This window comes from Hippopotamus amphibius, chromosome 13, assembly GCF_030028045.1.
Source record: "Hippopotamus amphibius kiboko isolate mHipAmp2 chromosome 13, mHipAmp2.hap2, whole genome shotgun sequence".
Classification (NCBI taxonomy): Eukaryota; Metazoa; Chordata; class Mammalia; order Artiodactyla; family Hippopotamidae; genus Hippopotamus; species Hippopotamus amphibius.
This window is the reverse complement of record NC_080198.1, coordinates 26733533-27886965: the sequence shown is the minus strand read 5'-3', so window position 1 is coordinate 27886965 and position 1153433 is coordinate 26733533. Positions and strand designations below refer to the sequence as shown.

The following is a 1153433-nucleotide window of genomic DNA, read 5'->3' as shown; positions in this document are numbered from 1 at the left end:
GATTTCAAGGCTGTCATGGGTTAGATTCCCCTGAAGGCAGAAACTGAGACAAGGTTGTACATGCAGGAGCTTATTTGGGAGGTGATTCCAGAAAGCAAGGATGAGGGAATACAGAGTAAAATAGGGAAGGAGTAAAAACCAATATAAGGGTACATTATGAAGTCTGCCGCTGACAGCAAAGGGCCTGATTTGGCCAGGACCTCCTAAGAAATGTGCAGTAGGCATCCAGAATCATGCACCTGAAAAATGGAAGACTGGAGCATTATTCCAAGTTCAAAAGCCCAATGGTTGAGGGTAGCCCCTGAAGGCATTTACTCTCCTGCACTTTCAGGCTTTTCTTTGGCCCAGGCCAAGCAGGCTCCCAGCATGAGAGATGGCAGAAAAGGAGCCCAGTGGGTGCTACAGGTAGGAAGCTGACACACAAAACTGGTCACCACCGTGGCTGTTGAAATCAGACAACGGCCACCAGGAGAATCTGCCACAAAGATAGTATCAGAGAGAACCAGGTAGAAAAGACTACGCCTTCAGCCTAGGTTGAGTGAGAAGGGAAAAGATGCTAGGAAAACATGGCTTGAGAAATTTTTCTAAAATCTAAGCTTTCTTCCAATGCTTTTGGCCTCTCTATAAAGAGGTGAGCTTAGGGATTTATTTAGTTGCTCAAAATTAAGATCATGAAAAAGGCTTTGTACTCTTCTAGGACAAGGGCCATGATATTAATCATTGATACTTATTCACACTTATTATATGCCCACACTTTGCAGCACCATCAAATGAATTATCCCTGTAACCACATATAGTAAGAACTATTATTGTTCCATTTTACAAAGAAGGAAACTGAGGCTACGAGAGGTTTTTCAAGCTTTTAAGGTCTATAAGGTAACAATCTATTTCATTTTAAGTATGCGTGTCAATAACTCACACTTGAATAGTTGTCTTTGAACACACAAACACACACACAGTAAAATCAGACCTGAGAATTTCCAGAGAACACAGTTTACTTAGCCTCCTTGTTCATTTCATCATTACACAGATAATGAAGCATTTCTAGACTCTTTATTGAATGAACATCTTTAATTATTTTTTATTTACACCAATTGGTCAGTGTCTTTTCTGCAATATATACAAGCCTAAGAATGAAGAAAATGAAGATTTTTTGGATATGGAGACTAAAGGAAAACCCAACAACAAAATATGACCCAAACCACAGAGCTAAATTAAGTCAACAAAAAGCATCATAAAAGGGAAAACAAAGGATGTAAAAAAAGAAAAAAGACTTTAAACTCATTACAGATCTAAATATAAATTTGATTGCAAAATTATCTGCATCTTTAATTTGGAGGCTCATGATTATGCTGGAGGTAGGAGGGAAATTTAATTTAAGGAGCCATTTTGGCCAATCACCCTTGCTTTCTGTAACACAGGAGCAGGGAGGGAAAGAGAATGACAGAGACCTCATCCACAGGAGGCCAGAGAAAGGAAAAGCAGATGTGATCACATCACCAACACACTCGAGTCTGGCTTGGGGAGGCTGGCTAGGCAACGCCACCCTCCCTGGAATGGAGCTGGTTTGTAATTAGTGTAGGCTGTGGACGCTTGTATCATTAAAAAGATGACAACTGGACCCTTGCCACAATCAAGATAATGTTTCATAATCAGATTAACTCAGCTCAAGAACTTGATTTGGAGCCTGTTTATGGTTAACCATCAAATGGCTTTCAGAGGACTTAGAGCGTAAGATATGAGAAAGATACTAGCTAAGTAGCATGTGAACAGTAAGCGCACATGAAGCTGCGGCCATTTGTTAGCTACAGGGCCTTTATGATGGGGGGCGGGAGCAGGGGTACAATAAGGTCAGATGAAAGGGATTAGAAATCAATCTTCAAAGAAATAAATACATTTTTCATAAATAATAGTACACCCACGTGTTTTTAAATGTGTATGGCTAAATACTTCAGCAGAAGTATACCAGATCCTGCATCGCACAAAAGCAGGAATCCTCAGCTCATACGTCTTTGCCACCAGAACCTAATACATTGCCTGGAGCACTGTGGGTATCTGGAAAAACTTATCATGCTGTTATAATAATAGGGAGAGGAGGACACAGAAACATAGGAAATCTTTTTGATCTACTGGGAAGTGAAAATGATACGTAGATGGAGTGCAACCATGTACAAAAACAGGCATGTTTGCGGACAACTAGATGATGTGCAAAAATGAAAACAGCAATGTTAGGTGCTGGGACTCTGCATGTGTTTTTTTGTGGGAGTTTTTTTCCCCTAAAGCCGTTTTTAATATCATCAGAATGTCATCTTTTCCTTTTCAAAATTTACAGGTTTTCATGTTGGAGGGAGGGAAGGAACTGGTAGTGAATGAACTGCTAGCTTACAGGATAAAGTTCAATCTCTGTAGCTTAGCACTGGAGACCCTGCAGGATCTGGTCCAGCCAAGAATTGCAGGCGCACATCCGATCCCTCTTCCTTCCTTCTTCTCCAACACACTTAACTGCTTGTCCTTTACAAAATGTATCATAGGTTTCACTTTTTTTTTTTTTTTTTTGGCATATACCATTTACACTACCTGAAACACCCTTCCTCCCAACCATTCTTCATATAACTAAATCCTACTCACTCATTGAAAACAGCTCAAATATCCCCTCTCTGAGAAGCCATCCCTGATTCTCACACCCTACCCTCTGCCACATTTCTGAGTTTCTAAAGTGGTTCAGGTTTACCTCTCTCAGAAAGCTCGTCACCCTATGCTCCAATTACTGGTTTACTTGCCTTTTTCCTCCACTAGCCGGGACCCTACCTAGAGATAATATAAAGATGCCTGGGGTACAAAAGCAAATGAACAATCTACGGTCTTTTTTAACAAATTGTGATAGTGTGGTCACTTAGTCAACGCTCTTTAGGTTGCAAGTAATAGACATCCATTGAAAAAGAAACTACTTTGAGCACAAAAAGGGGAATTTACTTATATGGACCCAGAGATACTTCTCAAAGCCCAGTGGTAGAAACTGCTGTCACTAAGGTCTGGATCCTAGAGCCAGAAAACCTATAGAATCAAGTCAATCAGTCTTATTCTCCCCCTCCCACCTTCCCTCCTTGCGACCCCAGAGTCATTTAACCTACATCGCTCAGTAGCCCTACTGTGTTCCTCCCTTTCTCTCAGAAACAGTTTTATTTATTTATTTTTTCAATAACTTTTTGTTTTATTGAAGTATAGTTAATTTACAATGCTGCATTAGCTTCAGGTGTACAGCAAAGTGATTCAGTTTTGTATATATAAATGTGTGTGTGTGTATTCGTTTTCAGATCTGTTTCCATTATAAATATTACAAGATACTGAATGTAATTCCCTGTGCTATATAGTAGGTCCTTGTTGTTTACCTGTTTTATACATAGCAGTGTGTATATGTTAATCCCAAACTCCTAATTTCTCTCCCTCTGTTCCCTGCTATCCTCCTTGGTAACCATAGGTTTGTTTTCTATGTCTGTGAATCTATTTCTGTTTTGTAAATAAGTTCATTTACATCATTTTTTCAGATTTCACATATAAGTGACTTCATATGATATTTGTCTTTCTCTGCCTGACTATACTTAATACAATAATCTCTAGATCCATTCATGTTGCTGCAAATGTCATAATTTCATTCTTTTTTAAGGCTGAGTAATTCCACTGTATGTATGTACCATATCTTCTTTAGCTATTCATCTTCAGAAAGACAGTTTCACAGTGGCTAAAAGCATGAGCTCATGCTACCTGGGTTCATGCCTGGCTCCACCACTACCCAACTATATGACCTTGGGTAAATTATTTACCCTCTCTATGACTCAGTTGCCTCTTCTATAAAATGGAAATGAGAAGAGGACCTACCTCAAAGGACCGTTATGAGGATTACTGAATTAACCAAAGATATGGCTTCCCACAGCTCCCAAGTGCACCCATCTACCCCCATCTACCTACAAATATGTTTTAGTCCCAAATCCAGCTTCTGGGAAAGACAATCTGACTGACCCAGCTTGAGTCAGCTGTGCATTCTTGACCCACTCAGGCATAGCCATGGGAGCCAACATACACAGTACAAACATGACATCCAGGGCTACCCTTAAAGGTAAGAGTTAGGGCAGTTCTCAAAGAAGGGGGCCATGGGCTAAGCTGACACCACAAACAAATGCCTACTACAGCCAGCAACAATCCTCTCATCAGCCCATACAGCCATGCTTGTGGGTCTGCCTTGGGTTACAGCTGGGCCCTTTCACCTCACAATCCTTCGCAAGGCTCATATGTAAAACACACAGCTGCCTATCTGCCGGCAATGGCACCTAAGGGAGCTCCACATACCAGCACTTAATAAAGGCTTAATGGTGATGATGGTGGCACTGACAAGAATGACGGTAGCACAACAGGCCACACCATGGGCTGCTATTGCTTCCCTGCAGTTTGCTGCTGGGCCCCGTAGCTTGAAGTTGAAGTCGGCACATTCTTCTAACTCAGCTAATGTGCCTGGGCTCTGGGGCCAACCCTCATCAGCTCCCATCCAGCTGCTAGTTAGACAGATTTATACCCCACTAAATCCACTGTCACACAAGCACGTCCTCTTCACTGCCAGGGTTTAAAGAACATAATCACAGCATCCAATAACCAGAAGAGAAAGGACCTCCAAAGAAAATTAAACATTTGGCTCCAAAGTATTATATTGCTCCTCTAGAATTTCCAAGCAAATGAGGTCAGCTGGGGAGTAGCACCTTTAAAATAAAAAGAAAGCCTTGGGTGCTAACATAGCCCATAAATAAAGCCCCATTTACAACTCTCCATCAAACTCATTTTTATCCTAGTATAATCTCCTCAACAAAAACCGAGACTTATAGACCAGTACATCTTCAAAGTCCATCCACAATACATTATCTCATGCAGTTCTGAAAATAGCCCTGGTGAGTGGGTACTGCTATCATCACTCCATAGAAGAGGAAAGTGAGGCTCAGAACTGGTAAGACAGTTGCTTAAGGTCTTGTGAGCTGAAAGCAGCAGAGCCCTAATTAAACCAAAATCGGCTAGCACCTTGCCCATGGTGCTTTCTCTACCCTTCCACTGCCTGCTGCTACTTCTTTTCCCTAATTTCAAACAAAGAATCTTCATTTCTGAACTATCTGTATGGACACATTTGAGCATCAGTGTTCTATGGCAGTGCCGAGTAAGGGAAGCCCTGCCCACCCAACCAGAACAGCTAATCAAGTTCATATATTCATATATTTAGCTTCCATGTAAGACTTCATTTGAAGAAATGAAGCAGTGTACCTTACTTCTTTCACCATCGCCACCTCACCACCTCTATCATCATCACATTTATTTAACACTTCCTGCATACCAGACACTGTGCTAAGTGCTTTACAAGCATTCTCTCAGGTAACCCTCACAGTGATGAGGTACTTTTGTTACCCAACCCCATTTTACAAATCAAGAAACTGAGGCCCAGTATATACAAAACAGACACAGACTTACAAACAAAGACCACAAACTTGTGGTTACTGAAGGGGAAAGAGAATGAGGGGAGGGACAAATTAGAAGAATGGGATTAACAGACACACACTTTCATACATAAAATAGGTAAGCAACAAGGATTTACTGTACAGCATGGGGATTATACCCATTACCTTATAATAACCTATAACGGAATATAATCTGAAAAAATACAGAATCACTATGCTATATACCTGAAACTAACACAATATCGTAAATCAACTATACTTCAATTAAAAAATAAATAAAGAAAAGAAAAAGAAATTGAGGCCCAACGCCATTAGCCTTGCCCAATGTCACATAGCAAATAGCCTGGTAGATATTCAAAGCAAGAACTATCTGATTCCAGACTCTAAATCACCATCACTAGTGTTTAAAGAAAGCAATTCCAGAACCAGTATCAAGATCTCATCGCAGCTCTCCTTCATAAAAATATTCTGCCTGTGAATTTTTAGGTCTCAGTGACTATACTAGTAACTACTGCAAATTCTTTCTAGAAGCAAGCAGGAAAGTAAATAAATAGCCAGGATTTCTTTTAGGAATTTGAATAGCAGGGAGGGTAGGCATATAATAAACACTTCAATAAATTTTGCTGCAGCATGAAGAGCAATCTCATTTTCAAATGGTGAATCCTGGCTCCTGTGTATGTGGCATTATAAGCATCCAAGTAGGGCTTATGGTGCACACCACTTTAGGAATGCTGGTACTTTACGTGGATTTGAATAACAAGAGCAGCCTAAAATCAGTCACCATCACTGAGCACAGTCATTGGAAGGCCTGGAATTTGCTTTTAGAAAATTCATCTGAAAAAAGACTCAGAAACAGCAATGTTCATTCAGAGATGGAAGACAACCTGAATGTTTAACTCATCACATTTTTGAGGTTAAAAACCTCTACAAGCTGTCTGTACAGGAAAGGGCATAAAAAAGAATAAAAGACAATGAGAGGTGGTAGAAGGTAGTGGTCAAGAGCACTCTGGGGACAGCCAGCCCAGGTGCGGGGGAGGGGGTGGTCCTGATTATGCCATTTACCAGCTGCGGGGCTTTGGGCATGTTGCCTGCACAATCTAAATGGTTTGGTTATAGGGAGGGGGCATCACCACCAGGGCTAAAAGCCACTGGAAATAAATAAGCTTAATGAAAAGTGACTCTACTCCTTATATATTATTATAGCCCATGACAGCTGTTTTGGTGTGCAAATGATCACAACCAGGGCCAAAATACAAGTCCCACTGACATCTGAGAGTATTCCTGATTCACAGTGTAAACACTAGAACCATCCAGTTCAGTGCTATTATTACTTAGGGGGAAATGAGGGAGAGGGAGCGAAGAGAATGAGCATCAACAGTATACCAGGCAGAGAACTGGAACAGCAGACACTGTTCAGGGTCACTGAATTTATATAATACAAATTTAGCTGACAAATCGGACACAAGTGTGAGAAAAAGTATAGAATAAGTAAGGAGACACTTTTCCCCCTACCCTTAACAACTGAGAATATCTAAAAGTTTGCAACAGCAGGTGAGGCTATCTATCTATTTATATACACATAAATATATATATATAAATATAATATATATATATAAAACATCATCCTCTCTGCTACTAAGGATGCAAAAGAGGAAATACAAAGAACAGCTTTGATCATAATCAAAGGGAGGGGGGCAAGCTCTTTGAGGGCAGGAACCATCTGCGTCCTAGTAACCGATGTATCCCAAGCACCTAGCAAAGAGGTTGGCAGGTAGAAAGCATGCAATCAAAGTGCTGAACGAATGCAAGAATGCACAGGTGCACCCAGGATGTGACTATGATCAAAGCCCAAAGCCCTTCGTACATTTCACTGGTCTCCTTCCTTATTCGTCTGGAAGAATGTCCTACCTTGCTGGTCATCACCACCATTTACAACAATGAAAACACAAGATCATAACAAAATAATATTTTAAACATACATAGCATATCAGGTCATTAAAAATAGACTAGGCAGTATTTTACATTGAGACACTAGGGAGCATCATTACTTTGAAATGTCACTTTCTGCTTTAATTAGTAAGCTCTAATGATAAGTATATGTCATTCTTATCTAATGAAAGTCTTGAATGCATATGAAATCTGGGTCACAGCCCTCTCTGGGAAGTACACAGATGTACAAAGAGCAAACAGAATGCATGTGTTGATGTCAACTAGCTTACTTATCTTCATTAATATAATTGCCGAAGTTTTAACTTTTAAAATTTGAGAATAAATTTGTTCAACACACTGAGCACTCTCAACATAGCAATCTGATCTCCTTTTACTTTTCTCAAGACAGCCTAAGCTATTGTAGGGACACGTGAAGTTTCCAGTGATTGCTTTCAAGCCAACTCTGAGGTATCACTCAGAATAGGACCACAAGCTCAGAGGCATATTTTTAATAAAGACAACAAAAGGTCTGCTTGCTCACAGGGAAATTTATAAGGCTGTCTTTGCTTCCTTCCACCTATTGTGGGGCTTTATCCAAGTAGAATGTACTCACTCTTCGGAGCTTCAAAGACTCTGATAATGGACTTCTCCTTTTCAAAAAGAAGTCTTAGTTGTCTGGCTCCTTTCATTCATCAGTCAGAATATAAAAGGACAAGAGTGATACAGACAAATACCTCTGAGCTGCTTGTTGTGGCAATATCAGATAAAGAAATTCCGCAGCCCAGAGAAGTATTTGATACGTTCATCTGAATATCAATACCAAGCACTCTCTCCCAGTCACTTCACCAAAGCAGTGAGAATATATCTCAAAAACAGAACACAGAAGCCATCACTTGTATGTGGCTTCAAGTTCCTTTTTACAGTTTCTGGGAAAAAAAAAAAAGAGAGAGAGAAAGAAAGAAAAAATCAAGAACTGATGTTCTCTGTTTTGTGTTCCCCAGATTCAGTCAAAAATGGAGGTCATTTATAGCTTCATCAGTTGACTGACCCAGAGCAGAAGCCAGATGATTGTAAAGGCAATGTCAGTTCTCAAAAGCAGTCAAGCAAGTTACCAAGCTTTTAACCAGCTCCCAGCCATATAGCTTATCTGGCTACCTAGGCTTCATTCGTGGCAAATCTGCAGCACCATGAACACTGTAGTTCAACCTGTCCCCACAGTGGGCTCTCATTTACCAATCAGGTTTCATGCAGATCAGCTCATTCACAGACCCCCCAGTGACCAATCTGCCTCTGGAGCCAGGCTCTCTCAGCAGCTTCACAATTGCAAAGCAATTTCTCAGAGGGAGTCAAAGCTTCACTTGCTTTTCACGGAAATGGCGCATAAAGATATTATCTTAAAGTGCTTTCTCTTTAAAAAAAAAAAAAAAGCAACTTTTTTTTGAACTGAGAATTACATGCTGTGCTGAAATAGAATGGTGGTGGGTTCTGATTATATCTTTTTCCCCATTTTGGTTCACTCTTAAGTGTAGAAAATACCAGATTGCTCTCTCCATTTACTCCCTTTTTCTCCCTGATACTAAAAGTTTAGTCTGCTGAATCAAAAGCAGCTTTAATATTAAACCTACATCTTTTATCCCCACCCCACCCCCAGATATCTAACAACAATGCGATTATGCATCATTTCATGCTATAGAGGTGCACCTGGGTACTGCATGCAAAATGAGTCAAAGCAATGGTGTGTTCAAACGTGACTCTAATCACCGACATGGGAAAAAGATACCCAGGTTCCAACCCTGCTGTAATCACCTTTCCTCCTCTTTGAAATGGGTGGGCTAAGACTCTCCAGCTTATCTCTGAAATCCTGATGTTGTGCGTCAATACCTCATGATGCAGCAATATGAAAGTCACACAAACATTGAAAATGATCATAAGAAAAATAATATTTATGATACATTTGCATTTCTTTTAAATGAAAAATTATTTGACAAATTTTCTGTAAACTAACTTTTTTTTCACTAGGACTTTCTTAAAACATGCTATATCACAGGACATGGAAGCAACCGAAATGCCCATCAACAAATGAATGGATAAAGAAGATGTGGCATATATATACAATGGAATATTACTCAGCTATGAAAAGGGATGAGATGGTGCTATATGTAATGAGGTGGATAGACCTAGAGTCTGTCATACAGAGTGAAGTAAGTCAGAAAGAGAAAGACAAATATTGTATGCTAACTCACATATACAGAATCTAAAAATGGTACTGATGAACTCAGTGACAAGAACAAGGACGCAGATGCAGAGAATGGACTGGAGAACTCGAGGTTTGGGTGCGGCGGGGGGTGAAGGGGAAGCTGAGACGAAGCAAGAGAGTAGCACAGACATACATATAGTACCAACTGTTAAATAGATAGCCAGTGGGAAGTTGTTGTATAACAAAGGGAGTTCAACTCGAGGAGGGAAGATGCCTTAGAGGACTGGGACGGGGAGGGTGGGGGGGACTCGAGGGGGGGGGAGTTGAGGGAAGGAGGGAATATGGGGATATGTGTATAAAAACAGATGATTGAACTTGGTGTACCCCCCAAAAAAATGCTATATCAAAAGGGGTGATCCAAATACATCCATAATAACACATATTTTAAATAATAAAATTAGGCAGTTCGCCTTTAAAGGCCATACTTTAGGGTGAAAAAATAGATCTCTGAGGCAGAACAACAACAACAAAAGGCAAAGATTAACTCCCTAAAGGCATTAAAAAAAGTTTTTTTTTCCACTACCTTACTGAAGATCAGTAACGTATACCTTACAGTGTATTTTAGAATTTCATTTCTTCACCAAACCCAGGGAATTTTTTAACTTTGCTAAATTTCATATTTGCTTCTCAATTGCACTGACTATGCCCTTCACTTCCCACAAGATGACAAACTTAATGATAGGCTAACGGATCATGAAGATACAGGTTTGAGGGAAAAGATCCCAACTGGCTTTTCAATTATGATAAATCATGATTTCAACAATTCATTTTATATAAAAGAAATACTTTACAGATAGAAATCACCAACCAATTAACAAGGAAGAAAAAGATAAAAATATGTTAATGGACAGAATCCTTGGAAAGAATTATTAAGCAGAAGAAATCAGTCATGAGTCGAATTAGGTACAGATTTCTAACCTTTATGCATAATGTATGCATGTTTATACGTATAATGTATTGGTATAGTACATGTGGCATATGATATATACACAGGGCATGCTTATTATATATGTGCCATGAGTATTGATTGTTTTTGAGAGAGAGACTCTTACACAATCAGGAAACCACTGGTTTGGCATATCTAAACAGTTATAGTACTGTACAAGAAAGATTTTGACCAGTCTTGGTCCTGTCATTATTTAGCCTTCAGATGCGGCAAGAAAACTATTACTAAAAAGAATGTCCTGCAGATCCATTTTTGGAGTTTTTTTGAATGAGAAACTGCATTCTTTTCTCTAAGTAATACAGTATCATTAGTCTAGGCAATTATTGTCATACTAACATAATAAATGAATTTTCTATTCTATTGCCAATATGGTTTCAAAAAACAGCTTTCACATACCATAAAATTCATCCATTTAAATTATACAATTCGTTAGTTTCTAGTATATTTACAGAGCTGTCCAACCATCACCACAATCAATTTTATAACATTTCATCATCCCCAAAAGAAACCCTGGACCATCTAGCAGCCACTCACCATTTCCCCTAACCCATCCAGCCACTAGCAACCACTAACCTACTTTCTGTCAATGTCCTATTCTGGACATTTCACATAAATGAAACCATACAGTACATGGCCTTCTATGACTGGCTTCTTTCACTTAACATAATGCTTACAAGGTTCATTAATGATGTAGCATGTATCAGTACTTCATTTCTTTCTAAAGTTGAATAATATTCTATTAATACAACATTTGTCTATCAATTCATTGTAGATGGACATCTGGGTTGCTTCTACTTTTGGGCTGTTATGAGTAATGCTGCTATGAACATTCAAGTACAAGGTTTTGTGTAGTTACATATTTTCAATTCTCTTGGGTATATACCTAGGCATAGAATTGCTGGGTTATATGATAATTAGATGTTTAACATTTTGGGGAATTGGCAAGCAGCTTTTCAAAGTGGCTGAATCATTTTACAGTCCTACCAGCAATAAATGAAGGTTCCAATTTCTCCATATCTTCACCAACACTTGTCATTGTCATTTTTATTTTAGCCATTCTAGTGCACATAGAGTGGTCTCTCATTGTGGTTTTGATCTGATTTCCCTCATAATGAATGATGTTGAGGATTTTTCCTAGTGCTTATTAACCATTTGTACAAATTCCTTAGAAAAATGCCTACAAATCCTTTGCCCATTCTTCACTTGAATTATAGCATCGGGCAAAAAGTTCATTCTGTAAGATGTTACAGAAAAAACCCGAATGAACTTTTCAGCCAACCCAATATATGTCCCTTTATTGTTAAGCTGTAAGAGTTCTTTACATATCCACACAAAGCCCCTATCAGATATATAATTTTTCACATCTGTGGTCATCTTTTCACTTTCTTGATGGTGTCATTTAGCACACACAAGTTTTTAATTTTGATGAAGTCAAATTACCTATTTTGTATTTTATCATCTGTGCTTTTGGTGTTGTAACTAAGGAACCTAACCCAAGGTCACAAAGATGAACTCCTCTTTTATCCTAGGAGGTTTAGAGTGTTAGCTCTTACATTGAGGTCTATGGTCCATTTTGAGCTAACTGTTGTGTATGGTGTGAGGTAGAGGCTTAAATTTATTCTTCTGTGTGTGGATATCCAGCTGTCCCAGTAACATTTGTTGAAAAGACTAATGTGTCCCCCATTGAATTGGCTTTGCACTCTTGTCAAAAAGCAATTGACCATAAATATGAGGGTTTATTTCTGGACTCTCAAATCTATTCTACTGATCTCTACTTATGTTAGTATCATACAGTCTTGATTATCATAGCTTTGTAGTAAGCTTTGAAATCAGGTAGTATGAGTCCTCCAACTTTGTTGTTCTTTTTCACCATTGTTTTAGCTATTCTGGGTCCCTTGCAGTTCCATGTGAATTTTAGGATCATCTTGTCCATTTCTGGGGGAAAAAAAACAGCTGGAATTTTGCATTTAACATGTAGACCATTTGGGGCAGTATTGGAATCCTAACAGTGTAAAGTTTTCTGATCTATAAACATGGGATTCTTTTTATTTATTTATCCTTTAATATTTGCTATTATAAATGGGAGTGTTTTCTTAATCTCATTTTCAGATTGTTCATTGCTAGTGTTCAGAAATAAAATTGATTTTTGTATGTTGATCTTGTATCTTATCACATTGCTAAACTCGTTTATTAGTTCTAACAGTTTTTTAGTGGATTTGCCAATGCACTTTTAACTTAAAACTTTTACATTATTTTGACCCACATCATACTTCTAAACATCAGTGTATGCTACTATTACACAACAATAATCCTCAATATTTAGCAATTAAATCTTGTCTGCTTCCAGCTCTCATGCAGCCCTTTCTTTTTTTTTTTTTTTTTTTTTTGGCACACGGGCTTAGTTGCTCCGTGGCATGTGGGATCTTCCTGGAGCAGGGATCGAACCTGTGTCCCCGGCATTGGCAGGCAGATTCTTAACCACTGCGCCACCTAGGAAGCCCCAGCCCTTTCAATTAACCCCTCAGGCTGATGCGCAGTCTCCACAGGAAAGTTGAAAAAAACGACATAAACAAGAAAAATCACTTCTTCCTTAATTCTTTCTGTTTCTAGTGGTTAGTAAAACCATTCAGAGTAGTAAAATTAAACATATGCTAAGCTACTGAAACTCTTCTGCCTAGCATTACCTTGCTAAAATGAAGTCAAGCAAAACGTAACCAAAAGTGGATTTTGACATTTCATATTTTGTTGAATACTGGTAGGGTGCTGGCAATCACTGTCTCTTACATACAAATTAACAGCCTACCATCTGTCAAGTGTTGGGATAATCACAGGGTTTAGTGCACAATATGGTTATTAGAATATGACCTGACAAAAAGGAAAAGAACACAACCTAATTTGGACTATAAAATCTATGATCTCACTTGCAAATGACAGTTTGACAAGCTATTATTCTGCATTTTGGCTTCTACAGTAAAAGCAGTTTTATGCATATGTAATTCTATTAGCTATACAGGCAACAGCCTGTGGAAGATTGCTTTAAACTATAAAATCTGCTTGGTCATACAATATTTTTTAACTAATTCTTAGACAAATATTTGCACCATGAATAAATGAGAATGTAATGATCTGAGCCTTCACATTTCCAAGTGAAGCACCAATTATTAGACAAAAATGTCTTTGTGATATTGCTGCCAGCAATTCCACAGGATTCTTCAGGGTATATGCAAAGAAAGGGCTGTAGGAAGTTATTAAAACTATTCACGTGGACATACATCAAAGTCAAAAAGTTGACAGTTTTGAAAAGTGTAATATATGAAACACTTTGGCATGGAATTTACTTCATTCCCCAACAGTGACATCTGCTAATGAGCATCATTAATATTGCCTACTTTTATTTATCCTAATGCCTCGTGGGTGCTATCTTTATGTATATTTCTCTGTAGCACCTTTTGTTTTCATCCAGGGGAAGAAAACCCATACTGACAGCTGCCGCTAATAAAGATGATTCCAATAAAATTCTTCTCTTCTGGTTACAGAGAGAACATAGACTACCAAATTCTTTTCATTGTTGTTTTCTGCGCTTGAAACAGGGCTGAAATGCCTGGTGTTCCTGAAGGTTATTTAAGGGTACACCCATTGTGTCTAAAACACATGCTTAAGAGAGAAATGCATTAATTAAGTCTCAAGGCAAAACGTTCTGCAGAGGTGACAAAACAGATTTTTTAATATTAGCAATTATACTACCTAGGGAGCTTAAGTGAAATAATAACTATATAATACATTAAGCAACTCACACTGTAAATTATGTTGCTTTGTTTTAGACTACACATCTTTCCCATTATGTTCACACTTGTTTCCTTTCACAGTAGGAAAAAATGATGTATTTTTCTGTCATGTGTGCTCAATATAGAGTGAGTCAGAGTGCCAAGGCTCTTCCGCAAAGGATCTTGGGATTCAATTTTAATACACTGCAATATGAATTTTAAGAACAGTGTGTGATGAATTGACAGGCTGCAAAATACCCCCAAATTTTGCAATACTAAAACTTTCATGACTATTCCCTGAAGACAAGAAAAAAAACCTAATCAAGATCTGTAGAAGACCTTTAAGTGTATTAAAAACAAGTACTATTTACATCCATGAGTTTAGTATGATTTGTCTACAGCTGCAACCCTGCTTTACAAGTACAACATGAAAGCACGGAATAGAAAAAAAAGGAAAAATATAGGGAGAATCATGAAACTTATCATTCATTTACATAAAGGTGAGTTTTTTTCTTCCCTTTGGGGAAAAATGTATAAACAAATTCCAAGTTCTTCTAGTTGTATTCACCTTTATAACTTGGCTATTATTTTCATGATTTTTTTGTTTTTAATGCGAAGGCTATCTGTCATGGATGAAACTTCATAAATGAATAAAAAAATTTCTTCTGGAAACCCTTTTCCCTCAGGAAGAATTACTCCCAGATTCAGAAGTCCAGTTAAATACAAACATTAAATATGTGAAAAGGAGACAGAGAAAGGCAGGTAAAGAGGGACAGAGGGGAGAAAAGAAAAAAAGAAAAAAAAAATCCACGCCTGAACAAAAGACTGGAAGGAAATTAACCAAATCATTTTTGTGGTGAGGCTACAGATGATTTCGCTTCTTTCAATTTTTATTCATTTTCTAAACAATCACATATCACTATTCAATGAAAAAAGAAACATTATAAGTATTTTTTCTCCTCTATGCTTTATTTAGATGAATAATTTACATACAGTATAATATATAAATCTTAAGTGTATAGCACCATGGCATCTTCATGATTCTCCACCCAAACAAGACAGAAATTTATTTCCAGAAGATTCTCTTGCGACCCTTTCCAGGTAATAGCCCCCCCAATCCTCCATTTTTCTGACTTCTATTACCACTGATTCATATTACTCGTTCTTGAATTTATATAAATGGAATAATACAGCATGTATTCTTTTGTTTGTGGCTTCTTTTGTCAACATATGTTTTTGAGAAGCATCCATATGGTTGTATGTATCAGTGTTCCTTTTTCTTGGCTGGGTAGTGTGCCATTGTACAACTATAGCACAACCTGTTAACGCATTTACCCACTGATGGTCATTTGGGTTTTCTCATGTTTTTGGCTATTATGAATAGAGCTGCTATGAGTATTCATGTGCATTTTTTGTGGGCAAATGCACTAATTTCTCTTGGATTAAATCTTACAAGGTGAATATATGACATAATTTTTAATTTTAAAGTAAGGTCTAGTATTTCCTTTTATGACCATTGTATTTAAAGCTAAAAAAAATTTAAAAATCTGATCTTAATGGTTTCAAATCAAACGAAAGGTGATACACAAAATTCAAAGCATAAATTTGTAAAGTTTTAAGCTTCCAGATGCAGACTTCAAACAAAGCTAAAGGAATTATAAACCTCGTTGGGACCCCAGAAAACTGCTTCTGCTGCTTCTCTTAGATCTTCACTGCTTCCACTTAGAAAAATTTCCAAAGGCGTGAAGTTTGCCATAGGAACACTATTCAATCCATTAGTTTCAATGACTAAAACTTCCCTTTAGCTGAAAGTATAGTAGGAAAAGAAAAATAATTGATAAAGTTAAAAATAAACCAATCAAGTAATTAAAAGGTAATATTTCAGGGCTGAAAGGTCATCATCAGTCAGAGAAAAAAATTTAAGGACGTCAGAAACCACTGAAATGAGACCAGTGGGTGGCAGAATCATAGATGGCATTTCCATGGCATCTGCATGATACCAGGGAAAAGAAGAAAGGTTTTCTTTGGGGACAACAAGTACAACCTTGTGATCACATTGCTAAGGGTCATGTGTAGAGTGCCTATAAATAATTTATCATCCAACCGAAACACTTTTGAGACTGAAAGAGGGCACTAAAAATAAATATTCACTTGTTGACTTTCAAATTGGTTTTATTATACTGGCAGACATTTAAAAAATAGCCCTATTTGAAAATGGTTTCCAAAAAAATTTCTTATTGAAATATGAAATTAATATTATTAAAATATGTGTGTGTGTGTACATACATACATGTGTATTACAGATGAGGAAAAATTAATCTTTACACTCTTTGGGTATCTGTCTGGGCCTAAGAATTAAGCTGACATATTAATAGAATAAAATACAAATTTCAATAAAATATAAACTTTAGTGGCTTTTTACATGTACATGGGAGCCTTCACAAAAGAAGGAAGACCCGAAGAAGTGGCCAGAGCAGGAAGCTTTTATACCTTTGACAAAGAAACAATAAATTTGTGAAGAACTGACAAGACAAAGGAGTTTGGGTTATGGGTAGTAAATGATGAAGAGGTAACTAGGAATATATAGGTTAGTTTAACAAGGTTTGTTTATACAGCCTTCATGACCTTAAATCCCCTGTAATTAATGATAAAGATGTCTTCTATCCTAGTACAGGGAGGGTGCCTTTCAATGGGAGATGTATCTCCTGCTTTCAGGAGAACAAAGCGGGGTCAGGGTGTCCTTCTTGCACCGGGTGTTCCTAAGTATCTTTAATTCAAAACAATCCAGATGCCAAAGTGGCATGTTTTGGAGTGACATATTCTGAACCCCTTCTACCTATATATCCAGGACAAATGCTCATGTGGACAAGATGCACACAACTGATATAAACTGGGACTATCCTAAGCAAACTCAGACCCTAGACCTAGCAAACCAGGTACTCTAGTCAAGTGTCACCTCCCTCTCCAATGGACTTAACAAGGTGCTGCCTCTGTCCTTTTGTTCATTCAGTAAATAATTTCTGAAAGTCTTTGATATGTTGGGTATTGTCCAGACGTGGGGGGTACAATGGTAAGTGAGTCCAACCATTCCCAAACCCATGAAACCTGAAATCTGTCAGAGAAGGGAGCCAAGGAACAAGATGCTACAAGTGTGCTAGGTGTGAAGGAAAATGAAGAGCCCTCTGAAAGACTTTTACATGCTATTTCTCAAGGGGTTGACGCTGTCCCCTGAGGTGACTTTTTGGATGGGTTGTCTTGTCGATGGAGAATGTAACTAGTATTTTCTGAAGGGCTTCAGGATGCTAGATGTTCTGCAATGTGTAGGATAGGCCCAAACAGTGCAAAATGGTCCTGTGTCCCTCATGACGTTCAAATGTCCCACCAGACATTCATATAGATGAAAAAAGAAAAAGATTATGATTATCACTTTTATATATCAACCCAACGTATATTTTGCAAATTTAATTTTCACTGAATTTTTCAAGAGTGAAACTAGCACATAAACCGAAGAAAGACTGTACTTCATTTTATTCAACAAATTGTTCACTCTTTCAGAAAATCACATCACTGACAGCAATAGGGTTTATGATACTCAGTCTACCAATATAAAACACAACTGCATTAGTCTGCATTCCTATCTGTCAAATGTAAATATGTAAAGAGCGAAATAAGTTTAGCAGCAAATATTATTAAATTGGCCATGACACATGACACTAAGGGATATCGCCAAATTGCATTCATGGAGAATTCCTTAAAATATTTCATTTCACTGCTATAATATATGCTTTTTAAAAATTCTGCAGCATGATAAAAAATGTATATTGTAAAAATTACTGATTAAAATTATTTACTTACTTTGGATTTTCCCCTTGTTTCTCAATCTTACACTGAATCTGTCCCTAGAGGTCTCCCACACAACCTCTTTATGACTTTTTATATTGCTCTTTCTTTTTCCAATCCATTCCCTTTTCCCTGTTGCCTACTGAGAGCTTTTTAAGAACTAGAGACCAAATGTATGCCTAAACCTGAGGGAGGATTTCAAGATTTCAAGATATTTTCCTTGTGATTCTTCAATACCATCAGTCCCTTATCATAACATAGGGAATTATTTTGCAACGATCCCCATAAATAAGTCCAACTCATTTCCAGAAATGGCATACTTGCTTATGTTTTCTACCTCCAAACTATATAATTTATTTTAACATGTTAGCCCTATTTCAACTAAGATTGCTTCTCTCCTTTTCTCATCATATATGTTATTATTTATCCTAAGACTAGTTTTTACTCTAGTGTCCCCCATACCTCTCCTCTTTCAATTCTGTACTCCTTCCACAGAATGGTTTCTGATGTTCTCTTAAATCCAGTTTATTAAGACCAAGTAGATATTAGCACTGGACGAAGTCATTGCATCTGCAAGTACAGGTGTTTCTGGCATTAACACTGAAATATTTAGTTTATTGTACGTCACTTCCTTTTTCTTTTTCCTTCACATTACTAGTTAAACCATTAAACCATTTTTTGAAGTATGTGAGAGGTAGGTAATGTTACCTATGAATTTCATCTTATTCATAAAATATTTTTATGAGGACATAAAATATTTCTTATAAAAAGAAAGACATCTGTCTGATGGGATTAAACAGTTGAGTTGAATTTGGGGCAGTGGTTGTTTTAGCTGAAATTTAGAGCATGGGTAAGAGCTAAATGAAGAAGGAGGGATTAGGGAAGATAGGAAGAGAGGCCAAACCCTCTAAAAAGAACCTCCTTTTGAAAAAAAAACACTGAGAAAATGAAGAGCAGAGAACTTGACTTGGAGAAATAGTCACTAAAAGGTGGTGAGTAAACCACTGAAGGCACCGAGATGGTTTCTGTTGATGAAAAAGCTCACTTTTAAATTTTAATAGGTTCAAGTGTAAAAAGGTTAACTGTCTAATTTTAATAAGTTCAAGTGTTTTGAAATACATTTTAGAAAAAACTGAAACTCAGTACGAAAGATGGTGGAATAGGAGGACGTGTGCTCACTCCCTGCAAGAGCACCAGAATTACAACTAACTGCTGAACAATCATCGACAGAAAGACACTGCAACTCACCAAAAAAGACACCCCACATCCGGAGACAAAGGAGAAGCCGCAATGAGACGGAAGCACACAAGAGCCTCCTAGATAGCTTCCTCCACAAGAGGGCAGACAGCAGAATCAAGCAGTATCAGCAGTAGTTCCTTCTGTGGAACTGAAAACCATAGCCACAGAAAGATACAGAAAATGAAAAAGCACAGGACTTTGTACCAGATGAAGGGACAAGCTAAAACCCCAGAAAAGCAACTAAATGAAGAGGAGGTAGGCACCCTTCCAGAAAAAGAATTCAGAATAATGATAGTGAAGATGATCCAGGACTTTGAAAAAAGACTGGATGCAAAGACTGAAAAGTTTACCAAAGACCTAGAAGAATTAAAGAGCAAACAAACAGAGATATGCAACACAATAACAGAAATGAAAAATATACTAGAAGGAACCAACAGCAGGTTAACTGAGGCAGAAGAGCGAGTAAGTGACCTGGAAGACAGAATGCTGATACTCACTGATATGGAAAAGAATAAAGAAAAAAGAATGAAAAGAACTGAAGAGAGCCTAAGAGACCTCTGGGACAACGTTAAATGCACCAACATTTGCATTATAGGGGTCCCAGAAGGAGAAGAGAGAGAGAAAGGACCCGAGAAGATATTGGAAGAGATTATAGTTGAAAACTTCCCTAACATGGGAGAGGAAAGAGCTACCCAAGTCCAGGAAGTGCAGAGAGTCCCAGGCAGGATAAACCCAAGGAGAAACACACCAAGACATATAGTAGTCAAATGGACAAAAATTAAAGACAGAGAAAAGTTATTAAAAGCAACAAGGGAAAAACGACAAATAACATACAAGGGAATTCCCATAAGGTTAACAGCTGATTTCTCAGCAGAAACTCTGCAAGCCAGAAGGGAGTGGCATGATATACTTCAAGTAATGAAAGAGAAGAATCTACAACCAAGAATACTCTACCCAGCAAGGATCTCATTCAGATTCGATGGAGAAATCAAAAGCTTTACACACAAGCAACAGCTAAGAGAATTCAGCACCACCAAACCAGCCCTACAACAAATGCTAAAGGTACTTCTCTAAGCAGGAAACAGAAGAGAAGAAAAGGACCTACAAAAAGAAACACAAAACAATTAAGAAAATGGTAATAGGAACATACATACCAATAATTATCTTGAATGTAAATGGACTAAATGCCCCAACCAAAAGACACAGACTAGCTGAATGGATACAAAAACAAGACCCATATACATGCTGTCTACAAGAGACCCATTTCAGACCTAGGGACACATACGGACGGAAAGTGAGGGGATGGAAAAAGATATTCCATGCAAATGGAAATCAAAAGAAAGCTGGAGTAGCAATACTCATATCAGATAAAATAGACTTTAAAATAAAAAATGTTACAAGAGACAAGAAAGGACACTACATAAAGATCGAGGGATCGATCCAAGAAGAGGAGATAACAATTATAAATATATATGCACCCAGTATAGGAGCACCTCAATATGTAAGGCAAATGCTAACAACTATGAAAGAGGAAATCGACAGTTACACAATAATAGTGGCGGACTTTAACCAATGGACAGATCACCCACACAGAAAATTAATAAGGAAACACAAGCTTTAAATGATACAATAAATCAGCTGGATTTAATAGATATCTACAGGACATTACATCCAAAAACAACAGATTACATGTTCTTCTCAAGTGCACAAGGAACATTCTCCAGGATAGATCACATTTTGGGTCATAAATCAAGCCTTGGTAAATTCAAGAAAACTGAAATCATATCAAGCATCTTTTCCGACCACAACGCTATGAGATTAGAAATCAATTACAGGAAAAAAAGTGTAAAAAACATAAACACACGAAGGCTAAACAATATGCTACTAAATAACCAAGACATCACTGAAGAAATCAAAGAGGAAATCAAAAAATACCTAGAGACAAATGACAATGAAAATACAATGATCCAAAACCTATAGGATGCAGCAAAGGCAGTTCTAAGAGGGAAGTTTATAGCAATACAATCCTACCTCAAGAAACAAGAAAAATCCCAAATAAACAATCTAACTTTACACATAAAGAAACTAGAGAAAGAAGAGCAAACAAAACCCAAAGTTAGTAGACGCAGAGAAATCATAAAGATCAGAGCAGAAATAAATGACATAGAAACAAAGAAAACAATAGCAAAAATCAATAAAACTAAAAGCTGGTTCTTTGAGAAGATAAATAAAATTGATAAACCTCTAGCAAGACTTATCAAGAAAAAGAGGGAGAGGACTCAAATCAATAAAATTAGAAAGGAAACAGGAGAAGTTACAACCGACACCACAGAAATAAAAAGCACCATAAGAGACTACTACAAGCAACTGTATGCCAATAAAATGGACAACCTGGATGAAATGGACAGATTCTTAGAAAGGTATAACATTCCAAGACTGAATCAGGAAGACATAGAAAATATGAACAGACCAATCACAAGTAATGAAATTGAAACTGTGATTAAAAATCTCCCAACAAACAAAAGTCCAGGACCAGATGGATTCACAAGTGAATTTTACCAAACATTTAGAGAAGAGCTAACACCCATCCTTCTCAAACTCTTCCAAAACATTGCAGAGGAAGGAACACTCCCAAACTCATTTTATGAGGCCACCATCACCCTGATACCAAAACCAGACAAAGATACTACAAAAAAAGAAAACTACAGACCAATATCACTGATGAATTTAGATGCAAAAATCCTCAACAAAATACTAGCCAACAGAATCCAACAACACATTAAAAGGATCATACACCATGATCAAGTGGGGTTTATCCCTGGAATGCAGGGATTCCTCAATATATGCAAATCAATCAATGTGATACACCATATTAACAAACTGAAGGATAAAAACCACATGATCATCTCAATAGATGCAGAAAAAGCTTTTGACAAAATTCAACACCCATTTATGATAAAAACTCTCCAGAAGGTGGGCATACAGGGAACCTACCTCAACATAATAAAGGCCATATACAACTCACAGCAAACATCATGCTCAATGGTGAAAAACTGAAAGCATTCCCTCTACAAGATCAGGAACAAGACAAGGATGTCCACTCTCGCCACTACTATTCAAGATAGTTTTGGAAGTCCTTGCCACAGCAATCAGAGAAGAAAAAGAAATAAAAGGAATCCAAATTGGAAAAGAAGTAGTAAAATTGTCACTGTTCGCAGATGACATGATATTATACATAGAAAATCCTAAAGATGCCACCAGAAAACTACTCGAGCTAATCAATGAATTTGGTAAAGTTGCAGGATACAAAATTAACACACAGAAATCTCTTGCATTTCTATACACTAACAATGAAAGATCAGAAAGAGAAATTAAGGAAACAATCCCATTCACCATTGTGACAAAAAGAATAAAATACCTAGGAATAAACCTAACCAAGGAGGTAAAAGATCTGTACTCAGAAAACTATAAGACACTAACGAAAGAAATCAAAGACGATACAAACAGATGGAGGGACATACCATGTTCTTGGATTGGAAGAATCAACATTGTGAAAATGACTATGCTACCCAAAGCAATTTACAGATTCAGTGCAATCCCCATCAAATTACCAATGGCATTTTTCATAGAACTAGAACAAGAAATTTTACGATTTGTATGGAAACGCAAAAGACCTGAATAGCCAAAGCAATCTTGAGAAGGAAAGATGGAGTTGATGGAATCAGGCTTCCTGACTTCAGGCTATACTACAAGGCTACAGTGATCAAGACAGTATGGTACTGGCACAAAAACAGAAATATGGATCAATGGAACAGAATAGAAAGCCCAGAGATAAACTATGGTCAACTAATCTATGACAAAGGAGGCAAGGATATACAATGGAGAAAAGGCAGCTCTTCAATAAGTGGTGCTGGGAAAACTGGACAGCTACATGTAAAAGAATGAGATTAGAACACTCCCTAACACCATACACAAAAATAAACTCCAAATGGATTAACGGCCTAAATGTAAGGCCAGACACGATAAAACTGCTAGAGGAAAACATAGGAAGAACACTCTTTGACGTAAATAACAGCAAGATCTTTTCTGATGCACCCCCTAGAGTAAAGGAAATAAAAACAAAAATAAATAATTGGGACCTAATGAAACTTCAAAGCTTCTGCACAGCAAAAGAAACTATAAGCAAGATGAAAAGACAACCCTCAGAATGGGAGAAAATATTTGCAAATGAATCAACAGACAAAGGACTAATCTCCAAAATATATAAACAGTTCATCCAGCTCAATATCAAAAAAACAAGCAGCCCAATCAAAAAATAGGCAGAAGACCTAAATGGGCATTTCTCCAAAGAAGACATACGGATGGCCAAGAGGTACATGAAAAGCTGCTCCACATCACTAATTATTAGAGAAATGCAAATCAAAATGACAATGAGGTATCACCTCACACCAGTCAGAATGGGCATCATCAGAAAATCTACAAACAATAAATGCTGGAGAGGGTGTGGAGAAAAGAGAACGCTCTTGCACTGTTGGTGGGAATGTAAATTGATACAGCCACTATGGAGAACAGTATGGAGGTTCCTTGCAAAACTAAAAATAGAGTTGCCACATGACCCATCAATCCCACTGCTGGGCATATACCCAGAGAACACCATAATTCAGAAAGACACATGCACTCCAATGCTCATTGCAGCACTATTTACAATAGCCAGGACATGGAAGCAACCTAAATGTCCATCAACAGATGAATGGATAAAAAAGATGTGGTACATATATACACTGGAATGTTACTCAGCCATAAAAAGGAATGAAATTGGGACATTTCTAGAGACATGGATGGACTTGGAGACTGTCATACAGACTGAAGTGAGTCAGAATGAGAAAAACAAATACCGTATATTAACACATATATGCAGACTATAGAAAAATGGTACACATCAACTGGTTTGCAAGGCGGAAATAGAGACACAGATGTAGAGAACAAACATATGGACACCAAGTGGGGAAAGCGGGGAGGGTTGGGAGGGAATGAATTGGGAGATTGGGATACCAAATTGTACACTCTAAATATATGCAGTTTATTGTATGTTAACTGTATCTCAATAAAAGTTCTAAAAAAAAAAAATCAAAAAAAAATGAAACAGTACGGCATATCATATTTAAGCATTCTAACAAAGCTTTATTTAAACATTTTCTTTGAAGATGAAGTATTTTAGGATGATAAAGAAAATGGTCCACTTGACAGAAGAAATTAAATGGAAGGATAACTTCTAATAAAATTTAAAAATTAAAAAAAAAAAAAGAAAAATACTAGTTTCCAGTTAGGTTAATAAAACAAAGTTTCATTTCAAAATAAAATTTAAGTTTCAGAAAAAGTAAGAAAAGTTTTTTTCCTTTAATAAGTATTAGTACAGGAAGGACAAAAATACGGTAAATACAAGGGTGAGTCAAAAATTATTCACACTCCATTTATATTAAAACTTCTGTTGGCCACACTATCTTATCAGCATTTTCCATTCAAGGCTGCTGTCTCCCCAGTCACTACTGTGCAGGTGTGAACATGTTACATCAGTAAATTTGTAAGTGCAGCGCAAACAAAACTGGATGTCCCACTTGTGATTCGTGCGAAAGAAGAGCAGCATGCAATGATTTGTTTTTTGTGGTCTGAGGGTGTACACAACCACACACTTCTGCCCACACTGTCAACACTGCACAACCTTTGTTGTGAGGTGTTAAAGCATCCTCCCTATAGTCCTGATCTTGCTCCATCAGACTTTCACCTGTTTGGTCCCCTGAAAGCAGCCCTACGAGGATGAAGATTCACTACTTATGAAGAAGTGAAGATAGTGGTGCACTAGTGGCTCGCAGCTCAGCCTAAGACATTTTTAAATGAAGGAATACAAAACCTTGTTGACAGATGGACAAAGTGTATTGAAAATGCAAGTCAAAGCCACAATGAGGTATCACCTCACACTGGTCAGAATGGCCATCATCAAAACATCTAGAAACAATAAATGCTGGAGAGGGTGTGGAGAAAAGGGAACACCCCTGCACTGTTGGTGGGAATGTAAGGTGGTACAGCCACTATGGAAAACAGTTTGGAGGGTCCTTAAAAACCTAAAAATAGAACTACCATATGATCCAGTAATCCCACTACCGGGCATATGCCCAGAGAAAATCATAATCCCAAAAGAAACATGTACCATAATGTTTATTGCAGCACTATTTACAATAGCCAGGACATGGAAGCAACCTAAATGCCCATCAACAGATGAATGGATAGAGAAGATGTGGCATATATATACAATGGAATATTACTCAGCTATAAAAAGGAATGAAATGGAGCTATATGTAATGAGGTGGATAGACCTAGAGTCTGTCATACAGAGTGAAGTAAACCAGAAAGAGAAAAACAAATAGTGTATGCTAACTCATATATACGGAATCTAAAAAAAAAAAAAAAAAAAAAGGTACTGATGAACCCAGTGACAAGACAAGAATAAGGATCAGATGCAGAGAATGGACTGGAGGACAAGGCATTGGGGGGGCGGGGGGTGAAGGGGATGCTGAGACGAAGTGAGAGAGTAGCATAGACATATATATACTACCAACTGTAAAATAGATAGCCAGTGGGAAGTTGCTGTATAACAAAGGGAGATCAACTCGATGATGGGTGATGCCTTAGAGAGCCGGGACGGGGAGGGTGGGGGGAGTCACAGGAGGCAGGGGATATGGGGATATGTGTATAAATACAGCTGATTCACTTTGGTGTACCTCATAAGCTGGTACAAGAGTGTAAAGCAATTATATTCCAACAAAGAGCTTTAAAAAAAAAAGAAAGAAAAGCAAGGAGATTATGTCAAAAAATGATGTATTTGTCTTTTCTAAAAGTTAATTAAAATAAATTCTATAGCCAGAGTGAGGAAAATTTTTGACTCACCCTTGTATATAGCTTCCGAATGACTGAATTTGGGGATGCTCTGGGCAGAGAGGTCAAGGGAAGGGAGAGTATTTGAGACAAGATAGACAAAGGAAGCAAAGTCCTGGGCCGAAGTAATGTTTCAGGTCTTTATCTTAGAAGCAATGGAGGCCACTATAGGACTTCAACAGAGGAATGACAAGATGATCTTCGTGCTTTTACAAGATCAGTATCACACCAATGTGGGAAATAGATTAAAAGCAGATTAGACGGCTGTTGGTAGCCCACTTAGGCAGCTGTTGAATTGCCTATATAAGAGACAGTGGTGGCCCAAACCAGGTGATAGCAGCAGAGATGAAGAGGAATTTGAGAGATAACACAAATCCTGGAATCTAAAATACCATAAATTGAAAGACCACTGACTTAATGACAGCTTTTCACACAACATGAAGATGTGATACTAAATGAGCATATCAATCAGAAGATATCATTATATCAGAAACAGTAAAATACGGGAAATCTATGCTTCTTAGAATGAAGGAAATACAATTTTTAGAGGTTAGAAAATTGGGTGTGGACTTATCAGATGACCGATGACAGTGAACCAACCCGGTGGGAAAAGTTGAAATTGTCAGGTTTCTTTGTCCTCAGAATTTCAAACATCTAGCAATTTGGCTTTTATTTGCTTTTTGTCTTTAATTGGCATGACAGATAACTTTGGTGATATAGATCGAGTCTAAAACAGAGAAGGTCACTGGAGAAAATAAGGACAAAAATCCCTTCCCAAGTAAAGATATACTTGAGTAAGGAATGCTGACCTGCTGGTCTGCTGGCTTTCCAATACCAGAGGCCTAAAACCTGTAAGTTGAAGTTTGCTTCCAGGAAACAATGTTCACAGCACTCTGAAAGTCAAGGCCTGGTTGTCGCTATTAGTAAGATGATGATTTATAGCCAATGCCCATGAGCTAGGCCTCGAGGTTTGTTTACAATTTACAGTAAGAAGAGCTCAGCCTTAAATTATTGTTAGCAACCCTTGAAGTTTAAAAAAAAAAAGGATAAGAATTACGTAAATACATACATATCATCTTTTTAGTTTATTGCTTAGGGTCCAAGGGAGGCAAAAACACATTTTGCAACTATATACATCTCCTCTGTTCAAAGTTTAACTTCTCAAGATGAATATATTCTTTGACTCTGCTCCCATCATTAGGAAATTTCAATTACTCTGCCCATCATCTTAAAAATCCCAAATTGGCTGGATTTAAAAAATTAAATACAGTGTATTTTCGTGGCGGCAGGTGGGGGGATGGGGATCGCCAGGCTCACAGGTGACAGATCCACCTGGCCAGACAGGCACGTCTGATTATTCATGAAAGTCATTATTCACTGGGCCCAAGGAGGTTTGGGCCCAAATGATATCATTTGACCCAAACCAAATGATAGGACCATTTACACTAAATGAACCGAACATATTACTGGAGTAACAGCTGACATTAAGAAGTACATTAGAGCTGCCAGGGACAGTATCAGGGAGAATCCCTAGATGATAGAGGACATGATAAGGTAGAAGGAAGAAACTTCAGAGTCAGAAGGGAGGGGGAAAACCCCTCATTCAACAATTTTAAAAATACATGAAGAGGAAATCGTATGTAAAGTAAAGCTTTGAAAAGCAGAGAAATTTTGTTATTTTTTCCTCTGCCTGCAGTAGCCTTCTGGTGTTAGTGCGGCAATGCATTTACCTCCCTGTAATATTCTCAACACTAACAAGATCAGAGGAAATGATTTATTCCACCCCCTCTCCTGCTACTTCTGAACGGCAGCGGGTGTCCTCGGGGACATGGGATTTCTGAATTGCTTTCGGCCATCTGATATTGGAGCTCTGCAGCCTTCCCTAGAATGAGCCAGAAAAATCAAAATAATTACATTAATGCTGGGAATCAAAGTTTATTGACTCTCCCTTGAGGTGGAAAACCAAAAAGCTGGTTACAAAAGTTGCCAGCTTATTTAATGATACCACTACCTCCTCCCCCGTCTTGTCAAAACAGCTTTTGAGAGCATTTTCAAATAAAGCCACCTCTGATGTGCTCCAATTCAATAACTTACCTATTTCCTTTCAAATAAAAGCTAGCGCCCATCATCTCGCCTTCCACATCCAGATCTCCTCAAAGAGAGGACCCAACAGGCCCTCTTCTCCTGCCAAGCCACTGCCAAAGGCAATTCTCCAGGGCAATCTCCCTGTCATCATTTCCGCTCCCCTCAGGAAGGTTCTACCTTATTGAATATTCTTCTAAGTCAATGAGAGAATCACACGCCTCCCCAAAGTAGCAATCTACATCTATTACAGCATTCTCGGCTGCTAGTGAAACTTGCAGCAACTGGTTTCCCTCACTTGCCAACAAATTTTTGCAACACACAAGTGAGGGGGAGCTCTTAATTACACCCATTTCATAGATGAGCCCCACAGACCCAAAGATTAGGTGTCCCATTGATATTTACACACTTCACAGGATATAGCTAAGGCCCTCACAAATAATAGGCTTGAAATAAAATTCAGTTTTTGAACTGACTGGATTAAACTGAAATAGGTACTCAATTTTTTTAATTAGACTGAACAAAACTGAATTGAATTAAGCAAAATCTAGGCCCCTTTAAGCCTAGCCAACAAGTACCGTTCTTTTTTTAAATCTCCATGGTTGGGTTTTGGGTTTTCGTTTTTTTACTGTTCATTATGGAAATTCTCAAACAGAAGGAAATATAAGTATAATGAACCTCCAAGCACCCATCAATCCATGCCCAACAAGGGTCAAGATTTTCCCATATTTGTTTAATTTATCCCCTTTTTATTTCTTTGTTGAAATGTTTTAAAGCAAGGCAAAGACATCATGTCATTTCACCCCTAATTTCTTCAGTCATTATGCTGCTCAGAAGGAAGTTAACGCCGTAGTCCTGAGGTCACCATCCTTAGAAAGGCCTGTTCTAGAAGTTGACTCTTAACTGGCATCTAAGAACCTGCATTTCAGGAAGGTCACACCATTCCCAGAACTGATCAGAGTGGCTCATTTTGCCTAAACTGTTTGTACAAATAATATGCTTTTACAATATACTCCTTTCCTTTTGGAAGTCTAGAGTTTTGGCACATATTAGCCAGAGGGTGTCTACATGACCAGCCCCCAGTAAAAACCTATGATGCTAAAGCTTCCTGTCAGAGAACGTTTCACACGTGTTGTCACAATCAACACCATCCTTGAGTGACTCTACTGGGATACAACACTCCAAACCTAGTGACTGTTTCCTCTAGACTTCCCCCCATATGCCTTTTCCCTTTGCTGATTTTGCTTTTCTTCCTACTGCTATAATAAATCATAGCCATGAATACAACTACATGCTGAGTCCTGTGAGTATTCCTAGCAAATCAATGAACCTGGGGGTGGTCTTGGGAGCCCTGACCCATTTGCCTACCATTCAACTTAAAGTTTATTTCTTCACAGAAACATCACTGACCATGGAAAGATGCCAAACTAGGGGAGACCCTTGTTGCCCACTCTCATTGCACCCTGAACTTCTCCTTCACAGCATTTATCAAAACTGTTCCTAAATACTGTAGAAATTATTTACTTACAGTCTATCTCCCAACTCAAGTATCTAAGCCCCCTAAAAGCGAGAACCGTATCTGTTTGGTTCACCAGGTATCCCTAGTAATAAGTTATTTAAGGTGTGAATTTTAAAAAGATCCAAGAAAATACCAAACTGTTCCTCCAAGTACAGTTTAAGAGTCATGGTTTTTGATTAAGAGGTACATTTTCTATGATGTCCCCTGCATTTTATTCATTCATTCACCAAATACCACATACTTACTGTGTAAGCCTTACTATATCCTAATGCAGATTAATATCTACTTCATTACCATAATTTTATAATTAGCAAGATCATCCCAATGCTTCAACTTCTAGAAGAGGCACAAATCTGCATGGGGCTTCCCTCTTGGGACTGGTGACTAATACATCTATTTGCAACAGAGTGTAGGACACTCTTTTTTCACCTTAGGATCCTATGGAATTTCTAATTCAAATGGAGACTCTTGGGATAATTCTTATATGTCCACTAAAATTTGAGAACCACTGACCTGGGTTACTCTCAAAAGTAGAACAGGTATAAATAAGAAAACACACAGACATGACTCTTCCGCTGAATTTTTTAAAAGATGAATGTACCACAGGCTAAAATGTGAAAGAAATTATGCTAAGCACATTCCCCTATTGAAACACCATATGACAAGAGATAGAATAAATATATATTCCTTAAAAGAAAAGAAGTGAGCTACTCATATGCTGTAAGGAAGACATTTATACATACACAGACTGTCTTGTACGTTTAATTTGTGTGCAGAAATGGGTCAAGTAGACTTTTTTTTCATGGTAGATGAAAATAAAATGTGATGGGACATGTCTGGATGAAAACTGGCAAGACTTTTTTTTAAACTGTAAGTTTGAGTGTTCACATACCCTATCTCATCCAGCAAATTCACTCCTAGGTATATATTATTATCCATGAGAAACTTTAACACATATGTCAATGTCCATCACTGAAAGGCCACCAGGAATACACTGGTAGTCAAAGTTAAGTGTTACAACTTACTATAGCAAAGAAGAAAGCACCCCAGAGGAACCCTGGGAGCATCTCCATGATGGGAAGTTACCAGGACCTTCTATGAGTTGGGGGATCAAGGCAGCCTGCAGTTGGCCTACAAGCAGTGCTCACTCAGAGAAAGGCAGTGATATTTAGAAGAGAGGGACATTTAGTCATTTTGTTTAATCAGTTACAGGATCACAGAATTGCTTTGTTATGTCTTTTTACAAATTAATTATTTATTTATTGGCTGTGTTGCGTCTTCATTGCTGTGCACAGACTTTCTCTAGTTGCGGCAAGTGGGGGCTACTCTTCCTTGTGGTGCACGGGCTTCTCATTGCTGTGGTTTCTCTTATTGCAGAGCATGGGCTCTAGGCACAAGGGCTTCAGTAGTTTTGGCACATGGGCTCAACAGTTGTAGCTTGCAGGCACTAGAGCAGAGGCTCAGTAGTTGTAGCGCATGGGCTTAGTTGCATGTGGGATCTTCCTGGATCAGGGATCAAACCTGTGTCCCCTGCACTGGCAGGCGGATTCTTAACCACTGCGCCACCAGGGAAGTCTCTGCTTTGTTTTGTCTTGTTGTGAGAACCATTTATGTTCCAGTTGCCAGCAGGGCCATGTTTACTTTCCTATATATATATATATATATATATACCAGGAAATGTATGTAAGAACTTTCATAGTGGTACCTTTCATAACAGAAAAATGGAGAAAGGAAAAGGGAAAGAAGCAAATCAAATGGCCATTGATGGTAGTATACATAAAACTTAAAATTAAAAAAAACAAAACAAAACAGAGAATGATGGACCCGGGTTAGTAGTTACTTCTTAGGAAAAGGAAGAGATGGGATGAAAGAGGCACACATTTGGATGTCAATTATTGGTAATATTTTGTTCTTAGGTTTATGACTGCATTATAGTATGAAATCAATCAATCCATCAGAATAAAGTTAATGCATGAACCAAGGATGACAGTGCAAAATGAACCAAGGACCATAATTAATCTATCTCTGTGACCAGAGATCCAAATAGTTTTTTTTTTTTTTTTTTTGGTTTATAAATATTTATTAAAATTGGAGATTGGAGAATTCCCTGCTTGTCCAGTGCTTAGGGCTCTGCACTTCCACTGCAGGGGGCATGGGTTCCATCCCTGGCGGAGGAAGAGAAGATCCCAGGTGAGGTGCAGCACAGCCAATAAAATAGCCTTTAAACAAACAAAGCCTTGTTTGCTCTTCTACCCCATGAGCATCCTTCCAGCTGCCTGTCAACTGTTCAGATGCATGGTTGCTGTCATAAATGCCACTGAAATCTTCAGGATAAAGAACAATCTTCAGGATAACAAAACGTGTGCCTTTTTGCAGAACTCCTGTTCCCTGCATTGTAGCCAGTAACTCTTCACACCTTTATATAAAAGGTCTCCAAAATTTGTACCCTAAGCAAGCAAGCGAGCAATCCATGGATTAAAACGTGTACCCGGGATCTCAAAAATTTGGCCCGGACAGCTCAAGGACTCAAGTCCACCCCTTCAACTTCCAGTTAATTCTGCTTAGTGCCTGTTTGCCCATGCATACAGCATTAAGCTTGCCCTTGAGGACCCCAGCAGCGGTTCTCATCCCTCTGGTACACAACTGTCCACCAGAAGCTATCAAAAGCCACATTACATTCATGCCTGGCACCGTTCCGAGAAACGACTCGTACCTGCTAAAGACCCAAGTAGTTTTAAAACCAAAAAAAAAAATCACAGTAATCTTCCTTACCTACCTTTCCTCCTCAGGCACACATTCTCCACTTAGCATTTGCAGCCATGACACACTAGGTGCCAGTTGTGTTTATACAGCAGCTACAATAAACATGACTTTTTATTAAATGCAAATGTCACCACAAAGCAGAATCAACTATTGACTTTGTGCAACCTCTCATCAACAGAACCATCAATATGTCGAGCAAGGCACAGGATTTATTACCTATGCACATCTTTCAGAAAGCTTCCTGAAACACAACTCGTTTCCATAATTGGTAACCAAATAAAACCACAGGCAGCCAGAACACAAGTCTTTTCAGGAAACTGTAAATTAAAGAGCGATGTCTAATTAAGTGCATAGTGCTACACTCACAGGGGCATTCCATCTCTTGCTCTTTGATGAAGGCAATCCTTGCTACCTTCTCCATATTACAAATATGGTATCACCTCTGACATAAAGGGCAGGACACTTCACGTGGTCCTAATATGCTCACTCCTTTTACCTTTTCCATATCATTCACTGCTTTAGAAATGTCTTTATCTTCAATGACATTTGATTTTGAGGACATTTTTATAAAATAGCAACACCAGGTCCAAGTTCACTACAGCAATAGTGTATATAAGAACCAAAGGAATGAATGCGTTTTAGCAAATAACACACAGTCAAATGATCCCTATTTTTAAAAAGCTCTATTTAGTATGTCAGCGGTGAGGTTGGAGGGTGGGGAAATCACATTGCCAGACACCATGAAACGACACAAAATTAAACTCCAGCAGTTCCATTCGGTGACCTAGCAATTGTGACGGCTAGATGGCTAAAAGAAATAGACTAGGAAAAGTCTCATGATATTGGACACCAATCCAACATTGCTGCTAATTTTTTTAAATCCAAGTATGATTGTCCAACACTATTATCCCTCAAGAGGAAAAACAAAAGTACAGGTTCTTTTGACAAATATCTGATTTCTCTCTGGCTTTGGTCCAGCCCACAGCTGCAATTTATTTTTTAAAAACTCAAAAAATTATTGTGTCTCTTGCGATCTGAGGTGATGCTATTTGAGATAAATAGGGCTAACACCTTCTATTTGGTCTACATGAAGTTTTTGATCCACTGAGAAGGACACTAAGGAAGTTAGTATGCCTCATTGATGAAAACAGGTAGAATATGTTAGGCTTGTATTGGATGAGATTTATACATACAGGGCAAATTACAAAAAGGCTCCCCTCCCTCCAGAGAAAAAGTCCCACCCCAAGGTATACAACTTGACCAGTGGTGCACAAGCTGCATTTCAACCCCATCCACACCCCCAGTGGGGTGCACAGAATATTCAACCGTGAGGGTGGTCTAGATACATATACCGTGTTTATTCATTATTCACTTGGTGTTTTCACTTCTCTTTTCTCCTTAATATACTCCCATCAGGTGAAGGGTTCCTGAGACAGAAGGAACATCCAAAGAGATCCATGAATGGATTTTAAGGGATTCATCGACCCCCTGGAATTGGGTGCAAAATGATACACCTGTGTGCACATGCCAGCTTCTGTGAGGAGAGGTTCCCCAGAACTTTGATGCCAGGTTAAAACTACTATGTCTTCAGTTTGTGACATCAGGGAGTGAAGGAAGGAATAAGATCAAGAATTCACAACATTCTCCATAACTACTGCATATTTTCTTCCTAAACCACATTCAACAGTTTATTCCAAAAATCACCAGGCTTTTCATTCCCATAAAGCAATGTTCAGACTTAAAATGTGCTAATGATTCCCTGGAGAACTTGAGAAAACTACATTCCTGGTCCCCACCCCACCCCAGTCCTGAAATTCAGATTTCATCAGTTCTGGATAGAGCCCCCCAGTCTGCATTTTTTCAAGTGCCTCAGGTGATTCTGAGGCAGATGGTTGGAGAACAAAGCTTGAGAACTGTGTCATGATCCACCATCAGGCGAGAATCACACACATGGATTCATCTACTCAATGGAAAAAAGAATGATATCTGTTCCTTTGTACAGATAGGACTTGTGAGCCACAAGGAAATTAGGAAGCCCATTTTTTTTTCAGTGATCACTGTTACTTTACAGTTCCTGTAGCATGTTAAGATGGCTATTATTAATGACTCATTACCTTTTCCTATAGAGTAAAACATAGTAATGTACAATGGAAGAGACGAGTATATTCTAAAACAAAACAGGAAAGAAAAGTAATACTAGTCATGTCCATTCATTATTTGTGTAGATTGACTACCATGGGGATCAGTGAAACACTTTTTTCAAAGTTACATAGTGGCTTTAAATTGAGTTAACTCAATGTGTGCTGCCATGAAACAAGTGGCTATAGAGATGTAAAGGATGGGACACTTTTCTACATTTCTCTTTTGCCTTTTATTTTCCCTATGGTCTTTAAAGCTTTTTCTCTTTGGAATGGATGAAGTTATAAAGTTTGCCTTACATAAAAGCTTTGCCTGAAAGATTGGTAATTGTGCACTTCACTACTGAATTGTCCAGTCTATTCAGTCTAAAAAAGGCTCTTCTCTTTCGTTCAGCCAGGATTATCTCCTTTGCAGAGTATAACAGAAATATCTGGATATAAAATTGAGAAATTGTTCATAAATATTATCGAAGGATTTTTGAGCTATTTATTATTAGAGGCCTGATTTAGCAAACAGTAAAATGCCTTTTTCTGGGTTGGGGATTTTTTTTTACTTTTTCTTTTAACTAAATCACCTACAGTTAAAAAAAAAAAGATATACATTTCACAGCCTTTTCATCCATGATTACAGGCAGAAGGAAACAAACTGCCATTTTTATGAGACAGTTTTAATATCTTTTACTACATTTGGAGAACAAAAAAATATACATACATCAGCAGCACTGTGTCCTGCAGGTAACTTACTTATCTTGCCATTTCTTTATTTAAAGTCTTTGTGCTGAACCAGCCAATGAAATGCATTATTCCACTGGTAGGAGTTTTCTAGCAGAAAGAAAACTAGAAACAGCATGTATTATTGAGAAGTCAGACACATTAACACTAATTCAAAAAAAAAAAAAAAAGACTCTCTAGTTAGAGGTTAATAACACAACTCAATCAAAACCAGTGACATTTTTTTATCAAACATTTGTGAAATTGCAGTTTTGAACTCTGACCTGCTACAAATTAAATTAAAAGGTGCTGTTCTAATTCTGTCTCCTTGTACAATGCAGCACTGGTATAGAAAACAGGAAGCCTACACTGAACACACCAGTTTACAATGGAAAAAGAAGGGTGATGCTTTCCTTCTCAATAACGAAGTTTTTAACACATGGCTGCTGAGTGGAGTTGCCAATTAAAGAGCTGTAGTAGCTGTCAATGTTGGTTTAACATTTCAACAAAGCAAATCATCAATTTAAACTCACCAGCACCAGCCATCCTGTTAATTGACTAAATGATTATCCCTCTCCTAGTTAAGAGTCCACCTGACACACTTGAAGAAGTTCTTCCTCTTTGTTGCGAACTATCTGGAGGCTGTGCCAGACCTCAACTTGGCAAAACTACTTTGGTTTTCAGGTTCACTGGAAAGGTATCTCCCCCTTTGTTCTCAGAGGGGCTCCTGAATGAAAGCCAAGTTCTATTCTCACTTTCTGATTGCCTTCTCTCAGAGTTTTTTTCTTGTTTTCTGCCATGAGAAAGAAGAAACTGGTCATAGGATATTCGTTAGACTTGTGTTTAAATCTTGCAAATTTTGTCCCATCTAATGGAGGTTCAGGCGACCCCACCCTCACCCCTAGAAACCACTTTTGCCTCCATCTGTAACATTCACTTCAAGTATCCCTGATCTATAAATGTGTTCTTCAGCTTCTTTGGGGACTGGTTATAACATCTGTCTAGTTTTCCCACTCTGAATCAAATATAATCTTTAATAAATATTCATTTTATATCAGTATGAGAGTTAGGATCTCACTTTTCTTTTTTCTTTTTAGAATTATCCTTTAATCCACTTATTGATCTTGGACTAGAGATATCCAATTTAGAATCTTAAGTCGTATGACCATGCCATGCTCCTTCTTCTCTCAGCCTCTGCACATGCCATTCCTCTGCCTGGAATGTTCCTCCCACATCCCCACTCCAGCCTCTGTACCTACTTAATTCCTAATCTTCTTTCAGATTTTGACTCACTCTTTATGCCCATAAACAAGCTTTCCCTGACCATCCCTCCTCTCCAGACAGGTTCAGACCTTCCTGTTACATGCTCTCATTGCATCATATACCTCTTCTTGGTAGCACATAACACCATCAACCTTTATCTATCTGATTCTTTTTTCCTCACTAGAATAAATGTTTCCTGATGGCAGGGACCATATCTGGTTTTGGACACCATTGTACCCCCCATACCAGCCAGATGCCTGGCACACATAGAGCTCAAATATATGCAGAAAATGTACACAGAAAATTTCTGCATGCATCAATGAAGCAATAGATTCAGGGATCAGTGAATGGAGTGGGCTATGAAGACTCCTGTTACAAATCATAATAGATCTACACCAAAGTCAACCAAGGAGAAGGAAAAGGAGAGCTATACTGAGATGTAAATGCCAATGATTTGGAAGACCATGGAGATAACCTATTAAAATCATCCAAAGGTACTCCTTCAGACTTTAGAAGGGACCTAGATCAAATTAGAACCTTTCTGATATTCCTTTCCCCTCCTCCAAAGAGTTCTAAAATCCAAGAAAACCTGGGAATTCCTGGGTATTTTGAACCAGAACAAAGGTAAAGAATGAAAAGGGACCAGCTCGAGTCCTTTGTGGAACAGGAGCAGCAGGGTATACAGGAATGGTTCTCAAAGTGTGGGCCCTACACTATCAGTATCACTTGGAAATTCTCAGGCCTCACCTCAGACCAACTAAATCAGGAATTCTAGAGGAGGAGCCAACCATCTGGGTATTAACAAGCCCTACAGGTGAATATGATGCCTGTCAAAGTTAGAAAACCACTGGCACAGAATAAATATAAGTCCCAGAGTCACCCGGTCTCTTCCCTGTATAGCTATGAGACCCTGGGCAAGTGACTTAAAGTCTCTAAGCCTAAGTTTACTCAGCAGAATAATGATAACGAAACGGATCTCACAGGATTGTCATGAGAATTTTTTAAAGTAATTTTTATACATTGCCTAGCAAAGCAACTGACAAAATATGAATACTAATTAAACAATAGCTGCTACTGTATATTCTCATTGATTTCATCATCATCAGGTCCAGATTCTTAAGGCCTAGAAATCCAGGGTAGGAAAAAATCATGTAGTCCTTTGGTCTGGTACAATCAACAGAACTTGCACTGGGATCTTAGAGATGGGGCAGGAGGGATTCAAAACCGGGTACCATATCTGCATTCCAGTAGATACCACCATTTTTTGATGAGTGATTTATGATAAAATATACAACTTAGATGGGTAGAGTGCTTTAAAGGTTACACAGCCACCACAATGCAACACTATCTGATCTTCACAAAAAAGCCTGAGAGCTGTTATTTCATTCAGACAAGTTAGTGGACTAGCCCAGGGTCACACTGCTGGTCCTTCCAAGTTATCTGCATATCTAGAACTTGAAACCAGGTATTTTGATTCCAAATTCAGCGCTTTTTCCCTCTACTCCTCACTGCCTATGCTTCTGTCTTTGCTTTTATCACTTTCCCAGGGAAACAGACACATACCAGACACACTAGAATAAAATAAGCCTGACATTCTTTAGAGAGCTTCTTGGACCCTGGCATATGGTTATTCCAATTGTCTTTACTTATAAACCTCACATTTAAAGGAGCAGTCCATATTTTTAAACTCCTTAGTAGCAATAATTGGTCTCCTCTGCTGTATGTTTTATTTTTAATACAGACACATTTCATGCTGAACTCAAATCTGACACCAGCCTTTTAAAAGCTGAATTTTTCAAATATGCACTTGTATTTCAGAAAGCTGTGGAGCATCTTCTCTGCTCCTAAAATATGGTCACTTTCACAAATGCTACTATTCATTCTGGCAATGATTATTCATAAGGCACTCCTCCTTGCTTGGCATTGTGTAAGGAGGCACTGGGCACACAGAGATGAATTTTCAAGGCAGATGTGCTGCTTACCATCCTGAGAGAGTGGAGGAATCAGACAATAATCCAACAAGTAAAGGATAAGCGCCCCAGAATGTGGTAAGTGCCCAGTGTGAAGGAGCAGCAGCCAAAAGATAGAGAAGTGATCACCTATGTCTCTAGGAGGGCTGAAGAAGCCCAGGAAAGCACCTCCAGACAGGGTGGTCAGAAAAAGCCTCTCATCAAAAAAAAAAAACCACACTAAAGCATATCTTGACACAGAAAGCCTAATATGGAAATCCAATACATGGAAATATGAGCTGAGAGAATGGATGAGTTAGGAGTGGCTTACCTGCTTTAACTTGAGGATTAAATCCAGGGGTTTTCTTGAGCAGACTCTCCTAATAAGAATGTAATTTCTATTCATACTCTTATTAAATATGCTTTACATTTATTTAATATAAATATAGAAGTTGGATATTTACAAAAATTCAATTCATAATTAAATGAAACAGCTACTGCCCAAAACCTGCATGTATAGAAACTAAAAGAAATAAAGTACCATAAGGTAGAAAGGAACAGAGGGGAGAAATAAAACAGTTACTCAGTGCTTTTTAAGTGTGGAGCTTCATGTTTTAACCTAATTTATTTAGTCCATAAAACAATTCTGAGTTTAGGTACCAGCACATTTTACAAAGGAAGAAAGCTAACTTCAGTGAGGTAAGCTTATTTGCCCAAGATCTCGCAACAAATAAATGACAGAACATAAAAGCTGATAAAACATAACATAAACATAAAAACCTGACATATATCCAGCAACTGCATTCTGCCCATTCTGCAAAGCCAGGGTCAGCAAACTAGGGCTCGAGGGCCAAATCTGGGCAGTGGCCTCTTGGTACAGCCACAAACTAAGAATGATGTCTCCATTTTTAAATAAGTGAAAAAAATTCAAAAGAAGAATAATATATCATGACATGTGAAAGTTGTGTAAAATTCAAATCAAGTGCCCATAAATTAAATTTCATTGGAACACAGTCACAGTACTTATTGTCTTGACTTTTTTCACTCTATGAGGTGGGGCTGAGCAGTTGAAAGAATCTGTAGGGTCCCAAATCCTAAAATATTAACTACCTGGCCCTTGAAAAAGTTTGCAAACCCATGAAGTAGAAAGAATCCACAGACATAAAAGTAACAAACACACTTAGAAATGTTACTTCAAGTATGAGTATAAAAACATATGCAAAGAATGACTGTAAAATGCCTCTAAAAGAATTTAACCTAATGGTAGTTGTCTGAGACACAATACACATTCCCAGTTTCACCTGGGGATTTCATTTTTCCGGCCCTATCTCCTAGTGAGGCACAGTGGTAAGTCAATCTCATCACAGGGATTTATCACCTCTCAACTTGAACAGCTGCCTTCCAACTCACATTCTCAGCAAGGAAGAAACACAATGTGTCCACTCCATATTCACTGGCTCAACTTGGTTCTTAAACAATAGGGGTTTAGTTCCAGGCATGGTTTCAACAGTTTTTGTTGATTTCCAACTATATTGTCTTCTATAAATATTTTCTGGTTCAAGTGCATACACTCAGTTATGAAAATGAATTCTTGTAAACAGCCCAATCTGGGTAGATAGTCAATTCACACCATGAAGTCCAGTTTTTTACAGCACTTTTCCTTTTCAGTCTTCAGGCTACAAGGTTAAAGGCTAGAGGCCACATGCTATAAAATGTCTCCAGTTTTACAAATGTTTTGTGGCAATACCTAATATTGATCTCTATGCCTTCTTTGTCATTTACTTGTGTATGGTCATCCCCAAATACTGCGTCATTTTGGACTTTTCAAAGTAAGAACCAAGTCAATACTTAGGGCATACACCTTAATTCAAAGATGGCCTTCACCTTGTAGGCAAAAAAAATGTTGCACTTCAATAGAGAACTATACATCATCTATAGCATACCCTTATCAGCTGCCTGATTCTAGCCCTGTTCACAATCTCTGAGCTATTTTGCATCACTTTGTAAGTTGTAGGTAACTGATAGATATATAAATGTTGTTCTGACCATTAACATTTTAATTTACTTCCACCCCACTCTGGAAAAAACAAATCTGTCTTGATTTGCACTTCATCTCAACACTGGTTTATTCTATATACGTTTGTGCTATTACAACTTTTCCTTCAAGCCAGTTATAACATCTGCCCAGTTCGCTCATATCATATAAGTAAAACAAAGTCTTTAGCACATGCTCATTTTTATACCTATATGAGAATCATGAGTTTACCTTTCCCTGAAAGTTATTTTTTAACAACCTAAAAGGTTGGTATGAATTCAGATTTATTTCAAATGCTGTTTTTAAAAACTTTAAATTTTGAGTGATATTCACCTTGAATGCGAATTTAGTTTCAACACTAAATTAGTTAAAACCATACAGAAAAAGTGAAATGTGATGAGAAATGTCTTTTTTTTTTTTGCCCCTTTCTAATGCTTTTGAATTGATGCAAAATGAAAACTATGCAGAGGGGCAAGAAACAGGTGTTAAAGAAAAATTATTCTGACACTTCTTAAAACAACAAGGGAGACTTTATTCAGGACTATTGCAATATGGAGAGAAATTAGGCTCAACTCCAAATACGGTGAAGACAGCTGGGGATTTATAACCAAGGAGCAGAATGAGGGGGTCAGTGTGCAGAAAATCAGTAAGAGAAAAACATCAAGAGTGGGGAGATTCCTGCTAAATTGGCTTAACAGGATTCTTGCTTAAGACAGGCCAAAGACCTAGATATCAAGAGTGGGAGATGAGAAGCATCATCAGGTATCACTTAGCAGGATGCTTGCTAAAACTGGACCAGGCAGGCCAAAGACAGGATGAGGGCCATGATCAAGAAGGCAGCTCAGAGGAGCCTAACTAAACTCTAGTCAAGGAGACAGTCTTTGTCACAGGCAAATTTATAAGAGGACAAAAAAACAATTCTTGAATTCAGGGAATTTACAGTCTAATGAAAGAGATAAGTAAATCACCCAACTTGGCCAAACCACCTTGGTTTTAATTTGAAATTAAATTTCATTCCCAGAAGGATCCACATGTAAATAACCTCTTCAAAGAAAAATACAAAATGTTAAAAGTTGTTTCAATCTCTATAATCTCAGTTTAAAGACTAAAATATTAATTTGACAGTATGCCAACTGAAGTGCATTTCAGCTATTTAGCTGAAGGAAGGTTTTGATAAAATATTCTGAAACAAAAACAAAGCATATACTATTTACTCTACTTTTCATATAGGCAAAAGATACCATTGTTGGCCACCAAATTCACCAGCACAGCTCAAAGAACAATGTAGCTATTTGTGAAATGCAAACAACAGTATATCTATGAAATAAAACTCACTACTCACTTTATTTATACAGAATGGCAACAAAGTTCTACAAGTCTTGTTTCCCAAAGTGTGGTCTGCCCCCCTGCAATCTGGGAGCCTGTTAGGAATGCAGAATCCCAGGCCTCAACTGCTGACTCAGAATCTGCACTGTAACAAGATCCCCAGATAAGTCTTATGCACATTAAAGTTTGAGAAACACCTATCTAGAACTGTGGGAAAACAGAATTACCCCTAAAACTGCTATTGTTAGCACATTCCCTCAATTATCCCTTTTTTATACAAGTGGTTTCTTCTGAGACAAAGGGAGTGTGAGAAAAAGACTTTATTGTGACCCAAGTGGCCTGCATTTTTAGCATGGGGGTGGAAAAGTTTCATGTTGATTATTTGGTCTTGTGAGTAAAATCCAAGTCATGAGGGAAAGGGAGAGGGTGCAAAATCAGGAAGACTATGGACCCACAGAATTTTATCGATGGAAGATTGAAAATAATCTAAATTATGCATACAGGGTATGTACTCAATATGGTAATGGTTAAGTAAGTTATGACACAACTACACAAGAGAATATAATGAAGGCATTAAAAAGAACAAAATTGTTCTTCATGTACCAATACACAATGATCTAAGATATGCAATATGCTAAAGTAATCTTAGCTTCAAAAATCCAAAGGGAAATAATGTAAGGGCAGCACAGTATATACAGTGAGTTATCATTCATGTAAGGGAAAAATACCTAAGTGTGCACATACATAGAACATTTCTGGAAAAACATAAGAAGAGCACAATGTTTGCCTCCTGGAGAGCTCAAGCATGAGGGACAGAAGTGGAGGGAGACTGACTTTCCATTGTGCAATTATTTGACTATATTATCCAATTTAAAATTTTTTTAAATCTGAACATTGACGAATTCCTTAAAGAAGATACAGTCCAATTCCCAAGGGAACAGAGGAATCCCTTCTTAATTTTCCTGGATAGATGGTCATCTGACTGTGTCCAAATACTTTCGGTGACAGTTTCTAGGCAGAGAAGTCAAGTGTCCTGAATTCATTCTGACACTGAGCTAAAGTCCTAGAATGCTGCCTTACCACCCCACCTCCCGAGCCCTAACCCCTCTCCACCCTGTGCTGACACTAGTTCTTTCTCTGCAATACAGAGTAAGCTTCCTGTGCTAGCCCTTACAGTATCTGCAGGAAGTTATTATAGTTTTCCTTAGTCAGAGGTCACAAACAAAAGCTGGCAAGGCAGGCAGGCAATGTAAATGAGTAGAGCAGGCCTAGGCAAGATAAAACAGGCAGTGCACGCCTTCACATGGCGACAAGGAGACCATGGGAGGGAGCACCACGGCCAGGGGGCTGAGAGAGGCAGCAACTATTCTTCCCCAAGGAAAACAATGCCATGGAGGAAAGAGGGCCCGATGTTGCCATATCTTCCCAGCATTTTAGAAACCAATACATTTATTTTAAATACCTCGACTTTTAAATATTGACAACTAAACTAATTTTTTTAGAACACTGCAGACCAAACAAAATATATATGCAGCTTGTGGCCTAGAGGCCACCAGTTTACAATGCATCCTGTCATCTCTCCGCCAGGTACCATGAGAACATCTCTTTTTGTTATATTCTGGTTGGATCTGCCAGAAAGAAAAACTAACAAACAAACAAATCTCTTTTCAAAAGAATCAGTTATATTTTGATTTGGTCTGACAAGTTACTTAAACAGCTAGATAATTTATTTGCCAGTAATTGTGCTTGCCTAAGGACTAAAACAACCACAGGTTGTGTGTGTGTGTGTGTGTGCGCGTGTGTATATTGTTGTTGTTCTTGTTCTAAAGACCTTCAGTATTTATTACTGTCTTTGGTAGCAGGAACTGCGAGGTATCTCCCATGGAATGCATTTCACAGTTGAATATATGTGTACATAGCCCATTATACTGCTGGGGTTTATTTGCAAAACATGGTTTTCATTTTCCAACAAGCTTTAGGTGGGAGAAAGTTTCATAGAGAAAAATACAAATTTCCTACCACTCTACCCTGTGAAAACCTAAAGAGACTATTAGGCTATAAAAAAGGAAATTGAGGGATAAATTTAACACTTAAAAGTGGCTCTTTTAGCAGGAGGTTTGGGCACCCAGCCAGGTTAAGAAGAAGTAGCTTTATACACACATCATAACAGCAGCCTAATCTCCAATCTTCACTATTCCTTGCTTAAGCCCAGGAACCACTGAGTCATCACAGCCAGTGTGTCCCTTCTAACTTGTCATCTGCTTGTTGTCACAATGCTCTCGACTCCAACTATAAAACTGTTTTATTTAAACAAACAGCAATGGAAAAAGGACCCTTGCGGTTGAATCCTGACCTGCACCACTTGAGCACCTATGTGGGGAACCCCATGCTACTTGCATAAAGTTGATGGAGGTGGGGGTGGGTCCCACTGCTAAAGGCTAGATGTAGATGAGTGGCTAAAGAAAACTGCAGCTGCTAGAGAAGGTACACCTTCCCCCAACGATTCATGGACTCAGTATTGCATCTCTTTATGCTTTCTACTCTGCTTTAAGTAACATAAAAACAGATTTGGAAACTCCAGATCTCAAGGTACATAGGAAATATACTTACATTGATTATGGCCTAACTCTAAAGTAAATACAACAACTAACAACTCCTACAGAGTCTCAAAATCAAGAACCACCATGATAAAACAATTAAATTGCAATTCTGAGGAAGAAGACATTTAATTATAGATATAATTTATGTAAGTAAATACAATCATTTTAAATTTCTAAACAAATAGATATATCTTTAAATATAAAGTATCAGGAAAGATTTTGAAACCCGTACAAATCCATGTACGTTGGTAAATGTGATCTATACAGAGTTTGCTCTGGGGGAGAAAACCTCAAGATTCTATCTATATAGCCCAATGTTGATTAACTTCCAAATGAAAATACCTCATTTGCATGTACTCTCTGTAGCAAGTAGAATTTTCACATGATATAGCCATGCCAAACTCTGGTTTCAGTTATTAAGACACTGGTATATCTTTCAATCTTTTCTACTTACTAATTTCAGGAGGTAATTTGCACACATTTCTTAGGCCATTCTAGTATTTTAAACATCTTGTAAATGTAGCTATATAAATTAAGTGAGCAATTAGGATGTCACCACGCAATTTTATGCACCTGCTTACAAAGGGATGCTTGAGAGGGTCACATTATCCAACGTGGCCTTTGTACCAGTCTTTGTAAAGCATTAGAGGTGGGAGTCAGGCAGCTGAGTCCCAGTCCTGATGGAAAGCACTGTATGATCTTGCAAAAACCACAAAAGCGCATCTTCCTATGTCTGCATCTCCTCATTTGTTAAATGAAGACTAGCAGACCTGGATCTTAATGGGCTGCTGTGAAAAAACCCACAAGAAAGAATGAGAAAACAATAAAGAACATGACAAAGGTAAGATTGCCTACTGTTATTGTGGGAGGAAGGTGAAAGAAAAACAAAGCACTAATGAGTAGTCTAATACAGAAAGCACATTTTAAAAAAGCAAACAAAATAATTAAAAGTAGTTCAAGCAACTTAAACATATATTCTCTCTTGGAAAAAAGTGTCGCATGGGTAAAATACATTCCTAAGCCAGCACAAACTCTCCCAAAGCTTCCCTCTGTCCATCTCTGCCACTCTCATCATCCTCCATCCAGATAGCAGCTTGACCCTTCCCATCAAAGTCATCAAACAGCTCTAGCAAAATCTTCCATTAAACTACGAACACATAATAGGTACTATCAACTCAGCTTGATCTTACAACACAGGTAACTAATTAATCTACATTCCCAAACTAATGTGTTTTTGACATCCCTTAAATTGCAAAGACAAAGCAGTAGCCAAGGTCTCTTTTCATCTTTGTATAAGCCAATTAGAGTTGACAAATACCAGTATCTCAGAGTGTTCAACAAAGTGACTGGCAGGCAATAAATGTTTAGATAAGTGACAGATGTATAGAATGAAAAGGTTGACCTAAGTTTTAGATTTCCTTAAATCTTGGGGCATCCATGGCCAAGGACTCAAACTCCTTCCTACCTGAATAGCTATCTCCAGAGTTTGAGCCATTGAGGTCCGTGGTGATAAAAACAAGAAGTGTGGCTGGACTCGTCAAATAACAGATCAGCAACTCATGCCCCACTGATGGTAGGTCAGTGCTGCAATCATCTTACTCCAAAGATAGCATAAAGATTTACACCAATGTCAAGGCTAGACATCACTCTGCTGCTAGGGAGCGTACTGTGTGAGTCATACAAAGAAATCAACGCCTCAGGAAATACAGCTTTCTGGAAAACATCAATACCTCTTCTTTTCATTAAAACATTTTTTAATGGGTCTTTCACTGAAACAAATTATTCTTAGAGGCCATGTATCCTGAAATGATTCTACTTTTAGAGAAACACCTTGAAAGCTTTATATTTTATGAAGCTTTTTTTGTCCAGTTCACTTAAGTCTGTAGTATCTACAGACTTGAAACTTGATTTCACAGCTTATTCCAACCAGAAGTCTTCATTAGCTTTCAAGATCTCATCCAACCAGTTATATTCTCACTAACTCAGCAACATATTCCAGTAGTCAGAGAAAGACTGACGTGATGCTGATGAAACTTAATCTTCAGGCCTCCTGCTGCACACACCCCAGGGGTGCTGGGAGTCACTGGGAGTCAGTGGTCTAGGTGGCAGGAGATACCAAGAAGCATATCTATATAAGCTTTTCTGGTAAAGGGATCATGACAGAAAGGGAACCAAATATCTCACTGAATCACTGAAACAAATACCTTTGCATCTAATTTTGTATTCATGATTTGTTATTCTTTTTCTTAAAGAAGACTCTACAAATCATACAAGCACCTGACCTGAATCTGCCCTAATCCAAAGGAAGGCGTGTAAAAGTACTTCTCTATTTTGTGCTCTCTGTTGTGCAAGTATTCAATCTATAAAGAAAATCTTGGTCTTTAAAAATAAAAAATAAAGGCGGGGGATAGAGAAAAGTGATTTTTAAATGTACATCTTTAAGACTGCTAATTTCATTATGCATTTTCCAATACCAAAATATAAAATAAAATGAAAATTGCAGAACTTTTGGCCCTTTGTCATTCCTCCCCAACAACCTAAAACATTCAGACTGATGGGACATCTGAGTTCTGAGAAGGACTACGTATTATTACTGCTTCCCACAATATCAGGCCTAACTGGATTTTTTTATGTTAGACTAGTGAACATAAAAAGCAAACATTTCTCACATGACTGATACGTTTGCCTTTAACAAAAAACAGCCCTGGCCCCAAATTATTAGGAAACAGATCAGCAGCCCCACTGGACTCTGAAGCAATGTAATTAGGTAGTCCAACACTACATTTTGTCAAAAAACTCTGACAACCTAATAACCAGACTGTCATCAGACAGACATTGAAAAATGATACTGTGTTTGTTCTAGCATTAAAATACTACAGCTTCCTGGGGCTTTTTGTCCTGCAAAAAAATTTTTTTAATCTGTGAGGGATGCATCCTATTGGTCTGGATGATGTTTAAATGGGCCTGTTCTGCTTGAGGGATGGAGTAAGGAGTTTTGTTTTTATTTAAAGTTTAAGAAAGAATTGTACAGAGGATCACCTGCTTGATTTGAATCATTAAAATCCTATGTGTTACAAGGAAAAGTGTAAAAGGGAATGCTTATAACAGTACTAACTGGTATTTAATAAGCATTTAGGTGTTGCCAGACACCATGTTCAGTTCTCTGTGTTACTGGACTCCTTCCAACAACCATCAGTGAGAGGTGCTGTTGTTATTCTCATTTGCAGAGGCTTATCAAGGCTAAGGAACCCACATCCCCCATGTTCTCAGCCACTGCAATGTACTGCTGAGAAGAGAGGGTTTAACTTGGCTTTGATAAGAGTTAGGAGGGATGGTGGGGGTGAGGGATGGTGGCAGTGAGAGATGTTCTTTTCAAGAAAATTATTGTATATTTGACCTCCCAAAAGAAAGTTATCCAGTGTGTAGTCTGACATGTAAGCCAATCCTATGTGTAATATGACACTGGAAGAGAAAATGTTACAGATTCTCCACAAAGATAAGCAGTTAAATACAAAAAGATAGAAATATGAAGATATAGCCTTAGGTTTCAAAATACTATAGCTTCTATTTAATTAGTCAATTATGAGAAGTTATCCAATAACCTGTACAAGAATAAACCTTAGGGAGTACATTTCTAAGATGACCTTTGGAACCTTAATATTCAAAAGTCTTACAGTTTTATCTATTAGGATACAAATGAGTTATTCCATGTAAATCAATGTCAAATTTTACCAAGCAAACTGTGTGACTGACCTAGTCAGTAAAAATTAAATGACACCAATTTTTTTCCAGTATGTATGAAAATACTCTGGACAACTTAAATGCCCAGTCCACCAACCCAGCATTACAATTCTGTGGCACTTTAAATTTTCCAAAGTATTTTCATTTCCATCCTATGGTTTCGTTTGACACCCATGAGCATTTCTTAAGCGTGAAAAGAAAAAAAAAGAAAGAAAACTATTCCAAATTTATAAACATAATGTTACGCAAAACATGCCATACACAAAAAAGTCCATACTGTATGATTCCATTTCTATAAAATTCAAAGCCATGGCAAAACCAATTTGTGATGTCAGAGTCAAGATAGTGGTGGCCCGGTTGGGAGCAGGGTACTAACTGGAAGATGGCATGTGAAGGTCATGTTCTGTGTCTTATTCTGAATGCTAGTTCCTTGAATGTGATCACTTTGTGAAAATTCATGAAAATATACACTTTGGATTTACAAGTGTACATATCTTGTATGATGTACTTTTGTAAAAAGTTGACATGAAACAATAATTCTCTTCCTTCAGCAGCTTGTCAGGTAGACCAAAAGAACATATACACAGCAGGCAAGAGGGTGGGCAGTCTGAAAACACAAAGAAGTTTGACTTTGCAAACTACTGAGCTGCTGCCAGTGTCCCCAGAATCTCTTAGCATTCCCTTCCCTCCAAGCATCAAACAAGTCCTACAGCAATCCACTGTATTAATTCCTGTAATGAAAGTGCAAGGAGGCCTGTAGTCAATTACAACTATGCCCTACAAAATCCAGAAAATGTTTGCCAGGACTTAGGCCTCTGACAGCTCAGTGGGCAATTTAGAGCAAGGAAGTGAACTTCAACAGTAACAGCTCATTAACAATTGCATTTAAATGTAAACACTTGATACATTTTTAGAAACACCAGGGCTGATTAGGTTCACTGTACTTTACTGGAAGTCAGAAGACAATATGTTAAACAGATTTTTCATTTTTTCTCTCTCAACAGTCAATTCATTAAATAGTAGGTTAAAACTAGATTTGTTTTCTTTTTCCATAAATATGACATGTGAAGACAATGGGAGTCCTACTTCCATTTCTCTTAGTAAATCAGATTCCAATTTTTAGGGAACACAGTTTTGAACTCTGTTTTGCATGTCTTCCAAGACTAAATACCAAGGTTATGCTTACCTAGCTGTCTAGATAAAACTGATTCTACTCCAAGAAGTAGCAGTTGATTTGGTCACAAAAAGTATCAAGCAATCTATTAATTGATTAAATTGCCCTGTTTTTACTTAAAGCTAGAGCAAAAGAACTATGGAACAGAGACCTTATCAATGATGTTAACAGCTGTATGTCCAGCAGTGTTACAGAAAGAGCATTGGAATTGATTACTGAATGATTCACTTCACCCAGCTTGATGCCAAATGAGGGATAGTTAATCAAAGTTACTGTTTTAGGCCTGAGTTTCTTTAAGTTATCAATGTATTATTTTTACAAGATATATGCATTTCAAGTAAGTTTATTTCCACAATTTTTTCAGTAGTTTGCATTATTTTCCCTTGTTCATACCAAATATAAGAAAAGTGAACAATATTAAGTTAAAGTGATATTCTTAGCTGTACAAAACACCCTTTGGTGACACAGCAGCCTAAATTAGCTGAAAGAAATTAATTGTTCTTTGCCAAAAGAAAGGAGAATTTGGCCCCCAAATTAGACAAAACTCTAAATAATGACCAAGAATAGCAATAATAATAACTCTATTTCCCTTTCCTTTTTTTTTTTTTTTTGTCTCTTGCTTATTAACTCTCTATCTTTAACAAATAAATAAACAAATACATACTGTGGAAGTGCCAATGTTTGTCTCTACAAAAAAATAGAAAATTACTTTGGGTAGTAATAACCTCTCCTCTACATTAAAAAAAGATGTTAAAACAGACCTTCAGGAATGAGCAATCTTTCTGACACTTCCAGGAAGCACCCAACCAATTAAATACATTGTGTGACTGGAAAAAATCATCCAGAATCACAGGGCAGAAAGAAGCCCAAATGTTACCTGACCAGTCATGTGCACATTATCAGCAAGTTCCATTTAATTCCACCGTCTTTTTCATTTTTTTAATTGAAGTATAGTTGATTTACAATGTTCTATTAGTTTCAGGTGTACAGCAAAATGATTCAGATATTATATACATTCTTTTTCAGAATCTTTTCCGTTATAGGTTATTAGAAGATACTGACTATTGTTCCCTGTGCTTTACAGTAGGTCCTTGTTGTTTATCTATTATACATACAGTAGTGTGGATCTGCTAATCCCAAACCTGTAATTTATCCCTCCCCCTGCCTTTCCCCTTTGGTAACCATAAATTTGTTTTCTACGTCTGAGTCTATGTCTGTTTTGTAAATAAGTTCATTTGTATCATTTTTTTAGATTCCACATATAAGTGATATCATATAGTATTTGTCTTTCTCTGACTTACTTCAGTTATTAATATGGTAATCTCTAGGTCCATCCATGTTGTTGCAAATGGCATTATTTCATTCTTTTTAATTGTTGAGTAATATTCCTTTATATGTATCACATCTTCTTCATCCATTTATCCGTCAATGGACATCTGGGTTGCTTCCATGTCTTGGCTGTTGTAAATCGTGCTGCTTGTGAACACGGAGGTGCATGTATCTTTTTGAATTAGAGTTTGGTCTTTTCTGGATATATACCCAGGAGTGGAATTGCTGGATCATATGGCAACTCTATTTTTAGTTTTCTAAGGAACTTCCACACTGTTCTCCATAGCAGTTGCAGCAATTTACTTTCCCACCAACAGCATAGAAGGGTTCCCATTTCTCCACACCCTCTCTTGCATTTACTGTTTGTAAACTTTTGATGATAATTCCATCATCTCAGGCTGCTCTTATTCCCAAGTTCCCTCTCTCAGCTCTGCCTGAAGACAGACCCACTCAAACATCAAAAAATCCTACCAAGTAGTCTAATGCTAGCAAGCCCCTGAATCTTGCCACATCAGGTCCACTACAAATTACAGTCACTTGTTCTCTCTCCTCACCTAATTGTTATTTCAAAGAAAATCTCTGTTTGGACAATTTTTCCTGTCTTTCAGAAAATCAGTTCAGGAATAGACTCAGGTGCTACTTTGGGTATAAATATTCTACTTATTCTATTATATTTCTGTTCTATAATTTTACGGTTAGATGGTTGCTACTATTCATTCTGCTGCTTCAGATACCATGTCTATTCTACATACTCAAACCAGCTTAGTCCGGGCTCACATGAGTATTTAATGAAGAAGAACCCTGTGGCTACAAGCCTCACAGTTAACACCAAATTGAATGCTACAGAGGAGGAATCACCTTCTCTAAAATGTAACCATTAACTAAAAGAGAAAAGCCTGGAGTGACACGAGTCATCTGTAACTCAGGTGAATTACAATCCTATAGCATGAAGCAGATGACCACCTATGAAGTAAGACTTCAGGAGTGCTCTCTCCACCCTGGTCAATGAAACTCTTTTTCCTATGAGACAAAACTCGGTATTCCACAGTTAAAGTCTGAAATGCAAATACACCCAGGTAAATTATTCTAAAACTTCAGTCATTCACATACTCCTTTCATGATTCTTAAACTATCTGTGAACCAATATTCTACCGTTAATACAATAGTTTTCTTTTAATCAACACAATTTTGCCAAGCTAAATTAATTTTCGGAAAGGCAGTTATATGTCACCACTGTAAATATCCAGTATCACTTGCATATAGCCGATATCACTTGCCATAAATAGAAGGAAACCTAAAAAAATTAATGTGACTAACCAAAAATGTGTCCACCCATGTACTATGTAAAAATCATCTCATGTACCACAAGAAATGTTGTAATAAATTGGTTTAAATTCAAACTAAAGAGTAAATGAGTGATATCAGTGTTCTCAACACCCCGCTCTTTTGTCCTGTGACTAAAGGAGGAGGGACCACCAAAAAGAGGCAGGACAGGCACTGAGAACCTGAAGGAACATGCGTGAAGGCTGGGTGCCTGGGGAAGGGTGAGGTGTATGTCACAAGCTATGAGAAGCAAAGGGACAAAGAAGCAGGCTGTTGTCCACCCCATAATCATTTCTGGGGTTGTCCCTGCATGTATCATAAAGGAAGTCCGCTATACTGTTTGATATGAAGGTCCTTCCTCCACTTCTATGCACCATCTCTTTCAGACTTACACATCTGAGCTCACAAATTACCCATCACAAAGAAATCACTTGCTGTTAACAGGTCTCTTCATTGTGGCTGACAGTGCAGAACAAATGCCAGTCCCTATGCTGAAACCAAATTTCTGCAATACTAACAGGGGTTCCCAATAGGAGAGGACACATTACCTAAAGGTCACCCCAATAACTCCTGGAGCAAGCTCCTGAATTCTGCTGCTTCTTGCCACATTCACCACAAAGGGTTATATATTCTAGCTCTCCCTGGATATCCTCCTCTCCAATCAAATTCTCAATCCTCTGGTCATTTTCCCATTGCTTTTAACACCTAGCTCTCATTAAAACAGGTGCCCAACTTATAGAAAAATGAAGGGCATGAACCTGAATCAACCATAAATGAATGAATGAACAAATGTGTGACGACAGGTCAACTTTGCAGAAAGGAACACCTGCATGCCTAAGGCATGTCACCAAATTATCTCAACCCTGTCCAGAGTTACCAAGGAAAAGAGCACAAATCCCATCAGCATCCCTTTTCAGAGAAAGGACAAGTTCTCCTTCCCTTGCCCTAAATGGGCAAAGATCTGCTGTACTCTCTCTTTTAAAGTGCCTCCTTTTTACAAGCTGTACAATCTTGGTCAAGTTACTTAACTTCTCTGTTCCCTTATCTATTAAATTCTGAAGAATAATATCCGCCCCATGAATTACAGTAAAGATTAAATGAGAGAATTCAAGAAAAGTGACTACCACATTGCCTGGAGTATATCATAAGCTTAACTATGCTGGCTACATTTTCGGACCAGATCACAATACCATGATAAATATCAATGGCATAATGGTTCCATGTTGTTACAATGTAATAATACCCACATGCTTTCATTCACTGTCCTGGTATCTCCCCTGTTTGCCAGTATCAGAGTTTTTAACGTTCACGGGGAGAATGGAGCGGGGTAGCGGACCTATCAGCATGAAGGGGCACAGGATTACGTGTCAAAAGTCATTCAGAATGCATTTTAGAAAATGTATCCTGGGTTGATGATGACCATAGTTCATTCCCATTTTGAAGCCCCTAGCATTTTTCAACTCTTCCTCGCTCTGAATCTCCTACTCTTCTAATACTCACAGAGTTTCCCTCATTTCAAATCTGAGGCATGAGTACCTGCAGCCTCAGGAGGGGAAGGTTAGGATCCAATGCCTGTAATATTTTTCAGACAGAAAAACTCTCCCAATGCCTCTATCCAGGAGATGGTAAACTACTCTGACATTTCAGCTGTTGCCCCACCAAGCAGATTCACACACCTCTCAGCTAACACCCTCATTGGGTAGGCATCGAATCATGTTTACAGTTATTCATTATGACTGGCTATACACAGATAGTGCCTTTGGTGTCAAACCGAATGGCCCTGTAGACCCCTAGTCCAAGACAGCTGGGAGATACAGACACACATGAAATAAGACATGGGCGGGAGAATCACATTCACTTTCTGGAGATGGAGAGAGACTAAAGCCAACCTGCTAGAGCCCTCCAGAGCTCCAGGGCGGGGAGACCCACAGCTAGCAGAGTGGGATCAAAAATGTGAGGTGCTTCGGGGTCAGAAAGCTTGCCAGAACAGCTTCTGTGGGTGTCTGCAAATAAGTATGCCAGCTAGGACAAACATGAACTGTTTTGCAGGGCAATCATCTTGAACCAGAAGGAGCAGTATGCATTCTAAGTGCCAGGGCACATTCTTGAACCTCTGAGCTCATACACACCTATAGTGACTCCATGCACTTCTCTGTGGAAGAATCTCTCCAAGAACACAAAGGAGAGAAGTGCCCTTCACCGTCCGTGATCATCTGAATTGAGAGTCATGGGGGGAGGGGGCGGTACTGGGAGGGAGGTGGCAAATAATGACCTGAAGAGATAACCTGCAGTCCTCAGAATTCACTATAGAGAACTTTCTGTGTTTAAACAAGGGAAACTTGCATTTCCTCAAAAGGCATTTAGACACAGTCACATAACTGGGAGTGAATCTAAGAACTCTAGAAAGAGCAGGACATTTCCCCACTGACACAGTGGTACCGAAAAATCAACCTTTGGCTCTAAGGGAAATGAAAAAACACAACTGGTGATTTCTAGCATGGCATCCAATCTTCATTTTTGTGATCCCTCAATTCTCAGTTCAAGTATAAACAGACCTTTTTTTCCCTGAAGTAAGAAAAGGATTAAGTAGACAGGACGCTTTCCGAGTTCTGTGTAGCATATGTTCATAAGCTATCCTTTTGTAGCATTTAAGGATTCATTCTGGAGTAGGGTTAAGCTGGAGCAAAGTAATTTGGCATGCTTGCATTTGCTTTATCAGGAGAAGCAAATGCAGTCTGCTGGGGCCATCCTGACCTGAGTGGCAAAGAAGCTTCCTGGAACCCTGAGGGGGATGCTGATTATTTTCCTTACAGGGATGCTCAAGCTGAGCCACCTTCCTTGCAAAACAGTAAATGAGCTTCATGAAAATTATCCTCAAGAAAGTGGTGGCCCAGGGGACAGGAGTGACCATTATCACACAAACTTAATTTCTGACCAACTTCAACAATCACCCTGCAGTATCCGCCCTGCTACACAACCAGGGTCAGCATTCCAATCCATCCCAGCCTAAAGGCCACATTCAGCAACAGATGTGCTTTCCAAATTTGTACATCCACTTCTGTATGCTATATCCACATGAGGGAAGACAGCGCAGTCCTTAATGATGATGTGTTAGAAGACTTTTTAATGTTCACAATACAACATTAAGTGGAAAAAGCAGTATGCACAATTTTTCTAAAGACATACTTACATGGAGAACTGACTAGAAAGAAATACCTCCAAATGCCACAGGTGGTCATCTCCAGGCAGAAGGGTTATGAGTAATTTCTATTTTCTTCTCTTTTGCTAATCCATTTCCCAAATATTCTAAAATGTAAATGTATTACCTTTGAAATACAAATAAAGTGATTATAAAGTGATTTAAATATATTCCAATAAAGAGCTTAAAAAAAAGTAATTTAAAGATATATTGGGTCAGTGGGAGTAACGTCACCAAGATGGCTACATAGGCTGTTCCTGACTTTGCCCCCCTTTACAAGAAGAGCAACTACCGACTATTCAAGACACCACTGAGACAATCCTAGACAACGAGGGTGAAGCTAACCCCTGTGTACCACAGAGACCAACAGAGACCGCATTAGAAGGTAAGGGGGATGAATTGGGAGATTGGGATTGCCATGCATACATTACAAATAAGAAAAAAAATATCAAATTGTACACTTTAAATATATGCAGTTGTGGGGGGAGTCGAGGGAGGGAGGGAATACGGGGATATGTGTATAAAAACAGATGATTGAACTTGGTGTACCCCCCAAAAAAAATAATAAATAAATTTTAAAAAAATAAAAAAAATTTTAAAATAAATAAATAAATATATGCAGTTGATTGTATAACAATTGTATCTCAATAAAAGTTCTTGGGGGAAAAAAAAAGAAGAAGGTAAGGGAAGTGGCCCACATTGCCCCTCCCCAGGCCAGCATAGCACCACATGGAGAGGTCCCCTCTGAGTCTCCAGTTCCTCCAGTGGGCAGGAGAACGCAGTGGATACAACCAGCACCCCTAGTATTGTGTGTCACTTTACAGAAGCCCCTACTTTAATCTTACACCACGGAGACTGCAGGGGAATCTTCAGGGCTCAACCACTGGGAAACTGACTGCGATGGAGATGGGGGAGGGGCTTATAACAACCAGCACAGGGATCTTGGCAGACTAAGTTCATACCTGCAGTGCCCAAGTAGTAATCCCAGATGCTCTGCCCATGTGCAGAACCAAGCAGAGGACACACTCTGACCAGGGAACCCCATAGAGTGCAGATCTGCCTGACCCTCAAAGGAGGAATTTTGCCAGCCCTAAAGTCCAGTTTGCCCACACCCAGACAAGGAGCTGAATCACAGCCCCACTCGCTGGGAGAGCATCTTCTGGTCCCATTTGACCAGAAGGGCTGGAGAAAACTCCTGGAAGCTGAGCGGCCCAGCTGCGCTCAAGCCAAGAGGCAGGCAAGCAGAGCTGACTGTCCCCAGAGTAAAGCTAGTACCAGGTATGCAGCATCACATGCTATGCACAAGCAGGAGAATTAACACACAGCCATGGCTGAAGGTAGCTCACTGCCCCTCCACGTCAAAGAGCTGGTTTGAAAAACTGAGAGGAGCCTGAAGTGATCCCCTCCCCGTCCAAACCAGGCAAGGGATCTTGCCCACTGTAGAGCAAGTTATTCTGTAACATCTGACCAGAAGGGCAGGAGATAACTCTTGGAAGATATGTGCCTCAGCAGCACTTGAGTCAAGAGGTAGGTAAAGCCAATAGTTTGCAGAGCAAAGCCAGTGACCCTGTTCAGTCAGGCAACTTGGGGTGCAGGTTGGCTTCGGTTAAGATAACAAAGATCTCTAGCAGCTTTAGAGCTGCTTCTCCCACTGCACTCAGGCAGGAAATCGAATTCATAGCCCCACTCATTGCTGAATATAGCCTTCAGCCTGTTCAACCAGGTAATCTACCCAGAACACGTGAGAAGATGCATAGCCCATTCAGTAGCCCTATGCATACTGGTGCCTACACAGAGAGCACAGCCCATGGCACTCCCCATCTGCAGAGCAAAACTTGTGGCTTCTCCAGGGATACAGTTCACACTGAAGACTGATTCAGGTTCCCAAACAGTGAGCTGTACAGGCCCAGGGTTCTGTCCTGCTACCCTGCCAGGGCAAGGAAGCTAATTCACAGCCCCATTTACTACTGAATATCAGTCCCAACCAATTAATAAGCCTGACCAGTAAATCCAGACAACAGTGGAGACAATCCAATAGCCTCACTTGGGTAAGGAACCAAGCCAGCAGTCCTACCCAACTGTTCCCAGCCGGTTATTCTCAGCCCATCCCCATCCCTATTCTAAGAGCTCAAACAGTTGCCTTGTCCAAAAATAGACCATAATAGCAGGTCCCACCTGCCCAAGGACATCACTAGCAGACACACCCAGAAATCCAAACTGACCTGACTGGTGAAAAACTCTCTGTGCCAAAGTAAAACTGTAAAGTCCAGAAGAGGAGCCCTATTACTCAAATCAGCAGACACCAATGTAAAGAATTAAGGATCACGAAAAAGCAAGTAAATATGAGTTGGAAAGGAAACTAATAAAGCTCCAATAACTGATTCTAGAGAAATGGAGATATACAAACTGTCAAAGAATTCAGAATAATTCTCTTAAGGATATTTAGTGAACTACAAGAAAACACAGACAACTAAATGAAATTACAAAAGCAATGCATGAACAAAACAAAAAATTCAACCATTAAAAATAAATAAATAAATAAATAAATAAACCTGAAATCCTAAAGTTGGAAAATATAAATAACTGAACTGAAGAAATCAATAGAGTTTCAAAAGTAGACTTGACCATGCAGAAGAATCAGTGACCTGGAAGACAGGACATTGGAAATTACCCAGTCAGAGGTGAAAAAGCAAAAAGAATAAAAAACAATGAAGGAAGCCTACAGAAATTATGGGACACAATGAAAAAAAATAATATTCACAGTATTCCAGAAAGAGAAGAGAAAGAGAAAGGGACGCAAAGAATATTTAACTCAATAATGGCTGAAAACTTCCTAAACCCGAGGAGAGAAACAGACATCCAGATCCATGAGGCCCAAAGGATTTCAAATAAGTTGAACCCAAATAGGGCTACACCAAGACACATTACAATCAAATTATGAAAAGTCAAAGACAAAGGAAAAAATTTAAGAATGGCAAGATAAAAGAGAGAAGTTACATACAAAGGAGCTCCCAAAAGACTACGGGCAGATTTATCAACAGAAATTTTTAGGCCAGGAAAAAAATGGGATCACAAAATCAAAATATTGAAAGAAAATAACTGTCAACCAAGAATTCTATACCCAGTAATGCTGTCCTTCAGAAACAAGGGAGAGATAAAGAATTTTCCTAACAAGCAAAAGCTGAGGGAATTCATTACCACAGTACCTGCCTTACAAGAAATATTAAAGGGAGTTCCTTCAGTGGAAGTAAAAGAACACTAATTAACATCATAAAAACAAGAAAGGTAGTATGAATCTCACTGGTAATGACAAATATACAGTCATAGTTAGATTCTGCAATATGGTAATAGTGCATAATTCACTTAAAACCCTAATTTAAAAGTTTTTTTTTAAGCAGTAAAAATAACCACAAGCACAATCATCTGTTATTAGTTATACAATATATAAAATGTGGAGTTTATGAATTCTACTAAAGTTAAGTTATCAGTTTAAAATAGGGTGTTATAAGTTTAAGATATTTTATGTAAGCATCATAGTAGCTACAAGGGAAAATCCTGTAGTAATTACACAAAGGAACACAACAAAGAAGTTAAAACACACTGATACCAAAAGACATCAAATGATAAAAAGACATCAGGATAAGAAACAAGGAAAAATGAATCTACAAAACAACTGAAAAACAATGAACAAAATGGCAATAGTAAGTCCTTACCTATCAATAATTACTTTAAACACAAATGAATTAAACCAGCCAATTAAAAGACAGAATGGCTGAATGGATAAAAAACAAGATCCAACAATATGCTGCCTTCAAAAGACTCACTTTAGCCTTAAAATCATACATAGACTAAGAGTGAAAAAACATTTCAAGCAAACGGTAACCCTAAAAAAAAGCAGAAACAGTTATGCAGCCGTCTCTCAGTATCCACAGGGAATTGATTCCAAGGACCCCCAAGGATACCAAAATCCATAGACACTCAAGTCCCTTATATAAAATGGCATAGTATTTGCATATTACCTACACACATCATCTCATATTCTTTAAATCATCTATAGGTTACTTAAAATACCTAATACAATGAAAATGCTTTGTAAACAACTGTAAACACAATGTGAATGCTACGGAAATAGTTGCTGCCACACAGCAAATTTCTTCCTGATTTCAAGCTATACTATACAGCTGTAGTCATCAAAACAGTTTGGTATTGGCATAAAAACAGACAAATAGACCAATGGAGCAGAACTGAGAGCCCAGAAATAAGCCCAAGTGTGTATGGAAAGCTAATATTTGACAAGGGAGCCAAGAAAACTCAATGGAAAAAAGAAAGTCTCTTCAACAAATGGCATCAGGATAATTGGATATTCACATGTAAAAGAATGAAACTGGACCCATATCTCATACCACCAACAAAAATTAACTCAAAATGGATTAAAGACTTAAATGTAAAACCTGAAACCATGAAACTGCTAGAAGAAAACATAGGAACAAAGCTCCTTGACATGGGTTGTATAAATGATTTTTTTAGATATGAAACCTAAAGCATAAGCAATAAATTAAAAAATAAACAAGTGGGAATATATGAAACAAAAAACCTTTTGCACAGCAAAAGAAACCATCAACAAAGTGAAAAGATAACCTATCGAATGGGAAAAAATATTTGCAAAGCATATATCTGATAAGGTTTAATATCCAAAATATATAAAGAACTCACATAATTCAGTAGCAAAAAGTCAAATAACCCAATTTAAAAATGGGCAAAGGACCTGAACAGACATTTCCCCAAGGAAGATATACAAAAGGTCAACAGTACATGAAAAGATGCTCAACATTACCATCATTAGGGAAATGCAAATTGAAACCATGAGACATCACCTCACGCCTGTTAGAATGGCCATTATCAAAGAGAAGAGCGATAACAAATGCTGACATGGATGTAGGAAAAAAGGGTACACTTACGTACTATTGGTAGTATTATAAATTGGTATAGCCATTACAGATAACAGTATGGAAGAGCCAGAAAGAAAGAAAAAGAAAGAAAGAAAGAAAGAAAGAAAGAAAGAAAGAAAGGAAGGAAGGAAGGAAGGAAGGAAGGAAGGAAGGAAGGAAGGAAGGAAGGAAGGGAGAAAGAAAGGAAGAAAGAAAGGAAGGAAGGAAGAAAAAGCTACCATATGATGCAGGAATTCCAATTCTGGGAATATATCCAAAGGAAACAAAAACACTAACGTGAAAAGCTATCTGCACCCCCATTTTTATAGCAGCATTATTTACAATACCCAAGAAATGGTAACAACCTAAGTGCCCATCCATGTATGTGTGTGTGTGTGTGCGTGCGTGTGTATATAATGAAATATTATTCAGCCATAAAAACGAGGAAATTCTACCATTTGTGACACCATGGATGGACCTTGAGGCATTATGCTAATGAAATAAGTCAGAGAGAGAAAGACAAATGCTGCATGATTTCACTTATATGTGGGATCTTAAAAAACAAAATAAAACTCATAGAGAGGGCTTCCTAGGTGGCACAGTGGTTAAGAATCCGCTTGCCAATGCAGGGGACACGGGTTCAATCCCTGCTCCAGGAAGATCCCACATGCCGCAGAGCAACTAAGCCCATGTGCCACAACTACTGAGCCTGAGCTTTAGAGCCCGTGAGCCACAACTATCGAGCCCATGTGCTGCAACTACCGAAGCCCACGCACCTAGAGCCCATGCTCTGCAACAAGAGAAGCCATGGCAATGAGGAGCCTGTGCACCACAACGAAGAGTAGCCCCCGCTCACCGCAACTAAAGAAAGCCCGTGCACAGCAACAAAGACCCGACACAGCCAATTAAAAAAAAAAAAAAAAAAAAAAGTCTTATTCAAAAAAATAAAAAAAGTCATAGAAAAAGAGATTAGACTTGTGATTGTCAGATATGGGGCGGGGGGGGGGGAGGGCTTACAGGAAGGTGGCCAAAATGTTCAAACTTGCAATTATAAATTAGTACTAGAGATGTAATGTACAACACGATAACTACAGCTAACACTACTATACAATATATAGGAAAATTAAGAGAGTAAATCTTAAAAGTTCTCATCATAAAGAGAATTTTTTCCTTTTTTCCTTTTTTCTTTTTATGTATCTATATGAGAAGATGAGTGTTAGTGGCACCTACTGTGTTAATCATTTCAAGATATATATAAATCAAACCATCATGTTGTATGCCTTAAACTTATCAGTGATGTCAATTATTTCTCAATAGGGGAAAAAATATAGACTGGCATTTCAAAAAGTGTTTTTCATCCACAAAACAAAGAAGCATTCCCATTAAAATAATATAATTGACCTGCACCTTTGAGAAAGAACTACCATATATCTCAGGTTCAACTTTGTTGTTATCGCCACTGCTAAGTACTTAAGTGTGTACTGTATACAGTAGCCTGCTGTAGGCATCAGTTATTACCTGAGTTATTTAGTCGACTACTAAGTTATTTACATCACCAAGACTCTACCAGTGTTATTAAAGTTGGAAAACCTAAAAAGCAGCATTAAGGGAACTTTCCTGGTGGTCCAGTGGCTAAGACTCCACGCTCCCAACGCAGAGGTCCCAGGTTCGATCCCTGGTCAGGGAACTAGATTCCACATGCTGCAACTAAGAGTTAGCTTGCATGCTGCAGCTGAAAAAAATCCCTCATGCTGCAACTAAAAGATCCCTCATGCCTCAACTGACAATCCGCATGCCACAACTGAAGATCCTGCATTCCAACTAAGACCTGGCGTGGCCAAATAAATAAATAAATATTTTTTAGAAAATAATAATTAAAAAATTAAAAGCACCATTTAACAGAGGTGTTAATCCATTCATCTGCCCTATATTCCACCTTCTCAGAAAATCTGTCCCAATCCTGCTGAATAGGATAAAGTAAAATTAAGCAGGCAGCCAGCCAAGTGGACCTTGTGCCTGGGACATAGTGGACTCCAACAAAGGTGGGCACCTGACCTACAGCAAGCAATTCCCATACTTTCCCCCAGGAAAGAGGAATTGGAATGTGGTAATTACTGTTAGTACCTATCAACCTCCTGAATGAGGCAGAGGGAGCTGCAGGGGCAGACAGGGTAGATGGGGCTATGCAGACCAGAGCAGCCAGTATGCAGAGAGAAGCAGAGGAGAGAGGCTATGCAGCTTTAGGATAGAAACACTGAAAGACAGTGTGGAGCAGACACATTTATCCATTTACGTGTTCTGCTCCTGTTAGCTCTTGAGGATCAACCACCTCCTGGTCCAGTGCTTCAGAAAGCTCTCAGTCCAGACTGCCCTTCAATCAGTAAGCTGTCCTGTGGTCTTATAGCAAGTGCCCCATCTTTTGTTGTTTTTGTTGCTGTTTGTTTTGTTTCTTGAAAACAAATGATTCCTAAGACATAGTTATAAGGATCAAAACTATAAACCCTCTTTCCCCACTCTGCATGGCTGATCGCCCCCCACCCTTGTCATTCCTTCAGATCTCAGCTAAAATGTCATTAATTCAAAGAAGCCCTCCCAGACCACTCCACAGGAAGAGGTTTGCTCTGCTTTGCCTCCTGCTGTTTCCTGTACAGAACTTAACATAACTTTTAATAATGCATGCATTGTTTGTTTAATAGCTATGCTCTATCTCCCTCCCTAGAGTGTAAAGTCTCAGCAGGGCCCATGTTCCTTGCACCTCATACAGCACGTTCCTGGCACACCACAGGAAGTCAGTGGCATTGAATGCACAGGTTAGTCTCATGTATGAGTACATATTCATTCATTTGATATGCAAATAATCACTGAGCACTTAAAATTTGCAAGACTTGGTCCTTTCACAGCAAGGCCTTAAAGAAGGACATTAGGTATATATGCAAAGACAAGAAATATCCACACAGCAGAAATAGCTGAGGGTCTATCAAACAGCCATCCCCTCTCTGCCTTACAGATAAAACCCCAGTTTTATTGGGCTGTCTTACCTCCACAAAGTCAAGCGCCTACGGAAGGTGAGATTATCCCAGCTCAGGGGTAAATCCCGATTAGTTTAAACCAGAGAATGGGTTATAGCTGCTCAGATATGCACCCCTTTAGCCCCCAAGGGCAGCCAGGCAGGAACAGGGCCAGGTCAGCCAGATCCCCACCCACACCTTCAACACACACACACACACACACACACACCCCTAACCACTTCCAGCTGTTAGCAGCCTCTTCTGTTTAATTAATGTTTTGACAGAATGTTATCATTTTCTATGTATACCATGACAAGGACAAACTTAAATTGGAAAGCACCAATTTAAGCCAATCAAGGTAATCCCATCCCATGTGCCAGTGTCTGACTTAGGAAAGAGTATGTAGCTGCAATCAGCCAAATGCAACCCCAGGAGAAGCCTGCTGGAGAGGTTACAGGAAAGGCCCCTTGCACTTAAAAAGGGACACACAAGAAAAGACAGTCTCTTATACCAATGGATGCTATTGTATGTGTGGGTGGGCTCCCCAAAATGAAGCGGCCAACTTAGAACCATGAGGGCAGCCAGTCTGAGGAGCAATTAACACACTGAAGAAGGCAGAGAAAAAAGAGCAAGAAATGAAGACTCTAATGACATTGTTGAGTCAGTGAATTAACAAAACCTGGAACTGTCTCCCTCAGGATGTTTAGTTTCTTGAGATAATTCATTTCTTTATTCTGATGGGTTTTATTTTGTGCTCAAATGTAAGCTAGTAGAGAAATTCACAAAATAATTGACAATGCTTAGCAATCTGTCAACAGCCTAGTGCTCAAAATCCTCTCCCTGCTGCAGAGTGACAACCATCAAAGGCACCCTGGTGGGTCCCCAGTTGCTTGGCACCAGGGAAAAATGGATTGAGGTTGGATTCCAGACATTCAGAGCCAGGGTTCTGTAATGCCTTTCCATCAATCATGACATCCATGGGGCTCAGCAGGTAGACATGGAGAGGGTAGGAAGGTTCTTTTTTTTAATTCCCTTATTGTTTAAACCATTTTGAGTAGACATTTTGATTATCTGCAGCCAAAATCATCTTCACTGATAAATCTATCTTCACATAATTAGCAGTAAATTAATGTGACCTCCTTTGAGCAAAAGACTCGGGAGAAAATGGTATAGAGATTCATAATTCTGCCCACATTCCTCCAAATCTTCAGATGATAGGTCTGAAGTGAATTTTCCCCAAAAAGGAAGACAACTGAGATGCCAGGAAAAGTATTAACCATGTGATCACCTGACACACTCTCTCCATCATGATAGTCATAAAGCCCTCCACGAATGCTGATGCATCGCCTTGTCTCAGTGGTGAATTTGGAGCAGCATAATTCAAAGATATCAATTTGTATTTTTTGTTATCCCTCCTGTGAATATTTTTCCCTTTCTTGTCTCAAGAACTTTGACAGAATTTGCATTCCCTTTATCTTAGGGGCATGTCCAAAAGCAGAAAGCACTGGAAGCAATCTCTAACCCTCAAAATTCGACCCCCACTAAAGACTTTTCTTTCAAAAGCCTAAACTCATGGTGCTAGACACCAGCAGAAAGGACAGGGATTAAAGACAAATTTCGATTGTTCAGTTTCATTTAAACTGTTCTGTTCCCGTTTATCTTATTTACATAAAATCGAGCTCTCCCAATACTGGGGAGAGGCTAGAGGTTCTCCAGTTCTTTAAAGTAGTGGAGGTTGGCACCCTGTTCCCTAGCAGAAACTCTAGGGAAGTGATAGGACTTTTGATAAGAGTTGTGAGAGAATGCTGGGAAAATAAATACTGAGGCCCTGAAGCCACAGTGAAAGATCCTGTGTCTATGTCATGTGCATAGACACAGCAGGGCCACCTAATACTGCTTGGACAAGGAGCTTCCCAGGTTGACTGGCATGGACTAAGAATCAGAAGGTCTTTTCCTGAATGTTCTGTGCTAGGGCAGACCTGCAGCACTTCTGCATCAATGACACTAAGTGAGCAGAAACCCTAAACATCACTGAGATAGCACTTCCCAAATTTAGAGGGAAAAAAAATGTAACCAAGTACGCATACATGCATGATTAAAATTCATGAATGCAACATTCAAAACATTTTTTTCAAAATTAAACCCTTAATTCAGAATGCAAACTAGATGTGTATTTTTAATTGGCTTGACATGTCATGAATTCCCGAAGGATACCACACTATCAGGCCAAGTTCCCACTAGTTATTCACTGTATTACAAGTCCTGCTACCTTAAAAAAGGAAAATTAGCTGTAAGATAGACAGTTCCATAGCTGGTGAATACCACTGAACATTTTCAAAACATTCAAATAAAAGGCAATAACAGAATGCCTTTAATTTTCTCTAAATAATGCCACACCCACTCACGAGACATGACTATATTTCCTTCAATGTGCTGGGAATTAATGAAAATTGAATATAAAGAAAAGAAGTGCCCTATATACAAAGCACTTTATATAGTTGAGATTCCCAAATAATACAAAAGCATTTTCAAGTCACACAGGGGATATGAAGTGAAAATGTTCCTGGAGAAAATCTTCTCTAATAATACTTACCTACTTCAGAGGGTGCTGGGAAGCTCTATTAACACTTTTAGATCTTCAAATAAAAGGACTATAGAAATGCAAAGTATTATTATTATAGTTCTGAAATAATTTCACACCTAGGGATGAGAAAACCCCAGGCCAAATTTTACTGCTTCTCTCCTGCTTGATAAACAAGAAATGCCAAAAGCATCGGGGGAAGAGGGAAGATGAAAATCAAACAGAACAAAGACATCAGAATTTCTCCTTTACTTGAGCTTTGTATCTCCCCTAGATGTCACTTTTGGGGACTCTCAGAAAAAAAAAAAGTGAATTCCTTTAAGGTCAGGGTTAAGTACAGGGACAATGTTCTCATTGCCTTTAGACCAGATAAAGTAACAACCAGCTGAGTTGAAAAAAATTACCTTGTCCTCTTCTATGGGGCACAGTTCTTCCCAAAGCACTTGCCAAACTTAAAAATGACCAGGTAAATCGTTACCTGAATCATCCGCCAGTGCAATCTCACCTAAGAGGTCAAAAAGCAGCTGCTTTAATGGATACCAGAATTTCCACTCAGCTACTGAGAGCGCTGTACAAGACTGTCGTTTGTTGCTGCTGATGGAGGTGGTGGTGATGGTGATGGTGGAAGGGATGATGTGATGATCGTGATGGAGATATGGTGATTATGGTAATGACAGGATATAGAAATGAAGTTCTCACAACCTGCTGATCAATGGATCACCTATGGAGCTTTTAAAAATACAGATTCTTGGTCCCCTCCCCAGAACTACTGATGCTGAAGCTCTGAAGATAGAACTTAAGTTTGGTTTTACTTGTTTTAGGGTTTTCTTTCCGGGTTTGTGTTTTTTTGTTTCATTTTTTTAAAATGTAGCCATTAGGATAACAACTGAAGAGACAGTGTTTGTAAATAAGGTCATGAGTAGGAATGCAGGCGCTGTAGGCAGACTAGCTGGAGTCTAATTCCAAACCTAACACTTATTAGCTGTGTGACTCTAGGCAAAATCCTTAGCCTTAAGCCTGAATTTTGACATCTATAAAATGGAAATGCTATTACTACCTACCTCATGAGGTAGAGCCTAGGAAAGTAAGCAATTTTTTTAAAGCATACATTAATTCCAAGGAAGACAAAAGGTTATATGTTAAAGAAAACATTACCTACAGTAATAACATAATAGTGTAAACATTATATATGGATTTAAACAAAAAATTGTAATATAATTATTTTAGGAGGCTGTGGGAACCAAAAGTGGTAGGAGTGAGAGTCTCAAAGAGCTACTGCTAAACTCTGATGTATCAGGAAAAAGACATATAAACACATTACTTAGAAACAGAGAGATAAACACCAGAAGTCCCAGAGTTGAAAGTTGCAATTTGGGGGAGGGTGTCAGAAGAGAGGGAGAAAGGTTGAAGAAGCGGTTGGTGTACAGTTTTTCAATATTTGCTTTCTAGTGCTGTTTTTTTCAAACAATGTAGGTATGTTGCTTTGATAAAAATAAAAATGAATTTTAAAAGATAGATCATAATGTGTATAAGCATAACATTGGATGTCTTTATAAACTAGGATTAACATAAGGTTTTTCAATTTACCCAAACCTGCCTTTTTAAAAACTGATTGATATAATCCCTCAAACTGTACCACCAAAATGTCCAGTTCATAGTAAATAACACTTACTATGTCCCTGGTGCACTGTAAGTCCTAGAAAGACATTTGTTGAATTGAGAATGACAGAAAGAAATATAAAGATGGACGTTCCCTTGTGCTATCAAGGTCACATCAGGGTAGAGGCAGCACCATCACCTGGGGTAACTGAGGTGAATTTAATGCAGGGCGTGGGCAAGGTTAAGGGAAACCAAGACGAGACAACAGTACCCTGGAGTTAGCAGAAATAAACTGTTACCACCCCAGACTTAAAGGGGCAAAGGGAAGGAGCAGTTACCAAATACTGGAAAGAGCTGCAGCTGCAGAAGAGAGGCCCCCAACAGGAACCCTGGTGGCCTTCCTTAGAGGAACACAGCCACTGCCAACCCACAGCGCTGCAGGGGAAGGTAGGTATTCCAACCCTGCATTCTCAGATTTTCGCCCAGTGCCTTCCTTTGGCTACCCTAATGGAAAGCCGGAGAGCAAGGGAGCCCAGGGAATGCTGGCAATAGAAGTTAACCTCCTGGGACACAGAGCCTTTCAGCAGAATGAGAGCTGGAGGCACAAATTGAGAATTCCAGCACAAGCACTATGCAGAGTTTTGCTTCTATTTTTGTTTTCTTATTTACCTTCCTTTCCTATTCAGCCTCATAAAATAAGCCTTCGATTTTTCAATGTTTAATATATAGATAGTATAATAACAACAATAATACACTGATATTACACAGCACTTTATAATTTCCTAAGCACTTTCAAATATATTATCTTTATGTCATCTTCAAAACAGCCCTATGCAGTAGATAGGGCAAGGGTTATCCTATTTTACAGGTGAGGAAACTGAGACCTTAAGAAAAGTTGGGTTTCTTGCCCAGAGGCATAAAGCTAGCAAGCGGCAGAGCCCAAACTAGAAGGCATGTTTGTTTCCTAACGCTTCAGCTAAGGTTCTTTCCACCATACAATGCTGTCGTGATATTTATTCACAGTAGGAGTGCCAAATTGATGTCCCTGTGAAAAAATCATTAACCAGCTTTGTTCCAGGCACTGCACAGACCAGAGAAGTAGTCAACAAACAAGACACAAGGGGAAATAGAGCAAACTTGCCCATTCCATTCTCGGGAAACCACAAGCAATGCCAGAGACCTTAGTAATTGAGTTTTCAATCACATTTTACACACCACAGAAAAGAAGGTGTTCAGTAGGGCAAGAAAAGTGTTCAAAAGAGGAATAAAAATTCAGGTGAAAGTATAAAAATATTTAAAGAGTTTTGTTTTGGGATGCTGGGGTAAGAAGAAAATCACAGTCCCTTCACAATTCCCGTGCCACAAGAGACCCGGGCCCCAGAAATTGAAAGGATGACCTCTTTGCTTCTCTTCTCATTTCCAACTCTACCCCCACATACACACACATCCTTTGAGAGCTTTGAGAAGCAGCCAAAAGTGACTTCTTTTTACCAAACACAAGAGTAGTGGAGAGTCCAACAAAATAGCCCATTTTTGAAATAATAACTGAGAACTCTTCACCTTATGTAATCTACTGCAAAGCATTCAGCTACTTATACATGATGCAGGAAAGTAGTAAATGGTATTTTAACTGTAAACCTCCAAACAGACTCCACTTATTCCAAATTTAGCTCCCTAACGTGTAAACTACTCTATCAGTTAGGGTTCTGTGATTGCAAGCAACAGAAACCAATTGACTAATTTAAGGGAGGATTATGGGAAGGAAATTGGAGGCTCAGCAAATCCATGAAAGACTGGAAAATAAGGGTTGGACACCATCAGTGACCAAGACAGATGTGGGAGCTAGTAAGTGGGAACTGCTACAGTGGTCTCATGGCAGGTACTGTCAGGGCAGAATGCCCACTGGGAGAAAGGAGAATCCTTTAGCTCAAGATTCAAATTCCAAAGAAGCAGCACCCATTAACCAAGCTTGTGGTCATGCACCTATCCTTAGGCTGAGTGCAGGGCTCTGAGTAGGGTCCCCGGGTACAGTTCCACTAGCATAATTACTTCAAAAGATAATAACGTGCAGTTAAAAAGGGAAAACGACAGGAAAAAAGGAGGGGGAAGTTCCCTTAAATTTACCAAGGCTTTCTTCAAAAATTCCTCAATCTAACTAGCTATCAATAGATCACTCACTTCTTAAGACTATATTAATTAGTAGTTGCCCACACAGAGCCAAAGATTGTGTTTACCCTGATGTCAACAAAACTTCAACCTGACAACTTTTTACTTACAGAGGCCTCACTTCTCATATTACCTGAAAGTTATCTTTTCATTTGATTCTTAAAGCTGAAGCAAAATTCGCACTTCTTTAGTAACAACGTGCTCATTTTCAAAACATTATCCTGACACTTCCAAAAAGAACAGACTCCTCAAAATATTTAATGAATAAATTCCTAAGGATGCTAATGCCGATGAGGAGGAGGAGGACAGTAATATTAACAAGAGCAGCAGTAGCTAATATCTACTGAGTATGTTTCATGGACCAGGACCTGTTCTAAGTCCCCAACACATAATAATTCATTTAATCTCCACAATCTTAGGAGCAAAATAGTATTACTAACTCCATTTCACAAAGTAGGAAACTGAGACACAGAGCGGATGAATAACTTGTCCACGGTCCAATAGCTCATAAAAGTCAAACCAGAACTAAATCCATGTCTGACTCCAGAATACCAGAATAACAAAGGGTTTTCACTGAGAGCAGAGGAAATAGACTGTACCGGTGAAAATACTTTCCAAGATGAGCGCACCATAACTGTACCTAAAGATCGCAAGGTTCTGAAGACTGCTACATCATCACTAACTCCAAAAATTTATGAAAATTTATTTCTAAAAGCTATCAAGTACTGCTTTATTCCAAGATGTGGCTCAATGGTCCAGAGATTTGTAAGTTATATGGCTGAAAATAAGAATTATCTACTTTTTAAGATATTTTCTTCTTCACTAGTGGCCAACCATTACAGAAAAATTCCAAGCCAACCAGCTTTCATGCACCAGAGTTTAGTCATCCCAAAGCAAATGGTATTTTTATAGCTCATGTTTTGATTATTCAAAAGGGGTTTTCTCCAATTTCCCGGTAAACTTCTTTTTCACTCTCAAAATAAACATTAAAAATTCAGCTTCAGAAGTAGATCTGTCATAAAGTTAGGAATAACTTAAAATATAAAGTAAATCAAAATGGCTTTTCCAACTTTAACTAAAGTGGTCACGGTCATGAGTGCTGTAATAAAAATGACAGGAAAAAAACCTAAAATTGTCAAAAACATAATTGATGATGAAAACAAATGTAAAATTATGGCATATTTCACCCTGGCCACTAAAGACTCTGGATGAAACTGCAGCCCTATAACTCCCCAGAATGAATTCTTTAAATTAAAATACTTCATGCAGAACAGAAATTAAACAATGAATCAAAGAACAATGCTGTACAGAGGTATGCTTATAAATATACCTAGGAAAGAGGAAACAATTACATTTTTCCACCTAAAAAGCAACTCCATTGTAATGTTTCACAGGAGGCTGAGTAGGTGCTTTCCCCATTGCTTCAAACTTGGAAGTTCATTTCCTGTAACTCACTTAGCGGCCACAGTGACTGCGCAGAATGAAATTAGCTACACCAAACTGGCTGGCTTTCTCCTTTCTACAAAACTAGCTCCTCCACACAATGGCACAACTGACTTTCATGATAAATTTCATCCAACCCAACTGAAATGCCACTTTGCATTTTATCTTAAATGCTTTATGTGGCCAGCTGGTTTTATTTAACTATTGACCAGAAGTGGTACGAGTGCATTCTTTTTCCATCTAGCATTAATCTTAGTGAACTTAGCTCCTTTGGAACGTCTTCACTACTAAGAAGAAAGCAAAAGTCAGCAAGCATACAATTGCATTTGGCTACCCTCAGCACATCATTTTATTTCCTCCCGCTCTCTGCTAACTATTGCTCAGCACTTTTGCCTATGAGGGAGGACAAGCAGGTGGTTAAGGAAGCTGTCCTGTCAGCTATATCTTTAATCCAAGTGTTTAAATCTTGAATAAAAGAAAAATCAATGTTGTAAAGGCAACGTTTGTCAAGGCCATGTAATAAATACACTTACCTTTACAGACTGTTCTCAATGGATTTCCCTTCTTTGCTGAGCTTCAAAGCTACAAAGAGATAAAAACGAAAGCACTGAGTTATCTGCAAGTAAAACAGCAAACGTTTTCTCTCCATGTCTCTAAGTAGAATTTCCATATGCCATGGTTCGTGATGCTAGCCAAATAAACCATTGGTAAAACTTGTGCCTCATACCTCCTGCACAACACGTCAATGAAAGACACAGTCATAAACTGAAAACAGCACACATGACTACCTAGAATTGACTCACACAAACCTGGCCAGATCTATAGTCAAATCTTTGGGGTTTGAACTCTTTAACAAAACAGGAACAGCTTATAAAGTGCAGAGATGAAAATCAAATTAAACATTATGCAGCACACTTGATCTGAGCAAGCATTTTATTTTCTTATATCTTTCAGCGCCATCTTTCTTGCACACTCTATTTCCATTTCCCTGGGAGTTTTACCTGGAGGAGTCTATTCCATTTATAGGAAGTACATAGCCCTCCCAATCCAGACCTCACCACTTGCCCCTATGAGTATATGTGTGTAAGCTTACACATATAATCCCCTTTTCTCTAGGTAGAGTGTAGCCTTCTCTCAGTAGAGAGAAACTCACAAAACAGAGAAAGCCACATTTGGCATTCCAAATCGAATCTAGGCATGTTACATTAAGCTCCCTGCAACCAAAACATGCAAAGTGTTGACCACACACAAGTCAACATGATAGGAGATGTGGTAAACTACAGTTGCTAAGCAATAGTAATAACTTAAGGTTTCAAGGGGCTGATTCTATAGTAGTCCAACATTACTCATATGTTCACTCTATGGTCAAAAATAAATGGAATATGCCTATTTCTCTCATTCGTGGCTAGGTCCTAACATCTCTTAAGGTGTAGTAGTTGGGAATGGTTAACTACTTCATGGTTTTCCCATGTTACTTTTTTTTTTCCTTCAGTGTCCTAAGTAACTGCTTTAGCCCCTACTGGGCTATTTCCCTTCACATCCCCGTATCCCACTATAGAACCCATTACCGCTGATGCATGACCACCAAAGAACAAGGCCAGACTTGTGGGCTGTGATGTAAATCTTGGACTATTAACGTAGGAGATAAGGCCCCTCCATGGGACAACATCAAAATTTCTCCTTCCCCTGTGTCATGTGGATTGCAACAGAGTTGGGGGAAACATAATTTGGGGAAGACTAGATAAAATAGTATACTACTGCATTTTGTAAAATCTGAGAGATTTACGGTGTGACAACATAGAGACTGAGCTGTATCCCTTCCTACTTCAAACACATAGAAATACTAAACAAAATATAGCTCAAAAGAAAGGGAGAAGACCAAAATGAAAAAATAATTCATGTTAATTTTCTACAATGAAAGACATGAATCTTCTTAAAAAAGCATACCAAGACCTCAACAAGATAAATAAAAACAAATCTACAGGTAGATACAACAGACAGAAACCACAGAACACCAGAGATAGAAAGAAAGTTTTAAATTCAACCAGACAGAAAAAAATAGGCTCCTTGCAAAATAACTTGTCATAAGCAAAATTAAAAGCAAGACAGCATGTCCTAAGTTCCAAGTGAAAAAAAGTTGAAGGAAAATTCTATAGCCATGCTAAACCAATTATCATTCAAGAATAAGAGAAATAAGGATATTTTTCAGAAAAAAAAAGATTGTTTCCTGCTCACAGTCATTTACTTTTGCTGAAAAGAACACTAAAAGATATACTTGAATATGAAGGAATCGATCCCAGAAGAAAGGAAAGAGGAACAAAAGGCAATGGTTAACAAATGGTGTCATACTTAATAACTTGCAAGTATGACAGTAAATCTCGTAAATTCAATACTAAATAATGCATACTGCATATATTGGGTATTGGATAATAATTACTAAGCCCTGCTTGTAAAAAACCTACAATAACAATAATGGCCAATTTTTAGGGTTTGCAAATAAGATGAAATGAGTGGTTGCCCACAATCATATGGAATAAAGGAGCGGGGAATGAATTGTTTAGGAGGAAGAGATACCGATTAAGTTGTTAAAGATATGCTTTAAAGCTACTGGTGAACTTAAGGATAATTAGCATTGCTTTCTCTACGTACATAACCAAAGACATCTTTTCATATATGCTGAAAGGGATATGCACAAGAATGTTTAGCACATCAATGACAGAATGGCAATAAATACTGAAAACCAGACATCTATCAACAGTACAATGAATAAACACATTTTTATAGATTCTTAGAACGAAATATTATACAGCTTTGAGAAAGCAATGAACCAGTTACACACATCAACATGTATGCCTCTCAAACATATGATGTAAAACAAAAGAAGCAAATCACAGAAGACAGTATATATTATTCCACACATAAGATGTTCAAAAAGGCAACAATAAATACTATCTTGTTTTGAAATACAGCATGTAAATGGCAAAAATTATGAAGAAAAGCAAGGGAATGAATGATTTATACAGAATTCAGGCTATATTTATCTTCAGAGCGAGGGAGGAGATTGCAATGGAGAAATGCTCTAAGAGGGTTCTGGAATATGGTAATGCTCTGTTGCTTGGCTTGGGAGAGGTATCTGGATGTTAAGTTTATTATTTTCTTTCAACTGTAGATACACAGTTTCAAAAATTATTTTGTATATACATATTCTATTTCACAGTTTTAAAACACATAAGCATAATCACCAAAAGAATAGAAATATCCAAACCAGTGAAGGGAACAATCTAGAGAATAGAAAACTCAACCAATTCTCTCTCTGTAGAACGCAGGAATGGGATGGAGAAAGAAGCAAAGGAAAGCACAGTGAACAGACAATACAAAAGAAAATCTTTAAAATAAATTCAAATATGTCAGTAATCAGAGTAAGTGGATCAAATGCATCTGTTAAAATTTTTTCAAAGCAGACTGTTTTTTTTTAAGCTCTTTATTGGAATGTAATTGCTTTACACTCTTGTACCAGCTTTTCAGGTACACCAAAGTCAATCAGCTGTATTTATACATATATCCCCGTATCCCCTCTCTCCCACGACTCCCTCTCACCCTCTCTGTCCCGGCCCTCTAAGGCATCACCCATCATCGAGTTGATCTCCCTTTGTTATACAGCAACTTCCCACTAGCTATCTGTTTTATAGTTGGTAGTGTAAATATGTCTATGCTACTCTTTCACTTCACCCAGCTTCCCCTTCGCCCCCCCACCCCCCCCCAACCCCATGTCCTCCAGTCCATTCTCTGCAACTGTATCCTTTTTCTTGCCCTGTCACTGGGTTCATCAGTACGATTTTTTTTTTTTAGATTCCGTATATATGAGTTAGCATACGGTATTTGTTTTTCTCTTTCTGGCTTACTTCACTCTGTATGACAGACTCTAGGTCTATCCACCTCATTACATATAGCTCTATTTCATTCCTTTTTATGGCTGAGTAATATTCCATTGTATATATGTGCCACATCTTCTTTATCCATTCATCTGTTGATGGGCATTTAGGTTGCTTCCATGTCCTGGCTATTGTAAATAGTGCTGCAATGAACATTATGGTACATGTTTCTTCTTGGATTATGGTTTTCTCTGGGTATATGTCCAGCAGTGGGATTGCTGGGTCATATGGTAGTTCTATTTATAGTTTTTTAAGGAACCTCCAAACTGTCAAAACAGAGTTTTTTAAACATTGCTATGTGATGTTTATAAGAAACACCTCTAAAACAGAAAGAGATTTTGAAGGGACAAGTACAGAAAACTATATACCAAGCAAATAGGAACGAAAAGAAAGCTGGTGGAAATCAGTTAATATGAGGCAAAATACAAGTTAGTAATAAAATAGGCAGGACTTCCCTGGAGGCATGGTAGTTAAGAATCCATCTGCCAATGCAGGGGACATGGGTTCGATTCCTTGTCCAGGAATCCTTGTCCACATGCCACGGAGCAACTAAGCCCTTGAGCCACAGCTACTGAGCCTGCACTCTAAACCCTGCGAGCCACAACTACTGAGCCCGCATGCTGCAACCACTGAAGCCTGTGTGGCTAAAGCCTGTGCTCAGCAACAAGAGAAGCCACCACAATGAGAAGCCCATATACTGCAACAGAGTAGTCCCCACTCACCACAACTATAGAAAGTCTGCTCACAGCAACGAAAACCCAACACAGCCAAATAAATAAATAAAAATAAATAAATAAACAAATAAATAAATAAAATAAATAAAATAAAATAAAATGGAGCAGCCACTTTGAAAGAGTTTAGAAGTTTAAAAAATAAATAAAAATAAAATAGGCATTTGCATTGGCTACATATTGCTACCTAGCAATCTACCTAAGAATTAAGGACTTCATAATAATTATTTATTACCTCTTATGGTTTCTATGGTATAAGAATTCTGCAGGGCATAGTGAGCTGATGGTTTTGTATGCTACAGTGCCTGGGGCCTCAGCTGGAAGACTTGAAAGTTGGGGCCTGGAATCATCTGAAGATTCATGCCCTCAAATGTCTGCCAGTTGCTGACGGTTGGCCGAGATTGTAGCTGGGGCTATCAGCTCAAATACCTGCATGTGGCCTCTACGTGGGGACTGAGCCTCGTCACAACATGGTGGCTGGGTAGAAGCTGTTACCTTCAGGGCAGTGTCCATAGACTCCAGTTGCTGAGGCCTCCATGGTCTGTGACCCATGGAGACTGCCGCTGCCATTAGGTCACAGAGGTGGGGACGGGAGAGAGGTTTGCTGCTGCTTCAAGGCCTAGGCCTGGCCAGTGGATGGCCGTGGTGAGGGCTCTGGGGCTGTAAGGACACAGTCCTCAGCCTGTCCCCAGCTCACCCGTCAGCCCTGAGGCGGGGTTCTGGAGGGCCCGGGGGACAAGGCCGCCACCGCCTCTCACCACACTCTCTGCCCTGAGGACAACTGCCACGCTGACGGAGTGGGACCTCTAGCTGCTGCGCTGAGGGTCTCGCACTAATGGTCTCCTGCTAACAGTCCCGCACTAACGGCTTCACACCCGCCCTGCCCCCTTTATAATGTGAATGTCATTGAGGAACTGAACGAGAACTGGTTTGTGGACTGAGACGGAATTCAGCTTGGAGTCGGTTAAGAAGTAAGTGGAAATCATTAAAATGAAGACAGTAAATAAGGACCATATTAGACATGTTTGGGTGTGAAGGAGAGGAAAGAGTAGCAACTAGAGGACAAAGGGCTGAAAGAGGGTTTCTTCGCACAGTTTGTAAACAGAAAAAACCTGAGCATGTGTCAAGGTGATGAGAAGATCCAGTTGAGACTAAAAGGCTGAAAGCAGAAAAGTGAGAAAGGGTAGCCAGTACTGAAGGTTCATTCCCAGAAGGGTAAAGGGACAGGTGGTGGGACTGGTCTTAAAACCGAGCTTTATTCTCACCTTAATCATATAAAGCCTTGTGACAATCCATGCTATTATCTCAAATTATTACTTTCGGGGACTTCCCTGATGGCACAGTGCATTAGACTCCACGCTCCCAATGCAGGGGGTCCGGGTTTGATCCCTGGTCAGGGAACTAGGTCCCACATGCCACAACTAAGAGTTTGCATGCTGCAACTAAGGAGTCTGCATGCTGCAACTGAGACCCAGCGCAACCAAATAAATAAATAAATAAAAAGAAGAGGTGATGGTGGTTTAAAAAAAAAAACTATTACTTTCTCCTGTGTTTATGTTTTATGACCTTAATGAATGTCTAAACTCTTTAAAACCTATGGCTTTTATTGTTCAAACCAACCTCACCCTGCCCAGGTATTTTGAGCCCCAGATTCTATACTAGCATTAAATAGTCATTCTGTCAATACTTGCTGAATAAACAAATGCAGCTGACCCTTGAACAATGATGTTTGAACTGTACTGGTCCACTTATACAAGGATTTTTTTTTCAATAAATATGTACTACACTATCCGTGGTTATTGAATCCACAGAAACTCGGATATGGACACACATACAAAAGGCTGATGATAAGTTATACACAAATATTCGACTGCTTGGTGCCCCTGACCCCCTCCATGTTCAAGAGTCAAGTGCACAAGAGGATCCCACAGTCTTTGTGTATATCTCTGGTACCAAACATTTGTCCATATATGTATGCTAGATATCTGAAGCAGGAGCAGGTCAGGATCAGAAAACTCTCGCTCTAGTGCCCAAAGTACTCATCTCTGGACAAAAGTCAAGAATAGCCACTCAAACTAGTCCTCTCTTTCCCGTGTTTGCCTTGACCCCAAAAATCCAAGGACCTAAACTTCTACCAGCCATGAAAACATTTTCACCTGTGGCTACAATGCATTTTACCTTTTCCCATTTCCCTCACATCTAACTTATCCTCATTTTGTTCTAGAGCAGGTGGACTCTGTAACCTTCATATGACCTCCTGCAATACATAGATTAGATTTAAATGAATCCAAGGAGGTTTAGGCTTCAGCTGCTCCCAAAAGACATAATCATGGAGGCAGAGCAGTACAGGCCAATAACACGCTGATTTATCTTGGTAGTTTTCCAGAGAGTAGCTGCCCAGAAAATCTCTATCAACCCCAAGCCCCTCACTCCATTATCCAACCTCCAGGTAAAAACTGGTCTGAATTTAAACAAACATCTTTCTTAAATATAAAAACCTCCTAATGTGGTGGGAACTCTGGGAGCTTTAGGACCCAGGGGCTGTGGCTCCACCCGGAGAGAAATGAAGCTGGGTCCAGTTGTTATCTATATGTGCCTGCTTACTCCGCAACTCCTCTTGCATGTTTCCTGCGTACCTCTATTACTATGTAGCCCTTGTAACTCTAAAGGGGCCCAGAGGCCATGAAAAGAAGAATATCCAACTGGATCACATTCTACCTTCCTTGTTACCTTATTTGGAAGACAAAGAAAGCCTAATGTATAGAAAGTTAACAAAAAGTACGAAAGAAATTGCCCCACTTTGTTCAGGGCTCAGCCTTTGGATACTAATCTGCTGAGCCAGTGCCTGCACAAACAAACGCTGCTTCCTGCATATAGCCTCAGTGTCTTGCTTCACTCTATAAAATCCTGCAACACTTTGATTGTGATTTATCTTCCCCCAATTAAAACCCATCTCTAGGAACCACCCAACTGCACCTTCCTTAAGGCAACACTGCCTGAAACTGAGAGATTTGCCTCCACTGCTGCATTGTGCAGCCCTCACCTGACTTGACTGCCACATTAAGCGATTGGTTATTGACCTTTAAGTCTTTAACAATTACATACGTACCTAAGAAAGAAGTCTGTTCACTCAGGAATGAAGACAAGACACAAGAATGAAGACAATGAATACATTCAGCCCTCATTTCTGTTCTCATGCTACCAGTTCAGTGAGCTGTTACTGCAGAGAAATGATTGCAACATTCTTTCAAATGATAGCCAACTTTCAACTAAGAGAAGATTCTTAAACCTTTTTCCACATGTCAGGGAGAACCAAGCAGTTGGAAAACTTAGCGTTGGTTAAACTACCTGATGATAAATGAATATTTTAAACATATGGTATTATTTGAGAATCTGCATACTGATTTAAACCCTCACAAGAAACAGCAGAAAAGATTCCCCAAACCTGACACTTCTCAGATATATTCCCAGAAGTTTTATTTCAATTTCTATGTATTTCTTATAGAGTATTTTCAGAATTTGTGAAACTATTATATTCAAAAGGGGGAGATCAGAATATTCCTTAGTTTTGTTTTTCACATGGATAACTGATCAGTACTGTCAAAACGTAAGTGAAATTCTTTCCACGAGACCCTAAGTGTGACAAAGATACACCTTTGTCGCATCTTTTTTTTTTTCCAGTGTCTCATTTTTATTTTAAACAAAAGCATTGAATGTCTATAAAATAACCTTACGTATGCAGGTGATTCAGACCACACCTTTCTTGTTCCTTGTTGAATCTACATCCTCTAGGACAGTGTCTAGTACAAAACATACACTTAAGGAAATTTGCTTAAAGGAATATTATGTTTGTGTTACTATTAAAACTGAAAACTGATTGAAAAGTCTTTAGTTGAGATTAGTTTTTTATTTTCATTCTTTTTTTCTCATTTTCTTAATTTGTACTCTAGGCTTTTTTAAGATGAAAAGATATCTCTTTACAGAAGTCTACACTTCTGTGGCCTGAGACACACACACACACACACAAATATAACACAACTCATCCTCACCACACCTGTTCAATGCTGTAATATTTGCCAGGCATTGGAAAAATAAATTTGCCAAGTAGCATAAGCCTTGGAAAATCATTAGGTGACATCTGAGGAGCAGAATACCAATCAACCAATAATTAGCATCTTATTCAAAGAGTTAGAAACAAATCAAATTCCATGAAATCTTGGGGAGCATGACCCCAGCCAGGTTGGCGCCCTGGCTGTGCAGGGAGTCGGTGGCTTTGTCTGACCACAAGACAGGGCTGGAAGTACCGTGGCTAGTCTAATCCTAGGAGGAGACACTCTGACAATGTGACATTTGCACAGGGATGCCCTAACGTTGCCCTAGTATGTTTTCTTAGAATGAGATGACATTTCAAGTCAAATAGCTCTGCTCCCAATAGCACAAACCCTCCCCAAACTCTAATAACCTGAATTTGAGAAAAAGAGGTTCATCTCAGAGAGAAACTGAGGTTGTACGGACACAACATTAAAATAATCAATTTTTAAGTAAGGTTAAACCAGATATTCAGTGTTTAGCCTCATTCGTTAACATGCCGCCATTTCATAGACCTCAGATCACCTTAGTCTAAAAAACAGTTCTCATTTGAGCAAAACCCTATTCCTGGAGTATCCATACTGGATTCTCTTCAATGAACATGAAATCTAGTTACAAAATTGTGCTACCAAGAGGTGTGGCGAGTGAGTGTCAGTGCACTGTGTCCTCACCAAATCCCTGCTGCTTGGAACTGCTGTCCACATGCGAGTCCATCCAAGGATGTAGGGCTACTGCTGTTACTGCTGCCTCCAGTCTATCTAAGGTCACCTTTCTTACACAGCTGATTCCTTCTAAAGAAAGAAACAGAGAGGTTGGAGAACACCAATTCCCCATTTAGTTTCTCCAGTTGTCTGTGTGACTCAGGGGACTCAGAGTCCAGAATGAAGGGCCCCACCTCCAAACACACTGCCAGCTCTCGGGGTAAATGCTCTGCCTATACCATGTGGCCTGCATGTGCCTGGTCTGAATCTGCCTCCACCCTAAGCCAAGGGTGTCTGTTCTGCCAGCCCCGAACTCCACTCCACTGCAGCATCAGGCAGCAGCCTGTGCTCCTCTGGCTCCTGGCCCAATGCGTGAGTGGCCCAGCTACATCACTGCCGAGAGGGAGTCTGGTTGTGCCCTCCTCTGAACTCTCCATCTGGAAAATTCTCTGGCCTCCTTCCCTCTCATTTTTAATCTGACAGACACTGCTGGACAGGGAAACTCAGAGCAGACCAAAGTTCATCTTCCCTTCCCCACTTCTCAGCTGGCATAATCACAGGGGCAGAATGAGGTTGGCAGGGACCAGGATGCCAGGAATCAAATGAGGGTCCCTGACCACTGAACCACATTAGTCCTGCCTTCGAAAGTCTTAATTAGTCCTCTTCCGCCTGGCACACCCACTTGCCTTTGGAACCCAGAGAGGTGGCTGGATAAGATGCCATGCTCACAGCAAGTATTCAACAAAATATTGGTTGAGAATGGCGGTCACAAACGCCTGCTGGCTCACGGCTTTGCAACTACAGTCAGTTTTGAGGTCTGGGCCCCAGTGGCAAGATTTCCGCTCCTCTTTCTAATGCAGACAGTTCTAGCAGCGATATTCTGAGTGATATTCAGCCACCAGCTCAATTTGGAAGCAAAATGATCTTAACAAACAGTGGCAGACTTGACAGACAGGCTGTTGAGCCTGGGGACCAAAACAAAGGACAAAAAGAAAAAGAAAGGAAGGACTGATAGTAAATGGAAGAGAGGAAAATGAACACTGCAGAGAATTGAACAGGATTACAGGTTGAGATACCTCAGTCCTGCAAGTCTGAAATGAGCTGGGAACATAACAACAGACTCAGAGGTGGAAACGATGAGGCGGGGGGAGTCACAGAAAGGGGACAGAGAGGCATCTTTCGGGAATTCTGATGCTAGGACAGATTCAGGGCTAGCAGGGGAATGGGTGCAACAGTAAGTAATATTTGATAGGTTTCAGAAGACAATGAGTCTTAATTCTGTCTTGTTTTGCCCCTCTTGAACTATAGTGACCCACCAAAATTTGCTATTTTTCTAAGAGGACATTGACAGATACAATGGAAACTCTGAATACGTTTTCTCCCTCTGCATTCACTATCTCTGGCCCTTATTCACAGGCCTATTGCAGTCTAAATTGGATTTTGGATCACTGGTACTGAGGCGCTGCAATTAATTAACAATAGAAACATAATATTTATATCCTGGCCTAACAACATCTGACATTTAAACTATTCTGCCAGTCGGGCAAATTCCATTCGACAAATTTTCATTTTAATGAACATGACAGGCCACAGTTTACATGATAGGCCAAGAAGCAGGACAGAGTTGATCTCCTGGCATGTGCTTTCAAGGCCTGGCCATGCTGCAGGAGAAACAAGCTGGGGAAAGTGTCAGAATAATAGGAAGACCAGATCCCCAGGTCCACTCAGATAGATCAAGGACATACATGTCCCCCAACAAAGATCCTAGTATGAAACCGTCCTTGTTTCCTGCGCAAGCTCAGAGTGGAACACTTACTGCCCCTCATGCTCCACTGGATAATTTTTCTGTCTTTGGGCTGCTGACATTTTCTTTGGGGTACTAAAATCCCTTAGTCCTTCCTAATTAAAAAGTGATAAACGTTTTGCAAGGCATCCAATAATGTGCAAAGTACACAAGAGTTGGAACTGATGCAGCTTTTTCAGTTGGCACAAGACTGGCCTTCCGTATTTTGCCAGATGGTGTATCTCAGTAAGTCCCCAATCCCTGACTCAAGTGAGGGGCATAGTCAATACAACATTGAAGCAGAGACTTCTTAAATGCTATCTTATTTTGCATAATACTAACACCAAAGGCCTAACATTTTTTTCTTGCTGAAACTTTCAGTTAAAGAAGTTTTCGTTTCTCTATGACTCATTATTCAAGCAGACAGAAGATGGTACACATGAGGAGAAAAATTCCATCCCCATAAGAACTGTGTAAATTTGCTGAAAACCAATATCAAATACCAGCTCTCCCAGCCTGAACTCCTAGCCCTCCTGTATGGATTACTGGTCTAAAGGATGCTGGGTGACATAGTGTGGATTTCTCCAAACCCATGTACACTACCCCAAAAAATGTGGGTATAAAGGACAGAGATGAAGATGGAAAATGTAGAAAGAGCAAGGCAGTTAGAGAGAAGCTTAAAAGATGTGAGAAACAAAGTAAGTGAAATACCACCAACAAATTGTCAATAGGAGCCCTTCTTATTGGAAAGGCTATTTCACATATTTCACATATTTAAAACATTCTTTATCTCAGCTTTTACATCAATTTAAAAGAACTAAAATATAGTTCCATTTTAAAAGTAAAGACTTCTTTGGAATATGGATTTGGTTCCAATCGCAGAATTGGAATTGCCACCTTCACGGTGATTTGTTTTCAAGCAACGGCTCTGAATAGATCCAAAATGACAACTATGCTCCATATCACTTGTAGATATGGTCATGATACTAGAACATTCAGTCCTGAGAGGATAACAGCATTTCCATTATTATAACCAAATGTGCAATCAAATTTTCAGTCAAGTCGACAATATGTATGTAGAGTATGGACACACAAACAGAAGTTATAATAACAATCAGGTTTAGGAGTTCTTTACATGCATTCCCTCATGTATAACAAATACTATGAGACAGGTACTATTATAAACTCAATTACACACTGAGGAGAGGGAGATTAGAGTTAACGGATTTCCCTAAGAGGTGAAGTCCAAGGTCACCGGCAGGTAAGTGGTAGAGGAGAGGTGCAAATCCAAGCCTGCTTCCCTCCAGAGCCTGTGCTCTGCACAACCCAGTCGTATATGATGGCATCCGCAAGAGAGACAGCATGAAGGAATTGATTTCTTTTGGCAATAGTCAAAATATCTTTTAAATATCAGGTATAAAACATTTTCAGCCCACCAGATGCTTATTTAATTTTGAAAAATCAATTTTTATGAAGCTTCTCTGAGAAGTAGTTTCATGTTTGTTAATGCCTAGTTATATTCTTGAAAAAATATTCAATAGAAACCCAATAGCAAAAAAGATAAATTTCTTAAAGTCAGAAACAAAAACAAGACCCTAACTGGATTTAAATGATAACATTTGACAGAACACAAATGAATAGAATTTGTAACTTTAACATGCCTTTGCAGGACGCATGTACTAAAACGGTCATATCAAATTCAGAACACAAAAGATTTAACATGCTTATTGTTGTAAACAAAGGCATTTGGTTAAATGAAAGTTCCATCAAAGCTTAATAACCAAATTCAAGTGAACACAAAGTAAAGGGTTATATACTTTCTGCGGTTTCAGTAATAGCTAATCTAATAATGGTAAGTGGAGGGTTACTGTTGATTCCTTTGCCTCTGTTTCATAAATTAGATAAAGCAACCTGGCAGTTACAGTACTTTAGAGTTTTATTCGACTAAGTGATTTTAAAGCTATCTCAAAATATAACAAAGTCATGACTTGAATGACTGCTGAACTGTACCTTGCTTTCCGTCACCACATTAGTACTTCCGACCAGTGTTAGGCAAAAAACCTTCCTGTGAACTAAAACTATTCTATAAAGCTCAATTTATGTGTACAGGACCAACAACTTAGAAGGCAAAGTGTCACTGATACAGTATTATCTGATATTCTGTTGCACCAGGGCCAAGCTTGTAAAATATAAACTGGAAGAGCAGTCAAGTGTTATTATTTCTTCTGATCCAAAACTTAGGAACAGTAGAATTCCTCTGGATAATGATTTTTCAGAGCACATTTCCAATTTTCTACTTCACTATACTGATCTGGAACACTAAAACAGTCTCCTTCCCTGGCTGAAGAACACGCAAAGCCCGCGTCCCGCGTCCAGTGGGATACGCCTCCAAAGGCACCGTGGTGGTGGCATCTCATCAGGCAGCTGAGGGATGGTAACATGAACCGAGGCATTTTCCTCACTGAAGGAATGTTGATCTCGGGCCTTTTGATAACAGGAGACACTTTCCGAGCCTTTGCACTGGGAGGCTTGATACCTGCAGTTCTGAGAGCCGATGAGTTGCCCTTCACAAAAGCAGTCTATTTTCCTGCATTTTCCCCCTGTGCCCTGATATGGTTACTTTCAATTACCCTGATAGCCCAGGAAGAAAAATATCCCTCTCGCCATATTTCATTCACATAATAAGAATCTGCAAGCTGTTCTGTATGACAGATGAGGACTGTGAGCTCAAGCAACTTGTTCCGCCTGTCAGCCTCCAAGAACCCACAGCAATGAGATACAATCGTGATGGCATTACTAGAGAAGAAGTGGGTCAAATACATGGTCACTTTAAAACAGAATGTCAACTGTTCTTTCTACTTCAGTAATTTCATGCAGTGGTACCCACCCCACCCCCCAAAAAAAGAAAGAAAAGAAAAGAGGAGCTCATTGCTATTAGCTTAGTGTACACACACACACACACACACACACACACACAGAAATATAAAGATTGTTAAAATTAGCCCTTAAATGACTTTTGCAGCCTCTGACCAGTCAACAAAAATTAACTAAGCATCTACTATGGGCCAAACACTGATCAAGGGAGAGTGTTGAAAACAGACACAGCCCTGCCTCATAGAGTTTACAGTCTGGAGTAAAAGACAGATATTAGCAAGGTAATTGAAACTGATGTAACGAAAACTGCTTAAGAGAACTACTACTCTTATCCATCAGATTAAGTTTCCTTGTAGAAGAGACATTTAAGTTATAGCCTCAGGTAAAAATAGTAGCCAGATAAGGAGTGAGGGGGAGGAGTTCCAAGCAGAGGGCTTTCTCTGCATATGGTCTCCTTTCAAAGAAACCAGGCTTCAGGATGCAGAAGGTATAATGGAGTAAATGAAGCCATGGAGTCCACCCCTGGGAGTTATTATCTTTCCCATGTTTTAATCCCTTGTTCAAAAAATTAATTGATTAAAAGAAAAAGATTTAAAGCATTAATATGCCTCTAGTATGCCTCGGTCCTATCTCACCACATAAAGGCAAAAGTTACTCATAATGACAACTTGCTGATCTAAATATTAAGGTGGATTTTATTTTTTTAAAAACCTAATTTGTCTTGACTGTACTGGTTAAAACCGATGGGTTATTTTTAAAAACATGTTTTGACAGCAGTGAAACTTGCAGCACATACAATACCAAGAGCATAAATTTGTTCAGGGTACAAGTACATGAAAATTAACATAAGCAATTGGTAAATGTGATTTAAAAAAAAAAAAAAAACTCTACCAACTTCAGGCCACAACAGGTAGAAATTAAGAAGAAAAAGGTTCTCTTCTCTAATATTTGGTCATGAAAATCCTTATTCATTTTTGCAAAAAATTGTTTTGGATCATCATTCAGGTTTCTTAAAACATATAACTTTTTTCCATGGATTCAAAAAAATGGAATAGAGGGAAGAAACAGTTTATTTATGAGTATGCTTGCCCTTTCTACTAAACCCCTGAATGTGATGTTTGGACCATTTTGTTTCCAAATTCAAAATCCATCCCCAGATTCCAAAATCAATAAAATTTGCATTAGCATAACTGAGGTTGTATTTGGCCCTAAAACTCAATGACTAAGTAGGGCTACTAGTATGGCAGAGTTTTCTTTTTTTTTTCTTTAGGTATTAATTACCAGAAATGACCTTAGCAGCTACTCTAAAATAAATACAACCTAGAGCTACTTTGAAAAATATAGTGTACACTCTATGACATAAATTAAAGCAGGATCCTTTTTGACCCACCACCTAGAATAATGGAAATAAAATCAAGAATAAACAAATAGGACCTCATGAAACTTAAAAGCTTTTGCACAGCAAAAGAAATCATAAACAAGACTAGAAGACAACCCTCAGAATGGGAGAAAATATTTGCCAACGAAGCAACGGAAAAGGATTAATCTCCAAAATATACAAGCAGCTCATGCAGCTTAATACCAAAAAAGCAAATAACCCAATCCACAAATGGGCGGAAGACCTAAATAGACATTTCTCCAAAGAAGACATACAGATGGCCAACAAACACATGAAAAGATGCTCAACATCACTAATCATCAGAGAAATGCAAGTCAAAGCCACAACGAGGTATCACCTCATACCAGTCAGAATGGCCATCATCAAAAAAACTAAAAACAATAAATGCTGGAGAGGGTGTGGAGAAAAGGGAACTCTCCTGCACTGTTGGTGGGAATGTAAGCTGGTACAGCCACTATAGAAAACAATTTGGAGTTTCCTTAAAAAACTAAAAATAGGACTACCATATGACCCAGCAATCCCACTACTGGGCATATACCCAGAGAAAACCATAATCCCAAAAGAAACATGTACCATAATGTTCATTGCAGCACTATTTACAATAGCCAGGTCATGGAAGTGACCTAAATGTCCATCAACAGATGAATGGATAAAGAAGATGTGGCACATATATACAATGGAATATTACTCAGCCATAAAAAAAGAATGAAATGGAGTTATTTGTAATGAGGTGGATAGACCTAGAGTCGGTCATACAGAGCAAAGTAAGTCAGAAAGAGAAAAACAAATACCATATGCTAACTCATATATATGGAATCTAAAAAAAGAAAAAAAAATGGTACTGATGAACCCTGTGACAGGGCAAGAATAAAGATGCAGATGTAGAGAACGGATCTGAGGACACAGAGTTGGCGGCGGGGGGGGGGGGGGGCAATGGAGAAGCTGGGATGAAGTGAGAGAGTAGCTCTGACATATATACACCACCAAATGTAAAATAGATAGCTCGTGGGATGTTCCTGCATAACATAAGGAGACAAGCTCGATGATGGGTGATGACTTAGAGGGCCAGGATAGGGAGGGTGGGAGGGAGGCACAGGAGGGTGGGAATATGTGTATAAATAGAGCTGATTTATTTTGGTGTACCTTAAAAATTGGCATAGCATTGTAAAGCAATTATATTCCAATAAAGAGCTTAAATAAAAAAAATAAATTAAAAAAAACAGTGTACAAACCATGAGCATTAATAGTCCCATTCTACCCCATCACTTAAATCTTATCAAGAGTTCAGTCTGGAAGGCATATTAAGAAGAAGACTGGCCAAATTAGAAAGCACCTACAGGGCAGCAACCAGAATGGTGGGGGTTCTGAACTTCACGTAAGGAACAATTGAAGTACCTGGGGAATATTCAGCCTGGAGGAAAGCAATAAGAGACGTGAAAACTGCCTTCATAAATTCTATGGAAATTCAGTGATTAAAGCCATTTCATTTTATTGTGCACCTCCTCTGTGCAAGGCACTGTGCAAGGCAATGAAGATACAACACTGAGCAAATAAGCCTTAGTCCTTTATTACCACGTGGAAGAGAAAATAGACTTTCTCTGTGGCACTTCACAGGATATAGTCTAGCAGGACAGGGCACAGATTCTGGAATTGGAGAGCTAGACTCAATGCCTGTAGTGGGCTGAATGGTGGCCCCCAAAAGATATGTCTGCATCAAATCCCTGGAGCCTGCAAGTGTTACCCTACTCAGAAAAAGGGTCTTTGCAGATGGAATTAAGAATCTTGATATGAGGTCACCCTGGATTATCTGGGCAGACCCTAAGAACAATGACTAGCATCCTTATAAGAGAAAGGCAGATAGAGACTCGAGACAGAAGAGGAGAAGATACAGAGCAGGCCAAGTGAAGTAAAGTATTATGGAGCCACAAGGCAAAGGATGCTTGGAGCCATCAGAAGCTGGAAGGGGCAAGGAAGGACTCTTCCCCAGAGCCTCTTGAGGGAGCATACAATACACCTGGCACTCTGCGACAATGAATTCCTTAAAAAGTAACATAAGGCATAATTTCCTAAGGGAGCCACCATTCCTTGGATGAGAATGGAGGGGTTACTCTTTACCCAAACTAAAACATGAAAATATCTCACAATCGCAGCTAGGGGAAAAAGCACAAGCCAGTGGGTCCTCAAAGAGGATAAACCTACCTGTGCAATTCTCTCCCTTCTTGGATTCAGAATATTTCAGACACTGCCAACTACACCCTGGGAGGCTAAGTCAAAACGTGCAGCAAGCCAGGCAGTAGGTCTAGGAAATTAAGATATAGCTGCCTACTCCTATTTGCAGTGTAGCTGCAGGGCCAGAATAACATGGTTCACCTGGGCCTGATTTCACTGAAAAGACACAGGTTTCAAATAAAGCTAGACAGGAGAATAGATAAATAAAACTACAGAATATTCACATAATGGAACATTACACAGCAGTCAAACCAAATAAAGCAAGATACAGAACAGTGTATACTGTGTGCTATTTTTTGTGTAAGAAAGGAAGGGAAATAATCTATATACATATTTGCCTGTGTGCATTAAAAATGCTGAAAAGATGCAAATAAACCTAGTAAAAGTGGCTACCCTAAGCGAAATCGGGGCAGAGATGAGAATATGGGGACAGGAGCAGAATTAAAACTTCACTTTATGCCTTTTGCATTGTTTTGATTTTTGAATCAGACAAATATACTACCAACTCCAAAAAATGTCTATTAAAAATAAAAAACTAAAACAAGATTATAACAACTCACATTGCTGGTGGTAAGTAAAATGGTACATTTGAAGAGGGCAATTTGATGATATAAATCAAAGACCGTAAAACTGGCATTTTCTTGGGACTAGCGATTCCACTTCTGAAAGGAATTTATCTAAGGAAATAAGATTTGTGTACACACACACATACACAAACACACACAGATATTCAATGCATTATTATTTGTCATAGTTAATTTTTTTTAAATCGACATGTAAAGTAACAGAGATTCAGTCAAATAATTCAGTCAAATTATACTATAAAACATATAATGTAAAGACTACTCAGAGATACAAAAAAATAATATTCATAGTGTATTTTTTAAATTATTAAATTTCCAGTAAAATCTTTAAACCATCTACCAGGTGCTAGGCAGTGAGATGGATGCTGATTTAAAGAGTCAGTTATGGGGCAGTACATAAATTTAAAATCCCACTTTTTTGTGCATTTATAACTAAACTAGAAGGATAAACACCAAAATGAGAGCAGTGATTACCTCTGGGTGGTAGGATTATGGGTGAAATATATTTTCTATAATGAACTTATATTACTTCTACAATAAGAGGAAAAAAGCACCACTTTTTAAAATCAAGCTAACAACTCCCAGGATCAAAAATATGTCTCATTCATCTGTGTTCTCACACCCCTCCCTGACTCCCTGCACACAAGCGTGATGCCTGCTTCAGCCACAGCCATCCTGTGACCATGAAGAAAAGGCCAAGAACACTGTAGACACACTCTCCTTCACATCTCTCAGCTGCTGAACTAAAGCCACACCCACCACATGTCTAAATTACTTATTATGTGGGAAAAACAATCCCCTCTTTTTTAAAGCCACCATCAGTCAAGTTTTCTGTTACTTGCAGCTGAAAGCATTCTGAGCTGACAGAGTTAAAGATGAAACCATAAAATACATGTTAAGGCTGGTACCAGCAACCCAACATGTTTATTTTGATCCATGAGTAGAACCTAAAACTGACGTTAACTGCCCCACCAGCTTCCTGCTCCACAGTCTCTTCTCTGAAGCTCCTGGGAAACAGAGCCCAGGAGAAGCTGTTAATGGGGATTCCAGGTGCGCAGGGGAGCACTGTCTGCAGAGAGGAAAAACTAGATAGTTATTCCTACAGCTTACCACATAACCCAGCATTTCCACTTCTGAGAATGTATTCTAAGAAAAGAACTGTGGATTTAGTTACACATATGTGCAGATAGTCTTCACAGTAGCGGTGAGGGAAACCTAATGGTATACAATTAGGACGGGTTGCATGTTCTGATAGTAAGGGTGCTTTGCAATCATTAATGACATGGGAAAATGCGCACCACAATACACTGATGAGTAAAAAACAGGTAACAAAACTATATATGTGTGGTCCCAATTCAGAGAGCTAACAGAACCAACAAATATACACATGCAATAAAAAAAGATGGAAAGGGCGTACATTGACATATTGATAGTGCTATCATGAGTGAATGAAATGCCAATGTTACTTTACTTTCTGAGCATTTTTGTCTTTTATTTTCTAAAATGGATTGGTTTTCTTATGCAGTTGGTACCTACACGGGGTTGTCGGGGCAGGGGCCGAAGGGGAAGCTGTGACGAAGTGAGAGAGTAGCAGAGACATATATACACTACCAACTGTAAACTAGATAGCTAGTGGGAAGTTGCTGTATAACAAAGGGAGATCAACTTGATGATGGGTGATGCCTTAGAGGGCTGGGACGGGGAGGGTGGGGGGCAGTCGCGGGAGGGAGGGGATATGGGGATATATGTATAAATACAGCTGATTGACTTTGGTGTACCTCAAAAGCTGGTACAGGAGTATAAAGCAATTATATTCCAATAAAGAGCTTTAAAAATAAAAAATACATACATACATACATACATAAAGGGAATGAGAACTAAAAAAAATAAAAAAGCTTTTTATTTTTTTTCCAAATAGCACCTTCTCATAGAATAATCTGGGCCCTCTAACCAAGACGTTGGCCTCATCAACAGCAACTCTGTCTAGTATCTGCCTGCGGATTCAATGGAGTTAACAAGAAACAATTTATTTTTGTGTTTTAAAAATAGACTGATGCCAACAGCTGCAAGTTAAGCTAGAGGAAAACATAAAGAAATTTTGTTTCCCAGTGAATTTGCATTATATAAATGCACTATGTTTTAATTCCATAAATATAGTTTTGATGCTGCCAATTTGAGAAAAATATTGATGTTTCCTTAAATAAGTCTATTCCATATTGAAATTCACCCCCTTACATGAAATGGAATGATCTTGGAAAAAATAGGAATGAAAGCAAGCCCATTTACATCCTTGTCTTGATCCATCAGACTTCATTAATACAGAAGGAGTAGCCAAAAACCATGTTTGACTTCTTGACCAGCTGAGGACATCAGCTAGTAGAGCTTAAACTCTCTCCCACCACCACTTGCCAACTGGGTGTCCTTAAATACATACTTAACCTCTCTGTGTTTCAGTTTTCTCATCTGTAAATAGGGATGATAAGAGTACCTACCCCCTAGAGTTGCTGTGAGGATGAAATGAGAGAATCCCCAAAAGGGTCTTAGTTTAGAGCCTGATAAAAAGTAAGGTCTCTTCTAACTAGGTCTCTTCTAACTAATGTATCTCTTCCATATGTGGAGATACATCACAGACCTGGAACGTTAGATTCTTTTTTTTTTCTTTTTTACTTTTAGCAAAGTAAATTTTATTTATTATACAGTAAAATATATAATAGTTTAAATCAAACGGCAACACATAGGAAAAAAAAATCTCTTGCCTCATTTCTTCCTACTTTCCAGTTGTCATCCCCAGAAGTATCTGTTCCACTATTTTAGTTGTCTTCTATTTTTTCATTTCTCCACTGTAGATATATCACATTTTCCCCAGTTTTATTGGAAAATAATTGACATACACCACTGTATAAATTTAAGGTGATGGTTTGATTTACATATATTGTGAAATGATGACCATAAATAGGTTTAGTTAACATCCATCACCTCATAAAGATACAATAAAAGGAAAAGAAAAACAAATTTCTCCTTGTGATAAGAACCCTTAGTATCTACTCTCTTAACAACTTTCCCATATATCATACAGCTGTGCTAACTGTAATCATCATGGTGTACATTATAACCCTAACACTTATCATATAATTGAAGTCTGTACCTTTTGATAACCACAAATCTGATTGATCTTTCCTATGAGTTTGGTGTAGGTTTGTGGGGGAGGGGGGGAGTTGCTTTTTTTTTTTTTTACATTCCACATATAAGTGAGATCATACCGTATGTATCTTTCTCTGACTTATTTCACTTAGTACAATGCCTTCGAGGTCCATCGATGTTTTCACAAATGGTAGAATTTCCTCATTTTTTTATGCCTGAAATACTGCACTGTATGTATAAATACCAAAATTTCTTTATCCACTCATTCATCAATGGACACTTAGGTCGTTTCCATGTCTTAGCGATTATAAATAATGCTGCTATGAACATGAGGATGCAGATATCTTTTCCAGTTAGTGTTTTTGTTTCCTATGTAGATATACGGAACATTTGATGCTAAAGAGACTCCAGCTTCCAGGTTTAAGAACTCATGCTGGATACAGATACTTGACTGTCAAGTATAGATTTGACATTATTTATTTACTGTTCCCTATGATAAATGAGATGCTTAGGGAAAATGTTAGGTCTTTTAGACAACTGGGAAACCTGCTTCAGCATGGGTGTTAGAGATGGTAACTATTCCATTCACCTTGTCTTATCTAGTTCTTTACTTTATTTAAGGTATTGTGACTAATTTTTTAAAAGTGATAGCTACAATCATTGCTAGTATGCGTTTGGTGCTTACCCTATACCAGGAAGAATCCCATGTACTTTCATGTATCATCTCATTTAATCCTCACAATTAACCAATGAGGTAGATTCTCTTATTATCTCCATTTTTTAGAAAAGGAAACAATCACAAAGAGATAAAAAAGTGCTGAATCAAGATATAAACATAATATATAACAGAAACAAACTAATAACGTAATAATAATAACAAAACAGCATCATTAAATCCCTGTGATGTGTCAAACACCACTGGATGCTTTCCAAACAACATCTCTTGTGTTACAATAACCTTATACTATTCCCACCGTGGATGAGAAAACTGAGTACTTAAGCAAATTAGCTAAGGCATGATATAGGTCTGTCTGGCCCTGAAGCCTGCCTTGCCAGGCAAATGCCCTTGTGCAGAGAGGGTAGGGGAAAGGCTTATTAGATCCCTGAAGCTCTCCACCTGGTCATAGCATGTTGGAGAACACAGGATTTCAGAATTATCAGATCCAAGTCCCTCACTTGACAAATGTGGAAAGGGAAGCTCAGAGAGAGGACAGGACTTGCATAAGGCAGTGAAAGAGCCAGAACTAAAACCCAGGTCTCCTGACTCCCATCATGACTGTGTTTTTGTGGAAACATGGTGAGGCCCTCTCATGTTGAGTCAGCCATCTCAGACACTGCTAGCAGGAAGGGAGAGCCTGACAGCTGCAGGGTGATGGCACCAGCCTGTCCTCTCTTCCTCTGCTCCCTCCTGACCCTGGGGGGATGCTGTACATGCTTCCTGGCATAGTCAGAACTCGGAAGAGTAGAGAAACTTGGGGAAAGAAGCCACAGCAAAGGCAGGAAGCACCCAGTGTCCTTTCATAATCTACCCAGAGCCGATTTCCAATATGACTCTCCTAAAATAGATGGAGATCAATGGAGGAGGAGGGTGGCTCAGGCACATGTGGGTCTCTTCTACAGACACAAAATACAACATAGCCCAGGTCTTTGAATCAGCAACTCCCTGAATCTCTTCTGACTAAATGCACATCTTTCCTAGTTTGTGTACTGGATAAAAATAATTAAACTGTCTTATACAGAAATCTTAAAAATAGAGTTTTGGAGGTGTTGAATTAAAATTCATTCAGTATTATGTAATCCTTGAAACACAACAGTTGTTTGCTTTGATTTGTAAGCTTTCATTTGATGACAAATATTAATATTTATCACTTTTCTGATGTTGGACTAATGAGAATCTTAAGTGTTTACAAGAAGACAAATATTCCAGTATGGTAGATGTGTTTGTTTTCTGACTTATATTTCTTTGTATTTAACATCAACCAGCATTTATTTTTTTGTGCTGAATCCTGGCTGTTCACAAACATTTTCAGTAAACTTCATATGGCCAGAACTGCTAGCCTCTACATTTATGTCATGGCCAAATATGAGATTTCCCCAAAGAACACAATACTATGAGAAAGATCTAGCTATGATCTTCAAAGTGAAAACTGGCATGTATGTATAACTACTTGCCAGCAAGTAGACAGAGCAACATTCCAGGTGTAATGACACTGACCGCAGGTAATATTTATTGAGTGCTGATTATGCATCAGGCACTGTGCCAGGCATGCTTTACATCAACAGTCTCACTAAATCTTCACAACAACTCTAAGAGTTAAGTAGTATCATCATCTTTGTTTTACAGAAAAATAAGACACAGAGAGGTTGAGTACTTTGCTCACGATTACACAGCTAATGAGAAGCAAACCAGCAGTCAGTGCTCAGAGCACTAAACAGTCAGTGCTTAGGCTCCTCTCCATACTCCCTCCCTATGAGCCCCTTCTTGACTCCCCAGCATTCAAAAATTCCTGTTATTTGTACAACATTAATGATCCACTGCATGGAGAAGCAGCTTCAGGATGACCTAGACTTTCTGATCTTGATGTAATGAGGAGACAAAATTCATTCTGTCCCTATCACAGGCCTGGGGATAGGACCAACGAGGCCCCTGCCCTCGGGGAGCAAACTTTCTCGAGAGGGAAAACAGACAATATTAACGCAATAAACAAGGCATTACCTCCAATAAGGAGATGAAATGGATTGCTGTACATGTTCAGAGAAATGTTAAGAGGGGTTGAGATCTGAGACTTATGTAGATTTCACTTACCTACACTCCCCATGCAACCAGGACTCCGCTAACCAGAGGAGTAATAGAGGATGGCCCAGGAAGTAGTGTGGTAAAGTCCAAAGTGCAACACTGAGTTCTAAGTTAGGGACCTGACGTGGACCACTTACCCCACCCATGGTACACGTGCTCAGGAGACAGCAAAATAGCCACTATTCCTGCCTTCATAGAGCTTACAGTTGAGAGGGAAGAAAGGCATTGATCAAAAATTAGACATGAAATAAAAGCTTTAAAAAAAGTGTGAGGACATTTCTCCAGAGAAGACACATACAGATGGCCAACAGGCACATGAAAAGATGCTCAACATTGCTAATTATTAGAGAAATACAAAATCAAAAGTATAATGAGGTATCACCTCACATCAGTCAGAACGGACATCATCAAAAAGTCTACCAACAATAAATGCTGGAGAGGGTGTGGAGGAAAGGGAACCCTCCTACACTGTTGGTGGGAATGTAAATATGTGTGGCCACTGTGGAGAACAGTATGGAGGGTCCTTAAAAAGCTAAACATAGAGTCATCATATGATCCAGCAATCCCACTCCTGGGCATAAATCCAGACAAAAATACAATTCAAAAAGATACATGTACCCCTTTGTTCATAGCAGCACTATTCACAATAGCCAAAACAGGGAAACAGCCTAAATGTCCAACAACAAATGAAAAGATAAAGAAGACATGGTACATACAAACAATGGAATACTACTCAGCCATAAAAAAGAATGAAATAATGCCACTTGCGGCAACATGGATGGAACTAGAGATTATCACACTAAGTGAAGTAAATCAGAAAGAGAAAGACAAATACATACGATACCACTTACATGTGGAATCTAAAATATGACACAAATGAACCTATCTACAAAACAGAAACAGAGTCATATAAAACAGACCTATGGTTGCCAAAGTGGAGCGGGTGGGAGAGGAGTGGAGTGGGAGTTTGGGGTTAGCAGATGCAAACTATTATGTATAGAATGGATAAACAACAAGGTCCTACTGTATAGCACAGGGAACTATATTCAATATTCTATGATAAACCATAATGGAAAAGAATATTTTTTAAAAGAATATATATGTAATATATTCAGTAATATATATATATAACTGAATCACTGCGGTACAGCAGAAATTAACACAACATTGTAAATCAACTATGTTTCAACAAAAAAAAAAAAAAAAGAAGGAAAGAAAAGAATGGCAGCATGGTAGAAGCCATAAAGAATTAGAACCTTGCTATTCCAAGTGTGACACGTTTCACATCTGTATCACCTGGGAGCTGGCTAGAAGGGCAGAACCTCTGGCCAAACCACCCTTGCATATAATTCCAGGAAGGCCCTAGGTGTTGGACCCAGCTGTTTCATCTGCACTAGGAAGCCAAACACAGCTAATTCTTCTGGGCCAGGGAGACCTTGGTCTGTTGCCTTGTGGAAGTTCAAGAGACTAGAGGAAGTGGTAGCTTACAGGAAGCTTTCTGTTCTGCATAGAGGGGCCAAGAGTAGGCCTCAGCTGCAGCTTTATCTGTGGCCACTGGCTGCTGAAGCTTCCTGGCCTTGCTTTTACCCCCTCAGCTGGCAGAACCCAGCAACTGGGATTTCAAACTGCAGCGGCCACCTGTTGTTTTTGTATCCCCAGTATCACTTCCCATTTACAGAGTTATCAGTACCTCCCATTAATCAGGCCTCTCTGTGTGTAGATCCATGCGAGCTGTGTCTAGCACAACTTTAGAGGGCACTTATTCACATACAGATTTGTGAAACAAAAAACAAACAAACAAACAAACAAAAATCTTCCCTTCCCCTCCACCCAACCACCTTCCCATCTTCTTGTTGTTATACCTCTTCCACACCCTCTGCACTTGTTTCTACCTCTCTCTCTCTCCCTCTCTCTCTCTCGCACGCTTTTCCCAGCTCTCCTGCAGATCACTTCACTAGGCTCATTCCTGGGAGAGGTCGGACAGAGACTGCCAGTGCTTCAGGGTTGAGAGAAACAGCCTTATTCCAGCAGGTTCTAGCCACTTCCTCTGCCTGTCCTCAGGGCTCCAAGCGCTTACACAGACTCCAGCTTCTCAGCGTCACTCAAGCATCTCCTGGCACAACCAAGCACATACTGTCCTGCAGTTAATGTGGAGACAGCAGTGAGTTTTGTTTTTTTATTTTCTCAAAACTGAAGACATACAAAGGAGACTTCAAGTCTTGCAAAAAATAAAAATTTTGTTTGTATCACATTCTACAAACTTCAGTGATTAAATGACTGCAGACCATACTCTCCTCCAGCCTGTGCTCAACTAAAATATGCATGCATTAAACCTCATGAGGAACCACTGATACTTCCACATTATCTATGATGGGTTTTAGCTCCAATAGCTGTAAGCCTGAGAGACTGCAAAATACACCAAATTTTAATGGAAACCTGATTGTTAATAAAAAGAGGTGAATTCATAATAAGGAACACTAATAAACACATAAAAAGATTCAGAAAGAGTCTTTAAGTTCCAGAATATTGTCAATGAGTGCCTCTCGTGAACCTCTTAACAGTTTCTCAATTTTTTCTATGCCTACTTATTTATTGTTACAAGAAAACCTTGGCATACATGCAAATTTCCCCCAAATACATAATTTTTAAACTGTATTAAACTCTCCAGCAAAAATGCTTTCCCCACTCTTTCTTTTTTTCTATTAAGTCAACACAGTAGAAAAATAAAACTACTACATTGTGAAATGACCTCCTAGTGAGAAGCTTAGGAAATGATGAAAAAGGCAATTAAGTTATAGGGTAATACAAATTCAGGCCAAGAATGCTCCTGGAAACTGGATATAAAGCTCTAAATATAAATATCCAGGGCTGTGGCCAAGGTGGCAGTGTAGGAAGGCCCTGAGCTCACCTCCCCCTTTGGGCACATAAAATTACAACTACTTACAGAGCAACTACCTATGTGAACAACCTGCAGACTAGCAGAAAAGATTTTCCACAACTTAAAGATAGTAAAGAAGCAGTGACAACAAGATGGGCAGGAGGGGTGGCGATGTGGTTCAGTCCAGACCCACATTCCCAGGTGGGCAAACCACAAATGGGAGGATAATCACAATTATTGAGGTTCCCTTCAAGGAGCAACCTAGAGATTATCATATTAAGTGAAGTAAGTCAGTAAGTAAGTGAAGTAAGTCATATTATATCATTTATATGTAGAATCTAAAAAAATGATAGAAATATACTTATTTACAGGACAGATACAGACTCACAGACTTAGAGAACAAACTTATGGTTACCGAGGGGGAAAGGTGGGGGGAAGGGATAAATTAGGAGTTTGGGATTAACAGATACACACTACTGTACATAAACAACAAGGTCCTACTGTATAGCACAGGGAACTATATTCAATATCTTGTAATAACCTGTAATGGAAAAGAATCTGAATATATACATATGAATATATATGTAACTCAATCACTTTGTTGTACACTTGCAGCTAACACAACATCCTAAATCAACTATTCACGATGTTGATTTTTTTCTTTTGGCCGCCCCACTCAGCCTGCAGGATCTTACTTCCCTGACCAGGGACTGAACCCAGGCCACAGCAGTGAAAGCACAGAGTCCTAACCACTGGACTGCCAGTGAATTCCCAACTATACTTCAATTTTTAAAACGATACTAGGGAGCTAATCTCCCTGCTACAGCAATAATTATCCCCAAGCTTAGCACCATTATTTCAAGCCCCAACACAATGTCCTACACATAATATGCACTCAATAAACACTTACCAGTGATTGAAGTAATTTTAAAGAAAGAATTTTCCAGACAAGCAAAAGCTAAAAGAGTTCACCACCACTAAACCAGCTTCTCTAAGTGGAAAAGAAAAGGCTACAACTAGAAATATGAAAATAATGAAAAGAAAATCTGATTGGTGAAGTTACACATCCAGCTTATAAAGCTAGTATGAAGATTAAAAGACCTCAAATCATCTATTTCCACAGTAAGTAGTTAAGGGATACACAAAACAAGAAAGATGCAAAATATGATGTCAAAACACTAAATGAAAAATCTGACATAAACTATCTAACCTAAAGGAATTACAAAAAAAAAAAAAACACGCAAAACCCAAAGTTAGTAGAAGAAAAAAAAGAAAAGAAATAATAAAGATCAGAGCAAAAAATAAATGAAATAGAGCCTAACTATAACAATAGAAAAGAGGAGAAAAAGATGGCGGCGAAGTAGAGAGACGTGGAGTGCATCCCTCTCCACAGATGCATTGGGAATGCACGGAAGGACACAGTCATTCCCACAGAGAACCAGCTGAACACCAGCAGACGGCCTCGGACACCGGAAAGGGCTGCGGAGAACCTGACATAGCCGGTAGGGAGGCATCTACGAGGGCTCAAAGAGGGTGAAGCGGCGGAGCTGTGGCAGACGGGAGGGAGTGAGAAACATACGGAGGGTCCGCAGCGCAGCTCAGCGTTCCCGGACCGAGACATCGATCCGCGGCTGAACGGAGGGTCCAGGAGCGGGAGCGTGGGAACCGGAGAGCTGGTTCAGGGGGAGAAACATTGTTGCCGGTAGGGTGACGGACCGAGAGGACAGGAGGGAGGAGGTCCGCGGAGAGGAGTGCTGATCCCTGAAAGCTGCCCGGCCATGATGGCGGCTGGAGGCTGCAGGCTCCCGGGCGGGGGGGAGGAGCCGCACGCATAGCCTCTCTCTCTCTTTCTGCGCCTCTGCAACAGGCAGCGGAGAGACGCCCTGCGGGGCCACATAAGGCGCTCAGGGATAACAAGCACCCTCAGGCGCTCGGGCGGGGCTAGATTAAAACTCCTTGCAACGCCAGCAGCAGGGAGGCTGCCGAGAGAAAAAAAAAAAAAAAACCAGCATCAAAAAGAAAAAACCCCGAGAGAGGCCCAACTCTAAGACTTTCTGTGTACGCCTGAGCCACCAGCGCCCTCTGCAACAGGCACCTCCAAGCCTGACTGAAGCAACAGTGCGCCACACTGCTCACTCCCTCCCAGGAGAAGGAGCCACTATTGCACCCTCTCCCTCCCCACACACCGAGGCTTACAAACGAACAATAAAGGAACCTCTGCTGGTCACAGAATAACGCAAAAAAAAAAACCCAAGGCAAGGAAAAGGACACTTACAGCTGAGACGCTAAGGAAACAGAAATAGTAGTATCAAGACCTATTGAACTGGTCCATTCGGGGATCAGTTCTGGATTTTTTTTTTTTTTCTTTCTCTTTTTTTTTTTTTTTTTTGATTTATTAAATACGATCTTAGCCCTAAGGGATCTACAAGTTTTACAACATAATTTTATAAGGATATTTTTTACTCTTTTTTTTTTTTTTTTTTTTTGCCTTTTAAAATACTTCTATATCTAGCTAAGTTTTTGGTAGTACGGACAAAATATCTTTCATACTTTCCTTTCATCCCTTTCTTTTATACACTTCTATTCCTTTCTTTTTCTTTGCATATTTCCAACCACATTACGCTCTTCTGTTCCCCTTTCTTCCAGCCATTTTAAGTGTATTTTATCTTAACATATTTATAAGCAACACTATCGGTCTGCTCAGATTCCTTGCTCTATTCTCCAGATGATGCACTGCCTTGGTATTAATATTAGGCTTTTGTCTTTATCTTAGTTCTTAGTACAGTTGTCTAATTACATTCTGAGAATCTCCATTCTCTCTGGTGGTACTCCAGCTCATTTCTATATTTGATCCTAGCTTACAAAATCTCCCTGGATTGATGTTTGTATGTGTAGGGTGTTATTTGTTGTTTGTTTGCTTTTGCTTCTGTCTCTGATTTGTTCTGTTTCAGTTGTCAATTTCTGCTGGGTTTCTCTCTGAATATCTGATAGCACACTGGGGTTCTGTCAGGTCTTTCTAGAGCCTTATGTCCTAACGGATTCAATAATTGTGTGTCTTATACATGTATGTGTTTCCTAGACTGAATATTCGTCTAATCCAATACTTGGACATTAGTCTGAGGCTTGGACAGTCTTCTATAAACACCTCTATCACCAGGACAAGCAACCCCAAAAGCTTGGACAACCATGAGGAAACAAAGAAACACCATGCAGGCAAAGGAGCAGGAAAAAAACCCACAAGACCAAATAAATGAGGAGGAAATAGGAAAAATGCCTGAAAAAGAATTTAGAGTAATGATAGTCAAAATGATACAAAATCTCGATAACAAATTAGAGAAAGTACAAGAAACAGTTCATAAGAACTCAGAAAAACAAACAGCAATGGATAACAAAATAACTGAAATTAAAAATACTCTAGATGCTCTAACCAGCAGAATGATTGAGGCAGAAGAACGAATAAGTGAGTTGGAAGATAGAATGGAAGAAATAAACGCCACAGAGCAGGAAAAAGATAAAAAAATAAAAAGACTAGAAGACAGCCTCAGAGACCTCAGTGATAACCTTAAACGTACCAACATTCGAATTATAGGCATCCCAGAAGAAGAAGAAAACAAGAAAGGGTCTGAGAAAATATTTGAAGAGGTTCTAGTGGAAAACTTCCCCAACATGGGAAAGGAAATAATGAACCAAGTCCAAGAAGCACAGAGAGTCCCATACAGAATAAACCCAAGGAGAAATACACCAAGACACATATTAATCAAACTAACGACAATTCAACACAAAGAAAAAATATTAAAAGCAGCAAGAGAAAAGCAACAAACAACATATAAGGGAAAACCCATCAGGATAACAGCTGACCTTTCTACAGAAACTCTGCAGGCCAGAAGGGAATGGCAGGATATACTGAAAGTCCTGAAAGAGAGAAACCTACAGCCAAGAATACTTTACCCAGCAAGAATCTCATTCAGATTTGAGGGAGAAATCAAAAGCTTTCCAGACAAGCAAAAGTTAAGAGAATTCAGCACCACCAAACCAGCCTTACAACAAGTGCTAAAGGAACTTCTCTAAGTAGGAAACACAAGAAAAGGAAAACACCTACAAATACAAACCCAAAACAATTAAGAAAATGGTAATTGGAACACACATGTCAATAATCACTTTAAATGTAAATGGATTAAATGCTCCAACCAAAAGACACAGACTGGCTGAATGGATACAAAAACAAGACCCTTCTATATGCTGCCTACAAGAAACCCACTTCAGACCAAGGGATACATATAGACTGAAAGTGAAGGGATGGAAAAAGATATTCCATGCAAATGGAAGTCAAAAGAAAGCTGGAGTAGCAATACTCATATCAGACAAATTAGACTTGAAAGTAAAGACTATTAAAAGAGACAAGGAAGGGCACTACATAATGATCAAGGGATCCATCCAAGAAGAACATATCACAATGGTAAATATCTATGCCCCCAATATAGGAGCACCTCAATACATAAGGCAAATGCTAACAGCTATAAAAGGGGACATCGACAGGAACACAATTATAGTGGGAGACTTGAACACCCCACTTACATCAATGGACAGATCATCCAAACAGAAAATAAATAAAGACACACAAGCTTTAAATGACACATTAGACCATCTCGACTTCATTGATATTTATAGGACATTCTATCCAAAAACGACAGACTACACTTTCTTCTCAAGTGCACACGGAACATTTTCCAGGATAGATCACATCTTGGGTCACAAATCAAACCTCAGCAAATTCAAGAAAATTGAAATCATATCAAGCATCTTCTCAGACCACAACGCCATGAGACTAGATATCAATTACAGGAAAAAAACTGCAAAAAATACAAACACATGGAGGCTAAACAATTCACTATTAAACAACCAAGGAATCACTACAGAAATCAAAGAGGAAATCAAAAAGTATCTAGAAACAAATGACAACGAAAACACAACAACCCAAAACCTATGGGACGCAGCAAAAGCAGTTCTAAGAGGGAAGTTTATAGCAATACAGTCCTACCTTAAGAAACAAGAAAATGATCGAATAAACAACCTAACCTTACACCTCAAACAACTAGAGAAAGAAGAACAAAGAAACCCCAAAGTGAGCAGAAGGAAAGAAATCGTAAAGATCAGAGCAGAAATAAATGAAAAAGAAAGGAAAGAAACCATAAGAAAAATAAATAAAACTAAAAGCTGGTTCTTTGAGAAGATTAACAAAATTGATAAACCATTAGCCAGACTCATCAAGAAAAAAAGGGAGAAGATGCAAATCAACAGAATTAGAAATGAAAAAGGAGAAGTAACAACGGACACCTCAGAAATACAAAACATCATGAGAGACTACTACAAGCAACTATATGCCAATCAATTGGATAACCTGGAAGAAATGGATACATTCTTAGAAAAATACAATCTTCCAAGACTGAACCAGGAAGAAATAGAAACCATGAACAGACCAATCACAAGTACAGAAATTGAGGCAGTGATTAAAAATCTCCCAACACACAAAAGCCCAGGACCAGATGGATTCACAGGCGAATTCTATCAAACATTTCGAGAAGAGTTAACACCTATCCTTCTCAAACTCTTCCAAAATATTGCAGAAGGCGGAGCACTCCCAAACTCATTCTATGAGGCTACCATCACCCTGATACCAAAACCAGGCAAAGATGTCACAAAAAAAGAAAACTACAGACCAATATCACTGATGAATATAGATGCAAAAATCCTCAACAAAATACTAGCTAACAGACTGCAACAGCACATTAAAAAAATCATACACCACGATCAAGTGGGGTTTATCCCTGGGATGCAAGGATTCTTCAATACACGCAAATCAATCAACGTGATACATCATATCAACAAATTGAAGGATAAAAACCATATGATCATTTCAATAGATGCAGAAAAAGCTTTTGACAAAGTTCAACATCCATTTATGATAAAAGCTCTCCAGAAAATGGGCATAGAAGGAAATTACCTCAACATCATAAAAGCCATATATGACAAACCAAAAGCCAACATTGTTCTCAATGGGGAAAAACTGGAAGAATTCCCTCTAAGAACAGGAACAAGACAAGGGTGTCCACTCTCACCACTGTTATTCAACATAGTTTTGGAAGTGTTAGCCACAGCAATCAGAGAAGAAAAAGAAATAAAAGGAATCCAAATTGGAAAAGAAGAAGTAAAATTATCACTCTTTGCAGATGACATGATACTATATATAGAAAACCCTAAAGACTCTACCAGAAAACTGCTAGCACTCACTGATGAGTTTAGTAAAGTAGCAGGATACAAAATTAATGCACAGAAATCTCTTGCATTCCTATACACTAACAACGGAAGAGCAGAAAGAGAAATTAAGGAAACTCTCCCATTCACCATTGCAACCAAAAGAATAAAATACCTAGGAATAAACCTGCCTAAGGAGGCAAAAGATCTGTATGCAGAAAACTTTAAGACATTGATGAAAGAAATCAAAGATGACATAAACAGATGGAGGGATATACCATGTTCCTGGATTGGAAGAATCAACATCGTGAAAATGACTGTACTACCCAAAGCAATTTACAGATTTAATGCAATCCCGATCAGATTACCAATGGCATTTTTCACAGAACTAGAGCAAGAAATCTTACGATTTGTATGGAAACGCAAAAGACCCCGAATAGCCAAAGCAATCTTGAGAAGGAAAAATGGAGTTGGTGGAATCAGGCTTCCTGACTTCAAACTATACTACAAGGCCATAGTGATCAAGACAGTATGGTACTGGCACAAAAATAGAAAGGAAGATCAATGGAACAGAATAGAGAACTCAGAAGTAAGCCCAAACACATATGGGCACCTTATCTTTGACAAAGGAGGCACGAGTATACAATGGAAAAAAGACAGCCTCTTCAATAAGTGGTGCTGGGAAAATTGGACAGCAACATGTAAAAGAATGAAATTAGAACACTTCCTAACACCATACACAAAAATAAACTCCAAATGGATTAAAGACCTACATATAAGGCCAAACACTATCAAACTCCTAGAGGAAAACATAGGCAGAACACTCTTTGACATACATCAAAGCAACATCCTTTTTGACCCACCTCCTAGAATCATGGAAATAAAATCAAGAATAAACGAATGGGACCTCATGAAACTTAAAAGCTTTTGCACAGCAAAAGAAACCATAAACAAGACTAAAAGGCAACCCTCAGAATGGGAAAAAATAATTGCCTATGAAACAACGGACAAAGGATTAACCTCCAAAATATACAAGCAGCTCATGCAGCTTCATACCAAAAAAGCAAATAACCCAATCCACAAATGGGCAGAAGACCTAAATAGACATTTCTCCAAAGAAGACATACAGATGGCCAACAAACACATGAAAAGATGCTCAACATCACTCATCATCAGAGAAATGCAAGTCAAAGCCACAATGAGGTATCACCTCACACCAATCAGAATGGCCATCATCACAAAGTCTGGAAACAACAAATGTTGGAGAGGGTGTGGAGAAAAGGGAACTCTCCTGCACTGTTGGTGGGACTGTAAGTTGGTACAGCCACTATGGAAAACAATTTGGAGGTTCCTTAAAAAACTACAAATAGAACTACCATATGATCCAGTAATCCCACTCCTGGGCATATACCCAAAGAAAACCATAATCCCAAAAGAAACTTGTACCATAATGTTTATTGCAGCACTCTTTACAATAGCCAGGACATGGAAGCAACCTAAATGCCCATCAACAAATGAATGGATACAGAAGATGTGGCATATATATACAATGGAATATTACTCAGCTATAAAAAGGGATGAGATGGAGCTATATGTAATGAGGTGGATAGAACTACAATCTGTCATACAGAGTGAAGTAAGTCAGAAAGAGAAAGACAAATATTGTATGCTAACTCACATATATGGAATCTAAAAATGGTACTGATGAACTCAGTGACAAGAACAGGGAAGCAGATACAGGGAATGGACTGGAGAACTCGAGGTATGGGAGGGGGCGGGGGGTGAAGGGGAAACTGAGAAGAAGCGGGAGAGTAGTACAGACATATATATACTACCAACTGTAAAATAGTCAGTGGGAAGTTGTTGTATAACAAAGGGAGTCCAACTGGAGGATGGAAGATGCCTTAGAGGACTGGGGCAGGGAGGGTGGGGGGGAATCGAGGGGGGGGCGTCAAGGAAGGGAGGGAATATGGGGATATGTGTATAAAAACAGTTGATTGAACCTGGTGTACCCCCCAAAAAAATAAAATAAAATAATAATAAAAAAAAAAAAAAAAACAATAGAAAAGATCAATGAAACTGAGAGCTGATTCTTTGAAAAGATAAACAAAATTGATAAACCTTTAGCCAGACTCGTCAAGACAAAAAGAGAGAGGGCTCAACTAAAATCAGTTACAGCCAACACCACAGAAATACAAAGGATAAGAGATTGCTATGAGCAATTATACACTAATAAAATGGGTAACTAGAAGAAATGGATAAATTCCTAGAAAAATATAATCTCCCAAGACCAAACCAGGGAAAAATAGAAAATATGAAAACAGCAAATAATTGAATCAGTAATTTAAAAAAAAAACCACTACCAACAAACAAAATTTCAAGACCAGATAGCTTTAAAGTTGAATTCTACCAAACATTTAAAGAAGAGTTAACACCTAACCTTCTCAAACTATTCCAAGATTGAAGAGGATGGAATACTTCTGAACTTGTTCTATAAGGCCAGCATCACCCTGATACCAAAATCAGACAAAGAAATCATGAAAGAAAGAAAAAGAAAGAAAGAAAGGAAGGAAGGAAGGAAGGAAGGAAGAAAGAAAGGAAGGAAGGAAGAAAGAAAGAAAAAGAGAAGGAAGAAAACTACAGTCCAATACCACTGACGAACACAGATGCAAAAATTCTCAACAAAATATTAAAAAATTGAATTGAATAATATGACAAAAGGATCATACGCTATGATCAAGAGGGGTTTTTCCCAGCGATGCAAGGGTAGTTTAACATTCACAATTCAATCGGTGTGATACACCATATTAATAAATTGAAGAATAAAAGTCATATGATTATCACAAGCTTGTGAAAAACTTTTTGACAAAATTCAACATCCATTTACGGCCAAAACTCTCAACAAAATGAGAATAGAGGGAACATACCTCAAAATAATAAAGGCCATATATGACAAGCCTACAGCCAACATCATACTCAATGGTGAAAAGCTGAAAGCATTTCCTCTAAAATCAGGAACATGACAAAGATACCCACTCTCACCAGTTTCATTCAAGAAATTATTGGAAGTCCTACCCACAACAATAAGACAATATGAATAAATAAATAAATAAATAGGTACATACATACATACATACATACATAAAAGGAATCTAATTTGGAAAGCAATAAATAAAACTGCAGATTTCATTATATATATATTTATGTATATAAAATATACATAATAGCTAATTATATATATGTGTATATGTATATATACATTTTGGTAGGCTCTTTAGGAATATATTCCTAAATACAATATATATATTCTAACTTTCAGCAAGGCCTGAGAATCTCTAGTTGGAGAGCAATACAAACAGATTAAAATTAGGTAAAAAAGGAGGCACTATAATTGGGCTAAATAAATTTATAAGACAAGGCAAGGTGCCTCAAATTCCTGTCAATCAGACATAAGACGGTACTTTAAGGATCCCAGACTTTTTCCTTCAAATTTAGAGAGACTCAATTGCTGGGAAAAACATATCTATTTGCCCATAATGCTCAAATTTTTACAAAGGATTGAAGAAGTTCAGCACTTCACATGTGAGACAGAAGCAAAAACAGTAAAATTAAAGATAATATATTCCACCTAGTATTCAAAACATGATAAACAAGGAAATGTGGAGCAGGGTGCATAATATTGTGATTTTTACTAATAACCATAAGAGTAAAATCAAACCTACCATTTATTGAGTGCCAACTATTGTATTAGGCACAATAACCCTTTCCAGGGGTGACCTCACTGAAAATTTAAAACATGATTAAAGCAATAGAAATTATTACCCCCATTTCACAAATAAGGAAGTTGAGGCTCAAAGAGTTTAGGTCACTTTCCTCAGAGTCACATCGCAAATAAGTGATAAAACTAAGATTAGAATCCTGGTCTTCTGCTCTCTAGAGTCCATTCTCTTAATCACCATCTTCTCTCATCTAGAACACTGAAGAGTCTCCTAAAATACTTGCTACTCAAAGTATAGTCCATGTACCAGCAGCATTAGCCTGATAGAAACATTGAATCTCTGGCCAATTCCAGATCTGCTGAATCAGACTCCACATTATAAGATCAGCAGGAGATTCAGATGCACATTAAAGTTAAGGAAACGCACGCCTACCTCGTTTTCCCACATCCAACTATTACCTCTCACAAATTCATCATCCATACTGAATCCAAACTCTTTAAAAAATCCAATAATTTTATTTCTCCACTTAAGACTTTTAAATGGTTTCACATATACCCTTGGAATACAATCCAAAATTCTTTTACAATACAGGTAAGTGGATTCTGCATAACATCACCCATGCCTGCCTCTGCAGCCTCATCTGTCCCACCTCCCCCATTCAATGATTTGTACACCCCAAGCACAAAGACTTTTCTGCTCATCAAATCCCAACACACTCTATCTTCCTTCCTTTTTTCCTTCAAGCTCTTCCCTGCTTAGAATATACCACCACCCACCACCATGACCACCTCCACGTCAGCCACATTCAACGCTGTATCTCCAACGCATAACACTGCGGTGCCTGGCACAGAGCTAGGAACAGGATAAATGTGCTCAATAAATACATGCTTAAGACAACTCAACTGCGGGCCTCAACTGTTTGCTTCATTCATCTGCTCTTTGCCCTTGCTATGATCTTCATTTTGTTTCTCCTTCCCTGTCCCCTGTATCACCCCTTTTCTGTAACTCACCTCTCTATCAGTAACCTCGTGGCTATTGAAGTTGTCAGCTTTAGAAAGAAGCACTGCCATGTCCACGTGGCCATTGCCCTGGATTATTCACCAGCTGGATGACAACTGCTTCACTTTAACCCTGAGGCTCCTGGGATAGGCCCAGTCCTTTCTAGAAGCGGACAGAAAGCCCCACTGACAGAAGTCAGCCGCTTTTCAACCCAAGATTCAATATATAGATGAAACCAGAGATCAGGGACCTCTCAGCAGGCAATGCAGAGCCAAAAGCTTCACTATCTCTCTGCTTACACAAGAGAGTTTCACTGAGCTGACAAGATAGATTATCAAGAGTTTTGGTTAACTTCTTAGTTTATATGTGATGGCCAAGCTTGCTACTCTAAGAAAACAAATGACAGATCCTTTTATAAAACTGATATCTGCCTCTAGTTTAAATCTTGAATAAATATATTTTCATATGCAAGTTTACATTAATAACGAAAAAAATGAGATCTATTCATCTATTGAATGCAAGCTATTGAGCACCTGACAACATGCTCAAAGCTTTAAACACACTATGTTATTTAATCTTTATCATCACTTTATGAGGTAGAATGCTTATTATCCCTGCTTTATAGAAGAGGAAGCCTAGGGCTTAGTAACATGCCTAAGAGGTAGGGCTGGGATTTGAATCATAGGCCTTCACACTACCACTCTCTACTGCTTCTCTGTGTTTTGCTATTTGGCTCACTTTCTCATCTTAGAAGTCACAGACCTGGACATTCCCAAGGAATCAGTGCCTCACACGATGACCTCAAAGGATGAGATTTTTTTTCTGCAATGTAGACATTGAAAGTAACCTGCTACAGCTTATATTTCAAAGCTACATTTCCACATTAAAAGAGAAAACTGAGATTCAGGGGGGAAATGTGGGACAAGAGCTCAAAGGTGCTTATGAATGCAATTCCACAAATATTTTTGCAGTGTCTACTAGCAGTCAGGAAATGTGCTGGAAGCTGACTGATTAGACTGTCATTTAGAAGAGTGCTGGTGGGACAGGGATGATGAGGAGAACATCTCCCATAGTGACTGTCTCAGAAATGTTTAGCCCGTAACTTATAAACCTGTTACTTTATTATCTAATTATGCAGAAATCATCTTTCACACACAGAAGTGAGAGTTATCTGATTTGTTATCTATGAATACATAATTGAAAGGGCTAATGTGTCTTCTAAAATGAAAGTTTTATGTAATTCAAACAACTCATATGTTCATTTATGATACCCTATATGAGAGGGTTAGATTTTAACGTATGTGAACACAAACACATCAGATTTTGTTATCGTGTCTGATAGGACAAAAGAAAAAAGAGTATTAGCCAAAACAAGACTAATTCCCAAAATACAAATGGAACATACTGAAGCTGCATGTGCATGAAAAGAAAGGGACACAGAAACATTTCCTAAAGCATTCCACCAAACATTTGCAGGAATAAGGCAAAGACAAGGATACTAAGGAAAAGAAAGCATAAGCCTAAAAGGTCACATACAGGACTATGAGGCCTCCAGAACTCTGTCTCCATGCAGAAACAGAACACTTCTGGCACAAGGGCATAAGATGAAGACGTGAATCATGTTGTACCTCACTCCCCTAATTCTTAAAATGAAGAAATTAGATTAAATGATTTATAAGGTCCTTCTAGCCCTAACCCATTGGCTACTTTTCATCCATGAGGCCCTGTACCTAAAGAGAGATGAGCATATAAAGATGCTCAAAAAAAATTTGTTGAATTAATGAAATATTACAATCTTACCAATAAGAAAAGAGACTTTACAACAACTGGTCCTGGTCTGTGGCCTAGAGAGAACAAATTAGGAGAGAAACCATTATCTAAACAGCTTCACATCTGGTGTTACTGTTGGTTGACTGCTGGTAGAATGAAAATAACCCCAGACTTGGAAACAAGATGTTTGGGTCTAGTCTCATCTCTGACATAAACCAACTGTGTGACCTTGGGCAAACTGCTTTACCACCTGGGCAGGTTTCCTCATCTCTAAAATAAAGGTATTATAAAACTATATATAGCTAGCATTTGTGGAATGTTTTACTATATGCCAGGAACTGTTCCAAGATCTTCGCCTTAGACTTAAATGAGCTCAAAGGTTTTTGCAGAGCTACCATTTAGTGTCTAACAGCAGAGGCAACATGGAATAATGGAAAGATTCCAAATTCCATACTCTGAAAGGCTGGGCTCCCTCTATGTGTGTAAGGTATAATCGTTTCCTAAGCAGAGACTGTCAAGCAGACTGGGTCACAATCTCGGTGCTTCTATTCACTAGCTGAGTTAACTTAGACACGTTGCTTAATTTTCCCAGCCTTAATTTTCTGATATGGAAAATGCATATGAGAATGGCTATCTCTCATACAGCTCTTTACAAGACTGAACTATAATAACTGAATGTAATATCTATTTGTAAATTATTACTAGGTGTGTGACCACAGAAAATCATCTTCTCAAGTTCTTTCTTCATCTACAAATGGGAGATATAGTATTATTAAAAGAGATTGTGTGAACATTTCAAGAGTGTTAGCAGTCACTGTTTAAAAGCATGCATAATCCCTATCTAATATACTTAGAAAAGCATATGTAATAATCCCCTACGTAGTACTTGGAAGAGCGTAAACAAGCAACGACAACAACAAAAACACATTTTTACTAAACATCTCACTAGACCCGGCTCGCAACGGGTGGACGCAGGGCTAGCGGTCAACGCAGGGACACATGGAAGTCGTAGTTCCAAGTCAACGGGCTGCTACACAGAACTGGGGGAAGTGAGACTCCATCTCCCAGGAGGCACCTGACCATGACAAGCGGCACGCTGGAAGATGGAGTACCAACCCTCCGCGAAACAAGAGGCCGCACTACAATTCCCAGAAGCCTCCGCCGCCCGGACGTCGGTGGTAAGATGGTGCCAGAAAGTGGAGGGTTCAGGTACACCACCTTAATAGGTGCGAGTCGGAGCGGTTCTCTGTAGTCCCGGACCCAGCAGGTGTCAGAGCCTTTCTAAAACGACAACTGGCCGTATTTTGTGCTGATCCCAAGCACATTTCTGAGAAATCCCCAATAATAAAGCAGCAAGTTTGCAAGTGGCAAACTTTCTCAAGCAAGAACTTATTTAGATCGCAGCTCCTGGCAGCTCCTCGGGCCGGCTTGGGCAGGGCGCGTTAAGCTCTTTTTTCCCAGACAAGCACTGTGAGTGGCTGGTCATACAGCAGAGGCAGAATTTGATCCTAGAAAGGAGGCTGCAAATCCAGCTCCAGCTCCACTAACCGGCCTTTTGCCCCCGCGTGAACATAGCTTAAAAACCTTCGCATGTTTTCATACAAAAACTACAATAAACCATAAAATAGATGTAAAGGAGTCCAACAGCGTACTGACTTTTCTCACCATAATGAATTATTTTGTATGTCTTTTAAATACCAAATGTAAAATTCTCTACCCAAATATTGCCTTCCCTGGGTCCTGCTTGGCTCCTCTCCTGGACACGTGTTCAAACCCTCCGACCTCCCCCTTGGGGAACCCAGAGCGGGATGTTTAACACAGATCTGTTGGGGCAGAGTCCTGCTACTTGACAAGGAAACTGAAAACCATCCCAAAGCGGCCAGTGCCAGCTACACACCAGGGCTGGGAGCCGGGGAGCCCCTGGAGCCGCTGGCGTGGCCCTGTGCCTCAGTTTACCCACTTATAAAATGCAGCGGATGAGGGGCGGGTTAGGGTTGGGGCCGGTGCTCAGGAACAGGGCGTGGGAAGGTTCGGTAAGGTGGGCGGGTTTTCCTGACAGACCCCCCCCCCCACTACATCCCAACTAGCTGCGTGGACCCAGTCAGTCACCGCCCCACTGGGCCGCCGGAGTAATGACCAGACGCGCGTGGAAACCCGAACCTGCGCCACAGAAACACTGTTCGCCTTGGGCTTAGCCCCCCGCCCCTACCTTCCGAGATCTTGGCAGCTGGGAAGAGAAAGGCAGAGGGAGGGAGCGCGGGGCAGGAGCAGCGCCTGGGCGTGTGCCCACGGGGGTGGCTGCCTGAGGGACCCGAGAGCATAGGGCAAAAACTCCCGGACTGGACGGAGCGGAGCAGGGACTACAACTCCCAGACGGTCCCGCGCCAGGGAAGGGACCCAAGATGGCTACTCGTCTGGGACTGGCGCGCGGGCCAATAAGCGCAGAGCACGCTCTTACATCGGACCAATCAGAAGCCACAGTGACAAAATCCCCGTTTAGGGGCGGGAAACATTGTCGCTCTCTGGAGAGAAGCTAAGGTGAGAATGCCCTCAGAAAGGGATTTCGTCATAATTCACAGAGTCTTAGTTTTTTACCAAATATAAAAAGGGACATGATTGTTTAGGCTGTGCTGCACTTTTGCTTCCTTCTTTCCTCCCAAACGCGCTCAACTTCCCCACCCCTCGCTATTCCTGTCTGGATTTCCTTTCACTTCGTCTCCTCACCCTGGATCTTTCTTGATTCCTAAAGTGTTCCTTTCTTTTGTTTCTCTCAGAACGCGGGCTCGCAGGCCTTACTTGCACTCCGCCTTTCCTGCCAGCCTAACTAAAATTATACCACAGATTCCCCTGTCCATTCCTTACTTCTTTTTTGTGTGTTATTTTTCTCCTTAGCTATTGTCATTAACTAAGCATTGTATATAATTTATCTTTTTTATCATCTTGCCCCTTAGGATGAAAGATCTGTTGTAGATATGGAGCTTTTTCCTGGTCAATGCAGTGTTTCTAGCACCTAGAAGTAGAAATAGCTATAATATATATAGTATAATATTTCATATTACAAATTTATAATTTAAATTTATATATTACATATAATCCGTATATTTATATACTATAAAATTTCTATTATGATATTTTAATATATATACACACACATACTATATGTGTTACATATAGTGTGCATATATATATATATATATATATATATAGTAGGCACTCAAAAATATATTTTGAGTAATTAAATGAATTATTCTGTATTCTCCCTTTCTTTGGTGCAGGTCAGTTAAATTAATCTCTGACCACCATGGGGCCCTTGTGCTTGCTCCCTTTTTAAATTCAAAATCATTCAGTATATTCTGTGCCCAATGCCATGTAGGTGCTGGAGGAATTGAATCATTCTCAGTTCGTAACTTCAAGAGGCTCCTGGTCTAGGAGGATGAGAAACAAATGTAATTTTGCAATAAATGCAATTGAAAATTGCAGAACAGCTAAATAATTTTCACAAAAGTGTGCAGCTCATAAACAGGGACTGGACTCCCGGCCTTCAGACTCTTGATACTCCACCATGCTGCTTCTTATACCTACCTCTCTTTCTCAAGATTGCCTCCTTCCCTTTCCTTTCCTCTCAATCCTAGAGCCAAGGAAAATGGGATATTTGCCAGTCATCTTTCACATTTCAAAAGGAGAAACAGCGCAATTGCACTTAGACAAACACTTAGATATGTCCCTACTTTCCCTGACACCATTTCCTTTTTTTTTCTCCCTCTCACTTTTTTCTTTGGCCTGCTTCATTACATGCAGGTGATTACACCAAGTCTTAGATCTCACATCCTTTCTGATGTTTGAACCGCACAGAGAGTGGCGAGGTGTCCTACAAAATGTCCTGGTGTGAAATACTGATGTCTTAGGAAGCCTGACTCAGAGAATGTCACAATGGATAACGGTCAGTGTACAGATCATCACACAGACACTGTGGCCACATAAAATAATAGAGAATTGTGAATAACTAGGTGAAATTGAAAACAATTACAGTTAAAACAGCAGCAATGTGATCTACGTGTGTACAGACTAATTTCGTGCATAGGGATTAAAACCCCAGTTCAGGCTTCCTACCCTAATCTTCTGTTAATTTGGGGTTGTTTCCTCTATTACAGCAGTTCTCTTTAGCTTTTATGAGCACAGACTCAGCTCAGCAGTCCCAGCTTTTCTCAGGCTGATTGGCATGAGAGATTTCAACACAAATGTCAGCAGCCAAACGAAACATGGAAGAAATCACTGAACCATATGAAAATGGAAAGCTCAACAAAGATTCTTCTCCTAAGAAAGTATCAGCCTATAATCATTACATCTTCTACTTAGCAATCAAAAGATAAATGTCATGAACATACTTAGGATCTAAACAGTGGCATCTAATGATTATCAAACCATTGTCAGGCAACCTAGTATGAACATATACATATTCAGCTGTGGTGATGCTGTCTGCTAGATGTGACCTTCAGCAATACATACATTCACAAAGAGTTTTAAGATATGGCACTTGCCTTGGACCCAGGACATCCAAGTGCCAAGATAATCAGTGGGGAGATAACAGTCTGATCTGCAGCTTCATTACTAATCATCTGCAGATGGCATCTTAGTTTCTTAGTTCTCGCACAAGTGTTGAGACAAGTATTCAAGTGCAAGTAGTTTATTTAGGAGGTAATTGCAGGAAACACCAGTGGGACAATAGGAAAGTGAAATGGGGAAGGGAGGACAGACAAAGAAGTTACACCATCAAGCATGTTACTGCTCGGGGTGACCAGAGCTTAATCTTCCTGGGGAACTCTAGGAAATAATGTGGAACCCATGCCTTAGACTGAGCTATCCCATCAAAGGGACAAAAGAACTGAGTTGCTTAAACACCATCTCCCGTTAGTCAATGATTGGGGGCTGTTTTCAGGGGCTGTTAAGTTCCTGACTCTTCCGTCATACTGTATGAAAGGGCAGAGTTGCTCAGTGGCCTGAGGAAGCCAGAGAGACAGGTGCTGCCATGCACTGCTGGGGCACCAGTAGTTTCTGCTACAGGTGGCTTTGGTTCACCACAAGCTTTTATCACTGAGACTAGCAGAATAAGAATAATTCAAAATTAAATAAACACATACAAAAAGAACCAACCAAATGAACAAAAAAACCAGACAGCCTACCACCTTGTATACCTCATCATGTGAACAATTAAAATAGACAGTACTTTCCAAATCCTAAGACAAACCAAACAAAAACTACAATAACAGAAACCTCTTTTACACCTGAAACTCTTTGGGGACTTAAGGAGAAGCTTCAGAGGGACTGGGGTTTAGTAGAGAGGGGAGGAAGGAGATCAAGAAAAGGGGGAAAAGGAAATTAAAGAAATATTGCTGGAGAAAATGTGTTGTTCCTTTCACGGTATTGAAGAAACATAAGTAAAGATTTTTGAGAAATTAGCATTAAGTGCATAGACTATGTCTTTAGGCCTAAATAAGTTTTTTCCCAGTTTTATTGAGATATAATTGATATATATCACTGTGTAAGTTGAAGGATTACAGCATAATGATTTGACTTATATATATTGTGAAATGATTACCAGGATACGTTCAGCTACCATTCATCTTCTTATATAGAAAAAATAGAAAGGAAAGAAAGGAGAAAAAGAAAAAAAAATCCTTGTGTTGAGAACTCTTTAAGATTTACTTTCTTAACAACTTTGCTATATATCATACAGCAGTGTTAGCTGTAGTCATGTTCTGCATTACATATCTAGTACTAATTTATCTTGTAACTGAAAGTTTGTACCCTTTGACCACCTTCCTCCAGTTCCCCCTCCCAACCCCCTACCTCTGGTGACTACAAATTTTGATCTTTTTCTGTGAATTTGGAGTGGGGTTTTGGTGGGGGGGTTGTTTTTTGTTTTAAGATTCCAAGTGTAAGTGAGATCATACAGTTTTGGTTGTTTTGTTGTTATTGTTTTTGTTTTGTTTCATTTTTTAATTCATTTGGCTGCACTGAGTCTTAGTTGTGGCATGTGAGATCTAGCTCCCTGACCAGAGATCAAACCCGGGCCCCCTGCATTGGCAGCGCGGAGTCTTAGCCACTGGACCACCAGAGAAGTCCCAGAGATCATAGAGTTTTGTCTTTCTCTGCATGACATTTTACTTAGCCTACTGTCCTTAAGATCCAGCCATGTTGTCACAAATGGCAGGAGTTCCTTGTTTTTTTATGACTGATAATATTCCAGTACACACACACGTACACACACACACATACTTATATATGTATAACAGCTTCTTTATCCATTCCTCCACTGATGGACACTTAGGTTGTTTCCATGTCTTACCTATTGTAAATAATGCTGCTATGGACATGGGAATGCATATATCTTTTTGAGTTAGTGTTTTCATTTCCTTTGGATATATTCCCAGAAGTGGAATTGCTGGATCATATGGTAGTTCAATTTTTAATTTTTTGAGGATCCTCCATACTGTTTTCCATATGGCTGTACCAGTTTACAGCCCCACCAACAGTGCACAAGGATTCTCTCATCACATCCTCGCCAGCATTTGTTATCTCTTGTCTTTTTGTTGATGGCCATTCTAACAGGTGTAAGGTTGTGGTTGTGATTTGCATTTCCCTAATGACTAATGATGTTGAGCATCTATTCATGTACCTGTTGCCCTTTCGTGTACCTTCTTTGGAGAAATTTGGAGACAGTTTTGTGAAAGACTTCTGTGGGTTGTGGTATAATAGCACTTCTTCATAGCAAGTAGCTTTACTTGAAATTACAGTCCCTATTTATTTGTCTTGCTATTTATCATCTGTCACCTCCAAATAGAATGTAAGCCTCTGAAGGCAAGAACTTTCTTTTTGTCTTATTCAGTAGTAGGCACTCAATAAATATGTGGTAAAAGAATGACTGTGTTATGGTCACAAAAGCAAACAGGGTAAATAGTTGAAGAGCCGGACATTTGTACCACTCATTGCATTCAGATAAGCCGTAAAGTAAAGAGACAAGAGTAACCCCACAATAACCTTTCATTATCACAAAGCTTAGGACCGTTCTGATGTATAAAAAGCCTGGTCGTCACATAGTCTTCTGCTTTATTCAAACACTTCCAACAGCTCACAGGCCCTACAAAGAAATCTTTACCATGGAAACAGAATTTCAAAATTGGAAAGGCCTAGAGGTCAAAGAGTTGCACCCTCTACATAATTCATCTCAGCCATGTATTACAGGTTATAATCCAGACTTTTGGACAAGAATCTTGGGGGGTAATTTAATTGGAAGAAAATCGTATCTAATATGAAAATACCATACTAGAATAAAGAAAAAGGATGTGTTGCTTTTGTAATACAGATTATAAAAAAGTTGGGAGACTCAGCTATACCCAAATCTTCCTGCCTCCTTCACAAATTTCTTACCCCATGCTCATTCAGCTTTTTGGCTTCTATTGGAGAATTCTGATTGTTAGTAAGAGCCATCTCATGATGGGCTGAAAATTCTCTTAAGTTTTTCCCTTATCACTTTTTTAATTCTCTCATCTTATTTTTCCTTTTGTTGTTCTGTGTTAAATATATTCCTTGGACAGATTTGTTCATCAGATATTTAGAGACCAGTCTATTCCCTATAGTTAGTGAACATATGCATGCTGTCTCCTTTTAACTATGCCTCATAAATAATCACACTTAATCCTTCTTACTGCCATCTTTTGCAATCATCTTCCAGTTACCTAGAACATAAGGTGCATAAAACTAAGCTCAGTGTCCAAGCTGTGATCTCACTAGGGTGGCTCAGAGATAAGCTATGATTTTTCATCACTCTCCTTCAAGACATTATGCCTCTAAACATTGCCCTGGTTTCACTGCAGCTTTAAAGGCATTTCTTCATTCTAAAGGATAAAACACAGAAAAAACATTTCCAAAAAATTAAAAAGTATATTTCCTTAGTAGAGAATTTACTTCAGAATGGTATGCAAGTTCAATTCAGCTTAGTTTTTCATGGATTGAGGGTTACTCTGGGCCAGTCACTGTGCTAGGGACAGGAATCACCAATGAATCAGACACAGTCCCTGGTATTGTACTGTCATGGAAGCCATAAACACATGAACAGGTGAGCAAATCAATGTGATGCCATAGACATCAGTATCAGAATTAGTCAATCCTGCTACCCTCAGTGGAGGAGAAAGTGGGTTCTAGGCAGAGGCAGAAGCAGCACATGGCAAGTACCAGAGCTCAGGCAGAGTAGATTCACCAGTCCCCAACCTAGAGTGGAGGTAGGGCAGTGGTGAAAGACGCTGGAGTGTCCCAAGGGTCAGCCTATGAGGGTTTGGTAGGCATCCTTCTTAATTTACCATAAGAGCATCTAAGAGCCTTGTAACTATCAAATGAATAGCTTAACTTGGAGGCAAAAGAAAAATGCATTCAACAAATACTTATTGAGCACCTTCTGTATGTTAGGCATTGTTCAATGTGCTAGGGATGCAGCAGTAATAAGTCATAAAAATTCCTACCCTCGTGGAACTTCTAGTAGAAAAAATAGACTAGAAACTAATACACAAATTTGTATTAGTTTCCGTATACCATAGGTGTTGATTTTTTAAAATGCTATAAAAAATAAGCAGAGTAGGACTAAATAATGATGGATGGTCTTCTCTTGGATAGGGTGATCAGGAAATCCTCTTTGAAGAGGAGTCACTTGAACAAAGATCTCAATGAAGTGAAAAGGCCAACCATGAGGAAGTCTATGGAAGAACGTTCCAGACAAAGGAAACAGTAAGTGCAAAGGCCTTAAATAGGAACAAGCTTGGCATGGTGGAAGAAGAGCAGGGAGGCCCATGTGGCTGGAGAAAAATGAATGAGAGTCATGGGAGATGAGATCAAAGGTTAGAAGAGGCCAGACCATGTAGGCCATGGTAAGGTCTTAAGGGAAAATGTTAAACTATTCCATAAATGTATTTGCCAGACAATATATATGGTATGATCTATTTGTGTACAGAAAAGGATTGTGTGTTGCACACATAATTATCAAGGTCCATAATCCCTCATCCAAAATTTTGGGAACAGGTCAATTTTGGAAATTAACCATTTTTTGGTGTTTAGAAAGGTAATATATGCTTATACCGTCTAGTGTTTAACATTCCTGGAGCAGTCTTGGGACAGCACCCTGTCATCAAACATTAATATTTCTGCAACAAAACATATACAGAATAAACAAACACTGAAAATACCCCCATATCAGGTCAGCCTTTTGGCTTTCATGTAAGTGCAAAGGCCTTTTTGGCTTTCAGAATTGCAGATAAGAGATTGTGGATTTGTACTTGTACTTGTGTAGAAAACTTTTGGGAGGATCCCAAATGATTGTGAACAATGGTTGGAGCAATGAGATGGGACTGGTGGCATAAGTGTCTTTTATTCTACTTTATATTGTTTTTGACTTCTGAACTTTTTTTTTTAACCTTATATTAGTTATATCATTGAAGTAACATTTAGTTTAAATTAAAAAATAAAATGTGACGCTAATGTTTTTATTCATGTAGTCTTTGGGTAGTCAACAATATGGATGGCATTAAGGAACAATATTTTAAACAAAAAAATAAGAAAATATTTTGAGTATGCATTACAAAATTGCTCTTAAATTTGAGTGTTTTAGTCATGACATTCAACTTTTATTGTATCCTCTGTATGCTTTTCAGATGATCACCTTTTAAATATGTTTGTGGACTGGAGAGAGTCATAGTATCCAGATGATTTTGTAGTGAGTAGGAAAATTCTAAAATTCCATATGAAATGTATTTTTAAAACTTATGGTAAATCGCATTTCCTCATGTTTCAAGAAGTTTGTTCTGTTTTCTTATAGAACATGGTCCATTCTCAAGACTTGTGGTTGTTTCTGTTATGTTTTTAAGCAAATCTTTGGGGGTTTTGTCTGTTTTGATAACAGGATGTCATGCTTGTGATAAATACTTGCCTGAAAGAGATTTATAATGTACAAGCCCCTAAAATATTTAGACATTTTAAAATTGCAATTTGCAACCTCCTGATTTCCTACCACTCTCCCCCAACAAAAATTCAGAGACATGTATTTAACAGACGCCGTGTTTCATGGTGAATGTTATTGGCTGTGTGGCTGAAAACTGTAATTAGCCATGCCTCACTGATTCATACATGAGGTTTATTATCCCACCGGAATGTTAATGAACATGAATACAAAATACTCTGGGAGATTTTCTTTTTATCTTCGTAAAGTACGTATGGTAAGGGGAAAAATCATTTTAAATGATTAAAGAAAAAAATACTTGGTGTGTATAGCTAGATCCTTGATTTTTTTTTTGAATAGTAAATAAGACTGTAATTTATTGGATCCTCTTTTTTATGAAGCACACAGTGACTTTACATACGTTAATTAATAAAGCTTCAGGACCACTACCGTGTAAATGTTGACAAAACCCAGGAGTCCTGACTTTTCTGACCTTTGCTCTAGTTGCCAAATGAGACACTAGCTGACTAAGATGCTTCTACATCTTTGAAAACAGAATGTCCATGAAACCGACATTCAGAGTTCAGGTGTCATTTATGAGTAGCGTTCTCTTATGAACCTAGTGGAAAATAAAAGTAATTTAGAGAAAATGATATTTCAGCACTGCCTTAATCTAGGAAGGATTTTCTTCTTGAGAAAATTAAACCAAACACAAACTGGAAGTATGACTTAACTGGGCCTGCTTCTGCATTTAGGGTCACCAAAGCATACTGTAAATGGAAATCAGATTGCTTTAGAATCCAAGAACAAACTCTACTTTTGACCTTTAGAAAGCTCATGATGTATATGCCCACAAAATAAACAAAATAATTTCAAAGTAAATTCGTTGAGTGCACCTGACCTTTGAAACAGAGCAGATGATGTTAATCAGATTTGTACAACTTTAATCTAGCTCAGCCTCCATCTCTCCATGTAGTTTTTAAATATCATATAGAAGAGTCTCACAAAAGGGAATCTTTCAAATCAGAATAGATTTAGAAATGGAACAGGACGTATGACCTTGCTTCAAACAATGAAATATAACTCAGACGTGTAAGCAAGTGAGCATTACAATCATAAACCAATATACTGTGCTCTTGAGGAAAAGTGACTTTTTAAAAATATTAACCTAAGCACATTGTAGGCAGCTTCTCAATGTTACAATAAAATATGGCTTGAGTCTTGATAATGTATAAAGTACCTTTTGGAAACTTTGAGTTGAAAATGGCCTGCATATTATAAAAAGGTGTTCCATCTGATTACTGTATCTGTTTTTGGTCAGCCATAGGACTTCGGCATTTTGGACTTCAAATGTTTGAGCCATGGCCTTTCTAGAATAGCCTGTTAAGTAACTTGGAAGATGTATGCCTGTCTTCCCAGGATTGCCTCCTTTGGGTAACCAACCGTGACCTTGTAACACAGTAATCCTTCTCCATCCAAGTGGCTCTGATGGGGCTAACCACATTTACTCCTGCCCAAAGGGGCAGGTGAAGAGGGTGTTCAGAGAAAACAAGGTTGAACAAAGCACTCCAAGCTACTTGGCCACATGATTGGTTCAGAGATGTGCTCATGGCCCAAGCTGAGTCAGTTCCTTCAGATATTTTGTCAGAGAGACCACAAAAATGGTCCCTCCTTTTCTGTGATCACAAGCTATAATGGTAGCTGTGTGGGGCTGCTGGTTATCTTGCCCGCTTAGGAATTAAGTCAAACAGGGGCAAGCGAAGCTTAGAGGTGAAGAGAGATGAAAAGCACCCAGGTAGTATTGCATTTCAGGTTCCAGTTTTACCTGAAGCCACCCCTTAGATTTGCCAGTTGAATGAGACTTGTCTTATTTAAGTTGGTTTGAATTAGGTTTTTGTTACTTGCAGCCAAAGAAGTCATAACTAATCCATAAAGTTCAGCTTATAGATAAACTCTTAAACTACCCAGAAAAGGAAAGTGAAATCAAAGAGATAATCAGATTGTTTTAGAAGCACAGTCTAGTCATCTGAGGAACTGAAGATGTTTAGCCTAAAAAAGAGAAGACTCAAAAATAAATAAAGTAAAAAATTTTAAATAAAAAATGAATAAATAAAAATAAAAAAGAGAAGACTTAAGATATTCTTGCTGGGCTCAACCATGTAGAAGTCTATTTTGTGAAAAGGGAGTTGGATTCACTCTGTAGAGTTAAAACTCAGACCCACAAGTGCTTGTCACTCACAAAAATTTTTTATTCAACAGGAGGGATAGCTTTTCTAACAATGAAAGCTACCATAGCAAACGTAATGTGACCATCTCTCAGCAACACCACTTCTTTTGCTAAATGAGAGGTTGGACAAAGTGACATCTAAAATCCTATCCAACTCTGTGATTCCTTGATGCAATCAAAGTTTGGTCATGATGATTATATTTGTAATTTATCATGAATCACCTCAACCTTTCAGCAAATCACAAATCAATACAAGTCTATCGTATAAAAGGAGGCATAGAGGAAGGAAAGTGTCAGAAAAGATTTCCTAGAGGGAATGATACTTGCACAGTTTTAAATACAAATGGAACTTGGTTTATATCACACATACCATGTTGAAAAACTTTGATTCTTTTAGAAACTATTTGTCCCTGTAATAGTTTATTTTAAAATATGCAAAAACATGACAATATATTAAAGAGTACTATAAATAAATAATGTCCCATGTCTTGAGTATATTTGTAGGCATATAGCTAATAAGGATTAGCACAGTGTTTTTACCAGTATTTTGAGTACTGAAAATTGATTTTGTATCATCAGAAGCATCTTTGATATGCAATGCTTAACAATACATAACTAAGTGACAGCACCATGCTAAAATGTAAATATTATAGATACAAGTTCAGGGTGCCTTCAAGCAGTGTTTGAGAAGACAGAATCAGGCAAATGGGGACTGAAAGATATCCTTTGGCACAATGAAGGGCAGTGTAAACACCACTGCAGCCACGGAGATTCAACAAAAATGTTATGAAAGCTACTTAGAAGAAATTATTGCCAGAAGTTACATCGTGATGTAAGGGGTTTTACAGAGAGTAGACGTGTTATTGCCCTGTGAAGGGCTGGAACAGATCTCCATGGAGACAATGATAAGAAGGTCCAGTATAGTGCTGATCACAGTAGTACTCCCATTTTCAGAAATGGAACACCCCATTCATCGCCTGCCTTCTCTCTAAGTAGGCTTTGTGAATGCTGCAAACCCAGAGGGGAAAGGCATTCAAGACATAAGGAATGGAATAGCACGTGGAAAAGAAAAGAAATGTGAAACAGGCATTTTAATGAACTGTAAGTGATTTAATTTTACTCAAGAGGAGGATATGGGAGAGAGGGTAGAAATGAAACTGGAAAGGTAAGCAAAAGTCATGTTATGAAAGGATGGGTAAAATTCCCTGGACCAAGGGCTTGACCTGCTAAGGGATGCGGAACCAATGATTGGCTTTAGTATGCAAGTGATATGATCAAGTTTGAATTTTAAAGAAAAATCTTTCTAGCAGCACTGCGGAGGCTTAATTGGAATGGGATATGGCTCCAGGAAGATCAGTGAGGAGGTCACTGTTTAACAATTAGACAATTTTTTTGACTTGTAAAATTATTAAATAACAATAATAATAATTAATAATACTCGCCCCAATAGCATAATAAATGGGTAAATTTACCTAAAGCTATTTGAAATATGCAAATCAAGTAAGAACATTTTTTTTGTATTAGAAAAAAGGTCATACCCTCTGATCCAATCATGATATTTCTAGGAATTGACATTAAGGGATGAGAGGTACAGACAAAAGTATATGTTCAGTGATATTTCTTCCCAGAGCCTTATTTCTGAAAATTAGGAATTATTTTAATGTTCAATAAAAAAGTAATGGTTAGATAAATGAAATATGTCACTGTCACTTAAAATGTTTCTAAAAATGTTCAGTGACATGGATAATTGCCCAAGGAATAATATTGAGTGAAAGTTCAGAGAACAAGTTAAATATATAGTATAAGCTCTTCAGAAAATTATATACATTTAAAAACTGGGAAACATGTAAAAATGTAATTGTTACTTATCCATTATTGATGATATTTATTTTCATCTTTCCATCATTTTGTATGTTGATTTACTATCATGAACACTTGCAAACAAGTGTTAGGTTGAACCATTTGAAATTGTCTTCTGTGGACTGAATTGTGCCAGCCCCCATTCATATGTTGAAGTCCTAGCCTCCAATGTGATGATATTGGAAACCAGGTCTTTGAGAGATAATTAGGTTTAGGTGAGGTCATGGTGGGGCCCACATGATGGGATTGGTGCCCTTATAAGAAGAGGAAGAGACACCACAATACTATCTCTCTCTCTTTTTCTCTCTGCGTGCTCCCAGAGAAGAGGGCATGTGAGCACAGTGAGATTGTGGCCATCTCCAAGTCAAGGAGAGCTCCTCACCAGAACCCAACCATTCTAGCACCTTAATCATGGACTTCTAGCCTTCAGAACTGTGAGAAAATGAATCACTGTTGTTTAAGCCACTTAGTCTATGGTATTTTCATTATGGCAGCTCAAGTTGATGAATACACTGCTGAAGTTGACACCAAAAAATGGCAATTCCATATGACTCAACCTATTTAAAAGAGAAATCAAATAAGAGATAGTCATTGAAAATGCCCTTGAAATGGATGCTAAGGGTCAGAACTAAAGCAATAACAAAAAGAATGAAAGATGCAAAGGATATCAAGATAGTGGAGTCTGTAACTTGGTGATTGATAGGCTTGATAGAGTAGTATTAGTGAATAAGAGAGAACATCTAGAAAATGAATCTAAAGGTTTTACACAAGAAACTGGGTAACAGCAATGGTACTGTTCAAGACAAGGAATATTCAGAAAAACCTGATTGGTCTTGGGACACTCGCCCTTGCAATTGATCCATTATCCTTTAAGTAAGCTCAGGCAGTCTGTGGCGATGTCCGTGTAAAGAAGAACTGAGGCCTCCAGGCCATAGTCCCAGCTGACTCCCAGCCAGTAGCTGACACCAACTTGGCCAGCCGTGAGAATAAGCCATTTTCAAAGTGCATCCTCCGTCGTCGTGTCGGTTCCCCCTCCCCCACCCCCACCCTATCCACATGGCAGATTCACGAGCAAAATAAATGATTGTCGTTGTTTTGGAAAAAAAAAACCTGATTGGGAGCCAGCCTCTAAAATGGCCCCGAATAATCCCTACCTGCTGGTATTTACACCCTTGAGTACTTCCCTTCCTCATGTACAGTTTGGCCATTATTCTACCTCATGTACAATACTGCAGAAGTGAGCACATCACTTCCAAGATGAGCACTTAGTGCTGGAGAAGCCAGCTGCCATGTTGCGAAGGTACTCAGACAGCCTATAAAGAGGTCCACATGTTGAGGAACTGAGGTATTCAGCCAACAGCCAACAAGGAACTGAGGCAGTGAACACATGAGAGAGATTGGAAGCAGATCCTCTAGCCCCAGTCAAGCCTTCAATTGCCTGCAGCCCTAGCTGACAATTTGACTGTAACCTCGTGGGAAACTCTAAGCCAAACCACCCAACTAAGCTCTGCCTAGATTCTTGACCCACAAAAACTGTGAGATAATAAATGTTTGTTGTTTTAAGCTGTTTTTTTTTTAAGCTGATAAGTTTTGAGGTAACTTGTTACTAGAAACATATAACTAATATGACTGGGTTTGATTAATTTGCTGAGCTAAAGAGCTGAATATTCCTGAAGGACAGGAGTCATATCTTAATATTTAAGGCCTCTTGTTGCATGGTCTGTGTTCAACAAATATGTTGCAACCTGAAAAGTTAGAAAGAAAACTAGAGAAGCTGGCAAAGTAATTTGGACACATCCTGGTAGGGACCCAATAAAGGGTCATGAGATATAACCATTCAGGATAAAGATTTCTTTGAAACAAAATGTTGTAGTGACTTTATTTCTTGATACTGCTTTAAGGACTTGATACTGCTTGTAAGTGTACGTACTTTAATAATCTTTCATGCTCTAGAAGTCCATAAATCCAAAATGACTCCAAAGTGTAGTGCTCTAAGCATGTAACAACTAATTGATCCCATTAATACTTGGACACGTCAGAAATAAGGAGAAATAGAACGCAATGGACTGAATGTTTGTGTCCCTCCAAAATTCATATGTTGAAATCCTAACTCTCAATGTAATGTTATCAGGAAGTGGGGCCTTTGGGAGGTAATTAGGACATGAGGATAGAACCCTCGTGGATGGGGTTAGTACACTTATAGAAGGGACTCCAGAGACCTCTCTAGCCCTCTCTTTCCATCATATGAGGTTACAAGGAGAAATTGGCAGCCTGCAAACCTTACAGAGCCCAATCATTCTGACACCCTGATCTCAGACTGAAAGCCGCCAGAACTGTGTGAAATAAATTTCTGTTATTTATAAGCCACCCAGTTTATGACACTTTGTTACGGCAGCCTGAACTTAGACACAGAAGATGTAATGAAGAGAATCAGTCCATTTAAACCTGGGTATATCTCCAAAGAAGACATAGAGATGGCCAACAAACACATGAAAAGATGTTCAACATAAGTAATCATCAGAGAAATGCAAGTCAAAGCCACAATGAGGTATCACCTCACACCGATCAGAATGACCATCATTACAAAATCTGGAAACAACAAATGTTGGAGAGGATGTGGAGAAAAGGGAACTCTCCTGCACTGTTGGTGGGACTGTAAGGTGGTACAGCCACTATGGAAAACAGTTTGGAGGGTCCTTAAAAAACTACAAATAGAACTACCATATGATCCAGTAATCCCACTCCTGGGCATATACCCAGAGAAAACCATAATCCCAAAAGAAACATGTACTGTAATGTTTATTGCAGCACTACTTACAATAGCCAGGACATGGAAGCAACCTAAATGCCCATCAACAAATGAATGGATAAAGAAGATGTGGCATATATATACAATGGAATATTACTCAGCTATAAAAAGGAATGAGATGGAGCTATATGTAATGAGGTGGATAGACCTAGAGTCTGTCATACAGAGTGAAGTAAGTCAGAAAGAAAAGACAAATATTGTATGCTAACTCACATATACGGAATCTAAAAATGGTACTGATGAACTCAGTGACAAGACAAGAACAAGGACGCAGATGCAGAGAATGGACTGGAGAACTCGAGGTTTGGGGGGGCGGGGGGTGAAGGGGAAGCTGAGACAAAGTGAGAGAGTAGCATAGACATATATATACTACCAACTGTAAAATAGATAGCCAGTGGGAAGCTGCTGTATAACAAAGGGAGTTCAACTCGAGGATGGATGATGCCTTAGAGGACTGGGACGGGGAGGGTGGGGGGGAGTCGAGGGAGGGAGGGAATATGGGGATATGTGTATAAATACAGATGACTGAATTTGGTGTACCTCAAAAATAAATAAATAAATAAATAATAAATAAACCTGGGTATACAGACCATGATTTCTGGTCTCTAGTTTGGTACTAAAATAATCCCACAAGGATTCCATAGACACACACACACACACACACACACACACACACACATCCCAGAGTTTACAAAACTAACTCATATCCTTTTCATCTCAAAGCTCAATGAAAGATAGAAGAAATTTGTGAATTTCTGGAATACACTGTATGCCTGATAAGAATGAAATCAGCAAAATCTGGGGTGCTCTTCAGAAATCACTTTATTAAAAATTAAAAAATGAAAATCTTGCATTCTAGTCAAATGTATGCAAAGGTTCACAAGAAACATTTCTTCTGTCTCTGGGTAAAACCACAAAAGCTGAAAAAGAAGAGGCAGGAAGGCCAACGAGTTAATCCACTGGCCATCTATAGGAGGGACTGGATCTTGCAACTTTTTCATTTACTAGAGTCTAGTTCCGTTTGACATCTCCTCAACCACCCAACTCTTACAGCTCTTGCTTCAAAGACTATCTAATTAGGTACAGCAAATAAAAATTTTCCTTCCATAGTATGACTGCTTTTTCTTTATTTTATATCATTTCATAATTCACTTTGATATTCCTTGTACTACTTCCATATAATTTGCAACTTTCAAATATTGGAAGATAGTTAGCATTACCATGTACATTTTATTTAACTAAATCATAGTCCGGCAGCTTTTACCTCTTTTAAAAAGAAATAGCAAGAATATCTTTGACCTTTTATCTTAACTGTAATTAAGATATCATCTCCAATGTTTTCCTCTAGCAAATCAATAAATAAAATATGGATTGATACAACAAAATCATTCATACTGAAAAGCAAATAACGAAGTATTTTTCATCCTTCTGTTGCAGTCAAACAGAAGGAGTCCTGGCTGTGTGACCTTTAGAAAAACATTTAACCTTTCTATGCCTTTGCTTCCTAATCTGTAATAGGATATTAGTTCCTATCCTTAAGATTTGTTTTTTTTTAAACTCTCCCCAGTTATTAGCCTTTCTTTCTTCCTTTCTTTTTCTTTCTTTCTTTCTTTCTTTCTTTCTTTCTTTCTTTCTTTCTTTCTTTCGTTCTTTCTTTCGGCTGCATTGAGTCTTAGTTGTGACATGCAGGATATTTTGCTGCAGCATGTGGGATCCTTCATTGCGGCACACAGGCTCTTCACTGCAGCGCATGGGCTTCTCTCTAGTTGTTGCATGTGGGTTTTCTCTTTCTAGTTGTGGCACACAGGCTCCAAGGCGCATGGGCTCTGTAGTTTTGGCGCATGGGCTCTGTGGTTGTGGTGCATGGGCTTAGTTGCGCCGTGGTGTGTGGGATCTTAGTTCCCTGACCAGGGATTGAACCCGTGTCCCCTGCATTGCAGGATGGATTCTTTACCACTGGACCACCAGGAAAGTCCCCCTTAGGATAGTTGTGAGGATTAATTGAGCTTATGTGACTGTCTCCCTACAACACAGGTAGTAGTATTTGTAGTATCTCTCAGGTATGAAGAAGAATTATTTGTACTTCCTTTTTCAAAAAGTTCATATTATTTTATTAGTGCCTCATCACCTAAAACAAGCATTATAAAAGAGTTTTGTCTGTTAAATTCTTTTTAGATTTTGAGTTATAAGCAGCTACTGAGTTGCAGCATCCCAAGATGCACTGGGCAACACCATGATAGGAGGTGTGCAGGAATATACATGTATGTACGCATGTGTGGCTATGTGTGTGTGTGTGTGTGTGTGTATGTACATTCACACATTTGCATATATGCAAAACACCACCAACAGAATGTGGTAAAGAAAGATGGAGATATTTATACTGAGGCAGATAGCTTGTATATTTATATATTTTGTTCTGGTTTGAAGAAGACATGGTGATTCCTGTATAGCGCCATAGCTGAGGGAAGAAATGGTTCATCTTAGTATCTATGAGCTGCCCTTTCTGCTGCCAAAGCAGCTATTGCAGACAATTTATTCCTTTGCCTCTTCTCTTTACAGGCCTTTTTCCCACTTTCCTGAAAGAAAGCTTGAGCTAAATTTATGTGAGGCAGAAGAGTGAACTAAAAGAGCTCAGGCTCTGAAGGCCCTTTGATTTGCCTTCAAATCCAAACCCTGCTACTTCTAGCTATGAAACTATGGCTGAATTACTTACTTTATCTGAGCTCAGTTTACCCTTTTGCAGAATGGGAATAAAGGGACAACCCACCTCCATACAGTTGTATTGAGGATTAAATGAAACAACATATGTACAGCACAGTGCCTAGCACACAGTAAGCCCTTAACAAAATGGTGGTGATGGCGGTTATTGCATGAGATGGGATATACGCTCCAGCTGTTGCAGTGAATAACAAAGACCCAAATACAACAAAGGCTTAAATAAACAGGGCAGAATTATATTTCTCTTCACGCAGAACTGATACAGAAACTTTGTGGCACCAGAGACCTGGGCTTCTTTTATCTTGTCGTTTTGCACATTGAAGTGGTAGCTTCCAAGAGGGCTGCTGCAGTTTCTTCCATCTTATCCACACCTCACAAAGGGAAGGTGAAAAGAGTTTGGGTAGTTTTTCGCTCATTTATTTTTCTAGCTATATATTTTCATGTAATAAACCAAAACAAAAAGTGACATAAAACAACTGTTAATCATCTTTCATGGTTTCTGTGTCACAAGAATTCATGAAGGGCACAGCCAGGGTGGCTTGTCTCTGTTCCACAATGTCAGGAGCCTCCTCTGGGAAGAATCAAATGTTGGGGGTGACTCAATGGCTGAGGGCTGTGGCCATCTCTAGGGCTTCCTAACTCACATGTCTGACAGTTGATGTTGGCTACCAGCTGGGACCTCAGCTGAGTTTATTAGCCAGAACACCTCCGTGTGTCTTCTCCGTGTGTCTGATTGCGCCTCCTAACTGTATTGTGGCTGCTTTCCAAGAGAGAGCAATTCAAAGAGAACCAGGTGGAAGCTTCACCTTTTTATGACCTAGCTCAGAAGTCAAATAGCATCACTTCCACTGCAGTCACAAACCTGCCCAAATTCCAGAGGGGGATCATAAACCCAACCTCTCAAAGGGAGGAGTGTCAGATCACAATGTAAAAAGATCATATGGGATGGAAGATTGTAATGGTCATTTTTGGAAAATACAATCTGAGACAACCAGCATGTGAACGACGTAGCAACTTTATGGTAGTTATTATTTGTTCATTCATACTTTCAACTGATATTTTGGAGTGCCTGCAATATGCAAGGCACCATTCTAGGTTCTAGGGATACAGTGGTGAACAAAATCGAGTCCCTGCCCTTGTGGTAATTATATTCTAGTGGGAGAGACAGATAATAAATAAAAATATATAATACACCATTGGGTAGTGATGAGTCCTATGAATAAATTAAAACAGTAAAGGTATAGAAAATGACAACATGTAAATGTTACATAAATAGTAAGCTTTAAAAAAAAGGACTTTCTGAGGAGGTGACGTGAACAGAGACCTAAGTGGTCAGATGGACCAGCCAAGCAAGAGCTAGGAAAAGAGCATTCTAGGCAGAGGGAACTAACTGACCAAGTAAAGATCTGAGGTGGAATAAACTTGGCTCTTCAGAGTATAGTAATAAACACACATGACTGAAGTATAAAGATTCTGTAGATGGGAGTCAGAGCCTACCAACAAGAACTTCTTTAAAAAAGCTCATTCTGGCCACTATGTGAGACAGTAACAGTGAAAGTAGAAGTTATTCTAAGTAGTCCAAGCAAAAGGTGGGAGGTTAACCCTGGAGATGATAAGTAGTAGCAGATTTGGAATCTGTTTGGAAGGTAGGGGCAATAGGACTTGCTGATGGGTTGGATGTGGGGTGTGAAAGAAAGAGGGACATAGAGGATGACTATTAGGTTTGAGGCTCTGGTTAGCAATGGAAGTCTCCCCAGCATTTCAAAGCTAGAGGCAGTGTCATACAGTGGTTCATATGCCTTGATAGAGGCTCAAGGTCAAAGCATAAAGACTGACACCCCAGCAGTGACCTTGAGTTCCCCCCATTCCCACCAACCAAGGTCAGAACCGGCCCCACACACTGAAGTTTAGCTAGCAGGGGAGGAATTAAGCCTCTCAGATGAGGAGAGAAGGAAGCAGAGGGGTGGGCCAGGAGTGGAGAAGACTATTTTTGCAATAGCAGTGGCACAAAGGAATCAGGCACTCCCAGAGCAAAGCACAATGGAGCCCCGCAGAAATCAGGCCTGGTAATTCTCTCAGAATCATGGCCTTTGCTTCATTTATGCCAGGCACCCAGTGGGCACTCCGTAAACACCATTGACCACAAAAATGATGTTGTTGACTGGGCTGCACTGCCACTCATTTGACCAATTATTCATGATCGTTCAGCTGATTTCCCACTCTGGTAATAGTCTTCAATTTTACTGCAAACACAATTAGGGCACGCCAACACAAGTGCTTTACCACCACAAAAATAGATCTTACCTCCCACTGGATGCCTTTATGCACTAAATTTGTGGCTAACAGACCCACTATCAAAGTCCCAGGCAGTGTTCTCCTGCGTGCAGATCAAGACAGTTGTAGGAAAAGTCAATAGACTAAGGTCAGACCTACCAGTGTAGGATGATGGAGTCTACATTTTCTTTCTTAACAGTCTTAGTCCACTTACTTCTTTCCCATCATTTTATTATAACCTCCATGTGTATATATACATATTTTTTTTTCTTTTTTTCATTTCAAATACCAAATCTCAATTGATCCAGAATGGCAGTCTTCTTACTGTTTTTGTGCTCTCTCTCTCTTTCTTTTTCTCTTCTGTTTCACACTCAGGTCAGACTGAGAAAAAAAGTTTCAAATTACATCCTTCTTCAGAGTCATACAATTGAACCTTTTTTTCTTCGAAATATCTATTTTTCCCTTTCCAGATTTCCCCCTAGTGTTTATTTCTTCAGTATGCTTATGGAATGTTGTTTCTTGATGTCAAAAAATTTTGCAGCTTAGATCCTACACATATCATTACCCTTCTCGACCAATTATAACTGATGGAAAACAGAATAAGACAAGTGCAAAACCGAAAGCCTGGCTTCCCTTTGTACTGCAGTACACCCACTCATCTCTACTCCAGCCCCCTTAATTCATACATAACCAGGGAAAGCAATCTCCTAATAATAATTTCAGAATACATTTCAAACAAGAAAAGAACTGTGAATTCTCTAAATCATAATATCTAGGGCCAAATGGAAAAAAATTGGGGATAATCCAAAAACTCTCAATTAGCACAGCTAATCAATATTTGATTTATATTTCTTTGAGACATTTAAACTATAGACTTTTTCCCCTACTTTAAAGATCTCTCAACATAACTTTGCAAAACCACCCTGCATGTGACAGATAATCTCAAGTGTTTCTCCTGAATGGATGGTCTAAGTCTTTTTTCCTAGGGCTTCACTTGTCCTTATTTAACTGTTTTTGGTTTTATTTTTAGGTCGGTAATGAAGGAACACCTGTCTCATCAAAATTGATTTATTAAATATTTGTGAGTGAATAAATAACTTATCTCTAATCTTAGAGACTGCAGTCATAGTGGTTTTAACAAACTGAGACTCTAATCATTACCCTCTTCTTACTTTCCTGCTACCTAAGAAGTAAGTCTTATCAGCTCTACTCAACTCTCATTGCCCTTTAAACTCGTAAGTTTCAATTTATGTATTAGTCACATGTCAAAATAAGAGTAAACTAAGAAAGAAAACACAGAATCAGAGTACACTTTCCACAGACTGTTGTAGGTTTTAAATATGTCCACAATGGGCTGGACTTGTGACTCGCTTCTGACGAAGAAAATATGCAGAAGTGTCTGTGTGTGACTTTCAAGATCAGGTCATAAAAGTCATTTCAGCTTCTGCCTTGCTCACTCTGGGCTTACTTCCTTGAGAAGAACCCAACTGCCATGTCGTAAAGACACTCAGGCAGCCTTTAGGAAAATTCCAAATGATGAGGAACTGAGGCTTCTTGCCAACAACTGTGTGAAACATCTTGGAAGTGAATCTTCCAGCCCCAGTCAAGCTTTCAAATGACTGTAGCCCTGGCCAGTGTCTTCACTGCACCATCATGAGAGACCATGAGCCAGAGCCACCCAGTAAAGCTGCTCCCTAATCTCTAACCCACATAAACTGCGAGATGATAAACATTTATTGTTTTAAGATGGTAGGCTTTTGCATAATTGTTATGCAGCAATAGATAACTAATATGCTGATTATTTCACTGATGGCATTACCCTCTTCCTGATTTTATCTTGCATTGGTAACTGTTATCTTACACTTACATTTCTGTAAGCCCCTCTAGTCATGACAGTTGATTGTGGCATAGAATACCTGTGCAACATTTAATTGGTTCAAAAATGTATGCAAATCTATGTATTTTTAAAATTAGAAAAATATTTTTTAAGTGTTGTCTCTCTGATAGGAAATACTTATAATAATAGTAACTATCATTTATTGGCTATCAATATGTGTGAGGCAATTATATTCATATATAATATATAATTATACATACAAACTAAATTATATTTTTATGTAATATATTATTATATTTATTATATTATAAAATTATTTCATTTCACACCCTTCACAGTGTTTGCAACTGACATCTTTATCTCCATTTTGTAGAGGAGAAAATTAAGTCTCAGAGAAGTTGAGTAACTCATTAATAAAGGGCAAAGTTGGGGCTCAAAGCCATATCCTGGAAGACTAAATTTTATGCTCTTTTTGTATGACCACAAAAGATTTATATTTTAAAATTTCCAACTGATGAAAGAATAACCCAATACATATATGTGGACGTTGAATTCAAACACTTACCTTATCAGACAAGGTAACTCACAATCTTCCGATAACACAGTAATCAAGAGCCTAAATTATGATATTATTGTCTTCACCCAGTTTAGTTATTTTTGCCTCCTTGTTAATGTGTTCGAACATATCAAACGGATGTGGAAACTGTTCCTCTTAGCTGCCCTTGGAATTTTCCTCTTGCAGGAAGGAAAATTCTTTTACATTTTAATGAGCTTACTGGTACCGTTGTTTACCAATTTCATTCTCTATTACTCTCACATAGGCTATAAAAATCTTAGCAAGTTCTTGGAAAAAATTAATTCAAACATCTATATCATTAAAGGTAAAATGATGTTTCTTTAGAAATATATCTCAATTTCTGAAATAAGCTATGTGGAAAGGCACTCAATATTAGCTTCAATAGATGTTTTTTTCACCATCAAAATGATTCTTTAGTTAATTTAGGTCAAAATAACAGTAAAAGTTGAGATGATTGTTAGAATATTTTTTTCTCAGACTGCTCAATTTTTTCATATCAAAACTAACAATTAGCAATGGTTTCCTATATTCACAGATGAATGATTTTCTATAATTTCCAAAAGAATTGACCCAAAATGAATTATTTCTAGAGAGCTATATTATTGTGTTTGTTTCTCTAACTTCACATTTTCTTAATTCAGTCAAGAACTAAAGAGATTTTTTAATTTCTCAAAAATGGATCTCATTGTCTTACATTTTTATTGGTACGATTCTTCATAGTAGCAGATTTTTTTCCTTTCATATTTTCAATTTGACACTCCAGATTGTTCAATTTGTTGAAAGACAGAAGGCTTAAGAAACACATTAATCTGTTTTTCTAAAACTGTGGAGCTCCTATAGTCTCCTTAGAAAATATGCATAATAAAAAGTACATCAGTATTTCTGGGAAATAAAAAATTTTCCAAATTTAGCTATTAGGCAATTTCTTCTACATTTTTTCAGTTAAAAAAAAATTAATAACTGGAAAATTAAACCAGGAAAACGCAATTATTGCATAGTAAATCCCTCTACCATTTTACTTGCATCTCGTCTTTGAAGGACCCACACCATCTTCCATCTTTCTATGGAATTATTTATACAAATGCCTATTTTCTTCCCCAGTATATTATAATCAGTGTATAAGCAGGGCTTTCTTTCAGAAGTTTGGATCTTCTTTAGGTGCTAACTGATATGTAAAATTGAATCTCTCTCAAATTAAAAAGATCCTTCATGAGACTTTTAGTCCTGTAGGATTTCAGACACAATGTTAACAAAAAAAAGCAATGGAATTGGTCTTCATATGAAACTTTTGAAATTTGTTACTTACTCATCCATTCTTCAAAAGTCTCTATGGTAGATTAAATTATTGCTTCCAATTCTTCTCTGTCCTGTAATAGAATTAACCACATAATTGTACATTTCTCTCCTGTTATGAGTGAAGCATACTCCTCTGCCTTGTTGATATCACATTTGGGTCATTGGCATACTTGCTTTGGCCCGTGAAATATTAGTGGGTACAATAAATGTGCTTACACAGGTTGGCTTGGCTCTTATATTCTTTTATTTATTTATTTGGCTGCACCGGGTCTTTAGTTGCAGCATGCAGAATCTTAGTTGCAGCATGTGGGATCTAGTTCCCTGACCAGGGATCAAACCAAGGCCCCCTGCAGTAGGAGCATGGAGTCCTAATGGACTGCCAGGGAAGTCCCTCTTACATTCTTGTTATCCATCACGTGAGGAATATTCTACAGATAGCTTCTGTTTCAAATGAGGATGAAAGAAATGTGGAATAAATCTGGATCCAATATGTGGATTGGAACCAAAGTCAGCTGTTGCTGACCAAGCATAGTAGAACCTTAGCCAAATGTCAATCCAAGAACAAAACAAAATTAAATGCTTGCTATTGCAAAGCACTGAGATTTGGGATAGTTTGTTACACAGTGTTATGGCAGCAATAACTGTCTGTTACCGTGTCTTCCCATTAGTTCTCCTGTCTTTGTTGAAAGCCCTCAGTAAGTATTGTTTGCTGTTATTCTGCCTAGCCCTACATATGAGTATAAGCTATAAATTGAGAGATACCAGACCCCAAATGTGCAAAAGTATGTTGCCTGCAGCTCTCCACTCATACTCACAATACAGTGTAGTGCATGGCACAGTTGATTTCAGAGACAAATGAATTTTATTACAGGAAAAATGAGTTATAGTACAGAAAAAAAATCTAAGTCCAACCTCAACTACTGAGAAGTAACTTTCTTAAACTCATAGGCAAACACATTTTGTAAAGGAAATAGGAGAGTTAGAAGGTGGGCATTGATATGACTCCATTTAATTATCAATTCTGCTTCAATAATCTGTCTACAAAAAAGCAAAGATTAATTTCTATCCCAGCTATGCCCCAAAATTTATCTCTGTAGTTCTCAGCATTATTTTAGAGGCAAAAATGTAAACAACATAAATGTACAACAATAGGGAATTAAATAAATTTTGATACAGATATATAATGGGATAGTATAAATCCTGTTGTAGAAAAATGTTGCATAATATGGAAGCATACCCACTATATATTGCTTAAGTGAAAAAAAATATAAAATGTTATTTGCAGTTTGATTCCATATTTTTAAAAAACATATACTTAAAATATGAAAAAATACTCAAGTTCATGCATTTATGAGTAATACAAATTAAAACTACATCAAGAACACTTTTCATTTATTAGATTTCCAAAGATCCAGAGTTCAGTAACACATTATTTAAGAGGTTAAGGGAGAAGACAGGCTCATCCATTGCTCATGAGAGCTATAAATTGCTTCAGTTTTTATAGAGGATAAGTTGACAATATCTACAAAAATTACAAATGTACATAACCTTTGATTTAGCTATCCAAATTCTAGAAATTTGTCCCAAGATACACTTTATGTGCAAAGTGACATATACAACATATTATGGATTGAATTGTGTCCGCCTCAAAATTCATATATTAAAGTCCTAAATCCCAGTATCTCAGAATGTGACTGTATTTGGAGATAGGGTTCTTATAAGGTAATCAAGCCAAAATGAGATCATTAAGGTGGATGCTAATCCATTATAACTGGTATTATATTTATATATACTTATATATTGAATGGTATACATCATTTTTAACAGAGGATATTTTGTATTAATATGGAAATATCTCTAAGATAAGATTGTAAAATGAAAAAACAAGGCACAGGACAATTTGAATATGAAGCTACTATTTGGCTGGGAGGAAAAAGGAAAAAATATGCATAAAGTTATTTAAATCTACTTAAAATATCTCTGCAAGAAGAGAGAACAGAGAACATTGGGGGCCTCCATGGAAAGGAACTAGACAACTGAGATTCTGAAGGAGGAAGATTTTTAATTTTCTAACATTTTTACCTCTTGAATTTTGAACCATAAAACAGATTCAAATATAATCCATGTGTATGTGTGCATGTATATACATATATTAGAGAAATTAATTGAAAAAATAAGCATATAATCTTAAGGCAGTGAGATAAGGAGGTTTTTTAAATGCTTGTCTTCTCTCTTAAAATATTACCCTTGAAATTAGAAAAATCACTACATTTTAAAAATATTATGTAATTTAAAAATAGAACATACAGACAATAAGAAGAGGACTGTTTTGTTTTACTTTGCTTTTTAATCAGCGTGGTAGCAGGAAGTACATTAATAGAAGAAAAACCTGCCAGCCATATTTTGGCCTGAGAAACAGAAAAGCAATATTTAATAACTTTCATGGTTATCTTGAATTCCACTTGTACTAAGTCAAGGAGAATCATTTTCTTTCAACAGATACAAATGCAACAACATAGCTTAATTCCTTTGCTCAAAATATATAAATCATCATTCAGTAGGATGCCATTAAAATAAAGCTTACATGTGCCTACTCTGAAATTTAGTCTACTTAGAGCTAGTAATAGTCCACTACTATAATTGAGAAGAAATAGATGCCTTACCATCATATGTAAAATAGCATTAACAAACTGTATCATATCTGGAAGATTGTCTCTCAGAGGAGAGAAATAAAATTGAGGGCAGGTAGTTGAACCCTTATCAGTTCATTAATGAACTAGCAAACTCTTCTGTATAACAGATAACACCACAGGGCCAACGGAGCTAAAGCCAGCAATGATACTATTGTATGTGAAGCAAAACAGCTCCCACAGGCATACTCTAAGATAAACCAAGAAAAAGAAAGCTCTGAATAATGTGAATTTTAATATTGACTTTGAAAAGATTTCATTTTTCTATAGGATTATCTAGGTCAGCAATAGACCTTTACAGGTTTGCTAGTATTAAAGGTCTATAGAAGGAAATTGCTTATGAAAAAGGGGGGTGGGGTGCTGCACAATTTGTATTCTCTTGATTTTACAAAGCAGACAACATGTTATTCATGGCCTCATATTTATCTTTAATATGCAGCCATTCAAGAACGAGGTAGTCCAAATGGGTTTTTCATTTGCTGGGTTAAAAATAAAGTCTTATCAAACTCAGTAGAGAATTTACAGACCGCTAGGTAAGATTGGTTTTGCATTACAGGTAGATTTAACATTCCAATTTCTTAAGTCACATTCAAATGTTTCTCAATTCTTCTTCTTTTCCCCCTACAGCAATTGGGATAAAATTCTTTGCTCTGCTTCAAAAGAGAAATAATACATTGGAATTTAATACTGGGTCTCCATGAGTAAAATAGAGCCAAATATCATGTTTCCATAAGTCCCAGTATTATAAAGAATGTTGAAGTATCTGGACAGTGGATACTCCCTGACAGTGGATACTTCCTTGGGCAACAAGAGGAAGATATTTCCAACTGCTCACCAAAGACCTTTTGTCATGGTTTTGAAACATGTGTACAATTTTTTGACACTCTTCCCTTAAGAAATGAGGGTCTGTGTCCCCTCCCTGTGAATCTGCACTGGATCTCAGTGATATTGTACCCACAAGAATGCTGTGGAAGTGATGCTGCGTAATTCTGAGGCTAGGTCAGGAAAGGCCATGCAGCTTCTGCTTTGTTCTCTTAGGATGCACAGTCTGGGGAAAGCCAAGTGCCATGTAAGAAATCTGACGACTTCTGAAACCACTATGCAGATGCCATGTGTAGGCAGTCATGTAGACAGACTTGCTCAGCTTCTAGGCAGCAGTCAACATCAACTGCAGCTGAGTGAGTGAGCCATCTTGGACGTCCTGCCCACATATCTTTGTCCCAGCTAACACCTGACTGTAATCACATGAGAGACCCCAAATAATAGCTGCCCAACTAAGCCTTTCCCTATTTCCTGACCCACTCCATAATGAGCAAAATAAAATGATTACTTTAAGCTACTCAGTTTTGGGGAAATGTATCATAAGGCACTAATAATCAGAGCACTACTTTATACAAACTGTGAAAAAATAGATAATGGTTCAGCCTTTTAATGTCTATAAAATCTAGAATCAGCAGTCAACCTTCATACTCTAAGAAGCGCTTGTGTCTTTCCCACCCGCTCTGATACTCCTGAGTTCTCAATATTCCTTTGGTACTCAAGTCTAGAGTTTAGACTTGGCTAGAAAAGATTGGGCTGAGATGCCAATAACTTCAGGAACAACTGTTGGTCTCATTTACCAACCAATAAAACTGATTATTCATGAAAGCTGAACAAATGCTACTTTAGCAAGAAAGCAGCACAGAGGAAGCCATCGTTCAGGATATGCTCAAGGGTCTGAGAATATTGACTAGCTAGAAATACCTCACTTGTGCACAGACATTATTCTCACATCTTTTCTTACCCCTAAACATTTTCTATTTTCTATCTATATTATTCAAGGTCAGAATAAAGTTTGGGGATTTTTTTTACTGGCCCCAAAGCACAACGATTTCTAACGCTAATAGCACTGGGCACATCTAGAGATGGCAGAGTTTATGATAAAACTTAGGTAATGGTCCATGGTTCATCCATATAACTGATTGTTGCAGGACATTTAAAGCCCCAAAACCTAAATTCATCCTGCATAAAACTGGGGTGGTTAGATAGATTCAGTGAGCTTCACTTCTCACTTGATTTGCCAATGAAGCTAAGAACTTCCAGAGATGGGTGAGCATTTTTAAATGATAAATGACAAAGCACCTAGACCACATCCATTTAGATAACCTCCACATGGCGTTAGGATGAACTCGGGCAAAACAGACTGACTGAATTTTACAGTTCTGGGTCCAGTTCACTCATGACACTTGTCTCATCATAATGATAAATTTTCAAGCAGATAAGCAGAGGAGCCATACCTGTGTCTCGGCTACAGAGCAATTTTAAGAATCTTTCCTGAGTTGTAATATTCTATGTGAATAATACACTGCTTCAAAGATGTTCTGTTGCAAAGAAAATTCAGACTTCTTCCTTCCAGACAGTTTAATGATTTTCAATCATCTAACCTCTTCTTAGATCACTTTCTTTATATGTAATGTGAAATTATAGTTACTGGTTAAAGAGATTATTCAAAATTATTCAAAAAAAGAGGTTAATTGAAATTATAAATCAGTTTTGGTAGTTGGAAACTTTCAAATAAAGAGCCCTATATGGTATCTATTACATGTTTATTACCATTAATAAAATAAGTCATTTATTGAGTGCCTATTGTATGCCCTTGATAGTTGACAAAAGATGGACATCTACTGTGTTTTCCTGACCTGCATTCACCTCCCCTTATTCTGGCAGCAGAACCCTTATTTTCATTGGGGAAAATTACCCTTTCTTCATTCATAGAGCACACATTTTTCACGAGGTAGACCGCCCCCAACCCCCTCCATTTCCAAGTGTAGACATATATATGATCTGGGTCTTGCCAATCAGAATATTTGAAGGGAGTAAGGGTATCACAAGTGGTGAGTGATAAATAAACAGTTCCTTCCAAGGCTAGACACAGATGAGCACAGGATGAATTCAATAGAGTGTGGGATTCAGGGAAATATGTGGGGAAAGGTGAGGGATAGCAGCCTTGGGTGCTTGGTTTGGAATGTTTTCTGGGCGCCATCTGAGGGCTTTAGACAGGGACGATATGAGATCATATTTGTGTTTTTATAAAGTAACTCAGTTTGCATTGTGGAGAATAAGTTTGAGGGGCCCAAGATAGAATCAAAGAGACAGTTGGGAAGATGGCTGTGGAAATCTCAGCATGTGCTCATTATGTACTGAACCAAGGTTGTGATAATGGGGAAGGAGAGAAAAAACTGTTAAGGAGGTAAGAGCCAGTTGCTGATTGACTGAGGAGAGGAGTGAAGAGAGGAAGAAGGAGACAGTCTGCTTATTTGCAAACCCTGTATTATGTTGCTAACACCTTGAGGTAGGACCCATGTGTGGTTATTTTCAGTATTTCTCACTTAGGGAGGCCTTGTTTGAATCTAGTATAATGGGATGGTTAAGAGCCCAGATTCCAAAACCAAACAGCCTGTGTTTGAGTCCCAGCTCTGCTAATTACTATCTGTGTGACTTACGTTCTTTACCAGGCCCACAGTGCCTTGGCTTCCTCATCTGCAAAATGGAGGAGGTACCTGTACCTACCTCATAGAGGTGTTGTGGGTATTGAATGAGCTAGTCCATGTATAATACTTAAGATAGTTCTGGAACATAGCAAATACTATACAAGTGTTAGCAACTATTATTAATATAGTATACTTTCAATACATATTATAATAATCAATTGACATTCCCCCAAAAACATAAATTCCAGGGGAAAATAAAAAAATGTCTTTTGACATAGTATTTGTCTTGGTTATCTGCTCCTTGGTGCTGAAATTAAGAAAAGTTACAAGCTACTTTCTGCATACACGCACAGACACACACGTATATAAAATATTTTAACAAGAGAAAAATGACAGAATGAAAAAACAACTGCTAACAGGCCAGAGTCAAATTGGGAAAAGCAGGGAGCCAGAAGGCAAAAGCTGAAGCACATGCTATTTAATATCTTTATTAATGATCTAAAGCAGAAAGTAAATTGTACATTATTCTTATTTGCAGAAAATCATAAACAGTGAAAAATAGATCAACAGTACAGAATAATCTAGAGACCTTGGAGAGGCACACAAGTTTAAGTGTGATGAGTTCAATTTACAAGAACATAAAACAATACACTTTGGGGAAAATATTATGAAGCACAGACATAAACTGAGAATTCTTCTAAAGAGCAAAAAGGCTTAAGAGGATTTGGGGTGATAGTTGATAACAAATTCACAAGAGCTTACAATGTGCTGCTAGTAGCAAAAAAAAAAAAAGCAGGGGAGGTAAATGTTCTAGAAGAGTAGCAATATGAAATTACTGGAACTGAGAGAACAGAATAATACCATGCAATAATCTAAGTTATTCTGAGTCACCCCATGATTTTCCAATTTCTGGTTTAGAAAAATACCTAGCAATATATCCCTCACTATGAAAATGTATATCTTCATCTCTATATCCCTGAAATAGCAGGGAAACATAAGAAATAAGCCTGAGCAAATGGAAATAAACAGGACGCTTCGTAGTGGAAATAGGGCTCCCAAATTAAAAATGTCCTTTAGTTTAAGGAATTTGGGTGAACAATAATACAGCACTGTTAGAAGCTAGTTAGCCTTCTACAACGGTGATCATGATTACAGACATCAGGTTTGCCATCATTATCTGTAAAGGAAAAATACATTGCATTCGTTCACTTATGCAGTCAGCAGAATTTATAGAGAAATAATATAAATAATAATGAAGCCAGGTGTTGTGTAATGCCTAGAGATCAAAATGAATGAGATATAATTCTCCTGCAAGAAACAGGCCCTTAAGCTGCTCATTGTATTCCCATGTGGTAAACCCACTGATGGACATACAGACAGGAATAGAGGTTAAAACCCGCATGGTGGGAAAACAGCAGCGCAAAGCTAAAGTGGGAGATGCTCTAAGCAGTTCATGAGGCTGGAGCAGCAGCCTAGGCTGAGAGATCTGAGAAGTGACACTGAAGAATCACCAGGTCCTTAAGGAGTCACTAAAGAGTGTTAAGCTAGGAAGGATATGAGTCAATTTGGGGTTTTATGGGGATCACTCTGCAGCCAGTATGGAGGCTGAATTTGAGAGAAACAAGTCTGGAGATGAATGACATCTAAGAGCCCACATATCGGGTGTTACAAGCAACATCTAGTGTTTTCACTTGGGCTTCATCCTCCATGAGTGGACACCTTCCTTTAGCAAGAGCAGCTGGAGTTCCCTTGGGGAAGACCCCTCCCCACTGGCTTCAGGTTTGGTGACAAGATGTGGGCAGAAGACTCAAGCAAGGCTAATCATATTCATCCTTTCTCTCTCCCTGGAAGAGAGAGCCAAAGGACAAATGAACTGAAAACAAATGGAGCCTCTTTACCCCTTACAGCAATGGCCTCGCGGAACTGTTTCCTGCCCCTACTTCCCCTGCACTCCCTTATTGCCCTTCTTTACCCCTGATGGCCCCTCCTGACACCTCAGCTTTTCCCCTACGTTCTGAGACCCCATTCTTTCATTTTTTGGTCTCAGTTAGCCAAATTCCCATTCTGTAACTAATAAGGTCTGAGAAATAGCTAAAATAAGCAGGGCATAGTTTCTTTGTTTCAAACTATTTTTTATTAAGAACTATGGCTAGGAATATAGCTGTGTGTGTGTGTATATATACATACATACATATATATGTGTTTCTAAAAGAGTCTATACCAAATTGCAAATATTAAAAAGTCCTAAAACTGGCGAAAAAAAAATAGCAAGCGTTTATAATTATTTCAAATGTATCATTCCAAAGACAATTATTTGTGAAATTCCTGTTTTTAAGGCATAAAGTAATTTAACTTTCAAAGATATGGGTTTTCCCAACTAGCATCCGAAGATGTTTAAAACTCTACTCCAAATCCCTTAAAAACATATTGAAGAGACACGTAAAATCAAGTCATGACATTAGGAGAACTATTGAACAGTGGGCTCCCCAAGCATTTTCCCTTAGGGAAAATAGGTAGAGTACTTAAAATGATTTTTTTCCATTAGGTATAGCAGTGAATCAATTTGAAATTACTGAGTACCCAACATTGTAGCACAGAGGAATAATGTTCTGGAAGTCTTACTTAAATTACCGACATCAGATATTTGAAAGTGAATGACTGTGAAATCTGCCTACAGGTAAGACATCATGTATGCAATTATTCTTTCAATTTCAACTAGAGAGACATGCTTTTAAAAGCTTAAAATGAAAGTTTTTTTTTTTAAATTACATTGCCCATTGTATGTATAATTGTACAATCATGGACACAGGGTCCTTCTCTTTCTCTAATAATTGCATATTGTAAAGTGAGGGTCACCCCCACCCAGGAGTTAAGTACCAGCAAGATACATAACATCCGACTACACTCCTGTTCAAAAATCATTAAGGATTCTCAGTTTCTCACAGAACTAGTCCACACTCTTTATATGTAGCTTTCAGGGATGTCTGTCATTTCCCAGGATCTTTCAAATTATAAGCTGAGGCATTGACCAAAATGTGCTCAATCCTGCTCTACTCTCTTGCCCTTGGACCCCTTTCTTGTGTATTCTTCCCCCACATCCACCCTTTCCATCTATCTATGTATACAAAGCCAGCCAGTGCTTAAAGATCACCTCAGAGCTTATCTCCCCTACAAACATCATTGCAGCCATCCAAACCACCCTGATTTATTTCTTTTTCAAACTCCTCCTACCAGTCACTGGCATTGGTCAAACATCGTTTTGTGTCACTACTTTTCTTGTATATTCACCTATCATTTCCATGACTAGGGCATTTATTCATTCATCAAATATTGTCTGAATTCCTACTATGTGCAGACGTGGTCCTTCATAAAGAGAATCCAACAGTTAGAAAATCAGATATAGATACATATAGTCTAGTTGGGGAGGAGCTTTTATTAAGCAGATAATCAAACAGTTGAGAAATTATTGTGTCCATTAAGATAGCTACAGCTTCAAGTAACAAAATCTTCACCTCACACTTGCAAAAACGCTATGGACATTTGCCACCTCTCATGGGACATTTGGCAACAAAGTGACTCGACTTGCTTGTAGGTGTCTCAGTAATGCCCACCTCTTTATGTGGTCTCCATCTCCAAGCTGGCAGCAGGATGACGGAAGCTGTTGGAGGCAGCTCATTCTGGTCAGCAGAGGTAGAAAATGGACTGTTTCCTTCTGATTTCTCTCCTTAACAGCAAGAAACACTGTCCCCACAGCCACCTGGCACACATCCCTTTCTGTTTCATTGCCCCAAACTTGGTTATGCACCCAACCCTTAGCCAGTCACTGGCAAGGAGATTTACTGTGAGATGGAAATAAGGTCATCCTCCCCCAAGTCATATAGGAAAGGGCAGATACCTGAACAAAATTCAAGTTTTGTTACTAAGAAAAACAATGGAAATGAATGATGATTAGTTAGGCAACTAGCTGTGCCTGATGCAACTATCTACTGACTATGACTAGGTGTCATGACAGGAGGAAACGTGATGTCATGAGAGTAGCAAAGGAACAGGACATAGACTGCAGTACTATGGAGTGAAGTGGTCAGATTTGTGAGATATACAGGAGGTAAAATTGACAGGCCTTGATGAATTGGACAAAGTAGTAAGAAGGATAGCAGCTTCAGCAATGACCTCCAGTTTTCTAGCTTGCATCTGCTTTGGGTAAGTCAGATAGATGTTGGGGCCATCTCCTAAGCTAGAAAACATTGAAAGGAGATTAAGTTTGGAAAATAATTAACTTGTAATCCCAGTTTAGTGCATGTGGTTTTTTTTATCCTTTGAGACATCCGAGAAAGAATGTCTATGAAGCAGTTGGGTGTATGGGTTTGGAGTTAGGGGAGTGATCTGGGCTGAAAATGTAAATTTGTGAAACATCTGTTTGGTAGAGGTCATTGAAGCCATGGGCATGAATAAGAGTTTCCAAGCAGAGAAAGTGAAGAGAGAAAAGGAGATGACTCAGGACTGAATCGTGAGGAGCTTCAACATGTAATGGCCAGAAATAAAAACAGCTGAAAGGGAGATAAAGAAGGAACAGGCAGAAGGTAATAGCACATGCCCTGCACATTGCAAGCATATCATATCATACTTCATATTCCTTGATTAACTAGAGTTACTCTTTCCATTTAAACTCTATTAATTAATGATTATCACAATTAGCACCTTTAAAAATACTGTTATTCTCAAGTTATTTCTGATATACAATTTAGCACTTCATTTTACCCATATATATTGCAGCTATATAAAATTGCACATCTAATACGTGCTTCTGTTTCTTTCCCTTGTCAGACAGTAAACTCTCCGTTGGCAATGACCAGCTCTTATATTTTATGTCCTTTGTTCTCAAGATCACAGCACAATATTCTTCCCACAGAAGTCATTTGGCAGATAATTAAATTAATTCTGACACCTCCCATACATTTATAATGTCCTTAATTCTAAGCTATGGAAAAGGCTTACTGTTCTTGTTTTGAGTTTAGCACCAGGCCTACCTGATGGTACAGTGTAAAGAACTAAGATGAAGAACCAACCAGTCTATTTCTAATCCACACCCATCACATTCCCAAGGTCAAAATTATCAAAAGGCATTTTTTACTAACTTTGTCTTTTACTACTAAATGTCTTTGCCATTTAATCCGCAGCTTCTCATTATTTTTCTAATCGAATGGTTAATAATTTACAAAGTACAAAAATGAAGATTGTGACTTCTAAGAAACATGACCCCTCCCTTTTTTAACTAGATAAGAATTGCTAATAACATTAGACTGCTGTCAGTCAAAGCTGCACCATTCTAATTTTATGCTCCTAAAATGCATTAGAACTCATTTCTTCTCTGTCCCTTTAATAGCCAATGCTTCAAATTAATTTTAGAAACTCAATGTATAATGACTCTAGGCCATCCCACGTCTGAGGAATTGGGTCTTAAACACCACTTGTGGTCATTCAATGGACATCTGTCCACTTTGGCATCTCCAGTAGAGACATAACAAAAGCAATTGTCTCAGGAACCTTAGAATCATTTTAAGGGGCAGAAAAATTCCTATTCAAATGGGCAGCATAAAAATATCACAGTCTGAAAATCAAGAGAGAAATGTTTTCACACCAATCATCAGGAAAACAAAGACATGGTAAGGTCAGCAATGAAGAAGAGACTTGGTGACCACCACTAGTAAGTCTTGCCATAAAAATAGCCAGACCAGAAACTCCAGAAGAGTTCTTGCCAAGTCTGTTGGAATTTCATAACAACATCTCTGACAGTTTTCAGTAGCAAAAAAACCTGCCCCATGCTTTTATCATTTGTAAGGACCCAAACACAGAAGAGCTGGGTGTCTTATAGGTGCTTTGTACCAAACTGTACAATTTACCTGCTTTGTATCCTAAAGCTCTGTGCCCAATAGGCCATCAGTTAGACTGTCAATCAATCTGCAAACCCATATTGAGAGCCTTCTGCAAGTCCGTGTGGAGAGGAGGCAAGGCTGCAGAAGCAAGCTTTCCAATCTGGCACCTTTCATTACATTCCAAAGTCACTTGTCTTTGTCTCTGTATTAAAAGAAATGATTTCATGTCCAGTCCCTCCTTGAAAAAGTGACAGAACTCAACCATGCAATATTCATTAGCTCTTTTGGCAACCCCATTTAGCTAATGGAAAATCAGGTACATTTATGTGCAATTATTAGATATTGAAAAATTAGAAAATGTCCAACTTCTCTTTTTATAGCACACACATATTCCCAGGTTTTACTCTATGGTTGTGAAATAAAAACATGCAGCTGAGACATATCAATAAACCTTTGTAGAACTGTCAGGTTTTCAGTTTGCTGCATCTACGTGTTTTGTGACAAGCCCTCAGCTAGAACTGCTTTGTCAGTTTAACTCTGCTGTACTTTTTTGAGCAAAGCTATGCACCTACTAACCCCAAATTTACCCAAAGTAGGAGAACGTGTAGGGGGCGTGGCCTGAAGTGGGGGAGGTCTGCAGTGGTGGTTGATAGTGCTCAGCCTGGAGTCACCTGGGGTCACCCAAGTGACTTAGAGCAATCTGCTTCATGTGTCTGAGCCTCAGCCTCTTCATCCATAAAATGGAAATAATATTAGTGCCAAAGCCAGGAGCAGTAGCCTAAGGAGCAAAAGTTAAGAGCATGCCAAAAACTCAGTAGTCAAGATAAATCCCATTTTAATGCAATATTTTAAGAAATCAAATTGGAAACCTACAGCCACCTATTTTTATAAATAAAATTTTATTGGAACCAGGGCCAGCATTAGGGTGAAGCGAGTGAGTTGGGGTCATGCAAGTCCAGGGTCAGTTCTGTCTTTATTTAAAATGTAGATATTTTGTTTAGCATGATTTTTACATATGAATTTTGAGTTTTTAAAATACTGCCTTGGGGCTTCCTAGGTGGTGCAGTGGTTAAGAATCCGCCTGCCAATGCAGAGGTCATGGGTTCGATCCCAGCTCCAGGAAGATCCCACATGCCGCGGAGCAACTAAGCCCGTGTGCCAAAAAAAAAATAAAATAAAGTACTGCCTTACAGAACACTCTATGACATACATCAAAGCAAGATCCTTTTTGACCCACCTCCTAGAATCATGGAAATAAAATCAAGAATAAACACATGGGACCTCATGAAACTTAAAAGCTTTTGCACAGCAAAAGAAACCATAAACAAGACTAGAAGGCAACCCTCAGAATGGGAAAAAATAGTTGCCTATGAAACAACAGACAAAGGATTAACCTCCAAAATATACAAGCAGCTCATGCAGCTTAATACCAAAAAAGCAAATAACCCAATCCACAAATGGGCGGAAGACCTAAATAGACACTTCTCCAAAGAAGACATACAAATGGCCAACACACACATAAAAAGATGCTCAACATCACTAATCATCAGAGAAATGCAAGTCAAAGCCACAATGAGGTATCACCTCACACCGATCAGAATGGCCATCATCACAAAATCTGGAAACAACAAATGCTGGAGAGGGTGTGGAGAAAAGGGAACTCTCCTGCACTGTTGGTGGGACTGTAAGTTGGTACAGCCACTATGGAAAACAATTTGGAGGTTCCTTAAAAAACTACAAATAGAACTACCATATGATCCAGTCATCCCACTCCTGGGCATATACCCAAAGAAAACCATAATCCCAAAAGAAACATGTACCATAATGTTTATTGCAGCACTATTTACAATAGCTAGGACATGGAAGCAACCTAAATGCCCATCAACAAACGAATGGATAAAGAAGATGTGGCATATATATACAATGGAATATTACTCAGCTATAAAAAGGAATGAGATGGAGCTATATGTAATGAGGTGGATAGACCTAGAGTCTGCCATACAGAGTGAAGTAAGTCAGAAAGAGAAAGACAAATATTGTATGCTAACTCACATATACGGAATCTAAAAATGGTACTGATGAACTCAGTGACAAGAACAAGGATGCAGGTGCAGAGAATGGACTGGAGAACTCGAGGTTTGGGAGGGGGTGGGGGGTGAAGGGGAAGCTGAGACGAAGTGAGAGAGTAGCACAGACATATATACTACCAACTGTGAAGTAGATAGCCAGTGGGAAATTGTCGTATAACAAAGGGAGTTCAACTCGAGGAGGGAAGATGCCTTAGAGGACTGGGACGGGGAGGGTGGGGGGGACTCGAGGGAGGGTGGGGGGGAGTCGAGGGAGGGAGGGAATACGGGGATATGTATATAAAAACAGTTGATTGAACTTGGTGTACCCCCCAAAAAATAATAAATAAATAAAATTAAAAAAAAAAAAAGAATAAATGAGATTAACAAACTTTAAAAAAAAAAAAAGTACTGCCTTAAAATACAATTTATCTCAGTTACTGAGATTTTCGGCACTCACTCATTTGACCCTAAGACCCAGCTCTCACTGGTACCCACCTCATGGTGTTTTGCGGAAGGTGAAATGAGGCAGTGCCTCTAGATAGTGGCCGTTGGCTGCTCTGTGACTCCTCACTCTATTCCCCCTCACTCCCAACCAGCACAGGGTCTATACATGCTGACCACTTCCCACCTCAGAGAGGCCCAGCCTCTCTCCTCTGCCTGGGACTTTTCTCCCGCACCAGGGGAACTTACACAGCCTTCAAGTAAGACGTTCAGAAATGCCAGGAATTTAATACCTCCAAGGGGAACCCTAAACCAATGAGGACAGTTAGTTGGTGAATAAATAGGTCATTCACTGTATGGAGCTTTCTTCCCAAAGGCTGTTGACAAGCAGAGACACAGCAGGACTAGGGTGAGGCAAGTGAGGCACTGTCTCAGTAACAAAATTTAAGGGGATGCCAAAAATCTCAGTGTCAGGATAGAGGTTTTCTTTTTTTTTAATTGAGGTATAATTAACATATGTTAGTTTCAGGTGTACAACATAATGATTTCATATTTCTCTACATTGCAAAATGATCAGCACTATAAGTCTAGTTAACATCCCTCATCATACATAGTTATAAAAATTTTTTTCTTGTGATGAGAACTTTTAAGAGCTACTCTCCTAACAACTGTATGCAATTTAGTATTATTAGCTATAGTCACCATGCAGTACATTATGTCCCATGTCTTATTTATTTTATAGCTGGAAGTTTGTACCTTTTGACCCCCCTTCACTTATTTCTCCCACCTCTCACTGCCCACCTCTGGCAACCAACAATCTGTTCTCTGTGTCTATGAGCTTGATTTTTTTGTTGGATTGTTTTTGTTTAGATTCTACATAAAAGTGACATCATATGGTAATTTTCTTTCTCTGTCTGACATATTTCATTTAGCATAATGCCTTTCAGGTTCATTCATTGATGCAAATGGCAAGATTTCATTCTTTTTTATGGTTGAATAATATTGCATTGTATGTATGTTCCACAACTTCTTTATCCATTCATCCACTGATGGACTCTTAGGTTGCTTCCATGTCTTGGGTATTTGTGAATAATTCTGCAATGAACAAGGAGGTGTGTGTATCTTTACAAGTTAGTGTTTTTGTTTTCTTTGGACAAATACACAGAAGTGGAATTGTTGGATCATATGGTAGTTCTATTTTTAAGTTTTTGAGGAACCTCCACATTGTTTTCCATAGTGGCTGTGCCAATTTACAATCCTGCCAAGAGTACACGAGGGTTCCCTTTTCTCCACATCCTCACCAACACTTGTTATTTCTTTTCTTTTTGAGAATAGACATTCCAATGGATGTGAAGAGACATCTCATTGTGGTTTTGATATGGATTTCCTGATAATTAGTAATGTTGAGCATCTTTTCATGTACTTGTTCATCATCTGTATGTCTTCTTTGACTAGAGTTTTAATGCAATATTTTAAAATATAATGAACCATAATGTTTAAGGACAGAAACTAAGATTGATTTGAGGAAGGTACAAGTATTACGCTCCACATCCTATCATCTCAATCCTGAAAGCAGAGCTAGAAATTTAGAGTTTCAGAATTAACAGAAGAAAGCAGTGAGGAGAAAAAACAAGGAAAATTCTCCTGTCTAATATGATATGAACACTAAGTTCCAGCTTGCCAGGGATTTTCTTAATTTTCCATTCCCAACATCACAACATCACATTTCCCTAACAACAGACTACTCATTACATATGAAAATTATGACTGCAGTGTTTTTGCAAAGCAGACAATGAGGTATAACCAAACACATTTGGCCCCCAAAACATTTTTTTTCCTTTAGCCAAAAATCATTTTTACTTCCTTGATAAGATAGGAAAATAAATTCAAAGATGTGAAGCAAAATAAAAGGTCTCCCTGTGTGTGTGTGTGTGTGTGTGTGTGTGTGTTTTAAGCTCTTTATTGGAATATAATTGCTTTACACTGTTGTGCCAGTTTTTGTGAATCAGCTGTATTTATATATATATCCCCATATCCCCTCCCTCCCACGACTCCTTCCCATCCTCCCTATTCCTGTGTGTTTTAATTAATTAGTTTCTCCAGTTCAACCTAATTTTTAAAGAGAAGCCAAGTAGAGCACGTATGGTATGCCTAGTTCAGTGTATATTGGAAGAGCGAACTCTTTTCTTGTTTATACTCAACGCCTTACGACTTAGAAAACCTAAACATAAGATTTTTCTCTCCGTAATCCTTCACAGCGGCACAAGATTTTAATATCTCTCTTGTCTTCGCCAGTTTTACCTCACGCTGACATGGAGCCAAGTGCTTGGGAAAATCAGTGCTTTTGCTGCCAAGGGGGATTGGAGAGGCTCGCTGGAACAGAGATGCATGGGAAATGTAGTTTGTTTTGTATTTAGCTCTAAGGCTTCCATAAAAAGCATACTATCTTAAAATAAGTAATCCTAGAGGGCTTGGAACATAAAACATATATCTTTGCACTGTCAGAAGTGCGGCATCTTCGGTTGCTTCTTGATCTTAGTGCAATTTCCTAGGAGAACCTATATTCATTCGAGTAGCACCTCGCTGAGCTCTTTTTATTCAACCTGGGACATAATCTTCCTCGCTTCTCCACTTGCTTTTCACCACTGCTGCCTCCGTGATTATAACACACGCCAGCCAGCATTTCTTTCAACTCTACACACAGCCACCAGTCAAGCAGATATTAGCTTCATCCTATTTGCATCTAAAATCTGAAGACACATTCCCGGGAGAACCCATGTAGAAAATACTGATGAAAGTCGATAATAAGTAAGAGTAGTCGTGATGGCCCACTAAATTCAGCAATACTCTGGTAACCTTCCTGAAAATAAGTGCAGGCTGTAAGGCAGTGTTTTTTACTCCAAGTAAATCTCAAAGTATTTTATTCAAACGCCATGCACAGTTCAACAAGATTTTAAAAGATGAGCAAGATTTGTTTTTTTTCTTCAGCAAATATCATATCCCATTAAGCTACATTAACTTAATATAAAATGAATCCTATTTTAATATGTTAGACATCAAAAATACATACTTTTTTTAAGGAACTAGGAAATGTGTTAGCCATAGTGCTAACCACACTGTGTGAAACTCAAGTAAGTGGGTGTTAAATTGTTAAAATGCATGAAAGTTCAACACGCTTACCTAATGTTGCCTCTGAAGAAAATATTAAACAATTACACACCTTGAAATGCAAGCCATTCCAGTGTAGTCTGAGTCATTTGTGGAGAAAACCAGTTGGAAAATTAATCTTAAAAAGCAAGTGATAAATTAGTGCTATTAGAATAAAATCTGAAATGGAAGAAATTGGCCAGATTTTTTTGAAGATTGAATAAACATGGTCATATTGGAAAAACTTGTGTTTCTTGCTTAGCTTTGTGCTTTCAAAATTAGAATTTCCTTTAAACATTCTCAAATTGTCTTGTGAGTATTTTTCAAAATATATTAAGGGTGGATTAATCAGATTGCTTCAGGAATGCCATATTCTGGTTAACTTAATCAACCAGAAAATCTTTTTGCTCCAGCCCTTGTTGTTGAAATTCTTACTGAAATGCCTTTTTAAGGAAAGTATACTAAGCTTCATCTTCCTTTGAGAATCTGTCATCTTGGATGATTGAGCATCACACACATCTCTGAAAGTGAAACAAAGATAAGGTTGCACAGGTGCAGATATCAGGCCCTATTTGGGGCGGGGGGGGGGGGTGGTACAACCCACACTCATGCCCCATCTTCTCCTCGCCTTATTGAGATATAAAAAAGTCCACCTGACCTATTTGCAATCAGATTTTTTAAAGGTGGGGGTGGAGGTGGTAATGTATTAGTCCGGGTTATCTAGAGAAACAGAACCAATAGGGAACCAACAGATTTAGTCTAAGAAATTGGCTCCCATGATTTTGGAAGCTAGCAAGTCCAAAATCTACAAGGTAGACTGGAAACCCAGCAAAGAGTTGATGTTGCAGCTTTTCTTCTTTTTTTTTAGAGTTTTTGTTTTGTTTTTTTTCTTGGCCACTCCATACAGCTTGTGGGATCTTAACCCCCTAACCAGGGATTGAACCCGGGCCCTTGGCAGTGACAGGGCAGAGTCCTAACCACTGGACTGCCAGGGAATTCCCCTGATGTTGTAGCTTGAGTTTGAAGACAGTCTGGAGGCAGAATTCCCTCAGGAGAAGTCAGTCTTTTTTCACTTAAGACCTTCAACCAATTGGGTAATCTGCTTTACTCAATGTCTACTGATTTAAATGTTAATCTCATCTAAAAATACCTGCACAGTAACGTCTAGATTAGGGCTTGACCAAATACAGTCGACCCTTGAACAACACAGATTTGGACTGCACGTGTCCACTTATATGCAGGATTTTTTCAGTAAATATGCACAGTCCTACACGATTGGCTGAATCTGTGAATGTGGGACCACAGATACCGAGGACCACCTGTGGGACTTGAGCATCCGTAGAATTTGGCATATGCAGAGGCTCCTGGAACCAATCCCCCAAGGATACTGAGGGACAGTTATGTCTGGGTACTGTGGCCTAGCCAAATTGACACATAAAATTAACCATCATAGGTGAAGTGAAGCATTCTTGAAGAAGTCACGAAATATTCAACATAATGATGAAAAATACATGGAAGAGAGCTAGAGGGGAAGCTCATCTGCTTTACCTTAATATGTCAAGGCAAGAGAAAGCAGGGGCAGAAAGGTCGATTCTATGCACATTACCCAAGGGTCTTTGCTTTTGTTTTTTTTTTTCTTTTCATCAGCTGGTTTAAATATCTCTTTATAAGCCTCAAAGCATCAGGTCCATGGTAAGTGTTCTACTGTTGTATAGCTTTCCTCTGGAATCTTTGTGAACTGTCTGGGAGGTGGTAGAAAGATATCCTAATGGATAATAATAGTTAATAATAATTGAGTACTAGACACTTTTTATGCATCACCTTACTTCATCTTCCTAATAACCCTCTGAAGTAGATAGTAATATGTTGTCATTTCACAGATGAGGAAATTAAGAACCAGAGAGGTAAAGTGACCAGCCTACACTCACCTAGCAAGGAAGGGGCAGAATAGTGACACAGAATCCCAAAGGCCATGTTCTTATACACTGTATTAAATTGCATCTCTGTTTTCCTTCATTAATTCTCAAGTAGGTATCAGTTGTGCGCTACAAATAGACTGTGTGCTCTTTGGGCTACAAATAAATAGGAAACGACAAGCTGAGGATTGTTGCTGGTCTGTTCCCTACCTCTTTCTCTTCTGCTTTCCCACTTAAGAAACCCAGCCAAACCATCTACTGCATGCCGATGGTGTTGTCGCTTCCTCGTATATTTCCTTGAACGGTTGCTGAAAAGTAAAATGAAATCATCATTCAGGCACAGAAAGGCAATTTAGGTATAAACAGCCCAAATAGGCAATGTTGGTCAAGGGAGCTAAATGTAACGTGTATAACATGGAATACTGTACATCGGAAGGTAAAAAAAAAGCCAGTCATCCAAAGTCTAACTCATACACAAATGCAAATCATTCTACTCCTTAAGTATTCATGGAAGAGTGAATCAAGGAAATACTACATTTATGCTCTCAAGAAGCTCTGACTCTTTTTGGAGAAACAAACTCTCCTGGATGAAACAGTAAAGGCAAAAAAAAAATCATTCAAACATAGTTCAGTATCAATAATAACTGTTTCAGGGCCCTCTGGGTGAGAAACAAAATGTTGGTAAATAGTCGGCCTCAGTCTTCTAGTTTCTCCAAGAAAACTCTAAGTAAAGCTGGACTCCTGCCAAGAGGTGATGACAGTCAGTCAGTGCCACCTTTCAAAAGTGGCATACCTCTCAGCCAGGAAACTTCTGCTGAACAAAGCCCTGAGAACAACCTGTCGTGACTTTCTAAATGGCTGTCTTCACAAGCTTTGCCTTCACAAGTGGCACCCAAGGAAATAAAAGCAACCATGAATGTCATCAACGTGGAATAACAATACGGCCAAGTTGGCAGTGGTGGTTGGCTCTGGTCTCCAGCACCTGTGGGATTTGGACATAGACCAGGGTATCCTGCCGCTGTGCTTCTAGATGGTCCATGACGGCAGGATCTGTGTCTGGCTCACTCCTGTGCCCCAGTGCCCGATGCACTGCCTGGCATGCAGTGGGCTCTCAATAAATCAAGCAAATGAATAAGGCTGCCTAATCCGATGAAAAATTACAGGATAATTTTGGGATGGTGTTCATTTCTGCAGGTTCTTCCTATATTTTTATGATCGTCATTTCAAACAGAGAGCCAGACTTTGGGCTTTCTTGTCTCAGGGGGGGTCTGAAGGCAGCAGCAATTCCTGTCTTAGATGGAAACCCAAAGTCACTGAAATGATTATTATGGGTTTTCTGGAGCTGGTGGAGGAGTACCTTTAAAGATCATAAGAGGGGAGAAGGATGCATTTCTCAGAGAAGATGGGAAAGAGGGCAAATGTTGGGGATCTTTTGATTAGCTGGGACGTAAAGCCCAACCATGGCAGCACTCTGCGGGCATCAAGATCTCAGAGAGTACTAGTTTGGGGTGCTTAAGCAGGATGGAAGCCAAGCACCCAGGTTCCACCTCTGCCCCAGCTCCGGTGTCTAAGCCCGAGAAGGTCCTGCAGTGTGATAGAATGGTACCCCATGCTTTCTTTGGGACCATGTGAGACCCATGTAAGACCTTTGCACGGCATCCTTGGTAGAGGGTGGTGGGAGGGAACATGGGGAAGAAATGTGTTCCAGTAATGACCAAGGTTGAAATTGGACCCGCTCTGGCAAGATGAGAAAACTTAAGCAAAGATTTGAGAAAATTATGAAATGCGATCATTCTTCCAATTGTGGGATTGTAGGTGGCCAGTCATGCCTACTATAGCAATTTGGTTTACAAATTGCAAACAAGTGTAAAGTTCTCAATTGGTGAAGCCAGGCGAGTCGGTAAATATCACTTAGCAGGAAGTACACCCACACAGAGCTGTGCTAGGGCATGAGGATGCCAGCATCAACTCTGCTGTGGGACAGGACTGACAGAGTGTCCTGACTTCGGTCACACAGGGTTCCACTTTGGAGCTTCAGGGCAGGATACTCCACAGGAGGCCACATCTGGCAGTTTCTTCAGCCCCTTCTTGCCTGACTACTCAAATTACAGGTCGGCTCCCCAGGATTTAGACGCTCATTTCAGTGCTGGGATTTATGGTACAGCATTACAGCCATCCCACTGCCATCCCACGGCGAATAATTGGCAGCTAACTAGCGCTCATAATAGCAACACAACCAACAATAACAATGATGAAAATAACAAAAACGATAATAGTGATAACATTGCTGAGTTGTTACTCTCTGCCTGGGGATGTACTCACCTCTTTACATGGATCAGTCAGGGGAAAAATAAAACACAAAAAACGTCTATGTTATCATTTTACAGATGAAAGGATTAGTTTCATCTCCACTGTAAAGATAAGGAAATGGAGACTTTGAATGGCTTTAAACTCACCCAAGGTCCCAAGCAAGTAGATGGTAAAGGCAGGATTGTGATCCAAGCAATCTGACTCCAGAGCTCCTGGTTTTCACAGTCACAGAAAATTGCAATTGTTTACAAATAAATAAACACTAAGTGTTCAAAAATGATCCCAGGTTCAGTGTAATGTACTTTGCAAAGCACAAAGATCGAGAGAGGCCAAACCTTGCCATGTCCCCTGATGCCCCAGTTGCCCATGAAATGCTGGAGAGAAGGCAACCACGACCCACTTTATCTCCCTGCCTCCAGATAAACTCCCTTTGAGTGAAAGGAACTAAACTCTATTCTCCATCCAGGCACACACCACGCCAACCAAGGGGGCGCCCTTCCTTCTACGACCCAGGCCACTCTCCTTTAGTGATTCCCAAGAGGGGCTAGGCTTTGGGCTTGGGGCAGCTCCCCTGGGAAAAGATATCACATCTGCAGGAAAGAGGTAGTTTGAAGTACAAAATATAATATTTTATATTAAAAAACAAAAATTGTAATGTGTCTTTATAAAAATATAATTTTTTGGAAATGTATAAATTACATATTGTTTTATAATATACCATATGTGAAAGATAATGAAATTATCTTGGGTGGTGGGAAGGTATGCAAGATGAGTGATTTTCAAATATGAGACTAAGCTTTGATAACAAGAACCAAAACCTCTATGAAGGGAGTCCTTATCTTAGTTTAAGTTGTGGAAGTGTTAAAGTGTTCCATGACTAGTAGGCATGGAGAGAGAAATGAAAAAGTGGAGTAGGGAAGGGAAGGAGAGGGATAGGGCTCCCGTATAAGCAAAGTCTTCTTATTACTTAAGGCGATGGCTCACCCCTCAGGGGAACTCTGAAGGTCGTGTAGGTCAGTGATTCTCAAAGTATGGTCCCCAGACCAGCAGCATCAGCATCTCCTGGGAATTTGTTACAAGTGCAAGTTCTCAGGTCCCCACCCCAGACCTGCTAAATGAGAAACTCTGGGGTGGGCCCAGCATGTTGGATATAACCAAGCCTTCCTGGGATTATGATGCACACTAAAGTGTAGGTGTAGGACACCTGAGAGTTGTCCTGATTGGGCAAGGGAGCCAAGAGTATTTAGACCCCACAGCTGTCAATGATTGGTTCTGGGCTGGGTGGTTGGGGTGGAGGGAATGTGTAGTGGGAGAGAAAACCTACCGGTAGCTGGTATTTATGATGATGGCAAGAGACCCAAGGGGACTTGGCAGGGGGGGTCCCTTCTTTTCCAAAGATGTCTGTGAAGCCTGTGTGACTTGTCCAAGGCCACACAGCTGATCAGTGCCAAAGTCAAGACTCATATCTAGTTCCATCTGACACCGGAACCAGTCTTTTAACCAAAATACCACACAGCTTTGACAGGACATGAATAAAAAGATTGATGTGTACATATTGCTAAACCAGCTCAGGGGCCCCTTCCCTTCTCTCCCCTACCCCTCCTCCCTACCCCCAGCTCTTTTCCTCAAGTAAACATTCTCTCTGAATGAACCAGTCACTTAGGTTAAAATATCAATGAAATAAGTTAGTGTACCAACCTGCCTATCAACAATAAAGCTACATCCCTTATTTAGATCATGCCATGGTGTGTAACCTAACAAATCAGTGAAGGCATAAGAGCTTTTCTCTTAGAATTTCCCATGAATAACACATTCTAAATAGAATATCAAAAATGGAAAGGCTTGCCTTCTAGTCCTCTCTGTAGTGGTACCTATTTATACACTGATGAAAGGAAGCATATAAAATGAAGATTATATAAATTTGTTTTGCAAGTAATCCAATATAACTGCTTGGAAAGAATCCTGATCTACGGGAGGTTTTCTAAATAATAGCCTTTCTTTTACTAATGTAGCAACAACCAGGAGAAACTGGGAGAAGAGTTACTTCATAAATGTGGATTAGTCAACACAACTGATTGACAAACTGCCATGGAACATGTAGTGTACCATTTCTCAGTTTGAGTTTCATAGATACCCCAAGAGTTCGTAGACTTTATATTGCATTCATGTGTTGCACAAGTATTTTATATTTTCACCTAAATTATTTTTAATTAATTAATTTATTTATTGGCTGCTTTGGGTCTTCGTTGCTGCACACGGGCTTTCTCTAGTTGTGGTGAGTGGGGTCTACTTTTCATTGTGGTGCGCGGGCTTCTCATTGCTGTGGCTTCTCGTTGTGGAGCCTGGGCTCTAGGCACCTGGACTTCAGTAGTTGCGGTACATGGGCTCAATAGTTGTGGCTCATGAGCTCTAGAGTGCAGCCTCAGTAGTTGTGGCGCATAGGCTTAGTTGCTCTGGGGCATGTGGGATCTTCCCAGCCCAGGGCTCGAACCCATGTCCCCTGCTTTGGCAGGTGGATTCTTAACCACTGCGCCACCAAGGAAGCCTGTATATTTTCACCTAAATTATAATCTAAATTGCTGTGATATTTCCTAGTTGCAAGACAGTTTAATAGAATTAGACTCTAGTTTATCACTGGTGTTTCTGTAGGTAGGGTCCCTAGATGTACTGCACCTAGTGGTCCACCACTGTGTTCTAAACAGAGTCCATACAAGACTCAAGCATGGGAGCCGCTGTAGTTGCTTAGACAATTGCTACTCAGTGTACAGTCCCTGTATCCTCAGCAGCAGCATCTCTAGGGAGGTGATTGGATATGTAGAACTCAGGCTCCATATCAAATCTACTGAATCAGAACCTGCACTGGATTCCAACTCCAACACTTAGCAAATGTGCTGTTTAACCTTTCTCAGACTCAGGTTCCCCACCTGTAAATGAAATGATAATATAAAATCCTGCTTCATAGGTTTGCTGTGGCGATTAAATGAAAGAATGCACATAAATGTGTCACTCATACAGTGTAACCCAGTGCTCTCAATAAATATTAGCTATTATGTTTTCCTCAAAACAATAAGAATAGAAAAATCTTGTTGTAAAGGTGACTTTCTATTTTAGCCAATAAAATGATGCATCTTCAAAAATGCTCATGGCTGACATTGCCCTCAGTGTTCGGAGAAGGCACACTCAGATTTCCTACTAATTTGTTAATGGATGATGGACCCAATATTGATTTGCTTAATGGCAATGTGCAACCTGATAGTTTATCAAATTCTTTGTGCAGTGAAAGTAGATTTCCAGAAACAGCATTTAAGCTCCGCTTCATAGAAAAATGCTTTTGTTTCATGGAGAAGTGAGGAGAGTAAATTGGAAACTCTCCTACTAGCCAAATTGCATTCAAAAGAGAACTCAGTCCATACAATTCATATTTACATGTTTTCTTCAAAACCCCTCAAATATTGACTCATATTTTAAAACATGACGTCGAGCCCAATTCAACGTGACTGAAATTAAGCCACACAGACAGCCTCATCATGTCGTTATGGCAACTTCTCACACAACTGTCCTTGTAGTCGTTGAACAATTGCTAATTTCCTTGCTTTGCAAGGAATCCTGAGTTGCTTTCTCAGAAGGCTCATCCTGGTAACAAAGGAAATTGTGTATGATGTGATAGAAATGGTCACAATAGTAACTTCTGTAAGAATAATATGTCATTATTAGTCACACTTCCCATTTCAATTTGTTTTCTTCCTCAGAATGCCATTTGTGGTGGCCTTGGCTTCCAACAGGTTGGCTGACTTCAGAAGTAAAGTGCCTGGTTGGAACTTTGCTTCTTTTGCTAAAACCCAGGCAGGTACAAAATACCAAAATTGTCTGTAACTGAAAAAGGATTTTAGACCCATCTGTGATTAGAAACTGAGCATCTCAAAGGTTGAGATGGAAGCTCTCTCTTCTCTGTGTCCTTCACTCTAACCACCATGTTTACTGGATGAACAACGGAGAATCATTGAAATTCTAAGGTGTATTTTAGCATTATTTCCGTCTTTTCCAGAGTGCATAAGAATAATTTTAATATTTTGCTTTTTCAGGGTTCCAGGGGAATAATTCATGAAGCAAATTAGGAATGCTGAAGGTAAAATTGAAGATGTTTAACCTTTTTTCATCAAACACTAAAAAGTTTAAGGATTTGTTCTAGATTAAAGGAAACCAAAGGGACATGATAACTAATACAATGTGGGATCCTCAGTTAAATCCTGGATTGGGGGGAGAAAAAGGTGATGGGGGGTAGTTATAAAGGACATGATTGGGACAACTGGAGAAATCTGAATATGCGCAGAATATTAGATGATCTTATTAAGGTTAAATGCCCCAAATATATAGTCATGACCTATTGTTGGTTATGTAGGAGAATTGCCTTGTTCTTAGGAGATGACTGTTGAAGGATTTGTTACAGTGTCTGCAGCCAATTCTTAAATGGTTCAGAAAAGTTATGTATATATAAGTATATACATCACACACACACACACGCACACACATTTTACACATAGAGAGAAAAATAAAGAAAGCAAATGTGGCCAGGTGTTAACAACCGATGAATCTAGGTGAATAGCGTAAAGCTGATTGTTGTACTACTGGCAAATTTTCTCTTAGAAACAAAAAGTGAGGGTGGGGAGCACTCTATGGTGAAAAGATTCGAAGCTGTAGGGAGAGAAATGGAAAAAAATAAAGATGTGGTGATTGGGTAATAGGAGAATATCATGATCTGATGGTGTATGAACTCATACAAAAAAATTGGGGAGACCAAAAGCATCCACATGAGTCCCCATGGAGACTATATTTGACCCTAAATACTTCATATTTATGAATAGATTTTATTACACATAAGAAAATACCTTTCAAATAACAGGACTAAAGTGAAATAATCCAAGGTATTTATGGAAGTGCCAGAAATAGTCATTAAAACAAGTCAAGAGAGAGGACTAGATATCTTGGACCTATCTTCTTAGATGACGAGTCCACAGACAGAGGACTGGCAGAGCTGGGAACCTCAGCTTTCAACCACTCATGTAAGAACTGACATCAATTTCATAACCTCTTGCAAAAATGCCTAATCCCATGCAATCACTGAACTCATGAGCTCATAAGCTTTCTAAACAGCAGAAAAGGTCCAGTAAACCAATACTGTTTCTCAGATTCATCTTAATAATGGATGTAAATCTGACAAATGCTCCTTTTACTCATGTCTGTTCTTGTAAATTGTTTTCAGATTTTTAAAAATTGATCCGTCTATTTTTTCTTTCAGTTACATTCTTCAAAAATCATTAATATACAGTATAATAGACTGGTAAAGGGTGTGATCTCTGAAGTCAGACTACCAGAGGTTGAAATTTACTAGCAATCAGATCTTTTAACCTGCATCTTCATGTCCTTATCTATAAAATGGGAAAAAGAAATATTTGGAATTTCACAGACTTCCTGTGCTAATTTAAAGTGATGCTTTGGGGGACTTCGCTGGTGGTGCAGTGATTAAGAATCATCCTGCCTAGAGACACAGATGTAGAGAACAAACATATGGACACCAAGTGGGGAAAGTGGGGGGCGGGGGTTTGGGGGTGATGAATTGGGAGATTGGGATTGCCATATATGCATTACTAATAAGAAAAAAAATATCAAATTGTACACTTTAAATGTATGCAGTTTATAGTATGTCAATTGTATCTCAATAAAAGTTCTTAAAGAGAAAAAAAAAAAAAGAATCTGCCTGCCAACACAGGGGACACAGTTTCGAGCCCTGGTCCCGGAAGATCCCACATGCTATGGAGCAAATAAGCCCATGTACCACAACTACTGAGCCTGTGCTCTAGAGCCCATGAGCCACAACTACTGAGCCCATGTGCCACAACTACTGAAGCCCGTGCTCATAGAGCCCATGTTCCACAACAAGGGAAGCCACTGCAATGAGAAGCCTGCGCACCACAACAAAGAGTAGCCCCCACTTGTGGCAACTAGAGGAAGCCCGCATGCAGCAATGAAGACTCAACACAGCCAAATAAATAAACAATTAATTAATTAATAAATAAAGTGATGCTTTGGGATAAAGTCAGGCATATTCTAGACGTCAATGAATATCAGCTAATATTATTTATAACTCATTTCAGTGTATCTGCATTCACTTATTTTCTAAAAGAAGAGAGAGGAATATAGAAAAACTGCACATAGCAGAATACCTTGCCTATAGTAGAAGAGACTAATAAGAATACTAACTCATAATCATCTACCTGGATGCCATATAGAGTGGGAGAAAATGTATAGGCTCTGGAGTTTTAGAAACCTGAGTTTAAATCTCTGATTTCTTCTCTTTAGCTATGTGCTCTTCAGCGTGGCCAAAAGAAAAAAAAATCCCCAAAAGCTTTCTGGTTCATATCCTCATCTGGAAAATGAGAATATCACCTTCTCTATGTTGAAATGACAAGTTGTAGGTACAATGCCTGTCACACCTCAGGCACTAAGGAAATAGTAGCTCTGATCCTTCTCATTCTACCAGCCTACTGAGCAGAAAAGTTTGTCCAATAACAAATAAACCAAATTTTAACAATAATAATATTTCAGATAGCTTCAGATATAGTCCATAGCAACTGCAAGTATTTATTACAGCTTTTAGTAACTGGCTTTGTAAACACATTAATTGTTTTGTTTTGCTTGTGCCAGTTTTTAAGTGCACTAATCATAAGAGTACAGCTTGATCAACTTTTACATCATACATACATACACATCCATGTACCCAACACCCAGATCAAGATACAGAACATGTCCAGGATCTTCAGGACCTTTCCAATCATTACTCATCCCCAGGGGTAACCACTACTCTGACTTCTACCTCCGCTACTCAGTTTTGCCTGTTCTTGAAATACAGAAATACAGTGGTACAGTGTTTATACTTTTTTGGTTTTCTGGGGGGGGGGGGGGGTTGTGTGTGTGATAAACAGTATGTACTCTTTCGAAAACATTTTAAAATTTCCAGTGTGTTTCTGAGGAGGTATGTTCCTGAGCTCTTCCCCTTTGTATTATTACTTTTTACTTGTAATTGGAAACCTCTTGTCTTGGTTTCATATTCACTTGCTGTTTGTTTCAGATCAATTTTCTGGACATGCTCTGAAATTAATGGACTGCATCCAACCATCTTTCAGGAACTAAATGATTACTACTTGTGGTGTTCTACTGAAAGGAAAAACATGGGTGTGGGCATTCAAGTACATCCTCTAGAAAAAGAACACACAAGAGGCTGGTGGGTGCTATTATATAACCAACAAGCATATTCTGATATACAAGATTTAAAGGATAAATGTTTCCTTTTGAGGGGAAAAAAGCAAAAATCCAATTGTGTAGAGTTTTGGGAAAAGAATACACAGTATGAGGAAAATATAAGTCCAGGAGATGTCTGAAAGGACAGAATTAGAGAAGCAAAAGAAGTAAGAAATTATGGCAAAGCCTTCTAAAAATACAATAGGATGTTATGCCCACGAAAAAAAGGCTACTTTTTGCTAAACCAGGGTTGAGAACGTATTATGAAAGATGCAAAGAACAGTGAATATGGAACTACAATTTTGTCTCTGCCTTGAACAGAAAGAATGAAGGAAGTAGGAGCTCAGTAATATAAATATTAATGAGTCTCTGGGAATATCAAGAAACAAAATTATAAGAGGCAGGTAAAAGAATACTTAAACAATTTAAATATTTATAAATCAGCAGAGCTGGATGAAATTCATTTGAACATATTCACCAAACCGGCTAAGGCAGGACATACGTCCAATACTAGTGTCTGTCGTGGAGACTTATGTACCAGGGAAATTTAAGCAGGCTGATTTAGTGTTGGAGATAAAGCAGCCAAAAGCAGATCCGGGAAAAGGTGGGCTAGTTAGCGTATCCAAACTACCAGTCAAAACCTTAAATGAAATCATAAATCAGTCCATGAGCACCTTGAGGAAAATAACATAGTAAGTAATAGCCAAAGAGGTTCATAAAAAATAGAGCCTGTCAAAGCAACTTAATCCATTTTTGGATATGCTAAGAAATTTGGGGAGGGTAATGGATGTACTAGACATTGTTTAGGGAGGCCCTGCAGATACCACCAGATGATTCATTTTGGACCCATCTTGTTGATGCAATGGCTGTTGTTCTCACACTTTCCAGCAGTGAAAGGCAATTTTACTTGCACACAGAATATGTGGGGATAGGACTGTCTATTTATTCCCCATGACACCCCAGCATGGAATTTAGTTATCAGGTAAATGCAATCTGCACCCATAAGTACAAGGTAAATGTTACTTAAATGAGAATGAGAGGTACAGATAATACTGGAATAAACTGGACTGAAATCTCTTGGGAAAACAGTGTGTGTGTGTGTGTGTGTGTGTGTGTGTGTGTGTGACTGCAATTATCAGCATAACTCAGGCAAAACCAAATGTTTTTGTTTGAATTCTCATTTAATTATGAAAAATATAAACAAGTGGAAAAAAGGCCCTGTTAAAAAAGTGCACATCTGATCGTATCAGCAGGTCCTGCTGAACCAAACAATGACTTCCCATTGCTCTTAGACCAGAATGCTTAGCCTGCCTAGCAGGCCTGCCTAGTCTGGCCTGTGCTTACCTCCCAGCCTCACTCACATACCAGTCCTCCTCCCTCTCCCCTTCTCCTCCCCCTCCTCCTCCTCATTCTGGGCAAGCCATTTCCCCCAGCCTTCTTTCAGTTCTTCCAAGGCATCCTGTTATTCTTGCCACTGGGCCTTTGCACATGCTTTCCTCCCTTTCACTTACTTATTCATTCTTCAGCTTTCGACTCAAATCCCACTTTGTGGAGGGGAAACATTTTTAACCTCCCAGACCATCTAATTCCCATAGTATTTTGCTCTAAAAAAATTACATATCCTTCCCAGAAGTGTTTATTTTGGAATGTTAATTTAATACTCATTTTAAGTAAGTAATATAGTCTTCCCTACTAGACTGTAAGCCCCACAAAAGGAGGGAGTGAGTAGGAGTTTTTTCAGGATTACATCCCCAAGACCTAGCACAGTATCGAGCACAATATTTGTAATCAGGTAAAAAGTAATTAGGAATATATACACAGATGAGTTCCCTTTATAAAGGGTTAACTGGAAAGAACATCTTAGAATATTCTCCAGTCTTCTTTTCTGGCAGAATAATGGGAAAAAGTCTTTAATGAGGGTCTTGTTGACAGAGGTGTAAAAACACAAAGCCGCTAAAACCCGAATTGTTGAATTCTACATTTGCACATTATATTTACCTCTGATGTGTTCCGAAATTTCATTTCATGGTGATAATGAATCTGTGGTAAATTAGCATTCTATCGCTCTTCACATAAGAGTGTTAGTGAAGGTTTTCCAAGCCACATATCATGCAGGAAAGGAAATACTTTTCAGGTAACTAACTTTGGAGCACGCCCTTACTGCTTCAACAGTGTTTATCTTTACACCTTGGAGGGATGGAAACCTAGAGTTAGAGAGAGCCATCAAGTTAGAGACAATATTTTATTCTAAGATCAATCACTGATGGGGAATCTTCTCCTTTTAAAATAACACTTGGATGTTGAGGGGTTTTTTTAATATGAATTGGTAAGTTCATAAGTAACCAAACTGCTGTACATGAGGTTTTGATATAGTCAAGGTCACATAGAAATTAGTAACCCAGTGGGAGCTAGAATTCAGCTTTCTGGTTGCAGTCTGTTGTTCTTTCACCCGTTCCTTCCTTCATTCAGCAAATGAGACCTGAAGGGCTCCCGTCAGTCTGGCACTGTGCTAGGCACTGTGGAAACAAAGATGAAGGAAGTGTCCTTGTCCTTGTGGAATTCATTACTCCATGGGAGGAACCAGGCAAGAAGGAATGATTTCAGTACACCTGTGATGAATGCTGTTCGTAGCAGCCGTGGTTGGTTGGTGCCCCGGGGCTGAATGCCCTCTGCCCTTCTCTGACTTCAGCCGCAGCTGTGGTGGACAGCTCCATGCCTGCTGATGGCTTCCGGTGCAGGAGCTCACTTAGAAGGGAGGGGGGTGACCGCCCCGAAGAGCAGCCCTCAAACAGAGGGCAATGCAAGTTGATGGATAAATGTCCCATCTTCCCATCCTTCAGAAGGACAATTCTGAGGGGCATTCTATGCAGTGCCACGCCTAAGAGAGTCCCCTGGAGATTGAGCCTCAGGTGTCCACAGCAGTACTCAACTCAGTAATGTCCCTTTATACGGGCTTTTTCTCCTTCCCAGGCTCACTGTCTCCACTTCCTCACTACTGCTTTCTAAGATCACCTCCCAGATAAACTCCCTGCCCCCAAGGCTTTCCTTCAGGCTCTGCTTTTAGGGGAGCTGATACCACCACACAGTAACAGTGAATGAATACATGAACGAGTGAGTGGATACAGGGGAGACCCTAGGGCAAAGGTTGCAAACTGGAGCATCTTTTGTTGGCTCTCCATGAGGTCACTGTCTATAGTGCAGTGGTTTGTGTGTGTGTGCATGTGTTTAAACCTACTTGAAGATCATGTTAAATGTTGGGTGTGGAGATGTGAGACTGGAGCATCCAGGTCAGAGCTGAATTGCTTTCCTAAAAAAATAGATAACCTATGTGTGGGCAGAAGGAAAAGATCCAGGAGCAGAGAAGGCTGGGCTGGCACACCTGTGGCCTAGATAGGAAAAGAATGGAGAGGGGGAAACAGTGAGCAGAGGAGAAGGTGGACAAGATCTGGGTATTGAGGATGGCTTTTGGTAGAAGGAGAGTTGTGGTGTGATAGAAAATCCCCTGACTTTTTCCCAGGCATAGACTGGGCGCTGTGTGCCTCCCAGGCTGCTGGGACCCTGCACACAGGACCATGGTTTCAGAGTCATTTCTGTGACTCCAATCTGAGCTTGTGGGGACTGCTGTTGCTCACAAAATTTCCTACCAAACAAAGGACACTGAATGAGAAATCAAATGACAAAAGTGGAATAAAATGTCTGGCTAGGGCCAGCATTTCTTGGGCTTTTCTATGAAGACTAGTGCTTATTTACAAGTCATGCCTTACAGGGCTGGAATAAAGATTCAGCATGAGGGAAATATTCCCGATCAACAGAAACTGGATCCGGTCACTCCACTGTGATGCTTCCCGTCGTATTGAGATGATGTCTGTGTTGGAGCCCCAGCACCCAGCATAGTGTCTGGCACATAGTGTTACTCAATACATGTTTATGCAAGACCGTCAGGAAGAAAAGGAGGAAGGGAGAGAATTAGTAGCTAAACAATCAGTGCATCATCAATCAAATGATGTAAACTCAGGATCAATGCACAGAACTCCAGAAATTAAATCTTATGAGGATGAGGACAAATAGCATAATTCAGCATCTGCTCAGATCCTTTGCTTGGAGATGGATAGGAGGACTGAGGAGTAGGTGGCGGAAACACTATGTTCCCATGGAGAAAGTAGAAGTTATTTTTTTCCTTAAGGAAACATCAGTGGGTAAGATGATGCTCTCTTATGGGTAACGAGATATGGGCTTCTTTCCAGAGAGTGACAGAGATCCTTCCAGCAAATCTTGTGGTCTTTGATGTGAGCACTGCTGAGAAAATACCTTCCGCTGAGCAAGTATGGGAGAGAAATTTGAAGAAGGTGTTTCATGTTCTCCTCTGTTGTGTCTTTGATGTACACAAAGGATTTTGTCCTAGAAGATGAAGACTTTATCCATTTTCTTCTTCCTAAGGAGAGCTTTGTTCCACGTTTCCCTGTTGGGCATGACCCTGGTGAATAGGTGACAGATACTACAGCGTTTTCTCATTATCCAAGTAACCATTACCCAAGTCCCCATAGGCAGCAGTTTGCGTAGAAAAGTAAAAGTCATTATAATATTTACTAATTATCATTAAAATATATTTGCTAATGAACTTGCCATTTATGATAACACCCCTGACTAAAATATGCCCTGCCAATTACAAATACCCATGTTACACTTTAAATTCAAATCAAATTAGCTGTGAAGATAAACTAAAAATCTTTTAAAGTATACAGAGTTTCATAAAGTCAATCAAAGTGATCTGGGAGAAGTTCTCCAAGTACTGGCAAAGCCTTTCACAAATGACAAATTGGCCTAGTTAAACTACGAACCATCTTGGGTGGAGCAGGGGGAAACCGTAAGGGGGATGACATAATAGCACTTCAAAACAAAAACAACCTGAACAGCAAAAGAAGATACCCATGGGGAAATTGACAAGCCCAAATGTTTCTCCCAAATGACCTCTATTATGAACTTATTGCAAAACCTGAACATGAAGTGAGAGATGTCATTATCATACTGTCATAAAATTTGTGTTGAAAATTATGCCTTCCAAATTTCTGATTCATTCTTCACCTTAAACATTAGTTGACAATTGTGATTATAAACTTTCAAATTATTTTTAAGCTCTTTATTGGAGTATAATTGCTTTACACTGTTGTGCCAGTTTCTGCTGTACAACAAATTATTTATAATATTAAAATAGGGATTTTAAAATGAATTTTAGTTTAATTTTTCAAGTTAGAGTTTCAATCAAGTCTTTTGCCCTCACTATTTACTTGAAAAATTGGTCCCTGTATTAAATGGCTTTACTTTTTGTGGCCTATTCCAGGTATCAATTATCCTTGCAGAAAAAAAAGACCTCCTTTACTTCTGAATCTCTCTGCTTCTTCCTCCTCCACTGTTACTGCCTTAACTGAGTCCACCATCGTTTCTCACTTGGATTATTACAACCACCTCCTATCGCTCCTGCCTCCTGGCTTGCCCTTCTCCAGTTCTTCCTCCCAGTTGCAGCCAAATGGAGGATTCTAAAATACAAACATGGTGATGTCATTCACCTACTTGCAATCCTTTTATGGGGCCCATCTACCCCCTGTGTGCACACGTCTTAATATATCTTGCAGAGCCTTCATCCATCTCTCTCCAACACCCTCAGCCCTTGTTCCTGTATTGCTGTGCTCTTCATTCCAGCTTCTCATCATCCCTAATGCACCATCGTCCCACAGATCTGGCTGTTGCACAAGCCTAATGCCTATTCAGCTTTCAGTTGTCAACTTAGAGATTGCTTCCTCCAGGAAGCCTTCCCAGATCACCTGGGTTTGATGTCCCTCCCTTACGGTCATCCCACAGCATCCTGCATTAACTGACTGTAATGAAGCCCTTATGAAACAATATTATCATTATCTGTTAGGGACGAGAGCACTAGCACTGACCGAGAATCTCTAGCACTTTGCTTGGCACCTGGCCCAGAGCAGGTACCTAAGTATACACTTAATTAAAGGAATGAATGAGTGAATAAGTGTAGCACCAAGCAAACCAAACGAAAATTAATACTGTCATGAAAGGAGCAAAGCCTTGCAATTAAATTGAGACATCTCCAAGTCTGGTAGGTAAAGAACATGAAATTTAAGACATCAAAACTGTTCCCAGAGGTTTTTCTGGGGAGTGTGATTGGGGGAGTATAAAAACGGAATTTCATTTTTTACTGTATATACCTAACAATTGTTTGATATTGCTATAAGAATGCACTACCATTATAACAAAAATTTTAAAAAATAATAAATGCCCATAATCAAATGTTTACTGTTTGTTTTTAAGTAGCCTCTAATCCTCTTCTTAATTTCTTTGCTTTTTCCTTTTAATTTTAATTTTATTGGAGTATAGTTGATTTACTATGTTGTGTAAGTTTCAGGTGTACAGCCAAGTGATTCGGTTATACATATACATATATTCATTATTTTTAGATTTTTTTTCTCAGATAGGTTATCACAGAATATTGAGTAGAGTTCCCTGTGCTATACAGTAGGTGCTTGTTGGTTATCTATCTTATATATAGTAGTGTGTGTGTGTGTGTTCATCCCAAGCTCCTGATTTATCCCTTCCCCTCGCCCCACGTTTCCCCTTTGGTAACCAAGTCTGTTTTTGATCTCTGTAAGTCTGTTTCTGTTTTGTAAATAAGTTCATTTGTATCTTTTTTTTTCTTTTTTTTATTTGTATCTTTTTTAAAATTAGATTCCACATATGAGTGATATCATATATTTGTCTTTCTTTTTCTGACTTACTTTGCTTAGTATGAGAATCTCTAGGTCTATCCATGTTGCTGCAAGTGGGATTATTTCATCCTTTTTTATGGCTGAGTAATATTCCATTGTATATATATACCACATCTTCTTTATCCATTCCTCTGCTGATGGACATTTAGGTTGCTTCCATGTCTTGGGTATTGTAAACAATGCTGCAATGAACATTGGGGTGCATGTATTTTTTGGGATTATGATTTTCTTTGGATATATGCCCAGAGTGGGATTGCTGGGTCTTATGGTAGCTCTATTTTTAGTTTTTTAAGGAACCTCCATATTTTTCTCCATAGTGGTTGTATCAATTTACATTCCCACCAACAGTGTAGGAGATTTCCCTTTTCTCCACACCCCCTCCAGCACTTATTGTTTGTAGACTTTTTGATGATGGCCTCCTCTTCTTAATTTGAATGTTTCCATTTGTTAAATTTTTTCTAAAAAAAATAGAAAAACTTTAAAATGAAAGCTATCTTAAACAAATAATGTTCTGGACATTTTTAGCTTACCTGTTATGTGATATTTATACAGGATCTCCAGGATTTTTGCTTGTCATAGAATGTTCTTAGAATGTTCTTAATAATCATGTGTCTTGAGATTTTATGTTGTTTTTTCAGAAGAGTGTGAATGATTTAAGGGGGAAGAACATACATTTGGAGGGAAGGAACTTTTTGTTTTCACTGCATTATTGTTCTATACTATTATTCATTATTATTATTATTCTCTACTATTTAAAAAAACTTTACAAGAAGCTCCTATTACCTTTATAATAAAATAAAAACTAATTAAAAATTTAAAAGTGAATATTGGCAAGCATTTTGTGAGGCTTTTAAAAAATACATTAATACTCCTGGCAACTCTGCAAGGTAGATATTATCATCATTTTAAAGATGAAGAAATTGAGACTACAAAAAGTTCTGTGACTTGTTCAAGGTCACAATGGTAATAAGAGGCAGACTGAGGACTCAAACCCAAACCTAATTTTAAGGCGAAGGTATAATTCTTTAAAAATGTAACACGCTGTCTTTTCTTGCTTTATTAAACAAGCAAATAGTAGTTTGCTTGGGGGATAAGTCTGTTACTTTAGGGATGGAGAGAGATTTATTTTCATAGTTGAGGGCAGTAGTAAAGCTTAGGGATTCAAAATAAATGCTTTCTTGGACTAAGGTACGCAAACAGGAATCATATTAGCTGCCTAACTGAAAACAAATTTCCTCCTAATATTTTTATTAGGAATGTTATAATCTTAAACATTATCATATTTCCTAAATATTCTTTCTCAGCTATAGCAACAATAAAGCTTTAGACATAAAGCCTTGAATATACGAAGCAATCAATATTGGTTCTAAATTTGTTAAAGTAAAAATGTGTGTGTATTTACATAAATATATGTGTATATGTGTTCATATGAGTGTGCATTTGTATAGTATAGAGAAATATTGTACCTGAATGATGAAATTACAAATAAGTTTTCATTTCTCTGGAATTTCCTATACTTGTTCAATTGTCCAAAATGGATATTTATTAATTTTGTAGTAAGACAAAGAGTGGGAACTGTTCCACAAGATAATGAGATTTATTATAAAGTCGTAGTAACCATGTGTACAGATTCAGAAATAGACAGATTGACCAGTGAAGCAGAATACAGAGTGTAGAAATACATATAGAAATTTGATATGTGAGAGGTAATATGGCTGCAGTGTGGGATGGGTGGAGGAGGGGAGATCATTCAATAAATTTAGCTGAAAAAAAAAACAGTTACCCATAATAGAAAAATAAGATTTTGGATCCCTAACTCAAATCATACTCAAAAGTCAATTACAGATAGAGGAAGGACTTAAATGCCAGAAGGACACAGAAGAGATTGAGAGAAATTCTTAAACAAGATACAAAGAGTGCTAATCATGAAAGAAAAGACTGATAAGCCCAATTCCATTAAAACTAAGAACTTATGTTAAGAACACCCTAAAGAAAATGAAACGTCAAGTCATAAGCAGGGAGAAAATAGCTGCAAGGATACAAACACTGTATTAGTCAGGGTTCTCCAACAGAAAGGAGGTATGTATATATGAGGAGAGTTATTATAGGAATTGGCTCACACAATTATGGCAGCTCAGAAGTCCCACAATCTGCCCTTTGCAAGCTGGAGACTCAGGAAAGCTGGTGATGTAATTCAGTCTGTTCCTGAAGGCCCGAGTACCAGGAACCTAGATGTCTGAGAACAGGAAATGATGGATGTCCCAACACAAACAGAGAGCACATTTGCCCTTCCTTTACCTTTTTGTTCTAATTAGTCCCTCAAAGGATTATGTGATGTCCACCCACCCAATGAGGGTGATCCTCTTTACTCAGTCTATGAATTCAAATGCTGATCTCTTCCAAAAACACCCCCACAGACACATCCAGAAATATTTTATCAGCTATCTGTGAATCCTTTGGCCCAGTCAAGCTGACACATAAAATTAACTATCATAATCACCAACAGATTAGGATTTAAAAAATTATGAAGTACCTCTACAAATCAATAAAAGAAAGCAAACAATTCAATGAAAAGCAAAAGATATGAACAGACATTTCACAGAAAAGGAGACATTTATGGCCAACTAATACAAAAAGAGGCTATCAACCTTATTAATAACCAGAAAATACAGTTCAAGTTCAAAAGAACATTTTATAACTTATGGCTTAAGAAAAATAAGAATACCAAGTGCAGGGGAGGATGTGGCTCAACAGGAAAGCTTACACATTCTGGTGGGGGTATAAATTATTACAATCACTTTGGAAAATAATTTCATATTATTTGGTAAAGTTGAACATTCCTATATCTCCAACCCAGCAGTTCTACTCCTGGGTGTGTACTCCCGAGAGAAAATCCTGTTCATGTGCCCATGAAGACATGTTCAAGTAGGTCCACGGAAGAACTCTTCATCACAGCAAAAAAATGGAAGTGACTGAATTGCCCATTGACAACAGAAGAGATAAAAGTAAGTATCTAACATAGCGTCTGGCAGATAGTAAACACTCAATAAATTAACATTAGCCCTGAGTGTCGGTTTCATCATGCTAAATACAGCAATAATAATACCTATTTTACCGTAATGTGTGAAGAATTAAATAAGAAACAGATGTAAGCCCTTGGGACATAGTCAGCATTTGATAAATGTTACTGCATCCTTATGGATCTGGGTGAAGTCTGGGCAGGAGCTATCAGGTTGGTAATGGAAGGGTGTGTATATACAATGTTGCCAATCAAGGCCTACCCTTAGCAGGCTTCCAAGGCTGGCTGTTTTTGTTTTGAGTCAACATTTTTATGCCTACTCTATGACGGGAAAGCACCTTCTGAGGTGGTACTCCTATTGTTCCCATTTTACATATTTGGAAACTGAGCCTTGAGAGCTGAGATGACTTGCCCCAGGGCACCCAGCTCATAAGGAGTAGATCTGGACTTGAGCTCAGTTTATCTGATCCTTAAAACTAGCACCCTCTTCTGCTTTCCAAATGCTACCAGAGCTCAACATCACCTCTAACAGAAAGTCAACAAAATCTCAACTGGCAGGGATTCCAGAACCCTCCTTCCAGTCCCTATCCCTACCTAAGGGGTGTGTGTGTGTGTGTGTGTGTGTGTGTGTGTGTGTGTGTGTTGGGGAAGGGAGGAGACCCAGCCTTGACAACCAATGGGAGACCTTGGGGCAAATGTCAGTTTGGAAGAGCAAAGGCCACAAGTGGTTAATGGCATTATTCCCCGAAGGGCACCAGAAAGTCAAGTGAGCCATTCTTGACCTTTCAGAAGCTGTTATGAGGAAAACATGAACAATTCTGCGGGCTTAATGAAGGAACGCTGTGAAAAGTGTAATGGGCTATTTGTGCACATCTCAAAAGCATCATATAATTTGCCACAATTGGCAGTCTATTCTCCACCAAGGCTAAGCAGGGTGTTGCTACTTAGGCCCAGAATGCCTTGGCAAAGCCAGAACCCCACCTCCATCCCGTCTCTAAAACCCAGGGTGTCTATGATTTCATTTCCAAGGCTTGAACAGCAACTGCTGAAATGGAATGTGGCCTATTCATTTTCCCCGAGTGCTAAAATATGTTTTATGCTTCAAAATATAAGCCCTGTTTTGGTTTAGGTTGTTTTTTTTTTTTCCCTGCTACACATACAGAGTTTTTGGTTTTTTTTTTTAATTACATTTTCAGGCAATTAGTTCATTACATTGACTCAGCTCTTCATGACTTGGGTGGGGGACTGGTGGAAGAGTGAGGTGGTAGAGTATTTCATTATTTTTAAAAATGGTTATTGGCCATGTTCGGTTCCCATATTTCATTCCCAATTTCATAGGGGCATTTAGTATGCAGAGTCTCTGCATAAGATCAGCAGCTGCTACATTAGCACAATGGCTCTTTGGAGTCATAACAGCCTACCGCTGAAATGATCTGTGGATTACATAAGTTTATAAGGTCCAATACACTTACAAAGATTTTTTTTTTTTTTACCCTTTTCCATTATTTATTCCTCATTAGGCTTCTCCCTCCCTTTTTTCCTGCTCTTTAATACAAATGCAAAAATAACACCCAAAGCAGGAAGAAATACGCCCAAGTATGTTTAACTAAAGCTGAGAAGCCTGAGGAAATGATTCTATAAAAGCAATGATTTTCAGTTAACCCTGACCCTCAGCCTACATTGTGTTCCTACAGAGTTTCTGTTCACAGTTCATATCGCTTCCCAGACAGAAGAAAAGTGACTTTGGAGGCCAAGGTTTCTAGCTCTTTGTAGTCTGTGCCACAGTCGGGGGAGAGTATGTTGTGTGACTTCCATACAGCGGTCCTCTGTTGGCTATGGATGATTTGAGTCTATCTCAAGTTCTCGACTTCTAAAGCTGAGTTGTAAAAGTAGGAAGCAAAACTGGTAACTGTGTATTTGGATAATGTGGGCGTTTTTAATCAACTTGAAAGATAGAAAACTTGGTCTTAAGCTGGCAGAGATCAGTAGGCAGAGAGCAAACTGAAATATCTTCAATGGCCTGAGCTAGGCCAGGATTAGAGCCCAGGTTTGCAGAAGCCATAAACAAAGGCAGCAGCGAAGTGAATTTAATGATAACAGAAACATGCCCTGGACAACTGTCACTGCTCATATTTGATTTAGATAATTCTTTACCAGCAGTACAGCCTTGCCCTTCACTTCTGACACCAGAGAATAGATTGTTTTCTTAGAAATAGAATATTCAAGTGGAAGGTATTTTTAGACATCTGTAGAAATGCATCCACTAGGAACAGAGGATTGACCATAAGCATTTATCATCTCTCCCTGCCAAGACCCAATAAATGATAGTGAAAGAATGAACCCAATAACCAAGACAAGCACAGAAAGGAGGCCATCAATGAATAAGGCACCTCGACAAATTTCTGATGGATGGGTAGAGGGTAGGAGCCTATAGGTGGCTGAAGGGGAGGGAGTAAGGAAGTTGCTGCAGAGTATGCAGGAGAAGGGAGACAAATGACTTAGGGGAGCCCTGAAGAAACCACAGTCAAGATGGGCAGAGTCAGCAGAGGCTGGGAATGAGAAAGAGGTTAATTGATATTATTTTTGAAAGGACTATTTCTATCAGCTCCCTCTCTTACCTTCCCCTTCCCAATCCTGCTGCAAACAGAGCAGCGCTCAGTTGGAGCATCTGTGGCTCCCACACTCCCCTGCAAGTCCTCCTGACCCCAAGCAAGTAAAGCTAGGTCTCGCCCTCCTGCTGCCACCTTCCAACTCCAGTTTTTCACTCCCAGGACGTAAAACCAGAGAATCTTATCTAAAGAAACTGAGTAACTGCCGGGAGAGGACGGAATGCTAGGGTGGATGCAGGCTCTCCCACAGTACAAAATTACCTTTGGGCATTTGGAAACCTTGCTTAGAATCCACTCCCACCCTGCTGAATTCATTCCCTCCCCGAAGTGACATTAGCTAAGGAGTAATCCTTGCCCTCATCCTCAGAGCTCCCAGGCAGCCTGCTCATTTGAAGGCTGACAGTGCAGAGACCGACCCAGGCCACAGCCAGTAGTCATTGTTGAGGTTGTCATCAGTGTTGCTGCCTTCATCAGTATCATCACCATCGTCAAACATTTATTGAGCACTATCTGACATCACCTTTTACATCTCTCAAAGGCATCTCAAACTCTTGCCCCAAACTGAACTGATCTTATTCTCTCCCAACTTCTACCCTAAACTCCTCCGCTCTCTTGGAGAATGGACCTACCAACCACTGTAATTAACATTTATAGAGCACTTACTCTATGACAGGCACTGTTCTAAGCACAGGACATATAACAATACATTTTTTTTTAAGTTTGTATATATTTATTGGCTGCGTTGGGTCTTCATTGCTACACATGGGCTTTCTCTAGTTGCAGTGAGCCGGGGCTGCTCTTCATGCTTCTCAGTGAGGTGGCTTCTCTTGTTGTGGAGCACGGGCTCTGGGCACATGGGCCTCAGTAGTTGTGGCACGTGGGCTCAATAGTTGTGGCTCGTGGGCTTGAGAGCACAGGCTCAGTAGTTGTGGCGCACAGGGTTAGTTGCTCTGTGACATGTGGGATCTTCCCGGACCAGGGATCGAACTCGTGTCCCCTGCACTGGCAGGCGGATTCTTAACCACTGTGCTACCAGGGAAGCTCTAACAACACATTTAAACCTTACAACAACTCTAGATAAGAAGCGAAGCCAGGCTGAAATGAGCAAGGACCCTTGTAAGCATCTCAGATCAACTGGCTAAAGAAATCTCTGAAGAAAGACTTGAATCTCCTAGACTCTGGTTATTAGCTGTGATATTTTTCTCTGTTTCCAAATAAATTTCATACCAAATTTTGCATTAGTTTGTGTGTGTGTCTAGTTTTATGATCTGTTTATGTATACATTTTAGGTCTCCAAATCTTGGGTTTGGTCATGGGCTACCTACATAAAACAAGAATCAGATTTATGTGAGAGTTCTCGTGGGCAGCACTGATACTGGACAAGTGTTAATAGAGCCAACACTTACAGGCTCTACTTACAACGGGCAGACACTGCCTGCAGTGCTTTGTGTATACTAGCTCATTTAACCTGTCTCCTCCACCTTACAGATGAGGAAATGGAGGCACAGTATATTTCAATGATGTGCCCAAGGTTCCAGGCTTGATGGCTCAGCTGTTAGCCATTCCAGTATGGTCTCTTCAGTAGTTGTAAAACCTATGCCGTTAGGGAAACATTGTTAAAATTTTAGGTGTGCAGTGGAACTGTGGTAGTGTTTTTTAAAATGTGTGCTCCCCTAAATAAATTAAACATAGAATTATCATATGATTCCACTTCTGGGTAAATACCCAAAACGACTGAAAGCAGGGTCTCGAATATATACTGGCTCACCCATGTTCACAGCAGCATTACTCACAATGGCTGAAGGGTGGAAACAATCCAAGTATTAATTGTTGCATAAATGGAAAAATAAAATGTGATATGTACACACAGAGGAATATTATTCAGCCTTAAAAAGGAGGGAAATTCTGACATACACTACAACCGGGATGAACCTTGAAAACGTTACACTGCTAAGAAAGTCACAAAAGAACCAACATTGCATGACTCCACTTACATGAGGCACTAGCATAGTCAAATTCATATAAACAGCCTGGGGCCGAGGGTTGGAGGGACAGGAGTCACCGTTTAATGGGACGGAGTTTGATCTTGGGAAGATGAAGTTCTGGAGATGGATGGTGGGAATTTACACAACACTGTGAATGTACTTAATGCTACTGAATAATATACTTGAAAATGGTAAAAACGGTACATTTTATGTTTATCTGTATTTTACCAATAAAAAACCTAATGAACAGCAAACCAACAAAAACCCACCAAAAATAACTATAATATTTGAAATGTGTGCTCATCTGTTAAATATGAAGTATTACTAGATGAAATAATATAGATTGCTTTAGAATAATGTGGTGAGGGGTGGGGTTGAGGGATGTAAGGGAAATGCAGGGTGGGGTGGGTACGGGGAGGTGAAACAAGATTGTCCAAATACAGATCACTGTTCACGCTAGGTGCATGATATGTGTATTCTACTTCGTGTTTGCTTGAAGTTTTCCATGAAAGAAAGTTTTATTTCATTTCATTTCACCGTGCCTCGCAGCTTGCGGGACCTGTTTCCCGACCAGGGATTGAACCCGTGCCCTTGGCAGTGAAAGCACGGAGTCCTAACCTCTGGGCAACCAGGGAATTCCCCTGAAAAAAAGTTTCAAACAGCTCATCCTGTAGATAACGGGACAGTAGCTGCCATTTTATTTGTTAACCCTTCAGATAGAGACAGGGCCATGGAGTCCCTTTCAGCCCACTCCACGATGCTCCTGAGAACATACCCAACTGCCCACCAATAAGGATTTCACCCTCAGAGTCCTTTAGAGAACGCTCAGAGCATTTACTATCAGCAGCTGACCACCCAGGGTGACCTCAAGGGTTGGGAGAAGTAAAAAGTAGCTCTTTCCGGTGGACTACAACCTACAGAAAACTGTGCTTCATCCTCTAATACAAAAAGAAAAATGGCAGAGAAGGTCCACATCAAGAATCTTACCTATAAGGTACATCTGTTTCATGTTGTGGGATTTATCAACTCTTCAACAAAAGAAACATATTTTAAATTATAAAATTAAGGAATCCAGGTCATCGTGAATATATTTTTTCTGAGCTTACACACACACACACACACCCTACCTTGGTCAAGCAACCATAATGAGTTTCAACTGGTCACCATAAGCAAATAGTGAGCACTCTACTCACAGCTTAATTTATTCATGTTTTAACAAGTATTTGCTGAGTACCTACTGTAATTAAGGCATAGTACTAGGTGGTAGGTGATGTGCAGACCCACTCAGACCCTCAGAGTTGATATGAAGATTATTTTGAACTAAAAATATTTGAGATTCAACAGATCCAGAAAGAAGCGTTTTTGGAGCTTCCCTTATCTGATTAAAGGCAGAAACTCCTGGAAATGCCCCTCTTTGGGGCAGCTTCACTCTGAGGAAGGAAACAGAGTAAAATTGCCACAAATCTTCTCTTGGGACAGTTTTTACTAACTAGAAAGAAGTGGGAGGAGAGTATTTGCACCTGCATAAACAAACATTATCACAATTTTTCTATCTTCCATTTTGTTCTCCTAAAAGCTCATTTGTCTTTCCTAAAGAAACTCATTTGTTTTTCCCATAAAAGCCTTTTGTCTCCCCTCCCTTTCGCATTATTAAGTGGATATATAAGCCCCAATTTTTGGGTCTTTGTTGAGCCACATTTTTTCTGTTAACTCCCACATGTATAAGTGAATAAAAATCTGTCTTTTCTAATGCTAATCGTCATCAGTTTAATTCACAGGCCCTCAATCACAGAATTTAAGAGGGTAGAGGGAAAATTTTTCCTTCATGACAGTGACAAAGACAGAAAAATTCTTGTTCTCATGGAAACTGCATTCTACCAGGGAATATACATGGAAAGAACAAATGCACAAATAATTATTTACAGCTTGTCATTACTGCTTAATCAAACAATGGGTCAGCAAGAGTTGGTATTCACCTGGATAGCCTCAGTACAAGGAAACAATTTGTTAATACTGGAGTCTGCTCTGATATGTTGGTACCTATACCTAGGGATAGTTAAAATATATAGAATCGCACTACGTTGTCTAGAAAAGCCTCTCCAAGGAGATGACACTTAGGCTGAGTCCAAAAGCATGAAGAAAAATCAGCATTAGGAGCATTGGGGAAGAACATTCCGAGCAGAGGGAGGAGCGCACACAAGTGACCCCTAAGAGCTTAAAGTGTTCAAGTGTGAGTAGAGCAGAAGGAGGAAGGCAGGGAGGGCCACGTCACACAAGACATGGCAGTACTTCTGTTCGTACAGGAATTCATAATTTGCGAGGGTTACCACCAGAATCATCATTCTCCATGTTGGGGGTGGGGGGAGAAACTAGTGCTTACAAACAAGTAAAAAGAGATTTCAGGTTAAACTGAGAGTGAAACTGAGAGGGGACATCCAAAATCAGATCAAATTAAGCATTAAACAGTCAATTCAACAGCAAAGACCTGATGGTAGCTACAGGAATCAATTAGAAAGTAGAAGCTATCTGACCCTACAGAAATTAGGGAGGGTTGGGGGGAGGGTAGGGAAGAGTCCTAATAATTTTTTTGGCCACTTCATCCCAAGGTCTTAGTTTCATCCTATAGTAGGCCTGAATCCTGAGGAGGGGCCAGGTAAACCTGAATCCACAGGCAGAAATACAAAGATCGAGTGCATTTCTCAAGCCGTGTGTCCCATCTCACCCACCACTGAATTCTGGTTTTCTTTTATAGGAGGAATATAGAAAGGCAGAGTCACACATTAATTTCTGGACTCAAGAGAAACAACATTTAAAAGGTCTTTTTAGTAAGTAAAGCTTCATTAAGTAAATAATGTCCTTATTTCCTCTGGAGACAGGCCCTAGAACCCAGGACCTCCTAGGAGGAAGGCAGGGCTGCTTTATGTCATATTTATATGCAGCATCAGAGGAAACAGGGTCCAAAATAACACAACTCCGTTATTCCTAGAATTCTGTTTGTAGTCATTCACTGAAGACTTGGGTTTATTTTTTCTAAAGGAGAATGAATTTTATGTCAACCTTGAGGAAATGCAGTATTTAAAGTTAACCTTATTACAGGGGGAATTCCTGGAAAGACAATAAAATCCAACATTTGGAGGATTCAAGCTGGAGGTCACTCTAATTAAGAAAGTAAAGAGTAAATGGAATGCAAACAATCCTATTTCACACTAAACAATTCAACCTGGGGAATCATTTTAACATAATGACTCAAGGGTAGATTACATTCTCCCAGGCACAGGCACAGCCCCCATTGACTACCAGCAGAGACACCAATGCATACCTAGAAACAGTTTGGGGCCTAGAGGCTGGTGAAATAAATTGTGTGAATCAATTTAAAATGCAGCCAGATGTTTTTTACTCCAAAAATGAAAGGACATGGGATGGGGGGAGGGGGGTGGAATCCACAGATAGCCCACGTGGCAGAAGACTGAGGCAAAGGCAGTTTTAAAGTCAGCCATAAATTGGCTAACTTGACTGCTTTTCCTATCTTGCTATCTTTTTATTCCGTTTAAGGAAGAATGCATACCAATAAATTATTTCATTTGATAAGCATTTTGGAAGGCCTCATTTTAAAGCACTCTGAGGAAAACAGAGATGGGTTGACCTGAATGCTGATCTCAAGAAGTTCAAAACTTGGCTAATAGGAGAAATGATTTGTGTGTGTACAAAATTAAACAAGGGAGACATTCAGAAAATAATCACAGATGTGTGAATAAAGTTGCCCACAGGGATTTCATGGAAGCATTACTGTAGTGAAAAACTGTATTCAGTAGGGAGTAGTTAAGAATGATACTTTTGTAAAAGTACCTAGTAATAATGATGGAATAGTTTACAACCATTAAAAAGGATGCTGGAAAAATAATTTAAAAATATTAACAAGGCTTACATTCTGGTGGTATCATTATGAGTAGCTGTTTATTTTTTTTTACTTTTTAAAAAATCATCTATATTTTCCACAATGAACATTATTTTTGATAACTAAAAAAAATTAAAATGAGAATTTAACAATATATTAACAATGGTAATCTGATGGTACCATCATGGGTGCTTGTGTACTTTCATTTTACTTTTTAAAAAAAATCTATATTTTCCACAAAAAAATATTATTTTTGATAACTAAAAAAAGAAAAAAAATTAAAACGAGAGTTTAAAAGGAGGACAGAAATACAACACAGAAATTTACAACAGGGAGACAACGTCAGTTTGTTCCAGCCCCAAGAAGGGTCCTCCTAGCAGGTGTTTGCTTGAGCCAATAGGACGAGACCAAGTTCAGTTCAGAAGCAAAGGAAAGTTTTATCCTTTGATCAAAGAATGAAGAGTTGCGAGCTCGGGCTCCAGAGTACACGCTCAGCTCTCCTAAAGGCCTTGGGTAGGGCTGCTTTATAGGGTTCTTGTTCACAGGGAGGATGCTGACTCGTCACAGGTGGGGCGCAGCGCAGGCGCAGCTGTGCTGCTCGGGGCTCCAGATCACAGTGCCGGGCGCAGCGTCTCTGCACACGGTCCGCTGCCGCCATCTTGAATTGAGCGTCCTGAGTAGCTTCTGCACGCGGCCCGGAGCTGAGGTGGCAGCACAGCCGTTTCGCAACAGCTGTGGTCTGAAGTGCTGCATGCGAGGCCTCTGCACGCGGCCCGCTATGAACAAGTGAAACTAGACCAAGCACAAAGGAAAAGAAAGAAAAAAAGGTCAGATTTTATCTTATTACCCAGATTCTATTTTTATTCTTCGGGAATTGTTAATGGGCTTTGCCGGTGACGAAAACCTCCTCTGTTTTTCGTCCTGCTCCTCATTCTTGAGTGGGGCTGAGGGGTGACGGTCCGTCTTCTGTAACTGTTTCCTGCTGATCTGGGGGTCGTCATGACCCCGGGGAGAGGGACGAAACTTCTCCCAGCCGCCTCCGGATGTGTCTGATGCTCACCAGGTCTCAGCCCTGACTGTTCGTGTCCCTGAGTGACCACCATTCGTGTACCGTCTTGGAGACAAGGACACCAGACGATTTCAGATACATGGCTCAGATATTAGCAAGAGAATAATGGTCACATGTCAAGTTTTTCCTAAACATGCTCATATCTAGGTCTTTAGCTTGTAGACAGAGTGCCCTGATGTTACGCTCACTGCTGGGGCCTCAGTCTCCCTGGTCACATTTAGGTTGTTCCATGGAAGAGAAGCTTCAGGTCAGAAAGAGCTTTGCAGGAGCAGTCAGTCAAGGGGGTCCATTGCCCCAGGTTGTCTCTCTGGAGTTTGGGGCTTGGGGGCCTCGCCTCTTCAGTCAAGTGCAGTGTTCCCACAGAGTGCTCCCCTGTGGCTTCAGGGCAGAATGGGTGGTAGGATCGCCAAGTGGGCCCCATTCCATCCAGGAATGAGCCCGTCTTGCGGACTGACAGTTTGCCAGGTTTTTATTTATTTATTTAAAAAAAAATTTTTTTTTCGCCAGGTTTTTAGGTTCACCCAGTCTCCCAGCCAGATTGGGGTACAGGGCCAGATTGGTGGGTGCCAGGAGCACCAAGTTACCATATTCTGTGAGAGCTTTCATGGTTTCTGCTACATGGAGGGCATACTTGAGTTGTTCCATTTCAAGGGGGTTGTTCCCTTTCTTGGGCTTGGGGAATGGGCCTACCATACATTAATTCAGAATGTCATCCACATACTGATCTTTTAGGTCTTTTACTAAAGTTTCCCCAAAGATGATGGAGGGATTTTTGAACTGTTGAGACCGGCCTGTCCAGCAGTATTGTTGTTTTGTGTGTTTGAGTCCTACCACTCAAAAGCAAAAATTTCGTGTCACTCTGGGACTAATGGAATACGGTATAAGGCGTCTTTTAAATCGAATACAGAATACCAGGTCCTTGTGGCCAGCAGAGTGGCCAGCAGGGTGTGGGGTTAAGGACTATTGGATGTATACCCTCAGTGACTTAAATGACTGCCCCGAGGTCCTGTACCATCCAGTATTCCCCACTGGGTGTTTGTTTTTAATTAATTAATTAATTGGCTGTGTTGGGTCTTTGTTGCTGCACACAGGCTTTCTCTAGTTGTGGAGGGGGGTTCTACTCTTCATTGTGATGCAGGGGCTCCTCATTGCAGTGGCTTCTCTTGTTGTGGAGCAGAGGCTCTAGGTGCATGAACTTCAGTAGTTGCGGCACATGGGCTTAACATTTGTGGCTCATGGGCTCTAGAGCACAGGCTCAACAGTTGTGGCACACGGGCTTAGCTGCTCTGTGGCATGTGGGATCTTCCTGTAGCAGGGCTCGAACCTGTGTCCCCTGCCTGCATTAGCAGGCGGATTCTTAACCACTGCGCCACCTAGGAAGTCCCACTGGGTGTTTTTCTTGTTTTGTTTTCAGGAAGAATAGGGGTATTACGGGCTGACTGGCATGGTCTAATAAGGTCCTGGTCAATTAGGCCCTGTCTAACAGGGACAGTGCCCAATGAAGCCTCCCGACAGAGAGGGTGCTGTTTTCTACTGGGTCATGTATATACTTTTCCAGTTTTACAGATCAGAAGTGGTAAATGGGATGTATACCTAGATGAGTCCTCCTCCACTGGGGACCTGCCTCACTTTGCGTAGTTGCTAAAGTGGGTTACGGGGAAAGGAGCTTGTATGGAGGGAGTCCCTGGGGCCTGGGGCCCAAGCTGGGACATATGAGAGAAGCGGGTAGGGAGGGAGCACTAGGAGGAGGATTAGAGAAGAGATCAAGAAGGCCCGCAGGGGCAGGCTCAAGGACTGGTATTACCCCAGTGGGGGAGACCCCACATCCCTTTTGAAGGCTTTTGTTCTGATACAAGGCCAGAAGAAAATGGACACAGGGAATTTCATCCCATTTCGCTTGTCTTTGGCATTGCAGGTCCAATTGAAAAATGGTATTATAATTTAGAGACCCAGTGATGGGCCAACTTTCCCCATCTCCCAGCCAATATTAGGGGCCAGACTGTAATACACAGGAAGATAAAATGTTTGGGGGTTGGGGTAACACCGGAAAACTAGAGTTCTGCAGGATACACCCCAAGGGGCTATCCTTTGGTACTGCAGATGTTTAGTTCCCCATACCTTAGATGTTCTGTTTTGGATTTGTTTCCAACTACTGGGGTGGGGGCTGGGGCGGGCGGGGTTGGAGTGATTTGCTGGCAGGCAAATGCCACCAGATTTGACCCAAATAAGATTTCTGGTTCAGGAAATTTGGAACCAGCACCAAACTGTTAATGGATTCCTCAAAAGACCAAAACAGGAGGCGTCCAAATGTCGTGAACTCTGATATAACTGGGGGTCTCCCTTTAACGTGTAACAGCCTGTGCCTGAGATGGTTAGTCCCTCCTTAGTCACGGTGTCCCACAGGAGGTGGGCCAGAGCAGCTTAGCCACGTTAGTTCCTGACCAACTTTGTCCATTAGTGGGTGGCACAGCTGTAAGAGGTGGGGATCTTCTCTTTCCTCCTTTCAGCTGAAAAGGAGGAGTTCCTGGACTTGCCTCTAGTGAGAGCTAAAAGCACAAGGAATTCCCATGCGGCACTCACCAGATTGCTGGGGCAGCTGGTATTTTGTGCTGATACTGGAAGGAGAGCCTGTGGAACCTCGGTCGATAAAGAATCACCCAAAATTCACCTTACGACCCAGATGGGGAGGAGAGGTTGGGCAGTGGGTGTTTCTTGCTCTTGCCAGCTGCTCACAGGGCTTCTGATAATGGGGTTCCTGGTCTTGCAAGCAGCTAACAGGGCTCCCCAGCTACTTCAGAGAAACTAGCCTGACCGGAAGAGGTCAAGTTACAGGTTGCAGACATACCTTGGGAACGTTTTGCACTCAGGCATCCCCAGTGCCTTTTCCTGAACTCAGAGCCAGCATCCTCGTTCTGTTTTGTCAGGTGGTCCTTATTACCTGGGATTTTCCCAGTTTTGTCTCCTGGCTCACAGGTCTGGCCACTTTCCTTTACCAAACCGAAAGTGACTACGGAGAATGCTACTGTTGACCCCTGGAAGTCTGTGAGGAGGGGCCACTACTGCCTTGCATAGGGGTCAAGAGGGCAGTACCACTGGCGAGACAGGGGCAAGGTTCCCTCACGTCCACAGGTCCACGTTGTTCCCAGGCAACTGGTATCACAGGAAGGCCGGCCAGAGGCAGCGGGGAGATATGCATGAGTTTCAATCTCCAATCCCCAATGATGCCACAGTATGATCCTCTCAAGAGGGTGCAGTCCAGATGACGCTGAGGGCCACGCTGTACGAGCACCACACCTGGATATTGGGTTGCTGGGCAAAGTGGTTCTGAATTTGGCTAAAGGCTGCTGCCATTCCACCCTGTCAGAGCGTACTCAAAGACCAGAGGCAGTCACTCCCAGGCGAACTTCCTAAAGCCTCCACCATCCTCCCACTGGAGCCAGGGTGAGAGCTTGGCAGACAGGTGCAGGTGAAAAAGCCATCTCGTTGCCAAAATTTGTTGCTAACCCTTTCGAGTCAGGTCCCAACAAGGGCCTTCCTGCCTGGTGCCATTTGAGCCAACAGAATGAGTCCAAGTTCCATTCAGAAGCAAAGTACAGCTTTATTCTTTGATCAAAGGATGGAGAAAGCACACTTGAGCTCGAGAGTACATGCTTTTCCCAAAAGGCTGTTGGTGGGGCTGCTTTACAGGGTTCTCATCAGGGGGGCGAGCGGGCAGAGTTCTTGCAGGTTGGGCACAACTGTGCTGCTGTTCCTGGCTGCAGACCCAAGTGCCGGGTGCAGCATCTCTGCACGTGGCCTGCCTCACCATCTTGAATGAAAGTGCCGTGCACAGCACTTCTGCACACAGCATGCCAAGTTTAAGTGTCGGGCGCAGCCTTTTCGCTCTAGCAGCTCTGGTCTGAAGTGCTAGGTGCAAGGCCTCTTCACTTGGCACCCTATGAGCTAGTGAAACTAGACTAAGCACAAAGGAAAAGAAAGAAAAAAGGTTAGACTTTATCTTATTACCCAGATTCTATTTTTATTTCCTGAGAATTGTTAAGGGGCCTTGCCAGTGACAAGTTGAGATGGAACTGGAGTCGGGGTGGAACTGAAGGACATGGTGTTAGAGTTGGTCAATGGAGGAGAAAAAGAACTGAAAGTAAAATATCCAACGTTGATTTCTCTTACCAAATTTCCAACCATTCCCTTTTTGCAGCCTTACTACAGCAGTACCTATGCAGTGCCACTATGCTGCACAAGGTTTAGCGGCACCATCTATGCTGCAGGCCATGTAAATACCCCTGGAGTTGTACAACCTATAGCCCTAGGGACAAATAAGTTCCATTTAGAACTTATGGTCCTTACTCTTACAAACATGCTAACAAAAAGCAAAAGAAAGCCAGCCAGCTAGCCAGAGAATTCCCAATCACTTTATTGGTCTAGATCAGGAGAGCTAGGATTCCACCAAGATGCCTCATGGGCATCTGATAGAGATGGGCATACCAGGTAGGATTCTGGACTAGCCTCTTCCAGCCCCACTTCCATGGCCAGCTATACCGTTTGCAGGGTTCAGTGCAAAATGAAATGTGAGACTCCCACCCTTCTCCAAAAAGCAGGGGGAAAGTGCAAGTCACCTGAAGAGACCCAGAATATACCACTGGGGCATAAATATAATTTTGAGCTGAAGACATTTGAGAATCAATAGATGCAGGAAGAGGTTTTGTTTGTGCTCCCCTTTTCTGCCTAAAACAGAGGCTTCCAAAAGAACTCAACTGCCATAAATCCTCCTCCAAGGAAGGTGTCCTGTTCCAGGAGCAAAGTACGACTCCTGTCGACTTAAAGAAAAATGCACAACATAAGAGTTGTGAGTTTAAGTTTTATTCAGGGGTCTTACTGACAACCATCGCCTGGGAAAGAGACTCCCAGCAGCTCTGAGGGGTAGGGGAGAAACCAGCTTACACATGATCCGTGACTAGTGAAAACATGCAGTCAAGCATACATCTCTGTAAAGGATTAGTGCTAGTCCCAAACAACAGACATCTCAAGTTAATAATTTTAGTGCTTTTCTATGTATGGGAAGATGCACAAATCTGGGTTCATTAAAATTCTTCCTGCAATATATATCTAAATACATAAGGGGCCGGTTTTCCAAAGCACACAGTGCCTCATCCTGTTCTTCATCCTAAATTCCTCTCAGGGTGCACTGTTGGTTAGCAAGAGCAGTACCTGATGACTTAATCCTTGTAGAACAGGGTGGTGAGCAATGTTCTTTGTTCTTCTTTGTTTACACTCCTGCCACCACACAGGAAAAGCTGGCATTGGGGTGAGAAGCTGCACAGACAGGCTTTATGGAAACAAACCTTACCTTCTATTAGTTTCCCCCATATGTATTTCTCTGTCTTTATCTACCATTTACTGTCCCTTGAAATCCTAACCCTTGTAAAGATGGTATATACACCCCAAATTCTAGCCATTTCCTCGTAACAGTTTTCTGTGCACTGTTGTGTATGTATGTGAATAAAAATCTGTCTTTTCTCTTGCTAGGTTAACCTGTCTTTTGTCAGTTTAATCTGCAGGCCTCTGAGCACTGAAGCTAATAGGGTAGAGGAAAAGTTTTCTTCCTAACAATATTAAAATATAAAACTCTTTTCTTTCTTCTGTGGTTTCTCTTTTGATTTGTCATAGTGTTCTTTAGTTGCTTTTTAGTGTTACTTTATGTAAAGAAAAATTTTAAATTTAAATTATTAGTATGAATTGTACCATTTACCTTTATATTGTACAATGTAGTTTTAAGTGCAAATAAGAGCATTTGTGCAAAAATCACTGAAATTATACAATTTATATTTTGTAGCTCATCCATGCATATGTATTTTATTCTTATAAGAACAATGGAATAGCTGCACAAAACTACCTCAACTGTTTTATATTTTACTTCTTAATGTGCACACACTCTACCGATACTCTCTACCATGACTTATGGATGACTAAGGAAGGACTGCTAAGAAAAGCAACTATGGATTGCCTAATCTTTCCCTTTACATTTTTTCTATCATTTTCAGTGTTCGCTGATACAGAGAAGTAACAAGAGTAAGAAAGCATATGTTAGGGTTTCTTGGGCACTTGGGTCTCTTAGAATGCCACTGCCTTCTTTCTGTGTCAGAAGCAAGTTCCAGTTGGAATGAAAAAATGTGGCCTTAGCCTCTCCTTAATCATTGATGTAATCCACTTACCTTGTAATGGCTTTGAGTCTCACGGACTCCCACGCATCCTGGGTCCATTAGAATTCTGTGTTCACGGGGCATCATCTGACACTATATGCAAATGAATGGCAAGAAACTGAGGACTGTATATTCCACCTATCTCCTCTGTTCATGTGTGCACTCCGTTGTCTCCTTGGATTCACTTACAAAACATAAGTTCAAAGGTAAAATTATTAAGAATTTCAGGATGATGACACCAAATATTTAAACCACGGGGCCCTTCTGAACGTGGCACCCTGTATAACTGCACAACGACACGAGGCTAGTAGTTACCATGTTAGATAGTAAAAGCCTAAAATAAACAAGGAATTCCTTCAATTCAATCATAATAACTCCTAATGTCAATTCCCATAGGAAAATGGGCAAAGGATATGAATAGGCAATTTACAGTAGAGGAAATACTAATAAGATACAAAGAGATGCTCAAAATTATTACTAAATTCAAAAAATCAAATTAAATCTATGAGCCCAGAAAAATCACAAAGTTGGATAGTGCTAAAGCTTGGTGGGGATGTAGGTATAAGGTATCTTCATTTGCTGGGGGCAGGGGGGAGGGTGGACAGGTGCATACATTATGAAGAGTGATTTAGTCAAGTTAGATGACAGCAATTAATTATACTCTTAGCTATTTACCCTAAAGAAATTTTTTCTTTTTATTATTTATTTGGCTGTGCTAGGCAAGCTCTTTAGTTGCAGCTCATCAACTTCTTAGTTGTGGCATGTGGACTCCTAGTTGTGGCACACATGTGGGATCTCATTCCCTGACCAGGGATGGAACCCAGGCCTCCTGCATTGGGGGCACGGAGTGTTAGCCACTGCGCCACCAGGGCAGTCCCTACCCTAAAGAAATTCTTACACAGCATAGACATTTACTTTTGTGTTGACTGTCTGTCTTCCCAATGGACTATCAGCTCCACTGAGAGCAGGGACTTTATTTTGGTCATCTCTATAAGTCCAGTGTTGGGGTCAGGGCTGACACATAGTAGATACTCAATAAATGTCTGTAAAATGAATGAATGAATGCTGCAGTCATTATAGAGACCCAGTGAAACATGTGTTTTACAGATGAAGAAAATAAAACTCAGAGCAGCCATCATCCCTCCTACATCATTTGTCCAGCTGGAGGCAGAGATGGCATTAGAACAAAGGCCAACAGCACGGGCTGACTCCCAGGCACCATCAATTCATTATTTCAGCATTTTTTATTGAGTATCTCATAGGGGAAGGCAGCCTACAAGTAACTGGAAAGAGCAATTGCACAACCACGTTTTCAGGGTTTAAATTAGAGCCTATCACACTCTTACCAAGGACCTGTCAACATGGGCCGCGTTCGCATCATAACAGGGAAGGCAAACCGTGAACCTGGGTCATCATTGAGAAGTACTACATTGAGAAGACTTCCACGCCAACAAGCACGTGTGTGAGGAGATCGCCATTATTCCCAGAAAGAAGCTCCGCAGCTAGATCGCAGGCTATGTTACACATCTGATGAAGCGGATTCAGAGAGACCCAGTGAGAGGTATCTCAATCAAGCTGCAGGAGGAGGAGAGAGAGAGTAGAGAGAATTACGTGCCTGAGGTCGCAACCCTGGATCAGGAAATCACTGAAGTAGACCCAGACACTAAGAAAATGCTGAAGCTCTTGGACTTTGGCAGTCTGTCCAACCTGCAGGTCACTCAGCCTACAGTTGGGATGAATTTCAAAACACCACGTGGAGCCGTCTGAATCTTTCTGCTGTGCTGTAATATTTTTAATAAACCTCAGACAACAACAACAACAAAAAATTAGAACCTATCTTAATACAGAAAGAATCTACTAGGTAAGGCTTCCCTCTAATGCTTCCCTGGGTTGTTGGGTCATGCCTTTTCCAAGAGATGCTACTTTTTAAAAAAAGAAGAAAAAGGGGAAAAGGAAAGGGAAGGAAAGGAGGCTATCTGATGATTAAAGGTTTTTGTTTTACTGCACACATTTAGCCATTCAGGAACAAAATAGGCAGTCTAGGAGAGAACCAATTCACAGCTTTATTTTATAGCTTTAATGTTAAAAAGGGTTAACATTTACCCACCAGCTTGCTTGCTTTTTGGATTTTGCCTTTCCCTTTCTCTCCGTAGCTTTGATATGTTATCTTGTGAAAATAATTTGAGTACTTGCTTCAGTTTTCTCAGTTCTTTTTGGCCATCCATCCCTTGGTAGGTCTCACCTTATTTGGGTCTAAGTACTCACTCTACACCTTCTCTCCCCCCGCTATGTCGTGAATCAAGTGTTAACTAACTTTGTAGCAAAACAAATCCATCTGGAAATTGGCATTTCTACCATGTGTTCCTAAAACTGCTGTTCATCATTCCTGGCATGTGCGTGTGTGTAAAAAAACTCAGAATACATTTAAAGCAGGAAGCACTGGAAAGACTGGGCATACTTTTAGAAACCGGAATGCATGCCATAAGGGGCGGGCATACTCAGAGCTCTAAAGGTTGAATAACTATTGTTGGTATCAGGCATGCTAAATATTTGACCATTTTGACTAAATGCTATTAGTCTGAACATGTTCCACCTTCTCCATTTGCCAAAAGATTATTTTCCAATTGCAAAAAGGATTACAGTTATACCAAGTCAAAACACAGAGCCTTTTTTCTTCATTAGTTGACTTATTTACACCCAGCCCTGCTTATGGCGAGAGGATCTGGGGTAGCTCAAACACGCTTTGACGGACTGGGTTATCTGGGGAAGCACTCCTTTCCTATGCTGCTTCCTACTTCCAAATGGATAACAGTAGTAAAATTAATAGCACAGTAATGTTTTGGAATCACTAATATCCTCTGACTACCTTCCATGTGCCAGACTCTTTGCCAAGTACTTTGCATATATTTTCTCATTTAATCCTCACAACAAACCAAGAGTAGACACTACTTTTGACCCCATTTCATTGGTAAGTAAAATGAGGTTTAGAGAAATGGAGTAAACAACAGCATTTAATTAACAAGGGGCCAAGATGCAACGAATGCAAGCCTGTTCCAGAAAGTTTCCTTTTTACCAGCCCTATTCAGTACATTTCTGGTGGGAGATGTCTTGGCTGGAAGAAAGTTCCTAAGCATTCACTTGAGTCCAAGAGACTCTTAATGACAGACTGGAGGAGACAGATGACTACGGCTAGAGGTACAGAGACAAAATGTGTGATCATCTCAGGTTGCTGATATCCAGTGGGGGAATATAATGAGTTCCCATATACTGTTGTGCCCAAGGCATCTTCCTGGGCTTTAGGGTAGTGAGCACATCTATTATACTGACTAGTCTATCCCCAGTCCCTAAAACATTCGTGTCTGATGAGTACTTGTTAAATGAATGAATATACCATTGGGTTCACCAACTCAGAAAAGAAACCTTCTTAGGAGGTGAAAGTGTCTAGAGACACTACCTTCAGGAATTAAAGAATGAAGCAGGAAGACAAGTGAATTTCTCTTAGTAGGTAACCTCTAAGAATGTTTTTTATTTCACAGTTTCTGTGGGTCAGAAGCATCCAGCTAATGCCTGTATTCCTGACCCACAGAAACTGTGAAATAATAAACATTTTTTTTTATGTTGATAGGTTTTAGGTAATTTGTTATACAGCAATAAATAACCCATACATTTCCTGATAACTTCCAATGACACAAGGACTATAGAGGAGTTGCAGCTATGAAAATGGTATAGGACTACTTACAACCGCCCTGTTTGTTACTTCCCGGCTGATTTCCCCATAGTAATTATCTGTAAACATCCTCACAATAGAAACGAACAACGTGCTTATTTTCAGGGACAACAAAAGGGTGAGGGGGCCTGAGCACCCTTGGTCCCATTCCACAGCCAGTCCTAGGACCCTCAAGAAGATGAACATGTCGTCATAGCTTTGAAAAGGGAAGACAGCAAGGCATGGGGAGTGTGTCCAGGAATAACAATTAACTCTACGGAAAATTCAGCCTGGTTTCCCAACACTCTTTAACACTGAAGTTGGGTGATGGGTCGGATAGGATTAGATTCAGCTATATAAAACAGGAACCTCTTAAATAACACTCAAAGGAAAATGAGTTTGCTTCTCTGTTACGCAGGAGAATTCTCACATAGGAAGAGGTCATTTGAAGGCTGGTCTAGCAGTTCAGTGATGCCATGCAGGTCCAGCCTCCTCCCATTCATCCTCAAGGAGATGCCTAGACGGTAGCCCTACCTCCCAGCGCAACAGGACTATTTGATTTCTGCATGTATGTCCTCATTCCAGCAACAGGATGGAGGAAAGGGCAAGGAAGAGTACACGCATCCTTTTAAACAGACCTCCTAGAGTCCCACAGGACTCTTCTGTTTATTTTTTAATGACCAGAACTTATTCACATAGGCATGCCTAACTGCAAAGGAGGTAGTGAAGTGTGCCTAACTAAACATAAAGGTTCTGTTACTGAAAGGAAGGGGAGGCAAGCATTAACCTTTGCTACAGGTAACAAGTGAGCACCAGCTGGTTTCTTATTCTCAGATTTCCAGCCTCTGACTCAGCTCACATTTTCGGTTTTCTCTCTCTCCTTTAATTCCATTAAACAGGACTAGACACCACCCTTTTTGCCTCTGCTGGTGCTGCTGCTAGAGTCCCAGCCCCCACCATCCATAGTCATCCAGCTTCAATACCACTTCTCCTGTGATTCTTTTCTCAATCCTCTCCTTCCTCTGAAAACTCACAGCACTGATTTGTACCTTTAACCACTCACTAGAGGAAATAAATATTGCCATTACTTTCCAACTACCAGATATTGTGTTAGGAATGCAAATATGAATTAGATAAGGACCCAGCCATGGAAAACTGTATAACAGTCAATTAATAAATGTTAAATAACAAATGACTAATCTGCTTTGCAGCCTCATATTAAGCTTTGATTACAGATGGTCTTCATAATCATACACATTACAAAGGATAAAATGTGGCCTGTGTACATCTAACTCAATAGGATTTCTTTACTACCTCCTATGCATTTGGTACTGTGTTTCACATATGAGCCTTCCATCCTACACTCACATGTTTATTTAGTATCTACTACGTGCCTAACATTGTGCAAGGCACTGGACATAAAAAGCAATGCCTGATCCCTTTCCTTAGAAACTTGGGGAAGAGACATAGATTATTACAACGTGGTACAATAAAGAACTAGGTTGGAGACACCTACAGAGTGATAACAATACGAAGCCTAGCCGAGAAGGGTTAGAAATCTCCCACGAGAAAGTGACACTTAAATCTAAAAGATAAGCAGAAGTTGGCCAAGCCCAGAAGCAAAGGGATAGCACTGCAGGGTTGAGGGAGCATCATCTCAAAGGCCCAGTGGTGAACAACAGAACACGGTGCATTTATGGTACAGGGGCACAGCCAGAATTTAGGATTCCAAGTTGGGAACAGTAGGGCATGGTGTTGGAGGTGTATTAGGTAGACGGCTGTATCAAAATCAGTAAGGAACTGTATTTGACTGTGACTAGCATCCACCCAGAAAGTGTGTTAAAAAATAAAAGATTCTATTTCTCTACTTAATTTTTCATTTTTTCTAGCTTTATTGAGGTATAATTGACAAACAGAAATAACTTATATTTAAGGTGTACAATGTGATGTTTTCATATATGCATATATTGTGAAATGTTTACTACAGTCAAGCTAAATAACATTCATCACCTCACACAGCACCTTGGTTTTTTGTTTTTTTCTTTTTGGTGAGAACAATTAAGACCTACACTCTTAGCAAATTTCAAATATACGATACAGTATTGTTAACTAGAGTTACCCTGTTGTACATAAGATTCCCAGAACTTTAAGCATGGAACAATTCTCCCTCAGAGCTTCCAGAAGGAATCAACCTTGCTGACACCTTGACTTTTGGACTTCTGGATTCCTGAAATGTGAGAGAATAAAGTTGTATTGGCTCAGCCACCAAGTTTGTGGTAATTCATTATGGTAGCTCTAGAAAACTAATGTAAGGTTTAAAGAAACATTAAGGAGACCAAATTAACAAGTATCAGTGGGCGTGAGAAAAGATTCCCTGCTTTCTGGTTTGGCCAAGTGGGCAAATGGTGGTGCTTTCCTGGGGGTGAGGAACACAGAGGAAGGACAGAACCTGGAGCAAAAAAAAAAAAAGGTTCAGCTGTAGATAGGTTGCTTTGGAGGTGCCTAAGGGACATGGAGGTGACAGGTCTGGGATGGAGATCAGATGTAGCAGCACTTGAAGCCATTAGAGTGGATCTTGCTTGCAAGTTGCCTCACATTTTGCCAGAGGGATGAGACTTTCACATGTGAGGTGATTCAGGAACACCTGAGAGTATACACTAACCTGCCAAAATGCGGAGCACAACTATTTCAGGAGGCTTGAATTAGGGAAAATTAACGTAAAGTGGAAAAAATGGCCCATGATTCTATACTAATGAGCAGGGTTGTTTCATTTTTATTATTAATTGGCACAAACCTGCATTAGCCTCTGACCAAACAGGCTGTACTGACTCAGAGAGTGGTTTTCATCACACGTGTGGATGCTCACAGAACATTAGGACTGGAGAGGACACAACCTGTTCAACCTCATCCCTTTATAGATGGAAAAGCAGAGACTTTGAAGGAGAAGGACTTGCCCAAAGTCAGTAAGAGGACCAAATGAGATCCCAGCACCGGCCTGGCCTCCACCCTGAAACTCACATAAGAAAATGAAACATGAAGAACCTTGTCTGAAGGAAAATGATGTGTGGTTCAATCTATAAGAGTCGGATGACGAGGAAAACGACCAGATGAAAATACTGTCAGTCTCCAGAGCCAGAGAGACCTGGCTTCAAACCCAAATGTGATCAGAGCATATCTGTAATGACGCTTTTGGTTTTTAAAAATTACAACAATAAGAAAATTACTGGTTGGCACAGTTGAAAAAGTCCAGTGGCAGGGAAGACTTTTTGAATATGGCTTAAGCGGGGCTCCAATTTTCTTTCTGCTGCTTTCTGGGCTCTCCTCTGCTTTTTGTAGCTTCGCTCTCAGACTAGTTTCCCACAGCAGCCTTACGTGAGTGCCTCTCACAGCCGGAGCACACAGTATCTGCAGGGTGGTACACTAAGGGCAGAGAGCAGGGGGTGGTCCACCAGGTGCAGACAACAGGAAACGCGTTAGTAGACAATTTAAAAACAGCAATAAAACCAACAAAATGGGATCTATTGTTACAGTGCAGTGGCATTTTGAAACAGGGTCAGTGATGCAATGTCCCTCCCACCGAGGCCAACGGCAACCACACCCAATGCTTGGCACCCCAGTGCATCTGTGCTCCAGAATGTCCAACAGAAGTCAAGAGAGCCACCACACTGGCTTATGCCACCTGCCTACCTAAACCAGCTGTGGCCAGTGAAAGTGAAATGTGCTGACTGGCTTCGCTTAAGTTCTAGGCTGATTCCAGAGGTGGGACTGAAACCTGGAGTGGGTGAGATGCGGAAAGGTGAACGGATACTGATGAAGCAAACACCAGATGTTCACCACACCTTGTGACATTAGGCACGGTCACAAGTCTCAGATGAGTGCTAGACACTATCTCAGGAGCTCCACATATATGTAATTTTCAACCACAGGAGGCAGCAATTCTGATTATCTCCATGTATAAATCAGAATTCTAACAGAAAGCAAACAGCACACTCAAGTTAAAGCACTTTAAGGAGGGCTTCTTTGAGAAGAGACTATTTACAAAGGTGAGGTTGGGTGCAGGAAACTAGGAGGGAGGGAGAATGTGGGGACCTAAGAATAGGAGCAGCAGAGCTGTCACCACTCCTAGGCCTACAGGGACAAGGGGAGGGAGGAGTTACCAGAAGCTGAAAAAGAGAGTGAGTTGTAAAGAGATGGTCTCAGAAACTTGATAGAAGCCATGGCATTTGGCTAAGAACAGAGTTAACCCAAGGCAACTGCACAGCAAGAGAACCTGGGAAATAAATACCCCCCCCCCCAATCCTTCTTCTTTCCAGCTGTGGCGGGGGCGCTGTGTCAGCCAACCTAAACAGGAAGCACAGGGTGCCACCACCTGCTGCTGCCATCCTTACAGATGGTCTCTCCGAGCAGAAGTCAGGGTACAAAGGGTGGAGAGCAGATTTGGAGGGACAGAGAGAAAACATCTAATCCATTCCATTTTACAGATGAGGAAACAAAACTGGAAAGGATAGGTTACTTGTCTGGTCCAGAGCATATGTTCATTTTTCCTTTTTTCTTTTTTCCAGCTTTACTGAGGTATACCTGCCAAAGCAGAGCAGATACTTTTAATCCCTATACTATGTAATCTCTCAGAGCAAGTGAAAATCCAGGCAGAGTGCTGTATACATAATACATGCTTCACAGATGTTATTTTTCCACTTCATTTTAGGCTCCACTGGCAAAGAGAAACCACTGATAAAATCAGAGTGTCCAGATCTTCCCCACACAGGGTGCTCCCCCCAGCAAATGAACTAAGGCTCCCCCCCAGGGAGTCAGCCTGCATCTCACACTCTACACAGTTCCAAAGCACCAGGGAGACCACAATATAAATGTAAAAGACATGCTGCTTTTCCTCTCTGCATTTCTAAACTAACTTGAATCGCTGGCTGTACCACAAAAATAAATCAAAATGTGAGAGTCTGTGAGCAGTTCCCATTCAAGGTGCAATTGATTTGTTACACAATGCACACGGTAACCAGAGGCACACAGACTAAGTAAACAGGGTGTCTGACAATATGCGCAGACTCTGGCAAGCAGTGCCTGCACATCCCCTCTCTAAGAAATCAAAGCGTTTGACTGGTTTTCTCTTAATCCAATTCATGCTCTCGCCTCACTCTTGTCAGAAAGTGGGTGGCAGGTATTATTTATCATTCCAGTGTCACTGGTGGGCTCAGAGAGTGACATGATTTACCTATTGTCAAATAAGTTTCCAAAACAGCCTAACTCCGTTTGACACATTCTTTTCAGCAAGCCAAACATGCTGTTGGTCCATACCTTGAATGTGTCAAAATAATTTGCAAGCAACACCCACATCCCCGTCCCATTTGATACAGTTAGGTTAGTCACTTGGAAGAGCTGCTGGGAAGGTTATTCAGAAAGGAGGAATGCTGGAAAATTAGAACTTCAGGGGCTGTGCATCACATGGATGAGGCTGATAATTAAGATACGATGTTTACAGGAGATGACTGCAGGCAGAGCACCTTGGCTAAGTGCGTGTGTGATCCCACTTAATACTCACAAGCACCCAAAGAAGGGTTACCACTGTCTCTACCATTTACAGGAGAGGAACTTGAATCTAGGCCTGGAAACAGGATCAGCTTCTTGGATGTGCAGCTTTAAAAGGGACCAGCAATTGGTTCAATGCTCTACTGTCGCCATCTTGAAATTCCTAATAACTTCTGAACAAAGGGACCTGCATTTTTATTTTGTACCAGGCCCTGCAAATAATGTAACAGTCCCTGCCTGGAGGCATCTATCCTACAAATACCTACATAGTATGTCTCAGGCACTGTATTAAGAAGGGGGGGGTGACAAGATATTCAAGTCCCTGCTCTCATGGAACTGCCATTCCACAGAGGGAGAAAGACGACAATTAAGGGAACAGCAAGATAACTACAGATGATGATGACTGCTATGAAGGAGGTAGATAGGGTGGTGAGATAAAGTAAATGGGGATAGGTGGTCGCTACTTTATACAGGGTGGTCACCTCTGAACAGGTAACACTTAATGAGATCTGAGGCTGAAGAGGAGCCAGCCTGGCAGGACCCAGAGAGAAGCTCAGGCCAAGGGAGTCCAGATAAGGACAAAGGACCAAAGGAGGCAGGAGTGGGACATGTGAAGGTCCAGGAAGAACCCTCAGGTACTTCACCTGTGTGATGGGAGCTGAAGCACAGACAGTGAGAGGAGAGGTGCAAGGTGAAGTTAAGGATAAGGCAGAAACCAGATAACATGGGGCCTCTTAGGACAAGGTTAGGAGCTCGGATTTGACGCTCCTGCACTGAGAGGCCAAGGAAGCATATTAAGCGAGGGCGTGAGAGAAGCTCATGCATATTTTAAGATCACTCAGGCTCTTGTGTAGAGAACAGATTAGAGGAGGGCAAGAAACATGGGAGTAAATCACAACTATAACCACCACCACACATCACTGCTTCCAACAGAACCAGTTAGAATGGGAGGATTCCATGAAGGGCTCCAGAGAATCTTCACGTAACTGATTCACATTTCATGTGCATGTGTGTATGTGTGAGTACACATGTACACTTATAAGGCATCTGGAGAATCCACGTATAACTGATTCACATTTCATATGTGAGTATGAATATTAATTTTTAAATAAAATGTAAAAAAACCAATGTGCACACACAAATATATTCTAAATTTACATCCAAATTATTAATTTGTGAAGCTGGATTAATTAATGTTTATATATAAACGTGAGATTTAAAATTTCTTTGCTCTCTCTGCTTATTTGAAGAGTCTCCTAAGATTACATGACGAGAAGATTAACAACACCATTACTCTTTAAAACACTGTTAGTTGCTTCCTAATACTGTGCAACCAGAACAAAATAAATAGGATGCTGGGACCAATAGAAAATTGTAGCTGTTATCCAAAGTCCACAATTTCACATCTGGTGATCCCCAGTGTGTCAATGACTATGTTTAAAGAAAGTAAAATGCTTTATATTTATAAAGGCATACTTGTGTTTTGTAAAGAGTGATTTATCTTTTTAATGTTGATTCAGCAAACAACAATAATAACGAATACTGACACACAAGGCAGGTCCTTGTCCTAAAGCTGCACACAGTCACTTATATAACCTGAAAACAGCACAAAGATTCTATTATTACCCTCCTTTTCACAGGTGAAGCAACTGAACTATAGAGAACTTAACTCCTCAAGTTAATAACTGAATAACAAGGTCACACAGCTTATAAGTAGTAGTTTCAGGATAAACACCCAGGGAGTCCAGCTGTAAAGTCTATGCTCTAATCTACAGGTTGGAAGATATGGCTGGTAAACTACAGCCCATGGGCCAAATCTGGTCCTTTACCTGTTTCTGTAAAGAAAGTTTTATTGGAACAGCCATGCTTGTCGGTTTCCATGTTGTCCAAGCCTGCTTTTGTTACAACAGCTGAGTTGGGTAGTCATGGCAGACATCATATGGCCTGAAAACCCTACAATATTTACTACCTGGTCCTTTACAGGAAAAGTTTGCTGAATGCTGCTCTAAATTATACTGCATCTACTACTTGCCAGCCACTATCCTAGGCACTAGGGATGGAGCACAAATGAAACTACTGAGACTCCTGCTCTCATGGTGCTTATAATTAAATAATGGATTTTGCAAGACTTTGTGTGTGTGTGCGCGTGTGTGCACTCACAGGGGAGCAATATTCTGCTGCTAAAAATTTTGACTGTCCAAATACAGATGATCCCTTATATCTTACTCCTTTGTCTTAAAAAAATCTAGTAGTAGCAGAGCCTTGGGTGTTTTAAAATTGCTTTGGAAGGGAAAGCAATTGATATAATTCTAGGGCCTTCTGTCACAAGGCGAGTTACAAAGAGCATGGCTCTGACCCAGCAGGGTAATTTTCTCATGTATAAAACACACCTGCCTATTAGAACTGTACAGCTGCCTTGTTCTTGACAAGTACGCCAATAAAATGATAATTAATAGAAACAAAGACTGCTAAAATTGATAAATGTTTGTAATAACCAAATCTGAGCTTGCAACTGAAAAGGAAACCTGGCTAGTACTGCAGGAATTAAAATATTTCTGAATCAAAACTCTACCTGCAATATTTATTTTTCTCACACCCTTAGTAGTCTCTATTAAGAATCTATGATTATCAACATTACCATGGCAACCTGTTTGCAAGGGAATGCAAAAAAATGTACCTCAGGCTTCTTGCTCCTCTTTGACTAAACGGGTGAACTACAAACTTTTGATGTAATGCGCATACTATGCCAAAGGACTCGCTTCTTTTGGGCAGATTATCACATAATTAAATGCACTGAGTTCCTAATATGAACTGAATCCCGGTAAGATTTCACATTTGTAATCAAAACATGGTGAAAATCCATCAATAGAGAACAGTTTGCTGATCATATTATAATTATTGATTGAGTGATAGATGACATTAACAATCCAAACACAGATTTTCTTCTCTTTTTAAAAATTCATTCTTAATTCTCACATGTGGCCTTACTGCATGAATTCTGAAGCCACTAATTCAGGATCTGTGATTCAAATTCAATCAGAATGTATTGAGTTTCTACCAGGTGCCTTCACATGCATATTTCATTTAATTCTCTCAGCTATGCAACCACTCTAGGAAGTAGACATTATCACACCTACTTTGTAGATGTGTAAACAGAAGCTCAGAGAGATTAAGCAACTTGCCCAGGGTCACCCAGAGAGAAAAGGGTAGAGCCAAGAGTCAAACACTAGTCTGTTTATGATTTTTCCAGGCCCTTGTCTACCATTCCTCAGCAATATTTTCTTCATAAACTGTTGATTATATATAGGATGAGGAAAAGGGCAAGCATTGAAATAAATGAGACAGTTATTTTCAAGTAGCTCAAGCTCTTTAAAATCTAACACCTCTATTCAAATCCCTACATGTTTTATGATTACAAACAGTTCTCTTACTCACTAGTCTACAGATTTTTTCTAGAAAATACTTAGCTTATAGTTGAAGTTACTGGGTAATGTTGAAAGAAACTGTGCTGGATATTCTCGATTCATCCCTTAGGGCACACCCTCCATCATTTTACACCCTATTCTGTGCTATGGGAGGCCTTTCTTGCCCCCTGGCTTACTTTTGGGTTCAGTCAATGGGCAGCACCACAGGAGATCAGAGGGCAGAAAGAGAGCGAAGTTGGGGTATTTATTCCCATAAGTTGGCCGTGGCTGCATTCCTCTAGTAAATGCCAAGCATCTTCCAGGCCACTCTGCAGTTCTCACCAGATTTCAGCAGACACTCTCTCTTCCTGTGCCTTCAGGCCTAAAGGGTGGCAGTACTTTCTACAACTGCTAAACCTGGGGTGCTTCACCATCCCTGTCAGTTTCCTTTAACCCTGCCCTGACCTTTATCAACAATCCCTTCACTGAGTGCTTTTCAATGTAGGCACTTGAAGTGAGAGCTTAGATTACTGATTTGAGACCTTTCCTCTTTTCTAATATAAGCATTCATGCTATAAATTTTCCTCCCAGCACTGCTTTTGCTGTGCCACATAAATCTGATATGAAGTATTTTATTCAGTTCAGTGTTGTTTTATTTCCCTTGGGACATCCTTTAAAATTTTTTTGTTGTTGTTGTGGACCATTTTTAAAGTCTTTATTGAATTTGTTACAATATTGCTTGTTTTGTTTTGGTTTTTTGGCCCAGAGGCATGTAAGATCTTAGCTCCCCAACCAGGGGTCAAACCCATACTCCCTGTGTTGGAAGGCGAAGTCCCAACCACTGGACCAGAGAAGTCCCGAGACATCCTTTTTGACCCACAAATTATTTAAAAGTATGTTGTTCCAGGGGGCTTCCTAGGTGGCGCAGTGGTTAAGAATCTGCCTGCCACTGCAAAGGACATGGGTTCGATCCCTGCTCCAGGAAGATCCCACATGCCATGGAGCAACTAAGCCCGTGTGCCAAAAAAAAAAAAAGTATGTTGTTCCATTTAAAATTGTTGGGAGATTTTTCTGTTATCTTTCTGATACTGGTTTTCTATTCTACTTGTGGTCAAACATACCCTGTATGGTTTCAGTTCTTTTAAATTTGTTGAGGTTTGTTTCGTGGCCCAATACATAGTTTACATTGGTGTATCTACTATGAGCACTCAAAGAGAATATGTATTCTGGTCTTGTTGGGTGGAGTGCTCTATAAATGTCCGTTGCATTATTGGTCGATGGTGTTGATGAGTTCTTCTGCATCCTTGCTGATTTTCTGTTAGTTGCTCTATCAATTTTCAATTATAATCATGGATTTGTCCATTTCATGTTTTAGCTCTATCATCTTTGTTTCACATATTTTGAAGCTCTTGTTTTGGCCCCTCAGTTATCACATGGTGAGGATGGGGTTCAGCCCTCTAGTCCATTTTTGCAGGTGGGAATAAGGGTGGGGCAACATTTTTTTTCTGTACGCAGCTGTTTTCTAAATGGTTTTGTCTTGCTAGGCTGCCCTTTTCCAGTCCTTTGGTTAAAGAAAGCAGGCTTTTGTTGGGACTCATTTTACTTGCACCCATTGGTCATTTTGGGTTGCCCGTTTCTTTAGTAGCCAGTCTGGGATGTAGGAGACAAAACAAACAAACAAACAAACAAAACCCAGGGGACTCACTGCCATGTTATTATTTGGGTCCAGAGGTCTCTAGCCAAACTGCCTTCTCTCTACCTTTCACAGTCTTCTTACATACGCTTTGTATTTGTAACATACCATTATACTAATTATATAAATATATGTAATTTCTATTTATAATACATGTAATTTGTATTTATATAAATGTTATATTATTTCTAGGGTTTTTAGTTATACTCAGCAGAAGGAATAGGACAAAGTATGTCTATTCCATCTTCCCTGAAGCAGAAACCTTCAGGTCAGGTAGTTTGAAAAAGAAAATTTAAAACAGGGAGTTACAAAAGGTTGGATAAACTGAAAAGCTAAACAGGGAGCAGTGAGACCACCCAAGGATTTGCATTAGCAGAAAGTGGTTTCTACCCTAGGACTAGTGGTACACAGAGAATAGGTGGTATTACCAGAGCCTAAAAGCTGGAGTTGCCCAATGGGAGACTGGACCAAAGAGGGAGAGACTATCCCACAGAGAACCTGAACCAGGAAGGAGCTGAAGCCAGTCATGGACTCCCATGGCCCACCTCAGGTAGAGAGACAAGGAAAAAAAAATACATTGGCTTCTCCCCTCATTTCTTCCTCAGTCCCCTTCCAGTGCCTCCCAATGGCCAAAACAGCTGGACACTGAGTAGAGAAGGGAGAGGCGGGGAGCAGGTATGAAGGAAAATAGACAGATGACTGGCACACAGGTGATTAGCTTTAGTACTCCTTGGATTTGGAGTCAAGAATCCTTAAGAGAAGTAAGGGAAAATGGCAAGAACACAGTAAATGTCAGAAGCCACAGGAAAGTATCGTTATTGGTAGCCCAGTGTGTGCCTGGACTAGGGGGAAAGACCAGCCTAACATACCCTAACACACTCAGATAATTTCCTTAAAATACATCCACTTTCCTCTGGCTATAACCCCCTAGCTTGAAAGATAATAACCCCAAATATTTATTCTTGTGACTGTGCTATCTCTACACGCTGGTGTTCTGATAATTGGGGAAAAATAATCCCAAAGGTATTGGTTGGGCCCATCTCAGTAATTCTTTATTGGGCTAGATTTCTTGTTATGTATTTTCTTTTCATTCATTAGTAAAAGTAATTGCCTGCATGGTAAATAGTTTCCATGCACCTAGGTGATCTGAGTAGAAGTTTACTGTGTTCCCCTTTCATATGGATACACGAACTTAAAAAGAGCATTAGAAAATGTTCTGTTCAGACAGGGAAAAGTCAACAAATAGATGTTCCATGTCTCAAGTCCTATGAGTGGATCAAAACACAGAGAAGACCAACAGACTTTAGACGGACAACTACCACTGCATCAGTGGTGTTAATTTGGTGGCAATCCATGTGAAATGCCTTGGAGAGAGTCTGGGAGAAAGTTTAATTCAGCAGAATCTGTGAAGTTAGCAATGAAGAATGATGAATGGAAGAACTTTAAGCCAAGTATTGTAAAGAATGCTTTCAAAGAACTCAGTTTAATGAACAACTATTTTATTCATCTAAATTCTTATCCTTTTACTATATTTTGGAAATATATTTCTAAACCTGGCAGACTAAACCAACATTTCTATAAAAATACTTTATAACTCAGATTTGTTATTATACTTCTCTCAGTGGTGTGGGGGGATTAGTTCTATACTATATAAAGGAATTGATGTGCAGAACAAAGAAGCTATGTCAGTTCTCACAAATGAGTAACTGCCTTGACTGACTGTTTTTTCCTAATTAGAACAGCAAACTACAGCTGACTATACTAGCATTAGAAGCCCAGTACAATAAATTATCCTTCAATTGTCATTCAAAACAAAGTTCAAGAAAGAACTAAATATCAGGCAGGGGAAAAAAACACACAGTATGCATGGTTAAATAATAATGTACAAGGATAGCCAGCATGGTACTTGAATGAGATGGGGGTGACAAAAGTCAATTAAAATCTTGAGACGGTTTTTGAGATTTGGAATATTAATTAGTGAAAGCAACAGCAGAATACTGGCATAACCAGGCACACATTTGAAATCTTGTTTGCGGTTCAAGAAGCCATTTTTTAAAGAGCACTTGAGAGACTGAAAAGATGCATCTAGAAAAGAAAGCAATTAAAATAATTCAGGGCTGGAAGACATTAGGTCAACTTGGTGCGCGTAATACAAAAGGATATGGTGGTCAGCAGGGCCCTCCAGGAAGACTACCAGGACAGCTACTTCCGTGGGACTCTGCAGTGTTTTTATTTTCTTCTGGCAAAGGCCACTTTAAAAACACAAATGTGAGAAAGTCCTTTACAAGTGTGTAGTGTTGCAAACCATTGTGAATTGCCTCTTTCAAGCGTAAGTGAAAGAAAGGCCATTTCTGCTCTGGTTAAGCAAATCATATTTGTCTACAATAGGATTAGAGATGCCACACAGACTGGGTAGCTTGGCTCTGTTTCTGTGACAGGATGTCTACCCTGCAAAAATAAAAACACCATCTTTCCAGAGCCTTCTTGTGTACCAAGCGCTGCAGTCAGCTTCTAAATGCTTTAGTCCTTCCAGAATGTAAGCTACAGGAAGGCAGAGAAACTGGCTTGTTTTGAACATTATTGCATCCCTTATGCCTGGCACATAGTAGGAACTCAATATATATTTTATCAATGAATGGCATTTTTCAATAGCTGAGTTTTTATATGTGTGTCACTTCTGTCATCAGAAAAAATTAAATTGTGGTTTACTACCTCTTGGTAGTCATGCCCTTATGTAAGCCCCCCTCCTTGAGGGTGGGCTGGATCTATTGGCTCACTTCTAATAAGTAAGAATACAATGAGAGTAATGGAATGCCACATCTGAGATCAGGTTACAAAATGACCCTAATTTCTGTCTTGTCCCCTATACTGTTCTTTGGCTTGCTGATTCTGATGGAAACCAGCCTCCATGTTGTGAGCCACCCTACGAAAGGGTCCATGTGATAAGAAACTGAGGAGGCTCCTGGCCAACAGCCAGTGAGGAAGTGAGGCCATCAGTCTAATGGCCATGAGGAACTGATCCTGCCACTCACAACATGAGCGAGCTTGGAAGTAGATTCTCCAGGCTCAGTTGAGTCTAGAGATGAAATGCAGTGCTGGCCGTGTAATCATGTGAGACCCTGAGCCAGAGTTACCTACCCAATCCATGCCTGGATTCCTGACACAGAGAAACTATGAGATAAAAAGTATTTGTTGTTTTGAGCTGATAAGATTGCATAATTTATTACATAGCCATAGACAGCTAATACATAAATCTACAGAAAAATGTGTTTTGTTTTAAAAAACAAAAAAAAGTTGTCACGTTTTGGATTGTTATTTTCCTAAGGCATTGTCATTTTCTACTTTCTGCTCTTCATGGAATGTACTCCTGTCTCCCAAAAATTGACCCTGCTTTGGCAATGTGGTAACAACTGTTCCTTCCATGACCAAAAGATGGGGGTAGTATTACAACTGAACATCTATTTTCCCATTTTAATATGGTACCCTACCATATTTACAAAGGGAGCTTTAAACAGTTCCTAGAAAATTATAATTAAATCAAAGTTTAAAGACTACTTTAAAATCCATTAAGTTTATTCATTAAAACATTGTACACATCACAGTGATACTAAGTGTTAAAACTCATCATCAGCCTCCTTCCTATTGAAGTTAAAACGGGTTCTCTCTATCCAGTTCCATCTATGGTATAATGACATCGTCTGTTTTCTTTCGAATAGCCACACAACAACTGTACAAATGAGTCCTAAGGATTCACACCAATTCACCATTCCATTCTAAATACAGTTAACACCCTGTTGTCTAGCCCCCAAATTCCAATGATACCTAAACGTTATAGCTTACTTTGCATTACCAACATATAAGCCCTTAAATTCTATAAGATACACCTAATACTACAATGGAACCAAAATAGTTTAACCTTTGAAACTGGAAGGCTCTTATGATTTACCATTATGAATAGCAGGTATTATTCTCTTTCATTTATGTGGGCCTCTTATAATGTAGCTTTATCACAGGCCTTTTACTTATCTCCTCAGACTGTAGGTATTCTGTTTTATCCCTGAGGAGCACCTGACATATAGTAGAAACTCAGAAATAAATGCCTAATGATTTAATACATGAACTCCACCCTCATTTCTTCATTCAAAGATACTTCAGCATGGTCCTAGCCTTCAAGAATTGATGGGAAAGGGGAGGAAATACACAAATGATAATGATGTAAAACAGTAATAAGAATTGCTTTGAGAAGTATTCAAAATGATACTGAGGTAAAAACACACAAATACCTGGACCCCAGCTCCAGGTAAATTTCTAATTTTGAATGTGAGGGGTGTTACAAGCAAACTTTTTCTATAAAAAGCCAGATAGTAAGTGTTTGGGGCTTTGCTGGCCGTATATCTCTGTTGCAGCTGCTCAGCTCTGCTATTCTAATGTGAAAGTAGCCATAGACAACAGATAAATGAACGGACATGGCCGTATTCCAATAAAACATTACATGTGGACACTGAACTTCGAATTTCAAAAAATTTTCACGTCATGAAATACTGTTCTTTAAAAATTTTTTTTCAATCATTAAAAAAATATAATAACCATTCTTTGTTCTTGGACTGTACAAAAACAGTTGGCCATATTCGGCCTGCAGGCCATAGTGGCCAACCCTTGGCATAGATGAAGGAGCACAGACTCTGGAATCTTTGTGACCTAGGTTAGTATTTCAGCTCTGCTTCTTTCTAGCTGGTGACTTGGGCAAGCTACTTCCCCATGTGAACCTGTCTCTTCACCTGAGAGATGAGAGACTTCAGTAATATCTACTTCATGCGTAAGGTGGCAAGAAACTCAAAGAACAACAACAACAAAAACTAAAAGGCCTGTCTGCTAAAACAACAACTGTGCTACTACTTGAACTATCATAGTAAACATGTTTTCTTTTAACATGCCAATCAGAGAACTAATTTGGACATGGGATTTAATGAAATTCAGTTGGCTGCATCACTAATATACTCCTCTCTCTGCATCATATTCTATTACACAGTAGTCACTTCTTTTTGGCATTTGTTATTGTAATGTGATGAGACCTCACCATAGCGTGTCATGGAGTGCACCAGGCAGCATCTTTTATTTTTATATGACTAGGTTTTAATGGGATTTTACAATTTAGCTCTAGGATGCCTAGCTTGCCAAATCATTCAGCAAATGCTAAGGAAATTGTCTTAACTAGCATACTGCAAGTAAATGGTTCAATTTAATACATCATAAAAATAATAGAGGAAAATAAAATGGATAGGAAAAAAATCATTTTGGAGAAAAGCCTAGTTTCCTCCTGAATTAAGATGTTAAAAAACAAAGTTTATCTTTTATTTCTTCCGTTTAAAGAGGGAGAGGCATTATAGCTACTGTGATCATGAGTCCCTGCGACCCCATCCCTGCTCCAAAAGACACATTTAGTTTAATCACATTTACTTTACACCATGCCTGACACATGGTCAGTCATCCAGCCTTATTTCAACAATCTTTCCCTGATAAACAGGAGTCTTAAAGGGATGCCGTAACTCATGAAAATGAATATCTAAATAACAGAATATAATGCATTAGACTAGAGGCAAGTGTGTAGTGGTGACAGTGGTGAGGCAGTAGAGTTACAGATAGAAAATAATCCCACCTCTGGTATTTGTGGGACCCATGAAAAGAGTACAAATGGAGACCACATAGCATATTGAAATATTTAGAAATTATAAATCAATCAGCATCTCACCCAAAGCCCTGCAGCCCAATATCTAGGACTAGCCCTCCAGCCTGGATGTGAAAAGCCTGCTGGGCTATATGATAACACAGATATAGCTGGGCAGGACAGGATGGAAGCTAGACCACAGCTCCTGTCCAGGACTTCTGGGTGGTAACTGAACTAAAAAAATCATTAGAACTCATGATCAAGTTCAGCACAGTTGCAGGATATAAGATCAATATATAAAAATCAATGATATTTCTAGACACTACCAATGAACAATCCAAAGCCAAAATTAAGAAAATTCCACTCACAGTAGCATCAAAAAGAATAAAATGCTTAGGCGTACACTTAACAAAAGAAGTGTAAAGTGTATACTCTGAAAAACAGAAAACATTTTTTAAAGAAACTAAAGATGGCCTAAATAAGTGGAAAGAAATTTCATGTTCAAGTATTAGAAGGTTAAATATTGTTAACGATACTTTCTAAATTGACCAACAGATTCAATGCAATCCATATCAAAATCTCAGCTGGCATTTTTTGCAGATATTGAGAGGCTGATCCTACAATTCACATGAAATGCAAGGAAACCAGAATAGCCAAAACAACTTTGAAAAAAGAAGAGCAACTTGGAACACTCACAGTTTCCAATTTCAAAACTAACTACAAAGCTACAGTAATCAAGACAGTGGTAGATGGACAGATATATGGACCAACGAAATAGATTTAAAAATCCAGAAATATGGGGATTTCCCTGGTGGTCCAGTGGTTAAGACTCTGCACTCCCAATGCAGGGGGCCCGGGTTCGATCCCTGGCCAGGGAACAAGATCCCTCATGCCGCAACTAAGAGCCAGCATGCTGCAACTAAAAGATCCCACATGCCCCAACAAAGATCCCACATGCTGCAACTAAAAAAGATCCTGCATGCCACAACTAAAGACCCTACATGTCACAATTAAAAGATCCCATGTGCTGCAACTAAGACCCAGCACAGTCAAATAAATAAATAAATACTTATTTTAAAAAATTCAGAAATACAACCTAAGTTGGTTTATGGTCAGTTGATTTTCCACAAGAGTGCCAAGACAATTCAATGGGGGAAATATTGGTCTTCTCAACAAACGGTTTTGGGATATCTGCAAGCAAAATAATGAGGTTTAATCCCTACCATATAGAAAATTTGACTCAAGATGAATCATAAAACTAAATTTAAGAGGTATAATACAAAACTTTTAGAAGAAAATACAGAAGTAAATCTTCATTACTGTTAAGCAAAGCCGTCTTAGATACAACATCAAAAGCACAAACAGCAAAAAAAAAAATTGATAAATTAGACTTCATCAAAATTAAGACCATTTGTGCTTCAAAGGACACCATCAAGAAAAAGAAAACCCACAGAATGGGAAAAAAATATTTGCAAATCATATATCTGATGAGACGTATCCAGAATATATAAAGAATACTTACAACTCAATCATAAAAAACTAAATAACCCAATTTAGAAACTGGCAAAGATTTGAGGAGACATTTCTCCCAAGAAGGTATACAAATGGTCAGTAAGACTTGAAAAAATATCCAATATCATTAACCATTAGGGAAATATAAATCAAAGCCACAATGAGATACCACTTCGTACCCACTAGAATGGCTATAACCAAAACGACAGAAAATCGTAAGTGCTGGTAAAAATGTGGTGTGAATATAAAATAGTGTAGCCACTATGGAAAACATTTTAGGACTTCCTCAAAAAGCTAAACAGAGAATTATCTTGTAATGCAGCAATTCTACTCCAAGGTAGCCAAGAGAAGTAAAAATACATGAGCACATAAAAACTTGTACACGAATGTTCATAGCAACATTATTCTTAATAGTCAAAATGTGGAAACAACCCAAATGTCCATCAACTGATGAATGGACAATGGAATACGTGACAATAAAAAAGAGTGAAACACTAATTTGTGCTATGACACAGATAAGCCTTGAAAACATTATGTTAAGTGAAAGCAGTCACAAAATACCATATATTGTATGATTCCATTTCAATGAAATGCCTAAAATAGGCAAAGCTCTAGGGACAGATATTAGATTAGAGGCTGTCTATGGCTGAGGTGGTTGAGAGGAAATGGGGAGTGACTGCTAATGGATACAGGTTTCGTTTTGGTGTGATAAAAATGTTCTAAAATTGATTGTGGTGATGGTTGCGTAACTGTGAATACACTAAAAACCAACGAATTGTACACTTTAAACGGGTGAATTGTACGGTATGAGAATATATCTCAAAAAGCTGTTTTTAAAAAGCCCAAAATTATACCACCCAGTTATCTCAGGAACCCAGTCTGTCTAAACATCTGCTTATTTACTGATTCATTTAATCATCAAATATTTATGATGCACCCACCATATACAAAGTACCAGACTGGGACTTCTTGTGGGCAGTAAACTGTGGTCTTGTTCACCCCTGTCCCTAGTGCCTTGAGCTGTGCCTGGCACAGAGGCTGTGGTTTTTCTCTCCCCATCCCTCACTCCCATGCCTGCAAGCTTTGAGTGTTGCATCCTCAGGCTCAAAAGTCATTTTTCCTTAGTTGCCATACATTCAATTGTTTACTCAACTTTCTTACAAGAGTGAAAATAAGACCAATCTTTGCCCTTTATATTTATCATATGTGAGGTCATTTAAAATTTGGTTCTTCTCTTGCTTGTGTCTAAGAGCAGAACCAGAAGAAACTTTCAGGAGGCACACTACAGCACATGAGCAAGGCAGTCAGGAAGCTACTGGACACTCAATAAACTTCTCTATGGTACTCACAGAATGTAAAGGACTTGTCAATGTCCTCCTCCTATTTGAAGGCTGAACATCACCAAGTAGATTAGTTCCCTTGACCCCCACACTACTTACCCAGGCACAATGAGTGAAGATTTCAATGTTCTTTAGCTTAAATCCAAAGACAACGTACGTGATCTAGGGTAGGAACTGGAAAACAGATACCACACATTTTAGGCTTGAGGGACATACATCTAGATAGTCTATGGCTGCTCTCAACTACAACACAAATTAGACAAATGGGTATGGCTGTGTTTCAATAAAATTTTATTTATAAAATCAGGCAAGGAGCCTACCAGCCTAGTTTGCCAATTTTTGGTCTTAGGGAGCCCTACATCATCTTAAAATCAAGCCTTCTAATGTGATAAGGCGCACAGGTTGAGAAGTAATCTGTAAACTTCCTTGGTATTTTTCTCCTGTCCTTCCTAGAGTAGAGCCACGGCTCTGTATGCTGGAGAACTCAGCTTCCCTTGTCTCAGAGGAGAGTTGAAGCCTGTTTTTAAAAATCTGCTAGTCACAGAGCAGTACAATGATAACTATAATAATAGCTGACATTTACTAAGTGCCAGGCACAGTGCAAAAGTAATCCTTAAGACAATTAAATTATCTCATCTTAAAACCACAACCCTATGCTGTGGGATTTATTATCATGCCCACTAGCTAGGAAATTGAGGCTTAAGAAGCTCCAAGGCCTAACAATTCTGAAAAGAGTAACCATTTCAGCCTGGGCAGAGCCTGCGATTTTAAGTACTGCACATATTGGAATGCTAGAACCTCATTGTGGCTCAGATATAGGTTTTCAAAAATTGAAGAGAAGGAAAGTAGCCTGACCCCTTAGAAAGCTGGATCCCCCTAAAACCTGGGAAATAGAAGGGCTCGTTAAAGATGAAGGTGCCCCATATCCACATAAAACCCACAAGTGGGCAAAAGCTTTGATGGGGTGAGTATGCAGAACCGAGAACCAAGAGTAATGGTGTTGAAAGATGGTGTGAAGTCCCAGTAGCCAAGTCGGGTACAGCAAGGTGGGAAGAGGGGTGTCTTCAGAGCTACCCTCCTTGAAATGAACCCAGGTTAGGGAGAAACAGAACGGTCACCACTAACTTTTTTTCTGAACACTTAAGTCCCTGGGACCATTTTCAAGACCTGGGAGGAGGGCCCACAAGAACACAGATTAGACATCATGCCAACTAGATTGCTGAGGTCTCAGTTAGATGCAGTTTAATTTGGCAAACTAAAGAAATATCTTCCTTACAACCAAAAAAAAATCACAGAACAAATTCATACTACAAAGTTGGAGGGGCACAGAGAGGGATGATAAAGAGATGCTATCTGGTGATGGAAAAAAAGATAGAAGGTTTAAGTGTCTCATTTGAAGGAGTAGAGTTGATCACTGGAGGAATTAGCTTTGAGGAACAAGGTGGGCAGGTGATGTAAATAATGTTTCAATCTTCATGAATCATAGCAGGAAGTTATTCAACACTGTCCTAAGAACCCAAACCAAACCTGCTTTCTGTTTCTGTGCTAAACAATACCAGGACCAAACTATAAATAACTTAGTTGTTTGCTCCAAGGAATACCTGCTCCTGGAAGATAAGACTGAACTAACTACACAGCTTACTTATCAAGTCTAACAGTTTGCTCTTCAACATTTGTTTCAAATTTTCATCTTATGCCCATGGATCCAATATTAGTATCCCACAAACACCCAATTCCAATCAATTTCCACCCTGCAAGTCTTGCCTTAAAATCATCCAAAGCTCTATAAAATAGCTTTCTCTGACCTACCCTTTTTAAGACACTGGTAAGAGTCTGCGAAGGTGTTCTTTCTACCACAGTAAATCTAATAAACTTAGCTTTGCTTGATCAACAGGTTTTTCTGGTGATCTTTTTGAGGAGTCTGCAGTCAACAATCCAAAGTGGATAAATTAAAAAGTAGTCGGAAATGAATGTTGTTTAGAGATACTGAAGTAATCACCTAAAAACAGAAATGGTTCTAAGAGTCTCCCTCTGGTGATGGGGAGAAATAGAGCAGGGGACAATTGTATTTCATGTTAAGTCTTTCTGTACAAATAGCTTTTTAAACATGTGTGTATATTACTCTGATAAAAATATATAAAACATTTTTAATTGTAAAGCAACTATACTCCAAAAAAAAAAAAATGTAGCCCTTGTACTAAAAAAAAAAGTTAAATATTAGTAACAGTAACACAAGTGGCTATCAGGCCATTTCCCCAACTTTTGTATACAACAGGAGAGCTGGCATTCCTCTTTCGGAATTTAGCTCTGAAAACATAATAGTGAGCTAACAAAGAAACATTACAGGTTATGTCCATCCCCATTACACAAACATAAAAATCACAGCATGACAGGCATGCTTTACAGGCACAGAGATGAGGCCAAGAAAATGGAAAAAAAGTACTGCCAGAGTCCATAATACCCTTCCATCTGCTGCTATAGGACTTCCTAGGTATTGATGATGTCTTATGAATTGACATACACAAGTTTAGGACTGGGTCCCCCTTTGCCTGCCTGTTCCCAATAAGAAAATATCACAAAGGAAAAAGTCATTTTCTTGTAGGAGAGACCTTTTCTGAGCGCCAATTATTTTTTAATCTTAAACCTTACAGAGGAAATTACCTTCTTAGATTGGAAACTGCAATTTCTGCCTAGCTCCAGCTTGAGTTTACACATGTAGTACGTACTCTGCTATGAGGTGGTATCGAGAATGCTGATAGGAGAACTTAGAGGGGGGTTATGGAACTAATTTAAGGGGTCTCAGAAGACCAAATGCAAATACACTTCAGTTCAAAAAGTAAATATGTGCAAAACTTCTTTGAAAGCACATTTCTAAATACACATACATACATGTACACCCACAAATGTCATGTGCAAAGAGCCACTTTCCACATTCAAAGACCATAAAACAAGTTGAATCTGGATCTCAGGATGTCCTTTTCCCCAGACCTTGGAACAAAAAGGACCTATCCACCAAGTCAAGCCCCCTACATGTCAGAATCCAATCCCAGAATGGCTAAGAGACACATTTGTGGCAATGACATGGCTTTTTTTTTTTTTAAACTTCAACTCCTGGTTGGGGTGGGGGCTAGCAGAAATACCAGTAAGTGTTCATTTATAATCATTCATTCAGCAGTATCTACTAAACATCTCCACATGCCAGGCACAGTTCTAGGCACTTGGGATGGGGATGAACACCACCAAAGTCCCTGCTACAGTAAGTCCCAATCTAGTACTTCACACATAGTGGGCAAATTATAAATATCTGATGATTGAATGAATCAATAAATAAGTTTTAAAAATTAAGTCAAAAGATAATAAAATCACACTTTTCTAATTCTTTTAAAATTTCTTTTAAAAGCTGGCAAAATATTCACTGATGGGAAGTGTATATAATATTACCTTGGAGAGAAAAGACAATACAAACTCCATATACAGTTTATTTTAGTAACAGTAAAAATATACATATGTGTGTGTGTATATATGTATGTGTGTATATATGTGTGTGTATATATCCACAGGAAGGAAAATCTAATGCAACAATCCAAAATGTTAACTGTAATTTTCTTTAGGAAATTTTGTTTTTATATTTTTACTTTTCCATCTTTTAATTTTTCTATGCTAAATATACATTCTTTGTATAAGAAGGGAAAACTATTTTAAAAAGAGAAAAATATTCCTATGGTAATTCTCCACTTAGCACTGGAACTAAGACCTTCAGGAAACAGTAGATTGACAACTCTTATCAACTTTGTCCTCAACACCAGAGGACAACTTCATTTTTTTCTCAAATTTTACCTCTGGTGAGGAAGTTCCTAACTCACAGAAAAGAAACCAGCAACTCTGCCTCTAAGAAGAAACCAGAGAAGAAAGCTGCACAGCACAGAACCCAGGAAACAATGAGGAACTTGTTTAAAGCAGCATACACCTGGCACAGGAGAGTTCTTACAATCACACAGGGCTGGAAACATTGTCAAATGATCTCTGGTTATTTTTATTTCATCAGTTTCCTAACTCATAAAACTTGTAATACTACATTTCATATTCGATTTCTATAAAAAGAAACTTTCTTTAAAACATAAATGGTAGGTATCATGGAATGAACAGACACTGACAATTGTAAGGATAGCTCATGTTTCTGCAGGCCTGCTATGTTCCAGGCACCATGCCATCTATTGTACACATTGTTGCACGCATTATTTCATCTAAACCTCGGTCCCATGAAAGAGGTACTGTTATCTATCACACCTGGAGACAAGGGAACAGAGACAATAAGGAACTCACCCCAAATCACAATGCTGCATGGAAGAGGAGCCTTCAAACCTAAGTCTGACTGCATCTCACACTCCTAATGATTAAGAGTCTTAGTTATTCACAATTATTTTTCTCTTCTCATACCACCCAAAATTTTTCAGAACATGATATTACATATTCTACTCCAAAAACTGAGGGGAAAAAATACAAGGTTTAAGCATTTAGCAACCTCTATTTACCCTTTTACCCATCTCTTCTTCATTCAAGAAAGTAAGGCTTTGAAGAAGGAAACATGCTAGAATAATTTAAGTCTGAAAGAGTTAGCAGTTATATGATATGTGGTCATTTCCACATCATTTTTGTCTTGTATTTTATACTGAAAAAAAAAAATACATGCTATACCAGTGTTTGGTATTTCGACCAGTCTCAAGGTGTCTGATACAGAAAATTGCGTAGGCAGAATAAAATTCCTTCTGATGAATTTACTGCTTCCACTTAACATTTAGAATGTAATGGAAAGAATCAATAGGCATATACTCTTCTTGGGAGTCATAAACATTCATTTAAACAAATTCAATGTTCCTTTTGTGTATATTCAACACATAAACAGCTTGAAATTGGCTAGAAAAGGAACTATACTCTTAAAAATCTCAGATGAAATAGTAGTGAGCGGAAGAGGGATTGTATGACAACAATAGCATGCATACACTCCAGGAGCATTATTCCCTTCTATTATTTGATATTTGTACAAATGTGGTAGGCTGGGTTTGGATAAAATGTTAGAGCAAAGAGCAGTGGTTCTCAACCTCAGGGCACTAAAGAAAAATTGAGACTCATTACTTCCCATTTCAGAGAATCTACCTGCTCTGGGCTCCTGGGAATCTATGATTGACAAGTGTCCCCTGGGTTGGGGATGCACGTGGCACATGCCCACACTTTCAGAAATAATGCTATGAATAACAGTGAATAAGAGCATGGACTCAAGAGGTGACCATACCACTCTGAATCATGGCCTTCCACTTAGGCACAGGGTGTCCTTAGTCAAGCAGCTTAATCTCTCTAAACCTCAGTTTCTTCATCTGTGAAATGTGAGGATAGCAAGACTATCTTTTACAGTTGTAGTGAGAATTTTTTTTAAAGATTATATAATATCCTTATATCTATCTATGCATCTATCTGGAAAGAAAGAGACAGATACACATAATGGAGAGAGAGAGAGAGAAGAAAATTCCCATACTGCCCAACACAAAGTAAATGCTCAAGAACTGTAGCTTGCTGATATTAAATTGTTTTAAAAGAGGAAGCCCCGAAGCTCTAAAACCCCTTGTTGTCATGCTCTCTTTATTTCTCAATCTCCTCTCAGGGATACTGACTCACCTTCACATTTTCTCTTAGTTAAATCTTCCATGAGTATTAACTTGCTTTGATCGTGAGGGTCCAAAATTTTGTAAAAGCATTATTAGGCATTCAAACAGTTCTTTCCACATTTCAAAGTATTAGAACATCAGGACAATCTATCACCCAATTTGGCCTTAGTTGATACAATAACTGTAACTGGTCTCCCTGGATCTGATCATGCAGTGAATAAAATAAATTCCAAAGCACAGAAGACCGATTAACTAGTCATCAAAGTATTGTGCAGATGTTTTCTACTAAGAGCACTCTACATTGTTTGATTTGTAAAGGATACACACATGCACACAAGAATTGACACTCAACTGCTTCTTTCCATTATCTCTGAATAACAGTTGCATTTTCCATTTCTAAATCTTACAGAATTTTTGCCTAAAACATTATTATAGTTTGTATTTTAAAGCAGGGTGAAAACATGTTACAATATTGAAATTTAGGTTTCCAGAGGAATTTGTGTTCTTGACCTTTTTTTGATCTATTCATGTAGTTAAATGCAAAAATCATAAGGGCACCACTCAATGGATTCTGACAAAGTTAACACATTCCTGTAACCACCAGTGAGAATGAGACTTAGAAAACCACCAGCACCTCAGAAGGCTCCCTCTTACTTCTCTCAGTCACAACCTCCCCGACAGGTAACCACTATTCTGACCTCCATCACCAGTGGTCAGTTTCATCTGCTTTTGAAGTTCAAGTAAATGAAACCAGGAAGTGTGGATTTCTTCTACCACATTGTCTGTGAAATTCACCCATGTTTTTGTTTGTAACAGTAGTTCATATTTTTATCATCAATATATAATATTCCATTGTATGGCTGTGTCACAAATTATCTATGGACATTTCTGTTTGGGGCTACTCTCAATAAAGTGACTCTGAACACTCCTGTCCTTGTTTTTAGCACACGTGTACTTAGAGCAGAACTGCTGGGTGGTAGGTTGGCATATGTTGTTTTAGTTAACAATGCCAAAAAAAAAGTTTAAAATGATGATCTCATCAATTTATACTCCAAGTGACAGGGTATAAGACTTCACTCAGCATCCTCACCAATTTTGATATTGTCTGTCCTTTCCATTTTAGTCATGTTGGAGGATGTGTAGTGGTAATGCACTGAGGTTTTAATTTGCATTTTTCTCATGACATTAAATCCATCATCTTTTCTTGTCTGTATTGGACATTTTGATATCATCTTTTTTTTGAAGTTCAAGTTTTTGCTCATGTTTGTACTGAGTTGATACCTCTTTTCTATTTTAAATAAATTTGGGGGCAGGAAGGTAGCTTCAGATTTCCAGGGAAGTTGAAATGAGAAAGATGGAAAGTGATATGGTATGCAAACACTAACTAAAAGAAAGGTGTTTATCTATACCAGTGGTAGACAAAGTTTGGTCCAAGAACTAATACTAAAGATAAAAACAATCATTTCATAATGATTAAGGGACAATTCAACTGTTAGATATAACAATGTTAAATCTGTGTGCAACTGATGTTACAGACTCAAATACATAAAAATGAAAACAGATATAAATAAAAGGAGAAATAGATAAATCCATAATTCTCAAAGAATTTAGTAGAGATACAAAATATTTGAGCAATACAATTAACAAACCTACCTGTGTACGCGTGTGTGTTGTATACCACTGCACCAAACAAATGCAAAATATACACATTCTTTTTCAGGTGTACATGGAATATTTATTAAAATAAACCATCCTCCAGGTTGTAAAGTAAGTGTTGACAAATGTCAAATTATTCCTTCCAAAACCCATAATCTCTGTCCAATCATAAGGAAACCATCAGACAAGTTGAAATTCATGGACATTCTACAAAATACCTAATAGATACTTCTAAGAACTGTCAAGGTTATAAAAAAACAAACAAATAGACAAAAAAGACTGAGAAATTCATATGGACCAGCAGAGACTAATGAGACATGATGACTAAATGCAATGTGGTAGCCTAGTTTGGATGATGGAAGGGAAAAATGACAGTATACTCCTTATGTTTGAGGCATGTCTCTCGTAAGCAGTATATTGTTGGGTTATTTTTTAAATCCAGTCTGACAAATCTTTGCTTTTCATTGAAATGTTTCACTCATTTACACTTTATATAATTACTAATACATCTGAGTTTAAATCTACCACCTTACAATTTGTTTTCCATTTGTCCCATCTCTTTTGTGTTCCTTTTTTCTGCTTTCTTGCATACTTTCTGATTACTCAAGTAATTTTTATCATTTTATTTTCTTTTTTTAATTAAATTGTTAGTTATACATTGTCTTTTGTTTATTTAGTATTTACCCTAGATATTGGAACATACATCCAGGACTTATTAATCTACCTTAAATTAATAATTACACCACTTCCCAGACACTGCAAGAATCTTACAACACTTCAGTAACAATTACTCCTCTCCTGCCTTTTGTGCTGTTGTTGTCATGTATTTTTTTTTTTTTTTTTTTGGCACACGGGCTTAGTTGCTCTGTGGCATGTGGGATCTTCCTGGAGCAGGGATCGAACCTGTGTCCCCTGCATCAGCAGGCGGATTCTTAACCACTGCGCCACCTAGGAAGCCCTGTATTTTAATTCTGCACACAGTTTAAACTCACTAGACCTTATTATTGTTTTACAGCCAACATTTATTTAGACTTTTAAAGATATATTTTGTTTATTTATTTATTTTTCTTGGCCACACTGTGTGCCCTGTGGGATCTTAGTTCCCCAACCAGGGAATGAAACCAGGCCCTTGGCAATGAAAGCACAGAGTCCTAACCACTAAACCGCCAGGGAATTCCCTAAAGATATATTTATTTATTTAGATACATTTATTTAGATGTATTTATCTTTTATGTTGCTCTTCATTCTTTCCTGCATTTCCATCTAAGATCATTAACTTTCTGCTGAAAAACACCTCGTAGTGATTATTTTAGTGGGGGTTTTCTAGTAACAATTTCTCTCCATTTCTATCTGAATGAAAATGTCTTCATTTTACCTTCATTTTTGAAGGACATTTTCACTGGGCATAGAATTCTTCTCTGGCAGTTATTTTCTTTCAATTGTGTATATATACATCATTTGTTATCTACTAGCTTTCATCATTTCTTTTGAAAGGTCAACTGTCAGTTTATTGTTGCTCTTTTAAAGGGAATTTGTCTTAGATTTTCTCTTTATATGTGTCATCACTATTTTGCTGTGATATTTTGTATTTATTCTGTTTGGGGTTTATAGGGCTTTGTGAATCTGCAGTTTGTTATCTTTCTTTAGTTTTGAAAGTTTTTGGTCAGTTTATCTTCAAATATTTCTTCTGCTCCATTTCCCCTCTTTTATTTTCCATTTATTTTTGTTCTCTGCACTTCAAACTTAATATTTTCTACTAATTTATTTTCAGCTCACTAATTCTCTATTGTGTTGTGTCTAATCTGCAGGTAAACTCATCTTTTCGCTTCTTAATTATTTCATCTCTAGAACTTCCATTTGGTTGTACTTCCATAGATGCTAATAGAGACTGGTGACCGTCTCTATCCTTTATCTACTTTCTTGAACACATTAATAATATTTATTTTGAAATTATATTTTTATTAACCCCAATATCTGTATTACACATAAGCCTATTTCTATCATCAATTTTGTTTTTCTCTTAGCTTTTGTCATTTGGCCTTGTTTTTTGGCATATCTGGTAATTTTGGATTGAAGGCTGACATTAAGCATGAATGACCATAGAGACTGTGGATGATGTTATATTTCTCCAAAGAATATTTCATTTTCTTCTGCCTCACAGGCAGGAAACCCTAATCCAGTTAGAGGCTGAAAAAACTGGAGGCAGTGTTTAAGAGTTTGTGAGGGCTAATCTATTACTAATTTATCCCTATCATCAGCTGTAATACTTCAGAGGTCTATTTTAAAAGCCTGAGGAATCTACTGGGATTTCTTCTCCTTGGCAGGTTCTAAATTGTAATTTTTATCTCTCCTTAGCACTGTGAGATAGCGAAAAGCTCTGATTAGCTTTTTAGCCCCTTAACCACTACTTTTGTGGGGTTTCTCAGCCTCTTACTCCACTCACGCCCAGCTTAGGAATTAGCTAATACCTTGAAGGGAAACTGTACAGAGAATTCTGGATCACTTCTCTGAAATCCCCATTTCTTCAGATGTTAGCTCCTTAAGTCTTGGCTACTTAAAATAGCCCTGAAGTTAAATTTTGGGTTCCCCACTTTAGTAATTTTGCTGCAAGCTCTAAGTCTCTGCTTTCCCTTCAGTCTCTACGCCTTGTAAGGCAAATAAGCAAAAGTTCTAAAGGCGAAAGCATCAGTAAATGTAGGACTCACTTTATGCTTTTCCCTTCTCTTTGAGATGCTGGCCCTTCAAGTTTTGGGCACCTTGGTTATTGTCTGATGGCTTCAAACAGCTGTTATTTTGAATTTTACTGAGATTTTATAATTGTTCTCAGTGGAGAGGTTACTCTAATACTAGAGAATTTGGTTTTAATTTACCTTACTACTTGCTCAACCACTAACGGAGCTGAAATAAACCTCTGAGTAGGGTGACACCATATTTCAGTTTGCCTGAGATGGTTCTGATTTACGGCTTTTATTCTGGAACAATTATTACTAGTGCCCCCTTTCACTTTCAAAAGTGTCCAGTATGTGCAATAAATTATACAATTATAATCACCCTCCATCTCTAAGAGTGATTGTTATTATTCTTCCTGCCTCCATTAAGATAACTATTAATTACTCATAAAAGAATGCTATATGACTAAATAATTAAAAAGAACACACATTTCATATATATTGTTTGTATATGTCTTATAATTAATATTTCTTCTATTTACTTGCATATCTGACACATCATTCTGAAGCAAAATAAATAAAAGGATTTTTAAAGATCAAGGCGATTTCCACAGATTGGATAATTCCAATGTCTAAAAACTCATAACATCATGCATGTAAACATAAATATACATATACTTACAATATGCTCATTTGCAAAAGTCAACTGCTTTTATATATGTATAATTTTCATAGTCTCTTAGGACTAGAAGAAACCTTAAGATGACTGAACTCAGCCATATATTCCTTTTACAGAAAAAGACATCGAGGTCCCAAAAGTTAGTTTAGGATGACCTAAATGATTTGCCAACATCATAGGTAGATCTTGACCTCTCCTGGCTCCTAGTCCAGTTCAATTCTCTCTCTACGTACTACCTAACCCAGTGTTTTTGTATTAGCATAATCTTCCTGTTTCTACAACAAATACCTCCTGTTCCTATATCCTAGTATACAAGGATAAAAGGATTTGGGAATCCTTCCATATTGGGATATAAAGGGCAAGATTTGGACTTTTCATACTAGGATATAAAGGGCAAAAGCTCCTCCTGTGAATTTCATAAAGTTACCATTCACATTTTATTCACTAAATGTTTGCCTGAATGCCTATTGGGTAGTCCCCAAGGATTTGGAGTTGCAGATGGTTCATTAGGATTCTTTGTTTATTTCAAATAGAACAATTTACAAAGTACATGATTTATTAGGTAGCTGCAGCAGACACATCTGGTGCCCTGAGTCATATCCACTTACACTTACGTCTGATTTTAGCCAGACTGGAATAGATAATTCAATGCAAGCTTAGATTTGTTTCACCTGATAGCATCTCACCTATAGCTCACACTGAGTATCTTTGCTTTCTGCCCCATGGCTGTCTTGGATGCTAGCAGGAGTTTTGTATGTGCATGGAAAGAACAGAGGCAATCTTGACCAATGAACAGGAGTTAGTAAATAAACACTCCTGCCTGCAAACCCCTGTGTGGACAATTCTGAGAGGCATTCTTCTTAGGAGGCTTAGGTTATTCTTAGGATGTTTCAGTAGAATTAAGCCCTGCTGCCCAAACATCATCCTTAATGTTTCTCCTTTTCAATCCCATTCTTCCTGCTCTTTCATTCCTGCCCTCCAAGTTCATCTCTCAAATAAACACACACACACACACACACACACACACACACACACACACACACACGTCTTTGTGTCAGCGTATGCTTTTGGAAGAACCCAAACCACATAATGCTCAAATTCTAAATTCTTCCACGTATAAAATGTCCCTATTTCAAAGCCCTCTCAACTTCAGTTTCACATTTGAAGACTACTCCTTAGCTCCTATTTCTATGGCATGTCTTCCTAGACAGTAAAGGATAACTATAATGAATGTGTTCTATTATAGTGCCATCTAGTGGCAAGGATGAATGAAAGCTCATGGCATCTAAGTGACCATGTTGTAAATATTAAACTTAAACACTGGTAATTTCACATTACACAAGAAAGAAAGATGTATTCAAGGGTGGGCAATCTTACCACAATTCCACTGAAGGTCAAAAAGATAAATGCTTGTGACAGGATATTAAAAGGTTGGGATAATTTTATGATATGTAGGTAACACAAGTTAAGACAATGATAAAGCTAATCAAATCTCATGCATGAAAAGGCAAAAGCTAATCACCAATAAGGTCAGGTACAGCTTTACCTCTGTGTTTTGATTTAGCTGAGCATAAAGCCATATTAAACATACAAAGTTGGTTCACACAGTACAGAAATCTGCCTCAACAGCCAGTGCTTAAGAGATCTCAGGATAGAAATGAGCAGTAACACAAAATAACAATTATAATAATAACAATAACAACAACAGCGACCATTTAAGGAGTACTTACTATGTTCTAGGCCCTATCCTAAACATTTTATCCATGTGGGCTCATTTAGTTTTTACAGTAGCCTTATAACATAGGTACTTCTGATATCCTCATTTTTTAGATAAAGAAAAGCAGGCTCAGCAAAATTGGTGAAGTTCTCAAGGTCACACACCCACATCCAGTAAAGAGCAGAAGAGGTTCAAACCCAAGTATGCCTGGCTACAAAATCTGTTTTCTTACCCAGTTCACATTTCATGCTACATCAGAAATCATGACTAATTTTATGTCAAGTACATTGCTAGTGATCATTGTCAATAACAACCCCCCATTTTACAGATAGAGTGCTGAAACAGTCATAGTTAAATATCTCACCTTAGGTCATCTAGAAATCAGTGGCCTACCTGAATTAAGATTCTTGGGTCACTGGACTCTAGTCAAAACATTTTCTTTCTCTTGACTGACTTCTGCCAGCAATTAATTTATATCCCTAAGCAAAAGATCTGATTGCCTTGTCTTAGATTGTGTAACTAAAAATGCTATTATTGGATAAGATATTCTAGAGAACTATGAAAAAAAATCTATCCTAGAGAATTTAACTCTGTGCCATCATCTGACAGTGAGTTTCACAGTTCAACCAAGTTTTGGGTAAATCAGAACTCAGTGGTCAGCATTTTTGGTCCTAGAGGTTCATCCTAACACAAGAATCAGTGATGAGATGGATTTACCATCAAAGGTCATTTGGAGCTTGATCATGATAAAAACAGAATCTCCTTAGTTACAGGCCTGTCTCTCTTAAGAAAGAAGAAAAATGCTTTTGGATTCTGTTGAACAATCATTAGTACAACCTTAGGTAGGATATTTAACCTTTCAGGGCCTTAGTTTTTCACCTTTGAGTAAGAAAAATGGAAGCAACTTCACAGAGTGGTGGCAAGAATTCATCTACTTACATAAGCAAGGATAACATATGATACATAGTAGAAACTTAAATTATTTTTCTTTTCTTTTATATCCTTTGTTTCATAAAGATTTTTAAGTTGCTTATGAAAATAGTCTCAAAAAATGTTATCTCTCTTCTTGTTTCTTCTGGTCTGAAGAAGAAAAGTTCTTATAGCAACTGGAATACCGTAAAGACTTAAGAAATGAATACTTCTGAAATACCTGGGCTTGCCAGTGGAGGACAAGTTAGCAATATCTAACAACTTACCAATGCAAATACTGTTTGATCTATCAATTCTCCTGTGGGAATCTATCCTACAGATAAATGATTTATGAACAAGGCTATTCACTCCAGTATTAATTTGAACAGCAAAGTATTTTTAAAAAGCTAAATGTCCATCAATAGAAAACTGCTTACATAAATTATGGTACATGGTACATCAATACAAGGGTACAATATGCAATTGGAAAGAAATTACAGGATATATTTTTAAGTGAGAAAGCAAGGTATAGAACATTATGCATAATATACTACTATTGTATAAAAAGAGAGAAAATAAATATATATATGCTTGTATGTGTACAAAGAAATTCTAAAAGAGACACCCTGAGAATTGTGGTTTCTAGTAAGCAGGGTGGGAGAAAACTGGATCCATGTGTGGAAAAAAGGTTTTCACTGTATTTCAGCTTTTTTTAACCCACGGCAAAAATTTAAGAAGTTAATTGAATTTTTAAAATATTTTACTTGGGCTGTACCCACTCCAAAAGCTAAGATCTTAAAGTTTGCCTTCTTAACTCACACAGCTTATAACAGACAAATGGATAAACTGAGCCATTAACTACCAGATTTTTCCATAGTTTTCTAAAATGTGAATTTAGCAAGATTATACAATATAAGGTCAATATGCAAAAATTAATTGTATTTCTCTATATTAGTGATGATCAGAAAATTAAAATTTTAAATACCATTTGTAGGGACTTCCCTGGTAACACAGTGGTTAAGAATCTGCCTGTCAATGCAGGGGACATGGGTTCAATCCATGGTCCAGGAAGATCCCACATGCCGCGAAGCAACTAAGCCCATATGCCACAACTACTGAACCCCACATGGTTAGAGTCTGTGCTCAGCAACAAGAGAAGCCACCGCAATGAGAAGCTTGTGCACCACAACGAAGAGTAGCCCCCACTTGCCACAACTAGAGAAAGCCCATACAGCAACGATGACCCAATGCAGCCAAAAAATAATAAAGTTCTAAAAAAATAAATAAAATAACATTTGTAATAGCATAACAAACATAAACACTTAGAAATGAGTTTAAGGGGGGAAAGTACAACCTGTACACTGAAAACAACACAACATTACTGAGATAAAGAAGGCATAAATAAATGAAGAGGCATACCATCTTCATGGATTAGAAGATTCAATATTACTAAAATGTCAGTTCTCTTTAAATGGATCTAGATTTAACAATCCTGATCAAAATCTCATCAGGATTTTTCTCATAGAAATTGACAAAGTAATTCTAACATTTATTTGCAATTTCAAAGGGTTTAGAATACATCTTTTAAAAACATCTTTAAAAATATTAAATTGACATGCAGTTTATTGTATGTCAATTATATCTCAACAAAAGTTCTTTAAAAAATAATCTGTAAGCCTCAAAAGGTGAACTAAAGCAAGACATCTGAATAAAATTTCTCTAAATAATAAAAATAATAAAAAAAATCAAATTGAAAGACTATCTGATTTCAAGACTTATTATAAACCTACAGTAATTAAGACAAAAATAGCAAGATAATTCAATGGGGAAAAAAGAGTTGTTTCAACCAAGTGTGCTGGATCAAATGTATATTGTATGGAAAAAAAAAGAAACTCAACATCTACCTCACACTACATACAAAAACTTACTTGAATTTACTTGAAATGAAAGAAACCTAAACATAAAACTAAATTCTGATACTTCTAGAAAAAAATGTAGAATACCTTCACAAATACATCACCTTTGAGATAGGCAAAGATTCATTAGATAAGACAACAGAAAAGCATTAATCATAAGGAAAAAATTAGTCAACTAGGATATAACAAAATTTAAAACACAGCTCCTCAAAAGACCCTGGAGAGAAAGTGAAAAGGTAAAACTCTGACTGGGTGAAAATACCTGATAAAGATCCTGAATCAAGAATAAAGTATCACTGAACTGTGATAAAATGATTAAAATGGTAAATTTTCTGTTATGTGTATTTTAACACAATAAAAAAGGCAAAAAAAGAGAATATATAAAGAGCTCTTAAATCTCAATAATAAAAAGGTAAACAAAATGGGCAAAAGGATTGAACAGACATTTCACAATAGACGATATACCAATGGGCAACAAGTACATTAAAAGATGTTCTACTTTAGTAATCAATAAGGAAATGTACATTAAAACTACAAAAAGATACCATTGTACTCCTCACAGAATGGCTAAAATTAAAAAGACTGACAATACGAAAAGTTGACAAAAACATGGAGCAACTGGTACTTTCATACTTGTTGCTGGAAATGCAAAATTGTACAATTCCATTAGAAAAGTTTAAACGTTTCCTTAAAATTTAAACATATATCTAACCCAAGCTTTCTCAGCCTCAACACTATTAAGATTTTGGGTCAGATGGTTCTTTGCTGTGGGGGCTGTCCTGTGCATTGCAGAATGTTTAGCAGTATTCCCGGTCTCTACTCACCTGATGCTAGTGGCACCTCCCCAGTCATGACAAAAATGTCCCCAAACACTGCCAAATGTCCTCTAGAGTGCAAAACTGACCCCGGTTAAGAATCACTTATCAATTCTATGGCCCAGCCATTGAACAACTAGTGATTTACTGAAAAGAAATGAAAACATATGTCCAAAAAGAGACTTGTGCATAAGAGTTCATATCATGTTTTTTCTTAATAGCTACAAACAAGAACAAAAAAAATAGAAACAGTCCAAATGCCCCTTAACAGATAAATGGATAAGCAAATTGTAATACATCCATTCATACAATGGACTAATTCATGAACAATGTTGCTATGAACATTGGTGTACAAATATTTATTTGAAACTATACTCAATTCTTTGGGGTATATACCTGGAAGTGGAATTGCCGGATTATACAGTAATTCTTTAACTTTTTGAGAAATCCTCAATAATTTTCAAGATTATAAAGGGATCTGAGATTTTTTAAAAGTTGAGAACTGCTGTCCTAGAGCATTCTAGGTTTACCTGCATAACTTCTGCTTGTTATTCAAGATTAAGGCAGACAGCATCTATTAAGAAAAATGTGGAGTCCAACCCCAAGTTATGTTATGAGGCCCTCCTGTGTGTAGCTTATGCTTGCCTCCATCCTGGCTCTTGCTAAGCTGTATTTTAATCACCTGCTGGCATTTCACCTCTCTAAACTATACTCTTAAAAGCTGAGATTCAGGTCTTTTCTATTTGTGTATACACCCAATGTCTGGAACATGATAGTGCACAAGAAATATCTGTAACATATTTTTTGAAGGAAATTAAAGATGATTATTTGAAATGCTCTACAGGAGGATTAATAAAGATTTCACTCATATGTCACCTCTAATTGCCTAGTAATGGCTGCCTGGAAGTCTGTGTTGAAAAGGATCCCGGGGTCATCTACAGGCTTAGCAGGAAGGAATGCAGAGACTAATTAGCAATGTAAGTGAGATGTGGGTAAATTCATACCTACAGTAGATGCTAAGTCACCTTTCAGTTCTAACATTCCATGCAGGAAATGCAATTATTTTTGGCTTCAAATCTCATCCTTATTAATTTAGTCTAAAAATCTGATACCTCTTTTATTAGTAAATTAAATGCGACTATGTTGCAAAATCCACTGGATAAAAAAACACAAATATTCCCTCTTCAGTTTGCATCCCTACCCTTGGATCCTGCCAAGATCAAAAGTTCCTTATAGAATCCTTCATGGATTTTTACAAATACATCAACACAATTTTATGATAATATGAGGTTGTTAGATTTGAAATGACTCACACTGCTTTCATCTGGGGACTCATTCCTTACCCAAGTAGCATTCAGAGAAAAACATATACAGCCAACATTTTCATTTTATTTCTAGTTTCATGTCTTTGGTTTTATTTATAAAAAGCTACCCGTTGTTAGAAAATGAAAACCATTCTAATGTATTATTACATTATTTCTCCAATCTCTCTTTTTACAAATGGACAGCTATTTGAGTTAAAGAAATGGCTAAGCTAAAAAAAAACTAATTATGCCTTAGAAGAAAGATTAAGAATATACATTTAAATGGGGAGTCTGAAATCATCATGACCTCCATTTCAGGAAAAAAAAAAAAAAAAAACAGGGGCGGGGGGGAGTGACATCTATAAATTAAGACGTGGGTATGTTATTATACACATAGGTGACATAACATGTTGATATATCACAGTACTAATTTAACAACATTGATCCAAAGATGTTACTCCCAGAGAGATCCTTTCATTTGTGCTGTTTAGATTTGTTCAAAGATTACTAGGCCTCAAAGAATGAGCTATGTACTTATCTTAAGCTCACCCTGGATGGTGAAGAAACACTAAATGAGGAATTGAGAATTTCACGAAAATCTAAGTGATGCTACCTTCATAAAGGAACAGAAAATTTTTTTCTGATTTCTTGAGGACAGAGAAGGAAGAGCAGGAATGCTTTTTCCATTTGCATATGTGTGGAGAAGAGCTTATAGACAATGAGTGTGATAAAAAACAATTTTGCAGCCAAGGCACAAAAAAATACTACCTTGAATTTTACAGCATTTTTTGCTTTTTAAAAACATGCTCACATCCATTATTTCACTTTATCCTCCCAAGAAACCTGTGAGTTAGGTAAGTCAGGTTTCATTATCTCCAAGATTTTTCTAACACTCTTGCCACTACTATTTTATGACAGAGTTCATGGATCCAGAGAGAAGTATTCCTTGCATTATGGCCATATCAAGTGACTCACAGGAATCAGAGAAATGAACTAACGAGTATGCATTACGAGGAACAGGACACTCTTTCTTAACTTGGGGGCTGGCTTTCCCTTATAAATATTCTACCAGCAAAATTAGCAATAAACACATTCGTTCTGCTGTATTGCAGTGGGGATTTCCGGACAAACCACTTTTGACTTCCCAGCACAGCATGGGGGGATAACTATAAAAGGTGTCCCCATGACTATGTGCAACAAAAGCACTGGCTCATAATTTCTTCTCCCCTTTCTCTTTTTCTTATTTAACCCTCTTTTTGGCCTTTAAAAGATCAAAAATTAAGAGGAGGTGATAAGAACATTTTATGCAAGACAATGCAGTGAATAAAAATTGCCCTTGTGTAGACAGAGCCCATGTTTCTATTTAAAACTAATATATGTATTGTTTATTCCATGCCTTATTAGAAACATAAATGAATAGCACTTATTGAATGCTAATAATATACCAGGCAGAGTAAAGAAATTTGCTTATAAAAACACTACCTCAGTCTCAAAGTGTGCTCTTCTACTATGGTGAAAAGAAGCATTTCTTTAGGAGTTGGGGTGGAAAGAGCTTTTGGTCACAGTCAGTATAGCCTGTTCTCTTGTTTCTGGCTAACAGTCTTCTGACAGTCTGACAACAGGTGCCTGTTAAACATTTCACACACCATCCCTGACATCAATGTTTACTATTTTATTCTCTTTACTTTTGTGTATGCTTGAAATTACACACGCACGCACGCACACACGTTTGTGTGCGAGTATATATGTGTGTATATATATGTTATTATATGTGTTTACAAACATGTATAGCATGTGTATTGTACATATTTTAAAAAGAAAAACAGGTATCTCCGAAGCATTTCATCACTGCTGTGAAGTGGAGGGGACCACTGCATCCAGAGGCCCTGGCTCCAGGCCCACGCACTCATCCCCCGCAGCCCTTCTCACCAAGCTCACAGCGTAGACTGACATGGCTAAGAGTCTGCCTCTGTACTGGGTCTTAGAACCAAATTCAGTTTTTCCACTGATGGCTTATACTTTTTGGAGGCAATGAGAATGTTATGCAGTAGTATTATATAGTAACACACAAATTTAAATTTGACCATATTCCAGGAAATCTTTACTGACTATTGTTTTATCTGTAGTTGAAAAAACCTGGCAGAAAGGTTTTCTTGCTCTTTCATTATCCCATCAGCTGTTTGGTTGGACAATGCTGTTTGGACACAATGCAGCTAGAACTTTGTTCTTGGTAGCAGCAATTCACTCTTAAACACTGAGAGGGGAACGCTATCTTCTCTCCCTTCCTCACCCCTGCTGCACTTCAGAATCTAGTGATTACAGCCCGGCTTCTGAAGTCAACTGAGCCTGGGATTTGTGTTCTAGCACCTCTCCTTTCTAACTGACTTTAGAAAATAATTTACATGAGCCTAGTCTCCTGATTTGTAAAATGAGGATACTGAAAAGTCCTGTCTCATAGGGGGCTGTGCGAATAAAATGAGGTCATGCTTAGGACACAGTGCCCAGAATGTAGTAAGTGTTCAATGTAAGGAAGGTATATTTACATTGCTAAAAACATGGTTCTTGATCCTGACGGCAAGCAACCTTATGAGAGGTGCAGTATGCCACTCTAAAAGTCTTACTTTCCGACACCTTTTCAGACAGAGCCCAAGATGGGTACATATCTATAGTGTTAACTTCTGAAGTCACGCGAAAATACAACACTGCTTTTTTATACATTTTATAATTCTTTCCTATCTCAATTCTATCATTATACCTCACATTTACCTATGTATCATTCTACACAATTGTCCTGTTCATTATTTTGTCCTGTCTCAGAGAATGGGCACCTGAAGAATGGGAATCTTTTACTTAATATTAGCTTCTGCTACTCTAGCTCCACAAAAGTTTTCTTACACTGCTTGCCTAAGATTTCCACAGTGCCTGCAGCCAAAATTTTTTTCAGTCCTGATTTTCCTGGATCTATTTCTCCATTGTACCTAACTGACTACTTAGGGTTTCTTGAAACCTTCAACAAGCTACTTTTGGCTAATTCTCCTCCTACCTACTTCCTTTTTTCTTCTTCTCCTTCTACCTTTTTTCTTCTCCTCCTTCTCTGTCCAACCATCAAATATTAGTATTCCCACTGGGAAGCAGCTTAAAAGAAAGAGATAGTTCTGTATGTGCTGATGTAGATAAATTTCTAAAATATCTAATGAAATGAAAAAGAAAACCAAGGTGTTTTCACTTATCATTTGCTTTCCATTTTTATTTTTACATAATCCAACCATAGATATGTGTATTAGTTTCCTAGGGCTGTTACAGCAAACAACCACAAACTGGATGGCTTAATGCTACAGAAATTTATTTTCTCATAATTCTGTAGGCTAGGAGTCTGAGATCAAGGTGTCAGCAGCGTTGGTTCCTTTGGGGGGTTCTGAGGGAGAATCTCCTCCTTGCCTTCTTCCTAGCCTCCAGCCCTTGCTGGCAATCCTTGGCATTCTTTGGCTTGTAGACTCATCACCCCAATCTCTTCCTCTGTTGTCACAAGGCATTCTGCCTGTGCGTCTCTGTATTCACGTCATTCCCCTCTGTGTGTGTCTGTGTCCAAATTTTTCTTATCTCACAAAGACACCTGTGCTTGGATTAGGACCTGCCCTCTCTGACCCAGTATGACTTCATTTTAACTTGATTACACCTGCAAAGAACCTATTTCTAACTAAAGTCACATTCACAGATCCTGGGGGGTTAGGATTTCAACATATTTTTCTGAAGGACACAATTCAACCCATAACAGTGTGCTTTACTTTTAATTGTTTTTAAATGTTAACAAAGGTAATCCGAGCAGTGGGTTTCTATGACTCATTTCTTTTCTTCTCTGTGTCTTGTGTATTTTTCTTAATCTAACAAATATTACATATATACACACAAATATAGTTATAGATACCCATATATGCACACACATATATACTGACATAATAATTACTACCCTGTAATTTTCTATCTTTGGGTCACCTGGGTCTCCATCCTTGGGTCAACTGTTCCTTTCTTTCCACTCACTCTTCAGTTTCATCTGTTCTCATGAATTTACTTCTGGCCTGTGTGCTGAAGACTCCCAAATCAATGTTTCTAGCCCTCACCTTTTAAGGGCTTCAAAAATCTATCATTTAATATGTCCACAACAAAATCATCACTGGCTTTTTCTATTCTAACCTCATCCTGCCCAAACCAGACACCACTGAGTCCTCCCTGAGGGTTCCTTCTCCCTCAGCCCTCACATCCAATCAAGCATCATCCTGCTGATTCTGCCTCATTGATATCTCTCAATCCAAGTGCTCCTCTCCATCCTACTGCCATTACTTAAGTCCATGCACTCATCCTCTCTTACCTGGACCACTGCAATAGCTTACTAATGGGTTCCCCTGCATCCAATCTTAACCCCTTAAATCCATCATTTTCTAGCTACACTTTCAGGGTAGCTAGAGTTAGTTATATAAAATGCAAATTAGACTATATTGCTTTTCTGCTTAAAGCCTGTGTCCTCTGGTCCCTCTAGTTCCTCAGTCTGTACATAAGACTCTCCTTCACTGCCCTACTTATCCCTTAAGCCTTGTCTCTTGCCTCTCCTGGCTTTCAACACTCACTACTAACATCACATGGTTTGCTGATCCTGCCTTATACTTCTCTTCCACTGCTGTGCTAGTCCCTCTGCCAAGAATGTTCTTTCTTCCTCTTCAGGATGAGTTCCAGGTGTATCACGTCTTCAGTGAAGTCTCTCTGAATCCCACATGAGGCCCATGTATGACCAGAGTAACTTGTGACGTTGATCTTTTAATCTTTCCCATATGTATTAAATACCAAATTGTGTCTGTCTCTCTGACTGTAACCAGAATGGTGAATGCCAAGTATTTTAACCATGTATCTATAGTGCCTAGCCCAGTGCCTGAAATGAAGGAGGTGCTAAAGAAACGCTGGACAAAGGAAGACATTTTACTATTCGAGAATTTTCACCAACTGTTAATTAACAAAGGAATAAATTACCATTTATTTTTACATTAATAACATCTCAAACACTTATTTTATATAGAAGAGGGTCTCTCAACCTTGGCACTGTTGACATTTGGGCTGCATAATTCTTTGTTGTAGGAACTGTCCTATGCATCATAGGATGTTTAGCAGATCACTGGCCTCTACGCACTAGACACCCATAGCTTCCAAATTCCTAGTTGTGACAACCAAAAAAATGTCTCCAAACATTGCCAAATATCCCCTGGTGGGGAAGGAGGGACAAAAATCACCCCCTCCACTGCTAAGAGGAATTGGTATAGATTGACATTCAAAATAGATCTTGAATTGTATAACACCTGTGAAGGCAGGATTTCCCATAACATTTCATTTGATCCCTAGGGACATCAATTATCCTTTGTAAGAGGAAATCTGCCATAGTTTATCATGCGTTTTTAAAGGCATTTAAATCAACTGTATGTAAAACTTTTAAGAGTTTTTCTAACATAATTACCTTGTAAAAAGATGAGATCGTGTCATTTATTGTCCTATAAAAATGTAGGGTTGTTTTTTTTAAAAAACATATATATGTGCTAGTTCTCATTTGGAAAGGAAAGAGGTCTATAATTTAATTTGAAAGATGCTCTCCTTTGGCTGTGAGAGAAGGAAGGGAGAGGGAGAGGAAGAGAATTGTTTTAATTCAAAATTCAGGGGGCTTTTTATGTTAACTCCCCATTTCCTTTGCTCTCTGCATGATTCTAACCCACTGTTATTGACTGGTGTGGTCAACATTAAACAAAGAACAGTGAACTCTATTATACAGCCTAGTCAGGCAAAGGTCAATCCAATATTCTGGTTGACAGAGTTTCCAATATTCATAGTATTCTACTATTCATAAACACACTGAACATGAAAACTATACTAAAATATTTTAGAAATTCTTTGAGGCAAGGGGAGCACCTCCTATGGGCCAGGAACTATAGATTTTTTTTAATGAGCCACATAGATATGATCTCTATTCTCCGAAAGCGTATGGTCTAGTAGGTGGATATAAAAGTTAATGAAACAGTCACACTGATGGGGGTATAATTAGAAATTGAATAAATGCTATGAAGGAAAATAATTGAGGAACATGACCTGAACTTGAGGAAGTGCCACGAGTTAAGATCTGAAGAAGAAATCTAAGGATTTAACTAAAAGCAACAGAAGACGAGCAGCTGCAGGTGGAGGGGACGGTGTGAGTAGATGCCCTTGGCTGCAGGGAGCTTCTTAGAACTCAATGAAGAGAAGAGAGGAGCCTGATGGAGCTAGGGAGCTAGGCCAGGGCAGCCTGGCAGGGCCTACTGGGCCATGTTGAGGGCAGATACATAGAAAGGCCATCAACTGATGTAGGTGTAACAAGTCATTCTGGCTGTGGCATGGAGAATGTACTGGTAAAGCAGGACAGAGAAGATGCACAGAGACTAGAACCAGCATCTTACCAAATCAAAATCATCACTTATTCTTAAAAGCTCAGGCAAAAGCTTTCCAGTTCTACAAGCATGGATGAGCCTTGAAAACATGATGCTAAGTGAAAGGTGCCAGTCACAAAAGGCCACATATTGTATGACTCTGTCTACATGAAATGTCCAGAATAGGCAGATCCACACAGACAGAAAGTAGATCAGTGGTTGTCAGGGGCTGGGGTGAGAAGAGACTAGGGGTGAATGCTAGTGGGTACTGAGTTTCTTTATGGGGAGATAAAAAATGTTTCATTTTTAAAAATATTTATTATTTGTATTTGTTTGGCTGTGCCATGTCTTAGTTGTGGCATGTGGGATCTTCAGTTGCGGCATGCAAACTCTTAGTTGTGGCATGTGGGATCTAGTTCCCTGATCAGGGATGAAACCCAGGCCCCCTGCAGTGTCTTTGGCACTGGACCACCAGGGAAATCCTCCATAAAAATCCCACTTTTATGTTTTAGAATTAGATAGTAATAATGGTTGCACAACTTTGCTAATATACTGAAAAACAATGAATTAAACACTTCATAAGGGTGAATTTTACAGCATGAGATTTATATCTCAATAGAGCTGTTACCAAAAAGAAAAGCTCCTCTTATTATGTCATGGGAGAAAACAAGTTCTAAATCTCGAAGCAAAAACAAGATAAAGAGCTGACTTTTAAAATTCTTAAAGTCATGTTCTTTATAATGCTCCTTACGTTCTAAAATTCAATTAGCCTAAATTAAAGAATTATATTGAAATAGAGGCATTTAAACAAGAACAGCTGATCAATGATTTAGAGAGAGCCCCGTAACTCCCAAATCGTAGTTTTTATTTAAAAAACTTCTAAAAGCACCAGCCACAGGGAAATAGATCAATTGGAATTCTACTATTTTGTCAATTCAGTCAAATACTGGATTTTAACTTTCAGCACGATTTTCATTTTCTACCCAGACAGCCACTTAGCAGATATGTGATATCAATCCTGATTTCCAGCCTCATCTTTCTGTGTGAATTTAATGGGGGAAGTAATTGTGTAAGAATGTGTTTTAAAACACAAATCTCAACTATCCTATTACTACATTTACAGCTGATTACCATGTGAATTGCCTTTATGCTATGCTAGAATATCGCTAACACTATCTTTCAAGGAGTACAGTATAAAGTACAGGATATATGGAACAGCCTCTAATAATGATGACACCAGCTAATACGTAGTTTTAAATTCAGATTTACATTAAAATTATTATCTAGAAAAAAGTAACTAACGTGGGGTCATTTGCTACATCAGGACTCTTTTTGGTATAAGTGAAAATCCAACTCAAAACAACACAAGTGAAAATATATAACATATTGAATTTCTTAACTGCAGAGCTCAGTGGTGATTCTACCATTAGGTACAGCTGGATTCAGGGCTCTCAGGCTGGCTTTCTGACACACTGGTTTCATTTTCAGACTCAAGGTTGTCCCTCCTGATGGCAAGATGGGAGCAGGAGCTCCTCCTGTCTCTCTCCCACATTCTTAGCAAAAGACTCACTGTGGCTGCCAGGTTCTAACAGAACCATGTGCTCAGTCTTGGACCAACCACCACAGCCTGCAGGATGGACCATGTTGACTGACTCAGTGAGTGGGTCACACACACACCCCTGTAGGACAGAATCCCATTCCAAACATACAGACTGATAGTAGAGAAAGAATGAATCCCTTTAAAAAAAAAAAAAAAGGCAGGTATTGCTGCTTAGGAAAAGGGACACTAGAGGCTGGAAGGAAAAATAACAAATGTTCCCTTAAGCTTCCAGTTAAAAGATGGCCCAAGAGATAGGGCAGTGGGAAGGCAAACTAACAATGAGTTGGGAAGTACAGTGGACCCTTCTGAGGCTATCTTCCCAATGGTTTGCCTTCTATGAGAATTTCTCCGTTTGCCTCATGGGTTGAGCCAGATGCCTTCTACCTGCTTCTCTAGAGCCACTCTGCACCCTTCAAACCCTGCTTTCTATCCCAGAAGCCTGAACTGAATGCACAGGAGTAATAGTTCCTGGACCATTTCTCTGACTTTCGGTTGGAGTTGGTGAGTGGGGAACACCCACAAGAGATCTAAGAGAAGAAGGAAGGGGTCCTTTCAGTCCAGTTACATCCCTCAACCAACCATCATAGCTCCTTTTTCCCCGCCAGCTTTATGGAGATACAATTGAAATGTGACACTGCATAAGTTTAAGGTGGACATGATGATCTGACACACACATCTATGTTTCAAAATAACTACCACAATAAGGTTAGTTAACATATCTTTCACCTCACATAATTACCTCTGTTGTACAGCAGAGGTAATTATGTGAGATGAGAACATTTCAGATCTACTTTCAAGTATACAATATGGTATTGTTAACACTGCCACCATGCTGTACATTTGATTCCCTCTTATGACTGCCCTCTGTACTCAAACTTTTCTTTCTAGCTCTGGTAACTGCTCCCCAGCTTGTCCTTTCAGGCCTAGACATGGTCAGGACTCCTGGAGTACTACATTGTTCTTTATGGGTTTTCCTAAGCCCTGCCCATAGCTTTCAAAATTGTCCCATAATTAAACCCTCTTTAAATTATTGCATCTGAGTGTACCATCTATTTCCTGCTGGGACCCTGACAGATATGTAATAAACATGGAAGCCATATTCTTTAATGCATGACCTCAGTTTACATATTATTCTGAATCCTCACATTTTTTCAGTGAAATAGGTATTCTTAACCCTATTTGATATATAAGGGAATGGAGGGTCAGAGAGGTTAAGTAACTTGACCAAGAACTCACAGCTAGTAAGAGACCCAGCAGATGCTAGTCTAATTTCTCATTCTGTATGTCGAAGATACATCATCTCTGGCCTGGACCACAACTTCCACTCTTGCCTTCTTATACTCTTTCTCCTCACAGTAGCCAAACACCACCTATTAGATCTGCCAAAGTTGTTATAAGTCAATGAAATAACAAGCAATAACACTTAGTAAAGCACCTTACAGATTTAACACATTAGCTCACTGAAAAAAAAAAAAAAAAAATATATATATATATATGAAAGAGAGGTCCTCTGGTTACTTTCAGAATTAGATTCCTTGAAGATGGAGGATCCAGAGGAGACTGTGTTCCTCTGGACTCAGCTCACCCATCATCTTCTCTTGGAAGGCTTTCTGATACCTCAGGATGGGTGAGGTGCCCACTCTGTGCTCCCAAGTATTTATCCTACCACAGCACTTATCGCATGTTGTGTAATGATTACTTACTTTCTTTCCTTTATCCCACATTCCACTCCATTATAATTGTCTATTTGTTTCTCTGTCTCTTTCTAGAAGACAAATTTCCAGAAAGCAAGAGTCATATCTATTATTTCTGTATTTCTAATGTCTGACACACGCCTTTAGACAGATGCTAAATAGGTATCTGTTAAATAAGTGACAATATAGTTCTGAACAAAACCCATGCTGAGAGTTCCTCAAGATGGGCTGTCAGGGACAATATTGAAGAGATTCCCTCAAGAGGAAGAACAAACTGTGACTGCTGAGGTTACAGCCAAACTCTAAACTTACGTGATTCTGGATAATAAGAGCTCCATAGATTACAGGAAATGTGTTGCTTTCAAAGGGTATCAGTTAATAATCTTAAAACTACCTTATGTCATTTCTCCTAATGTTGATCGAATAACAAAGATATTGTAAATAATAAAACATAGTTTTTCACTGTTAGGAAAAAGATTATAATGGAAAAACTGACGGATTTTTAATAAGGTCTTTAATGTACTGTAGTTAATAGTATCACACCAGTGTTAGTTTCCTGGTTCTGATCACTGCATTACGGTTACATAAGATATTAACATTAGGAGAAGCTGGGTGAGGGATAATGAAACTTTTTGTACTATTCATAAAACTTTTCTCTAAGTCTAAAATAAGTTCAAAATGCAACTGTCTTATGGTACATTCTTTTAAAGCCACACTCCTAGAATCTAACATAGGTGATAAAATTTCACCAAGAAATACACGGGGGTGTAACACCTTAATAGCTTTCTGTGTTACTCAGAATGACAGAATTTCACAGTTTAGATGTAATCTTGGCAGTCCCAGTCCATCGTTCTACTCTTGAGGGAATCACCTTAGTACTGTCCCAGACAGCCTAAAGCCTTTGCTGAGACGTCTCCAAGGACACCAGTGTACCTCTGTCCTAAAAATGACTTGCTGGAAGAAGAGTCTGAATTGTTAGAGATGTCTTCCTCCTTCCACCCACCAAGCTGAAATTGGCCTCTTGTTAATTCTCTGGACCCCAAATGGTGACCCTTCAGATAGCTGAGGAGAGTCAGCATTATCCCACTCGTGATTTTTCTTCTTCAAGCAAAACACCCTCAATCCCTTTCCAGTTGACATAATGATGTTTTAACAGGGGACGCTGATGCTTTCATGCAGCCATTTCTAAACTTTTTTGTCAGCCTAAGAACTCCTCATCAAAGAAATTCTCATGTAGAAGTCATATTTAAAATAGATGAAAGTAAAACTCCTCTCCTGGAGGTGGTGGGTGACGAGACCAAGGACTATCTGATCCCCTCACCCTTTCCCTTCCCTAGTGGTCCTTGAAGCACAACTCTTAGAACCTTTAAAACTTTCAGAATATATAACAAACTCATCCTTAAACTAAAGGTATGAAAGGACATGGGAACCTCAGATCCCAAGGCAGGTTTGTGGGGGAGATGTTTTGAGTACATACTTTCTATTGTCCCCAAATTATATGACGTGCACAATCCCTGACTTAGACATCTATCGGGCCACAAGCAGTAATGATCCTGACAACAAGAACAACATAAGACTTTATATGTGTTCATTCAAGAACCACACGATATAGATATCAGGCTTATCTCATTTTATAAATGAGGAAACAGAGGCATGGAGTAGGTAAACCAACTTATTCAAGGTCAACAGAAGTGGCAGAACTGGATTTTTCACCCAGATCTCTCTGACTCTGAACTATTCCCTTAACCACTGTACTCTCCTGCCTCTCTGGAACAGAAATACAGAAGGACTATGAAACTCCAGCTTGTTCATCTGGCATCCTCGCCTGTACACTAGTCACTTTACAACCTGGAAATCATCTTGGGGTGGATTCAATAGGGAATCCACTGTAAACAGTCTACCCCTGACACCAAGTCTCTATAATATAACCCGTGTCTCTTCCTTCAGATATACTTAAGTCCTCATTTAAACAGCATCACCTGGGAATCTGAGATCCAAAGGATTAAGCGTTCTTTGAATGATAGGTCCATACATAAGGAAGGGTCATCTACAGATCTCTTAGGCTAATGCCCAGCAGAGAATTGGTTTGCAAGGAACCCGAGCACCACTTGTGGTTCTGACCTATGGCTGTTTTATGCTTTCACATAAGGCAGATGCTTGGTGAGCCTGTCAGCAGCCTCTCCTCCCCAGGTGAGGGCAGGGATGGTGTTCATTTGTTGTAGATACCCGTCTGACACCCATCCTCCCTGTGTGTTTCCTTTTGGTGGAAACACTCTACCTTAACACTTCAGTATCTGGGGTTTGGGTTGGCAGACCTCACTTCCCCAGCTCCACCCCAGGGCAGACACCTGACTGAACCCGGATAATTAGCATATTCCCAGTTCTATGTGATCCAAGCTAGACCAATAAGACTCAATATCAAGATATTTGTTGGAACCATTGGAGAAGACATCTCTCTTTTCCCTAGGGCTTCTGAGTTAAGAGGTTGTAAATCTAGCAGCCATCTTGTTACCAGGAGACTACCAGCTGGATGTTGAAGCCAAAGAGAAGAAAGTAAAGAGATGAAAGAAACAGATTCCAGAAATCTTCACTTCACACAACATATCTAGCTGTGCCTAGGGATGAACTAATTATACTTATGTGAGCTAATAAATTCCCTTTGTAGTATAACTCATTCAAGTTGGAAGTATGGCCTTTGAATTTTCTATAAGCCTCTCCTGCTCATCCTCTATAAAATTATAACCTTCACCATACCCTGGCACTCCCTAATCTGCTTTCCTCACTTATCTTTTTTTCCGAAGCACTTATCTAATAATACACTATAAGCTTCACTTATTTGTCTCATTTATTTTCTGTCTCCCCAACTAAACTCCATAAAGGCAGAGCTTTGACCTACTTGTTCATAGCTATACCTTGAATAGAATGACTGCAGAACATAGTAGGTGCTCAATACATATTTGTGGAATGAGTGAATGAGAGAACTTGCAACTCAGATAGTTCTAAATGGTTTATATGGAAACGCTTCTTAAGCATTACAGAGAGAGTCAGGATGGAAGCTTTCCCTGTCATCTAACATGAGACAATTTCTCTTCCAATTTCAAATACCTATTTAATAAACATGTACTGGACACTTACCTATCGTCATCATTGCGCTAAACACAAAGGTAAATAAAAACACACTCCCTGCCCTCAAGCAGCTTTCAGTCTGATGCTATCATCTTGTACAATAGCAAGTAAACAGGGGTGGGAGAAGCACCAGCTTTCAAGTGTGAATATGCAGATAGAGGAAGCCACGGTGCTCACTGGCTCTCACCTCCTCTCTCTCTCTCCATGTTTATAGGTTGATCTCCAAACTCAAAGTGAAGACTCACAAATGTCGGAGTCTGGAAACACTAAACAAGCTACAAAGGCAAAGATACAGCTTAATTAAAGAGCGAGGAAGAGAAAAACTAAACCAAACAAATAAAAAAAAAAACCCAATTCAATAAAAACTAACCTCAAGTTTACCTGTCAGTCACAAAGCTGACTTGACACCTGGCATCCACTCCCTTTAGGCTGGAGGGAAGTTATTTCTACTAATTTGAGAAGATTGTAGGGATACAGTGAGGGAGACAGGAATCTCGGCAAGAACAGTAGATCTGTCTGCCGGTTCCCATGGGGACTGAACTTCGCCCCTTCAGATCTAAGACAGCTTAGCCATCTGGTTATCTCGTGGTCTCCTCAATGTCCCCTGGAGCTCTGCTGTTGCCTCACTTGGTTTGTTTGCTTGCTCTCACTCTCTCCCTCTCTCTCCCCATCCCCTCTTTTTTTTCCTCCTTTCCTTCCCTTCTTCTTCCTACCCTCCTTCCTCCCTCCCACTCTCCTTTTCTTCCTTCTTTAGCTTCACGGAGTTATAATTGACATGTTTAAAATTCAGTTTGCTAAGTTTTTACATACATACACACCTGTGAACTTCTCACAATTAAAACAGTGAACATATCTGTCATCCCCCAAACTTCCTAAATCTCTTCTTAATCCTCTTTGCCTCTCCCCACTTCCTCTCCCTGTCTCCAGGCAATTGCTTACATGCTGTCACTATAGTTTAGGTTGTAGTTTCTAGAGGGTTTTTGTTGTTGTTGTTCTGTTTCTTTCTGTTTCTTTTGTTGTTGTTGTTGTTGCACCAGGTATCAGTTGCAGCAGATGGGCTCCTTAGTTGTGGCTCACCTGCTCCTTAGTTATGGCCAGTGGGCTCCTTAGCTGCAGCTCACGGGCTCCTTAGTTGTGACATTTGAACTCTTAGTTGCAGCATGCATGTGCGATATAGTTCTCTGACCAGGGATCAAACCTGGGCCCCCTGCATTGGGAGCTTGGTGTCCTAACCACTGAGCCACCAGGGAAGTCCCTAGAGTTTTTTATAAAAGGAATCATGCAGTATGTACTCATTTGCCTGGTCTCTTTTACTCAGCATACTTATTTTGTGATTCATCCATGATATTGTGTGTATCAATATTCCATTCCTTTTTCCCCTGTGGCCTAACAGTATTTCACTACAGGGATATACCACAATTTGTTTATCCATTTACCTGTTGATGGCTATTTGGATTGTTTTCAGTTTTTAACTGTTAAGCATAAAGCTTCTATGAATATTTGTGTATGAACTCTGTATAGACATAGGCTTTCTTTGTGATTGGGTAAACACCTAGGAGTGGAAAGGCTGGGTCTCATAGGAAATGCATATTTAAATTTTTAAGAAACTGCCAAATTGTTTTCCAAAGTGGTTGCACCATTTTACATTCCCACTAGCAATGCATGGGAGTTCCAGTTGTTCCCCATCCCCACCAACACTTGGCATGTCAATCTTTTTAACTTTAGCCATTCTAATCAGTGTGATGCTATTTAATCGGGTTTTTTTTTTTTAAAGATTTATTTATTTATTTATTTTTGGCTGCATTGGGTATTCTTTGCTTCGCAAAGGCTTTCTCTAGTTGTGGTGAGCACAGGCTACTCTTCGTTGCAGTGCGCTAGTTTCTCATTGCGATGGCTTCTCTTATTGTGGAGCATGGGCTCTAGGCACGTGGACTCAGTAGTTGTGGTTCGCAGGCTCTAGAGTGCAGGCTCAGTAGTTGTGGCCCATGGGCCTAAGTTGCTCTGTGGCATGTGTGATCCTCCCAGCCCAGGGACCGAACTGATGTTCCCTGCACTGGCAGGCAGATTCCTAACCACTGCGCCACCAGGGAAGCCTGATGCTATTTACTTGTGGTTTTAATTTGCATCCTCTAGTGAATAATAACGTTCAGTATCTTTTCATGTGTTTATCTGCCATCTATACATCTTCTTTGGTGAAGTACCTGTTCAAATCTTTTTTTTTTTTTAATTTATTGGCTGTGTTGGGTCTTTGTTGCTGCACACGGGCTTTCTCTAGTTGCGGAGAGAGGAAGCTACTCTTCGCTTTGGTGCTTGGGCTCCTCATTGCCGTGGCTTCTCTTGTTGTGGAGCACAGGCTCTAGGCACACAGGCTTCAGTAATTGTGGCACATGGACTCAAAAGTTGTGGCTCACAAGCTCTAAAGTGCAGGCTCAGTAGTTGTAGCACACAGGCTTAGTTGTACCGTGGCACGTGGGATCTTCCTGGGATAGAACCCGTGTCCCCTGCATTGGCAGGCAGATCCTTAACCACTGCGCCACCTAGGAAGTCCCCTGCTCAAATCTTTTGCCCACTTTTTTATTAGGTTGTTTTTCTTATTGTGCTTTGAGAATTCTTTCTGTATTCTTGATACAAATTCTTTCCCATGTATTTGATTTGCAAATATTCTCTCCTACTCCATGGTTTACTTTCTCATTCTTTTAACTGTGTTTTTAAAATAGGAGAAAATGTTAATTTTGGTAAAGTCCAATTTATTAATTTTATTATGGTTCGTGCTTTTGATGTTGTATCTAAAACACGTGCCTAACTCAAGGTCACAAGGATTTCCTCCTGTTTTCTCATAGAAGGTTTATAGTTTTTGGTTTTACATTTAGCTCTATGGATCATTTTGAATCAATTTTTGTATATAGCGTGAGGTATGGATTGAGGTTTATTTTGTTGCATATGGATATACAGTTGTTCCAGAATAATTTGTTGGAAAAACTATTCTTTCCCCATTGAACTGCCTTTTGAAGGGCCTTTGTCAAAAAGTCTATTGATTAAATATGTTTGGGTCAATTTCTGGACTCTGTATTATTATAGCTTTACAGTAAGTCTTAAAGTCAGGTAATATAAGTTGTCCAAATCTATTTTTTTCAAAGTTTTATTTTTTTTTGCTTTTTGTTTGTCTTTGTTCTGCTCTTAAAACAGGCTGTTGGAATTTCAAATGGGATATCATAGACTCTGTAGTTTGATGTGGGGAGAATCAGCACTTTATCCATGGAATGGATTTGTCTCTCCACTTTCTAAATCATCTTTAGTTTCTCTCAGCAATGTTTTGTACCTTTCAGTCTACAGGTACGGATCATCTTTTGTCAAATTTACCCCTAAGTATTTCATTTTTCCGATGCAGTTGTAAGTACCGTTGGTTTTGTAATTTTAATTTCCAGTTGTTTGTTGCTAATGGAGTTTCTTTTTGTTTCATTTGTTTCATTTCTATTTAGAGCAGATCTTATAAGGCCAAGCCATTTCTTAAGGCACTGGTCTGAGTTGTTGTCTTAGGTGTGGAATGAGCCCAGTCTAATCAGCTGTAGCTAAGAGTACAGATTCAAATGGTACAGAGCAGGCACAGATCCTTGCCCATTTCGGGGATTAGCCTCTCAGCAGGGTTGGCCCTTGATGAACCCATTCCGAACACTGTGTGAAACTATGACAAACAAATCAGTAAAATGATGAGAAGTAGTTCTCTGCTTTTAAATTTTGCACAGGAAACTTCTATGGCTGTGGGGGAGGGCCAGCAAAAAAAGAATCTTGCACTAGAAGTCAAATATTTATTTCTGCTGGCATCTCTAAACACAACCATATGGTCCCAGAGGCCAGAGTGTTACAAATTCCACCTACTACAGGAAGATCTAAACTCCTAGGAGACCATATGTCTAATGATGTATCCCAGCCCTTTAATTTACACTTTGGTCTGTCATAAACTCTACTTTAACTGGTCTGCTAAGCACAGAAGGCAGCACAGTTCAATGCTTAGGGTAAAGAGCAGGTATCTCTGGTGAACTCCTATCATTGAGAGGACTTAGAACTTTGTGACTAAACCACTGCCCACCAAAAAAGGACATCTGGAGCCCAAAGCAGTTTTAAAGGAAGGCATTTTTAAGCCCAGTTTTCTCAGTGAATTATGTTTTTCATCACTACTCCTTAAGCCTTGGTTAGGTTTTTTTATTCTCTTTCATTTATTCATTCCCTCATTTTTTCATTCAGCAGTTGTCCATGTAAAACTACTGTCGGTCTCAATGCTAGGGTGGTAGTAGGGGTCGGAGGTAGCACCAAGATTCATAATACAGGATTTCTGTTCATAGGTAGGGGAAACACACACATCAATAAAATATGAATAAAGATATAAAGTGGAATATTTGGCACGTGATTTGTAAAATATAAGGCAGAATCCCAATGTCTGTTATTTTATAGTTCAGAAGAGGAGACACACTATAGACAGTTGAGGAAGGCCTCATAGAGGATGGAGGGGGACATGATCTGGTTTTACAGATGCAGAAGCATTCCTTCACTACATGAGAAGACACGAAAGGAGTCTCTGTTTTGCCTATCTATTTCTCCAGAGCTTAGTGTATTATGTTGGAGGGACACTGGAGAAGAAGATGTGGTAGAGGGATGTGATCACATTTTCCAAAGATGGCCACACCTCTCATCAAGAGATGGAATCTAATTCCCTCCTCTTGAGTGTGAGCTGGCTTTTGTGACTGTTTCAACCAATAGCAAATGGCAGACACAACAGGACTTGGAAGATTCAGTCATAAAATTTCAATTCTCCCCTTTCCACCAGAACACTTCTGCTAGAGCCCTGAGCTACCACGTGAGCACTCCCACTGCCCTGAGGGTGCCATGCTGTGAGGAGGCCCAGTCTACCAGATTCAGAGACTACAGAGAGAAGCCCTAAGACTGCATGAAGAGAGAGAAAAGTCTGGTTGGCCCCCAGCTGCTCCAGTCCCAGCCACCTCTGACCGCAACTGCATGAGACACTCTGAGCCATAACTGCCCAGCTGGGCCCTTCCCAAATTACTGACCCGAAAAAACCATGACAAATAAAGTAGTAGCTATTGTTGTTTTAAGTCACTAAGTTTCAGGGTGACTGGTTATACACAGTAATAGACAACAAGAACAAGGAGATAAGAAGTGACTTGGCTGCTTTCTTTTTTCCCCTTTCATGTCATATCTGAGTTTGGTGCAACCAGCCAGGCAGGGCTGAATGGGACCTGGAGATGAGTCTGGTTCCACAATGCAAAAGAACTAATCAGAATAAACCCAAGCGTAGGAGTAGAATCTAGATAATCGGTCCAGGAGATGGTAGGGGAACAGGCCCTACAAAGCCTGGGGGACAAGACAGAATCACCGTTGAGGCAGGGTTGCTAAACTGAGAACCACGGCAGGGACTCACACACAGGAGGCAAAGGCAGAGAATTCACCACTCAAACCCATGACAAGATTACATAAAAATAATAAGTGAAGCCTGAAGAAGTGTGACTTGACAAAGTGTGACTTGACACTGAGTTGTGAAGCTTTGGTTATAGTGGTTATATCCCCAACTAGGGATACAGAATGATCTCAGAGCCTGGAGGGACGTGGAACCTGTGATCCCACCTGTGTGGATTAGATGGAGACAGATCAGGGGCAGGGTGCCAGTCAGGTTATTTTGTTCCCAGCCAGCCCTGATTAACTGCCTATTCCACTCCACCTACCCTCCAGCAAAAGAAAAAGAAAGAAAAAAAAAAAAAAAAAGAGGAAAGAAAAGGCCAGTAAATTAGTCTAAGAAAAAAAAGAAAGTCATATGAGAAAGGGGAAGAGATTATGGATGGTATTCTGGAATACCAAAAAATCAAATTAGACACCTATCTTAATTTGGCAACATGCATCAAAACATGCCTCAAAACATTTTTAAAAGACAGAGCAGCATGCAAACACGTAAGTAACTGAAGAATGATCAATTTGACTGCATGTTTACAATAGCTACATCCACACCCAAAAGGGGAACATCCAGAAATCTAATTGTCCAACAGGTTAGCTAAACTGTAGAACACTGTGGAGCCTGTTTCTTAAAATTATGTTATATAACATGAAAAAAATATTACCAACATATTGTTTAGTTTTAAAATTTTCCTGAATAGCACATTCTGGGCCTCTGTTCCTCTAAACATGCCTGTAACCATTCCTTATACCAGCAGGTCCTCAAGAAATGTTGGTTCACTAAATGAATTCTGAAGTTAATTTTCAGTGAGGGCCTACTATGTACTAGGCATGGATTTTATGTTCCTTCCTTTTATGTAAATTTCTTTCACCTCCACATAATCCTAGGAGGTAGATACTATTACCATCCCTGTTTTGAATGGGTGAAACATGGGCAGAGGGTTAAGAAATTTGCCCAGTAACTGGTAGCACTGGGGCAGGTAGAGACAGACAGTCTGGGTTCATGACACAGTATTGTCTCTTGAGCTAGACGACTCCTAAAACAAGTGACCCCCCCCCCAAAAAAAATCAAAAAACTAAAATTTAGTTTTGTCCTTACCAAGACTTTACTTCCAAATCATCAAGAAAAATAACACTTACTGGGTGTCAGGATTATTGGTAACAAATCTTTCAGAACTAAGGGCAGAGTGAATGGTAGCAAACATACCAGAATTAACAAAAAAAGGGGGAGGAATCATAGTATATTCACTATTTACATTTTTTCATTTTCTTCACTGGCCAGAGGAACTAGAGGAAGCAGAAGCGGGGTGGAGGGAAGAAAGCAAGTTTCTTATTAGGTAATTTGGAATCATTAATACAGGAAAGAAAGATGTCAGTAAAAATATTTTAAATGCATTATCCTAGGGTCTTCTACTTCCAGATCCATTTTCTCTCCCTACTTATCTGGATGCATTTGTTTCAGCACTGATTACACAGGCATAGTCTGTCATAAATTAACTTAGGTCTGTTCAAGAAATTTTAAAAATCTTACCACCAAGAATAAAGACAAAATGAGAATAGAGAAATAGCTGATCACCCCCTCCTCAAGAGGCTGTCTCATGCTGTTTCTCAGTTGCTTCCAGCCTCAGGTTAAGACCCCCGACTCAGAAACAAGATTAGTGCTACATCCACATTTGCCCCTTGAAATGGGAATGGCGCCAGCAAGTCGTTATTTCCCTCCCACACCTCCCCATTTCCCTGTCAGCATTGGGAATTCGGACTGATCTGAAGTGTGGGTGGTGGAAGAGTGGGAGGTGTTAACCAAAATTCCCCCTCCCTCAGCTTCTGCATCGCACTCGTGCATGTACTATGCCACTCCGCCGCTTTCCATGCCGTCCAAAGGGAGAGCATATGGAGCCTTGCGATGTGTTTTAATTCATTTCTCCCTTTATTCTCACACTCAGAAGGAAATGGGTAAGGTTAGATAAAATTGCTACTTAATAGGGGGTTACTGAGTGTGTAATTGCTCCCAGAGTGTTTTTAGCGTGATAGTCCGCTGGCATGAGCCAAGCTTGCTATAAAGAATCTCGCTAAACTGCCCAAAGACTGCAATTCCATTCATTTGTAGTTATTTGAGTAACACACCAAAGATTAACGAGCATCTTTTACTAAAAGCCTTTTCCTCCCACCTCATTTCAAACAGGTCAGCACATTCAGAAGTTCAAGGTTTCAATCCCTGAGTTGCGAGTGAACAGGTTCTGAAGTTAGTGCTGGAGTGACTTGGGAACCTTCTTTCCAGCCGCAGAATTTACTAGCAAGTAGATGTGATCTTTGACAGGGTTGCAGGCAGAATCATGGCACTGTATAATTTTTTCAGAGCTTAAGAGATCCTAAGGATCATGATTGTGTTCACGTGCCCTATTTCACAAAGTAGGTCACCCAGCTGGGAGTGGAAGTTAGTTCTGCTGAGTGCTAACTTACTGCTCTTCCCATTTTCTCCCGGGACAGAAAGCATGGCAGTACCGGAATAATGTCGTGGTGGCCCGAGGGATGGGTACAGTCTAACTTAAGCAGAAGGGTAGGCTTCTGCTTACGCTGACACAGTACTCACTTGATATTAGTGCTTCTCTTGATGAAAACTGTGCCAATTTTCCATAGTCTCAGAATTGGTGTTAGCACCCACCCCCTAACCCCCTCCACATACCTGGTAGCTTTCAAGGGTTTCCTTCAAGGCTCTGTCCTGTGGGTCCCAGGCGGGGACTGTCCAGGCCGCCCCATTTTCCCACGGCTGCTCTTGGACGTGGTGTAGGGTTGCCCTAGAACCCCTCATCTTTGTTTTCCTCTCCAACGTGGCTAAACCACTGAACCCAATCCTACGTATCCACTGCGAGGGCGCCGCCTGGGAGATGGGCGCGCACAGGCTTCTGGTAGTTTCCTCACTTCCGGTCATGGGACTTTCCTCGCGAGAGAACGCAGCCGGTAACGTTGTTCCCGTGCTTTCCCCGCCTGTTTCCAAAGAGCTCAGCGGGGGAGTGAGACAAAAGCAGGGGGTTCTCTTGGTGTGCCTGCGTGTGTAGATTGGGGAGTCCGTGATAAGTCTCAGCTTTTGTGGACTCTCCGGTCAATTTCTAGGGAGAGAGACAGGATTAGGGGCGAGGGCCGCCCCCCCCCCATCTCTCCAATAACCCTAAAAGCTTAGAGGGGCTTTTGTTTGTTTTCCCCCCCTTTTTGGGGTTTTTCTCCACGGCAACCGTTCTGGGGATGTTATTAGCTTCAGTTAAGCTGTTCTGTTTGTTCCGTTGCTGTAGGTTAATTACTTTTGCTTACGTTTACCACAATTTATTACTCAGGTGTTGGGGAAGGGATTGGATGCGGGTCAGCTCTCAAGCGCCCGACCTCATTGTGGCACCATTCACAAGGGAAGTAACACCATCAAGTGCCCGATAAGGCACAATAACACCATCTCTTTTCTTGTATCCATTTTGTGAACTATCCAAACACATTTTTGATCCTTCTGTGTTCCTCAGTGTTAACTCTAGGCTACCACCCTTGGGATAGCTCACAAGAGCGGGGCCCTCCTGTTCACGTCATCTCTTCAGTGCCATGGACAGTGTCTAGAGTAGGTAGGCAGTCAACAACTGTTTGTAAAATGAGTAATAGTGAAGTGTTCAGAGAATATGATAATTATTTTTTAATCATTACAAAGTGAACTATGAAATTTGAGAGGAGGAGGTGGTCTAGTGATTTGGTTTACATATTTCCCTGTTTACATTTACCAATATGCATAATTAAACACTGTGTGTCCATAGTGGGAAAGAAAAAAAAAGTGATAAATCATGGTCAGTTGGAAAGGACTGATTACGAGCACCTCAGGGTGAGAGTGCTCACAAAGTGATCATGAGTTAGCATCATAGCTGTTCCCCTCAAACTTTTCTGCCGGTAAGCAGCAGAAACCTCCTCAAAGTAGCTTAAGTGAAAATGGGGGGTGGAGGTTCATTGTAATGCTACAGCAATCTCACAGAATCCAAGAAGAGGAAACGAAGTTTAGTTGAAGTGTACGCAGATCAGGACACAAAGAACTCACCCACCAAGACTTCTCTACAGGGCGTTTCTCCTTTCCGCATCGCAGAGTCAGCTCCCTCCCCCTGCTCTCGCCGTGCCTCCTCTGCCTAGCCATTTTAGGCACAGTCCAGCAGCAATATCCACAGACCCCAGATGGTTTGCCTACTGTAGCACTCATCTTCTATGATAACCTCTCTGAGAGGGTATCTGAGCAGCCCAAATCATCTGACTTTTAGTGATGCCTTGGAACTCATAGATAGGTGGCCAGTCAATGGAGTAGCCACCTTTGGGGCAGATATTCATCTCTTGTCCAACCTGCAGTGGCTGAGGGCAAGGAAGGAGGAGGGTGTATTACCTAGATAGCTTTATGAGTAGATCAGACAATGAAACATATCTAATAGTTTTGTACTTCCAGTAGTCTGTGAATTCCTTGGTTTTTGAGGTTTTGTTTTATTCTTCTTTGTACACTTGGCTGGTACATAGTACATATACAGCAATTATCTGGTGGATGATTGAATGATGCATGGATGAGACTGAATGCCCATTAAACTCTATGAGATACCATGTCACACACAAGAATATCTGTAATCAAAAAGACACACAATAACAAGTATTGCCAAGGATGTGGAGAAACTGGAATCCTCCTATACATTGTTGGTGAGAAGATAAAATGATGCAGCCTCTTTGGAAAACAGCTTGGAATGTTCTTCAAATATTAAATATATTTTACCATATGACACAGCATAGTCATTCTTAGGTATCTAACCAAGAGAACTGAAAACATCTGCCCACATAATGGCTTGCATGCAAATGTTCATAATAGCTAAGTAGAAACAACTAGTGAGTGGGTAAACAAAATGTTGCATATTCATACAATAGAATACTATAAAATGAACTACATATTAAATGTTACAGTGTAGGTGAACCCAAAAAATATTATGCTGAGTACAAAAAGCCAAATACAGAAAAATCACATATTCTATGATTCTACTTATGTGAAGTATTCAGAAAAGGCAAATCTGTAGAAACAGAGTAGATTAATGGCTGCCTGCAGGTGGGGATGGAAACAAGAAGTGACTGCAAATGGGAATTTCTTTGGAGAGTGATAAACACGCTCAAACGTTAGACTGTTGTTACCATCACACAACTGTAGCTTTGCTAAAAGTCATGGGGTCATACACTTAAAACCAGTGAATATTATGGTTTATAAATTATATCTCAATAAACCTTTTTTTTTTCATCTATGAGACAGAAAAATATGGCCATGTGGGTTCTCTTACAGAACCGAAGCCTGTTGCCTGATCCTTAATATTATTTTCCCTCTGTTTTCTGAACAGACTTGCAACCAGTCCACTGTTGGTTTCACATCCTCCTCACAATATAGCTTGTGCAGAAATGATCCTAGTGGAGTCAGAGTAGACAAACCATTCATTTGGGGCTATAAAGAGTAACGGCATTGTATTGGGATAACATCACCAGCTAAAGCTAAGATGGTATTGACTGTGGTAGCTTCTTCTTCATCTTCATGGCCCAGATGACCAGTAAAATCATTCCCTGCAATATAGACAATTTACTTATCTGGGGAGGTATTACACACTCACTGTTATTATACAGACCATTTCCTTGCTCCAGAAAATAGAACCAGCTGGTCATTTCAAGCATGCATAGAAACTATAATGTAATTGCCCAATACAGAATGCCACATCAGGGTATGGAGAACGTATGTTACATTCTTCACCAATATATGTTGTGATGTTTCTATAAGCTCTTTAACATAAATAATCTTTCCATGTGGAGGGGTTAAGGCTGGAGATGACATAAAGATATAGGAATAGTCAAAGTATTTCTAAGCCACCAGTATCCTCCTCTATTGAGTAGATAATGATTTAAAAAATAATATCATAGCTATATATTTTATAGATAATTTTATAATTCAATTTTTAAATTACTCTTGGTCAGTTGACCATAACTCCAACTTTGGCATTCACACAGTGCTTGAATACATGATTTGAAAGTAAGGAATCACTCAGCTCATCTACCCTTTCTACCCTTTACCATAGAGGCTTGTGCCCTAAAAAAATTTTTTTTTAAGTTTTTGCCCAGTTTCATGGATGAATCATAAATTATGCCAGGTATGATTTAAAGAATATTGACTTTTCTTTTCTTTCTTTTTTGGCTGTGCCAGATGGCCTGCAGGATCTTAGCTCCCTGACCAGGGATTGAACCTGGGCCATGACAATAAAAGTGCCAAGTCCTAACCACTGGACTGCTAGGGAATTCCCTAAAATTGATTTTTTAAAATACACGTGGAGACTTTCCTGATGGCACAGTGGTTAAGAATCCGCCTGCCAGTGCAGGGACACGGGTTCGAGGCCTGGTCTGGGAAGATCCCATATGCCGAGGAGCAACTAAGCCTGTGTGCCACAACTGCTGAGCCTGTGTGCCACAACTACTGAAGTCCTCATGCCTAGAGCCTGTGCTCTGCAACAAGAGAAGCCACTGCAATGAGAAAGTTGCACACGGCAACGAAGAGTAGCCCCCGCTTGCTGCAACTAAAGAAAGCCTGTGCGCAGCAATGAAGACCCAACACAGCCAGTAAATAAATAAATAAATAAATAAATAAATAAACTTACATTAAAAAAAACACCGTGAATTCCCTAAACAAGCTGATCGGTTGGTTTAAAAAAAACTTTAATGATTATATAAATATGCATTAAAATGTTTGTAAATGGTTGTATGTTCTTTACACGACTGCTCCAGATGGTCTGATATGGGTACCTCTAAGATTTTTCTCTGATGATCAAACTGAGCCACTAAATGCTTGATTAATCCCTATGGTGAACTCCTTGCCCCATAAAGGACAGTCAGAGATAGAAAGGATAGTGATGGGAATTGCTAGTCAAGGAGATTTTTTTTAAAGCATTAGAGCAGAGCCTAGAGCCAAGTAGAATAGAAAATAATTAGCACCAAAAGAGAGTGAAAACCCAAAAGTACTGGTCTTAGAAATGCACAGCAAAAAACGTCAAAAAGCAAAAAAAAAAAGAAAAAACAAGAGTTAAGGATTCTTAAATGCAAAGACAAATAATAAAATATTTCCTAATTAACCAGAGCACCTTGTAGATATTGATTATAACTTAGGAAAATAATGAACTTGTGCATCATAAATCAAGCAGAACATATTCCTTAAGGCATGATGGATGGAAAACAATGGGCTGAACTTATTAAAACTTCATTGCAAAAACAAAACTGTTTCGATGGTAAACTTATTATACTTCCTGTTTATCATATGATCTTCCTAAATGAAATAGATCTTGAAACACATTTTTCAAAAGCTGAAATACTGATCTTCCTACATTAATAGAATATAGAAAAAGAAGAAAGTATCAATCAGACCAAAACATTGCATGACTCAATGTCTTAGGGATATAATAGGATTAGAAATAAGTTTGAAATTGAGGTGTCTGTCTTTAGGGTTTTATATGCAAGGTATTTAATATTATCTTGGAGTATTTAAAGATACCTGAGTTTAAGTGGAAGAGTTGGAAATAATCACATTTTTGGAAAACTGAAGCAGCTTTTAAATAGTATGGGAATGGAGGAATAAGTATTCAAGAATGTGTATACCATAAAATGGCACTAATTTGGATTAATGAGTATAAGGCTGGTCTAAATTAGTAAAATATGAACAGGAAAATATTTGAAAAGGAAACAAATGTTGTTTTTCTAGTGCATGCCCTTGACATGAAAAAATGGTTAACAGAGTACTGGGCATGCCTAATTCAGGCTCTGTAGACAAAAACTAATTTAAAAAGTGGCTAGGTGTTCTCTTACTGTCTTTTTTACTCATTTCAACTTCATTTACTTTTTAACTATGTTTCTTCTACCTTTTCCAGTTTTCTACTCAATTCTCCTTGGTGGAGAAGATGGATGCAAAAGAGAAGGTGTGAGTAGTTCTTTATTCTCTCTGCATCTGTTAACATTACATCATCTTTTCCATGAAATCTTCTTGTTTCTTTCTAGTTCATCCTCTTTCTTTTATGCAACCAATGGACCTGTTTGGTTTTCCTTTGTATTATTTATGAAATTTAGCTTATTCTGACTTATTATTCTTATAAAGTTTATGCTATTAATTTATAAACATTCTTAGTTACGTTTCCCTCCTCCCATTATTTATATATGTCCTTTTAAAATCTGGCATCTGAAAACTGTATGTAGTCATACTGTTTCACTCACTCATCACCTTCATTAATTCAATCCACTGAAATTATTTAATTGGGAAATGAGACTTGTTTGTAAATGTGCATTAATCGCTTATTTTCACCTGTATTAATCAACGAGTATTTACTGAGTTCCTTACTCCACAAAATGCTGGGCTGGACACCAATGAAACACAAGAGGCCTTCATAAATCTGGCTTTCTTAGGGGTTCAATTAATTCATTGAGCAGCACACCCACTTAGAGGGTCAAATATTTATAAAATGGTCCGAGACCCCCCTCCCCAACATTATAAAATAAGATATTTCATAAGTAGTCATAATCTTGGGCATTCGTTGTTGGCCTGTACTGTCATTCAGTGGAACTTTCAGGAAGTGTCAGGAGCAAACAGTCCTTGAGATATTTTCAGTCACTCTCGTCCTCTTCTTCAACTGCTGCTTGTATCCCTCTAGTGACAACCCTGCTCCCTTCTAATTTACTGCTTATCCTCTCCATTGTAATGGAAAACTGCATAGGTTCCCATTTTATTTTCATTTTAATCATTTTCATTACTTTAATCAAATCATGACTTTACTATTTCATTTTAATTTCTTTTATTTTAATCATTTTCAAAGTAATAACTATAATAATAACAGACATGCCTATATGCCATCCTCTGTGTTAACATGCTCTGGTAGACATCTGACTTTTGTCTACTGGCATCCATTTCCTTTTCTCTTGAAAATAACATCTAGATTTTACTTTGCTTATGGTCCACTAGGTTTAGGTGAATGGACTTGTAATACAGGTTGGACTTCTCAAAATATTCCATCTCCCCGATTATGGTCATTGGTCAGGGGTGAGCCAGATTGATGCAAGAGAATTGGTTCCTGTTTTGATGCAAATTTTGGGAAGGAGATGGTCTCTTTCTGCTATGATGACTAGCTATAAGGATAATAATGAAAACTTGGAGGGGTGTTCCTAGTTGTCCAGTGATTAAGAATCCACCTTCCAGTGCAGGAGATGTGGGTTCAACCCTTGGTCGGGGAACTAAGATCCTTGATCCTACATGCTGGGGGGCAACTAAGCCCAAGCGCTGCAACTACTGAGCCTGTATGCCACAACTACTGAGCCTGTGCACCACAACTAGAGAGGTCTGTGCACCACAATGAAGAGCCCATGAGCCACAACTAAGACCCAATGTAGCCAAAAAATAAAATAAATAAATAAAAATAAATATTTTAAAAAATCACCATCATCTTTAAAAAAAGAGAGAGAGAAAGAAAACTTGGAAAGGTCTCTTGAAAATGAAGCCAACATAGAAGAAAGCAAAAGCTAGATATGGAAAAAGAGGCTGAATCCTGACAACATTAAGTCCCCTGGATTCAGCTATACCTGAAATCCATTCCTAGAGTTTTCAGTTATGTGAGTCACTATAACCTCTTTTGTGCTTATGATATTTTGGGTTCTGTTTCTGACCCTTGCATCTAGAAATATCTGCTTAATAGACATTCTCTATTTCATTTTTTCCTCTCATTGTCAAGGGAAGATACTGTAATTCTCTACATTTTACATATCAGAAATCTGAGGTTCACAGAGACTAAGAATGTTGTACAGTGACCCAACCATTAAGTGATAGAGTCAGGACTCAAATCCACATCCATCTAACACCAGTGTCCATGCTCTTAACCCGAGCAGTCATCTGCCTTCATGCTTCATTTCTCTGTCTCTCCAGCATTTAACACAGCTTTTCACACATGCTCAATGTTTTGTCAATGTTTTATGAACTAGTTGGCACTAGAGGAGAGAGGGACAGTCTTTCCTGCCTAATGGACAAAGGCATATAATAAAATAGCACGGAAGAAGATAAACTGGGGAGAGGGAGATTTAAAGGGATGGGGGAGTAATAAGACAAATTTGACTAGAGTAAAGAGTTTTGGAGAATTCTTAGAAATGGGACCAGTTAAGTCCTTAAAAAACAGTTGATTCTCAAAAGTGGGTTAAACATTTACCCAAACTATCTTATTTATCTGAGTCATTTACTTTATAACCCTGTACTTCATAGCTAGTACAAAGGTAAACTTCAGAACGGTTAAATTTGCCCAAATTCCTAATAAGTAAAGGCAAATCAACATATTCTTCTCCATATTTAAGACAAGCTTTTTCCAATTTGTTACTGTATCATGGCATCATTTTTTTTTTTTGAACTCGCACTAGTTAATGATCCTGAAAGGACCTAATTTTTGCTCATGTTCCAAGGGCTGTGAGGCTTATCTGAGGATAGATCTCTCACAGAGTTGAAAGGGAACTCTGCCCTCAGATATGCTCTGTGGAATTGTGTAGCAAGATAAGAAACAGCCTCTTAAATGGACATGTAGACACGTCTGTCCTAATTAAATAATACCTCGTGTAGCCTCTAGCTTAATCATATCACAAAGTGTACCCCAAATATCACTTGCCCCAACATATGCACAGACATAGGAGGACCAGCCCTGCAGTGGGAGGGAAGAATATGCAGTGTGAAATGGCTGCTAAATTATATCCATGATGTGGATCTCTGCCAAGGATGGCTGACAAGTTTCACCTGTCTGGTTCACTCATGCTTTGCAGGTCTGAGTCCATTAGGCAGATGATGGGGGAGTGAAGCTAAAGCAAACCGAGGATATTAAGAGGGCGTGAAGCTAAAGCAAACTGAGGATATACATCCATGAAAATGGATGATTGCACAGACATTCCAACCCAAGTGACAGCCTGGAAGGCAAAGAACTCATTGAGAAACTCCATAAATTGTCCTTCTTATTTAGCATATGTAAAATATGCAAAATCCTACTGGTAGTTTCAACTCACTGAAGACTTGCTGTAGTCCAAGCACTTTGCTAAGCATTGTGCCTTCCTTATCGCAAACTCATAACCACCTAGGGGGTTGTTGCTGTTCTTATGTGGATTCCAGAGCTAGGGAGGGTGAGGCTCAGTGAAGTAAGTAACCTGCCCAGGGTCACACAATTCATAAATGATGAGGCTGGGGTTCAATCTTTTGGCTGGGGTATGAGGGTATGTATCCATCATAATATACAGTCCCTATGAGATTGCACAGAACATTAAAGATGTTCTCTGGAATGCAATTGTATCAATTGCATTCCTTTTAATTTTTTATTGTGGTAAAATATACATAACACAAAATATACCATTATTACCATCTTTAAGTGTTCAGTGGCATTAAGTACATTCACATTGTTGTACAACCATCACTACTGTCCATCTCCAGAACTTTTTCATCCTCCCAAACTGAAGCTCTGCACCCATTCAGGAATAACTCCTCACTCCTCCTCCCTCTAGCCCTGATATCCACAATTATATTATCTGTCTCTATAAATTTGATTATCCTATGTACGTCATATGGAGACATCCAATATTTGTCTTTTTGTGTCTGGCTTATTTATTTAACATAACGTCTTCAAGGGTCATTCATTTTGTAACATGTATCTGAATTTCATTCCTTTTTAAGACAGAATAATATTTGATTGTATGTATATATTGGTACTACCTTTTGTTTATCTCTTTATCCATCAATGGACATTAACATTGTTTCTACCTTTTGGCTATTTTGAATAATGCTGCTATAAGCATCAATGTGCAAATATTTGTCTGAATCCCTGATTTCAGTTCTTTTGGTTATATGCCCAAAAGTTAAATTGCTGGGTCATATGCTAATTCAGTGTTTACTTTTTTGAAGAACCACCATAATGTTTGCTACCATGGCTGCAACATTTCACATTCCCACCAGCAATGTACAAGAGTTCCAATTTCTCCACATCCTCATCAACACTTGTTATTTTCTGTTTTTAGGGGGTTTGTTTTTGTATTTTTCTTTTATAGTAAGCATTCTAATGAGTGTGAAGTGGTTTTGATTTGCATTCCCCTAATGGTTAGAGATGTTGAACACCTTTTCATGTGCTTATTCACCATCTATGTATATTCTTTGGAGAAATGTCTATTTAAGTCTTTTGTCCATTTTTGTTTTGTTTTGTTTTTGGTTTTTGTTTTTTATAAAAAAAAAAAAACAGGGTTTTTTGTTTCTTCATTTTGTATTTATTTATTTATTTTTGGCTGCATTGGGTCTTTGTTGCTGTGCACGGGCTTTCTCTAGTTGTGGTAAGTGGGGGCACTCTTCATCGCGATGTGCAGGCTTCTCACTGATGTGGCTTTTCTTTTTGCAGAGTACAGGCTCTAGGTGCACAGGCTTCAGTAATTGTGGCATGTGGGCTCAATAGCTGTGGCTTGCAGCCTCTAGAGTGCAGGCTCAGTAGTTGTGGCGCACAGGCTTAGTTGCTCCGAGGTATGTGGAATCTTCCCAGACCAGGGCTTGAATCTGTGTCCTCTGCATCGGCAGGCAGATTTTTAACCACTGTGCCACCAGGGAAGTCCTTTTGTCCATTTTTGAATTGGGTTGTTTGTTTTGTTCTTGTTGTTTTTGAGTTATAGGAGCTCTTTATATATTCTGGATATTTATCTTTTATCAAATATATGATTTGCAAATATTTTCTCTTGTTCTGTGGTGTCGACAAAAATTCAATTAACAATCAAGTTAAGAAGAAAAACAGAGAATTTTATTTGAGCCAAATGGAGGATTATAACCCAGCAGACAAACTCCCATAACCTCTGAGAACCGTTCCACTGAGTTAGAGATGCAGTTTTATCCGTTTTGAGACAAAGACACATGTATTATACTGACAAGTAAACATTATACATACAGTTCATTAGAGCTGTTTTGGTCAGGTATGCACATACAGAGTAAGCCTTTAGGTCAATGTGACCTCCTGTACAGGATGAGAGAGAAATGTTAATCTTAAAAATTATAGTGCTGGCATCAGAAGAAAGAGACCATTATTTTCAATGGTTGATTATATCCTCCTGCCTTGAGGAGGTCTAGTTAATATACAATGCAGATGCACATTGCATATTAGGAAAGACTCATCACAAATGAGGGCATATCATGTGTGTTTCCATTCTGACTTAGTTTGATTGTACTGCCATAGAGAGAGTTATGATTTTTCCCCATCAGTAGGCTGTCTTTTACTCTGTTGATGGTGTCTTCTGATGCACAAAAGTTTTTAAGTTCAATTGCATTTTAATGAAAAGATGTTTATCACCTGGATACACAGCATTGTGGTCAGGAAGCGGCTAAGATGGGTAACAGAGATCCTCTGAATTAGGGAGTGAATCACATGAGACAAGATAATAATTAAATCCATGCAGAGACATAAAAATTAGGTGCTGGGGACAAAGGATGGAAGAAGTAATGGCTCACGTAAACAATAGGGACCTGGAAAGCCTTCTCATATAGGAATTATTGCTCAAGAGGTAAGGCTGGAGAAGGTAGAGCCCCTTGATGACTGCCTGTCGGTACTCTAGGGAGGAAGAACAGAACGCAGCCAGAGAGATGGAGAAAGAGAAGCTAGAGGGAGATTCTGTTGATTGCTGTAAGATATCAGCATGTATCATGGGCAAAAAGTCTTCACTTAGTGTCAAAAGACTGGCATTCAAATCCTAACTCTGCCAGATATCAAAGACCTGGAACAAAGTCACCTAACATTTCAGGACCTGTCCTTTCTATATTCATGTTTGCTGTAAGGATCGGGTGAGACAGCGTAGTTGTCATCAACTGCAATGCGCTGCCCTTATAGAATTATGGAAGCCAAGAAAAGAGATATCAAGCCGGCAGGTATGCTCAGCTATTTAAAATTTTGCACAGTATGTAAGAACTTAAGACAGAGATGTGGCAACCTCGAGGTCTCTGATGTCCAAGCAAGCCTTTTTAGTGGCAGAGGAGGCCCTTCCTGGGAGCCCCCCTCCTTCCGTCTCTCTCAACTCCTTGAGTACGTGTCCTTTGCCTGCTGGTTTCCTTAGAAGACATGCTAGACCTTCCTTTGGGTTTCTTATTCCAGCAGTCAGATTTCTCAGACATTTGGTCCATTGTGTCTTTCTGTCTTAAATAACGACAGTACCTAGTGTTTGTTGAGTTCCCACTAGGGACCAGGGCACTAGCTTCCTAGGCTGCCCCACCAGGCACCACAAGCTGGAGGGCTTAAAACAATAGGGATTTTTGTGTCAGTTCTGGAGACTGGATGTCAGGCAGGAATCAAGTTGTCAGTAGGTTGCTTCTTTCTGCAGCTTCAAGATCTGTCCCTCACCACTTCCACCTTCGGCCCATCAGCTCCTGGTGTTCCTTGGCTTGTAGACATCTCACTCAAATCTCTGTGTCTGTGCTCACGTGGCCTTCTCCCTGCGTGCATGTCTGTGTCCAAATTCCCCCTTTTATAAGGACACCAGTTCTATTGGATTTAAGGCCAAATTGCCATTGGTTGAAGAGTATCTGAGAAAGGAAGCAGTCAGTGTGAAAAACTGGAGCATGATTTCAAGCTATTTGGCTGTGATAATTTGAAAGGGAAAGAAGGTCATGGGAAAGTTGTATGGTTCTAATAAGGATAACAATTTATTTACTCTCCACCACTGCCACGGACAGAGACACACAGAGACACTAACACCTAATAATGCCTTCTTGTCTAGAACATGAGTCATCAAACTATTATCTGAACGCCAAATCCAGCCCTCCGCCTGTTTTTGTATAGCCTGTGAGCTAAGCATGGCTTTTACATTTTTATATGGTTGTGGAAAAATCAAGGGAAGAATATTTTTTGACACATGAAAATTATATGAAACTCATATAGAGTGTCCATAAATAAAGTTTTATTGGGAAACAGCCACACTCACTCATTGACATCTTGTCTGTGGCTTCTTTCGTACTTCAATAGCAGAGCTGAGCTGAGTAGTTGTGACAGAGACCATCACACACGCAAAGCGGAAAATATTTCCTCCCTGACTATTTACAGAAAAAGTTCACTGATACCTACTCTAGACTAAGGCCAGTGCCAGCCCTGAACTGTTATGTGAACCCCCCAAATTTAAGCTAATGGGAGTTAGAGCTCTATCACTTACAACAAAGTGTTTCCCTCAAAACATCCTCTTGATTTTAAAGGTTAGAAACATGAAGGTCGGGGGGACTAAGTGACTGGCTTGGTCATATAGTTGGTGACAGAATTGAACCTGTATTCTCTCAGCCCACTGCCATATAGGCTGGCTTCATGGGTGTACAACCTGCATAGTTGCCCAGGGCCCTCCCTCTCCTTACTTAGACAGCTCTGCACTTGGATTAATGTTCTGTTATCATAATCTTGAGGTTCTTAATCCATCTCGATTGAGGAGTCCTGCATTTCATTTTGTACTGGGCCTCGCAGATCATGTCATGATGCCACCCACACAGCCTTCCCAGCCCTACAAACCTTACTGTTTCCTATTCCCATTCTACATCCACATTACAATTTTCAGCCAGCTGAGCACATTAATATTAGAGACAGTGATAACGTAACAGCCTCCATGTTTTAATGCCGACATAATTTATATATAGTTGGAAACACATTTTCCCACCTTTATGACAATATTACGTTTCTCCAGGGTTCAAGTAAAATAGCTATACTTTTATTTTTCATGTGATTTAATCACCTTCATCATTGTCACTGTTTTATATTTATTTTTACATTTCAGTTGTACTCAGGGAGTTGTATGGCCCAAGGAATGGATTCAGAACTTCTGCAAGCTCGTAAATTGTAAATAGAATTTCAAAAATGGTGCCTGTTATTGAAGCATCTGCCTATGGTGATAATTAAAAGGAAAACATTTATAAAGTGCTTAGATATCTCCATAGCAGAGCAATGTATGGGTCAAGAAATCCATAGCACAGGGCAAACTACAAGATTTAGCCGCCTAGTCAAACCTAAATCTCTGTCAAAAATAATTGGGCACTCTCACACACACACACACACACACACACACACACACACACACACACAAATCCTAAGAAATGCAAGAGAAAGAAAAAGTTAAATTACTTGGTACAATACTGTTCTCCATTTTTTTTGAACATAAACTTATTAAGGCTATGTTGGATTTTTATGTCTCTCTCTCTTCTTTCTTTCTTTCCTACTCACTTTTGTTACTTTTACCATTTCTGTATATTACCAAAGTAATGTAGGATATTTTTTTAAGTAAAGGTAAGGAAAAATAAGAACATAAAACAACACGTTGTTTTACTACCCAAAATAGACATGGCTAACATTAATTTTTGTCATTTGGAATATGCCTTTTCTAATCAGCTTTCTACGCACACATAAGACTTTAGAAAATGAAAACTCACTGGATACAGTGTTAGGAATTTGCTTGTGGGCATTTCCCCTTGTCTTCATTATTCTTCTTCACTGCCATTTTAATAACTACATTGTATATCATTGTGATGGTTAATTTTATGTGTTAGCTTGTCTGGGCTGAGGGGATGCCCAGAGAGCTGGCAAAACATTATTTCTGGGTCTCTCTGTGAGAGTGCTTCTGGAAGAGATTAGCATTGAATCAATAGACTGAATAAAGAAGATCTGGGCTCACCAATACGGGCAGGCACCATCCAATCTGTTGAGGGCCCTAATATTAGAACAAAAAGGTGGAGGAAGGGCAAATTCTCTCTGTCTCTCTCTCTCTCTTCTTAAGCTGAGTCATCCAACTTCTCTTGCCCTCAGACATCAGAGCTCCTGGATCTAGGGCCTTTGGTCTTGGATTGGGAGTTACACCATCAACTCCCCTAGTTTTAAGACTTTCTGCTTCAGACTAAATCATTCCACCAGCTTTCCTGATTATGCATCTTGAGATAACATATCATGGGACTTCTCAGCCTCCACAATCCTGTGAGCCAAATCTGATAATAAACTTCCTCTTGTATGTCTATATATATCCTATTGGTTCTGTTTCTCTGGAGAATCGTGACTAATACAGTCACTTATTTAACAAATTCCCTATTGTTGGACATTTGGGTTGTTTTCAATTTTCAGCCATTTGAAACAATACTGCAATGAACATCCTTATAGCGATATCAATAACTACATCTATGTTTCTTTCTTTTTTTCATTTCATACTAAAGGCTAAAAGAAATGATCCTTGATCTCTATAATCAAACTTTTATTTCCATAACATGATTGACAAGGGGGCTTGGATGGAAGTGTATATATAACATTAAACAGTTGCATAACACAGTGCTTACATATATAGTATTTGTTCAACACATGATGGCTATTAAGAGCTCCAAGAGAGCATAGACTTCTTTACATCAAATTGAAAGAGCAGTTTTCCTTCACTGCTATATAAACTTTGACATAGCCTTTTTTAAGCGATTTAAATGTTTGTGTTATACCATTCCTCAGAAAATGGGTTCCATTAATTTCATATAATTTAGTACTTACACAAAAAAAAGATTTCCTTTTGTCCCACCTGTATTTCAGTGTCCCCCTCCTCCTGATATGTCAGGATTAGATGAATCTATTCTTAACTCAAAGTACATGTAAAACTTACAAACTTACAGGGACATGTTGTATGCAAAACAGAGTTCACTATTGGGTTTTTTGGTTGTTGTTTTTTTCACTACTTTTTTTTTTTTTAAATAGATTGTGATACTTTTAGAAAGAAAGATCCAATCACATCAATAGAAATTAATAAATGAGACTGAAGGTTTTCACTTTTTATGTCAAATATATCTAAAATATTTTATTATAACTGATAGGCCATTTTATATTTTAATTGGATTAAATGCTATTAGTAAGAGGGCAAAATTTCTTCCCTACTTAGTTCAGTATCCTGCAAGTAACTTTCAAATAACCAAGCTTTCAACATGGCAAATCTTCAATTAGATGTCAGCAGAGAATTTCTACACATCGCAGGTTTTTGATGAGTGTCTAAAATAATCATCACTTTAGGAACATTAAGGATTATCTTGGAGAGTATTACAGCTTAGTGCTCAGATCAGGGCGTGGTATATAGGTAACACTTAAAATTTTATGAATAAATGAATGAGTCAATGTCACCAGGTATTGCCTTTGACCATTTATTCCTTCTCTTTATTGATAATCACCATTGTTTCATAACTTCTCTTGGTTCCCTCATCTGTAAAATGGGAATAGCAATGATGCTCTGTGTAGTCGTTGTGAGGATTCAGTAATCTAGCTCATGTAAAGTACCTTGCATCAAGCTTGGTACATGACAAGCCCTCAACAAATATTAGCTGTATGATATTAACAGTAGCACAGCATCATCATCATCACCATCATTCCAGAATGCAAATACCTTCTGTCCTGCTCTCTTTTTACTTTTATTTTTAATTATTTACTTATTTGGCTGTGCTGGGTCTTAGATGCAGCCTGTGGGGTCTTCACTGCAGCATGCGGGATCTCGTTCCCTGACTAGGGATCGAATCCGGGCCCCTTGCACTGGGAGAGCGGAATCTGAACCGCTGGACCACCAGGGAAGTCCCTGCTCTCTTTTTAAACAGGCATGAGCCTTATTTTCTCTTTGAGCGGAAGGTTATTCTATGAAAGTGGAGTTTCCAATACATTCCCCACCTGAGGGCATGATGTGGAAGAGAGTCAGAATGTGAGAGTTGAAGGAGAAAGGGAGCCCATTATCTTGGGAAAAGCAGCAAGTTCCAGAAAACCTCGGCCTAGTGTATGAGAAAAACAGACTTAGTAATTATAACTGTTATGAAACTTTGTGTTTTATAAAGCTACAGGCTAGAAGTGTACAATAAAACAACTCTGAAATATCAAAAGACCACTTCGGCTGGCCTGCTGATGGATTATAGACATGACTTTTATACTGAGAGGGATTGTCTGGCATTGAATCAGAGAAACTATATAGTTTGAGCAGCAGGATATCAGTAGCTAGTTTGGGCTTGAAAAAAAAGTCAAAAGTGGCAAATCAGTACAGCATAAGCAAAACCTGAGAGATTTGTTATATTCAGTGTAAAAGAAGAGGGAGTTCTAAAAACAACCAACTCTGGAAGAAAATGTTGGAGATTCTTCTTTAAACCATTTCTTTCAGCACACTGAAACTTTTCAAGGACTTAATTGATTTTTAGGGAGACATTTAACATTGCAATCTGTAGGGGAATGTTGGTCAAGTTAATTTAAGAGCAAATTTATCATAAAAGCTCATTTTTCTAATTATTGAGGAGAAAGTAAAAAAGATTGTAGGTTGGAGAGAGACATGGGAGAGCCCAGGGGAAAAAAAAATTTCTCTAGTTTCCTAACACAAAATGAGAAAGGAAGTGCAGAATTGTCCTTTATTGAAAACCACACCTGTAAAGGTTAATGAGAGCATGCCATTGCTATGTCTGTGAAACACTGATGATTGATAAGCAGCTAGTCATAAATGTTACCAGTTCAAAATGGAAACAAAACCATGCACAAGTTTTAGCCCATAACTGGGCTGCTTCCAGAATTCGGCAGCTTGCTGCTTCCTCTCCTCAAGACAGACTACAGATCCACCTGCCATTCAAGTTCTACATTCACCTTTGCAGCAACCATGGCCATTTCTCATCCACTGGAATGCAACATACACCAAATGTGCAGGGCGGCGAGATGGAGTCATGTCTTGGGATGCTCAGGAGCCAGGTGTTCTGCGAAGGCAGATAAATTACGAAAGAGAAGAGGTTATCAGTGCTAAAACTGAACACAAACAATCCATCATTTCTCCCTGGAAATTTTCAGAATTATTTTGGTAATGAGTTACTTCATTCCAACAAAGAGGAGACTTCTGGGCATTGTAAATGATGTTGCTATATCTGCGGAAAGTCATCTTCAAGAAAGATTTTTATAATATTAACACATTTGAAATATTTATGGTTGGAGTCTGGCCCACCTAGGGGGTTAAAAATAGAAGGCTTTTTACATTACAATCTACAATGTCTTGCAACCAAACCTAACTGCAGATTCATCCATTGGCTTCCCAGTCTTTCTAGGAAGAATGTCTGAATGACTCCTTGATTGCAGCTAATTAGCTCAGCTTCAGCCAGTGTATATATCTGTGTGTAGACACACAGACACACAGACACACAAACACACACACACATTTCCAGCCCAGAGTCTTCTATCAGAAAATAAGAATTCTCTTTCTAAACTCTGACTAATCTTGCTGTCATCCACCTTACCTCTTTGGATCAATCCTCCACAGTGCCATCAGAGATACCTTTCTAAAACATAAATCTGATATTGTCAGGACTCTGTTTTCAAAATCTTTAGTGGCAAACCACTTTCCTACTGGATTAAGTCCAAAATCCTTATAATAACCATTTAGAAAACCTATATGCTGGGCATTTTGTAAACATTTCATTTAATAGCATAACAATTAAAATATTTTATAAATTATTAAAGATTTTTTTTTAATTTCTCTTAAATGATGTGTCCTGTGGCTTTTCATCTGTTTAGTAAATGGCTTCAGTTTTTCATGAATAAGGCAGTAGAGCATTGCTTTTCAACCAGGGATAATTTGTCCCCCAGAGGACATGTGGTAATGTTTAAAGACATTTTTGATCATCACAACTAAGAAGGGATGACTGGTATCTAGTGAGTGGAGACCAGGGATGCTGCTCGACAAGTTACAATGCACAGGACAGCCCCCAACAAAGAATTGCCCAGTCCAAATGCGAGTAGTGCTGAGGTTGAGAAACCCTGTGCTAAAACAATAAAATATATTGCCCAGCTATGACCATAAAATTTGGGTTTGGAGTCTCGTGCTACAAAGGTGGACCTCAGAGGCTGATGGGTAGGTCCCTCTGGGAATTTACTTTTGCTTCATGCTGGGTTACAATGAACACTAAGGAAGAAGTTGGAACCATACTGCACCAATATATATGGCACAGCTGGTGGGCCAGAATCTCCAGGTAAGTTGGGCAGAAAAAGAGGTCAGAGGAGTTAGGAAAAAAATTAGAATGGCAAAGGAGCATCTCACATGTGGGAGACTGCTCATTCAGCACAGATAGTAGCATTCATTGCTATAGGTTCTTATGAAGAACTTGAGGGACCTAAGAAGCCGTCCCTCTGAGAGCATGCAGTGACAAATTCTGCTCTAGCTAGTGGTCTGTTTTTACATTCTTTGCCATTTAAGATTCTTACATCCTCCAACTTCATCTGTTGGTGTTTCCTTTAATCACCATCTCTTTAGGACGTGACGCACCAGGGAAACAATGATTTTGGAAGCTAGACGGAGTTGAGAAAGAAAAAGCAATTCTAAAATCTCTTTCTAACATATCAAAAGTAAAGGTTTAAGATCTGAATGTACATTTTTACCACAAGCTAGAGGAACCTGGAAATCACAATATGACATAAGGAAGTTTCCCAGCTGCCCAGACAGGCAGTGAGAGCATTTTCATGGTAAGGGAATCTGGGGGTAATGTGGTGAAAGAAGAAAGGAAGCCAGCAGTCAGGCACAAGGGTAACTTCCCTTCAGGGTCAAGAGCTTGGATGGATTGGGTGAAAGGCAGTACAAATGCCAAATAGCATTAGGCGGGAGCTGAAAGTTTCAGGGATTCAGTACCTACTTCCCTCTTGTCATTCTGGAAAGAAATCATTTTCAGCGTTCTTCTGAAAAATGTGCAACAGTGGAGGAAAAGGAAGCATGGCATGTTTTTGGCAGAGACAGCATGGGAGGAATCCAGATGTTTCCACATGTACCTGATGAGGAGTACAAAAAGATAACTATTCAAGGTTGAGAGTCAGCAGTTCAATGAGAGTTGACTCTCTAGAAGAGGCCGGGAGTGGACAACCAGTGCGTGGACTCAGGTGCAGGATGTAGCTGAGATTCGGGTGATCTGCAGCAGGAAGGCCCACATCAGCATGGGAAGGGAGGAAAACACACCAAACAAAACTAACCAAGAAAATAAGACCAAAGTGGTACCATCTCTCAAATTCAATGATAATTACCAAGTGGGACCAAGGATATCTTCATGAACCCAAAAAAGTCCTGGAAGGACCAGCCTTGTGGATGTGCAGCCCAGGCACCAGTCCATGACAATACACGCAGGCACCAGCTTAGGAGGAACAGGAAGAAAGGCAACCCTCTGAGAGAATCAGAACTGACTATCTATCCAAATGTCTAAGCAAGGCTGAGGGAATGGGCACTCAAGACTTTTAGGTAAGTCATGGAAAATAAAGAAGTGATTTTTTTGGCATGTCTAAATTATAGTCATTAAAATGTTGATACTCATTTCAGTAGGAAACTCCTACTTACAGGGTATAATTATGAGGAAATTGAAACAGAAAAAATAACCTAACTTGGGACTTCCCTGGTGGTCCAGAATCAGCCTTGCAATGCAGGGGACGCTGGTTTGATCCCTGATCAGGGATCAAACTGAGATCCCACCTGCCTCAGGGCAACTAAGCCCACGTGCCACAACTAGAGAGAAAACCCGCGTATCACAGCTAGAGAGAAGCCCTCTCGCTGCAATGAAGAATCCACACGCTGCCATGAAAGATCCCACATGGCGCAAGGAAGATCCCGCGTGCCTGCAACTAAGATGCAACGCACCTAAAAATAAAATAAAATAAAATAAAATAAAATAAAATAAAATAAAATAATAAAATAACCTAACTTGCCCAAGTTCACAGAACAGTATGTGGAGGAGCTCCGGCTCCAAACACCAGGATCTTTCCACTGTGCCTCCCATTATCACGCCATTTCAGCAGACCCTTGGCAGTCTGGCCTCAGTTACCACTACAAACTTCATATTCCTTTTGTTTCAGTCACAGGATATTTTCCCAAGCATGCCATGCATTTTCCTGCTTCATGCTTTTGAACATCTTTTCCCTGCTGCTTCAATGTACTTCCGAGCCGTCCTTTTTTCTTCCCCCTGTTGATTTTCTCTTCCACCCAATTTGACACCTTTGGTTTTAGACTTGAACCCTCTTTGTTGGTAGCAAAAGGTGGGAAGTATTGAGAAACAAGCTGACAAAGCTTAGTTACCCAACCTAATACCCAGAGAGGACTGCTGTCTCACCCAGCTCGATTTCCTCTGCGCAGAGGCTGCCATGTTAGCAGACAAGACAGCAGGGTTTACCGCCACCTCCTTGATTTTCGCTAGCTACCACCTTATCAGCAGAGTCACACCAGATCCGCAATACCTGGTAAGTTCTCAAGCTCAAAGCCTTGGATCAACCATCCTGTTTAAAGCCCCACCGTTCCCTGGACATTTCATCCTTCTTCCTCTGGAGCACACACCTCCCCAATTTCTCCCCAACTTTCCTCCACAATGTAGCCAGCCCACCCACAATTCCTGTTTATCCATTTGCACATGGCCTTTCTCCTTATAGTGTCATTAATATGAAATGAAAACCCCTCTAGCCAGGACAATCAGAAATGTCTCAGTCAAATCCTCTGCTTCACTTGTTTTATCTCTAGCTGGCTCATCTCACTCTTGTGGTCACAAGAATCTAAATACCCTGCAGCCCTTTCTCTTACTGTCCCTCACTGAGGTCTTCGTACAACTACTCTGATCAATTCATGTTCTCCTAAAGCCAGTTACGTTAGTACAACACTTTACAATAGAACTTGCTCTGGTGATGGAAAATTTTGTATCTACACTGTCCAATATGGTACCCACTAGCCACATATGGTCACTGAGCTTTCGAAATGTGGCTACTGTTAGCAAGAAACTGATTTTTTACATTTTAATTAAGTGTAAATGTAAATAGCCATCTGTGGCTGATGACTACCAGACTGGACAAACACAGGATTGGAAGATTCTATTCTGACCAATGTAACATACGAAATATTTCCCAGCATATATTTGAAGCATTCATGATATATTTATATACCCACTAACCAAATGTATCTTACATACTTAATACTTTACCTAAAATATTTTCCTTCCTCAAGTACAGTAGATTTTCCTTTTCTTCAATGATAACTATCAGCTATTATAACCAGGTCAAAAATTACCCCCTCAGCAAAGCTTCCCTTACTTCTGTGGAAGTAGTCACCACAACTTTTCTAAGACTCACACATCACTTTATACATATATTTATCATAGAACCCATCACAGTGTATTAGTTCATTGTTTACATTTGGATCCCTACCTCCTGTCAGAATGTGTTCTCTCTGAAAGAGGGAAGAGACTCTTTTATTCCTCTTGGATTCACCAATACCTTGAGCAAGAGTGGACATAGTAAACATAAAACTGTTGGACGAGTAAACAAATGAAAAATAACTAAAGGGAAGATTTGTAGAAAGGTTACAACTATTTTTTTTTAATGAACATGGGAAGAATAAAATCTAGCCAGGGCAGAGATAATTAAAGTATCATCTGTTTTATGTCTTTTTTTCTTCCACATTTCTTTTTATGGGAGTCACTGTGATCTATTTGAGAGATGATGTAGAATTCTAATTGCTAATGAGGGCTCTGTAGAGGCCAGCATTAAAGAGTATTTGAGTTGTCAGTTAGCAAATGCTGGTAATGGACGGGAGACAGCACGCCTGGTGGAACCGTTCTCACCACAGTTGTCATCTGCTACACATACCAACCCAAGATGTTTCTCTGCAGGCTTTGGAGTCACAATTAACGTACTGGAGTGTTGCCATCACTTCAGCCCCCTCCAATCCCTTTTGCAACACCGCTTCAGTAGTCTTCTAAACACAGGTGGTGTTCGGTCACGTCTATGATTAAAATCCATTGCTGACCACTCCTTGACATGACTTGAAAGACCCTGTGTGATCTGACACCCAACCCAGCTCTGCAGCCACACTAGCCTTTCCTCAACGTGTCTTCACCAAGTTCTTTCTGGCCTCAGAGCATGTGCGCTTTCAGTTCATGGAAATCTCTTCACTCTTTTTTGCCTAGCTAGTGCCAACTTATCCATTAGCTCTCAGCTCAGATGTCACATTTCCTGATGTCTGGACAAGGCCTTTTGTAAATAACACTTACCTCTCCATAATAACAACACTCATCACTGATGGTTTTACATATATTTGTGGGTATTTGATACAAGTCAGTCTCCACCCCCAAATGCTTAATTCCACGGAGACCTGAGGGATCTTTTGTTGTGGCACGCGGGCTTCTCTCTAGTTGTGGCGCTTGGGTTTTTCTCTTCTCTAGTTGTGGCTTGCAGGCTCCAGGGCATGTGGGCCCTGAAATTTGCAGCACACAGGCTCTCTAGTTGGGGCGCGCGAGCTCACTAGTTGTGGTGCTCAAGTTTACTTGTGCCGAGGCACATGGGATCTTAGTTCCCCGACCAGGGATCAGACCCACATCCCCTGCATTGCAAGGCAGATTCTTTACCGCTGGACCACCCGGGAAGTACCATGAGTGTGTTTACTTTTGTTGACCACGTGACTCTGGCTCCTAGCACTCTCCGCAGCACAAAACAGACACTCAATAAATATTTGTTTGATGAACGCATGCACAAGCTCAACAACTAAATATTATTAAAGATCACAACCCAAGTACCTAAATATCACAAAGGTTAGGTCCCTCAGAAAGAATAAACATATCAACCATGGCCAGACGTGCTTATAGTAAAAACAGTAACAACTTGAACAAAGGATAAGGTGCCAAGATCCCTTAACAGACTCTATCTTATTCTAGGAAGTGACTCACCGAGAGGTCACTAAATCAGCACAGCACATCACCATCTGCAGTGACCAGCCAGATGCTCCCAGGGATAATTAGAAGCATTGATGTCAAAACAGCCAAAAATTATCATTGTGGAATTTACTTCAGGAGTCAAGGTTATGGACCTTTTAGCTTAAACCTTTCCTGACCATTAAAACAAAAAAGGAGAAATGGCAAATCCCACTTTTCACATTTTGCCTCTGGTTTTCGATATACCATGTACTTTATAAACATACAATAAAACACATTGATTACATACTGATAGTCACTCATTCATCAACTATTTAGTGACTCACAAATATTGCCCAGCCGTGGAGACTCGCAAAGACACTATATCTGGCCTCATGGTGCTTATACTCTAAGTGGTTGATAACAGCTGACCTTTATCAAGTGAATACTCTCATTCCAAGCACTGTGCTACATGCATTACCACGTTTTAATGTTCCCCCAAATCGTATAAGATAGTAATATAATGGGCATTTCTTGTTTGAGGACTGCCCAGAATCCACAATTCTTAACAGCCACTGTTTCCCTTGAGAAATTATTCTTCCCAGAGACACTGTCTAGTTGGAACTGTTAGACAAAGGCACCACCCTCCCCAGCCAGATGTCAAGATGTAATGCAGGCTTCTAAACCAAGCAAGTACTCCCTCTAGGGTATCTGAATGTTGGACAGAGAGAGAATGAGACTGAAAGAGGCTGCACTCAGACCAGACTCCTCTGACAGGAAGATCATTTGGGCTTCCTTCTTTCTAATGTCCTATGTGTGCTGCCTTTAAATCCATGCGTTCCTAATATCCTCCTAATAAAATATTTTTGCTTAAGTTAGAGTCACTTTCTGTTGCTTACAGCTCAAGAATATTAATTGTCATCAAAAGATGACAAAATTGGTTGAGAAATGTATCCAAGTCATGCAGCTAGAAATTGGTAGGGTTAGGACAGAATTAGGACTATAACTCTGCAGTCTGATTCTAGAACTCTTCTCCCTACTGAAAAAGAAGATGCTGGGACTTCCCTGGTGGTGCAGTGGTTAAGAATCTGCCTGCCAATGCAGGGGACATGGGTTCAATCCCTGGTCCAAGAAGATCTCACATGCCCCAAAGCAACCAAGCCCGTGCGCCACAACTACGGAAGCCCGCACACCTAGAGCCTGTGCTCTGCAACAAGAGAAGCCACCACAATGAAAAGCCCCTACATGGCAATGAAGCATAGCCCCCACTCACCACAACTAGAGAAAAGCCTGCGTGCAGCAATGAAGACCCAAAGCAGCCAAAAAAAAAAAAAGAAGGAAGAAGAAGAAGATGCTGTGTCCGTGGGTGCTGTGGCTCATAAGGTAAATTCCAGCAGGTTCTATGCTCTTCCATCTTGATCAAGGCTTTATGGATGTACCACCATCAGCCCATAATGGGGTCCCTGCCTCACACCCTTTGTTTGAGTGTTTGAAGGGACTGGTAGAGCAGAAACATGGAGGTTGCCCCTATGCAATGGATTGGCAGATGTTTGTGAATAGAATCAGCCAGAATCTCCAGGGCATTGACTGCTGTCACTTCAAGCTGGACATGGTGGCAGATGGGCTGGCCACTGGCAGTTGGTGGTTTCCTCTGCATGGCACCCAAAATGACCTTAGGACAGAGACAACTTCCTGTCTGAGTGGAGCCTTTTCCCCTCTTCCTTAGCCAGAGGCTTATCAAGTTCTGGGGAGCAGAGAAACTCACCTGAAAACATGCTTCTAAAATCTTTGAGCCAGAAACCTCTTTCTCTGAGTATTACTGCAGCTTCCAAAGTGGGTGATTCAAGCCTGTGGGAAGAAAAAGCCCCTTGGAGAACAAGTGAGAAGACACAGAGGGAGGAACACCACCAAGCTGGGGTCATAATTCTGCCCCACGACTTTGCCACCAAGGGACACAGTGATGAAGGATCTTGTAAACTCACAAGAGGATGAAATGAATTTAAATACATTGCCGGAGTCCAGTGAAGAGTCCAGGAGCATTGCTTTGGCTGTGTTGGCTGTGCGTTTCTCACACATACAATAACAAGTTTCTGGCTTCCCTGGCACATATGCTTGAGCAATGTGTTGCTGTGTCTCTGACAGTTGGTGACATTTCCTTTGCAGTCAGTCAGCGAGATTCGTACAGAGGCTGTGTGTCCAATGAAGAAATCAACATCCTGAGTCCCCATATTTGCTATTAGTCATCATTTATGCCTTCATCCAAAAAGCATTCATTGAACACCTACTGTGTGCTCAGCCTAGGGGACGCAATGATGAATCTGCAGCAGTTCCTGCTCCCTCAAGGAGATGACACATGTATTAAATAATTATATTATGCAGTGATATTATTAATTAGAAAAATTGCAACTAACATTTATTTGGGAAACTAATTGTGCCAAGAACTACTCTGAAATAATTTGCATGCAATATTTCCTTTAACCCTCACAGTAGTTTTGTTATTACACCATGTTATAGATGAGAAGCACGGAGAAGTTTATAATCTCCCCAAGATCACACTAGTACAATAAGAATGGGGACAAAGTACTTCTGGATTCCAGGGGAGAGATATTAGTCGCACAGAAGAGTACCAGGAAGATTTCATAGTGGAGACAGTGTGTGAGCTGGTCCCCAAACTCTATAATCTCTTAAGCTGGTGTTAAGGAAACGTGATCATATTTCTATTGTGAGTCTCACCCTCGAGAATCATTGCTAACCTACATCCTTCATCTGAGAATTTCTTTTAAATCTGCATGTACTGATAACAGACTTAGCATGAAGACTTTAGACTTATATCGATCTCTTTTCAAAGCTTGAAAAAGTTCATTCTATTGGTCTGCTGTGTTTGAAATCTGAGAATTCAGTAAATTGATTAAAAAATTAACATAGAGTTAGAAGATCAATTGAAGAAACTGATACCGTGATGGATTAATCTATTGACTAAAAGGCCATTCAACAATGAGAATTTTTCCGCCAGGTAAGACCTTAGACATAAACGAATCTATCACTTTCAATTTAAAAATGAAAGAATGAAGACACAGAGAAGTAAAAAAGAATTATCCAAGGGCACACACGGACCTTGCATAAGAGCCAGGACTGGCACCCTTGTCTTCTGATATCTAATCCAATGTTCTTTTTCATTAAAAACAATAACCTTATTGAGGTGTAATTGAAATACACTAAATCATATATTTAACCTGCACAATTTGATTCATTTTGACATATGTATTTACCTCTGAAACCAACACCACAGCAATGATACGTATTTTCATTACCCTCAAAATTTTCCTTTTGCCTCTTTATCCATCCCAATACCTCCATTCCCAGGCAAGCACTGATCAGCTCTCTATCACCACAAGTTTGCATTTTTGACAATTTTATATGAATGGAATCATACAGTATGTACTCATTTTGGCTGGCTTCTTTCACTCACATAGTTACTTTGAAATCCATCCACATTGTGTGTCCATAGCTCACTCCTTTTCATTGCTGAATAGTATTACATTGTATAGATATAACACAATTGTTTAGCTGTTCATCTGTTAACGGACACTTGGGTTATTTCTGGTTTTGAGCTGTTATAAATAAATCCATGGTAAACATTCCTGTAAGTGTTTGTATGGACATATGCTTTCATTTCTCTTGACCAGATACCTGGGAGTACACCAGCTGAACCATAATGTAGTTGTATGTTTATCTTTTTAAGAAGCTGCCAAACTGCTTTCCAAAGTTGTACCACTTTACATCCCCACCAACACTGTATGTGAGTTCTAGGTACTCCACGTCCTCTCCAACATATAGTATCAATTTTCTCTTCAGTATTGTATTTATTGGCTAGTAACGATTCCTGTCACAACTGACTAGTAAATTCTTTAATGCTGCACAGGTAGAGGATACCTTTCAAGTGTCTGAGTTCTAATGTAATAGTCTCACCTCCTCACCCTTTTCTTTTCTCTCCTGGTCGGTTTTGGTGGGATATAGTCTTTGCTCAAACTGAGTAAAATGAGTAGATTTTTAGAAAAGATGGCAATGTGGAAACCAGAAAGCTCTGACTTTCAGAGGTGTTCCCCGCTGGTGAATATGAAGAAACGAAAAGCTCCCTCACACAGCACACAGGAATAGCATGCCATTACCACCAGACTGGAGCTGGGAGAAGCTCATGGACCTGATGCCAGGACCCTGAAGGGTCCAGTGAAGGGAAAGAAGAAGCAGGGAGACCAATGAGACATTCTGATGGGATCTTTACAGACCACAAGGTGACCTTCTCTTTTCTGATGAGATCTTTACAGACCACAAGGTGACCTTCTCTTTTCTTCACTAAACTCTTTGAGAGTGGATATCTTCTCTTGGTCATCCCTGTAAGAAATCCATAAATACCTGGTATTAGTTATTGACTCGTAATAACTACTATTAAATTAGCAGAGCCCTCATGTCAGGAACTATGCTAAGAATTTCACATTCGTTATCTCATTTTCATTCTCAGAACAACCATGTGAGGTTGGTTTTCCAAGTCTCATTTAACACATGAGGAAAGTGAAACAGAGATATTAAGTAACTTGTCCACGATCACCAAACTAGTAATTGAATAGAATTTGAACCCAGTTCTGACTGATTTCAGAACCCAAGCTCCTAACCATTTAACTGCCTTTTCAATGACTGAATATGGATGTTGTGAACATAAGTGAATAGTAAATGAGTACGACCTCCCCTTCCAAGCCTAACCCTCAATGAGTCTATTCTATAATGTCATGGATTGATTGCACGCATTGCATGCCAAATATTCAAGGAATGTCTGCAATCCTTAAATGTTTGCCAAGAATAGGTCCTTCATGCTCTCTAGTAACTTCTGGAGGGAAGGGGAAACCCATATTTGGAAGTTTGGTTACTAGCTGCATCAGTCTTTTCTGCCTACTCATTCAAGTTCATATTTCAGAAATTGCTACAGTTTTTTCAGATGTGTATACCCCTCCCCACAATGTTCAGTGGTTTTCCATTTTCCATCTACATAAGTCTCACCTGGGGAGCTTATTAAAAACAAAAAAGCCAGGGCTTTTGGACTTCCTAGGTGGCGCAGTGGTAAAGAATCCGCCTGCCCATGCAGGGGACATGGGTTCGAGCCCTGCTCTGGGAAGATTCCACATGCCACGGAGCAACTAAGCCCATGCGCCACAACTATTGAGCCTATGCTCTGGAGCCCGTGAGCCACAACTATTGAGCCCATGTGCCACAACTATTGAAGCCCACGCACCTAGGGCCCATGCTCCACAAGAGAAGCCACTACAATGAGGGGCCCACGCACCACAATGAAGAGTAGCCCCTGCTCACAGCAACTAGAGAAAGCCCGTGTGCAGCAACAAAGACCCAACGCAGCCAATTAAAAAAAAAAAAAAAAAAGCCAGGGCTTCACATTCTGAGATTCTCATTCAATAAGATGGGTTTTAAACTGAGCATCAGTATTTTCAACAAGCTTCCTGGGTAGGGAGGTGTCACTTTGTAGTTGCCCACTATCCATTTCCTGAGCTGAAATCAGTCCAATTTTATTTGAGAGAATTGCTTCTCCTCTGCTGGGCTTGGTCCTGGTGGGAAGCCAAATCCAGACACTCATTTCCATAGAAGCCAAACCCCTTTTCCCATCAGTTGTTTTTGCCAAAGAATTTTTAGGTAAACTGAGGTTAGCCAATCATGTGGCCTCTCCCAAGACTTTGAATTTTCAGTGAAGAATAACATGGAAATGATGCAGCTCAACAACGAACAATGTCTTGTTCCAGTCATCAGGCAATCGTGTGCTTGTTGCTTCTTGGCCCAAGAGTTTCCTTGGTACCTATTGTCCCTCATCCTACTTGCCCAAATATCTTTTCAACAAATACCTTTCTGTTCAAGTTAGCTAGTCAGTTTCTGATGCTTGCAACCAAAGCAATACTCCATGATACCTCTGGCAAGAGATCCAAAGACCAGCCTTTGAGAAACACAGCCCTTAATTTTCAATACCTTACTACTTGGCCACTTTGGGAAAGGGCATGTTACTAGTACTAGCTATCTCTGGCCATCAGTCTCACATGTGTAAACTTGGCAAATCTCTTCAAAAACAAAAGGAGACCCAGCGTTGACAATTTTTTTAACAAATTTATTTATTTAATTTATTTTATTAGCTGCGTTGGGTCTTTGTGCTGCACGCGGGCTTTCTCTAGTTGCGGTGAGTGGGGGACTGCTCTTCGTTGTGGTGCATGGGCTTCTCGTTGCGATGGCTTCTCTTATTGCGGAGCACGGTCTCTAGGCACACAGGCTTCAGTAGTTGTGGCACTCAGGCTCAGTAGCTGTGACTCGCGGGCTCTAGAGCACAGGCTCAGTAGTTGTGGCGCACGGGCTTAGTAGTTCTGAGGCATGTGGGATCTTCCTGGAGCAGATTTTGAACCTGTGTCCCCAGCATTGGCAGGCGGATTCTTAACCACTGTGCCACCAGGGAAGCCCCACAATATTTTAATCTTTTTCTTTTATAGTCTATGTATATGGTAAGGATCTTTTTCCCCCCTGTTCACTATTAAGTAAGAGCTCCAAAATGCTGTTCTTAGGCTGGCAAACTCACAATTACTCTCACTAGCTTTTCTTTGTTTGTGCACCTCATGAGCTTCTATTATCCTAAAAGTAGAGGAACAGTTGTTAGAATCAAGTGGACATCTGACAAGCCACTAATTAGCTGCCTGGTAGTGTGTTGATGTAGGCCATGACCTCAAGGAACTGATTGCAATGTGAAGATCCATAGGAAAACATGGGAAACCAAAAGAGTAACATCATTAGCAACTCCTGATGAAACGATGACATTCCAATGATAACAATAGATGCTAATTGTTCCCTTAAAGGAAGTTTCTATGGTAATGAGCACTTGGTCACAGATTTCTGGCTAAAGAGTTAGTCGTTGTAGAACAAACTGTAGCAGAAAAAAATAAGGACTGTGACCCTTTTTTCCCCAGCTAAGGCAATCTTATGTACTTTGGTGTTATACACTGTTGTTAACAAGCTAGTCCTGGATGCGATAGTTATCTTGATCTTCAGAATGATGAACTTCTGGTGCGTTGTGGACCTCTAAGGTTTTTGACTGGCTGACATCCTTATTATTCCCCTTCTCTGAGGCATCCCAGTATGCCTCCATTTCCCCATCATAGTCTGTGTACGTTCAGTGGGGGTAACACCACCTCCTTAGCTCCAGGGATGGGAACAGAACCCAGGCCTGGCTAGTTAGGGCATTCCCTGGCCAGAGCGGTGGATCCGAGATAAATATATGGCATGAGCCAGACCAGTGACACTCAGAACCAGGCTTGTGCTAGAGCCATTGGGAGGACAGTGCTTTCAGCTGTGTTTGTTAAGCTAGTTATATCCAGGCCATTTTTTTCCATCATTAAGGGAGAACTGATTTAAGAATCAAATCAACTTGGAGGAAAGCAGAGCCACAAGACTGAGGAAGACAGATTCCTGATATCAGTGTGGGAACCACTGAATCCAGCTATGACTGAGGTAGCACTACCCACTGGGGTTTTCAACTATACCAGCCACTAAAGCCCTTTGTGGTTTTGCTTGTTGTTTTTGAATTGGGTTTCTGTTGCTTGCAACCACAAAAATCTTGAGTAATACACACGGAAAGCAATAGATTGCCCCCTATAAAGATTATTTGATGAGGTTGTTCATCTATTCATCTGCAACTTTCTGAACTACTCTTTCTGGTCTAGGAGGAAAAGTGATACAGGCATAAGGGAAGGACAGGAAGCTCTTATAATTGAATCCTCCTGCTACACTTTCCCACACATTTCCTAAGCTATGCGGCAAAGTCTTGTTTCCTTGCCTTCCTGCTGCACAATATTTTCAAATTCAGAACATATGCTAAAACTTTCCAAATGAACTTGACTTCTGCTGCTTCTCTCTCTTCAGGAAAGCATTTCATTTTGTGGGAATGACTAGCTTCCCTGTCACCTGATGCTTTTCTTCCAGTTGTGAGTTTTTTAAGAAGCAAGAACACCTTCCTAGGAGGCCAAGGTCATTAGCCCCGTATGGCCGTCCAGTACTTCAGGCACGGTCTCCATCAGCATGAATCACAGAGAGAAGACTCAGAGAAGACAGGTCAGGGTCACCTCCTCACACTCATCCCGTGTGCACACCCCTCTTGTTAATGCATTCACACCCTAGAGAGTCACACTAGTTCATTGACATTTAATGGCCTTTCTGATGTGACGAGAGGAACTAGTGAGTACCCCAACATGCCTCACCCGTGTGAGATTATGAAGTCAGTTTGCAGCTTATCACCATCCTCAACTTCTCACAAGTAGTTTATTGCCAGACCCTATGATCTCTGTCCTCAAGAAGCTTAAAAGTGAATCTCAGAATGCTTAAAAGAAAACACAGGGGTCTTCCAGACCCCTGGACCACAGCTTGGTTAACCCAAATATCCTCTGCTTTCGATGGATAACAAAAATCAAACCTAAAACCTTACAGAGAATGAATGACTACAGACAAAGAAAAAGATTGAGGAATGTGAAAAAAAACAATAGTAAAATCTAGCAAAAACTGGACGGCAAATACAAAGACAAAGACAAATTGGAAATCGCGCTGGAGTTTCTTGCTTAGGAAGCTAGACATAAAGTAGAAAATAGCCATGAGTTAGAACTCACAAATGTAAAAGTATTGCTTTTACTTCTTTTACAAAAAGAATGCTGTTTCGTTGTAGAAATAGAAATTTCCTGTAATCACACTGCCCAAAGACAGACACAATTAAAAGTTTAGTACGTTTCTCTTGTAACCAGACATGCCCACTGGTTTATAACATTGGGATTATGTTAGTATTACTTATTACAACCTGTTTGTTTAAACATATTATTTTATGATCATTATTCCATATCATTGCAAATTCTAAACACAATTTTTAAGATTTATTTTTTCAGTTAATTATGAAACATTTCAGATATTTGAAGGAGTATGGGGAACAATACGATGAACACCCTGTACACACCAGCCAGCGTAAGAAATTAATCGTCACAAACACAGTTGAAGCTTTCTGTATATACCTCTAGAGTCACATTCCTATCTTCTCTCCACTTGTCCATTAAGTATGGGGTTTTTTCCTGCCTGCATAATGTTCCCTCATAAAAATGTATCATTATATATAATCAATGTATCATAATTAACCAAGTCTTTATTTTTAGTTATTTAGACTGTTGCCATTTTCCTTCTTTGTACATAACACTGCAATGAACATCGTTAACACCTGTGGTTATTTCCTTAGGACAAATTCCTAGAAGTAAAATTGTTTTTGCCCAATGCATTTGATTCCATATTATTAAGTTACCATCCAAAAAATGGTCGAACCAAGTATGCCCCCTTTCACCCCAGCATTGTATGAAAGAGTTTATAAAATAGGTGCACGTGGAACATTGGGGAAGCATCATAAGGTCTGTTTCTGGGTATAGTTTCTATGCTGGGCACTGGGGACACAGAAGCCAGTGAAGCCCTACCCACCTAGCAGGGAACAGCATTGAAACAGGAGATAGAAGATGTGGGTGCTGGAGAGGCAGCCTAGCAAAGTGATTAGAGCACTGCTGTGGGAGCCAGACTTCCCGCTTGAGCAAGTTATTCAACTTCTCAGTTTACTTATCTATGAAATAGAGATAATCAAACTTGCCCAGCATAAGCCGTAAATCTAAGTCTGAAAAGACATGACGCACAGTACCATTCAATTGGAATGCAGTGCTACTAACTCACCTCCATGCACAGCATCTTAGGAAAAAGCAAAGGATTGAAAGGGAGGGCAGAGTAGCAAGTCAGAAAATAGAAATAAAAATGGAAGATGAGCAAGGAGGAGAGCAACAAGGTTTGTGCTCATAGCACAAAAATACAATTACTCTCCTAAGTAAGAGGGCCCAGGAAATGCCCCATGCCAGTTCTCCTGGGTCCCTGCCTGTGGTCGCCCCCAAAACAGATTAACTAAATGCTTCATGACTGTGATCCACTCTGCCTGCCTGAGGCTACCTCTGAGCCATGCAGAGGCAAGTTGCTACAAGGGCCTCAGCTCCTGTGCAGAGGGGTCTATATTCTGTTGCCAAGGAGAAAGGGAAATGTGCTCTCTCATTGCACATCCAATATAATCTCGGTGTGTTGATAAACCCTGCATACTATCGTGTAGAAAAAAAGCACACTGCAGACAATATGCTGCATGTGATCCCATTTATATACATATAAAGCTATAATTCATTCATTCATACAGTAATTCATCAAAAAAGTCTTTATCAAGGGCTTATTATGTGCCAGGCCCTGTGCTACCTGCAGGGGGGTGTAATGAGAATATGGTCACTGTTGTAGGGGAGTTTCCATTCCACTGGCAGAAACTGACATCAATATCTTATACACTTGCATACTGGTTGATTTTTTTTTTTAAGTAACAATTAGATATTATTGGACTAATACGAAAAAACTAACTTTTTTTGCTTTTGGAATAGGAATGATCTGCAGACAGAGACAGAAATAAATGAAAACACAAAACAAAACAAATAAAAAATAAACCAGGTCAAAGAATGCCAAGAAAAAAAATCTACGATAGAAAGGAAAGCACAGGCACTTTAGGAAGGACAGAGGATTAAAATGAATCTGCTGTTTTTAAGAATCCTATTTAGTGATCTATTCTAGAACAGGCATCAGTAAACTTTTTTTGTAAAGGGCTTGATAGTAAGTATTTTAAGCTTTTCAGTCTACAGAGGCCCTGCTGAAACTGCTGTACTCAACTCTGCATGGTAGGGTTGAAAGCAACCAGCGACAATACATTGATTTGTTGTGTTCCAAAAAAACTTTGTTTACGAACACAGTGATTTGAATTTCATATGACTTCCATGTGTTCTGAGATATTTTTCTTCTTTGACTTTTTAACCATTTAAACCTATAAAAATTTTCCTTAATTCATGAGGCAGATTTGGTCCATGGTCCATAGATTGTCAACCGCTTATTTAAACAGCTACATAGTAGTCCATTCCACGGGTACTCCAAAATACTCTGAACAGATCCCCAACTGGTGACATTTAGATAATTTCCAGTTTTTCCCTATTACACACAGGGCTGTGATGAACATCCTTGCACATGTACCTTTTGCATCCTTGAGTGTGTAAATAACTATCTTCTATCTGTCTCTGAATCCATGCCTGTGTCCCCAGCAGGAGCCCATTTGAAAAAATTATATGGGAGGGGTTCTTGAGACAGTCCTGCTGAGCTCCAAATGCAAAGGATCGTAATGGCTCTTTTATTCACTAACCTAATAATTCCATTTTTAAAGGGCTGTCAAATTGTCCAACATGACTTATTTCCTATGAATCCTGCTGCTTATTTTCAGAAATCCATCGTCCTCAGTGTTTGCAGAATTGTCAAGATGGCCTTCACAGTTTTCTCCAGGAGACTGTCAGAAACTTAGCCTCCATTTGCCAGCCCATCCTACTCCCAGCATCTCACCAGGCTCCTCACCCTGTCTTTGTTTTAAACATTCAGTCAGTTTGATATAAGATTTCCTTCCCACTTGCACTGTAACTCAAATACTTGGATGGGTGTTTGGTGCACTTGTAGATTTTTTTCCCCCAAGGATCCTCAACTTCTATTTATATATACATGGCTATCTCCATCCTGTCTACACAATTTTCTATTTTTTCCCTTTGTTTGCATCACTTAATGTTTTTTTCAAAAAGGTGTATTTTTACATTATTTTTGCAAAAGGAAGACCAGCTTGTTGTAAGAAAAACAAATGCAAGCTCATTAAACTTAGTAAAATAGACTGTAAAATTTTCCCCTTCTCCATCCCACCAGTAAATCCCAACCCCACAGGCCAGCCATTGTTCTCAGACAGACTGGGGCTCTAGCTGCAGAACTGCTTATCTTTATGAACTTGGACAAGTCACTTAATTTCTCTGAGCCTTAGGGTCTTCGTCTGTAAAATGGGAGTGATAATTCCTATTACCACAGATGTGAATCATGTTTATGAAGCACTTAACACATAGTACAGTGCCTGACCATAGTAAATGCTTAAGAAACAGGAGCTATTTTAGTATTATTAGCAGTAGCAGTCTTACATTATCGTTCCTCTGCAAATATAGTCATAATTTTTTAACGTAATGTCTAATTTTTAACACAAATGGTATCATTCTATGTGCATAAGCTTCAAAAAATTGGTCACTTAGTTTACCTGGGACATCTATCTATCTTCTGAATAACATTATAGAATACCAATGCATTGATAGTCTATTATATGCTTAATCATTCCACTATTGATGGTTATTTAGACTTTCAAATTAGGTTTTCAGTGATGGAAGGAACATGCTTGAACACACAGGTTTGAGTTTTTACAGGAGTGTTTTTTTTAGGGTAGAGTCTCAAAAATGGAATTGTTGTGTCCATTTTTAATTTTAACAGTTATGACCCAAGGCAGTCATCTGTTCAGCTCCCAGAATATTTCCAGCTTTCTGCCTTCCAAGGCCTCATGGGGCTGCACCTCCTGGTCCCTTAGCCAGTAGAGAGGTTATGTGACTTGATCAGTAAGCTGTGAGTACAAGGGACATATGTCATCACCACTTTATTGCCAGTTTGAAGCCTTGCAGAGCCTTCTTTATCTTCTGCCACAGTGACCAGCAATATTCCAGATAGTGGCTGCTCCACCAGTCTGAGTCCTGTAGTGAGGACAATGTGGGACAGAGCCTCGGCTGACCCACGGTGAACACACAGAATGAATGAGAAGTAAACATTTGTTGTTTTAAGCCACCATGATTTGGACTGTTCGTTACTGTTACTGACTGATACACTACCAAATTTCTCTCTGCAAAAGGTTTTTACCAATTTACACTCCTACAAAGTCAGTGAAAGAGCCTTATTACTATACCCCTTTTGCAATTTTTCTTAGTCTTACACATTTTTTGTTTTGAGTGGTTGCCTTAGAGGTGAACAAAAAAAGGCATGTAATTCCTCAGCCATTTACAAAAGCTTTGTTAATTTCACCCCTCCTTATTTATTAGCAAATCTCATTTTTTCAAAAATACCCCCCCATGCTAATATGCAACTAAAAGTCCTTCTCATGCTCTTTAGTTGCTTTTCCCCCCACATTACCTAATTTTTTTTTTGTCGGCCTCATCTTATGTTCACTAACCTTAACAAGTGCATTATAATCCCATCCATATTTCTCCCCACATCTTGATTTTAACAAGAGATTTTCCCCCATAGAGAAATGAGCAGTCACGCTATTTTTTATGTGACTGTCTTGAATTGTCCTTTAGAAAAAAATCACACTAACAACTCCGTATCTCTTACCTTTATTTTTCCTAAGGGAGAATAAATGTAGGTGTGTATCCAAATCCTAGCCCCTCTTTAAGGACCAGCTCAAATGCCAGCTACTTCATTAAGCCACTCCTCAATCACCCTCAACTCAAGGCAATGACTGCCTCCTCTAAATACCCATGATTTTTCTATATCTTTTTCACAATACTCACTTTGTTGAGTTGCTTTGTGAACTGACCCTTCCTGTGTCCCTTTTGCAGCACATCATTCACTTATATGCAACATATTTTTAAGAACTTTTATTGAGATACTGTTAACATATATGCAACATATTTTGCTATCACTGCATTACACAGTTGTATCATTGGGTAGCAGCTCTCACTGGGAGAGAGGGAAGGCAGGTGATCGGAACATAAGCGTGAAAGCAAGATCTTCCCAAGAGGTATTTGGAAAAAGCCTAAAAACCTTAAAATATGAATGCTCTCTCAAACTGCAAGGGTGTTTTTGTGTTTGTCTCATAGAAATTATTCTTCTGATAAAATCCAGGAAGAGAGGAAACAGAGGATGTATTTTATGATAACCATTGGTGTCTAAACAAACCCTCTACCGGGATGTGTCTATCTGGGGCTTGGGAGGATGTAGTATGACAGTGTAAATCTAGGCCAGTTTGGTTAAGTACAAACTACTAGGTTTCTTTAATAGAATCCAAGTTCCAAGAAGGCACATAGTAGTTGTTCAGTCAGTAATTTTTTAATAGTTAGAGGTAGGTAAGCATAAACTACCGCCCCCAAACCTTGCCATAATAAAAGTAAGTCGAGTACTAAATTCTGTCCCACAAACAAACATTTATTAGATAAATATTTATCAGCAAACTGGCACAAATCAGTCAAATAATCTCTATGCTTGATGACATTCCCTGCTCTCTCTTCTTCAATGTGTTCCGACCATTCTTTGCATGACAAATTCTCTTGAGATAAACACAACATTCTTGAGGAAGGATTCAGTTAGCTTCCTAGAATCCTCAGTCAACCAGAATCATCTAACTTAGAAGATGGAGATAGGACCATGTTAGAATCAAGCCACAGGCATCACTTTGAAAGTTGGAGGATAAAAGCCTCGCTGGAGTTGTATGACTTCTTCATGTAATATTGAAGTCTCTAAAATATTTTAGCCAATTTACAAATCTTGAGCACCAGTCATTTTGCTAGTGAAAACCCACTTCTAACGTTTAGTATACTAATTAATGAGACCTCTGGTATTGGTCAAGGATAAATACAGTTGAAGCAGTTGTGATTAAATTCATCTGGAGTGTGGTCTTATGAATAAATGCAAACTGGCCATTTCTGGAACATATTCCCAATCAGAGAGACTGACTGCCCCTAGGGTGTAGCTTCAAACTAATCAACCACATGCTTAGATCATACTATCTCAGCTGGCATAATGTAAAATCAATTACAGGCACCAAAACACAAGGGGTCACTCATGTTAGACACTAAAGCACAGAAATTAGGGTGTTTAACCCAGCTTTTGAAACCAGGAGGAGATGAACAATAGGCTCAGTAGGCTCCTCTCTGTGTATCTCTGGTCGTATTAGCTTTTGTGACTGTGAAATAAAAGAGAATTTGATACACCAGAAAGACATTTCTCTTGAGAAATTGCCTATATATGTTGGGAACAGCTGAGAGTGAGGCCCAGCTCTCCAAATTCGTCAGAGACTTTACCCCATATGCCTCTTCCCATCACCCATCTCAGTACAAACTTTGGAAGATTTCTAACACGCAACTCTAAAATTGGGGATAAAAAGCAGTAGATGCTTTTTTCTTTAAGAAGGATATAAAGTAGATTCTTTATTTTCTTTAAGGAGGAGATAAAGGAGACAGGACCTTCTCTTGGCCCTTCACTAAACTGCTCCTTCTTACCCCATCTGCATCTCAGTACAGATGTGCAGTTGATGCAGATGTAGAGGTGAAAGAGATGGCTCTGGACAATTCTTACTCTCCTCCCTCCTCCTGCCCTTCATCACTCCTCTCACTGAAGGATACACTCTTTGTGGCCATGGTATTTTGTGCAATATCTTACTGTATCCCTATAATTCCTCCATCAAGCCAAAGGTCAACATTTTAAGGTACAAATGATTGCTCATGGCCTCTTATTATTCCTTCAGTATTTACATAATGCCTTTTAAGTGTTTTTAAAATGTGTGTAGGTCAGTGTTAATGGATAAAAGTGTTGAGTGGTAAGGCTCTGCGAATGTGTCTAGATTTTTTACAATAATTCTTATGGAAATAATTTCCCATTATAAGTCTTTGCACTGTAAATTGCATTTTTCCTAAGATATAGCCTTGACATGTGATACAGGCTCCCTGTGTCCTCAGGTAAGTCTTCTCTCTGCATTAGAGCACAACAAGGGCAGTATCTACACCTCTTTTTAGCTTTGTATGTCCAGCTTCTAGCTCAGTGCGGTGGAACACAATAGGCCTCCAATATGGATTTCTTGAGTAGGTGGATGGGTACTTTGGTGATCACGAGCAATTGGGGGGTATTGGCACTTAGTCTGACTGTGATTCTGGATGCATATAGACTTACCTTTGTTCTGAAATTATTTTAACAGTTCAACATGTTGAACTGTATCCTAAATACACATAGAAATTTAGAAGTGTGGTTTATTTTCTTTTTCCTCAGTACTAATTCTACATTTTTATAGAAGGATGGCATCATGCCAACCCTACATTATTTTTTGCATAAAATTAAGTCAGTTGCCATTTTTTAAAAGACTCCAAATTGTGAGGAGAACCGGTAGCTAAGCAATTTTATAACTAGAGGAAACCTTGGAGATCTTATTTAATAATAGTGGTTTACATCTCTTGTGTACTTACCATGTAGAAGGCTTTGTGCTAAGTACCTTACAAGCATGGGCTCATTTAATCCTTTTTCTTTTTCCCTAAGACTCCAAAACAGCACTGTTACTGGTAGTATCCTTATTGAAAATGTTCACCATAAACTTTTTGCATTAATTTTGATTTTTAAAATATGGTATTAAAATATTATTTATCTTGACTGCTGAGTTTTGGGCATCCCCTTATGTTTTGCATCCTATTCCTGGCAACAGCCTTAGAAGGTGAGGACTATAATTTCTCCCTTTAGAGACGAGGGCACTGGAAGTCAGAGTAGTTGCACTCGTCCAAGTCTTACAGGTGCCAGTAATGGTGGAACCAAGATTGGAATCCAGATGACCTGATGTATCAGCTCTCAGCTTAGTTACAGAATTTCACAGATGGGGAAACTGAGAAGCAGAGGGGCACGAGGAGGCTTAGAGTCATTCAACAGCTCTGTTACAGACCCAAACTAGAGCCCAGAATTCCTCACCCATCGCTGAAACATAGCACTGTGAGTCATGTGTTGTAGATGCGTCATACTTATTCTCTAGGCTGCACCAGGCTGCAGACTTCATTCTCTCAATAACTTAAGCACCTCCTAGTTGCTGCACATATGTATATGGTATAATGATGACTGACTTCCTTGGCAAAGAAGTTAGGAAAAGGAAGTCTTAGAAGGCATTCACTCATTCCTTCACTCTACTAGGCTCTGGGATACACAGCGGAATAAGATTCCAAGAGGTTCACTGACAAAGGACACAAATATGCAACTAAAAATTTGCTTAAAGTATGATAAGCTCAACCATGGAAGGATTCAAAAGCTATAGAGCCTCTGTTCCAGAATCTGAATGCTGAATAGCTTTAGTTTAGTAAGGACCTTCAGAATTTAAAACCCTGCGCTATGTGCTGGCAGAAGAAGATTCAGAGAAATATAAAGTAAGTTTCCTGCCTTTAGGGAATTTATATTTGACTTGAAGAAAAAGATCATATGCACACAATATGTCCTGTATGTACCTGACCTCTAATTAGGTAACTGACACTTTTAAGGATTCTCATAGGTTATAGCACTTTCCTGTCATGCAGTCATTCATTCTCTCCTTCATTCATTAAGAATGAATTGCGTACCGACATGTGCCAGGCATTTTTGTAGGTGCTGGGGATGCAAGCATGCATAAGATGGGCAGGGGCTCTGTTCTCAAGAAGCTTTATAAACAAAGAAACTAACTTTGTATAACAATGAATACCTAAAACAGGGCAAAGAGACAGCATGGTCAAGGAAAGATTCTCCAAGGCATTGACAATGGAGCTGACACCCAAATAATGAGAAAGATTCATCAAGTGACGATGTGAAGCAAGAGCAGAGGAAGCAGCAGATGCAAAGACTCTCAGTGAGAAGGACCATCACGAACTTCCCTGGTGGCGCAGTAGTTAAGAATCCGCCTGCCAATGCAGGGCACACGGGTTTGATCCTTGGTCTGGGAAGATCCCACATGCTGTGGAGCAACCAAACCCATGTGCCACAACTAGTGAGCCCACGTGCCTGGAGCCCGTGCTCCGCAACAAAGTCACTGCAATGAGAAGGCCATGCACAACGAGAGAGTAGCCCCGACTCGCTGCAGCTAGAGAAAGCCCACATGCAGCAACAAAGACCCAAGGCAGCCAATTAATTAATTAATTAATTTAAAAAAAAAGAATGACCATCGCTGTGCTGGCAAGAGCAGGGAGGATGGCTGAAGATAAAGTAAAAGATACACAAGGACAGATCACATGATGACTCATAGGCCACCATAAAGAGTTAAGACTAATCAAATTGATCCTTCTTATAACTATTTAACGCCTGCCCTCCAAACCAAAAAATAAGATCCACGAGGACAGGGCTTTGTTCCTTTTGTTCTCCATGACATTGTCAACACCCAGAATAACAAATGGTACAGAACTGGGGCTCAATGCTTATTTTTGGAATGATGAAGAATAAGCAGAAATAAGTCATTTAGGAATTGTGTCATTCTAATCAGAATTTTGGGCACATATTTTCCCTTTTAAAAGTTTCTTTTGCCTTATTTATTTTTAGCATTTTTCTTCCCCTTAAACGCCAACTTTAATCATCCGTGTCTCCAGGATCAAAAACGATACAGGATAGATGGTTGTAGGGTAAGGCGTCTCTCTGAAAAGTTTAAGCCTTAGAATTTGACTTAAGTAAAAAAAATGTATGGTCTGCTCCAATATGTGGTTTTAAGAATCTAGTAAATACTCAGTCCTGGAGTTAATATAATCTAGTGTAATAAAGCCCCAATTCTGGGGAGTCAGGCAGATCTATACACATACCCTTGCTCCGCCACTTGCACCTGTACTTAACCCCCCTAAGCCACAAGTTCTTCACCTGAAAAAATGGAAGATTAACAGTATCCAGCTTACCAAGCTGGTGCGCTGATTCAATCCAGTAACGTATACCTTGGTAAACATGCAGATGGGCCACCCACAGTCCCCTTCAAGGAGGAAGTTACTGTCCAGCTGCAGAGAGCACAGGCAGCAGATGCTCCAGCTGTCAATCCTCCAAGTTGGCCTCAGCTGTAGAGAGCCCCTCACTCAAGGTCATGTGTTTTCTCCGCCAGCCTGTACCTTGTGACTGAGTAAGGCATAGGTATAAAGGCTGGACTATTTGAGCCTAATGCAGGATACCAGGATGGCCAATACTCATCTCAGATTTCCCCACCAGGTTGGCCTAAAATTGCGGGGGAGACTTCTTCCTCTGCCCAGTCCTGCTTCCTCCTCTTTCCTTTCACAGTGCCAATCCCTAATAAACATCTCGCACCCAAAACTCCATCTTAGCATCTGCTTCTAGAGCACCCAACTGGTGACATATGCCAAGTGCTTGGCCCATTTGCTAGCACATAGATCATAAACATTCAAAAACATTATTACTATTATTATTAGCACTAATGAAGCGAGACTGCTTGCTTGTTCTCAAACGATCTTCTGTAATGGTATTGAGATTAAAAATTTTCAGTGATGTTGCCAGGGCTTTTGAACCTAATTCATTCTCACACTCTCTCTTGCTCTCTGTCTCTGTCTCTCATTTTCTCAGAATGCATGTGGATTCATTTATTTATTCTAAACCATGACTGACGACTATGGGCCACCCTCTGAGCTAAATGCCAGGAATGAGAATGACACAACCAGTCTTGCAAAGCATTTTAATTGGCCTCAACTAGACACAAAGGTGAGTGTGGGACTTCCTGCCCTCAGTCAGTGATCTTGTAAATGTATAGCTGTTTATCCCTGAAACAGGGACCCCAATAAGGAAAAGGAAGGAGGTAAAGTACAGGGGCTCTGCAGAATGTGGTAACAGTAAATTGTTCTCCTCTGTTGGCACAAAGAGAAATGTTATAGTCAGCCAAGATAGGTGCATCTTTTACTACTTCTCTTGGTCTTCTCTCAAGTTGATGCATAGGGGAAGCACATAATTCCCCAAGCAGATGGAAATTCTGGTTCCAACTTATGGCCAAAATTGGTGATGAGTAATACGGAAATAGTCAGGAATATACAAACACAGTGGGAAGAAAGAAGCACTTCAAAGGCAGCCAATTATTTCATTCAATCATTTCCTAAGCATGCTGGATGCAAAGGCCAGCTATGATACTGGGTGTAAGAGACACAGAAATAAGCAAGGCAGCTCCTAGCCTCAAGAAACTCTTCAGTAGAGACTAAGACTTATACACACCAACTCTATAGAGAGTAGAGCATTTCTAACGGGTGTTTGTGTAAGAGCACCACATATGCATGAATATAGGGTAAGTTTTTATTTTCGTAAACATTTATCCACCAGAAAGAAGAGATTTGCCACATATTTGAGTCCTTACCAAGTCTCTCATTATAGGACATGCGCTCAAATATTTTCATTTGAAGAATGAATTATTGAACCAGAACCAGCTTCAACCATGCTGGTTTGGGATGATTATGGAGGTCACTGGATATAGTTTTTTAAAATAAATAAAAAGAGAAATTTAAGACAGATTTAGAAAGTTTTCCTAAATGTATAACCACACAAGTCCAAGAGTTTATTATTTATAAACAAGTCTTTGAGAGACCATTTTAGAAAGCAATTCAGGACTTTGATTTCAGCAGGGCAGACACCAGATAAACAACACTGCTGAATGAAACAAGTAAAAAAACTGGATTAAAAATATAAAAACATCTGTTTAAGTGCTTTGCTGGGCTAGAATGGAATGGAAAGACAGATTCTCCAGAGGCCAAGAACAGAATAGCAGGGTTCCTGGGAGACATTCTTCTAGGACTAGAGACCTTGAATTTTGCCATTGATAGCAGCTCAGAGTGAGCTCCTGAGCGGACAGGGTTGGGGGTGCAGAGGGGTGCTGATTTGGTGTTCCCACATAACGTAGGGACCCAAACAGGGCTGTACCTTTGGTGCAAGGAGCAAGGAGAAATAAATCTTATGTACTGAAAGGAACCAGAAGAAAACGGCTCTGGGTGAACAGGGAAAAAGCTCCCCTGAGGATTTGTAACTACAAGCCAGCCTTCACCTGGGTTTGCAGTCTGAGTTCTACCTGTGTGATCTAACAACATTTCCAGAATAAAATTTAATATAAAGTAGGACAGGATAATTTAAAAGCTGTGTCTTTTCATCCATAGAACTACAATAATTTTTTTAAAACATTCATTTTTTATTACATAGGTACAGTTAACTATCATATTTTTAAAAAACAGAAAATACAAAAAAGAAAAAACATAATTTTCAACAAAATCTGTGCATTCATCTGAATGAATAAGAAATCATTGAGTGTTTTAAGGACAGCAGCCAAAGACAGCTATGGCAGCAAAATGTTTAAAAGTAGTTTAACGTAAAAAACAACCTGTTTTAACTATCTCCTTAAGTCTCTTTTTTACTTTTTTTTTTTTTTTTTTTGGTCCTTTCATGTGAGAAAAATGAGATAAAGCTTTTGGGGATATTTTGGATCAAAGTGATACGATACTTCTTGTTAATTTGCTCAATCAATGAGAGTCAATAGTTTTCATTAATTATATCAATATTTAAGCTCACCAGGAATAGTAACAGACTTCTCTGAACATTGAAAGTACTGGGAAGATCTCAAAAGCCTTTACAAGACAAATGGGGAAGAGGAAAAGAAGTTAGATCCCTGCAAGTATTCAGATTATCAGGGAAATTTGGTATAAAGGGAGTAATTACCTTGATATATCAATGTTTTCCTCTGATAATCAACATCTTTCAGATGTTCACATTTGCTTTATTTGTTAAAAGGGAACGAAGCCATAAAGTACATTATTTAAATAGACAGGCTTCAAATTTCATCCAAATTGATTTTTTGCCTCTGTTACATGATTTGCCCACCCTTCAGCATTCCTTTTTACGCATATTCCTAATATATATAATTTCAAGTAACTCAGGCATCACCATAAATTTATCTGTTGATGGACAATGTGATGCGTCTAATGCTCACCAAAGCCTAAATAATTAGTATCTCTATAATGGGAACAGGGCTTGGTAGTCAGGATGGAACTGTTTTAAATCCACAATGAAGGTGTCTCAGCATATGCCCTTCAAACTATGAAAATAGGTCTGCATAGCATTTCATTAAGCATAAAGATACTTCTTTAATGAATTAAGACTAACTCAGGGATTTCCCTGGTGGTCCAGTGGTTAAGTCTCCGTGCTTCCACTGCAGGGGGCACAGGTCAGGGAACTAAGATCCCACATGCTACGCAGCCAAAAAAAAAAACACCAACTAATCTAATCTTTCTGATGATGTCTTCAATAGGAAAAGCTAGAGCCCACACTCTTAATTTATTTCTAAGGCAGTCTAAAATAGGTTGGTGGATGACTATTCTCTAACTAAAGCAAGACCTTTAGCCACACTCACCAAAGTTGGCAAAAAGATATATTGCACTGCAATCTAAGGAAGAACATAAAATGAGTGTGCCTTGAAATAAAAAGAGGCATTTTGGAGGGAACATTGGTTGGTTGCTTCCTCCACATACCTTCTAGCCTTCTCCATTTTTAATAAAACCTCAAACTTCTCAGTCATGAGGTTTGGCTGGAACTGAGCTCTCCCAAGAATCTAAGGACAGGCCCTGACTGGCTTATGTCAACCAGTGTTTCCTTCTCCCAGCCAGAGTGAATGGCTTTTTGGAGAAGTTCTGAGAAAGAAATGCCCTCTTTTCTGTGGAAGCTACCAAAAGAATTCTTTCTCATCTCTGTGGCCCCTATTCCTGCTGCCAGTCTTTTGTGGACATAAAAGATTCCAGTCTTTAAATGAAACTGTAGATAGAAAAGACGGTATGGAGAAACAAAAAGAAACTAGGTCCCTAGTGATATAATTGAGCTACTAGATCAATCTATACCTGAAGTATGCTCCACCACTGAACTTTTCAGTTACATAAACTGATAAATTCCCTCTATTATTTAACCTAATCGAAGTTGGACTTTCTGTTATTTGCAACCAAATAATTACAAATAACAGATACTTGTAACCTAGTTAATTGTTAATGGAGGCTGAAACCAGATTAGAAGACAGACATCCTTAAAAAACCACAGATTTGAATAAAATTATCCAGATTCACAGCTTAGACAGTGTAGGGCATTTTACTTGACAAGCAAATGTAGCCTAGTTTTTAGTAAAGCTGACTCTAGTATGCTGAGAAGATTTCAACACTAGCATGTTGAAAAGTCTACTATTGCTGATAGAGTGGCAGATTTTGTTAAAACATTTCAGTTCACTATGAAAAAAGAGCTGAGGCTAAAACCTCAGTCCATTCCTATGCATGGGCTGTGAAGAAAAAAAAGAACAAGTGTATAATTTCCTCCATCATCTCCATGGCAATTTGCAGTCTCCTTCAGGAAATGTTTAATTCGAGAACACTATTTTATTTTGTTTTGTTTTGTTTTGTTTTTTTAAGGAGAAAGATAAGAATTCACAGAGATACTCTTTGAACAACCAAGATAAAACAAAGACTGGGTGTGTTGTGTTTTGTTTTTTTTTTGTTTTTCATTTGTTTTTTGTTTTTGTCTGCTTCATTTTTCCCTTCTCCTGTTGAACACAACCAAGAAGTAGCATTTAAAGATTTCTTTGATATATTATATACCAGTTTGTCTGACCAGTGTCCATGACCTGACCCCTTTCCTCTATCCACATGGTTACAACATCGGGTTCCTGGCAGCCATGATTAGCCCTGCCCACTTCATTCAGTTTATTAGACCAGGAATGCATGCCTTTTCCAAGTCAAGTGCTCTTCTCTAGAAATTTCGCTTTGGAACTAAGAGAATGTCAAGTTAATTTGTTCCCTGTGACTAGATCAGGAACACATGAAATCAGTAGGGCTGAGTGGTCATTCTTAACCATATGGACTGGAAAGTTAAGAAATCAAGTCTGCAGTGACGTCTTATAAGAAGAAGAATTCAAAGAACTAACAGTTGCTGAGTGCTTAGTAAGTAGCAGACATTGTGGTAAGTCCTTTAGGTGCATCACTGCTTGCTGCTGAGAACCACCTTTGAGGAAGCTACTATTATTATGCCCATTTTACAGATGAACACACTGAGTTAAGTAAATTTTTCAAGATCAGAGGGCTTGTGTCAGAGCAAAGATTCAAACTCAATCCATCTTCAGAGAATTTGCTCTAAACCACCAAGTCCCATCTTTTGTGCCATTTTGTGCCTAAGTTGCAGATGCATCTCTCTCTTCGAATCCTATAAAAATCATTCAGTATTTCTGTCATAAACTTTCCCATTTTCCTTAGTTTAACTTGGTTTCTGTTTCTTGCAATCAAAAAATGTCTTAAGGAACACATTAGTGACAATCAAGCATCAAACATTTACAGTTCCCAAGAACTCAATAAGCAGTGAGTAAACAGATAAATGAACAAATTAAAGTCTTATTACCACAAATCCCCCTCTGCACTGGGCTACTGGGCATCATAGTTCATCACAACTTTAGACTCAGATTCTGTGAGCAATGCGTCTTATTTGTGCCCTGCACAGAGCAGATGCTCCATCCCTCGGCATTTTGGTAGTAGGTGGATAACTTCCTGGAAATGGATCAAGATCTTCATGTTCTTAAGAGGTAGCACAGACAATATCCTCCTCTGCAGTCTTGGCATTTTGAAGGACAGATGCAGGACTAGTCAGTAGTTAGAATCCAGGAGGGAAAAAAATTTTTTTTAGATTAAATTTTTGAAAAAATAAAACCATATTACTTATGGCAAGATTAACTCAAGGCTGAGAACTGAGCTTTGGAGTCAAGCAAATCTGATTCTGAACTCCCACTATCTCTACCCCTAGCAGTGCTGTAACATTTTAGACAATTTTCCTAATGTTTGTCTCTCTAAGTTTTATGAATTTTTAAAATATTACCCTGGGCATTTAAAAAGTACCCCAAAAAAGAACAAAAAAAGAAATAACAATGAACCATACTTACCTCAGAATTGTCATTACATCTTGACTTATTTGCCTCCGTTTTCCATGTTTGCTTGTTAGACTAGTTGGTTGATTTAAGAAAAATCACACAATGATGTTCATAAAAGTGATATGTGTTCGATATAAAGAACCCAAACAATGCAGAAAAATAAGAGGAAAGTTTATTTTAATCACATCAAATTTCACCATCCAGAAATTACTTATTTACATCAGGTGAATATTACTATGGAAATTTTTCTATCTATGTACAGAGGGAAGGTTGGCCTCATGGATAAATAAATTGAGAAATAAATTAGATAATGGGTGGAAATACTTTACTAAAACCAGATACTTTCAATGGCCTTTAAATAAAATATTGTTTTATTTTATTTGACTTTGATAGAAAAAATAAACTGAAGGGACCTTAGAGGCATTATTCCTATAATTTTTAACTTCTGATTTTCTTAGCTTAAGAGCCCCAAATTCCAGCTGATGTTTATGCAAATACCTCCACACTCCCTCACATTTAGTGTCCTAAGTTTCAGAAGAAAGAAGACCTTTGGACTGTCCCATGGTTTTTTGTTTTTTTTGTTTTTTTTAATTGTGGCAAGCTACACATCCATTAAACTCACCATTCTAACCATTTTAAAGTATACAATTCAGTGGTATTTAATACATTCACAATGTTATACAACCACCACCTCCATCTAGCTACAAAATATTTTTATCACCTCAAAAAAATATCTGATAACCATTAAGCATCCACTCCCCCACCCTCCTCCCTCCAGGAGGAAGGATAGACCCTTCCGAAAACATTTCCTCAAAATAGTCATGGACACAGGAAAGTACGTACAGAAGGCCCATTTTACAATCTTACTGGTTCATAGGTAATAATTCAATCCAACAAATATTAGATCTTACTAAGTGGTCATTGTGAGCCAGGCACTGACTCTGCATTTCACATGGTTCTCCTTGAATCCTCACCACAACCCTATGATTCAACAGGCACTATTATCATCTCTTTCAGGTGAGAAAACTGAGAGTCAGGATGGCCTGCAGCTTCTCAGCAAGTGGCAGAGGTAGCATGTAAATACACCATCAGTCTGACTGCCAAGTCCATACTCCTAACTCATACACTATCCTTTTGCTCCAGCCCATGACCAAACTTCCAAAAAGAGCAAATTTTGAAGCCTATGAGTATTCAAGTAGAACCCAAAAGTGAGTTAAGGAGAAGAGGCCTCAGAGAAACTAGTTTGAGTATATTGATAAGGAAGAAGTGAAATGAAATGTCATTAACACTAATATACCCAAACCAGGAGCTTCACCAGAAGTTAGGTGGTGCAGGTCACATTGCATTACCTCCAAATATATAACAAAGGACAATAACAGCTTTTGGTACCATGTCTCACCAACATATTTCAACATTAATAAAACCTCATGTGACTGTGCGGTCTTTTAATCATTTAAGCAACATTCATGGACCACTACTATGTGCCAGGCACTGTGCTGAGCAGGTGGTACTCTGAGTCTATCAAAAGAGGATTTATCCCACATATCTAACTATTCGACGTGCTGTATGTTTCAGGAAGACCATTGCATGTGCCATAGCCACAACTTTCTTCCTCTTGACGGGTCTGGTAATAAGAGGCTAGGAATGAAATTAAAGAGGAAGTTGAGTTTGTATTTAAAACTCTTATCAGTATCTCCATCAATATTATTATAATTTGGTGAATCCTTATCACTTTTCTAATGTGAAAATTAAATGTCAGCTAAGCCTAAGAATTTCACATTAAAAAAAAATCAGGTCAAGATGGAACAATTCAGGGACTTCCCTGGTGGTCCAGTGGTTAAGACTCTGAGCTCCCAATGCAGGGAACCTGAGTTCAATCCCTGGTCAGGGAACTAGATCCCACATGCATGACACAACTAAGAGTTCACATGCCGCAACTAAGAAGTCTGCATGCTGCAACTAAAATATCCCACATGCCACAATTAAAGATGCTGTATGCTGCAACTAAGACCCAGCACAGCCTAAATAAATAAATAAATAAATAAATAAATAAATATTAAAAAAAAAAAGAAGATGGGACAATTCAAGCATGTTATCAGATTGAGACCACACATACTGAAAGTTCTTACACCCTTGCTGTGGGAGGCAGAATAATGGCCCCCAAAGATGTCCACGTCCTAGTCTCTGGAACCTGTAAATATGCTATTTTACATGGCAGAAGAGACTTTACAGATGTGATTAAATATCTTGAAATGGAGAGATTGTCCTGAATTATTCAGGTGGGTTCACAAAGTAATCACAAGTGTCCTTATTAAGAAGGAGGCAGGAAGGTCAAAGATGATGAAAGAAACAGAAGTCGAAGTGATGCAGGGTCATGAGTCTAGAATGCACACAGCCTCTCAAAGCTGGAAAAGGCAAGAAAACGGATTCTCCCCTCAAGTCTCCAGAAGGAATGAGACCCTGCCAACACCTTGACTTTACGTCACTGAGACTGATTGTGGAGCTCCAGAACTGTAAGATAATGTTTATTAAGCCACGAAATTTGTAGTAATTTGTTATAGCAACAATAGGAAACTTGCATCCATACCTTTCTGAATCCTATGATGTACATGTTAAATTACCTCTGAGTATAAGATATGACATCATTTAAAAAGAGAAAAAGTTGTCTTTTCATACCAGTCTTTTTAAAATCATGAGAAAATGAAACACGGTCCCTTTTGTGACGGCAAAGGGAAGAGGGAGGCAGAAAGATACACAGTGCTATCTCACCTTTCAGAGAGGTTAGGGCATCATCTATAAAAATGGGGATGATGTGAATGTATTTTTTAAAATTTATTTATTATCTTTTTTGCCTGCATTTGGTCTCTGTTGCTGCACACGGACTTTCTCTAGTTGTGGCGAGCGGAGGCTACTCTTCATTGTGGTGCACAGGCTTCTCATTGCGATGGCTTCTCATGGCAGAGCACAGGACCTAGGCGTTTGGGCTTCAGTAGTTGTGGCATGCGGGCTCAATAGCTGTGGCTCTCGGGCTCTAGAGCACAGGCTCAGTAGTTGTGGTGCACAGGCTTATTTGCTCCACAGCATGTGGGATCTTCCTGGACCAGGGATTGAATCCATGTCCCTTGCATTGGAACCACGGAAGTCCCAATAATGTCAATTCAAAAGACTGTTGTGAGTGTAAACCATATAAAATCTACACAAACCCCTACCATGTGATCCAGTTTCAACACAGAATCGTATTCAAAGAAACAGCGACCAGATAAAAATCACAATTCAGAGCAATGCAAATCCTGATCCAAACTTTCAATAAAATTATAAAGGGGAAAATTCACTGTTAATAAATAAAAAATTCTCAGAAAATCCTTTGGAGGATTCTCTCATTCTCTGTCTGTAGCAGTGACTCCAAAAAAATTTTCTTTTTCTCTTTCAACCCCCCAAAAATGTCCTCAATGCCCACTCCACCACCTCTCTAGTCTAGCTCCCTTCTCCCCTCCAAGTCTCAACCCTTAAACGTGTATATCTGTAATTCTCAAGTGGGGGCCAAGGGTGCTGCTAGACAGTCTACAGTGCATAGGTCAGCCTCCAAAACAAAGAACTACTTGGCACAAAATAGCAATGTGCCAGGAATGTAGATGAGTCTCTCCATCTCTTGATTTTCTTTTCATTTGGGAACACCTGGATCCTACACTACAGAGGTAGCTCCTTAACCAATACAGCAGCCTTCCTCTTTAGAAATGGGGGGGGGGATACCTGCCATCTCTTATAATTCAATATATTTCCCTTTATCCCTGTCCTATAAGAATGAATGCAATAACATATATTAAGTTCCCAGCATGGTTGCTCAAACCATGGACGCTAATGGGTGCTCAAAAAATATTAGTTCCCAACCCTTTCTCCAGAAGGGAATGAAGAATTCAATTTATTCTTAAAATGGTGTCCCCAAGATAATAGCATCTCCCTACTGTGCCCTCCCACCCCAAAGCCACCTCAAATTTTTGAATATTTAAATTATAGAAACTATTCATCTGCTAGAAGGGAGTAATATATTCCCCAGGAGAATTACATTTTAGAAATAAGAACTTGAGAAAAACAGCAGAGAAAAGGATTATTGAAATCCAGTGTTTGGCTGCTGAATACTAAAGGCTTTGATTAATATGTTTCAATATTTAAAATAAACAAAATTTTATCAAATCACATTCACAATGCATAAGAAGGGAAGTGACTTTTACCTGTTTTCAAAAATATCTCATTTTTATTGTGATGACCATGAAGCTCTTTGGATTTGTCTGAATATATAGAATTTCATTTTTTCTGTATAGATGACTTTTTTACATTGTGGCAATATATACATATCATAAGCTTTACCATTTTAGCCGTTTTTCAGTGTACTATTCAGTGGCATTAAGTACAGTCACATCATTGTGCAACCATCAACATTATCTATCCCCAGAACGTGTTTTTATCTTGTAAAACTAAAACTCTGTACCTATTAAACAATAAATCCCCACTTCCGCTCACCCAATCCCTGGCAATCACCATCCCATTTTCTGTCTCTATGAATTTGATTACTCTAGGTACCTCCTATAAATTGAATCATACAGCATTTGTCCTTTTATGACGGGTTTAATTTCATTAATGTTCTCGTGTTTCATCTAGGGTGTAGCAAGTGACAGAATTTCCTTCCATTCAGACTGAATAATAGTCTATTATGTGTACACACTACATTTTGTTTATCCATTCATTCATCAGTGTACACTTGAGTTGCTTCCACCTTTTGGCTACTGTGAATAATACTGCTTGGAACATGGATGTAGCATATGTGTTTTCTAAATGCACAAGTCACAGTGATTATGTTTATATTTGTACATGTTTAACGTAAAATTCAAGTTTTACTTTTACTGGCCTGTCAAATACTGCAACAGGTTAAGCTTTCTGAAACAAAATTAAATAAAACAACAATAACAAAAGATGACATAATTACAGTAAAGTCAAGAATATCTATACAGTATTTTAAGAGTGAAAAGCATGATGCTCTTTAGTCAGTCTGGCCACATGCAACTCTGGGTGAGTAACTTCACCTTCCAATAATAGTTTATATTCTTTATTGAGTAGTTACTAAACACCAGATATTGAGGTAGGCACATTACTTGTATCAACACTTGAAATGATCAAAGCAATGCTATGAGAGATACACCGTTATTATCCGCATTGCACTTGACCTAGCTGTGGAGTCCATGTGCTGGAGCCACACTGCCTAGGTCCAAATCTTGGCTCCTCTACCTAACAGCTATGGAACCCTGGTCAAGTTAATTAACTGTGCACTAATTTCCTCGGATGTCAGAAATTATAATATCTACTTTAGAACGCTGTTATAAGGACTGAGATAATGTATATGAGCTCTTATCTCAGAGCCTTGCATGTAGTTAGTACTCAATGAATATTACATGCTAATATTTGCGTTTACTTTTCACTTAGTACAATCCAGATACTTTTCTTCCCTATCCTTAATGGTCATAGCTGAAGAGCGAGTACAGTATTTGCAACCTAATGTTAATATTAGTTTAACCCAAACATAATTAAGAAACGTGATTCTCAAGGTTGATATTTATCAAGCACCTCATCAAAGCTGTATTGACTTCCCCGGCAGTCCAGTGGTTAAGAATTTGCACTTCCACTGCACAGGACATGGGTTCGATCCCTGGTCAGGGAACTGAAATCCTGCATGCCGCATGGAACAGCAAGAAAAGAAAGAAAAGAAAAGAAAAAATAAGAGAAAGCTATATCAACCGCATTTTTTGGAAAGCCCTTTACCTTTGGGTCCAACCTAACAAGACCCCACTTACTTCAAAGCAGGAGCATGCCCTAACTCCCTCAATCCTGTTCAACAGAAAGGAAATGTATGACTAGTATATCTGTGCAAGGTAAAACCTTTTCATATGGGTTGGATTCTGCTGAGTTAATAAGCTATTCTTTGAAAAAGAATTTCTACTCCCTCCAATAAGAAATCCCTAGATAGTCTCTGTATAGAGGTGACTCTTGGTCAAGCTTATCAATTGCTTCCTATCTCTTCACCATTATGAATGAAAGAGCAGGCATATTGAAGTTTTGTTGACCAGAAGAGCATGCACCAAGCCCATGACAGATGGGTTTGACACCTTCTGACTTCCTGACTTTTAGGCCTTTCCTTGTACCATTTCATCTACCGGTCATATCCTTCCTTCCTGTGGAAAAATTATGCATCCTTCAAGGTCCAGTTCAACTACCATGCTTCTCCATGACATCTTCTAAAGTCTAGCGATCTATAGTGTTCTTTCTCTATCCAGCTCCAATAGCATTAATTCATGCATCTCTATTGAGGCTTTTTTTTTTTTTTTTTTGGCCCCACCACACAGCTTGTGGGAACTTAGTTCCCCGACCAGAGATTGAACACAGGCCCTCAGCAGTGAAAGCATGGAGTCCTAACCACTGGACCACCAGGGAATTCCCGCATCTCTATTGATTTTATCATATACTTCCTTGCTTAATTTGCATATGTATGTCTAGAAACCTTGCCTTTTTCATCTCTGGAATCCTCACAGTGCTTAACTTGCCATGTTACAGAAGCTCCACAAACACTGACTGTTTGGATACTACCTATAGACTATCTGCAGGTCGGTGCTTTCTGTGACATTGAATCTGATAATTTCATGCATTTGCCTCATTTGTGTCCCCCACAATCACCCTAGGAGTACAGTGTTGGATTGATCTGTGTGAACAGATTATTTGTTTTGCATTACTTTCACACTGTTTAAATCTTCTTGGTCAGAAAATGTGAGAATTAGAAACCCATAAAATCAAATAGGAGTATCTTTGTTTATCATAGATGGAAAAATCTTCTCATACTTGATTTGGTGTTGTTCTTAATGACCTAATGGATGGAAAAAGAGGCATTGACTGGATGACTCCAATAATATACTGTGAAGTTTCCTGAAGATAAACCATCAAAAAACAGATGATTTCAAAAGTCATTATGAATAATCTCAGTGGACACTGAACTGGGCCAAACCTCATTGCAAATAAACAACTTTGGGTAGGAAGAATGGTTGGAAATACTTAAACATGGACCAATACCAACTTGCAACTTCTGTGAAGAGAAAGTGGATGGCCTTTTGGATTTATCAAAGCTATTTATAAAAGTCCACAAAGCTGTGGATTAAGAATAAAGTAATAGAGAATTGGCAAGATGTAAAATCCATTGGCTGTTGTTGCCCAGAACTAAAGAGCTCACCTTAAGTGTTGAAAGGGGTCCCTCTATTTTACCGTGAAGAACTGAGTGATACACAATGTTAAAGGAAGAGATGTCACATACAATCAAAGATCTAAATCAACAGATTCGATATAAACAAAAATGTCAATCAGCAAGCAATATTTGTCATGAATAATTAAATCTAGAATTGGCTGAAGCCAGACTCCAAGTAATTCCTTTATGTAAAACCAAACTCACTGAATAACCTCCAGAGAACTTCCCCATGTGTTAATGGAAACCAAAGTCCAAGGATTCTGGACCTGGCTCCTGGAAAGAAAAAAAGCTGGCTACATTTCCAATGTTATCACCAGAGTCTTGCCCACATGCTCACTGGTTTAAACGCCCAGTATTTCTTGTTTTCTCAAATTAAAATCATATAAGTATGAAATGTTCATTATATTATAACCAGCTCAGCATATTTTATTAAAAACATTTGTACTTGAATGAAGGCAAGAGATGATTAGGACAGAGATGACTGAGACATGGTCCCTGTCCTCAAGGAGCACATATTTATATTAACAATAATCACAGTAAAAAGAACAATAATAGAGATAGCATAGAAGATCTTTTATCCAGTGAAGAGTGAGAACTCCAACCTTGTTCTTTGTTTATTTTTTTGGCAGTTACAGGTCATTTGTACCTACAATTAATTTAAAAAACTGTTTTGTCAATGTCTATTAAAAAGATGACAAATTTAGATTGGGATTGTGCTGAATTTATAGATTGACTTGGTGTGAATTGATATCTTAACAATATTTAATATTACAACCCATGAACATGGTATATGTATATCCATTTATTTGGGTCTTTAAAATACCAGCAATACTTTCATTGTAAAGTCTTGGATAGCAGTAGTAGATTTTTAAGAAATTTATGTTTCGGGGCACTACTGTATATGGAATTTAAACTTTATTTTTTTATTTGCAGCTAGCATATAAATGCATTTCATGTATAAATATATTTTATATATTATAAATACATATTATGATTTTTTTCTTGTAGTTTGTTGATATGGTAGACTATATTGATTGATTTTCAAATGTTGAATCAGCCTTCGAAAACTGGAATAAATCCACTAGTAATGCTGTGTGATTTTTTTATATGTTAGTAGATTTGGTGTGTTAATATTTTGTTAAGGATTTTTACATCCAAGTTCATAAGAGATATTGGTTTGTAGTTTTCTTTTTTTGTACTATCTTTATCTGATTTTGGTATCACACTAATACTGGCCTCATAAAATGAGCTGAGAAGTGTTTCCTCTTCTATTTTCTGTTATAAAATTGGGGTGAATTATTTTTCGAATGTTTCATAGAATTCACCAGTGAAACCATCTGGGCCTGAAGATCTCTTTTTCAGGAGCTTTTATATTATGAATTCAATTTCTTTAATATTTATAGGGCTATTCAGATTGTTCCGCATTGGTTGAGTTTTGGTAGATTGTGGTTTTTGAGGAATTTGTCCATTTCTACTAAGTTGTTTAATTATGAGGATAAAGTCATCCATAGTATTATCTTTTTAATGACTGCAGGAGCTGTAGTGATATCCTGTTTTTCATTCCTGAAATCAGGGATTTCTTTCTTACATATTTTTTGGTCATTCTTATCAAAGGTTTATCCATTGTATTGATTTTTAAAAGAATCAGCTTTTTCTTTTTTCATTGATTTTCTTTATTGTTTTTCTATTTTCAATTTCATTGGTCTCCCATTCTTTCTTTGTTATTTCCTTCTGCTTGCTTTGAATTTATTTTGTTCTTCTTTTTCTAATTTCTTGAAGTAGGAATATAGTTTATTGATTTCAGGCATTTACTCATTTTAATTTAAGCTTTAGTGCTATAAATTTTCCTCTCAGCACTGCTTTAGCTGTGTTCCATAAATTTTGCTCTTTTCTTTTCTTTTCATTTTCATTGAGTTCAAGATTTTTTTTTCTTTTGAGACTTCCTTTTCAGGTTATGATTATTTAGAAGTGTGTTGTTTAATTTCCACATATTTAGAGATTTTCCTATTGTCTTTCAGTTATTGATTTTTTTAGGAATGTTTATTGAGATATAATTGACATATGATAAAATGCATATATTTAAAGTGTACAATTTGATATTTTTTTCTTATTAATAATATATATATGGCAATCCCAATCTCCCAGTTCATCCCACCCCAATCCGCCCCACCCTGCTTTCCCCATTTGGTATCCATATGTTTGTTCTCTACATCTGGGTCTCTATTTCTGCCTTGCAAACTGGTTGATTTGTACCATTTTTCTAGATTCTGCATATATACGTTAATACATGATACTTGTTTTTCTCTTTCTGACTTACTTCACTCTGTATGGCAGTCTCTAGGCCAATCCATGTCTCTACAAATGTCCCAATTTCATTCCTTTTTATGGCTGAGTAATATTCCATTGTATATATGTACCACATCTTCTTTATCCATTCATCTGTTGATGGACATTTAGGTTGCTTCCATGACCTAGCTATTGTAAATAGTGCTGCAATGAACATTGGGGTGCATGTGTCTTTTCCAATTATGGTTTTCTCTGGGTATATGCCCAATAGTGGGATTGCTGGGTCCTATGGTAATTCTATTTTTAGTTTTGCAAGGAACCTCCATACTGTTCTTCATAGTGGCTGTATCAATTTACATTGCCACCAAAAGTGCAAAAGTGTTCCCTTTTCTCCACACCCTCCCGAGCATTTATTGTTTGTAGAATTTCTGATGATGCCCATTCTAACTGGTGTTAGGTGATACCTCATTGCAGTTTTGATTTGAATTTTTCTAAGAATTAGTGATGTTCAGCAGTTTTTCATGTGCCTCTTGGCCATCCGTATGCCTTCTTTGGAGAAACGCCTATTTAGGTCTTCTGAGCATTTTTTGATTGGATTGTTTGGGGTTTTTTGTGTTATTGATTTTTGTTTGATCCAATTATGTTTAGAGAAAATACTATGTATGATTTCAATTCTTTTAAATTTGTTGAGGTTTGTTTTAAGGCCCAGGATACAGCCTATCTTAGTGAATGTTCCATGAACTCTTCTGCTGTCTTGGGGTGAAGTGTTCTATGTATGTCAGTAAGATCCTGTTGGTTGATTGTGTTCTTGAAGCAAAATATGTCGCACCTGCTGAGAGGGGATAAAATCATGAATTTGTCTATTTCTCCTTTCATCTCTATCAGTTTTTATTCTGTGTATTTTGAGGCTTGTTGTTTGGTGCATATACATTTAGGATCATTATGTCTTCCTGGTGGATATGCTCTGTTGTCGCTATTTAAAGTCCCTTTTTGTCTATAGTAACTTTGTTTGTGATATCTACCTTTTCAGATATTCATAGAGACACTCCCGATATTATTGATTATTTAGATGGTAAAACTTTCTCCATCCTTTTACTTTTAGCCTACCTATGTCATTAGTTTAAAGTGATTTTTGTATAATTGGGTCATATTTTTTTATACACTGTATGAATCTACCTTTATTGATGTATTAAGACCATTTACATTTAAGGTAATTATTATGTTGTCACATAAATCTGCCATTTTTTATTTGTTTTCTATTTGTTTCCTCTAGATCTCATTTTTCTTTTTCTCTTGTTTTGACTTCCTGTGCATTACTTGAAGGATTTTTAGGATTCTATCCTGACTTATTTATAATGTTTTTGAATTCATATATTTGTATAGTTTTCATAATGTTTACTCTGGGTATTTCAATATACTTGTGTGATTTATATACTGGTATCAACATTTTGCTTCTTTGAGTGTAGAAATCTCAATTCCATTTAGATCCCTCTACTTTCCCCACTTTTGAATAATATTGCTTTGGACATCAAATGGTGTTAGAATTTTTGTTTTAATTATCAAAGATTATTTATTAAAGTCATTAGAAAAAGGATAGTCTATCATATTTATCCATGTTTCTACTCTGTCCATTCTTCCATCTTCCTCCATGATACTCCAAGATTACTTCTTTTATCATTTTCTTCCTTTTGGAAGAAATTCCTTTAGCCAGTCTTTAAGGGTAGATCTGCAAGTCACAAATTGTTTTAGTTTTCCTTTGTCAGAGAATATTGTTATTTCTCTTTTATTTATGAACAATAGCTTCACCAGATCTAGAATTCATTGTTGACAGTTGTTTTCTTTCAGTACCTCAGAAATAATGTGATCCTTCCCTCTGGTCTCCATGGTTTCAGATGAGAAATCTACTGTCATTTGAATTGGTGTTTGCCTATGCATAATGCATTGTTTTTCTCTGGCTACTTTCAAGATTCTTTTCTATATCTTTAGTTTGCCAAGTTTAACTATATGTGTCATGCCATGGATTGCTTTGGGTCTATTATAATCAGGATTTGCTCAGCTTCTCACATCTGTAGGTTTGTGTCTTTTACCAAATTTGGGAAGTTTGTTCAACCATTGCCTTTTGAAATACTCTTTAAGCCCCCAATTCCCTTTCTCCTCTCCTTCTGGGACTCTGATAATACAAATGCTGGATCTTTCATTATTTCCTACAGATCCCTGAAGTGATTTTTATTTATTTTGTTCTATTTTCTCTCTGTTGTTCAGATTGATTGAATTCTGTTGTTCTGTCCTCAAGTTCACTAATTTAATTCTCTCATCTGCACTCTACCATTGAGCACACCCAGCACATTAAAAAAATTTCTGTTATTGTATTTTCAGTTCTATAATTTCCATTTTGTTTTTTTACAATTTTTATTTCTTCATTGGGATTTTCCTTTTTTTTTCATTTTCATTTGTTTCATAAGAATTTGTAATTAATTGTCAAAACCCTTTCTGTTTAATGATGGATACTTTAAAACCTGACTTATCTCAGTGTTGGTGTCAGTTGATTTAAATTTCTCATTCAAATTCTGATATTCTTGGTTCTCTGTATTTTAGGTAATTTTTCATTTGTATTCTGCACATTTTGTCTATTTTATGAGGAGATTATGGGTTCTGTGTAAATGTTTCATTTTAGCAGTCAGTCACCTTGTTTAGGTTTAGCACGTGGGTCTTGACCTACCATTGTGGGCAGTGGTTTCAATGGCAGTTTAATTTTCAGAGACTTTGTGATGTTATTTTGGTCCACTTGGTTTATCTGATACCTCTGGTGCTATCTGAGGGGGCATAAGAGGTATCATGGCCAGGCCACCAAATGTTTCTTGGTGAGGGAGGGATGTGGTAGGATGTCCCTGATGGTGGACCCCAGCCTCCTTGGTGTCTTTGGGTGAAGGAGGAGATTTTTGAGCCATTGAGAAAAAGAAGCTTCCTGAACCAGGCCACCTGATGTAACTGAGGCTCTCCAGCAAGCCTCCACCTGCCTGCCTTAGTTTCTCTTGGCAGAAATGGAAAGCCTCAGACCTGGCAAGGAAAAAGAGACATCAATTGAGTTTAGAATGTTAAGTTAATTTTGCATTCCTAGAATAAGATCTATTTGGTCATGATATCTGATCTTTTTTATATTGTTCCATTCAAATTGCTTATTTTTTTATAAGAATTTTTGCATCAATGTTCCTGAGGGATATAGATCTGTAACTTTTTTTTTTTTTTTTTTTGGTATTGTCTTTCTCAGCTTTGGGTGTTAAGGCTATGCTGGCCTCACAAAATGAGCGAGGATGTAGTCTTTCCTCTCTTACCTGATAGAGGTGGTGTAATGGTGGTTTTATATTTTCCCTGAGTGTTTGATGCCATTCACCAATGAAACCATCTGGGCTTATAGGGTGTTTTATTTGTGGAAAAGTCTTTGATAATGTATTTAATTTCTCTAAAAGATGCAGGACTATTGAGATTTTCTGTTTCAACTTGTATCAGTTTAGGTAAACTCTATTTTTCAAGAAATTTGTCAGTTTCATCTAGTGTATTGAATTTGTTGGCATAAAGTTGTTTATAATACATTACACTTTTAGTGCCTGCAGCATCTGTAACAAAAACATCTATTTAATTCCTGATGTTGGTAATCTGTGTTTTGTTTTTCCCTTGATCATTCTAGCTAGGGGGCCATCAATTTTGTTGATCATTTCAAAGAATAAGCTTCTTTTCTCTTTTCTTTTCTTTTTTTTTGCCGGGGGGGGGTGCCACATGACATGGCATGTGGGATCTTAGTTCCCTGACCAGGGATCAAACCCATGCCCCCTGCAGTGGAAGCTCAGAGTCTTAACCACTGGACCACCAGGGAATTCCCAAAGAGTCAACTTTTTGATTAGTTAATTCTCCTCACTCTTTATTGGTTTTTATTTTATTGATCTGCTCTTATCTTTATTATTTTCCCTTCTTCTAGTCTAGCTTCTTGTAAATATATAACTTTTGGTCACTGATATAAGCATTTAAAGTTTTTATCTTTTCTTCTAAATGTTGTTTTGGCATCATCCTACTAATACCTGTTATATGTTCTTTATCATATAGTTCAAAATATTTTCTAATTTCCTGTGACTTCTTCTTTGACTCATGAATTATTTAGAAGTATGTTGTTTAATTTCTGAATATTTAAGATTTTCCCAGATATTAAATTGTTATTAATTTTTAATTTAATTACTCTGCAGTCAGAAAACATATTTTGTATGATTTTAATTTCTGATAAATTTATTGAGACTTGTTTTATAGCCTATCTTATGGTCTATTTTTAAGAATGTATCATAAGACCATGAAAAGAATGTGTATTCTGCAGTTCCTAGTATAGTATCCTATAAATATTAATCACATTAAGGTGGTTGGTAGTGTTGTTCAAATATTCCATGTCTTTACTCATTTTTTTTGGCCTAGTTTTTCTTTCAATTCTTGTGATGGAGCATTAAAATTTAGCACTATACTTGTGGAATTGTCTTTCTCCCTTTAATTCTGTCCATTTTCCCTCATGTATTTTGAAGCTTAGAAGTAAGAAACAGCAGGATGTAGTCAGGAAACGTATATTCAAAGTTGGGTAAGGCTGCACATGGAGTAATGTTGGAGCTATTAATTTTCATCTTTATTAAATAATGATTGCATGGGTAGCAATAACAGCATTATCATGCTGTTCCCAGCTCAGGCTGTAAGACTTTATTACAATAAAAATAGTTTTATCAGGAGAATCTGAAGGCACTTCCAGAGCAAAATAACATTAGATGGAGTTTAAATGAGATTCTTTATAGAAAATTATCTTAAAATGTATAAACACAAGTAGGAGTTATCATAATCATCATCATTATAAAATCATAGAGTCCTATCCAATCCCATGCTAAAAAAGATCATATTCTACCAAGACTTTAGTACTCTTAAAGTTTATTAGAGCCATTTTTAAAACTCTTTAGAGAGTCATTACAGTGTTAGTCAAGGGGAGCTCTTTTCTATGAAAAAAAGGAGGAGTGGGAGATAAAAATATTCTGAGAATTGCAAAAGGTACATTACATGGAATATAATATCATGATAATAAATTAAATAAATTTATACATAAGCATATGGAAAGTTGAGTAGGATATATTGTTAAATGGAAAAAAAGTTGTAGAACAATACGTAATGTGGTTTTTAAAAAACTCACAAGTCTGTAGATGCATATGTATATTTGAAGAGGTCTAGATCAAGAATTAAATTATTAACTGTGGGCAACTCTGTCGAGGGGATTTTCAGGATGGGGAACTGGCTGGGGGGTAGGGGATGACATGAGAGAGGGGCACTTTTCCTTTTAACTTTCTATAGTTTTATATTATTTGTATTCTCTCTTACAATCAACATGCATTGTTAAACAATAATTTTTTAAGTTTGAGCAAATAACAGTTGATCAAAAAAGTGGAAAATATGCAAAAATAAGTTAAATTTTCTAATATTGGGACAGAGCAGAACCTTGAATAAAGACAGAGGAATTCCTCAGTGAATTTACCTATAAATTGCAAGGCTAGATAAGATTACTGAAGTATTTTTTTTCATAAGTGCATGAAAATAATCTGCTCTGAGATTAATAATTATACATATACTGTATAATTATACATATACTGTTTGTTTTTTTGGATTTTTAATCAAACTTAAAAAAAAAAAAAGTAAATACAAAGCTACCTCCTGAGGACTGCAGCACAATAGTGGCCTTCTCCTGTACTGTCCTTTATTAGATTAATTTAATTAAATTGACTCTTAGGGGATCACAAATTCTACAGAAGCCTGGTGGAAGAAGACACAGGGCTACCTCGCCATAGCAACTTTGAATCAGGACTTAGTTGGATAGGGTGGTCAATGAGAGGTACAGGATTTGCTTGCAGACCATAGCATCTTTAAGCAAATTCATTTTGTCTTAACAAGATACACTAGCCTGCTCAAGTGTGGTCATTTAGAATGTAAAGAGATCATATAACAAAAAGTGCAATTATCACTGTGTCAAAAAGCAGACACTTTTAGTTGCCAACCTAACAGCCATTTTCCTACCCTTCTTTCCTGCCAGTGGAGCCTTCCACATGTTCCAAGGGCAGCTGAAAATCCAGATACTTAATTTCTGAGCCTCCTTGAAGTTAAGGTATGGCTGGTTAAGGTATGGGTATGTGACTTAGGCCTGACCAATAGGACTTGAACAGTATGTTTTCTGGGATAAAGAGGAGTGAATGAAAGAAATCTTTCTTTCTCTCTGTTTCTGCTTTTGAACACTGTTGCTTTTTGCTGATGCAGCAGCCTTGTCATACCTTTGAAGGAACACATGTTGCTGACACACTGGGGATGGCAGATGGGAAAGATGGAAAAAATCTGGGCCCATCAATCACCTGAGAACCCCACCCTGAAATCACCTACCTCTATGCTTCTACTCTGCTTTGGGACATAGAGTGGTCTATGGTCAGATCAGGCGTTGAGCAGAAATTGTAGGCAGATAGGAGGGGTCAGGTATTATCTGCATCTTTGATACAGCTTAGAAAATGGCCACAGGTATTAGGTATGTGAACAGGGAAAGCTTGTGAGTTACCCACTGCAGTCTAGGAAGATACTGGAGACATGGCAGCTGGAAATGGCAATTAAATCCCCCTGAGAGGCCTGCTGCCCATCCCCAAGGCAGAGCTGCATTTACAAGCGGGGATTGCACCAGCCAGGCCAATCAGCAGTGAGATAAAACCTGGTTGTTTAGGGACTTCCCTGGTAGCACAGTGGTTAAAAATCTGCCTGCCAATGCAGGGCACATGGGTTTGATCTCTGGTCTGGGAAGATCCCACATGCCATGGAGCAACTAAGATCCCATATGCTGCCACAACTACTGAGCCTGCTTCTCTAGAGCCCGTGAGCCACAATTATTGAGCCCACATGCCACAACTACCAGAGCCCATGCACCTAGAGCCCTTGCTCTGCAACAAAAGAAGCCACCACAATGAGAAGCCCATGCACCGCAACAAAGAGTAGTCCCTGCTCTCCACAGCTAAAGTCTACGCACAGCAATGAAGACCCAACACAGTCAAATTAATTAATTAATCTTTAACAACAACAACAACAACAACAAACCCCCCCAAAAAACAAAGCAAAACAAAAAACCTGGTTGTTGAAAGCAGATGCCAGATGCATCCAATCCACTTCCTGTACAAGTCATTCCTTGTGCGGAATTTCTCACTGTTGGCTACAAGGCCACACATCCTTCATGGTTTCACCAAGAACCCTTCTTCAGATACTTCTTCGTCTACAGTCCTGAATACTTCTGTACCTCACTGTTACTCCAGCTGAGGGCTCTAACTCCTGGCCAATAATAATAATATAATAATGAATAGCTAATATTTATGGAGCACTCATTCCATGCCAGATGATATTTTAAGTGCTTTAATGTACTAGCTCACAATAATTTGATAAAAAGGATACTGTAGATGTAAGGAAACAAAGGTGCTAAGTAACTGCTCGGCTCATATCTAATAGGTAGCAGAGCTGAGCTACAATCCCTAGCAGTTTGGCTCCAACGCCTGTATGTCCAACCCCTACACAAAACTGCATCTTAGAAATAAGCCTCCTTCAGAGTCTAAGGAAGAGGTGGAAAAGAGGAATTAATCTGAAGAACAGATGTGTAGAAGTGACAGTGTAGGAAGAGAGAGAGGCTCCAAGTATAAGAAGTAACACTGGAAAAAATGACTAACAATGTGAGAGACTTTCCTTGTGTCACCAAATCATTCTAAGCCCAATTCCCCCATATTTCCACTTTTTTCTGCAAAAGCAGAGAAGGCACCACTGTAGTCAAAATATCTCCCTCACTAGCTTGCTGAGGTTATCAACCTCTTCTCCCAAAGGTCCTACTTTACCCTATGCATTCCTTCATTACTCTTTGTTTAATAATGTATTTACCATTTGATAGACTTCAGGTGTAGGTTGCTGTTTTACTTGTCATTGTTTTGGAAACGATGGACTATGTTACCCTTTTGGTGACATATGACAAGGATTCAGTTTCAGTTTTATTAAACACAAAGGAGCTGCAGCGGTGGGAAGATATTCAAGAAAAATATCCCCTTTTCCTAATGTTCACCTAAAGACACTTACAGTCAACATAAAACAAGTCGCCCAACATTACCTGTCTCCAGGGACACCCTCTCATAGCCACTTTTCCCAGGGAGAAAGCTGAAGCCCCAAGGAGACTAGATAAGAAGTGGTTTCACTAGAACTTCCCTTAAGACAGTGATTCTCAACCCTAAGTACAGTGAGGATCACCTGAGGAGCTTAAAAAAAAAATGTGCCTATGCCATGCCCTGAGTCAACTACATCAGAATCTCTGGAGGAGGGACCAAATAAACAGAGAGTCTAGAGATAGGTAAGGATGGAATCGAATGGAGAGTCCAAAAATAAACCTATACATCTATAATCAATTGATTTTTGACAAAGGTGTGAAGACCATTTGATGAAGAAGGGACAGTCTCTTCAAAAACTGGTCTGGTACAACTGATTATCCACAGGCAAAAGAATTAAGTTGGACCCTTAACTCATACCATATACAAAAATGAACTCAAAATGGATCAAAGACCTAAAGAGCTAAAAGTATAAAACCTAGAAGAAAACTTAGGAGTAAATTTTCACAACTTTGGATTTGACTATGGTTTCTTAGATATGACACCAAAAACACAAGCAACAAAAATAACCAAAAATAAATAAATTGGACCTCGTCAAGAGAGTGAAAAGACAACCTACGAAATAGGAGAAAATATTTGCAGATCATATATGTGATTGGGGTTTATTTAATATCCAGAATATATAAAGAATACCTACAAACTCAACAACAAAAAGACAAACAACCCCATTTTAAAAATGGGCAAAGGACTTCAACAGGTGTCTCCAAAGAAGGCATACAAATGGCCAACAAGCACATAAAAAGATGCTCAATGTCATCAGTCATTAGGGAAATGCAAATTAAAACCATGAGATCACAGATGCTAGGTTGGCCACAACCTCAAGAAAACGAAAATAAGTGTTGACAGGAATATAGAGAAATTGGAACACCTGCATGCTGCCATTGGGAATGTAAAATGGTGTAGCCACTATGGAAACCACTTTGGTGCTTCCTCAAAAACTTAAACATAATTGCTATATGATCCAGCATTTCCAGTCCTAGGTATATAGCTAAAGGAATTAAAAATGGGTATTCAAAAAAAATGCTTATATGAGAACGATCATAGTATCATTGTTCACAATAGCCGAAAGTTGGAAACAACCCATGTGTCCATCAACAGATGAACGGATAAACAAAATGTGAGCTATCCATGCAGTGGAATCTTACGTGGCCATAAAAAGAAATGAAGTACTGATACATGCTACGACATGGATGAATCTCAAAAATACACTAAATGAAAAGAGCCAGACACAAAAGGCAACATATTGTACATTCCATTTACACGAAACATCCAGAATAAGCAACTCCATAGAGACAGAGAGCAGATCAGTGGTTGACAGGTGCTGGAAATACGGTGGAATGGGGAGTAACTGTTCTGGGGTACAGAGTTTCCTTTTGGGGTACTGAAAATGTTTTAGAACTAGATGGAGGTGATGGTGCACAACATTCTGAGTGTACTAGATACGACTAAATTGCACACTTTAAAATAGTTAATGGTTAACTTTATGTTGTGTGAATTTTACCTCCATTTTTTTTTTGCGCAGAATTGGTTAATGTCCAACAAGATCATGAATGGTACCCTTTATGGTCTTCTCTTCTGCCAGATAGAATTTAATTTCATCTGGCTAAACCCTATTAGACAAAACTCCACAAAATCTCTGCCTCCTATGAGTTATGAAATGTCCCTAACGATGTAAAGTCAGCCTAACACTGCACTAAAGAACATCCGACAATATCTTTCCGATTTCTAAATTTTAGGTAATTTTTCTGGCCTCATATAAAGTCCACATTATCAGTTCATACTTCACCCTTGCTGAGAGTTACTTTCACTTTTTGAGAGGGATTTTTTTTTTTTTTCCTGTCAGCTGGCCTCATTCAGGGCCTCCCCAATCCATTCGAAATGTTGAATGTACTTAAACTGGAAAGTATTAGGATCCAGGTGGTTTTCCTCCCTAAGGATTTCTTAACCCCTATGCAAATTTGCCCACTTCTTCCCAGCAATTAGCAAGCCATCTATAAGGGGGTCTATCTACGTATCTGTAGGGTATATTTATCTGTGACACCAAAGGGTAAAGAGAGTAGTTATCTTTCCCTCTGTTTACAGATCTGGATTTTCACTCTTTTGCAAGTAAAGCAAACAGAAAACTAACAAATACTTTTGCCAAAAGATTAGAGGCAGAGACAGTGAAACAGAGAACTTTCCTGTAGCACTTCAATTTCTACTAAATGGGTTTTTTTTTTTAATTTTTAAAAATATTTATTTTTAAGGACTTTTATTGAGATATAATTGACATACAATAAACTGCATGTATTTAAAGTATACAATTTGATTTTTTTTCTTATTAGTAATGTATATATGGCAGTCCCAATCTCCCAATTCATCACACTCGAATCCCCCCATCCCAGTTTCCCCCCTTGGTGTCCATACATTTGTTCTCTACATCTGGGTCTCTATTTCTGCCTTGCAAACTGGTTGATCTGTACCATTTTCCTAAATTCTGCATATATGCATTAATATATGATATTTGTTTTTCTCTTTCTAACTTACTTCACTCTGTATGACAGACTCTAGGTCCATCCATGTCTCTACAAATGTCCCAATTTCATTCCTTTTTATGGCTGAGTAATATTCCATTGTATATATGTACCACATCTTCTTTATCCATTCATCTGTTGATGGACATTTAGGTTGCTTCCCTGACCTAGCTATTGTAAATGGTGCTGCAGTGAACATTGGGGTGCATGTGTCTTTTCCAATTATGGTTTTCTCTGGGTATATGCCCAATAGTGGGATTGCTGGGTCCTATGGTAATTCTATTTTTAGTTTTGCAAGGAACCTCCATACTGTTCTTCATAGTGGCTGTATCAATTTACATTCCCACCAACAGTGCAAGAGAGTTCCCTTTTCGCCACACCCTCTCCAGCATTTATTGTTTGCAGAATTTCTGATGATGCCCATTGTAACTGGTGTGAAGTGATACCTCACTGTCATTTTGATTTGAACTTTTCTAATAATTAGTAATGTTGAGCAGCTTTTCATGTGCCTCTCAGCCATTGTATGTCTTATTTGAAGAAATGCCTATTTAGGTCTTCTGCCCATTTTTTGATTGGGTTGTTTGGTTGGTCTTTTTTTGTTTTTTGGGGGGTTTTTTTGATATTGAGCTGCATGAATTGTTTATATATTTTGGAGGTTAATCCTTTGTCTGCTGATTCATTTGCAAATATTTTCTCCCATTCTGAGGGTTCTCTTTTCATCTTATTTATAGTTTCCTTTGCTGTGCAAAAGCTTTTGAGCTTCATTAGGTCCCACTTATTTATTTTTGTTTTCATTTCCATTACTCTAGGAGGTGGGTCCAAAAAGATCTTGCTGTGGTTTATGTCAAAGGGTGTTCTTCCTATGTTTTCCTCTAGGAATTTTATAGTGTCTGGCCTTACATTTAGGTCTTTAATCCATTTTGAGTTTATTTTTCTGTATGGTGTTAGGGAGTGTTCTAATGTCATCAGAAAAAATATTTATTTATTTATTTAGCTGCATCAGGTCTTAGTTGTGGAATGCGGGATCTTTCCTTGCAGTGTGCAGGCTCTTCATTGTGGTGTGCAGGCTTCTCTTTAGTTGTGGCTCTTGGGCTTGGTTGCCCCGCGGCATGTGGGATCTTTGCTCCCTGACCAGGGATCGAACCCACATCCCTTGCATTGGAAGGTGGATTCTTAATCACTGGACCATCAGAGAAGTCCTTACTAAATGTTTTAGAGGGTGACAGAATCCTTTGAAAATGTAAAGAAAACTGAGTTTTTTCTGTAGGAAAACATCCATGGATACATAAACACAAAACTTTGCAGACAGTTTCTAAATTTCAGAAGGTTTTATACTTCCAGAAAGGTATCCAGGTAAAGAATTCCTACTCTGGGTACCCCAAGCCATCAGAAGTGGCTAAAGTAATCATTTTAAAATGTTCTGTGTGATCTGTCTAACCCATCTGTAGACAAAACCTTCATTCTGTAGCTTTCATCTTTTTGCAAAGATCCACATAATATATAAAATTGCTCTCTTTATTTGTAGGTTCCTGAAATGAGGAAATAAAATTGTGAATAGGGGGGAAAAAAGCATCAAAGAGGAAAATTTCATAGGCTTGCTTTTTGGAGCTTTTCCCTTATGTTAACTAATAGTCAACTACTATTAAAAGACGTTTATTTTGGAAAAACTTATTTATTTGGCTCCACCACATTTATTTGCTCAGTGCCACTCTTATGTACATAGATTACTGGTTAATGAAGTCTGGAACAGCTTTATTCGGCATGCGTTTTAGTTTTAGGCTGAAAACTCAATGAGCTCCCTAGATCAACTTCTAACTGAAATTAATCTTCACTTTTTTCTCAGGTTGAGTACTTTTTATGGGGCTTTTTGCCCTTCCCACTTACAAACATTATTTTCATCTGCTAATTTACTTTTTAAGTACAGTACTTATTTCTACCATACTATACAACTCAATTGAATTGTTCTTGACTTAGTAAACCTTGGACTATTTAAGAAAAAAATGTCAGAATGGTATATTTTCTTTTTGGGTCTAAAGTTAAAAATAAGATTTACTTTGCATGCACCATAACAGGTGATAAATCTCCCAGCTTCAGTTAAGAACATAACAGCATCAAATGTCATAGAAATTTTTTCTTTATGCCACTTATTTCATTATGAAATTTAAAGTAGAAGTTAAGGTCTTTTTAAAAATGTCATAGAGTTGATGAGCAATGCTTCTGGAAAGATGAGGAAAGCTATAGAACCAGAGCTAGTAATCAGCCGCCACGCACCAGTACTCAGTGTGGGGTTTTACATCAAGCATCCCTTCTCTTTGGGCCAGTGTCCATTCTAATGGATCAGGCATCCGCAGTTTCAACACTGAAAGTCCAATGTCCTGGAAAACCTTTTAGCTCTGGGGAAGCTGGGTCAGCTGTCATTCTAATGAACCCTTTCAGCAACATCTAACATTATTAACTTAAAGGCAACTCAAGTTCACATTTTGTAAACAATTGACCCTCTTCAGGTTTGTAATACACCCTTGAGATTTTTTTTTAACACTCAAAACACATTTAAGATTAGAATGGAAATTACATGAGTATCATGTCAGAGAAGCCTGGTAGCAGAAAGACTAATTTGCATTGGCATTTGTAATGGAGAGAATTTACATATTACTTGTGAAATTAAAAATAAAGATTTTTTTTCAAGAGACAGATTTGGAAATATGCCTAAAAGTTGTTAATCTGAGAAGAGTGTAAAATAGAATTTCTTCTGTAGCTATTTGTTATTGTTTTTAACTTTGAATTGTATTGAGTGGAATAGGTGTTAATTTACATAGTACAAAAGTTCAAAAGAACAGACAGTATATGTACAATGAAGCATCTTCCTCCCACCCTTGTTTCCCAGGCATTCAACTGCTTAAACAATTGTTATTAATTTCTAATAATTGTCCAGAGATATTTTGTGCAAATATAAACAAAGAAATAGAATTTTTAGAGAGTAAAATCATTACTCTCTAAAGTACTGCAGAGACGCTGAGTTTCAAGTTGAAGGACAGGAGTTAGCCAAGCCAAAAAAAGCAAGGAAGAGCAAAAGGAACAGCATGGATAAAGGCACAGAGTACGGAATAGCATTCAGGGAACTGCAAGCAGTTCCGGTCAGAGCTAAGGGAACAAAAACAGTGAGGGCAGTGAGAGATGAATCTGGAGAGGCAGGCAAAACGAGCACAATTTTTTCAGTAGGGAAGCATAGTTTTTGTTTTAAATGAATATGAGCCAGAGAAAAGCAGATTAAGTCTCCATGGGGGTCGGGGTGAAGGGAACAATCAAAGGTCTGGATAGGCAGCTCTTCAAGTCCAGTTTGAACCAACCTCTGGATGATATTTCAGATAGTTTGGAGGGGAAAAGATACCTACATTCACGACCAAGCTGAGTTTCTTCCAACGTCCATCTCTGTGAAGTGAACCACAACAGAAGCTTTGGCAAAGGTAGACATTAGAGGAAATTATTTCAGCAAGGGCCGCTGCTTCCACACAGACTGCCTTGACAAATGCTGTGTGTCTTTAGAGTGTTGGAAAGTGGTGCTTTAAACAGTTCTCATCAGCCCTGCCTCCTACAACCTTAGCTCAACAGATGTCATAGCTGTGATCTTTTAGAAGGCGTTCTCTGTGACTGGTAAACTCTCTATTAAAGAAGCTTAGGGAACACTGTCCTCACTTGTGCATTCCCGTTGCATGTCAATAGACTTCTGGCAACTGTAAACATGTTCCCAGTTACCGAGCCAATAAATAGGGACCCCTGTTCTAGAGAGAATGACTTGCAACATTGCATAGTAATTTCTAAGAAAGAAAAGAAAGAGTTGCCACAATGCAACACAGAAGTTCCCTAACCTGGCCCTTGAGAATTCAAAAGAAAAAGAAGAAAAAAAGATTCAGGGCACTAACTGACTTAACAGGTCAGAATGGAGGGTAAGTAATAAAAGAGCCTCTTTTTAAAAGAGCACCTCAGGGGTTATAATGATCAATCAGATTTGGGAGACTCCATCTGCTCATCCAAAATGGGACAGTCCTCACTCTTCTGTAATCACAGACCCATTCCAAATGAGCCTGATTGCACTGAGAGTGTTGAAAGGTTTCTAACCACTTAGGTCAGGAGACTCTAACTTCTTGGCAATTTGTTAGTCTCCAAAGCAGAGGAAATGGCCAGTGGAGAAGAAAGTCCTTATAGAAACCCATTGGTGCTGGGTCATTTAACTGTATTGGTGTACCTTCATACAGTAGAAGTGTTCCAGGAAAAAGAGTGAATAAATCAAATTTTTATAAATGGAATTTTTTTCAAGACCTAAAAATTTAAAGGGATCTTGTGGGCCATTTTTCAAATCAGTATTTTATTTTAAATGTAATACATGCTCACGATTTTTTTTTAAACCCACTCATAGCAGAGAGGAAAATAATATGAAAAGTAAAATCACTCCTTCTCCTTCTTACTCCTCCCACATAATCAATTTCAACCCTTTCTTGTTTTCCAGCCACTTTTGCTCTGTATTTCAGTATGATTTTTAAAATTGCCCCTTTTTCCACTTATCAATGTGATGAACTCCACTCCATGTTAGGACATAGAGAGCCCCCTCACTCTTGCAGCTGCTGAATGGATGTACCATATATCTACAATCTACATAATTAGTGCTCTACTTATGGAAATTTAGATGATTCTCTCCCTCTCTCTCTCTCTCTCTCTCACACACACACACACACACACTCACTAATGCTCCAATAAATATCCTTGCCCATATATGCAAGTATGAGGGTGGGTCAAAAATTATCCACACTCCAGCTGCAGAATTTATTTTAATTAACTTTTAGAAAAGACAAATACATCATTTTTCAATATAATCTCCTTGCTTTTCAATATACTTTGTCCATCTGTCAACAAGTTTTCATATTCCCTCATTTAAAAATGTTTTAGGCTGAGCTGTGAGCCACAAATGCACCACTGTCTTCACTTCTTCATCAGAAGTGAATCTTCATCCTTGTAAGGATGCTTTCAGGGGACCAAACAGGGGAAAGTCCAATGGAGCAAGATCAGGGCTATAGGCAGGATGCTCTAACCCCTCAACACAAAGTTTTTGCAGAGTATCGACAGCGTGGGCAGAAGTGTGCAGACGTGCACACCCCCAGACCACAAAAAACGAATCACTGCACACTGCTCTCCTGTGCAAATCATAAGTGGGGCATCCATTTTTGCTCGCACCGCAGTTAGAAGTGAACTGATATAACACGTTCATATCTGCACAGCAGTGACTGGGGAGACAGTAGCCTTGAACGGAAAGCGCTGATAAGACATTGTGGCCAACAGAAGTTTTAATATAGCCAGAGTGTGGATAATTTTTCACTCACCCTTGTATATCTCTAGGATAATTTCCAAGTGAAATTGCTGGGTGAAAGAGCATGTACATTTCACATTTAGTAAATGTTCTCAAAATGTATTCCTCAAAAGAATACACCCATTTCCACTCCCATCAGCAGTGTGTGTGTGGGTCCCTCTTCCTCACTCCCACTTCCTCAGGTCCTCTCCACGTTATCAAACTGCTTCATCTAGGTCAATTTCATTGGTGAAAAATAGCATCTCATTCATACTTTAACTAGTATTTTTATAAGGGAGGCTGAGTATATCTTCCTGTTCTTCCTGACCCCTTAGATTTTTCCCCCCAACCTGTTGAGGATTCTGTTGCAAAGCAGAGATCATTTTTCAAAGTGGTCCTTTGGCTGCCATGATTTATCCCTTTTTAAATTTCAGTCGTCACAAATCAGCCTGAACAAGTCATTTCCAAGGGATAACCACACACAGGTCACCCTTATTCTGAAAAAGCCATTATTTGATCCTGTTAGCACCCCATTTCTCTCCTTTGCTTTGCTGCCAAGAGGCTGGTTCTTATCCTCTCCATCAGTACCGTCTTCAGTCCCCAAGGTCTGGCATCTGTCCCCGCCACTCTAATGAATGTGCTCTCTGGAAGGTCACCAAGGGCCTCCTTACTGCTAAACCCACAAGCTCTGCTCTGTAATCATTCTTCTTGATATGTGGGGCCACGTGCGTGCCCCCCTCTGCTCCTTAACCTCTCTGAGCTTCAAATTCCTCAGGAGATACTAATAATACCCATTCTGTCTTGGGTTCGTTGGGAGGTTTAAATGAAAACATAAGAATGTGCTTCATAAACCATAAAATACTACATAAATACAAATTATTATTATTGTTTGCCTAGGCCCCTGCAGTTCCCTGCACAGGCTTAAAGCCTAAGAGGAGATACTTCCTTCTTATCAATGTACTGAGGCACTGACTCCCTTCGGTCCCTCTCTCTTTCTCTCTCTCTCCCTCTGAGAGACTGACTTTTATTAAGCACCTACTATGTGCCAGGCAGCGTGCAAGGTGCTGGGGAAACCACTAACCACATTTGGGAAATCTTCATTAAGTGTTGACAGGTTGCTAGTATGATGCTTAGAAGCCCATAGGGATATCAATGCTTAATCCTTATATTAATTCTCAGAGTCAAGTATTATTTTTACCTCTGTTTTAAAGATAGGAATCTGAGGGACTTCCCTGGTGGTCCAGTGGGTAAGACTCTGTGCTCCCAGTGCAGGTGGCCCTGGTTCGATCCCTGGTCAGGGAACTAGATCCTGCATGCATGTCGCAACTAAGGAGACTGCATGCTGCAGCGAAGGTCCCAAGAGCCTCAATGAAGACCTGGCACAGCCAACATAAATAAATAAATATTAAAAAAAAAAAAAAAAGTTAGGAATCTGAGACCCAGAGAGGTTAAGTAATTTATCCAAAGCGACACAGCTAGTAAGTAGGGAAGTGAGGATTTGAACACAGATCTCTGTGGCTGCTCCTTATAATGCTCATTACCCTGCATCCTGTCTTATGTGGCTATTGGGTGGGTGAGATCATGTGGGTGCTTAATGAGATGATGTAGATGGGAATGAGATAAGTGGGTGCTTAATAAAGTAGGCTCTTACTAACAAGAGTGTCAATGTGGTTAATTCAGGGAAGAGCAGATTCCAGACAGGACTGGCAGAACCAGTGTCCAGGCCTCGGGGGAGGGGCACTTTGAGGGGCACTCCAGGTGAGCACAACAGCAGCACTGCCTGGTGATCAGCTTGGGCCACAGCCGATTGCCTATTTCCTTCTCTGCCGCAGGATAACAGCTCTGTCTCATTCACTCACCTGCTGGCCTCTCACTGGAGGGAACAACAAGGGATCAGATGTCACACTACAGTCCTGAGTCCCAAGAAAGACTTCTGAATCAGGTGCCTGCAGGCAGAGACAAGCAGTCTGCTTTCCTGGGGGAGAAACTTAAGCACTTTGGTGTGTGGATAGTGTTCTCTTGAAGCAGGCACTCAAAAATCAGGGACTCTGGGCCATTCTGCAGATTTGTCTGATAGGTCAAAGGGAGACAAAATTCACTGGCCAGCCATCATGCCAAAACAATGAAAAAATTGCCTACACGTCATTGCTGTATGGCTCTATCAGAGGACACACAGGCCCTGTGGTACAACAATCCAAGTGCTATTATGACCGTGATGGCTGCTGCCGTTTCTCACCCAGCCTAAAACAGCGTGAATTGTAGAACATGCCACTTTTTAATGTGCCTCCAAGAAAAAGCGATACCACTTAAATTGTGGTGTGCCACTGATTGTAAGACACAGCCACATTTCTGAAAAGGTTAAAAATGTGAAAAACAATGTGCACCTAAGAATTGATAGAATCGGTAATAGTAAGAACAGCTAAAATATTAATGCTTTCCCCTGGCCGGGCAGTGTTCCAGGTGCTTTGCATACCTTAGATTATTGAACCTTCAGAAGCTTGTGAGGTAGGCCCTATGTTCTCTCTTTCACAGGTGAGGACGCCCTGTAAAGCTTGGAAACTCCCACCTCACAAACACAAGATGACAGGAGTGCCACCGGAACCCAGGTCTGTCCACGCCCAAGCGCTCTTTTCGTCACCACCCTCCGTCCATTTAGAAAAGGTCAGCATGTCCTTCGCAATGCCCAGCAGGCAACGTGGAGTCTCTGAGACCAAGCTGGAGAATGAGTGGCGGTGGGAACGGTGCCCAGAGCCGCCACCTGCCAAATGAAGCAGACGACACGTGTGGTTCCCTGAAGAGTTTCGCCAAGGTCATCTAACGTGGAAGAACGTGAGAAAAGTTCAAGACAAGTTCTGGAATGTAGTTTACCAACAGGCCATTATTAACCTCAAGCAGTGAGCTGACACAGGGAGGGTGCCAGCAAGCACAGTGGGTGGAAGCAACGCGGCCTATCCTGACTTCACTTAACGCAGCTGAACGCTGGAAGGCTGGAGCAGCCACGGACAAGGCTGGCTGGCCAGAGCAGAAACTGGAGGAAGCGCGCTCCTTTTGAACACAGCCCCGGAGAAAGCGCAAATGCATGCTGGAGAAACACTTGCTGTAGCCGTGCTTGCTTCTATTTTCAGGGCCTGCTCTTAGCCTCTTCACACCCCTGCCTGGAGCCACCTCTTCCTCATCGTCACAGGTGGGGAAATGGACAAAAAAGGAGGTCAACCAAGTAGGCATCACAGGGACAAAAACGTCAGCCCCCTGCTACTCAATCCCATCCTAGCCAGTTTGTCACAGGAGGGAAAAAAACAGCTGAATGTTTTTACAAGGGAAATCAGTTTTGCGTTTAATAAGGGACAGCAGTGCCCTCAGGCAACAGTCCCAACAGACCTGGTCTTAGGGATCCCCTGGGGAATCTCATTTAAGTTTCTGGTGTCTGCACCCTCTCCTTCCATGCAGACTAAATCAAATTAGCTAAGAATAGATCTAAAATTTGTATTTTTTTAAAAAAAGCCCCCTAGGTGATTATTCTGAGATGGATAGTTTGGAAAACCTTGCCCAGAGGGCAGTTCTTGTTTTAATGGTTGGAGAGCCATTGGAGGAGGGGTTACCTGGGGTGGGCAAATTTCTGGAATGTATATTAGTCCTTGAGACAAATGGAAAATGGAAAGCTTTTTGGTTCTTAACTGTTATTTTCTCTTAAAAAAAAAAATTCTTCCACCCAAGTGCCTGCACATGGGTGAGGATGAGTTGTACCCTCAGTGGCTACAGCATAAGAAGGAAATTCAAAACTGCGGATCAGGGACTGTTTTACTGGCTATTGTTAATCTTCATGAAAACAGTAGTTGGTATGTTCCCATTTCAGAGAACTCCAGATAGGTGAGTTACTTGGTGAAGAGTCAAGTATGAGTGAGGCAAATGGGAGCTGAAGAGATAGGAAGGAGTCTAAGCTTGAAATTGTCATTTAAGTAAATCCAGTTTCCATTTGGAAACCTTATCTCAGGCCTTTTAAAAATCACTGGGCTTTGAGTTAAAAGGAATAAACCCTACTCCTTTTCCAACTTTTTGGAAATTAGTTTCCAACTTTTTCTGCCATTTTAACTCAACTGAAAAAAGTTATCAAAGCCAAATATAATCAAATATTCTAAATATTCTACAGGTGTCACCTGATGAGTTTTTTTTTTTTAATTGGCCCACTGTCTTATCATCCCTATTAATAAGGATGGAGAAGATACTCATTGCAGTTCAGCTATACCTGTTTCTGGTTCTAATTGCAAACTTATAAGAAAGAACTTTAACTTCTACACAAATCCAAATAAGACTACTTTGTCCTTTTGAGTGTTGTTAAAATGATTCCTTAGTTCTGCTGATCAACATTTAGTGTACAGGAGATCTTTTTTGATCCACGCCCTAGAGTAATGGAAATAAAAACAAAAATAAATAAGTGGGACCTAATGAAACTTAAAAGCTTCTGCACAGCAAAGGAAACTATAAGCAAGACGAAAAGAGAACCCTCACAATGGGAGAAAATATTTGCAAACAAATCAGCAGACAAAGGATTAATCTCCAAAATATATAAACAGTTCATCCAGCTCAATATCAAAAAAACAAACAACCCAATCAAAAAATGTGCAGAAGACCTAAATAAGCATTTCTCCAAAGAAGACATACAGATGGCCAAGAGGCACATGAAAGCTACTCAACATCAGTAATTATTAGAGAAATGCAAATCAAAGCTACAATGAGGTATCACCTCACACCAGTGAGAAAGGGCATCATCAGAAAATCTACAAACAGTAAATGCTGGAGAGGGTGTGGAGAGAGGATAACGCTCTTGCACTACTGGTGGGAATGTACATTGATACAGCCACTATGAAGAACAGTATGGAGGTTCCTTGCAAAAGTAAAAATAGCGCTATCATATGACCCATCAATCCCACTGCTGGGCATATGCCCAGAGAACACCATCATTCAAAAAGACACATGCAATTAAAAAAAAAAAAGACACATGCATTCCAATGTTCATTGCAGCACTATTTACAATAGCCAGGACAGGGAAGCAACCTAAATGTCCATCAACAGATGAATGGATAAAGACTATGTGGTACATATATACAATGGAATATTACTCAGCTGTAAAAAGCAATGAAACTGGGACATTTGCAGAGACATGGATGGACGTAGAGACTGTCATACAGAGTGAAGTGAGTCAAAGAGAAAAACAAATATCGTATATTAACACATATATGCGGACTATAGAAAAATGGTACAAATCAACCAGTTTGCAAGGCAGAAATAGAGACCCAGATGTAGAGAACAAACACATAGACACCAAGTGGGGAAAGCAGGGAGGGTTGGGGGGGAATGAATTGGGAGATTGGGATACCAAATTGTACACTCTAAATATATGCAGTTTATTGTCTGTTAAAAAAATAAAATAAAATAAAATAAAATAAAAGTTAAATTAAAAATGTCCTTAAAGAAAAATTTAGTGTACAGGGACTTACCTGGTGGTCAGTAGGTACGATTCCACGCTCCCAATGCAGGGGGCTGGGGTTCTATCCCTGGTCAGGGAGCTAGATCCCACGTGCATGCCACAGCTAACAGTCTGCATGCCGCAACTAAGAAAGTCTGCATGTTGCAACTAAAGATCCCCCATGCCATAGCGAAGATCCTGCATGCAGCAATTAAGAGCCAGCCCAGCCAAAATAAATAAATAAATATCTTTAAAAATTAATAAACTTAAAAAAAAAACAAAAGTTAAAAAAATTAGTGTGCAGAAGAACCTTTGTACAGCTTGTTTAAAATACACATTCCTGGCAGATGCAGAGAATGGACTGGAGGACACGGGGTTGGGGGTGCGGGGGTAAAGGGGAAGCTGGGACGAAGTGAGAGAGTAGCATAGACATATATACACTACCAACTGTAAAATAGATGGCTAGTTGCTGTATAACAAAGGGAGATCAACTCGATGGGTGATGCCTTAGAAGGCCGGGACAGGGAAGGTGAGGGGGAGTCACGGGAGGGAGGGGATATGGGGATATGTATATAAATAGAGCTGATTCACTTTGGTGTACCTCATAAGCTGGTACAAGAGTGTAAAGCAATAATATTCCAATAAAGAGCTTAAATAAAATGAAATAAAATAAAATAAAATACACATTCCTGGACCCCAGCCCCTGAGATTTTAATTCAATAGGTTAGGTCTCAAGTGAGGTTCAGATATGTAGTCATAAACTTCCCACTTGAATCTCATAATGGGGACCCATTTATGAGATTCTGAGTTAATAAAACATACTTGTAACTGCTTTGCACTCTTACTGTGTCTTTTTTTTTAATTTATTTATTTATTTTATTTATTTATTGGCTACATTGGGTCTTCGTTGCTGCACACAGGCTTTCTCTAGTTGCTGCGAGCAGAGGCTACTCTTCATTGTGGTGCGCAGGCTCCTCATCATAGTTGCTTCTCTTGTTGTGGAGCAAGGGCCCTAGGCGCGTGGGCTTCAATAGTTGTGGCACATGGGCTCAGTAGTTGTGGCTCACGGGCTCTAGAGCACAGGCTCAATAGCTGTGGTGCACAGGCTTAGTTGCTCCGTGGCATGTGGAATCTCTCCAGGGCAGGGCTCGAACCCGTGTCCTCTGCATGGGCAGGCGGATTCTTTACCACTGCGCCGCCTAGGAAGTCCTTACTGTGTCTTTCGCTCCAAGGAAGCCTGTTTTTATATTTGATTCACAACTGTCAGAGGTGGCTAAAAGAGCTCCGGCTTTCAAGAAAAACAGGTAAATTACCAGCAGAGTGATTTATAAAGTGAAGTAACTCCCTCATTTAGGCAAATCGGCTCCCTCTTGTGGAATGTGTTCTATGGCAGGTTCAGGCTTCGTAAAGGAACCACAAGTCCTGGTGCCCAGATGATCCACACGACTCAGCCAATACTGTTCTTATGGTTGTCAGAGCTGGAATTCTGGGAAAGCCATTTGGTTTCCAGTGTCCTGCTTCACTGCATTTGTTGCATCTGATCTGATGCTTGGAGGTCCTGTTTCATTGATGGCATGAATAGAAATTAATTGAATTAGCCAGTCTCCAATTTTCATTTGCACAAACCCACTGAGAATTTAATTCTGCAGTGTCTGCTTTCCTCAAAGCCCTCTCTTTTTAGAGGCAAAATCCCTAGATAAACAAACGACCAACAAAAAGGTTTTTCCCTTGGCTATTTCCAAAGATAGATAAGCTAAATGAATTTTGTATAATAGGTTCCATCATCATTTCTGAAACCAGTATTTTTTTTTCAAAATCTCTTAATTCTATGATAATCTCTTGTAATGTGTGTTTGCAGTATTATTTAAGATTATTCAATTCTGCAATGGAAAGTAAGAGAAGTAAATAGGGAGAAGAGATGAAACTAAACATAGAAGCAAGTAGCTTATGAGCTACGTTAGACATAGATAAACAAAGTGGAGGAATACACATGCTAAACATACACGGGAAGGGAGGGGAAAATGCGAGGCACCAAATATTCCTGCTATATGCATTAAGGACAAGATTTTTTTAAGGGGATGTCATATAGGAAATTACATTGATGCAATTGCCTCCAGGTACATGAATCATGCAATATTCAACCTGTGAGGTCTTAAATTGGCTCCTATTAATGACACTCATCGTGGTTCCAGGGTTTCTGCCCAAGAATAGTTGCTCAACTGACTTTCTGGCAAAGTACAGATGTTGGCCAGGGGTACGTGCAGGTGTCTCAGAGACAGCAAGTGTGCGTCTCGTCCTCAGTACCTTTCATTTTGGGGTATTTTGCTCAAACCCCACTTCTGGTCCTCATAAACACAGCATTGCCAGGAAGACTGATGTGGCAGAGACAGAGCGAGAAGGAGAGCAAGAGTAAGATAGAAAGAACATGCAAACATCCTTTGATCATATGAGCCTTTCATCATATGAGCCTTTCATATGAGCCTTTCACCTCACGGGTACCCTATATTAAGTATGTGAGTCTATCCCATCTTGTTCCCCTTGCTTTGCAATGTGTTCTAAATTGCTTCAATAAGCCACGAAATTTGAACATCTTATTTGGTATATGCATCTTTCCGTTAAGTAACCTCTTGGGTTAGCTTGTCTGGAAGTTTATTTGGAGGCTATCATTGCATGCAGGTAATGTCCCACAAAACAACTCTTTATTTTTATATTGTCTATAACTTGTTTACAAATATGTCAGTAGAGACATTAAGAGACATAAAGATATATGTGTTATCTATGTGCACCGCCCAAGGTGTGGGAATTAACATTCAAAGTGCCCTTATCAAGAATCCACACTCAGTCGGCATGTGGAGGATCTTAATCAGTAATTAACACACCAGAGAAGTCCCTTCAGCCAGAGCTTCAGATATCCTTAACTGGATCCACACCAGAAGTTTTATTAATTAGCACAAGAGATGTTAAAAATAAGTTTTTGTGTGTGAAATGATGTGAAGTTGGCAGGAAATTTTATACAGGCACTTCATTCTGGTGTGGATGGAGTATAATTATCTGGTGAGCCCAGAAGCCTACCACCCCTTGAGTGACACCTGAAGTTTATAACTCAGTTCAGTTCTGTGTCACCCGGACTGACTTACTGGAGGATTCTTTCATCCGATTCAACTAGAAGGTGACTAGATCCTGCCATTGCAACATGGTCACATTTCTCTTGGAGTAAATCTTTCATGTGAAATGCTATCAATGATCCTGAAATGACAAAGAACAGGGACTTTACTGAGTTCACAAGACTGGATGTATGATTGCTTTGTGTCTGCTTGTTTGCATGGCAGAATTAGATCTGCCATTCTTTTCTTGTTCAGTCATATTGTCAGGAAGAAGAACAAGAGCCCTCACCTACCCTAATTATTAGAGGTTATCAATATCCATCAAAAAGAACACACGAATTGTGAACAATTCAACTGACTTATGGACTTATGGACTTCCCTGGTGGTCCAGTGGTTAAGACTCTATGTTTCCACTGCAGGGGGTGTGGGATCAACCCCTGGTCAGTGAACAAAGATATCGCATGCTGCAAGGTGCAGAAAAAAAAAATGGACTTAGGTTAATTTGAGGCATGTATTAGTTATCTAGTGCTGTGTAACAAATTATCCCAAAACTTAGTGTCCTAAGAAAATGAGCATTCATTATCTTCCAGTTTCCATGGGTCAGAAATTCAGGAGTGGCTTAGCTAGGTGGTCCTGGTCAGGGTCTCTTATGAGGTTTCTTTCAAGATGTCATTCAGAACTGCAGTAACCTGAACACTTGGCTGAGACTGGCAGGCCCACTTTCAAGGTGGCTCACCCATGTGCCTGTCAGGATGGTGCTAGCTGGTGACAGGAGACCTCTCTATAGGAGTCCTTGAGTGTCCTCAGGATATTGAGGATGACTTTCTCCCAGAGTGAGTGACACAAAAGACAACAAGGTGAAAGTGACAATATCCTTTATGATACAGACTCTGGAATCACACATACTGTCACCGCCACATTCTGTTCATTACAAGTGAGTGATTAAGTCTGTCCCACACTCAAGGGGAGGGAAATTAGTCTCCACCTTTTACAGGGAGAAGTGCCAAATAAATTGTAGACATATTTGAAAGCCTCCACAACACACATACTTGATCTTCATCTTTGCAAGTCTAATGGTGTTTGTTCTATCCTCTCCATGTTCATACAATAAATATTTATCAAGCACTGACTGTGTGCCAGGTTTTGCTATGAATATTGGAATACATCTCTGAACAAAGCAGATGAGGTGGGGGGTGGAGCAAGAGGGAGGAGACCACAAACCCAAGTTCAACTGAAGGGAGGTGCCAGGTGTGAGGATACAGAACAGTAGGGACAGGTGAAGTGGAGAATACTTGACCTATCAATGGTAGGCATTCTACCAAGTTGCAGTGGAGGGGGGTGGGGGGGTGGGGGTGGGGAAGGGCTCAGTATATCCAGATTTTCTGGTTTTTCAAGACATGGTGAAAAATATGGACACCTGTGAGATTCTCAGAATTTTAATGTTCATAAATAGTTCAAATGTTAAGAAAACACTCTGAGGGAAAAAACTCAATGCGCCTAGTTCAACCAGTGTTTGCCATTATACAATGTCTAAACTTTTACTAAAAACCAAAGCCCTGATGATTTCAGGATGACATAAGCAAAAGTAAGGACATGATAAGCAAAGTCTAAATGACATAGTAATACTTTAGCTAAGGGCTGAAAGATGAGACCTTTATATACAAATCTCAAATAAACAAAAGTATTCACAGAAAATTCCTCTATCATCTTAGTGTTACAGATGGCTTACGTACTAACAGATACCTGTATTTTTAAATGATGTTAGCAATTTTTTTTAAGGCTTGCCACAAAAATCTCTGAGAAATAGAGTAGAAAAAAATGGTATCATGGAGGAAATCGAAATTTTTTTGCATTTAAATAACGTGAATTTACAATCAAGTGTGCAATATTCTGGATAACTTTTTGCTCTTTCCTCTTACTGAAAATAAAGCAATTATGGTATTTTTTAAAAAAACAAATGGAAATAGGGACTTCCCTGGCAGTCCAGTGGTTAAGACTCTGTGCTTCCAATGCAGGGGGCATGGGTTCAATCCCTGGTTGGGGAACTAAGATCCTACATGCCACACAGCATGGCCAAAAAAAACAAACAAACAAAAACCACCACCACCACAACAAAATACATCATCTATATGTCAGCTAGAAGCAAGGACCATATCCTAATATCATATATTTCTCTGGTTCTAGCCCTGTGCATAATATGTAGTATGTTTCAATGAATATTGGATGAATAAATGAAAATCATCCTTTAAAAAAATAGGTGGAAATAGAAATAGGTAAAGATATAGAGATATAGATATGCCCTAAACTCAGATTGTTGCTTTTGGTAATTAAAAAATGAGAACTACTACAATTCCCTGGTGGTCTAGTGGTTAGGACTTGCCACTTTCACTGCTGGGCCCTGAGTTCAATCCCTAAGATCCCACAAGCCCCATGGTGCAGCCAAAAAATAAATAAATAAATAGAAATAAGAGCTATTAATAGTCTTAAATGATCAATCTCCTTGTCATTCATTCCATCCCCAAATTATTTATTCTGTTCTAAGATGCAGTTTACAATTAAGAAATAGAATTAATGATGTAGCATGTCTTGCTTTAACAATGTGAACTTTGAAGTCAGTAAGATTTAATCTACCAGGCTTTCAAATTTAAATAAGAAATCATTATGACTGACACTCTGTAAATGAAGCAGAGTGGGTGTGGCTATTTGGTTTAAGAAGGTGAATGACTTCTGCGGATATAATCACAGGGTTAATATCAGGAGAGTATTGGTTAGAATTTGAGTTTTTAGCTTCAGATTCTTGGTTCAAATTTTTAGCCTTTGACTTTAGGCAGGTTGTTAGAGCTCTCTAAGTTTTTTATTTTTTAGTCTGTAAAATAGAGACAATAAGATACATTACTCAGGACTTCCCTGGTGGTGCAGTGGTTAAGAACAGGCCTGCCAATGCAGGCGACACGGGTTTAACCCTTGGTCCGGGAGGATCCCACATGCCGCAGAGCAGCTAAACCCATGTACCACAACTACTGAGCCCAAGCTCTAGAGCCTGCCTGTGAGCCACAACTATTGAGTCCATGTGCTGCAACTACTGAAGCCTGTGCACCTAGAACCTGTGCTCCGCAACAAGAGAAGCCACCACAATGAGAAGCCCATGCACTACAACGAAGAGTAGCCCCCACTCTCCACAACTAGAGAGAGCCTAAGTGTGGTGATGCAGCCAAAAGAAAAAAGAATAGATACACAACTCTGCACACTGGAGAGATAATAAGGTCAGAGAGGTAAAGTCCTGCACATATTATCTGTGTTCAAGAAATGCCAGCTTTGGCCACCACTGGGCCGCTTGCCTTCCATATGGCTTCCCCCTGCAAAGGAAATCAACCCGCCTGTGTAGATCATCCTTACCCTCAAAACCACAGGGTCCCTTGTAGGGCTCAATTTGGGCCAACAGCTGCTTTCTTCAAAGGTAGTTTAACCTCACCAGGTGGGTATTTGTTAAGTCCTTGAAAAATTGCCTTACTGGTGTTTGGACAGGTTCAAATCATGGAATTCTGTCTGTGACCTCCTCTCTCAGAAAGGGCAAATCACTTAAACTCTCAGCTTGTTTGCCTGGAGAAAAGAATAAAAAGTCACTTTCCCAACTGTGATATTAATTAGTAGAAGTGTTTTGGAAATGCAGAATATGGTTAATTTTTAAAGGGTAAAACATAAATGTTAAGTGCAATGAAATTTTGTCATACCATGGAGGGAATGTAACTGTTTTAACACTTTTTTTTTTTTTTTTTGCAGGAAAATATGGATGGTGGCGATAATGCTTCACTTTCAGAGGTCTGGGTTCGTTTTGAGAAGAGGCCTGGAAAATGAGGTAAGTTTTTAAAAATTGGAGGGAAAGAAGAAAAGCATTAGGAATTTTATATGGCTCCTTTCTCCATGAGATCCTGTTAGTAAAAGTGAATTTGTTTCCAGTTTGCGAAGATTCCAAGTACAGAATACCTCTAGCTTTTAATATGGGCATAATAGCACTCAGATTTCCTCTTTGTCACAACGTGGCTCTCTGCTGAGTGTTAAACTGATCATTTCACTTGTGGGACTGAGGGTCCCTGAGTCACCAAGTCGATGTAATGGATTTTACGAGCTGGTTTAGGTCAGTGAGGTGTTCTAGGATAACGACTTGCTTAAAGAACTATTTAACTTTTCAAAATGGAGGTATTATCCATTTGACCAATAAAGTGCACACAGAAATCCCGAATGAAGGAATCATTGTCATGGCCCATGTAAAATTAGTGTCGCTTAAAAGCAAGGAAACTGGTCTGTTTTTATTTTTTAAGCATGCTGATTTTTATTTATTTATTATTCCAGCCTTTAAAAATCCCCTCTGAAGTAGAACAGTAATATTGTCCCCACTGACTGGAGGAAATCGGGGCAGTTGGGCTTGGTGACTTTTCCTGAGTTTGTGATTGGAAGCTAATGAAAGAGCCAAAATTAGAATCGCTAAATTCCTGCATACTCTCCCCTTGCTCCACTGAACCCCCACGGTTCCAGGCAAAAGCACTTCACTTTACTGTTTCCTGTTTGGTCTTGGAGGAGTTCAGCCCCTCCCTATTCTTTTTTCTTTTGTCTGACCTTCCACAGACAGGAACATATATCAAAATCCTCTCTCCAAATGATCTGGCTGGCACTAGCCACTTTCAGATTTACCCTAAGAACAGGCTGGTAACACCCCAGCATTTAGTGAATTTGTTTGAGAAGGACAGTGTGCCTCCAGAAAGGGGCTGACCATGATGAGAATGCCAGGGTCTTATAAGACAAGAATGGAATTAGCTCAGAAAACAAAATCTACAGAAGGCCTGGACGAGGAAGTATTAAGGAAAAAGAAAAATGGTAACTGGCGTTCTCTAGTAATTGAGAACAGAGCTGGAAATCAAAAGACAAATTGCAGGCAAGAGGTTAAAAGAGTAGGAAATTTTCTGTTTCCTGGCTCTGCAAAGGAGGGTAGATAACTTGATGATGATGCCTATATACTTTGAGAATTTGAATGCAATGATTCCTGGGGCAGGCGGATGGACTAAATGAGTCCATTGGGTTTCGTTGAGCCACAGGGTTTCAGACAGTACAAAAAGTTACAGGATGAAAATCTGAGAGGCAGGCAGAGACACAAGGATCTTGGTCAAATGCAGAGTCTGATTCAGAACCCCTGAATGGGGCTTAAGCTTACATTTCTAACAAGCTTCCAGATGACACTATTGCTGCTGGTCCGTGGACCACATTTTGATTAGCAAAGCCGCAGAGCTACATTGTTAAGTGGAAATATAATGTGAACCACATATGTAATTTATAGTATTCTAATAGCCATCTTACAAAAATAAAACAGAAATTAATTTTAATAGATTTTATTTAACCTAACTTATCTACAATTTTTACCATGTACTCAATATAAAATTATTGATGAGATGTTTTATTTTATTTTTGACCTGTACTAAGTCTTTGAACTCTTGGTGTATATTTTACACTGACAGAACATCTCAATTTGGACCAACCAAATGTGGCTGGTGGCTTCTGTTTTGGGCAGTGCAGGTCTAACCAACCCCAACAAAAACTTAGCTATCAGTCCAGGGAATTCCCTGGTGGTCCAGTGATTAGGACTTCACGCTTTCACTGCCATGGGCCCAGGTTCAATACCTGGTTGGGGAACTAAGATCCTGCAAGCCTCGCGGCCAAAAGAAACAAACAAAACACAAAACTTAGCCAGTCCAAAAGCTCAGTACTGAAACCCATTTAAGTGGGAACCAAGAATTCCCAGGGGCTTAATGAATTCCCTGCTATGGAGAAGTCCTTAAAATATAATTACTCAACAGGACCCCCTGAGGATAGGGTTAAAATGCAGATTCCTGGGCTTTGCCCCCAAATATTTTTAAAAAATCTTTTTATTATTAAAAAACGTGAGCATCTGTAACCTGAAATAGAGAAAGAGTATCAGATGTCTTGTGCCTTTTTAATGCTATTGAGGTGTTTGTGAGAGAAACTACGTTGTCACTTCTCCTCAGCTTGGCTGGTTCTTCCCCATGGTGCTGTTTCACTTGTTCTTCTATTTCCTGTATTTCCTGCAAACAGGCTTTTATTGCTGAAGAACTGAGGAATCGCAGGTCTCAGAGATTCTAATCAGGGCAGAGGTTCTCAGCCCTGGCTCCACATGGGAAACACTTCAGAGCTTTAAAATTTTCAGCTGCCAGGGTCCCTCCACGAGAGCTTCTGATTTAATTGGTATGGGGTATGGTCTGCACATCAGGATTTTAAAAAGCTTCTGGGTGGTTCTGGTAGAGCAAGGGTAGACAACCACTAGATGAGAAGAAGTGGTTTGAAAAAAGGCAAGGGTTCCATAAAGGTCTGAAAACAGGCCTTCACCTCCTTATCACTCTGCCTTCAACAGCCTTGCAAAGTTAGCTTCAGAGACTGGATGATGCTAAGAATGAGAGTCACCTGGGGAGCTGAAAAAACTACCAACGTCCAGACTCCACCTCCAGAGCATCTGACATAATTTTTCTAGAGTGGGCTCTGCTATCTTTGGTTTTAAAGTATCCCTTGCTTTAATGATGATTTAATGTATAGCAAGGATTTAATTTAAATATCTCCCAGGATTTAATGGTGATTCTCATATATAGCAAGGACTGAGATCTGAGACAGTGCTCCAATTTTAACAAGCATATCAATCATCTGAGAATTGTGTTAAAATACAGATTCTGATTTTGCAAGTCTGGATGGATGCCCAGATTTTTCACTCCTATTGAACCCCCAGGTCACATTGATGCTTCTGGGATCCGTTTGAGTAGCAAGTGTGTAGAGGAAAATGTGTACTAGGGAGCCAGAAAGAACTGGCTTTCAATTCTGCTTTTGCAACTTACTAGCTGGTCTGGCTTTCAGTGAGTCACTTCACCTCTCTGAGCCTTTTTCCTCATCTACAATATAGGGATAATTATACTTACCTTTACCCATCCCATGCCAGGTGTTCAGGAAATGGGACCCTGTTACTGGCTGATGTCAGTAGCACAGGAACCTAGTTGGATGTTGAGTCTTTCCAAGCTCTTTTCCCATTGATACTAGATCATTTCTGGGGAGGTTTGTTTTGCCTTTCAGCCGATCCTTTGTTTAAAACGGAAAGATCAGGGCATTTAAATAAGTATTCTGAGGCGTGCATTCGTATTCCTCTGCTTGGTGCCAGACTTTCTGCTTGGCAAAGCAGAATTTCAGGTTATCCGTGACCTATCTCTTCCCTTCTAGTCCTCATTACCTCTGATCGGTTTCCCTCCCACTCTGCTTTCCCCAGCACTCAGGATTAACTGTCTTTATGTCATAGTAAATCACAGCCAGCACCACGTGTTTCTGTGACTGTTGAAATAAAAACACTCTTTTCTCACCATCTGCCTGGGTTGCCCCCATGTCTGAATCTCAGCAGGTTCTTCATGCCTTGACTTTCAGAGCTCAGAACAGACACTAAAAGGAATGCATCTATCCTGAGTTTGAGAGAGAAACTCTCCTGTTAACATCGCCTATAAACTACAGGTTCAGATCCTCTATTTTTAGCCATTTGGAATACTTCGGAAGCCCATAAACCACATGACTGTGGAAACTAAACCAAAACCACCTCTTTCTCACATTTACAAAAAGCTTATATTTATTCTGTTTTCCGAAGTTGACAGACGAAAAAAAAAGTTTGCTGTGGCTTTCTGACTTTACAAATATGCCTTCCAGGTGCTTTCAACATTGTTCTGAGTGTTAACAGGTCACAGTGGAAACTGATTAACACCATTAATAGTTTTCCAGTTCAACAGCCCTCTCCTGTCTGAATGACTTTTAGTATTTGTCTGTTTCTTTCCATGTGTTCCCCATTCAGGCACCTGACTTCCTCTCAATTTCAAGTTCCTATTATGTCTTTTGAGGGATCAAATAAATTAAAAGATTTTTTTTTTGTTTCCCAGTAGAGATGTCCTTATGCTAAGTAAAGTGACTGAAAAATGTTTTCTATTCAAAGTAGAGAGGGAGAAAAGATACTCTCCTTATCAGTATTTTCAAAGCAAACTATTCACCGATTCAATAAGCAATTATTGGGTGTTTGCTCTGTTAAGAACATCATGCTGAGTGCTGGGGAGGGCACCCACAGAGATGAAAATAATGAAAATATTAAGTCTCCGTCCCAAATGACCTGAAAATATAGAAAGGGAGAGAAATCTATATATATGAGCACCTATAATATGAGCACAAAGTGAAAGATGGTTCTCAAAACCTTCCCAGGTCCTCTGAGATTTTCCTTGTACACTCTGTTTACAATACAAATATTAACCACTGTGTTATTTTTGTTTTTGTTTTGTTTTGTTTTTTTAAAAAGAACCCTCCTACACTGTTGGTTGGAATGCAAGTTGGTGCAGCTACTATGGAAAACAGTATGGAGGCTCCTCAGAAAATTAAAAATAGAACTACCATGTGATCCAGCAATCCAACTCTTGGGTATATACCCAGACAAAACTATAATTTAATAGACATCTCTCCAAAGAAGACATACAGATGGCCAAAAGGGATATGAAAAGATGTTCAGCATCATTAATTATTAGAGAAATGCAAATCAAAAGTACAATGAAGTATCATTTCACACAGGTCAGAATGGCCATCTCAAAAAATCTACAAACAATAAATGCTGGAGAGGGTGTGGAGTAAAGGGAACCCTCTTGCATTGTTTGTGGGAATGTAAATTGATACAGCCACTGTGGAGAACCATATGGAGGTTCCTTAAAAAGCTACTAATAGAACTACCGTAAGACATAGCAATCCCACTACTGGGCATATACCCTGAGAAAACCATAATTCAAAATGACACATGTACCCCAATGTTCACTGCAGCACTATTTACAATAGCCAGGATATGGAAACAACCTAAACGTCCAACAATAGATGAATAGATAAAGAAGACGTGGTATATATAGACAATGGAATATTACTCAGCCATAAAATGGAATGAAATTGGGTCATGTGTAGAGATGTGGATGGACCTAGACTCTGTCATACAGAGTAAAGTAAGTCAGAAAGAGAAAAACAGACATCATATATTAATGCATATACATGGAATCTAGAAAAATGGTACAGATGAACCTATCTCCAGGGCAGGAATAGAGGCGCAAATGTAGTGAACGGACATGTGGACACAGGAAGGGAATGGGAGGATGGGACGAATTGGGAGATTAGGACTGACATATATACACTATCATGTGTAAAATAGATAGCTTGTGGGAACCTGCACAGGAAGCTCAGCTCGGTGCTCTGTGATGACCTAGATGGGTGGGAGGCAGGTCCAAGAGGGAGGGGATATACGTCTACATATAGCTGATTCACTTCACTGTACAGCAGAAACTCACACAACATTATAAAGCAATTATACTCCAATTAAAAAAAAAGATACATGCACACCTATGTTCCTAGCAGCACTAGCCACAATAGCCAAGACACGGAGATAACCTAAATGTCCATCGACAGGTGAATGGTTAACCATTGTTATAAGTAGTTGCCTACGCTATGTCTCCTTGGGAGGGCTGTGAGGACTCTGAGGTCACAAATCTCATTTCACTACCTCTCTGGGCTAAGCTGATTCTAAGCCGCTGGATGAATGAATGAAAGGGAGGGGGAGGAGGAGAGAGCTAACATGGCAGTGAGCAGGCCTTAAGGGTAAGAAGCTGTTTGTGCTCAAGACATTCAGAGCTTCTCTGAAGAGAGAGGTGAAATTAAAAAAAAAAAAAATGTATGTATGTATTTATTTTTATGGGCTGCATTGGGTCTTCATTGCTGCACATGGGCTTTCTCTAGTTGTGGTGAACGGGGGCTACTCTTTGAAGTCCCGAGAGGTGAAATTTAAGCTAGGTCTTCAAACCTGGGAAGAATAATATTGGCTAAAAATGAGGCAGAAGACATTCAGGCTTAAGAAATTATATGAGGACAGCAATGGAGGCAAGAAAGGCAGGGCCCATGTGAAGAATAATTCTTATGTTTGCTGCTCCTGTTAAGCCCAAGATAGAGGCACTGAGAAATGTCAAGAAGGGGAATTAAGAAGTAGAAATCGTCAGTAGTGGAAATGCCAGCGACTGAGCTGGTAAAAGGCCTGGTGGCCATCCTCTTTCTTTCATTAACCCAACATATTTAATTGTATGGATTGAGGCCTAATTATATACATGTTGTAATCCACGTTCTGGGGATCCAGTGGTGACCGATTCAGATATGTGAGTTTCCTGTCTGTATAGGACTCACACTCCCGTGGAGTAAGTAAACCAACAAAACCATTCACATACATCATGTGCTAATTTACCGTGAAAGGGATCGTGTGCAGTGATATAAAGTGACCAGCTGGATCGGGTGGTCAGGGAGTGATACTTTACAACCTGGACCCCACATCTGTTACAAATTACGATTTTAGGTGGATAAAGTATTTCCTCTAATAACTTGAAAATAAACAAGTTGTTTTTGGTTGCTTTCCCCAGCTCTCTGCTATTCCAATAACAGAGCAAAAAAATGATTTTGGTACGATTTTCTTCTGAGAACTTGAAGAGAAAATGTCCAAACATTTGGCTCCTTCATTCTGTGGATCAACAAAATTCCTGTAGTGAAGAGGGACCTAGAAAATGCAAACTTGTTTAGCCTTTTTTAATCCGATTCTCCAGGCTTCTGTCATATATCTTTATGGCTCTTTTGCCCACCCAAATTGCTAATGTGGGAAGAAAGACACCTTCATTACTGAGAACTCAGACATGATGGATGATGATGTAATGACTGATTTGCCATTGTTGGAAAACCGAGCTGTACATGTTAAAACCTCAGTGGAGAGAAGCAAGATTGAACGGGAATGAGGCTCTTCAGGTGGTTCAGAGAAACATGAAATAATGTGCTTTTAGAGGCTTTTGATGTATACACAAATGTATAGTTTTATAAACATGCTCATAAATTGCTGTTATCAGTCATTCTATCCCTCATGCATGCTACTAATACTATTGAGCACCTACGATGTAGAAAAAAATACGCATGGTGTTGAAAGCTAAAAAGAAAAATAAGACAGAGTCCTTGGTTTCAAAGAGTATATAGCTTTATGGGTAAGGTATCACATAGACAGCAGCGTATAATATAACCCAGAATTGAAGGAACGCCAGGTGGAAGACAGAGACATCTACAGTTTCTGCCTGTCTAGCATATACACTTTATTCTAGTAATAGCAGGTTGATTTCCTTCCTTCCTTCCTTCCTTCCTCTCTCTCTCTCCCCTTTCTCTTTTTCTCTTTCTTCCTTTCTCTCTTTCTTTCTCTTTCTCTTTCTTTCTTTCTTTCTTTCTTTCTTTCTTTCTTTCTTTCTTTCTTTTTCTTTCTTTCTTTTTCTTTCTTTCTTTTTCTTTCTTTCTTTCTTTCTCTTTCTTTCTCTTTCTTTCCTTCCTTCCTTCCTTCCTTCCTTCCTTCCTTCCTTCCTTCCTTTCCTTTTGTTCTTGTGGCTGTGTTGGGTCTTCGTTGCTGCTTTTGGGCTTTCTCTAGCTGTGGTAAGTGGGGCCTACTCTTCCTTGCAGTGCGAGGGCTTCTCTCACTGCAGTGGCTTCTCTTGTTGCAGAGCATGGGCTCTAGGTGTGTGGGCTCAGTAGTTGTGGTGTATGGGCTTAGTTGCTCCGCGGCACATGGGATCTCCTTGGACCAGGGATTAAACCTGTGTCCCCTGCATTGGCAGGCAGATTCTTAACCACTGCACCACCAGAGAAGTCCTGATTTTACTTCAGGGAGCAACATCCCCCACATTCTCTGTCCATGTGGATTGGATCAGTTTAGCTCTCACTTACCCTCATGGCTCTAGCAGTGGACACGTAACCCAGGCCCAGCCAATCAGCATATGCCATTCCTCTGGCCAAGGGATGGCATGCACCATATTTCCAGGAAGGCACTGGACTCAAGTTGGTCCAGTGATAGTCACTCCCATCAAAGGGAAGCCCAAGCATAGAATAAATCCAGCCTAGAATAAGAGACACAAAAGTTGGAGAGAGGCTAATTCTTTCTGCATTGTTTCAGCCCTTGGATTCAGTCATTCCTAATGTCAGTATTCCCTGAACCACTAAAGTACCATTTTGAAAAAATTGTTTTTTTAATTTACATACAGTAAAATTGGCTTAATTTCTGGTGCACAGTTCTATGATTTTTAACACAGGCATATATTCATGTAAATATCACAATTAGGATACAAACAATTTCATCACTCCAAAAAACTCCCTCCTTCATGCTGCCCCTTGAAAGGGAAACCCTCTCTACACCCCTCACCCCTGGCAACTACTGATTTGTTCTTTACTCTTATAGTCTTAATCATTCCAGAATGTTACATAACAATACAAATACAACTTTTTGAGGCTGGCTTCTTACACCCAGGATAATGCTTTTGAAATTCATCCAAGTTGTAGCATGTGTTAATAGTTCATATCTTTATATTACTGAGTAGTATTCCATTTCTTAGATATTACAAGATTTGTTTATCCATTCTCCCATTGAAGGGCATTTGCATTGTTCCCAGGTTTTGGTGATTAAGAATACAGCTGCTGCAAACATTACAAATAGGGCTTTGTGCATACATGTTTCATGTCACTTGGGTAAATACCTACAGTGGAACTGCTAGGTCATATGGTAAGTATATGTTCAACTTTATAATGTTTTCCATAGTAGATGTACCATTTTATATCCCAACCAGCAATGAATAGTTTCATATGCCATGCATCCTACCCAGCACTTGCTATTATCAGCCTTTTTTTTAAATTAATTTTTATTGGAGTATAGTTGCTTTACAATGTTGTGTTAGCTTCTACTGTACAGCAAAATGAGTCAGCCATATATATACATATATCCCCTCCCTTTCAGATTTCCCTCCCATTAAGGACACCACAGTGCATTAAATAGAGTTCTCTGTGCTCTACAGTATGTTCCTCTCAGTTGTCTATTTTATATATAGTATCAATAGTGTACACGTGTCAATCTCAACCTTCCAGTTCCTCCCGTCCCACCCCTTTCCCCGTCCCACCCCTTTCCCCCTTGGTATTCATACATTTGTTCTCTATGTTATGTCTGTGTTTCTATTTCTGCTTTGCAAATAAGGTCATCTATACCATTTTTCTAGATTCCACATATATGCATTAATATACGATGCTTGTTTTTCTCTTTCTGACTTACTTCACTCTGTATGACACTCTCTAGGTCCATCCATGTCTCTACAAATGACCCAGTTTCATTCCTTTTTTTGGCTGAGAGATATTCCATTGTGTGTGTGTATATATATATATATGCAACATCTTCTTTATCTATTCCTCTGTGGATGGACATTTAGGTTGCTTCCATGTCCTGGCTATTGTAAATAGTGCTGCTATGAACATTTGGGTTCATGTGTCTTTTTGAGTTATGGTTTTCTCTGGGTATATGCCCAGTAGTGGGATTGCTGGGTCATATGGTAATCCTATTTTTAGTTTTTTAAAGAATCTCCATATGTTCTCCATAGTGGCTGTATGAAGTTACATCCCCAACAGCAGTGTAAGAGGGTTCCCTTTTCTCCACACCCTCTCTAGCATTTATTGTTTGTAGACTTTTTGATGATGGCCATTCTAACCAGTGTGAGGTGATACCTCATTGTAGTTTTGATTTGCATTTCTCTAATAATTAGTGATGTTGAGCATCTTTTCATGTGTTTGTTGGCCGTCTGTATGTCTTCTTTGGAGAAATGCCTATTTAGGTCTTCTGCTCATTTGTTGATTGGGTTGTTTGTTTGTTTTTTGATATTGAGCTGCATAAGCTGCTTGTATGTTTTGGGGATTAATCCTTCATCAGTTGCTTCTTTTGCAAATATTTTCTCCCATTCTGAGGGTTGTCTTTTCATCTTGTTCATGGTTTCCTTTGTTGTGCAAAAGCTTTTAAATTTAATTAGGTCCCATTTGTTTATTTTTGTTTTTATTTTCATTACTCTAGGATGTGGGTCAAAAAAAATCTTGCTGCAATTTATGTCAAAGAGTGTCCTGCCTATGTTTTCCTATAAGAGTTTTAGAGTGTCTGGCCTTACATTTAGGTCTTTAATCCACTTTGAGTTTATTTTGTGTATGGTGTTAGGGAGCATATTAATTTCATTCTTTTCATGTAGCTGTTCAGTTTTCCCAGCACCACTTATTGAAGAGGTTGTCTTTGTTCCATTGTATATTCTGGCCTCCTTTGTCATAGATTAGGTGACTATAGGTGCATGGGTTTATTTCTGGGCTTTCTATCCTGTTCCACTGATCTATATTTCTGTTTTTGTGCCAGTACCATACTGTCTTGATTACTATAACTTTTTAGTATAGTCTGAAGTCAGGGAGCATAATTCTTCCAGCTCCGTTTTTCTTTCTCAAGATTGCTTTAGCTATTCGAGGTCTTTTGTGTTTCCATACAAATTGTAAAATTGAAAAATATGGAATGCTTCACAAATTGGCATGTCATCTTTGTGCAGAGGCCATGCTGATCTTTTCTGTATCATTCCAATTTTAGTAAATGTGCTGCTGAAGTGAGCACTGTCAGTCTTTTTTTTTTTAAGCCATTTTAATAGGTGTGTAGTGATGTCTTATTGTGACTTAATTTGCATTTCCATAATGGATTGTTATGTTGAACAAACTTTTCATGTGTTTGTCATCTCTATATCCTCTTTGGTGAAATATCTGTTCATATATTTTGCTCATTTTTGCATGTTTCCTTACTGTTGAGTTTTGAGAGTTTTTTGAAAATTCTAGATACAAGTCTTTTATTGAATATGTGATTTGTAAATATTTTCTCAGAATCTTTAGCTTGACTTTTCATTCTTTCAAGAGTATCTTTTGTAGAGCAAATATTTTTTATTTTGATGAAGTCTTAATTACCAATTTTTTTCCTTTAATGGATTGTGTTTTGGAGCCTTACTGAAGAATTCTTTGTCTAACTCAAGATCAAAAAGATTTTATTATATGACTTCTAAATTTTTAATTGTTTATGTATAGATTTATAACCCATTTTGAGTCAGTTTTTGTGTAAGGTGTGAGGTGCAGGCTGAGGAGTTTTTTTTTTTTTTTTGCACATGGCTGTCCAATTGTTTCATTCCATTTGTTGAAAAAACTATCCTTACTATTATATTAAATTGCCTTTGCAATTCTGTAAAAATCAATTGGCCATATTTGTGTAGGTCTATTTCTGAGTTCTCTATTCTATTTACTGTTCTATGTGTCTATACCTCCACCAATATATTGACTTGATTAATGTACCCTTATGGTACATCTTACAATTGGGCAATGTATGAGGCTTGCAACTTTATTCTTCTTTTTTCATAATTAGTCAGCTATTCTATTTTCCTTTCTTTTCCATAAATTTAGAATCAGCTTGTCTGTATTTACAAAAAGTCCTGCTTGGATTTTGATTAGAAATGCATTAAATTTATAGATTTATTGAAAATTTACATCTTAATTATAGTTTTCCAATCTGTGAACATGGTGTATCTCTCATTTATTTAGCTCTACTTTGATGTCTTCCATCAGCATTTTGTCGTTTTCAGTATACTAATCCTCTACATGTTTTGTTAGGTTCATACCAAGGCATTTCATTTTTTAGGTGTATTGTAAATAAGTTCTTTAAATTTTACTTTTCAATTATTCACTGCTTATATGTAGACATATAAGTTATTTTTGTAGATTGAATTTGCCTCCTAGAACCTTTATAAATTTATAAATACAGAAACTTTTTTTGTATCAATATATTCCTTGGGATCTCTATATAGACAGTCATGTCATCATCAAATAGGGACAGTTTTATTTCTTGCTTTCTAATATGTATGCCTTCTTTGCTTGCCTTATTGCACTGGTTAAAACTTCCAGAATAATGTTGAATAAGAGTGACGAGCATGGATGTCTTTGCCTTGTTGTCTGTCTTGGCGGCAAAGAGTGTAGTTTCTTACAATGCACTGATATAAAATATGAGTTTAGGTGTTGTTTTTTTTGTAGATGCCCCTTTTCAGATTAAGGAACTTCCCTTTTTTCCTAGTTTTCTGGGAGTTTTTTTCATGAATGAATGTTGAATTTCATCAAATCCTTTTTCTGCTTTAATTTATATGGTCATATAGTCTTCTTTACTCTCTTAATACGGTAGAGTATATTGACTGATTTTTTAAATATTGAGCCAGCCTTGCATTCCTGGGATAAACCATACTTGAAAATGGTGTATTATTCTTGTTATATATTGCTGGAATCAACTTGCCAATATTTTATTGAGGATTTTAAAGTCCCATTTTTTGTTTAAGCCAGTTTGAGTTGGATTTCTATAACTTACAACTGTAAGAATCCTGACTGGTATGTATAGGTTCAAACAAGTACTGTGACAATTCATAAGAAATTATAATAATTTCTGAATGCTATGAACAGGGAAGTTTACACAAGAGAGGTCTCTCCTATTTTACAAGTAGTAAAGATAGAAATTATATAATACAATTAAATTTCATAAGTTCCTATAGTTGCTTTAGTAAATTGTTCCTAAAATTGAAATAGCTTTATTTTTGAGATTGCACGTGTAGTATATACAAGTTGTAAGAAATTTAAATGTCAAAATGTAAAAAATAGAATATATAAATTACCTGCAATATTATTAGAGATAGTTATATTATCACATAACCACACTAATAAAATTTTATATGTACTATCTATAACAGTATTTATCAAACGTTGCTGCAAATTAGAATCACCCAGGAAGCTTTGAAAATATTAATGTCTGTGTTTTGCCTGTAAAGATCATATTTAAACAATATAGGTTGTGGCCTGTGATTTAAGATTTTCTTTTTTTCTTTCTTTTTGACTGCATTGGGTCTTCATCACTGTGTGCGGACTTTCTTTATGGTGATTGGGGCTACTCTTTGTTGCAGTGTGCTGGCTTCTCATTGTGGTGGCTTCTCTTGTTGCGGAGCACGGGTGCTAGGCATGTGGGCTTCAGTAGTTGCAGCATGCAGTTTCAGTAGTTGTGGCTCTCGGGCTCTAGAGTGCAGGCTCAGTAGTTGTGGCACACAGGCTTAGTTGCTCCACAGCATGTGGGATCTTCCTGGTCCAGGGATGAAACCTGTATCCCCTGCATTGGCAGGTGGATTCTTAACTGCTGTGCCACCACGGAAGTCTCCTGATTTAAGATTTTTAAAAGTTCTTTTAGTGAGTATATCTTTTTTTTTTTTTGGCTGTACTGTATGACTTGCGGGATCTTAGTTCCCCGGCCAGGGACTGAACCCTGGCCCAAGGGCAGTGGAAGTGCAGAGTCCTAAGCACTGGACAGCCAGGGAATTCCCTCAGTGATGCTAATATGCGGTCAAGTTTGACAATCACTGCTCTAGAACTTAGTTCTTACATTTACCCAGTAATATATACATTTGCTGTTATTTTCTAAAAATTGAATCAAGTATTCTTTAATGTTCAGCAACTTTTAAAAAATTAAAGATTATTTTCAGATAATTGTATATTGACATACGGTTGTAATAAATAACAAAATTCCTCAATATATAAAACATAGTGTTACAATATGACCCAGCAATTCCACTCATTAGTATATACCCAAGAAAATTGAAAATATATATCCACACAAAAATCTGTGTACAAACACTCATGAAAGCATTATTCTTAATAGCAAAAAAAGTGGAAATGATCTAAATATTCATCAACTGATGAACGGATAAACAAAATATGGTATATCCAGACAGTGAAACTGTATTCAGCCATAAAAAGAAACAAAGTACAGATACATGCTACAAGGCAGATGAACTTTTAAAACATTGTACTAAGTGAAAGAAGCCACACACAAAAGGTCACATAGTGTATGGTTCCATTTATATGAAATACCCAGAACAGACAAATCTGCAGGACAGAAAGCAGATTGCAGCTTGCAAGAAGCTAGAGCAGCTAGAGTGGTAGGGGATAGGGAGTAAGTGTTTAATAGGTACAGGATTTCTTTTGGGGGGGTGATACAATCTTTTGGAATTAGACAGAAGGGATGGTTGAACAACTTTCTGAATATAGCAAACACCAACGAAAGTGACTTGCACATTTTAGAATTTAAAAATTTATGACATGTGAATTATATCTCAATAAGGCTGTTGTTTAAAAAAAGAAAAGGAAAGAAATAATTCAGAGAGATTCCAGGTACCCTTTTACCCAGTTTCTCCCAATGGTAACATCTAGTAAAACTATAGTACAATATTACAACCAGGATATTGACAGTGATATAGTGAAGACACAGAAAAATTCTGTTTGACATCTGTATATTCTCTTAGGTGAAATGTCTCAATTTCTTTTGCTCATTTCCTAATTGGTTTATTTGTTTTTACTCTTGAGTTTTGAGAAGTCTTTAAATATTTTAGATACTAGGCCTTTGTTGGATGTATGTGTGCAAATGTTTTCTCCCACTCTGTACCGTATCTTTTCAACCTCTTGTGAGAGTTCATAGAACAAAAGTTTCGAATTTTTAATGAGGCCAAATTTAATCAATTTTCTTTTTTTGGATTTTACTGTTGGTGTTGTTTCTAAGATCCCTTTGCTTAGCCCTAAACTCTGAAGATTTTCTCATTTTTTTCTCCAAAATTTTATACTTTTATATTTTACACTTAAGTCTATGATCCATTTTAGTTAATTTTGATGTAAATTGTAATGTTTAAGCATAGGTTTGTTCATATGCATATAAAATTTTTTATTGAGAAATAGTTGATTTACAATGTTGTGTTAATTTCTGCTGTACACCAAAGTGATTCAGTTATACATATACATTCTTTTTTATACTCTTTTCCATTATGGTTTATCACAGGATATTGAATAGAGTTCCATGTGCTATACAGTAGGACCTTGTTGTTTATCCATTCTATATACACTAGTTTGCATCTGCTAACCCCAAACTCCCACTCCATCCCTCCCCGCACCTTCCCCTTGGCAACTACAAGTCTGTTCTCTATGTCTGTGAATCTGTTTCTGTTTCATAGATAAATTCATTTGTGTCATACTTTAGATATGTTATACTTTATATATATATATATAATTTTAAGAATTAACCTGTGGATTCCCAACTACTACAGCACACTTTGTTGAAAAGACTCTTTCCTCCATTGTATTACTTTTGCACATTTGTCAACTATGTCCTGGACCAGTCCAACAGAGCTTTCTGCAATGCTGGAAATGTTCTACGTCTGCATTCTACAACACAGCCTGTTCTGTATATTGAAGTATTGAAGTCCCCTACTATTATTGTATTGCTGTATGTTTCTCCCTTGAGATCTGTTAGTATTTGCTCAATATATTTAGGTGTGCTGATATTGGCTATGTATATATTTATGATTATTATATCTTCTTAACAAATTGACCCCTTTATAATTATATAATAATCTTCTTTGTGTCTAATTACTATTTTGGTCTTAAAGTCTATATCGTCTGATATAAGAATAGCTATCTCTGCTTTCTTTTGATTTACACTCGCGTAGAATATATTTTTTCTTCCCTTTACTTTGAGCCTATGTGTTTCTTTAAAGCTGAAGTGAGTCTCTTATAGGTAGCATATAGTCAGGTCTTTTTTGTATCCATTCAGCCACTCTCATCTTTAGGTTGAAGAATACAATTCATTTACATTTAGAGCAATTATTGATAAGTAGGGACTTAGGAGTACCATATTATTGTTTTCTGACTGTTTTGTAGTCCCCTCACTCCTTTCTACCTCTGTTGCTGCCTTGCTCTGTGATTTGATGATTTTTTTGGTATTAGTATGCTTTGACTCTCTTCTCTTTATCTTTTGTGAATTTACTGTAGGTTTTTACTTTGTATAGTTACTGTGAAGCTAACATACATCTCCTAGCTATAATAGTCTATTTCACACTGTTAACTACTTAACTTCAAATGCATACAAAGACTCTACCCTTTTGTTCCCTTTCCCTTTATGTTTTTGATGTCAAAATTTACCTCTTTTTGTATTCTGTATTCATTAACAAATTATTGTAGCTATGGTTATTTTTAATACTCTTTTCCTTTAACCTTTATACTAGAGTTAAGTGGTTAACACTTCAGATTACAGTATGATGGTATTCTGAATTTGACTATATACTTCCCTTTATCACAACATTGTATATTTTCATGTTTTCATGTAACTAATTATCATCTTTTCATTTCAGCTTGAAAAATTCCTTGCAGCATTTCTTTTAAGGCAGGTCTAGTGGTGATGAATTCCATCAGCTTTTTTGTCTGAGAAAATCTCTCTCTCCTTCAGTGAAGGACAGATTTGCCCAGTGAAGTACTCTTGGTTGGCAATTTTTCTTCTTTCAGTACTTAGGATATGTCAATTCACTCTCTCCTGGTCTATAGGATTTATGCTGAGAAATCTGCTGATCACTTTATGGGGGATCCCTTTAAATTACAAGCTTTTTTCTCTTACTGCTTTAAAGATTCTCTCTTTGATTTTTGACAATTTTATTATAATTTCTCTTGGATAAGATCTCTCCAAGTCGATTTTGTTTACTGACCTGCTAACTTCGTGAACTTGGATATCCAAATCTCTGCCCATATTTGGAAAATGCTCAGTCATTATTTCTTTAAGTAAGTTTTCTTTGTCTTTTCCCCTCTCTTTTACTTCTGGAAAATTCAATAATTTGCAATTTGCTTCTTTTGCTAGTAGCCCATAGATCATGTAGGCTCTCTTCAGTCTTTTTCATTCTTTTTCCTTTGTTTCCCTATGACTGGATAATGTCAAAGCTCCTGTCTTCTACCTCAGATCCTTTCTTCTGTTTGATCTATTCTGCTGTCGATCTCCTCTGTCACATTTTGAAACTTTATTCCTTGTAATCTGCAGCTCCAGAACTTCTGCTTTATTCTTTTCTTGTTTATGATTCATAGCACTTTCTTAAACTTCTCACTTTGTTTGCTGTTGTTTTCCTGGTTTCATTGAATTATCTTTCTGTGTTTTCTTATAGCTCATTGAATTTCATTAAAACAGCTATTTTGAATTCTTTACCTGGTACATTTCTGATCTCCATGTCTGTGGTTTTGGTTACTGGAATATTATTGTGATCCTTTGAAGATTTCATGTTTCCTGATTTTTTTCAAGTTCCTTGATGGTTTGTGTTGCTGCCTTTGCATTTCTAGAGGAGTCACCTTCTCCAGTCTTTACTAAGAATTCCTTTACTGGAATTTACACATTCCATTGTGTCCAAACTCATATTTTTTTGCTCCAGTGCTATGCTGGAACTTCTCCTCTGGAAACCTGAACTTCCACAAAGGCTCCATCATTCATCAGTGATTTTCTAAGTGTTTTCCAGGAGCTCCCAAATTGTGACTGAGAGGGGCTACAGCCTGTTTACAGGCCACTTCAGGGTTCGCAGTCAGGACTGAGGTCTAACTGTCTCTTATCTGATGCATGGGTGGGCAAGACTCCTTCCAGGTCCCTTGGTGTATGGTGCTAGATCTCACAACCCTTTTGTGGATGAATGCCAAATTTTTGTTGTTTGGGGGGACAAAAATGAGGGACATCTTATTTTGCCACTACAAATATTTCTGTTTTTAAAAATAAGTTCCTCTTAGAAAAGTGTAAGTGTGTTAGAAATTTAAAGAAGAAAATAAAAATCTGGTAATTTTACCACCCTAAGATAAACATTTAAAATATTTTAGTGTATTTCCTCCCAATCACTATATATATATTATATACATATATGAATTTTCTTCTGTCTTCATAAACATCATTTAAATGGCTGTGTAATAACCTCCTGTAGGTGTTTCAACATATTGTTTATAATTTGGATTATAAATATTTTTGCAAGGAATACCTTTATAAATATTTTTGAGGCATTTCTGATTATCTCTGACTATCTCAGTTTATCTCTGATTATCTCTGATTTAAGAGTATAATGAGTACAAAAAATTTAATTTGGGGGGAGGTGATATGAACGTTTTTGAAGTTTTTGATACACACTGACCAACTGTCTTTTAGAACATCTGCAACAATCTGTATTCTATTGGCAGCATATGAGTACCCATTTCACTGCATGTTTACCAGAATTAAGTATTACAAAGGAATACTTTACACGTAAATTTCCTTCTTTTTTTTTTGTTTTTGTTTTTTTTGTTTGCTTTTTTAGGAGGTTAGGTTGCAGAGACATTATATAGGTGAAAAATCAGCCGTTTCAGAAAAATTTGGGAGACATCTTCACTAACAGAAAAGTCTTAAAAACCTAAATCCACTGCTTTCACACATTTCACATTTATTTTCTGGAATTGTAGCTGTATGAAAAATATTTTAGGATTTAACATACTCAATTTCAAAGCATCATTGTGAATAGTAGCATAATATTCTACTAAATGGCTATATAATTATTTAATTCATCTTCCATAGTTGAACATTTAGTTTTTTTCTACGCTTTAGCTGGAAATACTGTGATGAGACTTCTTGTTCATGAATTGTTATCACCATCTCTGATTACTCTGGACCTATAATGTTTGTGAGTCATGTTATTATGATTTTGGCTCTGACTTCTTGAGCATTTAGGTCTGGTAACTAGGTTTCAAGACTTATTTCTGAGCCTAGGTTACTCCAGTAACTGAACTCCTGCTTTATTCCCCAGTTCCTTGGTAGCCTCATATCACATTACCTAACCTCTCAATGCTTTACTTTTCACTTCTTATCATCTCCATTATTCCTTTAAAATAGGGATAATAACTGTTCCAACCTCAAAAGACTGTTGTTAAGAATTAATTGAGTTATTACTACCTTTTTTCCTTCCTATCCTTCTCCTATTCTTTGTTCTTCTAATATGGTGAAAATCAAGAGTGAGCCCTGCCTCCATCACCAGGTCGGTCAAGTCCACACTTTGGTCCAGGCAGAGTTGTGGGACCCGAGCAAGGACTATCAAAATATATTTGGGGGACTCAATATGGACACTGGGGAAGATCCTTTTTTGAGAACAGGAGTCACCAGAGCCAGACAAGGAAGTCAAAGTAAAGGAAAGCAGAAGCATAAGAGCTTAAGTGGGAATATGGAGCCATCACTGGAGCCCCTGGACCCAGAAGGACCCAAAGTCTTGAACTTCAAGTAGTGACATGAATCAATAACTTCCTTTTTCTGCTCCAGGTGGTTTGTTTCAGGCTTCTTACTCATTAAAAAAGAGCTTTATCAGTCGTGTTTGCTATTAGTATTGAATCCTACTTCTGAAATAGTATATTAAACTAGCACCACTACTTGTTTATTCTGTTTAGGCTGCTGGATATAGGGCTTTATGTAATGACAGATATCATTATTATTAGAGGACTCTGAGGTTTTTCTTTGTCACTTCTTTGAGAATAAACACGTTATGCTAAGTCTAAATTTCTTTTATCACAAAATAAAACATTGCCCCCAAATATAAAGCCAGAATGACTAGAATAGGTTTTCTGTGGTTACTGTTCTGTAAACATTCATTTGTGAGATAGAAAACACAGTCACAAGTGTGGTTTGTCTACACGTGAAAACCATTTAGGGGCTCTGTCTAGGTTTCCAGGAGCTGCTGTAACAAAGCACCACAAACTGGGTGGCTTAAAAAACAGAAATTTATTGCCTTGAAATTCTGGAGGCTAGGAGTCCAAAATCAAAGTGTCAGGAGGGCAATGCTCCCTCTGAAATATGGAGGGGAAATCTTCCTTACCTCTTCCCACTGTCTGGTGTTTGCCAACAGTCCTTGGTGTTCCTCAGCTTGTAGGTGCATCACTCCCATCACATGGCCATCGTCTTCCCATGTGTTTGCACATCATTTTCCTTCTGTGCTTGTCTGTATCTGTGTCCTAAATTTCCCCTTTTTATAAGGACATCAATCATATTGGATTGGGCCCCATCCTAATGAACTCATTGTTACTTAATCACCTCTGTAAAGATCCAGTTTCCACATAAGTTCACATTCTGAGGTACTGTTAGGACTTCAACATATTTTCTTTGGGGGACACAATTCAACCTGTGCCGGCACCATTTAGATTAACAGTAGATGAAGTAGATTGTTTGCAAAGGCCACAGTTCATGCCCCTTTGCAATGCAATTTTACTGTTCCTCCCCTCAAGAACTTGGGGCTATTTCCACCTCCCTCTGCATCTGGGGGACTTGCTTTGACCAATAGAATGCAGTGGACGTGATGTTATGCCACTGCTAAGTCTATATCTCAAGATGCCTTGCAGCTTCCACTCTCTGTCCTACTGGCCAGAGACTCTTTGTGATTAAGTCTGAGAGAGGCTGTTGGAGATGTCATTGGCTGAGATCTGAGGGGCTTCAGCAGACAGCCAGCACCAATTGCCAGGCATGTGACTCAGGCCCTCTTGCACTGTGCAGACCAGTTGAGCCTCTGGAAGCTGGTGCCATAGCTGCATGTGTGTCCTCAGACAAAACTAGCAGAGCTGCCTAGGTGAGCTCAGCCCAAATTGCTGGCCAACAGAACCAAGAACAAACAGAAAGCCTGTTGTTTCAAGCTACTAAATTGTGGAGTGATGTTTTACACGAGAAAGAAATGACTGCTACTGTAGACAGGGTGTCAGAAGTTCCAGTCTTCTGTTGTTTACTATCTCAATCACCTCCGCTAAATCACTTAATTCTAAGAGCTCCTGCTTCTTTCTTCGCAAAAATGTAAAATGTGGATATTTCACTTATCTTTTGCCATAAGTTCCAGTTTTAGGTTTTTAGTTCCAATTTAATAAAAACCCAACTCAAAGAGGTCAAAGAAATAAAAGGAATTTATCAGCTTAAGTGACTGAAAATTCCAGGGTCTGGTCTGGCTTCAAGTAAGACGTAATCCAAGGACACAAGTGATGATATCTGAGGTTTGTTGGCCCCTACCACCCCCCACTCTGCTTTCCTCTGTGTGTCAGCTTCACCCCAAGCAGGCTCTTCTCAAGGGGGGCTCTCCTTGCTTCTCAATGCTGAAGTTTATCCAGTGCAGCAAACCCAGGAGGAAGTTTGACTTTCATTGGAGCAGGTGGAAACATGTGGCCATCTCTAAGTCAGTCAGGCCAGGGTGTTGAGAGGGTCCAAACAGTCAGGCTGGGACAGGTGAGGTGAGCCAGTCAGGTGGAAAATAAGAGGGTAGTGATGGAGGAAGAAGGGGTTAGTCTTCCCAAGACCACCTGGGGAGATTAGCACAAAGGAAATTGAAATGCATTTACTAGAAGAAAAGAAATGGAAGCTAAGCAGGTAGAAAATAACAGATGTTCACTCCTTATTACTTAAGCTTGTTAAGAAGATAACAGTAATAGTTTATGTTTATTAAACGCTTATTAGGCACCTGGCACTGCTCTAAGTACTTTATTCTTTTTAACTCTTTCTAATCTTCTCAATTTAAGAGTAGGTATAGTTCTAATTCCCTCTTTACAGGTGAGGAAACTGAGACACTCAGGTGATGACAAGTGAAAGGGTTAAATTGCCCCTAGTCAAGCGGATATAAGTGTCAGAACCCAAACAGACTGGCTTGGGAGCTATAGCCTTTAACTACCAGTCTATACTCAAAATAGATCACCAGCACTATGGTAGGCAGAATTCTAAGATGATCCCCAAGATTCCTACCCCTGGTATATAATCCCTTCTTCTGAGAGTGGGTGAGAACTGTGAATGTAATAGGATAGTCACTCCTTAATTATGTTACATCATATGGCAAAAGTGATGGTATTATCATTCCCACGACTCCTTGTTAGCTGACTGGAGGGAGATTCTCCTGTTGGTTTTAAAGAGGTAAGCTACTATGCTGTGAGTTGGCCATGTGGCTGGCACCTGAAGGTGGCCTCTAGCCAAGACTTACCTCTAGCCAACAGCCAGCAAGAAAATAGGGACCTCCAGCCTACAACTACAAAGAACTGAATTCTTAAAACAAAGCAAAACAACTGAATTCTGTCAACAATCTGAATGAGTTTTGAAGAGGGCCCTGAGCTCCAGCTGAGAACCCCTGGCCAATATCTTGATTTCAGCCTAGGGAGACCTGGAGCAGAGGACCCAGGGATGCTGTGCCCCAACTTCAAACCTACAGAGTGTGGGGATAATTTATCACCCAAACCAGCACCTTCGCTTTGTGGCCTTCTTATCTTTCCCTGGGGCTCTTCACACCCTTTGTGGCACTCATGGGACCCTTCACACCAACTGTCCTGGAGTGCTCCCTGCACCACGCAGCCCCCACATCACCTGGAGGTTGTAATCAGCAGGTGAGGGCATTGTCAGGTCCACTGCCTGTGATTTTGTGCTGCTAACGCTTGATAGAGTGTCTGGTGTGCACGAGCTGTTCTGTAATTGGTAGTAGAATAATAAACAGGCATCCCATGTGATATGCCTGTAACATTCTGTTTTATTATGGGAACTGGGTTGTGAGAGGGTGCTTCTAAGAACAGTTTCTGGTATATTTCAGCCTAGGGCCCTGGGATAATCACCAGCCCAGACCTAATTTAATGTTAATTTTTATTGTGTGGGCTCCTATGTTATAAGGGCAGTGTTAATTCACTCTTCAAACCCATGTGAGGTTTCCCTCACTCCTAAGCCATTTCTCCCCATCCCACATTTCAGTGTCTTCTCAAACCGTCATTTCTTTGCATTTTCACATCTGTGGAGGCAAACAGACCTGAGAATCTCGGCTCTGCTACTCAACGAGCTGGGAATCCATTATTTTACTCCTCTGAGCATGTTTCCTTGTCTATAAATGGGCAAAATAATTCTTACCATTGGCAGAACTGTTGTAAGGATTCTGAGTGTATCCTGTACTTTGGAAGGTAAGCTCCACACAGGTCACAGACTTGCCCTTTTTGTTCATGGCTGTGTTCCCAGTTGCCCCCTCCCTCCCTAAGTGCTCAATAAATTTATGGAATGAGCAGTTTAGAGAAAGAATTTAGCACTATACCTGGTAGGTAGTAAGCATTCCACAAATGGCAGTTTTTATTATATTATTTTGCAAAGGAGGAAACTCATCTGGGGATGTGTATCCAGGTGTTTTGTCCTGACTCAAATTCCACATATTTCCCCATTTTATCACTCAGTTTTTAATGAGATAAACAGATACTCAGGGGTCATATGAACCTCTCTCAAAGCTCCTACTGACCAATGGACATCCCTTAAATACAACACTCCCAAGAAAACCGACCCTCTCCCAGAATTTATGGGGGAGTCAGGATTCCAACAAAACCAGGAAGGACCAAATTCCAAAGCAAACAAACGACTCATTCCTCACCCTGGGGGAGGGTGTTCACCCCCGTTTTGCTAAAGATAGAGCAGGGGCCCTCCCCGGGAACTTCCTGGCTTTTATTAGTTCGTAATCTCAAATGTAACTTTTCAAAGGTTTTTCTTTTGGAAGTGTGGGTGTGAAAGTGCGTCCCTAATCACATCTTGCGGGAGGATCTCGAACATCTGTACCTTATTTGAAAAACTAGCATCCGGTTGGGATGTGTGGGTGGGTGGGGGACCCTGCGTGGTGGGATGAAACAGCAGGGGCACGTTAAAAACAAGTCAAGATGGCTTTTAAACAGAGGCAGAAAAATTAGGCAACATTTACAAATGGCTAATTACCTTGGCTCAGTTACATGTTTAATCAAAAGCCCGCCTCCCCCAGTCTTAGCACCGGCGTAAAAGGGGAAAAATAGGGCGCTTAGAAGCCTAAACGATAAAGATCTTTCTCACCAAGCGCCAAGGGACAAAACTCACTACAGATAAGCCCAGTCCTCCCATTTCCCCCGGACGCCTCTCCACGGTTGCTGAAGTGGTTGCCGCTCCCCGGGTAGCGGCCCGGAAATCGGTCCTGCCCCGCGGCGCAGCTTTCACCCAGCTAGGAGTAAGAGGCGCGCTTCCTGCGTCCTCCCCACCACCAAGCTGGGGTGCGGGAGCCTGCCCTCCTCCCGTGCAGCGGCGAGTTGGGAAAACTCCGCCACCGATCCATCCATCGCGGCGCGGGGAAAGGGTGTATGCGACTTGAAAGGGCCGGATTTTGCAAGCCTAGGATCGATATTCCTCCCCTCCTCCACCTCTCCCTAGCCGGGAACACGGCCAATGGAAGCCCGAAAAGAAAAAAAAAAAAGAAATTAAATCCCCACGCGGAGCCCGAGTGCAAAGGCCGCTCGGCTTTGTTTCCAGGAGGGGGAACTCGCGGGGCTGGGGGGCGCGAGCAGGGGGCGAGCGGGGCGCGCCCCGCCGCGGCGCTGCCAGGGCGAAGACACCCACCATGAAACCTCATCGCCCTATAAAAAAGGCAGCCGGCCGCCCCCTTCCTCTCCTCAAACCCGAGCTAGGGCCCCCCCACCCCGGTCTCGGATCCGCGAGCAACGCAGACGGGGGCAGGGGAGACCTCGCCAAGCCCGCCCAAAGCGCGGCGTCTTTAAGAGCTCGCAGGACGGGAATCTGGCAGAGGGTCGCCGGCCCCCGAAGGCAGTCGCCCTCCTCCCTCTCTCCGAAAGCCGGCCAGGAGCGGCTCCCAGCCTAGACACTGCCCCAGCCGACTCTGCGGCACCTGGGCTTGCGCGCGGGGAGGACCGGGGCTGTAGGACGCGGGCTAGGCGGTAGCCAAGCGCGGCTGCTTTAAGAGCACGGGGCGCGCGCGCCCGCCGCCGGCCTCCCGCCCGCGCGCCGCCGCCGCGCGCCCCGGCTCGCGCGCCCCCGCCCCCGCCGCCGCGTGCCCCCTGCTCGCGCGCTCGCTCGCTCGCCGGCTTTAAAGTCTGTGCCAGGATCCATGCTCACATGTTACTTCCTGTATGGAGGCATGGCTAGTTTCCAGCCCCGCGCTCGCCGATCCTCCCCAGCTCGCGTCAGAGCCACAACTTTCAGGAGCATGGACTGAAGGCGCCCTCGCTCCAGCGCCCCTCTGAGATCCTTTGTGTTTTCCTCGGTTTCCTCTGGCTGTGTCCATCTTGGGGGGGCTCTTGGCTCCCCCCCGCTTCTACCCTCCCCTTCCCCGCTCGCAAACATGCCTCCTTCCTTCCCCGGGCCCTGGAAGGAGCTGCCTGCCTGAAGCCCGGAGACGCCGCGCCGCGCTGCGCTCAGCCCCGCCGCCGCCCGCCGGCTCTCGGGCTGCGCTGCCGACTCAAGTTGGGGATCCTCGGCTGCTCGCCGTCGCCGCCTGCGGTCCCTGGCCGCCCCGGGCCCCAGGCATCGCCGCCGCCGCCGCCCGCCGACTCCTCGCCCTGCCCTCTCGGCTCGCTCCTCTTTGAACGGAAAGCAGCTCTTCTCCGCCGAGGCTCGTCCCCAGCGTGGCTCCGCGGTCTCGGTCACTTTCTGAGATTTTCCGGGGGGCGCTCGGCGGCTTCCCGGATTCCAGGGAGGGGGGCTCGGGCCGCCGAGCGCGGGGGCCCCGTAAAGCGGGCGAGCAGGGGAAGAGCCCGGGCTTAGCGGAGGCTCACACCGAGGCAAGAACTTATTCAACAAGTTTACCTCCCGCCCCCCCGCCTTCCTCTTTTCGATGTGCGTTTTCGGACATGCGGAGGTTACTGGAACCGTGTTGGTGGATTTTGTTCCTGAAAATCACCAGTTCTGTGCTCCATTATGTCGTGTGCTTCCCCGGTGAGTGCCGGCCGCCGAGGGGACGCGGCCCTGGCCAGCGCGCGCGGGGGATGCGGAGTTGCCGCCGGGGCGTGGAGCTCGGGCGCCGGTCCCGGGGACCCCCGAGAGGGTGAAGGGGAGTCGAGCGCCCGGGGAGGAGAGAGGGATCCGCTTCGCTGGTTCTGACGGCGTAATATAGGGAGGCTGGTGGTTGGGGAGGGTGGAAGCAGGGGCTGGCCGGGGAGGGGGGCAGGGACCACGGGGGTCTGTCTCTCGCTCGGGTTTAGGGGGCCTGGGGGAGCCGGAGTCGGGAGAAAAGACGATTCGTTATGCTGATCCGCCGCTGTTCGGGAGAGCTGGAGTTCTGGGGCTGTTGGGGAGATTGGGGCCATGGGGAGGATGCCTCTGTGGGTTTGGGGGGCCCAGGGTGCGTCCCTCGTTCAGGCGAGGATTGAAGGAGCTCAGGAGGGGGGAGTTGATTTGCTACTCCCCGGCTCTTTGGAGAGGGGTGTCCGGGGAATGGGAGCTGGCGGCTGGCCGTGGAGGATTGGGGATGTTGGGAGCAGCCTGCGTTCTGGTCGCGGGGGTCAGGGACGACCCCGGCTCGGCGCTGCGCTTCGGTGCCGGCGCGAGGAGCCTTCCAGGGCGCGGGGGCCTGGGCGGGTTGGGGGAGGGCAGGGAGCAGGCGATTTAGGAAGATGCGTGGCTACCCCAGCCCGGGCCCGCGGCCCCCGTATCCCGCAACTCTGCTCGGGTGGGGGCGCGGGGCTGGGGGGCGGGTCGGCGGCTGGGTTGCTGGTTGGCGCCGGGGCGGATTTTTTCCTGTCTCGCGCCCTGCCTACCTTCATCTTTGCCCTTTTGCAGGCTGTTCGCGGCTGGCAGACCCAGACCTGCACCTCTTCGGTCGGGTTAAGAGGAGAACAGTATTGGTTATTGATGAAGTTAGTAAATCATCGCACGTAGAGATGTGCGGCTCGGCGACCCTCTGCTTACAGCTCTCCACCGGCCGACCCCCCCCTCCCTTTTCCACTAGGGGAGGGCAGAGCCCAGCTGTCTCCCTCTCTCCTCTTGCAGCCCCCGTTTCCCCCCAGGCTGCAGCCTCGAGCTCCCCTGAATCTGTCCGCTCACTTCCCCCAGGTGGAGGCCACGTCTTCTGCTCTAGTCGGGGAAGGGGTGGGAAGAAGGGGGCGATTCATTTTTCATTCTTTGCTCTCTTACGGACAGGGAACTTCTCGTTTTTCTGCCTTCTCATCTACTACCTCCTGGATACCCGGAGGTGGGGGTCATCCAGAAAAAAAAAGGACCCCCCCCACCGATGTTTCTGCTCCCCCTGATCACAGCCGCCTGTCCCCGGGTGGCCCGAGCGCACGATCTTGGTGCAGCGGCTTCCCCAGTTCCCGTCGTGCGCCTTGGAGGGGCGGTCACGGGCGCTCTTGCTGCCCTCGGGGACTGGCGAGTGTTCCCTCTGCAGGCACGGGGGTGGCCTCAAGGGGCAGAGAGGCAACACACCACACCGCCTTGTATTTGGCCCCCCGATTTTCCCTCTGCACATCCGCCCTGTCCCCGGAACCGCACGTAACTCCTGCCACAACCGAGAAGCCCAGCTAGGATGCCTGGCGAGGACATGCGTCCACACTCACCCGGAGGACTGGGGTTTGCTGACCAGGGTCCTGCCTCCACCCGGGCCTGGGGGTGTTGTGGACATTTACCCTTAAAAATGCCCCCGCCCAAGTATTTGTGTTAAGCATAGCTCCTTCCAGACTTTTTCTTTGCGGGGGGCTTGCGGGCTGAGTGGGCTCAGGTGCACACTGGGGTTGAGCTTCGTAAGGGTCACGCTTTAATGGGGGCACGTGGGAGGCAGCAGGAGAGCAGCCTTGCGAAAAACGAGGAATTTCTAATGCTACTTCTAGCTTTCTCCTTACACTCGGGTGTGCAGTCAGTGGGCCAGACGGGATTTTTTTTTTTTTCGTGATATCTGAGGAAGCCTTGAAATCCAGAATGGGACCGCCGGTGATGCCGCCTGCGTCGGGCTGGGACAGTTTTCGTCTTCCACATTTTCTTTGCGTCCCCACTTTGCGAGGTAAATAAATTGCCCATTCTGTGATCTGGGAGCTGAAGGGTGTCGGAACGGGAAGGGGCAGTGGTGCGAGGCGTGGGGAAGGAGGGTTGTGGTTTGGAAAAGTGCTGCCGGAGAGGGTGCAGCAGCGGCTTTTGCAACCAAAGTTAAAATGTCAGAGCCCGAGACGCCGGCTTTCCATTTTCCGAAAGTGCTGCGACGCTGCTGGACCTCAGGGGGCGCCCCCGAGCCACTCGTCAGGTTCCCGCCACCTCCACGGGTCGAGCTTGGCCATTTCGGTGTCGTGGGGCCGCGGTGGGATGAGGCTGGGGGCACTCGGCTGAGGCCGGAGGCTGGGCTGCCGCAGATGCGCTTGCGAGCGGAGAGGCGGCCTCAGCTCCGCCCTGCTGCTCCCGGGTGGCTCTAAACGGGTGGGGATCCGAGTTCGCTTTGGGACCCCCCTTCCTGCCACCCCTAACCTGGGAAGCCTTTATCTGCTTGACACGAGGGAGAAAGATGCTCCTGGTGCTGGATTAGGGTTCTTCTTGTGACATCTTAACCAAAATCCTTTGTTGGTTATTTTGTTTGTTTCCTCTCAGAATCGGGCTAACTTTTCTGATGAATTTCTCAGCTCTTGTTCAAGATACAGGGTAACTTTAATTTGAGAGGGTTTTTGGAAACATTGCCCTGGGGTGAGTCTTTCCCCACAGGATGGGAAACGGTGGCTTTTAGTCTTTCAGCAACAGTATGGCAGGTGTGGGACTGGCGACGCCATTAGTGTTTCAAGTGATGTTACCACTTTCCAGAGCAGAAGTGTTATCAACATGATACAGCGCATAGGGCGTTGTTTCCTGACGTCTTAAAAAAATACTCTACTATAGAGAAGTTTATGAAGATGGAGAAATATAATGGGCCCCTGTGAACCCCCTACTCTGCTATAACAGTTACCACTCAGTTCTTCCTCTTCCGTTATCCACCCCCCATCCTCCCCAACACCTTATTTTTTAAGGCAAATCTTACACATAGTTCATTTAAGCATTTGGTATGTATCTAATTATTGAGAACTCAAGTGTCTCCAACAGCATATAAGTTGTTACTGGAAAGGGTTAACATTTTACGTATTTTACATTCTTAAGCTATTCAGCAGAAACAAAATTTTTTTAAAAAATTGATTTCTTCTCTTTCTGCTCTCAGAGTTGAAACCCTTCTCTTTGATTCTGATATGTTTTGTATGGTAATTACATTACGTCCAGTAGGCTGACATTGGAAACATTTCAGATGGATAAGCTCTGCTGTGTACCTTGAATGTGTCAGAATCGGCGAATCCATGATTGATGTTCTTCGAATCTCCCTCTGGGCTGTCTCTTGGTGTATTTGCATGTACATACTTTAGTCCTGGTGGACATCCGTTATGGCCTTATTAGAAAAATGCAGAAGTAATGTTTGTAAGTCAGCGATCTTTACTTTTCAGGAATGGGTTGAGATACCACCCACCCCCACCGGCTTCCCCAAAGTGTGTTATTTGAAAATGGAGGCTATTTGTCGAGTCTTGAAACTTAGTCCCTCTGACGCAGTCACGGAATAAAAGTTTTGATGTTTGCTTTTAAACTGTTCGTATTACAGAGTTGATGAAGTTAGAATATTAGCACAAATAGGCATGACAGGACCTTTTCGAAGTAGGGAAGTTGCTGTTGCCAGAGGCAGAATGGTTATTGGAAAGCTTGGCTGAAATGAGAAAAAGAACCAACCAATTGTGAAGCTCTGGGTCTCTCCCCTTAATTATGGACCCCTTTTCATGGAGTAAAAGATAATATTGTTTGCATGAGGCAGTTACAGGGAATGCTGATGATTTAACACAGCAAAATAAAACAAAAACCCTTTCTGATTCATCTTTCTATTGTGAAAAACTCCCAAGTATAGTATAATCAGTTACATATCAGTGCACTAATTGAAATGAACTTTATTGCCTTTTCATGAAAGAGCATTTAAAATGCCCCATAGCAATTGCTATTAGGGATCCGCTCCTACTTCCTTACCCCTCCCTCATTTTCCTGGAAACTTCTTGACCAAAAGGACAGTCTGGACACATTAGCCATACCTAGGTGAGGAAAACAAGTGTTGCTAGTGCTTTGCTGCTTCACCTCTTTCCTTTTATGGTGAAAATTTGTGTCTCTTTTTTATTTTTTTATTAAAAGAAAATCGGAATATACATTCAGCATTCTACTTACAGCATGCAGGACAAAGCAATGTCATTTCTAAGCAGGATGAAGTTGTAATATGGGTGTGTATTCTGAGTTGCAAGATTGAGAAAAATTGTGATTAATGCTTTAATCCTAGGTCATATCTTTCCTGTCGTCACACTTCATAAATTAGAGTTTATGGGAGAAATTCAGAGCATCTGAAGTCATTTCAAAAGTGCTTGGACACTGTCCGTCCCCCCCTCCCCCCATAAGCTCTTGATGTGCTTTGGTTTAAGTTAACCGTTATCAGGTGATGGGTGGTAATGACTGAAACTGCATTTTTGGCTGTCTGTGTAGAGAATGAAAGGTCTGTGTATCTAACAGTATAAGGAAGCCAAGGAAATGTGCTTTGCCTCTACTTTTAGTTCATCTGAGCTTGATCTAGGGAGAGCTGGTGCTTACTGAGGGAGGGGCTCAGGAAAGTGAGAATGTTCTTCTGAGAAGAGCCTGCCCCCAACAGGCAGTGAGAGCTGCTTGTGGAATTCCACCGCACTTGCTGAATTTGAACCAGAATGAGGTGGTCTGGGTACACATTAAGCCCTCAGTGAGTATTCCCAAATGATTAAATGATCCCATACCTTTGTTTGCCTGTCTGAGAAATGGAAGTGACCAACCACCTTGCTTGTAAAATACCCAATCCCAGAACTATGGCAGTGTTCTGTGCGCTCAGAAGATCAACTGCACATCTGTAAAAAACAGTTATGTTACTGACTTTGCTTTGACTTTTTTTGTTTGTTTTGGTATTTTTTATTTGTTTACATGGAGTTATAGCAACAACAAAAAAAACCACTCCAAAAATGATATATGTTTTAAAATCCCATATTTATCTCCCCCTGCTTTTTTTCCCACAGTTTCCTTTTGTCTTGAATTTTCAAAACCAAGGAATTGTTAATGTGTCTTAAAAAAAAGTTGGGAAGTAATGTAGGTGAGTTTCATTTTTAGAAATGTCTGTAATTAGAATATGTAACAGATAAATTTGTGGTTTTCTGAAGGACTGTGAGGATTGTGAGGTTTATCAGTGAGGACTGTGCAGGCTCGCTTGACGAAGCTAGAGGGCTCCATGTGCAATGGGCTCCTCCTATAGGGACACCTATAATTGGAGGGGCCACTTTCGCCTGGTATCACCGGTAGCAAAATGTTTGGAGCTTTGACAGAAAAAAATATATAATCTATGTGAGCTGGCTTGCTAGGCCTATGCAGGCTCAAAATTTTTGTGACTACAGCACTTGATATGACTATTTTTAAAAAGTATTGTAAAAAGTGCTTTTAGGGCTGGGTGGGGGAATGCCAGTCAGCTGACTGGTTCCAGATATGCCTGGTTTCTCTTTTCAGAGCCCCCTTCACTGAATTGGGTGGTGTTCCTGCTGCACTTGGGGTGGAAGATGGGAGGCAGCTTCCACATTGAGGTAGAAATCACTGTACTGTTTTATCTGCATATGATAAGGAGCAGTCTTTTAGGAGCCTAGAACTTGTCAATACTTCTAGTGTCCTTTCTAAACTAGGTAGCTATGGGAAGTTGTTTAAAATATATCAGGGTGTCATCTCGAGCCAGTCGGCCTCTGCCATTACTAGCTGTGCTGCTTTAGACAAGTTACTTAATCTCTCCCTGCCTCACTTTTTTGCCCTCTCTTTCTCTGCGAAGTGGCATAGTGACAGGACCCTGACTCCTAAGGTCTCTGTGAGGCTTGAATGAGAATGCATGCTAAAGGACTTAGCACTGTGCATGGTAAATAGTAAGTGCTCAATAAATCAACCATTTTTATTTCTTGTGTATTAAAGAGATTTGGGTAGGTGTATAGAGAAGGAGAAAAATTGAACTGAAAAAAACAACTATATGTAAAAACAACCATTTTCAAAAAATTTATATACACTTGCTTGATGGTTTTTGTGCCTGGATTTGTCTTGAGGGCGAGTGAGGCTGGCATGAGGACATTCCATGTATAATTAGTAAAATGGTTATGTTTTGAGGTTTAAGGAAATGAGAAAGCCTCCGTGAAATCTGAGAGCCCTCCTTGCTTACATCACAAAGGAGGTCTCCTCTCTTGCTGCTTAAAAGGTGAAACATGTTTTCTGCAGGCTTAAAATGTACCATGTGAATCTCCAAGATCCCTGTGTGGTGTTATCCTTTGTAGAAAGAGTTGCTTGGTCCTGCTCTCTGGAATACCCATCACCCTTCTAAGGCCTGCTGTGCTGTGTGGTAACCAAAGAGAATGGGTCTGCTTGTGACTGTCATTTCTGGGTTTTAACTGTGTGCCATTAATAGGAAGCAAACAGTCTTTGGGTGTTGCTTTTATTTTGTATTTGTGCGACACGTGAACACACTTATGCCCTTGTCTCCATATTTCATGGATTCAGGCCTGCAGGGTATACAAGAGAGAACCACACACTGTGTGTGCAAAAGCTCCTGCCCTCTGATTTGCAAAAAATTTGTTCTTTTGCAAACTGAAATCAGCATGATGGTTTTCTGACCAAACAACAAAATACAACTTTAAACTACTCTACTTAGCTATTTTGGGGCTGCAGCAAAGTGACACAGTTGGCTGCTGAAATCTAGCAACTAAAAAAGAAGCAATGAAAGCATAGTTCATGGAACATGTAACACTTCCATGTAAGAAAATAGGACAACTGGTCTTATTTTTGGGTCGGTGATACTATTTTCCTAACGAGGAGTGGGAAGCAGGTTGTCAATTGATACCGCAGAGGTATACGTTTGAGGAATTCATACACGTTATTAGATGAATCCAAGAGGTATTTGATTTCTGACACCATTGAAGCCACATGAATTCCACAGGGCAGTTAAATCAGATAAACATCAATTTGGAATAATTTGGGTAGGGGACACAGCCATTAGCCATTTACCAAATATAAAAGCATAGTCCAGATTAGTGAGAAAATGTCATTGTCTTTTCAAGAGGCAAGTTAGTCATGAATTGTCAAAAGGATTTATTTACAAAGCAATGGTTATTTATAAAAAATGAGTTCTGTCCATTTTTTTTAAACATCACTTTTCCTGAAGTGTTTCGATACTGTGAGTGGAGGTTAAGAGCTGGTCGTGGCTTTGGCTATGTCACTGGGTAGCTGGCGTGTCACTATATCCCTGGGAAAAGTCCTCAACATCCTGTGGAAGGGGGGTTGGGTGGTAGTGGGGGTCTGGGAGACCTCAGAGATCCAGGTTGAAATTCCTGTTGTAGCAGTGTTATGTTGAGCAAATGGGACTCGATTTTTAAATCTCTAAAATGGGAACAATGGTAATAACAGCCCACACTTACCAAGCACTTACCATGATCTCAAGCTGCTGTGTCTGAGCTTTTTACATACCTTCAATCCTTTCTGGAAGAAACCATGAATATCCTCACTTTAGGGTGAGGAAACTAAAGCCAAAAGGAGGTTGTCACTGTTCAAGGTCACCTTTGTACTTGGTGGGGGTAGCTAAAATGTGTCTTTCTAGTTGTCTCTCAGAAATATTTAGAATCAGAATCGTTGCTGTTCATTTGGAAGATGTTTTTTCTAATTGCACAGGAAAACAGATTAAAAGATAGACCCAGCCTTTCGTATTTCACGCTACTACTTTCCCCATATAAGCAAGTACCACAAACACCGGGTGAAATAAAGGTGTCTTCCTGTATTTGCTACAATTAAATAAGGAAGTAATGCAATTAGTATAGGATTTTATTTGGTTACATCGAAGAGATGACCTTTCCACAAATTACTTTAGCTTCTGAATAAGCTGATAATAACTGTGGATACAGTGAGTTTGTTGGTGGTGAGTTTTTCTGACTCCTCTTCAAAAGGATCTAAATTGATTTAGTTCATAATTTGAGAACTTTTGTTTGGGGCATTGAATATGGTTATGTTATAATAATGGGGTATTATTATCATCCCATATATCATTTAAGTGTGGGCTACAGGCTCTGAAGTATGACTTCAGGAAAATGTCTAAGCAAGTACTTGGCACAAGATGGTTTGGGTTCTGGATTTTTCCTCTGGAGTTTAGAACTAGCCATGGAAGCCTGCCAAGCCAGCTGTGGTATCTGGGCAAGACTGTAAGTTTCTTCCGCGTTGTTTTCCTCACCCTTAACTAAATGGCTTCTAAAATTCTTCTAGAATTTCAGGGATTGTTGACTCCATGCTGGGTGGTTTGGGAAGTTGTGGCCTTTCTGCAACATACAAGTCAGATGCCCAGTCCATATTACAATGTGATTTGTGAGGGGTCTTTGTTAGCTTTACTCTGAAAGTTTGCTCTTTAAGGTGCTGAGAACCCTTTGATTATTTTGAAAACCCGGCTGCAGAATATCTTGTGGGAGTTAGCAAACAAGCTATTGAGTGGATCTTGGTTAATGAAATGCCTGTAAGCTATTTTTTGTTTTTAAACAGGAAACCTAATTTATCCTGGAGTCCAGGTTAAAAAAAAAAATGGAAGTTTACTCATGCCAGTGAAGTTATGCTTGACTTTCAAAATGATTGAATGCGGTTTAGGATTGGAATGGTGGTGGTAGGATTCTGTATCTAAAAAGAAACCCCCAAGCTAGTTCCAGAGCTTACTCTGGAAAAGAGAAATGGAGAAAGGATAGTCATTAGGGTTAGCTGGAGCTCTGCAGGTGGCACCTGGCCAGCAGGTTTGGCTATACTGTGTTACAGAAAAAGTTGAATTAAAAATTGGGCCTTTCTCATTCATGTCCCCAACAAGTGTATCCTGAATACCTGCAGCATGCCAGCCAGCGGGGAGACAGCAGTGACCAAAACAGATGGAGACTCCTGCCCTCATGGGGGCTTCTCATAAAAGTCTGGGTAAATTGGAAGTCTGAGAAATTGGAAGGTATAGCAACGTCAGGTGTGTGTCTTGCTTGGTGACAGTGGTAAACTGGAATTAAATAGTGGCAGCTCCTTGAGATGGGGCACTCACCTGGCCCGCAGTGGTTATTTACAATTCTCAGCTGATCCCTGGAGGTGTTTGCCACCTGCAGAGGTGATTTCTAGATTTCTACCCGAGGGACTTTTTTTTTTTTTTTTTTCCGCTGTTGCTTGTTTGGGGTTTTGTATTGCCTGGATTGATTGTGTGTCCATATGTGTACGTGTGCGCATGTGCTAGCCGACCAAGTGCATCATTGGCTGATGAAGGGGCATTGTTCTTACCGGTCTGAAGTTCACATCTCTTCGTTGTGTCGTTTTTTGGCTCTGCGCATGGTCTGCTGCTTGGATAACTTCGTAATAATGTGGCACGTTCACTGCTGATTTAAATTGCTGTTGCCTTGTTCAATTTTAAAAAGTTGTGTTTTTTAAAAAAGTTTCTCATTTAAGGACTAGTGGCCTTGGTCACTTTCTTGATACCAGACTACCCAAGGGCATGATGTGGGGAATAACAGAGGGAAGGCCAGTGACCAATATAGGAGAATCTGAGTAAATTCATACAGGAGATGTCACCTTAGTGGGTCCCTTGCCAAAGAGCTTAATTTTTTTTATGTAATCTTCCTGGTCTAATAATTCTTTTGCATGTGACACTCATGTATGGATTTCTAATCTATGATGAATGTGTCACATATCTTAATTTCTCCAACAAGCACATAGGAAAACCTGAACTTTGGATGGAGTAGAGTGTCCAGCTTTTGGTATGGGGATTTGGAAGACTTGAGGAGGTGATTCCTTCACCCTAATTCCAGCACATGTTCTCTAAGTAGTCATTGTAATAGATGGTACATTTATAGGAATTGCTCTCATGTGACTCAGAGCCTAATTAAACTCTGCTCTTTGAGGGCAAGGCCTCAGTCCTTCCACCTGCTGAATCCCCAGTATCTAGGTAGTTGTAGTCATATTTGAGCACTGATAGGATAGGTAGCTAATGCTCTCTGGAACAATTACAGGACATTTTACAAGAATGGTATCATTATATGTGCTTTCCAGAAATGTCACATTGCATCCTCTTAAGAGACATGGTGTCTGAGGTCAACATCATTCTTAAGAGAGTTCAGAGTGTGTATATATATATTGTCATGATGTTTGAAGTCCATTTTGAAAAATGGAGAAGCTAAATTTGTACTTTTTATTACTGGTCACCAGGGTATCTCTTGCTGAAAATGATATATTCTAATTAGGGGTCAAATGTCTCATGGGGCAGCAGGGTTAGGTTTTGATGGTCACAAACCTTTTTTTTTTTCCCCTCTCTTATGGAATAACTTAGGCTAAAGTCCGTGAATCTGGTGTTCATTTGCATCAGAAATGACCTTGGGTGTAGTGTTGATCCAAGAGAAGTAGGTGGTCTCATTTCTGCTTTGGCCGTCCTGGTGACAGTGACTCGAGGTACATAGAGGGCAGCAGAGCTTGCCTGAGCTGACTGTAGCATGTGAAGATGAATGTTGATCTGTTGGCTGGTAATGGCTTTGGGCAGGATGGTCTAGGAGAAGGGCTTACCTGGACTGACCATTTGGGCTTGCTTGACAGGTATCAGTTGGCCATCTTGTCTAATGCCCTTGATTAAACAGGTGTTAGCTGTGCATCGCGTCATTCCAAATGTGCTTGGGCATAAGTTAATTTTTCTAGAACACATTGTTGATGCCTGCCCTCTTTTATTCATCTCCCAACCAGTTGTTTTCTCTTCTAAAATTAGTCATTTTCTTTGCTAACTTGTGTGCAAAGGCCATGTGTAGAGGGTGCGGAAGATCTCTTGACAGTTTTAGGCTTCAGCCCCTCATTTTCTCAATTGGTCAGTTTGTGCAGAAGTTGCTGAAATTATTTTCTGTGACAGAAGGTGGGTCACTCTGGCATTAGAGTTCTTCCTGGACCTTTTTTAGGATGTGCTTTTTAAAAGAAAAATGTCTCAGTTACTGCAGTTTATTAACTGATGTGAGGGAGCTGCTGGTTCCTGAGGTTTCTGCCTTCACTCGAGATGCTGAGTGGAGGGAAAATTGATTTCTGGAGAAGCTTGGGGAACTGTAAGCACTCTGACCAGATAAACAAAGCAGTTTGTGGAAATAACTCTCAGATGCCTAAGGACCTTTAACAGGGTTTTGAGGAATTGAGACTTGAGATGGGTGGATTCGGATGAAAGAGGCGAGTGGCAAATGCATATTTTTGGAATTGCACAGATCTGTCAGTCAGGTTAACTGGCTCAAGTTAGTGAATCTTAGCTTTGTCCTGCACTTACTTGGGTCTGTACCTACTTAATTGGTTTTCTCATCTGTAGAATGGGGATAATGAGAGTTTCAACCTCCCAGCGTCTTTGTGAAGATGGAATGAGAGCCTGTGTGCAAAGCACCAAGAAAGCTTTAGGCACATAGGGCGGTGTAAATGGTACCTGTTTTTAATAGACGTTGCTTAAGAGTTATGGAAGAAGTGCTTGCTTAGCTATGCCCTCACTTAACACCACACAACCTTAAGAAAAGGTGGGAGGGCTGGAACTCTGGGAGAGCAGAGATCCCACAGTTAATGAAGTAGCAGCATCAGAATTTGAACTTGGCTTTCTGGATGATACCATGTTTCTTCTCTGCTAGCAGAGTGGGTGGTGGATGAATTAAGGCATGCAGGGGCACTCAGGAACATTTTCTGTTGACAGAAATATATCAAAGAGGCTATTAGGTTTTCATGTGGCCTAAATGCTCCCTGCTCAAAGGAACAGGCTTAGTTACCCCTGGCATTCTCATTATTGAAATTATCTATGTGGATAGGATGTATATGCCTTGCTGTATCTCTCTGTTAATGTGGGGCCCTTCAGATGGAAACATTCAGTGACAGTGTGTAGCACGTGTGCTTGTCTTCTTATCCCTGTGTTATTTTGCAGTTTTTCTACACAGGGATTGCAAATTGACATGTGAGGCCATTCATCTTTACCCATAGCCATGGCAGACATTGCTAATTGATTACAGAACTCTTTCCTGCTAAGGCCTGAACTGGGTGTTGGAATTCTTTGTAAGAGTTGGCCTGGGAGAGGACCCCTGTGCCCTCCCTCTCCCTTATGCTGTACTGAGGCATATTAGCCAACCAGTGAAAATCGTATAAGGAGAGGCATATCTAAGGGGCTTTTCTATCCTTGCAAATAGGTTTGCTGCTATACAGGCAATTTTTAAGCCATACAGCTATTTTGAAATTGACCTGAAGTAGCAGGTATCAATAGCAAGTACCTTGTGCAAAGGTTTCCTGATCCATGAAATTGATTTGGGTTTATATTTGACTCACATTCATTTATTCAGGGGAAAAAAGTCCAGTCTCTTGATGGTGGTTACATCATATTCTAATGGGTAAGCTTTACTAATGGAGGTTTAGGGTTCTAAAATTAGTTGCTTATTTTTCCTGTCTTCAAAGCCCAGAGGTTTGGCATCAGATGATGGCTCTTGCAGGACTGTTTATATTCCAAAGTGACACCTTTCTGAATTCTTAGCTATTTAAGTAAGTGTTAAGTGTGGGCTTGGTGACAGCAGTTTTTAAAACTGTGACTGACTAAATGCATCCTTTCCCCCTGTTGTTGATAGCTGGTGAAGTATCTTGTGTTTCCTCTGAATACATTCATTGTTACCTTTAGGGTAGCTTGTTTCTCAAAATGTGAGTGGTCCTCTGATCAGTATTGTTTTTGATAAGGAATTTCGAGAGTAGGGATAAAAAGCAAAAGGAATTATTTTGTGAAGCTGACATCACAAATTTGTGGTGTTGATAGTATACCAAGTACTTGGATGACATCAAGTGAGCCCGTATTTGTTTCCTGGGTGTGGATTTTTCCCCCCAAAAGTTCCTTCTAATGTTGAGCCTTAGCGGATGTACTGTGAAATGTCTGTAGAGCTGTGCTGTCCAGCATGGGGGCCCCCAGCCACAGGTTGCCATTGAGCACTTGACCTGTGATTTGTCCGAATTGAGATGTGTTTTAAGTGTGAAATACACACTGAATTTCAAAGACGTATGGAAAAAGTATGTAAAATATCTCATTAAAAGTTTATATTGTCTATTGAAATTATAATATTTTAGATATATAGGGTTAAGTGGACTGTATTAAGATTAATATCATTTGTTTCTTTACTGTTTCTTGTGACTGTCATAAAATTTAAAATTATATATGTGGCTCCCATTCATGGCTTGCATTGTATTTTTATTGGATGGCGCTGGTCTAGGCTGCTCTGTCAGCTCTTACCTGACCTTTCACAAGAGCATTTCACAACTGTAGACCCCTATGTGACAGAGGTCACATCTTCCATCCCTGCCCCTTGAAAACACAGGACCAGGAAAGACCCTTGTCATTGATGGAGAAAGTTGCCTTCTCTGAGGCACTAGGAAGCACTGGAATCTGGGTGGTATCGGGATAGAGGGTGTGGCTTTGTTTACCCTTCTGTGAAATGGGGTGATAGTCCCTGCTTCATGAGTTTGTTGGAGTAAAAGAGGGACGTCATGGAAGGCATTTGGCACAGGCCTGGCAAATAGGAAGCACTTGAAAATAATAGCCCTTATTGTTTTAGCTCCTGAGTGGGTATTTAGCAGAATTCCTGGCTTCAGTTTCTCCCTATTCTGAATCCAGTTGGTGACGCCTTGTGGGACCTGTGGAGGGTTGCAGAAAACAGGCCTGCATGCTTTTCAGATGCCAGCTTCTGCTGCCTAGGAAATCCAGGACTGCATAGAATACCTTGAGCATTCTGATTCGTTCTTGTTCAGCAATTCGAAAAGCAGAGGGGACCTTAGAGACCTTTGGAGATTACCAGTGACCTACAGAAGCTTCCTGACAAGAGTGCTCATAGCGCCCATTCCCTCCTGCCTGGTGGAAGAGGCCATAGAATCTTCCCCGCACAGCCTCCCAGGCCCTTGCATTTACTTTCCTAGGTATTTGATTTTACTGTGGCCCAAGTTCCCATTTCTAGCCAGTCCCATGCCAGGTCCAAGCACTGAACTCCGTGTTATTGCCAGGGAGTTGTCGAGGCTTTAACACAGCCGTGGATTAGTTGAGACGCATTGGGTGGTCGTCTCTGCATTAGTGTAGTGTAGAGACGTCCAGAACCTCTCCAGAGGTTGTTTGATTTCTTCCTACAACAGAACGTTAAAATGAAATGCTCTTCCAAGTAGAGTAGATATCCTGTATTTGCCAACCTGCTGCTTAATTTGGATGTGGAAAATAGGGAGAATGCGAGAGACAGAACACACTTCTGTCAGAAAGCTCAGGTCCGCCTACGAGGGTTTCTAGCCAGGGTCCTGTGTATCAGTGCACGTCTGCAGGCCAAGAACTTGGGCGAGGATGGCCGCTGCTGGGCAGGGAAGCAGCGAGTTGGCTGGGAACATCCATCCCTGTGTAATTGTTTTTCAGGTTCTGGATGGGGCTGCTTCCTTCCCAGGAAACGATTGGCAGGGTGGACACATACCCTTTGTTTGGTGCAGCTGATGAGAATCTGGGTTTCAGTTGTAAGTTCTTTTATGCGGGATAAACAAGGATGTTGAAGTCTTCAAGTTAGGGTGTTTGAAGGAGTGTCAGTGGGTCCTCTGGCCCCACCCTGAGCCTGCCTTGGAAACCCAGGGGAGGGGTGATAAGAGCAGCTGTGTGTGCCCATATGGGAAGGGGAAGAAAAAGAGCTCCCCGAGGACTTTCTCATTCTCGTTGGCAGAGCCAGATTTCAGAGTGACTCAAAGGAAGAGAGTCCCCCAGACCTTTCTGTGCACACACAGTTTCAGTGGTTCACTTGCTGAGTTACCAAGGCAAATCCTGTTTTAGGGATGGTGTGGCCGCCTGTGTCTGCTGCTACCCAAAGCTGCCCCCCTCCCTGTCCTTTCACTGGGTCTGGGCGTCTTACTTCTGGGTAGTGTTTCCTGCTACAAGCCCTGATTTCTAGCACGAACACCTACGTGCCCAGCCAGTCTTACAGGGAAGAGGGGGAGTATTTGGAAATTCTCCTGTTACTCCTTCTGCAGTTGTGTTTATGGTGTGGCGTGGCCGTTTATTGAGCACCTATTATGAGCGTTGTGGACCTCTTGCTAGGGGCTGAACACACCTTATCTGAGATTCATCCTTGTGCTTCCCAGGTGAGCATGTGGAAGTTATGCCTAATTAAGAAACTTACCCAGCATCAGATACCTTTGAAAGTGGTGGAACCAGCCTTCTGACTCCAAAGCCATCCATTTTTTTCCTAACAACATGGTACTTCTCATTCATACATAGATGACCAGCTCCGGCACATCTTGTGAATTGCACTTACTGGATTGGACTCTGGGGACTTTAAGGCTGATAGCTGGGTTCTGAAAAGGGGAAAGGCCAGGTGGTGAGGACTGAAGGCCAAGTTGGACAGATGTCTTCGTTTTTTCATACTTGGCTACTGTGTGGATCAAGTCTTTGTATCAAGTCTTCTGACACAAGGTGGATGAAATGCTAGAGGGCATTTTAAACTCAATAAACGCTATGTGTGTTAATAAAAGTAAGGAAAAAAAGCCTTGCTGGGTAAGTGTATTTTATTCCTGTGGCCAAGAATAAAGGAACTTAAAGATTATTATTTTCTTTTGGCTGCAGAAACCTTTCAGGAGCTCTTGGTAAGTTACCTTGGGTAACAGGATATAATTATACCTTTCGTCTGCAGAGGGCATGTTTGCAAGGTAGTGTGTGATTTGTACTAGTTTCTGGAGGTTTCTGAGTAGTTACAGAAAAACGTTGTCTTTGATGGAGGGAAAATATTTGTGCTTTATTCATCTGCTGTCTTAGCTCCAGTGCCAGGCCAACACACGGGCTTGCACTCTGATTTCTCCAGGGCTTCAGCTTGGTCCTCTCAGGTGTTTTTGTCCATGATATTTTGGGCACCGTGTATAGCCAAGGAAGCCATTGTGTACTTGGGGATGAATTCTTTTCCTTCTTGGTAGTGGGTCCTTTGAAAGGCTGAATAGGTGGGTACGATGAATAATAAACCCGCCTCACTGAGTTCTCTGCCAGTTCTGTCCTAAAGGAGCTGCTGTAAATCTAGAGCCATCAGTTCCCGGAGAGAAAGTTGCCAAGGTTTGTTTTCCTTCTTTCTTTCTTGCCACACCTGTTAATTAGTTCCAGACACTAATCAGACAGCAAGCGTGAAAGCTCAGGGGTGAGAAGGAAGGTCAAATCAGCGTTGTCTCCATACAACCAAAGCCCTTGTTTTCATAGAAAGGGCTTGCAGCCTTCTTTTTCCTCTGCACTCTGATGCTGTTTGAGTCATTTCTAAGTGCAGGCTGCGCACTGCTGTGGGGCTTTTTGTCCGCTGTGATTTGAGATTTGTGCTTACCAATTTGGGAGCATGTGGCCGCAAGAATGTAAGAGGGAGAGAGCAGTGGCAAAGAATGCAGAGAGTAAATGAGAGCACGCAGAACTGCTTCTTTATCTTGGCGGTTGCTGTATCCTTATCTTTTTGGCTGGGAATGCTGCGTATATAATATATGCATGTATGTTACAGTGTATCAATGATAAAAATTACAAGGGTAGCAATAGGATTAGGCAAAGTGATAAGTTTTTCTCAGTGCATTGTTTTTCATCATCCTAGAATGATTCTGAGATGGATACTCTTTCTGTTGGAGGGCAGAGGGACAAAAAGAAATTGATGCGTTTGGCCAAGACAGCAAATGCAGCTAGGAAGTAGCATAATTCGAACTCAGAGAGCCTTTGCCTGTGTTTGACAAGAATGGCATCACTGTTGAATTTAACCATGTTCTCCTGTGTCTGCTGAGATGCTGGGAACTGAGGGATGGCCAGGCTCACCCTTGGGTGAAACCACTGACTTCTGAACTTCACTGTTTCTGGTCCATAGATACAAAAATGAAGGCCCGAGCTGTCCAGTGGGACTTTATTTTTTTTTTTTAACTTCAAAAGTGTGTATCCTCTTGCACGTTATTGCAGTGGGTTCAAGTCAAATGTTAATGGAAACGTCACATGTATAGCCCTTTGCTTGGTGTTACAGAGGTTGTAAAAATGTGTGCAAATTGGGGAAATAAAATGAGGGCCCTGAGAACCATATAATAAAATGCTGAAATACTGATTCAGTCCCTTAGTGTTCAGGAGCAATAGAATGATGAGAAAGATACCTTCCTGGCAGTAGGTGTTCTATAAACCTTTGAAAGCCTGGCTGATGTTTTATACATCAACAGGGAGCCTAGTGCACAGAGGCAGTAATGAGCTGGTGCAGGTGGTGGACCAGTGGCCAGAGTCATGCAGTTCTGGGACTTGAACTGTGTCTGCACTGTATCTTAGCTGCTTCCTTACGGCACACAGCTGTTAGGGACTTTCAGCTTGCAGGTGGACACTGCGGAGATGTGAGAGGCTCCCAATGTTGGATACGTTACCTGGCCTTTGAATGCCAGGCTGAGGCATTTGTTTTTGTTGTCTGGAGACCATTAGATAGCACAGGGAAAGGCTGACTGACTTTCTCATGGTGGTCTCGTATACGGAGACTGTTGTGTCTTCTTGCTTTGTCCTGGACTACCTTTGGGTCCCCTTTCCTCATCTATAAGATGGAATAACGATTGCTATCTCATACAGTGGATGTAAAAATTAAATGAGGATATAAGTAAGGCTCTGGTCCCTAGCAAGCACATGGCTGTCATTATTATTATTATTCTGCTCTTGTTTTTGCCTGTCCGGCATCCCTTCACCTCTTTTTTTTTTGGTCTGTTCTGGGTATTGATCCTTCCTCCATGGTCTTGATGGGAACTTCTAATCAGGGGGCTCTGTCTACCCCTATTTGAGGTCCAGAACCCAGGCTAGGCCAGTCATACCTTCTCTCCCTGGAATTGGAGGCTTGAGGAGAGCGACATGAAGACATCTCAGTTCCTCTGCCTGACTCCCCTGAGCTGCTTTGATCCTTCCCTTTCAGAAGCCGGATTGTTTGGTGGTTGATTGGGTTCTTTGAGAGGTCCAAGATCCTTTCAATACGTTCTTTTTCTGCTTATGTTAACCAAGGGTTGGTTTGGGTCATTTTCCATCAAAAGGCACCAGCATTAGCTGGAAGTACATCAAAGGGAAGGTAACTAGGTGTATTGAGAAGGACAGGAACTGTCTCCTCTGCCTGCCAAAAATAGTCCTTTCATAATGGTTTCATTCCTCCGTTTGATTTTTCGAGTTCATTTATTTTGAGCTTTTTATCTCCAGGAATTCGAGGACTTTTATTTTGGTGCTAAGGACAGCCTCTCTTGAGGAGACATGCTGATAACACTTCGCCTTAACTGCTTCTCTTGATTTTATTTGTAAATGAGAATCCTAAGGATCTGTAAGGAAACGAGTAAAACTTAATTGAACAACATTTAGAGCTGGAATTAAAAAAAATAATAATAAAAAGAGTCCATAATGGTAAGAGGCCCTGGAGGATGAGATGAATGCAAAACAGTGCGTCTGAGTGTCTGTTTTGCCCGCACCTAATCCTGTCTATCACACTTTAACTACAGCTGAGAGCGGAGGTCAGCAGAGTATCTGATGGCCTCCAGAGTTTGTCTTTTTTATCATATCTTGTCCCCGCTGATGGTTTCCTTTGCTGGCATTATTGGGCAGCAAGTGTTCCAACCTAAATTAAAATCAATAAGAAGCAATTTCATTTGTTTTTAACTGCGGAGACAAGCGCTTCCAGCGGAGTACTGTACTTCCAAGTAACGTTCAGTTTTGTTTTGGTTTGGTTTTTTCCCCTCTTTCTGGCTGGAGCCCAAGATGCATTAATTTTTCAGTGTATAACTTTGCTGGTGTTGCCCTGCTTTGATTTAAGGCCTTGTTTCCATCATCATCTCTTTAAAACTGGGATTGTTGGCATCTGAATTACTTCTGTGTTTTATAGAGTCTTGGCAATCAAAGCGCAGTTGGGTTTGTCCAGCTATCGCGTGCGAGCTTGTTAGAAATGCAGGACTTCAGCCCTGCCCCAGACTAATGGAACCAAAATTTGCCTTTCAGCAAGACCTTCAGGTGATTTGGAGCATCTTGGAGTTTGAAGACTGCTCTCTATTTGAATGAGAAGGTTATTTTAATCTCCTTTTTTTTTTCATAATTTTTAAAAATTGAAATGTAATAAACGTTCATTGTGGAAAATCAGGGAATTCATAAAGGTACATAGAGGAAAAATAAAATCATCTGTAATCTCAGTGCTCATTTATTTACCATGTTGGTCTACAGCTTTTTGGTGGGTTGTTAGAACATTAAAATATGTGTTAGAGTCATTTTGTGAAAGATATTAACACATCTTTTATTCGGCATAAAGCTTAATTCTTAGGAGATAAAAGATGAAGATCCAAGTTGTCCTTTAGTCAAGGACAGGAGATTCTCGGAGAAGACCTTCTCTCCTCCCAAACCTGCATCATTTATTAGGGACCTACTATGTGCCAGGCGCTACTTCCTGCCTGTGGGACCCTTATGTTGGTAATCACAGAATAAGATGAAAATGAAGACACTGACTGGGATTTTGAATCCTAATATGCATTTTCTGGACAGTTGAGACAAAGGAAATTATTAATAAGGCTTGCTTTTTGTTTAATTCTCCTTTTTATTTCTTGCCTCTCTTTGCTGGTATGGATTTTGAATTAATTGCTACTTTAATTGCTTTCATTAGGCAATAGATTCCTCTGATTGAGTAGACCTTTCCATCCGAAAATATCTAGGATTTGAAACTTAAGGTCAGGAAGGACAACTTCTCCAGTGGGGCGGGGCGGGGGAGAAAGGTGGTTGTCTTGGCAGCGGAAGCTTGCTAATTATGCTACCAGTTGTAGTATCTATTTGTGATGGAGGCTCTGGGGACCCAATTAGCAGGTCATTTTCATGTGAGGGTTTTGGGATTGGACTCTGGTGTGTGAGGATGGTATGGCAACCAGTGAGCACCTTCTCAGCACAGGGGAATTGGGGGTGGTTTTAGATCGTGCCGCCTGGGATTGCCCCAGGTAACTTGATAGGAAAGGAAAGCTCTGCTGTTCTTCTGTTCCTTTGAACCAACTCTTAAGTTGTCTTGTCTGCAGGGCGGACAGTACTAAAAAGTTGCTACTCTTGAGAGAGGCTGGCTTCCTGGGAAGGAACTGGCCATATGATGAGGGTCGTGAGAATCAGCAGACTGGAATTACAGGAACGGGTCAGGCAGAGAGGCAGTCCTTTGGGTCTGGGTTTCCCATTTGTCTTTGGGGGGGGGGGGGGCGGGGGGGCAGGAGTCTCCCTTTCCTGGAAGGAATCTACTTGGATTCTTTCACTAGTGTTGTTATGGAAACGGCAGGACATCAAGAAACAGACTGGGTGACCACCTTCTGTCCCTGTTTATTCCGTATCGTTTGTGGACCCAGGTATAGGTGCCCAGGGCAGAGAGGTTGCCTGTGACGGCGTCACTGTTAGGGCTTGGGGCTATCATGACTTCTTCTTAGTCCTATGGTGACATGAGACACCGTCTTGATTTTAGCGTATTTGCAGTTATTAATGGCAAACACCTTCCATTATTTTGTAAGATAGAAACAACAGAAAGAAAATAGGCATGCTCTCTCTATAAGGTCTTTAAACGGAGAACTTGTTGCAGTCGTTTATTCTTGGCTGTCAGATTTTTAAATTTTGAAGTAATCTCATGTTTCCTGAAAAGTTGCAAGAATAGTACAAGGAATTTCTGTATCCCCTTCTGCCCAAATTACGCAGATCTTAAGTTTATCACATTTACTTTCTCTTTCTCTCTCCTCTGTCTCTTTTGTCAGACATGCATGCACGCACACACTATTTTCTTCTGGACAGTTTGAGAGGAGTTTGCAGCCATGTTGCTTTTTACCCTTAAATACCTCAAAGTTTATTTCCTCAAAACAAGGACATTGGCTTATAAAAGCATAACATGATCCTCCACAGCAGAAAATTAACATACAGTTCTATAATCTATAGACCTTATTCAAATTTAGTCAATTAGCCCACCTACTAATGTCCTTTATAGGAAAACAAAAAATTTAAGCTTTTAAAAAAATTTTAAACTTTTTCCTGGTCTAGGGTCCAGATATATGATCACACATTACATGGGGGGGTTGTCCTACCTTGTAGTCTTAAATTTGGGACTTTGTCTTTCATGAGCTTGTCCTTTGAAGAGTATAGGCCACTTACTTTGTAAAATCTCTTTCATGTTGGGTTTGCGTGATGTTTTCTCAGGATTAGATTCGGTTATCATTTTTTTTTTATAAATTATTTATTATTTATTTATTTATTGGCTGTGTTCAGTCTTCATTGCTGCACACGGGCTTTCGCTAGTTGCAGCAAGCAGGGCCTACTCTTCGTTGTGGTGCGTGGGCTTCTCTGCCACGGCTTCTCTTGTTGTGGAGCACAGGCTCTAGTTGCGTGGGCTTCAGTAGTTACAGCACATGGGCTCAATAGTTGTGGCTCATGGGCTCTAAAGTGCGGGCTCAATAGCTGTGGCGCACAGGCTTAGTTGCTCCACAGCATGTGGGATCTTCCTGGATCAGGACTCGAACCCGTGTCCCCTGCATTGGCAGGTGGATTCTTAACCACTGCGCCACCAGGGAAGTCCCATGTTTTTGCATAAACTTTATACCTAATCAAAATGATTTTAAATTATTTTCTTAGTAGTAATTGTAAGAAATACCCATCTTTGAGGAAAGGGGGTGGATCTGCCCATCTTGTGAATTTGACACACAGTATCTTTGAAAATGACCTTCTCTTTGTTAACATACCCCAATAAAGCTGGGGGTGGAGGAAGGAAAAAAAAATCACCCTCTCACCTCCCTGAAGAATGATTGGTTCTCTGCAGTCCCACAATGGATGCTAAGCAGGCAGAATCAGCATGGGGTCCATATCTCACTAGTCAGAGTGTCATCCTCTGGTCACCAGCACCAGCCATTGCCTGGGAACTTGGTAGAAATGCAGTATCTTAGCATCTCAGCCTCCACTCTGCATCGGTACTTAGCAAGACTCCCCACGTGATTCCTGTGCACATGGAAAGTTTTGAGAAGTCAGGGCCACCTGGTCCTCATCTGTACATCCCCTCTCTGCAGCGTTTCCCCACCATACCACAGGTATCTCTGTCCCCCATAAAGACAGACACCTTTGGAACCCTAAAGCAGTGTGTGTCAGGAAAGGCCCCACAGGAGTGAATTGCTTTTAGGGAGCCCTCTACTTTCTTTCAGACCAGGAATCAGCATTTCCTTCCTCAACTAGGAAAAAATAATTAATTACCAAAAAAGGGGAAAAGATGGTCCAAATTTCCCTCACTGTCAAAACAGCTGTAGTGACACAGGTGGTAATTACTGCTTCAGGCTTAAAGTCTTCTCCTTAAAAGTAAGCTGTGTGCATATACAGTTCTTTTCTTGGCCAAACGAAATGGGGAAAATTGGGGATAGGTGAATGAGGTCTTTATAATAACCACTTGCATTTACCCTTCAGTTCTTGTTCTTGCTCTCTTCATTTCCTTTCAGATGGAAGCGTTTTTTATGAGGAGAGGGATTGGAAAAGGGTCAGGGAAACCAAAACACAGAAAGAAAAATTCTGCTGAGATCGGTAGCTGTTCTCAATTTTTTAAAGTGCTTAAAAAGTAATATTTTGTTGCTACTAAATCTGATTAATAGCTAGCTGGTACTCATCAGGACCTCATTTCTTTCCACCTTGAAGGCAGTTGGAAAGGTACACAGATGTGTGAAATTATCATAGCAAACGAATTCTTTTTTCCTTAATCACTTAGAGCTTTATCAGCAATGTCGCAGCAGATGGACAGCTGTGTTTAAAAAATAGAATGCATCTCAGGGTGTTCACTGTGGCATGTAATAAGTGTGTATTGATTGATAAAATCAGTTGTTTTTTTTTAAAATATGCGTTTGAAACCAGAGTCTAAACTGTATACCAGGCAGGCCTGGTTCTTGACTGAGTTTCCGGCCTGTTCCTGAATATTTGGATGGAATCAACAAGTCTTTGGAAGCCTGTTCTCTGCCCAGCACCGACTAATCAGAATGCTGTGGACCAAAATGGATTTAAACACAAAGAGAGGGTGAAAATGTTCATCCGGGAGGAGGTGGGGCACCGGGGGATTACAGCGCGGAGCCCTGCTTCTCTGCTGGTGCAGGGTGCAGCTGTGGGCTGTTCGTGACAAAGCCATTTCTTCCATTCTGAGCAGACCAAGTATGAATGGACTTGGAGGCTGATGTGCCGATAGGCTCAAGTAAAGTAGCTCAGGCCTTAATTGTAGCGATCAGACATGGGGAGTCCAAGTAGAAGAGAGGCAGTGATTGCAAATGCTGCTGCTTTCCAGGGCCAGAGCTGCTTCCTGAGCCCCCCCTCTTCACACACCCTCTCCCTCGTCCAAATCAATTATTTCTGTTGAAGCGCACCCAGGACTGGATGATGTTTTGTATTTGTCAGGTAGAGTGTTACTCAGTTTGGCAAATATTTATTAAGTGTCTACTTTGTGCCAGGTCCTTGGCGCAGCAGTTTAAGCCTCACATCCGCCGTTTGGTGGGTCGTGAGTGTGCAGCCAGCATCCATCAGTCCGTAATTTATACTATGGTAATCATCTGGCAGCCCTGTTTTCAAGCCTGACTCTTATCAATAAAGCATGACAGAGAAATCTGCACAGTGTGTTTGGGGAAATAGCTTACAGGAAGAAACATGATGTTACAACAAAATTGGCCTGATCGAAGCATAGCTGAGGTCTGACATGGACCGGGAGTTGTTGCAATTAATGCTTTTTTTTCTTTTTTAAACCATTTTTAATCTGTTGTGGGAAAATGAAGGAGCTTTTCGTAATCTGGATGAAAAGTGAGAAAGCCTGTCTGTTTGTTTACAGATGTTTGTCATTTAGTCCAAACACACAGATGACAGTGTGCATTTTTTGGTTTCCATCTGGATGTGCTCCGTGTGCCTGTGTACAGAGCACAGTGATAATCTCCCACTTCCCTGGACAGAACGGAGCGAGATGTGGGGTGTTTGCTTTGTAGCCTGAATGCAGAAGCTTTGCCATCTGTGTTTGCGGATGCACGGTTTCCACCTTAGGTGGCTGGTGAGATCAGCACAGTCATATACATTTTAGGAATTTTCATGCATTGTCTTTGTATCTTTTGCAGACAGGGAGAACAGTCTGATTATGATTATATAGTGTTAGGGCTCAAAGAAATTAACTGGGTAAAACCATGGAAACTCTTCCTGTCTTCTCTTACAGCTGGGAATGTGCCCTCAAAGTTTGGGTGTTCTCCAAGTAGTGTCAGCAGTGTTGCAGGTCCAGGAAAAGGGACTGGATGCCAGAACCTGGGTAAAGGGGTATTTCTTATGGTGACTTGAGGGAAGATGTAGAAGAGAATTTCATTTATAACTTGGTAGTTTTTCCCTAGGCCTTGACACTTCTGCTAGATGAAATAATATCATATTCACAAGCTAGTAGGCAGAGCACCATTTACATACACACAGTGGCTGTCTAGCTCGAGGTAGAACTGTATCTAAGATTTCTATACAGGATGAGATTTGCATTTAAGTTTTTTTAAAAAATGTTTATTTATTTGGCTGCATCGTGGGTCTTAGCTGTGACATGCTGGATCTTCATTGAGGGATCTTTTTTTTTTTTTTTAGTTGCGGCATGCACGATCTTTTAGTTGCATCATATGGGATCTTTAGTTGTGGCATTCAGGCTCTTAGTTGCAGCATGTGGAATCTAGTTCCCTGACCAGGGTTGAACCCGGGCCCCCTGCATTGGGAGTGTGGAGTCTTAACCACTGGACCAGTAGGGAGGTCCCTGGGTTTAGTCTTTATCAGTTTTATAGGTTTGGGTAACTGGTTTATATAATGGGCAAGAAGTCTAGTGAATGTTCATATCAGGGTAAAAGATAAGAAAATTTACTTAGTACCATTGTATTCTTTAGCAAAACTTGAAAATTAAAAATATTTTTCAAAAGGAAAGCTTTTTTTTTTTTTCTTTTAATTTATACACATTCATGGCAAAACCTATTTAGGCACGTGGACAAGTGGTTTTGAAAACAAGTTTGAACACTCTAAGTTTGACTTTGGTTTCAGCAGGTGTGGAAAATGTATGCTTTTAGGAACAGTTTTCAGTAACATTGGCCAAAAAATATCAAGGCAGAAAGTCTTCAAAAGTTGCTTAGTTTGAAATGCTTAGGTTAAGGCATATATTCATCTGGTCCCCTCCTCATTCTTGAACCCCCGTAAAATTAGTCTCAACTTTGTTTTCTCTCTGTATGTGAAGACACTGGATATCCACATTTAGCTTAAAAATAAGTGGAATGTGGGACTTCCCTGGTGGTGAAGCGGTGAAGACTCTGCACACCCAACGCAGGAGACCTGGGTTCGATCCCTGGTTAGGGAACTATATCCCACATGCATGCTGCAACTAAGAGTTCATGTGCCACAACTAAGGAGCCTGTGTGCCACAACTAAGGAGTGGCAGGCCACAACTAAGGAGCCCTCCTGCTGCAACTCAGATCTGGCACAGCCAAATAAATAAATGAATAAATAAATAAATAAAACATATCCATCACCTCACATAGTTATAGAGTGGGTGGGGTGGGTGTGTGTGGTGAAAACTTAAAAAAAAAATAGAATCTTACTTTATATTACTTAATGAGTGTGAAACAACATACACATTCATTTCTACAAATAACAGGATTATTTTTGAAACACACACACACACACACACACACACACACACACACACACACACACACACACACACACACAGAGCCCCCAAAACAAAAGACGAAATTTCACCAATAGTTTTCAAACTTTTTTTAAAAGCAGAATCTTTTCTTCAAATCTCATTGTTCTTGTTGAAGCATAGAATGTGAAACACGTAAAATGCCTTATTTATTTGACAAATGATTAGAGGGCTGCTCATGAGACCCTTGGCATCTTAGGCTTTACAACAGGTACTTGTTTTTGATGTAGGCCAGCCCCTCTCTCCTTCCTGGTGAGGATACTGAGGTCTGGGAGGGGAGGTCCGGGTCACAGTGAGTGAGTGGTAGAGGTGGGTTTTAAACCCACGTCTTTCAGTTGCTGCTTCCTGACTCTTTCCTCTTTGACAGCTAGAAAGAGTGATGAACAAAAAAGATAATGGGACACATTATTTCAGAGTCTCAGCTGTTTTTCAGAATTGAATAATTTTCTCAAGGGCTTTATGCCATTTAACCCAACTTTTAGTAACTATGTAAGTGATTGATATAAATGGTATAGAACATTTAATGCCAATTTTCACTTTCCCCGGTCTGTTAGTGGTAGCATACTGCCAACTGCCTACCTTGTCTAAGGCAGCCAAGTTCGTTTATTAAAGGGTCTGATTTAATCTTTATCATGTTCAGTTGGTGTTAGGTCATTGTCTTAAACTTAATAAATTTGGTTGGTTTTTAATTTTTAAAAGTTTAAAAAATTTTTGGCTGCGTTCGGTCTTCGTTGCTGCATGCAGGCTTTCTCTAGTTGTGGCAAGTGAGGACTATTCTTCATTGTGGTGTGCGGGCTTCTCATTGCGGTGGCTTCTCCTGTTGCAGAGCACAGGCTCTAGGTGTGTGGGCTTCAGTAGTTGAAGCATGTGGACTCAGTAGTTATGGCTCATGGGTTTAGTTGCTCCACAAGCATGTGGGATCGTCCCGGATCAGGGACCAAACCCGTGTCCCCTGCATTGGCAGGTGGATTCTTAACCACTGTATCACCAGGGAAGTCCTCAATAAATTTGTTTTAACATCCTCTGTTGTTTGCTTATAGCATGTTTATTTTAATCAATTAAAATGGATAAATTTGCAAGGGCATTGAAGATCCTGTCTGATAGATTTTCTGAGTCATTTAATCGTTTTATTTTTGTTGCACGATGGTATTTATGTCAAAATGCATACATAGACAGAGGGTTGTGTTAGTTGTAATTAGAGTCATTTTACTAATATGAAATTTATCTCCTTAAAACTTTTGGAACCATTATCCTGGAGTATAAAACAAAACAAAACATTATTCCAGCATGAAAAATCCACTTAAAGGGCACAGTTGTTGCCACAGTTTGTTTTTCTTTACCAGCTAAGATAGGGCCTTGGAACCAAGGGGCGTTGACCATGGGAAGTACCACTGGCATGCAATGAATAGAAATTTTGCACATGCTTGTTTTGAAACTTGGCTACTTCTGTTCAGGGATGACTGGTCTCAGTGGTAACAAGCTGAAAATGAAATAATGCCTTTTTGCCAACACCATCTTGATTCTTCTCATATGGACTGCTTGAGCCAATGTAACACATAATGTAGAGCAAAACAAGGAATCGATAAAGCCATTAAGCAGCTCACTGTCTGGCCAGGAATGTTGATGAATGGGTTCGTATTTCCCCTTGGGTGTTTTTATTCACCTCGGGAAGAAAAGGAGTGGGCCAACAAAGTAGAGAAATTGAGAACGGCATTTCTTGCTTGAGTGAGTCAGTGCAGCTCGCATCTCTGTCTTGTTCCCTTGGAGACTCCTTTCCTTATCTGTGAACCAGGACGTGGGGTTGGTCATCGTGTGCTGCCCCCTTCCTGTTTCTTACTTTGTTTTATTAATGGATGATAGAATGGAGATTTATCCGATATACTCATTAACTCAAGAATGAGTTATATTTGTAACTCCACTTAGAGACCAGTGCCCAAGAGCTTGGGTGCAATGTCCTGTCGTGGGGCCACAGGAGAAAATGTGAACTTGGCAGTTGCATTAGTTTCCTAGGGTTGCAGTAACAGGGTACCACAGTGTGGGTGGCTTACACAATAGAAATGTATTGTCTCCTAGGCCAGAAGTCCAAGATCAGAGTGTCCACGGGATTGGTTCCTTCTGAGGGCTGTGAGGAGAATCTGTTCCCTGCCCCTCTCCTAGCTTTTGGTGGTTTGCTGGCAATCTTTGGTGTTCCTTGGCTTGTAGAGACATCACCTTGCCCTCTGCCTTCATGTTCACAAGGTGTTCCCCCATGTGCGCATTTCCCCTTTTAATAAGGACACTGGTTGTATTGGATTAGGGTCCATCCTAATGACTTCATCTTTAACTAATTATTTCTGTGATGACCGTGTTTCTAACTGAGGTCACATTCTGAGGTACTGGGAGTTCGGTACTGGGGTTGGGGTGTATGAATTTGGGGAACACAATTCAACCCATAGCAGATGGATAAGATGGCTGGTTTTGTGTCTCTAAAATCTCAAGTCAGAGTGGTTACATCAAGCAACATACAGCTTCAAAGTGAGCAAGCATATACTGTGTTTTACAGTTTTTTTCTAGGTGCTTTCACAGATCCTGTGTTCCTTACCATAGCCAACAGATGTGTTCGTGTTTATGAAGCTTGTAGAGACTTTATCATGGAATAGAATGGAGTAAACCCTGTAGATGAGCAGGAACGCTTTAGAATCTTTTACTCAGCTTTTTCTTTTGGGTATCGAAAAGCGTAACAATTCTAATCCATAGTTGCCTGCGTGAAGACTTTGATTCGCTTTAATCATGCTTGCTGGGGGACAGATGTTGGCATTACGCAATAGAGATGCTATATCATAACGTAAAACGTGCTCTGTAGTTTTTGGGTGATTCAAGGGATTTGTCAAGGGTAATTCTGACTCTAGCTAAAACCTTATATGCTGACTGTGGAATGTAACCTCACTACCCCAGCTGGTAATCTCCTCTAATTAAATGAAAGTTTACGTCATGATGCCGCCCCCACCCTCCGCGCCAGAGTCTTCAGGTTGAGTATTTTCAAGTTTACTGTGTCAGCAGTGGAACCTATTTTGCAAATAATACCTTACTTGATGAGCACTTTTCAGATTTACTTCCTTAGCAACTTTCAAATATGCAATACAGTATTATTAACTATAGTTATCATGTTGTGCATTACAGCTCCAGGACTGATTTATTTTATAACTGAAAGTTTGTACCTTTTGACCACCTTTGCCCATTTTGCCCTGCCTCTGGCAGCCCCCAGTCCGTACCTATGAGCTTGTTTTTTATTTTTTTATTTTTTATTTTTTAAATTTATTTATTTATTCGTTGTATTGGGTCTTCGTTGCTGCACACGGGCTTTCTCTAGTTGCTGTGAGCGGGGTCTACTCTTCATGGTGGTGCACAGGCTCTTCATTGTAGTGGCTTCTCTTGTGGAGCACGGGCTCCAGGCATGTGGGCTTCAATGGTTGCGGCACACGGGCTCAATAGTTGTGGCTCACGGGCTTAGTTGCTCCGTGGCATGTGGAATCTTCCCAGAGCAGGGCTCGAACCTGTGTCCACTGCATTGGCAGGCGGATTCTTAACCACTGCACCACCTAGGAAGTCCTGAGCTTGTTTTTTAGATTCCATATATAAGCATGTCAATTATACCTAAGCAAAAAAAAAAAAAAGCATATAGAAAAAAAATCAAATACATAAAAGTTCTCGCACACGGGGGAGAAAAACCAAAACAATCTTACTTGAAATCTCAGATATATAAAATAGATTTTAAAAAGGATCTTCGCTGGGGAACTTCCCTGGCGGTCCAGTGGTTAAGACTCTGCACTTCCATTGCAGGGAACATAGATAGGTTCAATCCGGATCGGGGAACTAAGATCCCCCATGCTGCACAGCACGGCCAAAAAGAAAAAAAAAAAAGATCTTCTCCGATTGAATCAGGGAACATAGGCTTCAACCTCTCTCTGCACTTTCCTTAGTTGGGCTCCCTCAACCAGGGCGTAGTTGGAGGAGAAAACATTGGTAAACCATAGTATATAAGCATGTTTGGCATGTGATGAGTTTTATCACCTATAGGGAAATTAGAACAAGTAAGGATATTATATCTTTGGGCAATCTCAGGTTGTTTGTGGGCTCACATCACTGTTCATGGTGTATTGTGTTGTTAATTTTTTCAGCAAAAATTGAGAGCAATTTGTTTAAGATGTTGGAGATTCAAAGATCAGTGAGATAGTCTCTTCCAGAAGAGTTTTAAGTCTCTGTCCGTGCATCCACCCATCCCTCATATTTCTCGAGTACCTCCTATGTGCTGTACTCCATTCTAGGGATTTGAAAAAGTGGCAAAACTAACAAACAATACCTGGCTTTGTGGGGCTTGTGTGTTAATGGGGGAAACAAACTAACATGTTAGAAGATGACCAGTATCAGGAGAAAGGAAGCAAGGTTGAGGGAAATTGGGATTTGTTGGAGGTGGGGACTTGGGTTGGTGCCACCTGTTTTAAATAGACCTTGTTGGAAAAAGTTGACATCCGGTAAAGGTGTGAAGGAGGTAAAATTAAGCATGGGGTGTCTGCGGACAGAGGGGACGCTTTCTCCCCCGTGTAGTCTCATTTGGACCCCACAGTAGCCCTGGAAGAGCAGTTCCTGTCGTGGTTAACATTAAGCTGAGGGCAGAGCTGTTCAGGATTAAGGGCCTGAGCGGAAGGGGTGGGATCCCAGCCACAGGCACGAGGTGCAGCTGGCTCACCGGACAGATGTCTCTTCTGTGGCTGTGTTCACGGGAACGTTCTTCGGCCTCTGTTTCAGGTCCCCCTCGCCTTTCGCAGCCTGTGAGTGCCGAGGCTGTATCCATCTTTCTCACTCATCAGAGTGCCTAGCTCGTAGCTGCCGCTTTTTTACGTGTGTTGGTTAGAGAAGGATAAAATAGGCCCGGCCCCCTTGTAATTAAGAGGGTCAAGCCCTCAAGCTGGTGGTGATGGATAACACGTTTCAGAGGAGAGGAAGACCAGCTTCCTCATGGTGGTACCAGTCAAGCATCCAGCCTTGAGGTGGAATCCTGGAGCGTGCTGGGCTGGGGCTCCAGGGGGCTGCCTCACTTTCACGGGCTTCTGATTTTCTCTGTGGGTCATACTAAATAGTCTATTGTTCATCAAGGAGAAAGGAAATTGATTTCAAATTACTCCTGTATTGGTTAAAACACAAACTGCCACGAATGCTTTATGGGATCAGGGAGAAGATGGGCCCTGGGTTTTAGCTGCACTAAAACCTGCTTAATTAACCGAACACTGTCTATTACCATCTGATGGCGGGTGTGACCCCTCTTCTGCAGCAGGGCTTGGGTTTGAACACCGTACTCCTAGGGCCAGGTGTAGCTGAGACCTGTGAGGGTGGGGCATTTATGCTTTGTTTGCCTCCCTTCTGCTCTGCACATCCTTGCCTGGGGTCTGGGAGCCGCTTGTGCAGCCTCGTGAGAACTGGTGGTTAAGTTCTCAGGAATTTTGTGAGGTGGTTATTAAACAGTCTTTTTTTTGGGGGGGGGGAGGCGTGGGTGACACGCCACATAGCATGTAGGATCTTAGTTCCCCAACCAGGGATCGAACCCGTGCCCCGTGCAGTGGAAGCGTGAAGTCTTAACCATGGACTGCCAGGGAATTCCCTAAACACAATCTTTTAAAGCACAATATTATGTAAATTTAGAATTAAATTATATTTAAGAAGTACCCCCTAATTCATCATGGCCTGATTATTTGAATATCAATGCATTTTATTCTTTATGCTCTTGAGCATGTGTTTTATCTGTAGGGTGGAAATGCTGAATAATGTCCATTTCTTTCCTGCTTCACATTTCGTGGTGTCACATTGATTGAAATTAGCTGTGGTAGGAATATTTACACCATGGTCATCAGCAAGTGCTACAAACCAACTGCCTCCCAGAGCTGGATGGTGTAAACATTTATAAATACACTACTGACTGGGGCCATCCTCCTTATCAGTTTGCTAGGGCTGCCGTAACAGTACCAGAAGCTAGGTGGTTTAAAACAACCGAATTTTATTGCTTCATAGTTCTGGAGGCTAGAAGTCCAAGATCAAGGTGTCGCTTGGTTGGTTTCTTTTTGGAGACTCTGAGTCTGTTTCTTGTCTCTTCCTAGTTTCTGGTCCTTGCCGCCGGTCCTTGGCATTCCTTGGCTTGTAGGTGCGTCATTCCAATCCCTGCCTTCATCTTCACAGGGTGTTCTCCCTGTGCGTGTGTCTTCACATGGCTGTCTACCTTCTGTGTTTCTTACTGTTTACTATAAGGACACCAGTCATATTGGATTAAGGACCCAACCTATCCCAGTGTGGTGTCATCTTATGTAATTACATCTGCAATGGCCCTATTTCCAAATAAGATCACATCCTGAAGTGCTGGAGGTTAGGACTTCAACATATCTTTTTGTGGGGACACAGTTCAATCCCTAAAGTCCTCCAGTGGCCGTATTTGCCTACTGGGACAACTTGCTTTTGCTAGCTCAAATAATAAAAATAAACATAACAGCACGTATGTGTAATAACTTCAGTGGCTAACCAGGTGCTAGTTGTTTTTTTTTTTTACTCTTGTGTTCTCATTTAACCTCATCAACCACCCTGTGATGTAAGTGCCATTATTCTTATGTAGCAGATGTGAAATGGGGGTCCAGGCAAATTGGAGTAATTGTCCTAGTTAGCATATGAAGTATTTGAACCCAGTACCACTGCCTTCTGTCATCTTGTCATGAGCTTCATCTCCCCTAGAACTTCATTAGCTGTACCAAATCCACATGGAGGGTTACCTGTGGCAGAGCAGGAGAGAGGGAAGAGCTCATTTTTATAAAATGTCTTGCAGAATCAGGCACCAAGCCTGGTGCCCTGTTTATACACATATTCCCTAATTTAATCCTCTTGACAGATTTTTGAATTTTTTGTCTGTGTAGATGAGCAAATGGCACGGGGCAGGATCACAGCGCTGATAAAGGGGACAGCTGAGATAGGAGCCTGGTCTCCTTGAACCAAAGACCCTTCTTGTTGGCCCTACCACACTCTGTCCTTCAGCAAATCCTACTTCTGATAAATGGGCACATCCCATTCCTGATGTTTCTTGTTGGTTGAGGTGTTAGTTGTGCCTGTATTTCTTTTCCCATCCAGTTAGTAAGTACTGAGAGAGGCCTGACAGTGTGCCAAGGACCGTGCCAAGGGATGGGTTGTGAGTTGTAAATGGATATTAACAGCTCACGTTTCAGAACTAGGAGGCCTTAAAGCCCTCTGCCACCATGCTTCCTTAAAAGGTCACCAGGTCCCACCTTTGTCTCTGCCATTTTCCTAGTTGGTGACAACCCTTCGCCTGTTGGTGTTCTGTTTCCTGTTGTTGTGTAACAAATCAGCACACACTCAGCAGCTTAACATGTTTATTATCTCACAGTTTCCGTGGGTCATGAGTCTGGGAATTAGTTGGGTCCTCTGCTCAGGCTGAAATCAAGGAGTGGGCCGCCAGGGCTGTGATCTCATACTGAGACTCAGGGTCTTCTTCCACGTTCACTGTGGTTGACAGAATTTAGTTCTTTGTGGTTGTAGGACTGAGGCCTCCGCTTCTAAAGGCTGCGTGCCTTTGCCTGTGTGTGGCCATCTTCGCAACATGGGCGTTTGCTTCCTCAAGGCCAGCAGAAGAGTAACTCTGCTGCTTCTCGTCTCCTTAAAAACACTTACCTCATTAGGTCAGCCTCACCCCTATTCATTAAATTAATGTCACTTGATTAGGGATATTAATAACACTTACAAAATCCCTTCACCTTGGCCAGCTTTAAGAAAACCATAGGTTTTGCCCCTACTCAAGGGACAGGGGGACAGGGGGATTATACAGGATGTAACCCAAGGGGTGACAGTCATGGAGGCCCACTTGGAATTCTTTTACCATATCTGGGATTTTCCTCAGACTCTTCCATCCTTTTGGGTTTGGATCCACGTTATTCTTACTTATTCTCTCCCTTAGCTTAGCCAGGTATGTCCACATGGTTCATGAACAGTTCATGGTCTGAGTTCACCATGGTTTGAGTGCCTAAACTGTGGCTGGTTTTGTACCTATCTTCTGCTTTACCAGTCCTTGGACTTAGCATAAAGCTATTTCTTCAGAATGTTTGCATAGAACCCTAGTTCTCTGGCCTCAGTCTCTGATGCCTCTGTTTCCTATTACTTAAATAGTCTTAATTAAAAAAAATTAAGGTAACTGAATTGAGGTTTCAGTTGGAAGGGAGAGAAATCAACACAAAGTAGCTCAAGTAGATAGAAGAACTTATTGGTGCCATAAATCAGGGATATTCTGGGTTCAGGCATGGCTGGATCCAGGTCTTCCACCCATTATCAAGGTTGTCTTTTCTTTCTTAAACTACCCTTTTTTGGCAGCTCTTGTGATTTGATAGCCACCTTCAATCCCCTAACACCTGCAGACTTTAATCTACATAGCTCTGTATTTCTAAAGAGAAAAAAATCTTCCTGAGTCTAGACATCATGCCTTACTCTTAATTATTAAGACTTGGGCCACGTTTGGCTGGGCCGGTAACTGGACAGGCTCACATAATGTCCCCACCACTGTGACTGAGGCAGACATGAACTCCCCCCTCCTTAGCTTCTTGGAATGGCTTTCTCTTAGGAAAGAGGGGTCTTTGCCAAGAGAAGAGAAGAAGGGACATCGCACAGGTGAAAATAACAGACACCTGCTTTGGACTCTGGAGTGATAGACGCATCCTAAGTGGATCACCCTGATATAATTTCAGGGGTCTACAATTGGTGTTCCTTACCCCTCCTTCCTCAGCACCATTGCTAGTAAAACACAAGTGGTGTGGACAGCCGCCTGTGAAATACAAGCTTTGAGTGAGCGGCAGTCCCTGGTAGGTTTTTATTTTAGTGTAAATCCTCCGTCGTCTTGACATGGGCTGCCTTTGAAGACTTATGAATATTGTCCTGAGAAAATGCCACATGAATTCAGAAATCGGATCAAACAGTGTTCTTTGGGATTCATTAAAACTGAAGTGCCTGGGGCCAGTTCCTAGCCACATGCGTCAAACGTTGCACCAGATCTGGGGCTGCACGGAGCTGAGGCATTGCTGACGCTCTCATTTTATACAGTTTTTCTTTGCCACAGAGAGCAGGTCTACAAACTCTTTAAATCTTACATGACTTTTTTTCTGGGGGTCTGAGAATGTAGCTAGACATTTTTGATTATGAACCTCTGTCTCTTGTTTCTCCTTAGAATTCAATTCCCTGTGAATGAGCCCAGAGGTGGACCATCTCCTTGTTCGGTTTTATCAATGCGAGGGCCCAGTTTCTCCAGTGGTTTCTTAGGGGGCCAATACTGAGGTTGCAAACTCAAATAAATGCCGGCTGAGCTCAGAAAGCTGATGTAAAGGAGTAAGGTAGGAGGGGGTGGCCACACTTTAGAGAACGGGACACAGTTTGCCTTTTTCCAGGGCCAGTGCCTTTCGGCTGGGGCTGATTGCTGTCCTTTTGGAAGGTCAACCAGTGCTAGACTGTTCCAGTGTTTCAAGGGAAACTAGAGATCTTAAATTCACCTCATTACTCCCAATTTTGAATTTGGCTAATGACTTCACTTTTTAGTACACCGTGAAGGCTGAAGTTAATTGTCTTTTGGCTAGACTTGTCATCTGGGTGGCCAATTTTGATCTCTGGTCTGCGTTTTGCCCAGGTCAGGAGGCCTGTTGTGGATGCTGTTTGATTCCTTTACAGCATCTGTCTTCTTCCTAATAGAAGGGGGTACATCAGTTTTATACAGATGTCCCCCCTTCTCTGTGAAGCCATGTAGCTAAGCCCTAGTTCCATAGTTGGGTTTATTTGATTTACATCCCTTACTAGTGACTGGTTCAGGACTGGCCATGTGATCTGAGTCCGTCCAGTGCTGTGGTCTCTACTTGCTGTGGGTGCTGTCAGGATGCGCCACCCGCAAGTGCTGCAGCTGTCCTGAGGCCGGCCTGAGGATGAAGTCACACTTGGGGAGGGCTGGCCTGGAAAGAAGGGAAGAAGGTAGATTCTTGTTGATATGATATCTTTGAGCTACTGACTCAGCCAGCCCAGAAGCCTACCCTTCCATTGGAGTTTATTTTATGTGAGGTAATAAATTCAGCATAAGTCAGCCTGAGCGGCTGACCAGGGAGAGGACCCCAGTCCATTTCTAGACCCAGTGAACTGCTGGTGGTGAAGAAGGGCTTCCCTGTTGCTGGGCTGGGCTGTCACTAATGTAGGGTTAGGTGATAGAACCATGTCTTATGTCTTTATTTACTCTGATCCCTTGCTATTGGCCGCTTGACTTTGTCCAGTGCTATCCAAGATAATATTCCATCCTTCTGTTGAGATGGGTTCCGTGAGGATCGGGAGCATGGTCCATTACATCCGCCAAGGGGGAAGGGGCTGAGAGTGAGGAGTGGGGAGCATACCACGTTTGCCCTCAGTGGTTTGTGGTCAGGTTCAGCCTGAACATGTTATCAAGGCCTTGGGTCTCTGTAGAGGGTTAGGTGGATTAATAATAAGAAAACTATGACGTTTTCCATTTATGAAAATTATTCTTCAGGTTTATACGCCTTTGTTTTAGAAAGAGCCTCACCCTTCAAGGAAAGGCTGAGTTGTGGGTTTATTTATTTATTTATTTAATTTTTAATTTTTATTGGAGTTCAGTTGATTGTTACAATGTTGGTAGCTTCAGGTGCACAGCAAAGTGAATCCGTTATACATATACAGATAGCCACTCTTTTTTAGCTTCTTTTCCCATATAGCCAAGGCTTCATCGTTTTTATTTATTTATTTTTTGCGTAGTATTAAGCCATAGGCCTTTAATACCATCATGTCTTTTTTTTTGACATACAATAAACTGCATATCTTTAAAGTGCACAATTTGATTTTTTTTTCTTATTAGTGATGTATATATGGCAGTCCCAATCTCCCAATGCATCCCTCGCCCCCGCTTTCCCCACTTGGTGTGAGTTGTGTTTAACATAATCCAAAAAGTTTCAGGCTCTTGGAAGAGCACAAACCAGAAAGGGGGCCCTGCCTGACCTTTACTGTGAAGGTAAATCATTTGGAAGCCTCCCCATCAACTCTGAACAGTCCAGATGTTTCTTACTCTTTTTTCAGATAAGAAATAACAGTGCATTTTTAAGAAAATATTTTCTTGTTTCTATCAGCGTATGCAGGTTATTCTTTCCAGTGTATTTCCAATTAGTTAAAAATTAAAGACGGCCCTTCTGCTATAAATAATACAGATAAGCCTGGTTATGCAGAATGGATTTTCATATTTAGTTGTTTTGATTTGACCTAGTATGGAGAGGCAGTGAGGTGTGTGTTAAAGTGTCCACTCCCATCCATGCAGCCTGGGTTTGAACCCCAGCTCTGCCACCTGCTGGCTGTGGGACCTTGGCAAATTGCTTAACTTCTTTTTGCCTCAGTTTCCTCATCCCTAAAATAAAAGTAATTATAGGGCTGACCTTGGAGGGTTGTGCGGATTAAAAGTTTAATACATGAGTCCATTTAAAGTGCTTGGAACAGTGCCTGGGACACAGTCAGTGCTCTGTGTATTTGGTACTAGGCAGTGTCACAATAATAGTAATAAAATCTACAAGGTTGCTGCTACTGGCTGTCTCCACTGGCTTTGTTAAGACATTTTGGAAGACCTGAATCATTCGGTAGATGTAGTGTCACTATCTCTTAGATTACGCGTGATTTATTGCTGGATATAAAAGATTGCCCTGGGAGGCCAGCATGGGGGAAGGAGTCTCCATAGGGCAAGGATGCTGGGCTGTAGCCAGCAGTCTTCATAGCAGATGGATAAAGAGATTATATAGTGTGTTTGCCTAGATGGATTTGGCTGTACTCAGGGCGATAGTAAGTACAGGAACGGATTGTTACTTAAGAGCTCAACACTAAAGCATGCAGCATTTAATAAGACAAACATTTGTCTGTTAAATGGCCGTTCCTTTCAAAGGTAGGTAGTTCTCTCATTTCATTCACTTAAATGTTATTTATTCTCTTACCGTCTCATTCTTTTTCTCCTAATGGCAAAAGTAGCGTAGTTTTTGAATAGGAATTCTAGTCACCTTGTGATAGTTAAAAGTATGGGATTCAGAGCCGACAAATTCTGGGCTCCAGCCCTGAAGTCACATGTACTGCCGTGACCTGGTGAGGACATTAGACAATCTCTCCTGGGCTCCGTCTCCTCATCTGTGAAACGGGGACAACCATTCCTCAGAACGTTGCCATGCCTATCAAATGGAATTCTGTGTGTAAAGAGTCCAGCACAGTGCCTTCCTTATCATTTTTTTATTATCATCTTTTCCCCACTTTATTTCAAATCACTGTCTTGGCTACCAAGTCAGCAAACTTAAAAGCTTTTCTGGGAACTTTACATTGTGCTGTTTCTGCTGAGTTTTCTGAGAAGGGAGCCTATTTAGATTTTCTTAGATTTTTCCAGCGGGCCTTTAGTTTGTTTGGAGCTGTTTTCCTGAAATTTGTGGGTGAATTAAGGCAGGCATCGGCAAACATTTTCTGTCAAGAGCCTGGTAGAGATTTTTGGCTTTCTGGGCTGTATGTTGCAGCTGTACCTACTCCTTGCCTTGTAGCTTGGAAGTAGCCAGGGGAGATACTTTGGTGATCAGGCTTGGTGGTGTTTCACTGAGACTTTATTTACAGACGCTGAAATTTGAGTTTTATCTACTTTTCCTGTGTCACAAGATATTATTCTTCTTTTGATTTTTTTCCCCTAACCATTAAAAATATAAAAACCATTCTTAGCTTGAAGACCGTACAAAAAGAGGCAGTGGATCCGTGTCTGTCAACCCTTGCATTAAGGTTTTGATAAATCATATTATAGCCCATGCAGTGATGAGGGCTCTAGAGCTTGTCCAGCTAGTGTCTTGGAATCACAAGCATCTTTCAGTAATATTCGAGGTGGTTCCGCAGTTTGATCAGGTTAAGGCACTATTTTCTCGGATGGCCTTGGTGCAAAGTGAGGTGCCCACATGCTTCTGGTTTAGGGTGCACGTGGCCTGTTTCCAGTTAGAAAAGTTAATGCTGTGAGCCCGTGTTGTTGCTGGGCATGAATTGCCTGATTGCCTCTCTGAAAAGCTGTTAACTTCTCCACTGCTTTTGAAAGGAACTTCAGCTTTATGCATTCTCCAGCCTGTTTTGTTCCTTGGGTTTTTTTTTCCCCCTCCTGTCTTCTCCGCATTAAAGGTGCATTAGTGTATTCTCAGTGCAACACTTTAGAGTTCTTGGAATGGGCAGAGACCAGTTGTATCCCATAATAGCAAGATAATCAATGGAAAGAGATAGATTGCCAGGTTGTAAATCATGTGAGAGAATTTGATGATATCAGCTTGGCGGGGAATGGGATCCTATTACTTGTTCTGAATTCTCTGGTTCCTGGAATTAATTTTGTTTTGTACTTGTAATCGTTTGATGGAACAGCCTTTGCTGTGAACGAGAGGATGACAAAGAACAGGTCAGCTGGTCCCGCACGCTCTCTCCTCTCCTCTCTGTCCGTGCTCACCCTGGTATAATTTCCGATCTGCGATGTGAAATGCTATTTCTATAGCCCTAGTCAGCACTGCAGAGTGGAATACACTTGTGCTGTCAGAGTTGAAAGAGCATTTATTCCTCCATATTTAAAACTGAAGAAAATCACACTCTTTAGACTAGGACCCTCAAAAACCTAGCAGCATTCTAGCAAATGCAATTACCAGCAATAGAAAGCAAAGGACTTTTTTTTTCCTTTTCATTTTTAAGAGAAATAAACTGTGCCTTTTACTTTCTGACTTAATGCAGACAGATGAAAATATGCTAAAGACATTTTTTTTTTTTAAAAGGCATAGGCCAGAGACATTTTGGAATCTTTTCATCTAGCAAATCCAGCCTCCCCTTTTAAAGCAGAGCATCAGGATTGCTTCAATATTTAGGTATTAATATTCCCTTGTGGCTCAATCAGCTCTCTGAAAATGAATTTCTCGGCACTGCTGTCACAATTAAGAAAGACATGCTGAGGTGAAAGGGAATTTGTGTGTTTCTTAGATTGGAAGGATGTGTTGAGTCAAATGAACATTCTTTCAAGGTTAAATTATCTATTTAAAACCCTCCCAATTACAGTGCCAGGTACAAATCTTTGAAGAGATTCAGGGAGAACAGATGACTCAATTGTGTGGGAGAGAGATTCTCTTCTTATGGAAGAAAGCTTTGAAATCAGAATGTACTGGACATTGTTCATTATCAAAGGAAAATGGTTACACAAGTTGAACATAGTGTAGTCTCAGTAAGATATGAGCCATTATTGGGTCAATGAAGGCCTCATAATAGAAGAGGATAAGGGTGGGTTCTTCACTGTTTGTGCTTCTCTCTCTCTCTTTCTCTTTCTAAGAATCGTGAGATGACCATCAGCAGAAAACCACCAGCAGTATCTTGTGACGTCTCTGTATACAGTCTGACCCAAGGAATTTGGGTGGTGTCTACAGTTTTGCTTAAAAGGTGGCCTCATAACCTGGCTTTCTAGAACAATCACCCGAGTCCAGCTGGCTTTACCTCAGAAATAAATCTTGACTCTCTCTGGCCAGAGCTGTCCATTGCCTATGATAGTGACTTAGTCTAGGCCACCGTCCTGCCTAGGAGTCGGCCTTCTAAGTGGTCACTCTGCTTCAGGAACATCTTCCCATGACACGTGATAAATCCAGATGCTTACTCATGGACCTGCCTCCCCTTCTTAGGTCTTCTCCTACTGTTCTCCACTTGTTCACGCAATCACTGGCTCCAGTCTTCGTGGCTATGGTGGTCCCGAAGTCCTGGCTCCATCTTGTCTCAGCATCCCAACAGTTAGTTGCCGGGAGTTGCCTTGATGGTGTAATAGTTGAGTATAGACCCTGGAGCCAGACGAGTAGGTTCAGATCCTGGTTGCGCTGCTAACTCACCTGGGTGAGTGATTGAAACCTTTCTGTGTCTCAGTTTCCTCATCTTTAAGTTTGGTGTAATAACTTCATAATACTTATAATTCTACATAAGGTGGTTGTGAGGAATGAATGAGTTAAAGTATGGAAAGCACTTAGACTGTTACTTTGCACTCAGTAAGATTGTATAAGGGTTAGATGATGGTACTGCTTTGTTGTACAATCAGCATCATAATTTTCATCTCTACTCCTTGGATTTTTGTGTTTGCTCCTTTTCTTGTATATCTCAGTGCAAATGTCCTTTCCAAATGGCCTTCCCTATTCACCTTCTGAATAGAGAATTCACAGTGTAGAGGTTCCTTAAAAAATTAAAATAGAGCTACCATATGATCTAGCAATCCCCCTCCTGGGCATATATCTGGAAGAGACAAAAACTCTAATTTGAAAAGACACATGCACTCCAGTGTTCATAGCCACACTATTTACAATGGCTAAGATGTGGAAACAACCTAAATGCCCATCAACAGATGAACGGATAAAGAAGACATGGTATATATACAGTGGAATATGACTCAGCTATTAAAAAGGATGAAATAGTGCCATTTGCAGCAACATGGATGCTCCTAGAGAATATCGTACTGAATGAAATAAGACAGAGACAGATACTGTATAATATCTCTTACATGTGGAATCTAAAAAATAATACAAGTGAATTTGTTTACAAAACAGAAATAGACTCAGAGACATAGAAAACAAACTTAAGGTTATCAAAGGGGAAAGGGAGTGGGGAGGGATAAATTAGGAGTATGGGATTAACAGATACACGCCATAAATACACAAAAGAGGTAAACAATGAGGATATACTGTGTAGCATTGGGAACTATATTCAGTGTGTTGTAATAACCTCTAATGGAAAATTAACCTGAAAAAATATATAATTGGATCACTTTGTTGCATATCTGAAACGAAAACACTATTGTAAATCAACTATATTTAAATTAAAAAAAAACAGAAGAAATTACAACAAATAAACCCTCCCCCACCCCCTCCAGACCAGTTTGAATTCATTGCCAACCTGGTGCCCTGTCATCTCTGGACACTTGTATGTTTTTCCTAGAAACAAGGATATTCTCGTATAATACCACACTACATCCATCAAAATTGAGACGTTAACTTTGATACTACACTATCCTTTAATCCTCAGACCGCAATGAAATCTGCCCAGAATCTGCCAATTAAAAAAGGAGCCACAGCCATAAAAAGGATTGAAATTGAGTTATTTGTAGTGAGGTGGATGGACCTAGAGTCTGTCATACAAAGCGAAGTAAGCCAGAAAGAGAGAAACAAATACCTTACACAAACTCATATATATGGAATCTAAAAAAAATGGTACTGATGAACCCAGTGACAGGGCAAGAATAAAGATGCAGATGTAGAGAACGGACTTGAGGACACGGGGTGGGGGGTGAAGGGGAAGCTGGGATGAAGTGTGAGAGTAGCACTGACATATATACACTACCAAATGTAAAATAAGTAGCTATTGGGAAGTTGCCGTATAGCAAAGGGAGATCAACTCGATGATGGGTGATGACTTAGAGGGGCGGGATAGGGAGGGTGGCAGGGAGGGTGGCAGGGAGTTGCGGGAGGGAGGGGATATGGGGATATATGTATAAATACAGCTGATTCACTGTGGTGTACAGCAGAAACTGGCACAACAGTGTTTAAAGCAATTTATTCCAATAAAGAGCTTAAAAAAAAAAAGGAGCCATTTGAGATCATGCGCTCGTTGTTAGTGTCCTTTGTTTCAGGAACAATTCCTCAGGCTTTCCTGGACGTTTATGACCGTGACAATTTTAAAGTTAACAAACCAATTATTTCATAGAGTCTCCATCAATTTGGGTTTGTCTGAGGACTCTTCATGGTTAGATTCGGGTCACCTATCAGGGCAGACATACCACTGAAATGATGCTCTGTTCCTTTCATGGCATCTTACCAGGCGGCACATGATTTCCATGTGTCCCTTTGCTGGTGATGTTGACTTTGATCACTTGATAAAGGCAGTGTCTGCCAAGCTTCTCCCCTGTGAAGTGACTCGTTTTCCCCGCTTGCAGTAGATATTTTGTGGATAAGTGCTTGAAGACCATTCTCCCTAAGGTTTCCAACTGTTCATTTATGACATTGATTGGCGCTCGTGGACTTCGGTTTTACTTAGTGGCTTACAATCTGTTCCTGCCATTGTTTCGGTGCTCACATCCCCCCCCACATTTAGGGCGTGGGAGTTCACTCAGTCAGTTCCTGTGTCCTCTCCACATGTGTTGCTGTCATTATTTCAGTGCTTCCTTATTTTCTGGAACAGGAAGGTCTAGGTTCATTTTGTACTCTTCTGGCCCCAGCCCTGGATTTGGCCAAGGAGTTGAGGAGCCATGGAACTGATTCCTTTCAGAGGAGGATGAGATTCAGAAACCAAGATCTGGGCGTTGGGTGTGTTCATTGCTTCTGAGATGTTACAGCTCCCAGACTCTTAGTGGACACAACGAGGGATTGTATACATCTAGGTATGTATACACACACACACACACACACACACACACTTACATCTGCATTTATGACTGTGCTTTTATGTATTAAAAATCACGGGTTCACTACCTCCAGTTCCATCTTGACACCACATGGCTCAATTTAGCTTTCTCCTTTCTGTATTTGTAACTCCCTTCTCTTAACAGGGAGAAACCTCGTTCCCACTGTCTTGAATGTAGTTACTTATTCAATCCGTTCCACCCTGCGCTGGGCCACTCTTCCATATAGACCACCTGTTTAACCCTGAGATACCAGTACTCCATGCCAAGTCCTTCTCACCACTCCTTAGCCTCCCGCCCCCTACACCCAGAAGCCTTCTTCACTTGGGTGCCCCTGTGGACAGATTGTGCTTTCATGGGAAGAAAATGGTAGCTCTGTCTCCTGGCAGAGAGCAGCCCTATGCCAAGATACTCAGCTTGGTAAGCGGGCTTGTGGGCTGGATTTCATTTCTCTAGATTGACCTTTGTGCTCTGCCTCGAGTACCCAACTCTACGTGGCTCTTGATGACTCTGCCCCTGGCTACACCGGATCGGTTGTTGGTAGGCTCCTAACCCGCCTTGGAACGGAGGCACTGTGCTGTTCTTGCAGGTATGCTGCTGTGATGAACCAATGGGATTTGAATCTTGGAAGAAGTTGGAGGTTTGAGAAAAGATAGGAAGGCAAGAGAGTCTGGTTGGACAGTCGGACACAGTTGATGGACAGAGAGGGCATGGAGATGGAGGACTTTTGGAGACTTTGTAGAGAAACTGAGTACCTGATCCTAGTTTGTGTGTGAGGCTAGCTGCATCCCTGTCCTTGGTATTTCAGTGGCATCCCCATATTCTTACGCTGAATTCACTCTTGAAGTTAAGCTACCTCAGCCTAAGCAAGTCATAAGGCCAACCCCAAGTCAAGGGACAGAGAAGTACTCTGTGGAACTGCAGAACTGACTGGCAAAGGACCTGGATACAGGGGTCAGTTATATAGTCTACAATGGAGAGGCCAATTTGTCTGCCAAAGGCTAACCTGTTAATATGTGGCAGAGCTAGGAATCAAATGAGGTCTGTCTAATTAGGGCGTCGGCATTTCATCACTCTTCTGTTGCTTCTGGATAAAATAGTCAGGGGCTTGACCTGCATTTGGGTTTTTTAGGGTGTGCAGGCAATTTAAAAGGGGATTCCTGGACTTCCCTGGAGGCACAGTGGTTAAGAATGCACCTGCCAATGCAGGGGACTCGGGTTCAATCCCTAGTCTGGGAAGACCCCACATGCTGCAGAGCAACTAAGCCCATGCGCCACAAGTACGGAGCCTGCATGCCACAACTACTGAAGCCTGTGCCTGTAGAGCTTGTGCTTCTCAACAAGAGAAGCCACCACAATGAGAAGCCTGTGTGCTGAAGTGTAGCCCCTGCTCGCTGCAACTAGAGAAAGCCCGTGTGCAGCAACAAAGACCCATTGCAGTCATAAGTAGATTAATTAATCAATTTAAAAAAATAAAAGGGGGTTCCTCTCCTTGCTTTCTCCTGCCCTCTTGTATATAGGAAGTTTACTTTCAAGAAGATAGCGTTAATTAGATACAGAACTTGTTCCAAGAACCAGATGGCCTTCATTTCTTTTGTTCTGATTAGCTGTGTAAAGCTAATTGTCCAGCTGAGAGAGGCTTGATTTTACAGGCTTACATGGGAGGCCCGCGTATCGTTCACAGCTTTCCACCCCCCTCTTGCCTTCCTTGCTAGAGGCTCTGCTCCAGCAGGGGAACCTGCATCTAACGTTTACGGATTTTGGAAGAAGTTGGATTCTTAGAAGGAGTCACCACTTACTGGATGGGTAGGAGAGCACTTCTCTGTAATCCTGCAGGGTAAAGGTAGCCAGTGTTCTTCTGAGGCCCTCCGTTCTACGTCTTCTCTTGTTTGTCTTCTCTTAAGTGGCGTTGACCGACAGCAGGAGTTTGTATGGTGGTTTTCAGATAATGTCTGCATTAATGTTCTGTAGGCAGAGGGCTGATTGTGCTGGAGACCATATTAAGGAATTGTAATATAAAAATTACACTGAATTATAAACATGCAGGGGCACATTATTATAACTAATTATTAAGCTTACAAAGAGGCCAAGTGGTACTTAGTAAATCTTATTATTTAGCGTGGTGGAAAAACCATTTTGCATCCGTGAAAATATTACACTGAAACGTCGTGCCTTTTATGCAGAGTAAAAATAATAGTGGCTGGAATACAGGATCAACCATGTGCTATCTGAAAGATGGCAGGCTTAAAAAACTATTTGTATTTCTGGCAAATTGTCTTAACATAACCCACATGCCTTTCTAATTTAAAATAGGAAAGTTAAAGTTTATACTGAAGGTACATCCATTAAGAAGCTGGTAAAATAGTTAATTCTCCCAAGCCTAGACTCCAGTGTTGAGGGGGGTGTTGTGTGTGTGTGTGTGTGTGTGTGTGTGTGTGTGTGTGTGTGTGTGTGTGTCCTGCTCACATATGAATTGTGAATGCACATTGCATTCCCTTGTAAGGAAGTGCCATTTTTAATTAAGATGAAAACATGGTGGGGTATTCTAAATGAGGCTTGATTATAATTGCAGATGGCAATTGAGCTTTTGGAAGAAGCTGGTTTCTTTAACTGTGAAATAGAAATTGTCTTTTTTTTTTAGTATTGGTTTGTAGAAGTAAAAATTGTCTTTTTTTTTTTAGTACTGGTTTGTAGAAGTTCAGTGGTGGTTGTTTAGGGAAACAAACAAACAAACACTTTAACCTCTTTATTTCCATGAAACTAAATCTCACAACGTATCCATCTTCTTTTAAGGGGGTTTGACTCTTAAGAAATTTTTCTGAAGGCCTTCTTGACAGTTGATTAAATGAAAACTTGTGGTCCGTAAAGCAGAGCTTCCTGGAGGCTTTCTGTTGTTGAACATAGAAAACCTGTGACAGATATTTTCCAAGTGTTCTTGGATAGTTATTTATTTAGCCAGTGCAGTAGAAAAGTGGCAGATTTTTTCTTTTTAATGTAAAGAATGTCTTTCACTATTAGTAGATTTTTAATGATCAAAATTAGTTCCTTAGCTTAGTCTTCTTCTGTTTGGTAGGCAAACTTGACATTGTTCAGTGTCCCAGAAAGGTTTATGGTTGTGATAGACATTGCCTGGATGTGGAGTGGATTTACCCAGCTTATACGACCACATACATAAAATTCCTGCCTGTTGATGGGTATGTAGACCCACTAGACCAGTGGTTTGTAACCAAGGGTTCACAGTTTTGTACCCCCCACCCCCACAAGGGGACATTTGGCAATGCCTGGAAACACTTTCAGTTGTCAGGACTGGGAGGTGGTGCTGCTGTCCTTCAGTTGGGAGAGGCCAGGGACGCTGCAGTGTACAGGCCAGCCTCCCACAGGAAAGGATTACCTGGGGCAGAATGTCAGTAGCGAGGCTGTTGAGAAGCCCAGCGCTAAGCAGTGGACTCATTGTGTCTCCCTTTGTTTCCCACTGTCAGAATGGGCTCGCCGTGGATCTACTCCATCTTATCTTCCCGTTACAGTACTGGCGGGTCATACGTTAAATTAAACACGCGTGTTAAGAAGTAGTGTTTCCTGAAAGAATTCAACAAGGACGTCAACGGGAGCGATGAACCAGCTGTGTGTTAGGTCGGTGGTGTCTCGGACAGAGCCAGAGTTTGTCACAGGCCTTGGGGCTTTGGGGGCGATGGGTTGCTTTGTGCCCCCTGGAAGTCTCCCTTTGTCAGCCTAGAGGTTGCTCTTAAATGGTAGTTCTTGTAGGTGATGGATTCGTCAAAAGTTGGTGATGAAAACATCTTCATAAACAACATCACACAATTATGTTCCTCCTTCACAATGAATTCTGTCTAATGAAGATAGGCTGTGGACAACCACCACTGCTTAATTTTGTTGCATTTTGTGTACACAGCTCAGAAAATTAAGACACCAGGGAACTAGTCTTGAGCAGAATAATAAAAGGACTTTCTTGAATGGCGGCACTTTTGATGTTTTTTTTTTTTTTTCTTCCCCCTGACATACGTGACTGGAGGAATAAGACAGGAAGATGTCAGGGGACTTACAGACAGCTGATAACAACAGGCTTCATTTACATTTTGTAGCTTGTATAGCCCCGCTCCTTCAAGCCCATGTGTAGGGAATTGAAATTGCAGTTTGCCTATTATGTGTTGGCAGTAATCTTTCCAAAAAAATTTTATGTTTCAAAATCAGGCAGCCAACAGCAGTAGCCAGTGATATATGGGGCTACTGATGTGAATTGAATTTGCAGAGGGAAAATGGGATTTGGTTGCAGTATGAACTCGTAATGAGGTGGCCCCACAGATTTGTAATGGTCAGCCATTGTTTGTGCCTAGAATCAGCGAGGAATCAAATACCTTTCAAAGGGAGACTGAAATAAAGCTTGAGTTTTCTTTTTTTTTCCTGGCTAATGGAGTGGTTCCAAAGTGATGTCATTTAGTTTGGCTCTTGAGGGTACTGGAAGTTAACAAATTATCCTCTTAATAAATGTGTGGATCAGTGGTCTTCATTGATCTCATTCATTGTCTTCTAAGAAAAAAAAAATTGGACTCGTGCCCTCAATATATGTATATTTATTTTATTGATTATGTATATGTGTTCTTATACTAAAATATTATGTAAATTATAAAATGTAAAAAAATGTAAAACATGAAGTAAAAACATGTGTGGGTAAAGGGTAAATGTTTTGTATCCTCAAGGAATCATTTTATGTACCCCTGAGGTGCTTAGTGCTGGACATGACAGTAGCATTGCCTTCGGTGACATTGCCAGGTACCAGAGAAGACCGGCCTGCCTTCCCTTCCATATTGCAGGCATCTCGTTAAAATAAGTGACTTAGTCTTGAACCTTTACTACAGTTGTGTGGTGTGAGCTGCAGGTGGGATGGGATTAATACTAAACATTCAGTTCTCCTCCCCCGGTGTGATGTGTAGAATAGAAATAGAGTAAGTCAGCTAACGCTGGCCTCATGTTTTCTCTGAATGCTGTGCCTTGAAAGTTTACTGCCTAATTTATCTCAGTAATTTTCCTTCTTTCTTTTCTCCCCTGCCCCTCTCCCTTCTTTCTTTCCTAACTGCCCCCCACCCCCACCCTTTTTGTTGTTGTTGTTGTTGTTGTTGTTGTTGTTGTACCAGGGGAAACTGCCGCACAGTAATTCCAAACATATTTCTTTTCTGAGGGTCAATTAGACTTTGTAGGTTAAGAGTTAGGGGTTTGAAGTTAGAATAATTACAGTCTACAGATGAGTGAATTCAAGAATTAATAGATTTATCCCTTAGTCGAAACTATGCTGCTTAGGTGATTTTGGTGGGCAAGCTGGTCAATTCCTTTGATTCTCCTTATGTGTGAAGTGGGGCTCACTGCTAACCCCTGTAATTTTCTGTAGAAATAAGTAGGGTGCGTGTGAAATAGCCAGCACAGAGCGTTAGGTAATTGTCCATGTAACAGTGGTGAAAGGTGTATTTATTATCAGCAGTCCTTGTCCTTGTAATTCTTCTTTTTTGTTTTTGTAAGAAGTGCATTTATTTAGAGAGAGACACATTCTGTAGACAGAATGTGGTCCGTCTCAAAAGGTGAGAGTGGCGGGCTTCCTAGGTGGCGCAGTGGTTAAGAATTCGCCTGCCAGTGCAGAGGGCACGGGTTCGATCCCTGCTCCAGGAAGATCCCACATGCTGTGGAGCAACTAAGCCCATGCGCAAAAAAATTAAAAAAAAAAAAAAACAAAAAAACTTGGTGTACCCCCCCCAAAAAAAAAAAAAGGTGAGAGTGGCCATGGGAGAAACACACTCCACACTCTCAGAAGACGAGAGCCTTCTTGGAGGTCTTGAAAGTATTTTTAAATGTCTTCACTTACTCTGGCCAACACTGATTTCCCCAACCTTAGAGCTCTTAGATACGAAAATGACTAGTGGTACAGTACTGCTGGGCACAGATATCCCATCATTCAGTTGGGTGTTCTTTCCCTTTCCTTCCCCCCCAGGTAAATTCAGTTTCTGGAGGGTGGAAACCAAGTCTTAACTTTCTCTTGTGGTGGGTTGCCTTTTCTTGCCTCCCTCCCTAACACCAGGCTGAGTGAATAATCCAGGAACTCATTCTTAGTTGTCAGGTAAAATGGCATGTGTGGAATCAGAGGACTTGCTTTGGAATTAGAGAAGGTGAATGAGGTACAGGGAGCTAGAAGGAGGATTTCAGAAAGGAGATTTTGCTAATTGTAATTAGTGCTGAACAGAAGTTGGTACACTTCTGTAGTTTTCCGTTGTCAGTCACTGTGGATGATAATTTTTTTGCTATTATTTTTAAGTGACAGATTGCAGTACATATTTTAAGACCTGCCACCCACTTTGATTTGAAAGATTATGTTGTCGGAATTTTAGACAGTGCAGGTAAAGACCTAATTTTACTAAATAACAGGGACTTATGAATCTTATAAATTACTTTCCTCTTGCCACAGAAAGTGTTTTCCTCTGATTTATTATGCAAATTATGGTAAATCCTAGAACTGAGCAAAGTAGAATTTTCATGTCTTTTAGAATCTGTTTTCTGGTTTTGCTCATTCTGTAACAGCCTTAACAGGCAAAAAGTATAAATTGTGTGGATTACTGAGCAAAGATAAAGGACAGTATATTTTGGTTATTTCCAGTTAGCAGGCAGCCTCTTCATGAATCAGATTAAGTGCCTCAGTCACTTCCTTTTTTACAAGTTGTCTTTAGGAAGGCACATTTGCACCTTAAGTACAATAAAAGGAAATTAGTATTTTGCTACTTTTACTAAAAGTGATAATATTCTTATTTTCCTGTTATAGAATTTCAGGCATCACCCCCTGAAGCTGAAGGAGACTAATTTTCCACCGTGTGTCTTATTATCAGGAAAATATCCACATGCATGTCGAGCTGATAAAACGGGGTTTTCTTGATTGCTAGTAATGGGATGGATTCTGAAAGACTTAGTGAAAATTTGGCTGTGGAAGGATACTGCAGGCTTATTCTCAGGATGAAGGAAAAATGAGATAACCAAATTGGAAAGGGCAGGAACCAGGACAGTGGGATCTAATGACCAGTGGGGTATTGGAATGAGCTGGCCCCTCCCATGTCTTGTCTTTAGGGATAATGGGCTTTGCTCAAGAACAAGATCCATTTCTGGGAGAGGTTCTGGTTGGCTTGGCTGGGGAGGACAGCACACCTGCATGGGTAATACAGAGGAAAATTGGGGGATTACAACCTGGAGAAGTGAGGGGAGAGAACCATGAGGCTAAACTACAGCCAGAGATGGTTTTCTCTTAAGGTTATCCGTTTCATGGCTTCAGTCATAGAGTGGATTGCCAAATGTTGGTGCAGGAAGGGCTCCAAATCCCTCATGGAAATGAGTGGGTCACTTGTTCAGGGGGTGCTACCACTGTGGGTGATGCTCAGGGTAGTTTTGTTACCTTTACATCTAGCGTTAGGCTAGAGAATTTGGTTCCTGAGTGATGTTATCTGACACTGGGAAAGAAAATCTCTTCAGTTAGCAGAGATAGAGTATTGACAAGGAAGTGGAGTGGAAGCCTGTAAATATAGGGCTTCTATAATTGGAAAGGAGCAATTAAAGAAGATGTGAAGAAAACTTCCCGTTGCTGTTTTGTAGAAGCCACGTAAAAGTCTACCTGTGAAAAGCTTTACCTGTTCAAGGACTGTAACTAACACGACTAAACAAACATCCAAGGGATTAGTAGCAGGTAGGGTATGTCTGCTCCTCCATTTTACTGCTAAGAACTGAATACAGCCTCTAGTAGATATTCAGAAAATGTTGCTGTCTGGAGGCACATCAGAGGCACTGTTGGCCTGACTGCTTTCTTGGATATTCAGGGGTTCTCACTTTACCCAGAAACCCAAAAGGAGAGGCAGCTGAGCTCAGGAGCCACTCCTTGGGGCTCAAACTCTCTCCAACTGTTTTTCAATTAGGACCACCTTTCATAAGGTTTTGGGTTTGCGGAGGGTGCAGTATATAGCATTGTGGTTCCAAGATTTGGGGTTAAGATTAGGTTTGGGTGTGAATCCTGACTCTCCCACTTAAGGGCTGTGATTGGGCAAGTTTCTAACCTCTTTGGGCCTCTGATAGATTTGCTTAATCAAGATTTATTCCTCCTTCCTTCTAACTGAATCCTTGTATTATTGCAGATTGCAATGAACTTAACAAAAACCCTTGCATTTCTTACTTGCCCATGCGAATAGGGATGGTTGATGAGTTACAAGCAGAAGTTGTCGTTGGGAAAGTTGTTCTGAAGGCATTCATTCAGTTGGGAAGTATGCTCTTTTTGATATTTCATGTTTTGCATTTTTGATGTGAAATACAGATGTGATAGCTTGGAGCTGCAGCAGCAGTTTTGAGACCATGAGGGAAAAGCCAGGGGAATTGTAGAGATTGAGGCATCTTTTACCTGCATCCACCTACCTCCAGACTTCTTGTTATATGGAGTAAATCAGTGCTTATGTCTTTAAAAGTCTCTGTAGGGACTTCCTGGTAGTGCAGTGGTTAAGAATCTGCCTACCAGTGCAGGAAACGCAGGTTCAAGCCCTGGTCCAGGAAGATCCCACATGACGTGGAGCAGCTTAGCTCGTGTGCCACAACTACTGAGCCCGCTTGTCTAGAGCCCGTGCTCTGCAATGAGAGAAGCCACTGCAATAAGAAGCCTGCACACTGCAACGAAGAGTAGACCCTGCTCACTGCAACTAGAGAAAGCCTGCATGCAGCAATGAAGACCCAACTCAGCCATAAATAAATAAGTAAGTAAGTAAGTAAAGAGTCTCTGTAATGGCTCTCTGATAGCATCAGAATATAGTTTCTGCCTCCTACAGTGTTGGTGGCAGTGTAAATTGTTGCAGCCACTATGGAAAACTGTGGAATTTCCTCAAAAAACTAAAAATAGAGTTGCCATATGATCCTACAGTCACCCTCCTGGGCATATATCCGTAGAAAACAATAATTCAAAAAGATATATGCAACCCATTGTTCATTGCAGCACTATTTACAATAGCTAAGACATGAAAACAACCTAAATGTCCATTGACAGATGAATGGATAAAGATATGTACGTATATACGATGGAATGCTATTCAGCCATAAAAAAAGAATAAATTAATGTCATTTACAGCAACATGGGTGGACCTGGAGATTATCATACTAAGTCAGAAAGAGAAAGACAAATACCATATGGTATCACTTACATGTGGAATCTGAAATATGGCACAAATGAACTTATCTTTGAAACAGAAAGAGACTCACAGACATAGAGAACAGATTTGTGGTTGTCAAGGGGGGTTGGGGGGGGGAGAATGGATTGGGACTTTGGAATTAGAAGGTGAGAACTATTACATATAGAATGGATAAACAAAATGGTCCTCCTGTATAGCACAGAAATATATTCAATATCCTATGATAAACCACAATGGAGAAGAATATAAAAAAGAATGTGTATGTATGTATAACGGAATCACTTTGCTCTACACTAGAAATTAACACAACATTGTAAATCAACTATACTTCAATAAAAGAAATTAAAAAGAAAAGAATATAGGTTCCGGATATCAAACCTCAGATTCCCTGTCTGCAAAATGAGCATAGTGGAATCTGTGCTGTGGGGTCACTCCGAGGATTTAATGATAGCATGGGCAAAGTATTGGTGGGCAGCTGCTCCTTTCGTTTTGATATCGTTGCTAGCAATGTTACGTGAAACATACGTATTCCATATAGGTACACGTGTGTGTTCCCTAAGATTGCTGAAACAAAGTACCGCAGGCTGGGTGGCTCAAACAGCAGAAGTTTACTGTCCCTCAGTTCTGGAGGCCAGAAGTGCTAGATCAAGGTGTCATCAGGGTTGGTTCCTTCTGAGGGCTGTGAGGGAAGATCTCTTCTAGGTCTCTCTCCTTGACTAGGAGATCGGTTGTCTTCTCTTTGTGTCTTCACAGCCTTCCCTCTGGGCATGTCTGTGTCCACATATCCCCTTTTTATAAAGACACTTCATATTGGTTTAGGGCACCCTGATGCCCTCATTGTAACTTGATTCCCTTTGTAAACACGCTATCTCCAAATAAGGTCACTTTCTGAGTTACTGAGGATATATCCAATATATCTTTTTTGGGGGGGGGGGCACAATTCAACCCATAATGGTACATACGTAACATGTTATCAGTGAAGTTTTAGTCTCTCACCCTTTTTCTTTTTTCTATTTTTATTGTAATTTGTATTTTTTGTAATAGGAAAAATATTTATATTGATGTATAGTTGATTTATAATATATTAGTGTCAAGTGTACAACATAGTGATTTGATATTTTTAAGGATTACACTTCAATTACCTCACCCTTTTTCTGATAACAAAAGCTCTTTACCAAAAAAGTCAAATATTCTTTATGAAAAATTGCTCCCCCTGCCCCCAAGCAAGTGTCCTTTTTTGCAAAGGACTTAATTTAGTTATTTCTAGATTCTGGCATCAACAAGGGCTTGTGAATTTTAGTTTTAAGTCAGTGAGTTGTCAGTTCCCATGACTCTTGGATTTGGATATTCTCTTGGGTGGGTTTCAGACCCATTACTGAGAAATACAAGAGCCTGTTCTATGTTAGCCCACAGTCTTTAGAATTCTTTAGAATAAAGTACTGATGCGGCCACAGTGAAGCATGTGGGCTGTTTGGCGCTCATGGTGAATTCACGTGACAGAGATGTCCCAGAGTGTCACCCTACTGTGCGGCCAAGCCTCGCTGCCCCAGACTGCAGCATTTATAACAATACCCCTCAACATCTAAGCCCCCAAGGTGAGTTCTATAATGGAGGACTTTGTTTAAATCCTATTCTGAGTATAATCATTTAAAAATGCTGAAGTTTCCTCCATTGGAGAATTTCTTCAATTCGGTTTAAATCTGGAAAGAATGTTAATCCATTGTTCTCACAGCTGCTTTCTTTTTCTTTGCAAATATTTCAAGCATTGAGACCATTACCTCTGGAGTGAAGCATAGTGCTTTATGCATTAAATAAATAACTCTCCTGTCCTGACAGGTTTTTTTTTTTTTTTGAAGATCACTTTTAGGTGACATTATGTGTTTGGAGGGGCTTGTCTTCAAATGAAAGGCATAATTGAAATACTACTGAATAGGAATCGAGAGTGGGATTCAAGTATAAGGTTAAATTGATGACATCCCTTATTACTTTATAGATGAATTACTTTTATGGTGGCCTATTTCCCAATAAAGCTTTTTTTTAAAACCTAAAAATGCATTTTTCTGCACTCTAATCGTCCATCCTGACAGCAGCAAAAAAGAAAGGCTGTTTTTTCCCCTCCTTCCTTACCACTGATAGTAGAAATTGCTTGAAAATCTATTATTTGCCTCCTGGTTTGCCGTTGAAAAGGAATTTTGTAACCTGAGTTCCATTTTTTATTTAACATAAAGGTTTGTATTTTCCATATTGGCAGGTCATGGAATGGGTAGGTGACTTGAATACAGTCTTTTCCATTGAGTGTTACTGTTGGGAATCTGTGTGTGTCCAGGAGTTGGGAAGGTTTACATGTGAGCAGGAAGAAGATGACATTGGGGTTAGTTCTCTGCATCCACCCAGTTGTTAACCTTCTCAGAGTAAGAAGCTCAGCCAGAGGAGGGAGATCACCCCCCTAACTGATGTGCCGTGTCCTGCAGCCTGCAGCCGGATGCCACTGTTCCATCAGTGTCAGGAGCAAAGGCTTCAGGGCGGCGGGGGGAGGAGGTTGGATCGACAAATGATTAAAGTGTCACTCAGTGTAATTTACATGGTCCATCTCACCGCCTCTGATGTATTCTTGGGAAAAAGGAATAGTAAGTGGAATCAGATCAAGCCTCGGCATCAGGTGCTGGGGATAGCGCATAATGTAAAAGGACACACCTGGCATGCCGTCAGCAAAACCCAGAATGAGGGAAGTTTTACGCTTTAAATGACCCCCTTTGTTCAATATGTTGAACAGTTTAAAGAGGCAGAGGAGAACCTTTGGATTAAGAGAGCTTAAAGAGACACAGCAACCAAATGCAGCATGTGGACTTTGGATCCTGATTTGATCAAATCAGTGTTAAACTTCTTCTTTCTTTCTTTTTTGTTTTTTTGAGATGGGGAAACTTGGATTAGATATTATCTGACTTATGGCATTATTGTTGCTTTTTTAGTTACAGAAAAGATAGTAGTGTTGGAATTATATTTTAAAAGAGTCTTTATATTTTAGTGATAGATACTGAACCAGTTATGGGGGAAATTATGGTATCTGGAATTTGCTTCAAGTTAATCCAGTAGGAGCAGGGAGTGGGTTGGAGTAAAAAGAAATAAGATTTTCCATATACGTTAATTGTTGAAGGTAAGAGATAGGTATGTGGGGAGTCATCTTTTTTTTGAATGTTTGAAATTTTCATAACAAAATTGAATTGTGAGAATGACCTACCTGTGTTCTATTCTTCATCATCCTGCTGACTTTACAAGACCTACTTCTTTTTAAGGATTCTTGGGGTAATAAATATTTTAATATATAACCTTTTATCTCAGAGTAATCCAAACGTAAATATGGTCACTAACTGCAGCAACCTAGCCTCCAAGAATTGACAGGTTTTATTTAATGACCCATTTTCCTTCATTTGAACCCAGCCCTGTGGAATAAGGGGAGTGTTTTATTCATCAGACTCGTCACTTTTTAAAATTTTCGAATGCCTCGGTAGGAATTAGCAGGTGTTTAATTATCAAAGGGAGGATTCTTTATTTGCTGAATGCAGTAGAAGGTCATTAAAAGAAGTTTAAAATATGAAAGAATCAAATGGGAGAACTTGTAGGGAAATGAATAACTCTGTTCTCTTGCGTCCTGGGTTTTATTAAGGTCAAATGAGGTGCGGTTTAATATTTTGCAGCTTCATTGTAAACTGAGCCAAAAGGAAAATTTTTCTGCCCCATGGTCCAACATTCCTGTGTGACGAGAACAACAGCTACAATGGAACATTGCCGAGGTTTTTTTTTTTTTGGGTCATACCTTAGACCTTAAGTTAGGATAGTTGAGACAAGCCAGGATTAGGTACAGATTTATCCCTTGTCTCAGGGTTGAGCCATTACTTACAGTTTTGCATTTTTTTTTCATGCTACAAGTTTTTTGTTGTTGTTCTTGTTTCTCTTTTTTTTTTCTGGAAGTGCCCACTGTGTAATCAGCTCTGGACTAGGCACTGAGGAACAAGGCAAACCCATCTTGTATTTTTTTGCTCTTTTGTCTACCGTTAGCGTAAACCGTCTCCTGCTCCCTCTCATCTCCCCCTATGCCCATCCCCCAGTCTCTGGTCTTTGTTACCGTCCTCTTTTTCTGGCATCATTGCCCTGTCATCTTGTAGTGATGTAATCCCTAAGGCAATGGTCAGTTATCTGCATCTGGGAAAAAGGGGTGACTAAGTTGAAGCAGTTCAGAGCTGGGGTGAGGGTGGGGTGGAGAGCCACCATTTATCCGCTCTGACTCCGTGCCAGTTACTGTGCAAAGAACTATTTCATCCGTTCCATCCCCAAATCCTGCGGGGTAAGAATAACTCCCATTTTACAAGGAAGGAGAGGAAGCTTAGGGACATGGAGTGACTTGAAGTGTCCTTGGGGCTCCTGACCATCTTTGTGGGTCAGCATGCCCTCATCTGCGCAAAATCGTGCTTTTAACCAACACGCCATATACGTTTTCCAGGGTGCAGGTAATGAAGGCAGTTTTTTTTTTTTTTTTTTCATTCTTACCAAGAACTTTATTGATCAATGTATTCACCCTTTTGTTCCACTACCTTCTGCCATTTTTCAGGCAACTTCATAATTCCATCTTCCTAAAACATTTTTTAAGCAAAGAACTGTTCCAGGTGCCTTTTACAGTTTTCCAGATGAAGGCAGTTTGTCAGTGGCACCTCGGCCGTCTGTTTTCTCCATGGTGTTGCTTCTTATTGATTCTGTATGGAATGTTGAGGGGCAGGGAGGAGGGACACCTGGGAGACAGGCATCTATGCCTTCACTTTGGACACCTGCACGAGTTTCAAGATGCTCTAAGTTAGATGTATAGTCAAATATTTTCTGGATAGAACAGGGGCAGAGGAAGGACAGGCAGACACTGGTAGCTTGGTGACTGTGAAGTGGCATGGCTTGCTCCTTGTCTGCACTACTGTTTGTCTTAACCACAGAGTTGGAAAGGTCTCTGTGATATGTAATATGGAGAGATCTTTGTGAACATAGCTGCTTACGAGCCCAGGGCATCAAGAGGAAAGCAATATTTTCTTAAGGCTTGCAACTGGTAATACTTTTGTTGTCTCCGGTAAGGAGAAGATAAAAAGGGTAAAGATTTGCTGGAGATTGTTTTGAAGGCCGGGAGAGTTTGTGAAGTATAGTAAATGAATTCCAGTTGATCTAGAGGCTCTCCTAGCTAACTGGTGTTGTGAGGGTGCCCGTCTTCAGCTTTGGGTTCCTTTTGCCTCCAAGACCTCTTCTATCAGGCTGGCGAGGAGCATCGTGCCAGGAATGAAGCCCGGTATTGGAGCAGAACATTTGAAAACAGTTAGACGGAGAACAGCAATTTCAAGTAATGGACAGTAAATCATCGAATTGGAGAAGTTACTCAGGCTGGGGTACTGTGCCTGAAGATTGCCAAGCATAGGCTGATGACGGAGATGGGCACTTAAGTGGTGTTTCTTGGCCGCAGAGCAGTAGCAGTTGGTCAGCTGGGTGTGTGCTTTAAATGGATGATGTTATTAGTAGGAAATAAAATGATGGGGAGAGAACCAGAGGCTTGCTTCTTGGACCTTGCTCCGGATCTTTTTGATGAAGTTGTTGGCTGGAACAGATTTTGAGATAAGTATTCATTTAGGTAAAGAGGTTGCCATGCTCTTCATTCTGAAAGAGTTTACTTGAGCTAACCCACTTAAAATGAACAGATTCCACTGCTCTGGCAGTCCACCTTTCTATATGAATTAAGAAGCCACAGAGAAATGAAACGTTTAAATTTTCCTCAGTGTTTTAGGTACTAAACTATAATATCTCTAGTTTAATCTTTAGCATTCTAAGCTTTCCTATTAATAGTGACCTTTTTTCCAAGTCAGAGATGTTTTTGTCTTATCGTCCACCCCCACTCAGAAAAAGAAGTTACTGTATTTTTTTGGAGAGTTCTTTGGGGGATCTTTTTAAAGATTGGTTCAGTGGAAGAAATTTTCCAGTTCAGTTGACATTCTTTGCAGTGCGTTTGTGGTTTGGCATGGTTCAAAATATATATCATGTCAAGTTCCTTCAACAACAAGGGTAGAAAGAAATATTAGTGTACTTTCCCCAAAGTGCTCTAGTGATTGTCAACTACTTAGAAATGTATCTTTAATGAGAGAGGAGGACACCTGCCATTTGTAACAACATGGATGGACCTTGAGTACATTATGCTGAGTGAGATAAGTCAAGCAGAAAGGCAAGGAGTGTCTGATATCACTTGTATATGGAGTCTAAAAAAGCCCAAATTAAAAGAAAAAAGAAAAAAATCTGTCTAAAGGGAGTTCCCTGGTGGTCTAGTGGTTGGGATTTGGTGCTTTTTCACTGCTGTGGCCCAGGTTCAATCCCTGTTGGGGAATTAATATCCTGCAAGGCATGTGGCGTGGCCAAGAAAAAAAAAAAAATCTACAGAAGCCCACGTTCTTTATCTCAGTTAGTCATCCCCCAAAGCAATAAATAGTCCTGTGGTGTGGGTACCATTATCTCCATTTACACGTAAGAAACCTAATCATAATCACAGAAATGAAGCAGCTTGTCTGTGAACACAAAAGTATTAATTATACCCAGGTGCTAAGAACCAAGGACACAAAAATTAGCATTTGGGCCAGTTCTTTCCCTGACTGAAATCTACAACCACTGTATTATCCTGCTATCCAATAGATTCTGGCTTCCTTGCTTTGCTAGATATTCCCCAGTGTTTCCTTTAGACTGGATAGGGACTTAACCATGAAGTTAGTTCTGAGCACCAGATTAAGGATTTAATAGAAGATTTAAAACATCAGCCACCACAGGATCTTTGCCTGATTACAGTCTAGATTTTAATCTTCTGATTCTAGTTTTCTCTGTCTAGGATGCCTGTTCCGCTTGTTCTTTTTGGAAAATTCATAAAGTTTTAATTGAAACATAGTCTCCTCTCTGGAGCCTTTTCTCATCTCCTGAAATAAACAGGTTCTTTTTCCCCAGGTAAGACCCTTGTTTCTTATACACAACTTCAATGAAACATAAATGTCCTCACAGTTATTTTCCTATGGAGGGTGAGAGACCATTTTTAATCTGCCTAGCACAGTGGTTCTCAAAGTTCAACACACAGCAGAATTATCGGGGACTTCTTTTTTTTTTTCCTGGCCACGCCACATGGCATGTGAAATCTTAGTTCCCCAACCAGGGATCGAACCCGTGTTCCCTGTAGTGGAAGCTCGGAGTCTTAGCCACCGGACTGCCAGGGAATCCCCCTTATCCTGGACTCTTTAAAACACAGATTACTGACCCTTCCCCTGAGAGATTCTGACTCAGTAGGTCTTGGGGTTGGGCCTGAGAATTTGCGTTTCTCACATCACTGTGCTGTCCCTGCTCCTGGGCTGGACCGCAATTTGAGAACCACTCATCTATCAGCTGACATGTAACATGTGAGATGAACACCTGACTGTAGACTGATATTTATTCCTCAGAACAAGTTGTTAATATGTTTTCAGTGTGGAAAGTGATGAACTAGTAATGATGAGGTGTGAAACTGGTTCCCGTGCAGGTAGAAGGGACCCCCAGAAAACACTGTGAATGTCCACTCTGGGTTTCATCTTCCTTTCCAATCTTCCTACCCCTATTTCCAACTGAGAGTAGAAAGTGGAAAGTCAGCCTCCTAGCTCTGAAAGAAAAGAGGAATCAGATTTCTGTGTCTTCTGCTTTGTGAGTGTAGTTACTTTGATGCATTTATCAAAAATACAAAAACTAATTTCAGTTTGCATTATTCTATTGGGATGGATATCACACCATAGAAATTAGACTTGGATTTTAAACATTGTATGGAAACCATTGGATTTAAAATAATTGAGCCTACATGAAATCAAGTTAATTAGTTGGTGTTCTTCAGTAAAATAACTCCACATTTTATATTATTAAAAAAATAAGTAAAAAAGCCAAGTTCATAAAAAACAGAAAAAAATGCTGGTTACCAGGGGCTGGGGATAGAACAGATGTTTAAGGATAGAAACCTAAAACAAGTAATAAATAAGCTCTAGAGATCTAATGAACAGCATAGTGACTGTAGACAATGTTTTGTTACAATCAACAAACTTGCTAAGATACTACAATTTAAGTATTCCAACCACCAAAGAAAAGGTAATTATGTAATATGGTAGAGGTGCTAATTAGTGCTACAGTGGCATTCATATTACAATATATGTGTGACAAGTTAACATGTTCTACACCTTAAATTCACACAATGTTATATATCAAATATATTGCAGTAAAAACAGAAAATGTATCATTAAGATTAACTAAAATTCAGGGACTTCCCTGGTGGTGCAGTGGTTAAGAATCCACCTGCCAGTGCCAATGCAGGGGACACAGGTTCGATCCCTGGTCTGGGAAGATCCCACATGCCACGGAGCGACTGCTGAGCCTTCGCTCTAGAGCCCAGGAGCCACAACTACTGAACCTGTGTGCCACAACTACTGAAGCCCACACGCCTAGAGCGCATGCTTCACAAGAGAGGCCACCACAATGAGAAGTCTGTGCCCTGCAACGAAGAATAGCCCCAGCTTTCCACAACTAGAGAAAGCCCACACACAACAAGGAAGACCCAATGCAGCTAAATAAATAAATAAATAAAAATGAACTAAAATTCAAATCTTAAGACTGTTTGGGGGCAGGACCTGTTATTGTCTTTGAGGAATCAAAGCTAATGGAGTGGTTATAGTTTTACTAACTTGAAATTGTACAGTTATTTAAATAAATGGCTGGCAATTTTTGATCCTCTCAGGTTGGTTAACTGAGTATATTATTTTCTGAAAATTACATTTGTTATCTACAAATACATGTTGCCAGAGTTTTTAAGCCCTTTGTTTTTGTAAATAGTTTGAATACTGTAGGAGTCTTTATTCTACTCACATGTTAAGGAGATCCTTGCTCAGTAGAGAAAAGAGATGCTGCAAACACATGGAAAGCTTCCCCTTGGTTTTTCAGTGATGTTGGCGCTGGTGGTATAGATATGAACAAGACATGTATCCTTCTTTAAGGAATTCATAATCTGGTGACAAAGAAGGACAGGGAAGTAATTACTTGCAATAAAATGATGTAGAGGCTCTGATTATGTTCTAGAGTGGGGACAGTGGAAGTCAGTAATAGGGAGTTATCAATACTGCTGAAGCAAGATTTGAGTCAACAGTCTAAAGTCTAGGAGAAGTGATAAGATACGTAGATAATGCTTATAATGTTGGACAGAAAGAGGTGGACAGATAAAGTGCTTTGTGTTTCTAGAGAAAGAAATTACTTCTCTTTTAGATTAGGGAAGCCTCAGTGAGGCTGATGATAATTTTGCTCTACATTAAGCAGCAAATTTCAGTTTGCAGAGAACTTTCAAAGTATATCATCTGCTAGTTCCACAGAAAATCTGCAAGGCAGTTGAGATGTATTAGATACTGGCTCAGAGAGGTAGGGTGACATACTGAGGGTCACATTGCAGGTGATTACACAAGCGTGTATTTGAATTCAGCATTTCTGACCCTTTATTCTACGAAGAACCAGAGTGCTCACATCATTACTTCTCATGTCCTTGGCTCCCCTCTTTGCTCTTGGCTTCCGATGGTAAAGCTTTCGCTCTGGATCATGGCCTGCAAGGCTCCGCGTGATCTGGCTCCTGTCTTCCTCCAGGGCTAACCTTGGACAAGCCGTCCTGCTTGCCTGTGTTCTGGCTGTTTCAGGAACATCCCAGGCTTGTTTTCACCCCAGAATTCTTATACATGCTTTTTCCAGTTGCATCAAAAGCCACCCCCCACTCCGCTTCTTGATTTGGTTCATTGTTAGAATATCAGGGGTGCTGTTAGAAGGCCTCAGGGAGCCTTCTTTGACCTCTGCATCTAACACTCACCCCACCTTCCCATCAGCCTCCATCTCTGTTCTCTGTGCTATTTTTATGACACTTAGCACTGTCGGAAGTTATAATTTTCTGTTCATCTCTTAATGTCTTGTACTCCCAACTGGAATGTGAATTTTATGAAGGGGGTGTGGCAGGGATTTTTGTTGTTGTTGTTCACTGCTGTTTCCCTAGTGCCTGGGATATAGGAAGTACTCGATAAATATTTATTGAATGAACAAATAAATCTTTAATTGCTTAAGGTATGATTGAGGTAGTTTTCAAAGAGACAGAAATGAGTATCATTGAAGTGACTTTATAAATTTTGTGCTTATGGATTGGAAATCTGGAATTGCATTGGGGTAAGGCTGATGTGAAACAGAAACTTTTATTTTCATTTTTGGATTGTTTGTTGTTAATGTATAGAAATATGATTGATTTTTGTATATTCAACTTATATTCTTCAACCTTGTTGAACAATTTGCTTTGACAGGTTTCTTTTATGGATTCCTTAGAATATTCCATATGCAGGATCATGACACCTGCAAATAGAGATGGTTTTACTTCTTCCTTTCAAATCGGGAAGCCTTTTGTTTCCTTTTCTTGCCTAATTGCCCTGGCTAGAACCTCCAGCATAGAAGTGAATAGAAGTGGTGTGAGAGCTGACACTCTTATCTTCTTGATCTTAGTGGAAAAGCATACAGTCTTTTGAGTAAGATGTTTGCTGTGGGTTTTTCATAGATGTCCTATATCAGGTTGGATAAGTTACCTTTTTTTCCTCTTTTGCTGAGTGTTTTAATTACGGAAGGGTGTTAGATTTTGTCCTGTGATTTTTCTGCAGAGAATTAACTTTATTTTTTTTATTTTTATTTTTTTAAATTTATTTATTGGCTGCATTGGGTCTTTGTTGCTGTGCACAGGCTTTCTCTAGTTGCAGTGCGCAGGGGCTACTCTTCATTGTGGTGCATGGGCTCCTCATTGTGGTGGCTTCTTTTGTTGTGGAGCACAGGTTCTAGGAGCGTGGGCTTCAGTAGTTGCAGCACCACGGGCTCAATAGTTGTGGCGCACAGGCTTAGTTGCTCCGAGGCATGTGGGAATCTTCCGAGAGCAGGGATTGAACCCACGTCCCCTGCATTGGCAGGTGGATTCTTAACCACTGCGGCACCTAGGAAGTCCCCAGAAAATTAAACGTTAGACTAGAGTTCTTTTTTTAATTTTTTTTTTTAAACCAGCCTGTCCTGTTTTATTTTTAAATTTTTGGCCATGCTGCACGTGTGGCATACAAAATCTTAGTTCCCCAACTAGGGATCTAACCTGTGCCCCCTGCAGTGGAAACACAGAGTCCTAACCACGGGACCACTAGGGACATCCCAAGAATTCTTCTTTTTAAAAGCACAGATTGCAAGATAAAACTTTCCTTCTTGACCCCCACTCAGCAGAGGTTTGGGAGTTTCCACCTTTCCTCCCCTGAGCTCCTTGAGTACCTGGAGCAGCGTTTGTTGTGGGCTGTACTGTCCCAGAAGGATACCTGTGCTTGCCCTCTGGGAACAACTTTAGTAATGGGATGTTTTCCCATAAGTCAGAGAAACACACTGCTAGAATGTGATGCCGTGTCTGATGTGTACGCCCTGCCGTGTTTGTTCTGCGGGTGTGATACTGTCAGCGCACTGTTGAATGAGCGGATTCTGAGCTGTTGATATAGTTCAGACCTTGGCAGTTCTCTAATCTCCTTGAAGCTTTAGTGTTTGATTGCATTCGTTTGCCCTGCAAATAGTCAATGGTGTAAGTGATCTCAGAGTGAGAATACACCTAAAGCCTGTGTTTATAAGAGACAAGGTTCGAAGGAGAGTGGAGACTTTGTAAAATACACGTATGGACTTCCTGAGCAAGTAGTAAAGACTTACCTTCTACTCGATGGGGCTTGTCAAACAGCCATATTACAGGCATGATTGGGTTGCATGAGACTTCTATTCTTGATGTTAAAATAACACCAGGAAAGTGAGCTGGAAAAACAAGCTGTCAAGCTTGAGAAGGAAGGGAAAAGGAGGCTATCCCTAAAATTGTAATGTGATAATTTAGTAAGATTGGTAGTTTGAGGCACATTAGTGCTTTTGTTGGGAGCAATCTACTGTCCCATATTATACTGTGTCTTCATTGCAATATTAAAATAGCACTAATACTTGTAAGAACTTCTGGATATTTATTGGAAAACAGCATATATGCTGGGATCTCTGTTGAGGAGAGGGTCCTGTCCCTTTTAATCAGGGAATGCTGTTGGATGGTATTTTATAATAGTTTGAGTTAGAAGTTGTTATAATATAGTTCATGTAGTGTTACTAAAAATGTTGAGAGGCTATGGTAATGGCTCATAGGGTTGAAATCCAGTGAGATGCTATGAGAAAGGCCTCATCATTGTGTTGTTTAATTCTTACCAATTAGCTGATAAAGTATTGATTTACATTATTATTATTGAGTCCATTTTACAAAGCAAAAAACTGAGTCTTGGGCTGATTGTTTGCTTGAGGCCGTACAGTTAAATGGTAGAGTATGGATTTGATTCCAGGAAGCTTACCGCCACACTTTGTACTCTTTTTTTTTTTAAAAAAATTTTTTTGAAATAAAGCTGATTTGCAATGTTGTGTTAGTTTCAGGTGTACAGCAAAGTGATTCATATATGTGTGTGTATGTGTGTGTGTATATTCTTTTTTTTTACATTCTCTTCCATTATAGGTTATTACAAGGTATTGAGTATAGTTCCCTGTGCTATACAGTAGGTCCTTATTGGTTATCTATTTTATATATAGTAGTGTGTGTGTGTGTATATATATATATTTTAGAATTTTAATTGGAGTATACTTGATTTACAGTGTTGTGTTAATAGTGTGTATATTTTAATTCCAAATCCCTAATTTATCCCTCCTCCCACCTTCCCCTTCGGTAACCATAAGTTTGTTTTCTATGTGACTCTGTTTCTGTTTTGTAAATAAGTTCATTTGTATCACTGTTTTAGATTCCTCATGTAAGTGATATCATATGATATTTGTCTTTCTCTGTCCAGCTTACTCCACTTAGTATGATCATCTCTAGGTCCATATGTGTTGCTGCAAGTGGCATTATTTCACTCTTTTTATGGCTAATAGTCCATTGTGTGTGTGTGTGTGTGTGTGTGTGTGTGTGTGTATGTATGTACACACACCACATCTTCTTTATCCATTCATCCATATACAAAAATAAACTTTAAAAGGATTAAAGACCTAAATGTAAAACTGGATACTATAAAACTCCTATATGTTTTGTGCATTCCTAATTCAGTGTCTAAATTCTTCCATCACTTAGATGTCACCCGTGATAAATATTAGAATTTTAGTACCTTAGAGATAGTTTCTTCAAGCTTTGAGCCCACAATTGAAATAAATCCCTTTCGTTGTATTCTTGACCAAAAAGTCAAGTAGCCTCTGCTTAAATTCTTTCAGCACTGAAGAACTCACTATTTCATGTTGGTGATCTTTTTCGCTGTTGTGTAAGTTCTTTCTTATTTTGAGCCGATCTGAAGATCGAGTTAGTTTTCCTAACAATTATAATATGTTGCTGTCTATATTTAAATATATAGGCAACTAAATGCTCCATACTTTTTTTTTGGGGGGGGTGGTGAGTGTAACAGCTTTATTGAGATGGAATTTATATGATTTATTTGCCATATAATTTCCCATCTAAAGGGTTTTTCTTATATTTACAGAGTTGTACAACCATCACAACATTCAATTTTAGAACATTTTCATCACCCTCAAAAGAAACTGTGTACTCTTTAGCAGTCATCCCACTCCCATTTCCCCTTCACCGCTCCTAGCCCTAGGCAACTACTCATCTACTTTCTGTTTTTATAAGTTTGCCTATTCCAGACACTTCCTAAAAATGCGATAATACATGTGGCCTTTTGTGGCTGGCTTTTTTCACTTAGCAGAATACTTTTCAAGGTTCATCCTTCCTGTTGCATGTATCAGAACTTCATTCATTTTATGTAGAAATAATAGTCCACTTGTGACTATACCATGTTATGTTTATCCATTCATCATTCCATGGGCGTTTGAGTAGTTTCCACTCTTTGGCTCTTATGAATAATGCTGGTGTTAACATTTGTTCCAAACGCTTTTTTGACTGAACAGTCTGGAGTCTTTCTGCTTCTGCACCGTATTTACTTATTGATCAACCTGAATATAATATTTTATATGGTTAAAATCTTATATGGTTGGTTTTTAGTCTCGTTCTACCTTGCTGGATGCTTGAGATTTTGGTTCTTTGATCGATTGTGTGATCTGTTCATTCTAACCTCGTATACTGTGCCAGTTGGTTAAATTTCCAGTCTCTGCCTTCATCCAAATCATAGATGAAAACACTGTTTCGTATGGGGTGGCTTCTCAGCCATGTGATTGGTTACTACGGAGGAGGCAGGGCCAGTGATCTGTGTGCAGATAGGGAACTGACACACTTTTATGTTAACATGAAGTATTTCGGGTTGTAAAAACATCTTTTTATGTTTGCCAGCACCAAGATATTCTGGTATGACAGGGTTATTTACCTGTGCCAGTTTCTCATCTCTAGTTGTTTCATGTTCTGGCTCAGATGAGCATCTAAACTCTGGCTCTTGCACCACATTATCAGAATGACCTTGGGCAGGTTACTTGACGCTTCACTTGGTTAATTTTCTCATCTGGAAAGAGAGGCTAGTAGGAACACTTACTTTATATGGTTATTGAGAGGACCAAAGGGAAGGGATCTTTACCAAATGCTCAAGGGCCATATTTCAAAGAAGAAGATGCAGGAGTAGAGAATGGACTTGAGGACACGGGCAGTGGGCGGAGGGGGTGGTGGTGAAGGGGGGAGCTGGGATGAAGTGAGAGAGTAGCATTGACATATATACATACTACCAAGTGTAAAATAGTGGGAGGCTGCTGCATAACACAGGAAAATCAGCTTGATGATGGATGATGACTTAGAAGGGTGGGATGGAGGGAGGGTGGGAAGGAGTCGCAGGAGGGAGGGGAGATGGAGATATATGTATAAATACAGCAGAAACTGGCACAACAGTGTAAAGCAGTTATACTCCAATAAAGAGCTAAAAAAAAACCCCACAAACAAACCACAAAAAAACCCCAAAAGAAGATGGAAGCCAGAGAATTTTCTGTGACCGTTCCACTACTAGCACTGGAACTATGCAGATCAAGCAGAAGATTTCCTGTTCCTTTGGAGCCTTGTTGCCTTAGGGCTTCTGTTTCTGAAGGAAGTAAAGCTGTTTGTGATCGTGGAGCACACACCTGCGGAACTTCTGATTTCCTAGGGGTTGCCCTCCTTCCTCAGCAGTGCCTGTTTATCCTTGTTGGCCTTGTGCCACAAACAAAGATGTTGATCACACCTGAAACTCTGCTGGTCACTGTGTACAGAAAGATCCTGCATGAGAACTCAGTCCAGCTTTGAGGATCTTATCTACTTGTGATGGTGATAAACCAGGATAGCCATCTTATCGTTCAGACCTGTGAATTATTATTTATTCAGACTGGAATCATCTCGTTAAGAGAACTGTGTATAATCTCTGCATTATAATTGGATTTCAGTTATCACTTGGAGCTGTGACTCAGTCTTGTGGAATTTTAAAGACATAATTTATAGAAAACAATCCTGGTTGCCTTTTAAAAGGGGGTTTCTTGTCCTTAGATTTGTCATACCTTCAGCCATTATTTTCAGAGTTGTGGTCCTAAATTACCATTTGCAGATATTCACACAGCCCAGTTCTTTGAAGGCTTAGGAAAACCAAAAAGGCTGAGGGAAGAGAGGCATCTTGTTACCAAATTCTCTTCAGGTGCTGTCATGGAAATGATTCAGATTTTCTTTTTTTTGTATTCAAGATTAAGGGTATTTAAATTAATATTGTATGTAGTTGTTTTCTTTCTGTGACGTTTAGCTAAATGTCAGAATTGTACATAGAATAGTATTTCTCAAATTTGCACACAGACCACTTATCAAAGGAGGAAATATCTTGCAAGAACGCTGTGAATTTATCCAGGCCCCACAAACATAAAATACTATTGCATAAATGTGTCTTTTGACTGAATCAGGGTTCTTGCTTGGTTTGGTATTTATAAATGGGAATGTTTTGTTTTTTGATTATCATAGAAATAAAAATCCTTGAACTTGTTTTGGAAATACCCTAGTGGTCTCCCCACCCCGTTTTGAGAAACCCTGCCCCAGAGATGAGCCCATGAGCTAGGAAGTAAGTGCTCTGATTGTCTCCAGAAGGTTGCAGGATGTACATCCACGAAGCTCTGGCTCAGGCTGTAAGACATGTTCTTTTCTTCTGTGATTTTGTAAGCTAGAGGTTTCCCGTTTGCAGGTAGTTAAAAAATAATTACATGTGTATATGTGTGTGTGTAATATAAATACGTATTTATCAACCTCAAACATCAGGCAGTCTTATCCACAAGTGACATCCTCGTTTTCCTTAAATACCTGATCGTTGTGCTATACCATCCTTAACATTTTTTCCCTTGCCCTTTGAGCTGCACTGTTGCTTCGTAGCTCTTTACCTGCTACCTGCCTGGTTCAGCTTGTGGCTCCTGGGCTAATTAGGAGGGAGGAGATGATGACTCAGCTCTGCTACTTAACCTGTGAGTGAGGTAACTCTTTTAGTTTCTTAGGGCACACAGCAAAACTTCAGATTACAGAGATCTATTCTCTTGCAGTTCTGGAAATGTAAAGTCCGCAGTCAAGGTGGTGGCAAGGTCATGCTCTCCCTGAAAACTCTAAAGGACAGTCTGTTCTTGGCCTCTTCCAGCTTCTGGTGGCTGTCACATCCCTTGACTTGTGGCTCCATCTCTGTCTCCGTGGTCCTCCTGCCTCCTCCTCTCCTGCCTGTCAAATCTCCCTTGGCCTCAGTCTTATAAGATTACTTGTCATGGCGTTTAGGGCCCACCTGGATAATCTAGGGTAAGTGCCTCGTCTCAAAATCCTTAACTTAATCACATCATTTGCCATGTAAAGCGTTATTTCCTCTTTGACCATATAAGGTGACATTCCCAGGTTCTGGGCATTGCTATGTGGACTTATCTTAGGGGTGGGGTAGTACTATTCAGCCCACTTCTGTAAACCTGAAGCACTAGATTGCTTCTAGCTGACAAAAGCAAATGCATATATAAGATAAATAAGCTACAAGGATATATTGTACAACACAGGGAATATAGCCATATCTTATAATAACTACAAATGGAGTATAACTTTTAAAAATTGTGAATCACTGTGCTGTACACCTGTAGCTTACATCATACTATACACCAACTATATCTCAATTTTTAAAAAAGTAGAAAAAAAAAGTATCAGTGTCCATTGCTGGATGCTCAGTAGAAGAATACTGCTCCCTCTTGAGAGCTGCCTTTTCCTTCCAGGGACCATGGTGTTGCATTGGTCTCCTGTTGCATCATTCTCTGTTTCTCGTTCAATAAAAACTTAGCAGGTACTAGGCTCAGGGTAGGCATGGGGGGATACCCTTCACAGCATTAGAGATGCTACGTCTGTCTTTAATTGGGTCTGCATTCCACTGGGGATGCGCCGTGTGCTAACCTTCTAGACATTTCCTTCCGTCTTTCCACTCAGAGAGTGGTGCCCACCGTCCACAACTGACAGCCTCGTTTCCTGGTTGAGCGCTCTGTGTGAACATGAAAATTCATAGCAGCCTTAAGGGAGGAAATAAAGCTGATGCGGTTGGTGGGCAAGGGACAGCCATCACTGTCTTGTCTCTCCCCAGAATGAAAGCTGCCCTCTGGAGAAATCAGAGCTGGACGTGGGGTGTATAACCTGGCTGTTCCCCACACGAACATGGGCCTTCTCTCCATTGTGTGATAGACGCGTGTTCATCATCTTCATTATTCTCTTCCTCCTACTGAACACAACTTGTTGAGCATATACGGGGTGTCAGACCCTGTGCTTTTTGCATGGTATCGTATTTTAATCCGTATACAGCCCCCCAAAGGGGCTGCTGCTGTCATCCCATTTAATTGATGATGCAGACAAGGCTCAGAGGAAAGAAGTCACCTGTTTACAGTGCCTGTGGCTAGCACGTGTCTGAGTTGTCTGGTCCAGAGTCTGAGTTTCATCATTAAACAGTCCTGCCCCTGTGTTCCTCTTGGTTTTCGAATTTTAAGGAAATGAATTCTAATGCAAAAACAAGGCCTCAGACTTTGGAATTTCTTTCCTCTTCCTTCAGTGCTCTCAGTGGGAAGGTGTTTGCAGATCAGAGAAGTTGATGGTTGCATGGTGCCCCTCACTGTTTGTGAAGAAGGTGGCTTGGAGATTGGGGGAGGTCAGGGGAGAGCTCTGCCAGCTTCGCTGGAGGAGGTCCAGGCAGTTTGTTCTCTGATTCTGTGAAAATAGAGGCATGTTTACAAAGAAGAATCTGCAGCTTCCCTCTTTGGCCCTCTCCTTGGAGTATCCCGTTAGCTCTGAAGTACTCCTGGTTCTATTGAAATGAATCAAATTCCTGTCTCCCTTTTTCCTTTCCCTGCCTTCTCTCCCTCCCTCAAATATATATAGAACACCTGCCATAAAGCATTATTCTTGGCATGGAGATACAGCCATGAACCAGAGACAGGGGAAAACCTTGCCCCTCCGAGCGCTGATGTGAATTGGGACAAAATGAAAATCTCAGGAGAGCAGGAAGTCACAGCACATGGTTATCCTGTGGACAACAATAACATTGTGAGTGGTTTGTTAGCTAATAATTGTGTGTATTATCTGGGGGAGAGAGATTTTGCAAATGTTTGTTCCTTCTTGGTTTCTTCTGTGCCACCCTTTTTTTAAATTAATTTTTAAAGGAAAATCACTGAGTTTGTTCTGACTCTCATTTAGGTAAATGTTTTCAATTCATTTAAGGTTTACCAGCTTTTAGGTTTTGGTCCACTACAGATGGGCTGATGGTTCTGTTTAAAAGATGGGCCGTCAGTATTTATATAGAAACTTAATCCAGGTTTAGGAGTGTCCACAGATGCCTCATGAAATCTGACAGAGATTAAGAAAAAAACTAATTTCTTTGTTTGGTTTGGGAGGGGTGGGGCCCAAATGTAGAAGCATAGTCATGGGCTATTATCATTTCAGTGCTTATGCCTTTTAGAAAATTTAAAAGCAGGAAGTAAACCATTCCTGCTGCAAAGATCTGAGATTTAGGATGGATGGGTCTAATTTTGTTTTGCATTTATATTTAATGGCCCGGGTCCCTTTCCTGTGGGCTGGTGTACATTTAGCTAATGAATGCTTTTGGAGGAGACCTTGTGGGCAGTAAGGAGGTCATGGCCAGCCTCCCCATCTGGAAGCCCCAGAGAGGGATCCTGTGTGCTGGCGGCTGGGGAGCTAAGGTAGGGTTTACCTGCAGAATTGTTTCCATGCTCCCTACTTGCCTGGATTGTTAGTTTATAAAAATCAAAGGACCAAGGCAGAAGCCCACGTGCCCACCCTGAGTTATTAAATTGGCTCTTCCAGCCATTTTTCACAGCCGCAGAGCCTGACCCTGTGCTGGGGTGTGCGCCGGCGGTCTCCGCCTCGGGTCCGCCAGCCTTCCGATTTGTAAAGCCCTCGTTAAATTGATTTCAGGCTGTTGATTCCATTTTTCTCATGTACAGTTTGTCACGTCTCTCTGCTCTGCTGCCCTCGTGCGAGGACTTTTCTTGGCCAGCCTAGGGGGATCTTCTCTCTGGTTCAAGATGCTTGTTTCCAGTTTGGGGCGTGGCCCAGGGTCCTGTGAGGGTTCTGGCAAAGCCACTGAGGGGAGGTCTGGTTCCAAGAGCTGGAACCAGTTGGGTCTGTGCACAGAGGTGGCCCGCCATCCCTAGACCAGGTCTGCACCGTGCGGCCGGGCACAGCAGAGTAAGAGGGAGGCCCGGATTCCGTGTGGACTCCACACGTGCGCTCTAGAGTGCCTAACCCAGCCGGACCCGCTGGGGCTTTCTTGGGGCAGCCCCTTCCCCCATACCCTCTGTTTTAGCTCCTCTCTGAAGTTCCTAGGTACTAGTATCTGGCGTACATTTCTTGAGTTGTTTTACAGATGTTAAAATGCAAGAAATTAACTACCAGTACTTGATGACCTTGAGCCCCCAGACCTACTGGCGCCTAAGGATTGATACTGTTCACTCCTACAGCACCGCCCTGTTACGTCACCATCAACCAATCAGAGGATTGTGCACAAGCTGATCACAACCCTGGGACCCTCCTCCCTCACCTTGAGTTTGAAAATGCCTTTTTGAAAACCATCGGAGAGTTGGGGCTTTTTGAGTGTTAGCTGTTCCGGATTCCTTGTCTTGTGCCTCACCGTACATGTGCCGCTTTCCTTCACCACAACCAGGTGTCCGTATGTTGGCTTCACTGTCTGCGGGTGAGCAGACCCAGGTTTGGTTCGGTAACAAGTGACTGAAAATCAGGTTCATTCATCCTGACCTTTTGGGGAACGCCTTAAACTCCAGATTTCACTTGACAATAATGAGGCTTTTGGTTGTAGCTTCTGGTCATTCTCTATATAGTGGAAGCTTAGATGTGTAAATATGTATTTTAAAAATTAAGAATAGCTCTTAATACTGAGTAACCAAGTAGTAGATGAGGGGCAGTTTTTCCTCCTTGAAATAATTGTAGCTAAAAGTGAAGATGGAGTGACAGAAATAGAGGATGACCATTTTGCAGTCCACTCCATGAGGTGACGGATCTAGGCAAGAGGCATCCACATGTAATATCACAGAGACAACTGAACATGAGCCCTTAATGGTAGAACACATGACCTCTTCAGAAGTAGTCTTGCAGTACCCTGCTCCCCCAGCCATAAATAAAACCAAAAACTCCTGAATCTGTTCAAGTGTCCAAGTACCAATTTACAGGAATTATAGAAGACTGAAAAATGTGGCAAACGACACCATAGGAATACAATAGGCAAATTCCAGACTGGCCCAAGGTCTGGACTTTTCCATGAAAGAAATTGCAGGGGAAAATAGATGACGAGGAAGACCTATAAAGATTTTAAAAGACATAGCAGGGGATGTATGTATAAATACAGCTGATTCACTTTGTTGTACAGCAAAAACTGGCACAACAGTGTAAGGCAGTTATATTCCAATAAAGAGCTTAAAAGACAGCAATCACTCTGGATAGACCTTACATGGATCCTAATTCAAATGAATTAACTAGTAAAACCTAGGCATTAGAAATGGGACAGTATTCGGGAGCTATCTTTAAATTCGTAAGGGATGATAATAGTTCTGGTGTGTGCTTTTTTAAAGAGCCCTATCTTTTAAATACTTCTGGATGAAATTATATGTCAGATTCGTTGCAAATAATATGCAGGAGGGAATGTGGGTGGGTATCGTGGAACAGGACTGGTTATGGGTTCATGATCTATGAGGCTGGGCAGTGAGTTTGTGGGGCTTCTATTTATCTAGTGTTTGTTGGAAATTTTCTATAACTGGAAATAAAAAAGGGGGATGTGATAAGGTCTCTAAAAAAGCTTTACCTAATATGAAAGCCATATGTGTTCATTGTAATAAGTGCAGATAAAATAATCTGTCTTTGAGTTAGTTGCTTTGAATACCTTGGTTTATTTGTATTTATATACGTGCCTTAGATTTTTTTTCTTGTTTTATTTATTTCTGCCTGCATTGGGTCTTCATTGCTGCACACAGGCTTTTTCTAGTTGCAGCGAGTGGGGCTACTCTTTGTTGTGGTGCGTGGGGCTTCTCATTGCGGTGGCTTCTCTTGTTGCAGAGCGTGGGCTCTAGGGAGCACAGGCTTCAGTAGTTTCGGTGCATGGGCTCGGTAGTTGTGGCGCACAGGCTTAGTTGCTCTGACAGCATATGGGATCTTACTGGACCAGGGATTGAAGCCGTGTCCCCTGCATTGGCAGGCGGATTCTTAACCACTGTGCCACCAGGGAAGTCCCTAGATTTTTTTTTTTTTGATGAACATGAATACCATTGTCCTCTGTTGTAACTTGCCCTTTTCAGTGAATTGTTTATTTTCCATATTGTCCTTGGCCATTAAATATTCTTCTAAGATTTTTAGAATTGACTGTGGAGAAATGTTTGATTTAATGCTTGTATGACGATTTTATTTAACGATTTGTTAAATTGTTAAATGAACAGTGCTTACGATTTTTGATATTGTAATGAGTGCTGTAATTAAAATCCTTCTAACTAAATCTAAACACATATCCTTCTTTCCTTAAATAAATTCCTTAAAAGTGCTAAGGCACTAGCTATCCGCAGTGTTTCTGATAGCTTTTGCCTTCATGCTTTGCATGTGAAGTGTTCCTAACTTTCTTTTGGATAAATTTCTTTTTTCTTCCAGAATAGTAAGCTTCTTGAAGCCAGACCCCATATTTTCAATATCCTTCTGTGTGTGTGTGTTTCTTTTTTTTTTATAAATCCTTGTATATTATAAATTTGTCTAGGTGTCCACGAATGTTCACACAACTCCTTGTTTTCCCCTGGGTCTTCAAAGGAAACAGTATTCTTACCAGAGCCTGGCAAGGAAGGTGCCATCTCTGTTACTTATGAGTGGCCACGTAGCACCTATAAAAGAAAATGAATATTCAACATATTCATCTAGCTGAAAACAATGAGCCCGGCCTACGCTCTGACATGTATTAATGTGAAGGTAAAGTTTCCTTTGTAAGCGTGGAGCACTGAAAATGAAACTTGCAAGATGACTCTGCAGCGCTTGTATTTCATGCAAGTTTGGATAACGACTTAATACTGCCCTCACCAGTGTTTCATGTTGCTTTGGGTTGAGGGGCTTAGATGCAGCCAGCTGCTAAGGTTGTTTAGAGACTTCGTGGAAGCATATATTTTGCGATCGGAGGACAGGTTCTGCCCCTCCCATATCTCTGTCCTGTTTTCTCCTTTCCTCACTCTGGCCTGGGTGTGAGCCTGGGTCATCCTTGAAAGGACATGAAATTGGTTTGTGTTTCCAACGTCTGTTTCTCATCTTAGCGCAAGGGAACTTTAGTAACTATACAGTGAGATGTTTGGTTTGGAGGTGGAGGTTGTTGAGAGAGGTCTTTTTGTACCCGTAAATAACAGAAATAGGAGTCCCATTTTAAAGATGAGAGGCCATGTGCTCCAGAGATGAAGGAGTCCATTTACAGTCACGGTATTGATGATGAAAGCAAGACTCCCACCCAGGCCTTCTATGAAGGCAGCCCAGCGAATGGGAGTGCTCAGGACCCTCCTTAGTCTTATCAACCCACTGATGTGGAGTTCTGCACAAAGCCTCAGAGGAAAGTGATCAGCTCTAGCTTAGTGGTTCAAAAAGCAAAGGCTGTCGTGTGGCCAGAAGTGAGTTTGAAAACTACGGGGGCCACACGTAGTTTTGTGATATTTGGCAAATTACGTGAACTCGAGCTTCAGTTTCCCCATTTGTAAAACATGGTGGCTAAGAATTGGGACCACCTCACAGGGTGTTTGTGAGGACTAAATGAAGTAATAAATGAAGTGCTGCATGTGTTCAAAGTGATTAGCGTGGTGCCTGGCGTGTAATATTGGCTTTATCAATAATAATTATCGATATGGTGGTTTGCTGAGAAGCAGTTAAGGCATCTAATCTAGCACAGTGACTGCAGTCAGCAAATGCATGTTACATGATCAGTTTGATTGTATATTATAATAGTTGTGTTTTGTTGAGCTCGTTCAGATTAACTAGGATACCCCTTTTGCCTGAGTTGACCATTTACACCCTGTAGAAAAGAAAAGATTAGGCTCCCACCCCTCCCCCCACCCCTTCGGGCTCTGTGAAATCAAATCTGTTATGTTGACAGCACCTACCCTAACAGAGATAATCACAATCCCATGCAAATTATGCTATGCACCTACAGAGATTCAGCAGATGTGTGAATATTTAGTTATTAATAACTCATTGGGTGCTAATTGTGTGCCCTGGGGTGCTTGGAGCTGATAAAGAGGTGTCATCGACTGTGTCAGGCCTCTGTGCATCTCTGGAAAATCATCTTTGGCAGATGTGCCAAAGTTATCTTTTGGGCCTTAGGTTTCAAATATAGTCTCCCACAAGTTTTGGTTTTATTTTTTGTGCACTGTGGAGCCTTCCTACGAAACAGACGTGACTTCCCATGAGTAGACATTCCATGCACCCTTTCGAAAGAGGAGGGACACCAATACGTGACCATAGTTTTTCATCTCTGAGGAGGGAGAAGAACTCAGTGAACTAAGAGTCATCCCAAGGAAGAACTAAAAGCTGCTGAAGGGAATTCAGGGACGATTCTAAAGCCGAGTGGGTGTTGGTGTATTTTGGGAGATGACTGTTTTTGAAGGGCCTTGACCTTAGTTAGATCTTGCAACAGTTAGCTTCAGCACTGAAGATATGCATCTCATAGCTGCCCCTGCACCAACTCCACTCCATTAGTGGTTCTAGCTCCATCCCAGTTGGTAATACCATGGTTTTCATTAACTGGAAGTAATCTTTCAGTTAGAGATCCTGGATGCTTGTAGGTATGCTGGGCACATGATCCATGCTATCTAAGACTTACGGAACCACATAAAATGAAGGGAGATGTGGATGAGATAATCGTTGAAAATACTACCCTCTCCCCCTTTTATCTCTCTTTATTGCAAGCTTTAGATTGCTGGAACTTTTTGCCTCCTGCTTTAAACAGCCAAGATACTCGTTTGTCTTAAAGTCAATCCAACGAGAGAAGAAGGTGTTGCTTTAAGGTTGACAGAACCCATTTGCTGCTAGGAAGTTGTTAGAACATTAGGGCTGCCTGGTTTGCTTTGTCTTTTAAAATTAGCTTCATAAACACACACAGTTGAAGAGGCTCCTGAGCTTGGGTATTGCCTTTCCTCTCTACCAAACTAAGAGCATTTAAAAAAATCGAAGCATTTCCAGACCAAGGATAAAAATATAGTATAAAAGATATAAGGGGGCTTCCTAGGTGGCACAGTGGTTAAGAATCTGCCTGCCAGTCCAGGGCACACGGGTTTGATCCCTGCTCCAGGAAGATCCCACATACCACGGAGCAACTAAGCCCGTGTGCCGCAACTATTGAGCCCACGTGCTGCAACTACTGAAGCCCACATGCCTAGAGCCCGTGCTCCACAGGAGAAGCCACAGCAATGAGGAGCCCGTGCACCACAACGAAGAGTAGGTCCCACTCACTGCAACTAAAGCCCGCACACAGCAAAAAAGACCCAACACTGCCAATAAAATAAATAAATAAGTAAATAAATAAATTTACATTAAAAAAAAGATATAAGGAAAGACTGAAGATGAAAGTAAACAAATAGAAGCCCAGGCTTAGCAAATATTGACAATAATTAACACCTCTTTTTGGTCAGGTTGGCAGAAGACACAGTGTTTGGGTTGAACCGCAGAAAATAATAACTACCCAGTTGGGTTGTGGTTGATGGCTTTGTCCACATTCCACATTGCCCTTCTCTGCTGTGTTTTTGGCTGCCTGCTGTCTGAGACGCCTTTTTGGGTTTGGGCCTTGCTGGCTCTATGAGTCCTGGTGCAGGCAGAGTGTGTGTGATGTTCAAGTTTCCAGCCTCCCTTGCAGCTAGTGTGGGGCGTGTGACCTGGACTCCACCAGTGATATACAGCTGCCCGAGACTTTGGACCTGTTAGTTTTGTAAAGACAAAGGGGCGGAGGAAAAGCCATTTTGTCAGTGACTACAACAGTGGTGGTGGTGGAGGGGCCTCATTGACTTTACTTGTCTGTTTCCTGAGCTTGGTTATTGAGCTCAGGCGTTGGCAAATCTTTTTCTGTAAAAGGCCTAATTGTAAATATTTTAGGCTCTGTGGGACATACATTCTTTGTTGGAACTGTTCAGTTCAGCTGTTGCAGTGTGAAAGCGGCCATAGACCATGTGTGAATTTGGCTGTAGCTTGCCAGTCCCTAATCTGGCCTGCCCCATGATCCTCGGAGCTAAGCTACCTAATGCTTTCCATAAATGCTTTTTCCTTAGATTGGGTAGAGCAGGTTTATTTTGCTTACCTCTAGGATATACATTTTTACTTCCAGATTCCTTAGTCCTAATTTACCATGCGTAGGGGCTGTAAAATCCTACCTGCTTTCTGTAGACACAAATAGGGGCTGTCCTGTCTCCAAAGAGATGGCAGCTCTTTGAGAGTAAAATATGGTTCACTCCTGATTCTCTGCAGTAGATAATTTAATTCTTAATTGAATGTATTCTTTTTGTCTAAAACTCTTCTGGAGTTATACATCCAGAAATACTTCCATTCAAAGCTCTTTTTTCCCTGTGGGGTCCCTTACCCAATCTCCCCCAATGGTACATTCTGTATAACTGTTATATATCAAAACCAAGAAATTGACATTGTCACATTCACACACTTTATTCATATTTCATCAGTTTTACATGTTCTCAGTTGTGTCTGTGGGGGGTGTGTGTGTGTAATTCTCTGCCTTTTTATCATCTATGTAGATTCATGTAACTACCACCACAATCAAGGTACAAGACTGTTCCATCACCGCAAAGACCCCTTGTGTTTATAGCCACATGGAGTCCATCCGGACGCCTGGCTATCACTAATCCATTGTCATTTCAAGCATGTTGGATGAATACAGTCATACAGTATGTCACCTTCTGGGGTTGGCTTTCTTCACTCAGCGTAATTCCCTTGACCCATCCAAGTTTGTTGGTCCTTTGTTTTTTCTGAGTGGTATTCCATGGTACAGGTGAAGCTCAGTTTGTTTAGTCATTCATCTGTTGAAGGACATCTGGGTTTTTCCAGAATTGGGCTATTGCAAAGAAAGCTGCTACAAACATAAGTGTACAGGCTTTTGAGTGAACCTTAGTTTTTGTTTCTCTGAGATAAATGCCCAAGAGTGCAGTTGCTGGGTCAGGTGGTAAATGCATGTTTAGTTTTATACAAAAGTGGCAAACTCTTTTCCTTGACTAAGTGCATGACAACTTGAATTGGTAGTTTTTGAACCATTCTCCCCGTCTTTCATTTTACTCTCTTTCAAACCATTGTCTGAATTAATTTTCCCAGATCGTTAACTGTAGTTCTTCTACACAACAGATATTATACTAAGCACCATACCTATACTATCTAATTTAATCCTCATAATAGCTCCCCCGAGAAGGTTGATACTGTTACTTCTCTAGAGAGGGAAACTGAGTCAGCGTGTATAATTAACTTATTCAAGTTCATCCGGGTCATTAAGAGGCAGATCCAGCAGCTCATACTCTGTCTTGGAGCCAGTGCTGTTAACCACCTCGCTGGACTGCCTTTCTAAAGCACACTGGGTGGTTGATACATTTGGTGCCTTGCGACGTTCCTTTATAAAGTATCCCGATTCCCATCATGCTCTTTTGGGGGCTCAATGCAGCCTGCCCACCTACTGCCACTCCCTTGCACCCATCCTGAAATCTCTGCTGCTTCAGGTTTTATTTGCCTTCTTGCTTTTGACATAACTGAAGCCCAAGATGTTCCACAATTTCCAAAGTCGAGGCTTAACATTTGGCTGAATCAGTCCTGCTGCGTGGTCACCTGAGAAGGTTCTCACAGTGGAAGTAGTGAAGGAAACTGTTGGAGGGTGTAGTGAGCCACACTGGGGATGAAGACTTTAAGAGATTAAAATAATCCCAACACACTCATGGAGCTGCAGGTTTACTTCCTATGCGATCCTGTTCTGTGCCCAAGCCCTCATAACTGAGTCTTAGCTAACAGGACCTAACTGCTGAGGATTCCCTGGCTTCCCCAAGGAAGGCATTTCCTTGAAAGCCTTAATGTGTTTCAGGCACAGTCCTAGGCTCCAAGGATCCAGTTATAAGACACCTAGCCTGCCCCTATCAGGGTGTACACATTCACCCCAAGAAGGAGCAGTGAAAACTGGACAGCAGCACACAGTATCCGGGGAAAGAAAAGGAAATCCTCCCAACTTCTTTTGGGATAAGAGACTGTTTTTCTGAAATGCACATCTTGAAATACCTAAATTCCTCTGTCCTGAGATAAAAAGCATTTCCTTCTGTGCCAACAGCTAAATGCGGGTTTTTGGATTGGGGTGAGCCCAGGCTAATGGACCAGGGGAATGCCTGCACTTCCCCGGCTTTCTGTTGCTCAGCACACACTCCTGATACACCCATTAGGCTGCCATCTGGAATACACTGCTTCCAAAGAGAGGGGGTAGAAAAAGTTCTATTAGGTTCTATTACACTGTCCTGGAAGAAGAATGGCATATTGCTTGAATGTTTCTCCAGAGAATATTTTCACGTGCTCCTTGTGTGTTTCAAACTCTAAATAGGAAAAGTCATGTTGGCAATGGGAGGTGAGGGGTTGAGTAGTGCACCTCTGCTTTCAGTTCTGATCTTTGCTGAAGCACTTAATTTATGTGAGCAAACAAAGAATGTCTTTTCCTTGAAGTGCCTCGGCATGCCCATAAGCTAAGAAATGCACGCAGGTTTCATATACTGTAGTGATGTGGACTCACCAGTCAGATGTGAGTTTAACTACCAAGGTTAAAAAAACCTAGTGGCAACTTTGGGTTCCATCAGAATAACAGCTAGGCTTTATTGTGCTAAGTGTAGCACCAGGTTATTTAGTTCTGTCTTGACTCTTCTCAGAAGTAGGTTGCCCTGTTTTATAGGTGAGCAAATTGACTTAAGAACATTTCTAATTTTTCTGCTCAGGATGCTGCGGCTGGTGACAAGGCTTGTAATTGGTGGAGCCCGTGGTTTGGAGTTTGGTCGTTGCTTTATGTCCAGAGTCCTGTTATTTCAACCAGCAGCCGAGGTTCTGGCTCATCAAAAGCAGATTATAAAGAAAGAACACCCTTTACGAATGATAGCCCGAAAGTCTTAATAAACACGGCACTGGGTTTTACTACTAAACTTAATAAGGGCATCTCTGGTTTCTCTTGATGTCTCCTCATTCTCAAGTCTCCTCTCTTTTCTTCCCCAAAGGAAAAATAATACCTATAAGCACCAAAAGTTACAATGCTGGGCAGTTTTGCTTTTCCCTGTAGAAATGCAGTGATGCACAGTGAGAGTGTGAAGGGCAGAGCTGCACGCCGCTGTTGAGAAATGATCTTCCACTGCACCCGAGTCACAAAACCGAATCAAGGCGGCCAAGGGTGGAGGCTGCACATACCATGGTGGAGGCTGCATATACCATAATCCTAAAAATGTGGAATGCCAGCGAAGGATTACGGAATTGGCTGCTGCCACGTCCCCGGGAACATCAGTGGGAATGTGTAACACAAGATTTTTGTCGAACGAGACTCATGTTCGAAAAGCATGGTGGAGAGTTCTGCGCAAAACTGCCGAGAAGCGGCCAAAAAGAGAGCTCCTGAATGATTGAGCCCTGGCCAGGAGAAGGGAAATTTGGCACATAACTTCACAGGTTGCAGTAGTTCTCCAAGTGTTGGATGCATCTGCAGTTTTCATGAGGAAGACCGTGGGACCTCGGGGTGATGACTGCTAGGAAGAGGTTTAGTGTTTGAGCCCATGTGTTTCTAACCAGCAGTGTTCTTTTCTGTGGAATAAATGTTTCCAAGCACTAGTGTGAACATATAATCAAATTAAATAAACATCTCATCATCAAACGCGCAGTCAAGTTTTATTTTAAAATTTATTAATGCGATCATTTTCAGCTGCTTTGTGTTCTTTTAACTCTTGAATTGCAAATGAGCTTCTTTGTCAGATGCGCCACTTTGGAAGAGGCTTTCACCACTGTTTGGCTTTATGGCTTCCTTTTCTTGTTTATGTTGTAAGCTAATTTTAACTACCAATAAAAGTTTTAGGAATCCTATTTACATCTGTACAATGATTCAGCAACTTGGACCTATATTTTTTGCTGCGGAGTTGTCTAGTAAAAAGTTTATATGGTTCTGCTAACTCTAATGGCTGAGATAAATGATACATTTATCTGTGTCTGTTTATATTTCTTTCCTTGTTGCCTGTACTTTTAGAACCCTATTCATCAACCTCAATTACACAGGTGTATGTGGACAATCTCTCTCTTTCTTTTTTTTAAAGGAAAAACATAATTTCTGTTTGCTTCCAGATGGATGTGTTGGCTAAAAGATAAAAATCCCAAAATACTTAGCAGACCATCTGGTGTCTTGGTAGGGTTTTGTTGATTAAGTTCTTGTGTACTGATTTCTAGTCTCAGCAGAGGTAATCTTACCATCTTTGGATTTCTACTTTAAAAAAAGTTGTTTCTATTTTGTCCTATTGTTAATTTTTTTTTAGAAGGTTCACAAAAAGTATTGGCAGTAGATGATACCAGTCTTACTTATATGCTGGTGGATTTCCCAATTGACTGGTGGTAGAGTGTCCTGAACAGGCCTGATGAGGTTGGAGGATTAGGCTTAGTTCATGGGGCATAACTTTCTCGAGGAGGTGGCAACTGGTCTGAATGGGAATTGACTTTCCTTGCATTCATTGGCATTGAGCGTGAAGCTAAGCAATTTCCTTTGCACCAGCCTGTTGGAAGTTTTTGGGTGTGTACATCGTAGTTAGCAGGTCACCTCTTAATGCTGTGGCTCTTGTGTATCTTGGTCAGTGTTAAAAGCTTCATAAACATTATCCCCTGAAAGTCATATAAGAATTAAACAGCAGTATCATTCTCATTTTGCAGATGCAGAGTGTGTTAGCCATTGGCAGAACTGATCTTCAAGTCTCTATGCCTGGCTCTGCAGTTGGGATTTTCTCTCCGGTGCAGCTCTATGTTCCCTGATGGATGGGACCCTTGCTAAGCCCCCGCTCTGTGCCAGGGACAGTGCTAGGGTTAAGGGTCCTCAAAGGAACAAATGTTCCCCGTGTCTGTCTTTTTGGAAACTTGCTACGCGGGTAAGAAAGCATTTTAAATAGTTACTAATAATTTTTCTTGTCTTGTTTATATTTAGGGTTGGCCTTTGCACTCCCACCCTGATACTCTAAAGCAGGGTTCCTTAACCTCAGTTCCACTGGGGCCCAGTAATTCTGTGCTGTGGGCGGCTTTCCTGTGCGTCGTGGGGTGTTTAACAGCATCTCTGGCCTCGAGAGTGACACTAACACTCCCCTCTTCCCTCAGTTGGGACAACCAGAAGTACCTTCGGGCACTGCCAGTTGTCCCCTGGGGACAAATTCCCTCCAGTTGAGAACCACTCTTCTAAAGTAACTGCCAGTTGTTTGTCACTGGGTAAAGGGTCAGAAGCCTGTTTTGGCAGCTGCAGAATCTCCCTGTCAAAGGAGGGGAGATTTACAGCAAAACCGCCGGATGTCACAGGGGTAGAAATTATGTCAGCCAACAAATTTCTGTTCATTGTAGAACATTTTATAAATACATGTAGGATAGAAGAAAGGCAATATTTAAAAAATACTTATAAGCAAAAGAAAAAAAAAGGAACAATGTTTAATAAATCATCTCACAATCTAGAAATAACTGTGACTTGGCATGTTGCTCTACATTCTGCTAACGTTCTACCTGTACATATTACATCTAAGAAAGACGTGGTATACGTACAGGGGGAGAAAGAATATACTGTCCTTGGTGGGTTTTTGTGTTTGTTTGTTTTTATAAATTTATTTATTTTATTTTGTTTTATTTATTGGCTGCATTGGGTCTTTGTTGCTGGACACGGGCTTTCTCTAGTTGAGGCAAGCGAGTGGGGGCTCCTCTTCATTGTGGTGCGTGGGCTCCTCATTGCGGTGGCTTCTCTTGTTGTGGAGCACGGGCTCTAGGCACGCGGGTTTCAGTAGTGGCGGCACATGGGCTCAGTAGTTGTGGCGCACGGGCTTAAGTTGCTTCTCGGCATGTGGGATCTTCCTGGAGCAGGAATTGAACCCACGTCCCCAGCATTGGCAGGCCGACTCTTTAACCACTGCGCCGCCTAGGAAGTCCCTGTCCATGATGTTTTGCTGTCTACTTTTTCACTTTATGTTGTGAACACTTCCCATTTCTTTAAGTTTCCTTCTCCAACATGGTTCATAATGGACAGTTCACTGTCTCGGCTATTCCTTGTCATTTTTAACAGCTGCAGTAGTAATCCCCAGTTAATGGAACAATGTCTGTCTGTTATTGGACATTTAATTTGTGTTTAGGGTTTTTTTTCCCCCTGTTCCAAATAATGCTTTGATTTATTTTACAAGTATTTATTTATAACATCCTAGGTACCAGGCATTCCGGTTTTAGGTACCTGGGAAAGAACAAGTGAACAAAAACAAGCCCTGCCCTCAGGGTTCTTACAGTCTAGCTAATATTTGTCGCTCAGCATTGGGTGTATCTTCCTTTGTTTTGTTGGGGTTCACTGTGCCCCATGTTTCCTCCTGTGCGTTGTCTCCCACTCCAACTTTCTTGGCTCTTCTGGACGATTTCTTTGCAGTATAAGGGCTCAGCCTTCATGAAAGGGAAGCTGTAGAATCTGCTTCTTTGTGAGATGAGAATTAGTCTTGGCTCAGACTGCTCCTGGTTTTTTCGTGAAACCAGCATGAGCCAGAATCTGTTGGAAACAGCATGTGTGTGCTCGGTTGACTGGGGGAACTGTCAAGGAACATGTAAGGCTAATGAAGGAATTTAGTCTGTTACACCGAGAGTTGACTGAATGGTGTCTTTCTTGACCTGTTTTTCATGGCTGGCCTCATGGGAAACCTAGCGCAGCAAGGGAGAGGCATAAAGGGGATATGAGATTGTGTGCCTTTCCTGAGTCTTTGACCTTGGCGAATTACTTAATCTCTTTGGGCTCAGTTTACTCCTGTGCCTCTTAGAGTTGTTGCTAGAAGTGGCACAGATGTGTGAGTGGTATGTGGCGTGTGTTCTGGGAAGTGGTGTTCACTCGAGAGCATGGAGCCTGCCCTTGTTCCTACCCCACCTTTAAGCAGCCTTTTGCATTACTCTGTGAGAAACTGCTGTTATACCTGCTCTAGGCCAGATACTTGACTTGCATTCTCATAGCAGATCGATGTAGGTGGAATTCTGTCCTTTTTTGCCTTGCATACTTTGGGGCTCGGTTGTTGGTGAATATACACTTGTAATATCTTTCTGGTCCGTTGACCATTCTATCCACGTGACCCAGGGCTTGTGTGGTTTAAATTTCCAGCCTATGACAAACAAGGGTTCATCCGTGCTTTCTTATCAGCTTGTGAAGATCTGAGGCAGAAGGGACCCTGGTTGCCTAATACTTCCTGCAGGTGGGCTGGTTGAGTCTCTGAGTCCCACGCCTGGTTGGTCCAGAGATGTCCATGGCACAGCACTGCCTCAAAGACGGGACATGGCCATTCTCTCTCCTTCCCTTATTTCTCCGTATTTCGTCACCGATGATTGTCTTCCCAGCATTCTACCACATTTGCAAGTTACATTTTTCATACATTTGTTGACCTGTTCATGATCTTCCTTTACCCTATGGGTTAAGGCAAGGTTGACAATATCAGTTTTATTCATTCCTATATTATGAGTTCCTAGAACAGCGCCTGGTATGTAGTAGGTGCTTAAAAATATGTTTAAGTGAATATTATCATTGGCATATCTCAGTCAAGAAGGAATGTCGGTTCTACTCAGTTGTTTTTCTTGAAAGTGCATTCAAGTGTGTATGTGCTAATGCATGGGTGCACAGTTCCGCTATTTCACTCTTAAGGGTGGATATCATTTATTTCGTCAAAGAGTTTCCTTCAGCATCCCTCACCTGATGCAAATGGTGAGGTGACACAGAAGTGGCCTTCATCTCAGGGATTAACAAATGGAGAATTGAAGTGCTTATATAATCTCCAATTTATAAATGAAGAATTAAGAGCTGATGGTTCCACAAAATAGGAAACTAGCGAGAGTGCATTTTAAGGAATGAATCCTCTGGTGGATGGGTTTCCAGAGTAAAGAGAAGATACCAGTGCCAATTACTTGGTACTAATGCCAGCCATTACCCTTTGGCAACATTATTTTAAAAATTCTCTTGCAGAAATTCCTTCTTGGTTCAGCCTCCTAACAGTTCATCCACTTGGTTTTGTTTGATGAGTCTGTTAGAATTCAGAATCGGTAGGCTTTTGGGACATTAGTTTTACATTTTAGATGGGTTCACTGAATGGTGTCCATTATGCTTGTGTATTAAAGGTATTTTCCTTAGTTTCTTGATCTAAAAAATTCAAGTTGAATTTTTTCTTATTTTCTTTGCTGTTGGAAACACTGTTTTTATTTATTCCCCAGATATTATTTACAGCCTGCTTTATGCCAGGCGCCCAGGATAGAAGAGTGAACCAAATAGATCCTGCCCTCATGCAGCTTACATTCTACTGTACAAGCTTGCATTCAATAGTACAAACTTTCAGCTAAGTCATTGTCTGCATCTTTGATTTGTTTTCATGGAATTCATTATGTCCTCGTGTCCCTTGGATATGCTCTCTCCCATCCCTCCAGCTTTCTTAGCTTAAAATGAAACCATTTGGTTAAAAGGAATGACTACAGGAGACTTTCAAACGGTTATTCACAGTCAAGCATTCGGATGTTCTCTTCTTAAAAAATGTGGTTCACGTAGTTGCTCTGAGTGCTCTGCAGCCCTCCTTGTCCCTTAAGCTGACCCATAGCAGGTGTCAGTGGGGAAGATGCCTGTGCTTTGCTTTTTGGAAAGTGGGCTGCTGAGCAGCTGGGGTCTACTTGTCTTGGCCTAGCTGCCGTTGGTGATGCGAGTGTGCACTTCCACAGTGGTTGCTGTGCTCTCCTGGGCACACACACTGGGGATCCACCCCATGGACATCTCTATGGATGTTTCGGAAATATAGGAATTCCAGGCCCTGGCATGGGATGGAAAGAGGACCTCTCAGAGGCTGTAAAAGCTGCCAGAATAGGAATGTTCTAGCCTGGACCAAGTAGGTACCAATGCCTATGTATTCAGGGCTGGTCTTGTTGCAGCTGGACCTTGTGAGTCCAGATGTCCCTGACAAGAAGGAGTCTGAGGAGAGTGACTGTGCGAAGTCTCAGGAACAAGTACAGGGTTATAGGAGGCAATGTGCCATCACGATCAGGAACTTGGACTGGCCCTGCAGTCAGGTAGCTATGGGTTCAACTTCCAGTCCTGCCATTAACTACTTTGTGTGACCTTGGCAAAGTCAGATGACAATTTGAGCTCATGTCTGTTTCTCTATCCCTAAATAGGGGTCTAAATGTCTAATGTAGCCACCCTGGTTGTACTTTCAAATTTTATCTCTGACTTATCGCTGAGATAGGTGTTTGTTTTGTTGTTTATTACTCCAGCTAGGATACGAATTCTTTGACAGTCAAGGATTAGATTCTTTTTTTTTTTTTTTCACTGCTCTATCCCAGCGACCAGCAAATAATAGATTAAATATTTGTAGAATAAAAGAATGTTTGCTAGAGGCTGGTGGTTGTTATCTTGTGCTCCCTGGCCCATATATCTTTGCTGCTTCTAGGAAAAGATCATATTTAAGTCAGAACTCAGTCTATGCCTGTGTTTTAGACATCATGGATTCTGCCCACCATGTCCTTGGCATTTAACTTCTAAGTCTGTTTTCAGACCAAGAATGTAACACTCCTTCCCATGGCTTGCTTCGGAGGACGTCTTCGGGAATAGCTGCTGTCAACCTTCTCTGCGCGAGCTCTGCTGTCTCTTTTCCTGCCACTGCCCTGTTCGTTCCTTGTTCCCCTTTCTCTAACAGTGCCCAAGGCTTGGCAGGGGCGCCCTGGGGCTCCTGCAGCCTCAAAGACCTGATGATCCCTGCTTATGAGGGTCCTGAGCTGTGGCCTGATGAACATCAAAGACAGAATGCTGGTGTGGTTTCTTTAGCTTCACAGCTGTCAGTTTGATTAGATGTTCTCAGGGCTTCATATAGGCATCGAAAATGTATGTTTTCTTTCATCAACAAAGGCTATGATTGTGCAAGTCCAAACAGTGCCTCTCAGTTGAGTATTTTCTAGTTCAATTTTCAATAGCTCTTGACCGACTGCATTCTGCTTTGTTGGAGAAGATGGTTTGATGGTGCCGTGTACATTTCTTAAAATGAAAAGGCCTTTGCAGACAGTTTCTCTGTCCCAGGCAGTGGGACATGGCAGGGAGGAGAGTCAGAAAATAAGGGGCTAGATCCTGATTCTGAGCCATCACGACCCAAAAAAAGCTCTGGCAGATATACGTTTAAAAAAACTTTGTTTCAGATTCCTCCTCTGTAGGAAGAGTGGATTAGATTCCAGTAGTATGGTTAGTAGATTTCATTTTGAGTGTGACTGGTGATTAACAGGTACAGAGTGCTTAGAACACTGTGTTGAGAAGGATTCTGAAGTCATATCTCTTCACTTACCCAGTGGGAAAGTGTCATGGTTGACTTACTTTTGGTAACTATTTTACCTGAATCCAGTAATACTGGTTTTTCATTCCTGGATGTAATGTAAAGTTTCTTTATATAAAAAAAAAGTTCATTAAATTGAAGAAACTGAGTTGATTTTTGAAATGAGTAGGTTAGAGTTATAAGGGGGCTTGTCGATATGGCAGAAACCATGAACATGGTATGAGAGAGAATGAAATTTGGGAAACATTAAGTAGATGAATGTTAACCGTCCTGAAAGGATCGTTTTGGAGTTTTTAGAACGGATGGAAGCTGTGATTTTTTTTTTTTTTTATTTGTATAGAGAATAAATTTTATTGATATAACAAAACCCAGCATTACTTTTTTCATTAGTGGTTTAAGTTTCAGAACTATTGTTGAGATTATAATTACAGACGGAAGCTTGTGATTTCTAAAGGCAGTGCAGAGGTCTTGCCTTGTGTTCAGTTTCTTTTTTGAGCGGGGATTAGACCTGAACTCAAAGTCTTCCTAAGCACTGCTTAAGAGCGAGACCTCATGTGTAGAGTATGAGTAGCAGTATAGAAGACTAGTCAAAAGTGTGGGCTCTGAAGCTGGATTGCCTAATGCTTACATAACTGGTGAGTGATTAAGTTATTTCACTGCCCTGCGACTCAGTTCTCTCTTCATGAATATAGAGGTAATAGGCACGCCTACCTTACGGTGTTGATGTGAGGATTACAGGGGTCAGTGCGGTGGAAACCTCTAGAATGGCGTCTGGTTCGATGCAACCCAGGATCCACATGTTGACAGTAATGATGAGTATTGGACATAGGAAACTTTAAACAACTCATTAAGCAGGTTTGAACATTTCCCAAGAGGTGGCTGGCCTTGCTGATTGCTGAGACTCCTCTGAAGTCTGATGTGTTGGTTTCTGTGTTGTTTTTTTGTTTTGTTTTGTGAAAGTTTGCCTTCTTTTGTTGTTTAAAAGGGAATGGACAAGTAACAAATCTTGACTTTGGTGAATATGTTATTTCTCCCCTAGTTTCTGTATGCTCTTTCTTGTGCCTTGTATATGTCTTATTTATCTGGTTGCCCGAGGCAGTTTAGAATATGTAAGTGTGTATGCAGCCGAATATTTCTTAGAATTATGGCATCTTTGGTGAATAACTCTTTCTAGGCTGAAACATTTTATCATGCTATAAATATCAGAAACACTAGAAATTAAAAAGATAGTTTATTTCATTTTTGTTTATAAATCCTACCCCCTTTATTTTTTGCAGTGAATAAAGGACTTTATTTGCAAATCACTTAGCTTTTGTTCTCCTTTCTATAGCGTAAAAGGTAGGTATCCATTTGTACATAGAAATTAATTCTTATATAAAGAATTCAGTCTTAGACACATTAAAAACCCAGCATCTATGAGATAGTTCTGAAACATGATTGTGGAAAAGAGGATAATGGTTTAAGAACAATGGTCTGTCAAAAAAACCAGTCTCTTAGTGTCTTTTCACTGATAATTTAAATTTTAATAAGTATAGGCCTAATGCCTCATCACATATGATCTTCTTTCCTTATACTTAAACACACTTTGGTGTAGCTAACTTTTAATTACATCTGCTTAGCAGACCAACCAATAGAAACCAACTCTGAACTTCTAGGTCTAGAATTGCGGTTAATAGACCTGAGTTCTCTTGAAGCTCCAGTTTCTTCTTCTCATCTTAGACAGGGTTATGAGGTTACGGTCATCTTAAAATATGTCCCCAGATTCTTCGCTATTCCTTTTTTCAGGAGCTGAAGTTTTAATTCTCATCCAACTGATTGTGGACTGGACTCAGTGACTCGATTCTAATGAAAAACATAAGGTAGAGGTGATAGTACCTTTCGAGACTAGGTCTCTGAAGAGACTTGCTCTCCTGGGTCACTCTGGGGGAAGAAGCCACTACCATGTTGTGGGATGACTCAAGCAGCCCTTGGAGAGGCTCGTGTGGTGAGGAACTGAGGCCTTCTGCTGAGAGCCATGGGAGTTTGCAAGTGCACCCTCCGTTCCAAGTCAGATACTGAAACTACAGCTCTGCTGACACCTTGACTGCAACCTCACAAGAGACCCTGAGCCAGAACCACCCCACTAAACTGCTCTGGAATCCCTGACCCACAGAAACAATGAGATGTTGTTTGTTGTTAGGAGGACATAATTATCGCCTTCTGCCCTGGGATAATTTGTTACACAGTAATAGATAGCTAACACAAGTTAATGGTGGGACCACATAGATAGGAACAGTCCATAAGCAGATCCCTTTCCTTGGCATACTCTTTGAATGGGGACCAACAATGGTGGGGACCCTGGGATCAGAGTCCAGAACAGGGATTGTTTTGGGGTCAGATTTGGTACCTGGCATGCCCAAGAAAGATCTCTTCCAAACGCGATTTTTAAAGATCTGTCACCTAAGAGTTGGTGGTGAGTTGACACATCTGGCTGTCAGTCTGCAGGCGACCAAGGGAGGGGAGAGCAGGTGCTCTAGATGCAGAATACAGAATGTGGTTTCTGGTTTATCTCCAAGTCTCCAGTAGCTTCTGAAGTGACTCATTTATATAGTTTTCAATACCATTGGAAAGACCAAAGATATTGGCATTCCACTCAGGCTTGGGTATGAAATCTGGCTTTGTCACTTAAAAGACTGCCACCTCTTGTATCTGTATCATTTACTTTTTAAAAAATTTTAAATTTATTTATTTATTTATTGGCTGAGTTGGGTCTTTGTTGCTGCACGCAGGCTTTCTCTAGTTGCGACAAGTGGGGACTACTCTTCATTGCTGTGCGTGGGCTTTTCATTGCAGTGGCTTCTCTTTTGCAGAGCACGGGCTCTAGTCGCATGGGCTTCAGTAGTTGTGGCACATGGGCTCAGTAGTTGTGGCTCACAGGCTCTAGAGCACAGGCTCAGTAGTTGTGGTGCACGGGCTTAGTTGCTCCGCAGCATGTGGGATCTTCCCAGTCCAGGGATCGAACCCGTGTCCCCTGCATTGGCAGGTGGATTCTTAACCACTGTGCCACCAGGGAAGCCCCAGTATCATTTACTTCTGAATGCCTGGTATCATGGAACATGGAATGGACATCATTGTATGATTCTGAGCAGATGGCAATGTACTTGGGCCTCCATTGCCTGCTCTGTGTAATGGGGATAAATATCCCTATCCTACAGGGTGACTGTAGGGTCTGGAGATAGCATGTTTAAAGCAGGTCCTAGAATGAACGGCCAACAGGAAGTGGACATGTATTTCTCAAAGTCCTCAGAATTAACTCTGGCTGTGCTGGTCTGAGAATGAATGTGAGGTTTTGGTCATGTTGCATGTTCTGCTCTGACAGAACTGGGTATTTCAGTTCCTTGATTTGTGAGTGATGAATTCGGAAAGTGAGCGCTTGGATTTGGCTTCATGTCTGGATCATATTAAGTGGATTACCACCAAGTTTCCACTCTGCGTGTTCCTTGTAGTCAAGCTGATGTTACACCCCGTTCTCAATTCCAAGAAGATAATGTCACAGCTGAGTCATAGTTATCCAGCAAGAAGCCACATTTCTGGGACTCACTTATGGGATGGCCAGGAGCAGAGCTCTCAATACGGATGGACCATCTCCTGTTCTTGTAATCTTCAGTCCAAGAGCCTGTCCAGATAACTTCTTTCTTTCACTAAGATTGTTTCCATAAAGTGACCTAGTAGAACTATAGATATTCAGTAAAGCGAGTTCTACTTTTCTGCTGTGAATTTTACTTATGAATGATAGTTTTGGAGTTAAAAAAGGCAGTATGGGAAGATAGTAGGAATTTTCTGTCTAAAGGGTTATATGAAGTTTAACCAATTGGACATACCCTATTTTTGTGTTAGGTTTGTTTGTCTGTTTTGGTACTTCTGGCAAATAGTCCTCTGATAATTCTTAGTGCTGCTATCGGTATCACTCCTGTTTGAATGGGGACTCTCATGGTGGGGTTTGTATTTAATGTCAGATGCTGTTCTGTGTTGTTTTGTATTGCTGGGCTCTGTGGTTAGGGGTGAAATCTGAGGAAAGGAAATCTTGTGCAGTGGGTGGGGGTAATTTTGCTTTGCGAGCTCCTTTCTTTGTACTATTTAGAACTGGAGGCGTAGAAGAGGTAAGAAATGGGGATCCAAGAATGCCACGTCAGGTCTTCTGCAATACTTGCCTGTCTGTGTGTTTTCACTGTCCTCTTCCTGGAAATGTGATTTTAAATCCACTGTGGAAAGCCAGAGAAATAGGTTTGTTTTGGTCAGTGGTTCTTTTATAAAGATGTGTGTACATTTTATGGAGGCTCAGAGAATTAACTTTGCAGGTTGGGGGCAAATTGTGCCTTTAAAAGTATAAAGCAAAGATATTGAGTTAAAATTCGCAGACTCACATTCTTAAAGATGTTTTCTAAAAATCAAATGTACAGATGAAGCTCTTTTACTGGGAATTTTATATGTGAATTTGAGAAGTCCCCAGAATGACATAAAATAAGATCATATTGGAAAGGAATAGAAGTCTGGCTCTTAAAGCCTTACCCCCCCTCCCCAAACAAAGAGGCTAATTACACTGAGAACCAGAGACAGGTGGCTGTGTATCGTGCTTGGTAAATAAAGAATGATGTTAACCTCTCCAGAATGCTGGTGGCTATTGAGTTTGGGCAGAAAATTCTATAAAGGAGAAAGAACTGCAGAGTGTAATAAACTCCCAGGTGCTCTATAAAACCCCTGTTCCTCTTATGCTGCTGGTCAAGATCAAGGGCACCACTGCTGAGCTGTAGAAGGCTCCTTCTGGATACGAAGGTGATGAGATGTCTCCCCTCTCGCTATCCATCTGAATGACTTCTGGACCTGACGGAGATGGGGACTTTCTTTTGATAGCAGCTCAGAGACTTTGGCTATCTTATTTCCCTGAAGATAAACCCACCAGTGTTCATTTGCCAAGTAATTTCCACTTCCGCGAAGGGTGTGTGGGAAACCTGACAAGCTTGTATTCAGTTCTCTGCTGTGAGTGACTTTGAGGCTGCGGTGTCTGGAGCAGGCAGGCTACCCTCTCTGTGCCATCTTTTCTCGCATCTGCCCGTGGACCAAAGGAAAACCAACTTTGCAGAGTTGTTGTAAAGGTGAAATGAAATGATAAAATACATTGTAGTTGGTAGGTAGTATTACTGTTACTGGTTTTCTCTGAGATAAAACAGGGTTTCTCAACCTTAGCACCATTGCTCTCTCGGGCTGGATAATTCTTTGGTGCGAGGGACTGTTGTGCGCGTCGTAGGATGTTTAGCAACATAGCTGACCTCTTTCTCCTAGATGCCCGCTGGAACCCCCTTCCCCCTACTTGTGCTACCAGAGATGTTTCCAAATATGTTTGTTCCTGAAGTACTTTGGAAAGCCTGATGTCAGATTTTTCCCTTTGATCAAAAATGGAATGAATGAGCGACTTCCATTTACTATTACCTCCTATATTTAGTGAAGACATTTTATAATGGTAATATGTACTCATTCATTGAATTGATGATTGAAAAGGTGATTTTAAAACTTAAGCCAAGCCATCTGCTACTTCCTCTTCCTTGCGTTAAACCAGCATCAATTGCTTTAGGATGGACGTTGAAAATAATAGCAGAAATGCTCTCCTGAGACCCCAAATCATAATGCAGCAACTCAGATTCTAAGAGAATCACAAAAAGCTTACAAATAAGTTCAAAAATTAAATGTGTCCCGAGCAAGCTAAATGGATTGCGTAAGTTGTGTTTGATTTGACATTTTAACCTCTGTAAATCTCTTTCAAAATTGGTTTCTAAGGTGTTGACGTAGGGATGGAGAGAAAATTTCCAGCTTTTCCTAGAAAGTCTGGCATCTTCAACATAGGCATAGTAGAAATAAAAATATATGTCTTTGGTACTGGTTCTGGGATAATGATATTAGTCACCTTAAAAATAATGCTTATAGTGAACTTTATGGTACTTAATACATGCCAGCTGCTATTTCTGTACTAATTCACTTGCTTCTCAGAATAAACCTATGAAGTAGTTTCTGTAGTGTTGGCCTCTCTTTCTGCATTTTATAGACAAGGAGACCAAAGCAAAGTTAAATAACTTGCCCAGAATTACCTCGCTATTAAGTAGCAGCCTGTGTCTTTAACTTCATATCTGGGGACTCTAAGACTTGACCCTCAAGACTGGGGTTTGGCAAATCACAGCCAGTGGGCAAACATCTGGCCCACTGCTTATTTTTGTTAATAAAGTTTCATTGGAACACAGCCATGCTGTTCGTTGACTTGCTGTCTGTGGCTGTTATCTTGCTACAATGGAGGCGTTGAGTGGTTATGACAGAGGCCGTGTGGCCGGCCAACACCATCTGGCTTCTTTACAGAAAAAGTCTGCCCAGTCCTGCGCAAGACCAAGACCATTCTCATCCACAGATGTGATCCAGAAAGGCAGGAAAATAAAAAGAATCCTAATTCTATTACCTTTCAAATAGGACTTAGTTAACGTTCATCTCATACATTCAAGGTCCAAGTATTTGGTGTCATTCTTAGCATTACGGTGGACATTATAGTGTTCATAGGATACATCTCTTCCTTAGGGTGTTCCCAGAAGTTCTTTCTGGGAGAGGGGAAAGGAATAAAGTTAAAGGCATGAAAGATGGGAGAGAGCTTGGCAAGACAGAGAGACGCTCGTCAGTGAGTGTGCAGTTAAGGCCCTGCAGAAATGGAGATGAGTGTGGAGAGAATGAGTCTATAAAACAGGCTTTAACTCCTTGCAGAATTTGAAAATCGCCCTCTTCAAGTTTCCATTCTTCTTCCTGCTTTTCTGCAACAGCTTCGGAATAGAAACTGACTGCCTGGTTTTCTGTTTTTTGGGGTTTTTTTGTAGAAAGCAAATGGCAGCCCGTGGGGTGGATCCGTACAACACAGTGGCTCAGGGTTGGGGGAGGGGAAGACAAGAAATGAATTTCTTTTGTCAAATCAGAAATTATGCACATTTTACAGACAGTATTAGAGGAAATGTGTAAAGCTTTAATTGGTTTTATGGTTTTATAGCTTTCTTTAAAAGGTTACTTTGTGGGCCTTACCCTCCAGTGAATATTGTAGACCCTTCCTGAAGTTTAATGAGATCTTGGAGTAAAAGCACAACAAATGTGACTCTCCAATATTTTCGAGAGATGATATTATTTTGGGCTGAAAGCATGTTACGGGAGGCTTCATTTACTGGGAGGATTCACTCCGCCACACATGCTCTTCTTTATCTGAAAGTACTGTGAGCTGCAGCATAATGCTTTCTGCTCACACCTAATTCAGAGTACTTATTTAGTATATATTAAATCAGCGGTGGCCTAGTTTTTTTAGGCTCCTTTATTATGCTGAGCTTTACTTAACATAGAAATGCTTTATAATTGTAATTCTTTCCCCTGGTAAAACTAACACTGTGTGTTGTATTCTTATTATTGACACCTCCTTCCAGGTGCTCGTGAGTGAAGGATGCTAGCTGGTTTCTAGGATTGGTTATTTAATATTTTGATTTCGGGTTGCAAGTGGATGGATCACAACAGATCTTGTGTAGATCAAAACAGAAAGTAAGTGCAGAAATGTTTGTCTCAGGCAAAAGATGTTTCAGTGCCTCATTTCCTCTGCGGTGGATGGCATGGTTTTTGGAGCTTAGAACTTGAGATGTTGCTCCCAGAGACCCAGAATCGAGTCCGAAGGGCCAGTTCCAAACAGTGTGCGAACTTGGATGCTGGTCTCTGTACTGAGAGGCTGAAAGGAACACTGAGCATCCTCATAGTAACAGCAGCACAGTGACACCTGCCGCCTGCCCGTGGCTGTCTGTGTCTGCAGGGGCATCCACTCCTGTCCTTCTCATCCCTCCTCACTGCCCGTCACAGCCTTACTGCCACAGTTCATTACAGTTCTATGTCTGTTTCAGATAGTCTGTTTACCAGTTTACTAGGGGACCCCAGGGCCTACAGGATAGTGTTGAATGAATGAGTGTTTTGCCTGTTTCTTCTTCGAATCGAGGAATTTCCTGCTTGTAATCACATCACACAGGTTTATCTCAACATTCTGTAGAACACGTTACTTTTTGAGGTATGTGCCCTCCATCGCTGCAGAAACCTGTTGTGCTCTGGACAGACTGGCACAGATTGAGAAGAGACGTGGCACATCCTGGGATCGCAGGTGACTGGTTGGCAGTGAGGAGGTGGCAGGTGGGGCTGGGAGGTCCCATGGCCCAGAAAGTGTTTCGTCTGTGAGTGAGTGCAGGGGTGGGGGGCTGCTCCTGCTGGGGAAGGGGCAAGTTGATAGGGTGCTTAAAGCCTCAGTTCCAGAGTCCAGCTGCCCTGGACTTCTGTTCAAAACCTAGCGCACTGGCTGTTTGAACTTGGACAACTTTATTCAACCCCTTTCAGCATTAGTTTCTGTTTTAGTCTCTTTGGGCTGCTAAAACAAAAATATCATAAATCACGTGGCTTGTAAACAAGTTTATTTCTCACAGTTCCAGAGGCTAGGAAGTCTAAATTCAGGGTGCCAGCAGATTTGATGTCTGGTGAGGGCTGCTTTCTGGTTCATAGATGGTGCTTTCTTGTGTTCTCACGTGATGGGAGGGGTAAGCTGCCGAGACCAGCTCGGCGACTCGAGGTGAGTGACGGGTGCCGCAAGCTTGAAGAAAACACAGACACAGACTGTAGAGAAAGATGGGACCCGGGGGCTCAAGACCTCTAGGATCAAGAGCCTTGCTGATTCATCCCACGTGGCTTTTATTGAGTTCTTGGCTAACACTCCCAGGTTAATCCCATAAACAATCAAAGGCCTCACATGACTGGGGCAATGATCTTTGTTTGCCTCCTGGGTCCGAGTTGAGCAGGTGTGGATCTGAGCTGGGCGTGGAGAGCAAAACAGCCCTGGGGGCAGGCCTATGCCCCCATAGTCTCCACACCCCGCACCCTCAGCTCCTCCACTGCTCAAGCAGGACATTCTGAATCCCATCGCTCGGCCCACATACTTTAACATTTTCAAGGTTTCAGAAAGACTCCTGAATGTCTTCCCACAGTAAGCTAGCTCTCTGGGGTCTCTCTCTCTTTTTTAAAAAAATAAATTTCTTTCTTTATTGGCTGTGTTAGGTCTTCGTTGCTGCACGTGGGCTTTCTCTATTTGTGGAGAGCGGGGGCTTTTCTTTCTTGTGGTGCACGAGCTTCTCATTGCGGTGGCTTCTCTTATTGCAGAGCCACGGACTCGAGGCTCACGGGCTTCAGTAGTTGTTGCGCACGGGCTTAGTTGCTCCGCGGCATGTGGGATCTTCCCAGAGCAGTGCTTGTATGTCCCCTGCGTTGGCAGGTAGACTCTTAACCACTGCGCCACCACAGAAGTCCCGCTAGGGTCTCATTAAAGGGCACTAATTTTAATTATGAGGGCTCTGCCCTCCTGACCAAATCACCAACCAGTGGTCCTAATACCATCACTTTGGGGGTTAGGATTTCAACAAAAGAATTTTGGGGGGCAGAAACATTTAGAAAATAGCAGTCTCTTTGTCCCTCTGATGGGGATAAATACCTGCCTCATACATACATCCTGGGAAAGTGTTTAAAAACTCAGCACTGGGGCTGGAATGCAGTAAACGCTCTCTAAGTGTTCTAAATGTTAGCTTTAAGAAAAATATTTTTTTCTTTTGGCCGCTCTACACGGCATGCGGGATCTTGGTTCCCCGATCAGGGATGGAATCCATACCCCCTGCCGTGGAAGCTCGAAGTCCTAACCAGTGGACCTCCAGGGAAGTCCCTAAATGTTAGCTTTTTAAAGTTGAATTTGAAGGGGTTGAATTGCATTGGGATTCATTCTGTAGGTTCGTGGCTAACATTCAGATACTTGTGAAGACCCACGAGGGGGTTGACTGATCCTGAAATCAGGTTCTTTTTGAAATTCTTTCAGGGCAGCGAGGTGTCATCTAAGGATGGCAGAGAATTAACTCGTTCCCAGGGGTTCTCAAAATGTCACCGTGGCTTTCAGACATACCTAAGTTATCCTTAAGAGCAACTTGCTTGGGAGGAGCGCATCTTGTAATATTTGTTTAAATTATGTTACTGAGCGTTGCGAACATGTTATCTGTGTTCAGAACGGCATCATCTGCCCCCATATTGATCAGCATCAAATCTTTTACTTGCTTATCTCTGCTTGCCATATGGCCGCACTCCAAAGCTAGACCTTGAGGAGACCCACTGACTCAGTAATGTCTCTGACACGAAATATAAACCTTCCAGAAGGGGACTGGCTGTGGAAGGCAGAATGTTTAAAATCTCTTTCAGCCCCACTGCATGTTCCTGAGTCCCGGTCAGAGGCATTAGCCTTAGTGCAGATTCTCATAACGTAAGAATTTGTGACGGTCGGGTTTGTGCTGTCATTGAAAAATTATTGCTTTGTTTTTGGAGAAATAAGTAGAACAGCAGAGAAAATCCCCCTCCTTGACATTTTTTGTCGCCGTTGTGGTTGTTGAAATCTCAGCCCTCTCTCTGTAGGCTCGCCCTAACTTGGGGGAGATGTGATGGAAAAACATTGTAAAAGTCGAAGAATCAGGCCAGGTAAGGCAGTGCTTCAGTTGACTTCGGTTGAGAACATGATGGTGTCCAGGCCGAAATGGGATCCTGGAAGGATGGATAAAAAAAAAAAAAAAAAGTCTTAGGTATGGGAAACCATTTTCCCCAGTGGCTTGATTATTGTGTTTGAGGTAGTAGGATTTCCCTTGACATGGGGTGAATACTTTGCAGAGAAAACTGTTTCTTAGAGCATCTTACAGTTTGGAGTCTAAATGTTATAAGTTGTATCTGTATGTCAAACAAAAGCTGTCCCTGTATCTAAAGCCAGTTCTTTGTACTTTCTCAGAAGAACTGAAATTTCTGTGGCTTCACGGCTTGGTCAAGATTCTTTCTAAAACTCCGGCTTAGAGTGTTTTGGTAAATAACCAAGAACCTGAATGGTCCTATAGGGTGAAATACCAGATTGAGACTTAAAGTTGAGCTCTCATTGTGCTATTTCAGCCTGCAAAGTAAGGGTAATCCATGATGGATGTTCCTGTAATTCAGTGTTATTATTCAGTGCAGACTTGGCATTAGCTCTCAGACTGAGTAGAAGATGTAAGCTTATGTGACCATCGTTCTCAGTGTGGAACTCTGAATAACGCCTGATTGGATGGGAGATGTTGACTTGAGTAGAAGGAGCTGGATACTGATTCACGTCCCCCACCTCCCGCCAGTGTTGGTTTTTACTATTACCTCATGTAGCTAAAGCCAGAATGGAACCCCGTAAATACATACTCTGTTTTTTTCTTTTTTAAAATTAATTTTTATTGGCATATAGTTGCTTTACAATGTTGTGTTAGTTTCTGCTATACAGCAGAGTGAATCAGTTATACATATATGTATATACACTCTTTTTCTTTAGATTCTTTTTCCATATAGGCCATTACAGAGTATTGAGTAGAGTTCCCTGTTCTATACAGTACGTCCTTATTAGTTATCTATTTTATATATAGTGGCGTGTGTGTGTCAGTCCCAATCTCCCAATTTATCCCCCCACCCCCCACTCCCATTTCCCCCTTGGTAACCATAAATTTGTTTTCTACATCTGTGATTCTTTCTTTTCTTCCTTCCTTCCTTCCTTCCTTGCTTTCTTTTTCTTTCTCTCTCTCTCTCTTTCTTTCTTTCTTTCTTTCTTTCTTTCTTTCTTTCTTTCTTTCTTTCTTCTTTCTCTCTCTCTTTCTTTCTCTTTCAGTGTTTTTGGTTTTTAAAAAATATTTATTTATATTATAATTTTGTGGTGCATTTGAGTCTCTTGCTGTGCGTGGGCTTTTCTCTAGTTGTGGCGAGTGGGGGCTTCTCAGTGTGGTGGTTTCTCTTGTTGCAGAGTATGGGCTCTAGGCGCATGAGCTTCAGAGTTGTGGTGTGTGGGCTCAGTAGTTGTGGCTCACGGGCTTATTTGCTCTGCGGCATGTGGGCTCTTCCCAGCCCAGGGATCAAACCCATGTCCCCTGCATTGGTAGGTGGATTCTAAAGCACTGTGCCACCAGGGAAGTCCCTGTGACTCTTACTTCTGTTGTGTAAATGACACTATCTTTATGGGGTGAGGGCAGAAGGAGAAAATTCCTCATTCCTTCAAAAAGTTAGATTGATGTGCTGCTGGTGTCTGCCTATTTAGCAAAATTAGTGGGTACCTGTTTGTTGAATTGGTTGAAAATGAATTTAAAATAATTTTATCTTGACCTTTCCTTTTTGCAGTTTTTCTGTCACCTTATGAGGTAGCTGGAGAAGTCCTGGAATGTCTTTCAAACTCTGAATGGGAATGGCTGCTTAGAAGTTTCCAGCTAGTGTCACTAGGTGATAATTCCTCTCTGTGTGCATGTCATGGTTACAGTCTGCTTTTCTGCCTCTAAAAGAACAATTATGTTCAAGAAATTTCCTAGTGCGTTTAAAATCAGCTGGGTGAAAGTCATTTTCAATCCCCAAATCCAACACATTAGTTCTTTTATGCATTTAATTAAGCAGAAGTTAAAATACATTAGAACAGAAGACATTCAGTGCTGATTGTTGAATCAACAAAGCCAGAAACAGCCTAGCATTACCGCACCACAGATGTGTGTCACTCAGCACTGTTGCCCTGTACATTTGCATCAACTCTTAACATTTTTTGAATAATGATTTCTTTTCTAGTAAAAACTGGCATGTGATGTGTATCGTGAGCAAGGTTCTTTATACAAACTTTATTTCTGCATTTGCATGCCTGTGTGTGTACCTGTGTGTCTATGTATAATATTTTTTACTTATAATACCTTTACATTGCTGGATCCTTTTGGGGTGCAGAAGGGGAAGACTAACACAGAATGGGTAAAGTGTAGGAAGATAGAGTAAATAGAAAAATAAGATTTAGCAGTCAGTTGGATTCTTAGTAGAAATGACTGCTGAGATTGTTTCATTTTTAGTATTCAAATATTCTTAAGGACAAGATGAGTTGGAGTTTAGTTTGACTTTCTAATATAAGTACTGTATGGTTGGTTCATTGTAGAAATAAAATAGTTGATTAAAAACACACCAGCCGGGAGCATAGCTCTGTATTCTCCTCACCCACAGCTATCACTGTTACCATCTGGGTGTATAGACTTTTTCCTAATGTGTATATACTTTTTTCTTTTTTTTTTTTAAAAACAGGATTATGTTTTATAAGCGGTCTTATATTACCTTTTCCCCCCATTTAATAGAATTTCATGGTTGATATGGTGTCTGGTATTGGCTTCCAGATAATCAAGGGGCATTGTGAGGCTATGTCTAGTGTTTCAGCTGAAACAAGTTTTAGCCTTAAGTTTTGGAAAATTTTCTGCAGCTGGGTAATAGGTACGTAAAGATTCATTACACTCTGTTGCACACATTTTGAATTTTCCTTAATAAAGTAATTTATGTATGTGTGTTTGTCAGTTAGTCATACACATCTTCCCAAGTCTGTAAATTAACAGTGCTGTCATTCATTTGTAGGAACCACATGTCATACTGTTGTAGCATGGACCACAATTTGTAGCATAGTTATAATTTAACCATTACCAAATTGTTAGATCACAGTTTTTAGGGTCATTCTTGCAGATGGATGCAAACTTGTTTGTTCATTCTCTTAAGAATTTGTTGGTTAAATTTTTATGTTTTTTCATTGCTCAGCCAGGAATCTTAAATTATAACTGTAGAGATGAAAACCAGAAATCTTTACTTAGAAATGTCTGTGAAATCAGTACATTCTCTGACTGCTTTGTTGTAAATCAGTTAAATCTTTCTCTCTCTCACATATGCACACATACACACACACACACACACACACACACACACACACACACACACGCACGTGCGCACATGCATGCACGTATACGTGCCCACCAAATGATTTTTATTGCCTTAGGTCTCATTAGCCTTGGTATATTTTAATGCATGATGCAGTTGTACTTGATTCTCCTGGAGACATCTGTTGGGTACCACGGAGGTTGGATAGTTTATGCGTGGTGTTTCATCTTTGTGTTTTGTTCATCACAAGCTACTAATTCCCACTTCTCAGCGGTGCAGCCAGAAAGAATAGAGACTGAGAAACTGTGTACGTGGACCAGCCATTTCGTATCTGCTTGCACAGTTAGTGGTTGAGAATTCTGAGTGAGGAGTACCACGTGTTCCATGAGCCTCAAAGTTAATTGAGGTAAGAAGAATATATGTTATGTTAATCACTACCTCTTACATGAGCTTAAATATGGAACAGGTTCTGTGTTATACCCGGTACCTGCTTTGTCCAGTTGAATCATTGTAGTGGTCTTCAGAGGCAGTTTCTATTGTTCTTCCCATTTTGCAAATGAGGAGGTGAAGCCTAGAGTGATAAAGCAACTGGCTTAGTGAAGGCCACCTTGCTAAATGTACATTTTTGAACACTGTAGTCAACCCATTTAGTAGTTCGGATCAAAATCCCAGTGGATCAGTGGTGAATTTTTTATCAATGTGTATTGACTTATTAATTATAATGTATGCAAATAGGGAGCCCTAGATGTAGCCCTGGGATTAAAATCTACCCATTAATTACGTCCCTAAAAGTTTCTTTCCTCAGTTGCTAAATCTTACCAGTGTTCCATTTGCAGCTCCTCTTAATTTGATTTGGGATAAACCAGATTTCTAATGTGCAGGGTCCCAGAGTCATAGAGTGGCTTGCTTGTGTGATATATTTTTTAAGTTAGCAATTTATGAAAATTGGCAGCCCCCTTTAATGTGGAAGACCTGAGCAGTTATAAAGAGCGCTTATGATTACTGGGCTGTGTGATGGGACGGGAAGGGAAGCGACTGGGAGAATTTTGAAAGGTAGCTTCTGTTCAGCAGTTGCTCAGGAATTAAAATTTATGGAGGCTGTTTGGAAAATTCAGTACCCAGAGGTACAGACACCTCGTTTGGAAACACAACAGGCGATGTGTAGGGCCTGAGCAGAGCCTTGTGTCAAGCAGATGGGGTGCTTTATCATCATCAGACATAGAGTGCAGGCCAACCGGTCAGTCCGGGCCGTGGCTGGGAGGAGCTTCGTCCACTCAGGCAGCTTCCAGTCATTGTCTCGTGAGCATGCCAGAGGCATAGGTGCTGTTGACCTCCCCTCCAAGCCAAAGGAACGTGGATAATGAATGTAAAATGACTGTCTTTTTGAAAGATGCTTGGAAATCAGCAACTGGGGAAACTATTCAGAACAGCTGGCAGGGTAGCCTGGTAGAGTTTTTAAAAATGGCGGAAGGGATGCACATTCATGTTGGATCCAGGGAAGAAATCAGCAACGTATGTTGTAAAGCATCTGCTCGGTGGTCTAGTCTTTACAAATAAAGTTTTCTGAGTCTACAAAATGGAAGTCAAGAACAGGGAGGGGCCTGGTGGGTAAGAATTGTCAGACACAACTTGATGGGATTTCCCTGCATCCCCCTCTTATTTGAAAAGAAGTGACACCCGTCGTAGCTTTTCCATCTGTCTTTGTGTCTTTGAGCTCTCCAGCTCTGAACATTGTCTGACAAGAGGGCAACCTATTTATAAGAAGTTCATTGGCTGGGAGCCTGACGTGCATTTCCCATCCTGGCTTCCAGGTTTCTCATCTTGGCATCCCATATATTCAGAAAAGAATTACCTGAGCTGTTTTGCAATCCTGTTAGAACCATGCCCCATTTGGATAACTGTTAAAAATAACCCCTGGTTCTTCCACTTTCTATTGGCTGGTTGACTAAGACTTTATTTTTAAAACATTTTAAATTTTTTCTTTGGCTGCGTTGGGTCATGGTTGTTGCGTGGGGGCTACTCTTCATTGTGGTGCTCGGACTTCTCATTGTGGTGGCTTCTCTTGTTGTGGATCACGGGCTCTAGGCTTTCGGGCTTCAGTAGTTGCAGCACGCCAGCTCAGTAGGTGTGGCTCACAGGCTCTAGAGTGCAGGCTTAGTAATTGTGGCACATGGGCATAGTTGCTCCATGGCATGTGGGATCTTCCCGGGCCAGGAATCGGACATGTGTCCCCTGTGTTTGGCAGGTGGATTCTTAACCACTGCACCACCAGGGAAGTTCCTGAAACTTTATTTTTGTTCTTCGAAAGTAAATGCCTGTTATATTACCTAGTATACTCTTTGATATTGTATCCCCACCCCTGAATTTTGGGATGCCTCTGAATGCCCAATCTCCATTGCAGATCTCCGTATTAGATTTTTTTTTCATTTTCTTATAAACTTTTCTAAAATGGTGACTTTTTTCTCTTAAATGCAGAGAGTCATCCCTAAATTAAGTTTAAATGGCTAGGAGAAGGAGAGAATGAATATTCACGAGGACACCAGCTGGATGTGGTTGGAGAGTTTGATGGAAACATTGCAAGATTGTGCCTTAGTCAAATTGGATAGTTCGGAAAGCTTGCTGCCTCAGGGATGGATGTGTATACAGAGTCCCACACGGTATATTAATTGATTTTGCTTACATGACTCCAAAGCTCGAGCGTTTCAAACTGTTTTCAAACTAATGGCCGCCACATTTGGCAAGGAATCCAACTGTGCGTCCAGTTCATTACAAAAGGAGATCTTGACAACTCGTCTGGAGGACAGAAACATGCTATGTTTTTTGAGTAGTTGCTCAGTTTCAGAGGAGCTTGTATTTTTTCCTTAAAAGTTTTTGCACATTTCGCACCCCTGCCACCAGCCAGGCCACAGTGACTCTGGCTGGCACTCGAAGAACCTTAAGAGTATGGCCTCAAAGTTTCCTGGTTAGATTCCGGCTAATAAAACCTCCGGCAACCAGAGGTTCATGAGGTTTAATGGGATTCGATGGAAAGTTTAGGATGATCCCCAGGAGAAGTAAAATCTGTGACACTTTGCCCCTTTCATCTTGTCCCACTTTTCCTTGACTGCCCCGCTACTGGAACATTTTCTCTCTCAATTTCAATTGTCCCCTTAAGCAATGTACTAATTAGACATGACAATTTCCCAGCCTCTGAATCCCAAAGCAAAACTGATGAACACAGCAAACCAAAGCATTTGGGCTAGAAAAGAACAAAGACATACCTGCTGCAGACATTTGAAGCCGAAGTCAACACTGGGTAACCTGAGTAGGGTGACCATATGTCCCGTTAATGCCAGCTTGTCCTTGTGTGATTATTCACAGGGCCTCCCCTTCACTCTCAAAAGCATCCCATTTTAGACAGTTAATTATGTGGTCATCGTAGGAAAGAGTGGCAGTGAGTGAAATAGGGTGCTGGGAGGTGGCAGGATGTGGTATATAGGTGGGTCCTCATCTTGATGGGGAGGGGTGGCTGTCACTCCTGTCCACCAGCAATGCCCTGGGTGGAGGTGTACCTGGTATTGCTCCAGTTGAGTCTCATGGGAAACCAGAAATCTGGATTTTAAGGCAAATATCCTAATTTTAAAATGTCAGCAGTTATTTAGTTTTATAATAAAGTGGAAGGGCAGGCAAAAATGTGTAATGACCCATTGGCTGCTTTTGAAGAAAGTCCTCCATTCTTTCCTTCAAAAAACCACACACACACACACATACACACACAGCCCCTAGTATGGGATTCATTGTTGAGCAGACTTTTCCTGTGGCTATTTCTGATCATCAGGTTCTGGTACAGGGTGCTGGGTGGGGAGGGCTAGACATGCAGAATGCAGTAGAATAACTTTGGCACCTTGCTGGTGTTCAGTGTCTATACTGTAACTTGCTGGGTGATGGACATCTGTACAGGGCACATATCAAGTGCATCATGGGATGTGTTTAAAGGGGAATAAGAGTGAAATAGAAATCATTATTTTCAAATGTGGTCATGGCTTGTAGGTCATGAATTTTAGTTTCTTTCCACAACCAGTTTTAGGTGAACAGCTTTGGGTTTGAGTCAGGTTGAGTTAATCGTGTATCTTTATGTTCTCCTAAAAAAATGTAATAATGTCCCAGCTTCCCTGGAGCCATTTCTGTCTCTGTGAAATAGGCAATTTAAGGTCCTTCCCATCCTAAAAGCTTTTAGCTTGTGAAAAGCTTCTTTTCTTGCTTTTAAAATCTTTATTCTGTATTTAGAATAAATGGCATTCCTGGATCTGTTAAATAGGCAGTTAATAATGCCACAGAAGCTGCCCATTGCACAACCAACCATAAAACTTGCTCCGAGGGCAGGACATGTATTGGAATATTCCGGAATGATCAAATGCTGAAACATTACAATCAGCTGTGACCCTGCAATCTGCATTCTTAATTGCAGTCTTCATTTACAGTGGAGTATTGATCTGCTGTTAGTTTGTCCTGAAGGTTGACTGGATCTCGGTAATCTATTTGTGTCAGAGTGCCTGCTAGGACCAGCTTTAATTCATCCCTTTAGAGGAAACCTTGTCATAGGGAGAAGTCTAGGTTTGTTTCACCTTGATGTATTTTCCAATATATGCTTCATTGTCAGGGGATGTTTTTTCACTCCTCTCTTTTAAAATGTGGGTTATAGGGACTCCCGCCCTGTGGAGTCTTTTTTTTTTTTTTAATGCAGCTTAAATGAGCTAATTCATGTAAAATGCTTGATATCAGAACATAGTAAGCACCAAATAAATGGTAGCTGTTTTGATTTTTTTACCACAGGTTTAAATGTTTTTTAAATCTTGAGTTTTGGGTTAATGGTCTTGTTGACCATTGAGGAGAGTTGAAAAAGATGTTGGTTTCATTTTTTTTGATTATTGGAAGATGAGCTAGTAATGAAAACAAAAGACATCAAAGAAATTTGTGGGATAATTGAAACTGAAATATGGACTGTGAATTAAATCATGGCAATGTTAAATTTCCTGAAATTGATAATTGTGCTATAGTTATGTAAGAGAACGTCCTCATTCTTAAGAAATTCCCTGAAGTGTCTTGGGGGTCGAAGGAGTATGATACCTGCTGCCCATTCTCAAGTGGTTGAGGAAAAAAATGTGTACATGGAGAATAATAAAGCAGGTGCAGCTAAATGGTGACAGTGATGGTATGGGTGAAGGATATATAGGAGTTCTTTGTGTACTATTCAACAGAAAATTATTTATTTATTCATTTATTTAAAAATTTTTGGCTGCATTGGGTCTCTCCTTGCTGTGCACGGGCTTTCTCTAGTTGTGGTGAGTGGGGGCTGCTCAGTTGCAGTGTGCGAGCTTCTCGGTGCGTTGGCTTCTCTTATTGAGTAGCACAGGCTCTAGGGTGCATGGGTTCAGTAGTTGTGGCACACAGATTTAGTTGCTCTGAGGCATGTGGGATCGTCCCAGTCCAGGGATCTAACCTGTGTCCCCTCCATTGGCAGGCAGATTCTTAACCACTGTGCCACCAGGATAGTCCTATTCAACATAAAAATAAGTGGTAGGGTGAGAAAACGTACAGCTGGTACTTATTCACCAGGCGAAACTACTGGCTCAGTTACTTCTCTTAGAGCCTTCCATCAAAAAGTAGATTTCTCCCAATTAGGGAGTTTTCCGTCTTACTCTCCTTTCCCACCCTCCAGTTCTTCATTCCCGGGTACGGTGATTTGAATAGAGAACTTCTTTACCCAGTGGTTCCTGTTCCCGCTGTTTCGTTTCCAACTCCAAATCATAATCCTTTGTTCCTGACATTGTAATCATCGCCACAAGTGGCTAATTGTGATGTCACAAACAGGATTATGACTCAAATGAGGAATAAACAGCAGGGGCGGATTAATTCCTAAGCAACGAAGAAGATTCTGTTTGGTGCAAATGCCCCAGGGTAATAAAATTTAAGACCAGAAAAAGGCAAGAGGAAGACAAAGCTGAACACATGTGATCTATTAGCCAAATTGTCTTTAAGTGGAAAGCTCCCGCCCCCTTACTTAATTTTCCATGTGGTGTGAATAGCTCCTCTATGGCAGATAAATGGATTTGTTTTTAGGTCTAACAAAGCTCAAGGTGTCTTGCTGACTAATTACAGGGATGTCACACCTGGGCTGAAAAGTGAGTCATTATGGGGCCATCTAGGTGTTTTTATTTTCTGTAAAGTTGAGTTGCAAAAGTCAGGCTGTAAAGATAAGTACAATGGCTGCAGACAGCTGGGCTGGTAATTGACAGCAGCCCCAACCTGGAACCCCGGGTGGGGGCTTCTGGCCACAGCAGAATGAAAATGGCATCCGTTGCTCAGGCTCAGGACAGTTTTCTGAATGGGTTACATGTAAATGAAGCAGTGGTAACAGCTGTTGCTATGGATTGGCCTAGAATTAGTCGTCAATTCTCCATGGAACTGTAATTTTCAATTCCAAGTCAAGGATATATTTTTTTTTCCCTTTTAGGAAATGTGTGGTTCCCATGCTCTTTGGTTAACCAACATCCAAATTCTCCTGCAAATGACAGTTAACAGTTCCTTTATCCCTGGGGTTCTTTGGCTGTCTCAGGAGTACTTTTGAATTTGTGGTCTTTTAAAAAAAAACCATGGTTTCAGTAGCCAAACTAAACTGGAAATCCCTCTGAATTGTTTTCCTCTTCATAGGACATAGTGTTCCCTTCTCCCGTCTGTTAGATTCAGTTACGCTCTTGGAGCCCTCGCTCTGCTGAGGACTCAGCCCTCACTTGAAGTTTGGAAGCCGTCTTGAAAAACATCAGGGAGAGACTTGAGGCTCCAGTTTGGCATCAAGTGAGCAAATAAACCCACATTTTAAAAACATGGTAAATTTAGTTATAAGGGAGACTTCCTATTTGAGTCTAGGCATTTAATAATAGCCTTGCTGTGCAAAGTAGAAATTATGTGATTATCATCTTGGGGCTGTGATTAGAATGTGTTGTTATATTGGTGACATTTAGAAACGTGTAACTTCATCCGTGGTTTAGATGACGCTGCTCCGTGGTATAATGTGGTCCTGCGCTCCACGCTGGTGTGACATTCCCCGGAGACAGAACAGCCACGAGAAAGCCAGGCCTCCACTTGCCACTGTTTTCTCCTGTTCCCTGAAGTGACCTGAGATGTTTTCTGGATTTTTAAGAGTAGCTCAGACAGAAGTGTCACCTTCTATGTTGTGAGGCCATCCTCACCTCTCCCGTTTCACACATGGGTGTGTGGTTGGGGGAGGGGGGGTTGTTTTTCCTGCTGTCTCCCCGTTAGCACACGGTGGTCAGCTCTTCTCCACGATCGGTTGTCAGCCTGCAGGTCTGTGCCTGCGTGTGTCCTCTGGGGCGTGGCTGCCTGTTCTTTCAAGGCGAGCGTACATTTAGTTTTTTCTTGGAGGATCTTGTTTGGAACATTTAAGGTCCTTCAAAAATGCAGCCATTCAGTGTGGGTTTTCTCTGAGCCAGTAGTTACCACACTCCAGTGATATTGGGAGAAACACAAGGGAACACGTCCCAGTCCAGAGGGGCTCTCTCAGCCTGTGACAGGAGCTCCCAGACCTGGTTCTTGTTGTGGGAAGTCTCACAGCAAATGCTGTGGGAACCAGGAGAGTCATAAAAGTGGTGGCCTGTGATCTTGGGGTGTTTACAGCTTCATGTGGGAGCCCAAACTGGACCATGTGAAATCGCTTAGAACAGTTTCAAAACCAAGAGTCAACAAATGTGGATTAATATAGATTGCCTGTGAGATTGCAGGAACTGGAGGATTTCAGTTTTATAGTTTTTTGGGAGAAGTGTTCCTGGAGTAGTTGAGCTTGCAGTTTTAAAGAACCTATAGAGCGGCTTCCCTGGTGGCACAGAGGTTAAGAATCTGCCTGGTAATGCAGGGGACATGGGTTCGAGCCCTGATCTAGGAAGATCCCACAAGCTGTGCAGCAACTAAGCCCGTGCGCCGCAGCTACCGAGCCTGTGTGCCACAACTACTGAAGCCTGTGCTCCCAGAACCTGTGCTCTGCAATAAGAGAAGCCACCGCAATGAGAAAATCGCACATCCCAATGAAGAGTAGCCCCCTCCGACACAACTAGGGAAAGCCCACGCGCAGCAATGAAAACCCAATGCAGCCAATAAATAAATAAATAAATTTATTATTATTATTTTTTAAAAAGAACCTATAGAGGACAGTGAAGATGGCCATGACTTATGTCACCAGGGGCACCTGGGTGTGAGTCCCTTCCCTGCCATTTACTAAGCCTGGGACAAATTATTTAACCCAAGTCTGGTTTCTGGGAGATAATTTTCTCTCTCTCTCTCCTCTCTTTCATTCTCTCCGTCTGTCTCCCTCCCTCTCATCCTCTCTCATGAACAGATGAGTGCCTACCTACCCCATAAGATGATTTTGATGATTACATGGGACAGTGCTGGTGATGAGGTGGGCAAAGTGCCCGCACTTATTAATTAGGAATTAGGAATTATCTTTGGAAGCAGAAAGTATGCAAGATCAGGAAGCTGGCATGTATGAACAGGAGTACTGATGCAGAAGGCTTAGACTAAGACCCCTATGGTGGAGGCCCGTTTCCATCTTATTTTCCATCTTGTTTCCTTCCTTTATCATCAACTGTAACAATAAAAATTGTGTATACATTCTCTTTCCCACCAGGGCGTGAGCCATGCCTGTCTCACTGGTTGCCAGCACACGAATGGGCACAGAGAGGGCATTTCCTAGCAGCCTGGCCTGTGACGGTGTAAGGTCCCTTATTGACAGGATCTCTCTTTTGGGCTTGGAAGGATGACTTCCTTCTTGTTGGACTGTGAGTGGGAATGCAGCCATTGAGAACATTCGCTCAGCATTCCTGGGGGCCATGCTTTGTGGTTGTCTCATTTATCCTTCCTGCATTCCAGCACGGGGAGGGACCAGCTTATAGCTGTTTGTTGAAGGATGCATGCATGCGTGTTCAGTTTATGAATGAGGAATCTGAGCTTTAGAGAACTTAGATATTCAGTCTCTGGGGTGTCACTCAACCTAGGAGTGGCAGATATGGGACTTCAGCTCTTTCTGCCCTCGAAGCCCATAATTGCGATTGCTCTGCTACCTTGCAGCAGTTGCGGTTGCGAGCCAGCGGAAGGAATGGAAGGAGGTTTTGGTCCACACCAGCTCCCTGAACCTCTCATTGTTCTCTGTGCCTGGGTTAATAGCCTTTTCGAAATGGCCTGTGCCGGATATAGTTGGTGAGGCTGTGGGTACTTGGGTAACCTTCGATGTCACTAGTGGGGGTTTGAAATTGGTACAGCTTCTATGAAAGCACTAGGGTGTGTCCATCACAGTTATACATGCACGTGACCTTTGATCTAGCAGCTCTGCCTCTCCCTGCAGGGGAACTTCCACAAGTGCAATGACTTTTGTGAGGGTTACTCATCGCAGCAGTCTTTGGATTTGGAAAGGATTAGAAACAACCTGACAGCCCATTAATAGGGGCTGTTTTAATAAATTCAGGTACGCTAAGTAATGGCATGCGTGCAGCTGTTGCAATCAGTGAAGCAACTCTATATGAACTGATACGTGTTTATCCAAATATCTATATCTGTATTTCCCTGGATATCTTGTTAATTAGGAGGAAAAAAGCAAGGCGCACAACAATATCTAGATTAGACTACTTTTTTCTGGGACACTAGCATCTTGGTAATAGCTGTTGCTTTGGGAGGTATCTGGAGGATGTGAGAACAGGTAGTTTCCACTGTCCACTTTTGGTACCTTTGACTTTGACTTTTAAAATACATCCATGTATTATCCATTCAGATAATTCAATGAAGAAATCTGCCAAAACCAACTAACCGAAAATGAACTAGGTATTGACTGTTAGGACCAAGAAGAAGCGATCATATGAAGTTGACCAGTTAGGCAACACCTACGTGGACATGAAAGATCTTTTTATTTCCTGTTGAGAGAAAAACAGCAGGGAGATTTTCACCAAATTTGGAGGAAATATTGGGAATAGTTGCAGTTGAAAATCTTTATCTGGCTTAATTTCCTTTGGGGGGCCTTCAGTGGCACCTCAAATTGGAAAGTAGTCATTTGCCAGGGTACCCACAGATCCAGGTTTGCAGTGGAGGGCGCATATACTGTCTGTTAGCTCTGTTCAAGTGACGGCTAACATTTATTCATGTAACAATGGTTAATGATTCTTCTGGGCAGGGCGTGGGTGTCTACCGTCGGATGTGTCTATCAAGACCATAAGCTGACTCTGGGGCTGGACATTAGGGGACTTGGCCTGACCTTACTAAATGTGGCTTTGGGACCCTTCTGTTTTTATTTGTTTGTTTGTTTTTAATTTTTAAAAATTTAAAGTATAGTTGATTTATAATGTGTTAATTACTGCTGTGCTATACAGTAGGACCTTGTTGGTCATCCATTCTGTATATAAAGCTTACATCTGCTAACCCCCACCTCTCACTGCATCCCTCCCCAAACCCCCTCTGCCTTGGCAACCACCAGTCTGTTCTCTTTGTGGGACCCTTTTGCAAGTTACTGGTTGATGTTACTTTTTTTCTCCCAAAGTGAAGACAATGAAAAGAAAGTGAAATCGTTAACTTTCCTATTTATACAAAAATATGAAAAAGAATGAGAAGTTAGGAAAGTGTGAATTATTTCTTAAGTAGGACTTTATGGCTTCACTGGTCATAGAAATCTTTTTATTAACACATTAGACAAATTCTTTAGAGGCCAATTTGCATTCACTTAGAGAAACATTTGCGGGGGCGGTGTATTCTATGCAGCAGTACTTGCCCCTTTTTTGGGAAATCAATTTGTTAAATAGCTCTCAAACTATGACAGCTTTATGGTAGGATTATGACTTTTTTTGTTTCCGTGTCTGCTCAAGGGCTAACAGAATAAGACAGTTTAATCACATGCCATTATGTTGATAGGGGTGTGGGAAGCTCAGACGAGCTTCCAGAAGTGAAATTGGGTACCCGGCTTCTGCAAGCTGCTTCTTAGCAGAAGTCATTCAAGTACAGCTCCTTGATAATTACATGGTTTGCAGATGTCCCCCCTGAGTCCCTTCTTCTAAGGTCGTCTGACCTTCCTGAGCTGTGGCTGACATCAGCTTCTCTACCTGGGGCCCATCAAGGTGGTTGTCAGGTGTTGCAGGTGGGGATGTTGTCAGCAGAGAGGCCTCCCCCAGAGTAATCCAGGTTTTCAGCCAGATTTGTGTTATTTACAGAGGATTAGGCAAAGACCAGGATTTAGACTTGTGTTGCCCTGGAAAATTGTTTTCTGACCTCAGGCCAAAAAAGGGCTGTATCCTGACCAACCTAGGAAGCAGGTCCCCAAGTGGCAGCATAGACTCTGTATCCAGGAGTTTGTCATCCCAGCTGGGGATCATTGAGGAATCAGCATTAGATAAAGCATGAGCTCATCAGAGGCCCCCTTTCCTTGGCCACCTCCATCTTTGCAGAGACTCAGAGGCCACCAGCTGTGGAAGCGGTCTTAAGCTTTGCCGGTGCTTAGCTGCACTGTGGGGAAGACTCTTAGAGTTTCCCTGGGTCCTGGAGCTCTTTGGTGGATTGGAGCCTTCTAATTTGGCTTCTCACTGAGAGGGATGTGGGCAACTGAGTAAAAGAAAGGAGCCAGTGTCCCGTCCTCCCTCCCTGGTGTTTTCCATACCAAAGGACTTAACACTTATGTTTGCAAAATTCAATTGTGAGTGCCCTTGTCTGCTGCTACTTTAAATTCTGTGTCCTTTTCCTGTTTCTGGGTCATTGCCTAGTAAATGGTAAACATTGCCATATCCCAGCTTTCTTTTTCTAGGTTATTTTGTGTGAGGCTTGTCAATAGCAGAATCAGAGGGTGGCTTGACCTTGACTTTTGCCTGCCGAGTTTGTGGACCATCCTACCTCGCTTCTCAGTGTATCAGGGGAAATATCCTAACACGTCCTGTGTAACCTTTCACTTTACAGAGAGGGCAAAGGTTGAGGAGGTTTGGCGATGGACCTGCCACTGGTTAAGGAGCCCATGCTGGAGAATCAGACCTTCCTCAGCCCAGGCGTCCTGACTCCTGTTTGAGGACTCCTTTTATCGTAATAACCCATCACTCTGGGTTTTATGTTCTAGACTGAAAATTATATTTGCCATTAGCCTGGGGAAAACATTTTGCAATTCATATTTGGAGCTGCTGTAACAAAGATCCCTAATGCCAGCCAGAAGTGATTTGATGATTGGAAGTATCTGTTTTGGGGAAATGATTCATATAACTGTCCTCTATCATCATCTCTAATAAACAGTTGAAACTGTATATATACATTCACACACCTGTACACACACCACACACACACACACACATCACGATAGTTTGTTTACTGGATCTTAGATAAACTCTGGAAGGATTTTCAATAAACTATATGCATATTTATGATGGTCTGACTTAAAAGATAGACTCTGTGGTATATATAAAATTCACTTTGGTGGGGGCTTTGGGGAAACATCTGAAATAAATAGGTAATCAGCCTCTTCTAGGGCAGCTGGAATTGAATGAGACTCGGCGAGAGGCTGATGTGACTGCCCAGCTGGGAAGACTGGATCTCTGTGTTAGGATGCTGACACTCTAGCATCCTTGGAAATTTAGGTGCCAAAGCTGAAGTGTCAAGGGCGCAAATGTGAATTACAGGCATTGATTTGCATTGGATCTACCTCTCTCTGGGGCATTTCCGTGTGAGTAGGTGAACGTAGCATCAGAAATTCTAGTCTATTTCTTGATGGTGAATAATTTTTTCAGAAAAGGGAGCGCAAACTAGTATGATAATCACCGTGATGACCAAATAGAAGTCTGTCTTATTGCAGAGTGTGCTTATCCTGTCATTGAAAGTATTTGATCAGAGAAATTAAGGATTTAACCAGCTTCTGCTTATTTTATCCTGGAAGGGTTTTGGGAATCTCAGTTCGTGTTCTGAAAACTCTCCACTACTCAGTGGAGGTAGTAGAGTTAGTGTTTGTCTCAAATGCTTTGGAATGGAAGCACATTAACGGAAGGATCATCAGCCAGGCAAGGGGTGTACCTTCTAACAATTCCCAGTACAATTGTGATTGTTCTGCCTGCATGTTTCCCCTCTTTCCCTGGGCACTGTCCAAGGCCTCCCCTGGGTTACGTGATGGGGGAGAGCTTTGCCAGGCTTTGTTCTGGCATCAGCCCCAATCAGGCAGTGGATTTCACCTGTTGTGACAACTTCAGCAGCTCTTATTGTTTGTACCTGGCTTTGAGTGCACGTGTGGTGCTTTGGGTGGTTGCTGTCAATTTTTGTAAGTACAAGGCCTCCTTGGTTCCTCAAGGCCGCTAAACCCAAGAAGGAAGAGAATGTGAGATGGCAGAGACCCACAAAGCCGCAGAGTCCTTTCTGAGTGTTTGTTTCAGGGTAACTCATGAACCTGTTCTCTCTCGGGGACAAGAGGCAATTGCTTAATTGTCCCTTGCTTGATGGGGACGTGTGTAACATACAACAGCTGTTGCAGGACCTTGTTTTCCATCTCTTGGACATCTGATACATGCAAAGTGGAGGAAATGTGCAAAAGAGTGGAAGGCGGGTTGAACAAACACAGACAAAACCAGAGAAAGCCTGGGAGCCTAAACCACTCAGTGTGTTTTTACTCTGCGGGTCCACGAAGGGATGAATTTATCCTTCCTCCTCATCACCACACATTAAGGCCAGCCTTGTGCCATTTATAGTTTACACATCCTAAGAGAAAATCATTCACTCAAATGATTTCTGGTAGTTGACTCCTGTTTTCTTTGAAATGCCCTTCTAAGTATTTGACCAGAAACAAAGCTCTTTGAATAACAACAACCCTCTGTTGGCTTTTCAGCTTGTGTCAGGTTTTTGCTAGAAAGTGCCTCTTTTTTTTTTTAAGGAAATTAACTCAGTGCCTAGTAGTTTTAGATTTCAGTACCATCTTCCTCAAAAGCCACGTGAGTTTTTTTTTACCTCTCTTAGATGAAACTGCTTAGAGGCTGATTGATTTTTGTAGAGAATTGCTGTGTTTTTACATAGATAAAATAAAATCACTTTATTTTTCAATAGAGGAATGGTTAAATAAAATATGGGACACTGAAAATGTGGACTGTTATGCACTTTCAAATGACATTAGTCTGTGTATACTGACATGGAAAAATGTTTAATATATTGTTGGGTGACAAAAGCAAGTTGTGGAACAATATGGAGTGTAATCCTATTTGTGTATTTTAAAGGAGTGTAAGGACCAGCCTATATGTGTGTTACCGAGCCCAAGCTCGCTCTGCTCGCCGCAAGACAGGCCAGTAAATTGGAGACAAGGTGTTGAGGCAAGGAATACGACTTTATTCTGAAAGCCAGCAGACCAAGAAGATGGGAGACTGCAGTCTCAAAATAAACATCTTATTGGGGTTTGGATGCCAGTTTCTTTCATAGCACAGATGGGAAGGAGATGAGGAAGTAAAGTATAAAAAGGCCATAAATTTTGCAAATATCACCTGGAGTGGCCAGCCTCAAGGAGGGCATGTGTTAAATTTCTTCTTTCTTGTAGCCATCTGCAGGTGGGACAGGGTCCGGATGTTTCCCTGAACAAAGGCACTTTGGTTTAACATTCAGGTAGAGGGGCAGGGTTCCCTGAGGCAGGCCATTTTGTATAGACAGTATCCTTTTAGTGAACAAAAGCAACGGGAAGCAAAGGTTAAAGTAAAAGAAACAATATGTAGTCTGATTTGACTCTTCCCTGTTACGTATGTATGTGTATTTCTGTTTATGTATTTGTAATCACTTAGAAAAATGGCTTAAAAAGCCATAAACTGAACTGTGTTGCTTCAGGGGCATGGAGGAGCATTGGGTAGAAGGGAACGAAGGGTGACCAGCATGCTTCGTTTGGACCTATGCGTTGTCCTAATTTTGTGCAGTGAGGATATATTTATACATTAAGGAGATATAAATTCTGGAAAGTATCTCAACAAGACTAATACAGTCAGTACTTTGCCTTAGGTCATCGTTTGTGTTCCCACCAAGAGCAGATATAGCATCAAGTATTCAGGGTAATTTTAATACCTTGAAGGGTAGATGGGGCTTTCCTAAGATCTGGGAGATATAGTGGAGTCATATTAAGTAATGAGGAGTAATGTTTGAACCCTGACTCGTAAAGAATTTACTTATGGGGGACAGAAAAGGGATGTTACTTCATATGCAGCTTGAGATAAATACATTATGGGTTATGGAGACTACATAAGGTGAGTAGGATGAAGAATGAGCATTCCATGCTGTATTTACTTTTTTTTTCTTCCTTTTTTGTACATCCTAATGCTAAACTGTGAATAATATATGATAAATAAGAAATTTTCTTCTGCTCACATCTAGCATCTTCTCTTTAAGGCTTCAGCTGCCCTTCGGTGTATGTGGTGCCAATTAATGGTTTGATGAAGAGTTCTGTGCTGTACATGTCGCAAATAACATTTTAAAATATTGAAAACATAGAAAACTGTCCATTTGTAAGACACATGGAGTTGAGATTCAGGTGGCGGTGAAGAGCATGCCCTGTGGATGTAGACAAATCACCGTTCAAGTCTCCCTTGTACAACTTGGTAGTAATACATCCTCGTATTAAGCTTCAGCTGCAGGTTTTCAGCTATGAAATGTGATTTAAAAAATCACTTAACTCCATAAGTTGATGTGAGTATTAAGTGAAGTAGTCTACAACAGTGCCCTAACTGCAGTTTGTGGCAATGTTGTTTGATAGCTGTTAGCTGCTATTACTACATATTATACTGTGGAAATGATCAGAAGTGAAAAATTCCTGGCAAAAGTTGCCTCCTTCTGTGTGCGCACATGTAAAACGTTTTAATATGTTGTACATTTTATTCAGTATCTTCACAGCCCTTTTATTAACAATTGTTTTTATAGCAATAGGATATGATGTGAGACTAAGAATTTTTATTAATTGGTTGCTATTCCTTGGAATAAAAATGAAAAAAAGATGAACAGTGAAAGAATATTAAAAATGCAATTTGCTCATTCGTTACATTAGACAATTCAGTTTTATGGAGAGGTAGGCATCCCATTAATGTCCAGCTATTTAGCAAGATGTAGAAATGATTAATATATGAGAAATTCTGAAGTTAATACCTGTCCAGAACTTGTTAGAATAAATGATTTTTATGTTTCCATTAGGTTTTGTGATGGGAAATAATATATTTTATGTAAGGGAATATTCAAATACTCCTACTTATTACCCCTGAGGTGTCCTTAAACTTGGCAGTGTATTCCTTTTTTGCTAATGTATTCCGAACTCTTATGGTGACATGCCCAGGTAATGTGTTGTGAGTGAATATACATTCATATCCGTATTGTCTGTTAGCCAGGATCCAGTAGATGGAGCAGACATTTTCTTCCCATTAGGTGGCTGGATTTAGTGCTAATGAATACCAAAAAAAGGTCGAGACCTTGCCCTAGAAAGGTGTGCTAAAATACCCCAAGAAGAGAGACAGTGGTGTAATCTGCTACAGAACAAAGGTCTGTGTTGGGGTTGGGAAGGGAGAGGGGGAAGACACCGTGAAATCGAACTCTATTTGGGCTCCTGTGTGGAGAGGAGCTAACAGAGTCAAGATGTTAAAAAGTATGTGGAGTTTGAATTGAGTAGGAAATGACCCAGTTGGGCTTGAAGGTCAACCAGTGGCATTTTAAGAGAGAGGGAACAGCATTTGGGGTGGAAGGAACAGCATGTGTTTAGGCATGTGAACGTAAAAGTGCCAGTTAAGTTGGGCCTGGCTGAGAATGTAACAGAGATGAAACTGGGTTATTTGGCAAGAGGCCAATTCATGTGGGGCCTTGGGAATCTTAAAGGCTAGCACCTAGGGAGAGGCTGGTAAAAGGATACAGACTTTCAGCTCTAAGATGAATAAAGTGTGAGGACTTGTGTAAAAACGTGGTGACTATAGTTGATAACACTGTTGTATACTTGAAATTTTCTAAGAGAGTGGAACTTTCATGTTTTCTCTTTTTCTGTCTCTCTCTCATACACACAAATAAATACATGACTTGATGGATGTATTAATTAACTGGTTGGGGGAATCATTTCATAAGGTATATGTGCATAAAATCACCATGATGTACACTTTAAATATCTCGTAATTTTATATGTCGGTTATACCTCAGTAAAGCTGAAATAAAAGAAGAACTGCTGGTAAATATAATTTTCCGTGTTCCTTACTCTAGCCTCTACTGATTTGGTAGCTGGCGTTTCCCAGTCTCTTCCTCTCCAAACTAGATATTTAAAAGGAATGAGAGAGTTTTCTTCCTTTCCACTTGAGTTGAATCCTACCATACTGTTTAACCATATTATTATACCTTTTAATCCAGTCCAATCACATAAATATTGCTTTCAGTAATTAATATGAACACTTCTTAGAATGCGTTAAAAGCTGGAGAGAAAAAAATGAAGCAGAAAGAAGGTAGGGTGTTTATACTTTATCTTGAGCCAACCTCAATTCAGTGATCCATTACACACACACACACACACACACACACACACACACACACACACACCCCCTACCCCCCCACCTACATGTATCTACCCACATCTTTCTGATGACTGGTTACACCCATTCATTCCAACTCTATTTTCTCTGATTTCACTTTTTCTTATCTTTTCTGATCCAGAATTGACCAGATGGGTTAAGAAGCCCTAGATTTGAAAGGTACCAAGGATTTTGCTCCAATGCAGTACATGCGGTAAATAATCCACATGTTTTGGTTAACAAAAAGGGCCAAAGCTGCTTACCATGTTATTTTTTTTTATTGCCTTGGTCTTTAATATTTAGGGGGAAAAATTACAGCTAGTAAGGGCCAATATAGGTATAGGTTTTTAAAAAGTCCCTTACATATTAAAGCTATAGTGAGATAACATTATATATCTTATGTTGAATGGCAAAGATCAACATGCTTGATAACATTAAATTAGTAGGAGTATGGATTAAAAGTACAGTTGACCCTTAAACACTGCAGGGGATGGGGTACTGACCCCCATCTGGTGGAACATCCGCGTATAACTTTAAAGTTGGCCCTATGTATACACAGTTCTCTATCCACCCCTCCTCATTTGTGGATTCAACCAACCATAGATCATGTAACACTGTAGTATTTACTATTGAAAAAAATTCCCATAGAATTGGACCCATGCAGTTTGAACCTGTGTTTAAGGGTCAACTGTATTCTACCATCTACCTACTACTGGCCTACAACGTGCCAACAGAAATACATATTTGGTTCAGAAATCTTTGAAAGGCAATCTGTAAGCTTCCACAGAAAGTGAAAATACACATACCTTTCGACGCCATGTTCTCGCTTACAGGAGTTTATCCTGTGGAGAAACTTGTACATCTGTACCAAGGTTTATGTGATTGTTAGTAAACACAGCAATTATTGGGATGGCATGAAACTTGAAACAACCCGAATGGACATAATTGGAATTATTCCTTGTGACGTATTTGTATAATAGAGTGCTATGCGTAGCTGTTTCAAAGAGAGAGGTAACAACGTATGTATTGATTTAGAACGATTTCTCATCTGTTGTAGGTATTGAGTGAAAAAAGGCTGTGTGTAGGATTGGTATGATACTCTGTTTATTTCCCAGGGAGGGTTAGGAGAGAGAAACTTTCTGGTTCCCTCTGTCTCTGTGTCTGTCTCTCTCTGTCTTACACAGAGTCTTTGAAAGGATGTGAAAGAAATATTGAGGAGTGGGGAGGGTCCCCTACTTTTCACTGTCTACTCTTTGGAAGTATTTGGATTTTTTGTGCAGAGTACTTCGGTTTTTCACAATTTGAAACTAAAAAGCCCTGCAATTGGTATGAGGCTCCCTGATGTCTTAAAAGCATTGCACTGGGTGGGCAGTTATATCCAAAGGCTCTGCTGTTTCATTTAGTTTCTGGGTCTCAATTTTCTTCCTTTGAGAAGGAGTGCCTCTGACCAAAGGATCTCTCTGTTCCTTTGTCATCTCTGAAAGCCAGTGCTTTGTGGGGCCCCGTGTACCCCCTGCATTTGAAGCATTCATCAGATTTTACAGTTTGGTTTGATTTGATTTTTTGGTCTCATTTTTGTTTTTTGACTTTGAATCAGTCAGGAAATTTTTTAAAAGTCAGACATTTCTATTAAAGATGTCATGAATTCTACAGCCAGGATGGTTATGGCTTGTTCTGGGTTACAAAGGCAGACCTCAGAAAGTACTTTCCTGTTTGTTTGTTTTAATTGTATTGTTTTTACTACGTCCACAATAACTGTAATTAGAGGTGCTGTTGATTATATGATATGCAGAGTCTATCAGTTTTGAGATTAATAAAACTCTGTTATAGTAAATATACACTAATTTTAAATACATACATTCCTGGTTTAAAAATGGTAGAGAAAATGAGTGAATGAGTATTATTTTGGCAAGAGAGTGGGAGACGGATTTAAGGGAATGTTTTGAGAGCATTCTGTTGCCCCGGCAACGTGGGGTTGAGTTAATTGGAATATAAACACAGATTCTTTAAACTAAGACTTTGGGTCTTGGGAGAGCAAGCCTCATCACATGGCTCTACTCATGGTGTAGAACCCCCCCCCCCCCCCCCCCCCCCCCGCCACGATACTTCTGGGGTCATGCTGGGTATCTGTTGTTGTTACTATTGTAAAGGGCCACAAATTGACATCTTAAGTGCATAGCCATTTAAAAAACTCTAACCACATGCTCATTTCTTTTTTCTCTTTCTTCTTCTTCTTCTTCTTTTCCTTTTTATAGCAGTAGAAAGAAGTATTTATTAACCTGCTAAGTGATACCTACCAAATATGTACTACCAACATCATATTCAAGGCCAGGGTTAAAGCTTTTCCTCTGAGATCAGGAAGGGTAAGAGGATTCCTGTTATCATTACTGCTGTGATCTTCTCCTCCTCCTCATTCTAACTTCATTGGGGTGTAATTGATGTACAAAAAAGCACACGATCATTTCTAATGTGAACCCATCCTTGGTTTTATGAGGCTCTCTCGCTGATGGGTTATGTCGACCAAGAAACGCAGAAGGCTGAAAATAAGAAGAGTTTTATTGGGGTGTCTGAGGAATTGCAGAGACACAGGTTTGGGTAAAATCAAAAGAGTGTTCTGGGGAAGGGAAAGAGTCATAAAGACTTTTGTCATAAAGCAAAGAGTTATAAAGGCATTGCCACAGTGTTGTTAAAATTGTCTGGCAAGAATTATGATTGACCTTGATGCAAGAAAGGAAATATTTTTCCTTAAGGGACACGCTGTCAGGAGTTATTTTAGGGCAAGGGTGTGAAAAGTAGATGGGCTGTCAGGAGTTATTTTAGGGTAAGGGTCCAGTAATTACTTTGAGTTTCTAGAACATTGGGCAGATGTTCTGGATGCCTGCGTTAAGACAGTACGTGGTCAAAGTTGTTTCCATCCAGGCTAAGACATGCGTAAATCAGGCGTCCTCAGTGGCCTCCTGGTTCTGTTATAGGAGCCCTCTTTTGCAATACTGATTTCATTCCCAGTTGCATGAAGACTCTTCCTTGTATGTGTACACTAGCTAGGAAGCCTGACTGGCATCCTGTACTCTCTTCAATGGAAAAATACCTTCTTCTGGCTTTTGCCAGTGTAGGGCAGCGTGCAAGAAGGTTTTTTATCTTTTTTTTTCCCAGAGAGTGTTTTGAAAAGTTAGCATGTTTATTTTTCATGCTTCAGTTGGGTCATGGTTGATCTTGGACTCACACCTGGTTTTGAATACTGCCTGCTCCACTGATACAGCCTTGTGATCTGAAAGTCCCTTCAACTTTGAGCTTTAAATGTTTCATCTGTTCAGTGGGGATGTGACAGGGCTGCCTTCGTGGAGTTACTGGGAGGACTGATTTGACCCGTGTGAAGTGGTCATGATACAGGGCTTGGCACATGGGAAATGGCCAGTTAAGATTGATCAGCTACCATCATCATCTTCTTTTTCGGTAAAGGGCCAGATGGTGAATATTTTAGGCTTTGTGGGCCATCGTGTCTTGGTCACAACTACTTGACTCTGCCCTTGCAGCGGGGAAGCAGCCATAGATGATACGTAAATAAATGGGTGTGACTACGTCCTAGTAAAATTTTATTCATAAGAACATTTATGAAACAGTTATGAAAATGGGCTGGATTTGGCTCAAATACAATATATATCTGTGTGCGATCTGTGTGCCAGTAAAACCTCACTTACAGAAACAGGCAGATTAGGTTTGGCCCATGGGATGTAGTAGTAATTCTCAAGCCTTTTAAACTCAGGTGTCCTTTACATTCTTAAAAATTAAGGAGGACCCCAAGAGCTTTTGTTTATGTGGGCTGTATCTGTTGATATTTACTGTATTAAAATTTTAAGCCGAGCTATTTAAAAACTATTAAGTCAAGAAAATAACACCAATAAAACCATTGCATGTTAACATAATATTTTATGAAAAGCAACTATTTTCCAAAGCAAGAAATGTTGGTGGGAAGAGCGGTATTGCTTTACATTTTTGCAAATCTCTTTAATGTCTGGCTCAATAGAAAACAGCTGGATTTCCATAACAGCTTTTGCAGTCAGTCTGTTGTGAGGTTCCAAGCCTTACAGTTTCTGGGAAGCTCTCAGTCTATCTCCTGAAAGTATCTTGGGGACCCCAGGGGACCATTTTGAGACCCCCTTTGTTCCTCAAAGGACACTTTGAGAATCCTCATTCTGTTGACATCATTAAGAGGAATTCAGTTAGTTTTTACTTTAGAAATGCCAGCTGCTTTTTGCTATTCTTTCCAAGTTTCTTTGTTATCTTATTCTGAGCTAGAAGTGAAGATAGCAGTGTTTTTCCCTTCCTCCTGCCACAGAAAGCATATTTAGTCTTGTGGTAGGAGTTGATGAAAACGGGTTTGCTTTATTTTCTCAAATGATTGTCACCTTAGCTTAAACTGTCTGCTGCTTCATCACAATAGAATTCTACTACTGTAGAGAAACAAAAGCCAGGAGATAGTCTGCATTCATTGGCGTAAAGAGGAACAAAAGACGGGAGCTTCAGGACAGGAAAATGCCTCCCATGACAAAGAAGCCTCAAAGAATGATTTGCATAAAACCTAAACACCCGAAAAGCACCAGGAAAATAAGGTTCAATACAACAGGAGACTCGACCCTAGAATGGCTGCTTTTGAAATTACTTTTCAGGATTTTCACAAACAAGTTTTTCTACTTCAGTGTTGAGGGCCCTTGAACTCTAGGGCAAAGATACCTGGAACTCTGGATTCTTTGGGGAGGAGACTGTTTCTCATGGTCCTCTTGGATTTGATCCTTTTTTAGTGAACAGGTGGCTTGGAAAACCTTGAGAGTTTTCATACCTGTTATTTCTCTCTGCACCACCTACTACTCAAGGATTTCCATGTGCTGGTAAGACTTGTCAAGAACAAATTGGCACTCGCCATCTACCTCTACAAGGATTAAATCACGTGCTGCTGCAGCTGCTAATTTTCAGCCCTCTCCCCGCCCCGCCCCCCCCCCCCCCAAAAAGGAGTTCAGGGTGGAGAGCAGAAATGTGGCCCTCTGTGCTCTGGGAAAAACTGGCAGAACAGGTCTTCAGATTGTTAGATGTTTTCATGAGCCGAATGTATGAGCCCACTGCTTTTATCTCCTCGTATCTAGAAAAGCACTGAAATCCTTCATGGTGATGATTACTCCTCATGAATAGCAGAAACCTTCTGCAAAAAAATATGTGCTTGTTTGTATGTATTCCCCCTTCACCAAAATCACATATATACTGACCTTCCCCCCTGCCTCTTTGGAGCAGTTTCTCAGAACTGTCTGAAATGCTGTCTCCCGGGCTGCAGCCCTCATTTTGCCCCAAATAAAACTTGACTCACAGTTCTCAACGTTGTGTGCATTTTTTTTTTTAGGTCGATAAACTTGACTTTTGAACTAAGAAATAAGTTGACCCATGCATTGCTAAAACCATTCTGTGAGATCTTAAAATAATCCTGTATATGTGAGATTTTCCTTATAAAGGCAAAATTACTTTATCCAGAGTGTGCTTGATTCATAGATATCTGTGAGCCTATGTAGATTGGGAATAAAACTGCAAGTAAGCTGAGAATGTTCAACAGCGAAGCTTCTTGTGGCTCTGACTAGATAGAAATGATTATTAAAAGTAATTCAGCACAGGGCTGAAAACTTGTACCTAATTACCTTTTCTTTATATTTAGCTTAACTGTAAGGGGAATTTATAACTCAATTGGGCTCAATGAATTCCCTGGTTGCCTACTTTTATTACCCATTATAACATATTTCTGTGTAATTTACCGTGATAAGCAGTGATACTTGGGTGAGAATATGACTATGTATTTGGGAGATGGTGAACTTGACTGGCTTTGGAGGTTGAACTCTAGGGCTATTTCCAAAAAAGGGGGGGGGGTATTGGGCAACAAAACCTGTATTCCACAGTGTTCTCATTTTGGGTTTTCTCTTCTGAATGTGGAAGGTTAAATATCCTCATTTTCTCAAACACGTGTTTAGTTGTGTCACTTTCATTCTGTGTCATCTCCCCTTCCTCATTTCTTAAATCTGTTCCTTGTATTCCTCTTTCCCTCTGTGAATCTTTTTTTTAAAATTAATTAATTAATTAAATTTATTGGCTGTGTTGGGTCTTTTTTGCTATGCGCGGGCTTTTCTGTTTTTAGTTGCAGTGAGTGGGGGCTACTCTTCGTTGTGGTGCGTGGGCTCCTCATTGCCATGCTTCTCTTGTTGTGGAGTGCAGGCTCTAGGCACGTGGGCTTCAGTAGTTGCAGCACATGAGCTCAATAGTTGTGGCTCACGGGCTCTAAAGCACAGGCTCAATAATTGTAGTGCACGGGCTTAGTTGCTCCGCGGCATGTGGGATCCTCCTGGAGCAGGGATTGAACCTGTGTCCCCTGCATTGGCAGGCAGATTCTTAACCACTGTGCCACCTAGGAAGCCCCGCCTGTGGGCATCTTAAACTGCATGCTTTTATACTCCCCAGGAAATATATGTGAAACATTCTAACAGCTCTGGTAGAAACACAGGCGCATCCTAAAGCTGCAGCTGTAAGCTTTGCCTCCATTCAGGTCAAAAGGGCCTGCCAAAGAAGGATCCCCAGCAACTAGCAACGGAGTGAAAACAGTCTAGGAGGGCAGGGCGCCTGGTTTTCTGGAAACATGTAGTGGGAGATTTAGGTTGCTAGTCCCTCTGCCCCCATCCCCGCTTGCTTGCCCCTTGGTCTGTTTACTGCCGGTTGCATGTTTCTCCCTGTGTGTTCAAGGCTCCCTCCACCATCACACCATATGGGCTTTTTCCTCTGGTGATTAATCAGGCTGCGTGCTGGGCAATCTGATTCTTCGGGGACTGCCTTTCCTCGTGGTCTTGTCAGAACATGCAGAATAGCAGCGTGAGACTTCTCACATTTGCACCCACTGCTAACAAGGTATCTGACAACTCAGTAGCACCTTGGATGCAGGACAGGGAATGCAGTTGGAAGAGCGCTGTTTCATTTTCAGATCTCTGGTAGGGTCTGAGTTGGAGGTGGCCTAGGTCACATTTTCTTATTTATGTTGCATCTCTAGTTGCATGTAATTATCATAATAATATATGTATTCTATTTTTATGGGGCTTTTGTGAGCCAAAAGGTGGGGGTTAAAGAAAAACTAAAGCCCACATTCAGTGGCTAATTTTCACCTCTACAGTATATTAATGATGAGAAATAAGTGCCGAAACGTCTTTAAGAATTGTTATCATCATTGTAAATGATAGCATTCTGTGTGTTCCGAGGCATCCTGCTAAGATTTCACCTGTCCTTACCCTGTTCACAATTTTACCACCACTTGAGGAGAGCAGGGGTTCTAAAATGTTATCCCCATTTTAGAGATGGGGAATTTGAGGCCCACCCAGCAAGTTAAGTATCTCGCCTTTAATAGCTCAGATAATAAGTGACAGAGTTAGATTCCTTTTTACTTTTCTTTAAACAAAAGTTATTTTGGTAATGGAGTTAGAACAAACTAATATGCAAATTAATTTATACATAAATATATGACATTAATTAATATTAATCATATTTAATATTAAATATTGTGAACACTGTATTATATAATGTAATATAGAAAATAAATATTAAATATTAATTATAATGTTTAATGCATGTGCACACATTTTAAGTGTGTGGCTGGATATTTATATAGGTGAGTTACCATTTTCACCTAAGTGATCACCGTCCAGATAAGATACAGACCATTTCCAGCTTCCCAGACACACCAGTGTGGGAAGTCCTTCCCACCTGCAGCAAAGTAACCACTAATGTGATTCCACTCACCACAGATACATTTGCCTGTTCTAGAACTGCAGACAAATGGAACCACACAGTATGTCCTCTTTGGTGTCTGACTTCTTTTGCTTAATATAATGTCTGAGATGCATTCATGTTGTGTGGGGTACTTTGTTCTTTAGTAGTTTTCATTGAATATATGCATACACCACAGTTGACCTTCTTTCCTTTTGGTAGATCTTTGGGTTCTTTGCAGTTTGGGACTTTTAGGAATCAATCGTAAAGAACATTCTTGTATATGCCCGTTGGTGCACATTTGTAGGCACTTCCCTTGGGTTCCTACCTTAAGGAATCATAAGGTGGGTGCAGAGCTTGGATTTGATCCTTGGTCCTTTATCCTCAGACTCTTGGCACTGTAACCACTGCCTTTTGCTGCTGCGCATAGTTTAAAAATGCCCTCAGCTGATGCAATTCTGGTTGTTTTGGTGAACGCTCAGTGGGCTGGTCCTTCGAGATTGAGAAGACAGAAGTCTGTTTCCTTTTCTCCCCTGTGCTACTACCACAATCCCAGAACACTCTGACAACAGACGTGGGAATTTTTCCCCACTAAGCAATTTCTCCCATTTTCTGCAGACACTAACTGCGTGTCCTAGGATTTAACCCAGCCTGCCTGGAGATAACATCAGATCCCGCAGGTTCAGGGCTTCGTCCCACAAGAGGGGTCCCCCTGCCCCCGCCAGGCACACACACATCAGAAGACAGTTGCCTAGTGGGTCCGTCCCCAGGTTACCCAGAACTTCTGTCCGACTTGGCTACAAAATGGAGGTACACACAGCCCCTTCCTCAGAGTTCATCATTTGCTAGAGTGGCTCACAGAATTTGGGAAGAGCGTTTACTTACTAGATTAGTGGCTTATTACAAAGGATGAATAAAGATATAAATGAACAGCCAGATCAAGAGACATAGGGTGAGGTCTGGAAGGATCCCAAGCTGTGGAGCTTTGGGGTGTGTTACCCTCCTTGCACTTGGATGCTTCGTGGTTCACGAACCTGAAAGCTCTCTGAACCTCCTCCTTTTGGGATTTTATTTTTGAGGCTTACTAAAAGTCACCGCATTAACATAAACTCAGGTGTGGTTGAAAGGGCCTTGTTATGAATAACAATAACACTCCTTTCATCTTTACAGCTTAGGAAATTCCAAGGGTTTTAGAGCTTAGTGTCAGGAACTGGGACAAAGACCAAACCTCTGTTTCTTATTGTAGGTCACAACAGCACAGGTGTTTCTTAGCAACGTGTGTTTGCCCCACTTATACACGTGCCAGACCATGAAACGATCCATCATTTTCAGTTTGTTTTCAGACTGGTGCCTTTTTGTAAAATAAATAAGGCACACTAGAGGAAGGCATTTTATCAGTATTGCTTGCTTGAAAGGTGGTGAAGACGTTTCAGTTGTAATAATGTCAGATTCCACAAGATTGGGGTTGAGAGTAACTATGTTTAACTAGGCTGACACTTTTTCTATTATGACTTTAATATTAAGCCTTGGTACTGAAGGTTGAGTGAGTCTTTCTAAGACCTTCCACAGGCTGGGAGAGTTGGCATCACCTTTCCCATGCTCCCCTTTTGCCAGCTGGTCGTGTGGCTTTGGGAGAGCCGTTTTCTCAGCCCTTAATTTGCTCCTTTTTAAAATCGGACGGGTAGGGTTCTTAATCTTGCCTTGGTGTTTCAGATCCCTTTGGTAATCGGAAGGGTGACTCTCTCCTTTGAAAAACAAATGCAGAGTTCTGTCAAATTTCATACGCGCTTGTTCGTGGGTATTTGCTCAAGATTGCTTGATTAGAAAGGATATTTCCAATTCTAATAGTAGATGGAAGTTCACCTCTCTGCATTTTGAAGGAGAAATCTTGTTTTCGCATCAGGTTTATTGTCTGGATGCCGAGATATACTATCGTAACCAAAATGAAAATGATACTTCCTAGTCACCCAGTATCCAAAGCGAGCCGCACGCACGGTTGGCACGGTTGGTACTACGTTAAGTAACATCTTTGAGGACTGCCACTCTGAGGCAGCCTTGTGCTGGGAGGATGCAGAAGTGAATAAGCCAGACTCCAGCCCTGCCCTCCTAGGATTTCCAGTGAGGGGACAGGACCTGACTTGGTGAATGACTGCTGGAGAGGAGAAGCAAAATTGGTTGTCTGGGAGGCCAGGTAATGCAGTGGTGAAGAGTGCAGGTTCTGGAGGTAGACACAGGTAGACCACACTGGCATCTTGGATCTTCGTGGGCCAGTTATTTAACCCTCTCTGTGCCTCAGTTTGTTCATCGTAGAAAACAGTTTAGTAACTGTACACACCCTTGAGGATTGTTGGGGCTTTAAATGAGTTGATGCTGGGGGATCTAGGCTTGGTATTTTCTTGTTTGACACTTTGGACCATATCCTTGTTTTGCGCCCCTGTCCTGTGCGTACTAGAATGTTTAGCAGCGTCTTTGGCCTCTACCCACTAGATTCTTCCACTTGTAGCAACCCAGAATGTCTCTAGGCACTGCTAGATGCCTTTGTGGAGTGAGTGCCTCCCCTCCTTTGAGAACCACTGGTCTTCTGTTAAATTCAATTTTCTAAATGCTATGGAAAAACTCTTAGTGACGGTCCTTTTAAAGAAAAACTCCTTTGAATAAGCCGTAATTGCTTACCTGGTGCCCTCTTGATGGAAACAAAAACAAAAAGCTAACAAAGACCAGGTCACGAAAGTCTGTACCCTGCTTACTGAATTATTGATGCGCTCTATGAGAGGAGCCACATTTGTTCAGGTGGGATTAACACCCACCTGTCTCTTGGAGAACAGTAGCTATTGCCTGATGCCTGCCCCTGGCTGCTGTGATGTGACGGTTTTTGCAACCTGCTCCGGCCTCCTGCTAGCAGGCTCTGTCCCTGTGGTCCTGGATCACAGCAGACCTCTTAAATCACGATAAAGCCAGGCAGCTCTGCCGAGAGTGCTAACCTGTTGGGGGTGTGGGCATAGGTGCCAGGCAGCGGGTGAGCTTAGCTGACAGATACAGGAAGGACTTTGGGTGGCTGAGACACAAGCCCTGGATGTTATTTTCTCACCTGTTAACCACCATGCACCCCAGAGGTATCGAAGTGTCTGGGACACCTGGGGCTTGGAGTTGGTGAGGATGCCTGTGATAGGCGTGAAGAATAGGTGGAAATAACACTACTGAGAAAGCACTTGGAAACTCAGGAGTGAAGTAGCAGTATCTGATGGGTTTTGGTTGTTGGGGGAGGGAGTCGGAGGTTGGGAAGTGCATAGGTAGATTGATTCTTTCTTTAGTCTCTCTTTGTTCAAGGATGCTATTTGGTTTCTGGCTTTGGATTTTGTGGACCAGTTTAAGATAAAATTGGAGGGCTAGTTTTTGTTAGTTCATGAAGAATGTTTAAAGGGAAAAAGAATGTTACTATTTACTGTCACTGTTGTTGCATAAAGGAAAAGATGTCATCAGATAAGTAGGAGGAACATGGACATAGAACAAAGAGGAGTTGTTTATGTTGAATAGATTTAGGGTTATGGAAGGTTGCCAGTGGTCCTAATTTTATCTTCTTCTACCAGGGGCAGGTAAAGATGCTATCATAGGCTGCTCCATTTCTTTTACTGCCTAGAGGAGGAACTTGACGTCATTACTGTTGAATGACAGCTGGGTTAATGAATGGTGGTGTTCCGCATTTGCCAGTCTTGGTGACGACTGGTGGTTGAGCAGAGGCTGTGTGGTGCCCCATGTATTTGAGGAGCCCTGGTTGGGGCATTCGTCTCTCATCCTGCCTGCACTCCTCTCTCTGCCCTTGTCTTTTGCCCTTTCTGGAAGTGCCCGGCAAGATTGTAGCAATACACAAGCATATCTTTGCATCCCAAGATGTTGCACCTCTCACTCTGCCTTTCACTTCCCATTGTTTGTATGTGCCCCGAGGGACAGGTAAGTTGTCAAGGAGCGAGTCCCTTGGTGTCTTCCCCACTCCTGTCTGGCGAGGGATGGCCAGAAAGTGCAGACTGTGATCCTCTCTAATGCAGACAGGATTCAGTACTTACAGCCTGTTGACATTCTGGAATGATTTGGGCACTAAGGCTTAAGGAGAGCTTTTAGAATTGGGGTTATCTGTCATTAAAAAAATACGTAAAGAAAACAAAACAACAAACAAGACCAAAATACCTGGAAGAATGCCCAGGATGCAGCTGGGAGCTGTCCCGTCGAATAAGTGCCCAATGTGAACTACCTCTGCAATCCAAATCTAGGCCCTGACCTGTTTCTTTTACCAGTAATTGAACAATATATAGTGGTACAGTATCTGTATAGCTATCAGCAACAGAAGACCCTAATTTCTTGCTTTGGAGAATGAATGTAGAAACGACATTGACTCAATTTCTTTCCTTGATTTTTTATCTTACTCTGCCAGGGCATTAACCTTAAAATTTTTTTTTTAGTTAAAAAAGCAGTCTCTTTATATTGCAGTTTAAGGAAATCTAATAATACAGAAACACACTTGGCCAACCTTTCCTAATTCCAGACCCCTCTGGAAAACAAATGTGAGTTTTGTGCATACACTGTGCTTTTACATTTATAGAATAATCTCAGTTTCATATTACATACATCACATATGTATATTGTTAGACAACCTACTTTTTTCCCCACTTTACTCCATCTTAGAGATCTGCAGGTCATTCTGTAAATAACGTGCCCATCCTTGTTAACGGCTGCGTCGTATTTCACCGTGTAAATATTCCATGATTTATAGAGCACATAGCTGTTCAGAGTTGTACGCTACAAATAACGCTGCATTGAAAAAATAAGACTCAGTACATGCATCTTCATGCATGTGTATTTTTATCTATGATTAAATACACAGAAGATGAGCTGGTAGTAGAGGGTATTTTAAATTTTTTAATGTATATTTTGTCTCCCCCCAAATTGCTCTGTCACTTTGTGTTACTCCCATCAGCCATGAATGAAAAGACCATCCTCCTTTCTGCATATTCTAGCCAATTGGTGATCTAAGTAAGTTAAACAATAATTGAGTCAGTGCGATGGAGTTTCTTGAATACTGTCGGTCTTCTGTGTGAATGAGGGGAGCTCTGTGTTTAAAGTCATCACTCGAGAAGTGACCTGTCTCCGGGAGCAGCTTCAGAAGCCAAGGGATACTTTCACATATCAGTGGGTAGATCGTGAGTTCACCAAAACCTTGGCTCTTTGGATCTTTCCTAATGAGCTGGCTCTTAATTAAATTGAGCAGTATGTGACAATTTAATTGATGACAGAAACCAGTCTGGGTTTCTTAACGATGTTTTGGAAACGTATTATTGGATTGGCTAAAAAGTTCACTTGGGTATTTCCTACCATCATACAGAAAAAGCCGGAACAAACTTTTTGGCCAGCCCAATGTTTTTCATGTGGCTACTTTTAAACTGCTTTGGAGGGCCTTGCCCTAAGAATAAAAATCATACTTTGTGATAATTTTAGAAAGTGTCACAAGGTCTGGCAAGTTTGGATTCCAAATCTGTCGGAGGAAGTATAAACACTAGGGATGAGACCATAGTAAAAACAAAGCAGCCGGCAGCAGGTAGGCTATTCCCGCACTCGGTCAGTGGAGCGCTGGGGCTTTTTTGTCCATTCAGTGTTTCATTCCTTCTCACAGCCTGATGGAGTCAGAGCTATTGTGATCTCCATTTTGCAGGTGAGACCACTGAGGTAGACAGGAAGCAGCCTGCATGCTGGGGATGTAGCTTAGTAAGCGGTAAGGCAGAAAAATGGACGTGATGAAAGTCTGCCTAATTCCAGTCTCTTGACCAGGGATCAACAAATGTGACTCACCATCTGCTTTTGCACAGCCTACCAACTACGAAAGGGTTTTATATTTTTTAAATGGTTGCATTTTAAGGGGTTACGTAAACGTCTACATAACCTTGATTTTGCCTCTTGGCCCATAGAGCCTAAGGTGTTTAATATTTAGCCGTTTATGTGAAAAATTTTGCAATCTCTGCTCTGAACTATTAGTCCTTAACTCCTTAAGTCTGAAAAGCAATCTCTTCACTGAGGTGGGAAAGTTGGCTAGGCCAGTGGTTCTTAAACATTAACTTGGGTCAGAATCACGTAGTGAGCTTGTTCCAACACAGATTGCTGGGCGTGTCCCCCAGGTCTGCATCCGGACTGGAGAGGTGGCCTCTCTAACAGTTTCCCGGCGGGTCTGATGCTGCTGGTCTTGAGACCACAGTAGGAGAAGCGCCGAGCGAGGGGGCTGGAGTGGAATTAGGAATGTTGGCCTGGAACTGCAGGAGGGTCTCACCCCAGTTATTGGCAGTAGCAGACCCTCCAAGTTTCAGCCATAGGTTTATAGACTGACAAAATATGCATTTGGCAAAGAAGGCTTCTGTGTTGACAAGGAAGAAATTTAAAATAGGTTGGGGAGTTCCCTGGTGGCCATGTGGTTAGGATTCTGGGCTTTCACTTCTGTGGCCTGGGTTCAGTCTCTGGTTGGGGAACTGAGATCCTTCAGCCCCGTGATGCAACAACTCCCCCCCCCATGGCAACAGCTGTATGAAAATGGGGATAGCTAGAACTTCAGAACTTCAGCATTTTCATTTAATCATAAGTGTAGTTGAAGATACAGTTAAACCTTTCTTATTTAAATGATAGTGATTGGTATCAGTTATTGATAGTATACTATTTGCCAGGCTCTGTGCTAAACTCTTATAAATAATCCTGTGAGGTTAGATGATAGAATCTCCATTTTAAAAGCAAATGGAGGGACTTCCCTGGTGGTCCAGCGGGTAGGACTTAGCGCTCCCAATGCAGGGGGCCCGGGTCCGATCCCTGGTTGGGGAACTAGATCCCCGCGTGCATGCCGCATCGAAGACCCGGCTAAGCCAAAATAAAAAAATAAATAAATAAATAAAAATTTGAAAAAGTAAATGGTTACAAGATATAAGAAGGAACTTCCTGTCACAGTCGTGTGACAAGTGGCCCTAGATCATTTAGGCGCTTGTTCACGATACAGCTTCCTCCCCTGCCTTCCCCTTCCACCACGGCTAAGCCCACAGGTGAATCCTGTCTGTCTCTTTCAACGTAGAAAAATGTTATTCTGGGGGAGAAAAAAGACCCATTAGGCAAAATGTTGTGAATGTTATTATTGTCTTAGAAAAAGCTTTTGCTGCTAGATGAACTGTCGTCATTATTTTAAAAAATTTGAAATGTGAAAAATTTTAACTTAGAGAAGATACGCCATCCACTCACGTTTAACAGATGCTGATATTTTGTCACCGTTTGTATGGTCAGGCCACTCACGATGGCTGTTCTCTTGCTCTCTGTGCAAGTGAACAGTGCCCAGCCAGTGCCTGCTTTAGCTACCGGCAGGTGACTGACCTTCCCAGTGCTCGCCCCAGGCCCCAGCTGGTGACTGTTCATGTCAAAAGGACCTGAGTGGCCCCTCTACTGGTTTCCCTGGTAACTCATGAGCCCACCTGACCTCAATGTCAATGCCCTTATAACTGGGGATCGCAGCTCCCACCCCGGGAGTGAAGGCTGCCGCCACGTTCTGCCCGCTGTGCACCGCACACGGTGGGCTGTCGCTGCAGGACCTTGCTTCCGATGTGTAAGTCCCCCGGCCACTTAACTGCTGCTCTTTCTTGCTGACTCGCGTCTCTTTCTTTGGTCTTCAACCTGGGCAAGCACAAGCCTTGTAGGCCCTGGGGGGTGCAGCGCAACACAGTTGTTGAAGAGGTTTTTTTTTAAGGAGTAACGCTAGAGAACTGCTACGTCCCAAAGCATCTATTCCCCTTCCTTTTACCTTGTTTTGTGTATGCATACTTACATAGGGAGCAAAACTACAGAAACATGCAAGGGAAGTCATACGTAACAGCTTCGGCATATGACATCATAGTAGGTTGTGTGTCGACAATTTACTGAGTGAATACTCTCTGGGAAATCAGGTGAATCATGTTTTCTGATGTTCTGGGGGTTTCGAGGGCATTGTATTTATAACCTGTTACCAACTTCAGGAATTTCTATGGCACTCCAAATCCGCCCTTTCATCATCTATTTTATCGTTTTGTTTTGATTTTCTGGTGTCTTGCAAATTCCTAGAATGTGTGTCTTTGGCTTTTGGATCTTTAAGTTCTTATCAGAGTTTCGACATGTCCTTTGAAGCAACACATATTTTTAAGTCTGTAAGTACCAGGCATTTTGCTAGGCGAGGGGGGATACAGGGAAGAATGAGACAGATAAGTAACCCTTCCCCATCAAGCTTTTACTTGGGTGATCACAGTTCTCAACCCCCTCCTCCAATTCAGTGTAGTGTGACTTTTCTGAAAGTTAGTGATGCTTGTAGTTAAATAGATGTCCAGCATTTACACGCTGGCCTTGGCATTCAGCAGTGCTTACCATCATTTCCGTGTGTGCCAGGCAGTGTCCCAGTTTTTGGTTCGTAGAAAGTGGTCACCTTATCTATTATGTGGCAGTGAGGCATCCATACTCTTATTAAATGACTTGCAAAAGTTATGTGCCCATTTCCCTTGGTTATTAGACATTGTGCTAATTGCACAGGTGATTTAAATGTTAAAAAGGCATTAAAGCATTTGTTGTAATAATTAACAAAGGATTGGTCGGTTACAAGTGAATGATAATGCCATATTTTTTAAATACAGCGTTATATATCTGTGCAAAGTGGTGTATGTTATGAAACATTAATATTCAAATGAGAGGTTTGAACTGAATGATCTCTGAAAATCTTTCTAGTAAGTTCTTTCTGGTTTTTGAAAGTATGAGCTGTACATCTATTAATACATTTTGTGAGACATCAATGGTGTCACACCTCTGGAAACCTCAAGGAGAGACCACAGCCTACCTTTTGTCATATACCAGTGTATTAATTGAACCTTGGATGGTGGACTAGAGATTGCTGATTTTCTTTTCTCCTTTCTCAGCAATAGAAACTCTGTTTTTCTAAGTGAACACAAAGCTGCATGGAGCAAAGACCAGACTTCCACCTTGGTAGTTAGGCGTGATTTAAATTTTAGTTTATTGAGTGTTAGTGGAAATAGCATGCGGTTTCCAGGAAGTTCCCTTAAAGGGAGAGGCAAGTCCTTAATCTCTTCTTCTTTCCTCTTGACTGGAATGTGAACATGATGGCTGGATCTTGAGAAGTTTCTTAGGATCTTGAGGTTGGTATTACAAGCACAATATGGCAAAGTCACAAGATAGAAGCAGTGTAGGCTGCACTGTGTATATAGTTCTGCGGTATTTCTTGCAGAAAGGCCTCTGGTTGAGAGGTTGATTAAGGGACTGAAATTTAATCTGGGCTCTGCTTCTCAAGAGAAGGATTGGGACTTTTACTTTCCACAAAAGGATCTTGTGCTTACAAAGCCATGTACCTACAGGGCTGCTTTCACCTGGAGGGGTACCTTTTTCTAATTTATCAAAGGTGCCACGTGAGCCCTCTTACTATGAAAGGCCTTACCATCCCCAGACCTCCCTGAACTTAATTAATGGTAGAGAAAAGTAACTCTGTATCTTGTTTTAGTCACTGTTGTTTTGGCATTTTCATTACTGGTACCTGAACCTAAACCTGAAAAATAGATCACTGTCTTTTCCTTTGTAAGGGTTACTTTGGTTTTTTTGGTCTATTTTCAACAGAAGCCAGGTCTGGGCAACCTCAGTTGATAGGAGTGTTTTGGAAGGCAATCAGGAGCTCACAGAATAGAGAGGCAACTCAAGTGTCCATCGGCTGTGGGCGGGGAGCGAAGAATTTCCAGGAGGTTAGGAAGTGCGTGCTGGAAGACAGCACACTTGGAGCTGGGAGTCTGGTCAGGGGTGCAGCTTCTGCTGCCTGGGACAGTGATGTCCAGCCTCGTCTTTTCTCTGTAAGAAGCTCGTTGGTACTCAGAGGTGGCATGAGGGCAGGGTCGAGGTGGATCATGTGTCCTGACCCTTTGCCCTCTAGCTCCTGTACTGGGCACATGCTCGTCTGGGTCAACTATTTATCTGCCTACAGCGGAGGGAACATAGTTTCCCAAAAAAGAATTGAAGCTGCTGGTGGGATGGGGAATGGATGGTGAGCATCAGAAAGAAATAAAGAGGAAAGAAATAAAAGAAGACAGTGACAACACATGACGGCACACCACCATGTGCTCTCAAAAGCAACGTAGTGCATACTGATTTCTCACCCACACTCTTCTTTTCTTTTCTGTATTTAATTTCCCACCCTCAAGAAGTGAGTGCTAATTCTGTATTTATTAGTTCACAGATCCATCAGCTGATTCTGTGTGAGTGCCTGCTGTGCACAGGATCCTGTGCTAGATATCAGGGGGACATAATGACGTAATAGATGGAGAGGGTCCTGCCTGGGGTGATGTAGTCCTGGATGCGCTAATATGTGTTTCTATGTAACGGCATCCAGAATCACATGGATAGAGGCACACTATTATATATGGGATGGATAGCCAAACAAGGGCCTATATTCAATATCCTGTGACAAACCATCATGGAAAAGAATATGAAAAAGAATATACATATATATATCTGGGTCACTTTGCTGTACAGTGTACAGAAATTAACACAACGTTGTAAATCAACTACACTTCAATAAAGTTTTTAAAAAAAGGCAGAATCACATGGAAGCTGAGGAAATGGCTTTGCAGTCTTCACTGCACTGCCACCTGCCACTCCCCTTCCCTTTTAAACTCTTTAGGGAATGGTTTGTTTGCTGTTTTCCCAGAATTGGGGCTTAAGTCTCAACTCTTAAGAGTCTAACGTCATCTTGAACCCTGCAGAGGTATGTTTCTGCCTTTAAGTGCTATCTTGTGGTAATTTTATGTTTTTCTTTATGAATAATTTACGTGTATAGTCCTAATATCTTTGGAAGCCAGTGATTTTGGGTGTTTATCAAGGAGACGTGTCAACCTGAAGAGAGAAATCAATTTCTTATTACAAAGCAAAGCAAAACATATGAGATCATCTATCCTATGGGAAAGCAGTCTATTTTATAAGCATTTGGGATTATTATTGTCAGGAACTCAAGTTATTATCCCTTCTTATAAAGAAGTTGTGTATTTATTAATCTCCTTATTTGTGTCCTCACCATCTACTCTCCATCTAGGGTTATGAAATATCTTACATTCACAGCATTTTAGGGCGGAAAGACCAACTTGTGCTTAAACCATTTTGTAAAAATGTTTGCCTAATCTTTTTATAAAAATTCCCAGGGACGTTGACTCCCTCACCTATTTTGCTGACTGATTTCTTTGTTGTAAGCTCTTCTAGCTCTTGTTGCAAGGGATGTGTTGATACTCTTGTCCAGCTTTCATAAATGTTTCTTGGAATCACATTGTAAGACATTTTTGTGCCTCTTAAGTTGAACAGTCCATTCTAGCTATTTTTCTGTGCCTCCTGTGCTTCGTCTCTGAATGCCCAAAGGAAAGTAGAATAGTAATAAGAATAGTTATGGTTACAGTTTATTAAGTGCTTCCTAAATTCAGTTTGTAATCCTGACTACAACCCAGTGAGATATAGTCTGTTATTGTACCCATTTTACAGATGAGGAAACTAGGGCCCAATGGCAAGAAGACCCAGAACTTGAGAAATCTTTTTCCCATAAGCAGTAAATTGATAGCTACTTTACTTTTATGCTTGAAGGAGAAACAGTAGGTGTTGCTGTAAGGAATAATTTGTGTTTTTTTTTTATAGGTATATATTAAGCTCTTGTTTGAACCAAACACAATTTATAAAAAGTAAGACTCAGAGAACCATAATAGATTTAGAAACTCCAACTTCATTCTCTTACTCTTGACCTGTTACATTCAGGGAAGACTTTGTTAGATTAATGACATTACTTATTTTATTAAAAGATTCCTTTTGTATCCTTAACGATGCTTCACTTTAGCCCTTTGTAATGGGGTGTAGAAGTGAATTGCAAAATGCCGAGCAGAATTGTACTGCATGCTGGGGAAGGCAGGGATCCACATGCCATATCTACTTTAATACATTTTTGGCTTTAGTGAGTTAAAACGGTGTGATGTTTTAATACTGTCCTTTAGCTCTAAAATCCCATACTGTTTATTTTTGAGATTGAAGGGAAAGCAGGGAAGATGGAATATTTGCCAGTGCTTCTGTTGCCTTGAAACAAATCAGGGAAATTTGGTGTGTCCTGAACAGCAGCTTGGGGACCAAATTCGTGCTTCTGTGACTTAGTAACTTTTCTTTGGCAGCTAGAAACCAGGTGCTTTGGAAGGCAGAGGGCACTGACGTGGCCCAGAGACTTCCAGGACAGCTTGATGAGCTCGCCTAGGAGAGCTAGATTTCATAGCAAGGTTTTGATGATCTTTTTGTCCTGGTGCTCTGTCCCCTCTCCTACTTGTCCATTTGTAACAGAAGCATGAAATTCAGTAGTATCGACTTTGAGCAGTCATTGAATTGTGATGTGCACAGTGAATTTGAAGTTTGGGTCTTAAGTTGAAAGGGGATAAATAATCAACATTGAATTCTTACCTTTTAGAGCTTTATTGGTTTTATAAATCGTCCCCAGCGATCCCTCTTGAATGGTACAGATACCAGCCGTCACCTGGCTTTGCTGAAAGCCCTAGAAATCCCTAAGCCTCATTTTAGGCAAGGATTTTCTCTGCCACTCTTACAAAAGCTTTCACAAACAGCAAGGTTTCCGTACATGAAATGTTACATTGCTTTGCCTGCCATTGAACCGTAAAATCTTACCATGAGAGAGAAAAAGGGCAATTGAGTATGAATTGTACACATTTTGGGAAAAGAATTTCTTTGTTAACTAGTGTTGTATATGAAGATGTAATTGAGGAAAGTCTCTTGAATTAAAAGAGTCCAGATATTCTCAAGCATTCATCAAGGGGCCTTGACCTTGGAGTTGTGGGGGTGACTGAGTGTGGAGGCCTTTTCTTCAAAAGCTTCTGGGGAGTGGTGTGTCCTCAGAGCTTGTGTCCTTCTTTGTGCTTCATGTTTGCAGCAGGCTCTTCTGGGTCTGCGTGCTCCAGCCCTCCTCCACGGTGCACCTTGAGGTTGGGGCTTTGGTGGCAGGGTCGGTAGCAGCAAAGAAAGGGAGCCAGGAGGAGGGAGAATAAATCTGGTGGCCCGTCTTTCCCCATTTCGATACCTTAAGCTCTTTTGCTTCTTCTTATGCTGTTTTCCTGTTCATGGCAGTTACGTGCTCATCACCTCAGATCTGAAGTCTTGTCTCTGAATTGACTCTATATGTGTGTGAGGCTTGGGGAAGGTGGAGCTAACAGTTGAGTTTCTCTGATCATCACTTTAATGGGTCTTTATTAAATAAAAGGAAAGGGTCATGCGTCGGGAGGCGTGGCAGGTTCTTTCCTTTCTTGCTTTCCTTCTGCCTTGTATTCCTTCAACAACTCCAAAAGGTCTGTAGTTTCCGCATGACTGTGGTGTTTCTCAGCTGGGGGAGGGGGGTGATTTTGCTCCTGGGGCCACGTTTGGCAGTGTCTGGAGGGGACGTTCTGGGAGGTCACACCTGGGGGAGGGGCTTGTGAATGGCATCCAGGGGTTCCAGGCCAGTGGTGCTGTTCAACATCCCACAGGCACAGAGCAGCCCCTACCGGGTGGGGGGGGGGGGGGGGGATGGGATGGGGGAGGGAAGGAGTGGGAATTCGGGACTAGCAGAGGTACACTGTTACATATAGGATGGATGAACAACAAGGTCCTGTAGAGCACACAGAACTGTATTCAGTATCCTGGGACAAACCATAATGGAAAAGAATATGAAAAAGTTACATATATACACACACACACACAGAAACACATATATATGTAGATGTATGTGTGTATATATATATATATCCGTAAATATATATAAAGAGCTGAGTCACTGCTGTACAGAAGAAATTAATATTGTAAATCAACTGTACTTCAATAACATTAAAAAAAAAAAAAAAAAAAGAAGAGCTCATACTGAAGTATTATCCTGCCCCAAATGTCAGAAGTGCGGAAATCAAGAAACCCTGCTCCACTGAAACATTTCTCTGGCCACCATATGAGCCTGTCTTGCCTGGCACTTGTGCTTCACTTGCTGGTTTTATCTGTCTGAAGTGTATCAGACTGGTTTCCTAAACCAGTTCATCACTTTTTAATGTGTATTGAAAATCCTTTTCCTAGACAAGGCCAAATTAATCACTGCCCAAAAGGATCGCAAGTTCCAAATTAGCATAATCAGAATTAGAGATCTTATTCCTTGGGAGTCATGCCAGATTCAGAGAAAGGTGCTTCAACAATCCACAGTGGACTTCAACTGCATTATATAGGCTGGTGAGTAAGAGTAGGGATTTTGATGGTGTGATAATTTTGATGGATGATAATGGTGGTCCAGCTAGAAGTTGTTATCACTTGTGTTCATCACTTACTGTGTGCCAATCCGTGGGCTTTGTTATTTTTCTGGTCTCCCTTGCACCAAGCTTTTTGTCCTGTTGGCCTCACCTTGGCTCTTACTTCCTCCAGGAAGCCTTCTTTCCTGCCTCAAGTTCAGAATCAGGTGCTCCTCCCATGCACCTATTCTTTTGGTAACATAACTCTTGACTGCTTGGATCACGATGTGGCCTGTTGTTGACTTTGAGGGCCAGCCCCTCCTACCTTATTCACTTCTGCCAGACACATAGTAGGGCCTTTGTGAATACTTGTGGAATGACTAAATCGAGGAAAACTGAAAGCTGGCACTTTGCTTAGTTACAAAAAGAATTATAGTAGAAAAAAAGTAGAAACTGAAGAGTGGGAAAACAAGTGGTTTGGTGTTGATTCTCTGACTCTCAGTTATCAAACAAGTGGATAAATAGCTGGGTTGAATGAAATGATTCTAAACGGGTAGCCTCTGTGTTTCTCGTAAGCACTCTCTTGTGTACAGTGCTGTCATGATGAAAGTTGATCTGCATTATTAAAAACAAAAGGGTCTCTGTGTCTCTGGAATCATAGAAAGCAGAGTACTGTTAAAAGATTAACTCAGATCTGTCAGTCCTCTGAGTGACATCCCTCTTCTCAGGCGAGAGTTCGTACCATGAGCTTCAAGCACCTATGACATCCAGTCCCCAGCCCCTCTTTGACCCCCTCTCCTTTTCCACCCCTTGCTCACTCTGCTCCAGCCACACTGGCCTTGCTCGCTGATCATCACATGTCCCAGGCCCCCTGCTGCCTCAGTGTTTTGTAATTGCTTTTCCTTTTGCCTGGAGTGATCTTTCCCAGAGAGCTGCGTGGCTTGTTTGGGACTGCCTGTGGGTCTTTGCTCAGATGTCCCATGTTTGGAAGGCCTTCTCTGGCCACTCCATCTCAAATTACAGGCCACTCCTGACTTGTCCTGGCTCCTCTCTCTCATGTGCTTTTTTTTTCCCCTGCTGAGTGCCTTTTGGCATTCTGTTGATTTTATTTTAACTTGTTTACTAACTCTCCTCTCTCCCCTCCACATCCAACCTCCTGAGAATGTAAGCACCATGAAGGCAGAGGGATTGTTCATTTTTATTGAATGGCAACATGCATATGGAAAAGCGTACGCATTGTAGTGAAGAACTCGGTGAGTGATCACAGCCTGAACACACCCATATAACCAGCCCCCAGGTCAAGAAACGACATCAGGGACTTCCCTGCTGGCCCAGTGGGGAAGACTGCGCTTCCAATGCAGGGGCCCGCGTTCCATCCCTGGTCAGGGAACTAGATCCCACATACATGCCACAACTAAGAGTCCTCATGCCACAACTAAGAAGCCCACATGGTACAACTAAGACCTGGCACAGCCATTAAAAAAAAAAAGTATTTAAAGAAAATAGAAAAAGGGAAAGAAACAACATCAGTAGCACCACAGAAGGCCCCTTCATCTCCCCATCTAGCCACTTCTTTCCATTTTAAGGAGCACTACCATCCTGAATTCCTGGTAGGGACTTTTCACTGCTGTGTCCACAGCACATGAAAGGCACGAAGTAAACACTAGTTGAGTTTATTGAAACAATGCTGGGAGAGAAACTTGTACATTTAGTGGCTAAATTGCTATAGCTGATCTCTAGTTGTAGATTAATCCCAGTCATTGGAAAATGCAGTTAGAGGCTTTTGAAGTATCCAGTTGCCAGACACTGGCTGCTATAACTTAGCCTATTAGATTTGTCACTTGTTTCTGCTGTGTTGGCCTTGATTATTTAAGCATTTTACCTGTGATCTCTGTAAGTTCACTCTTCTTGGTCGTAATTTTAATTTATTATCTATTCTGTTTGCTGGGCACTTAATCAGACATCTCTCTGGTGACTGTCTTACAGGATTATTTAACTTCTTCTTGCCTTTCAACTACATTGTAAATTCAGCCAGGCATAATAAATTTGCACCAAAATTTGCCCTCTGGTCTTGATTCGTTCCTAGCTGGAATTTATTGTACATTTTTGTTCCTGCTCACTGGCCACTATCTGGGACTTGTGGAGTGTGGGTTACTGTTCCAGTTGGATGCCTGTATTAGAATTGCAACCTGAATTGTTTTAGTGCTTTACGTAATAGAGTGTCATCAGACATTGCACTGCTAACCGTTAGAGATTTGATGGTTAATTTAAGGATGCAGTGGCTTCTGAGATGTTTGGGTTAGAGCTGCCTCCAAATGTGTAAGTGTCTGCAGACTCAAAGATGTGCCATTTGCTACAGAGTCACTTTGTAATTGATGAGTGAAGTTATTGGGCCTTCATCCTGGAAGATGGCAGAGAAGTATCCAGAGTTACTTAAACAAAGTAACATACCGGTTGACTGTGGGGCTTGACTATCCACAGGATGGAATATTATGCAGTCATTAAAGATCAGAAAGAGAAGCAATGTATTTTAGGACCAATTTTGCATTCTCTTTTTCATTTCTAATACCATGTCCTATTTATTTTCCTAAGTCATGAGATGCTTGGAGGACTCAATTGTCTTAATACCCACAGAGACCACCCCGTGGTTAGGGCTGCCATATAAGCAAGACCCATGCATCACTTAGAATGCTCTCAGCTGCAAGTCAGGAGAGACCCAAATCTGAACAAAGAGAAAATAAATGTTATCGTTCATACTAGAGATCCAGAGGTGGTAAATTTTCTGGTAATTAGTGGCCAGCCAAGTTCATTGTGAATCCAGGTTGTTTCCAACCTGCTGTGTCATCTGTGTATCAGATTTCTCCTCAGAGATATCCTTTTCGAGGTGGCAAAATGGAGCTGTACAAAATGTGGCATCCACAACCAGCAGAAATTGATAGGCCAGTTTGGACTATGTACCCAGTGTTGTGAATTAAAGCAGCCTCATTGAAGCTCACAGCTGAATGGTGGAGGAGGGGACTCAGGCAAGTAAAGGTGGGTTCTGAACTGGAGGAGGAAGCAGGGCAGGTAAGGGGGGGACAGAGGTAGAATAGGCATCCAGCCCACTTGCTGGGATTAGAATTGGGCATTCAGAGCTCTGTTTATGCAGAAGTCTATCCTGCTACTTTCATATTCTAAGCAACTGTGTGAAATATGAAAGTCAACAGCAAATTTATAGTCCTGTTTTCCCTTAATTTCTTTATTACAACTTCAAAGTGAAACTGTTAGTGTGATAGTGTCGGGAACTAACAATAGTGAATTTTTTTTAACGTTGTCTGTTTATTTTTGTTAAAATTTAAAATTTAGATTGCCTTAAAAAAAAGATTTTGTATACTGTCTGGCACACAGATGCTTAATAGGTAAACTAACTGTATAAAGGTGCCAGCCAACAGACAGTAACATTGTTTCAATTTAAATGATTTGAGGGATAGAAATGGAATTTCAAGGTTTGGGAGAGGATTCTGTGGGAATGGGCAGATGTGGATAATTAATTCAAAAGAGTTGGTTTTGTAACCTGTTCCTGGATTAGAACTATTCAGAATTCAATCTAGGCCAAATATTTAGATCTTTGCATGTTTCCTTCCTCCTTTCTTTTTAGGAAATGTCTCTTTTGTAGAAATTACATAATCCACCCCTTACTTGGTACATCTTTCAAAGGCCTGGTAATGTGTGTTAATGCACTCTTATTTTATTTCCCAGTATTTTATCATATGACCAACAGGAAATTTAAAGTAATGGTGGCTTTTCTACATTTTTCCTATCACAACATCATTAATTTTCATGGTCATATTATCTGTGGGGATATATTTTCAAGAAATTGCTAAATGTCACCTGCTCTTTCCCCTCCCCCACCCCTCGATATTACTATTGTAAGTAGGATATGTGTGTGCATTTTGCAGCATAGTAAGAAAAATGAAAACTGTCCTGGTCTCATTGTCTGTGAATGTGTATCTGTGTGTGTGAAAAGGAAATGCAGAAATGGGCATGATTGACTAGGGGAACCAGGGGTTTCTTTCTTTCTTTTTTTTTTTTTTTTAATTTTCATTGGAGTGCAGTTGATTTATAATGTTATGTTAGTTTCAGGTGTACAGCAAAGTGAAGCATATATATATATCAGTATATCTATATATCTATATATGTATCTCTACTTTTTTTTTTAGACTCTTTCCCATATAGGTCATTACACAGTATTGAGTGCAGTTCCCTGTGCTATACAGGAGGTCCTTATTAGTCATCTATTTTAAATATATATAGTAGTGTGTATATATCAATTCCAGTCTTCCAGTTTGTTCCCCCCTCCTCCTATCCCCTGGTAACCATAAGTTTGTTTTCTACATCTGTGACTCTATTTCTGTGTTGTAAATAAGTTCAGTTGTACTTTTTTTGAGATTCCACGTATAAGTGATATCATATGATATTTGTCTTTCTCTGTCTGACTTACTTCACTTAGTATGACAATCTCTAGGTCCATGCATGTTGCTGTAATGGCATTGTTTTGTTCTTTTTTATGGCTGAGTCATTGTCTTTAAACATATGGTATGATTTTTTTTTTAATTTTTTTAAGATTTTGTTTTCTTTTAAATTTAAATTTTCATTTCATTTCATTTATTTTGGCTATGTTGGGTCTTTGTTGTTGTGCGTGGGCTTTCTCTAGTTGCAGCAAGTGGGGGCTACTCTTCATTGTGGCACTTGGGCTTCTCATTGTGGTGGTTTCTTGTTGTGGAGCATGGGCTCTAGGTGCACAGGCTTCAGTAGTTGTGGCACGTGGGCTCAGTAGTTGTGGCTTGAGGGCTTAGTTGCTCTGCGGCATGTGGGATCTTTCCGGACCAGGGCTCGAACCCACATCCCCTGCATTGGCAGGCGGATTCTTAACCACTGCACCACCAGTAAAGCCCTGATATGATTTCTTTATTTCCATGTAAAGTTACCAAAATGGGATAGTTAAAAAGCAAAAATTATGATCATTGTGAGACCATCTGTCAAAGGTGTACTTAATATAACTTCTAATTTTGGAAAAAACAAAACGTGAATTTATAGACAAGTGCAAAAATAGTCCAGAGAGTTTCCATGTACTCCGCACCAGGTTTCTTCCATTGGTTCAACCTTACATAATGATAGTTACAGTATTAAAAACAGGAATTTGACATTGGTACAATGTGTGTGTATAGTTCTCTGCCATTTTATCACGTGTAGATAGGTTTGACTGCCACTGGAATAAGGTTACAGAATGATTCCTTCGTTCTACAAAGATTTCCTTCATTCTACCTCTTTACAGTCACACACTCCTCTTCCCACCATCCCCAATCCTTGCCATCCATTAATCTGTTTTATATCTGTATACATGGAATCATACAGAATGGAACCTTTTGAAATTGGCTTTTTCCACTTGGCATAATGTCCCAGATCTCCATCCAAGCAATTGGTGGGTGCACCAGTAGTTCACTCCACCTTGGTGGTTTTTTGTTCGTTTGTTTGTTTTGGCTGCCTTGGGTCTCCATTGCTGTGCATGGGCCTTCTCTAGTTGTGGCAAGTGGGGACTACTTTTGCGGTGGCTTCTCTTGTTGTGGAGCATGGGCTCTAGGCATGTGCACTTCAGTAGTTGCAGCATGCAGGCTCAGCGGTTGTGGTGCATGGGCTCAGTAGTTGTGGCTCGTGGGCTCTAGAGCGCAAGTTCAGTAGTTGTGGTGCATGGACTTAGTTGCTGCACGGCATGTGCGATCTTCCTGGACCAGGGATCGAACCTGTGTCCCTTGCATTGGCAGGTGGATTCTTAACCACTGTGCCACCAGGGAAGTCCCATTCCACCTTGTTTTTGAGCAGTATTTCTTAGTGTGGATGTACCACAGCTTGTGTAAACATTCACCTTTTAAAGGAAGTTTTGTTATTTTTCCAATTCCTGGTTGCTTCAGAATGAAGTCAGTTATTTATAGTTTTGTACAGGTGTTTGGACATTAGTTTTCACTTTTCTGGGATAAATACATGAGTACAATTGCTGGGTCATATGGTAAATTTCTTTTTTTTTTTTTAAAGAAACTGCCAAACTGTTTTCCAGAATACCTGTACCATTCCATATTCCCACTTGCTTCGAGTGAGAGATCCAGCTTTCCTGCATCCCCACCCGTCTTTGGAGTTGTCACTGTTTTCCATTTTAGCTCTTCTGATAGGTGTGCAGCGATATCGCATCGCGGTTGTAATTTACATTTCCCTGTGGCTAATGGTGTTGAATATCCTTTCATGCGCACATTTGCTATCCTCTCTGGTAAAATATCTCTTCGTGTCCCTTATTCACTTTTTAATTGGATTGTTGTTTTTTTACTGTTGAGTTTTGAGCGTTCCCTATACACGCCAGATAGTAGTCCCATGTCAGATATGTGGTTTGCAAATATGTTTGCTCGGTCTGTAGCCTGTCCCCTCATCCTCTCCACAAGCCCCTTTGTAGAGCAAAAGCTCTTAATATTTTTGAAATTTAACGTACTCATTTCTCCTCCTCTGACTCATGCTTTTGGTGTCACATCCAACAGCTCTCACCAAGCCCCATATCCGGAAGAGTTTCTCTTACTCTACCCCCTAAAAAGTTTTATAGTTTTATGTTTAATGTTGAAATGTATGATGCATTTTGAGTCAACATTTGTGTAAAATACGGAGTTTCGGTCAAGATGATTCTTCTCCTTCTCCCTCCGCTTTCTCTCTGCCTTCCCTCCCCCCACTCCCCTCCTCCTTCTCCTTCCTTGGCCTGTTGACATTGAATTTCTCTAAGCACTAATTTTTTTTAAGATTTTTTTTTTTGATGTGGATCATTTTTAAAGTCTTTATTGAACTTGTCACAATATTGGTTCTGTTTTATGTCTTTGGTTTTTTTGGCCTCGAGGCATGTGGGATCCTAGCTCCCCCACCAGGGATCAGATCTGCACCCCTTGCATTGGAAGGTGAAGTCTTAACCACTGGACATCCAGGGAAGTCCCTAGCACTGTTCTTTGAAAAGACTGTGCTTCCTACATTGAATGACTGCTGCACCTTTGTCAAAAATCAGTGACTGTACGGTGCAGGTCTCTCTGTGGGTTCTCTTTTCTGTTCCATTGAGCTGTGTGTCTGCTGATGCCACGGTCTTGATTACTGTGGCTGTATAACAAATCTGAAACTTGGGTAGACTGACTCCTCACACTCTGCTCCTCCCTTCTCATGATACTCTCTTTTGAAGACTTGATTCTCTGTCCTCCCTCCCCCTCTTGTTGTTGCCTGGGTTGATGTGATCATTGCAAATGACCTCAGTGTCCCCCAAGAAGTCCTGGCTTTAAGGTAGCACATTTTATTCTGAGGGTCACTTCCAATGGGTTAGTGATGTCTGCTTACGATCTGTTTTATTTTATTCTCTTTCTGGAATCCAGTTTTGTTGGAGAGGACAAGGCCTCTCTCAGCAGGAGAGTGCTGTGAAATGTGAGTGCTACCTGCCTTGGGTTCAGGATAAGCACATGGTAGCAGCATGGCTGGGTTTGCCTTCCTGGTATCGAATAAGGCACCCTTGAGTTTTAGCTGGAGAAGAGCCAGAAGTTTATGACTGTGGCTGAGATGGGTGGTGGAGCACAGGCCTTCCCCACACATTTAATCTAACCTCTCTAGTTTAAATATTTGCAGTGAACCATCATACTCTATGACCTTGTAACATAAATCTGAGAGGAGCTACAGTTCTTATCTTCAGACTTCAGCCAAGTTTCATTACTGTGGCTTATGTGTGGTGGCTTTGTCTTTTGGGCGTCTGGTTATCCGGCTGTCTGCTATTTACCATCTCTTTCAAGTGAAAGGCTCTCTTGATTTATGACTTGGTTGTTTTTTTTTTTTCCCCCACCATGAATAGAGATGTGCATGAAATGGTTGAAAACCATTAATTGTTAGAGTATACCAAGGAAAAGTATATCAAGAAAAGGTGGATGAATAATTTTAAGGGAATGTTTTATCTAGTCTCATTTGTGTTGAGGATTTTTATATTGGAACTATACTACCATTAGATGAGAAACACCCACATATTGCTAGATATAATTGTAAATAGATACTTTCCGACCTGAACTATATGAGATGTCTGTAAGACCATTTTGTGATCCATTAAGGACTAGTGGTTGAATTTTGTCTCCTTTAAATTACCTATTTTGATGCCTCAGATTTCGGCATTAGGGTTATTATTGTATATTTGCATGGCCAGAAATCTCCTCTATTAGATTGTCTGTTTTCCCTGAGTTTCTAATGTGTTAAGGTGTTCCCACTGATTAAGATTGAGTAGAATTTATTTAGAATTTAATTTTTATTTTCTGTGGCATGTCTCTGATCACAGCAGTTTGGAAATGGAAGAGAGGAGAGGGACAGGCCTGGAGTCCTAGCTACTTGGAGAGAGGTTTAAGGCATTGCAGTATTGATTCATAATGTTCAAGAAGTTAAAACCAGGACTCTTACTCAAACAGAATTAATACATATCAAATTCAAGTAATTAATGAGGCAAACAATAATCTGGCAAAACTGGTTGGAAGGGCATTTGGAGGCAGTGAGTATTTTTAGCTAATAAGGATTGTTGGTATATGATTGCTAGGTTTGATCCAACACTGATTAATATCCTACAGAGTGATAAAACCATAGCCTATTTTTATTTTTTGAAACTAGCTCTAATTCTACAGGTTAATCTGTAACTTCACCAAGCCTGGCCTTTAATCATAGTGAATAGCAAGTCAAACAATGATGCATTCCCCTAGGAATTAAATAATTTGGGGATGATTTTGTTAAATACAGCCCCAATGTGACATTGAAAGGACATGCTGCGTTACCTTGTTTCCGTGCTTGGTATAATTTTTTCTCATCAGCAGTTTGTGAACCTCCATGGAGACCGACAGTACCTGAGTTTTATTTACTTTACAGCTTCGCTTGTGGCTAGTGTGAGTGGCTAGTCTACCTGCTTGCAAGGTGAAGCCCTTTGCAAGCTTGCAGTTGAACTCTGTGATATTTTCATTGCTTTTCCCCTTCCTTGTTGACATTTGGTACTTTCAGTCTCATCCCCATCCTCACTTCTTTCTTTTCCTCTCTTAGAGGGCATTTATGTCTCTTATATGGACTTAGCCTGATGACAAAGAAAAATGGGTGAGTGGAAAAGACTGAACTATAGAGTCCTGAGCAGTTTACTTACTGTCCTGTCCTGGGCTTGGATATAACTTTGCCGTTTCCTATCTGTGTTACCTTGAGCAAATCAGTTAACCTCTAAACCGCTATTTTGGTCATCTAAAATGGGTTGAACAATGGTGCTTACTTTGTAGGGATCTTGTGAGGATTAAAAGATTAAATGAAAGGATTAAAATGGTGCTTAGCACAAGAATATGTTTTCAATTAAGATTATCTCTAAGAACTGTGTATATACATACATACATATATTTTTGGGGGGGGGTATCTTATTATTTTGTATACTGGATGTTCCCTGAAGGATTTGCAATATCACTTGCTTAAAAAGAACCAGGGAGGCACACAGTAAGTAACTGAAGGGTCTTAAAAAATTAAGTGTAGGAGCAGGACCAACTGGCAGCAAATACCTGGCATCCAGCTGGGGAAAGATGAGTGATTGGTGGGGACAGTGGGGAAGTTTACAGTGAATGAAGGTGTCTCGAAACTGCATCTCAAGCCAGTTGTCATATGGTTCATTATGGCTTGCTATAAACATTTTTGAAGAGAAGACGGAAGCCTGGATGGTCACATGTCCTTTCCCTTTTGTAAATGTTGGCAACTGATTGACATAACGTGCTGTGTTATGGGTTGCAGGTAGTGGGCCATCAGCTTGCCATGTTTGCTCTTGGTTGATTTAGATTATTCAGTGAGAAAGGTAAAGTTGTTCACAGTAAACCATATCAGAATTTAAGGTGACCACAGCAGTCATTTGCCAAATCCCCTGCTTTTACAGACGAGACAGTGGGTTTGGGCAGAGTCACCTGGCGCATTAGTGATGGTACTTTTAATTTTTATGGAAATGAACTTGTACACATTCTTCCACTTTGGGAGTTATAAGGTTTGGCAGACTCAGTTTTGACAGATTCGCCATATGTTAAAAAACAACCCTCTTGATTATTGGAACAGGGGAGGGAAGTATATGAAAATTTTAACAGTGATTATGGTTATTTTTATTTTCTTGTTTATGCTTTTTAATGTACTCTTGTCTATTTAATGTACTCTGTTGATTAATGTACTTTCCTTAATGTGCTTGTATGACAAATATTTATTGCTTTTATAATCAGAAAAAGCAATAAATGCCATTAGAAAAAGAATTTACCATGGAAATGCCTAGATGTGTGATAATATGATTATTGATCAGTTTCATGGCCCCAGGATTGTTGCTGGCAAAGTAACGGTTCATTATTTCCTTTGCTCCAGGAAAATGATGGTGTATCTTATTGTGCTATTTAGGTATGCTTGGATGGATCTTCCTTAGGTCTGCAGTGATTTCGTGGATGGAATGGGTTTGCCACTCCCGTGGGGCGTTTAAGTGGCTGGTCCCACTCCTGGACAGCTTGCCTGCAAGGGAGACCGTCTGTTTTGGCAGAGCCAGGAGCTTGCCCTGCTGGGCTGCAGCCCACCAACTGTTGCAGCCATGGTGCCTCAGCTGTTGTGCTTTTACACTAACTGTTATTAGCCATGCAGACCTTTACGGTTCAAACCAGGCCACATCTGTTGTGAGTCCCATGACCTTCAAAACCCAGAGTGGAAAGAAATGCAGAACACACTTTTTATCTCTGGGCTTTCTGCAGACACGTCAGGTTACAGGGCTTAATTAAAAATATTTTTCTAAACTTATTTTGTAAAAGATTTTCATTTTCATTGTCCTCCCTAAGCACTGTATTTACGTTGTTGATGATTTGAGCAAATTAGTGTTGCTTAGAGTGTGGTCTGTTGATCACCTGCATCTGATCCCAGAAGGAATTCGTTAAAAAGAATTTATTCTGGAGGCTCAATGTAGACCAAGAGAATTGTGCTTTTAGAGATGTATTCCTGCAACCAACATTTTAAACCAGAGATTTGTACTTTTAGGACTGTGTGCCCCAAGGATCTCCTGTTCTACCAAGAGGTAGGCATGAAGGTAGAAAGACGACACTGAAAGGGGTGGTTATGTGGGCAGCTGGGCAGCCCCAGGAATGCTGAGACTTCTTAGAAAGTTTGCTTTTGGATGTAAAATTTTGGGAAAGGTCGTAAAGGCATGTTACCTGGAAAATGTTGATGGTCATTGCAGGAAGAGGAACTATATTTCCAGGTTGAACATAGTGATTCATTGGTTATGTTTTGCAGAAGTAGTAGAGTCTAAATGGAAATTGTTCTCTTATATGCTCTATGTCTCCTCAACTTGGTTCCTTCTGAAAAACAGAAAGGCTCAAATGCTATTATGTTTTTCCTGTATTCTTCAGTGTCAAGCCATCAGACCTCTGGACACATTCATGAGTCCTACGTTTCCATAGCTAGAGCAGTACAGAGACCCGGGACCAGACGCCTCTATAAAAATACCCCCCCACCCACCTCGCTGCCTTGTTGGGTTAGCCGTCTATTGAACAGAAGAGGGAAAAAGGAAGAAATTGAGTTCTTTTAATTTGTTGGGATAGAGTAGGTAGAGAGAAGAAAGAGGAAGGGTTTCACTAAAGTATTCTTGATCACATTTTGTCCTTAGGGTAGGAGCATTAGTAGGAAGTAAGCAACACGTTTCCTTTTAGATGGAGATTTATTTTATTTTATCCAGTATATCCGAAATATCATTTTGACATGTAACCAACATAAAAAATATTAATGAGATGTTTTATAATCACTTTTTCTTAGCATTTGAAATCTTTGTGTGTATTTTACAGCGCGTCTGGCTTCAGAGTCACCCCTCGTGACTACCGAATTTGACAGTATAGTTCGAAGGGTTTCTTCTAATCCCCAATTCTCAGTTAAAATGTGAACATATGTCTGTGTGGAACATCACTTTTCCTGTTTTAGAGAGAGTGAATTGTTTTCTCAGCAGTTAGTTGGTGTTAGTGTAATGCCTTCCTGTGTAGGCTGTAGTGTTAGAGTTCTCTTTGCAAGCTCTTGTGATAATTTTCAGGAATTATCACTTTTATTATATAGTATTTTTAGTTGTAACTTGAGAGTTTTATAGGGGATTCTTTCAGTGTGAAATCTCTTAAGGACAATAAAAAATGCACTGTGTTTCTTATGGGACACTGAATGGGGGTCTCTAAGTACCTAGAGCGGTCCTTGGAAGAGAATATGTAAAATGAGAATTGTCCAGGAGTGTCCTGCTTCAAAGAAGGTCACTTTGTATCAATCCAAACATGTTCTGTGTTAATATTTGTGTTTGGGTCTTTATATATTTTTTTCAAAAAAAAACTAACTATGTACCATCTATTTCCATGTTACAGGCCCTCGAACTTTGTAGGGAAGTCTCAGTGGAACTTCCTTTTCCCTACGCTGTCTCTTTGGAGTGTTTGGGTGTGAATTCCTTTCTCTGTCCTGTACAATGTAATGTGACTTTGACAAGGTACTTAACTGTTTTGTGCCTTGGGAATTGGAAAGCTGGGAGGATTTACCCTTCAAAGTTCTGGTAAGGATTAAATGAGATCATCCAGCTGAAGAACACGGTGCCTCCCAATACATAGTAAGTGCTAAAGAAATATTAGCTATCTCAGCATCTTTATTATCTTTGTTAATTTTAGAGACTTAAAGCAGTGCAGGAGGAATTTTAGGAATGATTTTTTTTTTTTTTGGACATTGAAATAGAGGTTTAAAAAAAATCCTTACTTCTTTCTGAAACATATTAAGTCTTTTTTTGTTTGTTTTTCTTTTTTCCTTTCCCTGCGGCAATATCTTTAGCCCCATTTCCCCATTCCATTTACTGCTTTGTCCTGGGTTTGAGCAACCTTCTTTTCTGGTTGAAATTATTTTGATAAGACCTCTCTGGTCGTAGCATCTCTATTTAAAGGCCCTCCTTCCCTACAGAGTGAAGGGGAAAGTCCTAAATGCATTTCACAGAGTGCTTTTTCTTCTTCTGAAACACTGGTTTCTGAATAAACCCTTAGAGATTATGTATGATTTCTGCAGCACCTAACATCTGTAGCCTTTTTGGTTCCATTGTGGGAAATAGCAAAGAATGCTTTGCCTGAACATGGCCTGGCACAGAATCAAAACCTGGTTTCCACCAGTTTCTAATCCCAGCCATGCTTCTCACCTTTTCACTTAATAGTCACTCACTGATGATGCAGAAGTGATCTTTAAGAGCAAATGTGTTTAATAAACCTTTGTAAGTGGTATTGAAAGGAGTGTTTATTTTTCAAAATGCAGTCAGGATTTCTGTAACCTACAGGCCTATAGTTTTGATACGTGGGTTGTACCAATTTGTTTCAGACTGTTTTATTGCATATACTACATCTTTTCTGATTTGCTGTCTAAAAATCAAAGGAACAATTTGTTCCACTCAATTGTGCCTGATAGGGAAGGCTCCAAAGATACAAAGTTGCCTTTCAGCATCATTATATTTATAAAAAAATAATAAAGGAAACTGTCTTTCAATTCCCCCTCCTAACCCCAGTTTGACTGTATTGCAGAGTCATAAAAGGATTTAAATCTGGAGTTGAAGTCTCCTTGCAATTGACTTTATTCAGCTTCTTGTATACAAATAGATAGTGAGAGGAAAAAAAAGAAATATTGAACTGAATTTTCAGTTTGGGGCTTGAGAAGTCATAAAACTGCTTTTCCATTTGGTTCTTACAGTATAATTGGTCAGAGTCAGAGACGGTTTTAGAAAAGGCGCAACCAAAAAAGAAAACTGAAACAAACTGCTTATTTAGTAGCTGCCATTTGTTCATCAGAAAAAGGGTTTGGGTTAAATAGTTTTTTCCAAAAAAAAAGAAAAAGAATCTTTTTCATATAATTAGTGGAAGAAACTGCTTATAGGGCTAGTTAAAGCAGATTTAGAGACAGTGCTTTAGCCATCTTGATGTGGTCTGGTGAAAATTTTTATGTGGTTAGAGTTTTTAATTAAATCATTTTATTTAAGATTGTAAAAGCCCTTTTAATTTTTTTTCCTTGAGACTTCCATTGTGTTATTTCAAGTTAACTCCTCTTGAAGCAAAGCAGAATGCACAATATTCCTTTTGATGATTTCTTTCTGCAAATGAGAACAAAGCAGACCTCATTCTTGCTGGAAAGGAAGCGAAACTAACACCTAATAAAAATGGAGATAACAGAAAGGAACTGGTAGCCCTAGGATATTCTGAGTAGCAGCATTAAAGTGGTTGCCTGGGCAATACTACCCAATTCCTTGCCTTTTGTTTTTCTTTTAAATTCCAGGGACAGATCTTCATTAATTGAATCAAGCCTATGGGAGGCATGTTTCTTAGTATTTTAGGAAGTAGAAATTGGTCCTTTATATGGACTTTGAATAATAGAGAGAGAGGTATCAATATTTTGGTAATTTATCTCCCTGTCAATCACCAAGTATATTTGTCCTTGAGTACTTTTTCGTGTTTATAGACAATCCTGAACAATTGCTAAAGACACAATATTTGTCCTCGTGCAGAGATGAACTCCTGTAGTTTAATTTATTAATTATCCTTTACTTGGGTTCCTTACTGTTCTATTGCTCACACCTACTTGTAGAAGAGACAGACCTTTTGTTGTTGTTGTGATGGTGGTTGTGGTGGTGGTGCTTGGCTTTTGATTTTAGGGTAAATAAAAACGTTACCTATTCATTAAATTGAGGTAAAATTGATATATAACATTGTGAGTTTCAGGTGTACGCCATTATAATTCTGTATTTGTATACATTTCAAAGAGATCCCTACCACAAGCCTAGTTACCATCCATCACCAGACAGCTGACTCCCCATACCCCTATGTCCTTCCGCTCTGGTAACCACCAGTCTGTTCTTTGAATCTATGATGTTTTTTTGTTGGTTTGTTTGAAATTGTTTGTTCATTTGTTATGCTTTTTTGATTTTTATACATGTGTGAAATCATATGGTGTTTTTTCTTTCTGACTTCTCAGCATAATATTTCAAATTAGTGTTTTCTTCTTTGGATAAATACCCAGAACTGCAATCACTGGCTCCTACGGTAGTTCTGTTTTTAATTTTTAGAGGAATCTCTATACTGATTTCCATCGCGGCTGCAGTTTACATTTCCACTAACAATATATGAGGGTTCCCTTTTCTCCACATCCTCTCCATCACTTCTACTTTGTTTTCTTTTGGATGACAGCTCTTCTGATGGATGTGAGGTGATCTGTTGTGGTTTTGATTTGCATTTTCCTGATAATTAGTGGTGTCGAACATCTTTCATCTTTTCCTGTGTGTCTTGGCCAGCTGCATGTCATCTTTGAAAAAATGGCTACTCAACCCTCTGCCCATTTTTTAAATTGGGTTGTTTGTTTTGTTCTTGTTGAGTTATATGAGTTCTTTATTTAGTTTGGATATTAATCCCTATTGGGTATATCATTTGCAAATATCTTCTCCCATTCAGCAGGTTGCCTCTTTGCTTCATGGAGGCTTTCCTTCACTGTGCAGAAGCTGTTTGGTGTGATGTAGTCCTATGTTTAAATTTTTGCTTCTGTTTCCCTAGCCTTTGGTGTCATAGCCAAAAAAAATCTCTGACACCAATGTCAAGGAGCTTACTGCCTACATTTTCTTATAGGGATTTTATGGTTTCAGGTCTTACATTCAAGTCTTTAATTCATTTTGAGTTAATTTTTTGTGTATGGTGTAAGATGGTGGTCTGGTTTAATTCTTTTGCATGTGGCTGTCCAGTTTTCCCAGCACCATTTTTTGAAGAGACTGTTCTTTCCCCATTGTATATTCTTGGCTCTTTTGTGATAAATGAATGTCCATATATGGTTGGGTTTTTCTTCTGGGCTCTGTGTTCTGTTCCATTGATCTATGTGTCTGCTTTTATGTCAATATGGGAGGGCGTCTTTTTTTTTCTCTCTCTTTTTTTAAGAAGCATTTAGGGAGGCAGAGAGAAGCCAGTTGGGCTTAAAGCTGTCCTCATGTCCATGTTTAAACAATGATAATTTTTTTTTTTAACGTATCACCCACCTAAGCTTCCTTCAACATCTATAGTAGGGTGGTCTGTACCTCTACAAGCATCATACAGGCAGGTAATTATCTTTCTTCAAAGATACTGAGAATATAGTTATGCACTGTTTAGCTCTAAAAGAAAATATAGTGATGATGAGTATTCTTGCCTTCTTTCTTTTCCTCATTGTGTTTTTAAATAGTTGTTTCTGGTTTGCCTCTGATTATCTCTTTTTAAATGGATGTGTATAAGCAATTAATTGCTTGATGAAACCAGTGCAAATCCTAATTCAGATGCAAAAAGGCAAAGGGGAAGTTGTAGCAAATAATAGCGAAATAAAACTATGAGCCAAGTAGGCATTTGGTCAGGTGAATGGAAATATTAGGCTGGTATTTGCTCAAAATTTTCCCTCCAGGAGTTCCGTGTCCCCCCCCCCCCCACACACACACACAGGTACAAGCACACGTGTTACGAATGATGCGTCTTGACTCACCCTGGGGGCCCAGATGATGAGCCACTGTTTCCTGCTCTTGCCCACCTCCCTCCAGGCTCCCTGCCAGGGCATGCTCACCTTTTCAAAGCATACGTTGTTGACCGCGTTACACTAAAACCCATTATATATCAAGAAAGCTGTTAAAAAGGAAAGCACATATCAGACATCCTGATTGCCCTCTTGGGGTCCTCCATGGCCTTCCCGAGCTCATTCGGAGCTCATCTTGCAGGACGTTGCTCTTGTTCCTCCTCAGTCTCCTTCTTCTCCACTTACCAGCTCACAGGCTTCAGCCAGGCTGGCCTCCTTATGCCACCCTCTTTCCTTAACATCCTCACACACACTGTTCCCCTGTCTTGACCTCTTGTCCTCCCATGTTGCACATCAGTGCCTTCAACTGAAATGGTATCTCCTTCCCTGACTAACCGCTCTGCCTTCCTTCCCGACTTCTCTTTTCCCCTACTGTATCATGCTTGTTTCATTTAATTTGCATATTTGTTTCACCATGTACACAAATTATAATTTATGTATGGACTGATTGACCTGCTAGTGCAAAGAAAGCTCCAAGGTTGCAGGAGTAATGTGGGGTATGGTATGCACTGTTGAATGCCTTGGGGTAGTAGTAGTCTGTCTTGGAAAGACCAGGAATACTTACCTAAATCTTAGCAAATTCCCTAGAAAATGTCCTTTTGGTCAAGGATGAGTTAGGAGCCACTTAGATGGTTGGCATGGAGGTAGAATAGGTACTTCATTGCCCAGCAGCACAGAACTCTGGGGCACAGACAGCTAGAGGCCACAGAGTGACTGGCTGGCCAGGATCTATGTGGTGTCTCTTAACGTGACCCGGGAGGTCACAGGTTCCTTGGCTTAGCTAGCCAGTCAGGTCTGTCCACACTGGGACCGGTGTATTGAGCAAAGGGGTGTCATGGTTGGAATGCCCTCTGTATGTCATTCCTAAGCCCGGGGCTTAGGGCTTGTACCTACAGTGTGTTTTCTGCCATCTACTGTGGTTGGGTATTATCTTGGTATTTTTGTTACTATGAAGCTTGCTCTCCCCAAGTTCTGGAAGTGTGCATCAAGGCGCATTTTGCTAGGGTTGGTAGATATGCTATAGTTTTGAAATGGGCACCCAACAACATTTAAGTAGAGTGTTTTCCTTTGCTGATTTGTTCTATAAAAAAATGCCCATTTTGTTGAATATTTTTAAGTATTTCACAGGGACTATATATGTATGTATAACTCAGCTATATAAAAGGCCCATGTTTTGAACTTTATTCTTTATTTCTCAGGGATAAAAATTTATCAGGCATTCACAGTTATAAATTTTAAAGGAAAAAAACAATGAAGAATATTTAAGAATCAATGTATCACTTTATTTTTTTCCCTCATGCAAGTTATAACTTAGTATTTATTTCCGCTTTAATATAAGCGACTTTCTTTTTATAGACAAATAACCAATGTTTGTATAATTAAAATTATAATTGGATATTCTGCACATGTTAGGAAAATCACGCTCCATTTTTCTTAGTATCATCAGAACTAGATTTTATTTCAGACAGTTGGTAGTAGGGTGGGAAGAATGGCTTACACTTCTTTCTTCTGAAATTGTTAGGCTTTTAGTTTTCACAGCCCCATGGAGAAATTGTTTTTCACGTGTGATGCTTATTTACTTTTGAGCAGGTGAAGTAACTATTAACTCACAGATATTTTTATGATTCCTAAAATTCAGTTTTGTGAAGAATAGTTGTAGTATAGTGTCAGTTGTACAGACTTGAGAGGAATATCTGGTTCAAGGCTATGTGTTCTTAGGCAAGTTACATGCCTTTTCTGAATAATTGTACCTAAGCCACAAGATTATTGGAAGACATATGAGCCACTGTATTGGTGGTACTTTTAATAGTGCCTTCTTTATAGGCAAAGATTGAGTTAGTAAATAAACTGTTATTGGGCCAGGCCATGGGTGGCAAACCCAAATGGCCATAGGAACTAGATAAGAAATATAAATTATCAATGGAACTTCATATGGGTGGGGTCATGATTTTTTGTTCTGTTGATCATGAAGGATTCAAAGAGATGGCACAGTTGTAAAATTGGAAGTACAGATTTGTGGCAGGTGACATTACTACAACACTATCTATGCCTGATCCTCATTCCCCCAGAAATCTTCTAGAACCAAGAGACTTGATTCTTTGAGAGCCAAACAGTATTAAAATGGATTGGAAGGGTTGGTTGACTTATTTCTATCTGATGTTTGATAATCAGGAGTCCAATTCTTTTTTAGGAGGTACCTCTGAAGAAGAGTGAACTGTGACATTTCAGATTTTCATCACAAATGTATAATGAGCCTGCATATAAATCAGTTGTTCAAGTGTACCTTCTCTCGGACCTGTTGGGAAGCATGTTTTTTTTTTCTGAAGTTTTTAAACTATGATATAGTTGATAGCAGATGAATCACTCTAATTTTTGGTCCTTTTCAGGCCTGTCTGATTAAAAAAAAAAAAAAAGCCAGTGTTAATCAGTGTTATTTTAGAGTAAAATAACGAAGAGAAGTTCATTGTTTTGCTTCTCTACCTGACTTAAGTCATTTTTACAAGCCTGTGAAAATGTATTCTTTGTCCCCTTAAGATACTATATTGTTGTGTGATTCCTTTTATCCCTTGAACTGCCTGGAAGTTTTAGTAATCTATTTTACTTAAAAGTCATGCCTCCCTATTAGGTCTCTTTATCGCTTTAGATGATGAAAAATACTTTTTTTGTAGTTGGGACAATAGGTGCATTTGAATGTGATGAAATAGGTAATCTACTGTAATATAATCTATTGTATTTGAGGTTAGCTGAGTATCACAAACAACTAGAGCGACCATTTGTAATGCAATAGTTACAAAGGAATGCACTTCTTGATTTTACTTTTTGGGACACTCACTAAGTACATTTTACTACAATTAATTGAAATACAGGCACAAAGGAGATGAGAGGCTGATGGAATATTTAATTACTTTAACTATAATTTGATACTTTTGCCCATTGTAGTCACAAAAAAGATAAAGATTTATTCATTTTAGACTATTGTGTGGGATTTAATGTTCTTAAATGCTCTTTAAAATTTAGAGAAAATTATACTTGATAGAGATTTCACCATCCTTGAGGAATCTTTAATTTGTTTGTTGTATGAGCAGTTATAATAGATATAAACAGCCTGCTTAACTGCTTGTCTGCCATTCTGGAAATACGCATTCTGAATTTGAAAATCTGAGTGCCTGTTACTTATTTTTAGTGGGCTTATTTTTGGCAGTAACTCTGGCAGAGAACTAGGACTCTTTATGTGAGAGCCACCCATCCATCATCCTAAGTAATTTTCATTCTGGCACTGGGGAAGCAGAATTTCTTTGTTCTGATGTTTTCAATTTTGGATGGAAGCTGACCAATTCTCCCAGGCTTCTGAGTCCTTTGGAATGACCTAGAATCAAACATACAGTTAAGTGGAAATACCTTCAAGCATCACTACACTGTTTTGCTCTGGGTACAAGATATGCGACTGCGTTGTAGATGGAATTTGGGGCTGTTCTCATCATAAACAGACTCTGGTTTCAGCTTTACATAACTTCTGTTACATAACCACGTTCCCCTATAGGAGATCATAACAATGGTGCGATCAAGTGGCCATTGTTGGTTCACTGTGGTCAGATGAAACAGTAATGGTAAGGATCTCTGGGGTTGCTTTGAAATGCTTGGTGGCCACTGTTTTACTTTCTTTGGGGTCACCTCTGACTTCCTTTCATTTTCAGATACGCAGATTCATGTGTAAATGGACCACTTTTGTCAAAAACAGTAAGATATTAGTTGTACTCTGTAATTTCAGTTCACACATTTGCAATTTTGGAGGAAAAATATTCTTTAAAAATAAACAGTTGCATAATGATAATCTCATTTGGATTCAGCCACCCTTCAGTAAAACCTACGAAAAGACATCTGTGTCAAGAATGTCATTTAATGTAGTGTTTAGAGGAGCTGGTCTCTTTGTACGAAAAATATTCAGCCTGTATGATAACACAGAAGAGTTAACACAGCTTGAAAGTCTCTTTTTCCCCTGCCTCAAGTCAAAATTTCTGTGAAACACTGAGAGTAAGAATTACACCAGATCCTCCTGAAGACACAGTTAAGGCAGATGGGATACACATCTGCTTTTATATTCCCAGAATAAAAATGTTTATTGTTATAAACTCTGTCCAGTGGCTCTGGGAAATTAAAGCATGCACATAAGAAACAGTTTTGTTGATCTATTCTGTGGTAGGTAGCTCTTAGGATATTTTTTGGGGAAAGGATTGGGCCTTTGGGTCTGGAAACATTTTTATCATCTTCGCTTCAGGCTGGAAATGAGGTAGTCTCGGTAGAAGTTCTGAGAGGTGATAGAGTTTATGAAGACTCCCTGATGAAAAGACCTGTCACTCAGTCAGCTTTCTGCATAGCAGCCAACTTAAGATTCCTCCTGCTGAGTGTGACGTGGGAATCATTGGCTAGTTAATGCTATGGGTTTTGAAATCCCTACTCTTATCCTTTCGACATTGAGAGAGACATTCTCCTGGATGATGGTTGTAGCTGGGTTTTCCCTGTGTAAAATCGTATTATTATTATACTATGCAGACCCTTGAAGGCTACCCCGATTTGATATTCCTCATGTCCAGGTTTGTTAGCTGTGTGTGTGTGTGGGTGTGTGGGTTGGTTTCACTTGCATTAGACACAGCCTCTTTGAAGAGGAGTGTATAGCAATGTACAGTATTGGGCATCCTTTTTGTCTTCTACACTTGTTACATCCCTGTGAATGCAGTTCCTAGAAGCATTGTAAACCACTGACAGCCTCCCTGAGCTTTCTGCGGCAGCGGACTTCAGTTCCATAAACCATAGTGGGCATGGTGCTGTGGAACCTGGGAGAATGTGGAAGACATGTTTGTATAATACCAACTCCTCCCTCTTGGTAGTCACATGATAACCAGAGGCAGATTTACACTTCCTGTCTCTTCTGAGGAGTGAAACTACATATTTTCATAAGCATGCACCATTTTTAATTGTGTAATTAAGTTGCTGACATAAGCAAGTAAGCAATTTCACATTAAGGTAAGGATCCGTAAAGGCATGCATTTGCATAATTTAATTTTCTGCACAGAAGATATTGAAAATCAATAGCATGATTCATAGCCTCACCATATCATTGCCATGCTGCCGTTGGTTGGCTGTTGGAGTGTAGAAGAGTACAAAGAGTATTAAAATTGATTGAATTTGGTATGCTGAGTCTGTATCTTGGGAACCATAGATTGTTTCTTTTTGCAAATCTCTGCTCCTTGCCAATGAGACATTATGTTGTTTAATATACTCCATATACAGTTTTTGAATGCTGTTCAAATAATAATTTTTAAAACCTGCTTTTAGGAAACACTTTGTCATGTGATCAAAATACATTTGAAGAAGGGACGTGAAACTTTGTGTTTGATTATGCAGGTGCCAGTGATAGATGATTATGGTCTTATTTGGGGAAAGAAATCACACACTACTGACATAGATGGAATAAAATGGAAAACCAAATATAGTTATCTTTAATGAGTAGTTGATGTGTTAAAAAAAGAAATCTGGTGCTGGCGTGATAAAGTCCTCTGCTACCTGATTCCCTTCTGAGTTGCTTCCTAAAGAATTGCTTAGTAGATACTCAGGCTGCTTCCTTCCAGCTTCATGGTTTAGATGTTTGCTATTTCTGATAGGTGAGCAGTGATTAAAAAGTGAGTAGGGGAGAAGATAGTGCATTCATTTGCTCATATAAGCACACACCAGTGTGTATGCTCGCATGTGTGCGCACACTCACACTTGTACTCTAGCCTCCAACACGGGCCCCATCAGCCTTTCTGGTGTTTGTGTATCTATTCACTCACTCATTACTGAACACTTGTATGTCAGGCTCCGTCATGGGAGGTAGGCTGAGAGCTCCTTGTCTGAGGGAGCTTAGAGCCCCTCATAGGCCGTGCAGCATGCCCTTCAGGTGCAGGGTTTCCTGCCCATTCTTGCCTTGCTGGGTACAACCCACACTGTTCCTCAGTACTTTGAGGAGTATGATGAGGACGGGGGCGGGGGGGGTGGTTAACCCACCTTCCTGGGGATGGCCCCGCCCCCTCTGTCACTTCTAGTCTGTTGGTCTTGATACAGCAAAGCCACACCTCTCACATTGGGTCCAAGTGAACCCCCTTTAGACAGGCAGTTCCACTGCTCAGTGCAGATGCCTTGCACCGCAGTGTGATGTATTTGGATGGCTGGTAAAGTATCTGCACTTTGGGGTATAGATTCCATTACTTTGCTGTGTGAGGGGAGGACCTTCTGATGTTACCCCCCCCTTGTTTCTTGAGATGGGTATATCTTTGTGGACTTGCTTTTTCATTAATAGTTCAGTGAGTTTGGAGAGGTGATAGGTGTGGGACCCTAAAACCTATGGTCTGTATCCGGTCCAGTTAAAGACTGTTGGGATTATGGTCTACTTCTAAGTACTTGGATGTTTTCATGCTCACCTGGTGAAGATCTGGACTCCGTAGCTTTGCATTCCCAGCACGATGGGTAATGCAGCTGCTGGCAGGCTTTGTCCTCCTTTGATGCACACTGATATTCTCAAAGGTTCTGAAAAATAAAAGGTACTTCCTTTTCAGGATAAAAAAAGGGGGACTGATGGTGGAGACTGTGATTCTAGTGTGATCTTCTGTAAAGGGTATAAATTAATATCCTCATTCTGTCTTTACTTTCACACCTGGTTCATTTGTTTGTGAGCAGAATCTGGTTGGAACTCTGGTTCAGTTCAGATTTGCATGTCTAAATGTTCAGGTCAGCACCGCTCTGGTGTGATTTCTGCAGCAGGCTGCTCATTTCTGTGGCCAGGTCTTTACTGGAATAAGTTGATAGTGTCACAGATAACAGGGCCTCAGGTCTAGCTCAGCAGGGAAGTTTGTGGTTCTTATCTCTGGCTACAAAATAGAATCACCTGGAGAACTTTTTAAAAAAATGTGCTGACATCTTGGTCCCACCCCAGACCAATTAAAGCAGAATCTCTGGAGGTAGGGTCCAGAGCACAGGGGTTTTGTTTGTTTTTGTTTTTGTCTTTAAAGCAACCAGTATTGTGAGTCAGAGCTCTAGTCCAACAATGGCCTTCTCTGCTTGGAAAAATTGATGATCAGGTGTTGAAGTGACTTGTTTGAAGGTCACCAAGGTGTCAGTGGAGGAAAAGTGAGGTTTGGTAAGTAATTGGTTCAGGTAACTATAAAGCCTTCCAGGGGGTCGGTTTCAAATTGGCCTTGTCCGGAGCTTCAATTTTGTCAACAGAATTGATCCGTAGATTTTGCTTTGTCTGGCTTGCTAACATTTTTCAGTGCCTCTGCTGATCCCCTGCGTGACCCTCAACCATCCCCTCGAGGCCTCCAGCTCATGTATAACACCTTCAGCAAGAGAGAGAAGAATCTCTGATTGGCCAGTGTCCCCATTCCCAAACATGTATATCACTGGGGCTGAATATACCAACCTCATAAGATTGGTGTAAGGATGACAGCAGCTAGTATGAGCAGAGCATCTTATTCAGCTCTGGGTATGTAGTGCTTTTTATTTTATTTATTTATTATTTTTTAAAGGTAAGCGGTTTTTTATTTTTTTATTTTATTTTTGGCTGCGTTGGGTCTTCGTTGCTGGGGGCTTTCTCTAGTTGTGGCATTTGGGGGCTACTCTTTGCTGTGGTGCGTGGCCTTCTCAGTGTGGTGGCTTCTCTTGTTGCAGAGCACGGGCTCTAGGCATGTGGGCTTCAGTAGTTGTGGTTCACGGGCTTAGTTGCTTTGAGGCATGTGGGATCTTCCTGGACCAGGGATTGAACCCGTGTCCCCTGCATTGGCAGGTGGATTCTTAACCACTGTGCCAGCAGAGAAGTCCCTGTAATGCTTTTTTATTTTTATTTTTTAATTTTAATTTTTTTAATGTATTTATTATTTTTTGGGGGGTACACCAAGTTCAATCATCTGTTTTTATACACATATCCCCATATTCCCTCCCTTCCTTGACTCCCCCCCGCCTCGAGTCCCCCCCACCCTCCCCGCCCCAGTCCTCTAAGGCATCTTCCATCCTCGCCTGTAATGCTTTTTAAATGGCTGATAACATAGTGGAAATTTGTTGCAGAGTCTCTGTTTTGGTAGTCATCATACCCCAGTCCACCTGTTAGGTCATGAGTCATGGATTGGACAGTATGTCCTGTTGCTCCCATGCCTGCCAGTTCCGGGGAGGGGGGCAGGGGGCGGGGCTTGTTTGGCTTAAGCCAGTGAATCCCTGTAAAGTTACATGCCCCTGGCTCCGCGGTAGTATGTGTGGGAATGAGGACATGGGTTTAGTCATTGTCTTGGTACAAAGAGGAAGGATTATTTGGGAGTAATTCTTTAGAGTGAATTAGCTCTAAGAAGCATAGTAAGTAGGTACATAAAACGTTTCCCAGATGCATAGAACATAAGCTGAAAATTTGAAAAGTTTTTAATGGGTGTGTGAATATGTGGTTGAGCCTCAGTTTCCTTGTCTGTAAAATGGAGCTAAAAATACCAACCTCATAGGATCATTATGAACACAACACAAGTTACTATGAACAGACAAGAATGCCCACCAATTATTTCTTTAGTATGCTTTAGTGGAGGAATAAACAGATTAGGAGACTTGGGTGGGAAATTTTAGTTTTGACCCCTGGAAGCTTAGAGTGGTCAACTTCCTGAGGCTCTGCATGCCTCACCTGAAGAGTATAGGATGAATTGGATCATACGTACCTACACCTTCATCATATTCATACTTTAAAAATGGTTAGTAACTTAGGGTTTGACTTTATCATTCAGGACCAAAGAGCAGGCATAAATGATGCTGGGTTTACTTTTGTAACGTGTGTTTGGATTTTACAAGATTCCTATTTCCTTCTGAAGGGCTCATTTCTATGCAGCAGCTTTTTGTTCAAGCATTATTTCTTTTAAAGCCAGTCTTTGCAGTTGACGTGCAAGCGTACAGTAGTTTACAAGTTTACTGATTTTTCTTCGTGACTGTCACATTGTCAACAAAGCTAATGCCATCATGGTGAGATGATTACTATTATAACTACTCTGACTAATTTGGAATAAGGTATTGTGCTTTCCTGGTGCCATCTTAGTCTTAAACTGAATATACAGTTCCTCTGACCATTTGCCTTGCTTTTCAAAGGCACAGTTGATTTTGTTTGGGTACATTTAAATATTAACACAGACAGCTGGGATGTATTGTTTGAAGTGCAGTTCCAATTCATTTTGGATTCTGGGCACCTGTGATACTTGTCGTCTTACACATCAGTGCATTCAGGTGTGGGCTCACCACAAAAGAAATTTGCATCCCTGAAGTGGTTGGGAGGGGAGGGCTTTGAACATTGTAGCAGGCAGATGGAAGCTCTTGAAAATGGGGTAAGGGATTGGATTCTTTTTGAGTTTTCAAAGAAATATGTCACTAAAGAGTGTTTCTTAGCATTGCTGGCCTTGGGGGGTTTCAAGTTTCATATCTTCAGATAAAACAGGTGACTGTCTGGGGTCCAAAGTATATGGAGGATTGGTTCTCACTGTGGGGTGTCTCCCAGGTCTCAGACTGTGCTGTGTTTGGATGGCAGAGGCCCGAGCTTTGTGGCAGGCATGCTTATGTTTGGTTCCGTGATCTGCTGTGTACTTAGCTGTGTGACCTGGGACCGGTTACTCAGGGTCTCTGAGCCTTCATTCCTCCATCTGTAAAAGGGGCGGAATGACCCCTTGCTCGATGGAGATCAAATAAAGCTAGAGGCCTTTGCACCTAGGACACAGACTTACGCATATAATTGGAACCAAAACTACAGGTTCCAGGCCTATAGTTGTGTGACCTTGGGCAAATTAACATTACTGGACTATTCTAAGTTTCAGTTTCCTTATCTGAATGGGCCCATTTTTGAGACATTGTATCTACTGCCTGGTGGTGTGTTGCAAATTATATAAGATGATGTATGTAAAGTGTTGAGGGCACCTCCAGTGCATGGCACAGAAAAAAAGGCTCATTGTAAGCTAGGTTCTCCTGTATTTGTTTTTCTGTAAAGTCAGGAGGTTCTATTCATTTGTCCCCAAGGTCTGTGCTTCTAGGCGTTCACTGGGCTGTGTGCATTTGACCCCCCCCCCCCCCCCCCCCCCGTGTCCTGTGGGGTGATGATTTTGACTCACCACAGCTCTCCTGTATTGCAGCGTTGACGGAAGGCTACGTGGGGGGCCTGCATGAGAACAGACAGGGCAGCTCGGCGCAGGTCCGCAGGCGCAAGGCTTCGGGCGACCCGTACTGGGCCTATTCGGGTAAGTTGACTTGTTCCACCACGATCACGCAGGCCAGCTCATATCCCATTAAATTCACTCGAAAGCAGCGCTTTTAATCACTTTCACGCCTGATTTCTGTTTGTTCAAACCTTTTGTAGTTCACTAAAAGTTGAAATATTCAAGCCTGTTTTTCCTCAAGGTGATAAGTACTTTATCTCTCCCACCTGTTTTCTCAACCTGCTTTTTTTCAGCCTCAATTTGTGTTTATTTCTGAACTTTACTTGTTAATGAGTTATTGTACCAAACTTGTAATTTTCCGAAAGACGTGGCCTCCTCTTATGTCTTCTCAGTGGCTGTGATTTCGGAGAGCAGAAAATATAAGCCTAGTCTTGAGCTGCTAAATATCTGCTACATATTGCAATGTGTCACATATCCACATATGCTTTGATTTAAGAAATGCAACTTTATTTTCAACTCATATCTTGTTAGTTGAATGTATTTCAGCCCTCTGTGGTATTTCTGTAGTTCTCTTCATTTTTATTTTCACCTTTTGCCTTTGAGCCAGTGAAGAGAGAGAGCATTGTTATAACTATGTTGAATACTATATTGGTAATAATTTTCTTACATTTTAAGGGGCAAGAAGAAAACCCCAAAGAGATCTACGAGTATGTACAGGTCTTTCTGGCTTATGCGTCTAACAACTATCAAAAATAAGTTGGGTGGATTGTTATTTCTAAAAGAGATTTTGGTGCACAAAGATATATATGGAAAATGTATTGTAGCTAATTAAGGAGGAATGCTTGAGGAAGTCAGACCACTTTGGAAATCACGCTAGCACTGAATAATTGAAGTTTTTGTATGAAGGTGCTTGCAGGTTCAAAGTATTAGTCTTAATAATAAATCTATGTATTGATGCAATGTTGTTCATACAGAACTAAAAGGTATTATTTTCATAATGATACTCTGGTTTTAAACCCTGAATTTCCACCTGCAAATCCTGTTAAATTTATTATGTCAGTGTAAAATTTATAGGCCTGATCTTTAATTACACCTTATCTATTGGCTTTTTGCATCCTTTTGTCTATTGATAAATCTCCTGCCCCTGCAGGGAGAATAGCCTATCTGTTTTGTTTTGCAAAGAACAGATAGTGATTCTGAAGTCTTCCATCACATCCCATTCCTTGTGATGAGAATTATCTAATTAGAGCTTTGTTGTCACCATTTCTGATAAATGAAGGAAATTGGGAGATGAAGGCCGAAATTACATATATATAGCTTCTTGCCAAGAAACCCAAAGAAAATTTATCATTTTGTACTCTGTGGCTCTGATATCAGGAAGAGGCATGAAGTGGGCTGCTATGTACAGTTCATCAATTTCGAATAATAATGCTGTCGGGACATTGGAAGTTAGATCCCATCAGTATCTACAATTGCGAACGGCAGGGAAGGAATGAAGGGCCTAAAACTTTTCCCTTTTCTTAGTTAAGAATGGATATAATTAGTGCAGTCTTTGGGATGGAACATCTGTAGATATTCTTAACTCTGGTGGACTTAATGGGTCTCCATCTTGTATTTCTGGAATGCATTGTGTCTGGATTGGGAACTGCTGTCAGTAGAGGGGCTCATAGTTCACCTTCAGCGGGTTGGCACGCTCTTCTATACAGATCCCAGTAGTAAATATCTTGGGCTTTGCAGAGCGTGTGGTCTCTGTTGCAGCTACTCAGCTCTGCCATTAGAGTGCAAAAGCAGCCCTAGATAGATGGACAGACTGGCTGTGTTCTGATAAAAATTTATTTGTGAACAATGGAAGTTGAATTTCTTATAATTTTCATGTGTCAGGAAATCTTATATTTTAGAGTTTTGTTCCCCTCAACCATTTAAAAATAGAGAAACCATTCTTATTTGCAGATTGTACTAAAATTGGTGGCCGGTTGGATAGGGTCCACAGGCCGTGGTTTGCCAACCACTGTTTGTTTTTTGTTATTGTTGTTGTTGTCTTTTCTGGAATCATGATAAGACAGTCGTCTGAAGAATCCCCCAGAAGGATATAGACTGGCTTGGAAGAACTAGTGAAGTAACTCGCTAGGCATAATGGAAGAAATAAAAGTAAAAGGAGAAGAAAAGAATGAGAGAGGATTCAATTGATGGTTTATAGTCCTGATGTTTTAAACATCTTCCTGAAAATTCCATGGTATTAGTGGTTATTTTCAGTGAAGTGGTGAAATACTGGTTCTCATGTCAAGAACACTTGGGGTCCTTTAGAGACACATCTTTGCATTTGGCAAAGAGATAAAGAAAGGGCAGGAAGGAGTAAGAGTTGTTGCCTGTTATCTTTGGTACTTCAGACAAGGGCCTTAAAACCACAGTACACTAGATGTTGGACGATGAGCTGCAGGTATTACCTCTAGATATAAACGTTGCTTGGAAAGTTGGACTGCTAAAAGAAGGGTCATTACTGGTAGAGGAAAATGATGTTAGATGTAGCGGAAGTGAATCAGGTCACTTCTGAAAGGTTGGTTTAATGGTCCGGATTTTGATCTCATGACTCTAATTCACAAGTTTGTCTTGGTTCCTCCTAAGATAAAGGTATTGGTGGTTTGGGGGTATGAAGTGTGAGAGTGTGAATTTTGAAGTCACATAGATAGACTGTGGTTCCACTCTAAGGTTTATCTCTTAATATCTTTATGATGCCGGAGGGGCAGTTAACTGCGTGGCGCCTCAGTCTCCCCATCTTTGAAACAGGAATAATCAATAGCACTTTCCTCATAGAGCTGTTAATGGGAATGAAATGAGATGATGTGTGTGAAAAATTTAACAAATTCCTGGTATAATGTACCTAATATGACTTCTTGCTGTTTTTGACATGGTTAGTATTTTTGCCAGTGTTGATATTGTTGTTATTGGAATTCTCAGTTGGGTGAGATTGAGAGTGCATGATCCCTAGGTAGTACTGTAAGCTAAGCTTGCTAAATTCTATCAGCCAGAATTCACAAGAATTGCCCATTTGAGTTTTGGGAATGAGGGTTAAGCAAACTGTCCTCAAGTTCAGGGCTTGGCCAACTACACAACACTGCCTGTTTTTGTGAGTAAAGATTTATTGGAACACAACCATGTCCATTCCTTTCGCTACTGTTGATGGCTGCTTTCAGTTGCAACTGCAGAACTGAGTAGTGGCCACATAGACCTTTGACCAAGAAGCCCAGAATATTATTATCTGGCCCTTCACAGAATAGGTTTGCAATTCCTGATCACACTGCTACAGCCTGGGTTTTTGAGCAGATGTTAGCCTGACTCATAAACAAAACTGTTCAGAGATTTGGAACATGTCTCTGTTTTTTCTGGCCTTGCATTTCCTTTGAGCTGAAATATCCCCAGCAAATGTTCTAGTTAGCATTCACAGTGATTCTGGGCGTCCTGCTTTTGGAACGTATTGGGAGGAACAAAGATGCGGGAGTGATGTGCTTTGGGAGGTGGGACAGGGATTGGAGTGAGTGTTGGTGGTCATCGGGCCCCTTGGTTCTGGTGTCCTAATCATTAGGTTGCCTTTGGGTACCGGGTGGGGTTTGGCGAATGATCCTGATCTGGTTATTCTGGTGGCATCCCACTCGGTCACTTGAGGAGAGCTTCGTGAGTATTTGAGCTGTGAGAACTTGTCTTACCGATATTGCCATGATAGCATTTCAGTGATATTAGTGTAACTTATCACTTTAAGACTAGCTGAACTATTTCAGTTTCACTGTATCACCTTGGATAATGTCTACATCCTATTTATATTTGAAATGCTAAATAATTTTACTTCCCTAGGCTTATCAAATGATGCCATTGTGAGCTCCTACAGCTTTAGTTAGGACAGAGGACTGTTTATTGAGGAGCCCAGCGACAGCCTGGAGTCCTGTTGTGCTCATTTGAGGATAGGTTATCTCTCTGGTTCTTAGTTTTTTCTACTCTAGGAAGGAGTGGCATCATATGTGAATTCAGTGTGAAAATGTCACACATAAGAGAGATGAAGCGGAGCATAAATGTAAGATTATTATTAACTGTTAACAGCAATGTGATTTCAAGATTGCTTTATGTCCTTGGATTTATTTTCCTCATACCAAGAATAGGGAAAAGGGGGGAAAGACCTCTTGATGTATTTCACACAGAATTACACTGAAAAAAAAAAAAAAATAAAAGCAGTAGTTTAAGTAAGAGTATCTCATTGGAAATATTAAAATACTTTCTTTTCTGTTAGTTTTCTTGACTAAGATACAGATATTTTTTCTGTGTTACTTGAGGTGATGACAGCTCATGAATTTTGGATTCCACCCAGAACTTCTGTAATTATTACACAAAAAGTAACACATGCTAGGTAGGTCATTGTTGCAGGAAAGGGAAATGAGAAACAAATTTGGAGCAAGTTCAAGTGGAAATTTGAGGCATTTTTATAAAGCTCTCTGTTTTCTCTCCTCCCCCTCAAAGACTTGGGCTAAAAACAGGTGGTGGTTTCTCCTCCCATCCCTTTTTAACTTACCCTGTTTGGTTTCCTGCATTTTTGATAATCTATATCTCATGTTCTTTTTATGTAGACAGATTCTGTGAATCAATACAAAGGGGATATTTCTCACTGTTAGAGGACTCCAACATTGAGACATGCCGTGACCAAAATTCCTTGCAAGAAGTGTCTGGTGTTGCACTGGGTGAAGGTCAAGCAGAATTGTTCTAAGAGGCATTCCTTTTGCGGCCAGGAAATTGTGGGAGGAGATCTCCAGTGTCCTTTCTAATTGTCCCGGGGTTTGATGACTTGCTCAGCTGTAAAATGGAGATAAAGGGGTATACCTTGCAGGATGGCTTTGAGGATTAGCGGTCATATGTGTAATCACCTGGTGTGGCTCTTAATTGTATGCCATCGCACTACACTGTTCATGGGAACACCTTGTTTTATAACATGAGAGTTTGTGTGTGTGTGTGTGTGTGTGTGTGTGTGTGTGTGTGTGTGTGTGTGTGTGTGATTTCCCCAGCTAAACAGAGAGTTTTTGAGGGCAAAGATTATAGCTTATAATTCCATGTTTTTCCTGCTGTGTGCCAGACTATCTCATTTTGTAGACATTTGGTAGATATTTTTTCAAGTGGGTGAATGGATGGATGGGTACATAAATTCATGCCAGAGTCTGTGCTTGGAAACTCACTAAGGGGATCCTGTCGTGAAAGCTAGATAAATTAGTGGGTGATTTACAAAAGGTTTCACCGTTGGATCATTTTAAGTAACTAGCTCCCCTGGTGAACTTGATATAATTAAATTCCTAAAATAACATTTCCATTCCTATTTTTAATAATGTCTATACAAGGTAAAGCAAAATACACATGCCTGCCGAAGTCTGCTTTTGTCATTAGAAGAATGGAAGGCACTGTAGAACCTTAAAGTTTAATGTTAATATTGTCATATTATTTGCCCCTCTACTAATGCCTCCTACGAAGTCTTTTAAGGGAATCGTTTCCCCAGAGACATTTCCTTTGTTATAGAGACCTTCTGATCTGATGGGACCATGCTGCTAAGATTCATTCTCTGAAGTCCTGGCTCAAAGGTGTCAATCACTACCTGACCCCATGCTCTTAACTCAACAGTTTTTCCTTTATTTTTTTACAATTAATTTCTATCTTCTCTAAAATTCCCTATGAATCGATTTACATCTTTAAGTAGAAGTTATTTATTTCTTTGTTCAACACATTGTTTACTGTGTGCCAGATGCTGTGGTATAATGGGAGGGGCCAGAGAACCTCCTTAGAATTGCTGCTGCCAGGTACCATTAAAGATGGGCAGGTGTTTGCCAGGACACGCAGTAGCCGGAAGGCATGCAATGGCCTGGATGTGACTGGGAAGCTGGAAGCAGCTCAGTAGGTCCAGAGCGTGTGGTAGAATGGAGCAGGTTAAGGGAATAATGCAGAGTATTGGAGGTGGACCAGCAAGGGTCTTACAGAATTCTACTTGTGACTTAGAACATCTTTCTGAGGGTGACAGGGAGTCATTTAAGGATGTCGTGCTAGAAATGGACTAATTTGGTTTTATGTTTGAGTCAGACCACAAGTTGTAGGGTTAAGGATCGGTCAGTAGGGGAAGAGGGCAGGGTGAGAAACTCTGAGAAACGATGAGGTTGTATGATCAGGATTTGAGAGATGAAAGAGCCCATGGGAATTCATTATCATTAGTATATGGAAGAGAAAGCAAAATGAATTATCTGGGATGATCCTCAGGATGATTGAAGATGGCACTGCATTTAATTTAAAATGAGTAAATGAGGAATGGTGGGTTGGTTATAAAGATAAAAAATGTGGACTTGAACCAATTAAGACAGGGTATAGTGTTTTGTTCATATTTCTTACACCCTTTAAACTTTATGCTCCTTGAGCAGAACCTTTGTCTGTAATTAATCTTTGTATCTTCCTGTTCCTACCTAAATGTTTCAGAATAGGAGGGCTTTCAAGGTAGGGAATACATTGTAGGACAAGCTGTTGCTTCCTATAGGTATTCTTTTTTTCTTTTACACTTGATCTGTGATTACAAGGATAGATTGGGTGAGAAAAAACACATATGGTCACACACTAATCAGGACTTTATGTATAAAAGAAAAGAATGTGGTTCCATATGCTTAAGGTACCTTGAACATTTTTCAATGCAAAGTTTGGCTTTTTTCTCCTCCACTGTTTGAATGAAATTATTCAAGCATCTTAGAGATGTATTCTTTTTCTTTTTAACTTTGTTCTAATCCTTGCTACTTGAGTTCTAAAGTTTCTTAGCATCTTCTCTCCGGAGATGGTTTCACAAGTGTTTGTAAAGCTAGTGGACGCTGTTGTGTGTTACAAGAGGGCATCAGTAAATTCCTTAGGGTCCTTGTGACCCTTGGAAAAAGCATATTAAGATGAAAAATTGTTCAGTGCTGGGTTGGTTCAGGTGCTGTGTAACAGTGTTAACAATTTAAATTGTGGCTATGATGAGAAGTTTGAAACATGGGTAAACTGAAGGCTGAGAGTTTCAATTTTAAATTGGCTCTGAAGGTAGCAGGCTGATGGAGCCCTTTTTGAGGGCTCTTGGGCAGTATCTGTGAAAATGTTAAACACTGATAGTCCTTGATCCAGCACTTGTGCTTCTAGGAATTTGTCTTTTAGAGACACTTGTAGGTATCCCCAGTGTGGCGTTGTGAGTGTAACAGCTAACCATCAGTGGGGATTGGGTAATTTTAGTACATCCTTATCATGAAATGTTCAGTGAACATCTGCCAAGATGAAATAGGCTGAGCTACAAGATACATAAAAATAATTTGGGTAATAAGTTCCCATCAATAAATGTAACTGAGAAATTTAAAGACTATACACAAAAGTTAATTGTGATTATCATTGAGAAATGAGGGACGCTGCTTCTTTTTACATTTATATTTCTATAATATTGTAATATCTTACAGAGTCATATCTAGAATATTTTAATTTCTTATACCAGCACATTCATAATATTTCCTAAAATAATCCTTTTATTTTATAATAGATGGCTGAATTGTATCAAATTTAGGCAGTTTTCTTTGTAACAATTACAGGAGGAGAGAAAGAAGAAGAAAAAAAAAAATGAAAGCCAGAAGGAAAGCAAAAGCTTTTTTGTCTCTTTAATTGGCTACATCTGCATTTTTTAGGTGAAACATTTTCACTGGCATTTCAAATTTTATAAAATGCTGATATGAACCATGCAGAAATTAATGAACTGATATTGACTCAGTTTGAAAATGAACATCACGATTTATTGAGCAAAGCAGTAAATATTGACCCAGGCAGAGGTAAGGTCAATATTTGCTTTGATATAACATAAATCTTACTATTCAGTAATCTATAAATTTCATGGGTCTACAGAAGGCATACAGAGAGTTATCTATAAGTATATATTTTTCATATCATGTCTTTTTTTCCTGGTCATAAATTTGAAAGGCTGATAGTCTCTCCTTTAAAACTAGTTTCTTTGGGGCAGAGATGGGGTGAGTGTGGGTTAGTGGGGGGACAGGATTAATTTAAATGTTCAAAGGAAAAATATATGTAGCCTTACACATGCCTCATAATTGGAGAGCAGTGATTTGCTGTGTTCTGTGTGATTTACTTAAAGGCTACTCGTCTTCCTTTGTAACCTAACGAAATGTACTCATTTATTATATCTGATTTGGTTCATAAAACCCACTGTCTGACAGTATAAAACAGAGGAACATTCTGTCATTCCCTTTGGATATTATTAAGCTCTGTAATGTGGAATTTTTTTTGGCAAATAAAATATCATTCATATATATCATGCTGAGTAACGTTTTATTGGCTTTTCCCTTGTTGCAATTATGAAGTTGAACTACACTCTTATTCCTTATCTTGTCTCTGCTCTTGGTGGGAAGAGCCTGGTAGCAATACAAAAGTAAGGGAGAGCGTACTGGATTTCACTGGCTTTTGAACTTTTAGTATTACCATGATGTGGCTGGAATAAGTGTCTAATGTGTGCCTAAAGACAGGATGTTCTGTGTGCTTAAATGTAGTCAGGAACTTAGTTCACAGGATCAAGTGTAATCGTGTACCTTAGCAAAAGTCTTAAGTCATATATGGTCCTGTAGTGGTCAGTCCACCATGCTTCTTCCTCTAGTCTGATAACCGTGTAAAGTGGTGATGTTGGCCTTCAAAGGTTTGTTAAGTGACATTAACCTCACCGCCATCTCTCAGCAGGCAATTTCCCATGACCCTGTTTGGATCAGTAGCTTTAAGGATAGAGCATCTTCTTGGTTGTCTTTCTTGCTGTTAAAATTTTTAACCTGTCCTCTGTTTTGTTTATATTGAACCCCATTTTCTATCAGGTAATAAAGACCTTGTTTAGGTTGAAAAACAAAATCAGTGGTAGGTGTATAACATAGAACCTTGCCTTCTTGGCAAATGCTTTCTGGTAACTTTAGGAATCCTTGCTTTTCATTAATAATACTGTAGTGTATAATAAATAATGTCTTCCCTAAGTGTAGTATTCTGTGAAAAATGGCTCTACGGTGGTATAAGAACTTGACTTTAGCATAATAAAGTCATTTCTTCTTGAGTTCTTTATCAAGGAGAAACTCACAATTTGGTGCTTATAGGTCTTGAACATTTGTCTGTCACATGCCAATATCACTTTTTAGAAGAGACAGGTCTTGCCCAGAGCCTGGGCTGGGAGAGTATTTTAGAATTTGATCCTGTAGCTTTCATAATTTCTTGGTACCCCTCATATGTGACAGGCCATGCTAGTTTCCTGTTTTGGTCTGTTAAGTTTCCTATTAATTACATATTTAACATTTTATAAAAAAATGAGCCAGTTTGAGAAAAATATTTTAACTCAGCAGTTGTACAGCTGGTGTTCTGATATGGCAAAATAAGTCTTCTTTAGAAGATACTATCACCATCTTGGAAGGATTGAAAAGCCTCTTATGTATTTACTTTTATAACTTCTGTTTTATTTATTTATTTTTTATTATTTATTTATTTATTGGCTATGTTGGGTCTTGATTGCTCCGTGCGGGCTTTCTTTAGTTGTGGCAAGTGGCGGCTACTCTTCATTGTGGTGCGCAGGCTTCTCAGTGCCGTGGCATCTCTTGTTGTGGAGCATGGGCTCTCAGTGAGCAGGCTTCCGTAGTTGCAGCACGTGGGCTCACTAGCTGTGGGCTCTAGGGCACAGGCTCAGTAGTTGTGGTACATGGGCTTAGTTGCTTTGCAGCATATGGGATCTTCCCGGGCCAGGGATCGAACCCGTGTCCCCTGCATTGGCAGGTGAATTCTTAACCACTGCGCCACCTGGGAAGTCCCTGAAAATCCTCTTACATGCTGTGCAGTCAACCTGTATCTCTGACGTGAAAAAAATCATGAAGGGTATAGCGTTTCTTGAGTTGGCTTAAAAATTATGGGAAAATTTAGTGTCCTAATTTTAAAAAGTATAGCTCATTGGATGTCCTGGTTCTGGTACAGCCACGTAGATTATTAAAATTCGTAAATACACCCCAGCCCAATCCCCCTGAATTTTGTCTTCATTGCCACCTCAACCCTCGGGGTTGAACACCCATCATCCACCATCCATTGTCAGTGTTTACTGCCTCTGACTTATTAAATGTTTTACCTACCAGCCCTGCTTATCACGATGGAGGGAATTTCAGAGAGTGAGAGGGTGGACTGTGGGGTGTTTTAAGGGGTGCATTATGCTTGTGGCCCACTTACTGGATTTAGTTGACCTTGAGATCTTCTCTTGAGTTTGGGGAACCACTTGATCCAGATTTCCTGTTTATGTTAATCCACATTCTCCCAGTTTGATGGCCCTTCCCTGGGAGGAAAACAAGCTCCTTCTTGAAGCTGCATGAAAATTTGCTGCTCCCAGAGGGATCATTTAGTTGCTCTGCCCCAATTATTGTTGGCCTCTTTCCCTCCTGGAACCAGTTTATCTCTGTCCCACCCTTCCCTCTAGTTCCAAGTGTTAGGACAGCATTCTTCCTTTTTAGCAGGGCGTTCATGCCATTAGTACGTTTGGTATTGAGTGGTTGCTGAGAAACTTTAGCAGGAAAATGAAATGGGAGCCTCTAGTAACTAGGCTGTGCCACGAGTATCTGCAAAGATGAGAGAGAAGCCATTTGTGGTGTGTTTCTGCTTCTGGGGCTCGCTGTGATAATGGGAGGTATTTTCTCCTCTCTGTTGTGAAGTGTATAGTCCACACTCTGCTCTTGGGAAGTGATTTTGACACTTTGTGAATGTCCTGTGGCTTTTACATTCTTACACTACCTCCTAATGAGCTATCTTTATAACACCCTTTTTGTGTAAAGATTGCCCTTTCTCTCACCATCCACTAGGGTGTGAAAAGGAAGTTTCAACACTTGTGGCCAGTTGGACCCGGTACCTGCTGTGCCAGCAAGAACAAGTGAAGATTAGCTTCTTTGTCCTGAGTATTCCTGGCTGGCAGTATTACCAGGATTATTCTCCCAAATTCACACCAAGTTCATTTCCAGGGGCATGTTTGACTATAGGGGTTTGTTTTCGTATCAGTTATCATGTTTTAGCCTTTGGAAGAGACCTCCAGACTATCCTGTCTTAATAATAAGGGAAATTTATATCTTACATAGCCATCTAGAGGGAGGAGGGCACTGCCAGGTAGTATCTTTGTACTTTGCCATCTTTAAAGTATACTCTATGTTGTTTATACTTTACCATCCTTAGTTGGTAGGCTTTGTTCTTAGAATCACTTTCCTCATGGCTTTAATATGACTTCAGCAGTTCCAAAGGTCAAATGCTGAGGTATAAAGTCCAGAGAAAGAAGAGAAAGTATCCTTTTCTTGTGTCTCTATTTAAGAGCAAGTAAAATGTACCTCAGAGCACCCCATCCTTGGCCTATCAACCCTTCTGCCTCATTGGTCAGAACTGAATCATGTGTTCAGGCTTTATCCAGTCACTGGCAAGAGAAATGGGATTAGCATCATTGGCTTAGACCAATCAGGATGTATGCAGATGTAGCAGGGGGCATGGCTGTTGGCTAAGTAGCCTTTGGTAGCTGCTACCCTTGTGGTCTTTTCCAGGTCTTAAAGGCTAAGCAACCTCATGGCACTTAATAAGAGAAGTTACAAGAAAGACATTTCTTTCCTTTTGAAATGAGTTTTTGATTACAGAAGCATAACATGGTTGTAAATAAAATAATAAAGCTCCATGAATTTGGGTTCCTTTACAGTATTCAGGGTTGTACTGTCCAGTTAAACCTGTCACCACTGGGTTATATGTGGCTATTTACATTTAAATTAACTAGAGTCAAATAAAAATCACAGTAGTCAAGTTTCAAATTTTCGATAGCCACAAAAGGCTAATGGCTACCCTTTTTTATACAGCATAAGATATAGAACTTTTCCATCCTTGCAGAAAACACTATTGGACATTGCTATTCAGAGGATTTAGACAATGTAGAGAAGCCAGTCGATAGCATTTACTGGGCGCTGACTCTGTCTCAGGCACTGGGCTAATTGCTTTGTTCAAACCAGCCCTCTGAGATATGCACTTTTTACAGAAAGGAAGGTCTTTGTGGGGAAGTGGCTTCCTGGGGAGCAAGTTAGAGGTCTCTCCTGAGCAATGACACCTGTCTGTCTGCCCCGCCTTGCTAGTCACTGGAGCTGAGTTTGGAAGTGAGACAACCTGATACTTGCATCCATTCTCTTTAAGTGGAAAGCATTAGGTGCAGATGTTGATTTAAGATTTTCCTGAAAAACTTGCATGTGCTCCAAGTGTACAAGCTTCTCAAATCCGGAAATGCCCCAGGCAGGCCTTACTTTCCTTTGCCGGTCTCGGGGAGTTACAGCTCCTAAGCATTATTTTTGCCAAGGTTCTGTATCTTTGCCTAAATAAATCAGGGACTGACAGTGAGTGACACGTCTGTGTGTGTGTGTGTGTGTGTGTGTGTTCTTCTCACCAGACTTCAATTCATTGAGTCATTCACTGAAAAAGTATTTATTAAACAGTGGCCACACAGCACGCTTAGTTCTAGGTACTAGGGCCACAAGAGAGAACAAAATAAACAGAATTCTATTTTTACCTGGTGGAGACTGACAGTGATTGCATACACAAAATAATATGTAACCTCACCAAATAATGCTATAAAAAAGTAAAGTAAGGTAAGGCCAGCAAGAGTTGTGAAGGAGGGAGAGGTGCTATTTCAGGTGGGAAAGCCAGAGAAGGCCTCTGCGATGAGGTGGTATTTGAGGAGAGACCTTGCATAAAATGAGGGACTGAGCTGAGTGGGTATGTGGGGCAGATGTTGCAGGCAGAGGGCAAGTGAGGAGACGATGCAGCTTAAATGATGTACTTAAAATCAGTCTGTTAACTTCAGTTGGGACTTATTCTAGAACTTTGAGTAGCCGAGGATGCTGTTCAGTATCTTACCATGCACAGCACAGCCCCCGCAAGAAAGGATGATCTGGCCCCAAATGTCCGTAGCGACACTGACCCCGTGCTGGAGGCTTTCCAGAGTCCCTTGCTCTTGCGCAGTCTGTCGGCATGATGCCACGAGAGTTCCACCCTTCTAATCACTTACGGATCCATTTCCTGAACGGAGAGAGTGTTCTATGGTGAGGTTGTGGCAGGCTGTGTCGTGCAGTTTGGCTAAGGTATTACAGGATCCAGTGAGTGGCATGGTGTTCAACCCTCTCTGGAGACTGGAGAGGAGAAATGGAAAGCTTGGCAAGTTGACCCTTCCGGGAGCCTTTGCATGAAATCATAAAGGAATGCATCACAGCTCTGGTCCCGGTGAAAAGCCCGCCTTTCGTATCATGTAAAGGCAATGAATGATAGGCTGCAGTAAGGAGGTGGTGAGATTGCTTTTATTATTATTGTTTTATTTTTGAGGTCCCTGGTGACTACTCCATGTGTCAGTCCTTTGATCTAAGAGGCTGTTATGAAGTAATATCTGTCTTCGTAATGCTAACCACGAAGGGACCCTCCAGAATAGCTGATCAAGCCGCTGCAGCACCGTGAGAAAATGTACAATTACCCGGTGTGAACCTTGACAAGTCACTTCAGAGCTGGGCAGGGCAGAGCACACTTTCTTAAGTGATCACTTTTAACAAATTGAGAGGAAAGGAAAATAGAGTTTTGAATGGTGAATGACGGGTCATCGTGATCCAGCTTTTTGTCAAGTGTCAGCGGCTTAATATTTGATATTCGTTATGTAGATATTGTAATAATGGCCACAGATTCCTCCCAGAATGGTTTCCTTATCTTCTGTGTAGGGCCTAAACAAAAAGTATACTGAGGTGGTGGTGATGGGGAGGGATGTCATGGTACCCTTAACTTTCTGCAGAGCAAATGGTTATTATCTACTTGCTGTGTCCCAAGCACTTTTGTTCATGTTTAGATATGAAGACAGATTTGTGTGGTCACTGCCCCCAGGGAGCTCAAAGTCTCTTTTCCTCTTTCTGTTTTGAAAGTGAAATCTGTTATCAGTGATAGTGACTTAGAAGGTTGAATATACCAAGGTCGAATATATTTATCCTGATACTCCTCTGGTAGGTCTGCTGGGAGTTTGAAAAAGGTGTAAGATCATTCATATGCCAGGTTGACCCAGAAATATTCTTTCTCTAAGCTGAAATGATAACATCTTACCCAAGTATTGACATATCTATTTACATTGTGTTCAGACGTGGCATTATTCCAGCTCTTTCCACCTCTTTCCACCTCTACAATTTGCAGTTCAAATCCAGATGCCTATTTATGGTGAAGGTCACGTGAGAAGCACTTTTTCCCCAAAGAAACGTTGGAATTATCATAGAATGTTTTTCCTACCCTGGATTCTTTCTCATATCCAAGACTAGTTCCAAAGGACTTTCTTTGTCATTAGTGTTGACAGGAGACTTTGGTTTTGGAATATTCTTTTTCTTTTAAGTTTTTTCTCTTAGTCTAACGTCTCTGATTGATACCATATTTTCCACGTCTCCATCTATGTATAAAAGGGGTAGATTTAGGATTTCAAATCTCTCTGATGGAAATTCAGACTAAACTTAGAGAAAGAAGGTATGTTCCATCACAAATGTATTATTTAACACCATTATCAATATGTTTTCCCAATTAAAAAATACTTGTTACAAAACAGTTGTTCATTATTAAAATATGTTACTTAAAATAGCAGGATGGCCACACTCCATTTTTTAAATAAGTATTTTTTTGTAATAAAAAAAGGAACATCATGTTCTTTTACTCTCTTTTCTTATGACTTATTCAAATACATCATGATTTCACTGTAGTAAATAATTTTTCCTAATTTCATCATGCAGACAACCCCCAAAAGCATAGATTCCCAGTTAAGTAATTTGTCTAAAGTTTGCTCCAACTGAGTGCTGCCCTTTGCAGAACATGTTTTACTGGATCTTAAGAGCATTTAAAGTATTTTTTTCCACAGGAATTGCTTGGCGTTTAGATGTTTTAAGTGATTTTAATAAGGTACAGCTGTAATGTAAAAATGGTGCAAAATACACACTTTCAGGGTTCAAAGACACTTCAGTAGGTTGTAGAATGCTTAAAATACAAGTTCAGAATGAATATTTGCTATTTGATTTTTGAGCTTGTTACAGAATAGAATAGATTTATGCAGTGGGAGGACAGGAAATATAGTAATTAGAAATGTATTAATTGATTTCAGATTTTTGCCTGTAAAATCCTGGTCATAAATATAGTTATTAGAATCCATGTTTATGGTCTTGAATTTGATTGAGAGAGAGAGTTATTCATCAAAAAAGCCACCGGTCCTACCATTTATCACGACGAATGGTGAATTTATATCTCTGCAGCTCACAGGTGTGATGTATATCTCTTTTTGGTAGGGACATTTACTACGGGAATTAATTTTAGGCGTTGGGAGACTTTTATGGCTGTTTTAACTGTTAGTTACCTAAAGATTTAAATAATTTTACTGATTTCTTGGCGTTAGCCTCTTGCAGTAGAATTTCTGTGAACAGAAAGTGTATCATCAGTATGGAATTGTTTGAGTATCTCTGTGTTTACCTCTGAGCTGAGTCTCATTGTAAGAAGTCTTTGGCAGGTAGCTAAGTGAAGGTGATTGTTCAGAGAGTTTTCCCACTGTGTGCCTAGAATACTAGTTCAGTAGGTGTTAGTAGGCTCTTTATGGCAGGAAAGTCCTGGGGTGAAGGAAGATTCAGAATTGCTGAGGTAGATATAGTACTGCAGGTGTTTTTACTGCAGGACTTATCAGAGCCTTTAGTATTCTACTCTCACTAATGAACTGGACACTTCATCTTTGTTGTACACTCATACACTCCATTAGGAAGGGAGGGGAAGATAAAAGAGGCAAAGGAGCATGGCAGGGTGGGGAGAGTGTGGGTAGGAGATTGGTTCTTGTGAGTGGAATCAGTATCTGTCATGATTATTTCCTAAAAGCTTTAAGGAGGACTGTGTTGGTATTCTGGATATGGTTATAGGGAAATTTCAGTCGGAATGATGAGTTTCACATGACACACACATCTACTGTGAAGTAAAATGCAGAGATAAGCTTGGTTAAAAGGAAAAGCTGTGCCAGTGGACGTCAGAAATAGTTTCCTCTTTCTTCCTTACTTCGTGGCAATGAAGCATTTGTGTATGAAAGAATTCCTTAGCGGAAGAAATGCCATATAGTTTAATGTGATGAAAATATGGGTTTGAGTCACCATAAATGAAAATATTTACTAGAATTGACCACATTTAAATTTAAGGGCTTGTGTTTTGTATGTTAGCTTCCTTAAGAGGGTAATGATGTATGTGGGAGTGTAGGATGGTTTTAATACAGGTCAAATTTGGGAATAATAGAATTGTCATCAGCAAGTGGTTAGATGACAGGACCGCGCCCCCCCCCCCCCCCCCACGCTGCCAAGAACTACATTTCTTGATATTAAAGATTTTAGTCAAGCCAGACAGCAGGGTATTGGGCCTCCACAGTGAGGCTACCAAGAAAGATTAAGTTTGGATATGAAGTTTTAAGAGTTTAGAGGGAAAGAAGTGGGATTGGAGAGTGAGGAGAGAGAAAGAAAAATGGTACCTTGCTGACTGTAAAGAGTAGCAGGTCCTCTGACCAGGACAGTCAAACATATTTCCTTACATCGCCGCATGGCCCCTGGGAGGAGGCAGGGCAGAATCGCTTTGGGTTGAGAATCACTGCTACAGAGCCTTTAAAACATATTAATTATAGGGCATAACAGTAGAGCATACTGTGGAGTTCTGAGATGGTTTGACCTGACCAGCTTATTTTGAGGTAAGGGTAAAAAGTTCCCTATTGCAAGTGGGCGATTGTAAGTGTTTCTTACTATTGTTTTGTAGCAAATGTGGCCTGGAATTTATTTCCCTTTGATTTGTGCCCTGTCAGCACTGGAAAGCACGGGTGAAGTTGGTTGTAGCTCAGATTGGAGGTGAAGAACAGTAATTGGTTGCTTGATTCATGGTGTACGTGCTCACCCCTGATGTGTGCAGTTTACTGTTCAGGGATGAGTGGTTAGTTAGGTGCGTTGTTGGACATTCTCTGCCTTCACTGGGTTATAGCCATAATGCTTCACCTCACGCTTGGCTTATGTGAAGATTTAAAGATGTTGCCTGAGTTAAATCAAAACAGTAGACAAGGTCATAATGTTAATTATCTGAATATGTGAGCCTGCAGCATATACATACATATGTATATTTTTTTATGCCTGGTTGTGGGACTAATTCTTTGAATGATTTTCTTAATTTTGCATACACCTTTTCCCCCTGCATGTCATCTTGTTCCATTCAGATCATCTCTAATTTCTGTGGAAATGGCTTCATAAAGAATTTAAAACGGGCTATGATTTGAGATCTTCTTTTAAAAAATGGAAATTGCATTTATCCAGGTTAGAATTTTATCTAGAATTATAGCTTAATAAGTGTTAATATTATTTTCAACTTCATATTTTAGTGCAATTAAAAGTCAGCTTTTTAATTTCTGGAGTAGAAAGAAAACTTTTTTAACTTTTCTTTTGCCTGCCAGGGAATCTTTTTTTCTTCGCATGGACAGCAGTGCCCTCTGTCACACCTCCTTTTACCTTCTACCTTTGGATCCTGGGCTTTTAAGTTCTGTTTGGCAGAGTTTTCTCCCTTCCCTATTTGCTTTCCCCCCAGACCTAGAGGTTATCCCCCTCTCTGGCTCTTGTTTCTCTCCGGAGACAGCTGCATCTCACCATTTTCCATGGCCTGCTTTGTTTCTCCTTCTATTTGTGTTTCGTATTTGAGGAGGTTGACGAGAGGTTGGACCGGGGGTGTGGATCAAGTTCGATGAAAAGAAAGTGGACTCTTATTCTTATCTCTTTTACACTGTACAATGCCTTTTTAAAAAGCATCTTATTTTAGAAAGAGAAAAGAGAAAGTAAGATGCATTCTGATGAAACTTTGACACTTGACCATAATGAAGCTTTTAGTTTCCGTAATGTTGAGTGGAGGCTGGAAAATCTGCCAAACCTCTTATTCTATGTTCAGCTCAAGTTTGCTCTGGCACTGAAGAGGGGAGGAAAAAACGGGTTGCAGAAACTGGAGGATTTTTTTTTAACTTTTTGTCTTTTCTTTTAAAGCTTTCTATGTAAGTTGAATGGCATATTAATTTCATATTCTGGTAGTTCTTTGAGTTTTGTTTAAACTGTACAAGCTGATCTTTACATGTGACTTCTATGTGTTAATGCACAAAGATCAGTAAGATGCTAGGGGTTAGTTCTTGAATCCTTTGGTTTCCCACATAACTTATTTTGTTTTGCATTTTAGTTACCATGGGGATGAGCTATAAATCTAATAGCAAACAAAATTATTGTGCCTATAACAAACATATTTGCTACCTTGCCTTAATGTGTCCTTATTCCAGTGAACGGTCTTTGGAACAATGTTAAAATGATATTGTATCCCTCTTTCACATGTTTCTCCATTTTTCTTTCCTGAACCACAGTAGGGTTGGAGTAGCTTGAGCGGAGAGAAAAACTGCAATAACTGTTTTAACTTTTGTTCACATGCGCGCGCACACACACCACACACATAGGTAGTTTTCTTATTTAACCATTTGAGTTTTGGTAACATTCTTTTAACATTGTAGAGTAGATATTTATCTCGGCTGATACATAAAGATCCATGTTTTTAAAAAATACTTCATGTTACTCCATAGTGTAGATATAGATGGACCATGAGTTATCCAAATAGTTCCTTATTGATGGACCGTCACAGTGTATCCCGCCCTCTGACACCACCAAAGTGCTCCAGTATTTATCCTTACGTGCTGGTGATTTTAATTTTGTAAAACAGATGGTCAAAAATGGGGCTGCTAGATCAAGGAATATGGAATTACTTTTTCCTGTGTCCTTAGGTCCTTGGCTTTTCACATTTGATTCTTAATTCACAAAGAGTGGGGGAAATGAATGGAACAACTCCTTAATACAGAGACTGAAAATAAGTGAATTGATCAACCGTGAAAGAATTGCTTTATTCCAGGCAAGCATCAGATGCTAGTTTGCAAAACACGCAGGTGCTTGTTTTAACAAGTATGTGTCTTGAGGGCTGGTGTAGGGTAGAGTGTGGTAGGTGTGTTTCTGCAGGGGGTGGGGAGGGGTGTTGAATCTATCCTCTAAAATCTTTGGAAGGGTTTGCGGACAAATGTAGTCAGGTGGAAATTACTCAGGACAAAAGTGACAAAAACGGTACAATAACAATTACTTACGAATTAGAGACTTAGGAGTTGGAATTCTACCAGATATAATATTAGAGAAATGGAAGTGATCCAGTGGTTTGCTTGCTTTATTGTATATTGGTCATAGGTTTGAAACTATTTTTTTGCTTGAGCTGAAGTAAAGGGGGGAGGAAGAGGAAAAATTAATACCTAGCTATTGACCAGTGATAGCAAGGTAATAAAGAATTCCAGTTCGATAGAAATGGTGGAAAGTCCCATGGATGCTGTGGCTTTGGAACTTTGATACATGTGGCCAAAATGAGAGACTTTTGGATTAAAGGTGTTTATTGGAAAAGTAATAATTTATTGAGTATGACCTTTGTATAAAGGTGTTTTACGTGAATGATGTCTCTTAATTTCTCCTGTCAACCCTGAGGGGAGGGTATCGTTATTACTGTGACTTACAGGTGTGAAAATCAAGGAATACGGGGTTAAGTAACTTGGCTTTTGCTCACTGCTCTATCCTGAGATACTAGAAAAGGGCTTAGCACATAGCACGTATTTAATAAAAATTTGGTTTATGAATTTAAAAAAATTCAAAGCTTCTACCTGTTTCTTGTTCATCCATGCCAGGCTTTAAGAGTATCTAAGAGATTGCAATGCTTCCCTAAAGTGGACCACGCAGAACACAGCAAAACATGACATTGAAAAAGATTTTTTCAAAACCTAGTTCATTTCCCAGTGCAGAGTCTAAGTGACTTTGGTGATCAAGAGATCTCCATAGCGTGAGACATTCATGCTAGTCTGGCCACTGCGAAAGTGGGTCCAGGACCAGAAGGCATAGGTATTCAACTAATGCTTCAACTAATGATTTTTGCAGAGGATGGTTCGGATATATATAAATATCCCATTCGGAGTTTGTTCCTGGCGTTGGTGCTGGGACTATTGTGTAAGAGTCCTCACCGCAACAGCATTTGAGGCATCCAGATTCCGGCAGCCTCAGTCCGATGCAAACCTCAAGTCTGTTCCAGTTTGTTTGCTAATGATTAGGCTGGATGTGTCTTGACCACTCTCTTGGGAGATTTCAAAGTTAAAATTGTTGTTTTATAATCAGCATCAATATAATCGAGACAAGGAATGTTATATGGATTTGTGCAGGCAGCACGCGGAGGGTGAAGTGTGCTCGCCTGCTCGGGTCTGCCTCCCGCTCCCTGTCCACAGGGGACTGTTGAGCAGCTCCTCAGGTTATTTTGAAATCATAACCCTATAAAGGTTATTAGTTAAAAAGAGATTGAAATGAATACCTAAGTGACCCAGGGATTGCACTGTATCTGATCTGGTCCCCAAGTGAAGAATTTATTCTTTCACAACACCTAGTTATGGAAGAATACCTGTCCATCTAGTGCCGAGTTTGGCTCCTTTCCTGTGCCTTGTATAGTTCTCAGTTCCCAGCAGGTGTACTCTCCCCTCATCCCTGATTAATAGTTTTGATCAGCTTGCCATTATGTGTGATGCTTTATCCCTTCAAGAAAATTCTTTCAGCATCTTAACTTGCAATTCTACGGAAGGCGTGTGAAATGACTAGGACATGGCTGCCTCATTTCCTGAATAAGGATGTATCTTTTTAAAAGTACTAAAATAGAGTTGCAAGGGAAATGTTTGAGAAGTCTTCCTTTTGATAATTTAGTTGATATAAAAAGATACGCTGAGTCTTATCAAATGCTCAACCGTCTTAAAAATAACTTCACGTATATAGCTCATTTCTATGTAAAACAAACACTACAGATCTTGGCTGACAGTTGAAGGTTCTGATAGCAGTGGATTAGGTTAGTCTGGAAATGCTACGTCTCCAAATTTTTTTCTGTGTTGTAGGGAGTGATTCGGAGGCCAAGGGATACTATTTGCTATGGGAACAGTACTGCTGTCCCATCCAAAAGTGCTTTTGCCAGTTTTTTTTTTTTTTTTTTTTTTTCCCTTTGGATGAACGAGAGTCATGAAGTTGACTTGCTTAAACAGTTAGGTGATTTTTTTAAACCCCAAGTTCCCATTATGATTGGAATTTTAAACTTAGTTTTGTTGAGAAGATTGATATTGACACAGGTGCTTTTCCCTTTTGCCAAATGAATAGAAATTCTAGGTAGCACCTGTTGGTTATGGAAAGAACCAGTTTGTGTCTGTTCATTTTTGCTTGATCAGACTAGTTCTTCAGCCTCAGAAAACTCAGAAGCTACCATCGAGAGGAAGCCAGGAAGGTGCCTTCTGCCCTTGAGCCTTACTAAGGGCGGCTCCACATTTTCTACACAGGAAATTCGGTGCCTTTAACTGGATGCTCCAGTTTCTTGATGTTCTCTGGTTGCAATGATCTGAAGCCTTATATTTTGCCATGCTCTCTCTTATACTTCAGACTTCAGCACCAAGAACGTTTGTCATTCCTGAACAGTCTCAGATTTTCCCTGCAGCTGAATCTTATAATTACACAGATTTTGAATTTGGGATGGCTTTCTTGTTGTCTCTTAAAAACCTTCCTATCTTCAAGACGTTTTTCAAAAACCACTTCTTTGCCTAAATGTTGGCAGATTTCTTAATTTGCTCCATCCTCCAGTTTGAATTAGTTATTGCATGCCTCTGTAACTTATTTATCATTTTTTGCACTGAATTTTTAGCTAATTATTGACTGGGGTGCTTTGCTTTGCTTCAAGTTTCCTTCCTCTTTGAGTCTTTACAGGGCCTAACTTGGTGTACCATACATAGAGAAGTTCCTAAATAAATATTTGAAGGACTTTATTGAATTACATGTCTCTGTGGAACACAGAAATAACATTTCTTCTAGTCAATAAATAATAAGGTATTTACTTGGTAGCTTTATTTTGTAAAAATCCGTATCAGTGCTGTATAGCAGAGTTCTTTACGATAATGGAAATGTTCTCTTCTGCGCTAACGCAGTAGCCATTAACCAGATGTGGCCATTGAGCACTTGAAATCTGGCTAGTGTGGCTGAGGAATGGAACTTTAAATTTCATTTAATTTTAATTAACTTTAAATAGGCACTCTCTTGGCTAGTGGCTACTGTCTTGTACAGCACAGGCAGAGAAATAAGTTGTTTTAATTTGGACCTTTTCCTCTTTCACTTTAGCCATCTTTATTAAGCACCTATTAGGTGATAATACATTTTCTAGGCCCTGGAGATACCAAGAATGTCTGTTAATTCCAGGACTCAGGAAGCTCTCGCACTACCGCAGAGAGACCGACAAGATCCCAGCACTCATTAGTACTGGAGAGTAAGTGTGAAACCGTCAGGGTGGACAGAGAATTGGGGGCACGTAGAAGAGAGTGGTGTAAAGCCAAGGATCGTTTGCAGCCAGAATCATGGGACTGGGGGTAATGCTGTAGAGGGTGAAGGAGGGCATTGCAGGGGAGGGTCACTTGAGGTGAGCCTGTTTTATGGGACATGGCAGGAGGGTATGAACAGTCTGTTTCTAGAAACTTGAAACACGGTGGTGGGTAATCAAGCGACCTGGTAACGTATCTGAAGAAGTCTCCGGTAAACGGTGGCAGTCTGAAGTCCTGTTGCTTCATTCATTTCTTTGACTCTAAGTCCTGACTCTTAAATTTCTAGAGTTTCAGGTACCAAGTGTGTTTAGCTTATACAGCTGACCCTTGGACAACTGGGCTTTTGAGTATAATTTATATTAGTCCTCTGTATCACTGGTTCCTTTGCATGCAAGGATTCAGCTAACCACAGGACCACGTAGTTCTTTAGTATTTCCTGTTGAAAAATATCTTCTTATAAGTGGCCTGGAACCGTTCAAACCCAGATTCAAGTCTGTTGTTCAAAGGTCAACTGTAATTGAATCTTCACTGTCTAACACTGTACCTGTCATGTGGAAGTAGCACAGGAAGCATTCATTGATTCATTGATTCATTTGTTCATCTGTATAGCAAATACTTGATGGTCTGCTCTATTCCAGATACTGTGGCTACACTGGAGAAGGTGACCCTTTTGGTCCCAGATTCCATGAGACCCATCTTGGTGGGACATTTGGGCAAGAAGGTAGTGAATACCATTACATAAAACTTGATCTGCTGTAGCCACGAAGGAAATGAATGGGCCTGTGGTAGACAACAGCAGTTGGCATCTATTTTGCATAGATGGTGCGTGAAAATCTCCTGGTCGTGTGATGCTTTAGGGAGAAAGAATTCCAGGCTGAAAGAACATCACGTGGTGGGAGAAAGCACATGGCTTGCTCTTGCATCTTACGGAAGACCATGAAACCCCTATTAAAGTGAGAGAGATGGGAGTCCTGTGAGAGGAGGTCCCAGAGGGAGGGAGGGAGGGAGGGAGGGACGCAGGCAGGAGCCAGATTCTACAGAATCTTCTAGGATGTTTTCAAGAGAATAAAATCCTAAGTATCCTGAGAAATCAATGAAGATGAGCATTATTTACACTTATTTCAAGAATATTTACATATACACACTGGCTCTAAAGGACAGAAGTGTGCAGAATCTTAGTCCATCTTAGAAGTTACTGAGCACTCATGGTCATTCGTGCTGCTATTTTGAGATACCCTCCTTTTGGCCATAGATTAACATCCATTAAGAAACTGCACCGAGTTCTACATTCTCGTGGGAGTGCTTGAAGCCAAGCAAACTGGGGGAACATCTGATGAATCCTCGGAGAGACAAAAGTGGAGGACATAATGCTGCACAAGTAGGTTTCAGCTCCAGGTCTAATTTTAAGAGTGGGCCCCCTGCGAGAGGCAGTAATTGGCCAGAAGAGTGTGATTGCTCCTAATTGCCTTCGTAATTACACATGCCGGTGTTGGGGGTGAAGGCCTGGCGCTTGGCACTGTGTATCAGAGATGACTTGTCCCTAGGGAGACGGGACTAGAATATCTCCTAGGGATGAGCCTTTTTTATTTATTTCCGTTTTTTTGTAGCCCTCTAGGCAGTGGGGATGCAGACAGGAGGAGCTGAGAGATGTAGATTATATAAAGAGCCTTTTGCAGGTAGGGAGACATGAGCCAGCTCAGAGAGTAGCCATCCCACCAAACCTTCTAGCTTTTGGAAGATTGATTTGTGAACTTTTCTGTTTAAGCCCTGCTCATTATCAGTAGGATATGCCATGACGTTGAGGTCACATGGATGCTGTTAGTACTTTGCCCATATTTCCTTTTCTCCAGACATCCCCCCCCCCCCGCTCCATGCTGGCCTGCAGTTTACCTGCTGGCACCTGCAAGTCTTTGCTTGAGGGCTCTCTAGGGCCACAGGAGCCTGCATGTGGCAGTCGGAAAGGGTTCGGGAAATTCGTGCCCCTGAGCCAGCAGCTTTCAGCCATTGATTGATCAGAGTTGAATAATACTTCCCTGTCTCCTCCTCCTCCCCTGTTGTTTCCTGGGTCACCTCCCAAATGAAGTACTAGTCCTTGACTCTTGGCCTCAGGATCTCTTTCTGGGGAACCCCAGACTAAGACATATTAAGAAGAGGTGATAGAACAGCTTCACAGCTACAAAGCTTCATTACCAGACAAGGAAGTCACATATGAAACCAAAGTTATGTTTCTCTGAAAAAGACAAAGTCAGAGTTATTATAGAGAGTATAATCAAGTGATGAGAACTTGCTTGAAATTAGTCATTTAATCAGCAGCTCTAGGTAATGAGAAGCAGACTTTTCTTTGTTTTGAAGGAAGGACCTTTTTGTAAAATGAAGCTGGAACATATCAGAATATTGAGTGTGGGAGAGGAAGACATTTGGGCCCTCAGTGAAAATTTTGGGAATGCTTGATGAAGCTGTCGTGGATTTCCTGCTTGAGACTAAATCAGAGGCAAACTCTGATTTCGGCTTCATTTGGTCTGCAAAAATTTGTGTGTGTGTGTGAGTCTTTAAATTAGTTTCCAACTTTTATTTTGTTGTTTTTTTAAGTTATTAATAATTTTTTAAAAATTTTTATTTTTTTCACTGTGTGGCATGAGGAATCTTAGTTCCCCGACCAGGGGTTGAACCTGTGCCCCCTGTAGTGGAAGCTCTGAGTCATAACCACTGGACCACCAGGGAATTCTCAGTTTCTAACTTTTAAAATTTGAGGATTTTAATTTAAAAGGCAGCTATTAATATCTTCCTTAAATGAAAATCACAGTGTACACATTGTAAATGGAACTGTGCAAGTGAGGCATTCTGGCCACACTGAGCCCGCATGTGTGACTTCCAGTCGGACCCTGGTGTTCAGCAGTTTCTCTGCCATTTGCATTATCTGCCTGGCCTCGGGAGACAGTTGAATTTGCATCCATGATCTAAGAATTTGTTTTCAGTTCATTAACTATTTGAAAAACTTAATTCTTAAGGCACTCCTGCCAATTAGCTTTAAATAGGAAGATAAAAGATCTATGAAATTAAAATGTGTCTGTGTCCATCCTCTTTATTTTAGAGGGTGATCTACTTGATGGTGTGATATTATAAGTTAATGGGATTTTGGTTAACAAAAACATAGATTAGCTCAGAGCTCTCCCAGAACATGCCTCCAGAGGGAGTGGGGAGGAATTTTTGTAATTATGTAGCTCTTACAGTATCTGACTCAGGTCTCTTTAGTTATGTTAGTTAATTTCAGCTGACATCCGCATCTCTGCCAAAAAGTTGAGGGAACCTGTGGATATTAAAAGGGCTTGAGTAGGAAAGGCTCAGTGATGACCTCTGTAGGGAGGAAGGATGCTGTCGTTGTATCTATTGGGAAATTCATCATTGATTTCCTTCCACCTACATTTAAAAAGTTCATAAACGTTTAGGTGTAGAGGTGCCAGTGAAATGGAATTTGTAAAGTGGTTCCTATAAAATCGGTTTACTTGTGTGTGCATTTCAGTTACACCATTGAAGGATGACTGGGTTTATGAGCATTTAGAGTGTTTTTTTTTTTTTTCTAGGAATAAATGATAGGAAAAAAAAACACCTCTGTAACTTTAGTGTGAGGACTGTTCTTTGAGTGATCATTGTTTCAAATCTGTTCTAGTGTTTGGAGACTAATGAGGAATACTCTGTTGTGTGGAACCATGTATTTGGGACACAAGTCATCTCTTCTCATGTTCTGATCCCTTCACTGAAGAAAATTTTGTCTGACAATGGTAGACTTTTTATCAGCATGATAACAGTATTCGGTTCTAAATATAGATTAACAGTTGATTTTCAACTGAATTATGAGTGTCGATTACTTAAACTGAACTTATTAAATAACTAATTATTCTTCCCATTTTTCTTAATAAATGTGATTTAAATCAGAGCTTCTGCTCATCATGAGATGACCAGTGGTAGCACTGAATGGATATAATTCCAGTTGTAAGCAGAGATGCTCCTAGGTAATGATTTTGTCTAGGCACTCTGTAATATAGGGAAGCGCCAGTTCCAATATGACTTCAAGACTTTTACAGCCGGTTCCAATATGACTTTAAGACTTTAAGGAGCAAGGTACTTCATGCGTCCATCTTCGACTTTCATTAAAACTTGTTTTAAATGAAACAAATGTACCTGTCTTATTGACCATCTCCTCAATGTCAGATGTTGTTTATTTTCCACGCTATCACTGGACTAATGCGACAAACCCATCAGTGCTAATTCGATAATAGATGATGACAGTGCTTTATACATCAGTTGAGTCATGTGTTAAATCAGTCAGTAAATTGAGTGTGAACCATCAGCCGGGCTGGTGAACCCTGGCTTCACACTTAGGTGACATGAAAGACAGACGTGAAACAGACAATTTCACCAGACATTGATTTTAAGAAGGAGTTTGGTGTGTCGTTAAACAAGAGTGTTGGGTGAGCCAGAAACTGTGAAGTTTTAAGGAATAGAGAGTTGGTGGTGGTAATTGAGGCAGAGTGGTCTAGAGGGACAAGGGTCAAAGAGAATATTGAAGTGGAAGGTGTAACCTGGTTGACCTGGGTCATCACAGAGCTCTTGCTTGCCAATGTGATATTTCAGCTGAAGGTCATATCCAGAATCTGCTATTTCTTCCAAGGTAACGATTGCATGAGTGTGGTTGTTTATATAATTTTGTAATTCACTTTTTAATGTTATCCACTTTGTGCTAAGCACTGTCCTGGATCCTAAAGCATTGTAACGGGTGTTCGCTGTAATTAGGGTGGGAGACACACAGATGACAATTTACGTAATACTGTCATATGGTAAGTGCAATAATAAGGACGTGTACATGGGGTTTGGGACCGAGCTGTAATTTTTCCTAAGGTGTGGTGTGGTGGATAGAGAGGATTTTCTCTGGGAGAAGGTGATTCTTTTGCTGAATCATAAGGAATAACTGGAGGTCACCTGGCTGAGGAAGGTTGGATGGTGTGTGTTGCAGGTAGAGAATGGGATTGTTTAGGGTGGGATAGGAGCTGGTGGAGGCATATTTGGTGCAGTGGACAAAGTGTGAGCAAGGTGTGGAGACCAGAGCTGGCCGAGTTCATGCTGGGGAGACACAGGCAGGTCCCATGCCCTGGCATGAATTTGAGGGCAGGCAATGGAGGTAGGTGTGCTTGGATTTCCCATCAGGGGTCTCATTGTTGAGAGAGCCTTTGTGCCATGTTTTGAAATTTGAAATGGAGAGCCATGAACTGCATCTGTGCAGGGGACTGACGGAGTTAATCTGAGGTGCTCGCAGGACGTCCTGTTGGAATAGTCCAGCAAGCCATTGGCTATTTGAGCTGGAGGATTGGGTGAAGATGTGGGATGAGCTGAAATCATTGAAGGGTAATGTATAGAGCAACACCCCCTTGAAAATACTGATTTTTAAGGAGCTGTTAAGGGAAGAGAAGGCTAGAGATGGTGAAACATGCATAGTGAAGTTAGAGTGTTGGGTGAGCCACAAACTGTTTCAGAAATGTTGAAGAGCCTTAAATGGTGCCACACGGGAGCCTTACTCACAGGAGTCTGCCTCCTTTTCTGAGCAGCTGACCTGAACAGCGAAGCTACATGCTGGTTGGGGTAGTGGTGGTATTTGATTGGGCAAGAAGTAGCTATCCTTTAACTAATGGTTCTCTAAATGTGTACCATAATAGGTAAATGTTTTTGATTCTGCAAAAGCATATTTTTAACCTCAGAAGTATGAGTGAGTGTGTGTGTGTGTGTGTGTGTGTGTGTGTGTGTAAGTAAAAGGCATCGTAGAGTTTATTCCTGGAAAGGCACTGCAGGTGGGGAAATTGAGGCAGACTTACAAGCTGACATCTGTGTTTTACTCTCAGCCTCTGTGGGGCACAAGCTAGGTCTAAGTTCATCTTCATAGTTAATCATTTTTCAGTTTTTTGTGCATGGTACTGGGAAATTAGAAGCTTGATAATTTCATCCAGTGATCATCTGTTTCTTTGCCCCCCCCCCCCCCATTTTTACATGTGGAAGCAAATATCATTAACAACCACGATGACCCATTTGCTCTCATTATGAGATACAATTCTTTTCAAGAATTTAGTATGCATATCCTTGACCTCTTTTGGAATTAAAAATTATCTTGAAAATTTACCTCTCCATCTGTAATTTCTGTGGTGTGCTCAAGAACAGCTTAATAGCCTGAAAACGGATGAATTTAAAATTAGAGAGTTGAAGGTCATAACCCAGCAGTGATAACTCAGCTAATGAAATATTCATTTCCAACTACGAAGTGGCACCGTATATCAATATGTTGTCACTGTCTGTCATTGTTACGTAGAGCGCAGGTATATTTATGCATTTATAAATAGCAGAGGGAAAAAAAGAGGCTAATTACATGCAGCAATGTGATGGAAATTTTCATGGCTGTGCTTCTAACAGGCAACTGCAAACCATTTTTCCAAGCCACGTTTGTGAATTAAGTATCGGTTCTGCACGTTAACCTCTGCTGTATTTGGTTTTCAGAATGATGTAATTAGAGGGAGGACAATTCAGGAGATATACGTGCTTTTTTAGGTCATGTCCACACCGGGGGTTTGTTTATACAAATGTAAAGCGACGTGCAGAATTTAATTTAGCACTTACCTAGGAAAACTGAACGAAAAGCCTTTTGGATTGAATAATCTAGAAAATTGTAGAAGAGACATATATTTATATAATTAGCTCTACCAATCAGGAGTGAATTTACTTTAGCAAAAATCAGTGTAATTATCCAGATAATTCAAGCTAATGAAAGTCTTTCCCAAATCCTTAGATCTTCATTAGCTGCATATTTCTGGCAAAAGCCGATTTTGGGGTGTTAAATTAGTTTATAATTTGTGTTGGTCTTGCTTTATTTTGTTGTAGACCTGGCTACGCTTGATAGTGCTGTCTTGAAAAACAGATGTCCCTCAGGGAGAAGATACAGTGGGAAATATAAAACATAATCCTGCAGATCAAAAGCCTGCTCGCCCTCATACTGAGAAATCTTTTTAGAATACAGCATCTTTTTATCTAGGTATGCATAGACAGCAATGGAGAATTCATTAGAAATCGTATGAACGGGTGAACACGTATGTAGGGTTATGATAACAACATCCTGGTGAACAGCCTGCCTTACACACACATGCACACACACACGTGAGCATGCACTGGAAGCAGGCCCACCCCATCCCACCCCTTCTCTTACTTGGATGTCTGTACTTCCCCTGGCCTGTAAGGAGTCACTCCTTCCCCCCATTCTGGCTACCCATTACTCCTTTCCTGTAGCCCCTCTGTAAACTGAAAGTGACAGCCACTAATTAGATTTATAAATAAATGCCACCTTAAATGAACGTCATATATAGGTCCCCCAAATCATTTGTGCCTCTGGCCTTTTCTTCCCATGTGCTATGGAATTTAAGAAAAACATATTTTCCCCCGTTATCTGAGGGAGGTGGAGTAGGTGGTGTCAGATGTTCTCACATCTTGGTTGCTCAGAAATTAAAAGAGGAAGATTCGCCTCGGGCAGTTGGAACTTTATTTTAGCTTCTGGAAATTTCATTTTGTTCTTTTTCTTCTTCCTTGATTGTTCCTCGCTTTTAATATGAGGAGAGAACAGAGATTGTAGCTTGGACTCATCTCATGACCGGGAAGGCACGTGATACAACCAAACTTAGTTTTGTACAATGTTTGGCTGTGGGTTGACTTGATAGCTGAGCCTTATGAGGGATGTTGTTATCAGTTAGTCACTAGTAATGGTCCTTTATCTTTGGAGAGCTTTAAGAAAAATTATAAAATGATCACGTTGGTTGTAGTCATTGTTGTAGGAATTCAAGGGTGGTTGGAGAGTCAAGGTAGGGAAGATCTGGAAAAGAGGAAAGAAGTCCACCCCAAAGATATATCCGTGGGAGAGCCAAGAATAGGCAGGAGTATGATTTTTGGAGGTAAGGCCTCCTTCTGCTTTTGCGGTCCTTCTGTGTTTATATTTATATCCAGTGATTTTCATTTAAACATCAGGAATGACATATGCCTATCAAATTTGGGGGTTAATATATTTTAAAGTAATTATTCTCTGTGTTGATTATGTGGTTTTAGAATATGCTAAATCCAAGGAAAATTAGCATGCTGTCTCTGAAATGTCCCAGTGGGAATAGAAGCTGTATACCGTGTACCTGTGCTTAAATGACAGGGAAAGAAAGATGTGCTAACTTCTTTCTAAGTTACCACCATGGTCTCCCATGTCTCACTGCCAGCTTCCTGAAGCAAAGTACAGTTTCCGCTTTTAACATATATTCCTAAAGGGAAAATAGTAGGTAATCTGATGCGCTTCTTCAAGAATGCTTTGTAATATAGGCTAAAGGAATCCTTAACTTTTTCCAAGAGCTGGGAAAGATTGTGTGGAAAGAAAAAGTTTTTTGACCTAAGAAACAAATTGCTTGTTGAGTTGAACTTTAAATCCATCCCTTTCCTGCCCCTTCACCTCTAATAAGGTGGTTGTTAAACAGGGAGTCACAGTGATGAATAGTTGGTAGTGGCTTTTTGATGTTCATTTATATTTCTTCCTTTTTAATTGAAGTATAGTTGACTTACAATATCGTATTAGTTTCAGGTGTACAATATAGTGATTCAGTAGTTTTATGGATTATAGTCCATTTAATATCATAAAATATCGGCTGTATCCCCTGTGCTGTACAGTATGTTCTTGTTGCTTGTTTATTTTATACGTAGTAGTTTGTACATCTTAATTCCCTAACTTTGTCTTGCCCCACCCTCCTCCTCCTCTCTCCTGCATGGTAACCGCTAAGCTGTTCTCTATTTATATTTATATTTTACATTTTTTTTTGTATTTATTATTTATATTTCCTCTTGATGACTAAAGCTAAGGAAGATGACTTTGGAAAGAATTCAGCAACAAGAAAAACTCTCTACAAGGAATATCGAATTCATGCTGCTAACTTCCTTTTCTGCCTTTTTTTCTGAGCAGACCTAAGGCAACTCTGATAGGATCCCATTGTCTCAGTTTGAAACTTCCCTGTGTTTGGTTTCAGTCGGTGGGTTATCTCACAGGCGTTTGAAACGGTAAAGATTCCGAGTGGTATCATTACTGTTTCTCTTTGCAGCGATCTGTGAAGTAAGAGGTCCCAGTGAACCCAGGACACTGCAGACAGTAACCCAGTCACTGTGATCGGCTTCATTAGACCCTTCTGGGGAGCTCATAAAGGCTTGATCGCTGACCCCATGGACTGTAATGTCTCCCCTTGCCTCTTCTGGACCTTAATGTTCATTCCCTATTAGAAGCCTTTAATTTTGGTGTGATGGACATAATTATATCACAGTGGTTCCTGTGGAGTTGTTAAAGTCAATTTGTTCTTAGAAACTTCTTAAAAGGCCGATTTATTGACTTGATGGGCTGTAAAGCTATTTCCATTTATGACAAGAATTACCTTTTTAGGCAGGCGTTCGTGCCCAGGACGGCTGTACCGATACCCCTCGTTACCCAACGCAGTCCTGTTACAGTCTTGAAATTAGGCCATTTATTCCCCAAGGACACTGTCTCCACGGTCGAAGTTGTCTCTTGAAGATGGTGCCTGATGTGGGGGAGAGTACCAACAGGAGGATCTGCCTGAGAACAAGACAGGATCTGTGGCCACAGCCAAAGCATCCAAAGAGAGTAGCTCCCAGTTTCAGACGCCCCTGCTGGTTACGTCCTCTGTCCTCAGAATTGGCTTGTTGGCCGACTTCTTTCCCTTTCCCAGTTTAATAGTGATTTATGCTCATGGTTCAGACCGTTCGTTTCAGCATCAGAGCGTTCTGCACAAGGCAGTCTAAGTATCAAGGCAGAGGTTCACATTTCATGCCTGGAACTACTATATTCATAATCAACATTTGAAGCTGCAGAAATCACAGGACATAGGATCAGAGGGCACTAATTGTATTGAGATAGTTGTCAAAGTATTATAATTAGTGATTCACCGATACATGAACTTTTTTTTTGTTTAACATATTACATAATGATCTCTTAGCAGATCTAACAAGTATGGTAATATTGAAGTTGTCATGAATGCACATGACATTTTGAGATACCTGCAGCGACTGTCATGTGAGTGATTTCTGATGACAATAAATTCTAAAGTACTGCTAATAAGACTGCGGTTTTGCTCAGGTTCATAAATTGCAGGAAATGCTGAATGCTAAATTCAGTAACCAGTGTGAGGTTGTTGAGAATAAAAAGAAATTTCTCTTTCATTTTGAGTTCTTACTGTAGGTTGTTCTAGACCAAGGGTCACAAACTTTTTCTGTAAAGAGCTACATAATAAATACTTTTGACTTTGTAGGGAAGGTAGTCCCAGATGCAGCCACTCAACTCTGCCATGTGAAAGCAGCCGCAGACAATACCTAAACCAATGATCAGGGCTATGTTCCAGTAAAACGTTATATAGATAAACAGACAGCGACCTGGACTAGGACCATGGGTCATTGTTTGCTCCCTGCTTTTCTGGAGGCAGTATCTCCTTGCCAGGACTCACTCATCACCTTCGGTGACAAATGCTCACGTTGGGACTTAATCGCTGATACCGTCCTTGGTTATTATGCACACTTTTTTCTCTTTCATGTTTGGGTGCTGCATCCGTCTTACATTACGTTTGTATTAAATTCAGTTTAATGGGCATCTGTCTTGAGCCCTGCTATCTCTGGTTTCTTACAATACAGAAAGATGGTTAAGACATATTCTCTGCCTTACAGAACCTCATACTAGTTGTGGAGACCAACACATAAACATAAATGAGTAGCTTTAAATTAGTTTTGTAATTGCTACAATAGTTATGCATAAAGTGTTAACTGGGTCCATGAGGAGGAGAAAAATTATATACCATATTTCTTCTTCAGGTGACTTCTCAGTGCTTTGCACTCAGTCCTTTATATAGATGAGTTTTCTTCTTTTCATGACCTGATGTATCTGAAAATCACTGTCTATGTCTAAATAAACATTTTATTTAAAAAGGGCAGAGAGTTTAGAAATCGTGTTTAGATTATGGTCGTGGAAGTTTATTCACAGCTGTGACAACATATTACATACTTTGTTTCAAAAGAATAGGTATTTATTTTAGACTCGTCTTTTAAATGAGGTGAGGTATAGATGACACTTCAAACATAGTCTTCTAATCTGGGGGGAGTGAATTTTGTGCAAGGAGTGCGTTTGCACAGCTGGCATATGCTGCCCTGGGTGAGATCCTGTTCATCAAGTTTATTAGGACTTCACTTCGAACAGCGTTTTCCTGTTACCATCAGGGTCCCTGTGGCCTCTGGGTTTTCATCTGCTGCGTTTACTCCAGTGGATGGTGTCCACCTGGGTGTGAAGAGTTCACAGGCTGTCCCTGAGCTCAGTAGGATGGACGTGTGTGATCGCTTGGCTGGGTCCCTCATGGGCCGTGGAGGACGGAGGGTGGCTGCCCTCTCCCCATCTCACACCTGCGCTGTGGGAAGCCTGAGGACTGATGGTTTCCCTGTTGACTGAGAAAGTCTTCATCCACTGAGGTTTGGGGATGTGCTGCGGGGTGGTAGGCTACTGGAGTTTGCATGGTCAGGGCACTCAGTGTGGCTGTTCTCTTGCTCTCCCTCCATCCCCTGCCCAACCAGTGCCCGCTTCACCTCTATCTTCGGCACATGACTGACCTTCCCAGGTACTTGCCCCAGGCCCCAGCTGGTGATTGTTCATGTCAAAAGGGCGTGAGCTGCCTGCTCCTCTGCTGGTTTCCTTGGTAACTCATGAGCCCATCTGACGTCAGTTCCCCCTATAACTGGCAGTCTCCTCCCCTAGCCCCCCAATCCCGGGAGTGAAGACTGCAGCCACGTCCTGTCCGCTGTCTGCCGCACACTGTGGGCTGTCGCTCCAGGACCTTGCTTCAAACTTGTAAGCTCCCCCATCCATTAAACCATTGATGTCTCTGCTGCTGGTTCTGGGTTCTTTCTTTGGCCGTAAAGCTGGCCAGGTGCAGGGCTTGTAGGCCTGCTGGCTGCAGCCTAACAGGTTGCTGGTTTCTTCCCTGCAGTCTTTTTGTCCTAAGCCCTGGGTACATGTGAGAGCTATCTTGTCTTCATAGCTATCCTAAGACCCTGTTTATCGTGAACTTGCAGTTGAATGAAAAGTGTTTTTGTCCAGTGGTTTGGATTAAAATCAAACTTGATGGCAAAACTCAGACCAGGTGCTATTTTACTGAAAACATCAATATTGAGTTTATTTCAGCTTTGAGAGTTAGAATAAGAAGTTTTGTGGAGAACAGAATTTCTGCTGATGTTACTGACCTTCATGGTAAAATATGGATCAAGTATTCTTTTGTTAGGTTATGAATATATAATTTCCGTACATGTACACATGACAAAGTACATCTGGAGCAGAAGCTTTATAGCTACTTACTTTGCCATTGATTTCACAGTTAGCTTCACCAAGACAACTGCTCAGCCTCTGAATCCCTTCCATCTTTAAAATTGTTTGCCTTCTCTGATGTTTTTGCTAATTTTTTCCTGAAATTCAGTTATTCATGTTGTGATTTAATTATTTTATCCAGTTAAGTGTGTCCAAATAAGTCATTCACCTCTGTCATAAGTAGGTACAATGATTGATTTGTTAAGTCTTTGTATATCAGTGAAATAAAGTGTATGTAAAATTCTTGATTGTAATGAATTATAAATCAACACCTTTTTTCCTCTTATTGTGTTAAGATGAGACATGGGTCATGAGTATAAAACAACAACAGTCCAATCAGTTGTTGCTGTGTTGCTAAATTATCCACGAAGTAGGGGAAAGAAGTATGATGTGATTTTTATTATTTGATTTTACTTCTCTGCATGTATTTATGTATAATTAATCCTGAGCTCTTAGATCTCAAGCTTTAAGGATGAGGAGCCAGTAACCAACATTTTTCAGTGGGCGGAATGAACAAAGTCAGCATTTACCTAGGATGCTTAGAATGTCTTGTTTCTTAGGTTTTTTATTCAGGTTTGCTCCCACAGAGGCTGGGAAATGATTTCCTATTGTAAAGATGAGTTCCTTGAGACATGTTGTTCTAGCCTTTGATTCAACATCATCAAGTAACTTGAGGAACTGAAATGATCCTATTACGTAGATAATCTGCTAGAGACAGAGATTGGGCAGGCATTTGTAACAGTTGCAGGTTCTCAAGACGGCTTTATTTATGATAAATGTATTTGTAATCCTTATTCAGTGATTATTCTACAAACTGCAGGTCGCTGTGCTAGTTGGGACATTGTTTAAGGCGCTCTCTTGCATTCAGAGGTATTATTTATTCACGAATTTATTTTAATCTCATCCCACTTTTTGGATTTAGTTAATGATTTGCAGAGCTTTAAAAGAAGAGGACAGCAGAAATGTACATATTTAATGCATCTTCATGAATCATGAGGATTATGAGTTGTAGAGGCTGAAATGCCTTGGTTGTTAGAGCTCATCTTTCTGCCTGGGTTGCTGTGACCTCAGAGTACAGAGGTTTTTGGGGGGCCAGGGTGAGAGGATCTGTAGCCTTACAGCTGATGCAGTGTCACAAAGGGGGCTCTGGCAAGCACAAGGATGCTGAGCCCCCAACCCCTTCCTCAGCACAGAAGACTTGAATGGCTTTGCTTCAGCCTTAGTGGCCTCCTTCGGGCACATGCTATGTTGCTCTCAGCTCTTGGCCCTTCTCACCAATGTATTCAGGAATTTGGGTTCAAATCTCAGGTGTGCTTTTCACATTTTCTTTCTTTTTTCCACGGAACATTTTTTTTTCCTTCTTCTCTTCTCCCAGCCTGCAGCGTACCATTCATTCATTAAACAGAAAATTAAAAGAGAGGCTTTGAGGGTGGCACAAGAATTATAAACTAGTGGAGGAAAGGTCGCTGAGGTGGTGTGGTCGTGCGTACTGAAGGCATCTCGAGGTTTGTCTCTCTTGGTCCAGCCCATCCCTTCCGTAGGTCCCCTCACCATCCCCACTCTACATAGTCCTAGCATCACAGTGATCAGAACAGGCTTGGGCCACTTACCTACCCCAGTGGTGGCTTTAAGACTGGTCATATGCCTCAAGCAAGATCAATGAGTGTCTTCTTTTAGTTTGCCAGATGGACCCCTTACAAACAGAGTTTCTCTTCTTTTGCATGTGTTCCTTATCCAAAGGAGAATGTTCTGCAGTTCTGACTTTGTGAGGACAGCTTCTGAGACTGAAAAGTAGAAGGAGAATCAGAGCCTTGATGGTATATCTGCAGCCTCTGGAACCAGCTATACTTGAAACCTCATGCCTTAAACTTTCCAGTTATTTGAGTCAGTTAATTTCTTTTTTCTCCTCTTTATCCACTTAGATTTATGTCCCTTTCAATCAAAAGCTACCCAAGTATTACACTAGGGAGAGGGGCACACAAAGTCACTGATTTGAAAAAACAGGAGGCTACTATTCCCAGCACAGGGCCCTAACCTGCAGAGGGACAGGAGTCCAGGCACAGCTCTCTGGACGCTGTCTGCTTGTCTTTTCTGTGGCGGCCACCATGACCATCACCCCACCCTCCTTTGCCAGTTTCCTTGTAGCTGAAAGGATCAAAATTACAAGTTTGGCTAAGTTGTAAAAAAAAAAAAAAAAAAGAAACTGAATCATCTGCTCTGTGTTTCTCCCAGCCATACAGAAATAAACATCATTTCGGTTATTCATTTGTAGCAAAACTGATGTTTTTCCATGGCATGTTGATGAGATATCTTGTTGGAGTAAACTGATGGCCACCGAGGAGGGGACATCCCCCAAAGTGGTTCATGCAGCAGTTTCAGTGTAGCTGCTTAGCCCTGGAGGCTCAGTTTTGTGTTCCGTGTGCTCAAGTGCCTCGTGGCACAGAAGATGGTGTTGGATAAATGCTTTCATCTAAATCCTATTTATTTCTCAGCTTTCCGCTGTTTCTACCCCTACTCCCATTTGACTATTTTTAAAATCAATAGAATTTATGATGATTAGTTTTTATGAACTTGTCTTTTTTTTTTTTTTTAAGGACGTGTTAGACTTACTATTATTTTTACAATTCTCCTTGTCTTTATTTTTCTATTGCCATCTGTTCATTTAAATTTTCTCAGATTGTTTATGGTTCCAGTTTTCCCGCCATACATTTTCTGGCATGTGCCGCTCCTTTTCTGACACAATAGGTCAGGCTTTCAAAAATCTGGCCCCTACGTAACTTGACTTGTTCTGTAGTCAACATACCGCCTGTGCCTTCTAAAGTCTTTCATCTCATAGGTCTTTGAGCAGATGTTAACTGTTTAAATATTTTGTTGTTTGAGTGTAAAGAAAATTGAAATGTAAGACGTCAGCGATAGCATGCTTTGCTTATACCCGAGCAGATTGCTGCCTGCAAATTAAATATGCAAACGTCTTTAAAACATGGAGAGTTCCCCTTATGCATTTTAACCATAATCTACAGGTTGTATACTCTGAGAAATGAGTTACATTCATCAGGTTATAATGATTTTTGTTGTGCCTAGAGCATATCTAAAACTGAGGTATTAATTCTTTGAATTGGTTTACAGCAGTGGGACCTTTCCTGGTGGTGGACCCAGGCTTCACTGTGGGCATGAGAAAGGAATTCTGGGTGTGTTTTATACTCTATAATTTCTGGTTCATGTATTAGTGACGGTATTGGGTCATAATATGAATGGCTAAAATAAATAGGTAGTAAGTTACTGACGTTGTAACATCTACTGGAAATGTGACATCACTCTTGGTAGTAGTGAGGCAGGAGATGGATGGGCCCCCAGGGCAAATGGTCGGAGTTCCTTCCCTGTGGACGGATACTCTGAGACAGGAATAACAGGACCATTGGGAGAGGAGGCTGGGCCCTGCCCGAATAGAAGATAAGAGACCACATATTCCTCATTTTCAAAGTCAGGAGACCTCCCCCGACTACACATGTGCAGAAAGGCTCCTTGGAGGTCAAAAGGAGAGTGATGCCAAGTGGCCAAACCTACCCATAGGCCTTTTCGGTGGAATCCACCTTGGCTGAGCAATGCGGGTGCACATATGGGAAAATCCTGAGTGACCCCAAATACGGACTTTAAACCAGGCAAATCAGAATGATTGGTCAAAGGAAACATGGAAAAAATGCCCCACATAAGTGACTTAAACTGCCACAACGGCACGACTCTCTCTGAGTCCACCTGTATGCCTATCCACACATACATCTTTTTCCTAATAAAGACTGTACTTGTTTGACTACTTTCTGTCTTTGTGGGCGTTCTTTTCTGCAGAGCCGTAGGGCCAGGGCCTTGTCACTGACCACTGATCTAGTGACTAGGATTCCGCTCTCTCACTGCTGTGACCTGACCTCAATCACTGGCTGGGAACTGAAACCCTGCTTGCAGCCACTGCAGACCGAGGCCACCCGAGATCACGCGTAATGGCTTGAGTAGTATCAGTGACCAGCATTCATGCTATGCTTAATTCATGCCTGACACTGTACCCGGGGTCTCATTTAATCCTCCAGCTGACCGCATGTGTTGATGGCTATGATAACTTCATCTTGGAGTTGAGGGAGCTGAGGCTGAGAATGGTTAACTAGCTTTTCTAGGTCATACAGCTAATAAGTAGGGGAGCTGGGGTTTCAGCCTTGGTGGTCTGAGTTCATTGCCCCTGAATTGCACTTCTTTGTGGTGCAGACTTTAAGAGCACAGGCTATGAAGGCGAGGAAGACTTGGAGGCATTAAATCTTAGTATTTTCATCTGCAGAAAGTAGTTGGGAACAGTATCTACCTTCAAAGGGTTGAGAGGTTAAATGACAAAGTACAGATGCCTGGTTGGCAAGTGCTCAGTAAATGCCAACCATTATCACTGTAATTAAGGCTATCGATTCGCATTGTACGGTAGAAGTTTATGTATACGGTACCTCCACACCCCCCACAATGAAGAGGCCTCTGAGTACTGAAAGTTCATTATGGCTTTGAGTATAATCATATCTTTGAGTAGATAATGCATCACTACCTCTGTCGTATATGATGTATTAAATAATTGAACAGCAGTAGATTCCTCCTTAACTTTATTCGGATTTCGTCCTTGGCCTGTTCCCCACCAGCCAAAATGAGGAGAAATTTGTAGCTCGGTCCCTCAGGTTGAAAGTGGGCATTAATATTAGCAAATTCCCTTTAATAATCATCACATTAAACTTGATGACCAGAGGGGACATCCTCATAGCTTATAACTGAAAATAATGTCTCTGGGAGACAAGGGAGCGTTTCCCAAATGTTAACCATTGAGCAAGATTAAAGAGACTGGAGACCTAGGAGGCCGATGGTCAGTATTATTAATCTGATGGTCCACACGCAGGTAACTGGCTTTGGGTTTCCTGAGCATCTGTGGCCCTTTAATTTTTGCTGCCAAAATAGAAAAGAAGATTATAGAAACCTGTCCTGGAGCAAAGATTATTGATACTTTTTCCTCTTACATGACTCAAAACAAAAGAGGTCTGTGATAAATAATGGCTGTGATTCTTGGGGTTACTGAGGAGGCATCATTTTAATCCAGCAGCGGGAAGAGCTGATAGCTGCCGGTACAAGAGCCTGAATGGGCAGAACTTGCTTCCTTAGGACAGATGAAGCTGCGTAGCTGCTTAGAAAGGACCAACGCCTGCGTGGCCCCTGGGTGGGAGGTGACTGTTTGGCAGGAGTCAGAGGGTAGTGTGGGAGTTGCATCTTCGTTTCTTGATCATGCCTGGGGGCTCTTGTGTGTGTTCTTCTTTTTGTGGCGGACTCTCCTCTCTCCAGGTCTCAGGTTAAATGTGGATTCTTACGTGTAGCCCCTCCAGAGCACTCTTAGCTTCGTGTGTCCCCTCATTGGTGTCGGTGCTGTCCCCTGGTTTATTGTTTTTGTCTCTCTCACTAGACACGGAGGTGAGGACCTTGTTTCTCCGCTGTCTGCTCAGGGTCCGTGCAGGGCCTGCGGGTCCCTCCTGGGCACTCAGCGCTGTCGAGGACAAGCATCAGTAATCGGTTTACTCCATACGTTTTTAAGGATCATTGTGTTCTTCCCGGTGAAGGGTTCATTTTTGGACGCAGCTTTATATGTGTGGAAGATACCGAGGTGAAGAACCATAGGAAAAGGTAGAAAGCATGTCCCTGTTCTGTCAGGTTATGAAAGGCCCAGGGTCGTCTTTGTGTGACTCCCAGGGGCTGAGATGTCCATTCAGCGTTTTAAGCCTGGTTTCCATTTTGTCCCTGAAATGCAGAGATAACGCTTACTGTGTTGCAGTCTTCCCTTGAGGACTCAGTGATGTAGCAGATTTCATTGATGTTGCGATGTTTTTTTCTTTCTTCTGCACCTTTTAATATCTCTGAAATCAGGATGTAATTTCCATTTAGCAGCGTGTGAAAACTGTTGTCTGGGCTCCCCCCCCCGCCCCCAAACATTTGAACATCACTGAAATTGGAATTGAGTCTTCCTACAATCAACGGTGTCTTCAACTTCATGAAATAAGGTAATTACGGGAGGCGTTTCGATGTTTGTTTCCTTATCTTTGTCCTCAGTAGCAAAGGAGAAGAGAATGTTGGTACAGATACCACGATGAGAGAGAAAAGCACCTTCCTGAGGAAGGAGAAGCACAGGCCTGGGAACGGCGAGGCTGGGTCTGTTCTGGGGTCAGCGTGAACCCGTCGTCTTCTCCGCACCGTCCGCCCTCCTTTGTCGATCAGGGTTCTGGGTTTTGGGACTGGCAAAGAGGTTCCCTCGGTAGTGCCATTGATCGCCAGTGGTTCACGGGAGCTCTGTGTTCAGAGTTGTGACGCTAAGCCCCGGGGTCGGTAGGCAGATGTCAGTGCTGACTGCTGTGAGCCTGATACGGAGAAGGGCTCTTGAGAAGGGCCTCTATTTCCCCTCCTCGGTGCCCTGATCGTCAGCTCTGATTGTTAATGTCACAAGGAAGGAAAGAAGATGAGTGGGGGGCGGGGGAGAGGAGAAGGGAGGGAATGAAGGAAGATAGATGGAAGGAAGGAGGGAGAGGAGAGAGAAAAAGAAAAGAGAAACAGGATCTATGGAATTTTTCCAGCATAAAGTAAAAGAAGCTAGGAATTTTGAGGCTGCTGAATCCAAGCCTATGGTAATTCGGTTGGGATGCTCCTGTCACACACATTTTTCCTTCCTTCTTAAAATATTTATCTGCATTTTAACGCAGATAATTGCATTCATAATTTCTTATGGAAATAAACTTTTTCCACAGAGACTCACCCTGCACAGCATAGTACGGGGTTTCTTAAGGGTCTCCTGGCTGTGATGTGGGAAAGGAACATTTCTGATGGTTGTGGAAAGTAATGGACACAGCTGGAGATGGAAATTCTAGCATTCTAGACCCCCTTCTCTCCCATATCAGTTCCCACCAAAATACTGTATGTGACAGTAAATGACAACTGGTTAATTTTTTTGCTAGTCCAGAAAGTTTCCTTAGGCGTTGCAGACAGTGTCAGGCGTAAAATTACTTTATCAGCATAGTGCTGGTTGAAGTCATTTGAAACTTAACTGCCCTTCCTCTGTGTATAAAACCTGGCCCAAATGGGAATAAAGAATCTTCAGTCACTTTGCGTTCTAAAAAACCTGCTCTTGGGTCTTCCCTGGCGGTCCAGGGGTTAAGACTCCATGCTCCCAATACAGGGCGCACGGGTTTGATCCCTGGTCAGGTGCCCCCACCCTGCTAAAAAAAAATATATATATATATGTATATAAATGCTAAGCCTGTTTTTGACTACCCTCCTAAGGCCTCAAGGTGTTGTTGTTGCTTTAAAATTTTAAAATCTTTTTAGTTTTACCTTTGTATTGGAAGGGGACCTTAAGGAAGGGTGTTTTCATTTGTAAATGCTTTCAGTTTATCGTTAGCTCAAAAATAGCCAGTCTGCTAACTCAGGAATGGGATCCAAGGACTTGACTAGTGAATTAAATAACCTGCTCTTATGAGTGAGCAGCACCTAGAGAATAAAGCCGTCAGGGGAGCACCCTGGAAGCATGATGGGTCTTCGGGTACCTGTTGACAAGCGGCGCTGGGTACTCTGGGTAGTCAGGCCCGCCTCTGTTCCTGAGCGCAGTTCCCATCAGTGCTGGAGCTGGAAACTTGCAGGGTTTCTTCATCTTTTACAGCTTCCCTCCAATTATTAAGAACATAAACATTTTATTTTAAAATAGTCTTAGGTTTATGGAAACATTGAGAAGGTCATACAGAGGGTTCTCGTATACCCCATATCCAGTTTTTGCTGTTAGTGACCTCTTTATATTAGTTTGGTACATTTGTTGTAACTAATGAGCCAGACTTGATCCACTGTTATTAAACTCCCTGCATGCTCTGATTTCCTTACTTGGTACCTAACATCCCTTCCTTTCTCTAGGGTCCCATCCAGGACACTGCAGTACATTTAGTTGTCGTGTCTCCTGAGCTTCCTCTGGGCTGTGACAGTGTCTCAGGCTTTCCTTGTTTCTGATGATCTTGACAGGTTTGAGGAATACTTGTCAAGTACTTCATAGAAGGTCCTTAAATTTGCCCTTGTCTGGTGCTTTTTCTCGTGATTGGATTGGGGTTGCAGGTTTTTGGGTGGGAGATCACGGAAGTAAAGTACCATTTTCATTGCATCGTATCAAGGGTACATGCTGTCAACACGAGTTACGACTGCTGCTGTTGACCTTGGTCCCCTGTCAGCGTTTGGTAGGTTTCTTCACTGTAAGTTTATTCCCCACCCCCACCTCCCTACACACACTCTACTCTTTGCAGAGAATTCAGGCATTTCTCTAAGGAGCAGGGACTTACGCTCTGCCCTCTTCAGAGCACCCCCCTATCCTGAATAGTAGGTGTTTTGGTTAATAAGGAATTAATTTCTTAATTTGAGAGGTAGAATACTTCTGTATTTGAGTGGTGGTATCCTATCACAGTTAGGAGTGAAGACGATGCAGCCAGACCACCGGGGTGTGAAGTCCACCTCTGCTGCTTCCTGGCTGTGTAATAGGGGGCTCCTAACGAGAGTACAGTGAACATAACAATCTATGGTTCAATGCTTAGCCCAGGACCCGGCAAATTCTTAACATGTATCGCTTAGTGAATATTGTGATTATGTAAACAAGCTAGTTTCTGTGTGTGTGGTCTTAAATAGATTAGATGTGTTTTTTTCATAGAGCCAGTTTATAGAAGGTGGTAGGGTTTCCACCTACGTTGAAGACAGGTAACAGGTTGCTGCAGCCACAGTTTCAAAAATAAGAACACTCAAACAGGAGACAATGGTGTAGAAATATCCTGAGCTGCGGTAGAGGGTAGTTTCTGTGAGACGGGGAGTAGGTGTGGCGACTTCCATAGATTCTCAGGGATGCATCTCTGTGTCCTTGCCGCTTTAGAGGTTGCTCCTTCTTGATGATGTTGCCTCCTGAGAGTTCCCTGTGAGGCTGTCCCCGCTTGTCCTCCCATCTCTCAGGGTTGGTGTGCAAGCTAAAGGAAGAAAGTAAAGTTTCCCTGAGGTGATAGGAGTGGAGAGAGGTCTGGGATCTATGGTGTGGACGTAACTCTGTGCAGCTCCGTTATGGAAGGAGAAAGATTGGAAGGAAGCTGAAGTGTGTTTCGATGTGTTCTGTTTGCCGTGTTCCTGGTGGGAAGTCCTTAACCCAGCACTGCCCGTTTCAGCGTCCCTCTGGGAAGTGACTTCCTGGTGAGGTAAAAAGTGTGTGACCAACTGCTCCTGCAGACAGATGCACTGGCCTCTCAGGGAAGTGCTTGTGAGGTGGAAAATGGCTCCTGACCGCCTCATTTAGCTTCGAAAGCACCTGTGTTTTCATGATACTCCCCAGTGGTCTATACCTGGAGGGTATGTGGATGCGTGTGGGTGTGGGTACACACCCATGAACCCTGCAGGTACAGACCACTGCGGAAGAGGCAGAGGACTGGGCATCGGTCATAGGAATCACCCAAGTCGGGTTCAACGGTAAAGGAAAAAAATAAACTCCGTGTTGTCGTCCGTTTTGGTTGGTTCCAGCCACCCAAGACTGTGGTGGGGGACACGGTTAATTTCTGTCTCTGGGCTCCGCCACCCACCATGTGCACATCATCCTGTTGCCAGCTGTCCATCATGACAGCGATGTCACTGCCCACAGCAGCTGGTTATCTTAGGCTAACTGAAGTCCACCTGCACCCCAGAAGGCTGGTGTAACCTTTAAAGTTATTTTTTAAACTATGGAAATGATCAGTAGCACACAGAAGTAGAGAGAGTAGTGTCCTTAGCCTGCATGTACTCATTACACAGCTCTGGTGGAAAAATGTTTAATTATTAGATCATGATTTGGATGGGAAAGATGTGACCCAACCCAGACGAAATCCAGGATTGTCACCCAAAAGTGTGGAAATAGATCTTGGGAAACTGGCCAGCGAGAAGATGAAGCCCGCCACAGTGTTCATTCCACAGACATTGGGGGAGGCCAGACCTGTTAGATGTGTCAGGCAGGGTTGGTTTAATAGTAATACCATGTGCTACAGAGGAAGTGGCCCCAGCTCTCTCTTCCTTGTCTACATCTGAAGAAATTTTGGAAAAAGTTGACCACATTTTCATGGTAGGCCTAGCTTCATTTACCAGTAGGAATCAGTGTACTTCCTGGTGTAAGCCTGTCATCCAGATTTAAGTATTAATTATACCTCCTTTCATTCTCAGTTGATTTGGTTTGGATGATAAATTGTATGAGTCAACTAACTTAGCCCCTGATAGAAACTCCCATCATCTGATTCTATGACTGTCCAGCTCTTTGGAATACTGCTTCCAAGGACAGCAGTTCTATGGCAGGAACGCTAAATGCACACAGTCATGGCATGACGGAGGCCTGTTAGACTTGGCAAGTGGTGGGGGGACCGTGGGACCTGGAACAGCCAGGTCCAGTCTAACGGTATCAGGTTCAGATCAGCAGAAGACCCATATTGGATACAAAAACATATCTGCAGGCTGAACCCATATCACGGGCCCCTGGTGTATTCATCTTTCTCTTTATAGGGAACTGTTAATGATCTAGACCCCAAGAAGAAGGCAAACTGGGCCTCACAGGCCAAATTCACCTGCCTGTTTTGTAAATAAAATGTTATTGGAACACAGCCACACCCATTTGTTGCTATATTGTCCATGCTGCTTGGGTGACAGAGACACAGCCTAAGATACTTACCATCAGGCCCTTACAGAAAGTTTGCTGACTCCCATCCTAGGACAGTGCTGTCCATTAGAAATATCATGTGAGTCACATATGTGATTTAAATTTTTCTAGCAGCTGCATTAGAAAAGTAAAAAAAAAAAAAAAAAGAAAGAAACAGGTGAAATGAAATGTAGTAGTATATTCTGTTCAACCTAGTATCTGCAAAATATTATCATTTCAACATGTAATTGATTCAAAAACGATCAGTGAGATATTTTACATTCTTTTTTTCCTGCTAAGTCTCGGAAATCCAGTGTATATCATGTACTGTAATGATATCTCAGTTCCGACTAAGCCACATTTCAAGTGCCTAATTGGCCACAGGCAGCTAGTAGCCACCGTATTGGACAGTGTGGTTCTAGAAGGTATGCCTGAAGCCTTTCTCTGAGCCTACTGCAACTCGCAGTACCTTTTCAGCTTACGTTCATATTTTATTTATTTATTTATTATCTCCTGAAAGTGTTTTTCTCATTGCTTCCTGAATGTTGCTTTTTGACAAGAACACAGTGTTGGAATGTGAATGTCCGGTGGTTGCCTAGGCTGTCTCACTGGGTGACATGCCACCCAGGACTACTAGCTTCCTGGTGCTTGCAAATCATTTCTTCCTCAAGAGGTTTAAAAATAACTATTTGTCCTGATCTTCTGCGTCTGTTAGAATAATCACCAAGCATTGGGGAAGTTAAAAGTAGCAACACCAGGGTCTTTTGTACTTCCTCTAGGACATAGCTGTCAGGTATGAAAAATCTGCCATGGCTGGATCCATTTGTTGTGTTAATCACTGCCTTTCCCTTGGAGTTGATTTACGGTTCAGTGCGAAATTCTGGGAAATGCATCGTGCAAACAGGACCACGTTCATTCATGGAGAAAGATTGGAATGCAGGTTTGAAGAAAAAGGACAGTGTCCAAGGCCCCTGGGAAAAAGCATTTGGTCCCTTGACTTCCCATGAGTTTTCCGTACGTACCTTCGACCTGCTGTCTTGTGTACTGGTCTTCTAGCATCTTGCACAGAAGAGAAGGGGAGTAGTGTTAATTATTCCCAGGCAACTCACTATAAAAATATTTTTGGATTAATCTCAGGTTGCCATTGTCATTTGAAGTTTGATACATAAAGACTTACTCCCCAGATGACCTTTCTTGTTAGAAGGATGCTAACTTTGTGGGGCAATCTAGGATTAATGGTTAGAACTACATTAAGCATCCCCTTCACTGTGTTGTGAGCTCTGTCACCTGAATAACCCAGTTTCTTGGGCAAGGAGGGTATCATCTCAGGTCTTAGCCAGACTTGGTTTGCTTCTGTATCTCCCAAAGGGTACTGCAACCTTATTCATCGCAGTGGTACCATGTGACAGACTGTATTGAGCAAGCTCTTCTGCCAAGGGGTTAAAATAAATCTGTCTCGTCAGTGCCTTTTTGTTTAAGGGTAGTTGAAAGTGCTGATGGTTAGCTTTACTTCCTTGTGTGCTCATTCTTCGTTTTTATTGCAGGAGTTTTTTTTTTTTTCTGTCTCTCAAAAGAACTTCATTGATACATCAAAAAGATGAAAAGATGTTGTGAGTGTACTTTGACTTTTCTGTTTCTTTGCAGCTTCCCTTTCCCCAGCTTTTCAAATTAGATCTCTTAGCATCAGGCATTTGCCAAAGCAGCAGTTTTGAAGTCTAGGGTTTCCCCCTTTCCTGGTGTATAAAGGGTACCTACCTCTCCTCCCTGCTTTGCTGACATTGTCATTTTCCCCTTTGGGTTTTAGTTTTATGTTAGCACATTGTGAAGGGTTTGACAGATCCTTTGGGATAAAGATAAGTCTGTTCGTGATTTTGGCATCCGGCTTCATTGGTGATGGAGGCACAGGCACTGGAAATCCACAGAGATTGAGTGGACCTTAGTCATTTTAAGTGGGACTGTTTCTTTTGCTCTAAAGCCTTGGTTCTCAGCTTAGGGGGCAATTTTCTCTCCAGGGTGACATTTGGCAATGTCTATAGACGTTTCTGGTTGTTACAACAGGACTGGAACTACCAACATCTTAATGGATAGAGGCCGGGGATGCTGTACATCCACAATGTATAGAACAGCCTCCCACAACAAAGAAGTGTCTGATTCAGTTTGTCCGTGGTGGTCAGGTTGAGAAACCCTGCTGTATGCGATGCTTTCTAGGATTGGGCTATGGCCTGTGTGTTTCTTTCTCCTCTGTTTTTCTTTTTCTTAAAGAATATGCCAGCAAGTGAAAATCCACCGTCTATATTCATAATAAATTGCCTCTTAAAGGATATCCTAGGTCTACTCTTCTTGCACGAAGGAGAGAAAAAAAATATCAAAGTGGCCCCATGGTACAAGTTACCCATTGATGATATTTTCCCCTGAGCACCGTTTTCTGGGTTAGGATAATTAACAGAGCCCAGAAGGTCACGAAGTCTCAGTTAAAGGGCGTCACAGACTCAGTCCCCAAGTGGGCTAACCCGCTGGGAGGTATGACGGTACAGACGGCAGTTAAACCTCATGGTGTATTTACTTTGTGATGGGAAGAAAATAAAGCAGCTCTCTTCAGTCATTCTTACCAGAGGAAAACTCATATTTTTCATTTTAATGCGTGCTTTCTTGTGAAGGGTAGGTGTTGGATGGTGGAAAGAGGAGAAATGAATTTACAAATGTTACACTTTGCAAAGTACAACATGACCTTTTGTTTTTACCTTGTGGACTGTGTTTTCCATTAAGCTGTCGATCATATTCTCTCTGCCATTTCAGAAGAAAACATAGACTATTTTGCAGATTTTGGTACATGGTGAGAAAATTCGGTGGGATGATTGCCTTTGGACCTGCTTTCTTTTGAATGGACCAGTATCAAATGTATATTAATAAATACAATGTTGTGTGCCCGGGTCTCTAGTAGAGCTTGCATACCATTTTTAGCCAAAGGTCATGAGACAGGGACAACTTAAATGATACTTCAGCAGCACCATTTTGGTCTTTCAGGATGGTGGGAGGGAGGGAGAGAGAGAGAATCCAATTATAGCAAGCACACTTGATTGAATAATCTTAGAGTGGACTTTGTGGGAAATAATGGTGTTGGCAAGAAACAAAGATGGGTTTCTAAAGTTAGTGAACGTGTCCATCTGTCAGCACAAGTGCATGTGGGCAATATCTCCCCAGAATAATTCAAAGGCTATTTGCAATGGATGGGTAAAAGACTTTGTTTCACCATCCTCCTCTTCCAAGTTCTAAATACATATGCCCTGTGTGCTCTGTGACTCATTTTAGATGCAACGAGTGGAAAATTGAATTTAATAATTAAGTCCCTTTGATTTCTGGGTCGTGGAAATTCTTGTGATTTTTGTGCTTCTGGATTTACTGTGCATCTTAATGAGTATCATTTTCTTCTTAAATGATCTTAAAAATATGATCGAGTAGTTAGTGGCTGTGCTGGTTACGTTCATGGCCTAACGAAGGAAAAGAGGGTAACAAAATAGTTTCCCCAAGCCCTGGCTGAATTACAGAGTAGTAATTATTCTTTAAATACGAAAATAGAGTTTTACCTATTAGAAGTCTCATAAAACCAGCGCCCACCATCTATCTGATTTTGCTGTTGATGTAATTTTAGGAAATCAAATGAACTGAGGTGGAAATTAGGTTTCATCCTCAGTGGCTTGTGTACCCCTCTAAGTTCTATTAGATTTAATAGGAGTTTTGCAGGTGGAAACACAGCAGGACCACAGCTTTTATCACTTTAGAGAGCAGGCCCTTCATAAAGAGAGAATACGGAATCATCCCTTTTATCTTGCATTTAAAAATTCTTCTTTTTCTGCACCCAAGTTATTTATAACATGCTTGGAGAGGACAATTCAGGATATTGTATTTTGAAAAAGAAAACGAGAAGCCATTGAAATTCCTATTAATATGAATTGCATGAGCTGTACATCACTTTCTAATTTCTGAGACTACTTGCAAATCATAGGGAGAAGGGCATTCTACCATTGATCAGGGGAAAAATGGGAAATTTAATAGTTTGTCAAAGATTAATAAGAAAGCATTACTGCTTGGAGAGACCCTGACTTGGTGAGCAAGTTTGTTTTGAAGTTCATCAAGCTTATAAGCAGATGGAGAGTTTAATTAAAGTTACTTGTCATTGCTTAAGTTTGCTTCTCCTCAGTCCCTGGGACAGAAGTGTATATTATGTCAGTGACATTGTCAAAACTTAGATTTGACCTCCAGAGCTGTGTGTTTTTTCTTTCACTCTCTTTCCATTCTTCTTTTCATCATTTAGGACCTGGTGAATATCTATTAATTGTGGTCATTTCTTTGTCACAGATTTTGGTCAGTATAAGACCTAGGAGTTAATTTTATTATTTTATGTTTTATTTTTAGCTGATACCGATTCTGATTGAAATAGTCTAAAGACTGCCAGGAAATAACGTGTGTGTGTGTGTGTGTGTGTGTGTGTGTGCGCGTGTGTGTGAACACACACACATAAGTACTATATTGATAACAGAACCAAATGTATGTGTACATATATATGTATATGTATATATTTGAATGATATTGGGGTGATATTTACTCTTTCAAACTCTGAACTGCATACTGAGACTGTTTATACCATTCTTATAAGCAAAGCCCTGTCTTTCCCTCTTGTTTCCTGCAGGAGGCTCAGAGAATGACTTTCTCTGGGAGGCTGCAGCTTTGATCTTGTGTCAAGCCAGGAGCACTCTGACATATGGTTCAACAAAGGCGCACAGGCTCAGGCATCCAGCACTTGTGGTGCTTCTGTTAACGCCTGTTTATCAGATTATTGAAAGGCAAGCTGCTTTCCTCAGAATGTGCTTCCTGCTCCCGGAGCTTATGTAATCCTACCCGGGCACCGTCCTGATATCCTAATACAATCAACTCTCAACAGGCACTACCGAAACTCATAGAATGGATGCTTTAGGATCAGGGCATTTGTGTGGATGTAACCAAATATGTAGGAGACTTAATAATCCCTGTCTGGAGCTTTTCAAAACTATAGTTGCTGGAGACTAAAGCCAAAAATGATGAGAGAATCTACTGATTTTGTTTCTTTTTCCTGCACAGTTATTTTTAAGCTGGTAAGTTACAGAAGTGTTAGCAGTTGAGGTGTGGAATGGACTAGAATCCAGAAGTTCTCAAGTCTTATAGCTGATCAGAACCCCCTGGAGATGTTTGTGAGTGGCACCTACACTGCTGTTTCATAACCGTGAAATCTATTTTTTAAGCACCCCAGAAAATTCTTATGCAAGTGGTCCCTTGGTCCGGTTTGGGAACCCCTAAAATAGGTTATCAGCCATATCATAACATTCCCAGGCAGGAATCGATTTCTTTGAATGCAAGTCGTTTAAATTCCATAATGTGATATTGGATCTTAAAACAGATTTAATTATGTAAGGCAGACCATCTTTTCTCATGAAACACACAAAGATTTCAGTCTTTGGAATGCGTCGTACATTGGGCATAGATTTGTTGGCCTAGATAATATTGAATTAAACTCTTTCCTTTCCTGCCCTCCCCCATAGAAATTGGCCAGGGTACCCCAGTGAAGGTTATTCTCAAAACCAAGCCTGTTGTTCAAATCTGGCAGTGAAAAAGGCTTTTAAACTTGGGTCCACTCCTAATGGAGCCTTTTGATCCAAGTGCTTTAAAGTTAGATCTTTTGTATCTTAGTTAATGAAAACAGAGGTATAATATATTATTGAATTAAAAAAAGTTATTTCTTACGGGACCTCTTGGATTTGAATCTGTTTTTATTTTTATTCTATTAGGTGTGTGACCTTAGGCAAGGAACTCAATCTTGCCACACCTTGTTTGCCACCTTGTAAAATGAGGGTAATAGAATTCATAAAGATACCAAAGGAATAAATAAGAGAATGTGTAAAGTGTTATTAGCTCACCATCTTCCGCGTAGGAAAGACTCAATAAGTGATGTCTCTTATCGTTATCCTGGAGGGCGGGAAAATTACAAAATGAATGAGCGGCTGATCCTACCTTAGTCAAGAGCTTGCAGCCTCAAGTTTGGTGTAAGGTATAATTAAATTACCATAGTACAAGTAGGACTGAAGGCTATAAGGGGAGAAGAGAAAACTGATCGCACTTTTTATCAGAGGAGAATGCAGTTGCTTGTGGTTTTTGCAGCATCTTGATAGGAAGTGACTTTCACCTTCATGAAGTGACTTTTTGAGCTGAGCCCAGAGGGAGTGGCCTACAAAAGTGGGATAGTGAGAACAACACACTGGCCGAGGACATGATGTGGTGTGTTAGTGTCTGGTACACAGAAGGTACCCAGGAAACAGTGGTTGAAAAGCATGGGGCTTTATGGAGAGAAATTTGTGTTGAGTTCTGATCCTACTATGATCTGTGTAATGGGTGTGATAACACTGACCATCTAGTGTTGTATGCAGTAAGTGAATACTGTATATAGCTTGTTTAGCAGGCTGTTTGGTGCATTGTGAGCTCTCAGTACCAGTTGGTAGTCATATAATTATTCCCTATTGATATGAAGGGAGATAGGAAGACATCGGCTGGCGAGATAAATGTGCAGCAGGTAATGAGGGCATTTTAATACTGAGCCATGGAGTTTAGGTTTTGTTCACTTGACAGCTGGGAAGCAGGGAAGTGTTTTGATCAGGTGCACAGACATCTATGCTCTGTCCTCTCATGATTTCAATACAATGCCTGGGGGAACAGCAGAAAAAGAACAGTTTCTCTCCATGGCCTCTTTCTGTCGGAAGAGGCAGACCTTCTCCAGAAGCTGCATGGAACATTTCACCTTGGGTCCCTTTACTTGAGGTTGACTCCCCTGCCCGCCTCGTAGCTGCAAGAGAGGCTCCTGGAATGTGGCCAGGCAGCCAGCCATATCCGCCCCTAATAGCTAATGGCTTGTTGGAGCCCAAAGTGTGCTTAGCAGGAGGTTCGAGAAGAAAATACCATTGATAGGAGAGAGGAAGGGTGGAGGTCTGTGTGGAGTGAGATCAGGGTCAAAGTAGGCTATCCAGGAAGAAGTGGTCCACAGGCAGGAGAAACTTCAGATTTGAGCACACGGCTGCCAGTATTAATCTGGGAATCATTCACTTGGATGGTTACAAAGAAATACCAGGATTCCTAAATAAGGAAAGATGAGGGAGGGATGGACAGAAATCAAGTAATAAGCTAAAAGGGATGCTTTATTTAACATTTGTAAAAAACCACTCCCTTCAGTATTCTCCATTAGTCCCCATCTCCTTGAAGACATATGACCACAGTAAGAACAGCGATGTGCTTGTTGTACAATCCCTGCTGGAAGACAAGTTCCTGGGTCTGGCTGCCCACCCCCAGACTCACCTCTTCTGGACAGATTTCTCCTCTTGGTACCATCTGCATAGCAATTCATTTGTTACCAGTGTGGCCCCTTGACTCACAAGTGACAGACCCACTTAAACTAATGAGTAGGCATTTATTAAGACGTATTATAGGAAATTCAAGGAAAGTTGAGAAATCTAGTCCTCAAGAAGGACTATAAAGAGGGAGTTGAAATTGCTTTTGTGGGCCTTTACTTTATGGTTCTATCATCACGGCAACAGCAGAGAGCATGGGTATCTGAATGGTCACCTGGCAGCCAGTGAATGGGTCTCTCCTGCATCCCACGTCCTCTTAGCCTATTTCCACCTCCCTGTGATGGGCAAAGAGAGGCTGTCAGCAGGAGGGCACTATCGGGTGAACTGGGCAGATCTGATTGTAGTGTGTGGGTAAATCTGACTGATGTGCAGAACTCAACACTCTCCCTCTGTAATTGCCCTGCAGCCCTTTGGCCCAGTGACTCTGCTGTGCCTCCAGGTGGGTGGACACTGTGCTGTCCCCTTGACTTTGAGCTGGGCTCTGTGATTCTCTGTGGCCGGTGGAATGTCCTTGGAAGCACATGGGTAGAGGGCGACAGCGTCCTTGCGTGATGCTGCTTGGCCTCTCTGCCCTGCCCCCTGCCTTGAGTTGGCCATGGCGCAGGTCCCCAGGTTGCTGCTGGTCCCAGAATGAGAGATGTGGGGCGCGTCCTGGCCCCGACCTGCAGCTTTATGCATCGCAGTGTTCCTGATGTCACCCAGTGCGCCTGAACCCCAGTGAGCCAGAAGGAAGCCTTACTGTTGTCCACTGCCAGAAGTCTTTTCCTTTTGAGGGGGGTCACACAATATTATCATAGCCGAAATCTGACCTATACAACAGCCGACTTGACTAATAAAGTATCTGCTCTTCATCCAGAAAACTGAGGAGCCAGAGTGGTCAGTGATGTGGGAAAATGAATCCATGTCTTCTAGGTTCACATAACCCACCCTCTGTTGGACCAAAGTCAGATTCCAGTGAAGCCCCCAATTAAATCATGCCCGTGGTCAGCATTGCAAAATGATCTGCTTTTTCACAAAACACAACTTTAGCTTTCATATTCTGATTAACAAAGGCTGTCTATGTTGTTAGACTTAATTTAAAGGTATAATCGGCTGTGTCAGTCAGATAAGGAAAAAATAGTACCGTGGACCTTTTCCAAATTCCCACAGGCTTAAAATATAAAAACTCCCTCCAGGGTGCTGACAGTACACCTTGCCTCTTATTACGGCTTGGGTTTTGTTTTGTTCCTCTGCCAGAACCAGAATATCATTAGGTTACAAATCAGATCTAACGGGTTAGATTATTGTTCATCTTGAGCTCTGCGCTTTCTCTCTATTAGCTGTGGCATAACAGAAGTAATTTAATTTATTATTAGGCCCGTCTTCAAAAGAAGCTTTTATTTCAAAATGTGCTCGAGGATGTAGTGGGGAGTCTTTCCTCAGTGTCTCAGGAAGTAAAATTTCTAGGATAAAACAGGTTTTGAGATGCTTGTGGTTTTGTAGGATGAGGAGATGCTTGTACCCTGATACAGCACATCCATGCTGAAAAGGATGGATTTCCTTGCAACTTCTTTTTAGTAACTTTAGTTATTTGTTTGTTTGTTTAATTATTATTTTTTAGTGTGTCATAACCATAATACTAGATTTACTCTTTTCGAAGTAATTAAGCAATGGTACTGCCATTCACTTATTGCTTCTCTTTGTCAATCCATCTGTCAGCCATGCAACAAATATTTATTCTCCTCCTTCATTTTGGGGCAAGGTCAATTTTCCTTTTGTACGTAATAATCTTTCATACTAGGTTGAGGATTATTCAAAATGGATATGTATATTTCACAATGCAAAGACAACTCACCAGTATAAACTCAGGTTTGTTATTAGATTTCCTAAGTTTCCATATAATGCCTTGATGAGCTGCTTTCTACAATAGAGGATGATGATTGTTCTAAATATACATATTTGTGTACATATTTGCTCACTAACTTAAACTCCGATTCATTATTAAATTTCCTAGCTTTCCAGGGAGCTCCTCAATTAGCTGCTTTCCACAGTAGAGATTCTTAAGAGGCAACAGCATCACCTAAATGGCTCTGAATTTTTAAAGAAGTTCTGTGACCTCAGGGCTCCTCTGATACCCACCCTCTGTAGTCCTGTGCAAGCAGGTCCAGCTTTGAGTTAAATCGGGTGATGCAGATGAAGTGTGAAAGTGTTTGAGGTCATTGACGCTGATAAAAATGCTGTGAACGATTGTTTTGGTGGTTTGATGAATATTTAATGTGCACCTCCTGGTTCAGATGCTGGTCATTTAAATGTGCATACCTGTCTTAGGGTCTTAAACGCCCCATGCCTTATGGAGACATTTACATTTTAAATCCTATGATCGGTATTGTTACACTCAGTGAATAATTGCTTAGATTACCTTAAACAACTTTCCATCCATTATTGTTTAGCTAAGACCAGGGTCTTGAGATATTAGGATACGTTACTGAGGTGGGACTAATAAAATCTCTAGCGTGAGTTATTGCATGGGACTCAACTTAATGGCAAGGGATGGGGGCCAGGGCTTTAGAGAAAGTGAGGAACGTTAGAACTATAATCTCTGTGTGCGTGTATGTGTGTGTGTGTGCTTCTACTGATTTGTTTTTTTTTTGGCCATCATAGTTTTGAAGAGTTCTGGATGCTTTTAATGTAATAGTAGTAGTTGAAGTGTTAATAGTCATTTATAGAACTCATACTGTATTCCTGGCCCAGTGCTGCACTCTTTACATAGAACATCTTGTTTGCTTGACCCCAACAATCTTATGATGGAGGGGCTGTTAATATTCTCACATGACAAAAGAAGTGTTTCCTGATGTCCCAAACATTTATGTAGTGTTTTAATATGTGCCAAGCTTTCTTCTAAGTGCCTTTCAACTATTACATTAATCCTTACAGAAATCTTATGAGATGTTATTTTTACAGACAAAGAAATTGAAGTGGAGAAAACTTAAGGCACCTGTCCAAAGCCACAATCAATAAGTGGTGGAGGAGGATTTGCACGTGGGCCTTCTGGCTGCGGAGTGGGCTCCTTGACTGTGTCCGCTGGCAACTAGCCCAGCTGGTAGTAGCCCTGGGATGTGCTCTTGGACCATCTTGCATCGGTGCTTGTGTTCAGTAGCCATTACATTATTCCAGCTCTTGTATAAAAGAACAGATTCAGGGACAGGCTTTGCTTGTTTTTAACAGAAAGCAAATCTGGATTGCAGCAAAAGGACTATGTCTGGTGGTAACTTACTTCGTTGAGATTTGACCTGCTGTGGTTCAGCCTCTCTTTAGTAGCCCCATATGTTTTCTGCTTGTTTTGTTTGTTTGCTTATCATTTAAGATTTGCTCTTAATGTTTTCTCAGACCTTAGGGAACTGTGAGTTATATGGAAGGCTGCTTAAAATTCTGTGTGGTTAGGATTAGCTACGTAGGTTGTGTCATCTTTATAAGCAAAAGGAGGAAGATGTACATATGTAAAAACTTGTGTACCCTTAGGGTATCTCTCTTCTTTTCTGCCTCTGTCCTCCCTCCCTCCCTCCCTCCTCCTTTCCCTCCCTTTCCTCCCTTCCCTCCACCACCTTTTATTTATCTAGGAAGACTGGGAGGGGCTCTGGAAAATAAAGTTCATTGCATGACTGCTTTGTGCCAAGTATATTGCCAAGTGCTTTGCATGCCAGATCTCATTACCCCAGGCAGCAGCTCTGTCAGGGAGCTACAGGGTTCATTCCCGTTTTATAAAGGTGCTGAGACTTAGGCCAATAGTAGAGCCAAGATTCAGACTCACATGTGCCTAGCTCCAAATGCACTGCGTTTTCCCCTCTCGCAAGGCTGCTTCAGACTCAGGTTCTGTGACCTGCCTGCTAGTTTGGTTGTTAACGGCTTCTGCTTTCTCAGATTTAGTTTTGTTTGTTATTAAAAGAAATCCCATTATTTCTTTTTACTGGCTGTAATCCTGTTTCCAGTGCAGCCTGAAGATGGACTACATTACAGTGGGGATAACCATTTCCCAGTGTCATCTCTGATTTGAGCTGATAGGAGAATACAAGCTCGTATATTGTTAAGATTGTGGGGATTCAGATGACGTGGCCTCATTGTTTTACTGAGCAAAAGTAGCTTATCCATTCTGTATTGCCAGTGCTTGTTGAGAACCACATTGCTCTGTGGTCTTGGTCATTACCAAACAAGATGAAAGATGCAGTGGCTGTTATTAGGTTAAGGGAGGCAGATTCGTCCATCCAGCACATACTTATGAAGCTCCTGTTACATGCTGGGCAGTGTTACAGGCACTGCAGATACAGCCGTCAGCAAAGCAGATCGGGTCCTAATTTGCCCTCAAAACATGGCTAGTGCTTAGAAATTCTAGGATGTACACCTGGTTATTTTCATTTTTATTTCGTTGTAGGCTATTTTATTTCCTAATCTCACTGGTTACTGGCCATCCTTAACCCCTGAAAATACTACTGCAAATGAACATCTTTCAGTAGCAGACCTGATGGCTTCAGTGTGCTGGGTGTTCCTTGCCTACTGTCAAATAACTCTTTTAAGTTTGCTGCGAGATCTGTTAAGATGATTTTCAGATTATCTAGTCACGTTTTTACATTTATCAGGTGAGGAAATTGAGGCCCAGGGAGGTGGAGTTCTAACAGCAAGGTAACTTAGTTGGGAGTAGAAATTGACTTGTTACTTTGTGTCTCGGTGTTCCTGAACACAATTCATAATGGGAGAAAAATGGTGGACTGTAACTGTATCCTGTAACAGTATCCCAGGAAAGGCACAAGACAATTATAGCTCTACTGGTGCTTAAGGTGTGGGGGCCCAGGTACTCCTTGGACGTCTTCTCCCCAGAAAAAAATACCTGTGGCCACCTATACTCATATATTATTTGAAAATGGATTGAAGAGGGATACAGCTGGCTGTTTTTGCAGTGGCTTTGGCGAGAGATGATTGAAAGTTTGGTTGAAAATGATAATGGGGTAAAGGGTAGAAAGCAGATTAGAAGGCTGATGTCTCAACCTATAAATCTGTATGTAAATGCAGCTTTTGGGGGGAGATAATTTATTGATAACATTGTTTTATGCCATGAAGCTTGTTAGTAGGTACATAAGCGTTTCATTAATTGATTCTTTGTGTGTTTGTTTTTTGTGATACATTCACAAAGAGCCAGTGATAATCTAAGAAGAACTATTGTTATATCTTTTATATCTTTTAGATTTTAATCCCTAAAATCATTTCATGACAAACAAAAAATGGTGGTGAAAAAATTTCATAGAAAACATTAGGAAGTGGGACTCTTTTTTTTTCCTTAATTTTATTGAATTATAGTTGATTTACAATGTTGTGTTAATTTCTTCTGTATAGCACAGTGACTCAGTTATATATACATATGTGTGTGTGTGTGTATATATTCTTTCTCATATTCTTTTCCATTATGTGGTTTGTCACCAAATATTGAATATGGTTCCTATGTTCTACAGTATGACCTTGTTATTTATCCATCCTATATATCGTGGTTTGCCTCTGCTAATCTTAAATTCCCATTCCTTCCCTTCCCTAGCCACCTCCCCTCCTTGGCAACCACAAGTCTGTTCTCTACGTCTGTGAGTCTGTTTTTGTTTCGTAGATATGTTGATTTGTGTCATATTTTAGGTTCCATGTATAAGTGATATCATATGGTATCTGTCTTTCAATTTCTGACTTATATCACCTAATATAATCTCCGGGTCCATCCATGTTGCTGCAAATGGCATTATTTCATTCTTTTTTGTGGCTGAGTAATGTTCCAGTGTGTGTGTGTGTGTTTATATGACGTCGTCTTTATCCATTTATCAGTTGATGGACATTTAGGTTGTTTCTGTGTCTTGGCTATTATAAATAGCGCTGCTATGAATGTAGGGGTGCATGTATCTTTTTGAATTATTGTTCTGTCTGGGCGTATGCCCAGGAGTGGGATTGCTGGATCATATAGCAACTCTATTTTTAGTTTTTTTGAGGAACCTCCTTACTGTCACCTCATTACATGTTACCTTGGTATAATGGCTGCACCAGTTTACATTCCCAGCAACAGTGTAAGAGGGTTCGCTTTTCTTCACATCCTTTCCAGCATTTATTGTTTGTAGACTTCTTAGTCATGGCTGTTTTCACATGTGTGAGGTGGTACCTCATTGTAGTTTTGACTTGCATTTCTCTCGTAATTAGTGATGTGCCAGTTGGCCATCTGTATGTCTTTGGAGAAATGCCTATTTAGGTCTTCTGCCCATTTATTGTTGGGTTGTTTGTTTTGTTGTTGTTGAGTTGTATGAGCTGTTTTTATATTTTGCAAATTAACCCCTTGTCACTCGCATCACTTGCAGTTATTTTCTCCCATTCGGTAGGTTTACTTTTCATTTTGTTTATGGTTTCCTTCGCTTTGCAAAGCTTGTATGGTTAGGTTCCATTTGTTAGGAGGTGGGAGTCTTTGATTTTGGGGGGAGTTGAAATATTTTAATATACTTACTGATATCTATAAAATATTAAAAGTTTGATTGTTTGGCTTTAGAATCATTATAAATTGAGTTTGCAGTGAATTCTGGGAGGTGACACCAGTGGTGACAGTTTTTAAATCTCAAATTTCTCCTTGAAAAAAATAGGAGAAAATAGAAGCAGCTAGGAGAGCTAAACTACAAACACACAAACAATATTTGCAATAAAACTAGGATTCAAGGTATCCCCGTTAGTCTCAGGATATGTGTGGATGGGAGAAACCAGTGACAGTTCTGAGACCTTTGTGGAACTGGCCTTAGAGGGAACCGAGAAGAGTTATGAACCCCTGCCCCCTCAAATCAGCTATAGATCCCAAAGGAAAGTGTCATGAGCCCATATGGGTTGTGTATTCACAACTTGAGTGGTTCTGCAGGATATCTAGTTCCCGAGTGAGGCCAGGGAGCCTGCAGCAACGTCTGGGCTCTGCTATTTTACAGATGAACATACGGAACGTCCCTTCCAAGGTAAGACTCAGCATCCAGAAGGACATGCTGGGAGTGGAACCCAGATTGAGCAAGATGGGGCAGTGAGGGTCGAGGAAAGAGAAGGTTTAGGTAAATATGTGGGCACTGAAAAGACACATCTGCAAAAGCAGAAGGTCACAGTTTCTGACCTACTTTGTGACAGCACATCAAGACCTTGAATGACAAAATCCCAACTACACCCCCTCCCCATGTTTGGGAGTACTTATTTCACATAAAAAATGGGCCGTAGGATAATAACTCCATGCAAAGTTATTTTAATTAAAAAGAAAATAAGGAATGGTACCCACAAGAGTTGAAAACCATATACCTGATATTTTAAAATGGGACAAAATATTAAGAACATGATGGAGGTGTGAAAGGGCTTTATATATGCATGTAAGGGAAATTGAGAAATGAAGGTTTGAAAAGAGAGATGGCAGAATTCAGCAAAAATGTACAAATAAAACAATTTTAGAAATCGAGGAAGCTAGAAAAAATGCAAGAGCAGGTAAACACAATTGTTAAAACTCTGAAAAAGTAGAGGAGGAGGAGGAGATGGAACATTTTAACAATCAAAGAAAAATATAGTAATGAGAAAGACTTGAAGAAGAGTTGTGTGGAAACCAGGTAAAGGAGAACCAAACATGTATAACAGAAGTCCTGTAACATGAGATTAAAATTAAACAGAAGAAGAAACAGTATAAAAAAAAACCATAAGAAAACTTTATTGAACTAAGAGTCCTTGAAGCTATATATTAGAAGGGCCATTTTGTTCGTCATGAAATCATCTCAAATCATCATTGAGACATAATATAGTAAAAGTATAGTCTTTGATGAAAGGAAAACATACCTTTGAGCATCCAGGCAAAAAGACTTCATCACTATAAGGAAGAAAATTAGATTCTCATGAGACTTTTTTTTGACAGCAGCGCTTTATGCCAAATAAACAATGGAGTATCATATTTAAGGCAATCATGGAAAGCAATGTGAGCCATGAAGTTTATCACCAGCCAACTGATCTTTAAGTATAAACCAGCCGACAAATCATTGTGAACGTGCCAGAAATCAGGGAATATTGCTCTCACGAGACCTTCCCGAACTGTTCAGTAAGGTATAAACTTCAGACAACCTTAAAGCTGGAAGAAACATTGGTGACGGAAGTATAGGCAGGTAACTAAATGGTTGATGAAGGAGCTTTCTCTTTATAGAAGTATTTCAGCTAATAAACCACAGTTTTGTCTTCGAGGTCATTAGAATTGTAGTTTCCAGTGGATTCAGAGAGGGTTGCACCTGTGCTGATGTGGTTTTGCCACCCTGAATAAATTCTCAGATACAGGCAATGATTATCGAGGGCCTGCAGCATTATAAATAGGGAAATACTTAAACATGATGTGCTTCTTGATAGATAAATACAACACTGCCAGAGAAATAGTCTTGCCAAAAGGTGTGGAACTTTAGTCTGATCAATCCTCTGTCGTTTACAGAAAATTAATGGTGGTAACATTTTACATGACACCATGGGGATGTAATGAGCAAAACTGGCAAAACCCAGACCACGGGAAACCCTACAATACAAAAGACTAAGTTTTTTGTTTTTTTTTTTAAGATTTATTTTATTATTTATTTTTTAATTTTTGACTGTGTTGGGTGTTCGTTGTTGCACACGGGCTTTCTCTAGTTGTGGCGAGCGGGGGCTACTCTTCATTCTGGTGCATGGGTTTCTCATTGCAGTGGCTTCTCTTATTGTGGAGCATGGGCTCTAGGCGTGTGGGCTTCAGTAGCTGTGGTGCATGGGCTCAGTAGTTGTGGCTCGAGGGCTGTAGAGCGCAGGCTCAGTAGTTGTGGCACGCAGGCTAAGTTGCTCCACAACATGTGGGATCTTCCTGGACCAGGGATCGGACGCGTGTCCCATGCATTGGGTGATGGATTCTTAACCACTGCACCACCAGGGAAGCCCCAGACGACTAAGTTTTAAGACAAAGTGGGTAAAGGAGATGAAACGGGAATCTAAAGATTAAAAGAGATTTAGGAGGGCATGAGTTTATCAATGGACCTTTTTTGGATCCTGGCTCAAGACAACAAATTATAAAATAGAAAAAAAAAAATGTATCCTAATTGGGAAAAAGTGAATATTAGACTATTTTTTGGAATTGTTCATTCATATTTTTAAGTATTTTTTGATCTTTTGGTTTTTGTTAGCAATAATGAAAATGAATAACAAGGAAAAAAAGGTTTGGGTGGCCAATTAGGGATTATGGGATGCAGAATAACTCGCTTGGGATTTTAGTAGACATATTAGAGTAAACAGAACTGGTGGGATGTATGTAAATCAAAGTAAAACCAAACAAGTGAAAGTAAAAATAATTGTTATATGGAATTGGCCCACGTGATTACGGAGGCTAAAAAGTCCCATGAGACCCAGGAGAGCCGGTGGGATATGTTTCATCTGAGTCCAGTGGCTTCAAGACAGAAGTCCCAGCTCAACAATCAGGAAGAGCTTGATTTTTTTCATTCCTCTGCCTTTTTGTTGTGTTCAGGCCCTGGATAGATTGGGTGATACTCATCCACATCGGGGAGGGTATCTGCTTTCCTCAGTCTGTGGATTTAAATGCTACTCTCATCTAGAAACACCCTCATGGGACACACACTCCCAAAAATGTTTCACCAGATAATCTGGGTTATCAGGTTGATATAAAACTAAATAACCATCACAATAGAAAGCATTTTTATTTCTCATTCTGTTGTTGCTTTGGTCCTCTTGGCTGTAGGGGATCAAGCAGTAATTCATTGGTGTTGAATCGCTATGTCATCAGAATGGAAAAGGCAGGTTTTGCTCTTCAGTAAATTGAGGCTCCTGGTCACTGGGGTTCACTCAGGTAACAGCTGCAGTGTTCATCTTCAGGGGCCCTTTTTTTGCACTTACTCTGTTAGGGTAGTGGAAAGTCACATGTGAGTGAGGTTTCCTAGGGTTCCTGCACCTCTGGGAGAACTTGATTACTTGTTACCTCTTGCACCTTTATAAGACATGTTTTTTTTTTAAATTCACTTTGGACATTTCATGGGCTTATTCCTTTTTGTACACCAAGCATTTCAAATATTTGTTTCCTTAGAATTTTTTAAATTCATTTTTTTATGTTTTTTGAGTTGAAGTATAGTTGATCTACAATGTATTAGTTTCAAGTGTGTAACTTAGTGATTCAGTATTTTTATACATTATGCTCCATTTAATGTTGTTATAAAATATCAGCTGTATTCCCTGTGTTGTACAGTGTGTTCTCGTAGCTTATATATTTTATGTGTAATAGCTTGTACCTCTTAACCCCCTACCCTGTTTTGTCCTGCCCCACTTCCTTCTCTCCTCTGTTTGTTCTCTATATCTGTGAGTCTACTTCTTTTTTGTTACATTCATTCACTAATTTTTTAGATTCCATAAATAAGTGATAACATATATTTGTCTTTCTGTCTTTCTTAGTCAGAATTTTTAAATGCCCTTTTTTATGGACTTTGTATACATTTTACAGTATCCATCTCAATGCAGATTTCCTATAGCTACTGAGAGCTGCTTCTTAGCCTTAAGAGTCTTAAGTTCAGTAACATTAACAATAACAGCAGCAAAATCATACTTGTTTTGGTTTGTTCTCCATCTCATGCTCTTCTCAGGTTGACAGAAAACCTGAGAAGCTTTACATTTTTGACATTATTTAAAACTCTGCAGTAGGTCGTATTTCTTTCATTTGGAATGCCAGAAAGCTGTAGGTTAAATTATAAGTGACTTGTGATGAGTTAAAAGCTAAAGGGAGAGATTTAGGGTGAATCAAAGGGTACTAGAAAGTGGCATAAGAAGAGGGAGAGACAGAAACGTTGAGATATAGGCAGTAGGGAGCAGTGAGTTGCGAGGCAAGTGTGTGAATAAGAAAGAACGTAAGTGATGACAGTTCTAATTATCACAGTGATAGAGAACACTGTCCCAGGAAGGATGCTCAGAACTGGATTGCATGGCACCTTTATCAGGTACCATTATTTTCTCCATTTTATAGACAAGTGAGCAGAAACACTAGGATTTACGTAACTTGCACTGGGGAGGCTTAGCCAGTTGGTTTGGGACCATGACCCAGTAATTTAACTTCCTCTTACACATCTTAGTAATGTGTCTCACTCCTTCTTCTCCCAGGGATTAGCTACCCCAGACAGGTTAAGTAGCTTCCCGAAGTACTTATGTTTTAATCAGTAGCAGAGCCAAGAAAAGCATCTGTTTTCTGACTGGGAAGCATGATTTTGACTTTGCTCCCTGAGTTTGTTTTTGGAACAGCTCCTCTAAGGCCCCATTCTTGTCTTTTTCAGTACTGTTTCTTTGACTTCCTTGCCTGTTTTTTACTGTTCACCTCTTCACTTTCCATCCACATTCCCAAGTATGAAGTAAGTAATGGTTGGGTTTCACATGGTAATTGCCAAAGATAAAAGCCAATCTGAAAATAATCTGGCCTGGTGGGAAAGTTGACTTGACGTTTAGAAAATTTCTTTCTTGTCCCTGATATGAGACTTAACTTTTCCGTTAATGAGGAACAACCCGTTGATGTTGTCCCTTAACTTTACTTGTAATAAGTCACCAATGGAAGCAGTCACAGCCAGCTCTGGTAATGAATGTTCACAGCACCTTCTGTAGAAAAGGAAAGAAAAAACCATCCTTTCTGTTCTCACAGGGATCCTTCCTGTCTGGAAAAACCAAAGAGACAAGAAAAATAAATCAGGCAGTTGAAGGAAAGGAGCTACATCCTTGAGAAAGTTATATTTGTAAAAATGCTAGTAGCCTAGAGATTTTCTTTCTAATTTAAGCAATGAGGAATTTTCCAATGTGGAATTATTTTTCATATGGTCAGTAATAGCGTCTTTTTGGTGCTAAGTAGGTGCTGATCATTGGTGCAGCAGTCTTTACTTTTCCAGCTGTACACTGGAGGAGAATTTCCTCTGTAACTGTGTCCTCAGACCTTCCGCCCAAAAAGGAGGCACGGGAAAAGCAGTGTTGGTTTCAGACATCTCCTTTACATCAGCGGTCCCCACCCTTTTTGGCACCGGGGACCATGTTCGTGGAAGACAATTTTCCCAAGGAATCGAGGTTGGGGTGGGGCGAGGGGAATGGTTTCAGGATGGTTCAAGTACATTGCATTTATTGTGCACTTTATTTCTATTATTACATCAGCTCCACCTCAGATCATTAGGCATTAGATCCCCGGGGGTTGGGGACCCCTGCTTTACATGGCTGAGGGTGTTTCTCTTGAGGGGAAAGAGAAGAACAAGGGAGTATCCATGGCTGTAGAGGGTCAGTGTTTCTGTGATATTCCTTGTGCTACATTTCCTAGTCAGGAGTGCTTGAAGCATTTGATTACCCCGGGTTGGATATTTTCCGCCCTCTACCCCATCCCATTTTGTGCACTTTGCTTCTGAAAGTTTGGTTACATTAGGAGATGGATGGCGTTGGAGTTAATGACTAATTGTACAAGGGTTGTTAATTAAGTCACATTACTCAGTGCAAAGGCATAAGGAGAGCTTAACGTGCTATGCAGTTTTGCTGTGAAAAATACATGCAATTAAAGTGGAGTAAGTTTGAACTTAGCAAAAGTGATGGAAAACTGAAAGTTATTGTGGTTATTTATATTATTTTTAATTTGTAGACTAGATATAAAGATACAACAAGACAAAATAAAATAACCTCCCCCCCCAAAAAAAAAACCCCCAAACCTGCTCGTTATGAAGAGAAAATTTCCATGGATTCACAATGCAAGCAGAAATAAAGTAGGACGACGAGAAGCATTTTCAATTCTTGGATTTGTCTGTCCAGCCAATTTACTGCTGATATGTATCAGTGGGTTTAAAAGATATTTTTCGTTTAATTTTATATTTTTAATTTAAGCTTTATTGGACTATAACTGACAAATAAATTGCAAGATACCAAGTGTATATGATGGTGATTTGATAGAGGTATATAAATTTTTTAATAATCCTAAAAATTAGCATTGGTGAGATTTGGGTCAGAGGACCATGAATAGTTTTACAAGTCAGACTAAAGTATCCCTGGTGAGTAATTTAAAAATATTTCTGGACTTTTTTTTGGTAGAAAAGACGTGTCATGTTTATAAATGAAGGTTTTCATTCTGTCTGGGAAGCCAGGTTGAATTTTCATTCGTTTGCTTCCTTGGCTGGCGAGATTGTACTTTATAAGACAGGAAGCAACTTTCACCCACAAACCCCACAGAGCCTTCTACTGCCAGGCTGCTCAGATAGGATAGTTAAGTCAAAGCAAACCAAAATTTACACCGAAGATGGCTCCCCCATGCAGTAGGGAACACCAGCTGTCAGTTCATTCCACCGTGAGAATTTCCAGTGTCAATGAGATGCTCAAGTAAAATTGTGATTTCTCCACAATTAGTTTTGTAGGAGATAAAGTAAAACCCCTGAACTCCATGCTTCTCACGCTCATAAGCCCACTTTGCTCATAACGTCCCACTGGCTTTTTACATTTCATGAGCCACTTAAGACAGAGCCCAGGACAGTGGAGGAAATACGCTCTTGGACACTTGATTGATTCATCAGGTACGGCCCAGAAGTCTGTCCTGAGAGGTAGACACAGTGACAGGATAGCAAATGAATGGAGACCTTCCAGAGTAGCGATGAGGGGTGGTTGTCCTCTAACCCTGGCTCCCGTGTCTGCTCTGAGGGTGATATGTGAGAAGAGTCAGAACCCTGAAGGTGCACCAGGAAGCTTACCACCAACATTTCCACGGTCTGGATAGACTCTTGGGTATTTACACATCCACGTATCTCAGCACTTTTAGAAATCACCAAATAAGAGAAACCTAATGGGGTTACTGCTTTCCCATATTGGATTTTATAGCCCACGAAGTTCAATGCTTAAAGTAGAAGGCTGGGCCTGTGGAACACAGAATAAACAGGACAACTACAGAAAAATGAAAATAGGTTCTTGTGGTCATCTAAGAGATGAGTTTTCTTCTGGTCATGATCCACAGAATAGTAAAGACTAGAACATACAGGGAAACATGGACATTTAAGTATTCCATACGTGATTGTTTGGTGATTTTACAATATGTATTAGAGTAAAAATTTTTTCTTACATCGGAGACAATATTGTGTAGGAGCTAAATTCCACAAGAAATTGGAGTAAGACCAAGATTTGATCTCAGTTCTTTTATTGCTAATTCTATGATCTTGTTAATAAAATGAAGGTAAAAGTTACAGTTTTGTAAGATTCATAGAAATAATCCATGCAAATTGCTTAGTGTGCATGGCACAGAGAGAGCGCTTACAATTTCTTGGCCACCGTTATTATTAACAAGTATCTGGACAGTTTTGAGAAGATACCAAAAGAGGTTTCTGAATTAAAAAAAATTTTTTTTTATTTATTGACGAATGTAGTCTTTGGATGTCGTGGCCTGGAGAAACTACCTCATTTGTTTCTCTCCTGGAGATTGAGTTTGTGTCTGCTGAAAACATGCATCCCTTTCCTGTCAAAGGGACCCCTCTCCCCCATGGATGGTTGCATGTGGTGAATATCAATGCACATACACGCAAATCAAGGAGGCACCAGGCGCTTAACCTGCAGTGATGCTAAGTGGATCTGACGTGATCACGACATGGAGGTTATTGGTGATTAATGCAGGTCACTGGGGATCACCGGGAAATGCATGTGTCCTCTCACCTGACCCTCCCACCGCTGCAGAAGTTTTTGACCTTAGTCTTGGGGTCACCCAGTCTATTTCTCCACATCTTCCAGAACTTAAAAATCTGATGTCTTTGCTGTTTTCCCCCTTCCCACTTTTGGTGGCTGCTAATTCATTAAAAAATTTAAGAATGGCTGGCTGGTTAATGTTTATGTTAGTGCCAGCCTGAAATTAAGTATGATTTTTTTTTATGGTGATAAAAATACTTCTTATCCTATCACTTGTTTATTCCCCCACCCTGTATAACCATCTCTATAAGCAGAGATGAGTGATTCCACTTCCCATCTGTTCAATACCCTAGGTCTAAAGTCCCTGAGACACAATGCCTAAATATGAAATTTTCTGAAAATGGGAATTTAAAAAAGTTGGTCATGTGGTTGCAAAACCTAACCTGTCCTGAAATTATTTGGTGACTGAAGTAGTAATTACTTTGTGTCAAGAAATAGCTTTAGCTCTACACTGCTGGTCAGATGGTAGCGTTACACTTATCTGCGGTCTTCTAAGGTGGGTATGGCCCTGAGACTTGGCACAGGTAAGTGGAATATGGGTGGGTGTGAGCAGTGCTACCTGAGGTGGAAGGTTTCAGAGTCAGTGCACGCTTTGCGGTGTGCCCCTTTCCTGTCCTCCGAAATTGGGGACATGCAAAGACGGAGCCTCCCTCAGCCTCAGTACCTGAATGAGGAAGATGTTGAACCTTGTCTCCTAGCGGGGGCATTTGCAGCGTGAGCAAGAAAACACCTTATTGTTTGAAGTTTCTGTTTTTGTAGAAGTTTGTTACTGCAGCATAACCTAGTTCACCCTTAGAAATATCGGGTCAAAATAAGACTTCCAGTTTTAGGCTATAATATTGTTTAATACACATTGGAAGAGGCGTTTCAATTCCTGGTTCCCACTGGGATCCTTCTGTACTTTATTCCTTAGTGGGCTCCGTCTTCTCCCTCCGCCCACCACCTTAACAGCCCACATCACATAGCAGGAGAGAGGGAGGCAGACGGAATCTGGGTGCCAGACTTGCGGGTCCAGGGGCAGACATCTTCTAGGTCTCATCTAACCACTGAAACGTTTTCCTATGGCTTCTTGACCCCCTGGGACATTCCTGATCTGTCCTTCAGTTCATGGAAATGTTCCTGGCCGTAGGGATAGTTTCTTGACATGCATGTGTGCATATGTATATATGTATGCATGTATGTGTGTGAGTGTATGTATATAGATACACATTTGTATAAAATTATATTTTCATGTATCTATCTAGAAGGATCCACTTATCTGTCTCCTTCCCAGTATTAGATTATACAATTATCAAAACAATATAAATATCAAATAGATAAAATACAAAGATTTTCTATTCTAAAATATGCTTTGTCACTGGTAGTCCTGTCTTTGTAGAGCTAGTTTAGAGATCCAAGGAGATACTATCTACTTTGTAGAATTATTTCAAGAACAGAATACAGGCTGTGCTCGTTATATAGTACCTTAAAATGTCTTTATTAAAAGATTAGTGTATTATCTCATATGTACTATTTGAAGAGAGATATTTAGTCTTACCTTATTTGAAAGTATTAGGTACTGTTCTTACCATTAAAATAAATTTTTCCTTCAGTCATTTCCTTAAATCAACTCATGATCCTTGGATCAACTCAATCATGCATAATTGGCTTATGTTCCATGTACAATAATTAGTTTTGTTTTGCTGTTAATACTGAGTCATCGCTACATTTTTTTTTGTGATGAGTATGTGATTTTACTCTTCCACATGCCCTTTCTCCTCCGTGTATTAAGGCATATTACATGGATTTTATATTCCAAGCATTCCTTTGAAATAAAATGTGTCATTCATATTTTAAAGGTTTAAAAGCCTAGGATTTCAAAGTGGTGAGTCGCTTTCCCATATGTAATAATCAAACCTGGGTGACACTGTAGGGAAGATACTTAATAACTGTCTATACATCTGTCCATCCTTTCCTGTGGGAACGTGTTGTGTAACTATGATGTATCAGGTATAATTGGTAGCATTTGGGAATGTACAAACAAAGAAGTCATAAGTCCTTGCTATCCCACGGAGAGAATTCAACTAGACCGAAACAAGGCAGACGGGGTCTGTCCAGACCTTTTCATTCACACAGCGCCTGGCCCCTCATTCACACCGAATAATGCGGTGAGTGAATTTGTGGACCTGTAGCAGACAATTGCCATTCCCCTGCCATAGGTGCTTTTCTAGCCTCTCAAGGAGCTGCTGTGTGAACCTAGAGGGGGGAATGACTACATGCACGTGGTTGCGGTGGGATCTGTTGGAAAGGCTTCCAGTAGGATGGTATTGGACTTGAGCCAGTGGGAATTGGCTTGGTGAAGACTTCCGGGGGAGAGAGTGACAAGTCTTGCCTGCAGTGACAGCAGCTTGTGTGAAAGCACAGTGGCAAGGATTACGTGAAAAGAGGTGAGCTGTGACTTTCATTTCCCTGAGGGACGTTTTCTTTATGGGCCAACATCTTCTATATTTCTCCTTCTTCATGGGTCGTGGGTATAATATAGTTACCTACATGACTGACCCTCAACTCAGAAAAGGTCGAAGCTCAGAATGGACCATTTCTCCAGTATTTTCAGGATACTGTTTTGTTAGTGTCTGCTTGCATTGATACAGATATACATCCTTAGCACATGGAGTGTGTGTGCGTGAGTGTGTGTGTGTACTTGATTGAGGAGGAACAGATTTGGTGTACAACATGAGGAAAGAAGGTAATTGGTGTTTGTTCAGACACATGCATCCCAACAGAGGAGAAGTACATGTGTCTGTGGTATCCCACATGAAACATGAAGCGCTAAATAATATAGAGAGCCTCTCTGAGCCCTCCATGAAAAGTATGTTAACGTCAAGGAAGTGTTTCAGGAATTCCCAGAGAGCATTGTAGTTCAGTAATGACCATTATTTATCACAAACGTGCACTCTGTTTGTTCACATTGGGTAAGGAATGACCTTTCTGTCTCCATGGCCAGGGCCAAACAGGCCTGGGTCACCGCTGGTGCGGGCTGGCGGCCATTCATCACGCCCCACTTAGCCTATCGCTGCCTTGAAGGACGCCACCAGGGAAATACTCCTTTTCTCTCTCCCTCCCTCTCTCTCCCTCTCTTCCTCTCCCTCCCTCCTTCCTGTCTCTGCCTCTGCCTCTGTCTCTGTCTCTCTCCCCCAGCCTCCAGATTTGACTGTAGGGTTTGAATCAAGTCAGTTGACAGCGTTGTTGGGAAGAGTGCCTTGATCCACAGGAAAAGTCTATTTCCATCATGGGTGCCCCTTGCAGGGTTTGTTGTTGTTCTGTTTTGTTTGGCGTAGCTGCCTTTAAAATTTTTTTCCATTGAAAATTTTTATCAACCTTCAAGTGAGAGGCCTGCAGTCCAGAAAAACTACTTAGTGATTTTAATTAGCTGGTTTGTCAAGGTCCTGAATTTGGAGAAAAAGATGGCCCTGATTGTGATCTGCATGGCTCTGTTGATTGTGTGTACAACTAAGGAAGACCATTCCCTTCGTTTTAGTTTGGTGATGCCATGGCGTTCATGTAATCTCCCGATGGTGTGTATCTTTCAGAGAAGAAGACAAAACCTTGCATGGGATGACCGTAACACTGCAGTGTGAAGACAGTGTCTTTCTTATACAACGGTAGTTGTCCCTAAAAGTTAATTTATATCCAAGCCTGGTCAAATTTATTCACTTAAAAATGTATTTAAAAGCCGGCTCTGAGAAATGCTGTGAAGTCATCTGGCATAACCCTGGGAATACTGCCAGTTCTGAAAACCTGTGTAGCAAATCAGAACTGCTATATTTTTGGAAACTTCACTGTGTGAATTTTGAGACTGCTAGTCTTTGGAATTATATGCTGTGAGTGAGCTGTCTTTACTCTCGTAGTGAAAGATGCTATCATCTTTTAGGTTGATAATGTTTAATTTAGTTGGGTGATTATATTTCAACTGTAAAACAGAAAAGAAAACATATATGTTAAATATATATGTGTGTGTGTGTACATTTTTTAAAAATGGAAAGCAGACTTTAGAGTCTTCTCTAGTATTGCTGATCTTGACAGATTTGTTGACAATGTGCTCTCCGTCTTTGACTACATCGTTTGAAGCTGGTGAGAGTTCTCCTTATCAGAGGCTAAGAGAACATCATGATTTGTGGAGCCAAAGTGAAGTTTGTGCTTTGTTTTTGCGTAGTGGCTTCCTTTCTTTTTTAAGACCTCAGAGTATTTAAGTAAAAAAAAAAGAAAGAAAATTTGAGTTCAACCTTTGAAGCCCTACCTTGCTAAGTTGTATTCTCATTTTTGAAGCCTAACGGGAAAGGGATGGACATTTAGCTGCAAAGTGTGTTTTTTTTTAATGGTCTGTATACTTAAAGCTGACATAACACCATATATGTATCTATCATATTTTTATGGAGGGATAAAATTCAGGTATAGCTCAGAATACTCCAAGCTGATGTTACAAACTTTTTCACTGAAATATATAAATAATGCACGTAAAACATTTGTTTCACAAACTTGAGAGAGCACAATACCTATTTATGATAAAGAGAAAGAATAAGCTGATAAAAAAAATCCAGCAGTTAAGTGAACAGCTTTAAATCATATAACTTGCATAAAATCATTGAGGGAATTTTTACCTATTATAAGCATATTACAAACAGAATGGACCTTTTGTTGCCCTTTTTTTGAGGGGAGGGGCTGCACAGCTTGTGGGATCTTAGTTCCCGGACAAGGGATCAAACCCAGGCCCCAGCAGTGAAAGTACCGAGTTCTCACCACTGGACTGCCAGGGAATTCGCTCAGTGTGTGTGTTGCATGTTTTCTTTCAGCTGACATCTGCTTTTTACTCCCCAAGTCACTTCCCTTGCTTGACTCTCAAGCCAGGTGAAAGTGAAGTCAGACTTAAGTGACCATTCATTCTTCTTTCATGGGTTGCATGCATCTGTTATCTTTTTACTTTGTTAATCCAGTTGCTCGATTTATAAATGTTTCCCACTCAAGAATTTCAGGAATGGATGAGTTGGGATAATGCCAGTGACCACTGAAATGCAGACGAAGCACTACCAAATTTGGGGTGTTTTTTGACCTCTCTTGAGGGAGATGATGTTTTTGAGACTTTTTTCCCCATTGACAAAAGGAGGATAGATTTTTAATAGGGATTGTTGATTCTAACAGTGTGTATATGTACATATAGTTATATACATAGACACACGTACATATATAGTGATATGGATGTTTATGGTGGTAGAATTTTTTAATTGTTGAGGATGAGAAGGCTAAAAAATATTTATTGAAGAAGAAAAGAGGCTCAACTCACATTTTAATTGTTTATAACTGTTCTAGGTGGAATTTTTTTTTAATGTAATATTTTAAAAGATATTTCCAGGTGAAGAATTTCATTCATAGGTTGATTTATACATTGGTATCTTACAAAATATCCCAGAAAGAGTCAATCAAGAAATTAAATCTGCCAAAATAAGTGTAATCATGTTGTTCAGCCTAACAAGAAGGAGGAGGTGCTTTGCATGCATGATTCCATGCAAATGAATGCACATTCCCAGCTCGCTCTAACGGGCATATTTTCACTACAGCTGTGCTTGTAGTTTTGGCATGGTGATGGAAGCTCCACTTTGAAAATTACCGGATTTGGAAGTAGGGTTTGGAATATTGAATTTGCTGCCGAAAATAATGCCTATCTTGTTTTTTTTTAATGTTCTTATATACCAGGCATTGCTGAAAACACTATGCCTGTCCTAACTCATATACATCTCCTAACAACCTTGAGGCAGGTGCTCTCACAATCTCCTTTTTGGTGAGTCTTGAGGCTTAGAGAGGTTAAGCAATTGATCTAGGTTCACATAGCTGGTAAGAGACTGGTTTGAATTTGAACCCAGGCATCTGGCTTTAGAACTAGCCCTGTGATATGCTGCCTTCAGGATATCAGACCCTTGTCTCACATTATCTCACCTGTTTTTCCCAGTATTCCTATATAGGTTAGGTGTTATCTTCATTTTACAGCCAAGAAAAGGGGTAATTCCACTGGGACTAGAGAACTGGTCTTTTATCTTCTCTATTTTGCTTTTTCTTTTTATAGGGTAGAGGGAGTAGAGTTGAACTCAAGTATAGGTGGAATCCACACAAGACCCTAAATATTCTATAGGGCATATACTTTAATACTCACAGTTTTTGCAGGGCAATTGCAACTATCAAAATTAGGTACACATAATTTTGCTATAGCATGTCTACTTAAAAGCTTGTAGGAGAAACCGTAAGAGTGTTCTTACCAGTTTTTACTGGTTTAATCTAGCTTATTTCAGAAATTTATATTTTATGCTCGGGGTAGTGTTAGTGGCTATTGTACACCTAATGCAGAGACCCTGCAAGGTTGTTCTGAACCCCTGTACCCATTCTCAGGTGTGTTCTTTATCCCCGCTCCTTCTCTTGCATTCCTCTGTACCTCTTGCTTTTAGTGCTGAAGTGTTTTCCATGCAAGCTCATTTATAAAAAGAGAGCTCTGCCTAAATGTTAGGTATTGTTATCCACAAGGTTATGGGTTTTCTTAATTTCTTATCTCGCTACTGGTTCAATTAGTATTTGAACTAATTGCAGTAATTAAATATGATTAATGAAGTGAAGGTCAGTTTTAGAACTTCAGAAAATAAGTAAACATTATAGGTAGCTTATCCTTACATTCTTTTTTAGCTTACTTGTCAAAAAAGACATTTGTTTTGAAAGGAAATTATTTATTACAGTATCTTCTTTTGACATGTTGCCTCTCTGAAGTCCTTCCTTCACAAAAAAAATCTCTTTCTGTTACAGTTGTTGGGATGAACTTTGATAGAAATTGGTCATAGTATCACTTGGAATATTTTTATTGTCAGATTTGTTCATAAAGATTTCTTTTTGGCTTTAAGATTATTTCTCTCTCAGAAATATTCTCCCTGGTTAGGGGACCAATTTACAGTACAGAACTTTCTTTACTTTTGAGCTTAATTTATTTAGAAAGGTGATTCTGATGTGCAATGCTGAGTTTGATTTCTCACTCTGAGAGTTTAAAAAAGTGGACATACTGGGAATCCAAGGCTCAGGGCTTGGGCAGTTTTATTTCAGCCAGATTGTAATTCCAAACCAGTGAAGGCTTAATTTGTAGGCTTATGTCTTCATATTTTTGGCTTTGTTTTCATAGTGACATACCCTTTGCCTGCACTTTCCATCTTTAAGCTCAATACAGAAATACAGAAGTCCAGCATCTTAAATATCAGGTCCACTGAAAGATTATTTGCCTTTCTGTTCAGAATTATCCTGAGAAGTTTGGGAGTTTCTGGGTCCCTCTTGCATTGGGTGAGAGGCTGTCTTACATTTGGTGGCCATGTTACCCCAAGGTGTTCTTGGAAGAAAAGAGCTGAGATTATTGCATCAGCTTCTGGTCAGCCCTTCCTGTGTCTAATGTTCTATGGTGGAGTCAGTTTTCTCATTCAGGCAAATCATGTCATTGCCCCCATCCAAGTCCTTGAAGGTCAGGCCTTGATGGCAGCTTGAAGTCTACATCAGTGGTTCTCAGACTGGCTTTCGTCAGGATAACTTTGAGCATTTGTTAAAAGTACAGATACCCAGGCCCCACGGCAAGCTCTTTGGATGTTTTCAGGCATTGTTCTTAGACCTGTGACTGGGAACCACTGGTGCATCCTTACCTGCCCAGTCTCTTCTCTCCTTTCCAAACCCTTATTCTTTGTCTATGACTGTTATTTTATCTGTCTCATCCACTAGCGACTGACTTCTCTGGTCTAGGCACTCCTCACTTTCCACCTTGTTTTTGCCCATGTAGCACACCTGGAAATAAATGGCTGACGGGAATGCAGTTTGAGAGTGTAATATTCCTGGGTCTAGGGTTGGTGTAAAGGGTGGTAGACTCAATTCCAAAACAAGCCACTAGGTTTTCATCTCTCCTGCCTGCCAACTTCATTTAATATAGCAGCTGCTACTTACTACACTTCTACTGGTCTTCTAGACACCTTTTTAGTTTTCAATTACGAGGTGCTTCAGTTTTGAGGAATCAACAAAAATAGGTGAGGAAACTGAAGCCAGGTGCATGTCTGCTCGGATTGCCATACCCAAATAGCACAGACTGGGTGGCTTAAACAACAGGTTTTTTTTTTTTTTCCCCCACGGTTTGGGAGGCTGGAGGTCTAAGATCAAGGTGTGGTTTCTCCAGAGGTCTTTCTCCTTGGCTAGCTGACTGCCGTCTACTCGCTGTGTCCTCATATGTTCTTTCCTTTATGTGTCTGCCTCTCCTTATAGGGATACCAGTCGTGTTGGATTGGGGCTCCATCCTTATGACTTCATCCTTAATTACCTCTTTAAAGCCCCTGTCTCCAAATACCATCATATTGTGGGTTAGGGCTTCCATAACACCAGAGGTGGTTAAATGACTGGCCTGAATTTCCAGATATTGTGAATGGGAGGGAACTGGAGCAAGAAGTCAGAAATCTACCAGAAATCCTTTGATAAATGTGTCAGAATCATTGTCTTCAACTTAGTAAGTGAAGAGCATTAACGTGGGAAGGTTGCGCTGTTGGGTAGCCTGCCTTAGATCCATTGAAGAGTTGTTGTTTATATTGAATGATTAATTCTAGAGGCTGGATCAGACTGTATATAAGGCCACCCAAACTACACAGGTATATATACTTTTTTTTTTCCTCTGAAATATCCCTTTTAGATTTAATTACAAAAGAACATTCCCAGATTAAACCTCCTAGGAAGTTTTAGCATGCCCTTGAATTTTCCATGTTCTTGACTCCATTGGTTCAACAGCTTCTGTAAACCTGGCCTAAAGTGAATGAATAGAGTGCCTCCAATGTGGTATTCTGGCCTGCATGGTGTTTAAAACCAGGCTTTTCCTTTGAAACTCTACATAGGAGTTTATGCAAATCCCTAAGTAAAGATGATCCCTTAAGTAAGTGATGTACTTAAATTTGTTGATATGGACTGAATCTTTTGAAGCAAATACCAAGTTAGAAAAACTTTTAAAAAATAGCTAAGTTTTATTTCAATAGCATCATAATATTTTATATCACATGACTGGTCAAAAAAGTAGAAATTGCGTATTCTTACCATTCTCCCTAAGCTTTTTCTTCTTCATTTGCTTTCTCCTACTAAAACTGTCATTTGGAATTAGTCCTTGTCTTGTGTTTCTGTAAATAAAATTGATAGCATGTTATTAGTGTCTTTGTTTCCAGAATTCTGAGAGATTGCATTTAAAAAGGAGCTATATAAAATCTAAGCTTTTCATGCTTAATGGGCTGGTCTTTAAAAAGTGAACAATAGTGTGAAGTTAGCACATATTAATTAAAATGTCTGGAATACTAGCGCTTTATGAATTCAATAAGGATTGAGAGAAGTATGCAGGTTTCTGATTTATATGTTGCTATCAGAGAATTTTTAATGTTGTAAGCAAATCTAAAACCAGCAAGGTCTATCTCTTGTGTAAGGTAATAAATAACTCCCATTTACGGGTTTTAAAAAGCCAAGTTGTGGTACAAAACATCGTTGTGAAAAGAAATAAGAATTTTTTGTTTGTTTCACGGGAAACTATCCTTTTTATTAGTAGCAGGAAATGCTTACTTGATGTGTTAATTGTATTAAATAGCTCTTGAGTCAGTTACACCTGAAAAATATTTACTGTTCTATACATCTGAGTTTGGCCTCTGCAGATTGAAAGTCAGCCTGTTATTTCAGATGCCCAGAAAGTGGTGGACACAAGAGAATGTTCTGTGATATTGTTCAGTTTCTTTAGAAACATGTCCAGCTGCTCCTGGAAGCCTCAGATCAGCATGGAAGATAAATGCAGAAATTAACTCAAGTAAAACGGTAAATATTCTCCAGCTGCCTGAAGAGTTGAATTTCTAGGATGGACCAGCTTCAAGAACTTTGTCCTGAAATGTAAACCGAGCTTGACAGAGTTGGAGTTTGCCTAATACAACTTTATAGAAGCAACATGACTTTTCTTGTTTGAAAAAAATGCTTCAAAAACATTTTTGATGACATTTAAGATCATAGAGGCAACACATGCTCAATATAGAGAAGTGGGAAAGAATGAAATGTAGAGAAAAAAAAATCCGTGAATTATAGTAAGGAAAAAGAATTGCTCTTGCCAGTTCATGGATTTTTTTTTTCCAGTACTTTTCTCTCACTGGGTACTCTCTTAGCTTTTACCCTGGTATTCTTTCGTTTTCTTCATTATAAAATCACTCTCCTTATATATTTGCTTTGTTTTGTAGTCCTAATGCGTCATAGAGTTTTGTATATTGTATATGGTGCTTTGTCTTTTTCCTCCAGAGAAAAAAGCTGCTATTAAAATGACTGTATTTCAGAATTCATGGAGTCTTAGAATTTAGGGAACAGAGCACACGTATATTTATGTACACACTTACAATTTATATGCATGTATATATTTAGATGTGTGCCTGCATTTCCCCTTTGATATGTATATATGCATTTCCTAGTAGTATTAAGGTCTCAACAATACTTATAACAGCAAAGTCATATTACTTTGTATGATTGTGCTTTAATTGATAAGATTTTGCTTTAGTCATTTAGGTTGCCTTTATAAAATGTTCGACTTTTTAAATATAATTAACTTTCTTAAAAACGTTCTTTGTAAAGTCCCTAAATAGCCATGACCTGTTTTATCTGTATTCTAACGGTTACTAAATTTTTACAGTTTAAAATGTTGAGGGTTGTAAACCTATGTTATCTAAAAAGTGAATGTCTCACATGTTGAATTATGATCTGGGCAAATGTATCATCTTATTTTAAGGCAACAAAAAATTAGGCTTTCATCTCTTAAATTAAGTGATTTAATAAGCAGTTAATAACTGCAGTGAGGATGATTTGGTTTTTATTATGAATGATGTCAGAATGTGAATTGTGTAGTATTTTTTGCTTTGGTCATGGTGATTTGAGTATGGGATAAATATTCTTTTATTAGTGAATGGGACATAGAATGTTTTCAGTTTTTGGAGTTTACATTGGAGGAAGGAGGGATGGTGCTGAGATGGACAGTATGTAAGTAAACAAGTATACAAGATGTGGATAATTTCAGGTAGATCTTTCTGTTTTTTCATGATACCTTTTATCCATCCATTGAGTATTTTACCAAGTACCACAAATAGAAAAAAATTAAAAAGCAGCAGCTAATGCATTGTGACTGTTATAGAAGTTAAAAAGTCTTAAAGAGGTGTTTTATGTATATTTATGATAGTCCTATTATAGTAAAGAGGGAAAAAACTTTCTATTTGGTTTTCCAAGTCAGATGCTTGTTGAATGAACATGAGTTAAAGTGAGGACTTCCAGTGCATGCTCTGGGTGAAGAAATTAAGAAGAGCCAGTTGCTTCCTTTGCAGTTATTTTAGTTTTGTGAGGTTTCTTTCTTCTAAAAGAAAGAGAAAAAAAATCTCTGTCCTGTAGGCATAAAGCCATTACTTGGACTAATGGGGCATTGAACTAACCAGAGGTACAAGGTGGACCCCTTTTAAACCTTTTTATTGATTCCTTTTGACTGTCAGGTGAAAGGAGATGTAATTACACTTAGCCCTCTTCCCCACCATCCTCCTGCCCCCAAGAAGTGTTTTCGTGCCTGGGAAATGGCACCAGAAAAGAACAGTAATGTGTTTCCATCCACTAGCAAGTTCCTAAGTGAAATTAACTAAAAGTAAGAGATGCTGTGGAGTGGTGAATTTTCTTGGGTACAGATAACTGCATAAACAAGGGACCATAAATGGATGCACACACAGGGAAGGGAGCTTATTCTGGGTGGAACATGTCACTTTTTCTCACTGCTTCACTGTGATATTGACTTAGGAGCCGTGAGCTACTTGCAAAACTACTCTAAGGTCCTGGAGACAGAGGAAGCCAGAGCCCAAGGGAAATTCGCGAGGCAAGGTTGGGGTCAATCAAGTATTTTTTGTGGAATCAAGGAAGGAGTGTGGGCTGCCAACAGAGTTAAAGCCAAAGGCTGTTTATCTGAAGGTGGGGTGGGAAGCCAGAGTCCCGATGAAGGCTAGGACCAACAGTGGGGACTGGAGGAGGGGGCACAGCCTTCTGGGATGCTCAGAACTATCCTTTCTACATGCCAGGCTGCTGGTTTAGAAGCCTGGTCTAAATGCACAGTGTCGGGGGGACAGAGGCATGAGATGGAAGACAGGTTAGACTGGGAACCCACATGTTGGAATTTCTTAACATTAAAACTAGAAATAAATGTATAGATTCTAGGCAAACCCAATGAAAGTACTATTATGCCTTTTTATAGAAATTGGCAATTGACTCTAAAAGTCATTGGAAATTCATAGAACCTAGAACAGCCAAAACAAATTTGAAATTGAAGAGGAGTGAGAGGACTCAAACTACTTGATTTCAAGACTTTCTGTATAGGTACAGAAATTAAAGCAGTGAGGTCCACAAAAAACTTGGCTGAGGGTGTCCGTAATTGGCAAAAACTGGAAACCATTCAGATGTCCATCAACTGGTGAGTATAAACTTACTGGTATATCCATACAGGGAAATTGAGCTCAGCAGTGGAAAGGGACATACTACAGATACACGCAGCAGCATGGGTGAATCTCAGAAACATTATGTTGAGTGAAAGAAGCCAGACATAAAACATGATGTACTTCATGATTCCCTTTTTACAAAACTCTAGAGAAGATACAACTATTATGGAAATCATTTGGGTAGTTCTGCAGGCACCAGGGAGAAAATTGACCACAAGGGGCATGAGAGAGCATGTTGGGTTGTGGAAATGTTCCATAACTTGATTGTGGTGCTGGTTATATAATTGCAATTTTTTATTAATCAAATTTACACTTAAAATGAGTGAATTTTACTTTATATAAATTGTACCTTAATTAAGTTGATATAAAATGAAAATGAAAGGTAGTTAGACTTCCTGCTTTCCTCTTTAAATTTATGCCTGAAAGGAGGGTTTGGAAAGATGTTCCTTTGAGTAGCTGTAAAATATGAATTTCCCAAGCTATCCATGACATGAACATAAACTGCAATGTTATTGTACTTTGCCTGAGTTTTGCAGCATTTCAGTTGCCTGGAACTGATAACTTGGGGAACTTTATTTTTTTTTAAGAAACATTCAATTTTCAGGAGATTTTCTGCTTGAGTACCTCTGGTATCAGATGTTAGCATCAACTAATAATGTATTTCACTTTAGCTCTTTATAGAAGGATTTCAGCTAAAATTTTAGAGTTGTAAAGGAAAAATCTTTTCTAGTCAATGGAATCCTGCCGATAAAATAAATATTTTTGGTTTGGTAATAAAAAAGAGGAAAATTGCCTCAGGGATAGATCTCGTAGATTTGGGGAGGACTGAAGAATTTGGGAACTGCCAAAGTTATTAAAATATCTTACATATAAGCCCAATCAACAGTTTGGCTTTTTCCCCAAACATTTCAATTAATTTTCCCTGCTGTGAGTTGTCTCAAAATACTTCCTGAAGGTAAACACTATCTTGTATTCCTTTATATTTCTTTCAGTTTCCATTTGTACACAGGGGCTGTTTCTAGGCCCTGCATAGATATTTTGTTGATCTGTTAATATATCGCTTTGTCAGTACCAAATGTAGACTATACTTTTTCTTATAATGTGAATCCTTGATATTTATTTTTCTTCTTTCAGATTCTTGTGATTTTTGTTCCAGATGAACTGTAGACTTAAATTAGCCATTTCCAAATATTGGTGGTAATGAAGGAATTGGAGTCTTATGAAAGTTTAAATTGACATATGCTGCAAAACTGGGTTTTCTTTGCAGAACGATTGAACATGAAACTGAGATAAAAGAGGTTTTTGTTCTCTAAAATAGGGAAGTATTATGAATCATGCTGGAGTGACAGAGTTTAAGATTTCCTTAAATTTCATTTCGTTAAGGATAATTTGGATTTCCACTTGCGTTGCAAAGGCTTGGGCATATATTAATAATGCTGGTGGCTCTAACAGGTTCTCAAATCTCATTCGTTCTACAGAATAAGATTTGTTTTTAACTCATGTAAAGTTAGTCTTGCAAGTCCTGGTTGGCATTAACGGACCCAGGCTCCTTCCATCTTGTAGCTCTGCTTCCCTGTCTCGCTTAGGAGCATGTCATGCATAATGCCTAGAAGTAGTGCATATCACATCTGCCATGTGCCGTTGACCTACGTACTTTCTTTTGTCTCCTCCTGCACTATAATGAGGGTGTTTGTGAAATTCACTATATTTGGGTCAGCAGGAAGAAAAGGAAACCAGGTTTGCTGTGGATGTCTCTGCAGCATATAAATAAGTGCCCTGCACACATTAAATATAAATTGGGTTGTTTTAATGACGACCCTCAGAATATTGCCTCTCTGGCCCTGGAATAAAAGTGACACATGTAGTGAAGGTAGATTTGGACCATCCTCCGTTGAGGACATTTCTGGTACTGATTAGTCCAGATTGAAGACGTGAGCTGAGGGGATGCTGCTCACCAGGCTGGCAGGAGACTATATGAGTGTGTTTGTGTGTATTTTATGCATGTATGTGTTGCAGTGAACCCACCACCTTTGAAGCATGTGGCATTCCCTTTAGAAACAGTAAGCAGCCGAATGATGGACGCACATAGAATTGATGGATGTTTGGAGGCGCAGGTTGCTAATCTCGACTTTTCTGGATTAAATGTGGTATAGGATGGGATAGCATGCGCCAAGACAGGCTTATTTTATCTCTCGTCCTGTTCAACACTGCATTGTTTCCTGTAACACATTTATCAAATAAAAGTAGAAGTCACAATCCCATACAAAACTTTAGTTAAACCTTCCATTTTTTGTTCACCTAGGGAGTTCCATTCACAACTGTCATGGAAATGCAGGGCGATCCAGATTCTCATGTTTTATGTTTCCATGTGTGAACAATGAGGATTGTTACGTGGTATTTTGCCTGAAGTTCTTAACTCTTAGAGCTCTGTTACAAAAGTCTATATGTCATATTTGTTTTGCAACTTATTGGCTAAGCGATGTGTTAGGTTTGCCAGATTCAATATAGGTCATACTTAGAAGGAAAAAAAATGTCACTTATCAAAAGTTCAGATTTAACTGGTCATATATATTTTATTTGCTAAAACTGGCCACCTTAGTTTCTGAAACTTGTGTCATCATATAACTTAAAAGGAAGGTTAAATGCCTTGATAGTTTGGGGATAACTACATTAAGTATTGCAATACTGAAAGGTTTTAAATCTGTATAAACTAGGGTAAGGCTATATCTGACTTGTTTCTTTGTCCCTAATCTTATTATAATGCCTGTCACATAGTAGGTGCTCAGTATCCATTTCTTACATGATTGTGATTAAACAGAAAATTGATTCATTTTGTCATTCTCTTTCTTTTAGGTTTGTCACGCTTTCCCTAGCAGCCTGTCTTAGACATCTTGTGGGTGGAGATTGCTTCATACTATTCTTTTGTGTTTTCAGTGTGTTAGTGAGTTAAAAGGCACCTTTGTAGATAACTTGTAGGGACTCTGTGAATGGTTTCCAATCAAGGGTTTTTAGTGGATGCATAACACTGAGAGAGGCGATTATTTGGGAGAACAGCTTGTGGTTACCATGTTGAAGTTTAACAGAAAGAATTTTAGACTACAGATGTGGACAAAAAAACCTAACAGTAAGGACGATTAAACTGTGGGGTGGCCTCTTGAGCAAACTGCGGAGACTGTTGCTTTAGTCAGTCGGAGGCATATGCCTCCACTGGGAAGTTGCCTATTGATCTTATTATCCGGGGACTTGAAATAACGTTTCAATTTTCCCCTTGAAAAGCCATGACGTCCTGTTTTTTAAAAAATCACATGCTTCATCCTTAAACTCTCATGCAAAAACCATTACTTGAGCTAAACCTTTCTTGCAAGAAATATCTTCAAGGAACACACTTGGCATAAGGGTGTATATTGTAGAAGGTTAGAAAAGAAAGTGTTCTGGTTCTCTGTGTTCAACGGCAGGGGCTCTTTGCAAGGCAAACCCCTTTGGAAGCTATGCGAAACTGCATATCATATAATGTAGTCTTTTTCATTATTTTTATTGGTATATAAGCATATGCATTAGCAAGTTATACGAAATAGTATGGCAGAGTGGTTCAGGGAGAGGGTTTTGGAATCCTGGCAGATGTTGGTTGAGGACCAGTCATTTGCTCTGTAACCTGAAGCAAATTGCTTAACCTTTGAAAGCCTCAGTTTGCTCATCTATTAAGTAGGGATAATAGTAGAAGTTAATGTCACAATTGAAGGATGTCTATATACAGCACTCACTTCAGTGTCTTACATCTGATAAATGCTGTAAAATTTTGAATTGCTGTATTTTATTATTTATACGTGTACTGTTTAAGAGATAATTATTGTTACATTGTTGAGACCCGATGCTGCGAAAGTAAGTTAATTAATCCTTATAATAGCAATTAATATCTGAGTGATGAATTGTCTTCCCATAAGAAGCAGCTAGGAATGTAATCATCTGTGTGACTGTTGCATGTCCCAGGACAGTTTCAGAAGTTAAAATGTAATGGAAGCAGCTGCTGGATCAGCTCAAGGCATAGGCTTTGGAGTAAGAAAACTACGTGCTGAGTCAAGTCCTGATTTATAGGCTCTTTGACCTTGAACAAAGTATAAGTACTTACCCTCTCTGAACTTAGACTTCCTCCTTAGTCTTAGTGGTAATGGTACCTCCTGTGCATAGAGCTTCACACAGTGCCTGGACTATAGTAAGCCCGTGATGAATGAGTACAGTGAAAGAGAGGGAATATTTTGGGGCTCTGATGTCTAATACAGTAACAGCTTGCTACATGTGGCCTTTTAAATGTTAAACTAATTAGAATGAAATAAGATTAAAAATAAGATCCTCAGAAAACCATAATTCGAAAAGATACATGCACCCCAGTGTTCACAGCAACGCTCTTTACAATAGCCAAGACATGGAAGCAACTTAAATGTCCATCAACAGAGGAATGGATAAAGAAGATGTGGTACATATATACAATGGAATATTACTCAGCCATAAAAAAAGAATGAAATAATGCTATTTGCAGCAACATGGATGGAGCTAGAGATTCTCATACTGAGTGAAGTAAGTCAGACAAGAGAAAGACAAATACCATATGGTATTGCTTATACGTGGAATCTAAAGATAGGGTACAAACGAACTTATCTATAAAATGGAAGTAAGACTCAGGCATAGAAGATAAATTTATGGTTACCAAGCGGTAAGTGGGGGGAGGGATAAACTGGGAGATCAGGATTGACATAAACACACCACTGTATATAAAAGAGATTACTAACAAGGACCTACTGTATAGCATAGGAACTGTACTCAGTATTCTGTAATGACCTATGTGGGGAAAGAATCTAAAAGGGGGGAAAAGAGTTGATGTATATAACTGTTCACTCTGCTTTACAGCAGAAACTAACACAAGATTGTAAATCAATTATACTCCAATAATTAAAAAAAAAGATACTCAGTCTTTTGTTTTGAATTGCATTCTCTCCTAATTTGTATGTTGGGGTCCTAACCCCAACACCTCAGAATGTACTGTTATTTGGAAGTACTCATTGCAGGTATAATTAGTTAAGATGAGATTATAGTGGAATAGGATGAACCCCTAATCCAGTATGACTAACTTCCTTATAAAAAAGTGGGAAATTTGGATGCAGATACACACACAAGGAGAATGCCATGTAAACTGGAAGGCAGAGGTTAGGGTGATGTTTCTACAAGCCAAGGAACGCCAAAGATTGCCTACAAACCACCAGAAACTAGGAGAGAGGCATGAGACAGATTCTTCTCCAGCCCTCAGAAGGAATCAACTGAAGGAATCAGCTGTGCTCACACCTTGATTTTTGGACTTGTAGCTTCCAAAATTGTAAGACAATACATTTCACTTTTTAAAGCCACCTACTTTGTAATACTTTGTTACTCAGCCCTAGCAAAGCGCAAGCCAATACATTCCTAGAATACACTCCTCTCACTAGCCGTGTTTCAAAGGACTAAGTAGCCACGTGTGGCTAGTGGCATTGCTGTCATTACAGAAACTTCTGTTGGATAGTACTTTACAGGGGATTCCAGGCTGCTGATAGCTTAAGCTAAAAAAAAAAGTACAAAAAGTTGAATGAGTTATATGAAGTATGTTCTTGATCCTGAAATCCAGGGCAAAACACATAAGTGATTTAAGTTTAAAAAAAAAAAAAAAAAAAAAAAAAGCTTCGCTTGAAACTATGCTGGTCAGACTGCCAAGTATCCAGGGGGACTTCCTGTTCTGGAGGAGTTGGAGAAAGCGGCCAAGATAGCCTTGTCTTCTGTGCAGGATGAATTTCTGATTCTGCTTCCCTGGTTAAACTCTTACATAATTACATTCTATATATAGAGCGTCCCTTTGTATCCAGCTCTGCTTTTCCCCCTTGTTTTCTTCTTCAGACTGTACAAAAAGTGTTTGCAAGACTCTTTGCATCCCCCACCCCCATCCCATGAGCTGTAAATAGACGAGGCAGATGAGGGTTTGCTGCTCTAGTTTTATAACTGCTTCTCCATATGGAAGGGTCACAGAGCCCTTCCTAGTTCCCAGACGTGGCTGAAGACATGCTATGGAATTCTCACGCACCCTTTGCTTTGGCTGGAGAGTGCATACCTGAGAGACCTGTCTGGGGCACAGGGATGGCAGGAAAAAGCCTCCCTGGGGTAGAGGTGAAAACCTCCCTGGGGGAGCTGCCCCTTCTTCGGGAGGGGATTTGAATTTGCTGGCAGTGGTTGTGACCTCTGATGGAGCGAGGTCACCATCCTTTCTGCAGTCTGTGCCCTTGTTTCAAGAGGTTATACCTTGGATGCTAGGAAGGCTCTGAAGGTCCTTGGTCAAGAAGAAACAGTTGGTGTACCTGATCTTCCAGCGCCAAAATGCCTCTGTTTGCAAACTTGGCTTTCAGTGAATCAGAATTAAAGGGAAGATGCTGAGGGATGGTTGCATTTTTTACCTTTTCAAGTTAAGGATGTTCTTTTGAAAGTAGGGATACACTTTAGTGTATCTTTAATAAACCTTTTATAGTGACTAATATCTTGAAAAATTATTTCATCTTATTAGAATTGTTAGTTCAGACTGCTTTTGCTCATTACTTGTTTCGTTAAGCTGAAGTCATTGCTATAGTGGATATGGATCATAAAGTACTACCCTTTCCTAAATAGCTCGGTATACTGCTTCTTGAGTTGTTTAGTACTCAATCTAATACTCTATGTAAAAATGTGTATGTGTTTGTGTGCATTCTATAAAACCATCACTGTCCCCTACTGTGCACCAGGCATTCTGCTCAGCTCAAGGCATTCATTTTAATCCTTAACAATAAATCTTCTAAAGTGGCAGGTGTCACACCCATCTTGTAACAGCGATGAGGAAGCTGAGGTTTCGGGAAGTCTCAGAACAGATCCACTGGCTTCCCATCAGCATGAGTTTATCTGACATCACAGCACAGCCCCCCTCCCAGAGAGCTTGTGAAAGAACAATTTCATTAAACAGTCTTAAAACCAAAATTGTGTTCGTTCTTGCAGTCTTTGGAGTATATGAGGCCTTTTGCAGTCGGGACAAGCCCATTTCCTTTCTCAGTGGGAAACACTCCAAATATTCCTCTTGAAACAAAACGCCAAGGATTATTTTTGCAGACTTCTGTAGAGTGGTTTTTGGACAACACCCTGGAACAGGAAACCACAGTTTCTCCTAAATTTGTACAGGATGGAAATAGATAACATTCTTTAGAAAACCACTGCCGCAATTAGTCCTTTCAAATCAGCATAATGGTGGATGGTTTGATTTACACATTTCTTACCTGAATAAAGTATTGGAACCTGGTGCATGAATACTTGTACAAGGCTTTATTTTATAAACTGGAAATGCAGCGAAAAGATAGGGGTAGTTGAGGAAAACAAGCACTTTTTGATTCAAACTATTTGAAAGCTTTCCCTGGAAATTGGATTTGAAATAGAACAGGATACTGTAGCATAACTGATGAGAATGCAATTTACTGTGACTACGTAAAGCGCAGGGACTGCTTATTGTTATTGAAGAGAATGGATGAACTTGCTGAAATAGACCATGCTGTATGAGGGAAGTTTACACAGTAAGTAAAAAGGGACTGTACTTAGACATTGAATTTTAGGGGTTTTTTAAGGTATAATAGCCAAAACGCTCCATGAATCATATGCTAGGTATACCCATGGCAGCTCCGAAAGGATGGGAATGCTTAACTAGCTAACCCCAGTCTTTGTGCCTAGAGTCATCTTTCCATAATGGTTGAAACTCCTTTTCTGTTTTGGGTCTGTTTCTGCAAAGTTCTGATAGCTGAATTGTCTTAAGCTGAATTAAGCTTTTTCAGGCTACTGTATTTTTATGATTAATTTTTAATGTTTGTAAGCATCCCATGATTATGTACTGCTGGTAAAAAATGGAAATGGTTTGTACAAACCTCATTTCTCAATTCATTCCCTAATCCCAGGCTTTTTTTTTTCTGTCCTCTCAAAAGCTATCAATGGTTTTGTGACTACTACTGTTTTGCTTTTAATGTGTTATATGAGTGGTTTCATATTCCTTTGGGAAATATTTAATATCCTTGTTCTTTTACTATGTATGTCTGTGTATGTGTGTATCTGTGTATAAATATTACGCTTTTAAAAAAGGACTGATTGCTCTATTTGTGCCTTGCATATGTTGTCCACATCAGTTCATATATATTTGCTTCATGTTTTAAACTGCTCCATAGATGTTTTCTTCCTGTGGCTTTGTTTCGTGGTTGTTTGTTTGCTTCTCCATTACTTGATGTTTAGATTGTTTCTATTTTATTGACATTAAGAAAGATACTTAACTGAACATCTGTCTACCCTGCCCCCGTACACATGTGCTGTTTTTTATGGAAGGCACATTTAAAATTAGACACTGCAAAAATGAGAGCACTATCTTTAAGCAAAATTTGGGGGCTCTTTTGGCAAAGCAAAACATGCCTTAGTATGAAGTATGCATTTAAAGGTAGATCTCACTTTTGCTTCCCTGTGATATGTCGGATAGAGGAAGCTCCCATGGGTGCCTGCTGCTAGGTTTCTTAGAGCTGACAGCATCTGCGAACTCGGGGCCAGGTTAGGTAGGCTTCTTGGAATGCTAGCAGTACCTGTCCCTCTCTCTGCCTGCTCACTGATAGCAGAGTGCCCTGGTTGATGCCCACCTGTTCTATGTCGCCACCACTGAGTCCACAAACAATATAAAATTAACTCCTGCTGCATCGGTCACCTTGCAAACAACAGAAGTCTATCCTGGCTAACCTTGAGGAAAGATGGACTTTGTTGCAGAAAGATAGGGGAGCCGGTGAACATTCTGGGAAAGCTGAAAAAGCCAGCTCAAAAAAAGGATGAGATTCTGGGATGAATCTGCTCCATAATGGTTGAAACTCATTTTATATTTTGGATCTGTTTCTGCAGAACTCCGATAGCTAAATTGACTTAAGCAGAATTGAACTTTTTCAGGCTACTTTTAGACACAGTCTAAAAGTCTCTTGGTTGCATGATAGACCTAGTGTAGGGAAGGTGCATATCTTGCTTAAAGGGTCCATCAAGAGAAGACCTAGGACACAAAAGGAAATCCAGCTGCTTTGAGCAGAAGATGGAACGTAATTGCTGGGTGACCAGAAAACACACGATATCTGCTGCCACTGAATACATTGACAAGTATCTTTTTTAGGTTATTTTATCAGTACCTGCCATTTTCAAATTTTGGTTTTCACATCTAATGCATGTTTACTTGCATGGTGGGGGACCTAGTTATTTGAATTAAACATTTTCAAAGAATTAGAATAAGGGGAAGTATGTGTAAAACATTTGAATTTTTAAATGACTGAGAATTGGCATTAAGAGGTTTGAGATTATTAGACTCTTTTTGATGGGTTTATGGTTCCTTATTTCAAATGATAGAAGCAAAAGTTCTGATTGGGGTTCTGGTATGATTAGCACATTTAATTTGTTCTTTTTGCCTTTGATGGCATAATTTTGAAAATAAAAATATTAGAAGGTATGGTTAAGGAATAATCATTTTAAATTATAGCCACATAATTTTCTACTGCTGTATGATTGGGGTTATCTAGATCAGCTGACCTTCAGAAATTGTGATGTAATTAATAAATGTTAGTGGTCTGAAGCTGCTAAATTTGGACGTAATTTCTTATGCAATAAATAATAAATACAGTACTGATACAATTGAGGCTGTGTTTTTGGTTGATGGGAACATGTTTGTAATGATTTGGGGACTCGATTTTAGAGAGTTTAACAAAGCCATCAGTGTTAACAGCCTTCTTTCTGAGATGTTTAAAGACAATACTGGATATTATTTTTCTCTCTCTGCCGTCTCCGTTTCCTAAAAATAACCTTTGAAAAGGAGGCATTTTACATGTTGTTCACTGTGCTTTTCCAAGAGGTTCGACTTTCTCTTATTCTGGTCAGTGCTGTAGTTGTCATGAGGGTTATGTTGACCTTTCTCGAGAGTCTGTCATGGTGCATTATCTTTCAAGCATGCGCTACAGCGGTTATAAGATGGGCCCAGAACCTGGGATAACACTTTAAAAACTGACTCACACAGTGTGTGTGTGTGTGTGTGTGTGTGTGTGTGTGTGTGTGTGTTTCTTAACTTGCTCTACTAGGAAGACTGTACGAGTGTACTGTATTTTATATCTGTCTGTCTGTCTGTCTATCTATCTATCATTAGCAATGTGCAGGCTTATCAAGAGCTGTTCTAGTGGATAGACGCTGGCAAGAGATAAACAGCTCTTTTCCTGTAATATGAGCATTCCCAGTGGGCAGTACTTACCTGAGGTTTAAACCAGGAGTCAGGTCAGACTGTTACTTTTTGGAGAAGCACATATCCTAACAATCTATGATGTGGGATGTGTAGAGGAGGAGAATGCTGACAGAGCAGTGGAGAGGGATGTGTTATATTTCTGGTTTCTAAAAAAAGCTGTAGGTATATTTGCCGTAGGTATATCTTACACTTTTGAATTTAAGATTCAAAATTCCATTTGTAAAATATTTTTATTTTACATTTACATTACATTTGTTTCCATTTTTGTTCCCCCCTTTGCTGACTGAGTCAAATATTTGCATTAATTTTTCTAGTGAAGCTGGAGAGCTGCTAGTTTATAGAGGTATGATTCTTTTTTAGAGATCTTAGCTTTTTCTTATTCTCATTGCATTGGAGGGAGGGCATAGTTACAGTATTATTCTCATGTTTGATAACAAGCATTTCCTTGCCTGACTTGTGTCTAGACCCATGTTTAGGGCCCCTCAAAAGGCTGTTAAGCTCTGTGGTTCTGCCTTAAGACATGAGCACCTAGCGGGTGACAGTAGTAGGATATAAAGCTTTTTCACCACTGGACAACTGTACTCTTTTCACAATTCTTCTCTGCCCCCACCCCCTTCTTTTTTTCCTGTAGGACTTTTTCCCCAGTGGTTCTCTGAGAACCTAGGTTTTATGATCATCTCGTTACAACTTACATGTTCGGTCTTTTGAAATTAATCTCTTGTGTGTTTTCACGGTGTACATGGAGATGCTCTTGTATCCTAAAAACAACAGGATTCTTGGCCAGGCCTGGTGGTTTCCAGAGTATATCCTAGAATTCTCTGGCTCCTTGAAGTCTTACAGAATTTTGCTTTGTATATTCTGGTTTTCTATTTAAAACTTCAAAATCAGTTTGAAATAGCTTTCAAAAGTTCATGTTAAAGTAGACTCTATAGTTCTATAATGTTTTACTCAGAGATCTACAATAGTATGACAGGGTAGACCTTTTTAAAGTAAAGCATGTACATAATTATAATAATTTCTTACTTTAATTTCTCGTGTTCTTAGTTTCAGAAGTGCTTCAGGCCTCACAATAGGGAGCTTGCTGAGGTTGAAAGCCTCAGGCTATTTGAACAGTGTCTGGCGGGGGCAGGGTCCTGGAGGACTTGGGGAAGATTTGACAGGCATTAAACCAAGGAGCCCTAGTGGGGGCACCTGCTGGCTCTTGGGGTGTTGTGGAGCCTGGGGTTGGGTTTCCCTTGAGTTAGGGGGAAGCAAGTGTCTAGATATCCCTTTGGGCCCATCTCAGTCTCTGCCTCTTCCTACTCCTAGAAGAGCTTTCAGAGTTCCTTTCCTTTCCTTCCTTCCCTCTCTCGTTGTTGCTTCAGTATCTACTGGTGGAGGTGTTAGTGATCGCAGTCTCTCTACTTACATAGAACATTAAGGTCAATAATTTCTAAATTGTAAAATACATATAACATAAAATTTACTATTTTCACCACTTAAAATGGTGCAATTCAGGGGCACTTAGTTCACTTCACAATGTGATGCAGCCAGCACCATTATCTAGTTCCAGAACCTTTTCATCACCCCGGGCAGGGAGGTGGTTCCTGGCAACCTCTAATATACTTTCCAAGACCAGAAATTGTTGAAGGTATTAGAAATGAGGCCCACAGTCTAATCAACAATTTTCTTTTTTCCCTCTATCAGTCCTGTTTTACCACCCCAACCTCAGTGCTCAGCGCTTTGGGGATGTATCCCTCACATTTTTTTCTTATGGCCTGCACATGTATGTGTTCACATGTCTTTGATTCATTTTCTTATTGCTTATAAATATAGGATTCTAGTATACACATTCCCCTGCAACTAGCTATTTTAAAAAATATTTTATGACTATCATACCAGTCTGGTGCACATAGCTTTTAACTCATTCACTGTTCAGCTCTGTAATATTGTGTAGTGTGGGTAGTCCATGAGTTACGCCATCATTCTGCTATTGGTGGCAGATTTGAAGATTTGAAGATTCAGCCGTTAATCTAGAGAAAGTCTTGTGATAAGTCTACCTGGGCAGGTAGAATTAGCCTTTTTTGTATTTTTGGACACCGAACCTCAGAGAGAGGTTAAATCATTTATCTTAAGTCACAGATACATTACTGCTCTCTGATGTGGTTACTCAAAGTGAGGTCTTTTAAGAAGGTAATTGCTGTGTGTTTTCTCCACTATTACATGCTGTTCCTTTATTTTTTAATCAATTAATTAATTAATTAGCTGTGTTGGGTCTTTTTTGCTGTGTGTGGGCTTCTCATTGCAGTGGCTTCTCTTGTTGTGGAGCACGGGCTCTAGGCGCTTGGGCTTCAGTAGTTGTGGCTCTCGGGCTCTGGAGCACAGGCTCAGTAGTTGTGGTGCGCAGGCTTAGTTGCTCCGTGACATGTGGAATCGTCTTGGCCCAGGGCTCGAACCCATGTCCCCTGCATTGGCAGGCAGATTCTTAACCACTGGGCCACCAGGGAAGCCCTTATCCACTTTTAATTAGCGTTTTGCTGTTGAAAGTTGGGTTTGTGAAATTTTTTTTTACCCCCCCTGCAATCAAATATGGCTTTCTTTTGCCTTTGGAAGAAATGAGACTGGTTTTAGTTACATCCGGCCATCACAACCTGAGCACTGTAGATACTGGGACTGGATAATTCTTCCTTGTGGGGGTGTTTTGTGTACTGTAGGGTGCTTAGCAGCATCCCTGGCCTCTAGCCCCTGGAAGCCAGTATCCCCGCACCTCAATCTTGACGTCTGTGAATTTCTCCAGACATTGCCAGATACCTCAGTGGCAAAAATCAGCCCTGTAAGATATCCACTGGGTTAAACTGATGCATGCTTTAAATGGGTTGCAATACATTTTTTAAAAGGTTATTTTCTCTGTAGCCCATTTGTATTTCAGGTGTTGGAAGTGACAGCAAAGCATGAAGGAAAATAAACACTCATTATCTTGAAAAAGACAGTGGGACGCTTAGCTTCCCTGTAGTACTGAATAGGAAAACCTCAACTATAGAAGCTCATGTTGTAACAATAGGTGGCACACTCCTACCAGAAGCTACTTCTGAACATGGATGGAGAAGAGGTTTATGAGTAAATGCATTTCAACCCATTTTTATTATCAATATTACCAACTCCTTTTATCTTATTTCTTTCAAAAGGATATTCTGCTTTAACAGTGCTTCTGCAGCCAATTTTATGCTTAAAAATGAGTGCACAAATTTGCCACTTAGTGGGAAAAAAAGCCTATAATAATATTGTGTTTATAATAAAAAGATTGTATCATCATGGGAATAAACCAAATTAACTTTGATGTGTCAATTATTTTCTCAATACAGTGCAAAAAAAGACATTTTTTGCCTTCCCTAGGATATTAGTTGTTCCATGTGTAATTTTTGGAACAGGTAAGTGAATTTTCAGTCACTATTAGTACTTTAGTTAAGAAGCTCACTATTGCATGTGGTTTCTGTTGAAAACACGTCATGAGATGCCGTTTGCGGGGAGCTGAGATTGAGGCAGCTCAATGCCTCTACTATACTAGTAAAATATCCTAAACTTTTAATTATGATGCCTTCGTGTGTAATTGGATCAGACTATAAGTTGAATTATAAAGATAATAACCATGGTGCCTATATCTTGCATGATAAACTAGTTCATTACAAACTTCTTTTAATGAATTGTCCACTAATAAATTTAGGAACAAGGACTGTCCTTTACTTTTCTTGTTTTAGTAAACATCACTTCCAGTGTTTTGTATATGCAGGTCATGATGAAAAATAAGAAGGTAAAGACAAAAAATTTACTGAATGAGTATTGAGATGTTTATGGTTATGTCTCTATGACTTGCGTAGAAGTTTTTTTTTTTTTTTTTAACTTGAAGTGGAATAAAGGTTAATCTAGTGGAGAGTCTCAAAAAGAGCGATAGCCTTCTTTTTCAAAGTAATTCTATTTTAAATACATTTTAACATTAACCACGTAGCTTGTGGAATCTTAGTCCCCGGGCCGGGAATTGAACCTGGGTCCCCGGCAAAGTGCTGAGTCCTGGCCCTTGGACTGCCAGGGAATTCCCATCATTAATGTTTTAAAATATTTAGAGATGCAGGGCTTCCTAGGTGGTGCAGTGGTTGAGAATCTGCCTGCCAATGCAGAGGACAAGGGTTCAATCCCTGCTCCAGGAAGATCCCACATGCCGCGGAGCAACTAAGCCCGTGTGCCACAACTATTGAGCCTGCGCTTTAGAGCCCTTGAGCCACAACTATTGAGCCCATGTGCTACAACTACTGAAGCCCACGTGCCTAGAGCCCGTGCTCCACAACAAGAGAAGCCACGGCAATGAGGAGCCCGTGCACCACAATGAAGAGTAGCCCCCACTCACCGCAACTAAAGAAAGCCCGCGCACAGCAAAAAAAGATCCAACACAGCCAATAATATAAAAAATAAATAATAAATAAATAAATAAATAAATTGTATTTAAAAAAAAATATTTAGAGATGCTTGGATTCTTCATCCTCAGAATACTTTCGATCATTTATTATGTACCTAGTATGTGCCAGGCATTAAGACCTTAGGAGCATTTTCTCACTGTAATCCGTATAGTACTTTTATAGGAATGAGGAAGTTGAGTCCCAAGGAAGATTATTAAGTAGTTCACGTCACACTGTTACTGAATCACAGAGCTGAGATTCAAGCCAGGTCTGATATTAAATTATCCTTTATCTGAAATCATGGAATGCAACAGCAAGGAAAAATCAGAGTCAATATGAAATAAAGTCTTACTTCTTCCCATACCTCTGTCCTCCTTTTTTCTCCTCCTTTTAGGTATGCAAAACTTGGTTCAAGCAAAATCATATGGGAGCCCTGTATGCAACTGATGAGAGCTTCTTACTTGAGGCTCTGGTAGGGAGTCCATAGTTATGGCTGCTAGGATTTTGGTTTGTCACCTACTAAACTGGTAAAGAATCTTGATTTTTTTTTCTTTGAAATAAGAAAGAAAATTTAAGAATAGAAAGGCTGGTGAATGTCTTGTGTCCTCAGTTTTGATCAGTAGAACACATTATTTGTTAAATTATCATTTCCTTTTAAAATTTAATAAATTCTGAAAAAACACAAAGGGATTCCAGTTTGTACTTCAATCCATAAAATCGTGCATGATTGCATTGTCATGTTACTAAAGACATTGAGGCAACATTTTACCTATAATTAAGTGAAGATTTCTGCCTCGAGGTAGGTTGTGAAATTGAAATAGTTGATATGAGTGCTGGACTGAGAAGGAAATCCTTTTCTTAAATTTTAATATGTCTCCCAGTCATTATATTTCATCTCATTGACAATTGCTCTTGTTTTTCTCTGCTGTCATAGACTCTTAGATGATTCCTTCCTTTTCATTAGGGGGATAAAATGGCTTTTTCCCCTAGGGCATAGAGGTATAGCCTATTAGATTTTTTTTTAATTAAAATTTTTGAGGTAACTGATGCTTCACGTGTAGTTGTATACTTTTGCTAGTTGCTTCCATTGGTGACATTCTGCAGAATTAATGTATAATATCACAACCAGGACATTGACAGATACAGCCCACCTGTCACACTCCGACTTCTGTTTTTTTGTACTTATTTGTGTGTGTATGCACACTGGCAGATGTGTGCATATTAAGTTCTATCTCATTTTATCACCTGCATAGGTTCATATATCCACCAGTGTAGCCAACAGTCCCAACCCCACAAGGATCCCCTGTGTTGCCTTTTTATACCTACACCCACCTTCCTCCTAGTCTCCATTCCGTGTTTCAGGCAACCTCTAATATATTCTGTGTTTCTAAAATTTTGTTCTTTCAAAATATTATATGAATGGAATCATACAGTAACTCATGTTTTCGGATTGGCTTTTTCTACTCAGCCCGATTTTCTAGTGAATCGTCCAAATTGTTGAATATATTGATCAGTTAAGTGTTTTTTTTTTTTTTTATTGCCAATTTCAGAAAATATGGGCTGTTATTTTAAGATGGTCTTTTAGGAAGCCAGCTTTTCCTTACGATAGTTTCAGTGACATAAAGTGTCAAAGGCAGGTTGTTTGCTATAATTGTCGTTTTCCAGAGTTTTCACTGAGTAGCTTTTCTTTAGTCCAAAAAATTGACACAGACATCGCTCCTCAAAGTGTTTGTCAAACTGGGGGCCTGAAATCAAAACCCCACAAAGATATCAATCAAAGATACCAGTGTAGGAGAGGCAGTCCTTGAGGGCAGAAGATGGTGGCTGCCTTTGACTTTGTTGCCATAGTGCTGTTCGTGGAGTCCTGTCCTTTGTCTTCAAAGCTTTGGAGAAATGCTCCACATAAAAGAAGATGATGCAGGGGCTACCAAAGAGGCTTGTCTTTGTTGTTGTTTATGTGAAAAGTATTGTTTTCTGCTATTGGCAAAGTAATTTTCAGCTCTCAGTGAGCCTGGATCAGTGGCAGTGATTTTCACAAGCCCTGTAGGAAGGCGTAGAGTGGTGTTAATTAGAGATGGGAGAGGAGAAGATGTGCTGGCATACTCGATCAGCTTGGGGCTCCTTCTGGAGGCTGGGTCACTCCCTGGCGGTCTTGGCTACAGTAGGGCAGTTAGTGCATGCTGATGCCGGTGGGTTTTATTATGTTGTCTAGGTTTCTGCCATGTACCCTGATGGTAGCGGTGCACTGCTGGCTGGGACATGCATTTTATGAATTGTGAAATTAGACTGAAAGACTCTTCTAGGGGCAGAATTAAGATAGGAAGCAAACCGAGGCTGAAGGGGGTTCTCATATTTTGAAGCTGTATACTCATATAATAAATGTATTGAAAACGTTTGTGTATTGTCACCTAGAATAATGGTCTCCCTTGAACTTTGGCTAAGGAATTGTAATTAAATTAGAGGGTTATTGGTAGTAATGTGAGTGTTTACCAGACTTTTATTTATTTACTTACTTATTAATTTAGGCTGCACCGCTGTGTGGCTTGCAGAATCTTAGTTCCTCAACCAGGTATTGAACCCGGGCCCACGGCAGTGAAAGCGCCAAGTCCTAACCACTGGACCTCCCTGCTGGACTTTTTTTTTTTTTACTTTCTTTTAAACCAGTTTATCTTTTCTTCCCCCTCTTGTTTTCTTAGTTTCTATCTGCCATCAGCCCAATTAGTATTTCTGCAAAGACTCAAGGTGGCTTATCGGAAAGTTTTAAGTTCCCTCCTAATATGTGATCCTTGGTGTGACATTTAACCTGTTGGAGTCTTAATTGCCTCAAGGGTAAAATAAAAGATTAGATTTCACTAGATGACCTACAGGCTCCTCTTCAGTTTCAGCAGTGTTTAAAATTTGTGGGTATAAAGTAGAAGACCTGTTGCCTTTTTCTGAATTGAGGTTGATGAGACAGTGTGGTCACCTGGCATTTCTTGTGGAGACTCAGGAAGTGCCCCTGAGGTATCTTGTTGGGTTGCTGGTGCTCAGGTTCAGACACGTGGTGGGCATGTCTGACGATAAGTTGACAATCACCTAGTACTATGGAATCACCTTTCTTCACCCCTCTCCTGCCTGACCTGTATACCTGCCTTGGTGATGTCAATGAGAGCTTTTAGGTGGTGGGCATTTAGGTGTTCACTATAAAATTCTTCCAATTTTGTTGTATGTTTGAACATTTTCAAAATAATATGTAGGGGAAAAAATCTAGTGGGAATTTTATTGCTTAAACTCCAGGACCAAATCAGAGTATGTATTTAGTTGCAGGTCATAATAGCGTAGACTTATTTCTTGGCTATTGCAAGCTCACTCTTCTGGAGTGACAGGTGTCTGCAGGGTAAGAATTTGTAATCAGTGAAGGATGCCTCCACATTCCCTTTACCTTCTCTGCCTATCTGCTGTGTAAGGCAGTTTATCCCAGCTTTCTGTTGTGGGGCTCCAGAGCCCCATGTTACCTTGAGCAACGTGAGCCTGGGTTCCCAAGACTGGGCTGTGCTCCTGCTTGCTCTTTGCAAGCCCTAGATGAGTTTTTGTTTTGTTTTGTTTTGTTTTTTTCCAGGTCATCATTAAATTCTGAACATGTCATTTAAACTGGTTAAAGAAAGGTTAGCTCTGCATGTGTAGTGAGTGTGCAATTCAACTTATTTTCTACTTTCACTAGAAGAGTTCAGCAGTAAGAATATTACCTGGAATGAACCTCAGAGGTGCCTTATGTATTTAGCAGAATTCATTCATCAATACCAACTTTGAACACGCCCAAGGTTAGGTTTATGCTGGTTAAGGAAAACAGCAGTAGAGCCAGGTAGCTCTGGGTCCCAATCCTAGACTGTACTCTCTCCTAAGTTCTGGAACTTTAAATAAGTCACTTAACTTCTGTGCATTTCCTGTTCTTCTCTGTTGTCAATTGAGGACAGTAAAATGACTTACTACATGCGATTTCCATGAGAACAAAACCAAGCAATCCCTCCCTGTGCACCTGTCATCGATACCGATCAGTGAATGTTAGCTGGGGTGGTAGAATTTTTCCTGCCACATAACTGCGACCTATTCTTTCATCTTACTCCTTTGTTTATTCACCCAGGATTTCATTCAGTAGCCCAGAAGACAGAAGTATTCTAATATCTCACAGCACTGTAGAGACTTTGTCCTGTGATACTGATCTCTAAAGACACCCATCTTTGTCTGATAGGTCGGTCAGTGAATCCAGCTCCCCGTAACCCCTGATTGCTGAGTGTGGATAGTCCCAGTCTTCTAATGCTGCTTAATTGTAAGCAAAGCAGGTTAAACTGAGCATCTCGGGGATTCTGGGAGAATTAAGGCAAATCCCAGGGGGATTAGAAAACCAGAGTCATTTGCTTGTCACTTGATCTTTCACTAATAAACTGTCAAGTTCAGCTTTGCGTGGTGAACTGAATTTGTTTCAGCTCTTAATTTTTCACCTTGTAGCTGTAATTTTCTAGGCTGCTGTTGCCGTCTTTAAATCTGGTTCATCCGCCATCTGGAGTGTTCAATAACCCAGGCATTTTCAGGTTTTCTCTTCAACATCTGTGCTTTGGAAATTGAGAGGAAATGACAGATTCGAAATACACTCAGAAGGAGGCAGAGTGGACCATGGGATCCAACTCCTTGTAACCTGTAGTGTCCGTTTCTCATTTTTTCCAGATTCCTCCCCAATGTTCCTCTCCACGCTATTTCAGTGGTTCTGCAGAAGGTCTCTTGTGAGATTTCAGTGTCTGAGAAGGGCCACGTCATCATGCCACTGTCACACAGGCATGTTCAGTCATTCCCTCATTCACCCCCTCTGAGACCATTGCCCTGCAACTCTGTTCCCTCCAACGCGGCCGGCTCAAGCGTGTGCCTGTGTCCGGGTGTCCAGAGACCGGGGGTCGTTTCTGCTGATCAGTGGGGATACTGGTGCTTTTAGTCCAGAGGTAAACGGGGGAGTTTCTTCATGTATGTGGCCAGGGCATTTGTGGGGTAAAAACATTGCAACTTAGAATGCTGTCATTCAGTGTCTGTTCTCAACTTTGTCGTGCCAACCACAGCAACAACAGTGACAGTAACACTAATAATAATAGCAGCTGCCAATGTTCACGGGAGGAAAGTACTGTTACTTTTCCCATTTCCTAGCCGAGCAAACTGAGGGCTAGAGGTCTCAGTCCAAAGCACCGGTGTAGTAAGTGGTGAAGCCAAGGTTCAAACTCAGGCAGTCTGTACTCAGTGCTGAATGACTGTGCGTCATTCCTTGGCTGTTATTTGTGGTGGAGTAAGGGGGGCAGGGCCTCTGTCCTGATACAGATGGCCTCGTATCTGATCCTAATAAAATCATCCTGTTTTGGACTAGGGCACCCCCATGCTGACAGGACAGGTGGCAACAAGCTGCTTCCACTCCGAGCAGGGCAGAGCCCGTTTGGCTTCTCACGGATGAAGTTTTCCTGCTTTGCTGCCTGTGCACCTGGTGCCACTGGGGCCAGGTCGCTGAGCTGAGCCCGCTGCCCCAAGGATAAAGTGTATTTCCTCTGATGGCCGTGTAGCCAGGGCAGCTACAGAAGGCCTGGGGTGTTGTCCTGGGATTCTTTTCTCTGCTTTATCTGTACTTTTCTAGGAAACGCCGAGAGTCAGCAATTATTCAAGAGGCACTGATGTCTTGTCATCCCGTAGGCTGTTACCGTAACAAGTGTGCAGAGTTAAGTCAGTGCTGATCCAGGCTTCCTTTGCCAGTCAGAGGGACTCTGGTTTGTTTACAGGTATAATCTTCAATCTTATATGGACCAACAGAAGGATAATTGTGAAGCCTCTGATGATGTAGGTTTTTTGTTTGTTTTTTATCTCTTTATTGGAATATAATTGCCTTACACTGTTGTGCCAGTTTTTGTGGTACAACAAAGTGAATCAGCTGTATTTATACATATATCCCCATATCCCTCCCTCCCGTGACTTGATGGTGCAGTTTTAGAAGGGAACCGGGAAACTCCTGTGTGCCGGCTTCCAAGTGCGCGTGGGGGATTCACGCAGTCCCACTCCCGCTGCCTCAAGGAATGGGCTGACTTTGCTCTGTCCACTCTTTAGGGACAGTGCCTCCAATTACTGTCACTGGATATCATTTTGATATTCAACACTGCCTCTTAAATACCTATACTTGCCTTTTCCAGCTCTTTTTTTTATAAATTTTATTTGCTTATTTTTGGGTGCGTTGGGTCTTCTTTGCTGCGTGGGCTTCCTCTGGTTGCACCGAAGGGGGCTACTCTTCATTACGATGTGCGGACTTCTCATTGTGGTGGCTTCTCTTGGTGTGGAACCCAGGCTCTAAGTACGTGGGCTTCAGCAGTCGTGGCTCACAGGCTCTAGAGCACAGGCTCAGTAGTTGTGGCACATGGGCTTAGTGGCTCCGAGGCATTGTGGGATCTTCCTGGCCCAGGGATCAAACTCATATCCCCTGCATTGGCAGGTGGATTCTTAACCACTGCGCCACCAGGGAAGTCCCCTTTTTCCTGTTCTTGATTCATGTGAAGATACACTCTTCATTTTGCGCGTGGTAACACACACTTCTGTTTGCACTTGACCATGACTGCTTTCCTTAACTGTAATGTCATAGAGGAGCAGAAGGTGGCATTGGTGAGGGAGGCTCTGCCCACCTTTTCCAGATAGGTATGGGTTTGAGGCTGGGGCTGAGGACCAGAAGGAAAAAGGGGAGCACATCCCCATTTTAGAACACCTGGCTGGGTGTTAGGAGAGAGGAGTGACCATAGCTCCTGTCTGTAAAAATTAACACCTACACAGAGTTTTCCCCTCTTTGGAATTGGTTGCGCTTTTATCCTAGTGGAAACGTGTATTGTGGGAAGAGATACCATGGCAGTGCTGCGGCCGGGATCACAGAAGGGCTTGACAGGAGAGTCAAGCCTTGTTGGCTGGGTAGAACTACTTCCAGGCAGGAGTAGTTCCTCATCAGATTGCCCAGGATTGGGAAGGGAGCTGTACCAGATGGCCTCCTGGCCCCAGAAGTTCCTTCTGGAGCTGCTCAGGGTTTTCTTGTCGCTGTGATTCAACAGCAGCAGGCATTGATGGCGCCCCCGCCGGGTGCCTGGCGTGGCCTCTCCCCGCTGCCTCCCGCAGCCTGCAGCCCTCCTCCACCGCCAGAGAGTGGCGGCATATGGAGATGTACCAGCAGCCCCCGTTGAGCTGACTTGGTTGCCTGAAGTGAGAACGGTTAAGTGGGTAATTGATGGAAACACAAAGCCAAGGGAAGCGGGTTCCTGCCGGGTAGCTGGTTTGTTGTAAGGGGCTGTGCATATGTAGCCGGGGTTGAAGTGGGTCACCGTTCCAAACGTGAGTCTTTCCCCTTCTCTCCTTTCCCTCCTTTTTGTTTTATAATAATAATAACTTTGACAATTCATTGCTTTTTATGAACCATACACTAAGCTCTTTCCATCCATCATTCATTTGATCTTTTCATGACTTATCTTCATATTGAAAATAGGAGATCGAGGTCATTTTGGGCAGTGACAGAAGGGGGGCCTCGGGCAGGTCCTGTTCCCTAACAATCCAAGCCATTACCCTACACCTCTTCTCCATCTGTCCCTGCAGCTCGCTCTCCCTCCCTTCTGCATGGATTCCTTGAGCACCCATCCTGTATCAAGTTGGTGATGGAGTTCCCAGGACAGGGGACATAGCCCTTCCCTTAAGGAACTCAAAACTGAGTTACTGTAGGACAAACACATGCTTCTGACCCTTTGAAGTTGAGGGAAAGCCCACGACTGTGTGGGTCCCATTGGTGAGTTCCTGCCTGTGCCTGGGGTCCGGAGGTGGGTTATAAAGTTTGACTGCAATGGTCTTTCTTCCACTGGGAGTCTGAGCCCTTCGGGCCTTGCTGGGGTGCACACCTTTCTCCTGGCAGCCTAGAGCTGAGATGCTAGAGTGGTTCCCTTCTTCTGTGGCTGTCCCGTGGATGTGGTTTAACAAGTAGGATTGGCTAGGTACACCCCTGTGCCTAAGGTCTCCTGTTTTAGTTAAGCCTCCTCCCTCTGCCTCCCAAATTCTCCCTTAACAAAGGAGAAGAGAGGGGACATGTCTTGAGACCCAGATTTGTGCCAGACTCAAAATGTTAGTTGTCTTAATGTATGTTGACACATATATATGGAATCTAGAAGAATGGTATTGATGAACCTAGCGGCAGGGCAGGAATAGAGATGCAGATGTAGTGAATGGACTTTAGGACACCGGGTGGGGGGAGGGGAAGCTGGGATGGAGAGAGTAGCATTGACATATACATACTACCAGTTGTAAAATAGATAGCTAGTGGGAAGCTGCTGCATAGCGCGTGGAGATCAGCTTGGTGTTTTGTGATGAACTAGAGCCGGTGGGATTAGGGAATTTGGGAGGGAGACTCAAGAGGGAGCGGATATATGTATACGTAAAGCTGATTCACTTTGTTGTACAGCAGAAAGTAACACAATACTGTAAACCAATTATACTCCAATAAGATAAAAAAACAAATCTAAGAAAATAAATAACAAGAAAATACAAAACATGTAACATCTGATTAAGTTCTAAAGAGATGGTTTTACTATCGCAGAATTCTTTTTTTTTTGTGTGTGTAATAAACTTCTTTATTTAAAAAAAATGTTAGTTGTTTCATATCATCCTCATAAGAACTCTGTGCAGGGGATCCTATTCTGTCTTATCCAGTGGTGGAAGAGCCCCGGGATCAGAGAGTGTCAGGTTATCTTTTATGCCACTTCTTTGCCCACAGCCCTCTTGCAATCCCTTTCCTCTTTCAGAATTGAGTCCACAGTCCCTAAGTTCTAGAAGAAAGGCCTTCTGGAGCCTTGCCCCGGTGGTCTTACTGACTTCATTCCCTCCCAGTCGGCCCCAGCAGCCTGGCCTCCCTGCTGTCCCTTGATGGGCTGTGTTCTTCCCTCTGGAGCTTTGGATTCTTAGTAACCCCTCTTCCTTCCCTCTCCCTTTTCTTCTTCCTCTCCCCCCCACTGCCTCAGGGCTCCATCCTCTTCCGTTTCAATTTTTCCCGTGTGAGTTTGATTTTGAAGGTTTTGATGGGCAAAGTGAACAGATTTGGCGTATAGAATTACCCTGAGGCTAACTTGTAACAGAAAATTGTAAAGGGATGAATTTTATTTTGTTTGAGTAAGCACAAGTAAGGCAAACGATTCAGGGTCAAGGTCAAATACTGTTTCTTACAGTTTTTGAAGTTTCTAGGGCCAGGATCTCTAGATCTCATATTATTTTGAATTCCTTTGGGCATTCGTCTTTGTACCTGAAACAGCTTCATGTTTAATTCAACAGACGTATTTATAACAAAGTCTGATTTGATGACTTCCTCAGAATTTTTTTTTTAGATTTTAGCAGGATTATAGGATCTCTGGCTTTGAGATTGGGCCTAGGAACTTTTTTGGTAAAACAAGTGTATTCTTTTCTGTGGCCTCCCTGCTTTGCACACCTTGAGGAGGATAGAATTTCACTTGCTAGTCACTGTGGCCTTTCCTGCTGCTTCTATTTTTGCTCTGATGTACCTGTTACTGTCTGTTCACCATAGCGTTGCTGTCATTTGCGCCTCAAATGGTGATGCTGTCTCTGAGGGACTGAGTTCAGAGGATGCGTAGAATCAGAGGTTTCCCACTTTTTTGAAGCATCTCCGTGTGAAATATTTCAGAATTCATTTTGTATTTTGACTCAGGGGTGTCCTTCTACAAACCCCTGGGTGTGGTCCTCTTTTGCGAGAAGCACAGAACAGAAAGAACATCTTGCGGTCAGCCTGTGGGCAGATCTTTGTGAAAAATACAATTACATGTCTGTATTTGGGCTGCAGGACAAAAAAAAAAATGTTCAAACCCAGCAAGAATATTTGCCTCTCATTCGGGTGACTGCATGCTTTTCAGATTCTGCCAATAGAGTCTTTAATGTGTTTGCCTCTGAGTGACCCAAAGTCGTCGGCGGTGTGCTCGCTGCCCCTTCACTGACACGTCCTTGACTAGGTCCCTTCAGTGCTTCTTGTGACCCTACTGTCCCCATTCTCCCTGGTGCCACTGTCACCCCCACCTTCCTCTTCCTCCGTCCCCCTCCTACTTGTCATCACCAGGGAGGGCCTGGGCTTTCATCAGGCACAGGCCTTCTGCTAAAACACCTTTCTCAATAAGTGCTGCGTGAGATAGGCTCCCGGAGGCTCAGCGCAGGGATGTGTGGACCTTCCCTGGAAAGGGCTGAATAGTAACTGATTTAGGCTTTGTGGCCCCTGGTTTTGGTTGCAGCTACTCAACTCTGCTCTGTAACACAAACGTAGCCATGAGATATTAATTAAATGAATGAGTGTCGCTCTGTTGCTGTAAAATTTTATTTACAAAAGCATGCTGGACTGTGTTTGGCTTGTGGACTGTAGTTTCCTTGGGAAGTTGAGATCACTTGTCTAAGAATACGGAGCTAGTATGTGCTGGGGTACAATGTGAACCCCTGCTCTTCAATTCTAAACTGTCTACGTTGAACCTCTGTGAACTTTGCAAGAGACCTATTGGACTTATGTGAGCCTTACTCTTTTCTCCTAGGAAAATGCAGTTAATAGTATTTTTTTTTTTTTAGGGTTATTGTAAGAATCAAATAACATGGGATAGGAAAATCTCTGTTAGTTGAATAAATAGTGATATTACATAGAAACGAAAATAGGTTTCTCTTACATGGATAACTATTAAATAAAACGTTCAGTCTGCCTTTTCTATTGACTTCTAATTATGGAAATGTTAGTAGATAAATATCACTTAGGTTATTGAATAAAAAACACAGATGTGTGTAGTTATTAGCCTTTGTATATACATCAAGGAATATGTTGATCAAAGCGATGTTTTAAACTATTTATACAGAGATCTTTCTTGCTTTTCAGAGGATGTCCCTTCACTGAGCACATGCTGTCACCCTGTCCCTTGTCCCAGGGAGCAGTCAGGTGATGCAGTAAAAATAGGCCACTTACTCGTGCTTCTGCAAATTCGTATGGTTTCTTTTTTATGAAAGGGTAACGTGTGTATAAAGTGAACTCACTTTCGCTGTTCAGCTTAATGATACATGTGCCGATATGCAGGTAACAACCACCCAGGTGGATGTAGAGAAAGTTCCTGGCCCCTCATAAGGATTCCCTTGTACACTCTCCTTATCTATAAACTCCCCTCTCCCAGAGGGAACCAAGCTTCTAATATCTGTGACCACGGATGAGTTTTATGTGTTCTTGATCTTCCTGTAGATGGAATTGTAAGATATGTACTTTCTGTGCCTGGATTTTTCTCTCAGCATATCTGTGAGATTTGTCTCTAGTGTTACTTAGACTTATGTAGTTTCTTCTCTGTTTTTGTTGTGCCCTGTTTTATTGCATGTTTGTACCTTAATTTATTTATCTGTGCTTCTTGTTGGTGGGCATTTGGGTTGTTTCTGGATTGAGGCTACAATAAATGAGTCTGCTGTGAACTTAAGTGTGTTCATTTGGTGAGCATATATATTTTTATTTCTCTTTGATATATAAATCAGTATTATTTCTATTAGAGGAGATTGGAGTGTTTGTATTTGAGGGGCATTTAAGAGCCATTGTGAAAGAGTTAGTTTTATTCCAGGTGTGTGCATATTAGGGCTTTAAAGATGAGAACATGTAAATATGTAATTCTGAAAATATTTCAAGTATCTTTTTAAATAAGGGAGTAAACAATGATGAGGTATATTGTCTTAGTTAATTAAAATACAATGTTCTGATTTAAAATCATCCAAGCAAGAATACATGTGAAGTACAAAATGCTCAGCATTGTCATTTACACCATTTTAGGGAAAAAGTGTATAAATATGCTATTGTATAGATATCATTGTTTTCTTTTTGTTGGAAATATATATATTTATAGTTTGAATACACAATACACTTCGCTGATGCTAAGTGTTCCATTGTAAAGTGGGAAAAATGATTCTTACCTTCCAGTTTTGAGCGTCAGATGATTATATAAAAATCTGTGACACAAGATATTTTTTGACCCACCTCTTAGAGTAATGGAAGTGAGAAGAAAAATAAACAAGTGGGACCTAATGAAACTTAAAAGTTTTTGCACAGCAAAGGAAACTATAAAACAAGATGAGAAGACAACCCTCAGAATGGGAGAAAATATTTGCAAACGAATCAACAAAGAATTAATCTCCAAAATATATAAACAGTTCATACAGCTCAATATCAGAAAAACAAACAACCTAATTAAAAAATGGGCGGAAGACCTAAAAAGGCATTTCTCCAAAGAAGACATGCGGATGGCCAAGAGGCACATGAAAAACTGCTCAACATCACTAATTATTAGAGAAATGCAAATCAAAACTACAATGAGGTATCACCTCACACCAGCTAGAAGGGGCATCATCAGAAAACCTACAAACAATATATGCTGGAGGGGGTGTGCAGAAAAGGGAACCCTCTTACGCTGTTGGTGGGAATGTAAATTGATACAGCTACTATGGCGAACAGTATGGAGATTCCTTAAAAAACTGAAAATGGAATTACCATATGACCCAACAGTCCCACTCCTGGGTATATACCCAGAGAACACCATAATTCAAAAAGACTCATGTACCCCAGGGTTCACTGCAGCACTATTTAGAATAGCCAGGTCATGGAAGCAACCTAAATGTGCATCAACAGATGAATGGATAAAGAAGATGTGGTACATATATACAGTGAAATATTTTTAGCCATAAAAAAGTGAAATTGGGACATTTGTGGAGACATGGATGGAGCTAGAGACTGTCATATGGAGTGAAGTAAGTCAGAGAAAAACAAATATCATATATTAATGCATATATGTGGAATCTAGAAAAATGGTACAGATGAACCTGTTGGCAAGGCAGAAACAGAGACCCAGATGTAGAGAACAACATATGGACACCAAGCAGGGAACGCAGGGGGCGGAGTTGGGGTGGGATGAACTGGGAGATTGGGATTGCCATGTATACATTACTAGTAAGAGAAAAAAATCAAATTGTACACTTTATGCAGTTTATTGTATGTCAATTACATCTCAAAAGTCCTTAAAGAAATAAAATCTATGACAGTGCTGTTATAAATTGTAAAGATCTTTTGAAATGTTGGTTAAAATAGAGGCAGTCATAAAAAGAATAATAGCTGGGTTGTGTGAGGCTTCCACTTGTGAAATAAATTAGGTCATTTACCAAAAGTTCACTTAATGAATATGACTGAGAAATTTTGTTTAAAAATTGCTGTTTAGACATCAGCAGTGGAATAGAGGTAGAGATTCAAATCACAAGTTTTAGGAAAAGCAGGGGAATTTTTTTTCAGATTGTCTGTCTGTGCTGCAGTTTCCTTGTTTCCAGAACAGAGAGGCACTAAGGAGAGTATCTTGAAGGTCCCTTCCAGCACTCCAGTTTATTCCCCCTCCCTTTTATTGTCAAGAAAGCATAAAAATGCTGACTCTCCACTGGATGTTTGACTCTAGTAGAGAAAATACCATCTTGTGAACCCAGTTGGATCATGGGGTGGATGGTTTGATAGAATCTGTAGTAACTTCATGAAAAGAAGAAAATTTGTGTTTAAAAATATTTGTTATGTGTCTTCCGCCAGGACTGAGCTGTCCTGTTCAGACCTGTTGGGTTTCAGGTTAGTTACCTTAAAAGCGACAAGTTTGCAGAGGGGAAAAGGAAAGAGACCTTTTTCTCTCTAGTCTTAAGTTTTAGAATTCATCTTGCGTCCCACTAACCAATCGATTCCGGGGTAGGAGCTGTGGTTGTCAGGGCAGCGGGTTCTGGAAATCACTGCGGCCTTTTGGAATCGCAGCTCCCAAGCAACACCACCGGCTTGCAGTCTCTTTTGAAGGAGATAAATGACTCTCTCTTTCTCACTTTCTCTTTCTGTCTCTCAGCAAGGCTGTTTAACTTTAAAGGACATAGGCATTAAGGATCCAGGGATCTGTATTTTAAACCTGAGTGTCTTTGCGCAGGATTTCGGAAGCCAAGCTCAGAGCTCTCGACAGCTGAAACTACCCCTTCGCTCTCTTCAACCAACATGCAGGCAGCTGATTCGAGGATCACAGAGCTTTCCCCCATATACTCCATTTACTGTTGAAACCTCAGTAAGAGAAACATCTCAAAACGTCTTGCTGTCAAGTGGATTGGGCCAAATAAATATATTTCCTGTGGAAATACCATGCACTTGTATTAAGGGCAGTCTCTCGTGCAGCGGGTGTTTGAAACACAGTAAGATTGATTCTAGAGTTAGAATGAATTGCTTTTGTAGTGTTTAGCTCTGTGGCTTGCTAGCTTTATGATCTTGGGCAAGTTACTTATTCCCTCTGAGTCCTGATTTCCCCATCTGTACACTGGGCTCATACTTAGTTCTGAGGCTGGTTGCATGTTGCCGGCAGTTCTTGCCTTGCTTGGCCCTTTGTAAGTGCTCACTCAGCATTTGCTACAATAATCTGTGAGGTGTATCATATAGATACACACATACATGTATATAAATATGTTTTTTTAATGAAAAGAGTCATAATAATCTCTTCTGGGTGAGCTGGGCTAGGGTGTGTGTCAGACTTCCGCATGCCTAGTTTGTGTGTTCCCAGAAGAATCCAGAAGTTGTGGCAGAACTAGAATACCCAGCCTGGCAAAACAACTACATTTGAAAAGGAAGAACCTTTCCTTGAAATTATATATTTCTCGTTTTGAGATCCATCTTTAGAAAATCTGAGGAGTTGGTTTGGGATCAGACCCATCCAACACTGGGATGACAACGAGTTAAAAAATGAAAGAATTGAATGGCCAGATGTGACTTTTTTTCTTCCCCCTTCAGAAGAGTCATTGGGTCGGAGCAAATGGGGTCAGCCATTTGGGGACACTCTTCACTAAAGTTGAAGATTTCTCTGCTTCATGAGCAGATGATTCGATTTCTAGCTTAGAGAAACTCTTGAGACATGTAGTCTGGGTGACGTGGAATGTTCATCATGGCACAACGTGTGATGCGGAAAACCGGCTACAACCTGAACAACTTTCAGCAGGCAGTCGGTAAAGTTTTATGGTGTATTCATACCTTGGGGGACCAGGCAGCTGCTAAAATGAATAAACAAGGCCCATAGATCAACATGGAGAAACTTTTAGCTTATCCTATAGCATTTCATATCTCTAATGTTAACACAGATCTAAAGCAGATACCCCAAAACATTAAATCCCGTTAAATGAATGGTGGTAGCTGTGTGGCCATCAGTTATATTTTTTCTGGGCATTAGAAACATTTCTTAATTTTAGATAGCTGGTAGAAAAAAAAGTGCTGTAGGATGGGTTATGGGTTGCACGTGGCTTTTGTTTTTATGTTATAAAATATTTCCTTCAGGAAAATAAATTGGTAATGTAGGGTACAATGTGTGAACGTGGGAGGTATCTTCCACCCCATTTTTCTACTTCCCAGGAAGACATTTTTACCCATTAGCTCTCTAATGTGACTGCAAACGAGTGACAGGCGCAAGGCAGTGTAGGTGAGCAGCTGAGTGACGAGGACGCTGAGTCAGCTCTTCTGGGCTCATGTGGGTTCCCACCCCTGATGACTGCGGAGTCAGAGACAAGAGCCTCACACCCTGTGCCCTGTTGCCTCTCTGTCACACAGTGTCCAGTAGAGGCGTGGGTCACTATATGGGCTTATTTCTGTTGATTCAGCTCCTGGACAGTGCTTGACACAGAATAAATGTTAGCTCTTTTTATTATTACAGTTTGCTGTGGGAAAAGGCACTCTGAAATCCCTTGCAGACCCCAGCCACAGAGGCTCTGAGTCAGACTGTCCCAGCCGCAAGAATGCAGAGCCCAGTGCCCTGAGCCTGCACCCTTTCCTCCATCCTCCACTCATCCGAGTGGCTCAGGCTCTCCCTGGCCAGCATCGTAAACAAGCGCTGCCCCCAAGTTTTCTCTCTGTTCCAGGCCTTGAGATGAGAGCTTGGCCGAGCAGCCTGTGCTGGAGTCTCTCCACCCACTTTGGGAAGCTCACCTCCACAAGTTTGATGGGTTTGATGTGTTTCTCTCCCAGATTTTATCTAGCTTATGAAAATAGGTTTTCAAGGGTTGTTGGTGGGTTGCGTATTTAAAGGCATCAGGTTAATTTCAAATTTGTAGGCATTTCTGGGATGGGGGTACCTTTTGGGTCAGAGAGATACATGTCTTCCTTTTCACTTAAACACCCACAATACTTTTTTCTATTCTTCCTTCTCCTTTTACACACACATGCACACACACGCCCACACGCACGCACAATCATACACACTCACTGACTTTAAATTTGTAGGACTGGTCTGGGACAGTGGTGAGTTCTCAACCAGGGCCACCGCGGACACATTGGGCAATGTCTGAAGATAATATCGATTGTTGTTATGGCTTGAGGTGAAGAATGCTACTGGTATCTAATGGGTGGACACTAGGGTTGCTGCTCAACACCCTAAAATGCACAGGTACCACGAAGAGTTATCCGGCCCTAATCGTTAGTAGTGCTGAGGTTGGGAAACCCTGTCCTTGGCAAATGAGAGAGTTGTAGTCCCATAACTGAAGTTCCAAGGACAAATCACATCAGTGTTGTTTCAGCAGGGACTAAATCTGGCATCAAAGTCTTAACCCTTATGTAGAATCCAAAGACAAAGCAGGGCAGGAGAGGAGCAAACCTATTAAGTGTTGACTATCCTAGGATGCTAACAGGTGTGCCGGCTAAGTAGGAATAGAGAATTGCTACCTTTAGAAATTCTCCTTCCTCTTTTCACTCTGCCACACGCTCTTATCTAAACAAGGGAGATTCAAAGTGGATAAAGATCTCATGAAATCTCTTGCTCTGGCTTTTGATCCCTCTTCTCATTTTCTTCCTGTCTTTTCAGTGTGTAGAAATCATATGTCAAAGCACAGACTTGCTTAGAATATTGAGTGTTCTCAGAGGCTGGAGCCATCTTTCTCTGCATCCTGTTTCAGCAACTGACACTTGAAGGAGTAGTTCCTATTGATACCATTCAGGGAACCATTTCAGAAGGCCCTGGGCTGCCTGGGGATGGTGTCAGAAGTACTTGAATGCCATCTGCGAGGCAAAAGGCTTTGTGAGAGAGAGAGGATCCTCTTTTGAAAGAATCATAATGTTTCTAATGTTAATTACGCAGGCTACTTGATTAATCAGTAAACTTCCATCTTTATAAACAAGGGAGACTGGCAAGTGTTTCAAAATGGTTATCTAGTGGCTTGAAAGAGATGTTTGCTTTGTGTTTATATTTCGGGACTTGGATAGTTAGTGATTCAGACATCTATCAGATGGAAGGCTGTCTGCTTGGAGATGTGCCTCAGTGATATACACACACACATTCTGTAGACTGGCTTCAAACCTTTGCGGAGATCTTTCTATTCTTACTTTTAAAAGTGCCATCGTTCTTTTCTAGAGATGTAACTGGAGAAAAAAGCTTCCGGAGATGGTTGAATTTTTTTTCACTCCCACCATGTGCCTAGAATCAGGGTGAAGTAGGCCAGACTCTGCATTGATAAGAACCCAGAGTGTGAGGGATACAGCTGGCAGCGGAGAAACCTTATAATTGAATTCCATTTCCTACTTCTCAAAACCTTAATCATGATGGACTAATAGCAGTTTCTCTGTCCAAAAAAAAAAAAGCATTACAAAAACTGCTTATAAATTTGCGCATTCAATAGCCCAACGTCAATGAAAGGTTCTTTTACTATTAAAAACAGTAATTAGAAAGGACACATCATCTAAAAGGCCAAAAGGCATTATCTCATTCCAATCCTGGGATGCCAGCAGACACCCCAAGTTGAAGGACATTCTATATTAACTGAACAGGGCTCTTCTATCAAGGTCATCAAAGACCAGAAAAGACTAAGAAACTGCTATAGACAGGAGGAGACTGAGGAGACATAACTAAATGCAATATGGGATTCTGGAATTAGAAAAGCACAGTAAGGAAAACCTGAAACAATTCAAATACGGTCTGTCTTTCAGTTCATAGTGTCTTGCCAATGTTAGTTTCCTGGTTTTGATAATTGGACTGTGGTTATACACGATGACATTTGGAGAAGCTGGGTGAGGAAAATTATAATATTTTCACAACTTTTCTGTAATTCTAAAATTTGTTCAGTATAAGTTTGTTGTTTTCGAAAGCAATAATTCGTATCCATAGCAAAGGAAGTTCAACGGTTTTTGTTTGCTCATCCAGATAGCTAATTTAAATAGCATTTCATATGTATATAGTTCAGTAGTATGTAGTTCAACAAATGTGTTAGTTTCATGAATTACAAAACCATGAAACTGTCAGTTCCAGATATTAAATGGCAAATAACTTATTTTTTTTTACAGAGGGGATACATTAGTAAACTTTTTGAGGTTAGCACTTGGCTTTTTTTTTTTCTTCCTTCAGAACTTTATTGGAGTATAATTGCTTTACACTGTTGTGTCAGTTTCCGCTGTACAACAAAGTGAATCAATTGCATTTATACATATATCCCCATATCCCCTCCCAGTATTTGGCTTTTAAAAAAGTTATTAGAGGAGTAACAGGCTTACTGTGAAAAATTAAATAATGAAAAGTAGAAACGAGTGTTCTCCTACTCAATTCCTTTTTCCATTCCCCCCATATGTTATTACGGTTCCACCTTCCACTGTAAAAGTTAAGTGCAAGTTCAGAATTTGGAGTTCACAGATGTCTGTCTAGGTAATGTGTGGTAAACAGAATGGGATCACACTGTCAAAGCCCTTCTGTAACTTGCCTTCCTCTTCCCCCACCTAATAGTAATTCATGGCTTTCTTCAGTACCCATATTTCTACCTTGTCATTTATTTGCTGTAAAACATTACATTTTTTGAATCTGTCATAAAGCGTTTATGGAAGTTTCAACTGTCTCCCACTTACATTCATAAATGTCTCCTCCTCTCTGTGTATTCCTGTTTTTTTTAATACTAAGAAATGTAGCTTTTAATTTAGACCTATTTTTTATATCAGAAAGGAAGTATGGAGTCTTTGCTTTCTACAGTCTTTGCATTCCTTTTTAATTCTTTTTGTATCTAAAGTGTAACTTTCTAGACATCAAATGTCTGGGTCCAAATATAAGAAGGTTTTACATTTAATCTGCAAAGAAGAAAAGTCATATTTAAATTGTGTGATTTGGGGCTTTTATTTAATTTTTAGACCAGTGTGGACCTACCAGTGGCAACGAAGCATGACTTAGTGTTTGTATGTTTATTCCCTGAGTGTCGAGAACATGAATGTTCTTACAGCAGTGGAGAGGTGTTTGAGAATGCTGGCCTGGCCCTCAGAAGTCGATTTTATGTTTTTAAATTTTGGTACCATTGCTTAGGTCTCCAGTAGGGGGTTAATATGTAAGCTGCAGAGAAACTGCACAGGTGCCTAGTTTTGGTTGTTTTGTAGTTTATCATTAGACCAGAAATGGGGAGGAAACAGCTGACCAAACAACTTGCAGAAATTTATCATATTTGAGTGGTTAATAAAAATACACTAAATAAGAATAATGTTCAGTAGTTGTGTGTAGGCCTTGGTAGCATAAGCATTAATTGTTTAATTGCATGTCAGAAACACGCTCACGGGATGCTAACATGTTTACATATGGAAATTTCTGATGCAATGGAATGGAAACAATGAAAATAATGGCAGTAAGAAGGAGAAAACATAAAATGAATGCTAGTTGGTGAAAGAAAATATCTTTTTGGTTCCAAAATATTTAAACTCTGAGCAAGCTGTGTGTTTTGTGAAATTTATTGGGTTAGCAGTGACACCTTTCAAAATTAGGAAGACCTTATTTTGAATATAGAATGTTGGCATAATTACTGGAAGTAAAGTAAATGTCCCTATCATTCTTTGGGTTTAATCTTAACATAATTAGCTCCTTGCACAGTAGAGTATTTAATTTGAAATGCTGCCAAGGCTTATTATGTGAGAGAAGTACTTCCTGAGATCTCTGTTGTTAAATTTGGGACTTTCTATATAAGATAATTTTCACCCAGAGTGTCAAAGTATGAGAATTGTTACTTGTATGCTGGCATTTATCACCAAAACTCACTGAAACACTTAACATTTCCAGTTTTATTGATGGAGGCTTTTATGAATATTGGGGAATTTGCTGCATCTCAAGGAAAGAAATTAATTTGGGGAGACTTGACAAGGCTGAGTGATAGATCCCTTTGACCCTGGAGAGCCTTCCTCACTCAGTGACTTGGGTAGTAAATATGAGCCAGTAGGATTTCATTCTTTTATCTGTTTTCAGTTCTCTTTAATGGCTGATTGCCAAGTCAGGCTAGGAAATCTAAAATGTGAACACTGGTTTTCTTTGATTTGCGTTTCTGTTTTCATTGTGACTTGACATTTCCCTGGACTTGTAAAACACAATAGAATTCTCCGACAATTTTGAAGTTGGGATGCAGGATATTTTAACATGCTTTGTCAGTTTGTAGATGTATCAAGTGACATGGTTTAACCAGTAATGCCCGTTATTCTATAAGATCACTACCTTGTGCATATCAGAATTTCTTGGTCTCTTCAACTGTTGCCATATATAACAGAAAGAAAGTCTAATCAAGGGTATAAAAAACTGCAAAGTGGCCAACATAGGTTCACCATGAATAAAGCCTGTGGCATTTACCTCATTTCCTTTTTTTGTTTTTAAATTTATTTACTTATTTATTGTCTGTGTTGTGTCTTTCTTGCTACACAGGCTTCCTCTAGTTGTGGCAGGCTGGGGCTACTCTTCATTGCGGTGCGCAGGCTTCTCATTGTGGTGGCTTCTCTTGTTGCGGAGCATGGGCTCTAGGCTCTTGGGCTTTGGTAATTGTGACGTGTGGGCTCAGTAGTTGTGGCTCCCGGGCTCTAGAGCGCAAGCTCAGTAGTTGTGGCGCATGGGCTTAGTTGCTTCGTGGCATGTGGGATCTTCCCAGACCAGGGACCTAGCTGTGTTGGCAGGTGGATTCTTAACCACTGTGCCACCAGGGAAGCCCCTCATTTCCTCTTTTGATAAGAAATAAAACAAAGTTCTAAAAATTCCTTACAAAAATGATTGGGAAGTGTGAGCTCTAGGGCAGTAAAACTATTTACATGGTGATCAAACAATTTGAACGTTGCTTAATAGGCAGTGAAAACCTTGAGGGACAGCTTTCTTTGCAGGCTTCTAGGCTGTTTATCCTTGTGTCCTCAGGACCAGTTCAGATTGAAATAACTGTGCAGGCGGGCTCCTTAGTTGTGGCTCCAGGGCTCTTTAATTGCGGCATACATGTGAGATCTAGTCACCTGACCAGGGATGGAACCTGGGCCCCCTGCATTGTGAGCACAGTGTCTTAGCCACTGTGCCACCAGGGAAATCCCTTTAATACAGTGTTGAATAGCAATGGTGAGATTGGACATCCTTGGCTTCTTTAGGTGTTTTAAGGTGCATTTTCTTCTTCTTGGACTGTTTATATAATCTTACATGATATTTTTATAATTTTTTACATTATAATGAAACAAACTCAAATTATTAATTTATGGTTGAGGATGTGGAAGACTGAACTGGAGGTTGTTTCCACTGCAGCACACTGCGTTTTTCTTGACTTGGGTGGTTAAACGTTCATGTGAAAATTGACGTGGTGATGATTCTGGTTGATAGTCTCTTTCCTATGCATCTTCATTTTATTATAGTATAAAAGAGAGCTTCACACTCTTTGGCTTTATTGATGAAATGGTCACATCAGGCAGACTAATCAGGATGTAAAAATTTATTTAGTCACCAAATATTTATTGAGTGCTTACCAAATACTAGACATGATTGATGTCCTGGAGAAACAACAGTTCACGTGAAACTTACAGGCTAGTTGCTAGAGGCCGACAAACTAACAAATTGATGAATATAGAAGTTTGTTTTATCTGTTTATCCTCCTCCTCACCACCTTGTCTAGAATTCCTATTTTTAGATGCATTCAGGAAAGGACAATATGGCATGATGAGAAGGTCTAAAATCATGTAATGTGAGGAAAAGCTAAAAGAATCAGGGAGTGATTGCCTGATGTTTACCCAAGAATCTTGAGATATGGGTGAGGAAAGAAGGAAGTTACATGATAGTGGTTGCAAATGTTTGTCCTCTGGACACAGTGACGTATTGATTGGCATTCAGACTGGTGACCACTAGGTGGAAATGAGAGTGAGAGAGATTTTAGTCTCTTTAAACGGGGGGATTTCTACTGGGTCAATGTCTCTTTGATTGCAAGAGGCTAGGCTGGATAGCCAGTGACCTCTTCAGACAGAGCATGCTATCTTTTTTTTTCCCCACAGTCCCCATCACTCCCTGTTGTCTCCTTTTGGGCTGTCTCACTGATTTGTTACCTTCTTGGCATCCTTGTCGTATTGTTTTACTGGTGGATTTTTCTAGCTATTTGAGTGGTCCATGACCAGAATAGGGACAAAGTTAGTGGTAGTAAGAGTCATAGCTTCTTTCTTTAAAAGAAAGTTCTAGTTACCTTTTTTCTTTGGATTAGAGAGTTGACTAGATTTATTATTTTAGGTACAGAGCACTTCACTCAAATACTGTAACTGCCATGCCCCCTCCCCCCCGCCCCCCATACAGACGTGAAGAGAATTTTAGTCCAGATCTGTATCCTTTTGGCTTTCTTTTCATTTGCTTAGGTAGCTCCCAAGGCCTCGTAAGGACCATGAATGTAGTTGGAAAGTCACTGGCTCTGATAATCCTTGGAGATCTGTGTTGCTCCACAGGAGCGTTTCGCAGCATCAGCACCACTGACATTTGGGGCCAGATAATTCTCTGAGTGGGGTGGGGGCTGTGCTCCTATTGCAGGATGTTTAGCAGCTAAACATTGCTGCCCTCAGCCCATTAGATGCCCGTATGTCTTCCCTCCCTAAGTCAGGATAATGCAGATGTTTCCAGACACTGTAGATGTCCTCAGGTTGAGGGCGGGGCAGGTGGGGAGGAGATGCCAAAACTGGCTCTGCTGGAGAACCATTGGGTCTCCATTAGTTCAGTAACGTCTTTTCAGTCCTAAGTGCACCGCTGAGGATACTTACCAGTTTTTAGTGATGAAGCATCCACTTTAGCGACTAATGGGTTTGACCCTCCCATGTTGTATTTGTAAGATGGATGTTAGTCATATCTTTCTCATAGGACTCAGGCAAGTAAATAGAAAACACATAGTGTAGCACATGGAGTATAAACACTATAATAGAGTATTTAGATTGTTAGTGTGTTTATTTGTGAAGTTCTTTTGTGTGTAAGCGATTTCTAAACATTCTTGTAACTCTTTGAAAGAAATGTTTATTTCAGAGTTTTAATCACTGCTCATGGTACCCACTCCTATGAAGTATATTCTTATAATCTCCTACCCCCACCCCAGTCACCACGCATATAACAACAGACACATATAACAGAACTGCTGATTTCCCCCTTGAAGTCTCCTGCTGAGAGTAAGAGCTTTGTGAGATGGGAAATTCCACATTTGATTAACCCCCAGGTACATGGCATTGGTACTGACAGTGTCAGTCTTTCTCAATAAAGTACAAGGCAAATCTTTCATTTCCTAAGAACATAAGCCGGAAACAGTTTTCTGAATGGAAAATTTGTTTGGCATTTGGAAACATAATTAAAGAGCATCTGGGTAGCTCATAGATTGTGGGTCAGTCAACTGCATATATTGTTTCTACAGTGCCAGTGACTGGCTCAAAAGCTCTTTCTCCTGAACTTGATGGCTCGCTCAGGTAGATTTGCTTTCTGAAAGACTAGGTTTGTTAAAATCACTTTATACCCTTTGGGAGGCCAAAATGTCCTGGCAGCTGTCCTGTCTTGATATGACATACTTTGAAATTACTTTAATGCACTTACTGTGGAGTTACTCCTAATTGCATTAGATAGATGAGTCATAGATCTTGGAGATACGGGTTTGACTTGATCCCATCTTGGTGACACAATTAGTATGAAGTATAAGGGCTTTCTTAGCTGTGTGCCATTTTTCTCATCTGTATTTTTCCAGAAAAGTTTAGAAGCTCCATGCATTCCCATGAATGTCAGAATTCATAAATTGTCCAATCATGTGAATACCTTACAACTCCCACTGGGAGGTGCCTTCATTTTTAGAGTGCTCCTCTCTGGATTCAGGGTCCTCTGGGTTTCCCTCGGTTGGAATCCCTGTTGCAGTATTGTAATTGCCTGTGTACTTGTTTGTCTTTCCCACTGTTGTCAGGAACAGTTGTTTTTGTCTATTTCTGTATCACGCATGTCCCTGAAGAAAGTTGACGCACAGGAGAGGCCCAGGCTCCTGATTCTTCCTCTAAAATCTCTTTTGGTGCTCGGCCTCTGTTTTTCATTTCCTCTGCTGCCATCTCAGGCCTCTGCCCTCGTGGCTGGGCAGTTCCAGGAGATGCTTGATGGTCACCCTAAGGCCAGGCTTCCTCTTAGCAGACAGAGCTCACTTGATAAGCTTCAGCATTCTGAACTTCTCATGAAGGCAGAGGAGGTCCCCAGCAGTTGAATTCCTCGGCAGTTAATTTGGACAGGGGTTTTCAGGCTGGACCATCAGGTAGGTTGGATCCTTCTTGAGGATTAAAAAAAATGTTTTTTAAATTACTGCTTTAAATGTAATATATCATTTGGGGGGGAAAGTAACATAAAACTTGTATACTGAACTATATTTCCTGTCTTCTAACCAAGCCACCCCTCAACTTCTCTCTGTTCTCATTAATGTATCAGATCCTTCGCCACTTGTGTACTGGTGGGGGTTCTTACTATTCTGCCTCATTTAGTAATTCAAAAGTCACCTTGTTCCGGAAAAGGAATTAAGGTAGCTTACAGGGAAATGTAAGTGTCAATAAAAATTCCACACAGACAAAAACCAGTATCTTTGAGGGTGAGGATATAAAACACAGCTAGAAACAAGGTTCATATAGAAATAATATGTTGTAAAGTTTGAAATCCCTGTTATAGGTTAGAGGACTTAGCTAGCTGTATTCTTAGTTACGTTCTTACTGTCTTCACTTAAAAGCTTTTGATGATTCAAATGGCAGAAGACAATGACAACACATGACATCTTCTGGACGTTTACAGCCCTGTCACTCCTCTCGCCTTCATTTGATTGTTTTGGGAGTTTCACAGTTTTTCTCCTGCCTTTGCTCTCTCATCCCACCCCCCCCATCCCCCCATTTTTTTTTTCTCATCCCTCTTTTGAAACTGACCTATATGGTTGCTAAATTGACATATATGTTATATATATGTTATTGCAATCAAATGCTATAGGAGACAATATTTATTTAGTAATTGAGTTAAAATTGGTGTCCTTCACTTGGTGCAAAGGCACATGATGTGTCAGCTGCATGTAATCAGCATTAAGGCTATGAGATGTTGAATCTGCCCTCAGGGAGCCTAGAGTTGCTTCTAAGGGGACAGACTGCAAGAGGTAAGAAATGAATTCATTAAATGGTTAGAAGTTGTGGTGAGTCCTGTGGAGTAAGACAGTTCTGAGACAGTTGGTCTGCCTTGGATAGAGGTTGCAGAAGGTCTTTTTAGGATTGCATTTAAGCTGAACCATAACAAGTGAGAAAATGAGGGCTGTTTTGGAAATGAAGTGGGGGTGTTGTCTTTGACAGAGCAGTTTGTATAAAGGCCTCAGCTGGGGCTGGCAATAGCTTGCTAAGTTTGAAAACGCGAAGAATGTCCATATAATTGGAATTATAATTTAAATGTTTTTGAATAAGTTGGCATTCTCATGCACTTTTTGGGTTTGAAGGTCCTCATCTCTTTTTGAAAAAGCAAGTGTTTATACAAGGCGACATGGTGCTTCAAGGTTTCCCCATGCCATTTCTACTAAGCTCTAAGGCAGCGATCTTCAAATTTGATTCCTGACAGATTTAAACTGCCCCTAGCAAAAGAAAACCCCAGAGGAAAAACGTGGTTAAAGCTGGGGAAAGTGGGATGCTCCAGTTTAATCGGAAGACCCACTCTTCTGCCCAGAGCTGCTTATAGATCTGTCCTGAATTTGTAGTCGGTAAATAATCTTGACATGTGGTGTTTGCTTTCATTGTCGACTGGAGCAAAATGCCATGTATTTCACTCTGCCAATTCAAAAACCATGCTCTTTTATGAAAATACAAGCAGATGAGGTGTAGAGATGGGGTTTTTGCTGTCTTTTCAACCAATTTGTAAATTTCATAGAGCACATAACATGGTAAACTGTGACAGTTTTGCTTAAAACCAGACACTGGGCAAAAATTTATTCGGAGTTTTGCCTGTAAATCTTCATACTGCTGTACTGTTTCTGAAAACACCTGTGTGGGTTTCTTTTTAATACTGTAGAATATTTGGAACATACACCAACATTTAAAGAAGCAAAAATGATTACCCATTCTCCTGCTACCAAGAGCTAGCCATCACTGGTGTGTTTTTTCCTAGTTTCTTTTCTGTACATGCATATTCACAATAATTTATGCAGGAACTCATGCCTATGCAGTCTTACTATCCTACTTTCTTGTTATCCTCTCACCCACCTTCCCCCAGTGAGTCTCCACCAATTGAGATAAAGACCAGGTGTCAGATCAAAACTGTCCATTTAATCAAAGGCAGTGCTGACTGGACAGCACCATTTGGATCTACAACCATAGTGAAGCATTTCTGTGTGTGTGTATGGACTCTAAGCTGTTTTATTTTTAAAGAACTTTTATTGAGCTATAATTGACATACAATAAACTGCATGTATTTAAAGTATACAATTTGATATTTTTTTTCTTATTAGTAATGTATATGTGGCAATCCCAGTCTCTCAGTTCATCCCATCCCAACCCCCCGGCCCCCCCCCCCATTGGTGTCCATAAGTTTGTTCTCTTCATCTGTGTCTGTATTTCTGCCTTGCAAACTGGTTGGTTTGTACCATTTTTCTATATTCTGCATATGTGTTAATATACGATATTTGTTTTTCTCTTTCTGACTTACTTTGTATGACAGTCTCTAGGTCCATCTGTGTCTCTACAAATGTCCCAATTTCATTCCTTTTTACAGCTGAGTAATATTCCACTGTATATATGTACCACATCTTCTTTATCCATTCATCTGTTGATGGACATTTAGGTTGCTTCCATGTCCTGGCTATTGTAAATAGTGCTGCAGTGAACATTGGGGTGCATGTGTCTTTTTGAATGATGGTGTTCTCTGGGTATATGCCCAGGAGTGGGATTGCTTGGCATAGTGGAGCATCTTTATACCTTTTCCTCACATCCAAATCTTAGGACCCATCCGTGAAGAGATGGGGCACACAAGGTAGATCTAGAGCAAGGTATCTAGACAACACTACAGGAACATGTCACATGTCACACACCGCTTAGAGAAAGAAAGAGAACTTATAATGGACAAGCTATCCTCAGAGTTAGAGACCCTATAAGATAATTGACTCTACTTTCTTGTCAGTGTACAAGTTACGTCTCCTTTCTTAGGAGGAGCTGTGAGTGAGGGGATTGAGGTGGAGAAATTATTATTCTCCTCTTATGGGGGAAAGAGTATAAAACCATTTCCTCCCATGGCCATTTGAGGACACACATAAAAGTAAGCATTTCCTGACTTTGCTGGTGGTCCAGTGGTTAAGACTCCACACTTCCAATGCAGGGGGCTTGGACTCAATCCCTGGTCGGGGAGCTTCCACATGCCATGCGGTGTGGGCAGAAAAAAAAAAAGAAAAAAACGTAAGCATTTCCCCTTTCAATTTTCCAATTTTAATGCCATATTTAATGATGATCTCATAGTTCATTTGCTTATCTGTATTTTGATATGCCTTTTATGGTATTTTTGTTTGTATTATTGAATGTTTTGGTTTGAGATCAAAAGGTGGGTACCCTGTAATAAGTACGTAGGAGAGTGTTCAAAGACATTGATATCTGATATAGGTTGTTCTACAGCCTGCCTGCTAGAGCTCACCTGTAGATGTTTGGATCTGCAGGAATCCAAGAGGGAAAGGTAGATGACTTGAATCACATAAACAAAAAGCTGATGGGTTATCTGACACAGGACGTGTTGCTGCAGAAATACTTCCTGGTTAGTCATGAACTACCACCATTTAGAGCTATATTAACCAGCCCTTCCGTTTTCTGTGTCTTTTCAGGTTTGTGTTTTATAGATAATCTTTTTCCAGATAGAAGGGTTTTATTTTCTGCTTAATTGAGTGTAAACAATTGATTACATGTTTGCTTCACAGCCTGAGTGTTGTGGCATTTTTCTGCTGTTGGAGAATTGATCAGTAGGAGGACTGGACTTCTCCTTTTTTTGAAGTGAAATTTTGATTAGAGATGAAGTCCAGCAGGGCTCAGCATTCATGGATGATCAGGCAAACCAATGAAGCATCTTGTGTGCTCTGCTAATAAGAGGAAGAAACTCTCCGGTTCCAATATTCTGATTGTCTTCCACTTAAACATTATCTGCAAATACTATTTTTACAGTATAAATAAGCATAGCATTTTATTTTTCAGTGCCATCATTAAATCCTCATTTCGCCCTGGTAAAACAAATTCAGCCCTTTCTGAGGAAAGAAAAGGAAACTTGAAAACAGATCTGCAGGATGAGACACTGCTGTGATTTCTAAACCCCTGGCAGTCATTTCTTTGCCCTAACCAAGAGTCATTAAACCAATTTTAACAAGACCTCTAGACACAGTGAAAAACACATGCTAAGAATAAAGAGTCCAGCAAAACTTTTGAAGATTTTCTCACTTTAGAGATTTCCCAGTGCACTATTTACAAATGTGCCCCCAGTTTTGAAGTGTATTCAGATTTCTTAAGGCTAGGAAAGAATAAAAACGTATACTCACCAGAAGGAACATTTACTTACCAATTAATGCAATTCTTGGGATTTTGGATGTGAGCTACTGTTTAACCTTTTGTTTGCTTTGGGATGGTTTTGAGCAATAATCACATTATATGGTTGGACTACTGCTGTTTTGCAAAATCTAAGCCACGTGTTACCAAGCTTTAATTATGGATGATGGCTTTCAGTAAGTTAAAAAAGAGGGAAAAGAAAAGAAAAAAAGAGCTAACAGTTAAATCATCCATATTTATTTAGGGCAAAAAAGAGGACCTTTGCATATATTCTTCACTCTGAAACAAAAATTAATACACCACTTATCTAGATATTGCTGAGGTCACATTCCTGGAAATGCAAAGATATTAAAGGAACGTTACTCAAGATGTAATTTTTCGTAGGAACAGCGCTTTAGATTGAATCAATGAGTTCTGGAGAATACCAAAACGGATTAAGGTAATATCAAATCAGGGAGATAGATTAAAAAAAACAGAAGCAAACAGAGTCAGAGATATAGAAGGTACTCTGATACATGTTTTGTAACTGAGTAAATTATTCATGTCTTTCTCTACATCCTTAAGAGTTTTGGTGGGTATGTTTGTATTTTTTTTTAAAATCATTTCAAACTTCAAAAAAGTTGAAAGAATACTAGAAAACCATCTGTGTACCTTTGATCCAGATTCACCAGTTTTTTAAAATCATTTTTTTCTTTGTGTGACCCTGTGTGTGTATTTATTTTATAAAGTTTCAAACATTAGTCCCCACTACTTACGAATATTTTACTATCTATATCCTAGGAGTAAGGATGTTTTCTTACATAACAGCAGTAAATTATTTAAATCAGAAAATTTGATGTTAGCATGATACTATTAGCTGAATCCATAGTCCGTATCCAGATTGTACCCTTTGTCCCTATCGCAGCCCTTTTGGCCGTTTTCTCTTCAATACAGAATCACACGTTGCATTTATTTATTTTTTTGTCATGTCCTTTTAGTCTCCTTTAATCTGGAACAGATGAAGCTGACATCTTGAAGAGTATAGACTAGTTATTTTGCAGAATATCACTCAGATTTCTCTGATGCTTCCTTTGATTAGATTTAGGTCACGCACCTTTGGCAGTAATAATCATAGGCGATGCTGTGTTTTTCTCAGTGCATCTTATCAAGGTGCAAAGGAATGTTGATTTTTAAAATTTAGGATGAAATCTTGTGTCCACCAGATCTCTCAACTGTAAAGCTACTCCTCTCCTGAGTTATTTGTCAAATGGTACTCTGCAGCTGTGCAAATAGTCTATTTTTCATTAAGCTTTTACACACTAGTTTTAACATCCTTTGATAATTGCTGATATGACTGTGGTTGCTGCCAGTTGGTGGTGGTTTCTGACTCTGTGATTCCTTTACATTTATTCCTCTAATTAGCTGGCATTCTGCTAGAAGGAAGTCACTCCCCCCTGCCATTATTTATTTATTTACTCACTGACATTTATCATCAGGACTTAAGCATTCTTGCTTTGTTTAGCGGGTTATAACCTATTACTATCATTATTTTGGTGTTCAGGTTGATTGTCCCAGATTTGGCTAGTGAGATCCCTTTAGGCTGATTCCTGTGTCACTTGTGCATGTCCATATTGTGTCTAACTTGATTCGGAAAGTTAAATTTTCACAGAATAGAGGAACATTTATATATTCCACAATGTGAGAAACCTAACCTTTCTACTATCATCTGGTTCTCTCTATTGGTATCTTCACATCGCTCGCACAAAAGGCTGTTTTTATTTCTGGTTTGTATGTTTCAAGTCGTTAGCTGGTTTAGACATTATCGTCTACTTAGAATTAATTAATATTGTCTTCAAGTGGAATCTTCCAGTAAGTGGATGATTCTTAGGGGGATGGCTACATGCTCTGCCCTAGAAGTCTGTCATGCCCTGCTAAACTATTTCCATAATGAATTGCAGATGTGACTGTGTGTGTATTTCCTTCTCATTATTTTTTAATATGTCGCTTATTTCCCTCGTCACTTCTGCAGCAGGCCCATATTCATAATCTAGATTTAATTAAAAGCAGAGATTTATCATACAGAGGCATACCTGCACACAAGTTAAAGAACTGATGTCTGAGACACGGAGGATGGAGAGGATTCTGTGTGAGACACATGGTATCATTTTAGCAAGTGTGCTGCTAAGGTGCCTGCAAAGCATGAGATTTTGCACATAACTCTTCTCATACTTTTTTGAAGAAAGATATTTTCAGTTTTTCCCACTTAAGCTTTTCTGCAGGGTATATGGGGACAGCTGTTGCATTCTTTTTAGTAGCAGAGCGTGATTCATTTTGCCGTCTGAAGGTCAGACTTGAAACTCCGTTATTATCCTTGAGGTAGTTATTGGATGGAAAATAATCCATAGCTTGACATTTAAGGTTAACTGGGTCACCAGATTTAACTACAGGAACAATTTAGCAAAGGATGTAGTCATTTCTATTCTTTGATTATGCTTGTGTCCCTTGTCTGTGAATACCTATCTTAGCCTGTTGGATTAACCAAACCCAGAATTCTTCTACACAAGGCGATGGGTGATGGCGGTATTTGTGGGTTTTTTTGTTTTGTGTTGGTTCTTTGTTTGTTGGCCTTTTTCATTGTTTCGTTTTGTCCATTTTCAAGTTCTAACTCAGTAGCTCTGTAGTCTTTGAGCTAAGACATCTGGAAGCTTTAACAACAATAAAATTACAGGCATTCCTTGAAATAGCTATGTTACTTTGTTTCTTCCCATTTTGTTGCAAACGTGCAGAGGGTTGAAATCAAGTCTCCTTCACCAACTCTTGAATTTGAGAAAGGGTATTTGGTATAAAAGTGGACTTTTTACATCTGATCCCAACTCAAGCCGTATTTCAGCCATTGAGTTTCCGACAGAAGACATAGCTCACATCACCGTGAGAGAGAACCAGGGTGTTTTGCAAATTGTGTTTAAACTGTCAGTACTTTACATCAGTGTTAAAAGATACTCTGTTCTATAATTAGTCATGTTCTTTCACAGACTTTGATAAGTTTAAGTTCACTGCATTGGTCATTGAAAATTCAATATTTTTATGGGTAGGAGCTGTTGACTTCAGGTTTCTGTTTTAAAAAATGTACAAGTTAATCTCCCTGTGACTTTCCTCATTCTTCATTCCACTCTGCATTTGATCTCATCTGGCTCAGATCTACGCCCTGAGCAATCTTTTTCTTATCCTCTGAATGACAGGAATCTACATGGGGGTGTTCTAGGTGCAAACCATTTACTTTTCATTTTATAATAGAAAACACAAGTCTGCAGACTTCATTCTTTCAATCTTAGCCATTTTTTGGTGAGTCAACCTGGCAACACCCTACTGATGGTGAACAGATACATGATTTAGAGAATGAAGGTCTAAGTCAAAAAATATTCTTATGTAGATGCTTTCTTTCTGGAAAGAACATGGGGTGACTGAGAGCAGTAGAGGTTGGTTTTAAAGCAGAAAAGGCATAATCATCTAGATTCTTAAGGAGATGGTTCTGCAACAGGCCAATGTGAGTTGTAAACCTGTGATTTATATATCGGGTACTTACTGAAACTTTTTTGACTCTTATTCACAAACATTCAGCTTTTCACTTTAATGAAGACTGTCGATAAAGACGTTCACCCACATAAGTGTCGATCCTTCTGGAAGCTAGCACTTTTCAAAGAACAGTTGTGTGAATTCCCTACGTTGTTAACACAAACTAATCATCCTTTTTTTTTTAGCATAAATGAATTTAGCTGAGTTTTCAAATAATTTCATAGCAGGCACTGTACAAATAATAATAGCTTAGTTTTACTGAATGTGGATAACATGCTAGGCATTGTGCTATTTTTAAGAAAAAAAGTTATTTAATCTTTTCAATAGCTTTGTGAGGTGTTAATATCATTATTTCCATTTTACAGATGAGAAAGTATGTCTCAGAGAGATTAAGGAACATTGTCCAATCCGTCCAACTAGTTAGAGTAGAAGAAATTAGATGTCCAGCCCACACTGTGTGATTGTCGTGCTGAGGTAGTTGGACCCTTCTCGTTGGTTATCAGTATTTACGTGCAGTTCATGGGATAAAAAAGTAGGCACGCTCCATTCAGGTTTTAATAAGGTGGCCGTAAGGGTTTAGGCTAGCAAGTAAACTAAGGAGAAGGTGTAGTACAGAATAAGAATCAAACTTGATGTGTGCAAGGCGTCCATCCTCGTTTTCTAACGTAGTGAGGGAGCAGATGTCGTTGCATTTAGACTGTTACCTTGGTAGGCGTCACGTGGTTCTCGGCACCTGCTGATGAAGTGCAGGTGAGTTGCTGGGAGAGCCACGTGCCGGGGGAGGACGTTCTAATCGAAGTGCTCCGAGTGCGGAAAATTTAAGAACTTATCAAGGTTTTAGGAGGTAGCATATTTTGGGAAAGTGAGTGTGTCTACAAGCTGCTGAAAGACGCTGTGGTAGACGCTTTGAAGAATCGAGAACTACAAAAGCCAAGGTTGTAAAATTCAAATTCCTTTGCTAATAAGGCTAATTATAGTACTATTACTTGAGTACCAGCTACTGTTCAACTGCATATGTATGAAGGTGAGTCAAAAATGATCCGCACTTGATATCTCGTTCACCGTGGTTCTTTTTGAGCATTAGTCTGATTTAGTTGGAGCAGGAGCTGGGGAAGCTGCAAAGTGATTGACGTGGGTTAGTTCTTGATCCTACTTTTAGAGGAAGTGCCTGCAGAGCTGAAGCTCACATCTTTTCCTGCAAGCCATCTCTGCTTCCCGAGTGTAGTACCTTTGTGGGTATGTAAATGCTTTTCTCCAGGTCCTTTTAATCTTCCTTAGACCTGCTGGCCTCTCTTGGCTCTGGTTAAGTTTACCGTTCGGCTAATGATTTGCTCCAAGTTTCCCAGCTTGTAAAAATCACACGCCTTGCATATACATGTGTAGGATTTTGACCTTATGAACTATGTAGCAATTATCAGCATGTCTTAAGACAGAAGTCATCACCTTTTGACTTTGAAAATATCACCAGGAGGACATTTTATTTCAGGAAGTCAAGTTTTGTGTTCCTAAATATCTGTTTATTGGGCTTCTTGATAGCAGTTTAAGGCAAAATTTTATTTTGAATAGGGGCTGAGACAGTTGATAAAAAGGGGTTTAGTGATGTGAGGTGACTCACCTCCTGCTGCAGGAAGGCAAGAGTTGGTTCTCTGAGTGAGTTCTGCTAGTATTCAGTATTCAATATATTCTATCAAAGTCTCAATAGAAAAGTCATTGTATTGGAAAGTGATCCTTCACCTTAAAAGGGAGCACTTTGCTTTTCAAAACACGCTTTGGGTTTGGTTTTGATAAATTTTAAGGTGATATTATTCACGTTTCTCAATCCATATCTTTTTTAAAAATTTAAGCCTTTTTTTTTAATTTAAATTTTTATTGAGATTAAAGATTCACATGCAGTTGTGCAGAATAATACGGAGATATCTCTTACACACTTTGCCTGGTTCTCCCAAAGCTAACATGTTACAAAAGAGTAGTGTATCACAGGATAGTCACATTCATATAATGCGCTGATCTTATTCATACTTCTGGAAGTTAAATCTCGTGTGTGTGTGTGTGTGTGTGTGTGTGTGTGTGTAAATTCTATACAATTTTTATCATCTGTTTAGGTTCATGTATCCACCACCATAATCAAGATACTGAATATCTTTACACCATAAAGATCTCTCTTGTTTCCCTTTTATAAACCACACCAGCCTTCCTCTTACCTCCATCCCCAACCACTGGAAACCCCTAATCTGTCCTCAATTTCTAAAAATTTTATCACTTCAAAAGTTATATAATTGGAATCATACAGTGTGTAAGCTAGGGATTAGATTTTTTTCACTCAGAGTAATTTGGAGGGATTTATACAAGTTATTGTGTGTATCAATAGTTTCTCTCTTTTTACTACTGAGTAGTATTCCCAGGTATGGGTGTGTTACAGTTTAACCTTTTACCTGGTAAAGGACATCTAGGCTGATTCTAGTTTTTGACTATTACAAATAGAGCTGTTGTGAACATCCACGTACATGTTTTTGTGTGAAGTTTTCATTTCTCTGGGATAAGTGTTCCAAGTGTGCAGTAGCTGGGTTGTATGGTAGTCACATGTGTCGTTTCATAAGAAACTGGCAAATGGTTTTCTAGAGTGGTTTGTACCATTTTACATTCTTGCAGCATCGCACGAGTGATCCAGTTTCTCTGCATCCTTTCAAGTCTTGTATTGTCACTGTGTTGTATCTTACTCATTCTGATGGGTGTGTAGTGATCAGTGTGGTTTTAGTTTGCAGTTCCTTAATGGCTGATGCTGTGGGTCATCTTTTCCTGTTCCATCTGGATAGCATCTTCAGTGCAATATCTTTTCATGTCTTCTGCCCATTTTCTTTTCTAATTGGACTTTTTTTCATTTTACTTGTAATTTTGAGAGTTCTTTAATTATCCTGCATACTAGTCCTTTGTTGGATTTGTGGCTTGCAAATGTTTTCCCCAGTCTGTAACTTGGCTTTTTTATCCCCTTCATATGGGTTTTCATAGAGCAAAAAGTTTTTAAGTTTGAGTAGCTCCAGTATATCAGCTTTTTCCTTTCTGGAGCATGCTTTTGATTTCAAGTCCAAGAACTCTTTGTTTAGCCCTAGATTCCTCAGATTTTCTTGTATTTTCTTAAAAGTTTTCGAGTTTTACATTTAGGACCATGATCCGTTTTGAACTAATTTTTGTATAAGGTGTGGAGTTTAGGTCAGTTTGTGTTCTTGGTTTTTTTTTTGTTTTTGCCTGTATAGATGTCTAGTTACAACAGATGGTGCATCTGTTGAAAAGGCTATATGTCCTTCATTAATCCTAAGTCTTCATTAAAAGGAGTTGAATATATATATATATGTGTGTGTGTGGGTTTATTCCTAGGTCCGCTCTTCTGTTCCATTGATTTATGCATCTGTCTTTCCCCAGGGCCACACAGTCTTGATTACTGTGACTACATAGTAAGTCTTAATATTAGGCGGAGTGATTCTTCCCTTTTTATTCTTCTTTGTACAGATTGGTTTAGCTCTTCTAAGGGCTTGTGCCTTTCCATATAAATTTTACAATAAGCTTGTTTATGTCTACAAAAACTTTGCTGGGATTTTTATAGGAATTTCATTAGCACTATAGATCAGTGTGTGGAGAATTGACATTTTTACTGTGTTGTGTCATACAGTCTGTGACCATAGTGTGTCTCCATTTGGTTCGTTTTTCTTTGATTTCTTTCAGTACCATTGGAATTTTCAGCATACAGACCCCGTGCATATTTTGTTCGGAGTGTACCTAAGTATTTCATTTACTTTGGGATAATTGTAAATGGTATCATATTTATTTCTGTTTGTTGAGTGTTGGTATATAGAATTGTGATGTAGTTTTCTGTGCTGATTTTTTGTTTTGTGACCTTGCTGAATTCATTTATCTGTGCTGGGATGTTTTCTTTTGTAAAGTCATGGGGCTTTTCTATGTGGACAATCATGTCATCTGCAAATGGAGATAATTTTATTTCTTCAGTTTCTTTCTCTATGCCGTTCCTTCTTTTTCATGCCTTAATTTAGTAGCTAGAACTTTCAGTGCTATGAAGACATCCTTGCCTTGGTCCCAATTTAGAGGAAATGCATTCAGTTCTTTATCTTTAAATATAAAGTTAGCTGTACCTTATTTTTTGGTAGATGCTGTTTATCACATGGGGGTAATTCCTCTGTGTTGCTGAGTTCCTGAGAGTTTTTATCATAAATGCCTATTAGATTTTATCAAATGCCTTTTCTATGGCAGTGGATATGATCAGATGAATTTTTGTTTGTTTAGGTTGTTGGTATAGAGGATTGCATGGCCTACATCTTTTTTTTTTTTTTTTTTTTTCTTATTGTTCAATGTCACCTTTTATGTTCTTGACATTGGTTTTGGAGAAGGAAAGGAGTCCTGGAGCCTACATCTTTGTAAACGTTGCACAGAGGTGCACTTGCTTCATTTTGCCCTTGTACCTCTTCTAGTTCTGTCTCCATCTTGTTCTGACTTTGTCTTGTTATATGTCTACAAGTTATGCCTCAGATAGTCCAGGCCAGAAAAGCTGGATTTCAGTTAATACAATCATCTGAGTTCAGATTTAAACCTACCCATTCCAATTTGGCAGTGAAAATAGGTGTGACAGGTTGCACTGCATTGCCTCTCCCAGGCATTACCCCTCCTCACTATGTGATTTTTTTTCAATGGATTCTCTTTTCTCATTGGCTAAAGCATATGGGGAAAGAGTGTCTTTTTTTTTTTTTTTTTGAATGGTTCCCTTGCTGCTGAAGTAATTAAATACAGGGGGATAAAGACCCAAAAGAGAAATTTGAAAAACAACCACCACAAAGAAAAAGAGAAAATGATTGTGTTGATCCTGGGGTTAGGTTTGAATCCGGGTTCTGGGAATTAGTATTAGTGTGTCCTGGGGCAACTTGGTCAGGCTCTTATACATTTTTAAGAACTGGGAGATGGGGACATCTGTTGTCGGGTGGATTAAATGAAGTAATGCTGGTCATCTGCTGTGCCTGGTGCCTAAGAAGCTTGTATGCCGTCTGTAGATGGTGGTTAGTTTTGTCATGGTGTGCTTGCTGCACGTGTAATGGGTGAATAACCCTATCAGGGAGGAAGAATGAAGAGTAGAAGATGGTTGCAGAATGAATGCCGAAAGGGAATAGCTCTTATTATCAGGTCAAATGAACCTAAGGGAAACTTTTTCAGGACAAGGGCCACAAATTCCTGAAACAGTTTAAGAGTGAACATGGTGAAAACCTGTAACTAGAACATGATTTCTGATAACTTGTTAAAAGCTGCTTTTTGAGAGAGAGAGTGCCAGTTTCCACTTTGGAGAGGTCTCAGCTTGATTATAACTATGCTGGCTGTTCTAAACTGCCTGTAGGACAGAGGGGTAAACCTTCTGGAAAATCCGTCAGTAGTGGGCCCCAAACTAGATTGCCTTGCAGACTCATCTGGGGAATACCTGTTACATGAATTGATTTTCAGGACACGTTTCCTGGATTCTTAAGTGAGTAGGTTTGGAGGAGGGCCCAGGAAGCTGTATATACTACTTGAGACAAAGATCCCAAGAAATTATGAAATAAAATTAAAAGCAGGAGAATGAGAAGCACTGGGATGATGTCATCATTTGAGGTGCTGTAGTGGCATTTTAAGTTCTGCTGCCAATTTTGTGTGCAATCCCAGGAAAGTCACACAGCCTTTTTGTACCTTTCTTGACTCAGCCTTTCGCAGGAGGAGGCACAAGGGATAAAAACTCTGACCTACTTTACATGGTTGTTGTAAAGAATTACTTCAAAAAAAAAATAACTGGAAAGCACTTTGCTGATAGAAATTGCTCTATAAATGCCTTTTAAAAGAAACGTAATTTTCTAACACAGTTTTAAACAGAAATAGTCTTGTTGAGCGCATCAGCTCAAATTACAAGCGTTGGGTGACATGGTATCAGGATGACCAGAGCCCAAAGTTTGGAGGCAATAAGGAAACAACACAAGATTGTAACGTCTTCTTTCATCTGTGTTGTTGCTAAAAAAAAAATAATGCTGATGCTAACCTCTAAAATCCACATTTTCCCTTTTTTTTTTTTTGTATTTTTAATAGGCTACTCCCACCAATTTGAGAATTTAATTGGAAAAACAAATGACTTCTACCATTGCTGCTGTGATGCTTCTCCTCCCTCCCCCAGTCTCTCAATTAAAGGCTTGCTCCTCTTGTCGCAGACACGTTTGTGGATCTGCTAGAAGTCTGTAAATTGATGCACACCTGCAGTGTTGGCGGAGACACTCTTCATCCCCTCCCCTGATGCAAGGTGTGTTCTCCTGTCTTTCATCCATCCCTGCGGGAGAGCCTGAAACTGCTCCCCTGCAAATATGCTGCAGTGCAGTTCCCAAACCACCCTTTCTTCAATCCTAAGGCAAAAGGAGGCCCACTAATGCAGAGGGACATAAGTTACGTTTGGTAGTTACAGATTATAAACTCGTTTTTCACCTCAAAAATTGGTAGCAAGGTTGTTGAGGGTATACCAGATGTCAGGCAGGTTAGAGGGGAGTGTCTGTGGGAGTTCAGAACACATTGTTTTAGATATCTGTTTCTTTATTCATGTCCTGTAGTTTAAAAAAATTGTAGGTGGCAGTATGGAATAATTGCTCTGGAGTTGGACTGGCCAATCCCAAGCGATGTTACTTCACCAAGCCCTCTTTACCTCATCTTTAATCTGGGGAGGCTAACAGTAATTATCTTGCAGAAGTGCTGTGAAGATCAATGGAAATAGCATAGAAAATTCTTAGCTGGGGGCTTGGCACGTGTTAAGTGCTCTACCTAGGTGGGCGGTCTTATCTGCTGATAAACGGAGTGGTGCCTTGTAGAAGTAGAAAGCAAAACAGGTGGATGAATGTGGATCTCAGGGGTTGGAGGGGGTCTGTATTTAAATATTGTTAAACCCAGAAACCAATAAATGTATCTATATGTATTGTTTACATGTGTGCAGTATTTTCTCTTCAGTGATATTTTGCTACCATGTGGTTTTTGGTGCAGATGAAACCACACAGAGTGATGATGGTATGTGGTTTATTAACAGTGTGTTTTTTTATTGGAGAGTTAAGCATGAAGATTGGATTGGGATGTAAAGCGCTGCCTCCAGTTTTGACTCTTGTTGTGCAAAATGTCAATGGATGTCTCTGCTGACGGCTGATGATAGGAAAGTGTTATCAATGGGTGATACATGTTGAGATCACGTAGAATTGGAAATAAGATAAGAAAAACTTAGAATGTAGTGCTTGAGCTCCCTTGGGAGTTATTAATCAGAATGTAGTAAATCTGCATGGTAGATGCACAATGTATATGCTCCCCAGTTTCAATTGGAGATCCGTCAACCCACAGGAAAGTGGTCTCCTGTTGCACTGTCCATTGAGACCAGAATAAGTGTTAATAGCATCCCAGAATCTTCAATCCAGGAAGCTTAGAGACTTTTCACACTTCCTTTGAAATGAGCCAGTTTGCCAACTGCTCTCCCAGGGCGACCACCCGCTTCTAGGGTCTGAACCATCTTATTTTAGACAAATTCAGCATCCACTTTGCATAGAATGCCTTCTCTTTCTTTTATTTTTTAGCATTGATATCATTACCAGATATTTGCATCATTAAAAGGGCAAAAGGAATCTACTTAATAAAAATGACATTTGAAAATACTTCCTCATAGTTACGATTGCCTAGTGTTATGCCCCATTTTTTTTCCTCACTGGAGATTTTTATAAGAACAACGTGGATGAGAAGATGCTGTATTCTCCTACCCGCTCGGTTTGGAGACACTGAAAAAGGTTAAGTTCATGCTTGTTGGTTGGCTATCACCCAGTATAGATTGTCCCCGTCTTTCCCACTGTGGGATGTACCACATGCAGACCGGTTAGCTGGCTCTTAAGGCCTGATGAGAGCCTCTCTGTTCTGTCTTTTGGGGTGATCGGGGCTGAGAAGGATGGCATGGCTGTTAGGGTGGCCTCAGAGTCTTTCTACCTACTTGGAGGGAAGGATTAGATGGGAGAATATACACAGAGCCACTTTCCCTAGTGTGATTGTTAATACTGCAGAGCTGAGAAACACCGGGCATAGAAACATGTGCTTGGAGACGGCATCTAGGCCCAAGGGAGCGAACTTAAATTAATGGAATCTTAGTTTCCATCACCTGTACCTGGAGATTTATTAATACTTTTATTTCATCAAATTGCTCATTAACTGTACATTTATTTCCTCATTGTTTGTAAAACTTAACCCCTCTGTACCACTAAGAAAGAAATCTCACTACTAATTTAACTATGACATGTTGCTAAGGATACCATCAATTATAGGATCTGTCCTGATTTCAGTGAGATAAAGATGTGAGTTGTAAAATGTGCAAGTAATCACATCATAAATTGGTCAGGACCATAACAATCAATACCTGTAACATATGAGTGGTGTCTTAACACATAGTGAGCACTCAGTAATCTTCTCTTCCTCCTCTGTCCCAGTGGTGTTTTCTTCCTCATCAGTTGGTAAATCTTTTTTGAGCGTATAGTACGTGTCTGGTGTGTTCTTTGTATTTGGCACGTCGGTAAACAAAGTAGACATAAATCCTACTTCTGGTGGAGCTTGCGCTCTCCCCTGTGGACAAAATAAAGCACCTACCACCTCAGTAACCAGCAGGATTGGCCCTGGCTCAGCTCTCCTTTCCCACCAGAAAGATCTGCTTTTCTTGGCCTCGTCATTAAGGTTGAATGTGTGTCAGTAGCGTATCTACATATAGTATCTGCCAAATTCCTTACAGTCTCATTACCTTCCAGTGTTTTCTATGTACCTTGCCTTCTGGCTTAGATCCCTCAAACAAACCGTGCCCTGCCCCCAGCTCCCTACTTCTCCCCGTGCTCTCTGTTCCTTCCATTCTGCGCTCAGCCATGGGCATGCAGCTTCCCCAGCAGTCCCAGAAGCTACCTCTTTCCCAAAGCCTTTCCTAGTCCTTCTACCCGAATACAACTTATCTCCTTAGACCTTTTCCCCTGTACTCCTTTGCCTTCACTTCTGCCATGGTACCCTCTGAATGCCATGGTACCCTCTGAATGCAATACTATGGCCCCGTGAATATAGACTCCTTAAGGAAGCTCAGTGAACAATAATTGTAGGCCAAAGGTACATGTTTTTATTAATGCATATCAACCAGTCACACCAAACTACACAAATGAATGTTCTCTGGTTTAAGCAAATGAAATCCAAGGCCTTCCAGTTGGGTCATATGGCAGCCCTGCACTTACTCAATTATTTTTATGTTTTATTAACAGGAAGCATGTCATTAAAAGCTGAAGGCTCTCCCCACCCCTTTCCGTTTTATATGTATCTGTTCTGTCGTCTCACATTTCTGGACTGACTTAAACTTGTCAACCGGAAAGATGGATGTCATTCAGGCATTGGCAACAAGCGATGCTTCTGTAAATAGTCTTTTTCACATCTGGGTGTTCAGTTTCTTCTGCTGGGGCTGAGGGAATCTGATGAGCATTGGATATTTTTTTCCCCCATACTCGGGACAGATCCAGCCTGGGCTGCTCCGTGCCTCTGCTCTGGCATAACCTCATCCTGTGCTTCCTTGTCCTCAACACCCAAGTGCAGCTGTGGGGCCCTTCATCCGCCTTGGATTTGCCAGTACTCACCACTTGAAGCTGGGCCCCATTATGATTCTCAATCTCTATCCAGAACGAGCTGAGTTTTTGTTTTGTTTTGTTTTGTTTTTTTTCAGGACTCAAGAGACTGAGACAGTCTCATGAAAAGGAAAAATTTTGTGCCAAGAGAAAGAAGTGCAAACACCCTCTGTTTTCTGTCTCTAAAGCCAGGCCCGTGGTTTCCGCTGCTGTGTTTTTTTAATGTCATTTGACTAACCATCTCCCTGCAGGCCCCAGCAGACGTGGGCAGTGCTGATCCAGCCTCCCAGGATCTTTTGAGACTCACTGTGATACAGTATTTTGCTGTTTGCAGCATGACTATAGATTGCCTCTTTTAGAGGATTTAAAACCTTCCTGTCAGATGCCCACAGGCCTCCGGCTCATATCTACCTAGTTTTGTGGTCAGCTGTCTAACTCTTACATAATCCCCAAGCGTACAGCTGGGGTTTTCACTGCATTTAAATTGTTACTCAGAATTTAATGTAGTCTTTTAAAAAAGCCATCCCCTAGGTGGTTTACAAAGGTGTAAATCCAGTCTGTGAAAGCCAGGAAAGGCATATGTATGAGTATAGTTGGCATTTAAATATATATATTGGCATTTCACATATATATATATTTCCAGTTGACAGAATTCAACCTCGTAATTTTATACTTGGTTTTCAACCCAGGAAAGCGAATTGTTAAATATTACCAAAGTATAAAGTGATCTTTGATTAAATCAGAAAGACTTTCTTTTTGATGCTCAAGAGCAAAGTTGTAAATGGGTGGAAAATTGTACATTTGGTTCCTGCTGTCTGCCTTTTCCCTCACTTTGATGAGGGAAGGGCTTTTATCAGCACAAGGAAGACCTCAAAGAAGCTCCCCCCCTTTTTTTTTTAAAGGAAAAGTCTCCTCCCTGCTCAATAGGTAGCCGTAGGATACATAATTAAAAATCAGATGTAATCATTGGAAAATGATTTTGGGGATCACATTGCAATGACCCATGTAATGTATGTTACACTCCTTTATATGTTATTGCATGAGAGCTAAGCTGGGCACGTATACTTCAGTGGCGAAAACTGAGGTTAGAGAGATATAGGGGGCTTGCCTGGGGTCATACAGCCAGTACGTGGTGAACCCAGGACTCCAAGATTCATTTCCGCTCCTTGAAATGGTCTTGCCATGCACTTTGTAGGAGTCACATTAGAATCTGCTATCTAAGGCCACGTCTAGTGGCTGGATAATTCTTTTAGGATCGCCTCCCCTTCCGTCTTCTGATACTGTTTATTTAGTCCTCAGGATTCTTTGTCTGCCTTCCAAACTTCATTTCCTGGATTGAACTTTCATCTTCTCAGGGTGTAGGTGGTTCTTTAAGTAACAGTTGCTTGCCATAGTTTACTAGTTGGTCCATTTCTTTGTTCTATGCTTAACACAAATCCCCAGGACTCAAGTGTCTTAAGTGAATCTTGGAGAATCTTCTTAAAGTTTTGGCTTATATCTGAATGAAAGATTTACACTTTCAAGGGGGAGCTTCTGAAATCAAACCTACAGGGTTCAGATATTTGCCCAATTTTGGCTAGTTTTCAATCTTGCTGTCATGGGATAAAAGAGGTACTATGAGAGAACTTTCAGTGGAGTCAATAAAAATTAAAGGAAGAGCCAAAGGTTCTTTACTCTTTTCTGTGTCCTTTTGACTTTCCAAATACTTGTCGGGAAGAAGTGAAGCATAATTAATATTTGAATATTCATTTCAAATATTCATTGTGTTTCCAGGAAGCAGGTCCTTTGTGTTTTGGAGAAAATACGCTGTTCAGAAAGAATCATGTGAATATTAATTTTTTTCATTAATGTGTTTAATTTTAGAGAGCCAAGAATATGCTTAACTTTATTTTTTTAAGGTTTTCATTTAGCTTCAGAGTTGCATGTGTCATCATTAAAGTTGGAAAGGATTCTTCTTTGAGATAGTAAAGTTGTAGAGCATGTAAGTCATATTTGAAGAAAACATTTTAATACCTGAGATTTTAGAATTATGGGATTGTATTCATATTACAGACGTTCAACATATTTGGGTTAGGTTTTTAAAGCTCTGACTACTGTTGCTTCTGGCTAAAACATTAAGAAAAGTGTTCAACTTTCTTTTTGGGAAAGAGCTCTATTTTTCTCCCTTAATAGGAAACAGAATTAATTGATCCAGTACATGGAGTGATTGCACGTTTGAGTTGAACGAGTTAAAACACAGGACGTTTGAAATTATAAAGCATTTCCTTGAGCAGTTGTTATTTGGGGTAGCATTTTCTGTTATAGTGTGCTCCCTCCTTCCGTTTCCCTCTATTCTTCTTTCACATTAATGGTCTTAAATAATAAATACTTGTTATAGAATATGCCTGGTTTGTATTGTTGCTAAGAAAAGCTTAAGAATGACTCTCAAATCAAAAACTCATTTTAAAACCCAGCAACTGGAAAGCCTGAATTCTAGATCTACAAGCACTTCACTTCATCCTTCTCTGTGTTCATGGAAGACATCACTAATCGATCCGACAGTCTTCCTGGCAGAAGCCCGTATGTGCCCTCCTGATTTTTCTCAGTGCTGCTCTGCACACTGTTTCCATCAGTCATGCTGAGATAAAATCTGCGCATCATCTTTGAATGTGTGTCTCTTTATTGAAGGTCTTTTTATTAGGCAAAACTCTACTGAAGGGAAGTGCAGAAAAATTCTTTATTCTAGGAATTTATATTTCTGGTTTGGAAGGTTACTCCAACACCAGGTAGGACCATAAGCAAAGTGTAGATCAAAGCTCCTGTGATTGGGACACAGATGCTCACTCTCAACCCAGGAAAATCCTGAGTCACTCTGATGTTATCTGAAATCAGACTGTTGATGGAACTTTTTCTCAATGGCAGTGAAAGTTAAAGAACTTGTTTCCTTTGTAAGTTTTGAGCAGGGACAGGTTTGAATCCATATTTAAGATCAATATCCTAGAAATGGAAATCTAGTTATGATATATATGTTGTGGGGTCAGTGGCTGCATTTGACCCCAATTCTGCACATAAACTTTGGAGGGCATGGTTACAATTGTGAGTAATTTAGGATCAGCAGTTCAATCCTGTACAATTTAGTGACTCAGCACAGTAATAAACCTGGAACCTTCTGCTTCTGTGTTCCTTCTCTGCAGGAATTAAGGGCAGAAAGGAAGAAAGCAAACATGAATTAATTTGATTTTATGTGCTTAAGCAGACATAATGAGAGTCTGTTGGTGTGGCAGAAGTTACCACCAATCTACATAAAAATGAATAATACTGACATTAAAAGAAAGAGCATTAATTATGTTGCTGTGATTGCAGACTTAAATCATTTCAGGGGCTCATGCTTATTTACACACAGGGGCCTCAAGTCCCTGAATGCTGGACATTATGTGGAAGCTTATGTGGCAGAGGCCCTGAAACATTGCCCTGATAACCCACGTGACATGTCCTGGTGTTCCTTTCCTTGACTTGCCTTTGCACTAAATAATGCCATCTTTTCTCAGAGAGTCTAAAAAGGCTTTTGTGTTTGCAAAGAGTAGAAATGAGATGGGTTTTCCCACCCCTTTTGTTAACCAGGTACCTTTAATAGCAAGGCTATTCTTGGCTTCACTCCTTGGCCAATTTTGTGATAATTTTTTGAGCATGTTGGCACTCACATGCTCTGTGAAAATTCAGAGATCAGTTACCAAGGCTTTCAGATTTCCTGTTATAAGAGGTCAAGCAAATGATACAAGTTACATAAGTGTTTCTTGGACCATAAAGGAACTGTTCTCTTGGGCTAAATGTACCCTTTCCAGCAAGCTAATATGAATCTCTGTCAACTCAGGTTTTTACATTTTTAAGACCTGCAGTTTAAATGTGAAAGGTAGCATAGCCATTAAAAAACAGCTAGAATTGTTAGAAAAATATAATTGCGAATATTGCTGCCACGATATTTTATCACTGAGAAAGATCAAAAGTTTGTTTCAAAATAATTTAGACATTTAACTTTTAACATTTAACTTTTAAGATTTGGAAGGCATCATCTATTTTGTGGTGTGTTATCAGCCTTGGTTTGTGAAAAGGCCCTGCATCTTAGTTTTATCTTCATTATTTTTCTCCTTCACTCCGATTTTCTCCCCCCCCCCACCCCCCACCAAGATCCTCACTAGTAATGTTTTTAATTCATCTGTGTTTAGAACTGAGTCTATTATTGTGCAGTTTTAATCAATATCATCTTTGAAAATCTGTCTCCGTTGTTTGATGTACATCTTGTGTGTTCATTGCTTTTGATTACTGGGCAGTATTTCCTGCATCCATCCATCCCATTCTACTTGCCCGTTTCCACGGGAAGGACGCGTTGGTTGTCTATATAGCCTGTGTTTTCATACGCAGTGCTGCCATGCGCGTCTTTATACCTGTCGCCTTATGGATCTTTTAAATATAAAGGTGTGTATGTATAGAGGTATATGTTTGTTTTTGTGTGTGTGTATACGTTTGTGCATTTGTGTATCCATCCATCCAAAAATGGGTTTCTTGAATTTTACAAATTTGGTGAATTTGGTTATGAATGAATTTCACCAAAATCTGCTTGATCACTTCCTAGTATGACTGTATCACCCTGTTATCCTATCATCTTTTGTACAAGGGTTTCGATGAGTTTACCAGTAATTTGCCTTGCCTGATTTTCTCACCCTTGCCAACCCAGTGGGTATAAAATGGTAACTCGTTCTTTTAATGTTGCCTTTCTTTTGTCGCTAATGAGGTTGAATGTCGTTTTATATCTTTAAGCGTTAGATTTTCTCAAGTGGAAATTGCCTGTTCAAATCTATTTTTGTTTTAACGTTTGTGTTTCCCTTCCTTGTCTTGCAGTAGCTACTGTGTTTTCTTGATTGTGTTGAAGAGGTTGAGCGTGAAGTCCTTCCTGCAGGCCTTGGGGCCGACTTTGTGACTGCGAGATGCCCCCTGAGATTAATCCTAGCCTTTCTTTTTGCCTCTAACAACCTCACGTCTTGCTCCTTCTGTGCAGCTCTTCCCCTACCTGCTTTTCCGCCATGAGCTCCTGCCTCCCTGCAATGCAGCCGGGCAAAGGTGAACAAACCCTGCCGGGTCACTGCTGTGTGGGAAAGCTCCAGTGGCTCCCCTTGGATTTTAGGAGGAAGGTCTCAGTCTTGGCTGGGTCCCAGCATCCCTCCATGATTTAATCCTTGAGTCTCGTCATCGCCCGTGCCCTGTATTCCAGCCACAGGAGGCCACTTCCTTATGCTTCCAGGGCCTTCTCTGGCCCCACATACTGTGCCCTCTGCTCTTACTGCTGTCCCCCTCCACCTAGAGGATGTCCCCTCTCTGGTTTCTCACAGCATCTCCAGGAAAGCCCTCCCGGGTCCGCATGCTAGGTTAGGTCTCTGTATGTTCCTCCACGGCAACCTCTATCTCCTTCTTTGAAACTCTTTCTATACCTACAATATTTAATAGATTTTCTGCTTAAAGACAGAAGGGTGGTGGCAGGGGGATGTGGGAGTTCCATGAGGTCAGTACCTATGTCTTTATTTCTCTCTGTTGTTTCCCAGGCATGTAGCTTAGCACCTGAGACACAGAAGCACAATTAATCTTTGTTGATATAGGAATAAAAATGTATGCACGTTAAATGCGCATTCCCTGACTTTGTCTTTGTGTCTCATTTTCATTAAACATTTGGATAGATATATCCATTCGAACCTGCTTTTGATTCTGCTTTTTCCACTTATGATATAAATGTATTTAATTGCATTTTCCTTGTTGATCAAATACATTTACTTAAATACATTTCTCTCTGTTAACACTGTCTACAGGTTTATTTCTAATGGGGTTGTGTATGCATATTACTAGCTTAAATATCATTATATACCGTGCTGCTGTGTCACGGTTTGTATAATTGTCCCCTATTTTGAAGCATTAGGTTGTTTTCAGTTTCATTACTTTATAATGAAATATAATATTTTTTGGTATAAATTAATTTCTTTTTTCCCCGAGTTATTTCTTTGGAATTACTGCTTTTGAACAGCTCTTATTAAAGGCTGCTAGATCATTAAGAAAGATTGAAGTTGGTTTCATTCCTAGGCAGTGTGTACCTGTTTATCTGGAGCTCCACCAAAATTGAGTTTTATAATTTCATTGTATTTTAATAGCTCTGAAGTGTAACTCTAAATTTGTTTCAGTTTGCATTTCTTTCTCTGCTGGTAAGTCTATGTGTTTTTCACCGGGATGATTTATGCCCTCTCTTTCCTTTATTTACATTGTCAGTGTGCATCCTTTGATGTCCTCCTAATATAATCAAATCTCCTCTTTCTCTGAGTGGCATAAGGTACAGGTAGTCAGGGCCTCATCCTGATTACTATGTTTTGGAGTATTTTTGGAACCTCACAGGATTTACTTCTAAGAATATTCTTTGATGCTCTTAGAAAATATGCAACAGTATAGAGTCAGCTTTAGAATGCTTCTTCTTTATAAATAATTCCCATTTAAATGTAGTCACGGCCCCTTAGCACTGCTAAAACCAAACCCAAACAGTAACACTTCTGTTCATTTGGGTGAGAAATATTCCCCTGAAAAGACAGGAATTCATATAACAGAGGGTGCGTTTTCCTGGTTCCCTTTTAAATTTAAAAGTTATTTATGGATTTGCATTCTGTAGTATCTCAGCATCATTTAGAATTAGGCTTTGCTTACTGAACTCAAACTGCAAAGCTTCACTTAAGCGTGACTCAATTACCCTTTAATGTTTAAAAAAAAAAAGGAAAAAGAAAAAATCCATCGGAATTTGTCATTATAATTGATTCTTGTGCACAGAAGACTGGCAATCTTTTCCAAAACTTTCATGGTTGTTTTTTTGATCTTTTGCCTTTTTGTTTGATATACTTGAATAATCTGCATAGTTTTGATATTTAATTCCGCTTATTCTTGTCAGTTGGGAGCTAGGTTTGGGAGGTTGGCATTTCTTTATTCTCTATGCAGTTAGGGGTTTCTTCTAAAGCATTTAAATTATGCAGGGCCTAGAATTATGCCAAGAGTGGTTTGCTAAGGGTATTTTGAGTTACTGGGAGGAAACGGACTGCATGGATTTGAAGCAAGTCGTAGCTTGATGGTTAGGTTTGAGGTTATTTTTTCCACCATTTAAAAAGATTTCTTTTTCTTCTAATTTCTTTTCTCTTTATTGATTTTTCTCGGGCTGAAAATAACACGGACTTTTGCACGTGAAGGAGGGTCTGTAGTGTACAGCTGGGCAGGATGTTCACCGTGCAAGAGCACTGCTCAAGGGCAGATGGTGGCTGCATTCCAGAGCAAGGGGCACCTTTTCCTAACTCATACGGATACACTGTATGAGGGGGTAGCCATTCTATGGATATGTGACTTTAGTAGTTGGTAAGAGTTTTCTAGGTTTTGTATTTCTAGGGGGATTTCTTTTCCTTTGTCTTCTAAAAATCTTATGTTTGTGATCCTCAAGAAAGGACACCCAGTGGTCTGGGCCTTTTTTGTTGGTTTTTCTATTTATAGCATATTCCTCAATAAGTCAGCACCTTGGCTGGATCCTTGTTGTCCTGTTCATTTAAGCTCTAGGGAGTGTCCTCTATTATGTTACTAACCTCTGAGGGAACACTCCCAGCTTTTAGTTTTTTCTGATGCTTTCTTGTCACCAGTGGTAATGTCTAGTTTTTCAAAGCCATGTAAACTGTGAGGCATGGTCTTGAGAGAAGAGTTCGGCTCTCAGAGATTAGCTCAAGACTGCTAGAGTTTTCTTTTGTGTCTGTGCAATAACAAAAAGAAAACTTCCCCCTTTTTTTTCAGCCTAATTGACTGTATTTTACACAGAGACTCTGGTTTATTCCCTATCTGAATAGAAATGGAGATCATGGAGCTGCCTTGCATCTCACTTCCCATGCTCAGTGGAACAGGACTTCAGGCAGATGGTCCTCTCATTGACGTTATGATCAGAAATCAGATGAAGATCAAGATAAAGGTTCCACGGATACCTGACTTTTAAAATCCTTTGGCCCAGTTTTCCTGTGTTGGAGGGAGTTCATTTTACTTGACACATCATTTCTTTGTGATTTCGTGTTGGTGACAGATATAAAAGTTCATTGATGTTCGTGGAGATGAGTCTTTTACTCTGAGTTCAAATCAGTGCCCTCTGGGGATTTTAGATTTCCGCTCCCTGCTCATTTTATAGAAATGTGCTGGGGACTCTCAGCCCTGTTTGGCAGTTCCTTGCCATCTGCTTGCCATCATTGTCGAGGTCTCTTTTCATGCTGTAAAGACAGCAGTGTAGGAGGGGGTGTCTACCCATCCCCTTGTTTTCCTGTTCTGAGTTTAAGCATCTGAAGGTATTCTTTGCAAGTCAGAACCATTTTTGTCTTTATGAATAAAGATGTTGTTCTGAAATGACATTAGTTTATCCTTTTTGCGGTGAACTGCCTGCCTGGTTTTATTAGCTCAGTCTTCTTCCTAGCTTATTTCCAAGGAAGTAAAAGATGGACCCTCAAGAGAAGGTGTGTTACCTCGGTATTCGAGTAAGTTATAGAAAGAACTGGAAGAATATACATACACTTAATAAACCATTACCTCTGCTCTGAAGAGGAGGAGGGAATGGGTGGGGAAGAAGATACGGGCTTTATAAGGGATGCATCTTCATTTCACCAAACATGACTATACTGACTCCTTTAAAATGAGAATCTGTTACTTACAAAATAATTTTTATGTGGACAAAATTTAAAAGTTCATTTTAAGATAAATAGCTCTATCAGTAATCCTTCATTCCCTGCCCTTCCAGCGTGTTCTGAAGCAAGGCAGTCTTTCTCAACCCCTTGGCCTGTTCTGTGTTTCCTGAATATCTCAGAACATCTCTCACTTTTCTCTCATTGGCTGGAGTGTGGCAGTGGTCAGGGAGTCAAACTGAAATCCTGATTAATGTGGAAGTATTTGTGTTTCTTTACCGTTTTTAGCAAGAGACGGCTTCAGCTTGCGGGAAGGCGTTGTTGTTCTGTAAATAGAGCTGCGGAATATATCTTATTTGTCATCAGCTTATTATTCCCTGGCCTGTTGCTAGAGATCAGTGCAGTAAAGTTTGTGAATCCTTCTTTAGAAGCTATAGTTTGGGCCTTTGCTGAGTGAGGCTTTGTAGGAATTCCACCCCCACCCACCCCCCAAGAAGTTCAGGAGTGTTTATGTCTGGTTATTTTTCAGGTCGCCTATGTAAGTAGAAATTAAATTTTCCACAGCAGCACTACATCTTAGGGGATATTATTAGAGTTTACCAGGTATCATATTATCACTTGATTTAACATCAGATACCTAAATCTGAATAATATATGAAATCCCAAATAGTGACCCTGAATTTAAGAGCTTAGATTGCTTTTGCAACTCCTAAGAGAACAGCACAACATTCAATAAAGTTGAATGAATGTGTCTGAGTCTGTATGGAGGGCGAATCCTCAAGTAAACTATTCAACTGTTACTTCTTATGAATAGAATATATGTAGAGAGCCCGAGTAAGTCAGATAGGAATATGATGACCCTTTCATTCCTCAGCCCAAATGGAGTCTGTTGCATTTGTTTTAATTTACCCTTTTGTCTGGAAGCTGAAGAAACATTCGTCTCCTGAGCCCTTAAAAGTTGGCTCTGTATTTTTTTGTTGTTGGCATTTGTGAATTGAGTTTTTCACAGTGACCTAGGCTTCCTTTTGGCTCTGTATAGAGAGCCATAGTATTTAATGAAAATACAGTTTGAGTCAGAAATAGGGCTGTGTTGAACAGTATTTTAGTAAGTAGATTATCATAGTTATAAATTGATTTTGAAAATCCTAATTGTGGTGCCAAATGGCACCCAACAGACCATTGATTTTGACCGCCCCCTCCTGTGTTTTTGGTTTGTTGTTGTTGTTGTTGTTTTTAAACAACTGAATTCAAGAGGAAAAGCTGTGATAGAACTGTGCCGAGAAGAAAATCTCCTTTTCAAATCAGGCACCTCTCATGTGCACTAGCATAGGGAACAGTGATAGTTTAGGTTCTGGATGGAGCTCTGTACATGTTATTTAGTTACTTCTCTTTACCTCTGTCTTGGGAGAAAACTTCTAAGTATACATTGCTGTTATTATATGTTTTGAACATTGTTAATCATTGTATACTTTTAATCACTAACTTGTATTGGGCTGCATACATTTTCAAAATCCCTGTAGGTACTTAATTCTTCATACTAGTCCTGGGCAGTATAGACACTGTTATCATTGCCCATTTGGAAGACGAAGAACCTGAGGTGTAGGACTATTAAGTCACTTCCCTTGGAGTGTGGTAGATCCATTTCCATTCCAGATATCAAGCTTTTCAAAAAATACTTATTTATTCATTTATTTATTTGACTGAACCAGGTCTTAATTACAGCATGCAGAATCTTCGTTGTGGCGTGCATGTGGGATCTAGTTCCCTGACCAGGGATCAAACTCGGCCCCCAGCATTGGGAGGGCAGAGTCTTACCCACTGGACCACCAGGGAAGTCCCCAGATCTCAAGCTTTTAGTCACTAATTATGAAACTCTAGCCAGTACCTGTATACGTTTAAACATTCTGAAATTTAAAAACTTAAATCAAAAAATTGCCAGCTTCTGAAAATGTGCAAATAACAGAAACCAGAGCGATGGTGAAGGATGTCTGATCCTGTGGATTAACCTTCCTTGGGTTCTGAGCGGTTCGTTCTCCTTTTAAGCCTTTGACCTGTCTTTGCCCCAGGGATGTGTGGAGCCTGGAATGCTGCGGAATCAGCCGCACTGGCTGATGGCAGATGTGTTTTGGGTCAAGGTGGCAGCCAGTACTTTCTGGGTCCCCTGCAGCTGTGGAGACAATATGAATCTGTGTGGTGGAGGTCTGCCAAGTTAGACACGTGAGGCTTCTCATTATGCTTCAGGAACTCACGCTTTCCACAAACCTCCTGCCCTGCAGCGGCTCACATCAGTGCCTTGCTATGTCAGGCTGAATAATTCGCAGCATTTAGCACTTAAATTGGCTCATTGCAGACAATCCAATTAGAATAAAGTCTATTATCGTTTTGGTACCTTGGAATGAAATGGAGTGTTTAAGCGATGAACATGCCACATTGCCTGGCAGTTGCTCTGCGCCTAACCATCTTCTTCGTCTTGCAGGTTCCCTGCGTCTTGCTAAAATGATGCCCTGCCTTGGCGTGAGCCATGTACGAAATTCGGTGACACACCTTTCTTACGCAAACCTTTTCTCGATGTGTCAGTATCTGGAGGATCCTGAGAGCTACACAAACATCTCTTCAAATATCTGTTACGTGTGCCTTGCTAACAAGGGATGTTTAATTAAGATTGCTTTTCAGATTGAAGTCCAGAACCCAAACAGGCATTGATCAAGGAGGCAACCACCCCCTGCAACAAAGACATCAGGCAGCTGTAGCAGTCAATAAAATAGAAGCAGGAAAAGGTAGAGTAGGAAGCAGTTTATAGAACTCTTGTGTTTCCCCTCCCATAGCTTGGCCAGTGATGAATGAGAAGTGGGGAAGAAATGGGTAGAGGCAGCGTGGTAGAGAGATGACTCAAGAAAGGTGCTCCACAGAAAGTCCTTGCATTGAGTCCAGGAGAGAATGATGGTTTCTAGGTGTGGTGGTAGGTTTGTGGGCAGGAGTTTTGATGTCAACATGAAAGGAGTTCGTTCTTGGGAGACTAACTCGGAAAGAAACAAGCAGTTGTTCCCAAGTGATGTCATAGGGACGCAAATAGATTTGGACTCATCAAGTTGTCAATGAGAAAAAAATTAAATACTGACTGGAGATATATTTTTTATGTATGTATTTATTTTTAATTACCCTAAGATGCATCATGGCACTCCGAAAACACCTGGATATGACGTTCAGCACCATCATTTTCTAGTTGTTTGGCACCCTGCTAGAGGAACAGCAATTGATCTTTCCCAGCTTCACGTAATAATGAGTATAATGTCCCCCTGTACAAACACTAGTGAGGATAGGAAATACTATGTAAATGCCACCAGCCTTTAGTAAAATCCGTAAGCGTTGTCTGTTTGTTTCAGCTGTGAGCTCGGAAATCACATGGACAAGGAAGGTGCCTGGAATAGCCTCCTCTACCCCTTTAAGATTTTGAAAAGGCTGTCTTTGAATTAGTCACCATGAATGGATTGGAGGGCAGGGGCGGGAAATGCCCTGCCAGCCACTGAATATGGGGGTGATTTAAACCATCTCTCTCTACCTCTCCTTCCTTTTTGTCTAACGTACATTTTATATCACTGGCCAACTGATCCTCATTGATTTCTTTTACGCTGTGAGTCAAAAAAGGCTACCTCATTTCCTGGGGAAAGCCTAGTTCTCTAAATATCCTTTTATCCTTCTGTAAATGCTGTTAATGGCTTCTTGAGAAGAATTCCATGACTGTGAGAATGGGACTGGGAAATTTCTGCAGTCTGCTCCCACAGTGTAATAGGTGAGTTGGTTTTTAACTTGGTCCCCAGTGGTGGAAATGCTTCCGAAAGGTCAGGGCACTGGTGCTTGTAATTCTTGTGCTTCCCTGCTTTTGAAGTCAGAGACCTGAACCAGACAGGTGCTGTCCTTGGTAATCGCGGCTTTGGAGCTGTAAAGGGAGTGATTTTGCAGGGAGTCTGGTTGACAGATAATCACTTCTCTTGCTTCATTCCAGGGGCTGTGTGAAGGGTGGGAAGTGCAGATGCAGTTGGTCGTGTGTGGTCAGATGGGAAGGTGTTTTGGGACTTTTCAAAGTAAGGGGTGTGCAATAGCAGGACACCTAGAGAATGATCCAATGGTTACTTTCAGTTTATGCTGCAACAAATAGAAAGCAAATAAAGAGCCAGATCACACCCAGATTCATTTGTCGATGGATCTACTTATCCCCTAATTTACTGTCAAATGAAGTAAACAAGGAGGCCGTGAGACCGAGATGGCTCTAATGCCCTAGTGGCCTGTGTAATAAGCCAAAATCTCAGCCTGTACACGCCTCGGGGTTACGAAATGGACACCCAACAACAACCAATCACAAACAGCCAGCTAGGCTTCAAGCTACATCCAATCAAAATTCCCTTATTTTGCCTCCACTTTTTCTCTATGAAAGTCTCTCCCCAGCTCCTGCCGTTGGATGTTCCTGTTTGGTGCTGCCCCGTTCAAGTCAAGTTTCGATCAAATAAACTCTTAAAATTTTTTTACATGCTTCCATTTATCTTTAGACACTACCCACTCATCTAGTATAAGAAAGCAGCGTGTTTGGATAAAAAGTCATTACCCATGTTTCTATTTACCCGTCTCTGTTTAGCTGTGTGCTGAGGCTGGGGGTGAGGGTTGACAGAGCCTGCTTTAAGAGCAGTCACAGATAGTTGCTGTTTGCTGGTCCTTAGTTACCCTTGAGAAGAAGGAAGAATCATCGTATGGTGGTACTGGGATCTCGTGCACCAGTTAGGCAGTTCTCTTGATTCTCACCCATGACTAGAATAACTGGAGGTACCCTAAGTGTGAAACTCAGCTCTGTCCCAGCTGTGGAGGTAGTCTCAGAAGGTGTGATGAATTCTGTTGCGGAAGCGAGAGATGTAGCTTGGTAAGGGGAAGTGATCCTTGCTAAGGAGATAATGTATGCCTGGACTTGACCCCACACCTCAGTTTTAGAACAAACTTCTCCTCGCTTGTCAGATGTGTTTTCCAGAGTATTTCCAACTCTGTGCCTCCGGGAGTCCACGTCCAGAAATGTTCTATAGCATTTGCAAGCTCCTCCTGCATGTGTGAATGCCATGGTTTGTACATTGATGAGGTGCTGCTGAGTATTTGAAAAATTTTTTTTTAAGATTTTATTCTCTTTAGAGCTGCTTTAGGCTTACAGCAAAATTAAGAGGGAGGTATAGAAATTTCTCAAATATCCCCTGTCCCCACAGGTGCATAGCCTCTCCCATTATCAACATCCCCCACCAGAGGGTACGTTTGTCATAATTGATGAACCTGCGTTGACACATCACAGTCACCCGAAGTTCACAGTTTACATCAGGGTTCACTTTTGGTGTTGGACGTTCTGTGGATTAGGACAAATTTATAATGACAGATCCACCGTTACCGTGTCTTACAGACTAGTTTCCCTGCCCTAAAATCCTCTCTACTCTGTCTCATCCTCCCTCCCTGCTAAACCCTGGCAACCACTGATCTTTTTACTGTCTCCGTAGTTTTGCCTCTTCCAGTATGTCATATACTTGGACTCATACAACACGTAGCCTTTTTAGATTGGTTTCTTTCACTTAACAATATGCATTTAAGGTTCCTCCATGTCTTTTCATGGCTTGATAGTTTATTTCTTCCTAGTGCTAAATATTATTTCATTGTCTGGATGTGTTGCAGTGTATTTGTATATTCACCTACTGAAGGACATCTTGGTTGCTTCCAAGGTTTGGCAATTATAAAGAAACTGGCTGTAAACATCCGTGTGCAGATTTTTGTGTGGACATTGGTTGTTGCCTCCTTTGGATAAATAGCAGTGAGGATGATTGTTGCATTGTGTCATAAGAGTGTGTTTGGTTTCATACAAACTGCCAAACTGTTTTCCACAGGAGCTGTACCATTTTGCAGTCCCACCAGCAGTGAATGAGGGTTTTTGTTGCTCCACGTCCTTGAGCATTTGGTGTTCTCGGGGTAGAGATTTTGAGGGTTTTAATGGATGTGTTTGTTGAGTTTTGATTCTCCATTTTAGGATAGACGTTTTAAAGCAGAGACACAGAGAGGCTGGTAAAGGGGACCAGTGTTCAGCTGTAAGATGCATAAGGTCTGAGGATCTAATGTCAAACGTGGTGACTGCGATAACACTGCAGAAAAAGTAGATGGTCATGTCCACATTTTCATATTTTGAGTGTGCATTTTTAAAACACTGGTGTGCTAGTCGTTAAACAGTTGGTAATACTGAAAAATGTTGATGCGCATAATACAGGTGAATGTTGAGTTGGTGGCATCTTAGATTTGGTGAAGTACGATGTTTTCCTTTGGTCTCTCCTGTCCAAGTGTAAGCTGCCCCCACAGAAGCTTTCTCTTCTTTCATTGGGCACCATAGATCTTGGCCTGCAGTAGGAAACTGTAGCTTGCAGCAAGCTTGGGGGCGTGGGGGGAGGGTGGTTCTGATAAAATTCATAAGGGTTGATTCCTGTTTTCTCTCTCTTATCTGTTCATCCCCCTTCCTTCCTTCCCTCCCTCCCTCCCTCCCTGGTAAAGATAAACCTTGATGAAAATAAAATAAAATCTGATGAAAATAAAACGATGAAGGAATGGGAAGGTACATGGGTGTTCTAGAGATCAGTAGAAGCAGATGTGGAAAGGAAAGTGGCACATTGGCATGTAATACCCCTTGCTGAGGGGTGTTAGTGGATCCTCTACTTATAGGTCAGAAAATTGGTTTCCTTCCAGTAAGTCTTCATATAAAGCAACAGAGTCTGTGAATATCGAGCTTAAGTTAAACCATACCCAGCATTTGTATGGGTCCCTGGAGATTCTCCAGCCTCTGTATGTATAACATGATATTAACATGAAACCTTCAGTGTTTTTAATTGTATCAAGCATGAATCTGGACTTAGTATAAAGGAAGCTCTTTCTAAAATGTAAATTTCACCTAATGAGTCAACATCCTTCAGTTGATTGAACTACCACAGGCACATGCTTCCGGGGGCATGTGACCGGCCACTGGGATCCTCTCCCCCAGCCACAGTGACTGTAATCACCTTCATGGACTTGATTCCTTGGAAGAAGTCAATTTACAAAGTATTCTTGAAAACATTCTCCTCCTGGGTCACTTTCCTGTATGTTCGCCTGGAAGATTGGCTCAGGCATTCAGCAAACATTTCAAGAGTGTCGGTGCTGAAACGCTGGGCAGACAGGCTTCCTGCTTTCAGAGGGTAGTGGTCTGGAGGGGGAGATGGAGAAGACAGCTGGCAACAGGAGAGGTATTAGAGGGGGGACGCGTGGGGCACTCCTGTTGTGAGTGAGTGTGTGTGTGTGTGTGTGTGTGTGTGTGTGTGTGTGTGTGTGTGTGTATTGTTGTGGGACCGAAGGGAACCCTCCTTGGGAGCAGGCTCAGTAGCCTGCACTTACTGTTTCCTGTCTGGAGCACGCTTCCCTCTCCACCCACCACGCCCAGGCTGTATAACTTACTCTTTCCAGTTCTGGTCTCTGTTCAAACTTGAGCTGCCCAGAGAGGCTTACCCGTAAGTCCCTCTAAGACAGCACTTCTGTCCTGCTCTGTGCCCTTCTCCCCACTTCCTCTAATTGTCTTCAGAAAAATTACCCCACCAGCCATTATTAACATGCTCTGCCCTTAGAGTTTAACCCGTTAGTCCCTGTTCTTCTGGTGCCTAGAGCTTAGTGAGGTCTGACACAATTTATTCAATTAATGCTGACACTTCAGCTCAGTCCTTTTCATAAGTTTGCGCCCTTTAACACTTTGTGTCTCTTTCCCCGAAACATCACGAAACTAAGCTGTGTTTTGCAGGTGCATAAGTTGTGGCTCTGAGCTATGTGATGAAAAGTAAAGGCTTTAGAGTAATGCTAGCAGTGGGCTTAAAGATACATGATGTTTGCCATTCCTGCATATTTCTTCATTTACTGAGTGAAGTCACCAGGCTTTTCCCAAAAAGAGAGGACTGATACTGAAAATGTTTCTTATTCATGTTTCTTTAGGAGGAATATTCAGACATAGCCTGCCGTAGATTGTTAATGATCAACTATATATTACTTGTAATAACTTTTCAGGCACTGATATGTAATATGGGGTGGGGGAGGTTCCTTTTTTGGTAAATTATCGAAAACAAAGGGATTTGGTGTCAGCAGTGTCCGGGGGGGAGGCAGTAGAATTTTAAAAAGATAAAGGTTGGTAGGTAATATATTTGAATGATTTTCTACATTTTTGCTTTAAAAATGAAATAACGGACTTCTTAGGTGGTGCAGTGGTAAGGAATCTGCCTGCCAATGCAGGGGACACGGGTTTGAGCCCTGCCCTGGGAAGATTCCACATGCTACGGAGCAACTAAGCCTGAGTGCCACAACTATTGAGCCTGTGCTCTAGAGCCCATGAGCCACAACTATTGAGCCCATGTGCCACGACTATTGAAGCCCACGCGCCTAGGGCCCGTGCTCCGAAACAAAAGAAGCCACTACAGTGAGAAGCCTGCGCACCACAATGAAGAGCGGCCCCTGCTCGCAGCAACTGGAGAAAGCCCGTGTGCAGCAACGAAGACCCAACACAGCCAATAAATAAATAAAATAAATTTATTAAAAAAAATAAAATAAAAATAAAAATGAAATACCAATATCTCGTTGCCATCTATTAAGTGTTCACCTCACAATTGTATAAGAGTAGTGTTAGTAGTATGTCTGTTTTATGGATTGGAAAACTGAGGCCAAATGATTTACCCTGATACCTGAGGAGGAACTCCAGCCAGGTTCCAACTCCACAGCACATGGTTTCTTGTTGTGTTGGTTTTTTTTTTTTTAATCATTGTGCTGTTATGCTACGAAATATAGTAGAGGGAATGCATCAGCTGCTCATTTTATCAAGGAAACTATTCAACTTTGAAAATAACTATTTTGCTGCAAGATAATGTTATAATAATGTTTAGAGATCTCTCAGATATCCTGTAGTGGCTCTTTTGCTATAGGAAGTCGGGGCTTTTATCATCCTGGGATCTCCTGCTGCTTTTTCCTTTTCTTCCTTTATTCAAAATTTATGTTTCCTCTTGGGCTCACAAGAGGCTGCCCACTATTGTGTGTTCTCTCCGCTGTGGACCCAAGTTGGCTGGAAAACCAGCTTTGCATCCCGTGTTTGCCAAGGGTCTGGCGGTCATGCAGATTCTGACCTGGACTTCCAGGCCCCGGTGTCTGCTGCTTCTGGATATGGTGAGTCCAGATTTGGAAACTCCATTCTGTCCTGCCTGTAAGCGGTCTTGGAGGAAGGAAGTGGTATTTGTGGAGGATGAAAAGCAGGTTATTGTTATTAATAGGAGGTTATATTAAGAACTGTCGTTTTTAGCATGTTCTAAACACCTTATGTAGAGGAGCCAGAGAAAGGAATGGAAACTTGGAAATATTTTGATTAAAACGTGTGAGTTTAATTACAAAGTGCACAACTAATTGAGCATCTCCTGTGTGCCTGGTGCTGTGTTCAGAACTGGCCGATATTAGTTAACAAGATAGCTAAGGCGTTTACTGTCCAACAGGGAAGACAGCTATTGAAGAAGTAATTACTCCAGCTGGAAATGCTACGAAGGTGAAATGGAGGCTGGGATGAAGCATATAGGGAGGTGATTTAATGATCTAGGTCAGGGGTCAGCAAAGTTCTGCTGAAAAGGGCTAGATAGTAAATATTTGAGGCTTTGAGAGCCATGAGGCCTGTGCTGCAACTTCTCATCTCTGTCACCGTAGCATAAAAGTAACCATAAACAGTAGACAAATGGACGTGGTTCTGCTCCAGTAAAACTTGATTCACAAAAACAGATGGTCGCCTGGCTTTGGCCTGTGGCCCATAGCTTGCTGACCCCTGATCTTGGCCCTTTTGTTGCTTTCACTCTGTTGTCCTCTTGTGTGCCCTTTCACCCCCATCCTTGTCACCTTGTGGCTTCCAGATGGCCCCCTCGGCCTCCTGTAGCCCAGACTCACGTGGCAGAGGCTGTAGCAGGAGCTGAGGTAGGAGGGAAAACAACTTTTTCATCATTAGAAGTCCAGCTGACTTCCCCTTAAAAATCATTGGCCCACCTTGGATTGTGTGCCCACCTCACACCGGGGTCTAGCAGAGAGGACTCCAGTTCCCAGAGCTGGCTTGGCTCAAGCCTGACTCAGCCCTTGGGTTGATGAGATTGCTGTCCTTTGATAAGAAAGGAGAGTGCTGCTGGCGAGGGAGCCCACAGTGTTTCCATAGGAACTGTGCTCCTGGCTACGCACAGCTTCATCCTTGGACCAGGAGTGTCAGCATCACCTGGAAGCTTGTTGGAACTGCAGAACCTCACACTCCACCCAGAATCAGAATAGAACCTGCTTTTAAACAAAGAGTCTCAGGTGATTTGCAGACACTTTCAAGTTTGAGAAGTAGAGGTCTCCAGGGTCCTGGAAGGCCATTTTGAGGATGGTTAAACCGAGATTTTGAGAAAGCGTGGAAATGAGTGGTGGGTAGCCTCACCCTGGGTCCCATTTAGGCAATGTCATTGTAATTCCAGCTTGTAACGTTATTTCACATTTAAAATCTTAGTGTATTTTATGGTGTTTAGTGTCCAAAGTGGGCCACAATTATTTAGAGGATCCATTTCATTCCTGTTTTTCCCTACCAGTGTTCATGGTGTTATGAGACTGAAAATAAAAACAAAGTCTGAGAAAATAAAGCAAAATTTGTAAACATTGTTTTTACTTTTTTTTTTTAACCCACATTACAGTGCGCATAGGTGACAAGGCGTATCTTGTTTCTATTTTGAAAGTAATTTGCCATCATTCATGACGGGCCACTGCGTGAGTGCATGTGACCGTCAAGCGCCTGGATTCTATATTTGACTACAGGAAGCTCCACGGTTAAGCAACCAAATTCCATTTCAGGATTCTGTTTCTATTTTTTGTTCTGTTCATTTGATCTTTTCCATTGGTAGGCACATTAGCTTCCAAAGCATGAAGAAGTTTTTTTTTTCCCCAGCTGTATTCTGCTCAAAGTGCTGAGGGCTTGCCCAGGAAATAAACGCCTGGCTAACTGGACATACAGGTGGTCTCCTGGTACATCTTTAGGATCCAGACAACAGGTCTGCGTCTGCTGTCATCTTTGTAAGACTTGCCCCACATTCCAAGGCAGTACTCGCAACTGACCCTTGGAATATCATTAGCTCGTGTGCTTTTGTGAGCTCAGTATGGGGAGAGGCCTATTGAAGACTGTCCTTGCCAGCTGGGCAGGTCTCCCACTTGGCTGTTGGGAGAATGGTTATATCCTGTACTGTTGAAACAGGATGAACTTGGCCACGAATGTCGGCCAGAAGCCCTCTATCCCATTTATGCGGCGGTGCTGGCTGGGCTCTGAGAAGTGCATGATTTCATTTGGGAACTCGCTGTGGTTTGCTGCTAACCATCTGAGTCTGCAAAATGATGCCTTTTAAGCATGACCGGGACAAAATCACCCTGGGGCTGTATTTGGTGTGGTTTGTCTGTTAGGCCTAAAAGCTCGCTGTAGGATTTTCTTGCTTTATAAAATTGAGGCCTCCTTTAAAGTTGTGTCGTTTCTATGGTTTATAAATTGGATTATCTTCCTCTTGTAAGGGCGGTAGTTTACATTTAATAGAAACGGGAGATAAGATTCCGCGTAAAGATTTCATAATTGTTTGGTAAGGTTGGACGTTTTCCCCTCTCAAAGTGAGGTATACTTGTACTCAAGGAGGATGGGGCATTGGGTGGGGGGGCGGGGGGACAGGGGTCTTTAGGAAGCCATCTGTAACTTGGGTGTTTTTTCTCTGTCGGCCACCCAGCTGATTCTGAAGGAGAGTTTTCCATGCCCTTGTGGAGGAAGAGAAATTAGCCAGGTGACGGGTTCCGGGCCATTCTTCTTCTGCTATGAGGAGTTTGAGGAGAGGGGTTAAGTGACACACAGTTCATTTGTCGGTGGAGGACAAAGCAGGGGTGCATGGCCCTTTGTGCTGCTCACGTGGCCTCTAACAGCTCTCTTTCCCCCATCTTTTGCCCTGCGAGCGTGCCCCAGGAACCTTGGAAGTAGGCTAACACAGTGCGCCTGGTCTCCCCTCCTGAATAAGGCAGCCCCAGCATGAGAGCTCAGGAAACACAGAGGTGGTAATTGGCATGTCTGTGTTAACCACACAGGATGTGATGATTTTCCATCTCAAGTGAATGTAGGCTGAAACCAATCGCATTTTCCAAATCAAACTTCTTATTTTGCTCCCCATCCTTTTTTTTTTTTAATCCCTGACTTTCTATTGGGAAGATTAAATTATATGAATTTACGGAAAGCAAAATCATAGCGATTGTCAGACTGCGTGAGGAGGAGATTTATTTATCTTTGAGGAATGGAACCAGTATTTCCTAGACCAAGTTGCTGAAGTTTACGAGCTTTTAAATGATAGGATGTTGTTTGGCAGCCTCCATAAAGCGAAAGCTTTTATACCCCTGCTGATAAGACTGTTAGAAGACCGAGACACTGGTGGTTTAATTTTTTTTCATTTTAGTTTTTCCTTTTATTTAAAAAGTTTTAGCTGTGTTTTCAAAATTACAAAGTTGTTAGAGATAAGGGGATTGAAAATAAAATGTCTTATCTCTTTTCAGACTTGATATGTTTTTATAAAGGTATCAATTATATTGTGACAGTCTTTAAATGTAATAAAATGTCATTTTACTATAAAACAGTGTGATTGGAGTAGTACAGTGCTCTCAGTTAAAGGTGATTTTTGCTTCTTCCTTGCCCCACTGGGGACAGTTGGCAGTGGAGACATCTGTGGGTATCAGAAAAGGGAGGGAAGGTTGTTGATGCTGGTATCTAGAGGGTAGAGGCCAGGGATGCTGCTGAAGGATCTACAGTGCACGGGACAGGACCCCCCCCCCCCCCCCAACACACACACACACACACACACACACTTGTCAGTGAGTTAACATGGTGAAAAAAAATCAGTAATGCTGCTATTGAGAAACCTTGGAGTGTCATAACCAAAACCACATGTTCTGCCTCTGAGCTTTCGTTCTTTAACGTGACATTTAAGACATGACCAAAAACATGTCCCAAGCGCCATTTATCACAGGAAAAAAGCATTGTTTTTTGAAATAACAAGTAGAGGCTTCTGAGCCAAATTGTTTCCTAGAACTTGTTCTCTCTTTGGGAATGAAGACTGAGGTGCTCTTTTACATTATACATTTCTAGTTTATTTGGAAGCCTTATGTTTAAGTTTTAAAAACAACATTGCTTTACAAGTTGGACTTTAGAAGATTTCTTTCGCCGTATTCTCTTCCAATTCCGTGGTTTTCCAGTGATCCCATACTTAGTCCTAAGGTTCCTTTCCTAGACTGGAACTCAACATTTCATTGTAAAATGAACAGCCCATTCTGGTTCCCATATGCTTCTCGTTGTGAGTGTCCTTTGAGAAGAGCCCATTAATTGAGCCAGATTGTCCTCTGGATGTGGGTTTTTCCGTGTGGATCCCTGCCTGAAAGGTGATGGATTAAATTGTTCAGCTCATTTCAATTGTGACCTGAGAGGCACAGAAATGCATTTGAAAAATGAAGCACAGGTTGTTGATCAGACTCCGTGTGAGCGTCATGTTTCAGACTTAGCGCCAGCATCACGGCTGCTCTGGACCTTTGGCTACAGTGTCTGAGTGGAAAGAGCTGTGGGTGGGTTTTTTGCACAGTGACATCCTTTTGACCTTGAACAAGCATGGAAGTCTTCATATATACAATCTGAGCTTCCTGATTTTTATTTTCTTTCGGTGCGTATCATATGAAAACAGATGCACGTATACCAATTTCTACTCAATAAAAGGCATTGAATTATCAGTAATGATATATCAGGTTTTAATTAAAGTTATTAGGAATGCCCTTTCTCGCTCTGGGTTCTTAGATATTGACACATTTGGGGATAGAATAACAGAGTGTGGTATTTTTTTTTTTACGCCTACAAATTGCTTTTAATTCTCCATGATTCGGTTGACAATTGCCAGTGTAAGTATTTATAGAGAAAGATAAAGACAGAGGAGCTACCTACACTGTATCTATAAATACAGCCGACCATACAAAATGTGATGCTGACAGCCATCTTGGCTGTATCAGATGTGTGTGGTTTTAGGAAAAATTGAATATAGGAGATTTGTATTTATATACACTAGTTTTTGTATTTTTTGTGGCTTTTTACTTGCAAGGGTGACTTTGAAAGAACTTTTGACCCAGGGTACCAGAGAATTAGTTGCAACGAATTTCATCTGGAAGATGTTGGTGATTTTCTGAAGATCATAGTTGTGGCTCTGTCTCTCTCTCTCTGTCTTTGTCTGTCTCCCTCTCCCTCTGTCTTCTCAGGAATGCGATGAGCAGTTAACAGTGCAAGGATGATCTCTTCAGTTCACTCTGGGGTGTAGGACTGGGTGTTACATGTTACCTCTTAGTTTTGACCTGCTGGTAACAACTGTTTTCCTGGTCGCATGGTTAGAGACAAATTCTAAGCAGCAGTGGAGGAAGAATACTGAAGGGTATTTGAAAAACAAAAGATCTCAAGACTCTGAATGGACAGTAGCCTCTGGTTCTTTTTTGTGGAGGCTGGGCATCATCTTTGGGTGTTTCAGAATTAAATTAATGGTTAAAAGGTAACACGGGGAATAGTGCTGCTGAACCACTGCAGAGGAGGCCTGTAAGAGAAGGCAGTGCCATCTTCACGCATGGCTGGGAGAGGGCCCAGAGGTCCCCGGGTACCCAAAGAATCTTGCCATCTGGCTCCTGCTGGGCCCCCTGACTCGGTCTCCCATTGCCCTGTGTCTTCCTCTTTGGGCTTCAGCTGCCTGCCTCCCCGTTGCTTCGCGTCGCAGGCTTCTCATCTGCTCTCCGTGCCTGGAAGGCTCTGCTCCTGGCTCTTGCCGTGTTGAGTTTCTTCTCACCCTCAGCATCACTCCTTAAAGCTTCCTTCCTTGTTGGAGCTGCCTCCAAGTTATCTTGTTGGCTTGTTAGTTGCTTTGGAATTATTTTTTACAGTTCTGCCTCAGGAATGTAAATTCTTTGAAGGAGAGAGCTTGTCTCTACCCACCCCATGGAGTAAGTACTCAGTAACTCTTTGTTGGATGGACGGATGGTTACATTTTCACCCTAAATTATTTAGATCGTAATGATTTTAATCTTTAAAGGAGTAGACATCCATTTTTCTGGATTCCCCCTTGACAGTATTTGATAAATAGAATATCATTCAGTGCAGACACATTGCTGTTTCATTCCATTTTATACCGGGAGGTGATGGCATGTCCACAAGTCACTAGATTCCTTCCTTACTAAGCTCTGTCCACTGTGTCCTCCGTGCTACCTCCGTAGTTTAGCTCAGCCCACTAGTTCTTTTGGAAAGGCTGCGTGTGTGCCTGGCCCCAGCTGGGTTATTGCTTAAAGCACAGGTCCTCCCTCTTCTTGCAGCTGCCTTCCTAGCCGCCTCCGCCTGGGCTGCATCCTCGTTTCCCTCGGCCCAGGGGGGACGGTATTTAAGTTTGTGATCCACCTTGATTACATTTTTGAGGAGCGCCAAACCAGCAGTGGAGTCAATGCTGTGTACTTTGTGGTAGCTTAAGAATATCCCCGCCCCCCCACCCCCAAACAAAGACAGTGCCGGGAGATCCTTCAAGAGTGGTGGTCCTGTTAACTCTTTTTCAGTGTTTAGCCCTGAAAGGGTAGGTTGTTGGCTGAATACCATAACCAGCTCATGGTGTTTCTGTTCTTAGCCCCAAAGGGAGACCTTTGGGCCTGACATTTTTTAAGCCTTGAATCATGGCTCTTCTATGTTGCCTTCCTTTCTTATCAACTGGCAACATTTATTTTATCTTAAATGTGGCAATTAGTCTTCATTTGTGTTTTCAGCTTTTTGCTCTTTTTGTGTGTGTGTTTGCTATTTGAAACACATTTTCTGTGAAAAGTATTTCCTCTGTCAAAATCTGTTTCCTTTTTTTAAAGGAATAAGATCAGATTTACTCTCCAGGTCAATTAAATAGCTACTGCTAAGTGCATATAAGATGAGGTCTACAGATGTGAGGCTGGCTTCCTCCTTTCTTAAGCTGATAGTTTGGTAAGGCTTTGCTGGCCTCGGAGCTGCATCTTTGGATTGGATATTGCATAAATTCTTGTTACACAGCACTGCATAGAATTATCCCAGTGTGGGCATCGGTGTTGAACACAGCCGACCATAAAATTCCATTTCGTTTCTGTTGCATAAACATAGGATCACAAATAGTGTGATTATTTCTGGCAGCCTCAGACATCTTAGCTAGGAGGAAGATGTAGGAAAATATGAATACTTAAATGTATTATGAGCTTCCCAGCATGAACTGACCAAGTGCCTTTGGCACTAGCCTTTAAAAGGGTCAGATATAAAAACATCTAATCCCATCATTTGCTGAGTTCTGACCCTGTGCAAGGCACTGTTTTCATGGCTCATTTGCCATATCACAGCTAGTCTTCAACATAGTACTGTGTTAGATTCTCATTTTATAACTGAGGGAATGGTGGCCCAGCAAGGTCATGAGATTTGTGAAAATTGTACAGGAAGAGAAAGAGGGAGGATCTGAGTCCATATCCTTACCCCCCACCAACGCAGCAGTCTTGGTCACATGGTCAGAAGCAGTTGACTTGTTTCACCATTTCTTTGATCTTTTTTTGGCTTCCCCTGGCAAATTTCCAAATTGCCATGTCCTCTTCCTTGTTTTGGTATCTCTTGAGAGGCAGACAGTCCCTCTGAGCCAGGAGGAAGGCTAATCTTGACCAAGATCAGAGCTAGAAGAAACCCCCCACTTGCTGCTTTACTTTAAGCTAAAGAAGCTAGTGTACAGAATGGTTATGCTGACCGTCTGGAGAGGGGACTGCAAATTAGGAAGCCCATAAGGCTAAGGATTTCTGGTTGGACAGGCAAAACTGAGCAGAGCCTCTGCTGTAATTCTGAGATTGGGGTCTCAAAAGCAAATACATGTCTGTAGGAGGGCAGTCAGGGATGAAAAATAGGTCAAACAGGGGAGTTATAAGACAGGGGAAGCGATGGGGCCTCAGCCTACATGGTAGGGTGTATGCTCTTTCCAAGTTAGAAAAGTAACAACGACAAAATCTTAAAAATGCTCTGGCCAATCAGAATGTTGCTAAGATCCGAGTTTGTGCTTTCTGCTGATAGAATGTCCACCTGCAAAGGCAGAGACCTTGTCTTTTTTAATCTTTTTTGCTCCCAATTAGTAATTGTACCTGGTAGCCTAGAGACACTCATTAAATATACTGTGAATAAATTGTAAGCTTTAGTTTCCTCATCTGTAAAATGGCCATAATAATAGTTGACAGCTCAAGATTGCTGAGGGGATAAAATGTATCAAGTACACTTGGCGTATAAGGTCTGGTGAGTATAATTGATAACTGAAATGTTGGCTGTTAATAGTTTCCACTCCTTGATTAATTGCTTCCTACCATATCACTCCTTGCTTTACTTGGTAGCAATAAACTTTTGGAGGAGGTCATCTGAGACCATCAAAGTATGATTCATATTGACAGTGGTGACTGCCACCTATCTTCTGCTGCTCTTTTAGTCCCATTGTTTCTCTCCACTTTTGAGAGAGTTTTTCAGACTCTGTATCTCACCAGTAGTAATAAAATAATCTAACAGATTTCCCTCTTGTCTCCTTAGTGATACCAGTCTTTTCTTTCTTTGGCATTTAGTTCAAACATGTAATCAGTAGATCAGCTAGTTTGAAAGTAGTCTCCACTGTAGAAAATCACCCCATTAGATATCTGTGCCATTAAGCCCAGGGAAAGCAAATTTCCTCTCTGCAAATGAACCACATGTGGGTCAGCCTGGGGCCCTGTCTTTCACTCCTGCACCTGTGTTTTTGTGCCTGAATATTTTATGGACTCAAAGATGCAGTTATAATTACCTCACTTGTGAGAACATTCAGCTTGTTCTACTGGGTGTTTTGAGTCTCAGTTATAGGGGAAAGTGTATCCAAGTTACGTCCTAATTAGAGTAAGAAAAGCAAAGGTGTCAATCTTAAACAGCTCTCATCACATCAAGTTCTATATGTGTGTGTATATGTGTATTAGAATCAGTGACATTACATATTGTGATGAATATTCTGAATGCCCCTTGAGAAGGATGCTTACGTTGACAAATGGATTATGCTCTTGCATTTGCTCAGAAACTTGGATTTTCTAATACTGATCTGCCATTCACAAAATCACTGTCTTCTCTGGGCATGTGTATTTGGATTCCTGTTCATCTGTTATAACAGTAGCCCTGGTAACGGACTGAAACAGTATATTGGATGTCATTCTTATGGAGGAGTCTACACCCAAGCAATTGAGTGTGGACATGGTGAAAGTGTCAGAGACCCAGGCTGCTTCTGTCACGTCACTCTTTCATCCATAGCATGTCTGATGATCTCAGGCGGATGCCCCAGCACCTGCCATCATGCCTGCCCTCCAGCCAGCTGAAAGGTGTGTAGGGGAAATAGAAGGTCTGTCCCGTTTCCTTTACGAGCAGCTGCTCTGAGCTGTACTGTTGATGAGAATTTACCCGCGTGTGCACACCCAGTTGCATGAGAAGCTGGGAAATGTAGTCATGAGCTTGGGTGGCCGTTTGCCTAGATAAAACTTAGGGGATCTGTTACTCATTTCTTTCCGTTGAGTTGACATCGTCTGTGCCACCATGAGGAGGCCATTTGTCGTATTGAGTGCCATGCTTGCTGGCACGTCATCCATGCGTGTATTGCTTGAATGAGTGAATAACATGGACCCCAGAGCCCGTCTCATCTTTGGAACTTCCTGAGTGTGGAAATGCACACAAATCTCTTCCATCTCCTTTTCATCACTCTGCTTTCTCTTCCAGGGTTTTTTAGAATGACTCTATTCCCCATCCCACGTATGTGTCTTTACTTGGTTTGAAGACAACTGCCAAGTGAAGCTTCCCTTACTGCCCCCCCGCCCCCGCCCCACTCCCAGGCCCAGCACCCACATTTCTTTTAACTGTTGTACATTTTCATAAGCATTTCATGAGGTCCTTCCCCCATCCTTGTCTCTCACCTCCGAGCACATTCCAGTTTTGCTCATTTCTCATTTAAAAGTGTGATCTACAGAATGGAGCACAGCTTCTCAGTTTTGCAAGTAACAGATGGACAGAAAGCAGTCTGCTTCATGTGCTTTTGATGGACACCCTGTCTTCTCCAAATGCTTGACTGCCGCTTCTTTCCGTGTGGCTCAGGGTGGCAAAGATATGCATGTGCATACAAACCTGCCCACACACGCAGCCCCGCCAGAAATACACATGACATACACTTCGCAGCACGTGGAAGGAATGAACTTCCCTAATCCTTCTCTAGAAGCTGGAAGAAGTACCATTTAAGCAGTGCAGAAAATCCAGGCATAAGGAGTTGCTGGGTTGATGGTGCATTTTATGTCACTCTTAGTGTAATAGCCCCGGTGTAGGGTTTTTGCTGCTGATTTCATTTCGTTTTTCCTCACCTCAATCTTCGATGGTCTCACCTTTTCGGTTTTTAATGTTAGAATTACTACATATTTGCAAGATGTCTCAGTTCTAAGGAGGTGCTGTTCATATTAAGTATGTAAGTCTTAAAAGTATATTACTATCTGCCACCCCCACCTAACCCTTGGTATGACCTGGACATTGTTGTAAGCATTTCATTTACAATATTTAATAACTTCCGAACGCAGAAGGTAGCATTTCCATCCTCTTCAAGAAACCTGAGGCTAAGCAAGGCAAATAACCTGCCCAATTTTTCTTTTCAGAGATGAGATTCAGTAGCAGGAGGTCTGATGCCAGACCTCATGCTTTTGAGCGATCACTGAGCTCCACTGTATTCGCTTGCAGCTTTACAGCTCCGCTTTTACCAGGGCAACCCATGACTGGCATCATAATTCAGCGTGCATTAAATAAATGATAAATGAAAGCCAGAAAATAGTCTCAGCAACCCTCCCTCCTCCCGGGCAAGCATGCATGAGCACGTACACACATGTACCCACCAGTCCAAACAGAACTGAGCCCGACCTACTGGAGATCCAAAGGAGGACCAGACTGGGGAGCTGTGTGTTGTGAGGGCCTGATTTCCGTGGCAGCTGCATTGCTCAGATGGCCTCTCTTTGCTTTTTCCTTAACGTGTTTTTGCAAAATAAGGGTAGTTGCATTTGAGTTCTAACACTGTGATGGCTCTGGGTTCTCTCTCAGAACCCTAAATTCTGGATGTAGAAATCATGTGTTATTCATAGCTTGCCGGGATCAACTCGGTGACTCGAGGTGAGTGACGGGTGCCACACGCTTGAAGAACACACAGACACAGACTGAAGAGAAAGATGGGACGGGGGACTCAAGACCTCTAGGATCAAGAGCCTCTCTGATTGATCCCACGTTGCTTTTATTGAGTTCTCGGCATAGCCTAAGGGTCTAACACAACCAGGTTAATCCCATAAACAATCAAAGGCCTCACATGACTGGGGGCAATGATCTTTGTTTGCCTCCTGGGTCCTGATTTGAGCTGGGCGTGGAGAGCAAAGCAACCCTGGGGGCAGGAGACCTCTCTCAAAAGGATTAAGGGTCTGTGCCCCACCCGTGTTGGCCCCTCTGCGACTGTGCCTGTCTTAGGTTGTTCCTCCCTTGAGGAATCTTACCCGTCTCTGGCTAACCAGTCATCCTCCAGGGCCAAACATGGTGATATAAGGAAGGCTCTATGCACCACCCCTGTTGGCCCCTCTGCGGCTGTGCCTGTCTTAGGTTGTTCCTCCTCTGAGGAATCTTACCTGTCTTTGGCTAACCAGCCATCCCTCAGGACCAAACAGGGTGATATTAGTCTCCACGCCCCGCACCCTCAGTTCCTCCACTGCTCAAGCAGGACATTCTGAATCCCATCGCTCGGCCCACATACTTCAACATTTTCAATGTTTCAAAAAGGTTCCAGAATGTCTTCCCACAATAGCTGACATGTGAAGAGAATTACCAGAAGTGATAATGCGGAGGGAATACCTTCTGTGGTTTTACTTTATAAAAAACAACTGCCAAAACAGCCCTTTAAGAAAACTACAAAGGGATAGTGTATTTGGTTTAGAAGCAAAACTTGATCCTAGAAGTTTAGAAAAGTGAGGTATGCTTAAGAAATTCTTCCTTTTAAGCCTCAGAAGTATCTTGTGAATCAAGTGTGCAGGCAGACTGAGCCTTTCTTTAAAAAAAAATAAAAAATCACTCAGCATGTTCTGAACTAAAATAGGAACCTTCTCTAAACACAGTGCATTGTTGCCCCCTGTCACTTCGATGAGATATAGAATCAAAAGAAAGCACTCAGTATTTCAGCTGCAAATGTCTTTCCCTGAAAGATCCAAAACTTAGAGGATATCTAGTCTGTGAAAGGGACTGCATTTCTGAAAGTCAGCAAGTGGAGGGGTTGAATTGGGCACCAGATTTGATTTCCCTGCCAGTCTCTTCAGGAAGAATTCCCATCCATTTCACTTTGACCCTGGTCTCACCATTGTTGCACACTGTCTTTCTGAATCCGGAGGGCACCCCAGCAAGGCTTGCTGCGGTCCTCCATCATGGACATTGTGAGCTGCAGTCCTCGTCAACTAAACCCAGACTCTGGGCCGGACCATCCTTAGATACTGGTTGTCAGATCCGGAGTTTTAGAAGCCATTTGAAATACCCTACTTTTCACTGAGGGTTTAAAACTGACCATAGTCCCATTCAAAACAAATACTTAAAAATGTCACCCCGACTTGCCTTTGATGAAGGCAGCTGAGAAAAATCTCCCTTTATGAGTCCTCTGTTCACTTCTTTTGGAAACTTGGGAAAATTTTCACAGCTTCTTGCTTATTTTAGAGGCAAGAAACATGCAGTCAAAGTGATGACATTTTTAGATGTATAACAGGTGACGGCAAACGGAGAACACTGTGCGCGTAGAACTGCGGGTGCCACTTCCAAGTCCCAGCTCTGGGATATTAACATCGTTTGAGTAAAGTCTTAAAATTATCTATTAAGCACAATTTTTTAGCCTTTCTGACAGATTACTGGTGCTGCCAAGAAGCTTTTAAGCTGTAAATGAAAAGGAAAAACAATCCTGCCTTTTTTGATCTTGGGTTTTATTTATTTTTTTCTTTTGTGAATTATCTTAGAATAGACTTTTGCCGTGAGTGCTTTTATTGGAATTTAAAACTATAATACTACCTTTTCCTTCTGTGTGGACTTAAGATTTCCCACTGTTCTAAGACTGCGTTTGAAGTTATTTATCTTATCTTAGTAAAGGTTTTAAAAATATTCTTTCTTTTAATCTAAACTTCTTTTCTCTATAGGTAGCCAAATATGAATGGGTGATTTTAACAAAGACTATATGTATATATTCCTCCCCCTCCTCGCTGCAGGTGTATTTTCTCTCTTTCTAAACTGTCTTTTTGTTGTTGTTTTAAGTTAAAAGTTTTTTCCAGAGAATTCCCTGGTAGTCCAGTGCTTAGGGACGGTAGGCTCTCACTGTCAAGGGTTCAATTACAAGCTGCTTGGTGCGGCCAAAAAAAAAAAAAATTTTTTTTTTCCAGATTGGGTTGGATAACCACAAGTTCTGGGTATATAAACTTCTTTGGCCATAAATTTTGAAAATGGGATTTAAGAAAGTATTTACGTAGTCTTATGCTGCAAATTAGAGACTTTCTGATCTGGAAAAGGACTTTGGGTATGCCTCATCTGTTTCCCTCAAGTTTTATGTAAGTTGAAATTGATTATGAATCAAGTTCTATTTTAGGTATTCTTGAGGAATGTCTAAATGCCAGTAGAGAAGGGAAATTGATTCAGCATTCGGCACTCTGTGATGAGTATCCTCGTGTTTGAAATGTGTAAGTGCTTCACTTATATTGGTTATAATTTCCTAATAACCTTTCAGAAGTGCTGGCTAATGAAAGCCATTGCCAATTCTTCATTTAGAGTGTGATCAGTTGAAATATTGGCTGTTGCTCTTTATTTGATATAAAACTGAGTTTAAAATGGAAAATGATAATTTTTATTATCACGATCTACTTTTTCTAGAAGAAATGAACAGGTAGATCTTCTGGAATGAGAAGAGGTATTAGCAGTGGTTAACAGTTTCATCATTCAGTATCTAGGTGTTATTGGTGTCCTGATTTTTGCATTGGGAATGAAAAGTTTTATAAGTTTTATAAGTGGCTTGTAAGTTTTATAAGTGGCTATTAATTCCCGTTGTGTTTCTGTGAATGGAAAGTAAATTCTGACATCGATAATATTTACTTGAAATGGCCCGCTGAAGTTCAGTGCAAATGTCATTTAAATTATTATATGTGGAAATTACTAGTGGGAAACCAGAAATTGGTACAGCTGCACTGTCCACACTCAGCATTTTGACAGTTGTTTGAATACTGTGCAGATTAGACCAAACTGCGTGTCACAGCAGCAGTGTGTTTTGGAGCATTTTTCCCCATGAATTAAGGACATTTTAAAAAATAAAACATTGTTTTCTGATGCAAAGCACTTTATAGTTACTCACACTAGGAGTGCAAGGCTCAGTGGAAGAAGCTGACATCAGGAGGCTCCAAAGAGACCTCACACAGGCTCCTTCCCTCCAATACGTTTTAAAAGAGGATGCTTACATAGCACAATTGAGTAAATATGTGCAGAGCTCATAAAAAGTCAAAAGTGATTGAACATAAAGAAAAAGCCAATGCTTAATGAAAGTGCAGTGTGAAGATATACTGCTTAATCTATCCTCAGAGCAAAATGCCAGGCAAATGCAGAGAAATTGCCTTAGACTGTATAAGATTTTTTGGGATGTTGGCCTGTAAAAGAAGTAAGGCACCTATTTTGGAGAAAGTAATCCATACTCTATTTCTGAAATCATGGTCTTCTGGTTTTTATTAATAGTGCATGAGATGGTTTGAGAGGTTTGTTTAACTTTTTTCTCCTGCTTTAAAACAAGGATCCAAATAATACTGACTTTTACTTTTTAAGAAATAATAATTGCCTATTTTGGAATGCTGAATAGCAAACTCTAGCTTGCCATTTCATGGAGAGGTGGAGTTTCTGCTCCATTTGCTGCCCCCTGACCATAATGCATTTAGTGCATGTCCATCCAAGATAGATGCGGAGATAGAACGGAGGAGAATGCTGGAGACCTTTTGAGTTGAATGAAGGCACTCTGGACTGGGTACAAGTCTTGTCTTTATCACCAGTTTGTTTTTGATGTGGTTGTGTTACTTTATTCCTCTGTACCCCCTTTAGCTTTAGAAGAACATGAGTCATTTTATAGGAAAATGCTGAGGAAATAGTCATTCAGGGGATAGGTTGTTATGGCACCAGTTGCAAAGGTTGCACCTGAATGAATGGAATTTGGTGACACTGAAATTCAGAACCTCTAATTGCAAAGCTTTGAGCGTACTTTGAAAGCAGTTCTGAGATTTTATTTCATCTTCACCAATTGCTGGTTCCTGCCCTAATTGTTTCTGTATCTCATTTGGCATTTGCTCATATGTGTCTTGTGACTACTTCCAGTTTTATTATATTAGTAGGATTATACATCTTTCTCAGGAAGAGACCAAATCTTATGCTGTTCTTTTTGCTGAGTCCTATGGATTCAGTAGATGCTAATCACTGAAAATGGTGGTCAGACAGACATGGTTCAGTGGAAGCAGTTGTGCACAGATGACATCCTTATCCCAACACCAGCCATTGGTTCTTCTTGAGCAAATTGATTGACAGCACCATCCATTCTTCATGTATTACATGGGGCAAAAAGTCCTATCTCACAAATTTGTTGTGTGGATCAGAGATGACAACCAGTTTTGACTCTTGTAGGAGGCATTCTCCGGTGATCCCCTAACATGCTTCATCATATAAAAGGCCTAGCCCAGTTCCTGAAACATGTGACTCTCATTATTAAGATTTTTTACAAGGGGTTTTCTTATGGTGTCAAATGATCAGTCAAGAAACTAGTGATTTGCGGGTGCCGTAAAACATGACTTTTTGTAGAGCTGACCACTTAAATTTAGCCAATAACAACCCCTCCCCCCCCCCCCCTTTTTTTTTGCCATTTAGAAGACTTCAGATTGTCTATGTTTGCTGTACATGGTTTTTAGTTTGCCTCATACTCTTTTGGTTTACATTTTGGGGTGGTTTTGTTTTGTTTGCTTTGGTTTTTTTGGCCGTGCTGCGTGGCTCGAGGGATATTACTTCCCCAACCAGGGATCAAACCCACACCCTAGGCAATGAAAGCGCAGAGTCCTCACAACTAGACTGCCAGGGAATTCTCTGTACTTTGTTTTCAAATAAATGTTTGATGTGCTATCCAACATGAAAAGACATAGATTTGATCTTACTTGCTGAAATAATCAGAACACTTCGCATTATGACAAAAGTTATCCAGAGCCGAGTTGGCACTGTTCCCTTTGCCTGGATTGTGTGCTTTCGCTTTAGCCATGGTCCCCACCCATCCCTGCTGCCTCCTGACTCAGAGGCCAAAAGTTAATGGCTATTTGTCACCACATGTTCGCTGCTGTTTTCCAAGTAGCAGAACTAAGAAGTGAAGTACCTGCTTTCTTTTAGGCCAGTTTCACCCAGCATTTCCCATGACCCTCTTTACTGCTCTTAAGTGTACGCCATGGTCACCTTGGTCATTTTGAGTTTGCAGGTGATCAGGCTCAATAAATATTGTCACTTTTGTGCTAAGAACAGTGCCCGGTATATTCACTTGTCTCAGTTAATTCACCCAACCAGTCTTCAATATAGGTCATGATTATTATTTCCGTTTTTTTAAGAGACGAAGAGATGAGGCTCAGAGAGGATTGGGAATGAGCCTCAGTTTACACAGCTCTGAATCAGAAGAGTTTGGCATTACACCTAGACCAGGGCAGCTCTTGGTTATTTTTATCTCTGCTACACCGTACAAACTCTCCCAGATCTTGAAACAAAGAAATGGTGAGTTTTCATGTCAATGTTGAAAGAAATCCAGAAAGCATTACTTCCTCATTAAATCTTAAGAAAACAAACAAACAAAACTGTCCCAGGGTATGGAAAATGTGACTTTTTCTGTAAGACTTAGAGCAAGCTTTCTTCCCAGACGTTAGTTATGTTGGGAAGTGAAGAGTGAAAACTGCTTGAGTTGACGTTTCAGAGCTGTAGAGTATGTGTACCAGTAGGAGGAAGAGAGTCTTCATCACTGCAGTGAGGAGGCTGGTGTACACAGATTTCCGTCATGTGGCTGACAGCAGATCTACTTGCCAGATGCAGAATGTGCTCTTTATTTTGCAACTAGAATAGTCCAGCTATGCCAGTGGATCATTTCAAAGTTCAAGTGATTTGTGTACAGGTCATTGTGTTTTCATTTCAAGTCCCCCCCCGCCCCCGATGTTAAGGCACCAGATGCAGAAAAATCGCCATGTAAAAACCAGACACCTTAAACACAATTATTTTTAGTATAAAGAGAGTTGAATTTGGGAATGGAGTTATGGGGGTTTTGGCCCAATAACCATATCCTTGTTTGGGATTTGGGTATATCATTTTATTGTTCTGAGCCTGCTTTCTGAAAATGCTGATATATAAATGCTAATAAAAAATATATGTGTCCTTCCCTTGTAGGGTTACAAGGCAATATTGAAGAACACAGAGCAATTAACTAATTCTTTTTTTTTTAAGTTCTTTATTGGAATATAATTGCTTTACACTCGTATACCAGTTTTTGAGGTACGCCAAAGTGAATCAGCTGTATTTATACATATATCCCCAAATCCCCTCCCTCCCGCGACTCCCTCCCACCCTCCCTGTCCTGGCCCTCTAAAGCATCACCAGTCATTGAGTTAATCTCCCTTTGTTATATAGCAAATTCCCACTAGCTATCTATTTTACTTTTGGGAGTGTATCTATGTCTATGCTACTCTCTCACTTTGTCCCAGCTTCCCCTTCACCCCCCACCCCAGCCCCATGTCCTTAAGTCCATTCTCTACATCTGCATCTCCACTTTTGCCCTGTCCCTGGGTCCATCAGTACCATTTCATCAGATTCCATATATATGAGTTAGCATATAGTATTTGTTTTTCTCTTTCTGGTTTACTTCTTTCTGTATGACAGTCTCTAGGTCTATCCACCTCATTACATATAGTTCCATTTCATTCCTTTTATTCCTTCTTTATCCATTCATCTGTTGATGGGCATTTAGGTTTCTTCCATGTCCTGGCTATTGTAAGTAGTGCTGCAATGAACATTACGGTACATGTTTCTTTTGGGATTATGGTTTTCTCTGGGTATATGCCCAGTAGTGGGATTACTGGATCATACGGTAGTTCTATTTGTAGTTTTTTAAGGAACCTCCAAACTGTTTTCCATAGTGGCTGTACCAACTTACATTCCCACCAACAGTGCAGGAGAGTTCCCTTCTCTCCACACCCTCTCCAACATTTATTGTTTCTAGATTTTCTGATGATGGCCATTCTGACCGGAGTGAGGTGATACCTCATTGTGGCTTTGACTTGCATTTCTCTAATGGTTAGTGATGTTGAGCATGTGTTGGCCATCTGTATGTCTTCTTTGGAGAAGTGTCTATTTAGGTCTTCCGTCCATTTGTGGATTGGGTCATTTGCTTTTTTGGTATTAAGCTGCATAAGCTGCTTGTATATTTTGAAGATTAATCCTTTGTCCATTGCTTCGTTGGTAATTATTTTCTCTCTTTCTGAGGGTTGTCTTCTTGTCTTGTTTATGGTTTCTTTCGCTGTGCCAAAGCTTTTAAGTTTCATGAGGTCCCATTTGTTTTTTCTTGATTTTATTTCCATGATTCTAGGAGGTGGGTCAAAAAGGATCTTGTTTTAATGGATGTCATAGAGTGTTCTGCCTGTGTTTTCCTCTAGGAGTTTTATAGTGTCTGGCCTTACCTTTAGGTCTTTAATCCATTTGGAGTTTATTTTTGTGTATGGTGTTAGGAAGTGTTCTCATTTCATTCTTTTACATGTAGCTGTCCAATTTTCCCAGCACCACTTATTAAAGAAGCTGTCTTTTTTCCATTGTATTTTCTTACCTCCTTTCTCAAAGATGAGGTGCCCATATGTGCATGGGTTTACCTCTGAGTTCTCTATTCTGTTCCATTGATCTTCCTTTCTATTTTTGTGCCATTACCATACTGTCTTGATCACTGTGGCCTTGTAGTATAGTTTGAAGTCAGGAAGCCTAATTCCACCACCTCCATCTTTCCTTCTCAAGATTGCGTTGGCTATTCGGGGTCTTTTGCGTTTCCATACAAATCGTAAGATTTCTTGTTCCAGTTCTGTGAAAAATGCCATTGGTAATTTGATAGGGATTGCATTGAATCTGTAAATTGCTTTGGGTAAGGCAGTCATTTTCACAATGTTGATTCTTCCAATCCAAGAACATGGTATGTCCCTCCATCTGTTTGTATCATCTTTGATTTCTTTCATCAGTGTCTTATAGTTTTCTGCATACAGGTCTTTTGCCTCCTTAGGCAGGTTTATTCCTAGGTATTTTATTCTTTTTATTGCAATGGTAAATGGGAAAGTTTCCTTGATTTCTCTTTATGATCTTCTGTTGTTAGTGTATAGGAATGCAAGAGATTTCTGTGCATTAATTTTATATCCTGCTACTTTACTAAACTCATCGATTAGTGCTAGCAGTTTTCTGGTAGAATCTTTAGGGTTTTCTATGTATAACATGTCATCTGCAAAGAGTGACAATGTTACTTCTTTTCCAATTTGGATTCCTTTTATTTCATTTTCTTCTCTGACTGCTGTGGATAAAACTTCCAAAACTATGTTGAATAATAATGGTGAGAGTGCACACCCTTGTCTTGTTCCTGTTCTTAGAGGGAATGCTTTCAGTTTTTCCCCATTTAGAACGATATTGGCTCTTGGTTTCTCATATATGGCTTTTATTATGTTGAGGTAATTTCCTTCTGTGCCCATTTTCTGGAGAGTTTTTATCATAAATGGAAGTTGAATTTTGTCAAAAGCTTTTTCTGCATCTATTGAGATTATCATATGGTTTTGATCCTTCAATTTGTTGATATGATGTATCACGTTGATTGATTTGCGTGTATTGAAGAATCCTTGCATTCCAGGGATAAACCCCACTTGATCATGGTGGATGATCTTTTTCATGTGCTGTTGGATTCTGTTAGCTAGTATTTTGTTGAGGATTTTTGTGTCTATATTCACCAGTGATATTGGTCTGTAATTTTCTTTTTTTGGGACATCTTTGCCTGGTTTTGGTATCAGGGTGATGGTGGCCTCGTAGAATGAGTTTGGGAGTGTTCCTCCTTCTGCTATGTTTTGGATGAGTTTGAGAAGGATAGGTGTTAGCTCTTCTCTAAATGTTTGATAGAATTCGCCTGTGAAGCCTTCTGGCCCTGGGCTTTGTTTGTTGGGAGATTTTTAATCACAGCCTCAATTCCTCTATTTGTGATTGGTCTGTTCATATGTTCTATTTCTTCCTGGTTCAGTCTTGGAGGATTGTACTTTTCTAAGAATGTATCCATTTCTTCCAGGTTATCCAATTTATTGGCATCTAGTTGCTTGTAGTAATCTCTCACGATCTTTTGTATTTCTGTGGTGTCCGTTGTTACTTCTCCTTTTTCATTTCTAATTCTGTTGATTTGCATCTTCTCCCTTTTTTTCCAGATAAGTTTGGCTAATGGTTTATCACTTTTGTTAATCTTCTCAAAGAAGCAGCTTTTAGTTGTATTAATCTTCGCTGTCTATGGTTTCCTTCCTTTCTTTTTCATTTATTTCTGCTCTGATCTTTATGATTTCTTTCCTTCTGGTCACTTTGGGGTTTCTTTGGTCTTCTTTCTCTAATTGTTTTAGGTGTAAGGTTAGGTTGTTTATTTGATATTTTTCTTGTTTCTTGAGGTAGGACTCTATTGCTATAAACTTCCCTCTTAGAACTGCTTTTGCTGTGTCCCATAGGTTTTGGGTTGTTGTGTTTTCATTATCATTTGTTTCTAGGTATTTTCTGATTTCCTCTTTGATTTCTTTAGTGATTTCTTGGTTGTTTAATAGCATATTATTTGGTCTCCATGTGTTTGTATTTTTTACAGTTTTTTTCCTGTAATGGATATCTAGTCTCATGGTATTGTGGTCAGAGAATATGCTTGATATGATTTCACTTTTTTTGAATTTACCGAGGCTTCATTTGTGACCCAAGATGTGATCTACCCTGGAGAATGTTCCGTGTGCACTTGAGAAGAAAGTGTATGCTGTCGTTTTTGGATGGAATGTCCTATAAATATCAATTAACTCGAGATGGTCCAATGTGTCATTTAAAGCTTGTTTGTCCTTATTTATTTTCTGTTTGGATGATCTGTCCGTTGATGTGAGTGGGGTATTAAAGTCTCCTATTATTGTGTTACTGTTGATTTCCCCTTTTCTGGCTGTTAGCATTTGCCTTATGTATTGAGGTGCTCCTATGTTGGGTGCATAGATATTTACAACTTTTATATGTTCTTCTTGGATGGATCCCTTGATCATTATGTACTGTCCTTCCTTTTCTCTTGTAATAGTCTTTACTTTAAAGTCTAATGTGTCTGATATGAGTATTGCTACTCCAGCTTTCTTTTGACTTCCGTTTGCATGGAATATCTTTTTCCATCTCTTTACTTTCAGTCTATATGTATCCCTTGGTCTGAAGTGGGTTTCTTGTGGGCAGCATATAGAAGGGTCTTGTTTTTGCATCCATTCAGCCAGTCTGTGTCTTTTGGTTGGAGCATTTAATCCACTCACATTTAAGGAGATTATTGACATGTGTGTTCCTATTACCATTTTCTTACTTGTTTTGGGTTTGTTTTTGTAGGTGTTTTCCTTCTCTTGTGTTTCCTGCTTAGAAAAGTTCCTTCAGCAGTTGTTACAAGGCTGGTTTGGTGGTGCTGAATTCTCTTAACTTTTGCATGTCTGTAAAGCTTTTGATTTCTCTGTCGAATCTGAATGAGATTCTTGCTGTTTGGAGTATTCTTGGCTGTAGGTTTTTCTCCTTCAGAACTTTCAGTATATCCTGCCACTCCCTTCCGGCCTGCAGAGTTTCTGCAGAAAGATCCGCTGTTATCCTTATGGGTTTTCCCTTATATGTTATTCGTTGCTTTTCTCTTGCTGCTTTTAATATTTTTTGTGTGTTTAATTTACGTTAATTTGATTAATATGTGCCTCGGTGTGTTTCTCCTTGGGTTTATTCTGTATGGGACTCTCTGTGCTTCTTGGACTTGATGAATTATTTCCTTTCCCATGTTGGGGAAGTTTTCCACTATAACCTCTTCAAATATTTTCTCAGACCCTTTCTTGTTTTCTTCTTCTTCTGGGATGCCTATGATTCGAATGCTGGTGCACTTACTGTTGTCACCAAGGTCTCTGAGACTGTCTTCCATTCTTTTTATTCTTTTTTCTCTTTCCTGCTCTGTGGCAGTTATTTCCCCCATTCTTCATTCTTCTACCTCAGTTATTCTGTTGTTTATACCATCTAGAATATTTTTAATTTAGTTTATTTTGTTATCTATTACTGTTTGTTTGCTCTTTAGTTCTTCTGAGTCCTTATTAACTGTTTCTTGTATTTTCTCTATTTTATTATTGAGATTTTGGATCATCTTTACTATCATTACTCTGAATTCTTTTTCAGGCAGTGTTCCTATTTCCTCCTCATTTATTTGGTCTTGTGTATTTTTACCTTGTTCCTTCATCTGTGACATATTTTTTTGTCGTCTCATTTTACCCACCACTTTGGATGGGCAGGATTGTGTGTGTTCCTGTCCCACTGGGTGTTTGGCCTGAGGTTTCAAGCACTGGAGTTTGTAGGCTGTTGAATATAGCTGTGTCTTGGTGTTGAGGTGAGAACCTCTCGGAGACCTCACTCTGATGAATATTCCCTTGGAACTGGGTTTCCCTGTTAGTCCAGTGTTTTGCACTCAGAGCTCCCACCTCAGGAGCTCAGGCCTGACCCTGGGCTTGTGAATCAAGATCCCACAGGCCGTGTGGAGCAGGAAAACGAATTAAAAAAAAAAAAGAGAACAGCAAAGCAATAGCAGGATAAAAAATACAATAATAGGAAACTAACAGATGTGTTAGAAAAAATTTAAAAAAAAAGATGGAGCAACAACTGGCAGGTAAAACAACTGCAATAGCCTAAGTAAGGAGGTGTGAAGAAACAAAAAAAGAAAAAGAAAAAAACAAAAAAAGCCAGAAAAGGTCTTGGCTGTGGGGGCGGGGCTTAGACAGGGGCAGGGGTGTTGGGGGGGGGGGAGGTTAGGCAATGGGCAGGTCTTATGCTTAGAAAAGGCCCTGGGGGTAGTCGGGAATGGGGCTTAGACCCAATGAGGCAGAGGGGCCCAGGAATGCCTCTGGTCCTGTAATTAATTCTTAATAAGAGATACTTTCATCATGTCATTGATTTGCCAGCATCATCCTCATGCCCTAAGATATTTCATTCTCTTGATGGGATACTTGGAAATTTTTCATACCAGTCACTTAGTGTGGGTCCTTTTAAACAAAGCATGAATGAAATGAGCAGAATTATGCTCTCAGAGGACTGGGTGGCCGATGTGTAGCTCATGGGGTAGAGAGTATCACCAGGCCCAAATGTGGAGAATAGAGAAAACGAAGAGGCAAGGATTTTGGTGGGAATGTCAAATCTGCGGCTTTCACATTATACTTCCATTTGTTCACACCTAATATATATTGACCAGTTGCTATATGCCCGGAATACAGCAGCAAACAGAATACCATATTTCATCAGTAATTGCAGGGTTTCACCTTAGCAATACTGACATTTTGCAGCTTCTGTCCTTTGATTCTTAGGATGTTTAACAGCATCCTGGGCCTCTGACCTCTAGATGACAGTAGTATCACCTCCCAGTTGTGACAATCAAATCTCTCCAGACATTGTGTCATTGTCCCCTGGGAAGTAGAAGCACCCCTTGCTTGACAGTTACTGGGTTTCATGATTCAGTTTTCATGTATTAGTGATCCTGTAATTGGGATGCATCTTTCACCTGTAATCAGGATTGGCCAGAGGTTATTCCTCCTGGTGTGTCGGTGGAATTGGATGGTACATGGACACAATGCTTCAGCCATCATCATTTTTTCCTGTAACCCAGTTCTCAGAGCTCACAATTGCCTGGCTGCAGTGGAAGTCTAGAGACTAGATTAGGTGAATTTAGGTCCCTCTCAGCTTGAAGAACTCTGACTTTTCCACAGACTGACTCTCCCTCTCCTAAAGGGTCAGATACATGATAATCAATTGTCTGTGATTTCCAGCCCTTTGAATTCATCAGGGAATGGCTGGGATAGTTGTCAGGTTCTGTGTTGCTGCAGTATAATCTTGAAAAAATTGTTTTTCAATTTATATTCTTCTCCTGGGAAATGTACTATTACTGGTAATAGATTGGATATGGTTTAAGTTTGTTTTTTGTTTTTGTTTTTGTTTACTTGCATGATCTAGCATTATCTTTATGATTTTAGCTACTGAATGAAAACCTCTTGGGAACCAGACAAGATGGCCAACTGGCTTCCCCCACCCCAACTTCTACCCCCACCCCTTACTGAAATCCCGATGGTGTTAAAGATATTTTGTGAAGTGCTCCCTGAGTTCTATCCAACAGACTGAAGTGGGTCTGCTGAGAAAGAAAGTATTGTATTTGTTTTTTCAAGATTTTTGATTTTTAATGTGGGCCATTTTTTAAATCTTTATTGATTTTGTTATAGTATTGCTTCTGTTTTTTTTATGTTTTGGTTTTTTTGGCCCCAGGGCATGTGGGATCTTCGCTACCCAACCAGGGATTGAACCCACACCCCCTGCATTGGAAGGCGGAGTCCGACAGGGAAGTCCCTAGAAAGTAATTATATTTAAGCCACAGCATATGTCATAAAGACCTCCATAGAATGGGTATGTTTCTCTTCTTTTCTATACCCGGCTGTTCTGTGAAAGAAATATCACTGCTGTGGATATTGAAGGGGCAGAGCCGACCTTGTGACCTTTAAACAGAGTGTCAGTGCATGTTTCAAGGTGTACAGTCTTGGTCGGCAGATTGTAAGCAGAGTACCAGAATCGTCCCAGTAGGAACTCTTGTATACTTTACCCAACGTCTGGTGAAACACCTGATCCAGCTGACACAAAAAATACTTGGAAGGAAAACTTCGAATGGGGGCACATCTGGGAGATTGTGGAAAACTGACCCGAACCACAAAGGGTTCATCTGAAGATTTCTCTGGGGAACCGTGACCACATGCTGTAAACGTACATTTATTTTCTATTTATTCTCAAGTAATGTTGCTAAATTAATAAAGTTGACAAGGGTTATTGTTTATGGAGGCCGTAATGTACACCCAGGCACTGTCCTGAGAACTCTGAATATAGAAGTAAAACGAACAGTGCCTATGAAGGTAGGCCCAGCAGCAGACACACGATCACTATTCCTGTCTCATAGGTGAGGGAAGTGAAGCACAGGAACGTGAAGTGGCTTGCCCAAGCTCTCCGCTTATGAAGCATCACCATAGAAATGGCTTTTCCTCAGTCTAGGCATGTTTTTTGATTGCTTGATTGATTGATTCATGATATTTTTATTATTACCTCTCTCCTTGTATCCAACTATAAATTGTTACTTAGGACATTGGACTTGTGATTCAGTTAGTGAATATTCAGACCTCACAAAATTAAAAACTCATTTTGCTGGAAGGTTTTAAAGACACAGCCAGGAGTTCCTGTTTTTGTGTCTTCCTCGCGCAATCCCAAAGTCAGCTCCATGCTCAGCAGCAGTAAATGAAATCACACCAGATAATAAGTTCGAAGTTGTCTGTCTGTCAGGTGCACCATCAAGGCTATGCTCTGAGAGCCACTTCACAGCCGGCAGGAGCTAGGAGACAAAATACAGTTTTTAATGTGATAAATAAAACTGTTAATTCCGGCTCTGCCTGAGAGGTTTGGAACAGGGAACAGAAAAGGATTTAATGTAGGGAGCAGAGAAAGATTTAATTTAGAAATGATTTTTTACAGACTTTGGTTATGATTAAAAAGAACAGAGGGAGAGTGTCAGGCCCAGAATCCCACACTTTTCTGGGGGACTGTTTTATGGGGAGTCTACGTGTACCTTCAGCAGTCTCTCCACTGCCTGGATTACTGTGTACATTTTGATCCAGGGGAGATGCTTTTCTGCAGGGAGGGCAAGTACAGGTATATTCTATTGCCATACATTTAGCTCTGCATTGATGCTGTAATTGGGAAGCCAAAAATACCTGTGCTCGGTAATTAGTATCACTTACTGCATCCGTGTGCTATTTTGGCACTGCTCTCTTCTGTTGCAGAAATTTGAAGACATCTGTTTACTTTCAACTCTGGAAGACCTTTTCAGGCACACTAAATACGTAGGACACGAGCTTTCTTACGTTGAGTTCCTTTCGGCACCTCATCTCTTCTAGAACATTTTTGCCAAATTATTGAAAATTAGTGAAAACATTTGAACAAATTTAGACATGGTATGATGAGAAATGACAGCTTCTAATAAAGGAAAGAGTGTTCTGCAAAAATCCCTTCTTGGGGGAGATGTGCTCTGGTTAAGTCAGGAAGGGTTTCAGAGGTTTCCAGCAGAGATTTATTTCTTTGTAGAAAAGGCCCAGGTTTCTTTTAAAAATCACCAAAGTAGCTGACCAGGATAATGGTGCTTTTATTAGTGATGATAATTAGTCCAGCTTAATTATGTCAGCATTTGGGCTTTTGATCCCCTGCTAATTTGTGGGCCTGTAGAAGGAGATAAACTTTTGCAGGCTAAAGGTCAGTTCTGTGGTTGGCCTGTGTAATGAGCAGCTCTTCAAAGTGTGCAGAATGATTGTTTAAAAATTCACAACAGTTTGCAAAACTGCCTTACAGTGCAGAGTGGACAGTTCTCGATTTGTGTGTGAGGAATTACACATTAAAAAATACATGATACAGGGATGGAGTAATTTTAACAGGAGGGATCTGACCAATGCCTGCGCAATAGAGAATGCGAGATTGAGATAAAGTACAAAGAGGTTCTTCGTGAAGGAATGTGAGTGGTATTTAGGAAATCTTCAGATTGGGGATGGCTCAGATGGAGGTGAAGAGGTACGTGTATCCTTTAGGACTTGTTCAAGAGCGTGTAACATAAAAACCAGAACAAACTGGACTGGAGCAAAAATTGGAATATATTGACTGAAGTAACTGAAAACAGTTCAGTGCTCATTCTGAATTTCAGCTTGAATGGGTCTATCTGCCTCTGCCTGGGTTGGCTTCCTTTCTAGATGGGTCCTTTCCTTGTGGTGACCCCCACATCCTTAGTCTTAAATCATCCTTATGGCTTGCAATACCAATGTAACAAGAACTTCTTTCCCCAGTGTTTCCTGTGGTGGTCTTCTGCTTGGACCAGTCACTCTCTGCATCCAGATGAATAAATTTGTCTCCTTGCTGGTTTTGTATTTCTGCCTGCCTCCTTTTCCAGAGGATGTCAGACTTTGGTTGCCTTTTTGAGAAAGACTAAGTATGGATCGGAGAGATAGTTCCCCAAAAGGAAATCTGAGTGTGTCATCAGAAGAAGAGGAATTGATGCAGGCTAGGCAAGAACACCACCTGTTTTGTTGGGAATCAAGAAAGAAACTGTGGTCTGATCACTCATTCACTCATCCTTTCAACAAACGATTATTGGGCACACACTGTGGCCGGGTATCCTAGGTGCCAGGAGTCCAGTGGTGCAGAAAACTCCCCTGAATCCTTTTCTTCGTAGAGTTTATTACATTTTCATGCTGTTGTTGGAGGATTCAAGTATGGAGTATGTTCTCCAAATATGGAGTGATGGTTGCTATAGATACAATAAAGGGCAGAGGGAATGACTGGTTCTCGAGCGTGAAAGTAATCAAGGAAATAGGAGATGGGGGTGTATCAGAGGAAAGGAAAGAAAGGCCGGAGAGAGGTTTGAATACTTCTAAAGAGGAGGCTGACATTGGATACCTGGAGTATTTCGTAAAGCACAGAGGGATTTAACATAAGTGTGTAAAGAGCCTCTTTGTTAATTGGGGGTGAGAGTTAATGTATTTACCTTTGAGGATGCAGTCATGATACTGTGTTATTTTAGATGCTTCGCCTGCCCTGGAAGAAGCACCAAGTTGATGATCTAACAGCTTGTTACCATCGTTAATGTCTATCGTTATCTTTGTCACAGTGGGAATATAGCTGTCAGGGAAAGTGAAAGGCATTTCTTCTTTGCTTTCAGTAACGGAGCTCAACTTGCTGACACTCCAAAGAAGACGCCAAGGTACTTTACGAAATATATAAGCAAAATCATGCTATGAGACCTTAACATGTGGTGGTCTTTAAATGGGAATGCCTAAAGGGTCTCACCAACCACCTGATTTTTTCCCCTGAAAAGGTCTTTGTTATTTACAGTCTGACCAGGTGATTTAAATAACAACAACCAAAAATAAGGCCTTTTGAAACTGAGAAAAGAATGGGATTTAAATGAGCAGATGAAAGAATAAAAACAATAGTTTTTCTTGTTGATGGTAAGAGAATGGTAGCTGTTTATTTTTCGAGGGATACAAATAGGAAGGGTCTGATACAGGCTGATAAGGATGGTAGCATCAGAAATCAAGTCTGTGGAGGAGAATCAGGAGTGGGCATCATTGGGGGGAAACCATATTTCAGGTCAGGCTTTGTATAACGTTTGCCATGTGCCGCTTGCTTCCCAAGGGCCTAGTATACCTTACGTTTTGCACAGCTTACCCTGCCTGGGAACCAGTATTGTCCTAATTATGCACGTGAGGAATTCGTGACAAAGAGGTTATGGAGCCGTTTCCATAGGTGACAAATGGCAGTTCAGACACAGATGGCCAGGACATTTCCTCTTCCCAAGCCTTTGGTTTTTAGCCACTGCCCTGAATATCTGAAATCATCTAGTAATCTTTGCAAAGGTGATCAGGTCCCTGCCTCTAGGGATTTCCTGAAAGGCTTGGCGTGGCCAATAAGATAAAGTCTTAAATTACTTTGCCTGGGTTACAGAGTTCTTTTGGAACCTGCTCCTTTATGTGGTCCCCACCTTTGCGTGGAATTCTTCTGTCCTTCCTGACCTCCGTTTTGCTCTCTCCCTCTTCTATCTCCAAATGCTGCCATCTCGTTTCCTTCATGTGCTGCAGTTTTGCTTACACCTCGGTTATGAAAATGATGCCTCTGATTGTATTTTTCTCTGCGCTTGACTGTGGGAGCTTTGGGGAGTTCCAGTCTTGCAGAAGTTGTATCTTGCTATTTTTTTTTTCCCCACATAGTAGGTATTCAGTGCGGTGAATCCTGAAAGAAAAATATAAATGGTAGGTTTGAGAGGGTTAGTAATCTTTGGTATTTCCTTTCAGATAGAAGCCCCAAGAAGAACTTAGGGGCAGCAATCATGCCTTAAATGGTTTTCATTAATATTTAAAAAAAAATCATTAACTACAGGTAATTTTTGTATGGTTCTGTTAGGAACCAGTTGCATTTGCTTCCTTACGCCCCAGGTAGTTGGATGAAAGTCTTCATTCACCTGGGAAATCTTGATTTGTACCTGAACTGGCTGATTCAACGCTCGTAATTATTTCACCATATTTATGCTTGCCAGAAGAAATGTGAGATTGGGTATTTTTAGATCCTTAGGTTTAAATTATTAATATTAGGAGTCAAAACTGGGAAGAGAGCTCAGGTGCTACATGACATGCAATATTCATAAACATTTTCATATTGAAAAATAGAGTGTCCTGGGATAAACCATGGAGGCTTTGCAATAATTCTTTGTGCTGTGGTATGGACAGGCACTTCTGGTATAGATGAACCCAGGAGCCTCCAAGCCCTTTCATTTTTCCCTTCCAGCGACACTCTCTTTGCAAAACTTGCAGAAACTTAGACCTGGATAAAAAAAAATCATTTTCTTAAATAGTGCGAGAGGTTGTGGATTGTCCCAGTAATCGTTGTCAGATACATTAATGCACATCTGTGCAGTATTTTAGGAACGCTTCCATCTTTTCCAGCTTGCTCTGATCTTATCTTTTCTATTAGAAAAGAGTCTTCTTTCCTCCCAACTGAACTCTTTCTTCTAGTTACTTGAATTAGAAGTGACAATCACTTCTAATCTAGTCTGACCAGTGTTTTTCTATGAGGCCTTTTCTTTCACTATTTAGGAAGGGTGATGTCCTTTCTTACTGGACCAGGGGAGCTCCTCAAACTGAAGCTGTTTGTGTTGTTGGTTTCATAATAATCCTAGCTTTTCAAGATTGCCTTAGCATTCCTTTCTTTAACCTCTGTAGACTGTATCTTTGTGCTATTTTGGAAACAGTTTCTGTCACTGAGTGTTGTGGATTTCACATCAAGGCTGCGTATTTTCTTTAGGCAGCCTTTTCAGAGACATTCTTTATCTTTGTATGGTGGTTGGAATTCTTCACATGTGTAGATCTGGATCATTTAGCAGCAGGATGTATTCTTGTCTACCCTCTTTGGTCTTCCTGGGGGCAGGGGACCCTGAAGATTCCTGGGTATCTCCCTTACCCATTTCAGTGCCTAGCTCTGAGGCAGTCTGCAGAAACTGTTCTCAGGGGAAGGTGCAAGGAATGCTTCTTGGCAACAGTATGCTAGCTGCTTGCTTTTTAGAAAGTGATGAAAGCGAGTGCTCTGTTGCTGATGGAGTTAGTTGTTGATGTGTTCTGTGAAGTCCTCACTGACTGGTATTAACAAATAGTTCAAACTCACATCAAAAATGGTAGAATCAGAATCCCACCATTCTTCAGACCTCTGAAGTGGGGACAGGTCATGCTCTTCAGCCTTCGGAAGAATCGTAACCCTGGGACCTGAGGAAGCCACTTCTGACCTCGTAGGACCACCTTGGCACTTGGCCTATCAGCCAGGATTTTAAATTTTTTTGTGGGCAATTTTGCTTTGAGCAGTGAAGGAGGATTCTTTGCAGTTTTGTGATCTGGGAATGAAAAGCCATCATTTTAACCACATCAAGCCTCTGAATGATAAAAGGGTCAAATCATTGTCGTTCATTAAATTCATTTAACTGTTGGAATTCCTCTAAGGATCCTTCTGGGGGCCCCTTCCTTCCTCACTCTGTACACTTGTCTCCCCAGGCAACCTTATAATGGCTTCAATTTCCATCTATTCCAAGAACATTCCCAAATGGGTATTTCCGGCTGAGATCTCCCTTTTGATCTTAAGGCCTGTATTGCCTACTTTCTCCTTCACTTGGTGGGAAGGGGGCTTCCTCAGGGCACCTTAAAACCAGGCTCAGTATTTGCCCCTCCTTCTGCTTCTTTACCACCATCCCGTCCCCCTTCCATTCCTTCCTGTCCCCATGGATGGCAGAGCTAGGAGTCCCTCTGCATTAACCTCAACCCTGGGCGCTCCCCCTCCATCTACATTAACCATTTTCTCTCTGAACGTCTCTTAAATCCTTTTTTTCCTCCACATACTGTCTGCTGCCTCTATAACCGTCACTTGCCTGGATGACTATATATCTCTCCAGGTTTTCTTTCTTGTGACCCCACTTTTTTTTGGCATAGAAATCTGGAGCATCTTTTAAAAATGGAAATAGGACTGTGTGTGACTCCTGTGTCGACAGCCTTTCAGTGATTTCCCATCAGTCTGGCCATCAGTTCCAGGATCCAGCAGTGGCTTTTCTCTGTGATCTCACCCTGCCTGCCTCCCTTGCCCCACATCCAGTCCACAGTTTTCCCGAGAGCCCTTCATCTCCAGCTGAGTCAACTAGAACATCTTTCACTCCTTCCAGCCTTGCCTCCCCACTTTCACCTAGTTAGATTCTAATGGAACACGAGGGCTCTGCTTAAGCCACTTCTCTTAAGTCAGAGCCTTGTCCCAACACCTTGCACCACCTATGTTCTCCTACTGAAGGTTAAGGATTGTTTAAGCAGGGCAGAAATAGAAGGAAAAGAGGTACTGGCATAGGCATTCAGGCAAAAGGAATGCATAGAAAAGGAACTGAGGGTAAGGCTTCTTCGTGTTGACTTTTTTCTTTGGTATGCAAAAACCTGGGCTTAATCTGAAAAGGCTACATACTGTAGGATTCCAACTATATAACTTTCTGGAAAAGGCAAAACTATAGATAGAGTAAAAAGAAAGATCAGTGGTTGCCAGAGGTTGGAGGGTGGGGAAGGGATGAATAGATGGAGCACAGAGGATTTTTAGGGCAGTGAAACTACTCTGTGTGCTACTGTAGAGATGGATACATGTTATTATGCATTTGTTCAAACCCACAGACTGTACAGCACCAAGAGTGAGCCCTAATGTAAACTATGGACTGTGAGGGATTGTGATGTGTCAGTAGTGTAGGTTCGTCAGTTGTAACAAATGCACCCCTCTGGTGGGTGATGTTGATAGTGGGAGAGGCGATGCATGTGTGGGGACGGGACAAATGGGAAATCTCTGTACCTTCCTCACAGTTAGCTGTGAGTCTAAAACTTCTCTTAAAAAACCCCTCCAGACCCCAGGCAGAATCCGTAGTGTCAGTGCCTCTGTAGGAATGTGAGTGCCTCTGAATACCAAGCATCACTTCTAAGGGTTTACTAAGGGCACCCTAGTAAATTGATGTTGGGTATTGCAATGGCAATTAAGCAGTGTAATAAAAATGATTGTTGTGGTTATTTTGTGGGGGAGGGGAGAGTCTTCCTACAGGCTGGGCGCCTTCCCTGCTGCTCTTCTAATGAACATAAATTCTAGCCCTGAGGCTCACTGCTGTACTTTCTCCTCCAGTGTAGAAGGACTGTGGAGATGCACCTTACACTCTCTTAACAAATTCACCTACGCTGAGTGAGAGTGAGGGGAAAGGAAACAAAGACCATCCGTGTAAATAGTAACTCTGGTTCCACCAGCCCCTTCATCCTAAAGCACATATACTCCAGAGGAAGTGATGCACGGATCTGCTTCTCTCTCACATATTGCAACCTGTTCATATGGTGACTTTCCTCGTGTGATTCTGAATTTTGAAATGTGTCTGTTTCCTGTGCGAGGCCAAGTTGTAAGCCAACTACTGTATTTAGCGCTCCCTAGACAAAGAGTGATGGGTTGGAACTCTGGAGAGAGGGTGGGCTCATTTCCCTTCCAGTTTGTCTCCCTAAAGGGTGACACCCTCCCCATTGGAGGGGAGTTTTGATGCTCTTCAGCTTGGTTTCCTATTTTGTGCTACTTAAGCACCTAGATCCTCTCCATGCCCAGCTTTCCATCGCCCCTCCCCCAACAGTTGTACTGATCCATTGCCTGGATGTGAATGTATGCTTAAATCCCTACTAAACTTCTCCTGCTTGAGGCTCATTTTGTATAACCCAGAGTGATGATGTCCTGGGAAACCTATCAGTGGTAAATTTGCACACGTTTATTTACAGATGAATGTAGTGTTGACAGAGTCCAGGCAGGCAAGGGTGTTGCTTCATAGGATCTCTGACTCTCAGGACTGGGAAAAGCTCTAAATACCATCTGCTTCCATCACCCGGATGGTCTATGTAAGATAAAACGATAAATAAAAGCGGGGTTGGCTTGTAGAGCTTTTCTATTTAATGAAGTAAGCAGTTGGGACCTGCAGAGATTCATGGGGGGATGTTTCTTACAGCCCTGAAAAATGGCACATTTTGGGCAGACGAGATTGGAGAGTGGAGCCGGGTTGAACAGAGACAAGGGGGAGAATTTAAGATGATGATTTTTCAGAGATGGCACTTGTAAGATACTTTCATTTATCCCTTATGAAATCCCAAATTACATCCGTTATTCTTTCTTGAGCTAAGATGTAGCAGAGGTCCACTGGAAATATTTTGTGGTGAAATTATGAGAGTACTGCATCATAAAGTAGAAGGATCAGGAGATGTACAGGAGAGGACATCTCAGTGAGATGTGGAGTGGAGGGCTTAACAAATCAGATGGGAAAGGAGATGCTGAAGAGAAATCAATTCTGATGAAAGGGATGCATATGTCAGAGTTTGATTGAACAACACCAACATATCCTGGGAAATGGCCCTAATAATAGTCTGGTTGAATCAACTTGTGATACATTGCTATAATCATAGAGTATTATTTCAGTTTAATGACCATACATAATGACATCTTCCAGCAATTAATCTAACATTAACCCCCATGCTAGGTCTTAGATGTAAGCTGTGGTTTAGGCTGAAAACCTGATGGATAAGAATTACTGACTGCTCTGTATCTGTGTATATATGTCATATCCTTGAACTTTAGTATTATCTTTTTTCTATTTTAGTCTTTTTCAGACCTTCATCACTGAGACCAATTCTTTATTATTTGTGACTCAGTAGGATGGTAGATGTTTTTAACTGAAAATGTTAATGGCCATTTTTTATGAGAAGTAAATGTTGTATAAATTGAATTTTAATGCTTTTATTGTCCCTGAGGAAGAGGAAAACCATTAGCTAATGATGATGGTAGTGTTCAAATTGTTTTTAATTTTAAAATAATATTTATAACCTGCAACACTATGCTGTCTCATTTTAGATTTAGGAAAAATGTATGAACATCTATATAAATGTATGTGAATTAGGCACCAGGAAGAAGACGGCTTAAAAGTACAACTATAGCTTAAATCTATTTATATGTATGTTTGGAATTTGAACAGTATAGGTATCTGGCTAGAAACCTGCCTGCTCAATTATAACAAAATGTCAGATTCCCCTACAGTTACCCATTATTAAAAATATTCTTGTCTTAAGTTTACTTTGGCAGGGGAGTGTGTTTAGTGGTTATCATACTGTGTTACTCTGGAGAATCCAAGATATACATTATGTATCAGTTCCACTGAAATAGGAGCATTTGTAAGCACACACATATCTGTAGGTATATACAAATGTGCTTGAGAAAGTTCTCCTTTAACAATAGATGATTTTAATATTGTCTGAAATAATATAAAAACATTTTGCTTCATGTCACTGTGGAGTGTCCCAGAATTCTTGTTTTTTTCTTCACTCCTAGAATAGGTAACACCGTATAATGTTATGCTCGTTAGAGAACAGAATTTCAATTTCAGAGACAGAGTTGCCAAGTTCATTATTTCTTGGGAAAGGAATAGATACGAACCTCTTAGTTTAACCTGAAAATGAAAGAGTGTATGAATTTAATGAAATGTGTGTATCGAAAAATGGAATTTTCTGCCGTAGAGTTATCTTCTGTGTCTTTATTTCTCACAAACGTGATTGCTGTCCTCCGAACAGTGCCATGAGGAATTATTTTTAATTTTTGTTCCATGAATTATTTACATTGCTTATATAACCATGACACCAAGTCCTCATGTGAGTGTATACGTACATTATGTGGTCACTGGGTACTCATACATTTGTTCTACAGGAAAGAAATCCAGCTATATGCAAAAGCAACTCGGAACATTTTTGCTGCAACTTTTGGTTAGACTTAACATCTTTGTCCCTCAATGTCACTATTTATTGAAACTATATTTAACGAGGGTCTAGTGGATCATAGTCTGGTTAATTTCGAGATATCTGTAAAAGACTGATGACTTACCAGTTTCTGTTCTAAACGTCGGTTCAGTATTCAACTCAATGGATGTTCCAGGCACTCAATCTAGAGACTGAATGTGGGAATTTGAAATAACCTAAGGACGATGTCGTGGGGCAAAAAGGATTGTTATTGGTCTGTGAAAACGAAATACTAGGACTTCCATATGCACATGTTGAGATTTTTGTTTGTCAGCAGTGGAAGAGTGTGAAAGAGCCACCTTTATCTTCAGAGCCGTGTCAGGATGCAGTGACATTTCTGATGAGACTAGTTATATGACACCCAGGCGGGGTTTTTAGTTATTGGCTATTTTAGCTATCTTTCTTTGTCCTGGAATAGTACCTCAGTGCATCTCTTACTCCTTCCAAACATTCATGAATGAAATTGTTTTCTGTCATACCCATCCCTATGATTTGCTTCTTTTACTCTGTTGACTTGTTTAAGGCATATAGGAAATTGGGTTGAAAACTTGTTAGTATTCCACATTAATACTAACTTGAAGTCTCTCCCTCGCATTACTAAATCACCACAAATAAAAACTAGTACCATGATGCATGTTGTTTGGTCTATAAATATCCCCTGAAACAGAGAGCAGATAAAGCCGTGTGTGTTTAACTGGGAAGACTTGAAAATTAATGCTAAATTAAAATATTGTCACACAGATTAGTAGAGGCATCCTCGCAAACAGTCAGTCTCCGATGCCTTTCTCTTTACTGTGAACACTGAATAATAATTATTTTATGAAGGTAGTGCATTGTAAATATTTATAAACAGAAATGTAAAACAGTGAGACCACAGTGAATACATTATTTTGAAATATTTTAAAATCCAGTTTTTAAATGCTTTTTAGTAAAAATTATTCACGGTGATCAATATTTCTTTCTCAGTTGCCATCTGCTCTGCTTCTTTGGCTGTGCAGTTCTAGGTGAATGATGCAGTGTGCTGTATAATGCACTCCACAAATTTATGGACTTGGATGCAGCATTTTTACGGAGAGCATGCAAACATGGAATCACTGAACATAAGTCTCCTGGGGCAGGTAATTGCCAATTCTTTCCCATCCCAGGAACAATTAGGTAATCATTAGCCTTACCACACGATGCCTGTCTCCTCTCTTAGTGCAGGTAGCAGTCAGTGGCTCCTCTATCAGAAGATGGAAGAAATTCACTCTGCGTTTTCCTAGAGCGCAAGCAGTCAGAAGAGTTGCATCCTGCCCATTGCAGGCAATTTTGTTTTTGTTTTGTTTTGTTTTGTTTCTGCTGCATCTGTTTGTTAAGGGGCCCCATTTTCATGCAATTCCATTTTAACTGGTTTTCAGCAACCAGTTTTGCACTACTGAATCACCCCCACCTGAGAGCCTCAGATAGGGTCTTTGGGCTGGAACAATGGCGCTTAGGTGGTTTGGCCACCTCTTTCTTAATCTGAAAGCAGATGTCTGGAGCCAGTTAATAATCTGTGACTCTTGTACTTTCCTTTCGTTATCTGGCTTAGAGGATTTGTCTTAATAAGGTTTATGTGTTTTGTTGGTTTGTTGGATACACTTTCCATTCCCCCAAGCAAACCACTGTAGACTTCATTATTATTATTTTATTCCTGCATGCCATTGGGCTGGTTACTAACATTTAAGGAATTTTCTTGAATCTGGTATAAGAATAGCCACCTAGTAATGTGACCTGTATTTGAGGACAGATGAGGGTCAAGGGTTCTTTATGCTACCTCTCCTATGAAGCCATCCTTGATTCTCTTAGCTTAAATTAATAGCCCTCCTTTGGGTGCTTCCATAGTTGCGGGTTTTTCCTTGGTTGCTTTCTTTCATGAGCCTGCCCTGAGTAAGTTTATGATTGTCTCCCTACTTCATGGTACAGTCTTCAGAGACAGACACTGACTCTGACTCATCTTTGCGTCGCTCTGCAGAACACAGAATATGCGCTTGATGATCACTTGTTAAATTGGAGATAGTCAAATTTCCTGGACTGAGTGCGCTCAGAATCCTCATCATACCCGTCAAGGATCATTGGGTGGCAAGAATGAAAATCCACATCCGCTTTCTCTGGGCAAAGGCAGGAATCTATTAGGATACAAGTGTGTCCCTCACACACAAGGCTGGGAGGTAGATGCAGCCAGGACTCAGGATGGGAAAGGGACCGTTCAGGGGGAAGACCTGGGTACCCCACTGTCTGACTCACGGTCTGTCTGTCTGCCTCTTGAACGGACGGTGCTCCTCTGCCATGATCTCAGCCTCCGTCAGCTGGTGGCTGTCTGTAGATTTTTTTACTTCCTAGACCGCTGGAGCCTGGAACGACCTTGCTTTTCTTTCCAGTTGTAGGGAAACACACAGATCGTTCATCTCGTATCTGCTTGGGCCGATGCCTGCCCTGGCGCCCCCAGCTTTCTGTGCTGCTCTTCCGTTTGTCTTCTGCATTGCAGCTCTGTCCACACTCTTCCCTGTGCCCAGAATACCACCCCCCCATCGTTATTTGTCCCTCGGGGCTCAGCTTACATGTCACCTCCTCAGGAGGCCCTGTACTGCATGGAGTCCCCCCTGGAGTTTTACTTCACGTTCAGTCCTTTCAGGTTCTTTCTCATAAGGTTCAGTTACATATGGAGGTGCTTGGTTACTTGTTCAGTGCCTTTCTCCCCTGCGGGAAAGCAAGCTCTTGAAGGCTTAGGCCATCTCTGCTTTGTTCACCTTGGATCCCAGTGTTTGGCCTACGCTGGGAGTCCCATAAACATCGCTTTAACATGCAGTTGTCTGGCTGGCACACGTCTCCCGGAGGTGCGACGCGGCCTCTTCTAGAACAGCTGAAACTGAACCCCTGCGTTAGGCCGTCTGTATCAGGGTGATGAATTCCGCATTTGTGTAGTCAGCTGCCCTGCCATGAACATGGCACTCTATAATGTGTGTAATATAATCATTTAGCTTTTGGGGTTGTTTTTCTGCATCATTTGATAAAGTCATAAACTTAAGTTATGAAGTCAACTCTAGAGACTTAAGTCTAAGTAAAACAGATCAATGGGATCTGTCTCAGGAACCAGAAATTTAATATACTTCGCTTGACAGCCAACTAGAGTCATTGTTTTTGCTTCCCACATGCAGGACTAATCGTCTAGATATGACAAGAGTGGCTTTATTTGTGATGAGCAAGGTAAGCAGTTTTGCCTCCCTCGCTTCTGGATTAGAGGATGCGATGGTTTTGGCCTATTGCTTTTGCTAGTGAGAAATAACGGCTTTGTAGTGGGACTTGGGAGGTATCACACATCCCTATGTCCTGACGAGTGTCTCCCATACTCAGGTACCCCAGCTTCTAAACTCTTACAGTTAAGGGCAGCTAGTGGTGTGGCTTGCACATTGCAGGCTGGTTTCAAATCCCAACCTCTTCACTGATCAGCTTTATTATCTTGGATAAAGTAGTTAATCCATTGGCCTCTATTTTTTCATTTACAAGACAGGGATAATAATAATACTGTCTGTGCAGGGATCTAGTTATAGATTCAGTCAGATGATAGGTGCTGTCAACACAAAGCCAGACAGTTAAATGTTGTGTAAACTTTGGTGTCACCACCACCGTCATCATCTTCATCTCTCTGGGAAATCCTTAAAAGGAGGCACAGATGTTACCTGGAAGGGGCCAGGAAGTAGGTAAATATTTATAGCTATGCATGCATTTTTTACTTATTGCTTTGAATTTAGCTTTCCTTACTGTTTCCGAATGATATCTTTAAAGGTTGACTGTGGGGACTGCCCCGGGCGCCATTGTCCCTCAGCAGTGGGGACTGCTTATGGCTGAGGTACACATGGACATCTTGATATCCATCTTAAATGTGCTTGCCTAAGCAAAGCAGAAATAAACCATTTCACGTCACTTTATTACCCACGTCAGATTGGGTTTGTTTTCTCAGGGGGAAATGTGCCTGAATGCTTTGTTTCGTCCCCTAAATAATAACTTTTAGGCACATATTTCTCAAGGGTTAGACACTCTTGGTTGAAGTTTTGTTCTGTTTGATCTGCACACAATTTTAAAGATAAAAAAATTGAAGTGGGAAAGGACAGTCCTGCTTGAAAGATATTAAGGTTTTTCTGGGTCTCTGTTTCTCAGTTTCAACAATGGGCTGGAGCTGAATGGAAGTTCCTCCCTTTAGACAAGTTGTTCTCCAAGTGTGGTCCCTGGACCAGCAGCATAAGTATCACCTGGGAACTTGTAAAAAACACACATTTCCAAGGCTTCTAAACTTGAAATTCTGAGACTTTTATCAAGCTGTTCTGGTGATGCCACATAGCTAGACTTTGAGAAGCACTATTTGGGGCAGAGCTTGTGGCTTGAAATTCTCCACAGTCCCCACCCTTCCCTGTTACACACCCAGCTCCACTCCCTGCGTTAAATGATCTCCCGTGAACCTAGAAGCATTTTTGTCTGGGGACTGGTTTGGATTTTAGAGTTTGGTTGCCTGTGTGTTGATTTATGTGCTTCAAACAGATCTGACACCTTAAGCTTTTAAGTGCCCTGAGCGTCTCTAAGCCTGATTACAAAATGCATGGTGAGAGGGATGTGTCTCTACAAGTATGTTTAACGTTGTGGAAGACCGTTGACAGCTGTGTTGACTCTTAAGACAAGATTGGGATAATAGAATGTCTAAAAGGGGTATATTAATTTTATCCCTTCAGATAGAAGGGAATCAACTCTTCCCAAGTACGTTAGAGAACTGCAATTTGAATCAGGTACACGTGGTTCGGAAACCTCAGCTTTGCTTCTCAAACTGCATAGCTTAAATGAATGTCGTTAATTTTCTCTGAGCACAGCTTTCCTCATCTGTGAAATGGGGATGGTGAGAGTCGAGTGGTGCGCATATAGGGAACTTCTTAACTTCAAGGTTCATTTCTCATATTCGCAATCAAGCCTTTCTGAAGAACAGACACAGACTTTTGTTAAGTATAGTCAAAATTGGTGAACCTATTTCTTGATTAATCAGTAAGCCACATATTTAATAAATCCTATATGTCTCATTTTTAGTTAGCATTTTTTCTAATGTATCGGGCACTGTTCTAGAAGCTAGGATAACACAGAGAACTAACTTGTCAGACGAGACCCATGCATTTACAGTGCTCATCTTGCAACTGGGAGATGGAGGGGAGAGACCGTAAACAAGCATATGAATACATGAATGTTGTGATCTTACTTATGCTCGAAAAATAGCATTGTCTACAGCGCTTCAGCAACGGTAGCTCATGGAGCGCACCCAGGAACGTGTAACTAGCGGGGAAACAAGCATGTGCCTTCTGCTTCAGAAGGAGTAGACCATAAGAGTTAACGTGTGATCTTCTCAGGAATATAAACCTAAGTCGATGGGACAGAGAGGACAGTTTTATTCTGTCATCACTAGAGTGGTTTGGAGACTTGCCCAAAGATATTGGCAGAATGGCTTTATAACATAAACCGTGACATAGAGAGGATGAAATTAATCCGTAATCGTCACTGGGGTATAAAGTGGGAAAGGTGGGAAATATCAAGAATATCAAGGGGAAGATCCTTTTTTTTGTACATTTGGGGAATTTCTTGATGGCCCCCCCCTCCCCGGGTGTCCACTCTTGTGCAACAGTGTCACGTGTATGTATTTATTTATTGGGGGGGGGGTATGAGTTCATGACCCACCCCCACTGCATCTGCCATAGCAAAGTGTTAGCTGGAGCTCAGAACCCCAGGTCCCCCCGTGTTGAATTCCAAAGGGCTAAACTGCCCTTCACCGCAAGGGAAAGTGATACGACCTGCTCCGCGTTTCTCCAGGCGCCTGTGACGCCAGTCATTCTCCACTGATGTGAGTCTCCTCTTGTCTTTATTGCCTCAGCCTCTTTTTTCCCCTCTTTATCGTGGTTCCTTTGTCCGTGCTTGTTGTGTCACGGCTTTACACGCATGGCTCAGCCTGAGCTTAAGGCTTTGTTCTCTCTGCTTTTTAAAAACCTTTTTGATGAGTCGCTGGATAGTTCCAACCCACACTATTGTCATTTCATCGCCTCTCATTTCATTGACCTAGAATTTTAGAAGCAAATGCAGTCTAGATGAGTGTCTCACGGAATTATTCAGCCTTTTGTATTAAAAAAAAAAATCCAACTCAAGTGAACTAATTGTGTCGTTAGTAAAGAATCTGGACTAAGCACAGTGTTAATTTAACACTTAAGACGGGCCCGTATTCATGAGTAGAGAATGTATGAGTTGTTTGTAAGTGGGCTCCTTCTAAAGTACCTGCAGAAACAGTTTTAGGTTTGCTCAGTCATCTTGGGGGCCCACTGTGTGCTCGGTATTGGGTAAGAATAATGCTCAGGGTACTAACAGTTAATACTTTGTAGATAGTATGCTCATGGTTTGCAAGGCATCATTTAAAACACTTCATTATAGTGCTGTGGGTTAGGTACTATTACACGCATTTACAAACAAGAAAACTGAAGAGCAGAGAATTTAAGTCACCTGCCCACGGTCATTTACCTACCAAGTGGCAAAGGTGAGATTTGGTGGTCTGGCTCTAGAATTCATGATCCTTATCCTTAGGCTATGTGTAGCTCCTTTCCTTATTGAACTTGTTATCTAGTTGGACCTGATCCATACAGTTTTATTTTCAGGATTCAAAGCAAACCTTTCTTCCATAGCAAAAAGCAAGTCTTTATTCCAGCTCTGTCTGCATCGCTGCAGGATCCAAGTTAATGGAGTTCAAACGAATGAGATTCAACCATAGTTACCATGCCTCCTCACCTGACACGTGACTTGCGTGACAACGAGGTCTTCCATATTGACTGACACTTACATGTGATATTTGGTTATTGAGTTTAACTTGGGAAGCGGCTTGCATGCTTAACTACCTGCTGGTGAATTTTCTGATGCCATGGGATGTGTCAGAGCCAGTGGAGCATTGCAAGGTAATTACCTGTGTGCACAGCGGGCAGTGCTGCAAACGGGCAGCCCCCAGTGATAGGAGGATGAGACATTGCTTGAGACACCCGAGGTTGGGCTGTTAATGAGCCATCTTGATGACTAGGGAATGGGGCATGTCAAGAAGGCCGGGTATGGCCTTGTTCTGATGGAGTGTTGAGCCTGTGAACCAAACCATCGTTTTGAGTAGGTGTGCTGATGTGAGGTTGACTTCTGGTGGCACTGGTAGAGTTATATGACAGGGATTCAGTATTTATAATGCCACATCAATTCCGCATGAAAAAACATGCGTTCTGAGGAGTAGAGTCCCTGACTTCGTTCCCATTCATTTATTAGTTTGTTTCTCACTTTCTTCACTCAAGAAAAATGTATTGGGTGCCAGTGGTGTGCCAGCTATTTTTGCTGTCTTCTCTGGAAATAATGGAGAGCAAAATGGAGAGGTGGCTCTAGAATTTCTGTATGAGATTTAGCCACGATAGCCCGGGTGGGAGTTGACGCCAGCAGGGCTTGTCTCACAGTGATATTGGCGTAGCAGGCATTTTGCTTTTACTCATTAGCTTGTAAGTATATTTAGGCGACCGTGGGGGAGGTCCACAGGCAAGGGTCTTGACTACCTATTTGTGAGGGCTGCCACGACACTTAGAGTGGGGCTGGTGGGAGGTGGTTGTCACAAATAACGTGGGCTTAAATTCTTTCAAGAGGATGCGTGAAACTAAGACCGGTGGTCCCAAAGGAAAGCAGGGTGGTTTTCACCAGCTTATGACAAAGTCAACGGACCTAGAGTAGGGGACCAAGGAAGAATTCCTCGAAGAAGTGTCTCTTCTGCTGTGATTTTCGCATGTGACCCAGAGCCCAGGCCTGACCTGGGCCACTAGGACACTAGACGCAAGGCCTGCCACAGGTGTCCACCGCTGACCCGTATCCACATTTCTGGTGGGGAAAAGCGCCTTGTCAGTGGGGACTTCCGATTGTCTGTGATTTGATTTCTCACATTGAACTGCAAAGCCTTTTTAACAAACTAGGCAGAATGGAGTGTTAAAAACCTCCGTTAGAAAAAATTTTATTATTACTCATTTTATCAGTAAGACCTTCAATTCATCTCCGCCTTTTCAACTCCCTAATCTTCGCTCTACTTGTCAGAAGTGGTGAGAAATATTAACCCACCGTAGGACTGGTCTCAAGCCTCATTTCAAATGTTAGTAATGTGTCAAAGCCCTAAGCTGCATTTTAGATGTTTAAATTCATTCCCTTACTGGGAAGGGAAGGTATATAGTTTAAAAATGAAAAAGGACTAATGATATTTTAATTGACAATTACAGACTTCTGATCAGAAATGAGTGACATTCTCCTGGATTTAGTGCATGTGACTGCAGCCTAACAGTGACCGTGAATTTAGCCAGTTTAAACAAATGCTTTCCATATTGGTTAAGAGAGTCAATGTATTTATCTCCAACTAATGTTGTAGGAAAATATTCTTTGAAGTGGAGTTCTTGGGTCAAAGTCAATAGATGTATTGAAAGATGCTTATATAAACAAAAGATTGTCTGTGTTTATGAACACGTGTGTATTTGTATACATAAAAATGGCTTTTAGATTTTTCTGTGGTGAGCATGTCAAAGGGATTTCAAATAACAATGAAAATGCTATATGACTAACATTCGATATAATATCATGATCTTCTGTGGGGAATGTATGTGTTAATGTATCAAGCACGCCTTATTGGAAGTTGAATTTGAATGAGAAGAAATTCTGCCACAATGACACCTTATTCTCCCATGAAATAATTGTTTCTGGCATAAAGCTAAATGGCTGATGCCATTTTGATCCTAAGCAGGTACCCCATTTAGCTAATGATTAAAATGGCCTGAACCCTTAAATGTAATAAATGTTATTTTATCAAACCTTTGTCGTTGTGGTTGTTCACATAATCGTGGTGGGTATTTAACTTCATATTCTGTTTTTTCTCCTTTTGATAATCATTTCCCTTGTTGAATGGTCTTCCCAGCTATGTTTCAGAGCTATGTTATATTCCACCAAGTGGATACAGCCTCTCATTGTTGGGACAGTAAGTTAGTTCTTCCTCTTTGGCATTAAGAATCAGGATATGAAGCCTGTCTGGGTGCATAAGCCTTTTCCTTTACTAAATAGGCTCTTAGATTCCCACATATAGACCCACTAGGCTTAAATGTGAAAACTGTCAAAGCATGGAGTACATAAGAATTCTCTCCAAAATGTTTGTGGTATGTTTTGGTGCCTTTGGCATTGTCTAAGGGTATGTCTACCCTTATGCTCTAATCAGTGATAGTTTTATTGTGTGAGAAGATCTGTTTGATAAAGATTCTGAACCTGGTAAAATCAAGGTGCTGCCATGTTTGAGTTGCCTTTGGGCTGTTCATTTAAGCCCTCTCAACTTTGCTTTCCTTACCTGTTGAATGGCTGGTGAGGGAGGACATGGTGAAGGATGATGATGTGATGCTACTTCCTGGGATCGATGGTGCTATTTCATCGATTATAAGTTTTAAGAAGCAAAGGTATGGTCACAAAATTAACCCACCTTAAATAACATTTGTAGGGTAATTAGTCTCATAACCTACCCTCATTTAAACCCTGCAGTTCTTCTGAGACAGGGCATCTGTTCTGCACACATTTTATTGAAAAGTAGATGTCATGTATGATTAAAACTAAGAGTACAAACGAGTCTTAGATTAACCAGAATTTGTATTCCCACTCCATGTGACTTCTCCGTGTATCATTTTCACCATCTCTATAATGGGAACGTGATAACTATATTTGATGAGAAGTGAAATGAAAGATTAAAGGCCAGTTGCCTGGTTCAGTGAATGGTTCATTCGTGGTCAGTAGTGGCAGCCACAGAGTATAACTACTATGGCAGTAGTTACGGGCACAAGAATGTGTTAGCCATTGGGGCAGAGAACCTCGTCCCTGCACAAAGTTCCAGTGTACCCTGATGCAGAGCTCAGTAAAAAATGAGCCCTGAGAAAGAAAGACCTTGAATGGATATTTGCATCAGTGAATGCGTAATAGAGGCAGTAAATGATTATCAGTGTGTTGCGAGTGAATTAATTGTTCTTCTTGGGGATTTTAATTAAACACATGAAATAAAAAATAACAGTTGGGCACACAGGAGTCCAGTACTGAATTGTGTAATTCAAGTTATCTTTCTCAGAGAAAGGATTGAAGAAGATGGGGGAGGCTTCATTTAGAGGAGCAGGACGTGGGCAAATTGGTTAGTGATCAGGGAACACAGTGAGGAGGTGAAATGAGTCTGGGCTTTGGAAACTACAGCATTTAGAATGAGTTTTCCGTAAATACACTGCAGACTCAGTGTCCTTCATTTCCTCCATCTTGCGTGTGCTTTGTGGACCCTGGTGAGCACATCTGGCCGTTCAGAACTAAAGCGTGCGGCATCTTCTGCCTGCACATGGCCAACCTGGGGAGCAAAGCACCTGGCCCCGCGTGCCTCATGGCTGTGATGGGGGAGGAGAGATACAGGGATAATGTTTTTCTCCTTGGAAATGAGGAGATGGATTGCCCATGTGCCTTCTCTGTTACATACATAGGATAGATTTATTTACATGGGCTTGCAAATTAATGTGAAACCAGCGAGGTTGTTTTTGAAATAATATTTCAAAGTAAGCATGGGGTAATTTTGAGGCTGATCTATCTCCAGCCATAGGTGGATTCCTATCATTTCTTTTTCGCGTGGATAGTTGTTCGTTTGACTTTAGTCGTAAATTTCTTAAGCAAGTTAATGAAATGCTGAAATGCCACCTTTTTTATTGAACTGTGTGAGCTGTATCTCCCAATTGCTTGTGTTTATATCGTCAATTCAAGGTAGTTTGATTCACTAGCACAGGGTATCTGGGTGACTTTTGAGATGGTGTTGAGAAACTCCATCTCCCCTGAAGAAAAGGAAAGAATGATTTTAACTCCTTTGTAACCTCCTGACTTCTGTCTGTGTTTTAGAGTTAGGGAGAAGACCATACTTAAGGAGTTTTCCTTTTTCCCTTGTTTTAAAAAATTACCGATAAAGAAATTCAACAAGCAGAGGGGAATATCTCTGTGTAAAGAGGCCTGAAAAAAACACAGTTGCCTTATCTTCATATTCGGTGTTAATGTTTGCTACTTTTTGGAAGCTAATTTAATAGCTTCATCTGCTGCGAATAATAAGTAATACTTGAAAAAGCAGACACCCAATGTGTTTTGCCTGGAAATTTTTGTTGTTAATGTGTCACAAATTTACGTAAATAAATGCAAGGGAAAAAGCACCTTTGGAATTAGAGGGAAGTTGTTTGACATAACTAATAAAGGTGGATTAGTAGTGGTGTCTTTTTAAAAAATTATTTATTTATTCATTCACTTATTACTTTATTTGGTTGCACCGGGTCTTAGTTGCAGCACAACTAAGGCAGGTGGGCTCCTTAGTTGTGACTCGCTGGCTCCTTAGTTGCAGCACGTGGGGCTCCTTAGTTTTGGCATATGAACTCTCAGTTGTGGCATGCATGTGGGATCTAGTTCCCTGGCCAGGGATCGAACCCAGGCCCCCTGCATTGGAAGCACAATGTCTTAACCACTGTGCCACCAGGGAAGTCCCAGTAGTGGTGTCTTAATTGTGATTTTTTTAAGGTGGCTGTTCAGAATCTATCTTGAACTCTCCCTGAAAATTCTGGTATCTGAACCTGCATCTGAAAGTCATATTTAATTCTTGGCTTTGAACTTGGTAGGACTGCAGTGGCAGGTTAGGAGGAGAACATTCAGTAGAGGAATTTGTGTCAAGTTAGCTCAAGTATGGGCAGTTATACCTGCCACTTATGCTAAATCTCCTGAAGTATGCTGAAACCCTGAGGTTAACAGTGCTGTAATGATTAACTTTTTATTTTCTGTTCTGTCATTAGTTCATTAAACTGCCAAGGTGGCTTGAATATTAGGGTGTGGTAGTTTCAAGGGGTACTTGGTTTCCAAAAGCGAAGGTTGCTAATTGTAGGCTCTCGATCATAGAAGGACAGAGCTGACTGTATCCAAGTAAAGGACAGTTGAGGAACACGATCCCATTGGGACTATATCCAGCCATTGAGTGGAGAAAATCTTTTTTCCCATCTGGTAGAGGTGATATTAGGAAATCAGTGTTTCTATGTTGATTCCCTGTGTATGCTATCCATGTTTCTGGTTAGAGACCAGGCTTCAAATTCTACTTATCTTATTTCCATTGATTTCAGTGTGCTGGGTACTGGGTATGAACAAAAAAAAAAATTTGCATTTTGAAACGAAAGGAAGTTTTAGGTCCTTTTCTTCTCTTATGTTTCCCGTTTAGAGAAGTTCCTTTAGCATTTGTTATAGGGCTGGTTTGGTGGTGCTGAGTTCTCCTAGCTGTTGCTTGTCTGTAAAGCTTTTGATTTCTCTTGTCGGCTTTGAATGAGATCTTTGCTCGGTAGAGTATTCTTGGTTGTAGATTCTTCCCTTTCATCACTTTAAATATATCATGCCAGTCCCTTTTGGCTTGCAGAGTTTCTGCTGAGAAATCAGCTGTTCACCTTATGGGAGTTCCCTTGTATGTTGTTTGTCGTTTTTCCCTTGTTGCTTTTAATAACTTTTCTCTGTCTTTAATTTTTGTCAATTTGACTACTATATGTCTTGGCGTGTTTCTCCTTGGGTTTATCCTGCCTGGGACTCTCTGTGCTTCCTGCACTTGGGTAGCTATTTCCTTTCCCATGTTAGGGAAGTTTTCAACTATAATCTCTTCCAATATTTTCTTGGTCCTTTCTCTCTCTCTCCTCCTTCTGGGACCCCTGTAATGTGAATGTTGGTGCGTTTAACATTGTCCCAGAGGCCTCTTAGGCTGTCTTCAGTTCTTTTCATTCTTTTTTCTTTCTTCTTTTCCGCATCAGTGATTATCACCAATCTGTCTTCCAGGTCACTTATTCGCCCTTCTGCCTCAGTTATTCTGCTGTTGGTTCCTTCCAGTGTATTTTTCATTTCCGTTATTGTGTTGCATATCTCTGTTTGTTTGTTCTTTAATTCTTCTAGGTCTTTGGTAAACTTTTCTTGCAACTTTTTGATCGTTGCATCCAGTCTTTTTTCAAAGTCCTGGATCATCTTCGCCATCATTATTAATTCTTTTTCTGGAAGGGTGCCTATCTCCTCTTCATTTAGCTGTTTTTCTGGGGTTTTATCTTGTTCCTTCATCTGGTACAAAGTCTTCTGCCTTTTCATTTTCTCTTTATGTGACTGTGGTTTTCAGTTCCACAAAATGAAATATTGCTGATACTGCTTGATTCTGCTGTCTGCCCTCTTGTGGAGGAAGCTGTCTAGGAGATTCGTGGGTGCTTCTTGATGGGAGGGACTGATGATGGGTAGGGCTGGGTGGGCAGAGCTCAGTAGACTTTAATCTGATTTGGTGGGCGGAGCTCAGTAAAACTTTAATCTGCTTGTCTGCCAATGGGTAGGGCTGTGTTCCCACCTTGTTGGTTGTTTGGCCTGAGGCTACCCAGCACTGGAGCCCACAGGCTCTTTGGTGGGGCTGATGGCGGACTCTGGGAGGGCTCACGCCAATGAGCACTTTCCAGAACTCCTGCCACCATTGTCCCTGTCTCCTCAGTGAGCCACAGAGGAAGTTTTAGATTGATGAGTACCAGTAGTCCATGAGCAGGTTACTTCACAAACCATGTTTCTAGAAGTTTGACTGCATTGTATAACACAGGAGGAGATGGGTAACGTAGGTAGATTTCCAGCTAAAAATTCCTCTCCAGATCATGTGATGTAATGGAAGTGGTCTGAAACTGGATTGTGGTTTTAGTTGTACAACTCTGTAAGTTTACTTAAAAAAAAAATTGTATACTTGAAATGGTTGAATTTAAGTATATGTATTATACCTCAATAAAGTTATTAAAAACTCTATTTTAAACTAAGACTACATTGTTTATATTTGTTAAAATATTTATTAATCTGCGTATATATAGCAACCCACATAACAGATGTATCCCTGTCCTTATAGGGTTCACATTTCAGTGGCAACGGTGAGTAGACAACAGACAATAAATAAATATGTTAAAATATTGGAAGGTGAGTGCTATGGAGGAAAAAGTAAATTGAGGAAGAAAGCACATTGGGATAAGGGTGCAATTTGAGTGGCAGGGCATTGAAAAACTGACACTTGAGTAACAACCTCAGGGAGGTGAGGGGTTACTTGTTACTCTAGATAGAACAACAGGAAAATGCTTGACGTGATGAGGGACAGCCAGGTGGCTCATGTGACTTACGTAGTGGGATCAACGCCGAGAGAAGTGGGAGCTGCGATCAGGGAGGTAGTTGGGGGCAGGGAGCAGATGTGTTGGGGCTTGTAGACTATTTTCTAGGTCTTTGGCGTTTCCTCTGAATGTTGAAGGATACTGTTGAAGGGCTTTAGGCAAGTGAGTGACATGATCTGACTTATGTATTAATAAGATCACTGGCCGCTGTGTTGGTATTAGATGGGAGGAGGGGAAGGTGGATCAGCGAGTCAGGTTAGGAGACAGATACAGCAGTCCCTAGGAGAGCTGATGGTGACTTAGGCCAGAGTGGTAGCAGGTGGAAATGGGGAAGAAGTAGTCAGATTCTGGATCTGTTGTGATGGTACGGGCTAGAATTTGCTGCTGAATCTGGGGAATAAGATAAAGAAGGAATGGGATGTAACACCAAGGTTTTTGCCTTGAGCCCTGAAGGATGCCCATAAGATGTACCAAGTTCAGGACAGAAGAAAGATCTGGAACTTAGGTCCGCACATGGAATATCTGAGATGGATTGAAGACAAGGGTTTTGTGATCAGATGTCTCCAAGGGCCTGCAGCTTCTGCCTAAGCATCTCATGAAGGGCTGGAATCAATACCTCTTTCAGAACAGCAGGCTTCCAAGCTTGCAGGGAAATGTTAGGCTGGGATTACCTGTAATTCCTTTATCCACCCCCAGTCTCAGAATAAGCACATATGCCCATTGGGCTTCAGGACCTTTTGAAATAATGAGAGCTTCAGCCAAGAGCAATGCAGGTATTAAGCTTTACCTCACTATCGGCTTTGGTAGAGTATGAATAGCCAGTGGAGTAGGTTGATTTCAGTTGCTATCCTGCAATTCCTCTCTGGGATCTCACCCAAAGAGTGGCAACAGTGCTAGTTAGACCTATTGCAAAGCAAGTTCAGAATGGAATATTAAGTATGGTACTTCTCAGGATACTTAGAACCACAGTGATGTAAACATTTGGTCGTGTGACCCAGTAAACATGGTTAAGAGCCTGCTGCTTATAGAAATGTGTTTTTTCAAAGTTTTTTTTTTTTTCCTTATTTTTCTGATTTAGGTCTTCTTGGAGGGAGTTGGGGAGAAAATTTAATGCTAATAAGTGAAAACAACCTCTTTTACCTAGGCACTCGAAAGGTGTAAATTCCCTTTTAAAAAGTGGTCCCACAGTTGAGTACAAAGCCTACAAAAAGAATGAAAGCTGATTACAGCACATTTCCTCCTCTTTGTCCAGCCTCTTATGAAAATGATTATTTTATATGGAGGCTTTGTCTGCATTAGCAGTTTCATCTGCAAGGAAGGAACTTCTAATTTGCTAATTAGAGGGCTTATTTTTCACAACCAGGATCCTACTGTTTTGGAAATCACTAAACATTGTTTCTGGAATGTAAGCTCTTGAACTGAAAAATTCTAGCTAAGTCCATCAATATGGTGGCCAGGACTTGACTTAAGCTTGCATCCTTCAGGTTTGAGTTCTAGAATCCAGAAGGAAAAATATATGTTCTGTCTCCTGCTTAGTCACAAGCTATAATCCTAACTTCAGTTTTTTATTAATCCTATTTCTTACGCATGTTGCCAAATATGATTCTTCCTTTTTTGGTCTTAAAAAATGGTTTCCTCTCTTTTTTTTCCATTAAGCATTCCATCCACATAGAAGTCCCCGATACAACTGTCAAATTGTGCTCTGTCTTCTTAATAATGTACCTCGAATGTAGTCAGGAATATTTTTTTTCTCATGGTTTTAATGGTACTTAATTGCCTCACTGAAGAATTACAGGACCAACACTACGCAGCCACACCTAAGCGAAAGTTTTTTCATTTCATGTACGTATTTACTGCAGTTATCTGCTCTGATGCCTTTTAAGGTGAGTGGATACTGTTTTTAATGTGAGTTCTTTAAAGTGAGTTGATGATGTTTTAAAAATCTTTTATTACTTTAAATAGGGCAGACCCTTTTTAATATACAGAGGTATGTGATTTTTATTTAGATATTCATGTAATTTTTCCATCAGTTTCTCCTCCCATTGTAACCTCACAATGTTCATGGCATTAGTCTTCTCAAGTTCAGTATGGTAGTTCTGGGACTTTCTGCGTTGCTGTGAGTGGCTGTCTTTAGGCAGCAACTGCAGTTGCTTCCTCACTTCATTTTCCCAATCAGCCTCCTTAGTTTTGGCCCCACCTACTAACACATGGTCTTATTAAAAATGTTACTGCTTTGATAATAACATTCTCTTTGCTAATTATGAAGAGCCAAGTCAAAGCTACCAGATGGCGATTCTCCCTGGCCTGTGGCCTTGGTCGAGAGACTCAGTCCTTTGTGGGGCAGATTTTTGGACCTAGACACATGATCTAAGTTGCAGCTGACCTCCAGGTTTGGCTAACAGCAGAACTCCTCAGAAGGATCCACCCATTCAAGAATCACTATAGCAGAAAATTTAAAGAGGGGACTCTGGAGCTGAGTTTGAATCCTGTTTCTACTACCTGCTTCACGGATTGATCTAAATAGCAAATAAATTAACCTTTCTAGGTGTAGTATCTTCATCCATAAAATGGGGATAGTATTGTCTGGAGCTAGTAAGGTAATCCAGGGATGTTGATCCCTTGTCAGTGGCCCGTACATGTTAGTGTATAAAGACTGTATGTGAAGCCGGGGTTGAAAGCTGCTTACTAGGGGAGTTGGTCTTGAGCAGATTACCCTCTGACCTACCTCATAATGTATAATGAGGATAATAGGGATAATAGTGTAGTTTATTGTTTACAGTTGATTTCAAAATTAGTTGAGATGATTTTTGTGAAGCACAGTGTCTTTAGTAACAGTATCAGCTCTTAGTACTGTTGGTGGCTATTTTGATTGTTCTCAAAATAGTTTCCTTGATCCCACTCTTGAAGGAGCTCAGGAATATGGGTTTTATTTTTAGTGACGTTTTCTAGTCATCAAGTCCGGCACTGGTCTTCGGTTCATCATTTAGGAACCACTGTTTCCATCATTCACGGCCATTGGTGGGCTGCCACGTCCTGCCACTTAAATCCTGAAATGAAAATGTAAATGAAATCCTTCGTGTTTTCCTATACGATGTGATTTTTCACGGTGACCACTTTATTTGTAAATAGATCTCATCTGTAACCCTTATAATTGCATTTGTTTCTTCCCCATCGATCATCAGTTTAGTCCCTAAAAATAGTGATTCTTAAAGTTTATGAAGATTTTCATCAGACATCTTATTCTGATCACAGATTTCAAACAGAATGAAAAACAAGAAGGCTGGCTGTTGTGTTGTTTTGCTGATTTGCTGTATTCCCCCTGTGTGCCCTATTTATATCATGCAACCCTTAGTTATCCAATGCCTGCTCTTCCTGGTGTGGGTAACGAGGGTGAGGAAATGAAAGTACGTCCTGCCCTCAAAGCACTATGTTCTGATAGTCTGCGGGTGAGTTCCTTGTTGGCCCCCTTTTTAAAGCTCTGCAGTGTGTCGAAAACATTGCAGATTTTCAAGCACAACCAACACAGGTGTCTGGATTTCAGAGAGAAGCCTTGACAGGCTATCTCTTGATATTCTTAAGAGTTAAGATGGAGGAATGAGGAGTCATGGTAGATTGAAAAACTCTTCCCAGGGAATTCTGGATAATGTACCGCTGTCGTGATGGAGAGTTCTATCTTTGGCCCTGGCCTTTTGAGCATTTTTCTTATCCACTTGACAAAGGAGATGGATTTATTAAATTTGCGAATGGCATATTGCCGGGAGGCCTAGGTCTGAAATTAGATGACAAAATCAGGATCTCCCCAGCTCCTGAGAGGCAGGAATGATGGGTGAAAATTAAATAGGATGTAGTAGAGAAGCAACAGGCAGTGCAGCCAAAGGGAAAAGTTGTACAGACTTTGGTTCAAATCACAGTCTCAGAGCTTGCCCTCCAAGTGAGCACGTCTCAGTTTTCCACTTGTAATAATGGCTATAGTAGTAGCTTATAGGGTTTTCTTATGTGTTTATGACATAAAGTCACAGTGAGGAACGTGATGACTTTTCAGTAGTACTGGCTCTTTTTATAGTTGTCTCATTTAAAAGTTAAAATGGAATTTCTGCTTTAATGTGGATCTGACCTAACAGTCACATGAAAAAGACCAGAGGATCTGTTTTGCCTACAGAATTCCTTAATGCTTTTCTTCTCAACCTTATTTTCTGTTATTGCCCCATCCTTAAAGAGCGTTTTTAGTATTTTTCCCCTTGACCACCCCCTCATCTGTGAAATGTTAATATCATAGATAGACTGTCCTATCTGATTGTGTACTCTATGTATGTCTGCGCTTTAAAGATGAAAATAGTAATGTATTTCACCCCAAAGAACAAACTTTCACCCTCCTGGGGCATTGACCCCCTGTGAGAGTGATACCATCTTAAGAAAGACCTCAGGACTTCCAGAGTCCCTCAAGAACAATCCTAGGTCAAGATCTCAGAAGTATATGTCCCCAAAAAAATATTGTTAATTACAGAAGCACTACATGTATTCTCAAAATAAGTAGCTTTCTAGATCATACTAGCGTCTTTTTTCTTCATGTTTAAGTAATTTATTTGATGTTAAGTAATTACTTTGATTTATTTAAACGTTTGCTACTTGTGGGTTCCTTTCAACCCTGCACACACGTTAACATACTAGCATCTTTTGACTCCCATCCCAGAGGTCACCACCATTTACAGTTTAGCAAGCTTTTTTGTAATCTTACTTTTCATCACTGGTTTTGATTTCATTTAATTTTTTTTCTTTACATGATATGACATAATTCTCTAGTATTTGCTCTGCAGCTAGCTTTTCCCCACTGAATGGTATCCGATAGTCCTTCCTCCATTTTAAGTTTCTATGGATCTTTTAAATTTAACTTTTAACTAGGTAATATAGTAATATAGTTCAGACTTCAAAAGGCATAAGGGAGTAAGTGAAAAATCTCCAGTTGTTATTTCCTCTACATCTAATAGTGTTATGCTTTCTTAAATATGCTTTCGGAGGTATTTTATGTATGTACAGTAAATATAAGTGTATGTGTGTATATATATGATCATTTATTTTCTCAATTTTTTAAACACAAATGGTAGCGTAGTATAATGTATGTTAGGTTTTTCACTAAAAAATATAACTTGGAAGTTTTACCATTTTAGCTTTTAGAGGTTTCTTTTTCTTTCTTTCCTTTTCTTCCCCTCTAAGTTCCACACTATTCAGTGCATTGATTTGTCATAGTTTAGTTAACTAGCCCTCTGGTGATGGATATTTATCTTGTTTCTAATTTTGGATACAACTACTGATGCTGCCATGACTTGTGTGAATGCAAGTTATCTCTGTAGAATAAACATAAACACCAGGCTCAAAGGAGTGCACATTTGTAATTTTAATAGTTATTACCAAATTTTCTTCCATAAAGACTGTCTCAGTCTCTCAGTAGCATGATTGAAGGTGCTTATTTGAATACATCTTTGTTAACTGTGTAATCAGACGTCTTGGTGTTTACAAATTTAGTAGGTGAAAGAATGCATCTGTATAGTTTTAATCTGTGTTTCTCATTATTAGTGTGACACAGCAACTTTTCCTGTGTCAAGGGGCCATTTCTCTTTTTTTCTGAACTGTTGGTATATATCTGTTAACCATTTTTTCATAGGGTTTTGGGTTTATCGATTTCTAGAATCTCTTGGTATACTAAAGAATTTTCCTTTTTGTGTTATGAATTGAAAATGTTTTTGCAGATCACTTGTCTTTTGATGTTTCTAATCGTGTCTTCTGCAATCAGAAAATGAAATATTTCTTTAATGTATTTGACTTTATCAGTCTTTCTAATGTTTGAGTTTTTTTTTTTAATTTTTTTCGATCTTTATTGGAATATAATAGCTTTACACTATTATGTCAGTTTCCGCTGTACAGCAGAGCAAATCAGCTGTATTTATACATATATCCCCAAATCCCCTCCCTCTTGAGCCTCCCTCCCGAGCCTCCCTTCCACCCTCCCTATCCCACCCCTCTAGGTCATCAGCAGTCATCGAGTAGATCTCCCTGTGTTAGGCAGTTGCTTCCCACTAGCTTTCTGTGTTACATGTGGTAGTATATAAATGTCAATACTACTCTTTCACTTTGTTCCAGCTTCTCCTTCCCCACCTCTCCATGTCCTCAAGTCTCTTCTCTATCTCAGCGTCTTTATTCTTCCTCTGCCACTGAGTTCATCAGCACCATTTTTTTAGATTCCATATATATGAGTTAGCAGGCGGTATTTGTTTTTCTCTTTCTGACTTACTTCGCTCTGTATGATGGACTCCAGGTCCATCCACCTCACTACAAATAACTCAATTTCATTCCTTTTTATTGCTGAGTAATATTCCATTGTATATATGTGCCAACCCCATCCAAAAATGGGCAGAAGACCTAAACAGACATTTCTCCAAAGAAGACATACAGATGAAAACATGCTCAACATCACTAACCATTAGAGAAATGCAAATGAAAACCACAATGAGGTATCACCTCGTAGCAGTCAGATTGGCCATCATCAAAACATCTAGAAACAGTAAATGCTGGAGAGCCTGTGGAGAAAAGGGAACCCTCCTGCACTTTTGGTGGGAATGTAAGTTGGTACAGCCACTATGGAAAACAGTATGGAGGCTCCTTAAGAAACTAAAAGTAGAACTACCATATGATCCAGCAATCCCACTACTGGGCATATACCCAGAGAAAACCATAATTCAAAAAGATACATGTACCACAATGTGCATTGCAGCACTGCTTACAATAGCCAGGACATGGAAGCAACCTAAATGCCCACTGACGGATGGATAAAGGTGATGTTGGGGTTTTACATGATATGTATGCATAGAAATGCTTTCCCTACTTCAGATTTCCCCACAAATGCTTCTTGTGCTTTTACTTATTTAAGTATTTAAATTTTGGAACTGTTGGGAATGTATCTGAGAGTAGGATTATCTACTTTTGAACCCTTACGATATGGAAGTAGTTAGCAAGTCTGTACTGTTGGATATTTACATTATTGCCAGTTTTTTCATATTGTAAACAAAAGGCTAGATGGTAAATATTTTAGGTTTTGTTTTTTGGTTTTTTCTTTCCTCTTTTACAACTATTTAACTGTGGAATTGCAGCATGGAAACAGTCACGGATAATACATACTTGAATGGGTGTGGCTGTGTTCCAGTAAAAGTTCATTGACAAAAACACATGGTGGGCTACATGTTACCCCCATGCCATAGTTGCACACTCTTGTTTCATAGCGTGGGTTAGTCCCACGGATCTGGAATTGACTCAGTGGTCTGTCACTTGCTATGTGAGGGCAAGTTTCCTAGCTTCTGAGCCTCAATTTCTTGATCTGAGAAATGGAGAAACTAGTGTATTCATGACACGAGTTGTTGAAGGGATCAAAGAAGATAAAGTATAGAAAGTTTTCATCGCAATGCCTGACACATAGTGAATATCCTCCAAATGGATGACGCCTTGTTGATGCCACTTTATGACTGTTCAGTGTCACGCAGTCATTTACAGTAGGGCTGGGACCAGAGTGTCAGAACAACTCGGTAGTGAAGAGAAATTATAGTTAAGTGTAATATTTGTGATTGCAGGTTTTTCCTTTTCCCTCAGACTCCAGTATACTTTGCACTGGACTGTTGCTGATAATATAAAGTTTTTATATTTTGCTTATCATAGGTTTTTGTGTTTACTTTAAACCTTAACATTTAAACCTTTAAACCTTATCAAATTTATTTTGATAAGTGACTTTTCAGTGAGTGCCTCACCTTAATCCTAGCCCTTTCGGACAGATGCTTATTTAATGAGTACCGTGTCTGCACTGTGTGAACCAAATAGGCAAGTAGCTGACATCATGGAGTTTAGCTTCTCATGGACCATAGACTAGAGAGAGAAATGAACAAGGTCAAGGAAACAGAACACAGGTGAGGGGACTATGTTAAATAGCTAGGTTAGCTGAGATTCCTCCAATTTGATGAAACGAAGGGAGTTAGTGTCGCTTCTACCAATTTTTCCAGTTTTCTTTGTAGGTCCCTTTTATTGGAAGTGACCCACACTGTATATTTATTGAAATAGAGAAAAGTCAGAGTTAAAGTGAACTATTCACAGTGTGTCCGAAAGACACAGACTCCATCATGCTGTTGTGGCTTTACCTCGTAAATGGGGCACTTTACGTCTAGACATTTCCCCGGGTAGCGTTTAATAGTTAATAGATTTTGGAGCATACATTCCTCCTTTTACAGTTGTCGCAGGAAGGGTGTTCATCATCCTGTCTGTACCCTCTGAAGTGCTTCCCAGTCCCGCACACCCTCTCCACTCCAGGCCCCTCAGCTGTTGAGTGAGCGCCTTGTAAAATGGTTTTTAATTTCTTGCTCTTTTCCTCTCAGCCCTCGTGTCAGGGGGTTCATCTGTGCACTCTTAGTCCTTGCAAACGCCAAACTCCTGAATTCTGTCTGGGAATTTTTCCCTTTTTCTGCTCTGGATGGGGATTTCTCATGAGCTGAAGCAGCTTCTGTCCCACAGCACATTGTGGGGCGTGGTGCCGACAATAGAAATGGTATGAAAAAGGCCTTCCACTCAAAGGCAGGAAGTGTCAGCATTGTCTGAACCAGACTGAACTAGGCCCTCGCTGTCTGTTTTGCTTCCTTCTCTGAGATGCAACTCTGACCTTTGGGAAGAATACATGGTCACCTTGGCAAGTCTTCTGTATGTAGTGACTTGTAGCTTGTCTCTGAGGCAGAAGACTGCAGCGAGAGGCACATGTTCCTGTTAAGAGTTAAGAGTTTCAGGGGTTCCTGTCCCGTGACCTCTGTGTTACCAAGAGTGTGAATTTACAGCCAGGGACTTCAGGGCCTGTTCCCTCTCCTTTTGTCTTAAATGAGATTTTTAAACCCTTGCCCAGGTTTATCCTCTCCTCTAGGGCAAGAGGGAAGGAAGGGGAATCAGGAGATGCTAGCCTTACGTATTCCATCCAGCGTGCGTTCCTGATTTTTATCTTTATACTTTGACGTTTTTGTCTTAGTGATGAATGTAGAAAGCGTTGAATGACTTAACGTCATTGTTGGTATTTTCAAACACATTCTGATGATCTGTATGTTTTAGTCACAAATAGCAAAAAGCCTACTCAAGCTGTTTTGAATACAAAGACACTTAAAATTGAGAAGTCTAGAGATAAAATTTGAATTTCAGCATTTGTTTGGTCAGGTCCTACACCCCCCTCTGGTCCCCAACACACACACACGTGCACACACGTGCACACACGTGCACACACACACACCCTTTTTTCCTTGTCAGCTTTGGCCTCCAAGGCAGTCCATTCCCTGCCTCTTTTTCATCCCCATTCAAGGAGGGGAGGGGAGGTTCTTCCCTCAGGCTCTGAACAAAAGTCTGGAGTCTGGTTTTGAACAGTATCAAGCTAAACCATTCCCTCTGATGCGGGAAATCCCCTGTGCTCATTGGCTTAGTCCTGGGTTAACACTTTCCTGAGTCAATCTTTTGTCAAAGAGGATGGAATTAAACTAATGGCCAAATAACCAATCAGGTGCTATTTTTGGAGCCAGGAGCAGGGTCACACTATCCAGAATTTAGGGTTTGATTGTGGTTCCCAGAAGAAAGTATAGATAATCGGCTTTTTAAAAATATTTGAATTTTTTTGGTTTATTTTTTGGCTGCATTGGGTCTTTATTGCTGCGCACAGGCTTTCTCTAGTAGCGGGAGGGGGGCTACTCTTCGTTGCGGTGCGCGGGCTTCTTATTGCAGTAGCTTCTCTTGTTGTGGAGCACGGGCTCTAGGTGCGCAGGCTTCAGTATTTGTGGCCCGTGGGCTCTAGAGCACAGCCTCAATAGTTGTGGGGCACGGGCTCAGTAGTTGTGGCACACGGGCTTAGCTGCTCCGCGGCATGTGGGAGATTGAACCAGTGTCCCCTGCATTGGCAGGCGGATTCTTAACCACTGTGCTACCTGGGAAGTGTCCTGATAATCATGTTTATTGAGCACTATTAGTTTGTGCCAAGTGCTGGTGGACATTCTCTGTATGTAATTATTTAATCCTCATGCATCCTTGTGGTTACTTTCAGCAGTGTATCCAGTGAAGGTGAATGTTAACTAGAATATCAACAAAATTTAATATGCCTGATTCTTCCAGGTGTTACAGGAAGTATTCTTGTAGTATTTAGAACTCTTTGGAGTGTTAAACATGATCTGATATAATCTTCTAGTTTGTGTGTAAGGAAATTGACTCATTATAAGACTTGACCACTGCCTCATTCAGCTCCTTTTTACAGTTGAAACTGAAATGAAAAGAGCAAATTCGTGATGTGGTTGTCACCACAGCCCCTCTGCCACGCTTGACAGACATCGGTAGTTGGTCTTGTCTTGATTGATAAGTAATCCTACAGTCATCTGGAGCTGATGTGTGAGTTAAAGCTTATTTGCCATCCTTGAACTAGAACTCAAGTGGCTTGTCTCCTTACCAAGTGCTCTTTCCACTGTGCCGTGTGAACTTTTTAGTCCCTGGATGATTGTTTATATTGTTTTATGGGGACAGTCAGAATTTTGAAAGAGCAGATCTTTGTCACGTGATGAGTGTTGATTGCTTGAAGATATACTTGACTTGAAGTTTGACGACTTCAGGTCCAGAACCAACTTACCTACAGTTTATAAACTCTTGAGATGTTTGGCATTGGACAGTAAAAATTGTGACTTTTTTGTTAATAGCGCAGATGCCTTTTTTTTAACGAATTCTATGCTGTACTTACAAGAAACAAAAATAAAGTTGGCCCAACTTTAAACAATATTAGTTAGATTTTGAGTGAATAAACCATCTCAATCAGTGGTAGAAATTTTCAGTGCATGTTTGAATGTGGGTGAATTCAGCTTGAAAGATAACAGTTTTTTAACCTGAGGTACATCTAAACATGCAGAGTTACAGACTTTGAAAGACCTTTAGAATCTTCTATCAATTACATTTATGCTCATGGTACATGCTTTTCTACTATCATCTCACACACCCATGCAGACATCACTAATCAGTCAATCAATCAATCAGTCAGTCAGTCAACCCTTATGAGCCTCTACTCAGCCTGGAGGCCTGTGGCTTAGAACTCCCAGGGAGTCATGATTGGCATCTCTTTGTAATACCCTCACTTTTCAGAACAGCAAAATAGGCTTCAGAGAGACCTTCAGCATAAGGATTAGAATCTGGGGCCCATCATTTAGAAATTCATGCTGTTTCACATTTTACCTGAAATGAATTTTAAACATCTAGTCCTAAAATAGAGATTCTAGGAAGCTAAACAAATAACCCTTGGTATAAAAAAATGAATAAAGTAGTTCCCATTTCTGGTGTTATTATCTGATATTATTTCTTGTGTTATGGTTAGATATTGATAATTACCTTAAAATACATCATTCATATGAAATGGAAGGATGAAGTGTTTACACCTAAAATTTAAAAACACAAAATTTGTGAAACAGTTTTATTATCTGTAAATTTATGTTTTCTTAGCTGACTTAAAAATTAGAAAATTCCTATTAATAGCACTGAACAACTTCATACTTATACGTAAAGAAAATGAAAACAGTGGAGATCAGCAATTTGATTGCTTTTTAAAAAGCACTTTTTCCATTTTTCACATATGCAATAAATGCACAAGAGGTAATTAGCTACCAGGAGTAGAAAATGCAAACGTATCATAAGTTAAGTCCCATAATGCCTTTTAATTAAAAAAATGCAATCGTTTAAAGATGTGTTTCAGATTTGGGATAAAAAGCATTCATTATAATGTTAGATTAAAAAATGAATTCACATATTTTCAGATTGTTGCTGTTGGTTAAAAGTAGACACCAAGATGCAGCGTAATAACCCTGGACCCAGGTAATGCTTTTAATATAAATTCCTTGAGGGAGGCATTAATAAGCATATTTGACTAGAAACAGCATATAGTGTGTATATTAGTTTTGTTTTTAATTAGATTTAGACAGAATTCATTATTTTTAATGGCTTTTCATTACTGAATAGAAACCATTGTTTGGATATATTATGATAAAATAAATTCAAGGTCTATGCTTATTTTCTGCAGAGAACCTCTTATGTATTTAAAGAAACCATTGTTTGGAATACAAATCATAGACATTTGAAATTCCTTGCTTTTAGACAAAAGTATGATTTATATGCTCTAAAGATAGCACTTTTATCTCTCTTTTTCAGGTCGGTTATTAATAGTGAACTATACTGACGTGAGATGATTTACTTAAACTACAGAAAAGTCTTGTTGCTAACCAGTTATATTTGTTCATCTTAGATTTCCGAGTAATATTGCTGGAGGTTGGGGGTGAGGGATTGAGATGTGTCTCTCAGATTTTTATTTGATGTTTCTTTGAACACAGTAACTTAGTTCTGGTTCAGAATTTACGCATGGCAACCAAGTTCTTTGGGTTAAATCTGCCTTAAAGAAACACTGAACATCAAGCAGGGTCTCAGACGCGAGCCCTGATTTACAGTATTTGCCATTATTTTCACGTGGGGAATTGTCTGCGTTAAACAAGCCAGTTGGAATTAATCTCCAGTTGTGTGATTTATTCACCCTACTGTAGAAATATGTCTTCCTGGTGCTGGTCTACTGAGTTGTAGCATCTCAAGATGATAAAAATACAGTGACTTGTTAATGGTGCACCAAGGAGGTAGACGTGGGTTCTCTGAATGCACACGTGAGCCATAAATTAAGCTAATAATGTTGTTCCTTAACGATAATTTTTAACGGTGAATTTCTCCAACTTCATAAGGTCCTCCGTAACCTTAAATAATGAAATATCATTCACAAGCTTGCTGTATTTTCTTTAGGCCACCTCTGTTTTCCTTTGGTATTGCTCTGTGCAGATTTTTTTTCTTACCAAGAGGATATGACAACAATCGCAGCATTATCTGTAAATTGATGTCCATCTCCTTCATCTGTTAGGCCATAGACCTGCCCCAAGTATATAACAGTAAAGCCAGTAACATCGGATATTAAAATGTAACCCATTTGGGACTTATCTGGTGGTCCAGTGGTTAAGACTCCGTGCGCCTAATGCAGGGGGCCCGGGTTCAATTCCTGGTCAGGGAACTAGATCCCATATGCATGCTGCAACTAAGAGTTCACATGCCACAACTAAGGAGCCCACCAGCCGCAACTAATGAGCCAGCGAGCCGCAACCAAGACCTGGGGCAACCAAATAAATAAAGTATTTTAAAAATGTAACCCACTTAACAAAACTTAGATTTTCTTTGGCTTCTGTGAGTTTCGTAAATAGTCATCCTCTTTCTTCCAGTCTTTGTTCAGAGCTCGTGGGTTTTCTCACTAATTTCCATGTTTGGTTCCATCATTCAGTCTCATATACCACATTGCATTTTCTGTCTCGGCTCCTAGGTCGTCTTTGGTCTGTGACAGCTTTTTATAGTGTTTCCTTTGTTTGTCACGACTTCAACGTTTTTAAGGAATATTGGCCAAGTATCTTGCAGAAGTTTCCTCAGTTTGGGTTTGTCTAATGTTTTCCTTGTGATTGGGGTTATGGATTTTGAGAAAGAATCCCTCGGTGGTGATGTGCCCTTCTTATCACATCAGGATGTGCATGATAATCCGTGATCTGGAAGGTGAGGTTGACCTTCATCACTTGGCTAAGGTCATATTTACCAGGCTTCTCCACTGGAAAGGTGCCTTTTTTCCCTCTTCCTACTTTATTCTTGGGAAGCTAGTTCCTAAATGCGCGTGCTAGGATTAAATTTCACCTCGTGAAGGGGGTCACCTGTACTTTTGACTCCTGTCCTCTGCCCACGTGAAAAGGAAGCACTTGGATCTCGTGAATTTCTCTGCATTTCAGGGAGTGACTCCCTTCAACTGTCACCTCCTCTGGAAGTCGTGTCCTCGGGGAGGTGAGGGCCCCTCCTCTCTCTTTTTGTACCACAAAATGCCTGCTTCTATCTACCTTAGTCCTTGGTTGGACTGAGGGGTTGTTTCCTGCATTATACAGTCAGGTTCTGGAGGAGTTGCTGCATATTTTGTAACGTAAGAACAATGGCAGTAATCACAGCAGCCACCACTTACTGAGTTTGTATTGCTTGATACTGTTCTAGGTACTTTATGCGGGTTATCTCATCCAGTCGTCACACCCTTTGACATTGACACCACTGATTTTCCCCATCGTGCAGATGAGAAGCCAGAGCCATAGGCTGCTTAAGTTGCCCAAGGGTACCCCAAGGGAACGTTGGCAGCTCTGCCCCCGGCCACCATTTCTTAGCACTGAGCCTGGTACTGAGCAGGTGTTGAGTTAGTATTGAAATGACTACAGTGATGAATTGATGAACAAGACATTTTCCTCCTTGATTGACCCTCTGTGATTAGAGAGCTCTGTCAAAGCATAGGGAAAATAAGACAGTCTTAAAATAACCATGTTTCCCAAAAGGCTTTGAAAGTAAAGTTCTGTCACATTCCTTTCTTGTAAAAACCATAATTGCCCTTGGTGGGCTTGTTAAATTTGCATGTAGATTGTATCATGCACATCACGTCTATGCAGCTTGTTTTACTTTATCACTGTTCAGATTAATGTAATGTATTCGTGAAGAAAGAAAGGAGTATTTACCTCTGAAGTTGACATCCTGAGTCTTGAGACCAAGAAATGAGGAAGACTTAGGAAGAAGTCAGCAGATAGAAGTGTAAACATAAAGCGAACGTAATACACAGAGAACATGCTGTAGTGTCATTAGGAGACAGAACTATGGAGACCTCTTTAATCTCATCTTGCAATTCATGTATTTGTGCCAAAAACATGTATACTACGAACTCACTGTCGATAGGGTTCTGTGCTAGACTTTAGAATAAAGTTGAACAAGACGGGGAAGGAATCTGTTCTCCTAGAGAAATGAGCTGATGGGGAAGCCAGACACTACGGAGTAAACAGTAAATTACATTTGTGATAAGATGTCTGTAGGAAAATAAGAACCTATTGCCAGGATAGTACAGAATCCAGTGCACTTCTCATGGAAGCCTCCCTGACAAGGGTATATTTACACTGAGGTCAAACCTTCAGCCAGGAATTTCAGATGCATTCACTGAATGCATTAAAAAGAAAATATTTTTGTTCTAGATTGTAGGAGAATCACTGTTAGATTCCCTTGGTACTAATATGTTGGCAGTCTGTCTCCATCAGATCTGATTCTTTCCAGACTCTCAACAGGTGAACGGGAAATGACTCTTGGCAGTCAAATCAGCCTTTGGTTTCTACATCAAGCCCTAATACCTCCCCTTTCTCGAAGGTAACCTTGCCTATTAGGTTGCCGTGTCCGAGTTGGTGAGCTGCTCAGAATGGGTTCAGCTGCCAAAATGCAAGTATTCTAAGAAAGAGTTGTTAAGAAGACACTAAAATGCTCTTTTTCTCAGGTAAGGTCAGACCTCAGAGAGGAAGGCTTCTTACTGATTGTTTTCCCTCCTTCAAAATTAGGTTTCAGTTAACCCCAGTCTTTTTTTTTTTTTAGTGTCGTGTTTTTACCTTAAAGGCATTTATTCAAAGCTCTGAAAAACAAAGCATTCAATGCTATGAGACTTGTGCAACTGGAAATGACTAATGATTCTCAGTCCTTTATAAAGTGTCTTAACACCGAAGAGATTTATACAGTGTGGAATGGCAGTGGTGCTTCAGTGTGAGAATAGGTAATCAATACCGGCAAGCTTGGAAAAAAGTGTTCTGTTTCCTCCACTAATGACATAGGCGGGTTTGCAAGGCAAGGGTGTCTGCAGCATCAAGCACTCCAAAGAAGAATTAATTTAAAATCTGAAGTGGAAGATCAGTTTCAATTAAAATTGCACTTGAACGTATATTGGGTGGAAGTGTGAAAGCAAGCATGTACTTGGCTTAAATCTTCAGATTGTTACCAGTGAATAAATGAATCTCACTGGTATGAACCCTGATTATATTTTTATAGAGTGCTGAATTATATTTCACCCATTACTGGCAGGTTATGAGAAATAATATGAATGGCAAGTACTTATCAGAGGTTACAGAGTTTTGTTTTGTTTTGTTTTTGTTAGTAGGATAAGTACCCGGTGTCTGTATGTTTTTACAAATGATGGCTTGCGTTCTTATTTCTTTGGAGTCATATGTGTTTGAATTGATTTTTACCATGCATTTTTTCCCATTGAGTGTAATTTTATTGTAGTAGTAAGTTTCACACAGACATGCAACATTAAAACATTAGTTTCCATAATTCAAACTTTTATGGGTTCAGTTGTAGCTAGCTAGAATTTACATTGTGGTCAGCTATCAAATATGTCAACAGGCACTTTATTCAATTTTTCAATGGATCCTTTTGGTATCTGGAAGAAAATTTAGAGCAGGCAGGATAATTGGAGCCACTCCTGCTGTCCCTTTTCCCTTCCTTTTTCTCTTCAAATATATTGATGCAAGATGAAAATAAAGTTCAGCTCACACACGTGCAAATACACAGTTTTGCTGCTTTATGACTTAGCTCACACAGTTTTAGGTAATTTGACCAAGAGGTGAAATGACATGAGGGAAAAGCCCTTGACAATTCCTAATTTAGTTGGAGTCCTACAGTAAAGCATATGGCGGTTAACTTTTTCTAGAAAGTGTTACGGCACTTATAAGTGATTTTGAAACATGCCCCGAGATTGCTGAATCTTTGCCAATCAGTGAACGTGTTCTTTCTGATAGTCTCTTTTATCTTACTGTTTTGGGTGAGGATTCAGGAAGATGACCCAAGCATAGAGTGAGGCCCAGCTATTTGCCAAATAGCAAACATATGAATCATTTTTAGGGGAGCTTTGTCAATTGCTCTTACAGCCATGAAGCTTCCATTACTGTGACTGAAAAGATCGTCTGCGTTTGCTCCTTTTTTCGTGGTACCACTGTTTATATCAGGTGTGAGCTATATCAGTCTTAGGGGGAGGGGGAAGTCGTGGCCAGTGAGTGTGTGGTGGTAGGTTGGGCACAGGTGTGGACTCTTACTTAGTAGGAGGGAGACCTATGTTAAGGTGTCCTTGTGTCTTTCATCATACAGAGCCAAGTATAGAGTGAGGTGGAAAAATATGGGTTCATGGATGGGTTGGTCTCCTAAAGTTACTTTGGCCATTCATCCTCTTTTATTTGATATGTGAAGAAATTTAAAGCTAAAAAAACCCTAGGAATACAAGTATATGTGTATGTTTGTTTATATACACAATAAACTTTATTCATTGGGAAGCCTAAATTTTATCTTTTAAAAATTATACAGTTTAGGTTCGAGGCTCCAGGTGAGCTCCTAGTCAGCACCTAGCAACAGCAGCGTGGATGCATGCACCCACTTCTACATGGACTTTTTTCAACAGTAAATGCGACAGTACTACACAATCTGTGGTTGGCTGAATCCACGGACGCAGAACCGTGGATACAGAGGGCCCGTCTATACGGAGGGCCAGCTGTAAATTATGCGTGGGTTTTTGGCTGCACAGAGAGGTCAGTGCTCCTAAATGCCCACCTCCCTGTCATTCCAGAGACAATGGTATTCCATTTTGGTCTAACTGAGCCTTCAGATTATAACAGCCCCAGCAGACATCTGACATCTGCCTGAGAGACTCTAAGCAGTAACCACTCACTAAATTATGAGCAGATAAAATGTTTTCTTTAAAAAACTGTAATAATTTTATTGAGGTATAATTTATTTGTCACATTCATCCATTTAAAATGTACAATTCAGCACATTTTAGTAACTTTGTGGAGTTACGCAACCACCACCACAATCCTATCTCAGAATATTTCCATCCCCTCAAAAGGGTCCCTCAAGCCATTTGCAGTAAAACTCTGCTCCCACCCTCAGCCAAAGGCAAAAAGTAACCTGCTTTCTGTCTCTATAGATGTGCATTTTCCATACATTTCATGTTAATGAAATCATACAATATGTAGTCTTTTGCCTATGGCTTATTTCACTTAGAATAATGTTTTTGAGGTTTATCTCTTTTGTAGCAGGTAATACTGGGTCTATGCTTATTTAAACATAAGGCTTTAGGAGCCAAAACTGAGGGTGCCAAACAATGAATTCTCCCTCAAAGCTATTACAGAAATTCTGCTTGAGCTTCCAGCCTGCTGACCTGCCCTACATATTTTCACTTGCCAATTGTATCAGCCAATTCCTTAAAATAAGTCTTTGTGCATGTGTGTCCTATTGGTTCTACTTCTCTAGAGAATCCTGACTGATAGAACTATTAAATATAACGTTAACTGTCAGTTTTTCCTAGATTCCCTTTAGGAGATTGAAGAAGTTCCTTTAGAGTCCTAGTTTTCTTCTGTTTTTTCCAAGACCTGGTGTTGGAATTTGTCAAATAATTTTTCTGTGTCTGTTGAGATGACCATGTGATTTTGTTCTTTATTCTATTAGTGTTGTATGTTATACTAATTAAATATTTGCATGTTAAATCGACTTTGCACTCCTGGGATAAACCCCACCTGACTGTAGAGTGTAGCGCTGTATATATACTTGAATTTGCTACTAAAAAAAAAAAAAATTATACAGTTTACACACACTACTATATATGAAACAGATAATCAACGAAGACCTACTGTACAACACAGGCAACTCTACTCAATATTCTGTAATAACCTTTATGGGCAAAGAATCTGAGAAACAGTAGATGTACATATAGGTATAACTGAATCACCTTGATGTACACCTGAATCACAACATTGTAAATCAACTATACGCCAATATAAAATAAAAAATTTTAAAAAGTATACATTTTAGATTTATTCTATGTCTGATTCTCAAAAAAAGAGATTCATCTTAATCTTTCTAGCAAAAGATATATTTCCCCAGCTGACTACTTCTGCTTTGTCATGTCAAGAAGGTTAACAGTAGAGCGCATAAAAATTTCAGAGCTTGTTCTCAACTTAGTTGACATCACCTCTGGAATATATTATTTCTGCATAGGGCAGAGGCGCAGTTGTAATGTGTTTTCTCTGTCTCTGCCTGATCCCTGTCCATTAGGGTGATGCGTTGTAGCTACGTTCTCTTCCTCTGTTTCTGTGGCATATGTTCCCCAAAAGTCTTTATATTTATATGCATGCTGATTCTAGTCTGAAGGTAACTTTACACTCCCATTTCCTGTGACAGAGAGGGATTGAGAGAGGTGAGTGCCTTAATACGCATGCGTTCAAACTACACATGTTCAAAATACACGTGTTCAAACCTTAATATACATGCGTTCAAACTACACGTGTTCAAAATACACATGCATTCAAACTACACATATTCAAAATACACATGCTTTCAAACCTTAATACACATCCATTCAAAGTTAACACATATGCGTTTCAACATTGAAAACATCTCACAGTTAGCCAGAGGAAAAAACCTCATTGCCCTCATGATTTGTAATGACTCTCATCCAGTGTTGTGTGACTTTTAATTTTGAATTGTTTTCCTTTTCCTGTTCAAAAAATTTCCAAGAACATAGAAGAAAGTTGTGTTTAGTATAATGTTCACAATAGCAGAACATACTAAATTAAGGTGTTTTCTTGCAAGTAAATGCTCTATGTATTTTAGGAAAATTATTTAAAAATATTTTTAAAATGTGAACAACTCTGACAGTGCTTCTGCTCAACTCCCTTAATCTGATTACAAAGTTAGCAAATGTTTGATTACAAATCAAGAAGCAAAACTATCTCAAGTAACATTTTTTCCCTCAAATTTTCTTGCCCTGTCAAGCAAATGGCTTGGGTTGATTGTTTTCCAATGCACTGACATCTTTAGGATGGGGAGAGGTAAGATAATGTACCTTGGGGGAGATCCAGTGCTTGACTTTTGTATGTCTTACTCATTGTTATCCCTGACCCTTGAGCCGTGAGGATTGAAGTCATGTTTTCATCTTAACAGGTGCCTATGGTCCTGAGCACTGGGTCACATCTAGTGTCAGCTGTGGGGGCCGTCAGCAGTCTCCCATAGACATTGCAGACCAGCATGCACGTGTCAGTGAAGAGTACCAGGACCTGCAACTTGATGGCTTCGACAATGAGTCTTCTAACAAAACCTGGATGAAAAACACAGGGAAAACAGGTAGGCTGTGTCTTCTTTACCGATCTACAGAACAACATGAAATGTTTCTGGTGTCTCTGGCATTTAACTTGCCCATGACTTGCTCCCTTAGTCGTGCACGTTGCTATGGAGAACATATAGCTGAGTGAGAGCTTTGGAACTGGCCCTTGGTTTGAGAACTGGCCACTTGCTTTACTAGCTGTGTGATTTTGGGCAAACTGCCTAACCACTTTCTGCTTTAAATTTTTTAAAAATATGATAGGATAAAAATTAAAATGTCTGTGGATAATGAGGTTGTACCAGTCTCACAGGATTGTAAGGATTAAATGGTCAGTCCATGAGAGTATATAGAATGAACTTTTAGATATCTGTTCTAATATGGTGGCCACTAGCCATATGTGACTGTATCTAAATTTAAATTAATTAAAACTAAGTAAGGTCAAAATTCGCTCCCTCCGTTTTGCTAGCCACATATCGTTTTCGTTTTGTTTTTGTTTTCCGCTGTCTTAAGTTGCCTGTTTGTAATGTTTGAAAGCAGAGGAGACATATTCAGACCTTTGGATTTTTGGGGGTGGGGATAGGGGAGGGGGGGCCTTTATTTTTTCCAGCTTTTTTGTGATATAACTGACATATAACATTTTGCCTTTTCATTTTATTGATTGTTTCTTTTGTGGTTCAGAGCTTTTTAGTTTGGTGTCTCGTTTGTTTTTATTTTTGTTGCTTCTACTTTTGGTGTCATATCCAAATTATCATTGCCGCCACCAATGTCAAGGAGCTTTTGCCCTATGTTTTCTTTTGGAGTTTTATAGTTTCAGGTCTTAGATGTCTTTGATCTATTTCAAGTTAATTTTTGTGAGGGAGGCAAGGTAGTGGTCCAGCTTCATTCTTTGTATGTGAATATCCCATTTTTCCAGCGCCATTTATGAGCAAGACTATCCTTTCCCCATTGAGTATTCTTGGCTCCTTCATCAAATGTTTGTTGACCGAATATGCATGCGTTTATTTTTGAAATCTAGATTCTATTCCATTGCTTGCTGTGTTTATTTTTGTGCCAGTTCCATACTGTTTTCATTACCATGGCTTTGTAATATAATTTTAGATCAGAAAGTATAATGCCTCCAGCTTTTTTATTCTGCCTATGGATGGCTTTGGTTAGTCAGTGTCTTTTGTGGTTTCATAGGAATTTTAGGATAGTTTTGACTTTATCTGTGAAAATTGCTTTTGGAATTTTGATGGGAATTTCATTGAATCTATAGATCACTTTGGTAGTATTGTACTAGCCACATTTCATATGTTCAGTAGCCACATATGCCTAGTAGCTACCATATCAGGCAGTGCAGATAGAGAACATTCTATCATTGCAGTAAGTTCTGCTGGACAACATTGTACCAGATGCACAAATGGAAATAAAATTCTTATCTTCCTTGAGAATTCACTTTGTTAATATTTGTTATTGTATTAGAATACAGACGAGCACTCTTATCGCTTTATATATCAGACTAGTAGTTGGATCCTCCTGCTTCCTTTTACCTACCTCATCTGTCACTTGGGGCCCATGAATATGAAATATCCCATTTTCAACATTGCTAATGCAAAGAGCTGCTTTCCTCTTAATCACTGTTGTGCAAATAGCAGTTACAGAATGTCGATGGAAGTAGCAGAGAATGCCTTGCTGTGCCCCACTGTTTGATCTGAAAATAAATCCCTGGGTGTTATATTACACTTATGCCTAGTGCTATCTGGGATTCTGTTGGTGCTAAAGATATTTCTCTTATTTTTCAACTCTTACAACCCAACCCATTAAAACTAACTCTCCCTCTCTCTTTTTGAAAGGATCCGTTTGTAACCAAGAATGTCTCTACAAACCAGTCTTAGTATTCCCTTCAGGAGCCTTGGCTGCCTGAAGCCCCATGCTGAGCTAAAATGACTTCGTTATGTGTCCTTTGGTCCCATTCATGTTGTCGGTCACTGAGTTGCCTTTTTTTTTTTTTCTTCCCTAACCTAACTGGCGGCACATACAACTTTGGGAATCCGTTTTCTTTCTCCAAACCAACATTTGTCTGAGATTATTCATGGCTAATTGCTTTGGGTTGGCCTGATTTGTTCTTAGAATTGTTCCTCATTGAGCACAGTGATTCCTGGCTTTGGGCTCTTCTTCGTAATGTCCCCGTAAACAGTTCTTTGTGCCTTATAGCAGGCTACCTTCTCCTGTACTTTAATTCATTCATTTGAGCATCTGCTCAGGATAGACTTGTGTACCAGTGACGTTATTTGTACACACCTTTTCACCCCCACCTCTTTAGTCCCTCAGTATAGATGATGTGCTTTATTGTTACAATAGAGAATGTCTCTTCTAGTGGCCCTGCTTCATATTTCAAATATGAGTGTCCTTTGGAGACCTGTGATGGGAATATTACTCTGCAGACAATCTGAATGTGGTGGATGGGAGCTTTGCCACGCTGGGGTAATCAGATCCTGGAGTTGAGTGCCACCTCGGTGCCACATTCCGGAAGCCTGCCAAAGGCAATTCACTGGGCTCTCTGATATGGTTTTCTTCTTGACTTGCAACGCTTGACAGCCTTCTGCAGAGATAACACGTTTCAGTGACAGCTTTCAGCTTGGTATCTCCAGTGACAGGTTTTAGACGAGTGTAGGGTTCACTCAGTGCAAGTTGATTCATGACCTTGGCCTTCCAGAAGCTGATTATCAATCTCTGTCACTCTGCTGGCTTCCCAGAGTGATCCACAAGTTGTTGCCTGTCTGTGGGCACATGCGCGTGACTTCAGAGCACAGCCCTCCAAATATGAACGCATCTGTCTCCGAAATTTCAGAAGAAGCACGGCTTTCTGAGAAGTAGAAATAAATCCTCGTGACTTCAACTGTACTTATGACTACAAAATTTATGACATCATACTAGACAGGCCCATATGCCATGAATAATCTAACATGATTCTATAGGAGCAGTTTTTAAAAAGTGCCAACCATTTATATGCAGTTTTAAACGTGAACATCAAATTGTTTTTCTATTTTCTTAAAAGAGTTTCAGTTCATGTTTGTCTAGAAACTTGGATTCAAAAACCAGCCTGTGTTGTTGTTGTTGTTTTAAATAAGCATGAACCTAGAAACTTCTTTATTCTGCAGTTCTTACAATGCCAGGTGAGTTCATAAATACTCCAGTATTTTAGAGAAATGAAGATTCACTTGCTTTGTCAATTATGCTCGGATCATATAAATTGAGTTGAACATAGCACGAATACAGTGCAGTGTGCTGTGTGTCTGAATTAAAGGTGGGAGTTGATAATATACACAGTGAATAGTAGTGGTAGGCAACCCAGATAATATCAGTTTAAAAAACACACATATCATTGTACTATCGTTTTGTAAGATGTGACCATTTGGGGAAACTGGATAAAAGGGACATGGACCTCTGTATTATTTCTTACAAGTGAATGTGTTTCTACAGGTATCAGAAGGATTAAAAGCTTAATTTAAAAAACCCCATATGTCATGAACCACATTGTCTGTCTTTGTTATGGCCATTCATTTCATATCTAACTTTCATATCTAGGTGCCAAAAAAAGTTATTTTCCTTTAATCATTAATTTTGAAGCAACACATAGTTTTCTTCCCCAAAATTCTTTTCTTGAACCTTTCTCTTCTAGAAAATAAATTCAGGGAGGAATATTTATTTTTTCTGGTGGAAATTTACAGGTCACTTATCTGTTAAATAGACTGTCTTTTGGATATTAAAATATGAATATAGAAAGTTAATATTTAAAGCAGCCTGTTACATATGGACAGTAACTTTCCCATAAAACAGTTTTAATGTTCATATCTGTCTTAACCCTTGGAGAGGGCTATATATCCAGTCTCGCATAATCAATAGAGCAGCATGGTTGTACCTAGCCCACTTCTCGAAAGTTGTCTAAAATATCTTTACAAGACAGATAGCATCTCTCTTATTTCTTCCCAAAGTGCCATAACTGTCTATTGTGCCAGTTCTCATTTGACTTCATCTTAAGTTATTTCCTTTTCTTTCATTTTTGTAGAATGAAAAGATAATGCACTCATCAAGAACATTTCAAGATAATCTTGCTGTGCCTAGCCTTGGCTTCTAGCGACATGATCAGAGTTTAGGACTCAGATAGTGCTTCTGATGTGTGTTAATAAGCCATGGTCTCCTATGAGTTTTAACTATTTGGAGAGTGTTTTTGTGTTTTTTCACTACTTTTTCTTTTGCCTCCATACGAAGGACAAATAGTAAATGCATTTGCCGTAATGAATGTTATTCCATTTTCATACTTTGTGTTGGTTTACTATATTTTTTCTTTGCCTACCTTCTTACTTGTCTACATATACCATAGTGCCTGGTATAGATGGATTCACGAAGTAGTTGCTAAATTAATGAAAGTAGATCTAAATGGGGGAAATTGGTGTAGGTAAGTAGGTCAGGAACCACATCCTAATCTGTTGCTCAGTCCGTAAAATTCAGACAAGGATTAGGAGGTTATTGCATCCACTTTATTTTACCTGCTCCTTCAAACTTTTATGGTAAAGTGGCACCATAAGAACCCTTTGCAAGGCAGGAATAGAGACACAGATGTAGAGAATAAACATATGGACACCAAGGGGGGAAGTAGGGGGTGGGGGGGTTGGGTTGGGATGAACTGGGAGATTGGAATTGCCATATATACATTACTAATAAGAAAAAAAATCAAATTGTACACTTTAAATATATGCAATTTTTTGTATGTCAATTATATCTCAATAAAAGTTCTTATTAAAAAAAAAAAAAAAAAGAACCCATAGACTTAAACTAAGAGAAGAACAACCTCATTGCAGGCTGGTATAAAGAGAAAAATATAACCTTAACAGCCTCAGTCATTTCCACATGCTACTTCCCTAATTGAGCACGTACCCCCAGCTTAGTGCAAAAGGAGCATTTGGCCCTGCTGCTCTGCTTGCCCACAGGGCAAGGCTCCCCTGGGCTAAGCAAGTGTTTGACCTTGAAAGACACGCTGTGTTCTGTGGGTCACTGGAGTTACAGCTCAGACTAACTGCTGCCTCTGCACTGCCCTTGAAGAATCAGTGTTCTGGTCCAAGGTTGTTGGAGAAACTGATGCGAGCCTTACCTGAGAGTCAGTACCAGGCTGCCTTAATGGGCTTCTTACAGACTTTTCAGTGGTGATTTTCATGATGCTTAATTTCTACCCAAATTCTTGGACTTGCACACTTAGCCCGCACTCAAGAAGGCATTCCACAATTACCAGTATGATTGTCCAGCGTCACATGCATGTAAAAAGCCTTTAGCAATCCTGAGATTGGTAAGGAATGTTCTAGGAAAATGTGTGTGTCCCTGTCTTCTTATCTCTGTTCGGGCTTTCTCTTCTTTTGATTTCTATTCTTTCTGTTCTCTTGATGAGTATATCTCCATCTTTCACTTTTTTGTGGTTTCATTCTCTCCTGCCTTTCCTCTCACATCTCCCCGAATTTCCCCACCCTTGTAACAAGGTTCTGACTGTTGCCTATTGGTCTGTTTTCACTCCCAGCTCCTAGCTTTGGCCCCCTTCTCTCCCTTATTCCTGTCTTCCTTAGAGCTGGCTGCAGATGAGAACCAGAGTTTGAAAAGTGTTTTTGCTTGCTCTGTTTATGGAGTAGAGAGTCTGGTGTTGATGGTGAAAATCTGAGTATGTCCTCATTTCAATAAAACCTCTCTTCCTGATATATTGATGGGAAGGGCTTTTGGACAAGTGAAATACACAGTGACCTTCTAAGTATACTTTCTTGGGGTTTCCAGTTTTGCTTGATACCAAACCATCCACTTATTTTTATTCCATCACCCCCCACCCCCTTGGAGTGATCTTAAAGGTGTAAATGTGGGCGCTGAAGATGGTCCAGGGTGGGGTCCACTTTCCTGGATCACATTTTGTTTTCTTTAAGCTCTGAGTTTTGTTTTTGCCACTAATGAATTGGTCATTTTGCTCGCAGAGAGCCTGCCAAGGTTTCTGACTTAAAAGCATAGCATCAGCCAAGTAGACAGATGTTTGGAAACATCTGGGTGTTCAGCGCCACTGACCCTGGGCCTGCCCAACCCTGACTTCATGATACCCTGCAGCCTTCTGTGTTCGCTCAAGGTTGCCCAAAAACAAAAATTTAAATGTAATTAAAAAAAGATCTATTCTTCTTTGGGAGGATGCTAAATGTGCTTTGGCGCTTCACTTTAAATTTTTCTCATTTCAGATACCCAGATGCTTGGATTCTTTTCAGCCTGTTGCTATTCAGTCTTGCCTGAACCCTAGAATTCAAGTCAGAGCTTATTTCTCTGGGTCTCTCTTTGGCAGGACATGCTGCAAGTCCTGTTTCCTGTCTGCTGAGCTCCACTTCCTCCCTCTTATCCCCACGGCCCCAGTCCCTGTGCTCAGGTGGTAGCAACTATTTTCTGGGTAGACTGAAGCCTACTTTACCAATTATAGAATGGGCAAACTGGCACTATGTTATGTAACTAGACTCAAAACTAAATTCAAAATTTTGAATTTTGAGGGTAATTTTTGAAGTGTGCCTTACTTTTTGGGGGCACAGAACCCTCTGTTAGGTTGTCATCTGCCCTATGTTGTATGATTAAAGGGTTTACTAATCCACTTTGTTGCTCTGGCTCAGTTTAGCAGTGAGTTAACGGAGCCCCCAGGATAATCCCATGACTTGGTGTCTCTTGTCGCTCTCAGGCTGCTCCGACTCACCTTGTCTGTCCACTGTCTCTTTACTGGATCGAATGCAGTAACTTCCTGACTTTGTTTCTACCAACCAATGTTGCTTTCCTTCCAGGCCTTCTCCATTTAGTAGCCAGAATAATCTCCTTATTTCCCTAATCTGATCATGTCTGTGTGTCTCTCCCTCTTTCTTTCTTGTTCTCTCTCACCATATCGAGGACCTCTCATTTCCCTTGGGGATTCAGACCCACTACTCACTGTCCCTGCTTTGCTCTCTCGCTTCTAGGTCACACCCTGCTCTCTGGGCACCAGTCACCCTGGCTTCCTCCACTTGCTCCCACTACCACAGGGCCTTTGTAGGAGCTTTTCCTCCTGCTGTGCCTCCCTCTTGTCAGCCCTTTGGCAACATAGCTCATCTCTCACCTCAGGTCCTTCTCCAGTCTGGGGTTGGATGCTCACCACTTACTGCCTCTCCCACTCGCAGGGTTGCTTTTGTTGTCTCTTTAGTTGCTGGAGCCTGGCTTTCCCACCTCCATGAAGGCAGGAGCTAATGTCTCATTTACTTACCTTTCCTTGTCCAGTAGTTACTTGCTAAATATTTGAAAAAATAAATGGCAGTGCCTACAGGGAAGTTAGTAAAAGGCTAGAACTAGAGCTTGTATGTTTTAACTTCCAGACCAGGGCATTTCCCTTTTTACGAGGAGCCTAAAAGCATTCCCTGATGGACACTGGAATTGTCAGTGGTCTGGAGGTCTCACCGTTACAATCTAATAATGGTAGTCTTTTCCCATCTTGTAGTGTTAAAAAATTGGTTGGAAAGTGGTGGAGGTAAGATAGTAAGGGATTTATTTTCCTTCTCATCCATTTTTTTTTTTTTTTAACATTTGGCATCTGCTGCTGTTTACTCAGACTTTAGTGTGAACATTTGCTTTAGGCCAGCATTATTTAGACACATTGAGTTTAATTTATAAACAGTTAGTGGATGTCCTGGGAAGAACGTGGTGAATGCCTGGTACTCGGTCATCCCGTCAAGCTCAGGAGGAAAGTAATTCCTCATCCATGGTGTGACTCCTACCTCCCGCCTGCCCCTGTGTAGAGCATTTTTACATTATGGGGGGGGGGGGGCCTGGACACAAGGGGAATCTGTGAAAGCTGTGGATCCTCTCCCTAGGATAACTTTTACAAACAATACTTATACAACGCTATCTATTTTTTAAATATAAGTTTGAGGGTTATGGCATTATAGTTTGACATCTGTGTACACTAAAGGTGATCACCACCACAAGTCTGGTTATATCCGTTACCATACAGTTGATCCCCTGCACTCATTTTACCCACCCCGCGGCCTTTCTCCCCTCTGGTAACCACTGATCTAATCTCTGTATCTGTGAGTTTGTTTTTGTTTTATTTTGTTAATATGTTTTGTTTTTTTAGACATCACATATAAGTGAAATCACACATATTTGTCTTTCTCCTTCTGGCTTATTTCACTTAGCCTAATACCTTCAAGGCCCATTCATGTTGTTGCAAATAGTTGAATATCATTCTTTTTTTTTTTTTTTTTTTTTTTTTTAAGCTCTCTTTTGGAATATAATTGCTTTACACTCTGTGCCGGCTTATGAGGTACACCAAAGTCAATCAGCTGTATTTATACACATGTCCCTATATCCCCTCCCTCCCGTGACTCCTCCCCACCCTCCCCATCCCTGTTCTTTTAGATGACTGAGTAGTATTCCATTGTATATACATGTACCACATCTTCTTGATCCTTTCATCTACCTATAAATACTTAGGTGGTCCCCATATCTTGTCTGTTTTAATAATGCTGCAATAAACATAGGGATGCATATATCTTTTCAAATTAGTTTTCATGTGCTTTGTATAAATAACCCAAGTGGAATAGCTGGGTCATGTGATAGTTCTAGTCTTACTGTTTGTGTAGTGGAAACATTCCCACCAACAGTGCACAAGGGTTTCCTTTTTCCCACACCTTTGCCAATACTGATTTCTTGTCTTTTTGATGATAGCCAGCCTAACAGGTATGAGGTGATATTTCACTGTGGTTTTGATTTGCATTTTCCTATTAATTAGTGATGTTGAACATCTTTTCATGTGCCTGTTGGCCGTCTATATGTCTTCTTTGGAAAAATGTCTATTTAGATCGTCTGCCCAATTTTCAATTGGAATTTTTGTTTTTGCTGTTGTTGAGTTGTAAGAGTTTTGTTTTTTTTTAAGACACAAACAAGCACTTTTTTAAACAATTTTTTTAACAGTTTTTTTTAATTGTACACTTTATTTTTATTTTTGGCTGCATTGGATCTTTGTTGCTTCGTGCAGACTTTCTCCAGTTGTGGTGATTGGGGGCTGCTCTTCATTGCGGTGCACGGGCTTCTCATTGGGGTGGCTTCTCTTGTTGTGGAGCATGGGCTCTAGGCATGCGGGCTTCCGTAGTTGTGGCTTGTGGGCTCTAGAGCACAGGCTCAGTAGTTGTGGCTCACAGGCTTGTTCCAAGGCATGTGGGATCTTCCCAGACCAGGAATTGAACCCATGTCCCCTGCATTGGCAGGCGGATTCTTAACCACTGTGCCACCAGGGAAGTCCATGTATGAATTCTTTAGTATTTTGGATATTAAGCCCTTATCGGATATGTGAATTGCAAATATCTTCTCCCACACAGTAGATTGCCTTTTTGTTTTGATGGTGGTTTGCCTTTTTGTTTTGATGGTGGTTTCATTTACTGTGCAGAAGCTTTTTAGTTTGATGTAGTTGCATTTGTTTATTTTTGCTGTTGTTTTTCTTGCTTTTGGAGTGAGATCCACAAAAGCATCAGTAAGACCCATGTCAGAGAGTTTACTGCCTATGTTTTCTTCTAGGAATTTTTATGGTTTCAGGTCTTACATTCAAGTTTTTGATTCATTTTGAGTTAAGTTTTGTGTGTAATGTAAGATAGTCATCTAGTTTCATTCCTTTGCATCTGTCTCTCCAATTTTCCCAACACTGTTTATTGAAAAGACTGTCCTTACTCCATCCTATGTTCTTGCTCCTATGTTGTAAATTAATTGTCCATATATGTGTGAGTTTATTTCTGGACTTTTACAGTGCCGTCTTCATGCTATTATGTGGTGAATGAATGACTGTTCTGGGCATTCATCCCATGTCAGTCTTGTGATCTCATAACAAACTTGTGAAGTTGTTGTAGCATTCCAGTTTTACAGAACAGGAACCAAAGCACCCAGAAATGCAGTAACATTGTCAAAACTGTATAGTGGCAGATCTAGGACTCAAATTCAGACCCAATGGGCTCCAGAGTCCGGCTTCATTTATGCACCCATGCTCAGAATTTGTCTTCCTGTTTCAAGAGGGTGTAGACTCCGAAGTCCATGAGTGGCTACTGCTGTGGACTCTGGACTACAGGTTAAGAAAGTCTGCATTTGAAGCCCCCAGCTTCTTCCACTTCTTCATCATTCTGCTTTGATTTCATCACAATCCACATTAGCCGTTGAACAGCCAAGTGCCTCATTCTAGAAAGTGCACTCCTAGGTACCTCTCCCACCTTTTCCTCCTGGCCCATCTTTCTCTAGTCTTCAGCTGTTGCCTGCTACCTTCCTAAATGTTGCCTTATCCAGATTCAGCTCTTAGTGTTACTGTTTTAAAATTTAAATTAAAATGTATTTATTATTATCGTATTATCATTTACTTACTGTTTTTCTTTGTTGACGCAGTTAATTTTAATTAAAATGTTTTGTTTTAAAATCAGTTCATTTATCAACACCTTAATGCAAAAGCCTGTGCATTTGACAAGGATAGACTTGTGTAAAAAATTACGTCTGTGATCTATGGAAATAAATCAAAGGTACCAACGTTATTAAGTTCTAGCTTAAATATTTACTTTTCGGTAGAAGGGGAAAATGAATGAGTATCATAGAAAGGTGGAGGGCATCAAATTGAGATTTTCTTTTCATTGATGTGACCAAAAGAATAGAAATAATGGGAATATGTTTTTTGCTCAGTGTTTTAGTAAATTCAAAGCAGCCACTTAACACTTAACATCTCAAGTATTTGGGCCAACACTGATTTTGCTGTTTACTGTCCCTGCTCAAGGACACGTTTTGTTTTGTGGGAAAGACAACATTGCTTTAAAATGAAACTCTGGGGCTTCCTAGGTGGCGCAGTGGTTGAGAATCCGCCTGCCAATGCAGGGGACACAGGATCGATCCCTGCTCCAGGAAGATCCCACATGGCACAGAGCAACTAAGCCCATGTGCCACAACTATTGAGCCTGCGCTTTAGAGCCCATGAGCCACAACTATTGAGCCCATGTGCTGCAACTACGGAAGCCCATGTGCCTAGAGCCTGTGCTCCACAACAAGAGAAGCCACGGCAACGAAGAGCCCGCGCACCGCAATGAAGAGTAGCCCCCACTCACCGCAACCACAAAGAAAGCCCACGCACAGCAAAAAAAGATCCAACACAGCCAATAAAATAATAAATAAATAAATAAATAAAATAAAAATAAATAATAAAAAAATAAAATGGAACTCTGTCAGCAAATGGAGAGTCACACCTGTGTGGTCACCCTGTGCTGTGCATAGGTTGACAATAACCCGCATTAACTGGGTGCTTGTTGAATTGCTGGCACCGTGTTAAGTGCTTTCTGTGTTGGATTTTCTGCAGGCTTCAAAACAGCCTTACCAGGTAGGCACTGTTACCGCCATTTGAATAATGATGGAAACCCAGACACAGAGAAGTCAGGTAACTTGCCCAGGGTCACTCCCGCTGTTAAGTGGCAGAAGGAGATTCTCATCCAGATCTGTTTATCCTGTGAGTTCACAGTTCTTCCTACATTCTGTGCTCTGGAGCAACCACCCTTGGTATATTTTGTGGTGAAACAGAGCCATGCTCTCAGTGGCCATCAGAAAATTGTTGCATGGTAGCTGGGCAAGTTCTTTCTTCCAAGTGTTATATGTAAATAAGAATTTAAGCCATTTTCACAAGGTGGGGGTGGTATGTGCATATAGTGTGCTGTGTGCTCTAGTGAGAGATACTGTAAAATGAAAAATGTGATTAGTGTTTCAGGTTGTACAGTTCCCTAATTATGCTTTTAATTATTCATGTAAAACAAGTATAATGACCCCTGACAGAGACATAAATGATTTAGGTAAAATCAAATATGTATAAGATGCTGCTGAGTCCCTGGATGTATTGTAGCAGATGCACTCAGAATGCTTTGGCTTCATCCTTTGGATGCAAAATGTTATGTACAGAATCTGTAACCGGCGAGAGTAATCAACAGTGTTTAAGACACTACTGAGCTAATTCATCGGTATGTTGGCTTTGGAACACTGGTTTAATACAATAATTTGTCTTCTAAAATATCTTGTATTCCAGGGATCACCAAATGAAAACCCCACCTGCTTGTTCTTATGTTTTTTAATGGCTGGAAAAAAATCAAAATGTATTCCATGACCTGTGAAAATTATATCCATATTTTAGTGTGGATAAAGTTTTATTGGAATATAGCCTCACCCATTTATTTACATATTGTGTCTGGCTGCTTCTGTGCTACAAGGACTAAGTTAACATGGAGAAAATATTTACAAATGAATCAACAAATGGTTAATCTCCAAAATATATAAACAGTTCATCCAGCTCAATATCAAAAAAACAAACAAACCAATCAAAAAATGGGCAAAAGAAAAAAAAAGGGCAGAAGACCTAAATAGGCATTTATCCGAAGAAGACATACAGATGGCCAAGAGGTACATGAAGAGCTGCTCAACATCACTCATTATTAGAGAAATACAAATCAAAACGACAATGAGGTATCACCTCACACCGGTCAGAATGGGCATCATCAGAAAATCTACAAACAGTAAATGCTGGAGAGGGTGTGGAGAAAAGGGAACGCTCTTGCACTGTTGGTGGGAATGTAAACTGATACAGTCACTATGGAGAACAGTATGGAGGTTCCTTGCGAAACTAAAAATAGAGTTACCATATGACCCAGCAATCCCACTGCTGGGCATATACCCAGAGAACACCATAATTCAAAAAGACACATGCACCCCAATGTTCATTGCAGTGCTATTTACAATAGCCAGGACAGGGAAGCAACCTAAATGTCCATCAACAGATGAATGGATAAGGAAGATGTGGTGCATACATACAATGGAATATTAACTCAGCTGTAAAAAGCAATGAAACTGGGACATTTGTAGTGACATGGATGGACCTAGAGACTGTCATACAGAGTGAAGTGAGTCAGAAAGAGAAAAACAAATATCGTATATTAACACATATATGCGGACTATTGAAAAATGGTACACATCAACCGGTTTGCAAGGCGGAAATAGAGACCCAGATGTAGAGAACAAACATGGACACCAAGTGGGGAAAGCGGAGAGGGTTGGGGGGGAATGAATTGGGAGATTGGATACCAAATTGTATACTCTAAATATATGCAGTTTATTGTATGTTAACTGTATCTCAATAAAAGTTAAAAAAAAAAAAACAGAAGACTAAGTTAAGTACAGCAGGAACCATAGGAGCCCCAAAGCCTTAAATATTTACTGTCTTAGCTTTTACAGAAAAATTTTGTCAACCCTTGTTCTAACCTGTGCCTAGCACATAGTAAGGGAACGTGCTGTAGCATGTTCAATCAGCATAAGAAACACTTGCTTTTATTTCATTTTATCCTTTAATTTTCTGTCCCACTAATTGAACGTTCACTGTATATTTTTCAGAAGTTGGGGGAAAACTGCCTTTGAATGCAGTAAAAAGAGATTTATACACGCAGTGTTCCTTCACTTGCTTTTAATGCTTCCTTTATACAGGGAAGTGCTGAAACTAATTGCACTTGTTTTAGAAATGGGACATTAGTCTAGTCCCTACCTTTTATGGAGACCTAATTTTCATGCAGGATTTCTCTCTAAGGCTCGAACTAGGATCTCTTTAGGAAGAGGAGACAATGAGGATATGAAAGCTCTTCCCTGCCTTAAACGAGCTTAGCATTTGATCACAGACCATTTAGTATATTGATTGGCACCTTATGCATATTTAGCTGCCAGTAAATTTTGTTGAATGAATGAATGAATGAATGAATTCATTTTAGACAAAAACAAAAGAAGGGGGGGGTGTATTACGTTCCTCTAGGAAAAGTTATTTTTCTGGTATTATAAGACCAAGCAATTTGTTATTGATTTTTGTTTTCCACATTTCAAGGAAGAGAGATGTGATTTTGAAATTTAGGGTTTGAGATGGTTGAGGTGCTCTATGTTAAGGACTTCTTATATGTTCTTTCAGATGGGCTAAGCAAAATTTTCTTATGCTTAGAATTAAAAGAAATAGTAAAGTAAATCTACTTCTCTGCAGTTATTTGAGTGCCTTACTGAGTAGAATTTTCACTGTACTTTTCCTGAACACCATTATTAAATATGAATGCATTCCCCAATCCCAGCTATCTTCCCAGTGTTACTGTGGTACTATTGGTAGAACCCCTGCATAGCTTATTTCCTGATACCTTGCCTAAGTTTTCTGATCAAAGAAACATGTCTTTTGCATCCGGCTTATATATAGTTCCCATTTCATTATAGACCTTGAATCTTGGTGTAGCCCCAGGAATCAGTGTTTAAAGAAGAAAAATAATTTTGATCATCAAGCAGATTTAGGAGACTCTGATTCAAAGCAACTTTGTCATTGTCTCTGTTGTTTTTTTTGTTTGTTTTTTGTTTTTTTTGCTGTTTTGTTGTTTTGTTTTTTTTCCAATTGTGAAATGGATAAGATATTCTGAGGCCATTCCTTGGGAATTTTCATGAGTTAGAGTCAACTGGCTCTTGAGAGCATTCTGCAGGTAGAATGTGCTAATTTATTCAGATTGGTGATTTTGGCTTGTTTTTTAACAGGTACATGAGGAAATGATTCATATCATGTAATCATCAACTTTATTTGAAGCAACAGGGGAAATCTTTCACAGTTGTTGGTCTTGAACTCATTCTTGTTTCTCTTCTGCTTTACACAGTTGCCATCCTTCTGAAAGACGACTATTTTGTCAGCGGTGCTGGCCTGCCTGGCAGATTCAAAGCCGAGAAGGTGGAATTTCACTGGGGCCACAGCAATGGTTCTGCGGGCTCTGAACACAGCATCAATGGCAGGCGCTTCCCCGTGGAGGTGAGAGAAACTTGAGATGTCAAGGGCAGCCGTGCTTTGGGTCTTAATGTTAAAGAGATGCTTTGTCTTTACCCCAAGTCATTTTGCAAGTCACACTTGTACCATCCCTGCCTTTGTCTCTGGGAATCTTTTATATACAGCATGACAGCTGGATAGCTATCCTCAAGTTCCTCATCTGTGTTTAACTGATGAAGCATATAGACTAAGTCAAGGATGTCGTGGTTTGAGCAGACTCACTCCTGGTGGATCATTTCGAACCCTTGGTTTCACTTGACACGGTTTCTTTTCTCTGTCCTTTTCTGAAACCCTGCTTTCTAAAGGTGAAATTCTGTATGAACCTCTGGTGACTTCATTTTCACCCTTTAGAAAAGAGAAAGTGTAGTTGATACGAGAAGAGAAGCCTCAGAATCGTCTCTCATAGGGAAGCTGCTTTGAGGTCTGTGTGCTGTTGAGAAAGAGGCTGTGGCCATTGGTCATATGACTTGCTGTTAACTTTGCTGCATCGATAGTGACATTTTGCCTCCTTGGTGTCAGTTTTCTCAAAGATCCATGAGAAGAAAGGGCGGGTGCAGTAGGTCATGTGTATCTTTTTGGTGATGGGGGGAGGGAGCACGTTTCCAAGCTCCTTTTTTAATCTTTGATGGGGACAACACCTGTGTTCCATGGTTAACGGTATTTTTATACCTTTAATCACGATCAGGATGTGAATATTCTTTCATTGGGACAAACATATTTGTTGATTGTTTGGATGCCCATGTGGTAAGCTCTACAAATTTGTAGAAGAACTGAGTAGATTTGTACCGAAACCTGTGGCTGAACTCAAACATGGAATGACAACTCTTGGTGTCTTACGACTTCAGCACATCCTGACTTCCTTAGATCAACTGATGAGTACTTTTGATCCTCCTCCATAGAGAAAAATACATGTATGTACACACAGTTTTGCACAGAATGTATAGCGTTTCATCACCCACCCTCACTCCCCAAGCCCATTCATGGACCCTTTAGACAACCTTGAACCTTAGGTGAAAAATCCCTATGAGAGGAGAAAATCAATAGTATTTCTTTTGAAATAGATGCTTATATTCACGTGTTAATTTGTTTTTTATCCATGATTGCTGGAGAAACCAGAGATCACCATTCTGAGAAAGGGCTGCATATATTTTTCTTGTTGAGCTGACAAATTCACAGTATAAAGAATTCTTCCTATATTAGGGTTCGTCTCTATGAGCCCTTCTATGCAAGTCACATTAATGTTATGCCTTATGAGGAGAGTTTCTACTTAATGGGCTCTCCTTCTCCTTTTATGTTGAATGAATCATTTCTTAGAAATCTTAGCTCGATTTGTACTTGGAAAACTTGATTCCTAGAAGCCAAGTTGCATCAGATTTTTAAGTTTGGGGTTTCTCTTTTGCTCCTGCGGGCCAGTTCCCATTGGCAGTGTCACTGAAGAGAAAGTTTGAGCCTAGCTAGCTTGGCTCTAAAGCTTCTTTATCTTCGAATTGGGTTGCCATTTGTTTAGTTAGTGTTGTTCTGGACAAAGGACCTGTGCTTGAAAGTTTGAAAACTTAATTTGGCAGCCGCCTTGGAAAGGAAAAACTCAGGAGGAAGGAACTGGGAACTTCTGCCTCATTCCTAATCATATTCTCAAAAGCCTGTCTCCCCCTATTTGATTTTGGAAAAATGAATAGACTAGATGAGTCTTCTTTTGAAAAGTTATTACTCTAAGTGTCTTTTTTTTTTTTTAACTCAAAGAGGGCCATGAAATTCAGAAGCTAATTAGAAATGGCAGCTACAGTGCTCATATTTATTGTTTGACCAAGCTATTTGAATTTATTTCTTCTAAGTAATGTCAGATGGTAAGGCTGCCTATATTAATTGGGTGCTTCATTGAAACCCATCTGGTTCATAGCTTGTTGGTTTTTTTCCTAATGTGATAAACATGTTAAGTTACTTAGTAGTTATATTTGGAGGAACTTGCATTTCAGACATCAGAGGTAACGGGATCAAATTTAACTTTAAAATATGAACAGAAAAGTTGCTCACTTTTGTGCAAGACATGTCTGTAGTATGTTAAATTGCTTTATTTGAGTTCTTTATTAACACCAGCTCTCCCTGAGATTTTTATACTGTTTGAACATCTCAGACTTGTTTCATGTCTTTCCACATAATTGCACTGCTTTTCAAGAAATGAAGATGAAAGTGAGACGATTATAAGGTACCATGTAGTAACTTATCAGCGTTGAGGACATTATTTATTTGTCTTTCATATAGAGGTAGAGAAGAACCATTGTGGAAGATTGGGCTGAAATTGGAAAAATACTGCATTGATTTTCGACTAGAGACAGCATCCTCCCCTTCAGAGGACATTAGGCATTTTCTGGGGACATTTTTGGTTGTCACTGTTGTGGGCAGTGGTATGCCACCAGCACCCAGTGGGTAGAGGTCAGGGGCAATGTGAAACATCTCAATTCATAGGACGGTCCCCACAACAAAGAATTACCCAGCCAAAATGTTCACTATTGGGAGACTCTAAAGTAGAGAAAGCAGTATGTTTAGTGGAATCCAGCCTTCCTTTACTGATGTGGCATAATTTTAAGTAGATTTGAATAAGGAAGACTCATGGCAAAGATTGTTCCATCCTTTTGCAGCTTTTAGAGAGGATATGTACCTTGCTTTATGGGTCAGAGCATTGCTGATCCTGGTTCCTTTAGATTCTATTTAGGATAAAGTCGTGACCTTGGGTATTTCATCAGTTGCCCCGGTGGTCCAGTGCTGCATGTTGAATTTTAAGCATATGCCCCACAAGACTGGATCTGCTCCCTGAGGGTAAATTGTAACAAATCCAACTTTGTAGCTTTTGCTGCTTCCCAGGAATTCTTTGAGGTCATCTGCAACAACTTTGTACACATTCGGAAATTAAACCTCTCCACACTTTCTTGGCTAAAATCCTGAACTCAGCCTTGTAGTTCCTACATTTAAAAACATCCAGTCTAATGGAAAAATAAATGTCTTTGTGAAAACAAAGCAAAAGCCTCTCAATAGCAGCATTCTTTACAGCTCAGTTAAAATTAGAAAAGAAAGTCGAAATCAGATGACAAGGCTAGAAGACTAGACCTGCTTGGGATCCTCATATTCACTTACCTCCCATTATGCAGCTTTATCTCTGGCCTAGCAGCAAATTTTTCTTGAGTGCCTTCTGTCATATGGGCGCTGGGTTACAAAACTGAAGCAGAGAGAGAGTCCCACCCGCAAGATGTTTATACTCTTGTCATGACACAGAAATTCACCAGAGTCACATAGACAGCTGGGTAATATTGGTAGTGATATAGTCTCTGAAAGAGAGGGACATTTTGTCATGAGACGAAGGCCTCAGCGGAGACAGATACTTATTAAGAGGAAAGAGATTAATTGGAGCCTGCCCATAGAACGGGGCCCGAGACAGGTGATACTTGGTACGTTTAAGGAATAAAGAGATGTTAGTGTGGGCAGTGGTAGGTAGGATAATACACCTCCCCCCCAAAAAAGTTCACTCACTCATTCCTGAAACCTGTGAGTATGTTTATTAGTTTACACAGCAGAAGGGACTTGCAGATGTGATTAAGCATCCTTAAAGTCAAAAGGCTCAAAATATTCCTGCAGTGAAAGTAGTTGCCCGGTATGAGTTCTTCTGTGGCTACTCCACTGTGTATTATCTGTCCAACTACAGTTATCTGTGACAGCTTCTACCCTATCCTAAGTATTCTCCCTGCCCCACACTCATTCCCTGTTTTAAATAAAGGTTCATGTAACACTAACAGGAATTGAGTCATGTGGTGTTTCTGTTAATAACTGAAGTGGGAGTTAATGCAAAGAGAAACTTGCAGATAAAACCCTCTAAGAACGCCATTAAGGTGGAAGTTCATTGCATGCTTGTTGTCTGAGGTAATTAAAATCTTGTTTTTTACAATAAGAGATTGCAGGAGGTGTTGATTCAGACTTATTGGTGCTTTATGAGTTGAAGTCTTCAATAAGCTTAAATGATCCAAATTGATTGTGTGTGCCCTTTCCAGTGAAACTCACAGCTGGTTCATTTCAGCTCAGTTTAGAGCATCTTAGCAAGTGAGTAGAAGCAAATGCATTTTTCCTAATACATACCATGCACACACTACCATATGGTACAGGTCTGCAGTCCTTTAGCTGAGACCCTTGAGGCCAGATGCTTTAGAATTCACAATGTTTTTTAGAAAGGCATGATGGTGCACATGCCATATATATTTACAGAAGACACGAGATGGGGTCTGGGACTAGACCCCTTGAATGCATTCATATTTCTGTGGCATGAGGATGAATATTCACACTAAGTGGGAAATATCCACATTCTAAATAGCTTCACATCTCTCCACATCAGATTTTACTACTGAATTAATTTTTGCAGCAAAATCGTAAATATCAACAGGAACAGAACACCTTTGATCTTGGGGGCTTTTGAGATTTCATAGTCACTGATGAAGGCTATCTGGAGCTGTGTTTTAAAAACTGGGTTGGTGGTGTGGCACTGCTGGTTTATGTTCCACAGAGGATAGGTCATTTCCATGCATGCCACAAGCACACTGAATTATTGGTCTCCCTGGTGGGCTGGATCTGTCCGGGTGCTACTCGCATCCTGCTCCCTGCTCTGTCCTGGTGTTGTACAACATTCTTAGTCAAAGTTAAGGTTTGTCCAGGGGCAAGAAGTTGCTACTGTTAGGCTGACCTTGTTCTGCGATTCTTTCCCATTGAACATCCTGTTTGAGCCTGCGGTTGCCTTCAGTATCCACGTCTGTGGGTATGTTACCTTCACCTGCTCTGTATTCCCTCCTGTCTGCCCAGCACCAGCCTTCCTGCCTAGAGTCTGACTAATGATTTACCTTTCATCTCGTGAAGTGGATCTTGGTTCTTCCAGTGCTTGTTACATTCTGGGTGGATGGTTGTCTTGCATTGGACCCCTAGATTATGTCCAGGTAGTCCACGTCTGGCTTCTGCCTCCCAGGTGAGCACATGCGCTTGTGACACACGCAGAGGCATCACGCAGGGTCACCCTCTCTCCACTCACGCAAGCATGGCAGGTACTTCACAACTCGGATGTGGACCAGTCCACCCAGAGATGGAGCTGCTGCAGCGACTCCTGCTTCAGTGGTGTGATGTTTTAGAACAGGACTAAGCGGGCTGAGTGCAGTTTGCCTGCTCTTTTATGTATCCCCACTTTTCTGTTGGAAATAAAAGTTGTTGACATGTGAAATGCCTTCTTGAAGATTTACTTTATACATTGGCATACCAAAGGCTTTTAGAAGTCCTCCATTGAGGAAATCTGTTTGCCTGTATTTAAATCAGTGTTTTTCCAAAGTTACACGACTGGTGTAAGTTAGCAATGTCACCCTTTTGGAAATGAGGTTCGTAACTTCTCCTCTCCTCCTTTAGTCCATATTCCTTGTAAAAAATGAAGTCCTGTTCAAGTAAATGTTTTCAGAGGACACCAATGATGATTTGGATTTCCATTATCTTGAAAACTAAGAAACCAACAAGGCTTGTTCACAAAACAATTGTTTGGTGTCTCTGAACTCAGTACTATCTTTGTCATTAGACAAAGCTGTGGTTGAAGGAAGATTGAGATATTTTCTATTAAAAATAACTTTCACAATAGCACACTTTTTATTTTGCCATGCCTTGTACTTTACATAAATTCCTGCATTTTTTACAGTTTCTCTGAAAAGTTGCTTTGTAGACAGAGGGCCCCTAAGTCAATAGAGCTCAAGACAGGGCCTAGTTTCCTTGTCCTGTGCCCTCACTGAGCATAGGAAACATTAAAGAGATTTTTACCTGGTTATCTAGTGTTGGCTATTCTGTGGTGTAGCTAACTGTGCTTTTCTCTAGTGGGTTCCTTAAATGGCAAGGGAATTAGTTGGAATTTGATTAATGACTTTATTGAAATAAAGATTCTATTTGAGAGCAGAGTGTTTCATCCTTAACTAGTGAAATATTTAATTTGCATCTGGCTGGTTTTTGAGGTGTATGTCCTGTGTTAATTAACAAGAACACTTGAGGAGGCCCCAGTGCTTAGAGTAGGCTCAGTGGAAAAGTTCCTGCCAGGTTGTACTAAGCCAGAGAGTGGGTTTTGTGAGGTGGAAACAGCCTTGGTCCCTTCGTGATGTCCGACAGCCCTCATCACACACAGTCATCCTGAGACGTGAACTTGGCTCGGGACTGTTTGATGGTGTGTCACCAACATGTGGGTTGCTGGTAACTGATTGAATTGTACCGAGAATCTGAGATGAACAGATGACCCTCACTGAAAAGGAATCTTGGTTAAAATGGAGGTACTCTCAACATAGACACTTAAAGACCCCATGGTTGGGGAAGTGCTTGGACAACCAAAAAGAAGGCTTGGGGGGCCATGATGGTGTTGGAGGTGGTGCTGGTTTTACCAACTCAGGCCCTTGGACTCTCGAATCAATAGAAATTGGTAAGAGGCCATGTGAGGAATTCAGGCAGGACTTTACTGGGACTCATGCTGAGGGAGTCCAAGGATGTCGGGCTGGTTCCTTACATGGGGTGAGGGTAGGGGTGACCAGTGGGTCGGGCCAGAGGGGTGGTGAAGGTGGTCTGCCCACCCCTGTGGTGGTGCTGTGTACAGGGGTCACGTGCACTACCCTGCCTTTGCTCTTGCATCTCAGAAACGGCAGCTGGTTTTTGGCCCTTTGGTATCTTATTGTTCATTAATTGCCCTGACTGGGACGACTGCATGCATGCAGTTATTTTTAGACCGTTATCATTTCTTTGTATTTTGTTGCTTGAGGAGGTTGTTTGTCCAGGTGCAAACACTCCAGTAAAGGGTCCCAGCCTGTCTCCCTGGTGGTTGTGATTGTAACAGTGATATTATAGACACCACTTAGTAAGCATTACCTATGTCTGGAACATTTCAGATCTTACCTCGTTTAATTTTCTCACCTAATTTTCTCACCAGCCATATGAAAGAGGTGCTCTATCATACCCATCTTACAGATGGCACAACGGAGCTTCAGGGTTGCTAAGTGGCTTTTCTGAGGTTTGCTATTAGTACTCCAGAATGTGGGTTCCTATATCTCCAAAATCTGAACTAGCATTCATTTTATTTGATAAGTTATTTTGTCTTTCTTCTTGTCATCAGTTTAGATTGTTTTTAGAATGACCAATGCAGTAGAAATAATTTTGTTGTATTCTTAACTACTGTTTATTATATAACAGGAGAGAAAAAGAATCAAAGGGCTTCAAATGTTCAAAGATGGCTGAATCAGTAGTAAAACATACAAAGAGAAGTGAAGGGAACAGAAAATGCCGTCAACTCTTTGGGTAGAAATACCTGTAACAAACACTACACGTTTTATTTGGCTTGACCGCTTCAGTCTGGTTTGTTTGTTTGCTTGTTTTTATAAATTTATTTACTTGTTGGCTGCGTTGGGTCTTCATTGCTGCATGCGGGCTTTCTCTAGTTGCCGTGGGCTACTCTTTGTTGTTGTGCGCGCGCTTCTCATTGCGGCAGGTTCTCTTGGTGCAGAGCAGAGCTCTAGGCGCACGGGCTTCAGTAGTTGTGGCACATGGGGTCAGTAGTTGTGGCTCACGGACTCTAGAGTGCAGGCTCAGTAGTTGTGGCGCTAGGGCTTAGTTGCTCCCCAGCATGTGGGATCTTCCCCTATCAGGGATTGAACCTGTGTCCCCTGCATTGGCAGGCGGATTCTTAACCACTGTGCAGCCAGGGAAGCCCCAGTCTGTTTGTTATCATGTAGAGAGCAACACTGTCTGATGGGAAATAGAATGTGAGCCATACATTGTAATTTACAATTTTTGGAAGTCACCTTAAAAGAGGTAAAAAGAAAGAAATTATTTTATTTGATTTTAATAATTCATTTTATTTTATACAATTTACATTATACAATAATATTGTTACAATTTTCATCATCTATTTTTTACCCAAATACATTAAAATTTTACTATTTTAACATGTAATCAAAATTAAGAGTTATTACTAAGATATTTTACTTTTTTTTTTTTTTTGGTACCATCTTTGAAATTGGTGTGTATTTTACACTTAGGAGCACATCTCAAGTCAGACTGGCTGCATTTCAGAGGCTCAGGATCCACGTACAGCTTGTGGCTACTGTACCCAAAATGTGCAAGACTTAAGGGTTCCAGACCTCAGTAACGAAATTCAGATAATAAACTAGCCAGAAAACTAACAAATTCTCTAAGAGGACTCTTTATGCTGAATTTGCGGTAATTTTTATACTTTTTCTCTTCTAACAGAAAAAAAAAATCAGTTCACTTTTGTGTTGGGGCCTTCCCCTGGATGTGATACAGATTTTCTTTTTTTCCTTTATAAGCTTTCAGGTTGTTTCCTGTTATTTATTTATTTTCACAACATTCGTTTCTGGGGCTTTTTGAACACTATTCTTCTCAGAATCCATTTCCAGGCTGAGGAAGTCAAATAAAGCTGGTTGGGGAGACCTTTGTTACCTGAGGGCAGGGATGGACTTCAGGCGGCCAGATCAGTTGCATAGTAAGTTCAGGTCAAGAGGATTTATGGGCTTCTGGCTCAGAAACACCGCCGCCCCCGCGCGCGCCCCCCCCCCCCTTTTCTTTTTGGCCTGTCAAAATTTGAACAGGAAGATTTCAAGCCATCTTAAATCTCAAGCCTTTAGCAAGTTCTCTAGTGGCAGCATCACTCAGAAAGGAGGGTCAGAAAGATTTATAAGGTATAGAAAGAAGTCAAGATTGAAAGAAAGTCTGTTTCCTCTCCTTTAAATCCCCAGCATAGAATTCCATAGTGTCCCCCTTTAATGGGATGGGAGTGGATTCCTAGAGCTTCTCTCTCCAGACTGCATGGCCTGGCACTCTGTGCAGCACAGGTATTGCTCTGGGTACACTGCCTGCGACCTACGGAGACCAGCTGGGCAGAGTCACCAAAACGCTATTTTAGTTAAAAATATAAAATTTTCTCTCTTGAATGTTTGAGGATGTCTTAGAAGACAGGACTGTAAAACTCAGGTTAATACTTGAAAGATACTTGGGTTAATAGTAAAATAACTTCTAAATCCCAGCTCTTTCTATACAGATAGAGCTTTGATTTTTGAATTTCCCTATTAAAACCTTCACTGCATGGTTTATAAAGTTCAGTATTCAGGGAATCTTCTTAATTTATGCCTCAGCGTTCACCATTCTCTGATCAAGGAAGGCTCCGTCCAGGTGAAAGAAAACTCATCCTGTGATCTTCTGACATTTCTCAGCCTGCCTCTGCCTTTGAATTTGCCTGTCTCTCTCTCTGTCTCTTTATTTTTTCTTTCTCTTTTTTCATCACTCTATGTATATTTATTTTTTGGCAAGGTAAGTGTGGGCTGAAATATAACTATACCTGGGTAGTGCCCTTAGAAAAATAGGCCTTTGGTCTGTTTTCTAGATGCTTGTCTGTGTAAAAAGTGATCTGTGGTCAGGTATATTTAGGAAATGCTGCGTGATATGTCTTCCTCTTATAGACTGATAATAAGCCAATACAGTAAAACTCCTGAGAAATATTCCAGCAGAGAAACCTGCATAATTTTCATTTAACTGGGAATCTCCCAAACTCAGGTGACCATGGAACTCTTCTTATTTGTATCTTCTGTGAGACTGATGAGGAGGAGAGTGAACACACGGGGACATACGGCATCTGGTGGTTGCATGGAGAGCCTTTTTCCATGTCTGGATGCTGTCTGTATCAATGTTTAAATGACTTCCTTCCACTTTTCCCTAGTTTCTAAATTATCGACCGTATCTACTTGTTCATTGATGAACAGAGGCTTCTCTGCGTGGAACACAAAGTGCCCTGGCTTCGGGGGACCTTTATTTCAGCAGGTGCTAAGGCCCTGAGGCAGAAGCCTGCCCCTCCAGCTTGAGCAAGCAAAGGGCAGAGTGATAGGAACCAAGTCAGCAAAATAGTCGAGGTCCCAATAATAGGAGGCCTTGTGGACCATGGGAAGCTCTATGGCTTTTACTCTAGATGAGATGGGACGCCCGTGGAGTGTTCTCAGCAGAGAAGCCAGGCACTACCTGGCTTACATTTTAGAAGGATCCTTCTGGTTGCACTTGCATGTAGGAAATAGAAGTCAGAAAATGCTTATCATATCTCAAAAGAGATGATACTGGCATGTGCCAGAGATGGGGGCAGTGGGAAGAGGTTGAATTCTGGTTGTTTTGAGGGAAGAGTGTGTTAATTAAGGGAGATATGGTATTGATACTATATCTCAAGTGATGAAGTTTGTATTTCTTGGTTAGGAAAAAAAAAAGTCGAGGAGAGAAAATTGTGGATCACTGACCACTTTGTAATATTTTATAGCATTTCACTTAGTTTTTAAAATTCTTTAAAATCTTTGATTATATAATATCCAAATTGTATTTGTGCAATAAGTATTATATGCCAGTTTTGATTACATACTATATGTTATACACTAGGGAAGAATGTAGCACAGAGAAATGATGAAACATGACAATGATAAAACAAACCCCCTTCTGGAAGGCTTGGCTGGAGTTAATAGATGCAGAGTGCTGTCAGCAGGACTGGAGCTTCCTAAGAGCTCGTTCAGCACTCCCCTTATTATTACGTCTGAATCCTCTCCTTCCATGAAGCAGCAGATCCTCGGTCCATCTGTTGATTTTCTTTTCCACTCTTTCCACCCAGGTTCAAGCCATCACCATCTCTGACTTTGACCGTTGCTGTAATTTCTTAAAAGGTCCATCTTGTCCTCCTCCCGACCCCGAACAATCCACTCCTTTTCCAGTAACCTACGGTTTCTTTTAAACACTTGAATTGCATGACGTTTTTTTTCTTTAAAATCTTCCAGTGGTTTCTGATCCCACGTTGAACAAATCCCCAAATCCTACCTCGCCTTACATAGCTCTGCGTGACCTAGCTTCTACTCCCCTGACCCCTCATGTTCACTGACTGCTTCCTCAGTCCAGAATATTCTCTCCCTGATTACCCCTTCTCATGGCTCATTCCTTCCCTCATCCTACCCATTATAACGTGGCCTGCTGTCTCCCCTCCCAACTCAGCCACTTTCTTTCCTATTACCCAGTTGCGTTTTTGACATAGCACCCATTACTTATTGAAATTGCTTATTCATTTGTTTACTTGTTTATTAACTCACTCCCCCCGCCCCCGTATGTTGCACGTGAGCTTCTGGAGCGGAGAGGGGTCTCTCTCGTTCACGGCTGCATCTTGGCTGCTGATAGATACGGTCCCATAAGAGGGTGAGCAGTGATATGTGTTAAGAAACCAACATCGTCATATTGAACCTTCATCTGGTCCTCTCAGTGGTTTAAAGGGGAAGGAAGTCCTATCTCTGAGAATAAAAAGTTAGAATTCACTCTTAGAAAGGACTTTTAAAGAAGCAGATCCTCCCCCAAGCTACCTCTTGTATTAAGGATGTGAAAGACCCAAATAGATTAGTTACTCCCAAATAAACACATTCGTTCTGTTGCCTCATGTTGCGAGGCTGAAGGCGAGTCGTGCAGCTCGAAAGAATGATCTCTGTAAGGTCTGTTCTTGCAGAGCGGAGCTCTTAACATTAACAACCGTTATATCCACACATCAAGACAGATTGTTCCAATGAGTCAGTGAGGTCCAGGTGTTTGAGAGCCGTTAATATGTACGTGAGCAATTACTGTAGCAGAGTTAAAAGGCGTGCCTTTGGGGATTTTAGATGGAGATTATCAGTTTCATTCCTGAACTAAAGCAGGAGCCCTGAGAATTAAGTGCTGCATTTCTCTGCCAGCTCATCCACTAGAGGGTTCCCCAGGGCCCGTGCACAGGGTTATGGGGTTGCCAGCTTCCCCTGCTCTGCTCCACTCTCACCCCGTCCCGGACCAGTGCCTTCCTCTGTGTTCCTTGAGACCCAGGCACTGTGATGAGCATTTGGGGATTTCATAGTGAACAAGATAAACAAGCCCCTTGACTTCGGGGCACCTGAGAGACCAGCAGAGAGAATCTCAACCAGAATTTACATCAAAATCAAGTGGGCATTTTTTAATTTTCCAAAACCAAGTTCAAGTGATTTCCACTCATTTCTAATTAATGGTAAATGAAAAAACCAAAACTAGACAGAAACGCCTGATTGATAGCCTGTTTTTCTACGTTCCAATAAAATGCTGTGTATTCCTCCCATGAACTCCGTGCCTCTCCCCTGTGCGCAGATGCTCACGTGCTCTGTCTCCTGTGCAGAGTTTACTAAAATCCTGTGACATAAGCAGGCACTGGATTTTTGGAATGTGGGGTTGATGTCCCCCCTCTTTCAAGTAGGCCAGTCTCCTTGAATGATTACAGGTCAACACATCAATCTCAAAGGGGTCTGAAATTCCTTCGAGTTAAGGTATTGCTGCCTCTTCAAATGCTCGTGTAAGGAAAAGAACAAAATACGAGAGTTTTATCTCTTTTGGACACATTAGTAAAACTCATCAGGTCCTGCTCCTGTGGTAGCTCACAAAGAGCAACACAGCACTTGGAATAAAATGCAAAGGAGGTAAACTCTGAGCAAACACAGGTAGACACGGCTGGATGAGACGCCTCCCGTGGAAGAAGGAAGGCCCAGACATAGTGTGATGGAGCGTGTGGACTGGGGGGAGGAGACGCCTGATCCAGTAGTAAATAGATCTGGCCGTCAGTGAATCGGCCTTATCTGGAGGGTGGATGCTTGGGACAAAGAGTGGGGTGTGGAGAGAGTGTGAGAGTGGGTCTCGATATTTGTGAACGGAGTCTAACAAAGAAACGATCAGCTTCGTCTTTGGGAGCCCAGAAGAGAACCAGGACCGGTAGAAGCTGACTACTAAAGAAAGTGGTTGCAGCTTGGGCACAACACACAGGCCAGCTGCAGATGTCTACCAGGGCCTCTTCTGCTTCACATCATTCAGGGGGGATTTTTCAAAATCAGACTCCCTCGGTCTCTCTGGGGACGTTCTTCTGAGTCAGGTGTTGAGAAGCAAAAGCTATTCCCCTTTAGTTCTGCCATCAAAAACAGCGCCTGGAATAATAATGACGGTTAACTTTGTAAGAAGTACTCACTGTGTGAACTTAGAGCACTCTTCACACATTATGTTATTCAGTCATCACTTATTAAAAACATCTTTCCATGGAAAAAAACAGTAGTTAGTAATCAGTCTCTCTGTGTTTCTGATGAGAAAACGGAGGTAAGAGAGACATCCCAAGACACATCTCAGTAGGGCCTGGAGTTGTCTTGGTAGAAATCATCTAAGAAGCCTAGTAGTCTGAGTTTAGATGCTGGTTTCTACTGATCACAGAATGATCCATGTTATCATTTGGATCTGTTTCCTTCCAATATTCAGCAGGGGTTGGGAGGAGTATAATATAGTCAGTATCAAAGTGAATATAATCATAGCCTGCTTTATCACTTCACACATATTGTGAATATTTTCCGTATTTTGAAGTGTTTTTCACTCCTTGAAAAATAAAATGTAATTTTCTTACTTGTCCTTGCTGCATTCTACTGATTTTTCATAGTTAATGCATTTTACTTTAAGATCCGGGGCAAAAAAAATAAACAGAACAATAAGTCTAATGTCATTTCTGAGACCTTTTTTCTAAGCAGAAACAAGTAGAGAGGCAACATATTGAAAGCATAAAAAATAGTTTTTCTCAATATGCAAATAGTTTTGTAGTCTTTTGATTTTCAAAGTAATTCAGAATATATGTTAAGAAGGAAGGACATTTTTTTCTTGCAAACATATAGCACTCTTTAGAAATGCCAATATGCTGTGCATAGATTTATAGGCTCATTTCCACTTACCAGATGAGGGAAGTCTTCCATTGTCAGTAAGTAGCAATCTACATCATGCTATTTAAATGCTGTGCAGCTCAGGTTCTGAGATTACTGGGGTTCAGATCTCATCACTGCCACTGAGTAGCTATGTGGCTTTTGGGAATCTACTTAACCTACTCCTTTATCTGTAAACGGACATTTAGTACTTATATCTATCTGATGAGAGTTTTGGGAGGAATTAAAAGTATCATACTTATGAAATGCTTGGTTTAGTGCCACACAATAGTTGATAGATAAATGTTTGCTTCTCCATGGTGTGGATGTGACATAATTTTAGCAATGCTTTGTTGATGGCCATTTTGGCTCTTTGCAGTTTACCCTGGTATAAACATCACAGCAGTGTAGAACATGTATTTGGGATAAACTCAGGTTCTCTAGGGACCAGCCGTGTGACATGTATGTGAAAGGCAGGAATTGTCCTAAATGCTATTTGGCTTGTTGTCATTTGGGAATATAAACCAACATGAGTCAGACAGAACTCCTGGCTTTTTCAAATGAAGCTGGAAATCTCTGTTTGAAAACGCTCAAGTCTCTGCATTTATGTGGATACTATACTCCTTATGTAAAATGTACTTCACAACTTACTGGTGGACTAGAATTAGTGATCCATTGGGTTTCATATGCAGGATGTTTAATCTCAAAACTCAAGTTCTTTGTGTTACAGCTCACTCTGCCTTTAGCTTCGTGAATTAAGAATCTTCCGATGCTCTAGGAGAAGTTAGTTTGGTATTATGTCATGTGTTAGGTATCATATCATCATTTCTATATATTTTCTGAAACTGTCTATAATAATAATTACTTTCCCACACCAGAATGCAAAAATAAGTTCCTAATAAACCTAAAATTTCATGTGAAATTTTGTACATTTAGGTGTTTTGTTTTTTAATCTACTGCTTCATTCAGGCTCTAGTATTGTTTTCTGATCCTCTCTCCCTACCCCCATTCCTGAAATAGTGAAGAATCTGCAGAGAAAGGAACAGATTTTTTTTTTCTTATAGGACATTTATCTTTTACTTTCTAACGTATAGAGTATATAAAATTTACATAAAATTTTATTCATAACCTCATTAGTACTCTCGTGGATTTTGTAGAGTTCTGAAAACTCACAGTGAAGGCTGCTATACGTGACTGTTCAGCTGTCATCCAGTGGTCAGGGACCATCACTGTCGCATTAATTTCTGTGGCCTCAGTGCCAAGCACAGAACATTGGACATCGTAGGTGACCTGTTTAAGTTTTTTGTAAAATAAAAAAGGAATCCATTGCACTTTATCTTAGTTAATTTAGACATATTAGTCTTCCAGCTCAGGTTCACAAGAGCTAGCTCACAAAACGTCTCTTTTAGTCAAAGCTAGTTCTTGGTGCACCAGAATCAGTATCGATGGGAATTTTGTTTTGACATATGAGTGGCAGGCACAATGCTTGTCACTTTCTGTTGGCTCAGGAGAGGATGGAAAGTTCAGCAGGTCTTACCCAACCGGCTTTGTTCCATGTAAGTAGATTATAGTGTGAACGATGGAGGAGAAGATGAAGACTGGCAGAGAGCTGGAATTTGAATAGGAGGTTCAATTTTTTTGACATGTCTAATGTTCTTATGAATGGGGATGGAACCCTGGTTTTTGGTGATAGGTAGAAAGATTGGCTTTAGGATTGGTAGGAGCCTTGGATGGATTAGTAAATCGATTTGCTAAGAACTAGAATGATACACCTTGGGGTCTGAAATTCACCTAGCAAAAGCTTAAGATAACAAACCTAGTGGCACTAGTGTTTCAAAGGGGTTTTGTATATAAGCTTTAAGCTGCTTTTCTGTAGAACTATTATTTCTACAGAAATAAAAGCTAGTATTTTCATTAGTAAAAATGGGTAATTGATTTCTTGGTGATATATTGCTTATTTGAAGTCTTTTATTTTTCTTGGCTCTTCTTTTTAAAAAATTTGTTCTTCAACCTTCTTATTGCATATTTATTAAAATTATGTGATAAATTCAAACGAAAACGAACTCATTACTTAGGAAGATACTTCACTAATTAATTTAATTTAACCTCTAAAGGCTGCAGTTTAATTTTACTGCTACATATGTTGTGGTTTAATTACCTGTTCTAAATAGTTTAATAAAACAGAAAAAACCAATAACAATACCTATTATCTGTTCAGTAAATTATACTTATTTGTTATATGTACACACAACCCTGAATCAACCTCAAATATAAATGTATATATATATTAATAAGCAGATATTGAGGTTTTTACCTTCATAGGAGTAATGAAAACATCAGGAAATCAGAACTTTCCCTTGGCTAAAGATGTAAGTGATTAAAAATAGATTATGATGGCATTTACCTCAACTGCCCATTACCACTAGTAATATAAAGGTATATTTCCCCAGTGTATAGCTATTTGGAAATTTCAGCCAAAGGCCCCTGTGTTTTCCAGTTCTTTTTACATCTTCTTGCTGGGACTTTTCCAACAGTTTTTATTCTAACATTATTAGTAAGTGGGCCACCTGGTTGGGAATATTATTGCCGTGAGTTTCTCCGAGTATTATTTTTAAATATGTATTACTTTTGTCTCTTCATCATCCTTGTTTCCTTCTCTATATAAGCAAAAAAGAAAACAAACACACACACAAACCTAAATCATTTCCAGGCTAGGTTACCTAAAATAACTAAACTTTCTGAATTTTAGATGTATCCAAAATCTGCCCCACACCCCCTTTTTTAACTCATGCAGAAACCCAGGAAGACAGACTGTTTTGAGATCCCAGGGACAACGTTGGCAATGCCAAGTCTTGAATATTAAAAGGTTAAAAATCTACTTTCCTGGTCTGTGGTACATGTTAAAGAAGGTACTAGTTTCCATAATGTTTTAGAATATAATATACCCTGAATAAATGTAAGTTTTATAAAATACTAACAAGATGACAAGATGCCGTGCAGTAATCTTTCAGTAACAGTGTTATGAACCATATTCCTCATGGGGAAATACTTAAATCTTCAACAAAAAGCTTATCTGAGGACGTTATCATAATTGTCTTCACAGATACAAAGAGGTTCAGAGAAGCCCAGCTTTGATCTTTATTGGAAAGATGTATGAAATAAAGCTGTTTACAGAGTGTTTAGTGGTACCAGCTCTTTCTAGGCACTCACTGTCATCCTTTTCCAAGTCTTTTTTGCCTTAATTCAGTACTTTGGTTTAACTCAACCTGGGGGTGGTGATGAATGAATTTCTTTTTCTATCAAGTTAATGTTACTGATCCCTATCTCTTCACTGTTCCATGATGTAATTAATTTTGGTAATAGTTATAATAAAAGTTCACTTTTTTATCATGTATTTTTAGTACGAGAAAAAAGTATAGAACATATTCTTTTTAATGCCAGGCAGCTTCCAAAAAACATTTGACTCTGTTATTATCATTAACTGGTTTTGATTTTCCATTTCATCAAACTTAGGAAAACAGTACTAGAGTGCGAATGGAGAAGTACTACATTAAAAAACAAAACAAAACAAAAAACCATAAATGTACATTTAAGCAGAGAGGGAATGGAAAGTAGACTCAAATTAGAGTTGATCTGAGTTTCATCAACTGTGTGTGGGTTTTCTAGCTTACCTGCTTCTCTGTGGAACCTTTTTGACCATTTCACCATTTGTTACCCTTTATATCAAGTGGGTATTTGAAGAAGGAAAGTGAAAAGTTTTGGATGGGAGTCTTTCTTCTCTAACCCCTAATGTGTTCTCTGATATGTAAGTTGATCAGTTAAGGAATGAATTTAAACTTGGTAGATCTGATACATGCTTTAGACTTGAATCCATATTACTGGTTTTAGCATCATAAATAGGACTTTGTTTTGTGTTGTTTGACATGAGATTTTCCTGTTTGCCAGTGTCAGATAATGGGAAGTTATTTGCCATATTTTCAGTAATAATCTGTCTTTAAAAACAGGTTGATACCTTTGTAATTTTGACCTGACCTTAGCAATTTCCTGCTGTTTATTAGTATGAGAGTTATCGTTCTGAAGTGTGAAAGTCATGCTGGTGACCCCAGTTTAGAAGGGGGGAGACACTTATGTAATAGGCTGGGAGGTAGACCAGAAGGCTTTCCCATGTGGGCAGTAAAGTCAGAGTTAAACTTCATAAGAGGGAGTGGGATGAAGCACTAGAAATTATTAATATGTGGCGCCTTAGCTGTCACTACCCACCTCTGTGCTTAAGAGAAGAACTTATTATAAAAGGAAAAAATTATAGGTCTGAATGTATATATATAGCAACACACATATTGTCAATGCAGATGTACTCATGTTACTATGGGGAACCTTACTTTATGTTTCGCTTTGGCATTTGAGAATTCCGTTTTGCAACCTTGGCAGAAGGACAGGGAGGGGCTCAAATAATGTTTGGTGGTTGTGTTCCTCTACCTAGAATTATTTTTTAGTAATTCTTAATTCAGTATGATGGAAAAGCGTTTTTCTGTTTCTTTTTGTGACTCTTTTTCCTTTATTTTAGTAACCAAATTTTCATGTTTTTTTTTTTTAGTTGATATGACCTGGTTTTAAGACTTCAAAAGGGATCCAAGGTTTTGTTTTGACAGATGTGAAATGTAACCCTTCTTGAGTAATTTTTTTCCCTTTGAATTCTTTTCATTTGGCCTCAATTATTCTAATGGTTTTTCCCTTGAGTATCTACACATCCTTGAAGATCATCAAGTTTCAAAGCAATTCTCTTTTGAACTAATGTAAAAAGTATAAATGTTTTAGCGTAAAGGCACAATAAAAACTAACCTGATTGGGAAAAAATTATTAGATAGGCTGTGAATAGACTTCAATAATAACCTGATTAATTTTGATCAGGGCTACAAGAGAAAACCTTAAGCACTGTCTTCCTCAAGCATTGGCTTTTAGAAGGCAAAACCATTTTGATAGTCTTTCTCATATTTTACCGATACAGTTCTAATCACAAGTTTTTCCAAAGGTTAATAGGAATTGCAGTGCTTTATTGTCATGATGCTTTAATGATTTCTTTTTCAATAAAGTATGTTATTAAAGAGAAAAATGATTTTGCAACCCATGCATTAAAATATGCAGTGCCATCTGTCTTAAGGCTTGGTAATCAATGGTGTAAGTGAGGCCAGTTTATTTCTCATAGATTTACTGGTGTCACTGCATAAATAGCCATAATGGAAATGATCTCTTAGGGTGAAGCAGCTCTTATCACGTGCGAGGGTTTGATGATGACTGTATTAAACATTGGCCTTTGATTATTCTTAGTCTTTCTTGGATACAGAGGTTTCAGAACTTCATGGTTAAAGATGGAAAATGCAAAATTTCTGACATTTAAACATTTTTTACGTTAACTACCAGTCTTTGATATTACTTCCTAGACATGTCCTTATGTTGCATGTCTCTCTACTTTCCTGTAGCTCAGTAAAGTACTGTAGTTACCATACCATGGCCATCTCTGTTGTGTTCATTTCAGAGGCACAAAGAATAATGTGGTGAGTAAGCGCATAAGATTTGAACTCAGACCTGTGTGCCTAGGTTTGAATGCCAGCCCTGTCACTCCTACCTGTATGACCTGGGCAAGTAACTTGACTTCCGCAAGCCTCAGTTTTCTCATTCTAAAAATGGGTAGAAGGAATTCCCTGGCAGTCCAGTGGTTAGGACCCCACGCTTCCACTGCAGGGGGCACAGGTTCAATCCCTGGTCAGGGAACTAAAATCCCGCAAGCCACGTGATGCATCCAGAAAAAAAAAATGGGTATTAAAATCCTACTTAGAACATTGTTGTACAAAACAAAACAAATATGTGTTGATGGTACTTGGCAGAGTGCCTAACATTGGGGGAAATAAATGGTAACAATTATTATTAGTATTGTTATTCTTATTATTATCTGCTCTTATTACTGCTGCTGAGTCAAAACAAGACTTATTCACAGTAATCATTTAGAGTCAGCATACGTATTGTATTCTCTTGAGGAAGAGGAAAAAAATTTTAATTCTATTTTGTTTTATTTTCCTTTGGTCATTGTGTTCTTTTCCCCCAGTGGCTATTTAATAGGGTAAATGGGAGATGATGCTCGATAAGTTCATCCAGAATGGTTTCTCTTGAAAAGAGTTTAAAAACAAACCAACAAAATTAACCAAGGAATAGGGTGGAGAACCCCTCCCTTCTGGGCAGATCTAGCTGCGAAGAACATTGTGAGGGCAAGGGAGTCTGTGTTCCGTCCACTGCCTCCCTGTCCCCAGATCAGTCCTACCTAAACTCTCCATAGAAGGTGACCGGCAGCTTCACTCCTGTGGCCAGCCCCAGCGTGCCTCCTACCGCCCCCACCCCCTCTGCTGGAAAATGCAGTGTCTACCCGATGGGCGTGTATCAGAGTAAATCAGCTCCTCAGACCCCATTCAGCAGCCAGTCTTAGATGTTCAGGGTCCTGGCTGAAAGCAAGTATCCGCTTCAAAATCATTTGTCCCTCACCTGAAAAAGCCTCCACGCCATGCTAAATGTAATCTCTCCAAATATTTTCGAGTGCCAATTCCTATTTTAAGCCAAGCAGCTGACAAAAATTTACCTGTAGGCTAGCTTAATCAGAGTTGAACCTAGTCAGAGGCCTAGCCAAAGAGAAACTTACTTTGTGAGCAGAGATTTCCAAATCCATCAAAACACATGCCCCCAGGGCCATTGTGATGTTTTTAAAAGGGATTTGCTAAATGATCACCTGGGAAAATGTGTATGTCCGTCTGCAGGACAAGGCCAGGGGTTAGAAGAGAGGCACATTTTTGTGTTTCAGTAAGTAATTTTCCTTGTTATAATAAAAAATCACATCCCTTCTTGGAAATCTAGTTGGTGCCCAAATGCTCCGGGCAAGTGTTTGCAACTCGTGATTATTTATTCCCCAGATCTTTTTAGATGTGCTAAGTGTGAATCAGCCCAGCCTGCATTTAAGGCTTGAAAAATGTTCTTTAGGATTCCTTGGTATCAAAGCATCCATTAATTACTGAAAGGATAAGCCAGTGGTTTACTGGAAGTTGGAATCTGCGTGGCTCTTTGTTCTGAAGGGGAGAAAAGGAGTCCTCCACGGAAAGGAGGAACACTTTTAAAGATATCCTTTTAATATCCTGTTGAAAGATGCACATTTTTTTTTTAAATTACAAAGAATTCTTTCAAAATGATCTTTCTGTGGTGACAACTGCATTATACTGGAAAATATTCCTGTGTTTCTGGCAACGATCCACTAATTACCTCCTATACGTTTTTAATAGTTTAATCTGTCATATTCTAGGAAGGAAGTGGTTTTGACTCCAAACAAAACTGAAATGCGTGACCAAACACATTACGAAATATGTGGTTTCATTAAAACCTGTTGTTAATTCAGTCAGAAGAAAACTGTTCGGTTCAAACAGAGGAGCGGGGGTGCTGAGGTATTATTGCATTTCCAAATATGCACGTACCTTCCTATTTATTGTCAGACTCTGCCACCATAATCTGGTATATTGCCTGGGAGCTTCAAAAAAGGAAGACTTGTCACAATTTGAAAGTAGAACATTGTCATAGATGGTAGTTTTGTTAGCACTTATGGGTTGCATAGAATCGAAACCCACTCATGTCAGCTGAAATGTAAACAAATAGTTTTTTACAAAGACATAGGAATGTCTCATGGAACTCAAGGGCACAGATGGGGTAGAAAGCGTTCAGAATTTCTGTTTGTGTCTTCGTGGTTTCTTCTTTTCTATCTTCTGCTGTGAACAGGTTCTCTTAGTGTGATGCATTCTGATTCTTGATACTTCTTGAGTTTGTGGATTATGGGTTGATACTCAACACCAGTTCTTTGGGCCTAATGCCAAAGACCCCAGGAAAGGACAGCGTTATTGGTCCAGTTTGGTGAGGAGGTCCATATGTGATCCAGTTGGCTACGGCCACGGAGGACAGAACAGATGTACCGGACCTGGGCCTACTCTTACGATCTTCTGTGTGCCTGTTTCTAGAGAAAATAGGGCTGGCAGAGTCACTGAAATGTCCCTTTTCTCACACACTGAGAACTTATTTTCACTTCTAAAAGACTATGCGTGTCTGAGCCAACATCACATCCCGAGAGTGGTGGTCTCGCAGGAACTCTGTGTATCATCTGAACACGATGTAGCAAGCATGTCTGACCAGAGTCCATTAGGAGACACTGCTTATTACTTCATTCTCGTGAAGCCATCTCCCAGCTTCAGAAGCTTCAAATTTACCTCCTCGAGCAGAAGAGAAAGGTGTCTGTTATTTAAAGACGGGCTCATTGTCAAAAGGTTACCAGGGGTGTCCTGGCTACGGTTCACATTCCTAGCACGCCCTTAAAAACTGCTAAGACACTAGGTATTATTTATGAACGAGTCAAAACAGCAGCATGTCCTCTGAAGGGAGGCCTGGGTTATTTATTTATTAATTTATCCGTCTCCGTTGGAAAACTTACCATCTGGATGCTGTCCACATTTTAAAAACACATAAATTAAAATCCAAGGCAAATTGACTACAACATGAGTGACCTTCAAACCCCCTCTTATGCCAGCCAGCCATTCCCTGTTCCAATTGCACTGAAAGGAGGGAGGCAAAAGGGAAAATGCATATACACACAGATATATCTGCTCCTGTGTATTTGGTGAGATCAGATCTTCCTTCATAAGACCTTGCATTTCCTGTAAACTTTATGTTATAGGTAATGATAAAACATGAATTATGAATACCATGCTAGAGTCACATTCCTACAGTAACGCAGTGCCTTTCCTCTTACCTGGGCCCCTTCTCCCTGTCATGAGGCATTGTCCAAGCTGATTTCCCAACCTGCATTTCTGGCTCTGGTTGAATGACTTCATAAATTGCTTTTATGATTGTCCTTACGTTCTGTTAAAGGATATGAATTTGGTGAGTAAATATATTGTTTACAATTTGCTTCGATCATTTGTGTATTCTCAGCTATTCAGGTTTTAAATTGCATGAGGCTTCTAGTGAAATCATTGGTATCCAAACACAGGTTTAACTTTTTGCCGTGCGTGTTCTAAGTATACACACAGTTGTAAAATGATAGGCTTTTCTGTTTTTAAACTTAAGTTACATTCTGCGTTTTCTTTTATCGAAGTCCGTGTTGACACATTACATACTCCCCCCCCCCCAAAAAAAAAGTTTAGTTTATTAAAAAATGCTTTTGTTGTTACTGGTATTTATATGGTAACTGAATGTCAACCTGTCAAACTCGTCATTCATTCATTAATTATAAAAACAGTCTAGTTGAAATATTTCTTTAGGGAATTATTAGAGGTAGGTAAGAAGACAAACTATACATGAAACTAATTAGTATTTTTTTAATAGATGGTACATTTCTAGAAATGAAAACGTTCAGCCTGGGGATTTATTGTAGAATTGTGGTTAAATGGGGATTAGTCAGCTTGAGCATGTTTCATAATGACGGATAAAGGGAATCAGGCTTTTACTGGAAATACGATCATTGATCAATCAGTTGACTTTCAAGTGAGGCTTGAGCAGGCATAGGTCTTGGAGTGGTGGGGAAGTCATAAATCATAAAATCCAGTTGGGGATACAAGACGCGCTCATGAACAGTTACTGCATCAGCAACAGTGTGGAGTGAAGCATGTTGCGTGGCAGACAAATCCAAGGAGATGATGTGAGTGTCTGTAGTGGAATGAACTGTGCAAAAATCTGAATGAGACAAGAAACCTGTCATTGACTTCACTGGGATGAAGGCCCATTCACCTCTGGAATGGGGCAAGAATTTAGACTGAACCCTCAGTGCCTTTGCGACAGTCAGCAAAGGGGCATGGAGCACCGACTAGATGTGCTGGGTGAACAAGGCAGAACTAGTACCGTAACTGCAGTTACAGGACAACAGGTGACCTATATTGGAAGAAAATGAGATGAGTCATTTACCTGGCCTAGAAGCCCAGAGACTCCTTCCTGAGAGGAGTCACGTGTTCCCTGAAACCTGAAGAACATCGAAGAGTTGGTTAGGGGGAACCTGGGGAAAGCCATGTTCTAGGCCAAGGGAAGAACAAAGTCAAGGCCAAGAATTTAAGGAAAGAATGGCATATATGAGGGAAAAAGTCCAAGACAGCTAGTGAGTAGACACAGTGAAAACATGGTAAGAGAGAAGCCTAGAGATGTCGACAGGGATTAGATAGTAATGAGTTTGGATTGTATCCTAAGGGAAGTGAAAACCATTTAAAGATGCTCCGAAGGAGAGCGATGTGCTCAGAGTTATCTGTCAGGTTGTGACTAGGACTTGGTGTGGTCGATGCAAAGGACTGAGGAGGCCTACAATTCGAGGTCACCTTGGGAGGCTCCTAAGTAACACAGGTACGTGATGGTGGTTTCTTATCAGGATATGACTGGAGGCAGAGGCCTGGAAGGAAATGGATTGATTTGAGGGCTATTTGGAAAATGAGGCTGACAAGTCTTAGTGTTGGATGTGGAGAGAAGATAGATGATGTCAGGGTTTGGGGTTTGCGCGTCTGGGTCCAAGGCAGTGCACCGTTGAGACAGCGAGCCCTGTGGAAGGGGCGGGATGCGTTCTGTTTTGGAGGTACAAGGTGTATCCAGCTGGAGATGTCTAAGAAACCAACTGGGTAGATGGATCTGGCACTCAGGAGACAAGTCAGAACTGGAAATAAAATCTGAGAGGTGTCTGCACGCGTGCAGAAGTGAACGCCTTAGTGCTGATGAGAGCGTCGAAGGGGCATTTGGATTGAGAGTGAATTGGTCTTCCTGAGCGGTGAGTTACACCGGCCTTTAGGAGACACCTAGGGGAAGGGCTCTGCAGAGAAGACAGAGATGGACTAGCCAGAAAAAATCGGAAGGAAAACCGGAGCACACACAGGGCAAGGGACACATTTCTTTTGAGAAGTGCAGGAGCCGTCAGTGGTGTCAGGTATTCCCTCAGAGTCACGTGGGAATAAGGAATGGGATAGAATTCAGCTACAGGAAAGCTTCTTGGTGACAACCCCCCACCCCCCGTAATTGCTGTAGATTAATCAGTATGGGTTTAAAGAAAAATATTCAGCGTACCATTTGCTGAACCAACCTGAATACTGAATATACTGTTAGCGGAAAGTCTCAAGTTCCCAGTGGCTAAACTGGCAACACCAATAGCCCCTCTGTGGCCAGGAAGGAATGAAACAACTGGATTTTATTGGAGAATGTTCCAATTTCACAAAAGAATTGAAGGAAGGAGGGAAGCAACAAATCTGATTTAGTGAAGACATTTTCCTTGACAGCAAGATTTACTCCTGGGTTATAAATTTGCCATGATCGAGACTAAAATGCAGTGAAAGTTAAATTTCACCTATATCTCATTCAACGCCTAACGTGATTTAAATGACAAGATTTCTGAAGTGACATGTAGCCTTGGATCTAAATATATTTTTTATGGCTGGAAATCTTAATTTCAGATCCGTGAAAAATCATGATGCCTCTTCATGTGTAAGAGACGTAAAGAGGGGAGCGTCAGGCCGGTGCAGATGGTTTTGTCAGGCAGAGCTGTTAATGCTGAGGGGGATCAGACGGCAGAATTTGCACAGGCTTATCTATACATTCGCTCCTGCAAGATAATATTGAGATGGTTGAATGACTGACCTCCTTCTAAGAGAGAGACACAATGAGTTCATCTTGTTTTAATCTCACATTGGATGTTCAGTTTGCCCGTGACGTGCTGGCAGAGAACGCCTATAAAAGTATTACGTGTGCGTGATCCTGCTGTCCCTGTCTCCCACCCCGGCTGCATCTGGAAATACTTTTTCTCTTGTTCTTTGCATTCCGGTTTCGATGGCCTTTTTCCTTCCAAGGGCTTTGCCTCTTTCTACCTCAGGACCTTTGGAGCTGCTCTCTTGGCTTATCTTAGCTCAAAGCAGACTCCTCCCCTTGTAAAAGTCTCCGTTTGCCTTGTCACTTTTGGGGGGAGGCCTCTTCTCTCACTTCCTGCCTGAGTTCTAAGGTCCCTGTTGTTTACACTTATTGTTCCCTGTCCTTTTGTGAGTGAAGACACCTTAGGGAGGGAGGGAAGAAGGGAGAGAATTTGGTAACAACCACCATGACTTCTTGTGAGGCTTCGGTGACCGTTCTTGTTAACTGAAGATTCTCATAGAGAAAATGATGATACAAGTTGAAGGGTATTGGATGCTCACTGCATGCTGAGCACAGGGATTAGTTTGTTTCTCACAGGAACCTGCGATGTCAGTCCTCTCTTCCTGTGAGTTATATGGGGAAACTGAGGCACAAAGAGGGTAAATCTCCCAGCTAGTAAATGCACTAAGTGGTATCAGTGCAGTTCAGACCCTGGCATGGCTTCCTCTGTGAGGTCTGATGGTGGTGTTTTTTTTTTTTAATTGATTGATTTATTTTTCATTTTTGGCTGTGTCGGGTCTTCATTGCTGCACGCAGGCTTTCTCTCATTGTGGAGAGCAGGGGCTACTCTTTGTTGTGGTGCAGTGGCTTCTCTTGTTGCGGAGCACGGGCTCTAGGCATGCGGGCTTCAGTAGCAGCATGTGGGCTCAGTAGTTGTGGCTCGAGGGCTTAGTTGTTCCGCGGCATGTGGAATCTTCCCAGTCTAGGGATTGAACCCGTGTGCCCTGCATTGGCAGGCGGATGCTGAACCACTGTGCCACCTGAGAAGTCCGGTGGGTGTTTTTTTTTTTGAAAGACAGCTGCTCTAAGCCGTGTGCTGAGTCACTTGGTAGGATGTCTTTCAGGGCCCCCTCTTTTCTGGTCTTCCGAGCTTGTCAGAGTTACACTTACTTAGCAGTCGATGTCTGTTAAAATTCTCAGCAGCTGGTGTAGATTTTCTCTGCTGTGATGGTGACTAATCCAGTCAAGTGATTGAGAGAAAGGAATTTTAGCAGTCAGGGCCTCTCCCCTAAAAGAAAGTTTAAAAGTATCCATTTCAACAGAAGAAAACTATGAATGACTTAAAAATAAATAAAGTCAACGCTGTGGCTTTGCTGGGTTTTCCAGATGGTTGTCTGCGGTGGACTTGGCCAGTCGCTGGAGGTGCCCGTTCGATAAATGTAATGGGAGCAATCTCACTCTATTACTTTTAAATTAACTTAGTCCGTGTGGCTGTCCTCGTCCGTGGCTGACTCTTGGGGAGCAGGACTGCACCGTATTGATTCAGGTGATGGATGAGAATATTAAGCGTTCGGAGGCAGGACAGGAGCCCGGCATCGGGGGCTCCTCCTGTGCAGGCCCCTCCCTTCTAAGTCAGTGCCGCCGGATGGGAACAGCGGAATCCGGGGATGAATTTCAAGTTGAAATCTGAACATCAAGGCTTTGCTTGGAGCTTGAAAATGGCACTGTTTTCAGACTCTGCATTTGGGGGCTGTTTTCTCCAAATAAAAGTTGAAGCTCGAACAGAGTGATATGAATTCCTGGTCGTTGGGCAACGATGATACTTCACAAAACTTTGCAGCACCTGGAAACAGAGAGGTAGCCCCTTCCAACATAAAAGCCAATCAGAAGGGTTCAGCTTTCATGCCTGGAGAAATGGACTTAGTGGGGTGGGGTGAGAAGGTGTAAAGATTCTTCCAGGACATTTCAGAGTAATTGTAACAATAATACATTAAACTGTCGGGAGGGGAAACGATTAATTGAATTTGCCTTTATTTTTCTCATTGCTTTTGGTCCTGTCTTCAGTATCTTCTGTTTAAAAAAAAAGTACAAGTTGTCCTGCTCTGCCCAGTCCCCAGCATTCTCTCTGAAGTCTTTTATTATTGCAAAGTGGCATATGTGAAACCTTGCCACTGACATTCATAGACTTATCCTACTCCTTCCATCGCTTTATTAATGCCTTGGCTTTCAGCATAAAAGCCTGCACATTGAAAACCGCAGAAAAATTCTGATTACGACAGTGACATTTATCATTCTCTAATGGAGGAGCTGTAGCTTCCAGGTGGAAAGTTGGCGAGGGCATCCAATGCAAAATTCCTCCTTTTAAATACTCTTTATTGAGAGTAGCTGTTCTCTCAAACTCTGGATTATACTTAAGCCTCACACAGTTGTAGGTCCATGTCCAGCAAACTGGCGGGAGCGCTGTTAATAATTTTTAACTATAGCCTTTATGAGTGCAGAATTGATGCCATGTTAACTCAGAGATGTATTTAACATTTTATAAGTGCTTTCTGTATGCCAGACACCGTTATATACACTTGGGATGTGTCAGTGAATAGACAAAAATTCTAGTTATCATGGAACTTACATTCTAGCAAGGGGTAGGCAGACCAAGAAAAAATCAGTTATCATATGTGAGAAGATAAGTACTTGGGGAAAAAATAGAATACATAAGGCAAGGCTGTTGGAGCAGGGATTTGCTGGGGGTTGGGGGTTACAGCTTAAGAGGCCTCATTAAGAAACTGACATTTAAGCAGAAGCCTTGAAGGTCATGAGTCTAATCTGGAATATCTCAGAACTGTCACAAGGAATTCCACATTAGGTGGGGGAAAAAAATCCTGGGTTATTGGAACCTAAAAATGCTTTCCCTTTTTTCTTTCCAATTTGAGTCCTCGTTCCTTCTGTCCAGGCCCTGGCATTATTTGGGGACAGTGGCCCACCCTCCTGCCACTCCTTGCTCTAACGGGAATGGGATGAAATTGGGAGAATTCAGAATGTGACGCGTGTGTGTGGTAGTCACAGACTGTCATGAAATCCATTCAAGAGGCCTCAGGCATGCTTTGCCTCACTTTTATTGGTGGTCACTGTGATTCACTGACCTGATTCAGTTCTAATGGTTCACTTATACATGCAGCTTCTTGGGAAGGAAAAAGATAAAAATGTCCCCAGAGCAATTTTACTGAGATCTTGGTCCAAAAAGAAACAGTGTAAATAAACAGCAAGAAAAGTGGTAGCTAAGGCATTGTACCCAGGAACAAGCCAGAAGACAAATGTGGGGTAATTTGTACCATCCTCTGATTAAATGGCTGTGAGCGAATCAGCAGAGCCTCCTGGGCCTGTCCATTCCTCTCTGTTGTGGCAGTGGGATGACACAGACGTGTGCACAGCTCTGCACTCAGATAACTCAGGCTTAATTGCCACGGCGTCCCACCACCCTCGGTACCACACACATAGTGTTCCCTGATGTACACAAGCCACTTATGGTCATTGTTGAGTGATAGTAATCTTTGAGTGCATTGTCTATAATCGCTCAATAACCTCATGAGAGGAGTGCTTTTTTTAATCCTCAGTTTACAGATGTGGAAACGGAGGTCAAGCATGGTTAAATTAGTGGTACCTGGCACACATTGCCAGTTAAAGGAATGGGGGTCAGTGTGGGAACCCAGGCAGCCTGGTCCCAGAGGTCAGGCAAGAATACGTTCAGTTATATCCAGATAAATCCTTTTTATTGACATGATACCAGATGATAGGGCTGATGGAATTGGTTTCTTGATGTTCTGCTTCTTGACTGGTTAAGTTAAGTTTTCTAGTCCTCATCTATTACCTTGCCCATGCGCCCTCTCTACAGGGATGTCCCTCTCCTTCCTCTAAAAGCCCAATGAATTTATAAGTATTTTTTTGGGGGGGAGGGGGGCTGTGCCATGTGGCTTGCAGGGTCTTAGTTCCCCAACCTGGGATTAAACTCGGGCCCCCGGCAGTGAAAGCGCTGAGTCCTAACCACCGGACTGCCAGGGAGTTCCCATATAACTTTCTTTAAAGTTGGTCACTTCTGCCTGCCGTAATTTTCTCTTAGTGTTTCTGGGAAATCTTATTTCCTTCGGCTGACTATAAATGTACTTGGAGAAGGACCCGTACATGGTTTCTCTTTGTAGCCATTGGCAGTGCCTGGCAGAACGCAATACATATTTGTTGAATTTACCCAGGTAGTCATTCAAAAGTATTTGTTGAGGGTCTACCATATGCTAGGTAGTGCTTCGGAGCAGGGACTCTCAAACTCAACACCACTGACATTGGGGGGTGGTAATTCTCTGCTTGGGAGTGGGGAGGGGGCTGTCCTATGATTTGAAGGATGTTTGGTAGCATCCCTGGCCTCTACTCAGTAGATACTAGTAGCATCTCTTCCAAATTTTGACAAACAAAATTGTCTCCCAACATTGCAGATGTCTTTTGGGGGGTGTAAAATCACTCCTAGTTGAGGAACCTCTGGTCCAGGTGCTCAGTTTATGCAGACTGGCTCTCGTATGCCAAAATTAAACTTTTCATCTCTAGTCCAACTTCTCACACATCTGGAAACTGTTCCAGATGGAGCAGTTGTGGCTGAGTGTCTTAGCTTGGGCTGCCATAACCAAATACCAAAGACTGGGTGGCGTAAACAGCAGAGATTTATTTTTCACAGTACAGGAGGTTGGGAAGTCCAAGGTCAAGGTGGGGTAAGGTAGGGTTTATTTTGAGGCCGCTTCTTTTGGTTTGTAAGCGGAAACCCTTTCACTCTGTGCTCATATGACTTCTTAGGCACTTGGGGAGAAAGAGTGCAAGCTGGCTGGTGTCATCTTAAAAGGGCACTAATCTCATTATGAGAGCTGCACCCTTGTGATGGCATTTAACCCTGATTCCCTCTCAAAGGCCCCATCTCCAAATGCCATCCTATTGGGGGTTAGGGCATCAACATATGAATCTGGGGGAGACAGTTCAAAACACTGAGCCTTGCTCTGTTGGAAGGATAAAGAAAGAGCATGAAGTCAGGCAAGAGTTCACTCCCTTTCCAGCTTATTTGGACAAGTTATTCAACCTGTCTTAGCCTTTTTCCTGACCTGCTAAATGGGGATAAAACTATTTGCCTCATGGGTTTGTTTTGGAGATTAAGTGAAACAATTTGTTCTAAAACGTCTAATTTTTAACAGGAAAGAGGTAATTGTCCTTTTCTTTCCTAAAGTCTCTCCATACATACCTTAGGTGGGTGATGCAGGCCTACCTTGAAAGTTACAAAAGCACACTAAAATAAGTTTGTAGCACTTGGTGTAGTCTTTGCAGAGCATTTTATTAAGTGTATTATAATTTATGCAATGAATAATTGTGCTTTATTTCTTAGTCCCATAATTGTCATACAACTAAAATGGGGCAGATAGATACAGAGAGAGAGAGAGAGAGAGGGAGAAGGAGAAGGCAGAGTAGGAGTGTTTAAATGTATTACTTAAGTTAAAAAAAATTTTTTTTAAGCTAATAAGAAACTTCTGGAAAGTATCTTACCATATCTGGTAAGAATTGGTGTTTTCATGCAATAGGGGAGAAAAAATCTGTTTTCCTCTAATAAAGCTGTGGAAACAAGATGAGTAATAGCAACGTGAAAGCATAGCATGTTTTCCAGATACTCTGGTGTTTGTCCCACATTTTCCTTCACTTAAGGCAAATCATGGTCTTGTACACAAATGTGAACTTCAGATCCATTTTTCAGTAGATCTGAAGAGAGTCTGTATACAGAACTGTTATTTGCCATCCTGAGGAATAAATTTTATAGATGATAGCTAAACAGATGTGGTCATGTGTTGAATTGATTTCGGAATACATGTGGGCTGATCAGCTATATAGGGGCTCCTACAGCTGTTGAGCCTTAAATGTGCTTTATAACGATTTCGGTCTGCAGCCAGCACAGCTGTAAACACTTGGCGCCTTTGCTTTGTAGTAGTTACAGCACTTGCCTTCCCACCCCCAGCATTAGAGCAGTGCTAATCATTAAGTGTGTTTAATAAAAAAAATACCTTCTCAGCTTCCAAGTGACTCTGTGTGTTAAATATTTTAAAAAGTTGTTCCACTCAGTGAGACACTCTTGACATTAAATAGATTTAATAAGAAATTGTTGGTTTCTCATGGTTTTCAATGTTAAGTATTTTTATAGGTAGTTGCTTTTCCAGCTGACAACCAGCTCTAAGTCTTCAATATTTAAAAAGTTGCTTTTATAGCTGCTTGGTGCATCTGTGTATAAAACATAACATGAGGATTGCCTCTAAATTTTGAAAGACTCCTCTTAATGAACATAAGAAGAAAGCATTTTCATTTCCTAAGCATGTTTGTATTTCATACACCAAAGTAGATTGCACGTTTCACAAATTGAAGACAATTTCCGCCCCCCACCCCCACCCCGCCAAATATCAGTTTTCATGTCTTGTAAGATGCCAGACACAGAGCCACACTTGCAAAAATGTATTTATCTAGCATTGAGTACCTATGGGGAATGTGCTGTGGGTGATGATTAAGACATAATTTTGTTTCCATCACAGATAAATTAATCTGTCTTTACAGAGTTTATTCCAAGTTGCACATGCTTCTCGTGAGTAGAGGTTTAAAGTGGAACATAGGACAATGACGTATAGGAATTCAAAGCTCAGTCAGCGACCTCAGGTAGAGCTGGGTGCACCCTTTGATTTCCGTTTTGAGAGCGCTTCATCCCAGCTCTCTGCAGTGTTCAGCTCTTAAAGTTAGGATGTGCTCTCTGCATACATAGTAGTTTTCGATAATTTTGCCAGCTTTGATGGGGTAGCTGACTTAGGCTAATTCCTGGTGTTGACATGCTGTGGGAGACAAGTGTAGAGAGTAGACACAGGTGATGATGCTGGAAAGACTGAGCTTTGAGACCTGGCTCTGTCCACTCTGCTGAGTGAGTCTGGGTCAAAACACTTAACCCCTCAGTAAGTCAGTCTCTTCTGTAAAATGTAGGTAGTGATAGATGATTCTTGTGCGTTTTGTGAGAATTAAATTAGCTGATGCATATTGAGGTTTTCTGTTCAGCACCCACAATATATTGTGTTCATTAAATATTTACTGTTTTATATTATTTTTTTGTGCTGTTGAATAGCAGAGTTAATTCTTTGCAGCCATGCTTCAGAGTAGGATTGACTTGCAGAATTAGAAGCCTCTTCGGATGCCAAATTTGATCAATCCAGAGCACAGAACTTTTTTTCTTCCCTTATAGGACTTGAAGAGCATCAGTATATTTTCTCACGTGTGAGCAGATTGGTGTCAAAAGGTTGGGATGATACCATGCGTGAATTCTAGAAATATATGGGAGTCTCAGCCTGAAATTAACAAAGGACTGAGGATGCCTTTGGATTTCTTCCCCCTTTTAATGCAAGGAAATTCTCCCAGATCTCTTCCTTCAGATAAAACCTATGACCCTTTCCTTACCCTGCATATTCAGATTTCTCCACTGTGCTTAGAATTTCACTTTTGGCATTCTCCCCCATATCTGACATTCTGGGAGATTCTCCTGAATTAATGTGGTGAGCTAAAGGGATCTTCTCATTTTTGCCTGCAAAATCTTGCACTAGACCATCGTGCTCAGGTGTGATGGTAGTGGTGATAGTTGTGATGGTGACGGTGGTGATTATGGGGATGAGATAATGGTGGTGGTGGTGAGGATGGTGGTGGTGATGGTGAGGATGGCGGTGGTGATGGTGAGGATGGCGGTGGTGATGGTGAGGATGGTGGTGGTGATGGTGAGGATGGCGATGGTGATGGTGGTCGTGATAAGGATTATGATGATGATGGAAGTGAATGTAGTGATGGTACCTCCCTTGTGTTGACAGTTACTCTGTGATTGGCACCGTGCCAAGTACCTGACCTGCATTATCTCATGTAACCCTCACAGCCTCTTTTTAATTCAGTATCATCATCATCCCTCTTGAACGGACAGGCTTTAGTTTACCCAGGACTTTAACCCAGGAAATGGCGAGCTCATGTTTGAACCCAGACCTACTTCAGCTCCTGCTTAGGGAGTCACTGAAAATCCTTCTGAAACTCCTAGAATTAGGGGTCAGCTCAGAGACGGGCAGATTTGGCCTGGGGCTTCCCCTGCAGCTACAGAGGCAGAGATGTGAACAGTATTTCCAGCACTAACATTGCCTCCTCTAAAGCCATGTCCAGGGAGTGGTGTGGAATAAACCTGGGCTTTGAAGGTTGGATCCTAGCGACCATGTGCCTTCAGAACAAGTCCACAGTGGCCCACCATCCATATTTTAAAGATCTCTTATTTCTAGCATGTGTCCCTGTGCTGAGACCCTTGCTGTATTTAGCCTTTCTGATAACCCGTCAGTTATTCAGTGTCTTGAGCTCTCTCTGTGTAATTGATCCTCAGGCATGATGTTCCTTTGCCCAAAACTTCCTTCCTCGTGCTCCCCCACCCCACATGGCCAGTCTTTTCTGTTGCTTTTCCTCTGGGTCTCACCTTACTTGCTTCATCCTAGGAAGCTTTATACCTCCAACTTCCTACTCTGGTACCTCTCGTAGGTGTCCTTCTTCTCCTTTCATAGCCACTGTCACATTTTGCTGGAAATGCTTGTGGTTTCCTTGTCTTTCTCTGAGACCATAAGTTTCCTGGAGATGCTAACCCTTGTGGCATCTGTTCATCCCTGTGTGCACAGCATTTAGCATATGCCTTGGCTTAGTCAATCTCTCTTGCCTGCTTGAGTGAATTCATGTCGTGTTTGCACCTGAAAACCACATCAAGGAGCATGGGAAGGAATTGGCATTTGACCTTTTATCTTTGACCTACAACTTAAAAGGGTCGAAATCTCCACGTACATAAAAGCAATCACAGTGTAGTGAAAATACATTTCCTGTTGGAAGATATTCTTCAAGGTTATGCCTTGTTTTTGAGCCATGTATCAAGGAGGTTATTAGGCTAGATGGGGAATAATAAGTTCATCAGTTTGAAATTCTCATTTTTAACAGACAGAAGGCATAAGGAAAGGCAAAACTCATTTTCCTATTCTGTTTAATTTGATCATATAAAAATTATCTCAACAAATACAAGGAAGCCCAATATGCTTTTCCATTAGGCTTCTCTATTTATTTTGTAGAATCAACTCTATAGCTATACCTCCAGTGTTTTGTCATTCAAAATGCAGTATTGTTTATTTTCATATCCTATTTTCTCTCTCCAGCAGCACACATCAAGACTTTTTAAATCAACATTCAATTATCACCAAATGACTTTTCTGCCTGTTTCAGAATTATTTTTAATGTGGTGGTGTTTATTAAAGAATTTTTTTATCTGCCTTGGGATAATGCAATTAAAATTTTTCCTCTTACGAAGTCGCTACAGAATCCTTTGCATGAGTGAATAAAGAAAGACAACAGAGATGGAAAGTGGTTTTGCTTTATTTTGAAAGGGCAGATAAGATATTATCCTCTGTTTTAAAAAGTCTTTTTCGGCCCTCTTTAAAATTTGGCAAATGGATTATATCATGTGCTTAGAATTTAAGGCATCTTGACTTAGGTGTCAAAAAACAAGCTTTAGTCACAGCTCAGGTTTTTTTCTAAAGTTCTGCCAGTTTTATTATTGGGATCACCATAGCCTCTTGTGGGTTTCAAAAAAAGGAAAAGATCCAACTGCTGCCCAAGGGGTGGTATAATTTTGTTAGAAAGAAAATACGCGAAAGAGAAAACAAAATTGTCAGTGAAGAGAAATTTTGAAATCTCCATCAGAGGTCATTAGAAAACGGGACAGCTTTTCAAAAATTGTAGTGGGACGGTGCAGATGGGTAATATGTACCAAGAACTAGAAGCAATGTGGAAGATTACAAGGGAAATGCCCAGTTTTCTTGGGTAAGGCATCTGGGGGATCATTTGCTCCCAGTAATAATGGAGCCAACACCCTCTACTCGGCTGTGAGCCCCTTCCAGTTTCTTCACGTCTCTCTCTGGAGCCTTTCTTCTTTACTGCCACGTTTCAAATGGCATTTTCAGAGGCAGAACTCCCAGACTCTAGATTATGAATGCAGATTCTCAGCTCTGCTCCCTACTAGCTGTGCAGTCCTGAGGAAGCCACATAGCCTCTCTGCGCTCAGTTTCCCCATTTTTAACATCAAGTTAATAGTGACGCTTACCTCTTGAGATTATTGTAGGATGAAATGAGCTATCGCGTTTAGAGCAGTTAAATTAGTTCAGCATCGGCCACACGGTAAATACTCCTGAAGTCTCAGCGGTGGCTCTTAATAAAAAATAAAAATAATCAATGACATATATTACGCAGCCATATTGTCATTATGGTTAATATCTTTCTATTCTCAGATATGTCATTGCTCAACCCAAATGCCACTTCTTCCATTAAGCTTTCCCTCTTCACCCACTGGAATTAATTACCCTCTGTATTTTATTTACTTTTCCTGTATGTTTCTTATAGTCCTTAATACTTAATGGATTTTGTTATGTATGTCCTGGAAACTTGCGACCATTTCTCAGTCCTCCTTTTAATCAAGGCTTATTATGGTAATTATTTTAAATTAAACAGCATTGTGGTAGAGGAAAGGATAAAAGATTGTGACCTGGTTGAGTGTTTTAATTTATTTTCATTGCAATACTAGGGAGGGGGTTCCTTTTGCGGGGTGAAGGCAGCTATTTCCTGAAACTCAAAAGAGTTGACCCTGATGCTGCCTTGACTCTTAGATGTGTGTTTGGTTGTTGGCTTCGATTTCAGTTGTTGCTTTTCAGTGATGCAAACTTTGTCCTAGGTTGAATATTCGTTATCCAATTCAGGAAGACGTTTCCCCCAGATGGAAAGCCTTGAATTATTTATGCAGTGTTTATCTCTGAGTTTACTTCCCATCACAACCAATTAAGGCTATTTGGTTTCATTAAAAATAGCATTTTCTCATTTGGGAAAACATTTATCTGAAGGAAATTTAAATATACCCACTTGGAAGCTCCAAAAGCTGGTGTCGAGTTAACCATTACAGCCTTTATCCAAGAAACAGAAAAGGAAACTGAATGCCTTGTTCTCCTCACTGGACTGGGTTTGTTTGTTTGTCTTCTTTCTAATTCCTTAAGAGACTTGAATTATGTAGGTCCAGCCTCATTTTCTCTGGATTTTAGACTTAAATCTCTACAAAGCAGACAGTGTATAAGTGGCACATGTAAGTAGATTGCATTTGCCCTGAGAGCTGCTGTTTTCTCAACCACGTCAAGGGCTCTTTACGAGTCAGGATAGTTTAATACTTGTAGAATGGTTAACAGTCACTCAACACTTATCATTCTCTAGTCATTACCCTGAATAAAATGTGTTAGGTCTTCTCTCCGTAGGTCATGATCTATATAACTCATATGTAATTCTAAGCTCCTCTCCACCCCACCCCACCCCCAGATCTATTGATATTCCATTTAAAATTGTGCTTGAGCTTTACTTTCTATAATGCAAATTTTGCATTAACTCATAGACGCCATGTTTAAAATGAGACTGAGTTTCACTTTGGATGGTCCAGGTGGGGCACAGCAATAGGGCAAAGCAACAGTGACCATTCAGCCAGGGCATCTCCAGCACAGTGGTCCAGCTGGGCCGCTGAAGTCTCAGCTGCTTCATTAGGAAGCAGTTGATGCTCCAGACATGCTCTGCTCCCTCACCTTCCGCACATGACATGGTTGCATTAAGCAGCATCTGCCTCTTTTTGTTGTCATTGAAGGCCATAACTGTCAACCGTGGGATGCTCCAGTTATGTCACCAGGGTCCCCTCTTTGCACTCTAAACCTTCTGCAGAAGGCCAGTTATTTTCAGTAAGAATGGAATTGGAGTAAGGCTTAAATTGGATGATATTACTGATTAATGATATCAGGCCGTCTTCCCCAAAGGATATCTCCTTGTGCGTGCCCATCCGCTCTGCCCTGTCCGTGCTTTGAAGGTATATGCAGGAATGAACCCTACAGGATTTCTTCAGTTTATCTCCCTTCCATGTGAGTGTTTACCTTCCAATGACCTTCTCTGTCTTTAGGGAGGGTCACAGCAGTATACAATGGAGGAATAACAAATACCTTCTGTGTATGCCTTTTGAGCCCATGCCAGTCCTCACTAATTACCTAGAATCCTTTCCCCTGAATCTGATAGGATTGCCTAATCTTTCTCGAAGATCAGAGCCAAGCAGCCACCACCAGGACTCACATACTGGACTAAACCCATTTGCTACCTTCAATTACGTTCAAGTCTTTCTTCCCTATGTTCAGCTTAAGGGAACTTTCTGTCTCTTACTGTTATGTGCTGATTTATTTTGAAATCAAACTTTCAGAATTCATGTATCACCTACAGTCTGACATAGTCACATTTTCCCAAGCAAAAATCGTATGATTTCATTGAAAGGAAAAATATTCAAAAATCCTTTTGGGAGGATTATCCTCAAGTTTACTGGTAGATTTTTGTTACTAGTCTGCGTTGTTTTGACTGTTCCTTAAAGGATGTCGTGTGCATTGGAAAATATGCTAATAATAACCACTAGCCTTTAGTGGTACTTACTGAGCGCATGATTGTGTGCTCAGCTAATTATGAACATTATGTCATTTAATTCTCACAGATGAGTGCTAGGTAGGTAATAGTACCATCCCAGATTATGGATGATTGGAGAATGTAATTTGCCCATGCATGTAAGTACTAGAGCTACAAGTAGGATCCAGAGTTAGAATCCATCTCTGCTGGATTTGCAAGTTTCATCTCTAATTTAAATCACAAACTTTCTGTTAGTATATGTGGTATGGCACAACCCCATTTACTTTTATATAATTGCTCTATGTTGAATTTGAAAGTAGCTTCTAGAATGCAGGGATTGTTGGGATTTCTTGGTTTACAGCTTCCTGTTGTTTCAGTAGTTTCCCCAGACGCCTTGCTCACAGTTCCAGACCTGCATGAAGTCCAGGTTTTATATAAGACTTTTCTACCCCATTCAGCTGTCACCTGATGTAATAGGCATTTCCCCCTCTCTTTAATGCTGGTGTCAGTGCTGAGTTCCTCAGAGATAGTACATGCCTCGGGATGGTAGGATCCCTTCATCCCAGATATAAGTCATTCCAGCAGAGGCCTTTGAATTCATACCTGCAGTAAGCTTTTCTCTCTTCCTACGCTTGCTGATCCTTCCCCTGCCTTTTTAAAACAGATTTCAGGTTTAGATTTACACGAATACAAAAAAGCCAGCAGGGTTGTTTAGCTCCAGTCTGCAGTTAAAACAGTGGGATGCATAGCTAATTTCACTCATATTTTTTTAAATGTGCATTAGTAACCTGACACTCCATTAATTACTCTGTTTCATATTGGGCAGCTAAACTTGCTTTTCTTAGAAGCCTGCTGAAAGTAAGACAATTACCTCTGCAAGCCACCTCCGAGTGTTTCATATTTAATACAGCATGTTAACATAATAATGCTGTTTCATGGAGAAAGGAGGGTGAGTTATATACTGATGATAAAAACCCTGTTTTAAAAAATAAATAAATTTAAAAGGAGAGAAAAGAAAGTAGAAATGAATGTTGCTCTTTCCCAGGAGGCAGGGTCTACACACTCGGAAAAAACCTAGTCAGGTTCAGGTGGGTTGTTGTAACCTGCTGGTTTGGCAATTTGTAGCTTTTCTGCTGCTTGCCTTTGATGCTTAGGGGATGAGAGTTGGGAGAACAGAACAGTTGAGAGCATATCCTTACTTCTCCCAAGATGTGTATTTTGTGACCTTTAAGTGTAGACAAGGTAGGTAAAAGGGAAATCCTCTGTCTGCGCAAAGGAAAACTACAGAAGCTGTTAATCACCTCTTGTAAAGTTGAGATGCGGGAAAATACTGTGATGTTATCAACATTCAAGGACAAGCTTGAATATAAACTTATGTCTTCTTACCACCTTTTAAATTTACCACCCAGTCTCTTTTAGTACCTGGAAGTCCCTTAAACACTTATAGACTGAAAATGAAGGAAACTATGTATTAGCAGACTGTGACTGTCTTCCAACAATGTTTGTGGTCATTTATTCTCCATCTAGAATCATGCAAGTTACCTGCACCATGTAATTGCTGTGTCATCACATTTTTATTTGATCTGTAAAGGTGAACATGTTCTTTTTCCTCCTCCTGCAAGGAACAAAGTCAAAGAATATGTGTTATTCAAAAATTAGTCCAGTGAAGGCACATAACTTTCATTTAATTAGAGGCTCTGTGTAAAGGAAGTTTGAGATAAGCTTGAACAAGCGGCTGGCTGCCTGTTTCTCTCTCTGGCCTTTTCAAACGGGATACAATGTGTAACTGAAGATTTTGTGAACTGCGTGAGGACATATAAAAAAGGAGAAATGACTTGGACACAAATTTGAAGTTGATAACCTTGAAACAGAGTTAGAAGGTGAAGATCCTAAAAAGTTTTTTGTTTTTTTTCTTAAACCAGAATCTGGGAAGAGAAAAATCTCTCATTGTTCTCCTTTTGTATCCAACTAATGCAGGACTCAAGCTCTTTCCTATTCATTTGGGATCCATGTAATATGAACAGCATGTGTGCTCTTTTAATATTTTAACCCAGATAATGCAAGCCTCTTTTGCTTTCAAAGTGAGTTTTGATTTATAGGTTTTCCCATTTCCAAATAAATTCATAGGTGTGTGGCCATTTGGTATACTGGGTAGAGAAGGTTTATTCAGAAATAATTTTGAAAGTCCCGGTCTGGTAAAAATGTCTTTCCCGGGACTTCCTAGGTGGTGCAGTGGGTAAGAATCTGCCTGCCAATGCAGGGCACACGGGTTCAATCTCTGCCCCAGGAAGATACCACATGCCACGGAGCAACTAAGCCCGTGCGCCACAACTATTGAGCCTGTGCTCTAGAGCCCGTGAGCCACAACTATTGAGCCCATGTGCCGCAACTACTGAAGCCCACGTGCCTAGAGCCTGTGCTCTGCAACAAGAGAGGCCACTGCAATGAGAAGCCCGCGCACCACAAAATGAAGAGTAGCCCCCACTCACTGCAACTAGAGAAAGCCCGTGTGCAGCAACGAAGACCCAACACAGCCAATAAAATAAAATAAATAAATAAACAAATAAATTTATAAAAAAAAAAGTCTTTCCCATTTGATGTATTTGCATGGCAGTGCACGTATAAGGAAGGTTTACTTTGAAAGATGCTCATTGTTTCGTGTAATCAAATGCATCTTGGTAACTTTCCAAATAATGTGTGGGATTTTCATTGTCTTGTGCCCATTAAAAATCATCAACTGGGATGGAACAGCTAGATAAGTCACAAAAAATTCTGCGAGGTAATTTGTTTTTGAATTTGCATAGGTTTGGAATACCATAACATGTTGATAGCAAAGCTTCTGGGGAAACTTACATGTAGAACATCTTGAGTTTTGCAGAACTCAGCCTGCATGATGTTGAAGGGCATTCCGAGCAGGGAAGAAAAATATTTCCAAGCTGTAGAGATAAGTTCTGAGGAAACCTAAAATTTGTTGGTTGAGGTGAAGTGGTGTTAAGACGTAATTTTCATGTGGCTTTCTATAGAATTTCTTTCCCTTCTTTCACCCGAACCTTGAAAAACATCAAAAAATGGTGTTAAATTGGGGAAATATTAGAAATACTTGAGTGTGTGATTGAATTGACACCAAGAAGGTTGTGAAGCTGACGATGAATTGAAGAATTAAGTTCGAGTGTTTTAGTGGACATCAGTAGTATCAGAAAAAGGATAATAACTAAATAGGGAAATTGTTTAAAAAAAAGATACCTAGAGATTATCACACTAAGTGAAATAAGTCAGATAAAGACAAATAGGAATGATATCACTTATATTCGGAATCTGAAAAATGACACAAGTGAACTTATTTACAAGACAGAAATTGACTCAGACATAGAAAACAAGCTTATGGTTACCAAACGGGGAGGGGGGGGGAGATTACGAGTTTGGGATTAAAATATACACACCACTATATATAAACAGATAACCAACAAGGACCTACTGTATAGCACAGGGAACTATACTCAGTATCTTGTAATACCTATAATGGGAAAGAATCTAAAAAGAATGAAATAAATATATATATATAAACTGACTCAATTTGCTGTATACCTGAAATTAACACATTATAAATCAACTATACTTCAATAACATTTTTTTAAAAAAGAAAAAAATAAAACAGCAAAACAAAAAAGTTACGGATTAAACCAGCGGTCCCCAACTTTTTTGGTACCAGGGACTGGTTTCATGGAAGACAATTTTTCCAAGGCCGGGGGTGGAGGTGGAGGGATGGTTCAGGCAGTAATGCAAGTGATGGCGAGCAAGGGGAGCCACAGATGAAGCTTTGCTCTCTTGCTTGCCTGTCGCTCACCTCCTGCTGTGGACCCTGATTCCTAATCGGCCGTGGACCAGCACCAGCACCAGTCTGCAGCCTAGGGGTTGGGGACCCCTGAATTAAGCTGTTTACTCTTTTTAGTCACATGACAGCTTCTAGCCACTCCGAGGCATTGTGTACTAAAATAAGTGTATATTCTCAATAGGAAAAAAAGATACAACAGGTAAAACACAGTAGAGACTTAGGCAGAAAATAATAGAAATACTGACATGACAGGAGCTTGAGAGACAGCCCAGTTGGCCTTGTTTTTTATGGAAATTGAGGATCATGGCTGTTAAGTGACTTGCACTGTTGTGTTAATATTGTTTTAATTGGGAATTACAGAATCCCTTCCCATCTAGCTTAAGAAATATATGGGAGTTCAGTGTCTCACATAACTGAGAAGTCCAGAGGTGGGATTGATTTATGACAGTGAAGACAAATGATCGTGAAGGCTCTCCCTGGCCTGGCTTCTCTTTCCAGGAAGGCTATGTCCTTGGGGTTGCCCCCTGCAGCTCCCGCTTATATCCTCCTAGGTTCAAATCCAATGGAAAGTACTCTCTGAGTATTTCCTGGAAGATCCCCACTTAATTTTTACTGTGTCTGAACGGGTCACATTTCCATTCCTGTAGCCCAGGTCTCCATAGGAAGCTTCCTTCTAAAGATGGGGAAGAAATTGATATCCAAAGAAAGTTGGAACTTGGTTACCAGAGGCGAGGGTCAGACCTACTGGTGTCCTGAAGGTAGCACACAGAACTACTTAGGGCAGAACAGAGGCGCACCTCCGGGTCTCCTGACTATAGCAGTCTGCCGTTCTCAGATATATTTCAGATATATATTTATTGAGTGTCATCCATGAGCAAGATAATAGCAAGAGTCTCACTATCAAATTGATTCCAGTTTGGATTGGAGAGGCTTTAGGGTCCTGGTGTCCAAATGTGTCTGCTATGGGGTTTGTCTGGCACGGCTACTCTGGACCTAGTAGATAGAAATTTCTGGCATGGGAGCCCAGCAATGTGCTATTTCAGTAAGCCTCCTGATGACACTGATAGGCAGCCAGTTTGGAGAACTACTGGAACTACTGTGCTAGGAAGGAGTGCTCTAAATGTGAATAAATATCTCCCTAAGGGTCATTTGTGGATTCTTTCTGTCATACCTGCGAAACAAGTTGGAGTTTCTCAAAGCTGGGAGCGCTGAGTTCCTGATTTGGAATTATCATGTTAAACTCTTCAAATTTCAAGGCCCTCTCCCCACTCTAGACCTATTGGGATTTCCGTTGTTGAGTTTAGGAATCTGTTTTTTCTTTACGCTTCCCTGGGGAATTCTGATATCTGATAAAATTATTCTCCAAGATGGGTTGTGTAATACCAAACTATTGAGGCTTGAGAAAGAGAGTGTGTTAGAATTATTTTTATGTTTTGTCAGTTAAAAGAAGGCTTTATTAGTATTTGATATGTCCATGGTAGCTGGCACCCTCACCTGGTCTGTGTGCCAGGTGGTCACATGTCGTACGTGGCAGGTATCCAATGGAAAGAACAGGAATGCCAAAACACATGAGCATTTAGTGGCTTTCAACACATTGCAATCAGTTGCATTTTATGTACGCTTATATAAGTGAATCTCTGTGTTAATATTATGTTTGTAACTGAATCACCACTCCCAAAATAGACAAACGGCTTAATCAACATGCTGTCAGCCTTCTTCTGTGTAAAAATTAATGATGATCTAATCAGATCTGACATGAAAATTATAAATTATCAAGGCAATTTGATATACACTTTTGTCCCTTATCATTAACCATCAACCTCACCTAAAATATATTTTATGAAGTATTACCAGATGGTATGATTGCATAATATTATGAAATAATGTTCATTTCACCTTTACTGTATCTATTTTTTATTTCTACTTATGCATGTTTTAGAATGAACATATGTTTAGTACAGTAATGTTAGTACATTATTAGTAAGCAAAAATAGTGGAAAAGCATGCACACAAAAAAATGTGTACCAGTGGACTGGGCATATGATCTAAAAAAATAGAAACCACTGCTTTGTTAAGATAGAGAGAGAAAGAAGGAAATGGCCAGTCTTTAGAGCTCTGGCTCCCATATTATGATACATTTTGTTAGCCTTTCCTTTCCTTATTGCTTGACTTTAAAAAGAAGCAAAAACTAAAACTACCGTTTAGTGTTAAATTTAAACCATAATGAAAATACCTCATCTGTATTTACATGTTCATAAATTGCCTTTACTTTGTCAGATTGATTTGCATACTGCTTTGGTGCTAGAATAGAGGGAGATGCCTAGAGTAGCCAGATCAGCTCATATAGCGCATTAATTTTTAAAGTGTTCTTTAGATCAGTCTCTTAAGTTCGTTTACTTTTCCTATTTGAGTACCATTTGACAAAAGGATGCGTTCGTTTGCGTTCTCTCTGGCTTTGAAATTTTTTTTCTAAGGGTACATCAAACTCGACAGATATTTGAGTGTCATTTTTCTTGGTTTAATATAGACCGTATTCATATTTATAAATGTAATTGCTCTCCAAAGGAAATCAGTAATTTGTAAGCGATTATCTGTATTTTGAGCTTCACTGCCTTGCTCTTAATATATTTGAAACTTCTCTAGCTGGTGCTTAATATTCTGAAGGCATGATTTGTTTGCTGTAAGGAAGATAAGCGTGACTCCTGATTCACACCTGTGGTGCTGGGGCTAAAAAGGATGAGCTGAGTTACATTCAGGGCCCTTCACCAGGTCTCCAGAGAGTGGTCTCTATTCTGAGATTTCTTCTCATGTGAATGTAAACTAAAATCTCGACATCCCTGATATTCTCCCTCACCCACGGGGCTTTTAAAGGGTCAGAAGGCTCAAACTGGGTGTTAAACAGTTTGGCTTCCCGGCTCTGCCAAGCCAGCATATGGTGCTGAATTTTTAAAACTTTCTTTTGGGGTATAACATACCTATCGTCAAGTTTTCACGTAGTAAGTGTGCATGATGATGGACTTTACATAGGTGTACACTTAGCTAACTACCATCCAGATCTATCTAGAGGTGAAATATCTCCACCACCCTGGACGTCTCCCTGGTGCTTCTTCCTGGTCAGTAACGTTTCCTTCCCTCCGAAGGGCTTCCTCTGCTGACTTTGGTTCTTTCTGTGCCCTTTTGTCTGTTCATGACCAAAGCTGATTGCTACCGTTACGCCAGTGCTTGTTGGGTAGGAATATTATTCTTGGGACACTAAAACTCTATATAGTTTCTGTAGCTTTGAGCCAGGGAAAAGTCCTATATGCCTCCAGAATCTTCTGGTAGCCTTTCGATAGCATTGACGACGTCCATTATCAGTTACCTTTTATTTTGGATTATGGTTTTATCTTCTTTCTCCAGTTGGTCTTCAGTGTGCATGTCACCAGCTCAGAGCAGCTGTTAAGATACTAGTGTCCGCAGACTCATTTGTGAGTTGATCTCATCAGCTTGCTGTTTCCTGATGGTGGAGAGAGATGTGGGCCAGATAAATGTTTTTTCTCTTTCCATCTTTATTGGGGTATAATAGTTTTACACTGTTGCGCCAGTTTCTGCTATGCAACAAACTGAATCAGCTGTATTTATACATGTATCCCCATAGCCCCTCCCTGGTGAGCCTCCCTCCCACCCTCCTTATCCCACCCGCTAGGTCATCACCAGTCATCTAGTTGATCTCCCTGTGTTATTATGCAGTTGCTTTCCACTAGCTATCTATTTTACATTCGGTAGGGCCAGATAGTTTGACAAAGCGAAAAGAATCAGGAAAGTGTGTGGTTCTTCTCAGCATGTCTTGACTCCCCTGCTTGCCTGGGAAGACTCTAAAGGAGGAAGAGGCAAGATTAACAGTGGAGATTGAGGCAGCTGCCTACCCACGCATCTCTTTGGGGCATTTGACTTCTTTCAGGTTTATAGAAACAGAACGGGAATCCCTATCATGTTTGTACCTTTTAAGAAATCTCATTTCACAGTCTTAACAGAACTGCATTATTTTTTTAATTTGTTAACCACGTGACAACACGTGACAAGGGATTCAAGGATGAAAAAGCTGTGGTTTCTGACTCTGTGGTGCCTACACAGCAGAGGCATGTGTGTTGCCAAAGAAGTTTATAGATGACTTTTAAAGGCTGAAATACAACCTCTCTTGGGAGCAGAAAGGAGTCCCTGCGTCTGGGGTCCTGCGCGGAGGCCAGCTGGTTGGTCAGACATATTAGTCAGGAAGTACTTCACATAGCAGGTAACACTTAATTTGAGTCTTGAAAGATGATGAGTAGGAGTTTTCCAGGTAGAATTACATCTTAAGCTTTCCTGTTTCTGGTTGTTCTGAATTGATACACTCACATCATAAATTGTTATTGTGGTTAATATTGTAATTAAGGCCCAATTATGTTTCAAGTATTAGCAGAATTGAGTCTGCGCTTTCACTGCATTGCAAAATTTAAAGCGGTAATTAATATAGGACTGTTATTATAGCATTACACTCATTTTAAAGATAACACGGTACTTACTTTTTTGCATTTTGGATTAGAATTGCAAAATGTGTTAGAAAAAAAAGGTGACGCTGCAGCAGAAGTGGAGCTGCAACAGCTCCAGTCACTGAGGGCAGGCGTGCTAATGCAAGAACAGCTCCTGCCTGCTGAGTATCTCACTCAGGCCAGTCAGTCAGCTTTATCTTGTCACATGTGCTTTCCACAGCAGCCTCAAGAACTAGATACTATTGTATTTAATCCCGTGTAACAGATACTGAAAACTAAGACACATGCAAAAGTTCCCTGTATTAGTTTTCTAGGACTGCCTTAACAACGTACTGTTAAGTGGGAGAACTTAATAGAAATTTCCTGTTGCTCAATTCTGGAGGCTAGTCATTTGAGACCAGGGTGTCAGCAGGGTTGGTTCCTTTTGAGGGCTATGAAAAAGAATCTGTTCCGTGCTTCTCTCTTAGCTCCTGGGACTTGCCAGCAATCTTACAAATGCAGCACTTGCCTTCACCTTCACAAGGCATTCTCCCTGCGTGTGTCTTTGTGTCCAGATTTCTCCTTTTTATAAGAACGCAGTCATACTCGATTAGAACCCATCCTAATGACCTCATCTTCACCTGTTCATGGGCAAAGACCCTGTTTCCAAATAAGGTGTCATGCACAGGTATTGGTGTTTAGGAGCACAACATCTTTTATAGGGAACACAGTTCAACCCATAGCATTACAAAAGTTCACCCAGCTAGAAAGCAATAGAGACAAGATTCCAGTTCATGTTCATGTGACTCCATGGCCCAAGGCTCTGACAGCTCTGCCATCGTGCATTAGCCCCAGTGTGCATACACCCAAGTATACCGTGCACTCCTTAACTCAGCAGCCGGTAGGCAAACATCTTGATGTGAACATCTTGTCCAGACAGGATTGATTTGGGGATATGCCCCTGGAAGAAATGTTAGTCCAGTCATCATGAAATTGGAAGTTTTTGACCTGTGCCGAGATATAAGTTATGTGCTACGTTCTGTGTCTCAGGACCTCCGGAGCCATTGTCATTGAGTCTAAATAGAACCAGGGCAACTCAAACGTAGCATTGACATTTTGGGCTGGGTAGTTTTTTATTGTGTCATGCTCATTGTAGGGTGTTTACTAGCCTCCTAAGCCTCTACCTACAATATGCCAGCAGCATTCATGCCACAGTGTGTCAATCAAAAATGTCTCCAGATGTTGCCAAGTGTCCCCTGGGGAGCAGCGTCACCCCTGTTTGAGAATCACCGGTTTAGAAAGGGAGGAATGGCTTTGTGGCTAAATGGTGCTGGCCTGGCCCTTGCTGTACTTTGGGGTGGTTGCTGGTGAAGAGTGTGAGGGAGACGGGCTGTTTTTGTTGAATGTACTTGGCCCTCTGTGCTGTCCATGGGCATGAGAAGGAAGACGACAGGCAGGATGAAGAGCTGAAGACCCAGAGCACAGGAAATGTGCTCTCTGAACAATGTGGTTTTTTTTTTTTTTCAAGCAAGCTAGTGGCTTTGGAATAAATTTGAGATAAAAAGTAATTAATGGTCTTTCATCTGAACACAAGGGGTTATCTGTGTTTCCGGAAAAATGCAAATGATTCTGATGGCAGACCTGAAGTTAATGTTTTTACTCACTATTTTGGGAGAGATTTGCAATTAAGATCAGGGTTGGGGTTTTTTGTTTGTTTGTTTTTTAATCTTTTGGCTGTGCCACACAGCAGGTGGAATCTTAGTTCCCCAACCAGGGAGCAAACCCATGCCCCCAGCATTGGAAGTTCGGTATCTTAACCATGGACCACCAGGAAGTCCCAATATCAGGGTTTTAATGGGCCTTCTATCTTAGAGAAAGGGAGAAGTAACCTACAGGACAGTTTGTGAGGTTTTTCTGCTTATCTTTATGGTGAAAAGCCACAGCCATTCTCAGCTAGATGTGGGAGCGTTCTTGGGAAATTCTGACTTAAAGTTCACGCCATCCTTCATCCACCAGTTTACACTGTTTTCTCCTGCTCAGGAAGATGGAGAAGTATCACTCTTCCTTTCAACGAAATACTTCTTTGTGGGTTGGTTGGCCAGGGCATCCAGAGAACTCTGTTTCCTGAGATGTGTTGGGGTATCTATACCCCAGAGTGTTATCATGTCCCCACATCAGTCAGTGCGTTTTCTCTCGTCCCCAACCATTAAGACGGTTGTGTACACTGGTAACAGTGCACAAAACTGGAAAATGAACTCAGAGCTTCGCTGCCAGGAGTGCCAACTCACAAAGGTAACTCTGCCAAAGTGGTGCCCTAACAGGTTCACAGCTCCGAGAGCCACGGTGTTGATGGCCTGGAAGCCCAGTAGAATGGCTTTGCAAAAGGGAAAAATCCATCTGCTTTGTGGTTAATGTTCCCAGAAGGTAATGCCCAAGAGCTCCAGATGGCTCTTAACGTGCTATTTAAGACTCAGAAAATTCAGAGAGCTATATGTTCTACATCACCCTGTGCTCTTAGACCGAGAATGAAAAGCGGCATTTCCGTGCAGCACAAATAGACAATCATGTGGAGGAATCCGTGGGTAGGAATTATTGAGCCAGCGTGTGAAAAATACGTGAGGTGTAGGTGTTTGAGGAAATAATAAAGCCCAATACTCCAACCTTTAGACCAGGACATGGGCTGTATGAAGGTGAAATACAGTGCTCTGAATAAAAATAGAACCCCCACCAAAGACCCCTTTGAAAACAGCAGTGCACGTGCGGGCGTGTTTCCCCTAGCATGCAAATCTCCACGGATCCAGCCTTTCAGAAACAGGATAGAAAATTGCGTTTACCAGCCATAGTTCTTCGCACAAACTGTGTTTCTGTATTGTGAGGCGTCTGGTACAACTCATTCCTAACCTGTACTTAGTAACTGAGGAAGTTGCCTTACAGCAAAGAGGGAACTTGACAACTAATGATGTTTGGATGTTCGGTTTAAATGTGTCTGTTCTTTGATTCTAAAGCCCTCCCCTCTCCCCCGTTTCGTTAAGTGTCCAGAGTCCTGTGGACTCTGCTGGTTCTTGTTCTTGCCCTGTGTTTATAGCTCTGGGGGGGTTTCTGTGACAAGTAGGTACGTAGTGGGTCTGTGTTGGGCTGCAGTACGTGCCTAGGTGCTGCTGGTAGGCAGTAGGGATCAGGGTGAATTCACAGTGCTCATAGCATCTAGCAGATAGGACAGAGCTTGAATTGGAACCAAAGTAGGTGTTGAGACAAACCACTTCCAGGTTCCCTGAAGGAAGAAAACAGAGCCCTAGCAATCGGAACCCACTCAAGTTGTGATCCCAAAGCAGGGCTCTTTGCTGCTCCGAACTGCATTGTGGTGTCTGCTGGGTGTGCCCTCCCTCTGCCCGTGAGTGAGCATCACACCAGAAGGAGCAGAGGGCTCTGCAGGGAAACACCACTTTGATGGGCTGAACTGAATAATCCTCCAGCATCCAGTGGCTCCCATGGGGCACATGCCCAGTGTCTGGTTTGTTGGGGAGGAGCAAGGCTGGGCCCCTGACTGCTCACCAGCTGTTCCTGAAGCAGTTTCTATACGTTTCTATGTCACCCTTTTCCTGTCTTTAAGATGAGGACAACAGCACTTCCCAGTTAGAGTTGTCATGACAAAAAGAAAAAAATTCCCTAATTTTTGTAAAGCACATGGCCCTGGGGCTGTTTTATACGGGCAGCTCACAGAAGTATGGGTGATGATTTTGAGACTTGGAGTGTCTCAAATTCTGGTTCCTTGGACCCTCCTCCCAAATACCTTCTAGCAGTCACCTTGAAAATAGCTCCAAAGGTTGTCTCTAAAGATTCTGATATACTCCTACAACCTCCATCACCCATAGGAAAACCGGAGAACAGGAGCTCACTGATCTTACAGCTTTCAACCTTGTGAGAATGTGGACTGAGGCCTGGTACAAAAGAGAGGGTTTGCTTTAAAGCATCATAGAATCTCTTGTTTAGAATGAGCTTAAAAGCCATCTGGTCGGGGGAATGAATCTCTGCTGTTGGACGTCAGGAGGCGGTTACTCTTGGTTGAGGGTGGTGACCAGATGGAAGCATATGGGGCTTCTGGGGTCTGGACATGAGTGCTCGCTCTGAAACGTCATCAAGGTAACTTACAAGTACATTTACGAAGGGAGATGTTCGATGTGCATGGAAACACTTCGTGGAGTTTGATTAACACATCTTGTCATCTGTGTGCTGTGGTTCCTGTTTTAGTCTTTCTTTGTGGTTGCTGTCTTTTGCTTATTATTTTAAATATTTACAGAAGGTTTTTCTCATTGAAAAATCTTTAAACGGTACTGAACATATGAAGTAAAAATTAAAGCCATTGCTTCATCCCTGTCCCCCCATTTTCAGTTCTCAGAGGTAACCATAGGTATATTTTTTGTAGATTGTTCCAGGAGTTTCTTTCGTCCCCTGTTTGTGTTTCTGTATTTTTTCCTTTACTTGAACAATGAGATGATTATGTACATAGTGTTCCATAACTTGCCTTTTTGCCTCATTGGTATATCATGAGCACCTTTGCATATCAGATATACGAGGGTGAGTCAAAAATTATCTGCACTCTGGCTGTGGTCTTTATTTTAATTAACTTATAGAAAAGACAAATACATCATTTTTCGACATAATCTCCTTGCTTTTCAATACACTTTGTCCATCTGTCAACACGCTTTCGTGTTCCCTCTTTAAGAAATGTTTTAGGCTGAGGTGCGAGCCATGAGTGCACCGCTGTCTTCATTTCTTCATGAGAAGTGAATCCGGCACCTTCTTGATGGCTAACACTTGGGCGACCTTCCTTGAACTTCTCTGTCCACTCATACACACTTCTTTATGACAAAACACTTTCTCCATACTGCGCACAAAGTCTTCAATAAATAACGGCACCAGGTACACCCTCAGGCCACAAAAAATGAATCACTGCACGCTGCTCTTCTTTCATGAGATCACAAGTGGGGCATCCATTTTTGCTCACACTGCAGTTCCAAATGAACAGATGTAACATGTTCACACCTGCACAGCAGTGACTGGGCAGACAGCAGCCTTGAATGGAAAGCACTGATAAGACAGTGTAGCCAACAGAAGTTTTAATCTAACCGGAGTGTGAATAATTTTTGACTCCCCTCGTAGAATCAACATCATTCTTTTTAAGAGCTGCATAATATGCACCCAACTTATTTAGTCATTTTGTTATTCATTGACGGTGAATTTATCTACAGTATTTTGCTGTTATAAATCATGCTTCTTGAACTCCATGTAACACGTATGACACTGCTTGAATCCCAACGAAGACGGCAGTGTTAAGCTCCTTTTGATTTAAAGTACCTTCTTCATTAAGATTTTGGGCTGGAAAACTTTAGAACAATTGCTGACTTTATAAGCCTACCTCTAACTCTCAAGGTGTATCCTGAATCCCTTTGATCTAATTCATTCATATCAACAAAGCATATTGAATCCCAGTTGTGTCCCCTGTGATATGTTTGTTACTGTTATTACAAAGTAAATAATAACAACAAAAAGATGTGGGAAAGCTGGTACAAGAGTCTAAAGCAATTATATTCTAATAAAGAGCTTTAAAAAAAATTGCAAAAGAAATAAAACCAAACGAAACATCAGTCAGTATCACAGCTAAACAAAAACAAAAGACGTGGAGCTGGGGTTTTGTGGGGAAGACTCTGTATGGTGCCTGAATCTCAGATGTGGAGATTATGAACCAAGCTTCCTGGATAGACTTCCAGGTGTGTTTACTGTTCCCTTATGTATTATAAGTTCAGGGCAAGTGAAATGAGTGAGCACAATTGTGTTTAGTGTGTCATCTCTCTGGATGTGTTCTAGTATTAGCTGAGCAGGATGGGGCGTGAATGGAGCCAGTCAATAACATGGTTATTGGCTGATATCTCCAAAGCCATAGCTTTGATATTTTGTTGTTTTTGTCCCATCCTTTAAACTCTGTCTTTATTCCAAATTATTAACAGTTTCCTGCCAAGAGGTAGCTATCAGAATCTCAAGATGTTCTTGCTAATGGAGGTATTAGCTCCCTTGCAAATCAGCAAGGCATTCTTTGGCTTGGACCCAAAGCCTGGAAAATATTGCCTGGCTTTCTCTTAATGTTGAGGTTACTAGTTTGATTGACTGCTGGAGAGTGCTGATGGGTCGATTTTGGGGGGTTTGTTTGTTTGTTTTTCCTTTAAAATGCAGTACCTGATAAAATGGATGGATAGAGGAATGGATTTTTGTTTGTTAAAGCAAGTTTCTTAGAATATTAATGGTAGAGTCTAGATGGTGATATATAGATGTTCATAGTAATATTCTTCAACTTTGCACTTATGTTTAAAATTTTTTCATAAGAAAATGTTGGGGAGAAAAGAATATGGAACAGAGTGGAAAATGGGAAAACGTAATCAACAGAAGGCTTGCCCTGAAGTCATACAGTCAATCAGTTTAGTACTGCATCGTGAGTAGAAGAGAGACATCTATTTTTTTGACAAGAATTTCCCTATAATAATTATAATAGCTATAGTAATCATGAGGGAGAAGATGTTATTAATATTATCCCATAGGCTTTGTGGCATTCTTGTTTTCCTTGTGGTGTTTAATCCTAACACCAAACCTGTACCAGTATAGTTGATCATCAAACCTCTTTTTATGTTATCATCATCCCAGCTAACCTAGTAACATCATCTCAGGGATCTCGAAATGTTAAGTGGCTTGCCTCCAGTTTTAATACCAGACGAGGCAGAGTCTGAACTGGAACTTATATTTTCTAATCATATCTTTGCTACTCCATCATGTGTTTACACTGGTTATAAGATTCTGAAATCCGAAATCCTACTCTGGGGAATTCATGGAAAGGAGGGTCAGTCAGCCAAGAATATTTTGAACTGTGATCAAAGCAATGATGGTGCAAGAACTCTGTCCTTGTTACCACTGAGGCCTTCAACCACTTCCTAAAAGCTTCTCCCTAAATCATCACTTTCAGGTTGTACACAGCGCATCAGCAGAGCTAGTGCTCTGGCTCACCTTTGGGCATCCTTGTTTTGCCCCCTCATTCAGTGGTGTTTTTTTGACCAAAGATATGGTCGGGCAGAAATAGTACTTTATGTTTACTAGGTGTTCACACTGTTATTTTATGGCTAGGTAGGTGGGAAACTATTAGTCTAAATAAATATACTTTTCAACAGAGCGGCTGTGTTAAATGAATTGAATAGTCTGTGTAGATTCAGAAACAGTAGCTCCATCTTTCTTTTTTTTTTTTTCCCCTCCTTCAGAGTGTTAGTGAGCTTGAATAGTCGTGTGTTTCGTTGCAGGCAGAAATAAATGAAGAGTGAATCGTGTCAAAGTGAAGTCAGGAATAGAGAAGGATGACAGCTGTGTGATGCCATGCTCTCTGTCGCTAGGGGCTGATGGATTCATTCCTTTGGAACGCTTTGCTGATGACACTGATTTTCTGAGTTTGGTCCCCGAAATGGATCCATTAGCTTTACTTTCTCTCTATGCAGTAGTGATGGAGATTTTAATTTTGTTCCTTTATTTTTTGATTTTTCTCTTTTTTCCCCCTCATTTTAAGGAGGTGTTTTTTTGTTTGTTTTGTGTTTTTTCCATCCCAAATGAACTATTATTAAGAGCCAGCTAGTATTTTAAACAGTTGCAATAAAACAAACCACTTTTCTTGGCCCAAAACCAATCCAAGACCCCTCCCTAGAGAAAACCACTGTTATAAATGTTTGTTATTTTCCAGAGCCTTTTATTTCCTTTGCTTAGTTCTGTGTATCTGTGCATATATGTACACAACAAATATTTTGTTGTATGGCATTTTTAAAGTCAAACGTGTGTTTATTCTGCATCTTGACTTTCTCCGTTAGTCATACATCCTCAAGAAGTTTCAATGTCAGTGCCTACTTGTCAATTTCTTGTCTCCCCTCCATCGGTTATCTTACCAATTCTCCTATTTATTATGCATCTGAAGTTTTTTCCTGATACCAACAGTATGGGGCAAATAAATGTACTTGTATATTTGTATTTGTAACACTTGTGACAAAGCCTCAAGTTTCTGAATAAAGAGCCTCCTTAAATTACAAAAAGGAAGATCATTAGGAAAGAAAGAATGAAGATCCTCACTCTTACTGGTTGTCAGGAAAATTAAAAAATGAAAACAGGAGTGTTCACCCCATGTGTGAAAAATAAGGATCCTTAAATCCAGTGTTAGCAGTGGTGTGGGAAGATCAGTATTCTTATACATTATTGGCCAGAATATAAAAGGTGTGTCCCCTTTTCAGAGGACAGTTTGAACCACTTCTAGGGATGTGTCTTGGACAAAGGATTCTGTGCTCATAGAGGTATGTTCATATATATATATATATATATATTTTTTTTTTTTTTTCTTTTGTACCAGTGATTCTTAACCTTTCTGGCTTGCAGAGCCCTTGACGATTTTGATGAAAGCCATAGACCATGTGACATCAGGACTGAAAATGTGTCTTGAGGCGTTATCAGCATGTGGTAATAGATGGAACCGTGAGAGTTTATCTGATGCAAAGAGACAGACGCTGTCCAGTGCACACACGTACCACCCTCTGCAGTATCTCAGGAGACATGCAGCCCTTCTGGAAGCCAAATCCGTAGCTCCGTAGATTGGTTTCCCCCCTCTACTGGTTATCTACCCAAAGCCGTTGTCTTTAAGGGAGACTTAAAAATCAGAGAGGGTTGGAATAGAGCAAGGCAATGTATTTCCTCCCGTGTGAGAAATAACTTCGTTCCATTTATTTATTCCACAGTCATTTAATGAGTGCCTACTACGTGCTTGGTCCGAGGGCCACTCCACCGAATGGGAGAGATCCCAGCACACTGAACCTAGAGGAGTCCATTGTAAGGGCACCTCCACCAGAATTAAACAGAAGATTTAAGGAGGAGAGAGCTGCTTTAAAGAACAGATGTTTTAGTTCGATTGACCCAGCTAGTCTAAAAATGCCTCACTGTGGAGATGACCTTTAGAACACTAGCGGGTGTGGGGTGTTTTGTTTTGTTTTGTTTTGTTTTGTTTTGTTTTGTTTTAACAGACAATAAACTGCATATATTTAGAGTGTACAGTTTGGTATCCCAATCTCCCAATTCATTCCCCCCCAACTCTCCCCGCTTTCCCCACTTGGTGTCCATATGTTTGTTCTCTACATCTTTGTCTCTATTTCTGCCTCGTAAACCGGTTGATTTGTACCATTTTTCTCTTTTCCGCATATATGTGTTAATATACGATATTTGTTTTTCTCTTTCTGACTCACTTCACTCTGTATGACAGTCTCTAGGTCCATCCATGTCTCTACAAATGTAGCGGGTGTGGTTTTGGTTTATAGAACTCAAAAAAGCTTTTGGGAAACATCCAGATTGTCTTGCATGTGTGTTCTCAGAAATCTTTTACATAAACCTGTTTCTTAGGGAGACCTTGATTTGGCAGCATTTAGCTGCAAAGGGCAAGATGCAGTTTTCTGGGTAAAGCTGCACAACTTTTCTTCGTGCACAAGCTTTCCTGCACGCTTCTGGCTGGGAGAAAGGGAGGGATACAACCTGCTCTATACCTGTGTTAATTTTATTTAGCTTGATTGCAAATTCATGGCATCATCATTTCCCCAGAATCTATTATGGGGTCGAAAATACAATATCAGAAATGAGGAAAGAACCATAATGGGAACTTTGGGTGAGTCAGTAAGAAATAAACTGTATTTCAGGTTTCTTGTATTTCAAAACGGGAGACATATTGCTGATTCCTCGTTGGTTCTGAATGATTTATAACCTTTTATTTGTGGTTGAGTGTTGCAGTCTGTGTTGTCATGGAAATTCTATTGAATTTATAGGTCCATTTATCCAAAATGATTTTCCAGACTTCATTTCATGGTGAATCATGTGGCTGTTACTCCCAAGTACAAAGCAATTTCTAAAAAGTTTCACATTACAAAGAGCACAAACACTGTGGTGGTTATTTTCGTGTTTTTGAAATACAAATGAGTTCCAGAGGCACCTAGGGGTCCCCTCCCCCTCTGCCGTGTCCAGGGTGTTAAGCTCCACTGCATCTCGGAACCAAGCTCAGGTACAAAATAGCTCTGCAAGCCAGGAAAGGTTGTTTAATAGAAAATAAGGTTGTTACAGTCACTCCAATAGGTGAAGAGGTCTTGAAGTTGCTGGTTTATGGGTAAGGGCAAGACTCTCCCATCTGTGAGCCCCGTTACAGCGGACTTGTTGCTCCTCCCTGCAAGTTCAGTTGTAGGAAAGAGAGAGAAACAAAGAGCTTTACCATATTCATCGACTAGACTTCGTGTGGCAGTGGTTGTAGGCAAGGTTTCTACACCTCAGCACTATTGACATTTTAGGCAAGATAACTAGTTGCTCTGGTGGGGAGTGTCCTATGCGTTGTAGGGTGTTTAGTAGCCTCCCTGGCCTCTGCCTACGAGATGCCAGTAGCATCTCCCCCCCAGTGACATCAACCAAAAATGTCTCCAGACATTGACAAATGTCCCCTGGGGTCCAAAAATCACCCCTGTTTGAGAACCACCACCCTGGAAGCTTTGTGCTAGGATCCTAGCGATAACTAATAGGTAGTTGTCACTGCTAAGGGGAATTCTGATCAGGATGTTGTGTGGAGAGGATTTTTGAAGCGTGGGCCGTGCAATCAAATGCCTGGGTCTGAATCCTGGCTTTATGACTTCTTAGATACGACCCAGCATCTCAGCCTTAACTTCCTTTTGTATAAAACGGGGGAAATATTATAACAGTACCTACCCTCCAAATACCCCAAGGATGGAAGGAATTAATTTATGTAAAGTATTGTAAGAATCGGATATATTGTAGCAGCCCTGGGCTGCTGCCTCTTGGCTTCATCTTGCAGCATCTGCCTCAAGGGCAAAGGTGGAAAGAAGCAGTGCTTGGTCCATGTAATTGTTATTTGGTCCTGGGCTGGTGTGATTCTGCACACGCCAGGCCAGCCACCGTAACGTGCTCTACCATGCAGATAAATTCTCCCTAACCTTGCCCTCCTGTTTCGAGCAGCCTCTGTTGAATGGAACGGGTGCATAGCAGGGAAGCAACCTCAGCCCTGCTCCATTATTGTAGCAGAAGATTATATTTTGTTTATCCCAGTTTCACTTACCAGCCTCCAGGGGTAACCATTGTGTTGGTTTCTAACTACAGAAGTTTTTCCCAATTTTGTACTTCATTCCAGCAGAATCACACAGTATACGTATTTTTTTAAAGAAAATTTCTGGTTTATCTGTCTCAACGTGGTCTGTGAGGTCCGGCCGTATTCTTACCTGCCCTGGTAGTGTGTTCTGGTGGGTAGTCCACTATTGGGAAGCATCTGGGTAGTTTCCAACTTGGGGTTATTGAAAACCACCCTTTCACCAACGTCTTTGGGTTTTTTCCCTTTCTTTTTCTCCCCCATTAACTGATCTTTAAAGACACGTTTATCCGTAGGGGCCTACCGTGGGCCAGATGCTGTGGGAGGTGCTTTACTTGAGTTATTTTATTTAATCCTCAGTGTAGCCCAGCGACCTATTTCTGATTCTCAGTTTCCTCGTGGGGATGCTGTGACTCGGAGAGGGTGACCAACTTCAGCTGGGTCGCACAGCTGTGAAATGGGAGAGGTAGAACTTACTACGCCCTTTCCTGAGTCCATGATAAGGGAATCTAGCCAACGTGTAGCCAGATGCTGAATGTACCTCATTTGTGTCCAAACTTATGCTGGATTGTAAGAAATAACTCACGAATCACACATAGTAGATCTCTCACTGTTGGAAGCAAGAGCCCGAACATTTCCCAACCAAGAGACGAATGCAAAGGTTAAATGTTTATGTGACTAATGAGCTACATCACCGAACCAGAAATCCCAAAAAGCAACTAATAAATAGACTTACAGTGGCATAAACAAGTTCCACGCAGAGACTTTTAAAAGGGGTCCCCAAAACACTCTGACACCTGATTGTATAAGAGTCATAGCCCTACTGTGCACTTGGGGTTCTTCTGTCCAAAAATTTGGATTCCTGCTGTGTATAGTTGAAGATAATTCCATATTACAGGGCAAGGGGAAAGAGGGAAATAATTAAGGATTAGTGCACTCTGTGATTAATGATATTGTATAAAGCAAATGTTTCAGAATATTTCTTTAAATCCTGCCTTGCCCATAAAGATGTTGAATACCTGCTATTCTTTGGAGCGTGATTCTTCTAAAAATATTCTTCCAACGAAGACTGTGTGAAGCCCACATACAGGTTTCTTTGCTACACCTTGTAGCATGACTCATTGAGACTGTTGGCTGGCCCATGGAAACAATTTATTTTCACCTTAATTTACATACCTCTCTGGTCATTAAAGAAAGTAATAAATATACATAATAATAAAAAGTGAGAGCTGTTGAGTTTCTTCTTACTTTTCCCAAGCATGCGAATAGTGATTCTTTATTACAACGGTCCCGTGAGGTCAGTATTACCTCTGTGTGACAGAAAGGGACGCTGAGCCTTAGAGATCTCAGGTGTCTTCCGTATACAAATCAGGTCTGATGCTGTAGCCCATGTCCTTTGGTCTTCATTTGATATCACCCAGTTGTGTTGTCTGTCAAGTTCATGGATATTTTTCTGTAAGTCACAAGAGTGTGACCTGGGTTGTAATAGGGGCTACATTCCCCCGGGGAGAAGCTTGTTAGAAAGACGAATGAAGAGGCTAGAGCTCAGAGCTCAGAGAAACTCAGAAAGGAACAGGGTTGCAGAACAGTTTTATCATGTGATGCACGGACGTGTATAAATATATCTGGGTATGTCTTGCTTAAAACAAGTAGTGGCACCTAGGAGTGTATTAGTCAGAGTTCACCAGAGAAATGGGACCAATAGTAATTATATTTGAGAGAGAGACAGACAGGGAGGGAGATTGAGATTTTAAGGAATTGGCTGCCTCCGTTGTGAAGGTGGGTAAATATGAAATGCGCAGAGCAGGTTGGAAATTCCAGCAAGAATTGATTAAGTTGCAGGCTTAAGTGTGAAGGCTGGAAACTCAGGCAGAATTTCTGCGTTGCAATCTGGAGACAGAATTCCTTCCTCTTAGGGAGCCCTCCGGCTTTCAACTGATTGGATGTGGCCCCTACGCTATGGAGGGTAATCAGCTTTACTCAGAGTCTAGTGATTTAAATAGTAATCACATATTTAAAAAAAAAATACCTTCACAGCAACATCTGGAATAATGTTTGACCAAAGAACTGAGCACCATGGCCAGGGCCAAGTCAACACATAAAATTAGTCATCACAAGGGAGTAAAAATATAATCATGATCCTTTAAAAGCTGGGAGTAAAGACTCCCAGTTACTTTCATTGATATAAAATAGAATACCCATATCATAGTTCTGAATTCAGAGTGCTTGTGTCATGTATTTTATATAATATACATAGGGTGTATTTATCATCTTTCTCCATAATTTAAGAGAATAGATTTTATTTTGTTGGAGTGTTAAAATTTCAGACTAGAGTTGCTTGGGCAGAAAATGGTTTGAAATTCCTTGCAGATTAAAGAGAAAGTAATATAAGCTGTGTTTAGCCGAACCATCCCTGGGTCCACGTTGCCATTTCATGGTGATTTGGGCTTAAATTTGCACCTTCCTGAACATTTTCTCCAGCAGTTTAAATCCATTCATTCGCTTAGTGTCTTCATCTCTCCCTGCTACTCATCTTGTTGTATTATTTGTTCCTAGAGATAGCAAGAGCCTTGTTACAGTGATCGTGGCTTTATCACTTGAGTGCCCTTGCAGCCAGCCGCCCAGAGCCCCCATTGATTTTATTCATTCCAAAAATGAGTTAATAGTATTTACAAGAACAGCACTGTGCAAGACACAGCCTTTAACTAGGCAGGTAGCCTTCCTGCCCTCACCCATCTTCCTGTCTGATGGCAATGGTGGAATGAAAGAATTAGGACATACTGTGTTGAGTATGTGTGATCCAGCTATACAGTAGTTAAAGTACAGCATAATCTAAAAATCAGGTTAGATATCAGAGACCCCACCTTCAAACCATTGTTATAAAACCCCTCATCACGTCTTCCCGGGTTGGAACACAGTTTTCTGAGGCCTGGTGGGTCCCCCTTTGCCTGGCAAAATGTTGATAATAAAGCTATCCTTTTCTACTTCACCCCCCCGCCCCCCCAAAAAATCAAGTTAGGGTAAGAACTTACTATACAAAAACCTGAATTCTGCCATCATCATTTGCAAATCATCCAACAGGTGGAAGCAGCAGATCATTAACTGTGTTTGGATTTTTACTTTGTCTTCACTACACATTTTTGTTCTTAGGTGACTGTTTCTTATCCACTACCATGGTCTCAACTGGCTTACTACATGGTAGCCCCACGCATGATCAGAAAAATAAATTTCACGTCTTCGATTCTGGTATCTGCTGCCTCCTAGGTGACTTTTAATCCTGCTGTTGCCTTTCTGGTCACCATCTTTATCTCTTCGGGTTTACGTCTCATCTGTCCTTTTCCTGTGGCTTTTCCTATGTGTTCTTGCCTTCTATTAAAGATGAACAACAGTACCCTGGAAATGTCTGTTCAGTTTCTCAATAGATTGTCTTTCCTCAGGGCTGTCTGCATGCCATTTCCTTAATTCATCATGAATTTTTCTTGGGCCATGTATGTGTGTGTGGGGGGGTGCATGTTGGAGAAATATAAGTTTTTTGAGAGGAAATGAAAATGTAGAGCTTTCTAAATCACCAAAGAAAGTAGTGTTGGATTTTCCACTCTCACATTGGAATCATTTCCTCTTGCCGCCATCACAACAGGGATGTGAGAGCTCACTTACACAAACAACTGCAACATTAGAGAATAGGAAGTCCACCCATTGCCTGAATTATTCCAGTATTTATTTAATATATACCTCACATGACCATGAACCATTCACTGTGTTTTTTTGTGATACATGTATCTACCAGTCAACTTTGGCATTCCCTTCCCCCCCCCAAAAAAAAGTTAGCCATGTCTTATTATTGATATTTTAGTCTTCCCAAGTGCAAACTGTCTTCATCTGTCATAGTGCCTTGTACATAATAAGCATTAAGGAAATTTTTTGCCTATTGGAAGGAAGCACAGTGATTAAGACTTTGACTAGGATCGGAACAATTAGGTTTTATCCCAACCCTACCCTCCTTCCTAAAGAGCATTGTAATTTTAGAAATTCTTCATTTCTTTTGCTGTAAAATAAGGATCATGACAGTACCTACCTCACTGAGTATTAATGAATGAGAGTACAGTGCCTGACATACAGTAGGCACTCTATAAATATTTGAAAAATAACAACATTAATAAAAATATAGATGGCCCTTGTTTTCAGATTTGTTGATTTCTGTTTATTATGCTTAATACAGATAGAATAGTGACACAGATTGGAAACCTGGCATATGCATAGTTTTAAATCAAATTGCAACCAGAACAGTTTTAAATGTAAGGGGGTGAAATAGAACAAGGCAGGAGAAAAGGGCAGCTAAGCGGGCCTTTTGTTGTAACCCTGTCTACATCATGCTAGGACCCTGTAACAACAGAGCACTGGCTGCTGTCAACTCTGTGCTCACAGAAACCCCTTATATTTTCCTCTCATTACTTGACAGTTTTGCCATTCATTCTGGCATTTTCCGTATGTATAATTTAGCATATGCGTCCTTGTCAGTGATAGGGTAAGATTCCATTTTCCAAATGTCAGGTTGTACCACATTATACTTGATGTTATCTATCACCTTGATCTGGCTAGAGGAATTCCTCAGATTTTTTCATTCCAACCATTCCACAGGGTAAAATTAAGTGATCCACCAGGCCTGTGATTCTCGCTCATGAGTTTGAAATATTTTATAGAACTAGTCCTTCAGTTTCTCCCTGGTGCCCATAGTCTACCAGGGGCTTTTTTAGTTGACCTTCATGCAGTTTGTTTCTGTTGTTGGGGAGACTTACATATCTCATGGCACTCTGTGTTGGAGGGACGTTCATTTATACAACGTTGACCCACTGTTCTGGGTCCTGGTTGGAATAGACTTACAGAGCTTTAAGCTATACAGTTTTCTTAAAGAACCAAAGTGTTCCATTCTCAAACATATTTGGAAAATATTGAGTTAAAACTGTTTGGTCTTTAAATACCATTCCTTACCGAAAGGAATCAGGGCTCACTCAAGAAATGGCCAATTCTAGGACTAGAACAGGGGAAAAGGAAGGTGAGTCCAGAACTACGTGCCAGCTAACAAGGAGGGGCTAAAGAACGAGAAAGGATGGCGGAATGACAAAGGAAGCTGTTTGAAGGGTCTCCTCCCAGGCAAGTCTGAGACAGTTTAGGCATCAAGATAAATAATGGTAGTGATGGGCCATAACCCAGTGAATAAAGTCAAGGCAACAATAAATGAGTCCTTACTCACTGAATGAATAAACTGTGGAGAGGAGAAAGCTATTCTTCTTTACATTAGAATGCCATTAACGAACATAGAAGGAATGATGGAGTAGAAAATCATCAATGGATACTGAAAGTAGTAGACAAAAGTTCGATGAGAAACAGGATATTGATGTAATCTCAAACTATATCCCTACAAAGTACTTTTTAATGACGAAAGGAGAACTCATGACTGTATAGTAGGGAAGCCTAGCAGACATCACCTTAACCATGTGATCAAGTTAACAACCCTAATATTAGAATAAGCACGTGCTCTGTGACGACACAGTATTACTGTCTGAATCTAATCATGAGAAACCATGAGACTGACCCCAGTTCTACATAATAACTGGCCTGCACACTTCAAACTACCAAATAAAGAAAAAGAAAGGCTGAGTAATTGTCCCAGATGAAAGTTGGGGCTCAGTGGGGTCAGTATAAAGAGACATGGCAGCTGAATGCAAAGTGAGGTCCTAGATTGAATTCCTGGACCAAAAACCAAGTAATGCTATAATGAACTTTATTTGGGCCCTTGCCAAAAGTTGAAAATTGACTGTGACTGAGATTAATAGCATCACATCAGAGTGAAACTTGCTAATTTTAATAATTTTACTGTGGGTTATAAAAGAATATCTTTATTCTTAGAAATGATACACTTGAGTATGTATTGGTAAAGGGGCATTTTTTTTCCCACTGTTAAATGATTCAGGGAAAATAATTGGGGGGAGAGAGGAAGAATGCAAATGGGTGAGATACAAATAATTGGTGACCTGGGTAATGGATATAGGGCACAGTTAATAGATCTTTGCTTCCCTTGGGCTTTCTCTAGTTGCGGAGAGCGAGGGCAACTCTGTCGCGGTGCGTAGACTTCTCAATACGGTGGCTTCTCTTGTTGCGGAGCATGGGCGCTAGGCGCGCGGGCTCAAGAGTTGTGGCTCTTGGGCTCCAGCTACTAAGCCTGGAGCCCGTGCTCCACAGTTGTGGCTCGCGGGCTCTAGAGCGCAGGCTCAGTAGTTGTGGTGCACGAGCTTAGTAGCCCCATAGCATGTGGGATCTTCCCGGACCAAGGATCGAACCCGTGTCCCCTGCATTGGCAGGTGGATTCTTAACCACTGCGCCACCAGGAAAGTCCAGTAGATCTCTTTATTGCCCGATTTCCCAGCTCTTTTTTTCAGCTTCTGTTCACCATGTTTCCTCAGGAAGAGGATTGCTCTACAGTAAGCTTCACTTCAGTTCACATTATTAAAAAGAACACACTTTGGGGAAGGCTGAAGGAAGGCTCTGAACATGGCACTTGAGAGCAGATATAGAAAGTTGATGGGTTTACTTGCAGTATCCAGTAGCCACCCCAGCCCCTTCCAAAAACATTTTTGTAAAATAGGTTTCTAGCCTGTGCCTAAATTTGTCTCTTCAACAATAACAACAAAATAAAGTCCAGTTCCCTCGGCAAAACTCCATCTGTGTGTTTACTTCATGTTTAAGATATCTTTAAAAGCTCACATAATTCCGTAGACTACAACTTGAGAGAATAGCAAGGCAAATTGATATTTGAGACCTATGGCTGCTGTTCTCTTTATGAGACATTTTATTATCCTGATGGGTGGAGCCATGACTCAAAGACATTTTCTAAAAATGAATTTCCTCACCCAGTTGTAAATGAAAATGCCCTTGAAGAGATCTTAAAGTATTTTGTATCACACACTATTCAGGTGATGCATTAAACAAAGCCACCCCTGCTTATGGGCTGAAGAATGAGAAAACCTTCTGTGAACTTTCTTCATTTGAGGGACTGGATTTTAAAAGGAAAGTGAAGTGTAATTTTCTGAATATACTTGTGCAAAGTTTCTGTCTTAGGTTAGTAACATTGTCTCCAAAGCAGTTCACCGAGTATTAAACTGTTTTAATCTGCCCCCCATTGAATGGATTTTTCTCAGAGTAAATTCATGATGTCTGTAGCTGTCCAGAAATAAAGGCAACACATTTGTAAGAGGCTGCCGGCATCCATGAGGGTTCACAATCTAAGGAAAATAATTTACCGTAATAAAGAATATTCTCCAAGAGAATCTACCCATCCTATACCCATCCACTAGAGTATGTGAAGTTTTTCTAAAAAGTGACACCCTTCAGTGAAATGTCACCTTGTTCTTCACATCTTAGTTAATTCAGTCAACAGGACTCTGTTTACCTCGGATACCTTGGACATGTACTTCAGCTCGTCTCTCTGACTTCCCTTTTCCCATTGGGAATTTATCATTTAATATCAAGTCTCCATACTCCATCTGGGGTGTGGTTACTCATAAAATAAGCAACATGTCAATTGGAAAAGTGGGAAAATAGAGGTCATGGAAGAGAGCTAATGATATAGGAGATCTGATTTTCTGTTTGGAGTAGGAGTCATACTAGACGATTCAGTGGAATCACATTCTTATGAGAAATCTTAAGATGCCTGCCAAATGTTAACATGATGAGGATGGCGATTTTTGGAGCACAGGTAAGGTCCAGGCATAGTGCTACACACTATACCCTGCACCAACATGTTTGACCCCCGCAAACATGGGTAAGCACTTGATTCTATACATAAGAAATGATGCTTAGAAATTAGCTTATTTGTCTGCGGTGTCGCACGCAAGTCAACGAAGCTGGAATAGGGACCCGTGTCTTTAATTTTTATCGCATATGTAGTCTCTCAAGAATACTCTGTGATCTGTTTTTATTCTCTGAATTCTACCAGATATCGAGGAAGGTGCAGGCATTAAAATTGTATAATGATTTTAAGTTGATTTATCCATGTTCTGCTTTTTGAGTGAGAAATGCTTGCCAAATATAAGAGAAGATATTTAAGGTTGAGGTGAGAGCACCTGGACCTTACACTCTTCCACTGATGTTTCATCTTAAGCAAGTCAGTGTCAACTTTCGGAAGCACTGGTTCCTCATCTGTAACTGAGTGTCGTCATTTCTGCCCAGTCTTCACAGGGGTTGTTGGATTAAGTGAAATCATGAATGGGATGGCTTTTTGCAAACTAAAATATGAAGCGTTTTTATGATTATTACCATTATATTTTTTTGTGGGTTGACTAAAATAGTTCATTTGGACTGTTTCGCAAAGCTACTGAGAGCCCACCTCAAATTCTTGTGATTACAATGGACATTGTCTATAAAGATGTGTCCACTTAAGCATTTATAATTTTAACATAAGGATTGAATCTCACAGTGTTAGTTTCCTACTTCAGGGTATTTAACTATTAAAATTTTGTTTCTTAATAGGGACCTTTCACCACAATATGAATATTAGGTAATAAGAAGGTGTTGGTGTTGCTTATTTTGTGTGGCCTGAAGGCATTGTAGTTATGTGGAAAGACGTACGTTTTAGTGATACCTACTGAAGTACGTAGGGGTAAAATGATATGTCTGGGGTTTGCTCTCAAATACTTTAGCAAAGAAAAAAGTATAGACAGATGAATACATTTGGCAAAATCTTAGTATGTTGGGGAATTTGAGTCCATTGTACTACTCTCTCTACTTCTGCATAGGTTTTCCTAATGTATTCTCCTAATACATTTTTTAATTGTTCTTTCACAGATGCAGATTTTCTTTTACAATCCAGATGACTTTGACAGCTTTCAAAGCGCCATTTCTGAAAACAGAATGATCGGAGCCATGGCCGTATTTTTTCAAGTAAGTTAACAGTGGCTCAAGCACTTCAACCAAAGGGTTCTCTGAGTATTTTTTTTAATTCACCAAGTTGTTCCATGTTTAATGAATGCATCTGTTTTCTAGTTCACACCTGTCTAAATGAAAGATATTTCATATTGTCTAATGTGTGATTTAAAATGTGAATAAGTATGTTTAGAAACATAATGAAAATTTTTGCATGAATTATTCTGATTTTATTGCTACTTGACTGGTGCACAGATTGAAGTACACATTTATCATCTAAGTTACTTCACTGCTGAAGCGTTTTGAACAGGTTCCTTCAGCATATTAAGAGGCTGATGTAAAAAAAAAAAAAGGTGGTTTTCTTTGGAGCAACTTTAAAATTTGACATTACTTGCAAGTAGATTAATAAATTGCATCAGTCATTTCTCTAAAGAGACCTTGTTCCCTGCCCCCCCCGGCCCCAAATCTCCATGGTAACTAAAATTTTCATTGAGACCATTTCCAAGTTAGTACATTTATGATCTCCCAGGCTTTCTTTCTCTTTTTTGTTGTGTTTGTATTAATGAGTGTTCCTGGCTCATGTGTTGGTTTCATACCTAGAAGCCCAACCTTGCATCCTTCCACAGATATTGCTGTCCAGGCTTTTTAGTAAGGCAGATCAAATTAGTGTTGATCACTGAGCATCTTTTTTTTTTAAATTAATTAATTTATTTTATTGGCAGTGTTGGGTCTTCATTGCTGCACACAGGCTTTCTCTAGTTGCGGAGAGCGGGGGCTACTCTTCGTTGTGATGCACGGGCTTCTCATTGCAGTGGCCTCTCTTGTTGCAGAGCACAGGCTCTAGGCGCGTGGGCTTCAGTAGTTGCGGCACATGGGCTCGATAGTTGTGGCGCGTGGGCTTAGTTGCTCCACGGCATGTAGGATCTTCCTGGGGCAGGGATCGAACCTGTGTGCCCTGCCTTGGCAGGCAGATTCTTACCCACTGCGCCACCTAGGAAGTCCGATCACTGAGCATCTTGACCAAATAGCTTATAGGAGACCTGGTGCTTTTTGTGTGTGGGAAGGTAACCCGAATAGTCAGTGTATGACTTGTCTTTCAGTCTTACAATTTGCCTAAAGACTGCATGCAGGTGCTCCTTTTACCAGTGAGTCATCGTTAGAAAATTATGTCTTTCTGATGACTCAAAGGAACATTAAAGACGTGAGAAGTGTCCTCAACGTGGGTCTTTTACCTCTGCATTTTGGAGCAAGCTTCTTTGTCATTGAGATGGAGCCATTCTTGTTTGGAGTATGTTAATTTCACTACCCTTTTTAGTGGGTGACACAGAGTGAACAATTCTCTTCACTACTAATCCCTCTCTCTTAATACCCCTCTCTCTTTCTTTTCTTGGATAAAGGCTCAAGTGGGAGATTATATGTGAAAAAATGAAAAGCCTATTATCCTATCCAACCTTTAGAAACAATAAGAGTGGTGGTCATCAACGTTGGTTATTACACTGGTTTCCATACTGTGGTTTCTGACCTATTGGTGGCCATGAAATCATTTCAGGGAGTCCCGACCAGCAGTTTTTAAATAAAGAAATAGAATAATATAGAACCGAAAATAATCAGAAAATATCCAAGTGTACCACACGTAAGTATTTTTGTAGAACTTGTTTTTTCGTTGTTTATACACGGACTGTGTACGAAGTATGTATTGGGTCATTACATGAGATGTGTTTCTTACTGTAGGTGATGCTTAAATATTTCGGAAGTCATCTGTTTACACTTGTGTATCATGCTGCTCTCCCATTCTCCCTAGTGTTTTCCCACACATCTCTTCTAATTATTTTCATGAACCACAGTAGAGAGTAGTGTTTTAAGAGCTTCTGCAGTGGAATCAAAAATACTTGCTTTTGAATCCCATCTCATCTGCTTAACAGCTGCATAATGGTGATGTAGTTGTTTAAACTTGTCAGTCAGAGCATCGTTCTCTCTGAAATGCGGGTGGCAACTTCTACATCATCAAGACTGTAGTCATTAAATGAAGTCCCTAGTGCTGGGTTTTGGCACATGGTAGACGTTTGGTAAATGCCGAATAAAACATGTATCCGTATCCAGCCAGCTGTGTTTCTATGGCATGGAGACCCCGTAGTGTATGTGTCTTCTCTGCAGGAGCAGAAGTCTATTCTGGGTACTGCCCTGTTGGCAATTCACTTGGATTCTGTCTGGACCCCTTCGCATCTAAACTGTGATTGTTTCGCCTTAGGCAATACTGAGGTCACTTGAACTTCCATTCTTAGACAGTTTCCACTTACACAATTATCCCTTATTTTTTATTATTATCCTCTTGGCCCGCTGTTTTTCATGTTGGTGGTCCTCTACTCCTGCAGCCCTGCCATCAAACCTACGCCTGCCTACTTCTCTGTCATGCTCACCCATGTCCAGTCCAACTAGGTTCTACTTAATAGGCCCCCTTTTTTATAGGAAAATAAATTTTAGAAAAGTTTTTATGAGTACTGGAAGGTTTGTTTCACAGCCTGCTCTACCAAAAAGCTTTCTGTTTTTCCACCGCTAGAAACTCTTCTTTAAAATAAGACCAATTAAAGTATTGGGCAGGGGAGGCACATTGGTGTACAAACCAGCAAAAGACCTTAGTGTGAAATCTAGGTTTTGCATTTTTAAAATATTTCCAGGATACGAGTGATAGTTCACATACAAAGAAATTTAATGTGTGTTTCATCTGGTTAGTCCTCTAAATTCTGGCTTGCTGTCCTGTAGCTACAAAACAGAGGGCAGATAGTATAAAATAGAATAGTTTTTTTTTAGATAGCAGCTGTGTTGAGCTGCTTTCTTTGTTTTCTTTATAAGTCCACATATGCATTTATACATCTGAGTGCACACTGTGTCATGCAGTGGGAAGAAGATGGTATTATTGTTATTTTAATTTGGCAGTCTCATTAGAACCTATCTTATGAGATCTCTGTGTTTTGAATCTTTCTAATAAAAATGCTAAATTTGGGAGTTTGGTATGTCTCCCCCAAATAGAGAAATTTTGATGTATATTTCCAAATTCAAACCTGGCATCTTACATTTTGGTATTGAAGAGTTATCTGTCATTGTTTAAGCAGTGATTCAATGCCAGGTATGGTACCAGTTGCTACATTAAATATATAAGATAAATGTAGTCAGCTCCTGCCCACTAGGAAGACCTCACTGTCAGAGTCCCATGTGATAACGGCTAGAAAGAGGTGAGTAGAGAAGCTCTTCCAGTTGTAAAGAGGCTGTGGTCTGACTTGGTGCTCATAGACCCACATATGCATTATCTAGAGGGACAGGATGTGAATTTACCTACAAGTGCATGTCTAGACAAGGCTTGGTTCTGTGTAGATGTCATAGCTTTGATGTCAGCTTACTTCATACACTAGAAAAATTTTCTAACACTTTCAGTTTTCTCGTTATCTTTGTTTCTTTTTCCTTCCTGATCATGTGCCTGTTATTCTGGGTCGTTTGGACTCTCTCACTGCCTTGGCTGTGATTAGATGTGATGAGGTTCTTATGTTTCCAAAACACCAAAGCAAACATAAACCTGGCAGACACATGGTTGACTAGGGACCCATATATTGGCTGAGACAGGAGGATGCCTGCAGGTGGTCCTGTTGTGGCTCATGGGCGTGATTAGGGGTGCTACATAGTGTTTACTTTTTTATTTTCTTCAGTTAAAAATGGAAGATTTTACATAAAATTTCCTGATGATGTTGTAATAATCAAGATTGAGTAGTGACTGTCTGTCTTCTTTGGAGGGGGTGTGAATTCCCATAGCAACACAATCTCTAGGCAAGTTTCTTCATGACTTCATGTCAACATGACCTTGAGATCATGACCCCTACCTGGACCGCAGAAACTTTGAATAGTGCCTGACATCCTCTGGTTACAGACAGAGTTGAAGGTCAGTCTCAGTGCTGCAGTACAGTGAGCCAGGGTTCCCCTGAGTGCTTTGTGTGAACCACCAGTAAAGGAAGGATTGCCTCCAGGTATGGAAGAGAGCAACTCATGGCAGCCTCACATGGCTTCATGCATTTGGGCCCACACAGTGCTAGAAGGCGTGTTCACTTCATAGCTACACCCAAGTGGGATATTTATTAGTTTTCCAACATGTGTTAGATATTCATCTGGAAGAAGGAACACCTTTTTTTTTGTTCAAACATCTTTGGACTAGTGGCCCTCTGGAAGATTTTGGGGAAAGTTGGGTTTTAAAGGACGTTTAAAATAAGTTAAAATAAGAAATTGGTGAGAGATGGAGATGTTTGTTGTTAAACCACTAAAGAGAATAAATAAATGCTTGTTTAGCTAATTTATATTAGTACAAAAATTAAAATAAGTATTTTCTGTTTGTTAAAGTAGAACCTTCACTGTTCTTTATTAGCCTGATTTGAATTCTTATAGAAATGCAAAATGCCAGAAGTCATTAAAATGCTCTTTTAATATATTCTGTTATTCTGATAACATGCTGCTTGGGTTATCTGTTTAAAGAAATAAATATGAAAATCTGTGTTTATAGGACAGTTGAAATGACAGTGGAATGATTAGGCAATTTGTTGAAGAATACTTTGCTTTGAAAATAACTCAAAAAGATTTAATTAGCTTTGATTTAAGACTACAAATTTTCCTCAACTTAAGTTGGGGTTACGTCCTGATAAATGTCGTAAGTTTAAAATTTCATAAGTCAAAAATGCACTTAATATACCTAAACATCATAGCTTAGCCCAACCTACCCTAAATGTGCTTAGAACACTTACATTAGCTAACAGTTGAACACATTTACCTAACACAAAGCCTATTATTTTAGCAGAAAGTCTAACACAACATAAAGTTTTGAATGTCTCATGGAATTTACTGAATACTGTAATGAAAGGGAAAAACAGAATGGTTGTCTGGGTACAGAATGGAGTATTGGTTGTTTACCCTGTGATCACATGACTGATGGTGAGCTGCCCTGCCCAGAGTCAGGAGGGAGTATCTTACCATATCAGTAGCCCAGGAAAAGATCAAAATTCAAAGTAATGTGCGTCACTTTCACACCATCATAAAGTCAAAAGTTGTAAGTTAGGGACCATAGGTATAGAGCAGAGAGTACTCAATCCTCAGAGTGACTTTAACTTGACCTGTGTATTTTTAGATCAAGAATCTTTTTATCATCGCCCTTGGAATTGGGTTCTGGTTTGGTTTTTCTTTCTTCCAATCCGTTTCATCATCATTCCTCATTGAACACTTACTCCATTTTCCCATGAGGGTCGAAATGCTTTCGCACCATGTGACCCTCTTAATGGCTTTCAGTCTGTTGCTCATGGAAGTTTTAGATCTCCAAACTTTTTAGAATTTTGATTGCTATGGTTTTTATAGGTTTGACTTTTGTGCTTGTGGTTTTTGTTTTTGTTTTGAGGAAGCACGTGATTATCTTTGACTATGTGATGGGGAGGGAACCTCATGTGTTTTACTACCCAGTTGCCACAGTTATTTGAATGCCAGCAATTTTTTTTTTATTTCTGATTTCATTGAACTTTAGAATTATAAACGCATGATTCTTTAAGAGCATCTATATTTAGAAACTTCTCTTGTGTGGTTTTCTTGCCAGCTTCCTTGTTAGACCTTTCTGCGTGTAATCACTTCTGAATCTTTGCATCAGACACAAAGATAAAATTTTTATCATGTCTGCATGCAGAGGCCCAATCAACAGCATATATCTTGTACATCTAAGAAATAAATAAATTGGTTTATGTATAGGTTGTCTTAAAGTATTGCTTTTTGACGTCCCATCTTCAGCAGCTCCATTGAGGCTTCCTCATTAATGTTAGCGGTTCTGCTTCTTCTGGGAGGACTGAGCCCCTTTGCACAAGTATTTGGTTTTTTTCCTATTTAAATTTCTACCCACTGTCTGCTGTCGTTTGGTTTTCCCAAAGGTCTGTCGCTCAGTCACTTGGGGCTTCTTTACTTCTGCCCTTCCTTCATAGCTGAAAGCAAACTTCAAAACTCAAATGTTTCCAAAGTTGCCAACCCATTCTTTATATCACCACGGTGGTACAGACTGCTTAATTATCTTTCTCCATCTGGAGAGGCTTAGTAATTAAATGAAATGGCAGCACCTGGGATTATTTATAGACGTTGAGAAGGCAGGAGGAGTTCTTGATGACTCACCCAGGGCTGGTGAGGAAGCCTTTTCTCCACTTCCCTGGATCTCACTCGCCCTCCCCCCACCAAAGGGAGATGTGATTTGTCCTTCCTTTAACCCCCCGATTTCTCTTAGCATTCCATCTTGCCTTCAAGCTGTTATTTTGCTTGCTTTCTTCAGCCTTTGTACTGTGAGATCATTGAAGACTGGGAGTCTTCACTTACTCATCAACTGCATCTCTTGCGAGTGACTCCCACTGTGGCTTGGTTGTGCAAATACTTAGCTGAATTCAGTGGAAACATATTTAGGCCCTAGAGTCTTGATTGGAAAGGAACAAGCTGGTAACTTGGTAGCTAAGGAGTATTAGAAACAGGCACTAGGGAGTGTAGGACCTGAGATACTAGAATATAAACTCTTGGAGGTGGAAGTCCAAGTCTAGCTCCTCTTCTCCCTGCATCCCATCATCCACCTTTCTCTAGCCTTCACATCGGTGTCTTGATCTCAAGTCATTGCTCAAGATATATGTACTGAGTAGGACTAAGTTACAGGAAACCTTTCAGGATCCCACCACAAGGTTAATGATGTTGGCTTTGGAAAAGGATATGTCTAGGTGGCTGTGTAAGCTTCAGCTAAGAAAAGGTGGTGGTTATAAAGAAGTGTAAGGCTTTTGAGATGGTGAAGGACATTGAACATGAAGTTTCTCAGACTCCTGACCCATTGAGGATGGGGCTGTGACTTGGGGCTCCATTGGGTCAACAGGCTATTAAAGGGCTGTATCTCTGCTTATGCCTGTAGTTGGGAAAAAGCATCAGGGCTTGAAACTTCTTAAAGGTGTAGTGCATTCAGAGGCCTCAAAGGAGTGTGTTAGTGCCAAGAATATGTGGCTATATCTATGTCTGAGAATAGTTTTATAAAGTTTCCCACCAAAATGATTTTATCTCAGTAGATGGTGGGTGGAGAGGCTTTTTTGGATTATTTTACTGTTTTTCATTCTAGCTTGCCTCTTTTTCTTGCACATCTCTTCCCTAGGGTTAGTTTCTATGTATTTCAGTGCATCCGTATGTATGTTTTTTGTGTTGTTTTGTTTTGCATTTTCTTGCTCTTGCTGTATCCTTGCTAATGCTGACTCATTTGCTCATTCTGCAGTATGTTAAGCACCTTCTTTGTGCCATTCTTCATGAACATTGCACATGCATCCTCAGAACTGTCGCCTGCCCTCAAAGTAATTGGGGAACCATAAGTTTTGAAAAGAGTTGGCCTCAGAACTCTTTCTTTACTAGTAGCATCATTTTTCCCTTGGTAGATAGAGGAGGGCAGATCAAGTCAGGTAGATAAAATATCAAGAGTACAAGAATTATATATTTATATATCTGTATAATTTCAAAATGATAAATATTTCATTTTAAGAGTATGAATTTCCTATTGATGAGTTTTAAAACTGGACTCTCCTGCATTTTTCCTCCCATTTTTCTACAAAGCAAAACACCATTCTTAAAGTATAAATCATCCTTTTTATTTATGGTGACCTAAAGTCACCTTTTCATCTTTTAAACCATCCTGAGGAATCTTTTTCTTTGTTTAATAAAGAACACATTTCCTATCAGGGCTAGAGATAGTTCTCATTTTTTTTTTTAACTTTTGACTGGTCCTGTTGGCAACAAGGGCTTCTCCTCCATAGAGTAAAGGGGGGAGGGAAGGAAGGATGCGGAGAGAGACAGAAGAAGAAGGAGGGGGAGGAGGAGGAGGAAGGGAGGGGAGGAGGAGGAGGAAGGGATGCAAGGAAGGAAGGAGAGCAGGAGGAAAGAAAAAGGAAAATAAATATTGTAATTACACCCACTGCCAAACACCCACCAAAAAAAACCTATTTATGAGTCGGAGACTGTGTGAGTTTGTGTCGGGGAGTAGTGATGGGTTTTTACAGCTTCCTTCTTAGACTGCTTTTTGGGATAATTGAAGTAAACTAATATGATTCTTAATTTATTCCTTTCTAGTGGGTGCTGTTTGAATATCATCCTTCTCCCATTTTCCACATCCTTGGTTTTATCCAGTTATAAGTTCAATTCTTTCACTACATTACCTAAAAGTGTAATTTCAGAATGTTTTGGGCTGATTAAGAAGACTTCTTTTAATACACACACAAAAATTAAAATACATATGTTCCAATTAAACTATTTTAACAGCTAATTGATTTCGCAAGACCTACCATTAAGTGAAGGCCAGAGTCATCTTTAATGTTCGGGTGCAATTTTGGAATAGATTTGTGGATGTACAACATTGAATTTATAGCCTATCAGGTGTTTTCAGTACATCTCCTGTCTGCAAATGGCCTGTAATTCAAATTTCCTCTTAGTGGACATTACGGAGGAATATAATTGGCGAAGCATTACATAATTAAGAGACTTTGAAAAAAAAAACACGTGAAAATCTTCTTTAATTAAATCATGGCACTTCAAGGACAGTTGCCAAGTACTTTGCTTTTGCGCGTCACTAAATGATAGTTTTGAATCTGCCATTTCGTTTAGAGTTTAGATGTTTTGGCCATTAGTTCTAATATGTCATTGCATCTGATTGTCATGGTCTCAGATAAAATTCTAGGAACTCTATAGTGATCCCATTAAAATGACAGAACAGAGACTGTCTGTCCAAGAGTTAAGTGGTTGACCATGGTCCCATAGCTCTTTGAAATCGACTAAGCCAAGAATTCTAGTTTTGTGACTCCCAATCCAGTTGTCTCATTTTTCTTAGCTTTGGTCTGCCCAGGGTGTAATTTCGTAGATGCCTTAGCTAAATAGATCTCTTGGGAGAACTCTAAACACAAAGCACTTGCATCCCAAGGTTAGAAATGAATGACAACCCTCCTCTCCTTCTTCTCCTTCCTCTAGGTAAACTAGTTGAAGAAGATGCTTCTAAACAGAATACAAACACTACTAATAAAAGTTACCATTTATTGCAGACTTAAGTTTTGTAAAATGCTAAAATGAAGTGCCCACATTAAACATTATCTTCTTTAATCTTCACTGGGACCCCCTCAAGGTATTATTATGTCGATTTTACAGATGCACAAGGTGAGGCGTGGAACTTTTTTCAATATAAATTACCCAAGATCAGATCAGCCGATAAATGTTGGAGCCAGTATTTCAGCAGCAATAGCATACTGTGCTCTTAGTGGAAAACTGGATCAGAAAAGTTGGCTGTTCTGTTGAAGAGGGTAGAGGAAGCATATATCATTGGTTCCAGTTATTATCATGTGTACGTATGTGCTTCAGGGCCCCTTTTAATTTTGCTGGTACCCGAAGAGTTATTTTCTTGTAACTTAAAATTGTGTCCTTATTCTTTTTGCCCATAATTAAAACCTTTGATCATATTTTAAATTCCCTTAGACTCTGTGCTTGTTAATTGCTTTATAGGTTTGATGACAGCTTTTTTTCTTCTGCTGCCTCCCTTTTATAAAAAGGCTATAAAGAGTATTGAATGAATGGTGTGGTTAGATAAGGATGCTGTGAGTGAACGGGGTTAAGATATAAACCGTCGTTTATTAACTATTTTAATGGCAGTGATTCTTATGGGGAGGGGTTGCAGGGGATTTTGCCCCCAGAGGCTATGAGGCCATGTCCGGAGATACTTTGCGTTGTCACACGGGGGTAGTGGTGCTACTGGCATCTAGTGTATAAACACTACGGGTGCTGCTCAAAATTTTACAATGCACAAGACAGCCCTCCACAACACAAAATTATCTGGCCCAAAATGTCAGTGCTGACATTGAGAAACCCTGCTTTGTTTGAGGACAGAAGCTTCTGATCTCAGTAGACGTGGGCTGTGAAGGCTGTTTGGGTTATCCTGCTAGCGGATGGCCACAGGAATGACTAAATCACCCCGTGCCTGAAAATTCCCTCTTGGTTGGCAGTCTCTGACCAACCCAGGTTTAGTCAACTGGATTCTGGGATAAGAATATTTAGATGCTAAAGTATTTAAAGTAACCCTGTTTCTAGGTATTTCCGCTTCACCTTGGCAGCCCCCTTACATTAAAGAGCCCGGGGGGATGTTTGTTCCCAGACACTGCAGGGATTTTTGGAACAAGCACCAATTTAATAGAACATTCGCTTAGACCTAGAAAAGTACACAAAGGTAAGAGCATGTGCATATGCCTTTGAGCTAGAAATCAGTGGGAGCTGGTTTGAAAAACTCGGAGATCAAGGAAACTCCCCGCTGGAGGTTGTAGGAGAATCTGCCTCTGCACATCAGAGCACTGTCTTGTTCCCATGCTGTTGAGAAGTATTTTCCCAGGGCAGGATTTTAAAGCTATCAATGCTGGTTTTATTTTAGAGGGTTGCTGTGGCTTCTCTCGAAAACTTTTTACTCTTTGGCCATCCAGGCACTGTCCCAGAGGAATGATGCACTGTCTTGAGCTGGATGAATCCCAGTGTTACTCACCTGCGGTGCTGATACATTAGGTTGCCCAGATGAGAAGCTTGCAATTCTCTTTTGTATTCAGGGTTTACATTAAAACTACTGTTTGTTTTCTTTGTCTGTAGCACCTTAATATATATGGTACCTGTGTACTTGTCTGAAGCCCAGAGCTTTTGTTTCTCAATGTGTTTGCATGATGCCTGCCTATCTTGAGTGTAACTTTGACCCGTACTCCCAAAGCCCATGTCCTCTACAGCACAGGGATTAAATGTAAAGACAGACTGGTTTGCAACTGGTTTGCAAATAAGATCTTTCTTATTTGATGGCAATCCATTCAATTATTCTCACATGATGTGATCACAAACCAGGAAGAAACTTAATTTTATTTGTGTGAGACTTTTCCTGATTCCTCCAGTATCTGCCTCTTCCTCTAACACCTTGATGTTGTTAATGCTGTTTGGCCAACTGAGGTATTTTTCAGGAATGCAGTCCTCTGGTTTGTGAGACAGAGGCTATTGGGAGAACTTCCATAATACTTTAACCCCCCTGCCTTTTACCTGCAACAAGTAAGCACCCAAATGTGATGCAGTATTTGGGGCGCACATTATTTCTTTTCCTTTTTTTTTTGATTGAAAGATAATTGATTTACAATGTAGTGTAGTTTCAGGTGTACAGCAAAGTGAATCAGTTATACATATACATATATACACTCTTTTTTTAGATTCTTTTCCCGTATAGGCCATTACAAAGTATTGAGTTCCCTGTGCTATACAGTAGGTCCTTATTGGTTATCTATTTTATATATGGTAGTGGGTATATGTCAGTCCCAGTCTCCCAGTTTATCCCTCCCCCCCCCCCCCCCATAACCATGGGTTTGTTCTCTACATCTGTAACTCTATTTCTGTTTTGTGGATGAGTTCATTTGTACCTTTTTTTTAGATTCCACCTATAAGCGATATCATATGAAATTTGTTGTTCTCTGTCTGAGTTCACTCAGTATGACAATCTCTGGATCCATCCATGTCACTGCAAATGGCATTATTTTGTTCTTTTTTGTGGCTGAGTAATATTCCCATTTTTCTTTATTAGGACTGCCTAGCTGTCTTTTGAGAAAAACAGCAGCATCGAATCCCGCTGTTTTGGATTTTGTGGGAGTCATAAAACGTACCTATGTATTGACTTGCCTGGACACGTTTACACAGCAGATTCTGTTTTTCTTAGCCCTTTGCGTTCGCTGAATATGTATTCAGCTATGTGATTTTTATGTGCATGCAAACCTCCTAGGTAGTTGTATATAAAATCATGGAGCTAATTAATTTAGATCTTGTTTATTTGGTATCTGGTTTGTCTAAAGTTGAGGTAAGCTGGGACTTACTTAAGAAAGCATGAATCAGACATATCAGTACTGTAGACAGTATTGCAGTGAGAAGGATTGCATATTCTCTGTGTATCAACTGGGTGTTATCTACCAGTTTTAAGTAGTATTCATTTGAGATCAAGCTTTTGGTTCTAACAGAGAATTCTTACATATCACATAAATGGGTATGGTGAGGCATACTCCTAAAATCACAGCAGTGTGAACCACATAATGAAATGAAAATCCCTATCTCTTAAATGATACCCAGTTCAGACTCTTAGATAATTCAGTTTCTGAGACTTCTCAATCTGTATTCCTGAGGTCTTACTTGACTTTCTGCAGTGTTTTCCCTGTAGCTTGGCATCCTGAGCACCATTCTAATGAGGTTTCAGTGAATTATTTCTATTTTTAGGCACTTTCCAGTGGTGGCTGCCAGACACTGGTTCTATTTTTTTTTTTTTTTAACTGAACCGATTACAAGGTTTACTGCCAGATGTCTCAGAAATGCAAGCAGCTAACTAACACAAAGCCAATTCCTAGATCGTTCAGGAAAGGAAATGAATGTTTAGGGCCACATCTGAACTTGGCGACCTGGCTACCCTCTTTTTTTTTTTTTTCTTTCTTTTTTTTAAATAGCAAGTAGCCTAAAGCTTTGGTTCCTCTCTATTTTGTATTCTACAGGTAAAAGATGTCCTTATCCTACTAACACAGTTCAGACGTGTAAAATCCCAAGTCTTCTAAAAAGAGACTTCCAATTTCCAATTCTCAATGAATATAAACAATAATTAAAAAACACAGCAGGTGACAGTTGTGGATTCTGGTCAGGTGGCTGTTCTGTCCAGCATTCTATGCACATCCTCTCGTGTAATGCTCATAGCAGTCCTCTGAGAAGGAGATTCTGATTCCAGAACTTTCCTCTGAAGCTTAGATTCCCTTGGATTATGAAATCAATGTCTAGGAAAGACGTTGGTAAGGGTTGGCATTTTTTGAGTGAAAAGTTCTATGCTAGAATTCTGAATTGCCACTCCCTGGCCTGTTTGTTTGGCTGAATCTGTTTCTTCCCTCACTGCCTCAATTTCTTTGTCTATGAAACAGAAATATTGATATCTGATTGGTTTGTTGTGAACTTCAAATGAAATTTTGTCTAGGAAAGTGCTTTGGAGCAGAATTTGAACCACTTTAAAACTTGTGATATTTTAACAAATAGAAGTTAGTAATAATTTGGATGGTGTTGATAATTAGCAAGAACTAGAATTCACGTGCTAAACTAAAAGGGAATGCTTTGAGTGATTACTTCCCTGTATCTTGAAACCTGGCCCAGAACAGACACATTACAATAATCATATTGCTTTGGGTACTTGAAGTATATGCCTCTTCCCAGTCACCTTGCGTTTTGGTGGAGGGTGCTTCAGTGCTCTGATTGCCTTGGCTGGGGGACAAGGTTCTGAAGTCTAAGTGTTGTTATTGGTGCTGTAACTCAGTCATTCAGGAGGAGGTAACCGAATTCAAATTTCCTCAAGGAGCATCTATACGTCTCTCTTACTACTTTAAAGAGGAGCTAAAGTAATTAGGTGCGACACCTTGGAAGGTGAAATAAGTTGTTATTTAATTGGAGCAGCCATACAGCTGGGAGAGAGACAAGTAACATATGAACATGGGCCCAGATGCCTGCGCGTGGAGGGGAGGCCCTTTGGAAGTGAAAGAGCCCCATCAGCTCTTTCCCCAAGTGACTGCTTAATTCCTAGTAGTGAATTGCCATCCACCGGTGTCAAAGTTGTAAACCAGGAAGCCTTTATGTGGGCTTATTCTTGCTGGAAATGTGTCCTCTTTCTAGTGTCCCTTATTAGTGTCTGCTTGGTTAGAGTCACTGCCAGCAAAAATGATGCAATCATTAGAGATTTTTAAATATCGATACTGTGACATGTGAGTGATTGTGCTCGCAGTTTGTCTCATCCATCCCTGTGTTCAGTGTGGGCCAAAGCTTGGGTTGTGATTGGGAGATGCTTACCTTCTGCGTTGGGGCAGTTACGACGCTGTGTTCCCCCTTGTCCAAAGGGATGTGATCAGCCCATACACACACCCCTCCCTCCTTCTCTCTTGTGGTCATTCCATTGCCTTCTTTGTTCATTCCCTTTGCAAAGCTGCAGAGTCGGCGTGGTGTCCCATGTACAGTGGACAGCATGGTGTGCAGAGAATTGGATAGAGCACTGACTGTGTCATCAAGGAGGGGACTCCATGCGTACACTCCCCCCCAATAATCTCCTTAAAGCAAGAACCTTTGCTTGTTTGGTGTTACAGTCTCAGTGCTTACCACAGAGGTACTGAATGCAAGCGAGAGCCATTACTTGAGAGTCTGCTTGGTGAAAGAGACGCTAGAGTTCACTTGTTTGGTTAAATCCCAGTTCTGCCCATCAGCAGTTGAAAACTGAAAACAAATTCCCTTCGCTTTTCTGCTTCTCTGTTCTCTCATGTGGAAAATGGAGAAAATAATGAGAGACCTACCTTGGCGGGTTTCTGTGAGGTCTGTAGTAGCCAATACCGGTGAGACGAACACGTGCCTGGCACATAGTGGGTCCTCAGTACACGTGAGCTCTCATTATAATCTTAAGCCACAGCAGTGTCCTGTACGCAGTGACAGAAATTAGTTGCCGAGAGCAACAGTCGTGCGGAAGGAAGAGCGAACAACCTGCATTGTGTGAGAGAGGGAAGGCATCCTCCCCTGAGCTGGGGTCATGACATGTGATCAGCGGCTTGTTTTTCCTCTTCCTCTGCGAACTCGGTGGATGGCGAGAGCAAAGAAGAGCTGTCCTGCACAGTGGGGTCGCTGAGCAAGCTTTAACTCATCCTGGTGCTGGGTCCCACTCCCAGGATTTAGATGTCACTGGTCCGGGCGGTGGCCTGAGCAGGTCTTTCTCCTTGCCCTTGTGTGATTCTTAGATGCGGTGCACAGCCAGGGACTGGGTTCCCTGAGTTGTCCTCCACCCGCCAGCGCCGTCCTTGCTTAGGCCACTGACGAGTCATTTGGGCCTCACGTGGTGGTGTCCCGTCTGCATGAGAGCGCATCTTCTCAACGGCTCCCCCTCCCTCCCTGCGTTTCTCAGGGGAACACCAGTCCCACGTGAGTTCTGTTCTCAGCTTGTAGTGAAGGGTTTCAGAAAGTGCCGTTGTCTGTGGGTGACTCCACCTCGTTACCCAAGATGACGATCCTCTCACAGGTGCAGGGGAGCCTAGTCGTCTGTCCCACCTCTGCGTTCGAACCACAAGAAAGTCAGGTGGAAGGTTTGTTAGTGATAAGATTGAAGAAGGAGACCGGGCCGGAGGCTCCCGTGAGTCTGCACGCTTTCTCCCCCTGGAGAGGATGAGCTGGCAGATCAAGGCCAACCCGACTCATTAACCCAGGCCAAGGGGTCAGGACTGGGGTCTTGGCTTGGCCGGTGGGGCTGCTCCGTGCTGGAGGCCCGAAGCCCGGGCGTCCCCTCGGGCCAGCGTGTGGGCGTGGCTGGGAAGACAGCTCCGGGGGAAAGGGCTGAGCTGGCTTTTCCTTTGAGTGACCCAGTATTTAGGGGGCTTTTGCTGACTTGGGGAGGGGCTCGTGGAGGGGAGCTGGGAGCAGGCAGTTAGAGGGAATAGAGGGAGCTTCTCCCCAAACACTTCTGAGTAAATTTATGATGGTGCAAATCCCCACATCTGGCAAGCCCAGGAAGGAATGTGGGAGAGAGGAGAGGTCGTGTGTGTCTCCCCACTTTATCTTCCTGCTTCTTCTGTTACTAGCCAGGTTAGGGAGGAAAGATGTACGTCTCTCTGGCCCGTCCATGCCCATCACTTCCTTTGATGCCTCAAATCTGAGCAGTGGGAACTTCTGTCCCTAACTGACAAATGAGGAGACCAAGGAACAGACGTACTGGATAATTTGCCCAAAGTCACACGGGTAGAAATGGTAGGATTGGAACCCATTCTTCTTATTCTGGAGGCTCTTCCTGTCTTCCCAACCTCAATTTGATGCTTCTCCTACCATTCTGAAAACCCCATCCCCCTGCTTTTTCTTCCCAGGCGTGTGGACCTGGGGTGGAGCCAGCATCCTCAAAGAGTTTCTGCTCAGCCCTTGGAGTGGGTGCCCTGGTGACAGGGCTCGGGACATAAGGCAATGAGGACTTTAAGGAAAAGTCTGTATTGGGGAAACTTGTATTTTGGAGCCCCTTCTTCTGCCAGCAGCTCTCTTAGCATTTGGATGATGCTAAGGTGATGAGAGCTATATGTTTTCCACTACCTGTCTCCAAAGCACGTGATTTTAATTGGCTGCCTGTGGAACCTGGCTTTGAGCTCATCGACATTGGATTTTTATGCTTGTTGCCATGCAGCTCCCTGAGTCTGGTTGCTTCAGTAAGAGATTGGGATGTTCTCTGGTAGGATGTTCCAGGCACTGGCAGCACCTGCTGGAGATCTCAGGAGCCGAGCCAGCCTCCGCCTCCCCTCGACGTCCCCATTGAGGCCATCTACAAGGCTGATGCTGAGATCTCACACACGCACTGGGCCAAGAAGGCTGTTTGTCTTGTGAGACTGGGGAAGCTCAGGGAGTTCTCAGTTGGCTGGTGGATCACTCAGCTGCTGCTGAAACTTTTTGGGAGCCCAGAAGCAGTTCTGCTCACATCTGGCTGTGTTCTGCCAAGAGGCTTTTTTTTTTTTTTTTTTTTTTTGACATCCCTAGATCAGAGACCCTGTGACCTGCTGCAAAGGAGCACTTCTATCCATAAGCTACCTTTGCCAAACAGAATGAAAATTCACCTTCAGTGCGTTTATCTGCCAGAGGAGCCCCAATGTAATCATCTTCCCGTCTCCGGCTTTATAAATGATGCAATGGTGCGCAGCGTTTTTCTGGTGGGTAAATGTGTAAAATCGGCCCGGATCCCCAGCAAAGTGCCGTGCCTTCAATTACATCCTTGTTATAAAAGCTTCATTTAAAAATTCTCGGGCCGTAAAGCAAAGTGAGAGCAGTGTTTACCATCACAAGTTGTTAAGCAGACGGTCTTGGTGTCAGAGGGGACTCTGTTAGGCAGCGATGCTATCAGTTCTCGAGAATGTCAAAGCCGCATCCCCTGTGTGGCCTGCAGTGAGGCACAGGAAGGATGTGTAAAAGGAGATTTTGGGGACTTCATCTGGATGTCACGTAACTGGCGACTTCCAAGGCTCTTCTGGATACAAAAGGCAATATTGGGACATTACACCAGCACAGTGAGTCATGTACTATCCTGTGTTCTCAGTGGAAGAAAAGTGTTACTATCTTGACCTTTCCAGCTTAAGCATATAGAATAAGCTGACCTCTTTCAGGGTTCACTCAGCAAATATCCCTTGTAGCCCAGTGGGTGCCAGGTGCTCTGGTGGGCACGGAGGAGATAGCCATGTGGCCCTGGTCCTCGTGGACATCACAGTCTGTTAGGAGAGTAGATATTAATCATATAAATGTGCATGGATGCGGGGTTAACCTTATAAGCCCAGTGAAGGAAAGACGTTCAGTACTTTGAGAGCATGTCACAGGGTCCGGCCTGGTTTTGGGGGGTCAGAAGAGGCTTCCTGAAGAAGGCATGATTACACAGAATTTCTTTAGGTCAGGAGGCGCTCAGCGCCAAGGGAGTGACATGTGTGATGGCCCCGAGGCAGGAGAAGAGAACGGCCATGGACCTGAAAGGAAGCCACTAGGGGTGGCCCTGGACCCCACAGAGCCTTGAAGGCCATCAACTCTGGACTGTTATCCAGGAGAGCCGTTGAGAAACTAGCTGGGTGAGGAGACTCACTTGATTCGCATTTAGGAGCAGATCAGGAAGGCTGTGGTTGAGGGCCAAGCTGGAGAGAAACCAGGGAGGATGCACTGTCATGCATTTGTCATAAAGAAAAGAGATGGTGGTAGCTGGGACCTGGGGAAGAATGATCTCTATTACCAAGATTGTAGGAATTTTATGTTCTCATGTAGGAGGAAGAAAATTAGTTTCAGGCTCTGGGAGGCTGCCTTTGAAGCAACTTGGTGACGAATGAAAATAGCACTTGTGGGGTAGGAAAGCGGGTCAGAGGGGTTTTATAAATGCTGCTCAGGTTTGCAGCAACATCCTCGTTGTTGTTTTGATGCTGGTGATTTTTCTACGCTCACTTTCCCCTGGTTTTCGCGTTGGACGTTTTCTCCTGTTGTGTTTATTTCCTTACTTGTCTTATGTGCGTTGTGTGAGTGTATTGCATGGGCCTTCTGCCTTCGTCTGGTCCCGTGTTAATTCTGGAGAGCCGGGCAGGGGTGTGGCCGTGCTGATCGTTTCATTTGTGCGCTTCGCCCCGCGTTCTCTGCAGCTGGCTGCTTTCCATTGTGAAAGCTAATTTTGCAGCCATATTGTTCAACCCGTAAACCCGTAGATCGAACTTCATGGGGATTTCATTAGTCTATTTCTGCAAAAAGTCTCTGGATGCCTAATATGTAAAAATTACAGTTGTCATTCAGACTGTCATATTCTCTCTCCACCCTCTGTTTAACCACAGATCGATGACCAGGCTGAAGCTTGGTGATAATTATCAGAATAAAAGAACAAATTAGGTGGATGGTCCCCAAGCTACGGTGGCCTTTTAGTACCCGTCGCATTTTGTACCCTGTTACAATTTACAGTTCCAAAAACCTTCCATTTAGGCTTCATTTACAGCAGAGGAGGATTTTTAAACGTACACAGTTTACCAGCTCATCTTAAACGCGCAAAGAAAAGAGCCCTCCATCTTAAAAGTGAAATGATGGGGCTGAGCTGGCTTAAGATGACACCATTAGGAACCCACCGTCAGAAACACAATGAAGGCCCCAGCCCGCTGTTACTATTAGGGTGCATTTAAGCAGAGGGCGAATTCAGATTCTCTTTGTAACTGGTTGCCTTTTTCCACTTAATCCTATAAAGGAGATATTGGTTGTAAAACCTAATGGTATGACATAGAGCTGGTAAAAAGATGGCCTTCCCAGTTCCTTGAGCTCTTGCTCATGTAATCTTCCAGCTGAGAAGTGAGAATATGACGCCTATTAAATGCCGTTCAGGATGTTCTGCCAAAGGCGATATTGCTCCAAACCTGGGACCCGTCCAGCAGATGGAAACCTAAATAAACCCCACAACAGCACCTAGTGTTCTTTAAAGGACTTCTGGCCTGAGCATTTCCATATAAATAAATGAACACTGGTGAGTAATAGTGCGTTTTTGACATGCTCTTGTTACTGGTCTATGAATACAAATTAGAGGGTCATGCTTCTTTAGGGGCAAAGAGGACCCCCTCCACATCCCTTTTCCAAATTAAAAATACCATAGCAGAGTAGGATCTAACTTTAAAAATTTTTTTTTATGGAAGTATAGTTGATTTACACTGTTGTGCCAATCTCTGCTGTACAGCAAAGTGATTCAGTTATACACATACATTTTTTTTTAATATCTTTTCCGTTCTGGTTTATTACAGGATATTGAATATAGTTCCCTGTGCTCTACAGTAGGACCTTGTTGTTTATCCATCCTATATATAATAGTTAATATCTGCTAATCCCACACTTCCAGTCCTTCCCTTAAAAACAAACTTCTAGATGATATCTCTCGTAGGAAATAAATTGCACTCAGTTTTTGGTACCGTCTGTGTCTAGAATGCTCAGAAAATAGAATTTCCAAGAACCTCAACAGTTCAATAATTAACTTCATTGTATTTGGGGTATTAAATAATAATGAATGTAATATTAAATTATGTATTTAATAAATAATAAATATGGACTAATATATCCAAAATCCGGAAATTCATTTTCCTAAAGGATCTCTTCTATGCAATTTCTATTCTACTGTAGTCTTTCTGTTTTGAAACTTGAGTTAAGTTAAATTTATGCATTTTTAATACAGAGAAATGGTGTTGATTTTCTCCTTCAGTCCTCTTTAAATTTTTCTATTACTTTGTATGGTACACAAAGTATATTATTTATGTTTTTTGAAATGTTTTAGTGGGATGACAAGCATGGCCAAACATTATTATCTCATGAAGAACTCTCTAGAAGAGGAGGCATTTGGAATTCTTAAAAGCACTTTCAGTAAAAAAAAATTTTAAATGCACAATATAATGCTAGGAAATTAACTTCAGTCATGAAAGTAAACAGTATCTCTCAGAATAATAATCACAGTCATCATACCTTCCCAGGTTTGAGTGGTCACTGTTTGGAGATTTACTAATCCTAATTAGAGATTATCTTCATTATGGATACTCAGCTTTTGAGAGATTACATGACTAATTGGTAAAAGAACTAGAACAAATATTTTAATATCAATTTACCTTTCTACAGGGCATAACAGTATATCATGTGCCTTTACTTACATTGTTTGGTCCTTAATTGGTAAAGAAGGCATTGTGGATTTCCTCACACCCTTCATTCTGGCCCCAGCTTTTCTTCTGGTCATTTTTCTTAGCAGGTTTGCGGAAAGAAAGATAAGAGGTTAAGTGACTTGCCCAAGGTCACAGAGCTAGAACTAACACTGGCTTTAGCTCGGATGCCTGTATTTTTTATGGCCTTCCAGGAAAGCTGATGTTTCTATAGCTGTTAGCCGTCTCTTAGAGCCCATGGATGGATAGGTTAAGTGAAATATTCTGAAAGGTGTGCTAAATATCTTTGTATACATTCTCAAGAATATAGCAGTCTTTGGTAGTTCCCAACCTTCCATGCTTATAGCTCATTACTAACAGATGGTAGAACTGAATTGGATGCATGACCTTCAAGGGTTACAGCCACAGAATGTATTCTGACTTTAGGGATGGGAGAGTTAAAATATACGATGTCTTAGAAACAAAAGTGCATATTTCAGTGTCACTGGACAAATTCTGGGATGATGAATTTTTATGCAAATGTACAATTTAGAGTTGCTTGAGAAAGGAAGTGCCTCTGATGGCCACCAGCGTACAAATATAGCTGTGTTTTCTGATTTACTCATAAAATTCCCACAGTTAGGAATTCTCACTATTGATGCTAGAGATGGGGCCCTTGTCTGGGATTTGACTATATAAGGAGGATTTGCTTATACTTGTGACCCAGAGAACTAAGTGCTATAATTCAGAGTTGGATTAGTTTAGGATTTTCATAACCATCTTTCTGCTTTTACCACAAATTCTGATAAAGCAAACGTTCAGTGTGGAATCTAATTTTGAATTCCTTACCACCTATCACTACCTACACTAGTCTTTCAAAATCTTATGTTAGGCCTGAAATTTAATCCTAAGAAAATAACTCAAATGTCAGGAAAGTTTTGGACACAAAGGTGTAGATTATACTATTATGATAGTGAAAATTGGTGGAACAAACACAAATACCTAGCATTTTAGAAATGATTAAGTAAATTAGGCCCACAATGAAGTTGGAATACCGTATAGCCATTAAAAGTTATGCTGTATGGGGACTTTTAATGGCACGTCACATTATTACCTATTACTGTTACGGACAAATTGTCAATACTGTAAGCAAACAAAGCAATTAAGAGTAGCAAACATGTATGTGGTACCTGTTACTAGGAATGCCTCTAAACACTTTACATATGTCATGTCACTTTGAGGTAAACTCATAGTACTTGTGAAGGAAATACTTTTGGTAACTTTGTTTTTAGGTAAGGAAACTAGAGACCAGCTGTTAGGTCACACACCTAGTAAGTAGAGGAGTGGGGATTCAACCCCTGAACTCAGCTGTTGCTACTGGTCTGCCCAGTGTAATATTCCTAACAGATGATCTCATCCATGCTGCAGAATGTGTTCATGTGCGCATGGAGAATGGGGAAGGGCATGTGACCCAATTTCCAGCACTGGTGACCTGTGTGGTGGGAGTTTGGGTGGCTTAATCCGGTTCTAGTGTTTTCTGTATCCTATAAAGAACATGTGATATTTCTGTTGTTAGAACGTAATGCAATTGTAAATAAGTGAATAAACAAGAGCCTTCTCTATTTCCCAGAATCTCCTTGCTGCTGAGTGAAAACCCACCCCTACACTGTCATATCCATGTCTTCTAGTTTCTGGGGAGTCAAACCATTGTGGCCAGGCTTCCTCTACCACGGTGGGGCATCACGTCAGTCAGAGAGTGGATCTGGCCAACACACCAAATTTGCCTAGACATTTTTCTGCTTTCCAGTCAAGCAAAAATCCAAGAGGCACATGGGAGTGTCTGATCTGAATTCTGGATCCCTTGGTTCACATTTCATAATTTTTTAGTTGATTTGGCGTAAGGCATGAGCATTTTAGCCATAGAATAAATACTAGTAAAGACTTTGTGGAATAAATTATGGGAGGCATTTTCAAATGGTGCACTCTTTCCATTGAGCGATGGACAGATGGGTTGTTTATGGTCTTTCAAATACAGCCTGTTTTTTGATGTTGTTGTTTTCTTTTTCTTTTTCTTTTGCTGGTGAAAAGTAGAACCAGGGTTCTTTTGGTTTTTTCTCTACCACTCTGCTAAACCGTATTTAAATGTTTGCCTCTATAAACTAATTTGCAATGATAAAGTAGCACCCGAAATGCTAAAAGAATCTATTAAAAGACATTTGAAAGAGTCTCTTTCTTTTAAAAATACATATGAAAATATTTACCAAGAAAATGTGATTGAGGATTTCCTTCAACATAATTGCAGGAGGGTAAGGATGTAGACGAAAGAAGATTGGTCATGAAGCTGAGCGATGGGTAACCAGAAGCTCATTAGACCACTCTTTCTGCTTTTATGTTGAAAAATTATCATCATAAGAAGCAGAGACTTCACTGCTTATCTCAGTGATTCGATTGCATCATGAAATGCAACAAATTTAGTCTGAAAGGGAAATTTTCAGGGAAGTCACATAGAACTTTAGTCTGTAAAATGCCAAAACAAGCAATTGAAATGTGACAAATTCTGACAGTCTATCACATTGTTTGCATACAAGGCTCAACCATGCCAGAGAATAATTTGACTGTTTTTTTCAATTCAAGTAATCTTATGATAATAGTATTAATGGTTTTAGATATGTTTAAGTTGTGCTTTTGAGCTGTAAGCCTTTTGTAACCCCTTACCACTGTCTTATCCTTGGAGTTTTATAAAAGTATCTGAAATGTTCACTTTTGTTTTAAGAACTTTTTAAAAAATTTATTTTATTTTATATTGGAGTATAGTTGATTAACAATGCTGTGCTAGTTTCAGGTGCACAGCAAAATGATTCAGTTATATGTATACATGTAACTATGTTCACTTTTTTTTTTTAATTTTAGAACTTTTTTTAAGCTCTTTATTGGAGTATAATTGCTTTACATTGTTGTGCCAGTTTCTGCTGTACAACATAGTGAATCAGCTGTTTTTATACATATATCCCCGTATCCCCTCCCTCCCCCAACTCCTTCCCACTCTCCCTCTCCCACCCCTCTAAGTCATACAGAACGAAGTAAGCCAAAAAGAGAAAAACAAATACCGTATGCTAACTCATATATGTGGAATCCAAAAAAATGGTACCGATGAACCCAGTGACAGGGCAAGAGTAAAGATGCAGATATGTTCACTTTGATTTCCAACTCTCAGCCTCCACGCCATCCTACATGCTCCTTCAATAGTGGTAGCACTTTCCCCTTATCATTATCCTCGTCTAGAACTGGGCAGTGGGTAACAAAATCCAGATGTTTGAGTCTGGTCCAAACCTACCCATGCAGATTGATTTCTTCTACTGCCAGCCATTTCCCAGAAGTGGAATCTCTTAGGGAAAAGAGAGAGTGGGCTATTTAAAAACTCCTGATATTTGCTTCTGAACAGTCTTCTGAAATAGTTGTGCCGAGTTGTACCCCCACCAGGTGTACAGCAGTGCCCATGTCACCATACACACATAAACAGTAGGCATTATTATTTTTCAAAATCTCTCCTGATACAGTAGGCCAGAGAAGTCTCTCTTTTTCTTAAAATTGTCACTGAAGACAGCCAGTTTCAAATTTTCATTGACATTCAGTTTTTTCCATTTAAAAATATATTTGTTTATATCCTTCCCTATTTTATTATTATCCTATCGTACAGTAATATTTTACAGCAGGATAAATGTTCATCCCTTGTTCTCAAGTGCACGTTTTCTGAGGGGGTCCTGTTATCTGACCCATTTTGTACTGTCAGTACCTTGTCTTATGCCTAGTTCAGGGTAGGTACTTAAATATCTGTTTTCACTTGGTAACACCTTTCTTTTAGAAGTGAAGTGAATGGGATGGGGTCCATTCTGAGTAGGAATTTCTTTAAGGTTCCTTGGTAGGAAATCAATATTTTTTATCGCTACTCCTGAGCGGTTTCCCCAGGAGGGGTCTGAGAGGTGACCCCCGGAGGGGTCTGAGAGGGCAGTGGCTATAACTCAGAAAGAATTGTGCTTCTGATTTGTGAGGTTTGCTCCCCACACCAGGGGCATGATGTAGGGAAAAGAAGTGTATTGTGCTGAAACTTGAAACGGTCCTCTTATGTGACACTTAGTTCTCTTGTGCTCCTGCCATCACCTAAACTGAAGATAATACGATTAACAAGTTTTGAGAAGACCATTTTATCTTATTGCTCTAGATTATTTTACTGGTTTTTTTTTTTTTAACCCATTTCTCAATCTTGGTACTAAAAATTAGGAGTCAGATCACCAGCCTTTTTGTGTATCTTCCTAGCCCATCTTCCATAGTATCCTGCTTCCCGTCTTTCCTCCATGATTTTTAGTCCTATAAAATCATTTTTTAATAGGCGTTTTCTCATAAATCCTGTTTCTCATCACATTTCCCTTATTGCGTATTTCCAGCTTTCGGATACTCAGCCTAAAGACTGATCTTTCTACAGCATAGTTGGATTCTTTCATAACACGGGGAAGCCAGCCTTCTGCATTCTGGCTTTGCTGAGTAGATGTCTGTGAAACTCATGAAGAGACTTTGTAGCACTCAGCTGCAGTGTTAAGCGGGGTTTTGCCATCTCTTCCCACACGTCTACATTTAATTCTTCTAAAGGAGTAAAATAAGAGTGATACACTTCGAACCCCTGAGATTTCAGTCTCATTTAAATATATATACATACCTTTACTGTTTCCGTAGTCTGAGATGTACCTAGAAAGGCCAGCCCTAAAAAGGACTGATTAGCTATCACCCTCTTCCCCCAATTTGTTCCTTCTCCTCGGTTCCCATGAAGAAATGCAAGCCTGTGATGTTTTCTCCTCTTCATGTTGATGTCCTTTTGTGACAGATGGTGAATAAAAGCAGCGGGCCCAGGCCAGGTGGCAGAGTATCTGTGTCTGCATTCTGATGGCACCTGTCACTGGAGAATCCAGGCACATAGACGGTGATACTGTCCAGGGACAAGGCAGAGGAAGGAGGCGGCCTGGAAAGCCCACCCGCTGAGGAGTTGTACTGGGGTCCCGACAGCTTGTGTAATTTGGATGGGATTTTGTAGTTACATCCAAATTTTGAAGCAACCTGTGCAATGCAAGAGTTTTTCATAATATGAATCGTGTTTTCTCTTACACTTTCTTACCATCAGGTGCAGGATGCTGGTGCAGTAAAACCATTAGTGAGAGAGAAGTGCAGTCAAGTATTGTGCTGTTGCCGCTAATGAACCAATATTGTTATCAGCTCAGGTCCCAGAATGTTAGGTATATTTTTGATTCTCCAGCAGAGCTGCTCAGAACTATGCTTTGGTAGAGAGCAAGTTGGGATTTTGCCCCTAGATATCTGTTATCAAGTCTGCATGTCATTTTTAAGTCAGTGGGACTATCCAGCCTAACGTGATCTGCTAGCAAAGTTCTGTGCCTAACTTCTTGCCAAGCTAGCATTCTGGAAGGTAATGCAGAAACAGAAGAGCTGCTAATTTTGACCTCTTGACATTATACGCTTTCCTGATACAAGGCAAAGAAAGGAAGAAGACACTTAAATTTTCTCTTTTATCAGGTATGTCTTTTCATCGACCTCCGAGTACTCTAGTAGTCCCTGTTCCTCTTTCTCTGTCTCTCTAACTCTCATTTATATGTATATATCATTTTAGCTGCTTACAGTCTCTTGAATGTCAGCAATAGTCCATTCTAAGATTCTCAAGCTACAGCAAAGCTCTTCCACCTTGAGCTGGGAAAACGGATCCAGCATGGCTGCATACTCTGACCATATGCGCAGAGAGTAAGCCTTGCCTAATTTTGAATCTGAAGGGGACTTGTATGACTTCGTCTCACTCCAGTTATCATTTGTGTGGTGTCCTCTGCTTCAGAGCACACACCGTGCCTCAGCCTACGCTTTCTGCTATATCGGAGGGAGCCCTAGTTGCTTTTCCTTCTTACCAAAGCACCAAAAACACTGTGGAAACACTGATTTGGAATTTGGGGGATTTTTTTCCCATTATTGTAAATGGCAGAAGGACGTGGTTATGGTGATTTGTAACCAGACTTGTGGATTCAGGTGCAGTGTCATGGTGAAATGACAGTATGAGAGTACTGTTCTTCTTTCATCCTGTACTGCTTCCATGATATGTGGTTATTGTCATTTGCTTTGTTTTATGAGCCAAATATGAGACTTGGGCATGAAATTCTAGTGTTAGACATTGCAGAATCACACTCTACCTGCCAGAATTAAGTTGCAACTCTACATGATACTGAGAAGTCTGACCTAAGGGCTTTCAGTCCTTTGCCTTGTTATCTGGAAATTGTCTTTCTGTTGGTAATTATCTTGGCTTTATTCAATTGCTGATTCAGTCATTCACTTCGTAAATTATATGAAATAGCTAGTGTGCACGAGGCACCGTTTATTTCATAGCAATGTCAGTGTTCAGTGGAGAAATGTAGAATGATGTTTGTGTTTATGACATCAAGGACCATTTAAATTAGTGAACTTGAGCATAATTCTCTGTTTCTGTATTAGACTCGCTTTTGATGGGGAACAGAATTCACTTAAACACCCCATTGGGAAAAGGCCCTGCCATACAGTGCTTGTGAGAGTGAAACCTGGAACTGTCTGCAATGCCACCTGTGACTATGAGTCCGGAATTGTAGAGCTTTACATGTTTTTTTTTGAGCCTGGAAAATCTCCTGTTAGAAGTTTATCCTAAGGAAATTGACAAGGATGTGTACCTAGCCATAAAGATGTTCATTCAGACTTTAAAAAATAATACTAGTGAAAATTTTCAAATAGCCTGTGAGTCCAGTAGTGGGATGGGTTACATACATTATGGTCTATCTGTGCAGCTGAAATCATAAGAAGCCACTAAATTGGATGTTGAAGGATCATGGAACTATTTTTGTTTATTTACTTTTCATAAATTTGGATAACCATCATGTAGGGGAAATCTGAGAGTCTGACTTCACTGTTGCTGCTTTGGTGAGTATTGGCAAGCGATTTAATATCTAGTATAAGCCTGAATTTCCTTATCCATAAAATAGTAATACTTTATCAATTGCAGAACGTCATTATGAAAATTAATAATTCACTTAAGATGCTTGACACTTAATAAATGTAACCTATGGCAACGATTCGCTATTGCATGGAATAAAAACTGGCTGTTTATATACCAAATTAATTACTGTTGTTTACATCCGGATTGATAGGATAAACTTCGATTTTGATTCTTTTTTAGTTGACCTCTATGTAGTTTCTCAATTTTCTGCAATTAACCTGTCTTAATGTTGATTATAGTAAAGAAATAATTATTTTAACTAGAGTTTTAGAGGAAAACCCCTTAATTAAAGAAGTGTGGTCATTTTGGAGTTATGGGTATGCGTATGTTATACTAAAAGATGTAGGAAGTTCATTGTTGTCATGGAACTGGGGAGATCCAACAATTTTCCACAGATATTTATGGCTGGAGTTTCACTTAGACAAAGAACATGATTTAGTTGTCATCAGTGGGAAAATTCGTTGTATTTCTAGGGCACGTGTATTAGCAGTAGTGGCCAAATAGCTATATTAACGTTCTGGTATGTGATTTGGGTTAATTACTGTCATAGTCTTATTAGGCTTTGACATGACTTTTTTCCCCCAGCAAATAAAACTTGAGGAAATTCAAAATTGGTGTGTTAACTGTCTTGCTGCAAATGAATTTCTAATATGGACAACTGAAGTCAACAGCTATGAGACCACACTGTCGATGGGAAAGTGAAGATTTCCTAACATAGACGCAGTGTCCAAAGCCTCTTTCTGATTTTCACTTCCCTTTGAATATGTGTTGGTTTACTTGCCTAGAGATGCCTTTAAAACCGGAAGGTTCTGGGAGTACTTTCTGGAGAGGGGTGTGGTGGGGTTGCCTCTGAGTGGATAAGGAAAGAACCATACTCAATATCTTGTAATAACCTATAATGGAAAAGAATCTGAAAAATAATATATGTGCACATATATATATATATACACACATATCTGAATCACTTTGTTGTACACCTGAAACTAACACTGCATTGTAAATCAACTATACTTCAATTAAAAAATTCTTTTAAAAAAAGAAAAGAGCTTAAGGGGGCATAGAGCAGAGCCTCTTTGTGGGTGGATTCAGCGTTTCCAGTTTGGACAGCTGATCTTACTGCTTTTGAAGATGACGTGGAACCCCTGACATGTAATTTGGGTCATCAGGAACAAATCACTTGTCTAGTAACAAGTTGTCCTTCGTTCACGCATCAGCTTGAACCTTGGGCTCTTCTCAAGTTTCTTAATCTGTTCCTTTTATAAATGTTCAGTGAACCCTGCACTGTGTGGCTAATTAGGATATAGCAGTGAGCGTGGCAGATGCAATTCTGTTTCTAGTGTGAGGATTTCTGATATAATTATTTTCTGTAGTAATATTCACACATTCAAGGATTATTGCTACCTTATCAACATCAAGGTTATATCACAATAACTGATCTTTATTGTCATATATTTTAAATAGAATTCCCAAATTTTATTCTCATGGTCACTGTACTGAATCTAAGTATTATATAATATTTTTAAAATATATTTTGCCCAGGTAAAATTACATTCTCAATACCCAAACTGAAAAGGAGGTGACGTGGTCAGATTTTCTGCCACTTCCATGGTCTTGCCATCGTGGACACAGAGTTGGGATTCAGAGAAAGGAAGGGACAGTATCACTGGCTCATGGTGGATGATTTTTTTTTTTTTTTTTTTTTTAGAGTTAGGTGGACTCTAACATAGCCTGTTTGTGGACTGTCTCAGCAAACACCACACACCAAGCAGGGAAGTACTAAGAGCCCTATCCCAGGCAGGAAAGTAAGATCAAAGCGTGTATCCATTAGGGATACAGTGAGTGAATGTTGTCTTTCCTGGGGTGTCAGTATGTCATTCTTTTCCAGTCCTAGTCCTGATAATTTGGTCCCCTGCAACCTCTGAGAGACCTTCCAAATGTCTTTAAACTGCACACTATAACTAAAAGCAGATTACTGATCTGTTTCATGGAGCATAGCTCTTTGCAGTGCAGCCGTTCCATTTTGAAAAAGATCTTTTAAATTTTATTTATTTTGTAGCACTGAACGTCTTTGGGCATACAGCTTATGCCCACTCTCCTTTCTAAGGGTTCATGTGGTTTTCTGGGAAGAATAGAAAAATTGATGTTAATGTAAGAACCTTATTGAAAAGAAGAATGGTAGCTGTCTCTTTTCTTGATTATGTTCAGTAGAAATATCAGTGTCCGGCTACTCTCATCATTAAGAACTTGATATCCTGTATCGAACCATGATCTTTCTCACCTATAAATTAGAGGTGTTCAAGGTGTTCCACTTAATATTGAGAAGAAGAGAAATGTGAAACAGTGAGTCGTAGAAATGGAAATTACAGACGTGTGGTTGGTTATATCTCACTGTTCACAGTAGACGTGCCTGTGATGGATTACGTCTCAATAAAAATTTTGTCAATAGAATTAGATTCTTAGGTGCATCATGGGAGCTTGCTGTTCCAACAGTCTGTATGGTAAATTATTTTTACGATGTAGCATACGCCTATAAAATGATTAATCACCTCCAAATTTCAGTTGCAATTTTTGTGTCCCCCATGTTTTCATAAAAAGGAAGTTTCTGGGCCACTAAAGGTGTACTGATATGCCTACAGCATAAAAAATGTGTATGAAATATCGTTACAACATATACCATGATAAAGGCAGCTTTTTATAATTCAACCAAAATGTTTCTAAGTCCCAGGCAATAACCTATTAACTTGAAGAAGTGTTTATTTCAGCTATAAATAACATTGTATAAAATGGATTAAGACTTCTCTGGAGATTTTTTTTCCATGTGAATTGAGTTTTGAGTAATGTACGATACATACAAGTACGTTTTCCTAGCTTATCTTGTAACAAAGAAAAAGTGCAATATATCTTTTCTGGTATCTGAATACAGATATTCCCTCCAGAAACCGGCAAGCTTACCAATGACCTGGTCCAAGATAAAACACTGAAAACGGTTATTTGTTTCTTCACTCTTTCATTGATTACGTATTTATTGAACATCTACTTGTATCAGACATTGTACTAAGTGCTTACTGTTTCCTGATTCTCCTGTTACAGAGAGAAAGCTTTCAATCAGGGCTTTATAAAAGTTTTGGCATCTGTTGATAAATGCATGGAAATTTCTACCTTCTCACTCAAACTGTTTAGCAGAAAGTGAGCCAGTTAGCCATTTTTTTGGCTCTCAGTTACAAATCCACCCTTCTTTGCCTATTATGATACTTGAGCAGAACCCTGTAAAACTTGTCTCCTTTGGTAGCTGGTACAGTGGTAGGCTTTGTCAATAGAGGGCGCCAGGGGACACTGCAAAGAAAGGTTTTCCCCTCCTGCTTCTGTGAGCTACGTGTGACAGCTGGTGAGCAAGAGCGTGGCTCAGTGGCCCTCTTCTTGGCAGCTCTCACAATAGCTCCAGCCTGCACCTTCTAGTTTCTTCACCACTAGGTGGACTGCTCCTTTAGACCAACCCCAGCCCACTTGTATCCTGCCCAGTTCATCTGTACTATGCTATGCTCTCTCGTCAATTTCCCCACCATCCAACGAACCACTCTTCTGGACGTGCTCCGGCCAGTTCTCACTCTCCAGCAAGTTTCTGTGCTACCTAGAGGCCCAGACCTGTGGACCATCGCCAGCACACACCCTCTGGCAAGCTCTATGCTATGGGTTCCAGGTCATGTTCCTGTGACATTCACACCCTCCCCCCAAAAGCTCTCAATATCAGCCTTGTGAGGAGGGCCTTCTTCTGAGTCCTTAATTTCTTCCTTGCTCACTCTGTCTATTCTAGGCTTAGTGGCCACTGTCTGCATTTGCTTCTCCTCTTCCCCTTAGAGCCCTTTCTTCCCCCCATCCACCCGCCCCTTTGGGGGCAGTTAACTACCTTTTACTTGATAGCAATTCTTTTTTTTTATTTTTATTTTTTTTTAATTTTTTTGGGGGTACACCAAGTTCAATCATCTGTTTTTATACACATATCCCCGTATTCCCTCCCTTCCTTGACTCCCCCCCCTCGAGTCCCCCCCACCCTCCCCGCCCCAGTCCTCTAAGGCATTTTCCATCCTCGAGTTGGACTCCCTTTGTTATACAACAACTTCCCACTGACTATCTATTTTACAGTTGGTAGTATATATATGTCTGTGCTACTCTCTCGCTTCGTCTCAGTTTCCCCTTCACCCCCTGCCCCCTCCCATACCTCGAGTTCTCCAGTCCATTCTCTGTATCTGCATCCTTGTTCTTATCACTGAGTTCATCAGTACCATTTTTAGATTCCGTATATGTGAGTTAGCATACAATATTTGTCCTTCTCTTTCTGACTTACTTCACTCTGTATGACAGATTGTAGTTCTATCCACCTCATTACATATAGCTCCATCTCATCCCTTTTTATAGCTGAGTAATATTCCATTGTGTATATATGCCACATCTTCTTTATCCATTCATCTGTGGATGGGCATTTCGGTTGCTTCCATGTCCTGGCTATTGTAAATAGTGCTGCAATAAACATGATGGTACAAGTTTCTTTTGGGATTATGGTTTTCTTTGGGTATATGCCCAGCAGTGGGATGACTGGATCATATGGTAGTTCTATTTGTAGTTTTTTAAGGAACCTCCAGATTGTTTTCCATAGTGGCTGTACCAACTTACAGTCCTACCAACAGTGCAGGAGAGTTCCCTTTTCTCCACACCCTCTCCAACATTTGTTGTTTCCAGATTTTGTGATGATGGCCATTCTGATTGGTGTGAGGTGATAGATACCTCATTGCGGCTTTGACTTGCATTTCTCTGATGATGAGTGATGTTGAGCATCTTTTCATGTGTTTGTTGGCCATCTGTATGTCTTCTTTGGAGAAATGTCTATTTAGGTCTTCTGCCCATTTGTGGATTGGGCTATTTGCTTTTTTGGTATGAAGCTGCATGAGCTGCTTGTATATTTTGGAGGTTAATCCTTTGTCCGTTGTTTCATAGGCAATTATTTTTTCCCATTCTGAGGGTTGCCTTTTAGTCTTGTTTATGGTTTCTTTCGATAGCAATTCTTTATATTAAATTTTCCCTCTTCAAATTACTGATGTGGTTTCTGTCTCCTGATTGGACCTTGACTGAAAGGCAAGGGAGAAGAGAAAAGCCACCTGCAAAAAAACATTAATTGCTATTGAACTGCAAACTCATGACTAGTTCTTTGTGTTTTCTTTGACGTTCTTTGATATTTCTGCTTAATACCTGATTTTATTTCAGAGTGGATTGCATCAGACATTCCGTAATCAGGTGCTGAATATTCCCACCAGCATTACTGCGTTGAGTACAAAATAAGCAAATACCCTTTTATGCCTTTATAGTCTGGAGGCATTTATCCACTCAGCAGAGATTTATTCAGCAATGCCAGCATGCTTGGCACTGGAGTAGGTGCTAAAAAAAGGCATGATACTTGGGCCCTGCCTTGCAAGTTTGTCAGGGAGACAGGAGCTGGGTGTGTGAAAAGTTAACCAACAATGCAATAGAGTTTGCATTAGCATTTGTATTGCTTCATATTTCTAGACTAAGTAATGTTGCAGAACAGCAGTATTCTGTTCTGTACAATCCGTTCACATTTCTAAGCATATGAGCATTCATTTGTCTTTTCAATTGTTTCCCATTTTCTCTACATACACAATCCTTGCAGGTAGGAATTTCAAGGGCTGCAAATTGGTAGGTCCTCTGTAATCAATGAAAATAGTTTATGACACTAGATCTTTGAAATGGTGTCTGAATATGTGCACTTTGGGACTTGAAGAAACATTTCTTTTACTGTATAAATTACTGGAAGCCAGCTGTGTGGGCTAAGGCAGGAGTGCTTGGTGGAATCTCATTGGTTTGGAGAGTGTAGGGCTCTGGGTGAAGTGATTCTAGTTTTGGAACCTTTATGCAGACAAGATTCATGGAGCCAGATTGAGAGTCTGGTATCCCTTCATAGATGTGCTCCATACAGAATAATATTTAAGATGTTCCCTTCCCAGAATTGTTGTAGTGAGTCCCTTGAGTAGAATTGTGTGCCCGTCTCTGTGCATTTCTTGCAGAGAAGTTGAATCACACAGACAGGGAATGCCTGGGCCGTCTGGAGTTCTGAACCGTTGCTGAAGGTGGTGCTCTGAAATTTGCTAGACCAGCCCTTTCTGACGCATACTTGGAGGAGTGCTAGTCCTGGAAAATGCTTGGCCTTGATCAAATCCTGGAAAATGTTTTCTAGTCTAGAATGTCCTCCTCTGGGAGACAGACAGGGCGGTTTAGCATCACAGGGGCTCTCTGATAAGTCGTGAAATGAAAGGAACCTGTCATTTTCCAATGTGGTATTCCTGAAATATTGTTCAACCTGGACCCTTTTAAATATCTACTGCCCCACTGAAAGTGTTTTCTGTACATGAATTAGGGAATCTGGCTGTTTTTTTATGTCTTTCTTCAAAGATGCCTTCACCTACGTGTGTGTGTGAGAGAGAGAGAGAGAGAGTGAGAGAGAGAGAGAAAGAGAGCCATATGGCTTTTTAAAAAGATTTTTCATGGCTCCTGCCATCCTTAAGAATTTGAAGGATTAGGTTATGGGGGCTGGAAAGGAAACCATGCATATGCAGAATAGGAATTACGACAGTGTAGGCAACACCTCAGGATATACCAGCAAGACCATCATTGGCTTAAGATTTGAGCCCTCTACCGTAACCTATTTGTAGGTGTGACTTTTGGCCAAAACCACTTGTTCTCTTGAGGTCTTAGTTGCTGGATCTGTTATATGAGAGTGATCACTTGTACCTCATAGGGTTGTTATGGGCAAAGGGAAATAATGACCATAGAGCACTAGGTGTACCGTGAGGTGTACTGTAACCTCAGTAGATTGTTGTTATGTGGCCCATCTATTGGGATTGGTTCTCTGCAGAAAACCATTTGGGGCTGATTCTCTGCAGATCCTACTTGGGCATGATAGAGGCGGTGACTGAAATCATTTTGAACTAGGTTGGTAGAGGTCCTCCTGGTAAAATGAAAGAAATTGTAACTGATACCAGGTTAAGCCAGAAACATCACCACGTCCCTGAGGGGGGGTGTGTGTGTGTGTATGTATGTGTGTGTGTGTTGATGTCTGTAAGGAGGGGTCCTTGAGGAAAGGGCAAGAAAAACATGAGTTCCCACTGCAATTGCTCCTCCAGATTGACACCCCATGTCCACTCTTGTCCCCTCTGCAGTGACGGCCCTTCCACTGGTCACGTTGGGGTGCAGTTTGTCAGGTCTTCTCAGCTTTTCACTGTGAACTGTGTCTCCTCAAGCCCTGTTCTAGGACAGACAGTGGCATGCGTCGCAATTCATGGAGAAGAATAATAGGTTCCCGGTTGAGAGCTGATTTCACTTGGGGCCTCTTTAAGGAAACAGCATCTTATGCTCTGCACAACATTGCCTTGTTTTCCTTGCCCAGGTCAGGGGAAGGCCAGGCTCGCTACAGTCCTGAGATTTTCTGCCCCCAGCCGGGTCCACGTGGGAGGAAAATCGGGCATAGGAATGTGGCCCATCGCCAGCCACCAAGAAGTCATGCTCCGGTTTTACAACCTCTGACCGTGTGTCAGAAGGACGGCGGCCGATTGGAAACCAAGGCAGCACGCTTGCTACCACTTGCCCTGGGTTGTCTTTGCCAAAACACTTGCTTGCTGTAATACAGGCATTTATTCATTGATCGTTTATATATTTCGTATAAGCATACCAAATTTGATATATATACAAATCAAAATTGCAAAATGCACATATCACATCTGATGTACATACAAGTTTATCAAAATTGATACGTACAAATATATCAGCATTTGAATTCAGCGGTTTTTCAAAAGGCAAACAAATTTTTTGCTGGTTCTAAAAATAATCATGTTGTAGATATTTCAAGCAGCATGAGCTTCCATGAAGGAGAAGGAGTAAATGGGATGCCCTTGATCCCAGCCTCCGGAGAGAATTGCTGATGTTTGCTCTATCTGTCGTCAGAAGTTTTAAAAGCGTTTATGAGTAAGCGTCACCCAAATAGGATGAAACTCTACTATAAAGTGGGTTTTACCCTACTAATATGTCATAGTCATGTCTTGATGTTAGAAGATACAGATTTTCCTTATCCTTTCTAACCTTCACAGTGTTACACTGAAAAGTGATAGCGTAATTTACTTAGCTAGTTAGCTATTAATGGATTTTTTTTAGTTGTTTCCAATTTTTTTTATATAATGAACAACACCAAGGTGTTATATTCACATCTTTCTTTCCTTATCAACTTATCCAAGTTTTTTTCTTTATGTAACTCTTAGAAGCAGATTTCCTGGGTCAATGAGTGTGCCCAGTATTAATTTGGAAAGGCTGTCATGGGTTATACTACTCTAACAAGCATGCCCGTGTGCCTTTGGGAAGTTTCTCAGCAGCATGGGGCATTTTTGATTTGGAGGTCGTGATTTGAACTCACAAGGTTTTCGTGCTATTATTGAATCTCATCCTTCCTCCTTTCTATCTGTATAACCTACTTAGTTCACATACTTCAGCTGTTTAAGTTATTTAAGAAAGTCAACAGGAAACAAAGAAAGAAATGCTGACCTCTAAACATATTAAGTTAATTTAAAAAGTAATTATTTTTTAACCCAAAATAAATATGGCAGTTTATACACTTGGGCTGGTATTAGTGGACATAGCTTTGCTTAAATGGGATTCAACCGAATGCTTCCATTGTACAGAGGCACAAAGCTTATAGATTTTCAGGCCATCAGGAAAATACAGATTTTCAGCCGTCATGTTTGTCTCCTCTCTTATCGTCCTACCTCCTGATTATTCCTTACCCCAGTGGCCTACCTTCCAACCAGACAGAATTTTAATCTCCCTTTGGTTTCGTAGGAGGTGGTAGACATAGTATCTAAAATTCATAGATAAACCTCCTGTTGGCTTATCTTCTCAATGCTAATGCAAGTGACTAAAAATCACAAATGAAAAATTTCCTTTCCCTCAGGAGATTAAAAAGAATGTTTATCTTTGGCACAGACTCTCAACTAAAATTTTGTCCTGTAGTTTCAACAGATTTTCAAAGGGCTGGAAATATAAGCAGGTGGGTTACTGCTCTGTGAAAAGTGATAGGTGACGGACAAAGACTGAAGCGCACGTTGGCTCTTCACTGACAGCGAAACCCTAGGCAGAGAATTAGTATGTCACTTACATATGTGCATGAAGTTAGTATTATTAATTTCTCTTTATTATCTAAGAATTTCAACCTAGGTTATAGAGTATAACTGTACCAGGCACAGTATTGATGGGTCCAAGGCACGTTCTAATAGAGGGAGAGGATGTAAGGGGGAAAGTTTTTCAAAAATAAGCTTACTGTGTGGTGGCACAGTGGTTAAGAATCCACCTGCCAGTGCAGGGGACACGGGTTCGAGCCCTGGTCCAGGAAGATCCCACATGGCTCGGAGCACCTAAACCCAGGCGCCACAACTACTGAGCCTGTGCTCTAGACCCCTCGAGCTGCAGCTACTGAAGCCCGAGCTCCTAGAGCCCGTGCTTGCCAACAAGAGAAACCTGGGCATCACGACAAAGAGTACCCCCTCCCCCGCACCCCCTACCCTTCCCCCACCGCTCACCACAACTAGAGAAAGGCCGTGGGCAGCAAAGAAGACCCAACGCAGCCAAAAATAAAATTAATTAATAATAAAATCTTTAAAAAAAAAGCTTACTGTGATGTTTTTAATTAGCCAATCACAGTTTTATTGAAGGCAACTTTTCCAAGTGTGTCGTATTTTATATATTGTGAGATTATAATATGGGAATAACCCGTGTTTTGAGGTGCTTATCCGATGCACGGGTGATTGGCTCAGTTTTCATGACAGCTGTAAGAGGTTACTGATGCTTCACTTCAAAGTTGAGGGAAATGAATCTCAAGGTTAAGGGAATTGCCCAAGTCAGCCAGGTAGCCAAAGCTCAAACCTAATGTTCTGCCCAACTCTTGTTAAAAGTCCTTGCACTTGGCAGTACTGATCTCCTGACTGCCGTGGTCAAGGCTCTGATTGAGAATCTGTCGTTGTATTGGTCATGACCTTGGTACCATTGGAATAAAGGTCAAACTCAGTGTCATTGCTGTGCTGTCTGCTTTCCTGAAACGTTGCCCCCGACCCTAATGTGCTTTCTTGGCTGAAAACCTTCTTTCCATAAACTGCCTCAAATTGGTGATGGTTTATATGACAGAGAAATAATTTCCCACTTAAACAGCAAAGTGTTGGATAAATAAGGCATGGTACTTTCATATGATTAGATTCTCTACAGCAGTGAAAAAAGGAAACTACTACATGGAACTTGGATGAATCTCTCAGATACAGTGATGAGTGAAAGCAGGTGGAACAAGAGACTGGTGTATAATTCCATTACTGTACATGGGTGATATGGAGATATCTGCTGGGAAGGGGTCATAAGGGACCCTCTGGGGTACTCGAGATACATGTCTTCATCTGGACTGAGGTGTGTGTATACAGCTGTGACAGTTCATGCAGCTGTACGCTTAAGATTTGTATACGTTACCATGTTAGTTATATGTCAATTAAAAATCAACAAAAAGTAAATCACAGCACACATTTCATCTAGGGCCTCTTTGTCTATAGAGGGGTCATTTAATCTATGGACCTCTGCATCTCAGAGTTGATACCCAGTGAGACCTCTTATTGGCATCTAACTTACATGTGGGTCCGTTATCTGACAACCTTGAGAAGCTAATACACAGACAGTAATTTTAAAATAATTCTGAAGTTTTAGAGGAACCAATTTATATATCACCCCACCCATACACTGAAGCACATGACCTACATTCATGAGAGAACTCTCTAGGTCTCTCTCTCCTGGTGACACTTAGCAGAGGTGCATACACCCCAAGACTTTGGCCTTATTAGAACCTGGTCACCCAATTATTGTTCAAAAGGACCAGCTTTAATCATTTATCAAGGCTTAGATTGTGTTGAAGAAGGCAATAAAGCAAAGCAGGCAATACCTTTTTCAAAGGTTTTATCTGAAATCAGTATAAGAAAGTTGGAGAGCGTAAAGGGTGCCTCTCCAAGTTCACTGACAAACTGCTTTCTGTGGCTTATTCCTTACGCTGTTCTGCCAACAGAATTGTCTCACTGAGCCTCACATCACAGTGTTGAACTCTGCAGATTAACATTCGAAAACAACTCTCACATTTCTCAGGGTAGTCTTTGCCTTTGAAGTTACTTTAGCAGTGATACCAAGATCTGAATAACACACCACCCATGGAAAAGCTGTCTCTAGATTTGGGGTGATTTTCACGTGATGTTAACAGATAGACACAGTTCCTCTATGACACCATCATATTGGGGCAGTTTCGCGCCGTCATTGAAAACCTCCCTACCTGGATTTGAACCTTTTGTAGCAACCATCAGTCAGTCAGTCATTCCCGTAAGGTGCTTTGAAGGCTTAGGGTGGGAGAGGCTCTGGACTGCCTGCTGCAGTGTCTCTTCAAAACAAAACTTAAAGTCTCGTTGACATAGTGCTAGTAGTATAACTACTAATACTCATATAACTCACAGGCTTTGAGGAAATTACAGACGGAAATTTTTCGTTCTCTTTTTCTTCTTGCTTTTGTTCATCTGATAGATATATCTGCAGTCAAATATATTCTAGTTCAATCATTGGAATGTATTAGATGCTTACTAAATATTTGTTGAATGTATGAATTAGTGAATTAATGAATGGGTGAGTAGATGGCTGAAGGGATGAAGTTTATCACTGATAATTTAACAAAAAATATTTACTATTCAAAATTTATTGAATTCTTCGTATGTGCTTGGCCCTGGGCTAAGTATTTTATGTGGCTTGTCTCATTTGACTGTCTCAGCAGCTCTGTTAATAGGGAAATACTGTTAGTATCTCCATTTCATAGACTGAAGAAACTGATGCTTACGGGAAATTAAGTAATCGATTTGCCTAAAGCTGGGATTGGCAGACTTTTCTACAAAGCCAGATAGTAAATATTTCTGCGTTTTCAGGCCGTGAGGTATCTGCCCAAATGCTCCACACTGTCTTGTAGTGTGAAAGCAGCCAAGGGCAGTATGTAAACCAGTGGGCAGGGTTGTGTTCCAATAAAACTTCATTTACAAAAACAATCAGTGGGTAAGACTGTCGCAACGGCTGTAGTTTGCTGACCCCCGTCGTACCTCATCAGTGATGGAACTTTGCTTTGAACCAAGGCAGCATGACTTTGAAGAGTGTATGTTTAATTAGGAGAGAATTATGATCTTATTTAAAAAGAAAGCAGGAAGGCTGCTTTAGCAGTCCTTTATTAGTTCTCTTCTCCTCCTGTTATTATTGTTACTCTCATTATTATTATTTGTTTTTTACTTTTGACTTTCAAAACCTCCAGAGTCTCTTCAAAGAAAATAAAACCAAAGCCCATCGCAGTGTAATATCTGGTCTGTACAAGTGTGGGGAGTAATACCTGTTGTCAGCCACGTTCTTTCATCTGGGAAGCGTGACTCATCATCCACTAGCCCAGAGTGATTAAGTCACTTACCTCAGGTCACACAGCCAGCATACGACCAGGACTTGAATCAGATTCTTTGGACATAAATCCCAGAATTCTTTCAGCTATCTAGATACCCTGGCTAAAGTTTTCTTTGACTCTTTCTTCCTTATTTCTTTCCCCTTCTTCAACTCTGTAATAGCCACCTGTTTTGCTTTTCAGAAAACAAACATTTGTTAGCGTCTACTCTATGCTGGCACTAAGATGGAGCTGGTAATATAAAATCAACATTAAATAAAGTGTTAACCACATTTTCAGAAATGGGGACCCAAGTGAATAAAAAGGGGTTTATTTGGGGTTTGCTAGGACTGCAGCCTGGGAGACACAAATTCAAGAAACACTTGACTTGTGTTCTAGCTAGGGTACAAAATGGAAGAAGCTTATAAAGGCAAAAAAAAAAAAAGGTAAGATTAAAATTAGTTACATGCATTGTTTATCAGGAATTGTAACTGGAGCTGGCAAGAAGTAAGGGTGCTTGTTAAGCAAGGATTTGTTGGGGTCCAGAATGGTTGCATAGTTACAGGGGGAGACCTTGAGACCATCAGGTTGCAGCTCGCAGGTGTTGCTCTGCATATGCTTGCTAGGGTCCGTGGGTCTGATACAGTTCAGAGAAAGTTCAAGTTCTCAGCCATGCAGGGATGTATCTGAGACCAGATCCTCAGTGATAGCCCAATTCTACTTTTATATGCCTGAACTGTGATTATTCCATTATAATTTCAATTTGTCATTGAAGGTATGAGCCCTGCCTTCAAGGCGCCCTCAGCCCAGTCAGGAGGCAGGTGTTTAAATAGGTCATTAAAGTGAAGTGCAGTAAGTGCTGTGAGAGAGCAGGTGTTACAGGTGGTGCCTTGGTGACAGTTGGAGGGGATGAGGACCTCTGACCTGCTTGAATCTCGTGGACCCTGCCACCTGGATTTGCTCTGATGCACTGACCACCTGGGCTGCACCCTGACCTTCAGGTATTGACCAGCAGAGACTGGTGCTTGCATGGAGCAGTACAGAGTGATGGTTAGCAAATATATGGGACGGGCCACTTTGGATGGGTGCTCAGGGAAGGTTTCTTGATGGAGTCGCATTGAAATGAGGTCTGAAAAGTGAGAACCTGCCCTGCATAGAGCTGAACGCAGAACGTTCTCGGCAGAGGGTCAGCGGGGCCAAGCCCTGGAGGCAATGAAATGCTCGGGGTATTCGAGGAAGAGGAGGGAGCCCAATGAGGCTGGACTGTAGTGAACCATGGGAGGAAAAAGAATTATTATACAACATCATTACTGTGCAGTAAGAATCTACAGGTGACCTGTGCCCAGATCCTAGAGAGCTTTTAAACACGCCGACACCCAGGCCACACCTCAGGTCACTCAGAATAGCGCTTGGTCACTCTTGTCTGTTTCTGATTTTCTCTGAAAGCTGATTAGAAGTGATGCCAGTGGGCAGCCAGGGGAGGGCCACCCGTGTAACTGCTCCGTAGAGAAGGACTTCCTGGAGGATGCAGTAAAGAAAGCAGGGAAACCAGTTAGGTGAGGTGGTTGGGGTCGGTTACCTTTACGGTGGTGGTGGTGGTCTGGGCTAGGGTCAGAGTGGAGGAGCTGGAGAGAGATGGTGGACAAATTCAGTTTGTGTTAAGGAGGTAGAACCTTCTGGGCTTTCTGATGCATCATATACAGGTGTGGCCAAAAAGAGAGGAATCAAAATACTTCCATGTTTTGGACATTGGTCTACTAGGTTGAAAGATGATACCGTGTTACTGAAATGAAATTTTGGCGTGGCGTTGGAAGGGTCATGATGGGCTGAATTTAACTTGGAACCCCAAAACTGTTGGTCTGTCTGTAAGCAGAAGTAGAGTCGTATTTACATCTTGTGTGTGTGTGTGTGTGTGTGCCTGACGGTCATGGTGCCTCTTTGGGGAAAGAGTGGCCATACCTACATCTGTAAAGATCTTGGATATGTTAGTCACTGTGCTAAACATTCATTTGATCCTCTTAACCACCCCGTGAGGTTATAGGGGAGTGATCTCCATTTTACAGATGAGGAAATTGAGGCACAGTGGGATTGCAATCAACTTTTCCCACGATCACACAGCTGTTGAGTGGAAGAGTTAAGTTTTGAACCTGGGTCTACCAACCTGCTTTCAGAAACTCTGCACTTAACCACTGCACTAGTCTTAGAAACCCAAGGTGCTGTTTCAGGTGAGTTCATCACATTCAGCTACAGGGGATCCATCTGCATTGTTTTTGTTTGTTTGTTTGTTTTATAAATTTGTTTATTGGCTGTGTTGGATCTTTGTTGCTGCACGTGGACTTTCTCTAGTTGCAGTGAGCGGGGGCTACTCTTCGTTGCGGTGCGTGGGCTTCTTATTGCAGTAGCTTTTCTTGCGGAGCACAGGCTCTAGGTGTGCGGGCTTCAGTAGTTGTGGCTCAAGGGCTCAATAGTTGCGGCTCAGGGGCTCTAGAGCTCAGGCTCAGTAGTTGTGGCGCACAGGCTTAGTTGCTCCACCGCTTCCGGGATCTTCCTGGACCAGGGCTCGAACGCATGTCCCTTGCATTGGCAGGCGGGTTCTTAACCACTGCGCCACCAGGGAAGACCCGTCTGCATTATTTTTTAAGGAGTGACCTATTCTCAGGTTATTGTCATTGGCAGTTTTTATAAGATAAGCTTCTTCCTGGTTAAATGTTACCTGTACTTACCCGACTGGGGCCATTTATTCCACCTGAGCTGCTGGAGAAATTGAAAAATCCTGAGTGCTGTTGCTTAAATAAGTAGACTACATGCTCTATGAAGAAGTCATATTATTTTCTCAAAGGAGAGAAAGTTGGCCCAGTGAGGCAGTGATCGCTGGGAACAAACTTTCTGGTTTTCTGTTTTGTTCTGCTACAAATGGCATGCTCTATCAGTCAAGGCCTGCTGGGAAAGAATTTGTCTTTCCTTGTTGCAATTTCATGTTATCCTCTGTGGAACTCAGGTGCATTTTAAATACAAAGCCAAACTGTTCAGCTAGCATTGATCTGTGTCCTCCTGGAGGTGGGGCTGGCCTTTGTTTAGACGTATCACTTACTCAAAGGGAATTTCTTTAATTTGTGGATTTGAAGACGTTTGTTCACTTAAATCATCTTTTTGTATCCCCCTAAAACGTTGTTTACCAAAGAGATTGAAGTCTCTTTAATCAGACATTCTGACAGCTTTAATGATGTCTGTTGAAAATAGTTTCACTGGTTTGTTGGTGGGTGAAGTGGGATGTTTAGAAGAGTTACCAGGTTGATTTTAGAGGACGGTGACAGGGAGTGTAAGGCCCCCTTACAGTATCAGGCACCAAAGCCCTCCCAGGAGTGCATGGTTTAGAGTAGGAAATGCCCTGTGAGGTATTGCTTGGGAGAGTGGATTGATATTTAATCACTCCTCAGAGACTACACTTTAGGAGCAATCTTTCACTGCGCCACATGAAACACAACGTAGAAGCACCCCCTCTAGAAGGAAAAAAAAAGCATCGGAGTGTGTAATTCGTTTGCACTAGGCTTGCTTGCTATGACTCAGAAACAACAGCTGTGCTCGCCTGTGCATTTTGCTGTACACCTTGCCCAGGGACAGATTTCATTAAGGCGTTAGGTTTGGTGCCGCAACTTGCTGGTGTTCTTTGTTTGTTTAAACAAAAAAGCTGCTGAAAACTCTTTGCCCCATAGTTGGTTATCAATGATTATTGGCTCTACTTGGGGGTTGCTGATTATTTTTGCCACATTTTCCTGGTTGGAACTTGGATTCGAAACGTATCGCTTCCCTTCAAACTCTAGAAGCTGCGATGTAACATAGCTCAGGTCTAAGAGGGGTAAGGGTTTATGCGGAAGGATGGGAACTGCCTTTTAATAGCTGATGCAGAGCGAGAACAATGGTGAAGTGTGGACTTTTTAAAAATGTTTATTTATATTAGTTTTGGCTGTGTCAGGTCTTAGTTGCAGCATGAGGGCTCTTCATTGAGGCTACAGGCTCTTTGTTGCAGCGCGTGGGCTTCTCTCTAGTTGTGGTGCACAGATTTCTCTCTGGTTGTGGCACGTGGGCTCCAGAGCGTATGGGCTCTACGTGGAGGCACGCGCGCTGGCTAAGTAGTGGCGGTACGTGGGCTTAGCTGCCCTGTGGCATGTGGGATCTTAGTTCCCCGACTAGGGGATCGAACCCATGTCCCCTGCATCGGAAGGCGAATTCTTAACCACTGGACCACCAGGGAAGCACCTGACGTGTGGATTCTTTATGGAAGCCAGAGCCCTCATCCCCTCTGTGGGAGCTGGAACTAGACTCTCAGCTCTGTAAGGAGAAGCACCATGACTTGTCCCGTATCACATTCCAGTGCCCCCTTCTTGACATGTGGATATCCACTGCTGTATAACAAATTACTAGAAGCTTAGAGGCTACAACGACACGCATTTACCATTTCACAGTTTCTGGGGGCCCTCTGCTTCATGGGTTCTCAGAAGGCTGCCGTCAGGGTGTCAGCTGGGTCCGTGTCTCATCTGAAAGTTCAGCAGGGGAAGGATCCAGTCTGCTTCCACCTAGGTGGTTGGCAGAGTTCAGTTCCTCCAGGGATTTTTTACTGGGGACCTCAGTTTCCCTTCCGTTCCTCACCATACATGCCCCTCTAGCATGGCTGTTTACTTCACAAAAGGGTGCTAGCCAAGTCGGCAGCAGTGGCAGTCTGTTAGCAAGATGGAGATAAGAATCTCTTATGACCTAATCATAGAAGTGACTTCCCTTTGCCTTTGCGTCATTCTCCTGGTTTCAAATAGGCCATTAGATCAGCCCACCCTCAAAGGATGGAGATTTGTAGGGCCTGAATGCCTGGAGTCTGGGATCACTGGGAGATATCGTAGAGTCAGCCCGCCACAGTAGGCAGTAGACCGTGCATTATTTGTTGAGTGAAAGAGCCTAAGAGCTGGGTTCTTAATGATTTGGGCTAAAGACATCCTATCATTTTTACCCCCACCACATACTCTTTTTGTAACTATAAGATGGGCAAGGTTTGTTTTCATAGTTTATATATGGTATTTACATAGTCTTCATAATGCCATCTGGATGCCTGGTTACTGGACTTAAGGTTTATCCAAAATGATGACCTTACCTACTCCTAAGGAGGAATTTTTTCAAGGGAAGGATCAATCTGGCGACCCCTTTGATCTGATACGTTTTGTCTCCTATGTTTTTCTTGCTGTATACATGGTGGGGATCTAAAACCTTCCCCACATCCTGCTTTCTGGATTCCGAGTCTTTTGTAAATGGAGTGCCCGGAGCAACTTTTTTGCTTGGAGGGAATGAAAGAGCAAGGGTGAGAGTTCACATCTAATGTGTTTGAGTTGAAGTCACTTGCTACAGGTGGAAACAGTAAGCTCTGCTTTCTCCCCCAAGCCTTTGATATTGTTGGGGCTTTTCAGTGCATGGCAGGATTATTAACAAGAGAAAGTCAACAATGTCCAGCATTGCTACACAATCAAGAGAAACTTGCAGGTGAGTCACTGAACCTGAAATAAGCTTCTCTTGACCCAGGCTTCCCAAATTTTTTTTTTTTTTTTTTAATTCAAAGGTCATGACCATATCTGTGTGAAACGGTTGGCGCTGTAGCTTAAGACTCTAGGTCATACTTTGCTAGGTTGGCATTTCTGTTTTGCTTCTTCCCAGTTCAAGAGCAGCCTTTACATTGAAAAGACTGGTGGGGATGGGACAGGCGGGCTCTGGGACCCTGTCTTGAACTGCTGTAATCGCTTTCCCGCTATCTTCTTGGCTCTGAGAGTGCATTAAAAAGACAAAGAAGGACAAAAATCACCATGTGGGCCCCTATGGAAGTTCCATTTGCCAGGTGCCCCAGTCTGCCCATTCCCTCCCTCTCCTCTGCTTTGGCTTTGAAATTGAGTGTTGAGTGGGTCCAAAACCAGAGGGAATGGCCCTGTATACCCAGCCCAGGGCAGTTTGATCCTCATGAAAATGAGAAATCGCTTGTATTGACAATAGGCAAGCCTGCTGCTGGCAAGAGCTGCAGTTTTGCAGATTTGCTACTGGGCCTTGCTGTCGCCCTGCTGGGTTGGTGTTTCCAGTAATAGACTTCTCCACGCCAAGTCTAACAGTTAAGTGGTAAATCCCCTGGTGAGCTGGAGAGGTCATGGCAGAGGCATAGAGAAAGGTCAGTTTAAGCAGACCAAGAGCATTCAATTCATTTCTTCCGTGGCTTTCTCTGTCCACGCATCTCAATTCTCTGGAGACGCATAACTTGTGAATTGAATAGTTTTCACGAATATTATGAAACAGGAAGTAAGCCATGTCTATGCCTAAGTTCCACTGAAAGTGAGGCAGGCGAATCCTATTAGCATTTATAATTGTGTTGCTTTTTCATATGAATCCCTTCCCGTGGCTGAGGAATTAGGAATTTTCTCACCTGCTGATAGAAACCAGTCCCAGGAGTGTGCCCTGTCAAGTGCTGGAAAATAGATGATGATACGGGACTGTAACCTTCCCCTCTAATAAGAGCTCTTCCTTCTCTGGTGAGATGCATCTGTGTTGTTTTGCATATCCATTAAATTAGGCTTAACTGTGATTCTGGAAACTTATTATTTGAAGTCAAGCCAAAACTCCTGGCCAGAAATCCATACTCGGTTACTTGCCATTATTTAATCGGGGGACGGAAATCCTTTGTTTCATAAAAAGTCCTACATCCTTACACAGCTCCTTCTTCACTGGCCTTGACTCCTTCTAGATTGTGTCTCTGTTTTCTCTTTGACTGTATTCCATGGCAGTTTGGGGTGCTAGATGCACTGACACCTCTGATTCTACTTTTTGCAATTCCACTGCAGCAGCAACAGTCCGGAGAGAATAGAAGATGTTACTGGGATATCAAAAGGGAAAAAAGAAATTTCTGCATTAGAAACTGACAATAGGGTATACAAAAAGAAAAGTCGTATTTGTGAGTATTAAAAAGAAGAGCCAAGCAAAGAATGATGTTTTCAGTATAGATCAGTGGTTAGTAGTTTGATGCTCTTATCTTCTTGAACATAGACATATTTTTGAAATTATTGACAAGCGTTTAATTTATTAATAAAGGAATCTGTTTGGTGCTCTGTCTCTGGAGAAGGCTTAACTGAAATGTAGTTTTGTAAAAATAGCCAAGTTATGAATGGTTTTTGCCAGGAAGGTCTTGCTAGCAACTGGAACCAAAACCCAGTAAGTGGTACCCAAGGTGTTGGAGTCAGAATGCAAGAAGCTGCAGCATCCTTGCTACATGACTCTTTAGGTGAGGGCTGTGGGAGAAGAGAGGAATCAGATCTGAAATCAGGTCTCCTAAGAAGTGCTTGCCCTTGACCTGAGAAACACTTCAGCGTCTGAATACACAGTTACCTGCTAACCATCAGCGTGGATGGATCATCACCTCTGCAATTCAGGAAGGACATGCAGAGTGTACAGTCCTGCTGTTTGTCACTTTCCCCTGCAGCCATGGCTAATGGTGTAGCCATTCACCCTCAGCAGGCATAAATCCTTTTTCCCACAAGAGGACATTGGCTGGGTATGACGTTTATAGGACTAAAGGAGCAGCTGGCGACACTGGATTCAAGGCAACTGGGTTGTCTTGGACATCCTATTTAGCAGATGGCCAGGACTTGATAGATTGAAGATTATTAGGATCCAAGTCAAGGGCCACATGGCACAGTGGACAGGAAAAGTAAACGGCAGCACGTATCCGAATGCGGGCACACACAGTCTCGAGGGGCCTCTCTGCCTCCACATTCTGCTTCAAGCAGGAATAAATGCGTATCTGCCCGTAGAACCTGGATTATAGACACATCTCTAGAGATCATTGATAACTTGGTTACTAAATTGATAGTTGGCTGAATCCTTATGGCTATTATTTGGGAAGAAAATTTTACGAAGTTTAGATTTCATCAGTGTTTATATAAACTTGGCCTTTCGCCCAAACCTACATGTCATGGTTTCCTGTATTGCTGATGTCCCTGCGTCTTTTGGTTACACCCAAAGACAACTTAAAAGCTTTAATTCAGAGCCGTCGGTCACATCTGTATGCCGTCCTTTTGGAGTTGACTAATGCCGTGAAAGCTACTCTGAATTGGAGGTGCCCTAAGCTACGTTTTGCAATGAAAGCACAAACTCTGCAGGGAAAGAGGTGTCCGTTTCTTCTCATCCATTTTTAAGCTCATTTGTGCAGTTGCTGCCTTCTTTGTATTAACTGCATAACTCCTTTGATCTTAAAGTGGAAGGAAGCAAGTTTCAAGAGCTGGGAAAACTCCTCACGCAGCTTTAGCAGGAGCAGCACATTACAAATTTGAGTGGATGTCAAATAAAACATACATTTGGATCTTTGAAATTCACACTTGAGGAGGTGTTGCTTTTAGAGCCGAGTACATTGAGAAGTCTCAGGGATAAAATAGCTGTCGTTTGACATTCATTTACATTTGAACGTGTGAGTCAAGTTGTTGCCCAGTCACATACGGCTCTTGAATGTTGCATTTGTATGCAGCATTATACTTCAAGCTTCGTACATTTCATTCTCATAACATTATGAGGTTGTATCCCCATTTCACAGGTGAGAACACTGAAGCCCTAAGAATTCCATTTTTTCCCCAACCTTTGGCCTCCTCCACCCTGGGAGAGACCAGAATGTAAGCAAGAGTTGCTTGTGCCCCTTCTCTGTAGACGTATTTCAAAGCTGCCCAAATTGCTTAGCTTATGTTCCTAAATTTTTTTAAGTGGAAAATTGGTTGAAGCAGTGAGTGGAAGGGATTATTTCAGTTAAGGTTGTGCCTTTCTGGAACAAACCCACTTATTAACATGCTCTTTGGGTTCTAACCCTGAGTTTTAGATCCAAGACATGAACTAGAGAGTAGGCTCTGTGTTAGTAGTAAATTACTTTGACCAGCCAATAATCTCTATTTTTCTCTCTCTTTCTGTCCGTCTTCTCAACTCCAACCATATAAACCAGCAATGGAGTCTCTAGAGGTAAATGGGCATTGTAGAAGGCTTTTCATTTTCGGGATTGTTTAGAATCTAGGCTCAGGCTCTTGAGCTCGAATGAGACCAGGCCTGAGGAATCAGACGCAGAAGCAGCAGAAGTCAGAAGCGACCAGAAGTTGAAGGTGGATTAGGTTATCAGGTTATTTTCCTTTTGCCTAAGCATTATTGGTAGATATAAGTCACAGAGGATGAGGAACACTTTCTTTGAACTTTCACATCATCAGATAAGACTAAATGCATTAAAGGGTCCCCTTGACTACAAAACATCCCCCACCCCCACTGTTGGTATGAAAAAATCAGTATCTGTGAAATGTTGCCATGGTAGAGGAAGGGTAACAGTTTTGTAGAAGCACATGAGTTGATCAGGTTGACATCAATCCACTCATGTGTCTTGTCTTGTGATGGTGGCATCTCATTGAGAAACCTTCAAGAGAAACCGTAAATAAGCAAAGTGTACTAGGTAAGATAACTTCTGATATTCTAGCCTGTCCCCGTCTTCCACCTCCACACAGTCATGAAGCTCAGCTAAATTTTGTTCTGTAATAAATGATCCCAATTAGTTAAAACAACAGTTATTTTGTTCCTTTAGGTTGGTTGTTTGGTTCTTCTGGTCAAGGCCAGCTTGGCTGGTCTCTGCAGACTGCAGGTGGTTCATCTAAGGCTGGATGGCCTCAAATGGACTCACTCTCCTATCTGGTAGTTGGCAGGCTCGTGGGTCTAGAATGGCTTCAGCTGGGACTGCATGTGTCTGCTCCTTGTGATCTGTTATCCTGCAGTAGGCTAGCCTGGCGTTCCTCACCTGGTGCTTTCAGGATTTCAGAAGTTAACAAGAGAGGACAAACCCTTACATCTGAGTCCCTATATAAGCTTCTCCCTGAATCATGTTTGCTAATGTCCCTTTGGCCAAAGCATGTGGTCAAGCCCAGTTTCAAAGAGTGGAGAAGCTGATATGCACTCTGGATGGGAGGAGTGGCAAATCACATTGCCAAGATGCATGTGAGTGGGATGGCAGGAGTTTGTGGCCATCTTGCCATTTGCCACGTACATTAGAGTAACTTCAGGTAGTTGAACTGACATTAACATGTCTCACAGACTGAATCTGGACAGGGGAGAGGGGAGACCGTTTTTTGGTTTTTGGTTTTTGGTTTTTTTTTTTGCCCATAGCTTCACTTTGATATTTCTCTGGGCTCTTATTTTATTCTATCACTTTTGAAGTTTGGCCATTTACTGGTAGACTCTCTTATCTTGTGTTCTTGAGTTGTGTTTCCATTTTTGGTCATGTTTTAAAATTTTTGATTAATCTATGCTGTGGTGCACATATGATTTTTTTTTTTCATTTTGTGAATGTTTGCCTTTGAGAAATGTTTTGGGCTTCAACCAGTGTATTAAATCCCTGCCTTGAGCTTCCTCTCAGGCAATTTTGGAGCTACACTCACGGCAACTTCCAGAAACCCATCATTGTGATCTGATACACGGATCCTTTTTCTTCTTTGTACTTGTGTTTACGATGCAGTACCAAATTCCACCTGATTTGATGAGCCTGTAAACATAGCCCCCTACACAGTGACACCTGTGTTGACTTTAGTCATAACTCAGGGCTCCAGATACTGGTAGGTAATCACTGTTAACTCCTAGAGCATCCCGTCTGGGTTTTCATTCTCAGCTTCTGCATGCTTGGCATCATGGGCCAGGTAATTCTTTGCTGTGGGGGGGGCTCTTCTGAGCATTATGGGAAGTTTAGCAGCAGCCCTGCCTCCACCCACTTGATGCTCATAGCCCTGCCCCCCCCACCCTTACTTGTGACAGCCGGCAGTGTCAGCAGACATGCTTAGATGTCCCCTGGGTGGGAATAGGAGGTGGAGAGACAGGTAAAAATGCCTCCAGTTGAGGACCACTGCTTTAACCTGGAGACGCTGAGGCAGAAGAGAGAAAAAAAAATGTGTGAAGTATGACATCATTAGAGAGCAAACAGGGACTGGCAACCAGACAGGGAGAATCTATAAGGGAGGAAGGGATGTGGCCATTTTACAGTTACCTTAAAATCTAACCGAAGATGGTCCTGGATTCCTCCTGATGAACCAGGGAACATCAAGTTGGGTCTTGGTATACATGGAAAGGTTCATCAGAATCTCAGCTTTATTATGTTAGAAGTGGATTAAATGTAACATTCCTGGGGAAAAAAAATTTCAGGAGATATGCTGACCATAGGTAATGGATTTGGGGAAACTCTTTATTTGGAAAAAGTTCAACATACACCAAAAGTAGAGAAAATTGTATCATGAGCCTTCTGATACTCAGCACCCGAGATCCTGAATGATTGATTAATGTCCAGTCCTGGTGCATCTCTATCCCGCTTGCGTCCCTGCTCTCCACTCCTGAGTTATTTGAAAGCAAAGCATTTCATTTGTAGCTATTTCAATTTGTGTCTAAAAGAAAGAACTTAAAAACCAAAATTATAAGGTGCTGGTGGAATTTTAATCTTCTAGAAAGGACAAGAATGAGAATTTACACTGAGTAGTATCAGAAGTTGAAGGGGGGAAGTGTCAGGGTCAAGATCAAAGAGGCTTGACATATCAGGGGATTTAAAAACTCCTGGGGGTGGGGAGGGGGAGTTCCTTGGTGGTCTAGTGATGAGGACTTGGCACTTTTGCTACTGTGGCCCGGGTTCAGTCCCTAGTTGGGGAACTGAGATCCCGCAAGCCATGTGGCGCCGCCAAAATTTAAAAAAAAAGAAAGAAAAATTAAAAAAAAAAACTCCAGTGGGAAATGGAGGTTGGAGACACTGTCTCTTCGTGCTCCTTTCTTCTCTACATTTCCCCTGCTTGAGTGTCTCTTAGAAATGCCTCTTTGGGCATAAGTTAAGGCACATGGACTGGGATCCTTAAAAAGGAGAGTAGGCTGGCAGAGAAGAGATTTCTAAAAAGAAGAAGAAAAAAACACAATTACAGAAAGAGACTAAAATATTCAGTCGATGATGCATTGCTCTCTGATGACTTTCAATGACTTTTTGGCCAACTGGGGTCTGCTTTTAATAAAACAAAGCAAGGGGAAAGTCTGCTTGCTTTTTAAGATTTTGCTAGCACTACAGTATTTCTCTCCTGTTCTAATGTATTCCGAGACGTTTCTTTCTTTTGATTTAGACTTCCTCGCTTGATTTTATGATGTCACAAATCTCCTGTGTTTGGTGAGAGCCATGGTGTATGAGAGACCCAGGCAGCTTGCTAGATAACGTCTATTTCCCCTCCTTCTCTTTAGAAGATTAAACTGAGACTGTTGTGTCTGATGCCAGAATAGATTTAACCAATCGTGTTTCCTTTACATATAGGTCAGTCCAAGGGACAATTCTGCGCTGGATCCTATTATCCATGGGTTGAAGGGCGTCGTACATCACGGTAAGTAAGCTGTGCGCACTTCCTTTTGCTGGGATGTGAAAGGCTAAGGTTCCCTGAAGGAATGGGTTATCTCGCAGAGGACGTAGCGTGACACCCATTCCTCATCCTCCGATGTTGAAGGGCATGAGAGCCATTATTTGATGGGTAAAGAGCACACCCATTTATTACCGGCAAATGGATCTAGGTTAACAGTAAGCAATTTGTTACTCTTCAGGTACCACTCGGAATGCACATGTTATAAATCAGAACGCCCTAAGATGTACCATTCATACGCATTGAACCTGCCACCTGCCTCATATCTATCCTAAAATTATTCCCTTTTCAAGTAACTTTTCATTTATGAATTTCTTGATTTGCCCCTCAGAGGTAGGGGAAGAATTTAAGTAGCCATGACAAGTCGTTAAACTTTGCTGCACGTGAACAAGGCCCATCAGCTGGTAGGATGGAAAATGCTAGGCTGTGTTCTGAGCAGCAGACATCTTATCCTCAAGCATAAAACGGGGAGGGAAAGTAAGATAGATGGGGTCTGTCTTACCGAACTGTTTTTTATTGGAGAAATTTCCCTGCAACTTTATTATCGGCAATGCATCATTACCTATGACATCAGGATCCTCTAATTTCAAAAGTACCCTTGTCACAGGGAGGTGTGGAGTCGAGAGGTAATGTAATGATTTGCAAAGTTTTAATAGTCTAATTAGAATTCCAAAGACATTGACAGAAATGGAATTAGTAACCATAATAAATCTCCCCTTCATCTCCACAGCTGTGATAAAACATCTTCACACCTTTCTGGGAGGATGTCTTTCGACATTAGCCAACTCTGCAGAACTTAACAAACATCTTCCCCCCTTTCTCTCAGGGAAACAAAAGCAGTTCTCAGTGTTCCGTTAAAGCAAGTAGGATTTTGGATTCATTGATCTGCTCTTACAACTGTTCGATCATGCAGCAGGTAACAGTTATAAACCTAGTGAAAGTAGAAATATTAGATGACTGAAAACACCCCCCTCGAGGTCTTCACTGTAGGAAGTGTCCATCTCTTCTCCATTTCAGTTTGTGCCTCTAAAGAAAACCCCTTACACAGAGCTGGAAAGTGGGTGGTATGGACACTTCCCCTAAGGAAGAAAACACCTTTGCCAAAACGTGGGCTGTCTGTTCCTTTGTGATTTGATGTTGGTAGCCGTAGTGGTGGGTGTGGGAAATTTGCACTGTACTCTGGGAAGCCTCGGAAGCCCACAGAAGGTTGCTGTTATGGGCAACACGCTGTGTTCTCTGAGCTCTTTCCCGGAAGATCCCCTGGAACTCCTAATTGATTAGACACCTTCTTGAAATTGCAGTCCATAGTGTAGATTATGAGTTCGGGGTTTTGACATGTACTAAATGATGGATAGATCTTCTTCCCCCCTGACGCTTCTTCCTATTTGAACACAATCACCCCACAGAGAGTTGTAGAATCTTGAAAACAGGTACCTCTTCTTCAGGCTAAGAGGAAGTGCTCCTTTAGCTATGGCATTTGAGTGGGTCTTTGTAATCTCATTTCCACAATGATCATTGCAGGAGACTCCATATGTTAAACAGAAGCCGTGGGCTTCCTTTAGCCCACAGATCCCCTAATCTCAGTAAACTCGCTGTGTTGTGATCAGTTGGTTCATGAGCTGTGTGCCGGCATAATCGTGTTATCCTCCCTCATTATCCACAATTAGCCTCTAAGAGGTCATTATATGTAGGGATGTGGTACCTGTTACTGGGAGGATGGCAGAGATGCCCAGGATGTGGTGTCAACTCTAACTCTACCTCCTAATTGAAATGTCAGAGGAAACCTGCAACAAATAGTTACCTGCAAAGGAAGTTCACTTTTTTTTTTTTTTTTTTTGAATTTTTAGAACTGAACATTTATTTCAATATAAAGGATAAATAGTTATCCCCTGGGAGGGGTGGGCATATTTTTTCTTTAATACACAAGTGAACGTATTCATTAATCATTGATATTTGACAGGAAGACATGAGCATTCCTATTTGTGGGTATGTTTGATTAAACTTTAGTCTTCTGGTAAAAGTCTGCTCTTGGTTTGGGCTCTTGCAGCTGGCATCGCCCAGGGGCTTCCTTGAATTATTTCTCGTGCCCCGTTCCAGAGCTCAGATCAAGGTTTCTGATGTCTGGCTTTTATTCTGATCATGTTAAGAAACTTACAGCACAAAGGGCCGCCAGTTGTGTGCCGAGCTGAGGTGAGGAACTGCAGAGTCGCTTCTGCAAAGAGAGCAACCTAGCCTGAGAGGAAGTCCCAGCAATTCTGGGAGAGAATTCCCTCCACGCGCCAGTGCAGACGTTATCAGGGCCTTAAGGTGGAAAGAGCGTGGGCTTTGGAGCCGTACAGGCTGCAGTGGGGATCTTGGCTTTGCCACTCACTAGCTGGAACTACGGCTGTCTCTTTAGCCTCTCTGAGAAGGTTCACTTCTTTATTCAGCTGAAGTGTTGCACACCCGCTAGGTGTGATCCCTGGTGAAGACAGACACAGGCCAGCCCTCAAGGACCCAGAAGGGAAGTGAGTACCACCCCTCTCCCTCCAGCCTGCTCGGAATGTTACCCTTTCCAGCCTCTGCATCTGCTATTTCTGTTTCCTCTGCTAGAAGGGTTTTTCCCTCAGCTCAGAGCAAGGCTGTCTCCCTCTATTTCAGGTCTCAGTTTGGATCTTACCTCCTCAGACAATTCCTTCATAATTATTCTATCCAGTTCCCCACCTTCTCTCCAATGCCCATCACTCCTTGTCACATCATCTTAGGTTTCGTTCTTTGAAGTACTTAAAAGTATCTGAAATAACCTTATTTGTATATTTACTCCTATATTACCTACTAAAGTGTAAGTTTCATGAGGGCAGAATCCACCTGGCTTTAACAACTAATAGATGCTCAGTACAATTATCCAAGTGAGTGTGTTGAGTAAAGATAGAAATAGGTGGAAAATATCAAAATATAAAATTGGAAGAAGAGGAGGAGGACTACAGGCCTCATGGGCTTTGCTTTGATGGGGAAGAGAAAGAAGTATGATAATGTCTTGGAAACTTGATTCTGCCCGCATTTCGGGGGTCATTGCTGAGTCGTTTTGATAACCCTCATCTCGTCACTTCTGTCATTCTTCCAAAAGAGAATGAACATCTAAAATTGCTTTAAAAAAAAAAAACCCCTTTGGTTGAAACTAGAAGCGTTTTCATTTGAAGGTCTGATGAGGGATTTGAATGATCTGTTAATGTGATGGGACATAAACAGTCATGCCCTTCACAGAATCCCTGGCTTGGGAACGATGATAGAGATGCGTACAAAGAAAAAATCAATATGGGTTTCTGTTCCAGTTCACAGTTGGCTTTTATGTCTTCAGCTCTGGGAATCATATCTTAGAATATTAATTCCTCATTAAGTGACTGTGTTTTTTTTTTTTAATAGGAAGAATCTTCTGTGTTCCTTTAGCTGAAATGACAATGAGGAATCTGGTCCCACCAGCCAACCATTGGCCTTTGGTCACTAGGGTCCTCTGTGAACAGGACACCAAGATGGAGTTCTAAGTGCAGGCGAGCTTTTGGTCAGGGAGGGACTGCCAGGGAAGGATAAAGAAGAGGGGGAGCAGCAGTGGGTGGGGAGAGCACTGGGACCCCAGTGCAGGTCTGACACCTCTGAAGACAGGGAAGCTAGGAGGACTGGCTGAAGGCAGCTCCAAGAAAGTCTCAGTTCGGCCATTGGAGAACCCCAGAGCCAAGACTGCCCAAGAGAGGAGTCCTCTGTTGGGCAGGAGTGGCCCAGCCCTACCAGGTGTGGTCGTTGGCTAGAGCATCCCAGTGCAAGCAGCCTCCCTACGAGCACCGAGGTGCCGCCTGAACGCACAGCAGCTAACAAGCCTCCTCACTGCAGCTTGTCTCTAGAAGGAAGATCTTAGGGGTGCCTCCCGTGGCTGGCCCAGAGGTTCACATCTTCCTTCCAAAGACATTTGCCGCGTCACCTTGCCTAAAAGTTGATGACGTGGTCCTCTCACTTTTCAAATGCTCAGAGCTTCTTAGAGACACTGCTTGTTTTCGTGCATGGTTATGAAGTGCCTAGTCTAAGCACACCATGAACCTAGGCAGAGAGAAAGCACAGCCAGTACGGACCAGTCCTCCTTGAGTTGATAGACACTTGGGAGAGACATATGGTTAAGCATGTAATTACATTAAAAGAGTGGGGAACAGTAGATTTAACTCAGACTTTGGGGTACAGAGTGGGCATCGCAAAGTGACCATTAAGACAGAAAGAGTGCATAGAGATTGTCCAGGCAGAGAAGGGAGCATAAGGTCCCCAACAGCGCCAGCACAAAGGTGGCATGTTCGAGACTCTGAGCTCCGGGGCTTTGCTTCTCTTGTGCTGGGGAGAGAGAGCTAGAAACCTCTTGGCAGCAGAAAGTGATCTTTCTTAGGTGTTCATTTTTCTATGTAAGTTGTGATTTTTACAAACTCAGGCATGAAGAAATATAAATAGAATGAAGAGAGGTGATTTGCCATTGATTCTGGTCCTGTCTGTCCATTGGGCCATAGATGGAAGCACTAAAATGTATCTAATCGGGGATTTTATTTACACTACCACCAAGCATCCCCTAGAGAGGAAAGAACTTGTGAATCTTATTCATTGCTCTGACCCATTCATTCACAATGCTTTTTGTATATAAGAACCAGGACTTGCAAGTAGCCACACCTGATAGAAATATTGGTTTCAAAGAACCTAGTGTAATTCAAATTTTTTCAAAACCCATCCAAAAAAAAAACTTACATGTGAATTGGTATAAAAATGTACCAATTCCTTTATAAGTAGTTTGTACCCAATTGACCAATGCTCAGAGATGTACATTATATATGTCCTCTCTCAGTCAAAAAGGGTATATTATTTTTCTTTCAAGTTTTTGGATTATCTACTTTCTATTCTGTTTCATCATATCCACCCAAAGAAAATCCAGCAGGCTGTATGTACATGCACCTATTCTAGAATGCTGTCAGAAAGGCATGGAAATGAACCACCCCCTCATGTCAGTCTTCTAAGAAAGATCCAGTTTTGGTTTTTGGAAGGGAACTTGCTAGTAGCGATTGTTTGACTATCCGTCCCTCTTTTCTTTTTGCCTTTCTTTTTATGTATGTATGTATGTATGTATGTATTTATTTATTTATTGGCTGCATTGGGTCTTAGTTGCCGTGCACAGGCTCTTTGTTGTAGCGTACGGGCTTCTCTCCAGTTGTGGTGGGCAGGCTCTGTAGTGTGGCCCTCGGGCTCTCTAGCTGTGGCTCACGTGCTCAGTAGTCGCAGCATGTGGGTTTAGTTGCCACATGGCATGTGGGATGTTAGCTCCCCGACCAGAGATCGAACCTGCATCCCCTCCATTGGAAGGCGGATTCTGAACCACTGCACCACCAGGGAGGTCCCTGTCCCTCTTTTCTCATCCCTTTGCTTGCTGTCATTTCCTCTTCTGCTGAACGTAGTACCTTAGTGAGCAGGAAGGTATCCTCCTCCTTCACAGGAAATGTAAGGGGGTCAGTTAGAAATTGCCTCAGACACCAGTCAGAGTGAGATGGCTCTTCTCCCTATCCTCTCTCCCCAGGCTCTTCTGAGAAGCTTATCAGTGAAAGTACAAATACATTATCACCTGAGAACGCCCTTGTAGTGATGTCACAAAATGAGGCTCTTGCAAGCTTTTTCTGTTAAAACTCACCAATAGAAGTTGGGTCTATGAAAGATCAAAACTTTCTTTGCAGAATACCTCACCCAGTTGACTAGTTTATTCACTGGGCTCACTTTGGGGGAATTTTCTACCCATCTTCTCCCCCTGCCCTGGGACAGTCATCATCAACTCACCAGATCTATGGACAAAGCCCTAGAATAGCTAGATTCAAACCAGGCATCTAGCAGAAAGGGAGGTAATAAAGTAAATCTGCAAATATATGTGACTACCCAGCCAAGTGTTTTCATTTGGTGGTGAAAGCTGGTGTGTCCCTATCTGTTCTTTTTTCCACATCCCACCTGCTAGGATTGAGGTTTCTATAATCAAGACTAACCGGGAAGAGACGCTAGTCATGGAACAACCTGAATTCCTTCTAAGGCAGTGGGTAGGCTTTGTCTTGTCAATGGCCACTGCATCACTGACCACAAATCCATGATTTTAAAAGAAACCAGCTCTGGGGCATGGCACTGCTGGCACTCCAGGACGACACTGTGGGGATGCAGGTGGCGCGACCTTTTCAAAAGCCATGTAGCCATTGCTGCCAAAGTTACACATGTGCCGCACCCTCTGAGCTGCAGTTCCACGTGTAGGTATAAACCTGAGAGAAGCGGCTACAAGAAGTCCTGTACACAGGAGCTTTGTGTGTGATAGCCGCAAAGTGGAAACAGCCCAGGTGTCCACCAAGGGAAGCCTAGATCTTCAAGTTCTAGTGTATTCATAAGAGGGCATAGTGGGCAGCAGTTTATTTTGTTTTCCGTTTCCTTCCCCCGTTTTCATATTTATTGGAGTATAATTGTTTTACCATGTTGTGTTCGTTTCTGCTGTACAACACAGTGAATCAGCTGTATGTATACATATATCCCCATATCGCCTCCCTCTTGAGCCTCCCTCTCACCCCCCCCATGCCACCCCTCCAGGTCGTCACAAAGCACGGAGCCGATCTCCCTGTGCCCTGCAGCAGCTTCCCACTAGCCATCTATTTTACAGTTGGTAGTATATACATGTGAGGGCTACTCTCTCACTACATACCAGTCCCCTGCCCCGTCCTCAAGTCCATTCTCTATGTCTGGGCAGCAGTGTAAAATGATGAACTTGATTTACACAACAACAAAAGAGTACTTACTGCACGGTTCTTTTTATGCAGAGTTCAAAACCAGACAAAGCTTATCTATAGTGATAAGAGTCAGAGTGATGGGGTGAGAGGGCATGTGCACTGAACGAGAAGGGGCTCAAGGGAATCTTCCTGGGCAATAAAATATATATATATATATGTATGTATCTTGATCTGGAGGATGATTAGATTTACATAAATATAATATGAACATTTACCACACTGTCCCCTTAGATTTGTGCGGTTGACTATTTGCAAACTAAAGAGTGGCCCATGTATATTATACAGTAATTTCTCAAAGATAATACATTCACAAAGCTCAAAAATAATCTAGCATCGCACACCAGATAGTCAAATATTAAGTCCTGACAGTGTCAAGTGTTGGCAAGGATATGAATGCTGGGAACGCTCAGATTTTCTGGCAATAGTTTGGCCGTGTCTAGTCAAATTGATTCAGTAGTCGCACTGCTATGCATGTCCTCTAGAAAAACTCAGATAAAAGTGCACCAGGAGCTGTGTACGAGAACGTCTGTGGCACTGTTTCTCCTAACTGCCCAAACCCAGAAATGCCTCTGGTGCCTGCTGTTCGCAAGCTGGATAAATACAGCGAAGCATAGTCATGCAACAAAACAATTCACCCCAGTGGAAGTGCATGGAATCTTGTGACTTGCACGAACATGGGCGCATCTGAAAACTGTAAAGTGATGGCAAAGGCCTAAAGAATACAGAAGATATTCTTCAAATGTTCAAAAAATGGGAAAACCTGACCTCTGTTCTTTAGGAGTGCACGTGCAGGTGGTAAAACTGCAAGAAAAGCGAAGTAATGATTATTTGAAAACAGAGGATGGTGGTTAATTCTTGAGGTTGCGTGGGAATGTGGTGAACACCTGAGCCCAGAGCGGTGGCAGGTGTCCACCGTTTGGAGCGATGGTCACTCCAGGGTTCACGTTAGGATTATTGGTCAACAGTACATTTATGTTTGTGCACCTTTCTGCGTGTGTGTTACATGTCACAGTCAAGACAGTGATGAGCGTTAGAAAGTCAGAGATTCAGGCAGTGCTTTCCTCTGGGACACCTCAAGTACCGAGTGGCCTCACAGCAAACAAAGAGGAAAGTGACAACAGTTTATTTTACAAACTTTTTATCATAAGTACCCCTGAGAGGTTGTGTGTTCTCGCTACAAATTGATTGCAGACCAAAGAAAGAACTGTGGCTGCCTTGGGATTGTATCATTAAGTGATGACTTTGTAAGCCAATACTTCCTTGTAGAATTTAGAAAAAAGAAATCAGAAACCAAGGGGATAGGGTGACAGGTGACAGGTCTGAAAACAAAGGCTCCTCACTGCTGCTGTGTTGGTGCATCCTGGCTCTGCATCAGGTCAGGGTGTAATTAGCCCGGCAGGTATCACTGAATCCTCCAGAAAGCCTCTGAGATACAGCTTTCATGTCCCCCATTATACAGAAAGGCAAGTAAGGCAGGCAGTGTCTAGGTGACTTAAGCCAAGGTTTTCATGACTTCAGACTGACTCGTTACTCCCAGGCCATCTCTCGCTCTGTTCTTGGCCAGGGTTACCATTTGTGTCTTTTGATTGATTGAGGCTCACCGTAAAGATTTGAAGTGGCAAGTGAAGAAATACTTAAGAGGACCACACTCTCATCATCACTCTAGCACCATTTTCATTGTCTCTGGAAGTAAGATCTCAGCGTGAACTTTCTAAGACTAAATGGCTGAAGCATCTGAAAAATATCTTGCGTGGACTTTGAAAGAAGACAAATCCTAGCACCAGGGACATTTGGAACAAAGTAAACTATTAGGCAGAAATGGCTGTCTGTGTTATTATAATCCAGCAACAAAAGAAGGCTGGGCAGAGATGAGTTGATGGGGTTTGAGGGATTCTTGCCTGTTTTGTGTAAGTGGACTTTAAGCCCCTTTGATCACAGAGTCCATCCATCCTTCCATCCATCACATGCCTAATCAGTGCTAGTTTCGGTGTTGAGGGTAAGATCATCAACACGATTTCCTCTGCCTTTGGAAAATTTTTAATCTCATGAGGAATTTTTTTTTTTCAGGGCCATGCCATTCTTAGTTCTGAAGGTCAAAGAGACTGTTGTTTGCCTGCAGAGTCATCTCATGTGTTCACACACTAAAGCAGTTGGAACTTTGAAATGGATTTTTATGAGAAGTCTGCATTATGGAATATTTTGAGAGAAATGGAATTTTGTTATTTTTCACTCGAAATCTGACCCTTAGGAACACTTACTGAACAAGGAATCTAGACCAGCACTTCAGAGTTCAGGCTGTCATGTGTTTGAATGCTGGCTCTCCAGCTTGGGAGCTGTGTGATCCTGTACAAATTGTTGGGTCTCTTTGTCCCTGAGGTTCCCGCCTGGGAAAATGGGGATTATGAAAGTATCTGCCTTGTGGGTATTAATGGTAAATGCTTTAAGACAGGGAAAGTACTGAGAAGGAAGGGTGCCTGGTGTGTGTCCACTGTCCTTGAAATCAGAGCTCAGGAAATACAGTCTGTGGGCCAGGCCAGTCTGGCGCACTGCCTGTTTTTGTAAATAAAGTTTTATTGGAACACAGCCACGCCCATTCATTTACTTAGTGTCTATGACTGCTTTTACACTGTAACAGCAGAGTAGTTGTGACAGAGACTCTCTGGCCTGCAAAGCCTTAAGTATTTACTATGTGGTTCTTTACAGAATTAGTGTGTCAATCCTGCCTTGTCTAAATGGTAGCTATTGTAGGTCTACGAATAGCGTTGCCTTCATACAGTGGTATGTCTATTTTGGGACAATGTAAATACCCCAGTCAGGTCACTGCTTAACCATTTGATACACTTTACAGGGATGGGCTTCAGCTATGATTTTGCCCAAATTGCCATGTCATCCAAATATATTTCAATGGAATTAAACAGGGTTCTGTTTTAATGTTAACCTTCAAGAAAGAAATCATTCAAAATGTTTCCCTTTTCAATGGGAAACCCAATGCTATATCACGTACAGGCCACTGATAGTTTTGAACATCTTAACACGCGACACAATTTCCCCTTTGAAGTTTATGTTTCCAGCATCTAATTACACGGGACTTTCCTGATGTGTGCTATAAACATGCAACACCCTGGTCGTGACTAATTGGCTCACATCTGTTATGCATCCAGGGAGGCCGGTTGCTTATCTCAACCCTTTTGATCTCAAAATCTTCTAGGAACAGGCGCACTTAAGCCATTTCCACCGCTTCCTGGATTTCGGTGTGTCGGAACCACCACCATAGATGTGGGCTATTTCCACTTCTTTTCTTAGCCAAAGGCAGGAAATGGGATGCTGTGGGGCTTCTATCTGACCACTGGCAGGGTTGTTAACCATCATGGTAAGTCAGAAAAAGGCTTCCAAAGGGATTCCTTTTAGGTTAGATTTGAATTTGAGGCTGGTTCTTCAGCCAGCCTTCTTTGTCAATATGTCATCATGTGAGCAGGACTATAGGAGCCCGGGGAAATGCCCTGTTCCCGGTGGTTTCACTGGGGTGTGGCAAGCAAAGAGAGAGCTTAAACTGTACTGCGAACGTGCTTGCTAAAGCGCTTGGGGCTGCCTGCTGTGACCTTCTTACCCGCTCTGTGCACGTCACCTTGGTATAGGAGAATCGGGGTCAGGTGGTGGCCAAGGGCACAGGCTCTGGGTTTGAATACCAGTTCTGCTTTTGACTGGTTGTACGACCTGCACAGGTTGCTTCACCTCTTCATGGGTCCATTTTCTTAACCGTATAAAGCTGTAGTAGTAATACCAACCTTATTGGTTTGTCTGGAGAAGTTCGTGACTTACTGTCCATACGCGTGCCTGCCACGTGGTCAGCACCCAGTGTCAGCTGTTATCACTGCCATCCCCCACCCCCACCACGTTATTGTTGTTACTTGTTGTTATGAGTATGATGGAGGCCATGAGGTGACAGGAGATGATGATGGAGCTCTACGTTCTGCCCCATCGCTACCTGGCTGCTGAAATAGAATGTATGTTGCTTGACTTAGCTGCGTTGTACAAAAATAAAATGAAGGGATGGAGAAAATGGTCACAAAGATGATGTGGGGTAGCCAGGCCCTTTGAGATCGGGGGATCGGGTAATGGACTGGGGACCAGAAAGAGGGTGAAAGAAGAAACAGTAACCTTTCATCTGTTATCCCTTGGCTGTGCGCCTAGCTCTGCTTGGATGTTCTATGCGTAGAGTCTCATTTAATCTCAGCAGTAGCCCAGGGAGATAAGAATTCTTAATCCATGCTACAGATGTAAACTGAGGTTCATAGATATTGGCTCATTGGTCCCAGCTCACGGCAGTGGAGCAGTGATTTGAACTTGAACCCGGTTATATTGGACTCAGATGCATTCTGCTAGACCAGTTTCCATTTCCAGCATTGACTGTCTTCCTCATTATGGTCAAAATCGCTTAACTCTGGGTTTCTGCCTGGGTTTCTCCTCTGTGAATTAGGTCATTGACTGAGCATCAAAAGGCAGCTGAAAGAATGTACACACCATGTCAGTAATGGCCACCAGAGCCACGTAGGGGAAGGAGGCTAGCTACGGAACTGTTTGGTGATACTCCTGGGTTTTTGTCACTTTATAACTGTATAATTTAAATGTCGTGTGCATTTCCTTAATTGTTGACAAGAGTCTGTGCTCTTCGTGCAGTTTCTCTTTGGAAATGTTAATGTCAACATGTACTTCATTCAAACATCAACCCTTAAATCAAAGTCCTGCATTTGGCCACCTGAAACCACCAGTGAACTCAGGGCGGCTCAAGGTCTTTGAACCTGGGTAGAGTTGGCTATTTCATGACCTTGGAGTGCCACCCTGGGTCCTTGAATACAGGAGTCTGATTAGTCAGGTGAGCTCTTTCCTACTCCAGCCACCCTTGCTCAGACCCTGCAGTAAGATGCCATGATGGGGGCCTCTCGGAGTTTCTCTGGACTGTGCCCATGGGGAAGGCCAAGGGGTGTGTATTAAATTCACTGGTGGAGAGTGTTTCAGAGGCAGAAATGAGCTCCACACCTCTCTACAGCCGCATGTAGTTTTCTCCCTTCATGCTTGAGTAGTATTCCTTGTGGCCACCCCTTCTGAATACCCTGCCCTTCACAGAGGAGCAGGTGTCAGCAAACTTTCTCAGTAAAGGGACTGCTGGCAAAGATTTCAGGCTCTGCCGACCATCCGTTCTGTGCTGCAGTGACCCAGCTGTGCAGCTGTAGCCTGAAAGGGGCTGTAGACAATGGCATGGCTGTGTTCCAATAAAGTTTTATTTACAAAAACAGGGTCTAGGCTGGATTTGGCCTCTGGGCCACAGTTTCGTCACTTCTGACTTAGAGCTACTTAGTGGCTTGGTTCGATCAATTTTTTCAGCCGTGTATAAAGGACCTACTCTCTCAGGCAGTGTCCTGGGCCCTGGGGATACAGTAAAGAGCTGCAGTCTTGATGTAGTGGAGCTTCCAGTCTGCTACAAAAAAACATTGCTATTAACCAGTTACACAGAGTGTAAGGGAGACCAGATCTGGACAGCTATGACCATTGGCGAGGTCTCAGCCCTCATCAGGTTGTTGATACCAACTTCACAGGGTTGTGAGGCCTCATTGAAGGAAAGACGGCAGCAGCGCCTGGCACCAGCTTCACGCATCATAAATGCGAAGCAGTAGAAAAACATGAACTACAAAACATCCACAGTGTGGAGTGGAGTCTGGGGTTCAGATCAGTGGAGGGGAAACTCAGGCCAGAGCATGCAGTCAGTGTAGCAGATGGGAGTCTTCGGCCACCTGGCCCTGTGAGCGTCCCGCACTGTGGTCACAAAACAAGCTCTGGACCCAGCTCTTCTCGTAGACCCAGAAAGCTGGTGGGGATCTTCGGTGTGAATCCTGTTGAATTATATCAATATCCTGTTTCATCCGTTCTGCAACTCTCATGTCTTCATATTTTTATTGAGATGTAATTGATATAGCATTATGTTAGTTTCAGGTGTACAGTATAATGATTTGATATGTCTCTATTGCAAAATGAGATCACACGTGTAGTTCACATCCATCACTACGCATAGTTACAGCTTTTTTCCATTTCTTCATATTTTAACAACCCTAAAATTAGGATGCACCTTCCAGGGGATACTGTATCATTGCTCAATTAGCAACTTGTTGCCTTTATTAGTGGCAATTGCAGTACTGATGCGTCTTACAATTGATGACATGGATACGAAGAGACCTAGGATTTATTAGTTATTTTAAATATACCAATTGCTGTGTTTGTTCCTTCACTCCCTTTTCACAGTGGTTGGGCATCTGCTACGTTCCTGGCAGTGTCTTTAGTTGATGGATAGACAGGGTGAACAAAGAAGGCAAAGTGTTTGCTCCTGTGGAATTATCCGGCTCTTGGGGGAGATAGTAGCGAAGTGAACACATCTGGGAAGGAAATGAAGCAGTGTGATGTAGATGGTTAATAGCAGCAGGAACATCCTGAGGTGGGGCACTCAGGGTCGGTTCTCAGGAGATGAACTGAGATCTGAAGAGGGAAAAGGAATCACCCATATGGGGTGGGGGTGGGGGTGGGGCGGGCGTTCTAGGCCAAGGGAGCAGAAAGGTGAGGAGGAAGGTCATGGTCAGCCATGCGGAGGGTGGAGAGAAGACAGGCTGCAGAGTCAGGTGGTGGAGGGCCTCATGGCCATGCTGAGAAGCTTGGATTTCATTCTAAATGAAGTGAGAAGCCCCTGGACGGTTCTGAGCTGGGCAGTGCCAGGATTAGATTCCTGTTTAAAAAGCTAAATGAGTTCTTCAGTCTTCAGAGAGATTTCCTCACTTGGTCATGTTTCTGTCCGCTGCAGGCGAGGAATCCGGGGCCCAGGGACGTGGAATCAGGTGGTAGAAAAGGATACCCAGACTGCCTCTCCACCTCACTGTGTGATCCTGCTTCAGTCACCTTCCCTCTCTGGACCTCATTTTCCTTATTTGTAAATGAAATAGAACTAGCATCCTTTGAAACTCTTTGGAACCCCGCAGTTCTCTGTGCTTCTTGGGTGCCCTCCGCAGGATCCCCTTGTTGTAACTGCAGTGGAGTGCTTGTTCCTTAAGGTCATCTGTCACGGGACTTCCCTGGTGGTCCGGTGGTTAAGACTTTGCTTTCCAGTGCATGGGGTGCGGGTTCAATCCCTGGTCAGGGAGCTAAGATCCCACGTGCCTCGTGGCCAAAAAACGAAAACATAAAACAGAAGCAATATTGTAATAAGTTCAATAAAGACTTTACAAATGGTCCACATCAAAAAAACACTTTAAAAAAAAAATCATCTGTCATGAAACCTTGCAGATAACTACACCTTGAAAACGGTGCAGCCCTACTTCATTACTCTGCCTTTGCCATTTCATCCTTCTTATTGATGAGAGAGAGAGAGAGAGAGAGGACGTGTCTGATAGTCAGCATCCAGTAAGATAGAGCAAGTTTCATTTCTTATGTTTAGGTCAAAACATTAGTTCCTTGACTCCCTCTGCCGCCATCTTAATTATAACGTAATGCTCTCTGACCTCCCTGGTGGCTTCTAGATGCCAAGCTCCTGAAGTCCCTGGGTTCTGGCCCTCAGGCTCTTTCTTTCCATCCAGACGTCCCATCTCCTGTTTCTGTTGATCAGGCCCTTCTGTCACCAGCTTGTCCCTCCCAGACTATACAGCCCATTCGTGCATAGTCCAGGCTTAACCCAGAGCTGCTGACTCTGTATCTGGTGTTTTGCCCTCTTCACAATTTTTAGCCAAATTCCAGATTATCCTTAACGAGCAGCTGAGTCTTTCCCCCTAGAGCTGTCAGATTCGGGGCCCTGGGACTTTTCCTTCACTTTCCCTTTGCTCCACTTCACTTTAGCCACACACCAGGCAGAACCCCTTTGCAGTAGCTTTTCTTTCTGCCTGGAATGTTCTACCCCAGTCGTCACCTGGCATGTTTCCATCTTCAGGTTTTTCAATCACATGCTTCCATCTCAAGGAGCCTGCCGTTAAAACACTACTTTCAAAACAGTGGTCAGGGGAGAGTCTCCTCATTGAGAAATATGTCATTCAAATACGACTAAGTTGTTAGTAGCTGAAAGGCATTTGGTTCCAAACCAGCCATGAATAGAGCAGTGAAAAACATGTTCCAGGCAGAGTGAAGAGCCAGTGCAAAGGTCCTGGGGTAGTGTGATCATGGGACAGCCAAGAGGTCAGCATGGCTGGACCGAAGAGTCAGAAAGTAGCAGTGGATGAGGCTGCAGAAGTGGGGGAGCCCACTGACACAGTCCTCGTAGAAACTAGCTTCTCAAGTGTGATCAGCATTATTAAAAATGCAGAATCTCAGTCCCCATCCCAAACCTACTGGATCAGAATCTACAGTTTAACAAGCTTCCCAAGTGATTTGCATACACATTAAATTTGAGCAGCACGGTCATAAATCTCCCATTTATCATGACCTAATCCCCAGGTTTTTTCCACTGTCATTCTCCCTACCTTCCCCAATATGAAGCAGAAGACCAGTCCTACCCCAGTGATTTTAAGCTTTTAAGGAAAAATCAATAGTGTTTCCTTATAAAAAGTTTGGGGAAACCCCGAATAAACCAGTCATTGGGCTACATACCAAAAGTTGGACTTTCTGTTCTTAATTTATTTTATATACTTCCCTAAAATTGGTTGATTCCTTGTTTGGGGGATAGGACTGGTTTTCTTCCCCTAGAGAGCACCACATTTTGTCCATATACTTTCAAATGAAATACTTTGTTCATTGAGGGGGTGTGTGTATATGTTTTCAGTATAATTCCATATTTCTTGATTACTGTATCGTTCTCATCTGTGTTGATCATCCTATTTTATAAAGGCTTTCTCTTTTCCTATATAACCAAAGCATTGAAAGTATCAGGTTATTAACACACTGAAAAATGCAATCAATGATTATCATCTAATGTTTTAATGATCACATTTTTAATCCAATTATGCATGTTTGAATCTTTCAAATTTTCTTTAATTAAAGATTGCCTCCTGGCACTGCTATCAGAAATAAGAAATTGAACAGAATCGAGCCAGATATAATTTAATGTTGAAAGGAAACTGCAAGGATAACTGGGCCGCTCTGGGTTTAATGGTTGACCATGACTTTAAAGCCCTCATACAAAATTTTCTAATTGATAAGAAAAATTTAATCATCTCTGGAGATACTCTGTTTGCATTCAAATAAGGTATTTCTTTTTCTAACTAAACCTCCCCTAACTGATTATTCATATTGTCGTTCAAAATGCTTAAAAGTGAAAGACAGAGTTGGGTGAAATGTAGACTACTTAACACAAGTGTGTATTTAATATAAAAGTCATACATTATTCATTTTTGCAATTTGAATAACTTTGAATTTCGCATCCCTGTTCCTCATCTTTTTCTTTGATGAACTATTAATTATTAAAATATAATATTGTCTGCATACAGCACTGGGATCCTTGAAAGTGGAATATGAGATTCATTCGTTTTCAATTCTTTTATCTTGTAATGCACGGTACCTGCTTATTATGGTGTAATGGAATGAATGGTGGGAGAAGTAGTGTTTCAAATATTTTTCTCAACCAGTTAAGTGTCTGGGATAGGAATGTTTTGAATTCAAATTACTAATTAGGATAAAAGTTGGAAGAAGAGTGCTCTGATCACATGCAGGGATATGTGTATAAAGGCGGATGGTTGAACCTGGTGTACCCCCAAAAGAGTAAAAATAAATAATAAATAAATAATAATAATAAAAATGTAAAAAAAAAAGGGGGAAAAACACTAGTAGATAAGACAAAAAGTAGCAGACAGTTCTTTTAAAAACTTTTAGTTCCTCTTTTACTTACTTTTCTGTGTATTTCTTAGCACTGTGATCTGTATAGGCACATGTTCTGTGTTTATTTCATTTGGTCTCCAGAACCTTGGTTTGGCAATATCTTCTGCTACCCATTACACTTTTGCTATAATTATCTACAGTATATGTTATGTTTCCAAAAGAGTATATAAATAACATATCATTGGTTAAGTATAAAGACGGTAAATTTGAGGTTGAAGGAGTTCAATCACAGGATACTGTTTTAAGAAGTTCCAGCAAAATGTACAACAAGAAAGTTTTAAGGATAACACAAAGAAAACTGACAGCCTAGTATACCCTTTTAAGCTTGGCTTTGCTTTAAGTCTTCTACTAAAAGCTATTGGACACAAGGAAAAATATTTCTTTTCTATTTATTTAATTTTGTATCTCTATGAGATGATGGATATTCAATACACTTATTATGTTACTCATTTCATGATGTGTGTAAGTCAAATCATTATGCTGTACACCTTATATGGTATGTCGATTGTATTTCAATAAAACTACAAGGAAAAAAAAAAAAAGAGCGCTCTGATCAGGATGGCTTTGGCGTCAAACCGCCCTTTTATAATAGGATTCATCTAACAAGTACTTACCTGTGCTTATTCAGTGCCAGACACTCTCCTAAGCCCTTAACTCATGTTAATTCACGCACTACTCTCCTGATAAGAGAAACCTCCAGATAAGGTCATTATTATTATCCCATTTTACAGACGAGGAAACAGTGACAGAGAGGTTAAGTACCTTGTCTTTGGTCAGACCTTTAAGTAGACCAAGTTAGGATTCAACTCCAGGGGCCTGGGAGCAGCCCCTCCACTTTATAACATGCACATGTATGAAGATTTTCTTAGTGGGAGAGTTTAAGCTTTTAGTAGAAAAGTACATTCTTCCTTCCTCCCAGCAGCTGAACTCGGAAAGTACAGTCTTGGGTCCAGCCAGCTGAGTGCCTTGTGGCTGATGCGGATTTTGTGGGCAGTGCCAGAAATACAGGGGTACCATTTCTAAAATTATTTCTAACAAGCCTTATGAGCACCCCTTACGCCAGTGGAGCACTCCTGTGGGACTGAGCAGGAAATGGAATTTTTAGAAAGATCAGCAGAAATTAATGTTGAAGTTGCACTTAGAAAAGTCAAGGGAGAAAGGAAGCAACTCAGGAGTTAATTCTGTAATGCACGTGCATAAAAGAAATTATCGTTAGCAACGGAGGCCCCTGAGAATGTGGCATACCCCACCCCCAATTCTTGCTGTGGCTCTCAAGATGACCTTCTAACACTAATCCCGACCCTCCAATACTTGGCTTGAAATTGGGAGGGCACAGTGTGGCCCCATGGCCAAATCCATTTCACAGTTTTTATATAGCTCCTGAGCTAAGAATGGTTTTTGTATGTCAACCCTAATTAAGTGAAATAATCTTCCTGCAGTCCCCCCACCCCCACCCAAGAGAATCCCATTCTTCTCATTAGTAGATGTATTTTTTTTTATATTTTACTTTATCTATCTATCTATGTATTTATTTATTTATTTTTGGCTGGGTCAGGTCATGGTTGCAGCATGCGGGATCCTTTATTGCGACACTCGGGCTTCTCTCTAGTTGTGGCCTGCGGGTTTTCTCTCTCTAGTTGTGGCGCGCAGGCTCCAGGGTACATGGGCTCTGTAGTTGACGGCATGTGGTCTCTAGTTGAGGCACGTGAGCTCAGTAGTTGTGGCGCGTGGGTTTAGTTGCCCCGCGGCATGTGGGATCTTAGTTACCTGACCAGGGATGCAACCTGCGTCCCTCGCATTGGGAAATGGATTCTTTACCACTGGACCACCAGGGAAGTCCCGTAGATGTATATTTTTAAAATTGTCCTCAGTTATTAGCGTTTTGAACATTGTTAATAAGGTTGTGGAAATGTGTTTGTCATATAGCTACCTATATAACATCTTTGATTTTGCCTCTTGGCTTGTAAAATCTAAAATATTTACTATCTGGCACTTTACAGAAAACATTTGCTAGTCCCTGGCTTAAAACACAAAATAAGCTGTCCTGCTCTCAGCTGAGTGCTTGCCTTGATAAGTCAGGGCTTCTGATGGACCAGAGATCACAGTGGACCAAGTGCTTGCCTTGATAAATCAGGGCTCACAAGGCACTATGCTAAGCCCCTCACATTTATTAGCTTGATTAATTGTCACAACACCCCTGAGAGGTAAATAGTCTCAGTATTCCATTTTGCAGATAAGGGAATTAGCTCAGAGAGGTTAAGATTTTTCCCTAAGGTCACACAGCTCTTAAATATCAGTTGATTCTGAAGCTCATGCTAGAGCTTCAGCAAAGAAAACTCTAACGTACAGTGCTCAGGTTGATGGAGACTCTTTCAGGCTTTGTATGCCTTTGAGGCATTTAGTAATCCAGCTAAAAAATAAAACATATGCACGAACATTCAGGAAGTACATGGCTATGTGAGATATACATGGCTAGGTCTTGGTAGTTTCGGGGAATAATAATAATGGTGATAATACAAGTAATAAGAATTAGAAGTAGAATCGTGTCTGTTATTTATGAGATGCTTACTCTGTTCCAAGCTCTTTCTGAACCCCTTCCTTGTATTGATCTGTTTAATCTTCACAACTGCCTAGGAGGTTTTAGTAACTAAGATCATACAGTTCACAGGTGGAGGAGTTAGGATTTGAGCCCAGCAGGCTGAGAATCTGCTCGTTTCACCAAGGCCTGTAAGGGATGGAGAAATGAAGGTGCTGATGAGGTTTTCAGCGTTACCTGGTATTTCCTGCTCCCCGGCTTACTGTTTCAAAGCCTAAGTGGTATCTTTGAAGAAAGAACCCCATCCGAGTCTCTCTTTTCTCCTTAAGTTTTTGACCTTGGGTCCATTACTTCTCCTTAGTTTCCCATTTCCCCAGCTGTAAAATTAAAGAATTGGACTCAGTTGGTGGTTTTCAAAGTGTCCCTGGGGTTCCCAGCTCAGCTTCAACCCCAGTGGCTGCCCTTTGGCTGTTTGAGTTACCTGGCTCCTGTGTAAGTTTTGGTTTGAAGAAAGGGTTCTTTGGTTCCAGAAGCCACTGACCTAGGGTGGTCTAAGGCCCTTCCAGGTCTCAGCACCCTGAGATCCAATGGCAGTGATGGTGGTGGAGTCAACAAATATGGAGTCCCCTCCGTTTCTGTCCCCCTCACCAGCTCTACGCGCCCCGCCACTCATCCGATTGCATCTTCTATCGATTAAATCAGAACCTGTGTCTGAAGCCCTGGGGTTGATCCAGGAGAGAGAAGCCCTTCTGCATTTGAAGCAGTGGTCATGCCTGCAATTTTCATCAGTCCTGCCGAATTCAAGAGCCCATGTGAGAACTTTATACAAGAGTCATGATCCTGCTGAAACAGTATTCCCTTTTAAAATCCACCCACCTCGGATTGGTGGGGCAGGTGTTTCTGATTTGTCTTTTTATACTTTTCAAAGCCACAGCCTCTTCCTCGAGTGGGTGCTTTAGATGAGGGCTTTGCTGCCACGGGCTTACAGGGATTGTCTTGTCACTGCCTGTCTGCATGCACTGTGCTTAGCTGCAACCCTAATATCAGGTCAGGCCCCTGGGGGAAAACTCTAAAGATTTTTCCGGTCCTTCGGTCTGGAGCCCTTGATCCTGAGGCTGGTTCGTGTGCTGCAGTGTGATGCCGGCTTCACCTACGATACGATGGAGAAATGAAGATGGTGATTTTGTGGTTTGTAATGTCAGGGCCTGTGCTTGGGGCCTTGTGTTGACTATTGGAACAGCCCAGGAAGGGCAGCAAGCATGGGCCCAAACAGTGCCTCCTCCCATCCAAGTCAGCCCCAGCCAAGCACAGTTACAGGGGTTTCCCCCATCATTAGGCCGCTGGCAACCAGGTTAAATTAAAGCCCAAACTTGCCAGTGAGCCAGGGGATGATTCTGTTATCTCCAGCCTTCAGTCCCACGGAAACTGCTTTTGTCATTTTGATTATAGAACTCTATGATGCATTTATTAGTTAATACTTAGTTCTTCTCTTTAAAAAAATGAATTGAAAACCGTTGTGAGAACCAGCCAAGGTTTCTGAGCCTCACGAATGACTGCTGCCTCTTTGCTGGGACCTTAGGCTTCGTGATTTAACCTCTCTGTGCCTTAAGTTCCACATCCGGAAAATTGGAGTATTCAAAGTACATACTCCATAGGGTTGTAAAGTGAAAGGGTGTGGTGGTGGGTTAAGAATAATGAAAGCCTGGATTCCAAACTCAGCTATGGTGTGGTACTTTCCAGCTCTGTAAACTGGGGATGGTAATACTTCATGGGATTGTTTTAAGTATTAAATAAATCAATCTTTGTGAAGCTCTTATAACAGGGCCTGGCACATAGTGTATGTGCTGTTTAGATGTCTGTGACATGTAAATACTTAGAAGAGTGCCTGGCATATAGTAAAAGCTAAATAAATATTGTTTTGTTCAGCAAATCGCCACCAAGAGGAAATTGCCATTTTCATTCTTCTAATATAGTTGATTTCTGTTAGGTTTTTGCCTTAACCCCCAGTTACATAGAACTCTTGGGTCTAAGGATACACATTTGCCCAAGTACCTGTACTGGTTGTTCTGCATGAAGGAGAAGGAGGGAGGAGGTCGTGAGGCTGGGAATAACATTCCTGTAAGTCACAAGTATGTCCATGAAGTAACCTGGAGCCTTGAGGTCCCTGAGAAATGTCCAGGGGCACATGGAGGAGGCCATCAAGGAGCCATTAGCAGGACTAACAGCCTTATTACATCCCTAACAGGAATGAGGGAGGAATTCCAGACTTAAATGCAGGGCTAGATGTTTGAAGACCCAGGTGGAGACTAAAACCTTCTCTGATTTGTGAAAGAAGCTGCTGGATTGATCTACTGAGTCTGATTGGGAGTGTTGTAATATAGTGCCCTAATCTCTGTTGCGCTGTTGCTTCCTGCCTCGGGACCTTTGCACATGCTGTTCTGACAGCTTGACGTGATCATCGTTTCCTCTTTTGCCCCCATGATTCAATATTCACCTAGTTAACTTTAGCTTCTTTAGCTGCGTCAAAGTTGTACAAGCTCTGGTATCAAGGTGTCTGGGTTCATATCCTAGTTTTGCTACATAGGAACTAACCTCTTCTGTTCCTTGTTTTCCTCATAGAGTTATTGTGGGATACCATTGTTGGGTCTCAGCTTAAATGTCATTTCTTCTACTTAACAGAAGACCCCTCCACTTTTGGGAAAAGAAGAAGCCTACTTTCAGGGCCATCATTTTACAAGTTCAGGGCTGTGGCTTGGTTAGGTTTCACTTTGATTTGAACCTTGGGTGAAACCATAATGAAACATAACCAACTTTGAAATTACACTTTACCATCGGCTTCCAGTTTTCTTTTCCTGCTTAATCTCTCATGAGTGTCCCAAAGTTTGTTCACCTGATTATTAGTTCATAAGGATTAGATGGAGAAGGGGTCTGTGATGAAATAAGATTGAGTATAACCGAGTCACTTTGCTGTACACCTAAAACTAACACAACGTTGTAAATTAACTATATTACAATAAACATTAAAATTTAAATCAACATTAAAAAGGACAGTACAATATATATTAGTATACAGAATACCTCATTAATAATTTTAATTTTGATTATGTATCGAAATAATATTTAAAATACAATGTGGACTTCTCTGGTGGTCCAGTGGTTAAGACTCCGCGTTTCCAATGCAAGGGGTGTGGGTTCGATCCCTGGTCGGGGAACTGAGATCCCACATGCCATGTGGCACACCCCAAAAAAAAAAATGGATTAAGTAAAAACATTAAGAAAACGAAAAAAACATATATTGAAGAGGGGCGGGTTAAGCAAAACCAGGTGTGTTCCTTTCCTGCAGGACTTAGTGACTTGACTGTGCTGATGTTTCGTCTGTTTCCTGGGGGACGATGGAGGGCCTGCAGTGTTGCCCAGTGTTCACCGCGGAACCCATTTTTCATGAAATACAGTGCAGCACGATGTCTCGAAGCACACCCTGGGAAGCGCTACTTTGTTTTCCTTGGCTCTCCTGCCACCACATGCCAGCGCTTCTCGGGATGTAAACAAATGTGAGACTCGTGATGTGGCACCCGCACGCTGAGGGTTTTGGCTGTGTGTCTGCAGCATAGAACCACTTACCACTGTGCTTTTCTTTTCCCTCTTCCCCCAAACAGAGAAGGAGACCTTTCTGGATCCTTTCGTCCTCCGGGACCTCCTGCCTGCATCCCTGGGCAGCTATTACCGGTACCCAGGTTCTTTGACGACCCCACCATGCAGTGAAATCGTGGAGTGGATAGTCTTCCGGAGGCCTGTCCCCATCTCTTACCATCAGGTAGCTATGTAGCCCCCAGAGGGCTTCTGATTTTACTTGTTTTGTGTTGACTTAACTACCTAACATTGCTAGAGTATATCGGGGTGAGGATTTTTTTTTTTTTTTTTTTTTTTTTTTGGGTATCCTTTGCTTCTCGTTGATTCTTTTCATTCTTTCCAAGAAACATGTTTTTGCACCCAAGAACTGTAAAATAGAAAACATAGTTGCTCAGCCACAAATTAACTAGCTGAGGAGAACTGCAGGCATGAAATCAGGTATCTGGTAAGTATTCAAACTTGAGATAATAGCTACCCTCCGTGATGCTGGCTTTGTGCCAGGAACTCTTTTGAGCTCTTTACGTGTGTTAACTCGTTTAATCTTCATGAACAACAGTCTTATGAGGTAGGTGCTATTTGTACCCCCCCATTTTTATAGAGGAGAGACAACGGCAGTGTAGTAACTTGCCCAAGGTCACAGACTCGGTTACCAAGCCAAGGGGTCTGATCCCAAAGATCACGCCCTAAGCCACTGAACCTACCCAAAGTTCAGAAAAGAGAAATTTGTATACATGAAGAAATGAAAGCAAAAAAATCCGTTGACTGAGCTCTTCCTGTGTGATAGGTGTTCTATATCTGGTCAACTTAGTTGCAAAACAACACAGAGTTGGGTATGTTGCACAAAGATGGTACACATAAGGACATCGTGGTTTGGAGAGATTGGGTAACACACCCAGGGATTCTTGGTTGATGAAGGTTGAAGCCAGAAACCAAGCCTGGGTTTCTCTGATTCCAAACCCACATTGCCAACCCCTACGTGGAGCTGCTTCTCTCTGAGTGTGGTCTGGCAGATGCCATAGGAAGGTGGGTTTAGGCTGAGCACTTGACTGTGGGTAGGAATGTGGAGAAATGGAGATGAGGTTGGAGGCAGTGTCAGAGGAAGAGGATCCACCAGGGGATGAGGGACCTTGAAATCACCTCAGGAGGAATAGTAGATGAAAGAGGGAATTGGGGGGACATGTAAGGCATCAAAAATGCAGCAGATGCAGAGGTAGAAGAAGAGGAGATTTCTTCCCCATAATTTCAGAAAGCAGAGCCAAGAACGTGGGTAGGATTTGTAAGGAAGTGAAATTGAGCCATTAACCAGGACTGTCTAAAAAATGCAGCATTCTTATCAGAGCCATCCGTAGGCGTGTCTCCCCAGCATTGCACAGCTAAGGGTAAGGCTGATGTAGAGGGAAGGGGGAAGTTTTGAAATTATGTGATAAATATCAGAAATATAACTGAAGAAGACATAGGCAACAAGGCTATGGACCTGGCTGACATGGGAAATAGTCCAAAGATTTTCCTAACAAGGGCAGGGAATACAGAAAAGGGAGAGGGGGAAATAGGATTGGGGTCCTGGTTAGGGCTGTTTGGGGTGTCAGAAACAGAAACCCACTTAAAGTAGCTCCAGTAGGGGGAATAATTGAAAGAAACCATAGACAGAACACCCTGAGATGAGGCCATCGTGACCAGGACTGTGACTAGTAAGTGAGGCACAAGCTTTTACCCTCTGCCTTGTAGGGGCCACTCTTACATCTTGGAGTTTCTGCCATGGCTTCGTGATTCTGTACTTTTGCAAAATTCTGGTTCCTTCTCCCAGTTTGAGTGTGGCTTTCTTTGGAGGGAATTGGAGCCCCGTGTGGTTACTCTAGTACCAGTAGACCTTTCAACTCAAGGGCCAGCTACCAACTGACAGTAGCCTGGGTCTTGCCTCAAGTATTCAGGAAGATGGATCCAAATAGACGTTGGCCAGCAGCACATTGACTGGCCTTGGGTCACGTCCCCATTTTTTAATAAATCAGCAGAGGTGCTGGTCATGTCCTGAGACATCAGTGTTGCCACTCGGGGCGGGGGGGGGGGGGGAATGGAGCAGGTTATCTGGACGGAACTGTGTGCAGGAGAGACATCCCACCCACAAAGATAGGTGGTGGGAGACTAGGGGGAACAGGTTTATTTGGCCTCACAGCAGTTGGCAGGCATTGTACTTTTAGATTTTTTTTTTTCTTTTAATTCCTTTGTGTTAAAAAAAAAAGGACTAGCAGTCTGGTTGGTGAACAGGATCTGCTGGCCTTAAGGAGATAATGAAATATAAAACAAGTTTTCTTCCTAACGGTGAAGCCAGCATTGTTTTATTAAAATAAAATAAAATTGCGGTCCAAATATTTATATCCTCAAGGTTTGGGGGACAGGGCTTTGAAAAGGGATCCTTTTTGTTGATTAAGATAAATGCTTTTGTCCTCCAAGATAGAAAGGCTTGAGATAATGAGGTTAAAAAAAATTCCACTTTGGCTTTTTTGTTTCGTTCTGTTTTGTTTCTCGGAGGGTGCCCTGTGAGGGGGAGGCGTGGAGAGGTCATTGTTTAGTTAGGGGGAAATAGGGCCGTTATCACGTACTGGGTTTTATTGCCGTTCAGTGGGTCTAAACAAAAGGCCGAATTTTAGGCTTTGATGTCTTGTCAAGTATTTGTCAGTTAGAAGCATTTTGACATTTGGGAACTGGGTACCTTAAAGTGCTTTGTTAACATCTTTTCATGTTTCTGTTCTGCTACCCATACACTCAGAGAGAGAAATAATGAAAGCGTTCTTCTCTGCGCCTCCCAATATATATGACCTGTCTGTAGGTAGTGTTGTTGTAAGAAAATAGTAAAGAAATAAATGAATCCTCCTGGTTCCCCAGTTTCTTTACTCTTAGCCATCTTTAGATAATACGTTCCTTGTATCAGACACAGCTTCGTATGTCCTTTTCTCTCTCCCAAGGGAGGAAACAGCTCATTTTCATGTGGCCAAACTGGTTCCTTGCTGGTGAGCTGAGCAGAGGTCACAGCTGTGTCAGTCCTCAGACAGGAAAGCGTTAGGCATCCAAGTATTATCGTTTCCGACCTTCCCACCCCGACCCTGCCACATTCTTTCTGAAGTTAGCACAGAATGTTCATTTCAGAAAGGCAAGGAGCCGAGTCAGAGAAGCCAGGCGGACAGAATTCCATGCCTGCTTCTATCAGCAGGAAAACTTTCCTAGTCCCTCATCCTTCTTTTTTCTCCAAAGGCTCTTCTCTTCTCTCACATAGTGTGGGTACCGCCGGCAGTGCGAAGGAGAGCAGTTTCACCCTAAAATAGAATGCCAAGCACAAAGTGTTGACTTCTGTGATGTGGATTTCTTGAAAGTCTTCCTGAGTAAATATGAGCAACTCCTTATTTTCTCTCTTTTGTGGGTCTCCTCGGGCATTCAAACCAGCCCCGCAGCTGGTGACCTCTGTGATAATCTAGATCTGAACACGGTGTTGCTAACGGAATCACACGTTGGTGGCTTGGTTGGTGAGCAGTCAGCATGGCTTGTGTGGCTCCACTAAAACACTGACTGTAAATATCTGGCAAAAATGATGCCGTGATTTTGTCACCCAAACAACATGGCGGCACCCGCAGTCCTGCTGCAGGAGGTCAAAGGAGCAGGACACGCACGTTGAGATGCGGGCCCACCTTGCATTCGGGGGCGTCAGGGAGCATGATTGTTTACAATCCAGTGTCCTCGGATGTGTTCTGTTCTAGAACAGTGGCTCTCAGATGATAGTGCTTTGGCCATTGGACACTATCCCAACCTTCCCCTTCCAGGACTGTTGGCTTCCGTAGTTTTAAATATGACACTGCCTATAATTTTCCCTAGCATGCGTTTTATTTAAGTGCCTCTTGGAGATGCTATCAAAAAGGAAAATAAATATCAAAAAGGCTAGTTTACTTGCTTTATTTGCATGACTTTTTTCACTGCAGTTGATTTTTTATTGAAATGTATAGTTGATTTACAATATTGTGTTTGTTTCTGGTGAACAGCAAAGTGATTCAGTTAAATACAATTTTTTCTAATTATTTTCCACTATAGATTATTACAAGATATTAAATATTGTTCTCTGTTACACAGTATATCCTTGTTGCTTACCTGTTTTATGTAAAGTAGTTTGTGTCTGTTAGTGCCACGCTCCTAATTTATCCTTCTACCACTTCCCTTTCCTCTTTGGAAACCGTAAGTTTGCTTTCTACATCTGTGAGTCTGTTTCTGCTTTGTATTCTGTATTCATTTGTATTATTTTTTAGATTTTACACATGTCACATCATATAATATTTATCTTTTTCTGTATGACTTACTTCACTTAGTATGATAATCTCTAGGTCCCTCCATGTTGTTGCAAATGGCAATATTTCTTTTTTTTTTTTTTATGACTGAGTAATATTTCATTGTGTATGTGTGTGTGTGTGAGCGTGTGTGTGTGGAGGGGGTCACATCTTGTTAAACCTGTCATCTATTGATGGACATTTGGGTTACTTCCGAGTCTTGGTTATTGTAAATAGTGCTGCTTTGAACATTGGGGTGCAGGTATCTTTTCAAATTACAGTTTTTGTCTTTTCCAGATATATGCCCAGGAGTGGGATTGCTGGATCATATAGTGGCTCTATTTTTAGTTTTTTAAGGAACCTCCGTACTGTTTTTCATAGTGGCTGTACCAGTTTACATTCTCACCAACAGTGTAGAAGGGTTCCCTTTTCTCCACACCCTCTCCAGCATTTATTATTTGTAGGCTTTTTGACAATAGCCATTCTTACCAATGTGAAGTGATACCTCATTGTGGTTTTAAGTTGCATTTCTCTAATAATTAGCAATATTGAGCATCTTTTCATGTGCCTGTTGATCATCTATATGTCTTCATCAGAGAAGTGTCTATTTAGGTCTTCTGCCCAATTTTTGATTGGGTTGTTTGCCTTTTTGATATTGAGTTGTATGAGCTGTTTGTATATTTTGGAAATTGACCCCTGTCAGGTGCATTATTTGCAAATGTTCTCTCCCATTCAGTAGGTTGTCTTTTTGTTTTGTTTATGGTTTCCTTTGCTATGCAAAAACTTATAAGTTTGATTCAATTCTACTTGTTTATTTTTGCTCTTATTTCTTTTGCCTTGCGAAACTGGTCTGAGAAAACATTGCTACCATTTATGTCTGAAAATGTTTTGCCTATTTTCTCTTCCAGGAGTTTTATGGTGTCTTATCTTATGTTTAGGTCTTTAAACCATTTTTAGTTTATTTTTGTGTATGGCACGGGGGTGTGTTCTAACTTCATTGATTTACATGCAGCTGTCCAACTTTCCCAGCACCACTTGCTGAAGAGACTGTCTTTTCCCCATTGTATATTTTTGCCACCCTTGTTATAGATTAATTGACCATAGGTTTGTGGGTTTATTTCTGGACTCTCTATTCTGTTCCATTGATCCATGTGTCTGTTTTTGTGCCAATACCACACTGTTTTGATTACTATAGCTTTATAATATTGTCTGAAGTCTGGGAGGGTTATACCTCCAGCTTTGATCTTTTTCCTCAAGATTTCTTTGGCAATTCAGGGTCTTGTGTAGTTCCATGTAAATTTTAGGATTATTTGTTCTAGTTCTGTGAAAAATGTCATGGGCAATTTGATAGGGATCGCATTAAATCTGTAGATTACTTTGTGTAATGTGGCCATTTTAACAGCATTCCTTCTTCCAGTCCAAGAACATGGGCTATCTTTCCATTTCTTTGAATCATCTTCAGTTTCCTTTATCAGGGTCTTATAGTTCTCAGTGTATAGGTCTTTCACCTCCTTGGTTAGGTTTATTTCTAGGTAGTTTATGTTTTTTTGATGCAATTTTAAAAGGATTTTTTTATACTTTCTTTTTCTGCTATTTCTTTGCTAGTATAAAGAAATGCAGCAGATTTCTGCATCTTAATGTTTTCTTAAAATTTGTTTATTTATTTATTTATTTATTTATTGGCTGTGTTGGGTCTTCGTTGCTGTGTGTGGGCTTTCTTTAGTTGCAGTGAGTGGGGGGGTGCTCTTCGTTGTGATGCATGGGCCTCTCATTGCAGTGGCTTCTCTTGTAGAACACAGGCTCTAGGCACATGAACTTCGGTAGTTGTGGTATGTGGGCTCAATAGTTGTGGCACACGGGCTTAGTCGCTCTGCGGCATGTGGGATCTTCCCGGCCCAGGGCTCCCCTGCATTTGCAGGCAGATTCTTAACCACTGTGCCACCAGGAAAGCCCTGTGTGTTAATCTTGTATCCTGGTACTTTGCTGAATTCATGTATTAGTTCTAATATTTTTTGTGGGGGTCTTTAAGGTACATGACTTTCTTTTTAACCAGTGTTGTCTCAGTCAGAAAGAGGAGAGCAACGCCTTTGAATTAAGAGCATGTTTCATATGGAGCCAAACTGTTCCGCTCTTGGCTACCTACTTCATCCAAATTCTCAACGACTCTACTACTCTGTGCCTCAGCTTTCAGTGTAGAGAGGAAATGATTACAATACCTACTTTCTGGAGTCAGTATGGAGATTAAATGATGGCATGTGTGCAGAATGCTTAGACGAGTGCCTGGCCCCACAGGAAGGGCTCAGGAGATACTAGGTGGGTTTTTTTGCCGTTGCCTTTTTTTGTTGCTGAAGCCATTAGGGCAGCACTGTCCAGTAGCAACTAAACAAGCCCCATACATCGTGTAAAATTTTCCAATAGCCACGTTCAAACATGTAAAGAGAAACAAGTGAAATTAATTTGAATATGTTTTATTTAACCAATAAATAAAATACGCGTGTATCCAAAATATGATCGTTTCACCATGCAGGGCAGGCCACACTTCTAGTGGAATAGCCACGTGTGGCTACTAGTGGTTGCGCCTGTCACATTTATCTCAAGGCCTTAACAACTAACAAATCACTTAATTCAGAATGTTTCTATTCCAGCACTACATAAAGTGCAGTGATTTGAATAAAAACGGTTTTTTAAATGATGGGTGAAGATGCAATTTTTAATCCATAACAGATAGCTTTCATTGTTAATTATGGTGACATCCTCTTCTTTTTATAGAAGGCCTTTCTATAATCACCTTCCTGCAGATCTGTCTGTAGCTACAGGGGGAGGTCATGGCCTGTAGTTAGCTAGCTAGTCTCAGGTTTTATTTTTGCAGCCATGGTTCAATAAGTAAGACTTTGGATGCTCTAGCCTATTGGGAATTTAATGTTCCCTCATTATTATCTGGTTTACCAATGAGGCAACCAAACAGGGCCTGACCTGTCACCTCCCAAATGTATGACGAAACTCACGTCCCCATGGCCTTAGGTATGACGTTACAGTTCCTAATGTTTACCCTGGAGTTTATTATTATTCCTATCATGGACTCTGGCTTTATTTAATTGCCATTCTATATCCATCCTATGAAATATTGTGCACATCAGCCTTTTAATGGTTCATAATTATATTACTTTTGGTTTTCTCTTGTTTGCCCCCTTCAGCCAAAAGATGTCCCCTCCCCACATCTTATGGCGACCCACAAACGGCATGAGTAGATTTCAACTTTCCTTTGATTTGAACCAACAGATTAAAAACTAATTACTCTCTGTAATATTTTTACAATAAAAACTAAGTTGAAATGATTTATATACACTTCCAGCCAACACATTTGCAATTCAAGGTTAAAATTGTTTTTGAAACAGCACCAGTTAAAATGCAATTACAACTCCCCAAGCAGGGATAAAAGAAAGACGTGTTTTACATGTTCACTTCAAAAGTTAAAAAGTCAATTAAATATTATAGAAATAAAACCTTTCATTTATTTTCACTACATGATAAAGACTTCATTAGGTATGTTAAAGTAAAGAGAACTCCAAGTGCGTTTATTACCTGCTTCAGGAAAAGAATAAGATGAAGTACAGGCTCTGTGAGGTGGACTCCGTTTTCTCCTTGCAACTGCCGTCTCATTCATGGCTCCCAGTTCTTCCTGTGTTGGGCCATAGGCTCTTTCTTTCCAGAGTGCAGAAAAACTCAAATAGGTTTATATCCCCGGTCGTGAAATGGCAGTAGTGGCTGCCCTGCAGGGTAGGGCCTTTGGAGGTCAGCTAAAAGAAATTCTTTAGGGACTTATACTACCATCAGATTCAGTTTTTTTGCTACAGTGTTGCTCTTTCAGTGAGTAATGCGGAGGGTCTGTTATGCGTGTGGTATGAAGTGACTGAAAGCATGAAAAACAGAGTTACACAGACCCAGGCTTCTAATCCGCACTTCACCTCTCAGTTCCTGTGTGATCTTGGGCAAGTGACTTAATGTCCCTAAGCCCAGGTTCCTTGTCAGTCAGTAATAGTGATGAGGATGATGTAATACCACGTTACTGGATTTCTGTGAAGGTTAAGTAAGAGAAAGCATGTAACATTCTTGGCACATTGCCTTGTGTGTAATCAATGCTCAGTAAATATTAGTTGCTAGTGTGAGTGATACAATGATAATATTAATAATAATGTTACTTTAATGTTATTATTTTGAGCCAAGAACAAGTTAGAAACCGAAAACAATGTTTGTGAAGTGCTTGACAAAGTACTGGCACGTAATAGGTTTGATACATAGACATTATAAGGTGCAACTATGCATTATACATATACACCGACACACTGTAGATGTATAATGTATATGATAAGTGCATTCTACATGTATGTTACACATGTATAGTGTAGCTCTGTATGCATGATGTACATTGTAAATATACGTGTATATTATAAGGAGGAAAAGGAAGGAGGCGCCACAGAGCTTCTTATAAGAGTCATTGTAAGCTTAGTACACAGTCATAGTTACCACATTCCTCATAAAATAAGAATAGTAGTAATGACAGTGATACTTATTGAGCACCTTTTGTGTGTTAGGAATTATTCCAAACACTTGATCTCTAGGAATTCAGCCAGTAGTAACCAAAACCACATGAGGGGGGGTAATGATGTTAGCTCCATTATACGTGTAAGAAAACCAAAGCACAGAAACATTAAATACTTTGAGGTCACCCATTTAGCAAGTCGAGTGTAAAAACAGAGTTCTTAACCCAGGTAGTGCGTGGAAGCGTTTTGCGTTTGGAGAGGAAGACACAGGCCAGATCATTAGGACTCCAGGGTCAGAACAGGAGGCTGTTGGAAGGTACTGAACAGAGGTGAGTGACGTGATCTCATGTACATTTTAGAAGGATCAGGGCATGGCTGTTAACTAGATTGAGAAGAGTCAAACAGATTACGCACCAGACATGTGGACCAGGCAGAGGCCAGGAGACACAGCTTTGTAGCTTGCTCCATGGGCCCAGCGTTACACAGGGCTGCCGTGGTGCACAGCTCCGGGAGCCACCTTCCTCCTGTCGTCTGCTCTGTAAACAGCATCCTGTGGAATCCAGCAAAGCAGAGGTCCCGGTGGTGGCCAGGTTCTCCTTTAGCGAGTTTGGGTTTCAAGACGAGGGGAAGGACCAAGAGACCACCTACCTGCAGCAGCTGTATGAGGAGTCGCAGTAGCTCTCGGTCCCAGGTGACTGCTGATCACCTGCCAGAGTGAAAACTACAGACCCCCCTTGCCAGTCTGGGGATTGTGGAAGTTCCCACTCAGTGGCCAAGCCTGCCCGTTACCAACAGGAGAGGCCACGGGCAATTTTCATTTAACTTAGAGGAATGACAGTTTTCGTGAACGCTGCCAACCTACTGAAGGACATTTGATGAGTCTGCTAAGCTTGTCCTCCTTTTTCCTCGTCGATGCAACTGTCAGGGGAAGCTATGATTCAGGTGACAATAAAATATTGCCCAGGTCATCAGTTCACTCTCAGAAGCATCACGCCCTTCCTTCGAAATCTTCGGGCACGTGGAGTTAATGATGAGGATGTGGATGAGCTTTTAAGCCATAACATGTCATTAAGCTGTAAGAGCAATTTAAGAGAAAGCATTTTTGTGTTAAATTCAGAACCTGCCTCTTTTTACAGTTATGTGACTAATTCTTTCCTGTGGCATCAGAAATAAACTTTTTTGGAGAACTAAATGCTAGCTGTGAAAGAAGCAAGTATTCGAGAGAATAAACAAACCGAGTCACATTGCCGAGGGTCTCCCAGGCCATCCTTTCCTGGCATCTCAGAGATGAAAGTATTTGAGGACAGATGGCTGTCTCTTCCAGAAAATTTCTGGTCTGACTTGCTGCGTATGGCAGCCCAGTCCATTTTTCTAAAAAAAAAAAAATCACCCTTGAAAGTTAAGGAATTCCTCCCTCTATTCAACTCACGTCTCTAAGGCTTTAATTTAAACCAATTTCCTCTTCTTTGGCCTTCTCTGGACATGGAGAAGAGCTGGTCAGCATCTTTCACATACAAGGCCTTTAATCAAATTACTCCTTACTCGCCTTTTCTTCAGGCAAAACAATTCCACTTCCTTTAACCTTTCCACACAGGATTTACCCTCCATGCCTTTAATCATTTTGGTTGGTCTTTCCCTAGACTGTCTCCAGAGGGTCTTTGTTAATTCCTTTCATGTAATTTTAAGAAGTTATTTTCTCTGAGAAAATCTGGAAAGTTTCTCTCACCTTTTGAGGCATTCAGTTCTGGTTTTGATCGTCCTCTCAAGTGGGTACACCTTGCTAGGTTGAGTTGATTTTTCCTTTCAGCACCTCCAATTATTTTCATCTGAGTGGGTCACCTTTGGACAGAGTAAACAGCCCGGCTTTCTTAATGTTTCTGCTTTTATTGCCTTTCTCCCTTCATTATAAACAGGGAACATCAGAAGGAAGAATGGGAAGAAAGGCAAATTCTAAATAGCAACTATGTGAGTTGTTGCAAGAGACGTTATGTGAATTGTAGAGAATTAGAATAGTGGGGGAATAATAGGCTACTTTTGCTTCCAGGGTGGTTGAGAGACCACCCTGTTTCTAGTACCTTGATGAAAAAGCAGAAAAGGTTCCATGGTTTATTATCGCTTTCCAAGCACAGGAGAATTGGAGGGGACATGGAATGAGAAGTGGATCCATATACTTATATGATTTTTCTTGACTATGTAAATTCATTGCCTTCTCATGCAAAGAGAGGGAGTGTCAGACTGGAAACTAGTCATTTTCTATGTCGTTCTCTGAGGCTGTTGCAGAAACACTGGGGTTCGTGCCAGGCTTCAAGACACACCCATCCAGAAATCCGAGTCCTAATTCTCTTGTTATCTTATCTGTTGGCTTAGCCATCTCCTGGTCCTGGAAGTCTAGGGCAGCCACTCCATCCCTGCTTGGGACGTGCTTTTCTCACACCACCCCACCTTGTAATTCTCCTCTGCAGAAAGCACTCCAATTTGGCAGTCACGGAGCCAGATGGGCCAGAAAGAGTTCATTCTGTTTCTCTCCTCTTTATTTCATTTTCTTCCCCCAGCTCAAGGGGTTGGTATTTTTGGTGGCTGGGCATTTTACATTACACTCCATTTCTTTGGTGACAAGAATAACTTTGTGGTCCATTGAGAACAAATCTCTTGTCACTCAGCCCCTGCTCTATCCCTCTTATATAATAGAATGACCTTTTCTCCCCCCCAGTAAACAGACTGTTGAGGGCCACAAAGAATACCTTTTGATAGAAAAATATGATCCAAGAGTGCCGATTTTTTTTTTTGCTTTGCTTTCCCATAAAAGTTCGGGCAGCAGTCTTACAGGAAATGTTTCCTGATAGTAGTCGTGATGATAGCAGCTAATCCAGACTAACAGCTGACTGGCTGCTACGTAGGTTTTCATCGTTTCAGCAACCCGAAGATAGGTAGTACTAGTATTGTATCTGTTTTACAGATGAGGGAACTCGAGTTGCAGAAAGCTTGGATAGTTTGGCTATGATTACCCATCTGGTAAATGTTGAACTTAGGTAGTGTAACCAGAACGGCGTGGGTTTGGCAACTTTGGGACTTAGCAACTGCTGAACTGGATCCCTCGTATGTAAGAAGATGCTCCATGAGAATTAAATCGTGAATATTTATAGAGCTCTGATGTTCCAGGAGCTCTTTTAAACACCGCACGTGGATGATCTCATTTAATGCTGACCCAAACCCTATCGGGTCGATGCTGCTGTAATTCTCACCATTTTAGTGAGGAAGAATTGAGGCTCAGAGAAGTGAAGGAACTTTCTCAGCGTCACCAAGTGGTTGAACCTTGGAGCCAGAATTTCCACGCAAGCAGTCTGGCTCTAGACCCTACCAATTTCACTAGAACTCTGTGCTGCTTCCTGTAATACTGAAGTGCTTGCAGGGAAGAGGGAAGGGGGGTCTGCAGAAAGACTGGGCCTTCTTCCGAGACACAAACTGCAAAAGACCTGTACACCCTCAAATGAAGTGTTTTCCTGGTTAGTTGGCAGGACATAAACCACAGCCAGGTAAGCCCATCTGCGGCGATTCCAGCAGGCAGCCTGTGTCCTGCTCGGTTTGTCCCACTCGACCTTGGGCACCTCCTACCATCTTGTGTTCTTGTCACCCGTACTGGCTCCGGACCACATAACTTTCTAACTGATGTTCTTTTTTTCTCCTTTTCTCTGATTCGCCGTTCAGCTCGAGGCTTTTTATTCCATCTTCACCACGGAGCAGCAAGACCACGTCAAGTCAGTGGAATATCTGAGAAATAACTTTCGGCCACAGCAGGTCCTTTACGACAGGGTGGTGTCCAAGTCTGCCGTCCGTGACGCCTGGAACCATGACATGACGGACTTCTTAGAAAACCCACTGGGGACAGAAGCCTCTAAAGGTGCGTTTGGTTTAAGTGCCCTTGCCCAGAGGAAGAGTCCGTATTATAAATTACTGTAAATGAAAAGGAGTTCAAAACTAGCCAAGAGTTGGAACTTGGCCTTAAAAGCATGTTTCTCTGCTAGAAGAGACTTGTCTGGATGATAAATAGAAGCATTTGTGGGAATAACTTCACCTAATAGATATGTTCAGAATTGCCCTTTTGACTAGTAACATATCAGTCCTTCTCTCTGTAATTTAACCTTGTCGCATCAGCACTAACTCGTTGATATCTTAAAGCTTTTTGGTGTCATTCTTAACTGTTTACTGCTGTGATGAGATGTTTGTCTCTGAGCTCAAATATCAGGGCCTCAGACTTGCCCCTAATACCCCCGTCTCCAGCTTTCTTACTAACTTGCATACCAGGCAAGAAGTCACCCTCCAGCTCTCCACTCCCATCAGACATCACGTGGCCTCTTAACACTATTATTTCAATTCCCATATCTGATAAATATAAGTTTCATAATTTTCATGTATCTTAATCTTTTTCCATTTCTCCTTTCTCATGTGAAATGACTGTGGATTTCTCTCCCAGGAAACTAGCAAGTCTGATTCAACCCTTGCTGCCCCACCTACATGCTCTGTGATTTATCATAATTGTGGCTTAGAGCTTGGGAAACATTTAGAGGAATAAGGCTCGTTAAAGTCCGAGTATTTGGAAGGGAGGAAGAAATAAGAACGAATTTCCTTTGGGTGTGAAAAGATGGGTCTTTCCCAAGCCAGTGCTTTGCTTTGAAATTGTGAGCTTGGGTAACATGGGGGAGCGCGTATGTCACCTGTCGACCCTGGTAGTAGACTGTGGTATTTTTAGCGTGGTAAGTTTATGCAGGGGTTTTGTTTCCAGAGTGCTGCCACCTCCAATAAAAGGGACCAGTTTACTGGCATATGACCTTTATAGGAACAAGGGGAGTGAGATTATATTCCAGAAATAACTGCATTGACGTGCACTCTGGTGATAAGAATGAGCCCATTTTCCAGGCTCATATATCTGAAAAGGAGCTGAAAGAAGAGGAAAGGGAGTTTTAAGAATGTGATCATTTCCTTCCTGTCTGTGTGGTTTTGTCTGAGGATGGGGAGGAGAAGCTAGTCTGGCCAGGTTCCGTCGAGACATACTTGAGATTCAAGTAATTTGGGGCTGACACTTTTCAAGGGCATCATTTATCAGCTGGGAACAGTGGGAGGGTTAAGAAGCATGCGAACCTGTAAAACACCTCAGGGTGGGTTGGCATGGAGAACCTCATTTGGGCTATTTTTTTTAATCCAAGTTAAAAATAAACAACCAGACTCTGATGCTTCCTCCCGAGAGAATTTGCTTGGGGAAAAGAAGGACTCTTAGGGTTGACTGTTTTGCAAGAGGTGAATACAGAGAATGTGAAGGGGGTGAGGAACTTATACCACAAGTCAGTGTAAGACCTGGTAGCTCAGAATTGCTGACGTTACGACAGTTACAAAGCTCTTTCCTCATAAATGGGCTGAGCATATGATGTGTCGGCTGTGCAGAGAGGATGCATAGCCCTTCTTACCCAAGGAAGTTAGAGAGGATACTGGTTTCCATTGCATTACATTGTCACAGTGGCCAGGATCTTCCACCAAATGGGCTTTCTCTGAACTTGAGCAGAGCCATGGACCCATTCTTTTTTTTTTTAAGCTCTGTATTGGAATATAATTGCTTTACACTGTTGTGCCGGTGTTTGCTGTACACCAAAATGAATCAGCTGTATTTATACATATATCCCCATATCCCTGCCCTCCCACAGCTCCCTCCCACACTCCCTGTCCTGGCCCTCTAAGGCATCACCCATCATCAAGTTGATCTCCCTTCCTTATACAGCAACTTCCCACTAGATATCTATTTTACATTTGGTAGTGTATATATGTCAGTGCTACTCTCACACTTCATCCCAGCTTCCCCTTCACCCCCCACCCCATGTCCTCAAGTCTGTTCTCTACACCTGCATCTTTATTCTTGCCCTGTCACTGGGTTTGTCAGTACCATGTTTTTAGATTCCACATATGTGAGTTAGCATACGGTATTTGTTTTTCTGGCTTACTTCACTCTGTATGACAGACTCTAGGTCCATCCACCTCACTACGAATAGCTCAGTTTTGTTCCTTTTTATGTCTGAGTAATATTCTGTTGTATATATGTGCCACATCTTTATCCATTCATCTTTTGATGGGCATTTAGGTTGCTTCCATGTCCTGGCTATTGTAAATAGTGCTGCCGTGAACATTGTGGTACATGTTTCTTTTTGGATTGTGGTTTTCTCTGGGTATGTGCCCAGTAGTAGGATTGCTGGGTCATATGGTAGTTCCATTTTTAGTTTTTTAAGGAACCTCAGTACTATTTTCATGGACCCATTCTTAGATGGAGGGAATCAGTTCTTCATTTTACACGGTTCCAATGATCATCGTGTGTCCATTGATGGCTCTTAAGGGTAAATATTAAAATGTTTTGTGATCTTTGTAGAGAAAGAGAGATGTAGATGCAGTCCTCTCTTTTTTTAAACATACTGCTGGAGTGTAACATACAGAAAGTTGCACACAGAATATGCACACAACTTGATGAATTTTCACAAACTGAATATACTAGAGTAACAAACACCCAGTTCAAGAAACTGACATCATTTGCTTCCCAGAAGCACTTCCATTTCTCCACTTCTGGACACTATCCTTTCCCAGGGGTAACTGTGACCATGAATTAGCCTTGCCTCCTGGCCAATTTCATATACATGGAATCAGGAAGTCCTCTTTTGTGTCTTGCTTCTTTTGCTTTACACTGGCTCGGAGAGTCATCTATGCTGTCACACGCAGTTGTAGTTTGTTCTTTCTTGTTGCTGAATTTCCTTGTATTACTCTACCTGAATTTATCCATTTCAATATACATGAATATATGGATTATTTCCATGTTTTGGTGGTAATGAAAGCTCTTGAACATGGCTTTTAATGAGCACGTGGACATAGCTCTGTTGGGTATGCACCCGGCAGTAAAATGACGACAGCCTAGAGGACCCGTGTATTTTCAGATCTGGTTAGATACTGCTGCACACTTTCCAAGCACGGCTGTATGTACCACTTTACACTTCTGCCAGTAGTGTAAGAAAGTTTCCTATTTTTTTAACATTTTTTAAAAGCCTAATTTACATACCATAAAGTTCAGCTGTCGTGAATGTACAATTCAATAATTCTTAATAAATTTATAGTTGTGTAGTCATGACCACATCCACTTTTAGAACACTTTCATCACCCCAGCAAGTTCCTTCATGCCCATTTGCAATCAGTTCTTTCTCCTAACCTCAACTCCAGGCAACCTCTGATCTGCTTTTATCTTTCACTTGACGTTAGGATTTTAAGATTTATCCATATTGTAGCATGCATCAGTAGCTCATTTCTTTTTATTGCTAAATAGTACCCCTATTTGTTTCTTTCAATAACAGCTTTATTGAGATTTAATTCACATACCATAAAGTCCATTCTTTTAAAGTGTACACTTCAGTGGTTATTTTACATTCACAAAGTTGTATGATCATCGCTACTGTCTACTTTAGAATATTTTTGTCACCCCCCAAAACAAATTCCATACCCATTAGCAGTCACTCCTTTTTTTTCCTGTCTCTCATTCCTTCCTAGCCCTAGGCAACCACTTACATACTTTCTGTCTCTATGAATTTGCCTATTCTGGACATTTCATATAAATGGAATCGTACAATATATGGCTTTTTATCTCCAGCTTGTTTCACTTAGCATCATATTTCCAGGGTTCATCCATATTTAAGTGTGTATCGGAATTTCATTCCATTTTACGGCCAAATAAGATATCATTGTGTGGCTAGACCACATTTTGCTTATCCATTGATCAGTTGATAGATCCCACTTTTTGGCTCTTACAAATATTGCTGCTGTGAATATTCGTGTTCACATTTTTGTGTGGACTTATGTTTTCATTTATCTTGCATGTAAACCTAGGAGTAGAATTGCTGAGTCATAGGGTAACTCTTTGTTTACATTTTTTAAGAACTGCCAAACTTTTCCCAAAGCAGCTGTACCAGTGTACATTCCCATCAGCACTCTTTGAGGGTTCTGATTTCTCCGCATCCTCACCAGCACTCGTTATACATCTTTTTTTTTTTTTTTTTTTTTTTGGCACACGGGCTTAGTTGCTCCACGGCATGTGGGATCTTCTGGAGCTGGGATCGAACCCGTGACCTCTACATTGGCAGGCGGATTCTTAACCACTGCACCACCTAGGAAGCCCTGTTATACATCTTTTTATTTTAGCCATCCTACTGGATATGAAATAATATCTCTTTGCAGTTTTTTTTTTAAGAATTTTTAAAAATTTATTTATGTATTTTATTTTTATTTATTGGCTGTGTTGGGTCTTCGTTGCTGCATACGGGCTTTCTCTAGCTGCGGCGAGAGGGAACTCCTCTTTGTTGCAGTGCACGGGCTTCTCAGTGCAGTGGCGTCTCTTGTGGAACATGGGCTCTAGGCACACAGGCTTCAGTAGTTGCGGCACATGGGCTTATTAGTTGTGGCTCACGGGCTCTAGAGCACGGGTTCTAGAGCGCAGGCTCAGTAATTGTGGCACATGGGCTTAGTTACTTCATGGCATGTGGGATCTTCCCGGAGCAGGGATTGAACCTGTATCCCCTGCATTGGCAGGTGGATTCTTAACCATTGTGCTACCAGGGAAGCCCCCTCTTTGTAGTTTTGATTTGCACTTCCCTAATGACTAATGATGTCCCTATTTGTTTTTAAATGATGGTCCTATTTGTTTTAAATTTCATAGAACCATGGTCCACGTGACCAAATGCTCCTCCTTGTATTCCCCAAGACAACTCAGGTGGTTCCACGGCACCAAAGGCTGAAAGCCAGCCGCACATGCCAGCAATCATCAGGCAGCCTGGCAGGCTTAGATTATTGACCGTAGAGATCTGAGTAGAAGAGAGCCGATACAAAGGAAGAGTCCCTTTCTCTTCTCTGGTCTTCTGTGAAAAGATTTTTTAAAAAGGAAGGGTGGTGTTCTGTATCTTCAGTTAATTCAAAAAGAACAAACCCTGTCTGATCGACATTCTGTATCTGATCATTATTAGAAGCTTCCAGTGCCTAAGAGAGCTATGATGTTAAGCATAGAGCTGTACATTTATTGGGCTGTTGTCACAGAAGAAAGAAAAATGAATTAATTACATAGGACAGTAAGCTTTTTTCTTTAAGGACCAAGTATTAGGCCATATGATCTCTTGTTGCAACTACTCACCTCTGCCCCTGTAGCATCGAAAATAGGTGAGGGTCCAGAGGTAGCCTGGGAACCATAGTTTACTGACCCCTGCTATAGGAGATGCCGCAAACTAAGATGGAGAAACCCATTCTTAGGCTTGTTTGAAGGTATTTTCACAGTGGCCATGACTGTGAAAGTGTCCATTGGCTGGTTCTGCTTTTCTGTGACACTACAAGATACTAGGACCAATTAGAGGTTTATTAACTTGGTAACCATTCACGGGTCCAATAACCAGTCCGCCTTAAGACCTGCTCATCTTCCCCTCCAGAAGTGGACGCAGAGCCTCAGTAGGCTGAGCCCCACCTCCGTCATTCCCCGGCTGTGATCATGGGCTAGTGCTCCCTGAGCAGCACGGCGGGGGGATGCCTGAGTGGATGTGCCCCCATCCTGCCCTTCTGTCAGGATGATCGGACATACTGGCATAGAGAGAACAGCATCAAGCCTTTCAGTCCCAAGCGTGAGATGCATGGCCACGAAAGACACCAAGGGAAAGGGGGGAAAAGTCATCTTAATGTTGTATCGTTGCCGAAGGAAGACTTATAATGGATGTCATCCGTAAAAAAATATAAAGCTTTAGTTTCCAGTAAATGGAGACAGTATTTAGCCTCGGTGGATTGTTCCAGGGACATCCGATTCACCACTCTGCCCTTTGTCGGTAAATAACTTGGACAGACTTTGGGATTTAATGGGCTGTCATTTTAGTTATTCTGCAACACATCCCGGGCACATGGAAGAGCATCTCGGTGATTAAGTGCTGAATACTGTCTATTGTGAAGACTTTTGGAACAGGGAACAGAGAAAAATAACTTTCCTTCCAACAACATGAAACATATGGTTTATTAATTTAACAAAACCTGTTCAAACCACAGTGGAATCAAAACCACTTGATGTGATAATTTGATTTGATGGCTTAATTAAAGTGACACTGTATAATGTAATAAAAGCAAAGGAAATGAAGAGGACAGTGGGTGGCCTGTGTCCCCTCCAGTCTCCTAAGCCAACGCCGTGGTTTTTGGAGAATGGTTTTTGCTTTTGCTGAACGAGGGATAGCTCTGTGAGCTATGTTTTCAGTGCTAAAGATTGCTTCCTGTCTTGGTTAAAAGCAGTTTCTAAGGACATGTACCAGTGTGTGAGAATGCCTAAGTAACTAGCCTGTTTTAAATCAGAACACATCGAGAAAGAGCATCACAGTTTCCACCCAAATTAGCAAACAAAGAAATAAATCCATGATTGCTTTTAAAAAGAGTTTGACATGGAAATCATGGTTTTCCTGCTATTTGGGGAGAAAATATTAATGTTGTTCTATGTTCAGTTTAATCATTTTCAGTCACCAGATTAATGAGCATGAATTATTTCATCTTAATAAAAGAAACTCTGACATGGAGCACTTCATTCCTTCTTAGGCAGCTGCCCTTCCAGAAACTCTTCCAAAAAGTTATCTTGGTACTTCTAGTAACTTTCAACACAGGAAAGTGCTAAGGAAAGCACGTTTTTATTGCGGTCCCCATGGAGTGTTTATAACCCCCTTCTTTTAAAAATAACTATTACGAGCTATTAATTTTTAACTGTGGGAGTGATTAAGAAAGAAGGCAAAAAGTGGGGCTGTTTTTTTAAGACTCTCCAGCATCCTGGGTGCTCATACTTTTAAAGGTCATGCCATGTTCTATCAAATATTTTTACATGCTCAGATATCCCATGATGACTAGTTTTATGTAAATAGAGAGTTGGTGTAAGTTGCCTTTGATTGGTTGACATACAGTTGATATTTCATAGACATTTAACATAGCATTAACTACTGTGGGCTCATGTTTTCTAGCCAGTGAGTTTCTTTTCATGTGTCAGGCATCTTCATCTACGTTGAAGAGCTTTCTCTAGGAACTGCCTGGTGCCCCTGTGGTTTCAAAGGCCATATACGTAGGGGTTTTCATGGGCCAGGTGCTATGCTAGCCTTTTCCATTCATATATGTTTTCTTTAATCCTCAGAACAACCTCTGCCAGGATTCACTTTCCGTTTGTCAAATATTTATTGAGCATCTACTGTGAACAAGTTTTAGGCACCAGAAGTAAAGGTGAGCAAGGGAGAAGAGTCTCTTATGGAGCTTGTTTGAGATGGAAGAAAGTAATATACAGGCCAACCAGTGATAAAGCTTCAGCGTTCTGCAGATCAAATCAGGTGGTTTGCTGAGAGTGGCAGAGTGTGGTAAGGCCGTGGGAGAGAGAGCGTCCCTGGATAGTGGGGTGGTCCGGATAAGGAGCCGGCCCTGCAGAATTCTGAGAGGGAAAGGTCTTTTGCAAAGGCCCTGAGGCATGGGAACCAGCAAGAGTGAGGTCTCAAAGACCTTTTTTTTTTTTTTTTTTTTTTAATATTTATGTATTCATTTCTTGGCTGTGTTGTGTCTTTGTTGCTGCACGCGGGCTTTCTCTAGTTGTGGCAAGCGGGGGCTCCTCTTCATTGCCGTGCTTGGGCTTCGGCAGCTTCTCTTGTTGCGGAGCACGGGCTCTAGGCACGTGGGCTCAGTAGTTGTGGCTCGCAGGCTCTGGAGCACAGGCTCAATAATTCTGGCACGGAGGCTTAGTTGCTCCACGGCATGTTGAATCTTCCCAGACCAGGGATCAAACCCATGTCCTCTGCATTGGCAGCTGGATTCTTAACCACTGTGCCACCAGGAATGTCCCAAAAGACTGTTCTCGGTAGGGAGTTAAGACTGTGTGTTCTTATGACAGTGGGAAGCCTTTGGAGGATTCTAAGCAGGGCTGTGGAGCCATCTAACCATACTGTTATGCAAGAATGTTTGCAGAGGGCCTGGGGTGGAATCTGCAGGACCAGCAGGAGGCTGATGGAAATACTCCCAGCAGGACGACATCGGTTCCATGAGGGTGATCCTGGTGGGGGTAGAAGTGATCCCTTGGGGATGGATTCTGTGATAGAGCCCTTGAGATTTACTGAGGGTTTGGGTGGAGGATGGGTGGGGTCAGCAAAAAGAGAAATGCAGGTGTTACTGTTTCTCTTTAACTGATGAGGGGTCCGAGATTCAGAGAGCACAGGTGGTCATACAGTGCCTCTCAGCCAGGAAGTGGTGGAGCTGAGATGTGAACCGAGATCCCCTTCTGTCCAAACACAGCGTCTTTCTATGTTCCAGGGGACCGCCAGCTTCCATAGGAATCCACCAGTGCTGGCCTCTGTTTTAAATGTTATCAGGTGGCTTGAGCAACACAGTTTATTACTCTTTCTCTGAATGAAGGAGATTTAAAACTAAACGTCCTTGAGGCAAACAGGTGCCCTTCCTGAAGATCAAGTTTATCTTCCTGAAGGGAATCACTGGGCTCTGTCTTCATCTACCTGGCTTGCTTTTGGCAGGTTATCTTGGGCCCTCAGGGAAGAGGCTACTGAGGCCTTGATCACAGGGTTGGTCCCTGGGAAAGGATCAGTGCACCCCCTTGATGTGGCATGTGGGACCTCCTAGGCTGAGGATCCTGTGCATCCTTGAATCAACAGGACTGAACACAGTACCTGAAACATAGTAGGTACAGAGTCATTGCTCATTGGCTAAATGAATGAATGGATGAAAGGGGAGATGGCATGAGGGCAGTGGGTAAGAATATAGATTTTGAAGTCAAGCAAACCTGGACTGAAATTCCAGGCCAATCATTTACTCCTACATGTCTTTGCTCTGGTTAATATCTAAGCCTCAGTTTCCTTTCTGTACAGTGGAGCTAATAATCAGATCCCATTCCTTGGCTTGTGGCTTTTCAAATGAGACAATGTAGGGAACAAATAGTACAGAGCCTGGGACACAGAGGATACTCCGTAAATAATTATACTTTCTTGTCTGTAGGTCAGCAGTGGCTTCTTTGTATGTTCAGGACCACCTGTTATATGTGACATGATCCCTGGAGAACACATTTTAGAGTAAGGGGACCATGTTCTCTTCCCGGTAGTAGTGCGAAGGCATGTTGTCTGAAAGAGTTCAAACCTTTCCAGTGAACCCCATGGTCCTTAGCATGGTCCACACATCCTGGCCCCTTCCCCAGCCCCGCCTTGCACTTCACTTTTCTTCACATCCTACTGTACTGCAGTCCACCAGCAGCACTGCAGTCCCAGCAGCCTGTGCCCTGGAAGGCCCTGGCCCCACCTCTGAGCATCATCCATCCCTTGTCAGCCTTCAAGGCTCAACTCAGTGGTCCTTCCCCATGAAGATTCCTGGCTACCTTGGCCCAGGCATTGTCAGGACACCCATACCTTTCTTTTGTAGCACTTCTCAACGTTGGAATTTTACATTCATTTATGTATGTATATTTTTTCCTAATACCTAGCTCTCCCACTACCTTATAAGCTCCATAAATGGTAAAACTGTTTGTTTGGTTTTTTTTCTCTTTTTGTTGGAGAGAAGATGCACTGCTCACTGTTGGCTCCTCAGTGAACATTGGACTGGCTGGAGGGAGGGATGGAGGGATGAATGGGGAGAGGAAGCTAACCCACACACGCCAGGTGGCCAGAGGAAAAAGATTCCTGCCACAGGAGTTAGCACAGGTGGGGCATCTCTGATCTAGCCCAGGCCAGGTGCTCTAATAGGGGAGCACAGCCAGGCATTCGGAGTAGAATTCCACACCACTCCCAGTACCTGAAATCAGAGAGGCTCCTAGGTTTTAGGAAGCCATCGTCCATTTTGACTATAAGCTTTGGATAGAAGCATTCATCTGAAACCACCACGGAGAGAGGGCTTTCCTCTCTGTCCCAAGGAACAGCCACTCTACCCAACTACTTCACCACTCCTAAAAGCAGAGGAAGGAGGCACTGAAAGAACCAGGTGCTGGTATCAGGACACTCCCAGGCAGAACCGCTTTTATGGTTTGGAAGCTGTTGAGCTGATGTTGGTAACATACACCAGGGGCCATCTATCGTTTTCACAGTTTATAAATATCACCTAATTACTTAATCCCCTGTCTCCAGGCAGGTAGGCAGAGTTTGATCTTCAGGGCCGACTTAGCCACCCTCTTACGGCTTCAGCTTTTCTCTGCTCTCCAGAAGCATCTTCCCTGACGTTGGGTTTTTTGTGTGGGCACCGTGGTGCTTGTGAACCACAATCTGGAAATTAATAAGGACCACCAGCATCCTTCCTCCCAGAGCGACACACTTCCCCTTTCTGTCGCTAACGAGCGTTCAGAGCCCGTGAAGCAGGAGGCTCCGAGATGCTCGCGTGCATCTCCTCGGAGTCACGGGAGGAAGGTCGCTGGGAGACAGACGATTCATCTTCCCCATTCTTCCCCCTGATTCTTCCTTAAACAAACACGGGCTCGTTGAGGTTGTTTTTCTTCAGGTACAAGGAACATGGACCGACCCCTTGGCTTTCTCGGGACCTTAGCAGTGCTCTCACCTTCCCAGCCCCTGAGACGATGTGTAAAGGCACAGAAGGGGAGCCCGCGATGAGGGCTCTGGAGTCGTCGTCTTCTCTTTCCTTCTAAGCACAGCTGGCGGCCGTCACAGCTGCTAGCTTCACTCCTGGGCCCTCTCTGGACTGGTTTTGTGATTCCAAAGCACCAGCTTGGACCCACATGAGTGTCTTGGCTGTCCCGTGTCACATCTGTGCACACGTAGACATGTGCTGTCTGTACGTCTGACACTGAGCGCTGACGGGTATCACCTGTCACGTGCACGGAGCCCCGTGGTTTCCATGCAGAGGCTTCCAGGAAGAGGGAGCATACAGAGCGCCTCAGAGTGTTGGTTTTCACCAGCGTCTGGAAGTCCAGCTCCTCGGGGCACATGGATCCCTCTGTCTGGAGCGGCCCGGGTGTGGATGTGGCCCTGTCCCTCCCAGGCGCTGCGCAGGTGGCCCACTAGGGGCATTGCTTGTTTGCAGCCTGGTCTCTCCAGTTAAGTGGCAGGCTCCCTGATCTCTTGGCTCCTCTTGACCGAGCCCAGGAGGGGCTGCTTGAGGCCAGGTGGGGAAGACCCTGGAATCATACCACAGAGGGCCATTCTTACCAAATGGCCTTTTGGTGCTGGTGCCACATGTGGGGGTTGAAACAAGGTTGGAATTCAAACAGTGGAGCTCATCCAGTGGCCTCCTTGAACCAGAACAAGTAAGAGCGGCAGGAGCCAAGGAAGAATCAGAGATTCAAAGCTGATAAGGTAAATGTCAGATGAGAGTCAGAACACTCCTTTTAAGTATAGTAGATATCTAGGTGATTCCTAATTCTAAGAGAAAATTATTTTAAGGACCAAACCTGAGAGAAAGGAGGAGGGCGCCTTGACCTATGAGGTCAGAATCATCTAGATTCAAGGATTTAAAGAAAAGCCTGGCTAAACCCTTCACTGTGGGTCACTCCTTGATCTCTTGACATGGCTGTTGGGATCACTTAAAAAGGTAGCTCTCGTGGGATCTTAGGTCTTTGATGGTGTTTAAAAACAGTCTTACAGTGCTGAGGACAGCTATAGGACTCTCAACGACCCAGGTGTTTCTGTATGATGAACGAGGCCGTAACATCATCTCAGCTGGGGAAGTAGGAGACTTGTCCAGAGAAAGCTCAGTTCAGTATAAGAGCACTGGGCCTTTGCCCACCTCACACCTGCACCCTGGTTTCTAGTACAGACCCTTGGTTGGAGCCCATGAGTACAGCAAGGCTGCAGGAGAAGTTATAGAGGTACCACGTAGAAAGGATGCTGTGCTCAATTAAAGGGGGATGGGTCCACTGTGCCCTTTTGGCAGGAAATCACAGCATGTTAAAGTTGGAAGGGAGGGAAGGGCTTTGGGGCACAAGGAATCCAGCCTTCCGCGCAGTGTCTGAGAAGCAGCTCTTCCCAGCGGGGCTGGGATGATGCATCAGTCGGAACTTTGCCACCTCCCTTCGTGCCGAGCTGAACAATGCTTTTTCCTGCACAGGACACAGGCACCTCCCCTGGCCTTTCGCTCTCAGAGGAAGAGGGATATCCCATAGAGAGGGGCAAAAAAAAAAAAGACTCCAAGGAAGTAGGGGAGGTCAGGAATAGCGTAATTTGAGAAAGTCAAACCCGCATGCCTGGAGGACTGCGGCTCCAGCATGTGACCAGTGGAGACGGCCGATGGGATGAGAAAGGTTTCCAACTTGCTTGTCTTCCAGGGTAGTTGCCACACGGAGCTTCTAATACTCGATTGTTGGCCGAGAAGCTGAATTGCACACCAAGGCTTGTTCGTGGGTGTGCAGGGGATGCCGTTGGGTGGTGTAGAAAAGAACGCCACAGGAAAACGTAGTTCTCCCTGCTGAGTGGGTTCTCCCCCTCCTGTGTGTTTCTCCTTTACTTTTACACAGGATCTTTCACTTCTGGTCACCAAATGTGGGGGCAGGGGTTTCCCCACAGCAAGTGGTTCTCTGCAGCACCAGCTGGGTGTCCTGCAGTGGAACCCAGTTCTAACACTGTCTGGCCTTCGTCCCACAAGACCGCTTGCCCCCACTTCAGGTGCCAACCGCAAGTAGTATATCCCCACTTTACCCATAACTTCTGTCCAAGGTGGTTACAAATGGGAGATTCCCAGAGTTTCCGCCTCCAGTTTGATTAATTAGCTAGAGCAGCTCACAGAACTCAGGGAAGCACATACATTTACTCGTGTATTAAAGGATGTGACACAGGATACAGGGGAACAGCCTGATGGAGGGAAACATGGGGCGAGGTCTGAGCGGGTCCTGAGCACAGGAGCTTGTGTCCCCGTTGAGTAGGGTGTTTTCACCTTCCCAGTGCATGGATGTGTTTCTTCTTTGTTGGAAGAGCACAAAAACACTAACTTGAAACAGATATATCCACCCCCATGTTCACTGCATTATTTACAAATACCCAAGATATGGAAACAACCATTGGTAGATGGATGGGTAGAGAAAATGTGGTGTGTGTATACACACACACACACACACACACACATATATATATATATATAATGGAATATTATTCAGCCATAGAAAAGAATGACAGCTTGCCATCTGCAACAACATGGATGGACTTGGAGGACATTATGCTAAGAGAAATAAGTCAGACAGAGAAAGACAAATACTATATGATCTGACTTATGTGTGAAAACAAAAACGAAGCTCATAGATACAGGGAACTGACAGGGGTGAGGGTTGGGGGTGGGAGAAAGGAGTGAACTGGTATTTTAAATTGTTTTTTAGTTTAAATAAGAGATGCTCCTAGTATCACTTGGGAAATTACAAGGGTTTTAGGAGCTCTATACTGGGAACCCAGGGCAGAGACCAATATATATATTTTCTATTATCTCATAACAGATATAGAGCTTGCATTATTTAGGACACTATAGATTTAAAACTTGAAAGCAGTCGTCCTAGTGCTTGGGGGGACTTTGGGTCCCTCACATTATGAGAAAGTGGTCCTTCAGCAGTGTCTGGCCAGAGCTGCCCAGGGATGAACTCAGTTCCACACACTTACTTCCTTTGAGACCTGGTCTCAACCATCCTCCTCCTTGCTTGCTGGGCCATGTTAGTTTTCTTTCCAGTTTTCCCACCTCAGGGCCTTTGCACGATCTGTTTTTTCTAAGCCTCCTTCCTTCCTGCTCATTTTAGAAACACCTAATCATTGTTTAGATTTCAGTTCAAATATCACTGTGCTCAGTAAGCCTTTCCTAACCAATCCCACAAATCTAGGCCAGGGTCCTTTATTAAACCTTTTTACAGAATTACTATAGTATTTTCCTTAAAAGCATGTAATCACATAATCCTTACTGCCTGGGAATATTTAACCTTTTTGGTGCCATGGGCTCTTTTAAGCATCTGGTGAATCCCATCATGACTTCTCATACTGATGGTTTTAGATGCATAAAATGAAATTGATTAGTAAAGAAGCCAGTTATCCTCAGATATTATGAAAATAATTTTTAATTGTAATATAATAATTGATCTGTTTCTTGATGGAGGCATTAATTTATAAAATCTAGCAGCAGGTCTAATAGCTGTTATAATTTTGAAATAATAGTGAGCACAAGGGAAACTTGAGATATTAGCAGTAACTAATTAAGTACGAATGTGTCTGATTTCTAATGCTGATGTCACACAGGTTCTGCTAACACTACAGCGGTTTGTTTCCAACATTTGAAATATTGGACATGCTGAATTGTGGTAAAAGTGTATTGTTTCCCATCCAAGTTAACAAATTTCTGTGGACTCTGTCTAGAACCTCTAAGGAGCCCCAAATTAAGAACTCTGTTTTAGCTGGGATAAAGCAGTTGACGTCTGTTTCCACTCTGGGGTGTAATCTCCAGGAGGTCAGGGACTATGTCAGCTTGTGTTCACATTGATCACTAGTTCCTGATCACAGTCTTGCCATATAGTAGGTGCTCAATAAATATTTAACAATAGCTGCTCCTTATAGATCCTTCTGACATGGCAGCCAGCATGTTTGTGCATTTCATGTATTTATCCCTGAAACTTTCACCCAAGCCTTATCTATGTCCAGATCTGAAGGAGTCTGACTCAAGTGACAAAGTGAATAATGACGCTCTTGTGTCTCAGACTCTAAAACAGAGGTAATGATGGAACCAGCAGCTCCGCAGAATGACACTGACGATCTGATGATGTAATTTGTGAAACACACAAACTGAACCCAGAGCCAGGCTCCTCACACAGGACTTGTAACTGTTTTTTTTTTTTTTTTTTTTTTTTTTAATTTATTTATTTATTTTATTTTTTATTTTATTTTATTTTATTTTTTTTATTATTATTTTATTTTATTTTTTTTGGGGGGGTACACCAGGTTCAATCAACTGTTTTTATACACATATCCCCATATTCCCTCCCTTCCTTGACGCCCCCCCCTCGATTCTGTTGCAGTGTCATCACAGAACAGCACAAGTAAAGGTCCTGGGGTGGGCACCCTGCACCACCACACCTGTTTCCAGCCTCCCTGTGATGGCTTGAGGGACCACAAGCTTAGTCTGTATTTCTGATAGAGGAGAATGGTTAATTGGGCTGTGCCCAGTTTTAGAGGGCCTCTAAGGAGTGGGCGGCTGCTCTGGAAATTGTCAAGAGACCCACATTGTCATCTGTCATTGAGGACAAAGAAAACCAGGGGGGCAGAGAGTGTGGGAAGGAAGCTTTTTGTGCAAAGTATTGTTAACCAGGGAAGAAACACGGACCTGAGGCTGCAGTAGTGATGCATGGTGTCTGCATTGGACAGTTTTCACCTTTTAAGCACTCTGAGTAACCATCCTGTCCTCTTCATTGCCATCTTGCAGATAGGAAAACAGATGTGGGAGGTGTTTGTGGATAGAATGTATGTGAGCTGCACCCCATCCCCTTTGGTGTGGAATACACATGAACACCATAGGCTGCGATCCAGTTCTCACTCAGGGTCCTCAGTCCAGCTCAGTGACTTGGTCTCTCTGGACCGTCGTGTCTTCCTTCATCTTTAGTGGAGAGGGTGCCTGTGTGGACCGTCTGAGAGGAAGGCACAGAGCCTGGCCCGTGGCATGTGCTTGGCAACTCCAACTAAATAGAGTTTGGGTGCCAGAGCTGGGATCCAGTTTTGCCTGGTCCTGACACCCTCTCCCATGCAGTTTCCCTTTCATGAGCTCTTGGGCGGTGAGGAGGGAGGCGACACCCTGGAGCACCAGGATGCCAGGTTTGAAGGCATCCGTGATCGGCTTTGGGGGATTTGTGTTTACCTCGACCTTTTTGATACAGCCCTTCAGAACAAGAATTCCTTCCCTGAGGCTGTTTCTTTGGAAATTTCCCCTAAAGGGCTCCGTATTCAAGGGTTTTTGAGCTAAGCCAGGAGGTAAAGAGAGGACGGGCCTTTGAGCTGTCTGAGGCTGGGCCGGTGGCTTTGTTCAGCTGAAAGGTTCCCGTCTGCTTTAGGAGGAGACTGTGCTCCTGTTCTCCCTCCCTGCCAAGCAGGCAAGTCCCCGGTGGGAGGTATCTGTCCCCTCTGTGGTCCTCTGCGGGGCTGGTGTGTGATGTCACCCCACCCCAGCCCAGCCCACAGGAGCAGCAGCATCGGGTCTGTTGACAAGCTCCGGGGGAGAGCGGATGGCACTAGCTTGCTGTGCTTGAACCGTGCTGTCCATGTGACACCTGATCAATAACTGGCCCGTTGCCTCGGGGTCAGTGGTGAGGGCCGGCCCCCGGGGAGGATTTCAAATCCAAATCGTTTAAGGCACTTGGAAGTTACACCGGCTTTACAGAGAAAGTATCCGGATAGTTTATCTCCAGCGCCCCGGAGGACGAGGATTGGGGGCGGGGGTGGGGGAATCTCTCATTTGCTTGTGGAACCACTGAGAAAATATCCTTGACGTTGATTGAGAATCAGAGGACCTTGGGCGCTCTGCTAGAAGCCTCTTCATTATGTAACGAAGGCTGGAATCATAATTAAAGGTGGTTCAGAGTGAAGGCGGGACTTCTCAGAGCTGGTCCCGAGCAGCGTCCAAGATGCCTGCGAAATGCAATCAGACACCAGCGAGAAGGTAATTAGGCCCCCAGAAGGGGGGGCTGAGGTCAGGAGCACCTCATGGGGGATGTTTGTTTAGAGAGCTGGGTGTGGTGCCTGCCGCATGGTTAAAAGGCTTTGATTTTGTGCAAAAGGGTGTATCAGGACAGTTAGGTGCAGTTGCGATGGCCCTTGTCAGGGGCGTTGGGTACCTGCTCTGCGCCGAAGGCCCGGCTCCTGGTGTTTGCTTTAGGTCAGTGGAAAACTCACCCGGTCTTGGGGGCCAGGCCGCTGTGGCTGAAGGCAGTGGGGCGGGGTGGGGACCGTGGCAGGTGTGAGCACACGCCCCCGTCTGAAGGGGAGCCTGCTCTGCTGCCCGGGAAACCACTGCTGTGTGTGGGTGCAGGCCCGATGTAAGAGGCAGCTTCATACGTCTTAAAACACTGTGTGGGCCCAGCAGCTTGTCCTCGCGTGTGCCGTTGGGCCTCGGGCCATCAGACTCTGGTTGAGCCACAGTTCTCTGTGATCTCTACCCCAACCCTATCAGGGGGACGTTACCGGTACTCGTCACCCGTTTTACGGATGAGAACATAAGGGTCTGTGTGAGTCTGGCTCCAAAGCCCACACCTTCTTTATTATATAAGCTCTTCTAAACTATCCCTTCTGGGTGCACCACAGTGCTGCTTTTGTATGTGATACTTGGAAATTTTAGGGAAGTGTTGTTGGAAAGAAGGGCGTGCATCCCTGCAAAGGCCAGCAAAGCTTGGAAGCATAAGGCATGAGTTCTTTGGAGGTTGTCTGGTCATCTTGCCTCCCCCAGGGATGTGAAGAGCACATTGAGGAGGGAGCAGGAGGGCCCAGGGAGCACAGAGGAGGACCTCAATGGGGGAAGCCAGAGCTTTAGGAGATTGGGTGGAGGCTGGCCGGAGAGGAGGAGGTGGAGGGCAGTGAGGTCAGAGGTGTGGAAGGGGTCATGTGACATGGGGCGTGTGGGCCAGGGGAAGCCCACCCAGCACACCATTCGTCCAGCCCATGTTTATAGGGAGCCCACTGTGTGCCAGGCTCTGATTTAGCACCAAGGATGGTGTAGCAAACAAGACAGAAAGTGTGCAGCCTCGTGGAGCTTACATTCTAGTGGGGGAGTGTGACTGCTCCTTACACAGTTCACGAGGTCAACAGTATCACGCCACGTAGTACTGCGTGCAGGAAGATCTCAGCTCTGCAGGGGAGGGGGCCTCTCAGGCTGTGCGAGGGGCAGAATATGGTGCAGAGAACGCAAATGCAGTCGGTAAACGTGTTTCGAACAAAGGTTTGGCCTCCCTTGAGCTTCGATGTCTAGAATCAGCAAACCACTGATCCACAGCCCAGCACCTTTTGTACAGCCAGAAGCCAAGAGTAATGTTTATATGTTGAACGGTTGAAAAAAATCAAAAGCAGGTTTTATGACACATGAAAATGGTATGAAATGGAAACGCGGGGTCCGTGACTAGTTTCATTGGAACAGAGCCACGCCCGTCATGTACAGATGACCTCGGCTGCTTCTGTGCTTCAAAGGCAGAGCTGAGTCGTTGCAACAGAAACCATATGGCCAGCAAAGCCAAGCACTCTTACTCTCCTGCCCTTCACAGAACAAGTGTACCCACCCTTGTTCTAGGTCCGTTTTGTAATCTGCAAATGCCACCTCCAAATCTTGCCCAGAAAAATCCACCCCCCCAGGGAGGTGAAGAGCAGAAGAGAAATTTCTGTTTCACCTTCTCTTCCCTTAGGCAGAAATGGGGGACCTCAGCCTGCAAGGCCCTGGCCCAGGCCTCCCATGCATCGTCTTAGACAAGTGTGGATCTTTGGAGGCCCCTCAGTTGCTGAATACCCGCTGGCAGGCAGTCCAGTGGTTAACACTCTGTGCTCTCCATGCTGGGGGCACAGGTGCAATCCTTGGTCAGGGAACTAAGATCCCACGTGCTGCATGGTGCAGCCAAAAAATAAATAAATAAAATAAGACGGTACTGTTAGAGTGAGGCCAGACCTGCCTCCTTTGTGACCTTAAGCCAGTATCTTCTAGTCCATTGAGACAGAGGGATTCTGTACTTTCATTCACAGCACGGATAGCAAGCTCTTCTTGACAGGGAAATAATTCTGTGACTTATTGAGTAAAATACAATAAGTTCACTCACAAGGCCATAAAACATTATATCCCATTTACATCACAGTGTGTGTATGTGTTTTTAACACATGTATGAAGATGTTGGATCCCCAGAAAGTTAACAGTGATTATCTCTGGATACTGGGATTTGGGGTGATTTTTTTTTTTTTAAACTTTCTTCTTCTTACTTTTTTGGATGACTTGGGTTTCTTTTTAAAAACATTAAACATGAATCATCTTAATCAGCAAAGAAAAAGCCAGCTATTTTAATTTCAAAGAATAAATAAGAAGAATGATTGCATCCGCATGTGGGTGATAGGATTATTTGTGTGGTTATGATGTAACTGTTAGAGATCTATGCATCCCCATACGGCTCACCCCTAATTAGAGCAGGGGAGTGATGGCTTCAGAATGGAGAAAAGTAAAAACATGGGCAGAGGTGAGAAAAGATGTAGAAGTCAGAAGATCTGACATGGTCATCATTGGGAAGGACACAAGCTTCCCCATATGTAAATCTCCCGGGCTCATTCTTGGTATTTGGAAAGATGGGAGTGTAGATCTTTTCCTGATTTCGCCCCACTTCCACCCACTTGAGAAACTGTAAACCACTTAGCTGTTAGGGTAGTTTTAAATGGTGTGTTAGCGCCACCTTGTGTCAGTACTCTGTCATTTCGCCCCCTGTCTCGGTGGGAGCCTCACCATCACATTCTTTGTTTGATGTCTCTGCTCTGGTGGCATTTGCGCAGCAGGCAGCGAAATGCCTCCCGGGGTTCTGCAGGGCAGTGGGGATGCCTCATTAATTTATCCCTTCCTTCCTGTCTCAGTTGCACAAAGCGAATCTGTCCGACTGAAGTGGGGTTTGGCAGTTGAAGAGCAAAAGGATGCCTCCCTGTCAAAACCAATCTCCACTTGTCTCCAGCAGTCAGAGCCTTAAAGCTGGGTCCCTGCTTCTGTGGCAGGAAAGCTGTCCTCCCCAGGGTTGCCTTGGGCTTGGGGCTCTTGAGTAGCAAATAGGGGACTCTAGCTTATGGTGGCCTGCTTGGCTTGTAGTTGGGCTCCTGGGAGAAGCCAGAACCAAGCCCCGGTCCCCTGGCCCATCCCCTCCAGAGCTGCTCCCCTCCTGCTCTCCAAAGCCCAGCATCTTCCTCACTGCCTCCCTCATCTGCACGCCCCTCCTTGTCCGGGGCATCACCAGGCCTTGCCTCTACTTGCTCTAGAATCTACTGTTCTCTCTCAGGTGGACAAGCACCTGGCCGTCTGCAGTAGCTCCCCAAAGGCCTGTCTCCTCCTCTCTTAGCCCTTCTGGGTTCTTCTGTGCTCAGCTGAAGCTCCAGGGAGCCTTAGAAAGCACACACCTGCCTGTGTCATTCTCTGGTTTGGATCTTTCCCGTGGATTCTGAGTGCTGTAGGGTAAAAGCCAGAATTTTCATCTGGGCCTGCAAGGCTTCCCGTTCCACTGGCCTCCCTTGATCCAGCCCTACTGCCTTCCTTTGGGCCCCTCAGGCCTTCTCCCTCCTGAGGTCCCTTGGCCTGCCCTGCCCTCTTCCCTGGACCTCCCACATAGTGAATCTCCACTCAGTTCTCAGTTGGATGTACTTTCCTCAAAGGAGTCTTCCTCGGACCCTGTAGCATGAATCAAGTCTCCCTATACAGTGCTTGGAAGATACAGCGTTCCTGTCCTCCCCTCCACCCACCCCATCCTGGTGTGTAATAGTAGCTGCACACGTGTCATTCTTTGGTGAATCCCCATCTCCTCCTTTAAACCAGTGGTTCTCAGGCAGGGGTCATTGGCCCTCCTGGGGACATTTTTGATTATTTTAACACAGGAGGGAGGTGCTACTGGCATCTAGTGGGTACAGGCCTGGGACTATGCTAAATATCCTACAGTGCACACGACAGCCCCCAGGAGCAAAGAGTTGTCTGGCCCAAGAGGCCAGTGGTGCTGAGGTTGGGAAACCCTGCTTCAGACTGGAAGCCCCGTGGAGGCAGAAACCACAGCCACTGGGAAAGAGCCCATTTGGAGGGCCAGAATGTCACTGTTAGAGGCTGACTCGATACCCTCAGCCCTTTGTTAAAAAAATATTTATTTATTATTTATTTATTTTAGCTGCGCAGGGTCTTAGTTGCAGCACGTGGGATCTTCGTTGTGGCATGCAGACTCTTAGTTGCAGCATGTGGGATCTAGTTCCCTGACCAGGAATCAAACGCGGACCCCCTGCATTGGGAGCGCAGAGTCTTAGCCAGTGGACCATGAGGGAAGTCCCAATACTCTCAGCCCTTAAATGGGTTTGTAGATCGATATAGAACCACCACATGCCTTCAAACCTGCAGGCCACAAGGAATAAAGAGGGGAATTAGCCTGACTTTTCCTTATGCCCTACCTCAGGATAGTTATAGAGTCCTGCTGGTCTGGAGGAAGTCATCCTGGTTTTTTGTGCCTTTCCTTTAAAATTAAAGTCTCATTTTGCATTGGGTTTGTTTACACTCTGATCTATTTACAATAAAATTCCATCTACAATTTTAGTTAGTTGGGACATTCCACAAGTCAGATGGCATGGCTTCTTAAAAAAAAGTCATTGTGGAAGAAAAGGGCAGATGACTGTACTGGTTTAAAAGAGGTTAAAGCATTAATCACTGAATGTAACACAGTATATGGGGGGAAGGGTTATGAACAGTCTTTAGGAGACAGTTGGGGAAATCTGAATAAGTATGATGTATATCAGATAATATCAAGTTAGTGTTTGTTTTCTTAGGTATGATAGTAGACAGCTTGGGCTGCTGTAACAAATACCATAGACTGGGTGTCTTACAAACAACAGAAATTGATTTCTCACAGTGCTGGAGGCTGGGAGGTGTAAGATCAAGGTGCTGGTAGACTCACTGTCTGGTGAGGACTTGCTGCCTGGTTTACAGACAGCCATCTTCTCGCTGTGTCCTCACATGGCGGCAGGGATGAGGGAGCTCTCTGGGGTCTCTTATGAGGACATTCATCCCACTCATGAGGGCTCCACCCCCATGATCTAATGGTCTCCCCAAGCGCGACCTCCTAATACCATCCCATTGGGCATTAGATTTCACCACGTGAATTTGGGGGGCACGCAGACATTCGGACCACTGCCATTATAGAGGGGAGTGTCTTTGTTCTTAGGAGATACAGACCCGAATATTAAGGAGTGAAGTTTAGAATGTCTGCAACTTGCTTTCAGTGACATAGCAGGAAAATATATGTATGTGTGTGTGTATAGAAAGAGAAGAGGGAAGAACAGATGTGGCAGAATGTTAGCAGCAGGTGGATCTAAGTGACGGGGATGTGGGTGTTCCCTGTTCTGCTGTGTCAAGCTCTCGAGGTTGCAGTCTTGAGGAACACGGGACATGTATGTATGTATGTATGTGTGTATGTGGTGCCAGGAGGCCCTGAGCTTGGCTGTGTGTCTTCAGTCTGCAGCTCTCCACCCATCCACATGAAGGTGCAGCCCCTGAACCAGACGGCGCTGCAGGTGTCCTGGAGTCAGCCCGAGACCATCTACCACCCGCCCATCATGAACTACATGATCTCCTACAGCTGGACCAAGAACGAGGACGAGAAGGAGAAGACATTCACGAAGGACAGCGACAAGGACTTGGTAAAACCTCCCTGTCCTGGGTCGGGGTGTGTGTAGCAGTGAGAGGAGCCCCTGTGCATCTCTTTGGGATGCTTCGTCTGTGGCATCCCAGCCCCACGCTGCCTGCTGAGGGCGGGTACCACCTCGGGCTGTGCTCCGGGGCAGGGGACGCGGGGTGACGCGGGGCCGGAGCCTGCCTGGGCTGCATCCCGCTCTTAACGCTTGTCGGCTACACCACCAGGACAAGAGTTAACGTCTCTGTGGTCGGGCCCTTCGAAACGGACTGCTTTTTCTTTCCCTGTGAAAAAAAAAAAAAAGAAAAACCAGAAATCCTCCCGGAAGCCCTCGTCCTCTGATGGCCTTCCTGTAAATGTTGAGTGAGTGACGCAGTTGTGCAGCAGGGCCTGCGCGGGACGAGCGCTGGGTCACTGCTGTTATTATTACCATTGCAGTTATCCCCCCCATCCTTCTCCCCACTCCTACTGCTGTCACCCCCGCTGGGTGGCTTTCCGCAGCCCCCACCACTCCCTTCTGTCATATGTCACCTGCCTCACACACCCCGACCTGCTAGACCCTGGTGACCATGTCGTTTTTATCCACTGTGCTCAGACACTGTTAATACCTGACCTCACGTTGAGCTGCACGTGCCCAGTCCAGCGGCTCACCTTAAACGTGCCTAAATGTTTAGCAGCCAGCCCCCACCACGGCCCTGCGGCGCAGATGTTAGCAGAAGCCGTCTCCTTCCCGTGGAAGAGCAATCGCGCCAGCCAGTGCTGGTCTTGACATCTTTGCGGGGAAACTCAGAGTGACACATTTGGGTTTGAAAGCCTGGCGTTTATTGTTAATCAAAAGAAGTCTTTGGGATAATGAGGCCCATCATTGTATATGCACATGAAAAATGTGATAGCACCGAGTGGGATTCTTAATGACGGTTATCACTTTTTTTCCTCCCACTATAGAATCCCCGAGGCCCATTCAATCCGTTGTAGAATAATACTTTTCGTATTCCTTTAGATGAAGATTCTTTTACTTCATTTCCATTTATGTTTTCAATTTCCCCACCAGACATTGTTATCTGGGTCACATTAGGGAGTGATGAGCTTCGTGAAATCGGAGAGGAATCTACTGAAAGGCACCCAAGGTTACAATGTGTTTTAACCTTTTCTCTTGTCGTGACCGGAAGTCCGTGAGGGATGCTTCCCTTCCTGAACTAAGGTGGCTAGCATTAATCAGCAGAAACTATCTAGGTGCTTATTCGGTTTCTTATTCTAAGTGGAAAATAATTAAAAATGCAAAGATGAATAGATACCAGCTTGGAGTGAATTCTGATAAATCCTTGCATAGATGGAGCAAAGATTTTGCTCTGAACAGAAGACGGAGTCAGAGGTTTAGAGAATGAGGCATAAATGAGTTTCAGAGGAAGAGAGAGAAAAACATGCTTGGACAGCAAGTTCTTTTTTTTGTAAGAATTTCTAGGGTGGTTATTTTCTTTAGGGACACACGAAATTAATTGTCTTAATTCCTCAAGAAGTTAAGAGTGCTGACTTAGTGGCAGCAAAGCTATCCTCCAACTTAGGGTTCTTGTGGCCCAGAAACCTAAAAGTTACACTGAACATTTTCCTGGCGTTTTCCAGCGTCCATCTCCCTCTCTCACGCCCCCACTGCCAACCTGTAGGATAGGTGTTATTGCCTCCTTTTTCCAAAAGAGAGAAATGAGGCTGAAAGTGCAATAACTTGACCCCAACCTTCTCCTCTCACCAGGAATCTCTTTGCTAGGCAACGGGCAGCAGGTGTGGCCACAGTAACATTTTAATACCTCTTCAGAGGTTTTCAGTAGCTACCACGGGGAAAACCCACTCAGTGGTTAAGCTCCCAGAGCTGTCTTCTGGACTTGGTCCAGAATTCAGGGACAAGACATTTCATCCGTTAGGGCGTCTTTGAAAATCAGTTGCTTGTGTTGTTTGTTTCTTTACAAAGCAAGCCCTGCTGGCTTTTTAGGTATTTTCCATTTTCTGATTTTTAAAAGACATGGAATAAAAGCTTTGAGGGATGAGCGTCTGTATTTGGCTCGTGACGTGAGACCAGGGATTGGCAAACTTTTTTCTAGAAAGGGTCAGAGAGTTAAGATTTTAGGCTTTCAGGGCTGTGTGGCCTTGGTGGGCATCTACTCAACTCTGCCATCAAAGGGTGAAAGCTGCCATAGCAACAGGCAAATGAATGGGCGTGGCTGTGTGCCAATAAAACGTTATTTCCAAAAAACAGACAGCCAGCCAGACTGGGGCTGTGGGCTGTTCCTTGCCAACCCCTGTGCTTTCCATTGCACGGTGTGGGTTACCTGTGAACAAGGCTTGCCTGGCCTATGCTGTATAGCACTCACAAGAACCCTGTGAGGGAAGTATTACTCTCTCCATTTAACAGTTGAAGGGAGCAGAGGCCAAAAGACATTGAGCAACTGACTCAGAATCACACAGCTGGTGCGTGGTGTGATGCAGGTGGATCTCCTGTCCTCTGACCTCCAGTCGAGTGTTCTTCTAGCATCGTGCCCCATGTTATCCAAGGGCAAGGTAAAACAATGCCTTTCACCTGCAAAGAAGCAGACACGCAGAGATTTTGTCTTGGCTCCTCTAAGCTCTGCCTGACCCTGGAAATTCAGTACCCCTGTTAATTCTAGAGGCTGGCTGGGGTAAATCATTATTGTTTACAAGGTAGAGTGGTTTTGATAGCAGTCCCAGCCTTGTGGGTATAAAGAGGGCACGTTCCAAGCCAGAGTTAAGTATCTTAGGTCAGGACTGGTTTTTGTTCTCTTACCCTACTCATTTCCGTGTTGAAAACAGATTCCCAGGTGAGGTTATTTCTGAACACTCGTTCCTTTCAAAGTGAGCCTTTGGTCAGTGAGGAAGCATCAAGTGTATTGGGCTTTGCCGTGGACCCCAGAAACCTGCAAGTAATACTTAACATTCTTTTAGGTTGGGCTTTCGAATGTGAAGTGTGCTCTCGCCTTCAAAACCAGCTCACTGCCTGTTCTCCCCCCACCCCCCCCCCCCCACCCCTGCAGAAAGCCACCATTAGCCATGTCTCACCTGACAGCCTTTACCTGTTCCGGGTCCAGGCCGTGTGTCGCAATGACATGAGGAGTGACTTCAGCCAGACCATGCTCTTCCAAGGTGAGGAGCTGCCCTCTTGTCTGCCCTGCACCCGCGGGGCTCCTTCTCCTTTGGGCTTTGTCTTTTCTCCTGTTCAGGTGCTTGGACACAAGAACACGGACCTGCCCTAAGCATCCGTGGGGGGTTTGCAATCACACCTGAAAAGCCTGGGCACTTCAGGCCATGTCTTTTCCGTTGGGGGTTTCACGGGCCAGAAGAGGAGAAGAATGCGGTGTGCATTATTTTTTTTAGTTACTGTCATTTTCCAACTGTGGGGAACCAAGTGTTTGTCTAATACTGTGTGGGATCACAGAATCACCACCTAGTCATGTGGAGGAATGTCATCTTTGGATTTCTAACATGATTCAGTTAGCTGATTTAGGGTGTGGTGGAACGTTCCAGACCAACACTAGGGTGAGACAAGAGGAGCACTCGCTTTGGTGCAGAATTTAAAGGAGCTCTTAAAAACTTTGTCATCAAGATACATTATGTTTCAATGGAATGTTTTTTAAAAGCAAAATCAATGCAAAAGTTTCATGAACAAAATACCAAAAGTTTGCATAAAGACAGGATCCACTCTCTTTTTTTTTTTTTGGCTGTGTTGGGTCTTCATTGCTGCACACGGGCTTTCTCTAGTTGTGGCGAGCAGGGGCTACTCTTTGTTGCCGTGCGCAAGCTTCTCATTTTGGTGGCTTCTCTTGTTGCAGAGCACAGGCTCTAGGCTTGTGTAGTTGCAACATGTGGGCTCAGTAGTTGTGGCACACGGGCTTAGTTGGTCCATGGCATGTGGGATCTTCCTGGACCAGGGATCGAACCTGTGTCCCCTGCATTGGCAAGTGGATTCTTAACCACTGCTCCACCAGAGGAGTCCCGGGATCCACTCTCTCTTACTCGCCCCAACCTAATCCCAGTCCTGGTTCCAATAAAACTTTATTGACAAAACTTGGCAGCCAGCCTGTGGACCTGGTTTTGTGAGGGGCACTAAGACCAGCATGGAGGGGGTGGCCAGGATGTTGGACTTTGCTCTGCTGGTCTGATGTCCTCCCTGGTAAGGTTCCTGAATCCTCAGTTTCTAAGAAACCTACATACCGGGCCAGTGATTTTTAACTTTTGTGAGTCATGTATCTGATGAGGACTTTGGACACTTTCTCTAGAAGATGCCAGAATTTTGTGTATTACAGCTTCAGGGTTCCCATAAAACCTGTAGGCCGTGGATCAGCTCCATTGTCTGGAATCCTGTGAGAAATGCACAGTCATGGGCCCCTCCAAGACTAACTGTCTCAGGATCTCAAAGGGTGGGGCCCAGGAATCTGAATTTAAAGCAAATGGCTCCGATACCAGGCATGCACATTCTAGGTTAAGTGCTGACTTAGAGCCAGGGCCCTGAAATGAGGGCCCAGGGTTGAGTCCTAGCTGCCACGGAGTGTTTCTGCAACACTGAGAGTGTTGATTAGCTTCTCTAAGTTGCAATTTCACAGTCCAAAAGTGGACGTCACGAGCGTACCATCCTCATGGGGTCCTTGTAGAGTGACAGGGAGTTATGCATGTTAAGTAATTAGCACAGAGCCTGGTACCAACTATTAATATCCCCTTAGTATAAAGTTTAATATAAAAAAAAAAGTGATGAACCCAGGATAAGAAGCCCTTCAGCTGAGATCCCCTCCAAAGATCCCTTCTAACTTTGCAATTTTGCATCTAGTATTGAAATATTCTTTGCTCATGTTCACATTAGCTCATCCTTCCATTTAAACTAATTGAAATTGGCTGTATTTTTTTCACGAATAAATCACACTCACCATGTCCACCTGTGCCCTGAACGTACTGGCCCATCCTCCTGTGTTGAGGAGGGTCCGAAAGCCGAGGTGGGGTCTGTGCCAGCCCAAGGGAGAGAGCTTGGGAAGCCAGAGTGGGAGCTTGCTGAGGCTGGGGCCCCGGAACTTAGGGCACATAAATCATGGTTAGGCCTCCCATGTGCTCCAGCTGGCAGCCCGGAGTCTGCAGAACCGCCTTTTCTAGGCCCCTGAGCTCATTGGCTTATGCACAGACTTTGAGAAATTAAATGTTTGTAATGTAATGCAATACAAAAAAGCCTGTCAGCTGTAAATTCCAAGCACAGGATATTTAAAATGTCTGATCACCGCGACTTGTTGAAAATGGCCAGTGTCTCCTTTGTCTGCAGACTTTCTCTGCTCAGGGGTGGACATGCGTTTACTCATTTTCTGTTCTGGTGTTTGTCCCTGCGTGTTGACAAAGGGGCATACAATGGCCTTAGCATCTTGCCTGCAGCATCCGGTGGGCCGTGGAAAAATGAAATTTTTTCAGGTAAGTTAGCGCAGCTTTTCTGGTGAGCCAGGTAGGAGTTTGTGAGCAGTAGAGGCCAGTGTACAAAACTGATCAACTGTTAGGACTTATGGAGAAGAAATCAACTCAAGGAATTTCATAGACGCTTTTGCTCAGAATAATTAGGTTTCCAAGTGCTGAAGTTTACCTCTGGTTTGAGAGCATGAGGAAGCCCTATGGAATATTTATATTACTATAGTAAATAAAGCAATATTTATGTCCTATATAACATAATAAATAAGCTATGTTTACCCTACTGTAGTAAATATGATAATAATATAATAGTGGTAAACATTACCTGTAGAGTGGCTCCCAGTTGCAGAGCGTTTGCCCATAGGTTGGTTATTTATTTATTTATTTATTTATTTATTTATTTATTGGCTGCATTGGGTTTTCGTTGCTGCACACGGGCTTTCTCTAGTTGTGGCGAGTGGGGGATACTCTTCACTGTGGTGTGCAGGCTTCACATTGTGGTGGCTTCTCTTGTTGCAGAGCACAGGCTCTAGGTGTGTGGGCTTCAGTAGATGTGGCGTGTGGGTTCAGTAGTTGTGGTGAGCAGGCTCTAGAGAGCAGGCTCAGTAGTTGTGCTGCATGGGCTTAGTTGCTCTGCAGCATGTGGGATCTTCCCCGACCAGGGATTGAACCTGTGTCCCCTGCATTGGCAGGCAGATTCTTAACCACTGTGCCACCAGGGAAGTCCCCACCCAGGGGTTATTTCATCTGACCTCATGGCAGCCTGTAATGCAGGTGTTACTTTATGGAGGCGGAAGTGATGTTCTGGGCAGTTGAGTAACTTGCAGAAAATCACTTGGCTACTAACCAGAGTCCGATTTCTTATTCCAAAGCCCAATTATTTATACACAACAACAGACCACCCCTAAAGCGTAAATATTACCCTCTATCCCTGGTCTTCAACAAACAGCTAAAAAGATTGATTACTAAGTGTTCAGAATCCTTTTTGCAATTCTCAACAGTCATGGAAAATAGGGGCTCTTAAGCTTTTTCTTTGCGCCACAGACCCATTAGGCAGCCTGGCCAAGCCAACAGATCCTCTCTCAGAATGGTTTAAAATAAATAAGTAAAATACATAGGAAAGGAAACCAATTACGCTCAAATAGAGTTGTCAGAATATTTTAAACAAACAAATTGGGAATGTAGTCATCTGTGCACTTCTTTTATGAAAGTATTAAATGACAAGTGGTGGGTCTGTTAGCAATGGTGATTTCTGAGTAGTGATGAACATAAATGATATCCCGAAATAGCTCCAACAACTCTAAGGCAGTAGGAAAATACCCCATTTCAATCACAGACAGAGTTGCTGGATGGTCCTGTTAAATGCAGCTGAGATTTGGAGCTTGCATTCCTGGTGCAAGGAAAAGCTGCATCTCCGTGAGAGCTTAGTGGGGATACGGGTCTCATTTCCCGCCCCCCCCCCCCATCCTTGAATTCCACCAGGCCTGTGGACTCCTGATCTGAAAGGTTTTGTAGAAACTTTGCAGTCACCACGGCTAGAACTGACCCCAGTGGAAACTGTTCAAGATCAATGAAAAGCGGGCATGTTGCTGGAGTAGCCACTGAGTTTGTTGGCCTTAAATTAAGGCCTTTGTAAAGGGCAGGGAAAGTAGGTAGGTCTCTTAGGAAGCTTTCTTCCTGTCTTAACAAAGGGAGGTGTGTATACCTGTCTAAGGCAGTGCAGTATCGATCTTGAAGCGACTCGCTGATGGTGGGAGGTTGTATTTAGTGCCAGACAAGAACTGTTTGCTTCCTAGGCTGCCTTATTTGACCTGGTTGTATTGACGTCTAGATCGGTCTGTTCTCCACATTTGTCTCTTCACACATTTCACTTTCCAGCTCAGCAAAGTGAATACGTCGTTAAGTTGGGGGTTGCAAATTCAGGTGCCCTGGGGCCTGGCAGGGAACACATACAAATGAAGGGAGGGCCAGCAGTGGGAAATTGGAGAGTGTGCCCTTTGAGGGGTGACGGACACTCATCCCTGACCAGATGTCGCCCTGCAGGAAGGTGAGTTCAGTTTTGCCAAACATTGTGATTTTTTTCAGGATGAGCAGGAAAGTGGGATTTTTAGGTAAAAGCTGCTATTTACAATGTTGGCAGCAAATTCTTTTTTTTAAAAAAGATTGCAGGGCAAATAAAAAAAAAATATGTCAGGTACTTGCCCCACTTCTGGTTTATTTAAAAACTCCAGCAGATATAAATGTTATTTATTTGGGAATTTGGCATTGGTTTTTTTTTCTTGCTAATTTTTCAGTGCCACGTGTATAGAGGAAGCAAACATTGAGTTTATATAGGATTATTGTTTTTGAGGTCAGCACAGATGCAGTTTGATAAATTTTTTAAGTTATGCTGTTTAGCATTGTTTGCAGCAAAGGTGGAAGCAATCTAGATGTCCATCAGCAATGAATGGGTAAACAAACTGTGGTGCATACATACAGAAGAATATTACTTGGCCTTAAAAAGGAAGGAAGTTCTGACACAAGGGACAGCATGGATGAATCTTGAAGAAACTGTGCTAAGTGAAATAAGCCAGTTCCATAAAGACAAATAAATATATATGATTCCACTTACACGAGATACCTGGAGTAGTGGAACTTACAGAAACAAAGTAGAAGGATGGTTGCCAGGAGCTGGGGGAAGGGAGAAACTGGGAGTTGTTTAATGGGTACAAGAGTTGCAGCTTTGCAACAAGGAAAAGTTTGAAGATGTGTGGCACAAGGATGTGAATACACTTAAGACTGCTGAACTGGACACTGAAAAGTGTTTAAGAAAGTAAGTTTTATGTTACGTGTATGTTTTACCACAATTCAACATTTTGTACAGTTCTATTATCTAATGATAACGTGGGTGAACAGAACTGCAGGGAGGAAGGAACACCAGGAAGAGTACTCTGAGACTAATATAAAAGAATTTGACTATTGAAAGCAACTGTGGTGATGTGTTATGAGATTAAAACTTAAGTAGAAATAAAATATATGACTGCACAAAAAGTGAGTTGGGCAAATAATTAAATTACTATACAGTTCTTACCTTTTTAGGAAGAGATAAAAGTACAAATTTAAGGTAAACTGTGCTAAGTCTAGGATGCATATTTATAGTCACTGAAAGGATACTGTAAGAAATTATAACCAAAAAGACAATAGAGAAGAACAATGGGATAATGCAGTTTCATTTATATGAAGTTCAAAAATAGAACAAACACTAACAAAGCTCAAGTGGCGGTGACCTTAGGGAAAGGTCGTGAGGGTACTGCCTGGCTGGGTGCACTTGCAGACCTGCTGGGATGCTGGAGAATGTCCATATCTTACTACGGGAGGAGGAGTTACACAGGTGTTTACAGAGGTAAGAATTAGTTGGACTCTACACTTAAGATTTGTGCATTTTACTGTATGTGTTTTACCTTAATAAAATAGGAAATGATTAAAGCTTTTTTAAAGTTGTAAACTAATAGCTTAAGACAGGAGTTCACAAACTATGGCCCACAGGCCAAATCTAGCCCTCTGCATGTTTTTTAATGACTCACAAACTAAGAAGGGTTTTACATTTTTTGATTGTTGGAAAAAAAATCTCAAGAGGAATATTTATTTTATGACATGTAAAAATTATATGTATTTCGGATTTGTGTAGGTAAGTACACTTTTGTTGGAACAACAACGAGTTATATTGTTTACCGTGTAATTTCTTTGTTTTTCAGCTAATACCACTCGAATATTCCAAGGGACCAGAATTGTCAAAACAGGAGTGGTAAGTACAGAATGTAATTTGCTCTGTCATGCCTGGTTGGTAATTTGCATGCAGTTAAAACTGTCACCACGAGGTGGCAGTATGATGTTGTCAAACTGCTCAATGTGAAGGGCTTAAAATACTGAATGAATTACATTATTCACTCCTTATAATTCAATGCATTATAAAAACAAGCTGTGCAACAGAGTTAAACCAGTAGTGTCATACCTTATAGTTTTTGTCAAGATAAAAATTCTCCATGTTTTTAATTATTTATTTGTGGGATCATAGGATGTAAGAGTGCAAAGGAGTAGACATACACCAAAATTGAAAGGTTGTCATTTGCCCAGAGTTACATGGATTTGCACATTTCTGGAGCCTCAGTATCTAAGTTTTCCTCTTTCTAGTGCAACTAATAATCCAAATATTAATCTCAGTGTTGGTGATGACAATACAAGCCTAAGATATATTAAACTTTTCCTGGGTTTCAGGCACAGATTCTTATTTTATTTACTCCTCAAAGCATCCCAAATGATTGGTGTTACTATTACTCCCATTTTATGGATGAGGAAACTGAGGCTCAGGGAGTTAGAGTAATGTGCCCAGCATCTCCCAGAGAGCAAGTGAGGGATCATGGCTCAAGCCCAGGTCGTCTGACTGCTCTGCCACCAGTGCCTTATCTTATGTGGCACCTGGCATTTCATTAACCAACTTCAGAGCTCAACGTTTGCTAACTTGATCGTCCTTAAACTACGAACTTTTCAAACTGAAACTTGATGATACAGTGATGGAATCGAAGTTGTTCTGGCTGTATTATTTTTAACTGTATAAATGATGGGATGGAATTTTGGATTCTGCACATCAGGCTTCAATAACTAAAATGAAGCTAGTAACTCACAGCAATACATCTTATTTTCCTAAGATACTGTGTGCAAATAAAATCTCACAGCTGAGCCCCAATTTCGTATGGTGGGAAGAATGAGCTGAGGTTTGGGCACAGGCAGCCCCACCTCTACCCCTTAACCTCGCTGCACCTCGGTTTCCTCACCTGTATAATGGGGTGATGATCACGTGTGCCTCCAGGGCAGCGTGGGAAGCCCCGGCAACATAGTTGGCGCTTGTTAAATAGAACTGTTATTGTTGTCACCTACGTGAGCATAGAGTTTGCTGTGGATAAATCCGGAGACTCTGAGGGGTACGGGGGCTGTACAGCGCCCAGCACGAGGATGCCAGCTGTAAACCAGCTCCCAAAGCCTGCAGTGTGGAACGTAGCCCCTGCCCCTGCCACTGCCACTGCAGACGTGGGCGGGCCACTGTCCCTCTGTCCATCCATTTCCTCACTTTAAGATGTGGAATCAGATCCCGGAGGGCTCTTCTAGCCCTAAGGGCTGTGTATTGTCCACAAGTACCGTCAATATATAGAAAAGCAAGGGCTCTTGCCTCTCCCGGTGTCACCCCAACAACAGGTGACCCTCTGATGTTGCCAGGTTAATGCTCGTTTGATGTTTATCTTTCAAACAGCGTGAATGCTACTTACTGTTTTGCCACTTAGCCTCTTCCTGAGCCGTCGCAGTGAAAAGTTGGGTTTGATATGCTGGTTACAATTTTTTAAGTAATCGTGAAAACGTTAAGAGCAGAGACGGGCACCCACGGGTCACCTGCTGTCCGATTTGGCACCGTGCTTTGGGAAACCCCATGAGTAAAGTAAAAGATGCGTGAAACCCCTGGAGGGTCATAGCCAGGGCCTCGTCCCCAATCCCGATGGCTGACACTCTGCTTTCTCTTGCTCTGTCCCTTCCCCCAACCTCCCCGGGTGACCCCTTCAAGCCCACGGCGTCTCCCGCCTCTTCGGCCGACATGGCCCCCATCAGCTCGGGGTCTTCCACCTGGACGTCCTCTGGCATCCCCTTCTCATTTGTGTCCATGGCGACTGGGATGGGCCCGTCGTCCAGCGGCAGCCAGGCGACCGTGGCCTCGGTGGTTACCGGCACGCTCCTCGCGGGCCTGGGCTTCAGCGGCGGCGGCATCTCCTCCTTCCCCAGCAGCGTGTGGCCCACGCGCCTGCCCACGGCCGCCGCGGCCAGCAAACAGGCCGGCAGACCCGTCCTGGCCACCACCGAGGCCTTGGCCGCCCCGGGCCCCGACGGCGATGCGGCGCCCACCAAGGACGGCGAGGGTGCCGAGGAGGGGGAGAAGGACGAGAAGAGTGAGAGCGAGGACGGCGAGCGGGAGCACGAGGAGGAGGGCGAGAAGGACTCGGAGAAGAAGGAGAAGAGCCAGGTGACGCACGCCGCCCGGGCGCGCGAGCCCAGCGAGCCCACGCCCGCCCCCTCGGCTCCCGGCACAGCCGCCCAGGACGGCGGGCATCAGACTATAGCCGGGCGCCCGCGGGACCGCACCGCCATCCCCACCGCCCGGCCCGAGGACGCGCTGCCCCCGCGCTCGCTCTCCCCCACCCAAGTGCCCCCCACAGTCCCAGAGGAGCGTTTCCGAGAGAATGATCCCCGGAGGCCCGAGGCGCCATCTAAGAAGCCTGTGTCCCCAGGGGACCGGTTTTCCGAGGACAGCAAATTTATCACCGTTAATCCAGGTAAGCGGTCCACTCCTCCCCTGAGCCTCCACGCTGCTGTGAACAGTCTTACCCTTTAAGAAAATAATTGGGGGGTAGGGGGTGCAGACCCGGAGAGCGCTTGATATTCCTGGGATTGTGTGTCTCTGATATAAAAACGGAAGTGTGTGTCTCTCTCTCTTTCTGTTTTCCTCTAAGAAGAATCATCTACTCTCTTACCGTTGCTGGAGTAAGTCTTGCCTTGATACTTGTTTCCTGGCAAAATCGACTTGCCTGAGGATAAGTCCAAGCACTTCCACCAGGCAGTGAAGTAAATTATTTAAAAAGACATCGATCTGAAGAAATTTACCTTTAAGATTTCATTGCCTTTTCCCTTGTTCAGCACCTGTGTTTATGGACCGCCCTTTGGGTGCCGGCCGGGCCCTGGGCTGGGCGCTCACCCAGGTGAGCAGGGTCCCTGCTGCTTGAAGCTCACAGCGTAGAGGAGGAGGCAGTGGTGGCGGCAGGAAGCGGGAATGTTAGAAAACAAGCGAGCAGGTTCGCTGGCAAGCCAGGGAACTAGCTAACTATCGCTGGAGGTCGTGAACGCTAAATAATAGAGGACACGAACAGGGTGCTGTCAACGAAGAGAATCAGGAAGAGGGCAGGGAGCTATTTCCACTACGAAAGGCCACGCTGGGGAGCTGACATTTACACTAAAACGAAAAGGGTGGGAAGCTGCAGCGTCAGGAGAGCTGGTATTAATGAGCCCATGGTCCCAGCCCAAGAAACCGGGCTCCGGCTCTCAGGGGCCCATTTTGCTCTGTGAATTACCCAATTTATGGACAGTGAGACGAGGGCACGCTGGTCCGGCCTCCACAGGGAGGATGTGATCCCCATCACGCTGACCGGGGCAATGTTGTGACTCTGTCATACGCTCAGATCTTAATGAACCTTCCTGATAGTTCCCACAAGGGGGCCCTGAGCATGAGGGGTTGTTATTGTTGTGAGGGGTTTTCTTAATAAGAAATTCTTTCTTTTGCCAGACTACAAGATGTTTAGCAACAATTTTTTTTGCATCTAAGCTGTTGTGGAGTTATAAGAGTGCAAAAAAAAAAAAAAGGCAACTGGTAAATATTTATTTGCTTTTGCACTTGTAAACATTAAAATTCATCTAAAGCTGAGATCTCGTATGTTAAGATACAACTTAGAATAAATTTTCATGTTTTGAATTACGTTCCTCCTTGAAGCTGGTGTGGACTCATGTTTTGAAGTGTGGGTTTGCTATGGGCGTTGCTCACTTTGTCCTGGTTTTAGGGAAAGGTGCAGAGTAGCCCTCCGAGGAATCGAGTGGAGGAAATATCAAGCCACTTGAAAAGCTGTTTGAAGCTATTCCCATATGAGCAGTGACATTCTCTCTATTGCTGTGAAAAAGTTGGATTTCTTGCATTTGAAGATATTAAAGAAATATTTATGGAGTACCCATTGTGCACCAGGCATTGGAAATAGACTATGGCTCTAGTCAAGCTTCTGCTCTCCTGGGGTTTATGTTCTAATGGAGACGCTTGAGAATATTCTAGTAAACAGATGCTGGAATGTGAAGTGCTGGAATCGGGGGCAGGGACAGTGTAGCATCGAGTGGTCAAGGGGGATGGCATTTGAGTGGAGACCCAGGTGGTGAGAAGGAGTTAGCTATGCTGTGACCCGTGGAAGAATGTTCTAGGCAGTAGGAGCAGCGGGTCCAGAGATCCTAAAGTGGGGACTAATTTAGATCAGTCAAGGAGCCATTAGAGGGCAAGTGTGTCTGGACCACAGAGATGAGAGGGATACAGGATGAGTTCAAAGATGGGCAGAGCTCAGATCAGGAAGGGGCTCGTCGACCGTGCTGAGGATTGGATTCTAACTAATACGGAAAACCAGTGGTGGATTTCAGCAGATGAGTTACTCATCTGAGTAACTTTTTCAGAAGGTCCTTTGGGCCTCCGTGTGCACATTTGGGAAGGCCAGAATGGACACAGCAAGTAGAGTTAGGATGTGATGGCACGGGATGTGGACCACTGAGGTTCCTCCAGAGACGAGCAGTGGACCTGGAGTTGATGTTTAAGCTTCAGTGGTTTTGACTCTGGCCTAGGGGCTCTGGCAAAGTTGCATTCCCAGCCTGCTCCTCTTAAACACTTGTTTGTCCACACTCCAGAAAAGCGTGGCTGCTAAGAGCTTGGGCTGAAGTGTTGACAGCTTGAGAGACGGGCGAGGGTGGGGCCCTGGAGCGTGGTTCAGGTAAGTGGAAATGAGTCGTTGCAATGGGAGTCAGGTTCCAGATTCCAGGGAAAAGGGAGAAAAAACAGGTGGTACACCCGGGGGGTTTCCATCTCCAGGCGTGGGGAGTGCGGGTCTCCAGCTTCAACCCTGCAGGCATCTGAGTGTCTGTGATCTTGGCAGAGTAGCTTTTGGAGTCAGATATCCCCCGTAGGCTCTGCCCTTTATTCACGCAGAGTCCTCAGGCCAGCCTTTGCCCAGCATCCTCGTCTGTAAAGTGGGGAGCGGTATAGCCCTTAGTGCCGGAGGAGGTGCAGATAAATGGAGTCACCCTTGTTGTCGGGGATCAAGAAGGAGGAGGTTTCCTCAGCCCGAGGGCCACTTGATGGCAGTGGCAGCTCTGAGGAGGCCCCTCGCAGGGCTTTCTTCTGCAGTCGTCCCTGGACATTGAAGAGCGTGTGGAGACCGTGGTCCGCAATGAGCTGGCTTTCCAGGAACTCTGATCTGCCCGCAGCACTGGTAAATCAGAGCATCTCCCTTGCCACCTTCATCTCAGTGGGAACATCCACTCCTTCCCAAAGCCAAAAGGGATCTTCCTTTAGAATTTCAGGCAATTCCAGTTTGAGAGTGCTGGTGGGGATTGGTTAAGCCAGAGATCACCAAACTTTTTCTGCAAATGGCCAGAGACCAGACATTTTCAGCTTTACGGACCATAGGTCCTTGTCGAAACTATGCATCTCTGCCAGGTGGCATGCAGGCAGCCCAAGATGCTACACAAGTGGGCACATGTGATTGAGTTCCAGGAAAACTTTGTTAGCAAAACCAGGCAGTGGACCTGATTTGATCTTCGAGCTGTCATTTGCTGATCCCTGGTTTAAGCAGAAATATGTGTGTATCCATTGGTTAGTAAAAGATGTGAGTAACTTGAGGGTAAAACCCCAAAACCCCACATTGTCCATGTCCCCCAAGGTCTCACTTTGCTTCCATTCATCTCGGCCTTTTCTCCATCTGCCTCCTTCAGCTTGGTGTTTATTTTTTAAACAAAATCACCATCATTTTAATGTTTGTGGCAACTTCTTTTAAAGACTTTGGATGTACATTTGTTTAAATCTGTTCCACATTTATTTTTTCTTCGCGTTAAAAACAATTCTTTCAATCAATATTTAGTCTTTCTGAAAAAAGCGTTAACGTTTAAAGTTACAAACTGTGTTATATTTTCACCAGCATCTCCAAAAGGCTTGTTTAAATTCCGTCGATGTTTGATAACATCTTTTCAAGTCCTGTGAGGAGTAGCTTTATTTTTTTTTTTATTGGCTATAGTTGATTTACAGTGTTGTGTTAGTTGAGTAGTAGCTTTAGTATTAACTTGCAGGAAAGAAGAGGGGAATGCTTCTCCAGAAGAAGGGGCCAGACTCAGACACAGACAGAAGTCAGGCAGGTAGCAGCCATGGTCCCTCCCTCAGGAGCCACAGCCGGAATGTGATGTAGACACCCTCGGGTGCCAGCTGATGCAGTAAAATGTTCTCGGGGTGCTGTGCAGCCTGCCTCAGAAAAAGCATTTCAGGCTGGGCCTCGTCTGCGAACTCATCATTTAATGCTGGGATCTTCCATTTTCCCTTCCTTACATCAGGGAAACTCCTTTTTCGGACGGAATCCTGCTCAGAACCCCATCGTGTACACACTCATCACTGCAAGCTTGCCGCTTTCCTCCTCTGGGTCGGCACCTGAGCAAAGTGCTGAACTGCTGAGGAGGTAGTCCAGTTCAGGGGTCAGAAGAGGCCAGTCTTCAGGCCAACTCCGGCCCCTGGCCAGCATTTGTCCTGCCCCTGAGACAGGGATGGGCTCAGTTGGTCAGAGACCTGGGGCTGCTGCTCTGCTTTGAACCAGCGTCGAGGGCGCTGAGTGGCAGTCACCCTGCTCCTCTGGGCACACCTGGGGTACCTCTTTGGAACTAACCCAGCTTGAAAGCCTTTGATTATAGAAATAATTACATCACTGGTTAGCATTTCTTTCCATGCTGGTGTTGTCTGTGCTAAAAGCCAAAATGTCACGTCACTTATCGCCCAGGAAGCCTGTGCTATCCTTGTTGTCATTAGACGAGTGAGGAAGCCGAGGCTCAGGTGGTTGAGGGACAGGCCCCAGTCAAGACGTGGCGAGACGGGGTCAGACCTGGGCCCTGACCCCACCGTGGTGCCGCCTGCCTCCTGGCCTTGGGGCTTGTTCCCCGAGGGGGCAACACAAGATGGTTTCAGGTGGATTATTAATTATTAAATGAGTTTATGTTTTAATTAATAATTAGTAATTAATAATTACTTTTAAAAGATACCATTTTCGCACTGGCAGCAGAGGTCTGGACCAGAGGTGATGGTTTTGTTTCCCTTCGCTGCGAGAATAGTTGGCAATATCTGGACACGTTTTTGGCTGTCATGACTGAGAAGAGGCTGCTACTGGCATCTAGTGGGAGTGACCAAGGATACTGCTAAACATCTGTCAGGGCATAGACCAGCCCCACAACAAAGAACTAGCTGGTCCAAAATGTTGATAGTGCCGTGGTGGGAAAGCTCTGATTTATAGAATTCCTTTTCAGAGCTCCTTTTTAAAGCAGTTTACCTTGAGGAAAATAATAGTAGTTAATTTAAGGTCAGAAAGAAGCAACACAGGCTCATGAAGGTAAGGCAGGTGTCATGGATGTGAAACTCCGCTGGGATATACAGAGGTGGGGAAATGTTGCGTGCTGTATTTAAAATAAATGAGAACAGGAACTTGTGTGGACTGCTGTGGCAGTTTGCAGCCTGGGCTAGTTTTCTTGGTCAGGTCCCTTTTTTGGGGGAGAAGTTTTCTATGTACTTCTGCTTGCCCTGGCTCTTGGCTGTCATCCTCCTGGCAGTGTTGGAAAGACCCAGCTCGGGTGCCCTGAAGGCACCAGTGTGGTTTCGTTTCCTCCCAGAAAGTGTCTGGGTCCTTGGACATTTCTGTCCCCCGCTGAGGAATCTTTGAACTAGGACAGGTTGTGTATCTCTTAGTGCAGGAAACCAGACCCCCCACCAAGAGCGAGTAGGTTTCCAGAGAGGCTAGAGTCCGGAATTCAGGTTGTAAGAGGCGGCGTGTCTGACATGAGTCCTGACTGATGGCAGTCACCTGATATTGCAGTGACGTCTCTATGGTGACGATTTCTGCTAGGTCAAGACCTGCTGTATATATGGGACTTGGAATTAAATAGGAATTTATCAGATGCCCTCGATTTTCCACCACCTAATTGAAATACACGTGACAGTTCCACTGTTTGAGTCCCATGAAGTGATAAGGAAATGGTAAGGAGGGCTGATTGATGAGAGCTCCTAGCGGTGCTGTGGCTGGAAACACGTGATAAATGCTCTAAATCCAGCTCAGACGTGGTAATGGGAACACGGAAGCAGTGTCCTGTTGCAGGAGAATGTATTTGTAACCCCCAGTCATGTCTTTGCAACAGTGGTTTAGCTAACACCAGGGCTCCAGAAAAATACACATTTTGTGGCTCTGTTAAAAAAGCAGCTGCCTTTTGACTTCACACCATGAAACCCCCAAACCAAAGCAAAATAGAAAATAACAGGTGTTGGTGAGGTTGTGGGGAAATGTGGACCCTTGTGCCCTGTTGGTGGGAATGTAAACTGGTGTAGCCCCTTGGGAAACAGTATGGAGGTTCCCCCCAAAATTAAACATAGCGTTCCCAGATGATCCAGCAATCCCACTTACGGGTATTTACGCAGAAGAATTGAAAGCGGAGTCTTGAAGAGATACGTGTACACTCATGTTCATAGCAGCATCATTTGTAGTAGCCAAGGGGTGGAAACAACCCAAATGACCGATGAATAGATTGACGAAATGTGGTATACACCTACAGTGGAACATTATTCAGCCTTAAAATGGGAGGAAATAGTGTCGTATGCTACAACACGGATGAACCTTGAGGACATTATGCTTAGTGAAATAAGCCAGTCCCAAAAAGACAAGTGTGTGTGTGTGTGTGTGTGTGTGTGTGTGTGAGATTCCATTTATATGAGGTACCTGGAGTAGTCAAGTCATAGAGACAGAAAGTAGGATGGTGGTTGCCAGGGGCTGGGGTGGGGGTGATGGGGAATTGCTGTTTAATAGGTACAGAGTTGCGGTTTTGCGGATGGAAAACAGATTCTGAAAAGCCATTGCACAACAGTGTGATATCCGTAACCCTACTGAACTGTACTCTTTGAGATGGTTAAGACGGTAAGTTTTATGTGTGTTTTGCCATAATTTTTTTTTTCAGAACAGCGCCGTCATTCACGCTGTGGGTGGTGTTGAAGGAGTGGCACTGTCAGAGCAAATGCAGTCCCGTTGTGTGCCACTGACCCCAGCTATAGATTTCTGAGTGTGCGGGTTGTCCTGCTCGTAATCTTTCTTGAAAAGTGAAAGAATCCTAATTTCCCCAACTCCTGAGAGTGGCCTCTCAGGTCCAAGCTTATTTTAGTCTTGACCACGCCGGGGTTCTTGTCCTGAAGTGGAAGTTGAGCCCTCGCTGTGGGGTAGGAAGCATTTCAGATGGGTCCATCTGATGTCTCAGTGCCTGTAGCATTTATAGTACATTGTACTCCGTTTTTATTTGCTTCTACTGGGATGAGAGCCAAGCCAGTAAAAGGCAAACAGCATTAATTCAGTGATGACATATGCCACTGAAAACTGTTTTTCTTTTTTTTTTTTTTTTTTTAATTTTTTTTTTGAAAAAGCAGAATGGAGGCACTTGACTCAGATTCTGGTGGATGCTGAAATAAAAGCTGAGAGGAGGAAGGGCTGTGAGGAGGTCACTGACCCTACCCCCCTCCCACAAATGCCCAGAGAGGGTTAGGGATTAGACAGCACTTTGCTCTAAGTTTTCACTGGAAGACATTTCTGAAACTGGCGTGTTCTCTGAGTCCCGGCCCTGCCTGGCCTCCCATCTGACCCTCCTAGCAGCCCCTCATCTGCACATGACATCCAGGTGGGGGAGAGGGGGGTGTAAGTTGATACCCCCTTTCCATTTTTATTCTCTTACACACACAGATCAGCAAGATGCAGCCCTGGAAAGAGTATGAAAAAGGTCCAGGTTCACAGAGGAGAATGGCCCACATTGTATATAGATGGAGGAACTGTCTGATTCATTTCTAACTGGTTGAAAAATAAACTCTCTTTGAAAATAAATATGGAATTGGGAAAGCTGCCTGGTACAGAAACAGCCTCTTCTCTTGAGCCGAGTTAGTGATTTCAGAATCCTGGTCAGGAGTTTTAGTAAACCATGATTTTTGCTTTTGATGATAAGGCCTTTGTAAAAGCCCCAGGTGTGCGTGTTGTTCTGCTGATTCTTTGGGTCAGAGTGCTGTCCTGCAGACAGAAAGTAGACTGGCCCGAGGGAGCTGGCAGCAGGAGTCAGGGGTGAAGAAAGCAGGTCTGGTGTGTGACATTAGGGAGCAGTGAGGACTGTGGCAAACTAGTGAGCCATGGCCTGTCTTTGAGAGTGTGCTGCTTGGTTCCAGCTGATGTTTGCCATGTGGAGATTCAGACCTCTGTTGCCAGCCAGTGTTGAACATTTCTGGGAGAAGATTCCATTTTCTTTCATTTTTATTTTGATTTTTTTGGTGAACTCTATTGTTTATTAAATCTTGGCAGCTAACACAATTTAATTAATAATTCCCAGGGGAAGAGTGCCAAGCCAGACACACCTGTGGGCTGCCAGTTCACACAACCCACGGCAGACAAGAATCGAAGGGCTGGTCCTGCTGGCAGAACCAAACCAGCTGGACAAATCAGAGATGAAGGCGAGAAAGAGCTGCATCAACCCAGAGGTCCTGCCCTTGTCCTGGTGTCAGGATTCGGGCATCACGGAGAGAGGCAAACCTTCCAGGAACTGGGTAGCCAGGCTCTGCTGGACCTCTCAGGAGGCAGCTGGGTTACAAGCGAAGCTCTGAATAAAAATGAGCTGCTCCTAACAGTTGGGAGCATCTAATTTTATCACACTGTCAGCGCTGTTGCTTGGTTCTACTGAAAGGAAGAACGAACGTTCTCTAGACGCGGGCACTGTGCTTCATGTTTTGAGGGGTCAGGGCCGGCTTTGTGAGGATGCAGCCCATGCAGTCACACAGCCCTGTGCTCAGAAGGCCCTGTGTTTGCCTTCATGTTCTGCTGTTGCCTCTTGAAATTCTTTAATAATTTCTGAACAAGGGGCCCCATGATTTCACTTTGCATCTGGTACAATCTGCTTTGCACAGATTATCTCATTTAATCCTTCTAAGTCCCCTGAGAGGTGAGCATTATCATCTGTTACCCTTTGATAGAAGCGCGTCCAGAGGCTCAGAGACAGGCAGTCACTTACCCAAAGTCACACAGCTAGAAAGGCCTCAATCAGAATTTGTAATCCTAAAGGGCAGGATCTTGGTTTCTCTGAACAGTTGATAGTATGTTCTAGTCTCTGGGGGCCTTGACATGGGGAAGATTTCAGGAGACTGAAAGCAGAGGAAGGAGAGAGTGTATACCCAGCTCAGGCGGCTTCTTATGTGTTCCTAGTAGTTTCTTGTAGTTCACTGTCTGAGCATCCTTTCTCCTTGGAGGGCCTGCTGGGCCGCAGGTTGAGTCAGGCAGCAGGACAAGCATTTCTCCTGAAGGATGGCAAGAAGCATGGTGCAGTCGTGTCTCAGGGCAGACTTTGAGGTTCTGGCTCTTCATTGGCAGTCTGCTCACAGGCAGTTCCCGCTGCTGATGCCCACAGAACCCATCTGAGGTTCTGCGTGGTTGCCACGCGTGCCCTCCTATATTATAGGGGGATTCAGCGTCAGCAAACACCCGATGAGCACTCAGCATCTGCCTGGCGCTGTGCTAGGGTACTGAAGCGCGAGAGGATGCTGGTGGCCATGATGATAATTAGCGATGCTGCGGGTGGTGGGTGGGGATGACCCTCATCACAGGTGATGATGTTCTCCGGGTGCTTATGGTTGCCAGGCAACGTGCTAAGTGTTTTCTTGCATTAACTTGTGGGATGCGCACACCACCCACAATGTGGCAAGCAGTATTATGCCTTCCATTTACAGATGAGGGAACGGAGGCCCAGCAAGGTTAAGTAACTTGCCCAGAGTTGTGGAGTCTAGTAGGAGACAGAGCTTTATTATGGTCTGTATACAGAGAAAATCAGCCCTGCTTTGGGGGACCTTACAGTAAGTAATAAACGAGCACTTGTAGTTGAGTGCGACGTTTGCAGTAAGAGAAGTGCGTGATGACGTCCAGCCACCGTGGCGAGAATGAGAATATTCACTTAGCGTTTGCTCAAGCCCGGGCACACTTTTAAGCGTTCTGCGTGCATCTTGAGTTTTCCCACCACCTCGGTGAAGTAGGTCCTTGTATCCCATTGTATGGCTGAAGGACTCCAGGCCCAAAGTGATTCGTTGCTGGTGAGAGGGCCCTTAGGAAGTGGCAGAGCCAGGATTTGAACCTGTGATCTTTGCCCTGCAGCGAGCGCACGCTGAGGGTTTGGGGAGGCTTCACAGCGAAGGTAGCAGCTGAACCACACGTGAGGGGTCAGGAGCTGCTGGGGGCCAGATGGGAGCGGCGTTCCTGGCCGTGAGGTCAGCAGGGACAGGGGCAGAGGGGGTGGGACCGTGGCCCGGCGAGGTCACTGGGTGGTGACGGGGGGGGGGGGGCAGCAGGAGATGATGGGGTAGGGGAGGCCCACTCACGGAGGGCCTTGCTGTCCCCGAGGCAGTGCGGGACTCCTCGGGAGAGTGGCAGGAGGGATGCCACGTGACTGTGGCCAGGGAGTGAAATCCCAGGCTCCTGGCACCGTGAAGACAACGCAGTACCGTGAATTGTAACACGCACTCAGCTTTTTCATGCCCACATGGAAATCCAGCGACACGGCTGTTCTTGTCTGGCCTTTATGTGAAGCACCCAGGCAGACCCAGCTGCCTGTCATTAGTCCAGGCCGAGATTAAACGGCTGTCAGAATAATTTCCTTAGGCCTCTCCCACGGCAAGTGGTTGTCAGCCTGGGTACTCCTCCAGAGAAACCGCCATTCGGGGGCCGTCCCGAGAAGGATTTCAGGTGTGTTCACTCCTCCATCCCTTCCCCCTCACCCCCCCCCCCCCAAAAAAATGCTCACACAAGCACCATGACATATTAGAAAGAGAAATGGCTCCGTCGTGAAACCCGAGGGACGGTTTTGGCCAAGGTTCCTTTTCAGTGATTGAGGATGAGAAGGCTTTGCCTTCTGCCTCCTCCCCACACCTGCCTGCTGTGTGGCAGCCCAGGCAGGAAACCTTTTCTGTAAGGAGGTGAGGAAGGAAGGAAGACCCTGGGTAGGCAAGGGCTTCCCGGGGTGGAAACGGAGTTCCTCGGATGTGTGGCCTGTGACGTAAGCCCTCCTGCCAGATTTTCCATTCACGGGGCCATCCCAGGCGTCGGGGTTCCCCACCGCCAGCCTGGTTATTCCCTGGCTGGGTGCCCCCTGCTGCAGCCCTGAGAAACTATGCTTGTTTGTAAATCTGGTTCTTCCCTGCATGTATATCTACACACTCTAACCCACCTAACTCACACCATGCGTCAGCTACATAATCAAAATCCCATAAGTTCCTAATCAAAATCCCTGCTTTATCGAAAAATACAAGAACAATTGGAAAAAGTGTGACCTGGGACCAGAGCTTTGCCATTAAAGCGTTACGCCGAGGAAGAGATGTCACAGCTGAAGCTTGTCTGCCTCGGCTTACAATCTTTCCGTGATTTCCACTGCAGGCCTTGGGGCCTAAAACAGGTTCCCTTAATTCAGCCTACAAACCGTGGCCGATGTGGCCTCTGACTCTCCGTCTTGGTCCCCCTCCCCCTTGTCCTCATACCCCCACCGTTTCAGCGCACCCTCTCCGGAACACATCTGCCCTTGCCCTTGGCCTGGCTAACTCCCCTTCATCCTTCAGCTCCCACCTGAAGGTCAGGAAGCCCCTCCAGGATCCCTGCCCCACAGACTTCTTGTTGCTGTCTGACGTTCTGCTCCATCCCCATCCCCAAGCACCGCGCCTGGCACAGAGTCGGGGCTCGGCGAATAGCTGCCTAATGAAAAGTTGTGGAGCACGGGATCGCGAGAAATGGGCCGGCACAGTTAGGAGGGCACTTCATAAACCGCTGATTGCCCTGCGGTGGTTTCTCATCAGGGTGGCACCTCACTTGCCTGCCGCTGTCTTTTCACCTGTGAGCTGGGCATAAATCTAGCCCCACCTGTGCATGAAACAAAGGAGGGGGGGTCGAGGTCCACTGTGTTCGAGGAGACCCAGTAAAAACCCTGTAAGTCCATGTCTTCACTCCAGGTCTTGCCTCTTTAACAGTCTGCTCCCTGGGCCAATTATTTCTTTCCTGCTCAGCCCACCTCCTTTCTCTTGGAAACCCAGCCTGATTAGCCCTGCATGTAGTCCATCCAGCGGAGGGATGCTCAGGGCTGGCTGAATGCTGGCCTCATTTTTGCAGAGCAGGAGGAATCCTTGCTGAGCACAAGTCAGCCTGCAGCCAGCTGTGCATGTTTCCGTGGGCTCCTCCCTGCAGTCGCAGTGAACCTTGGCTTTCTCGCCACGTGCCTCTCGTGACCATCTCTGTGCACCTGGGCTCGTCCCACCTGAGCTTCATTGGGGCTACCTGGAGATTTCCAGGCCTTGACCCCACAGTTCAAGAGACTGCATTCTCACCTGAGGCTGCTGGGCACTTGGGAAGATACTCGGGGCCTGAGAGAGACAGAAGGAGGAGCTGCTGGGGTAAGAGGCGTTGCTTGACCAAAGAGAACCCTGGACCGTTTCACAAGCTTCCCCTGTTAACCCCTGAACTGGCTGCTGTTGAGAGGCTGATATGTGCTCGGAGCAGAGTGAGGCATGGCTCCCTGTCTGAGAGTTTTTAAAAGGATGGGGTGAAGACGCAGGTGGGAAATGAGATCAAAGGAAAAGTGTCTGAACCATATTTGAGAAAAAACAGGATCTCTGGGGATCTGGGTGGTGGGAACTGGTGCACAGAGGAGTCAGGGTGCTCCTGCTGGGATGTGCTGTTGTTCAGACTTTGGTTGAGATTCTGGGGTGGGAGCACCATTGCCCGAGCTCGAGTCCTGCACCCACCTATGGCCGGGAGACAGGGCGGGGTGGGGGGGTGCGTGGCCACACTTGGATAATTGTTCCACCAGGACTGTCTGTTAGGAAGAGGTGCTTTCCCAAAGCAGAATTGGGTGCAGTTACTAGAGGAAGGGGTTACGGATGCTAAGCAGATGGAAAAATACAAACCCATTGTAGTCACAGCCGGTTGTCTTAGTAAAATCCACAGTTCCCTCCATCCCTCCTGCCCTGGCAGACCTGCAAGGCTCCCCCACCTCTTTCCTCAGGTACGTTTTGTGCTACATTCAGACTTGGGCACATTTCTTCAGTGTACCCAAAAGCCACTCAGGGTCAGTAATGTTCTTGGAGCGAGGCCGGGGTCTCTGTCTTCTGGGCAGCTGTTTTTAAAAACACCTTGAACTCCTATCTGCAAATCCATCCCACTGGCAATTACAGGGTGCAGCCTGCAGAGAAGTTCCCGTTTGGCTTGGGACTCCGTGGGAAATGGTGCGGGCTGCAGGTTGCCCCTCGTCACCGGGCAGCCCAGTTCGGAAACCACCCAAAACTGGAGCAGAATTCTCCATCCCCCTCTGACTCCCCAGCTCCCCCGCTCGGCTAGCCTCCGTCCTCTAACTGGCACGGTTTCTCTTTGCAGCAGAAAAGAACACCTCTGGAATGATCAGCCGCCCTTCCCCCAGGAGGATGGAGTGGATCATCCCTCTGATTGTGGTATCAGCCTTGACCTTCGTGTGCCTCATCCTTCTCGTTGCTGTGCTAGTTTACTGGAGGTGAGTCAGCCAGGCAGCACCGACAGCGCGGGTGTGGGGACCGGGCTCTGCTGTCAGCACGCGGCCTGGGGGGGGTGGGGCCAGCCCAAGACGAGGGGAAGCCCACAGCCTCTTCATTCAGAAAGGGAAGGTAGCGGGAGTGTTTCTGGTGTCGCCAGAGACCCACTTGATCTGCAAGAAGCCGGTGGGATAGAGACACTATTGAGGTGAAGGCACTCCATGAGCTTCTAGGATTTAGCGCCAGAGAGGCTTTTGCTTGGGAATCAGGGAGCTCCGGGTTCAAATCCCAGCCCTGCTACTTGCTGGCTACAAATCCCACTTCCACGTTGAGCTTTAGTTTCTAAGCCTGCAGAATGAGTTAATAAGTTTCACAGCCCTTCCAGCTTCCCTCAGACCGTGCTTCACTGTGTTGTATCCACATAATAGCTCCTCTTGACCTGAAAATTTTTTTCATAGCCCTTTGCTGAAAATTCGGTGATAGGAAAACATTTATCCTGTGGCATTTAATACACGTAAGGTAGAGATGGGTGATGGCGAGTCATTCTTTTGGTAACATCATCCTTGAACTGGTTCTCACCGCTTCCCATGGGAAGCGTGCTTGCAGCGTCTATTTAAAAGTTGTGTTTTTTCAGCTACACTCTCAGCTAGTTTAACTGAGTGAGACAGGCTGGTCCACGTGGTTGGCTTGGCAGCCTTCGCCTCTCAGACTGATGTAGGAAGCTTCTGCCCTTTAACAAGCTTCATCCGTGATGAGCAGGTGTCCTATTTCCCTCCCTTCCTCCCTTCTTTCCATCCATTCAATGAATCTTGAACCCCTGTTGTGTGCCAGACACTCTCCTCTCATGGAGCTTACATCTTAGGGTTGGGGGGAGACAGGCAATAAATAAAGCAAACAAGATGGTGTTAAGTGTATAATGGAGAAAACTAAATCTGGAAAGCAGAGGAGGGATGCTGAGGCTTAGGGGTGAGTGGTCAGAGTGGTTCAGGGAGGCCTATCTGGCGAGTGGTATTTGCCCAAAGACCTAAAGGAGGAAGGAGTCCAGTGGGCCCCATCTGGCACATGTTGCAAACAGAGTCGGGGTGGGGGAAGCATGTGCAAAGCCCCTGAGGCAGGAATATGCTTGCCATGTTCCAGGAATAGCCAGCAGGTGTGGCTGGAGCAGTGACTGGGGGAGAGTGGTAGGAGGAGGTATCAGGAAGAAACAGGATGGAAGGGACGTGGGTCATATGTAGCTTTGTAAGTACATTGGGCCGTTGCAAACACGTTGCCTTTGACCCTAAGAGAAGTAGTGTTTGGTAGAGAAGGGTTGTGATCTAACTTCAGGATTACTTGGCTGTGTTGCAAAGACCACTGAAGAGGAGTGGGGGCAGAAGCAGAGAGACCAGCGGGGAGACTCCTGAACTGGTCCCAGGAGGAGCGATGGTGGCTCAGATGAGGGCAGCAGTGCAGGTTGCGGAATCGCTTGGAGATAGATCTTCTGAAGGTGGGATCACTAGAATCTGCTGACAGGTTGACCTGTGTGACTGGGTCTGTCCTCAGTTGGAAAGAAGAAGGGAAGAAGGAAGCATTCATTCATCTGAGGCTTCCGCTAACTATAACCCTGGTAGTGCTTACAGACCAGCTAGATGATGAGTTACGTTGTGTTTCAGGGTGAGCCTAGGAACGCTAGACTCACCGCCATGTCATCCTTTTTTCAGGACAAGGCGGTTTGCACACAAATATTTGTCTGGTGCCCATCGGTAAGTGGGAGGCTGCGTAACATGGGCTGAACCACGTAGGGGTAACAGAAGGTCTGCCTGCCCTTCTCTTGGCTGTTTGGTGCTGTGTGGTTTTAGTTGCAGACTCTTCCCACGAAGGAGCAACTGCCCCTGGCTGGGTACCTGGCTTAGCTGGGGAACGCTAGCAACCCCAGTGTGAAAAAGTTCCTGTTCCAAATAGTTCTAGCAAAAACTTCAGTGCTGTTTCTGGTTGGCCTGCCTTGGTTCTCTGCCTACCTGAGAACAGATCAATCACTCCGACCAAGGAATACCATGGACATTTGGCCAAGCAGACATGTTGACGGCAAGCTACTTATAGGAAGAGGCTGTGTAATGTCGTAAAGAGAACTTTTAAAATCCTTCCATTCAAGATGCATTTTCCTGTTAGAAACTCACACTGTTTATATTCTTGACAAACTCAGTGAGTCTGAATTGAAAATGTGTATTGAATAATATATTATTATTTCATGTTTAAAATATATTTATAATGTTTTATACATATCATACACACACGTTTATATTCAAAGCTTGCTTTAAAGTAACCAGAGCTTTAAACCTCGTCCAGTAGAAGCTACCTATGAGTTTTTACCAGACTCGTAAGGCCAGTACACAAAAGTGAGCGTGAAGGAGAAAATTCTTACAGAGCAAGCAAAGTAAAATTGAATTAGCATCAGGACAGATGAGTTTGCTAAGCATGAGAACAGCCTAGAGGGGACAAGGGCGTTTTTTCTGCCCAGCTTTTTTTTCTTTATTATTAATGTGAAAGAGGGACACATTGGGGAGTGCGTATAGAATATGGGTAAATGCAGAAGAGATGGGTGTTTCCCTTTGGTGATGCCGTTCTGAGGCTAGAACAACAGTGCTCCTCTCCCGCCTTCTGAGGCACAGTGAGAGTGGATGACTGGCAGTCTGACTTCACATAAGTAGAACACTGAGGCAGATCAGAACCTTCTGGAGCATTTCCTCAGGTGGCAGGCCTGACGCTGGGGGTTCACACCAGCTCCCCATGGCGGCAGTCCCTACAACCAAGGACTGAGCCTTCACAGCTATTGCTCCGGTTTCTGTATGTTCACCGCAGCTTCACGGGTGCGTGAAACCGAAGGAAATGAAAGCCACAGACTCTGAATTGTTTCTCCACTAGGGTCCCTTGTACAGTGTTTGTGTTTGTTCATGTTCACAGCGTCCTTTTAAGCACCAGGTGCTGTGCTGAGCCCTTGCCGGGCCCATCTCCTGTGAGTCTTCCAACAGTTTTGTATGGTAGAGACGGTCAGCATCCCCATATTAAAAGTGAGGGACCAGGAGCTCAGGGCGGCCAAGTGACTCATCCAGGGTCCTGCAGTAAGTGGTGGACCCTGGTTTTGCAAACAAGATGTCTTCAGTCTAGAACTCATAAGCTTATCTAACCACTAAGATTCAGGCCCGGTTCTGTGCTCAGTCCTGTGTAGGCTGAGCGTGGTGGACGTTCAGCGGAGGGGTGGGGCCTGTGGTGCCAGCGCCTGACGGTTAGACCCACCGGCTTTCTTTGTCCACCGAAGGGAAAGGGAACCAGCATTTGTTGACGTGCGTGCCGTGGGCTCTGCATGTGCCCTCTTCTCCTCCACTGCTGGTCAGAACCATTTCTGTAGCACCTGATGGAAACCTCTTTCAAACTGCCTTAAGCACAAGAAAGAAAGATCTGCTTGATTCGTGGCGTTGGATGTTCAGGGGCATCGAGCCCGGGTGTTTTCAGGAGACAGAACCAGGAAAACAGGGTGCCAGCGTGTTTTGTGAGCCTCTGTCTCTCGCCCTCTGTCTCGGGGATCTGCACTCTTCCTCTCTGGATGGTCTTTTCTCTTGGGAAGGCCCTCTGACTGTTTCTGCGTGGTGGCCTCTGGCCCATGTTGGACTTACATCCCCCCGTCTGGCAGAAAGGGAATTTCTCTCCTCCAGCAGTGCCAATTAAGTCCCAAGATGGCATGTCTTAGGACTGACTTGGGGCATTTGTCCATGCCTAGAGCCCTCTGGCAGCCAGAGGGATGAAGACTTGTCAGCCCTGGGCCTTATGTTTAACTCTGGAACCCAGAAAGGAGGTCATTGCCCTCAAAACCACATGCATTGAAGGTGGACAAGAGGTGGTCCCCACAGGACCGTCAAGACCCAGGGGGCCACTGGAGGCAGGTGCCAGGCAGACAGGAGCAGGCAGTGTCCCCTCCAAAAGCTGGGAAATTGGAATCGAGGAGGGGAGGGATTTCCACGAAGAAAAGAGAATTCAGACGTGGATGGCGGGGGAGATGCACTTGTAAATAGCCGGGAAGAAACAGGGCGGGCCCGTGAGCTCCGTGCTGCCAGCCTCTGGGGGTTCTCACGAGGACTCCGGTGTCACACGTGCGGATGCTAGGCCCTGGAAAAACAGGGGCCGCTTTCAATCAAATCTTCTCAACTGCAGGATTGTTGGAGCGTGCATGCAGGAGTTCAGAAGGTTCAGTTGAGGGGTCTGCAATTTAAGAAATAATAAAGTGGTGTTATTGGATTTGAGCCGAGGAGTTCATTCAGATTTTTCCATGACATCTTACAGAAAAGCCCGAACAAACTTTTTGGCCAACCCAATCCTGTTAGGTGGGCATTGCACCCCCTTGCAGCTCCTGGGAGTTCCTGCCACACACTGTGCCGGGCCTGGTGATTCGGGGCCGAGGTCCCTTCCCTCGAGGCCCTCACCGTCCTCTGGGAGAGGCAGACAGGTAGACAGACCAGAATGTGGAGAGTGCATGGAGAGGAGTGAGCCCAAGCTGCTATGACGGCACGTAGGCAGGCCTTGGAACAGGCCTGGGGAGCGGGCTGGGGTCAGGGAAAACTCTATGGAGGATCTGATGCCTGATCTGGGACTTGAAGGACAGCAGCCCAAAGCCCGTGAAGAGGGTGTTGTCCCGGACATGTCGTCATATTGTAGAACTGCACACGTTTCCCAGTTATATGTCCACTGCTTAACACGTTGCTTGAAAATAACTTTTGGAATCTCCTTCTAGAATTCCTTCTTTTGCATGATCTCAGTTGTGCAAAGTATTTATCCTAGAAATAGCTGAAAGTTAACTGTTTGGAGCTAAATATAGTACAAATGTGGATGAACCTACTGAGCAAAACCACTTTGGGCCAAAAAAGGGAAGGGCAGCGGTAAAGCTAATGAAATTGGTTTGGGTGATGCTTTTAATGGGCTAGGAGGCAATTCCAGAGGAGCTCACCCCGAAGTAAATACAGATGTGACCCCACCCAGGGCCCCCCGTTCCTCCCAAAACAACATTGAAGTGGGGTGGTCACCCTCATTAACTCAGCATAGGTGGTACTGGAGTCAGCTGCTTGAGCTGCTGCAGGAGACCCTCCCCCCCCCCCCAACACCCAGGGACCTAACCTCACGAAGTTGATTTCTCACCGTGTGAAGTCTGAGGGGGTTGGGCAGCCCTCTTCCACCTGTGGTCGAGAAAAAATTGATAGAAAAATCGACGAGGCCTCTAGCTTTCAACTGCACATCCCGGAAGTGTAGTCTGTCACTCCCGTTTGCTCCCCATTGGCCAGAGATGGTCACACAGCCTCAAGGACACAAGATAAGTTGGGGAGACACTGGTGTTCATGCAGCACAGCCAGAAGTATCCTTACATTTTGGCATTATTGGGTTAAGAGCATGTTTCCTGGAAGGGACACCTTTGGAGGCCAGTTAGTCTTGTTATGTCACATTTAGCCAAAACTAGAAAATACAGGTCAAGACCTCGTATATTTTTGGTCCACTGATAGATATACAGAGATCCATTGAGGGCCATTTGAGCAGTATTTTTACAGGCAGCAACACGGGTTTGGGGGAGAAATTTATTTTGAAATGTGGTTGGCTGAGATGTTACAGGTAGTTCTCTCTCGAAGGCTCCTTGCAGAGGTCTGCCTTGAGAAGTAGGAAAATCCGTAACAACGTGGAAATTGCTGTGAAGCTAGGAAGAAACATGCAGAGCGTTTTGGGTCAAGCGTCAGTGTGGGAGGACAGCTAATAGAGATAAAAGCAAGGAAAATCAGCAGACACTTACCACTTGCCTCCTTTTGTACACGGTGCCCTGTGAGTGCCTTTGAAATTGTGTAACCCGTATCAACATGCAGGAGTGCAGAGCTGGAATCGTTTCTGCTGAAAGGAGGGAAAAGAAGTCAATTCAGTACGTTTTGAAGCGTGCCATTTTGGCCTTGTTCCGCAAGTTGTTAACAAAATGCATCTTTTGAATTACTACGGTCAGGACATAGGGCCAAGAGCTCTGGCCCCCAGTCTTACCAAGACGAGCCATCTATATGGCACTAATAGGCTAACGTTCCTGGAGGAAAAAAAAAAAAAAAAGCAGCACAGCTGCTACCACTCAGAAAGAAGAGGAAATTTTGAAGTAGGTTTCTTTGCCAATTGCATCATGTGAGGTCAGTGCTGGGGAAAGAGCTGTATACAGGGTGTCCAGTCCGTGTGCTGGGCATGTGACTCGTTTATATATTAACTTGTTGCTTAGATTAGCTTAGCAACTGTGAGCAAGGCATCCGTGTCCACTTAGAATGGTCAGTATTTAAAGATATTTTTCATCCTTTTTTTTCTGTAATCTTGAAAGAAACCTTTGAAGGTACCTCCTCTCTCTCTGATAAGCAGATAGCCCTCCGCTGATGTGGCTTCGTATGTCTTGAGGCCTAAACAGCCAGGAGGCTTTTATTGAGTATTGATCGTAATACACATGTGCTAAGTGGATTGCATTCTCGCTTAACATTCAAATCCTAGCAATTATTACATCCATTTTGCAGATCAAAAAACTGAGGCTTGGTAAAATCACAGGTCACAGTGTTAATCTTTGGTGGACCCTGGATTTGACCCCAGCCCATCTGAGTTCGTTGCGCAGCATGTTAATCATTACATGATATGAGGAATAGCTTGTCTGGAGGCGTTTACTTCCTTCCACAGCCTGTTTTCATGGGACATGTTGTGTGTGGAAAAGATCCTATAGTTTGGATTTGCCAGAATCACAAAGGAGAAAACTTGAGGACCAACTATATATATATTTTCAAGTATTTTAGAAGCCGAATAGATTTTGATGTTGAATAACATCACCTATGCGTTCTGTTCTTAGTCCCAGCTAATCAATGCTGTCTGTCGTACCTTGATGATAAATTGCGCATCTTATTGACCATAATTCTAGCTTGGGAAAGAACTTTCCAGAAGTATAAAACAGCTTTACTTCTCAGATTCAGATAGGGCTGAGCTAACTACACAGACTCCGGGTCAGAAAACTGGAAACTTGAAGTGGAAATGCTAACCTAAGTCAGGTTTGTTAACCTTTGATGTGAGAAGGATTTCACTTTCTGATCTGAGAAATTCACCTCCCCCTGCAACATGTGACTGAGACGTCTGTAAATTCTGTGGTTAATCAGTCAACACCAATTTAGCTTCGTAGGCAGACAGAAAAAGGTCTCTGTTTTCCTCTCACCTTTAGACCTTCAGAAACGTTGCCCTCTGTTAAGAACGCCGTTCATGAAAGCAAGTGCATTGTGTTGACAGTGCAGGTTTCCTCTTTCCTGGACGTTTGGGGGAGACTAATAAACAGGAAGGTACGCAAGCCACAAATGTGGGCTTCAAGTTTGCAGAACGGAGGCTCCGGCAAACACACAGATGTGGGTGAGGTCCAGTGTGGGCAGGTGCTAGCACCTTTCTTGCTGGAGGAATGGCTGACCACGTGTGCCCCGTGGCACTCAGATCCCTCCTGAATTCCACAGTAGCAGCTGTGACCCTCAGAGCTGCCGTGAGCCAGGCACACGCTCCTCACCGCCCATCTGCTCTAGCAGCGAGCACTTCCAAGCATGCTCTCTGGTGACTGGATTTGGTTTAGACGTTTGCCCCCGCTCCTCCCCGGGAAAGTCACAAAGGAGATGGTGCAGCAGCAGCGATCCCTCCCACGCACGTGACTGTGAACAGATATCAAGGGGGAAACATTGTCCATCACAACAGCCAATAATGGTGAATTAACACAAAGCAAAGATTACATGACTTAATCCTCATGGCCTTGGGTGGTGGCCGAGGTGGTGGGGACGGTGTTCCCTGCTTCCCAAGGGAGGAGACACTGTCCAGAAGGGCAATGGACTTGCCCAAGATCACAAACTAATGTGTTTGGGAAGTAGAGTTGACCTTTGAGCAGCGCTTTTTGAACTTCGGGGATCAACTTATAGTCAGATTTTTTCAGTGGTCAGCACTACAGTACTGTATGATCTGGGTTTGGTTGAATCCACAGAATCACAGATGGGGAGGAACTGCAGGCCAACTACAGTATACGCAGAGTTTTAACGGTGCAAAAGGTCAACACCCTAACCCCCATGTTGCTCAAGCGTCAGCTGTACTCACACCTAGGGCTTTGTTTCTTTTTGTTGACCTAAGACCCTTTACAGCCGGCTCCTGTATATTCCTTCCTTCGTTTGTTCCTTCAAAGACATTTCTTAAGCATCTAGTTTGTGTTGGACACTGGAGATGCAGCAAGGAGATGGAGTTCCTGTCTCAAGAAATGTGTAGGTCAACAGAGAAGATGAGCAGGTAAACAAAGGTTATCCCAAATAGAGGTCAAAAGCTGGTGGCCTCCAGATCTGTTTTATGGAGCTGACATCTTGTTTTTTTAAATCTGAGTTATTTTGAAAATGGGAAGATTTTGCTTAAAACCCCAGCTGTCTGGGTTCTCGTGCTAAACAGGGAGATCTGACATCACGGTTCTCACATTCCCTCGTGGCACTAGTGGGCTGCACAGAGCCGACTGTGGTCCCCTCCTCGCCGGTCTGCTCATCTCTGCCCTCCCCTTGAATGTGCACTCCCAAGGTCAGTGGTGGTGGAGGGAGACCGTGCTCTGGGAGGGATTTGACCATAGCCAGAGCTGGGGAGGGGGGAGTCAGGGAAGGCTTCTTGGAGGAGAGGATGTTTGGCTGTGATTTTCATAGAACAGAGACAAAGGACAGATGTTCAGAGTGGAGGGAACTCTCTCAGAACTGATGGAGAGGCACGTGTTCTTTGCACGTTTGGTACTCCCTAGGAAAAAACACCCTCAAACTGCTCTTCCTCTATGCAAAATAAAGTCCACTTTCACGGGCAGCCTCAGGTTCTTTTTGAGGGGATTCGGAGCATGTACAGAGGCACTAGGTCAGCCCACAGTGCGCGTCTGCAGCTCGTGTGAGGGAGGGAGTAGGAATCAGAAGATAGGTTTATACGCAACTTCTCTTCAGTCTGGACAAAGCCAAGATTCCAAGTCATACTTTTTGGTGGCTTTGTGTGATCACCTTTGTCTTTTCTGCAAACAAAACACTCATGGGGCCACCTGTATTCCGGGCATCATTTTTTCTTTTATAAACTGGTAACTGCCCGTGTCACTCATCTCTTTCTGGAACCTGTATCTGTAGGCATAGTTCAAGAAGTTTTTTTTTTCATTTTTTAATCACTAGGAATAATTGTTCCAATCCAGCTCTTCAAAGCCTGACAATGTTTGGAGCCAGTGGGGAAAAGAAAGCACATTTCATGATGCCTCGGAGGGTGTAGTCTCTGATAACATGGTGGTGTCTTGCTCTGAGATGCTAAAAGCATGGGGGTGGGGAGCCTTTAGAGACCCCAGCTGTTCCTGAGGATGGGCACCTATTTTTTTCCTTTCTGGGCAGCTGTGTACAGGGAGATCTGGGTCACGTGGCTGAGCCCAGGCAACTTTTTCCTCAATAACTGTTTCCCAAATGGCTACTCAGGGGCCTTTCAGAATTCAGGAGAACCGTCCGTTGTTATAGTAACCAGCCCCCTGCTGTCAAGTTGGCCCTGAGATGCCAGTCGAAGCTCGTGGAACCAGGGAACACGTAGTCATTTAGACAAAAGCAGGGAGAGATTCACCGCTAAAGCTTGCTGTTTAAACACTATGATACTTAAAACACAGGACTGACTGTTAGGAAGTGAATGGCTACATTTTTCAACCAAGCTCGCTTTTCAGGAAAGGGAAACTACTTACACTGCTCAGTCTCTGCTACCTAACCGAAGACCTCCCTTCAGGTTTCTCTGAATTCAGTGTCCTCTCTCCTGGGGCTGATGAGGTCTGTCCTGTCGGGATGCTCAGGTAGCCCCCTCAATTACTCGGGATATTAGTTTTCCGGCAGTTGCTTCTCAGCGGAGTGTTGTCAGTTTGCAGGGTGGTAGTTTGAAGCGCCTGTGATTGTGTGTGAGGAGAAACTGCGGAGATGGCCGGCTCAGCTCCAAAATTCCCGAAAGAGTGAGTCTGGCAGAATTCAGAGTAGGGCTAAGGGTTGAGAAGAAGTCTAAATATTTTAGGAAGCTGCAAATTTCAAGTTCTTATGAAAATTTGCAAAAACACTCCACACGCTCGTGATTTCCTCGGATTAATGTCGGTAGCAGCGCTGAGGATTTGAGGACAGTTGTAGTTCCGGAATGTATTCAGTAGAGGGAGACAAGAAGTTCTGAATTACAGCACCCTCCCCTCGCCTCCCCTCTCCCACGCTTTTTAATCATTCTCCCAAGTTTTGACTCAGCCCTAATTTGGTTTCTGCATCAAGCACTTTTACCCAACATAGTCTAATAATTATCAAAATAAATGAAAGTTGGTAATAAGGGAGAAGAAAAACCTAATAGTTGAGAATTAGAGGATGTCCGTTCCTAGAAGCAGAAAGCCACCAGGTACATCCGAAGTTAACAGATGTTCTTTGAAATCGCATACCTGAATTCAGAGTTCTGCATGGGATGCAGAACTTCCAAAAAGGAGGACCTTCCTATGCCTGGGTTAGTCTTTACTGTTCTATCCAATGGAGTTTGAAAAGACTGGGAATCCTTTCAGTGTGAAATGCTGTATAGCCCAGGTGGTTTGGAGATTAAATATAATTAAATGAACACTTTCCAGTGTGACAAAAATGCATCTTTCAAGTGCTAGAGCCAAGTCTCCGATGCTCTGGTTATTTAGGTTTATAAGGGGAAACAAAATATTGGACTTCATAGATAGTAATAATTTGCCAACTGCTGCCCCCACCTTAGCTGAGGAGCCCTCGTACTATTCTACAATCTGTGTTGTAAATCAGGAAAGTGTTTGTCCAGAGATGTGAAGAATGCGTGGGGAAAAGACAAAACCACGGATTGATCTAACAGCACCAAAGTCAGAGAAATGTGTGACAGAAGGGAGGTTCAAATAGTACCAAATAGATTCCTGCTGAGTTCTTTTGATTCCAGTGGTATTTTAAGCCATCCTGTTTGCCAGGGGAGTTTGTCAAAGGTGAAGGGATCAGAGGTCATTATTGGGTTGGTGATACACTTCCTTACCTTCCATTAACACCAGCCGTGATACAGATTTCTAATACCTAAAGACAGCCTTTTAAGAACAAAGTTCCCATTTCGCATTTCTTAGCATAAAAAACCTTAACAAGCCCAAATATCTTTGTGTGTAGCCTTTCTCTACGGAACATGCCCTCAGTGAGGCCTGATGGTGGGGTTTGTCTGTGTTGGGGTGGGGGGAGGTTATTAGTGGAACTCTTGGTGGTCAATTGAAAGTACTGTCTGCTACACCTGTTCTCTTTTGTTTTTTGTTCATTTAGAGGGTGTAACAAAATAAAGTCCAAGGGCTTTCCCAGACGTTTCCGTGACGTGCCTTCTTCTGGGGAGAGAGGAGAGAAGGGGAGCAGGTGAGGGGCAGTCAAGCTTAAGGTGGGGGGTGTCTCTTTGGCCGGGACTGGCTTGCCGGATTTTTTGTTCTGTTGCCATGGGGATTAAAGCCCTCTATACGGCACAGCTCTGAAACGCACCTGTTCTACCCCAGCTCCCAAAAGTATGACTTGCAGATACCAGTGCAGCTTGCAGGTAGCTGGTAGCAATTAAAGTATGTCCTGTGTGTGCTTGCTTTGCTTGATTTTGCCATTTGGGGGGATGTTTTTTGTTTCTAGGATGGGGGGTGTTCTGTGTTTATGTGTCTGTATGTCTGTTGCATCCATTTTCTTCCTGAAATTTCAGATGTTTGCATGTTTGAGAGCTTTACAAAAAACAGTTTATGCATGCATCTAGCCTTATAAGTGAAAAAATATCTTGTGGAAATCTAAATTTATAGATGAGTTAAAGAATAGTAGGAAAGGAAGAAAAAAGTAAATGGGATTATTACACCAGGTGTTTTTACATAAGAAGACTCAAATGTAAAAAAATTAAGTTCTAGATAGCTTGAATACTTGAAAAAGATATTGTCCTGGAGAGATTTATAGTAAACCTTTAGAAGTCAGGATTATGTCCTTTTATCACCACACAGGAGCCCTTGATAATATTTCTGTAAGGCTTGTCTAGGCAAACTCCACTTAATATGGTAATTAATACTTTAATATTAAATGACCAATTAGAATAATTCACTAATTAATATTCTGTTGTGAGTAGTACTTTATTACTTTCAATGAACCAATTTATTGAATTTACATTAGAATTTTTACATGGAAATATTTGTCTCCATTGATTGTGGGTAGATCAGATTGTTAGATGAAGTTGTAGGTATCTACCCACTATAATCAGGGATAGCTATGAGATCTACTAAGGTGGTATAGTATTAGAATTGTGGAAGATTAATGAGAAATTTAATGATCTATCGTCCTTTAGGTTGAACGGTGCAATTTTGGCCTTTTAGAGAAAGACAGTAACTGCTGACTCTGATAATGTAATTATTCTTTCTATGATCTCTTTTCCTTTATTGAAGTCTTCCATTTTGAATCCCATTTTCAACACGCCAGGGGTAAAAACTGAAAGAGAAACCCTTTGGTATAAGCGTTCAATTCAGAGATCTAATGTTAAGGGAAAGACCTTGAACCATCTGTTAAATGCCTCACTTTCATGCCCAGTTCATTACAAACATAATGTGGTTTCGACCGTAACACTTTAAAAAGCCAGCATTACCTTGTGGACGGCACAAAAATAAATGCTCATGCAGTTTCTAAGTCCTTTCCAGAAATGATGCCATAGGCAGGTGGACTGTTACTAACTCTAATTTTTGGACCTGGCCCCAAATGTGGGAGTGGGCTCGTTAGAGATAACATTTTAGATCCTGAGAGGCTGTGTTTTGTTGTAAAGCACTCAGTCCCTCTGGTATCTTCTCTGCTTCTGAGTGCCAGCAGCTGGGAGAAGCACAGTTTTGTGTAGGTCTAGAAGCTGAGAACTATCTTGGGAAACTACAGGTATTTATAGAATTCACCTACTTGTGAGTCATGTCTTTGACTTTACTTTTTTTTATAGTATAGCAGCTAAGACAGACCATGGCTCCGGGAGTTGTGGGTTCTCACTGCAGCTCTACCTCTTCCTGGCTCTGTGATCTTGAGTTACTTACCAGAGCCCTCTGAGCCTCAATTGACTCATCTAGAAAAGAGGTCTAGCGATAGTTCCTTGTCGTGGGGTTGTTGTAAGGAGTCAGTGAGGTAATAGGCGTAACATGCTCAGTGTGTGAAATCTGTCATCCCATTAGAAGATGAGGAAACTGAGGCTCCGAGAAGTGACGTGTCAGGGGCACCCTGCTCAGGCGGCCGCGTGGGGACTGCCACCCCTGTGGTCTGAGTCCTGAGCCATGCTGCTTCTCCTCACCGCCCCACGTGCTGTGCTGAGTGCTCCATGGTGAGGACGTGGGCCCGGTAAAGACCTGTCCTCTTCCTTCTGCTGGCTACCCTGTCGTACTCTCTCCGCCCAGAGCCTGCTGTTCCTTACTCCTCCTGAGCGTTCTGTGTCCCGAGGACCACCAGCCAGCCCACTTTCCCTTCCCCTCCCCCGAGTCTATCCCCAGGAGCTTTTGTGGCGCCTCCTGACCCAGTTGCATCTTCTGCTGCTTTATAAAAAGCCTTCCAGGGGACAGGGCACTCTCCACACACACCCCGCCGCCCCGCCTCCTCCCAGGCTGCCGTGGGAGGCTGCGCCTCCATCAGCCCCTCCGGCTCCCACCTTTGCCCCTTTGTCTAACCTCACCGGCCTTAACCAGTCCTCTCCCACGGTGGGAGGGAGGGGCCGTGCAGTCCAAGGGTGGACAGAATCGCCGAGTGGGACCACGGCTGTAGGAAGGGATCCTTGATTATCTCCCCAGGAGGGAGAAAGAAAAAACAATAAAAATGAGACTCAAGTGTTTACTTTTTCAAAAAAGTTGTAAATTTTTTAAAAGTTTCTAATTTTATATAGGTAATACTTGACATGGTTCAAAAATCAAAAAGTGTAAAATTGTGTATTTCCCGAGATCTCCATCCCGTCACCCACCCACCCATCCCTGCTTCCTACCCCCTCGCAAATAGGTAACCACTACTACTAGTTAGTTGTCTATTCTGAAAGGGGGGGGTGGTGGTGGGTGGGTGGGTGTGTGTGTGTGAGAATCTATATCCCCTTAGCTCCTTTTACAGAGTATAATACTGCATATACTATCATAAACCTTCTTTTTTCACGTAAGGTGATTTTTCTCTACGCCTATGTAGTTTTCTCTTTTTTTTTTTTTTTTTTTAGAAAAGCGTGATTTTTTTTTTTTTTTGTATAGTTGTGTTGTGATTTACTTAATCTGTCCCCCGTGGCTGTCATTTTGGTTGTTCCCAAGTCTTTTGTTATGACAGACAATAGTGTGGTAAATAACTTTATATGTTATTTTGCAAGTGGATAAGTCTGTTTGTAGGATAGATTCAAGAAATTGACTGTATCATGAGCTACATGCATTTGTGGTTTTGATAGATGGTGCCACACTGCTCTCCCCAGGGGGACACCAAAGTGGACTTCTGCTAGCAGTGCATGAGTCTGCCTGTTTCCCTACAGCTTCTCCAGCACAGTGTGTTGTCAGACTTCGGCATTTTTGCTCAGCTTACAGGTGGGGGGAAAATGGCGTCCTAGTGTAGTTTTAATACAGTGTTTTTTGTTATCGTAAGTGAGGCTAAACATCTTTCACATGTCTGTGCCGGTCGTATTTCTCTAATATAAACTGTTTATCTTTTGCTCACTCTTCCTTTGCGTTGTCGGTCTTTTTCTATTCAAGAGAGAGCTCTCTTGTCAGCAGTGTGGGTGGCAAATATTTTTTTCCTCATCTGTGGTTTGCCTTTTAACTATGTTTATGCTGCTTCTTTGATGTGTATATAATCAGATTTATCCATAAATTTCTTTTTTTGGTTTCTGAGTTTTGAGTTATCATTAGAAAGTCTTTTCCTGGTCTGAGGTTACTTTTTTAAGGTACTTTTATGGCTTCAAATTTTAATGCGAAATTCTTAAAACATTTGGAATTTAACCTCGTTGATAATGTGATGTCTGAATCAACTTTTTTCTCCCAGATGGTCCCAAGTATTTAAAAAGTACTACAATCTGGGGCTGTTTGGTGAAGAAGCACGTAATACCTCGCTAGATCCTTAAAATAACGCTCTTACAGCAAAAGCCTGACTGACTGAGTTCAGTCAGTATGTTAATGAAGTAAGTAGTTGCCAAAGGTTTTTACCAGACCATTTTATCATACAGATACTGAATCATATGTGCGATAAATGTGAATTTCCATGTCCCAGCTCCTGCCCAAAATGAGTTGGACCGTCCTGTCCCCATTAACCTCTCCAGCCAGTGGGGGATTGTGTCAGGGCTTTAAAACAGCGGCAAGATAAGGTGAAGAGCTCCTGAAGCGTCAGTCCAGAAACTGAGAACATTCCAGGCTGGGGTTCTAACTAAATAGGCGATGACTTTAAGCCTTCTTTCTGGGTAACAGCTGGGAGAGCTGGCAAGGCTGTCCAGAACTCACTTCCTTAAAACCAGCTGGAACTTACAAACTGCCTGATTCTGGTTCCTGCTCTTGTCAAAAATGTGGTTTGTGAAGTGACCTTTTCCTCTCTTAACTCCTGGAAAGTGTTCCCAGTACTTCAGGGTGTCTGCAGGGGTTTCTTGGCAAATGTAGTATCTACCCTGGAGGTATGCTGCCTTGAGACCACTTATGTGGATATAATTTGTTCGCTTTCTCCCACCTTCCTAAGATGTTAATTGCAGGCAGGTTGTACCCTCCAATAAAATTCTCTCTGCAGAGATCAGATTTCTGTCACTTCCAGCTGTAAGCAGAGTTGAAGGCACCTCTCTCCTACGCACGTGAGATACAAAACATTCCGAAGCGTTTTCTCCTCGTCTAATATCTGTTTGCTCTGTCACCCACCCCCCGACTCCTCTTCAACATGATTTTGTTCGCTTTTCTCTTCCCTTCCTCCCGTCATCTCCTCCTCACGCCTGACAAGCCCCACTGATCCAAGGTATGACAGCCATCTGTCCCAGGATCTCCGGGACAGCCCTGATGTGAATTATACCGTTAGATGATCCCCAGAAGGACAGTGGTATTTGTCAGATCCCGTGTCCCTTTGATGGTTTGGAGAATATGCAGATGAGAGGCACAAGTCTAAAGTCTTTTTCCTAGAAGATCCCCTCTTAAAAAGATACTCCAATATAAACTGAGTTTTACAAACAGAGTCGTTTAACATACAGTAAAGAAAACAACCTCGAGTGAGTGGTTGCCTGTGAAACCTCAGCTCAGGATTTACACCGGGCTCTCTTCCAAGCGGAGCTCCCGCATTATTTCTAGCAGACCTTGCTCTTTGAGGAAAAGCCCATCAATACCCACAGGCTTTTCCTTCTCTTGTGTTCACCACTTCAGTTTCCTGAAACACTGTACCCTAAGAAATCAATCCATGTCTTTTTAGCACAGCCCTCAATCATCTTCCTTGAAGGCATGCAAACGTGTTCCCACTTTCTATTTATAAGTGGGTCTTATTCATACACGGTTTACTACAACAGCTCCATTTACAAAAGTAAATATTAACGTGATTTCTGTACTTGACAGCATGAGAATGAACGGGATTATTAGCGGGCGTGCCGCTGTACATTTAGATGGGCAGTGTACAAATCAGTTACGATGACTTAATTCATATTCAGCAGCAGCTCAGCCAAACACCCGTTCTAGCCTGCAATTAGCGTTTTGAGCTGCACGCCACTGACAAACTCCTTGTCACTCTGATGTGATTATAAAACCATTGAGCTTAATTCGAAGATGGTGACTCGATTCTTAATCTCTGTATATCAATATTCGGTTATTTTGTAATCCCAGGTTTTTCATAGGAGTCTAGAAACTGTGTTGAGATCCTGCCCCCGGCCCTGCCGCACCAGTCATACTGATGCTGAGGGCAGTGTTACTATAAGCTGAGGATGCTGGATGAGAACAGGGTGACATCTCAAGCTGAGCAAAGTGATGTCCATTTTGACCCAGATGTCCAGAGGCCTCAGAACCACCCTCTCCTGTAAGCAGGTCTGGGTGCCTGCCTTCGGAGGAGCGGTGCGGAGTAGAGTTCCATACATTTCTAATATTCGTCCTTCCTGGGTTGGATGACAGTCAGCACTTTGCTTTTGAAAAATATCAGTCACCTAAATTATTCCCAACTTCCTGTTAGAGGGGCAGAAAGACGTCCAAGTAAGGAAATTGTTGGAACACATCAGAGGTTATCTAAGCAGGTACCTGGGAAAACAAGAGCAGCAGAAAGGAAAGCCTTTCTGCAGCAGTTTGGTCATTCTGGGTGTTCTGCCTTAAGATGTGTCAGATTCCTGGAAAGAAATGAGAGGCAAGGAGAGGAGAGTCTAGAGGGTTCCTGCTTATCTTCATAGTTTACTACATTTTATCTGAATAGGAAGCCTCTGCAACCTGAGTCTATTTATTAACAGTTATAAAGCACCGCCAGAGCAGCTGGGTGGGGGTGTGGGGGTGTGTTTGTGTTTGTGTGTGTGTTTCATTCGTCAAGAGAGCCAGTTAAACACACCAGCCTGTGCTATGCTGGGTGGGGAGGTGTGTGTATGCAGCTGGGTGGGGTGGGTGTGGGGGTGTGTGTGTGTGTGTGTGCAGCTGGGTGGGTGTGTGTGGGGGTGTGTGTGTTTCATTCGTCAAGAGAGCCAATTAAACACACCAGCCTGTCCTGTGCTGGCAGCATGTGTGTTTCGGTGGGGAGCACTGGGGGTTGGCGTTGATGGTTTACTGATCTCAGTTGGTATCTACTGCATCCTCACTAGAAGATGTACTTTCACATGGGCTGTGCTTTCTCAAGAGTAGAATTTTTGATTTTTGAAAAAGTCTCTTCAAAGTATCTGCCTTATTTGAAAGAATGGAAAGTTATTTTTAGAAATTTCAGCCTGAGACGCATTGTTCATGACTGTAAGCTTAAAGTGTCTGTGGGTTTTTAGAAGCCAAGCTGATCTGTATGTGCACAGTCCTGCCACGAGACCTTCAGACACTGGATGCGTCTGGACCACAGGTAGTGGGGTGTGGTCTTGAGACCAAGGAGCTGCTAGCCAGGGTCCACTTCCATCTGATCCACTCCTGGAGGGGATATGGCACATTACTCTCTTGACCTCTAATCACGCCTTTCTTAGAAATCATAGAACATAGGAGCCATGATTTTCTGAAAAGGGATGAAGGAACGGAGAGTAATATAGAAAGCTTGTTCCCATTTTGCTGCTTAGAACTTTCTGTGAGATGCATGTAGTTGACCATCTTTGGTCAAAACCAGAAGCATCTGGTTTGTGTTCCAGGGCTGTGTTGTATGAAACATGCATACCTTTAAATGGTAGATAGACTCTCATTCAAGGTGAGAGATGCTTACTGTGTGAGAGGCATAGGGAACTCACATCTCCCATTTCATTTTCATTCTGGCCCAGATCCCCCCTGAGTTCAGCTTAGGAAAAGTGTCTCATGCAAACCGGGATGTCTCTCTCTCGCATCCATATGGGAGCGTTCAGTAGATGTGTGATGGAACTCTGTCTTGGTACTTGCTTCATGGGGGGCGCAGGGGGGATGGTGGTTTAGAAAGCCATCAAACTCAGTGGTTTTCAAATTTGTTCAAGTGGCAGGACGCTTGGAATTCAGGACATCAGAACATCATGAACTGCTTCATAGTAGAGTTAGTATTGACAACTTCAATTCCTTCATAGAAGCTAAAATTTATTTTGCTAGCAGACAAGTAGAATAGTCCACAAAGGTGGCTTAAAAGGTAGCTTTAGGAGGAAGAACTTTCATTTGAGAAATCTAAGTTTTTTTCTGTGCTCCGAGACTTTTATTCCATACAGTGGCAGAACGCTTCGCTCCAACTTGGAGAATTCCATCCTATTTCTAAGAAACTTATGTTCTAACAGAAAACAGAAGGCCTTTCATGTTTTTATTCAAGTATGTACAATACAGTTTTTCTTTCTGTGTTTGAGATGAGTATGTTAATATCCTTGAATTCTTTATTTAATTATTTATTTATTTGGCTGTGTTGGGTCTTAGTTGCAGCACGTGGGATCTTTCATTGTGGCACGCGGGCTTCTCTCTAGTTGTGGCCTGCAGGTTTTTCTCTCTCTAGTTGTGGCACGTGGGCTCCAGGGCGCATGGGCTCTGTAGTTTGCAGCACACAGGCTCTCTAGTTGAGGTGCACGAGCTCAGCAGTTGTGGCGCTCAGGCTTAGTTGCCCCGCGGCATGTGGGATCTTAGTTCCCTGGACCAGGGATTGAACCCACGTCCCCTACATTGCAAGGCGGATTCTTTACCGCTGGACCACCAGGGAAGTCCCACGTCCTTGAATTCTTAGTACTATTACCTATCTCATAGGGGACGTTTTACGTTCTAGAGTCTTCTGTGGGAATTTTTAAGGAGCCTGCCGTTCAAGATGATTTCTTTAGGGCTTTTTCTTAGTGTCCTGGGGACTCTCGGGAGCCATTTTTCTCTCACGTTGGTCCCGCACCAGACAGCCACCCCGGAGTCCGCAGGGGAGTTTTTTCAGAACGCGTGAGCCTGCGCTCCACCCCGGCCTGCCTGGCTAGCATCACCAGGGATGGGGCGCCTCCAGCACGCGTGTTTGAAAAGCTGCCCAAAGCAGAGAGATACATGCCGCTGGGGGATCACCTGCACCTGAGTGAACGTTCTGTGGGGTGTGTGCTTGTGTGTATGTGTGTGTGTGTGTGTCTGTGTGTGAGAGGGGGAGAGAGAGAGAGGAGCTGACTAGCCTCGGGACCCTCCAAAACTAAGGTAGACCTAAATTCCTAAATCGGAAACTCAGAGTGTCAGGGAAATAACATGCTGAAAGGTGGTTGAGGGGAAGTGAAAGGTAACTAACTTGGATCATTGCTAAGCCAGACAGGGTCAGTGGGGAAAAAAAAAAAAAAGATCTCAATTTCTTCAAGCAGATATATGGGGGTGGGCGTGGGCAGAGAAAAGGAAAGAAAGGGGAGAGAGGTGAAAACAAAATTGATGGGATCCACCGGACTATATAACTTGTAGTTAAACTTGAAAATGTATTTTTTTTTTATTCCAAACATGATCTACTTTGTTGCCTTCCCTTTTTAAGATACAGGCATAAACAAATGTTCACTATGAAGAAATAACTGTAGAAAATGGCTCTTGATGATGCTAGAATCGGTTTCATTCAGGGGGGGATTTTAGAGTCACCGACTTGACAGTGAATGGGACCTAGAGAGAACTTTGAAATTGCATGCTCGGGGTGACACACTCGGGCATTTTCAGAAATTTTATCTCCATTTTCCTGAGCTCAGAATTAGAGACAGTACTGCCTCTTCAAACACATCACAATTGAGACATTTAGAGGCATTCAAACGTGCATTTTCTTTTCCTCTTCTCCAAAAGTCACTGCCTTTACTTTTTTTATTCCTGGATACTGCTGAAGGTCAAAAAAAAAAAAAAACCCAAAAAACTCTTGCTTGAGATTTCTCTGAGCTGAGCAAGTTAAATAAAATGTCATGTGGTAATGACTCTGAACCAGCCACTTTTCTTAGATATTAAACTCACAGCGTAGAATTTGTACCCGCAGAAGGTTCATCTCCGTGTGGTCAGTGGTAGTGAAAAGGTGACCACAGCCTAGCACCATAGTCAGTCCCTCGCCCAAAGTAGACCCCCAGTCAATAGTTATTCAAGAAATAGTAAGTTAATTAAATATCTAACAATGTAGTACATCCATGCAGTGGAAGAGCAAGAAGACATTAACGTGAGGATGTCAGCTCGCATTCGTTACCAAGGAGATACGTATAATGCGATGTGATTTTGATCTGACTGTCCGTACTTGGGTGAGATTACACCAGGAGCCCCTGATGGAACTCCTTGCTCCACTCCTGCGGCTCTGTACCCCGTTCATCACCTAGCAGCCAAAGCGAGCCCTTCGAAGGAGATGAGTCTGACTGTTCCAGCCCGCGAATTAAAGCCCTCCATTGGCTTTCCATGGCTCACAGTTGCCAGTGAAGCTTGTGGCCTTCGATCTGGCGTGACCTGGCTCTTGCCCACCTCTCTGGGTCCACTTCTTTCCCTGCTCTTAAGTCTGGCTTCCTTTCAGTCCCTGTAATGTATGAGCTTACTGTGCTCTAAGGCTGTTTAACCAGATCCTAGATCTGCCCACAATGGTCTTCCCTGTACCGTCCCGTGACCGGACCTCCTCAATCAGCTCTCGGCTCTGATGCCACCTCCTCAGTGAGGTCCCTCCCTTCACCTCCCCCATCATTGATCACCACCTCATCCTGTTTTATTTTCTTCATAGCTCCTGACTATTTGAAATTATTTGGTTTACTTGTGTATTGTTGATTTCCCCAAGAGAACATAAGTGCCATGAGGGCAGGGACCTTGCCTTGCTTATCTTCTTGCTCTCAGCCACTCCCTGTCGATGACCAAGGAACAGTCAATAAATGAGGGAAAAAGTATGGAAGGATATACCCCAAAATATTAATAGTGAAGATTACTAAGAGAAGGATGGAGGTAACTTCGTTTTTTCTTTTTTTCCCTTCCTACTTATGTCCTAATTTTCCTGCAGAGGTTGTGAATTACGTACACACATAATTCTTTCTAAATTACTCAAATGCTTAGCCAGGCTTAAGGAGGTGTTTTTAAGGCTTCCAGGCAGAGAATGTGTTATCTGCATGCTCCTTGGTGTGTAGTGGGTGCTGGATAAGTGTTCAGTAGGTCCATTGAAACTTTTATTCGAAGGGAAGACGTTAGCCCCCAAGCTCTGTAGTTGGGTGCCCACCTGAGTCCCTGTGTGGGAGGAAAGCCCACGTGCCCTGCATCAAGGTGCAGATATAGGGAGCCGTGTCTCCGGGTTTCTGACCTTCATCCCCGGTGCTGTGCTCTTCTCTGGCAATCACAGAGTTCTTTTGCTTCAGGGAAAATCCGTTATAAACAGCTGCACATGGGATACTCGTGTGTGATGTGCTTTGGTACACACTGCTTTTTTCAAAGAGAATGTGGAGCCTCTCGCCTCACGTGTAACTGAGAGTCTGGGTGAACTGTCTGCCTGTCTTCTGCCAGAAAAAGAATCTATCGTGTCTTTTATCCTTTCCAAGTTACCTGACGGTAACAGTCACTTGGCCACTACTGATTCTTTTTACTAATGCTTTATATTTTAGAAATTTAACAGGTAGGGTCATTGTGGTCTTAAAATAGTTATTTCTTTGTTGTGGGGTGTCTTTTTTTGTACTTTTTTCCCCCTTCCTCACTTAGTTAAAATCTGACCTGGTAAATTGTGTGCCATTCGTTTCAGTGTTTCATAGCACTTCTTTGGGCTACTAAATACTTCAGTGGGCCAGTATCTTAACAAAAGTAGGTTTTCCTCAGCTAGGATGCTGGGTAGTTAAGGGTCTAGCTAGTTCATGAAGTCCACATCCTACCTGTTTTAACTCTGTTACATTCTGGAAATCTGTGCAAACTGAGGGCAGGGGCATGGCCCCGGGGGGAGGACTGGGTGGGGGGTCCAAGAATAGAAAACCCGCTGAGGAGCTTAGAAACAGAAAGAAGCTATTACCTCAAACAAGAAAATGTTTTTTTCACATGGATTTACCTCATTTCACATTCAGTAGAAGATCCTGTAACTACCACAGCCCTAAATTACTTTGTACATTTCATGTCCATGTAGCTGAAGTCAGACTGACTGACAGACTGTTTCTTCCACATTTGGGTAGAGGCAGCTAGACAGTGAGTGATGGGGAAACGTGTTCTATTATTTATACCACAAATGCCAGGCACTTCATAGAAAAAAATCATTGTTCGTTGCACTGCGAGAGCAGTCCCGTGAGGTCTGTGCTTCTGTTCAGGACCCGCTGGTGGTAAAGAGCAGCTATCCAGACTGCTTCTAGAGCCGTGCCTGGGTGTACAGTTGGTTAGAGCTGCTTTCCATCTGAAAACAGGCGCTGCTTAAAGGAAAACGCTTCCCACTGACGTGCAGTCGTTTCTGATTGTACGTGGTTACCATAGCTGCATGTAAAGCTGAGGGGGAGTAATCTGTAGGACGTGGAGGCCTCCTCACTCCCACCAAGATCGCCTGTGCTCTCTAGAGGTCCCTGATTTTTCCACCACCACCTCCGCCCCCACCCCCTTTTCTTTGGCTTCACAGAAACATGATACACCCAACAGAGTCATCCCAGGGTACTTTCGATGAGATGAGCAGAGACAACGCCAGAGAAAAGTTGACTTACTCCAGTGGTAGGGATACAGCCCCCCGAAGAAGCGCAGCTAAAGTGGGTGTAAGTGGGGCTTGGTGTGAGATGCCAGAGAGGAGTGGGATGGGTCCCAGGGACACCGAGCCCCAGAAGGATGCCGCCTGCTTGGCTCAAAGACCCAGCAGTGGGGCCAGCTATTGTGAAGCCCCTCTGCCAGATGAACAGGGACCCTTCTCTGGTCACAATAGCCATTCACGCTGAGCAGCCTCATTAAATATTCAGCCCGTGCTTCCGGCAGCTCATTAGGGCCGCAATGAGCAGTGACGTGGCTGCGGGAAAGCCGAGGGCCGGCCCGGCCGGCAGCAGGAGACAGAGGCTGAGCGAGCTGCCGATGGCTTTTCTGTTCACTGCCTGTCCTGTGATGACCAGTGTGTGCTCCCTGCTTTGTCTCAAGTCCAGGTAAAAACAAAACAGAACCCCCAACAAGCAGATGACACTGGAAGGCTTCGGGTCCTTGTCTCTGCTGGTGTCTGGCCAGGGCCTGGGATTGTGAGTGCTTGCCCCCTGGAAGCCCTCTGACCCCCCTCAAAGAGCTGTCGGGGGCTCCGGGGGCCCTCGCTGAGCGCTCACAATGGGATGCTGTTGTGTGCTTGGGCCGTTTGATGACTGGGTTTGGGAGGGTTCGAGGTGTGGTTTGAACTTGGCGCTGAGGGTTTAGAGGAGCAAATTCTTCCTCTGGAACAGGTCGAATTGGGGAATGTTGTGGGCTAACCCTAGCAGTCTGTACCGCAAGTTTACTCAGTCCGTGCCAACTTTTCCTGTTTCCAAGTGGTTCGTTACTAAGTTTTTCCCTTTTAACTCTCAGGATGGGTATGGTATAATAAAAAATGGCTGTTCTTCAGCTGTTTGGGGTTCTTCCAATTGTCTGGATGTTGTCCTTGTATCTTATTACTTTCCCATGGGTCTGCACTCAGTGCTGAGTGAAATATAAAGCTGGGAGAATCTGAAAGAGGACTTGAAAGATGGTGAACTCAGACAAAGTGTATTTCTCTTCTCTCACTGTTCGCATGTTTTTCTCTTTCCTGCACAGAAAATGTTTTCAGACAGCTCATTTCTATGTGGAAGATAGCAGTTCACCTCGGGTGGTCCCCAATGAAAGTATTCCTATCATTCCTATTCCAGGTAAGTAAGACACGACTCCTATTTCCAATGGGCTAATTGTTTTTCTCTTTTGTTCTCAGTGTTATGTGACAGCCATGACAAACTATTATTTTTATAGCCTTTTCAAGCTTGCCCAGTCTACGGGAGCCTTAACTAAGGGTAATTTAATGAAATCTTTGCTCCTTTACATATCTGCTATGTAATGAAATCATCTTTCAGGGGAACAGATAACTGAGTTCATATAGTATAGATTCACATGAGGGAAGGGAAGAAACAGAAAAGAGGGGAAAACATATGTATTTGCAATCTACTTGGACTAAATTTTGTTCCGATAGGCAATTTGTGCTTACTTTTTAAAAAAAAAAAATCTCAATTTGAAATACTGGGTTTGTTGGTTTGTTTGTTTGTTTAAGTTTTCTCCTAAGATTCCTTACTCTGAAAATATTAATTACCTTCATGTTAGAAGTTTTGGTTTTCAGGCTGGAAGTCTAAGGAGATGGTCTGGGTCTGGTGTCTGTTTCATTTGTCCTTAGTACAAACAGGAGACACTCGCTTACTGTCAGGGGTTGGGACTGGTGGAGGACACTGGTAGATCCTGGCAAACGCGGTAGATGTGAGGACTTCAGCAGCAGCTTTGCTGGGATAGCTGGCCTGCGGGGTCTGAAGATGGCTCCCACAGCTTTTATTCTGCATCCCCTTCCTGTTCTGCCAGAGTTGAGCTTTCTTCCTCTGGCTTGCATTCTGTACCTGTAAATACCTATCTTCAGATATCCTATACATTCATCTTGGCATTTTTCTTTTGTAAGCAGAGGCACTGCTTTTATTCCGTGCCACCTCCCACACACCCGCAGACCCCACCCCATGTCCCACTTTGTCTGCCTCATTCTCCAGAATGGTTTTCCTTGTCATCTCATATACCATATATTTTACTTGCTTGTGTATGGTCCTCCCCCCACTACAGTGAGAGCTTCCTAAAGGCAAGTGGCTGTCCCCTTAGTGCTAGAATAATATCTGGCACGTAGTAGGCATTCTCGAACTCCCCCAATGAATGAATAATGAACATCAGCAGATCTTCCTGAAGGTTCTTAAGAGACCATGGCTGTGAAGCTCAGAGGTGCAGTCCTTCTCGAGGACTCAGAAGGAACGCCGCTGTTGTTGGCACATCTCCTCTAGGTGTGGTTACGGTTGAGGATTTATTTGGCCCTTTATGTCTGTATATGTTAAGTCATTAGATATTGGTGGAATTGGCCATGTTCTCTCCATACTGTCACGGAAGCTCACTTTAGTGTCACTTCTCTCACTAAAGCTTGTCACACAGAAAAGAGAGGCGGCAGAAAAGTCCCTGGGTAAGTACCCTACGGGACCATTTTGTGGCTGCCAAACGATTCCCATACAGATGGGGTAGGTTTTGTGTTACTTCTGCTCTTCTCTGCTAACCCTCACCCGTTACTGTTACTGGAGGAGACTGCCCTCTTGCCTTTGAGAGGAGGCAGACAGGAATCAGTCCGCCATCCTCATGGAATAAGTTTTGCTGAGTCTGCCAGATGTGTGCGGCAGCATGTACATCATCACATTCCTCTTGCATCACCTAGAATATTTGTTGACTTCTGGAAAATGCCCGGGAGCCTCTCTCCTCTGAATTGATTCAGCTGACAAACACAGCTGTTGGGTAGCTGTGCAAGTGAAATCCGTTTTAAAAGGTTAAACGGTGAGGTGCTCCTTGGGCTGTCTTTCAGTTTTTAGTTTCTCTTCGCCCTGGATGGGGAATCAAAACACCAAGGATCTCACCCTGCCTCCACCATGAAACCTTTGGTCACTGCCTTGACTTCTCTGAGCCTCCGTTTCCAGACTCTGCAAAGTGAGCAGGGTGTCTGCCCTGATTGTTAAAGATCACATGAGATGGTATGTGTCAGAGCCCTTTGGGAAACTTAAAGGAAGCCGGAAGTGTCAGCTATGGAAGCTCTCCTTCCCAAATCATGACACCGCTCATGCCAGCAGCCTTGGAGAGCGAGCATTTACACGGTCCCCAGGTTAAGACTGGGTGCACCCACCCCTGGGTGCAGCTGGCCTCGCCATGCTCTTGGGCTTGGACTTTAGGACTTCAGTTCCCCGGAATCCTCAGAAAATACCATCAATCGTGCCTGCTTTGCCACACCTCTGAGTCGATGTATTAGACTAGAAATGCTTTTGAATGTGTTCTGCTTCATTTCCCAGCAGCCTATTTGATCACCAAGTTAAATGCTCACAACCCAAAGGCATTTCTTTTTTTTTTAATTAAGTAATTTAATTTTTTACTGGCTGTGCTGGATCTTTGTTACTGCATGCAGGCTTTCTCAATTGCAGTGAACAGGGGCTACTCTTCGTTGCGGTGCACAGGTTTCTCATTGCGGTGGTTTCTATTGTTGCAGAGCACAGACTCTAGGCACGTGGGCTTCATTAGTTACGGCACATGGGCTCCATAGTTGTGGCTCGGGGACTCTAGAGTGTAGGCTCAGTAGCTGTGGCCCACACGGGCTTAGTTGCTCTGTGGCATGTGGAATCTTCCTGGACCAGGGATCCAACCCAAGTCCCCTGCATTGGCAGGTAGATTCTTAACCACTGTGCCACCGAGGAAGTCCAAAAGGCATTTCTTTAAATGTGAGTTTCTCCTGATTCTTACTCATTGTGGTAGAAGTATGTGGAAGGAGAAATGTCTTCAGATTCTCCTCGGACTGAGAAATTCATAGTGTCCAGTTGGCTCTCCCTTGGCACAGTAGGTGCATCCTTGATGAGCTGTGACACATTTGCAAAAATGAATTACTTTTTTAAAAAAAATTTGGAGTATAGTTGATTTACAATATTGTGTTTGTTTAGGTGTACAGCAAAGTGAATCTGTTATACATATACATATATTCACTCTTTTTTAGATTCTTTTTTCCAAATAGGCCATTACAGAGTACTTAGTAGAGTTCCCTGTGCTGTACAGTAGGTTCTTATTACCTGTTTTGTATATAGTAGTGTGTATATGTCAATCCCAATCTCCCAATTTATCTCTCCCCCTCCGCTTATCCTCTGGCAACCATAAGTTTGTTTTCTACACCTATAACTGTATTTCTGTTTTCTAGTTAAGTTCATTTGTACCCTTTTTTTAGATTCCACATATAAGTGATATCATATGATGTTTGTCGTTCTCTGTCTGACTTACTTCACTCTGTATGACAGTCTCTAGGTCCATCCATGTTGCTGCGAAAATGAATTATTTTAAATGCTGTAATGCAGTGTGGCGTTAAAGGACTTACCTGTTGAAACCAAAAGTGAGACTGCTCCTCAGCTGTTTTCTCAGGTTTTTTTAGAGAGCAGTAGCTTTCACTGGGGACGTTCCTAGACAGAAAACTTATTTCATCCTTAATTGGGAAAAAGTTACTATATATGACCTTTCTTTAAAAACCTTTCAACTTACTTTTCTTAAACAAAACTACACAGTGCTATTTCATAGTTATATTTGTAAAATATGTATATTTTGTAGTTTTACTTTAGCAATCCATGAGTATATTTATTCTTAAGGTTTCTTCCAGTTACTACAGTACAACTATGTCTTGCATAAGAAAAATCAATATAAGGAAAACACGCTTTTTTTTTTTTTTTTTTCAAATCATGAGTTTTTTCACTCAAAGCTTTTGGCACAGTTTTTCTTAAATGGAGACCTCCTTGGGATCATTTTAGATGATTTACCTTAGGAATTTAACAAGGAGACTGCTGGGCTCCAAATGTATCAACTTATTTTATCACTTCAACCCCTCATTTACTATCACTGTTTTTTTTTTTTAAAAAAAAGATATTTCCAGAAAACTACCAGTAAACTGAAGCATTATACAGATTAAAAACGTGGGCAATGGGGTAAGGTCGAAAATTCGGGTATGAAACAGTTGTAAAATAGAGTTCCTAGGTCATCATTGTAAAATGCATAATATACTCTGGCCCTAGAACTTATTTTACACTTAACCTTTTTCAGAAAACATCATCATCTAATATTTATCGAGCATTTATTGATCAAAACTATGTGCTTTGTGTTTATTTGCACTACAGTCCTAGGGAAACAGGTGCAGTCAATATCCCCATTTCACAGATGAAGAAACTGAGGCTCAGAGACATCATTTAATTTGCTTGAGGTTACATGGATAAATGGTGGAGCTAGCATTGGAATTCTCTCTGTGACTTCAAAGCACAGATGCTTGGAAATGGCTCTGCCACCTCTTGGCATGCTGCTCTGACAGTTCTGATATCCCAAGACTTCACGCTCCTCGTGTGGATTTTGCTTCATTAAATCAAGGCATTTTCAAATACATGTGTCTGTTCTCTTAAATTTTTTCTGAGTTGTTCTTTGTCATTTTCTTTTTCTTTCACTAGCATGGGCCACTTGCTTTTCCATTAAATTCTCTTTCACCCTGCTGGAGAGAGTTTCATCATTCTTCTGTTGAAGTTTTCTCCGTATCAAAAAGAATCTCTCCTCTTACCTTTGTTTCCTAGTCATTTTTATCCTCTTCTTTCCTAAGGAAGAGAGCACCACCACCTCCCCCCCATCAATATCTCCATTCCCTGTACAAAGGTAGATGTGTGTGATTTAAATGACTTGGGGAGCAACTCACAAACATGTTGAATGTTGAATGAATTTAGACACCAAATCACCAACTTTGGGGTGATTCTGCTGTGGTTTTACATTCACACGTACACAGCTCTGGTCTTGAAATCCCAAAGCAGAAGTGGAATCAGTGAGTTACACTGACTTTTTAAAAGCATTATAAAGTAAATAAAAGGTTAAGGAAACCTTTTGATACCCCTCTCTTGGAGACAGCAATTTATAGAAATTTTTGAGGAATTTTGAGTTATGAGTTTTACGAACTCTAACTGAAATTTAGGTATTTAGAATCTTCAGCGTGTTCTGGTTTAATTGGCAAAGACAGTGTTGTAAGAATGAAGACTTTTTTTTGCCTGGTCTCACCCACATCTCTGTTAAATGTGGAAATTGTAAAGCCAGTGTGGCAGCTAAGCTTTAGCCAGGCACATGAGAAAGAATTCCTCACGCAAGAGTAATATCCAACAGGAAAGAGGTGCTTTTGAGGTTAAGCTCCAATCACTAGAGAAGGGACATCAATTCTTTTACTAGGAAATGTTTAAATTGTGGTACCTGCTCCGTATAATGCATGAGAAAAGTAGGGTGTTTTCTTCCAGAAAAGTTAAATCGTGAGGACAGTGAAAGGGGCTCTGACTCAATGTTTTTCACCAATGGTTTTTCAAGATCAAATGTTCCATGCTTACTGGTGTCCCATTGTCTCTGTGGGAGGATAAAGCATAGTTAAATGGAATAACCTAGTTATCAGCCCCCTTCTAGTGTTCTGTCTTCTAAGATATTGAGGTAGTCACAAATTTCTGTCCTTCAAGATCCATATTATTCTTAACATCTGTAAGTATTTTTAAAAATCTAGTGTTTCCAACTTTGGGGTGTTCTTCTGAAACAATAAGCTTGAATTCGATTTTCGCTACAGTGATTAATGAAGCATTACATTCATCATCTACAAAATTATATTCACTGTATTATGCTATTTATTCTTTTACATTTTCTTTATATATAGCTTTTTAAAGTCAGAACTCAGCATATGAAATCACCCCGTTTATAGAGCATATTGAAAGGGCTTTTCCAAATGTGCTTGTTGTCAAACACAAATGTCCTTATAAATGCTTTTCTCTGGAAATTAGAAAATTTAACTTTCTGATAAGAGCATTACAAAACAAAATGTTGCCGCTAACCAGTAGCTTAGAAATCCAGAAATGATTCATGCCTTTCCCGAAGTTAAAATACATCTTAATAATTTGAAGGTCACTGGCTTCAGCAGGGTGCCAGCATATAAAGGGGTTTTAAACATGCAGTTTAAAACCCTTGGGATTAAACCAACCTTGTTGGCATATTTTATTTATACAGAGATTATCTCCAAAGGAGATTCATTGGTCTTTTGACTATAATGAAGCCCTTTCTTTATTGACTTCATTGTGTCATAAATGAAAAGAGATTTCTTTTTATGGCAGGAAATAAAATGTTCCCATCCCCACAACACTCCTTGCATCCTAAGAGTCCGATTTAGACAAAAATCTATTTGTTGTAAACATGTCCTAAGTCAAGAACTTAAAGTCTCGATAATCTTCTTTTATTTCCTGTTTGCTTTATCTTCCTAAGTTGATACAGGTATTGCCAAGCACAGAGAGAGGCCTGAACTTGGCCTCTGAGAGGCTGAGGTGGCAGACAAAAAGGGGGCTGAGTTTTGTCCACTACAGGGGTGGTTAACAACCTAGTTGTGGGACTTGGGGTTGGGAGGTGATCTGAGCACAATTGACTTCACGCAGGTACTGTTTTCCCTGCCCTCAGATACGTTTGGTTGGAATTTGGAATGAGGCTGGGGGAACTGCTAAGGGTTAAATTAAACGAACTTTACAGAGATTGGCTGCAGTAAGTGACTCAAGGCCCTCTGAAATCTTCATGGTAATTTTATATGTACCCCCCAGTCTGCCAGAGTAAACAAGCAGTGATATTTTCTTAAACAGACCTTAAGCTAATCAACCCCACAGCTAAGCATCTTGGCAAGAAGTTAAATACTGTGACACTTTATTTACCTGGCATCCATCATCAAGGTGACCAGAATACCAATGTGAATTTTCCAGTTAACCAGAGTTTACCCTTTTTAAAGCCAAAGCGATTCATTCCCGCCCTTTTTTCGTTGGAGAGCTTCTTTAAAATGTAGTATGGTTCTCTGCCCTCTTTAACCATGTACGTTCGATTTAAAATCTAGAGAGGACATGTAAGGTGGACAAAGCCAGCTTTGGAGTTAGCCTGGTCCCAGCGCTTGGTAATGACAGTAGACTTTGCCCAGGTTCTTTGGTTCTCTTAGCCACACTTTCACCATCCATAAAACAGATGTCTTGACGGCCCCTAGATCATAGGGTCATGCATGGAAAGCAGTTAACACCTAATCGTAAATCATAGCTTTACGCATTTACTAAATGCCAAGCACTCTGTAAGTACTTATGTTATCTAGTTTGCTATGCATAACACTATAAGTTAGCTGGTTACGGTTTCTGTTCAGAGATGAGGGAAGGGAGTCACAGAGAGGTGAAGTCACACCACCAGGCAGACTGGCTCTGGCTTTTTCCACTTACGCCTCTGCTCCAGGTGCCTGATACACAGGAAGCGGTCCAACAGTGGTGGCAGGTAAGAGTAACAACTGCACAAAGTCACTGAGTTGCAGGCTGAAGATCCTACCACCAAGCAGTGCACTGGGCTGGGCCCCCTGCAGCGCCTCCTTGTGGTGGATGTTGAGGGATGCACAGGTGCTGGTTTTTTCTTTCAAATTTCAAACCAAAAATTGCTAAGTGTCCCCCTTTTTGTTTGTTTATCTGTTGTGCCTTAAGATTAGGAGATAGCAAGTTTAGCATGGGTGATTTTCCTCTCATGGCTCTGAGGATGGAAGTGCCACACAGACATAACCACAGATTTTGGAAGCAACTTTTCATTTTTATTTTCGTCTTAATTGAAGTATAGCAAATTAACAACGTTGTGTTAGTTTCTGGTGTACAGCAAAGTATTCACGGATACGTGTATATTGTTTTTCATATTCTTTTCCATTATGGCTTATCACAGGATGTTGAATCCCTGTGCTCTACAGTAGATCCTTATCGTTTATCTGTTTTATATATAGCAGTTTGTATCGCTAATCCCAAATTCCTAATCTATCACCCCCACCTCCTTCCCCCTTTGGTAACCACACGTTTGTTTTCTCTGTTTCTGGTTTGTAAATAGGTTCATGTGTATCATAGTTCAGATTCTACATATTATCAATATCATGGTATTTGTCTTTCTCTTTATGACTTACTTCACTTAGTACGATGATCTCTAGGTCCATCTGTGTTGCTGCAAATGGTATTATTTCATTCTTTTTTTATGGCTGAGTAGTATTTCATTATATATAGATATATATGTACACACTATATCTTCTTTATCCAGTACTCTGTCGATGGACATTTAGGTTGTAGAAGCAACTTTTTTTCACGCTCACGTGTATTTTTCTTTATTTGTGGCAGTTTTGCATTTGAGGTCAACATTAACCAGCTATTTTTTTCCTCCTTGGAATCTCTCACCTTTGTACCTTCTTCTCAGTAGACATTCATCCTCTTCCAGTGCTCTGCTTTTGATGTGTACAAACCAGAGACTAATTTCGGGCTTCATCAGAAGTGGTACTTAAGGATGTTTTGTTGTGGGTTGACCAAAATAAAAGACCTCTTAAATGCCGAAGTTAATTTCAACCACAAAAGGCTAAAATCTTGGAACAAAGTATGAATAATATTATTTAATAACAACAGTTCACTTTTCCTGATCCTCAACTGACTATATCAGATATTGTATTAATGGGATGATTTAGTGGTAACAGCAGTTATCCCATTTTTGTCTAATTTAAACCTTTGGTATCTGAAAGCTGTATACGTAAAAATACAAAATTCTACAGTAACATTTTATCAGAGGAACCAAGATCCTCTGATTCCTTGCTTCTGCTTGAAACTGTGCTCTGAGAATAAAGGCAGTGTGTCCCAGTACGTGGGAGCGCAGGCTTTGGGCTTAATACACCAGGATTCAAATCTCAGCTCTGTCACTTAGTAATCGTGCCGCTTTGGACAAGTTGCCTCAGTTTCCTTAAATGTAACATGAAGATGACAATATGCTCTTTAGCTAGTTCTTGTGAAGATAAGTGTATGAAAAGCATTGGGCACCGTCCCTGGCAATCAGAAAGGGCTCTCTTCACCTTTACAGCGACTCTATCATGAGATCATTTCACTGTATCATAATAATCCAGCATCTAACCTATAGTCAGTGAAAACGTCTTTACTTTGATTCCAGGTCGTCTTTTCCTTTTTTTTTCATGTTTCTCCCCATTACCACTGCATCAGCAGCATTTACATTCATGTAAGTCATCAAATCCACCCCTTTTATGGCACTCATAGTCTTCACCGTGTCATCGCACACTGTTCTCGCTCTCACGTTCCTATACGCTCATCACCACAAATGTTGCCCTTGGGCGGACACTGTCTCCCCGGTACCTGGCTAAGTCCTAGGTGCTCAGTAGATGCCTCTTCCAGTGGCTTCCCCTTCGCTGCAACTCTGACAACAGCTGTTCTCTCCCGGTCGGGGTGCTCTTTACCTTGGCTCTGGGGCCAGCTCCCACCGCCATGCTCCAGGCTTCAGTCATCTTCCCGAGCTTCTGTTCTCACCAATAAGAGGAGTATGAAAATAGCACCTGCCTCTTAGCGCTGCTGGGAGGAATGAGTACATGTTAATCCATGTAAAGGGCACAGGAAGTTCCTGGTCCACAGTGAGTGCCGCTAATAGTCAGCACGTTCGTTAATGAAACTCAGGTGGAGAGGTGGAAATAATGTCTTACAGGCAGATATCTGCTTAAAGTACAGGATCTCTCCAGATTAAAAACTGAGCACATCAGGTCTATGATGCTGCCCTAATTGCTTGGCCTTCTGCTAGTTAGAGTAATTTTATAATTATCTGGCTCATGTTGAGAGAAATTTAATAGAAAAACAATGTAAGAGGAGGACTATTAGAACTCCTAATTAGCTGTAGCCTTATATTCATCTTAATATTGAGGGAAAAAAAGATGTACAACCCCTCCGTTTCATTTATCTTGATTAAAAGACAAATAATGTGTCATCTGAGCTGCTGGTGGTGGTCACTACAGCATGCGTATGTGTGTGTAGCTGCCTGTCTGGTAGTTCTGCGACGTTACTGGTGGTGCCTGGAAACCCAGAGGTGTGTGATTAGACTTCTTTGGATAAAGAATCAAACTGAAGACTAGTGAGTCGTGTATCTCCATATACCATCATCATACTCAGCTCTGCTGGGTTTTGCTGCATCTCGCCATGGCGGGAGCAGACCGACTGATTTCTGGGCACGTGTGGCGTTAGCGTGGATGGTCCAGTTGAGCACTTTGCAGGAAAAAATAATAAACTGTTAACCTAAAAGCATTTTTTTTATTGACTTGAGCTGGGCTATGCCCTTTAAAACACTGCGGTATGTACCTTGTGGAGTAAAATACCTTTGAAGCAGACGTGTTTCTTTCTTCTTTGGAACTAGAGTCCATGTGCCTAATCGTGGCACCATAAGTTTACTGGGAATCTGCAGTTCTAAACTATCATTACAGAATAAATGTTGCCCTCAGCCTATTACACTATTAACCACGTCACTCTACTCCTGAAAACAGCATTATGTCTTTCGTTTCAAAATAAATAGGAGAAAAGTGTTGCCTGCCGTCTGTAGGCTGGAGTGTTGGTGGGGCCAGGTTGTGTCCCATCTCATTTATGTTGTCTCTTGTCCGAAGATGAGTTTATTCTTGGGTTAATCTTTTAGAGATGTTCCAGTTTTGTACACGTTAGTCCTTTTCTCAGCTTCAGGTCTTTTCTTGGCCACTTGGTCATTGTAGCATTTGCTTACTTCTAACTAAACATTTTAAGTGAAGTGATCAGATAATTTGGGAAATTTTTCTTGAACTGTGCATCCTGCTAAATATTCTGGGGAAACATTTTGGCTCGGCTTCCTCTGCTAATGCTGGGTACATCACTATAAGAGCTATAGATTTCTTGGGCGTGCAAAATGATTGCATATTCATGAACATCTTCAATCCTGAAATATTTGTAAATAACTTGGCAATTTTTTTTCATAAGGTGGCCTATTAAAATGATTAGGTCTTTAATTGCTCACACAGAAAGACTTTGTACTTACAGAGCACCCCCTATTTGATAAGTAACATTTCTCCGCTGAGCAGTTTGGGTTATGAACGTTTATAAGTCACCTTCCTTAAACAAAGTACATGAGAGATGCTTTTTTCCGCTTCAGAATGATTCAAGTTTGAAAATGTCAATAGATGCAAAAAGCCACCCTAGAGCTTTGCTCTCTCGAAAGAAAGTAGAGAAGGAATGACATAGTCAATGTTAACTGTCACCAGATGAAGAGAAATCAGATTGTCAGGCCTGGATCTATAACATTCTTGCCAAAGTAGGACCTCATTTACACATACAGATCTTCATACCCTTTGCTAAGGAAAGCATCTGCGGCAGTTTAGATGTTTGTGCGTTTGCCAAAGATCTTTCACTCTGAATAAAGTAAATGTCATGTCTGTTGTTTATCTCAAATTCAGCAGAGTATTTTTAAAAGGAAATATTTGCGGGGGAGGGGCGAGGGAAGGAGGAGGTTGGGGAGCTCCAGTTAGCGGGGTGTGGCTGTTTTCCGGCAGGACTCAAGTAGTAGCACGGATCTGGGTAAATGGGCTTAAAACACGCTTGGGGCTCAGGAACTGAAAATGTCCTTTTGAAGTGACAACACTGCAAATAAATTGGAACGTGGAGTCTTCCTGAATCCACACCTAGTCTGTCAACACCAAAAGAAAATCCAGTTAATTCCATCAAACTGGTTATTTGGCATTGTGTAGACACAGCTGTCTCGAACGAAAATTGTGAACACTTAAACATACATGGCATTGTACCCGAAGCCAGCTGGTACAATGGCACCTGTCTGTAACTGTGTATAAAGATTGCTGAGACCTCAAAGATCGGAAGGAGAAGCTGTTCCAACTTCAAGCTGGACCCCCACTGATAGCGATTTTTTGAAAAACCTAGGTTGCGATAACATTTCTTAACAAAGTACCCTTGGTAAGTTCAGAATTTTAATTAAGAGTATGATATGGTGATTTAACTATGTCAATTGGCTTGCATATAAAAAATAAAGGTAATTCTTTACAGATCATTTTTAAGACCATATGTAACTTAGCTTTTAGGTATTCAAAATCATAATGAGACCCTCATGTCAAGTAAATCTAGCAACTTTCCTTGAAGACATCTATTTCAGGAGCTACAATTATATCACTGTTTGCAAAAATCAAGTATCTGTCTTCAGTAATTCCTTATCAGTGTTATTTGTCTATAGAAGTATTCTATGTGACTCTGAATATTATCTTATTTCCACAGATGACATGGAAGCCATTCCTGTCAAACAGTTTGTTAAACACATCGGTGAGCTCTATTCTAATAACCAGCACGGGTTCTCCGAGGATTTTGAGGTATGTTTCAAAACTGGAAATTCATTTCCCGAAAGCGAACTCTTATTTTACAGGGATTTTTGTAAACTTGAAACGAATGTATTTCAAGCATAACAAAGCAGTCACTGAGGACAGTGGGGACTCTCTCTTTTTCTTTTCTTTACACTTCAAGTTTTAACAGGCCTTCTTTTCCCAGTAAAAATGAGGTGAAAGGGAGTTGGTTGCACACTTCCCGAACGTGCACTTCTGTGAAAGAACAGACTTAGTGGCAGGAAAGAGGCAACCTCAGATTCTCTCTTCATCTGCATTCTAACTGGGACGCCAGTCACTGTGCAAGGGACAGGGCTCCCCCATCCCACGTCACTTCTGGGATGCACAAGGAGACAGCAGATTCGAAGTCTGAGGGATCCAGCGTTGACTCTACCAGTAGTGATGTTATTATCCTTGAGCCAGTCATTTCATCTCTGGTGTGCATTTTCCTCATTTTTAAAAATGGCACCAATGTCCCCTCCAAACCCCAACGATGTTGGGGAAAAAAACGAATGATTAACATCCTGTAAAGTGCTGGCTTAACCCTGAAGCCCATGCAGAGGTCCATTGTTGTTGTTTTCATGATTATTAATCCTTGGAGAGGAGACACGGGTGAACGCAGCCTTCTGATTTTAAGAACTGGGATGCAGGAAACAAGGTAGAGAGCAGCGCGCACCACCCTGCCAGCTCTGGGTTCCGTGCCAGCTCAGCAGTGACAGGGTGTCAATGAGGAGCTATTAAACAGACTGCCCTTTTCTTCACTGAGGCGCTTCACTAAGGCACATCTCTGGCAGCAAGAGTTGTGCCGAGGAGGCCAAGTTTTCATGGCAGCTCAGCTGTCTTCTAGCTTTGTGGGTAAGTCGGTTCCTTTCTGTCTCATTTCTACTTTGAAATGGAAATGATGATGATGACGCTGACCTGCCCACCTCTTTTCACAAAACTGGTTGCGGGGATCACATGGGGTGATGGAACGTACGCCCTCTGAGATCGCCTGGGAGCCTTACAGCTGGGAGGTGCAATTATTTTGCACGGAGAAGGCGAGAGAAAGAGAGGACCAGAAGCCCCTGTCTCTATGCAAATTTGGAGTCCCCAAAGGCCATCCTAAAGGCAATTATATTGACAACTTGTTTTAAATTAAGTCCTTCTCCTAGCTTTTCTGTCTTTGTTTTATTTCTGGAGCCAGAAGCAAAGCAAAGGTGGTAGGGAGAAGGACCGCTCTGATTTATTCAGCAAAGTCATAGGTTTCATGGGATAAACAAAAACACGTCAAGTGTCTAATGCGGCTGTTAGATGCTGACCCAAAAAAGGTGCCTATCCAAGTACAAAGCACATGGTTTAAAGTCAAACATTCTGTATTCATGAGGATAGCGCATGTGTGTGGTGTTCAAGTGATTTAGTTCAATTGACTGTTGGCTGGATGACTGAGCAAGAATATTGAGGCATTTAACAATGTTGATGGTATTCAGGACAAACATTTATCCTCTAGAGAGCAGAATTTGATCAGGATGATCAAATGCAACTCCAGTTTCTCAATTATGTATGATTTGAGACCCCAGTGCTATTCATCACAGCTGGTTTTGACACCATTTAATTATTCAAAATAATCAGCGACACCTCTGGAAACTTGATCTGACTTAAAATGGGCTTCGCTGCATCAAAGTCACGCCTGTTAACAAATCCTGGGCATCTGCACCCTATTTCTATCCTAAAAAGAATACTGTGGCTAGAAGCTCTCGTCGCCTGTATTGAATTCTATAGCTTAAGTATTATCCTGGTAGTTTCAGGATTGGAACAGGGAGGGTGGGGGGGAGGGAGGCTTTGTTCTCCTGTTGTTTTTTCACAGTCTGTCCTGGTTTGAAAGGTTTCAAATCAGGGCTATTCAAACTGGGAAGAACATCCTTTCTCCTGAAAAGAATAGTAAGACAGTCACATAAAGAGGGAAATGAGACAGTAGAAAAGCTCACTGACATACTGTCATCTTCTCATTTAGGGGGAATTTGAAGTACTTTAAAACAGTAGTAGTACTCCTTTTGGGTAGCTCTGCCAAAAAGGAAAATGGTAACAGGCTATATAAGAAACGATCAAGGCTGCTTTTATAAACAAGAGATGGTAATAGGCTGCAAAAAGGAGGTCAGGACAATAAATTTTGTGTAGTTTAAAAGCAATAAAACAAAACCTTCATCATATTAAGAGAGTAGTAACCTCAACCCCAGATGTCTTTTATGTGGCATAATGACAGCTGGCGTCTACTTGGCGCGGTTGCCTGGACTGTTTCATTCATTCCTCAGAAATACCCCATGAGGTGCATGTTATTTCATTGTCCCCATTTTGCAGATGAGGAAAGTTACCCATGAGAAGACAGGCATTGAGTGGTTCAGTTGTGAAGTGGCAACAGTAAGGTTCAAGACCAAGGTTGTCTGGCTCACGCCCACATGTTTAACCTGGATGCCCTCCAGACTCTCATTGAAGTCAGCAGTGTCCTATAAATGAGCTGAAGTCAAAGGAAAAAATAACCAAGATTATCAGTGTCTAAAAGTGATCAGGCAGCTGACGGTCCAGTGAGTTCCTTGGCAAAAAAGCGGAAGAGAGCAGCCAAAATAAGGAGCCCCCCCCCCAACTAAGAGTACTGGGAGCCCAATACATAATCTTTATGGTCTAGAGCCTTCCCAGAGAGCTGAGAATCTGCCTCACAAAAACCTCACATAACCTCTGAATAGAGGCTTGAAATTAGTCAAAGAACTAATCTTAAGATTATAGAGAAAATCACTTAAGAGTTACTATTTGGCCATGAAGAGGAATTAAAACATCTCATTCTGCACTTACTGAGTGCCTACCACTCTCGGGACACAGCATAAAGTACAGAGATGAATTGGACAGAGGCCTTGCCCTCAGGGAATTCAGTCTAATGGGGGAAGACTAGAGTGTACACAGCTAAAATAGAAAGAGGGCAAAGCAAAATAAGTGCTAATACAGAAATAAAGTTCTGGAGGAGAGTAGAGGAGAAGGGCTGCTGTTGGTTTTGACTGGGTATTTCTGCAGAAGTTCTGTTTGCCCCATCTTGTTTTCAAATCTTGGAGGGAAATAGAAAAAAAAAATTGGTGAATGGCTGTCTTACATTCAGAACTTTGCTGCTTGGAGGAGAATGAGAAATGATTCACTGGTAACTTTGAGTCTTTGTCTAGAGGTGATGCTGAAAGCAAGCTTTTTGTCCTTGTCATATAAATTTTGGAGGCTGTTAAAAGCGGGGATATGATAGCTCTAGCAGATTTTGCAGTCACTGGAAATAACATCAGTCCTTGCGTCCGGACAGCATTCAGTGACTGTTCCCTTGGCTACCTTAGCTGACTTCAACCTCATTCTTCCTCGGCCTCCCCAGGCATAATCCAGGAGGCTTCCAGAGGCACGATGCTAGCATATAATCTTTCACAAACAGGGGAGCTCCAAGGCCCTGTGGTCAACAGAATTAATAGGCAGGGGTCAGGAGCATCACAGGTGTAAAGGCTCAGTGCAGAGATGAGGCCAGAGGTCCAGTACCCCTTGACAAAATCCTTTGGGGGATGGGGTCTGTTACAATTAACTCCAGCTGAGCTAAATTTGGGCCAGTTGCTCATCTTAAATCAGGAGGACAAAGCTTTGTCCACCTGAGCCCATGCACCGAGGGACCAGTGGCCACAATCACTTTATGTAAGACGTAGAGTTCTCGTGTTGCTGATGACACGTACTAGGGAGTTCCTGACACAGGCAGAAAGCTGTAGAGAGGATGCTGCCTGCAGGATGACAGGAAGCGGCCCTGTCAGGTTTCCTGAGCCTCAGTTAACTAAATGCCAGTTTGGGTCTAAATGTCCCAAAGGAAAACATTTTAAACCCTTATCATGAAAAAACTCCTAGTGGATTAACATACTGAGGTTTTTAAGAGGAGTGAGAAAAAAACGTGTGTGAGCCAAATTTCACAAATTGCACAGGAAAAATAATTCTATTTTATACACCAGCTACAGGATGATAGATACTGTGATATACTGTCCAAAGATGGGTTGCTTTTCCAGAGGATAAGGCAGTCACTTTTATATAAAGACGTGGATTCGGATGGGGGAGAGGGAGGAATTCTCAGCAAGGAAAATGGCACTGAAGCAAACAGCAGGAGGTCATACGGTCTTTTCAAAGGGCACAGAGTTAAAACTGCCTGGCATTGGGAAGGGAATACATGGAAAATAGGATGGGACCTTGAAAGCCTGGCTAAGGAATTTGTCATCTGTCTAGAGGTGTCCGAGTAGGAGAACAAGAAAGGCAAAGCAGCATTTGAAGAAAATCGGTGTGGGCAGCAGTGTGTAGCCTGAGCAGAGGAGAATAGAGGCAGGAAGATGAGTGTGGCCAGTACCTGGTGAGGGCCAGCTCTGTGTCCAACACTAAGCAAGCAGCAAGCTGTGGTCGTGACTTAACCTTGTGTGCAGCAGTCCCCTGAACACAGTTGTGGGCTGCCTGAACTCAGGCATTAAGACTGTTATACACACTTGGTCACCAGGTCCAAAATATTTCCTTTTCACTGTGAAGCTGAGTAATCTGAAAGATATCTAGATCTGTTTTGCTTGAATTTTTTTTTTTGTTCTTTCCCAAACTGAGTTACTGAATGGGAGAACAGTAGATCACCACATGCCCTTTGGACAGCCTTTCACATCTGCAACTCCAGGCAGGGGGTGATGTGGCCTGTATCATCTCCCAAGAATTCTGTGTCTGTCAACTCTTAGTGGTTTCATTTGTTCATTTTTAAAGCTATGCTTTGTTTTAAATCTCGGTTTCACTTGGCTCTTTTCTGTGGTTGTGTGCCTGTTCGTTTGCAAAATATCCATTTTGAGAATCCCAGCTCTGTTACAGAGACAGTAAAGTACAAACGAGCTTAAATCTTCAACTTTTTATCAGGGTACTGAATAGGTACCTTCACCATACACACTCAATCGGCTAGTGTCACTTCAAAGGGTTTTAACACCTATTAAAATCACATTAACTTCAAAATGCCAGTTCTGATGGAGAAAAGCCACTCCAGGATCAGATGATATTATCGGCATCTAAATGAGCCAGGCAGTGCTGCAAGGAGTTACAGATGACATTATTATCCACAAGACAAAATCAGAAGGCCGTGGGCAAACCCCTCGGGTTCTAATAAAATCAGATTTAACATTATTTATGACTATTCTTTGTTTTCTGTCATGCACGTAATTGGAAAAGTGAAATAGAGGCGACGGATCAGACCAAGGGTTTTAGATAACAGAGAGTCTGATTGGCCATATTGAATGGCTGCTTTAAACAGTGCAGACAGCTGCTCCCACGCAGGCCTGGTCAATTGCATTAGACTGTAACAGAGGCCCCACCCCCGTCCACAGTGTGTGGTCAGAGCCACACAATGGGAAAAAAAATATTAATGAACAAAGCAAATCTCAAACTAAAGTCCTAAAAGCTGAAATCTCAGCACAAGATATCTGAGCAACTCAGCCCTAAAGAGGTACATGCCAAAGGTGTGGCCTTCAAAACCCAGAAACCAAAGCATGTCAGCTTATTTTACGGATTTGTGTACAGACTGAACTGATGTCTTCCAGGATACAAATCCATTTTCAAAGGTTTTCTGCCCCTGAAACTGTTCAGAAGAGCACACCTCAGGCTTTCAAGGCAATTCTACAAAGCAAATATTCTGAGTACCGCTAGCATTGCTTCTGTTCCTGGAGATGTTAAGATATTAGACTTATTACATTATGCTCACATTTTACTATCTATTTTAGAGAAAAGAGCCAAAGGCGGCCTTAAGGCCCTTTAAACCAGCATTTGCCAAACTGTAGGTTTTAAACCATTTTAGATAGAAGAGCAAATATCAGAGTTGATCACAGTTAGTAAATGTAAGAAAAGATAAAGAAGTGTCATGAAACACACACTTTTCCCAGAGAGGTGTGTTGAATTAATGCCCTTGGGTCTTCTTTCTTTGTTTCCTTCTTTCTTTTCTTTCCTTCTCTTTGTTTTCTCTTTCTTTTCTTTCCTTCTTCCTTTCTTCTTTCCTCCTTCCTTCCTTTCTCTCTCTTTCTCTTTCTTCCTTTCTTTCTTTCACTGGGAATGCCTACAACTATGAAAAAGTCAGTATACATCCTCCAGGAATTGGGTGTCCGTGAATATGGTTTCGTTGAATAGTGACCCATTCTTTTTATACCTTGTTAAGTTCTTTCATCACGGTGAGTTCCTTCTACGTACTCTGAGAATATGAAAGACAGCCAGTTCCTTGTCTGATTGTGCATGATGCAGATGCTGTGGAAATCATGCATAATTGCTACGCAACTCCTTTGTGAAGGGAAGTCTGCGCGCTCGGAAACTGTTCCATCTGTCACGTGTAAAACATTCCTCCTGATCACCTCGTGTCACTTTGCCCCTGCTCTTTGCCATGGCTGCGCACTGCTAGGGACTTCCCTTACGAGTTAGCTCCAGTACTTTCTTGGGTTTGAAGCATACAATGTAGACAAATCTGGCTTTTAAGCCATCTTGTATGAGGCTGATGAATGATGTTTCTATCCGTGGCAAAGGTGACCAGAGAGGAGAGTTGCTTCTCCCACTGCTGTTTTTCTAAAGAAGGATAATGTAAATAAAATGAGAGTTGACAAATAATGCAGCAGAGCTATATATATTTGAGGCATAGATGACAGTTGTTTAAACTCTTTAGTGTCATTTCAGGGCTGAGTATAGTCAATTTGTAGCCTGTTAGTTATGAAAATGAGGCTGTAAAGACTAAGGTAAGCATGTTGCAAATCATGGTGGAGATGATTCTTCTGCCAGGAAGGTTCCTGATCATCCTTTAAGTGGGTGAATTATCTCCTGTCTAAAGCCTTCCTCTGTGCTCCCATCAGTTTCTTCAGGCCTCTTTTCTGCTATTCACATTTGACTGTCCTCATCTTTGTACCTGTATTTCTCACCCGTTTGACCGTGACATAGTCAGAAAAAGATAACAGTTTTGTAACCCTCATGCCTAGATCAAAATCGGGAAGAAAGCAGATGACTGATGAGTTAGTAGAGAATGAAACCTTTTCATTTTGCTGACATCCTTCATATGTGTGATACGCATTTTGTTGAGTTTGGGGAGGTAATGGTGGCTGGGGTGTGAGTAAACGCTATGCTTTTGGGTGTAAATTGTTCCTTTCTTTCTACAACCTCGTTCTTTAACGTCTAAAGCGTGTCTAAAAAATCTCGATGTTTGTTTCCTTCTCCAGGAGGTCCAGCGCTGCACGGCTGACATGAACATCACTGCAGAACATTCCAATCATCCAGATAACAAGCACAAAAACAGATACATCAACATTTTAGCATGTGAGTAATAAACTTTAAACTCTGTTAAAGCAGGGAAATGAAATCTTCCTGCTGAGGATAAGCTGAAAGGCAAGCAGTGGGAATCAGGATGCTGAGAGAAAATTACACTTGCAAGTTAACCTCTCATTAGCCCATCTTGAACAGTGTGGAAGAAGTGGGGACATCCTCTGCCCCCGTAGTCTTTCACGAAGCTCTCAGATCTCTGCTGGATAATCAGGTGATCAAAGGAAATGATCTGAGCTTCACTGTTTTTACAGGAAGTGATTTCATATCCGATGCTGGGAACCAAAATGTAATGTCATGTGGCTATCCTGACATTGTTCTTAACCAGTGAGAGCCAAGTCTTTTAATACAGATGGAGATACTGAGAACTGAATCAAGAAAGTTGAATTTCAAAGCAGTTTTTTGAAGATTAGGTAGTTGGTTTACACCAGTCCTCGTGGCTCATGTGCTTAGTCCTTTCAAAAACATGTCCAGGGTCAAGAGTACCCTGGAAGTTCAGGATGCAAACAAATAAGGGTTCTTACAGAGCCTCAAGAAATACCCTAGGAGGACAGGCCACTTTTCATAGACAGTGGGGCTTGGGTCACTGGCTGAAAATATATGCTTCGATGTTAAGGGCAGGGTCACAGATGTTTATGGTTAACATACACTATGATAAAATGACACAGTACGTACAGTTTTATGTAATAGCGCGTTTAAATCAGACACTTAAATTTAAACAGTGGTATAGTTTTTTTCTTAATACTTTGGTGAGATGTAATTCACATACCAAATAAAATTCACCCATTTTAAAGTTAATATGAATTTACATTTAAAGTGAATTTCAGTGGTTTTTATTATACAGTCATAGAGTTGGACGACCATCACCACTATCTAATTTTAGAACATTTTCAGGACCCCAACAAGAAACCCCTTACCCATGGGCAGTCACTCCCAACAGCTCCCCCTCCCCAGTCCCTGGAAACCATGTACCTACTCTCTTTCTCTGTGCATTTGCCATTCTGGATGTTTCATATGAATGGAACCATACAATATGTGGCCTTCTGTGTCTGGCTGCTGCTGCTTCTTGGCGTGATGTTTTTAAGATATACCCACGGTGTGGCTTATATCATTACTTCATTCCTGTTCATGCCTGAGTAATACTCTGTATGGACATACCACATATTCATTTCTCCTTTGATGGACATTGGAGTTTTCTGCTTTCTGATGGTGATAAACAATGCTGCTGTGAACACTTGTGTGCAAGGTTTTGTGTAGAGATGTGCTTTCATTTCTCTTAGGTATATACTTAGGAATAGAATAGCTAAGGCATATGGTAACTTTCTGTTTTACATTCTGAAGAACTGCCCAACTGTCTAGCAGCGTGGCTGCACCATCGTACATTCCCAGCAGCAATATACTCGTATGCAGGTTCCATGGTGTCCACATCCTTGCCAGCTTTGTTTTTTTGATAACAGCCACCCTGATGAGTATAAAGTGGTATCTCACTGTAGTTTTGATTTGCTGTTCCCTAATGATGAGTGATGTTGAACATATTTTCATGTATTTATTGGCCACCTGTATATCTTCTTTGGAGAAACATCTGTTCAGATCCTTTGCCCATTTTTAAATTGGATTACTTGTCTTTCTATTGTTGAGTTCTTAATACACTCTAGAAACAGATCTCTTACTAGATACATAGTTTGCAAATATTTTCCTCCATTCTGTGCATGGTCTTTTCACTTTCTTGATGATGTCCTTTGAGATACAAAGTTTTAAAATTTTGGTGAAGTCCAGTTTATTTTTTCCTTTGTTGCCTGTGCTCTTGTTGTCATATCTGATGAGCCAGAGCCTAATCCAAGATCATGAATACTGACACCAGAGTTTTCTGGTCTTAGCTGTTACATTTAGGTCTTTGATCCTTTTGAGTTAATTTTTATATACGGTATGAGTAGGGGTCCAACTTCATTCTTCTGCCTGTTGATATCCAGTCGTCGCAGCATCATTTGTTGAAAAGACTCTTCTTTCTCCCACTGAATTGTCTTAGCTAGCACCCCACTGAAAATCATTAATCTGTATGTCTGTCCTTATGTCAGTGCCACACTGTCTTGATTACTGACTGTGGCTTTGTGATAAGTTTTGAAATTGGAAACTGTGAGTCCTCCAATTTTGATCTTCTTTTTCAGGATTGTTTTGGCTATTCTGGATCCCTTGTGTTTTCATATGAATTTCAGAATCAACCTGTCTATTACTACAAGAAGCATAGCTGGCGTTTTAATAAGGATTATGTTGCATCCGTAGAGTAGTATGGGGAGTATTGCCATCTTAAAATGAGGTCTGCCAGTTTAGGAAGGTGGGATGTCTTTACATAGGTCATCTTTTACTTCTTTTGACAACATCTTATAGTCTGCATGTTACAAGAGTTGTGCTTTTGTTAAATTTATTTCCTAGTATTTTATTCTTTTGGATGGAATTGTTTACTTGATATTTTCAGGATGTTAATTGCTAGTGTATAGAAATACAGTTTGAGGTTTGTGTTGATCTTGTATCTTACCACCTTGACTGAACTCATTTATTAGTTCTAACAGTTGTTTGACACATTATTTCTTATCTTTTAGTTAAAAGCCATTCTAACAGGTGTGAAGTATCTCATCATGGTTCTGTTTGTTTGTTTTTGGCTGCACTGGGTCTTCACTGCTGCACACGGGCTTTCTCTAGTTTTGGCGAGCTGGAGCTACTCTTCATTGCGGTGTGCAGGCTTCTCATAGCAGTGGCTTTTCTTGTCGTGGAGCGTGGGCTCTAGGCACGCAGGCTTCGGTAGTTGTAGCATGCAGGCTCAGTAGTTGCAGCTTGTGGGCTCTAGAGCGCAGGCTCAGTATTTGTGGTGCATGGGCTTAGTTGCTCTGTGGCATATGGGATCTTCCCAGACCAGGGATTGAACCTGTGTCCCCTGCATTGGCAGGAGGATTCTTAACCACTGCACCACCAGGGAAGTCCCTCATCCTGGTTTTGATATGCATTTTCCTGAAGATTACTGTTGCTGAGCACCTTTGCATGTACCCATTGGCCATCTATATGTCTTCTTTGGAAAAATGTATATTTAGGTTCTCTGCCCATGTTTTAACTGATGGCTTGTTTTGCTAGCTGTTGATTTGTATGAGTTACTCATATATTTTGGATATCAACCCCTCATCAGATACGTGATTTGCAAATATCTTCTCCCACTCAGTAAGCTACCTTTTCATTTTGTTGATGATTTTCTTTGCTGTGCAGAAACTTTTTAGTTTGATGTAGTTCCATTTGTTTATTTTTGCTTTTGTTGCTTTTGGTTTTGGTGTCAGATTGAAAAAATCACTGCCAAGACCTATGTCAAGGAGCTTTTGTCTGTTTTTTTCCTAGGAGTCTTATGATTTCAGGTCTTAAATTCAAGGTTCAAATCCATTTTGAGTTGTTGTGTGTGGTATACTGGAGTGGTCCAGTTTCATCTTTTTGCATGTGGCTGTCCACTTTTCCCAACACCATTTATTGAAGAGACTGTCCTTTCCCCATTTTATTGATATATTCTTGGCTCTTCTGTCACACATCAGTTGACCATATATGTGTGAGTTTCTTTCTGGGCTCTCCACTCTGTTCCGTTGATCTATGTGTCTGTTTTTATATCAGTACCATATTGTTTTCATTATTATAGCTTTGTAATATAGTTAGAAAGCAGGCAGTGTGATGCCTCCAGGTTTGTCCTTCTTTCTCAAGATTGCTCTGGCTATTTGCGGTCTTTTGTGGTTCCATAAAACCTTTAGGGTTGTTTGCTCTATTTCTGTGAAAAATGCCATTGGAACTTTGACAGGTATTGCATTGAATCTGTAGATTGCTTTGGGTAGTATGGACATGAGAACGATATTAACTCTTTCAATCCATGAGCATGGAATATCCTTCTTTTTATTTGTGTCTTCTTCAGTTTCCTCGATTAATGGCTTAGAGTTTTCACTATACAGGTCTTTCACCTCCTTGGTTAAACTTATTCCTAGGTGTTTTATTCTTTTTGATGTAGTTGTAAATGGGCTTGTTTTCTCAATTTCTCTTTCTGGTAGCTCATTATTAGTGCATAGAAATTCAATAGATTTTTGTGTATCAATTTTGTATCCTGCCACTTTACTGAATTCATTTATTCTACCAGTTTTTTGATGGAATCTTTAGGATTTTCTATATATAATGCCATGTCATCTGCAAATGATGCCAGTTTTACTTCTTCCTAATTTGGATGCTTTTTATTTCTCTTTGTTGCCTAACTGCTCTGGCTAGGACTTCCAATACCATGACAAATAACAATGGCAAAAGTGGACATCTTTATCTTGTTCCTGATCTTAGAGGAAAAACTTTCAGCTTTTCACCACCGAGTATGATGTTAGCTGTGGACTTGTCATATATAACCTTAGGGTTTCTTTATACAGGATCGTGTCATCTGTGAATGTAGTCTTACTTCTTCTAGAAGACGGTTTAAAAGAACCAAAAGTCATTTTTGAATAAGAGTATTTGTTTCAGTCACCTGAGAGAATGAGGAGAAGGAAAACAAAGGTACAAGGAAGAAGAGAAAACTTGTTTTTCTTGCCAGTCTTTGGATGGACTGACTCTGGCAGTATTTGTTGGCCAACCCGGACAAGGCTCACCTTCCTGAGATTGTAAGGGCTTGTCTATTTACAGACCTCATTTCTAACCCTGTAAGTCAGGTAGAGATATACACATGTCCACACACATCATTCTCTCCACCATAGCAACCTCTACCTGTGGTGACCTCACTGCCTTAGCTAAAAGTATGTGGCAAAGAAGAGGGAGGAAATCAAAGGAACTTCTGTACGATGTGCCCAAGGGTCATCGTGTGGTTGCCACAAAACCACCATTTCTTGTTAGACGTGTTTGTACGTTCACAAGTTCATTTGAGGTTTTACTTTCACAAATTCAAATTAGATGAGGTTTTATTTCCGTAAGTTCGGAAAGTGGGGTTTTGGTGCTCTCTTGACCAGTAGGTCAGACTCTTGGGCACATCACCATCACCTTGGTCTTACCCCTGCACTAATGCCTTTATATTAGCAAAGAGTAGCATGGAAATGTCATGGAACAAGTACAGTTAGCCCATGAATGTGGCAGAAACACAATATAGGAAGCGCCCTCTCTCATGGAGCCGTCACAGCTTTCAAGGCATACGTGGATGCCACGTCCAATACTGATCCTTTTAGCTATAGTCTATTACCTTTGTCATGAGATACGAATTGTGCACCTTGAGGAGCGCGTGTTCTTATTTGTCAGTCTGAGAAGTAACAATACAATGCTACTGAGGCGTAAGAGTTTGGATCCAGATACCTTAGGAGCATATTTTCAATGGGGGCCCATTTATATCAGGCCGCTCCTGTGCAGATTCACTGCCATCTGAGAGTTTGTCAGCACAACAAAAGCAATTCACAGCACCAAGAATGTGGAGGGCTTTCCAGAAGTGCTTGATGTAGTCTGAGGTCACTAATGTTTAGGTTAATCCACTCATTGGACTTCTTTTCGAACTAGCCTTTTATGATCATGATTGTAAATAGAAATGTAAATCGGCTTTTGCCCATTCTCTTCCTAGCTAGGGAGGAGTAAAAGTATGACCTCAGCTTTCTTTTGTTTGTTATCCTCTAAATACAAGCTCCTTCTGTTGGGCAACCAGAGGCACATATCACCACTCACCTTTTGTTCATAGGTGAAAGTTAAGTGGATCTTAACTCTTATCATAGACTTCAGATTCCTGTGATGAGATTACTCTTAGAAGCAAGCTCTGGTTCCCACAGTTCCTCAGGTCTGCTAGGGTGATGGGGAGTCCAACTGAAGTCAGCAGTGGCATCTCCTGAAAACAGATGTTCTGGACTTGATCTAATAATCACCTTTTTATAGTTGTATCAGTGGGGAGGGGATGGGGCATAGGAAATCAAAGGCCTTGGAAATTGGTTTTTAAAATATAGGACAAGGAGATTTGGGAGGGTTGCAACTGGAATTGTTTTACATGAACTAATAAGGACCACAGTATGCATTTCTTGCATATTAGCACTCACAGGTCAGAGCATGAGGTAGGAGTGTCCCTGTGGTTTGGAGATGGGTTTGAATGCTGTAGCTTTGAATTTTTAGTTGTTCTTCTGCCAAAAGGTCTCTCGGGGCACTCTGGGAGATGCCACATTGCCTCTTTGCCTTGTTTTGTGCTTCAGAATGCTGCTGGGTTTTGAATTATACATTTTGTTTTTGCTTTTTTTTTTTCTTACCCTCTATAGATGATCACAGTAGGGTGAAGTTAAGACCTTTACCAGGAAAAGACTCTAAGCACAGCGACTACATTAATGCAAACTATGTCGATGTAAGTCAGAAATGTTTTTGTAAACCTGTTTCTGATAAATGAAGAGTGCCGCAGAGACTGTTGAATGTGTTTTCATACTGCACAGAGCTTTCACGAAAAACACAACCTATCTGATATGGAAGGCACTTGAATTATTAACTGGTCTGTGATCCTGCTTTCATCTTACTTTGTGCTGTGTCATCTTTGAAGGGTTACAACAAAGCGAAAGCCTACATCGCCACCCAGGGACCGTTAAAGTCTACATTTGAAGATTTCTGGAGGATGATCTGGGAACAAAACACTGGCATCATTGTCATGATTACGAACCTTGTGGAAAAAGGAAGAGTAAGAACTTGTCAGCTTAATCATTTTTCATTCAAAAAAAAAAAATCTGTGGGGTACCTGCTGTAGGGTAGCAACTTGACAAGGCTGAAAGAGTTAGAGAAATGAGAAGTGTCCTCCCTGCCAGGGAAGTGAGCTAAGCACTCACCAGAGTGGATTAAACACGATCAGGACGAACAGGGTATTAATTAGGGGAATGCTGCAAAAATATATGAACGTATCCTCTAGGAAAGAGGTTTTTTTAAAGTTACTATTTGAGGTGAGATTGGAACAATGAAAAGAGGAGGAGGAAGAGTCACACAGGCTTGAAAAGAGAAGGAAGGACATTCCAAGTATAGGGAAAAGAAAAACACAAAAGCAGGGACGTTGGACGAAATACAGTGTAGGCAGGGAACTGCTAATAGTTCAAACGGTGGGGATAAAAGACTGCTTAAACACCGTTGCCCATCACTAAGAGAACTTTCATTTAAGATGATGACTCATATTTTAACTTCACTGGATTATGAGTTTACATTAGATGTTCATTTAGGCTGAAATAAGGATCCAGGCTCTGGTCCATTACTCAGAATCACTAGTGCTTCATTTTGACCGTGGACTCCCTCTTTTGCCTTTGGTGATCCCAGTTTTTAACACGAAGGCTCTCACAGTTACAAGAGGCTTTAACTGTGAATGCAGGCCAGCCTCCCAAATGATCCTTACACTCCCTTGAAAACATATCCTACCCACATTTCGTGTAGGTCAAACATACCGGGTTTCTCTTGGACCTTCTTTAAAGTGCGTCATGTGTGGAAGGATGGTCACAAATACTGGCCCACTGCTCAAATGATCTTGCCCAAACGCGTCCCAAGATTGACCTCTGCAGAGGTCACATCTGCCTGCAAGGACTTCAGCCCATGCGTTCCTTTTTTAGCCAACCACGTGGTGACACTGCCCTTTGAAAGCACGTTATCCACAGTGGACTTGTGGCATCGACCACAGTTATAATTTACTGCTTTTTTGGGTTTTTTTTGCAGCGGAAATGTGATCAATATTGGCCCACAGAGAACAGTGAGGAGTATGGAAACATTATTGTCACCCTGAAGAGCACAAAAGTCCACGCCTGCTATACTGTCCGTCGTTTTTCCGTCAGAAATACGAAAGTGAAAAAGGTATTGAAGGAGCTGGGTGGGCTGCCAGGACATCTCTTTTTCAACTAGTATGAAAATTACTGTGCGACTAAGGCCAACTCTCATAACCAACGTGGTTTTTAAAAAAGTATTTTTGAAACATTTTTTCACAACTCTTTTGATTGACATCAGTGTCTGGTGTGAAAGATACTGGCACAGCGCATAATAGAATTGAGCTGGCCTGATGGAGTTCTTTAATCTCTTCAGGAAGGAGGCTTCATTTGAGGGGGGAGGGGAAGGTTCTCTGAGGTTTTGGTAACCAGCAAACATGGCAGCATCTGTGTGGTGGTTTAGCTTTTTAATTCCAATTTTCTGACAGCTTTAAAGCATTGTTTCCCAAAGTGTTGGCCCAAGGAACACTAGCCCTGCAAGAAGCTTGCAAAAATCAAATTGTGTGATTCAGTAGGTATGGAAAACGAGCACTACGTAATACGTATTCCCCTTTAGAAAATTATGAGGGACACAAGTACCCAGAGTGCTAGAGTTAAGAAACCCATATAACTTTCTGGTGTTTCCTAATGTGACTTGACAGTAAAACCCTTCTCTATAAAACTGCTACCATCCTGAGAATCACACATTGTGGAAATGCTGCTTTCAGGTTACCTCAGTTTCTCTTGTTGAAAATCCACTGTCCCACCGAGACCCATAGATCATTGTAGCAGTACTGTGAACGCAAGACAGGTGCTCATTAGGAAAATGTGAGGTATTACTCTACGGAGGCTTAGGTATGACAGTTGCTTGTAGCAATGGTTCCTAATTTATTTTTTTTAGTTTTGCACATCTTTTAGAATGTGATAAAACTGTCTCTCTCATGCCCCAGAAGAGTTCACATTTACTCACATTTTCATATACAATTTCAGTGGCTCTGAAGCCCATTAGTGATCCAAGGTTAACAATCCTCTATGTATAGTTTTTTCCCACAAATGGCAGAAGCATATAAAAATCAGTGGCACTGTTTATCTGTGTTCTCTATAATAGCACTGTTAGCTGACTTAAGCTAACCAGTAAGCAGTTTATACTCATGAAGTATAATGGCCGTTACTCATAGAAGCACCTCGGGTATTTAAACATGGCCCACTTACTCCTGTTTTAGAAACAGCTTAAGTCAGAGGAGGAAGTCAAAAAGGAATGTTAGTTCTATTTGTAGTTTTTTAAGGAACCTCCAAATTGTTTTCCATAGTGGCTGTACCAACTTACAGTCCCACCAACAGTGCAGGAGAGTTCCCTTTTCTCCACACCCTCTCCAACATTTGTTGTTTCCAGACTTTGTGATGATGGCCATTCTGATTGGTGTGAGGTGATACCTCATTGTGGCTTTGACTTGCATTTCTCTGATGATGAGTGATGTTGAGCATCTTTTCATGTGTTTGTTGGCCATCTGTATGTCTTCTTTGGAGAAATGTCTATTTAGGTCTTCTGCCCATTTGTGGATTGGGTTATTTGCTTTTTTGGTATGAAGCTGCATGAGCTGCTTGTATATTTTGGAGGTTAATCCTTTGTCCGTTGTTTCATAGGCAATTATTTTTTCCCATTCTGAGGGTTGCCTTTTAGTCTTGTTTATGGTTTCTTTTGCTGTGCAAAAGCTTTTAAGTTTCATGAGGTCCCATTCGTTTATTCTTGATTTTATTTCCATGATTCTAGGAGGTGGGTCAAAAAGGATGTTGCTTTGATGTATATCCAGTCATCCCACTCCTGGGCATATACCCAAAGAAAACCATAATCCCAAAAGAAACTTGTACCATAATGTTTATTGCAGCACTCTTTACAATAGCCAGGACATGGAAGCAACCTAAATGCCCATCAACAAATGAATGGATACAGAAGATGTGGCATATATATACAATGGAATATTACTCAGCTATAAAAAGGGATGAGATGGAGCTATATGTAATGAGGTGGATAGAACTACAATCTGTCATACAGAGTGAAGTAAGTCAGAAAGAGAAAGACAAATATTGTATGCTAACTCACATATACGGAATCTAAAAATGGTACTGATGAACTCAGTGACAAGAACAGGGAAGCAGATACAGGGAATGGACTGGAGAACTCGAGGTATGGGAGGGGGCGGGGGGTGAAGGGGAAACTGAGAAGAAGCGGGAGAGTAGTACAGACATATATATACTACCAACTGTAAAATAGTCAGTGGGAAGTTGTTGTATAACAAAGGGAGTCCAACTCGAGGATGGAAGATGCCTTAGAGGACTGGGGCAGGGAGGGTGGGGGGGAATCGACGGGGGGGCGTCAAGGAAGGGAGGGAATATGGGGATATGTGTATAAAAACAGTTGATTGAACCTGGTGTACCCCCCAAAAAAATAAAATAAAATAATAATAAAAAAAAAATAAAATAAAATAAAATAATAAAATAAACTTTGATGGTAAAAAAAAAAAAAAAAAAAAAAAAAAGGAATGTTAGGTGTTTTGCACACTGACTGTAGTAACTGAAAATGGGGAAGAAATAGGAAAATGAGAGGTAGCAGAAGAATTAAGAGATCAAAGACATCCAGGGCCCTTGTGGCACAGGGCCAAACACCCTACAGGGTTCAGTGTCGATGGATAATGGCCCTGAGTTATCAAAAAATTTTTTAAATTTAGAGGTATTGATAAAAAAAACAAAACAAAACACATCACAGCAAGTGATCTATTTGGGGAAGGTTTTCATCCAAAGTGGTTCAAGTACAAAAAGTTCAGCCACTGAAAGTAAAACTAGTCTGAAAAATTCCTTTATGGACGTGGCAGATAAATGGAGTGTTGCCTTTGACGCTCGAGGTTGAGAATCACCTGCTGCGGAGGATGTCGCCCCACTTCCTGGCGCGTGTACAGCACGGGCACGCGGGCTCCGAAAGGTCCCACCCGGACAGTGCAGGAAGAATGGGAGTCCCGGCCCACGGGCACGTGAGCTGGGGCAGGAAGTCAGGAAATGGAAGCCTTGCAAGCAAATAACAAAGTGCTTTGGATAGGTCCAAATCCAGAAAACGGAGAGTAAACATTCATTCCTGCTACAGTCTTCTGTCGCAAGTGCTCGTCTAAGAGATGTCGCTGATCCTTCTCACGCAGCTGGCTCACGTCTCCATTCATGGCCTGAGACGGCCACAGAGAGGAAATAACCAAGCCCGGGAACAGCAGCGAGGGCGAATGGGAACAGGGGTCATGTTTCCTGATGTCCTTATGTGAGTTTTATCAGAATGCCCGCTCTCAGCTTAAAGACATCGTTTCTCATTTTTCTCTTAGGGTCAGAAGGGAAATCCCAAGGGGCGTCAGAACGAACGGGTCGTGGTCCAGTACCACTACACGCAGTGGCCCGACATGGGAGTCCCCGAGTACGCCCTCCCGGTCCTGACCTTCGTGAGGAGGTCCTCAGCAGCCCGGACGCCGGAGATGGGCCCCGTGTTGGTGCACTGCAGGTGAGGCCCACGGCGTTCGCTTTCTCCTGCCTGGGATTCAGCATTTGAGTTGGGTGGAACGGGGGCTGGGCTTGATGAATGTGGACCGCTGTGGCCCTGCTGCTGCTTTGTTTGAGTTAGAAACAGAGCCTTCCACTGAAAGCTGGGACCAGGGAGGCCTGTTGGGGTTTTGGAAAGTCACTGTAGTCCCCTCACGTGAAGAAATCATCTGCTGCTTGTGAGGTTAAAGCAAAATCTGCCCTTAGAGGATGAGTCTCCAGTTTTTATAACACCATCTTATTATTGATAAAATCCCCAGTGTTCATAGGGAAATTGTTGGCAGCTCCTAATATATAAATACCTTAAACACAAGTTTAGAACTTTCCACATCACAGATTTTGAGTTCTTGAACATGGCTTTTGTGTAGGGTTCCTGCAAATAACAGTATGTATTTTATGTGTGAAAGGCTTTCAGCGTCCATGTGCTATATAAAATACTTTTTCTAAAGCACAGCTAAAGCCTGTTTTCTAACGTCTTAACTACCTTAAACCTTAGCTGAGTGGTCAAAATCGCTTTTACTGTGTTTCATTTGACTCGCTGGCCTTTTCTCACTTCAGTGTTCAGATGTTGCTTATTCTGTGATGCAGGTTACATAGCTGCGCAGCCTTTTCTCAGCGTTTCTTTGGGGCTGTTCTCATGATATGCTTCCACAGAGCAAGTCCTTTGCAGGAGTTGGAACCTGTCTTCTGTTTACAGTCCCATGAGAACTCTACATTTGTGCTAATCCACGTAGAATCACTAGAATAGAGGTGAAAGTCTATCAGAGAGCTTGGGGTATCAACAGAGTCGTGTGAGACGGAACCTGCGCGGGCCTGGGGGGCAGGGGTGCTGCCGAAAGCAGCTTGTTGTTCAGCACGACAGAACTCGGGTCTCCCCGAGTTGTGTTGTTTCGTTTTTCTCAACAATTAGGAAATGGGAATAAAAGAGGGCTGCTTTTCCATGTGGGCTCTTCTTACTCCACCCCTGGATTACTAAAGGAAAGTAGCCCTTACAATAGGAAGTGTCCAGTACTGAGCACACGGGGGAGAGTTGTGCAGAAAGGGGGTTTATTGACAGGATATTGGGTTCTCCCAGAATCACTAGGGGAGCAGGAGAACCAGGTGATGCCTCAGCAGGTGTGGCTCTGGTGCTGAGACGGCTGCTGCCGGGAGAGATACCTCGCCGTTCCTGGCCACGGAGTTAAATCCTTGGCTTGAGCTGCAAGGAAGGCTGAGAAAGCAAATAGCTAACTATATATTTCATATATTTATTTGTATTATCTATGGCATAAAGGCAGTCTTCCCCTCCCCATGAAGACTCGCGAGGGAGGAAAGATGCTATGAAAGTTTCTGGATGCCATCCATGTGTCCTAGCCTATGTCAACTACACTAGGTTCTCTCAACAACAGGGTTATTTCTAAGCGCGTTAGAGATTCAGATGATAATTGTTGTAACCCATGGTTCACGACAGTGCAGAGCAGCAGGTGTGCTAGCTGCGTGTCTGCCTTTCTTCCAGCGCGGGTGTGGGCAGGACGGGCACCTACATCGTGATAGACAGCATGCTGCAACAGATAAAAGACAAAAGCACAGTCAACGTGCTGGGGTTCCTGAAGCATATCAGGACTCAGCGCAACTACCTCGTCCAGACTGAGGTGAGGAGGGGCTGTCGCGGCTCTGAACTGACAGGACGCAGATGCGTGCTCCAGGGGCTGGAAGGAATTTACAGGTCTGTATTAGAAGATGTCCTGGCCAGGATACCGTTCTCTGGCTCACAGTTTTCCATTTCTGTGTGGATCTTAAATGAAGCAGGTACAGTTGTATCTAGTGCTGTGTATTCCATGCTCTGGGGAGTTAGATGTTGTTTGGCCTGCGAAATATACATGAGGGTGTGGTTCTAGAGCCCTTCAGTGACCACGTGTTTCCCCACTGCTTGTGTGGGGCATGGTATGGAATACAGAACTCAACTCCACACAGTCCGCACCCTAAAATAACTTCTGATGGATGAGGAAGGAAGTATTGATGGGAGCCAACCCCCGGCTGTATGTGCATGAGGGAATTCCCTGGGAGGTCCCTGCTAGGGGACGAGTTCATCGAAGGTGAATTTCATGCAGGGGACAGAGGTGGCTACCCCGTCACAGCTCTCCTCAGTGACTACCCTGTTGTGTACCTTTTAGGAGCAGTACATTTTCATCCACGATGCCTTGTTGGAAGCCATTCTTGGAAAGGAGACTGAAGTATCTTCCAGTCAGCTGCATAGTTATGTTAACAGCATCCTCATACCAGGAGTAGGAGGAAAGACACGGCTGGAAAAACAATTCAAGGTAGTGCTTTTAATACATTTCTTTGGCCCCCCCCAAAAAAAAAAAAAAGGCAAGGAGGTAAAGAAATGCCTTGAGTTTTGGAGGGTCATGTCTTTTTTGCAGGAGTGTCGAGACTGAAATGGATTACTATCTGTACTCCTCAGAGATGATGCGGGGGAAAATCAAGTTTTGACCTTTGTGTGAACTGCTGGTATCCAAGTAGATAGTGCAGGGCTGTATTTCCTTCTGTGCAGTTTATGACTTGATCTGAACGTAAACGTTTGCCCCGACCACAATGGCATAATACTCTGTCAGGCGCTCCAGTCCAAAAAATACCCTCTGTAGCTTTTCTGAACTAATCTTACTCTCATGAAGAATGGCTATTTGTTGGCGTTATCTTAAAAGGAAAGCTCTTCGAAAGACTGTCCTAGCAGATAATTTAGAAACTGAAAAAGAGTTACTGAGAAACATTAGAGAAAAGTTAACTTTTCCTCACTGGTTGTTCTTTTTCTTTGATAGGGGCATGAGGTGTTAGAGACAGTTAAGGTTTATATGGAATTGAGTGAACTAAAGGTGAAAAGAGAGACTATAAGAACTATTAAAGAAAATAGCTTTCTGATCTTAATTACTAAGCTCAACCATTTCAAAGTACTAAGTGCTTTCCTATCTAGTAGTCTCTTGCTAGACTTTGAAGAATCTGGCTTCTTTGCACAGCGTTCGTATGTCATGCCTCATTGTGTCAAGATGGAAAGAATGAGATGAATTCTCTGCAGTTTTGGTTTTCATGGTATAACTTTCCATGGACACTGAACTCTTCCTTTGAGTCTCAGCTGAAGAAATGAGACTGTCAAGCAAATGATAACGAGTGATATGAAATGAAAAATAGATTAATTTCACCAAGTTCAGTTATAACAATTGTAAATTTCTAGGTCTCCTTTTATAACATCCTAACTACTCTAAAAAGCCTCTGAGGTAATTCCTAGTGAGGACACAGTGTCTCATTTTGAATGTTTAAAATGAATTCTTAAATAATATGAAGTACCAACATTTCTTAATTAAATTCTGCCTTTTCTGTCTCTGCAACATTTGCTTATACATTGCTTTAAAAATTCATCAAAGGAAACCAGGTCATTTGTTCTTTTACAGGCACTAACCGTGTTAGACCTCAAACAGAAATGAAAAACAAGAAATAAAACTTAAACTACATCCAGGGCACTTGACAGTTAGTTCTAAAGGATACAGAGAAGGACACCATTCCTATATACTCTTATCAGGGTGGTCCCCTCCCCTCCCCACCCCACCCCTGAAAAGAATTGACAAAAATGATCCAACCAAGCTATATAAAAAACAGGAATAATAACCAAGCTACTGGGCTAATTATTTATAACATCCTTAGAACAATGTCAGTTCAGTTTAACCTTTACTGAGAAATGGGTAAATTGTTCATCTTCACGAAGTGTGCTTAGCTCTTCTTACAGTGCAGCAGGCTTTGCTCGTATAGACCCGCCTCCTTGTCATGAGCCTGTGCGGAATCAGTGACATCATCAACAGGAAAATCCCCGTTACTTCCACAAGTACTGCTTACATAGTGCCTGTCATCGAGAAAGCTGAGGCCCAAGAGTAAATAAAACAAGCATGCAAACATGCAAACCACCAAGACAATTGAGAAGAGCACCACTAGTGAAACACGAGTTCTCTGGGGTACAAAGATGTTTAAAATTCATTGGTATTTTTGCCATGCCATCAAGCAGATGCTATCAGTTATACTTTTGGTTTGGTTTTGTTGTCTTCCCTAGCTTTATTGAGATAGAATTGACTGACGTTGTCTAAGGTTAGGGGAGACAACGTAATGATGTGATATTTGCGGATATACTGGGAAACGATTACCACCGTAAGTTACTTAGCACAGGCACAGTTATAATGCTTCGAGTGAAGACTAAAATGTTGCTTTTCTTGCAGCTGGTCACACAGTGTAACGCGAAATACGTGGAATGCTTCAGTGCTCAGAAAGAGTGTAACAAAGAAAAGAACAGAAACTCTTCAGTCGTGCCCTGTAAGATCTGAAACTCACTTCCCCTTGCCTGTGTTCGATCTTTCTTTGAATCTGTACGCGTTAGGTAAAGCAGCAGCCCCTACCGAGGGGCGGCGGAAAGTCACGCTCAGGCCGTTTGATGAGCACGGGAGGGGGGCGGGGCGTCAGCACCAGCAGGTTGCTGCATCCGTGTGCCGTGAAAGCTAGCTTCAGTTCACCTCGAAATTCAAGAGTTCGACTATCTCTACCAGGTCGTACCTTTAAAAAAAAAAAAAAAAAAAGGGAACGTCATCCTCACTGTGCCATTAATGCTGTCTTAAAACAGAGAGTCCTGGAGTAATCTGTACAACCGGAACTAGTTTTAAATCATTCTGGCTGTTGAGACCAAGGCACTGTTGCTCGGCGGTGACTGTTGTATAAAGACCTCGAGACACAGCAGAGGGTACGGGGTGGATGCTGTAGACACAGGCATGGGTGATGAGTGGAGAGATTCTCTCTACTGCAAGAGGCCACTATTTTCTAAGCCCTTTCTGAAGAGAAAGGGGTAAGGAGATGGCAGAAGAGCAACCAAAGTAGGAAACGTTGGTATAATTGTAGGAATATCAAACCAGGGTCAACGGTGACCTGAAACCGTCTGTCATCTCCGCACGTAGTATCCTCTTAGTGATCTGCTGGGAAAGCCTCTCCCACGGTCAAGTGTTATTCCTGTAATGCCTGTGTCCTGCTGGGAACGTACAGCAGAATTTCATTTGACATTCCTCCTTAGCTGAGGATGCTTCGGCTTGGTTAAAAATACAGGTAAGTCTTAAAAAGAAAGGGGAGCCACGGGGCTCTGTTACTCACCAAGTGACTCTCAGAAAGTGCTGTTGGCGGTATGTGGGTAAGAAGGCAAATGTGTTTTTGTCTTTTCCATGTCATAGCTGAGCGTGCTCGAGTGGGTCTTGCCCCGTTGCCTGGAATGAAAGGAACAGACTACATTAATGCTTCTTATATCATGGTGAGAGTCCACAGTTACTTATAAATAAAGTCAATTAAACTGAAAGGTGCTAAACAGCAGATACCACCTATGTGACTTTCATTTTTCAAACAGTTTCTCAATGTGTGATTTCAAAACTATAGAGATGTCTGTATCTGGAAACCTCTGACAAAGGATACCTAATCAGTGAGGACACAAAAAATGCTGAAATTAAGAAAAATGCTTGTTACGGAATTAATCTTATTGTGAATTTCACCCATCTAGTCTTGGAATAAATGTTGACATTACTGTTAAGTAAACACAGCAGGGGGAACTAGAAGTGAATTGGATGTGGAGAGAAAATTGTCTGTACACGTTAGCAGAAGTACTTCTAAAAATTAGCCAAATGCACTGAATGCCTCTTTGGATTTCTTTTTAGTGAGGTCCAAACAGTGCTGGGCTTATTTTAGGAGTATACTTCACCCCCGCAGCGTTAGAATAAAACACTCATCAGCACTGGTGTTTTGTCTTCCTAACTGAAGGGCTATTACAGGAGCAACGAATTCATTATAACCCAGCACCCCCTGCCACATACTACGAAAGACTTCTGGCGAATGATCTGGGACCACAACGCACAGATCATCGTCATGCTGCCAGACAGCCAGAGCTTGGTAAGTGAAGCACATCTGCTCTGTATTAATGAGCCGGGAGGCCATAAGCATAAATTACCTTGCGGCGGGGCTCTAAGCGTCTGTACGCGCTTGGGAGGGAATTCAGACTTCTCGTAAGTCCGCACAGATTCCTTTCCTAGCCTCACAGTTCCCGACCCTGTCAGTTCCAGGAGCGTCAGCATCGATTCCTAATGCTGGGGCTGTCACCCCTCAGCTGCACTGTACGTGGCAGTGTGGTAGAAGGTTTTGAAAAAGGTCCTGTGTCTAACCTCACTAATGCGAGACCTTAAGGCAACCTCTTACTTGCTGTATGTCAGTGTTGAACGATAAATGAACAATAACAGTAGTTAACATTTATTGATTATATAATGTGTTTTTATATGTATTAACTTATTTCATCCTTTCTACAGCTTGATGACATGGGTACTCTCAACATCTCCTTTAGTAGCTGGGAAAACTGAGGGAAGTAACTTGCCCAAGGGCATTTACAAATAATTGGAGCCAGGATTTGAACTTCAGTCACCTGGCTCATTTTGCTCAGCTTTTTCTAGGACATCCTAAGGGAAAAAACAGAATGAACTTTTGGGCCAACCCAATATAAGTCTAACCCCACATCAGTGTTTCCCGGCCAAATAAAAAAGTTGTATCAAAAGCACTAATAATGTATCATTATTTTCCCCTATTCCAATAGGCAAGGAGATCAGGCAGGGTTTGTTGTTCAAACTTAATGGTGCTTTTTAAGACCTTGACTCAGCTACTACCTCTTTCTCCTCCCTCTAGTCCTTCCCTCTTGGGGTCTCTAGGCCCTAGAGAAGATTGAGGTCTCTAGACCCTAGAGAAGGAGGGTGAGCACGTTTATGAAAATAAGTGTAACTGTTCTGCTGAGCTCTCATTGCATTCTTAAGCTTGGAAGATAGTTGGGTCTTCAGAAGTTACTATGAGGACACGTAAGCGCACAAAGTAAAAACAAAAACAAAAACGATCTGCCTCCGTGAGTGTCAGAGTAGTGAGTTTTTTAATCAAGAAAGAACAGCATGTGATTGAACCCCTAGTCTTGATGACATGCATTTGACTGGGTGCCCAGTCAGTAGGAACTTCACTTTGTCGCTTTCTGCTCCAGCTTCAGAATACCAAGACTGCTTCTGTGTGATAGAATGGCAGCAAAGTTGAGAATCTTAAGCTAAAAACTGGAGTGTAAATTTTCAAATTAGCTGGCAATAGGGGTCTACTGTGTTTGGCATATGGAAATTGGAGGCATTTAGGGTTGTTAAAACGTGCATTTGTTGGATGAGTCAGTGTTTTGTTATCCTCACTTAACAGAGGACAGTCACCAAAAGCATTTATACCCAAGAGCTCATTTGTAGGGGGACGAGAGGGGGAGACTGGACCGAGTGAGTCCATACGTGTTGTGTGGCCAGTGAGGACACACGGCTACCAGCCCTGTCATCTCGGTGTCTCTCTGAGGCCCAAGGAGGCTGTGCTGGAATCACGCATGTCCGCACTCATAGCTCGGGGGTCGAAAGTCAGATTCAGTAGTGCCTACTTTTCTCTAAAGATGATGTCTCTGCCTTTTTTGTTCGCTTTGCTATTTATCACTAGTGTAACTTTACAAGAAAGACCATGATTCTGTGAATAGCCCCAAAGTCACTGCTGCTTAGGTGTCTTTGCCCTATCTGTAAGCAAAATAACCATGAGACCAGAGCGCCTACTGAATTAGGAAGTAGCATTTCTTTGTCACAGTCTGTCAAGATGATCAGTTATCCCCTAGTTTACTGTCTGTGTTCAAACGTTTTTTTCTGCCTCTCCTCCACCATTACTACAATCCCTTTGGCAGTCTTTAGGCCAATTAGATAACTTCCAATTCATGTTTTCATCATAACAGCTCTTTGAGGTAAGTAGTTTTACGAGTCCCACTTTTCAGATATGGAAGTTAAGGCTTCGATAGGTTCATTTATTCAGGATCACATCCAATCCTAGTCTTAATCTGTGTATGTGGTTAAATGTAGAGGCCTTGCTCATTGTGATGTCTTTAATATCTGCTCAAAGGGCTCTAATTCCATTTCCTTGGGCAAAATGTATTAAAACCCAAGACAGTTACAGACTTCTTTTGTATAGACTAAACCCAATTGCTGATCTGTTTCCCCTTATGCTGAGCTTTAAAAATAAAAATGTACTTGGCAATAAGCTATATTGAAACTTGAAAGGGTGATAAGTCTTATTGGACTGCTGGCTCATTTCTACTGCAACAGTGTAAGATTAAACAAAACCTTCTTTGTTTTCAGCATTATTCAGAATTATTTCTGACTTCAGTAGTATTATCTAAGCATTTTCAGGAAAATGCCCATAGAAATCTATATGTTATATAGGCAAACTGTACTTTGCCATTTGAACTGATGAGAAAAAGGCAGGAGGCCCATCGTAATCGTTGTCTCGCAGAGTCTCCAACCCCGGCGACGAGTCTCTTTTTCTCAGGCCTCCATAATTTTCAGGGACAGAATTCAAGAATCAAGCCTGCATATTGTATTAGTTTCAGGTGTACAGCTAAGTAATTCAGTTATATTTTCTGATTATTTTCCATGATAGCTTTTTACAAGATATTGAATATAATTTCCTGTGCTCTTCAGGAGATTGTTACTGCTTATCTGTTTTATGTATAGTAGTTTCCGTTACTGAATATTTATTTTTAATCCTAAAATAGATGGATGTTTGAAGCTTGCCTGGTTCAAGGCTGCAAGACTTGAAATCGAACACTGACAGATTCACTTTCCTTTTACAAAACATCTTATACTTACAGCCAACGTGCTTATTATTTATGGACCTGTCTGAGCCTTGGTGTTTTCATCTCTAAAGACAAAAGATAAATGTGCCTCACCTCCCTAAGTATATCATGAAAATTAAGATAATGTTTACAGAAGTCCTTTGCCCAATGCTAGTCAACTGTAGAGTTGTTAATAACATAATCCATAGAAAAATAATTAGCATGTCTCAGTTGCATAAGCCATTGTGAAATCATAAATTAAAATCAGTTGACCTAGATCCTGTCTCCTTTTTTTATTCTGACAATTCTATTACAGAGCATTTCTCAGCTAGAGGTAATACATCCCCTACAGAGGGAGCCTTTTTGGTTGTTAGAGTAACATAAGTGAGAGGTGCTAGGAAGTAGTCTTTCAGCGTGTTTTACAATAGAATCAATAACCACTGAACTCAGCATGACCACATAGGGATATAATTCTGTCAACTCAAGCTAAAAGATGATCTGAGAGGTGTGGGAAATGGCAAACATAAGAAATCGTTCGGTAAGAAAATTCAAAAACAAATGGTTGACAGCACTGCAGAGGAATTTCTCTCTTTTTTTTGGTTCCCATAGGCCGAAGATGAGTTTGTGTACTGGCCAAGCCGAGAAGAATCCATGAACTGTGAGGCCTTTACCGTCACCCTTATCAGCAAAGACAGACTGTGCCTCTCGAACGAAGAACAAATCATCATCCATGACTTTATCCTTGAAGCTACACAGGTAACCTCAACCTCAGTTCCTCAGTAACAGCCATCCCTGGGCCCTGGATCTTCCTTCTAAGTGATAATGTAGTAAGTTACCACCCTCAGGCAGGCCCAGACAGGCACTTACGGCTTCATTTTAAATAAGGAGACTTCCTTTTCTGCTTCCTTCAAATATTTGCTTTTTCCAGCTGGAAAGATGAAATGTAGCCATTCCTCTGATTGAGCCTGCATACAAATAGGCCTGTTGACCTAATTATAAAAACAATATACTAGAGCTCAGTATTTTCCTTCCCATCAGAAATGTAAGCCTTGCAATATGTTGCAGAGATGATAATACTGACTTTTTTTTTTTTTTTTTTAGTAAACAACATTTTGAGGCATAATGAACTACCTTCCTATGGGTTGGTAAGAGGGCAGCAGCTCTCTCAGTAATTTAAATAATAGTATCCTCACCCCTTCCTTGCTTTTTTTTTTATTTTTATAGGTAAGATAGAGTAGGATAAGACAGAGTAGGATATAAAGTCTCTTATAATTTACTGTCCCTTAAAATTTTTGCTTGAACAGGATTCTATTTCACTATCATAACCTCAGTGTGCTAATGTCAGGCAGGCCTCCCCAGAATCTTTCTGCTCACAGCAGTTTGGTTAACCTGGCCTTGTTCAGTCATCTACAGTATCTACTTTCTCAGGAGCAAGTACTAGTCATCAGATCATAGATAGGATGAAATGAAGGATGGACTGTGACTCGTGTTGTACTGGTTGTAGGATGACTATGTCCTAGAAGTTCGGCATTTCCAGTGTCCCAAATGGCCTAACCCGGATGCCCCCATAAGCAGTACTTTTGAACTTATCAACGTCATCAAGGAAGAGGCCTTAGCGAGGGACGGCCCCACCATTGTTCACGATGAGTATGTACCTGTTTTAATTTTCTTGTTGCGTTGCGATAGTAGGGGGAAAGGAAGACAGATTTTAAAAACCTCCTTCCTCTTTCAGCTTGTGACAGTTCCAGGTTGTATTTAATGTATACATGTACAAGGTGGTGTGGTTCTCTTTGCATTTTATTTTTGTCAAAGGCATCAGGCTCTCCTAGAGTGTAGGTTCTAGAAAGGAGAAAGCGCTGTATCTTAGCCTACCAAAATACATCTGCATGCTTTCTGAGGTTTTCTGTTTCAGTGATGCAAATTACACTTATATTAACTTACACGTAATAGTTTTACATTAACTAGTTATTTTTAAATCTTTACACTGATTCTTCCGCAAACACTTCTTAGGGAAGAAACCTTTTAAAATCTACTTTAGTAATGAAAAAGTTACTATTATTAGTGATAATATTTATAGTTTAGAATGTGTTTTGAAGTTGACAGTACTGTTTCTGGGAGTTTAAAGGTAAAGCATATGAACTGCAAAGAGAACAAATCACTTGCTCCTGGCTCTGAGCTTCTAAGTGTCCAAAGATATATACCTTATGGTATATAAATATCTGGAGTCACACGTCATAGATGGACTCAACCTGTGAGTCAGTTACAGATTGTTTTGAATCTCACAAACCTTTCAATAGTGGCACCAGCTATGTTATACATCACCGTCTCTATTCTAGTTCTAAGTAGTTAGCTCCCTTGGTCAGCAAACCTGTCAGGGCATCCATTATGTTCATTACATTACCATCTACCCTCCTAGCAGAGATATTAATAAATTTCAAACTAAAGCTTATTAAAGTCTTTTCTTTGAGCTAGAGGCTGTCACAGGAAGTGAACAAAGACTTTCAGTCGAGGTCAGCACCTTCACCTCAAAATCCACGGTGCTCTCCTGTTTGAGGCAAGCCATATGACTGGCTCCTTCCAAAGAGTGACTGTTTCATAATGTTGACCTGACTCTTAATTAGGGTATTTAATCTTAATTCGTCTAAGTAAGATCCCTGGAAATGTGACAACCAGGACATTTAACTAACACAACCTCAAAATAACCGGGTAGTTGCTACGAGTCTATGGAACTTTAGGATATGCAGTTATACCATAAAGTTAGGGCTGCTTCTAGAGCTTTCCCGCCCCCACTAATCTGGGTTAGCTTTTCATATACCTTGTGGATTTCACCAGCTTTTATCAATTCAGACCACATTCTAATGTTGCTGCCCAGTTCTACGACAGATTTTGCTGTTCTGATAGTACTCCAAGGAATCTGTCCTGAAGTCAGTAATGCAGCAAATTTTACATTTCATGGTGAGAGAAGAGGAAAGGAAAAAAACAACAGCAACTAGTTAAACAATTTAAACAGAACTGTTTGATTCATTTATCTGTATTCAGCTTTGGGGTATATTGTCTTACTGAGTGATTTTTATTTTTTGCTACCTGCTGACTATGTCATGTCTGGAATTAATCAAATGTATCTTGTTCTTAGGCCTAAACAAGAAAACAGCAAATTAATCCTACACTGGTAGGCTCTTCACATATCATATAGGTGAGCTGGATTAAGAGCCATCTAAAGATATGTGTTCGTTCATTTATCCACCACCTCTAACAGATAGATGAGTGATTCCATTAAAATTATTTTTCTGCATTTCTCAAGCAAATGTGAAGTTTCTAAATAGCTGTTAGCTCTAGTACAACACTCTGAATGACAGTTACCTTTCAGTTTCCATTTCCCTACTTTTTGCACCTCTAAATATTCCTTCCTGGTGGCCTATAAACACCTCAAATCTAGCATGGATAAGCCCAAACTGCTCTTCCCAGCCTGCTCCCACTCACTTGGTTGTACACACCAGAAACCTACCGGTGTCTTTGTGTGCCCCTCACCTCCACATACCATTGGCCAAGTCTACTATGCTTTCAGTACACCTCCCAAATTCTTTTACAAGCTGGTCCAAGTTTACCTCTCCGGCTCTCATCCCAATCCTCCACTGATTTACTTCCTGCAGCCCACCTTACCCCTGCACACCCCTGCAAATACGACTGTCTAAGTGTCCTTTTATTTAGCACACTTCAAAAGTCACTCTCTTTGAAATGGTCTCTGACTCATCGCGGAGGTGATCATCCACAGACGTGGCATCTTTACCAGTGCCCTTCCTGTCGATCGCATCATATTGTAGCTACTTGCTCACACGACTGCCACCCCACATTGCTGAGACCAGCAGTGCTGTTCTTCATCCTGTTCTCCATAGCGTGAAGGCCAGTGCCTGACACAGTGGGTGATGGATAAATATGGGTACTGTGCTTCGAGTTCGGAAGACTTACCCATTATTCGGGATACGTACCTGTAGGTCACTCTCCCCAGACAGCCCTGCTTTTTGTTTTCTTTATTGGCATTTTTCCTGCTTACATTCATCTGTGGACTATGAAACCAATTTATCAATACAAAGCTTTTTAAGCTCTGTCAAAAATAGGAAGTAGGAAGGCTTGGAAAGAAGGCCTGAGTGCTTCCCTTGAAAGTCAGAGAGTTGAACTTTTAGAGCACAGACTCTGTGGTATCTATCTGGTCTTCACAGCTGTGTGCCAGGGGGATGAAGTTTCTAGATAAAAGGATCTAAGGGGAAACTTGCTCAACAAACAGTAAACTGATTCTGTTTGAGCACAGCTTAAAGGCAACCTGCTTTATTCACAGCATCCTATATTATTTTTGTCTGCTCAAGACAACGCTATCCAGAGGCTGCTCTGTATAGTTACTGTCAAATTTTAAACACAAGAGCCTGTGTTCCTATACATGAGTTCAGGACACAGCATGGTTCCTACGCAGCACTGTGAAGTAACAGTAGATTAGACCTTCACCCACAGAACCAAGGCTAGTTTCTTGTGCAAATACGTAATGTGAGTTCGCTGTGGAAGCTGTATCTATCACCTATTGGATGCTATTGTGGACTAATTTCATTTAACAGTTCACACAGTGGGATCTGAGGGTCCGTGGTTGGGAAGGGAGTCTCCAAGGCCTTTCCAGAAGATCCAAGAGGACACAAGTGTTTTCATAATAATACAAAGATACTGGTTTGCCTTGTTCACTCTTATTGTGTCTTGAGTGTACAGTGGAGTTTTCCAGAGCTACATGCCCCAGGCGGACATCCCCACTCTGACAGCTAATGGAATGTGTGCTTGCATGGTTTTCTGTTTTAACATTTTCTCAGTTCTAACGTCTGATATGGAAAATATTGATATAAAGCCCAAATAAGCAAAAGCTCTTTGGGGGTCTTCAATGAATGTTAATTTTTAGACAGTCCATAGGAAATACTGAAATATATGGACTGCTTTCTATACCAACTGCTGCAATGACACATTCAAATCACAACTAATTGAGTCCCTCATTTAATCCTCAAAATCACCTCACTAGGGGGCATACCTTTAGGACCCCTGCTTCATGCATGAGGAAATGGGGGCTGTGTGGGTAAGTAATTGGGCCTGTGTATACATATATCCAGAGAGTGTCAGAGCCAGGACCAGCTACATGTCGGGTCCAAGGTAAAATGAAAATGCAGGAACCCGTGCTCCACAGTTAACAGTAACAAATTTACAGTTAAAGTAACAATTCCCTCTACCATCACATCAAAAAGAGCAAAATGCCTAGGAATAAACCTACCTTAAGGAGGCAAAAGACATGTACTTAGAGAAATCAACGATGACACAGATAGATGGAGAGAGTATTGTGAAAATGACTATACTAACCGAGGCCATCCCTATCAGATTACCGATGGGATTTTTCACAAAACTAAAACAAAAAAATCTAAAAATTTGTATGGAGACACAAAGACCCCAAATAGCCAAAGCAATCTTAAGAAAAGCAGAGCTGGAGGAATCGGCCTCCCTGACTTCAGATTATACTACAAAGTACAGTCATCAAAGTAGTACAATACTGGCAAAAAAACAGAAATACAGATCAATGGAGAAGGACAGAAGCCCAGAAATAAACCCACGCACCTATGGTCAATTAATCTACAACAAAGGAGGCAAGAATATACAATGGAGAAAAGACAGTCTCTTCAGTAAATGGTGCTGAGAAAACTGGGCAGCTACATGTTTAAAAAAAAAAAGAAATTAGAACATTCTTTAACACCATACACAAAAATAAGCTCAAAATGGATTAAAGATCTAAATGTAAGACCAGATACTATAAAACTTAGAGGAAAACATGGGCAGAACACCCTTTGACATAAATCGCAGCAATATCTTTTTTGTTCCACCGCCTAGAAGCAGTGGAAATAAAAACAAAAATAAACAAATGGGAGCTAATTAAACTCGAAAGCTTTTACATAGCAAAGGAAACCATAAATAGCCCAGCAAATGGGAGAAAATATTTGCACACAATGTGACTGACAAGGGATTAGTCTTTGAAATTTACAAACAACTCATGCAGCTCAATACTGAAAAACAAAAAACAAAACCCAATCAAAAAAATGGGGGGGGGGGGGGGTTCTGCATAGACAGTTCTCCACAGAAGATATACAGATAAGGTTAGCAGGCACATGAAAAGATGCTCAGTGTTGCTAATTATTAGAGACATGCAAATCGAAACTACAATAAGGTATCACCTCACATCGGTCAGAATAGCCGTCATCAAAAAGTCTACAAACAGTGTGTGTGTGTGGGAGAGGGTGTGGAGAAAAGGGAACCCTCCTGCGCTGTTGGTGGGAATGTAAATTGGTACAGCCCCTGTGGTGAACAATATGGAGGTTACTTAAACTAAACATATAGCTAATGTATGATCCAGCCAATCCCACTCCTGGGCGTATATCCAGAGAAAACCATGGTTCAAAAGGATACATGCACCCTAGTGTTCACTGCAGCGCTGTTTACAATAGCTGAGACATGGAAGCAACCTAAAGGTTCATCAACAGGTGAATGGAAAAAGAAGGTGTGGTACATAAATACAATGGAATATTACTCAGCCATAAAAAAAAAAAGAATGAAATAATGCCATTTGCAGCAACATGGATGGACCCTAGAGTGTGTCATACTGAGTGAAGTAAGTCAGACACAGAACAATGAATATCATATGATATCACTTATGTGTGGAATCTAAAAAGAAATGATACAAATGAACTTATTTACAAGACAGAAACAGACTCCAACTTAGAAAACAAACTTATGATGATCAAAGGGGAAAGGTTGGGGAGAGGGATACATTGGGAAGTTGGGATTAAAATATACACACTACTGTATTTTAAATAGATAACCAATAAAGATCCGCTGTATAGCACAGAGAACTCTACTCAGTATTTTGTAAGAACCTAAATGGGAAAAGAATTTGAAAAAGAACAGATACATGTGTATATGTAACTGAATCACTGTACTGTATACCTGAAACTATCACAGCATTGTACTCCAATATAAAATACAAGGGACATTTTCCAGGTGGCAACACCAGAGCATTAAACTAAAAGCAGGACCCTCCTAAGTAGGGGACCCATCAAAGCACGGAGCCCAACACAACAGCACAGGTGGCAAGCCAGGAAGCTGGCCCTGGCTAGAGTCAGATCCACATCTGTCCCCTCCCATTGGTTCACACTGCCTCCCACTGGGTTTCACAGCGAGCACTCTTGCACTCCTCTCCCCTTGTGTCTCCAGACTCTTTTGTTTTCCATACTTTATTTTCTCGTTGACTTCCAAAGTTTTATTTTCATAAAGTCCTGTGGTTTTGTGTTGCCACTGCTCCCCGGGATTAATGCATACTCAAGCTTTAGCTTTTTTTCCCTTCTTGTCGTAATGACTTTGAAGGGAAGCTTCACTTCCTTCATGGTGACAGGGTTATACCTCTGCACTGCCTCCTTGGTTATGATTTCTAAAACATTGTAAAAGCAAAACAATAATAATGGTAATTATATGAAGTAGTAAAAAGTGTAATTAAATGGCCGTAGGTGTTGCACACACTGATGATACAAGGAACCCCGATGTGTCTTAAAATGAACATAGAGAGAGCCACCTGAAAACATCACCGTACGACATTACCGTACGTCAGCAACTTAAAAGTACTTTCATTTCTTTGAGGTATGAAGAGGGGAAGATGAAAATACATTTTAACAGCAGTAGTTAAAGAAGTATTGCTCTCACTGGGGCCCTTTGAGAAAGTGGCAAACTACCAAAAGCAGTGAATTTACATAGCATTCTTGCTTAAGCTAAGTTCTAAATTACCTGTATCACTTTTTTACCAAGTCCCTGTACTTTTAAGTGCAAATGCATGAAACCTGACAAACATCCTTTAATCCTACTTAATTCCTAAACTTCTGAAAGAGAATGGCCTTTATTTTGTCAGCCTTTAAAGACAGATACTTTAAAGTATCTGTGCATTTGATTGATTTGACCTAGTTTCTAGTCATGTTTATTGAAGTCTCATTTTGTAGGTACTTCCTTTTATGTAGGTACTTATTTAAGAGTGGATAAATATAGGAAAGACAACCCAAGCAAAGGCCAGAGTAATCCCACATGGAGTGCACACTGCATAATAAAATACCTAATACCTGACTTTCCTATCTGAATGGCTATGGTTCGCTTGCAGGGAAAAAGAAAAAAGGAAAAAAAAAAGATACTAACAGCTTCACTAGAACAGATAAAGCAAAGATGAAAAGGTTAAGTTCTTCCCCCTATTGAAAAAAATCAATACAATTGATTGGGGGTGGGGGGGATTCCTAGTTATGCTAAAATGAGAATGTATATACTCCATTCTGTTTAGAATCTTAAGAAAGACTACATAATGAACAAGAACAAAAAATATAGTGAATCAGAGTTCATAGAGCAATCATTACTGGGTTTTAAAATAATATGCTTAGAGAGCTAAAGGAAGACGTACGGGATGAATTAAAAACATGTATTATGAAACAAGAACAAACCAGAGGCTAAGAAATGGAAAAAATAAGGGATGGGCTAGTAGTAGAATGGACAAAACTGCAATCAGACTTGGACATGGAAGCCAGATACAGAAGTTGTAACATCAGTCTAACGGGTGACCCAAGGAGAAGTAAGAGATTCTCTAAGAAGTGAATAAAGGGATGAGTTCTTAAAATGAATTATCAGGATACAATGAACAACAACTTTCAGAGAGAAGATTTGAATACCATAATTAGCAGGGTTGATCTAATAGTGACATATAAAAGTATGTACTCCATCGACGAATGAATGGTATAAAGAAGATGTGGTGTATATACACAATGGAATACTACTCGACCATAAAAAAGAATGAAATAATGCCATTTGCAGCACCACGGATGGACCTAGACATTATCATACTAAGTACGTCAGGAAGAGAAAGACACCAGATGATGTCACATTATATGTTATATGTGGAATCTAAAATATGACACAAATGCACCTATCTACAAAACAGAAACAGAGTCACAGACAGAGATGAGACTTGTGGTTGCTAAGGGGAAGAGGGGGAAGGAGAGGAATGGACTGCGAGTTTGGGGTTGGTACATGCAACGTATTATATATAGAATGGATAAATAACAAAGTCCTAATGTAGAGCACAGGGAACTATATCCAATCTCCTGGGATAAACCATAATGGAAAAGAATATTTTTTAAAAAAGAAGGTATGTATATGTGTATAACTGAGTCACTTTGCTGTACAGCAGAGATTGGTACAGCACTGTAAATCAACTACGCTTCGATAAAAAAATGTTTAGAAATAAACATTTCTAAAATAAATATTAAAAGTATGTACCCAAGAGAGACTGTATGTAGAGACCATATAGTCTCTTCAAACACAAATGGTTTACTTATAATTACTGACCATAAACGGAATTTGAATACGTTTCAAAAAACTGATATCATACAAGGCCACATGCATTGAGTATAGTGCATTAAATGAGAAACCAGCAATGAAATGAGGCCCCAAATTCTTATTCCCAGACACGGAAGTCCTTATATCTAGAATTAGAGGTAACTCGTGGGTTAAAGAGGTAATGACAATCGAAATTATGGATTCCTACAACTAAATAATATGCAGGCACTGCATTTCAAAACCTGATAAGATATACACTCAGAGAAAAAAATGTATAGCTTAAGCCGCATACACTGAAGAAAATTTTAAAAATAAGCTTTCAATTCGAGAAGCCAGACAAAGACCCAAATAAATCCACAAAAAGTACAAAGAATTAAAAGAAAAGCAAACAGTAATGAAATGGGGGCAAGGAGGAAACGGACTTCATTGCTTACATTTTACTAACAGAAGACACAACTTTGGAAAGTGCTGAAAAAAATAGAGAAGGCATGATTTATCATTGGGAAGAAAGAAAATCTACCATTTATCTCTAGTTCTCAAATATTTTAAATATTGTTAACTTTTTTAGGGGTGATAATATCATGTTTATTTTTTAGCTCCTTATCTTTTAGAGTTTTATGCTAAATTATTAATGAATAAAATACCTGGAGTTTGCTTCAAATTACATGGGGAAGAAATAGACATGAAAGAAGACCAGCTATGAGCTGATGATTGCTCTGGTTCAGTGATGGTGCTGTGAGGGTTAGTAGACTTTGCATATGTTTGATACTTTTTTAATAAAAGATTAATAGAAATACTTTAAAGGTAATGAAATAAACATTTAAAACTATTTAACTCTATAGCAATACATTTTTAAGCGTACCTAATCATAAAAAATGATATTTAGTGAATACATGGTATGTACCAGTCTGTTCTGAGCCACTGACGTGTATCAGCTCAAATAGAAGCTCTAGTCTCCCAAACTCTGAGACTTTGGCCAGTCACTTCACCTGGATGTGCCTTGTTTCTTCAACCTCAAAATGGGGATAATAATGGTACCTGCAGCACTGGATTATTCTGAGAATTAAGTTGACACATGTACAGTATTTATAAGAGAGCCTGTCGTATAGTTTTCAACCCATTAAGGCCCACTAAGTTTTGACCAGGCTACATTTGAACAACAGCACACAGAACATTTAATGTAACCTTGATTAAGAAAACAGACAAGGCTAGCATCAGAATGGAACAGCATAAGCTGATGTTATTTACTTGAATATGCGTACAAAGGTCTAAATAAACCACTGTCAAATAAAACCCACTGTGTTATTGAAAGAATTATATACATCATGAAAAAGATTTCTCCTAGGAATACAGAGCTGGTTAAATGGTACCAAAAATTGCTCTCAGTGAATTCAGATTAGTATGAAAGGAATTTTTAAAAAAATCAATAGATATTCAAAAACAGAAAATAACACCCATTCATGATCCCCTTCCCCCAAAAAAAACTCTCTTAGCATACTAAAAGTCGAAAGCATTGTCTTTAACTTGATAAATGTTACCTCTCAGAAGCCTAGAACAAATATTTTTATTTAACATTTAAAAATTAGAAGCTTTACCATTAAAGAACACAGTGATACCTCTTTCACAGTGCTGGGAAGCAAACTATTGATATCCTAGCTAATTCAGTAAAAGCAAAAGATGTAAGAAGTATAAAAGAAAGAGAAATGTGGCATCATTGACAGATAAAGATGTAGCCAACTTTCTAGAGGATCCACAAATTATTAGAACTTAAAAAGAATTCTGCATGGCTGGATACAAGTTCACCATGTGAAAATCAATAACTTTCCTACATATCACCTGAAACCAAACAGTAATGTCATAAAAAGAGGCCATTCTTTGGAGTAACAGAAACTACCTAGGAATTACCCTAAAATGAAATTGGCAAAGACTATATATAGAAAGCTATAAAATCTAATTGAAAACTATAAAAGACCTGAATAAATGGAGAAAAGATCATATTCATGAACAGAAAACCTCAAAAAGATATGAATTTCCTCAGATCCATCTGTATAGTCAATGAAGCCTAACCAAAATCCCAACAAAATTTTTGCATTCCTTGACAGTCCGGTATCAATTAATATGAAATAGGATGGGATGGGGTAGAGAGGTAGAGGTATATGGAAATGCATGTACAAGTGACAAATGAAAATGTCTGAAGCACTACATGTGAAACAATAAACGTAGAGGCAGCCAAGACTCCTGTGTAAACTTGCTTTCTCACATATCAAGACTTACTAAAGCCTATGGGAACGGAAATGAATGTGGGGAAATACAGTATAAAAAATAGACAAGCAGATGAAAGAGCCACAATAGAGAGCTCAGAAAATAGTCCCGTATATATGAGAATTTAGCACGTCAGAAAGGCAGCTCAGGGACTTCTCTGGTGGCGCAGTGGTTAGGAATCCACCTGCCAATGCACAGGACACGGGTCTGATCCATCCCTGGTCCGGGAAGATCCCACATGCCGCGGAGCAGTTAAGCCGGTTCACCACAACTGCTGAAGCTCGTGCACCCAGAGCCTATGCTCTGTGACAAGAGAAGCCACCGCAATGAGAAGCTCGCGCACAGCAACGAAGAGCAGACCCTGCTCGCCGCAACTCGAGAAAGCCTGTGCGCAGCAATGAAGACCCAACGCAGCCAGACATTTTTTAAATGAAGGAAAAAAAATAAAAGGCAGCTGTCTGCTGCACCTGGCGGGGTGTCGCCCCAGGACCTTGCTTAAACCATCAACGTCTCTGTTGCTGACTCAGGCTCTTTCTTCGGTCTTGAGGCTGGGCAGGTACAAGGCCTGCAGGCCTGGAGGGTGCAGCCCAACAACAGTGAACTCAGCTCATCTGTCAGTGTAGAAAGCGGCAGTCCCATAAGTGGAGGGTGGAAGGAAGAGTGTGTGAGATGGAAAAGAGTCAGAAAAGCTTGAATGTGTTTATGGAGCATGGAAGGATAGTTCTCAAGGTACATTTGGATGGCCAGATATATTAAGAAGTTACTGGCTTTGTGATTCTGTATTTAGGTGAGGATCAATATTCTAATCACATGCTCCATCTGAAGCAGCCACTGAACAGGGAAGACTTTTGAGCCACTGGGATTGGTGTCTTGATCATTCAGACACCTACCTTAAATCAAAACAAGAGTAAGATTCCAATGAATTAAACAATTAAATGTAAAAAATAAAGTAGAAAATGTAGGGGAATATTTTTTAAATACTGGGGTAAAGAAAGCATTCTCAAACAAGATTCCCAAAAAGCTAAAAATAAAAGATTGATAACTCTGATTACATCTAAACGACACTTCAGCATAACAGAAACAACCACAAAGCAGTATTAAGAGAAACTAGAGACTGGAAAAAATCCTTGCAACATGTACTACCGATACCATAAAATAACTCCTAGAAATTCATTTGAAAGAGACATACCTAATAGAAAAATGACCACAGGATATTAACAGGCAATTTCAGAAAAGGAAATACAGATGGTCAGTAAACACAGAAAGATATTCAACTCCCCTGGTAATCAAGGAAATGCAAATTAAAGCAACAGTAAGAAATTGTTCTCACCCATCAGATTGGCAAAGGCCAAACTTTAAAATGAGGAGGAGAAACAAGTTATCTTCTGGCTGAGAGGAGTTACAGACAGCTGACAACCACTTGGGAGAGAAATATGGCAGTATCTGTAAAACTGAAAATGGGCACACCTGTGACCTAGCTCTTCTCACGGTAAGGCGCTCCTCTGTGGAACTCTGCTGTGTGCACAAGGTACAAACAACCTTAATGTCCGTCCACGGGGAAAGGAGGACATCTGGTATTCGTGCAGAGGATGAAATCATGAGTCGTTAATACGTACTGATATTCCTGAATCTGGGAAGGCTGTACCTAAGTATGTAACAATTCTTCCCTTAGATTACCTCTGAAGTTGGGGTGGCGGTTAGGGAGATGTCAGCCTTATTTGTGTTTTAATTTCACGTAAGAATAAATTTAGAAAGTGCATGTTTAATAGTTTTGAACAGAACAGTGGACACGGGGCATCTAAATAGTAGTCTCATTTCTGGCCAGCGACCAGCGACACCACCTTGAACAATTCATTCAGTCTCTCTGTTTTCTCATCACTAACGTGGAATCTATGTGCCATCATGAACAGGTTCCCGTGAAAACCAAAGATGCCAGCCTGGCCTGATGAAAAAGTCTACTACGCTTCTAAGCCTTTTGTGTGCCTGTGTGTGAAGCAAAGAGAACCATATTTTTCCAAGAATTTTATAGAAGGTGCTCATATTTGGAGAGTTCCACTTCAGTGCCAAAAATAATTACTAAATATGAAACTCATTTTGAGCATCCTCTGACTGCATTTTGAGCCATATATTCCCATTTTCACTCACATTCTGGAAGTTCAATTTAGCCGTTCGGGACTGTTAGAATTTTTTTCCAGAAGCTTTCACCACTTTCTACTTGTCTCATAGCCTCCAGTTAAATTTCTCAAATTATTTTTCCTATTATATCACCCAGCTTGTCCCCCATATCCAATCTTCTTACAGCTCTCCCAAGTGTAATTTTGAACTTCTCACTTCATATTAGACATCAAGCCAAACATCTGGTAAGCCAGTCTGAGATGTCACATTCATAAACAAATGTCACCTTTATGCTAACCTCTAAATCTCTCCCTGGTCCAGCTTTTCATTCATTTTTGTGTTCTACAGTAGCTATCAGCACAGTCTACCTAGCTTTTATGGAAATAGATGATGGTAATTTCATTCCAATATATTCAGTCCTTTAGAGAATCTGAAATACCTTTTTGTTTCTTTTTCTTTTTTTTGCCTCCCCAAGGTATGGCGCAGTTTCCGCAGGAATGCTGTGTGCCCTTACCACCTTGTCGCAGCAACTGGAGAATGAAAATGCTGTGGATGTTTTCCAGGTTGCAAAAATGATCAATCTGATGAGGCCTGGAGTATTCACAGACATCGTAAGTACTCTGCTTATCTGTGAAACCTGTGCAACATCATTTGAAGCTCAGCCTCGTCCTTTACAACAGCGGTTCTCAAGTGGGGGTGATTTTGCCCCCTAGGGGATGTTGGGTAACACCTGGAGACCTTTTCTGGTTGTCCCAACTGGGGATGAAGTGAGCAGAGCCCAGGGAGGCTGCTGAGCATCCTCAGATGGCCCTCCGCAATGGAGGATTGCCCGGCCCACATGTCAGAAGTGCTGAGGTTCAGAAGCTCTGCTTTCTAGAATATAGTATTCTCTGAGTATAAAATATGGATTTCCTATTATCTTAGTGGACTGTCAACGCTGAGAATTCATTCCAAGGTAACAGAGATCAAAAGGACATGAAGAAGGTGTGGGTCTCAATTATAAAGGAATCAAGAGATTTTTTTTTTTAAGTGTCTTAAATAGGATAGACATATATTCCTGTTTCTCTAGTATATTCTTCACAATTACATTTTTAGTCAGTATTTGCACCTGAGATGAAATACATGATTAAACTGTCCTTTGGCTGAAAAACTGTCTCCCTCTTGTTTTCCAGGAACAATACCAGTTTGTCTACAAAGCAATGCTCAGCTTGGTCAGCACTAAAGAAAATGGAAATGGTCCCATGACAGTGGACAAAAATGGTGCTGTTCTCATTGCAGATGAATCGGACCCCGCCGAGAGCATGGAATCTCTAGTGTGATTGGAATGCTGAAAGGGCGCTTACTTTGTAAAACTTCTGAAGACTGAGAACTTTTTTGAGGCCTTTTTTGCCAGACTCTAGGTTATACAATAACCCAGTTACTTTTTTACACTGATAAAAGTTTTGATATTTATTTTTTGCCATTTTATGTCTTAATGGTATCCTACTGAGCATTTGCACCTCTGTTCATTTCACACAGTGAAACGCGGTTTTACCTAGTTTGCACTATCTGATCAGTGTTACTGCCTATAATCTAATACTAAAGCGAACCCTGATGTGACATTCCATGACAGCATACATGCTACTTTTGAATTCAGTACAGTGAAGGTCTTTGTTATGACCGTGAATCTTGAGTTTTTTAATTATTATTGCTAAAACAGTTGCATTCTACTAGCAGGCAATGCTGTACTTTTCCTCAGTCCTCCTCTCCTATTCTTTTAAGGCACTGTTCAATACTGTCTGCCTTCTGTATTTTAATGGAGTGGGTGAGCATTGTTTTCTCTTCAAGAATAGCAGGTGTGGGGGAGCTCCTCTGAAGGTCTGTCAACCTCATGGCCTTGAAAGAGTTCCGTTTATGATGGTGAAGATATCCATTAAGAAATTAGAAGGTTCAAGAGTTGTTTCATGTGAACGTCACTTATTAGTTACAAAGTTATATTCATAGCTTAAAAAAAAATGCCCAATTGTGTCAAAATAAAGGATATCTCTGTATTACAGTTTTCACAGTAGCTATGTGGACAGCGTGTGTTATTTCCATTTTGACTCTCTGAAATAGCTATACCCCCAAATCAGGGCCATCTTTTACCAAAGAGAGATGGCAATATTTTACGTAACTCCAGTTAAGAAACCCTTTAGTGAATCTCCATCAGTGCTTCATGGTTTATAACACCATACCTCACGGCAGGTGGAATAATGAAAATCTTTGCAGGTGTGTAATTTTGAAACTAGTCCTCTAAAATATTCCTATTACTCATATAGCAATCTAATAAAAACTACCTATACAGTTAACATTCTTACATTCTTTTCTTTCCTTTTTTGCCAAATGTTTCATGATAAATCTCATAATGACACCCATTCTTCTACTTAGGACTAAAGTGAAAATACTGTATTAGCAAAAGTCTTGGGACTACCTAGATTCCCACACATGGATAAATCTGATTTGCAGAGAGAAAATTAGAATCTTAAGTGAAAGGTGACAGTAACATATTCAAAGAGTTTTTACAAGTAGGAGACAGCTTTGTATGCGTTTGTGCAGTTTTGCCTCAAGAACAGATGCACTTCAGTAACAGAGACTGCTCATCATGACACAGAGCCCAAGCAAGTAATTTCTCGGAGTCACGTTCACCCTGCCGTACATCATGGGAAAACTAGGAGCATTAAGAAGAAATTTCAGTCCAGTTAGAAAAATAAGCTACTTACTGAGATCTGTTTCTTCTACTACATATTTGCTTTTGAGGGATGGCGTCTGTCAGAAGTGAAACCATCATCAGAACTGGGCCTGTTAAGAAGAAAAGGGTTTTGCTTATTTTTTATGTCCATAAACTTCAAACAGGAAGTCCACACTGGCTATTCTCATACTATCTGGCTAGGCATTAAAACATGCATGTAATCAGCCCTGAGATTATCTTGAGTTGGCTGTCATATGAAGTTTGTCAGAGTGGAGCTGAAGGACCAAAGCTGCTAAGGAGAGAAAGGCTACAGGACTAGCCCAGGATTTCTCACACATAGGCCAAGTCAGCGGAGTTTTCATGAACTGCGTAACCTGCCAGGATCGACCTCGTCTTTTCAGCACACAGAGTCAGCCACACAGGATAGTCCACTGTTCACAAACTGTGTAGGCTAGGTTGAGAAAAGGCGTACAGGTGAGCCAAGTTTGCTAGCTTATATGTGCTAGAGGACACAAACACCATTATTGCCCCTCTGCTCCCATCAGAGGTGACAGAAGGAACTCAAGGGGAAAAGCTTAAACACAGGAACACAACTGCCGGATGGCTGGGGGAAGTCCGGAAGGGAAAGGTTTCACATCAAGACAAGAGCTCGATCGCTGTAGTCCATGAAGTAGCTTACTTCAGTTGTACACAGTATTGACCTGAGCTACATCTTCTCAGTAGATGGCACAGTGGACCTGACTTCCAGAAGTAACGTTCAAGTGGGGTTCGTGGCCACTCTGTCATTTTTTTCTTAACAGAAGTAAACATTGGTTGGAAGACACATGGCCGGTATTCCCTTCTGTGCTATTACAGAGGGCCCAGTTCATGGAGATGCATACCCTCCAATTCTGTGACCATCTCTTCCATGAGTATCAGAATCATGATAAAAGAGAGAGACAGCTAGTAAATACAACAGAAATATTACGAGGATGGCTTAGAAGTTCTCTGCGAGCAACTGTGTGTCTGTGGCAGGCTTGAACCAAAGTCTACAAATCCCAACGCACTGCACTATGAGCAACTGCTATTTGCCCATCTTGCCAAAGTGGTCCAAACACACCTCACTGAGGAGTTATATTCAGCAGTTGCTCACTTTGAGCAGAGGCTGTATCCTCACTATCATTCTTCATTTGTTACTGGCAAATACATGCTTGCATCTTTCCAGAGGCAAAGATGGTGTTTGCTTTGAGACTGCTTAACTACATAACAAGGCTATTACCACTTGCACTCAGGAGGAAAGGAAATAGCTATTGCAAATTAATCTGTGCTATGTTATAAAAATAAGCATGGGGGGGGTGTATGAATTCAGCTCTAAGTAAGCAGAATGCACACGTCGTTCAAAATTGAATAGCAAAGATCAGAACATGTGGCCATGCTGGACATCAGGAAAAACACACCTTATTGCCATCAAGAGAACTCTTTTTTAAATTTTTCTCATCTAAAAGCCACGATATCGACCTCTATATTTAAAAAAAAAAAGTTATCTTCTGAAATTCAAGATGATTAAGATTAGGTGAATTGGTTTTCCTAATTTTTATGCCTTGGAGCTTTCAGAGTCTATTTCAAGTTGAAAAGTCCAGCAAGGTCAGAGAAGGGGATGGCATTTAAGGTCTGGCTGTTGGAGTTTTTAGCCCAGAGTGACATACTGAAATCAACAAATAACCTTAATTATTTTATAATGACACAGCACAACTGCCTTGTTATGAATTTTTTCTTAAATGCATATATACTGTACTTAAAAATTAAAATATAGATACCAATTTACCAAAGATACATACTACTAATTCCAAGCAAAAAATTAAAAAAAGAAACCCAAACTCACCATAATTTAAGACATAATAATCAAAATGTCGTTTGTCTTAAGAGTTTAGCAGTTATACCGGAAAATGCATTTTCAACTCCTATGTCCTAAAGTTTATGTTCAAATGGTGCCAGTGAATTTTTATATGAAGGGAAAATGCCTGCTTTTTTTTTTTAAGCAGCTGTAATTTCACTTACCCCTTTGCGCTTGCCCTTAGTTGCCATTCAGCATTCACTATTGACTTTACTTATCGCTAGAAAGAAGGCATGCTACAAACAGGAAGGAATTGTAATAATGATATTTGGCCTCTACTTTGTCTTAGCTGTTAAACTGTTTTTAGTATTTTTGTTAAGTATTTGCAAAGGGAAGCATTTTCTACAGAGGATAATTAATTTCAAGAAAAATATCTTGAGTTTTAAAAAGTAAACATCTCCAGAAAAGGAGACAGCCGATTTTATAAAATGTCGCAACTCTCCAACATTTGGGGTAGCGACTCCTTTTTTGTTAGGACATTTGAAACTAGCAAGCAGCCATTATTTCTAAAAAAAAAAAAAAAAAAATTCAGCCTTCGTGTTGATTCATGTTTCTTTCAGTTCATTTTGAAATAGCTAAAATCATTAAAACTGTAAATATTTTGTTGCTTGGATAGGCATCTTCTGGGAACTTTGTATCTATGGTATATAATCATAGAATTTTATATTTTCATATAAAGCTAATTTTTTTCTAGTTTCAACTCTGTCATAGTTTTTTTTTTTTCTTTTCTTCCTTTGTGGTGGATATGTGAATTCAACTTTCTGTGTATTGAAGTAGCAAGAATCATCTTCGCATTCCAAAAGAATCCAACATGTGTTATTTCTTTGAGGCAGTGATTGTGAAAGTTGGGTTTTCTTTTTTAATTTTATTGACCATTTGTGCAATAGGAATTAGACATAATTAGTCACTGAATACATCTGTTGTATTGACCCATTTGGAAAAAGTGCTGTTTGGGTTGTTTTTTTTTAATTTGTTCGGGGGAGGGGTTTTGTAATCTGAAATTTTTCCCTTTTTTCTTCTGTTTAAAACTATATCAAATCATTCTATTATAGTGTTATTTAATATGTAAATTGTATTGCTATACATAAAATAAAGTATGGTTTTTGATGTACTCATTAGTGCTGAGCACTTCTATGAAGATATCTACAACCAATAAAATCTGCTTACTCGTTTCTCTTAATAGATAACATTTATACCCACAGACCCTTGGTCTTAGCGTTCATGGTCGTAAAATGATTATCAGGAGTCATCTTTACACATGCAGAAAACCAGAAAGAAGTGTCTTTTCTGAGTTCTTCCTCCTTTAAGGAGTAAACAGTGATGTTTTACCTGCATGCTGAATCCAACTTTATTCGCTTTATGAGTCTTCTGAGTTATTAAGCAGAATTATTATTTTCTACAGTGTATCAACTAGATTTGTAGCAAGTTCTCCCTCTTAATATTTACTGTGTAGGATGAAGGATATCTCTTGGCAAGACTTTGGGAGGATCTATGAAATACATATACAGGATCTCTACAATTGCTTCTACTTGTGAGGAATTTTGCCACTTCCAAACAGGAGCCCCACACTCAGCAGCTTGGGTCCACCATTCTCTGAACTTTTAGAGGCCCCACATCAGGAATTCAACTCTTGATCACCAGGGCTCCAACTTTTCTTTCCACAAAGATAAACAACTGATAGTTCACTCTCCATACATAACTGGGAATTTAAGAAACAGTGCATTAACCTTTTCCAGCGGTATCTAAAAGAAAGACCAAACCGGCACAAAGGAATTAATCTCTCTAATGATATAATCCTAGTCTTCCTCAGATTACACCCATGGGGACTTAATACTCTGTATCAGAGTACACAAGAGGTCACAAATTGTTGATCTGTAGATCTTATTCACTCTGCAGATATATTTAGGCCACAATTTTTTAAATTCTTCTTAGTTTCCAACATCTAAAAAATGAAAACTTTTACATTAAGATTCAGATTACGAGCTCTGTTCAAAATTTTCAGTGGTGTGACAACACTGAGCTCATGTTCTCACTTGGTCTCAACAAGCTGTTGGCCCTTTTAGGTGATGCATGTCCTCTCCAGTTCAGCAGAGTCTGCATCTGTCCCATTACGTTATGTCTGCCCATCTCATTCTAACTTGCCTGGATCCTATGAGCAGTTACACATGAATTTTGAGCCCGTCTTCCATCTCAGACTGGTAAACCATCAACCAAAAGCAGCAGCAAAAGTATTTATACTGGTCTTCCATCATTAAAATACTGGGAAGCCAGCACGGGGCAAAAGGGGTTCCCACATCCTGAACTACTTCTCAGCCTAAGAATCAGGAGTTATGACTGTTCAAAATAATGAACAAATCAATTCTCTACTCCACGGCTCTTACTCTCCAGAATATAAACCTAAGGGACAAGGAAACTTCATTTCTGCTACCAAGAATGGGGCAAAGAAACGAGTACAAAAAGCCACTGGTCCAAAACCCCATTTTCTAACCGTTAAGTTAGACCACTGAGAACATTAAGATTTAGAAATAAGTCGCTACTAACCACTACTAATCAGAGACAAGATTAACAACACTAGTTTTATATTTCTGCCTCTGTTGGTGAAATAGGATAAAGGCACTGGAAAATGATAGGAACCAGAAGTTGGGAACCAACAAGGTAAAATTGGCTTTTGTGATGATGAAGGTTGGCAGCGAAGACAGTTTATCTGATTCTAATAATTATATTATGTTGCTCAAAAATTGGAAAATGGGAAGTTAACTTTATCTGATTTGTGGTCATTTGAAATCATTTGTCTTTTACAGAGACTGGCCAATAAACATTATCTTCCCTTCCCCACACTCCACTTCTACAAGGCGTAAAGTCAGGCTCTGTGACAATAGCCAATGGGCCTCGCAAAGCTTAGCAGCATACCCTAAGTTGTAGGTACCGTTGGCATCCTGTGAGAATTCACTCCATAGGCATTTTCTAAATGTCTACCACAGGCTAGATATTGCTTACACTCCGTAGAGAACTGAAAGTTGCTGGCAGAGGCATTTCAAGTCAGATGAGGTGAAGATTACAATTTAACCTTAAAAATTAGTTCTTTAATTTGTTTAAAAATACTTATTTGGCACTTTAGTAGAGACGAATTTTAGGGAAAAAGTGAAAAGGCACTTGTGCATCAATGTGAACAAACAAATAAAACCTATAACCATCCGTTTCCCTAACTTACAGACTGTGCTCACAAAATCCTGTTTATTCTACACTGAATTTGTGATTGGAACTTAGGAAGCATTTTCCCATAAGGGAAAAAATGTTAAAGAATGAGGACTATGGCATCAAACAGCCAAAGGTTCTAGTCAATTCTGCCACTGCACCAAGGAGAAATCCCCAGTAATTTACTGGGTGATTTGAAGCAAGTGACTTCGCTTCTAAGTACCATTTTCTTATCTGTAAGAGAGAGAAATGAATGTTTTCCTCATCAGACTGCTGTGAGCAGTGAAAGAGATGATGCACTTAAAGTTCTTGGGAAAGTCAGTGAATACTAGCCTTTATACTACCCTATAAGCTTGCCTTCGTTTTTTAAAATTGCTTAGCAGACTTTGTTTCAACCATGAGATACAAAGTCAACTACCTTAGCTTGCCCAATTAAAAGGTAATCCTACCAACTGTAAAATAGATAGTCAGTGGGAAGTTGTTGTAAAATAGATAGTCAGTGGGAAGTTGTTGTATAACCAAGGGAGTCCAACTCCAGGATGGAAGATGCCTTAGAGGACTCGGGCAGGGAGGGTGGGGGGGGAGTCAAGGAAGGGAGGGAATACGGGGATATGTGTATAAAAACAGATGACTGAACTTGGTGTACTCCCAAAAAAATAATAAATAAAATTAATTTAAAAAAAAAAAAAAGTAATCCTGAGGAATTTCCTTCACTGATAAGGAAGCTCACCGCATCAAATTAGATCCAAGGGATACGGATGGGGATGAAGATGGCCAGTGAGAGCAACCCATATACCCTCCTGCCCACAGACAAGAGTGGCAGAAGCAGGGCATGGACAAATAAACACAATGTCCTAAAGCTTGAATATTTCACTTCCGATGGTTGCGTTCCAAGGAAGTTTTTATCTTTTTAAGAAAAAGCTTCAGGGACTTCCCTGGTGGCACAGTGGTTAAGAATCCACCTGCCAATGCAGGAGACACGGGTTCGAGCCCTGGGCCTGGAAGATTCCACATGCCAGGGAGCAACTAAGCCCATGAGCCACAACTACTGAGCCTGTGCTCTAGAGCCCACAAACCACAACTACTGAAGCCCGTGTGCCGCCTAGAGCCCGTGCTCCGTAGCAAGAGAAGCCACCAGGATGAGAAGCCTGCGCACCGCAACGGAGAGTAGCCCCCGCTCACCGCAACTAGAGAAAGCCCGCGCCCAGCAACAAAGACCCAGGGCAGCCAATAAATTAATTAATTAATTTAAAAAATCCAATCAAGCATTTCCTTAAAATTATCAAACTTATTTAAAAAAAGAAAAAAAGAAAAAGCTTCATCATTTCAGCAAAGTGAAATCAAAGGCTTCAATTTATTAATGTCAAACACCAAGGGCAGAAGACTGTATAGCACTATGAAAAAGATGAACATGGTTTCTCTCTCTAGCTACAGTGCCCTGTCTCAAGCCCCAAACCCTATAAACTTACATAAATAGTTATAATTCCTTTTTCCTTGGTTGACATGTATCTCCTATCTCTCTCACTACTTTCAATCTATCACTGTCACCACCAACCATCACGTTCCTCACCCTAGACCCACCCAGCCTCTTCAGCCACTCACTATCTTATTGTGAAGAAGTGGCCATAAATTAGAGACATTTCCTGTTTTTTTTTTTTAACCAGATTCTTAAAGCCCATAAAGCACATTATTTCAGAGTGCCTCACTGTATATGTAAGATCATCTGTTTCCTCTGCCAAAGCTTTATTGAATGAATAGGAATAAATAATTAGAATAAGTAAATAATGAGTATTTGTTTGAACTCTTGGTATTTTTAAGAATAAATTAAAATATATATCCCAATATTTAACATTTTCATGACTCATGAACCCTATAAATGGTTCAAAATTGATATTTTTAAAAATAATATGGGATGAGCTGTTATAATAGGATACTAGGTATGAAACATCATTTTTCGTGGAAAGATCCACAGTAATCATGTAAACTTAAACTGAACTTAGTATTTATTATTTATTAAGACACCTTTTCTCACCTTGGCTGTAACTCATAACATGGCCATATTTTTCAAATAATACTGTATTATTCAAGTATACTACATTAACACGGTCCTAGTAAAGAAAGATAAATTAAAGCTAAACCATGCATGTAATGTATACTCAAAATTAAACATACATAGATGTGCCACCTTTCCCTCACAAAATTAAGCTTGCCTTATCAAGTAAATGTATACTATTCTTCTTAAAAAAAAAAAAAAAGACACCTTTTCTTGGGACAAAATTCTCACATTGCTTAAGAATATCTGAGCTGGATTTTTTGTTGGAATATCCCAATAGGTTGCACGGGATTCTCTTTCTGGCTTACTTCACTCTGTGTGACAGACTCTAGGTCTATCCACCTCATGACATATAGTTCAATTTCATTCCTTCTTATGGCTGAGTAATATTCCATTGTATATATATGCCACATCTTCTTCATCCATTCATCTGTTGATGGGCATCTAGGTTGTTACCATGTCCTGGCTATTGTAAATAGTGCTGCAATGAACATTATGCTACTTGTTTCTTTTTGGATTATGGTTTTCTCTGGGTATATGCCCAGGAGTGGGATTGCTGGATCATATGGTAGTTCTGTTTGTAATTTTTTAAGGAACCTCCAAACTGTCTTCCATAGTGGCTGCACCAGCTTACATTCCCACCAACAGTACAGGAGAGTTCCCTTTTCTCCACATCCTCTCCAACATTTATTGTCTCTAGATTTTTTGATGACGGCCATTCTGACTGGTGTGAGGTGATACCTCATTGTGGCTTTGACCTGCATTTCTCTAATAATTAGTGATGTTGAGCATCTTTTCATGTGTTTGTTGGCCTTCTGTATGTCTTCTTTGGAGAAATGTCTATTTAGGTCTTCTGCCCATTTGTGGATTGGATTATCTGTTTTTTTAGTATTAAGCTGTATGAGCTGCTTGTATACTTTGGAGATTAATCCTTTGTCTGTTGCTTCATTGGCAAGTATTTTCTCCCATTCTGAGGGTTGTCTTCTTGTCTTGTTGATGGATTCTTTCGCTGTGCAAAAGCTTTTAAGTTTCATGAGGTCCCATTTGCTTATTCTTGATTTTATTTCCATGATTCTAGGAGGTAGGTCAAAAAGGATCTTGCTTTGATGGATGTCATAGAGTGTTCTGCCTGTTTTCCTCAAGGAGTTTTATAGTGTCTGGCCTTCCATGTAGGTCTTTAATCCATTTGGAGTTTATTTTTGTGTATGGTGTTAGGAAGTGTTCTAATTTCATTCTTTTACATGTTGCTGTCCAATTTTCCCAGCACCACTTATTGAAGAGGCTGTCTCTTTCCCTTGTATATTCTTGCCTCCTTTGTCAAAGATAAGGTGCCCATATGTGCTTGGGCTTACCTCTGAGTTCTCTATGCTGTTCCATTGATCTTCCTTTCTATTTTTGTGCCATTACCATACTGTCTTGATCACTGTGGCCTTATAGTATAGTTTGAAGCCAGGAAGCCTAATTCCACCAACTCCATCTTCCCTTCTCGAGATTGCTTTGGCTATTCTGGGTCTTTTGCGTTTCCATACAAATTGTAAGATTTCTTGTTCTAATTCTGTGAAAAATGCTGTTGGTAATTTGTAGGGATTGCGTTGAATCTGTACATTGCTTTGGGTAGTACAGTCATTTTCACAATATTGATTCTTCCAATCCAATAACATGGTATGTCCTTCCATCTGTCTGTATCATCTTTGATTTCTTTCATCAGTGTCTTATACTTTCCTGCATACAGGTCTTTTGCCTCCTTAGGCAGATTTATTCCTAGGTATTTTATTCTTTTTGTTGCAATGGTAAATGGGAGAGTTTCCTTAATTTCTCTTTCTGTTCTTTCATTGTTAGTGTATAGGCATGCAAGAGATTTCTGTGTGTTAACTTTGTATTCTGCTACTTTACTAAATTCATCGATTATTGATAGCAGCTTTCTGGTAGAGTCTTTAGGGTTTTCTATGTATAATATCATGTCATCTGCGAAGAGTGACAATTTTACTTCTTCTTTTCCAATTTGGATTCCTTTTATTTCATTTTCTTCCCTGATTGCTGTGGCTAACACTTCCAAAACTATGTTGAATAATAATGGTGACAGTGGACACCCCTGTCTTGTTCCTGATCTTAGAGGGAATGCTTTCAGTTTTTCACCATTAAGGATGATGTTGGCTCTTGGTTTGTCATACATGGCTTTTATTCCTTCTATGCCCATTTTCTGGAGAGTTTTTTTTTTATCATAAATGGGTGTTGAATTTTGTCAAAAGCTTTTTCTGCATCTATTGAGATGATCGTATGTTTTTTATCTTTCAATTTGTTAATATGGTGTATCACATTGATTGATTTGGGTATACTGAAGAATCCTTGCATTCCAGGGATAAACCCCACTTGATCATGGTGGATGATCCTTTGAATGTGTTGTTGGATTCTGTTGGCTAGTATTTTTGTTGAGGATTTTTGCATCTATATTCATCAGGGATATTGGCCTATAACTTTCTTTTTTTGTGACATCTTTGCATGGTTTTGGTATCAGGGTGATGGTGGCTTCATAGAATGAGTTTGAGAGTGTTCCTCCTTTTGCTATAATTTGGAAGAGTTTGAGAAGGATAGGTGTTAGCTCTTCTCTAAATGTTTGATAGAATTCTCCTGTGAAGCCATCTGGCCCTGGGCTTTTGTTTGTTGGGAGATTTTTAATCACAGTTTCGATTTCCGTACTTGTGATTGGTCTGTTCACATGTTCTATTTCTTCCTGGTTCAGTTTTGGAAGATTGTACTTTTCTAAGAATCTGTCCATTTCTTCCAGGTTAACCAATTTATTGGCATACAGTTGCTTGTAGTAGTCTCTCATGATCTTTTGTATTTCTGCAGTGTCCATTGTTACTTCTCCTTTTTCATTTCTATTTCTGTTGATTTGCATCTTCTCCCTTTTTTTCCTAAGTTTGGCTAATGGTTTATCAATTTTGTTTATCTTCTCAAAGAACCAGCTTTTAGTTTTATTGATCTTTGCTACTGTTTCCTTCATTTCTTTTTCATTTATTTCTGATCTGATCTTTATGATTTATTTCCTTCTGCTCACTTTGGGTTTTTTTTTGTTCTTCTTTCTCTAGTTGTTTTAGGTGTAAGGTTAGGTTGTTTATTTGATATTTTTCTTGTTTCTTGAGGTAGGACTGTATTGCTATAAACTTTCCTCTTAGAACTGCTTTTGCTGCATCCCATAAGTTTTGGGTTGTTGTGTTTTCATTGTCATTTGTTTCTAGGTATTTTTTAATTTCTTCTTTGATTTCTTTAGTGATTTCTTGGTTGTTTAAAAGTGTATTGTTTAGTTTCCATGTGGCTGTATTTTTTACTGATTTTTTCAGGTAATTGATATCTAGTCTCATGGCATTGTGGTCAGAGAAAATGCTTGATACGAATTCAATTTTTTTGAATTTACCAAGGCTTGATTTGTGACCCAAGATGTGATCTATCCTGGAGAATGTTCCATGTGCACTTGAGAAGAAAGTGTATTCTGTCGTTTTTGGATGCAATGTCCTATAAATATCAATTAAGTCGAGATGGTCTAATGTGTCATTTAAAGCTTTTGTGTCCTTATTTATTTTCTGTTTGGATGATCTGTCCATTGTTGTAAGTGAGGTGTTAAAGTCTCCTGCTATTATTGTGTTACTGTTGATGTCTCCTTTTATGGCTGTTAGCATTTGCCTTATGTACTGAGGTGCTCCTATATTGGGTGCATAGATATTTACAATTGTTATATCTTCTTCTTGGATGGATCCCTTGATCATTATGTAGTGTTCTTCCTTGTCTCTTGTAATAGTCTTTATTTTAAAGTCTAATTTGTGTGATATGAGTATTGCTACTCCAGCTTTCTTTTGGTTTCCATTTGCATGGAATATCTTTTTTCATCTCTTTACTTTTAGTCTATATGGGTCCTTTGGTCTGAAGTGGGTTTCTTGTAGACAGCATATATAAGGATCTTGTTTTTGTATCCATTCAACCAGTCTGTGTCTTTTGGTTGGAGCATTTAATCCACTTACATTTAAGGGGATTATTGACATGTATGTTCCTATTACCATTTTCTTAATTGTTTGGGGTTTGTTTTTGTAGGTCTTTTCCTCCTCCTGTGTTTCCTGCTTAGAAAAGTTCCTTTAGCAATTGTTGAAAGACTGGTTTGGTGGTGCTGAATTCTCTTTAACTTTTGCTTGTCTGGAAAGCTTTTGATTTCTCCATTGAATCTGAATGAGATTCTTGCTGGGTAGAGTATTCTTGGCTGTAGGTTTTTCTCTCTCAGGACTTTCAATATATCCTGCCACTCCCTTCTGGCCTGCAGAGTTTCTGTAGAAAGATCAGCTGTTATCCTTATGGGTTTTCCCTTATATGTTATTTGTTGCTTTTCTCTTGCTGCTTTTAATATTTTTTGTGTTTAATTGTCATTAGTTTGATTAATATGTGCCTCAGTGTATTTCTCCTTGGGTTTATTCTGTTGGGACTCTCTGCGCTTCTTGGACTTGATGAATTGTTTCCTTTCCCATGCTGGGGAAGTTTTCCACTATAACCTCTTCAAATATTTTCTCAGACCCTTTCTTTTTTTCTTCTTCTTCTGGGATGCCTATGATTCAAATGTTGGTGTGCTTAATGTTATCACCAAGGTCTCTAAGACTGTCTTCCATTCTTTTTACTCTTTTTTCTTTTTCACGTTCTGTGGCAGTTATTTCCCCCATTCTATCTTCTACTCACTTATTCGTTCTTCTGCCTCAGTTATTCTGCTGTTTATACCATCTAGAGTATTTTTAATTTTGGATATTTTGTTATCTAGTACTGTTTGTTTGCTCTTTAGTTTTTCTGATTCCTTTTTAACTGTTTCTTGTAGATTTTGGATCATCTTTACTATCATAACTCTGAATTCTTTTTCAGTCAATTTTCCTATTTCCTCTTTATTTATTTGGTCTTGTGTATTTTTACCTTGTTCCTTCATCTGTGGCATATTTTTTTGTTGTCTCATTTTCCCCCCACTTTGGATGGGTGGGACTGTATTCCTGCTGGGTCTTGGTGTTAAGCTGAGAACCTCTGGGAGACCTCACGGTAAAGGATATTTCCTGGGAACTGGGTTTCCCTGTTAGTCCAATGTTTTGGCTTCAGAGCTCCCACCTCAGGAACGCAGGCATGACACTGGGATTGTGTATCAAGATCCCACAAGCTGGTTGCTGCGGGGTTCCTGCGGTCTGCTTGGGCCTCAGGTCCCCCGCTGGCATCCGGTAGCTGTTCTATTTGTGGAGAGATGCGATCTCCGCATCTTCCCACGCCGCCATCTTGACTCCCTGATTGCTGATAGTGGGGGACGTTAACACCCAACTTTTATCAGTGAACAGACCACACAGACAGAAAATCAATAAGGAAATACAGGCCTTAAATGATACATTAAACAAGATGGACTTAATTGATATTTATAGAATACTTCACCCGAAAGCAAAATACACTCTCTTCTCTAGTGCACATGCAACATTGTCCAGAATAGATCACATCTTGGTCCACATATCAAACCTCAGTAAATTTTAAAAAGCTGAAATCATATCAAGTAACTTTTACAACCACAATGCTTTGAGATTAGAAATCAATTACAGGGAAAAAAAAAACTGTAAAAAATGGAAACGTGGAGGCTCAATAATATGTTACTAAACAACCAATGTATCACTGAAGAAATCAAAGAGGAAATGGAAAAAAAAAAAAGAGACAAATGACAACGAAAACACAATGTTCCCAAACCTATGGGACGCAGCTAAAACAGTCCTAAGTGGGAAGTTTACAGCAATACACTCTTACCTCAGAAAACAAAAAAATCTCAAATAAACAACCTAACAGTACATCTAAAGCAACTAGAGAAAGAACAAACAAAGCCCAAAATTAGTAGAAGGAAAGAAATCATAAAAATCAGATTAGAAATAAATGAAATAGAGACAACAGAAACAATAGAAACAATGAAACTAAAAGCTGGTTCTTTGAGAAGATAATCAAAATTGATAAACCTTTAGCTAGACTCATCAGGAAAAAAGGGAGACAGCTCAAATCAATAAAATTAGAAATGAAAAAGGAGAAGTTACAATGTATACCACAGAAATATAAAGGATCACAAGAGACTGCTACAAGCAACTATATGCCAATAAAATGGACAACCTAGAAGAAATGGACAAATTCTTAGAAAGGTACAACCTTCCAAGACTGAGCCAAGAAGAAACACAAAATATGAACAGACCAATCACAAGTACTGAAATCAAAACTGTGATTTTGAAACTTCCAACAAACAAAAGTCCAAGGCCAGATGGCTGCACAAGCAAATTCTATTAAACATTTAGAGAAGAGGTAACACTTCTGAACCTCTTCCAAAAAAACTGCAGAGGAAGGCACACTCCCAAGCTCATTCTATGAGGCCACCATCACCCTGATACCAAAACCAGACAGAAATACCACAAAGAAGAAAGTTATAGGCCAATATCACCAATGAACATAGACACAAACTCAACAGAATACTAGCAAACTGAATCCAACAACACATTAAAAGGATCATACACCATTATCAAGCGGGATTTATGCCAGGGATGCTAGGATTCTACAAAATACACAAACCAATCACTGTGATACACCACATTAACAAACTGAAGAATAAAAACCATATGATAATCTCAATAGATGCAGCAAAAGCTTTTGACAAAATTCAACACCTATTTATGATAAAAAAAAAAAAAACTCTCCAGAAAGTGGGCACAGAGGGAACTTACCTTAACAAATAAAGGCCATATATGACAAACCCACAGCTAACATCATTCTCAAGGGTGAAAAGCTGAAAGCATTCCCTCTAAGATCAGGAAAAAGGCAAGTATGTCCATTCTCATCACTTTTAATCAACATGTTTTGGAAGTCCTGGCCATGGCATTCAGAGAAGAAAAAGACATAAAAGGAATCCAAATTGCAAAAGAAGAAGTAAAGCTGTCACTGTTTACAGATGACATGACACCATACATAGAAAATCCTAAAGATGCTATCAGAAAACTATGAGAGCTCATCAGAAAATTGGGTAAAGTTGCAGAATACAAAACTAATACACAGAAATCTCTTGCATTCCTATACACTAACAATAAAAGATCAGAAAGAGACATTAAGGAAACAATCCCATTTACCAACACATGAAAAAGAATAAAATACCTAGCAATAAACGTACCTAAGGAGGCAAAAGACCTGTACTCAGAAAACTATAAGATACTGATGAAAGAAATCAAAGATGACACAAATAGATGGAGAGATATACCATGTTCTTGGATTGGAGGAATCAATAATGTCAAAATATATTACCCAAAGCAATCTACAAATTCAATGCAATGCCTATCAAATTACCAATGGCACTTCTCACAGAATTAGAACAAAAAATCTTAAAATTTGTATGGAAACACAAAAATAACCAAAGCAATCTTGAAAAAGAAAAACAGAGCTGGAGGAGTGAGACTACCTGACTTCAGACTATAGTACAAAGCTACAGTCATCAAAACAGCATGGTACTGGCACAAAAACAAATATAGATCAATGGAACAGGATAGAAAGTCCAGCAATAAACCCACACTCCTACGGTCACCTAATCGATGACAAAGGAGGCAAGACTATACAATGGAGAAAACACAGTCTTCTCAATAAGTGGTGCTGGGAAAGCTGGACAAATACATGTAAAAGAATGAAATTAGAACACTTGCTAACACCATACACAAAAATAAACTCAAAATGGATTAAAGACCTAAATGTAATGCCAGATACTATAAAACTCTTCAAGGAAAAACATAGGCATTCTTTGACATAAATCACAGCAAGATCTTCTTTGATCCACCTCCTAGAGTAATGAAAATAAAAACAAAAATAAACAAATGGGACCTAATTAAATGGAAAAGCTTTTGGACAGCAAAGGAAACCATAAACAAAACAAAAAGACAACCTCAGGATGGGAAAAAATATTTGTAAATGAAGCGACCAACAAGGGATTAATCTACAAGATATACTAACAGCTCATGCAGCTCAATATCAAAACAAACAAACAAATAACCCAATTTAAAAAAGGGCAGAAAAATCTAAATAGACATTTCTCCAAAGCAGACACACAGATGGCCAAAAAAGGACATGAAAAGATGCTCAACATCACTATTTATTAGAGAAAGGCAAATCAAACTACGAGGTATCCCTTCACACCAGTCAGAATGGCCATCCTCAGAAAGTCTAGGGACTTCCCTGATGACGCAATGGTTAACAATCCACCTGCCAATGCAGGGGGCACGGGTTCAATCCCTGGTCCAGGTAGATCCCACATGCCGCGGAGCAACTAAGCCCATGTGCCACAACTACTGAGCCTGTGCTCTAGACCCTGCGAGCCACAGCTACTGAGCCCGTGTGCCACAACTACTGAAGCCCACAAGCCTAGAGCCCATGCTCTGCAAAGAGAAGCCACCACAAGAAGCCCACACACTGCAACGAAGAGTAGTCCCCCCTTGCCACAACTAGAGAAACCCCGCATGCAGCAACAAAGACCCAATGCAGCCAATAAATAAATAAATAAATAAATAAATAAAAATTTTTTTAAAGTCTACAAACAATAAATGCTGGAGAGCGTGTGGAGAAAAGGGAACCCTTCTACACTGTTGGTGGGAATGTAAATTGGTACAGCCACTATGGAGAACCGTACGAAGGTTCTGTAAAAAAATAAACATAAACTACCACATGATCCAGCAATCCCACTCCTGGGCATACATTCAGATAAAACTATAGTTTGAATAGATACCTGCACTCCAATGTTCACTGCATCACTATTTATAATAGCCAAGATATGGAAGCAACCTAAATGTCCATCAACAGAGGAATGAATAAAGGAGATGTGGAACATATATCCAAAGGAATATTACTCAGTCATAAAAAGAATGAAATAACGCCATTTTTAGCAACATGGATGGACCTAGAGATTATCATATTAAGTGAAGTCAGACAGAGAAAGACAAATATCATATGATATCACTTATACAAAGAATCTAAAAAAAACATGATACAAATGAACATACAAAGCAAAAGCAGACTCACAGACTTAGAAAACAAACCTATCGTTACCAAAGGGGAAAGGAGGGGAGTAGGGATACATTGGCAGGTTGGGATTAAAATATACACACTACTATATTTAAAATACATAACCAACAAGGACACACTATAAAGCACAGGGAATTCTACTCAATATTCTGTAATAACCTATATGTGTAAAGCATCTGAGAAAGAATGGTTACGTGTATACTTGACTCACTTTGCTGTACACCTGAAACTAACACAACACTGTAAATCAACTATACTCTGATAAAATATTTTTTAATTAAAAATAATAAAAAAGAGAAAAGCAAACAGAAAAACAAAAAAAATCATATTACTGTCAAAGAAAGACTATGAAACAGACTATTCTTCTGAGTCAAGTCACTTTTCTCAATTTTCTTCATGAAAACATACATATTCTGAAAGATAGAACAGAATTTTCTTGCACAGCTTTGGATAAGGCTCACTCTACTTAAAAGTGTCTCTAGGAATGACTGCAAAATTTAAATACAAATAGTACAACTCTCTTTTAAACAGTAAGTCAGAAATAACTGAATTTTTTTCATTCATCTAGGGATTAAAGAGTATTATAATTTTGTGCTTCCAAGAAAAACCTCAAAGTCCAATATATTTGTTAATTCTACTCTCCTGGGGAACTTTACTCTATGGGTTCAAAAATATTTTAAAATTAAGTTTAGATTATTTACTTATCAGTGACTTTTGAGAATTAATTTTTATAAGTTTCACAATTAAAAGTGGGTACTGGTTTTTTTTGAATCTAAAAAGCATGGGGAAGTTAGTTCACAAAGCCTAATAAAAAATAAAAAGCTCAGGATACTATTTTAAGATTTATTGTAAAAATTTTACATTTCTACATTAAATAAGTGTATATCTTTATTCACATACTAAATAAGTTTATCATTCTTTTCAGGTCATTATTTCAGAGATGAGAGAAAATATTATTTTTGAAAATCTGTGAACTGGAAATTCAAAGAATAAATCAGAACTAAAATACACCAGAGCCTTGCTATGAAGGAAACCTTAGTCCATGGGATAGAATCACATTCTAAATTACACAAATTATAATAAATATTTTAGCACACGTGACAAGACTATGGGTGATACAGACTAATAAAATAGATCTGCTTTACCATGAATGCCACTCAAAAATGAAAATCTTACATGTCAATAAAATTAGAAAGGAAATAGGAGAAGTTACAACAGACACCACAGAAATAAAAAGCACCATAAGAGACTACTACAAGCAACTGTATGCCAATAAAATGGACAACCTGGATGAAATGGACAGATTCTTAGAAAGGTACAACCTTCCAAGAGCAAATCAGGAAGAAACAGAAAATATGAACAGACCAATCACAAGTAATGAAATTGAAACTGTGATTAAAAATCTCCCCACAAGCAAAAGTCCAGGACCAGATGGATTCACAGGTGAACTTTATCAAACAGTTAGAGAAGAGCTAACACCCATCCTTCTCAAACACTTCCAAAACATTGCAGAAGGAACACTCCCAAACTCATTTTATGAGGCCACCATCACCCTGATACCAAAACCAGACAAAGATGTCACAAAAAAAGAAAACTACAGACCAATATCACTGATGAATTTAGATGCTAAAATCCTCAACAAAATACTAGCCAACAGAATCCAACAACACATTCAAAGGATCATCCACCATGATCAAGTGGGGTTTATCCCTGGAATGCAAGGATTCTTCAATATATGCAAATCAATCAATGTGATACACCATATTAGCAAACTGAAGGATAAAAACCACATGATCATCAGTAGATGCAGAAAAAGCTTTTGACAAAATTCAACACCCATTCAAGATAAAAACCCATTTAAGATAAAAACTCTCCAGAAGGTGGGCACAGAGGGAACCTACCTCAACATAATAAAGGCCATACACGACAAAGCCACAGCAAACACCATTCTCAATGGTGAAAAACTGAAAGCATTCCCTCTAAGATCAGGAACAAGACAAGGATGTCCACTCTCACCACTACTATTCAACATAGTTTTGGAAGTCCTTGCCACAGCAATCAGAGAAGAAAAAGAAATAAAAGGAATCCAAATTGGAAAAGAAGTAAAATTGTCACTCTTTGCAGAGGACATGATATTATACATAGAAAATCCTAAAGATGCCACCAGAAAACTACTCGAGCTAATCAATGAATTCGGTAAAGTTGCAGGATACAAAATTAACACACAGAAATCTCTTGCATTTCTATACACTAACAATGAAAGATCAGAAAGAGAAATTAAGGGAACAATCCCATTCACCATTGCAACAAAAAGAATAAAATACCTAGGAATAAACCTAACCAAGGAGGTAAAAGATCTGTACTCAGAAAACTATAAGACACTAATGAAAGAAATCAAAGACGATACAAACAGATGGAGGGACATACCATGTTCTTGGATTGGAAGAATCAACATAGTGAAAATGACTATACTACCCAAAGCAATTTACAGATTCAATGCAATCCCCATCAAATTACCAATGGCATTTTTCACAGAACTAGAACAAGAAATTTTACAATTTGTATGGAAACGCAAAAGACCCCGAATAGCCAAAGCAATCTTGAGAAGGAAAGACGGAGTTGGGGGAATCAGGCTTCCTGACTTCAGGCTATACTACAAGGCTACAGTGATCAAGACAGTATGGTACTGGCACAAAAACAGAAATATGGATCAATGGAACAGGATAGAAAGCCCAGAGATAAACTATGGTCAACTAATCTATGACAAAGGAGGCAAGGATATACAATGGAGAAAAGGCAGCCTCTTCAGTAAGTGGTGCTGGGAAAACTGGACAGCTACACGTAAAAGAATGAGATTAGAACACACCCTAACACCATACACAAAAATAAACTCCACATGGATTAAAGGCCTAAATGTAAGGCCAGACATTATAGAACTGCTAGAGGAAAACATAGGAAGAACACTCTTTGACATAAATAACAGCAAGATCTTTTTTGATCTACCCCCTAGAGTAATGGAAATAAAAACAAAACTAAATAAGTGGGACCTAGTGAAACTTCAAAGCTTCTGCACAGCAAAGGAAACTATAAGCAAGACGAAAAGATAACCCTCAGAATGGGAGAAAATATTTGCAAACGAATCGACAGACAAAGGACTAATCTCCAAAATACATAAACAGTTCATCCAGCTCAATATCAAAAAAACAAGCAACCCAATCCAAAAATGGGCAGAAGACCTAAACAGGCATTTCTCCAAAGACGACATACGGATGGCCAAGAGGCATATGAAAAGCTGCTCAACATCACTCATTATTAGAGAGACGCAAATCAAAACGACAATGAGGTATCACCTCACACCGGTCAGAATGGGCATAACCGGAAAATCTACAAACAGTAGATGCTGGAGAGGGTGTGGAGAAAAGGGAACGCTCTTGCACTGCTGGTGGGAATGTAAATTGATACAGCCACTGTGGAGAACAGTATGGAGGTTCCTTGCAAAACTAAAAATAGAGTTACCATGTGACCCAGCAATCCCATTGCTGGGCATATACCCAGAGAACACCATAATTCAAAAAGACGCATGCACTCCAATGTTCATTGCAGCACTATTTACAATAGCCAGGACATAGAAACAACCTAAATGTCCATCAACAGAGGAATGGATACAAAAGATGTGGTACATATATACAACGGAATAGTACTCAGCTGTAAAAAGCAAGGAAACTGGGACATTTCTAGAGACATGAATTGACTTGGAGACTGTCATACAGAGTGAAGTGAGTCAGAAAGAGAAAAACAAATACCATATATTAACACATATATGCGGACTATAGAAAAATTGTACAAATCAACCGGTTTGCAAGGCAGAAACAGAGACACAGATGTAGAGAACAAACATAGGGACACCAAGTGGGGAAAGCGGGGAGGGTTGAGGGGGAATGAACTGGGAGATTGGGATACCAAACTGTACGCTCTAAATATATGCAGTTTATTGTATGTTAACTGTATCTCAATAAAAGTTCTAAAAAAAAAATCTTACATGTCACAGTGTCTCAATTCTGAAAATACTTTCATATGCGTTATTTCATTTGGCCCTCACGTGTCCTGTGAAGTTGAGAAAGACGGTAATATTTTCCCTTTCTGGCCAATGATGAAACTCAGTTCTTTAAGTAGGAAATTCACAGCTAGAATCAACATGTTCCAATTTGGAAACACAGCCGTTTCACCACACTGCCTCTCTAGCAAATGTAAGTGCGAGGTTCTGGGGCTTTTCAGTTGTAAACGTCAAACTTTTTAGGTTTATTCACAACATAAATTGGGTTAAAATTTCTATAATGTCTGGGATAGGAAGATGAGTTGACTACTTTTATATCTTTTTTTATACCTGTTTTGTTTAAGATCGACTTCTTAGTCAAGGTAAAACTTTTATATGGATATATTTCTGTATAGCAAAGTTGGCAGACAAATAAATTTATATAAAATAGTTTTTTTCTTCACAGAACTTTCTGTAAAGTCCCATAAGTACTCTCAACAGACTATGTTTAAACTATTAATGAAAGCAAAATGGTGAGCTTAAAAAAAATTAAAAGCATTCCCACCTGTCAGAAAATGTGTCTTACACAAATAGATAAAAGTTCATGTGCAAAACTAGATTATAACAAAAATTACAAGAAAATCTTTATTTCAACAATGCTGAAATACACTAACAACTGAACATACTTTCTATGTTGTGTCTACTGTGAATTACTTCTCTACCAAGAACTCATATATACTGATATGCTAAGAAAACACTATACAAATAATTATTTAATTATATTTCTTTGACTCCTTAGTTATCTGACAGCAATTCAAAATATTACTATAAAACACACTCCAGGATTTTATTGTGAACATCAAATGTTAACATGAGAGGGTAGATTCAGAAAGGATAACCTTCTAATAGATTTTATATTATTATAGTACTCCACATGCAAAATCACACCACGAATTTAGTAAATCACTTAGAAGAATGTAGCTGTACAAAGCATGTTTAACATACCATTTTTTAATTCTATCATATAGTACAGAAAGTCAAATTTCTGAAATTGAAAAGAAAAAAAAACCTATTAGGATCAGCGGCTACAATGATGAGCAACTCAACTATATCAAATATACAGCACGGAAGTACCTGCCTCACAACTTGCCACGTCTTCCTAACTTTGCTTCTGCAGCCCTTTCCAAACCTGAGATCGTTCTTCTATCAGTCAATACCAAAGTGGCTACCTAGACCTTATTTAGTCATTTATTTGACAATCCTGTTATGCAGAATAGGGCGAGGTGCTGTTCTAGGTATTAAAGATACAAGCAGTCAGCAAGACAGATTAGGATCCTGCTCTCATGAAATTTATATTCTGTTAGGCGAAGGAGAGAAGGTTTTTCTATTCAAAGGGACTTGGAATCAACTGGCCTAGGAGTCCTAGTCTTACTGAGAGATGGTGGTGTGGGGACTACACAACCAGGAGGTGACAGTGATTTGAGAGGCCTTTTCCTCTCCTAACTGGGATATCAGTTGTCACAGGGTTTCTGCATTGTGACATCTTGTTTTCTTTAGTAAAATAAATTTTTTCACTTGGGGAAAAAAAAAAAAATATATATATATATAGTACTGGGCAAGAAAAACAATAAATAAGCAAATATATCAGGTACATATGTATATGTGTATATCTGTGTGTCTATGCACATATGTATGCAAATATATATCAGGGAGAGGGAAGTACTATAAAAATAGTAAGTTAAGACGACAGAAAATGATGGCGAAAGGGATTATTTTTGACAAGGTGGGCAAAAAAGGACTCTCTCAAGGGAGTGACAGGTGAAGAACATGCAAAGCTTTGTGGAAGATGTTCCAGGCAGGGAGAACTTTGAGTGCAAAAGTTCTTGACGTGGGACTAAGCTTGGTGGGCATTAGCAAGAGTGGAGTAATGGAAGGAGAATCTGATAAGAGATGAGAACACTGGTAACCTTACCAGAGCCTGATCAAGCAGGGCCATGGAAAGAAGCATGGATTTTCCTCGAAGGACAATGAAAAACCACCTTGGGGTTTGAGGAGGAGAGTTACGAGTTCTGATTTATGTTTGCAAGAAAAAAAAAATCACTGTGACTGTAGAGAAGACTGTAGAAAGGGAAAAAAGTAGAAGAAAACTAATGAGGATGCTATCCTGCGCTAGCCTTTAGTACTTGCATTTTTGGACCCAAAGTAGGTGGCCTGTGCTGCCTACTGTGCTACCTACCTACCTGTGCAAGTTACCTACCTTCCAAAACCTGATTGAAGGCTATTCTCTGAAAGTGAAATTAGGAAGGATCAAAATGCAAAGGATGGGAGCAGATATCTGTATATATTACTCAAGAGAATGACAGGGAAAACGAAATTGAAGACTTTTAGAAAGATCCCAAAACCTAATTTTAAGAGAACTGAACTGTAACCTCAAAAAAGTATGATTAGATGACAACCAGAACTAAAAGATCTAAATTAATACATTTTAGAACATGTTATTAAAAAATTAGCTTACAAAATGAAAGTGGTACACACTGAAGGCTGCAAACCATCAGCCCACTGGTATCTATGTGCACATGCGAGTTGTTTTTTATTCGAAAATTGGAAAATGTCATATTAAGTTCCAAATTTCTGTCTTCTATTGAAAGAATCAGAATCTCTTGCAACTTTATATTCATACAAGGAAACATGAGCAGCAATCACATCAATCACTATAAAATTCTAGCAGAAACTTTTCTAAAATAAATGGGTAAATTCTTTTACTTCGGTTTTTGAGTAACATAGGACTCTTCTTACATTGCTTTAAAAGAGGAAAAGAAACAAAGCATTTATCATGTTGCCAAGTTATATTCAGCAAGCATTCATCAAGAAAATATTAGAAACCAACATCTGCTACAGGAGTCTGGAGTCTAGGGAAATAACTCCAAGGGCACTGGAACTCTCTACAGTAGAATCACATCTTTTATTAGAAAGCCTACTTAACATTTATTCTACCGACCCAAAAAGCAAGTGCTAATTCCAGGATCTGAGACGTTCAAGATCTAGCTTCCAGTAGGCTACTTTGCACCTCCATACCTTTGTGGCTGAGAGGCAAAACAACTTCACCGGTGCCCTGAGTACAAGGCCTACAAGGTTTTGGAACTGTTAGCATATGGCATGGGGGCTCACAGGCAGGCCCTTTGCCCTGGTCGTCAGCTACTGCCTATGCATTGATCCACTGTTTGGAAATAAACCCAGGACATAAACTGCTACATGCAAGAAATGAAAGTCAATCAAATAAGTCCTCTAAAAAGGATTTAGCTATTCCATAGAAAATCTGCAATCAATGAAAGTTTTTAAAGATATCACACCCTTTCCTTTTCTAAGCCACCTGACCAATCAGATTAGACTAATCTGGTCTACTTGAAGTCCTTTTTGTTCTATTTGCTAGACACCATATCAATGTACAGTAATCTTAAACCAGAGATAGTCACACTCTACGTCTACAGAAAGACAGTCTATTCAAAGAGCTGAGACCATGACACGAGAACAAAGTATGATCTGACAAGCTTTTCCTTTCCCTTATAAATATTACCAGAAACATAACTTTAATACCTTAAAAGCAATAAGCTAACACTGTGAATTAAATACTTACAGGTAAAAAAGAGCATTTTTAAATGCACAGCAAAAAAAGTGATCTCAAATGAACATGCTTGGGTATCTGTGCCAGATTTTGGAGTGGACTTTTATGGAATACAGTTCTTATGAATATAGGCTTTGCTTATATTAAAAATTTTCAAGACATTAAATATGTAATAGTTTTCCCAATGGCATATGGTTTGAATTGATATTGGTAAGTAGGTTGTACATAAAACAGAACTACACTGAATTAAATGTTAGTTAAAATGGCAAAATAAAATACAGGCACTATACCATTGCACAGGTGTATGCCATAATTACCAGCTGAAAAAAATCTTGCAATTACAGGCCTACACTATTTATTTCATTTGTGGGTAATTACATTTTATACATGTTTGTTTAGTAATATCAATCCAAGAAATCATTTTGAGAATATAATTAACTGGATGGTAGAACAGAAGGTGTGTGTGTTTTATTACTTCTGTATTTCTGTATTTCAAACAAGTTGGTCTTTGTTAGCTGTGTTTAACTGCCATCTAGAGTTAAAAAGAATCTATTTCTTTTCCCCTCTGTTACTCTTCTTCAAAATTTTAGGCATGTGAGCCAACATATTTAACCCCTATTTCATATCAATCTTCAAACAACAAAACTGTAAAAGGATATCTATCCGATTTTGCAAAGTACTATTAACATTTCTACCAGCTGCAAATATTTTAGGTTAACTAAAAAGTGAGGCTCACATTTAACCTAATTAAAACATTATTTCTGATGTATAAACAAATCAATGAGCAACTAATACACATTTGGACTTGGGGAAATACATTAAAAACTTAAATAAAATTAATTTCTAGTTTATTTCTATGGCCTCCTATTTGTATTTTTTTCAGAGTCCAAGAAAAGCAGACTTGTATATAAAGATATTAAGGAATTGTTTCATTTTTATATCTGGAAAATTTGATTCATGAAAATTAGCCAAATCCCAAGTATCCTTATGTTAGAAGTGGCATTCATATCCAAAACTGAGACACTCTGTATGAATAAAACATCAGCAAATTGCTCAGCTTTCAATTTAAGAAAGTCATTACTGAAAAGCAACACCATCTAACCTTCACATAAAGCAATTAGAGAAAGAAGAAATGAAACCCAAAGTTAGTAGAAGAAATAAAGATAAGAGCAGAAATACATGAAATAGAGACAAAGAAAACAATAGAAAAGATCAATAAAACTAAAAGCTATTCTTTGAAAAGATAAACAAAATTGATAAACCTTTAGCTAGACTCATCAGGGAAAAAAGGGAGACAGCTTAAATCAATAAAATTAGAAATGAAAAAGGGGAAGTTACAACCGACACCACAGAAATACAAAGGCTCATAAGAGACTACTACAAGCAACTATATGCCAATAAAATGGACAACCCAGAAGACATGGACAAATTCTTAGAGAGGTACAAACTTCCAAGACTGAACCAGGAAGAAACAGAAAATATGAACAGACCAATCATAAGTACTGAAATTTAAACTGTAATTTAAAAATTTCCAACAAACAAAAGTCCAGGATCAGATGGCTTCACAGGCCTATTCTATCAAATATTTAGAGAAGAGTTAACACCTATTCTTCTGAAATTCTTCCAAAAAATTGCAGAGGAAAACACAGAACTAGAGCAAGAAATCTTACGATTTGTATGGAAACGCAAAAGACCCAGAATAGCCAAAGCAATCTTGAGAAGGAAAAATGGAGTTGGTGGAATCAGCCTTCCTGACTTCAAACTATACTACAAGGCCATAGTGATCAAGATAGTATGGTACTGGCACAAAAATAGAAAGGAAGATCAATGGAATAGAATACAGAACTCAGAATTAAGCCCAAACACATATGGGCACCTTATCTTTGACAAAGGAGGCAAGAATATACAATGGAAAAAAGACAGCCTCTTCAATAAGTGGTGCTGGGAAAATTGGACAGCAACATGTAAAAGAATGAAATTAGAACACTTCCTAACACCATACACAAAAATAAACTCCAAATGGATTAAAGACCTACATGGAAGGCCAGACACTATAAAACTCCTCGAGGAAAACATAGGCAGAACACTCTATGACATCCATCAAAGCAACATCCTTTTTGACCCACCTCCTAGAATCATGGAAATAAAATCAAGAATAAACGAATGGGACCTCATGAAACTTAAAAGCTTTTGCACAGCAAAAGAAACCATAAACAAGACTAAAAGCCAACCCTCAGAATGGGAAAAAATAATTGCCTATGAAACAACGGACAAAGGATTAACCTCCAAAATATACAAGCAGCTCATGCAGCTTCATACCAAAAAAGCAAATAACCCAATCCACAAATGGGCAGAAGACCTAAATAGACATTTCTCCAAAGAAGACATACAGATGGCCAACAAACACATGAAAAGTTGCTCAACATCACTAATCATCAGAGAAATGCAAGTCAAAGCCACAATGAGGTATCACCTCACACTGATCAGAATGGCCATCACCACAAAATCTGGAAACAACAAATGTTGGAGAGGGTGTGGAGAAAAGGGAACTCTCCTGCACTGTTGGTGGGAGTGTAAGTTCGTACAGCCACTATGGAAAACAATTTGGAGGTTCCTTAAGAAACTACAAATAGAACTACCATATGATCCAGTAATCCTACTACTGGGCATATACCCAAAGAAAACCATAAACCCAAAAGAAACTTGTACCATAATGTTTATTGCAGCACTATTTACAATAGCCAGGACATGGAAGCAACCTAAATGCCCATCAGCAAATGAATGGATAAAGAAGATGTGGCATATATATACAATGGAATATTACTCAGCTATGAAAAGGGATGTATGGGGATATGTGTATAAAAAAAAAAGGGATGAGATGGAGCTATATGTAATGAGGTGGATAGAATTACAGTGTGTCATACAGAGTGAAGTCAGAAAGAGAAAGACAAATATTGTATGCTAACTCACATATATGGAATCTGAAGGTGGTGCTGATGAACTCAGTGACAAGAACAAGGAGGCAGGTGCAGAGAATGGACTGGAGAGCTCGAGGTTTGGGAGGGGGCGGGGGGTGAGGGGGAGGCTGGGACAAGGTGAGAGAGTGGCACAGACTTATGTATACTACCAACTGTAAAATGGATAGTCGGTGGGAAGTTGTTGTATGGCAGAGGGAGTTCAACTCGAGGATGGAGGATGCCTTGGGGGACTGGGGCGGGGAGGATGGGGGGGACTCGAGGGGGGGGGAGTCGAGGAGGGGAGGGAATACAGGGATGTGTGTATGGAAACAGTTGATTGAACTTGGTGTACCCCCCAAAAATAATAAATAAATAAAATTAAAAAAAAAAAATTGCGGAGGAAGGAGCACTCCCAAGCTCATTCTATGAGGCCACCATCACCCTGATACCAAAGCCAAAGATACCACACACACAAATAAATAAATAAATAAATAAATTTACAGACTGATATCACTGATGAACATAGGTGCAAAAATTCTCAACAAAATACTAGCAAATCAAATTCAACATCATATTAAAAGGATCATATACCATGATCAAGTGGGATTTATCCCAGGGATACAAGGATTCTTCAATATACATAAATCAATGTGACACATCACATTAACAAACTGAAGAATAAAAACCATATTATCATCTCAATAGATGCAGAAAAGCAATAATATCAAAGGGATAATTAAGAGAAAAATAAACCAGATTGGAAAATAAGACCTGATACTCTAGCAAAAGAAGAAATGTATTCACATGAAATTTTTTTTTTTAATTAGGTAAACATTTTCTCATGCTATTCTCATATGGGTTTTGTTGTTATTGCTGTTTTTTAATTATCTGTACCAAACACACTAAACCAAAACAGCCTTTTCTGACATTTTTACAGATCATTATATCCCAAAACTAACAAGTTGCAATACAGTATAATTGCAATTTTTGTTTTTTCAAAGCAAAGTACATACAAGTTTTCAAGTGGATGCACTGAGCAAACAATAATGATGAAAAACTAGCTAGTGCAAAGAGCCTTGAATGTTTTTGATAAGCACAGTGGCACAGCATTACAAAAAGATGGGACTGGCAGAATACAATGCTTTTCAAGTGGTCAAGTATGCATTTAAGAAAGTTTTTTTAAATTAATTTATTTATTGGCTTTGTTGGGTCTTCACTGCTGTGCACGCGCTTTTCTCTAGTTATGACGAGAAGGGACTACTCTTTGTTGTGGTGCACGGGCTTCTCATTGAGGTGGCTTCTCTTGTTGCAGAGCACAGGCTTTAGGCACGTGGGCTTCAACAGTTGCAGCACTTGGGCTCAGTAGCTGTGGCTTGAGGGCTCTAGAGCACAGGCTCAGTAGTTGTGGCGCATGGGCTTAGTTGCTCCACAGCATGTGGGATCTTCCCAGGCCAGGGATCGAACCCATGTCCCCTGCATTGACAGCCGGATTCTTAACCGCTGTGCCACAAGCGAAGTCACAAGAAAGTTTTTAATTGCTTACTCAATAGTGGACTAATGATAAAGCTGTCACAGGATTTATAAGAGCAAAACAGGGGGAAAATGGAGAAAATAAACAGCCAGGAAGGCTATGAAAGAGAAAATTCCTGCTTCAAGAAAAATCCAAGTTAGAACTCTACTCAATACTCTGTAATGGCCTATATAGGAAAAGAATCTAAAAAAGAGTGGATACATGTGTATGTATAACTGATTTACTTTGCTGTACACCTGAAACTGACACATCATTATAAATCAACTATATTCCAACAAAAATTTTAAAAGAAAGAATAAAAAATTTCATCAAGAGGAAACAAAAAAGAGGGGGTCAAGATAGATAAGAATGGCAGTCACAAAACATTGCTTTGGGGGAGTTTCAAATAGAACTGCCTGCAAAGAATATCAGACAGGGTTCTTCTGCCTTACTGTTCCTAGAGTGGGGCAGCCTCTGGTTCACTAACATGATCCAGATCCTGTCTAAATGTCATTCGGTCCACTAGCTCCTTGATACTAAATGTCCAAGCCATGAAAATGTAGCACAACTCTAAACACTTCAGTCCTGCTACCCTAAAGAACACAAGAGATATGACATCATGGAAATAGACAAAAGAAAATATGACCCTTCCACTGCACCCCCACATTTCAGAGAAAGAAACAGGGTTTTGTTTTGGTTTTTTTTTTCATCAAGAGTGAGGAATAGAAAGGACTTCAATGCTGCGTGTGGTTCCAGTCCTCAGGTTGGGACTACAACATTGATTTTTAAAAACCTAGAAATGTTTATTCTTCTTTAAAAATTCAGAAAAGGTTTCCTGCTTTCAAGTTCCAGAGTCATTTCTTACTTTTAATTCTTCTGCTTCAACAAAAATAGATAAGTAAAATGAGACCTCTTTACAGATGTTACATTTTCACTATCATGATATCTTTATTGAATAGAATTTTATGTTCCTGGTCCCTAGCTTGAAAAGTGAAGGGATTGCATGCTTTAGATTTTTATTTTGCTTTAAAAATAAAAACACTAAGTTGCTTTTCACTGGAAAAAAAAAGAAAAAGAAAAAAAGAAAGAAAGAAAAACCCAAGTCAAAAGTTCTAGTGAAACTAGTGAATGAATTAAAAGCCACTGGGAAATTAGGACTGAAACAAAAGCCTTTAAATTATACACAGCTGCAAGCGTGTCAGTTTAAGACAGAACGCTGGTGTGAGCTTTGAATTACTAAAATTTAGGAAGTAATGAGTAAATATATATTTCTATGTACACAATGTACAAATGATTTGCTAAGAATTATCATCTGTGCTGTCAACTTTAAAATTCTAATGTTTCCTCAAGTGAATTTCAGAACTGGTGAGATTTTTAATTTGCCCCCCAGAGGGAAAAGGCATATGCGAATGTTCACTGGAAACCTCTAGGATTGAGCACAGTTTTGTCAGCATGGCCTTGTTCTCCCAGCCAAGAATGTCTACAGTGTAGGCACCAGCTGTGATTACGATTTCTCGATTGCAGAGTTGTATCTGATTGGACCTAGACTGATAGCTGAGTCACTGACGGAAGATCCAAAAGGGGTATCTGGTTGTAAATTCTCTCTTGCCAAAACCCATCAGGGGCCAATTTAAAGCATTTCAGATCTGTTTGGAGCGCAGAATATTTTTCCATTATAAAATGGACAGCCTACAACTATGGAAAATGGTAAAATTGTAATGATTTTATTTCAAAGTGAAGAAAAGCAGAAATACAGGCAAGTGGATCCACTTCACCAAATTTTGTCTGGAACTTTCCGAAACAGGAAGAAAAACTAACTCCATTTCAGTCATGAGATCTTTATTTTCTTAATATTTGACTACACAGAGTAAACCCAAAAGAAATCTAAAAAAATGGCCTCTATACAAACCATAACAGAATTTACTGTTAGTAATGCAGAGTCTTTGAAATTGTCAAGGATTCTGCAATTCTCTGAATTCTTACTCTAAAGCTTGTCCTTCCTCTTTCATCCTCAAGCCTTCCTTTTCTGTCTTCATTTCTACTCTCTACTCACCAGTCTCATCTCCAATAACTCCTTTTCTTTATTAGTCAGTCCTCTATCTTCACATTCTCCGGTACCAGAAATGAAACCTGCGAAGTTTGGGGAGATGAGAAAACACTCTTCTCAACGCTTCCTTTCTACTGGCCCTCACCCCAGATGTGTTCTCAAGCACACACTCCTGTGCCCACTGCTTCCTTCACACAGATGATTTCACACCACACTCACATGCTACCTGATACACCCAATAACCAAACCGACCTCCAGATCTCACTCTTTTTTCAAACTCTTCCTCAGTCTCCCAAGATGACATCTAGACGACCCCAACCTGCAGTGGTCTCTCTTGTCTTTTCTAGCACTCTTCTAATCTGCATGATACATTTTAATTACACATTCTCAATACAGTATATGTAATTATTTAGAATACTAACATCAAACAAGCTGGAGTTCATTTACTAGCAGTGTGATCTTAAGTCAGTCATTTAAGTTACTCAAAACTAAGCCTCAGTTTTCTCAGCTATGAACATGGGGACAGTAAGAGTTAAGCATCATTGCTCATAGGTTGTTATGAGGGTTAGAAGAGGTAATTCATGGAAAGTGCCTGTACAGAACATGCACTCAATGGGTATGAGCCAATTTTATATTGTCAACTGTCATCCTCTAGCTTTCTGCATATACCTTAAGAGCCCAGCCAGACTCTAGGCTCTTGAGGGCACAGACTACATCTTACAGATGTTTAATAAACACATCTTTATAACTAAATGACATAATACTTTCTAAATAATAAGGCTAAGGGGACAATTATAGCATGTTAGTCCAAAGAACTAGTCTAGGGTTAGGAAATACTGGTAATAACTTCATTACGTATTTAGAGAAGGCCTCATTATGGGCCAGGTGATACTTAGCAGGTTACGATAACCTTCATGGTAGACCACGAATACCTCACTCCAGAAAGTACCTAAACTTACCTAATAAATACAGAAGCTGTACATTAGTAGCTAGTCTGCACAACTGCCAGAGATCCTTCCTCCCCAGCCAGGTGTCTCAGAAAGGATCAACCATGGGTGATGTCAGGAGGAGGGGAGCTATCACAGCAGGTCTTTAGATAGGGAGTAAATACTTCTATGGGATATTATAAAATACTGGGTTTGTCCCAACTGGGTCAGGATGCAAATGCACATAGAGAAGGGAGATGAGCAAAGCCTGTCGTAAGCAACATCCAGGAGCTTTAATGGGCCATCTCCCAGTTCCCTACTTCAACCCATTACCAATGTAAGAAAAATCCTTATTTGTTACCTTCCATAAAAGATAAACAAGAATGCCTTGTAACTGCACAAAAGCTCCATTTCATTCCTAGAACACATGACCAGTCAGAGGTCTATTTTTTATCTTTACTAAGTAACACTGTGAAACAGCTAAATCTAAAGTCCTAGCAACTGAAAACAGAGCTCTCTTAATTATGACAGAATTTCAAAAGGGGGAATTATTTCATCTATTCATTCAAAAATACCTACTGAGCACATATAGTTAGGCAATTCTTGTTGCTCAGCAAATAAAAGGAATAAAAATATCTATTAAAAGGAAGTTCAAATTCTAGTCTGGGTGCACTGGTAAACAAATGAACAAGTGATTATAAAATACATTGAATGATGCTGTGTTCTGGAGAAAAGCAGAACAAGAGAAGGAGTATGAATAGTGAAGAGACAGACGTGAGATCTTATATACTGGAGGTTCAGGGAATGCTTCATAGAGAAAGCAGCATGGAAAGATGAGAAACTGAGCCTGTGTCATTAGCTGAGGAAGGGGCTTTCCAAGCAAAGAAAACATAGAAGTGCAGCAGTCCTGAAGCAGGAGCTAAGCTTCACGTAGATATTCAGGAAGGAAAAAAGAAAATTAATACCTAGATTGGAGTCCTCGCTCTTTGCCCTTTACCAACTCAGTAACCTTCAGGAAGAAAACATTACCCCCATCTTGAACCTCAATTTCTTCCTCTGTAATTAAAGATGCTACCATGGAACTCACAAAGTTATTTCAAGGGGAAAAAAGGATGTTTAAGAATGCACTTTACTAAGTGAGAAAAACAAATATCGTATATTAACGCATATATGCAAAATATAGAAAAATGGTAAGGCAATCGGTTGGCAAGGAAGAAACAGAAACACAGTTGCAGAGAATATATCGACAGCAAGTGGGGAAACGGGGGCGCTGGGGTGGGATGCATTGCGAGACTGGGATTGCCATATATACATTACTAATAGGAAAAAAATATCAAATTGTATACTTTAAATCCATGCAGTTTATTGTTATGTCAATTATTATCTCAATAAATGTTCTTAAAAAAAAAAAAAAAGAATGCACTTTACAACACTAAGAGATTATTCCCAAATGTTTGTCCTGAGAGCTGCGGGAAATCTAACTGAGGCTCTGCTGGCTTCAAGCTACGACTTGAGTAAATGACCAAGCTTGTTTCCTCGCCTGTCTGATTAGGAGAATGGCATCTACCACACCAGACGTTGTGGGGATTCAGTGAATGAGATTATCCACGCAAATACAACGACGGATACACACATTCCTCAAGAGGTGAAAGAGCAGCGTAATCTTCTCTATGGGGCGGGGGGGCTGCCCCACAAGCAGGCAGAGCTCTGCTGCCAGGCTCAGCATCAGACGCCCAGGGCGAAGCTCTTCCACAGGCACTGTGGAAACGACTGCAAAGTCCACTGAAACACTTTGGACTTTTAAGTGTTTTTCCCCTTTTCACATTCTACTGTGATGGTCTGGCTTTTAAGAAACCATTTTCACTCTCTGAAGTCTTCTCAGCACACGCAGGTGCTATTTAAAAAGGGCCTGAAATTAAGCTACCACCAAACGGATTTTCCACCGGGTTCCTGAAGTCCCCCGCCAGCCTTCCCCTCCTCAGCGCGGTCAATTCACTGGCATGTGGTGCCGGGCGCCCCCCTTTTATAAGGACGTGATGACATCACCTCACACGGCGCTTGCGCAAAGATGGCGGCGTGACCACGCCCAGGTCTGCGCCGGGACCTGACATCGCACGGTCGGCGGCGCCTTCCCGGAAGAGGTCAGTGTGGGGCTCGGGGAGTGCGGCCCCACCGCAAGACGGCCCGCGGGTGAGTGCCCCGAGTGTCCGCAGGACGAAGGACGGCTGCGCTCTGGTGGGGAGGATACTGTTGAGGGGGAGGAGGCGGGGTGATGAAGAAAGTTCCCGAGTCCTTCCCGTGTAAGCGGGGTTTGGCATGGTCGGTGGGCCGACGACTCCGAGAAGCTGCGGATCTTCAGTTCAAAAGGCAGACGTTGTCTCAGGGTTGGTCTGAGGTGCTGATGGTGGCCGCAACAGAAAAGAAGTTACCTTGGACTCACTTCCCGGGATTTCCTTGACGAAACTGGGAGGAAGGCAGCGAGGACTGGCCCGCAGTGATTTCCTCGGAAAGTACCTGTAACTCGACCCCCTCAGGGCGAGCCTGCGAGGAATTGCTGTCCGCGGTGCTGAAAACAGAGCGGCGCCCTGAAGGAGGAAACCCGATGAGGGCAGGACAGTGTTTCCACTTCCCTCCGCTGCGCTCAGCGTCCTACGCTCCCTGTGTGTGTGTGTGCTGAAGGAAGGGCTCAATTTTTTTTTTTTTTTAAATCGGTGCTGGACACTCAGGCGGTGAGCAGACAGTCTTAATTAAGTAAAACTTAGGAAAGCCAGTGCTCCATTCCAAGAAGAAATTTTCATTCCTGTTTTTTAAGTAACATTATTACAGCTCAAACTGCATTCTCCCTTTGGGCAGCCACCTTCAGCTCTTGCACCCAACTAGATGATCTGCCTTCAGACTCACAGTCTTCCAAGTAGTTCGCTAGACCTCTGTCTGTATCAGCCCAGGTACTTCCACCAAGGTGAGCGTGCTCATCGTATAAAATGTTTTGTGAAAATGGGTTCTTCTGAACTCCCTAAGTGAGACTCTAGAGAAACCAGGGTAAGTTGAAAGGACGTAATTGTGCTTTTCTCCGCGGTGAAGCATGAAAAATACTTTCCTGTTTGGAAGAGAGATGGCAGAACTGGGCAGGCTTCCAATAAAGGAAAGACCATGAGTTTTCAGTTGGTTCTCATACTTGTTTGCCTATGTGTCTAAGGGATGGTTTTCCTCTGTTGAATTTTACACAGTGGATTTTTTTTCTTTCTGTTGATTCAATAAAATGTTCATAGTACCAGCTGCTTGTTTGTTTTGAATTTTGATTAAAGTGTAGGGGGAAAGAAAGAGGGGAAATATGCTGCCTTTACCTGTGTCATAGTGTTCTGGGATGCATCTGGCATATGGAAAACTATGCCTTGTGAGTGAAAGTGTTTTTAAATGCATTCTTTCACTTTGCACACTATTATAGCTCAAGTTATGTTTTTCCCTTCTGAGAGAACCAGTGGGTTGAGATGCTGAATGATCAGATGTCACAAAGCTGAGGACGTGGTAGAAATAACTTCAAATGTTCTTATTATTTAGCAGAAGGCTTATAAAGGCAGCCTTGATTAAAGATGACGTCCCTCTTTGCTCAAGAAATTCACCTTTCTAAAAGACATGAAGAAATGTAAGTTTTTTATAAAGGCTAATCTCAGTGTATAAACTGCTGGGCTTTATGAGTGAAACTGTGTGCACAGGAAGACTTAAAAATCTGTAAGTGTGTCATTTTAATCTTCTGACACTTGAGAGATTTTGGTGTTAAGGAATGTCATTATCCCTCAAGAATAACAAAGATTAAAAGGTCTAATTGTTTTATGTCTTCTTACTACTTCTTACCAATATCTAGATAAATTCATTCTCCCTCTTAACCTTTCTGTGCTCCACATTGGTATTTAATGAACTTCTCTAAGCCTCTTACCAAGGGCTGGCTCTCAAGGTAGTCAGTCACAGGCCCTGCCCTTGATTTATTGCTCTGACTTCACTGTCTTGAAATTCCCAGTAATTTTTTGTTAACAAGGGGCTCCAAATAATTTTTTGCCAAGGAGCAAAATTTTCATTTTGCACGGGACCCTGCAAATTATATGGCCAGTCCTGCACTTATATTTAGTATTAACCCTTCTCTAAACTCTGTCTGTGAGCTCTCATATTTTCCTTTTCTTTAATTACCAGGTTCTCTGCCATGGCCTTCTAAGGTATTTTTCTTACAAAAATGACTGTTCAAAGACCTGAGGTTTTAGTTCTACCCACAAGAACAGCCCTATGCAACACAGTGTTTCTTGAAAATCTCCTCAACTATCTGGGAAATGATTAGACTGTTAGGTGTACCATTTGTGTATTTTTTCTCATCTGATCATTTAAAAGACCAAAACCTTGTAAAATGAGCCTATAACCAGGGAGAAACTTTTAAAGTCCACTATATATATAACAAAGCAGTTTGATAATTTACTTACAACTCTCTACATCTGTCTTCAATTACTGTTTTACCTTGTTGTGAGTATGCATGTGTAAACACAGCCTCTCACTCATATATGGAACCATCATCTTTCTCTTGGAAAAAGAGGAAAAAAATATTTTTATTGCTTCTTCAAACATATGGAAGTTTAGCACAATTCTAAATGTGTAACATAAGATTCAGGGGTACTGAAGTGTTAAGCAGAAGGTTTCGTATAGCAAGTTATATCAATGTATGTGTGGGGAGGTATATATAAATATGTGTACAAAGGAATATGTATTACAGTTTGCATTTACTAAGTATTTTTCAACACTCTAACAATTTCAAAAGACCAGAGAGGTTAAAAAAACAGAAATATGAAAATGTAATATGAAAAACGTAAATATGAAAATAAAAATAATTTTAACAAGACTTAGGACTTACTGAACTACCTAAGTTTTTCAGTCTTATTAAGTGACATAGTAATTGGTTTTCAAAATGGGTTGAACTGCAAGTGAGGTGCAATTAAAAATGAGTTATTTATCAATATGTTGGTCAAGCAATAAAATGTTTCTTTTTTAAAACTTTATATAATCTTCATTTTCTCTAGAGTATCACAAAGATTAATGTTACTTCAACAAATGGAGAATAAACTTGGAGATCAAAACAAGGAAAAGGCACCTCAGATGCAAGCAGCTGAGACTGCTTTACAAAGGAACCTTAGTCTTTTAAAGGTAAGATTATCTAAATTAAATATATTTTTCCCACTTTTGCAAACAGGTTTTGAGTCAGTTTCATACCTCTGACCTATATAATTTGTTTTGAGTTACAAAAAGAATTAATGATATACTATTTTTTAAACCCATGTTAACTGGACAAGAAGCACAGATTCTCATTTTTTTTAAATGAAAAAGCTTGAAGTTTGCTTAGGCTAATGAAAAATCAATCACTACAGGAAGAATTTTAAGGTCACCTTTGTGCAAACGTAATAAATACAAGACATAGCTTCTATCTTCCATCTTCTTTCATTTGCAGGGAGATCCTGAAACACGGTAAAGCACCTATCATGTATTTGAAAAACTCTGATTTTGCCCTACTGGGGCCGCAGTCAACACACAGAATCCATATCTCAGATAACAGATTTCCCAGATCTCTTTTGATGGTGATGGAGGAGGTGGTCAAAGTATGTGATTGCGCAGGGCCTCACCATTTGGCCAGTGTGCCCATTTGGAGTAAAATCATATGTGTAACATTTTTGGCTGCTTGCTATACTTTGCTTCCAGAATTGTATGGCTTCATCCATAATTAAAACCCTAAAGTTTGCTTCCATTGAAGCTTCCAAGAGATCCTATGACTAAAACATTTGGTAGTAAGGCAATATTATTTAAGTTATAAAGCAGTGTTTTCAGTTTTTATTGTTAAATATTTTCATCGATAGGCATGATGTAGTTCTCTTCTGTCCTCACTAGAGGATAAAGGAAGAGGAAAATTCAGTTATCTTCTCAGCTTCTGGCAGTTTGATCCACAGTAATTTAAGTCACAGCCATAGTGCTACCAAAGCATTCTATATTGCCATATGTCTTACTTGCCCAATGGTGTTTGCGATATTTATTTCTAAGTGGAAATGTATAGGATAATCTAGAATTTGCTCTGAAAAGTCAGAAAATCTAAATTAGACATCTTGAAGGCTTGATTGCTACTTATTACAGCAAGTGCAGGTAATATTAAGTGTCTCCCTTTTAATGAGCAAGTATTTGATGAATATCCGGAGGGTCCCTGCTATTGAGCTCGTTCTGGGCAGAAAGTGAGGATAACAAAGTAAGTATAAGTTAGAGTTCTTTAGATCAAGTAGCTCACAGGCTCAGTTGATGACAGAGTTGTCACACACAAAATAGAGACCTTGTATGATCAAACATTAATTAAGTTATGTGGAATACTCAGCACTTTAGGAGTAGGTGTAAAAACTCTTCGAGAGCTAGAATATTCTATGAGGCCTCAGAGAGGCAGCTAAGCTGGAGCTGCGTTTCAGTAGGCAGATGGAAGGCATTCCATTGAATTCTTAAGCAAGATCCAAGACCAGAAGAAGAATGAATGGCCTTACTAATGTTCATGGGATCTTAAGCTAACTAGCTTGGGAAGTCACAGGAAACAAGGCTGAATATGTATTGTGAGACCAAATGAAGAAGTTGAGACTTGGTACGTAGAGATAATATAGTATTGAAAGTGAGCCAAAAAGAGAGAGAGAGAGAGAGAGAGACATATAAGAAACATATGAATGGGTCTTTAAGAAAGATTCATTTACTATTTAGATGCAAAGTGATTTCAAGAATGGAGACACTGAATTTAAGGATAGCTAAGAAATCACTGTCATATCTAGAAGGATGATAATGAACCTCATTTCATGGTCATTAGAAACCAGTATGGTATGGTGTTTTTTTCCTTAATTATCAAAGCAATACATTCTTACTGTAAAAAAACTTGAAAGAGCAAAGATGAAAAAGAATACCTTCTATATCATCTGCCCTTTTAAAATTAGTATATTCTTGTATATTTCCTTTCAGTCTTTTTATAAACATTTTTCAGTTATCTCTTACATCCAAGATACACTGCTTGCTGTTAGAGATAGTTTTTCCCCGTTTTTTTTTTTTTAAACATACTTTGAATAATTGGACATGCAAATTTTTTGTCCTTCTTTCCCGCATATTATTTTCTTTTAACTTTGGATATAATTTTAGTAGTTCTCTCATAGAAGTTGTGAAAGTAAAATAAATAGGACTTGATTACACAGTTTGAGTTGGGAGAGACTTTTAAAAGCACATAGCTTAGATTCTCATCTAAAGGTCTTTTTTTGGTTTTTTTTAGCATAAAAACTTTCTTTTTCCAAAGATGTAAAATAGATAAAAATGGACCTGCTTTGGCCCAAAGCCCTATCCATTCAGCCCTTCCTTGACTGCACTGCTGTGGCTCTAAGGAACTGTGAAAACAATGCTCTAGGCTAATCCCTTAATATAGAGATAAGGAAACCATAACGTAACTACCCCTATTACCCCTTGTCAAGAACAGGTTAAGTTATAGCAGGAATAGGTACTTAAGTATGGAGTGGACTTGAAAATGGTGCCATTGAAACCCGGCAGCATTCCTATAAGATGGTAACAAAATAAGCATGACCGTATCACTGTCCATTATTTGACCTTATCCATATGTTCTGAACAATATCATAAACACTAAAAGGGCATGAGCTTTAACTTTCAGAAAGAAAGATGTAACACCAGCATCTTTCAATGATATGGTTTTATACTTAGAGAAGCCAGTTGTTTCAAAACTAGTACATTATGAGTTGAGTAAAATTAATGGATAAAATGTAAATATATGCAAAATAATAGCAATCCTGTATATATAGCTGGAATAGAGATCACATTCACATTAGCAATAAAATTATAAAATACATACTTGGGAATGCTTTTAATGAGGGATCTGCATGGCTGGTATAAAGATAATTATTATACTCCAGTGGGAGCTTTAAGAGAAAACTTAAATGAAGACATGCCTTAATCCTGACAGGGGAGACTATTATGTTTCTAAGCCAGTTGTCACAGAGTTTTTAGATTTAATAAAATCCCAACAAAAAATTTCTCTAATTGCATTTGAAAACATAAAGTAGCAAAAATATCAAAGCACGATTTTAAAAGGGGAGCAATAAGAGACTAAGCTCATCAAACATATTAGTAAAAGAATATGAATATAAGTAGTGAAGAAAACTCACAGGGAAGGTTTAGTCAGTAAATATAGAAGACAGTGGACTTTGAAAACAGGCTCAGTGATTTTTTCCATTAGTATTAATACAATGAAATGTAAGATAAACATAATGGATTTAGAAGACAGAGACGATTTTATTTCCACAAATACTTCCATGATATAAACTGTCATCTCTCTCACCTTTCCCTTCACAAAATTTAGTTTAACCCAAAAAGGCGATTTTGGGGTAACAAACCTCCTCTTGTGAGGAAGATGCACACACTCCAGAGTGAGGACGAATGGGAGCATCCTACAGCAGATGAGAGATTCATGCCATAGAGTAACATTTATACCATCGCCCACACGGGAAACTTGTTTTTTAATTGCTATACAAATTTCACACCTGTGTAAAAGAAGGAACAGAAGAATGTTTCCATGCACTTATCCCCCAGATGCAATCATTATCAGAACACAGCCAGTCTTGTTTTGTCTATACTCCTCCCCGCCACCATCTCAGATCATTTTGAAGCTAATCCTCAGACACTGCATTGTTTCCGCTGTAAATATTTCAGTACACCTCTTTCTATATTTCAATATTTATCACTAAAAGATAAGCACTGTTTTAAGCAAAATCAAAATATCAGTATCAACCTAAGAAATTAACAATAAATCCTCAAATATCCAATCAGGTTCCAAATAAAATCCAATTTGTAATTGATTCATAGGTCTTCTAAATTTCTAAAAGTACTCCCTGCCCTCCCCCTCCCCCCTTAATATATTTGTTAAAGGAACTGGGTCATTTATCCTGTCGAGTTTCCGGATATTGCTAATTCCATCACCGAGGTACCCATTTAACATGTTCCTCTGTTCCCCCTCATTCCTATAATTGAAAAATCTAAGTAGTGCTGTGCAACAGAAATATAATTCAAGCCACATATGTCATTTTAAATTTCCTAGGAACTACTTTCAGTAACGTCAACCTAAACAGATTAAATATTATTAAAATTTCAAACATAAAATATTCCAAAGGTAATTGCTATAAAAAGTTAATATTTTATATTTTTTCTTACCAGAAATTCAAAATTCAGTGTATACTGTATGCTTACAGAACATCTTAATTCAGACTTGTACATTTCGAGCCGTCAGCAGCCACATGAGGCTAAGGAATACTCCACTAACAGTGCAGATTACAGAGGCCTGATCAGCTTCAAGTTCTGTGTTTTGGGAAAGAACACTTTCATAATGCCAGGCTCTCTTTTTCTGGAATGTTAGCAGTCATTGATGATCATTGCCTAAGTATATTCATTAGGGGTTGCAAAAAGCAATATTCCAATTCTTTTATTCCTTCTCATTCAACTGCTGATTATTTATATTAAGAGAAACTTCCTATCATCAATTATTTGGTTACACTGAGGTATATTTCATAGAAGAAAAGGCATGATGAATGCTTGATTCTCTCTATTTAGTTTCCAAAATAATTGGTTGGTTCTCTAGTATCCTCCAAAAGTGACCAGTTAGGTGTTGTTGGTTTTGGTTGTTTTTTTGTTTGTTTCTGAGATGTCTGGGATCTGAAATGTTTCAATCCATTTCAGCTTTTATTCCTATTTATTCTCAAATTTATTGCAACTTTTTTTTAAGATAAAATACATCAAGAGCTCATATCAGAAATTCCAGAATTCCAGTTTGCAAGACTTTTAACCTAAAAAATCATGGATCTTATACCTCTAACATCTTTTTCTCAAACCAAAAATCTGTTCCCAAAGAATTTTCCATTACCAATATAACTACTGATGTACTTTATCCAGTGATACAGACAGCACTGTCGCCTCCCATGTGATTACTGAGAATTGTTTTCAGTAAGATATTTTCTACAATCCTTTTTGACCATAGGGTGTATCTCACTAGGGAAATTCAGTCAAAATATGGTGTTCTAAGACCACTTGATATACTTCTCTGTGTGGTTATGCCACCAACTAGATAGCAGATTTGTTTCATTCTATTTTCAGCTTGGAGGGATTGCTTTTTCATTTGTTCTATAGCTATATAAAATTTTAAATGGTCTTGTGACAAATCTATACAACAAGACAAGGTACAGTCAGGTAAAGCTGGTCAGCTAGTCTCTCTTCCTCTCCTCTTTTTTAATTTTCTCCTCCTACCCCCTTGGGTGCCTTTAAAAAAATTTTTTTTCAAGTTTTTGGTTTATACTCAGGAAACTTTGGCACCTCAGTCTGTGTTTATTTAATGTATATTTAAGTACTTAGTACATAGCCTGCACTTTGTTAGATTCTCGGATGTTTAAAGGTTGTATATGAGACACAGTTCTTACCTTTAGGCAGTATATAGTGAAAAGAAAGGTTCTTATATGGAAGTATTAGGATTTAACTTGCTATAGGAGGCTGGGGTCAAACTGTCGAGATTTTGAGTCAGGCTAAGGAAGGTGTACTTGGTCCTCTTTGTTGTGGGTACAATTTTTTTTTTTAATCTAGGGGAGGACACATTTAAGGTAGCTTTAGCAAAACTAATCAGTTCCATGTTAGGTATGGATTACAGTGAGATATGGTCTAGGCGTGAGTACAAGTGTTAAGTAATTTTTGAATGAATCAGTGTACTTGTAAGGGCACAGCATTGAGAATGACATGGAAAGCCTCGAGGAGATATCCTGAGGGAACAATATAGGGAGCTTTGAATTTTTAAAAGGCAGGAATAAGAAGAGTTGGAGTTAGAGGACACAGCATAGGCATCTGAGTGGATAGAATTCCCACTACTATACAGTCAATCCGTTCAGTGGGAAAAGAGGAGTTTAGTTCTATCAGGTTGAGAAGTAAGGGCTAGGAGGCAAAGTCAGCCGTCCCTCTACAGTAATAACTGACGCTAGATCAGGGACCATCTTGGAGGGAGAAAAAGGAAAAATATGGGGACAGATGTCCCAGATTTCAAGAAGCCCACACTGCGGATTAACGAGAGAAAAAGGAACCAGCCAAGGAGAAGGAGTCCAAGAGGTAAGCAAAACATGTAAGGAAGTGAAACAGGACTTAAGCTAAGGAAGACGTTCTCTGCAGGGGTGATGATCCCTTGTGGAAATGCTGCAGAGATGACAGTCAGGTGAGGCTTAGACCTGCCTTTCTAGGCCACGCTTCCCTCCTGTCTGCCCTTTGCATTGCAAGTCTGCTCTTTTCTACGAGATATTCAGTATCCTTATTTTCTGATCTTTAAGAAAAATGTGTAATCTTGCCTGTTGATGCTAGTGGCACCCAGATCTCCCAGTTAAGATAACTTTGTAACTGCACTTAGAATAATGGTAAAATTGGAGTTATGATTTTTATTGTTTGATTTCTGGAAGAAAAAGTGGTTCTTCCGGGCCCTGGTTAAATCTCAGTGTAATCAGAATAGTCAGTCTCCCATATCTGCTGTATCATCTGCATCGAAGGCTCTTTAAGCCTCATTCTTGGCCTTGAACTTCTGGTATGGGATAGACCTGCTCATAGATGGGCTTTTAATCCCTAAATGGTTGTCTTTCCCCTTCAAGTCACCTTCCTCTAGACAGCAGGTGCAAGCATGGTTGTGCAACTTTGGGGAGTTCCTTTAGGGAATTTCCTGTTTTTCCCTTTTCCATTTCACACCCATCCCTTGCTCCCGCCGCTGCCATCTGCTCCCTCTTTTCTCCTGTTCAGCGTTGGCTTCTTCACACCCCACTCCCACGCCCTTTTCCATCGCTCTCCGTCTGTCCAACAGCCCTGTACTTAGATCGCTCTAGTGCTTGTATGTGGATCAAAGAACTTCCTCTTTTCTATCAGCTCACTAAGCTCAAAGGAGAGACAACATTCACATGACCTTCAACCAACAGCCCATGAACTTGACAAACCTAAGGATGCACAAGACACCATAGGTGCTGATTTGGGGAGTATTTACTAAACAGGGCTCAAATATTTCTCTAACAACTTGCAAAGTCTTACGTTTCTGGCCGTGAACTCTATGTATGGATCTAGATAAAATCTTTACCATAGTATGAATCAACCTTAAATGCTCATGTATCTACAGCCATAAGAGAAAACACAAACATCTCCACGTTCAGCTACAAAGTAAGGCATGGTGCTTGATGCCATCAGCTGAAGGATATACTGCCTAGCAATAAGACTTGCCTTTGAGAATGGCTTAAAAAGCTGGTATTAGAAATCTAGATAGTATAGTGAAAGGTTCTTGTTGCAAAGTCTGCAGGTATCTCATGGAGCTTTTAAATACAGGGAATATTTGCCTAGGTATAAAATTTTAAGATGGAATATCACACAAATGAAATGTGTGTCATTAATATACCACATGTGTGATCTGGACAGACGAGAACTCTTCACTCTGTGGGTTAGCCTAGCGTGGGTCTGAGTATCTGACTGTTTTTAGTATCTGAATATTTGACTATTTTATCCATGTGGCTGTTTTTAAAGGATTTTAAAGCTAAGTTAGTACTCTGAGCAGTATTAGAGGAAGTTCTTTTTCCAGGAATTATTGGCATTTACTAACTACTTAAAATGAAAAAGGCAGAACTCAGGAGCACCCCCCCCACCCCCTGCCTTTTATTTTAAAACAAGAAACCCTGCACTCTCTATTTGAAACCAGTTCATTAAGCAATGATCGGTTCTCTGTCAGTGTCTCTCCAGCAGTTCAGACCGTGTATCCAGAGGAGAGCTGAAACGAGAGATCTGGGATATAGGTATTGCTATCACAGGTGCCCCTTGTGTGTGTTATTTAAATACATTTTGTTTTGAAAGTGTTTCTATCTGTTACAGGATATAGAAGCAGCAGAGATGTCTCTACAGACCCAGATTCATCCAGTTCCACCTCCTGAGGTGGCTTCTCTTGAGGTGAGACTCTTAAGGAACAAATGTAAAAGAAGAGACCCTCAAAAAACAACAACAACAAAAAAGGAGAGACCCTCTTCTGTTAGTAGCGCATTTTAAGTGGCTGTGCGTATTTCCCAGATTCCTTCATTCAGTAAAATAAACAAGATGTCTGACTGATCTATGTCCACATTACCATGCTTTGTACGTAATCCGTAAGTATCTTGGTTTTAAAAACATTTTTATATCAAGTGAAAATTTTATCAAGACCTTGTGTCTTTTCACCGAGCCACTTAGAAACAACTCTCTTGTGAAATCCTAACAGACAATATGCACTAAATCTTAAGATGACAGCCTAACCAAAATGCTTTTCCTGTTGGCTGATGTTAGAAGTAGCAGCTCAGTCTCTTCACCAAAAATGCAACCAATGCTATTTAAATGCATATTATCATGCAGCAGAGTGTGGCTTTTGTCTGTTTGATTTTGCTCAATTCAAGAACAGATTGAGAAGACGGTTGGCAAAAATAAACCATATTTGGTATATGAATGTATGTGTGCTGAAAGGGAATTTGCTACATATAGAATAGTTTGATTTTATATTTTTAATGACCTTTTTTCAATAGTTTTGCTTGCTGCCTAACCAGGGATGTGAACAGACTTAAAAATTAAAGGTTGAGAATGTGCCCCGCAATTTTCTGTGTCATCTAGAGTAATAAGAAAAGGCAGTGATCAAGGATAGAAAAAACTCCTGTACAAAGTTGTGCCTTGGGCATGTCTTTGTCTTTGTTGAATTTTCCAATACCTTACTCTGGCCTGTACAGGGCCCATACAATACGGGTTAATCCAACTGTGAATGGTGGAGAAACACCCAACCACAGGCCTCGCTTGGTGTTTTTCTTAGCTAGTCTCGCACAGCAGGATGACCTTTATTTTAAGTATGTCGGGCTACTTCTCAGACCACATGCATAGATGCATAGATATATGGAATCCCTCACCATTTTCAGCTTTCAGAACCCCCATACCTTCTTCTTTTTAGCATTTTATTTTATTTATATTTTGGCCACATGGCATGCAGGATCTTAGCTCCCCGACCAGGGATGGAACCCGTGGCCCCTACAGTGGAAGCGCCATGTCCTAACCACTGGACTGCCAGGGAACTCCCCCTTCCCCCATACCTTTTTAATGCTCAGAGTGAATAATTATGTGTCCCCAGTGCTATCTAACTCTGGCTCAATTTCCCAAAATGAGATGACAGTGACAATCTCATATAAAATGCCCTATGACACAGAGCTTCTGGCAGCTTACTTGGCTTTGGCCTCCTTAGGGCCCTCAACCGAGAACCCATCCAAGCTCACAGACACAATACAGCAAGGCAGTGTCAGTTTCTATAGCTTACAGACTGCGGGAGCACAGCATCTCAATGTCCAAGTTATTGGAATTAAAAATAGCAAGATGATGTTGCTATTATTTTGTCATTATCCAAAAAAAAAAAAGTGGGAAGAAGTTACAATTTGCCATATCAAGTGCTCTCCTAAAAGATATAGCGGATGCCTATTTTTAATGTTTTTCTCCCTACAATTAAGGGGTCAGTTCACCTGAATCATATAACATCCTCCTTCTATTTCCGTTCCTGATCTCATCCAGGTCACATCTTTTTCTGTTGATTCTAAAGCAGTTGTTCATGTTGAATCATTTCATTGTGATAATTTTAGTATGGGGAATCATTTGGTATGGGATTGGAAACATTAAGCAAAACATTTTAATGACTGTGTAGCCATAAGTGATACTACTGGTAATAATCACAAGATTGGCCACAAGAGGGCGTGTAAAATCACAATAAAATTGTAAAAGCTGTAATTCTGCCAGGCTCTGGTTTTACTGAGAAATTTGAAAATTAACACTAGTAAGTAGCCAGATTTTTTTTCTAAAATTAACATAAAATATTCTGTAAAGGAAGTGCATTCTACGTATATATGTGAGTGTGTGTGTGTACACGCACACACACACTTAAGTGAATAAACATTTAGACTCTTACGAAGAGCCAAGTTCAATTGCTTGAAACGATTTTTTACTTTTGGATGTTGGGTTTTTTTTTTTCCAGACGCTTTACTGGGCATCAGTAGAAGAATATATTCCCAAATGGGAACAGTTTCTTTTAGGAAGAGCACCATATCCCACTGGTGCTGAAAATCCAAGTGAAGCAGAAAATACCATACAAAAGGAGGAGCAGCAATAGTTTCTTCGCATACTATTTCAAAACCTGTTTGGTATAGCTGAATATTAAAGAATATGCAGGTCGCTGCGGGAACTGTAGGAGTCAGACACGTTCACGCTGTCTCAGTACTTCCTCAATGACAATGAAGGTTTGAGGGTCTACTTGGAACCTTCATGTCATCATGGGGAGACCCACCACTCTTTCAGTCTCATGGATTTGCTTTCTACCAAACCCACATAAGTGCTGAAAGCTGATGTTGAGAGATGGGACCATCAATTAAATAAGTTGCTGAATGAGTGTTGTGTGCTGTTTGTTTTTTTTCTAAATCATTTACTGTCATTCTCATCTAAACAGTGAACATCAGTTGTTCTGATTTCACATTTTCTGGAATCTTCACTTTTCAGTTATTTTATTATGAGGATAGGGCTCAGGATCCAAGTGGTTGTTTGCTCACTCTTTTAGTTTTTTAACAAATGAAAAGACAGTGACAACTGCTTTAGTATATTAATACTGATCAGGAAATAGATTCATAGGATTTTGTCCCTCATAGATAATTGAACCTGTAAAAATTCTGGAAGAAAGAACTAAACTAGCAACCATTTCAATAAGTAGCCAGTTTCAGGAGGGTTCAGACTGGGTTCTGGAAAAGGATACCTATTAGAGAATGGTCACTGGATTTTGACTTGGTTATTTAAAGACTCCCAACCCTGTGAATACAAGTAATTCCTCTCTCATCTTTTCATCTTTAAATCTGCCCTTCCCTCTCCCTTCTATTTTCGATATTTCTCAAACAACTGTCAGTCAGAAAGCTTTGGGTCACAACCCAAAACAGCTCTGAGATTCCTCAACCCACCACTGCTGGAGTGCTCAAAAAAAAATTCTAATTTTTCTAATTGTAAAAGCAGCTTCTGCTCAGTAAAGGGAATCAACACCACACCACAATGAAAGATTTTTCAATTTCAAACTGGTTTGTGGTTTTATAAGACGACAATAGGACAAGCAAAAAAAAAAAAAGTGCGTTGTGCTGATAAGTTCCTTTCAACTACCATCTTGGAAATATCCTGTTGAGTGGGTGTTGGTGTGGGTAACAATAACGTTGTTTTCATAATATGCGCTGGCAGATGAGTGCACTGCTCCACAGTGCTAACAGTTGTAATTAAGGAATAAACAGCGCAGAGTGTCAGTCCGATGACAATTTCATCTATAGTGTCACAATACAAAATGTCGCAAAATATTAGAACTGTTATATAACTATAAAAAGGAGCTTTTGGCTTAAAAGCTGAAAGCTCTTGAAAAAGGAAGACAGAGAATGGAAGAAAAAAGAAAACTGGCATAGGGACCAGAACAATTTTATACCTTCTCAAGAATGTTCTGTCACGAAAATAAATTGATATATTTTTTTTTCTGTTATATTACAGTTTGGTTTCTAGCCATCCAGTTGATTTAGCAGGAGAATGCAGGGCTTTTTAGCAGCTTTGAATTGGTAAACAGATTTAGATGTAGTAGAGAGAACATGAGGAAGTTTTTTTTTGTTTTTTTTTTTTAACATCCAGTCTTTCCCAGCATATGCACATAAGAAGGTGAATAAAGCAATGTGAAACTTATTTCTCTTTAGTCAAGTGAAAAAAAAGGCTAAACATTTGTTGAGATGGTAAAATATTGTGTCAAGCAAGTAGGCACATTCCAAAATTAAACAGTGGTTGATACATGAACGTCCTCAATATTTGAGCGTTACGCTTCCTTTGAGTTCTGTAAATTAAATCACCAGTAGGTTAGATTAAAATACAAAGTGAATAGCTATTTAACCATCTCAGGAAAGGTTCAGGTTTTTCCTCCCCTAAATAGACTAATTTGCTAAATCTTTTTTTTTTTTTAAAGCATAAGATTAATGTACCCTGGGTTATGATTTAGAGCAGAAGGGAAGGTATTTCTAGGCTTCAGCTGTACCATTTCCCTCATTTCTAGTTAGTACCTCAAAAACTCCCAGTAAGGACTTTATTCCTGGCCCCCACAGAGCTTTCCCCCAGTCCCCTCCTTGTAGACTGGAACAGATTGTACCACATGGTGTATGGATTTTTTTTAAAAAAAAACCTCCCAAAGGGACCTGGATAACCCATTAAAGGGCGTTATATTCCTCATGGCAAATTAGCTTTACATAGGAATTTCCAACTATTGTTTTCTGTAAAGAGGGGAGAAATACCATATCTAATGTATATTTTGTACATAATTAGTAGGAATCAGACAAGGAAAAAGAAATGTCATCTATTGAGACCTTTTCCTCTCTATTCAGTGACCTTACCATACATTGCATTGTACCCACTAGTCTTTATGAAAACTATGAATTTGTATTTTTTTTTTTTAGAATAATGGGGTTCTCAAAACAAAGCTTGTTCCAAGAATTTCTCACAGCCTTTCTTGGATTGCTGCAAATGCATAAATAGTCAAAGCTCATTTTCTGCTGAAACACTTCTAGTGTATGATATTATTAAACTAGAAAATGCTAAAGATCAGAAGGAGCTGCAGTTTTTCTCCAAACTTCCAAAAATTAATTTTACTAAGTATTCAGAAAAAAGCCTAATAGTCTGGAAACCAGACATCTGGTCCTTCCCATGCGTAGGGAGCAGTGTGAATGAAAGTGATGTCCAACGGACAGCTTCTCCTCTGCCTTGTGTACAAGGTGTTTTAACTTGCTAGCTTAAGACTTTGATGAGAATTAAAATACTCTTTAACAGTCTACCATTTTACCTTCTCTGCCTCATCCTCCCTTTTGATTGAAAATTAAACTTATTTGGAGGTTATTTTGTCACTTCTGAGACAACGGGAGACACGTTGGGAGTAGAGTGGGGAAGGAGTATGGAAAAAACCCAGGTAAGCAATCACCCATTTTAGGCGGGAGGAAGATACTAAACTTTAAACCCACTGTAAGGTAGGTTTTACTGTGTTAAGTTTCATGCACCAGGCCGTGAATTTGGCTTATCTACAAAATACATTCTTTTCCTCCATCTATTGTCTTATTACTCTAAGCCAATTCACATTGTTTTCTTTTTTTAAAGAAAGTCTCCTGTTTAAAACAAAATAAACTTTTAAATTTCTCTGAAGAGTTCTTCCCCCTTTTCAAGAATTGCCCAAACATAATACCTACATGGCGTAAAACACTCTTCATTTCAGTAGTCTATTTTGACCTCTTGCACTTTAATTAGGATAGTAAGATTTTTTTTTTTAAGTTGCTGACCAAAATTTCTCCAGAGAAGGTAGTAACTAGATGGTGAATTCAAACAGTAAAATAAAGTCTGTGGAAAATACGGAGAAGGGGAAGAGGAGAGAAATTAGTTTGAGAAAGCTTCAAGTCGGAACAAAAAAGCCTCTCTCTCTCTTTGGTGGTGTTTTTGTTTGTTTCTCATAATTTAGAAGTATATTTTCTACACAGGAAATTTAATTCCCTATTGCTAATAAGAGAACGTTTAGGGTTTTCTGGGACAAACATGGGGACATGTCAAACCAGCACTTAAGGAGAGGACTGATTTGTGGATTTGACACCTGGCATTGTGATCCTCCTTTCTACCTGGAACTGAGGTTATAACCTTACTAAAATCCAAGACAAGGAAAACGAGTCCAACAAAGACAGAGGCTAAAAAAATGCTTCCAGACATCATCTTACCTCTCAGAGTCAAGTTTCCTTGCTCACAAGAGAAAGGACTGGGTCCCCTACATTGTAATAATGTCTTAAAGTTTTGCTATTTTAAAAACTCTAATTTGTGTCTCAGACAGAGACGGAGACTGAGACTCTGCTAAAGTAGTAGCCTGACCACAGTACAAATCAATAAACAGTTGCAAAGAGGAAACAATGATGTGTTCTTATTTTAGAAAGTAGGGATGATTTAGTTTGTTTCTCTCATTTTGATGATAACTGGTTTCATTTAACCTCCATTGTTATGAAGGATTTTTTATTACTCCTTAATAAGTCTAGGTTATCAATGTAGAAATTTTTCTGATGTTTTACACAATACCACTTTAGAGACAATACAACCAAATTAGAAGGAGACATTTCCATTTATAATTTTGTCTAGTCTATCTTTGGTCTCCAACCACTTCTAAGGTCTGTAACAGTTACAAACATATCCTTGTACTAGAATGCTCTACCCCAGTAAAACAAATACTGAGTTATTCAAAAGAAGCCAAATCTAGAGCCTTTTAAAGTGATATCCAGTAAACACAAAGGTGATACTATTTGAGCATCATTCATTCATTCATTAGATCATATTGACTGCCTACTGTGTAGTAGCCACAGTTCTAAGCACCAAGAATACAGCAGTAAGCAAAACAGCCAAAAAAAAAAAAAAAAAAAAAACCCACACAAAATAAACAAAAAACAAAACAAAAACCCACCTGTCCTCGTAGAATTTACATTTTGGAGGGGTCAATGAGAGCAGGAAGTTGAAGGTAGTGAAACAAATAAAAAAGGATACATGATCTTCAGATGCTGCTAATGTCTAACATAGTATGAACATCTAAAATGTCTTCTCAATGGAAAAAGCAAAGCAGATTTCATAGTTTCTCAGAAAATATGCCTAGAACAGAGACTTTTCGCCCTCTATTCATAGATCTTGAGTTGGGTTGTCCAGTGAAGCAACATCTCCACTGCTAATTTGGAAACTGTGTAAGTTTAATGGACAGATTTATGATAAAGAATGCAGAAAAATATCCTCCTTACTTCAACAGATACTTGTACATCAGTGTTCACAGCAGCATTATTCCCAATAGCTGAAAGGTACAAACCCAAATGTTCACCATCGTTTCAATGAATAAACAAAATGTGGTATAGAAAAGAAAGTGGGGAGAGTTATACTTCTATCAGGCAAAACAGACTTTAAGCCAAAAAGAGTAATAAGAGTTAAAGAAGGACATTATATAATGATAAAGGGACCCATTCATCAAGAAGATATATAAATTATAAAAATATATGCACCCAACACTGGAGCACCTAAATATTAAGCAAATAATAACAGATCTGAAGGGAGAAATACACAAGAACACAATAATAGTAGGGGACTTCAGTACCCCACTTTCAGCAATGGATAGGTCATCCAGACAGAAAATTAACACAGAAGCATTAGACTTGAAACATACATCAGACCAAATGAAGCTAAGAGACGTTTCTAGAACATTCCATCCAATAGCATCAGAATACACATTCTTCTCAGGGCACCCAGAACATTCTCCAGCACTGGTCATTTGATAGGCCACAAAAGAAATCTAAACAAATTTAAGAAAATGAAATCATACCAAGTATCTTTTCTAATCACAGTGGAATAAAATTAGAAATCAACAACAAGAAGAAAGCGGGAAAATTTAAATGCATGTAGAAACTAAACAACACACTCCTGAATAACCAATGGGTCAAAGAAGAAATCAAAGGAGAAATGAAAAAAAAAAAAAAAAAAAAACAAAACTCAGAACAAATGAAAATACAAACTATACACCAAAACCTATGAGATGCTGCAAAAGCAGTTCTAGAGGGATATTTATAGAGATAAATGAATATATGTAGAAAATGTAAAAATCTCAAACAACCTAACTTTATACCTCAATGAACTAGAAAAAGGAGAACAAAGCCCACAGTTAGCCGAAGGAAGGAAATACCAAAGATTAGAGTGAAAGTATCTAAAATAGAAAAAGGTCAATAAAACTAAAAACTATTTATTTGCAATAATAAACAAAATGGACAATCCTTTATCTACACTAATTTTAAGGGGGGAAAAGAGAAGGCTCAAATAAATAACTACAGAAATGAAAGACAAGACATTGAAACTGATATCACAGAAATACACAGGATCCTAAGAGACTACTATGAGCCATTACATGCCAACATATTGGATAATGTATAAGAAATGGATAAATACCTAGAAACATACAACCTACCAAGACTGAATCATGAATAGAAAATCAGAACAAACCAATAATAAGGAAATTGAATCAGTAATCAAAAGCCTCCCAACACAGAAAAGCCCAGGGTGAGATGGCTTCACTGGTGAATTCCACCACATATTTAAATAAGAATTAAGGTAAATCCCTCTCAAACTCTTCCAAAAAAAAACATAAGAGGAGGAAACATTCCTAAACTCATTTTACAAGGCCAGCATTACCCTGACAGCAAAGCCGGATAAGGACACTATGAAAACAAAACAAACAAAAAACCCAAAATTATAGACCAATATCCCTGATGCAAAAATTCTCAATAAAATATTAGCAAACTGAATTCAACAACACATTAAAAGGATCATACACCCTGAACAAGTGGGATTTATCCCTGGGATACAGGGATGGTTCAACAAACACATCAATAAATGTGATATATCAATACCACATTAATGGAACGACAGATTAAAAACTATATGATCATCTCAACAGATGCAGAAAAAGCATTTTACAAAACAACATCCTTTCCTGATTAAAAATCCTCAACACACTGGGTATAGAAGGAACACACCTCAACATAACAAAGGCCATATATGACAAACCCACAGCTAACACCACACTCAATGGTGAAAGACAAAGCTTTTTGTCTAAGACCAGCAAGAAGAAAACAATGCTCTCTCTCACCACTCTAATTCAACACAGTACTAAAGTCCTAGCTAGAGCAATGTGGCAAGACAAAAAATAAAAGGCACACAAATCAGAAATGAATAAGTAAAACTGTCCTTATTTGTAGATGATATGATTAAAAATATCATATATATAAAATATCATATATAAAATTATAATTTATATATATATAACTGTATCTATCTATATATAGATGTATATATATTCCTAAAGACTCAGCCAAAAAGCTGTTAGATCTGTGAAGTCAGTAATCAATAAATGCAGGATATAAAAATCAACATACAGAAATTAGCTATATTTCTGTACACTAATGTTGAAATATCTGAAAAAGAAATAAAGGTTATCTTATTTACAACAGCATCAAAAATAGTAAGATATTCAGGAATAAATTCAGCCAAGGAAGTAAAATACTGAACAATGAAAACTACAAGATTTTGGTGAAAGAAACTGAAGAAGACACAAATAAATGGAAGGATATCCCATGTTAATGCATCAGAAAAATTAATATTGTTAAAATGTCTATACTACCTAAAGCCATCTATAGATTCAAGGCAATCCTTATCAAAATTCCAATGGCATTTTTCACAGAAATAGAGCCAACAATGCTGAAGTTTCTATGGAACCACAAAAAGACCCCAAATAGCCAAAGCATTCCCAAGAAAGAAGAAGAAAGCCAGAAGTATCATACTTTTTGATTTCAAACTATACTACAAAGCTATAGTAATTAAAACAGTATAGTACTGGCATAAAAAAAGACACATAGACCAAAGGAAAAAAATCAAGAGCCCAGAAATAAATCCCCATATATACAATCAACTAATATTTCATAGGGGAGCCACAAACACTCCTGGGGAAAGGATACTCTTTTCAGCAAATGGTGTTGAGAAAACTGAATAAGCACATGCACAAAAATGAGATTGGACCTCAATCTTACACCAGTCACAAAAATTAACTCAAAATGTATTGAAGACCTAAACGTAAGACCTGATGAGGTAAAACTCCTAGACAAAAACATAAAGAAAAATCTCCTTGACATTGGTCTTGGCAATGATTTTTTGGATACAATACCAAAAGCACAAAGCAACAAAAGCAAAACAAACAAAAAACCCCAAAGACAAAAAACAAAACAAAACCCAAAAACCAAACCAAAACAAAACAAAAAATGTGTGACTACATCAAACTAAAAAGCTTCTGCACAGCAAAAGAATAAACAAAATGAAAAGGCAAACTATAGCATGGAAGAAAATATTTGCAGGCCATATAATGGATAAGGGGTTAATATCCAACTCAATAATAACAACACTGACAACAAAAATAAGTAATGCAATTTAAAAAGCTCACTAATTAACATTGTTCTGGTGGCTGTTTTACTTTATCAACCTCTGTTTGGAGATCTAAGGTGATTTTGATAATTCATATTATCAGTCTTTATTATTTGTGCTTTGCTACTGGAGCTTGGCCAGTGCTTCTACCTAGGAACAAAAAGACAGCTGGATGATTTGAAATTTTGGAAGCTTATATTCATTCACTTTGGAAAACAGCACACTTCCTAGTGTAACTAAATAAAAACTTGAACTAATGGATGACCTTAATGTGTTCAAAGAAGAAACAGCCTCATAGTATAACAACGGGAAAATTGGAATTTCTAGTAAAGTGTGGACATGCTTCTCTCTCCCCTAAAACACTCATGTGCTTCACACCAAGAACCTTCACTTACTTAATCTGAACGAAAACACAGAACCAAACACAGTTGCTAGAGTAACTGAAGAAATACTGTTTTTTTGAAATGAAATGTTACGTATGTTACCAAATAGAACCAGAGTTACCATCGTCAGTATTATTCTTCCTCCAAATATTCCTCTCTCAACCTGTGTCTCTAATTTTATTCTGAAGTTCGAAGTCCAATCGATTTGATCTGTATATTGAGATATATTGAATACTAAATATATTCAAACGATACTCTTTTGTCCAACAAAAATAAAATAAAAACAATGAACAGAGAAATTGAATAGACATTTTTCCAAAGATAATATCCAAATGGCCAACAAGTACTTAAAAAGTGGTCAACATCACTAGTCATCAGAGAATCAAAACCAAAAATGAGATATCACTGCACACCTGTTAGAAGGGCTACTATCAAGAAAAACAAACAAAAAAAATGTTGCGGAGAATGTGGAAAAAAGAGAACCCTGGTAGATTGTTGCTGAGAATGTAAGTTGGTTCAGCCACTATGGAAAACAGTTTGGAGGGTCCCCAAATTAAAAATACAACCACCACCACAGGATCCAGCAATCCCGTTTCTGGGTACATAGCCAAAGGAAATGAAAACAGAATATCAAAAAGATATCTACACTCCTCTGTTCACTGCAGCATTATTCACAATAACCAAGACAGGAAACAACCTAAGTGCCCAGCAACACATGAATGGATAAAGAAAACGCGGTATCCATACACTGGAATATTATTTAGCCCTAAGAAGAAAGGAAATCCTGCCATTTGTGATAGGAATGGACAGAGAAAGACAAATACTGTATGATATCACTTCTATGTGAGGTCTTTCAAAAGCCAAACTCATAGAAAGAGAGAGTAAAATATGGTGGTTATCAGAGGCTGGGGAGTGGGGGAATTGGGGAAATGTGAAAGAGGACAAACTTGTAACTGAAAGGTGAATGAGTTCTGGAGATCTAATGCACAGCACATTGATTATAGTTTACAATATAGCACCAAATACTTCAAAATCGCCAAGCGCCTAGATCTCAAATGTTCTCACCACACAAAAAAAGTGATAGTTACGTGACATGATAAAGTTGTTAGCTAAAGCTACAGTGGTACTCATAAGGCAATTCATAAATGTATCAACTCAACACGTACACCTTAAATTTACACAATGTTATAAGTCAATTATACCTTAATTTTGAAATATGGTATATCCATAAAATAGAATATTATTCGGGAAGGAAATTCTGACACATGCTACAACATGGATGATCCTTGAAGACATTAAGTAAAATCAGCCAGACAGAAAAAGACAATTATTGTATGATTCCACTTACATAAGGTACATAGAGTAACCAAATTCACAGAGACAAAGTAGAATGGTGGTTGCCAGGGAGATGCAGAGTCAGTGTTTAAAGGGCACAGAGTTTCAGTTTGGGAAGATGAAAAAGTTCCAGAGACACATGGAAATGATGGTTTCACAACAATGTGAATGTGCTTAAAGCCCCTGAAACAGCCACTTTTTTAGAAAAGGTTAAAATGGCAAATTTTATGTTAACATACGTGTTGCCACAATAAAAATTAATCCCCACTATACATATCCTGAATACTTCCATGTATGAGCGCGTTGATTTAAATCCTGTTATTTGTGAGAATCAAGCATATAGAAGCAGGTTAATTCCTTTTAGAAACCTTTCCTATCAACAGGTAAACAATGCGTCATTCTCCATGCGTTCAAATTCATTCGACCGCCTTTCTTTTGAAAGGTTGGTGTTCCCAGCGGTGGTTTTATGTCTATGAAATTCCTTACAAGCAACATTCTAGTCCCAGGTCTGCCAGTAACTGCCACTCAGTTCCCTCAGCAGGTTGAATTAGACCTGCGTGGTACAACACAGCTCTCTGCAATGGTGGAAATGTTCTATGTCTGCACTGCCCAATACGGCAGCCACTAACCACACGTGGCCACTGAGCATTTAAAATGCAGCTAGTGCCCCTGAGAAAAATTTCATTTCATTATTGGAAAAAATTTTAATTTGTAACAACTTTCAAAGGTAAGTTTTATGAAATCTAGATAGAAATCAAGAATTTCCAATGAAAATTTAGCATCCAAATGGAGATGTGCTGTAAGTGTAAAATACACATTGGATTTCAAAGACAGTATGAACAAAATAATGTAGCCTGTTAATCATTTTTGTATTGATGACATATTGAAATGATATTTTCAACATATTGGGTTAAACATTATTAAAATTAATTTCACCTGTTTCTTTTTACTTTTTCTAAAGTAACTGCTAGAAGCTTCAAAGTTTCATATTGGTCTTGCATGATATTTTACTGAGAAGCATTAAACTAGACAATTCCTCAGAGTCACTGCAATTCCCTGAATCAAGTAGATTTATAAGCATTTAAAAAAATCCACTCTAATATTTAACAATGAAGAGAATAATTACTGAATGGGGGGGGACTTAAATAGTTAATAGACATTTCATACGTACTTCCAACACAATACTTCAGAAGGTAAGTTTTTGAGAGCAGAGGAGAATATTGTTTTCTCCTCAGAGTTGTATTTAGATGCATGTTCATTTTTAGAAACTCAAGTCCAAGGACAATGCCTAGGAGATATTAGATGCTCAATAAATATGTTGCATCAATACTAAAACTAGGACTTGCATTTTGACCAGACTCTTCATTAAGGTACACTTGATGAGCACATTTATTACAGATGCAACAGCATGAGGCCACAAGCCAGATAAAATAATTTGGCATTGCTTTTCTTATGGTACAAGATAAAAAGAAGTTAGATACTGAAATCAAAGGTTTGTCTTTCCTCAGAACATCTTACTAATTATTGGAAGCAACGCTCATACTTGGTGGTAACAAAGCTTCTTTTATAGGAAAAGTACATTACAGACAAATACTATTAATTATCAAATTACAGATGGTGAAACGGAAGCACTGTGACATTAAGTGACTGTCTAAGTCACATCAGGGGTTCCCTTCTTATTATACCTGGGGACTCAGCACTCTTAGTTTCTCTTTCTCCCCTATTTCCACTCCCACACCTACAGGTTCTCCAGAGGAACCACAGAGAAGCAATTACCAGTTAAAATTAGGTTGAAAGGAAACACTGCTTTCACAAATCATGTATTTCAACTTCATAAACTTCATAGGTTGAGTCCAAAATGGAATTAACATCATTGTCACTCACTAGTGAAAGGCGCTGAGCAAAGACCTTCGTATTAACCTTCATTCAAAATTAAATTTAAAAAAAAAAATAGATACACCAGGTCCTTGACGTGTCCTACTCTGCTGTTACAGCAGTGTCAATGCCATGAGGAATGGTGCTGCTGTTTGTATCAACTATGTAGCTGCCTGCTCATCTAATGGAATTTATTGTCTTCATTCACTCCCCCTACCACGCTCATCAAATTCAGACTCTTCTCTAACTAGAACAAAGCTTCCTGAATCTCATCCTCCCTTTTAAAAGAGAACTGGAAGTGAAGTTCAATTCAACAAGTATTTATTACTGAGACCCAGAATGACCTAGGGATTATGAATGCAGAACAACAGCGAGGCTGCCCCAGAGCCTCTTGTCTGCGGGGGAGTCAGCTGTAGACACAGATGAAGTGGAGGGTTGTAAGAAGATCAAGGTAGGACTTCAAACACAGTCTGGGAAACGGGGGTGATGGCCGTGGGGAGCTAAAGAAGCCGGGAGAGAGAAAGAAACCAGCGCTACATTCAAAGCAGCTCTGAGTAGAAGAGGAGAAATTAGCCAAGACACTTCCAGCTTTAAGATAGCAGAGAGGCAATGGTGACAGCTCTCTCGCTGTATCCAATATTTGTAAATGAGGGCAATCTGCACTTCCTCACCTCTGATTTTCTCCCCCCCTCTCTCCACTGAGACTTCTCAAGTAGAGGTCGCCAACGTCTTGTCTTCTAAGTCCAACGTGTGTCCTAAACACGCATCTTTCTCAATCCTTTAACAGCATATGACAAGTCCCTCCCTCATTCCTAAAGTGCTTCTTTTCTTGGTCTCTGGAACACTTACAATCTTGTCTACTGGCTTCTCCTTCCTAGACCCTGCCTCCTACATACTGGAGTGGCCCTCAGCTCTGTCTCTGACCCTATTTCCCTCTCTAACTATTCCTTCCGGAATAACACCCAGTCTGTGGTGTTAAATATGCTCTCCTAAGGGGACAACTACCAAATATACATTCTCAGTTCTGATATTTTTTAGTTTAAGGCCACTCAACGCTTGGATATCTAATAAACACATCAAATTTAACATGTCCAGGACTTCCCTGGTGCCGCAGTAGTTAAGAATCTGCCTCCCAATGCAGGGGACACGGATTCGATCCCTGGTCTGGGAAGACTCCACATGCTGCGAAGCAGCTAAGCCCGTGTGCCACAACTACTGAGCCTGTGAGCCACAACTAGTGGGCCTGTGAGCCACAACTATTGAAGCCCGTGTGCCTAGAGCCCGTGCTCTGCAACAAAAGAAGCTACTGCACTAAGAAGCCCAAGCACCACAATGAAGAGCAGTCCCCACTCACAACTAGAGAAAGTCCATGAGCAGCAACAAAGACCCAAACAGCCAAAAATAATTTTAAAATAATTAAAAAATAATTAAAAAATAAATTAAAAATAAAGTGGGTCTTACAAGCTAGAGAAACATGTAAACCTACAACTCTTATTTTTCCCGAGCCCACCACATACATATAATTCATCAGCAAGTCATGCTGGCTCCACCCCCAAAATATGTCCCACCTCTGACCCCTCCTTGCTACCTCCATCACCGTGATCCCAGACACCTTTCTTGGACGACGGCAATACCCACCTGACTGTTCTGCACACTCCCACACTTGTCCCTCTTTCCACTAAATGACACTGTTCCAGCCACAAACCTCCAAGGCATGCCCTTACCCTGGAAATAAAATAAAAGAGCCTTTATCGTGGACCTCCAAGTCCTCCACGATCTGCATCTGACCTTTTCAACATCATTTCCTACATTCTGCCCCTTGACCTCTGAGCTCCAGCAACACCAACTTCCTTCCCCATCTTTACTCTCACCTCGGTGCTTCTGCACTTGTTGATACTTCTCCTAGGAAGATTCTTCTCTCCCTCACTTCATTCAGGTCTTTGCTCAAATCTCACCTCTTAGTAGAGGCCTTCCTGACCATCTTCTCCGAAATAAGACTCTCCCTTATGCCCATAACCTCCATCATCTCGTCCGCCTTATCGTCACAGGACATGACATTGTACTGCTTACCCTTTATATGCTGTCTCTTTCTCCCACTGAAATGCAAGCTCCCTAATGGCAGAGACTCTTGTCCTGTCACCACCCTATCATCGGCCCCTACTGCAGTGCCTGGCACCTAGCAGGTGCTTGAGGAATATTATTTGAATAAAGTGAAAGAGAAAGGAGTTAATACCTATATAACCCTGCTCAAAAAAAGGGAGGAAAAACCAACAAAGAGCCACAGAGAGCAGAGAAGCCACAGCACGGAACCAGGGCCCAAACAAGCAGCAGCCAGACAGGGCAGCCCGGAGCAAAAGAGGCACAGAAGAGGAGATGACAGCCGCCACCCCAGGCAGCAAATAATGCCAAGTCTCAGGGATAATCCTGGAAATGTGAATTAGGCCAAGACACCATTCCTCACCCATCAGGTTGGAAAAATTAATAAATTTTGACCTCATTCAGTGTTGGTAAAAATATGGGCGAAATGTCCTCTCATACGCCGCTGCTATGAGCATAAAGAGGAGAGCCACTTTGCAGGGCAATTCTGCAGTATCTATAAAAGCCCCACATTCACACGCCCTCGGACCCAACGTTTCCAGTTATATTCTAGAGAAACATTCATACGGTTGGGCAAAGAGGCATATATAGGAATGCTGCCTGAAGCTTGGTTTGTAGTTTTAGAAAGATTAGGAACAACCTGGTTCTCTTCAGTAGAGAAATGGGGAAAAGCTCACTATCTATTCATATAATGGGATAATATACGACCATTAAAAGGCATGAGATAGATGCACATATAACAACATGGATACCTCTCCAAGACACACTTATAAGTGAAAAAGGCAATATGCAGCACTATTCACTGTATCATTTCTATTAAAAGAGTGTACACACAGGATTACTACACGTCTCACAAGGAAATCATGTTTTTGTATGCTGGAGGGCACAAAAGCAAGTAAGTTGTCCAAGGGGACCTCATCTTTATATGCAACACTTTAATATTTCATAGGTAATTTATGAAAAGAATATGTACATTTGAAAGCACATATAAGGAAATTAGCTGAGTGAATTGGGATAGGATTGGTGTTCAGAGCAAAACTAACAGAGGAAAGCCTGAAACTGTCTGGCATATTTTAAGAACAAATAAATACATACTGTTGGAGCAGTTAGACTGAGGCAAGTAGTGGCAGTAATTGTGACTAGAGAGGTGCCTGGGGCAAGCTGTGAACAGGCTTGTCTACCTGGCTAAGTCTCATGGACTGTATCCAATGATTCCACACCGCTCATCATTTCTCTAGTGTAATTTGTAGCTTTGAGAACTACGGGAAATTCCTCAATAACTAGGACTGACCTTACACATTTTTACAACGTATTTGAAATCATTACATTCTCCTGAAGCCTCGCAAAACAGTCACTGCCTGTAAGCACCTTTCACAATGTACAAAAGCTGTCCTGCTAAAATCATTATTCTTCTTTTAAAAATCATTATATTCTTTTAGACATCATAAAAAACAACAGAGGCTGAAGATGGCACCTATTAAATTACCCCTGCCCTACTTCTTTCAAACTCCAGGAAAAAACTGAAAGTTGAAAGACAGACAAGGATGCTTAATTATAAAGATGTTTTCAGCCTGCATAATTAACTGCTTTATGGTGACAGCACTCAGTCCATTAGTCAGCATGTCATTCACTCACCAAACTTGTGCTGAGCTCAACTGTGTTATGTACTCGGACTACAGTGATGAGCAAGGACAATCCCCACTCTCGTGGAGCTGACAGACGAGGAAGGGAAAGAGATACCAGATGGATTACCAAAACAAAGAAATGTAAACCACAGCGCTAGTAAGTCCTACAAAAGGATGGCCCAAGGTGGTTTAAGCACATAATGGAGGAATATGACTTTAGAAGGTCATGGAAGATTTTTCTGGGGAAGGGGAGACTGAGATTTAAAGGAAGGAAAGAAAAAAAACTAGGAGAAGCAACAGTGGTACAGAAGTTAATTCCTCTTGATAAATGAAACAGCATATGCCAAAGTCCTGTGGCTGGAAAGGTAGAATGCTAACATTTCAATGGGCCTTTGAGAACACAATAGCTGGAAAAAAAATATTTTTTTCTCGCTGTTTTCTAATTTGTTGACCTAGAGAAAGGTGAAGAGAATAATATATCACATAACTAAACACTTGACCTTGCCACCTTGCCCCAAATAATGGTTTTGGTTTTGGTTTGGTTTTGTTTTAGTGGTAAATAAGGCTCTAAATCCATTGCTTGAGAATGAGACTGCAAACTTGAGGCTGCGTCTCCTCTAGTCTGAGTTACTTAATCACTTCCCACTAACAGTCAGATCAATAGCCTCTTAGAATGAATAGCTCGTGTATTCATAAAATAAGAAACTTATGATACTTCATTTGGAAAAAGAAAGAGCCAAAGCATGTTCAAAGCTCCACATAGAAGAAACAAGCAAATGATGGCTGAAATTTTAACGTTATGCTATCTTTTGGCATGTATAGAAACTGCCTGTCTACAAAAAGAAAAGCTTGCTCTTGAGTTCCCAACAAAAATATGTCAATGCGCTCAACAATAACTTTCCAGAATGTTTTTGATCGCAACCCACATTAAGAAATTTTTTTCACATTGTGACTTACCACTGATAGACAGATAAATAAAAGTTTTACATTTCAAATAAACCCACCGTAAAAAGATTTTTTAAAAAAGAGTTCACCTAGTCTATGATGAAGGAGGCAAGAATATACAATGGAGAAAAGACAGCCTCTTCAATAAGTGGTGCTGGGAAAACTGGACAGCTACATGTAAAAGAATGAAATTAGAACACTAACACCATGCACAGAGATAAACTCAAAATGGATCAAAGATCTAAATGTAAGACTGGATACTATAAAACTCTTAGAGAAAAACATAGGCAGAACACTCTCCGACATAAATCGTAGCAATATCTTTTCTGACCCACCTCCTAGAGTAATGAAAATAAAAACAAAAATAAACAAATGGGACCTAATTAAATTCAAAAGCATTTGCACAGCAAAGGAAACCAAAAACAAAACAGACAACGCACAGAATGGGAGAAAATATTTGCAAACGAAGCAACCGACAAGGGACTGACCTCCAAAATATACAAACAGCTCATGCAGCTCAATATTAAAAAACAAACAACCCAATCAAAAAATGGGCGTAAGATCGAAATAACATTTCTCCAAAGAAGACATACAGATAGCCAAAAAGCACATGAAAAGATGCTCAACATCAGTATCAGAGAAATGTAAATCAAAACTACAATTAAGTATCACCTCACACTGGCCAGAATGGCCATCATCAAAAAAATCTACAAACAATAAGCGCTGGAGAGGGTGTGGAGAAAAGGGAACCCTCCTACACTGTTGGTGGGAATGTAAATGGGTACAACCATTATGGAGAACAATATCGAGATTCCTTAAAAAACTAAACACAGACCTACCATATGATCCAGCAATCCCACTCCTGGGCATATATTCAGAGAAAACTGTAATTCAAAAAGATAGATGCACCCCAATGTTCACTGCAGCACTATTTACAATAGCCAAGACATGTAAGCAACCTAAATGTTCATCAACAGAAGAATGGATAAAGAAGATGTGGTACATATACACAATGGAATATTACTCATCCATAAAAAGGAACAAAATAATGCCATTTCCAGCAACGCATATGGACCTAGAGATTGTCATCTTGAGTGAAGTAAGTTAGCCACAGAAAGACAAATATATGTTATTGCTTACATGCAGAACCTAAAAAAAAAATGGTACAAAAACAGAAATAGAGTTACAGATGTTCAAAACAAACTTATGGGTACCAGGGGGTAAGGCTGGGGGAGGGATAAACTGGGAGATTGGGATTGACAGATACACAGCACTATATGTAAAATAGATAACTAATAAGGACCTACTGTATAGCACAGGGAACTCCACTCAATACTCTGTAATGACCTATATGGGAAAAGAATCTAAAAAAAGAGTAGATAATATGTATATGTATAAATGATTGATTTTACTGTGCACTTGAAACTAACACAACATTGCAAATCAATTATACTCCAATAAAAAAATTTTTTAAAAAGAGTTCATAGGGGAAATTAGGATATTTGGGTATTTTGGAGATTGGCTGTTACATGATATTGTTAATTTTATCAGGATTGATAACAATTACATTGTGGTTTTGAAAGAAAATGCACATACTTAAAAAATATATACATCCTGAAATATATGAGACTAAAATGAAGTAATGTCTGGGATTCACTTTAAAATATCATCGGCCAAAAAAGAGAGGAAACTGGTATGGCACGAATCTTGACAACTGTTGGATCTGGGTGATGAACATATGTGGGTTCATTATACTATTCTCTCCACTTTTGTACATGCTTGAACTTTTCCATAATAAAAGATTAAGTTCAAATGAAATGGATCTACTCTTACTCCAGCTATGCATAATACTCTCTCACATTTTCTGGGTTTTTTTTTTTTTTTTAACTAAATAATAGAAGGTAAAAAGAATGGTGGTGATGACCCCTTAAGTTGATTTCATGATGCTCTACAGGTCTGTGATGCATGGTTTGAGATGTCTAGCTACCTAGTATCTGCTCTGCCCGTCCAGAATCATTCTAACACAAAAGACACTTTTTGGTCACTTGAATGCAAATCAAAAACGAAAAGCCTAATTCTCTTCAATGTTTCCAACTTCCAAAAATGTAATGCTTCCTGACATTTCCATAGTTGTCTATTTAAGTTCAATGTAAATAGCTGCTGCTACTTTGGGAGTGCCTGATAATGTCTATCACAGTACATGGATGTATGTCTCTCTGGTGACATCTAAATGTTGATCTTGTAAATTCTACAGCAACACATAATGTAGTACAAAGATATGCCAAGTAGCATCAAAAACATTTTTTTTTTCAAAATCTGGGTTTAATATAAATGTCAAATCAAATTAGAGGAAAACAAATTACAAAATGTATTCAGATGACTTCAGCTAATTAATTCTCTCCACTGATAATATTTTGAACTTTGGACACAGAGGTTAGTAAATTCTTTATTTCTGTTGTCAGTTTTAATTGCTAACTTAGAAAGCACATTGTATACACTGCTAAATTTCTTTTAAGACAAATTCTATCTTTGTATTAGGTGGGAGTTTCCAACATTAAATAAATTTATCTGTACCCACTGTTTTTAATGTGCTGAGGCATGGATTAAAAAATCCCATGATCCAAAAGATAAATATATCACACTCAGCCTTCCTTTTGCTCACCTGGGGCAAATCATTAGTTCTAAAATGCCACTCTGACTTTGTGAATTTGGCTGGCTAGCTAACATTTATAACATTGCTTCCTCTACCCATTTCTTAACTGTAACTTGATTTTATTCAGATGTCAACTTTTACCAAGCCTCAAGCACTTCACGGAAGCTGCCCCTCCCCACTTAGCAGTTCCAGGTGACATACTCCATTTTATCTCAGCAAGTCATGCTAATCCCTTTCTCCCTGACATTGATTGGTTAGGAATGAACATGTGATAAAATTCTGGCCAACGAGGTAGGAGAGTAAGCCAGTAAGGAGGGTTTTGGGGAGAAGTTCTCCTGCTCCTGAGACAGAAGATTGTTCATTTGGACACTGCAAGAGCTGCACATGAGGCTGGGACCCCTGGATTTTCTACCAGCCTCAAGGAAAACTTCACAAAGAGAAGGACCAATCTAAGCCAATCACACAGAAACAGACCTGAAGCTCCTACTTCTTACAACCTGAAATGATCAAATCCCTTATCATTTAAGCCACTTGCATGTTACTTGCAGCTAAGAGCTCTTTAAAGGATACATTACTGATACATTACGTTTTCAGAATTTTAGACTAAAATTCATATCTATTATTTATTAAGTAATTTGTGAGCTTAAACTAAGAGTGGATCTTTGTGACTCCAAAACAGCTGGTCATTTTAGCTCAAAAAACCTAAAGTAAGTGTGCAAGTTGATATGGGATCAGAGAAAAACACTAACGTTGTAAGTCTCTGAGAAGTTTAGGGGTACTCTATCCAACAGGCTAAGGCTGAACAGAGAGCAGAAAACATCGACAAAAACATTGATGCCTAGGTTAACTATTAGAACAAGGGGGTAAAAACCCTCACACGTCTGAATTTCACATGTCATCAACCCCAAAACATTTGGAGGCGTGACTATAAGGTGTCAGCTGCTACTGAGAAAGATCTCAGCATTCTGGCTAATGATGGGATAAGCCATACACTTAAAAGATGTCCAAATGGCTCAAGTTCTGAACACAAACACAAGATGGGCTAACCTATTTCATTACATGGTACCGCGCAGTGATTCCTGAGGTTAAGTATCAGCAGAGGGAGAGATGTGGATCTAATCTAACGCTTGAAGAGGGAGAGAGAGAGAAAGACTGAATTTTGACAAGAGATCTTTTTGTGGGAAAGGGGACGCTAGGCCACCCCCATTCTGCAATTGATGAGAGATTACATGGGCAAGGAACAGGCAGAAGTGCTGTATCACTCTGTCTTCACCGAGGAGTGTATAATCACTACTTCTGTTTGTAATTTTTAGAAAGGCATGGCTGGTGCAGGAAAAGGTATGTAGGACTTGGTTTTCATTAAGTTCAGGAGAGTAATGTGAAGATAGTTATTCTGACTCTAAAAATATCTTGAGCTCCTTGAAAGAAAGGAATGATGTAATTTTTAAATGAGAAAAATTATGTATTTTATGTAAAAGGAGTTACATGCTTGGTGTACTCTATTTAAAGCAAAATGATCACAGCATATGTTTGTTTCTTGTTATTTGAGAAGTGACATTCAACATTAGAACATCACCTAGCACGTAGTAGGTATGCAGATACTGGCTGAAGGAATATTTGTTGACTAATTACTAGAAAAAGTTGAAAAGGATGAACATTTATTCAGCTGAACATAGGGAAAAAAGCTTTTTTAACTTCTAAAGCTTCTAAATAAGCCTTTTTTTTTTTTTTGCATGATATACCTTCAGAATAAATTATTTCTATTATTACCTTTGGGCTTTTTTTTTAAAGCTGACAATTTTTTAAACTAGCAAATATATTTTTAAACAGTTTCTAAAACTAAATAAAGCTTGATAATTAGCTGTAAATTGAGACATAAGTGGCAATTCTATTTAAACTCTTTAAAATCCATTCTATACCTGTTAGTATTCTTAATACAAGATTTGAATTTTAGTAGAATTTGAATGGAGATAATGTGTAGGCATATCTGCCTGTGACAGAAGCTTCCATGGATTTCAAATATATTTATTATTTTTTAAAATCCCATAAAATAAGTCTAATAATTCAACACGGATTTTCATTAACAGGGATAACACATTATAAATCACATTTGAAAAGTGTACAAAGTACATTTAATTCTAATGTGACCCACACATGTACAATTTCTTAGAAGCTTATCAAATCCAAGCCTTTGAAAATGCATACACTGTAACAGATTTTTCAAAAACATGATGGAAAATATATACCACCCAGCTAAACACGCTCTTGATTTAGAATCGAGGCCTATATGTTTCTATTTCCATAGTGACTATTGCTGTGGAATCGACATGTTTTAATTTAGATTTGAGATTATAAACATCGTTTGGAGACAGAATTTATTTTCTCTCCTACAACTTCTGAAAATTGATCAGTCTAAGTGCTACAGCACAGAAGCAAATTCTGAAGCAGGATTTAGAAATTATGTGGCTTAAGTAAGGGCATTTTTGATTAACGCAAGATGAGTTTTTACGAAAATTCATGGCTTTTTAACCCTTAAAATTTTTTCATGAATTTTCATACTTTGTAAACTATGCAAAAGAAGGGATTTCCAACCAGGCCTCCATCAGAAGCATTTAAACTGTGCTAAGATGTAACTGTTTAAAAAAAAAAAAAAAAAAAAAAAAACAAGGTCATGAGATAAGTTAGGATTCTGAAAATATTTTTGCCTAAACTTCTTAAAGAGTTAAAACGAGACTTTTTACTTCATCAATCATCTGAGAAGAGCAGTTAGAATGTGAGTCACATTTAGATCAAATAGAAGTGAGCCAGCCGTATCACGAATGAAAAGAGGAGAACAAATTATATTCTCATTAATTTTTCCAATGAGCTCTTTTTTGAGACCCCTACTCTCCCTGTGCTCAAGAAGCTTGTAAATGAGGGTGGCCAGAGGTGAGGAAGGCGGGGGGTGAAGCAGAGGCTGCCAAGTGCTATGGTGGTGAGCAGCTCAAGATGCTGGCAGAGCAGAGAAGAACCACCCAGGGACGAAAGTGAACCCCGGCAGAGAAGAACACAGGCAGGAAAGGGTCCCAAGTGCTTTGCAAAAGGAAAACATTTTATACCCTAAAAGGAAGGTCTACTTCTCAAAACAAACAAAAACAAAATACTCAGACTACTTCACTTCGTACGGTCCGTGTGAGCCGTACAGCCCGCTGGTAGAGAAGCAGGCACCAACCCACACCTTGTGACCTGCAGTGACTAGAAAGCCAGGCTAATTAAGGTCACCCTTGAACTGCAGCTTTTAGCTTTGGATAAATAAGGTTGGAAAACGCTTCATAAATCCACCCTCAACTCTTCTGACTGCTTTTCTGTTCTCTCTGAAGAGTAGAGCTAAACTGAAAGTCTGTACACCCCAATTCATTGCTAGAACTGCCCCATCCTTAGAAGTCAGCTTCTCAGCCCAGAGATGGTCTACAATGAAAAGAAACTGTGAGTCTGCAGAGAGGAAGCCAGGAGAGATGCTGGGGAAGGGAGAAAAAAAGATGGCAAGTAAAGACATCATTTTGTTTCATTAATGATTAGCTGGACTCACCAATGACAGCAGAAAGTTAAGGCTTTGCAGTATTACTGCAGTCTTAGTTTATCCAAATATGTCTCGTACACTCTTTGAAGGGACCATATTTAGTATCTGGGAACAGATTAATTCGTTCTTTGAAGTGACAGGCAATGAAGGTTTGCTAGAACCCTGAGGGCCATGAAGAACAATGGGACAGATGAGAAAAGCCAAGACAGCCCTTCACTCCATATTTACTAAGCACCTATTATGTGTTAGGTGCCACTCTGGGATCCAAGGAATGCAGCAATGAAGAAAATATATAAAAATCCCTGCCCTATTGGAGCCCACACTCTAGTAGGGGCAGACAGACAACGAATGAAGCAGGAAAGGGGAAGAGGGAATGAGTGTGAGTGAGTGTGAGTCTGTGGATGTGTAAAGGCAATTTTCACATTTCAAATTGGTAAGTAGGGAAGGGCTTCCTCAGAGAGCAAAATGTGAGCAAAGACCTGAAGGGAGAAAGAGATAAGGCATGGAAAAAGGGGTTTCAGAGGTAAACCCAGCAAGTGCAAAGGTCCTGAGGCAGGAGTATGCTTGGCATGTGTGGGAAACATCAAGAAGGCCAGTGGAGCTGGAGAGAGTGAGGGGAAAAAGGCAGATGAGCTCTGGGACACCAATTCAAGGGGATGGGGGCGGGGACCTTGAAAGTCAGAGCAAGGCTTTTACTCCAAGTGGTAAATGCTAAAGCATTTGAGGGTTTTGAGCAGAGGACTGACATGATTTGATATTTTGCAACAAATAGTTACTGAGCACCAACTGTGGGCCAGACACTGCGCTAGTCCAGACATGTGGATGCTGGCAATGTGCAAAAAACATGGGAAACATGGTCCCTGCCCTCTCTGGAGCTCAGATCAGAGCAGGAAAGAAAGACAAGCAAGTAAACCAGCTCACAAGAATTACTGCTAGTTGTGATTATGCTGAAAACAAAACCCAGGTCCTCGCATGATGCTAGATGGGGCAAGGAGAATGGGTTTGGGCTTCAAGGAAGACGTCTCCGAGGAGGTGATATTGGAGGTGAGCCTTCAAAGGGACAGAGGAGCTAAATATCATGTTGGGGAAAAGAGGGCACCAGGCAGAGGGAACTGCATAGTCAAGCATCTGACACATAAAAGGATGTGGATTGCTGCAAGACCAGAAAGACACCCGTACAGCGAGTCCCTAAAGCATGAAGGAGAGCACGACACAGGATGAGACTGTAGCCACAGGCAACCCAGCCTGGATGGGTCAGCCCTGGGGAAGCGATCTGAAGAAGAAATTGGTGACCCAAGGTAGAAAAACGTCAGACATCATAGGAGAACTACAGACAAAAAGCTACAAGATTTCTGAATGGGGCATTTGGAGGAAGGAAGCCGTGTTGAACTGAGCTTTGAAGGGGCATAGAATTGGGCCACGTCCAGGAGGGGAGACTTCCTGGGAAGGTGGGAAGGGCACAGAGTGAGCCGGCTCCACCATCAACGCCTACTCGGCTCCTAACAGCTGGGCCCCACTGCAGGCTTTGGGAGCTTCCTTTTCCCCAAAATGAAAGCGTATGTACCTTGAAGGTTTGAGAGAATTAAAAATGGTGTTCATAAAACTCCCTGTGCATAGTAAATGCCAAACAAGTGCTCGTCCTCACGACAGAACATACATGCTGCTGATTTAAGTTTCTGCCCCAGCTTGAGAGAAAGTGGAACCAGCAAGTTATCTTCTGAACTTTGTATATGCTTTTCAACACTCGATTTTTTTTTTTTTAAGGAGGAAGTACCTAACTTCATTCAGACCGAGATTTGATGATCGTGGAGCTGAGCACCGGACACGCACGGGTGACGATGTGGCCCCACGCTGTGGTCTTCCCAGTGTACTTGGGGAGCAAACAAGAAAGGAAAATATATGACTTGTATTAAGTACTATGAAGGAAAGGAAGGGACGAAATGTGGAGTGAATGAGAGGGAGAAGACCAGAGAAAGCCCATGAAGGATAATGAGGTGGAGTGAGGGGAGCTAGGGCTCTTTCCAAGGATAAGCCTCTTTGGAGACCAAACCCACCCCAAGTGCTACTAGAGAGTCCGTATTACATAACTCCTTCCTTTCCAAAGCAAGCTATGCTCCAAGGATGAGCAGAAGCCAGCAACTAGAAGCGTGACAGAGGAGAGGAGGCCGCTCTATAGGTTGAGAACAGGAACAGCAGGTACAAACTACCAGATGTGGGAAAGCAAACCGAACAGGAAATCAGCCGCCATTAAAAAAAAAAAAAAGAACACAACTCTCAGGGAAATGAAAATCTCTTCTCTCTAGCAAACACTCTGACATCTATTTTCCCAGAGGATGGAATGTATAACACTGGCTTCCAAAGCTATTGATTTCCCATGCTCTAAGCAGAAGTGATGTGAGGAGTACTTTAAGCATAGAGCTTCCACTTGTGAGTTCTGCAAAGCACGCCTCGAGGGATGCAATTGCAAACATCAGTGCATTCTGTTTCCAACGCAATATTCTTTTGCAGTAGATCGTCAGCGGTCTTGTGTCAATTTTATAGATTTGAGAGAAAACCGTTGAGACCCCGCATCTTCTTCAGATTAATCTTAGGCCTACAGCTTAAATCCCACGTTTATACTGGCTCACTCAAGACATCCAACTCCGCTCTGCTCTCCTCCCCAGAGAAAACCTGCACATTTTATCAGAGACGTATAATGTGTGAGAAATTTATAGGAGAGAAAATTCCGACCAAGAGGACAATATATCTAAAAGTCATGCATTTTCATGAATTAGCCACAAGTCAGAAGGCTTTGACTTCCCTCATTTCTTCCTCTGTGAACTCTATACCACAACAGAAGTTGGCTGGTACCTTCTAGTTATTACTACACAACCCAGCTGGTGCTAACCTATAGGCGGGCTTATGAGCACAGACTTCACAATATTCAAAACTGTAGAGAGAACTTCAAATCTACAACAAAAATCTGATCAAGGAAGTTGTTCTATTTGTTTTCTGGTGTCTCCTGAAGAACGTCAGCATAATATAACCCACTGTCCTTCCCTTTAGCTACTGGGAAATTCAGCGTCTGTCACATGCAATCCCTTTTCAGGAACCCCAGTAGCTAGTGGACCTTCCTTCTATTTGTTTCCCTGATTTCCTATTTTTATTGACCACCTTATTGAATAGGAGTTTGGGTGAAATTATATTGATTTTGGGAAAGGGACAAATGATAGATATTGAGAAATTTCTTGGCTTTTATGTCCACCAGGTTTTAGGATCTGTGTTCTTCAATAAACAAAGCACAAACTTGTAGGCTCAGACCCTCAGGAAGGAAAGCCAGCCTTCTCCCAATGCACTGCTTGACCTCAGCCAGTATCTTCCTAAAGTCTATGTTGAGATGTCTTCTTTTTCAGTAGACTACACTTAAATTGTTCCTACATCATGGCAGTACTGGAAAAAAAATAACCAGATTATATTCTAAAAGCCCATTCTTCTTTATTTGGGTGGGGGGGGGAGTATTTTTTCATTTTTCCCCCAAGCTTTATTGAGATATAATTGATACATAACATTGTGTCAGTTTAAAATGTACATGTTGATTTGATACACATATTTTGTGAAAAGATTACCACTATAGTGTTCACTGACACCTCCATCATGTCACATAATTACCATTTCCTTTTTGTGGTGACATTTAAGATTTACTCTCTTAGCAACCTTCAAGTATAAAATACAGTATTGTTAATTATACTCACAATGCTATTAGATCCCCAAAGCTTATTAAACTTCTAACTGGAAGTTCGTACCCTTTGATCAGCATCTCCCCATTTACCTCCCTTAGAGCTCTAAGCAAAACCACGCTAAATCGTATCATGGTAGTGCTGTATTTTTAACTTTTCTCTTCCCTGAGTAGCTTGGCTCAGCCTCAGCTCCACCTCTGAAGACATTTTTATTCCGTATATAAATGTGAGGTGTGGATAGGGTTACAGAGTTTTCTTCCTTCCAAACTTTTCTCACTGTCGCTAAGTAGGCCATGTCTACTGAAAGATTCTCGTAACCAGAAGAAGGGATTTAGGTAGACGATAAAAATGATGGGCAGGAATAAGCAACCTTGAACTTCCGATGTTCTGTTTCTAAAGATGACAAGGACAGAGTGGGTCCTGGGAAGAGAAGGTTACTGTACTAGTCAGTATCTTTCGTTGTAAACTACAGAAAAGAACTCTGGCTAATTTATGCGTAAAATTACTTCATCAGAAGGTTATGGGGGAGCTAACAGAATAAAGGGAAGGTTCTAATCACAGGTTTGGAAGGGCAGGAATTAGGGCAACTCAGGGTATGTCACGGGCTGATCCACAGTCTCCTTGGAATGAATGAGTCCCAGTTATTTGTAGTCTTATCCCTCTGCTCAAGGGTTGAATTCCAAAGAAAGCATCTAAGTGATTTAGCTTATGCTCCATGCCTGTCCTTTGGCGGCTGGACACGTCATAGGGCGCCTTCTTCACAACTCCAACGATCTGTGTTCGTTGGGGAAGGGCAGCCCCCTCAAAGCAGAGCCAGAAGGCTGATAATCAGGAGGGAACGCAGACAGTGGTCAGGCAGAAACAAACAACGAACCACGCTTGTGCCTAGGAACTGTTCGTCAGCGGCAGTCATCGGCCCGAAGACATGCTACGAACCTCATCACTCCGTAAGCTGTGTAACAGTTCACTCTATTACTCTCCTCTCCTGACACTACAGCTAGGTCTCTGACTTCTGTGACTTCAGGAAGTGAGAGAAAAAGAGTGGTATCCTGGAAAGCTCTCACCCAAAAGTCTGTTAAGAGTCTCAAGTTCCTAAGACAAGCAACCACCTCCTTGTGGAAAAATATGGCCTACCCAATATAACTGTTAAACAGTCACATTTAAGTCAAGGATGTGTTGCTTCGGTGATTCCATCTGGAGACTTGGCTGGGAAACGCATGCTTTAAAAACATGGCAGCAGTATCTCTTTCTATAAATTTTTTTACTTTGATCAATTATCGTGCCATTCAGTGGGAAAACGGTATGTGGGTCAACGGCCTATAGCACCCCCTGCCCAGGGGCGCTTTTACTTTTCTGTAGCATACCTTGGAAAACCTTTTTCTGAGTCCCAAGCAGATCTGAGCTGGACCCATCAATGGGGAATTAGGAGCTGTGGGGGAAGAGACGCTTTGTGATTAAGTCCAAGTGGATTAATTCCAGGGGTCAACCTGAGTTGTGTTGATGCTTCTCTTAGTTCTTGGGTGCATCAGGGACTTGGATTTTACCTAGACTGGTACCAACCACTTATTTCAAGTAGCCTTCTCCCACATATGTCCTATCAGGTCACATTGTTTGATATCTTTCCTGGTGTTTACCATCATCTGAATTTGTTTCTTGGTGTGTTCATCACCTGCGTCCCACCATTAGGCTGTTAAGATCCACAAGGTCAAAGTCTGTCTTGTTCACAGCTGTATCTCCACCACAACGCCCGGTGCATAACGGGCCTTCAGTAAATATTTGTTTTACGGCTGAACTGCTACAAGATGGGAATGCCAGGGGCTGCCCAGAAAACTGAGCGGGGCAACCTCCTTGCCCGTGGGGAGGAGTGGAAGCTAATATCCAGCTCTTAATTTTAGTGTACCTACTATGTGCCAAGCATTTGGGTACATGGCAGTGGACAAAGCAAACAATTCTTCATCCTGTAGTGCTCACAGCACTTTACTTGCTAAAGAACGTTGCACCAAGGATCTTGAATGTGAACAGTAATAACTGTAGTAGCAGTAAGCAGCAGTCAGAGTAAACAGCTATAATTTTTGCATGTTAACTATGCGCCAGGCACTTTACCCATATTATCTCATTTAAAGTCCTTCTAACAACCCTGTGACTGTTATCGAATTTAAAGTTGAGGCACCTGGGTCTCAATGTCAAGCTGCAGCACCCACGGTCACACAGCTCGTGAGTGCCAGAATCGGTTGGTCTATGGGACGCCAAAGTCTGTGATATTTCATCTATATTCCCTGCTTTCCTCTGAAATAGGCAGGACAGGGTGCTAGCGTACCCATCTCTGCCCTAAGACAGCTCTAGCTCCAGCAGACCACGCCCCTGGACGACGCGGGAAATTTAGAAGGCCGACGAGTCCCTCCCTCTCAAGGGGCCTCAGCTTCCGCTCCATCGTTTTATCTCAACACCTGAAACGGATCAGGCGTCTGACTAGCCCAGCTGCACTGAATCGTAGCAACTCGGAGCGCGGCATGTTATTACTGTGCCCGTTTCGCACAGGAGAAATCTGAGGTTTAGAGAAGACAAGCCTGTAGCCCAGAGTCTCACATCTGCTCAGAAAGCAGAGCTAAGCCTCAAAGCCACCACACCTCCTGATAGGAAACCCAGCCATCCTCAACCCCATCTAGCTGCATCAACTCACCGTCTTTCTTTCACCTCGGGGCCTTCACAGAGGCTGCTTGAGAGAGCTCTGCCTTCATTTCTTGCGTTGCTAACACCTCCTGCTCTTTGAAGACTCAACTCAGGCAGGACTTCCTCTAGCGAGGCATCTCAGACCTCCCTTTCCTTCGCCCAGTGTCCGTAAAGAGTCGCAGGGCGAGAGCAGGGAGACTCCACGTTAGAGCAAATTGCTATGGAGTCCACGTGAGCCTCAGGCCTCCATCACACGAGAGTCCAATGGGGTCTTCCGAGCCGCCTTTCCATTCCTCTCCTTCTCCACCTCGAACTTTCAGCACTGGAAAATCTTCCCGAACATTGTAACAAAAAAATGCATACACCAGAGCCCCGGGCGAATGCTCAACCCACCCACGAACCCCAAGGAGAAAGGCTTCTACTTCCGCCTAAAGCCTGGGCAGAACTTTTATTGCCCGGTGTGGGTCAGGTGGCCAGTCCTGAGCCAGTCACCGAGGCCCCTACGGTGCTGTGCTCTGATTGGCCAGGCCTGGGTCACATGCCCACCGTGAAGGGCTGGACGAGCCCCACCCTAACCATATGGACGGAGAGTGGGGGAGGGGTGGCATCTCGAAAGGAGGTGTTGGATGTTGTTACCAGACGCGGGAATGATGATCAGCAGGGAAAAATAACAGATGTCCACTACACACCCCACCCCAGACTGGAGTGAATGCCCAATTTCATCTTCATAACCAAGTATCACATGGGGATTTTTATCGTACGTGATTTTTCTCCCCTACTCTGTTATACACTCTGGGGCAGAGGCTGTGCTCTTCTCTTCCTTGTAACTGCAGCACCCGGCATAGCGTCTGACACATTGGAGGTGTTCACATCGTATTTGTTGAATGAATGATCAAGAATATTAATTAATGTATGAAGAGCTGATGGTGTTATTTCATTTTTTAAAGGCAGCGTCGTTGTGAGGTGGAAAGAACACAGGCGCTAAATCAGTTTCTTAAAGTGTAGTGGGGAACCAACTGCTTCAGGTTAAAACGCAGATTCCCGGGCTACAGAACAAATCTGTTGACCCAGCATCTTCAGTAAATGGGGTTCAGGTGCCTTTTTAGCAAAGCTGTGATGTCATTCTTGTGCACTTTCCTGTTAGAACCATGACCCATAGTCAGACAGCATCATCTGAGTAGGAGTCCCCCCTCCACAGCCTTCTAGTTGTGTGAATTAAAGGGTGTCATACCTCTCAGCGACTTGGTTTGCCCCTCTTTAAAATGGGGCTAAGAAAACCTACCTAATGAATATGTAATGAGGAGTCAATAAGAAAACATAGGTAAAGTTTCTTTATAAAGTGCCGTATTCAAGTTTTACTACTTGAGTTTTTCTAATAATCATCGCTAACTTCTGGAATACGTCCTATGTACGTGCCAGGTGCTATTCTAAGTTCTAATTATACATGTTAATTCATTTAAGCCTCACAACAGCCCTGTGAGATATTCTGTTGTTTTTTGTTTTGTTTTGTTTTGTTTTGTTTTTTTGGTTTTCTTTTTGAGGTATAATTGACACACATTTTATTAGTTTTCAGGCGTGATAGGAATTATGCCTATTTTGCAGATGCAGAAACAGAGACAAGGTAGTTTTCCCTGATAAGTACCTAAGCTAGGATTTGAACTCAGCTGTTCTGGTGCCAGACCCCGGGCTCCTAACCACTCACTTGACTTTCTCCTTATAAATAATGTTATTCTTTCCAAGGCAATTCACCACCACCCACTCTGGGGGGCAAAATGAAGACATTGAAACTCTTGGAGGAAAGAGAGCTCCAAAAATGACCCAGGACTGAAAAACACTGAAGAAAGGAGAGAAACAGCAGAGAGTATGTGCCAGGTCACATGACCGTGACAGACTGCCTTGATAAAAACCGAATTATATCAGACTCAGACTGATCTACAATAGAAGAGTCTCGTTTTCTCCCCTATTTCCTGAAATCCACCTTTCTAGATTGTATAACACCTCTGTGCTCTGAAGACCAGAACTAGTCTTTAATCTTAAATGACTGTTTTTATTTTGAATTGGTATACTTTTTCTTCCCCATTCTTTACTTCTAGGCACCAGTATATTTTTTCCATGAAGCATGAGCAAAGCCTGAGGTGCAAGCCAAGCCCTCAGAAATGTGATAGCTGTTACCAAGGATTTGAGAGTAAGAATACAAAACCTAGAAACAAGATTTCAGTACTGCACTCTAGTATCTGAGATAGCACCGATCCCATGTCAAAGATGGAATAAATGAGGCATTAAGAAACCACAGAATTTGTTCTGGGTTCTTTAGCTGGTGGACTAAGTTGAAAACCCCATCACACCACTAGATTCTCTTTACCTGTCTTTACTGAACACTGAGTGTGAAAAAAACCCAAACACTTGCTGTTAAGGTGCCTGGATGTTTATGTTTAATTAAGATATAATATGTGTCTCAAAGAGACAAATAAATACATTGACCGGCTTTGTTCAAAAACGAAAACATTAAAGTGAGGTGGTCTCTTAAAGCCAGATAAACCATGGGAAATAATTTAAATACTCCATCACCTGTGTCCACAAAGATGAATGTCTTCATTTCCTCGCCACCTCTGTGCTCTGTGCAGATTTAGGAAGGCAGTCACCTAGGGGTGAGAGTTTTGAATGGTCACTAGGAAGGAGAGTAGAAGAACTGAATGTGAATTAGTGACATACGGTACCCCTGGTGCGGTGGGAGGGCTCTATGGCTCTAGAAGAAAGAGGAATAGTTTGAAGAATGCCAGGGGCTAATGATCAAGTTATCAGAACTTTTAAGGAATCCTCAAAGGCTAGCCTGATACAATTTTCGCTCATGAAAGAAACATCCAGAGGACAGGCGGTGGGCACCAAGAGCTTCAGATCAGCACCAGCATAGGTGTGGGGCTGGCGGCTGGAGTTTGCCACCTTTCTGCCTGTTTCCTAGCTCTTGGCCAGTTGAGTTCTGTCTCTTTCTGTCCAGTGTCCACCAAGGGGCCTGGCCGTGGCTCCCTTTTCTTGGGCTATGTACTTTCAACCAGTTTTGAGCAGCCCCATTTCAGATTGGCCTTTTTATGTTTGATATAAAGAATAGTTGTTGGCCAATTTCATCTTTTCATCGCTGTTCTCTAGGCCTGAATCCAAGCAGTTTGTCAGATGCTCATTAACTCCCCCTTTGGCTCTTTCTAGTGTGTCTCCTAAGCTCATTGTGCCAAGAACTAACGCTTTCTTTTACACGATTCTCTTTCTCTGCTCCATCAGGGAGACAAATTACTTTCCAAAAGGGATCGCCAGGGATGGTTTAATGAGAATTTCTTTGGGGCTAGGCATGGAACGCAATGTAGTTAACATTCGGTGGACTTAATTGGACTTTTCTTTTCTGCCTCTTTTTAAAAAAATCTGAAGCTATCCTGTTAATCTCTCATTTGTAATCAATTGTGTTGACTAAACAAAAGTCTAGGTCGTCTTTTCTTCCTGTCCCAGACAATCCTTTGTTGCCTCTAAATGCCTCATTCTTGAGTGATCCTGGTCGCGTAGATGGGCCCGATTGTTGACAGTTCATTATTGCGCTTTTGTCCATTTAATCTTTCTTGCTGTGTTTTGCATGTGCATGCCTTAATGAGCTCCGTTGGCAATTAACATGTTTCTAGGAGCAAACTGGTTGCTCAGACGTTTGAGAGGGAAGTGCAGGGAAAAGGGCAACGCAGCTGCCTTGAGGTTGTTTATTTCCCAGCGTTTTCTCAAGACTCCTGTCCTGTCTTTGGCAGCAGCGCCCCCACCCCCCAGTTATTCGCCCCCTCCCCTCCCCCCAGCTCATTCACCACCAGCACACCTGGATGCCTTGTTACTGTGATTCCTGGGCCTGGCTCAAGCGGCTCCCTATCCTCCTGTGAGCCAAACAGCAAAACGGGGACCTTACAGACACACTTCTGCAGCCAAGGCAAGAGTGAGCACAGTGCCCCCCAAAATGCGTCTGGATGCTGGCAACTTCTCTGTGTCGCTCTTTGCAGAGAGGAACCTCTTACCCGCCTAAGGCAATAGGACTGTACAATCTGTTATGTACAAGGCTGTGGCTTTGGAAGAAGGAGGGTTGGGTTTTTTTTTTTTTTTTTTTTTTGAGTCTTGCTGGCAAGATTGCTGAAGTGTGAGCAGTCATGGACAGAACAAACATCTTGTAGGGGAAAAGATAATTGGAGTCTTTTTTGTGTCTGTGACAGGATTCCCCTCCCCCGCAATTTGATTTTTTTAAAATATTTTTTTAAGGGCGGCCTCTTCAATTTAATCAAGGTTAAAATATTAATATGTGGCTGATGACTACCTTGTTTAAGTCATTTGTTAATAATGGAAACCACAAGTCATGCAAACAGTTTAATAATAAGAGGGGGAAAAATCAGAAAACAGAGCCTTTCACCCATCAATTCCGATGCACAGGGAATAACTAAGAAGGATCCCAGTGAGGACGGTTACTTACAACGGCTTAGCGTTGGCGTCAGAACCTGCACTGGCTCTGAAAGGTGTTTCGTCATTCAGACAGAAGATTCCTTTTCTCTTCGCACTGCTTTTCAGGTGAAGGAATCCTTCCTTGAATCCCACAACTGAAGGAAGCCGACATCTTAAACGGAGAAGGAGGGACTTCAAACCTGAGAAAAGCAGAGCTAAGTCTTATAGAAACGGAAGAGCTCTGTTTATCTACAATTACCGCCAGATGTGAACTAACACCTTCTCAGGTGAGAGCGATTGACAGGCGCTGGTGTGAAGGTTAAATAACAATCAAGTTACAAGGAAACAACCTCAAGGAGGTTGGAGTATTCAAGTAACTCTGCTCAGGCTCAGCTCAGAGTCATGGTTCCTTACCTCTCCCCGACGGCAGAGAGAGATGAGCAGTCCAAGAGAGAAGTACCTCCTGCTCCATGCTTTAGTTGTATTTCATTTGCTGTCGTTTGCAAGAATAGGATCTTCAACCCTCTTCAGAACTGTCACCTGGAAATAAATTTCTCCAGTTTATGAGATGGGCAACCCTTTTAGTCTTTCTCCTGTGAAAACATTACAGAAGAATTTCCTCAAAGAAAGTTCTCTCACTTGATGGTTAGAAAGTTATTTCCCTGGATGGGAGTGTCCCATCTATCTTTTATTTATCTTTTCTTCTTAAGGGGAAAGAGGAGAACTGAATCACGATTCCCATATGTAGGCCAACTTTTTAACGCAGTTGTCTAAGGAGGCTGTAAGAGGATGCTCTTGCACTACATTTTGTGATGTCTGCCCCTTGCCCAAAGTTCTGGAACTGTTTAGGAAGAAGGTGGGCTTGCCCTGGCCATTGTCTGGTCTCCAAGAAGCGCATCTGCCAAGTATCCTTTCAGAGATGCAAGAAGTAAAGGATTTTTGGTTGAGACAACTGTCGGAGGGCACCCAAGAGCTCCCAGAAACGGGGGAGGGGTGTGTGTGTATGAGGCGGGGCTAATAAAACCTAGTAAGATAACTAGGAAAGGAGCGCACTCCTCAAACCAGCCCGCAAGCCCCCTTGGGATAGATGTCTGGGAAGAGCAAGGCGCTATTTCCATATCTTTAGCCGCCAAGTCCTCCTCGCCCATTGTGGGGTTTCCTGGGGTTTGTGGCATCCACCGAGATTTCGGAGTTAAATCTGCATATCCCTCTAGGTCCCAATCTCTCCTCAGCGAAATGCAGCCAGAACAAGCTAACATTTAAATTCCTCCTCGCTTCCTCGCCCCCCTCCCCTGGCTGCGTCTTCCCAGACTTGGGAGGGGGAGAGGAATACAAAAAAAAAAAAAAAAAAACGAGGACGCTCTCCTTTCAGGAAATGGAATTCTAATGTACACGTTCCTATTTCTGAATCGGAGGTACTAAAAATACCCCCGCGACAGCCTGAGGAAGCTGTCGCTGTCCTCTGTGCAAACAAAATCGACAATTCTCCTTCCCCGCGCAATGGGTCTGCGAATTGCGCGGAGGGTGGGGATCCAACCTTTGGCTGTGCCCTGGACAGAGCTTCCACCCAGCAGCAGCCGAACGTCTTTTCGCCAGTCGCAATCGGGATATTGCTACTCCATCGACGAGGACTGAAGGCAGTTTGGGTTTTCTAAAAGCCTAGACTTCGAACTCTGACCCTACCTAGTCCTGTGACCCTAGGCATGTCCTTTAGCTTTTATCTCGGCCTCACTTTCTCTGTCCGTCCACAAGGTGGGAATAATCATCCCCAGCTTGCGGGCTGTGAACATTCGAAAGAATGTGCTTTGAGTGGCGTGGAGCAAGCGCTCGGGAAATGCGAGCTTCTTTGATTATGGGAGCCCCTGGCGCAAGCAGCACTGAGCGCCTACTGTATACCGGGCGTTGGGATAATTTTCACTCAAGTCACTTTCAGAGTTGCTTGGGGGTTTCCCTTTGCATTAACGGTCTTTCCCTCCAAACGGCCTCCACCTGCAGTGGAAATCCGCGTGGGATCGGCGCCCAGATGCCGCCGCCCTAACCCTAGCAATGGCGAGGCTGCGTGGAAGCGCACTCCCCGGCCCCGCGCTACATTTCCTCCGGGCGCTGGGGAACATTGTTCCAGAAAACGTGGGCTGAATCGCGGCGCGAATATTAGGGGTGGGGGAGCGGGAGGAGAAGGCCCGGCGCGCCGAGCCAGTAATCCGAGCTCTTGATTATCCAGATTCGGATCAAACGGGGCGGCGGCGGCGGCCGGCCCCCTCCTGGGAATGATTAGATGATTAATGTAATGCTGTTTGAAGGGTCTCTGTTTTCTCTCTTAATTTGGGTCATTACTTAGAAAGCAAGCGTGAGATCATTTCATCAGCGTGCTCGGCGGCGGAGATAGCTATTCAGGAAATGGGCTAACTGCGCGGTAATCAGGACGCCCGGGGCGGCGGCTGCGAGCTGCGGGAGCCCGGGTGCGCCCTCCCGCGGCAGGGCGCACGGCACCCGGAGGCCGGCCGCGGACCTCAGCGCGGGCCGAGGAGCCCCAGAGCTCCGGACGGGCTGGGACCCTTGGCCTCCAGCTCTCGCCGCCAGGAACCGTTGGGTGGAAGGGTGGCTCCTCTTAGGTCACCCAAAGAAGGGGATGTGCCCAGAAGCGCCCCGGCCGTTTACCCCGCTGCGGCGTGGCGAGGCTCTCTGCTCTAGCACCTGCACCCAAAACCGGCTCTCCGACACCCAGCCACTTTTAACCCCTTCCATGTAAAATATTCTCACCCAAGATAAGGCAACACCCAGAATTCCCTGGTCAGAACAGTTACCAAATAAAAACTTGGTACAACGTGGGGGCCGCTGTAGGCCTTTGCGCCCTGGTTCCTGGGGGCTCTGAACACATTAGCGCCGCAAGAGCACCGGTTTGGCCTCACCCTGGTCCCAGTGCCCCAGAGGAAGTCGCATTCGGGCCAGGAAACGCTATAAACGACTATTTGCTTTTCATTCTTTGGGATGGCTGAGCTGACTCGCGGCGGGGGTGGGGGGGGGGAGGAAGAAGAGACGCACTAATGATTGTTTATTGAGTTATATATGTATATATTCCGTGTTCATGTGTACAGGAGAATTTACATGGCTGTATAAAGATGGCTGGGGGCGCCGCGCTCTTCCGGGAGGTTCACGTGACAGGCTGGGGTTAAAACCCGCCGCCCGAGGAGAAGCCGAGGCCTGGAATTAAATACGTTTCGGCGCACTGGGTTTAAATAAGTTTCCCGAATATACAAAGGTGGGAGCCAGGCGTTTGCTGCCAGTCATCGAGGAAACGTTTAGCTTTCCAAAAATATGCTGGTTTCGATAAATAGATTTTAGCCTTTCTGCTATAGCTTTTTTTTTTTTCCTCCTTTCTTTTAATTTTAGAAATAAGTTTATACGTGTGATCTGTTTGGGGGTTGGATAGGGCTGGAAGGGAGGGCGAGGCAGTAGCTCTCAGCTCTGCACTGTCCGAGTCAGGTCCTTTGTGGAGGGCGCGGCGGGGCCCACGCTGTCGTGGAGTTTGCGCACGTGTTTCTTTAAGTCAAAGTTTCTGCAAAACCCTTTGCCGCAAGTGGCGCACGTGAAAGGCTTCTTGTCGTTGTGGGTGTGCATGTGGAAGGTCAGGTTGTAGACCTGGTGGAAGGCCTTGTTGCAGATGGTGCATTTGTACTGCTTCTCGCCGCTGTGGGTCAGCTTGTGGTTCTTGTAGTTCCCTACAGGAGACCAAAAACAAAAAAGGGGGGTGGGGGGGGAATGAAATGGGACGGGGAGGGGCCGGGTGTCCCGGGGTTGGCTCAGGTGCCCGCGCGAAAAGGCGACGCTTGGCTAGGCGGGCGCGACCTCTCCAAGTGAAGAAGTTGTCAAACTTCGTACGCGTCAAGCCCGGGGCTCTCCCTACAGGATGGAGGGCCGAGTCCCGCGTAGCCGCCCCGCGTCCCAGCCCCGCCGGGGCCTGAGGCCCGCGCGGCGTCCCTCCCGCTGTGCTCCGCCGGCCCGGAAACTTTTGCGCTGCCCAGAGAAGCATGGGGTCCTTCTCCCGGCCGCTGCCTCGCTCGAAGAAATTCGCATGAACCCGGGCTTCGTCCCTTATTATTATTTTTCCTCCTATTTTTAAAGTTACTCCCTCTGGTCCCCTAACTACCACTTGGAGATCCGAAAGTGCCTTGAAAAATCCAAGCGGAGTGCTGGAGACAGTAGCGGTTTCCCCCAGCCCAACTGTTCCCACGAGGTGGATTACGCCTTGATTTTTTTTTTTTTTTCCATTTCAAAAGAGAGTCCCGGCTACAAAGGGATGCTTTCTCTATAGGGCAATACCTTGTATTTCTCCTACTTCCTTTCCTTCTGTCCCTTCCTTCCTTCCCACCTCCCAAATTTGGAGTCTCCGCGTGCAACCAGCCTGAGTCCAGTGAGGTCTGCTAACCGGGCCTGGAGAGCTCCCACCCAAACCCTGCACAACCCGATTCCAAAGAAATCCTGCGCCAGAGCCTACGACTCTCGCGCTCCCTCTCTGCGGATCCTTCTTTGCCTTCCCGCTAGCGGTGACCTGCCGAGTCCTGAGGGGAGGTGAGGAGAGGGCCTTGGCCCGCACGTTACCTTTTTGGTGAAAGCCTTTGCCGCAAAATTCACAGACGAAGGGCTTGTAGCCCGCATGGATGCGAATGTGTGTGTTGAGCGTGGAGCTGCGGTTGAAGGCTTTGCCGCACTGGTTGCATTTGTGCGGCTTTTCCTGCGGAGAGGGGCGTGCGCACCGTAAGGGCCGAGGCCCGGCTGGGAGAAGCCACCTTGGGGGCACCTGGAAGGGGCACCTTGAAGGGACAGGGGCCCCTGGTGGGAGTTATTAGGGGATCCCTGGGTCATCCTCTCCCCAACGCCGTCGCTCAGTCTCCGCGTGTTGGGTACGGGTCGGGTCGGACCCGGGGGCCACGTACCTGGGTATGGATAATTTTGTGTCTGCAGAGCGTGCTGGCCTGGCGGAAGCCTTTGCCGCAGACTTTGCACACGAACGGTCTGGCTCCGGTGTGGACCGGCATGTGGCGGGTGAGGTTATAGTGAGCGTTAAATACCTACGGAAGCACACAAGGGGGCCTTGTGGCGTGTCTGTCCGAGACACCAGAGTCAGCCTGGGGAGGGCACAGCCTACCTCCCCCAACCAAAACCCCCCTTCGGAAACCAGCGCCCTTTTCATTTTGCAAAGAGCTTCCCAACCCACTGCTCGTGCCAGTCCTGTGTGGCCGCTGACAAAGGCATTCCCATTTTACAGAACAGGAAACTGAGGCCCAACTGTGCCCCCAGTTCGAGTAGATAGCTACTGGGGAGCTCTCATATTCGAGAAAGGGGGCCGTCCAGGCTGCCCCCAAGGAAGCAGCCGCCGCTGCTCACCCCTCCCGGCCCCCGCGGACCCCGGGCCTCACCTTGCCGCACACCTCGCAGGTGAAGTTTTTGGGCTTGCCGTCCGCCGAGCCCCCGGGCAGCTTGCTGTGGCCCTTGACACCGCCGCGTTCGGCGGTCAGGGCTGAGTTCTCCTTCAGCACCTGCTCCAGCGGCGCAGGCAAGCGCTCCTTATGGGTATAGGGGGCTGGATGGGGAAACTTGTCCGCGGCCAGGCCGGCCAACTTGGCATTCTCCAGCAGAAAGAGCTTGGGGTGCGCAGCCAGGGCAGCGGGGGCCTGTGCGTTGAGGAGGCCGGACGGGAAGAGGTGGCCGCCGAGGAGCTCAGACGGCGGGTACGCGGCAGAGTCCAGGTAGTTGAAGTAGTAGAGCGAGCCGCTGGCCGGGAGCCCCACCGCCTGGTTGATGACCTGCGGCTTGATGACCCTGCCCGCGGGTAGCGCAGACGGCGCCAGGCCCAGCTCGGCCTTGCAGCACACGCCACAGTTGGTTTTGCACAAGCCGCTGGCGCCGCACACCGGGGCCCCCCCGCCGCCGCCGCCGCCGCCGCCTCCTCCTCCTCCACCACCGCCGCCACCCGCCCGGAGGCTGCTTTTCCAGAGCTCAGAGTAACTGAGCAGCGTCTTGGACGGCACCTCGTAGCCTAGGGGCTGGAGGGGGATCATACAGGGCAGCGGCGAGCAGAGGTTGAGCAATTTCTTGCCCTGGCCGCCGTCCGCCTCCAGTGCCCCCGGCCGGGGCTCAAAGGGCGCACGGGGCTCCGACGTCTTAGCCATGATGCGCTCGATGGAGAAGGCCAGCGTCTTGGAAGTGGCCGGCGACGCTCCCGCGCGCGGGCAGGCCGGGGGCACCATGGTCTCCAGGGAAGCCGAGCTTGCCATGGCGCGCTGAGCCGAGCCGTAGCGGACTGGGCCAGGGCGCAGCCTCTCTCCTCTAAGTCTGTATTCCGGAAAAGGCAGGGAGGGAGACCGCAATTTGATAAGCACCTTGTCGGGTCCAGGTCACCCATTTGCATTCAAATGAACAGGGGCAGAACAAAGTGCACCCAAGGGTACCCAATTACCGCCCATTAACCCGGTCCGCAAAGGAACCCACCAGCCCCTGCCCCGGGACTGTGAAAGGGGGAGAAAGGGGGAGGGTTTACAGAGGAGAGAGAGAGAGGGAGAAAAAGAAAGAAAGAAAAGAGCCTCAAATTAACCCCCTTGAGCCGCTCCCTGGACCCTGGCCTCCGCCACGCGTGCTGGGAGCTGGATAGTGAAGGGGCAAAGTTAAAGAGGACCAGGAGAGCCACCTCGCATTTACCTCTTTCCCCCACCGCCAAGGAGATGCGTTCCGAGCCATGCAGCCTGTCTCCTCTGTCACATTTTGATGGCAAACATCTTCCCCTCCGCGTGAGATCACTGTCTTTTACATTCAGCTGACATCACATGAAGTCACTTGAAGTGGAATGACATGGGCGGCGGCGCGGCTCCTGTAGCGGCCCCTGTGTTCCACCGCGCCTGCCGGCCGCCGCCGCCACCGCCCCTCAAACTTTAAAAGGAGGCAACTGGCGCCCGCGCTCCCCTCGGGAAAGTGCAAGCGGTTCGCGAATCGGGAAGGAGGGAAGAGACGGGAGGGGGAGGGGGAGGAATCGTGATGGTTTTGCCGGTGGAAAAAAAAAAGGGGGGGGGGAGCCCAAACCCAGGCAGAGTTCCGTGAGTGATTCACAACTTCGGGGGCCTACAGGTTTGGGGGACGCGGAGAGGGCAGGAGGTCCCGATCGCGCCGCCCCAAAGGGCCCCTGGGTGTCCGTCTAGTAGCCGAAGTATCCCTTAGCCCTCTGCAGCCGAGCTGGGCATCGTGCTAATAAACTGCCATTTACCCACGGAGCCGGCGCCAGCCCCGAACACGCGCAAATGATAATTACCTCATTAGGATGTGGCGCATGGACGCGGGCGCCGCGTTTGGAGGGGGGAAGTTGTTAATGGGGAAATATTAATTTATGCAAAAACAACGAGCTCGCCTTGGCTGGCGTCGGAGGTCGGGGGAGAGCTCCCGCAGCCTAAGGACGACCCCATAGCGTCCGGAAGAGCAAGGCCGCGCGCTCAGATCCCGGGGGCTTCGGCGCCTGGGGGGTGCGCCTCCCCCTCTCCGGCCGGCTCTCTGCCTGCGGCTGGGGGAGACTGCACCGGGAGCTGGAGGATTGTTTGAGATCTTAATCGATCAGAATCGCTGATTTGTGATCGGGTTTTTGAGGCAAAGCCGGCTCCGCTGCTGGTTTCGGGCTGCGTGCGAGGAGGATTCGGAGGGCAGTTCTCCCCGCTGATGGGTACTTACTGTTTGTATAATTGAGAAGGTCCAATCTCCACCTGTTTAAGGAGCAGATTGAAACAGCAGAACCTCCCCTGGATCCTATTAAAACGTTTTTCCTCCTAAGGCCATTCAGTCGAACCAATTTTCCGAAGTGATTCATAGAGCTGAATTCTGCCAAGGCAGCTCTTTCACTTTTAGCCACTAAAGCACCGCGTGGAACCGGGTTTTGTGTTTTTCTAAAATAAAGAGAAGGATTATCAGAGGGGAGAGGGAGGAGGACTGAAGGGGGGCGGGCAGAGACTCAGTGTGGCCAGAGGTACACGCAGAGGGAAGAAAAGGCCCTTTTCTAGGCAGGCCCCAAGTAAGTTCGGAGGAATTCAGCGTTTTGTGCCTCGCGCACAAAAGCAGCGCGATCCGCGCTCGGTTTGGAGGGGCTGAATTCATCTGTTTGCAGACCATTCCACCTGCGTATCACAACAAACTGCTCAAAGACGCTCCAGCACTTTCAACAGGCCGGGTGCTCTTGGCGACAACAAAAGTGATCGAGGCTGAGGGTTCTTATGGGGAGGGGGGTAGCGGCTAGCAAGAGAGCTAGGCAGAGAATTAGGTCTAGGAAAGGGGGAGGGGGATGCAGCGGTTTAAAAAAAAAAAACTTTTGGAGGGTTTTGTTTGCGGGACAATTATATCTTGCCAGCCGGCTTTTGCAAGATCACGAGCTTTGTAGCCGCAACTACAGTTTCAAAGGATTACGGTGGGTATAATATGAGCAAACAGAGTTGAGAGTTTGATAGTGAATTCCATCTCCAAAGACGTACGATCTTGTGGAGCCCAAGAAAGTGCTGGGGGGAAGAAAAGCCTCTCCTTTTTCACTCAAGAACAGGTCTCGAGGGGCTGAGTACCCCATGCCAGGCCTCTCTGCTGCAAAATATCCCAGGAAAACCATCAGGAAAAAAGACAGGAAAGGTCTAATTTTAGATGCAAGCAAACCACTCCTTTTCCCCCTTCATAACTTCTCTCTTCTACCCACTCCCCCTCTGACGTGTAACTGCAGACAGGCTATTGATGTGGCAGGTAAAGGAAAGGAAAAGTGTACTTGGGAAGCTAAGAAAGGGAACAAAGAGAGAGGTCTCCGAGGAAAAGTGGCCTAGATGGCAACGGCCGTGGGTTAATTTTTCCACGTTGCCAATCTTGGAAAACTACCCCTAAATTCAGCAGTCTTGAATCTGTTCCCCAACACCTCCCCACCCCACCCAACTTTCAGATTTCAACGCAAGAAAGAGACTAGCTCCTCTGGAGAACATTTCCATACAGCCCATTTAATTTAGATGTTCAGAGAGGCAGAATGCAGACTCAGTATACCCCTATCCCTACGGTAATGTGAAAACAAGACAGATGAACCCCCACCCCCACCAGACAGGAAACAAACCAGCAACTCACCCCGACATTGAAACAGTATCAATACACCCGCAGGGGCTCAAAACCCGAATTTCTATCCCGACTTTCCTGTGGATCCCGTTCAGCCATCAGCACTGCACCCCAACCCCCTTTCCAAATTGGGTAATTGTTGATCTCGGCAGCAGCTCGAAAGATCTGCTGGTTTGAAAGCTCCATCAGGCTGAAAGGCTTCCAAAGGCTTCCCATGAACCTGCCTTGCCATCCCTAGCGCTTTTTGTAGCTGCATAAGCCACCTCTCTCTCCCCGGCGTCACAAAGGAGTGCTACCTCCACAGAAAGAAAACATTTGGGTAAAAACAAGTTGCCCCTAATGTGCCTCTCTTTCCAAATGTTGGGTGAATACACTGGCTTTTATGAAAGTATTTAATTAGCTTCCACAAACTTCTCCTTCCCTCGCCTGCAGATTATATTGAAGTGGAGGGTTGGAAACTATTTTACACCTTGCCACTCACATGTTAATTAATCTCTATCTAACCCTAATTGCAGTTTATTCAAGCACCGCTCAACAGCTCACCCACACAATAAACACTGATCCTACTTTTATACATATTACTTCACGTTAACACATTGAGTAATTAACTCCAGTACCAACTAATAGTGCAAACAAATATTTTCTGTAAACGAGATGATTTCAGGCAGAATAATAGAGGACTGGGGAAACGTGGCACTCGGAGGAGTGCTGAGATTTCGATTTGCTGCCCCCAACCCTCCAAATTCATTCTCAACCGCAGCATCTTTTATCCCCCAAGGCTGAAATGCTTTTAAAAGAGGAGGAGGGGACAGTATTAAGATTTGACAATTTTAGGGAGTTGTCGGAGGTGTTCTGCCAGAATATGGATAACTTTTTTCTACCTACCCATTCTCAGTGAGGGGGAAACATCCAAAGTAACTCCACATGAATGGCAATAGGAGGCTGCAAGGATATTTCAGGGATGTGGATCCACTTATGACAAAGTTTCCAAAACCTCACTCTCTAAAGAAGTCTTGTCCTTTCAAGCACTGGTTTTCTGATAGAAGTGAGCAAAGATTTAGAAATACATTGTGATAGATTAGAAATCCCAGGCTCTCTCCCAATCCAGACTATTATACAAGGGCCACTTTGGAGGTGACAGTGCCTTGGAGTTGCAGGCCCAAGCGAGGCACCTGACCTGGAGGCACGCGGCCGCGGCCCAAGCGAGGCCCATTAGGCCTTGCTGAGCACGCGCTCCGCCCCAGGGGCCGCACGACGAGGTTGGGCGCCGGCCATCCCGGGGCACCCAGGCCTGTGGCTGCCGGCCTTGCTGGACAGCACGGGCTGCAGCCCATAGCGCTAGGCCTACCAGCCCTGGACGCATTGTGGGGTCCTTCTCTGTCCTGCGGCCTCGGCTTCAGGCCCACCTCCTTCTGGGCGCCTCAGCCGAAAGCCAGACGCTTTCCTCTCGGCCCATCTGGCCCACGCTGGGGCCTCCACAGCTCGGCCGCGGTGGGGAAACACTGCCAGAGTTAAGCCTGACGCCCCTCGGCGGCCTGTGCTCTTCCCACGCTGCAGAGAGGGGTGCCAAAGCCTGGTGCTCTGCAGCTCCGCTGGGTCTGACCCGGACCGCGACCTCGGGGATCTGCGGCCGTGGGACGTCGCACCCGGGCCAAGCCGCTAGCACACCACTGATTGCGGATCCAGGCTCAACCAAGGACTGGAGCGCAGTGTTTTAATTGAAATCGCAGGTTTAAGCACAGCTGGCGGCTGTCTATTGATTTTGCAGAGGCTTCTCTTGTGGGAAGCATATTAAATATGACTGGCACGGCTAGAGTCCTCCTCCTCTGCCCCCTCCCTCGGGCCTTTTTATGGTCACTAACCCGAACACTGTAAGGATGACTTTTGTTTAAATTTTTTTTTCAACGCCAGAAATCGCCCTCACTTTAGAATGAATTACTTAGCAGACGCCTTCCCGGGGTGCAGACAACCACAGAGGAAAGTCCCTTTCTGGAGCAAAAGCTCATACGTTTGCACTACTTCTGGGATCGCAGAGGGGAAAGGCAAGCATTTCTACTCCAAAAAGGTGTTGCAATTCCAGCCCTGGTGGCTTGTATCTGTTGGTTCTAGATGACAAGAGGCACTGTTACTTTAAATACTATTATTATTTCCTCACCCGATTATATAGGTTGCAGTACATGATATAGCGTCCTGGGGCATCTCCCCAGGGACTTGAGTAGTTTGGGGGCAGACGGCTCGCTCGAGGCTGCTGAGTTTGGGGAGACACACTCTGGGCAGATCTGATATTCTTCCTCCCCGCTGCTCCTCAACTCGTTTGGAAACAAACAAAAAACCGAAACCAAACCAAACCAACGAACCCAAACCAAACAAAGTTTACGGTTTAAGAAGTCTCCCTCCTTCCTTCCCTCCCTCCTTTCTTCCCTTCCTTCCTTCCTTCTTTCTTTCTAAAGGGACATTTAGGATCTGATTTACATGGTGCTGCGCTTAACCGCTGAAAATAGATTAACTTCTGAAGAGAAATTCTTCTGCGATCCTCTTTTTTATTTCCCCCCCCCAGGAAGCATTTTATTGAAAACATTCGAACCGGCTTGCCAGTGGCGGGCTTGTCCAAGGCGCAGGGGCCTCCGCCTTCCGTGCGCGGTTAGCAGGATTAGTGCGGCCGGGAGACAAAGAGCCCCAGATACCCCGGCCAGGCGAGGCCGGGCGCGCCCGGAGAGCTCCCAGGTTCCGGGTCCCCGCGAGCAGCGCGCGAGCACAGTCTTGGGCCCGGGCCTCCAGGGACAGATGGGCCAGAGCCGTCTGCATCTGCCCGCGTCCTCGGGGATGCTGCGGCGCCCACAGCCAGGGTGGCGGAGCGCCGATCCCACTGCACCCGGCTGTTTCGCAGCGCCCCTCGCATTCGGGGACTGGTTTGCAAATCTCAGTGCACCCACAGACTGGTTTTCACCCTCGAATAGGAGAGGCGCCTATAAATCAGGGGCAGCCGGCTTTGCAGCCAAGGAGGGAGGGGGACGGTGGTGCAAACCTATCACGATTTCCAGAACCCTCCCAACCCCCTCCGCGATCACACCAGAGGACTTTCATCGCGTCTTTGCAAATCTGGGCAGTGAGCGCTCTCCTAGGCCAGAGGGAATCTCCCCAAAGAGCAGATCTGCAGTCCCTACGCGAGCAAGTTTTGTACGCTGTCCTCTCTGCTTTAGAGGCGTATATAACCACACCCGCGCAACTATATGCATATATATACATACTGTGTGTATATGTATACATATTCACTGCTATTGACAACCCTTCACCTAAAAATGCCGTTTAATGAGAACTCTGATCCAATACCTGCACGCAGCAAATTGCCAGCGGACGTGTCATTTCCCGAGGCGTAGTGGGGGGAGGTAGTCTTCTCGCAAATGCCTTTTCTTCTTGCCACGCGATTTTGATGTGCAACCCAAAGGAAACAATAGTTTACAAAGATCAATTATGATATATTTTACATACATTTCACACACCATGTACATATATATGTGAGCATAATATATATATGAAATATATATATGTCCTAAAAAGGTATTTTTGGTGAGTGACAGACCCTGCCGTGGTTCGGGTGCTGTCGAGTTCTAACTCCCTGGGAAGACGGCTTAGGATCGTCCGCGTTATTTAACTTGGCAGCTAGTTAAACTCCGCGGTGGAGCCTGCCCAGAGGTATTAGCGTTAAGTGCTAAGAGCTGGAGTTAAGCCGGCAATGAAAAGGAGGGACTGGAGGGGCCAAAAGGGTTAGAGGAACTGATTCCAGGTTCACCCAAACTTCTGGAAGTTTGCAGGCAGAGTAGGTCTGAGTTGGATGGCCTATTGGGTAAGAACCCAAAATGTTGTGATCGCTTTACAAGCGAGTCCCTCAGTTCTGTTTGGTTGGTTTGGTTTGGTTTGGCTTTGCTAGGAACGTCCCAGGTATGCGTGAGAACGGAAGAGTTCTTTCCTGCCCAGGCTTCTTAAGTTCTCACTAGTTCAGCCGAATCCCATCTTCTCCTCACCTAGGTGGATTTGCATCTTCTGCATGCTCACCCCTGGAGTTTGCAGTTTGGCTTAGATAAAGTAAAAAATGGGAACTGCAAAAATGCTGAGTAGAGCTCCACCAAGAGTGAATTGATCTCTTTCTCCTGCCATCCCTGTCTCCCTCCCACACACAGACCCTTCTTCTTTGGGGGTTTAGCTAGGGTGGCAATCAGTAGATGATTACTTATTACCAAGGGCCTCTTACGTGCCAGGCACAGTACTAGCTAAATACCCACTCTAGTCGGTTCTCAGTTCTGTCCTGTGAAGTCAGCATATACAATCAATGTGCCCATTATACAGATAACATGTCCAAGGTCACATAACTGGCAAGAGATTGTTGTTTTCAGCACCCATATCCTTAGGACCATGCCAAAAAAACACAACAAAACAAACAAACAAACAAAAAACCACCCAGCTAAACAATTAGCTTGAACTGGCTGGTGGAGTGTAAATTGGGACAGTTTGGAAAATTGCTTGGCAGAATAAATTAAAGTTGAATATTTGCATTCCTTATAACTCAGCCATTCCACTCCTAAGTATATACCCAACAGAAACATGTACTTAAGTTCACCAAAAGAGAGGCACTAGAATATTCATGGCAGCGCTATCTGTAATAGTCCTACATTAGAAATTTTCTGAATAACCACCAAGTGTGGAATCCATAAATAAATCAAGCGGTATGTTCACAAAATGAAATACTATACATCAATAAGAATCAACAAACCACTGCTACACTAAACAGCATCAATGAGTTTCACAAACATAATATTGACCAAAGCAGCCAGATACAAAAGACTACACACAGCATGATTTCATTTAAAGTTCAAAGTAGGCAGAATTTGGGCACACAGGGCTTCTGGGGTGCTGGTAAGGGTTTGTTTTCTGATCTGAGTTCTGGTTTGTGAATATTTTTTAAGCTGTGCACACTTATTATTTAAACATTTCCTATGTTTGTTATACTTCTATATATCTGTTAAATACACTTATTTGTTCACATTTTAATGTATCTCTTATAATATCTCTATATCTGTTAAATAAGTGAATAATCAGCCTACATTTGTCTGATATGCCCTCCTCCCCCAGTTTCCCAAAGAGATACTGCTCCTTACCTGCCTCTTGTGTAATGTACTTGAATTTCTCCCTCTGGACCAGACAACCACATCAATTAATTGGCCTCTCACACAGACTGAAAAACAAGCTGCATCCAGACTTCTAACACAATTGTCTTTGGAGCCTGGGCAGTGGATCCAGTTTCAGGGAACCTGCAATGGGCTCAAGAATGCTTAATCAGGGGAGCTCATCTGAAGCATTCTTCTCACCCAAGACCTCAGCACAGGGGTGGCAGCTTTGAACTTGGACCTGTACCCTCTGCTGCAGGTGAAACAGGTAGAGAACCTGTGGCCAGGAATTGCCTCAAACTTTCCAGAGACACAACCTGGCAGATTGTACTGGGAGATGGAGATCTGGCTGAAGGTGGGAGGATGGAGTATGGGATGTTTGTAGGAACTGGCATTAATAGAAAGCCTTGGCAAGTCCTTAGAGCTCAACTCACTGGGTCTTGGCCCTAGACAAGACCAGAGGAAAAAAGAATCTTGGCTCCCTGGCAAGTGACCCAGTTAGTAGAACTAGCAGTTCTGCTTTGGGAGAGGATGGGGAAGTTTATTTTAGCAGGAAAAAGCCTTGGGACACAGAAATCAAATACTTGACAATCCCTTTGTGCAAAGGCAAGGTGAATTCTGCCAGTGGCAATGGTTGCAAATCTCATCTCAGCACTTTAAGAAAGATATCAAGTAGAATTCCCTGTGCTATACAGTAGGTCCTTATTAGTTAACTATTTCATATATAGTAGTATATATATATCAATACCAATCTCCCAATTTATCCCTCCTCCCTACACCTTACCCCTGATAATTGTGTTTTCTGTCACTCTACTTGTTTTGTAAATAAGTTCATTTGTACCCCCTTTTTTTTAAGATTCCACATATAAGTGATATGATATTTGTCTTTGTCTGATTTACTTCACTCAGTATGACAATCTCTAGGGAACTCTACTCAATACTCTGTAATGGGAAAAGAATCTTAAAAAGTGGGTATATGTATAACTGATTCACTTTGCTGTACACCTGAAACTAACACAACATTGTAAATCAACTATACTCCAATAAAATTTAAAAAAAAAAATAAAAAATTAAAAAAAATGTTAAAAAGAAAGATATAAAGAACCTACAACTAAAGCAATTAAGGTGAGGGTGAGGATGTAAGAGCTGGTACTCTAATTTAGATAGACTAAAAAGATAAAAATTCCCTGGTTGTGAAAGAGTGAGACAAGATAAGACCCAAGGTGATGTGATCCACTCGTTAGTTAGCCATACACCTATCCTGAGACTTTCTGTACTGGGTACCTACCATCTGGACACCAGGGCTCTGGTGCCTACCAAGACAGACACAATCCCTGCCCTCATGCCACTTACATTCCTTCATTCAGCCAATAGGCGTGCATCAGGACTTTCTGTAAACCAGGCGAGGGGCCCAGACATGGAGAAAGGACAATGGCCATGGCTAGGGTGGTCCAAGATTCTCAAAGAGGGCAGAGTTCGAGGGGAAAAGTCAAAAACAAACAAAAAACACACCCAAAGAACTCCCTGACTGTGAAGTTAAAAAATTTAAAACTTCTCACTCCAACAGAGGCCACAGAATGAATTCAGAAATACCAGGTTTCTGGAGGCATTTCCATGATGGGTGGGTAGACTCCTCCTTCAGCAATGTATTGTCTGGTGCTTTTTTCTAGAGACAGAATTCTGGTCTGGATGGAGAATGGCATTTCTTAGGATATTAAGACACAACATGAAACTCCTTTCTGGGGTTTGGAGGGCTGAGTGTCTTGGAACCAGAGTAGGTTCTGGAATCAGAAGCCTGGCTCATCTGTGAGCTGTGGGTCTGCAGACAGTTGTTAAACACCTCTGCAAGCCCAGGTTGCCCACCTTGGGCAGGAGATGAACACTTACTTGATCACAGAGTGGTGAGGAGCAAATGAGAAAAGGCACAGAGAGCTCAGTAGCCATGACTGGCCAAAGGAAAGCCCTCAGTGAATATTTGCTTATTGCAGTAACTGTTGTTATTCATAACTGCGGTCCTTCAGTCTGATCGGTGGAAAGATGGGAGAAAAGAGCAACAAACTTTCTTATTCTGCTCTGTACTTGTTTTACTTCTTTTTGTAAATAAAGTGAGGTGGGGTTATTTTTTTCTGATTTAAGGTGTAAGCAGTGGAAAAATGTTGGGAAAATCAGAGAATTACAAAGAAGCGTATTAAAATTGTACATAATCCTATTACTCAGAAACCACAGACAATACTTTGGCATATATTCTTTCTCTGCATTTACATGGTTCACATCATATGATATATACTGTTTTATAATCTGCTTTTCCATTTAATATAGTATCAATATTTCCCTGTGTTTTAAATATGCAACTAAGACACAATTTTAATATCTCTGTAGTACTCCACTCTCTGACTTTAACCCGAGTTAAATAGTCCTTTGTCGTTGGATATTTAGGTTGTTCACAATTTTTGTTTTTTGTAATAGTTCCATCAGGAACATTCTCACACATTAATTTTGTGCATAGCTAATTCCTGTAGGACAAATTCCCAGAAGCAGAATTACTGTGGCAAAAGATATGCACATTTTTAAAGCTTTAGATACCAAGTGACAAATTGCCCTTCCAAGAGGGGATACAATGCCTCTTTCCCAGCACCTTCACTAACACTGGGCATTGTCATTTAAAAAAATTCCTACCAATTTGATAAATCCCCAAATGGTATCTCATTGCTATTTCTGCCTATATGTTCTTGCCCAGGGCAGACTCAGGTGCCAAATTATGGAGAATTTGGAATGCAGGAATGCTGGTACAGACTGGGGTGACAGAAGAGAAGAAGAAATATGCGAAAGGATGTCCCAGAGAAAGAACCATCCAGAGAAATGGGGGGGGGGGACAGTGTCACATATTTGCGGGCATCCAAATGGTTCCAGTTTGCTTTAGGTTTTGAGGATTTCCTGAGAAGCCTCCTCACGCCCTTGCTCTTCAGAAGCCACCAGTCAAAGAGTGAGCTGCTGCTCCTCTACATCTTCTAGACCTCTGTCCCTTCCCAGGCCAGCTCACCCCTAGGTCCTGCATTTGGGTGCTGACCTGTAGTTGAAGGTCCAGCCCCAAGGAGCCTTGGGCTAATGACGCTAATGTGGTCTGCCTCCCTCCCAAAGGCAGCTGGACCAGTTCACATCTCTCACCTTGCACAGAAAGAGAATCAGAATCTCCAGGGAAAGGAAGTACTAGAAATGAGAAGAGCAGTCCTGCCCATGCCACACAAATAAGAGAGAGGGTGCAAGGAGGATTATTTACTCCCAAGAGCTAGATTTTCATGCTGAACTTGAGCTTCCCTGTAGCCAGAGAACTGCATGTTTTTCATTACCTCTCTGATTTCTACTGAATCTTTCCTAGTGATTAAAAAATAACCAAATCTTAATATGAGAAGTTTTCAACATACACGCAAAAAGTACAGAATAATATAAGGAACCCATATACTTGGCCTCAATAAGACCAATCCATGGCCAGCCCTGATTCAGGTACATCCCCATACTCACCCCCTCATATTATTCTTTTTTTTTTTTTTTTTGGGGGGGGTACACCAGGTTCAATCATCTGTTTTTATACACATATCCCCGCCCTCATATTATTCTAAAGCAAGTCCCAGACATACTACTTTTGTCCTCCATAAATAACTTCACTACCATCACCTAAAATATTAACAATAATTTCTTTTATCATCAAATACCCAGCATTCCAATTTCCAATTTTTTAATAAATGTCAGAATTTTAAGTAATCCTTGGCTTAAATTATGATTCAAATAGGTCTGTACATTATAATTCGTTGTTATGCCTTTTCAGTCTCTTTCAATTTACAGATTTCTCTCCATCTCTCTCTTCCTTTCCCTCATAATTTATTTCTTGAAAAAAAATCAGGTGTTTTTTGTTGTTGTTGTTTGTTGTTGTTTTCTGTTCAGTTTTCATTCATAGTCTGCATTTTGCTGACAGCATCCCTATGGTTTTGGCAATTTTGAAAACTCATGTCTTAAGATGCTGTCCTTCTTACTGCCACTCCTTCTTGAACATTCCTTTGAGCGCAAATCTATGCTAAGTCCCATGGTCTGTGTACCCCTGGAGGGCAGGGGCATCTCTCATTCAGTTTTGGCCACTGCTGTCACTCATACTCACCACCTGGACAGCAAGCACACCTGGTTTGTTGATGAATCGAAAGCCTAAAAGAATTATGTTCTTTTCATTACATTTCTGCCATGTACACCCTTGAACTCAGCTTGCAGCCTTGCATTTTGTACCACATGTATTTTTTTCCCACGAGTAGTTAGTGCCTAAGGACAGGACAGACCTCATGCTGGTTTTTAAAAACACAGACCTCTTCTCCACGGTCCGCACAGATCAAGGATGCTCCGCACAGATCAAGATACTGAGTTACTGGCCATAGTTCAAAGGCTGACTGACTTTTCATCCTCTGTGGTTTGGGAATGTATACTGGTGCTTTTATTCTCCTGACTAATATTTAAAAAGCTACCTAGTTGTTAATTGAAGAGAAGGAAGCCTTCCCTGACTTTTCCTTGGATATTGAGAAGATATTTATTTTAATTTCAGAATAAAGATTTACTTTAGAGCTCCTGCTCTGTCCCACCCACACCTCCATAGGTCCCCTGGGGGTGGAAGTGGAGGTGGTACAAAGTTCTGTACAGGAGAAACTTAACATTCTATAAATAAGGGCTTGCTTGCGGAGTGAAAGGAGAGCCGTAGCAAGGAAGTCTCTATCCCTCTC

The 1153433-nt window shown here is 40.9% G+C and overlaps 4 protein-coding genes, 1 long non-coding RNA gene and 2 other non-coding genes across 20 annotated transcripts in view; 4 read left to right on the top strand and 3 right to left on the bottom strand.

Moving 5' to 3' along the window:
• FHIT (fragile histidine triad diadenosine triphosphatase) overlaps nucleotides 1–113483 on the bottom strand; it is a 1404433-nt gene extending 1290950 nt beyond the window's left edge. For all 3 annotated transcript variants that reach the window (XM_057705524.1, XM_057705526.1, XM_057705525.1), the window contains exons 1-2: nucleotides 113359–113483; nucleotides 71805–71853 (exon numbers count right to left, since the gene is read on the bottom strand). The gene's annotated coding sequence lies outside the window, so the exon portion shown is untranslated. The remainder of the gene's footprint in view (nucleotides 1–71804; nucleotides 71854–113358) is intronic.
• A 180-nt stretch (nucleotides 113484–113663) lies between these two features.
• On the top strand, nucleotides 113664–162759 carry LOC130835354 (uncharacterized). Its single transcript, XR_009048870.1, has 3 exons — nucleotides 113664–113687; nucleotides 119817–119927; nucleotides 162728–162759. It is a non-coding gene; the product is annotated as an uncharacterized LOC130835354 (long non-coding RNA).
• A 49549-nt stretch (nucleotides 162760–212308) lies between these two features.
• Nucleotides 212309–212381, top strand: TRNAG-CCC (transfer RNA glycine (anticodon CCC)). Its single transcript has one exon. It is a non-coding gene; the product is annotated as a tRNA-Gly (tRNA).
• Nucleotides 212382–349010: 136629 nt separating this feature from the next.
• Nucleotides 349011–349117, bottom strand: LOC130835427 (U6 spliceosomal RNA). Its single transcript, XR_009048911.1, has one exon. It is a non-coding gene; the product is annotated as a U6 spliceosomal RNA (small nuclear RNA).
• Nucleotides 349118–363302: 14185 nt separating this feature from the next.
• Nucleotides 363303–1053982, top strand: PTPRG (protein tyrosine phosphatase receptor type G). Of its 4 annotated transcripts, none has more exons than XM_057705084.1 (30): nucleotides 363303–364090; nucleotides 533044–533148; nucleotides 757623–757802; nucleotides 772506–772654; nucleotides 839021–839116; nucleotides 891298–891364; nucleotides 914233–914390; nucleotides 926757–926949; nucleotides 949251–949435; nucleotides 952470–952578; nucleotides 958605–958654; nucleotides 960461–961223; nucleotides 974184–974313; nucleotides 985654–985740; nucleotides 998598–998689; nucleotides 1010714–1010805; nucleotides 1018050–1018146; nucleotides 1024419–1024501; nucleotides 1024691–1024825; nucleotides 1025836–1025970; nucleotides 1029221–1029393; nucleotides 1030927–1031062; nucleotides 1031585–1031731; nucleotides 1033670–1033763; nucleotides 1034663–1034739; nucleotides 1035240–1035368; nucleotides 1038736–1038882; nucleotides 1039631–1039773; nucleotides 1052411–1052546; nucleotides 1053108–1053982. In XM_057705084.1, the coding sequence occupies exons 1-30, from the start codon at nucleotides 364006–364008 to the stop codon at nucleotides 1053252–1053254; spliced, it is 4320 nt and encodes a 1439-aa protein (XP_057561067.1). In that variant the 5' UTR covers nucleotides 363303–364005; the 3' UTR covers nucleotides 1053255–1053982. The 4 variants fall into 4 exon arrangements, with proteins under 4 accessions (XP_057561067.1, XP_057561066.1, XP_057561068.1 ...); XM_057705083.1 differs by having other exon boundaries at nucleotides 974181–974313; XM_057705085.1 differs by lacking the exon at nucleotides 985654–985740 and having other exon boundaries at nucleotides 974181–974313.
• Nucleotides 1053983–1088015: 34033 nt separating this feature from the next.
• On the top strand, nucleotides 1088016–1101464 carry CEP15 (centrosomal protein 15). Of its 9 annotated transcripts, none has more exons than XM_057706641.1 (5): nucleotides 1088026–1088132; nucleotides 1089504–1089585; nucleotides 1091000–1091123; nucleotides 1098903–1098977; nucleotides 1101055–1101464. In XM_057706641.1, the coding sequence occupies exons 2-5, from the start codon at nucleotides 1089533–1089535 to the stop codon at nucleotides 1101187–1101189; spliced, it is 387 nt and encodes a 128-aa protein (XP_057562624.1). In that variant the 5' UTR covers nucleotides 1088026–1088132; nucleotides 1089504–1089532; the 3' UTR covers nucleotides 1101190–1101464. The 9 variants fall into 9 exon arrangements, 8 of the variants coding, with proteins under 8 accessions (XP_057562631.1, XP_057562624.1, XP_057562623.1 ...); XM_057706640.1 differs by having other exon boundaries at nucleotides 1088036–1088132; nucleotides 1089501–1089585; XM_057706644.1 differs by having other exon boundaries at nucleotides 1088041–1088901; nucleotides 1089501–1089585.
• A 35994-nt stretch (nucleotides 1101465–1137458) lies between these two features.
• Nucleotides 1137459–1142140, bottom strand: FEZF2 (FEZ family zinc finger 2). Its single transcript, XM_057706493.1, has 6 exons — nucleotides 1142114–1142140; nucleotides 1141100–1141233; nucleotides 1139821–1140736; nucleotides 1139338–1139472; nucleotides 1139003–1139135; nucleotides 1137459–1138122 (listed from the first exon to the last, which is right to left on the bottom strand). The coding sequence occupies exons 3-6, from the start codon at nucleotides 1140676–1140678 to the stop codon at nucleotides 1137863–1137865; spliced, it is 1386 nt and encodes a 461-aa protein (XP_057562476.1). The 5' UTR covers nucleotides 1140679–1140736; nucleotides 1141100–1141233; nucleotides 1142114–1142140; the 3' UTR covers nucleotides 1137459–1137862.
• Nucleotides 1142141–1153433: the final 11293 nt, after the last annotated feature.

What these genes read in the sequence shown, in the direction of transcription:
- PTPRG (XM_057705083.1), top strand. Translation starts at nt 364,006, where the DNA reads ATGCGGAGGTTACTGGAACCGTGTTGGTGGATTTTGTTCCTGAAAATC. An exon ending in ATACATCAACATTTTAGCAT is followed by an intron (nt 1,018,147 to 1,024,418) that starts GTGAGTAATAAA and finishes TACCCTCTATAG; the next exon opens with ATGATCACAGTAGGGTGAAG. An exon ending in GAAATACGAAAGTGAAAAAG is followed by an intron (nt 1,025,971 to 1,029,220) that starts GTATTGAAGGAG and finishes TTTTTCTCTTAG; the next exon opens with GGTCAGAAGGGAAATCCCAA.
- CEP15 (XM_057706641.1), top strand. Translation starts at nt 1,089,533, where the DNA reads ATGACGTCCCTCTTTGCTCAAGAAATTCACCTTTCTAAAAGACATGAA. An exon ending in TCTAAAAGACATGAAGAAAT is followed by an intron (nt 1,089,586 to 1,090,999) that starts GTAAGTTTTTTA and finishes CATTTTCTCTAG; the next exon opens with AGTATCACAAAGATTAATGT. An exon ending in CTGAGGTGGCTTCTCTTGAG is followed by an intron (nt 1,098,978 to 1,101,054) that starts GTGAGACTCTTA and finishes TTTTTTTTCCAG; the next exon opens with ACGCTTTACTGGGCATCAGT.
- FEZF2 (XM_057706493.1), bottom strand. Translation starts at nt 1,140,678, where the DNA reads ATGGCAAGCTCGGCTTCCCTGGAGACCATGGTGCCCCCGGCCTGCCCG. An exon ending in CCTGCGAGGTGTGCGGCAAG is followed by an intron (nt 1,139,473 to 1,139,820) that starts GTGAGGCCCGGG and finishes GTGCTTCCGTAG; the next exon opens with GTATTTAACGCTCACTATAA. An exon ending in ACAAAATTATCCATACCCAG is followed by an intron (nt 1,139,136 to 1,139,337) that starts GTACGTGGCCCC and finishes CCCTCTCCGCAG; the next exon opens with GAAAAGCCGCACAAATGCAA.